This window comes from Emydura macquarii, unplaced genomic scaffold (genome assembly GCF_026122565.2).
Source record: "Emydura macquarii macquarii isolate MOO-44397 ecotype Brisbane River unplaced genomic scaffold, CSIRO-AGI_Emac_v2 contig_1451, whole genome shotgun sequence".
NCBI classification, from domain to species: domain Eukaryota; kingdom Metazoa; phylum Chordata; order Testudines; family Chelidae; genus Emydura; species Emydura macquarii.
In genome coordinates, this window is record NW_027131588.1 from 6,893,972 (window position 1) to 8,047,404 (window position 1,153,433).

The 1,153,433-nt window shown below is 40.7% G+C and overlaps 8 protein-coding genes, 2 long non-coding RNA genes, 1 other non-coding gene and 1 pseudogene across 18 annotated transcripts; 4 read left to right on the plus strand and 8 right to left on the minus strand.

Moving 5' to 3' along the window:
- The first annotated feature begins 24,211 nt into the window (after positions 1-24,211).
- ADAMTSL1 (ADAMTS like 1) lies at positions 24,212-635,630 on the plus strand. The gene is made up of 31 exons (XM_067553131.1): positions 24,212-24,697; positions 192,660-192,779; positions 378,685-378,741; positions 422,641-422,768; positions 441,194-441,239; positions 456,077-456,313; positions 477,071-477,197; positions 483,774-483,848; positions 485,784-485,941; positions 494,505-494,616; positions 499,651-499,789; positions 513,477-513,527; positions 518,144-518,348; positions 519,717-519,864; positions 524,392-524,476; positions 534,084-534,385; positions 541,108-541,237; positions 563,411-563,621; positions 568,868-569,047; positions 572,376-572,529; positions 573,945-575,085; positions 582,785-582,912; positions 587,679-587,807; positions 596,247-596,426; positions 598,852-598,986; positions 620,403-620,603; positions 622,503-622,683; positions 625,862-626,069; positions 629,868-629,977; positions 631,151-631,371; positions 633,133-635,630. The coding sequence occupies exons 1-31, from the start codon at positions 24,614-24,616 to the stop codon at positions 633,237-633,239; spliced, it is 5,490 nt and encodes a 1,829-aa protein (XP_067409232.1). The 5' UTR covers positions 24,212-24,613; the 3' UTR covers positions 633,240-635,630.
- LOC137156521 (uncharacterized) lies at positions 101,763-103,100 on the plus strand (annotated as a pseudogene).
- A 7,831-nt stretch (positions 635,631-643,461) lies between the features above and the next one.
- SAXO1 (stabilizer of axonemal microtubules 1) lies at positions 643,462-664,805 on the minus strand. The gene is made up of 4 exons (XM_067553481.1): positions 664,696-664,805; positions 653,287-653,466; positions 650,758-650,960; positions 643,462-644,489 (listed from the first exon to the last, which is right to left on the minus strand). The coding sequence occupies exons 1-4, from the start codon at positions 664,803-664,805 to the stop codon at positions 643,462-643,464; spliced, it is 1,521 nt and encodes a 506-aa protein (XP_067409582.1).
- A 47,016-nt stretch (positions 664,806-711,821) lies between these two features.
- HAUS6 (HAUS augmin like complex subunit 6) lies at positions 711,822-735,477 on the minus strand. The gene is made up of 17 exons (XM_067553132.1): positions 735,155-735,477; positions 732,223-732,318; positions 731,689-731,767; positions 730,162-730,294; positions 728,761-728,908; positions 727,488-727,553; positions 727,322-727,373; positions 726,938-727,111; positions 725,171-725,364; positions 723,160-723,289; positions 722,487-722,589; positions 721,484-721,571; positions 720,243-720,315; positions 719,412-719,597; positions 717,742-717,874; positions 716,293-717,342; positions 711,822-714,820 (listed from the first exon to the last, which is right to left on the minus strand). Exons 1-17 carry the CDS (start codon positions 735,286-735,288, stop codon positions 714,723-714,725), a joined length of 2,937 nt encoding a protein of 978 aa, XP_067409233.1. The 5' UTR covers positions 735,289-735,477; the 3' UTR covers positions 711,822-714,722.
- On the minus strand, positions 720,382-720,514 carry LOC137156616 (small Cajal body-specific RNA 8). Its single transcript, XR_010920842.1, has one exon. It is a non-coding gene; the product is annotated as a small Cajal body-specific RNA 8 (non-coding RNA).
- A 1,454-nt stretch (positions 735,478-736,931) lies between the features above and the next one.
- Positions 736,932-754,796, minus strand: PLIN2 (perilipin 2). Of its 2 annotated transcripts, XM_067553133.1 has the most exons (9): positions 754,652-754,796; positions 751,254-751,315; positions 750,978-751,173; positions 750,144-750,226; positions 748,215-748,500; positions 747,705-747,889; positions 746,825-746,959; positions 745,150-745,440; positions 736,932-738,328 (listed from the first exon to the last, which is right to left on the minus strand). In XM_067553133.1, exons 2-9 carry the CDS (start codon positions 751,281-751,283, stop codon positions 738,194-738,196), a joined length of 1,341 nt encoding a protein of 446 aa, XP_067409234.1. In that variant the 5' UTR covers positions 751,284-751,315; positions 754,652-754,796; the 3' UTR covers positions 736,932-738,193. The 2 variants fall into 2 exon arrangements, with proteins under 2 accessions (XP_067409234.1, XP_067409235.1); XM_067553134.1 differs by lacking the exon at positions 736,932-738,328 and having other exon boundaries at positions 744,177-745,440.
- A 17,862-nt stretch (positions 754,797-772,658) lies between these two features.
- On the minus strand, positions 772,659-799,391 carry LOC137156533 (uncharacterized). The gene is made up of 3 exons (XR_010920787.1): positions 799,113-799,391; positions 776,604-776,651; positions 772,659-772,735 (listed from the first exon to the last, which is right to left on the minus strand). It is a non-coding gene; the product is annotated as an uncharacterized lncRNA (long non-coding RNA).
- An 848-nt stretch (positions 799,392-800,239) lies between these two features.
- DENND4C (DENN domain containing 4C) lies at positions 800,240-913,671 on the plus strand. 5 transcript variants are annotated; one of them, XM_067553136.1, is made up of 34 exons: positions 800,240-800,312; positions 839,903-840,224; positions 848,957-849,209; positions 850,453-850,522; positions 856,583-856,752; positions 858,204-858,445; positions 861,335-861,401; positions 862,018-862,076; positions 863,431-863,575; positions 865,235-865,410; positions 871,032-871,132; positions 873,004-873,222; positions 874,359-874,504; positions 875,757-875,792; positions 875,938-876,068; positions 876,997-877,129; positions 877,643-877,849; positions 880,548-880,676; positions 882,231-882,375; positions 882,734-882,880; positions 886,005-886,130; positions 887,894-888,028; positions 888,929-890,080; positions 892,317-892,493; positions 894,209-894,318; positions 895,787-895,962; positions 898,243-898,425; positions 900,088-900,277; positions 901,112-901,357; positions 902,930-903,047; positions 905,534-905,687; positions 908,214-908,278; positions 908,633-908,811; positions 909,502-913,671. In XM_067553136.1, the coding sequence occupies exons 2-33, from the start codon at positions 839,920-839,922 to the stop codon at positions 908,767-908,769; spliced, it is 5,850 nt and encodes a 1,949-aa protein (XP_067409237.1). In that variant the 5' UTR covers positions 800,240-800,312; positions 839,903-839,919; the 3' UTR covers positions 908,770-908,811; positions 909,502-913,671. The 5 variants fall into 5 exon arrangements, with proteins under 5 accessions (XP_067409237.1, XP_067409236.1, XP_067409238.1 ...); XM_067553135.1 differs by having other exon boundaries at positions 908,633-913,671; XM_067553137.1 differs by having other exon boundaries at positions 898,261-898,425; positions 908,633-913,671.
- Positions 913,672-918,534: 4,863 nt separating this feature from the next.
- Positions 918,535-926,176, minus strand: RPS6 (ribosomal protein S6). Its single transcript, XM_067553141.1, has 6 exons — positions 926,029-926,176; positions 924,681-924,812; positions 922,332-922,542; positions 920,989-921,135; positions 919,558-919,715; positions 918,535-918,670 (listed from the first exon to the last, which is right to left on the minus strand). Exons 1-6 carry the CDS (start codon positions 926,032-926,034, stop codon positions 918,575-918,577), a joined length of 750 nt encoding a protein of 249 aa, XP_067409242.1. The 5' UTR covers positions 926,035-926,176; the 3' UTR covers positions 918,535-918,574.
- A 5,471-nt stretch (positions 926,177-931,647) lies between these two features.
- On the minus strand, positions 931,648-932,943 carry LOC137156534 (uncharacterized). The gene is made up of 3 exons (XR_010920788.1): positions 932,807-932,943; positions 932,370-932,511; positions 931,648-931,978 (listed from the first exon to the last, which is right to left on the minus strand). It is a non-coding gene; the product is annotated as an uncharacterized lncRNA (long non-coding RNA).
- A 178-nt stretch (positions 932,944-933,121) lies between these two features.
- On the plus strand, positions 933,122-962,674 carry ACER2 (alkaline ceramidase 2). Of its 3 annotated transcripts, none has more exons than XM_067553142.1 (6): positions 933,122-933,424; positions 939,534-939,648; positions 940,637-940,778; positions 947,420-947,557; positions 955,894-956,031; positions 956,754-962,674. In XM_067553142.1, exons 1-6 carry the CDS (start codon positions 933,317-933,319, stop codon positions 956,938-956,940), a joined length of 828 nt encoding a protein of 275 aa, XP_067409243.1. In that variant the 5' UTR covers positions 933,122-933,316; the 3' UTR covers positions 956,941-962,674. The 3 variants fall into 3 exon arrangements, with proteins under 3 accessions (XP_067409243.1, XP_067409245.1, XP_067409244.1); XM_067553144.1 differs by having other exon boundaries at positions 933,304-933,424; positions 939,334-939,648; XM_067553143.1 differs by lacking the exon at positions 933,122-933,424 and adding an exon at positions 937,837-939,399.
- A 26,032-nt stretch (positions 962,675-988,706) lies between these two features.
- Positions 988,707-1,145,546, minus strand: SLC24A2 (solute carrier family 24 member 2). Its single transcript, XM_067553145.1, has 10 exons — positions 1,145,425-1,145,546; positions 1,141,458-1,142,549; positions 1,064,098-1,064,136; positions 1,062,718-1,062,826; positions 1,027,826-1,027,924; positions 1,024,117-1,024,223; positions 1,008,460-1,008,594; positions 999,505-999,594; positions 997,594-997,760; positions 988,707-989,173 (listed from the first exon to the last, which is right to left on the minus strand). The coding sequence occupies exons 2-10, from the start codon at positions 1,142,391-1,142,393 to the stop codon at positions 988,924-988,926; spliced, it is 1,932 nt and encodes a 643-aa protein (XP_067409246.1). The 5' UTR covers positions 1,142,394-1,142,549; positions 1,145,425-1,145,546; the 3' UTR covers positions 988,707-988,923.
- Between the last annotated feature and the right edge of the window lie 7,887 nt (positions 1,145,547-1,153,433).

Here is a 1,153,433-nt window from a genome sequence, read left to right on the forward strand (position 1 = left end):
TTTTCTTTCCTCCCTCCCACAACAAGAAGCATAGTTATTGTGACTGCTGTGGTGGAGTGGATACTGTCCAATCAGAAACTGTGTTTGTGATAGCATGGTACTATTAAGAATAAGGAATTGAAAAGAAAAAGAGTCATTTGGACCTGACTGTGGCCAGCACAAGTATGCAAGAGAAAAAAATTACAAGGAAATTCCTCCTCCCTTTACACCCTGTATACAGGAGCCAGCCACAACTACAGTCCCTGAAGCAAGGACTCCTCCAGTATCAACTGTTAGAATCATACCCTTGTAGCATACATCATCCTGGACTAATCAGCAGAGTGCACATTGTATCCCTGTCGCTGTAGTAGTCCTGGGAGCACTCCTACTCTACACTCAGGAGCTCAGGAAGGTAAAATGCTGCCCTCAGTGCCGGCTGGTGCAGTGTGGCTCCAGATTGCTCCCAGTGCAGACCAGTGCCTTATGGGTTGCCATAAAGAGTGGGACTGAAAAGGGAAGAGCTGAATGCAGCAGATGTCGTAACTTAGGGAACCACCTTTCTATGAAGAGCATCTTGGAAATTCATAATGTTAATAACTTGTGTTCTTATAGAGTCTTTCATTTGAGAAGCTTGGTGTATTTACAAACATTGATTACTGAAGCCTCTCACCACCTCTCTGAGGTGATTTATAGTTCATCCTGGTAGATAGCTTGGTTCATACTGATAGACAGCCTTGGTTATTGGTACAGAGTGGTGTTTGTTTTCTATAGTGTTTGTATCTTGCAGTTATAGCACTAGATTAGTGTTACCCTATGCCCATGCCGGTAAAACTCCAGATACCTTTCTCTGATGAAACACTTCTGCCTATAACTATGTTAAACCTTGTAATTTTTATCAAACATCTGTCCATACGTGACATGGAGGTCCTTAATCCCTGCGCGTTCAACAAAATTTGCCCTTGAAGACGTATGGGTATGTTCCTGATCACATGGAGATAGAGCCCCCAAAACTACAAGTCTCCAGCCTGCTTTTTTGCCACTTGAAGAATATAGTTCATCTCTAGGAATATCAATACATTATTAGATAGGTATTAGTCAGGGCCCACACATGGGAGGGGGCGCGGGAGGAAGGGCACACTTTACCGGGGCCCGGAAGGCCAGGCTGCAACACCCATTACCATGAGGAAAATTTTTTTCATGGCTCATGAGGTTGTATGTGTGGGATGAGGGATTGTGGTATGTGTGTGGAAGGTGGCCCGTGCTACAAGTTTGTACTGGGCCTGAAAAAATTATGCTTGGGTCCTGGTAATAGTAATACCCCAGCAAGTCTGTGCCTGCAGAATGCAGCATGGGGCAGAATCCCTTTCCTAAGTGCTTCTCAGTAGGTCACCTTCTCTAGGATTAGCTGGCCTGGTGCACAGGCAATTTACATGCCCTCAGGCTTCCATGCATTACTGGTTATACTACAGTATATACTACTGTATAAACAGGGTCCAGGACTGAGTCCATTAACATTATTTATATTTAAATGACCAAAAAGGGAAAAAACCAAGTACTACAATGAACAAGATGCTATTCTACAGATCGATTCATGCCTTAATGCCCAGAGACTAATATGGATAATTCCATTAGTGTTATTGCAATTTACTCATGTAAACCTCACTGCATCTTATGGGAATGTGCTAGTTAATTACTTATGCCTATTATTGTCATTTTCATCAGTACCATGGCAGTATTGTTGTGTTTTATTAGTAAAAATAAGTATATAGGTTAAGCTGTGAAGTTTGGATCTGGATCTGAAGTTCAGAAGTTTTCTGAACTGGGGTTTTGGTTCATGCCATTTTAATTTACTAGACTAGCATGCATATGCATATATATAATATTGCTGAAGTAGATGTTACAGGCACTATCTTTGGGCTGCATTGTTGATCTTCAAGTGAAATTACATAAAACAGCTTGACAGTCCACTGTTCTTCACAAACAGTGTACTTTTACTCCAAGCAGGTTATACAATGGTATGGGCTGTAGAAGGCCTTTGGGAACCAAGTTAAAAAGGAGAAAGAATTAGACCTTTAGAACAATCTTTCTGGGAGCAGTGGCAATCTCTTCTGAGTTTATACCAGTGCTGGTAACAAATTTTATGTCTTAAGTATTTTTCAATGAAAAATTAGGTTTTTGACTAAAGGAAATTCTTTGCAAAAAGTGCTTTTTGAGATGATTCTCTGGTGAAAGGCTTTTGGGTGCAATTTTGTTAAACTCTAACTTTTCTGAGGAAAATTGAGTTTTGTCAAAAAATTGAATGCCCAAAAATGGGGGGAGGAGTTTTCAGCCAAAACCAGAAATATTTTGATTCTGGGAACCTCAGCCGGACTACCTCTACCATGAAATATTGCAGCCATGATGGTACTTGTCATGATTCATGGCCTGCCCTCACCAACAGGAGAAACTCTTGTGCACCATGGAAGATGTAGCCCAACAAGGGAACCCAGCCAATAGATGAGAATGGGAGTATGAAACACTTAAGCTGCAATTCCTGTGAAGCATTGCAGCAGCATTTCAGAATTGAAATATATCATTTTTGGCTCATTTTCCCACTAGGTCAACTTCATACAGCACCCAGCACAATGGGGCCCCAATCTTGATTTGAGGCCTTTGGATGCTGCCATACTATAAAATGAATTTACATAATTGTATATTACAAACAGCATACAGTACAATACTGCCTGAAAGTGTCCTTCATATCAAAGAATAGGTGGGTTATAACAAAATTACGGTAATAAAAAACATTAGTTAATGGCCTGATTTTTTCAGAGATTCTGGGCAACTCCAGCTCCCAATTGTAATTCATGATGGCACCAGATGCCCCTGCACCTTTGAAAATCAGGCCATAGATATCTGATCAAACTGCAGTACAGCAGTTTTAAGGTGTGTCTGAATGTTAAATGAATGTATGAAGAGGCTTCCCAAAAACCATGCAGTTGTGCTTAAATAAAACTGATCCTTGTTGAATAGTGAATATTCCCTGTAGTACATTCTAGCATGATGATGTAAAGTAGTTCGGGTGTGGGAGGCCATACCATGAAGCACAGGAAATAGTTTAAATCTTTTGAAATGTGTATAATGTTAAGTAAATGGGAAATGGCTACAGTTGAGGTTGCCAACCACTTTAGAGTCATTTTTACTGGCAGATGGTCATTTTTTACTGTCAGCATTTCTATGAAATCACATATGCAAGCAAGGTATGTGGGCACTCCTGTGCACTAATCACAGGATGTGTTTTTAAAGCCGTTGTTTTCAATTTAACAAGTTTCTCTCTTGATCACTCCTGTCCTATTCAGCAGGGCTCCTGGAAATTACTCTCCCTTAGGATGTGTAAATAGTTGGTTTTGCCCAAGGGACTTCAGATGCTCCTTACTACAGCATACATTATTTTAAAAGCCAACAGAGTCTTTTGGGACAGCTTTGCACCACCCTGCCAGTACCAAGCTGCTTACACTGTGACTGAAGGATTCCCCTGCACCCGGGACATCCGCTGTTGGAACTAGAACCAGTGTAGTGGTGCCAATGCAGCCTTCTCTGGGATGCCTCCATGGCTGGGGTAACATGAGTGTAGCCACAGCTCCTTTATGCCTGGCTGATCGCTTGCTTCTGCAATGGCTCTTTTAGGCCTTTGGCAGCCAGCACAACTTAGAAGGGCCTGGAGGCTGCTCTAGCTTACATCAGAAACCAGGATGGCCCAGGATCAGAGGAGAGCAAATGAGATTTTAAAAAAGCACTTTGAGCATTGCACTGAGGTCCTGATTCAGGAAAGTATCTCTGTTCGGTAAAGCACTTAAGCATATGGTTAAAGCAACGCATGTGCTTAAATCCTTTTGAAGTCGATGGGATTTAACTGTGCACTTAACATTAAAGATGAGAGTTGGTCAAAATTATCCAAATTTAAAGTTTTTGAGCAAGAAAAGAGATGACCTTTTTTGCAAACATTTTCACATGAAACCACCCCTTTTTTCAGCCAGGTGTATAGCTGATAAAAAATAAATCAAAATGTGAATTTCCGACAAAAACTGCTGAGTTAGAAATTATCTACAAACTTGACACATTCAAACTGGGTTTAAACCGGGATTTGGAATGGCTATCTCATTACAAGAAGTAATTTGCTCTGATGACCCATTCTCACTTCCTACTCAATGATTGTCATCAAGCCTCAAGTACCTGGCTTCCCCATTGTTATCTATGCCCTTGGAAATATAAATGTTGCCTTCTATGTATTTTTTGTTTCCTATTTTGCTGAATCATTTCTACCAACAGCATCTGAGGAAGTGAGCTGAGGCTCACGAAAGCTTATGCCTGCTGAAATTAAAATTGTTAGTCTTTGAAGTGCTACAGAACTGAAGTTGTTTTTGCTATATACAGACTAACATGGCTACCCCCCTGGAACTCTTCTATAAATTTTTTACACACCAAATTTTTCCTATTTTTAGCCAACTTTATTAAGCAAGTACTAACATGCTTTCTTGAAATGAGGCCTGACAGCACCAAGTGCTTCTTGACTATAGGCCAGGATCTGAACCTAAATCTCTCCTATTAGAACTTGCACATACTGTGTGTCAGGATGGCTGCTATTTTCTGACATTATGACAGTGCAAGCATCAGGAACGTATTTGATCTATATTAACTAGAGGAATTACTTTCCAGAGGAACTTTAGAGTAAACTTGGAGAGGAGGGAGAACATTTATGCAACGTGAAATATGGCCGGGTAGTATTTTTGGTGTTCCCTTGGCTATTGATGTCTGGTTAAGCAGTCTTTCTTTATATTTCATGTGCTGTAACTTGCAAGAAAACCAAAGCCTTGTGCTCATTATATCACAATCTTTTGTGATGGAAGTGACTATGATGTCCAAATGCAACAGCATGACTTTACTTCAGGAACAAGTAAAAGGAGATGTTGGTGATGTAAGGAACAAGTCCTGCTTCAAACACAGATATCACTGGGTGAGATTTTCTTATTTGGTGTGAATGGATTTAGTGCTAGGTTCTTGGTTTATCCACAGAGCAGGTACTGCAGAGACAGCAGTAATGCAAGTTTCCCTACCAGCATGCATCAACCCTGAACTGGATGGGCCACCATGACCATTAGTTTTCATGCCCATTCACTCCTTGTCCTCTCTGTTGTGACTCCCCACAAAAGGACTAGTTGCGATAGTGTGGTTTTTGTTTTTGGGGTGTGGACACTTGTCTGTTGAGAGTGAGACTGAGAGCAGCTATTCATTTCAGAAGCTGAACAACCATGCACTGGTAGTGACTGTTAGCCATTACTGATCTGAGCTGAACTGGAACTAGTGACCTAGGGTTAACAGGCTCTGTAGGCCCTTATCAATCTAGTAGTCCACAAATATCTCTGGAATAGGAGATGTATTTCCTCTGAAATTCTTATCCATATTACAATAATTTATTCAGAGCATCTTTTAAGTCGTTTGGGGGATTTTACTTTGAAACTTTGGTTAACTGGCAGTGGGTTTAAAATAAATCTTAAATTTAAACAAAGTTTCTCAGGAAAATCTGTGAGGGTCCACAGTGCATCTGTTACAAGGCATTGTTGAAAGCACCAATAGCAAACCAGGGAGTTAGAGTTCTTTCACACAAAAGCTAGACATGAAAATATTTACTGTTTACTGTCTTTCAGTCCACCCAAGTAACATAATATACTGTGAATTTACAATCCTATCTGATAAAATGCCACTTATAAATAGAATAACAGCAATTTTGTCATAATGCCCGTACAATGGCTATAAGTCTGCCCATATACACAGCACCTTCACTGTGACTGCTATAGTGACCCAACTGTTTTGGCACTAAACTGTGGCCCAGTTTACTCTTAACTATAATCCTCATGGATTACCTAATACCTCTGAATTTTATTCCTTTTATAATGTCATAGCTGTATGACCACTTTGTATCACATATTTCCATTATGACAAGGTTCTGGCTTCCTCCAATACATGCACATATTGAAATCCTAGGTCTGCTTCTGGTGAAGTTAGTTTTACGTCCAGTTGACTTCATATTATAAAAGAATTATTTCTCCAATCAACTGTACTCATGCTCTGGAAAAAGTGTATCAAATAAAGCATCCTAAATGTAATTCTGATGTGGATTAAAAGTGGGCATTGTTTGGAAAATATATAACATTAACTTTTTCTTGAGCAAAACCAGAATTCTAAAAAAGTGGTTTAACGCTGTAAAAGTATAGGGCCAGATCTTCAGCTGGTGTAAAATATGTGGCTCCACTGAAAACAATGACGCAACACTGATTTACACTAACTAGGATCTGGCCATGGCAATGCTACCATCTATAAACATTTAAACATTTGCCAGTGTATCCATTCTCACTCCGTATTTTCAGTGGCTTATAATGCCTTGGGCAAGTCACTTTACTGCTCAGTGCCTCAGTTTCCCCATCTGTAAAATGGGATAATGATACTTACCTCCTTTTTAATGTGCTTTAAGATCTACTGGTTAAAAAAGCTATATAAGAGCTAGGTTTCATAATTATTCTTTTTAAAACATGTATAAAAGATGCATAAATATAACACTTCAGGTTACTGCTGGATGCTGGCTCAGTCAGTTAATCAGTTTATCTCAATACATGTTCTCTCTAGTTATTTTAACTTTTAAATGGATATTTTAAATTAATGGCTCAAATTCTTTTCTTGGTTACACAAGTAACATCATTAGTCATAGGAATTATTTCAGGTTTACACCAGCATAATCAGAAGAAGAATTGCGGCCAATGTGCATGAAAGGTGCCTTTTCAATGGCATTGGAAAGTGCTGTCCATGGAAGAGGTATAGCACAGGCAGCAGCAGTACACACTTCCATACATTACTGTGTCATGTGCATCAACCCTGATCTTTATGGACCCATCAGCCTATTATAAGTACAGTACAGCCTCCATTCCATTCAGTCTCTCTGCTGTGCCCATCAATCAACGGCTGTCTATTATGGTGTTTTTTTATTTTTGATTTGTTTTTTATATTAGATACCTGCTCTCCAAAAACTGTCCTTCAGTATATTTCAAAACTTACTGAATAAGTGCAAGGGGGTAATAAATTTTTGTCTGGGACAGATTTAAAAATTCTCTTGTGGTGATTAGGAAGAGGTGGAGTCTGAGTAGTATAGTTTATCATGTAATTGTTTGGCAGAATATCAGTGCTAAAATATTTCTGTACTCTTCTGGATATAAAATCTTGAATGGTTAAACAAAAGATTAATTTATCCACATGTCCTTTGTCTTCTCTTTTTCTAAATAGTTGTTTTTCACTGTTGAAAAGATCTTATAGAAAATTATTTGGCAATACCCATTTTCTTTTGATTAAAAAATGGGTACAGATAAAACAAGGAGACATATCTATGGAAAATATGTGAACACTATCTGTGATACTCAATATATTCCTAAGCACTTAAGGTTCTTTACATTTTTAGATGTAATGGAACAAAAAATTAATCGCTTCTGGCAAGAAAGTTGCGCATAATTGGTTAAATCTAAAGAGAACAGGACAATTGAGTCTTTAAAATTGTCTTTTTGGATTGATGGGCTGTAGGCTTTTAATATATTTTGAAATTAATATTGCTTGGCAATATAATTAAACATGTCTTTTGTGATTCACTCAGTGTGAGTATTGATTTTGATTTAGCCCTGAAGGGCTCAGTTCATGAAGGAGTTATGCATCTTCCACAATAGGCTTTCTTAGGAAAGTGTGGAATGCTGTGCAAACAAGTAAATTCACAAAGACCCTCTAACTCTTAAAGTTAACACTCCAAGTGAACTCTGCACTTTCCCTCTCCTGCCACCCCCTCTAAAAATATAGAATTCATTTAAGTTGGATGGTCATCCCATTATAGTGAAGCCTCTGATAAGGGTATTTTAGCTTTGGAGAAATTTCAAAGTGTGATCTCACTCAGGAGCAAATTTTTCAAAAAGCATGTTTAGTTTGCAAGGCCAACATGGAATTTAGTCCATGTTACTGGGTGTGCCAGTTCATGTCAGTTGCAGTGCTTGCTTGCAGGATATTTTTTATTGATATGAATTTGAGTCAACTTTTCACAGAAAAGATGGGTGAGGAGTGGCATGGATGAATATCTGTATGTGAAATTGAAGCATTGCATGTTACGTATTTGTGAATAGAAAACTGCAAACATATAGCCACATCCCCAGAAGTACAAAGCACTTGCTTTTCACCTACAACTCCTACTGACCACTCCTCTCCCATGTGATTGTTACATGGTAGCAATCTGTTTGTTTATGCAGCAGCATGGAGGTGATGCAGCTAAGCAAAGGCTGGGAGAAAAGTAAGATGTGCCCAGAGGGTCCACAGCCATGTGGCTCCACTGATCAAAGGGCCTATGTATAGGTTGTGCAGCCCCTACCTACACTGGCACTCCATGGTGAAGTCTTTTCCTAGATTTAGAAACAATTGAAGCCTACAAAGATGCAGGACATTTTTGATGCAAGTTGTTTGTGTGTCTGATTGCTCTGGAAACTGATCCATATAACAAGTAAAGCATAGATAATGGGGGTGCCCCTTTCCCACCACAGTATGCCTGGAGAAACCTCTTCTGGAGTGAGAAGGTAGTTCGATCTCCAGAGCTCATTCAGTCTGTTGGTTGAGGCTGCCTACAAATAATGGCAATTTCTGTATTACAGACATTCACTTATTTGGAATGGAAATCCCAGAGTAGTACCACAAATTGATTGATTGCACACAGGTCAGTGAAAAGCCATCATATAGCAACAAGAATAATTCAGGCTGGGTAGGAAGCTTTGGAAAATTGAACCACATAAACAACATTCAGTCGAGAGTTCCGCACCAGGAATGAGGTAAGTGGCATTGACCTTAGATTCTGGGGGCCATTGATGTACTCACACCTGGAAAGAAACACAAAATATTGATCTCAAACATTTAGAAACAGTACTACCTTAAAGTGCACTAGGGAAGAGATTACTCATTACACTACATACCACTGTAAAGAGTAATGTCATACCATTCATTACAGATTGTACAAAAAGAGAGCTTTGAAAAACCCTGATTTTTGGACATATACATAAAACTGAAACATTCTTTAAAAATAACACCCTCCCCTGCAAATGAAATTAATAAACACTAAAAACAGAAGCCCTACTTATTTTATTGCAGCAGGCTAAATAGTTAGCATAAATCAAAACTGTGCTCTTATAAGGTGAAAGTGATTTTAAAACATTGTATTCAAATGTCCTGGTGAAAAGTGCCAGACTACAATTCCTAGAGACCTCTGTAGTCACTGGACAGACAGTAGCACAAGCTGCCACACAAAGCTCTGTTAATATATCTCTGCCTTGACATGGAGGGGTGAAAGAGTAGCTCAGTATCTATGAATGTTCCTTAGCCTCGCTTCTGAGGCTATCAAGAAGGGTGTTAATACCAATGATAGAGGTTGCATTTGCAGTGTGGATACCTTACCACTGGGAACTGAGACCATAAGACTGACTGACAGCAATGTTATTTAGTTAACAATGTGGGAAGACTGTTTTACAGTTTTGTGTTTCTTCCACTTATTCATTTTGAACTGAAAATGGGCCTGAGCCTGTAAAATCTGGACTCAAATCTGCAATTCCCCTAAATTGGGAGAGTTTGGATCTAAGTTTTGATAGAGATATAGTGGTGGCTAGCAACAAGGTTCAGAGAAAGTAAGTCTGGATCCAAACTGCTAAAGTCTGGGCGGTCTTGGAGCCATGATTCTGAGCTGAGTCCATCTCTGGTTTTCACTGAGGTAACCAGGATGCATTAATATAATAATCATTTAAAAACTGGACTTCTGAAATAATTGCTTAACTTGTGATTTGACTCTTTTAAAACAAATCAAGGACTTTCTCAAAAATTGAATGATTTTGGTAATAATACAAAGCAATTTAGTTAACCTTTAATTTAAGATATGAAATCCATGTCAACAATAACCTAACAACTAACTAAACTGAACTAACTAAAACTAACTACTTTATCGTCATGGTAAAATTAGTTTGAAAGCATGTAGGAACTACAATAGCAGCAATCAGGAGCCGTGTTAGACTATGGGTTCCTCATGCCCCACCTCTTCATTTTTCCTCTCTGCTTTGCTTACTTCCAGAATCATGAAGACTCATATCCCCTTATAATTTTTTGTAGCCTAGTCTTATAGAACGGTGAATATTCTCATTTTACATATCAAATGTCTAGTCCTCTTTTATTTCTAAGGGTATTTCTGTGTGGCGAGTTACTGCACAGCAAGCCAGGGTGTAAATGTACAGCACACCAGCTTGCCTTGCATAACTCATTGTGTTTGCACTGTTCCAGCACAGGGACAATCCCAGAATGTGGCAAATTACTGTGCAAACTGGTGCACTGAAGTTTCACACGTTGGCTACCCATGCATAGAATATTAGAGTTGGAAGGGATCTCAGGAGGTCATCTAGTCCAACCCCCTGCTCAAAGCAGGACTAACCTTAGCTAAATAATCCCAGCGAGGGTTTTGTCAAGCCGCAGCTTAAAAACCTCTAAAGATGGAGATTCCAGCACCTCTCTAGGTAACCCATTCCAGTGCTTCACCACCCTCCTAGTGAAAAACTTTTTCCTAATGTCCAACCTAGACCTCCCCCACTGCAATTTGAGACCACTGCTCCTTGTTCTGTCATCTGCCACCACTGAGTACAGCCTAGCTCCAGCCTCCCTGGAACCCCCTTTCAGGTAGTTAAAGGCTGCTATCAAATCCCCCCTCATTCTTCTCTTCTGCAGACTAAACAAGCCTAGTTCCCTCAGCCTCTCCTCATAAGTCTTGTGCTCCAGCTCCCTAATCATTTTGTTGCCCTCCGCTGGACTCTCTCCAACTTCTCCACATCCTTTTTGTAGTGGGGGGCCCAAAACTGGACACAATACTCCAAATGCGGCCTCACCAATGCCGAATAGAGGGGAATAATCACTTCCCGCGATCTGCTGGCAATGCTCCTACTAATGCAGCCCAATAGGCTATTAGCCTTCTGGCAACCAGGGCACACTACTGACTCATATCCAGCTTCTTATCCACAGTTACCCCCAGGTCCTTTTCTGCAGAACTGCTGCCTAGCTCATCGGTCCCCAGTCTGTAGCTGTGTATGGGATTCTTCCATCCAAAGTGGAGGACTCTGCACTTGTCCTTGTTGAACCTCATCAGATTTCTTTTGGCCCAATCCTCCAGTTTGTTTAGGTCCTTCTGTATCCTATCCCTACCTTCCAGGGTAGCTACCACTCCCCCTAGCTTAGTGTCATCTGCAAACTTGCTGAGGGTGCAATCTACTCCATCCTCTAGATCATTAATGAAGATGTTGAACAAAACCGGCCCCAGCACCGACCCCTGGGGCACTCTGCTTGTGACCGGCTGCCAGCTAGACATGGAGCCATTGATCACTACTCGTTGAGCCCTATGCTCTAGTCCATTCTCTATCCATTTTATAGTCCATTCATCCAACCCATACTTCTTTAACTTGCTGATAAGAATACTGTGAGAGACTGTATCAAAAGCTTTGCTAAAGTCAAGGTATATCACATCCACTGCTTTCCCCACATCCACAGAGCCCATCACCTCTTCATAGAAAGCAATCAGGTTGGTCAGGCATGACTTTCCCTTGGTGAATCCATGTTGACTGTTCATGCAGTAACTCCCCTTGGAGACAAGCCATTACTATGCTCTTGGCTTCATTAACATCTTGTGGAAAGGTGTTCCATGGGTTAAATATGTGTTTCCTTTTCTCGTTTTTAAATTTGTTGCATTTCAGTTTTTTGGGGGAATCTCCTTATGCTAGCTTTATAAGATAAGGTAAGAAGGAAGCCGTTAATTATTTAGAGCCGTACACTTGCTTCCTGCACAACAAGCAACTGGAATGAGAGCCCTGACATGTAAACATCTATGGAAGTAGGACTTGCTCGTATGGTCAGTGGAATGCATGAAGGCCAAGGATTTGCTGATGTGGTTTCACATGGCTCTCTTCTTCTGCTTAGCAATGCAACTTTGCTAGCTCCCTAGGCATGCGGCAACTTGCCTTGCTCAGCCCCTCTTTCTAATATATTAGAAGTTTGGTCCTGATCCAAAGCCCACTAAAGTCAATGGGCTTTGGATCAGACCATTAACGTTTGTATTATGTATAGTTTGAATAGGAATATGCTTCACATAGAGACCATTTGCTGAGTGCTTCTTTGTATGTAAGTGATGCAGGGTGGCTGCTGGGGCTGCAGAGTAATCCTGCTCAACCACCCTCCTCACTGAACCTGCCAATAACCCTTTTTCTGCATCACATGTCCTTCTGTTCCCTCTGTGCTGTGTAAAGGGAAGGGAGCCCATGGGCCAAAAAGGAAAGAATCCTCCCTAAAAGAAAGAAAATATTTAATTATTTGAATTATGTACTTTTAGAACCTCATGCAATTACTTTCTCTTTGAAATGTCTGTTTATTATGCAAATTAACAGAGGTATCTACAAGCGGTAAATCGATAAGAAAGGGAAATAGCTTTCTTGTTCACAGTGCTCTGTCACTAGTGGTATTAGCTGTATTTCCAATCTGCAGCTGGCTTCTCAGTGAATCACCTCATGATCACTAATGCAGAATTACTGCTGTTGATCTAATAGGGGAGAGAGCAAATTTTTCCAAGCACTGTTCCAAAAAGTTAAATGCACCTGTAGAATTTCATAATGTCCTGCTTCAACTATCAGGATATAATGCGCATTACTGTTGGCTACTGCTTCCGTTTTCACAAGAATTTGTACAGATAACAGGATTTCTGCTTTATTTTACATTTGTACTTTAACACAGAAATGTGAAGTGCTTCTCAGTTCCAAAGGAAGGTTACTTAAGATTGTCTAAACTGTTCAGGTTGCTTTGGTTTTCAGACTAAAATAGACCCCCTGTTCAATTATTGGAAAAAAGAGAAACATTTCAGTTATTTCTTCATGCCATTGATGAATGTAAACATTTTCACTATACATGTTAGGTTTAAAAAAAAAAAAAAAAAGACCCCTTAAAAGAGATTCTATGAAGGCAATTTTTCCATAGAAAAATGGAAAGGGGAAGGAGTACTAAAGGAAATACTAAAGGAGAAGAATGTCCAAGTGATCTTCTTGGAGATCCTTCATGTCCCATGGGCAAAAGAAGATAGAAGGCAAAAGATTCTCTAAATGAACTGCTGGTACTAAACTAAAAATAAGTGGTTTCTTAGGTGCAAATGATCCCCACTTGATAACATTTGTTATATGTCAACAGAATAAAGTCCAAATATAATATTTATGTATATTTGGTGCTTTAAAAGGGTCAACTTCACAAAGCTGAAGACAATGATAAACCAGATTAGATGCGAGAAGGAATTTAAACAGAAAAATATGAATGATTACTGAGAATTATTTAAGAACATTTTTACTAAAAGTCCAAAAGGCCTCAACACAAAAATCAAGAAAGAAGGATATTCTTGCTTAAAATCCCCCCATCACACTGTAGAAAATTGATAAGGGAAGCAAAGGGACACAAGGCGAAATCTATGTCCAGCAGTAATAAGGACAAAAAGAGAGGATTCTTTTTGTTCCTAATATACTTCAAAAATTCTAATGAGGGTATTGATCCATTGGGAGACTGTTAGAATTGTCCATAACACTGCAAAAAAAAAAAAAGTCAGAATTGTTTAATAAATATTTCTGTTCTGTATTTGGGAAAACTGCAAATGATGCAACATACGCACTTGAGTACAGCCAAACATAATCATACACCTAGGAACAAAGAATGCAGGTCATATCTACAGGGTGGACAACTCCAACCTGGGAAACTTTGGAAAAGATTTGGGGATCATGGTGGATAATCATGAGCTCCCCATCAAGACCATGGACAAAAGGGCTAATGCTAATGTATAAACAAGGGAATATCATGTAGGAGTTGAGGTTATTTTTCCTCTATTTGGCACTGGTTATACCATGTCTGGAATATTATGTCCAGTTCTGGTGTCCACAATTGAAGGAGGACGTTGAAAAACTGGAGAGGGTACAGAGAAGAGTCACTGGACTGATTAAAGGATTGGAGAACATGCCTTATAGACCACGAAAGACAAACTAAATATATTAAGCTCTTTATAAAAGGGAAGGTTAAGGGGTGACTTGACCGGTCTATAAGTACCTAGATGGGGAACAGAAATTTGATAAGAGCACTCCTCTGGCTGGAAGTTGAAACTAGACACATTTAGACTAGATATACGGTGTAAATTTTTAACAGTGAACTGTTAAAAATTACACCGTATATTTAGTCTAAATGTGTCTAGTTTCAACTTCAACTTTGCAACTGATATTAGATGCACAAACACTTTAATAACTGATTTAGGTATTGTAGTGATGTCATTTAGTGCCCACAATATGTCTGGTATTATACAAGACACAGGTATCCATGCAGTCTCTGGCCTGGAGAGATAGGCAGTGTTTTAGTAGAGGTAAAAAAGTAATTATTGAAGTAACACTTCCACAACATAGTCAGAAATTACTGGTCTGATCAGCAATTGGTAATGGCCAAAGTTTATGAATAAAACAATTTTATTCAATTGCTTATGGAAATACTCCCAAAATACATTTCATAGAATTCAATATGATTTATATATGCTTGATGTGTTTAGTTTGTAAATGTGTCCTCATTGTTTGCCTCCCTTTAAACAATATTATATGCAATGGGCTCTTGGATATTATTCTAAAGGAGCCAAAGCAGCAGGTTAATAGAAGTCATTGCCACCTTTTGGTGCTGCAAAAGGAAACTGCAGAAGATAAGTTACTTCAAAGTAAGGAAGCCTACTTTGCTTTTGACTGCAACCAGATAAAAAGTATGGGCAAAAATATAAGTAGAAGGTCATAATATTGAAAAGTTCTTTAGAAGGCAAATTGGACTGCCTGCTTCTATTGTGAGAGAGAAAATACTATTAAGAAACATTAAAAAACAACCCCCCAGAGGCATATTACAGATACCCTGCGACAGAGTGTAGGAGTTGCAGCTGTTTGTTTTGGTATAAGTACCTTAGTTAAACTATGAGTTTTCCAGGTATGCCTGTAAGCACAAAAAATGTACATTGCTCCTATGCCTGGATGATGTTGTAATGAAGGAAAACATACCAAATTATGCAAAAATATTTGGCTCATGTCAGAATGCCATTCTACTACAGTAGAAAACTGCCTTTTTTGCTGGAATGTACAGCTGTCTGAGAACTACTGTATCAATAGAATTTTTCCCATGCCTTTTAAACTTCCTGTATTGGATACATCATGCATTGTGTTAAAACACTTCGGGCTATATTGCAAATAGCCTTGTGCAAGCAAGCAGGAAGGAGGGGAGGCTATTCCCTGCTACCCCTTGTGTGGCTTGAACAAGAGCTGTTCACAATAAAAGTCCTTCTTGCTTCCTCCTTCCCAGGTGAGAAAATCACTTGAAAGGGCATGGGGAGGAGCTATAAGGCACCTGGGCTGAGAGTTTAATAAGAATCTAATGGAGTTAGGAGCCCACATCCCATTAATTTTAATGGAAGTTGGGCATCTAACACTCTTAGTCATCTTTGAAAATCCCACCCAATACTTAGGGAACTTGTTTTTACCATTGGCCAGCAACATACAGGGTTTCCACAGATATTTCTAAGTTGTCTCTTCCTGTGCACCTGCTTTGTAGTCAGCACTGCTTTGGATAACTTTTTGAGATACTTTAATAACTCTCTACTCCTGTGTTAAGTGTGCAGCTTTTGACACTTATCTCCTTTGCTGTCTGATTTCTGCAGCAGTCATGTGGTCCCTAGCAATAAGTGCAAGATTTGTGGTAGAGGTAGTCACACATTTTTTTATATTTCCCTTTCTGCCTCAGTTGCAGATCAGTATTGCAAGGTTTTCTTCTCAAAGATTGTGTATTTCTGGGCAAGTAGGATCCAGTTCTTAGAAAGCAGACATAGCATACTGGTTTTAAAATCATACAAGGTTTCCAAGATCTCTCCAAATCCTGCATAACTCCTGTACTTACCATCTTTTGCACCCCATGACTATGATTTGGAGAGATCTTTAAACACAGTCAGAGTGACAATTTCAACAACATTTTTATTGTTGTTAATCCTAGATTTTATGTGGCTGGTTAAGCCTCACCCCACAAACCTCACCCAGCACAGTTTATGTATATTATTATACTTTGGAATGTTAAGTGTTTTAGATGCAGTCCCTTTTGGGACCTTTTATATAAAGAACAGGTTTTCTTCTATGATGCAAGCAAGGATTTTTAAAAACAAAACAAAACCAAAAAACTGAAGCTGCTCTGTATTGTTTAACCTCTTAACAGTTTGTGATATCTTTTTTTTAATGCCTTAAGAAAAACAAATGTCACATTTTGAGTTTGAGATTTAGGGAAGCCAACTTTACGAGATTAAGTGTACATGTTCCAAACATACTAACATTTCATCCAATTAGTGAGTGCCAGTAATTCATTTTAGCTCCTCTCTTTCTTGCTCGCTCTCTAGACCTCTTCAAGTAAACTATAGGCTGCAAAATGAAAAGATAAGCCTATTGATAAGTTACAGCTAACACAGACTTTTTGCTCCACCCTTTCCTTGCCACTGAAAAAGAGAGTTTTAATGTTTAAGTTTGAATGTGAATTGCTAGCAGCTATTTTCTGCTGGGATTCCTATACCATTTTATCTAACAGAAATTTCCACATTCTGTTGCTGATATAGGGTGTGCTCCAAAATCGATTGAAATCAGTGGAAAGACTACAACTGAATTCAATAGGTGTTGGATCAGAGCTACAATGGACAACAGAAAAAAATACATAGTAGCTAAAATTAAAAGACAAGTGCTGATTCAAATATAGCCACATTAAATCCTGAAGATGTGTGTTTAGCCAATAAACTGCTTACTTTGTTTAAGTTAAAAAGTGGTTGGGTGAACATGTAAAAATTCTTATTTCTATTAGTACATAATTCTAAAGGTTGAAACTCCTATGGTTGTGGAATAATGTGGAAGGAAATAGACCATAGAGACAGCATGATCAGGAAAGATGACTTGGCAGAATGGAAAATGACATCCAATTTGTCAGGACTGAGATGTTTAACTCACTGAAAAATTTCATATTGCAAGTTATGGTTATTTACTGAAATGCCCTATCTGTTGCCGGCTCTGTTGGAATTTGCACTCTTTTGAGCAATTGAAAAATCTGATCTTGCAAACTGCTGAGAACCTTAGAAGTAGTGTTTAGGAACATCAACTCCCATTGGCGTTATGGTATGAAGGGGCACTTGGACAGTTGTGCCAAAGTGTTGTTGCAGCGTACACCACAAAGGGCTATATGTCCCAGAATGCAACTTAAAATCAATCTACCATTTTACAGACACCCTGCATTCTTTACAGAGGCTAACATAAGAGATTTACAGTTGCAAACCCATGAGGAAACATGCTGCAGCATTTTGCAGAAGCAACCAGCGATGGAAAAGACCTTCTTAGATCTTGGGACAGAGGGAATTATAGTAATCATGTTTTATGGTCATGAGCTTATCTTGTTTCATGGATTCCAAAGCCAGAAGAGACCATTGTGATCATCTAGTCTGACCACTGTACAACAGAGGACATAGAACTTCCTCAAAATAATTCCTAGAACATATCTTTTAGAAAAACATCCAGTCTTGCTTTTAAAATTGGCAGTGATGGAAAATTATCATGACCCTTGGTAAATTGTTCCAGTGGTTAATTATCCTCACAATTAAAAATGTACCCCTTATTTCCAATCTGGATTTGTCTAGCTTCAACTTCCAACCATTGGATAATGTTATACCTTTGTCTGCTAGACATTATCAAATATTTGTTCCCCATATAGGTACTTACAGACTGTAATCATGTCCAGTTTAACCTTCTTTTTGTTAAGCTAAATAGATTCCAGGAGCTCAGGCACTAGAAGGCAGGTTTTATAATCCTTTAGTCATTCTTTTGGCTCTTCTCTGAACCCTCTCCAATTTATCAACATCCTCCTTGAATAGTGGATACCAGAACTGGACACAGTATTCCAGAAGCAGTTGCACCAGTGCCTAATATAGAGGTAAAATAACTTCTCTACTTCCCCTGTGTATGCATCCAAGAATTGCATTAGCCCTTTGGCCACAGAATTGTACAGGGAGCTTATGTACAGCTGATTATCTTCTAGACCCCTAAATCTTTTTCAGAGTCACAACTTCCCAGGATAGAGTCCCTCATGCTGTAAGTATTGCCTACATTCTTTGTGCCTAGATGTATGCCTTTACCTTTATCCATATTAAAATATATATTGTTTGCTTGCACTCTGTTTAACAAGCCATCCAGGTCACTCTGTATCAATGACCTGTCTTCTTTATTATTTAGTATTCCCCCAATTTTTGTGACATCTGCAAACCTTCTCAGTCATTATATTTTTTCTTCCAGGTCATTGATAAAGATGTTAAATAGCATAGGAACAAGAACCAATCCCTGCAGGACCCCACTAGAAACACCACTGCTCGATGATGATTCCCTGTTCACAATTACATTTTGAAACCTATCAGTTAATAATTTTTAAATTTATTTAAAATGTGCCATGTTAATTTTATATCATTCCAGTTTTCTTTGACGTGGTACTTCATCACATTTTGATTAAACACCTCTAGAAGTCTAAATATATTTCAGGATGCAAATCCAGATCAGCGAGCGGTTATATCACTACCTGCCCTGTAAACTTGGGAGCTTCACAATGCTTTGCTGCTGTAGCTTCCACTTGGGCCACTCGAGCAGGGTGGAGGTCACACCCTGAGTGTCTGTGTGCTAGATTGCCCTGGTTCAGTAGCAATGACACCAGCAGCCTGGCTACAGCCCCACTCTGGCTTCCACCAGCTTTGGTTACTACTTGCAGGGTGACTCTAACACATTCCAAGTCCTGAATTTTCCCCAAACCTGTGCTCTGCGATGTCCATCCCTCTCCTGGACTGTTCAGAGAAATCATGAGGTTAATTGCTCCTCTAAAGAAACAAAACCACATCACAGCTTATTAATTTAGCTGGGATGAATACTCCCTTCCTTTTAAACACCATACTGAATTGGTTTCTAGTAAAATAAAAATGTATTAACAGGACATAGGTTAAGTGATGGCCAGTAAAAAGAATACAGTTGGAAAGGGTTTAAGCAAATAAAAGTGAAAACATGCCTCTAAAGGTTTACAACTTAATCTAGCAAGACACAGGCTTTGTTCAAGATGGTTTCTCTCACCAGTCATTCTTCTTCCCAGCCTCGGTTGACTTGCCCCTTAGTCAGGACTTCCACAAAAGTACAGAGTGCTGGCTTCCTTTGTCATCTTAAGGGAAAGATCTTTGCTTAAGCAAGTTTCTCACCTAGATTTAGTTTGACACTTCAGAGCTCCTCCCCTCCCCATTTGAAAGTACCATCTTTCTCAGCTTGCAAAGGCTCAGTTCTCTTGTCTGTCCAGTGATGGGCGCCAAAGATGACTTCTTTACTTGCTTATATCTTCCAACGTCCAAGGAACTTGTTTCAAGAGGCAGGATGACCTCATGGTGTTTTTCCCTTCCTGTGGGCTTCCCATCCCTCTCCATTTCTGTGTAAGTGGAGCTTCTGTTTCTTATGCTTAATTTATATAGGAAACAGGTAGATAGCTGTGACATTCCCTCCTGTCTGGGCAAACTGTACAACTTTATATCTATGATAATCTATGAGTATCCATAATTCTGTGCCATAACTTAACACTGTGCCATTAGCTTTCAGAAACAACATCACTCTACATGCTCTTATAATATAATATTGTATACAACCACTGTTTCAATTGCTTATGACGTGAAGTTCAGTCCCCTGTCTTTATAGACCAGTAAACCTTTTAAACGGATTCTTCTGAAAAGTAAAACCCAGATCAAGCTTCCCTCTGCTTCTGGATGTAGATGCCATGCTATCTTCTCTCTCAATTATTAGTGAGAGATTTTCCTTCACATCTTGTTAGCTTGATGGGTCTGTTTACTGCTTATATGTAAATTGAGGTAAACACACATTCCTTTGTTTAGGACAGACCTGTTTAACAACTCCCCCTGACATACTTGGTTCACACACACTTTAGTTCTAATTCCAGCATATGATCATAACCCATTGTGTACATACATCACAAAGGAATATTAACGATCAGTGAGTTATTAGTTTTCAAATGATACATCACAAGCCATATTTTATACAAAGATTACTACACTGGTATGTAAAGTGTGAATAAAGGGATGTTTATTTACATTACTTTTATATCGTTCTAGTTTTTTAATCAAAATATCATGCGGTACCAAGTCAAACACCTACAGAAGTGTATTACATCAACACTATTACCTTTATCACATTTGTAATCTGATCAAAAAAGGTATCAAATTAATCTGTCAGGATCTATTTTCCATAAACCCATGCTGATTGGCATTAATTATATTACCTTATTATTTGAGTCCTGAATGAGTTGTTCCATTATCTTACCCTGGATCAATAGTGGATTGACAGGTCTATAATTACCTGGGTCTTCATGAGGGTTCAAGGTCATTGTGTTATTAAAAAGAGTGTAACCTGCACAAATTGTGCACTTTGTGAAAAAATGCACTTTCATACCATGCCAAGGCACATGGCTTGTAGTGTTAAAGGTCTGGCTGAAACTGACACCAGTCAATTGAAATTGAAACAGACTTAGTACCCCTGAACAAGAGGAGTCACATAGGAATGAGTCTGTTTATCAGAGTTATCTCTCACCAAATCTTCTGTTTTCCAGATCCAAGGACTGCTGATGAAGTAGCTTTTGTACATTCAGTTAGCAATATTGTTCAAACATTCCCAGGCATCGGACTTCACAGAACAAGAATGATGGGCATCATACTACTCTACCTCATGGTTAGAAATCATCTTACCAAGTGGCCTCATGTGTGATCTACACAGAAGACCTTTTCTTCTTCTTTAACTGGAAAAAATGGAGGGCAATTCCAGGCACAGTAGCAATGTACCTTTGTCACCAGAGCAACAACCCATAGGCATTTGTATCAGAAGTTGCAGAGAGATCCATCTTGGCCAAAATAACCAGCAGACAAAGATCTACTATCCATAAGAAATTTACTCATAACCCTAGCCAGCATGGTTTCAGTTCCAGATGAAAGTTGGAACTTACCTAAGATGTCAAAATAATCTAAGTGCACCTGAACCTGAATAGCCACTGCACTCTCAATCACCTTCTCCAAAAGGTAACTTGTGAGAGTTGGCAATAGAACCCATTCCATGATATTATCACATTATTTATAACATCAGTAATTATCAACTAAGAAGGAGTTTCCTGGCAGTGACTGCAGAGCTTGGTTTTGCCTTGAACCCTCTGTCCCCTCCTTCATTTAAGTGCCAGGAAATGTTCTCTCTGTTGGTCATTATTTCTTTAAGTACATAAGAATATCTGGTATTATGAAATCTGCCAGTGGTTGATTCCTAACAAACTGGAAGTCCTATTATGTTCAGCCAAATCACTTTTCTTGGTCCATGCATTTTCTATGGTCTATTCCCATCCACATTATTCCAAAGTTGTCAAAGTTTCAGCCTAAAAAATTGTGTGAATAAAAATAAGAACTGCAAACAGAATGTTTACATATTCACCCAACGGTACTTTTTTAAGTACACAAAGGAAGCTAGCAGTTTATTCACTGTACACATACTTCATGGATTTTACGTGGGTGTATTTGAATATGCACTTTTTAATTTTAGCTACTGTATTTTTTTTGGGTGTGTGTGTGTGTGGGGATTTTCATCATATGAACAAGTCTGTAGAGAATTATTAGATGAAATATATGAATCCCAACAGAAAATAGTTGCTAGGAATTCACATTCAAATCTAAACATTAAAACTATCTCACTTTCTCTTAAGGGGGTAAAAAAAGGTCTCAACAATGGTTGACATAATATGTAAAAGATGAAGAAAGATGAGGCAGTCTGTAATCCACAGACACATGCTGCTTCATCAACATATAGTTTTATTTAGGATTCCCATATGATGTATTTGGCTCCTCAATGAGGTGTGCATTTTCCAGGGATAATCCAAGTATGTAAATACTATATGCCCAGATGCTATGGGAGCATTCAAATAAATTCATGGTGGGAACTTTAGAAATGTGCATAATAATAATACAGTTTCTTGTGGTTTTGGAAGAGACTTATGAGAGATACACTGAACCTTTCACAAGCTGCCAACACAAATTCATCCAGGTTGATATTCCTGTTTGATTGCTACAGTTTGTTTTGTGACTTCTCTGTTAGCAGATGTGTGGCTATACAGTCAAGCCAACATTTTCAAACCTGAGTGCCTAAAATTAGGCTAATAAATCCATAGGTAGGCACCTAGCTAGAAATGGCTTGACTTTCAGAGGTGCTGAACAACTGTTGCTCTGACTTCAGTGAGATTTGAGAGTAAATAGCACCTCTACAAATCAGATCATATCTAATTAAGTGCCTAAATATATATCTCTATAAGCACTTTGAAGACAAGTGCTGTTCACAAATTTGAAATCAGCATAAGTGGTTGCAGGCATGGGACTTTACATTGGCATCTGGGAATCTGATTCTCCCCTGTAGTTATTTGCACCAGTGTAAAGTGGGTATGCAACATTCTGATCTGGTAACATTTTGTACCCATGTTAAACAGTTGCAAAAGACTCCAAAAGGAGCAGGTGACCTGACTGCTTCTTATAAAAGTACTGTTAATAAGAATAGATAGGAGAGTCTTATTCCAAAGATCTATCCCAGCACTGTGATTATCTATCCCATATGAAGTCACCTGGACTATTCATATCATGCTTAAATCTAAGCACTTGTGTAAGAGTTTGCAAGATCATAACCCTCCTTAACTGACTGCTCCCCTTTTTTAATATTCGGTTGTTACTAAATTAGCTCAAGAACTCATTGCAATTAATGAGACTGTATACTAGATAGAGGAGAGAGTTTTTTTGAATAATAGGTTCCTATTATATCCATCCTGCCAAGGAATGGGAAGACAATGGCTATAATCCTTCAGAAAGCATTCAGGTAAAAATATACTCTGTGATAGAGAACTTCCAACAACACCACTGGAGGAAATATATCTGAAAAAATATCTACAAGAAGAGACATTGTAGAAGAAAAACAGGGATTCTCCTGGTTTGCTGTAATGAGGATGTGAATTTTGTGCGGCAGCAAGACAAAAAACTAATTTACTGTGGTTTAAAACAATAGGGTCTTTGCCTCCCTAAATAGGGACAACTCGCAGGTGTGTGTTATTAAGCTGTTCTGTTTGTTTCCATAACTTAATATGCATTCCCCTTGCTGATGGAAACAATACTACAGCGTTGGTGGATTTCCCAATTACAGTTTCTCAGTTGAAATTCTACAAGGTCGAGGCTCTCAGAGGCTCCTGCCAGACCCTTGTTAAAATTCCACTACCAGACTGCAAGCAGGGGAGCAAGGGGATTTCCTTGCCTCCCATGGGAATTCATCACCTCTCTCTGCAAACTGCTAAATGCTCCTTACAAGATGGTTCCCCCAGCACTCATAAAAATACTTCTTAAGAGGAAAGATTTGGCCTTTGCTTTTCACCAAGCATCAGCTAATTTAAAATAATTTCCTGGGCTATGATTCCCTAGGTGATTTTAAACTCCCTGCTTTTCCTCCCCAGTTGAACATAAATTAAGGATTGATCAGAAGCTAAGGATTTGTTTATTTTTTAATGGGAGCCCCTACTTAAAAAACTGATTTCTATATTCACCCGCTTTTTCTTGTGAAATCCAGTTGCAGTTTCTCATTTCAAATGCTACAGGCCTGGTGAATTTCCGCACTGGAATCCCATCCCTTCCCAACCGCAATCCTACCGGATCGGGGAGGGGGTTTAATCCGAATTACAGTTTCTGGCTAGGAATGCTGTGGGATCCAGTGGAGTTCAGTTGGAATCCCAGATTTGTTTCAGCTGAAAGGCAATAGGAGGGGGAGCTCAGCTGTCGGCGAGGGGGGGGGGGGGGGAAGAGGCTGCAGAGCTGAAGTAGCGGAGAGTGACGGGGGCTAGGAGGTGGGTGAGATGAAAACCTCAGACCTCCAGGGAAAGCAGCGGTGTCTCTTTAAGGAGCGCAAGGTGGGGCCAGTCCCTCCCCGGCCAGCCGCCCGCTCTCCCTGCAAACTTATAAATTTAGTAACAATGTGTTGTAGGCGCTCGGATCTTGACATTAACACCGCCGCAGCTCCGGGCGGCTCGGTGTCTGCTGCTCTCCGCCTGCGAGCAGCCCGGACAGCGAGGAGGGGAGAAGCAGGGGGAAGCGTTTCCACACCACTCTCCTGCCCTGCTGAGCCGGGCCGGGCCGGGCCGAGCAGCGCATCGCACGCGCCCGTGCCCCATGGACAGAGGCAGCGCTGCCACCCAGGGCGCGCCCCAGCCGCACTTGGAGCGCGAGCTGCGCCACCAGAAGCGGAGCGCGCCACGGAGCAGCCGCCGCCGCCTCGGGAGGGACTGAGGCAGGAGGTCCGAGGTGAGGGGGGCTGGCTGGCTGGCTGGCAGGCGGACGTCCCTCTTCTCTGCCCCCGGGCCGAGGATGGCAGCGCCAGGGGGGCAGCGCAGCTGGGCTCTGACCCCCATCCTCTCAGTCACCTTGTGGCTCCTGTGCTCCGCCACGCAGGTAAGGGAAGCCGCTCCCCATTTGCTGGGCTGGGCTGGGCTCTGCCGCCCCCGTGGGCACGGTTCATTCCAGCCCCCGAGCCGGGGGAGCGTGGCTGCAGCGCCGGGTTGTCCCGCACCTCTCCCCCGAGGGCTGCCTGCCGCCTCCCTCTGGCCCGAGACCCGCCGCAGGTTCCACGCGAGGGAGGGCGCGGGTGGCTCTGGCTGAGCAGAGCTGAGCAGCGGGGGTGGCGGGATCCGGGGCCGGCAGCTGGTGCCCTGTGCCCTGTGCGGGGCTCGCGCCGCCGCGTGGGACTAAGCGCGGAGCAGCTGCTGCTGCTTCTCCTGCCCACGCCGCTTCCCCACGCGCCGGGCAGCAGCGCTGGCACTTCGGCACCTCCTGACTGCTGCAGCAGGAGCGGCTGGGTTCCCCACTGTCCTCATCCATAGCTCCAGCGACTCGACTCCTTACCTCTGGTAGCACGCGCAGCCCATCTCCTGGGGACAGGTTTTGTTCCAACCCATGTTCACCTAGCCAGGGCGGGCAGAGAGAGTTGGCCCAGGTGCCTTCTCCCAACCCCTTTCACACCTTGCATCCAGCGACCCAGCCTCTTCAATTGTACCATGCCGGGCAGGAGCCCTTCCCTCACCTTTCCTGGGCTGGGAGGCAGAGACGCTTCCTGGCTGTTGCCACAGCACCTGTAGCAGCGGAGGTGTGGGGAGGGGGCATTTACAGAGACTTTGGACCTGGAAACTTGCACACCAGTGGGTGTGATGTTGTCAGGTCTCTGCTCATCCTATCCAAGAGCAGAGCTGCTGTTTTGGGGAGGCAGGCAGAAACGACTCTGGGTTAACCGCGACAGAGCAGGTCTCCCTGCTCAGGCAGGGAATGGATAGGTTTGGGGAAACTAATACCAGCAATAAAGGTGAACAAGCAGCCAACTAGTTTTGTATTTGTATATGTAACATTTTGCTAATAGGTTGTGTCTTGTCGAAGAAAACCCTACCAAAACAAACTGGAGACTGCAAACACAGTTCTCCCAATGGGGAGAGCAAATGAGCCACCTGTGGCCAATTGTAGTAGTCAGGTTGCTTAATGCACTACTAGAAAGTGATGGATACTAGTGGGTGCTTGGATGAAGATGATACCAGAACTGGTAGAAAACAGAACTTAGATAGACATGGTCCCTGTACCAAAGACCTTAAATTGTCTGTATGGTGCCACAATGGGTCCCAGTCCTCATAATGGACTCTATCAGAATACAGATAAGAAATTAATAGTCAGTTTTCACAAACTTCTGTGTCCAAAACAGACCACTACACTCTGCAGGCTTATCCCCTCCCTGCCTTACCTATAGCCAGATGTTCTAACACTTCCACCTTTAAGTGATGGCTGATTTTGTGCAATCCTTTTTTATAAATGGTGCTGTATTACAGTCATGCTTTCCTAGCAAAAGTCTTTGGAACTCAAAATGAAGTTAGTTTTACAACTCTCAGGAAGAGAGGATGGGAGGGTCTTTATAATAAAAGTTGCATACTACTAAGCTTTGCTTAATGTCAGGAGTGTAGGTTTATATTCTCTTGTGGGGAGGAAATGTTTCCAAGATATAGAATAACTGGTAGTATCCTGTCTGTGTTTTCAAATCAGTATTTCATTTTCTGAGAGCAATGTGCTGAATGTTTCTCATGAGTATAATTTACACCCACTAGCATGCTCTGCAAAGTAGTTTACTTTGCTTAGTCATGGATTCACTCTTGCCCAACCATTACTTCAGGGAGTGTAGTCGGGGAAAAAAGACAGGGGCTCCCCATTCAGTGCTTCTGGGACAAACAGTTAATGAATTCACTTTCAGATGTATGTGAATCTCTTATCATTGTGTTTTTAAGGTATAGGTTAATTTCCCAGACTTGGGAGATAGCACTGGGGGAGCCTGTGAAGAAGGTACAGTGTCAGACAGAATAAAGGAAGTGTAGATGTAGACACGTGATCCTCTCTGGATTGGCTTGTAAGTGCATCACCAAAGTACATTTGAGCAAAATATTACTATTATAGTATTGTACACTTACAGAGCTTACATATTGGCCTGCTGTGGTAAATGTCTTCAGATGGCACCACCATATGGAAACTGATACTGGAAGACACTTGTTTTGAGATGCAAAGTAAGCCCTGCACCTTATTATACATGTTGTTAAAGCCACATTAGCCTGGATTCCCACAGTGGAACTGGTGCCTATCCCTCCCTTATCCCACTTCTCAGCCCTGCCTCCAGACCAATCAGATCTGCCTCTTGGCACTCAGAGCTGTCCCTATTTATCCTGCCTCTGCACACCTGCTCTTGCTCTGTTGATTTGTCTCAGCTTTCCAAGCAACTTATCTTTGGGGGGGGGACAAATCAAAGTAACTCCTTGCTTTTTGCATAAGCAACTTTTTTCAAATTATTCCAATCATATCTCTGAAAGAGAGTGGAGTAGTTCTACAGGGCACAGAGGTTCTGGGTTAGAGCGGCAACAGAAATGCAGTGAAGTTTTCTTTGGCTTTTATGTTGAATACTTAACTCTAAATTGAAATTGATTTAGATACTCAATGTAACAACTGAAGTAGTGGAATTTGGCGTTGCCTCTTCACTGTATGGCTGCTTTGGATTTTACATTTAGAGATGGTTTGCATTGGTGGATAACTTTTCCTGGGGCCACCCCAACACACTGTTGCTGTTTCTTTGTAATGTGTTAGCAAGCGTCCCCAGTTCTTGTTTGGCACAGAACTCACATGCAATGAGAAGATGGTCCTGCCTCAAAGAACTTACAATTTCTCAGCGTTGCATAAATAATTCATATATTAATATTTGGATTTGTCTGCATTAAATGCTATCCTGACTGTTAACCAAGGGTTTGAATGGTATTAAAATACCATGTTTTGGTAAAAGGCAGCATGCAAAGTCCTCTCTCTCCTCACATCCTTCTGAAAATAAAACTGAACTGTTTATTGTGTTTAAAAAGAACCCTCCAGAAATTATGAAGGTTGGAAGTGGCAGGTAACACAAAAAAGCAGATTTCTGACTCCTGGATTTTTGGGAGCAAGTAGGTAGATGACTCTCTTTAACTTTGTCAAAGTATTATAGTTATGGTGCTGGACTCAAGAGATCTGGATTCAACTCCTGGCTCTGCTACAGACGTCCTATGTGACTTCAGGCAAGCCACTTAATCTCTGTGTGCCTTATTATACATCTTGTTTCCCATCCTCTCTCTCTGTTGTGTATTTAAACTGTAAGCTCTTTGCAAGGACTGCATCTCACTTTGTGCTAGGTGCTATATGTGAACTAGGTTGATCTTTATTGCGGCTTCTAGGCACTATTATAAAATATTAACAAGTGGCATAGGAAGTTGTTCTGGGGAGTGAAGGACATCTTTTTAGTATAGATGCTTGTAGAGTAACGTTACCCATTGTAACCTTTTGCCGCTTTCGTCTAACTTTGCCTTCTTTTCCATGCTATATTTACTTCATGCTAGTCTATTCCAAGGATGTATTGATTTGTATTTCACTACACAGAAGAATGACATAATTAAAAACTAGGTCCAATTTTAAGTAGGGTAATCTGCTGTCAATAGAGATGCTTTCTCAATCCATACATTTTGAAGACGTGGCTCATGTTACAATTAGGGAGTTAGTCGGTTTGAAAGACCAAATTACTTCAGCCTTAAAACATATTATAGGATGTTGTAAAGACAATGTTTCTCTCCTAAAATGACTTGGAGACAGAGTCCTATGAGGATAGCAAACTTAATTGTTTATCTAGTCAGCCAGCACTTTGACATCAAAACTTCCCTCTTGATTATTTTACCTTTATTACAAAGGAACATAGCTTCACAAATCATTAGTATCTGTCAGGATAATCTGATGTATGTGTATGGTGTGAATTATGATAGAATATTGGTTCTGAATCCTGGATCAAGATTTCATTGTGCAAGGTGCTGTACAAACACAAAAAATGCTCCCTGTTCTGAAAAGCTTACAATCTAATTAGACATTTGTCTCCTTTCATATGTGACCTTTCCTTTTGAGCTTTACTGTGTACGAGTTTGGGATCTTGTTATGCTGTGAGATGAAGGTGTGAGCCATGAGGGAGAACATTCTCTTTACAGCAACATCTGTTAATGTCGGCAATGCTAGTAGCACTATCTACTATTAAGGTTCCCTGACAGTTTCAACTATGAGACTCTGTTTTCAGTTGCTTATAATTTTGCTAAACTTAAACTGGACTCAAATTGTCTTGTCACTTAAAGTTCTGGTGACTCTTCTTTGAGAAGCTCTAATACTCCCATGCTTTGGAACAAGGACTTGATATTTGGCAACAGGATGATCTTTGTGTCAGGGCTGTATCTTTTGCCATTTCTGTGAAAATCCACCCGAATTTGGCCAAGTTATAAGATTTGGTCTACACTACAGAGTTAGTGAGAGCTGAGAGCCTGTGTCCGGCTGACAGCTCTGGCTGTCAGCACAGGGATGGCTGGTGGTGGTAGGGGGGGACAGCTGAGAGCCCCACATGGGGCTGTTGGGCTTCAGTTGTCAGTGTCCCACAATGCCCCACTTCAGTCAGTGGAAGCCCCCCTGGTGGGGGGACAAACCACAGACAGGTCAAACTTCTAGCTGTGGGCCCATGAGTCTGTTCCCAGGACTTGTGCTTCCCTGTATCTGTTGAGACATTCTACTTTATTCCTTTTGAGGGTAATAGGTACCACTTTCTGGGGGGGGGAGAAAATACTTTGCCTTGTTAGTCCAACTCCCATGGATTTGGTCTGTGCCAGTTAGCCAATCATCTTTGGTGTCCAGCTGTTTCACCAGATGAGCTAATGGTAATTTCAATAGTTTCATTCTTTATGCATGATAGGAGTTATAGCTGAGGGGAGGACTCAGTTTTTTTTTTCTAAGCCACTTATTAGCTCTTAGGGTTTCCTTGGTTCTGAATATGTGCTACTGTTTCTACACTCTGACATTTCATTCATATTGCCTTGTTCAATTTACTTATAGACTCAGGTTTGCCATATGTTAACAGTGGGTGAGGCTGCTCTCCTTGACTGTATCACTAACAGTGTTATCTTGTATATTTGTACCGCGCCTAACACAGTGAGGCCCCAGTTCTGATGAGGCTTTTAGACTCTAAACAGATGCTGTTGAGGTAATGTTGCTATGTTTAGATAAGCAGTCCCTTGCCAGACTACCCGTGGCATTGTTCTCAGTGTCTTGATGCTGTTTTTACTTCGTTTGGTTAAGTATTTGTGAATCCAATACTATCTTGCCACTCTTCTAATGCACCTCCCTGGTGTTTGCTACTTGCAGTGGTTTCTCCCCAGGTTGGATCCTGGGTTCTTTTTCTGGCACCTGATGCCTCTACCCAGGTGACTCCTCACTGTCCCCAAGACATAAGTGGTGCTGTCTCTTAGGAAAATGAATAATGCTACTACCAGACGAGGAGTAGAAACCCCAATACACAAGAAACAATAAAAGTACATCAGCACAAACCCCAGCAGAGGAATAGCACACCTAAAAACAACAGTATAATAAAGGGGGACTTTATTAGGACCAGGAAAATAGGAACTGGGGAAGGACAGGATTAGAGTTGGCTAACAAGTACTAAACACTACCCAATCAACCAATTCCCACTGCATTCAAACCTCCCCAACCCTCAGCTCCTTTCTTGGCACTTTCTCAGGCAGATGGCATGCAGAGGTTGGAGTCCTGAGATGAGTGCTGCAGAGCTGTGAACAATGGCTAACCTAAACAAAGAGGGTACCCTTACTTTGTCCCTGTCCCTGGGTGAGGTAGGGTCCTCTCCTGCCTCCTAGCAGGCTCCCTGGGTGGGAGTGCTATGGTGGCCATGACTGGCTTTTGCCAGTCAGTACCGAGTTGGATCTCTGCTGGTTTCTGCAGGGCTGTAACTGCCTGATCCAAGCACCAGATCCTGCAGCTGGTCAAGACTTCCTTTGTGGATAGAGAGAGTTAATCAGAGGCTCCCTGTGCTGTTCTGCTTCTCTGACAACTCCCACGCTCGAAGCTCAAAACTGAAATTAAACCAAGTCTCATTGGCAAGGTCTATGCTATAAAACCAGTGTTTCTCAACCTTTTAAGTAGCAAGTACCCCCTAACTTCTGAAAATTTTCAAAGTACCCCAGCACTCAATTTTCCACTCTGAGAAATACAATCTTTTCCCCCTTTACCGTTGGAGGACTGTATTTCTCGTAAAGCAGGAGAATTCTGAGTCTGCAGTGCTGTGTGTCTGTGACAGATCACAAAACCCCTTGATTTTTCTCCCCTCCTTCCTCCTCCCCTTCCTCCATGTAGAAGCAAAGGTCAATGCCAGCTAATCACTATGGCCTGATGGCGGGGTCATGTGGTGTTCTCCTTACACAGGCAGGAACTTGTGAAGTATGAGCAGGCACAAGTGGCCCACCAGAGTGGATAGCTGCACTCTCCATTGCTGTCCCTAGGGGGGTGCAGGCCTGGGGCAAATCACACTGTGTGGGTTGCCTGCCTCCTGCTGGGAGCTGGGACTGGGCAGGAAGCAGGCGGCGGCTGCTGCCCTTCACTCTGTTTTTACCTGTGTACCCCTGCCTATGTCTTGCGTATCCCCAGGTACACATACCACAGGTTGAGAAACTATGCTATAAACTTACATGGGAATAACTGTCATGTAGGGGTATGAAAACTCCATAGCCCTGAGCGATGCAGTTATACCTATGCAAGCCCTGGTGCAGACAGTGCTATGTCGATGAGAGGGCTTCTCCTGTCGCCATAGCTACTGCCTCTTGTGGAGTTGGATTAACTATGCCAAGGGGAGACTATCTCCCGTTGGCGTTGTAGCATCTTCACTGAAGTGCTACAGTGATGTTTTAAGTGCAGACGTGCCCCTTGTCTCTGAAGCCGAGTCTACGCTTACCTTAAAATTCGGCGGCAGTCAATGGGAGTTATGCAGGCTACGCAGAGTATCTTGCTTAACACCCGTTGACTTCTTAACTTCCGTTGTGCGTGGCGTCTTCACTGCGCTGCGCCACTTGAGGGGGTGGTTTTAACAAGTTGACTTCTGGATCGATTGAGCAGGTCTTCACTGACTGTTCAATCGATCCGGATAGATCAATCTGACGGTGGCGAATTTGCTGCCATCAATGAAGACGTACCCTGAGTCAAACTGTCCCCACTCACTGAAGGGGCTGAGCAGCCCTGGCTCATAAGTGGCCCAGCAAGCTGCTTGTCCAGATCACTCCATGCAGAAATATCCCTATTGGCCTTAGCAGGAGTTTTTACTCCATTCTGTTCCTGCCTCTGGCTCCAAGCATAATGGAAAATTGTGTCAAAGGGCTCTGGTAGCCATTGCAGTTGTAGTGCCTTGGGTAGGGATACTCCACCCAGTCTGGCATTCCAGGTGCTGGCAACTCCAAGTGAGCATGACATTAGGAAGTGCAAATAAAATTAAACAGAAACTAGTTCCTCCCACCACTCAAAGTACCAGTTGAATTATTTGTAAAATATGGCCTATAGCATGCCAAGCTTTCTCCTCTGCTGCCAGATTTCTTAGGACAGAAGGGATCTGTGGATGGGTGCTGTGAAATTCTATCCTATATCTTAGTTGTATAGGCTTCATCAACCTCTGACGATCTGTTTTACTTGCCTATTCCAGAACAAAACATTTCCATCTGCTTTCTGGGTTTAGGGATGGAGCACATCAAGGAGTTTGGGCAAGACTCTAAAAATCTTTATTTTGTAAAGTAATGTGCAGGCTCCCACCTGGGGTGTTAACCCCACATAAAAGATTAAAAAACTGTATCGAGGAAAGTGTTAGCCTTTTAATCTCTCAGCAGCTCCTAATCTTTTTGTCAAAGGGATGATTCTAACTCTCTTGGAGTGGGGAAGATGTTACTCAAAGGACACATTTTATTTTGCACCTCAAGAACATTACTATTTTTAATTAAGAGAAACAAACAATACTTCCCTGAACTAAGAAATAAATTATTTTAATTTAAATTGAAAGGAAGATTTAAGGGATTTGTCTGGTGCAAACTTGGTGCTCACACTTGAAAGCTGTATTTTACTTGTATCCTACCTGTAATAGATTTTGATGTAAGCTGAATAATAAAAATCCCTGCCTTTAAATGGATTACAGTCTCAAATTCCTCCATTGCTGCACGTGCTGAGGAAATTGGCCAAATCAACAACATTCAATAAGGGAATAAAGGCAGGGGAGATATTGGCCAATACTGAAAACTGCAGTATATGGATACTATTCTCCAAACCTGAGTGGGGGAAGTAGGTGTGTAAATTGAAGATTGAATGTGAATGGTCAATATGCATGTCTGATCGACAGACCGCGCATGATTTATGCAGAATTATAAGTGTCAAATTTTTGTACAGCAGAGAAAGTATGCAAGAACTAAATTCAAACACTTTTCATACATCATAACCTGGTCTTCAGTACAAGGCCCAAGCATAATTTTTTTCAGGCCCAGTACAAAATTGTAAGACTGGCCCCCTTCCACACACATACCGCAATCCTTCATCCCATACATCTAATCTCATGAGCCATGAAATTTTTTTTCCTCATGGTAATGGGGGTTGCAGCCTGATTTAGGCCCCAGGACCTCCGGGCTCCAGTAAAGTGTACTCTTCCCCCCCCTCCCTCATGTGGGAGCCCTGCTTCAGTCTCTAGTTTTTTCAGACAAATGAACTGTGGCCGTTGCAAGGATATTACTGCATCCTCTTTGTCTAATTTCTGAGTGCTCCTATTCCTTTGGCGTAGGAGTAGATTGCATGTGTATACAGGATTTGATTCAGCACTGGCATTTATAGGATTCCTACTTCAGGACTTGACTGCCAGAGAGCAAAACATATTGTTGCTCTTCTCTATTTCCAACAATAGCTGGGTTAGCAATATTGTCAGGCTAATATGTGCGAATTCAGAGTGCTATGTCTTATCTCCTTCAAAGTGTAAAGTGGAGCATTGATTGCAAAGGACACACTCTTAAGTCAAAAGTGATTACACCAATTTTGGTAACCTAGATTTGGTTAATCTTGTTATCCAGTGTAAACTTATGGCCTCTTTTCAGGCTCCCACTCATGGCAGCCCTGCAGGTGTCTTGTTGCCGCAGTTTCCTTTTTGGGTCCCCAGTAACTCCATTCAAGCTTGTCTTCTACTCCATCTACATAGCTTATTAACAAAACACAGTGCAAATAGTCCATAAGAAAAGTCCCAAAATATAGTCCATGTTAGCCTAGCGCATCTAATCCTCATGCTCACCATGTCTTCTGTCATAACTAGGTTCCTTATCCAGCTGCTTTTGTCACTCTGCCAGGAGAACCACTCCAGCCCTTCCTTCTGAGGTGCCACGCTGCTCTTCCCACTGGAAACTCCCATAGCCTCTCTGCTGGGAGCACCCTTGCCAGGGGAGCATCTCTCACTCCTCCTAGCCTGCTCAGTGTTCTTCACGGTCCGGCTCTCCAGCGAGGAACCATCAGTGGGGGAAGGCCATCCATTGCTCCCGCTTCCTTCTGTCCTCTCTGGCCTAGAGCCATCCAACAAACCTCTTTCTGCTGTCCTGCCTTCAACCTTCTCCCATGAATCACCTTCTGTTTGGGGCAGCTCTCTTCTCCTGCCTTTCTCCTAATTGACTCCATCTGCTGTGACTCCCGAGTAATCTTTTATAGCTCCCCATATGCTGCTCCACCACTGGGAGACCCTGGTCTGGAACAGGAGAGCTCATCCCAGTTTCTTTTAATGGTCAAGATACCCTGTTCCACCCAATTTCTTGTCCACCCAAATTCCTTCCCATGAATATAAACATTTTTTGTATTAAAATGTAGTTCTTCTCTGGAAAAATGTCTTTTTTTTTTTTTCTTTTTTTTTTTTAAATGGCCAACCTCTACATGCCCTGTGAAGTCTAGGGCAGCTACATAGGTATAACTGAAGACCTAGTTTGTTCTGAGTGACATTTATTACTATGCTTGAGGAAAACAAAATTCAGCTTGGTTGTCGGCTCAGACTGAGGTAGTGGCTATAGCTCTGGCAGGTGCTGAACCAACTTAATACGGAGACATCATAAATGTGGAGTCCTATAATGGCATATTTTAGTGACTTTCCATAGTAGACCATGCTTTAAGGCTGCGGCTCTTCAGCAAAATTGCATAAAATATACATTGTTCATGCAGCTTTGCTTTGTGATCAAAAAAGGAAATCAAACATGCTGGTATTTTAAGTATTCACTTACTGTTTTACACTTTTCATATAGCTCCTTGCATCGTGTTTCTTGAAGCACTTTGCACATCTGAAATGCAGCCACCTCTGGGGTGAAACATGACATGTCTTTAACAGCACGTACCCCTGGCGTTTATAAGAGCAGGTAAAGAATACCTTATCTAAGTGAAATCACTGACCCTATCAAATGAATCATTCTTTAAAGCCTGCCCAGACTTGTGTGTTTATATATTTTGCATGCCCTTTGGGAGGGTTATTGTACAGTCAATATAATTGTCCTACATATATACTCAGGGAGATGTTTTGAAAGGGACAAAGGTGGGGAAGAGACAGAATAGAATCTTCTGGAAATACACCGAGAAAGTCTGCTTTGGAGATCTTAAATTGCTTAGAAAAATAGCTTCATATTTGGATTTGACACAGTCACAGATCTGGTTGTGCTCCCCCTGCTGGTGGCTAATCAGACTGCTGAGGGAGCTCAACTGCTGGATCCCAGGTGTGTTAAACCTCTGGAGTCTTAACAGAACCCAGGTACTGTCCCTGTCTTGGGATCCCTAGGCATACTCTTGGGGTGCAGAGACCAGGTGGTTCCCTGCCCAGCCCCTGGAACCAGTGCTTGGCCCTCAGATTATAGCTTAAACCAGGGGCCGCTCTAGCTATAGGCAAACTAGGCAGGTGTCTAGGGTGGCAGTTTGCTGGAGGAAACAATTTAAAAAACTTATTTACTTACTTACTTTTTGAATGCTTATGGGCCGGCCTTCTCCTGCCACCACCAACACTGCCTTCCCAGAGCTGTCTCTGTCACCAGCACACACACACACTTCAACTGCCACAGCACCAGCGCCCTTCCCCTTGCACAGAGCTGTCTCCCCACACTGTATAGAGTTCTCCCCATTGTGCCTCACCACCTGCCCAGTGAACCATACAGCTCTGGTCTCTGTATACCGCCTAGCCCACTGCATGTGGGTTCAACATGGAGGTACCACACTGAAATTTGGCTTACGGCAGCAGATTGTCTTGAGTGGCCTCTGGCTGAAGCATACCTTCTCCCAGAACTCCACCCAAAGATGTGAGCCTTCTGGGTTACCTCTTCGAAAGACCACAGGATACAGGTAGTTTGCACAGAAGTCCAGCACTGTATTGTGCTTTACCTAATCACATGAGAAATACACAGGTCTATACAAAAATAATAAACCTTGCATGCATTTCCCTGTCTGTTTCCTCGCCATCCCAGAGCATTCTTTAGGCTGAGGATAAGGCCTTCTGTGGGATTCAGGATCCTTCCCCTGCAGCCATCTGACTTCTCTTCTGAAACATGGATCCACTCTCCTAGGTCACTTTGCTACCTCTAACCTTCGCCAGTCTGTCCTCTCCCCTTCTACTGCCCAAATTTCCTGTGGGTCATTTTATAACCTTTTGCTTTCGTCACCTGTCTTTGTTCTGTTTGGGAACTTTTCACTGCTTTTCCCTTCAGACAGGAGGAGGAAGTGTCTTTTCCCCTGCTCTGGCAAACCCATCCTCCCAAGGTCCCTTACCTTGAATAAATGGCTGCTGATGGCTAATGACCACTATTGTCTCTGATTTGGCAGAGAAGTGACACAGCCCTTCCCATTCAAGGTAGATACATGTACAGAGGTGCATATAGCAATTTTCATAGTAATAATTTCATAGTATCAGCCAGGATTCATAAATTGTATAGACTCATGATGAGATTCTCTGAAACTGGAAAAAAAATTTGTCATTTGGAATTCAGATAACAAAGATGTTGGCTTGGTTCAAACACTGAGCTCTATTACACAGTGGAATAGCCCTTCTAAGGGAAATAGTGGAAAACCAGTTGTTTTAATCCTATTAGAATATAGACTGGACAAAGTAGTAGCATCTATACATTGTACAGAAGAATTCTGAGCTGGCAAGAGGATGGACTGGATGTCTGACAGGCCTTTCCCATCTTTCTCTGATGGATATCATTGGAAACAAATCCCATTCAAGCTGAAGCATGGATGCAAGTTCAGTCTTATGAGGCCGCGTGCTATAAATAATGACCGCATTACATCAGTCTTAGATATGGGTCATGGAATCTAGCTTGATGCCATTGCTTTTGATTTGACAAAATGTTTCCAGAATTTCCATGCACAAACTTTTTTTTTAAATTAACCACATGAATGTGAGCTCTTTTAATGAGGCGTTTAATAATGGGAGAATGGCTTTATGCAAAATTGCCAATAATTATTTCACTTAGCTTAGCATATACTTTTATATGTATGATGTCCGTACCCTGTATTAGACTGAATTTCCTGTTCGTAGATTTTGATGTGATTATAATGTCTCCATTGTGTCTAATACACACGGCCTGCAGAATCCTTTCTTTAGATTGCACAGGTGTCTGCTTTCTGTGGAGAGCTGACATGGAAGACAGATTTCATTTAAATGAATTTCACTACCTTTGTGTAGCTCTCATAGCCAAAACTGGCCCTCCACGGCTGCACACGTTTTCTTTTTATTTCCATCGTTAATTTTTTTAGAGGAAGGTGGGGGAGCCAGTCTAGCTTTAAGCTGTATTAACTTCCAAAGAGATGCCTGGCCAACATCTGGGTCATGCTACATAACTGTGAAAAGTACCCCTCCCTTTTTTCCATATAAATATCTGGCCTTGTGTTCTGGGGTGGGGAGTTAGGCAGAGGAGAGTCTTTGGATGGATGGATGACATCATGCTTTTTTTAGATTTGTTAAAAATTGGTGTTTATAACTTTGCTGTTTTGTGATTGGTTGGTGAGTGGAACACAGAGCAGAAGACAGTCCTGCATGTGGAAATGAATACACATTCATTCTAGGGAATTACTGGTGGGAAAATGGAAAGCATGTTTGTAAAATGACTACGGTTTTCATGTTTCTTTTCAGTTTTGTGAAAGCTGGTCCAGTTTCATGATATATCTCACACTTCATGGCTTCTTGTTCAACTAGAAGGATGTGAGTGGCAAATATGACCACTGTTGAGTGAAACTGGGCCCAGGTTTGCCTCCATTTATGAAAGTATCATCATCTGAAACTTTTGTTTTGATAGGTTCTCTTTTTTTAAAATTAGAAGCACCTGATATTAGGAAAGATGTTTGGGGGGTGTGGTTTGGGTTTTTTTTGCTTGTTGTTTGTGTGTGTGCATGTTTCCATATATAAATCCACTTTTGCAAAATGTTACTGTCATGGGGTGGTGTAGAATCTTTACAGGGCTTAACTTCTCTCCATCTCTGATAGATGGAATAATCTTGGGACTGGGCTAATAAAAGATTAACAAATGGTAATTAAGACATGAGGATCATCTAAAAGGGTTAATGTAATTGGCCATCACCAAGGGTGGGTGTGGTTTAGGAGGAGAGAGCACTCAAGGAGAGGAAGTATTGGAATTAAAAGTAGGTGGTGGAAATGGTAGTGAGTCAGAAGAGGAGGCTTAGAAGAGAAAGATGGGGCATAAGGGAGAGTAACATCTCTGGGCAGTGAGCCCTGACAAAAGGCCAGAGCTAAAGTGAAATTAGGCCTTCGAAGAAGGTCTAGACTGAAGGAAGTTGGATCCTGAAAGAAGGGTCAGGACTAAGATAAAATTTATGGGGAGAGAAGATGACTTAGACTCCAGCCACCCAGTTACTAAAGGACTGGCCCCTGGGTTACTGTTGAGTTGGTGAGGTGAAAGACAGAGACATTGTAGCACCTACAGTGGGGGCCAGACATTAGAGAGACCCTGGCTGTAGGGCCATGGCCCTACTACATGCATTATATGTGGAGAACACGAAGGAGTGCTGTAGAGTGGGTGTGATCTACGACAATCACACAAAGCAAGAAGATGGGGTCACCAAAAAGCCTGGAATTAAATTCCAAATAACTTCTCCTAAACCTTCTCTTCTTCTCCCCGACTCCCGCCAAATCACTGTGGCCCTGATCTTGCAAGTGATTTAAGTGTTTGAGTTTAACGTTAGTTGTGGATGATCCCAGCAAAGTCTATGAAACCAATCATAGCAGTAAAGTTAAACACATGATTAAATGTTTGTAGCACTGGGCACTATGTCTGCACAGCCCTAAATTGGAACAAGAGCCCCATATTTGGCATGCTCCCTCTTATTCATCTTTACTTCTAAACTTTAGCTCTTCGGTAATGGCACTGGATAGTGCCTGGCTTCTTGTGAGGCACCTGATGGTTTGGACAGTGCTTCACCTGTGAACTGTACAGTGCATTTATAGATTTTGTTTGGTATCGGATGGCTGTCAAGAGGTAAACCCTTGGAATCCACTTAAAATAAATTAGTAAATTATCTACAGAATGTCTATACGATGCTGGAATGGTTAATTGAAGGCGGTGTTTGCTCTGAGGAAAAGTGCTTTCCAGACTTCATGATTTAAATCTTTCTCTGAGATTCTCCAAGTTCCAGGCAGCTTTATACTTTTCAACCCTTTTACTTAAATGGCTTACATCTGACCCCTATATGACCAAGTCCTGAGAGGTGCCAAGTGCCTACAATGAAGACGTTTGAGATGAATACTCAGGGTGCTGAAAACTGATGATCTTTCTTGGAGAATGCTGCCCTTTGTATAAAACTGGAAAACTTCTGTAGAGTCTGAGGTTGATAGTGTAATTGGGCTCAAATGATTAAACAGTGAAATGTTTGTTTTCACTTAATTTTACAATTTTTGTGTTGCATAGTTGTACATACTTTGTTTTTTTTTAAATTTGTAACCAAATTTTGTCTAACTAGATGGTCTCTTAAAACTTCTGTTAATAGTTGTCTCATTCCATCCTAAATGTGTATGGGATACACATTCAGAGCAGCAGCCAGAAAAAAGTACATGCACGCAGGAAGTGCAATAAGGTGGAATTTATCTTTCTGTTTTAGAACTTACATGGCCACCAATATCATGGTATCTGAGTGCCTCACAGTTATTAAAATATATATCCTTGCAACACTCCTGTGAAGCAGAGAAGTGCTATTACCCCATTTTATAGATGGAGAACTGAGGAGGTCGTGAGTACCTTACAATAGCAGGCTAGTGTGCTGGCATGAGCTATGTGGAAATAGAAATGACATAAAGTTAATCTGGCTTTTTTAAAAATATAATAGAAAATTTGAAAGTGTCACCTCACAGGTTTCATGCAGGCAGGAAAGCGCTTTGTTTTCTTTTTATCCAGTTGCTGATGCTGTATTTACATTTTAATTATGAGAATGTTCCTGCCCTTTCTCCATCCTGTGTTTGTTCTCGGGCACTCTTAGCATCAATGCCCACTCTCTCGCAGTGTGTGTGTGTGTGTGTGTGTGTGTGTGTGTGTGTGTGCTTGTTCAGTTTGTTTCAAGGTACAAAGGTTACAGTGTTCCCAGGGGAAACCTCCCTAGACAAGAACCACACCAATGCACATCCTTTTGACAGCAGTGTGCACTAGCACTATGGAAAAAGGTCACTATTATGTTATTTTGCTTTCTGAGACATAGGGCTTCTGCCTAGTTGAATCCCATATTAGAATGTCCTCTTGCTTTGGCTTCTAATTTGTGCTCCTTGTAAAATAGAACATGGCATTTTGAATGGAGAACATTTCATTATGTATCAAGGAACAGGAAAATGATAGCAATAGGGAAAAATCTTTTTCTTTTTAAAATGAAATCAGTATTTGTGGAAGGTACTGGATTGATACAACTGGGTTGAATCTCCACTGGCAAACTTAGAATCTATAGCTCCCCACTTTGCAACTCCATCAGTGCTAGCAATGGTAGAGGCTGTCACGTAAAAAGGGTTTAATCGGTAATTAGGTGGATTTTTAAAGGGGTCCGAGGGACTAGGTGCTCGATTTATGTTGAAAGTCAATGGGGTTTGGGACCCCAGCTCTCTTAGCCCTGGTCTACACTACAGAATTACACCTTTGAGCAACATAGTTATACTGAAGTGAATAATCCTCACCCCTGAGTGATGTAATCATACTGACCTAAGTGCTGTTGTAGACAGTGCTACCATCTCTGGCGGGGATAGATTAACTAAACCCCTGGAGAAACTTTTTCCTGTCGAATTAAAGTGTCTTCATTAAAGTGCTACAGCTGTGTGTGACAGTTGTGTAGCTGTACCAATGCAGCTGCGCCAATGCAGCATTTTAAGTGTAAACCTGTCTTTAGGCCCATTTGAAAATCTCAGCCTCTCTTTACTGCAGTAGTGCTTAGGGACCTCAGTCAAGGATGAGGGCCCCATTCTGGTAGGTATTGAATGGATAAGTAACAAAGACCATGTACATGTCAGATTGGAGATACAAAGCCGATGAAACAGAGAAATGTGTGAGGATGTTGGGAGGAAGAGGTGGTAATAAAATGAACAGTCGAGTAGAGAAGCAGAAATCTTAGCTTGGCGCTTACAGAACCAATGCCAGACATTAAATTGAGAGGGCATCAATTGTCAGCTCTGAAGTTAGACATCTATTCCATGTAGGTTTTTCTAATGTGCTCTTCACCGTAGCATCTGAGCAACTTTCAGTAGTGCACTGAGCAATCTGACTAAACACTGTCATACTTTCTGTTCTCTCATCCTCTCCCTAAAGGGAGAAGCATGTGCAATGGAGTGGTTTGTTTAAGAGCATGTGTTTGTTTTTGGTTTTTTTAAAATATAAATATATTTATTGCTTTGTGTTTGTATTAGAGAAGGCAACATCCAAGAGCTGTGCCTTGCATTTGATGTGGAAAGTAGTGAGGTTTGTTGTGGTCCTTTTGTTCTTGGACGAGTTCATTCCAAAGTCAGGGACCACACTTGGAGAAGGTTCTGTCTCCTGCACAGATGAGCTTTACTCTTATTATGGAGAGTTCCATTATGCCACAGAAGCACAGTTGTCAACCACGGTCTTCATCCTAAAATTTTAGACACCTTTTTTTCCAGATATTCTGGTTCCAGGCCATGGAGTGGTTTGAAGATAAGGACTGAGACCTTGAACTTGTTTTGAGTTTCTACAGGAAGTCGATATATAGAGTGAAGGACAGTTTTGATATGCTCACTGTAGCATGTATTGCCGAGAAGACACGCTGCAGCATTTATTTATTTATTTACTAGTTGGGAGTCTGAGATGCTAAAGGCTTCATGCCCAGGTTGGTTGCATTACTGTAATACAGCCAAGATGTGATGAAGGCATGAATAACTGGTGCCAGGTCTTCATTTGCTGGGTTGGGATGGTGTTTTCTAGTGAAGAAGAGATGGTGGAAAGCATTACTTGCTGATGCTGGTATGTTAGAACTCAGCATCAGCACTATCACCAAGGTGGCCCAGTGCTTGAATGAGATTAGCTCATGGATGAAGAATGACTGACGGAAGCTGAACCCAAGATGGAGGTAATACTGAAACAGAAAAGTTTTTCCAAGAGTTTGCGGCCACAGTGCAGTCTCTGTTGGTCAAACATACATACAATTGGCTAGATCAGTTCATGTTCTTGGAACACTCTTGGGTTCCTTGCTGTGATATTCCTTCCTATGTTATGTCATTGAAGCTGAGAATTTAGCAAGATTTAAAGAGGCATTCAGAATCTATATGGTTAGCAAAAATGTCCAGAGTTGTTGTTCTAGTTAATGCTAAAACAAAAGTTTTGGAAGGGCTATAAAACTTCATGCTTTAGGGTTTAAACTAATTTCAAACAGGGATTAGGTTGAGACTTTCATGGGGGGCAGATTATCCCACATGAGTTTACGGTGAGGTTTCTTGTTCCTTCTTCTACAGCATCTGGTGCTGGCCACTGGCAGAGATAGGATACTGGATTAGGTTGACCTCTAATCTAATCCAGTATGGTGATTCTTGTGTTTCTAATTAGTACAGCAGGGACCACAGCAGTGTAAGCTTCCCTACAATGACCTGCTAATGCAGCCTCAACCCTTACCTGGAGGCCATACCTCTAATGAAAAAGGATGCAGTAAATATTCATGTTCACTGCGTTCCAGCATACAGAAGTCTTTAGAAGTGATCAGTTTACACATGTTTGCTTACAGAACTTTTGTGGCCTTGTCTCACAAGTCTCTGTGTGGTGAAGTTTAGTGAGCCACTGACCATCTCTTTGATTCTAAAGGAAGAGATTTGGCAGTTGTTTTACTTTGCCTTTCCAGTGACTGTCTCTTCCCTCAAGAGGGTGTCCTCTCCCATGTTTCATGTTTAGGTTTCTCCAAGACTTCTGTGTAGAAGATTAGACTAAATGGCTTGTTCCCCACACTTTATCTTGGTTCCAATGAAGATGACTTTCTCTGGGATCCTGCTTGTGTGCTGCTTGAACATCTTAGTGCTCTGGAGCAGATGCACCATAGTGTTATAAAATCCTGGAGTATGTGAAATCCCTCCCTCCAGTACTGACTCTCTAAAGGGTAACTGTCCAGTGCACTTTGTGAAAGCACATAATTTCTCCATGAGATTGAATGGTCCTTGTAGAACTGGAGAAGAGGATCTAATAATACATGCCTACGTTATTATCTTGTATTATCTAATAAGAGATAATAGAGCTCTTATTATCTAATATGATTTATTGCATATCGTTGCATGCAAGATGTGAGAGAGACAGAGGTTAAGATGGGACCTCCCCCATGTCATGAGGAAGAGGTGATCTTTAAACAAAATTCATTTAAGGTTGTAATTTGGATTCAGTTTAAGATGTGTGTCAAAAAACTAAAAGGGAGAATTTAAAACACTATCACTTTCATATTTGTTTTCCTGAACTTCCCCCAAACTTTGATGAAAAATTCTATCTTAGCATAAGGTGGGGAGTGATATTCCAATGGGATTTCTATATCTTCTGGAGAAACTGGACTTCAGGCTAAGAGTGAGAAATCATTTTCAACCTTTACTGTGGAGCAGCTACTCCTGTTGTGTAATATTGTCACGGCTTTAACATTGGCACTTTTCCCCTGTGATATAGCTGATTGGACAGAATGAAACCTGATATTTTAATAAGATCCTTGAAATACCGGGGGGGGGCACAGCCTTTTTTCTGGATTTCCAGAATGTGGACTGACGTGTTTAGATCCCCTGAGTACCTTTCCTGGACCTGAAGAAGAGCTTTTGTGCAGCTTGAAAGCTTGTCTCTTTCACCAGTAGAAGTTGATCCAATAAAAGATACTACCTCACCCACTTTCTCACTAATATCCTTAGACCAACACAGCTACAATGACACTTCAAACATGTTTTCACTGATCACTTCTAAAGACTTCTGTATGCTGGAACGCAGTGAACATGAATATTTACTGCATCCTTTTTCAAGCAGTTTTACTACTGCAAAATATATTACACCTATAAACCATTCCATTTATGTGACTTCGGGCCTATATTTAGATGAAAACATAAAAAGGAAAACCTAAGAGTTCGTTTAAAATAACTTTGAAGGGTTTGAATTAGAGCCATAAAAGCAAGAAAATGTGAAGGTAAAGATGGGTAAGAAAGATTCCTGGAGAGTGAGAGGGGCTACAGATGGGCAAAGAGAGACAGAGTGATGGCATGCAATCGCCGGCAGAGGTGTTGACCTGGTGAGCTGTTCCCCAGAACAGCCATGAGGAGGTGCCATACCAGCGGTGAGAGGTGTGCTGTCACAAGGCAACACGCTAATTGTAACATGGGTTTGAAAGTGCTTTGAACAGTAGGCCTTATAGCAGGGGTAGTCGATTATCTTTTGTCAAGTCCAAATTTCTTGGTCAAGGTCCAGATTCCAGAGAAAATAAAAAATAAGTGAATAAAAAGATTTTTGGGGTCTGTTCAAAAGCATCTGGTGATCTAGATTCGGCCGGTGGTCTGCCTACTTACTACCCCTGCCCTGTAGGTTCCAGCAGCCGATGGATGCTCAGTAATACTTGCACACAATAAATTGCAAAAGGATTTTACTAGGGCCTGTAGCAGCGGTGATAGTACATCAGAATAGGATTTGGAACACCCCAGTTCTGGTAGCTGTCCTCAAAGGATACAGCATTCTCGGCTGCTGCATCATCTTGTGGTAGCAGAAGAAGAGAATAGAGACAATGGAAGAATGGTATCTAATAAAAGGGGTTTGTGTCCCCAAACAGGTCCCTTGTCAGGCAAGCGAAAAGAAAGTATTTGTGCATGTGGATGGAGCATGTAGAGCCAAGCAGGGGGACTCCCTGGTACTCCCTCCCCTCCCTCTGTAAACATCACTATTCAGCCTTGGCCCTGATGGAGGATGTGTACTGATATAAACCCCACTGCTTTAGAGGAGATGAATAGGGATCCGACTTATTCCCCCATCAGGTACTGTTGTGGCTCCATCTACTGGTGGGAAAGGTTGGGAGCCCCAGAAACTCTTCAGCCAGACACCAGCTGCTTCCATCTTATTTTCAAGTCCCTGGCAAGTCGTTACCAGAAAGCATAGAAAGTCCTGTTCCCTCAAGCTGGAGAAAGGAGTGGGGGCTCCCCCTCAATATTTAGCAGGGTAGGAGAACTGCAGTCCTCTTACTTACCCGTTGGTTAGTAGAAAGGAACAGGTACATCCACTCTGTAAATACAAAAATCTTACCCATATGGAAGAAATGTACTTTAAAAATTATACTTAAGATACCTTCAGTGTATAAATAATATTTTAAATATTATGTGGTTGCTCATTTCCGCTTTTGAAATAATATTTAAAATACATAGGGTATATGAAAAATCTGTTTTTTGATAAAATGCATACTAATATAAAACCTGACATAATAAATTTATATATGTGTATTATATACTTTTTCAAATGTCTATAAATTCTTGACTCAAATTTTACTCCCATATTTTAAATACTGGTAATACCTAAAATGTTTTCAAAAACAGCTGCAGAAGTGTTTCTTCCATTATAGTTGTAGAAAAGGCTAGTCACAGATTAAGTCCTAGCAGTCCAAAAGGGGCAGGTGAAAGCATAACTTTGCCCCACAAGTATCTTCAGGTCTAGTGCTTGAAATGCAGGACTGTGCACAAGGTGGGACAAGCAGGGGCACTGCCCCTCCAATAATCGTTGGAGGCACAGAACTTCTCTGGCCCGGGAGGAAAGAGTGAGCTCCTGCCAGTGACAGGTCAGGGTGGGGAGGGAAGTGCAAGGTCTGGCTGGGGGAGAAAAGTGAGCTCGTCCCTGAGGCTGTGGGGATGGGAGTGGGGGAGAAGGGGAGAGCAAACTCCTGTCACAGAATGTGCCCCTCCAAAAAGGATCAAATTTAAATTCCTGTGCACACCCCGGAGACCATCCCATTGGTAGACCTTGAGCCAGTGAAGCACTTAAGCATGTGCATAACTTTAAGGGGAGGTCTCTGGCACTAACAATATCCCTGGGTACTTTTCTGGATCATGGTCTAGAGAGCAATAAGGCTTTGGTCCTTAAGTTTTATGTGCCTGTAGCTAAACTTAAAGCTTGTCATCTGGGTATCCTCCACTTGTTTTCCTCAGCACCTCTTTGTTTTTCCATTATAATATAGCAGTTTTTCAACCTCTCTTTGAGATTATGCCCTATAGGGGGAGACACCTGGGTCTGGAGCATCTCCTAGCTTTCACCATGGAAATTCCACATCTGATATGGTACCATGTAGCTTTCTTTGGCCGGAATGCCAAGTGGCTCAATTCACAAGACTTTGGTGTACATTTTCTCTTCCCTTGTACTAGGGACTGCCCAAAACAGGAGTCTCCTAATCAGGAGTTAAATGTCTTTCTAAGGTCTGTGCGCTTACTATTCTCTTAAACACACAATCCCTTAAATCTTTCTCATATGGGCTTCCCATGAGGTTTACCCATGCCTGCTCTCCCCAAGGCTGACTTGCAATACCTTGTTTGCTTTTGCCGGGAATCAGTCTTTTGGGGGATTTTGCCCCTTTCAGATGGCAGTAGACGACTGTTTTTCTCTAGAGCCCTTGGGATGTGAGGCCATATACAGTCTAGCCAATCACTGCCATCTTACTACCCAGTTCACCAGTGCCTCCTGTCTTTGTTATCTGTGTTTAGTTTTTTCTGGGATCTCTGGCTGTGGCACTCTGCCCAGACTCCCAGTTCACTCTGCCACTCTGGTGTCCTTCCCAGCTGTTGATATTGCTACTTAGGTTTCCAGATCCTACTAAGTCTTGACAGTTCACCCATCTGTATCTATATGGCAATGAGCTGAATTTCTCACTCCACCTCCTCCCATCTTCTGAAACTTCCTGTCCCAATCACAAAAGATTTGAAACTTTGCAATCATGGGCAAATGGTCAATTCCCCCCTCCTCCCACTGCCTTATTGAAGTCATTTCTATTCAAAACTGCACTTAGCAATTAAAATATTTGGTTAAAGTGTAAAATCTTAGAAATTGAGGAGACAGTGGCCTAAAAAAAGGGATAGATCAGAACTTATATTAGCTTTTGATACTTGTTTCGTTTGCTTTCTGGGACATTTTATATTCTCTTATATTGCATCCTGTCAAATGTATCTTCATGCTTTATGCATATTTTATGGTGTAATAGAAGTGTTCTCAGCTGTACATTCTTCACACAGTACTTTTGACCAAATTCACAAGGGAAACCAAAGCTGCAGTTCAGAATAAAAAAGAAATTATGCCTTGAAATATATGTTCAGAGGAAATAGTTGTGTCTGTATGCATGAATGTGTGAAGAACAAATAAACCTAGGACCATGGTAAATTTGTGAAATATATGCAGGAATATGCTTAGACTAAGTGCATATAGGATATTGATTAAAGATAGTTGCTGAACTGTTACATATGGTGGCAACAGTATGCATTTCTTTAGGGCCCCTTATGTTAATCATTTTTACATAAAACTATGTGTGCATGGTGAATAAACTGCTGCAGCTTAATTACCATTAATTCCAGAAAGACTCAACTGTTGGACAATAAAAAGTAACTAAACAGACACCTTTGATAAAGTGTTTATGGACAAAAGCTAAATGAAGAAATGCCTGGTAAAAGTTGCTGTGACATCCTTAGCCCATGGAGGAGTATAGATGATATATAATGTTGGATAGTAGTCTGAGAGTATTTGACCTGCCAAGGGAATTGTGTTATGTTTAAAAGGGCTGAGTTAAAGTGGTGTCTTGATTTTTTAACTTAATTTCTATTGTTCTATATTTAGCGCTGATCCTTAGGATTGATTTGTTCTTAGTATTTCTTTTTAAAATGGTAGAATAAAGCAACGATTCTATAGTTAAAAGATAAGTAAAATCTTCCACAACCAACGACACCATTGGTCCAAATAATACTCAATCATTTTGGTGGGAATTCGCCATACTCTCTTACATTTAAAAAATAAGTTTTGTGGAAATATGATTTACTACTGAACAACTACTGTTGTTAATTATTAAGAATTGCTTGTATAGTGGTACTTTACAAACATAAAGTAAGACGTGTCTCCTGCCTTGAGAAAACTGAATAGTCCTGAATGACTTAAGAAAAATGTACACAAAAGTGTTCTGGAAAGGCAATCAGTCAGAAAACTTGAAGAAGAAGGTAGGATGGATAGCTAAAGAGTGAGATGAAGGAAGGAGGACTCGTGGCAGACAAGTATAGGGAAACTGTTCCAGGCAAAGGGATTGGCATGATGAAGGTGCAAAGCTGAAAATGGGAGAAAGAGAACTATGTTAAAAGGACTGGGAAGGATATGAGGGATATGAAAACAAAGATGTACATGAATGAAAGACTGTGAAAGAGGGGATAAGGAGCTCGCATTAATACTCTAAAGGTAAGGAGGGCAGTGAAAGAAATGGAAGGAAGAAAAGGTCTTCAAAAGCAATATTTTAGATAAACTGGTGGCAGCTCATGTAAGATTTAGGCAAAATCTGTGCAGTCAAGGCAAGTGTCACTATACGGGTACGGATATTAGTGGCAGAGATGACAGGAAAAGGCAGATTTTGGTGATATTAAAGAAGTGACACATGATGCTTTCATTCTGTTCATACTCGTGCACTTTTGTATTGCCATTAAAGAGTGTGAAAAATTAACTACTTATTAGCCAACTTAAACAGTGTCATTTTTAGTCCATTAGAATCTGCTAGCAGAGTTTCATTTTATTTTCTTAAGCAGTGACTCTTACACTGTGGTTAAGTTATCTAAGGTATCTCATCTTGGCCTCTAAAACTGTGCCTGCAATGTTTTATGTTTGTTTTTATGTTTATGTACAATTTTTACAGGGATAAAGCTTTTTGGCAAAGTGAGCTGTACATGCAAATTAACTTGCACACAAATCAAGCAGATGATTGGGGCATTCAAATACTAGTACAAAAGTCTGATGTGTAAAATCAAAGGTGCTGTTTTAGAGTCTGCTTTTGAAAATTTGACCGTGTATATTTAAAAAAAATTCTGTTTAAAAAATGTCAAGGTGTCTGAACACTGTTTTTAAAATGCTAAAATTTAGATGACCATAGACAACTTAAAACTTTAAAGGACTGACCTCACTCAAAACAAAAATGCTCCCACCTCAGGCAAAGACTTGTATAAAACACCTTTTAATAATTATCTTAATGGAGCAGTTTACTGGAGACAGAGAGTAATCCCTGCACCTGGAGGTTGGGCTGGGCCCAACTGAAGATAAAGTCCATCTTGTGGAGGAGGTTAGTGGTAAGCATAAAGAGAGGAAGCCCAGATGAGGAGCAGAGAGAGAGGAAACAACTCTGCAATCCCTCTCTTGGTTGCTGGAGTGGAAGAAAGGTCTAGAGAGAGGTAGGTATACAGTGAGATAAGGGAGGGGCTGTAGGAAAGGGCCTGAAGGAAATCTAAGGTTGGAAAAAGTCAGTGAGATAGCTGCTTGCCACACAGGTCCTGGACTGGAACTCAGAGGAAAGAGAGGGCCTGGGTTTCCCTATTGGTCCACTTGAAAAGATTGTGTGGGAACCCTCTGATACAAGGGGGAGAAGAATTACTGAGCTGTAACTAGGATTCCAGGAAGAAAGTCCTGGAAGGTGTGTGTGTGTCTGCCCAAGAGAGCGAGGATCACCATTTCCTTTACTCTGCAGGGTTGGTGGAGGACTGTGCCTGGGTAGGGGCAAAGAGTAGTTTATTTGAGTTTTGCTTATTGGACTCTTTGTTTACCCTCCGAAGCGGTGGGACTAAATGTTCCATGGCCTGAGGGCCAAATTACGAGAAGGGGCACCACAGGGCTGGAGTGGCTGTCAGCAGAGGGTGATAGATGAGGAGAGTTTGCTATACTATTCCCAGCCACGAAGAAGTGTGCCAACAGTAAGTCAGCTCTTCTGCATGGTATAAAAAGTGGGGATATTACTTCTGTACTAATTGCATGGGATGTTTGTTTACACAATATCTAGAAATATACTAGGCCCAACCTTGAGTCCAAATGAATATTGCTAAGCACTTGAAGCTCCTAAGACACTAGAGTAATGCAAAGTAAATTTGTTAGATATTGTCTCTGAGCAGCAGAGACTCCCCCTTAATGGGATGGAAATGATGACCTAAATATAGTTCAGTCATAGGCAGGAATTACAGGTATCAACAAATTTAGATGAGGATGTTTTTATTTAAGTCCCCTAAGAATTCCCAAAGATGTATTTATTTTGACTTATTGAGTCAGTTCTGGAGGCCTGATTTTGGATCCAAATACATATAATCATCTGTTGACCCCAAATATATATAATCATCTGTTGATCAAGACATCCTGTGAGATGAATTGGTATGCTGCTGGGGTGGAAAATTGCTGGGAAGGAAGCAATACATGTTGAGTCATGTAGAATCAGCAAGCTGCAACTCTGTATTAAGGATCTGCTCAAAATGAGGTGGATTGTGGGCTGAATTTTAGGATTCTTCAGGACACAGTTGGCACAAGCCACGTTTTGGGCAGTCGTGCTGTACAGGATTTTCCTTACTGTATTTGTAGCAAACATACCATTATAGGAGATTCAAACTGAAATGCCTCAAGTAGAATGGACAAAACTGAGTGTTATTTTGTAACTGAGTGTAACTAATAAATTCTATTCCTACAAATTACCAATACATGTTTCTTTAAATTGCATTTTAGAACAAGTCTAAATAGCTTTTATCCTTTTGCACATGTTAATCTCTCTGAAGTGGGTTATTTTTAAACCAGGCTAAAGTTAGCTCAAGTTAACATAAATTGGCATATACTAGCAGGATCATTGTGCAGCATCAGTACACTTGGGACTCAAGTGTGAGACTGCTATAAACAGCTTCTGCTGCTGCTGTCACATTTTGCTGCAACCAGATTATGCGCATCAGATTCGAAAACACATTTGTTTAGTTGTCAGAAGTGATATGTCTCCTGCAGTAAAACTACTGAGGAAACAGAGTTAATCTAACCAACCTCTAATTATTGTAATTCTTCCACAAGGAGGAATATGATGGTGCAATGTGAGGTTTTTTTTATGTTCGTTTGTTTTAAACAGGACTGATAAATAACTGAACAGATCTTTGAATTATTGGATCAAGTAATAATGATTTGACATGTGCCATTACATCTCTTACCCTTTATATTAAATCTGAAGAAGATCTTCCTCTCTTTATTAGGATGTTTGTTAAGGACGTGTAATGATAGTAAATGGCATCTTACAAAAACAGTTTCATGAGTAAGAGACAGGCTGTCCATAGGCATTGCCAAATCAGGTTTGATAGGTAAATCGAAACACAAGTGAGTGGCTAATATATTTGTAAATGTGTAAGCGGCATGTTATGTGATAATTGTACTAAATTGTATTGTCTAGATCAGTAAGGAAAGTAGTGATGTGTTTTAATCAGGAAGAGAGCTTGATGTATAGTACTGTCTTCCATGTAGTCTTTCCAAGGGATATTTGGGAATACATTTATAAAGGATTTTCATTCACTCACTGGAACCTCAGCATGCTATACCCAAGACATAATCTTAACTAGAGCATATACCTATTGATTATAACATCTATTGTTCACTGAAACTATGCTAAATACATATATTTATTGACTGGAAATGGATTTGTGGATTCCAATTTCACAACAATCGAGATGTCCATCTAAAGTACATTAAAAGGTGGTAGATCATGGCTCCATTTTAAAAGCTGTCCACCCTGTCTGTAAACATCTGTCTCATTGGGGCAGATCCTCAGCTGGTATTAATTTGCATGGATCAAATTTACATCAGCTGAGGATCTGTCCACTATAATAAATTAATAGGTACATCCAATAAAAGGGAATCTTTTTTCCAAAAAGAAAACAAAGTAATTACATTTATTTAATTTATTTATGTAATGCGTATTTTAAATGCAATCCAAGAATTGAAATAGAGAAATATATGGGACAATGGGCTAATTATAGACTCATAGACTCTAAGGTCAGAAGGGACCATTATGATCATCTAGTCTGACCTCCTGCACAATGCAGGACACAGAAATTCACCCACCCACTCCAGTAATAGACCCCCAACCTAAGGCTGAGTTACTGAAGTCCTCAAATAATGGTTTAAAGACTTCAATGTACAGAGAATCCACCAGCAAGTGATCCGGGCCCCATGCTACAGAGAGAGGCAAAAACCCTCCAGAGCCTATGCCAATCTGTCCTGGCAGAAAATTTCTTCCCAACCCCAATGTGGCGATCAGTTAAACTCTGAGCATGTGGGCAAGACACACCAGCCAGACACCCAGAAAGAATTCTCTGTAGTAACTCAGAACCCACTCCATATAACATCCCTTCACAGGCCATTGGGCTTATTTACCGCTAGTAATCTAAGATCAGTCAATTGTGAAATTAGGCTGTTCCATTGTACCATGCCTTCCATAAACTTATCAAACTCAGTCTTGAAGCTAGCTAGGTTTCTTGTCCCCATTGCTCCCGTTGGAAGGCTGTTCCAGAACTTCACTCCCCTGATGGTTAGAAACCTTCACCTAATTTCAAGTCTAAACCTCCTGATGACCAGTTGATATCCATTTGTTCTTGTGTCCACATTGGTGATGAACTTAAATAATTCCTCTCCCTCCCTGGTATTTATCCCTCTGATATATTTATAGAGAGCAATCATATCTCCCCTCAGCCTTCTTTTGATTAGGCTAAACAAGCCAAGCTCTTTGAGTCTCCTCTCATAAGGCAGGTTTTCCATTCCACCGATCATCCTAGTAGCCCTTCTCTGCACCTGATCCAGTTTGAGTTCATCTTTCTTAAACATGGAAGACCAGAACTGCACACGGTATTCCAGATGAGGTCTGATCAACGCTTTGTAGAATGGTACTAAAACCTCCCTATCTCTAGTGGAAGTACCTCATCTGATGCATCCTAGGACTGCATTACCTTATTTCATGGCCACACCACATTGGCGGCTCATAGTCATCCTTCTGTTTCTTTGTCACTTCCAACTGATGCATCCTCAGCTTATAGCAAAAAATCTTATTAGTCCCTAAGTGCATGCCCTCGCATTTTCCACTATTAAATTTCATCCTATTTCTATTACTCCAATTTACAAGGTCATCCGGATCATGTTTTATGATATCCCAGTCTTTCTCTGTGTTAGCAATACCTCCCAACTTCGTATAATCTGCAAACTTTATTAGCACACTCCCACTTTTTGTGCCAAGGTCAGTAATAAAAAGGTTAAATAAGATCAGTTCCAAGACCAATCCCTGAGGAACTCCACTAGTAACCTCCCTCCAGCCTGACAGTTCACCTTTCAGTATGACCCGTTGTAGTCTCCTCTTTAATCAGTTCCTTATCCACCTTTCAATTTTCATATTAATCCCCATCTTTTCCAATTTAACTAATAATTCCCCATGTGGAACAATATCACATGCCATACTGAAATCTAGATAGATTAGATCCACTGCATTCCTTTTGTCTAAAAAAACTGTTGTTTTCTCAAAAAAGGAGATCAGATTGGTCTGGCACAATCTTTTTAAAGCCATGTTGTATTTTGTCCCAATTACCATTAACTTCGATGTCCTTAACTATTTTCTCTTTTTAAATTTTTTTCCAAGACCTTGCATACTACTGAGGTCAAACTAACAGTCCTGTATTTACCTGGATCACTTTTTTTCCCTTTCTTAAAAGTAGGAACTATGTTATCAATTCTCCAGTCATACGGTACAATCCCTGAGTTTACAGATTCATTAAAATCCTTGCTAATGGGCTTGCAATTTCACATGCCAGTTCCTTTAATATCCTTGGTTGGAGATTATCTGCCACCCTCCCCCCCCCCAATTTAGTCCCATTAAGTAGTTTGAGTTTGGCTTCTACCTCAGATGTGGTAATTATTTGAATACAGAAATTGAATTCCGTGCCAGCTTTGTCATTGATCTCCCTTTGTGGCCTTCAGTAAATCATGTAAACTTCTTTGGATTGTCTGTATATAAAATGCTTGTATTGTGCCTATCTAAAGTAAAGTGGAATTGTGAGGAGGAATTGGTTAGAAAAGCACTTGGAAGATGTATTGCACTAAATATGTGTTAAGTAGTTTTTTATTAGAAGAAAAATTAGTTCAGCCATTTATTGAATTTACCCCCAATTTTGAGAGGATATCTCATCAAAAAGTTTCACTATTTGTTCAAGATCAGCCACTGATGGAGATATGATGGTTAAAAGAGAGTATTCTTAGGATGGGCTATTTGACTTATTGCCAGTGTTTTAAATAGAATTTTGTGTAGGTGTTTGTTTCTCAGATGTTGTATTGGTTCTTTAAACAAAAGAAATATTTTCTCTTTAATAAAAAAGAGGATGTAACAGATAAAAGCATCAACCAAACCTATGCAGGTGCTTACACTGGATGCTCAGTGTGCCAACAAAGAGAAAAAGACCTTTTAATGTAACCTAAACAATATAATAAACAGAAATGTTCATTGTGTTAAGTCTTCAGATGACTATATCTACTAATAAAGCTGCTAAACTAAATCTACAATATTTTGATTTCGTAATAGGTATGAATACACATTAGTGGCTGCCAGTAATAAAAATGGTCATGGATCAAATTTAGATAAGCCAGAGCTAAGGGATTGAAAATTCCCCCCAAGTTGTATTATCTAATATGCCAAATATAAATAAGTCCTTAGCTTTCCAACTAAAGGAAAGCTTTCCCCTTTATTGTAATAAGAAAGCAAGTAGTGTAGAAGACTGAGAGGATATCAAAGGTCCAAGTTTCAATAAGTAACGTGTATCTATATCTGATGTAGAGAGTGGAGATGGACATGAAATTATTTGTGGGCAAGGGGCAGAATTTTGAGGAAGGATCTCAGTTAGGAGGGATGTGTTCAAACAGATTATTTTATTTGTTTGTTTATTTAGGAACAGATAATTCTGTTGGAGAGAAATAGAAACTTAGTTGTAGAAAAATGTCATCACTGATGGGTTAGGAAAAAAAGTTCCCTTGAGATGTAAGTGCAAATTCTTCCCACCTATGGAAGAGGTTAATATGGACTGTTTCAAAACTGATCATAAAGATTAGGGTTGGAAGGGACCTCAGGAGATCATCTAGTCCAACCCCCTGATGCATGTACAAAAGCAAGTTTAAAGTTATGGAGGAAATGAGAGTTTTAGTCCCAATGCAGGAAAAAAGTGTCACTAATACGGTAGAAAAGGAATAAATAAAGCTTACAAAATTTAACCTATGTTAAGGAGTAGTAAGGAAAGATGCTTTGTTCCTCATGAACTGAAATGTGGATACAATGGCTGAGATTCTCACCCATTACACCAGGTAAAAAGACGAGAGCAGTGTAAAGGGAACTTAAAATCCTCACATCTGGTTGGAGGGAAATTCCCTCAGCACAAGACTGTTCTCGGAGGACCCCTCTGCAAGTCCTGGTATAGGGTGTGTGTCAAGAGTGGGGTGTGGCGTGGGAAGGGGTGTGTTGGATGTGGTTGTGCCTTAGTTCCCTGCCATTGGACTGCAAGCTCTGTGCTGTGTCTCTGAAAGTCCCAGGACTAGTGCAAAGGCCCTACAGAAGTAGGATGTATTCCTGCTTTAGACTTTGGACCCAGAAATCAAGTCATGGAGGCAGTTTTGATGCACATTCAGAACCTTCCTTCTCGTTAACCTCAGTAAAATGAGAAAAATAGTGCATCTTTTCTCATGTCCTTTATACTATTTGTGCAGTGCCCCGCCCAATTTAAACCTCAATCTGGGCTGCAAGCTCTAGATTACACTGTAATCAAAAAAAGCAAGTGGAAGCACAGGCATTAATGGCAGTATATTTGCAATTTGCCTCCTTGCTGGCCAAGCAGTCTAGGATGAGAGGTTTAACTATGAAGAATGATTTTAAAAAAATCTTTTGGAGTTAGAGTTTTTCCCATAAGACAATTCCAAAACTCACTGTTGTAGGATCTTTTGATTTGCATTCTTCCTACCCATAAGATGAAGATTTAATGTTTTCTCCTGAAATTCTGCATTTTACAAAGAATCCCTAACAATCATGTAACAGGCAGAAAATCCTTTGCTCCAGAGTTTTCCCTTTGCTGGTCCTACCTTGTCACTATACCCAGTTTCTCTAAGACTACAATTTCTGATGGTTTCCTTTGCAAGATCAAGTCAAACCATGATCTGGTAAAATGCCTCTGGTGTAGAATTAAGGGGCACTCTTTTTGCCAGTGCTTTATTACTTTTGCCAATACCTTCTGACATAGTTGGAATGAAGGAGACAGGAACAGAAACAAGGAATATGCCCAAAGGATTGAGAATGCATCCCTCCTGCTGCAGACTTAAACCTCATGAATAATTTCAGCATTGTGAGTCTGAAGGGTGGCAAGCATATCCAGCTCTGACTCAACTTTGAAGAATAATGAGGCTCTTCTCCACAAGCCATTGCCTCTGGACAAGACACTGACTTTTGCACACTGTGTCCCAAGAAGGTTTTGAGTTATTCAGACTATACTTCCTATTCTGGCATAACTTGAAGAGTTATATTGTCAGATTGGCTATTCACTCTCTGACCTGCTTCCCCCTGGCTTTGTAAGGTAAGATGTTACAGTGCTGTTGTCTGACATAGTAATGCCAGGAGGAATCCATAACCCGCTGACAGCTTTCGAAATTCAATGCACATCTAGCCTGTTTAATTGTAACAAATACCTTGAGTGGTCCCACAGTCTGTCTAATTTTTGGTAATCAAATAAGGCCTGGCCTGCCTTTCAGGCGTCTGGCTTGGGATTTTTATTGTGTGAAAATAAAAAAAGTGGGGCATAGTACCACTGAGGTTCTCCCTGCACCATATGAGGTTTGGCAATGCATACTGAAAAGATGTACATTGCTGCTGATTTATGCATATGAGTTTTTTTTTCCTGTATGGAATAGACACCTCTGTATATTCCTATAATACAAAGAGGATGAAGTAAGAAGTGGACAGTAAGGCTTATCAGACTGAAACAGCCTTGCTCAATTCCTCTAACATGAACTATTGGTTAGAGCGAGGCAGTAAATTGTTTTCCCGTCTCACGGAAATCAGATTGCAAAAATGTTTCCTGTTCTGCATCAAGACAAAATGGAGACCTTTGTTTTTTTCACAAAAAAAATTCAAGAGATATCCACCCACCTCAGAATAGCCTGTAACAGCCCAATGGATAAGGCACTTACCTGGGTTGTGGCAAACCCAGGTTCAAGTCCCTACTGTGGAGCAATGAAAGTGTCATCCAAGTGATTAGCATCTTTATTCTGAGAATCCTGGAAACAAACAATTGGTCTCATAATCCAGGTAAATATGCTGGGAACAGTGCACATACCAGCAGGCCTCCACTATTACAATACCCCTTTCCAGAAGAATATTAGGGTTTGTTTGTAGCTTGGCTATATAGGAATCATAGAAATATAGGCCTGGAAGGGACCTCAACAGGTCTTTGCACTGAGGCTGGACTAAATGTTATCTAGACCATCCCTGACAGGTGTTTGTCTAACCTGTTCTTGAGAACCGCTGATGATGGAGATTCCATAAATTCCCTGGGTGTAATTTGTTCCAGTGCTTAACTGCCATTAGAGTTAAGAAGTTTTTTTCCTAATGTCTAACCTAAATCATCTTTGCTGCAATGTAAGCCCATTACTTCTTGTCCTGTTCTCAGTGGATAAGGAGAACAATTTATCACCCTCCTCTTTATAACAACCTTTTACGTACTTTGAAGACTTATCATGTCCCCTCTGTCTTCTCTTCTTCAGACTAAACAGAGGTTTTTTTTTTCGATCTTTCCTCAGAAGTCATGTTTTCTTGACTTTTTAAATAATTTTTGTTGCTCTCCACTAGACTTTCTCCAATTTGTCCACATCATTCCAGAAGTGTGGTGCCCAGAACTGAACACAATAGTCCACTTGAAGCCTTATCAGTGCTGAATTGTATGGAAGAATTACTTCCTGTGTCTTGCTTACAAAACTCCTGCTAATATATCCCAGAATGATGGTTGCTACTTTTTCTTTTCTTTTTTGCACAACAATATTACATTGTTGACCCATATTTAGTCTGTGATTCACTAACTCTCAGATCCTTTTCTGCAGTACTTCTTACTAGGAAGTTATTTCTTATTTTGTATTTGTGCAATTGATTATTCCTTCCTAAGCATTTGTCCTTATTGAATTTCATTCTATTTATCTCAGACCATTTTTCCAGTTTGTCAAGATCGCTTTGAATTCTAATCCTGCCCTCCAAAGCACTTGCAAGCCCTCCCAGCTTGGTATCATCCGCAGACTTTATACATGTACTCTCTGACATTATCCAAATCAGTTTTGAAGATATTGAATAGAACTGGACCTAGGACAGCTCCCTATGGGATCCCACTAGATATGCCCTTCCAGCTTCATAGTGAACCATTGATAACTGAATATGGTTTTCCAACCAATTGTGCACCCACCTTATCTTAGGGACATCTCAGCTATATTTCCCTAGTTTGCTTATGAGAAACAGTGAGACGTGCTCATGTGAGACAGTATCACAAGTTGAGATATGTCAGGTCTTCTGCTTCCTTCCTCCCCATCCACAAAGCTTGTTACCCTGTCAATGAAGGATATTAGGTTGCTTTGATATGATTTGTTTTTGACAAAGCCATTTGACTGTTACTTATTGCCTTATTATCTTCTAGATGCTTACAAATTGATTATTTGCTCCATTGTCTTTCTCTTGTACTGCAGAAGCATTTAGTTGTTTTTTTATTGCAATATATCCCTTCTGTTCACAGGTATACAAAGTCTTTCAGACTGTCCTTGTGACAGGCTGAACTCATAAAAAGGCTTAAGGGATTGACATTGTAAAAACTCCAGTGGAGATGAAGACCATTTAACAAAGAATTTATTTGAACCTCTTAAAGTGTGTCCTATAGAACCTGAGATGTGCTTAATTTTGTGAAGGATGAACACCTCGTACTGGATTAAAAAGAAAAGTCATTTCTTAGCCCTCCTGAAACCCACTTTAGAATGGTGGGGGGATAAAACCATTCCCAGACTTGAATACAAACCTTCAGAATGCATGTCACTGATAAGGAAAGGTCCTATATCTCTGCCTTTAGAAGGGCTAATCCAAAGAATTATGATGTTTTAAATTGTTTAGCTTGTAAATCAGTAACCAAGATCTTCTTACCTCTGCCATTGTTCCATGGTGGTCAGTGCTATTTAGTTTCCTAAAGGTGCTAGAAAAGTAGAGGTGAAGGGCACCTCTAGAGCCAGGAACTGTAGCCTACTATTCCCCATGTTAGGGATGAAGGTGACTTTCCCTGCCGTTGACTTGGAGACCTCTCTTTTCCTTTATCATGGTGTAACTTGGTCCTCTAAAGTCAGAGGTAGCAAAGTTTGGGAAATCCATGGAGTGTGGGAATGGTTTGAAAGGGAAGAGCACCTGGGTTGTATGTGCAAGTCTGTTTCTGGGTTCATTGGCATTGGAAGGTGAACAGAAAGAATTACTCATGTTGTGGTCTGTCTTTGAAATTAAGCAAGACAATAAGGGAGGGAGCAGTCCATCGAACCTCTAGACAAATAGTATAGTTCTGCCTGTTTTTTTTTGCCAGTTGTTTCGGAGTGGGATCAGGCAGTCACAAATTTGACCTTGCTGAGGTTATCAATATCTAGAAAGCATCCTTGAATGATCGCATAAGTTAGATGTCTTCAAATCAATAATTGTCAGACTGAACATAAATTGTGTCCTAAAGTAGATGTCTTCCTCCTTTTCATAAAATCTGGAAGGTGGTAGGTCAGTATGGGGACAGAGCTAAAGAAGCCATGTGAAAGGGGAGGAAGAGCTCCAACAAGTGACTGTGCATTAACATACATTAAAGGGAAAAGTGCCTTTATACAGTGGAAGGGTAAATGAACTTTTGGAATGAAAGATCCTGTTTGACGTCAAGTTAATGAGAACATTGACAACCCGGTTTTAGAGAGAAGAAAATAACATCCCTTGATGTATACCTGAAGAAAATCAGTTGACTCCTTAATGAGTTTATGGATGTGCAGCTTTGAGAGTGATAAGCTGGCACACTAGTGAGGTAATTACAGCACATGTAGGTTAATTCTACATTGTTCTCCCCTCCTCCACCCTCCCATGACCACAGTACATAGAAAGTGTGTGCAAAAATGTAATGCATGCTTAACATTCTCCAGCCTCTGCTCGTGAGGATCAAAAGAAATATCTGAATGATTTACAGAATGAAGCAGAACAGTCATTGAAATTAAAAACACATGTCTCGACAGAGAAAGAGAACACAATTTTTGTGATTTGTTTTTTAAAAATATATTTAATAAAGTGTTTAATTGTGTACTGAATAATCACAGGCTCATTTTAGATACATTTAAATTAAATATCACAGCGATTTGAAATGATTTGACAATGATTGAATTAATTTCATATCTCAGCATGGTAGCAACATGTAGCCTGCAGTGGTAGATTATGAATATTTAAAAATATATTTATCCTTATGTAAAGGTAGCCAATATAAAGCTGTCAGGGTCATTGGGAAAGCATGTCAGTTAGTGTAAATAATTCATATTCATGACTATAACTAGTTTGTGTAATTTTTGAATAATCATAATCTAGTTGTGATTTTAGTTTAATAAACCAAATTTCACTAAAATGCGTATTTGAGCATTGAGAAAAGAAATGGCAAATAGTTTAGAACAGTGCTGTGTGTAACACAATGACTGAAGTGTATACATACTGTTTCAAAATAGAAACTCCCTAGATGTGGCATCCGGATATATATTTTATATATATATATATATATATATATATATATATATATAAAAATTATACATACATATATTCAAATATGTGTTATATACCCGCCACTTACAAATGTTTTATAAACCAAGGGATCTGCTGAGGTTATCTACAGATTAGTGGTATGTAACACCTTTTCTAGAAGGCCAAAAGATAAGTCTTAGAGGAAATTGTGAAATTGAAATAGACCATGATTTGTATTTTCAGTTAATCTAGCCCTAACCCTTTTGGAACATTAACAAACAGGCATAAGAATCTCTGATCTCATGGGATGCATTTTGAGTAATAATATGAAACAATATGCTGCAGTCTCTGAATGGAAGGCAGGCTTGGGAGGAATATATAGACCCAGAAATGCTTGCTTGAGAAGCTGAATAGAAATTTATAAGACTGAAACAGTCCCTTTCATTATTTCCTTCCGTTGCTCCTTAACTTTCCGGGGCAGAGTTGTCCTTTCTAAACAGAGCTCTGCCAAAATTTTGATTTGTCTCAAACTCTCCCTTTCACTTGGGCTGTCAGTTTACCCCCGAAAAGAGGAAAAGTTCTCAAGTCAAGTTGAAGGCCCTTAATTGTCTTCCCACAGCTTCTCTAGTCCCTAAACCTCGCTTCCCTGCCCTGCCACCCACCTTGAGTCAGTTTTTCAGCTCCACTCTCACTCCTGCTTCCCAGAATGACACTGCTAGTCTGCCAGATGAGAGCCAAAATGAATAGCTACCCCAACTTTGGACCTTCACCTCCCAATTAAACTTTTCCTTTGGAAAAAAAAAAACACTCAACTGAACATTGTTTTCAGCATGATTTAAATATATTAGTATCTCTATACTGTACAAAAATATGACCTCATTCTTCCATGGTCATACAAATATAAGAAATGCCCCATAGTACTAGGGCCCCTTCTATCACTCAGTTGCTTTTTGCGAATAATGAGTTGGACAGATTTCCACCTACACAATGTCTCTGGGCTCTCTGAAGTACGTACTAGTTAATATGGTAACAATGTTTGATTGACTGGGTTAATGGCTGTTCAGACCTGAGGTTCAGAGCACTGTCCATCTTTCCCTTTTATTTGGTTGTATAATCAGAACTCTGTTTCCAGTCACTGCATTTTGGCCAATAGAAAGCTTTTAGACACAATTTACTAAAAGTAGTTTGGGCTTCAAGACCGAATTTTTCTAGTCAGGTGGTCTTTCAGCTTGTAAAAGAGACATTTATCTACTCATCTGACAGGAACAAATTCTTTATTGTCCCCAATGTGTGGACTTGTGGTTTAAAACCATTTTTTTGCCCTATTAGTCAGGAACTACCAGACAACTATCTGAAGGCTTAGTTCTGTATTTAAACAGTCTCTTATTACGATAGAACCACCAGAAAATGCAACAAGTTGGGCCAAAGTCCATCCCTGGTGTAACTTGATTGGCTTTGAAGGAGTTAAATCATGGATGAATTTGGTCTCTTATGAGGGTAGGAGTTCTACAGGCATTTTTATAAAATTATTCAGAGGTTCTGTGAAATGAAAAACTGGATGTACAATAATCCCATTTTACCCTTCCCAACTCCCTCACCCCAATATATATAGATAATATAGATCAACGCTTCCCAAATTGTGGTCATTCTAGTGATCTTTAGAGAGCTTCCTGGCTTTATGGTGTCCTTGTTTCTAGCTGCTTCTTCAGGTGTCCAGGTTCTTCAGTGCAAATACCTGGAGGGTATTTATTATATTTAGAAAGCTTTTATTAATATCTAACCTAAATCTCCCTTGCTGCAGATTAAGCTGATTACTTCTTGTCCTACCTATAGTGAACATGAACAAATAATCACCATCCTTTTTATAACCTTTTATGTATTTGAAGACCCTTCCCCCCTCAGTTTTCTTTTCTCAAATCTAAACATGCCCAGTCTTTTTTTTTTTTTTTTCTTTAACCTTTTCTCAGAGGTCAGGTTTTCTAAACAGTTTATCATTTTTATTCCTCTCCTCTGGACTCTTTCCACTTTAATATATCTTTCTTAAATGTGTTGTTTAGAACTGCACCCCGTACTCCAGCTGAGGCCTCACTGGTGCCAAGCAGAGTGGGACAACTACCGCCTGCGTCTTACACATAACACCCCTGTTAATACACATTAGAATATTAGCCATTTTCACAACTGCATCACATTGTTGACTCATATTCAATTGGTGATCTTTTATAACCCCCAGATCTTTTTCCGCAGTACGACTGCCTAGCCAGTTCTCCCCTATTTTGTATTTGTGCATTTGATTTTTTTCTTAATAGGTATAGTACTTTGCACTTGTCTTCACTGAATTTAATCTTGTTGATTTCAGAGCCAGTTCTCCAATTTGTCAAGGTAGTTTTGAATTCTGATCCAGTCCTTGAAAGTGCTTGCAACACCTCCCAGGCACATGGTCTATTTGAGATGATGAACATGCTGATCAAAGCTAATCATATTTTACTTGCCTATTTAAAAGAAATCAAAACTAAAACAAATTCTCATTTCAGCTGAGTAGTCTATCCAGACTGCTGTAGCATAGGACTGATTTTTGCTATTAGTGTTTCAGTGACAAAGCATCAGTTTTAAGAGAGACTTACAACCTAAAGAAACACTGGTTTCTTTGAATGCTCTATCTGATTAACAGGGCTTTTATCTTTTTCAATTTAGTATTAACGACATGTGCCATCTTTTTTTTTTTCCTCCCTCTATAAGAGATTGATGAGTTCATACTTTTCAGGAGGACATTGAGGAGTTGTTAAAGTAGTAAAGGAGGAGCCTAGTAATGCTGGCTTTCTTTCTTGGCACACTGATTAGTGCTAGATTGGCCCTCTTGCAGTGCTTAAAGGGCTCTTACTGATCTTGATTTGTTGAACTGACTGCTCTTGAAGTAGTTTCTTGCTATGGTAGTCTGAGTCAACAGAGGAACCATTGGGCTAGTAGAAGTAGATGAAGGATTTGCAGTTGGAACTGCTGGAGTGGGGACATAGTGAGAGAAACTGTGGGAGAACAGCTAATAGATACCCATAGAAATGTATGTGACGAGGGGTGGGGCAGGTAGACCTGTAAGTAAATACTGATGTAAATTCCTTCCAAGTATTTGTTGAGGGTGGGCTGGAACTGAACTATGCCACAGCCTGGTGAGATGCTTTCAATTTAGGTAGGAATGGTGGGTAAGAGTTGGTTTCACATCTTAAACTCTTTGCAGAGGTCTGTCTTTTGACAAAGATGAATGTAGGACTTTTCAGTGAGATCTCTCCCATCATTGTTCCTATGCAAGCAAACAATAACTCTTACTCATGGTGTGGTATTGTAAAGGTACAGTACAATGAATTTGTTCAAGCACCAGGTGTGAAAGCAATACCAGTGTTTGACTTTTCCCTTGACAGATGACTAGACTTAGACTGTTATCTGGATGCAAACATTACTTAAGAATATATTTAACATCAGCACAGTTGGCAGAGATTATAAAAGTAAACAGTGTGCTAAAATATGAAAACATGGATGTGAAAAGCAATGGAATTGGTGGAGTACCCCAGAGAATGTTTTTTTCCTTCTCCTTGCAAAACTTGCTTCTTTTCCATTAGCAGATGTGGGTCTGGTGCACGAGTAGCTTATTTCACAGTAATGTAGGTGGATAAAGGGTGGTTAGCTGCATGCGTAACAGTGGGTCCCAAGGCAGGGTATGCATGGGGGATCTGATAGTCCAAAATGTAATGGTTCTGTGAAAGAGCAGGGGATACTATATCCCCAGGGTCAGAAGACTTCAGCTGGCCTATCTGTCTGCGTAGCCCTGGCTGCCCACTGCACCTGAAAAAAGAGGTGGAACTTTATTATCTGGTCTTTATAAAAAAAAAAAGAGGGCAGCAGGAAATGAGGAAGCAGGAAAAAAGGTTGCAACACCTTCCAAGAAGCTGAGGGACCTGCGGTGGTCTTCCTGATGGGCGATTACTGGAGTTACTGCTGGGAGGAACTGATCCAGAGAACCAAACAGATAAGAGGGGGAGACTATTTGGGAGCCCTTTGCTGAAGCTCTGAGGTAAGAGCCACAAAATCTTGATATTGAAGTTACTGGTGAAGAGAGAGCGATTTGGGTGAGGGTTTACTGTGCTTACACAGACTTTGATGTAAGAGTCTGTAGGGCTTTGATTATGTTAAGAAGGCTTAATTAAATGAAAATACCCCATCTAAAAGCGGCTTCTTGGATTCCTTGATATATCTTACGTGAATTAGCCGATGGAGTGAACTGAACCTGTCAGAACAGAACTTGGTCTGGGAGGAGAAAGGTGCTACAAAAAAGCCTAATCCTTTACAGATCCCTATTATAGGTGGTAATAACGACTGGAGGGGTGGGGTGCTGTGTCCATTTTTCACACCTGAGGAACATTAACAAATGAACATTTTGGTGGTTCTTGTAGTGGGCTACCAAGCCCTGCAGCTCTTTCCATTTTTCTGCTGGCCCAATTACCTAATGAACCACTTGTCACTAGAATTTATTTTCACCAGGTTAGGAGGGGGCTGATCAACTACAGAATTCCCTTTTGTGGAACTCACCCCAAAATCTGCTCTTAATTCCAGCAAGCATTTCTGGTTTTGCTTTTCAGCCACTGGGAATTTTATGGACCTGTTTTCCTTTTTCTCTCAGGAATGTGTCAGCAGAGTCAAGATCCCAAAACTTGCTATTGAAAAGTGAAAACAAAGTGCTGACTTAGCCACCGGGGGTTGGAACCAAGTTGCTTTTGAAATAGGTTCACCTGCAAATAGCCTCTGTTTTAACTGGGAAGGACTTGCAAACTCATCTTTATTGAGATTTCCATTAGGGACCTGGAGTTGTGTTTTTGCATCTGTACTTAAATACATGAGTTCTTTGGGGCCACTGAAATGGTAACTCCTGTAGTGCCTGTCAGTATAGTTCAGTGTCTCTGAATTTGCACTGTCTGGTGTTAATTATTAGGTCCCTTCATTCTGATGTTTGTCGATACTTCACATTGGAAGCCATGTGCTGTTATAACTGTGAAATGACAGGTGCAGGAAAGAATGAGAGTGACTTATGGGTACTATTTTATTTCTCCAGATTCCTTTCTGACTGAAATAAGAACTAATCTCTACATTTAGAGGACTGGAGCTTTCAAACTTGGTAGGGGTTTGCCCCATTGCAAGGCATACAATTTATTGCTGTACTTCTACATCATCTTTGCAGTGAGAAATAAATCTAACTTACATAACTGGTTTCATTAGTCTTTATAAACTTTCCCACAGTGGGCAGTGATCTAATTAACATGTGAGATAATACAAGAGATGGCTCCAGGTTGAATATGCTGTAAGCCACTCAAGGGACTCTGTTGATGTGATCAATCACAAGAGTATTCGCTCTAGGGCCATGTGTTTGTTATTTATAATATATAAAACTCCCTTATCAGTCCTTACATCATGAAATCAATTTATTGAAAGAAACAGCCAAAAGAATCATCATTTTAAAAATAAAAGATCTGACTTCACCTGTCAGAAGTAGCCAAATACATTTTTAAACGTCTGTTAATGATTTTACTTTGCCTTTTACTTACGTCAATAAAAGGGTGTGTTACCACTCCCAGAACACAGTGAAAGGGCATCGGCAGTTTACAGAGAAACAAATAGTGCATGTGTATGTATATGTGCATGCATGGGTGTATACATATCATGTTTTATTTGATCAGCTAGAAACTAGTGAAGAAATTATTTGGAGCCTTGTGACTATGGTGATGGAGGAACTAGAAAATTTTCAGAAAGAATGTTGTGTAGTATGTTGAGGTTTTTTTTGATAATTCAAACCCTGCTCAGAGGTGCCATAGCCTGGATTCACCTTTATTCAGTTAAGTTAACAATAAGTATTTAAAAATAATAAACTAGGCATCATTTTGGTTTCTTCGTATCTTAGATACTATGAGTACAGTTAAGAACTCTCCAAACTAAAAAGGGAAACATCAAACTTGGAGAAGGCCATCAAGCTGACACGTCATCATGTGCTTTCAAGAGTAAAGCCTGCTTAAAAGGAAAGCAATTAATGTAAGCAATACTTTCTTATGCAACAGGGTGTATAATGCACCAAGGGAGTTGTTCAGCTTCATTTTATTAATGAAACTAGTCGTCTTAAAAAAATCATTAGCATCATTCTCCATACTAAGACAACTTAAGTTTGCTGGAAGTTTCTACCCTAGTTATACGTGCACGTGCACTTTTTGTTTAGTTTAAATGGACTTGTCCCTCTTGATAGGATAGAGGAATTTGTATTTTAGGGCTAATGTGGATGCCCAACCTTTGTCTATAAAAGTTTATGATTAATGAATATTTCCTCTTATTAACTGATAAGATCGTGTGTGCGTGCGTGTGTGCGTGTAAATAATACATGGACTTCCTAAATAAACTTGACATAATTTTCATACCTAATGTCATTTGTCACACACTGAGAGGAGCTTACTTGTACTTGCATTCTAATATCATTTATTCCTTTATCAAAAATCAACTTAAAACTGGAATCTGAATCTTATTCAAAATGCCCAATCCCACAGTCATTACTTGTGAGACTGATTATTTCTATCCATTGGGGTTCAAGTTTTTATTTGATTATTTATCAGTGGTGCAAAATTATTAATTCTTTCCATGTCTGAATACACCACTTCTTCTGTTGCCGTTCTATTTAGTTCTGATGTTCCATTACTGTCAAGAAGCTCTGAACACCAAATTCGTTCTTATTGGTGAAAAATATTAAACACATTTTATATGCTGTATAACAAACTGCCATGTCAGCAAGAAATTATCTGTATTGTATTATATGTATAAGCTGTTAAAATATTTTCTGAATTATTCATTCTTAGATTTCTATCCATATAGTATAGTCACCTCAGACTTTTGCTTTGATATACAAATGTACTATTGCATATCTTTTGAAAACAACAGGCAGGGAACTTGAACTAATAGGAAGGCATAATTGCTACAAAAGGATATTGTGTTTGTGGAATGTAGTTTGAAATCCTGAAGAAAAACTCAGTGTTAATATGAAAGATTCAGAATAATTCTATTGCATCACAGTCACAGAGACACTATTCTGTCCATAGTGCTCATGCCCTCTCATGTGGGATCAGATGAACACATGAAGGTGCTCATTCCCATCAGACAGAATAAGATGCAGGTAGGTTGGGAAGGTCCCATTTAAATGATCAGACACATGAACAAGATAAATTGTCCTGGAGCTGTCCAACAAGAATCGTACACAATCAGCTATATTATACTGCTATATGGTGGAATTAGCTATGATGGAAGAGAAAGTGACTCTGCTTAGAAAGGATGGATGTAGTCTGTCAGTGTGCATCTGTCTCCAAGCACTTGAAACTTACATAAAGGGTTGATTTCATGAAAGTGTTATTGTCTGTTGCTGAGATCTTGGCTAAGCTAGAATGAATTTCTTTAGTTGTACAAGAAGAGGAGGAGTGTAGGCTGGTGGCACAGTCCAGCCAGGGCGTTGCGACTCTTCCTTGGGCCCAGGCTCCAAGGAAGGCCACAGCGCCTTAGTCTATGGGAATAAGCTCCTGGCTTATGAGTCTTTTAGACCCGGCCCCAAGTGGGGCAGGCTTTCCTTGCCATTGGTAGCCCCCTGGCCCTCATGTAGGGCAGGGCTGGTATGGTGCTCATGACCTACCGCCCCCTCCCCGGCCTTCCAGCAGGTGGGGTGGGCGAGCAGTCTATTGCCCCTGGCCCTCAGGCAGGGCGGGGCAGGCAAAGTAGTCTTTAGCCCCCTGCTCTTGAGCGGGGCTAGCAAGCACATGCAGTCTATAGCCCCTGGCCCTCAAACAGGGCGGGGCTGGAAAGCAGTGTGTTGCACTCGACCCTCAAGCGGGCAGGCAAGGTGCACAGTTTACAGACCCCAGCCCTCAAGCTGGGTGGGTCTGATACGCAGTCTGTTGCCCCCAGCCTTCGAGTGGGCGGGGCAGGCAAAGCAGGCTATAGCCCCTAACCTTCCCACAGACGGGGTAAGCAAAGTAGTAGGTAGCCCCGGCCTGCCAATAGGCGGGGCGAGCACAATACTCTAAAGCCCCGGCCCTTTAGCTGGGCAGGGCTGGTGAAGTAGTCAATAGCCCGTAGCCATCAAGCAGGCGGGGCAAGCAAAATAGTCTAAAGCCCCCGGCCTTACAGGCTGGTAAAGCTTGGGAACCTCTGGTGGTACTCAGAGGAAGCCAAGCACTCCCGGGGTGGTTAGGGAAGGGAGGAGGGGGACGCAGGTCCACCCGACTCCACTGTGTCCCAGCTCAGGGCCCTATCAGTGGCAAACTACTGTGTCAGTGGGGATCCAGCTGCAACACGCCGACTGGTTTGGCCACGGATTCGGCCACTCTCTAGTCAGGTGTCCTTGAGCTACTTCCTCCTACCTGCATCCAGTCATCTCTCTCCGGGTTGCTGGGGTAGACGGTGAGTGGAGTCCTACGAGTCCCTCACCGTCGACCGGCGGCAGGTCCAGAAACTCCTCAGGGTTGTCAGCAGAGGCTCGCTCCTCCAGGTCCCAGGGTCCTGGGGCATCCTCTAATATATCAGGCTCAGTCCCCTCTTGTGGGTTCCTGACATTGGGCAGCTCCTCCAGGTCAGGGTCGGCCTCAAGGGGTTTCTTCCACTCAGTGGTCTCAGGTAGCTGCTCCCAGCTACTAGGGCCCAGTGGTCCTATTCAGTCACTCGAGTCCAGTGGCCCTGTCCAGTCACTTGGGCCCGGCAATCCGGGCAGGCTTTGGAGGCTCTGGTCAACGGGGCGGTTGCTCCAAACAGTCACAGGGCCTGTGTCAGGCCTAGACTGCAGCCTCTGGGAAGACACATCTGCCTCTGGCAGCAGCTTCCCCCTGACAGCTGTTGGGCCTACCTTTTATAGTTTCCTCCCTGGTCATGGCTCTGCCCCTCTGCTTCTGGGTGGCTTGGCCTGCAGGGCCTGGTTCTGTCCAGTAGGGGTGTAGCGATCCTTCCTCGGCCCCAAGCTCCGAGGAAGGCCACAGCACCTTGTTACAAGGAGGTTGGGTCTAGAGCTCCCTGACCCAGCCTAACCCTGAAGTAATTGCATAAAGACTGTAAGGCTGTAAGATGTGTTGGAATTAAGAATCATCCAGAAATCCTGTAGGTTGTGGTGTGCGTGCGTGCCTTTTGGAGAGTTGGGGCATGGTGTTATACTATCTGGAGTGGCTTACGACTGTCAGAAAATAGGGCAGACACCCCATGCTGTTGGTGTGTTCTATAATTAGATTTCACCATCCAGTGACATATGTGAACTCCTGGATCACTATAAAAGTCTTACCATGAGGTCACAGACAATCCCCTTAGACTCTCCAGTCTATCTTGCCACCCAGACAAACTAGACTTTGTGATAAAATGGTTACTTACATCACAAATCACAGCATCTCAGGTTGCCCCCAGTCCCAAGAGGCCAGTCACTTACCCCAAATCAATTGGTACTCTAGATCTTACACCAAAGGCCACCCTGGTAATCAGTTCTATAGTAAACTAACTAAAGGCTTATTAAACTAACAAAAGGAGGTGAGAGTTATTTAGAGGTTAAAGCAGGTAAAATATATGACAGATTAATCAGAGTTTGAGCCAAATGATGGCTATGATATAATAAACTGCCAATTTCCCAGAAGTCTTTTTAGGATTCCTAGATAGTCTGAGGGGATTTCTACTTTGCATCTGGTACACTTCCCTGTAAGAGTCCAAACAGCCCAGAGATGCAGGATCCTTCCTTGAATCCATACTTGTAGCTGCTTCTCACAGAGAATAAATGTGGGCTTTTCCTTTTGATGACAAAGCGAAGAATGCATTTTGAGTCTTTGACCTCCAGTTATCACACACAATGGCCACTTGCTTTGAAATTAGCTCTTTTATATTAGTTCTTCATTTGCATTCCACAAGACTTCTTTCTCATTTGATGGGTATTTAGTTACAGGGTTATACACAATGGAAGTGTTTGCTGTATTACATTATAACAAAACAGATAAGTGAAGACGATGCAACTAACATCCCATTAGTTTTAATGATGCTTAAACACCAACTACACTTTTATACATTTAATAATCACTTTGATTTATACTAAGAGACAAGTGAATTGGCCTGGGACTTTGGCATGAGCTGGTACGTGGGCTACCAGAATCACACATGGATTACCATTGTGTCTGACACACATCCCATGTCTAGGATGGATATGGTTCTTGTCAGGTAGAGGTTGTTAGCCCCTTACCAATTGATCTTTTCAACAGGTTACTTGCAGGCACATCTAGGCCCCAGATAATTCTGCATTTGAGTTCTGTTGTGGCAGGCGACCTGCATTCCTATGTGTTCTTAAAGGACCCGGCACAATTAGAACAGTCCTGCCACATAAACAGAAATAAATTATAATACTGAATTCTCCATGACCGATGCCCCCAGCAGCTTTCAAAGGCTGGTGTCTGAGGTTGTGTTTAAGATGGATAACAGTTCATCGGTGGGAAGAATGCCTTGCTCATAAGGGAGAAGTGGCTTGAGGTTTGGAGGGTTGTGGGGGAGGGAGAAGACGACAGCTGAAAAACACTAAGTGTAATAGTGAAGTACTCTTTTGAGGTGCAAGGACGGAAATGATGGTCTCTGTCCAGAACCTGTGAAGGTTATATTAAAAACAAAACCACACCCCAACTGGGATCCTTTCCCCCAGAGTAGCTAATGTTGGTGGGGGGTAAGCAGGAAACTGATGTATGGGTTTGACCCGTGATCTTCATGTCTCAGTTATTGGGCAATCTTAATATATTCCTTCCTTAAATGGGCATCTCCACTAGTGCTTGTGGGCATGGGGACAAAGGATGTCAGCACTGGGCCACATCCCTGGGAGGCTGGGAATTGGGCCCAGGCTTTGGGCACGAATTGTCCTCCACGGGACCCCTGGCTTAGGCTAAAAGGGCCATGTACTACACACACAAGCAATACTCATGCGCTGATCACAGCAAATTCCTAACTTTGGAGTTGGGGGCTGGGAGGGGGATCAAACGCTGAAACAAGGGCAAAATGACCTGTCCTATAGGTACCATGGTAATGGAGTTATAATGTTTCCCCCCTCACCCTCTGGACAAAGAAGGTAATAAGAAATGTGTTAAAGAAAGCCCTTGTTCTTTCCTTGCAGTTGGTTCATTAAAGAGATTTATGGTCATTCCTGCTGTCAAGATAGCCAAATTCACAGTGAAAATGCATGTGCCACGCAGGTTAAGTGGTAAATAATAAACAGTGGCGGGTATAATTATATGCCTCCCCTAGCCATTAATATTCATTTTATAATCATTTGTATCACCAAATAGGGGTTTTATAGGGTGTTGAAATGTGTGTATTTACATATTATTTTACATAAAAGTTGTAAAATAGTTAATTTGGGACTCACTTCGTTGGTCACGAGGCGAAGGGAACGAGTGGACTGGAGGCTGTAACCGAATAAATGCTCCTTATCACTCCACCCGGCTCAATCTTTCTTCAGTCGACCCTGCAACAGTGCTTATTCATGTTACTTCCTCTTGGGAGAGGGGAAGATCTATGCTTTTTTTCCTGTGGACTTGTCTACACACAAGTGGTACCACTTTCACAAGGTCAGTGTAGTTAGTGTTACAACACCCATGCCCGCTATGCCCTGTAGTGGGGATAGTTATGTCTGTACAAATGTATTTTATCCCACTATGGCTATTCCTCTAGGGAAATAAACTATACTGTACTGGTATAACTGCATCCACACTAGGGAATGTACCAGCATAACTATTTTGGTAAATCATACCCCAAAATGAAATGGATATACTGGTTAAAAATTACTATGTGTAGTCCCGACCTGATATGTTTCAAAGCTGTAGGAGGCATTAACATATAATCCATTCTCATAATAGGGAGGCAGACTTGTCTGCTAGACATATGAAGAAGTTTTCACCTAATGAGAGAGAAGGATTAGCTGGTCAACTGACACTGATAAGAGTTAGATGCCAAGTCAAACTTTATAAAAATAGATATTGGCCTTTTCAAATAAGCATCATGTTTTCTTGGTGCTTTTTTAGGTCATACTAAAGTGCAAAAACTTTAGTTGCTTTTTTGACTTCGTTACTTCAACTAATCAGTTAACTCAAATGCCCACTGTTGAACGAGACACCAAGGGCGTACTACCAGCTGATGTAACCCACTTGTCAATATGTGTGGCAGGTCTTCTCTTTGCCTGATTATCAGAGGACGTGAGTCTGTTATAGCCAGTAGCACAAACTTTAGTAGTATATGCTTTCAACTCCGGTGGTCCCTGATTCATTCCCCAATGTGCTGGCTGAAATGGTGGCCGCTGCAGACACAGTTCCCTGGTTTCATTAATGGAGTTGCTCCTATTACTATATCGGGTGACGTCCTGATTCTAGCTTGAACAGGAATTAATCCAGGGAAGTTCTGTGGCCTGTATTATACAGGATGATCACACTGGGCCTGTCTAGCCTTGAAATCTGTGACTCCTGGAATGGTTCATGTATTCTTGTCTCTATGTCCTGTTTGTATTGGGATGCATTCCCAGAATCAGAAAACCAAAACGTGTAGTGTCCTATTCCCTCGTGCTGAAGCACCCAGAGGCCCCACCCATAATCAAGGCCCCATTATACTAGGCCTTGTACAAATGTAAAGATCTATTTCAAAGTCCTGATAGACTAGACAGCCAAATGGTGGGGGAAAAGAAAGTGTTATCCCAATCTTACAGATGAGAAACTGAGGCACAAAGGGGATGAAGTGACTTCCTCAAGCTCTCAGTGGAAGGAATTCAGTGGAAGAGCCAGAACTGAACCCAGATATTCCTAGGCCTAGTCCAATGCCTTAAATCAGTATTTCCTTTCAGTGACATTAATTACACTGTAGCAGGCTTTACATTAAAATAAGTCACAGAATGAAGAAGCAGCTTTAAATCTCAAAAATGACTGTCTTCATATAAATATGTACGTATGATTTATCTGACCAACCAAATGGAACAGCTTCCTGAATTCTTAGGATATCTTATGGCTACTTTTGGTTATGCAAATAATGGCATTGTTAATCAACAAATATGATTTCCCAGATGTCACAGGAATCCATGTAAAGTAATCATATTACTGGAGAAAATTAATTTCAAGACCATCTAAGGGTGGGAGAAATGCTTTAAATTTGTGCTTGGAGCCCATCAAAATACTGTTAACAGCCTGGTCTAGTAGTACAGCAAGCTTTCTGTTTGCCTAATGCCATAAATATTCTTTCAGGGAGGTAACACCATTGACATAAAGAAGCTAGTCATCATGGGGAAAAAAACCATTGAGAGAAAAGACTTGGTTTAATCATTGACCTAGGATTAAGAATGCACAGTTAGCATCATGTTTAAAACATGCAGTGGAACCTGCTTATAGCTAACTTTGAAGTAGTTGAATTACATTTAAAGAAAGTTCTGTAAATAAAATTACTTCAATATAAGACAACTCAACTGAAATAGCTATTGTGATAAATAAAGTGTAAATCCTCTGTTATAGTTTACTTTGACAGTAAAATAATAAGAGGCTGATATTAAAACTGCTCCTTTATTTTCAAAGATATTATTTGCACCCACCAGAAAACTGAACAATGAATTGCCAGGTGAAGGGATGAATGAAATGTGGGTGCAGTTCATTGCAAGTACAAAACTATGCTTGCAAAAATAGTGACCTAGTTGGAACATCAGGTTTACTGTTTCTAAATTTGTTACTCTTTGGAATGGAAACCCCATACCTTCTGTTGCAAAGACAGCAGATGGTGTTGAAATTGGAAAGACCATTCACAGAGTCTGGCCTTCTAGGGCCAGATATACTGTGTGTTGCACTCAAAAGAAAATACCATGTTATCTCTATTGGCAAAAGGGAAGCAAGTTAGTACAAGTGTGAGTCAGAAAGCTAAAAAGGCAGCCTTATCTCTTTCAAAGGGAGGAATAATTAATTAAATTTTCTGAAGAGGTAATTAGCCACTGATTGGCAGTATTTGAATAGAGCTGTGTGAATAAGTGATTCTGGGATGACTGTCTGTCTCTCCTATTTTAAGATGTTCCACTTCATGTAAGTAAATATTCATGGAAGCAGGGACTGGAACTGAGGTATCCTCCCTTGAGTGTTAGTGGACTAATCACTAGGCTATTGAGTCATTCTCATTCCCTCTGTCTGGCTAAGTAATAATCATACACAGTGGAGCAGTTTCAGTAGGGGAGATTGAGAGACACAACCAGAATAGCCAGTAGTCTGGTGGTTAGGGCACTCTCCTGGGATGGGAAGAGCTGGGTTCAATTCTCTGCTGTAGTGGCCTAACCAATGGGCTATTGGGTAGAAGATGCAGTGGCCATTGGCACCCCTTTGATTTTCTGAATACTACCTAAATCCCTGTGTGAATCTAGTCTGAAAAATGAAATGTTTTGTTTTGATAATGTTGAAACCAGTTTTTCTTTTCTTTTCATTTCAACTGAAACTTAGCCGAGGTGGACACAAATTCACAAAATATTTTTGCTGACTCAAATCTGACTTTCTGGAACAAAGACGAAAGGTTCAGCTGAAAAACTTCACCCAGCTCTAATATTTAGTTTCAGATTCATTGTTTAGCCTTTTTTTAGACTTAGCTTTTGTCTGTGTGCATGAATACTGCTGTAAAAGTTACAGAGCTTTGCCTTTTAGGGACAAGGTAGATGCATCACCCCCAACCCCTCACATTCAAAATTCCAGCTATACAGGAGTTTGCTCTCATTTAAGAGTCTGATCCAACGCTCACTGAAGTCCATTGAATCTTTCTATTGACTGCAGTCTACTTTGGATCAGGCCCAAGACACTGATTCTGCAACACGCTACCTTAGAAATAGTGACTGATGTCTTCGGTAATTTATCCAGAATAAGCAACAGCATCATTTACACCAGTTTTGGAGTCAGTGGACAAGACACATTTTGGAAAACTTAAAAATAGGTAAAATTTACAAAAGCGCCTAAGTCCCATTTTAAACAATGATTTTAGGAGTCTTTGTCCCACTGAAAAATCAATGAGACTTACGAGTCTAAGTCTCACTGTTTTTTTTCCAGTGGGACACAGGCTTCTAAGAGCTGAAATCCCATTTTCAAAAGTGACTTAGGCACTCAAGTCACTTTAACTGCTTTTGTAAATTTTACCCAATTTTATTATTGTTATTCTTTAGATTTTAAGGCCCACTGCAGTTTTATTTAGAATTCTTTGCATGTTATAAATATTTTCTTAAACTTTGTATTGGCTGTAAATGTCTAAATCTTGTGGGAGTTCTTTTTGTCCCACTGCAGTCTGCTTTATGCTCCTTCTTTTATACTATGCCTTCCATCTCCATTTTCTCCCATTCATTTTATTGTCCAATGCAAAAATTGTGCAGTATGACAACAGATTGGTAATGGAACATTTCTGCTGTCTTACTTTTTGTAACACAATCTACTGGGGTCATGAATGCTCCACTATTTACCATCAATATACACATATTTCCATTTAACTGGAGATAAGAGTGCTTAATTGAACTCCATTTCTTTTCAGAGGAGAAGAAAAGTACTGCCATTTACTCAGTCAGGTTGCCTAAAACTTGATCTTTTGATAATGAGATTCCCAATACACTACTTCATTGCACTAGTGCTATTAGCCTTCAGCAGGGTCCTTGTGTTAGAGGGTTAGTATATGAAACTGGACTTGTTCCAGTCAGTAAGAGTGTAGCTGAAATTCACACAGAACACAAAACAGGAATATTTTGTAAATAAACAAGCTAACCCGCCAAAAACAAGCTGCTAATTAATTTTAGTGAGCTATTAGTGCCGCACAAAGACTGACCACTGATACAAATAACCTGATTTGGGATGTTAAAGAACACCCATCACTGTGGCCTCCTTAGTTTCTAGTTTTGATGTCTCTTAACCAGACTTCTAGGCTATGTCTCTGAACTAAGATGGAAGATGTTTTTTGTTTCTTTTCAGACATTTTAACTAACATGTTAAAACCATAGTGTAGGTAGGACAAGTTGTATGTTGACATGTTAATCTAGGTTTCACTTTGACCAGCTTTTTTAAGCTTGGTCTAGACATATCTATAAACAGCTGTAGTCACTTCATCCAGCTGAGTAGAGAAAACACTGCTGAGGTTATGGCTTGGAAATCTTGTGGATTTTACAGGCTCTGACTTCAGTGGTTCTGATAAAGTAGCCATCCACTGTACTAAAAGAAAACTTTCAAATACTGCTTTTCTGTTCCAATGATGGTGCATGCTGCTTATGTAGAGTTAATTAGAAGAGTAGATTAAGCAACATGAAAAGGTCTTATTGTGACTTTTACAGAAGGAAAACGATAAGGGGAGAGCAAAATATTTAATAGTCAAAGAGGGAATGGATGGGGCTGAGAGATCTTTTTTTTTTTTTTCTCCCTCCTTCCCCGCCCATGCAAATCTCTGAAATCTGTAACCGGTCATATGATGAATTGTCTATAAAATACCTAACATGAATTTAACACCCATTCAGACCTTCATTTTGACGACTCATGCAGAAAATTCCCCAAAATGAGATAATTTTGAACAAGCTCAGATACACTGTGTAGATACATTACAAAACCTGTAAAACTTGCTGTTTGTTTTTTCAAAAGCACTGATAATGATAAATCCAATGGCCCAGTAAGGAATTCAGCTTCTTTTTGAGTCTTACTAAAACAAATTTAGCAATGCTTAATATAAAAGGAGTTTGTTGGCTGCGTCTGGATGGTAAGGACAGATTCAAAATGAGAAAATGCAGCATGGAACAAAGGAAGAAAAACAATCCACCAGAAGTTGTTGTTTGTTTTCTTTTAAGCTAAATAAATATAAGGACATAAGTCTGTGTCTGCTTTAAAAATAAATAAATAAAGCTAGTAAAAGATGGATTACTCATGTGAGTAAGTGCTATTTTTGAGAGTAAAGTTTTTCAGGATCAAGACCTAACTTTTCATACTCTAGTTATCGTTTGTTCTCTCTGAAAAGAAAACTGGGTGCTTTGAACTGACTGAAAAATTATCTTAATTTCACTAGCTTTGGATAGAATTCCTGTACCCCTGCCAGGACTTCAGTGCTGTAAATAGGGACATTTACGGTAATATTTAAATGCTTTTAGATAAGGGGGGAAATATGCATAGTTTTAAATACTACCACTGACATACAGTGAACTAGAAGAGCTTTTTAGAGGGGTAGCATGGAGGCAAAAGGAAGTAAATGTTTAGTTTAAAAAAACAAACAGGCAGTTGCTATTTGTGTATCTCTCTTATCTATTGTTGTTTTCTAACTTGTTAGAGCAGTTACCCCCTAAGTAAACTGCAACAGAGAATCCCTATGCTTCCTGTACTGACAGTTCATTAGAACATTAATTCTCTTGCCTCTTTTCCACCTGTTGGGAGAATGTCACTATCAAACACTCTGTACCAGTGGCTTTTAATCTGTGGTCTGTGGTGCCCTAGTCCACAGACTGGCTAAGATTTCCAAAGGGGATCTCACTTCCATTCTCAAATTTTTGGGTTCTGTAAATGAAAAAAGGTTGAAAACTACTGCTCTGTGCTCTTTAAAAGCATCTGTGTATCTTTGTCTAGTGGTTTGTACAACATATTGGGCCAGATCTTTGCTGATGGGCAAGGAGTTCCCAGTGCTGCTCAGGCAGAGGTTTGGATCAGAGTCTTGCCTCTCCTGATTTTGATAAGTCAAAGCAGTCTGCTCTAAGTTAGACTGGCTGCCATTGTCTCCCAGGAGACATATATAGCAAAATGGGGATGAGTGGACCATGGCAATGCCCCAGCCATGCTCCCTGTACCAGGAGATGGGGGTGAGGTGGGGTGGCATAGCGGACACAACCCTATCTTTATGCCACTGGAGAATCTCCCCAAGTACTCTCTATGTAATGGTTTAAGTGTATATTTAGGAATATATTGTTATATAATTATTTTAGAAGTGAACTCCTCCAGGGTGTACCAGAGTAATTAGACTGAAGTTATTTCTTTGTTTAAAAGATAAAAATGGTGAAGTTTGGATAACTTGTTAGCAAACATATCAGATTACACAGAACGTTAATAGCTTGATTTACTTTCACATTCCACATTGACTTCAGTGGGCCTATATGCAGGCATAGGGGTCCATCTGCATAGATCAGCTTGCAGGATCAGAACCTGTGTTCTGAAGGTGGTGAGATTCTTTAAAGAAGTGAGTCCCAATAGCCAGCTCCCATGAAGGTAGGTGGTCAAGAGTAACTCCTAAGTGTGAAACTGTCTAGATACTTATACAGCCCCTTTACCATAGTATCAAAATACCTGACAATCATTAATGTGTTTATCTTCACAACAGAATAGAATAGAAGCTCTATTACCTCCTTTTACAGATGAGGATTTGAGATAGAGATACTAAGTAACTTGCTCAAGGTCACACAGGAAGTCTGTAGCAGATTCAGTAATTGATCCTAGGTCTCTTAAGTGTTAGTCCAGTAACCTTAGCCACTAGACCGTCTTCTTTCTTTATGGAACCATCTTGGACACACATCCACTATCTTGGACATCTTTATGGAAAAATCTTGGACACACATCCACCATATATCTAAAAATGAACAAAGCTCGAATGTTTTTACCCTTTGCACTGACATACACTGCAGCAAATCTGTAAATTGTATTAAAAGGTGGAGAGCTTTCTGAAATGTACTTGGGAAGTACAGACAACTTGAGTACTAATTTTAGATAAATGCAGTAGTTTACTAAGGTGAGTGGTTTTTTTGGGGGGAGTAATCAAAAGTCTTATGCCAAAAGATACCATCTAATATTAAACTGGCTTTATTTGCATTGTATTATACCATTAATGCTACTTAAGAGTTGTGTAGTTGTTTCTCAACCTTTTAAGTAGCAAGTACCCCCTAACTAAGTACCCCAACACTCAATTTTGCAGTCTGCGAAATACAATTTTTCCCCCCTTTACCGCTGGACAACTGTATTTCTGTAAAGCAGGAGAGTTCTGAGTTCTGCAGTGCTGTGTGGCTGTGGCAGATCACAAACCCCCTGCTGTTTCTCCCCTCCTTCCTCCTCACCTTCCTCCATGTAGGAGCAAAGCTCAACACCAGCCAATCACTATGGCCTGATAGTAGGGTCATGTGGTGTTCTCCTCACACAGGCGGGAACTTGTGAGGTCTGAGCAGGCACTAGCGACCCACCAGAGTGGATAGCAGCGCTTCCCATGGCTGTCCCTAGGGGGTGCGGGCCTGGGGCAAATCACACTGTGTGAGTCCCTCTTAACATTTTTATACTGGTAAAATCTGGGGCTGTCAGTTGTCAATTTCACTGCACAACTAGAGCAGTGAAATTGACAAGTAAGTCTGCAGGTAGAGCCTGGCTCTAGAACTGGGCAAGCTGCTGGGCTCTCCCTCCACCTGGCTTTCTGGGCACCGGGCTTTGAGCCGGGGAGGGGAGCTGCCACCTGGGCAAGTTGCAGGCGGCTGCCACCTGGCTGCTAGCCTGGGAGGTGGGCGACTGCCACCTGCTCTGAGCTGGGGTGAAGGAGGCTTCCATGCAGGCTGGGACCCGGGGATGCAGGCAGGCGGCAGGCAGCTGCTGCCCATCTTCAAGCCAGGGCTCAGGAGGCTGTCACTCAGCTCAGAACTGGGACGCGGGTGGCAGCCACCCAGCTGCGAACCCAGCTCACAGGATGCAGGAAGCTGAGACCTGGGGACACGGGTGGCTGCTGCCTGGTGTTCCAAAAACCAGCAGCTGCCACCCAGCTTCCCAGGACTGGGGCGGCTGCCGTCTACCTCCCAGCTGGGAGCTGGGACCGGGCTGGAAGCAGGCGGCTGCCACCTGGCTTCCCCAGAAGTCGGCAGCTCGTGCTTGCCTCCCTTCACTGGCTTTTTCACTGCATACCCCTGCCTGTGTCTCACATACCCCCAGGGATACACGTACCACAGGTTGAGAAACTATGGTGTAGTTGATGTAAAGGATTAAATAATTATCCTTTGTAGGGATTAACTTTGCTATGTGTACCATAGCAAAGCAAATTCGTTTACTAACACTAGGATGGCTTAAAATAATAAGTAATTCTTTTATGCAACTGTCTTCTTTTGTTTTGAACTGGTGTATGTTTAAATCCAGCGTTATCCCTTACTCCTTTGGAAATAAGTTGGTCCTCTTAAAATGTATCTTGTGACCTGGGTACCATCATGGTAGGTGCTGTACAAACATAAAAATGACAGTCCCTGTCCCAAAGAGCTTATGGTATTAAAAGCAAGATACCACAAAATAAGATGCAATAAGATGGTTTGGGGCATGGGTTATAGGGCAGTGAAAACAATAGGATGTGTGTAATTCTTAGTCAGGAGCAGTAACCACTACTTGACACCTGTGTAGCTCTTATCAGGTACCAGTTTTCTATATGCATTGCAAAAGAGAAGTTTTGAGGAAGTATTCAAGGGAGGATCAGATGGTGGCTTTATAGATTGTATCAGGACTGGCTGGATCGTGAGCATTTCCTGGGTGGCACTGAGAGCATAAAAGTGATTGCTGGAGAAACAGGTGATCGTGGCTGGCATCTTTGGCAGCGTAAAAGTAGGATTTGTAAGGTGGGATAATTCTACATAACTGTCCAGCTGCACAGCATTACAAATACTATAACTGTGGTCATTCAAGTGGCCTGAGTCCATTTTATGCCAGTACATTTTTGTTACACTGCTCTGAATCAAGAGAAAGATAGGGCTGGTGACTTTTCTTCTTGCCACGTGTCACTCCGCTAGACATTCTGTCAAGTTTCAAACTTCAGTCCCCTCCCCAAGACGGGCACTGATTAGAATATTGGGCAACAGACCATGGTGATATTTTCTAAAACTGCAACATTGTGCCTAAGTCAACATTATCAGGTGACTTTGTTCTGTGGAATTCTATAAGACTTTCCCGTAAAAGGCTAGCAGCAGGTGAGCAGGACCAGGAATACAGCACCCCAGCAAGGCAATAAAAGGGGAAATATTAAGCCAGTGTACATTGCAATCAGGCAAATAAACCCGCATGAACTGAACATTGTTCCTCTGCAAAGGGAAATCTTCAGAGCCAATGCAGTGAGAGGCTGTCTAGCCAATTCTTTGCCCAGAGCTATTATCTTGGAATTCTAAAAATACAGCCATGGAAACCAGGATGGTGGTGCTGAAAACTGTAGTCCCTTTTTTAAACAAACAAAACAAAAACCAGTTATCTCCTCTACATGGTAGAACCCTTCATTTGTGGATCTCCAAGTACCAAGTAAACATTACATGGTGCCCATGTGAAGCAGTTAGGTAGCAATATATCCATTCTATTATGGCTGGGCCAGAACCAGAATCCTGTGTCTGAACACACCTCTGAAACTGGGGCAAATCTGGACCTCAAGCTGAACTCTGCAGCTTGCCCCTGTAATGCGCCAAACCAAAACCCCTGAAATGCCTTCAAACTTTGGATCTAAATCCGAACTTCAGTGCTGTGATCCAGCTTCGTGTTTTACAGATGGATGAACTAAGACACAGAAAGGTCTAGGTTAGAAATGTGTGAGAGGTTCTGGAATAGTCTTCCTGTAGGAGGAATGGGGTCAAACAGGGAAAAAGCCTAGGAGGACTAGGAAAGAATAATTCCCTGCACTGCAGGAATTACTGGATGAAATTCTATGGCCTGTGTTATTCTATGGCAGGAGGTTAGATTAGTTGATTGTTGAAATATGTGAACAGATGTAGGAGTCTCTACCTGTAACCACTGGCATATGGACTTTCCAAGTATAAAATGTCATCCCCAAAAATCACCAGATTGCAGGGCATAAATTTGATCACCAGGTGGACTGAATAAGAAATTTCTGTGTTAGAATTATACCATTAAGTGAGGTACATTATAGGTTGTTTTATCCTTGTCTCTGAATTGTGCGCCATTGGCCACTCTGACACCTTTTGAATCCTTGTTTTGTTTCAGTATATCAGTTTGTACTCCATGTACTTGCATTTAAAATGTTCAAACTACAGGGAAAAAAACATTTTTCAAGTAGACCTTTTCTCTTTAAGCAGCAAAATTTTCTGTTAGCTCTTTGCAAGTGTCTAGAATGTTAGCTCTCCAGCCCTTTCAAATTGTGATCTCTGGCTTCCTTTTATTTGGTAACTGGGAAAGGTGTAGTTTGTTTTCTCAGCACTGTTATTGGACAAACAAAATGAATTAAAGAGGAAGCTCAGACCAAAGTGTTATCCCATGGACATACAAATTTATCTTTAATTTGTCCCTGCTACCATTCCAGATTCTAGAGTGACTGAGACTGATATTGTTCAGGAGGTGTAGAATTCCATCTTGACAGCCCCCTGTAGCCAAATTGGGGTTCACTTATCTTTTTCACTTTTATTGTAAAGCTGGATCATATAGAAGGCCCTTTCTGCCTTGTAATCCTATCATGAAGAACAAGATTAGTTTGAAACATTCTGAATGTCAATGCTGAAGTACATCTGTCAGCCACACCAGGATACATCAAAGAAAGGTCACAATGTTATATAATATTTGAAACTGAGAGTCCCATCAGATCTGCTACCACAGCAGAGGCCCCATCAAAGTTTATTTTCAAGGAACTCCACAGGCATCCAAATTACATTCCCAGTGGTCAGCTCTTCTGTTTCCTCCCAATGTGCTGAATTATAATACAGCAGTAGTTGATACGTTGATGAAGGAGAATGAGGTGGTGAACAAATACAGCATGCACAGATGTGAAGCATCTTTCAAGTCTACTTATGCAGTTCGCCCCTGCAACACCCAGCACAACATACTTTGACACTTGATATTCTCTTTACATGTAATAATGACCCCGTTAAGAGATGGAAAACTTCTTGGTCTTTCATCATTCCAGTGCATTAATGTCAGATGGATGGGTAAATCTTTCTTCATGCCAAAATTTCCCCTATAAAACATCACAATAGCTTTAATGATCCTATGAAAAAAAATTGTGATTTCATATCAGTTCATATATAACTGTTCCTCAATTTTTCTTTTAGAGGGGACACTAGTGAGACTTGCCCATGCCAATACATTTCATGAAAGAATAGAGGTTGTACAGTAACTTTATAGAACTCTTCACTCTTAAGGGAAAAAACTTTAAAGGCTCAGTTTCACCAGTACCAACTTGCATCTAACTCTGAAAGATTCAGAGCACTGTTTTAATTTAGTTTTACTGTTCAAAAATAAGTTTTTTTTAAAACTGATTTTGGAGTGAACAATATGAGATTATAAGGAGTTATGTGATAATGAGTAGCACATGTGATAACTAAAACAGAGCCAGAAGCCTATATTTTTGAACATGCTTTATTATTAGCACTTCTGCAGTACTGCCCCTCAGAACTGGGGCTCCATTATACTCAACACATGGGAAGATCTGGTCTCTGCTGGCTATGGGCCTGTCTAGGGAAATGAACTCCTTTACAGATAAACTCCATTCTTTTCCCAGTGCCATGCCCTGTCACAGAAGGTGACACGGTATCCTCGCACTACATGATGTTAGCATCTATGATGTATGTCTGAGTTTCCCTTCTTTTTATGATGGAATTTAACCAACTGGATATGGGGTACATTTTCACTATCTTTTTTCACCAAGATTAGCTGTGATGCTGTTTATATAAAACTCTCCTTCAGGTTAGGAAGTTAAAAACAGAGAGTGAAATCCTGGCCCTATTGGACTTCCATTGACTTTAGTAGGACCAGGATTTCATTTAAGACTGTTAAAATGAATTAGAGGTATAGTGGTAGCAAGTTGCCCAACAGTTCCTGTTATAACTCCATTTGCAATTGCATATAAATAGGGCAGAATTTAATTATACGAACTGAAATTTTCCGTGCTTGGTCTCTGCCCGGTGTTAGAACTTTTTTTTTGAAAGCTTGACCAAAACTGATTAAACCATTTTTGAGAACAGGGCTATTGGCAAATTGGCAGTTTTTCCAATAGTAAAATTTTCTGACTCTTTGATAAATATTTTAGCAATTTAAATACAGTTGTTTTTTTCAAGCAGGAACATGAAATTTGGCAGAGATGTGCCTTTTCTTGTGTCCATGAAATTGCATTCAGACTTGGCTGAATTATAATCTTGTTTTTTAAAATTAAAATCTCCATTTGCACATTCACAGAAGAACTTTTTGGAGCTTTGTTGCTTAATTTTTCAGGCTCCTAACTGCACTGTTTATGCTCCCAACACTCTGCTGAGTCTCCTGTATAGTTCTGAAGCAGCCAGACAATCAAACATCCAGACACGATACAATCGAAATTGCTTCTGGGGCCATTAAATCCAGTGCACTCAAAGTGAAGTGCATTTGGGGGGGGGGAATTGCATATATTATATAATTAAATATCATATATTCTATCATTATATCAATTATATCATATAATTAAAGGCTGCCTCATAATGTAGTCACAGAAAAGGGCAGTCTTAAGGTTGGATCAACAGTCCCAATTGTGCCACTTCTGAATTTTGAAGTGTTTGACTTTACTGCCTACCTCACAAGACTATCGCCAGACTTGGTATCAAATCCTGCCTTGACTTACTCTTACTTCAAACTCATAGAAGCCACTGGATGCGAGGGCAGATCTCGGCCCGCTGATTTTTGAAGTTTTTTGGAGAACCTTAGCCCGTATGTGCTGTATTAATGCTGTTCTGAGATATTGTATCGCCACAAACAGGATAGTCAAAATGAATGTCAGTCATTTCCATCACAAGTTAAACATCTGATTTTTATTGTTGAATAATCACTTTTAAGGTAAGAGCTGGCCGTAAAAGCCCTCTGCAAAAACCCGTACCTCCTAAAAATAGCATTAGCAGAGAATACAGAACAGATGAAAAGAATTAAATTGTCATTGTGAAGTATTAGCACACTGTTGTTCTAAGCCTTTTATGTTATGATGATGCTACAGTAAATATCATGGGTGCTAGTATCACTGCCAATAAATTAGTAAGCTTTTTCAGTTAGCCCAACTGGAGTCATTTTTTCCTTCAAGTGGAATATTGTGGCATGGTTACGGTTACACTGCCGCAGCCTAATAAGTATGTACCTTCCTTATGTTTAATGTGTCTCACATGTAAAGTTTGCAATTAGAGAGCTTTGGCAGAGGATGGAAAAAATGTAGTTATTGACAGCTGTCACAGCGGTTTTATAGCTCACTAGATTAAGAACACCTGTCGGTTGGCAACTTGTTCAAGTGGCTATATTAGCAGCAGATGTTGATTGACAAAGTGGTTCTATTGACAGACACTGCTGGGACACTTGCTTGCTTGCTCCCTTATCAGCAGTGTGTGAAAACACAAAAAGGCATACAGGCATGTAGGTTATTAGAATTCAGAATGGCATCACTGACCAACATGTAAATACATATCTTGCAAGCTGAAGCGTCAATGTGCACTTCTCATTGAGGCAGATTTAGTGATCAGTGACAAATTAAGGAGCTCTGACTTCTGAGGCTGAAACTCAGGTGATTTTGCATGGCTTTCATTGTTACAGGATTCTGAGTCTGAAAAAGTGCTTGTCAAGAGTCACTTTTCACAATTTTTAAAATCTTATCACCTCATTCTTCACCATTTTGGTGAAATGTGAAATACGACTTCTAACAAATAATTTTAAATAGGAGAAAATATCCTAATGATTAGGTTTGTTCACGTATTTTTTTCCTAACTGATTGCATTAGTATGTGTTTTGGCTCTAAAAACGTTAGGGTTCATTGGGTAATGTTGGAGACTTTACTAATTGTAAGAATTTCAGGCCAAAAATTTCAAACCTGGGTGCCTAAAATTGGGCATCTAAATAGAAGTAGTCTGATAATTAGCAACGGTGCTGAGCACTGTCCGCTCCCATGGTGAAGACAGGGGAGTTGCATAGGTGTAACTCAGAACAGAATTTCGCCCACATACTGGTGAGGATGTCAGAGCTTGATTTTCAGAGCTAAAGATGAGATTTGTTAGATGAGTTTGATTATTCCAGTTGCCAGGTTTACAATCTCTTTAATTGAAAATGAAATCAATTTTGATGTTGAATCATTAAAACAACAAACTTATCCTATGATGCCATTTTTATAGTCACTTAAACAAAAACACTGTGTCACTGGGTTGCATTAAATAAAATAGAGCAGAGATAACATTTGAACCAAAATGACAGTTCTGTTTGAAGCCACTTAATGAGTCCACAGGAATGGTATAGATAGTAGGTCACCAGGTGTGCACTTTGAAAATTCATTAATTTCAATAAGAAAAGATCAATCTCCTGCTGGATTACAAGCAATTAGAATATGAGAAGAAAAAGCAATAACTTTATAAATTACAAAAGTTAATATAAAAATAAATATTAAGGGAACAAATATAGCGGTGAGGACTTTCTTGTGGTTTAGGCATTAGAATGAGACTCAGGAAATCTACCTTGTGATATTAATATTTAAGATAAAAGCACCTTTCATCCCAAGGACCCTGACTTGCAAAGACGCACATGCTTAACTTTGAACATGGGAGTACTCCTATTCAGTGAGGGATAGGAAAGGCTGAAATAGCTATAGTGAAGATTACATAATAGACTCCATTTCACTCCTTTGTTGGTCTCTCATAACTTTCCCAACCTTTATTGAGCTAAGATTTTCCAGGCTTGGGGTAATATATTCAAAAGTACCTAAGTCCATTTTCATAAGTGACTTAGGCTCCTAAGTGTCTAAGATGTTTTTGGAAATAAGTTAGGCACTTTTTGAAATGTTTCTTTACCAGGGGGCCTGCCGCTTTAAGGGCCAGGAGGCCTGGGGCTAGCCAGCCTTGTTCAAGCAGCCCCAAGTGTGCCATAATTATCTGCCTCCTGCATCAGGGAGCAGGACAAACTGGGGTCATTTGACAGCCTGATAAACACCTGGGCTTCATAAAAGGGCTCAGAAAATTCACTTTGCAAGAGGAACTGCAGGTGGCAAGTTAGGCTCCTGAGGGACGTTCCTGAAGTAGTGTCTGGAAAGACTCAAGGGAAGGAGCCAGGGAGACAGATCCCCTCTCCCAGAGAGGGGAAGGCAGAAAGGTAACCTAGAAGGGACTGGGAACTGAGCTTGGAGGCTGGGCTGAACAGCAGACCAAGTGGAGAGGAAGGATCTTTTGTTTGTTTGGACTTCTGTTACCCTAGAAAGGAATTAAATGCAGAGTGACCCAGCTGGAGGGCTGAGTCATATGACTCTCCCCTACAGACAGTAAACCATGAGGTGGGGGAAATAAAAGCAGGGAGTGCCTGTGTAACCGTGCCTGGCCAGCAAGGAGTGTAACAGGCCAGGTGTGCCCTAGGACAGCTATTTTTCTATGCAAAGATTGATTTTTATTCTTAATGTTTGACCAAAAACTGTTCTGCCATCTTTGAACAAAGAGCAGAGAGGAGGATTATTTCCCCATGTTAGAAAACAAAACAAAACCAAAGCGCTCTTTTTGGGGCTAAAGCCATGGGCCAAGTGCAATATATTTTACAAAAGGTGTGGACAAAACTGCAAAGCTTGTCAACTGTGGAACTAAGAAAGGCTCTGCAGCTAAATGAACCACACATGCATAGTGAAACGCATACCAAAGGTGCACCTGTGCTGAAACTAAGGCTCCTGCAGAATTTGTGGAGTGGATTTGCAAGGCATACACATGAGTGCCTTAGTTATGGAACTCCTACATGGCTCAACAGTAAGCCTAGCTATAACTCAGATGACTGACTCCAAGTTGCCAACTCTTGTGATTTTTATCATGTTTTGTGATATTAGGTGTTGGGCATTTTTTTTTTTTTTTTTTTTTAAGTTCCCTCTTCTGCAGTCTTGTGTATGTGAGGATGTCAGCCTTCCTGGTTTTTTTAAGTATATTAGCAACCTGCATAGTTGCAGAGAAGAACTTGTGACTTCAGTGTCAAAAACCAAAATATATATATTTTTGAGGCTCTTATCTCCCAATGTTTTTAGTTTCAGATTTATTTTTTTTTTAAGAGATCTGACTCATGATTTTTGAGCACTTGGGGGTTGGCAGTATTGCAGACAGTCTGAATGTAGTTGTCCCCACTAGAATTCAGATAGGACAGTGGGATCAGCTCCCTTATATCTGTGAGAAATGTAATAGAACCTAAGGCAGGATACATATGTGTACAGTGTGTGTGTGTGTGTGTGTGTGTGTGTGTGTGTTTTGAAGATATCAATTGCCTGAAGCCATTTTTTTTACTCTATAAGCAGTTTGTTTTGTTTTTCCAACAATTTCGTAGCAGTTGTAGGAGAGAGAGAAACAGATACAGATATGATATAATCAGTAGGATACGTTGATCCCTAGCACAGCAGGATAAAACGCAGCAAAATCTCAGTCCATCATTCACACTCTCTTTGACGGACAAAGCCTTTCTGCTCTGGAGTGTAGCCAGGTAGTATCTCTGGTAAAAAGCATCCTTGCGTACGCTCAGATGTTTCTGCCAACTGAAAAATGTTGTTCCTCATGTGAAGCACCTTGGAGTACATCAGGCCTGCTCTTAAATCAGCCAGAGATGTCATTGTGAAGTTGATGTCTTGGAGTGTTGAGACTGGCTAGGCTTTCGGGGAGGAAAAGAGAACCTGTCTTTCTGACTCTCTCTTACAGCTGCTTATCTTAATGCAATAATAACTTCAGTGCAGGGCAGTTGTGATCTAGGGATTAATGACGAGTTGGGGTCAACAGCTACAGGCACATCAGCTCTTCCCAGCTGTTTGTTGTTTGATAAAATAACCATCATTCTGATCAAAACCTGAAATGATTAGTGTGTTACAACTTGTGACATTTCAGTAAAAAGTTTGTTTATATTTTGGCAAAGCAGCTTGACTCTTTTAGGGGGAAAAAAAAAAAAGGGGGGGGGGGGCGCGGAAGGAATGGGGGACACCAAAATTTAAAGTAGTTCCTTCATTACAACAAATAGCTTCCTCCCACCCAAAATCAAAATGAACAAATTCGTGTGCTTTGGAAACAGGTTCCATTTCATATATCTTGATTTGTTCTTCAAACTAGTGGTTAAAATTTTCCAAGAATACCTTAGTCATATTGAATCCTAAGTAACTTACATGCGCTTGAAAGTTTTTCCTTAGGTCTTAAATTCCTTGCTGTGTAAAATTCAGTAATTAATAGTACTCCTTTGGCAAATAGGTTTAACAGATACCAAACATTCAAAGTGGAACAGTGTAATAAAGACAACAGAAATTCTCATTCTGCAGTTTCTTAGGCTGCACGACACTGTTATGTTTCTTACAGAATGAGAATAATTGTAGGTTTCATAGACCTTAATGCTACCATGCACTGAGTGGATCTGTGGAAAATGGCAAATAAGGAGGAATAAGTTGTGTATGCTGGGGGAGGGCGGGGAAGTATCTCATTGGGTAATGAGAGTTATGGGTGGCCATCACTTTTGAAAATAGGTCACTTAGATCCGCCATTTTTTAAAACCATGGACTATGTAATTAAAGTGAGTCTCCCCTGCATAGTAGTGCACTAGATATGAAACCTAGACATGTGACTGTTGCACACAGTAACCACATATTTTTGGAAATAGAAAACATCATTTATGGGAGTGAGAGAATGGAGCAGAGCCAGGAATTCCTTACTTTGACACTGACTAGTTATATGGCTTTTTAACTTCTTATTAACAAGCCAATTAACTTCAGTGTGCCTGTGTTACTGTCCTGGCTGAGTCCCCGCTTTGTGCATGGTCACCAGACTGTCATAAGTGGACCCAACCTTTGGTCCCAGCATGCTTCCAAGACCCTGGGTTTGAGTGGCACTCTCTCCCTTTCTGGCTTATTAGGTACACTTCTGGGTTGCAGACTCCCTGTTTGGCCCCCTCATTGGGATGTAGGACCCTGTGGGCCAGCTGCCATAACTCCAAGGTCAATGCTGAATCCTCGCTCCGTTTCCTGTTTCTCCAGTAGCTTATGCACACTCCTCATGAGCATTCCATTTTACAGTTTAACTCTCCAGGGATCATGTGACAGTGAAAGCAAGGAACACACAGGCTTTGCAAAGAAACTTCTAAAACATTCACTTTATTCATAGATAGCACAGAAGAGTTACAGATCCAGGCCAAGCAACAAACCTGAACACAACCCTTTTCTCCTGTCTCTTTCCCCCCCACCCCACAAGTACCATCTAGCTAAGGCTAGTCAATTATTGAGGACCCTTGTTATGACCCTGTTTCAGGTTCACAAACTTGGTCTGTATGCTATAAAATGGAAACTTGAATCCACACTGAAGGTTATAGTCATAAATAGAGTTAATAAAATCAAATGGAATCCATAAGTTTACAAAGATGGGTTACCAAAACTGTCACAGATATTACCTCATTTATAAAATACTTCACATTGATATGGCAGCATGAAGATGGTAATCTACAAAGGAAACCAAAATAGGGCTCATACCTCTCTCTGCTTCATGATTTATAAAGGGGTCCTGAAAATATGGGGGTTCTAAAGGTGTGTTTTCCTGCTTGTATTTCATATCAGAAATTCAGGTGCTGTGGACCCTGGAAGAGACTGTGGTGACTAAAAAACGAGTAAAACTGACATCCAAAGATAATGAAAACTAAGAGAGGAAGGGGATTTTTACTCGGTATTTAAAACTTTTTAATACCTGGTAGAAGGGCTGTCTTTGTTGAAAGGACTGTTGAATCTTTAGTTAAGATTCACAGATTCATAGTTCTTTAAGATGAAAAGGACAACTGTGATCCTCTAGTCCGGCTTGTGTTATAAGGAATCACAAAAGTTTAGCAAGTGATTCCCTTATAAAGTCCATAACTTGTGGTTGAACTAGACATCCAACCTTGATTTTGAAGACGTAAATGACAGAGAATCCACCACATACCTAGGTAAATGGTTAGTGGTTAATACTCTCAAGGTTAAAAACTCACATCTTATTTCCAATCTGAATTTGTCTAACTTCTGCTTCCAGCTATTTGATCATCTTATGCTTTAGTACAGTAGCTTCTCCCCATGCAAGTAGTTAAAGATCATGATCAAATCACCTTTTCCCCTTCTATTTGGCAAATTAAACGTATTGAGATTCTTAAGGCTCTCACTGAATGGCAGGTTTTCCCCCATACTTCACATTCTTGTATATTTTCTTTCCTTTTATGAAGCCTTTTCAGACTTTCATCTTCATTTAATTGTGGACATCAGACGTCAGACTGGACTATAATTCAATAATGTTCCCACCAGTGGTATAAACTGAGTTTACAACAAACCACCTAAAACTTCCAGGAAGTCCTCTAGCAAGGAGCAGTAGATTCAATATTCCTATTGTTTTCCACCTTGGGGTGGGGGTGGGAAGAGAGAGATAGAGGGAGGAAAAAATGTGCATCTCCCCTCCAGCCCTTTGTCAGCAGTTTACAAGTAGTAATAAGGGGGTGTGTGTGGGTGGGTGGGTGGGTGGATCTTAGTCTGAGTGTCTCTTCCTTGGACTAAAACTCATGGCATAATGTGTAAAACAGAACACACGAGGGAGGCAGCTCATCAACCCATAATCCTCACAATGGGAAAGTAACTCATTTAAAGGAAACAATGCCAAATCGCAGGACTTGCTGATGCAAACAAACCTTGTGGCAACAAAACCAAAAACACATTTTTAGATATGCCTTCTGAAGCTTTATAAAACCTCAAGGAATTATTTTATAGAGACATATAATCCACCACTGAAAATGAATACATTATTTGAATAAAGTATCTTAAATTAATTTAAGTTCTCCATATCTGACCATGTAATCGGGCTTGTCAGTCACTAGTTGGCGTGCACAGTTCTGAATGGCTCTAGTGGTGTGGTGCCTTTCTTGGCTTGAACGCTGTTGCTGCGTATAAATAAGATGGAAAATCTTCTGTTTTGCAGACAATGTACCCAAAAGGCTGCCTGAAGGGCTAATACAAAGTCCTTTATTCAGATTGATTTTATAGTTTAAATACTTAATTGCCAAATTCTGCCTTTCGACACCATGTGGAACTTCCATTAGAATCCAGGGGAGTTGAATGCACATAGTTGTGGGTGGATTTTGGCCTCAAACTCAGTTCAGTTTAGTTGTGTATGTATTTCATGTACACTGGGTACCATTTAAAAAGTATCTATTAATTGTGGTATTATATAAACTCCTCATTGTGGTTTGCATACTAAATATAGAAAATGGTTCAAGTCAATATTGTGGTCTGGTATTCATTGGTGCTCGCTGTCCACGGTCAATATTTTGATGGTTCCATGTAGCTAATGGTGAGCCATAATGTAAATCTATGCACACTATCCTTAGGTAATGAACACACGATGAGAACTCTGTCCAGCATTTGAGTCTCAATGGGCTGAGAATTATGGCTGTGTCCTGCTTAATGATCCCTGTTCATTCTCCATCAGAGCTCATGGCTCTTGGTGCCTTTGTTAGGACCTTTTTAGTTTATATATTCTAATTGCATTGTGTGATACAAATAACATGTGATGAAACATTTGATGATAGACTTTCCACTGTGTCTGAGCAGAATTTGGGTGCAGGGAAAGGGGGGCTGCAGTGAGTCTGTGATGGCTTCCCAGTTGGGCACCATCCCACCTGGTGTAAGTTAGCACAGCTGAGAAGACATCTGTGAGAGGCCACAAGGCCTCTCTACTCCATCTCTCCTCTTCTCTCTCCTGCACCAGAGTCTTTGGGGGCAGCTGGCTCAGAAGGTGGCTACACGATTTCCAGCTTTACACCAGCTGATAGTTCCCCTTATCTGAAGGGAATTCTGAGCTGGCAGCACAGAGTGAGTGGCTATAGTGGGTGGGAGAATCCAGCCTCAGAGATTGACCTTCCCAGCAGGTGCTATTGCGGGTCAGAACGTGTTCTGGATGCTGTTGTTACTAGAGGCCTTCTCGGTGCTGCTTTAGTTTCTAGTCTCCATGATGCCGTATAATGAACAAAATACGGGTGAGGAGTGCCACAGTCTGCCACAGCAATGATATTGAGGGGGAAGTCAGTGGTGCCTGCCTCTGTCCCTGTTTGGAAATGGTAGGGTACTTGTGAAGGGGGAGAGGCTGGAGTTCATGAATTCTTAACCCATTTTATTGAGGCTTTTAGGTACAGCATGGAGTGGAGGGCAGTGCGGCATCAGCCTGCCCACGGAAAGCATTCGCATTACATCTCAGGATTGTCTCGCTCTTATATAATGCTCTTGTGCATTATCCAGAGGGCCTGGTCACAATCTGGAACAAGGATTAAGCTAGGTATTTTGTATGGCCTTGATCACTGAAGTCTGAGTCCCTCACAAATACGTCTGTAAAGACATGGTCTCCTCATTTTAGTGACGGGGATTGGAAGCACAGGGGAAGCAAGTCAATTGCTCACAGTCAGACTGCAGCAGAGTCTGGTGTTAAATGTAGATCTGTTGAGTCCCGATCCAGTGGTTTAACTACACCATCCTTATTCTTTTTAGCAAAATCATGAGGATGTGCTGGCAACTCGCTTCGCCATTTGCTGCATATAGGATCATGGGGTTTAGGATGTTAGTGTCCTGCTCTAAATATAAGTAGATCTCTCCATCTGCTGAATTCTTCTATTCCCCTGACCCACCTTACTTATCGTCACTGCACAAGAGAGAGCTTTTGAATAACTGAAAGTATTTGGAGAAATTACAATTTTGGATCCACTTTCTGTTTAGTCAGTCAGACTCTAAATGATATTTAAAGGCGACTTTTTATTTTGTTTTAGCTATCTTGGAGGCTGAAAGTGGAAGAAAGCAACAGGAATCAGACCTCGCTCCCCATGAAGTCAATGGCAAAACTCTTGTTGACTTCGGAGAGCAAGATCATATCTTGACATGGAAACATTCACTAGGTCTGCCTTATAAACAGTTTTGCTACCACTCTAACAAAACACTTGTCTCCCCCCCACCCTGGTTCCCACATTGTCTCCTTCAACCACAGTCATTTGCACAATGGAAAACTATAGTTTTTTTTTTTTTTTTTTTTTAAAGCACTTCCATGTTTGGGAGGCAGCTTTAATCAGGTTATCATTCCACTTTGCAAAATCTTTCATTATTTAAAACATAGGTCCAAATTGTGCAACCCTTACTCAGATTAAGTAGTAACTAATTTATTTCATGAGGAGTCCCCTTGATTTTTTTTTTCAGCAGGACTGTCCTCGGTAAGGTACTACTTAGACTGCGTAAAGATATTAGAATCTGGTCCTATGTAAGGTTTCTGTTAAATTGAACAAAGAAATAATAATAATAATAATAAATAAAAAGCCCATACAATCAGCAGTGATAACCCACACAGTGAAATTTGCAAAAGTTACTTATTTTAACTCATTTAGCAGGTTTTGCAACATCTTCCAGTTTTTCCATGAATTGCTTGCAATTTTAAAAGGAGAAACTTTGCTCACCATTACGGGAACTCTCCTGCAGTCATGAATCTTCTATTACCTCAAACTGAGATTAAAACTTTTGTTTCCAGCCTCCAATTCCTGTCTAATCCTGGACGTATGGTGCCAAATTCAGCAAACAGAATGCTTCAAGTACCTCGAAAATTGAATTAGTCTCATCGTGATCACAGACTCCAAACTCCCCATATGAACGAATCATTTTGAAATGGAAATGTTTACAAAGACTGTATCTCTTTACTGCTGGATATTGTCCTTAGTCCTGCCCCATTTGGTTGGCTCATGAGTAAATAGAGCTTTGCCTGCCATCACTTGTTAATGTGTACTGAATAGTCCTTCCACAATACAGAGAACTTTTCTCCTAGAAAAGCATGATCCAAATTCTTAAGTGTTCATACAATGCCTAATGCTGCGTGAGTCTGGGATTTCTGTGCATGTAACCCAGACTGCCTTGTGCATGTGCATTTGACCATTTTGTATACGCAAAGATACATATAGACTGTTAAAAATTTGAGCCTCTCTGTATTTTAGTAATCATCACATCCCTTTATCTCCACTTCTCAAACTTCATTAGCCAGACACTAAAAATTGAATATGTACTTGGAAACTCTTTTGCATTTCTCTTTTGTTTAGTAAGGCGTCAGATTTATAGGGATGCTGTATGAAACAGCTTCGTGTGTCTGCACATTGAGACATTTCACAAGTAATGAGTCACATGACCATTGAAAATTATTAGTATTTGCTGCAAGTTTTAGTTGAAAATTTTCTGCAGCTTTTGTAATAGTGCAGCTAACTGGGCAATTTTCTCACCCATAAATATTTCATTGTTATATTCTGAATTTATGCAGATGAGAACCAATTGATTAATACATGAATTAATCAATAGTGGGGTCATGTCACCACTCATGATCAATGCATTCAGTCCATAGCCCATCTTCTGTTTGGATGCTACTGCTTTATATTAGCACAGCCATCACCTTGTTTTAATGTTTACCTTGACTTGGGTAACCTGTGAATCTTCAGTTCAGTTTAGGGGAGCTAACATTTACTTGGTGTTGCAATATACTGATATCACCATGCCTTAGTGCAATAGTTTTAAAACTGACTCACTCTAGAATGGAGAGCCCAGTTTAATTTTGCATTCTCTATTTGAATGTCAAATGGTTAAGGAAATAAAAAATACTTTCCCTATTCCTGTTAATTCATGCCTTGTATACCAAAAAACTGAATTTTATCACTTGAATACATGCTTTAATTGGTAGGGTTTCCCACCTTTATACATCTTAAAGTATTTCTCATTCCTTCTGCTTTACATGATCTTCCTCAGTGTTTCTCCACATTTGCAGTGTTGGAAAAATCCATAAATTGATTGTGCTTCTGTTCTTCTGTAATTTCAACTCTGACCAATATTTCTTCTTGTTTATATTTTTATACCTTTTAGCCTACAGTAAACAACTAAGCATGCTGGCCCAGATTTCATAATCCAACAATAGATGCACTGTCAGTGTGCAGTTAGTACAAGTAAGTGCCAAGTGAATAATACTATCGGAGCGATTACAGCTGTTAAACTTTACAATAACTTGGTCTTTGGATTTAACCCTCTCATTTTGCCTGGAGCCACAAATAAATTTGTGAGGACTTTCCAGGTCAGAAGAGAATGCAGACAAACTCCCTGCTGTGGAGATAACGTGTACAGTGTTTGTACTGCACGAAGATTGGTGGTGCTTATTTTCAACTATCTGGTTGCCACGATACTTGTAAAGTATTCCTTACATCAGCAGCTAGAGCTGGCACTGTTGTATGTGGCGTGAACTTATACAGCTTAGCTTGATAATGCTCCCATAGAACTCCCTGGCCAAACTCCCACATACTCAAGTGTGGGATTGGGCCCTGTGGGACTAGTAATTTGAGGGGGGGGGGGGAATTTTCCAATATTTGTGATAACTAGGTAAATCAGAGAAGAAATATCCACAGAGACTGATTTTTTTAAACATAGTATTTAATCCTCAAACCTTTGTACAAATACTTCTGTACATGGCTGACTAGCTGATTGATCAGATCTGGATAGATGTTTATGTTAAGTGAAGGAACTCTGGGCCAGATCGCAATTGGTGTAAACTGACATAACTCCACTGGTGTTGTGTATAATTTATAACAACTAGGGATCTGGCCCTCTGGCTCAGGAAGAAGGATCCACCATAAAGTCAACAATCGCCTTTACTCCTTCTCTGTCATCACACAGTCCTTGAGAATGTGCATGCTATGTGAATGCTTGCTTTTTATTTATTTTTTGGTGGAATAACTTTATTAGAGCTGGCTTTTGTGGGTGGGGGGAGAGAACCTGATAAAAATGAGGGGAAATTTTCCCCCAGAACTTCTGACTTTTGTCCCAAAAACAAACCCACACAAACCAAACCAACAACTGAAAAATTGTCAGCTGGCAACTGAAAGTTTTTGGCTTTGGGCCAAAAATTTTGTTGAAAACTAAAAATTTGCCCTGGAAAGCACTCTTCACAAAACTTATTTGGTTGGAAATCCAATTTTTCCTTCATAGTTTCAACGGAAAACTTTTGACCAGCCCTACTTTCCCTTACCTTGTGATGCATTTTGGCTTTGGGGGTGAATGTTTTTCTTCTCTGATCCAGTGTTACGTAGTAAAAAATGGCAGCTGTGTCAAAGCTGGATACTTTCTCTAATTTGAATATGGTGGAGTAGCTCTACCCCAAGTGACTCTTTTTATTATATCGTTTTGGGATAATAGGTTGATTTTTTGAGAGTGAACTCATTTGATTTGTGCTACTGTTCTTCATTGATATTACAACCAAAATAACTTCATTAAAAGAACATTAAGGTTTCCAACTTTATGTTGGAAGGTTTCTTGAAAGTTAGGAAATACAGAATTAAGGTTGTCTGTGCTATCTTAATTTGGTCCTTGTATATTTGTGCATTTATGTTAGTCTATAATTACATGATCGTATACTGCTTTTTCCATAAGATCCCTGCCTCATTCAGTACTCTTAATTCATGTGCCTGGTGCCACAGGAGTTCCTAGCTCCTTGGTGGAACAATTACCAGAGAAGTCTTGCTTATCCCCTACAGCCTCAGGATAGAGCATTCCAGTGCAAGTGGAATTTTCTGAGAATTTAACAGGTGCTACTGAGCATGTGCAAACTGTAATTTTGTCTCCAGAGGCTTATAACTTGTGCAAATTTGTGTGGATTTTCATAGGTGTGGCTAAAAAGCACATCTCTTCCCACTCCCCCCTCACACCTTCCTAATGCCACCTCCTGTTGTCCAAATTTCAAGTCCCTGCTCCAAAGCATGGAGGTACTAGAGTTTCTCAGTTGAATAGTTGCAAGAATTTTTTAACATGGGCAAAACAATGTATTTTTCCCCAATGTGTTTTCCCTAACCTTATTCTAAGAGAGAAAGCTCAACTGTTTTGTGTGAAACTTCCTGAAGAGACACTTGGCATGGACAATTTCAGCCTGAATGGTTGAATTTTGCCGAAGTTAGAAGCAATTGAAAACAGGATCTTATAAGGGAAAGTGTTCAGCGCTAATTATAGTTAAGGTTGCCATTTGTGCCACCTGTAGGGGCTAAAGTGAAGGCGTAATGTGCGGCATCCCTTTCTCTGCAAAAAGTAGAGGAAGGAGTCATTTGAGGTTGATCAGCTCCCCTTATATATTCCTATTCAACTGCCGGTGAAATGTGCTATCTGAAATGGGGAATGTAGGAGGAACTGGTGCCCGGTGGTAGAGTTCTTGGTCCTAAGCCTTCTCACCAATGGGTGAAGCAACACTAGCTCCTAATGGGGGCTACCTTCTTCGGCAATTCATTTTCTGTCTGCCTCCTTTCCATACAAGATGGCCTTCCAGGCAAAAGGGAGAAAGGAGGAGAGGGATCCTGCATTATCCAACATTCCTTCTGTTTCAGAGGAAAGACGAGCCCTTCCAGGGCTTCTCATATGCTACCCAAAAGTCCAGAGGAAACGGACTGACTTTCTGTTTCCTCTCTTCCAAACTCTCTTGAGTGGGAAGTATGACTGGGATAGAGTAGGGTGTGTGGTGGATGTCACGGGGGATGTTCCTCTGGACATTTCAAGACACTGCATAACAAGGGAATGGAGGGGGGAAACAGTTAAGTGCCTTGCCTTCGGAGCTCTGTGAACTGGATTGACCAGCCAAAAACCTGGGTTCTAATATTTGTCCTGACACTGGCTTGCTTTGTGAGCTTGGACAAAACAGCTTCTGTTTCACCAACTGGGAAATAGACCTAAAGGGACTTGATATAATAAACTATAGCTGTCGTTGTTGGTGGCCTCTACAAAAAATCTGTTGGACAAAATAAGTGCAAATTCAGGCTGGTGAAATTCAAAGAAGTAAAACAGGCAAAATGGAGAAATTGTAAAATTTCATTTGTTTCACACAAAACAAACAAACAAACCTGGTCTCTTGCTCTTCAGTGAGTCATCCTAACCTTATGCAGGAGTTCCAGTTGAGTATGTGTTAGCAGGATTGGACACTTAATTTACATTCCTTATGTGTGTATGTTGGTATGTTGACTTTTCTTCAAAAGCTATAGAGGGTTTTTTTCAAAGAAACAAAACTTTGAATTCAGAGTAAATCCAAATATAACCAACGCCAAGTGGACAGAGGAATATTTTTATTTTAATTTAGAATGGCATCAGGTTTGTTTCAACAAAAAGTACACAATGTAGCGAACTTGTAACCGTCTTGTTTTGGGAAATGCTGTATTTAGCTATCTCTAGTATAGAAAAATCACTGGAATTAGGGCTCAGGGGCCATGCATTTTCTAGTGAGCCTAGAGGAATATTTGTTGGCAAAGTAAAGTCTCACTGTTGAGATCTGTATTTGGTTGCTCTATGATGGTTTATTCCTCTCCAAAACAAATAAAAAGACAAGACTGCATGCTCGCTCAACAGCTTTAGTTCTTTTAAGATATATATTACATTGGTTCATTCCTTTGATTAAGGAACTTCCTTTACTATGTAATGCTAAAGTTCAAATCTGTATTCCATGAGAGGAGAGAAACTTCTGATTTCAAAAAGTTATTTTACATGTCATCTTGGGAGCAAAATGCATGAACTGATGTTTAAACTGCATATAAAATATAATACAGTTCTCTCAAAAGAGTCCCCATGCTGAATAAAAGTGAATTTTTTGTGGGCAGTCATCTATATCATGTACACAGGAGGAAAAAAATATGTGAAAGTGAGTGTTTAAGTGATCTGCATTTAATCTGTCTTTTCTCTACATATAGAGGCTAAATGCATATATAGTTCACAAATAAAGTTAAACAATGAAAGCTGTGAAATAGTGCATACAACCATACGTCATCTTAAATCCCTCATAAATTTTGATTTTTTTAGTCAGATTTCCTCTGATTTGTTAAAAGCACATGTCCTGGAGTGAAGGATAAATCCATGGCAAGTGTGGCATTTAAAATGTAGCTGTTCAAGTATTAAAAAAAACAAAAAAAAAACAGCCATTTTTTAAAAAAAAGGTGACTGCCTTCTATTGATGGGTCAAAACTCTGTTCAAACTGACTTAGTTCAAATGTTCAGAAAACAGCCACTTGTATCTCTTTGTGTAGGGAAATTTACAAATACTTGTAAAAAGCAAAAACCAAACTTTGCAGTTTAGTCTTAACAAAAGCAAGTTTGCTAAGATGTAAAAATATACAGTAAACACAATTTATGTACATTGCATCAGAATCTATCTATAATCTAACATTTTTCTACAAGAACGGTTCATGGTCATGTCTAACACTGCCAAAAGACCCTTGTTTTGTAGATTAATAGTAACTTTCTCCTATTTGTTCCTTGGGAAGGAGTGATCCAGATATATTGGAAGATGTTGATACAATATTATTGTAGATGCTATAGAATAGCAATCTCTCATTTATTACTACTTGTAGAATCAAAATGTCCAGTCTGAAATATTAATGTGAATTGGAATAAAATCAACAAACTCCTAATCCTAGATTAGTAGTAACACATCAGATTACCATAAATGCTTGTGTGTGTGGATATTGCTACTATTTTCCTGCCTGGATAATCCAACCTCATGTTTCTTAGGGTATGTCTACATTGCAGAGTGAAATCGATTTACTTCAAATCGACTTTCACCTGCCGATTTTTAGAAGTTGCAGGAGCGTGATCATACCATGCTCCTTGCGCGGGGCTCTTGCATCCCCACTCGCCGACCTTGGGTCGACATTCAAAGCAGTGCTGTAGCTATCCTACAGTGCAACTAGTGCTGGAGGCTGTTGGGAAGATTGTCGTCATCCCATTATGCAACACTCCTTCCAACTCCCTTCCTGCCCGAAACAAACAGGAAACGGGTTTTTGCATGCTGTGCGCTCGCCATTGCTGCAGAGACATGGAGCCCACTCAGCTCTGCACTATCATTGTGAGCATCACAAATACATCGCGGCTTATCCTGAAGTACTTTCAAAGGCGAGAGAAGAGCCGAAGCACAGAAAACAACGATGTCACCGAGGCTGCCCTGCTACAAGCCATAGAGCGGAACAATTCCAGATTGCTGCAGGCTGTCATGCATCATCTTCAGTTGGTGGAGCGCCGGTTCTGGTCCCAGGAAACAGCACAGACTGGTGGGGTCGAATTGTTATGAAGCTGTGGCATGTTGACCAGTGGCTGCCCAACTTTTGTATGTGAAAGACCACTTTCTTTGATCTTTGCGCGGAGTTGTCCCCAGCCCTCTAGCACATGAATACTTGCTTGAGACCAGCTCTGATGGTGGAGAAGCGAGTGGCCATCGCTCTGTGGAAGCTGGCAACCCCAGACTGCTACCGGTCAGTTGGGTATCGATTCGGAGTTGGTAAATCTACATTGAGAGCTGCTGTGATGCAAGTGTGCAGGGCCATCAATACCCTTCTTCTACGAAGGGTAGTGACTTTGGGAAACGTGCAGGACATACTGAACAGGTTTGCCGCGATGGGGTTCCCAAACTGGGGGGGAGCTATTGATGGCACACACATCCCTATCTTAGCACCTGACCACCTTGCAACAGAGTACATAAACCGCAAGGGGTACTTTTCAGTGGTGTTGCAGGCCCTTGTGGATCGCAGGGGTCGTTTCACCGACATCTATGTGGGGTTGTCTGGAAAGGTGCAGATGCGTGCATATTTAGGAGCTCGGTTCTGTTCAAGAAGATGCAGGCAGGAACTTTCTTCCTAGAATGAAAAATAAACACTGAGGATGTGGAAATGCCAATAGTGATCCTGGGGGATCCTGCCTACCCCTTGTTCCCTGGGCTAATGAAGCCCTACACCGGGCACCTCAACAGCGAGGAGTGTTTTAATAACAGGCTCAGCACTTGTAGCATGGTGGTGGAATGTGCATTTGGCCAGTTAAAGGCCAGATGGAGGTGTCTCCTTACTAGGCCAAACATCAGTGAAAAAAACATCCCATCAGTTATATCTGCGTGCTGTGTTCTTCATAATGTGTGTGAAGCACAAAGGGGGAAAAGTTACCCCAGAGTTGGGCTGTGGAGGCTGGAAGGCTGGCTGCAAATTTTGAGCAGCTAGATGCCAACTCTATGCTCAGAGCCAACCATGGAGTGCTTTGCCAAGCATTGAGAAACAGGTTCTGCAATGACCCGCAGTAATGTCTGTATGTTTTATGCCTTTCTTTCCCATCCCCCCCACCATCAATATCAGCACCCTCCACTTCTCTCCCGACCCAAGCTATGAACTAATAGAGACATGTTTTTTAACACTACAAAGTTTTATTAATGAACATTGCTGAGAGTGGGGGAGAACGAGGGTAAATTCACAGTGTAAAGTGACTCTGTAAGCAAGTGTTGTTCCTTGCAGTTCTTAACAGGGCCACCATGTCCTTCTGCTTGCCTCAACTGGGGTGGAGTGCACCACGTACTGCAGCCTGCCCAATTTCCTCCTAGACCACTTGGGGGTGGGGGTGGGCAAGAAAGCATTAAGCAGAGGAGCATTCTGGAGGGGCTTCAGAGGGATTCTGTCCTGCCGCCGGTCTTCCTGCAGCTCCACAAGACGCCTGAGCATGTCCGACTGATCCCCCATTATACGCAACATCTCCTGCTGTGTACTGCGCTCCTACTCCTGTGCAGATCTTCTGTGCTCCATGTCCAGTTTCTGGGACAAGGACATCCTTCATGCTCTGAGTTCTGTCTCAGCGGCCGTGGAGGTGTTCATAAGCTTGCTGAACATGTCGTCACGTGATTTCCCCCCCCCCCTTCTGATCTGGGAAAGTCTTTCTGCAGCAGTTCTGCTGGGGGTGGGGGGCCAAGGCCAAGGTGTCCACAGCAAGACAATAAAAGCACAACGTTGCCATTGTTATCAGACCCAAAGAACTGAAGCAACTGTTACAATGTAAAAAGTACTCTCCTTCATGTGCACAAGGCTAAACCAGACTCGCATTCCATTCTGTACATCTCAGAAGGGTCGGGTTGGACTGCCATTACAGAGATGGTAAGCCAGGGGCCCTTTCATCTGTTATATAGAGAGGCTTAATTAGCGGTGAAAACCACAGTCCAAAATTTATTTGAGAGGGGTCACTGGGCTCCCCAGTTACATGCAGAGAAACGTTTTGGGAGGAGGTGGGCAGAGCTGATCAGAGGACACCGCGGGTGAATTGTAGCATCAGAAACTAGAGGCCAACTATTGTAGTGACCCACTATGGCCATAGAAAGAGGACTAGCGGATTAAAGGGTATCAACTGGATAGCTTAGGTACTCTAAATGTGCACTGTCTTCTCTAGGTGACCATGAGTGATATCAGTCTCCTGAGGGTAATGCAGGAGGAAATGGAAGAGTTGCTGCAAGCATTGGGGTACAGGCCTGGCCCTTACGCTGCTATGCTGTGTTCCGCTGTGATTCTGGCTCATTTATTAGCAGCGTGGCATGGAAAGGTATCCTACTGTGGTTGAAGAAACAAGAATGCCCTCCTCAGAAATCTTGTGCAAAGGGTAACAGATTACCTGCATGAGAGTTTCCTGGAGATATCAATGGATGATTCTTGGAGCATACCTCTGCACATAAATAATTTGTTCTGGGGTAACCCTCCAGTGAAGTTTACTACCCAGAAATATTCTCCCCTCCAAATAAAAAGGCCATTTTAGAAGTTGGATCAGGGACATAACCGCTAAAAAGAAAAACACACACTCACCAGATGTGCCTTCCCCGGGATCACAGTCATTACTGCTGTCCTTTATGTTGCTGGACTGCTCTGGGATCAGAAAAACGTCCTGGGAGAATGGATACCCTGCTCTCGTGCATCCTGCTCTCCTCATCATCATCCTCCTCGTCCACAGAGTCCTTATCATTCTTCCTGGACTGGGATTCAGCAGAGGTATCGATGCTGCGTGGTGGCACAGTGGTGGGGTTGCTGCTGAGAATTGCATGCAAGCTCCTCGTAAAAGCGGCATGTTTTGGGTGAGGAGCCAGAATGGCTGTTAGCTTCCCTAGTTTTCTGATATACCTGACATAGCTCTTTGATCTTCACGTGGCACTGCTGCGCGTCCCTGTTGTACCCCTTCTCCAACATGCCCTAAGATCTTCCAGTATATGTCCAAATTTCTTTTGTTGGCTCTGAGCTGAGCCAGAACAGACTCTTCACCCCAAAGTCCGATGAGATCCAAGATCTCTGGTTGACTCCATGCTGGAGCATGTTTGGGCTGTGCAGTCTCCATGATGAGTTCAGCTACAAAGCTCTCTCCACGCTGGCTACACAGGAAATGAAAATGCTAAATTTTCTGGGCTCGAGGGGAGGAGCTATTTCCTGTTTGCGTGGCTACGTAACAGCAGAGTGCGAATGTCCGGAGTGATCACAACGAGGCATTATGGGATAGCTCCCAGAGGCCAGTAACGTCAACTTACATTATGCTCTGCCTACACTGATGCAAATTCAACCCATGAAATTCGAATAATGCACTACGCCACTTGCAGAGGTGGTTTTATTAGGTCGACGTTTACTGTGCTTTGAATCAACGGAACTAACGTACCAGTGTAGATGCATACTTTAGGCGTTCGATGTAAGCGATGTTACATTGATCTCTGTTGCCAGTGTAGACCAGGCTTAGAAGAACTGAAATCCCTTACCGCTATATTTACCTGAATTTGCCTCCAACCCAACTTGTACAAGGATTGCGTGAAATGTCTACAGTGAAGATAAATTGGTGATGGTAAATACATAAAGGAGAGACCTCATAGGGGAATCCACAGTTTTTCAGGAAGTGGTTTTGTGGCTTCAGTAGGTGACATTCTTATATCTGAATGTTTCCAGTTTTTAGTTTTGTTATTTTTAAGTGAACCTTAACTTTGAATTTCCTTCTTTATGAAATTTGGTTATTTTTCTATTAATGATGAGAGCTTGGAGCAACAGACTCTATTGTAAGATCTTCAGACCTTCTTTTCACTCTATTTGTACTATTCCTAATGCAATGGGGCTCTAGGGCCTCTAGATGCTATTGCAATATAGATAATGAATGATATTGTAGAATGAGAGGTGGCTTGTTCTGCTTACTTCCTGAGTTTGGTCTAATCATCAGTTCTGCATTTCAAGATGTATCTTGTAGAGTTCTCATTGAATTAAAGACCGATATGTTTTCCTGAGTGTTGTCTATTGCTCTTCACACAATAAAAGCAATATGAAGAAACACAACGGCATACTTGGGTCCCATATAAGTGTTTACTAAACATATGCAGCCATACAGGACCTAGTTACATATAAAAACTGATGCTCTGGTTGTTTTCTGGCAAGTTCTAAAACTTAGACCAGAGCGAGCTAGATGGCTCACAAACTATTTAATGAGATACTACCCAATTACTGTATGGTTATTTGCTGGATAAATCTGATTTTAGACCTTATGGTTTACTAAATTTAATGCTGGAAAAGGTTTCAGGAAAATTCTGTTTGTTGAGATGCTTCTTTTTCCAATGAAGTCATGTCCTCTTTATGACAGGACAGTACATTCTCCCTGCCTGACCAGGCAGCTCGCCCAACAGACTGTTTGTTGCTGGGAAATTTTACATGGGGAGATTTTAAATGTCTCATTTAAACAAACAACAGACTCCTCAATCTGGAAAAGAAGATAATAATGGGTGTAGGAAAAACTGTGGGACCCTTTGATATTAGTATCTCTTTCTGCAATATTCAGAACATTCTTAATTTTCATGAAAATAGCTTTGATCAGGTTATATTGCCATCTATAGTGGGATACGTTTTGTTTGTTTGTTTGTTTGTTTTTGAATGACTCCAAAACTTCTTTGGAGATGTGGAATTACTCCAGATGCATATCTGGATAGTGGAGAGAAGTCTTACTGTCTGTCATTAACTGTGACTTAGGGTGAAATCCTGGCCTCATTGAAGTGCTGCTCCCTTATTAACTCATCTTTTGTGAAATTAGTTTCCAAACCCCACCCAACGCCACTCAGAAGTAGTGGCAGCAAAGATGGGAATTTCATTCCCATCAGTGAGGTGTGAGCTTCAAAGTTTATTTTGGACCATGCAAGTGTGAATATTGTTAAGCATAAGCAATTTCTCCTTCCATTCTCTATTTTTTTATTTTTTTAAAAGGAAATTTCAGGCTAGAAGGTTTGAATCAACTCTAAAGTTGCAGCTAAAATTAGAAAATGCAGAAATGAAGGTTCTAACTCAGCCATATTGAAGTGTGTGTGTGTGTGTGTGTGTGTGTGTGTGTGTGTGTGTGTATTCTAGAGTGTATGTATTATGGCACAAACAGTACATAGTTTGAATAATTCCTTGGGGTCCTTCAGAAAGAGAACTATTAGCATAATCACCCCAAAGACTAAGTATTGTACCTTTTCACCCAGAAAATCTGTCTCATTGTCTAACTTTTGAAGAAAAAATTCCTATTTGTATACATCCGTGTGTAGACATATACAGAAAATCTGAGAAAAGTCTTGCCTACATATCTATTGTGTATATGGTGTTTTCTTTTAGGAATCAGCCAAAGAAGGGTTTGTATCCCATAAATCTTTTACATGAATAATTCCAGCAAAAGAAACTACAGATGTAACTGTCAGTCTTAAATTTCTAACAAATTAGTCTGCCAGTCCCATGTGAGCTTCCAAACTGAAAGTCTGTGTTGTTCTGAAATTCAATGGGGGTGCCTGCCTTTTAGCCTTCTGGATTGTTTGCCTGTCACAGAATCAAAACTTTATTGAAAGAATAATTGCAGCAGTGAATCTTTGTGTTTGCATCTCTTCATTTTATCTTTTACGCTGAGGATTATATTTCTAAGTATCTCCCTTCAATTTAATCCTAGCCTGTTACTGCTCATTGAAGGTATTACTGAAAACTTCAAACAAACTTTATTCCTGCATTTTTGTATCTGTCAAATATGATTAAATGCAGCATAAATCTACCTGAAAGGATTTGGTTTGCAGGCTGCATGCAACTTTCAACTGACCCATACAGTAGGTGTTCGGTGGATTGATCCTATTATATCAGTGTTTGCAAAGCTTGAAAATGTCTTGTGCATTTGTGACAAAACAAAATAATAGTAAAATTATACCGCTAGATAGAAAAATCTGTGGTCTCAGTCTCTTGATATGTTAAATCTCTGCCTATCCTTTATGTTCCTGTCCTGAATGCCACTATAGTATCTATTACACTCTGAACAGAAGCCTGTGCCATGTCGACTGAATCAAGACATGACAAATGAGCCTACTTACGTTGCTGTCTTGATGCTGACATCTTTATTCATTTGCATGCTTATTCACTGTAATTTAAAGAAGACCGTGTGTGTCTTCTACTGTTACAGGAAGAGATGGGATGACTCCTCAGAAATTCGTGGGCAGTTTGGACTGACCTGACACACTGGCATCCTAGAATCTACTAGGGTTACATAGGCTTCCAACCATTCACCCTATGTACATGGATGGGGCATGTGGGAGCTTCTCTCCTGACTCTGCATTATGTGATCCCCAGACGTGGTATTGAATATGATTGATGTTTTAACATAATCATGTTAAAATTGCTAACTGTGATGGATAGTTAAGCAATTGTCATTTAGGTGAACAGCAGAAACAAGTGCTCTAAACAAACATAACACAGTTGCAGGCCAGATCTTCAGCTGGTGTAAATCAGCATAGCTATATTGCTAGTTTAGTCTAGCCCAGGATCTGGCCCTGAGGCTGTCACCTTATCACATTTAAAAATGTAGACGGTCAAGGATGGCAGATGTCCTTATGATTTAGATATTATAAGTAACTTCAACTGTAAGTGCTGTCCTACTCTGAAAAATGGCATCACAAAATGCCTTGTTGGGAGTGTCTCCATAGCATCCACATGCAATGTAACCAATTTTACAAGTTGAAAAACTGGCATTTGTAATTGCCAGTCCTGCAAATTCAACCTAGTGTCCAACAATCAAGCTAGGGTTTTCATTTCCTGATCAGAGATAAGAGCTCTTATACCTGTGCAACCTTGTTGTTATGAGCAGGGATGCTTGGTCTTGGGATAGGAACTTTCTTAATGATGCACAAAAAGAAATAGAATGTATTCAGTCCTGCCTGTGCTGACTGTACATGGCTAAGGGGGAGAAGAAAGTAGTAGATGCTTACATTTGTCAGTTAAGTCAAAATATGCAACATTGAATAGAGAGGGAGCAGATCAGTTGAGTGTGAATACCACTTTTCCATAGTCTATTTTCAAAATTAAATAACACCCCTTCTCTTCTGTGTGACAGTTTTGTGTGTGAGAGTGAGAATGTGAGACTGTGTGTGTGTGTGTGTGTGTGTGTGTGTGTGTGATTACATTAGCAAATAATGGGCCAGATCCACAATGAAGAAATGATTCATACCACTGAGGACTTGGCTGCAAGTCTTTAGAGCATTAAACAGGTCTAAATACTACAGCCTTAAAAAGAGATGATCATTGCTGTGGATTCATTTTGGCTTTAGAAGGTGATTTTTTTCTCTTGGCGTATGTTGGCTGTCAGATGGTCAGCACACTTTTCGAGGAGCAGGGAAGAATGTTATTAACTGATTAATAGAGAGAAAATGACGTGTAGTCCATAATGTAATCTGATATCACCAAATAACCCAGGGCCTAATTTTTGCCAATACAAACAGGTTTTCATAGATTCCAAGGTCACATGAAACCCTAGTGATCATCTAGTCTGACCTCTTTTGTATAATACAGGACATAGAACTTCCCCAAAACAATTCTTAGAACATATCTTTTAGAAAAACATCCAGTATTGATTTAAAAATTGTCAATGATAGAGAATCAACCAGGACCCTTGGTAAATTGTTCCAGTGGTTAATTACTCTCACCGTTAAAAATTTACACCCTATTTCCAGTCTGAAATTGTCTAGCTTCCACTTCCACCCATTGGATTGTGTTAGCTCTTTGTCTGCTAGATCAAGAACCCATTATCAAATATTTGTTCCCCATGTAAGTACTTACAGACCATAATCAAGTCACCCCTTAGCCTTCTCATAGTTACGCTCAAGGAGCTCAGTCTATTTAGCTTATCACTGTAAAGCATGTTTTCTAATACTCTAGTCATTCCTGCGGCTCTTCCCTGAACTCTGTCCAATTTATCAACATCTGTCTTGAATTGTGGACACCAGAACTGGACATGCTATTCCAGCAGCAGCTGCACCAGTGCCAAATACAGGGCTAAAATAACCTCTCTACTCATATGCGAGATTCCCCTGTTTCTACATCCAAGTATTGCGTTAGCTCTTTTGGTCATAGCTGTACAGAGTTTTCATGTTCAGCTGATTATCCACCATGATCCCCAAATCTTTATCAGTCACTGCTTCCCAGGGTAGAGTCCCCCATCATGTAAGTGTATCCTACATTCTGTGTTCCTAGATGTATACATTTACATTTAGCCGTATTAAAATGCATATTGTTTGCTTGCGCCCAGTTTACCAACCGATCAAAATCACTCTGCGTCAGTGACCTGCCCTTTTTGTTATTTGCTACTCCCCCAATTTTTGTCATCTGCTAACTTTATTAATCATGATGTTATGTTTTTTTCTAGGTCATTGATTAAAAACGTAAAATAATGTAGGCCCCACTGCAAACACACTGCTCAGTGATGAGTCCCTGTTTACAATTGCATTTTGAGACCTATCAATTTGCCAGTTTTAGGTGTAGTGCTTATTGTCATGGTTATGGGTTAGCTGCACTTCTGACTCTTTGCAGCATCTTGCTCAGGAATAAGGCATTATGTTTTTACCTTTCTGGGATGAATCCTATGATTCTCCCACTCTTAGACCAGATACCAGGCTCCAGTACCCTGCAGGTCAACTGTGCTCACCCCAACAGTCCATTTGGGTTTGGGTATGTGTTTCTTTCCTTTTGGCAAGTACAGTGGCCACAAAGAGGCTTCTTAAACCAAAAGTATTGTTTAATCTTGCACTTTGTTCCTAATATTAAAGGAGAAAGGATTTTAAACACCCCAAAAGGACTACATGTCTGACTGCCTTACCTAAAGTCCTAGGCAGGTCTGTCTTATCCGAGACCCTAACTGCTGGGAGTCTGGGTGTCAGTCTGTTCCTCAGCAGTCTCTGCAACAAATTCCTCCACTCAGAAAAAGTGTGTCCTTTATAAATCTAGTCAAAGCTTTGCTCCTCCCTTGCCAGGTTTTTTAGCTCTGCTAGTCTTGGTGAGCTCCAAGTCAAAGTGACTGGCTCTTACAGTGTTTCAAATGTTTGGGGAGAAGAATCTGCCTTGTTCCACCACCCCCTTTCCCACTTTTTTCAGGGCATTTCCTGACTCTGTGCTGCTGTTTAAATTAACTCAGTTTAGGCGTACAGTAGACAGTCCAAGAATCAGGTCACATACAGTATGTAAAAATTATTACCATGCAGCTCCAAATCCTTCACAGTAACTATGATCATATTAGTGCTACAGTTTGCAGTAGTAAATACTATTCTTAGCCATAGCTGTTGCAGGATTGGGCCCTGCATGGGCCAAATGACCTGGTTACACTGTATAATATTGACACATTGAAATTGTTACAACAACAAAAGCCAAGGTTCATTATTGATAAGTCTAGTTACTTACTCTTTTCCAACAGGGTACTTTGGCTTATCCTTTGGGGGAAGCAGTGGGGTCCAGGAGCCTGTCCCTGGATTAGGAGGCTGGAGATCTGGGTTCTATTCCTGACTCTGTCACTGATCTGCTGTGTAACCTTGAGCAAGTCTCATTTTATCTCTTGTTGCTTCTGTTTCCTCTGACACTCCTTGTCTGTCACACTTAGTTCCTACTTGGTGTTTGAGGGTTCTGAGTGCTACTGCAACAAAATGATTATTTAATTTCATCTTCGTGCATCTCACTCTCACACTGTGTACTGTAATTGGCTAACTTTTGCCTTGGGAGCCATGTAATTTTCCATAAGCTCTTCCTTGGTCACTCCATCTGGAGGGCACTTCGTTTTGTATCCCATCCCATGTCAAGAATAGTGAATTGGTTCAGTACTGTGTACTCCATTACATTAGAGAGTCCTAGAAATGTAGGGCTGGAAGAGACCTCAAGAGGTCATTTAGTCCAGTACTTCCCCCTCTCCCCACCCCATGCTGAAGCAGGACCAAGTAAACCTAGACCATACCTGACCAGTATTTGACTAACCTGTTCTTAAAAAGCCGCAGAGACAGGGATTAATTTGTTTCCTCCTCCTTTTTATATATATGTACGAAATAAAATTTATCTTGGAAAATGCCCCTACTAGAGTATCTAAGAGTTTTGAAAAGTATATTGAGTTTAAACTGATAGGGGGAAAAGATACTTTGGGATCCTTTCCAGCATGTGCCCTTGTTTCAAAGCTATTCTGCTGAGTAGCTTGGCTGTCACATAACACAACCTCTTCTTTTACAACATGCCTTTCGCTGTTAGACAGATTGTTTGGCTGTTGTAAACCTCTCCTGTTAAGTGAGTGTTCTGTGTAAGAGCCAGGCTCCACTCTAATTTCTATCCAGGTTGTGAAAGGAGAACCAAGCTATTCCCATTTACCTCTCCTCTGTTACTGTATCTCTTGGGGTTTTTAAATGACTTTTTTAAAGGTAAAGGGAGATGGATACTACATACAAGCGCCGCTTTCTCTGACTCCATCTGGAAAATTACTCTGAAAATACCCAGCATACTTTGGTCAAGCAGTAAATTTGCCATATTGATCTTGTTGCTTTGGGGGATGTGTAGATGGACACTAAACATTTCTGGAAAGCAAAGAGGAATGGGGGGATAGTGAACGGATTGCCATGCTCTTATTATTCTGAGGGAGCTCTCTGGATTCTCATTTCATTGTAGATAACTCCTGCCCATCATATCCTAACTTAAACAGTGTCCACTGATTTTAGAGGGCCCTTGTGAATACAGGTGTTTTAATAAACCTCAGGTAAGGTTTTGGGCTGTGACCTAATCTGATTTGTTTCATGATACTGTTATGTTGCTACATGCATCTCATTTTATTGGAAAAATTCTTTCTTGGGGAATCATAACTTTACATGCATCATGCATTCTTAAAAATTACTGGAGTTGAAAGCTTTACAGTGTCATTCTTCATCTGTTCCTATTAGACTCTTGTCCTCAGGATATCTTTGATGCCTCCTTCTGCTCTTTTGTGTTAATGACTGGTCACATGGCTTTCTTTTGTTATTTCCTCCCCTTAACTGGATAGTGGAGTATGTTTGCTGTTGAGAGGCTAACGTGAAGGGGGTTTAGCCTCTGGCTGAAAAAAATTCTATATTTAAGGTCTACTAGTTGATGGCCACATTCTATGGCTTTGTCGATGAACTTCTGCACTTGGCTTTGTGAGTGAATTATAAATTGGTGTCAGATATTTAGAGTGGCTTGGTATCTTGAGGGGAAAATATCTTTTCAAAACTCCAAGTGCTTCTCAGCAACTAGGAAAGCAACTACATGCAAAAATGATTTACTGGAGTGGTTAACCTCCCAAAATATTAAAGCTGTTGTAATTTATCTATCTTCCCAATGGGGTACTATGACACTCCTCAGGGTATCCAGCATTGTGAGGCATCTCACCACAACTTGCCCTTAGTAGGAGGCAATCTGTCTGTGCCTGCTGTGGATCAGCTCCCTGAACTGATCAGCCTCTAGCATCACAAGCACTACTTTGCATGCCTTGCTCTCTCGGTACAGGTTAGTAAAAGATGCACAACACCCCCAAGTTCTTGGTGAAAACCTGTAATCTCCAGTCCCTTATCCACTAGACACACAGAGAATTACCGGGCCTGCTCTTCCCAACAGTACACACCAAATTGTAAGATTCAACTCACGATCACCCCAGCACTTAGATATTCTTGTTTTCACTATAAACATACGTTTATTCAGCGATTCAAGTGAGAGTAAGAATATGTAACCATTTGTTTCCAATATAAAACAAAATCATAACACCCTTTGTAGAAACTAAACTTAACTAACAATTATCCTTCTGCCTAAGAAACTTCTCATCCAAAGTTCTCGCCAGCATTTTCAGCTATGCTTGGTTGAAACTATTCTAAGAGGAATGCAAACTTCCTGGCCATTTCCTTCATAGGTGAAGGATGCGAGGATGTCTTTGTCCCCCAAGTATTACTAGAGCAAACCTTTGATGTTCACCTAAAGATTGGGGAGAGGGGATAAAAGACAACCCTCTTTATACTACTTCCTGTTACTTGTCTGTCTTTGAAGTTTCTTACAATCCTTCATTAGCATTTGGCTCAGACATGTAAACAGCCAACTAGATAAACATTTCTTGTCTGACAAAAAACCTGTTGTTCATCTTTCCTGATGACCGGTCCCTAAACAGACTTTAAGAACATAATATTCAATGTATACACCTAACTCCTTGCAGAATGTCCGTACGTGTGTTTTGCAATGCTATTGATGACCAGTGTGATACTGGCTTTTATGTGAGACCTCACATGACCATAGGAGGCGAGTTATATGGGCTCGCAATGCCCAGGCTCCACCAATATTGAGGATGGTGGGCCCAGCTCCACCAATATATCTGTGCTGGGGAGGCTGGCCGCGAAGCCTTCAGTGACATTCGGTCATGCAGGTGCATAGTGCAGTGGCCCCCAGGGCAGCCCGGCTGTTCTCCCTCCCCCAGACACACTCAGAGGCTGGCCAGGAGTTGCTCCAGCACCAGCCCCACCCCCAAGCAGTGCGGTAGAGTGGCGTCCTCTCCCCCCTCCCAGTCCCACCTCTTCCCCTACCCTTCTCGCATGTAGGCCCAGCACCCTGGCCAGGAGTTACTCCCAGCCCCAAGCAGCGCTGCACGGCGGCTGCTCCTCCCTCCTAGCCCTGCGCCTTTCCTACGTGATGTGAGCCCAGGGCCCTGGCCAGGAGCCGCTCCCAGTACCACCAAAAATTATATACCCCATGTACCCATGCGCATGACGTTCCTTGAACAGAATGTACCTGCCAGATTCGGGAGTTCCCTGTAACCCCTATGCACCCCTTTGCCAGTTGGGACTAAGAGGCTCTTGGGCCACAAGCACACTTTGCTCTTCATGTCGTGGTGGGGTACTCCCCTTGCTGGTAGTTGGTTCCGAACTACCACCCTGGCCTTGGGATGGGAAATTCTCCTACGGCCGTGAGGAAAGTAAGAATTCATCCAGAAATCACTCCAACCCCTTTATCAGTAACAGTCTGTCACTTTGAAACAAACACCTTGATCAGCAAGCCAACAGTCCCAGTGCTGCCCAGAATCAGTTCCTCAATTGCTGATAAGGACTCTCCTTCCGGCCTCTGGCTTGTTCTTGCATGTGATGCCAGATCACAGTGGCCACATGTTCAGGCTGCTCTGTGGGCATGTCCCTCCACCCAGAGCTTAGACCCTCAACTTGCTGTGTCCCAGCAGCAGCTCATGCTTTCTCCTGCAGCCCCTTTCTCCATTGGCAAGCCCATCCTCCAATCAGAGGAGAGCTGGCAGGAGGCGAATTCGTGTGGGATTTCTTACCAGTTCTTTACCAGGTTCTTTTGAAAGTGAAGAGGTCAGCTCTACCTCTCTGCCCATCCCCTAGCAGATCAGGGCTCCAGGGGAAGGACCAGCCTTCAGCTTTGCTACTGATTTGTGGAGTAGGGGCTCCACAAAGTACTGGGATTGATTGTATATGCGTAACTCTCCAGCACTGCAATAAGATTCTACAGCCTAACCAGTTAATGATTTCCTAATCTAAAATGTATAGGAATGGATCAATCCTTTGAACTGGAAAACCCTCTAACAAGAATGGGTTCATTTGTTATAATGCATTGAACGTGTTCTGGGTTCTATAATAATACAGAGAAGGGAGTCCAGTGCTGTAATCATAACATGTTTAAAAGACCTGGGTGGTACCACATTTTGTCTTCTGAACTTTGACTGTAAATTCATTCCAGTTAATTGAATCATCCCATTTTATCCTCTAGAGTCTGTGGTTTGCTATCCTATAGGAAGAGTAATCCGTTTTTAAATTTATATTTGTGTCCATAATCAAATTTATGAAGTATAGAAAAAATGCTGAACTCTATAAAGATGGCTGAAAAATTATCTTTGCTCAAAATGATAAACTGAAGTGATACTCCCCCCTCCCCCCCCCTTTTTAGAATATTTTTCATTCCTTGGCTGATAAATGCATATAAATTTTACATAGCAAAAAAAGTGTATGTTCAAGAGGTTAACAGTATGGGAACTCAACACTACAGTCTGGTTGTTGCTTACTGAATGTTCTCTGATTTTGCAGTTACCTCTACCATCTGCTTTGGAGGCTGAGAGGTCACTCCAACAAAGTGACAACTCTGTTGACATTAGAGATGTGCCAGTTCAAAGCCCCTTGACCTGAACATCTTGGGACTTCAGATCCATATCCAAATTTCTTTGTAATTCTGCAGCCTGCACCTGCCTCCAATTTGCCCAGGGGCTGCCTACTGCTCTCGAGCATGCAGGTTATTTTTCAAACTAGCAGTCGTTCATATCATTACAAAGGTTGCTACAAAAAAGTTGCCCTTTACCCACAGTTCACACACCACAGTATCTGAAAACATGTAGGATTACCCAGGACACAGAAGAGCAAATGACTTTGATACAGCATGTGAGTCAGATACTCTGATGTGGTAACTGTTGTTGAGCAATCGGATGTACAAGAGTGGGCCCCCAAATCTGGGTAGAGCCCTTATTGGTTGCTTCTGAAAATCTGGCTTATACAATAATGTTCTGTTTGTCAAATTGATACATTGCAAAACCAGTCCTCAGTCAAGCTTATTTCTGTTGACTCATTCCTGTGTCACGGTGTCTGGAGTGGCTCACGACCAAGAGTGCCAACCTCAGGGCAGACTGTCAGATGCAGGACAGACACCCCAAACTGATGGTGTGTTCTAGAATTAGATTTAACCAACCAGTAACAAATGTGAACTCCTACATAACAATAGCAGTCTTATCATGAAGTCACAGTCAGTCCCCTGGGATTCTCCAGCTTGTTTGGGTGGCAAGATAGATTGGACTTAGTGATGGTCATTTACACCAAAAATCACAAAACATTCATGTTGCTTCCAGTCCCAAGACACCAGTTGTTTACTCCAGATTGATTTGTACCTTTAGACCTCATACCAAAGACTTCACCCATCATCAATCCTGTAACAAACTAACTAAAGGTTTATTAACTAGGAAAAAGAAAAATTATTTACTGGCTCAAGCAAGCATATGTGCACAAATGAGTTTGTCTGTGGTTCAAGAGGTGACACAGATGTCGTAACCTGTCAGCACTGAATGTCTTTTTAGGGCTTCACCTAGGTCGATCCTGGGGCGCTCTGCTTTGTTTCTTAACTCCAGCCCTTGTAAGAGGCCAAACAGCAACAAGGTGAAAAATCTTCATATTCGTTATTTTTATTTCTCCCTTCCAGCAATCAAACTGATGGGATACAGCCTTCTGCACACATACTTCTCCATGGGTGGATGGGGCAATCAACAAAGCTTTTGTCCTAAAATGGCCAACTTAATTTTTGATAGTCCTCCTGGATCAGCGAGGGGAGCCACTCTTACCGTTTGAGTTCACTGATTCAGAACAGGCATTTTTACAAGTGTAAAACAAACTTACATTTTACCTTGTAGCATGGAATACAGACATTACAAGAGAAATTAATGCATGGAGCAACTTACAGGCATTTCGTACTTTAAACATTAAATACGTTTTTATAGGACTAATACCCGTTTTGCGAAAAACTAATATACAGGTGAGCTGGTTTGGTTTCTAGCTGAGTTCATCAGTTCTTAGCTAACACCTACGGCCTTGGCCAGAGCTGGCACCTAGTTTACACCATCACATTCTGCATCTAAATGTAGTTTCATATTGTATGCTATTTGGTTTGGAGTTTATACTTCTCGAAGGGGAATAATCTTTGTACCTTGTACTAGTAGTGTTAGATGTGTTAGCAAAGAGAAGGCCAAGAAAAAAAATTCAGAAGGATGGATTTCAAACTCTTGTTTAGAGCACTTTAGGTTGTTTGGGGGAATTCTATCCTCCCATTTGGAATCTTTGTACCTTCACTGTACACACAAAAGAAATCATGTATCCTAACCACAATGCAGTACAAGCTATTTAACATATTCTGATGGAATGTATAACTTATCAAATAGCAATAAATGGATTGTAGAAGGTGCACAGCCACTGACAGCACTGTCTAGTTGTCAGGTGGGGGTTGGCAGGCTGTCTCCCTGTTGAAACACAGTCCTATCCTTCAGCGCCCCACCCCAAGGGTTTCTGGCTCTCCCCTTTAGCACACAGATTTGGGCCCTCGAATGGTCGGTCTTTTCCTGATGGCATCTCACCTTCAGACTAGATGAAGGCTTTTGTAACATCCTCTTGGAGTGGGTGGGGAGCCCAGACCCATCCTCTTCACCGGGCCCTGGACTGGAGCCTAATGGTGGGCAGCTCCAATTGGCATCTTGGGTTTTAAGCAGCTGTGCCCAGCCTTTCTCCTCCCCACCCCCCAACCAGGTCCTACCCCAGCCTCCTTTAGTTACCTGGAGTAAATCACTTCAGCCTAGTCCCTGTCATCGGCCTCTCCTTTGTAGGTTTATACAGGTCTGTGGCGTCAAGTCTCAGGCAATGCTCCCTTCCTCTGAGTTGCTCTGCTCCCCTTTTTAAAGCCTGTCTCCAGCTTGTGCAGGCTCTGCAGTTGTGTCTGAGTGTGTCTGCTGCGCCCAGAGCTGCTGTTTAACCCAGGTTGTTCTCCAGTGTGAGGTTAGTATAGCCCATCACATGGAATAAAGTAATATATATGACATTCTGGGGTGCGATACAGACCAGTAAGGGGCCATCTCACCCTTGCCCTGCAACCTGGGATGCCTTACAATGCTTTGCTGCTGTAGCTCCCAGCCTAGGCTCCTCACAAACAGCAGGCAGGTCACACCTGGAGTGTCTGTGTGTTGCTCCAGCCTGCCACACTCCAGTGACACTCTAGTTTCCTCCAGCCTTGGTTACCACTTGCAGGGTGACTCCCAGTCCTGAATTTTCCCCCAAAATGTATCTTCTGCACTGTCCAGCCCTCTCCTGGACAGTTCAGATACTTTAGGTCCATTTAGTATGGGATCAAAATCCAGCAGTTTGGTACTTCAAATAGTTACCCACACAATTCAGTTTAAACACAACACTGGATTAGTATTGAGTAAAGAATAATTTTCACTATAAAGAGAGAGGTTTTAAGTGAATACAAGTATAAGTCATTAAAGTCAGAAATGGTTACAAGAAAAATTGCTAATACTAAAACTTAATCACTAGACTTGGTTCAAGGTGAAATTCTTTACCATGTATTTCCAGTAATATTGACCAAATTCTCAGGCCAGGATCTGCTCCCAAACTTTGTATCTTCTGTCATCTTCGGTGAATCAGAGAGATGGATAGGGAGAGGGAACTTGGGATGCTTTTGCCCCTCACGTTGATAGTTCTATCACCCTTTGAAATGCATTTTCCTGAGGGTTACCCATTGTGGGGATAGAAACTAAGAGTCTTGGGGTGAAAGAGGTTTAATGCTGTTTGCTAAATTGCAGTTCTGTTTGTTCCTACCCCATTTCCTTGTCAAATAGTGGTCACTTTATAGGTGAGGGCCCATCAACTTTGATGACACCTGGCTAGGGGTGTCAGTTTGTCATTTGTCTTTGAGAAACTGGTTTATCCAGACTTGTTTGGTAAACAGATCTCAAACCTAATTTCAGCTTCTGTTTATAACTTTACATATAATGTTACTATACATATTTCATCATGATGTATTGACCAGTGAGTTTAGTTTTCAAATGATCCCTTACAAGGCATATTTTGTACAAAGATTATTACAATGGTGTGTAAGGTGAGAACTCAGTCACAGTATAATGAAAAACTTCAATCTCCTTTAGTGTCACATTTGAGGGTGAAAATGTGATTACTAATGTGAATAATGCCTTTTATAGGACCCAGTCCCAGAGCAAACCTTACCTGTAGAGAAGTGAGTCACTGACCAGTGCCCCTTGTGACTGGGTGTGGAGTGGCTAGGTCTTTACCTTGGTTGCCTTAGTCTGGGCCTTCTGGGGCCTAGTCCTCCAGCCAGGTCACTTAAGAGTTCAGTCTCCTTCTAGGGTACTCAGTCCCCAAATAACCGCCTTTGACATTAATCCCAAATTAAGAGGAACAAAAGGTCCTTTGCCCCTCCTGGGTTCAGCTCACAATTCTTCTCTTATCAGAGCACTCACTGCCAGGTTTTTCCCCATTGGGAGTCCAAATAACACATAAGCCATAATAGTTTTGTGCTTCTTCAGTTCCCTGTTCCTCTTGTGGAACACCGGCCCCAGGACTGCCTCCTTGGAGCTGACCCTCTGTTCCAACAGGAATTAGCCCTCTCCAGCTGCAGCCCAGCTTGACTGCACTTCTTCATAGTCTGCCTGCAATTGCTGGACTGTCTTCCTTTTAAATCCCGCACCTAGCACAAGCGTGGCAGGGTGCAGCTAATTAAAGAAGTGGCCAGTCCCAAGTCTCTTTGCCCTTAAAAGGCAGACCACCTTGTTATAGTCTCATTAACATTAACAGAACTACTGAGGCAAGTAAGGCAATTGGAATTTGGCCCTTAAATATTTAGGATATATAAATAAAATAATATCCTAGGTTGTCACTGCCCAGGATTGGATATGCTAGATCTGCAAAGTGGTAAAAAGAGAAAATTGAAGGGAAGATGGGCTGTCTATCCCATGAACTGCAGATTTTTTTTTTCAGATTCCCCCTATTGTAGATAACTTGTTTGTCTCTGGAATAGATTGTCTAAATGGTATTTCAAGAAAAGCACATTGTAGTGAATGTCTGTTTACTATGTAGTGGATCTGCTTTGCCCTTTGTAGTAATTTATACCTGTGCACAAAGTAGTTGTAAATCAGTGTGGTAACATTTTACACCCACTTGCCACAAACATAAATGATCACACAAGGGGAAGACAGTAGAGATTCAGGCTCCATGTTTAATTTCTTGTACTCAGGTTTTTTCAGATAGAATCTTCCCACCTCCACCCCATAACAAAACTGTCACCAATTTGTGTAAAATCTATATTACTCATTTGAAGCACCTGAGTAGCCTGTTCCCTAGGATAAATACTGTAGATATTTAGAAAGGGTATGTTATGATGGCTAAAGCCAGAACAAATGTCATCAGAGCTGAGATGAAAGTTGCATATTCCTGCACTTCTTTTCTCTACTTTGATGGAAATTGCTGAATGTGCTTCAGCTCCATGGTGCTGATAGATCACAACATACACAGGCCCCATAGTTTGCTGGGAGAAGCACTGCTTAGGAAATAAACTGAGTGTTAATGGTGCAAGGAAGGAGCACTAGAGGTGAATGCCTTACGGTAGATCAGAGATGCAACTGTTAGCGAAGAACAAACATTGCAGTTTATGGCATGCCAAAAAGACATGATTAAGCCAAGTTTGAACAGGGAATTGCTGTATGAAGTACTGCACTGCAAGCTGCCTTGGCATAAACAACTTAATGAGTTATTAATGACTGTCATTCAACTGCTCCACCTCCTGGCTTGAAAACAAAGTAAATTACTATGGTTCATTTTACACTCAAAAATAAAAAGGGACACTTCAGTGAGAACCTTCCTGCAGTACAGTGCACATTAAAATAGAAATTGGAGGTGGGGGAAGGTAATATCTTATACTGTGGGTATCATTTAGGGCCATATTTTAGCACCCTTACTCGTGCTGAGTTGTATTTACCTCAATGAGTAGTCCCATGGATTTAACCAGAATAGGGTATTATTTAATCTGAAGAAGACTGGAAGAATCTGGCCTTCAGAAAGGTGGTTCATCAGCTGGTAGTAGCTAGCACAGTGCAGTAAAGATTTCTGCACAGTAATCTATTATTACTAGTTATCACTATTGCTCTATTATTGTAGAATTATGAAGAATCCAGTGAAGGAAGTTACTAAATACATATTGAAAGAAACAAAATATTTACTGAGCAAAAAGGGCACCTAACTATTTGCTCTGGGCTCCCTTGATATAACTGAAAATACAAATATCCAAAATTCCTTTTGTTGCAACGAAACTGGAGCCATTGCATCTCATGTAACCTCATTGTAGATGGATTTCTGGGGTTGGGGTGATTTTATGTATTAGTTCAGTACTTATTACATTGAGGTCCTGAACCCTGATAAATGCTTCTTGGTGTCCTAGATGCATAGATTCCAAGGCTAGATGGGACCACTCTGATATTCTAGTATGACTTCCTGTATAACACAAGCCATAGAATTTTCTGAGAATAGTTCTTGTTTGAACTAAAGTATAATTTGATTTTAAAATTGTTAGTTGTGAAGAATCCACCATGGTCCTTGGTAAATTATTCCAGCAGTTAATTACCCTCATTGTTAAAAAAGTGTGCCCTAGTTCCAGTCTAGATATGTCTAGCTTCAACTATCAGTCATTGGATCTTGTTATACTTCTGTCTGCTAGAACAAAAGAGTCCGTTATCAATTTTTTGTTCTCTGTGTAAATATTTATGCTGTGGTCTAGTCACACCTTATCCTTCTCTTTGTTAGACTCAAAGAGCACAATCTATTTAGCTTATCATTATAAAGCATGTTTTCCAATTCTTCAATCGTTCTCTTGGCTCTTCCCTGAACCCACTCCAATTTATCAACCTCACTCTTGAATTGTGGACAGCAGATCTGGACCCAGTATTCCAGCAACGGTCGCACCAGTGCCAAACATAAGGATGAAAAAACCTCTCTACTCCTCCTTGAGGTTCCCCTGTTTATGTATCCAAGGATCACATTAGCCATTTTGGCTAGAGTTGCTCTGGAAGCTCATGTTCAGCTGATTATATACCACAAACCCAAATATTTTTCAGAGCCTCTGCTTCCCAGGATAGAGTCCCCCTTCCTGTAAGTATGGCCTAAATTCTCTGTTCCTAGGTGTAAACATTTACATTTAACCATATTAAAAGATATATTGTTTTCTTATGCCCAGTTTACGAAGTGATCCAGATTGCTCTATCGGTGACTTGTCCTCTTCATTATTTACCACTACCCCAATTTTTATGTCACCTGCAAACTTTATCAATGATTTTAGGTTTTCTTCTCGGTCATTGATAAAAATGTTAATTAGCTTAGGGCCAAGAACCAATCCCTGTGGTACTCATCATCATGATAGAAGAACAGCCACCAGCAAAAATTTTGAGCCACTAAGCACCCTCAGAGGCATTTTCCTCTTTCAAATGCATGGGATTGGGGAGAGGAGGAAGATGAGCTTTGCAAGATAACTTTGAACATAATCTGTCGGCCTGCCAGGGAACTGATGCATTTTTAGAGTTGGAAGCATGGTCTGGTGGTTTGAGCCCTGGACTGAGAGGCTGGAGAGTGGGGTTCTACTTATTCTTTGCCCTGGACACTCCCTGTGTAACTTTGGGGGAACTGTATAACTTTGGGGGAAATCACTTAAACTTTGTATGACCCTTTTGTAGAATGGGGTTAATCCTACCTTGCAAGAGCGTTGTGAACTTTGATTAATTCATGTTGGTGAAGCCCATTAAGATTTTTGGATTAAGCTAAACTATTATTAATATTTTGTGACTTCAGACATCACCGTGCAATGGAAGCTTTGGAAAAATGCACTGGCAATTGCCTTGTGTGAAATTAATTTGGTTTGGTTTGCACAGGTTTTGTGAACCTGAACCAATGATCAAGTTCAACTTGTTCACTCCTCGGTTTGGCTTGTAATTTCAGGTTCACATGAAATCCAAACAGACTAGGTAAAAAGAACCTATTTTGATCATGGTGATTCTTTGTCTGTAAAGTGCATTCCAGGATCCATGAAGGAACCAGAACAAGCAGGCAGTAGCAGTATATTTATGGTCCTGCTGCTCCCAAGTGGTGAATCTGAGTGGCCTACCCACCCACTGAAGATGGCAGTAGCAGGGAAGCCTGCAACCTATTGAATATCTAGAAGAGCCCCAGCCAGCAGCTCATAGATACCGGGGCTTACAGGCCATCAGCCCCATCACCAGATAACAGCAGCCATTTGAGAGAGTGTTCTCAAGGGCTGTTGGAAAGGGCTAGGCTATGTAGTTCTCTTGCATAATGAAACCTGAATCCATGCAAGCTTCATATGATTTTTGTAACAAAAGTGTTTTTGCAAAGCTTTTCCTGGTATTGACTAGTTATGCAACAGTTTGCAGATGTTTTGGTTTGTGCTGCCCCTTGAGCATCATTTGCATAGTGCTCTGGAAGCAGTGCAAGGGAAATTTAGATTGTTTTTTAACTGCCCCAATTTCTTGTGTATGGCTTCACAAATGTATGTGTCTGCAATAATGAAAGGAAAAGGAGGAGGAGAGAGACGTGGTTATGAAATGGATTTGTTGTATACTTTGTTTAATTATCAAGTTGGATAGGACTTTGCTTATTTATTTTCCCTGTTAAGGATTTTTCCAGAAAGCAATATTTACCCTCAAGTTCATAGTGTACCTTTTTGGAGCCACTAAAATCTGTTGTGAAGCCAATTAACTTGGCCACACTATAAAACTCTTCATGACATTCCTTTGTGAAGGCATTATTACATATGTGAATTGTCTGCTTTTTTAAAATGTGCTTTTATAAAGATTATTCTCTGGATTTTAAGAGCGTGAGCCCTCAAATTAGTTAAAAAGAAAAATCCACGTGACTCAAACTGCAAGCAGATTTTACTCCCCTATTCTGTCAAGATCCATGTTTTCAGTCAAGCTCGTAGTTACGCTACAGCTTATATTGGCAAAAACATTTGGAGTGAAGTTAACACCTTCTCTGCTCTTGCCTTTTCCCTTCCAACTATCATGTAATTGAATTTTACGTGAAGATTTGTATGGAAGCTAGAATGCAAACTTCCAAATTACAAACAGGTCACAAAGATGTGCTGTACAGCTCCCTGGCTTCTGGAATAATAGTCATTTTTACTTCACCTCTCCAACACCATGATTCTAGGCTGCTGTAACTCTGTAATCATGGCTCTAGTAGCCCCTCCAACTTCTCGCTGGCTCATCTGGAGCTGGTAAGGGCAGGCACCCCATATGGGGATGCAGATACATGTACACCCATAAGGGATGCAGTAGTGCTGAATAAGTGATTCAGAGTCCAGGCACCAGCTTTCTGCAGGAGGAATGAATTTTCTCTGTGATTTTGTTTTAAATTAATCTATTTTAATCCTAAATATTAGGATTTGGGGAGCATCTGCACTGGTGCATGCACATAATTTTTAAAGTGCCCAAACTCTCTTCCTTCCATTTATTTAAAAACAAAAACAAACAAACAAACAAAAAAAAAAAATGGGGAAGGGGAGAGAGAGGCTTCATGTCTCAGCCTAGGAAGATAAGTTTCACAACAGGAAATGTTTCCCTCTGAGTAAACCAGGGGTTTATAATGGAAATACAGACATCACTAATTTTAACTGTGCACAGCTATTATCAAAATACTGTGCACGATACACAAGTGATATGATTGTAAATGCTCTGATTTTTAACCACCCACAAGCCCCACACATTTTAAAGGGACCCTGTCAAACTAAGTGGCCCAATACGTAAGATTTATAAAATATAAAGGCCCTGATCCTGCCAAAGGATCTATTTAACTGAGTGTACTGTGAGTAATCCTACTAACTGTAATTAACGAGTAGCTGACTCCAGTAGAACCTCAGAGTTAGGAACACCTGGGGAATGGAGGTTGTTCCTAACTCTGAAACATTTGTAACTTTGAACGAAAAATTTTGATTGTTCTTTCAAAAGTTTACAGCTGAACATTGACTTAATACAACTTTGAAACTTTGCTATGCAGAAGAAAATGTTGCATTTTAACCTTCTCAATTTAAATAAAGAAGCATGAAAACAATTGCCTTACTTTGTCAAATCTTTTTTTAAAAATTTCCATTATTTTTTAGTATATTACATTGAACACAGTACTGTACTGTATTTACTCTTTTGGTCTTTGCTGCTTCCTGACTGTATACTTCTGATTCCAAACGAGGTGTGTGATTGACCAGTCAGTTTGTAAACTCTGGTGTTCTGTGGCTCTACTGAATAAACAAAGAGGAATGAACTACTTTCAATGTCCACACTGATAAATGCATAAAGTAAACAGTTAAAAGTTACAAACTAGATTTTAAAATTGCTGTCCATATTCTAAGGTTTTAACCTTTAAGATGACGAAAATTAGCAATATTTTGAAAAAATATCCCTTAAAGTAGGGCTAAGATTGCAAATAGACCATTAATTGATAGCATTAGAACTGTGAAGTGTGATAATATGAAAAGGTTACAAGTTAAGACATTTCTAGGGTTTTTGTTATTGTTAGCAAAGAATTTAGAAGATTGTAGATCAAAGCCTAAATACCACAAATCTGGGGATATTCACTGAAGTTGCCATAACCAATTTTAATTCTACTCCTTGCCTTAGCTCCCTTGTTGGGGGAAGTACCTTTCTCGATGTTTCAGAAATTCTGCCAAAAAACTACGTTGTATAAGACTTAAGGGTTACTCAAATCCATCAGCTGCCATGTCAAACCCTAAAAATTTAGGAAATCTCCTACTTTGGTTCATCCTCCCAACTTGTGCAATATTCCCTCAATATCCCCTTCTCAAACATAACAATAATGATAATCAAGTGCCGGTAGTGCACATGCTCCAGCACACTTTCCAGCAAATACACAGCCAGTTACTGGGTGAAATGTATGTCTTGTCTGTTGCACACATGAATTAAAATGTACACAATTTTATGAGAATCTTTGCTTGTGTAACTTATGCCCATTTCGTGTGGCAGCTCTGCCCCCCTCTGGTGGTGGCTCGGCCACAGACAGAGTTTGATGAACCTACTGCATCCTACACTGAGTGGGAATGGATTACACATGCTCTCCTGGCCAACACTGGGTACACTCTGCCCCTGGAGCTCACCTTATAGCTGTCTGTATGTTATTGAGGATCAGTGGCCTGTACTCAGAATGGATGTGGAAAAATGGATACGTGGCCTGAAATAATATTGTGGTGTATCTGATCAATAGTGGGAAAGCGAATGGGGTAGGGTAGAGTATCCAGTTCAATGTGAAGTAATGGGCAATGGTAAATTCTAATGTTTTGTCCCACTAGTGCAGAATCCTGACACTTTTTTTTAATAGAGGAAAGTACAATTTCAAATAAGGTGTCTACATTTGTGGACTGACTTAGCATCTGTTGGACTGTAGTGAGCATGCCAGAAGAGACTGCTTGCTGAAGCCAACGGAAGAGAAAGCTAGGCCACTTGGTTAGTAAAGGGCTTGCCATCTGACCAAAATAACTTCAGTTCTGACTAGCAGCCAGTGAGGGTTATATTTGCTTACCAAACATATTTGGAATTCTCAAGGGTCACTTCCTTCAATAAAACTAAAGTAAAATGAAGCTCAATTCAGAATGTCTATGTGCTGCCAGAAAAAGATGATATATGTGGTTAGTGAAATAATAAAAATAAGATTATAAGAAATATGTACAAACCAAGAGTGGGGAAAACTGTCCTGACATCCAGTGAAAAGAGATGAGCTAACTCACTTAAGGGAAAGCAGTGTCAAATACTTGCTAAAATAATTTTAAATTATTTTTAGTTTTTCCATTGTGTGTAATAATCCTCCTGGAAACTTAGAAATAACATTTATTTCCTGCCTTGTCATCTTTTTTCCATTTGGCAATTAATTGTGTAGGGCCAGATCCAAAGCCCACTGATGTCTACAGAAAGACGCCCATTAACTTCAGTGGGTTTTTACTTTGCCTCTTATTTCTTCATTTTCATACAGTTCAACAGCCAATTTGGCTCTGCAGGCTGAATCAAATATGATTCTGATCCTATAATTAGATTTATGCCCAATCATAGTCCAGCTGATTTCAAGGGGGCTGCATGAAGCTTATTACAGGATAGGTTCTTTCACAGATTTTAGCAAATATCCCTTCCTGGCCATCAACTGGGATTGATGTGAGGGGAATCCAAGCATTTATTCTCTGAATTCCTAGGAATATTTTAAGATTCTGAATCAAGTCCAATCACTGCCCCAATCTCAGGTCCCTAGACACACTCTCAGGGCTCAGACCTTCTGCCTGGCTTCCCCCATTTCGGAGTGTTGGAACCCTTCAGACTCCCTAGTACTTGAATACACTCTTTTCCCAGAACTCCATCCCAAATGGGATGAAGCGTTTGGTTTACAGTTTAATTCACTCTCGGGGATGAAGTAGTTGTGAAGTAGCCCCTTCCCCCTGTGATGCTCTGTACCTCGAAGTAGCACCCTGGACCCCCATATTCACTACTATCATGATTATGATGTGTTTTGTACAAAGTATGCCTTGTGAGGTATCTTGATCTGTTGAACCTTAATATCCTGTTGAATTGTATGTAGCATTATTGTATGCCAAGTTATGAAATATTGCTATATGTGACCTATGTTGTGAGGTTGGGAGACACCCACAGCTAGCCTTTCACTAGGGACAAAGGAACCGCTATCGCTGGCCAGACAGGCGTGAATGGCCCATCACAAAGCATCTATTTTCCGAGAGGCTTCTTGGAGAGGGCACATGTGCAATGGACACTGCCTGACCCCCACGTCTTTCTAGCAGCTGGAAGAAAGTATAAAAGTGGGACAGTGAGATCATCACTTGGCCTCACTCCTCTCCCATCTCAATACCTGGGAGATGATCTGGAAGACAGACTTTGAACTGGGGAGATTAGTCCCAGGCTGGGAAGGAGATCCCGCCTGTGTAATAAAAATTGTAAACTGCCTGAAACACCCAGTGAGGTGAGACTGCAGCAGCCTCCCTAATCTTAATCTGGTGAAAAATGGCTCTTCCTGCCCTCCTCTTCCACTTCCCCTCCCAGTCCCCTTCCTCCATATGAGTTCCTTCATAGACTCCTGCTGGGGTCACCTGCTGCTTTTCTTCTGCCTGTTGGTAATTTTCCATTATTCTCGTACCCCACTCCCTTCAGACAAGAGGAGTAAGTATCTTTTCCTAGATAAAGCAAGCCAATCGTCCCAAGGTATGTTACTTTGAATAGACGATTGCTGATTGCTGGTCATTCACCATTCTCTGGCCTGACAGAGAAATGACACGGCCCTGCTAACTCCTGAAGGATCCGGGTAGGTTTTCCATGACTGTGTGACTTCATGATACAGGTTTCATAAAAGCATCCAAAATTCTGCAGTGGAACAAATAATCGAATATAGTTGATCACCTGGTGCTGACAACATCCCTCTAATATATTGTCAGTACCTGCTGATCCAGTGTATTAGAGGGACACTTAAAATTTTTTCAAAATTCTGAAGTGGCTTAGGACCCTACATGCTACTGAAAGTTTTAAGCTGTTAAATCACTAAGGCATTTCTGAACATTTCCTCTAAACAACTGACTAGATTTCAAGTTAAAATAGTGGGATAAAAATAGTGTCGGGTTCTCTGCCTGTTCTTGCATCTCCCTATCAATTTTTGTGGTTTTAAACTACATTTTTTTCTGTTGAAGACGTCCCTTTCATAATGGTTTTTAATGTTCTGGCAAGGCAGAGGTGAGTAAGAATATTTATAATTTAGAGGACTTTCCTCAGACAAGTGGTATTTGCTTCTTTATACTGAAATATCAATGTTAACAATCAGTTTTATGGAACAGATTACCAAGGGATGTGGCAAACTCTCCTGGTGTCTGGAGGCTTTAAATCAGGATTGGATGTCCTTCTAAATGGCATATTCCAGTTTAACAAGCAGTTAAGCTAGCTGTAGGAATTGCTGGATTGAATTCTATGGCCTGTTATGCAGGAGGTTGGACTGGATTATTGTAATAGACCCTTCTGGCCTTAAAATGGTATGAATCTTCCTGCTCTTCTACAGCCAAAGAGCTCAGTGTTTAATAAACAGATCCTTTCTTGAGCAAAGATTAATGTGCATGTGTGCAGATTTATCAGGCACAGTTAACGTGCAAATAGGATATAAATGTTGATTTACTGTCTGCCCATTAGGAGTCAGTTTAAAATAAATTTGGACAGAAAACTGTCGGCACCAAATTAAATTTTTATTTAGATATTCCTGGCCATCAGTAATTATACAGATGGCTCTTCAGCCCTCTTATCGAAGCTTTCTACTGTACATCTCTGAATCTGAAGTGAAGAGATTGAATTGAATTCAGCTCTGATATTATTCATTCCCTGATTTTCTTCAATTTGTGTAGTGATTGCTCGTCTTACTTTAGTTGAATTTCCCAAGTTAACTTGTCCTCTTTGATAATTTTAGTAAATATACAGAGTACATAGTATTAGGTGCTGATTATGCTTAATATAAAGATTATGATTAAATGTGTCTCTTTACATTTTATTTGAATGGTCAAATTCTGCTCTCGGTAATGTTGGTTTGAATCTGGAATAATTCCACTATCCTCGTGAGCTGCTCTGGATTTACACCATTGTAACTGAGAGTTGAATGCAATTAGTTGTGCAGTAGGATGAAAATTGGAATCGAATAGGGTTGCATATCCAAGTTGGATTCAGTCGATATACAACGCTACTGATAAGTAAGGTATTGAGAATCTCTGTGATATATAGGGTTCCCCCCCCCCCCCCTTAATATGGATATTGGGTAGTCTGGTGATGGTGTATGGTGCTCAGTTTGCCAACTCCCATTGTTGGGGTCTCATTATTCAAAATGGAGACAGGCTTGAGTGGCAAAGTTTGGACCTGGAGCTGAGCTTCACCAAAGCTTTAGGTACCTGGATCTACGTTGTTGTTTCTGGCCCATCTTCAATTTTAAAACAGACATCTAGCAGGTTTGTTGTTAGGACCCCCATTCTGACTTTAATTTGGTTCATTGTGCCTGAACAATTGTGGTTCTAACTGCATAGAAGCTAAAGGTGTTATTCCAGGGATTCATTTGGACCCTTGATAGAAAAGAATCATTGTATTGTCAGGGAGTGTTTCTCAGCTGGATTCTGATCCTGCAAAACCTGAGTGCAAAGTGTGCAAAGCCACAGTTTCTCAGGGCCACCACGTGTCATGGTATTTCCCCATCAGCTATGCATAAGCATGTAGAAATTGGGCACCCTCAGGTTTGGCAAGGTACTTTGTGGAAGGTTAGAGACCACTGTGACTTTAGAATCTCCAGGCAATCTCAGCCAAGTGCGTCTCAGAAAACTATGAAACCATGTGCTGCTCAGAGGTAGCCTTGGAAAATAGGTTCTTTCAGAGGCAAAGAGAACTTCATGCTGCCTAAGCTGAGCAGGTGGCTGCGAAACAGTCTTTTTAGCTGAGGAGAACTTGTGGTTGAGTTGGCTGGTAAAACTACCAGACCCTCATTACCAACTCCCTTCCTGAAACTTTTTTGCTAACAATGTTATTCCTGATGTCTACAAAAAGGGGATAATTCTGATAAAAGGCATCTTACAAGCAACATCCGTCTTTCCTGGGATGGTGTTAATGGTGCACTGGCGGCTAGAGAAAGCTTTCCCAAGGAAAAATGCTTAACTGTGCAACTTTTGACAGCCAAGACATGGGAACCTCCGGTTAGAAGCTTTCCTAAACATGCTTTGATGGAAAAAGAAATGTCTCCAAAGAGTCCATATGGAGCTCTGAGATAATGGAACTGACATGATGAAAGATTTTAAACCACAGTTTGGGATGCTTCATAGACACCCTGCTGCTCTGAATTGGGCTGTGTTAGGACAATCTTCCATAGAGGGCTTACACTTATTGAGCTGGGTACTCCCCTAGCCCCTTCAGCTGTCTTCAACCTATGTAGCATTCATTTCATTAGTCTGGACAGTTACACAGCTGATTCAAGATGTTATGACTTCAGCCTCCACTTTCAATGTGTGTTCACCAGCAGAGTTTAAACAGGCTCACGTTGTCCTTTTGTTCAGAAGATCTTAGGGGTAACCTGCTGACTCTACCCCAGTGGATTTTCATGGAGACAGATTCTAGTCTGGAGCTGTTCAAGGTGCTAACTCTCTAGATTAGCATTGGCGGAGTTGGCTTACCTATGGTGAGGCCCTCAATTTGATAGCTCCTATAAATAGTGATGTGCCACATGAGGTTGTCAGAACCATAAAAGCAAAGACTTTTTTTAAAAAAAATTCCTTTTGGTCTGCTTCAGCCATGTCTAGATAGTGATAAAAGGATTTAGCTGCCTTTTTGTTCGTGTTTTGATTTTAAGATATATCCATTTGGACCACATACAATCTATATCACTGCAAAAGCTCTGTCAGCAGAATAAAAATGAACTAGCAGAACCACGTGCTCTCCCCATTCTGTCTATCATCTATCATTTTCTCTCCTCTTATATATGCACTGGCAGCAACTTTGAGCCAGGACCATCTCTTCAATATGCTTTGTACAATGCCTAGCACAAGGGAGCCCTGATTCTTCACTGAAACTCAAGGTACTACCATGATACAAATAAATAGTAAGTCTTTAGAAACCTGAAAGCAAGGGATAGAATAATTAAAAAGGAGAACCAAGAAGAAGAATAACTATCAAACCAAAGTAGCTAGTTTAAATACACATCCTGGAGGGAGTTGTTAGGAAACCTATAGGAAATGGTTGCCAGATCACTGAGGTAAAGGTCTAGGAAGAGATGTTTTAATGAGGCTTGGGTACCCACAGAAATGTCAGAGGAAAGTCAGAGATGCATATGGAGTTCTTTATTACAACATGGAAAACATAGATCACACATTGTGTGCAATTTTGCATTGCTGTCAGGTGCCAGTGGGCGTGTGGAGGATGGAACACAAGCTTTTATTCATGGTATGCAAGTGCTACTAGAGATGTTGAATTCAGGGCTACATATGGGGAAATAACATTAGCATCCTCTAAGGAAGGAAAGGTGGATGATTAGGTATATTCAGCTTATTCCTTGGATTGTAATGTGCTTTCCCTTGGGACTCCACAGAAAGATGACTGTCAGGAAATGGGAGCGCTGCTTGTGAGAGGTTAAGCGAACAAGCGACTGCTGAGGACAATGAACTCGGGTGATCTCTTGAGACAGAATTGGAGGAGGACCAGGGAAAGGATGCTACATAATATAGCCAGATGCAGAACCACTGCACCTGCTGTGGGGAAACAGCACTCCATTCAACAATACACTGGAATGAGGGGAAATATGAGGATTACAAATACACTGGTAAAGCAGTCAGAACAATGGAGGGGAAAATGCATTCAGGTTGAGACTGACAGCGGTGTCTTTGAAATCCTATCTGACATGGAAAATATACTGGTGGCACCTGATAGCACGAGTGTCCATCTCCCTTTCGACATTACAGCTCCTCCACCTCAACCCCTACTGAACAGGTCCCTATTTTGATTTGTTAGTTTGATTATTTTTTTTCCCCCCTGATTGCAGAGAAGGGATTTCACAATAGGTCAAGACTGCTCTGCCAAAAACATAGCTGTAAATCCATGAATTCATTATCTAACTGGCTATTGAGCATGTTATTACACTATAAATATTTCACTCCACATAAAGATGTTCTGTACCATACAGCTTGCTTCTATATTCATCATTACTTCAAGTGCTATTCTTTTGCTCCCTTTCTTGCATTTCTTGCTTCCTCTCTGTTTCTTGTTTACTTAGCAATTCTATAGTTTGAATCTGACCCTTTATTTCTGTTTTTTGGCCCCAAGTAGACTTAGATTACATCTGATGGCAATATTAATATGTATAACACACCAGGAATATCTGGGGCAGATTCTCACCTGTGCCAAGACATCCATGGGGGTTATAGGCTGCTGGGAAGCTGGTCATGGCTCCTTCATTTTCAGGCTGCTCTGGCCTGGCCCTGATGTAAATTAGAGCAGTCTAGGATCTACTCTAATTTATGACAGCTGGCTATAGTCAGTGACCATTCACAAGCTGAGAATTACCATAGGGGAGTTCCACTCTACTTCCGCCTCACCTTGACAGATCCCTGTGCCATAGGTAGGTGGTGGTAAACATAGAAGCCTGTTCTGTTGGCTTTATGCCATTTGAGAATTTCATTTACTCGGGGAATGACTGCAGTCAGATTTTCCCTTTTTGTTACACAGATGATGCAAAGGGGACTGAGAATCTGGGGGAGGAGGGGGTGTATTTATTCTGACATCTGAGTTCACTTTTTAAGATGCCAAAGGCTAATCTTAGAACTTCATTGTATTATTTTTGGCAGAATTTTAGGACACGAAGAAGGGCATCATTTGTTGGCCAGTTCAAAGGGTAAAAACACTAATTGTATTGTATTTTTTTAAAAATATATTTAATGATCATTATGGGTAACAAATGTTTATATTCACTCCAATCTCTAATTTGTATGTGAGTTTGAAGTTGTGTAGAGAGTTATAAACAGGGGAAGGAGTATTAACTATATGTATTGGATTAATAAATGCTGAAATATAAATCTATCACGATTTGCTGATGGTGCTGTGTTGATCATGAAACTCGTATATCTCTTGACTGAGGGCAAAACTCCTACTGGAGACCTGGGAGTTACAGTTCCAGCATATGAAAAGCATCTGAGAAAGGAGTCCTATTTAAAATGTCTTCATTATGATGTTGGGCAAATTAGAGGGGAGAGAGAGCATGTTGTGGCCTGAAAAAACACAGGACCTAGTGGTAAAAGGTCAGCTTCCTCAACTATACAGTTGAACAAGTATTTAAAGGACATCAAGTGAAAAAGCAAACTGCTGAACTCCTGAGGAAGTTAAAGGGCACCTGAAGAGTCAGACGCATCAGCTAAGCACTAGTCATCAGGATAATAACCACCTTCGTAGTTCTGGCAACGGAATCCTTCCAAACCAGCACTGGAGACATAGACATAATAGGCATTGGGAAGCCACCTGAACTAGAAAGTCTCTGTAAATCAATTTCCTTGTTCTGTTGTGCGGCATTCTGATATTTCAGCAATGAGTGCACTATAAAAGTCTAGATCATTACTCCATGCCAGGTCCTGCAGACCAAAGGCCTAGTGATTTCATTTGTCTGCCTCTAACATTTATGGAGGTAACTCTATCTATAGCCCTTATGTCTCAAGTAAAATATTCCCTTCTCTCCTCTCATTTTAAGGTTGGTGATAGCATTTAAAATGTGACTTTCCAGTTCAGCATACATTTACTTAATCTGTCTGCCTCTGTCTCGTGTTTGGGGGAAAGTGATACACAAAGGGGGCATATGAAGCTGTCTTGGAGTAAACTTGACTTCCGATGTGAAAATTGTACAACCACCTTAAGATCCCTAATTGGAAAAGTCTTTCCAGCTGTGCTTGCTTAAGATTTCTACTGAAATGCCTAATTGGGCAACCACACCCCTGGAATGCCCACAGCACCATATGCATGTAATTAAATTCCCAGTACAGAGTCATCTTGTCCACACCTGCTGAAAATCATCTGTACATGCTGCTCGTGCTGTGTGAATCAGTTTGCCCTACGAGTGAATCTCTACAAGTAACATGTGCAGAGCTAGAACAATCTACCCTTGAATGCGTAGTACAATTTAAGAAGTCTGCTTTGCAAAGGCAAGCAGAACATCAAGGATATGAATATCATTTGAATAGTAGTCAGTGTCCCAATAAGATGTCAATGTTGTTGGATGACTTGTATTTCCAATCTTCAGCATTTTGATGTGTACACAGAGAAGAGGAGCTGTGCCCAAATATGTGATATTTAAGTAACTCCTCATTGTTTCCCCTGCCTTCTGTTAGTCTCACTTTATAAAACATTCTCAATCTTTAGGAACAGTTAACAAGCCTACATTTGACCTTGTATATCATAGTACTCTATAGTCCTATTAAACATTTAACAAGTCTTACAAAAATTGCATGCAGGTGGATCATGGTAAGAGTCCTTTAAAATTCAGTATGTTTTGCGTTGTAAAACATTGCGTGTTTGAATATTTGTCATTCACTCACTCTCCATTTGCTATATCCAGGATCAGTCAAGGATCTGTAACCTGTCCAACAGAGCAGTTTTTCTCACTGAGTGCTTACATTTTCAATAAAGAGGAAAGAAAACAGAATCCTCAAATCTAGGCTATAGGGTACCCCTTTTTTTGAGATGGCCTCCTTGCTTTTAAAGTGATTGGGGATGTCAGTTTCTTGTGGCTTATTTATTTGTATAGTACATTTGAAAGCTCTTTACAGAAGAACATATAACAATCCTTCATAAAATGGAGATTGCTAGGCTTCGATGGGGAATCACACATCCACTGAAACAAGCACATGTATTTTTGATATACGCAAACTCTGTATATTTGTAAATACTGCTTTGTAGAACAATTAGAGTTTAACAAGTTGCCTTCATTAACAGAGCGAAGTGCTACAAGAAGGTGCTAATCATAACTTACCTGATTAGTGTTGACACATCCTTCATTCCGTAGAGCTCTAATACACAGTTAGTGAGCATAGCTCTCCTTTTTGGTTTTCAGAAAATGCTAATTATCTGCAGCAGACTAACTGTACCATTACAGTGCTTTCCTAGGATTTATATTGGATCGCTCTTTGTTTACAGCAGCAACATAGCTATTCTGATGTGGGTGGAGAGGAGGGGGAGGGAATGCTCATGACCTGTAGCTGTGTAATGAATAATGGAAATCTACATTTGTATGCATTGGTAGGTATGTTTGACCTTTAAACATTCACATAATCATGACATTCTCTGGTAATTATAAATCTTTTCGGTTTTGGAGAGGCAGGCAGTATTGCATAGTAGATAGATCACTGGGCTAAGATTGGAAGACCTGTTCTATTGGAATAGATTGGAAGAAGTTCTATTTTTAGCATGTGCCACTGACCTGCTGGGTGACCTTGCGCAAGTCACTTAATTTCTCTGTGCCTTTGTTTACCTATCTGTAATATAGGGGGTAATGGTACTCCCCCCCTCTCTAAAGTATTTTGAGCTCTATTGATGAGCAGGGCTGTATAAGAGCCAGGTACAACATACAAAAGAGACTATTTTGTATGAAACAATTCATAATATCGTACCTCTTTAAGTACTTTGTTGATGGTCTTGTAGCTAAGAAACAGGATGTGGAGTCAGGAGACTTGGGTTCTGCTCCTGCTTCAGCCATAGACTGCGTGACTGTAGGTAAAATGTTTACAGCCCAAATTAGTTCAATTTTGGGGTACCTTTCTAGAGGCAACTTGAGATGGCTTTGAGGGGCCAACATTCACTGCTCCTTAGGACTTCGTATGAAGTGTAAATGCTCAGTACTTAAAATCAGCCCTGACGTGTGTCAGTCTGGCACTCAAAACCTGAAACACTCCTAATCAGTGGCCAGGTCTGAAAGTACTGGCCATTATCTACTCTATCTCTCATTTATTTTTTCTTCTGTAAAATGGAGGCACCAATATTTGCCAACCTGCTAGAGGTATTGAGGCTAAATTAATACATGTAAAGGCTTTGAGATCCTCTGATGGAAGGTACCATAGAGTCAAGTACTATTTACAAATTAGAATCAAAGGCACTATTTAAATATGAAGTATTTATTTTAATCACTGTAAACCTCTTCTGTATAATATGCAGATCTCTAGGACAGTTTTCTTGGCTGCCACAAATTGCTTGAGAGATGTAATTATCAAAGAGGTGAAATGAGATTTAGAATCATAACACCAAATTCTGCTCTCTGTTACCCTGCTGTTAATCTGAAATCAGTGAAACCCTTCCAGATTTATGCCAGTGTAACAGAGCACAGTTTAGCCAACAGTATTTAGAAATGGACTAAAAATTCTCTTCCATCCTCTCCAAGAGCAAGATGTAGTTCTTCAGGTAGCTTCATCCAATAACTTTACCTTGCTCTTGATTGAGAAATGATTTCTTACTTCCAAGGAAATAAGACAGTTACCTTTCTCCACCTGAATGTGTCAGTTAAAACCTCTGACCTCTTCTGTTGGTGGGGCGATTGTGTTCTGCCAGATTCCTTCATTTGGCTATGCATTTGCCATGCCTGACTGTTTTAAAAAAAAATCAGTGTTTTGGGGTTTTATTTTATGGGACATAGACACCTTTCAATAGGCAACCTAAATGGGGACTTAAATAACAAATAAAACCACAAATAAGTAAAGGACTGATAAGAATTCATGATCGGTAGTTTTATTGATATTTTTCATGCAACATTTTATATTTCATGAAGATTTGAAACATTTACAGATATTGAGTTAATGTTTTAACATACATGTGAGGTAGGTAAGTATTATCCCCATTTTTCAGGTGGAGCAGCTGAGATGTAAATGCCCAAGATCACACAGGAAGTCTATGGTAGAACCAGGAAACAAACTTAAAGGCTTGTCTACATGAATATTTTAGTTCATGGCAAGCAGGTGTGAATCTACCCTACACTAGCCTGCCATGCTCTAATTGTCCATGTAGATCCTGATGATGCCTGTGAACATTACTGCACTTTAATCTGCTCCTGTTTTCAAAGCAGCATAGATCAAAATGCATTAATGTGCTATTTACCCTTCTTTGACACAGAAGAGGATTTAAAGTGCACCAACGAATGGTTCTGTGCACGACCCTGTTGCTGCACACGAGTGTGCATGGCAAACTAGTGCAGGGTAGATTCACACCTGAGCTTGATGTAAACAAAACGTGAAGACAAGTTCTAAATCCTGATTTCCCAGTCATGTGCTTTCACCAGTGGATATTTTTTCTTTAGCTACTTAGCTATTTGTAGACTTACATTATCTGTCTAAAAATTACATCTGCTAAGCCCATAAGAAGTGGATTATTTAATACAGAGTGGAGTCAGGACTCGAGAACTCACAACTGCTCCTAAGTTTCATGGGCTCTGGTCCCCACAAGCCTCCAAAGGCTTTCCAAGGATGTCTGAGCTCTCCCCAGGCTCACTGGGGGCTTTCCCTCTTGCAGACACGAAGGTCCACAGGAACAGGAGAAATGATCCTTCGAACAACAAACGTATCACCCAGTCTGTGCTCTGTGCAGACCTCCTGTGGTCTGCAGCAGGTGGGTCCTGATCCTGCAGACCTTGAGATCTGCAATGGTGGGGTAAGGCTGGAGAGAATAAGGCTCTCGGAAGGTTGATAATGGAGGCGATCCTATTCCTTCCTGTGAATTTAGGGAAGGTGTTTGCTTCTGATGAGCCTCATAATGTTCAGAGGCTCTCTGGGGTTCACCACTCACCTCCTCACCCCCACCCAATTTAGATTCTTTGGGGGCCCACCCTGTGCCTTAGGCAGTTCATTAGGGACCACTCCTGACCCCTGGCCACCACAAGCCTGTAGGCTTTTTGTGGCCTAATGAGCATGTTTTGGCTTGTGGGAGGCTGTTGAGCCTTCCATGGCTGTGAGGAAACCCTGGGAAGCCAACTAAAGCCAGCAGGCAATTGAGGGGCCCCAGTGAACCTCCTGTGCATTACAGAGAGGACACACCTCTTGAAGTTCATGGTGGGTCTGAAGCCACTAAGCTGTGCCTGCAGCCTTAGCTTTGCTATGGACAGGGGTATAATACATACCACATAGTGGTGGTGTGAGTTCTTCTACTGGTCTTGATGATCCTCAAATGAAATATTCTAAATAAGTGCATATGTTTTTTTAGCAGTGTTAATAAATTACCTTAAAGTAGCATCTAAACGCCAAATACTGGCTTGCCTTGCTGGTGCTCATGCACTTGCACACTACTAATTTCTACACCAGAATGCTCCTTGTAATGACTTGTTCATGTACTACAGCTTCCTCATTGGAGCTAGTGAAGCCTCCCACCAGGATAGTCTAGTCAGGATACCTCTGGGCCACCAACAGAAAAGGGAGTTGCCAAAGTAAATGTTTTCCAGCAAGACTCATGCCTAATGAAATAGACATTTTTTTCAAACTGTTACTTCAGAGTTTAGTTTTTCTTCAAGGTTTGTAATGAAAATATTTCATGACCTGTTGACATATTCATATGGTGATTTTCAAAAGGGAGAGTTTGTTTACAAAATGGACTTGGCAACAAGCTGGAATATCTGGGAAGTAGAACAAGGCTGTTGACAGGCAAAATTAAGGATGAATCATAACTGACCCTAGCTTTGTAGCTGAGCCATTTTTAAAACTGACCAGTGGGCCTGGGCGTGGTGTTGACTAGAGTGGAAAAATGGGGCGATCGGCAAATGAGAGTTTACAGTGGTGATAGTGGCGATAGAGAGGGAATTGCATAGGTGGCAAATCTGGAAATACAGCCAATTGCAAACTAACCCTGTGACTGATCATGCTTAGCACAAATATGGCACAAAGAATGAGTGTCTTTTAAGAAATAACTTCTGGAGGAAAAATAATAAATCTTTTCAAATGGTAATTTAAAAAAAAACCAAAAAACTTCCTTCTTGTATAATTACTTTTCTTTACAGGTTCATTTTATGTTCTTTATCATGACATAGAATTCTTTAAAATGTTGCTAGTGCTACCAATCTCAGTTACATGGTAAATGAATTAATATTTTCTAATACATGCCAAAACTCCTGTGAATTTCTCTCACTTTTCTGAGAAATAAAATGACCTAGAATATAGCATTTGAGTTTGAGGGCATGATCTTGTGGGGTGCTGAATGCCCTCAGTTTGGTTGCAACCATCAGCACTTTCTGGGGAGTAGCCCTAATATTTTAAGTGAACACTGTGCATCTTAAGAAGGCGCTCTTTGTGATATTGGAATAATGGAGCTGCCTGTAAACAGTACTAATGCCAGCGCAAAAAGAAACATAACATACAAGCTGTGACATTTCTAGATTTCAACAAGGTATCCTGATACGTTTCTGCTAATCACTGCCTTGACTACACACTTGCACTACAGTATCACACTTTGTGTAATATCTTTAAATGTGCATTTAGGTGCAACATTTTTTAGAAGATGTTCTGAAACAAATCAAGCAGTATTGTGTATGATGTGGCAAAATTAGCACATGTTAAGATGCTAATTAATTATTCTAGTTTAAGTGGATTTCTGTTCATTCTAGTTATTATGCTCTGCAATCTAGGATGTAAGTTTTGGTTTTTTTTTCTGGTTTTCAAGGAGTCAGAGTAAAACAGTTTCTAGGACCTCTCCAAAGCTCCCCTGACTATTCAGGACACCTACCTAATGGTTGTCTGACACTTTCCTGGCTCTCTAGAAGCCTGTATGTCTCCTCTTGGCTCGACCAGTCCTTCCTGCTGCCCCACACTTATCTCATAACATTAGGAAACCACATTTTTTGTTTTGAACTTTTACTATATTTTTATGTCAGGAGACCAGCTTTGTGTCTGGGATGCTGGATTGTCTGGTGTGTGGTGTGGGGAGGGTGGGGGCAGTACAGTACTCCAAGGGTTTATACAGCATGTTGTAAAACTTTCAAAGCAACATGAAAGAAGAAATGGAGCAAACGTTTAGTGATCCCGAGAACCACAACTCAATAGGATTTAGTTTAATTATGCCAAATGTAACAAAAGGATCATGGACTTTTTCCACAGAAAAGGCACCTGAAATATTTACACAGTGTATATGGATATGAACATAATCCCATTTAGGTCAGTGGCAAGGAGAGAATAGTTCCCCTAAATGAGCTGACAGCTGAGACAGTAAATTTCTCTCTAGAGATTGGAAGCAAATCTATGAATTTGGGACTACTGTCTGCTTGTGCATTAGACAAGTCAGAGCACCACATTCCCCTTTCTCCTTAAAATACTCTTTGAGGTGGTGCTGATATCTCCACATTTGACTATCAACTTTCTAAATTATGTATTTGTATGCGTAGCTGGTCGGGGCACGGTCTCTGTCCCACAAACTACTCTCAGATCTCAGTTTCATGCTCCCACTAGTGCTTTTTATTCACAGGCTGTTGCCCACCACCATCTATTTATACACAAAGTCCGGGCTCAGGGGCCACCCAGTTCCAGCCATTAACATGGGGCAGCTCCCTTCCAACTGTGGCTTCTTCAGTGAGCCTTTATAGGAATTGTCTAATGAGCCTAGCAGCTGCTCCCTCTTGGCTGACTCCCTGCAGGCTCACTCAGCCGGTTCCAATCCCCTGTTAATTAGGGTTCCAGTGGCAGAGGGCTGGCTTAGCCTTAAGTTTTCTGCCAGCACCCTGTCACTGTATGTGCATCAGTGTTGGAATGTACCATCTTTCTTGTTCGTGTTGTAAGCACTTTGGGGCAGGGATCTTCTGTATCTTTAGATCTTCAGGTCTTCTGTGCTTTATACAGTCAGACACAATTTGGTCCCAATAAAGAAAAACATGAATTGGCTCACTTAAATTCAGAAGGCTTACAAATTAGTTTGCTAAGGCAACAGGTATTTGTATAGGTATGTATATACATAAAATTATTCCTTGGGTGAAATTCAACACCTTCTGTAGAAAGCTCCTTTGTTGTCGTTTAAAGCTATGCGACCTATCTTCATGGTCATCAGAGGAAAGCAGAATGTGGGAAATGTGGATGCCATGTAAGACCAGGGCTGGAATGTGTGCATGTGTATGTTGGCTGATAGAAATATAATAGATTAACTTGCTCTGTAGATACACATAATGGCTTTTCATTTCAGTCATCTCACACTAAGAAACGTTTCTTTGTAAGCCAACTGGAACTGATTTGACAGGATATAGGAGAAAAGCTAAAGAGGAGTAACCCGTCCTAAGCCATTTCGGGCTTTCATAAATAATAAACATCTTCAGTTGCGTCCAATAGCAAACTGGCAATCAGGGTGGAGTCTGGAGGACTGGTGTTGCATTGTCATTAACCTACCCTAAAAGCTAGGCAGTGACACTCTTCCTCTGCCAAAACTTCATTATGTTGTATAAACTAGGAACGAAGTTTGAGGCTTACTCTGAAGTAGTGTATTTAAATGAGTAAGCAACTTCAAACACTCCCCACTTTTAAATACATGTGTACACGCCATAGCCTGTATAGAACTCAAAGGAGAGCCCTCTCCCATCCCACCCCTACCCCCAATACAATGTTAAGGTTGCAAGATTTACTTTTTCACTTTACCAGAACAGCCTTAAGTCTTCAATGGGAGCTTTGTGCTGTTGTACAATTTTTGTTTTTATAATAACAAATCTATTAGGTTCATATTTAAAGAAGGAAAGAATAGAGAATACTTGGCACAGCATGTGTAAGATGCCTGTGTTTCAAATATGCAACTATTTTTGCAATATTTCTGTAAATAAATAAAAATAAAGCAGTAGTCTTAGGGATGAGAGGAGGTGGGAAGCTTTTTAAAACTTTGGCCTAGCTTGGGACTCCCCAACCTTCCAAAAAACGTTTGTAAATAATTCACCTATACATATAGGGGACAAAATCCTGGCCCCATTGAAGTTAATGGAAGTTTTGTCATGCTCTTAAAGGGAAGGGGTCAGGATTTTACCCATAACTTCTAGCCGAAAGGACAATGTACCTGCTAGTTAAGGCCTTGTGAAAACAATTATAATAGAAATATTTCACAATCTGTACAACAATTGACATTCTCTCCCTGAGATGTCTATTAGATTGTAGCAAGTCTCTCACTCTGACACACCTCATAGCCACATTTTGGCTTAGCTAGAATCTGAAATTCTGGTGCAGCCTTTCATTATAGGGGGATCTGCGCATGCAGGCGTGTGATTTGATTCAAAACTGATCTTACTGTCATACTTCCTGAGGTAACTGTACTACTCACTCCTTTCTGGCCTCCTTGAGGATACCCCACTTAGGTCTCAGGCCTCTGTCACCTTTCTCAGGGTGTATTCTTGTGATACTTTCTCCTGCTAGACTGGGGATTTAGGCTGCAATTCACTGTGATTAGCTTAGCAGGTCTGACTTTGGTTCAGCATCTACAGTCTTGTTTTCTCAGTGGCAGCGATGGGGTGTCCAGCCAGCCTTCATAAAGCAAAGCATTATTTATTCAGAATAAAAACATTACAGAGAAAATCTACCTTAAAAACCAAAAACAACTTCTAGACAAGTCTCAGTTTACCAACCAGTCTCTATCTTCTATGTGGAGAACCTGACAGGAACAAAGTACATCAGGCCCTTTCTATAGAGTCTGTCTCTTTTGGTTACAGTTCCATGTCAATTCTTGGACTGAGTGAATGACTTTTCCCCCTATGTTAGGGTGTTCACTTTATACCAGTGGTTCTTAACCTTTCCAAACTACTGTACCCCTGAAGCCTGAGTCCCACCCCCACGGGGCTGAGGCATGTAACTTAGTTTCATGGCGCCCCTGTGGCTCCAGGCAATTGCCTTTCTTGCCACCCCCAATACCAGCTCTGCACTTGCGACCCCTCTAAACCCCCAGGTTAAGAAACACTGCTTTATACAGTTCTCAGTTCTTTGTTTGCATATACCAGTTTGACCTGGTTGAAGAAGCCTGACAATTATCCCAGAGAGTGAGGCATCTCAGACCGCTTACTGGCCTACAGGTATGGATTAATTACATCTACCCTGACCCCATGATTTTAATTCCTGTAGGAAACTGCTGTAACTCCTCCATGGAGCTAGAATATAATCTGTAACCTGTACAGATACATATAACATTTATAAAGTTGATACAATAGTCTCAGATGTTCCATATGTCCATAATATCTGTCACACTTACCATTAGAGGTTACCCAAGTCATTAGTCATTTTTATTTGAGTTCAATCAGTGAAGTGTGCTTGTGTATAATAGGGAAACAATTTATCAAAAAAGATGGATTTCCCCCCTCCTTTCCTTCCTATAAACTAGTTATGTTTATAGCATTTGTATTTTATTGGAATAATTGGTACTGAGGGAAGCCACAACTTGTGGAGGGACGTGTGTTGTTCATAGACTTCTTCAAATAGAAACTGAAACAAGTGTGATGTAGAAGGGAGCATAGCATTTACCCAGTATATACCCAGTTCATTTATTTTCCATGATGCTGACTTTGAAAAGGCTGTTCCTATACCATCCTAGATATCACCTGTTGTAACTATCATGACAAACCCTTATGTCTGGTGATGAGGCATGTAACCCTAACATGACTCTTTAGTCCCACAAAAGTGAGGAAAGAAAGGTATGGCACCCAAAAATTTTGGAAATGAGGTGTGTAGAAACTGTTGCTCATTTGGATGCCATCACTACTTTTAGTACCGTCACAATTACCTCACTTCAGCCCCTGGGGGATTGTCCACACAAGAGTTTTTCACTTGATTGCCAATTAACTTGAGAGCTAATATTTTCGTAAAGGCTAGTTTGGACATTCCCATTCCAGGATACCAATAACTGCAATTACCCTCAGGCTTATGTCTTCTATAGACATGCCTGAGAGGGTTAAATCTGGCCCGGTTTATTGTGATTCCATCATTACCACATTATTAATGTTTGGTGATGAGCATACAGTGAACTGATTGCTTTCAATCCACTTTCTAGTTCACGTCACAAGTGGTACTAACTCGTAACCTTGTTGTAATGCTCAAGGATTTCATTTTCTATTATCAGTCTGACTTTTAGACATAAATGCATAGATTGGATGAACAAAAAAGCCACGAAGATTGGGAGAGGCCTAGGCCTTTTGATGCAACTCACAAATTCCTCAACATAGTGTGAGCCTAGTGATGATGATCAAGAGAAACCTGCTGCTGCTTCCACATTGTTTGCTTCAGATGATGCATCATACATTGAGAATGGTGAGATCGGATTTATTCTGGATCTTGCAATGCCAGGGAGAGAGATTGTCATTATACTTTTCTTCTGATGAAGCTGCTGGCAATCTGAAGAACACAACAGGGGAAACATCTCAAACCTAAACTATCAGTGGGATGGCTCTTGCATAAAAGTAAACATTTTGTCCAACAGAAGTAGATGAGATGGGAAGCAATGCCAGCCATATATATTGAGGATCAAAGAGTTTGAAAGAATGATAGTGTGCAAATAAAAGACCAATCTGATAAACTGATTTCCTCAGTTTAAACCACACTTGTAGTTCAGACTGTAATATCATAACTCACAAGATGAGCAGGGTTCGTGTACTAGAATGGTTTTCCTTAGAAGTTTCCCAATGTGTTCTATGAAATTGTATTGTTGATTCAGTAGTCTCCACTCTTCCGCCCGAGTCTCTAAATTAGACTAATACTCACACATGGTGTTAAGGGGCAGTGTATTGTTAGATCTACCATCTTATGTCTCATCTGAAAAATGGAGATCCTTCCTGTTGCTGATCATTCAAGATCACATGCCTCGGTACTTTTCACTGCAAGTTTAGAGATGCTATTCTGGTATCCCGGCCAAATGACAACTTGTTCAATTATTTATTTGGATAGCAGTAGTGCCTATAGACCCCTGCTCCATTATGCTAGATGCTATACAAACAAATACTAGAGATGGTCCCTGCCCTAAAGAGCTTGCAGTCTAAATACAGGGAGAGAGACAAGTGATTACAAAAACCAGATGGTGGAGCACAGGGTAGTAGTATAGTAGCATGTTAAGCAGGAATTGCAATACACCAGCTGCATCATGTATTAGAATTCTGCAGTTTCCATTGGACGTGGTTGTCACAGTTTCAGGGCAGCTGCACCTGTGTTTTCCCTCTGTTGACCCTTGATGGTGCACCACAGTGGCTTAGTTATAGGAGAGACTGTAGTGCATCATGTAGGACATGACCGTCATGTAGGTCTGACCAAGGCATCTATCCCACAGAGGAGAGCGGGGGCATTGAGGCCTCTACACGACAAGTCCCAGCAGTACCATGGCATAGTTGGCATATGCAGTTTCAAGCAGAACTGACTTAAAATAAAATATTTTGGTTTGGTTCAGCAAACCAAGATGTTTTGATTTAGGTTGAACTGATCTGAAACAAAACATTGTATTTCAATTTTCCGACAGAAACTGTTGATTTTTTTGCAGAAACTGCATTTTCTGTTTAAAAAGTAATTTTTGATGGAAAATTCTCAACTAGCTCTAACAGTTTTTACAGCACTTGGGGAAGAGTGGTGCTATATAAACATTCATTATTCTTCTTTGAGTAGTGTCCCTGTGGGTGCTTCACTTTAGGTGTTAGCCCATCCTCGTGTCATCGATCGGAGATTTTGGACAGCAGCGCTCCTCCAGGTCGTGCATGCACCATACTGGTCTCATGGTGCCATTGGTGCCCTTTTCAGTTTGCGTGACCTGGCCCCCCTCAGTTCCTTCTTAACCATCTGCGTTTGAACACGAAGCCTCCAGCAGTTCCTTACAGCTCATCGAAAGTGTCATTATAGTTAATTGTTTGTAGGCATTTAGTCAGTTTTCCCCCGTTTTAACTTTAGTTTTTTACCCTAGTTACATGTTAAAAAAACAACAAATAAACAAAAAAAAACCCCTTTATACTTACCCTTAGGCTAGTTTTCCCTTACCTATTCAGGTGCCATGCCGGGCTCACCTGGCTTCAAACAGTGTGCCTCCTGCAGGGATATAATGCCAGCATCTGACGAGCATGCTGAATGCATCAGATGCCTAGGAGAGGGACATATATCTCAGAAATGTCCCCACTGCAAAAACTTAGTCTAGAGTCAGGTGGGACAGAGACCTCCGATTGAAGCGAATACTAATGGAAAGATCTCTTAGACCTACCCCTGACCTTGGTCAGGAAAAAAATGGTCTCGCAGGATAAGATCAGCAGGAAAAGGCACTTAATCCTGCCTGGCACTGAGCACAAGAAACAAAAATCACCAATCCCAGCGACTAAACGACCGAGTACCAAAGAGGCTACAGGTGCTTTGGGTACATTATCTAGCACGGTGCCTAAACAGCCCCCTCACTCCGACATGGCACCGTCCCAGGTAACGGTCCACAAAATGACAAAAACCGTCCTGACATAAGCACCATCAGAAATCTTGGCACCAACCAGAGTCATGACACCGACAACTGCCAAATCTCATGTCCCGGCAGTGATGGCACTGGTGCCGCCACCGACCTCCTTTGCCTTGACCTTTGGCACCGAGATGATCTCGCTACCAGCCTGGGCACCAACAACATTGGCGCCAAGGAAACGCACATAAAAGTGCCGGCACTATGAACGTGAGGAGGAATTTCTAACATCCTCCCCCATGTTTCCACTGTATATGGCATGGATATTGCTCCTACACATTTTTCTCAGGACGAGTCCATTTCGCCCATTTCTTTCTCAAGCGATGAGGACTGTGACGGGGAAGAGGCGATATTCTCCCCTCAACAATCCTCTCCTAAAGGCAGGTTGTCAAATGACACTCTCCAAAATTCCACCATACCCATTGTTTGGGCTCCCATGGTTTGCTCCACCCACTTATTACCATATGCAGTGGCCGAGATGGGACACACTGAAGAAAACAGGGTTATAAATTAGCTTTCTTAAAGTATACCTAGCATCCTTTGCAACCTTCTACAATCACATTGATGATAAGTCTTCACATATCCAATCATGAAGCACTTCATGTCTAGCATTCAGAACTTATATCCAGACATTTGTCTCCTCACACCACTGTGGGATCTCAACCTAGTCCTAAAAAACATCACTAAACCACCATGTGAACCACCAGTCACCTGCTCTCTAATGCACTTTTTGAGGAAAGTATCGTTTTAGTGTCCAAACATTGGCAAGACATGTAGGGGAACTTGGAGCACTCGTGGGTCATCCACCATACACAATACTCCACATAGACCAAGTGACCCTTAGGCCTCAGCCAAAATTCATTGCCAAGGTCAAATTACCTTTCCACCTAAATCAACGTATCCATTTACTCATCTGTTACCTAAAACCGCATGCCAATTCATGGGAGGCACTTCTCCATACATTAGATGTGAGATGGGCTATAGCGTTCTACCTAGATAGAACAAAGCCTCTTAGAGCATCACCTAAACTGTTTGTATCAATTGTGGATTGTTGCAAAGGGAAAGCCATATCTACACAAAGGCTCTCAAAATGGATTTCAGGCTACAGCCATACATGCTACGAATAATCATGCATCCTACCACTTCAAACAATCAGAACACATTCCACAAGGGCTGTGTCTACATCCACAGCTTTCTAAGGAATGTACCAATTGTAGAAATCTGCAAGGCAGCCACCTGGACCTCAGCCCACACTTTAACTAAACATTATGCGACGACCAACCATCACAATCAGATGTGGTCGTGGTTCTTTCAGTACTCTTCACAACTTCTCAACTCCAAAGTCCCTCCAGCCATCTAAGGGTACTGTTTGAGAATCACCTAAAGTGGAGCACTCACAGGGCCACTACTCGAAGAAGAGATGGTTACTCACTTTGTGCAGTAACTGAGGTTCTTCAAGATGTGTCCCCCGGTGGGTGCTCCACTACCCACCCTCCTACCCTCTACTTCAGAGCCAAATATTACCACTCCACAGTAGAGAAGGAACTGAAGGGGGTCGGGTTGCGAGTGCCGAAAAGGGCACCAAAGCACCGCGAGACCGGTACGGCGGATGCGTGACCCAGATGAGTACTGCTGTCAAAAATCTCTGATCGACAATGCAAGGACGAGCTGACACCTAAAGTGGAGCACCCACAGGGACACACATCTCAAAGAACCTCAGTTGCTGCACAAGGTGAGTAACTCTCTCTTACTTTATTAAAGTAAGTGAACACATTGAGTATTGAATACAGTAGTCTGATCTAACAGATGCAGGTTTAACAATAATTAGAAGAGAGATGATCATTGCTAGCCTATGGAATGGATTCATAGATGTGGTGTAACAGTCAGTGTTGGGTTTTTGTTTTTAATTTTGACTAGTCCAATAAAAATGGGGGAAATTACATTAGGAGGCCAAAATTGGATTTTGAATTTCTGGAAATCGCTGAACAGATTTCTGTCCCTTCAAAACATAAGGCCAATTCCTTATTTTCACTCTCCTTGTAGTTATTAATGAATCTTTTTCGTATTAATTCAGTGGGTTTTTTTCATTAACATCAAGAGAATGAAATATACACTAAAACTCACTTAGTTAACTTTCAAGGTCTTGGAAACAATCCAAAGACTTTCCTGCAGGCAGTCTCTTGCAGGCAAAGCAGAAGGACACTGAACAGCTGTAATAACAACAGAACCCAAGGTAGTAATGAGCCCAGAACAAACTATTACTATTCCTTTTTATTGGTTCTGGAGTGTTTTGTGACAAATTGCTTTTTAGTTTTTAGAAACCTTATCAGTAAGTCTTGATGGAGTGGAAAACTATAGTGACTGAAACATATCATCTGATGGCTGTTCAGTGGCTAATGTAAAAGAAGTTGAGTTCACTCCATTTCCACAATCCGAAAACCACCAGAACTGCAGCTAGCACTGATTGCTAAGACGCTTAACATGGGTGGCAGAGAGGCCAAGTATTAAATGGCCATGGAGCCTAAACTAACCTCTCTCTGCACTAGGCACCTTGACATGGCGGTGCTGTACCTGTTTCATGAAAGAGTTGAAGACTTTACTCTCCGCAGCTGTCAAAATGGTAACTTTCGTAAGCATTAAAGTTATGCACAAGTATTTTGCAATAAAATCTGATTAGAATTAATACTTGTGGAGTCCCTTCAGTGAATCCAGAGCTATTATTATAATGCAATGCAAATTCACCCTGCCTTGCAATAGCCATTCTTAAATTTGAATGGTATTGTTGTCTAATTTAATAGACTGATTTTTTTGTAAACAAATTTTTGTTTTACTTAGGGAAAATGAGTTATTCTCTTTTAGTAAATTGTCCAACTTTGTTGGCCATTTCATATGTGCCAAAGGGCTTTTGAGCATCATGTTTAGAAGATGATAAACTGAAATAATCTCTACTGCATGAACTGTGGACTACAGAAAGTAGTTCAGGATGGTTCCAGCTGTCTCTTTCTTGACTTAAACATAAATAGGTATCTGTTTCTTCCATGTAAATGAGGGGAAAAGAGAAGGATAAGAAAGAAAAGATAAAATTAGGTGTCGCCTGTCTTCCTCACTTTTCATTGGACATGTTCTTTGCAATGTTCTTTTTAATGTGTTGGCATATGCATTTGTATGTGATGTATTATTGCTGAGAGTATATACTCCCGTGGCTAAGCACAGAGATATAAAAATACAGCAGAGGTGGGATGCTTAGCACATGGCTAGCTGTAGCATTTTAGTCTTGTTTTTTGAAGCCAGAATGCCTACTTCTTTGCTATATTTATTTTATTTATTTATATTTAAATAATAAAAAGGCATCCTAACAATTATTTAAAGTTAATCAAATGATCACAACCTAGTAACAAAAAATAATAGCAAACAAATAATTAACTTGCCCAGCCAATAAACCAAATGGCTAAATAGCCCCTTTAGCACCCCTTTCCAGGAATAGATACAGTCAGCCATCTCCAAAAACAGTGCCAAGTAAATGGTGTTTACATTATGCCCATAATATTATCAGACCATATCAGATCAGTTGTGGACTTCAGTTCAAATCATATTCCCCTACTGGCATTTTACAGTAAATTAGATTGTACTGTACTTACAACTGGCATGTTATGTCATAGGATCCTCACAGTTTTCAGATGATAAAAATAACACTCCCAAAATGTCTATTTGAAAAATTGAAGGTTTTTAAGATGAAAATGCTGCTGTTTTCAGGGCTAGCAACTTATAAGTGTGGCATTGAAGCGCAGTTGTGAAGCAATCACCTGCACGAACTACATGCTGGAGGGGGCCCAGTTTTATAAAATCCATGTGAAAATTTGTTGATGTTGGTGAAAGGTTAAATTTTCAGGTCCAGTTACATCAGAAAAGGAAGGTGTTTTTTTCTGGACTGGCAACTCTAATGAAGTCCCTCTGTCCTCCACCTTGAAGTGAAGCGGTACCTCTGCTGTTGGGTGTGCAGGGACCTGTTTCTGTCCTCCAAGGCTAGTGCAATTAAAGCATTTAAAGAGCAGAAAAACTTTTCCCCTTGGATCCGGTCCATTGATTGGCTCAGTGAAACGATAACAATCTTTTGCCCTTAGTGTCGATTAGGTGGCCCTTCATGGCTTTGTTCTCACAAGTCACCTTGATTTATAGATGACCTGTAAGAGGAGAGGTGACTACGGTGTTGGTAATCTGATCTAAGGCTCCTCAGTAAAAGTGTCCAGGACGGAGGAGAGGGTGTTTTTAAATGAAAACCCTAGAATTCTAGCCTCCAGCTAACAGGGCTACTATGAGGCTTCTCCCTCTCGGCAGCAGCAGCCCACAACTGCTGTTGGCTACTGCCTTCCCTCTCTGCTGTTCCTGAGCCCCTTCCTCTTTGTTTGAGAGAGAGGAAGTGGGAAGAAGAAAGCCAGAAGCCCTGAGTATGGAGGACTGTGATGGAGCAGAGTGGAGGAGCTGGGAGGAGAGGGTGCTCAGTAACTCGCGTGATCAGGACTTTTGAAAACTTTAAGAACAACTCATTAAAAGTAACAGTAGGTTTCATGCCTTCTACAATAAATGAATTCTACATCCCTCAATCTCTTCTCTGCTATAACTCCGACCACTGGTCCCCATCTTATGAGAGGGCAGCCCATCTCTTCTCCTTATTCCCCTCCTCACTGCAGGTCATAGCCTCTCCCCTTTCACCAGCTTCCCAGGCTCCCGAGCCCCTCTGTCTCTGCTGCCTCCTTAAAATGACAGGCTGGCCAGTGCCTCTCTTTCCCTAGTGCTGCCACTGAGATGGGGTGGAGCTCTGCACTGAGGCAATACCTGTGCTCATGCTTTTGAAGTAAATGTTGTTTGGCCCCAAAGAGGACTAAGACACAGAGCCCATGAGTATGCTCTGATCTCAGCTCAGCTCTGAATTTTCAGTGGTGAGAGGATCTCTCTTAGGGGTTAGAAGCTGGCCATTTCACATGCCTTTCCCACCCCTGACTTTCTGTGGCATTGCTATCCTGGAGGGGCTGAGCCTGAAGGCTGCCAGCTCCTTTCTCTCCAGATTGTACTCAACTGTGCTGTATTGAGAGGGCTAGACTCTGCGAGCCCCACCTCTTCCTTTCTCCATCCATCACTTCCTGCTCTCTCTATTGTACTGGTGGAAACACGGGGGTAAAGAAGGCATCTGCCACAATGGTTTGTTTAATGAAAGAAAGGAGAAGGGATTTAAAGGTGGGGTGGTAAGTTACCTATATATACATGTAGTACGGCTCCCTTTATGCATTAAGGGGGCAACTTTTGGCTACCATTAATTTCCTTTGCTGCAAGGCATGTGGAGCTCACTATGTTCATCTGGTGGCCTTTCCTAAGTGCAGCTATTTAAAAAAAAAAATCAAACATTTCAAAGAACTATTGTCTAAATAAAGCAGAATTCTGGATGCCACTAATCCTCCATCCGCAGGAGTATTGTGGGAGCATTTTTGTGAATTTCAGATCATTTTCTATCTTTTCTCCAAATATTTAAATAAAGAATCCAAAATACCCAGGAATTTTTATAGAACATACATACGAAATGCCCATCCTATTTATTCCTCTGTCCCTTCCCAATACAGATATATGAAAGAGTGTTAGACATGGAAATAAAATACTCAAGCATAAGTCAGAGACATAAAATGCACAACTTTCAGGTTGGTGTATCTTTCTTGGTTTGTTTCCCCAGTGTTTATTCGCTGCTTATTCTCTCCATTTGATTCCTTCGGCCTGATTTTCTTTTCCTTTAAGTCTATAGAAGTGCAATTTTGTAAATCCAATGTAGGAGGAGATTCAGGCCAATTGTTTCTATCTCCTATTTTATTTTTATTTTATTTTATTTTATTTTTAAATTTTCACTTTGCTCTACTGTTTTACTTCTCTCCTTGTGTCAGGTCTCCTGGATTCCTAACCTGATTTTTGCTAATGCCTTTCTCTGATCTCAATAAAGCTACTTTTCTGGACCTCCATTTCCCTTTTTGTACAATGGGGATAATAACTACCTTCCCACAGGGCTGTTAAGAAATTGAATTAAGATTTGACTGCCTGATACAGTAGTGCACAGTGTTATTTATTGTATCAATCTGCAAGATTTATTTTAATAGTCTAGAAATTGTTTTTGATACTTCAAACTATAAAAGAGCTGTTGGCTGTTCTTGTGAGGCATAGGGAAGGGGCAAATTAGGTTATCAGTGCAGTCAGTCATTAGTATTGAGAAGAGCAGAGACAGTGCAAAATAATTCAGACACTTTCTATGCTGGAATTCTAGGACACTATGCTAAATACATTTCTATTTTTGTTTAAGAATGTTTCAGCAATAAACAATCTCTTGTGCTAATAACTTTCCAAGGACACTTGTCTAATGTTAGCCTACCTTGTTTTAACATTCAGTTAAGGCAACACATAGCATTTGGATGAGGTTCCATCGTTAAGAACACCCCTTAAATGAAATGCCCCTCATTACTCAAGATCTGAGTGGTATGTATAAAGAGGCAGAGCAGCCAACTCTGTCTGGGATTGCCTTTAATGGGGGCAAAGGGGAAAACGATGGAGCCACGGAGAAGTTGAAAACAAAGACAAACATAGAAACAGCCTGGTCAAGAGCTGTTTTAATCACATAATGGAGACATAATGATTTTATCCAGTTACACCCAACACTTAAGAATAGATGGGGCTTCTGAAAACTGCAGTGTGGTCCAAAGTGTTATTTTTATTTATTTATTTTAACATTCAAGTGAGCTGGATTCAGCTATATTGAAAGATTAACTATTTTTCTTTCAACCCCCCCACTCACCCCTTTCTTTATTGTTGTTTAAATAAAAGGAGGAATTGCATGGCATTATCACAGGATGATACCTAACTTAATGCAAACCTCATGAGTAGGAAGAAGTGCAGGAGCTGGCATTACTGTATTTTTTTGTGTGCAAAAGGAGCTGTTTTCTTTTGCATGGTAGAGATGTCAGAAGGCATAGATTTAGTGCTACCCATTCCACTCATTTCCAAAGGGAGGAGAGGTTGGTGGCCTTGGCTTACTGCTTGGAAAACAGAAACAAAAGCTTTTTCCAAAACCTTGAATTCATTATGCTTTTTGATAGTAGCACTAGTGCTATCATTTCTCAGGGTGCCCTTTTTGGGATCGTGTTATTGACAGCATCCTTTCTGAATAATTCATAGCTCTAGAACAAGATAAGTACCAGTATAAATACTGTTTCTATTGAGTGCGACCTCTGATTGTACAAAGATAGTGACACATTCTTGAAAACTGCTTAGTAATTATTAAATATTTTGATGTTTATGGTAATTAGCAAAGTAAACTCACTGAGTACTAAATGAGTAACCCCAATAAGCACCTCATAGGATTTCTATCCTACTTTGTTAATTAGCTATGCCATTGCTTTAAACAGGTACCCCTTTAGAGAAGGAAATTCTTTCGATGCATGTATTCTGTTGCTTATAACTTGCATTGGTTGACTGTGATTCATATATGTGTATTAAATTGACGTTGAGTAAAAACAGAATTTGGATTGGGAAAGATAACACTGGATCAGCAACCCCATACTTTTTCCTCCTCCTTCAAGTGATGGTCCCTATTGTATTCTACTGAGGTTTATATATGCTCATCATGAGCCTGGAGTTGGAGAATTTTGTAAGTAGTGTCCATTGGTCCATGCTTGCACCCTAACTCACATCATGCTTTCATCCGAGGCGATAAAGGGCGGGGTGGACCGACCGCATCTCCAGTTCCTTCTTACCGCCTCATGGTCTGGATTGGAACTGTTAGTGTCCTTATCTCCGTGACACTTTGAAAAGATCATAGTTGTAGGTAGCTTACCATTTTATCTACAGTTTTACTAGTTTATCTCTCTTAGTTTAATAGTAGTTTTAATGTTAGTTTTAGCATTAGGGCTTTTCCTCCAATCACCCTCATCCTGGACTCCTGGGTGGGTGTGCTGGACTATGACCAGGATGCCGGGCTTCAAACTCTGCACCTCCTGCCCACAATCCTTCTTGGTCAGCAACGACCATCAATGCTGCCTCTATTGCCTGGGAGAAGCTCACATTGCGACTAGGTGAAGGATTTGCCAGTCCTTTCCCAGCCAAACCCACGAAGGCCAAGCTCTTCATTTCCGCAAGTAATTCATGGAGATGGCCGTGAGCCCACACTCGGACCCATGCTGGGGAATGCCTCCTGTACTTTTGGCCTGATTCAGTGAGGAATATGCCTCCCTCTGCTACATCTGACTTGCGTTGGTGGGACCACGGCCACTGACCCCATGATGGGGCCTAGTTGGGATGTTCGGAAGCACTCCCATAAGTGTTGGACTATGTCTTCCGCCAAGTCCAAGAAAATGGATGCTCCCTACACTTGCTCAGCACAAAGGCGGTGCACATTCCAAGTCCCACAGGCATGAGAAAAAGACACAGAAACTATGGTATCCAATAGTCCTGAGTGTTGAACCGCCGTTACTGCCATCACCAGCACTCCACAAGGCATGAGAACCGCCTGTACTGGGGAAGTCCTCAGTGCTGGTACTGATGACTGGGAAGGAAAGAGTAATCCTCACACCAGGAAGATCGAGATCCATGCCTGAACATCATGAGATCTTTGCTTTACTAGACCTAAAGTTTCCTCCTCAGTTGCCCCCCCCCTCCCCCCCCCCCCGTTTCCAGGTACATCATGTCCCCTTCACGAGATGTACTTAGAATACAGTGTCTCTTGCCTTCCTCCCAAGTACTATACTATGTTTCATTGGCTCTAGTGATACTGCAGCTAGAACTGGAGTCTGCCGTCTCTTCTTCTGATGAATTGGAGCCAGGCGAAGAGCCACCCCTTCCATACCACTCCTATGTGTGATCAGGCAGAATGCATGTCCTGTAAGATCAACTTCCCCCTACCCTCCTTGGAACTACTGGTATCAAATGGCAAGGTGACCTCCACAACCTCTGGTGTGTCCAGTTTACTGGTCATATTGGAGTCCCTGGATGCAGTATACTCCATCAAAACCTGCCTGATCCACAAGAAAATCACCTGTTTCTCCCCTCTGCAAGGGATCCATCAAGCAGGTTTGTGGATCCGATTGCAAAGGAAGACTTGAATACCCCCATTATATATTGTATATCTCCTATTGCTAAAAGGGAAAAGGGGTCATATGGAAAGGGAACCTGGGGGGTGGTCCCAGTATGGAAAAAATATGTAATGGTATAGAAAAGATTGGAAACCATGGTTGTATACAAACCAATAGAATCTAAGGATTTCATTCTGTCCTATTCATGCGCACTGGTGATGGGTTTTTAAGTAATGAGTTTTAAGTAATTTACTTAGCTAAATCTCCAACTTCATTGTAAAGAGAGAGAATAGATTGTCTAGCTTTTACTCAGCATGTGTGCTTTCACAGATTTAATGTTCTAACAACCATAAGCTAATGAAAGGAAGAGAGAAAGTATATGCCTTTGAACTGATTCTGAGTGCTTTATTAGCACTTTAAAATATCTCTTGTACTGTCCAACAATGAAACTAGCAAGTGCATTTGTAGGGGAAAAACTTGACAAAATGGAAAGAGGATAAATGCTTTAAAATTAACTGGTGACTGTCAGAATTAAATGTATTGAAACTTTGAGCCAGTAATTCAGGATTTAAATGTACAGCAGTGTGGTTCACAAGTTTTTCTAGTTGATACTTTAATCCAGACATTCAATCTATAAAATCCATTGGTATCATGATGATTTAAAATATTTTATATGTATGAGAGACTCCACTGCAAAAATCCAGGCATTCGTCTCCTCTCTGGGATAATTTGAAGATGCACTAGAGTATAAGCACATCCATGTAACCAGTGGCTGATATCCTGATTATACAGCTGTTAGCTGATGTTACTTGGACTCAGCTGAGGTTACTGTTAAGCACTTCTTTCAGTTGGTGTGCAATAAATATGGTATTTTAAGTAATCTGCAAAATGTGGTAGTTTGAGAGGACAGGAATAGGAAGTAAAAGGAGGGTAAGAACAGATTTAAAGTTTTAAAAATCCTGGTTTTGGCATATCCTTCGCAGAAGGGACCAAATTTTCAAACTAAGCCTCTGAAATACACATGCGAATGCTGTTTGTTCAAGCAGCTGTTTACATGTGCAAATTGAGTAACCGAGATCTAACTACACAAATGGGTGTTGTGCTCATAATTCCTAAGGCTGGTTTAAAAATCTGACCCTGTGAATCAAATGTTGCAACACTGGAAGTGTGTTGTAGCTGCATTTTGAGACGACGATGGGAGTTGCCAAATAGGAAGGTTGGCTTTAGTGTTTGCAAATATTGCCAGATGAGAAGGCAAGACAGACTTCTCAAATTGTCCGTCATCCTGGTAGAATGTGATGAGTGGAGACTTCTAAAAAGTGTAAAATGAAAATTTCATAATGTAACTGGGGATTCATTGATAACACTGTCAAACACATGGTACAGCTGTGAAACTCTTGTGCCAGGCTTGAAGAGCTAGTGGGAAAGCTTGCCAAGCCAAGCAGGCCATTTAGATCTATACTGTTGCTAGTTGGAAGAAGCAGAAGATAAAACACTTTTCTTTAAAAGTTTAGAAAAATAGCCTTGTGATTTATTACCTAAGCCACCAAATGTATTGTACTGTACCATGCTGCATCACTGATGCTGCATTATCTCATATAATAAGGATATAAAATGTGGGATTTTAGGGAGGAGGAAAGGGGAGTAGGAGAATTGAGGGCAAGTTGACCAAATAGTTGCATAGTTGCTGAATTTTTTTTTTTGTATGTGTATTTTCGGTTTTAATTGTAAAGTACAAAATCCTAATATGCTTTATAACCAAAGGGCTCTTAAAAATTATAGTAGGCTCAGAAGGGCTGAATTTTTTGTCATAGTTAAAGTCTCTGGCAAACTGTTCCCTATATATATAAAGTTGTTTTAGATTTTGTCATTCTTTTTCAGAGAGTCCTTGCTGTCAGTGCTGGGAAGGTTAGTGACCTAGGGATTGGGTGTGGAGAGGGGAGAGGTTCAAGTTACTCTGGCAACTTTCAGATTATTAGCAGGAAACAGCCATGAGGAAACTTGCAGTTTCTGGAGCCTGGTTCACTACTTTTACAGAAATGACACACATGTAGCATTTTTTGTAGCATATAGAACAAACTGGACACACACTGCACACAGTACCCTGGTGTTTCTGTAAGGATAGTTGTTTTGCTGATTAGCAGTGTTGGGTAAATAGAAGAGACCTTTAAAACTGTTTTTGTGAAAGGCGTTGGCAAAACAATTGGAGGCTGGGAAGAGAGATCATCTGTGGAGATTGCAGGAAGGGAGGAAGGAGGGTCAGGGTTGGCAGATGGCCGTTGTATTTTATATAAATTGAAAACCTGCCAACTATTAATTATTTATATAGAGTTGTCAAATGCTTTGCATTGTAAGTATAAAACTCCTATAGCAAATTGGACAAAAAGTGATTTAACTGATAAAACTTTAAAAGCATGTTAAATTCAGTACATTTTATGATAGGACTAGAACCATTTATAGCTTTTTTTTGTAGTAAGAGATTCAGGTAGTTCACATAATTGTGGAAAGAGGAAGATAAGGGAATAATCAACATTTGTACAAAGTCTGAACTTAGAAACATAATGGGGCTCAGTATTTGTAACTGCAACATGGATTTGAGTTTTTGGAGATTAGCTGCTTATCTTTGCCTTCTGGTATTAATATTGTGGGAGTGCACCACACTTCTCCCTTTGATTAAGATAAGTTTCACATGATGTTGATGTTTCTTAACACAAGAAAAGGATTCATCCCACCTGCCCACAGACTTTCCACGTGGGATTTGGTTTTGTAGAACCAAACTCATTTTCCTGGAATCTTTGTCTCCAGAACTATACAGTAGTATTTCACACATTTGGTATAGAACAGATACAGAAGGTAAAGTTGTCACCAAACTTTTCCAGACATGACAGCTATGGGTAGGTTCTGGTCCAATAGTATTAGTATATATTAATATCTATTTATTATTAGTATATAGTATGTATTGCTTGAGGCTAGCAACACATACTACATTTACCTTTAAGTCAGCTTGAGCTTCAATTGCATCTGCCTAGGGTGCCACAGTGCCTCGTGGAAGTTATCTGGATTATTCAGGTCACCATTTTCTCCTATGGGCTGGGTTCTTTTGCTGGACTACATCTCCCATAATGCACCATAGTCTCCTCGCTGACTGAGTAGGGCATTATGGGAGTCACAAAGGCCTATGGTGCAATATGGGAGATCTAGTGCAGTCAGGAAGCCTGCCCCTTATTGAAGAGTATGAAGGCATGAGACACTTTGAACTATGATCCACTGTGACATCTTAGAAAGATCAATTTAAGATTGAACTGACTTGAAATGAAGTGTTTTGTTTCAATATTACCAAATCAAAACATTTCAGAACTTATTCCACAGATATTGATATTTCAACTTTTTTTGTCCTAATTAAATGGGAAAAACAAATATTGATATTTCCTGCAGTACAGAAATTTCAATTTTTTTCTCAATTCAACACCTGCCAATAACCTCTGTATTGAAGGAAGTAGGAGTCCTGTGGAAATCATTATTTGATCATGTAATTGAGAACTGTACTGTAACATATGTCTAAGTGGTCAGAAAGAAGGTTCTGAGGGCAATCTAAATGTTTGTATTACTTGACTTTGCAACCTTACTATTCTTTTAATGGAGTTTTTTTTTTACTGAGTTAAGTATTCACCAACTATGTTATTGCATATAAAATACATTCAGTGGTCTTGCAGCAAAACAACATTTAGGATTAAACAGGTGGGTTTATATACAAATTAACAATCCCAGTCCTAAAAAACCACAGGAAAGCAATTCAAAATCAACAGCTGTTAACTTTATTTCATAGGTCAATAATAAAGATACTGTGAGAGAGAAGGGAAGAAGAGGAGTTATTGAAGTTATGGCATGTAAATAATAGTTCAGAAAACTTGTATAGAAAGAAATTCTCCTCGTATATTTAAGGAGTACTGTTCTACAGTCCAAGAATATTCTTTTGCCTCCTCAAAATTATGACTATCTTCATAAATCACTATTTGGCAGGGTTATTGCTTTAAACATTATTAATCTCTTGCTTCTTAGTTTGTCAATTTCATTCATGGGAAGAGTGGGTTCTCTTTTTTTAAATATGTGCTTTACAATAATACCATTTTTATAATAAATAAGATAAAAAGAAACAACATATGACGCTCCTCTAGTCTGCTCTTTGAGGTCAATTATTTGGAACCTGAGGTTTTCAGTCTGTATCAGGCAAATAAATGTTGATGTTGCTGACTCACAATTTTATTGTGAATCTCACAATATTTAATGGGTTTTTTTTTAAAGAGTTCTCAAGAATTTCTTATATTTCCTTCAATTGCATGAAATTTTGTCCTTACTCCAAATGGCCACAAGCTGCCATCAATGTCAATGGGACTGAAGCTACAGGCTATCCCCAGCAAAGAGGGATATCTTCTCCTATTTTTTTCCCAATGGGGCTGAAGCCAGGCTGCCTTTTGGGAAGATGGGTGGCAGTTTGGTTTCCAAGTGAGGGCCAGGCAGGAGACAGGAGAATGTGGAGTTTTATGTAAGGAGAGTATGAGGGCAGCAGACAAGGGAGGTGTTGGGAGACTGGATAGGAGATTGTGCAAAGTTAGTAGAAGGCTGACTGAGAGGGAGTGTAGGGGAATGTGGGGACAGGAGGCTGGCTGGGGGGAGTGGGCCATGTCAGAGAGACAATGTGATGGGCAGGGGACTGTGAGGAGAACGAGAAGGGAATATTGAGAACAAGTGAATGTAGGGGGCATGTGAGAGGCAAGAGTCTGTGAAGCAGCATGTAAGAAGCACATGACTGAGGCATGCCTTTCCTGTCTAGGTAGGGGGGAGAGAGAATGGCAGCTCCCCACACCCCACAGGATAGGAGAGGGTAAACAGAATGCCCTTTGAGCAGTGAACTGGGATTTGTGATGATTGTGTTTTGATCTGGAGATGGTCCACACAAGTTTAGAGAGGGCAGTTTCTCCCTACAATTGAAATCAATGAAAAGGCAAACTAAAGCCAGTCTTACTCTTTATTTGTATTATTATTTTTACAAGATTTTTAAACCAGGGTTTTTTGGGGATCTGATTTAAGATTTTTGAACACTTGGGGCTGGCAATTCTGAAATTCAAATTTTTTTTCAAGTAACAAGGTAATCGTTTTTTTGAGTCTGCAAATTCTAGGGTTCTGCCTGTACTATTCTCTTTGCAAGATCAGGTCTTAACAGAATTGATATTCTAGGAAATAATTCTGATTTTAAGGCTCTGATTCTGAGTCTTTTGGGAGGATCCCTTTTCATACATGGAGTTTTACTGACATCACCAGGGCTTTTTGCAGATGGGTCTGAAAATGGCTTCAATGTGGATCTGTGAGGGCACCAGGATTCACCTGCATGTTTCTGTTTACAGCATCAGGGCCTTATGTAGTACTGCACTTATAATGAACCAAAGAATGAGAATCTCTGCCTCAGATTTGTGTTCCCTGCTCTTTGCATGAAATAATACAATATTTCCCTGGAAAGGAACCCATGCATTCCTGGATTAAAATTATTCTAGGTGTGAAAGCATCCAGTTTACCTTTGCTAGATTTGATGACATCCTAAACATTGAATACTTCAGATTTTATTATTTTTATTATTTATTTTTATTCTAGAGTGGTAAAATAGAGCTGGAAAAATGGCACTGGATGAACCTACTGTTTTCTCATCTCCAGTGCCTACAAATGTCATCAGACATGTGTGACAGATATTGTAATCATATGCCGTATCCTTGGCAACCATCTTGTATTTAAATATTTAAATGATTTAGGTATGGTTGTATTCCACTCCGTGGGGGGAGCGTGACCATGGCTCCTACAGGAACTAAACAGTGGGAAAGAATTAATTTGAATCACTGAGATTAACCACCTCCAGAGAGATGTATAACCCCCTGGAGTGGTCTGCACATACAGGTTCAAAATGTTTTTTTCCAGAAATTGGAGATAAAGAAAGGGCTTTTGATATAAAAGGATGATCTTGAACTGATTTAGAGGCTTCTTTCTGATCCAGCAAACTGAAAGGACCTCTGTCCAAAGGGGGGCCCTGAATCTTTCTGTAAAGGTTGGAAGGACTTCTTCTGATGGTGCCCTGGTAGTTCGATGGGTGACTTCTGGTGAGCTTTTAGCAAGTGTATAGGAACTTTTATTGTTTTTATGTTTCTTCTGTAATGTTTTTACCTGAAGAAAAAAGGCTCAAAAAAAAGCTGCGTGATAACTTGTAACTGCTGGTAATACATTGTTCATAGCCCTCAGTAAGAAAGCAAAGCACAGGCGCTGACTATTAGCCCCAGCAAGCCACTCTGCCTGTCACAGTGTAAGGCAGGAAGCTGTGCAGCCTTCAAATCCTCAAGTCAGAAGAATCCCTGTCTAGAGACAGGTGATGGCAGGAGACCTAAGATGTGATGGGGAACTCCTGGAGTGGACCATGGGGAGGGAGAATACAGGTGCAGTTGCCCTGGAACTGAGGCAGCATGTATGGTGCTTCTAACTGCAATGGGACCACTCTCGCTATCAGGCATTGTGGTTATTACCAATGGTGTGTTGAAGGAACAGGCCATTAACCTGAGCTAGTTGGAATTTTTTTGGTAGACTCACTAGCGGAGTCTTGGAACTTATGATTATTAGGGATTTTTGCATCAGTATATTTATCCTAATGTAACTGCACCGCTGCAAGCTAACTCAGGTTGAAACTTCCGAATTTCCATGGGAAATTCCAACATCTTAAGGTTTCCTTTCATCCTGAATCAGAAAAACATTTTTTTTGGAAATTTCCTGTGAAACAAAATTTTAGAAAAACAAAGCACCTCATTTCAACTGTATCATTTCAGTTTTTATGTATCATATTAAGTTGAAACAAAATGCTTTCACCTCATTGAAATGAAATGCTTTGATTTTCATTAAAAATGTTGGTGAAGTCTATACGCTCCTGTGAAATGTTCAGAGTTTGTCAAATCAGTGTTTTCTGACTGAAAACAGTTCTGTTGGAAAACTTTCAACTAACTCCGCTACAAACCCCTCCTGTAGACGCACTGCAGTGTGCATAACGCATTTTACACCAGTGCTGCGTGTCTATGTTTTGGCTTCGCATGGGTGCAGCTACTTGGTTGTAGTTAAACCAGGGGGAAAATCCCTAATGTGGACCGGACTTCAGAAGGAGAGCGTAGGTTCCAAAAAGACTTGCCTTGGTGTAGAAACAGATTGAGACAGCAGGCGCCCAGGTCCTAGTGCTGCCATTAACAGCAATTGGTCAGGGAAGCCGCACAGCAGGTTGGATATGGGGAGCCACAGACAGCTACACATAGCAATGTCACAGTGTGAGCAATGTCATACTTCAGCTCTGGTGGAAGGGTCCAACACAAGCAGTTGCTTAAACTCAGCTGGGCACTCTGAAGGCCTCAAAGTGCCCAGCTGTTTCTGAAGTCCTGATGAAGGGCAAAGGGAAACAGAAGCAGCTTTAGTTTGTTTTTCAATTTAGCTGACTAAATTTTAAAAAACATTTTGTTTGATTTAGCACTTTTATTCCTCAGGTCTTCTTTCCTGCTTTTTAATACACCAGGGTTACTTTAATGGTCCTTGTTTCATTGATGCTGGATGTCAGCCATACTGTTGACCCATTATGGTTCCTTGTAATTTCCTCCTTTCCTATGTTACTTTGGGAAAGAGAGAAGCAACTGCTCCTCCGTGCATGTGGCAAGAAGCAAGACTCCTCCATGCATGTGGCCAAGTTACTCCCAAGTAAAAGCTGCAGATTCTACAGCTGCAATTCCTTAGTGGAAGTAGATGAACTGTGACCTCCTACAGACGGCCACTTTGGATTACATCATTCTATTAGTCACCACCCACCACTACAGACAGCCAGCTGGAGGGATAGAATGAACAATTGTCTTTTTTTTATTGACACTTCATGAATTAACAGCATAGGTCTGCTTTGAGAGGATCACAGTTGGCAGCTCTGCATCCTTGGAGACCCACTGTTTGAGATTTCCAAGGCAGAGGTTCAGGGAAGAAGGGAGGATAAAATATAGTAAGCGTCTCACTGTCGCTCTGAAACCTTATTGTCCTTTTGACAATAAGGGGTTTTATTTCTTCTGTGCTACTAAGCTAGTAAATCCAATAAAAAGATAACCCTTTTTATGCAGAACACTTAGGGGAAAGTGCTAAAGATGAGTTCCCATTCTTCTCCAGTGACATCTTTCTGGTTCTCATTAAGCGATGACCATATGGCTCTGCTTTTTATCATTCTTGTTTTATATTTCAGCTCTCAAAATGTGGTGAACAAATGCTTCCTCTCCCTATCTTTTCATTGATTTGGGATCTGACTTTATTATATGAACTGTCGAACTGCTCTCTTAGATGTGGTTTTATTTTCAGATTAGAAAATGAATGAAGGCTCCAGGAAAGTTTTCTGAGCAATGGCTCACTGTAGAGAATCAGGCCAGAAAAGTGACCTGTTAATTCTTTGCAAAAATAATACCGTTTCAACATTGCTAGACACATGTGGCTGGACTCTTTTCAACCACCATTGAATGGCTTTTCCCCAAAATGTTGTTGTGAGGCCAAATTATGATGAACTTTAATAATTATCTTCTATTCTTACTCATATTATTAATCATACATGGGGTGTCTTACAATTTTTAAGCATCAGTACACTAAGTGGATTTGAAGTAAATGCCACTAGACCAGTATATAATGATAGACTGGTGTTAATTACTGCCCGATACAGGTAAAATGAAATCTCTTTACTTGATTAAAACTGTATTTGATTTTTTTCCCCCATCTAGAAATGACAGACTGTCCTGATAATGTAGACCACAAAGAGGTATGATTAGCTTAATTTCCTACTCTGTGCCAGAAAAGCAGAGGTGGTAAGTAAAACAATAGTAAAATACAAATTATAGTAAGATTCCAAATTATAGACAGATCCATGATTGAAAGACCAATGGGTAAAATTTTGAAAAGAGCCTGAATGATTTAGGAGCTTAGATCCCATTTTCAAAAGTGACTTAGGTACTTAAACTAAAGGTATGTCTACACTGTGGAGTGAAGTTGATTTAAGCTGAATTTTAGAAGTCGGAGGAGCATGTTCACACCACGCTTATTGTGTCAGGGGATTAAATCCCCACTAGCTGTGCTTAGTTGACAAGCAAAGTAGTGCACTATGGGTAGCTATACCACAGTGCAACTAGCCACAGAGGCTTTTGGGAAGGTTGTCATCATCCCATGATGCAACATATTCCTCCCCCCTTCTTGTCCCAGTGCAAACAGATGATCTCCTTTTCGCGCCATTTTTTCAAACCCTTCACTCTCTGCCGCACACACACCATTGCCTGAGAGGAATGGATTCTGCTCAGCTCTGCACTATTATTGTGAGCATCACAAACACCTCATGACTTATTCTGCAGTATTTTTAGTTGCGATACAGGAGCCGCAGGGCTGAAAATTGTGATGTTACAGAGGCTGCCTTGCTATAAGCCATAGAATGAAAAAATTCCCGTTTGCTGCAGGCTGTCACACACGATCTGCAGTCAGTGAAGTGTCGCTTCTGGTCCTGGGAAACAAGTAGTGACTGGTGGGATTGCATCGTTATGAAGGTGTAGGATGAGGAGCAGTGGCTGCAGAACTTTCGAATGTGAAAGACCACTTTCTTTGAACTTTGCGGAGAACTCTCCTCAGCCCTCAAATGCATAAATATTCACTTGAGACCAGCTTTGATAGTGGAGAAGAGAGTGACCATCGCTTTGTAGAAGCTAGCAATGCCAGACTGCTACTGGTCAGTTGGGAATCAATTCAGAGTCAGTAAATCCACTGCGGGAGCAGTTGTGATTCAAGTGTGCCATGCCATTAATAGACTTCTACTAAAAAGGGTAGTGACTTTAGGAAACGTGGAGAACATAGTAGAAGGCTTTTCCACAATGGGGTTCCCATACTGTGGTGGGCATGCACATCCCTATCTTAGCCCAGGACCACCTTGTCACAGAGCACATAAATCGAAAGGGATGTTTCTCAATGGTGTTGCAGGCTCTTGTGGATCACAGGGGATGCTTCACCCACATTAGTGTGGGGTGGTCTGGAAAGGTGCATGACGCGCACATCATTAGGAACTCAGATCGTTTCAGAAAGATGCATTCGGCCACTTTCTTCCCTGACCAAAAATAAATATTGGTGATGTTGAAATGCCAATAGTGATCCTGAGGGATCCTGCCTAATTGCTCCCCTGGCTAATGAAACCTTACACTGGGCACCTGGACAGTGGGAAGGAGCATTTTAATAATAGGTTCAGCAAGTGTAGAATGATGGTGGAATGTGCATTTGGATATTTAAAGGTGTGCTGGTGAAGTCTGCTCACTAGGTTAGACATCAGTGTTTTTAAAAAAAAAAAACAAACAAACAAAAAAAAACCAACCCAATAGTTATCTCTGCCTGCCGTGTGCGCCATAATGTCTGAGAGACAAAGAGGGAGAAGTTCCTTGTGGGTTGGGTTGTGGAGGCAGATAGGCTGGCCGCAAATGTCAAGCAGCCAGATGCCACTGCAATTCTGAGAGCCAATTGCGGAGCATTGCTCCTCAGCAAAGCATTGAAAACCTGCTTTTGCAATGAGACACAACAGTAATGTGCATTGCTTATCTGTGCTGTGCTTTCACTTTGCATCCCCTTCCAATCTGTCATGGAGGGGGGAAATGGAAGAAAATGTAACGTTCCGCATGCCTTGTGTGGGGCCAGGGATGCAGAGCCCATTTTGGCTGTGCACACATGAAAGAATCACACATCCCCACTCCTTAAAGTGACGTTGCCTCTTTCTGCTCACCTCAACCAGCGAGGAGTGCAGCACATACTGCACCCTGCTCAACCTCCTCCTAGACCACTTTGGGGCGGGGGCTAGGAAAAGAATGCATTAGCTGTTTTGCCGCTGAGCTTCTTGAAGCTCAACCAGACGCCTCAACACGTCTGACTGATCGTGCATTATACTCAGCATCTCTTCTTGTGTTGAACGCTCATACTCCTGTGCTGCCTTCCTGTTGTCCATGTTCGGTTTGTCAGATAATGAAATCCGCCACGCTCTTAGTTCTGTGTCAGCAGCCACAGAGGCATTCATTAGCTCATTAAACATGTCATCCTGGGTTTTTTTTTCCTGCCTTCTTATCTGCGACAGGCGCTCTTGAGAAGTATGAGGCAGTGGTGTGTTGAAGGCCACGTTGCCCACTGTGAGGGAAGCAAAGCACAAGGTACCCATTGTTAACTCATCCCATGGATGAAAAGCAATGTTACAATGTAAAAATAAGTCCCCTGAACATTCCCAAGGGAAGGCTACAACTGCATGCCGTTGTCTGCTTATTGCAGGGGTTGGAGTTCCGTTCCAGCCATAGTAAGTAAGGGGCGAGTGCATCTATGTTAGGGAAATCCCTGGGGCCCATGCTGCACAAGTCCATGCTCCCTAGAGAAGCATGAATGTCGGGCTCCTAATTGATCAGGCTTTTAACAGGCGATAGAAAAGGTGAAGGATCGGTATGTGTCAACTGTCTCTGGAGGAAAAAATGGGAACCCGTTTGCAGATGTCCATGACCCATAGCAACAATGTCCTGCTTAAGGACTTGTGGTGTGCTGAACCAAGAAATCATCCCCGTCTGTGCAATAACACACACTTTTAAAAAACTTTCTTAGTTCGGTACTGTAAAAGTGTGCCATCTTCCCTAGGTAACCATGAGTGATATCAGCCTACTGAGGTCTCAGAGGCAGAAAGGGAGGATTTGCTGTAGTATCTGACTGCAGGCCTGGCCCTTATCCTGCTATTTTTGTGTTCCACAATGATGCCTGCACTAATAATAACAGAGTGGCGGGGAAAAGTGTCCTATTGCGGTGGAAGAAATAAGGCTGCCCTCCGAAGAAACCTTCTGCAAAGGATTGCAGAGTATCTGCATGAAATCTTCCTGGAGATATACATGGAGAATTCTCGGAACATCCCTGTGCATATAAATAATATTTTCCGGGGTGAGCCCAGTGCTTAAGCACACCAAGTACGAGGAAGCACAGACCCACTGCCCCACACACCATTTTTTCCTGCTGGTACAAGTTTCTGGACAGGGGATATAACCAAAGACATGCAATTTGCAGTACATACTCATTAAATGTGCCTTCCCCGGCATCCTGGTCAGTCACGGTTTCCTGTGTCTGGGTGGGCTGCTCCTGTGTTGCAAACAGCTCCTGGCTTTCATGGAGAACGGATACCACACTCACCTGCCCCCCTATTCTCCTCCTCCTCTTCCTCATCCATGGACTCGTCTTCATTCATCCTGGATGGGATTCCTCCAAGGTATCAACAATGTGTGGTGGCACAGTGGTGGGGTCTCCGCTGAGAATCACATGTAACTTCTCATAAAAGTGGCATGTTTTTGGTGAGGAGCCAGAACAGCTGTTAGCTTCCCTAGTTTTCTGATAAGCCTACCTCAGTTCTTTGATCTTCACGCGGCACTGCTGCGCGTCCCTGTTGTGCCCTTTCTCTAACATGCCGTGAGATATCTTCTTGTAGATATCCAAATTTCTTTTGCTTGCTTGGAGCTGAGCCAGAACAGACTCTTCACCCGACAGACGGATGAGATCCAAGACCTCAGGTTGACTCCAGGTTGGAGCATGTTTGGGGCATGCAGTCACCATGATCAGTTGTGCTGGCAAGCTCTCTCCATGCTGACCAAACAGGAAATGGGAATTCACACTTTCCTAGGGCTTGGGGGGAAGAGCTATTTCCTGTTTATGTGGCCACAGTGCAACAGACTGCGAATGTGCAGAGTGGTCACAACAGAGCATTTTGGGATATCTCCTGGAGGCCAATGACGTCAATTTACATTGCGCTCTGCCTACACTGACGCTCATTCAACCCACAGAATTCAACTTCAGCGCTATGCCACTTGTGGAGCTAGCTTTATTAAGTTGAATTTTATGCAATTTAGGTCGGCAGGAGTGACATGCCAATGGAGACACATACTTTATATGGTCGACGTAAGCCGAATTACGTTGACCTATGTTGTCAGTGTAGAGCAGGCCTAAGTGTCATTGATTTTCAATGAGACTGGCCTCCAAGCACTTAAGTCAGGCCTTGTCTATACTTAACGTTTAAGTTGATCTATCTGCATTGCTCTGTGTTATGAAAAATTTCACGTCCTGTGCAATGTAGCTTGGGTCAACCTAACCCAGAAGCAACTAGGTCGACAGAAGAATTATTCCAGTGACCAAACTACTGCCTCTCGAAGGGGTGGATGTATAGAGTGACAGGAGAAACCCCTTCTATCGCTGTAGCAAGTGTCTATGCTATGGTGGCAGAACTGCATTGCTGCAGCTTTGCTGCTGTAGAGCTTGTAATGTAGGTACACCCTCATCATAGAAAATGGGACTTAAACTCCTTAATATACTTGGGCATTTTTTTAAAAACTTTACTCAACAGGAATTTCTTTGCTGACTTTACATTTCTTTTTTAAGTGATATTTGCAAGTCAAGTAGGTAAAGGGGAAAGGAAATACTTGAGCTAATATTAGATTTTTTTTTATATAAAGAAATCCAAATAAGTCACCTTAAATACAGTTGGGAAAGTCATTATTTGAAATAAAATGATAAATGGATAAATGTTTGATGCTCAGCATTATTCAAAGATGGCTTGAGTGCATCATGTTTGACAGTGCATTCGGCTTAATCCAGTGAGGTTTTGGACAGTCCCTTTTCAATGGGTGCTGGAGATGCTCAGCATGTCGCAGGACTGAGTGATCAGTCTGTACTAGTGAGGGGGAAGGGGTCTTCAGAAGGTTTGGATGTCAGCTTGGATTGGATAAGCACCCAAAAGTTTTCATGATTATTCCACGTACTGTGCTGCCTGAATCTGCAAAATTTGACCAGAAATCCCATGAGAATTTCTTGTAAGTCTTCCAGTACTTTTTGCTTCTTGTTGATCTGGAAATACTGCAAGAACAGCCTGACTGTCTTAAGGTGTTGTAGCATTCCAGTCCCTGACAGAAATGACGACTAATGGGAAAAACATGAAATCGAACACTTAACCACAAATGAAACTTTTTGAGGTTTTTGGTTTTGGAAACGTGAATTATTTATTTATTTTGTGAGTAGAGGGAGTTATTTTATTTTAATTTTTTTTTCCAAATCAGTTCGTGGGTCTCTAGTTAGTTGTTCTGTCAGGAACTGTTACATCTGCTCTAATACCGCACCTAGCACAATAAAACCCCAATCCTATTTGGGGCATATGGGTGCTATGGTAATCCAAATAGTTTGCATCAAACTCAAATGGTCATTTGTCTTGAAAACAAAATGCTAAATAAACACTTACGTTACTTTCTGTTCTGCCTTAGAAATAAATATAGGAATAATTCTGGAATCAGGTCACTGTCAGACACGAGGAAAACAGTGAAATCTATTTAATAGAACAGAGCAACTAGGAACCAAGTTCTTATTAGAGCACACCTATTTCTTGCATTATTTGTATAATATGAATATACTATAGTGATCACATTTCCCATTTTGCAAGATTAAAATTATAGAAAGAGAGCCTCTGTATTTCTACTAAATACAGGAAGAGCTCTTGCAGATGGCTGAGAATGTGTAATAATTGAGAGTATATACTGTAGAGAGGGTTTATGATTATTTGAGATGGCTTAAGTGGTGATCTCTTTGGTTCATGATAGTCTGTAAATTCTTCCTACAGTTTACATAAAAACTTCAGAGGAACACATTTTTAGGCATTACAAGGAGGTACCATTAATTTTCATCTGCTATCTAATATGCCTGAAGCTTGCCAAGATTCTTTTTTAAACCATCCTTAAATAATCCGTTTCTAAAGTTTGCCAAAAGGTACTATGAGTTCATTTTTGTTCTTCATGTTGAATATTCAGAAGAAAGAGATTGTGGTAAAGCACATGCTAGAGTTGATTCATGTTATGCATCTGATAATAAAATCTAGCCCTTGAAATAAAATGTAGGACAATACAATAGCCATTATATAGCCTTGTGTAGATCGGAAAATTGACAGGCTCAGCTATTGTGGAATAAGATAATCTTGAATAGCTCCCTTTAGGAGCACTGTATTCCAGAATAAAAAAGTGACTTATTTCAGAATAATTACTCAGAGAAACCAGACAATTTCCCCATCTAGACAACACCTTATGTTCTGAGGAAGAGAATTTTTATACCTCCTCGCTTTTTATGTTAAAATAAAATTTGAGATGACTGTTAATGATAATAATAGTACCCCAAAACGGAACTGAAGCATGGTGGGAGAGACCACATAGTTTGTGGTGGGTACTATAGACAGCTTTGAAATGGAAGACAAATCCAAAGCAACCAGTCCAGCATATGGAATAAAGGAATGGGGGTATTAATAAATAAAAAGATAAAACTGATTGATTAAATTGTAATGAAAGATGAAAATAGGAATTAGGAAGAAATCTTGATTTATCAAACGGGGATTGGACTTCCTACTCAAACAGATATTTCCATGCATCAGATAGGAAGTTTTAATGAACTTGTGGCCATTCCTTTGTCTGAATAGCCTATGTTCATGGTCACTGTGGGGATGCCTACACAGAACTCAGTGGTTTGATTGCACCATGTGTAGATATGTGAGCTCATTTTCATTTATCTCATTTGGGTCCCAATAGCGAAGCCACAGCAGCACAGACTTCAGCCTGGGCTAGTCCCCAAGTAAGGAGCCCAGGGGTCCCAAGCGTGCTTGTACAGCCAGTGCTGCTGTGATGGCTTCACTGCTATCGATATCCCATGCTGACTAGATTAGAGCTAGCTCAGGTATCTCTACATGTGCTGCAATCGTCCCCGCCCTCCACCGATTGCTATATAGATATATCCTCTGTGTCGTCCTGGGGCCTGATTCTGTTTGCACTAGCATCAGTGGGAATTATGCCATTGACTTGAGAGCCAGGACAGGCCTCAGACCTGTCATTATTCTTTAAAATCTGTGTAACTCTCAACTGCTTTCTACTTATAATCATGAGGAATAAATCTCATCATTTTATAAGGTTTATGCGAGTAATCAAAACCATAACACCAGATTCTACCGTCCTTATTTATATCACCATGCCTGTTCTGGGTCACAGCTGAGAGGACCAGTCTTCGGTCAGATTGCCAAAACACTGGGCAGACACTCCCACATTGGTGGTATATTCTATAATTTGATTTCACCAAACCAGCAACAAATGTGTGCTCGTCGATCACTATACTAGCTTAACATGGAGTCACAGACAGTCCTCTGAGACACTCCAGTCTATATTACCACCCAGACAAACTGGACTTCTGTGATGAAACCAAAAATCACCACCCATTAGGTTCTTCCAGCCCCAGGGGGCCAGTCACTTACCCAGGCCAATAGATACTGAGAACCTTATACCAAAGACAATGCTGTAGCCAATCATTTAGTAAACTGACTCAAGATTTATTAACTAAGAAAAAGAAATGAGTTACTAAAAGGTCAAAGCAAATAATTACAGTTGGGTCAGAGTATGTAGTCCAAAACGGTAGTAGGAATGTTAAATATGCTAGTTTTCTATAAGTCTCTTTGGGTTGCCCAATAGTTTTGGTGGCCTCTGTCTTTTTTTGTTTGAAATTTCCCCAGTTAAAATTCTCTAGTCCAGAGATGGGGTAGCAAAGAAGAGGCCATGGGCCTTTTTTCTCCCCTTTTATATATTGACCAATTTTTGCTGGAGAAATCCTGACTATGTCATGGGTCAGGCAGTACCGTGGCTTTGCCATACAGGCTTTGCCATAAGTCCTTCTTATGAACTGCAAATTCTGCTGGCACCTCCTGCATAAGTGCCATTTGAGGTGTCTTTGGGAATTACAGGCATAGGCCCATGTTTATAGCTCTTTTGTTATCCCTGAAGTGCTAACCTGTGGGCATTTCTCAGGCTCACAACATGTGCAAACATATAGCAAAATTTCATAACAAACACAAACAATGTCGATATGCCCATTACAACAAAATAATAATGCTCAGCAGGTTAAATTTTTCCAATGATACCTCACAAGGCATACTTTTGTTAAAGATTTATAACAATTTTGTGACCACATTAGTGTAGCTGGTCACCTTCCCCTTTAGACAGCATCACACCTAACTCCATCCCTGATTCAGGAAAACACTTTCACATGTGCATAATGTAACCCCATTCTAACGCACTAGTTCAATCTCCATTCCCATGCCGCCCTTAGTCTCCGTGACAAGTGCACCAGTTATGGTGGTGGTTTTTGTGATCTGCATCACCCAACCTCTATGAACTGAACTGAAGCCACTAGGTCACTTCTCATTGGCCACTGAACATCCAACTTTCAGAAACCATTACAGCTGAACAAACAACGTGCAGTAAATAATGCAACAAATTAGCTCTTTCTGTTGCAAATTACACACAAGCAAATGTTTGTTATTTTGAACTGTGAAATATATATCCTATGTGAACCTATTCCAGCCTACGTGTTGCTCTCTATTTGCTTCAACAATATCCTCCACTGTATGTTGTTCCTGGTGTTTCTGCTTTTTGACTAGATTATTGGAATTGACTAAATGACAGCTTCTTAGCTGGATGAGGAAATAAGATTTCAAACTTCTGGCAGGAACCTTTATGCAAAAATGTTTGCATGAATGTTTGTGAGACTTCAGGCAAACATTCGGGGGAGGGGGGAGTCACTCAAACAAATGTTAGTGGAACTTATATTAGAAGACTTTGTGAATAACAACAAAGCAAACTGATGGATTTTACTCTAATTAATACTTGTGAATACATTTTTTTTTTGTATTTGCTCAGCTGATGTTACTACTGACAGTGCATTTGAACCAGTGATGTAGAGGTGAAAATTTTATCATTCCCTCTAGCCAGCTAGTGTCCTACATAAAGTGTGTGTGACAGGAACAGCTTAAACCCCTTGATAGAATAAGTAGACAGTCCTGTTTGAATCAAGACCATGTTAACATGAACTTGGTACATTTTAGTTCACTGTAGCAGTGTCTACACGGGGCAGTTACAGTGCAACACTTTCGTGCAGCTGCAACTCACACTCCCGTAGTCCACACTGCAGGATCATGTAGAGAAGCCCTTAATCTGCCTGCCATGTGTTTTATATGCAGCTTCTATAATTTTCATAAATGGGCATTTCTGCAGGTGCTAGTTAAAGATATTCCATAGCATGAACACTACACTTTAAGTAGACAAGTTCAAAGTTTGGGAGAAAGAGTTGTGTGTACTGAAAGGTTTTGTTACATTTTAAATGTGTTGAGAAAGAGAGAGCCATAAAATATACTGTGATTTAAGAGGTTTTTGAAGCTGGGGATCAGCGTTATGAGATAAAGGGATCCATTTTTAAGCAATGAAGTATTTAAGAAATTGTGTGTGTGTGTGTGTGTGTGTGTGTGTGTGTGAGAGAGAGAGAGAGAATGGGAAAAGCAGCAGGATGTTTCATAGCAAAAGTTTTCCCTTCTCAGGTTCAAGGAAGTGAATAATATTGTTTGACAGAATCCCTTGTGCCAAAGTCTGCTGTGTCATGTGATGTATTCAAACATCAATTTTTTATGGTTTATCTTTCTTGCTTCTTCTGTTTTAGGTCATTTGAGAACCACGGAGATTGGTGTGGGAGATGGGTGAGAGTTGTATTAGTAGCAGTAGTTAGGGAATGTTTGTGTGCTTTATCAATTCTGCTCCTCGGTCTTTTTGTTCACTATATAGTTTTCTTTAAGTAAAATTTGAAATATGGCTTTCCATGAACATTTGGAGGTGGGCCACAGTGGTAGTTGCCTTTTGTCTGGAGTTTGGATAGGCAGTTTTGTGCCACTGCGTTCAAGGCATTAGCTATGTGAATGATGAAGTCTCTTGCTATGATGAGCCGTGTGAACATCATTACCATAACAGACAGCATCTCTGTCACTTTCCGCAACCTTCAGTGTCATGAGGCTGTAGATTATCAGGATGCCCATGACAGTCTTGTCTCTAGATTTGCAGATTATGTGGAGCCACCCAAAGGACTTTGTTTCACATGAGGACTTTGTCTCTCTTGGTAGGTGGGCCAGAGGGGGGGTGTTCACATTCCATTTTTGAGATTTGAAAAGAGTCCTGGAGTCTGTAGGCAGGGTTGAGCACAGTTGAGAAGGTTTTCTATTTTACAAGCTATCCAGGTCAGGTTGTTGTCTGGTACCCTACCACATTGCTTATTGTCCAAAGAAAAGTAGTAAATTTTAGTACAAACATCTCAATCTCCTCCAGAAATTGACACATGAGATCTTCCTAGATGTTACAACCTGTTGCTCTCCTCTGTGGTCCCAATGTGACATTGGGATATGACCTAATGAGCCAACGTGTGTGTATCCTAGTGACATGTAGTGTCTGTCTTGTTCCTGTTATGTCTGCTTCTGCTGATTCCTCTGCTGAGAAGCATTCCACTTCCTGCTTTCCTTTTCAACCTTTCATTGGGACACACCTGACGTAATGGGTGAAGATGGGGGTTGGGCCAGTGTCGTCTTCTCCTTCTCCTAAAGTTCTAATTCTGGGCTTCTGGCTAGCAGCAATGAGATGTGAAGTGTAATACCATCTGCTGTATTCAGACTGCCTGTTGCCACTGGGCAATGAGTGGTGTTAGCAGGTGTCCATCTCACGAAATGACAATGATAGTTACCTTTGGTCTTAATAGATAGGCCAAGGGCTGACAAGGCATGGTGGAGAACGAGCGCCTCTCACTCCTTTAACAGGTTCTTCCAGATTATCTGAGGCACACTGATGAGCAGTGGAGGGGCTCCCATGTTGTAACTGTTCGATGAATGACTACTTCACTTGCCAGGGATATGGTCTGTTCATTACCACTAAATTCACTTTATAAAAGAAGGGATTGTAAATAATTGTGAATTGTTTTCCCTATTTCTACCTCCCTCATGTTTTATTTGGCTTAAATTGGGTGGTGATACAGAAGGATATTCTTTGGAAGTGTTAATGTCATACATATAAACGAGTGTAACTGTGAAGACTTCAGTTTGGGCCAAAGTCCCTATGGTTTAATTGTAAATCTCTTAGCATGGAGAGTAATCGTCAGAATGGCCTATGGTAATAAAACTGGTGGTAGAATTTTTAGTAAACATTTTACTACTCTGTAATAGTTGAATTTATCCCCTGAGGTTTGCACAGTTGCTTCAGGGAACTCAAAAGACAGTCTGAAAAAAAAAACAAAAACCAAACAATAAAAGAAAAACCTCTTATAAAGAATTCCCACTTAAAACCCTGGGGCTCTTAGGGTTTATAACTTCATGTTTTCGCAACTACTACTTAGTGATTGGTGACTTCAGACCTTCTCTGGGTTGGCTAATTTGTAGTGTGTTCAAGGTAACTTTTTTTTTCTTCAACAGAAATGAAAGAAAAACAGATCCACATAAAAAAGGTGTTTCTGAACAAATGAGTCTTCCTTGGTTCCATTTCTTTTCTTTTTTAATAGAACCAGAAGATTTGGAGATGTAAAAAATCAATTTGATCTGCTCCACATTGCGTGTGTATTTTCAGTACAAAATACTAGTCTGTGCAGCTCTGTTTTGTGCTCTTTCCTTTTAAAATATTCTAAAAACTCTAGCATTTCTCTCTTTTCTAGAAAACAATTATTTCATTTACCACCATTAATTTAATGTGAGATTTAGTTCCTGTTTAGAAGATTACGAAGTCAATGCTCTTTAATAGAAATTTCAGACCATTCCCACAGCTTCCTTTGTGGCAGACAGGAACTGCCAGACTGGATCAGACCATAGGGCCATCTAGTCCTGCATTCTGTCTCTAGCAGTGGCTAGTTCCAGATGTTCCACTGGAAGGTGTAAGATCCCTACAGAAGGCAGATGTGGGATAATTTGTGCGCCCTTTTCACTTTTCTGTTAGGTCTTTAGTAGATAATGACTGGCTAAATCATGATGTCTGTTATCTTTAACTATAAAAACTCCTGGATATTTTTTTAATCTGTGTAGGGGTGTGTGTACGCTGCAATAAGACACGCGTGTCTGGCCCATGTCAGCTGGCTTGGGCTGTGGGGCTATAAAAAATTGCAGTGTTGACATTCAGGCTCTGGGATGTGGGTCTGTGTGTGAAATTTGTAAAGCAGGGAAGCTCTAGGTGTCTCAAAGCTGTAGACCTAGGTAAAGAGCATGTGGTTACTGACATATACGTGTATGTACAGCTGCTTAGCTGAGTAAGTACAACATGGGACTCTTAATCCCAGGGTTATGAGTTCTAAACCTACATTGGGTGCCCCTTTCCTAACCAGTCATTCTTGAGTTAATAAAAAGGTTTGGGTTTCCAGTCCATTGGTGCTTAAAAGCATGAGCCTCTGCCTAATGAGTGAAACGACTAAGTAAATTAGGTAGAAACCCGTTCAGGCTCATAAACCTTTTATCTGGATCAGCCACTAGAGGGCACGGAGATGTGCACACATCCAAAGTATAAGTGTATGGTCTGATCAGAAGCCAGCTAAAGTCCATGGAAAGGCTTGGATCAGGAATGGAATTGGCTTCCCTGGCCTTTGGATCAGGTCCCTTAAAAGCATTTAGGTTAGGGGCATTTACCACTGGGCAGGGATGAGTGGAAGGGTTGTCACTTGCTCCTCCATGCATTCCAGAATCTGTCACCCAATGACTCGTCTCCTGATCCAGGCTCCTGCCTTCTTCTGTAGAGTCATCCTGGATTTCCCTGCATTAGTATCCCTGGTGCAGCTTCATATTCAGCAAGGTCAGCCCAAGGAGGGTATGGGCCTTCCAAATCTCTCTGTGCAGTAGGCAGCACATCTGTTTTTGGTTTGCAGGCAAAATCTGAATTTCAAAATCATTGGAAATGGATAGATGATACCATGTGGCACCCCAGGAAATTGGGACTTCCCTAGCTACCTAATAAGCTGATCACCCTGTTCTTTGGGAGAAGAAGTGGGAAGAGACCCGTCAGATAGTGCTGAGGAAAGAAGACATTTTAATATCTGTCAAAATGTTCAGCTCTTTGCATATTTAATTTGTACACTTGTTCCTATGGAATGTCCTGCCAAACTAATGAAATATGAAGCCATATAGGATGAGTATATTAGCTGTATATGTTGTCTTACACCATTCAAAAGAAATAGTTAAGAATCCTATTTAAACTGTCAAGAGATTTCAATCAAATGAGCAGTTTCTCTCCATACAGTTTTTCTGGTAACTCCCATGTATCCTTTGGGATTTTTTTAAAAATCAAATGCTAGTAAGGAATTCTGTACCCTGCTCTTGAATTGTAATACATGGAAAAGATCTGAAACTAAAAATTAGCTATTAGTATTCCAGATCAAGATATTTTACTTTGGAATATATGCCAAGCTTTGGACAACTTCAGTCTGAGTCTTAAGAAAGAATCAATTCATAATTCCCTTGAGCTAAATTGGGACACAATGCAGTGCAGGGGTACTCTCCTGGTGATCCTGACTGGCTGCTGGATGCTACTTTTTCTCAGTTTGTTGTTTTCCATTCTCAAATTTAGAGGGAAAATCGCTCTAATTCAGATAGGGTGAAGGGAAACCATTTCAGGAGCGAAGAACCATATAAAATGGTTGCATCTCCAAAACAATATTCTTAAATTTGTACAAAAGATTACATGCTTACTAAACTTTACAAGAGATGTGTCTTGAGAGCCCTAGCAGTCTTTCTTCTTCAACCACAACTTATTGATGAACAATGCAGAATGCATTGATGGCCTAATGCAGGAATTACTGGCTGAAATTCTCTAGTCTGTTTACTGCAGAAGCTCAAATTAGTTGATCATGATGGTGCTTTCTGGACTCAGAAATCTCTGAATCTCTGAAAATGCTCTTACGTGCCATCTGTTGAGATTGAGAGATGCATGTTGAAAACAAGCTTCCAGTAACTCTGTCACAGAAGCAATGTTATTGGCATTCCAAGAAATTGTTGTCCTGATACTACATGGATAGGTTATGGCTAATCCTTGCATGGGTACACAATAAGGAGAAGGGTGCAAGAAGTATTCTTTTTAAACATCCCTATAATGTAGCTGAGGAGCACAGACCAAGTTGGTAGCTGCTTGAAATTAGATGGGGAAGGGCATGCAGCACCACCCCTTAGGGCTGTGTCGGTCCGCTGTGTTGTACACCTGTCTGACAGAATTCCTCCTGGGGACACATGATCTCTGCAAAAGGAGGGATGTAGGCCATAGTGCCTTAGTAAATGACTGCCACCAATAAGAAACAAGGATGAAATTAAAAAAAATAATAATTTCAATAAGATCTTGTCATCTTTGTCTGCATTCTCAACAATGGTACTACTAATTTATTTTTTTTAAAAGGGAAGGAGGTAATATTTCAGTTGAAGTAGGTATTGATTTAGATCCTTGGTATAAATCACTGACTTAAATAAAGCTATACTGCTTTACACCAGCTGAAGGTCTGGCCCATAATTTGCTAATGCATGTCAAATATCCCAGCCTGACTTACATTAACTACAGAAACTGTTCAGTTCCATATTTAGCACATAAAGATCTGAGAGCAGTTTAAGATTCTGATTGCAAGAGTTTGACCCAACTCACTTCATTAATAACACATGTGACAGATTCTCAGCAAACCAAAAATGGAGAGATAAAAAGAGATATGTCCAACATCGTAAAAATACATAAAATAAAAAACTATATCCACATACTGTACAGAATAAAAAAAGACGACAACAGTTATTAAAACCAGTTTTACTGTTGGCAGGAAACATTAAAAATCCCATCAAATGCATCCTTGAAACAAAATATAAGACATTTAAAAAAAATCAAATGTGGGAAAAATAATCCCTTTAAAATATAGGTAATGGGTCTTGATTTAAATGAATCATATTTACCTCATGGTATGAAGTTAATTACCCTAGAATATTTCATGTTGGATCTTTTAAAGTTTCATTTCTTCAGAATGATGTAAAAATCCTGACTTTTGCTTTAGCCTTGTACAAGTTTGCATGAAAATTTACCAGTCTGGGCACAAAATACGACAACCCTTTACCATGATGATGGAAAATTAACAGTAGTTTACTTGCCTATCCAAAAAAACAATTATTTGCCTCGATTGAATAGAATTTTCAAAAACTGATCATAAATAAATGAGATAATCAGAGCATAACTGAGTTGCAGGTCATATGGGTAGGATTACTACTGTATTCTGACCTCCGTTATTGGCCATTTCAATTGTCTAAACTGTTGTAAATGCTATATAAGATTTGAGACAAGGTGAGTGAGATAATATTTTTTATTGGGCCAACTTCTGTTGGTGAGAGGGAGGAGCTTTCAAGCTATACAGAGTTCTTCCTCAGGTCTAGGAAAGATACTCAGAGTGTCACAGGTAAATACAAGGTCGAGCAAATAATTTAGCATAAGTAGTTAGCACATATTATAAGGGAGCATTCAAGTTGAAGTGGCCTGTTAACAACACTGTAGTCATAGTACGAAAAGGGGGGATTAGTGGGTTACAGATTGTTGTAATAGGCTATAAATCCAGTGCTTTTATTAAGACGATTTTTAGTGTTTAGCGAAGTTATGAATTTAAGGTCTCAGACTTCACTTTTGAAAGTGTCACGCAGGTTTCCTTTGAAGATGAGGACCAATAGGTCAGATATAGGGTGATCGCTTTGTGAAAAGTGTGCACCCACAAGTGATATGGTGTTTTTGTCTTTTATTAATTTCCTGTGTTAGTTCATTCGAGAGCATAGCAAATGTCTGGTTTTACCCACATAGTTGATATTGGGGCATTTAGTGCACTGGATGAAGTACAGCTCATATTGTGAAAGGCATATATAGGACCTATGGATCTTGAAAGATGTGTTGTGGGGAGTGTTGATAATTGTAGCAGTGGAGATATGTGCGCAGGTTTTGCATCAATTGTTCTGGCAGGGTCTGGTGCTGCTTTGAGTAGGTGTGTCCTGATCTATGGGGAGCTTGCATCTGATGAGCTGGGAGAGGCTGAGGTGTTGTTTGAAGGCCAGAAGACGGGGTTCAGGAAAGATTTCTTTCAGGAAGGGGAATCCATCAGGTTGGGATTTTAGCTGTTTGATGATATCTTGTATGTGTTCTATCAGGGGGTGATAGGTGACAATGAGGGGTGTGTAGTCAGAGTGGGTTTTATTTCTGTACTGAATCAAGTTCTCTTGGGATATTTGGGTGGCCTGTTCCATGATGCAATCTACTGCTCTGGAGTTGAGTGTCCTTGTTTGGTGAAGGCCATTTTGAGTATATTAAGGTGTATACCCTGAACTGTCTCCTCAAAGCATATTTTATGGTAGCTGAGTGCCTGGCTGTAGATAACAGATTACGTGGTATGTTTGGAGTGGTTACTGAATCTGAGAAAGAAGGTGTGACATCTGGGTTTCTTGTATATAGTTATCTGTAGAGTTCTACTATTGAAGCTGATCGTGGTGTCCAGGAAGTTGATGCTGGTGTGGGAGTTTCAGAGATAGTTTAATGGATGGATGGTGGAAATCTGAGGGAGTTGGTCATCTGTCCGGAGGATGAAAACATCCTGGGACTAACCTGGCTACGACACCACTACATATAAGATTTGTTCAGTAGAAACAATGAAAACAAAAGACATTTTCCCTTTGCAATAATTACACTGTTGTTGCAATTCGAATCCCTAATTAATCATAAGTGGTGTGATGACGAATACTATGAACAGGACTGCAAAGACAAGCTATAACTTGCCTAGGAATCACCAAAGTGAAGATGCCATTATTTTGCGTTCTCTCCTTTTATACTATCTAATGTGGTAGAAGCACAGTAAGATCATTTCCCGAAGTATTTTAATAGAAAGTAGACTTCATTCTCGATAAAGTGGGCAGCAAAGAGAACCTAATTGCAATTAACTAGATTAATGGTTATTGGTAATTGACTCTCTTAATTTCGTGTATCTTGTTTCTTGACTCCCTTGGCTAGGAGTTCCCTGGATTACTACTGTGTATCATAGGGATATGATGCTTGAGTACCAAAATAACAGCCCAAAGTAAAACTGTAAGACATCATTTTGAAGTTTTTATTTTTGAGAACAGAATGTAGTGGTATGAGTTTCCAGGAAGCCAGATCATATCTTCTGCAGAACAGACTATTTCATTTTCCAGGATCTCAACTAAGCTCAACAAGAAAGAAGCCTAAAGGATTTTATATCTCTGTTGAAATCAAAATGTGTGGTGGTCTCTGCTTTTTTCAGGCTGAGAAATGAAGCCATGAGAATAAAGCTCTGTAAGCCACTGGAGGAGGATCAAGCTTTCCATTTGTCACATGAAACTTGGGTGGTACAAGAAGACAGTAAAACAAAACCTTTAATAAATGTCTTCATTGCATCTAAATCAGGTTATTTATTTTTAATGATTCACGTGAGACTGGAGGTTCTACAATTTGTGTCAGTTGCTTAAAACAAGCCTTATATGCAAAGGCATTTCCTAGTACTCTCAAAAAAAAAAAAAAAAAAAAAAAAAAAAAAAAGGTGGAGCAAAATATATATTAACCCAAGTACACTCATTACAATATGTACTGCAATGTAATTGTACATTTTGCCTTCTAATTGACCTAATTTTAGTGCTGTCTGAAAATTAACTAATCCAGATTAGGTCACAATTGAAAATGACATGGGTCTCTCTAACCCCAAGTAAATATTTATCCACAATCCTAAACCACCATGCAATCTGCATCCTCTATGCAGGCAGGGCCTGTGTCCTGGAATAATTTTGAGATTGAGGTTTATTGCAGGTCAGGAACAAAAGACATTGGTAAAGCTGTGTTTGTTTGCACAGTGCTTTCCCAAACCATGCCTTGATCTAGTTCCTCATGTTACACATACCATTTTATACATACTTTATAATGTGCTTCTACTGTGAAAAAGTGAATAGCCTGATGAGGTTTTATACTTGTCTAAGAAAAGTTTAATAATGCACTGAATCAAGGGGTGGCAGGAATTCCCTAGGTTGTATGTTTTTGTGGTTTTTTACAGTGTGTCCCACAGCAATTCATATATCTCCCTCTCAAGTATTTTGAGCAACAATAACTGTTTGGCATGTTTTGCAAAGGAAACACATGGATGGAATCCCAGCCTTATATGGATCCCACTGTCAAAGCAGAGTAGATTATTTTTTTGTTTGGTTTTGTTTAGTTTTCATCCTGTTTTATTAAACTGGACCTTAAAAAAATCTAAATCTTGCCTACGGAGCACCTGTTAATTAAAAGGTAGGTGATACTTTCAAGCAGAATCTCAGTGGGCTAGTACAGGACCTTTTTGCACCTGCATGTTTTGTGGTGATTTGTTAACTGCTAGGAAGAAGGCTTTAATCAGCAGGATTTAAAAGGAGTTGTGTAGTTTTGATTTGTTTGCTTCTATGTGAGTTCATCTTTCTTTCCCACAGTCAGCTCCTCATATTTTTTTTCAGCCAAGGTTGCTTGGCAGCGGTAGGACTGATGTGTTTTGTACATTCTGCATTTTTGTCACTCCGTTTGATGGAGGCATATTGGCTTTCTCCCTTGTCAGAACGCTGCAGGTCAAGTGTAGGCGTGTGTGTGCTTTACAAATCTATCCCCATCATGGCTAATGTCTCTCTAAGATGTTAGTTGCTGGTGGTTTTGTTTGAGGGACACTTCATGCTGTAATTCTTGAGTGCAAATCACTTTTTGTTTCTTTTGTTCACTTATAATGAGAGATTGAAATGGAGCTTAAATAATTCCTCCAATGAATACATTAACCAGACTCTTCTATTGTGGCTGTTTAAGAACTGAAATAATTAGCACAAAGCCACTTTTTCTTCACAGAACTTTTAAAAGAAGTCAGGGCATTACCATTAAGTGAATCATTATTTCCACAGAGACTGAATTCAAGAGGAAGGGGAGGGGGGGAGCAGTTAAAGATTAAATATATTTCAAGCCCAGCTAAGATTTTCTGGTGGGAACACTTCCCAGCTGAATAAAACATTCCTTGGGGAAATATATCGCTATTTGTATTTGTATTTTGTGGCACTTTGTGAGTATCTTCAGAGAAGCCAAATAAGAGCGTCCTTTTCTTTCACAGAGCTAAACCTACAAAACAACTACACACAGTAGCTAGTTTCCAAAAAGACATGTTGCTGGTTCAGAAACATAATACAATCATAATATAATGGTTTGGAAAGGCCAGAGACAGAAAACCAAATTATTGATACACAGGCTCCCAAATGCTATTTTCCACGGGGCTAAAAATATTTTCTTTACTGCAACCTGGGGAGACGGTTAGGTAATGTTGGGCTTTTTGCTTTTTTATTTTTTTTCCTCCTCCTCTCTTCCCCCTCTTCAAGGTATGTACATTTATCTTCAGATCCCAGAAGAACATATTTCAGTATCTAGAAATGCTGTTTTAGGAATGATTTTAATGAAACAGCAATTTCTCCCATTTCTAAAACTAATTTATCAAACTGGGAAGCAACAGTATCAAAATTAAAGGGAGAGTTTCAAAGTCTGAAAGCCGTGAAACACCTTGTTACCACTGAAAATCAGTGAGAGATGAGCACGAAACTGCCATTTGTGCCTTTGAAAATCTCCCCCATAGTGATTCATATGAACAGAAATTTCCTTTCAAAACCAGTTTGGCGAAGTGAGTAGAGGGAAAGCAGCCAGTATTTAGACTAGAACAGAACACAATGGAAAATGGTAAATAACAGGGTCGCCTGAGGATCTCTACTGGGATCTGTGCTGATCAACATGTTCATAAATGATCTGGAAAAGGGGGTAAACCGGGAGGTGGCAAAATTTGCAGATGATATTGAAAACAATGAATGATACTCAAGAAAATGAAGTCTAAAGCGGACTGCGAAGAGTTACAAAGATCTCACAAAACTGGGTGACTGGGCAACAAAATGGCAGGTGAAATTCAATGTTAATAAATGCAAAGTAGTGCACACGGGAAAAACATAATCCCAACTATACATACAAAATGATGAGGTCTAAATTAGCAGTCACCACTCAAGAAAGATCTTGGAGTTATCATGGTTAGTTCTCTGAAAACATCCGCTCAATGTGCAGCAGTAGTGGGGAAAAAAAACAACTAATAATGTTAGGAGCCATTAGTTTCTATTTTATTATTCATCCCTTCTGTCATAATATCACTATATAAATCCATGGTACCAAGACTGTACAGTTCTGGTTGCCCCATCTAAAAAAAGATAGAATTGGAAAAACTACAGAGAAGGTCAACAAAAATAATTAGGGGTAAGGAGCAGCTTCCCTATGAGGAGAGATTAAGAAGACTGGGACTGTTCATCTTAGAACAGAGACAGTGGAGGGGGGATATGATAGATAGGTCTATAAAATCATAAATGGAGTGGAGAAAGTGAATAGGGAGTGTTGTTTACACCTTCACATAACACAAGGGTCACCCAATGAAATTAATAGCCAGCAAGTTTAAAGCAAACAAAGGTACTTCACATAACACACAGTCAACTTGTGCAACTCGTGGCCATTGTGAAGGCCAAAATTATAACTGGATTAAAAAAAGACATCCTTGAATTTAGGTAATTCTATCAATGGATATTAGCCAAGGTGGTCAGAAATTCAACCCCATGCTTTGGGTGCCCCTAAAGCTCTGACTGCTGGAAGCTGGGATGACAGGGAATGGATCACTCCAACAATTGCCTTGTTCTGTTAATTCCCTCTGAAGCATCTGGCACCAGCCACTGTGGGAAGACAGGCCACTGTGATGTCTGACCCAGTATGGCTGTTCTTACATTCTTAAGCATGTCCCAGTTTTAGTGGTGCCCGAGTAGTTCTGGGAGTGGGGGATTATGGGGATGATGAAGTGAACATTTGTAGATGAGGAAAGCAGTGACACCCCAGAGTTAGTGCTCTGCAAGAGCCATTTGGTAATCTATAGGTGCAGAGACAGGTGGCTCCTTAAAAGCTAGTCTGTTACCCTTTCTACTTCTATTGTAACTCCTAATTTTCCTGGCTACAAGGACAGCTTATGTGTACAGGCAGTAAGTCATCACCCCAAGTTTCTTCTGTCTACTCCCACGGCATTCAACTCCGGAGAGGTGGCATCAGCTTACACCAAGCAACATGAAGGCTGCTAAGTGATGGAATGGAGAGGGGGGGCGGGGTAAGTCAATGGAGTTACACCAGTGTTATCCCAGGTCAAAATGAGAGTTGAATCAGACCCACTAACATTTAGTGGTTTGTAGCTTGTGCTGCCTTTTTAAATGAAAAACTGGTGGCATGTAATTCTCCAAGTTTGTTTCTTATTTCTGGTCTTAAAGGGACACTGTCAGGATACTAACCCTAATGTGACCTTACCTAAGCCTTAGAGTTTGAAAATTGAAAGACTTTTGAAAACTGAATTTTTCTTTTCATTCTTCATATTGTTTCTCTGTCACATCCAGTCTTCTCGGTCTAAAAACAGATGATCAGAAAAGAATTGGTGAATTCTCTAGAGGATAAATTCATTTGTTTATGATGCCACCAAACCCCTGGTTTGTCTGTCCAGGAATAAAAGGGTTCTCTTGCTGATCCTTCCCTGTTTGTAATCGTAGTGCAGTTTTCAAGGTCCAATCCTGTCTCAGCTGGTGGGTGAGCCATGGGTCTTTGTTTTATAGTCATAGAGAATTGAAGTGGATCAGCCTGACATTTCAGTATCCCATTAAAGCTCACTGGTTTGTAACAGCAAGGCAAAGCTCATTGCCACCGCACAGCGGCTACTTTGCGGCTGCCACACCACAGGGCTGTGTGGGAGATCTTGATATTAAAGAAGCGGGAAGGGCGAGGTTGGTGGCATCCTGTACCTCAGAGCAGCAACTAGTGGCTGTGAGAGGCAGGACAGATTTAGGGTTCCCAGGGTGTTCATGCTACCTCTACACCACAGACAGACTTTGGACAAACTTGGGCTTTCAGTTTGCCATTGGGGGAAACATTTTCTCTGGTTTAATCTGAAAACATAGCAAAGTCTTCTCTAAAGGGACACTCTCACACAATCTCTCTGATTTCCCTTAGAGGTTTCCTCTGGGTATCTAGATAGTTGACCTTGAACACTCCTAGAATCTTCACTTTTGTATCCCTCAAGCAGCATCCAGGATGAGTTGTCCTGGATGCTTGATTCTGCCAACTTTAGTTGCACTGATAACAGTGGGTCTATACTAGTAAGGTACTTCCCAATAGGCAACATTCAAAATTGGGCTTAACAATGCATAGCCTACTGGTTATCTACCCAATGTGATTAAGGGCGGCAGAGGAGGCCCAAAAACTTCAGCTTCCATTCCCCATTTAAGATGTGTTTGGATTCAGTAATTTTGGTTTGGCCTATTAGAAAGATGAGGTCAACTTGCAAAATTCAGATCTGGATTTAGATTTTAAACACTCCCACCACTGATTCCAGGCATTGGATTTGTACCTGTGTCTAGTTATTCTTTGGAGAAGAAGAAAAAGAAGAGTTCAGATCAAAACCAGGGTACAAAATTGTTAGAGGTTAAATGCAGTAATAATAATTTCCATCTTATTTCAGAACACCCTTATGGAATTTTTGTTAACCTTCCCTTGAGGCAACACAGAAGTGCTCATCAACAAGTGCTTTTGGCAGCCAGCAGCTATGTGGACACACCTGTGACTGCTCCAGGGTGCCTTTCCCTATTTTAAGTAACGGCTGTGCAGAGTTGAGAGATGCAGTGGGACTTTCACTTAGCGCTCATATAAGAGGAAGTATATTGCACCCTTTCACGTAGTTAGGCTTTCATGGGAGTTTTTTATATTACAAGCATTGCATGCTTTGTACCCAAAATTCTGACACAGTAATGAGTTTCCTGTTTGATTTTTAAATAGACTTTAAATAGTTTGAGTCCTCTGGACTGAGCAGTTGTTATATTTAAACTCTTCTTGGCAGGCACAAAAAGGTGTTTGAAACATATATATGTTGAACCACATTCGGGTACTCGTACTTTGTGAGGAGCCCTGCTGGAGTCAATGGCGCTACATGCATGAATAAAAATAACAAAATCTAGCCCTATATTATTATACTTCTATTTAGCATGGGGTAGATTGTACCACCCTTATTCAGGGTGAGTAGTATCTTACTCCATGACTGGTCCCAGTGAAATCAGTCAGACTACTTGTAGAGGGAGGTACCACCCTGTGGAAGTAGAGATTGCATCTTTTTCCTCCTACTTTACTGTTCCCTCATTTATATTGCTGTTCTGTATTTGTTCTGTAGGCTCATGAGAGCTGTCATCTGCACTGAATTTACACCATTAGGTGTCATGGAGTTTCTCTGGGCTTACATTGGTCTGAAGGAGATGGGAATTGAGCCAAATAAGCCTTGCTTGGATTTTTACCCAATTAGCGTTACTTCCCTTCCCATCTAATAAAACAATAATTTTTTTTTTTAGTAGCACCCTAACATAATGTACTGCAAAACAGATTACAAAGGATATGTCTACACTAAAAACTTATGTCAGCCTCTATTAGGTCGACTTGTAGCCACCACAATAATTACTGTGGTGGCTGATGTCCACGCTACCCTCCCTGGGTCGGTGGTGTGTGTCCTCCCCAGAAGCGCTCACACAGACCCCACTGGGGCAGTGTGGGGAGCTGAGAGACTGAGCCTGCTCCGCTGGAGCTCCCTGCCAAGAGCCTGGCTGCCTCATAGGCTCCCAGTGGGCTGCCCTTCTCCCCCTCTTCCCCACTAACCCACTGGAAGCCGCCTGGGGTGTCTTGCCTCTCCCTTCCCTTCTGGGAGTGGGCAGCCTTGTCAATTTTATGGCGTCCAGCAGGTTGGGTGTCTCACCCCAGGCTCCCAGCCATGAGTGGGGTCCAGCTGTCCAGGGGAGTGGGGGGGGAGGGCAGCTGGGCTCTAGTTGATGGCTTTCTTATCAATTTCACGGCAAGAGAGCAAGTAATACAGTGTCTATACAAATACTGCATCGCTGTAGCTAGACTGACATAAGCCCTATGTCTCTTGTGGAGGTGGAGTTATGTCGGTGTAGTAGGGCACTTACATCGGCAGGACAAGGCTGTAGTGTAGACACTGACAAACTGTAGACTAAGCTGCCTTACTGTAGTGTTGAGCAGGCCAGAGTGTTGAGCAACTTTAAGGAATGGAAGACCACCTTCACCATTTAAAAGCATCAATGAAAGCCATAAAACAACCATGGAATGATGCCCTGATCTCCTTCCTTATAGTGAGCAACAGTTCTGCTGGATTTTTCCTTTCATTTTCACATTCGTCAAACTGTGCTTCCAAAATTGTTTGCAGAGCTGTGTTATTATCTTCTTTTTTCCTTCAGTGTCCCCCTCCCTTTAGCAGCTTCAGACTCCTACTCCCTTTTTCGTCCCATCTGCTAAAATGATTAGCAATGAAATGGTTAATGCTGGCATGTCAATTGTTATTGCTAGGCTTTAGTGTTAACATCACACTATTAATGAAGGCTGGAGTACTTGACGGCTTCCAGGGCCTTAATTTCAGGCTGTCTGCAGGCTCTGGAAGATGACCATGGGTTTGTTTATACTTGGTTCGTATTTGGAAGGTTTCCTTTGCAACTCACTGCTTTTAAAATAACTTAGTCTCTGTAGAATCTGAATAAGTCATGTGGGCCACATGTATACACACATTTGGCAAAGTGTGTTACCCCTGTGGTGGGCAAGGAACACTTATCAGATTCTGTACTGAGCTTCCCAAAACTGGATCTGAATCATTAATTGATTTTGGTTATATTCTTAACCTCACTTACCTTAGGTGATTAAATCACAGGTAGAGAAGGGCACTTGAAAAAACTCAAAAAACCCTGCAATTTCCATTGCTGAAGCCACTTACTTTTTATTGCTGAATTCCAGCTGCCACCCCTGGGGTGAACCAATCAGGATTAATGAGGAGCTACTTTGGGGACATTACGGATAATAGATTTTTATGATGACAGAATCCTTTGTTATGGAAAATGTATTTAAGTGGTAGTTTTGGTTGTGAAAACGTGTATATTTCATGGACCCATCATTGCTATGACGCAACAATACGTGAGTAATATAATGGGTGTGTCACTCAATGTTAACCATGGTGCTCCAGGTTGGGTATAAATTAAACCCCACACTCATAAAACCATATTCTTTTCATAGAAAGAATTTTTTTTTTTTACTTTACATTTCATAGCAGGGGAGCTCAAAGGAGTAAGGTGCCCCTTATTGACTGTGACTGAAGCTCAAGTGTATGCTGAAGGGAGTATCTGCTCTAATAAGCATTCAATTCAGGTGGTTCTGAGCAGACACACCAGGTTTTTCCATCCATCACCCTTTTTGTGTTGTTATTTCCCAGTTCCTCCCCTCTTTCTTTATTAGCTTGTCTCCTTCTATCCACCCCATTATAGTCATACTGACTGTGCAGCATTTCTGCTCTCACTTCCCAGATGGAAGGGAATATTTCCTCCTCCCAGATTGCAATACTAGCTAGCTGCTAAGGAGGGCTGAATACAATCTTCATCTTCCCATTAGACATACTGTCTGTCATATCCATGGTGTTCCCAGATGCTTCTCTCTCACCCAGTCTTTTAAAGCTTGAGGTAAATTCATGGTAATTATGGTATCTAGTTTTGCAGGTGGAGGGATACAAGGAATAGTACCAGTAGAAGTGGGGAAGAATCAAAATAGCTTTTCTGGTTTACAAAATAGCTGGTAGACAAGTGTAATAAAAAGGCACTTGTGAGTAATACTTCTCCATTTGTAAGTGTTGTGTTTTTCTCAAGCTCACAAGGAATTACCCTTGATATCATATATTACTACAGCACTTGGTATTCCATATATATCCAAAGTGGTTGCCATTCCACTGTTGATTTTTGCCAAAATCAACAGCTACCATGCTTTGGTGTCCGAACATAAATTTCGACCCTTGAATGTTGTATATTATATTAGATATATAGGCTGTAGTCCCAAATACTAAAATATAAAAACAAAACATGCATGTTTACATACCTTTGACTTGAACCTATTTAGTACAGTCTCACTAGATTTGTTTTAGCAAGTTGGGCCTTTTTCAAAACATGTTGAAAGAGAATTAAATTGAAAAAGTTACTAGAATTCCAATTGACAGTGAATACCCTATTTTCAGTTAATAACTATCTCAAACATTTCTCTTTGCTATGGGATTCCTTACTTTTTATGGTTTGTTTCAGCCCAAAGGCAGCTTTCTTTGTGTGGGAACTTTGAAGGAAAAAAACTATATGTACTACTGGTTTTGAGAACTTAAAATGTGTTCTAATTTTTAAAAATTTGTTTAGATTCTTTTGGGCTAGGATAACTACACAAAGGGTCACAATGAGAATTAATTATTGTTACGAGCATTACAGTAGCACATAAGTCACTGTTCCGACCCATAATGAAGAGAGAGTCTCTGCCCCCAAGAGCTTACAAGCTCTGCTAGGCTTGAAAATAACTAATTCAGCAATAGTTATAAATTAAATTAAAATGATTAACCATGCATGTGCAGTATTTTATTTTCCGTGCTCATTTAAGATGCATATGCACTTAGTTGTATACATACATGATTTCGACCTGAATCTCATCCATCATTAAACAGATCTAAACATTTCCCCTTCCTAGCCCTCAAATATCCAATCACACCCTTTAGAATGGACCCAGTGAATTAGGACGCCTGGGGGACTCTTGTCTGTATGGTTCAGAATGTGTTTTAAGAAGATATCACTTCGCCACAGAGGATTTTAACTGTGAACTACTGCTCTACAGGCCATACCTTTTGAGAAATAAAATTCCAGCTTGTATCATTGGACATCTGAGCAAACTATTAACTTTCTTTTAAATGCAGGTTTCCATTTTCATTAATGGCTATTCTGGTCAGAGATGGAATTAATTTAGTAATCTAAAAGACAAAGGGCCATTAAGAAATATGCTAATTCACCTCTTTTTCTTGGATGGCAATATTGGAGCATTGTTTTTCTTAATATCATATTATCTTTCCAGGTTTGTGGAGACTCAAACCAAGGAGCCGTTTTTCTGCGTGAATTTACATTGATTCGAAGAGAGAGTCTGCATGATGATTTCCTGTCTGACTTACTGAATAACCATAAAACTGAAGATCTGGTAGGACTCTCCTCTTCTTATATTTGTTTTATTAATACCTCATACTGAAATGAACGTTTGCTGGGTTGTGAAATTTTGCATCCGGTCCTTCGCTCAGTTTGGTCCCTTTATGGAAAGGTTCAGGCCTGAGATGTTATGAAGAAAACATCAAATATGACAAGAATAGAAATGCAATTAGAATAGTGACAGCCTGGTGTGGAAAATTTCTGGGGAATGATATATTTACTGTACATTTAGGGTCACAGTTTTCAAAGGAGCCATAATTTGGTCCCTAAAATTATGGTAGCAATAGTCTTGCTCTGAGATTTCGGGTGTCTTGGTTTCTGCCTTTTTCATAAAAATTTTGTGTTCCACAAAAAACTTAGATGTGGAAAACAACGCTTGCTGTTTCAGAGGCTGTATTTGAAAAATTCATCCTGAAAATTACTTAAATATTGAAGTTCATTCTGAAGGAACAATAGACAAAATAAATAATGCTTTGCAAAGAGTCAGTAGAAAGAATGCCAGTAACAAGAAGAGAGAAGAATGGATTTAGAATAGAAAGTTTTCTTGTTATCTAAAGTATGATGAAAAGCTCTGTTTCCACTACCTCTTGTCTGTGTAAGATTTCTGTTTTAAAAGTGTGAGGGATTTCAAACTGTGAATATTTAGCAGTTTGTTCTCTGATACTTTAATTTAAAGAACTTCCAAAGTAAAGCAGTTTTGAGTGATATGTTTAATTGTGCTTTAATTTGAAAAGAAACAAATCAGCTGATTTTATCATGACAGTAAATTTGCCGGCCTAATCCTTTGTTATGTTTACTAATACATTGTGGTTAAACTGGAATTGTGGCAAATCAGCAGCTGATATTTCCTGGATTGTTGATGCATCTTAGAGGTTATGGCCCACAATAATGATCCTGTGTGGGTGGGGAAAAAAACAAGAAACTTGAAAAGGAGATTCAGCAGTGTTAGACTGACGATGCTCACTGCATACTCTATCTACTTATCTAGTAGTCTAGGAAAGAAATGCCTGAAGTTATTTTTCTTTGGCCTGAAAGACTAGCCAATTACTATTTGTGAGAACATAGTTGCGCCGGGACATTGGAGGGATGACTTTTGATAAATCTTGTTGTTTGGGTCAAAGAAACCAGTTGACAAAGGGAATAAAAAACATTAATAAACAATCCACTGTGTTTGTGCTAATCCATCTGCTTTCAGACAAACTGTCCTTGGCGTTTTACAATTCCACTCAGAGTTCACAGATTGGGCAAAATCAACACTTTGTTTTATCAGTGTTTGTAATTTTATAGGGCGTTCAGAGCAGTATCAAGCAACTGCTTTACTGCCAGTGCAATAAAGATTCTTTGTAAAGATAGTATAATTTCCCCCCATGATTAATGATGTGGGGCCTGAGTCACTGTGTACTAGAACCATTGAGGCCATGTAGCCTAGACAAGCAAGCAGATTTTTTATTACAGTTTTGTCTGTATCACTGACTTGGCCTGTTTGTTGTCTTGGAATGTCTTGGTCTTGTGCCTGATTGCAAGTGCATTAGGATACTGTTGACAAGTGAAGGCACTGTGTAAATTACCCGAAGTTTTCCTCCAAGGTAGCATTTGCGTTATTCCTGTTCCACAATCATGCTTTTTTAAATATATATCCCACATAAAACAACATTAAAAGAACATTATTAAGTCAAGCACTCAAAAATTAGGAAATGCCAGATTTAAGTTTTCCTGTGCAACCTTTAATTCAGTCTCCTTGTGCATATGCATTATGACAGTCTTTTTAATGTCATGATCATATACTTTGTTCTCCCCACAGGACCCCTGCCTCGTTCAATATACACAATGGATGGTGCTTAACTAATAAGCAGCTATTCAATATTTTGTTTTCTCCTTGTTCAATATGTGACCCTAGGTCTTATTTACTGCACACAATTCAAATCCTGTTCTGAAAAGAAAATTGTTAATATCTTCCTGGTCTTTTGTAAAGTGCTCATTGCTACACCATCTGAGTGCTTCAGGCATTAATGAATTTATCTTCATTATACCCTTGTGAGTATTACAGATGGGGAGCTGAGGGACAGAGAGATTAAGAGCAAAAGTATCCATTCATTTTGAATGGATTTTTGAGGCACCTGTAATTTAGCATTAAATAGCATGTTAGATGTTTAACGTACAGCTCCAGTTTATTCCAGTTGCAGCTGTGAGCGCTCAGCATGTTGCAAATTTGATTAAGTGACTTGTTTAGCATCACATAAGAATTGTGTGGCAGAGGCAGGGATAGAATCCCGTTCTCCAGGGTAACATTCAAGTGCCTTAACCATGAGACCATCCTTTTTCTTTCTGTCATCTACTGCTTCATTCACTGCACCCTTCCAATTTCTGCAATAAATGAGGCAGAGGTCCTACAGACAAGAGCCTTCTTCACCGCACAACCCTTATTCATCCCTGTGCACTGAATGAGGCAGTCCTGTGGAAAAAATGATCGGTGATCGTGTAATTTAAGACTGTATCATAATGCATACACACAAATGGGGCTGAATTAAGGTTGTACGAGGAGCTTCTCAACAAAATGTTTGTAAGAATTTTTTTAAGATGGGCAAAACATTTTTCCCTCACCTCATTCTGGGAAAAAACCGTACTGTTTTTGCTGACATTTAAAAAATAAAAAGTGTCAGCCTGAGCCAAATACCCAGCATTGGAAATTTCAGAATGGATGGTTGAAGTTTGACAAAGTTATAAGCAGCTAGAAAACAAGGTCTTATAATGGAAAGCGTTGGGTTGATCTTAACTATAGGCAGCACTACCTGCGCCATGTATAATTAAATGAGACATAATTTCTGAAAGTGTCTATTGTCTCCTCTCTATACAATTTCTAATGCCATATCAGCAAAACACATAATGAATCCTGATGCATTTTTGGAATAAGAAATGCAAGCAGATAATGTTTCAAATAAAAACATTTCTAACAAATAATGAAATGACAGTTTAATATAAGGAAAGCTCATCTTCGGTATTTGGTAACATAGAATTTGCCATAGTGGATCAGAGCAATAATTTGTCTAGTCTAGTATCTTGCCTCCAACACAGGCCAATATCTCTGCTTCAGTGGGAAGTATGAAACTCTCCATATATTTATGAAATTCTGTATCAACGAGTGGGGAGAGGAGGGAGTTCGCCTCTGATTCCTGCAGAGAATTGGCTTCCTTGCTTTATACCTCAAAGATTTAGTTGTAATTATTCTTCAGTATTTCAGATTGCAAAGCCATGAATGTTGTTAGTGGTCACTTGAAATATCCAACCACTGTATTTCATCTCATGACCTTCTAAATGAATGAAATCAACAAGCTAACTACTAACTGAAAATGGCACTGAGACATGAAAATTACTGTGATTTAGTGTGATAATTTGTTCCTTGCTTTCATGTTCTGGGAAAGGAGGCAGTAATGCATCCGCTAGGAAACCTAAGGACTGTGTGCATGTTTCAAGCAGCCCAAGAAGTTACTCCAGTTCTGATAGCTGAAGGTAATATGCCATAAGGTCCCCACTGAAGAATATTTTTGGAAGAGGAATCAATAGAGATATGTTAATCAGCAGTTAATTATCTCTTTTACCTGGCACGGATGGGGTAATGACCGCAATGTGCTAGGAAAGGAGTGCTGCTCTCTGGGACAGACCTCTGGCCGTAGGCCTGGATATCATTAGACAGCCACAGTGTCTGATGCCAGTGACCCCAGTATGCTGTCATTCATAAGAGAACTGTGTGACTGTATGATGGGTAATCTGGTTTACTTAGCACTGGTATTGTAACTACCCTATGCAGCTTCTGCCTAAAGGGTGGTGGTCAAATGTATTTTGCTAGATGTAAGCAACTATTGCAGCAACTATGGTTGGCTGGTTGTTGCAATCATTGTCTATTTGATACCATGGGGAGACTCTTGAGTGAATTAGAATGTGGAGTTACCCAAATGTTTTTTACTTCACTGGTGTATGCTACAGTACAGCACAGTAATTCCTATCTTTCAACTACAGTATCACACAATCCCTAATTCCATGGGTTTGTGCACCACTAACTCAATGGCCTGAAACTATGAATGAATGCTTCTGTTTTCTTCCTTTTTTGCCTGTCCTGTGCAATAGATCTTAGGTTTTTTAGGTTGTGGCCTTTAGCTCCCATTTTGATGCTAGCACCAAGAAACAAGCCTGTTGACATAGCACTGCCAGCATTAATCTCAGAAATTTGAGATTTAAAAAAAGGCTTCCCTGTCTGAGGAAATATTTTATATTTTGAGTATTTTCTATCTTGTGCTAAAGCAATAATTGAAATTATAAAGGATGTAGCAGAGCAATGAATCACCTACACCCTGATTGTTGTTTTTTCTTGAAAAATGAGAAAACAACAATTAAAAAAGAGAGAGACAGAGAGAAGCTAGGACAGGATCTAAAATAATCGTGCACATGCATTTTGAGGCTTTAGTGGTAATCAAATACAGTTTACAGACTTCCTAGGTTTTTTGTTTTATTTTTCAGAAATACTGTCCTCTTATAATTTTTCCAAATGCTTTACTGTTTATATTGCGGCACATTGTTAAATGGCAGTAATAGTGTCTGAGACAGACACACATAGAGGACTTGCAGGCACTAGTACAAGAATTAATTGTTGTAGCAAGCAGTGATTTTAAAACTAAGACAATTAAAGTTTGCAGTATTCTATGGTTAAATCTGATTTCGACACAATGGAATTACTCCTGGCTTGCACCAGTTTTAAAATAGAGTGGAATTAAGTCCTCTGTCTTCAGTTACTGGATCTTAGCATAGATTTTACTCTGTTTTTTATGTATAGTGTTTAGTTTCATGTTATGCTTCCTATATATACAATATATTGCTTATACATTTCAGATGGAGGGGACAATATATATATAAACTTCCAATTGCATTAATTTTTTCTTGATACATTAGTTTCCAATTAAAAAAAAAATTTACTCTGATTTAAGTGATGGGGAAGGATTGAGAGAGCTTACCTGGCCCTCTAGTTAACCTTTTAGGCTGAGGTCCAAATGCATTGTTTCAAAAAGGTTAAGAGGTCACAATTGATACCCTGCATCAGATTCTCTGCCCTCAGTGGCACAGAGTGGAAACCACTTGTAAATCCTCTGCTAGTATTCCTGGTCATGGGGGAGTCCCCAGCAGGTGTAGAGACAGCATAAGTGGCTCCTATGCCTTCTTCCCCAGGGCCCTGGTATGGGAAGTGGAGTGTGTTGGGGGGGAGTGAAGGCATCAGTATAATTACCCCTGGTGATATATAGCATCGCTTGGATGCTAGTTAGAGCAGTCCCCAGGGTGCTAGAACCAGTACAGTGTTGCCAACCCTGTGTGACACCTTTTTGGGATCTCCCAGACCAGTCAGAGGTTTTGTCACTGCCTGCCCTGTGTGTGCCTTAATGCGTTAAACTTCATGAACACGAGTTGGACTAAAAGACTGAGTGTCCCTTTGTCCACACACTTCTTTGAATATAGACTGTGCTTCTTCGCGAACAGCCTGTTTAAAGAACCTTCCTTTATAAATGTCTCCAATAAATATTTCTAGGTCTATATTTACTTTATAAAAATGTTACTTTCTTGCTTCCTGCAGATTAAATTACTTTTAAATTGCTAAAACTTTGTGTTATCTTAATGGTTTATCTGGTAAAAAAGGCAAAGTTTTAAAAATGTTTAGAGATCTGTGAATCTTCAAAAAATTAGACAGAGAATTGGCATTTCCCAAGTGCCTCAATTCCAGCCCTTCTAGATGTATGCTGACTTTAAAGTGTTTTCTGATCTATTCGTGTTTTCTGATCCATTTTCTCTAATCTGCTCTTAACCATGACATTTTTTCTATGTCTCTTTAAAAATGGGGGCATGACCCTTTTAATGTTTGGGACCCATTACTGTGGCTATATTTTTTTCTTTGTTAGAAAGCCAATCAAGATACCACTGCTGAACGAAAATTACATTCCAAAGCTTGGACTACAAGGCCTGCAGCTGCTAAAACTGTCCCGTGACTGTATATAGTCCTGGAGTTGACACAGGAGAAGAGGGAGGATGTCTTTAGAAAGACAATGTCTTTGTCCATTGCCTTGTCCACATTAGGAAAACTAAGCATGATTTAACATGTGTGAAATGATCTAGAATTCCGTTTGTCCTGGTCTACACTTGTAGTTAATCTGTGCTCAAACTGGTTCATATGCACCTCTCACTGACACCTATGGGTAATTTCCTTAATGAAGCCACAGAAAGTGTGTGTATGTATGGGGTAGCTTTTTCTGTTTGCTGCAGGAAATTACTGTGGGCCTCTTTCCTTGACACAACTGCATTCACTCCGTACCCCTCTCTCTAAGCACTGCTGCCTTTTCTCCCATTGCCTTTTTATTAGTCTATCTTCTAGCATTTGCAACTCCTGTCAATTTGGTCTCCTCAGCAAATGTTAATTAATATGGTGTGTTTGAAAATTGCTGCTTAAGCTAAACTGGGAAGAGATTATAAGAAGTCCTCAGGACCAGATGGTATTCACCCAAGAGTTGTGAAGGAACTCAAATATGAAACTGCAGAACTACTAACTGTGGTATATAACCTATTGCTTAAATCAGTCTCTGTACCAGATGATTGGAGGATAGTTAATGTAATAACAACTTTTAAAAAGGCTCCAGAGATGATCCTGGTACTTACAAGTCAGTAAACCTAACTTCAGTACCAGGCAAATTGATTGCAACTATGTAAAGAACAGAATTATTGGACACATATTTGAACATGATTTGTTGGGGAAGAGTCAACAAGGCTTCTGTAAAGGGAAGTCATGCCTCACCAATCTATTTAAACTTCTTCGACGGTGTCAGCAAATCTGTGGACAAGGGCGATCTAGTTGATATAGAGCACTTGGCCTCTCAGAAGGCCTTTGACAAGCCTCACCAAAGGCTCTTAAGCAAAGTAGGCAGTCATCAGATAAGAGGAAAGATCATCTTATGGATCAGAAATTTGTTAAAAGGTAGTAAAGAAAGAGTAGGAATAAATGGTCACTTTTCACAGTGGAGAGAGGTATATAGTAGGATCCAGAGATCTGAACTGGGACCACTGTTGTTCAACATATTCATAAATGATCTGGAAAAAGGGGGTTAAACAGTGAGGTGGCAACATTTACAGATGACACAAAGTTGCTCAAGATAAGTAAGTCCAAAACTGCTTTTGAAAAGCTACAAAGCGATCTCACAAAACTGGGTGATTGGGCAGAAAAATGTCACATAAAATTCAATGTGGATAAATGCAAAGTAATGCATATTGAAAAACAAAATGATGGGGTCTAAATGACCCCTCAAAGAGATCTTGTAGTCACTGTGGATAGAGGAATCATTCACAATGCATGTGAGTGAAAACATCTGCTCAATGTGCAACGGCACTCAAAAAAACCAACCGTGTTAGGAACCATTAGGAAAGGGATAGCTAATAAGACAGAAAATATTGTAAATGCCACTATATAAATCCATGCTACACCCAAACCTTGAATAGTGCATGCAGTTCTGGTCACCAAACTTCAAAAAGGGTGCATTAACATTGGAAAAGGTACAGAGAAAGCAGTGACTAAGGGGGGTTATGATAAAGGTCTATAAAATCATGAATTGTGTGGAGAAAGTGAATAAGGAAGTGTTAATCACCCCTTCGTATAACGGAAGAACCAGGGGTCACCCAATGAAATTAAGAGGCAGTATATTTAAGACAAACGTAAGGAAGTACTTTACACAACACACAATCAATCTGTGGAACTCATTGCCAGGGGATGTTGTAAAGGCCACAAGTATAACTGGAATCAGAAAAGAATTCAATGAATTCATGAAAGGTAGGTCGATCAATGGCTATTAGCCAAGATGGTCAGGACTTTAGGGTCTCTAAACTTCTAACTGCCAGATGCTGGGACTGGGATGGATCTCTCAATAATTTCCCTGTTCTGTTCATTCCCTCTGAAGTATGATACCTGGCACTGTCGAAAGACAGGATACTGGTTTAGATGGACCTAGTATGACCATTCTTATGTCTGACCCCTAAAGCCATTCTTATACATAGATGCAAATACCAGTAAGGACGGACAAATAATACAAAAAGACTCTGAGTACGGTTGAATGATACCATGGTAAGAAAATTGAGCCATGGCTATATTATATCTACCATCGCTGCTACCATTACTGGAGCTGCACTGGTGGTGAATTACACAGACTTCTGTCTACTCCAGAAAAGACAAATGTGTATGTACAGCTAAAAGGCTGCAGCAGCTAGTATGGTATAACAAATTGCTAATTCAAAAGTTCTGACAATCAGTTTTCTCTTATGTGGGATTTAGTATTAATCCTAGGGTAACAGGAAAACTTTGTGTCTGATTGGTAGGAAAGTTGTTTGGGTTTTTTTTTTGTTTGTTTGTTTTTAAATTTTTCCTCCTCCTTTACAGGCATTAACAGATAAATCTGGTAATAACTGGTTGCATTACTTTCAGAGCCCACAAATTTGCATTTTTTTATGCCCTCTTGTTTCTGTGCTGTGGTCAGCATACAGCTTGGTTGCTTTTCTAAACAGGTTTGATAGTTTTTAAGACCGCAAATAGTTGGTATATGTCATGTCTATAATGTGAATGTCAAAATTCTGACGTTTCATAGGAACATAGTGAAATCTTCTTTAATCAAACTGACCACAGCTAAGCTGTCTAGAATTGAGTAGAGGAGCAGATCATAATTTCCTTCTGCAGTTCATCCATTATTCAAATTAACCCAGTGAATGTGTTTCCAGAATTTTTTACTCTGGATTTATTGTGAGCAGTATAATACTATGATATCTGAAATTTCATCTGTATTTAATTTTGATTGGTCATGTAAACCTGATAATGTTGTTCAGATGTGTAAGCCTAGAATCTCCTCTGCATTAGGACAGCTTTGTACCACTCTGCTTTGTACCACTTTGTACCACTCTGCTGGTACAAAGCTGACTTAATTGGTCCTCCCACATAGGGAGATCCACCACTGGCATAGCAGCCCCTATGCTGCCCTCCATCTTGTGGCTGGCATGGGATGTGACCAGCGGACTTTGTTCCTCAGTGATCATCAGCTGCTTTTGTAGCAACTTGGAGACATTGGCTCCAGTGCCAGTCAGAACAACCCTCAGGTTGCTATAACTTGTCTTGGGGGACGGAGAAGCCACAGAGGAGTTGAAAGGCACCTTTGCAAAATGCTTAGCTCCATCACCCCAGACGACACCAAATGCTCTTCTGTCTAAGTTCAATAGTGGGGCCAAAGACTGTAAGGACTTTGGGGCAGTGACTGTCTCTTGCTATTAGTAGATAAAGTGCTAAATGCAACCTTGATCCTCACGTGGGCCTCTGTGCTCTACTGTAAAGCAAATAAATATTTGTTCCTATTCCCTGTTTGCATGAGCATAACCCTTATAGCCAGGAAGCGGGCCTGAGAAGCCACTGGAACTTTTAGACTCTCAGGGAGAGGTAGCAGATGCAAAGGATTACAGAATATTAGAAATGTTTAAACCTCTTCCTTTGTGGGTCACACGGAGCCTTGCCAAGGCATCATTCCTAGAGAAAAATTTATAGTAGTGTAAGATTTATTGGCAAGGTTCAGAGTTTAAATTTAGTTTTCTCTTGTAACATTCACACAAAGTAATTGTGAATGCATGTGTACTTGCTAGCTGTCAACTGTGCGGTCCGTGGTCTGGGTCATTTAGTTGCCATTGAGCCAGGAAGCTAGTGAAGGGTGTTGGGAACCCTGCTTACCTGCTGTGTTAAGCAGGATATCATTATTTTCAGTGCTAGCAAATGCTCTATGAAAAGCAGGATGGTCTAGCAGAGACAGGGTGTTGCTCTGGGAGTCAGGAGACCGGAGTTCTGTTTCCAGTTCTGCCACTGACTCCAGTGTAACCTTAGTTCAATCATTTTGTCTCTGTGCGCCTCTTTTTCCTCCTACCCTTCGTTTTGTCTGTTTAGACTATAAACTCTGTAGGTCAAGCATTGACTCACGTTACTATGTGCGCAGGGCCTAGTAAAATGGGGTCCTAAACTCAGGGCTACCATGATTCAAATAGTTAATGAAACACTTCACTCAAACATTCATGTCAGCAAAACTCAGTCCTCTGAATGTTCCCATAAAGAAATGTAACAAGGGCTGCAAGCGTGGCCAAAGCAAATCCAAGATTAAAATCAAGTGGATGCTTGCAGAACATTGAGGTGGTGTTTGCCCAGCTTCTATTATGCATGTTTAAAAAGTAATTGTTTGAGAAAGCTATGCGTGAATGGAGTTGGAATAAAATGCTCATCTCCGTTTTAAATACAGTGTTGCTGTTGCAGTACAGTCAAATGTTAACAATGTGGCTTCAATAATCAGTTGCTACGTACTGTAATTATTAAATCATAATGAATGTATTGAATCAATTGGCATATAATTAACATTCCATAATTCTTATTAAATCCTTATCTGAGGATTACATTAATGTAAGCCTCAGCTTTTTAGTTTTAGAAGCTTTTCTGTGCGGGCCACTAGCAGTCTTTCTTGTAGCTTGCAGATCAATGAGACAGACCCATATCCAAATATCTTGGCTCTGCTCCATCAATTCTTATAGCAAGATGTTTGTAAGAGTCTGATTATACCAGATTCAGCTTTTCAGGAAAAGCAATCAGTAAGATCTTGATACAGTCTGAATGTGGGCTCTCAGAAGAATTTTGCTAAGAGATCTAGTACAAATAAACTTTCTGGTTAAGAAGTGCCAGTTCAATGTAGTTTTATTTCTATTGTATAGAGGCTATAGTTCAGTGAGGACTCGTGGAAATGAGAGCCATTTAGGTTTGTGTGTTTTCTTTCGTAGGCCAAGGCAATCCTTTGCATACCCCTCCTTCTATCTGAGGAATTCTTGTGATATTAATCCAAAATGATAGTAGTTGTTGCTTACCATGATCTAAAAGATTTGAATTTGAATAGAAAATCTTATTCTATTCTCTATAGGGTTTTCATATTGCACTTAGCACCGTAGTATTTGAATGCCTTCCAGTGTTGCGTTAAATTATACGACTAACAGCTGTCACCTGTTTTGTTCTTTCACTCTCTACCCGTGGGGAGAAGTGTGTGCAGTTGAGTGTGGTAGGGTTTTTTTGTTTTGTTTTGTTTTTAAATATACATGTTGCAATGCATTTGTTGGAGAATGCCAGGTCAAAGAAATGCACCTTAGACCGGAGTGGAAGGTGCTAAGATTTGTGAGGGAGTTTCTTGAGGGAGTTCATTGCACAGCTTTGGATTGGCCACAGAGAAAATTCCGTCTCCCACACAGATGAGTTTTACCTTTATTGTAGGGAGTTCAGTTGTGTCATAGACTAGTATAGCTATTTGCTACGGTCTTCATCCCAGAGCTTTAGATTGTCTTTTAGATATTCAGTGCCCAGGCCATGAAGTGTCTTGAAAATAAGGACCAGGACATTGAACTTCATGAGAAATTATATGGGAAGCCATTGTAGAAAGCAGAGGGCTGGTTTGATGTGTTCACAATAGCCTGTGTTGCTGACAAGTTGCAGTGTTCTGTCCTAGTTGGAGTTTCCTAAGTGTTGAAGTCTTTGTGCATGGGTATTTCCCAGTGCGGTAGTCCAGCCATCATTGTAAAGCATTAGTCTGGAATTTTCAAAGGGGATCAAAGGAGTTAGGTGTCCAACTCCTTTAACCACTGCTGGACGTTTTGGCCTTCCCTTTTTATCCTGAAGCATGTTTCCTTTTTTCCCCTGGGGAAAGGGAGCAATTTTCTATCACAGGCTCTAGGCTTGGCTTGACATGAGTAATTAGACAGGGTGAGGCTTCATTTCTTGGGAGACAGGATTAGGGAGGTAAATGGATCATCAGGCTGGAAACAGAATATCTGTACTAGTTAAAATAAGGGGGCAACACCCAGGGAACCATTTACAATGAACAAGAGGATGATGGATAAGATAAGCCTGGAACATAAGATGAGGTAAAGAGGAAGTCGTGCACAGACAGTGTGTGCTGTATTGGGATTGGTTCCTACAAAGTAACCAAGCAAATTCCAAAATGTGTGATGCAATGTATAGTAAATGCAATGAAATATGTAAATGTTTATAAAGGAAGAGGTTTGCTGTGTAATTTAGGTATGGTAAGCCCCATACCCCCCTCTCCTCCCCGGGCTTGAGTCTGATCACCTCAGTGGACCTTTGCAAATAAGGAACCTGAATGATGAGACTGGAGTCCAACAGAATTCTTGGGGAACCTAATGGCAGACATCTTGGGGAAATTCCAACACAGGATAGATAGTTAGGGATCACATTTCAGGGTCTGTTGCTGATTTGGTGTGTGCCCACAGGCAAATGACTTCTCTCTGCCTTTGGTTCCCCACTTCTAAAGTGGGAAGAGTAGTAAAATAGCCCATAGGGATTTTTCAAAGATTTATTAGTGTTTGTAAAGCATTTTGGGATCCTCAGATGGAAGACATTATAACAGTGCAAAGTATTAATATTTTAAATGTATTAAGAAAAGTGTGTGGGATTTCTTCAAAAATCTAAAGATTCAAGGCTGATTTAGTAATAAAGCTGGGTGGGGTATAGTAAAGTTATTCCCACTGTGTTTGGAAACATACACAAGTTTTTTTCAGCCTACAGAGAGGAGGAAATTATTAAAGGAGCACTGTATGAAACAGTTTCATTTTTGTTTTTTCCCCTTAGAAAATGCAGACCATGCTACCACCGTGTATGGATTTCTCAAAAGCAGGTTATTAATATGTAAAATATGGCTGACTGTGTATATTTTAAGGATGGGTGAACTTGTTTTGATTCATTTCAAAACCATTTGACTATCATGGGCTCAAAAGTCTTTCTCAAAATCAAACAGGCTTGCAGTCTGCTTAAGTGAGATTGTGTGTAAAGGGGAAGAGAAGTCCTGATGAAAAATAAACACTGCAAATAGGGCAGCTACTTGTCCCATACTTTTGAATGGGCTGGCTACTATACCTAATCCAAAGCACAGGCTTCCCTGGACCTACAAAAACAGGGTGAAATTTGTATTTTTTAAATTGGATCATCACTGAAAGGAGAAACATGGATTTAAATCACAGAAAACACTATGTGCTAGGTTATGCATGCATTTGTCTCTTTTGTATGTGCCAAATTTCAAAGCAGCCTCTGAAACTGTGTCTGTAAAATTTGTTTGATTACTCTTTTTGTGCATGTACAAATCCACATTTCAACACAACTGGAAATTTCCTGTATGCATACAATTATGGCATACAGACATATGGGCAAATTTTGAGAGTGCAATTTAGGAGAGTTTGCTAAAAATTTGTCCTCTCAGCTTGGTCACTTCATTTTTCAGTTCTCCAATATCTGTATGTGCATGTGAATTAAATGTCCATAGGAAACTGCAAAATAATGTTGACTGCATTATTTCATACTACATCTCTTGTATCAGCTTTGGCTAATATAGTGGAAAAAAATCAGCTTCTTAAGCTCTACTGCCTTTAGACAATTCATAGCAGAGGGCGAAATAACTGAAATAAGGTCTTGGCTAGTTATAGTGGTTTAAAAAAATTAGATTAGATTCTTATAGTCTGTTTTCTGAGCGTAAATTAACTTCCCAATGGTTCCTGGTGATCATAATTTCCATTTTAGATTGGAAACACACACAATGTAATAGCCATTAATGCTAATTTCAATGGGAAAAGGAATCTAGGACTGTTCGTGGAAGGAGATGTTGTTTCATCCTCAGCTCATCCTTATTTGAATTGTGCTACTGTTGCTTTGTTTCCTCATGAGAAGGTAGTCAAGACACATCCAGGGTCCCTTGTTGGAAGCATAATTAATATGCCTGAACATCAGAAGTGCACACAGGCAGTCTGTTCTTCAACCATACAGTTGATCTCTACAGTAATATGTAGGCATTAGGAGGATGAGAAAGAGGGAGATGTGACATTCCGCCTCCCCCACACCCCACTGCAATCTACACTGCTGTGTAGCTGTGTCACCCCAATTCCTCACTCTTGGGCCCTGACTTACTTGGCTTTGGTGTGTGAACCACCCACTCCTAGGTCAGCCCACACCCAGTCTCCTGCGAGTAATCAGTCCCTGATCCAGTGAAGGAGTGCTTCTGGCCAGCCACTTATGAGATAGACTCCCAGCAAACACCCCCAGTCCCAGATGCAACCCCGGGAACTGCCGTCTTACAGAGTTCAGTGCTGTACACTGCACCTTGCAAACTCATTTACATTTGTCCATCAGTTTATCAAAGAAATTGATATGCACCAGCTCTGTCACTCTAAATGAGGTCTCTTAATCCACATGCACTGTTTTAGATAAAACAAACAAATACATTTATTGACGACAGCAAGATTTAAAGTGGATGTAAATCAGATTAATATAAATCTAGAAATTAATAATGAGTTAAGGAGTTGGTCAAATCAACTAAAAGGTAACTCTCATCCTAAACTAAGACTAATATTTCAGTAGCTTATCAGTCTGTGATGTTAGCTTACCACACAGGCTGGCTGTGATGCCTCTAGAAATCAATTCCCCCCTCACCCCGGTGGGTAGTTGTCAGTCCTTGAAGTTGCTTAGAAGATGGATTCCAAGGGAGCCATGAGACAAAGATGCCTTCTTCTTTTAACAAGTTTCCTTGACCCCCCTGGAGTTAGGTGATCAGCCATGTCCAGCAATGGGCATGATTTCTTCCACTTAAGCCAAAGGGCTCACAGGTGCTTAGGCCAGTCCATTGTTTCTGTATGCATGCCTCTGCTGGGCGTGGAACCACAGCTTTGTGTTTGTCTGCATCTATTCAAGCCATGTGAGACACACATTTGGGGATATGACATAGCAGGTCATAACATAGTCATACATATCTGTACATATGTATGACACTGCATAACAATAATGTTCAGTATGTCATGAGCATTCCAGAAACACCTTACATGACATGTTTTGCATCAGACAATACACAGTTACACTGTAAGGGTGAACATGAATGATACAGAAATCACACTCTAAGGGTATACATGGGATACAGCGTATCACAGGGGAATTGGGTACAGGGGGAGCTAGCTTATAACAGGGAAGAAATAAGTGGAAATGATGGGGGATAATCGTGTAGAGAGGCACACAAGATTAGACTTTGTGGATAGAAACCGGCACTATTACAGGTGGTGCAAGCTAACATGAGGAGCTGGGGTGCATCACTTATGATAGCATCATTAGCATCAAGGTATTCCTGGCCCTCTGTGTGAACTCTGTTGGATGGGCAGAATGAATTAATGCTCCAGAGTTGGCAGGAACACTGTGGTGCTAGTTCTGAGATCACAAGTGGCACATGCCAGTTTCACACACCAACCTGAACTGCTTGCAGTAGCATATTTTCTATACACAGTTACAAAAAGACCACATCCCGTCCCACTGGATTCTTGTTTAGTAACTGTGATCCATGAATTTGGGGCCTCTGGATTTAGAATCATAGAAGTTTAGGGTTGGAAGGGAGCCCAGGAGGTCATCTAGTCCAACCCCCTGCTCAAAGCGGGATTTGATTATTGTAATTCTCCATACCTAGGAATGAACTCACTGACCTATTAAGACTAGGACCTGGTCTGTACTAGAGAGTTTGTCGACAGAAGGCTACTTTTGTCAACAAAACAATCCTGGCATGCATACTGCAACCACCCTTGACGAAACCATCTTGACAAAAGGCATAGGGCTTTTGTCAGCAGAGGTGGGGCAACACACTGCTGATGTAGACAATGTGTCCCCGTAGAGTGGTGGAGAGGCTGCCATGCTTGTCAATTTCACTGCTCTGCTACAGAGTAAGAGAGGGTGGGGGACTGGAGCCCGGCTTTGCAAGCTGCTGGGCTCTGGCTGTGTGGCTGCAGCCCTGCCGGTAGCTGGGGCTTGGGCTTGGGTGGCTGCCTCCCAGCTCCTGGCTGTGAGATGGGACTGGGCAAGCTGGGCAGGGGTGCAGCCGGCTGCCGCCTGGGAGCTAGGAAGTCCCTACACCCCGGCTGGGATCAGTAGTAGTGAGAGGGCAGCTGGGAGCCTGTGGGCTCACTGCAGGGAGCTGAGAAAGCCACTCTGCCCCTTAGGTTGATGGAAGTGCTCCTGGTGAGGACAAACTCCACTGACCCAAGAATAGCAGTGTGGACATCAGCCACCGCGGTGAGATGTCGACAAATTTCTGTAGTGTAGACATAGCCTCAGTTATTAGAATACGGCAGCCTGTCTGCGCAGTCATACTGACCACTAAAAATAAATTGCTCCTGTGCTCGCCTGTCTTCATGGTACACTGAGTCAAATTCAGTGTTTGTCTTCACTTTTAAAGGCCTGCTTTGGACTGGCCCAAGTTAAGTGGGGGATTGCCTCACTCTGTGAGGTCAGAATTTTCCACAACAGCTACCTACCACTGGAACTGTCAACAAGAAGAATTAAACTTGTGCTACATGCTACAAACGCATAATAGGGAGGGAAAGTTCCTACCTCAAGTAATTTGCAATAGAAGATAACAAGTGACCTATCAAAAGGTGTTGGCAAGAGGGAAACAATCAAATGTTCAGAGTAATGGAACCTAAATGGCAAAGGGAGGGGCTAAAAATCACAGCAGACTTCTCTAGCCACATAGGGAAGTTGTGATTCAGACCTTAGAGCTATTTTCATTAGGATTTCTATGAATGTAGACACACACACACATGCACACACAGAGATAATATATGAAAGATGGTCCTGAGCCATCTGGATCCATGTTTTCCTTGTTTGTGCCAACTCTGTGGTTCTGATGCATGCCTTTCTAATAGTTATATCTTAACGTTTTTTAGAATCATAAATTTGTGCCTGACTGTCAGATATACAGAAACTAGTTACACATTCTGAGGCTCTTTACTGGGTTCAGCTTGAATGGTAAGGGACATGGCTTCTCATTAGCAAGAAACACATAGCACTGAGGGAGATGTGCCATTGCTTTTAATTATAGGAGCTTGTGCGGATATCTAAAGCACATGTTGGCAGTGTCAAAGATAATGTGATGTTGAGACAAGTCTCTCTCTCCCAGATAATTCCCTATGGAACTGTGAGTTTATGGCTTGCTGTTGAAATGAATGGGACCATTAATTAAAAAAACAAACAAACCAAAAGTTTTAAAAAGATAAAAAGTTTGTTGTCCTTTGCCTAGCTGAGTTTCATGAGTGGTAGAACTATAAATAAATGGTTCACATGACTTTTACAGATTTTATATTGGTTTTCATGGCTTTGTACTGAGTGAAATTCTCGAGCAATGTTAATTGCTCTCCTGTGAGAATAATTATAGAAAACTAAATCATAATTTACTTGATCGGTGTTGGGACTGATTGCTCAGTTTGCTCTACTGAAATGATTTTTGGCTTATTTGCCTGTTAGTTGCAGTAGAGATGTTAATATACTGGTTAGAGGTTACAAATGCTTCAGTGGAACAAACTGAGACACAGAGATTTGTGGTTATCATATCAAGTAATGTATAGATAAACTTCATTTAGATAATATGAATCCATAGTATCCTGATTAAGTAACTTCTTACAGTAATATTGAAAACCGACCTTTATTTAAGAGACCAGTATTTGAGTATATACACCTCTTAAAAAGTGCCAGTGATTGCATTTTTTTGCCTTTTTTATTTTGGTGATCAGAAGATTCCTGTGAGTAACAGGATTTACAGTGTAAGGATGACTGCACTAAAGAAGTTTTGTTTTAAATCTAGTTAAGTATTGACATTATTCCAGCTAAAGTGTGCATGAGTCTCTTAGGGTATGTCTAGCTGCGCACTGAGCCTCGGCTCTGACTCAAGTTCAAGCCCAAGCCCCTCTTCTGTGCACACAGAAATTTAGTACAACTCGGGTCAGGAACCTGTCTTGACTTGGGCCCACAGACACTGCTCTAACTCTAGTCACAACGATGTCATCCAGTGGGAATAATGTCCCAGCTTCTCCATGAAAATGAAGTCTGGATGTCTGGAGCACCCTTGCATCATGCACCCTGCTAATGCAGCCCATGTTAGCGTTGACCAGAACCTACATAACAATGGATTAGAACCCTTTTGTGGTTTATGTACTCATGTGCTCCTTGTGGTGAGCAAACTATAGGCACATGAGTCCCACGAAGGGCCCTGGTGCCGTTTGGAAAGCCCATTCTCAGAAAACCAGCAATTATTTCAGGAACATTTCTTATGCCCATCACTGTTGGGTAAATTACTGTCCTGATCACCTCACAAAGTTCTGCCACAACAATTCCGACAGTTGATTTACCAACTCTAAACTGGCTAGCTATGGACCTGTAGCAGCCTCGGGTAGCAAGCTTTCAGATGGCTAAAGAAATCTGTTTCTGGACCAGCATGGCTTCCCACATGTGGGTATCTTGGATCTGGGGGGTAGGGATGAGCTGATCACAAACATCCAGGAATGTCTGCGTCTTCGTGAGAAAGCTCTGGACACTCTGCTGGTCATCCCAGGTCTGCATGACCATATGATCCCACCAGTCTCTGCTTGTGGCTCTGCTCCAGAAGCACCAGTCTACACAGAAGGAATTTATGGCTAAAACAATGACAGGCATGATCAGCATCAGCTCATTCATAGCTGGCATGTCAGGGGATCCTCTTACGAGAGATGCCTTTGGCCGTTTAAAAATCTTGCAGATGCTCCACCTGTATCCTGAACTAGGACTGACACCATGAAGTAGAGATCCATGTTTGCTCTGGCTGCAGAGTGTAGTTCAGTTGCATCTGTTCATGGGCTATAAAACCACAAAAACGCTTCTGGTCAACTCCTGCAGGAGAGACAGACAGACAAGTTCTTCCACAACCCATGATGGAAAAACCCCCCAGAGCAGCTTCTGCTGGCATAGGCACTTGGAACCCTGAGATAGCACACTCCCACGGGAGCTGAAGTTATGACTTGGGTCTGTGTACTGTAGTATGGATGTACCAGCACGGTTGTGAACCCTGGGTTTCCACTGCTGTGTAGAGGTTCATGTGTCGGCTTGGAAACGTGAGTCCACAAGCCCAGGTCTTGCAGACCTGGGGCTTAGTGTGCTGTGTAGACCTCTCCTTAGGGAAGGGGTTGTCTACTTTCCTGTGAAGAGGTGGGGTTAAACTTGGGGAAAGGAACAGTGGTGTTCTTTGACTTCCATCACTAAGATTCTTCAGGTCAAAGTGTGTCTGATTCTCTTGTGAAGCTCTGTGTAAATGTATGATACTACATATGTGTTTTTAATCATAAAGGATTAATTATATGAGATTGCCAGTGCTCTGATGTAAAATGTCTCTGATTCCAGGGTAACTTAGTGTATATTGGTTATCTTTTGATTAATTAAATGTACCTATCAATACCTTTAGGCACATGTGCCAAATGTAGAAGAACAGAACATGTTTTAAAAAATTGTTGACTACATATTTCATGCCCACATCCCATCCTAATTATCATCCCTCCATTTACTCCTTACCAGGCAAAAGCAGCATGCCTTGAAGGTGAACAGATTGATTCTGACCAACCCATGCGGGGGAAGCACATTCTAGAGTCAAGGGTTCTCTACTGACATTAGCCATTAAATGGAGCCTCCTAGATGATTTGAGCTGATGGGGTATGGTGCAAAGAGAGAGAGAGAGTCTGAGGCCTGGTCTACACTTACCTTCAAATTCGGCAGCAGTCAACGGGAGTTATGCAAGCTATGCAGAATACCTTGCGTAACTCCCGTCGACTTCGTAACTCCTCTTCTACGTGGTGTCTTCACTGTGCTGCACCACTTGAGGGGGTGGTTTTAACACGTCAACTTCTGGATCGATTGAGTGGATCTTCACTGACCGCTCAGTTGATCCGGATAGATTGATCTGATGGCAGCGAATTTTCTGCCGTCAATGAAGAAGTACCCTAAGGTAGCTAGAACCTAAGCCATATGGACTTTATAAGTTAAAACAACACACTGAACTACGAACGGAAAAGAACTGAAAGTCTGTGCAGCGAATAGAGCACTGTTGACTTGTAATAACTTTATTTTTTATGGATAGCGGATAAAGGCTGGAAAAGAGCACGTAGGTCAGGAAAAGTGTACTAATGTTACAAGTTTATTTGCATTAGAATGAGGAAAAAAATTCAAGAATAAATACTTCCGCAGAGAAATGAAGTGACTTGCTCAGAGTTGCACAGGAAGTCTGTGGTAGTGCAGGGAATTGAAAATCGAAAATCATATATTTTCTAGTTAAAAATTCTGTCATCTTTCAGGGCATGCTGTAGTTGGAGATAAAATTGCTGAATTGTGTGCAAAACACAGAACTGCAAAAGATTTCTTAAAATCTCCTCCTGAACCCTGGAGATATTGCTCATGAACTCATAAATGTGCTACTAACTGCTAGATGTCTGTTCGTTTTCTTTTTTAAGCAGGAGAAATGTTGCGCATTGTTGAATAGTTCATCTAAAAATGACAGGATCAGACACAGTTACGTTAGATTTAAAAAAAATCAAATTTAATGTCCAATGTTTGAAGAGAAAAGTCATTCTCTTGATGAAACGGTGATAAAATTCTGAAAATGAGCTGCTGAAAGAATTTGGTTTTATAATGAAATCTCCTGCTGCTTCATTTCCACTCTCTGCTTAAGAAAACGGCAGGATTTTTCATTATGTGAGAAAACACTGCTTAAGTAGAATGGACACTGAGAGGAGTAATAGACCCTAGAGTCTGAACATATGAATTATATCCAAAAAATTGTATTTCTATTTTCTGAGGCTGCTTAAGGCAGCCTATCAGCTAGAAAAGCTCTCCGAGTATAGATGAGAAAAATATGTGCATTATTAGTTTCTAATTGTTCATCAGTGAGATCCTTTCCCTGTTTTTCTCTATATTTTTTCTGAATTACATGTAACAATTTTTAAATTATTTTATCCCAGTTTTTCCCCTAACTGGTATTCTTTGCTATTTTTGTCTACTACCTCTTTACTTTCCTTTTCAAATGAAGAATGTCTTCTTCAAAGCATGGGTCTACTCTGCACTTTGTAATAACAGCATCTGAGGGTTCCATTTTTAATGGTTCAATAAGTGGTTTCCACATCAAATTTGATAATTTTACAAGTAAAATGTTTTTTTTTCTAACTACTAGTCTTAAAACTCAACCTCTAAAACTCCATCTGGGATCTGACAGTCAAATTTTTCTGTTTTGAGTATCACTACCAATAAGGGTTCCTCAGGCCAAAGGTTGCTCTCAAGTACGTTTGTGCAAACCTGTTCCTTAACCTACAGTATGAAGATATGAAATGGAAAAAAACAATGGGGATTAAAATAAATTCAGATAATGTGATGGATATTCTACTATATAGGAGTCCCTCTCAATGTTGAAAATGGTCAGATAATCAGAGGCAAAATTAAAAACAAAGGAAGAAATGAGACATTCACCATGGGAACATATTGTAACTCCCAGACAGATCCCATAGGAAACATAAGCATTTGCAGATCCAACTAGGATAATGGTTATTCTCCACATTTGCCACTTTCAATAACAAACAGCACTTGAATTATGCTATTGCAGGTTGTTTACCATATGTAATTGTGACAGAGATTTGCCAGGTGCCATTTTCAAAAAAGAAAGGGAACGAACAATACAGCGTCTTTTGATTGAAATAATTAAAATTCACCACTTCCTAGTAGTCCACTACTGATTGCCATTTAAGACATTCATTAGACTTTTCCTTGATGTCTAAAATACCAACCACGGACAAAAAATACATTTCTCTATCATCTCTAAGAACATTTGCACTTCACCTCTACATAACAATAGTGCTATGCACCAGTTTTCATTGAGGATTAGTGTACAAAACACAATGGAAACTTTTGTCAGGAAGAGTTTTTTGGATGGAAGGGTTGAGTTATGGGTGAGCAAAGGAACAGAATTTAACAAGTAGAAAACCTAGGACTTTTTCCAAAGTCTGATAATTCAAAAATGGCTTATCCAATTAACCTTCAAATTTAAAGAAAAATTCTCTTGGCACAGAATAGATCTGCAACCTGGTATTATGTACGGAAATGTTTTTTGAGGGAGAAGAAAGTTGGAAGGGGAGGAATAAATCCGACTTAAAATGAGAACCATGTCACAATCTTAACTCACTATATTGACTCCACAATACCTGGTTTATTAGAAAATGTCTACCTGTTTCAGCTGTATGTCAACCAAAGGGCTGTAAGATAAAGCTCATGGTAATCTTTTCCTTCTTTGATTTTCTCATGAGAAACTTAATGTCACAGCACAGTGTGTGAAATGATATATGGTGTGAACTGCAGCGGAGCAGAGTGCTTTAGAGACCTGTAACTAGATGATAATGGAGATTAATGATGATAGATGCTGTAAAAAGACTGCAGTTAGCAAAGGTATTTTAAAAATGTGCCATCAAACTGAGAAGTGAATAGCCTTAATATTTAATGGGAAAAAAAATCCAGGAATGCTGATGAGCAACTGCCACGAAAGGCTTTTTTCAGGCACTAGTGCAGGCCCACTGACAGCAATTCTGGGCCTCAGGGCAGAACAGTCAGTGGCCTTCCCTTAGAAAGGGATGGCTGAGGTCTGAGTGGGCTTCCACCAGAAGTTTTTACTTATTTATTATGTGCCATGCAAGTTCCTGGGTGTCTGAGGCGACGGCATCTGCTACTCAGCTTCCCAGGTCCCTTAGACTCCCCAGGGAGATTACTGATGAACCCGGGAAGCTGAGTAGAAGATAACAGCTCCTCAGACGCCCAGGAACCTGCATGGCACAACATAAATCAGCAAAACCTTCTAGCAGAAACCCATTCAGACCTCAGCCAACCCTTTCTAGGGGATGTGGGGTGGAGAGCACGAGCAGCAGGGGCCTTGAGGAAGGGGGGTGCGTGGAGGAGAGGTGCATATGTATATATCCACCTGGGCCCTTTTAAGTTGCTGGCCCCCCCCTTACATGCCCGCCATCAGTAGGCCTGCACTAGTGACTGGAATCATAGATACTAAATACAGACATGACCTGTTAAATCGTTTTACCCTTCCCACTTCCACAGCAGGAAATGGAATCGAGTGCTTTATCCAGCATATTCTCAAGTGTTTTGCCCAGTCGAGTTCTAAAGGATTTGAGCAATGGGTCCACTTTTTCCCTTGGGCATCCATTTCACAAACTGTAGCAGACCGATGGTAAGAAAGACCATTCTTCTTTTCCCTTTCTGTTAGAGGAAATTATTTGCTAATTCTTCCTTGCTGATTTGGAGTTTTTTAAATTCCTTAATTTTAGGTGACATCACATAGCATCAGTCACCAGACAAATTTTATATTTGTTTACCAGGATCTGGTGTTCTGGAGGAGAAATATATTAAATCGCTTACTTATTGTTTTGCAGTAGAGTCTAAAGAAAATACAATTGACCGTTAATATTTAACATGCTCAGAGAACTTCTTCACAATAGATCACATAAGAAGTGTTTTTGGAAGTTTTGTGGACAGATGGATAGATTGAGTGGGATAACCAAAAAGGAGGGGCCACTACATGAAAGGCTCAGTTACCTACTATAGTCTGTCTCAATGGTGGAATTCCAAAAGGTGGTGGTTTCCCTTAAAGTGCATCCTGGTATTACAGTGATAGACACTGTATAAATGTGTCTTATCATAAGGCCTGTGAGGCTAGAGTACTAGATATAACCACATGCCTTCCTGATAAGCGCTTAAAAAGCCAACAGAGTAAGCATAAAATCAAAGCACCATTTCATAAGATAGTCAGTGTAAAGAATCCAGGGCAGATACAGTATGATCATGACTGCTCAATCCTGTGAGTAGATATTCTGTGGTATTGTGCGCTACCTTCAAGCAATGAGGAAGCACCATTGAATGTTTTAGGGGGAGATTACAATAACAGATCCCTGTGGTGCATGAAAGCATGCATTGTGAGATAATCATAGAATACATACGGATACAACCTGTACACGTTTTGTATCATGTTCATTGTATGGAAAGAATGTATCTGAAAATGACAACAATGTTCTTGCTCTGTGCCCCCTTATGAACATTTGTCCCTTATAAATAAAAGGAAGAGCTTCCTCACTCACATTGATACCCCTATCCAGCAGTGAGACTCCTGTTTTCACAGGGTTGAGAATGAGATGTCTCCACTGCAGCCAACTGGCAAGATCATCCTAGCATCACTCCAATACAGAGACCCAGCTAGCCCAGACCCATGGACCTACAATTGTGTATTATCACTAATTGTCCTGTAGTCTGTGGTTTAAGAATGCCTTTGCCAAAGACTTGCCCTTGGAGAAGAACACCACTTTGTGGTTAACCGGACAGAAAAAGAAATTGTATGAATGCACAAATTTTGTAGATATGAATACTCCTTTCCTTCTGATAGCTTAGAATAGCTCTTGAATTAGAGTAATGGTAGCACTGGCGATACCTCCAAAAAAGAATGACACTGAGGCAGTTCTCTGTTACTTGGAAGGAATTTTTGGCTTAAATTTCATGCATGAATTTTTCTTAATTCTATGCTCAGGAATATACTCTGTATCTGATTATTAGTGTTAACTATGTTAATTTAATCCATGTGTGAAATGGATAAATTGAGAAGCACATGGGGCTGATTAGAAAATCAGTGTGCTAGCAGAGGACAAGTCAGAATGTCAAAAGTTTAGCTCAAGGTGTAGAGATTCATTTAATTCAGCAAAACCAAAACGAAACATACACAACCTCAGTATTTTCTGTTATTTATAGCTTTGAATATTTGGAAAAAACTCACTCCAGGCCACTTAGGTGTGCATAAAACTGGTCTGTACTTACTCATCATCTTGTTTTTGTTTCTGTTCATCTTTTCTCTCATCCCAATAATACCTATTGTTTGGTACATCCACAGGTGCACTTCATCTTAATTTAGTCCTGAATCCTACAAATACTTAACTGCATAACTACTTTGCTAGACTGGGCCCTTAGAGACAGGCAGGATGATTCACTGGTTCAGGTTCTAGCTGAAATATGGGAGATGTGGGTTCAATTCCCTGATGTACCACAGATTTCCTGTGAGACTTTGGGCAAGTCACTTAGTATCACTGTTCCCATCAGTAAAATGGGGTTAACACTTCACAGGAGTGTTGAGAGAATAAATACACTAAACACTGTGAGATGCCCCGGTAAAATGGGGCATTGGGGCTATAAACGGTAAGCTTTTTGGGGCTAAGGTTTTCTTGTCCTCTTTGTTTGTGCCTAACAGAATGGAACTCTGATTGGACCCCTGGGTTTTACCGTGAAACAAATAGTTTTATAACCCATTGGTTACCTAAATAGATGCTCATTAAACATTATCAACTACAGGACAAGTGGTGCCTTTAGACCCCTTTGTAATGCTTCCTGAATGCACCACTCAGGTGGCAGGTTTTGTTTCCTTCACCTCTCTCAAAGTTGGAACCTCATGGTCCAACCTCTCTTTGACTGGATTTCTGGGTTGCAGACCCCCCTGTTAACCATGTCAACACAACAGGCCCAACTGCATTTTGCACCTGCAAGAAACTTCCCTCCAAGAGCCTTTGACCAATGGCTGACTAAAGTGATTTTTAAAACAGCTTCTTCAGAACAAACACATTGTTTTTTCACCCAAAGGTACATAGCAATCAGAGAAAAGGGTTAAGAAGAGAAAAGTGTAGGTATGCCTGGTCTTACCTAAACATATCATGTCCCTCAAGGTTTGGGGAAGCCTTTCTGCCACAGATCCTTCCCTTAGGGCATCTGTTTGCTCTGCTTATGAATCCCCTTAAGCAGCTGCTGATGACTGAACCCCTCTCCCTCTCTGGACAGGGTTTTTAACTATTTCGTGTCCTTTTGATCTTAGGCCCTCAGCCTTGGCAAACCAGTTGTGTTACTTTTGGCTGGTGCCTGGAAATAGCCTCTTGCCAATTAATGGCTCAGCCAGCTTTCTCTTAAATTTCTTGAAGTTGTTTACTCAGAGGTGTCTTATATCTGGCTATTGTTTCATTTCCTGCCTGTTCTTTTGAGTTAACTTTTTGAGCCCCTTTTGAGTTAACTCCATGTAGTCAGATACAATAATATCTAGCAGGTAAATTGAAGTGCACAATATTCATTAAAAAATAAAAGATATCCATCTTGTTCTCCACAGACTTAATGCACCAAATAAGTCACAATTGTAACACTATTGGCTCTGTGATGTCCATTGGAACTCTGGAGTGGAGAAAAGGGATCTGACAATCTTCTTTGCCTGTGCATGGAAATATAAGCACATTGGGGAAAGATTAAATCCATGTTCGGTATCATATGAAATCATGATATTCTGAACGATCTGAGGACTTCTGTTTCATAAGACTTGGAAAATCTCCATATTTTAAATGAATGTCTGTCTTTAAATGAATTACATAAATAATTCTTGTTGAAAGTGCCCCCTACAGCACAATTTAATATACAACTGTGGGGAAAAAATGGAAGCCTGTGTCTGGATTAAATACAACTGCATTGCATAATGAAACAAAAGCTTTTGGGGTGAGTTTTAGAGAGGATTTCATATGGTTTGAAGGATAAGATGATGTTTCTTGAAGGGATGTGGTCCTTTGTTTCTGGGCTATGTGATTTGTATTATTGACATATTAAACATACTGGGCCAAATTCATTCCTGCTATAGCTTCACTGAAGTCAGGAGAAGTTTATTTTGTCTCTTCTTGTAACCTTACTTTACTGAATAAATGTCCAACTTTTATGCATGTGACTAGTTCTATGCACACCAGTACTTAGGCATCATGTATTTCCCTTCCTTTCCCTTTCCTTCCTCTCTCATAATAAAATAAAGGCATCTTAAAATAAAATAAGATTTTCTGAGATTCTTCCTAAATATGTCTTAGCTCAGCATTGCCCCATTCCTCCCATTTATACTTAGGATCATGGATAAGCTTTGTCTATGAAGCCCATTTGTTTTGGGGGGTAATTATCTTTTTTTCTGAAAGGGGTAAGATACAAGCTTTATCCTGGTATATGGCAGAAGGGAGTTCCATATCTAAGAGTCTTCCTTTGAGAACTCAGTGGGACGTGCCAGTGCTCAGCACTCCTCAGGATCAAGTCTTGTCTTTGTGCGATGGCAGCAAGGTCCCAGGTCACTGAAATCAACAGGAGTCCTGTTGCTGTCAGTGAGCATTGGATCAGACTTTTCAACTTGTTTTTTTGTTTTGTTTCTGGTCTTTACATGACAATCACCAGTGGAATCTCTAGAACTGGTCATTTGTTGATTTTGAAAGAATAAATAAGCCCACAACCACCACACACGCACTTAGGTTCCAGCTTTGCAGTTCTTTTTCAGACAAAACTCTGCCTGAAGGACTGCAGGATTGGGCTGTAATTTTTAAAAATTCACTATTTTCTCTCTTGATAGGTTTCCTTCCTGTTATATTGGACCATGTGACTTTTATAAACTCTGAGGAATAAAGTCAAATTTTTTTTCTTGTTTTGAAGAAGCCGTTTTAACTTAGAAGTTATCTTGTCATGTTGGCTGTGTTCCAGATTTAGAAGCCTGCTTTATGTTTCCTTTTTCTTCATCTGTACCACAGCGAATGACTTTCATAATGTTTTTTCAAGTTTTGTTCTGAACTCTAACTTTGGAACACATCTCTGGCTATGTTCATATGCTAATCTAGAATAATTGAATAGAGGGAAGTTTTTTAATGGAAAATGTTTATTTACAAATATGTAATTGGTAAACCACCAGCTAATCCATCCAATTTACTGGAATTGAGAGATGGCAGGAGATGCTGGTCGCATTCTTAAATTATACTGCCAACAAATAAAATAGCTTGCAAGCAATATTTTATTTAGGTGACTGAATATGGGCTTAGAATATGGGCTTAGAAGACTAACTTTGGGTAACCATTTCTTTAAAATGTTGGCTTTGGCTTTCAAATATAGTAAAATGAATGGCTGCTTCTGAGATTATGAATCTGTGTTTCCTAAAACATGTGTGCTCCCTCAGAGCTACACGGCAAGAGAGAACTTTCCTAAAACAGGCCGACGACTTGACAACATATTACTAAGTATTTAAAATGATTGCATGGATTTGAAGAGGTAGCTTTCAAACTTCTGAGTTTATCTAATTACAGGTCTACTGCTCTGACAAGACTGTACAATTTATAGTGGCTACTCCTTCCTAATTACCTCTTAGGCTATCTAATTCTCTAATTAGTTCTAATGTGTCATTCCCTTTTAGAATTCTGTGCTACTACCTTTGATGAGCATGCTTTAAATATCTCAGAAGATGTGTGTAGGCCTTGGGTGCAGGTGATATAATGTCTCCAGAGCCCTCCCAAGAGGTGAGAAAGCAACAAAATGAAGGGTCTGTGTGAGCAGACAGCTAGAACGTATTTGATTTGAACTTGTCTGTGGGGCATAAAAAATGCCGAGGCAGAGGCAAGAGAGTTCAGACTCAATTAAATTCTTTCAGAACGGAATTAAAAATGAAATGGACGTCCGTGAATGAGATGACCACAGGGGAAAAGACCATTTGAGGTTTCTGTGAAGTTATCAATTAGGAGATGATTACCAGGTTTTGCTTTCCTGACTGAGGCACCTACTTTATTACTCTGAGTCAGAAGCACCTTTTGAAAAATGCATGTTTGCCACTGTGCTTTCTATTTTAGGGACAGGCAAGTCTAACTGACATTTTAAAACTTGTGCTGGATTAAGGTATGTCTGCTAAACTTCGTGTTCCAGTGAATTTGCCTGATTGATGCTAGCAAATCTGTACGGAGTGGACATAAATGCAGCCAATTTGTTAAAACAGAATGTATGGGGTTAGCTACCTTATTGCTGGGGAAAAGCCACCACTGCAAATTGTATAGTGTGATGCAAAGTCGCAGGACCACACCTCTCAGCCTGCCAATTCCAAACATGGGATGCAATTTGTGACCGGTTTAAAAGGAGAGGCATAAAGAATTATTCATGTAGGAAACTTTAAAATGCTGTTTTGATTCATTCCTTTATTGTAAATAACTCTGTAATTTAAGTTTCATGATTCTTTATTTCTGATTTAAATAACTTTCAACAGTGAAACTGAGGGGGCACCAAATTAGTGTAGAACCTAAGTTATTTCAGAACTAAAATGAATGATGTACCTTGAAATTTCTTACCCTTCTGTACAGAGGCTAAGGAAGTTAAGGAAATTGGCCATACAACATACTTTAAATCTGTCATAAATTAATCTTTGCAGTTTAGTGTCAAGTTTTGCTTTCAGACCTCAGCACACAATAAGGCAGCTTACTTTTAGAGGGAGACAGATGGAAATCATGGCAAAAAGAGTAGAATGTTGTATGAATGAGATAAGCTTGCCCAGAAAACTCCCTTTAATCCATGCAAACTACATTTATTTTTCAAGCAAGTCAGCTATATTATGCTACAGATTATAGAATTTCATCCTGACCTCTGGTCCTCACTTTTTTCCCCCTAATATGAGAACTTGTCTGTTTAGTAAATGATCCTGCCTGAAATATCCTTTTCTGATTAACATCTAGCACAGTTGTTTCAACAACAAGGGACCAAATTACAGGCTGGATTTAGCTGGTGGATGTGCTCTCTGCTCAGAGAACAGTGTTCATTAAAAAATATTTGCTATTTTTAACAGTTTATAGAGATGTCAAATCTTTTTGAAAATGTGAAAGTCCTGCTAAAACAAAATTAGAGATGTTCAACTATTAATGAAAATACTTCTGCATTTTTCAGCCAATTCTGTTCTTTGGAATGCAAGTCAAACTTAGTCTTGTGACTTACAGAAAATGCTTCTTTGTAGAAGGAGGTTCTTCAGATCTGCCTCCCTCCTTAGTCTCGAGCTCCAGAAATGGTGCTCATTCCTTTTTAATTCTAGTGATCAGTTTATTCTAGTTTATAATGCTTTATGTTTTCCAGGTCGTCTTTGCAAGGAGAAGGGCTAGAAATGAGAGCCAGCCAAAACGTTTTTGAGAAACAATTAATGACTTTTTTAATGGAGTCGGTTGGCAGGTTTGGGAAAGCTGGGGGGTAACAGTGTATGTCTGGGACTTGGGAAGGAAAAAGGGGCCAAGATTAATCTAAACCTCAATATTGTCTTAAAAACATCCCTCATAACTCTCATTTTTAAGGTACAAGATGATGGGAGCAGAAAGTCCCAGATATTCAGATCACTTTATTCCCTTTTCTCCCTGAATTGTGCTTTTAAGCCATGCTAAACTCTGATCTGCACTGGGTCAGTGTAAGCTCACCAGTTCATTTACCCTTTCTTTTCCCCAGGGCAAGGAATCCATGACTGAGGCCTTAACTACATGGGGAAGTTTATAGCAGTTTTACACTTGTATAACTCTACTTGTAAAACAACCTATGTGGACACTTTTGTTATGGTAGAAGAATGACTCTTCAATTCATCTTAAACCATTACCCAGGTGACACATGCCAAACTGAAAGTCATGTTTATACCAGAATAAGTGTATAAATTTGGGGAGCGAAGGGCATTGTATTAGATTAAATTACATGGGGTTATACTGAAAAAAACTTTCCTGTGTAAAAAAGGCCTGAGATTTGGAAACTTAATACTACAAAATCCAGTGCTACAGATGGAGCAGTGTTAGTGACGTTCTTTGTTTATTTGTTTGGCCTAAAGATCACAAAGACCTAATGACTTTTGAAGCTTGGCTTTGTGGTTGAATTTATCACAATGGACGAAATCCTGTATAAGCAGATGTCATTCTCTATAAGTCTTATTTGTTACTAGCACAGAAACACTGGCTTTACAGATGACAATTTGTTTATCTTATTTCTTTCAAATTGTTTGTTTCCCGCAGATGAGAAATTCAAACCTTCAGTTTACCAGATTTCTAACAAAGATTTTAATTAGTTCCCTGAGAAGTGTGTGCCCCTGTGGTACAGCTCTTCATAAATTTACAGATTCATTGTGGACCTCTAGGGGCAGGGCCCCCACATGGGCGGGGGGGGAAGGGTACACTTTACCAGGGCCCAGAGGCTCTGAGGGGGCCGGCCCGGGCTGCAACTCCAATGGGTATGTGTGTGGGAGGGGGCCCATGTTACAAGTTTGTACTGGGCCAGAAAAAATTATGCTTGGGCCCTGTCTAGAGTTTGGGATGTGGGGGGGGGGGGGGAGGTTGCTTTAGCTCATTTGTGATGTCTCAGGATAGTAAACCCCCTTTTTTCATCCCCTTAAGCCAATCCCAGGTTATTGCTTTTACGTTTCTCAGCACCGCTCTGTCAAGTTTGGCTCCTTTTCAGCAGTGCCAGTAACAGTCCCCTTAGTCATGTGAGCAACAAGCCTGCAACCCAGGTCCCCCCTCTTGTGGATCCTGGTTGCAGTGGTTTATGCATGTTTAATAGTACATATAACTCCCCATTTGTTTCTGAGAGTCCAGCATTATGTCCTCCAGAAGTACTTAGCCTAGCAGCAGAGTACTGATTTTTAGATCAGGAATTGGGAATGCATTGGATTCTCAATGCCCACTGTCCACCTCTCTCGAAGTTCCTTTATATATCACCATCTCCTCCATTCTGCTTGTCAGCCCATCCTACTGCAAGACAGTATGGTATGCCCAAAAGCCCTGGGCTCATCATTTACATGAAGTCTTCCTGTATTTCTTTTGCCTCCCCCATTCCTTTGAGGGAGGGGCAGGAATGGAATTCAACTTGCTTTAACAGCAGATGAACAGCTAATTTAGTGAGTTTGTGAACTTCGGTTGTAAGATTTTCAGGGGCATGCATGGACCATATGATCTGTATCTGTCTGTACAGTGACCAGTGACAATGAGGTCCCAAATCTGACTGAAATCGCTGGGCGGTACTAATAACAACATGATGCATCTGTGTTGCCATCTCTTGTGGATTTTTTCATAAGTCTCAATATCTTCAGCTTTATTTTTTAAAGCCGCTTATCATGAGAGCAGCTGTCCCCAGTGCCGGATTTTCTGGTGTTTTGCAAGACTCTAAGGTGTGGGAATGTGGAATTATTGTGTAGCCATCTTCCCTTTCTGCATTAAAAGGTCACTGGGTGCAGCAGTTTCACTGGCAGATTGAATGATGTTCAAACTTTATCTTACACTGAAGATAGCAAAGAAATCCTTGACAACCTTGCCACTGTCATCCTTAGATCTCAGCATTATGTCTGGGTGGTTACAGCTTTTAGCTGTTACAGCTGTGTGTGATCACCAGATATTTTCCAGTGGTAGAGCTGACTTAAAATTTGAGGTCAGTTACAGCTTGAGTCAAGGATGGCTTGCACTCATACATACCCCTTCTGAAACAACTCTAGACTTCCCCACACACCTGATCCTACTCTGACCAGCAAGCCCCAGAGATTTGGTGCCACATTCCAGATTCAGATACACCTGTACACATCTAGAATAACTCCATTGACTTCCATGTAGTTGTACCATATTCACACCCATGTAAATTTTTGCCTTGGTCTTCAGGAGAGATGAAGGAATCCACAGGAGGTAAGCCGTGAACCTTTTTCATCCAGGTACTATGTCTATCCGGTCAGAAGAGAATGTTTTCAGTTTCTGGGGGAAAGAAGAGGACTCAGGTTGTTTTTAAGTGTGTTTCTTTGTTTGCAGAAAGGCAAGCCTAGACAGAAGCTCTGGGAAGGGAGCAGGCAGCTTGCTACTTTGAAATTGCTAACTAGGATTTGTGAGGCAGTAGATCTAATGGCCAGCTTTCAAAGCAGAAAAGATGCAACAGTTAAGCTAGATGGCTGACCCCTGAAGATGCAGGATGGGACAAGCCCATCTGGCTGCCGCTGAAGACTTAGGGACGGGAAGGTTGGCTGCCAGTCATTGCCCAACCCTGTAAAAGACAGAACCAGTTAACAGGGGAGAGGTTGTTAGACCTGTAGAAAGGATGAGGGATTTGTATGTTTACTGGGATTAGCAAAACATGCCTGTTTCATTACAAAACTGGCAAGTTCATTAAAGCATGCTTGAAGTTTTTGCTTTTCTGTTCTATTTATTAATTTGTATTACAGTAGGCCCTAGAGACTTCAGTTGAGACTGAAGCTCTATGTGTGCCGGGTACTGTGAAAATACATAGCAGCCAGAGACCGTCTCTGCCTCAAAGAGCTTACGCACTGAATAGACAACTCAGGCAAAAGAGAGGGGTGGGGAGGAACACAGAGGCACAGAGAGGTGAAATGACTTGCTCACGGATACCCAGAAGGCCACGGAATAGTGGAGGATAGGACCCATGTCTCCTGACTCCCAATCCAGTGACTATATTACCCTGAAACTCAAAGTTGAACTTGAGGGGATGTGAATTCAAATGAACCTGTCATTTTGGGTTCACTTAAATTACTTTGGACCTGTTGGGTTAGTTTTTGCACGACCCTGTTAATGTGTTAGCAGCACTGAAAATTATTATGAGCCTTTTGAGAGGCAAAAAACCATGCTGGGTTTCTGTGGACTACACATGTGTCTGAATGAGAGAGTCATTAAATCTTACAAATGCTTCCACTATTTTTCCAATGGTCAGCATTTATTTTGTGTTAATAGATTCTGCTGCTCTTGCCCTCAACTTCCTGATATGAGATGGTGAGCAGCAGTCAGCTAAGATTTTTCAGAGGTTTCTTTCCTTCTGAACTATGGTATTTCTCTTGTTGAGAACTTTACAGATGTCCAGTGTCCTCTCCAGAAGAAATCAAGGTCAGATAGCTAAAGGCTTGATCAAGATAATGGGAACTGAAGGTGTTCAGCAAGAATAGGACCTAATTTGGGACAAAGTAAAGCCATTAGGCTTCTAAGCAGTTTCTTAAATTAAGTTTCTTAAGTTTCTGCTTAAATTGCAGATGTAAATCAGGTTTCTACTTGTATGCAGTGTTGTTGTAGCCATGTTGGTCCTAGGATATTGGAGGAACAAGGTGGGTGAGATAATATCTTTTATTGGACCAACATCTGTTGGTGAGAGAGACAAGCTTTCGAACTACACACAGTTCTTCTTCAAGTTATGAGCTTTGTGTAAGCTCGAAAACTTCTCTCTCTCTCTCCAGCGGAACTTGGGCCAATAAAAGATATTACCTCACCCACCTTGTCTCTTTAAGATTGTAATTTTGCCTGTCTGACACTCAGTAGGTGCTCTCTCTCTCTTATTTATATATCCTTCATTGTGTTTGTAGGATTGTATGGAAAAAGGTTATGTCTGAGCTGGAATTAGAAGTTTCAATCTCTTATTTCTGATCATCAAAAAAAGGGCTGTGGCTTTTAATTTTTTTTTTTTTTTTTTTTACCTATTTGTCTCCATTTAATTTGACAGAAAACAGAACCCATTTGTGAATGTGCAGTATACTGGATTAGTTTGGTTCTAATCTGTAACTCATAGACCTTGTTTGCATAATTGAATAGTGGTTGTAATACCACAAAAACAAATCATGGCTGTAATTAGCCATTCTGCATATAATTCTCAGAATTATAGTTCACTTTCAAGGAAAAGCTTTAACTTAAGTTAGAGTTTAGTTTTTGACTGAAATATGGATGTGAATTTACGAGTAACCTGCAAAAAATAAAATAAAACCCCATGCACCTCTTCCCTGAAATTCATACATTTAAAAATTGTTTTTATGCTGTTTTACTGTGTCCTTGTTTTATTCTGTAATTCTATTCTCCCCTGGAATTTTGTTAACCAAATGCAGCTGAAACCTTATTGATAAGCAAGGGACATTTTATGTAAATGAGTAAGTATAAAAGGCTTCCACCAGAAAGGGAATTATTCAGGTAGTTAACCCAGGGTAACAAGATATAAATTACTTAAAAAACCCATATATTACCTTTCCCAACAGTCTCAGAGAAGAGCTCTTACCAGAATGAAGGGTTTGAAAATTCATCTGGTAAACCATACTGCACTCAGACATTTGGCTGTGGCCCATACTTAATCCCATCACTTGGGGAATACTGTATATTGTATTGTGAGTCATCCGAACTTCTTAATTAGGATGTATTTCAGCTTTTATTAACTGAAGGGCATTTGATAATTTACTTACTGTTTTTTATCGTTTACCTGCAGGGAAAAAATGTCAGCTTTTAAAAATCATACGATACACATTAACAATAAATAAAAATGCTTGGATTTTGCAGGATGTGGAACAATTTAATTGATCACTCAGCTATAATGACTTAATTATTCATGGCTGTCTTACAAAATATTGTACTTTGATTCAGAGCTTGGAAACAAGTAGAGACATAATTAAACAGACTCAGCTTCTGTACTTCTGTAAAAATATAAGTCTCCTTTTCTATTTTCTTTTTTACTCTGCTCTTTAAATCTTAGATAAGTGCTTTGCAATATACTGAAAAGGAGTGGGGCCAGGGTGCTGAGATTTTTTTACACTAGGGAATATGTTCATTTCCTTTCCCCCTTAGTTAGTTAAGGAGAGACTTGTGACTCCTTAAAATTCATTTGAAGTCTAGGAGGGGAGAGTGCCAGATCATTTTTACGTATTTCTGCACCTACTGCAAAGCCTTTCCTCCCCATAAGAGGGCCAGTGTGCAATCTGGAAATATTTTTGGTTTCATCCCCAGAAAATTTGCCTGCCCTGCCCGTTGGACTGATCTCAAAATGTTCTTTCTTGGAAAGTACAGTAAAGATAAATTATCTTTGGGATTTAGAGGAAAGCAAGGGATTTCCAGGGTAAGCGAGAACAGGTCCAGAAATGAAAACAGTACATCCACGTTGCAAAGAAAATGTCTGTATTGATGTGAGAAATTATCTGAAAAATAGTAGTTCTGGCCTAATGATTTATTTTACTGTTTGAGATAATGCTTTGTTACATTTCGTTAAAGAAAAGGAGAGTTTTTTTATGCATCCATATTTTTACAATTCTCCTTGCTCGTCTTTTATTTTGTGTGCCATCCTTCAATTGCTTCTCCCACGTGGTCCATAGCTAACAGATTCATCCTGGATTCTATAAACTAATATTTGAAGTAGGTCTGGCCCCTCAAAAATAACTTTCTTTTAGGATGAGTGGACCAATTCAGCTATAATATAACACCTGAGAACTGTGTCAAACTTTTTAAAACTTCCAACTTCCCGGAGTTACCTTTCTGAGCCCATTTCCTGTTTTTTGTATAGGCATACAAGGACTGAAATAGCAAGAGAGAATATTCCTGCACCATCCCTAGCCTTGCTGGTCTCTTACTACAAGATGGTATTTTGAGATTTTGTGTTCTCATGAGACTTCTAGACTGAAGAGGTTTCTGTACATTCAGATAGGTATCCAAAAGCTTGATTGGTTGTTGGATTTGAAATGAGCCTTCAAACCTTTCAACATTTGGCCGTTACTGATAAAAAGTGAAAATCGAAAGTTGTCTTTTTAGTAAAAGAAAACATTTAAAACTGTATGGGCATTATTACAATGCTAGAGGAGCTCCCCTTTGTGGATGCTCACCAGGCTGCTGTATGGGCCCCGAACCTTGGGTCCCATGTGCTCTTGGCTTGCTGGGGCTGTCTTGAGTGACTTCAAGTCCCTCATCTGGTGATCCATTGCTTGGTTACTAGGAAACTTTGTTGAACTGGTTGCTTTGTGACATTAGCTCTTTGTCGTAGGGCAGTGGCCCCCAAACTTTTTTGGTCGTCACCCCACCCTTATCCCATCCACGCCTCTGCGACTGAAGGTGGGGTTGGGTCCAGAATGGAGCTTGGGGCAGAGCGGTGCTGGGTGGCACTCCCTCCCCACCCACCATGAAGGCTGGCCTAGGCTCCCCCCACCCTCCAAAGGTTCCTCTGCACCCCTCCCTTCCCCAGTTTGGGGCCCACTGTCTTAGTGTGATTGCATTTGAATGGAGACCCTCCAGATTAATGACCTGTGATCATTCTGCATTTTTAGCCATCTAATAGATGTAAATATTTCTCCTGACACCTCTCTGGGGGTTTCCGCACAAGATGGAAGGTAAAAGGCCTAAGGCATAGTAGAATCAAATGGAGTTTGTAATTTTGCTATAGCTGCATGCAGACCTACACTGATCTATATATGTGTATCATATTTAAATGATAAAGCCACATTTGATGGCAGCTGGCAAATAAGTCTGGTTTCATCTCTGATGTCATTAGAAAGTTCTCGTTCATGCCTCTGAGCACCTTGCTATGAAATACAACATTTTAAGAAGCCAGGTATTGAACCCATCCCCCACAAACCACTTTTGACTAATAGGATGGTAATAAAATAATAAATGAACTGAAATCAGCAGTAGGCTGATTGGCTGAATCCCTTTATTACAGTCTCAAGAGACAACAATCAGCTTGGCACTTCTGTGGCTGCTTACAGCTGCTTGCCGCCTTCTCTCTAGGCACAAAGTGAAAGTCCAGGCAGCTACAATCGCTTTTCCCTCACAATCTCCTCCCCCAGCTCTGGGTCAACTGTTTCACTGAGAATCAGCCAGGTGATCTACAGCCAATCCCCTCTGTTTTTGGAGTGACATCTGGGCCAAAATCTGAGGCTGGCATTCTGTTCAACCTAGTGGTCGCTCTGCTATACACAGGATGCCAGTTAAAGGAAAATAGAATTTAAAGGGGAGATTAGTTTTGCATTTTTAGCTATAGTGGCAACCTGTTATGAGATCACAGTCAGTTGGAAGTGGAAGGATAGCTCTAGCCTTAATAAATGATTTATGGGAATTTGGGAAATGTTAATCATGGAAACACTGATGGATGCAAAGAATAATACACAGTTGTTTTCCACATACTGATGCTGCCATTTCACAAGTTTATAGTGGAAAACCAGACTACTTTATAGTTAAATTCCAGAAGACCCCAACCCTTTGAGATACTAACTGTACCAGGTAGCTTGCTGTAGTTTAGACATATCCAGCCAACGAGTAAAATAGTCTTGGAAAGCTTTGTATACAATGTATTCTCTAAATACTCTGACATTTTATGCACAGTGATTGTGACATATTCCATCTTCTGCTTCATTTGATTTATGGGACTCATGCTTTACTCCTAATTATGCAAAAATCTAGAAATAAATTTTTAACATCCCCCCCAGTCCTTCCCCAAATAAATAATTTTTTTTTTTTTAAAAAGGAAAGCCCTCCAAAAACTAAACAAACTTTAAACCTGGGAATACTTATTGGAAGATTTAATATCTTGTGTTTCTGTACATCCCAAGTGCCATTCCAGCTGTAGTTTGTCAATGAATGGAATCCAAACATTACATAATTGGTCTTACTTTGTACCTACACATTTAACTGACTGAGCTCTCGAGTCCTACAGTTCCTAGTGGTAACGTTAGCCTGTAAGCTCTTTGGGGCAGGGACCAGGTCTGCCTTTATTATGTTTGTACAGGGCCTCACACAGTGGTGCCCTGATCCTGTTGGGGGCCTCTTGGCACTACTATAATATAAATATTCAGGATTAGTTTCTTGGCTGTAAGAGAGAGAGTGTTAAATATCTCCAGCTCCATTTAGTGTTTCATGTAACTCACGCCTATAGCAGATAAAGCACGGGGTTTATTTTAGGGACTTCTTGTTTTAGCTCTCTAAAGTGTCTGAATTTGTGGCCAGAAATAATTTTAATGGGAAAACATTCCCATAAATGATGGAATAATGAGCAACATAGTATGTGGTACTTGGTAAGTGAGGCTGTTGTTGCAGGTCTTTCCAAAGACTGGGCCAAATTCTGGAAGGTACTGAGCATACCAGAAAAAACACAGCTTGCAGGTAAAGCATGAGGAAGAAATCAGCTCCATTATTCCCTCCCCCCACCAAAACCCCACAGAGAGACCATATCATGTCGTTTCCACAACAGTTAGGTACAGTGTTCTGCAGCATGCTCAAAGGAGGTGTGGGTGGTTGTGTTCCAGTGCCCTGACTCAGGATTGGACCCTACTTGCAGACCCTCATGTGCTTTTGCTCTCTCCAGAAGTATTCTGTTCCAAAGGGCCACAGATGAGGTTGCTGTTGGCAAAACCAATGGGAAACATTAACATTTTTCCAGCATATAGATGTGCCTGTGTGAGGGTGGACTAAGGTGTCATTTTTCCCTTCGTGGTCAGAATTTGGCCCTTTGTTTGCAGTTGATGGTAAATAAAAAGTTGTGAATGATTTTAAAATCTTGCATCTGAGCTAATTTACTCTAGATCAAAACTTGATGTATGTTAGCATCTGTTTGCCAGTCAGATCCATATTTATATCAATACCCAGGTGATTATTCCATATCTGGCTAGTTATTTGGCATTACATCTCTTGACAGTTACTAGAAATATAGTAAAATACCAAACTAAAGTATTTAGTGTTTAGCCTGTGGCTAGTTAAGTTCTTTCATCCACAGGTGTTTGACTTGAAAGAGTTGGGAACTGCTTTGGTTATGGAGGCTTTTGACTGCAGGAACAGTGTGATGCTTATTTTCATGAGTTATGGTGATTACATTAACAACAAGTGGCAGGATAGGTCATCCTGTTGTTGTTACTCTAATGGTTCATTTTTAGTTATGGCTCAGATAAACATCCAATAATAAAGATGCTTATTCAAGGCATACCAGAGCTGTCCAGCTCTCTTGAGTCTCAAAACTGGATTGGCAATAACTTGAGAATTGAATATCTGATGGGAAAGTCTAAACTTCCTCTTCAAGACAAAAATATGGTCTGTCTTTTCAAAACAGCAATGCAGCTCCCATTTGGACACCTTAATTAGTGGCCAACCTTTCAAAGTACTCAACACCCAGTATCTGAGCTGGTGTTTGAACAGAAAGCTAAGCACTTTTTTAAATCTGGCCACATGTTTGTATATTTAGGCAACTTTAAATGTAGCAGTGCTCTGAAAATGATATTATCAATAACTTCCAGATCAAAAGTACTGCTTTTATAAGTAAAAAGATGATTTTTCTAAATTGCATACCGTCAAACCAGTCCTGAGATTGGATCTGAGAGGCAAACTGTGTTCCTTCTGTCATCACTGGTAATAGATTATATAGGCCATATTTGCCCACAGCTACATATGTGCAGCTCCATTGTTGGCAAATTATTTGGTTTTCACTTACACTTTTATGCCACTATGTTGTGGTCCATTGGGGCTGCGTAAAGAAAATTGAGGGCATAATTTTGAAAGTCGTGTTTGAGGGTTGAAAAGGTCTAAGGGCAAAGTTTGCCCTTGGAATTTAAATTTAGCTAACAATTCTGTTGTTGTGGGGATAGAATCTCTTAGCGATGTTGAGGCTATGGGAAATAAAAAAGCAGTTTAACCTCCCCCCCCCTAAAGTTTGCAGACATGACTAAACACTCATGAGGGGCCAATCTGGGTCCTGATTTAATAAATTGCTTGAAACTGTACTGTCCCTAAAATGGACAGCTTTCTGAACTGGATTAATGATGAGCATGAATGTACCATTTCTCAACAGTCCTATTTCTGCGCTATACCGCACATGAAAGTCAGTTTGAGTTCAGTTTTAGAAACAGGTTCATATTATAGGAATGTCCTGTTTATTCTGTCTTAGCTCTTGCACATCCCTAAGCTGTGTGTGATGTGGTGTTTCAGGCATTTTTCTAAAGTGCGTTCACCTGATATCTCATGCTTAAGCTCGTATGTGTTTGTATAAGCACACGTGCTTGTATAACCCTGATTTATGTGTGCATGTAGGTGTGGGTGGTGGAAGATTACTTTTAAACTATCTGGCCATCAAAGTGTATTGAAATGAGGTTGACAATAACCGATACTCAGATCCTTAAAAGGAGGGAACTCTGCCAGTACATAGTGAAATTTCCCATATTATATGACATTTTCCCCTCTCATGCTTTATATAGAAATCTCTCTGTGTATTGACTATTTTATTAAAATTGTCTTAGTGAGGCTTTAGGTGCACCTGCAGTATGAGAAACATAAAGCTACAGGCCAGCACATTGTCGATAGAGGAATGGGGCATGTGTTCACAATTGGAATTTAAGTAAACCTGAATTGGTTTCATTCATTCAGTATGGGCGTTAACGCCCTGGACACATTCCAATCTGGATAACTACATTCTGCCTACCTACCTTTATTTTCAACCATGTATAGTGTTCCTCTTCATTTCCTGCTCTAAGAGCTTGCGTCATGCTGCTTTGTGGTTATTAATCAGCTTTCATGTTTCACTGCAAAGATGGCAGCATTTCAGTGGTGGGGGAAGCGACTCTGTGGGAAATTGGGATCATGATGAGTGAGATTACCAGCATCCTTTCTGAATAAGAATCTAATTGTTTGTTTGTTTGTATGAGAGGGAACTGGTGCCCTACCTGCCCATACAGCTGCATTAACCATCAATTTTGATGCTTTTACATTGATTACAGGCTGAAACTCTGGATTCCTAGCTTGAGATCTTGTTTAAAAAAGGTTTTATGAAGCTCTCCCATAGTGGTGTATTTTAGGATTAACTAACACACGTGTGCATGCATACTTTCTTATAATTATTTTGATACAACCTCATTATTGTGGGCTACCAAATCTGTCTAGATTGTATAAATTAAATCCATTGGAACACAGTGGAATTCTGTTGCATGGCAGTCCAACTCTTGTGTTAGGGAGCAACCCTGTGATGTGGAAGAAATGGATTTCTAAGGATGTGAGCCAAAGCCCATTGAATTCAATGGGAGTCTTTCCACTGATTTCAATAGATTTTAATTTTTATTTTTTTTAAATCAGGCCCTAGAGGTTTATATGCTATTTCCCATTTAACAGTTTGTTTATGCCCTTGGAGGAACTGAAGGGGCTTCCAGTGCAATTTTAAGAGTCCCCATTTAGTAACAGTTACCACACTGTGGAATCCAGGGCGTTGTCCTGATTCCCTATTACAGGCACTGCAACAAGACAGGTGTTACAAATGAGAATGTGGACTAATTCTGTCCGCTTTGTAGCTTGCTTATACTTGCCTCCTGCACTTAAGTACCTAAGTGTATGAAGAAAAGTCCACCCCACCCTTGAGATGTATAAGACTATATAGTAATCGGATCAGTGCTGAGTACTGAATTGTGTATGAAGGTGGCCCTTATGATTAGAAGTGACAGAATATCTTGATAATGGAGTTTCTGTCCATAAGGATCCTGGCTTTTCATCTTATGTAGTATTGCCTTTAAACTTAAATGTATGGATGTAGAGATGTAAGCTGAAATTATCCTAGTTTGATTTAAGCTATTAAAATGCAGTGCAATGGTGTGTTAATATTCTGAATAACAGGTAGGCACATGGGACCTGCAGTAAGCACTATGGGTATGTCTACACTGCAGTTAAACATCCGGGACTGGCCCATGTTGGCTGACTCGACGTTGTAAGACTCAGGCTGTGGGTCTATAAAATTGCAGTGTAGACATTTGGGCTCGGGTTGGAGTCTGGGCTCTGGGATCCTCTTCCCCATCTCCCAAACATCTACACCACAATTTTACCACCCTGGAGCCTAAGCCCCATAAACCCAAGTCAGCTGACATAGGCCAGCCACAGGTGTTTACTTGCAGTGTAGACATAAAATATGTAGGCAGAATCCTGCACTAGCCTGGAGCCTTGGAATGGGACGCAGCCTCTGCACACAGCACCATAACGTGACACTTCCTTGGCACAAGGGTCCACCTGCATTGAGCACATTACAGAGGATTGGAGCCACAGCAAAACAGTATTTTGGTCACCATTTTTGCCTGCGTTTCTATCTATTCCAAGTCCAATAGCTTGCACTTTAAAAAACAAAAAAAACAAACAAAAAAAAAACCATTCCACAGAACTAAATCTTCATTAGAATTCTAGCTAAAATAAAACCAATCCTGGCATAAATATAATAAAGGCCTATTATTTACCATTTTTATATTACACAGAAGTGGGCTATCACTTACGTACTAACGTGAGAGACATCACCGAAAACAATAAAACGGTACTTTACAGAAGAAAACAAAAACAAGGGACCTGATTCTGGTCTCATATCAGTTTTTCGTTAGTGTAAGTCTATTGACTTCAATAAAGTCTTCTGATCCACACTGGTCTGAGATCAAAATCAGGCTGTGTCCTTGCCTTACAGAGCTTACAATATAAAGCCTTAGACCCTGTCTACACTTACCTCCGGGATTCGGTGGCAGTCGACGGGAGTTATGCAAGCTACACAAAAAATGTGCGTAATTCCTGTCGACTTCTGGGCTCCTCTTCTGCGCACCATCTTCACGGCACTGCGCCGACGGGAACCGCATTCCTGTCAATGCAGTGCTATTCCACTTGCAAAGGTGGTCTTAGTACGTCGATTTCTGGATCGACTGAGTGGGTCTTTACTGACCGTTCAGTCGATCCAGAGCAATCGATCTGACGGTGGCGACTTTGCTGCAGTCAGTGTAGCCGTAGCCTTAGTCCTGCAAAAGGATCTGTACAAAGAAACACTTGTAGCCACAGTGACTCCTATTGATTTCAGAGGGACTTTTTGTAGGCGTCTCAGTGCACGTGTGGATCACAACCAAAAGTTAGATATGATGTGATAAATGAAGATAACAAGCCAAAGAGAGGGTGTAAGGCAAGGAGGACATATGTCTTTAGTAACGGCATGCTCTTACTTTTTGTAATTTTGTGCTCACCTTAGTATGATGAAATATAATTTTTAAAATTGTGTATATTCTTTCTTGTGTTGGTTACACCCTATAAATCTTAGCTGATGCATCACCCACAGGCATTCAGATAGCTGTAAACAGAAAGTGAACATGAATAATATATATATATAACAACCTGACAGGAAGTTTGTCTGAGTGGTCTGCTCACTTGTGTATAATTGTGAGACACAAGGCCGGGTTCTTTCAACACCTGAGGCAGGCTGTTATCTTGCAGTAACCATTCACCCCATTATGTTAATTCACACACAAAACAGACTATTAATTAAAATAAAAAACAATTAAATGGCTGTTTTATTCTAATAACATCTAGCTCTTATTTAGGGTTTTATCAGTAGATCTCAGAGAGAGGATTGGGTACTCTCTCTCTCTCTCTCTCTCTGTATGCTATAATTTAATTTTAAAAACCACCACTGAGTCTTGGATCCTAAAATGTCCAGCATCTAGTTTAACCCCAGCCACTGTGTCTGCACATTGAAACCCTTTGAAGTAGCAACGGATTGAGCCGAAGCTGATGAATAAGTTAAAATTTGGCTGTTAGCAGACTTCCTCCTCCCTTCCCCCCCCTCCACATCAAACCACTGGTTTCTCCCTTGAGTTGCTTAGGGCAGTGTCAGTCTGATCTGCAGATACTTCAAAGGCTTAAAAACATCAGGCATCACAACTCAGGCTGAAGCCAATACAGTCAGTTTGAGGGAACCTAAAGATCTTGGGGCCTCCAATGTTTATTTTAATGGATTTTGAAATGGATTAAAATTGATAGCAAAATAAATGAGACGAAAAACATTCTTTTCTCTTTGGGTATATGGATTGGAAGGGACTCTGGCTACTTTCAGATCCATGTGAGGATTGTCCCATAATGAGACAGGCTGGACCCTTCATTAGCCAATCAGATTTACGAGTCCAGTTATCCAATAAGATTGCTTGCCCAGTCTTGCCAATTTTTACTACTTTATAGCATCTAGATATGGTGGTCTCTTGCCAACGCAGGACATCTGTTTGAAAGTTGGGGGATGTGGATATAAGGATAGCTAAAAAAAAATGTGTTGCATTATATTGCTGCACATGACAGAATCTCAGAACTATACAACAAATTTCTTTACTTTTGGCAGTTTTGTATTTCCTATATTTAGTGAGTGCCCTTATTTATTCTGTTCGTGTTAATCACCATAGCTAGAATGAGGAATGATTGCATAAATTATAACTAATATTTAACAGCTGTGTCCATAAATTGCAAGCTTTTCAAGGGCATCAGCTCTACAGCAACACTAACATTTTTTTTAAATTAACATTAATGTATATTTTTTGCCATTTCCTACTCATACACTGGATAATGTTGGTGATAGCGCTGCAAATCAAACTGAACCGTGAAATGAAATGTTATTGTCCTGTCACAGATTGTCTTCTTACAGATCTAAAGATAAAAGATTCTTTGCTTACAATAAGTAGTGTATTTTTCTTTGTACTCAGAGGTGCCAAGATTTGTTCAGTGAGCTAACTTGCATATTAGCACAGAGTTTGCATGTAACCATGAACTGCTGCTGAAAAATAGTTGTGTGGATATAGTGCTGGGGAAAGACATCAGATAGACAGCTTTGGCAGAAGAAATCCTGTGTTTTGCTAGCTAGAAGCTGACCTGCCAGCATACCTCAGCCCTAATCGGGAAGGAAGTTTTGTCCCAGCATTTATCAGATGGGAACAATTTTTCATCTCTGTTTAGCTGGTCTGGATTAAAACTGCTGATGCACAGGTGAAAGGCTCTCTAGCTCATCAGCAACTCACTGAGTCAGCTAGTCCCAAAGAAGATTTGCTTCTGGAAAGACACATTTATTTAATATGGTTTTTATCCTTTTTGGAGTTTACATAGTCGGGCAGGGTCTTTCACAAACCACTCCCACTAAATTTCCCCCATCCCCACACTTTTCTCATTCTTCTGCAAACCATACTACAATCAGGTGCCCTTCCTAATCTTACAGGAAGAGCTGCCAATGTTCACTTTTTTTTTTAAACAATATTTTTTTTACAATATTAATGTTGCATAGACTGATAGACTTTAAGGCCAGAAGGGACCATCATGATCATCGTCTGATTTTTTGCACATTTTTCCTTCCAGGCCACAGAACCTCAGCCACCCACTCCTGCAATAATCTCCATTGAGTTACTGAAGTCCTCAAATTTTGATTTAAAGACTTCAAGTTAGAGAGAATCTACCATTTACTCTAGTTCAGATCAGCAAGTGACCTATGCCCCACTCTGCAGAGGAAAATAACAAGCCCCCAGAGTCTCTGCAAATCTGACCTGGGAGAAGATTCCTTCCTGACCCCAAATATGGTGATCATTGAGACCCTGAGCACAAATACATACAACCACCAATCAACCCACACATTAGAAGAATGTTAAGTTTGCAATGTCAAGCACTCAAATGTTAGGAAATGCTAGAACTAAGGTTGTCTGTGCAACCTGAATTCTGTCTTCTTGCACATAAGTCTTATGATGCACCTTTAATCACTTAATTGTATATTATTTTTCCCCCTCTGATGGCCAGCAGAGTTTGAACCTGAAACCTTCAGATCCACAATGCAGACTTCTTCCATTTGGCCTAATGGGTAACTGCCAACAAAAGTTAAGTTATCATCCTCTGAGGACTAGTCCCCATCAGATTATATAAAACACACTTTGCCACAATTATTTGTTAGGTAGTAATAGAATGTTGGATATCAGGATTCTTGGGTTCTAATCCTGGCTCTGGGAATAGTGTCTGGGGATTAGATCAGTGATTACAGTCAAGATAACCAAGCACACAGATTTGGCACATTATTTCTGAAAGGCCAACATAGTTCATGGACAAGACTGGGGCTCTGTTACCAGTTCTGTCTGAATTCATTCTCTGCAGACTCTCTTATCTGGTATATAAAATCGGGTGGATAATAGTTGCTGGCCTGTAGGGTTGGGATTAGTGTTGCTCAAAAAATTTTTAAAGAGGCAAAAAATTTTGAGGGAAGTCCTTTTCTCCCTCAAATTTTTTTCCCCTCAAAATTTCCCTCAAAATTTTGAGGGAAGTCCTTTTTTTCATCAAAATTAAAAAGGTTGATTAAATATTTTGTCAAAATTTGGAAAACTTCAACCACTTCTGTAACTGTTCAAAAGCCAGGGTGAATGTCTGTCAATTTTTATGAACAATTCATCCAGTTTTGTTGTTGATGAAAAAATTGAGCTAAATTGAAATTTGGAAAGTTTCCACCAGTACTAGGGAAGAGAGAGATCCTTGGTCAGCAATAAAGGTTTTAGATTGCACAGAGATATTAAGGGCACATAGCAGAAAGAGTAAGACCAGAACCCATGGTCCCTGGGTTCCTATCTCAGTGCATCTTCCAATGGGCTTCTCTATAGGGGAAGGATCTTGGTCTCTATCTCTCATATGCTGGAGATTTTACCTGATATATGGACAGATTTGATAGGATTGCCAAGTACATGAATGTCACAGGAGCTGCATTACAGGTTTGTCTACCTTTGCCTAATTGAAGCTGAGCATCCTGCCAACCTTCTCACTTGGCTATGTAGAATTATTTAATACAGTGGTATTATCAAAGGGAGAAGAGCTATTTTGTTTCAAGTATTTATGTTCTTGTGTTGAACTCATTTAAAACTTGTGTAAGGCTTTAAATCTGATATGCTACAAGAATTATCATTGCTTGAGTGTAACATTCAAATTAGCAGCTATCAGAATGTCTGTTTAAAAAATGTACTTTCTAATTAGGATGGTGTGCACAAATATAGAGGGGGCAGCTTCTCAAAAGAGGCCCTTAATGTTGGGCCCCTGAAATTGCATGTCCAGTTTGTGGGTGAAATGGCATGAGTGCCTGCACTTTGGGGGTATCAAAAAAAAAATGGGCAAAAGGGCACAACTTAATGTGTGTGTGACATTAGAGCCTGGGTTAAGGGCACTCTGAAAACTTGGTCTCTTGGGGCAATTGGGGCAAATCCTCTCTCCAAGGGTGTGCACTGTTTGATAGATAGCAGAAAGCAGATTGCTTCAAGAACAGCTGCATGCTGGGAGGTGAGCAGTGTTCTATGGGAGCCCCATCTGCATTGTCAAAGGAGGGGTTTAATGACAGAGGAGCAGAGCATGTGGGATAGAGATGGAGCTGGCAGATCCATAATTATCCAGCCAGCTTCCCCTTCTCCCCTACACAGGGACTGCAGCTGCCAGGTAAGGTGTGGAGCCACTATATTATTGCTTCATGCCTTTACGAGTAGAGATGGAGAAAAGATTCTGTTCCCATACAATTACCATTGAACCACACTTCAGCCCACTTAGTTTTAGTGCAGGGACCCACCCAACTTTGGGCAAGAGTATCTACAGATTATATAGCTCTATAGACCAAGACATTTTCCTGTTATGATGAACTGTAATCAGAGGGGCTGTGGAGGTTGTACTATTAAATATACTCTTTAATGTGTAAGAGAAACTCAGAGCAACTTTTATGGCATTTTCACCAATCACGTACTGTGCATAATGTGTGCAAGGATACTAAATTCTACTGTCTAATGAATTATTCATTTATTTCTGATGTCACAAATAACATTCTGACTATATAGCAATAAACATCTAGCAGTTTTCAGAGTCCACTGTGGCATTTTGACCACACACATTCTCTAATAGTCATCTTTATATAATCATTGCTATGGTTATAAGAATGTATATTGAAAAATATTTTACACTAATTAATACTTTTGTTCCCTCAGACAGCCTGATCCAGAATTCATTGACATTAGTCGGAGTCTTTTTGTTTACTTCAGTGTGCTCTGGATTAAATTCCCTTGTGAGTATTTGGAATATAGGTTTTTTCAAGATACTACATTGGCCCAACAGACATCATTTTATTTTTTTTTGCTTGCTAAATTTAACTCCTTGTGACATCATGCATGAATAAATTACATCAAGTAATAAAAATCTAATCACATGTATAAAATATTAAATTGGCTGAATGCCTATTCTATAAATGGCACATTCTCTGCCTTACATGCAGGCAAGTGGACAACTTCTGTTTTGAGGTACTGTACCTGAATCTATGCAGGATGTACTGTACTAGGCAAGACCTCAACTTATAGTTCCTCAGATATCCAGAACAAACAATGAAGGATATAGCCTTGTTTTGTAAAGAACTGGTAAAGCTAATAAGAGAGAGCACCTCATTAATTAAACATATAAATCTGAGGGATTACTAAGTAAAACCAACCAAATTCATTAATTTATTAGCTTTAGCGCTCATCTTTTATATTGTATGGGTTACGCAATTGATCCTGTCGCGGCCATTCCATTGTGAGTAGTCCTTACCGACACAAGTTGTCACATTAATTTCAGTGAGTCCGTTCACTGGTGCAAGGCTTTGCAGAGTCTATCCCTGGCTAATGATTTTGGCAGAAAGGTTTTAGTAAGAAATGGTTTTATGCATGTGTGCAAATTAAAAGGCTGTGTAGTTTTAATGCCGTTCTAAACTGAAAATTGTTTTATTAAACTAAAATGAAACAGCTAAAAATTAAACTAAAAATATCAATGTAAGGAATGTGGGTTTTTTTGTTTGTTTGTTTGTTTGTTTTGCTATTTCCAAACAAGTGGAAACTTGTGAAAGTTCATAAAAAACAAAAGGTGAAAATGACCAGATCAGTATTACTGTCCAAACCTCATTAATTGGGAGGATGGAGAGATGAAGAAAGGTAAAAAGTAGATCAGAATTATATGAATGTTTCTGTATCGGCAGTAAAAGGTGCTATTAATCTTTATTTTAATAGTGACACTTCTAAACTTTGGAGTTAGCTAAAGCTTCAGTGCATCTACTGAAAGTATTCCATTACTTTAGTGTTGGAAAAAGATGTATTGTTGCTTAACCACACGTTACTTTAGAGAAATGTGAGAGAAGGCCTAATTTGCTTGGGTGAATAAAAGAAAACCTATCTTAATTCAATGTTTAAGCTAAAGTAGAGGAAGGGGCAGATTCAGACATCTGCAAATGATCATTCAGTTCTTCTGATGTCAACTTTTTTACCACTTATAGCACGGGGCCCTTTCTACAGAACTAGCAGCCCTTTGAGATTTTGTTATAGTGAAATTTTTGTGATTCTGTCTCTTGAACAGTGTTTTGAAATATCAACTAAATGTGGCTTAGATGATAATATAAAACTTGACCACTGAAAAGGTGTCCAGATGTAACTGAATGTCAAATGTCCTAGCAAAAATAATTGCAATGAGGAAAATCCACTGAAATGTGTGATTGGAGGCAAAAAATTCCACACTAAAGCAGCTTCTATCTGCAAGCTATGTTCTTTCGCTTGTATTAGTTTCTGGGTTGGATCTATGTGCAAGTGAAGAGAAAGGACTCTGGTACTGGGAGAGTTCTTTTCCTTTTAATTTTAATGAAAATGGCAACAGGAAAATTTAATATTAAAACTAGATATGTATCACAGGATGGTTATGGGCTATATCTGATTGCATCTGTCTGTCAAAATGATGACAACTTTGGAATTGAACTGGAACTGGAATTCAGGAGAACTGGCTTCAATTCCTGGCTCTGCACAGACTACCTGTGTGACCTTGGGCATTATTGTAATTTTGCTGTTCCTCATTTTTCCACCTAAAATAGGGATACTGCTCCCTTTTCCCCATTCTGTCTTGTCTATGTAGAGTATAAACACTGTACAAAAACACAGTAGGAGACAGTCCTGGTCCCAAATTGCTTATAAGCTACATAGACAAGACAGAGTGGAGAAAAGGGAGCATTATCCTCATTTTAGATGGAAAAATGAGGAACAGTGAGATGAGGTGACTTGCCCAAGGTCACAGAGATAATCTGTGACAGAGCAGGAATTGAAGCCAGTTCTCCTGAGTTTCAGTTCAATACCTTAGCCATGAAGCCATGTTTCCTCTTATAGCTGATGCGTATGTGTGTATACCTTCACATGCGCACACGTCACGGAGTGATCTCTATGCCCAATTGATGCTGTGACTTTAAATCCCAATTGCGAATTCCTTCTAATGGTAAGTAATCTAGAAGAATGTCAGAAAGAAGCCAGTTGTTCTGGAAACTGGAGAAAAAGATATACAGTTGAGGAAGATTGTGATCTGAGACAGCTAACACAGAATGCTCAGTATTAGGGACTTCTTTTCAACTGTTCCATCCTCAGTGGGTGGGAGATTGGGAGGGCTCATTCCCACATCCCTTGGAGTTTAGTAAACACACAGACTTTCTTTTTCTCCTTTGTAAAACTCACCACAAAGGAACTGAATCGGAGGCCTACGGGGAAAGGGTGGTACCAGGACTCCAGGGTAAAAGGAAATCATTCTGAAGTTTGCCTACAGCAGTGGTTTTCAACCTGTGGTCTGCAGATCTCTGGGGGTCCACAGACTGTCTAAAGGTTCCATAAAAGGTTGTCATTACTATACAACAGTAGTTTTCAACCTGTGATCTGTGGACCCCTGGTGATCTGCAGACTAAGATTTTTAAATGGGTCCACACCTCCATTTGAAATTTTTTAGAGGTCTGTAAATGAAAAAATATTTGAAAACCACTGGCCTAAAGGTATAACCTGGACCCAGTGGAATTAAATTGTGGTTTCATTTACACTAACACTTGGGATGAGTTTTATTTGATTCATCATTTGTGGGGGATAGATAGTGATTGTCGTGCCTTCTAAACTAGGTCCCAAACAGAAGAAAGCATGACATCTGCAATTACGAATGCTGTTCTGTTGAAGAAATGCCAAGTTTGAGGTTACTAATCTAGTTTGAGGCACTAAACTAATATTTTTATGCTGGGTAAATACAGGAAATAATGGGCGGTTACAGTTGTGATGGTACTGACACTGTCAGCTTTATGCCTTCTGTCAATTCTTCCAGCATGGTTGGAATAGGGAACACGCTTCTTCCTTTTCCTTTTCCTGAATTAAGAAATGGCTGAATTAGCAGGGTGTGGCTCATGTGTCTGTTTCCTTTTTCTTGCCACTAGTCCCTACTGTGAATTTACACAGAAGAAGCTATCAAGGAAAAACCATGGCTGGGAGAAGAAGGAAGACTGCACTCAGTTGTGTGGCGAAAAGGTTTCCACCAGTAAAGAGAACAGCACAGAGTTGTGCCAGGACAGGCCACAAGATATCAGTGCATGCTTCTGACCAGAGCCGTCCCCTCCATAGAGGCATAGGTGATGTCTAAAGCAGCAAGGTGCTTACTGTTCGTGTGAGGGAATGTGAGCAATGTTTGCCTAGGGTAGCTAAAACTAGTGTGTGCCTTTTGGCTGACTCAAGGGTCCAGATGAGCAGCTGCTTGGTGTCTTGGACCCACCAACTGAACGTGTTCACAGTACAGTAGTCTTTCTGCAAAGCAATAACATGGCCATCATAGAATGGGATGCAGATAAAACAAGGAATAGTTGCACCAAAATGTGAGTTTTCCTCTTTAAAAAAAAAAGGGGGGGAGTATGTGCTCTCTGTTTGTTGTGATTAAATATATCTGAAGATTGGGGTGTCTTCAGAAAAAATAGCCTTCTTCCCTAGAAGTATCAAGTGGGAAGCCACAACTTTAGAGGATGCTAGCGTATGTGCAAGGAAAGTGTTGGTATATTTTCTGCATAGTACAAGACTTTCTCTCTACGGTGAGGTTGTCACAGGGGAGTGGGGTGGGATGAGGAACATTATAAAGGCACCTTCTATTCCAGCATTTATTGAGGTGGTTGTGACTTTAAGAATGAATTGATCAAATTAAGAAAGGGTTAGTGCTCGGTCTTATTGTTGTGTTGCTGATGATGTTGATGTGTGAAAGATGGAGGATCAACCTTCCTTCTAACAACCAACAGGCAGGTAGTGTAAAGGCAGTGCAGGACTTCCCCACTTGGCATTGTCCACGTGCTTCAGTCCTGACTTCAAGTATCAGCCCTTCACTGAAATGATATAGTTGTTTAGTCTTCCTACTCATTTAGCCCTTGAGCTTGTCTGGGCAAAAGGTAGAAAGTCAGCAAAACATAATGTGGGTTTTTATTAGGACTCTAGTTCTCAGAAGAATGAAGGTGAAAGTATAATTAAACTGTTCACTTAGGGACCACAGTATTTACAGTCAGCCGGCTAGAGGGATATTTGTGGTGTCTTAAAATTAAGTGTTAGCGGGGAGAATCCATCAATGATAGACAAATCCGAAGTTTAATAAACAATGACTTTATTTGAACACTGATGTTGAATAACAGCACTGTAATGTGCTTCTAGTCCATTTTACTTCCCTTGTTTCTTCCTGCAGTTCTCTAATTCCCTGACAGAGCTGTCTGCATGGCCTAATGGATTAGGCGTCTGGCTTCACATTAGAAGATTGATAGTATGAGTCCCTTTGTAGTTGAAGTTTCCTTTGGGGCCAGATACTATGGTGATTGGCACTCTCTAAGTACCTGAGAGAGAGTCCTCTATTTTTCCTACCCACCTCTTGTACCTTTGGTGGCCTATCATCTCTCCTGCTGACAATGATTACACAGGTATCTTTTTATAGAGCTCGCCCACATTACATCTGTCACTGGGATGGCTGTTGAATAGTGTAAGGATTCCTTTATCTGAGCTGGCTGGCTCTGAAGCACTCTCTGCTGGCCAAGAGCTGCAAGACAGGGACTAGAGATCAAATGCAATATTCTCAATTAGCATCAAATGTCTTGACTACTATTATGTCATCAGGTTATCTCCTAGAATTCCATAATGTCCACCATTTTACGGTATGGCACTGTGTATCTACAGCTCTTGTAAATGCACACACATGCTAACAGTTAAATAACACAAAGTGCCATATTATAGACTACAATACTGTGAAACAGCCATCTAGTGACAGTTTTAAGATATAGCTTTAAATAATTTACCAGGTATATATATTAAGAGTTTAACTGGCTATAGCTAGTGATGGATTGCTTTAGCCCAGTTTTATCTCATTAGTTCATTTTTGTCTGTCTGTCTGCCCTCTCTCTCGCTCTCTTTTTTCAGCTTTTTACAGTAGTGTCAGTTTTAGAAATTCATTTGAACTTCTGGAGCATTTAGCTACATCTTTTTGAGTAAAAAGTGCAGAAGGGAAAAAAAAAAAAATGTTCTAAAAACTGCTCCAAATCAGGAAAGCGTTAACTGCATTTTATTCAACCATCCGACTTACAGAAAATTTCAATAATTTGACAGACAGTTGACATGGTTTAAATAAGGAAGGATTTTCCATGTAAGGAAGAATGAAAAGATCACATGTACTTAAATGCTGCAAAAACACCCTTCTTTATGGATCTTTGAGCCCCCTTGCATAACCTAATGCCTGTACTACAGCAATCAGCCTGGATGTGAAAGCTCATTGTTACGCATAGAACAAAGATAGTTGAGGCTAATAGGAGCAGAACCAGACAGGAAAAGTGTGGAGGATGAGTGGAAAATGAGGTTTCTGTAACTAATCCCAGGAGAGAGAACCTATAAAAATGGAGGTAAATCAGAATTGTGCAAAGAGAAATGCTCCTTTGATTCAGGAATGAATGTGGACACATACTGGTGCTATGTACCATGTCTAATAATGCTGCATGTACAATATTTAAATTTGCTGTGCCGTATCTGACTGCCAACTCTGGCTTGATAATCTCAGTGATGCACGTTGTTGGGAAGGGAGTATATGGCATTCCACCAAAATATTCAGAAACACAGTAAATAGAGCAAGAATCATGTCCATTACAGGCATCTAACCTATTCAAAGACTAATAAAAATAAATCAAAGTTTAATGGTTATAGTGCATTATACACTACATTATTTACTCCCAAATACTAATTTATTTATTTAGGTACTTATATGGTCCTCATCACCCTAGTATTTGAGCACCTCACTATCATTAATGTATTTAAGGTTAGTGCTATTTATCCCCATTTTACAGACAGCAAACTGAGGCAGAAAGAGACTAAGTGACTTGCCCAAGGCTGCACAGGATGTTTGTGTTGGAGCGGGGAATTGAATGTGGGTTTCCTACTGGCCAAGTTAGCAATCTAACCACTGAATAATCCTTCATTTAAAGCTCCAAATGGACTGCACCCCAACACATAGAGGTTTCATTAACTGTGTGTTGTCACTATGAAATTGTTTGTGTTCTGGAATTCATATTAAACTTAGTTACAGTAGTCATCGGGTATCCACAGTTCTTCAGTCACATAGCCCTGCATTGGCACCAACGTTTGCTATGGTCTTGCACATGCAGACTATAAAATGTGGCATCTTTTATGTGTTCCTTTTCCTCGCATTATTTGGAGGGGAACATGCCAAGTAAGGGATTTCACTTTAGCCTCACCTATATTTTCTACTTGGTGCCAAAAATATGAGCAAGCCGTACCTTTGCATCATGGTCCACCTAGACCCCTTTGGGCATAAGAATACTTTTTTTCTGATCTAACTTATTTCCTAGGGTGAAATTCACTCTCTGAAGGGGGCCGCCCCAAGGTCTCTGTAGCATTTAGGTCCTATATAAGCTCTGTGGGAGACTTGAGTTTTGCACGGGCCGTGGGTTGGTATCCTGCTGTGATGCTAACAGCATTCCCCCCCTCATTCAAAAGGGCAAGGGGCTCACTGGTATCTGGTGGTGAGTTTCAGCTGACCTGACCAGTTCAGTGTACCCCAATTCATGAATGTCGCAAACTATATCTGATATATGCCCTGTAAGGTATCATAGGAAAACTAATACTACACTGATCATTAATATTCTTTCATGCTGTGTGTATGGTAAATGTCCAGGGGACCATACAAATATGAAGAAAATGTAGAACTGAAATGTGTTTATGAAACAAGTCTGGGAAGTGGGTAAGCAGATTTCTCCCAAGCAAAAGATGAGCAGATGCCTCCAGCCAGAAGTCATAGAATCATAGAGTTGGAAGGGACCTCAGGAGGTCATCTAGTCCAAACCCCGCTCAAAGCAGGACTAACCTCAGCTAAATAATCCCAGTGAGGGTTTTGTCAAGCTGCAGCTTAAAAACCTCTAAAGATGGAGATTCCACCACCTCCCTAGGTAACCCATTCCAGTGCTTCACCACCCTCCTAGTGAAAAACTTTTTCCTAATGTCCAACCTAGACCTCCCCCACTGCAACTTGAGACCATTGCTCCTTGTTCTGTCTTCTGCCACCACTGAGAACAGCCTAGCTCCATCCTCCCTGGAACCCCCTTTCAGGTAGTTAAAGGCTGCTATCAAATCCCCCCTCATCCTTCTCTTCTGCAGACTAAACAAGCCTAGTTCCCTCAGCCTCTCCTCATAAGTCTTGTGCTCCAGCCCCCTAATCATTTTTGTTGCCCTCCGCTGGACTCTCTCCAACTTCTCCAACTTTGTAGTGGGGGGCCCAAAACTGGACACAATACTCCAAATGTGGCCTCACCAATGCCGAATAGAGGAGAATAATCACTTCCCACGATCTGCTGGCAATGCTCCTACTAATGCAGCCCAATATGCCTTTAGCCTTCTTGGCAAAAAGTGCACATTTTTTACTCATATCCAGCTTTTTGTCCACTGTAACCCCCAGGTCTTTTTCTGCAGAACTGCTGCCTAGCCAGTCAGTCCCCAGTCTGTAGCTGTGCATGGGATTCTTCCATCCTAAGTGGAGGACTCTGCACTTGTCCTTGTTGAACCTCATCAGATTTCTTTTGGCCCAATCCTCCAGTTTGTTTAGGTCCTTCTGTATCCTATCCCTATCTTCCAGGGTATCTACCACTCCCCCTAGCTTAGTGTCATCTGCAAACTTGCTGAGGGTGCAATCTACCCCATCCTCTAGATCATTAATGAAGATGTTGAACAAAACCGGCCCCAGAACTGACCCCTGGGGCACTCCGCTTGTGACTGGCTGCCAGTTAGACATGGAGCCATTGATCACTACTCATTGAGCCCTATGCTCTAGTCAGTTCTCTATCCATTTTATAGTCCATTCATCCAACCCATACTTCTTTAACTTGCTGATAAGAATACTGAGAGAGACCATATCAAAAGCTTTGCTAAAGTCAAGATATATCACGTCCACCGCTTTCCCTACATCCACAGAGCCAGTCACCTCTTCATAGAAAGCAATCAGGTTTGTCAGACTCATCAGAGTCAATTGGCAATCACATGTCAGGTGGCCATTCATTTGCCTGGGGATAGGGTTGAAACTGTTCAATTTGCATTTTATCAGACTCCAGTGGGCGTAAGAAACCAGTATGGATCTTCCTTCACCACCAGATTCCGGGTCTCCTTCCTCACAGTTTGAATGAACTTCAAAGAGGGGCAAAGAACCCCAAGTTATCTTTTATCTAAGAAGACAAGGGAACTGAGCACATTAGACTTTGTGGGAGATTCTGACCAGAAGGGCTTGATCAGTCATCTTGCTGGAAAGAAGTATGATAAGAATCTTACCTTAAACCTAGACTGTTGTTTTGTTAAGTCTTAGTCTCTAGAAAGCATTTTTCACTTTTATTTTTATAACCATTTCTAACTGTCTTTTATACTTGAACTCACGTAAAGTGCTATCTCCTTTTGTTAATAATTTTTTTACTTTTAATCTAAACCCAGCCCAGTGTTGTTTGAATTGAAATTATTGTTAACTCCAGTTAAAATGATAAGCTGTGCATTTGTCTCATTAGAGAAGCAAATTAACCTTATTATTCCTCTGAATGGTCCAGGAAAGGGCTGGACATTGCACAGCACACGTTTTTGGAAAAAATTGGGACCGGAGGTTGTTGGGGTTATCTTACCAGGTGTAACCAAAAAGCTGGTGAATACCAGTGTGTGGCTGGTATCCAGAGTGTACTGGAGTCAGAGTTGCTGGTACAGGGCGGCTTTTCACACAGACACAGTATGTGCTTGTATGCTTCCTTGGAACATCCAGACAAGAGAACTAGAGCAGCAGAGCAATTTAAGGCACCCTGTTACAAGGCAAGCAATGACACAACGCCTGCGTGATCTGGATTGCTAGTGATAATTTAAGTGAATGTCACCCTATGAGAGGATTTAATGTCATTTACACCCTTTTTCACATGTGCAATCCATGTAGCAGACCCTCTAACTGATCTTGTAGTTTAAATCTGTTCTATCCCTAGCTGATACTTAAATGGTCTGCATAAGTCATGTTAGTCCAGATCCTTCACCAATCAAAGTCAATCAATTTGCCACTGACTTATGTAGACGGGAGGGGAAAAAATCAGGATTAAAAAAAAATTTTTTTTGTTGCAGTGTATGATAGTGAGAGTGGCTGTTTCATGCACTCATGTTCCTTTTGCAGCAACAACCTGCCTTTCATTAGAGAATATCCCAAGCTGAACTATTGGCAAAGATCAAATCCAGAAGTGTTCATTTTAAAAATATTTCTGGTGCTGAGTCTAGTTCATTTTAATTGCAGTTTGTTGTACTGAGTCACGTCCTAAGTCATGTAACATTAATTATAATAAATTGGTATCTACTGTAAGTCCCAAAAGGAATTTAATGTCTGCATGTTTTTAGTTTTAAACCTGGAAATATTGTTTGCCAATTACATTCTGTATCTTGACAAAACTGGCTTTTATGAACCTATTCAAATCTCAGGTCTTGGTTTTAGAATGACTGGCATACATCCATGGATAGATTAATTCTGTGGGTAATTAGAGTAGGAAACATTTTATTCTTGGTACTTTATGAAGATCAGCTTGGATATAAATAATTTGACATGACATTTGCAGTAAATGTGTCTCCTGTAAACCTCATTCTCCCCTCTGTCTGGTAGAGTAAACCTGGGAATAGGAAAACAGAGAGAGAGTTTACAAATGTAGTTTAGCTGATTGCTGGAGAACTGCAGTATTGCCAGCCCCAAGCATTTGAAAACTAAGAGTCAGATCCCCAAAATCATGAGTGACTGAGAAATTATGAGATTTTAAAATAATAATAATTAATAATGAAATAATAAATTGGGGGAAGTATTTGCCTTCTGGATTTTGAGCCTGTAGGATGCACTTTGGTTATATATTCAGGCTATTATCTGGAACCATGAGGACTAGAAACCTGCTTTTTTATTTTTTTTTAAATGGAAACAGGTTTTCACAATCACATGACTGCAGAAGCTGAGGCTTGAAATAAAACACAAAATTTCAAGACTCACACAATAAAATCACAAGCATTGGCAACAAATGTTATGTGTCTATGGTTGAGCTTTTCAGTACAAAACTGAGTGTCAGTTGACTGAAAATCCTTGGATTATATTTGCCTGCCTGGATTAGGGTGTTGAGTGGTATAATTGATTTTGCACATACCTTTTTGTTTTGAGTACTGTCTTCTCCCTATGTAGATTTTAAGGCCAGAAGGGACAATTCTAATCCTTTAGCCTGAGCTCTTGCATAATACAGGCTATAAATTTTCACCCCCTAATTCCTGAAATATAGGGAATTAATTGTGCTTTTTTAAAATGAATTATCAGAGCAGACTTCCACTCTAGGTACCCCACCCAACACTCTCTTTATTGGCTTCATTATACAAATGGAGAAAAAATTGGAGCACACATTTGCAATAGAGTGTACAAACGCATAATAAAACCCAAATGCCAAAGAAGTAATGATCAGAACAAATAGTATAGGCCTCTTTTTTCCCCTCCCAGTATTTGTGTTTGAATGGACATTTACAGCTACATACAGTGCACATTTATATAGAGTTATTTTTATATGTTAATGTATAGCATAGGTAGCCACACAGGTGAAGGTTTTCAAAAGGTGACTAGACAGATTCTTGGTACTCTGTAGCTGAACCTTGTGGCACCAGGTTGCTACTAATAATGCAGGCATTTGGCGCAGCATTGTTGTATATCCATATAAACACACATATTTGGTAATGCATTCTTTTACGTGGATATGTACGTAAGATGACTTTAGAATTGTAGAAGTCTGATGGGGCCTTGTGCATCAGTTAGAATGCTAATGGGTGGTGTGGTATTTTTTAAAAGCATTTTATTGTGAAGACTTCAAGCAGATTCCAGTCAGTGCGATACTCAGTACCAGAATATACAAATATTTGGTGTAGGATACCTGGGAGACACTGAAGTGTCTAGCGTGTAATATCTATATGCAAGTAAGATCCTGGTGGGTTCCTTCATTGTCTTTGTTCTCTCTGGTCCATTTGGGAGTAATCTTTATATACTTCAGGTTCTAGTTCTTTCCTTTTAATTCTCTTCTACATTAAAGGCTGGGAGTTTTAAGTTTCTTTCACTAGTGTATGTACCACATGGAGGCTTAGAGCTCCTATATAAATGTACTTCATTGCTAAAGGAGCAGAAATGTCGGGGATAAACCCTGATCACTGGATATGTTAAGTCTTGGTACTTAAGATACAGGTCTAGATTCAATGCAGCTGGGGCAGGGAGGAGTGATGTCTCCAGATGCCCTGCAGGACAACAGGTGATGCTACTGCCACTTGGCTTTCCTCATTGTTTCTGCTGTGTTAGGAAGTTTTCATTCTTGGCAGGGGCTCTGTAGGAGTCCTTCCAGATGTATCTGCTGAGCGGATGTAATGAAAAAGCTATATAAATGTTAAGTATTATTATTCATTTGTAGACTTATTTATTGTCACATATATTACAGATTCTAAGGTGAGAAGGGACCACTGTGATCATCTAGTCTGACCTCCAGTATAGCACAGGCCATAGAACTTTTCCCTAAATAATTCCTAGAGCAGATCTTTTAGAAAAACATCCGATCTTGATTTAAAAATTGTCTGTGATGGAAAATCCATCATGACCCTCAATAAATTCTTCCAATGGTTAACTAACTTCACTGTTAAAAATTTACACCTTATTTCCAGTCTGAATTTGTCTAGATTCAACTTCCTGCTATTGGATCATGTTATATCTTTTTCTGCTAGATAAAAGCCCTATTACCCTCCCTTAATTCTTTATTAATCAAGTCCCATTCCAACCACTCCATTTTCTTACCCATAATTAATGTCAGACTGACAGGCCTGTAATTATTCAGTCGTCCTGTTTAACCGTTTTTAAATATTGGCACATCACCTTTCTTCCAGTATTATGGAACTTCCCCAGTGTTCCCAGACTTGTTAAAATCAACATTATTGGTCCAGCAAGCTCTGCAGCCATCTCTTTTTAAACTGTTATCATATGATATGACTACCTCATCTGTTTTTTCCCAAATTCAGAACAGAAATATTTATTGTATACTTTTGCCTTTTCTACATTATTATTTGTAATTTTACCATTTCAATCAAGTAATGGATCAGTGTCATTGTTAGGATTCTTTTTGTTCCTAATATGCTTTTAAAAATGTCTTATTGTTCTTAACTCTGCTGGCCATAGATGTTTCCTGTGTCCCTTTGCTTCCCTTATCAATTTTCTACAATTCCTAGCTTCTGATTTATGTTCATTACTATCAACCTTCCCTTTCTTCCATTTGTGTGTGTTATATATATAAAATATAGCTGCCTTTACTTCCTCTCTAAACAAGACCATTTTTTAACCAACACAGCCTTCTTTCACAACTGTGGGATTGTGGTTTTTGTAGCATTTAGTAAAGTGTTCTTAAACAGTTCCCAATTATAATTTACATTTTCCTGATTAAATTCTCCCTGCTGATTTGGCTCATAATTGTTTTAGCTCTGTGAAATTGATCCTCTAAAGCACCAAGTATTACTGGTCTGGACTTTATTCTGTTTGCACATTATAAATGTGATCAAGTCATGATCACTTGTACCTAAGCTACCATTAATTTTTAGTTCCATGTTGAGTTCCTCTTTATCTGTCTAGATGAAGTCTAATATGGAATTTCCCCTTGTTGGATACAATACTTTTTGTGTTAGGAAATTGTCATCTATGATATTTACAAATTCCAAGGATGTTTTAATACTGGCAGCATGAGACCTCCAGCATCTGTCATTCAAATTGAAGTCCCTCTTGATCATACATCCTTTTTTCCTACATATTGTAAGTAAGTGCCTAAGGAGCTGGTCAGCCTATTCCCTAGTGTGATTTGGTGGTCTGTAGCAGGCACCATATGCATGATCTGTTCGGTCATCTGTCCATAAGTATTCAGTATCATGTTTCTTCCAAGTTATCAGTGATTTGAAAATACGTAATGTCATTTTTGACATCGAGTGCCTCTCCCCTTTTGCTCACTAGATGCTTTCTAAATATATTATAACCATTGGTTTTAACATTTCAATCATGCGACTCATCCCACCAGATTTCAATAATACTAGCTAGATTGAATTTATGCTCATAAGTGAGCCCTGTTGTTGTTGCCTGGGATCCTAGTACTGGTTATAGGCAACTAAAGAATTTCACTCTTCATATCCTTTAGTCCTTGATTAATTTTTTTTTCAACTTCCTGATTTTGTGCTACATGAGTGCTCATCTCATACTCTCTCCTTTTCTTATTAGTTCAACACTCTCCTGACAACTCTAGCCAGACTGTTCCTGAGGAGATTGGTTTCCCTTCTGCTGAGGGTGAGGCTATCTCAACTATACAGACTCCTCTCCAATGGCAGATTTGGGATCAGAACCCACACTGAGCTTATTAGTCCATATTGCTTTCAGTGTATTCTCTTCCAGACAATGCTGCATACTTTTTAGCCTGTACCACCATTTCTATCCTCTTCTGGTGAACTTTGCCGAAAGAAACTGGTGTAATCCCATTTCTGAGAATGTTTGTCTGATGAGCCTCGATTCCAAGGGACAGAAGCTGTACCCATTTAGTCATTTATCTACCATCTTTCACTGAGTCTATTTTTCTTACACTTGTATTTGATTTCTCTGAGGAAACCATATAAAAGTATTAAAGGTAAAAGAATTGGACACGAAATTGTCTGCAGCAATGTAAGTCAATTTTTGAGGGCTAGCAAGAGCAGCTGATGATGGACAGGAAAGCCCCTACAGCTACTGTACAGAAATCTATAATTCCTGGTAGTGACAGACCAGAAGTTGTATAATTAATCCAGGCATGCAGCAGCAGCAACATGCACGCTTCACCTTAATGTGATAATGTTGCGTGCCATTAGATATTTCTTTCCATAAAGGCAAGCATTTTTCCTTTTCTCCTCCTCCTCTGGCTTCCCTCCACTTCCTTTCTTTTTGCAGACACGAGGTAAGTGTTGAACAACTTCCAAGGTATTTTTCCCCTAATCAGATCTGTCCCCTGTCATAGCCAGGAATGAGATTCTGATTCTCTAACAACTAGCAGTTTTTTCTCATGACTCAAATTATGCATGTGTGCGTGAGAAAAGTCTCGATGGCATTCTCCATCTATCAACAGTTTCCTTGATTTGTGGCTGCTTCACTGTGTTTTAAGCAGAGCTGAAAGCACAGGAAGTTTAGACATTGGGGGTGTCACAATAATGATATGCTACAATGGGGAATAATTCATATGGTGTTGCATCCTGCTGTGTTGTTGGATTTTACCCCTCATTCTGTAGGCTTTCATCTGTATACTCCCTTGTTTTCTAAGCCAGAGTCTCAATTTAGTCTTTTGTCTTTAGTTTCTATATTTTGTTACTAGGTTTCATTTACCAGTGACAGAATCATAGATTACAGTTACCGCAAGAAGTAAGATTTGCAGAGAGCACAATGATTTTACTCTACCACTACAAGAAACAAGGTGATGATTTACTCTGAGTTACGTGATGATCCTGAGTTTCATTATCCTCTTCCACCCCTGCATGTTTCTTTTGCTTTTAAAATCAGTAGTAGGTCTTGTCATTGGTCTGGAGAACTTCAGATTCCCTAGGAAACTAACAAGACTTCACTAAATGCAGCCTGGACACCTGTGTAAGGCACTGAACAACTGCAGTGCTTCGGTGTCATCTTATAGGAGATTAGCATATTCAAGGGCCTGATCCTGCAAAGTGCTGCTGCGTGCCTCTTTTGGAATGCCGAGAATGCCCTAAAGTTCTCGTGAAAGCAATGGGAGGTGAGGGCACTTGCTACCTTGCAGGATTAGGCTCTCAGATCTAGATCCTTAGTGAGGGTAAGTCACCATAACTCCATTAACTTCAATGCAGTTTGTCAGATACACCCACTGAGGATCCAGTGTTGACTCTCTCCTGGCAGTCTTAAATACTGGCTTAGCTTTTTTAGCTTAGTATTTTCACACTGAGTTCATAATTACTTGGACCAGGCAGTACTTCACCTCTTGATTTAAAAAAAAGGCTGTTCTGAATGCTCACATTTATTTATCATCATTCCAAACAACATCTGAATGTGTTCTGGGCATTAGAAGTCTGATCGTCCTCCATTCAGGTCAATGGGACTTTGACCTCTCTGGGAAGAGGATTGAGCCCTTAATATAAAACATGTTGTGGAGCCTGTGTATGTTTTCATTAATCTCTTACAACTGTAGATTTAATTTAGATGGACGTGGATCAAAGCAGAATCCTGCTGCTGCTCGGTAATTGGCAGAAAACAGAGGTGACTCTCCTCTTGTCCCGGTACCTTTCCTACATGGTATTGCAGTACGTACATGTTCCGTTAGCTGTTTTCATTAAGTAGTTTCACAAGGTGACTGGATTACTATCCTGTCGCACTCCTTTTGGATCTGCACACACACACAGCTTTTATCATCATTCTCCTATTAAATAGTTTCGAGATTGTGTCTCAGACACATCCCAGAATGTGCTCATGTTTGGTTGGTTTGATTCCCCTCCATTTAGTTATTACCAATTATCCCAGGAACGGAAATGGTGGTTAGGGAAACACTACATGTTGTGGCATCAGAGCAGTAGCTAAGGGGAGCCATTGGTCTGCTTAGCTGCTGGCCATTGCGACCGAGTGGTCAGAACAGAATCAGAGGGCAGAGCCGGAGCAGTGGTCAGGAGTCAAGACAAGAATTGGAGTCAGCAGCCAAAACTGAGCCAAAGGGCAAAGCCAGAGTCATGGTCAGGAGACAAGCCAATGGTTGGAGCCACAAGTTGGGGCAGACCTAAAGGGCAGAGATGGAGTCATGCTCAGGAGGCAAGCCAGTGGTCAGAACAAGGAGTTAGGAATCAGGAATTCAGAGGCAGGCAGAGACGAGGGCTGGAGGGCTGCAGAAAGGGCTGAACCGGAAGCAGGTCTGATACAGCTGTGGGTTTGCAATGCATTGAGCAGCTGTTGTGCTGTTGTTGCTATGGGGCTTAAATGGTGATCTGTTGGCTCCTCTGACCAAGCAGGGAGTACAGTCACTTAGTACAGGTTTATTGAGCACAGCCAAGCTCACTGGGTTGCTTGATAGTCAAACCCAGAGGCAGCTGAGTTCCTGACAAAGGGCAGTTTATGCTCAAAATGGGATTCACAGAACAAAATGGAGTGTATAGTTTGTTATACAGACATACCCTAATCTATCCCAACATACCTCTAGGTACGTAAGTTTTTACTTGTTGGACTAAGCAAATAATAACTGAAAAGGTTCACAGAATATAATTAGGTGTGGAGGCAGATGTAGGGGTCCTGCTATTAGGGTACTGGTGCCAGAGGTTATAACTGATGCTCTGTAGGAATGTGAGAAGTTGGCTTAATGTGGCCAAATATATAGTTTTTCTTTTCAGAGCCTCTTGTGTGACACCGTTTCTTTTCACTAATACTGACATATTCAATATAATTATATCCATTTTCCTCCAAGAACATAGTGCTGGTGGAACAAATCTCAAATGGGACTCTGTACGTTGTGTTGCTATAGTATTACACAAAGTGATGCAATCATAAAGACCTGTTTCAGAAAACAAATGTACTTACTTAGAATAGCATTTAGAATAGCCAGGCTGACTTTGTTCCTATATTTAATTACAGTAGAAACCTTTACGTTTGGACAGCCCAATGGAAAGTCTCTCTTGTCCCAGTTAAGAAGCCTTTTAAGTCTTTTCAGAGATTCTTTGAAACTAAATAAAATAACGTAATGAAGAAAATACAATGCAGTGACTTTGTTTTGTTCTATCTTCCTTTCCTGTCTTAATCTTACTTTAGAACTGTGGCATTAAATAAAAACCAAACCTACAACTTAGAATTTTACACCTTTTAAACTTATTGTTAAACACCATTTAACCTTTTGGCCCTGGATGAATAAATCTGGGCCTGACACTGCAGTCCTTACTCCGGCAAATCTCCTACTTAGTTTAATGAGAGTCCTGTCTCAGGAAGTGTAAATGCTTTATACTGTAGCATTTTTTAAAAGGAGGGGGAGAGAGAGAGAGAAGAGCAGTGTTGAGGAGGCCTGGATTTGTTTGACTCATCTGTATCTTTGCACATGTACAGAGAACAGAGCAGGGCCCAGAGGTAACCAGAATGGTGTGGTAATTACTAAGCATGCTTACGTGGAAGGAAGAAATACTGGAAGATTTGCCACTTAATAACATTTAACTAAAGTTATTTTGGAAATATTCCAAATACTGTTTAAAATGAGGTAGTGTAAAGGAATTGGGTATAATATCCCTTTAAATGGGTTGGGAGCCCTCTAGTTTGCCTCCCTGTCTTCTGTCTGTTGTAGAAGCCTCAGAACACTGCCTGAGCGGCAATGTACAATAGAAGCTCAGAGTCACGAACACCTTGGGAATGGAGGTTGTTTCAAAAGTTTACAACTGAACATTAACTTAATACAGCTTAGAAACACTACTATGCAGAAGAAACATGCTGCTTTTCTTTCCTTTTTTTTAGTAGTTTACATTTAACACCATACTGTATTGTATTTGCTTTTTTCTTTTCTCTCTGCGGCTGCCTGATTGTATGCTTCTGGTTCCAAATGCAGTGTGTGGTTGATGGGTCAGTTCGTAACACTGATGTTCATAACTCTGAGGTTCTGCTGTACGTGTGTGGCTAGATCTTGTACATAGTTAATAAACAGGATTATTTGGAATCCATTTGTGCCCGTGTGGCTTCCCCATATACTTAATGCTGTGCAGAGAACAAGGATACAAAAGCATTTGTTGTATCTTAAATGGAAATATCTGTTTACTGAGCAGTTGTGTAGTACTCTTTTTGAAGTTGAGTTGTTACTAACATGGATATTGAGACTTTGCACTACAGTAGCCCCTGGGTTTGATTCTCTGGAAAAGCATTTACAGAAAATCCTGTAAAGAATGAACTTCTGGCCTATGCTTCAGGAAAGAGTTACGCTAGAGTGCAGAAAAGTGGAGTATAATAGTAGTTGTTCATAATTTACTCTCTCTGCCGATTACATAAGAACAGCATGTTCTGGTTGGTGGAATTTATGCTATTGTAATTCAGTGCTGATTAAGACCAGTCATTATAATTTCACTGTTAAACTAAATTGGAGGAATCCTGATTTATTGCCTCTTGATTAGTTGCATCCTGATGAAGTGGAGAAGACTGCATTTCATTATTTAGAGTTAATTTCATGACTAATATAAAAGAATATCCGTGCTCCTAAGTTTTGTCTGTTATAATAGAAAACTAGTTACAGAAAAATGTATTGCACCATTTCTATTTTTATTCACTCAAGAGGACTTGGCTGATTTACGAGATCTATCCTGGTTTTCTCCTTCGAAAATATCGGCGCTGCTGCCTTATCAAATTAATGTTTTGTTGCATTTGAATTGTTTGTCTCAATAGAAGATTATTATGATTGATCTTAAATTGCAAAAATGGAGGCCCCATTGTTCTAGGCCCTCTCCAAACATCGGGTGGGAGACCGTTCCTGATCCAAAGAGTTCTAATCTAAAAAGATAAGAGAACAAAGGGTAGGAGAGAAAACAGAGGCAGAGTGGTAAAGAGACTATCCCAGGTCACACAGCAGCTCTGTGGGAGAGCCAGCAGTAGATTCTTGTCACCGGACCAGTGCCCCATCCACTGACTAGACCCTTTAAAACATTTTTCTTTTTAAATTGCTGAGTGATTTAAGAGTTACTTCTCTGTCAAGTTTTCATCTTTTCTCATAATACAATGGAGGCTCTTTCTGTAGTTCTGATTGAACAGAATTGGAAAGCACCAAAAATATCTGGCAAAAATCTGTTTGTGCAAAATTTCTCAACCAAGTAGTATGGAAAAGTTTGGATGAATATCTTTTGGCTCTTGGACTCTCTCCCACAACCTAATCAGACCTTTGAGCCTGAGGTTTGCTCATGGTTATGACCCGGAAAAGGTCTATTGTAACCAGAGTTTCACTGTTACATATTATAACCAAATGTTCCTAAGTACTGTGGAGTTCTATAGCTATAGAATTTTCAACAAGACCTACATTTTATCATAGAATATTAGAATCATTTTCTTTATGATTTTATCTGGAAGAGTGTTGCTATTATTTGTATATTGCTTTACTCTATCCTATCACCAAGATACAAGGAGCTGGTTTGAAATAATGTGATAATTTTGCTGCTCCAATTGCTGTGGTGGAAATTTTTCCTCTGACTACTGTTTCCCATTGTCCATAGATGAGAATTCACTCTTCATTGTACTTATGTTAGATTGACATTCTCTTCTGGTTTGTATCCAACCTAGAACCAACAGCACAGAGATATATTAGGATCTGGAGATTTGAATGCAACTTGTCCCTCCTATCCCAAGCACCAATTCTGACTTGTTTGAGGTTTTTGTTTTTGTTTTCCCGTATTCCAGATTCTGGCAATTTATATTGACTATATTTTGTCTGCCTCTTTTTCTTCCTTTCTTCTGCCCTCCTCACTATGAGCCAGACCTTAGAACAACATACATTTAAAAGTTTTCATCCAGAGCTTCAAAATACGTATTCTAAGCATGTTTTCAATGCAGAGAGTATTAATTTTGGCACTATTCAATGGAAATGTCACCATGGAGCCACCTGGTGAATTTTTCTTGCAACACCACTTTAGAATATTTACGGATACTGTGTGAAATAGTGAATATCTACAGCATTCATTCATATAAAATTTTAGAGATGGATTAATTTTTTTTGAGCAACAAAGTGGACATTCTACATTGCAGCTTCTGGAAGCTAGTGTCAGTGTTAGCTATGGCTTGTTTTTAAAAGCAAAGAAAATTTGGGAAGAATGTGTGTCTATTGGCTTGTTTTAATTTCTAGGGTTTTTTAATGCAAACTGAATAGAGTTTCTTTACTATCCTTTATTTGAGGTTGAGTTTTGTTTGTTTTAATATTGTAATTGTGACCCCAGGCTCTGAGTTTAAACTCTGACCTTATGTGCTGACAAATGGACAGTAAGAAACTTTCTCCACCTTGAGGACCTTACAGTTGAAATGCAAAGCATCATCTATAATATATATTTTTTAAAAGTTGGTCCTCTTGTTGATGTAGCACAGAGATTTCTCAACTTCTTTTGTTGTTGATGTTATTCCTAGGGGATCAGGGCCTGATTGTACTAAGTGCTCTGCATACAGAGTAATAGACAGTCTCTGCCCCAAAGAGTTTATGATCTAAGACAAAATGTAACAGGGTATGTATTAAAAAACAAAACAAAATCAATCAAACAGAAAAACAGCAAAAGAGTAGGGGAAGGAAGAGTAGGGTGACAGTCACAGGAACAGCTGGCTAAACTGACTAGCACAATTTTCACGTTTGAGTCTTTCTAAAAAGATACAACGATATAGATGTCTGCACTGCCTGCTGTCCACTGGCCCATCGTTATCAGGGAGCAATTTACCATAGGCATCACAACAGGAGTTGGTCTGGAGGTGGAATTTGAAGGAGAGCTGGGTAGCATAGCCTCTAGAGGAGAGCAGAGAGCCACTACTCTGCTAGTGTGGGATACACAAGCCGCTTTGCAGCTCACTTGGACCACACTTTCACTGTACTACGAATATACGATTTCTCTAAATCTAGAGCAGGAAGCCAGGCTGAAGGGGAGTTGGGGAAGGTTCTACGCAGAAGCTCCACAATGAAGTAGAGAGAGACAAATAAATACCAAACAGTTTTTGTAAGGGTACTGTTGTATTCCTTATACGAGGAAAGCTCTGTATTCGGTGTTAGAGGAAAGTGACTCTTTCTGTGATTTCTTTACTATTGTCAAATGACACCACTAGTCTAATTTGTTACTAGGCAGAAAAAAGAGATGCTCCCAGGCTTTCAAAAGTGAGTTTCATGCTTTTGCACTTAATGGGAATGAGTTGCTCTGTTTCCTCGCCAACTTTCTTTTGTGCCTCTTAAAATTATTAGAGAAAATCAGTTAAAGGTGTTTTTTTTTTTTTTTGTATATACCCAGGTAGGAATGTAATGCAAAAGGGGGGAGGGGGGGAAAGAAAATACTAAAATTACCCAGCCTTCATTATTTGAACAATTTAACATTAACTAGAGTCATTTGGATGACTCCTTATGCTAACTTGTCCTCAGTAAGGCAGGATTGCAGCTGGAGTACACCTCAGGAATGTGCAGTATCTGGATTTCAGGTTTTTTTTGTACCCAATGTTCATGCTATTGTAGTCTGAAGTCAGAGAGTTGGCTTGATCATAACATCCATTGTGTTATCTCACTTTCTTGGACACAGGAATGTCATGGAAGGAAAGGGGCACGCTCTCTCCGTTTACACGTTCCCCTTCTCAGAGATTGCTTTTCATTTTATATTTTGACAAAAGTTGAAAGGCAAACACCATAGTGTCTTCTTCATTGTCACCTCTGCCTGGTTACGTTTTGAGCCTGCTGTTTGAAGATAGGCACATAATGGACTCAACTCAACGTTGTCCTTCAAACTTGACACAAGAATAGACGATAAATGAAAAATCTGCCTCTTCAAGCAGTGGTTGGCATACCTTCATCTCTAGGACTTCTTGACTTTCTTCCACTTGAGGAAGTTATTTCTCTGTCAATCCAGTCACTTCCAAATATCGTCAAAACTTTAGCGCTTTTTCACCGAGGCTAGACACCTTCTCCCATTCAGCAAGAGACACATGTGTCCCTGATGTGCTTTTGTTCAAGAATAAAGTCAAGATTTTTTAAACTGACGAGAAGTTTTGGGTACCTCAGTTTTTGTGTGCCCAATTTCAGACATTTTAAAGAGGCCTGAGAAAGGGTTCTCAGAAGCTTAGGAAGGTAAATAGCTGCCACTTCAGGCACTTAAATCCAAAATTTAGATCCTCAAAACCCCTGCTTACCTGCTACCAAACTTTGTAGGTGTCTGGGGTCCCTAGGTGCCTAAAATTCTTCCTGCAGGCATGTGCACAGCCACCTGAGTCTTGACACCACCAAGCAGCTGAGCATTTGACTCACTTCTAAGCCTCAGTGGGATTTGCTAATTAAGTTCTCACTATCAGCACCCAATCTGGTAGACATGTTGGTCAGAAGCACCATTAGAGCCTGTCTACTGGATTGGTCCCCACACAAAACCCTTGTGATGGCTACTCCTTATACGCAATAGCCAATAGAGCACTGAGTTGGGACATGGGAGACCTATGTTTAAATCCCTGCTCTGCCTGATGTGGAGTAGGGGTTTGAGCCCAAGGGTTTGTCTTCACTGACTGTGGCAAATTCGCCACCGTCAGATCGATTTTTTCAGGATCAATTGAGTGGAAGTGGAGACCTGCTCAATTGATCTGGAAATGTATTTAATAAATCCACCCCCGGAAAAAGAGTAACGCTGCATCAACGGGAGGGCATTTCCCATTGGCGCACTGTAGTGGGGATGCTGCACTCATTAGAATTTAGGGAGTCGACGGGAAATACGCAAGCTACTCTATGTAGCTTGTGTATCTCCTGTTGACTGCCGCCAAATTTCACGGTAAGTGTAGACCAAGTCTAAGTCTCCCATATCCCAGATGAGTGCTTTAACCACTGGATTATAGAGGCAATCTGTCTCTTGCCCAATGAATATTAAGTATTTTCTACAAAGTGGAACAGATTCAAGAGAAGAGATGGAGAAACCCACCTCAGAATCCCATATAAACCAGTAATTAGGGTACTCAATGGGAGGTGGGAGACATGAGACCAAATCCTTTCTCCACATCCGGCAGAGGAGAGATTTGAACTTGGGTCTCCCACATCCTGGCTGAGTGCTTTATCCACTGGGGAGGAGGGGGCAGCAGCACCTTCTTAGCCCTTTTTCAAAAGGGCAAACTGGTTTAGGTGCCTAATTCTAGGAGAGGGTTCACAGCTGTGAACCCCAGGTGAGATAGGCACCTCCCTCTGGGCCAGAGTAACTCCCTTTGAGGGGCAGGGCTTAGGATGTATCTCTCTCTGCTATTTCATGCTGGCTAGTTTAGGTGGCTCCACAGTCAGCACGCTGGCTTCTTTGAATCCTTCTAAGTGCCTAAATCTAATGTGGTGTTGTGAATGCCACGTGGCATCGGGGTTCCTAAAGTTAGAGGTGCTGCAACACTCAGCCTAACACTTTTCTGAATCTAGCCCTAAGTGCCTAAGTTACCTTTGAAAATGGGAGTTGGCCCCCTAAGTCACAAGCATTTCTGAAAACTTTACGCCATAGAAAAGTAACCTTCCTATTATTGCTTCCTTGACTTGGCTAGTAAATGTCAGAACCTGTTTTTTAAAGAGCCTGTTTGGGATTGTCCCTCCCTTTTAAATCTCCACATGGTTTAAAAGATAATGAATTAAAATAATGGAGAGCATTTCACAAGCCAGGGAGGTGATTATACCAATATATTAGTGAGGTCCAATATAATTTACCGCAGCAATATGCTTTTTGAAGTGAGTTTAGTGTTTTCGAAAGGTGCCAGATTAGCAGCACTGGAGGATGAAATATGGTATTTATCCATGAAACAGGTGCAACGTGAACAGCAGCTCTGCAAGCTTCCTTACCCCACTCTATCAATATACCTCAGTCCTGACCAGGCAGGACTACCTCTAGGAATGAATGGGTGGTTCAGTTTCCTTGACCCATTCAGGCCTTGGTGATGGTGCCACAAATGTGGGGTTTGTACCAGTTGTGTTAATGGTTTTTCTGATGATACAATAATATATGTTATACTTATATAGCATTTTTCATCTTTAGTTCTGGCTGCTTTACACAGGTGAACGAATATCATTATCCATATTTTACACGAAGGGAAGCAGGCACAAAGAGATGAAACAGCTTCCCCAAGCTCACCGAGAGAGCCAGTGGTAGAGCCAGTAATGGAAACCAAGTCTTCTGGTTCCTTATCTAGTGCCCAATGATGACAGAAATTTATCTCACGAAGCACAGGATTGAGACCATCAACTTGTTTGACGCAAGGCACTAGAAACTGCTTATAGATGGGGTAACAACTTTTGCTCACTGCCAGTCTGGGCCAGATTTGAGCTGGTGATCTGTAGGTTGCAAGGCTCAGTATCCCATTACAAATCTCCCAAGACATCCGCTGACATTAAAGAGTGGAGTGTTGATGCAAGATAGATCTTTTTTTTTCCTTTCCTTTTAAATAAACTACTTGAATGCTAACCTCGATCATTACATTTTTTGTTGATCTCTGTGCCAGCTCGACTGTAATCTAGAGCTGTGCCACAGCTTTCCTGTAAGATTGAATCCTTTTACAGCTGAGAGATGAAGTCATGGCATCAAAGAGGAGGCCATGTCCACACTAGAAGCGTTACAGCGGCAGAGCTATGGCACTGCAGCTATGCTACTGTAGCGACGTAGTATAGACGTTTCCCACAGTGACGGAAAGGCTTTTTTTCCAGCACTGTAGGTAATCCAGCTCTGAGTGCTGGCAGCAGGTGGCTCAATGGAAAAATTCTTCCACCAACATATCTGCATCTACACCAGAATTAGAGGCAGCATAGCTATGGCTCTCCATTTTTCACATCCCTGAGTGCTGCAGCTATGTCAACCTAACCCTTAAGTATAGATCAGACCAGAGGGAAAAGGGGGCAGGTTTTAAAAATAAGATATTGATGCCAAGACACTGAAACAAATACACACACTTTCGAAATTTATTTAAAGCGAAACCCAAAAACCTTACATTCTATGTTTGACTCTTTTTTGCCAGCCCCTTGTAAATTCTTACATTGGCTTATTTCAGCTTTGAACACTTGTATTTAACAAAGAAGGTGGTTCATTGTTGAGCAACATTAGAATGAGTTCCACTTGATTCCTGCTCACCCCCTTCCCCCACCCCTGGAGACTATTCCATGCTGACATTAGGCCTGTTTTACAAATTACTTGATAGTGTTGAAAGCAATGTACAAAAACATATGTCCAGATGGGAATTTGTAGCAGGTAGCAGTCCAGCACAAAACACACAACTCATGACCCAGCATCCTCTAGTGGGATTAGAGGTCGAAGTATCCCCTATCTGTCAAACTACAAAACAAATGCTATACTGAGGCAATGCTGATTGGGTTTGTAACAGAACATCGTAGGCCTGGAAATCCAATTACTATGTCACATCAGTGGCAGTCCTAGGGAAATGACAGCCATCCTTGTCTTATTTTATTCTTCCCTTCACCTTTCCTCACTGAAACCTTAGGTTGAAAAGAATCTCACTCAATTAATTAATGTCAGTGCTGTGTCTGACAAAATCTGGCTGTATCTCAAAGTGTCTGGAGAATGCAAAGCCTTGGCAGAAAAGGGAGGGGGGAGGACTGATACAAAGTTGGTGTAAATCCCTATTTTTACAATGTAGTGGTGTTACATTTTTGAGAGAGAGAGAGAGAACATGGGTCACAGTTCTGATGGAAAAAAACAAGTAAAATAAACTTCTTTTTGAACAAACTGGAATTGAAGAGTATTTTTTGTTGTTTTACACCTCAATCTTTGAGCATCTTGATGTGTACGTTATACATTCAGCAATAAGAAGGCCTGTATTGTCCTTTGACTGCCATAAGACAGAGCATGTAAGGTATATACTTCTAAAGGATGTGAGGCACCAAGGAGAACAGCAGACTGAATTTACCTTCCAACAATGGTATTTACATTGTATTTTAAAAATAATAATCAAATCACAAGAAGGCAAAAGTAAAAACAGCTTTTCCACAAAACTGTCTCTCATTCTTCCTTTCTTTCCCTCTCTTCTTGTTTTTGATGTCCTTAAGATGTCATAGGATAACTGGTCTCTGTGACAAGACCAGGCCCAGAGCCCCTGTGTCACAGCAGGTGGACCCAACTGAGCCAATTAAAGAGGAGCATTGCTACACCTGTGGCTATAAAGGCCTGAGAGAAGGCAGGAAGAGAAGTAGTGATGGAGACAGGATGCCCTGGGGAGAGGAGCTACAGAGGAGTGGAGCTAACTCTGGTGGTGGGTCCCTGGAAAAAGGGGCCAGGAGCTCAGTGAATGGAGTCCTGTGGCTGGAGTTCTAGAAGGGGAACAGAGCTGTCCAGTTGAGAACTGACTGGGAGAAGGGAGCTGGCAGGGACTAGGAAACTGGAAGAGCAGGATTATCAGTGATCCCTGGGAGAGGAGGCCATGAAACCCTAGGACAAAGGGTGAGCTGAGCAACAGTTTTTGTCTGTTATGTGCCTAAGTTTGGACAAATAAACCTACACAAAGGAAACTGGGCATTGCAGTGAGTCCTTTTTAAGCCGAGGAGAAGCCCTGCTTTGTCACATATGGTGGAGAATGCAGGCACCTCCATTGGGCCCTGATACCAAGACAGAGGGAGGTGGGTCTTTGGTGCCCATGGAAGGGGGAGGAGAAGAGAGACAAGGTACTGCAGAGCATCATTTGAGCATGAGGAGGTGGCCTGCTCTATTACAGTCACCGAAGCATTTCATGGAAACAAGTTTTGAGATGGTGTGAAGTTTGTTGTTGTTGTGTTTTAAAAGGAGAGTGATTGTGAGCCCACATTCAGTTGCAATAATTTTCTTTGTCACTTTCAAAAGGATTGAGGTAGATTTGCAGTAACTCTGAAAAGAACACGTCTGCCACTTCTTAAGCCACCGTGCCACTAGTCCTTTTAACCGATGCTCTTGATCGTTCCAATTTTGTGAGATGTCCAGTATACTGAGACACAATCAGATACATTTTGTAGATAGGAAAAGAGAGTACAGCAGAGATGGCCAAAGCAAAGGCTTTGATCCAAACACACCTAAGCTTTGAGGGAGGTCCCATCCAGATTCAAATTTGGCAGCCTGGCCCTTATCTCTAACCAGAAGCTATCTTGGTAAATGTCAAGAACTGCAAAATGAGTTGTGTGCCACCTCGCTCTTAGATGCTTGGCTACAAACGTCAAGGTGCTGTAGTGAGGAGAGTATGGGATAGTGCAGACATTTGCCAACGTGAGATGCTGGTGGTTCAATCTGCATCTTCAAGTATTTATTACAAATCTCAGCATCAGCATCGGTGCCGTCAAGTGCAAGTCCAATGAGGTGATGTTATGTGAAAAAGAAAACATTTAAGAATACATTTTATTTTCTTTGCTTCTTAAAAAGGAAAGAAATATAAAAATGCATTAACATATTGATTTTCTGTCCCCAAACTGCGTAAGTTAGGGAATTTTGACACAGTCCTCTTACCCCAGCATCTTCTTAGCTGTAGGCATACAATTCATATGGTCCTCCATTAGAGGATCCTATAACTCTAGTTTATGCTACATACAATACTAACAGTAAAATAGCAAAATGACCATTAAAATATATGTTGAATATCTGGGATGCTCATGGCTATTTTGGGTATAATATCCAACTGCAAATGTGAAGAGCCACAGAGGGCTTGAAAAACTGTTCAATGAGAGGAAGGACTGTGTGTTTCATGCAGTGGTCCCCAAACTTTTTACACTGAGCCCTCCTTTACCCCATCCACACCCCGGCTGGGGCTTAGAGTGTGGCTGTGGTCGGGGCCCGGGGCCAAGGTAGAGGGTGGGGTGGGGGCCGGGGGGCCCAAGAGGCAGGAGGCCTAGGATGGACACAGGCGTCGATGAGCGTCATGGCTGGGCCAGTGACCAAGGACAGACACTGTGGGCTGAGACCACAGCCAGAAGCCAGGGACACAACTGGGCCAGGGATTGTGGTAGGGTGACTGGGCTGGTAGCTATAGCTAGGGGATGGGGGCCAGGGCCAGAAGCCATGGCTGGGTGCTGGGACCAGGGACTGGGGCTGTGGCTGGGTGGGCGAGACAAGACCAGAACTCAGGGCAGAGCAGGAATGGGTGGTGCTTCCTTCCCGCCACATCCCATCTGGTTTAATGCCTAATTCAAAGCAGCCATGGTAACCATAGATGGAGAGCTTCTTCTCTTTGTTTGTTTAATGTAGATGTTTATCATTCTGAGATATTTGTAGCCACAGTTATCATTCAACATGTGATGCATTTTTGATACACATCTGCATAAAAATGTAGTTACTAGTGATAAATTTCTGATTTAAAAATCACAATAACCATGTATGCTACAGCTGTATTTTACGCTCCTTTCTTTGAGTTTTGTCATTGCAATTTCAGCATTTATTTCCATCTGGATAATACCTTTCAGCTCTTTCCTCATTATCTAATACAGCCTCAGATTTGGGGGTTTAAATGTTCCATGGAAATCTTCTGTTGTCTTCTTTTGTATTGTTATTATTTAATCCCTCTGGAAATGCTAAGATGGTGTTATAAAAATGTTATACAACCTGTACTCATTTGCTCAAGCAAATGTATTGAGTTCAGTGGGACTTTTGCCTATCTGAGGAGTACATACAGAATACACATGCACAGTATATATGCATTGTTTGAAGTTTTCTTTTCTTCTGATTTGGTCTTTTATGTTTATTGCTTCCATTTTTGTAGTAAGTGGGTGTCAAGCAATCAGTATTTGCTAGGTTCAGAGGTAGTGTTCTGTGTTTAGCTTTTTAGACAGCTCTAATCTTTGTGTATCAGGAGAATTATAGGCTGTCTGGGAGAGTTTCAGTAGAAAACAACTATTATTGTCGTATTTAAAATCAGGCTACAAGTCAGATAGTGATTCCACATGCCATAGATGTAACATTAGCTATTTAGTAATAGCAAAACCATTTCTGGGCTGTTTGAAACCTCCAAAACTATGGGATGAATTACTCCTCCATGAAAAAGATTTGTTTTGTTTTGTGTTGCTCTTTTTTACAACTTACAAATCTTTATAAGGGGCTAAGTAAATATCACTATGTTCCAATTATATGCAAAAGACTAATAGTAATTTCACATTGCTCTTAAAAATGTATTTTTTCCTTTTACCCTGGTGGTTTAGTGTGTGCATACACCATGGTATAAACGTCTCTCTAAATTACATGCTATGGGTAACATTTTTCAACACTTGGGCTTCTAGGACCACATTTCCAAAAATTCAGAAAGCTTTCTAGTGGAATTTTCAAAAGCTCCTAAGTAGGTTGTGTTGGTTAGAAATCAATGGGAATTAGGTGCTCAGGTACTTTAGGCACACCTGAGAATGCCACTATCTGTAGACGTCTAAATACCTTTAAAAATCTAGCCCGTAAGTACTTTTGAAAATGTTGTCCCATATGCATTTGCACATTGGAAAAACAAATGTCTATATTTCCAAGATGTTGACATACATACTCACATCACATGTTTTGCGTAACTTAAAACATCAGGTGCAAACATTATGCAGTGCTTTACTCAATGTTGTAGTGATTTAAGCAGCTGCAGAGGTCTGGGAGGATTGCCTTTATGCAGGGTTGAACTCCGAATTTTCTGCGGATCTAGGCTAATGGGTGTTGGCGGTGTTATGGAGCGCCATGGGTAAGAGAGACAATAGCCATCAAGCATAGCTTGCTTACACTCTTGGCTTCAGTGAAGCTTTCTATATTACTTCTCACATTCGCTGTATAGAAAAAGACAGGGAAGAAGGAATTTTTAAATAAAACACAAACCCTCTTAAGGCTGGAAGCAGACTGGCTTTGACCAGTTATGCATTTTCTGGTTGCCCTTATCACAGCAATAGCTTTAGGTGTGTATATAATATCAAACACCAGTAGGTTTGATCGGCTTTTATACAAGACCAGAACTGTGACACTCCAGTGGTAAAATGTACTAGATTTGTTATGGAATGCAAATGAGATTAATCAACGGAGCCCCACCCATGAATGGAGCCGCATCTCATTAAGTTGCAGATTCCCATTGCCTGGCACCATCTAATTTGGGATATTGCCAGCCTGTTTTCTTTTCTGTTTTCTGTGAGAAAACACCTAATTCCTTCCGGATGTGATACTCCCCTGAATGTACTTTGCTTATACACCTGCAGGCTGGGTGTATAAATAAGTTACATATTTTTATTAAATAGTTTAATTTCCTGAGTAATTTCATCACCTGGATCTCTAATATTGCTGTCATCGACAGTGCCTATAACTGCAGGGTAACCACCGGATAGCTATTTTCCTGTTATCCTCTCTGGTGAAGACTGATGCAAATAAATGAGTTCGTTTCTGTGAAATCTCTATATCCTCTTTACTCTTTGTACACCCTGATGGCCTGCAGACATTAAATCTCCCTTGGGTTTCCTGTTTCTGATATATTTAAAGAATGTATTTGTCTGTGTATTGTTCTGTTATTCAGTTTTATCCTTCTTCACTATTTTACATCTGACCTGCCAAAGCAAATGGCTGCCGTTTGCATGAGTTTTAAATTATTCTGTACTCTTATTGATCTCCCAGTTATAGAATTCTAAACCTCCACATAACCACTTCATTCCCAATTCATTTAATTGTCCCAGTTTCCATGGGTCATCTTCACAGCATCTATCAGTGGGTAGTATCAGTCTGATGTCTGCACCACAAAAGCGGCCATTGCAGTTGACTCTAACTGGCACCTTTGTTGATCAAAGGTACAATGGTCTGTGGTTATGGCACCGCCGAAGGTACAAGCAGTTCTGACCACTCTGGTCAAAAGTAATAGGTTAGCCACCTACAGCGTCTTTGTATTGCAGATAACGATGAGGGGAATGGCAGGGAGAGGAAATGAGAGGGGGGGACTACAATCTAATCTCTCCCAAGGTGACCTCTGCTTCTTCACCCCTTAATTTATTTTTGCAGAGAGAGGATGTCTGCAGTCTTTGCACCTGAATATCCCAGTTTAAGGGACCAAAGTGGGTCTGATGCAAGCCATGCACACCTGGGCCTTGTTTAACAGTGCTGGGTCTGGAAAAGAACTTGTTGCGGGTCTGGAAAAGAAGAGATATCACTTGAAGAGCCCCTTTTCCTCTTTAAGTCCACTTAAAAACTAATGAAGCACTCTGTACTCACCAAGAACTTGCTTAGGCTTTGCAAATCCACTATAATGGTTCTTCAGAACTAGCTGGCATTTTTACTAATGGAGAATGAGGCTATGAGAGCCATTTTTGCATGCCTGCACAGTAAATGATTTGTGGTTTCAGATGTGATTGAAATTACTGTTCCTAAATCCTGAGGAAAACAGAATTGTAGCAAGAAGTTAGAACTGCTTCCTAGGAACATTGCTTTGGGGCAAGAGCCTCAGTGATTTGTTAGGCCTGAAAAAATATTTGTTTCATTAGTCATTTCTCTATAGTATAGGTTTTTATTTAAGCCTCAATTCAGCAAGGTACTTAAGCCTGTGCCTGGGTACTCCCATTAAAAACCTTCCTGAATTAAGGCTTTAATAACTAGTTTTCAGTTCTTTTAAAAAAGTAAAAGTAAGATGATGATATCACAGTACTTAGTAATCTATAGATAACATAGGTAGGCAAGAAATAAAAATTGTTTTTGATCCTTTACTGTACATTATTGGGAGGCAACAAAATATTTCAATTTATTTTCTCTTATCATAGTAGCTGGGAGCCCTGGTCATGGACTGGACCCCATTGTGCTCTGTGCTGTACAAAAGCTAAACAAAAAGACACAATCTCTATTGTCTAAGATATGTTTGGTGAAATTCTGGCTCCACTGAAAACAATAGCAAAACCCCAATTGACTTCAGTGAGGCCGGCATTTCACTCACTATGTATTGTCTAGTGATTAGTATAAAGACTGGGGAGTCAGAACTGCTGGGAATTGAAACAAATTCTGATACAGAACTGCAGTGTGATGTTTGGAAAGTCATATCAGGCCTGATCTTGTTTTCATCAAGTCAATAATAAAGCACCTATTGACTTCAAAGGGAAGAGTAGCAGCTCTTTCACCTCTTTCTCAGTTTATCAATAATATTTAACTATATTGATCTATATGAAAGTCATCATTAGCAAACCATTTCTATTAAATGATACCTGAGATCTATGACAGATATTTGCAGTAAGGACAGGGAAAATGGTGGTATTTAGGATGTCAATATGTGGTAACCGTTGGCAAATGAGTTTTTAATGGTAGTCACTGTATTTAGCAGGTGTGCTGTAACGCTTAATTAATTAATGGTTGTAAAGTGCTCTTAAGACCTAATGACCAAATTTTCAGTCTGGCCTCTATCAGCCCTTTATATTTGCAGTCCCACAATAACTGGAGTAAACAATGAAATTCTTAAACTTTGCTCTTTTTTTTTTTTTTTTTTTTTTTTTTTTTTGTGCCTTCCATTTAGGTTAGTCGGATATCTAAGACCCACAAATCGTAGACTGGGTTGTCTCAATTTATCAATTATATCATGTAAATAATGCCCACAACGTCATATCCATAATTTACCTCCTGAAGCTTGCACCTGCAAAAATGGAGGGCAGTGTCTGAAAAATTTGCTGTAAAGGGAGAATAAACCAAGATTTTCAAATATGGTTGTCTGAAGTTAGTGGGAGATGTTGGGTGCTCAGCAATTTTGAAAATCAGGCCACTTGTTTAGGTGCCTGGTTTTTTAAAGAAACTTTTACCCCAGTAAATGTGATAGGAAGCAACCAAAGTTATACCCTTTATGGTTCCTCATCCCAGCGTGAATGTATGATCGCCTTATTTCATCACATCCTCTCTATCCTTTGGGTCAGAGAAGTGATTAAAATAAACCTTAAAGCCACAAACATATCACACTACATAAACAGGAGATAATTAAACCCTAAAAGTAAACATCTTTCCAAGGTTTTGAGATAAGATAGTTAGACATCATGACATGAAAATAAGGCTAGCAACATCTGTTATCAGTTATGTAATTGTGACTTTAAATGTCAAGAAATATACACTTCAGTTCTCATTAAATGAGACTATTAATCTTTGGAAAATGCACACATCAGTTTATCTTAATGAGGAAAATAATCTTATATAGTATCTTTTTTCATCTCTTCCTGCCCTAAGATCTATCGAAGAGAAGTGTAGTTTCATGCCAGCAACTCAAAAATGGAAAGGTTCACTGCATTATACTGTAATCACAGTGCAGGCTTCTTTTCCTTTTCCTGTGTTTGGAAAGCTGAGGGCACAATGCCAGCCTGCGCCTCTTGTTGATGTCTAGTTTACAGGTACTGTAGTCTGATTCTTAACCATCAACTTCCCTATGACAGAACACTTTCAAGTGTTTGATTACATTTTAATTGAAGGACTTTTCTAAACCTGTAGCTCAGAGCCCATATCACATGAAGTATGGCTATGGTTGATCATAGTGCATATTTCTTTTTGAGGTTAAATAATGGCTACCACAATATGATTTGGGTGGCAGATCTCTAATATGGCTAGAGACTAATTTTACGATCAGCACTTTTAAAAGATACTTGTGGTCAAGCCGGCTGAAGGAAATATAAATGCAATCATAATATGGTATATTTTTTTTAACAGAGATGCTATGGTTTTTTTGTTTTTCTTTTTGCAGTATTTTGTTTTAAGAGGAGGGGGGTTTGGATTGACAGTTAACCAGAAAAAAAAATCAAATCTGGTTCCTGGAACTAATTTCAAGAAGAAGAAAAAGTCCACAATACTGAATAGTCCCCCTTTAATTTTCCTTATTTTTCTACATTGTGGAAGACCTCCTCGGTTAATGTCAATTAAGTTATATATTCCATGGGACCCTTACTACCCTCAGGAGTTGATTTAGGAATTAGAAGCAGGTCACGTTTCACAAGACCTACACTTGACTTTTAATTATAGCATATTCTCTTTCTGACTGCAGTACCTTAAGCATTCTCCTGTGGGGCCATGGCCCCGGGGAAGCCATGGGTTGGAACATCTCAAGAACTATGTTGCTTAGAAACCTGGAGCAAGGGTGGGATTGGTGATGTGTGGGTCCTCCATGTTGAATGCTCCATAACACTGGCATATTCCCCTGAAATCCTTTCCCACATTCCCAATGGAAAGATCAGATCGATACCATGCATACAAACTCAATCTCCTCAGCCTTGTGTAGGTTACTCTTTCACAGAAGGGTTCATCAGGACCAGTATTATACCCTCAGTTACATAATTGTATTTGTTTTCCTGCTTAAAAGAAAGTATCTTCTGGGGGCATTATGTGTTATGCATGTGAATGGATTAATTGGAGAAAGTGAAACTGGTTAAGCCATATCCCACTGTGGAAGTAGCTGTTTTGAAGCTGATACATATCCTTTCATCTATTGTTTGTAACAAGGTGCTCCAAAAAAATGACTCTTGTGGTGTAATATCTCCCAGACAGTCGCATTCACCCCATAGGTACAGGTCTAGAAGGAGAGAGTTCTGATGTGGTCCTGAATCGTGTTCTCTTGTACAGAAATGTATTAACTCTGCATTGCCACGTTGGTTTTTTTAATTGAATATTTTCTTTTTTAAAATTATTTTGGTACCAAAGAAATTATTTAGAAAAGACCTAGAGTTTGACTTGCAGGAGTACTGAGTAGCCACAACTCCAGTTGAAGACAATGGGAGTTACAAGTGTGTGACACATTTGAAAATCAGGCTATCATAGACACTATTCACCAGTGAAAGAGTGTTCTACCATTTGTCAAGTTATACACTATGTAATTATTTTAGTCTTTTTTCATGAACCAACTAGACTTCTTTTGTAGTTGAAAAGTTTTAATTTCAGTGTCATTTTAACTTACTACAAATATTGATTTCAAAGGGCAGTCCTGTTTTTGGGAGGTTTTGATGATGATAAACAATGAAAGTTGTATTTGGTGTTGTAACTTGTGTAATAGAATCTGTCAGACACTAGGGAGTGCTGTTACATATTCTTACTGTAAAATATGCTAGCTGTAATGGGTGAATACAGCACAGTAATCATGATTTACATTTGATATATGTTTACTTTCAGACTTAAAAAGGTAGTAAAAACAGATGAAACTTTCAGTATGTCTAATTCTCAAAATACAATTGGTATAGAGTCAGAAAAATGCTGTTGCTTTTCAGTGAGCACTGCATAATGATTAAGATTGTGAAAAGCAAATATATTGTAGTTACAAAGTTACTTAGTGGCTTCATGGAAAAGTGAATGGATCACATTATAATTTCACACCTGCCTGCTCAAAGAGACAGAATGCACTGGGATGTAGGCAGCAAAGCTTTGATCAGCTGTAGGTAGAACTTGCACAGCACCAAAGATGTCAAAATGTGTGTCAAGTTGTGCTGAAAATCAAGAAGTAGGTTTAGGTCATTCAAATTCAGTAGTTTAACTTAACGAGCCTGAACTCCCCCCCCTCCCCATGTGTATATGTAAAATTAATTTACATATGGCAGAGTCTAAGACTGGCTTACTGGCAAAGTTAGAAGGGGCTACAGTAAGACAATATCCATTTTCCACACAAAAGAAGCTGGCCGTTTTGTTTTTGCATTTTGAACTGCTTCAATAGCAACTAAGGTGAGGGATTAAAAATGACCAATAGATATACTAATCAAAATAAGCTATTACAGAGTGTGCTATGAATAACTGAAGTACAGTTACTTGATTAACTTGGATGGGAGTTAAAGTGCATCTGAAGAAAAGCTGAATATTTGCACATGTTCACTATTTGTGCCATTACTTGAGAATGCCAAGGTTTCTCTAACTTTCACTTTCTTCAAAAAATCAGGGTGGTTTTGGTTTTACCAAAACACGTTGAGCTAGGTTTTGGTTTTGCAAAGTCATGGTTAGTTTTGGATTCATCACCTCTCTGAAAATGGAATACTATTTTACTTTTCTTTGCACACCTCTGATTTTCAAAGTGCAAAATTAATCGGGTACTGGAACTTAAAGTTCAAGCATTCTTATTACCATTTTTCGCCCTACCCCTTTAAAAAATCCTGGCTCTGATTCTACAACTGTCAGTGGAACACAAATTACATTTAGTTTCCCTGGCTCACTTTTGACTCTGAGTTCTCAAACTAAAATAAATGTCTTTCCACTCCTTTGTACTTAAATAACTATTCACGTGAGTAACTCAAGGTTTCAAAGTGACATCTCCTTTGCAGGCTAGTTTTTAAAAGAGAAAAAATTCTATGTATACCAAAAAACTACTTAGTAAGATATTGAAACCCAGTCTGCTGACCACAATGCTCCAGTGCTTTTCCCTTCTTTCCTGCCCCCCCTCTCTCCCTACTGGTCACCTTTCAAATGGTGGAAAGAGAGATTCAGAGGAAAGATAGATCCTTCTGGTATTTTACACTCGAGGCACACTCATCAAATTGCCAAATACTGCAAGCAGCACAGTGCAGTGCCTACTGGGTCCTGTCACTCAGCAACTTCTGCAAGGGGAAAGAAGGGGAGTCAATACTTTCAAAAGTGACTAGTGGAGAGCCTGTGTCACTGATTTTCTCTCAAGCAATTTCTAAGGCTAACCACGCACCCTTGAAAATCAATTCCCTTTAATGTGCCTCGAGTTGGGCACCCAAAATTTGGGGCTCCCAAAATCATTATACAGTTGTGTTCTTTTGTGTGGATATTATATATAAAGGGATGACACATCTCACACGGATACTGGGGCTGCCCACAAAGTTGTAATAAAACATGAAAGTTCTTGGTTCATCGCACCACTTTGTTCATCAGTCATGATAAAGTTCTTACAAATTCATGTCTGACATGGCAGAATGAAAGATAAGAGTATTTTTTTTTAAAGTGTAAGAAAATTTTAGTTTTCAATTAAAAAGGGAAAAACAATTTTTTATAGACGTTCATGGGAAACCATAGTGCCTGGTTTGTATGCTCAGAAAGTATCTGCAACAAAGGAATCTAATCAACACTGCAGTATATCCCATGGGATAAATAATTCAAATACAAATTGTCTGACAATCATCAGATGAAAAATACTGGGTTTTTTTTTTAAATTTTGACAAAATAGTGGTAAGTTTAAATATATGCATGACTTCTTTAATTTCTGCAATCTGAGCGTTAGGGTTCAGAGTTTTTCTCTGGGAGTGTACATGGATTTAACTATTTCATTTGCATTGTGGCCTTTGATGGTATTACTTGTTGGCCATGTGTCCCCTCTAGTGGTCATGGTTTGTCTATCCCTCTTATAGACAGATAAACCCATTTCCAATGCCTGGCTCCTCTCTGCCAAGACAGAACCTCTGGCATTGTTTATCTGCCAGTCTGGTTGCCGCCTTGTTGGCTTTGGAAGCCATTGCTCTCTGTGGCTTTTGAGGTTGTTTCCATCAGGCAGTGTGGTCCCTTTTAGAGGCAATAGCATGCCAGACCAGCCTACTTGAATTTGTGCCAGCCCACTTACTTGGGAGGTGAAGCCAAATACCATATATTTAAAACCCTAATGCTTTGCTTGTCCACCTAGCTCCTGTCTCCTGAAGTCATTAGTTGTGGTTTTACTTCACTGTTAAAACACTCTTCAGTTTTTTCTCACTCAGCTCTGGCTATTTTCAGCTCTGTGTGTTTAGCAAGTTGTACATAGGTAATAGTAAAGAGATCTGCTGTTCTACTTAAGAGCCTTTATTTTTTATTATTAAAGAAACAATATGTTTCTTATTAAATACAAAACACTACATTTAACATTTAGAATCTGACTTAACTTAGACTGTCCTGGGCTCTGGTTGATTTACCATTGAGATCCTGTTCCTAGTCTGTGAATACATGTAATGATGGGGCAGGAAAATCCAATGGTACACATTAAGAACAGAGCCACTATCCTTAGACTGTGATTTGTTGCCTTTTTCTCATGTAAAGCCTTGGTTTTTATATTGAAATGATATGGGGGTTTTGTATTTAATTTAAAAAAACAAAACCACCCTTCTTATTTCAAGGGTTTAATGATAATTGTGCTCTTAATGCCTCTCTTCCAATGTCATTGTAAACATTACACCTTGCAGCACCCCTGTGAGGTAAGTAGTACTGTACCCATTTTATGTATAGATGAACAGAGAAATTATATGATTTGCTCAAACTCAGAGCAAATATAAAAATCCTTTATAATCTAGGATTCCGGCTTTCTCAGTCCCCTGCTCTAAGAATTAAAAAATGCTGCCTTTATTTAACACCAACATGAGTTGCCTTAAGTCTAGACATTGGTCCCCCAGGTAAATAGCTAATTGTTGTTGTTCTTGTTCATTGAAGGTAGTAGACGTAGTCATGAAGTCATCTATTTAGTCACAAGAAAGGTATGGAACAGGCACAAGCAATGGGAGAGTAGTTCAGTTTCCATGTCCATTTACCCCTCAATCTCCCTGCTCAGCCTGCCAACAAGTTGTCAGTTAGAGCCAGTTGTGGTGTGGTTTTCTGTTCCTGGCAACTGTCCACAAGGGGATGAACTGAGACAAGTTTCATACAAGCTGCTAAACAACCATCATGTGTAAACTACTTTACATTATTACTGACCAGGACTAAGGTTGAACCTATGACTAAGGTTGATTTAGAAGAGCTTGATGTACTGAGGAAGTCACTCATGGCAAAGGCAACTGAAATCGCCATAGCAATGCATTGAACCTGCTGCAGGTACTGTGGCAGAAGCAACTTCATTTAAGCAGAGGTATGACCCAGAAGTAAACTCCTTTGTTGCCTGTTCCCTGACTCACCCAGTTACATTAATGAGGTAATTTGGAGGTGGGTGAGAGAAACCTCAACAATTCATATTTATGAAATAGATCCACCAGAATCTGTTCTTCCTAGTCCATGTTGGAATTTAAATATTTATTTTCTCTAAGGTGTATATACTGAATAAACTGCAGCAGTTCCGTCTTAGTCTATTGAGTAAATATGGTGTTTACCCATACTTTATTCATTACATAAGCAGACTTTTTTTAATGACCTACTGTATGTTGGCCACAGACGGTGTGTAAAAAATTCTGTGGAACATGTTTACTGTTTATTGGCACTAGCCAGTGTTTAGAACATATATGGACTATTTTTAATTTATGAACCCATTTGACTGCCAGGTGTTTTTCACATCCTTTAAAATGTGAAATTCTTGAATGCAGTCCACTTCCCAGTGGATAGATGTTCCCATTGGAATAACTTGCATCACAGATATCACCATTGTTGACAGTCTCAATAGACAGATGAGCACAGATCATCATAAAGGTCAGGTAGGAGGCATTTTGGTATGGAGTGTGGAAACTTGCACTTCTGCAGTTTATGCTGTACCTCTCTGGTGAATAAAGTGAGGGATGTGACTTTTTAAGGCTGTCAGTTAAAAAGTTTTTATAAACATTGAATTGCTTAACAAAAACAAACAAAAAATGGATAAAGATAAATCTTTGACTGAGGCCTTGTGTGCTGCTCTTGATTAAGGAATAAAATCAAACTCAAAGCTTTAATCCTCCCCTCACCCCGATAATTAACAATAATATAAATAATGATGGACACGCATCTGGCAACAGTACTTTTCATTCTGAAGAATTCACTCACAAACAGAGTTTATAAACTTACCTTTGTTTTTAATTTTGAGTATGCTCATGCCCAGGAAATTACACTGGTCCAGAGCCTGGGATTTGTTATGGCCAAACCTGGACCACTGTTTTAAAAAAAAAAAAAATATTGCCAGAGTAAGGGATCAGTGACAGTTTGAATGTCACCTGCTATCAAAGCAATGAATGAATGTTGTACAGCATTGAAAAATTTGGGACGTTCTCTGCTTTTTAGTGCTAACAATTTTCTTACCTTGACAGTTTGAGAGATGATGATACTACTAAGTATTTGTATGGTATTGACATTTTCAAACTGCTTACAAACATTAACCTATTTACTGGTACTGAACAATTTCATACTGGTCAGTAAAAATATTCCTAGCAAGTGAGACATCAAACCTTAAAAGTCATATAATATATTTTGATTCCTGTCTGACTTTCAAAATCCCATCTTAAAAACATTTTGGAAGTGGACAAAGTGTTCAGCCCTCATCTCTCTCTGCTCGCATTGAAGTTGATGGGAGCATAGTTAGGCCAATACAAACTATGTTCCCTCTTTCAAAATCTTGTTATAGCTATAGAAGTAGTTTCTAGTTCAATATGAAAGACTAAATCCAGTTTTCAGATGTCATGAAGCATTAAACTGTAATTCAAGCAGTTCATGAGAGATTGGTTCTTAAAAACATGTCAGAGTTGGAGTGGGCAGGAAGGAACAAAAAAGATGTGTTTTTTTTAATAGCTATGGTTTCATACCCTACTAGGATTTAGATTAGTGCTAAAACTTTTGGTACCGGTAAACTTTTCTATGGATGGTTTGCTAATACCCATAAAATATTGATTTGATTAATAATAATTAGACAGCTTTGTATATCAGTAACGATTTTGCGCTTGAGCCCCTGAACCAGCAAACAGAAACCATTTTCTGTGATTCATAGAAGGTGAGTTTTTAGACTGAGAAACAGCTTCCTTGCTAAATGCACACTCCTGTAACACTTATGCAAGAGGAACAGACTTTTCTTTTTGTGATCTGTTTTGCACTGAAATATGGAATGATGGTTTAAATTTGTCATATTTGATACTGTATTGAAGACTGAGGAAATTAAAATCTCCTTTCATAAGAAATCAGACATATTACAAAAAAGGATTGATTAAGTTTGAGGAACTAAAGATATTTAAAGTATTGTAGTTACAAACTCCATGAAATGACAAGGGCTATCTTAACAGGAAGATCTATTGCTGGGAGATGGTAACCACAACATATGCTGATCATGTACTTTAAGTAAGAATGGTAACTAATTAACATACTTAATGGACAATAAATTCAGTTATCAAAGGTAACCAGGCAAAATGTATAATTTACTCTATGTCAAAGTCAATGTGAAGTGAAATTTTTCCAGGTAAGTGCAACCAAAGTGAGTCATTATAAAGTCACATACTTAGAGCATTTAACCCCAAATCTTTCAAATAACACGTTTGTGATGTCATGCACAATAGATGTCTTCTCAGGCAACAGAGAAAAGCTTTAATTAAGAGTTATAAGATAGTTTGCCATTGCTTTAATGCTTGATTAGAAGAATATAAGAGTTTACAGTTAACCAAGCTGATAGAGTATCTGGTTGTAATTGCTGGGGAATTTCAAAGGACATTAGAAATAGTTTCTAATTTAGCTTTATGATGTCTTTTAGTTATGAAAACCTATAAGAATTCTTGAATTCATTCTTTAGCTAAACAATCCGAAATTAAACACTGTCATGAGAAGTATAGTATGGTTAATGGTAATGGTTTAATTAAAATTGTTTAACTTGTTGTCTGTATCTTCCCAATGTTCACACAGCTGATCCCAGGGATCAGGATCTGATCAGAGATAATTAAGAGGAAATTTCAATCCCTGTCATTTTCGTCTGTATAGACCCTCATTTTGTTCAGGACAATTGGTATCAGATACTTAGACGTGCAGTCCTGACCTCAGGTTGCCATTGAAAAGCCCATTGCATTTGTTGTCAGAGTGATATGGAATGTTAATCCAGTTGTCCTATCATAATTTTGGTCTAGGTATTTGCATTCTGCTGATTTACTTTCCATCTTCAATTCCACACAGATTGCTTGCTTCTTCTCTAAAAACATTGTATACTATTGCTTTAGCCAGTTACACTTCATTTTATTGGTAGGTAAATGATCTCCATGGGCCCAGTCCTACAACAATTTAAGTACTTGAGTATCATTTGAGTAGTTTCAACAAGACCATTAATGTGAGTAAGTTACTCGGGTGCTTAAGTCTTTGTAGGATCAGGCACTAAATATTTCATGTAATGCATCTCACAGGAGAACTGAAAGATTTAGTTTTGTTGTTGAATCATGGCTAATAAAGGGAACATCATGTAGCTTTATTTGCAGCACATCTTACATTCTGTCTTATTTGACTCACTGCGTGTTACTCCTGATTTGTATCTAGTTGTGTGAGGCAGAGATAGTGTTTTAAAAGAGAGTCAATCTTTTCCACTTAGCGTGGGATGAATGATGTGACTTGCAATGGAAAAGATGAAGGTTTTTTAATTTATTTTATTTCTGTTTTGCTCAGCATTGTTGCTGCTCATGTTTCTTACTTTACACTGACTCTTACTGCTTGTACTTTTAAGACCTTTCATCAAATTAATTTTGACAGATTTCTCCCACTCTCTCTCTTAAGGGTAAGTTTCCATTAATACTGTAAATGGCACTGAAAGAGTAGTGGATAGGGCCTGGGAAAAATGCATGTAATCAGGAGGAAAGGGAGAAAAACTGATAGTCCCAGTACTCTACTGTATGGCTTCAGAAGGCATTGGGGACATGAAATCTTACTGTTTCCATCATATTCTCTTAATGGGCTTTATTGGTTATCATTAATCACAGCCCATTTCATGGTAAGCTTTGTGCTGCTTTTCCATTCTGCAGAAATATCCAGTTTGTAAAACTTCTTTTTGGGGGAGAGGGGGAGAAAGGGGTGTTTGTGTAATATATGAAGGTGCAATGAAAATGTTTTGTTTTTTTTGTTTGTTTGTTTTTTGGCATGAGTTTGGGATGACCACAATGCACATGAGTGTTGATGTCATGTGTAGAATAACCCACCTAATTCACACTAGTGGTAGTAAATCCTGTGTAGTCCACCATGCTGTCATGTATTCTGTGTATGACATAACTAAACTATTTTACAAACATTTTCAAGAGTTATAAATATAAAGCCAGATCCTCCACTAGTGTGAATAGATATAACCCAGCTGAAGTTCAATGAAGCTACATCAGCTGGGACTATTTTTTTTCAATTCTCTGACTGTAAAGGTAGGTGCTGTAATCAGCACGAGTCCCACTGTAGGGCAGAAGGAGGCATTAAAACTAAAGTGATTGAAAATAGCTTTTACCAAAGTTAGAAGGCTATCCCATTGGGAAGCTGAGAATCTCTCATTTGTATTATTACTGCTTTGGCCCAAGTAGTTAGCCTATATTTGGAGCCTTGCACGTTTATTTCAGTTAGGAGAAGAGATGGATGAAATGAGTCAGGTATACTCCTTTGGTGGGATTCTGTGTATTTACAAAGAATGTTCACCGAATCCTGTTTCCCTGAATGTAGTAGAATCAAACAGCAGCAGGCCATTTCCTTGCTCCAATCTCCAAGCCTGTTAGTTCCATCCAGTTCTGTGCCCAAAGAGTTCTGTCTGTCTTCTCTTGCTATCTGCTGGCTTTCTCTCTGTCTTTCTCTGCCTCCACCACATGCAGAGCACTTGCCAAACAAGCCCCTGTGTCTGCAGTCAAGGAACCTCTCAGACCATACAACTGAGCTTCAGATTAGGTTTTGCCATGCTGCCCATGCCTGGGGTGGCGGCTTCTATTGTTTCCAACTATCTCATTCAATAAAAGGGCTTAATTGTTCCTTTATTTAACCTGAAAGAAATGGTTCCTTTATTAAACAGTTCTGTTTGATGGCACCATTACCTTTCCAGCATAATGGTATTTACTGTGCACGTCTGAGCATCTAACTTGCACTGTGTGCACTAATTCATTGTCCTGAGACTTATTTTAATGTTATTAGTTATATTGTGATAGCATTAAGAGGCCCTACTTGTGGATCAGGGTCCCATTGTGCTAGGCACTGTAACATTTCAGATCTCTGGGAAGCTTCAAACAGAAGCCACTTAAAAAAAACATCCTAACAAAGAAAACTGTTTTCTTCTTTTTACGTCAATGTGGGATTCCCCCATAAAATTACAGTGATCTTAGGTGCATGATGAGTAATATTGAGTCTTGCACTATTGACAGATTTAGAGTCTGATATCTTTGCACCCGCTCTGGACCAGAAATGGGAGTTTCTGTAATGTTGAAAAGAGAAAAGGTCACAAAGCCCTTAATTTATACCCGGTAAGAAGATACCAGCCCTTAAAATTGCAGCATTATTTCGCATATTTAAAAAGTCAGTAATTTTTAGGGGAATCAAAAAGTGTTAGTTACAATTTTTCTTCCTCTGAGTTTGGTACACTTGGGTTCATGGTGTTAAAGAAGTTGTTACCCAGGGTTCTGCCAACCCAAAGCTCTTGGTAACTTTACTTTATGCAAGGTGGTGTCAGGAAATAAGCCAAATGGGGAGACAGCCATCCAGCGGATAGATGGACTGGTAGAAACAGGATAACACAAGAATGTTCTTCCTTTAAAGCTATTATTTAGGCTCAAACATGTACACACATCCGGAACAAGTTAGTAAAACACCCCGATCCTCAACCCTCAATAATTACCAAAGTTTGGGCAGCTTTCAAGTGAAAAGAGTGATGGCTTTCGAGTGGAAAGAGTGACGGCTTTCCAACTGGCCTGATCTTCCAGCTGTCGTTGGAAGATCCCAAAGCTATGTCCAAGAAGAGATCCCAAAGAGCCCATGCCTCTCCCCCGCTATTTATCCTTGGTAGTAGACAATAACACGTCAAGAAAAAAACTTGTTGGGCCAACAGTTTTGAAAGGTAATCAAGAGGTTGCCTCAGAGTACAAATTAATTAGATGTATTCCTACAGAATCTGTATATCTTGAGGCCTGGATCTCTCAGAGGGCATGCATAAATAAGCGTATTGGTCTTTTTCTGAAACACAGATCCCAGCACATCCACCAGAGCATCGAAGAGGAGGGGGTGCAAGGTCGGGTAAAGGTTGAGCAAGAGGCTCCCCTCCCCTCCTTGCTTAGTCATGCCAAGGCTGCATAAGCCTGCAGAAAGGCCTACTGATTTTGGCTGCTGTTAGTAACAAATATGATAATCAATATTACACTATCAGGTGGTCCTTGGCCCTTTTACTGGTCTATCAAAATCTCCCCATACAAAGCCTTATTTTATAAGTGGAAGGATATGCAAGATAATCCTAACAAATCTTTTTTTGAAAGAGCTTATTTGTGTAACACGTGGTATGTAGTGCTATAGGTTCAATTTAATTCAATAACAATTTGTCAAATGCTAGGCTTAATCAACTTTTATTAATAAAGGTTATTAATTAAAATTAATGCAGAAAGTAAGGCCAGTACATTACCAACTGATCTGGGAGGCAGCAGTGCAGCTGGTCAACTGTCTCAAAATCTGAGCTTCACTTTACCTATTTATTAGGGTTGTTTACACCAGCTGAGGGTTTCACCATTTCTTTGCATTACTTTAAACCTAACATATCATTTTTCTCAATCTTGTTCTGACATGTCTTTGGAAACTTTTTGCTAGCTTCCATAAACTCTGCAGTAAACTGGGCAGAGATTATAACCAGTTGATCCTGTTTTAACCATAGCATTCCAAAAGTTAGCAAACCTTTAGAGACCACCAGCTATAGCTTGATATAGCGGGCACATTAGCTATATATTAATAGAATATTAATAGAATTAATAGAATATTAGCTTAATAGAATAGATTAATTAATTGATTAATAGAATTAATAGAATATTAATAGAATATATATCTTGTCCTGTCCCTCTATAATGTCTCATTACTCAGCACTAAAATTACAAAACTTTACAGCTCCCCATAGTTAGATAGCTTAACTTAAATAAAAAGCATTTTGGAGGAGATTAACATGAATAAAATACAAAGTTATACAAAACGTGGATATTGTATACGATATTGGCTAACACGATAAACATTACAGACTTTCTCTTACCTGTCTCCATACATATTTGCAAGATTGAAGATCTGTAGTAGCCAAGTATAGCAGAATACCTAAAGACAGTGGATTGAGTGTATTTCTCAAGCCTTGTTGTATTTTCCTGCAGTATGCACAATAGTCATGCAGAGTTTACAAGACTTAACTATAGTATGATTTTAGAGTAACACCATTTATCATGAATGTAAAGCATTCTAAATATACTATACTAATTTCTTATTAGCTATTTTCTTATTCTGGTTACATATCTCATTTTTAACAACATTTATAGCTGCTACAACAACAAATCCCATGTTTTGTTTCATAAAATTTTGCTTGTGAGCTGATGCAATCTATTGTGGTAGTTAGCAAGTAAGCAATTCTTGGTTGTTAATTCTGTTTGTGAGAACTGGTTTCCCAATATATTCTGTTTACAAGAGTCAACTTCACAAACCTCAATAAAATCCATTCCATATCTGAAAACTTCCCCTATAGCAGTTAGCAAGATCTGTAACTAAAACTTAGTGTTTTTCCATTTTGCCTTCGGCCTGCCTGCAAAGCACCATGTGACTTTGGCGTAGTTCGGTCAACGGTAGAGAACAGAAGGTGGTGTAGTGGGACATAAAGATTTTATTCTTGCTCATCTGGAAAGACTTACATAGCTCAATAGGTAGCTTTGGCATTCTTTAACTGATGCTGATAAAACGTTTACACTTTGCCATCATGAGTTCCCTGTCTATTATTTATTTTTGGTATTTCATACTGAAGAATAATGAGCTTGCAAAAGAAAGCCTGACCCACTGCTGTCCACAATTCAAGAATTCCAGTGAATTCATGTCAGTGACTTCTCCAACAAGAGCTGTGAAACCTTGATAAAGTTGAAACACTAGTGCAAAAATTCCTCTGATCTCATTCAGCGTGAAGTTTTTGTTAATCTCATGTCCTAGCTGCTTTTGAAGTTTCTTGCATGTCAACCTACAGTGAGCCAGAAGCAGTTCAAATGTAGTTCTAATATAAGCCTTCACTCAGGTTTGTGTTTATGATGTTTTGGGTAATTCTAGGTCTGAGGCAGTCTCACAGGATTTTTTCTCAATTTACGTTATATTGTATGTTTATAGAGCACTGAATACAATTGCAAGCAACACTTTAAAACGTGGTTCTTCAGGTATCATTTATCCTTAGAGGTAAAAATGTCTCGAATGCTCAAAAGATGTCACTAAAGTGATTAAATGAAATTCATGTTGGTTCACTGCCAAATGCTTATCAGAAATGTACATCAGTAAAAAAAGACAGAGAATTTTAAAAATTAGGCATCTCCATTCTTAAGTGCATGACTTGCAAAATCAGCTAGTCTGTTTTACACCCATAGAGGTTCCTTCTTAATTAACATCTGAATTTGCTCTCCAAACCCCAAGCAGAATGTTCAAGACTGAAAATATTTTTGTTGCAGCATTGGGAAGCATTAGCCCATCTGAATGAATGTCTTTCTTAATTAGAAAGCCAACAGTAACTCTAGAAGTGTGATGTGTAAGCTGTGTTGTTTTACTGTATATGCATCAATCTATCTTCCTCCTTTTCCAGAAGACACTAAGATATTTAATGTTTTGGTGAATATTTCAGTTCTTGTTTGATCTGAAAGCTTGAGGTGTGTATGTAGATTTTCCATGAATAATGACATCAAAACACATCCACTCACTGCCAGGTGACTTCACTTGCTGTGCTGATTCATCCATTTCTGAACCTTCATTCCTTACACCAGTAATGACTTTTTGCAAATTTAAGCTATGATCTTCTTGTATTTCTTCATAGCCCTTTTGCATGCCTGTTAAGTTATTTTTTAAGGATCCTGCAAAAGTATTAGTGTGATATTAGTGGTATAGTTCTCTACATCTATGCCCTGACAACATTTTACCTGGAACTCTGAGTTGTTAAATTTTAAGTCTAGGCAGGTTACACTCAACATCCTGAAGTGAAATCCCTCATCCCAATCAGATTTATCTCTAACCAGTAGGGCCAAAATTTAATCATACTCTTCTCCAGTGTAATGATTTTTTATCCTAGTCATCTATTTGCAAACTAGGAAGTGGGCGGGCGCCAGCCCACCCACTGGTAAAGGCCCCTCCCTCAGCCTAAGGGGAGGAGCCACTGAGCCTGGAACACAACTGATTACTTGGGACAACTAATGAAAAAACAGGAAGGGACGTGAGGGTCACAGGTTTAAACGAAGGGAGCCAGAAGGGGACACCGAGCAGAGAACCCCGGACAGCGCCCATTGCTCCCGGAAGGTGTCCAGGGAGCCAGCGGACGCCGCCCAGAGGAACTCTGCCCAGATGCGTGACTACACAGAGCACCCCCCCCCCCCGCCCAACCTCCTCTCCCTGGTCTTGTAGATGGCCAGTTTGGCCAGGGCTAGGAGGAGGTTGATGAGGAGGTCCCGTGATATCCTAGTCATTTGGGGCAGTCTTGTCATCCTAGGGATTTTGATACTTGCATCCGGGCAAGGGTCATGTTGTCTCTAGAGTCACACTGCCAGGAATAGTGTGTCAGGAGCCTGTCAACATCTACATGCTAGGCAAGATATCATGACTAAAAACTTGTCCTCTAGGTGCAGATGACAGAAGTATAATTATGCTTGACATGTTACTAAAAGGGGAAAAACAAAACCACACAAAAAACTCTTTTCCCCATGCACACATTATTTTACCCTCCCCTCACTGCCACTAACGCACTCTGTTAAATGATTATTTTGGTTGTCGACATAATGGAAGCCCTGGGGAATTAGACTGGATGAGATTTAAGAAGCTGGTTCTTGGTAATGTATTAGTCATTTCTAAACACTTAAAGGGAGAAGAAAGGGGGGAGGGAGGAGAATGACAAGCAAACTCTCTGATGTTCTTATGAAGCATTCAGGTCCTCTTTGGCCTAACAATACCTCTATTCATTTCCCTGTGCACTATTGGGAATTCTCTCTTGCTTCCTTCCAAGAGAGTGGCTTGACTGAAAATAAAAAGGAAAGAGAAAGAAAGAAAGGACAACATACACGTCCCTAAATCATGAAGTATTTCTGTAGCTAACTGATTGATTGGTGATGTTCACTGTATACAGTAAAGATAAGAAAGCATGAAGGTAGGTTACTGGTAAATAGTACAGTCTATAGCAGCTTTACATTGAGGATACTTTACTTTGCCTTGATGCAGAAAGATGAGACAACTGGGAAACCTGTAGGTCTGTCATTTTGTTTTTTTGATATCTAAACTTGAATATCAAGGGCCCCACTGTTAACTAAGCTTTCAAGGCCTGCTTTGTAGCTAAACAGAATCATCTGATCACAATATAGCGGTGGAGGAAATGACAGTCAGTTGAAAAGCATAAATTGTACCATTGTGTGAATATTAATATACGGTGGGAGGAATGACCCCATCCCTGGTGCTAGAAGTGTTGGGTCAGTTTGTTCAGATCCAGTATATAGAGGCAAAAAACCTGACCTCAGGTGATGGAATACGACACCATGAATATTCCTGACAATGGAATACTATTTATAAGTTAGAAGTTGCTAGTTTCAAAATATACAAATATGGCTTATGTATGAACATCTTGAATATTGTTCTCTTTTCGTGTGCACAGTTATTAAACAGCAGAACAGTGTTAGTCATTAATTGGTTGTACAAAAAGTCGAGTTTCAATTTACAACAAATCTGTTTCAAAGGATGGTGAGCCATAAAAATGCTATTTCCACAAGAAGGGGGATGGACAAACCTCTGAAGTTACATTTGGGCTACATTCAAACCCAAAACCTTCTAAATGTTTCCTAGAACTTGAAATAAACTGAATTGCTACCACAAACCAAAGTGGGAAACTCCGTTGAGAAATCATTTCCTCTTTTTCTTTGTCACTTATTATATGTTCCTACTATATATTTAGCTCTACCCTATTTTCACATGCATGAAACTGCGTACTCTCTATGCAGTGAACTTTCATTGGCATGACTTGGGACATTGCCTTGTGAATATGGCAGCAGTTGACTGGTATTTGAAGTGGGTTTTGGCTCTAATTAGTGCTGGATGACTGGAGTGCCACTTACAATATCCTATTTTCTGGCTGCCATTACCTCCAATCTTTTCAAACAAGATAAGGTGTTGTTTAAATGTTAGTTATATGTGCTCTAGAAGTGTGGAAAATATGCCCCAATTCAGCAAAGCTCTTAGGTACCTAATGAAGTGTAAGCATGTGTTTAAGTACCATTGAACTAAGTGCTGTTAAACATATACAAAGTGCTTTGCTGAATGGGAACCATAACACCATCTTTGAAGAGAACTCTTCACTCAGCCTAAAAGTCTTATGTGTCAGAGTAGAGTTTGAGGTGCTTACATGAGAGAGGTTGTCAAAAAAAAAAAAAAAAAAGAAAAACTTCTACAATTTTCAACACATTTTCGAAAAACTTTGACCACTATAACAGGTTGGAAAAAACAAACACAAAAAAGTCATTTATAGATCAATAATTCCAATTTTTTTACTAGCTCTATTTGCCACTAGTGAGGCCTCATTTAGAGTACTGTGTCCAGTTTTGGGGCCTCCACTGTAGAAAGGATGTGGATAAATTGGAGAGAGTCAACAAAAATTGTTAGGGGGCTGGACTTGTGAGGAGAGGCTGAGGTACCAAGGCTTGTTTAGCCTGCAGAAGTGAAGAATGAGGGCGGATTTGATAACAGCCTTTAACTACCTGAAAGGGGGTTCCAGGGAGGATGGAACTAGGCTGTTTTCAATGGTAGTAGATGGCAGAACTAGGAGCAATGGTCTCAAGTTGTAATGGGGGAGGTCTGGGTTGGATATTAGGAAAAACAAACTTTTTCACTAGGAGGGTGGTGAAGCACTGAAATAGGTTACCTAGGGAGGTGGTGGAATCTCCATCCTTAGAGGTTTTTAAGGTGCAACTTGACAAAGCCGTGGCTGGGATGATTTAATTGGGTTAGTCCTGCTTTGAGCAGGGGGTTGGACTAGATGACCTCCTGAGGTCCCTTCCACCCCTAATCTTCTATGATTCTATGTGTGATGGAGAACACCTGAAGTCCTCTGTTGATGCACAGAGAAAGCTTCCCCATGCTAAACTTGAGGACTACAATGTGCTTCTACCAAAGACTAAGCAATGAATGAGACTGTTGGCAACATACCACTTCTGGTGTGTGTTTTATAGCTACCTGTCCTCAATAGACTGGAGACAGACTAGAGATGTATTCCATTTTGGACATTGTTTCCATCTGATGGCTTTTCAATCCTGGGCACTACCTCCTTGAACTGGGCTGGTGTCTGCAGTCTAGAAATGACAGCTATTCAGTCCTTCACTAACGGATAGTAAGTTTCTGCATGTACACAACTAAATATTAATCACTGATGTGATTTTTGGGAAGCTCCTTAAAGATTTTAAATAAAGAACTTGATTTGCACAGCAATAATAAAAAGGAACACTAAAAATATACAAAATACAAACTTAAACGGGCATGATTCTGTGTACATTGTCTCCTTTGTACCACTCTGCCAGTGTATCCCATAGGGTCTGCATAGGAGCTCTACATGCACTCAGTTGTGGCCATAGTGTAAAGGGTAAGTGTTTGGAGTATGTCTTCATGCCTGGTTCCCAAGATGGTGCTATGGCGCCATTGACAGCGAAGGCCATGTGTGGACTAGGACTAGCTGCTATGCTCATACAAGAAATTATTAACAATAATAATAATAATAAACAGGCTGCTCTACCATAAACAAGGAGGACTGAACTGGGCCCCAGATGGTCCCGGAAGGCAGGAGCTTCAAAGGTAGCAAAGAACAATCTTTGCCACCACACGCACAACCCACAGAAACTTTCTCCTACTTCAAGTCGAGCTGAGAATCTGAGGATTTGGGCCCTCAATATAAGCGAGGGGGATAAAATTCTATTTGTTATGGTACTTTTTATGCTTTAATATATGCAATCCATGGGTATATGGAAGCAGTACTTATTATTTAAAAGTTCAACCATAAAATTTCCAGCATTTATCCGAGTTAAGTAGAATCATTCTTTGTAAAAGGAATGGTGCCACAAAATTTGAAGGATTAACTTGATAGCTTTGACATACAAATCTATTCCATTTGAATCATCATAAATGTCCCTAAGGCTGCAACTTCATCTTTTTGGATCTTATTTCACTGATGTTTGTAATCCATTATATTTTCTATGTTTATTTGGGATTCAAGGAGTTGTGTTTGCAATGGCAAAAAATGTTTTTTGTAAAATCCAGTTGGTAGGGTTTGTCCTCCTTTGGTGCACAAGCAATGCAAGTTTATTTATCTGGATATAGCCTTGCTTTCTTCCCATCCCACTGAAAAACCCTCAAGATGTTATTAATTTGCCTTAATGTGCTTTCAGAAATGTCAAGTGGGATCATTCAGCTCATTTAACTTATCTTGGGGTTTATGGCCATCTTCAGACTATTGATATCTGCTATAAGGAAGATTTTTTTTTTAAAAGTAAATTTCACAGTTGTTGGGTGTACACAGTAACTGTTCTTTTTTGGACCTGAGCTGAGAGAGGGTACACTTCTTACTCAAATCTAATTATATATCTTCTATATCTACAGGTACATTGGTCAGTACATTTTTCATGCTTTCCATTTCCTCCTGAAAGCACGTTATCTTTACAGCTACCAAAGCAGTGAAAAAGATCATTTGATTATCTTGAAAATCCAAGATGATGAATCCTTGCTTTAAGTATATCAACTCAGCCTTAAACACAGAGCCACAACCAGTTCGTCCATAAGATTGTTTTTTACAATATCCTTAAAATACATTTTCTACTACTCCACTATCCAAGAAATACTGCCATAACATCTTAACATAGCATTTGCATTGAACTGATATTGTCCCAATTTTTGGTGCCAAAAGTTAGGAAGCTACGCATGTGGTCTAATTTTTGACAAGCTGAGCGCTTAGAAGGAATTTTAAGTAAAAGACAACAGCAGGTGCTCAGTATCTGAACACCAGACCACTTATAATGGATTTTTTTTCAGCACTGAAGTTTGAAAATTTTGATCATTGTTCACATTATTAACAAATGAATAATGCTTTGTTCCCAGAAGAATTTTAACTGTAATGTTGCTTTAGGCAGTTTTAGCAAAAAATCTCTAATTTCTAAATGTAAAAGAACTTTGATCACAAAATCAAATAAATTTGAATGTGCAATGTCTAAGTGTGCAAATTTGCAATATGAAATCCAAGTAAAGGCATTGACTGTGTTTGAATGCTCTCACGGTGCAGCAGATCACACATTCAAACAAATGCATGATTGTATATATAGTGATACTTCAACAGGAGCATAGGGGGCTAGGTGGGAATGGGGACTCTTGTTCAGAAGGGAAAGAGGGCTTAGGGAAGAGCAAGGAGCAATGTAGAGCTGGGGGCAAGGAGCGGAGAGGAGAAAGAGGAAGAGAAATGGGAGCTAAATATACCAGGCATCCCTTTCTCACCTTTGGATGAGTATATTTGTCCTGAGGCACTCGGGGATTGCAATAGGGACATAGTATCATTTTTGATGCTGTTACAACAAAACCCTCGAATGAGGTAGATCATTGCAGTGAAAGGGGAATCCCATAAAAGACAGTAGCGTACCATTCACAAAGCTGTATTTGAGGTCGTGTCAGCACCTCCATTATAAACTGATATTTTCAGGGGGTTGTACCTTGGCCAAAAGTGAGCACTGTGAGCAGAAATTTAGCATGCCAACCTTTCCATCTCCCACAAGCAGAGCTTTTTGTTTTTGTAACACGATCAAAATTGGTAGCTTCTGAAGTGAACTAAAAAGTGAGATATAGGGGATTGGTCTGGTGGTAGTGTGTCACACTGCTGAGAGTGGTTCAGAGTTCAAATTGTACTCTCTGGTCTTTCAATATAGGACCTAGCTGGAACATTGTGGAGACAACTTTGTACAGTCTGCTCTAATGAGGGGGTGTAGGGTGTTAAATGCTTGTATCGTAACAGCCTCTACTGACTGAATTAGTTATGGAATAGTACATTGCAAGAGGCCTTTGCCGAAGGAGGAGGATGCTATGGCACAGATTTGATTCAAGCCAGGACATAGATGCTTCTGCTGATGGTTGTTGCTGTGCTCTCTGAGTTGAGTGATTTTCTGTTGGAAGGGTGCCTTGATGCTAATCTCCGAATTTACATTGCCTAATCTTTGCTTCCCTAGTTCCCAGAAGAGCTTCGTGTTGGGGAAGAATGGAGGGTTGGGATCAAGCCATGGAATGAGGCCAGAGGAAGCTGTGGTTGAGCTGGATGAAAGCTGGCCCAGAAAAAAACCAAATATCCTTATGGATCTTCATAAACTCGTATTATTTAAGGTTTTCTCTTTGATGCCAAAAGCCTTTCAGTAGGGCACAGTCTGAATAGCTGGGCTGTGCACTGGGGATCTGTGGAGTTCCAGGAAGGAAGGAAACCTCCCAGCCTAGATGAAGTGTCTTTTGACCTACACGCAGCTGCTGTTCCAGCCTCAGGCTTGGAGTAGACTCTGTTATGTCTGCACCGTCTCTACCCCGCAGAACCAGAACTAGAGAATCCAGATATTAGAAGAGCCTGTGACTCCACCTCATTCCCATCCCTAAATGCCTGTGGCACACACAGGACTGGACTGAAGCACAGGCACGACAGGGCTATAGTCATGGGTCTATCTCCTGGATTCCTGTCTTTACATCAGAATCTCAGCTTTCATTTTAGCGATTGTGGTTATGAAATGAAACTTGGAAAATGTTATGCTAGGTGTATCCAGTGCAGTGATATCTGCCTGAGCCTGTAGAAAGCCTGAAATTAGAGCTGTAGGAAGTGTGTGAACTGCCCTGTTCACCTCTGTGGGGTGTCAATACAGCTCCAGAAGAGGCTTCAGTGTTTGCCAGGAGGTGAGGAGTGCAGTGAGACCAGCCCAACCACCTATAAACTGTCCGTGCTCAGTACGGCACTCTGTCCCCCTCAAGTGGTGGCTAGGTCAACTAGCGATTGGTGAGGCTGCTACAGCCTTCGCTAAGAGAGCTGGTCGTTTAGCTCAGGCAGCAGAGGATCATGCATTAAGATCTTGAGGTCCCAAACTCAGTCCCCACTGCTGACAAATCCACCCAGGGGTGTCAGTGTTATACACCAAGTTGCTGGGGTCTCCTCTGCTGCCACTCCTGCTGCTTGAGAGGGAAGTGGAATGTCTCTGGCTTCTCCCAGAGAGAGGGGGAGAAGGGTTTTGATCTCTCTGAAAAAGGTGTCCTCTGCCGTTGCCATTCCAAGTGGGGGCAGGGCCGTTGTGTGTGGGTAGAGTCATAATGCGATGCTCTAGTGTGCGTAGAGCCCTACAAGGCTTTAATCCAGCCCTGATTGCTCAGGAGTACCCAGTAAGCCTCCGTGGAGCTGTATTTCTCCCCTCTATGTGCTGCTGATATCCTGCTTTGCTCCTCCCACCACCCTACACTTTATTCACACCACTTCCAATACCTCTGGGTGTCCCTTAGGCTGAGGTATTGTTACCATTGGAAAAAGGCTTAAGATTGATCATTGTAAAAAGGTGTAGCACAGCCTTTGGCAGTGCAGGTGATAGAAATGTGTAACAATACCTTTCAGCCTTTTGGAAAACACTGGCAGTCTTAATTTTGAGCCCGATGAAAATATGGAAAAATATAGATTGTATAATATTGTATGATCCCTAGGATTGCAGTAAATCTGAATACATGCATGCAGAGTCATTGGCCTTTTCCAGTATCTCTTAAATGCACATGCGGTGGGTCTCTACTTTAATATATTGTGCACTACTATTTTTTTGCTTGCTTTGTGTTACACATCATCACTAGTGATGCTGGCCTGCTGAGATGTAGGCTACACCAAGAAAAATAACAAAAACAAAGGAACTGCAGCGCAACTAGGCTCATGCTATAATTTTAATTCAAAGATGATAAGGAAACTGTGACATTGTTCCAGAAACCCTTTCTTTTTAAAAAGCAATGAAGGATTGTGCGTATATATTTAAGGAGATGAAATTCAGTTATGTTTGCTAGTTATCTGATCTGCCTGTCAGGATTTTGTTTTCAATTCTGTTTGATGAAATCAATTTCAATGCAGCTTAGAGAGAAGTACGTATAATAAAACCTGAGACATGTTTCAATTCCCTCCCTCTTCTCCCACTCCCTTTTTTGTCTTTTTCTACTGGATGACATCAAGGAATGTTTTAAACAATAAAGATCAATCCTTAAAGTGAATAAAAAGAATGTAGAGATGGACAAAGACATTTATTATTTTCATTTTTAAAATAATCATTCATATAAGTAGTGTCAATGCACTCATCATTGTACCGAACAAAGTGGAAGATAACATCCCTTCTGCAAGCAACTTACCTTCTAACAATTCGGTACAGACACATAACCTGAATGCGATCTTGCCCATACTGGTGTGATCTGGGAGTAAAATCTGCTGGAATTAATGGAGTTATACAGGTGTAAAACTGGTAAAAGGGAGATGAGAATCAGGGTCATATTGTGTCATGCACCTGATGACCTGAAGCGGTCCTCTCGTAGGTTTAGCAATGTGGTTAGTTTAATATATTACCATTATTTATTTCTATTGCTATTTCTTTAAATCTTAAACTCCAGAGAAGGAATATATTTTATTTTTGAATGAGAAAGAACGGTCACTTGAACAATGAAAGGAAGGAAATTCTGAGCATAACAGGCAGCATGGAAGAAGGCCTGAAGAGTAGAGAGAAATAAAGGAACAAAGGGAGTGGTTAGGATGGTGGCTTGACAGGAGTTGAGGAAACGGGAGTAGGAAGAAAATGAGAACAGAGTTAAGCAGTAGTGTGGGTTTGAAGAGGAAGGCGAGAAGTGTGACGTTGACAGAGAAGAAGAGGAAGCAGGTGTAGAGAGTTAGACAGGCTGGATGGAAAATGAGCAGTGGATCAGGACAATGATTTTAGCAGTGATTTTTTGTATAGATGGGAGGAGGCAAGGTTGGGAATGAGAGTCAGAGATGAAGAGCTGAGGTTGCAGTGGCTGAGGTGGAGATTACCAGGGAATAGTTGAGTATGGACAGCTATGGGGTGGGAAAGGAAGAAACTTAAATATTCTAAAAGAATCAACAAGATTTGGAGATATACTTTAAAAAATAGATTGTATAATATTGTGAGCAAAAATGATATAAATTGTGTGTGCAAAACAGGAAATCACAAACTAGGGTCTTTGAATTTCAGTCAGGTAGATAGCTTACTGAATTTGTGAGCATAGTTTATATTGCTGAGCTCCAAGTCATTGCATGTGTAAAACTGTGTATACCAATTTAGAGGGTGCTTTGAGAGGCCTCTTTGGCAGTTTGGACCATTGTCATTTTATCCGTCCCGAGAAATAATGGAGATGTGGGGGAATGTTTTTCCAGATCTGTTGTAAATCAATTCTGTGGATCTCACTACACATTACTATTTATATGAAACAAGAAAATCTGTTTGAGTGGTCAGCACAAAACTCAGAGGAAAACCTAGACAAGGTAGGACAACTTGTGACTTCATTTAGATCATTTTGTGAGCTGACATGTAGCCTTGTATACAGAGAGAGAGAGAGAGATAACATTGAGTCAGGAACTGATAGCCAACAATGGAGCCTGAAATTAGTAGCCTCCAGACTCTCACAATAACACCCACAATTTCCATGTCTTAGGGCTGGTCTATGCTGGTGGCAGCGGTTGGAGGTGGGGGAAGATCAACTGCATCTCCAGGTCCTTCTCACTGCTGCATGGTCCAAGTTGGAGCTACTTTTAGAGTCTTTTCATGTATAACTTACCTTAAAAAGTTTAGAATTGTTTAGAGTTGGTTTTTCTTGTAGTGTTTTTTATCTTTACTGTTTTAACATGGTTTTAGCTTTTAGTAGTAGTTTTAGTAGAACTGAGACTTTACGAGTATCTGTTTACTGGTTACCCCCTCCTCTATCCCAGTAACCACATGCGGGTACTGGACTATGCTGAAGATACCAGGGTTTAAAATCTGCACCTTCTGCCTGTGTCCTTCCTGATCAACAATGAACATCAATACTGCCTCTACTGCTTGGGAGAAGCCCACATTTCATCCAGGTGCAGAATCTGCTAGTCCTTCTCAAGCCATACTCAAGAAGGCCAGGCTTTCCACCTTAAGAAGTTTGAAGTTGGAAGTTGACATGAGGCCTCAGTTGGACGCAAGCCGGGGAACCCCCCATGTCCTCCGTCCATTGTCCTGAGATAGCCAGGAGAGCACCACTGGCTATGGAGATCAAGTCTAGCTCGAGTGGTACTGCTATGGACCCCATGCTGGGGCTAGTCGGAAGGTAAGGAAGCATGCATATAAGCATGGCAGTAAGTTTTCCTCCAAGCTAAACGATGATGCACCTTCCACGAATTCCAGCCATGGGGACTCTCAAACATGACCAAAAAAATGCACAGACCAGTGAACTGCTGGTACCGAGTACTGAGCCACACATACCATCAATGTCAGCCTCCCTTAAGACAAGGGATCTAGCGGTTCTGTGCTCTCGTGCCAGTTCTGGCTACAGAACAAGTAACATTAACACCGTGGAGATTGGAGAAAGCTCCTGAGCCACATGAGTTGTTTGCCCTAACCAAGATCTCCAGGCCTTACACTAACATCCACATCTACAGAGGCCAGATCTTGCATCCTGGACATGCCACTGCCAAGACACACTTCAACACATCTGCCTATGATTTATACACTTCCACCAGCTCAGTTTATATAGTTTCACCAGACAGTACCACAATCGAAACGGGATCCCAGTTTTCACCCTCAGAGTATTTGAATGGAGCACAAGGGCCACCCATTCTCTACCGCCCCTACGAGTACACAAAAGGACCACAGGCATCATGGCAGTGCCCTTGTCTCCAATAGCAGAGGAGTCATTGGATTCCCATATCATTGGGCCCTCCGCATCACCTGCTGGATCTATCCTGCTGGCCCTAATGTGGATTGTGGCTCCAGTACCCACCATTAGAACCCAGCCATTCAGTGTGGGAGGCTTCACCTTTATTCCTGCCTAGGGCACTCTTGAGCAGATGCTCTGAACCAGTTATGGAGGAAGAACTGCTCAATCCAGTTCCAATGGTACAGCCAGAGAAAGAGCGTTTTCCATCTTCCTCTCCAAATGCTGCAGTGATTTCGGCTTCCCCCTCATCTCCTGATGACTTTGGTAATTCCAAGATGTCCTGCGAAGAGTGGTGGATGACCTTCATATCCCTCTGGCGGAAGTACAAGACAAGCAATCTCAGCTTGTGAGTGTCCTTCATTCCTTCGTACCGATTGGGATTGCTTTGCTGATCACCGATGCCATTCTTCAGCCAGCTCAAACAGTTTGATATACCTCAGCCACGTGCATGCCTACCCCCAAAGGGGTAGAAAAGAGATACTACATATCAGCTAAAGGGTCTGAGTTTCTTTTCTCACTCCCCTACCCACCCAATTCCCTCATGGTGCAAGAGCAACTGAACGGTCCAGACAGCAACACCCATGATTCACCCCAGCTGATGAGGGCAAATGATTGGACCTTCTGGGTTGCCAGGTCTTCTTGTCAGGTAGCCTCTAGTTCCAAATTTCAAACTACCAAGCCTTGTTGGCCAAATATGACTTCCTCAACTATGGCAAACTGGAGGACTTCACTGAAAAGGTACCTCAGCAAGATTGAGTCCAGTTCCAGGCTATCTGGAGGAAACAAAACTGGTGGAGAGGACAGCACTTCAATCTACTGTAGATGCAGCAGATATCTCATTGTGCTCAGCAGCTGTGGGTATTGTCATGTGGAGGGAATCATGGCTTCGTTCACCTGATTTCCCCAAGGAGATGCAAAATACCATCAAGGACCTCCCTTTCAATGAATCACATTGTTTTAAACCAGAAAGCTGACAATTCTCTCCACTGTCTCAAGGATTCAAGAGCTACACTTCTATTGCTGGGTATCTATACACTTGCACCCAAGTGGAAATTCTACCACCTGCCACCTACACAACGGTTCAGGACTCCCCAGTTCTTCCACAAAAGACCATACAAACCACCGCACAAGCACCAGAAGAACTAATGATCCCACTCTCTGGACCCGCCTTCCCAGCCTTCATAATTGCACACGAAACCCTCTCAGAAAAGATGTTTCTGAGTACCACTAGAGAGTCATCAGCTACCATGCCTACTGACATACGACCTCTCCACCCCCTTCAGGTGTCATCTAGTATTCTTTCTACCATCTTGGAGTGAAATAACAATGGACAAGTGGGTGCTAAATGTCATCCGCTATGGCTATATGATCGAGTTCATCACGCTGCCTCATCCACAACTGCTGCCCTGATCCCTTTTCAGGGACCACTCTCATGACAGCATCTTCGTCCTAGCAGTAGACTCCTTACTACAAAGAGGAGCAATAGAATGGGTTCCTCCAAACTGTCAAGGACGGGATTCTATTCAACTTAATTCCTTATAGAGAATGGTGGGTGGAGACCAATCCTGGATCTCCATCACTTCAATCTCTTCATCCGCAAACCCAAGTTTCATATGATCATTTTACCAGCCATCATACTATTGGTAGAAAAAGACATATGGTTTATGGCTCTTGATATGCAGGACACCTATTTTCACGTAGACATCTACCAACCCACAGATGATTCCTAAGGTTCATGGTAGGCCCTCAGGACTTTCAATACAGGGTCCTACCATTTGGACTCACCACTGCTCCCAGGGTCTTCACCAAAGTTTTCTGTCATAGTGGCCCACCTCAGTGGCCCACCATTATGGGGTCCTTATTTTCCCCTATCTCAGTGACTGGCTACTAGCAGCACGATCCAGAGAGGAAGCTTGGATCTCAACCTCCTTTCCTCCTTAAGGGTCAGTATCAATGTCAAAAAATCAACTTTCGTTCCCACACAGTCCCTAGACTTCATAGGGGCCTCCATTAACTCAGTCACAGCACAAGTTTACCTACCACCAGACAGATTCCAGACTCTGCAAGAATTCATCACCTGAGTAGTCAACAATTAATCTGTCCCAAGGTGCTCTCTTCCCTTTGGTGGTGGACAGACCTGTGACAAGTGTATGTAGGGATCCCCTTCCTCCCATCCTCCCCAGATATGATGATCATCACAAATGCATCCCTCACAGGATGAGGAGTGCACATGGAAGACCACATGATGCCAGGGACATGGATCCCTTGGGAATCCAGGGTGCCCATCAACATTCTGGAACTCCGAGCGGTATGGAGAGCATGTCAAGCATTTCTCCCATTCATTCACCCCCATCGTGTTCTCATCATGTCGGCCAATACCACCACCATTTATTACATTAACAAATAAGGGGGCATGAGGTTGCTCTGTGTGCAAAGGCAGTGAATCTATGGGATTGATGCATTGCCCACAAGACCCTGTTGTGAGCAGCCTATCTTCTGGGGACTCAGAACATGACTGCAGACTCTCTCAGCAGAAGATTTGTGGGCGATTACAAGTGGGAACTCCACGACACCGTGGTAAGTGACATCTTCAATCAATGGGGGACTCTGACCAGAGACATCTTTGCCTCCCATGCCAACAACAAATGCAGCATATATTGCCCCGGGAGGAGGGGTATAGGTATCTACTCTCAAGATGATGTTCTCATATTCCACTGGTCAGACCACATGAACTAACCCCCTGCTCCACTCCTGCCACAAGTATTCCACAAGATCAGGTGGGAGAGAGCCATTGTCATTCTGATTGCTCCATTCTGATGACAATTCCGGTTTCCCAATCTTCTGCATGTTACCCCTTCGCCCACTTCCCACCCCCACTTTTCCCGAGTTGCTAATGCAACACAACAGCAGGATCAGACATTCCCGATCTGCAGATGCTTCACCTCAGAGTGTGTTATTTGGATGGGCATCTTCTCTAGAATGGGATTGTTCATAGGAAGTGCAAGACATCCCCTAGAGCAGCATGAAAGAGTCCACTAGCCGTTCCTAATGGGCCAAGTGGAAATGCTTTGCCTCCTTGGCCCAACATAAAGGGCTTTCACTAGAAGAAGTAGAGATTCCTCTTCTTTTGGATTATCTCCTGGCCTTGAAGATATCAGGGCATGCCCTCCACACTCTCTCAAGGTCCACAAAGCAGCAAGAAGCACCTTCCACCCCTACCCCATGGAAGGACACTCCATATTTGACCACTAGGTTTTGGAAAGGCCTCCTCAGAACTTTCCCACCCATACAACTATCACTTACCAGTGGGAACTAAACCTTGTTCTATCGGTACTAATGAAACAGCTTTTTAAACCGCTGGCTTCATGCTCTGTGTCCCTTCTTTCCATGAAAGGTGCCTTCCTTGTGACTATCACTTTGGTAAAAAGGGTAGGTGAACTTGCGGCCATGATGGCGGACCCTCCTTTTTCCACTTTCCATAAAGATGAAGTCTCCCTGCGCCTGCATCCCAAGTTTCATCTCAACCAACTCATTCACTTACCTGCTTTCTTTCCAAAGCCTCACACCTTGGTAGAGGAACAATGACTTCACTCTCTCTATGTCCACCAGGGCTTGGCCTTCTACCTGCAGAGGACAAGACTGATCAGGAAGTCTCCTAGATTGTTTATCACAATAGCTGAGAGAGTTAAGGGGCAATGTCCACACAGAGAATCTTCAAGTGGATTTCAGGGTGCATTACACTCTCTCAGTTGTCGGGACTGCCTCCACCCCTTGGGATGACAGCCCATTCCACAAAATCCCAGGCATCAACTATGGCCATCCTCTACGATGTACAGATTCGAGATGTGCAGGTCAGCCATGTAGAGTACATACCTTTGCTGCTCATTATGCGTTGGCGCAGAACTCTGTGACAGATGCTTCGTTCAGCTCAGCTATCCTCCACTCAACCGTTCCATTCTCATCCTCACATGCTCCTCCGATTTAGGTACTGCTTGTTAATCATGCTCAGTGGAATACAAGAGGGACCATCACTCAGAGAGGAGGAAGAGGGTACTTACCTATAACTGGAGGTTCTTTGAGATGTGTGCTCCCTTCTCCACTTCCCACCCTCCTTCCCCTCTGCTGTTGTGGATCTGTTTGATTTGTGGTGGAACTGAAGATGCAGTTGGTCTGCCCCACCCTTTATCATCTTAGATGAAGCCGTGCAAGGCAAGGGCATATACATGGACCAACAGACACTACTACTTTCAAATTCTCTGGCTCCAGATGCATGTATAAACCCCCCTCAGTGGAATACAGATAGGGACCACACATCTCAAAGAACCTCCAGTTACAGGTAAGTAATCTCCTTTGACTCAATATTCTTTATTTTACTCTTGACTTTCTATCTTTAAACACTAAGTCCTGATCCAAAGCCCAGTGAAGTTGATGGGGTGGTTTTTCATTGTTTTCAGTGAGCTGGCTCAGACTCCAGTTCCCATACGTAAAGAAATATTAAGTTTTGGGGGATTGCGTGTGTATGTTATGAAAAATTAAAACCAACTTGTTGAAGACTAAAGCAACAGAGATCAGTGAACGTTGTCAACCTGAGACCATATTCCACTTAGTATTACTTTGAAGAGAAAATGTGCTTCAGAATTAGATAAAAGAACTGTTTTAAAATAATAAAAAAAAATTGAAGTGCCTGAAGTGCTCTTCAAAATTGCAGGCAGACTTTGGAGTAATTTATTTTAAGTTACCAGGGAAATACATAATTGAATTCAATTTGCCATTTTCTCTTTCCTCATCATAAGAAGGAAGTATTCTCCAAGGCAATATCATTTTACTCTCACTGATTACCTTTTTCACCAGTTTGTTTTTAAAACGTGTGTCCTGGAAAGTAGCTTCTCAAAAATTTGGAATTTCCTGTATTACTGAAATCTATGGAGTATTTATATATCACATATTGATCATGTCAGAGTGATCTCACTGGGCCTGATGAAGTAACTTTTATAACATGAAAGAGAATCTGAAGTAAAATTCTTTGAGACCACCATGCTCTCAAAGTTATGGTGGACTGAAAAAATGTGTTAATTTGTTTTATTTGTGTGTGTGTGTGTGTATCTCATTAATAATAATTCTCTCAACTTGTTAAAATAACTAGATTTCAGTCATGTCCTGCTGCCATCTTCTAATGGGAAAATCAGTAGCTTTACTACATCCTGAATCCATTCATGATCTTCAGGGTTGTTAGCCACCAGAATCCCCATAGCTATGTAGTGATGCAGGGTTCCCTCCTGCATTTTATATTCAATAAATTGTGATGTAGGACAAGATTAGTTGCTAGGAGGAGTCATATTGAGTAAAATGTGGTACTTCAGTAATTAACTAGGAAACTTCAATAAGAAAGATGAGATATTTGGTTTTAATCTCATTTTCACACATCATAGTTTGCAAAATTGGAAGGCATTTGAAGATTTTATCTTTTAAATTTTTATATTGATTATTTTCATATAAAATATAAATGCATAGTGAAACAATATCTATATAAATATCTATACAAATCACATATAAATCACATAGCATATAAATCACACTGTTCATCATTCGTTATTTGTAAAACCTGGGAAAAAAAAAAAAAAAGAAAACCAAAAAACCCTGAATCTGTAGAGATCTTGCAGGACATCAATAGTTAAAATGACTAAATAGATAAATAAGTGAGAACATAACCTATGGGTATCAGGGACACACTCAACTGCAAAAGTATGCAATAGTTTCATGTGACCAGACATCCTCATTTTTTCCAAACATTTCTATTAGACAGTCATTTTTTCCATTAATGTAGAAATAGAAAAATCACTAAGTCAGTCTGTGTATGAGGGAGGAATTACAGATTTCCATTTTCTCAAAATAACTCTTTTGGCAACTAAAACAGTTACTGCAATCCATTTCTTAATGTTAACCATAACACCAGCTCATTCACCACTCCTAAAATACACAGGATCAAAGAAGGAAAGAGCAATACTTAAAATTTTTGAGAGAGTGCTGAATATGGCATTCCTGAACACATGCATTTTTGAGAGGTACAGAGGATATGTGAAAGGTTGGCATGTGGCTGTTTGCATCTCCAACATCTACTATGTGTTGCCAATCTAGTTTTAAACAAACATACTGGAGTCCAGTAGTACCTGTTTAATATTTTGTTCTGGAAGAATCACAGGGATAAAGAACTTGGAGTATTTTTCACATTAAAACAGATATCCTCTCAGATTTCTGTAGTGATAGTAAGCCTAAATTCTTTTTTCCATTTTTCTTTGAGACAAAGATTGAGAGAGTAATAATGCAAAGCATTAAGTCACCGATAAGTAATTTCTACAAAGTGACTTGTTTCCATATTTCTTAACATGTTCTTCTGGAGGTGAGGGAGTTGAAACAGACCAATTGTCCCCTATCCTTGCATGAATCCTTGAGCATAGCTGCTGAAAGAAGGACTTAGGAGACAGCAGTTAGCTGATATTTGTTACACATGGAACCGAAGGAGGCCAGTCTATCATCTTGTATTATATCTTTAATTTTTATTTATCCTTTTTCAATCCAAATTATCTTAAGTGTGGAGTTGGCCTTCATTCTGAGGTTCTGTGGTACAAGAAGAGAATTAGTAAGATCGGATGCTTTAATCATCTTAACACTTTGTAGTGTGTCCCATGTGGAGGCAAAAACTGGACTTTTCCTTATGGGTGCAGGTAGCCTCTTAAGGTATATGAAAGAAGAGAAAGGGAACAAAACGGAATGCTAAGCTTTTTTCTATCTCAAACCAGCCTGGTGTGTATACAGTTACTGGACAAGTTACTGAGATATTTGTTACTTAAGGCCTGATCTAGTATGGTGTTGAGCGCCTTGCTGAGTGCTCTTGATTCCATTGAAGTACTTAGAAAACGCAAAAACAGTCGTCAAAATTTTCTTTCGCAAATCACTTACTTACTCTATTTAGGAGTTTTGAAATTGATTAAGTGCGTAGCTGGCTGCTTTTAATATTTTACAATTTGTTTCAAACAGACGTGATTACTCTTTTGAAAAGTTGCACTTCGCTGGTTATGGTGATTATTTTGGAAGTGCTTATCTTTTATATTTATTTTTTAACTTTATCTGAGAAAGAAACCTTGGGAAATTAGGATAGCTTACTAATAATTAGGTTTATATCTAATAGGTTTATGGTTACTCAATAAATGGGAAAAATATCACTTTTCCCTCCATTTATTTTTCAAATTTCAACACTTCCTCAGAAATTTTAATAAATTCAACCAATTCTATTTATTTCTTTTCCACTTGTGAATAATGTAGCCATCACAAACTCCTGCCAATATACTTTTTATAAAACTCCAGACCATGTTTTGTCATATATGTACACAAATATACATAAACTTACAATGTGTGTATACATACATTAAATATTATTTGATACAACATGCATTTAACTGTTAAGTTAACTGTTTCGGCTGAAAATCTGGAGTAACCCAGAGACTGAGTCCTTAGCAGTAACATGAATCTAAGCAATGTTGCAAGGCTATTGAGATTAAAAAAACCAACAAACCCAAGCCTTCATTTTTTGTTTTGACTGTAGATTCCTTTTGTTTCGTATATGGTCATGTGATAAACCTCTGTCAGCCGCTATCCATCAGGCCTTCTTCTGTCAATAAGAACTGCATGCAGTAATAACTTGCATGTCTGCACTAAATCAGATTGTATATAGATACTAGTGTGTTTTCTCATTTTGAGTTCCTAAAAGTTGGCTCTAAATTCTTTTATACTCATTAGAGATGCCTTTGTTCAGTTTGGAAAAATGCAAACGGTAAGTGACACTAAACTGTATTTGGTCTTCTTTTATGCTATAGTTTCTCAGATATTAACTCTAATATGAAGTTAGAAATCCTGAAAGTGTGTTTGGTTCAATAATTATAGTGTCAGCTTTTATACACTGTCTTTTTTTGTTTTGTTTTTGTTTAACTGCATCAGTGATTTTTTTGCCACTGAAAATTTTACCTCATGTTCTAAGGTATTTATTGTTTGACTGGCATGTCTGTGGTGCTCATCAAGATAGTATTTGAGTTCCTCACAATAGCCTACTAGCAGTGGTGGAATATTTTGTAGACTGGGACATTGAAGCAAAATATGGTCATACAGCCTATATAAGAACAGGGAGTAGAACCCAGATCTGTCCCTTGCTTTAACCAGAAGACTATATTACTCCTATGTATAAGAGCAGTTGGCATTATGCTGACAGGGAATCTTCTGTGCTTCAATTTGGGTGTGGGAAGAGGGAAAATGAAAGGTAGTGTTGTCAGGAGTATGGGGGGAAAGATTCAAATTGATTAAGGTTATGAAAGTTCAAAGGGTGTCTAAAGACAACTATCCCTTTTTTGAGAAGGAACATTTCAAGCATGATAAGGATGCTGATGCTAGTACCATGTAATTCTCATGGTAGAGAAATCGATCTAGTGAGAAAAGGCTTAGTATGTTAATCAAACTTCTGATATGTTCACCTGCCAGTAGACTCCGCTACAGGCAATTCTAGATCTCTGATACAGAATCAACCACTATGCCAGCTGAGAAATCAGAATGTTCATGTGGACTTTCCCAGAAACCCAACACCTCCTGGATGATCTTGATTATGCACCATTAGCAACTAATAAATATGATCTTGTGGACTGGGGTGGAGAATAGTCAGTTATGGTATAACCAAGACCAGTTTAGTTTCAGGATAATCTAATGACCCTTTGCACTTCCAAGAGGAGAGGAAATGTTGTATTTCCTATGAGTAATTTTAAAGCAGTGTCTGCATGGCTTTAAATCTTGAGCAGGATAAGGATCACATGGGGTCTGGCAGTTTGTGAAGAACTCTGGACAATGATGTCCTGGCAGTTTGTGAATCCTTGTTACTTAAGAAATTGATTTTTGGAGTATGCTACTATAGACTCTTTTGGGCTGCAATTCATCACAAATTAGTATTTATCTGGATTAATATGCTAATTTGCTTAAGAGAGATAAAAGTTTAACTAAGGCCAAGTACTTAAAGCCTTCAGACTCAAAGCACTAGCATTATATCCAGCTATAGATGTCTTGCAAAATGGAATAGGAATCTGTATAAATTTAGCAATTGAGGGGTTGATCAAGCCAAGAGATCTGAAGAAGAGCCGTAACTAGAAGCTGTGGTGTTAATGATGAAAGGGGACAGCCACAAAGTAACATAATATATTTTACAGAATTTCTTTTCTTTGGTAGCTTGGTCCCTAAAGCAGTCATCTCTTGATAGAACTATTCTGTATTATAGTTGTAACTGGGGATATTTAGAATCATAGAAGATTAGGGTTGGAAAGGACCTCAGGAGGTTACCTAGTCCAACCCTCTGCTCAAAGCAGGACTCACCCCAGCCAGAGCTTTGTCATGCCGCACCTTAAAAACCTCTAGGGATGGAGATTCCACCACCCTCCTAGGTAACCTATTCCAGTGCTTCACCACCCTCCTAGTGAAAAACTTTTTCCTAATGTCCAACCTAGACCTCCCCCACTGCAACTTGAGACCATTGCTCCTTGTTCTGTCATCTACTACCACAGAGAACAGCCTAACTCCATCCTCCCTGGAACCCCCTTTCAGGTAGTTAAAGGCTGCTATCAAATCCCCTCCCTTCTCTTTTGCAGACTAAACAAGCCTAGTTCCCTCAGCCTCTCCCCATAAGTCTTGTGCTCCAGCCCCCTAACCATTTTTGTTGCCCTACGTGAAGTAACTGCTTGTTCATCCTGTGCAACATTTTTAGAAATGTACCATCTACTGTCACACACAAGATGAAATGATCAGGGAATGCATTTGGTTATGTGTTTATTCATTGTGCTTGAGACAGTACCTTTTATTCATAGAACACATTTCACCATTAAATTTCATGGCAACATTAAATTTCCTAAAGGAAATGTTTCAGCACATCCTTGCAGAGAGAAAGAAAAAGTATTTCTCCAACTCACTCTCTCTCTTGTTGGAACTTTCCTTTTGTGCATAGTTCTGGGTGCTCTAGGTAGCTGCAAGGTGAGAAGGCTTGGGTCTGGTTCTTTCTCTCCCCATACCCAGCCAAATGCCCCAATTTCTGAATGTTTTAGTCGAGTGCCCCTCAGGGAGCTGAAACAAGGAATGTGTGGATTAGATCATTTAGAGCAGTAGTATGGGGAGGAGAGAAAAGAAAATACTCAGATAATATGGATATAGGGCCTATAGGGAGATGGACAAATAAAACAATAACTTAGGGGAAAACACTGCTGTTTTCTCTGGGAAAGACAAAGGTCTCCTTTTTTCCTAAGCCTCTCCTGTGTTTTCTTTTCTCTTCTCTCCCATTGCTCTCAGTGGTCTGATCTGTGGGCTCTGCCTGGGAGAGCCTGTCTCTAGTCACCACCCATGCCTTTTCTCTTCTCTTTAGATTTTCTTTACCATGCCCCATCATAGTGTTATCTGAGCACCTTCCAGAATAGAAAGCCAAAACAACACTTGCATCATCAAAATAGCTTCCTTTCCCCACTCTGCTCCCCTAGGGAGTAAGTTCAGTGTTTCCCCCATCTTCTACTGTACACCACCCAAGTGAAACACTTGGTTGCCTCTTTAGGGCAGCTCTTTGGTTGTCTTAATCCACTGACTAGGGGCCGAGAATCTTCACTGCACCTTCAATAAAAAGCATTCAGATGGCATTTAACTTGCAGTAACTTTAATATAAAGAACTGCAAGGTGATTTATGGATTTTCCACATTTTGTTGATGCATTTCCATTTGTCTTTTCCATCTTTTTTCATGAATGTGTGGGTGATTGTGACTGTTTTCCTGATCAGAACACTACTTCCCACATTTATGCTGCATTTTCAGTGGGGTTTTTTTTCTCTTTACTGTGAAATTCTTATATAAAAATTTCTACAATAAAGTCTACCTGCCATTCCTCAGGTTAAATATGATCTGTATCTTTCAGTCCTGCTTAAAATAAAATGGGCATTCTTCTTTTTGCACCCCCAATCCTTTGCCTAACAAGTCCCAGTAAGAGAAAAATACTACATTTCCATGCATGGCCAAAAAAAAAAAAAAAAAAGCACTCTTTTAAAACCATATAAAAAGATTAATGTTAGATGTCCAAGTCTAGATTGGTGACACATTTGATTACTGCAGAGTGGATGGCATGGATACTACAATATAATCGTTTGGGATGTTGATGAGGTGTTCTATAGTTTGAAGTCTGTTTCCTCAGTCACAAACAGGATTGTGTCTGTCCCCATTTATGGAGAAGGTAGGCACGTCTGCCACGTGACATGCAGATAAGATTCCAAGTGGATCATATTTTCCAGGGGAGTGAAAAGTCACTGGGTTCTTCAGGTGAGTCCTTGAAATGGTTTTTATTCAGAACACTGGTATCCTTTCACCTTATTTGCCATTGATCTTCCAGGAAAACGCAACTCTTCAACGTCTTACACTGCAAGCCCATAGGGTTTTCTGGATCAGTGTTGTTATTTAAGTCTTCATGTAGTAGAAGTAGACAACAACCTTCTTGTGTTCTGCCCTGTTATGTGCTAACGCACAACAAGTGGCATCAAATAGGCATCTGAATATCACTCAGCAAAGTTGTATTGCATTCAAGGTCCGGTTCTTAGTGCTTCAATGTAGAAAGGATTTACTCAGATTTCGATGGTGAATTGAAGTAACAGAAACTGATATATTCAATGCTAGTATTTTTGTGGACAGCTAAGAAGTTCAAGTGCCCGTATCCATGTTTGTATGGAGTGTGTCATTCTGAATTACATGTTCACCCTCTCTACACAGCAGGACTTTCCTGGTTTATGCAAAAGCTGGCACTGCAAGAAAGCCTTGACGGCTCTTTCCCCCCTCCCCCAATGTACTAGAGAGTGTATGGAAGAAGACTGACAGTTTCCAGTAACATCAGATTTTCACATACTGCTCATACACAGAAGTGGCTCAAAAGACCTATTATAAAATGTGAGGCTTGCCCAATGGCCTAGAAAACATGTTCTATGCTGCCCTCTGAGGAACCCAGATTTCATATTTCTGCATGGTTTAACTAAGGCAGGGTGCAGGGAAGTCCATCTCCTTCTCCTTTCCCCCTCCATGACTCAGGGCAGCCTTCCTCCTCTAGATCTCATTTTTCCTTGTGACTGGTGATGCGAGGACTTGGCAGGTTGGGACATCTGAAATGGGAGTAGCAGAAGGAGTTGATGAGTAGCTGCATTTTCATGCTTCTCTTCATAACTATGAGGAGTTGAAAGCTGAGATTCTGATGTAATCACGTGACTCCAGAAGCGCAAGCCCCTAGCCATAGGCCTAACGTATCTATCCTTAATCCAACCCTGTTTAGTGAAACTATTGAATGTTAAATACACTTCATCTGATTATTTTTTAGAACACATCTTTCGGTTGACAGGAATAACATACCCATGAAATTAAACAAATCTTTGTCTTTGGTGGCACTGAATTGGGAAGTGTTGATGAAATATGGCTGAGTTCTTCTTGTGATGCAGGAAAGGACAATAATATCTACTCCAGTCATGAAGAGGAAGCCCGCAGAGGGCTTCTTGATGGGCAAAAAAAGGTGTCTCTTTCAATCCTGTAAGCTCAGTTGAATTAGTTTAAATGTAATTGAAAAGCCTTCTGAATGCTTGTGAAGATGCTGGCTAACACATCTGAAGCTGGGTTAACTGGCTGTGTTGTAGCCTGTGTTCCCCTAAATCCAGGGGTGTGCACAGGAATGTAAATTCCAGTGCTTTTGGAGGGCCCCCTACTGGGGCCTGCACCCCCTCCCTGCCAGGGCCCTGTAGGAGCTCTATGCCTCCCCGCTTGCCCCCTCCCTCCCTTGTGCCCACACCTGCCCAAGTCTATAACACAGTCAGTTAACAAGGCTTCAAGAGGCATTAAGAGGGCTTCACAATCATAAACTAACTCGACTGAGCTGACACAAGTGAAAAGTGCACCCATTCTGCCCATCAAAACCAGTTCTGTGTGGCAAGTGAGAGGGTATTTTTAGAGGAAGCTGCTAGAATAGGAGGTAGGAGCTTCTTTGGCAATCGTCACAGAGTGGATGTGGAGGAGGTAGAAGTTTGAACTGTTTGGAAAGATTAGAGTTGGGGTAAGGCCAACAGCAGGAGGATAGGAAGCAGTAGCTTAAGTTGAGCACAATGGAGTCTGGACTCTTGATCCATGCACTGAATAAAATAAACAGGTCATTGAAATGTGGGTCAGCAATTCCATCTTGAGGTTCTGGTGACAGTATAAACTACTGGAGCTTCATTCTTGTGAATTATGCAGTCACCCAAACCCCGAGATGGAATTATAGCTCCATAATTCATAGCTACCCATTGTTCATTCTGCATGTATACACGTTCACTTACTTAAACAATACTACAACTTTTAAAGCAAACATAGCAATCATCAGGCAGTATAATTACTTCCACCCTGTCAGGACATTGCACGCTTGAAAATAAAACATGGATGGAAACCAATTAGCATTCTTTTCAAGCAAGCATGCCTCAACCAGTGGCACATGGGAAGCAATAAGATACATTATCTATGGTTCATTCTAAAATGAAGTAAATCTGTATTATCCGTTAAAGCCATTTTAACTGCAGTTTAACTGCCAAACAATGTCAAATGTCCAGTTTTTGGACCTTGTGCAAGAAAGAAGTCAAAAGAGTTAACAGCAGAGCTAATACCACTGGGTTCTCTAGCCTTCATCATCCTCTGATTGATCCCCATGGCTCAGTCCCTTATGCCTTCACCACTGAACATGGATGTAAGGGAGGAGTTCTGAGTTAGGTGGCAGGAATGAAGGGGACAAGTAGAAAAGTTTAAGGAATGCCCTGACCTGTAAGGTGCATGGGGAGATGCATTGTGTGTGTGGGGGGGGGGGGGAGAAGAGTTAAACTGGCTAGCTTTCCCCCACCAATCAAGGATTGTAAAAATATAATAGCTCTTTAATACCCCCCACCCCCTTCATTGGCTTCCTTCATCCAGTGTCCTCAGGGATACGGAGAAGCTTTCCTCCTGTCTCCACACAGTTCTGATCCCTAGACAAATCCATCAGTCAACTCTGTAAAAAGGCATTCAATGCCTTGGTGAGCTACCAATTGCCAGTGATTACATATATAAATAATCTAGGAGTAGCTGTGGATGTGCAGTATTTGATAAACCAAATTGGTTTTCTGTATTCTGGGAGATAACTTCTCTGTCCTAGATAATACCCCATCTCCTCTCATTGAACAAACGTAAGTCTCCTAAATGGAGTTACATGCCATGCATTAAGGAGATCCAAGTGGTATTAGCCATGCTGTTAATTCTTTTTACTTCTCTCTTGTGCAAGGCACAAAACTGGGCATTTTGATATTGTTTGGCAGGTACACTTCAGTTGGCAGGCTGGACAATATCCTAACCCAGGAGGTTCATGAGGAGACAGGTAGTGGGGATGGGAGGGAATATGTTGGCCAGCTGTTTCCCACCCCTAGTGAAAGATTGTAGAAGTACTGTGGACCCTTATTGTCCTACCTTAATCACACCTGTGTGTAAGCCGTCGTGGCTGAAGGATAGTTGTTTCTCCTACCATCTAGAACAGGATCATTATAAAGGTTCCAAGTAGGCTCAGAATCGCAGCTCCAGGCCAGACCTGCTTGCAGTTGCAGCTCTTGCCCGAACACTGCATCTTCCCTACTACCTCAGCTGCCAAGGTGAATATATTTCCCCATAATATGATTGTCTATACATAGGTATTGCAAAAAGACTAAGGCACATATTGCTGCTAAAGAAGAGTACTGGAGTTTAAGACAGACATGGGGACATTCATGGGTGCTTGCACTTGAAATAATGATGCCAGTGCAGTATGTAAGAGGAAAGGCAATGCCAAAGTCATGCTATCCACTAGCTGTTTTTTTAAGTTGCAGTCACATATTACTGTGCTGCAAATTATGGCCTGCATCTAGGTACCCTGCAGTGTAGGATAATGCACTTTAAAATTGGAAGTGTAGCTCTCAAAACATGAAGGATGACAATGCTACATAATACAAGGAGTAAGAAAAAGAAATGGGTAAGTGCATTTACAAATGATGACAACTTTCCAGGAAAAAATGGATGTGTAGAGACCCAAATTCTGAGTCATGTACCACAGAGCCTTCTGACCTACAAACAACAGAGGAAGGAGAGAAATGTAGAATGCCAGGGACTGCAGCAAAGTTGTAAGTCTTTTAGATAACCAGGTTCACAGTTAAATATGTTTGTAAGTCTAATACAGGGAGCTTCCCCCACAAAATATTTTACTTCATCATTATCAGGTTAACTTTCATGATCCGATATTACTAAATCAGATGCCTCTGTATTAAAGCACGTGTGTGTCAGTAGCCCTGACATTACCCTGAGTCTTCACCCAATTCAGCAAGTGAACCAAATGAAAATAACATTAAAGAAAGAGCAGATCCCATATCTGAGCACACTTTTATTATATTAGTTGTGGAGACAGAAGGGGGGTGTATTGTAGAATCAACTTGCAACAGTCTCGCCTGTAATTATGTTTTTTCTTGATAAGGCTCTGGGCAAGCAGCCCACCAAAATATTGATGTGAAATCTGATCTGCCTGGGCTATGGAATTTCTTCAGCACTAGGATTGAGACTGAGAGGTTTGTAAGTGTTTGGCAGCTGTAGTAAATTCAGGAGCTGGAGGCAAGGAACAATTCTTGTAGAACAAACCCTAACATTATATTGCTTTACAAGCAGTTCTGTCTTCAGCATAAGCATGCACGTATGTACAATCTTCTCTCATTCATATACACTATTTACATAATATATTAACATAAAAATTCACCCGATGCTCCAGGTGCCTGCGCAAGCTTTGTAAGTAAAACTACATAAGAAATAGGATCAGCGTCCATGAGGCAAACTCCACCAAATCAAATCCAAAACCGTCCCACCACCAGCTCCCATCTACTCAGCACTTTCTCTTTCCCCTTCAAGCCAGCCCAGGAACACAGACAGGCTTGTGGCATGGCCTGATTGTTAAGAAATTTGAGCTCTGGAGAATCACTGGGGATAAGTGAATTTCAAAGGACAAGGTTCCTCATGGAAAATACTTTGCCACTAGCTTTCTTCATGACTAAAGGGACTGTTAGCTCTTCTGTGGTTGGAAAGTACCTACAACATTTTGGGCACTACCACAGTATAATTAATGAATAATAGTAATGTAATATAATCATAACTAGGATTACTGTGTCCCTAAATCATGGATTAAAGAATATCCTAGAGTTCTAATAGGACTTTGATAGACTAGTCTGTTGGCTACACAATATATATAAAAATTGTTTAGGACCATCTGAAACTGAACTGGCAATGAATGTTAGTCTGTAAAAATAGTGAGGAAGATGGACTATCCCTGAATGTTGCAAAATGAAATGCACATACATGGACATAATCAATAACTGGACTTCATCAATAAATGTCAAGTGTAGAGGCAGTAGATTAATTATTCAGGATCATACATATCCAACCAAGAAGGCTGCTCCAAAGAAACTGGAAGAAGACTAGGGATGGCTTACTCAGCCATGGCCTCCCTCACAAAAGCATGGAAAAATTGACATCTCAAAATGTACAAAGGTTCGACTGGTGAAAAGCTTAATTTTTTCCCATAACTTATGGATGTGAATCCTGGAAAACTAATGCTGCTGACAGGAGGAAAGTTGAAGCCTTTGAGATGTGGTGCTAGTGAAGACTCTTGCATCTTTTCCATCCAGGAGATACAATGAACGCTTACATTAGAAATTGGAGAGAAGGGACTCTGCTCTCAGAAATCAGTGCAATCTTAAGTACTTTGGTTGCATCATGCATAGAGATGGAAATAACCTTGAGAAAGTTAAGCATGGAGGGAGTGGTGGCAGGTCATTGTGGTAGAGGATAATCAGCATAAAGATGGCTTGACTGTGTAGCAGATCACTGGGAGGTCAGTTGCTGAGTGTATGAAATTAGCAATGGATCAAGGAGACTTCTGACAATTTTGCTATGTCACCAGTATTCAGATATGAATGGATTAGCTTTACTTACTTACTTACTTGTGATACAGCTAGAAATGAGGGACAGAATAAGTGATGTGGGATACTATAAATGTTTAATTGCCTTCTGTTTAGGATGATTGCTTACTTATAATTAATGAAGGCATCACTGAGTTAGGAAGGTCCTCGCAAACAAATGGCAATAAAAACTTTGCTTCATCATTTTCCCCTTTGAAGGAGTTTATCTGGAAGCAATGATGTCATTGATGTAGATGTTACTTAGTGATGTTCAGAAGTGCAATAAAGTAAGTTTATATGATATAGATTACAGGCATAGTCCACAACATTTGCTTATGGATCCTGAGTCCTCAGTGTTATGGAGTCTTACTGCCTAGGTTTTTGGTGCAGGGCCATTTCTAATGTAAAATATAATGGACCAGTAAAATTGCCATAGTTTGGGAAAGTAGGACTTGGAATTTATTATGACCTCTTATACTTCATAAATGGATATGCTTATTTATCTCATTTTACAGGTGGGCAAACTGAGGTTAAATGAGTTGCCAAAGATCACACTGACAAGTCAGTGTCAGAGCTTCAAATAGAACCAAGGTCTATTAACTGATGTCCAGCCCTGTGATCCAGAGTATGAAACTGATCACATAACTCTATCGCAGCGAACTGAACTGTCTTTAGTAAGACCTATCTTGCTTTCCAAGTGGCTCCCCCTCTGTTTTTCTTTAATTTTTGTTTTCTTATTCAGTCACAGCAGTCCCACCTCTGGGGCTCTTTTCCCCCCAAGATATTCTTTCCACCAGCTTCTGTGGCTTGGCCTTTAAAACTGGCAAGTGTGAAAGCTGGGGGGAGCCTCCAACACATTGACTACACAAGGCTGCTTCACAGGATGTAGGAGAGTCACAGACATGTAGGAAATTGTGTGGGAGCTTGGGGAGAAGAAGGAATTTAAAAACCCAGGAGGCAGAGGGGAAGGAGTTGCTCAGTGAGAGGTGGTCCATCCATGTCTCATCTTACGTGTTCAATGTAATAAAACGTATGTTTATGGGGACTTTTGGTTTATAGAGAACTGTTGTTCCTTATGTTGGTAAAATAACCCTCTAGTGGGAAATAATGTCTTCAGCCAGTTACTTTGCACTCTGACTCTGCCATTCCACATGTGCTGCTTTTATACTTAAACAGAGTAGAATGGACTAAAAATGGATTTTTAGACTTTTGCTTGAGAATTCAAATGTTAAATCAGATACATAGTGTTATCTAAACGTGTAACACTGGACTCCTTGGATGGTTGGTGGCTTTTTTTAAAAAACAGTAGCATTTACTTGAGTTAGTGCTAGTTATGTTTAATCAGATTGAATGAAAACATTTAGTGGGGTTTTATATATTATGCTGAGTATCTTGCTCTGTAATTTACCCCAATTCTGTTGGTGACCTGCAGGTGAATGGAAGGTTAGTCCAGCTTTTAAGTTGGCCAACTTCCTTTAAATGGAAAAAAAGCAAAATCATTTCACTTTGTTTGGAAGTGATGCTTTGTGGAAAGAGGGTGAGATTTTCTCTGCTGGTGGTGTAAATCTCAGGATGCCCAGGAACAGGGACTATTCATCTTCATAGAACCATAGACACTAAAGAGGCTCTTGGTTCATCTAGTCTATCTCCCCATTAGTACAGAGTTTAAAAAGACGAGTCTCCAGTGCAAAAATGTTAAGTTGAAAAATTTGGCAAGGTATAGCAGCTTTGCCATCTTTGGCCATTCACTGCTGTTATGGCATAAGAGGGTGCAGTGTGTGCTTCCCTCCATCCCATGACTGATTTAAAGTGAGTGCAAAGACCTCTGTATTCTACTAACTACTATCCCTGAAAACTCAACCTGGGATCTGACAGCCAAGCTGGGTTCCTTCTTTCTCATTCATCATCACCAGTAATAAAGACTGGAAAGTGAAAGCAGAGTTAGGTCAACACCAAGCACTCTTCAAAATCCCACCCCAAATTCATCTGTGTTGACAACTCCCTTGTCTTCAAACCCTCAGATATGTCTGTTCCCAATCTGTTTTCCAGATCTGTTCAACCTCATTGCCTGTATAGGTATAAACTTCGTGAAGAATTCTGCAGATGATGCAGAAAGATGAATAGAATCCACCTTACTCTCAGCTATGTTGGCCATGCAGTGCTACCTAGAATAATAAGTGTTAACCCTTCTGACTTTGACAAAAATATGATTTTGTTGTGCACACACAACAGACTGGTGAGTAAGATGTTGGTGTTTGTCTATAGTTATTTTTCAGAGTAAAATGGTACTTTAAACTTCTCTAAAGATTTGGTTCAGAAAAGCATCCTGAAGTTTGGAATTTTACCTAAAACTTATCTTAACCCTCTTTAATAAGGTTTTGAGATCAATTTGATTTCCAAAGGAGATCAGATTTTTTCTGCTTTTGACTGGTTCCAAAATATTGTGTGATAACAGCGCTTTTGTGTGTGTGTGTGTGTAATGGCGATTGTTCGTAACTCTGAAATGCTCGTAACTCTGAACAGAAGCATTATGGTTGTTCTTTCAAAAGTTTACAACTGACTATTGACTTAATACAGCTTTGAAACTTTCCTATGCAGAAGAAAAATGCTGCTTTTAACCTTATTTTAAATTAAACAAGCACAAAAACAGTTTCCTTACCTTGTCAAGTCCTTTTTTAAAAGCTTTCTCTTAATTTTTTTAGCAGTTTACGTTTAATACAGTACTGTACTGTATTTGCTTTTTCTTTTTTTGTCTCTGCTGCTTCTTGATTGCATACTTCACCACTTCCAAATGAGGTGTGTGGTTGATGGGTCAGTTAGTAACTCTGGTGCTCGTAACTCTGAGGTTCTGCTCTATTTCATTATTTATGCTGTCAGCTAAAACCAAGAAATATGCAGAGGTGCACAAAAAATAGTTTTTAAAAGTTATTTTTAAAAGGTTCATTTGTTTTTTGTTGGGGGGAAATTTTGGTTATTCTTTTTCCAGATTACTTAGTCTATCCTCGTCAATTACATTGACAAATGCATATAGGCCAGTATTTTCAAATGAGTGAAAAAATTAGGTGCCTAAATCCATATTTTGCCAGCTTAATAAGTGGAGTTTATGGAAGTTGCAGGAGCTCAGCACCTTTGACAATCAGGCTATCTACTTAAACCTCATCTACACTCACAGGTTATACCAAACAGTACAATCCCCCACACGTGTATATTAGTATAAAGATGCCTTATTCCTGTACAGAAAGGGGGAATAATCAGTATAAGACTCCTTTAAACCCATATAACTCCAGTAGTTACTGGTATAACTATTTTGATTTTAAAAAAAAATCATAACCCTAACTGAAAGTTATCATGGTCCAAAATCTGTTTTAGATCAGGCATTGGGTGTCTAAATATGGATTATGGTGCCTAAAATGAGGCACCTACATTTGACAATTTGGGCCGCAGAGTATTTTTAAATTGCGATATTTTTAAAGTCAGACAAACCACAAAAGCTTTGCAATTTGGATTGAGTTTGGAAAAGCATCCAAATGTTCAGATGCTTAACTCCAGCTATGATTCAAATCAAGAGAAAATCTTGATCAGCAAGTTTGGGATGGAAATTTCACAAGTTCAACACCAGACTCTTAATTGGTATGACAAGGAACACAAGTACAGTCTAGCCACAGGTTTATCAGTTTATAGATTACTTCAACTGTCTACCTAGGAAGAAGCTGTGTAGTAATGCGTTAGGTCTGTTTAGCATTTCTGATGTGGTAGTAGGTTGCCCTGTTGTTCTGAGGCAATTTCTCACAAGAACAGGATTTCTCTTGGTATTTTATCACTTTGCATTTCCTGGTTCTGGTTAAGACATGAAGCAAAGCTATGTAAAATTAACAATGTAAACAGAGATTTTTAGGATCTCAGAATAGGTTCATTTGGATTAGATTTAAGCTTCGAACAAAATTTCAGGCCTGCTCCTGTTTTTTTGGAAGTGCTAAATTAATCATTGATGCCTAATGATCCAGTAAAAGAAAAGGAGCGTTTACTTATTCAGGCAATAATGTCTTACATACAGTGAACATGAAACCAAAGCCTGAGAGAATATGAAAGTAAAAACACTCTTGTGGAAAATCACCATGTAGAATTATTGTGAAATAGATCCATTTTTGCATGCTGAAATGTATCCAAATACATATAATCATACAAGGCCTGATCCAGAGGCCATTGAAATGTATGGAATATTCCTATTGACTTTTTAGACTTCTAGAGTTTTAGACTTTTTAGAGTTTTGGATTGGGGCCATGATAAGATAAATTGCTATCTTCAAAACCTAGTGTATGATTCTACACTTGGAAAACAATGCAGCCTTTCCATGTGCTTACATTACACACATAATGCAAGCTTTTGCCGTTCATTCCTACAAACTGCACTGTGGCCCTGATCCAGCAAACCAGCCATGTGCAAAAATTCCATTGACTTAATCATAGGGAGGTGTGTGTGTGTGTGTGTGTGTGTGTATGTGTATGTGTGTGCGCACGCACAAGGAGAGAGAAATTTACAGGATTGGGTCTTCTATGTCTTGCCCCATCATGATATCCATTCCCTACATCCGTGACTATTTCATACAGTTTGAGTAAATCAGTATTTATTCCCAACTCCACTTAAACATTTGTCCTCACCACTACCATAATGCCCTGCTTTAAAATCCTTGAAAAGAAAGGGAAGAACTTCATTTTCTGCAGTTAATGAGTTGTTTGCACAGTGATCTGGAAATGTAACACTTTCTGTAAGTAATAAGAATTATTATTTATTTTCTTTTTCATATTTATTGTGGCTGGTTGTATATTAGCAACCATTTTCATTGACTTGTAGTGTATTGTAAGGTAATGCACTCATCACCAATAGCACCCCCTTGTGTCAGGGTGCGATCTTAAAGGGGTCCATCTCTGGTGCCTCCTGCCTCTCACCTGATCTTTCATGGCTCATCCCTCTGGCCCAGTTACAAAGATCCGTTCCCTTCTGTGGTAACAAGAAGGTCCAACTGAAAGTTCACAAAGCATCCCAATGCGAAAGAGACTTTGGCTCCCCACTTGGGAAATTCCTTGGCCCATCCTTTGGGATCTTCAGCCCAATGCGGCTCAATATTGCTTCTGTTGGGGTTGCATGCCCCTTTCTCAGGGGCTGGTAGGGGAACCCAGGCACACCATCCACTCTGAGGGATCCTGTAATTAAGCAGCTGCTTCTTCAGACATGGGCCGCTTCCTACTTATATGCCCCATAGGCTGTGGGGAAGCAGCATGTATTTAACAAAGCTTCCCTTTGGTTCTCAGGCCTCTGGCTTTTTCCTTTTCTGCTGAATAAGTCTTCCCCCTCTCTGACTCCATCGAAGGGCTTTTACACTGATGCTATCTCAGGGCTTCCTCCTCACCTTCCAGGAGCTTGATGTATTCCCTGTGAGTTTCTCTCATCAGCAGAATCCTATCTCCTCTGAAGTCTGTTCCATACTGAGTTTCTTATAAGGCCAAATGTGCCTATTGATCCTTATCTATCTCTGCCCCCTCTCGCCAGGAGGCAATCAATCAATCAATCAAAAGTGCACTGATTGGTTTGTAACCCCCTTGTCTAACAGGTGAGCACCATCACATGTACTCTAATTAAACAACTTGGAGCAGAAGTATAAGATGCTACAAAGAAATCAAGAGGCTTGTTTAAATATTATCTAACTGCTATCCTGAATTATATTGCAGCAGTGAGTTACCAGTTTTCAGGCTTCATTCTCAAATGCATCTTGTCTACACTGACAGCCTACAGCAGCATAGTTTGTGATTAGGAGCAAAGGTCTGGAGATCGGGAGAGGTGGAACGTATTCGCTGCTCTGCTACTGTTTCGCTATGTGCTCTGTCGCAAGTCAGTCTGGGTGAAATCCTGGCCCCATTGAACTCAATGACAGTTTTGTCTTCCACTTCAGTGAGGCCAGGATTTCACACACGCACACGCTCTCTGTAGCAATAATTCTTACCTACATTTGTGAAGATCCTTGGAGCAACTCTTAGTGAAGAGGATTACGTGCAAAGTACTATTATTAAATGATTCTGTACGTGATTGTTCAGCATGCACATCTACACCTAAATTTATGTTCAACTCATCTTGTTATTGCTCGTGTCAGCCTGATACGACATTCATTAATAGCTATATTGTTTGCATATGTGCATTCATTTGAGTTGCAATAACTAAAAATTGATAAGATAATACAGGTGGTTGCAAAGTTAATACATCAATTCTCTTTGTCTAGGACACATTTCACAAGAGTAATGGGATTTTATGCCATATTATATTATATTATTGTGAAGCTGTTTCTACAGTCTCTTTTCCCACAAAGTTATATTGAGAGAGGCATTTTCTTTGCATTTTAGCATGAAGTTTTTCACTATTTGTGATAGCTGGAGTAAAATACCAAGAAGTATGAAAGTGATACTTAAACAGTGAAGTAGAAAGTACCTCAGCTTCATTTTTAGCCCTCTCACAAATATTACAAAGTCAGTTCTCTTTAGGTTTCCAGTTTTTTATATCTTCCAGTTTCTGTTTCCATTGTTACCCATATTTCTGGTAGCACAAATATATCACTTATTAATTGAAAGCAAATGTTCAAATAAGAGAGTCACTTTTAATGGTTGTACAATTGTTGGAAATGTACTCAACTGCAGTTACACACCTAAATATTTGTAAATATTCTTTATCTTGAATACATCAGCTTTTGTTCAGATGTAATTGGCTCCACTCAGTAGAAGATAATGGTAGGCCTGATTCCTGACATATACAATGTATTGTTCTAACAGCTCTAGTCCTTAAATTTTAGGAAAGAATCAGCTTTTATGCTCTGATTCATCAAAGCAACTTTAATTATGTGTTTGTCCTATTGACATCAATGGAACTTAAATGTGTGCTTAAATACTTTGCTGAGTCAGGGTTTTAATACTTGAAGTGAAACACATAAAACTGGAACCTACTGTTCCATTTCCCACATTCTTGAGTTTCCTTACTTCCCATTAGAGCTCTGAGTCTCAATTTACCTGGGTCTAGAATCTCCAAATATCTTCCAGCCTGAGTCATGGATGCTTTATAACCTTGGAAGGCAAACTGAGAAATCTCAGCTGGTGATTCTCATTGCCCGCTAAACATTACCCTCGATGTTCTCTTTCTAGCCTTTTACTGAGTTCCTGCTGTGTTTCCCCATCCTTGTATTACATAGTAAATACTTGCTAATTCATTTATATTTGTTATGCAAACTTTTTTTTGGAGAGAACTCCGCCTCAAACTATTTTAGGTAAATATGACCACATAACTATAACTAACTATGGCCATAGAAAATCTTGACAGATGAAAGGAAACATGACAAAGTCAGTCAGTCAAAGATACTTGGCAGTAGTGTGAAGAAGGGCTGAATGCATGAGCGGCAGACCTTCCCACAGTGGCTACAGGTCCACTTGCCAGATGGAGGTTGAAACGCACTCTGGTTCCTGGCTTGACTACGGGCCTCAGCCTGGGCTTTCTGATGACTGTCCGTGATGACTGCACCAGCCTTGACCCGCTTCTACACATTGAGCGATTATGGGCAGGGCTCTCCCAGCTGTCAGGGGAATGCTGAATTTCCTGAGTGCCTGCTTGATCTTGTCACTATATCAGAGCTTTATCCTTCCTTTGTGTTGCAAATAGTTCTTGAGTTGGCCATAGAGCACCGCTTTCAGCAATCTTGAGGCATGCGCTTCATGTGTCCCAGCCAGCAAAGCCTGTGAGTATCCAGCATAGACTGTAGGCCAGTTCTCTTAAGGATCTCATTGTTAGTGATCCGTTGGTCCCAAGTGACTCCAAGAACTTTTCTGAGATGGCGAAGATGGAAGCTGTTCAATCTCTGCTCCTGCTGGGAGTATGTGACCCAGCTTTCACAGCTGTAAAAGAAAGTACTGAGGACACAAGCCTGATGAACGGACACCTTTGTATTCAGGGTTAGCAGCTTGTTGGTCCAGACGTGAGGTAAGTTTGCCAAAGGTGAAAGATGCTTTCCCGATTCTTGCATCAAGTTCTGTATCAAGGCTAAGTGAGCTGGTTAAAGTTGAACCAGGATAGCAGAAGTGATCCACATTGTCCAGAGCTTCATTGTTGATGTAGACTTTAGATAGATGCCCTGTGACATGACAATTGTTTTCTTAATACTGATTACCATGCCAAACTTGATACATGCGTCAGAGAACTTATTCATCATGATCTGCAATTCATCAGGTGAATTAGAAGTGAATGCAGCATCATCTGCAAAGAGCAGATCCCGAATAGTGAGCTGGGTGACATGCCTTTTTCTCTGAAATTGCCTGCCGTCCGTCCCCGATTCAATTAGTATGCCAGAATGATTGTTCCAAAAGTGTATTTAAGAAGACTAGAGCAGAAGATATCAAAGCCGGTAGGCGCTAAGATGCAGTCTTGCTTCATGCCAGTATCAATGCTAAACTCAAGCAATGTTTCATTTTCATACTGGATAGTTGCCTTCATTCCCTCATGGAACTCCACAAATAGGGAGAGCACTTTTTGTGGTCAGCCCATTTTCAACAGGATCTTGTATATGCCTTTACGCCTAACCATGTCAAAGACCTTTTGTAGGCCCACAAATGCTACATAGAGGAGGTGCCTATTGTTCATGGCTTTTTTTTCTTGCAACAAGCACATTGTGAAGGACGTGTCAGTTGTGGAGCGTCCAGCTCTGAACTTACACTGACTCTCAGGATAAACTCTCTCAGCAAGGACTTGGAGTCATTTCAGCAGGACCCTTGCAAGTGCTTTGTCAGCCACGCTGGGGTCCACATAAAGCTGCTATATAACAAACATGATAAATGTAAACTGTTGCCAAATGTTCCCATTTTCTTTAAACTGAAGTATAACTGCTAACTATCTTGCAGAGCCGCCACAGTACTAGTTTGTGATTGCTGGGTTTGGTGAAAGATTATTATGCTGCCGTCAAACTTGCAAAACTCAGGGACATACAGCAATCTGGTGTGTTGTGTTTATTTGTACTTTCCAGTAGGATTTATGCAATCTCTTAGGGTTTGGTGTGCTGCTTTGGTCATTTGTATCATGATCCTGGATGCCAATAATGGTGAGACTTAGATGTTGCCATATAAGACTGCCGTGTGTGTTTCTGGTCACTTAGGGTGGGATTTTCAAAAGTGCTCAATACTGGCCTAACTCTGCTCCATTTATGTCCATGGCAAAGCTCCCATTGACTTCAGTGTGATGTGCAGTATTACTTTGATTGAAATGGCATCAGAAACTGGCCATTCTTTTTGGAATCTGGATTAGCAGATGGAATAATCCTATTTTTGTATATCAGTATGGCAAGCGCAATTAGACTAATGGAGGTGACAGTTCTGCCTAATTTTTAAATCCTGATTTCTTTACTAACTTATTTTCTGACTTTTATTTCTTAGGAAGGCCAAGTTCAGTATGATTGTACAACCTCTTATGTGAAATTAACTCCAAATAAGGCCAAAGATATACAGATCATTGAAATCCACTTTTTTTTTTTTTTTAAACAACTTGAATGTATAAACATTGAATCTAGGGAAACATTGAATATAGGGAAAGGTAAGTATACATTAACTAATTCTCTATTTTGAATCACCATAACTAGAAACTATTCCAAGGGGTATCAGACATTCAGAAAAGGGGCAATGGTAGAATAAATACATTTGCATACTGAAACAAGAATACAGCTCCATCAGAGAGCCTGAGAAAGGACAGGGCTGGGCTGGCAATTAAATGATTCAGAACCTCTGCTTGACAAATTCCACCAGCCAGGCTTCTCTGGAGTCTTGGCTGTAAAATAAAGTTTTGCTACCTTGGAGGAGTGGTCACTATCCATCTATATTCTTACTTAGACCTCATTAGCATAGTGTCTGAGCACCTCACTGTCATCAGAGGGGTTTATCCTCGTAACACTCTTGTGGAGCAGGGACGTACAGATGGGGAAATTGAGGCACGTGTTGATTAAGTGATTTACCTGCTGTCAGACAGGAAGTCTCTGGCTCAGGCAGAAACTGAACGCAGCTCTGTCTAGTCTCATTAGATTAGAGCTGAAGAATGGTCCAGTGATTAGGGCACTAGCCTGGGGCTTGGGAGACCTGGTTTCAATTTCCTCCTCCACCACAGACTTCCCATATGGCCTTGGGCAAGTTACTTAGGTCCAGATTTACAAAGATATTCAGGCATCTAAAGATGCAGATAATAGGTAGCTAGTGGAATTTTCCCAAGTGCCTCCGCATCTAACCCATGTTGAAATGGATGCGTGTTCAGTGCCTAGGTGCTATTGAAAATCCTACTGAGCACCTATTTTCATCTTCAGGAGCTTACATACCTTTAAAAATCTGGCCCTCACCCTTTCTGTGTCTCAGTATCTGTAAAATACAGTTAATAGCACTTCCCTACCTTGCAAGGTGTTGTGATGACAAATACTTTAGCAATTGTAAATCACTCAGATACTGTGGTAGTGGAGGTCATGTAAGTACCTCACAATGATAAACCATACTTCTCACTGGTACCGTCATTTGCCTCCCCTGAGGGGGGGTGCTTCTGCCAGTACCTGTTGTAATAAAGATCTGCTAAGTCACAGGTGTGCCAGCAGGAAGTTGAATCTTTGTGTCATGGCCCCAGTCACATGGCAGGTGTCTGTGTCCACTGACTCCAGTGGCTACTGCTACAACCATGAGAGTTAATCTGGTCCTAGTGCTATTTTTATTGTATGCTAACTGAAAAGGAACGGCAAGACAAAATGAGCTATGGCTGTCTTATGTTTGCAGCATACAAAAAGAAGTTAGATAAAAACCTAAAATATCCTTCCTGAAAGGTTGCAACATAACATTACTTTATTTCTTCAAATCCAGAACCTTAACATGTGAGAATCAAGAGCGACAGAGAAAGCAGGCCGCTTATTAAGGCAGAGAATCGAGGCTTACCCCACCTTGCTCTAGGCTCTTTACAGACTGACTCTGAAGACCCAGTTGCACACTTCCTTACAGAGCCCGACCAGGAAAATCCTTGAGAATTTAAAGTGGATAGCTTATAATTTTAATACGGTTTTCAATACACCACAGGATTAGCTTCTGTCTCTCTGAAGTATTATTCACTTTCTCTGTCTTGCAGTTAACGACAGACTATGTTAAATTTGCATCAGCTTCAGAGCATAGCCATTGAAGAAAGAAGCATATTATCGTAAAGGAAATGGGGCTGGGCATGTTTTCATGGTCTCTCAAGTGCTCTTTCTTCTTTGATCAACGACCTGGCTTGTTTATTCAATCAAGAAGCAAACGATTATTGCTTTTGAAATTAGGGATGGGCTCAGACCCAAATCCTGGATGTAAATGTGAGGGTTTGGAACCTAGATACCAGTCTGAACGTTCTGAAATGCACAGTGTTTGAATTTAGCCCAGTATAGTAAAAAGGTCCAAGCTGCAAACTCTGATTCAGATTGGGTTGGGGGGAGGGAGTTTTGATTCAGACCCATGTCCAGCTGGAATATTCCTTTTGGAGTCGTCTCCTTCCCCCAGCCCCTGCAGGAATTTTGTTAGGTTTAAGAACCTCTCCTTCACTATACCTAATTCCTGCTTTTTTTTTTCTCTCTCTCTCTCCCCAATTTTAGTATTTGAAAATGAGGTTTCCTGTGCCTCGTTTTGTGCCTGAGCAGTGATAAATGAAGTGAGCATTAATCATAAACTGTAACCCAACAGGAGCCAGATTGGCTTCAAATCAACCTCCTCCTGGTAAAGGAGGAGAACATGTAATCCTCATGGATTACTCCCAAAGAATATTTGTGTCACTTGTGTTGCCTGCACTTGAACTTCAGCTGTTCCCTCTTCCCCCCAAACAACTATTTTTTTTAATAATTCCAGGAGGGAGGGACAGTGATGAAAGCTTGTGTCATAGACTTATGCGGTAGTGAGTAGTTTATGTGGCGTTTACTCTTCATTTTATAGGCGATAAACTGTGATAAATTTGATTTGGCACATTAGTTCAAAGCACTTATGCTGTTAATTTAAGAAGTGTAACCCTAAGAACCTTCAATGCTAACTGGCAAAAGGGTTCACTGATCTGTATCAGCAACTTCTAACACACTGCTTTCATAGTATTTACCCCCAAAAGGGTCCTGTGAGGTGTCTAGTGGAAGCTTATGTCACACTGATCTTCATAATTGTTTTGTGATGTATGTACCGGTGATATTTAAGAAGTTGTAGGTGTGTACTGAAAGTCTGGTTTCGAATCTGTGTCCCAGGCAGGATTCACAATCTGTTTTTGCCAGACAAAGGGGCATGAAATCACCTGCCTCAGTTAATATGTAAATTAAGAACTGTATGTAAAGCCAGCACAAAAGAAGCATCATTTACATGTGAAAGTCAACAGAAGAAACAGGTCAACAGAGAGAAGTGAAACAAGCAAGAGTATGGTGGAAGAGACCTTGGAGCCAGCACCTCGGTAAAGACACCACAAGGAGTCATGCACACTCTGGGGACAAAAACAATGCACTTTGGGATATAAGAGGAAAGCACTATGACCCCTCTTTTATCCTGCACTTGGGGGGTAACCGATCAGTTTGATTATACTCATGAAAACAGATCTCAACCATCTTCGATTGAAATGCTGCAAGAAAGGGCATAGGTGAGAAGTTGGCTTAGTCCAGTTTAAAGTTAAGTCTTAGTCTGGAAGAAGTATGTTCTACTTTTTGTTTTATCTGTAAACTGTTGTTCTTATTACCCTTGCTCACTGTCTATTAAATCTTTACCTTTGTTAACAAACATTTGTTTTTACTATAAATAGATTACAGTGCTGTGGTGTTATTGGAGGTGATACTGAGCTGAATCAAGCAAGTGTGCGTGCATGCGCTGTTCCCTTGGGAACCTGGTAATTATTATCAGTGTCCAGTTTGTTAAAAGTAGGAGTGGATATTGGTAAAACCCGGATTCATCAGGAACTCTTTTATCACAGCAAGAAGTGGCAATTTTTCATTCAAAATTTTATTTGACTTTTTATTCCCTATAAAAGTCCATTAATTTAGTCCTGGCGAAAGAGGCAGGATTTGAGAGCCCTAGAGACTGAAGACCTCCCCCATAGAATACATATAGCACAAACAGTAGCAGTGCAAGCCTCCTCTCCCTACTCCATTGAGGGCTTTGAAGATAAGGACTTGTGATCTTGAATTTGACTCACTCTTGCTGACATTTTGCACCTCACCAAAGCAATCCTTGCAGTATTTCAGCTAGAGACGGGACCAAGCCATGAGGTGGGATCTGGATCTGAACTTCCCCAAAGTGGGGGGATAGCATGATGCTAGCAGGCCAGATGCCAGCTTTTGCCTAGATTGCAGGCATTGATTAAGAACTGACTTCTGGGTTATTTTCAGTCTCTTAAAGAGCTAGAAACCAGCTGCAAAATTCAGAACAGGATCAGAACTCTTGCAATAATCAGAAGGGCTGAGAACTAGTTTGGGCTCATCTCTCAGTTCAATGTTGTCTTTATTTGTTTTTTTTTTTGTTTGTTTTTTTTTTTAAATCAGACCTGATATATATACTTACAAACATAAGGGATCAGATTCTGATCTCACTTACTCTGTTCAAAGTATAGAGTGATGTCAGTGAAGTTACTCATGATATGCCTTGCTTTGTAAGTGAGATGAGGATCTGGGTTTCTATGCCTCCATACATTCCTCCCCAAAATGAATGCTGTCTGTGTTCCCACCAGGGAATTTAAATATGCCACAACTTTCTTGGTATATTTCCAGCAAGCCAATGAGACTCCCTGAATCTGCATTCCTGCAGAGAGGCCAGCCACAGTCCCTTTGGGGAGCACATGTCCTACCCACTCTTGGCATTTTGACAGTGCTGGCTTCCTGAAAGTAAGTATGAGGGAGTAAGGTGAGAATGAGATCTTGGCTGTCCCTCGATAGGTGGGGCCAAAGGAGCTCAGCAGGCATAGAAGAGGAGTGAATTATGGCCTCTTCCAGGGTACACACTGGTGGGGATTTCCCAGAAGTCTTGAGTCAGCCAGGAGTCTTTCTTGGGGCTCTACTGCAGTGCAGCCTCTCTGCACTCTGTCTGAAAGAAGTCATCCAGCCTTTAAATAGATGTAAACCAATAAGCAAGGACAGGAAGGGCAATTGAAATATTGCCAACCGCAAGCAATGAAATATCATGTCAGACTTCCCAGATTTAGGAGATTGACTTTAAAATAATGATATTTTTAAAATGTTGGGTTCTTTTTATTTGCCTTCTGGGTTTTGGGCATTTAGGATTCATATTGTCAAGCTTTTCTCTTGAGCTGTAAGGACTAGAAATGAACTTTAGAGAAAGAAAGAAATGAAAAAAGAAAGAAAGAAAAAGCTGAGAGTCTCTCAAATTCAGTTGACTCCAGGAGCAGGAGCTTTAAGAAAACCCACAAATATCATGAGACTCACAATAAAAGCATGAGCAGTGGCAACCCTGCGAGTGAAGACTGGAAATGTTTTATAAATAAATACATTCTTCGTTTGAGGGAGGAGCGTCTACCAAAAGAATAGGAATTATGGAGTGGAAGTTCTGTAGATTACCTCTATTGTGGATGGAATTCATCCTTGTGTCAGCTCACTACTCTGTGGGGCATCAGCCTGGTGCTAGATTTCCATGCACCTGAATTCACCCTTCATGCACACACCATGCCTGACGATAGGTCTCTGTAAATCTTGATATTCCTCCTTGTCCATAAGTATTTTGGTCTTGTATAATAGCCATTTGGTTCTGTAGAACTAAGTGCGTTCGCTAATAAATGAGTCACCGTTTGCAAATCTCTTACTCTACTAGTTACATTAAACACAAAAAGACAATGTGTGCTCTGGACATCTTTGTTTTTACTTTCAACTGTATCTGTTCTTTGGCATTAGTGAGTTTTGACATCTGCAACTAAAACAGTTGAATTGGGAGTGTGATTTTTTTTTTAGTTACTAAATATTTTCTCTGGCAAAAAATATGATAAGCATTTTAGTTTCAGATACTGTACTTGTCACTGTATGGGAGGTGAAATTAAAATGTAAATAAACCAACTATTTCTGATCTTACCAAAGAAGTGTTTTAAATGGAAGGTTTGTGTTTGCCTGAAACAGTGCAGTACTATCCCATTGTCTTTGTGTGGCTTTTTAATAGCTTGCATTTACATTTCTTTTACGCTCCTGATGAGCCTTTAATATTTTCTCTCCTTTCTGGGTGGCCTCTTTGCCGTGAGCCACAGGGGAGAATCTACATTTGTTTTGCTTCCCGGAACTTCACTACAAAGCTTTATTCAGTAGTTGTGTAGATTGGGGGGTGTAATTGGACATATGCAAATTTAAACTACTCCATTTAGCTTGGCACTCACCCTACAGAGTGCAATGCCATACCAAGGTGACTTTGCTGTCCTCCTTACAGAAATTGTTATCTGTAATATCCCCCTGCGGTAGCTGAAATGAAACTATGTAATAGGTGTTCAAATATTTAGGGTGGGATTTTTAAAAGCTCCCAGCTTTGGCCTAATTTTACACCCTTTGAAGCCAATGGGAATAAAATTAGGCCAGTGCTTGAACACTTTTAAACAGCTCACCCTAAATATTTGCCTTTTTTTTTTTTTTTTTTTTTTTTTTTTTAAAGAAAACCTCTAACAGAAACTGCTCTCCTGGTTGAATGTAATGTACAGTCTGGCCTCTGTGTTTCCCAGTTCGTGTGGAGATGCTACACAAGTTCTAGGGTGAATTATATATTTCACTGGACAGGAGTCACTACATGAAATATCATTGTGGCATTAAGGTGCTAGCTGGGAGGGAGGGAGCCCCTGGGTCATAGAAGAGATGCTATACATTGTTGATTTCTGTTACAAATACTGTGTATTTGACCAAGAAAGAAACCTATAGCAGTCCTGGGGAATGACATCCCAATTTACTCTCCAAAATAAGGATGCTGCCTATTAGCAAAGCCATTGCTGTATTCACAAAAAGTCGCATCGATTTCAACCCCCGGATCAGTATTTCACCATGATGAAGTCCTTCAAGAGAAGGGTTGAGACTGCCTGTGAAAATCACTGTCATTAGAATAACCAATTTAACTTTCCCTATGCTTCACCATGCATTATGCTGTGCTGAGTGGGGTGTTAAAATCAGCTGATAAGGGCTGACACTGCTCAGTGCTAGAACTTGACCACTGATTCCTTGAGGTCAAAGATAAAGTGAAGTTGATCTGAAGTAGAATTTGGTATGTGCCACTAATTGAGCTGGTTGGGAAAGAAAACATTTGGGCCCATTAATTAAGCTGTTAAGACACATAAATGTTATCACATTCCGAATGCATTGCAGACATATATGCACTGACCTTCCGAGCGAAAAGCCACCATCCTGAGCATAATCTCTGCACTGAGTGACTGTTGCAGATAATGTAATACATTGGTGGTGTTGACTCTCTGTGGCTCTCGGCACTAAAGAGGTACTCTAAAAGGTTGATCTCCCCACTCCCAGTGCTCCCAAAGAAGTCAGTATTACATTTAAAATGCGTCCTTGTATAAAATAACTCTTTGATCTCTCAAAAGAGGGCTTTGGTTATCTCAAAATGTGTAGCTTAAAGTGGTCTATCAGAGAAGATGTCCAAATTTCAGTCCATTGAATTGGGTGCTGGGCAGTTAACACCCTTGATTTTTGAAAAATCCAGACATACATTTAAGAAGGCACAAACTAAAAGCCAGTCTTCCTACAAAGCTGACATTTTCTTTGGTGCATGTGATATTCTCCCCTCCATGGACCCCTACACCATTGCAGTCCATGACACTACACTGATTTACACCGGCTGAGCAGCTGGTTCATTATGTACTATGTAGATCAATTATTTTAAGAAACGCACACATTCTGTAACATGCCCAGGGTCGAGTACAATAAATATAAGGATTCATTTGTATTTAGAGAGCAAATTACTCATAGCAGCAGCAGTTTTCCCCCTCCTCTGCATTTGTATGACACTAGAAAATTGCTATATAATAAATTGGGGCAGGGGGTATCAGAAAGACAGAGTGGTGATAACCTCGTAAAGCAATGTGTTATTGTAGCTGCTTGATACAGTTCTTTGTCATATGACGTCCTGGCATACTTTAATAAGCATAGCCTATGTTTTTACTGTCATGTCAAAATAGTTCTTAAATGGAAAGCAGGTCTTTATAATTCAGATAAACTTTCCTTAATACGTTTAGTCAACTGGAGCCAGTGCTTACTTTTAGCTAATCTTTCTGGTCATTTTCATTAAGATGTCATGCACTGTAAAAGCAGGGAGGTGATCTGTCTTATTTTTCCTATTCCTTTCTCCCTTATGCTCTGTAACTTTTAAAACCACAAAGAAAGGATAGTTCAGGAAAAAGGAGCCATTTATCTTTTTTTAAGGAAGCCGCCATTCTCACATGAAAACTTTGGTGACTGCTTATATAAGGAGACTGTGGCTATGTCTACGCTGATGGCAGCAAAGTCGCTGCCGTCAGATCAACTTATCTGGATCGACTGAGCAGTCAGTGAAGACCTGCTCAGTCGATCCCGAAGTCGATGTTATTAATCCACCCCCGCAGGTGGTGTAAGGCTGTGTTGATGGGAATACAGTTCCCATCGGCGCAGTGCAATGAAGATGGCGCGCAGAAGAGAAGCACAGCAGTCGACGGGAGTTTTGCAAGTTCTTTGGGTACTTTGCTTAACTCCCATCAACTGCTGCCGAATCACAGAGGAAAGTGTAAACTAAGCCTGTGTGTGTTGGAGACACTAAAATGGTGATACTGCTGTAAAATCAGTGAATGGTGTTGTGGGAAGATGGACTTGATGGTGTAAGCCTCCTGTGTTCCTTATCGGACATTAAACTCTCATGGTGAAAACCTGCCCCTATTGAATTTCATGGGCAAACTCCCTTTGACTTCAGTAGGACCAAGATTTCACCCTTTGGGGCTGTTCCTTAGTCTATGCTCAAGTAAAACACCTGCTGAGTGCAACTGTAGCTCTGTCTGAGTAAGCTACTCAGTACCACCTCAATCTACCATTAAGCCAGGACAGTGTGTACATTAATACTTAACTCTGTCCAGTGTTTTCATCCATTGATCTCAAAGCACTATACAGAGGAGAGTAAGTATCGTTATCCCAATTTGTTAAACAGGGAAGCCAGGGCACAGAGCTGTTAAATAACTTGTCCAGGTTTACACAGCAGATCACTGGGACAACCAGGAATAGATTTCTGGTTATAATCATCTTTAAGGCGTAACCCTGGTTGGTTGTTTTGCTAGTATTTTGTTTCTGCGGAGTCATTCCACCAGTTCAGTCACTTTTCAGTTCATTCAGTTCGTTCCACCGGTTCAGTCTGTTCAGTTCAGTCCTCACCAAACTACTCTTCTAAACCGGGATCAGGTCTTGGAATGGGAATTCTCAGTTTATCACAATAAACAACTGACATTACTTCAGCTTCACATGGGAATCCATTGATCTTCCAAAAATTTTGTGACAGACAAAAGTAACATGCACCTGTTAGCACCCAGAGATCAACCATTAGAGGAGAACATGCTGCACCTTTTAAAAAGGTAAACTAAGTGCTGCTTCCGAGCTATTCTGTCCAGTACTGCCAGAGGCATTCTATCCCTCTGTGCTCTCCACAGGCACAAAATTTGACAATAGGTGTCTGGTTCTATGTGCTATAACACAACCCTTAGATTGAACACCCCTTGGGGCCGGGACTTTGTCTCCTCTGTTTTCTGCAGTACTGAGAATACAACTGGCACTAACTAAAAAATAATCATATTAAGCTGTCTCCTGATTAAACACTTCATCCCTCCGCACCCAACATTTTTAAAAACAAAAATCTGAAGCTCATAAACCTTGTTAATTACCACATACTAACTTTTTATTTTTTTTAAAAAATGTTGACACATTTTAGCACAAAATATTCAGTGTGATGGACCAAGTAAGCTTACTGAAAATAATGGGAGGGGAGGGAAGGGGAACAATGGGGTCATATATCCAGAACAATTGTGTGATTTTAGGACTGTAGGCAGACACTGGATTCATATACAAAATTTTCAATGTCAACCTTGAGCTGAACCACCAACAGCTGACAAAAAGAATAGATTTTTATGTTCTTTAAAAATACTGACCAATCCTGATTTTTCCTAACAAATTTATTGATTTATAAGATAAAAGGAAATATTAATTAGGACATTGCAAGACCTGATCTTGGTTTAGTTTGGTGAGGATGGTCTAACCTGGGATTTTGTGGCAAAACAATTAGCGTTTTAAATAGGCAAACCTCTAAATGTTCAGGAGATGCTCAACAAGATTGGGTGCCTTGGAAGTCTTCTCCCTATCTATGGATGTATGTATCGATCTAGGAATGTATGTGATGCTCATCACTGGTATTCCTCCCTCTGCCTGATCCTTCCCTAAACACCTCTTGGACAGTACTTATGAATACTGGAGGTCAATCCCAACTACTCTAGACTGAGTGTCCCCTGTTATCCCTACATAACACTAATACTTCTCATTGCCTTGGGCAGACTCCATACCTTTGATGATACTCAACCACATCTGTGGTAGGATCTTGTCAGGTCTAGCATTTTCTGATGCCTCCAAATCTTGCAGTGTCCTTGGGATTCCTAAGGCCATTGGTTCTGCAAAATGCATTTTGTGCCTGTAATACTAAAGAGATTCAGAGACAACATCTGACTCATCAGAATCTGCTTAGAACTGCTAAGACCCTGCAAAATATATGGCAGAATAGCACCAAAGGCAACTAAGCAGAAAGTAAATCTTCGCTCCAGGTGAAATGGGTATCTTACTTTTGTCCAAGCCTTCAAGAAAATTCAGTTCAGTGTTCCGGCTATTGCTTAGTTTTCTGTGGTCATTCTCTCTTCTCAAGTTCTAAACCCAGCAGCTTTATTTTCCATAATACAGTGTTCATACTGAACACTGCAAAAGCAAAGCTTGTAGTTAGAAACAAAAAGATCCTGAATTTTTTTGTTCAAGGATTCATTCTTAAGTGTTGCTTTTTTTAGTTGCTTCATAAATGCCACTGTGTTGTGCAGAGGTGGGGAGAAAATTCAGGTTTGTTAGTTGCTGTGGAATTCAGTTGTGTGCTGTCTTTTTTTTTTTTTTTTTTTTTTTTTTTTAAATCAATTGTATAGGCATGTAGCTCTGCATTTTAGAAAGTGGTTTCAGAGCACATTACAAACTGATTTTGTTTTCATATAGTGGAAGGCTCTGGTTTGGGATCCAGATACTTTTGTGAGCACAGAAAAATCCCCAGAGACTTTGTAGCTTAGCTGAATAAAGGATTGGCCTCGAACCAAACCAAACCAAGCTAAATGAGGATGGTGGTCTCTGAATTGCTAGCAAGCTTTAGCCTGCATTACAAATTCATCACACGCAATTATGTGCAATTTGGTACAATTGCCAGCCCCTGTTTAGGAGAGGCCCCCTGGACTGAGCTACAGAAGAGACTGAATTGCTTCCCAGGCCTAGAGGGAGCAGTACTCGTAGGTCAAGAGCATATCATGGACACAGAAGCAGTGTTGTCAAGCTCTCGTTGATTTACCAACTGTTGTGCTGTAACCAAACAACGGACAAATGCGAAGTCTCAGAGGGTTACCAGCAATCCCGGGACGGTGCCTCACAGCAGACTTTTCTCCCTCTTCTGTTTGTCAGGTTCACTATGCGCTTCGTTTGTTAATGTTAAATTAGCTCTGGATTCACCCCTATGTGGCAGGTTCATTAGCTCTTTTTCAGATGCCACCAATCTACATTAGATCTGATTCAGTATGGTCCAAATGTAGGTTAAGAAAATGAGTATCCCAACTAGAGCTGGGTGGGAAGTGGCTTTCCCATAAAACTTTACAAGATGTCAACATGCTTCCTGTGCCACATTCGAACAAAATTGAGCCTTTGGAGGTGGCGGGGGGAGTTAAAAAAAAATTAGGTGGACTTCCCAGAAATAACTTTCAACCTTAACTCTTTTTTAAAATTAAGTTCTTTGTTTGGGAATACATGATGTTCAATACATTGTAAAGCACACTGAAGTTCTTTAACACTATATAAATGTAAGACTTTTAAAGGATAAGACAAAGGGTCAAGTTAATCAGTGGAGTAACTCTGCTGATTTCACCCGTGTTACTCTAGGGAAGAACAGAGCCAACAATTTGTAGAGTTTTGTTTTTTGTAGCTTGTCTCTATCTTTGTCCTTGCTGAAACTGTTTTTAAACCTTTTGGACTGGATTACAGCAGTTAGCGGTTTCTTTCACTTTGTCCAATTTAAGCCCATTTTTTCTTTGCATTAGTGAGAGCAGCCCTCTTACACCTTGACTCCAGAATTAGATTTTGTGATAACCTTGGAATGCCAAATACTATTTCTACATTTATAGTGATATCCACAAAGGTAAAAGGGAAGAGGGTGAGAGGTGGTGTGAACTGCCACCAGATCCACAGATTGCCACCAGTCTGTTGGAGATATGCAAGTACATCAATATTGCAAATAGCCTTTTTGGAAAATATATTATTATAGTACATGTATATGAAAGAAAAAGGTCTTTTGAAATGTTATTAATTATTTATATTCCTCCTCAAAGGTTTTGCATTTTTTTGAGGAGGAGCTGCCTCATTCTTCAACCTTTCTTTTTGTTGTGATTGAACACTGTATTGAAAAAGCATAATTAAATTTGTATCCTGTGCATGTTGGGCTTAAATACTTTACAAACCCGGATCTATCACCACATGCATTGATAGTGTGCAGGATGATATGCTTGTGTAGGCTTACTTGGGAACCTTGACTGCTTCAGGGTATCTGAACAGCTTTTGTTGAAACACCAAACCAAATAAGGTTGTCAGAACTCTCTGTATGTTGCTGCTTAAAATTTTTGCCTGCTTCCCTGTTGTTTAAAGGAATGCACATTATAGTGGTATCCTGATAAATTAAAGCATGGACAGCAAAAGAAAAAAAAAAGGCAGGAATTCCCATGTCACAAAGCTCTAAGTGATCTTAGCAGTTTTCATTTTCCCTCCTGGGCAGAATAAAATAATTTTCATGTTACTGTATACTTGTGTAACTTTTTTGTTTTTCTTGTAATGTAGCTCACATGATCTAAAACACGGTGCATTTGGCTGGCTTTTGTGTATGTATACCAATACACTCTGCTCTAGTCAGTATGTTAGACCTTCTTAAGAACTTAGTGTTTCTAATTGCCTGCCCTTTTAGCATTCAGAGGCCTGAAAGGAATAGGTAAGTGCTATAGAAGTAGAAGGGCATGAGTAGTACAATGACAATGACTAGGAGCATGGAAGAAGCTATTCAGATTCTTTTGGAGACGAATAAGAGGGAATGTGAAAGATGGACATAAAATGACTGGTATAAAGAAAGTAAATCAGGTGCTCTCATTTACCCTTTCATGTGGAACAAGTGAGACATGCAAAGAAACTGAAAAACAATTCATTTAAAACTGATAGAAGGAAATATACTATTTTTACACAAAGCATAATTCACTATGGAAATTGCTGTGCTAAGGTATCATTGCAGTCAAGCAATCAATAGGATTCACAAAAGATCTAAACAATTATATGGATAATGAGAGTATCAATATTTCAGATAGGGGTATAACTCTCATAAGCTTACCGGTAACTGTCCATGGTTAGAAAAAAACTTACTCTAGGGGAGTGAAGGACAAAGACATGGAGGGGGCAGAGGAGAAAAAGCAACTCAACCAGAATCCCTCCTGGAGCTCTGGTCAGATGCATTGCAGTGACAGCTGTGCCATCCTCTGAACAGATGTAGTGAGCCCTCCCCTTTTGGGGAGGCTAATGTCTGCAATGTCATTCCCATGGTGCAGGGCACCATTTGCCAGCAGTAGCATGGCTGGCCCCTGCACAAGGAATGAAGGGTGGTGGTTTGCACCTTGTTCTCATGTATGTAGCTACTTTGTGTGCCTCCATCTTTGTTGACATAGACCCATGTCCTCTGCATATCAGCTACAGAAGAGAACACGTGAGACTCCTGCTGACCACTGGAATACATTACCCAAGATCTTGGCTATCTTAAGCATTTATAAGACACTAGATCTGACAACTCGTTTACATTTAAAAAATTGAACCCTTCAATTCAAATATGCATCTTCCACATGCCTCATGGGGAAGAAAAACTGGATGTTTTAACATCGATGACTTGGCAATATTAAGTATAGCAAAAATACTGAACCTCTTTCATTTTTCTCCATATAACTAATACGCGAGACCATTGCAAAGAGTGATCTCTTATTTTGTAGGTGCTGTTTTGGCTTTATTTCAAATCATAGAAGAAAGTATTAATAACAAAAGTGACGTAAGGCAGAAAGATGAAACACTATATGTGTCTTACCCTCTCAGGCAAAAGCTTTAAACCTGCCCCTTCAATCAGATCCATGCCTCCATTTAATATGAAGGTTTAACTTGCTTTATTAGATCCAGAGGAGGCATTTGTAATTCTACCCTCAACAATTGAACTTCATTAAAAATACACTGTCCATTAAATTATATCACTTAAGGGGGGAAACAATGTAACCTAGCACAAGCAATGCTCAGCCTCACAGGGCAGGTCTGCCAGATGGGGCTTCTGTTAATATCTCTGAGGAGTGCAGCTTGTAATGAGATGGAATATCTTTATTTAAATATGGGAAGAACATTAAAAGGTAGATGAGAGTTGACAGATTATGTATGAGCAGGAAACCTGACCTAACAGAAATAAATGGCTTTCCACAGCTAGAGAGACTCCAGAAGATGGGGTTGAAATGAACTGAAGCGCCCATGACTTCAGGTTTCTGGAAGCAAAGGAGAGCTAGACAGAGAACAGATTATCAAGTGGGCAGACGTGAGTAAATGATTGGCCTGATTGATGGTAGTTCTGAGTCTTGTAGAGCAATCTTTACAACTGCAGGGTTTGTCCATGTGCACGGTTTCCTGACAGAATTGCAGCATGCTAGAGCCTATTAAAAGCACTTCCTAATCACTCTTCGTAAGAAGGATACCGTCTATCATTTCTCCTCTTCATTGCCTCTTCCTCTTTTTTCACCATCAGACTTGGAGGTATTCACTATCTTCCCCCTCCCCGCCCCCTCAACCCCCACTTATCTTTTGTCTGTCTAATCTTGGATTTTAGTGATTTCATTGGGGCAGTGACCCTCAAACTCCACTTCAAACAGCTCAAAATGGCGCTACTGCTTCTAGGGGTAGTCGTCTTAGTGTATGCGCAACGTGCTTCAGGTGGCACATGGCCAGGATTCATCACTGAATTTAGTCCAATGGTTGGATCATTAACTTCCTCAGCTCAGGCTGGGTACTGATGGGGATTGTGATGTGAATGCTTATCCATCCCCACCCCCTCCCAGGGGTAGATACCATCTCTTATGAAAGCCTTAACTTTGAATATCTCAGCTTAAGGTCGGATCCTGCAAACCACAGTTCAGTCCTTCAGTAGCCACTGAGACTATTAAAACCTACTCAAGGGAGTGAGAGTTCAGAACTTGCTTTTGGGACATGGATGTTGTCTTGTATTCATTTGTATGGTTCATGTTTATGGTACTTTCTTAAGAATAAAAGGAGAAGTGTAGGAGCTGTTGTGTAGGCTCCATCATACCCAGAAAGGACACACAGCTACATGTAGTCAGCTTCCCAATGTAGTCTTGATACCAACTCATCCAAACACAACCACCACCATCTACGTAGGCAAGAGATCAATGTTCCTTTCTAAGAGGGATGAGATTCTCTGCTTTGCCTCTGAGGTGCACTACGGAATTCAGTCTAGGATAAGGGAAAATTAAGATGGCTTAAAGCCACCTTTGCCTCTTTCTGGTCCTGGACCCTGGGGCCTTGTCCAAGTTACAGCAGCCTCCAGGTGTGCCTGAAATCTCTGCAGTCCTGCATGCTGCAATCCAACCCCCAGCCCAGAACACTCCTTTCACCAACACCTATGAATGGTCCTTGGAAGGCACCTTTACTGCTGTCTCCTGCAGTGCCTGCCACAGGGGAATCCTCTCTCAGCTGAGGCTTTTAGAGTCCCTTTGTGCTGCTTTTACCTGGTGTAAAGCATCTGGAGTGGGGGGAAGGATGGTGAGGCTCTTGCCCCCATGTAGTGTATGTTATGTTTAACAAGTAATATTGTGGTCACCTGTCCTATATCTCACTAATTGTTGATTTTGGGGGGCTGTTTTAGAACACAGTTGTAGTGGTAACAGCTTACAACTTTGTTCTAAAAGCATGTCTTATTGCATCTTTCACAGCAACTATAATAAGACATCATCCGCCCCACTCTACTATTTTGTGGTATTTACATCAGAATTTAAAATTAGAGATTCTGAAGCCTTCAGTATATTGCTTGTGTACTTAAAAACAATCCCTTTTTTATCCAGTTAAGTTTTGATTTGATTGTTGAGTTTGGCTCTGAATTTAAACAAAACAAAACGAAAACTTAATATATAAAATGAACTCCTCATTTTGTGTAAGTCAGCGTGTTGTTGATTTAGGTGTCGTTTGAGAAGTGCTTGCATTTTGAAAGTAAGTAATGTTGCTTCTTTGATCCTTGGCCTGGCCAAACTCGAGTTATAGTTTTTTCCCATTAGCTTTGAAACTGATGCGTCTCAGGGTCGAAGAAAATAGTATTTTAATATTTTTTTCCTTCATATTTTGGAGCCAAGCTTAAATTTGGCTCCAGAATTTAAATCAAATGTGTGTCAACTGCTGTTTTCTAAAGCAGTCGCAGCTTCAATCCCGAGATGCTTCAGTTTCAAAGCGAGTGGGGAAACATCACAGCTGAAGTTGGGCCAGACGAGGGATCAAGAGAGTACATTTAGCTGCACTTCTTCACCGTGCAAGGTGTTCTTGAAAGCAGATTGAATATCTTCTGGGAACTGTCATTTGCTGTGGATTTGTTTTTATTTATTAATTATGATTTAAATATAAAACACCTATGCCAAGCTCCTTGCACTCTGCCATTAATTAAAAATATTAACAAATGATCAAATTAGAGCAAAACGGAACAGCAGCAAATCCCCATAACATTATAATAGACAATCAGCAACAAACTAGTCCAAAACAGAACTTCGCCATCCCTAAAGATCCCCTGCTGCACATATCTGTGACCCACTGGTCTTTGTGATGTATTGCCCTCTGTGCCCAATCCACAGAGGATGTTTGTCTGTAACAGGTCCCAGTTAGACTGCCTGGCATTTTGCTCAAGCTGTAGCAGCTCACGCTTTTAGCTCTGAATGCAGTCACATAAGTCGGGGCTCATCCAGGATTCTAACTGCTGTGGGCTTTAGATGTTCAGGATGTACTTCCTCTGATCAAAAAAAGCATGTAACCCACTGGTGAGTGTGTGTTGCAGTTCTGTACTAGATCTGCAGAGGAGATGGGTCTTTCAGTCCTAGATAGGATACCTGGCTCTTTAGCTCATGCTTTTAACTCTGGAGATCCCCAATTCAATTCCTGAGCTGTCAAAGATGGGGCACATCTTGCATCTGCACACACACATAGCCACCACAGTCCATAAGTAGTAATCAGAGAGCCCTGAGGAAGGGAAGGGAGAAGAGTTTCTCAGGCAGGCAGATCCCAGGACAATTAGGGATTTATATGTTTTAAAAAAAAAGGCAACACCAGAATTCATGGAATACTGGCACCATGTGCTCCTGAAAGAGTATTCAGCAAGTGATCTACTGCATTCTTCACCCTTCTCAGCTTCCAAATGGATGGTAACGTCTAGCCCCAGGTAGTTCATTGCAGGAGCCTACCCTAAAGGTGACAAAATAATGGATTTCAGTAGCAAGGTCTGTATCTTGAGAGACAAGGTTACATTGGTTGCTGATGTAAAAAAACAGTCCAGATTTCTAACTGCTTCTGATGATCAAATTGCAGCATTAATCAAGTCAGGTCTCCCTAGCTGCAAGCTTCGGTCACAAATGATGGGTGAGTTGGAGGGTCTAGTATAATCTCAGCCAAATTCTCCTGTTCTCTTCCAGCCACATCCCCACCCCACAACATACCATAATGACGTTAGTCTTATCTGGACTGAAATGTAGTCCATTTGCTCTTATCCACATCTCTATCTTGCCCAGTCCATGAGATAGAGACTCAAAAGCACTCTCTGTACTGTGCTAAGCTGGCTCTCATCAGCAAACTGTAGGCACTTCAGTCTGCATGACCTCGCATTTATATATCAAATAGAGGAAGTGAATAAAGGAGCTCTAGAAGCAAAGAGCAATTGTCCAAAACCAACCCTTGTGTTCTTCCCACGAAAAAGACATACTCACCTGAGAGCAATTCTGTCCACGCCCACCAAGCATCACAGGTGAGTCAATCACACCTCATGATTCACAACGTCAAGGGCAATTGATAGATCTAATCCTATGAGGATGGAGATTAGTGATCTTTAGCCATTGCCAAGAGAAGATCAGCCAGTGCTATAAATGCACTCTTTGTGCTGTCTGCTGGTTGGAACACGTGATAAGGATGAAGGGGATTGGAGGCATTTAAATTCTGCAAGAGTTGACTCACCATTACCCTGACAGAGAGAGCTACATTGAATGCTGGTCAGGAATTAAATAGACTAGCCTCATCAAGGGATGGCTTTTTGAGCAGAAGTCAAACCCATGCTTCCTTTAAAGCAATTGGCACCTTGCCCTCTTTCCATAAGAAGTGTTGATCATTTCCATGATCAAAGGAGAGCAAGGATCCAAAGCACAAGGTGTGGCACAAAGTTCTCTTAACACATCCACAATGTCTCCCCCTGAGACTCAAGCAGGGGGATTTAACATATGACTCCTCCAGATATTGCTGTACCTCCCAAACAGTCTGCTCTGAATCCAAATTTATCAATATGTAACTTGAAATTTCCACACAATGCATCAGCCAGCTGAAAAAAGTCAAATGAAACAGAGTCTGCCCACCGCTCTGAACCAATCCACTGATGGAGAATTTGCAGATACTACTGTGGAAGCAAGGAAACATTTATTTGCCTTTTCCATAGCCATGGTAAAAATTACTTTGCTGCAGCTGATCAGTTTCAATACAAGACTTCAGTCACTGGTGCACTGTCTTCTCTCTCTTTCATCTCTCACAGATCGTCCCACTCAGGACACAGGCCACATTACACATTACTACATTATACCCTAGGTGAAGCTTCTTTGTACACTTCTTATCCAGACCTCCACAGAGAGGGTTACAAAGTACACTTTGATGTTTCCTGTGTGCTCTGAGACAGCTGGGAGACCCTTATCTATAGTGGATGAATAGAATACACCGAAATGAGAGAGTAGTTAGTATTGGTGTCACTTTGCTCCATGTCATTTCATTATGTCTTTTAGCTGATGGTACATAGATGTTTAACAAGGGTGGCAACAGGAGCATTGTTGGGCCTTACCTGTCAGATCGCTATAGAATAGGAACAGCTGCCTACATTTCCTAAGAACTCTTGGAAAGAAATGAGCATAGCCACTTCATGCAATTCTGTCATCTTCCACCTGGCCAGGGAGATGGGTCAGCTGTATTTCGTGATCACCAGTGCCAAAGGCGCATGTGAAACAACCATTATCTCTCCAGTGCTATGAGGAGGTTGTCCACCAGTTTATGTGCTGATTGTGTGTCATACCCTGGCCTGAAGTCAGATGTGGGAGGGACTAGGACATAACTGATGGCCATGTGTTGTTGGAGTTCTTCACTATCTCATTAGCTATAATTTTGCTGAGGAATGAGTGGTTTGAGACTGCACAGTAACAAGTTAAGTCATGAGAGTTGAATGGTGTTTTGAGAACAAGCCGGTAATTCAGGGCAGTAAGCATGCCTTCCATGAAGGAGGTGGTGGTCTTTTTATCAACAGTAGACCAAGGCATTTCTCACTGTTTTTGATCAGCCAGAAGGAGCATGAAATTTGTTTGCATAATAGTAGCATCATAGACTTCTTTCAATATTTCTAATGCCTCATAATATGGTGGACTGGGCCAAAGTGTCAGAAGATGGGATGTATGTGTACTGCTTTCTCTTCCCATATGTTTATCTCCAAGCCGAAAAGACTCATAGATTTGCTCTCTTCCCCCCTCCCACCCGCAGTAATGGAGGACGTAAGTTCGCCACACTGCATGAAGTGGTTGAGCCTGTGCTTGAAGGAAGTCAGGGTTATTAGATGGCTTATGACTGAGGTGGAACAGTGCCTGTGTTCAGCATTTGGCTGACGGTGAAGAAGGACGTGTTGGGCTAAGTCACTGCTGTGACAGTTTCATTAGAATTCCTTAGACAGCAGTCAGTCTCCCTTCACCAGCTCTCTAACTTCCTGCCTTCACACGTTAGTGGTCTGAGTTAATCAAAGAACTAGTACCCTGTGAATAGGGTATGCTCATAGGAAGCTTTTTGGAGCCAGTGGGTCAGTTGTTGGGACATGTGGGGTCATTATGGTATTTTATCAGATCATCAGTGCCTTGCTTTTCGGGGATATAGTATTCCCTGCGCAGGAGTTTTGGAAGTTTCTTGTGTCTTTAAGCTTTTGGGACTGGGTCCATGTGGTTAATTTTGTATCTAAATGGGGGGAGGAGGAAGTTCTGACTTCACACATTCTTTGGTCAATCACCAATTTTGAATTTTTTTAAATATCAGATATGGGATCAGATACCCATTTGGAATAACATTGAGATTTTGATATTTGACGTTCAAAAAAATCAGGGTTTCCTTGCGAAGTATGTGTGTCTGTAGGTGTGTGTATATATTTATGTCAAATATGGAGAGGGTGCAGGGATGGGTGGGAGAGGGCAGGCTGCTGGAAAGCGAAGCATCAATAAGCCAGAAGGCCATTCCTGCATTTAGACTGCTCCATTTAAAAAAAACACACCGAGCCAGTTTGGTTCATATACTAGAATGCGTCCCAATTTACAAACAATAGCAGTAAGTCAGGGAAAATCTTTTCAGGTTGAAATACCATATTGAAAATAATACCCTATCTGTTGTAATATGCAATATATGTTTGTTTTTAAATTACAAAATACTACCTTAGCTAAGAAAGTAACAGAACTGACTGATTGATGTGGGTTAGCCTTATTCTAAGAATAAGATTTCTTTTTGTAGATTTGTAAATGAAAGGAAAAACTTTCCCCACAATCTGGAAATTATTTTGCATTTTTAAACTATACATTATCATCATACTCTGCCTGATTCTGTTAGATTTTCAAACAAATCGCATTGACAAGCTGATGGTTTTTGTAATGTATCAGACGCATACACTGTCCCCTCATTCTGAGGCTGTCTCTGTTTTAGCATGCTGTTTGATATATGGCTCCAGTACAGCTATCATACATACCATCATTAGAATAATACATTATGCTAACACGCAAAATGCCTGTCTCCTAAAGTTGGTATTTTAACAAGGGTGGAGTGCATCTGAAACTTATATCACATTGCAAATTGCTTATGTTGCCAAACCTTAAATACAAGCTATAGCCACTAGAGGATTTTCTGTAATGGAATCTGATATTATTTTAGTTGTTACTGTTAGGGTTGCTTGGAATTTTTATTTGCTTATAAATACATGTTTGTTAAAATGTAGTGCGTTTTTGATGTATGACTTTATACACTCCTTTGGAAATTAAAACTATTGTTGGATACAAAAAAATAAATAGCAATGTTAATAAACAGGCAAGTTTTTAAACCATAATAAGAGTGACATTCTGAAATCTGTTGTTCTTTACTATGTCACCCTGAATGTTTACAAAAATCTAGTATTCATTTATCTCAGATAAAAGTTTCCATTGCTTACCACAGATCTGGAGAGTAAGAGTGGGTGGAGTGACCATCTTTTGGTTTTTGAGAGAGATTTCTTGTGCCAGATTTGCTTTGTTTCAATAACAACTTTCTAATGATGACAAAAAAAATCAGTGATGAAGTCTGCTTGAATTTCATATAAATGTGTCTGGCTTGGTTCTGATTTGGACACATGAGTGCGAACTGGGACAAAGCCTGTAAAATCATCTACTTCACTTACATGTATTCATTGTTGCTGCTTTTTTGTTTGTTTGGTTGGTTGGTTAGTTTTATTTTTCGGGAAAGCTTGACATAACGCACCCCTACATCTAAAGCCGAATTTACTCCGTACCTGGCTAAAGGGAGTTCATTTTTTAGATGCAGTCTACCTGCTGTTTTGGAAAGCAGGTGGGAAGAACTCATTGCTGTCCACACTGGCCTGGGTATAATGGTCATTTGCAGGCTTTGGATGAGAACGTCTTAAACATAACAGGGAACTGAGGTGGAAGCACATTTTCTTGTTTTGGGGCTAGTTATACTGACTGTGTGCCCACATGCACACACTCTAATCAAGGTGCACAGGACCCATTAGATTTGTCTACGCCTTGAGGCATGTACCAGTCCTTTGCATAATGAGTTGTAAAATATGTAGGTCCATTTGAATTTCTCTAAGGTCTTGTCTACATTACACAATTAAGTCAACCTATGTTAGGTCGACTTTCAGCCACGCAGTAATTACTGTGGTTTTTCATGCCCACGCTATCCTCCTTCTGTCGGTGGTGCACATCCTCAGCAGGAGCACTTGCACTGAGTTAAGAGGGGCAGCCGGACACTGAGATCCCAGGCTCTAAGCCACTCCACAGAGTTCCCACTTGGGAACCTGGCTGCCAGGTGCTGAGAACTGGGGCGGCAGCTGGGCTCCCAACTGGGAGCTCCATGCTGAGAGGCGATGTAAGTAATGCAGTGTCTATGCAGACTCCGTGTTGCCCTACTTACAGTGCTCTAAGCGCTACGCCTCTTGTGGATGTGGAGTTATTAGGTCGGTGTAGTGGAGGGTTACATTGACCTAACTCTGTAGTGTAGACCTGGCCTTAAAATCTCACCGAGTTGTACAGTTAAAGGCCACATGGGACCACTACATTATCTATTCTGGCTTATATATCCCAGGCCATCAACCCAACCCAGCACTCTCTATGCCATTATCTAAATTATTGATGAAGATATTGATCAGAACCAGACACAGAACTGATCCCTTGGGACCCCACTCGAAATGTCCTTCCAGCTGGACTGTGGACTGCTGTTAACTATTCTCAGGGAATGGTTTTCCAATCAGTTATGTACCCACCTTATAGTAGCTCCATTTAGGTTGTATTTTCCTAGTTTGTTTATGAGAAGGTCATGCAGGACCGTATCAAAAGCTTACTAAAGTCAAGATCTACCACATCTACTGCTTCACCTCTGTCCATAGGCTTGTTACCCTGTCAAAGAAAAGCTATTAGGTTGATTTGGCATGATTTATTCTTGACAAATCCATGTTGACTGTTACTTATCACCTTATTATCTTCTAGGTGTTTGTAAATTGATTTCTTAATTATTTGCTCTATTCTCTTTCTGGGTATTGAAAGTAAGCTGACTGGTCTGTTATTCCCCAGGTTGTCCTTATTGCCCTTTTTACAGATTGGTACTATATTGCCCTTCTCCATTTCTCTGGAATCTCTCCCTTCTTCCATGACTTTTTGAAGATAATCACTAATGGCTCAGATATCACCTAAATCAGCTCCTTTAGTATTCTAGGATGCATTTCAGGCCCTGGTGACTTGAAGACATCTAACTTGTCTAAACAATGAGAGTCCTGTAGCACTTTAAAGACTAACAAATTTAATTTCTGCAGGCATAAGCTTTCATGGGCTGTAACCACTTTGTAAGATGTCTAAGTGAACTTGTCTAAGTGATTTTTAACTTGTTCTTTCCCTGTTTTAGCCTCTGATCCTACCTCATTTTCACTTGCATTCGCTATGTTAGATGTCCAATCGCTACTAACCTTTTGAAAATAGAAACAAAAAGGTCATTTAGCACTTCTACCATTTCCACATTTTCTGTTATTGTTTTTCCCCCCCTCACTGAGTAACAGGCCTACCTTGTCCTTGGTCTTGCTCTTGCTTCTAATGTATTTGTAGAATGTTTTCTTGTTACCCTTTATGTCTCTAGCTAATTTCCTCTTGTTGTGTGTCTTGGGTTTACTAATTTTGTCCCTACATACTTCTGTTATTTGTTTATGTTCATCCTATGTAATTTGATCTTGTTTCCACTTTTGTAGAACTCTTTTTTGAGTTTCAGATCATTGAAGATATCCTGGTTAAACTGGAGTGATTTCTTGCCCCACTTCCTGTCTTCCCTATGCAGTGGTATAGTTTGCTTTTGTGCCCTTAATAATATCTCTCTGAAAAACTGACAACTCTCTCTTTATTCTCTTAGACTTGTTTCTCATAGGATCTTACCAACCAACTCCCTGAGTTTGCTGAAGTCTCCCTTCTTGAAAGCCATTATCTTTATTGTTCTGTTTTCCCTCTTACCATACCTTAGAATCATGAACTCTACCATTTCATGGTCACTTTCATGTCTGTACATAATAATGTCTTATGAAAATCAGTGCATGAAGCTGGCTGTAGACAAGTAATGAACACAAGCCATAAGCAAGAGTAAGAAATTAAAAGCTCTTTTACGAACTAAGGGCCCTATGTGAGCTTCATACATGCAAATGGCTTCTGACACTGGCTCTGCAGCAAGTTGGTCCTACAGCATTCAGGAAGAGTAAATTCCTAATGGTAGGGACTATGTTGTCTTATGCATCTAGCTCAATGGGGATCTGACTTCAGGAAAAATCACCTTCTTGGAGCCACAAGTCTAGTGTGTACTGCCCAGTGTAGTGGCCAAGCCAGAAGTACAATGTGGGGTTATGCCAGTTAGAAGCATAAGCTATCTTCTGTGTGTAGAGTCACAGGGAACCCACTGATCATTGAGGCCTGGTCTACACTGGCGGCGGAGGTCGACGTAAAGTCACTTACATTGATCTCTGAACACTTGCATCTCCACTGGCACTACTGTTAAGTCGACTTAAGTCGCGGCAAAAGTCGACTTAATAAGACCACCTCTGGACACTTCACTTAAATCGACTTTATTGGCCTCCAGGAGGTATCCCACAATGCCCCGTTGTGACCTCTCTGGACATTCGCACTGTGCTGTACTGTGGTCACGCTACCAGGAAATGTCCGCTCCCCTCAAGCCCCGGGAAAATTTGAACTTTCATTTCCTGTGCTGCCAGCGTGGAGAGAGTGCTTCTCATGACTACTGCAAAGCCCAAATGTGCTCCAGTGTGGAGTCAACCAGAGGTCTTAGATCTCATCAGTCTGTGGGGTGAGGAGTCCGTTCTGGCTCAGCTCAGAGCTAGCAAAAGGAATCTGGACATTTATGGGAAGATATCCTAGGGCATGCTGGAGAAGGGACATGAGGGATGTGCAGCAGTGCCGCGTGAAGATCAAGGAGCCGCGGCAGTCATATCAGAAAGCCAGGGAAGCTAACAGCTGTTTTGGCTCCTCACCTGAAACATGCCGCTTATATGATGAGGTGCATGCAATTCTCGGTGGCAATTCCACCATGGTGCTGCCCCGCAGCATCGACACCTCTGCTAGGTCACAGTCCATGGACAATGATGAGGAATCCATAGACGAGGAGGAGGCTGTGGAGAGCAGGGTGCCTGAGAGCGGGGTGTCCGTTCTCCCTGAAAGTCAGGACATATTCCTGACCCCAGAGCAGTCCAGCAGCACACAGGACAGCAATAATGATCCCGGGGAAGACACATCTGATGAGTTTTTTTTTCTTTTTAGCAGTTTTGTCCTTTTACATTGGGGGGGAGGGGCAGGAAGGGGATTTCAGGCATTTCAGTGACTGAACTGAGGGATTACCCAGGGACAGTTTGTTTCTGTGATGACATAGAATCATAGAATTGGAAGGGACCTCAGGAGGTCATCTAGTCCAACCCCCTGCTCAAAGCAGGACTAATCTCAGCTAAATAATCCCAGCCAGGGTTTTGTCAAGCCACTGTTTAAAAACCTCTAAAGATGGAGATTCCACCACCTCTCTAGGTAACCCATTCCAGTGCTTCACCACCCTCCTAGTGAAAAATGTTTTCCTAATGTCCAACCTAGACCTCCCCCACTGCAATTTGAGACCATTGCTCCTTGTTCTGTCATCTCCAAACACTGAGAAGAGCCTAGCTCCATCCTCCCTGGAACTCCCTTTCAGGTAGTTAAAGGCTACTATCAAATCTCCCCTCATTCTTCTCTTCCGCAGACTAAACAAGCCTAGTTCCCTCAGCCTCTCCTCATAAGTCTTGTGCTCCAGCCCTCTAATCATTTTTGTTGCCCTCCGCTGGACTCTCTCCAACTTGTCCACATCCATTTTGTAGTGGGGGGCCCAAAACTGGACATAATACTCCAAATGCGGCCTCACTAATGCTGAATAGAGGGGAATAATCACTTCCTGTGATCTGCTGGCAATGCTCCTACTAATGCAGCCCAATATGCCATTAGCCTTCTTGACAACCAGGGCACACTACTGACTCATATCCAGCTTCTTATCCACTGTAACCCCCAGGTCCTTTTCTGCAGAACTGCTGCCTAGCCAGTCAGACCCCAGTCTGTAGCTGTGCATGGGATTATTCCGTCCTAGGTGCAGGACTCTGCATTTGTCTTTGTTGAACCTCATCAGATTTCTTTTGACCCAATCCTCCAGTTTGTTTAGGTCCTTCTGTATCCTATCCCTACCTTCCAGGGTATCTACCACTCCCCCTAGCTTAGTGTCATCTGCAAACTTGCTGAGGGTGCAATCTACCCCATCCACCAGGTCATTAATGAAGATGTTGAACAAAACCGGCCCCAGGACCGACCCCTGGGGCACTCCGCTTGTGACTGGCTGCCAGCTAGACATGGAGCCATTGATCACTACTCATTGAGCCCTATGCTCTAGTCAGTTCTCTATCCATTTTATAGTCCATTCATCCAACCCATACTACTTTAACTTGCTGATAAGAATACTGAGAGAGACCATATCAAAAGCTTTGCTAAAGTCAAGATATATCACGTCCACCACTTTCCCCACATCCACAGAGCTAGTCATTTCTTCATAGAAAGCAATCAGGTTGGTCAGGCATGACTTTCCCTTGGTGAATCCATGTTGACTGTTCCTGATCACCTTCCTCTCTTCCAAGTGCCTTAAAATGGATTCCTTGAGGACCTGCTCCATGATTTTTCCAGGGATTGAGGTGAGGCTGACCGGTTTGTAGTTCCCTGGATCCTCTTTCCTCCCTTTCTTAAAGATGGGCACTATATTTGCTTTTTTCCAGTCATCAGGGACCTCCTCCAATTGCCAAGTGCTTTCAAAGATAATAGCAAATGGCTCTGAAATCACATCAGCCAACTCCCTCAGCACCCTCGGGTGCATTGCGTCTGGCCCCATGGACTTGTGTAGGTCCAATCTTTCTAAATAGTCTTGGACCCTGTTCCTTCAGCACTGCGGGATGTTCACCTCCTTCCCATTCTGTGCCGCCCAGTGCAGTAGTCTGGGAGCTGACCTTGTCTCTGAAGACAGAGGCAAAAAAGGCATTGAGTTCCTCAGCTTTCTCCACATCCTCTGTCACTAGGTTGCCTCCCCCATTCTGTAAGGGGCCCACACTTTCCCTAATCTTCCTCTTGTTGGTAACATACCTGTAGAAACCCTTCTTGTTCACCTTCATGTCCCTTGCTAGGTGCAACTCCAGTTGTGCTTTGGCCTTCCTGATTTCATTCCTGCATGTTCGATCAGTATTTTTATACTCCTCCCTCCGATAATGCTCCGATAATCATCAGTTGATATCTCACGGAAACTTTCATGTAGGTAATCTGTTATCCTTTGCAAAAGTTTTCTGTGGAGGACTGCCTTGTTCCTCCCTCCACGGTAGGATACTTTGTCGTGCCACGCTGCAATCATGGCGGAACACACACTCCAGTGGAGGTGAGCAGAAAGCAGCGGTGGACGTGCTGACAGATGGCCAGCAAGCTACCACCCTACCCCTTGAGACAGTGAATGAACACTCCCCTTCTTCCCCCATGACTTGAATGTTCATAAATAAAGATAAGCATCATTTCAACATGTTTCTCTATTAAATCATATCTTGTTCTGGAGGGATTTGGAGGCTACAGATATTGACTGGGGAGGGGAGATGTTCACCAAAGGCAACCAACATACAGGAACAGAAATCACTCCTGCATCGCATTGCAGAACCTGGTTTTCAAAGCTTCCCTAATGCAAAGTGCTCTGCGGTTAGCTCTCAGCGTACTGCTGACATCTGGCTGCTCATAATTGGCAGCCAGTTTTTCTGCCTCCACAGCCCAACCCTGGGGGAACCTTTCACCCTTCGCTTCACACACATTATGAAGGACACAGCATGCAGATATCACAGAAGGGAGGTTCTTTTCACTCATGTCCAGTCTAGTGAGGAGACTCCTCCCTCTATCCTTTAAACGCCCAAAGGCACATTCTACAACCATTCTGCAACTGCTTAACCTGTTATTAAAACACTCCTTGTCGCTGTCAAGATGTCCAGTGTACAGCTTCATTAGCCAAAGGAGCAAGGGGTAAGCAGGATCCTTCAGGATCACTATTGGCATTTCCACACCCCCAATGTGAATTTTTGGTCAGGGAAGAAAGTGCCCACCTGCATATTAGAGAACAGCCCCAAATTACGAAATATGCGTGCGACATGCACCTTCCCAGACCACCCCACATAGATGTCGGTGAAATGACCCCTGTGATCTACAAGGCCCTGCAGGACCATGGAAAAGTACCCCTTGCGGTTTATGTACTCGGTTGCTAGGTGGGCAGGCACTAAGATAGGGATGTGCATCCCATCAGTTGCCCCCCCGCAGTTTGGGAAGCCCATTGTGGCAAACCCATCCCGCTATGTCCTGTACATTTCCCAAAGTCACTATCCTTCATAGCAGAAGTCTATTTATGGCACTGCACACTTGATTCATGGCTATGCCTACTGTAGATTTACCAATTCTGAATTGATTCCTAACCGAGCAGTAACAGTTGGGGGTTGCCAGCTTCCACAGAGCAATGGCGACTCTCTTCTCCACCATCACAACTTGTCTCAAGCGCGTATTCACACGCTTCAGGGACGAGGCCAGCTCCGAGCACAGTTCGAGGAAAGTTGCCTTTCACATACGAAAGTTTTGCAGCCACTGGTCATCATCCCATCATCCCACAGCTGCATAACAATGCGGTCCCACCAGTCTGTGCTTGTTTCACTGGACCAGAACCTGCACTCCACAGACTGCAGATGATGCGTTACAGCCTGCAGCAATCGGGAATTGTTCTGCTCGATGGCTTGTAGCAGTGCAGTCTCGATGGCATCAGTGTTGCTTGTGCTTCGGCTTCTTGCTCTACTTCAAAAATATTCAATAATAAGCCGAGATGTATTTATGACGCTCACAACAATAGTGCGGAGTTGAGCTGGCTCCATGTCTCCGCAGCAATGGCGAGTGCGCGGAGTAAAGAAAAAGCGCGAAAACAGTTTTCCTGTTTGTTTGGGGGAAGAAGCAACCCACAGTGCACTTTTTTGAAAGTCGAAATAAGCGTGGTGAGTGTGGACGCATGAGACCTGCACAAACAGCGTGCTGTGGACACAGTGCTGCGACTTCTGAAAATCAATGGGTGAAAGTCGACTTTAAGTAAGTCGACTTCACTCGGCAGAGTAGACATACCCTAATATATGGTATGGGAGATTGCAATGAATAGGTAAGGATCACAGCGCTGTGTGTGGGATTGTAGACCTATATTTAATTGGTCACTATGTTTAGAGATCACTTTCATGCTATTCGATTAAACATTCTCTTCCATTTATTAAATTCCCTCTTTCTCCCCCCTACCACCCAAAGCTCCATGTCTTTCTGCTATGAATCACATTCTACTGCTGCCTTTCAGGTTAGTTTAGCTCTTAGTGTTGAGAGACAAGTTTTTGTTCTGTAGCTATTCTGTTATTTGCTCCTGGGAGAAGAAGGAAAAATAAAACTGAGAATACAGAGTCAAATTGCTGATGAAGAAGGAAATTTCTGACTCTGACTTCCCCAAGCGATGCGGCCATGCAACCAATGAGAAATGCTGTAGGGTGCTGGAGGATGTGGGAACCTCCGAAGTTATTCATTTAACGTTAATTTAAAGGCCGATCTGACACATTCCATGGGGCCAGTTCTTCTATCCTTAGGAAAAACTGCCACTGACACTGATGGAAGACTTCCAGGAGTAAGGACTGACTGGTCCTCATGACTTTATAGCCAATGGGAATCAGCAGTAAAGTGAGAATTTTGACCCTTTGGTAATTTTTTACATCACTTTATTTTGCCCAGAAAATTTACTTTATATCTACAGTATTTTCAAATGCATCCTTTGCATTAGTTCCATGGGCTGTAAATAATTTCACAATGTCCCTGTTTTGGCAGATGGGATAGGCAGGGAGAAGAGAGTGGGCACAAGCTGTACGTGGAGAGTCCATGTTCTCAAGCAAAAGCAGAGACAGACAACTCTCATGCTTCTATTCTCTCTGCTCATACATCCCATCCATACACCCTACTAGAGTGCCAAGAGGACAGAAAACAGATAGGGCCACTCTTTCTTGGGTCTAGCTAAGGAATGGGAATTGGGTGGCAGGATCTCCCTTTTTTCCTTGCAAAGGAGGGGGAACTAGAAAGCAGAATTTCTGAGCTCACTGTTGCAACAGCTTACGCTTGCAGATGCCATGGTTCAGACCTTTGTGAGCTCACTGTCTGAGCAGCTTTATTTCTCTGGTTGACGTCAAGGCACAGGCCTTGGTGAGGATGCTGGCTAAAAACCTCTCCTTATGTTGCTGTTGTTCTGTCAAGGCACAGGTTTCTGATTCTACTGGCTCAGAACCTCTGCTTGCTGGTCTCATATGAAGGTACAAGCCTATCAGTAAAGTCAGTTTTATCATACTGAGCTAATGTCAAGACTCAGATATCTAGGGTTACTGGCCTGCTCAGTTGATATCCAGACAGAAGGCTGAGATGATGCATTAATAGATAGCTGAGGGCAGGGAGGAAGGCGTGAGGTTTCCTAAGAAGCTGTAGGGAAGAGTGAATTTTCACCACATACTCTGCCCAGTTACATAGGTTTAGAAGTAAATTATACAGATCCACAAAGTCTTCATTTCACTCTGATGAGTGGGGTGGGCAGATGCCTTCTATGCCAGTGGAGGGACAGCGTTTTTGATACATTCTTTGAAACCCCCTTTCCAACCAGTATCCCTCTGAAGTTGGCTGGGCTGTTTGACCCAGCTGTTCTTTCAGGTGCTGACCTTCTGTAAGCATTGTGACAGGCCTATGGTGACTTTATTCATATCCTTCTGATGGCTTTGCAGTTCTAGATTGCCTGCATTCAGGGATTAGTTGTATTTGTTAATAAAGGGGTGACTGAACTTATTCCTTTACCTTAAATGGTGTGTTTGGCTTTTTCCCTGTCTGTGGTAACTTTACTTTAAGTCCCAGGATAGTTGTCTATATGAGGAGCTGATACCCCACATTGTTAATACAGTGAGCTTCCAGTTCTCATTTCTGTTGGCAGGAGTTAGTAGGTGTCAATGAGCTTATTCTTCACTGCGGGGGCAGGCAGAGCAGTGGAGGAGCGTTGAAAAATTCCAGCATTCAGCAACCCAGTTTGCTGCCAAGTTTCAGGAGTTGAGCAGCAGGGTTTGCAGTGACTATGGGAATGTGTTCTGGGTTGTTGCAGACATAAAGAAGGGCTGGTGATTAAAGACATCTGAATGTTTTTAGAGTGAACGGAGAAAATAATTACCCTATATCTCAGTGATATTAATATTTCCACTTGTCAAATCCATTGTTATCCACTGCATTATACACATCCCCCCCTCCCCAGCCTTTCTTTTCCTTTCTTAGGGTTTGTTTTGTTTTGTTTTTTCACTGTGCATTCTTTTCAGGCTTATATCAATTTGGAATTTTAAATTCAGCCAATTGTTTTGGGGGGTCTGAGTCCAAAATCCAGACCAAATGTGAAGCTTATCCATTTCCCCCCTTTGGCTATAATGTAAAGGCTTCATTTTTCCTTTAACAAAACATAACCATTTAGCATCTTGCTGGCTGTGTGTACAGAATGTATGTTAGCTTGTGTTGCTTTGCTGGAGAAGACGTGCTTATATGTGTTGCAAATAATGTTTTACTGTCATATCAGAAATAATCTGAATCACCATGAAAATAAGGAGGGCATAACATTTAGAGTTTATCTAGGGCCTCTGCACTGCTGAATTCAGTGGAAGTTTTGCCATTTATTTCAATGGGAACAGGATCAGGTATCAGAGAATATGGATTTTCTTTAATGGTACAGGATCTGTAATTTTCTTTGGCCAATATATCCTGCTAAACAAATGAGTACTTTACAGCAGTTAGGAAGCAACAATTCAGTGAGAACCATTTTGCTTGATGATTTAGGAAAGTGTTTGCATTCAAAACACTCTATACTGTCATCTTGAACAGAATTAAGATCAGAATGAATAGAAGAAACTCAATTTAAATGGAAACAACAAATGATTGTCAGCATAAGAGGTTCAGGCCCATGCTATTTTGCACTGGGTGCATCACATAAATTATTTGAATTCAACAGAGAAGATTTAGTAAACATTAAATCTATTTTTTTTTTCTCCTCAAGAACTTCCATTTTTTTTCCTATTCCGTGTTTCTTTGGTTTATAAATAAAATTGCCTCTCATTTAGAAATCCGTGTGTTTAAGTCATCCTGGTAAAAGTGATCAATAACAGCAGAGAGTGAAAATCCCACTTTTTAACTTAGGCTGTAAAAGGAATATAAAGATTTTAAGTGATTTAGATGAGGGACCATGTCTTGTACAGGGATCATAATTTTGCAGAGTTTAAACTTGTGAATAACTTTCCACCTGGGAGTAGTTCCATTGAATTCAGTGGGTCTATATATGTGCTTAAAGTTAAGCACATGCTTAAGTGTTTTGCTGGATTGGGCCCCTGGTGCTTAATGTTACCCAGATGTGTAAGGATCAGTGCCTATGTTTGTAAAACACAGTTTATTTCTGGGTTTACTCTGTGTTGCTTTAATAATAATTAATCATTCTACCTCATGTTTATTAAGGCCAAGTTTCTTTCAAAAGTAGTCCAGAACTTTTCACTTTCCAAGTTTCTGGTTGTTTTTTCTATCTGTATGTTTTTGAACACACAAAAACATTACATGGAGAAACAGCAGACACACTTTTAGAGGCCGTTTAAACTCACTTTGGAAATGTGGCCCTTTATTCACTCAAAAGGTCTGATCCTTCTACCAAAGTCAATGGGGATTATTCCATTCATTTCTGTGGGATCAAGACCAGGCCTTTAGTTAGCTTCACAAAATTAACAGGTGACCTTTAAGCCTGATCCAACTGACATTAGTCCCTTGGTGGCTATGACAGTTATATCTGAGTAAGCGCTGTAAGAATAGCCACATTCTCTTTGCCCAACCTTATTGAGACAAAAGAAATACATACATAATATCTCTCTGCATATATAATAGCTTATTTTATTGAAAGATCTCAAGACACTTTGCCCAGAAAGATGAATTAATTAAAAAAACATTAAAATAGATGTAGGGATATCAGTCCTGCTTAATTTTTTTATCACAACCTTGTCGCAAGCAGCATTTTATTAATTACCTTAAAAAAGAAGTCCCTAATATCTCAGAATGTCATTTTGGCTCTTGTTTGTACTTCACCGCTAAGCAGAACTTGGCTGACATTTCACTTTCTCTGATGCTTGCCACATTTAGAGCTGCTAACCAGCAACACATGGCACAAGAAAACAGTTCTAAGAATACAGTGGCAGGATTTTGTCTTAGTGACATGGCAATGTCTGACACTTCAGTTACCTTTTGACCCTAATGTTTTAGTTGCCCCTCACCTCAACCCCTCCTGCCTTTCTCCTGTGGTCAAATAAAGAAATCCATATTTGCTGATGAGATTTAAATGCATTTATCCTCAGATACTACCAACCCGACAGTGTCCAAAGCAATGCTCTTGCATTCTGGTTCATATGACAGATCTTTATGCCAGTATGGAATCCCTTATTTCAGTACATCTGTGTCCACGTTACTAAAGTTCATTCCTCCTGTAAGTTTTGGCATGAGACTATGGAATTTATCAACCACACAGTAAGTGAATTGTATTGTTCTTAGGCATCATTTTTCTTTGCTGTGCTAGAAAGACTCACAAAGTTAGGGTGGGTTAAATGGTACACCGTGGGCTGGGGGCAACTGGCATTCCAAGTGCTACCGTCTTTTGGATCAATTTCTCAAGACATAACAGCAGATCACTTTCCAAGATGTTTGTGCCTTTCATAAACTACATGATCAGTGCTTTCTGCAATAATCCTTAGTTGAGTATTTCCAGCCAAACAGAGGAGGGAAGGGAGAGCTGGAGGAAAGTGAGAAATCTTCCTGTAAAAGAAAGGAGTTGGACTCCCACTTTGGACAATTCTTCTCCCATTGGGTGTTGCTCCTCCAGCTTCTGGAAAGCCATAAATTCCCCAGGCAGGCACTAGCTCCTCCTGTAGCTCCCACTTAAGATTCTTCAACTTAGTGATTCCTTGTTTCACCAGCCAGTGAAGAGGCAGGAGAATTCTGAGGGAGTTAAGCTGCCCCAAGTCTCAGAGAAGCTGTAGAGATGGAGCAATGCTCCCGCAGGCTCCTTCACAAGTTGCTCTTAGTATCTCTGAGCTCACTGGTTTAGGATTTCTGGCTTGCTCGGCTTATGCCAATGCACAGACCTTTGTGAGATTACTTGGTAAATACAACTACCTTGGTGTGATAATGTTAAGAATGAAGTTCCTGGCTCAGAATCTCTATCTTGTTTCTCTGAGGTCAATATACAAGCCTCAGTAATGTTTCTGGGTCAGTGCCTCTAACTTGCTGGTTTGATATCAAGGCAAAGGCTTTTCTTTGAGGTTTTGGCTAAACAATGCCCCCTTGTAGAATTTATGTCCATGCTTCTTTCACTCATGAGCTTACCAGCCCCACCTGCCTGCTAGTTTGATGTCAAGGGATGGGCCTCGGTGAGGGAACTACCTTTGCATTTCTTGAGATCTGGTCTGATCTCAGGCCTCCATCACGGTTACTGACCCAAGAGCTTTAGAGTGTGATGTCAAGGTGCCATCTGTCTGTGTGATTACTGCCTCATCAACTCTAGCTTGCTGCCTTTATGTGAAGAGTCAAACTATTGTGAGTTACTGGCTCAGAACCACTAAACGTGTTGTTCTGATTACAAGCAAGATTCAGGAGAATGGGAGATGTTGGGCAGGGAGGGAAGCAATCAAGGATCAGGTGATAACAAGAAATGGAGGCAATGATGGAAGAATGGGCAGGAAAACAAGATAAAGGACAGTAAAAGGAGGGGAAATTGAGCTATAAAGGAGAGAGAGAAGACTGAGGAAGTAGAGACACAAGCTGGGAGAAATGAAGGAAAGGGGGAGAGAAAAATAATAAATCAAAATGAATCACAATAGGATAGGTAGATTTGCAAAGGCAGCAGCACACTTAGGTCCTCTGTGTGTGTTGTGGGGCAAAAAGTGAAGGAGTGAATTGCATCACATTAGTCAAACTACCTACTCTAGCACTATTAAGCAGTGTCATTTATGAGTTCCAAAGAGAATCAGCTTTAAGGTGAACGTGGTAGCTGTGTCAGATGTGGCTGGAGAGGTGTGGTGGTGGTAAGGCTAGAAGAAGAAGGTTGGCCCAATCTATTTGACACTTAGTGTATTAGCAAAAACAACGAGAGTTCTGTAGCACTTTAAAGACTAACAAATTTAATTTCTGCAGGCATAGTCTATTAGCCACAGAAAGATTTACCTTGGTGTAAATATAATTGAATTATTCAATTTGATTCTTTTTTATACAAGTTGAACAAATACAAACAAAATAGTTGACAGCTCTCCATTTGGTCAGTAAAGGAACAGTGGGTTTGACAGAAGAAAGCATTCTTTGCATTACATTATTAAATGGAACACTTAATCAGCTTTTTTGCCAAAAGAAAGCTTCCCATTATATTCAAGTTATAAACACTGTGATGGGGGGAAACATACAGGCAAATTTTAGTGTTATAAAGTTGCAGGTACTTTTCCCCAGTTCTTCTGTATGCTAGTCTTAGGCAGGTACAAAGAGCTGACTGATGGTTAATATTGGAAAATATTAATGTCAGTGATGGGAGGTTTGACTTTCCGATTCTCTAAATAGCTCAAGCAATTCCCAAAACAGTTTTGTCAATCATTTCTCTCTGATTCTCATTTTCAGCCATTTCCATGTTCAGTATTATTTCATTCAAATACATTGTCATGGCAAATAAGAAACGGTGTCTATTTTCAAAAGAGAGCTCACATTAAATCTGAGTGAATCTGCAGAGGTTTGGTATACAAGTTCCACATCTTACCACACATGCCCCAATCTGCTTTGCTCCAGTGAAGGTGAATAACTAGAGAATTTATATTTTAGCTACTTCAGAGCCAGATTTTGCCTTCAGAGCACAGCATGGAGCACTCAGTCTCATCCTTTGTTTTATTCAAAAAAACAACCATTACAACATAATTTTGATATAGCTATGTTGTGCCAAAAGTATGGTTGGTACTTTCCAGACAGTAAGATGATATGAGGCCAAATCTAGCTGGCATAAACTGGTGTAGTTCTACTGAAGTCGGTGAAGCTGTGCTAATTTACATTAGATGAGGATATGGCCCAGCCCCTCTTCCAAAGAGCTTAAAATCAGCAAGTTAAAGTAATATGGGTTGGATCAATGGACCATAAAATGGATAGAAAGCTGGCTAGATCATCAGGCTCAACGGGTAGTGATCTGCGGCTCAATGTCTAGTTGGCAGCCGGTAATAAGCGGGGTGCCCCAGGAATCAGTGCTGGGGTTGGTTTTGTTCAACATTTTCATTAATGATCTGGAGGATGGGGTGGATTGCACCCTCAGCAAGTTTGCAGATGACACTAAGCTAGGGGGAGTGGTAGATACGCTGGAGGTCAGAGATAGGATACAGAGTGACCTAGAAAAATTAGAGGATTGGGCCAAAAGACATCTGATGAGGTTCAACAAAGACAAATGCAGAGTCTTGCACTTAGGATGGAAGAATCCTATGCACTGCTACAGACTGGGGACTGACTGGCTAGGCAGCAGTTCTGCAGAAAAAGACCTGGGGGTTACAGTGGACAAGAAGCTGGATATGAGTAAAAAATGTGCCCTTTTTGCCAAGAAGGCTAAAGGCATATTGGGCTGCATTAGTAGGAGCATTGTCAGCAGATTGAGAGAAGTGATTATTCCCCTCTATTTGGCATAGGTGAGGCCTCATTTAGAGTACTGTGTCCAGTTTTGGGCCCCCCACTACAGAAAGTATGTGGACAAATTGGAAAGAATCCAATGAAAATGATTAGAGGGCTGGAGCACATGACTTATGAGGAGAGGCTGAGGGAACTGGGCTTGTTTATTCTTCAGGAGAGACGAATGAGGGGGGATTTGATAGCAGCCTTTAAGTACCTGATAGGGGATTCCAGGGGGGATGGAACTAGGCTGTTCTCCATGTTAGCAGATGACAGAACTAGGAGCAATGGTCTTAAGTTGCAGTGGGGTAGGTCTAGGTTGGATATTAGGAAAAACAAACATTTTCACTAGGAGGGTGAAGCACTGGAATGGGTTACCTAGGGAGGTGGTGGAATCTCCCTCCTTAGAGGCTTTTAAAGTGCGGCTGGGCAAAGCCCTGGCTGGGATGATTTAGTTGGGGTTGGTCCTGCCTTGAGCAGGGGGTTGGACTAGATGAGCTCCTGAGGTCCCTCCCAACCCTAGTCTTCTATGATTCTAAAATCAAAGTAGAAAATGTACGGATGGGGGATGGGATACAACAAAAACAAAGTGCTGAAGTTACCAAGTGTATCATGTCTTGTTTCCATAAGTTCTGTTTTTTCTATAATATATTTTCTGTGTATTATGTAAATACTCTTTTGAGAGGTGGCATAGGGTTTATAAACCTCTAGAAAAGTGTGCTTAATGAAGGACACTTGAGATACAAATGCAAAATGATTTTGGAGTGATCCCTGAAAAAAAAAAGGTCAGTGATTCGTGGGTCTTTAAGGACAACTGTTCTACTGGCAACAGAAAACACACAAGGGTTCCTGGTTGACACGTTGCAATAAGGATGAGGTTTCCTCCTTTGTATATAGATTTAATTTGGGAAAATCAAAAGAACAAATTGATAAAGAATCTTTAGTGAAATAGTTAGGAGTAGAAATAAATGGTATAGAAATACATTTATTTTTTAATGAGTACTTAAGTCTAACTTTTTGAATAAATGTTTGTTGATGTTTATAAACTGTGCTATGTTACATTGCAGGTATTCCATAAGCACAATATACTAGTATGTGGCACTCAAGGAAAATTGTACAGCAATGGTCAACATATGTCAAGTACAGCCTCACCCATCCTTACCCCCAGGAATTAAAGAAACCAAGGTTACTTTATACATATGTGAGCTATTAGCAAATTTATGGGTATCCTATGGGCACACCTTCTCCAGGGTAAAATCAATCAGATTACACTCCCTTATAGGAGTTGGAGCTTTTCTGTCATTTCAGAGATGGTGTCAGAAACCAGTTAACTTGCATAAAGTCCAGTGCTGCAAGATGCTGAATGTCTTGGACTCATGGAAATCCATGAGATTGAGCACACTCAGCATCTTGCAGGGTTGGGTCTAAATTTTGAATCGTTAAACAGAAGAAATAAAGCAGGGACAGTAAAATGTGTTAAGGTTTGAAAAGAATATTTACAATATGTGGCTCTTAGGATAGGCATTTTTATGTGGAAAAGAGACATTTGCCAGATGCATGAAGCTGATCATCTTTAATATCAACTGACCAACAAAACTCACTATAAAGTACACAGGTTTGCAGAGTGGGCCGTATGAGTGTAGCTACTTACATACATACATAAAATACCATTTCAAACAACCTTTTCTTATACCTCGCACAGCTGCTAATGTATCCTAGGCAGAATGGGGCATTTTGTTTATGCATTTTATGTAAAAGCAATCACACTTACATAATTACTCATTGTCCTTTCCCTTCATACTAATAACTATAATACATACTTTTAAAACAAAAAAGCAGTGAAAAATGCCCAAACATGTTAGCAAAGGAGCTATTCATGTGCTGCCTATGTTAAACAGTGCCCAACTGAGCAAAAATAATCTATCCCGCTCCTGTGCCCCATGAGCTGTTTCAGGGTTTCTTTAAGGATGAGTAGCATGGACGCTAAATGGATTTTTTTTTCTGATCCTGGATATTTATAAAGCTACAATTAGCCATTATTCTTAATATATATGTACATATAATTTTAAAATCCATATACTTACTAAAAAGGCAGAAAACCACAATGTAACACTATTTTAAATCAGATACACACAGACATTTTTTTTTTTTAACACTTTGCTTTCAATTAATGATATTTAACTCTTGCATATACTATTTTTCATTCGTGAATCTCAAAAGGCTTTACAGAGGAGGAGGATAGGTACCATCACCCCATTTTACAGAGGAGGAAACTGAAGTACACTTAAAAAAAAATTACCAATGTCAGCTGCAGAGTCAGGAATACCTCTCGGGACTCCTGATTCCAAGCTAGTGCTCTCTCCATTGGGTCACGCTGCCTATATTCATATATAAATCTGCATTGGAAGTTACATAATATAATCCCTGATCAAGGTTTCTAATAACTTCTGCACACAGCACCTTAAAAAAAAAAGGTAAACATAATGCTTGGGAAAAGTCCAAGATGGACATTCCTGGGTTTTTACCTACAGAACTTGTACAAAGTGGGCAACAGCAGTGCAATGTTCCCCACCTGTGTCTCCCGCCTAAAGGATGAGAGGGTAATTCAGTTTCCAAGGTTGTTCACTCCTTAGTCTCTCAGAGACTCAGCTGAATGTTTGAGGCCGAGTTATAGATAGTGTCAAATTTCAGCCAACCTGGGATATCCCTTTGCCCTTTCAAAGGTGGCATTATTTATAACTTATTTCCCATGCTTTTCTATTAACTTCCATAAGCTTATATAAGCACAGACCCTGCATCTCTTATTATGCACATCTTGGCACATTCCTCTTTCTCCTAGGCCCCTCTGCATGTCGTAGAGGGAAATGGTATCACCCTCCTTGATAGCAGAGGGTGCTTTGTGCCCTCTCGGTCTGGTACTCCTTCTGTATTGGAAGAAAGCTATTTTCTAATTCAAATGAAGATGAACTTTTCTTCTTAGTCTTCCAATGGTGGGTTTACTTGAAGACTGTTTTAGGCATGTCACTATTTAGAAGCTCCAGGTGTTCTTGTTTTTATTTTTTCCTCCAAGCTTCCTTCATTTCCCAAAGATTCATATAAGTATCCCAATTTTTCAGGTCATATCCGAATCAAACCGTGGACCCTTTGAAGGTGGACAGCATACTACATAGGATTCCATTTGAATTCATTTCAAAGCTAGTACATTTTTTTTTTAAGAGTGAAGTATGAAGCAAAACCAAACCATTGTGCAGCCTGGAACTATACAAAACACCAGACCTCCAAAATTTAAACCTAATCTATACCGCAAATAACATTGGGAATTTTCACCAATGATAATACTACGTTTCAGACAGTGCAGCATGGATTGAGGAGTCGGGCTCCTTCTTTTTCACCTTCGGTTTAGGCTGTGCTCTCTTAAGTTCTCAGAATCTAAGCTGGAGCAGGCCTGGTTAGGCTTTAGATGGGAGACCTCCAGAAAAAGAAGCAAGTGTTTGTATGTAGTTCAGTGGGTGACCCTCTTACCTGAGTTGGTCCTGAACCAATGCCCCAGCTGGTAATAAACGTCACTCCACTGATAAAAGTTCTATCTTCTTTTGGCCAAGACACGTCAGAGGAGAAGCCAGATGGCTCATTCCCCTTTGTGGGGCTTGCGGGAGGTGACTGGCTGGCTTGTCCCACTGTTCTTCTTTCCTTTCCCTCCCCCCTTTTTTTTTAAGAAGGTTGGTAAAGAGAGGTCTGCTCCTCCCATCAGTAACTATATCTTCTGGGGAGTGGAGACTGGAAAGATGTCCAGTCACCCCCAGTTTTACAGCACTTTTGTTACTGTGCAGTACATTGTGGGGCACCTTGGAGACCAGAATGGAGTTAAGTTTTAAGTTTGCTGGCAGCAAAACCAAATGGAGACGTTTTGGATCCTCAGCTGATGAACTTGGAGTAGACATGGCAACCACCCTCTAGTAATCCTTCAGGATAAAAGATGTTTTAGCAATATACATTGTTACTATTGCTGAATGAGTATTTTATTAATTCTTTATTGTTGTAAGGCATGTGGCCATAAGAATTGCTTAAAAAAAAAACCCTCAATATCATATGCTGAGCAGGTATGCATCTATTGTGTTGCCTTCATTATGTATAGCAACAGTTGACTACTTCTACTGACACAACTTCATTTTTAAGCCTCTGATGGAATGAAGTCAAAACTCCAACTTAGTTTTAAAAAGTTCTTGCTAAATTTTAAAAGCCATATATCATTCCTTATTTAATAACACGAAACAGGCATCATTACTCCCAAGATACTTCAAAGACTACATACTCTTGCACAATCCGTTGTGAAATTATAGTAATTAACAGCCTTTAAGAATTTTATGATGATTCAATTCAGGAAAAACCTTACAGCCTTGAGAAAGGGAATGTTATCATTTATATATTTATGTAATTCCTTTGAATTTGTGCACTGCTTTGATAGTTCTTTCAGTCTCGTTCTTTAGTAGAGAGAAGAAATAGACTGCATAATAAATTATCCTACCTACTACATCTTTCCCCCTTTATCTCCTCATGGTGCCCTGTACAACTCACAAAGGATGGCTAAAGATTTATCCTGGGTTAAGATGCTCTTCACTGTTAGGTCATAGGTTCAAATCCAGCCTAGGAGTTTGAGCTCACAAACACTAAAGCACATGTATAAATGTATGTACACAGGTAGTCCTATTCACTTCAATAGGATGACTCCTCAAATCTGCAGAGATTATTCACGTGCAGGACTGGGACCCAAATTGGCAGTGTTGGAATGTGATTACCATTTTATGGTTGTTCATTGAGCTATGTGAATCAAATTGGTGGTCTCAATCCATCATTATGGGAACTTCCTATAGAATTTAACAGGGATTAAACCAGGCCGGTTCTATAGAAATTACTCTAAAGACTACAGGATTCAGTCGATAATGAAATCCATTCTGTAGGATTTTTGAACTTTCCTGTAGGATTCTTCAGTGGGGATAAAATCATAAGATCTTCCTACACAAAAAAAAAAAAAAAAACTATAGAAAATTTATCTTTTTTCTATTAAGTACCATAGACTTTTCTATATGGACAGGCAGTTCCTAATGAACAGATATTAAGATCAGATTTTATATCAGTGGACACTCTTGATGGGCATCTAAGCAAAGAGATCCAGGATTGACTGGACCTAGGGAGGAAAAGTACCCAGCCACCCCTAGTCTTGGGGGGATGTGGAGGATCCCGGCTCCATTCAAGTCCATAGGAGTTTTGCCATTGACTTCAATGGTGCCAGGATTTCCCCCATGGTATCTCCAGGGCAAAACTGATTCACATTAGGGCTATGTGGGAAACTTGTACAATCTGTGCTGCATCAGTTTTGTAAACAGTGAACTTTAGTCTCCTGAGTTGTGAATATGGCATATTCTATTTACTTCAATAAATGGGGACAAATACTCAGTGACATACAGGCTTTGAAGAACAAGATCAACCATACGCCAAGCCATGTCAAGTCCTCTGATTGTTGGTAAGCATATGTTAGTATATTAATAACAAGCTCTCATTTAATTGAAACCCTAATCAAATTCTGCCAACTGCAAATCTGGCTTTTGAAGTCAGCTGCCACTCATTTGATACCATACTTCATACTTGAAGTGTGCAGCTGGGATCTGGAAGTGCACAAGTCTCTGCAGCTGATCTTGCCACTGTGGACTTTGGAGGTCACTCTGTGTTAGCTCTTTGCATATTAGTTAACTTTGGCTGTGGCATCTCTGTATATGCTTGGAGATAAATGGTATTGATCTCCAGGATTTGTATTTCATTGTAAGATGCTAGACTGCAGATAGTATGTAACACAAGAACTGGAGAGGGAGCCCAGGCAGAAAAAGTTAAATGGCTTCAGACACAGATTGTTGGCATGAGAAATTAAGCAGTATTGATCAAAGACAAAGGGTGCCATTTTTAAAAAATGCCCTGGGTGCTTAGGATTCTGTTTCATTCAAAATTAATGGGAATTAGGCTTTTAAATTCTTAAATCACTTTTGAAAATAGGATTTGAGCTCCTAATTCACTTAGCCATTTTTGAAAATTTGACACAAACCTTTCAGTGATCCTAAAAGAGTCTCTCTTTGAACAGATGTCATTTACAAATGGAAAGAGACAAAAACTGCTTTAAGGTTTGAGGTTTTTTTGTAATAGAAAATAATGATAAATTAACTCCTCCAGTAACCAATGACTTGCTACAGCTGTAATGCATCCTGAAGGAAAAGTATCACAAATGGGGGGGGCGGCGGAGGTGTAGATACAGTTAGAAAAGTGGCAGTAAAATAGCACTTTCCTGATGCATATTTATTCTCCCTCATTGGGCTTTTCTCCCAAAAATGCTCAGCCTACAACTTAAAACATGTTTCTAAGTGTCAGCATAACAGACTCACCCTCAATCAGATATCAGTAAATGATATCTGAAAATGAAGCTGTTTTTTTCTTTAATGAAGCACAGTTGCGAAACAGGTATCAAATTACTCCTATCAGAGTGACTGAAAATGAGATGATGTAACGTTAAAATGTGTGTGACTGTACTAATATATCTGTTAAGCCTCTACCACATGCAGTGTGCTGATTTACACTGGCTGAGGATCTGGTCCTCAGAACCTTTTTGCTGTTGTTACCTGGGTGTGAGGCAAATTAAAATACGCTTTATTCATCTGTAGCTGCAGTCCTGTCACATAACAGCCTTTCAGCAACAAATTTGTACCTTTACAGGAGCAGTGAAATCCTGATCACTATCTTGATTTACTCCACTTAAAGAGGAAGACTTTGTTCCAGTTTGTAGAGGTTTTCACCTCTTCATTTTGTGTTGGGAAAGCAGATTTGAACATTCAAATGCATCATGCATTAAGGATGACATTAAAATGGGGGGCTCAGCCAAGCATCTAATGTAGAATGTACAAATTCTCTTTGCATGTGTATAGTCCAGCATTTGTATTGGCAAGTGAGTCTGTGCAAATGTGCAGGCCACGTTTTGAAAATGTGTCCAGTTAGGCCTTAAAAGCAGCTGCAGGGATTTCTTCCTCAGAAGGAACAAATCAAGCACAGAGATGGGTTGTGAGCAGAACAGCAAATACCAATCCATTCAGATTTTGAAGAAGTTTTGATACAGATCCAAATTTCACGAGTTGGATCCATCACTACTAGATGCATTTAATCAGGACTATTGGATCACAGCTGGAGCTGGGCAATAAATGGTTTAACTGAATGATTTTCTGATGAAAAATGCCCTTTTTGCAAAACCAAAAGTTTCTGAGAGAAAATTTCAGTTTTGTCAAAACACTTTGATTTTTCCATGGAAAAACCTGGGCCGCCCGCCTGGAAGGCTTCTAGCCAACTTCACTTTCTGCCCATGAAATTGACCAGCGCTTTCTGGGAAGGCTGCTGAAGCTGAGTGCCTGATTCTGTGCCTCTCTCCTCCAGTTCCAGGGCCTAGAAGCCTGGGCCCTCTGCCTCTGTCCCTCCCTCCCCAGCTGCAGGATCTATATAACCAGAAATGATTGGTAAATAAAGCAATTATGAGTAGGAAGAAATCTGAGGAGAAAATACTGGATCTGCAACAAGCCTTTTTTCGTAGCCACATTTCTGCACCTCGAGAGAGACATACATGCATTACTTGATTGTAAATGGGCAGGTGATTTTTTTTTTGTCTGATTAAACGTGTTTTAAAAAACTCCTCCCTAGAGCTCTGAACTGTGGTAGAAGATAAACAGTGAAGTACAATTTACAGTTTGTAACATGGCCAGGCTCATCTCCAACATACTAGTTGTAATGCTTCATTATTGTATGTTAACTTGGATGCAAACTTCTCAGGGCTCCTATAAGGTCACCCGCTTCTTTTATTTATTCAAGGTAAAAACCTATTAAAACTATTGAATTATATGCTGTATTAAATTGGTTGCCATTAAAAAAATTATTTACCTAGAGATATTTGGAATACCACAATAGTTTCTCAGCAGTTAAATAGGAAATTTGTATTATCCCAGGTACCAGTCTGTGGAGACTGAGGGTGAATGCTGACTCTGGTATATATTTCTTGTTTCTGTTATGATTTGTTTTCTGTGTACTGCATTTTAAGTGGTGAGATGTTCTATCAGCAGATACACCAGCAATTTGTATTTTGTGGCCCCCTTCTTCAGAAGTGACTCAAATCCTGTGTGCTGTCTCATGAAAAACTGTCTGTCTTTTTCTTGTTTGGTTGTTCTCTTTATTTTCTATTAAGGACATTCTGGATGTAAGTATATGGTTGCTCTTTATGTATGGAAAAACAAAACACTCTTTGCTTCAGTAGAGGATAAACTTAATATACCTCATAAATGTCTATGCTCTTGTTATCCAATTATTGTTTGGTCATTGACTCCTGAGACCTTATCAAGTCTCATTTCCAATACAATTGCATTCAAAATTATTCTAATATTATATTATTTATATAAAATACTTTGTTTGAATCAGATGCTCTCTGCATTGGGCAGATGTTCTGGTTCTCAAATCATTTGGGACCTGGTTTGTGTGTAAAGGTGTTAATTGATTCCACTGGTGCCGATTAGTTCCTAATGACAATTTCACTCGGAGAAAATATAGTCATTTTTAAAATGAGCAGCATCAGGTTTTTTTGTTTGTCCAATAATAATAATGTTTCCTCTGAGGAAAGGCAGGAAATATTTTACCCCCAAAATTGTATTTAAGAATAGTAGAAATGATGTTAGTTGTCATCTGGTTACCATATTTTTTATATTGTAGCAAGGGCATTGAAATATTTAGCTTTCATTCCAGACTTGGGTATGTCATGCTTATAAGACGCTTGTATATGAACACACACTCTTATTTTGTGGTAGCTAACTATATCAGCCCCGTAGTTCTTCCTGGAACCCACTTTAATTAAATTTTCCAGGGTGTTTCACTGGTGACCTAAAGGCCGATAGGGATTTCATGTTCAGGAGCAAATCTGGCCTCATGCCCAAATCCTCATGGTGGTTTATTGATTCATGGAGTGAAATTACTTTCTGCTCAATTTAAACAGGAATTCACTTTTTAAAAAGCTTTTGAATTGTTATACCACGTACCCAGTCACCCACTCCTTTCACTGGGTTCATTCTCCCCTGGGCACCCTGAAGCAACACTCATGCCTGAAGAGTTCTTCTGAACGTGGCAGACATCCTTTGTTTTGTGGAGAGAGGTCATGCTGACAATGTGAGATTTCTCTTCCATCAAGTAGGAGCAGAAAGGAAGGTTCTTCAGATGGACTTTCATTTCTAATTTGGTTTCAATTAAAAAAAAAAAAAATTGATACGCGTTATCTGCCATCCTGTACTTCACTCCACAGATGTCACTGTCACAGTTACTGAGCAAACTGCCCATTTGACCTCTCCTAGTCTAAGTGCACCCCCTACAAGTCTCTGGCTTCTGGCAATCACCTGTCTCTCAGGGTGGAATCATGTGATTCTCCCACTCTCAGCCCAGGTGCTGATTGCAGTCCCCGTGATTACTTCAGCAGGTCTGACTTAGGCTCAGACCCTTTGTTCCATTCCCTATGCAGCAATGACAGTTGCAATCACTGACCAAACAATCTTCTTAAAGCAAAGTGTTTTATTTAGAACAAAAACATATGAGGAAAAAACAGATCTTCAAAACAATAAAGCAGCCTATATGCATGCCTGCTTTCCAGATGTCCAGCCCTCTTCCACGGGGGACTTTGGAACGTCTAACTGCCCATAGGCTTTTCTGAGAGCTTCCCACTGTGTTACCTGGCCTACGCTGGCACTCCCTGTGAAGTTCTTGAAAAACAAGGCTTATAGCAGGTTGGTGACAGGACACAGCATCTTTGAAGCCAAAGTTTTCCCCCATTGTCTTTAAAATGTCGACCTAAATGTTCTTATCTGGGAAGTCGTTGTGTTGCTTCCCGGTTCTTCCTATCTTGATAGATCAGTGCATTTGAAGAGGAAAGATTTATCACCCTGGTTTACAACAACTTATCCTCACTATCCAGATCACAAAGAGGGTTCATAAAATTGTTACAGCTCAGTATTCCTAACATTATTACATAGCAGCTCCACTTGTGTCAGTCTTGGTTTGTAGCTCTTGGTATGCTAGTTAGTGTTGATAGAACTGTTGGATCCTACAAAGTGTCAAGGGCTAAGCCCTTGTTGCCCTGTTTCATTAAGTCCTCTGTCCTCCATATTCTGCTCACAGTAGTTGATGCTTATGTGAGTACAGCATTTTTTATGATCTTTTGTGTAAAGTAGATCAAGAAATCTGTCATCCAAGCCGTTTAAGAAATATGAGAGCGTAGCTAGAAGTTTTGGAGTGGACTTGGACTGGAATATCAATTTTTCTCAAGTACTGTTACAATCATCTGATGATTCATAGGCCCAGATGTGAACTTCAGAACTGCAAGGTGCTTCTTTGAAATTTGGCTTTCCCTAGTCACAATAGTCAGAAATGTGTTTCTAACCTGGGAGCAAAATCTAGTATTTAAACGTATGCTCAGTGTGCTCATTTGTACAAATATGACGTGTGTGTGAAGCTAGGGAATTTACAGATGAAATGACATGATATTATCTTTGGAAGCTTGGCCCTAAACATCTCTCACACATTTTGGAGAAAGGTGGTATAGTTTTGATGGGATCAGATGACCCTGCGTGACATTAGAAGAGCCACAGATAACATGAGTGTCACTGATCTTTGGAGTCAGAAAACTCAAATGCTGTGGATTTGAACTGTGACCTTGAAAAGGAGTGGTTAACTTAAATTTCTTTTTTCAACGATATCCTCTCTCATAACTATAGGGAGATGGCTAAGTACGAGCTCATGCATGAATGTGGTATCACAATGTTTTCTGCTTTCATATTAATTGAGCCCCAAAATGGAAGAAGGAAATGTTACCAAAATGTGCGGAACTGGTGTCAGAAAAAAGCCTATGAAGCTGAATGACATTATCTGGAGGAAAAAAAATGAAGCTTGGGTTGATGCCAGCTTTAGCAGAAATAAGCTGAGCTCATCAGCATATGCATACGTTTACTTTAGTGACCTTTATGTGCTTTTCCACAGCTGCCAGCTCAATCACAAAAGCAAACACAAAATACAGCATGCAGAAGCATTGACTGGATTTGTAACACTGCTTAGAAGACCATAGTTCCATAAAGCAATGCATGGATTACATGGAGACAGAAATACAGTATTTTCCTCCATGACAGTTGCATCTTGCTCCTGTTATGTCAAAGAAAACCTGACTCATTTTACTCAGAAAACCAGCACTCTGAAATTTCAAAAGACAAAAAGCTGTTCAAAGCAGACATAAACTATGATGTATTTATGAACTTAATTTGTCATCCTCTTTTACAGTTTCTAAGACGAGCATGAAGAGTGCCGTTTTCTTTTTTGAGATCCAAGCACCATGGGTAGGCAAACACACAGAGATGGATTTACTTATCTAAAATAGATTAAGCTGGAAAATGTGGCATGTGTCATGCATGTCATCTATGCATGTCAGGCGGGAGGAAATGACACCCACAAAAATGTTAATCAAGTGAGAATATCACCCTGAAATAGTTGGGCAATAGTTCTTTGCCCTCAGAATCAGTTATTTGGCAGTGAAGGTTTGTTCTGATAATGTAACGTTTCCATCTTACATTTCATTGATTTGAGTATGTTGTTACTCAATAACCTTTGGTGAGGGGAGCTGTCTGAACTGGTCCCTCCATCTTAAATATGTTTCAGCTCTCCAGACTTCTTGTCAAGGTTTGTGTGTCTGCAGGCTATCTCCATGCAACCACCAGACTGTTTTTTTAAAATGTGGAATGACACCTGCACCATGCCAATTCATAACTACAACCTAGGTGATTGGCCTGTAGTGTAATCATGCTATAGAGCCTTATATTGAGGTATTCAAAAAATCAAGCCAGTTCTTTTCACATTTTTATCAGTCTGTATTGTTGAAACGTGGTGTCTAATACATGAAAAGCTCACTGTGCCCATTATAAATCTTCCAAACATAGTTACAGTAGTTCAAAGACCACATAGTTCAGCTATCACTCTTCTCTGTTACCTATATAAAACATTTCTTTGGAAATGTATGTGTCGGGACTATGTAAAAATAAATCTAAAATAATCTACAGGTTGCAATGTCTTCCCAGTTTTTTTTAAAGTGGGATTTGTAATGTACATACTACACCAAATTCTGTTCCCATGAAAGGGAATAGTAGTTTTCCCAACGAGAATCTTTTATACATATGCATACAATAAATAAATTCTGTGTTCTCTCTCTTAGAATACCAGAACTATTTTGGGCAATATTACACAACTCTACTTGGAAATCACAAGCTTAGACTTTCTAAATTTGACTTAATAGCTTTTGCAGCTTCCATCACATATTGTATTACTTTTGCAAAAACTTTATTCTTATTGCATAATATATGACTGATTTTGTGGCATAATGGAAATCTATGCACACCTCCCTCTTCTACCCTCCCCCCGCCCCCCTCCAAAAAAAAAAAAAAAGAAGTAGTTTACATTTTTGCTTAGGAGGAATTTGTGTCTGACTGTATGTTGGGAAAGATTGAGGGTAGGAAGGGAACGTTGTGTTTTAAGTTAAAATGAAATTTCATCTTTCAGTTCTACAGCCACTGATTTGATTTAAGTTAAATCACACTTAGAATACCCTGAAGGCCTCTTTCTGTCCTGTGAAGCAAGTTAACTGCCTCAGATTTCATTTGCAAAAAAAGTCACCTACTGGTCCCACGTACACTTTGGGGGCTTGATTCTGCAAGCCAGCCACATGCTGAGCTCCAGCTGAAGCTGACAAAAGTTCCACGTGTGGAAGGTCTGCATGATCAGACCCTAATGCTTCACTTGTTTCTCTCTCTTTCAAACATGAATAAATGTACATATTGTATTGCTGCTTTTTCAGTTTTGTGACTGTTTTATTAGTGTATATGGCTCTATTGCTTTTCAAAACCAGTTTGAAATTATGAAAAATTTATACCAAAGCAAAAACAAACGTATTTAAAAAGGGGGAGGAGAGAGTAGTTGAGGTTAAAATTGTTCTTCTCAAATAGAATTCAGCTAATGATACCCATTTTCAGAAGACAAATCGCCATATTTGAGATCTATATGGAAGATAATAATTCTAAATCAGTAAGTGGCCATGTGATTATCCTCCTCAAAAAATGAGTTCAAGGAAAAGAGGCAGTGAAAAAATAATTAAGTACTCTAGGTAAGAAAAACAAGAGACAGAACAAGAGACAGTAGGTAAGTTCAGCTGGTTACGAGTAAATCTGTGAGTGTTGAGAAGAATAAAGAAAAACAAATAAATTTAAAAACTAACAAAATAATTCTAAAAATGTGAACATGTTTCCAGGAAAGTAAAATCATTTTACATTTTTTTTTTGTCTTTAGGTTTCTTGATGACATTGCCCATTAATGTATACAAAAAATAAACTCTATATTAACACTACCAATGATTATATAGAGGTAGTGAGTTATATGATGTGTATGTGCATTGTCATAGGGTGGGTGGCCCAGGTAAATAAAGTTGATCCAGTGCCCGTGCCAGACCAAGTGATCCCAATTGGGCAATTAGAGCAGCACTTGGGGGCTGTACAGGATCAAGGAGAGCTATGGTGGGAGTCAGAATAGGTCAGGAGACTGGAGGAGCTCTCTGGAGAAAGCTCTCTGCAGGCCCTCCTTGCGCAGACAGTGCAATTGGCTAGGAGACTGTATGTTTGGTTCCTGGAAGAGGGCTGAAAGCAAGACGTTAGCAAGAGGGATTTGCTGGCTGGCATCCTCAAGCCCAGGACCAGAGGTCTGGACAGGGCTAAAGGGAGGAGGAGCAGTGGAAAAAGAAGTTGCCTCCTGTTTCTAAGCTGAAGAGCTGGAGCCAAGGCCTGGAGAAGGCTGAAGGCAAAGGAGTAGTGGAGGAGCTTACCTACTGACACCTACATATCCAAAGAGCTGGATCCAGAAGAGCCATGAGAAGGCCAGAGTGAGGGATGCTCCCCTGGCACGGATGAGCTCCCAGCAGGGAGACTGAGGGGGTTCCTTTCAGGAAGAGCAGGTTTTCACTCTATTAAGAAGGGCTGAGGTAGCTGTCCTGGTATAAGGACAGAGGAGGATCAACAGAGTCCAGGCACAGTCGAAGGCACAGGTGTGTGATAAATCAGGCATTGAGGGATGAGACGTTGGGGATCTTAATGACCATTTGCACTGGAATGGGATATGAACTGTGTGTTTTGGACTCTTATTATGGACTGTTTTGAACTAAGTTCTGGTAATAACCATATTGCTGAATGAGAGGATAAACCTGCATGGAGTCACTGGTGGCTCTGAGAGGGGAAACTAGCAAGTATCCCTGTCATGCCATAGCCTGCGGCAGGGAAGCATTCCAAGAGAGATTGCCCTGTGACATGCATATAAATACATTCCCCTATTTGGTAGAGGGATGATGGCCTATTTTGGGTAAGGTTGCACAATAACTATCCTAAATTCTCTTACCTCCCAGCCTTTCTCAACGTAACAGATGATGGGAAATTTCAGAAATGGATTGTAGAGTATTTCCCTCCGATTTGCAAATAATTTCAGATTTGTTTTTGAAACCCTGTTCCCATATTTGTGAAAAGGGAGAAGGGACTAATCTGGTTTTAAGAATCTCTTTTGGATGGTGTCATAAAAGAAAGTCTCGTTGGAGATGTTCAAATGGCTGCTCACCAGAAGTCAGTATGCAGATCAGGAGTCTTGAGCCTGATGACTTTCAAGGTGCTTGTCTGCTAGCGAAAGAGGGGTTTCTATGGGCTTTATGCAAAGCCCACTGAAGTCAATAGACTCCCATTGACGTCACTGAACCTTTGTTCAAATCCTCTATCTACATCCTGGATGATGCCAAAAATTTGTTACATTGGTCATCAGAAATTTATTTTAAACTAGGCTTGTGCAAATGTATTTGGAGAGTCGTCCATATTCCCTTATATATTTATCTTTTAAGACCTGGATTTTCCGGTGCCACATTCACGTTCTTCTTTTTCTATTTTGTTCTTCAGTGTCCAAAATATTTGAACTTCTCATTCCCTCAGAATTTTCTTGCAGCTTTCCCGTCAGGTGGAATTTTCCCTTTAAAAATGGTAGGTTTCTAAACTGGGTAGGTTATATTATGAATATGCCTCAAGATCCAGACCATGCTGGCTTAGCCAGTGTTTTGTCAACTAAAATAAATGTTAAGATGCAAGATCTGAGCATTCATGGGATGGGAAGTTTATAATTTATTTAAAGGAAGCAGTGCCCTGCATAAACTAATTCCCATTGGGTTTTCAATAGAAGCACACTGGCTGGCTTCTAAGTGACATAGCTGACTTAGTTTAGCTGTGATAAAGGCTGCAATATATCACCAGCAGATGTCTTTGCAACAACCGGAAAGTACTAGGATTGCAAAGAATTATACTGATGATGAGGACTGATTGAAAAAAATCTGTCCCTCTGCTCCAAATGTTAATTTAATTCCTATTTTTAAAGCTTTTCCTCTTGTGGTTACTTTTCTCTTCTTTTTTCTTTAGGGCACTGGAGGAGGAGATAATGGTTTGGAGTTACTTGATGAACAGTTAACCAAAGCAGTAAGACTCTCCATAACATTTGTAATAATACCTTGTGAGGTGCTTTCAGTTAACTTGGTATTGATGAAAATGAAAATCATGCCTTCTAAAATATTGTATTCACATTAGTCTAATGAGGGCACAAGTGAATGGCATTGTCTCCGTAGTGCCAGACAATCCATCAAGTTAATGTACTAAAATTAGGAATCATCAGTTAAAATCTTGTACTTCCTGTGCAGTTGCACAAAGAGTGTAACACTCACACGTTATTTTATCTGGTGAGTGCAATTCAGAGCATCTGTACAATAAATATAATACATGCATCACTGTGGGTGCCATTGAAAATGGGCAATTGCCACGCCCTGGTATTTTGGTTTGCCACATGATGCTGTCTAATGTACACCTTAAAATGGGAAATATAGCCCACGCAGCAGTAAATGTATCTCCTCCGATTGGTAAATGTCTAGTTTTTAGTAGTACCCCCTACTGTAGGCTGTAAACAAGATTTTGTGTCCTAAATATACATTCTTGGAGCTTCATCCCACCCCCTGATAAACACAGGAATGAATTAAGCACGAATGTAGCCTGTATCCATCAAATTTCATAGGGCTTATTGAAGTCAGTGGATAAAAGCCAGAAGGAGAATGAGGTTCTTTCTCCTAGGATCTCATGAGCTCACTAAAATATGAAGAAAACCAGAACGTATTTGCAATCTATGCTTTGTGCTTCTTTTAAAAAATCAATAACTTTTTAGAAATCCCTTCTTTGATCTAAGCAGTAGCAGCAGAAGTCAAACCAGTTGTACCTGGCAGTCCAGTGTCTGCAAAAGGAGGGACCTTGTGTAAGATTCAGATATTTTTGTGGTACTTTTTTAGTGGTTAATGTATCATTGTCAAATGTCATTTTCTTCAGGACTACAACTAAATGTATCTACAACCTGTAAGAGCAGCTTGATCCTCACCAACATTAGAAACACTGACCAAATAAGAGACCCCCTTGACTCTGGTTGTTGCATGTGCCCAGTCTTTGGCATGAGGCTGGAGACTCAGGCCTTCTGCCCAGTTCTCTGATTTCCTTGTCTGCTGCTAACTTCTCTGGCTTTAGATGACTATAAACTGAATTTTCTTTAAAAAGAAAGGTTGGCCTTCCACCTCTCATTGCAAGCTGCTCTCTCCCCAGTTGAAAGGACTGTGGGCAAAACCCCTTCTGTCCTCATTTAGTCCAGCTGGCCATTTAGCACATTCCTCCTCCAAATCCTACTCTGAGTGCCTCACAGTAGTAGGGAAGCTATGGGAAATGAGTGTGCTGAAGGGCTTGCCAGGGAAGGGAGAACAGCTGGCCCAGGGCCACCAAGAAATGGTGGCCTCAGAAAGATCAGCCTCACATCCCCTTCCTTTCTGGAGATGAAATCTTCAGCAGGGGAGAAAGCAGAATGAGAAAAGAGAGACTAGGGAAACTGAGAGAATCTGGGGGAAGGGAGACAGCTGGTGGCAGAGCAAGGGGGAGTTGACTTCAGGGGTTGTTTGGAGGGGAAAGTATGCCCCTCTGCCTGCCAGGGGAACAGATGGCCCTGGAAGCCACTTCCTTAGGGTAATAGACGTGCCCCCTGAAGACGTAGGGATCCTAAAGTTTGCAATGTTCATGTCAGACTTTTCAATGTTGCAATGTACACAGGTCTGTGAGACCTACGTTTTATGACAGAAGCATTGGAACAGTGTTGCCCCGTTACCTGGATGAACAGGGAGATGCCCAGAGAGAGGAACAGACAAAGAAGCACCTCTCAAATGGCTTATAATGTATTCCATCCCAACGGGCCTCAGCTTTGTAGGTGCAGGGGTCAATTTGCCATCCTCTGTTGAAATGAACCCATCTCCGAGATGGAATGCAGCAGTTGTTCTCCAGCAGCAGCAAACAGCCACTACTGGCTTTAGAAGGGAAGATGAACAAGAACTTATTCAGTTGAAGCAAAGGGGAGACTGTAGTTTGGTACAACATAATTACAGGAGATAAGATTTGGGCCAAGACAATGAAGCCAAACTATGCTTATTAAAAGAGCCACAGCATCGCTAATGTTTAAAAAATATTCTCTGCCCAGGAGAAAATCCTGGAGTGTGTGTGATTGGAATATTGTGTAATGTATCTTTGGCTGCTAAAATCTCTGATGTCTGGAAGTCATTGTGCCCTCCGTATTGAATCGAAGATATCCAGCCGTAATGGGAGCATTTTTGGCCATTCAGAACTACTACCTAAAATAAGTCAAATTTTAAATTTACTTTTCTTTTCATGAGTTTCTGTTTTTCACCAGATATCTGCTTGTTAATTGACCACTGCTGTTCATGGTCTCCTGCTTACACTATAAAGGTTATACTTTGTGTCAATCACATTATCATTGTAATCTTTGGAAGGAAAGTCTTGAAATGCTGCAGGCTGATTTAGTGGGTAAAAAATAGTCTTTCCCCACTGGGCTCTTCGTTTGAGCCCAGATTATATTCTTAAGAAAAATAAGGTTAAAGGAAGGGATGTATTTCTTCTTTTAGGAGGGGGATATATAAACAGCACTATTTTTCTTACTTATTCTTGACATTTTGTCTATTATTCCTAACATCTCCTTACAGGATTAAAAAAGAGCAATTGCTGGTCAGTTTCATAAGAAAAATGATTAGCTTTTGGCACAATGCCAGGAATAATTAAGAAATGTGGGGTAAACGCTGACAGAAAAGCAACGGCATTGTCCTTCTTATAAATAAGACCAGCAGAAATATAGACATTTTCCTTATTTAAAAAAATTATTTAGTCAGTATTAACATATGTGAACTTTTTGTACATATATTATCAAACTAGTCCTGTATTTGTTACCTTTAAAACCCATTTGTGTTTGGTCATATTATCTGTGTATTTATTTTGTTCAAATTCCCAAAATAGTAAGCAAACATTATATAACTTATTTGATTGGGATAGGAGGATTCTCTCTGCTTGATAATACGCCGTATCATAAAACAAGTAATACATTATTCAACGTAGTCTTGGTGGGTTGGCGCTCTTGGATTGAAACAGGTTTAACTCTGAGGTGCTGTGGAGAATAATCACTTGATTATTTGTTAAAGAGCCAACAACTTGCTCAATGCTGAGCATGACACTGTCTTGAGCCTTGTCAGCCCTGGATATTTACAAATGAAAAGATAATCCTCTGCCAAGCAACCCATGTTGCTGGTTACCTGATCCCTGCTTCTATAAGTGGGGTGGGGAAGAGAGTGTCTACTGAGATGAATGATCATGTTCATTGAAGTATTACAGGGCAAGTTCTGCATTTAGAGCTACTCCCATAATCGATGGGAGCGGTTTGTGCATATCCAAAGGTGGAGCTTTGCCTTGTGTTTTGATAAGCTATTTTCTGACTGGCTAGTGCACGTGCACACATGCCAGTTAGAAGTCAATCACAGTAAAATGAGCCAACTCTAACTCTGTGCTATCAACATGAACAGTATGAGACAAAAATGTCTCTTTCTGCATTCATCATTTGGTACAAGAGGAGTAGTGTCATTTTAATTGAGCACAGTTGCAGGATTTCTGTTTTCTGCTGGGCAAACAAACATCTCTGCTTTACCATAGCATTAATCAAGCAGCAGGAAACCATTATCCTGTGGCAATGTTCTGATGCATCAACATTATCTCTTAATTACTTGGGAAGAAAGTTATCTCTTTGAGCTGACAGGATGCATTGATCTTGTTCTGTCAGTTCACAAAGTTCTTTTTAGTTTTTCCTCCCGAACAAGAGAGAAAAAATAACAGAAATTAAAGATGGAAAAGACCTATTTGATGCCATTGCCTGTCCTCCTGCTGCATATAGTAATTATTACTGTGTGGTACCACCTAGGAGCTTCAGTCATGAACTAGGACCCCGTTGTGCTAGGTGCTGTACAAACAGAACAAAAAGATGGTCCTGCCCCTAAGAGCTGCCTAAGTGCTTTGTCTCTTACCTCAAGTGAAATGTTTTTTTGCGTTTGCTAGGCTAGACTGTTGCACAGTCCAATAGATTTGTCTGTCAGGAAGTGTTTCCTGATATTCAGTCTGTATTTTCCTGCTCTTAATTTCTTTAGGAAGAAGGGGGACAGCAGGAAAAGTCTATTGTACAATGGGCCAAATTTTGCCTGTTGTATTCCCGTGCCCACCTCCTATTGATCTCATATGGAATTGTACATTCATGTGAGAAGAGAATTTGTCCAACTGCAAATAACAGTGTAATGTATTGTGGGATACTGAAGAATGAATGTGTCAGTTTACATATCCCTGCCATGCAACCTTTGCCAGATGCCCTCTGAATCAATTCAGTCTAAATAAGTTTTAATTTGATATAGTATCAGTATAACCTGATTGTGAATTCCCTATTCATCTGCTGTTGCAAACACCTGATATTCCTCTGGTTTAAATTGGTGCAACTCCATTGAAGTCAGTGAAGCTACCCTGCTTTACAGCTGTTGGCTCAGTGAATTTGTGTCCATGATGCTCATTTGCTTTCTGCTTATGGACAAGGGTGAATGGATAAGCTATGCTGAAAGGCCAGACAAGTAGCACGTGTCGCCATGTTTCATTGTTTATTTGTAGACGTGATCTTCTGATTAGAAACACCGCCACTGACCTAACAATGTGATGAGAGGTATTTTAATAAATACCAGTATTGATCCCAGGGAACCATGTGACATTTCTGCTGCTGCCCAGCGCTGCTTAGAAAGCAGCAGCTGGCTGAGATGCAGACTAATCTGAGCACGGAAGTTTACCACTAAGTCCTCTTTTGAAAATGGCTTATGTACCCTGCTGTTATCTTTGCTGCCTTCTCCGAGCCAGGACCGGGTGGCATTTCCAGGACACTTCACCATCTCCACTGGACTCCTAAGTCATTCTGGGGAGGAAGTGGAAGGAGATGAGGATAGCTCATTAGTGAGCCTGCTACATGAGTCATGACCACCCGCCTTTCCATTCCAGGCCAGATAAAGTAAACATGGCTGTGCTCATCAGAAGAGACCAGATGGGTTGTGCTGGAGCACCAACTTGCCCATTTCTCATTTTAACCGGACAAGCCAAGAATTACCTTAGGAGCTCTTCTAAGTAATGACATATTTAAAGGCCAAATTAAAAAAAAAAAAAAAAAAAAAAAAAAAAAGCCCCCTACAACACAATGGAGACAAAATAATTTAATGGAAATTCATATTAAAAATTATTACTGGATGGAACTACTTTTTAATACACGGTGGGTTTTTCCTCTAATCTGGAGAAGTCTTGCTTGATCTCTTTAACAGCCCCTGCTGTTATTCCCATTGATTCCAGTGGCACATACTGGGGAGTCCCAAACTCCCATTGTGCTGTTGACCTTTATCACTGAGATAGCTGTGTACTGTTATGGAGGATTATTCTTTCTATGTCCAGCAGAACTTTGCAGACTCCTTCTCTGGAAGTATTTTTATTCTCTTTCCTTGTCTTCTTTCACACCCTTTCCCTCTCCTTTTTCCCTTTCTAAGTCTCCCACCACCCCCACTTCCTCACATCCATCCTGCTGCTGCTTTCTTCTTAAGCTCCTCAGTGGTACCCTAGAGGGAGCTGTAGCACTGCTGGCTGCTTCTTGGCAGCTATCGCCAGCTGTTGTTGGGTGTTAGTGTGAGGTTCTGTGCTGGCTCGTCAGCACTCAGCACTGATGTTTGCTCTCCCCTTACTCATGCACTTACACATTTTCTGTGCCTGCACAAACACACAAGGCCATATTCACCCTGGTGTTCTTACCCTGAGTGGCTTCAGTGGAGTTACCCCAGTGATGAATTTAGCCCGCTCTGTCTACATTAATGGAACTTCCCTCTGGAAATCAAGCTCCTCCATGGCTTTCTCATTCTAGACACTTGTGATTTGTCTGTATCATGTATCATTCCCTTCCCTTATCTAGCTATGCTCTGCAGTCAGAGCACAGCTGGCTGGCCCTGCTGTTGAAAAGCATAGTGACCTTATCTTTTGAAATTTCCTCAAACATGTAGCAGTTTTTAAACGTATGTTTGAGTGTGTGCGGTCCACAGGAGAGAAAGTGTGTTAACTTTACATGATACTCCAGGGGTATTTCTTTGCTAACAAATAGAATAAGTATTGTAAAAAGTATAAAAGTAATCACCAAGATGACTCCTGGCCTGCTGCATCTCTCTGCACAGCACTGCAGAACCTTTATTGTAGCTCGGTCCATTATTTCTTACAGTGCCCGAACGTGTAAGGTGAATCCATGTGTCTATTTGGTGCCCCTTCAAAAGAATTGCTCTGTAGGTATTATGGCATCAGAAGGGGTTTGCTATTTCAATTTTCAAATCACGTCTTAATTCAAAACTTCTCGTGGGAGGTAGATCCATTGTTAAACAGTTATTTCATGTGCTTTATTTTAGAACTGATCTTCAGTGCTATATTTGGAAAAGGATGCAATTGTAGCCTTTATAATATTGGTATGTTTGGGTTGGTATTACTAATACCAATTATTGGTGACGGGTATCTTAAACCACAGTGACCTTTGTGAAGGGTTTGGTCTCCTGAATGAATATAATGTTGGAATTAGCAAGGCGAGACTCAGCCTTAGGAATATCATTTGATTTAGAGACACTAGGTGTGCACAAGGAACTGTGACCACACATCGTACCCTCACAAGTTATCAAAGGTCCTTTCAGTAACAATTTCATTAAGCAGATGAACAATGCCACAACTACTGAAACATACAGAGAGATGGAAATAAACCAAAGATGTCCAGCATCAATGCTTTTATACTCTCATCCCCTGGGAATCATCAGGATGAGTAAAATGATCATCAGGTGGTCATCCTGTTGAGTGTCTCTTGATATGCTTTCTCTCCCCCCTCCACACGCCAGGCTGGGCAGTACATTCTATCATGTGTTACCCTTACGCCCACTAAGCTTATGCATTTGCATAAGACTATCAACCCCTTTTCCTTATTTGTGCTTCTATGCCACACTACTTTAGGGGTACTCCATTTCTCATCGTTGATCCCCTTAGTTCCCCTTATTTTCATTAACATATACATCGAGGTTATTCCAGAATTCCCTGGAAAGTTATTACTAGCTATCTTGATATTAACAGATGCATTAAGGCATATTTTCCAGAACATGAACAATTAACACATTCCTTAACTTGCAGCTTAAACCTATTTCCTCACATTGATGTATATGTAAATTAACTGTAAGGATAGGTGAATATATGAATTCATAATACAATCAATCACAAAACTATATAATCACATCATCTGATTAATTACACACTCCTGCTGTGGAAACTCCTAGTTGGGAATACTCAAATGAGGGCATAATGAGAATGCAGGACTTGATCATGTTGTTCTGCAAGTTGAGGGCACTCAGCACATGGCAGGAAGTGCTCAGCGCTTCACAGCATTGGAACCATATACAGCAGTGGCATATCAGTACAGTATGTGGGCTTTGCAAAGTTAGGTTCATATTTTCAAAAATCTGTATGCATGTGAGAAGCACATACGTGCCTAGGCATATGCCTGGGCCAACCTCCCAAATCAGATGCACGCACCAGTCACAGGGTGTGCACAAAACTGCATGTCCACTCCTGCACAAGTATTTTTGAAAATTTGGCCCATTGTGTTCCATGCAATTCAACTGTGTTCAATTGTTCCATTTGAAGCCAAGACCTAGATGTGAAATGTGCAGGTAGGAAGCATAGAAAGTCACAGGAAAGGCTAGAGTACACAGTTAGGAAGCTAAAGCTGCATTAGTGTGTGTTCAGAAATGTGTGGACTATTTTCAGTCGCACAAGGCACTTCAGCTGTATGTGGGACAATAAATCTAAATTTTCCTTTGCTGAATTCAGTAGCTGTGTGTGTATTCTGTATACTCTGAAAATACATTACTATAGATTTCTAAGATAAATCATTTTGTTGTTGTCAAGTAAATTTATACAGGTCAAATTCTGCATCTTGTGTCATGTCTTTGAGACTAGTATGGTTGGAAGAGAGTGTCAGTTGGTTTAAATTTGGCCTTCCATTTTTACTCATTATTCTTGATAGGAATCTCATGCCTCATTTTTGAACCAAAGTGCTGGGAAGGCTGCCCTTGAATGCTGCTTAATATAATGCAGTCAACTGTACAGGTTTCTGAATTGCAAATTCAGTGAGCGTGAGCGTCAATTTTGAAATGTTGCATGCATAGAAAACAGAAGTGAAGGGCAAGGAATATCTGAGAGAGAAATTTTTCCCAAAGCAGGGAATTATTTGGGACTTCAGAAGTGTGTTTAATTAAACCCTTGCTAATTTGTTGCTAAACATACATAGCTTGAATTACTTTTCCTTTAGGCTACTATCATGAACAACATGCATAAGATTTCTTACATGCAGTGCACAATATGTGATGGAAAATTGGGGTGATGTCATGGTTCCTCACCACACAGGTCCAATGAACTTTTGAAGAACAGAGTCATTGAAAAGTCCATGTGTTGCATGGGGATATAGAGGTAAAAGCATGCAAATGCAATATTCCCCAAGACAATATGTGTGAACACAAACCCCGATTGAACAAAAATATAGGAGGAAAAGGATTTTTTTCCCCAAATTGGTGAATTTGAAATTGCACATTTAGACTCTGCCCTGACTGATACCCAATGCATCCCTGTTGGTGTCAGTGGGTGTACTGGGCCCACTAGCTTTTGCCACCCAATAAAATGCCTCCTTTTTTATTTTTAAAATGTACTGCTTAAACTACAGGAAAATTGGAGCAACAAAGGGTCTTGATTCACCTCCCTCCCACACAAGTTTCATGCCAGTGGAGCTGCTCCTAATATATTTACACACATGTAAGTGAGAGGAGAATCAAGCCAAGAATTGAGAAAGCTCTGGCCAACAAATTAACACTTTGACAATGGCCAAATTCTGCCCTCAGATATGCATGCTGGGCTTCCACTGATGACCGAGAGTCTCACAGGTACACATCTGAGGGCTAAATGTGGTGGTTTTTAATACTGTTTCATGTAAGATATTTACTCAAAATGAGTTATTTTTGTTGTTAAATCCCACCGCTGGTCAGTGTGGATCTGTGGGTTTGGATTTCCTGAGTATCTGGGATATACAACCAAGATACCTGCAGTTTAACTAAGGTAGCCTTGAGGAGCTTTACTTTTCCAGTGTTGTACACAAAATATGCTATGCTTAAAACAGTGATCGCTATCTACGTTCAGCCAAGGAGGAAGATACTACATTTTGACTGTGGTATGTTAATACAAATTATAATAAGGCACAGCATTGGGAGTCAGGAGGCCTGGATACTATTCAAAACTCTGCTAGATAATTCTTGTATGACCTTGGGGAAGTCAGTAACTTTACTTCTCTGTGCATCATTTTCTGCAGCTGTAAAATATAGATAATGCTTCCCTACCTCACAGCGGTAAATAAGGTAATATTTTATTATAGGTTACATTAATTAATGGCATCAAAGCCCATTTCAGTTCTTGCATAGAAGGCCTAGAAGTACAAAGTATTATTATTGGCATCCTAGAAGGCATTGTGATAGGTGCATTAAAAACTGGCAGATGTCCAGTGTTCTAGTCAGTGATACTATATAATCCAGTGATTTTACAATCATGTAGAGTCCAGCACTTCTTAAACGTCACCTGTTACATTGCACTACTGGCTGCTTTTTCAAACTAGGTCTTTTGTGCTGGATACATCTTTCCAAATGGCCAGTTATACTCGGGCCTTTGAAAGTCAAACCTTTGATGTATTTTATAGGGATAGGGAAGCATATTAAAGTGTACTTTGTTAGCCTTATGGAGCTCTATTGCTGGGTCAATACTAAAGCTGTAATTTTATCTTCAGCTTCTTATAACTTAACTGCTTTAGCATCACAGTTGATGATGACATCATAGAAAGCCACTGATGAGCTGACAGCCTTTTATGGCCCGGTGGCGTATAATTTACTCTGTGTCTCTCTTTTTTAATGTGTAGTGTAGGCCTGTGCTCATAAATGTTAAAGAATTACCAACAAAGGAAATCACAACCGTTTGGTTATCCACAGACCAATTACAATGCAGGCCAGCAGTACAAACATGCCTGCATTGCTATACCTTGTATTCTGAACTCTGACAGAGGCACAGACTATAGGTGGAATGGTCAAAGAGGGAAGAAAAAAGTGACAGATCTTGTAGTGCAGCAGTGTAAGTTCATGCACAGAATTTATATTGTAAAATACAGTGAAATACAGAAAAGTTCTGATCACCAGAGTAATAAATATAATTAAGATTTATCTAGAGCTCACTTTAGTAGACTCTGCTTCTGGCTTCTCCTTGGTTCAACAGCTTTTCTTTCTTTCTTTCTTTCTTTCTTTCTTTCTTTCTTTCGCAGCAAGACTTTTGCAGGAAAGTGGATACTGCCCCATGGTCTCATTGCACTCTTAGAATATAGACATATCCCAGCAGTAGAATAGGGCTTACCAGCTCAAATGTTGATCTGCAGGTGCATAAAATTACGAACTCAATGCTCCAAACAATTGTTAATGTCATAGATACATAAAAGACAATTATAAATCAGGACTCAAATAAAAGGAAGCAGGCAAAGCCAAAAACTTAATTAAGATGTCTCTGCAAAAATGCTTCCAAGCTAAATATATACAGCAGGCTATTCTGTGTTCTGGGCAGAGATAGCACCTGGAAACAAATACATACTGACACACAAAATATATGTGGATAAAATACCCCAATGCAGTAGATGTCATCAGATTCAAACAGCAAAAGGCATGGGGGCTTTAAAGAGATGGGGGATATATATATAATGGAGAACATAGAACACTGTAGGATGAAGACACTACAGTAACTATGACTGCGTCCAAGATGTTAGATAATGCAAAACTAAGGACAACTGAATGAAGTCAAATGTACTAGCAAAACAGGGATTATCTCATGACAGCAAAAGTTCTATAGCCAGATAAATAGGAAAAAAACAATGAAAGAAGTTGGACCTCTAAGCACCGAGGATGGAGGTTAAGGATAATCTAGGCATGACCGAATATCTAAACAAATACTTTGCCTCCGTTTTTAATGAGGCTAATCATGAGCTTGAGAATAGTGGTAGGATGGCTAACGGGAATGAGGATATGGAGGTAGAAATTACCATATCTGAGGTAAAAGCCAAATGCGAACAGTTTAAGGGACTAAATCAGGGGGGCGAATAATCCCCATCCAAGAATATTAAAAGAACTAGCCCATGAAATTGCAAGCCCATTAGCAAGGATTTTTAATGATGCTGTAAACTCAGGGGCTCTTCCGTATGACTGGAGAATTGCTAACATAGTTCCTATTTTTAAGAAAGGGAAAAAAGGTGATCCAGGTAACTACAGACTGCTAGTTTGACCTCAGTAACATACAAGGTCTTGGGAAAAAAATTGAAAGAGAAAGTAGTTAAGGACATTCAGTTTAACGGTAATTGGGATAAAATACAACATGGCTTACAAAAGGCAGATTGTGCCAGACCAACTTGATCTCCTTTTTTGAGAAGTTAAGATTTTTTAGACAAAGGGAATGCAGTGGATCTAATTTACCTAGATTTCAGTAAGGCATTTGATATGGTTCTACAGGGGGAATTATTAGTTAAATTGGAAAAGATGGGGATTAATATGAAAATGGAAAGGTGGATAAGAAACTGATTAAAAGGGAGACTACAACGGGTCATACTGAAAGATGAACTGTCAGGCTGGAGGGAGGTTACTAGTGGAGTTTCTCAGGGATTGGTCTTGGGACTGATCTTATTTAACCTTTTTATTACTGACCTTGGCATAAAAAGTAGGAATGTGTAATAAAGTTTGTGGATGACACAAAGTTGGGAGGTATTGCCAATACAGAGAAGGATTGGGATATCATACAGGAAGATCTGGATGACTTTGTAAACTGGAGTAATAGAAATAGGATGAAATTTAATAATGGAAAGTGCAAGGCCATGCATTTAGGAACTAATAACAAGAATTTCTGCTATAAGCTGGGGACGCATCAGTTGGAAGTGGCAGAGGAGGAGAAGGACCTGCGTGTATTGGTTGACCACAGGATGACTATGAGCCGCCAATGTGATGTGGCTGTGAAAAAAGCTAAGGTGGTCCTTGGATGCATCAGACGAGGTATTTCCTGTAGAGATAGGGAGGTGTTAATACTGATATACAAGGTGCTGGTGAGACCTCATCTGGAATACTGTGTGCAGTTCTGGTCTCCCATGTTTAAGAAAGATTAATTCAAACTGGAACAGGTGCAGAGAAGGGTTACTAGGATGATTCGTGGAATAGAAAACCTGCCTTAGGAGAGGTGACTCAAAGAGCTTGGCTTGTTTAGCCTAACCAAAAGAAGGTTGAGGGGAGATATGATTGCTCTCTATAAATACATCAGAGGGATAAAAACGAGGGAGGGAGAGAAATTATTTAAGTTCAGCGCCAGTGTGGATACAAGAACTAATGGATATAAACTGGGCATGAGGAAGCTGAGACTTGAAATTAGATGCAGGTTTCTAACCATCAGAGGAGTGAAGTTCTGGAATAGCCTTCCAAGGGAGCTGTAGGGACAAAAAACCTACATGGCTTCAAAACTGAGCTTGATAAATTTATGGAGGGGATGGTATGATGGGACAGCCTAGTTCGGCAATTGACTAATCTTTGACTACTGGTGGTAGATATGCCAATGGCCTGTGAAGGGAGGTTAGATGAGATGGGTTCAGAGTTATTGCAGAGATTTCTTTCTTGGATGTCTGGCTGGTGAGTCTTGCCCACGTGCTCAGGGTTTAAATGATCACCATATTAGAGGTTAGGAAGTAATTTTCTCTCAAGGCAGATTGGCAAAAGCTCTGGAGGTTTTTCACCTTCCTTTGTAGCATGGGGCCCGGCTCACTTGCTGGTGGATTCTCTGTATCTTAAAGTTTTTAAACCATGATTTGAGGACTTTAATAACTCAGTCATAGGTCAAGGGTCTATTACAGCAGTGGGTGGGAGAGGTTCTGTGGACTGCATTGTGTAAGAGGTTAGACTAGATGATCATATTGGTCCCTTCTGACCTTAGAGTCTATGAGTCTAAATCAGTGACAAACAGAAACTATGGGGAATGGGGCTATAGGTTTTTTTTGTGCGGAAAGGGAAAGGCACTGTAGCCTTTCCCTCCTTCTATCTCCACACTCCATGCAGGGGAAGTAGGATCTCACACCTTGTGCATTCTGTAGTGCAGGAGTCAATAGGTGATTGGCACAGCTCAGACTGTTATAAAGATTTATATGAAGGATGGGCTTGTGGTTAAAGACGTGCACTGGTCAAAGCACTGGAGTGGGACTAGTCTGAGGTCAACTCCTGGATATGCCACAGACTCTTGTGTATCATTTAATGTCTCTGTACCTCAGTTCCTCATCTGTAAAAATGGGGATAATATTTTCCTAGTTCACAGGCTTGTTGTGAGGCGAGATTAAATAATGGTTGTGAGGTGTTTTGTTTCTACACTGACGAGAGCAATATATGTACATAGATAGACCAAGCAAAAGCTGATCCTGACCTGGGCTGACCTAACAATTCCAGGCCACAGTGGGACCTGCAGAGCTCCCTGGCTCAGAGGAAACTGAATCGAGAGGAGAGTGGGAGGAGGGGAAGGGACATGAGACCTGAATCCCTGGAATAAAGGTGAATTGGAAGCCCTAAGAAGAAAGGCTGGGCCTGAGGAGCCAGAGAGAACTGTGTTCTGTAAGAACTTAATTAGATCCCAAGATGAGGCATGTTACTTCACATACTTTGAGCTGGTGAATGAGTTACTGGGAGAACCAAGAGGAGAACTGACGGCAAGGTGCCTGCCATGCTACCCTGCCACAGACTACTTCAAATGAAACTGTTTCAAAACGCGCTTGCATGAACCCTGAAAGCCCATACAGCACACTTTCACTCAACTTTAGGCCAAATTCTGTAACAGTGATGCTGTTGGTTTTAATGGAGTTACAGTATTATGGATTTACACCAATGTAAGTGAGAACACAACTTTCTTTCTCTTCCCAGAAATGGAATCATGGTAAGATACTGGATTCAATCCAAATGCTTTCCTGTTTCCACACAGTGAAAAGTGTTGGTAGGATTGGCTTCGTGCCTGTGATGCTCATTGACATAAGTGGGAGGAGAAATGAGTGCTAAGTCTTAGCTCTGCAAAGGTTTCAGTTCTTGAATTTGGGTTTAGGGATAATCTTGGCACTATTTGATCCTCAGGTTATTGGAAATCAGGAATGCCACAGAGGTGTAATGTTGGGCTTCTGTGGGCATTTACTACATAAGTACCTCCTTCTAGCTGAGTTATTTAATATAATGTAGACTTTTAGCTCATTAAATGTACTTACACATATTCAGTTGCATGATTGATTGATTCGTTTATGCCTATCATACAAAGTGAGGGCATAATTTCTCCTCCCACTTGCATCAGTTTTAGATTGTTGAAGCTCCATTGACTGCAGTGAATTCCCCTTTGGGAGTGAGAAGAATTGGATTCAGCAGGTTTAGAATGAGGATGACCAGCTTGCAAACTGCACAATTCCAAGATATGATACTTTTTCACAGGTGCACCAGCGCCAGTAGATCTTCACTAACTAGAAATGGGCCTGAGTAATCAAATTCTGATCCATGTTTGGGTTTGGATTTAGAGCCCTAAACTTGTGGGTTCAAATTGGTGTTCCAGTTATAGAGAGAAACTTGGAATACAGAAAAGATTTGCTTTTTCACCTGTTTAGCTGATGCTGAGAATTTTTTCGGCTCTGCTTAAGGGGAGAAAATTATCTGTTTTATTTAATCATTTCCTGTATTTTTACCATACTGAAACTGTTTAATCCATCAAGAAAAATTGCTGCTCTTTGCGTGGCAAGCTTTAGTGCTGAGAAATTCAATATGGAACTTGATAGCTTCTTAGTTATTAACATTATGGTTTCTTCCAGTATTTTACTGGTTGCTTATAAATACATTTTTGTTACAACATAATAGTGCATTCATGGTCACGATTGTATACAGGTAGGAGTTGTTCACTGTTTTCAAACATTTGCAAGAAACACAAACAAAACCATATGTTTCAAATATTTCACCAAATAGCTTTTCCATTTAAGTGCATGTGTTGCAGCAGTTTGAGCCTGGTGCTGCTCCAAAATCCTACCACTTATCTTTGTTTTATGACTGCTTTTTTTCTTTCTTTATATATTTCGAAATGTGCTCTGACTTGCATTTTGGGGGGCTTTTTTGTCAATTCTAAACCCTAATTGTTATCATCATCAAATCACAGGAGCCACATTTCCAGTGTTTAAGTGGACCATGCAGTAATCTATAGTGTAGTGCTATTTATTTCAAATGCTCATATGTACTAATTTTGCTTATTTGAAGTCCAATCCTACCAGTCTTCCACATGCAGAGCTCCCATTGGCTCTGGTAGGAGTTCCATTTGCAGAAGACCGTCACTGATATTGTGACATATGAAAACCATTAGATGGCAAAAGGAGTTCCTTTAGAATGTTCTCTATTCAAAAATCCTGCCTCCTCATTTCAAAGTCTGCTTCATGCTGTCCAGGCATTCTTCATAATTGTCAACACTACAGAGGGGCCCAAATCATAAACCTGAGTCCACGCCTCCCCTGGATTCTGGAAGCATTGGAAATCTGAATCTAGCTGCAGATCTGAATATTGCAAATGGCGCCCTTTGTAATGGGCCGAACACCAACCCTGCCTCCCCTAAGCTAAGGATTTTTCAAATCCAGATCCAAAATGCACAGCTTGAGACCTTCTCTAGTTTAAGCCCTCTTTTCTCTTTGTTTGTTACTAGTTTAAAATTGAAACCTCTTTTCTTGATGATATTTTTGGCAATTTCAGCTGATTTGAGTGGTGCTCATGAGTGTTTAGCTTTGTTTTTTTGTTTTTTGTTTTTTTTTTTTGGTTGTTTGTTTTTAAGGAGTTGACTTTTTGGAAAAGAAGACTATTGTTTTGGAAAGGCAAAAAACCCACACAAACATGTAGACTTTGCAAACTGCTACAAGGTGGGGGGCGGAAGCATAACCTTGCAGGTTAAAGGAGCTGAGGAGGCTCTAATTTATATTTTTTTAAATCAGGTCATGTATAACTTTCAAAGCTCAAACTGGGTCCAGATTCATTTGAAATTTTACCAAAGGGGTGTGGAGGGAAGTATGCCCTGTTCCTGCAATGAGCTCCACAGGGACACAAACAATAATGTAAAAATCACAAGGTTTGCAGCACTGCAGAGGGATCCGTGTGAACGGTGCTCACTGCAGGATTGGGGCCTTAAGTCCTTTAGGTATTATTATTTATATAATGCTGTAAGTATGCCTGGTGCTTTACAGAATAGAGAGAGAAATTCCGTGCCCTAAAGAGCTTACAGTAAAGGGTGAAACCTTACAAATACTTGTCTCCAGCCCAGAATCATGAGTAGTCATATTCACTTAAATGGGGCTACTCATGGAAGTAAGTACTATGTGGTTACGGTGCTTGGCAGACTTGGGAGGCCAGTGTTCAGTTCCACCATAGACACTTGTGTGTGCTTGGGCAAGTCAGTTATGGTATGTCTATACTAACGGCCGCAAAGTCGCTGCCGCAGATCGATCTTTCTGGATTGATTGAGCAGTCAGTGTAGACCCGCTCAATCGATCAGGAAGTCGATGCAGTAAATCCACCCCCTGAAGTGGTGTAGCAGTGCAGTGCAGTGAAGACGGCATGCAGAAGGGAAGCACAGCAGTCAACTGCCACCGAATCGCCAGGTAAGTGTAAACCAGGGCCTAGTCTCTCTATGCTTCAGTTCCTCATTTGTAAAATGGAGGAAATTAGTATTTCCCCACTTCACAGGGCTGTTCTGGGGATAAATACATTAAAAAGATGCTCAGACACTGTGGTATTGGGGAGGCGTATAGGTACCTAAGATAGGAAGCGAATGTTTCCAGAAAGTACAATGAATGGCAGGGAGAGGAGGCTGAAGACATTAAAATGATGTGATCACTTCAAAGACTAATGCACTTGTCTTTAGGGTTACAAAACTAATTCTTTTAGTAACTCCACATATTTCAGTTGTCTAGAATCAACACCACTAATGTGGGCAATACATAGTGTCTGACAAGCTGAGGGCTAGAATTTCCATAGTGCGATTAATTATGTATGGGAGGGAAGGGAGAGATTGGGGAAAAGCAGTCAGGTGATCTGGAGACAGAACATAAAGGTGGAGCATTAAAGAAGCATCATGATCACTCTTCAGGAGACCTTGACAGCTGTCTAATGTCATGGCATTACATTGTTTTAGCCAACTCACAGATTGGCACTAGACGCCTGTGCTCACCTTTTCAGTCTGATCAGTGGAAAGATGGGGAACTATCAACAAATGGGGAGAGGTGTTAAGGGTATGCAAGGGAGAATGGTGTCAGCACAGTAGAAAGTCAAGTAGGGATAAACCTGAGAAACTAGTCATGCCTAAATGTAGTGACGGAAATCTGCTTGTCTTTTTTACCTTGGATTTCCCTCCAAAATAGAATGGAAAAGCAGCTTTGTATTTTCTGTTGCAGAATTCCCCTGTTTTGATATTGTGACTCAGATCTGAAGCATGCTAGTTCAAGATGTTTGGCTGCACCACTAAACTACCACGCCCTACCAGTGGAAAACTATGAATATATATTACATTATTGTGAAGATCACAATGCAAGTTTTATGAACTATTTTAAAATGTATTTATCATTTTTTCTTTCTTTGCGTGTGTGTGTGAGAGAGAGAAAGAAAGCGAGTCTTTCTGCTACCAAAGATTCAAAGACTGCTGCTGCTCGACAAAGTTGTAGGATAGGCAGTGCAAACGGCCACTTCACACGAGCCACCTTCCTGATGTGCCACTAACTCCCTAAACTGTAATCCAGAAAGATCGCCCTTTTCTTAATAACAGGCTCATTGCTAGATATGCTCAGCACATTTCAAAATGGCAAAAGCCCGTTCTGGAGCATAATTTCTGGTGGCTTTATGATACATGCAAGGGATTGCTCCAACCTCACCATTCATTCAATCAATGCAGTAAAGTCTCAAGAAAGAAGAGGGACCATTCATTTTCTCAGATGTTCCCAAAGTTTGAGGGTGAAGCAGACTGTAGTTCTTCAAGGTTGGGGTACAAAGTGTGGTATGAGGAAATCTAGTCAGTTAAACAAAGTGAGTTAAACATATTGCATATATTGCTGTGCTCTTCAGACTGAACATCATGAGTGTGGGGAGGATAAATGTCTTAAAGATTGTAAGGTGCTCAGATGCTTCACTGATGGGAGTCATAAAAGTACCTATAATAGACTATCTCAATCCAATTCCCCGGCTTCCTCATTGCAGGTTACCGGTATTATTTGGCAGTCTTTTTGACAGTTATTCTCAGTGCAAAGGCCAAGGACTGAATGGGTCTGGGGAGTGAACTATCCTTTCATCCCTAGAGGTCATCCTTACAGGTAAGAGTAAGGAAACCTGCACAGTTCAGAGCAATGCTGGGCTCATTCTGTGGGGAGAAATTTCTTCCTTTATGGAGGGCTTGCACAAGGGCTATGCATCACTTAAGCCTCAAAAAAGGGTTTATGTAGGATTTAAGAGACGTATCAGCCTTGCACACCGGGGTGAACTTCACTTGGAGTGAACAGGAGATTGTGGTCCTCACAGCTGTCAATCTGGCATCTTTCACAGCCATTAAATACACTCTCTCACACTCGCACATGCAACCAAGCAAATCCTGTCGCAAGCTCGTTTATAACCATTGGCTCCCTCCCACTTTCCATGGTTATGTGAGGATCCAACATCCCAGAAACCAATCCAGACTAACAAGAGGTAATCTAAGAATAACTGCTAACTGAAAAATAAAATGAAATAAAAAATATAGGTTGCTGCAGACCTGATGGGGAAAAAAGGAGGTTCAGCCTTCAGGAAGAGACAGGTGGCTTCTGAGTGAAAACTGTAACATACTCTCCCTCGGGAGATCAGCTCCACTGTTTAGTTCACTCTTTCCGGCTATAAAGCATATTGATGTTACCAACTTTCTCCTTCCTGGGCTAGTGTTTTTTAAATTAAGCGTTGTTAGATCTGTACAGCTTGGAATGATGCTTCAGACAGTCCTGACTCCCTCATTCATTTCTGCTCTCATTTCACACAATGTCCCACTGGTGTGCAGTGCTGCTAACCTGCATTCCTGCTTACAAAGATATGCGGGCTGCTTTAATTTAAACACCTGAAAGGGGAAAAAAGGAGCGTAGCTAGTGGTCAGCACAGATACTGGAAGTGGTCATTCTCAGGGCTTGAGAGTGGATGCCTTACAGTTTGTGATTAGGAGCCTCGTCCTGCTCCCAATTTGTCTTTGAGTGGGATTCAGGATTGGGCTGAAATTTCTATGAAACTTAATGCTTTTGCAATGAAAGAGTTTGACTGGACCTTTTCTTTGGATTTGATTCATGTGAGTTTCCATTCCCTAAGGTTCACTTTGAGTTCTTGGTTCAAATGCATTCAGAAACTCAAAGCCAAACTCTCAGAACCGTGCAATTTCACCTGGCTTTATGTCAAAACTATGGGTTTTGCATGGATTTGTCTTGAAACCAAAAATGGACCCAAATTCCTAAACCTGGGCTGAATTTTAAATATGGAACAAAATCTGGAGTCAGGTGAGGTTTGAACCATTTTCTGTTTCATTGTGAAAGTCTTGCACAGCTCTGCTATTGATTAAATATTAATCTTGAACAAAAAAGAGTCTGCAGCCAAATCACATTTGTTAGACATCTGAGGATTGCAGGCTACGCCATTTGGTCGCTACTAATATATTTCTTCTGCCATGATTTGCAAAATTCCCATTGACTTCAGTGGGAGTTCCATGCACAGAGCGATGGTGGGACTGTAAATTGTGCATGTGTAGGCTCCAGTTATACTAGCTTTAGATGATGAGTTACTTGTCTTTTGAGAGTCTTGTTTGGAAATGGTAAATTATTGCATTGTTAATTGTTAAAATCAGCTTGTTAAAGCTGAACAAGGCATTTCAAAAGCCAATAAATCTGGGATGGGCATATGTAGCATCAGTATCTGCTTTTCCACTTTAACTGTTTGCTCTTGGAATATCATTGTGCTTTGGCTTCAGTCCAAAATAGGAACTGGAATTTTAAAGGGTGTGCCCATCTCTAATTGGTACATCCCTTAAAATGTAGGAGTTGAGCGGTTTGGTTTTGAAAAATAAAAAGCAGAGTTTTGTGCATGTCTGGATAAAGCATCTTACTGAGGTCACTTCATATACTATACTGCAAGCTAAGCCAACAGATTAATCATGACAGTGTTGCCTGGTAGTTAAAGCATGTCTCCCAGGACTCCTGGTTTTATTCCTAGCTCTGCCTTTGACTTGTTGTGTGAGCTTTGGCAAGTTACTTTAATAGGTCAGACTTTAATAAATCAAGTGACTTGCCCAAGATCATACAATTAGTCAGTGACAGAGTCAGGAGTAAAACCCATTAGACTCAGGAGTTTGTTAGGGCTAAATTTTCAAAAGTGTTTGCAAATGTTGAGTTGCTCTGTTTTTGGGTAGTCAACTCAAAAGTTTAATATCTAATTTTAAAGGGTGCTTAGCTCCCATTAACTCCAGCTGAAGTTCTGGATGATCCACACAGATTAAAATCTGGCCCCAAGTATCTAAATTTGTGTGCTCAAAAAATAACTCACTAAGAGGCCACTTTTGAAAAAACTATAGTTAATTATACGCACACAAAAAAATGTTAAAATAACATTATTAAGGTTGCAAAGTCAAGCACTCAAAAAATTAGGAAATTCCAGAATTGAGGTTGCACAAGCAACCTTAATTTGGTCCCCTTGTGTGTTTACATTGTGTTACTATCTTTAATTACATCACTACTATCAGAATGTAGTATAATGCATAGGCACATGATAGCCAAATTAAGGTTGTGCAAACCACCTGGATTCTGCCAGTTCCTTACTTTTCAGTGCTTGACTTTGCGACCTTAATGCTCTTTTGTCCTAGTGTTTTTAATCTTGTGTAATTTCTTAGGTTTTCTTAAAAAAGCAAACTGAAAACCTGCCTCACCTGAATTCAGGGAGGACAAGAGCTGGGCCAGCTGTGGTGAGGCTAGGAGCCAGTAGATATCTATTTGCAAACCAGGAAGTGGGCGGGCACCAGCCCGCCCACTGCTGAAGGTCCCTCCCCCAGCCTAAGGGGAGGAGCCACTGAGCCTGGAACGCAACTGATTACTTGGGACAACTAATGAAAAAACAGGAAGGGACGTGAGGGTCACAGGTTTAAATGAAGGGAGACAGAAGGGGACACCGAGCAGAGAACCCCGGACAGCGCCCACTGCTCCCGGAAGGTGTCCAGGGAGCCAGCGGATGCTGCCCAGAGGAACTCTGCCCGGATGCGTGAATACACAAGGGAACGGAAGAGGGAGGCATGTGTGACCTGTGATTTTTAAATGGCTTATCAGATGGCAGACTTTCACAAGGACAGCAAGAGGCCTATTTCAGACCCAAAGGCCAGCCCCAGCAAACTTCAGGCCCTCGCCCCAAAACATGAGGGTGCTAAAGCTACTGAAAGAAAAGGCTGCCAGAAGTTTTAATGGGCTAAACAATTTATTATCCCTTTAGTCTCATTCTGGGCAACGGTTGAACCATTCTGGCTGAAATTTTTGGGAAAGCTACAGCATGAGGCAGACACCCAGCAGGGAAAATTTCTGCTTAAACATTTAAAGTTTGTCAGAGATTTTTTTTAAAAAATAAGCCACTGAAAACAGGGTCTTAGGATGGAAAGGGGCATCCTTAGTAATAGATGGTGCTACTATGCTCCAACAGGCGCCTATAATAGATATCAGGGACTTCAGTGAGAAACTGATCAATATAGCTCTGGACTGGTCCTAACTCATTTATTGAAGGAGCTAAGCAAGCACATCCTTCAGTCAGTATCTCGGACCCTTTTTATGTGGATAATTGAAATTGCTTTTCTTCAGGTGATAAGGAAGAGAGAGTTTTTCTTCATTCTTTGTTTTACAGACCAGCGTCTTCCCCAGCTGACTTGGTTACCACAGCATTACAGTCATCACCCTTATAGAGCAGGAAATCTTGAAACCAGTTAGAAATATATATATAAATAAGAGGTGGGGGGGGGGGAAGGGGAGAGATGCTACTTTGTGGCCAAGTGACACAAAAAGATTTGCAAACTCCATGCTTGCTTACGAAATACAGGAGAGTCTTATTTAAATGGAATTTATTTTTCTCTCTAGCAAATTTCTGTCTTTTATGATTTGTGCCCTTTCTGGCATGTGTTATATATTGACACAGATTACGTTTCACTCCTGAATGGAACAATGCACAGTTAGAAAGAGCGCTACTGTACTAGCAACAACCACAAACAGCTCGTGGCAAGTAGAGGACTAAGTCTCTTGAGCAGGGTTAACTAAAGGCAGAGCACCTCCTTCAGCTTTGCCATTTTTTCTCTTTCTCTCTCTCTCTCTCTCTCATTCCTTCCTCTCTTTCTTTCCCTGTTATACTTTCCCTGGACCCCTTCGCTTTGTTATTCTGCATGTCTGATTAGCAAGAGCCTGATTGGCTGGCTGCCTGCTCAGAGAGAGATTCCATTCAGCTCACCCCCCACCCACCCACCCACCCCTTAGTCAGGAAATGTGAGCAGAGCTGATGGAAGCTGATAGGCAGGGCTGAAGTGTTAGCACCAGTACTGGATGTGACAGCAGGCAGAGGAGCACTTAGCAGCTTATTCAGTGTCCGATTGAGATTGCGGCAAGGATCCAGGCATGGAATGCTGCCGTTGGGCAACTGCTGGCACCCTGCTCCTAGCGTCTTTGCTCCTGGTAAATGTCATTTCTTTTATTTGAATACTTAACTGTTGCAGCTGAGAGATCCATTTTTCTAAGTCTTTACGATCCAGGTAGAAAAAAGATGATTCCACAGGTATCAACCCCTTTAACACAACACAGGTTCTAGGGGTATGTCTACACTGCAATTAAACACCCGGGGCTGGCCCATGTCAGCTGACTTGGGCTCGTATAAAACTGCAGTGTGGACGTCCAGACTCTGGAACACCACGAGGGGTCTTGTTAGTATAGGTTGCTCCAGGTAGAACCAAAAGGTTAATGTTGGCATAGATTATATAAACGTGGGGAGAGATGAACTGTGAATGGTTGTTTGAATGCTTGGAATTTGGATAACAGCCTTTTTTCTCTGTTGAAATCAAACTATAAAACATTGTGGTGTTCCTGGAATTTTATGTACTAGGGGGATGGGTTTTTCTTCCCTTTTTAAAAAGTAATTTTTTCCTCTGCAAATGCAGAGAAACCAGGTACAGCATGTACTGGGACCTCTGCAGCCAGCTCGGATTATCTCAGATAATTACTGTAAGTCATTAGAGAGACAAGTTAACAGTTTTGGAAGCAAAATATTGTTCTGCGATCTCAGGTGTACCTTAGAGATACAAAATTGGTGGTTGTTATTGTTTGGTGGATATTGTTGTTTATTTTATTGTAAGCTTCTCCCAGTGAAACTGATAAGATGCTCTACAGCTGAATGCTATTGCTGCAGTGTTTGATAGAAAGTAAATGTTCCATTGTGACTCATACTTAATTTTATGGGTATGATCTGCACATTTACTCTCCAAAAAGTCTTCAGTTAAAACATTAATAATAATGTACATGCTTTTAATGGGAGAGTGTCTTGGGCATGCACATTGGCTAAACCGCATCAGAAGATCTGATTAATTTGTAAATAGTGATTGAAAGCAAAAACTCTTGTTTTTTTAAAAAACATTAATTTACAAACTTTGACTGTAATGCAAAGTGCATATTTTATGTACTTAATAACTGAAGAATCATTATTTTATTCCAAAGTTAATTCTTTGTTTCCATTAAGTTTTTTCCATTAAGATCAAAATGAGCTTATGTCGTCATGTACATGTGAATGAAATAAAATGTGCTAATCTTTGTATGCTAATGTTAAGGAGTTATTTGATAGCCATGAGAGTATCAGAAACAATATAAACCTATTCAAAATGCATATTATGGATCTTTTTCAGGTCTCTATAATATCAATGCACAGATCATTAAATATGACTATCCAAAATAATTGTAAATATAAATATCTTCCACAAAAAATATTTTTAGTTAAAAAGGCTCTTTCAAATATATAATGAAATGTAAATCACACAAACTACTATTGAGAGGCACCAGGGGTTTGAACATGCTCTCCTTAATAAATGAAAAATGTATTAGCCTGTTAACGGTTGTGTATTATGAGCCGGATCCTTTAGTCCTAACTCAGGGAAAATCAGTAGTAGTTTTTCTTAAGTTAAGACTGAGTAAGGGCTGTAGGATTTGACTCCATGTTAATACCCTAACCTCACCACTTGTGCTTACTTCACTCCACCCTATGTGAATTGTGCACTCAGTCCCTAATTCAGGAAAATAAATAGTGCTTTCTGCTGCCAACCATTATGCATTATATTTAATACTATACCAGTTTGTGTTTGTGTGACTTTTTCTGGCCTCCCCCTCTTAGAGATGTTTAAAATAAAACTCTTTGTGCCTTAAGAAAAGTGACATGAAACAAGCAAAACTTTCTTTTTCAGAGTCAGGGCATTCTTTTCTCAGTCCTCACTCAGGCAAATCCCTCATTTGATTTCAGCGACAGCGACTGAGTAAAGATTACAGGGTTTTGACTTGGCTGTTAATGTGGAGAAGTGTTGGGGTATACTGATATGTGGCACTGCCAGAGTATATTACGTAGTAAATTCGTAAAGAGACCGATGAAAATCCCATTGCAATTAATGGAAAGACTCCCCTTGACTTCATCAGGCTTTGGCTCAGGCATGCTAACACTGGATTGAATATTGCCCTCATTTATAAACTCCCCAGCCTCATTGAATCAGTAGGGCTAGAGAGCTGCAAGTAAAGTCAGAGTTTGGACCTGTATTTACGAAGTTAACTTCTCAGTCTTGCAAAAAGTTAGCACCGTGAGAGGTCCTTATTAGAGCAAGTAGTGCCTTTGACTATAATGGGACTGCTCAGGGGAGTAAGCACTACACCCCATAGAAAGGGTCCACAGGATCTGTCTCTTAAGTCACTTATCACACGTGTTGCTTTGTGTGATGTGTGTATGCAGTAAACCCTCCTGAAAGAATAGCTTGCTTAAGGCTAGAGTGTGGCTTGCTCTGCGTGGGTTCACCAGCAGGGAAGGTTGGCAGGGTCCAGACACAATCCCAGCCCTTGCATTGCTGGTGCTAAAAGACTGGAGGAATCTAGAGCCAGCTGCAATGCTAGTTTCTCTGCCTCCTCACACCAACCAGCAGAGCAGAGACAGTGCAGGACAGACCATTAGACCAGTTGGCACCCTCTAAAAAGATGTAGCATTGAATGTTGACATGTGCAGTCTCCCAGAGCTCCATAGGATTAAATCAGGGCAAAAACCTTTTGACTTCAATGGGGTGTTTTCACTGAGGAAGGACCGCAGGGTCAGGTATTTAACTTGTTAATTACCATGGAACATAGTGTTCGGTGTTTGAGTCTGCAAGAGTTAAAACAGACTCTACACTTAAAATATATATTTCTCTCTCTCCAGACTAAGATGAGGTATTTGGGGAATTTTGCTCATTGTCCTTCAAAATTTTGCATGCTAAGGAAGTTGTAACACACCTCTTTAAAGGGAAACAAAAATGAGCAGGCATTCTGTTCCAATGATCTCCCTTTCTATTCATTTAAAAATAAAAACCCATCACAAGCAAACCACAGATGTCTAAGACCAGCCATTGACGTGTGTTCATCCAAACTTGAAGTCAAGCCACTTTTTGTCAGAAAGGCATTGAATCACATTTGCATTTGCTGTTTGCTTCTTTTTAGTGGTTTTTAGCTCTCTGGCCTGCTATTGTGGTAGTTGTGCAGGAATAACACTAGGAATGATAATAAAGTACATGTGTCTGTAGACTTTCTTTTTTTCTCTGCACTAATTTATACATGGAAACTAGTCAAGCACAATAGTCCATTCCTTTCAGGTTCTCTGGCACTCTACTCCTCCATTATCTAACTTGATCTGTCTTGGATGACCATAAGCACAACTAGTCTGTGGAATGAATGTTAAATTCCTTGTTTACAGCTGAATGTAGAAAGGTTGACTCTGTCATTTCCCCTCAGGTGCAGATATGTCCGTCACTTTTATGTCTGCCCATCTGTTTCTACATTTATAGCTCTATCGGGATGGATTTTCCAGTGTGGACTCCAAAACTGCACATGTACACTTTCTATGCACGATCATTTGTGTGTGCAAACTGGCATTTGAACATTCCAACGGGGTAGATGCACGCTGAACTACACAGTTCATACTTACAAATGCAGGCTTTATTCATGCAAATGGGGTTGTGCTCAAAACTTTGCACAGTTTTGACTTTTGAAAACCTGGCCAGTACACACTCTCTCTGAATGTTTCACATCTATACAACATACAATTTTCTTTATATGGATTGCCAAAACACTAGTAAGTGTGTGTAATATGTCAGTTTCTTGATATCTTGTTGTAGAGTTTCATGTCTAGACTTGCTTTGCTGAATTTTTCCAGATTGCTTTTCCAAGTGTATCATTTACTGTCCCTCCACTAACTGAGGGCAAGGGTTTATAGGAAATGCTATAATCAGATGAACTGAGCTAGAGGTGGGTTTTGTTCTTTGGGCCCAAATCCTTACTCAGGCAAAACTCCCATTAAAATTAATGGGATTTGGGTCTCAGTGAAGACTCTTAGGCTAGCTCAGTGGTATTGCTAGTCTCCTGAGTTTAGGGGTTGGGTTTTTAGGGTGATTTTATGTCTTTAGCATAATTCTTAGGCTTAGCAAAATAAAATAAAATGGTCATGCAATAAAACACCCTAGAGAAGCTGGAGCCTAGAGCATATTCAGCCATAATCACACTGCTCTGGATACTGTGTTAACTGAATGAACTAGTCAATCAATAATTAACCTAATGGACTAATCAATTAGTGTAATGCTTGAACAGTCCACTCACCAGGAGGAAACAAGAAGCTTTCCAAAGAGACTTCTGCATAATTTATGCTTTCATTTAAAAAAAAAAAAAAAAAAAAAAAAAAGTCTCTAACTCTTATGGTTGTGAAGATATCTTGGCTTACATTTGGCTGGTTATCTGGTGCAATGCTGTCTGCCTGAGACTGCAGACAGTTCCGTTGCCTCTGCTACTGCTCATATCTGCTTTCTCAAACTGCTATACAGCCTGTTGACTGCAGTGAAACTGATTTAAAAAAAAAAAGAAAAAGTAAATTTCACTTTGCTGTGGTACTGAGCATTAGCAGAGGCAGGCATTGATACTGCTCCCAAAAACAGAGCCTTGGAGCAGGATAGAATAGCAAGGTCTTCCTCATGGTAATAACTAGGAAGCTGTGCCAGGGGTAGAGTAGTAAAGAGGCTCTCCACCAATTGCTGCAACCAGGATGCTCTGGGGCCAGATGGGGAACGGAGAGAGAGAATGCTCCTTTCTTTCCGTAGCCACTGAGAGTTGTGGAGGAAGCCTTCGAATGTATCCAAAAGCAAGTAGACAAAGACTTATAGGAAAGTTGGAGTCTCCAAAACTGAGCTCAGGAACAGCACCTGGGTAGGAGTCACAACACCTTCCCTTTTCTAGCAGTTGTAGAGGGGAAGGGTTGGCTTCTCACATGGCCATTGCCTTGGTCAGTGGGGACCATCATTTTTCATATCAATTGCTGGCTACTAGGTTTAGTCCTTTAAGTCTTAGGTACTGGTAACTTTTTCAAACTGTGTGTGTGGGTGCAAGGATGAGTATGGGGGTGCTAGGAGGACAAAGTGATATGGGTTAAGCTAGAAAAGAGGAGTACAACATAGAGAGTTTGAAGGGAGTAAGAGGATACATAAAATATGAGGGAAGCAGTAGAAAACATAATTTAGAGAAAGTGAGTGAAAGAGAGAGAGAGAGAGAAGGAGAAGAAGAAACAGACAGAGAAGATAGATCATGAAAAGATACACTGATCTATTAAAGGTTCCAGCCCATCTCTGCTTAGTGGTGGGGAAAGTTTTGCAAGAGGTAGTTTAGTGATGGGAAGACTTTATTTGGGTGGTTGGTAATGGTCACTGCTTGTCACTACATGAATCTTTTGAGGTATCATCCCCTCTCGTGGTTTGCTCCCATATGACAGGAGTGCTGAGATTTCATTGCATATCAGAGCATATGAGATTTGCCATTGAGGTGCGGTGGGCCCAGCAGAGACGTTGCTGTCCCTGCTGAGACCTGTATCTTTATCAGTGAAGATAGCGATGTCTTGGGTGGACAGAAGAGAGAGAAGGGACTCTAAAACAAATCCAGATCTTAAAATAAAAGATTTGGTTTTAATCAGGGATTGGGCTAAAGTTTGGTTCATCCATCCATCCCTAAAACAGTGGTTCTCAACCAGGGGTACATGTACCCTTGGGAGTTCATAGAGGTCTTCTAGGGGGTACATCAACTCATCTAAATATTTGCCTAGTTTTATAACAGATAATATGAAAAGTACCAGCAAAGTCAGTACAAACTAAAATTTCATACAGTCAATTACTTGTTTATACTACTCTATATAGTAAATCAGTGTTTCTCAACCTGGGGGGTCACAATTTATTTTATAATTATATGGTAAAAATGAGAAAGTAAGCAATTTTTCAGTAATAGTGTGCTGTGACACTTTTGTATTTTTATGTCTGATTGTAAGCAAGTGGTTTTTAAGTGAGGTGAAACTCAGGGTACACAAGACAAATCAGCGTCCTGAATGGGGTACAGAGATCTGGAAAGGTTGAGAACCATTGCCCTAGGAGATGCTCACACATAGTACGGACTTGGGGGTGGAGGGTGGAAATCTCCTCGTGGAGCAGTATTAATCAGAGTGGAAGCTTATATTGTGCTGGCTCTCTGAATAGGGGGAAATTTCACCTTTATGATCAAGACACGATGTTGCAAATACATTTTGATATCTCTGAACATTAGTGGTGTTAGCTGTACAAACATGCATACCCCAGCATCCAGAAGGTTGGTTCTTTTGCAGAGCTATTCAGGAACTTGGCAGATGTAATGTGCGTGTGTTCTTACCCCTTGATTTTCACCTTGAGCATTTGGGTTTGGGTAATATCCAAAATTCAAACCAAAACTCAGCTAAAGCCACCTAGCATTGCCTAGTTTCTGCTGAAACCCATGAAAAATCCACTGAGTTTCACATAGTTTCCACCCAAACATGTAAACTGTTCTGGGTTTGCTCCAAACTTCCACAGCATGCCTGAAGTTTTTAGTTTGTAACAAACCCTGAGGCTACGTGTCGCTTTGAACTGCACTATGGAAATCTAACATGGATTCTGTATCTGGTTACCTGTGGAGAAGTATTTCCATATTCATTTCTGGAGTACCACATCCAGAAGAGGATTCCTGTGGGGATTGTGCTGTGCTGGAAAGGTTTATTGCCTGGAATGGTGCAGCAATGCCATTCTCAAGTGCTTCACCTTCCTTTCAAGAATGACAGAAAATTCTGCACGTATGTGTCATTGCAGTGTCTCCCATGACTAGACTTGGTTAGTTGGTGTTTAAACATCTGCCCATCTCTACACAAGATGCAAATATTATACTTAAAATAGTGATGCCAAAACTAAGTATAAATAGACCTTTGTAAATGTGGTGGTAGCTGAAAACTGATCCTTAGCAGGTCTAAATCAGTTTACCTCCATTCATTTCAAGGGAGCTATGCTGATTAGTAGCAATTTAGGATCTGGACCTAAGTACTTCTTAAAATTTCAAGTATGCATTTACGTGTCTAGTGCGTATGTGTAGTAAAGAGTATCCATTTTTAAAAAGTGATCACTCACAGTTACCATGATTTGTTTAATGCGTAGTAGTAGAAGATTGTGAATCATCTTATCATTTTTTTTACAGAACAACTTATATGTAAGTTGGGGGTTCATTATAATATGAACTTCAGTAAGCTTCCTGCAATCCATTGAAACAGTCTGGAACTTTCCTTCTACTTCACTATCCAATGGAGTTTCTCCATATCAGAGCTCACTGTACCCAGATTGTGCTGTATTTCTCAGAAATGAATAAACACTTTTATTTCCTTTTAAACACACTGGTTAGTATTTCCTTTTGCATAAGAGCAGCTTCTCTTGCCTGCCAGATATAGACTTTGTCCCAATTTCTTATAAAAATAACCAGAATAGTTGCGGTGAAATCGGAAGGCATTATGGACGGGTGACTGGGGAGAAAGGAGAGAAAGCCGTGTATGTAGCATGTGAGATTTATTCTGCTTATGAGGCAAGCATCTGCAGAACTCTCTAATTGTTTCACCACCTGTGAATTATTTGGATATATCTCATAACTGGGTTCCTTTTTCTATTTGTGTAGAGAAATAAGTGGTATATACACTGATTCTACTGTACATTAATTTTCAGTTTCTATTTTCATCTTCATTGGTCTTACAGAATTTCTTCTAAGGCATCAACCAATCCTTAGAGTGGTGCTCTGGGCTTTCTGCCTTTCTGGGATTTCCTTTACAGCAAGTTCAACAGAGGGTGTCAGGGCAAAGGGGTGAAGGTATGTGATAAAGTAAGACATCCTAGAATAAATTCCAAGAACACTAAAGAAATGAGACAGGAAATTATATGCAACATATAATAAATTTAAACTGTCCCATAAAATAAATATAAGTAGTTTTGCTTCCACATGAAGTCACTATAAGGGTGTCAGATTTCTCTTTCCTACTTACTTGGATATAATTTTCGTTCCCATCTGAAGTCTGTGAGAGTATTGTTCAAATTCTGTGCTGCATCAATAGAAACAGAAATGAAAAGGAATAAAGGAAGCAATAAGGACTCCTACTGTTCTGGTGTTGAAATGAGATGGGAGAATTTTATTTATTTATTTATTTAAATCTCTCTCTCTTTTTTTTTTTTTTTTTTTTCATCCAACCGTTAAATTCATCTGTCATTGCAGGCTAATATAACGGTCTGATATGCAAGCCCCGCCCTCCCTTTTTAATTTAGTATGTGGGTGAATTATGATTATAATGGTAGTTTGGATATGACATTTTCATAGTTACTGTAACTTTAAAAAAAAAAAAAGGAGAGAGAGAGAGGAAAAAGTTCAAGTCAGCATGATATCAACAATGTGTTCCTTAAAGATCTAGTCCAAGCAGCGATTTTCAAAAAATAAATAGCTGAGCTAGTGATTTAAAGGGGTGGGGGAGAGGGAGGACTTCTTACCAAAGATTTATATCAAAGTTAGTAGAACATATAGGAGAACAGTTTCTTATGAGAAATGTTTTGACTCAAATGTGTGGATGTCTTTTTTTTTTTTTTTGAGAGAGAGAGAGAGCGAAGCTCAAGCCATGAAAATATGTATTTTTCCACATGTGATATCAGAGGGAACTCATAAAGACAGGAATAATTTATATCCTAGTAATTTATGTGGGTTTTACATCTCTATATCTATGTTGTTCAATTAAAAAAACAAACAAACCTACTACTCATGACAAACCTTGCTTCGCTTGGAATATATAAACTAATGAGATAAGGTGTATTTTCCATCTTTAAAAAATGTACACCAATATGAGGTCATCATACCTATATTTTACAATGATTTAAGAGGGAAAAATATGGTAGACAAACTCCAAGATTTATAGTAGTTCCTTTATGTTCTGTGTGCATTCTCCCCTCCCCCCTTTTTAATTTTAATTATGATGCAAAAGCTTGAGCTTAGCTCATGCATTTTTTTTTCTCTTTATTTTTTACATAAACACATGCCTTTCCATTTTTTGGCTCTCCATGGGCTAAAGTTCTGAGCACTCTGAATGGCCCATCATTATTAAAACAAATACAAATATGAGTCCATGAGGTAACTGTAAGTGATGGGAGATGCTCGAAAGATTTGGTTTATTTTGGATAAGCCCCAAAATTGTGGATACTTATCTGAAATTATACTGATCTTTGAAGATCTCTCTTCCCCACTCCAAAACATTTTCCACCTACTATTCGGAGATTGTTTCCCTATTTCCCTTCCATCTTATTGTAACCCACACCTACTCGGTGTAGCACTCTGTCTCTCTCCAGTGGTGTCTGAGCCCAAAGGCTGATGAGCCTGCTGCAGCCTTGGCTAACTGAGCTGGGTCTTTTAGCTGAGCCAGTACAGACTCATGTTTTTAGATACCAAGATCTCAAGTTCTGCTGTTGATGACTCACCAGGGGTGGGAGGTGTTACAAATAGTAGCCCATAATTTGAGTTGGCTGAACCTCTGAAGCTCAGGATGAGTCTCCCCTGCCAAGTGGAAGTGTATAACCCACACCAACTCAGTGTGATACTTTCCCTCTAGGGATGGCTGAGCCACAAATAAAAGTGTGGATGAGTCTGCTACACTTTTGTTCCCTGATTTTCCACTCTTCCTGCCAGTCAGCAACCAACCTTCATGTGATCGTGATCATTCTTCTTTTACCTCCATATCTGTCACTCAGGCCTTGACTTCCACCCCATGGACTTGTGTCTCCATCTGCCTCCTCTTATGTTACCTGGAAAGCAGATTCTCCAGCCTTCACTCTCCCCTTTCAAATCTAATATCAAAACAGAGGCCATCCCAAGGTATACTGTGCACTTCTGTTCTGGAAGGCATAGATGTATGCAAGACTTAGCAAGAGAAAATGGCCTTTAAAAAAATTAGATTGGCTCACTCCATGAGGGCTGGGGATCATCAATGGCAGGAGTAGAAGAGTGTGTTGGCAGTCTGCAAATGGAGGGAGGGTGGCAAGGATGCTTAGCTTGAACTGAGGGGGGCCAGACCTGAAGGAGTTAACTGTTTTCTGCAATCTGAGCTATGGTTCTGAGTTTGCAAAACTAGTTCACATTTGCAAATCCTTCCCCATATCATGTTTACGTGTGGTTCAAATTTCTTTAAGGAAATATGTTCTTGTAGCTAAAGGGGAACCTGTGCAATGAATAGGGTGAGAAGATCACCACCTAGAATATGATACCCTGGCACTGGTGGACCCCCACACTTCATGTGATACATCTATTGTTGTAGCTATCATTCCTCATTTCAGTTTTCTTTGCATTTTTCTCTGTGCCTGCTCCCTACATTGTTTTCCACCCTGTTTCTACAATTACCTCAGTGCCTTCTTCCATTCAGCCTCCTATGCATTGTAACACTCCTTGAGCTCATCCACAAGGCCCCATCCCTGTCCATATTGAATGACAACCGTCCATCTTGAAAGATGAAGGCGTAAGCGCCAAAGCAGTTCAGTTATTATGTGTTATGCTGCAGTATCAGGAATGGCTAAAAAGACCAATTCTCGAGCGACAGTGCTTGATGCAGATTATGCAGGCCCTAAAGCACAGGGCATAAAAGGAAGTCAATGCACTACTAGCACTTGAATCCTATTATGCTTTCCTTTCTCTCAACTACCTCAATAGTGTGGAGCCTGGGGATCACATTTAGCTCTGCTTCAGAAACAGTGGCTTCACATGAATAGAGTTTGTGATAGCATTCCATCCAGCAGTGCATCTGATTGCTTCTGTCCGCATTCAGAGGATATGCAGTCAATAACATAGCTTCCCCGAGATTCATTGGGAATTGGGGATACCTTCCTTGGTCTTCTTTCCTGTTTATGTTAATGTGTGAACAACTGCTTTGCTTGGCATGATGAAAGTTCCATGGTGAAAGTCTTATTTTGCAGCATACAAGCATGTGGTCTGTGTAATAGTCAGCACTGTGAAAACAGTGAGTATGGGGAACATCCTGTATGTGTTTTCCATGGGTGACTATTAAATCCATTTGGTGCCATTGTCCAGACTCGGGGGTGTCTCCATGAGACCTTCCAGTCGTGACTCCCTTGGAATTAGGTTTTGGTAATGCATGGTCTTTGGTGGGTGCAGAGCTCCAGTAGTCTTTGCCCATTATCATCCATTTTTTCCACTCCATGGTGGCCTATGTATAGTGACAAGATCCTGTGATCTAAGCCAACTCTAGCATTGAAATCTTCCAGTAGGTAAAGCTGATCACCTGATAGTCGCTTATGGATGTTTCTGTAGAATTGTTGATAGAACAAGTCCGTCTCTTGAGCGATGGAGGAAAGTGTTGGTGACGTGTACTGATGATGATGGCAATGCCACCTGCTGTAGATATTCTTAGTGATATATGTTATGTTCTGTTGTTACAATGGGACATTTGACCATGGATGCTAATGAGTTTTTGACTGCAATACCCACCCTGTGTTCATGGCAGCCTTGATTGCTTTTTCCATGTCAGAAAAAGTTGTAATGCATCTTGCATCAAGAGCCTGTGTCAGCTAGTCTGGTTTCAGAGAGAGCAGCTACATTGATGTCAAGCTTCTCCAGCTGTGTCAGTGATGGCATCATTGACCTCCTCTAGAACATTTGGCATACCAACAAGCAACCTTTTGGCCTTTATGTTTAGGCAGGGGGGGAAAAAAGGAGGCAGAGGTTTGCCTTAGGACCAAATCCTTCCCCCAGCCCCTCAGCACTACTAATTGGGCCCAAAGGCTTGGAGACCACAGTGTTTGGAAGTCAGCACAGCAGCAGAAGATGTTGGAGGGCACAACTGAATTTCAGGGTTAGTGCAGGGTTTTTCTCACCTATCCTTTGTTCAACCAAGAACCAATTGTAAGTCAGCAGTGCCAGATGGAGTTACTCCTTTGTGGATGTTGTTTTTCACTCCAGTGGGTGCCTGGCACACTCCCTATCATTCAGTGAGTAATAGGGTTCCCAGTTGCTGAGCACCCAACCTGCGGCAGGTTATACAGGGTATTGTGGTATCACTAGCAGGCCTCACAAGCCTGGTCTGACCTGTGCAACTTTAAGTCCCTTGGAATTACCCATTTCTTCTATGCTACTTAGAGTGAATTGAGTTGCCCATTGTTGTTCCCCTTCCCCTAACCTCTGTCCACTTGTCTCTGTTCTTAGGTTGTGAGTTTCTTGGAGCATCTTCCCTTCTTGAGTGTTTGGAAAGCATCTAGCACATAAAAAGCACTATATAAATAATAATTTATTTATTTTTTCCCTGCCTCTCTAGGCTGCTTCTCTGCCTCTCCCTTTCTCCTAAATGGAATGTGAACCCAAAAGGCTGGAGTTTAAGCTGAACTTTTGAACTCAGCGATGTTTGGGTGGGTTCAGAATTCAGCAAAATGCTTAAACCCGTACCGAACCTGAACCAGTCCAAGTCTTAAAAATATTTCTGATTCAATTAGAAAACAAGGCAGAGGTTGATCCATCTTGTACTTTCTGTCTTTTGGATCACCCAGGTCTGGAGTTAACACTTGTGCAGGACGAGAAAAATACAGCAGGGTATTGTAACTCTGATCTGTGTGAGATCCCTCTCTCTTATCTCACTCGTGTTGCTCTCCTAGTGGCTATTTTTATGTGGGTAAGCAGAATGAGGGACTGGTTTTCTAAGGTATTGTTATAGCATATTACGGTGAGCACAGTGTGCCACGTATTGAAATAATACACTGTCAGCGCCATACTCTGCCAACACCTCCAACTTGGCTGCTGCCCTTTTAAGGGGAGCAAATGAGCTCACCTTTGGCACATTTCTCCTGAGATACGACCACCAGTCCAACGGTGAGAAATAGTTGTTTGCCTCTTAGAGAAATTTTTTTTTTACTTATATTATTGTGGACTAGAGGGTGCATTATAAACCAGGAAGGGATATATTTCTGAAGTGCTGTTTGGCAGTATAGCCATGGGACACATGTTCAGGCAATGGCATTCTCTAAATCAATGGGCATGACATGGATAATGTACTCCTTTCAGCCATCTTCCATTAGATATCGTTTTGCATATTGCGCTGCTGAATAAGTAGAGGAAGTAAATGTGTGTATGTCCAGCCATTCTTATGGTTAAAGTCATCCTGTGTTAAGGACATTGGTGCTCAGAGAGGGACTTCGGTCTTATTACTAATTGATAACAGTCTAGATCTTGTCCAAAGGATTCTGCCCTGGCATGTCTCCACTGATCTTCTGCTGCACCTTCCCGTTCCCCTTTTTTGTGGCCTGGCAGCTACAGGGGGACCAGAGACAGAGCAGGCTGAGGACAGGAGTTCAGGAGAGGGGACATTGTACCACACACAGCCCTCACAAAGATTCCTGAGAAAAGCGAGTATAACCTAATGCTGGAATATCTTTTCCATGGGTGCTCTTTCGCCCTCCTCCCGTCCCAAGGGGGTCCTGGAGTAGCTGCAGCAAGGGGGAGCTCCACTAGACCTGCACTGCTGGGAACCAGGGGCGGCTGGGGCTGGGGTTGGTGCAGGTCTGCCAAGTTTGTTCCACTGGGGAAAGGGAGAATCTCTGTTCCACATTAACACAAAGCAGAACAGTCAGGGAAGTCCTCTGTAAGGAGATTCTCACGGAGATTTCCTCCCCTGAGCTGCCTCTCCCTGCTGTTCTGCAGGAGGTCTGCTCCAAACCAATAATAATAAAGAATAAAATAAAAAGAATCTAGGAATGACCAGGCATTTTCTGTTTATAAATTTTTAACACATCCACACTAAAGAATAAACTCTGTCCTCTTAGAAAATGGGCCTATGCACCAGCACAAAATAGCCAGCTGTCCCTCACGCCCCCAACACATGCCTTCTGTGCCTCTGCACTGGAGCATCCCTTGTGGGTCAGAGAGAGTCCACTGGGGGATCCTGTGCCAGGATATTCCACAGGGGGAGGCCTGTGATCCCTTTGTCCTGGTTAGGCTGGTGCAAAAGGGGACACCGCTAAGAAGTGGATTTTCCAGACTGAGTGACCGTAATGGATTCTGAGAGTTGTAGTGCATTGTACGAGCACTGCATCAATGGGCGGAAACTGCAGCTCACCAGGAAGAGGAGAACCCCGAAGGCAAGCAGACTATGGTGACTTCTGTCTCTGAGAGCTGACACTCATCACTGTTACTGTCGACAGTAATCTTTTCCTTCCATGGTACTTGCCGGAAAACTAAGTGCTTTCAGTAGATTTCTAAGCAGCAACATCCTTTTGATTAGACAATATACAGTACATTTTACCTCCTCCAGCAGAGTGGTTGTCATGAAACAACCTCACCTGTGGGCTGCTAACCACAGCAGTGGGCAGTTGGTTGTTTACTTTTCAAAAACCCTTTTAATATAAAACTTGTGCGCAAGCAAAACTCCCTTTGAGTTCAGTAACTTTGTATGTGCACGGAGCCCAAGATCAAGCTCTTACAGTTTGTGCAGCTCTCTTGAAAGTTGGCAGGCTGGCAGCTCAGAAGACTGGAGTCTTCTATATAGCCTTAGAAGAGGAACAGGAAGGGGTAACGGCAATTCAAGCAACCCCTCAGTGCCTCCTCAATGTTTTTCCATCCTGACCTGAAAGAAGCACCTCTGGGATAAGAGGTTAGTTCAGTCTTCACACCCATTCAGTCTTTGCAACTCCACTGTGACTGCCATCAGAGGGTCACCTGTTGTGGTGGTGTGGGTTTCCAAGAAATGGGCATGTGTCCACTAGAAGCTGGATAGAGACCACTAATGCCTTTCACAGAAGATCCTGGTGTTCCTTGATAACCACCATGCTCCCTGCTATGATGAGATATGCAGAAGGGTAACACATTTTGGTACACCTGATGTATCTCAGTACTGTGGTACTGCATCAGACAGTATACAACTCTTTTTGTGTCCAAGTATATTAAACGTGTTCTGGTCACTGGAAACAGACTGTTTGAATATTTGATTCATGAGATTCTCAGAGATAGTAGCCTAGAAAGTTGCAACTGAGAGTCAGAAATGCTTTAGCAGCTAATTTTTTGTTTGACAGTAATTACCAATATTAATTCAACTGGCTGTGAAGTTTTCTAACTTTGCCTTCGTCAAAAAATGCATTTCCAAGCAATTTCCTAACTGACTTTTAAATCCAACAATTTAATCCAACTATTTTAATCCAACCTTGGATGGAATGCAAGAAAGATGCACAATATTTTGCAAGTGAAATTTTGTAAAGCATATATTTACTCTGGGAAAAATTTTGAATTTTTTATTCCTTAAAAAGGGATGAGGTCGCTAATACTGTCTCCAGACATTCTGCATCTAGAATAGCCGTGAGTACAGTTACTTCTTGTCACAGTAGAGACAGCATTGTTATACTGTAGCAAATTCCTGACCTATCAGACACATCTAAAGAAACACCAACAATTGCAAAAGAGAGAGTACATAGCCTGGCAGGAACCCATACAGGGGTATAATTGTGTGTATCTCGGGGCAGGGAGAGCAGGAGGACTTTATGTAGAAAAAATATTCTTTCTGTCACTACCTTCATTTCTGCAGTAGCAAAAGACAAGTTTAGGCAATGGCCTCAGAGGAGCCTTGCATACTGTCACTGACAGATCATCAGATCCCCAAACAGTGGGGTTGTGATACGAACCAGATGATCTGAATTTCCTAACCACAACCAGCAGCAAATGTCATCTGGGAAATAGCTGTGACTCAAACTCCGCATCAGCATCCTCATCCATCAAGGGGTTAATGGCATTGTCGACAGGCTGTGTTACTGGTTCATCTCTGGAACTCACTGGCTGCTTGGAGGATATGACTCCAGCTGCATTTTACAGGAGGAGGAGGAAAATCTGAACCCTTGGAACTGGTGGAGGAACTCAACTTATGTGAGCTACGTTTATATGTCGTGTTCTCTGTGTGACAAGGACAAGTGGTTGGATTCAATAGGGAGATTCCTATTCCAAACAGAATTTTAAATTGAATTTCGATATGTTTCATAGGGATGGACTCCTTTTATAGAGCTTAGAATATACATTGAGGTCTTGCTCACCATCCCATTCTCCCTTCACATATATGCTTGTGCACGCATGTACACACACACACACACACACACACACACACACACACACTGAAGAAACATGGTTCTTTCATCATGAATACAGCTCCTGTTTGGTCAGGGCAGCTGCTGTAATTCAAGAGGTGTGACATTTGTGTTGTATCACAAAATATTCCAAAAGGTTTAAGTGACTGCTGTGTGCTGTGTGTTAGGGGAGGGAAGATGTGTTGTTCTGCAAGTAACATGAAAACCTGAAGACTGCATAATACACAATCCTTCAAGGCTGTGTTAAGCACTGAAGATGGGGTTTTCTGAGGAGCCTAATGGAGACTGTTAGGCACCTCATGGCACCCAGCTCCCACTGAGTGTATTGTGATTTGGGTGCCTAATTCCCTTAGGCTCCTTTGAAAAACTCAGTCTATTTATTTATCTATTCTATGCAAAGGTTTTGTTCAGCTCTATGGTTTAAAACCTGATTTTCCTTTGTAAGGCTCTGGGACCATATGCCCTGTGCATTTACCACTCTGTATGTATGCACCTGATTCTTCCAGCTTTCATAATCAATAGTGATGGGGATTTCTCTGACTCCTTAAAGTATTTTTCATGTCTTTGCATTATTTTCTGCTGGTGGGGGGTCTGTAGATGTCACGTGGTAGTTACAGGATCAGTCCAAGGGTGCAGTGTGTGTTAAGGCAGTGAGGTATGAGGAAAAGATTGCTTTCAATTATTCCTGGCAGGTTTTTAATGCTTCTCATTTGTAATCAAATTGTTGGGAATTTCTTGCATGAGGTGATATTTCTACAATTAATATCTCAGATGTTGGGGCAAACACAGCAAATAACTGAAATGACTGTGGACAAATCAGTGGATGGCTAATAAGGAAATCAAACTGAGTCCTGCTTATGACTGCCAGAGTGAGGAAAACTCTTCTGATCTCAGTGGAAACATATAATGAGCCATGACCAGAGTCTGTATTCTGGGCAATTGGTATTTACTGCTGTTTAGAGAAACATCAGCCTGGAGGAAAGCAACTGGCAGGGTATAAAGGCTTTTCCATGTAGGAAATAAGTGTTAGTTGAAGGGAGCTTCAAATGGTAGCAGCATTTCTAAGCTGCTCTGGAATGGAATAGTCCTATTTCTTCTCATCTGCTAAAGAATTCTATGGTAATGGTTGAAATATTACAGAAGTGTAAAGTAGCATAACTAGAATGCTCTGGACTAACAATTTAATATGCCTTCTTCAGTTTAGTCCAATCTACTTTCCAGAGTCATTGGCTATGTGGGACTGAAATGATTTTCCATAGGGTATAAGTTTTTCTCTTAAATCTGTACTGTGGAGTAAATCCTGAGGTGTTAATGTCAGAAACTAAAAAAGAAAATAGATGAAACTGAATTAAGCATGATGTATGTTTATACTCCCGGCTCTTCAAATTTGCAATAAACAAATGCTTTTAGATTTGAAATGACCTTTAAGGCATTGCTAGGATTTCAGTCTCAAATGCGTAGTTCAGAGGGGGGAAATTCACTTTACTTTCTTTAACATGAAACATGGATTGAGTTGAAATGAACTGTTTATTCCACTTGTTAAAAGAAAACTTGGAGCTTGTTCCAGTTTGAGAGCACATGCTTTCTGGGAATATATAGGTTTTATAACAAATCTTGGAATGCAAATAAGAGGCACATGGCTCTCTTCTGGGTGGGTGTGCAATTTATTTCAGAGAAATTTGGATCCTTAGCATGTCTAGTTGGGCTGCTTGTAATCTGTGATGAGGTAAGAGTGCTCAGTTATGTGCCTTCACCTTGCAATCCTGTTTAGCGGCTCTTCAGATTGGACTCGTTACCAATGCTGAATAATTAGCACACGTGTCTGTATGCAATTTGAAGATATTTGTTTCTTTGAAAAGTAGAAACGAGCAGCACACATTTTTGTTTTATGAAGCTGGTAGCCAGAAAGCAGCCATCTGAAATAACCTCAGTAAATTGGCATCCAGCTATTTTTATCTCACATGTAAATGCTAATAAGATTGCATCGAGGGGATGGAATGCATCTGGGAATCTATTGCATGTGTGATCTTTTGCAGCTGGGGGGAATTGGCTGTAGTGGAGAGTTTAATAACTTATCATACTCATTTTAATTGCTGCATTTATCCTAGCAATTCAAAATTAAATTGAGCTGCATTTTCATAAAGATGAGAGAGAGAATAGAATTTAGTGTGACTAATCAGTGAAATACACACAATGATTGGATCCAGTGTTCTCTCTCTCTACATTAATTCAGTCTATTTTTTACTGCCAGTGGATCCAAAGCAAAACAACATAGTTCTGCATATCACAGTGGTTAAAACATGATTCAGTTACCCATCTAAACTAGAACCTGTTTTTAGGAGAGCTATGTCTAGGGAAGAAAGTGCTGCATCTGTTTAAGACACACTTGTAGTGCCCTTGCATGACAGACAACCTCAGCATGGGAGAGGTCCAAGAATGGAGTAGTAGGGTCAGAAATGAGGTGCTTTAGTAGAGCTGCATGAAAAAAGCTTCCCCACTGTATGCCGCTGGCTCAAGCCAATGCTCCCTCAGTCATCAGATTTACTTGCATATCTCTTTAAGAAGATCCAAACAAAGTCATTTACTAATCTCATCTGCTCTTTTGCTCTCCACCTCATTTTCCAAGACTGGGTTTGGACTGCGTGGTGATAAGACAATACAGAGACAAAGAAGAAAAATTGGCCTGATGTCTGTCCTGCAAATCTTAATTTTTCATTTAAAAGAATCATTAAGAGCTTGCCAATTTGTGGCATGGCTCTGATCTCACTTATACTGGTTTAATACCATTGACTTCCATGGGGTAACTGCTGAGTCGCTCCAAGTGTAAGTGAGAGTAGAATCAGGACTTTGGAGTGAATATAACAATAGGATTTAATTATCACTTCAACCAGCACCGTCTAAGTACTTTTACTTGAACTAAATTGTTAGTTAAGTTCAATTTCCATATATTTCACCCATGTAACTGAGGTCAAAATTAGCCCTTCAAAACTTAAATTGTTTTAAAAATTATAAATATTGACTTGTTACTTTTTTCAGACAGAGGCTCTCCAGAAGACATCAGACAGTTAGAAAACATCTATCCTTTAATAATTGTTTAAGCCTTTCAGTGTCTTTGGAGATTGCAGATTAACTGTGTTCCTAGAGAAGCACCACCTGAATTGCCATATGGATGTTTGTGGCAATAAAACTAAAGGGAATGCCTTTAAATAAGGTGTAATGCTTTCATATGTGCACTGCAGCACAGCATGCATAGGATTAATCAATTATTTCCCAAAGTGTAAGCTACCTATAACTTTCCTTAACACATGTCAAAGTAATAAGGGTTCTTATTGTAGGACTCTTGTAGCAATAACTTCTTAAAGGAACACAAATGCAGAAACCACTATATAATAAATAGAATAAAGTAGGAAGAAGAAAATAAATTCTGTAATAAACTGGGGAGTTTAACTGTGAAAATCAGATATTTCTGTAATGCTAATTCATTATATTAAATAGATTAACACAGACATGGGAACGCTTTCTCATCCACATGAACAGAGTATCAGATTCATCTCCATGTAAATGGGTGCAACTCCAGTGAAGACCATCTGCTTTGTCTGTTTTCTACGGTTTTCATTTTCCCCACATTTACTTGTTAAGTACATACAATGTACCATTAAATCATGGTACATTGTTTGTACTCAAGTAACTACTATGAGAGGGGCTACACTAATGCCAAAATTAAGTCTCTGAGCATGCCATGTGACTTAGATGTCTTCAGATGCTTGAGTAGAGCCAGCTCGGCTCAATGTTGGGGCAGTTAATAAAAGTATTGCCTTCTCTTCCAGCAGCCTTGTTGCTAGATGCTTCTCTTGCATGATAGGTGACTCTGTAAGAACATATGCTACAGCACACCCTATCATCTCTTATAGGATTAGAAAATTCCCATTTTAGAACATTCCCTCAGTATTAGCAGTGAGGATAAATAATATACTCTTTGTTCCTGCATCACTAATACAAACAGCTGTAACTTTACACTGAATAACACACGTCTCACACTGTCCATCCCAGTTTTAAAGACAGAAGGCACCAGACACAATGCTCATCTCTTTTTAGACTTTGAGGGTTTGGATTTGGATCTGTTCTGAACAGATATGTATGAAATTGTTCACTGCCCCAGATCAAAGTCAGTGCTTCCTCTTCTGCCTGTGAATAGTAAGATTCAACACTGGAGTCTTTGCCAGGTTTCAGATTTCATTACAGAAGTTGTACCTACCTCTGTTTATGATAACAGTGATTTCTGTGTTGATCTGTCTCTGCTTCCAAGTAGAATTCTTGCAAGTTTACAGCTAACACAGGCTCCTGTGACTACTATACCAATGGTTAGTTATGATAGTTAAGAGCGTCCTCCACAAAAGTTTCCCCCCTATTTTTGGTTCATTCTTCTAGTCTGTTCTAGATATAATAAAAAATGCAACATCCTTTTGGGGTGGCCCAAAGTACAATGAGCCAGATTTTCGATGAGGACTTTAATTGGCCTCCATTTGTACACATGCACTTTACAAGCCCCATCACCTGCTCCAGTTATGTAATTTCTCCTAGAAAAAACAATTATCCAAATGGGCTTTGTGTTTTCTTCCCTTCTAGTGCGGCAAAAATACTTATAAGGACAACCCTGTATTTTCTTTTGCCCCCCTACTGCCAGATCCCTTCCCCACAAGCACTAAAAATTCCCACTCTTACTGCTGTATGAAATGCTCTTTCACTTTAATCCTCCCTGTCTCAAGGCTGGGATGGAATGTGACACTAAAATGATGGAATTAGGTACCTTAAATACCATCTCCTGCAAGCACCATGTTAGTGCCCAACCTTTAGAAACTTCAGCAAAACCGCTTTCTGCGGGGTCTACTGAGACCTGCAGCATATCTGGTATGCAGGAAGACTAAATAAATTACAATAATCTTGACCTAAAACACTTTTTTTTCCTGCACTAATCTCCTGGATTATGTGTTTTCCCCCCCTCTCTCTTTCTTCCAGAGTTCCAGAACAGCACGTTCTGAGGAAGACCGAGACACACTGTGGGATGCCTGGGGTTCGTGGAGCGACTGTTCACGAACTTGTGGAGGAGGTGCTTCTTATTCACTCAGACGCTGCCTGAGCAGCAAGTAAGTTGATAAATACTTCTGTCTGAGTGGTGGGAGAATGCAACATGTTGGTATATACCACAGCATAAAGAACAACGGGTGTGTTGGATAGTGCTGTAATTTCAGCATCAGTGGTAGAAGGTTCTGTATGTTTTTTTTATTCAGGCAACCAGCCAGCAGATTTGATAGTCCATTATACCATTTAAAATATGAAACCCATAGAGGAAAAAAAGTTTTCTGCACCATTTTACCTAAGCATACTGTACACTGCCAGCTACTGAAAAGTGAGACTCCCATGCTCCGTCTGTGTTTCAGTGGTAATCCTTTTCACACCCACATACTGGACTGGAGCTAATTCTCCAGGTTTAGCACCTTGAAACCTTTAGCCACATAGAGATTGTAAAGGTATCACATAGACACAAAATAATATATTGGGCTGTAAAAGCGAGAATGATAACAGCTCTACAGAGGGTATTCTTCAAATTACAGAGCTCCCTAAAGATATTTCATTCAATAAGGTATCCTTCCATCACAGATATGATAAAATTATTGAATAGTTGTGAGAGGCAGCATACACCAGTAGACAGGACATCTGGCTGAGAGATGGAAGACCTGAGTTCTGTTCCTGTCCCTGCTATTGATATGCTGTGGGACCCTGGGGAAATCACTTAACCTATCTGTGCCTCAGTTTCCCCATCTGTAAAATGTAGATAAAAGCACTTTGTACTGTAGATAAGCATTATTTGTGAAATATTTCCAGTAAATATTATTTATATCTACTCAAGTAAATATAGCCCTCATAAGCCAAGTCTCTGTATTAAGTATAAATAGACATCTGGGAGAGAAAGGCATGAATAAAAACTTCAGATGTAAATTTTGTGGCTTAAAACCTAATTGATATCTTTTATATTGTAGCACAAGAACATAATATAATTTTCCATCCTGCATATATTTACTTTCATATATCAATTAAATTAAAACATGTAATAAAATAAATATGTAAAGCATTCTCTGAAAGTGTTCCATAGGTCTGATATTATAACACATACCACTGCTTAGCAAAGACATGAGATGGCATAAGACATTGCATCACAAGACAAAAATAGACGATTGTGTATTTTAGCATCAGATCCAGACAGCACAGAGACTAGAGTTGACTCTCTTGGTAGCTGTAATTGCTAGGTTGATGAGTAGAGTGTTCTGTCTGATAAGTGAGTGTCCGATGAAGTCAACTGTACATTTCCATTGCCTCCCTGGGTAAAAGTGCCAGTGGATTCTTCTGTTTCTAGACATGGTGCCAAATTCTTGTTCCTGTGCAGAGCCTGAGCAAACAGGTTTTCTTCAGGAGACCCACTCAAGAGATGTCTGGATGGGAACCTTCTCTCCTCAGCCGTGATATGGAGAAAAAGGGTGGAATGGCCACGTAGGCTGTCAAGCATGCTATTGTTTCCAGCTTAAAGTAGCATCTGTTACACACCACACGTCCCTCACGTGGGGATTGATGTCTGACAAGGGGATTTGTGTAATGTGTGGAGCTCCTGGCCACATCTGTGTCCCCCTCTCCATCCAATTACCTTCAGTGTTGTTAGAGGGAGGAGTAGTGGTCCATGTTCCACAGCGCACAAGGATATGTGGAATCCACTTATGTAGCCTCTTGTCCCTACATGCAATGGAATCACAGGGGGTCTGCTGCTGTTCAGGTCCTTGTATCTACATAAAGAGAAGAAGGAAGGCAAAGACAGAGTATCTAAAGACTAAACTCAAATCAGAGTGTGCCTAAGGAATAAACTCCTAAATCAGTTCCATTTGTCTGTAATACAATAGGTTTTCACTGCCCCATTCATATAGAATTAATTCTTCCTGCCTTATGAAACCAGATGAGAGCTTTTGCCCAATCACAGATTGAGATACATAGTTCTAATGTGGAATGCAGAGGAATATTTATGTGCACAATTTCTGCTAGCCTGCAACAATAAATTGTAAATAGTAAAATTTGACCCTGAACTAGCACTGTCATAAATGTGTAACTGTTTTTTCCCTTTTTCTGGTTTGCATGGAGTTCCAAATTTAAAAAGTGTTAAATGATTAATTTTTGTGCTGGGCAAGCGCTTTAAAACTTAAAAAGCCGAGGTGGGGGGGGAGGGGAAGGAGAGAGGAAAGAAACATGCCCAAACTTTGGGGGGTTTGAAATAAACCGAAATACATGACGGGTGCTAATCTTGCAAGACTATGAGGAAATACCTAAGTGTATATGTGTGGGACAGTTCATTGCTTGATATGTTTGATTACATTATAGAAATATCCATGCTATATAGAATAGTACAACAAATAACATTAAAAAGAGAGAGCTTGAAATATTTTGACAAATTAATAATTGGCAAGATAGCTAAATATGGTGGACCAAACCAACTCACAAAGTAAACCTTCTCCTGTGAGGAATGTTCCTGGTATGTGATGGCTCCCAGAACATTAAGGGAAAAGAGTTAGGGAGCCCATCTTGCCGGCTTTGAAGCTATGCAAAGAATATTTGCTCCATTTCTAACCGAAATGCAGCTGACTGACTGAAATCAATTTCTTTCCAACCTGCAGTTGCCATTGTTCTGATTAGTACAGTATCACAATGCTCCTGCTGTTTGTTAGGTCCAGTTCTATTTGCTGTTAGACCTTTGTGGCAGTTGTGCAAGAATGAAGCGTTAGCTTGAAGTTCTGTTTTCAGATCCCCATGGAAGAGCCCAGCTCTGGCATTCTGATGTCCTTACATTCACCAAACTTCAATTAATGTCAGTGTTTGTATAAGTCAATTAAATAACATAATGGATATGTAGGACAGAATTCTCTCTGATCTGCCTGGCTTATCTCCATACTAATAATCTGCATGTACAAAGCTCCTTTTGATACCAGTGGGAGAAACATACAGTTACTATAGGAGGAGCAGAATATTGGAGTTGAGTTCTGGTGTGAGGTTTTTGGTGGTTAAGTAAGAGATAATTCATTAGTAATGCAGTGGTTAAGTAAGAGATAATTTTGAAAATGTTGTTTTAAATATAATGGATAAATTCTGATCTCAGTTATATGGCTGCAACCCTAGTGAAGTCAGTGGGGCTTGCACATTATAAATGAGAGAAGAGTTTGGCCAAAACCCCCAAAGTCTGAGTATGTTATTACGTTACTGCATATTGCATGAGCGGAAAAGAGAGGGAAAATAATATGCACAAAAACAAAAAGGCTCTGCTGTACTGCTTCTAAAAGTTCTCTTCTCATCATTTCTCCTTTGCCTTGTGTAAGTTATGGATTTTGAGCTCGCTCTCACTCCCCCACGCACATATGCTTTGCATGTACAGTACATTTAAGTTGTGTAATCCTTACTTGTTTGTGGTCCAGCAGACAGCCCATTGCACTGGGAGTCAGGAGAGCTGGGTTCTATTCTTGGCTCTGCTGTATGGCTTCTGGGCAAGTCACTTTTTCTCTTTGTGCCTCTCCCACACGTTCAGGCTTGTCTTTTAAACTATAAATTCTTCAGTGCAAGGACTATCATACAGCGCATATAATACATGGACAGAGCCTAGCATAAGGATTCTTGATCTCAGCTGGGACTACAGGAACTACTGTAATACCAATAATAATAATAAAAACTGAATTAGGAACACAGGAATTGCCAAACTGATACAGATATGAGGTCCCTCCAGTCCAGTATTCTGTCTCTGATAGTTGCCAGCACCAGATGAAGATGTAGGAGCCTCCACATGTGGTTTAATCTGCTCCATGAAGACTTTATTCTAATCCCTAGTAGTTAGATGGATTTACATCCTGAAGCATGAGGCTTTTAATCCCTTCAGATTAAGGATGTAAGAAGTTAACCGTTTAAATGGGGGGGGGGGGACAGCGGCAGCTGGGCTGACTCCCCACCAGCGAGAGCAGCTGGGCAGCTCTTGCTGGCAGGGAAGTGTGGAGCCCAGCAGTGGGAGGGTGGGGGACAGTTGAGAGCTGCCCAGCTACCATGGTGGGGGGGAGCCACAGCTAGGCAACTCTCACTTGGCAGTGAGGAGCCAAACCCAGCACGGCTCCCCTCCCCCAGCCTTTAAACAGATTTTTAATTCAACTAATTTGTACATCCCTACTTCAAATACTCTTTGTTATCATTAACTTTTATCACTCTGGATATTCATGTTCTCCATCTGTCTGCTCCCTCTTTGAATCTTACTAAGTTCTTGGCCTCAACAATGCCCACTGGCGGTGAGATCCATGAAAAAATAGTTCCTTTTTATTTCATTTTTGAATTTGCTACCTTTTCAGTTTCATTGAACGTCCTTTTGTTCTTGCATTGGGAGACAGGGAGAACAGAAACTTCCAACCTTCCTTCTCTGTTCTGCTGTACTGTGACTTGTCATTTGATTAGTAGTTTTATCATTTAAAAAAAAAATCACAATATTAAAAACCATGAGATATGAAGAAGGAATGACACATTCTCTTGACCTTGTTCTTGAGCGGTAAGGTAAAGAGACTAGGTGAGGCACCCTATATGCCAGCAAAGGCCACCAAGTACTTAAATTGCAGGGTGATGGCACAAGGAAGTATCAGCAACGGAAATCTGACTCAGGAAGATTCCACACACTCTGGCACTGTGGGGATGATCCTCATGCAGTATGTCCACAGCTCTTCTTGAGGGGGGGTTAAGGATATACTGCAACATGACAGCCCTAGAAATGTCCAGTGGGTCCCTGCATTACATGGATCCACTGGTCCAAATTTCTCAGGCATGGAAGAGCAGCAGGTCCCATCTGCTACGCCTTCCTATGCCTTATAGTAGCAGCGACGGTGCTTTCACACAGACCAAATCTGTATTAGCTGCTAGATACTGTGCTGATGGGTGCCCTTATACATGGGTTTGGATCCATTCCCCAGAATCTAGTCCCTATTTATTGCCTTCAGTCTGTTATAGAGACTGACCCAACTGGAGCGAAAATGACATCATATCCTTCAGCTTTGTGACTTATAGAATAAGTGTGTGTTGTAATCAAGGTAAAGAATATTCCTAGAGAGTGTGTTGATGCAAGTGGATTTACACAGAAAAGTAAGTGGCTTAGAACACTTTATATATTTTAAATCCATTTTGAGTCCAACTTTCTCTTGTATTGGAAATATTTTACAATTGCAAAGAGCTATCATATCAATTTGGTTCACCTAAATTCAACCACACCCTAATCCTGTAAATACTCCGTGACTTTGGAATTGTATTTTGCATGTTAACAAGTATTGCCATAATATTAAAATTGTTTGGCTGTTTCTCGACTTAGCAGGAAGATAAATGTGATTTATAATCTTCAAGATTCTTCATTAATTTATAATAAGTAAGGAAGGTGGAGACAGCAGGAAAGCAGAAACTCACAGGGCTATGGGAATGGATTTAGGAGATAATAGGTTAATTGAAAATCCAGAGTATTTACTTAGAAATCTTAGCCATTATTGTTGCTGCTGTTTCCGGCAGAAGGATGGAACCTGGGATAGGCTGTGTATATGTAAAGCAAAATGCTCAGTTGAGAGTGAAATCCCATGGATACTGACCTGCATACAAGTTTAAGGGTCAAAATCCATTATCATCATTCTTTCCTCTAGGAAATCCTGTATAAACTGCTTAACAGGATGGAGGTTTTCTTGTCATTAGATGGGTGATATATGTGCAGTAGGGGAAGAAAGTAAACATTAGCATCTTGCTGTCAAGCTCTCCTCAGTAATAAAAGCAATGGGGGTAAAAATTGGAGGGAATCCACATGAGTGAGTCAAAATCCTAGCATTGTTTAGAGTCTTCATGCTGGTCAGGTGACTTGTTTGAATTCATTTTTTTTTCCTTATTTAAATCCCTCCCTTCTTTCCTGAGGGTGACTTCTCCTTGGTAATATGTCCAAAGCACAAATCCAGCTGCACCAGCCCCACTTGTTTTGCTAACTGAAATGGTCTCTTAATTTATCTGGTATTGGGAAGCAGTCCCACTCCTTTTTCACTAGCTGTTACAAGCAGCGCAATGTATCTATTGAGCCAGATTGGCATGTGCACATTGAAGCTAGCGATGTAATGGGTTGGATTTTTAGGGAAGTGCTCAACACTCCTGTTGTTACATATGGCAGAGTGGATCCAATGGCTCTGTGAAATTAAAATGATCCTTGGTTCTACTCTAGCTTGATTCAATAACTCAGTGTAGTAGCCGTTGATAGACACTTTTTCTTTGTGGAGTGTGAAGGGATAAATGGTGTACTTTTATACTGCCTGTATCCCATGTAACATTTTTCCAGGATACTGGCTAGCTGTAGATTTGTTCCATCAGAGACTAAATGCCTTCTCTTCTTGATGATGCATATTATCAGTTAAGGAATTTAAAATAATCAAATATCATCTATACCTCTGATTCTGGAATTGCTGTATGTATGGTGCACTCATGTGGTGCACAGGCTGCTTTCCAGTGCAATATCAGAACAAGAATCCATTGTAAGAACATTGATTAACATTATGAAGATGATACACAAAGTACTTTTGAGTTTGAGATATCTTATGCTACGTCTTGTTTAAGAACTGCTGCTATGTATCCTTGATTCTAAGGTCCGTAGCATAGTCTACCATCTCATTGCTACCTGGGTGCTCCAGCACATTTTCTGAGCCTCAGTTCTGAATTGACTGTTGAGATCTATGTCTCTGATTTGTGGATGCAGTCCTGGCTGTCTTCAGTTGCCAGAACACCTGCAAAAATCTAGGCCTAGCTAATACTGGGCTAGAAATGTAGCCACATAAAGGTGGATGTTATTGGTATAAAGAATAACAATCACATGGTGGGGGGAGTGATGATGACGATGCTGCTGATGATGATCATCTCTCAGGTTTCCCTGTATAGATTAATGATATGATGCTTTAAGTTGGATCATATACAATGGACGTATTTGCAACATGAAACAAAAAGAAAATGACATAAAAACCAAATGACACATTAAAGTACAGAAAACTGAAGATAGGGAAACTGATTTATCCTTAACATCTCAACACAGATCACTGCAAATTGTAAGAATTCTTTAATTATAGCATAAAGGAAGCCTTAGGGTTAAGAAGATATAATGCATGTTTCATTTCAGTACAATGGAGATTGGTAGGGTTTTTTCTCTATCCCAAAGCTCTAGCTACAGAATTTATTTAGCAAAGAATGAAAAATTTTCTTCAGAAACAAAACTTCTATAGATTTTGTTTTGGGGGGTGGGGGGTAAGGGGGTTTAAAAAAAAACCCCAAAACACCCACCTAAAGAATTCTAAGAATGTGAGAAGTGCCATATTAGATCAGAGCAGTGGCCAATGTGGTCCAGTAACCTATTGCTGACAATGGCTAGTAACATGCTTCAAAAGAGGGTGCACACTTACTGTACTGCCCCCAGGAAAGTTTCCTTTCCCCTCCCCCAACTAGTTAGAAGGTTGGTTTGTTCCCTGAAGCATGAGGATTTATAGCCCTTCCACAACTCTTTACGGTTTTAATATTTACCGTTATAACTCCGGATATTGTTGTTATTCATTAAAAATGTTTAATTTTGTTTTGACTTCTGGTAAGCCCTTAACCTAAATGATACCTTGTGACTGAATTCAATGGTCTGAATTATGCCTTGCATGGAAAACAGTTTCCTAGTCTCAGTTAGACACTTTCTTTTACACTCTGCTTTCTTCTTTTTTTGTAATTTCTAAAACCCCTAATGGAGTCATTCCTTGTAAATTGTATGGGACTTTTCCAAGAGGGTGGGCTGGATGCTAAGGCCTTCTTTGATCAGGGACCTTCTTAATGGAACAAATTCCCTGAGGATAGGACGACCAAATAGCAAGTGTGAAAAATTGGAACAGGGGTTTGGGGGGTAATAGGTGTCTATATAAGACAAAGCCCTGAATATCAGGACTGTCTCCATAAAATCAGAACATCTGGTCACCTTACCTGGAGTCCCTGAAGGTATGTCTACACTGCAGTTAAACACCTCTGGCTGGCTCACATCAGCTGACTTCAGCCTGCAGGGCTTGGGCTCCTTGCTATAAAATTGTGGTGTAAAGGTTTAGGCTGGAGCCTGAGCTCTGAGATCCCATGAGAGGGGAAGCCTGAGCCCAGACATCTACACCATAGTTTTACAACCTCACAGCCCGAGCCCTGAGTGCCCAAGACAGCTGACAAGGGCCTGCTGTGTGTGTTTAATTGCAGTGTAGACATTAGTGGCTGTCTCCAGGGCTTTGTGACTGGCTTTTCTGTGTCGGTTGGCACCCTCTGTGACTGGTTTTAATCACTTATGTCATCATCTCCTCCTTTAAATTTTATTTTCTTTCCTAAGTTTATGTTGGCTAGTTGCATTTGGACTGGTCCCAGTTTTGTTCTGAGTCATATTTCACAGCATCCCATTTACTGTATTTACAGATGGGTTACTTTTCAAAAGTAACAAGTGCAAACATTAATTAAAATAAAATAAGTATTCTAGATATTGTTCCTTCTGCTTCCTTTGTTAGCTATATAAAGTCACTTTTTACATGTTCTGAGCAGAGTAGGAATTTATATTTTTTTACAAAATTTGTTTGATTATTATTTAGAATGTTCTCTGTGCTATCGCTATTAGAAATTCCATACAGTACATAACAGAAATGTTTGAGGTAAAAGTGTCATTGTTAATAACATATGTATCCAAAAGTTTAGATACAGTGTTCTAATAAAACACATAATATCATTAAATAGGATCATTATAACACTTATGAAATCACTAAACAGCTTGTATAGGTGAAGTTAATTGATTTGGGAGAATGATTCCCACTGATACCATCATCCTAGAATAGAAACTGGGACTTGTGTGTGTGTATGTGTGTGTGCGTGCACGCATAATATTGTCCTGTGGTTACAGATTTAAAGTCTGAAGAAACTCTGAATATCATCGTTTAGTAGAATTCACTTGGCTAATTTGAGCACGCTAGTATCATTTTTGTTTGTTTTGTTTTAGTTGCTGTGGGGTACACAAGATTTTACAGTGATTGGGAGAACTTCCAATGTTTTGATTTGGTGGGGAAAAATCCCCATTTTTCAATACATGTTACAGGTTCTGACTAAGAGAGTGTCAAAAACCCCAAGTGTAAATCCTGGTTTTGAGTCAGAACTCTGCAAACCTCCGAATTTCACAATTTAAATAATCAGTTCCCAAATTGTCATCTGTGGAGCACTTGTTAGTGATCCTTGGAGAGCTGGCTGGTCACATGGTGTTGGCTTCCCTAATTTCCAGCTGATGCACCACATTAGAGACATGTAACAATACATGAAATACTTTCCTACTGTTGCTTTTCCATGCAAACAAATGTTGTAGTTGCCACAGAGATGTTACATGATCGTGAACGAGAAGAGAGGGAAGTGGTCCATGTGGTTGTGAATGGGAATAGAAGAGGCTGCTGCAACTGCAAATGACAGGAGTGGTGTCCATGCCTGGGAATTCTCATTTAGATGGTAAATAGACCCGGGTTCACCTGAAGAGTTTCTGCATATTCATGATCCTTTCAACAAACCTGTTCTGATTTTTGAACAAGAAAGTATGAAACCAGCCAAGTGTTTGCATAGTTTGGAGTGTTGTAAATATTTTGCACAGCTATATTTATCTACAGGCAAGAAGTTATACTGTGATTCTCTAAAGCTCTTACAGAGAGAAATAGATTAGACTTGTAAGAGAGTGAGCATTATAGTATAGTCCAGATCCAGATTCAAACTTCCTCAGAGTTTATTGTGTTTAAGAATCTAGGATTTAGTTGGCACATTATTATATAAGAGCTAGATCTGAGCTTTTAGTGAGGTCAGTTCTGGGGTTTTATTGTTTTTGACCCCAAAGATATTCTAGATGTTTTTGACTCAGATCCATCTGTGTGCTACAGTAGCCCAGGTTATATTCTATCAGGTTTCCAAGGGTAACCTCTAGTACTGTACTCACTTTCCATCGGAGTGAGGGAGGAAGCTGTGATTGTTTTTTGCTGAAAAACATTTATTTTAATTCCTTTGATTCTGCCTCTCTTGGCTAGTGAGCAACTGCAAAAATATTTGCAAATGTAATGGACTTTGTGTATATATACAGTATGCACTGTGTGTGTATTTTACTGATAAGTCTAAAACCAAAGGCATTTTTAAAAAATATTCTCAGGAAAAGCTAAGATACTATAGTGACAAACAAACCAAAGAGACTAAATATACGAAAATAAACAGAAGTCTAAAAGCAATCTAGCCAAGTGTGGGCTTTTTTTTTTTTTTTCTTTCTTTACCATCTTTATTAGTCTCTAACTTTCTCCCAAGTTTTATTGTTGCCATTTAGTTAGACACACTAGAGATTTCTTACTGAGGATTATTACTGTAGTTTAACATTCACTGCCCAGCTAGCTAGTAAAACAGCAAGGGAGTTGTTGAAAGCAGAAACTCAAACATATAGGGGAAAAAAGCAAAACATCATGGTCTACAGCATTATGGGACCAAACCCCACATTTGAACACCCCCAAACTTTGAGTGTGGTATGTGTATCAGAATTTGAACAGGATCCAAATTTTGCAACTAACCCTTATTTCTATAATGGGCCAAATGAAATTCTGGGATCTCAACCCTCTTTTCCCGCAAATATATGGGTGTTTGAAATATGAATCCAAATTGTGTCCCACACCCATGTCTAATTTTGACACTTTAAAGGGACAGCAACATTAACTGCACTGACTGCCATGTCATTCTTTGTCTCCAGTATGTTCTTCTGCAACTGTTGCTGAAATCAGTGGGTGTCATGGGTGCGAATCTTCTCATGATTAAATTTCTAGGGTGGGATATTCAAATGCACTGTGTTGGTCTAACTCTGCTCCTGCTGAAGTCAATGGTAAAACCTGCATTGACTTTGCTGGGAATGGAGTTAGACCTATGCTCTGTGCTTTTGAAAATCCCACCCTTAGTTAGAAAGCAGAGACAGGCAGGACTAGATATGGCTTTGGTTTTGTAAAGCCCTGTCACTCATGTTAAGGTTATGGAAAACCAAAACCAGTGTGATTAGGATCTAGGTCCCATTTTTCTCTATTGTCAATGCAAGCAAAAACAAGGGTGTATTTTGGGTTTTGCCAGCCCTAATTGGTCAAGGATTTGGTTTGCCAAATTGTGATTCTGGCATATATTGACCAGTGTGTGTGTCTATCTTAATCCTCAAAGTTCAAAGGGGGGTTAGATAAATGGTTCAGGTTTTAACACGTGTCTAGCATCTTCAGGTAATACAGTTCATTGAGCCATTATCTTTATCACGTTCTTTTTGTCGAATAAGGTAAAGTAATAGACAACAATTTTGGTTCCCTTTTCACTGCTCATTAGCATTCAGCATATGTTATTCCCCTGGTGACTAAAATGTGTCTGCTTTTTAAGGGAAGATGCAGTGGTGTGTAGGGTGATTCCTATAATAGGATATTAAATTAGTGAACTTGAATAGTTCTTGTACCTGACAGTTGATTAGGTTCTCTCTACTAGGAAGAGCTGTCCAAAAAGATCAGGTTCTGATAAATGTTGCCTTCAAAATTCAAAAGGTGAAAATTTTTGCAAAAAAATATTTTTATTTCTCAAGCAGTTCTTCTACTAGTTATATCCAAGTCAGTGGTTCTGTGACTGGTGGTTCTGTGGAGAGATGGTTGGCCAGCGTGGTGCCGGTTCTCCTCCATGGTGCCACTGAGAAGGATTGAAAAACAGCTAAAAATGAACTACTGGTATTTTTTCCATTGAAAAAACTGCTGTAGTTGCTGTAGAAATGCTATGTGTTCATGAATGATAGGGGACGGTATAAACCACAAGATAAGGTGTGGGCCACACTGAAAAAGTTTGAGAATTTCTGATCTAAATCAGTCAGCTCCTGACTATGAAAGGACATACATCAAAAAAGAAATATTTTCCTTGCACTAATGTCAAATTTTAAAAAGACCCTTAGTGGCTGAAAAGCAGATTGTTTACATGCGCCATTGAGATTTTGAAATATCCACAAGGTCGCAGGGTGTTTATTTGGTTCAGGCCTATATTTAGTTAAAGTAATTTCTTTCTTTTTATCCTGTATAACAATGTCTCCCTTGTTATAATACAGGGCTCTATTTTGCATTCAGTGATATTGGGGTCAATCCAGAGTAATTCTGTTAACTTCAGTAGATTTACATCAGTGTAACATGGAGCAGAATTTGGCGTGGAGTCTCTCTTTTAAATCGAAATTTACTGGCATCACACACAGGGTCAGTGTTTGTTTCATTTTAATTATGATAAATTATTTACACCAGAAATGCTGATTCCCTAAAATTGAGATTGCAGAAAATGTTATTTATGCTCAAGTATTAATCTCTAATTATTTCAAGTCTCCTGCATTACTACTTCTAGTCTTGCTCTTACTTTAGGTCATTATCCTACTCTGTATCCCACATGTGGACCTTTGGCAACCTGAGACGTATGATTTGTGTTTTGATATTCCTAGCCAGTTCGCTGACTGCAGTGACTGAAGTTGGCATTTTGCCTTCTGGTTGTTTATTTTGTTACTGCTACAGAAAGATATTCATAAGATGTATTTCTAAATTTGCCAGGGTATTTTGGCTTGTCTATCCCTGCCCACTTTTCTTGTCTTAACATTAACTATTCCCATTAACTTTTGATGTTTCATGGGATACGGTCATGGGAGTCTAGCAGAAGATGTTAGTCTTCTAAACTTAGAGTTACATTTTCTAAAAACTGCCAGGCTAAGTTGCATGTGCAAAACATATTGTGGCAGCTCAATGGCAACATAACAATGGGGAAATTGCAAATTCTTTGTGCACTTTCTCATTTTGAGCATGTCAACGGCATGTTTTGCACACACAATGTAAGCACACCCCACCAGGTTATAAAAAACCAACCTTTTTTTGCCTTGATTTTCAGTGCTTGGGCCTGCTGTCTAGCTAAGTTTCATGACTAGGAAAAGGGACGTGAGGAGAGAAAAGAGCCACCCATTTTGTTTCCTTACTCCTTGCTGAGGAGAAGTGGAACACAGCAAAGAAAATGAGCTTCTGCTGTGTTTCCACACCTCTTCCTAGGAGGAAATACATGGGTATGACTTGAGTTCCCTTCCCCAGGGGTGTAATTCTTGCCAATAGTCCTTTTTTTTGCTGGCACTATCTTGAGGTTTGGGGTCCTGCTTAGCTACCGCCTTGTTCTGAAGACTTGGAACTGGACCGAAGTTTCCGTTTAGTTCTGCCTCGCACCAGCGAGGGCCACTCTCAAGGCTGCAGAAGCTGCCTTTCTAGTCCTCGCTGACTTTGGCTGCCTCTCTTGCCATGTGCCTCACTGCTACAATCATGTTGGATCTATAGCAGGGAGAATGTCCATGGCCCACAGCAGCTGCTCTGGCAGCTGTCCTGTGGTGGCTTGACAAGTGAGGAAGGAGCAGAGACACAGGAAGCAGCAAAGCATAGGGGATGAACACAAAATGGAGAAAGAGAGGAAGTGCACATGGAAGAGGAGTGGGAAATTTCAGGAAGAAGGAGAAAAGAAGGAGAAGGTCTGAGAAGGGTGAGAGATGGGGGAACTTCAGGGAAGGAGAGAGGGCATGATATCAGGGGACAGTTTAAATAAGGGAAGTCAGGGTTTCATTGTGGGGAAGGAGAGGGCTGAAGTGTTGCCTGGGTATGTGGTGCAAGGGGCATGCCTAATATCTACCCCTCCAAAGATGCCAGAGGAAGTAGGTGGCCTGCCCAAACTTTCCTGAAATGCCAGAGGATGTAGAAGCTTGCCAGACATTCTCCCAAGGCAATGTGGGTGGGGGGAGGTGTGTGCCAATAACAGACAATTAAAACAATCTAAAAACTACATCAATTTTCAGGCCACAATGCTGGATAGTCATAGAAAAATAAAATTAGTATTCCTATAACTGACTGGAGCCTAATGGCCCAGACCCCCAGCATATGTGGCAATTTGTTTCTAGAAAAATATTTCAAATGTTGGCAACTCTGAAAGGATCACTTCCTTAGGCTCTGGTGCTTGTTGGAGTCATTCCCTGTCTGTGAATCTTAGCATTACCCTGGCTAGTTACAAGAGAAAGGGCAGCTGTGGCATTGGGAAAAGGGCTGTTTTACTGCACGAGCCATTGCAAGGTTTCTAAATTCAGCTGAGCACAAGGAGCTCCCTATGCACCTCCACTGTGAACCCGAGGGGACTTTGAAGCAATCCCCCATGCAGACAGGAACCGTAGAGATAAAAGAAAAAGTGAGGTTTCTTTTTTTTTTTTGTGGAAAAGTGTTCTAAGAAAATATGGTTAAAAAGCTTTGGAATTGCTTACTTTAAATGGGGTGTGTGAGAATATTTTAATAAATTTAAAGCTGCTTAATGTTCTTTTAAAAACCTTGTGGAAAAATTAGCTCATTGGGTTTAAAAAAAGGCTTATTTGAATCCAAGCGGCCTGGGTTTTTTCCTTCATATTTGCATATTAATACAACCTGCATGTTGATTTGCATATCAAGCCACACCCTCCACCATGCTCCTCCTATGTAAAATCCACTACGGTTTGTGCCTGTTAGCACCCAGGTTGTAGAGATGCACATTTTGTGGATCATCAATGCTCTCATACATCCCTTCAGAGAACAAAGGGTATCATAAGAAATACTGGAATGTTCATCGAGCTTCAGGCGATACATCTGTTGGGCTGCAGCTACACATAACAAATCCTGTTTTGATGAAAGCAAGGGCCTGATCCTGCACCACAGAGGTCTCAAAGGCTTCAGAGGAGTGCACCATCTCTTTCAACATCCATCAACAGAGGGTATCCTCTGCTGCACGTATTGGCCCAAATAATCAGATGTGGCCAAGGAAACGCACAGTGCAGCTCAAGAAGGGAGCTGTAAAGGTAGCCTTTGCACTTTCCTGAAATGGGGCTAGGCCAATATTTACACTGGTAGGCATTGGGGCATGAGGATTTCCCAGCCACACCCCTTTGTTAGCAGGGGATAGGGGAATGGCAGGAGAGTGGAGATGCATAGGTTCTGTGCCACCAGAGGTTTTTCCCTGTTCTAGGGTGATCCTCCAATTCAACCATTGCAGCTTTCAAGCTGTTTTGTGTTAGGGTGTACTGCAAAGCAGCCACGCTGCAGCACAGCATCTGTTTTTGACTCTGCCTAGATGAGGAAATGACACCAATATTAGTCTGTCAAACTAGATTAAATACCCAGGGTTCCCTTAAATCCCATATTTTAAATTCTGAGATATTCAGAGACGTAACATTGTGTTTAAAGTACAGAGATTACTAGCATTTTCTTCTTCAGTGTTGAAGTTACCAAAGTCCACGCCATTTTGAATAAAATTTGAATGATTACAGAGGTCTCGCTCATTTTTAAGATGATCTGGTGGTACCTTGTCCTGTACAGCTCAGTAATCTTAGCAGCCTTCACAAAGGTGTCATGAAAAAGCGTCAGCAGAGACAAAATCTACTTGCCTGCTCTTGATCATGATGATCGGTGATAATGAAGAAACTAATGATGCTGTAATCCCACATCAGAAAAATTACTCACCTCAGGCAAGTGTGTAAGTAGGATTTTGCAAGACCAACTCCTAGTTTTTATGAGTCTTAGGGGCTCAGGTTCCATGCAGAACTGCACACTTCTTCAGAACAAGCACAGCTGCCAGCCAACCGCATGAAAGTGGGAGGAAAACATGGCAGGGGGTGGGGCTGTTGGCTAATCAAAGTACTTTGTTTTTCCACCAATACAGGGAATGAATATGAATGATGTTCTTGGTTTTAGATGAGACAATATGAAGAAACAGAGATCCAGCCTGGGAAGGCTTCTGTCAAAGAAGTTTACATTTCCATGGCTGTTCATCAGTTGTGAGGATCATAAATTACAGTAATTGAAGCTGCAATAACAGCAGGTCTGTGTGAGGTAGAGATGTTTGATGGGTTGCATGGCATTAATGAATGAGGTATGTGTCAAGCCTGTCAAATGAGTTGCTCTGATGTGGTTGATGAAAGTTTACTGCAAGGCTTGCACTGAGTTTGCCTATATGGTGCCTTACATGCTCGTTCCTTATGCTTTGAGTACGGGGTGTGGTTGGAGTAGGAAAAAAAGTGACTTTGCAAGAAGCAAAAGCTCTGAACTCTGCCTTGTAAACCAAGTAAGGGAGTCTTCTGGCCTGATTCTGCCCTCACATTTTCTTGATGTAAATTGGGAATAATTTACTGAACTCGGTGCAGTTTAACTAGTATAACGCCTGGTCTACACTAGAAAAATTTTACCAGTACAACTATGTCAGTTAGATTTGTGTTTTTTACTGATATATCAGAATGAGCACTAGTCTGGATGCAGTTATACCAATAGAAAGCTATAACCATTTTTGCTTATTTTGCTTTGTGAACCACAATAAGCTATACCTGTATAAGTGTTTTTATACCTGTACAACATTGCTCAGACCTAGTGAGTTGTACTCACAGGACAGTTTTTTTATGTGTAAATAAACCCTAAAAGGAAAAGTAGGTCCTTAATTTTTATATCCAAATGTTCAAACTTTTCTCTGAATTAATTTTCTTGCACTGTGAAAGCACTATGAAAGATTGCACTAGCAGTGCTGTATTATGGTTCACATGGCATTTTCCTACATGTTAATTGCTTTAGAACTTATTATCTTTGGGTTGAAATTTCTCATGATCATCCTCATTCCATAAAATTGAATGGGTATTTTTGTCCTCCATTCCCTAGCACCTTGTGCAGTCATACAGTATACAAATAAAGTGGTGGCAAAGCTACTATTCTGATCTGGTAGCATTTTGCACTCACTTAGGTGTAAATGACTACATATTGTGCAAGGCATCAGAGAATTAAGTCTTGTGAGTTTTCTGATTTGTTTGAGTAGGTTGAAGAAAACCCAATTCATCTCACTTTAGAGTTAACTCAGAATGGAAAAAAAAATTAATCATTTAAAAAAAAAAAAAAACCCTCAAAATCCTGCAAATACTGTCCTTGCTCTTGGATAATTCAGAAATGGTTTGGATTTAAAACTTTTGACTTGGCAGGCATGTAGTCCTCAAGGAATGCATGCTTTGCTCAATCTGGAAAAAAAAAATGGCTGAGAAATTAAAAATGAAGGTAATTCTGTTCTGCTGTAATTGAAGAATAGTGTAAGGGCTGAGTTCTCCATTCTGTTTTTCACTGAGGGCCTCTTCTGAATATTCTGAATAGAGCTGAGTGAATTTTTTCATCATAAATCTTTTCTCGGCAAAAATGCACATTTGGCACCATTGAAACATTTTGCAAATTTGTGTCTGTTTCACTGAATTGTTTTGGTCAGGAAATACCTTTTAAAATTTCCAAAAAATCCAAATGCATTTTCTTAAACAAAACGTACCGCCTTTCTTGGTTTGAAATTATTTTTTGTTTCAAAATTTCCTGTAATTTTATTTTAAAAATTCTAAACATTTGAAAATGAGAGGGGAAAAAAGTGAAACATTTTAATTTTGTTGAAATGAAATGCTTTTATTTTTCTGGAACCAAAAAATCCATTATTTGCAGAGTTCTAATTCTGAACCCTTGCAGCACATGAAACTCCCATTGAGGTCAATGAGCTGGGATACGTGTTATGGATCCACACAGCTGAAAAGACATCTGGATCTGGAGATCTCTTCTGCATGCACAGAAGGCCCTGCTGTAGTTGTTCTGCTGGGTGGGAGAAAAAGAGATTAGAGGAGCCCACATAAACAGTGTGGAGTCCCTAAGCTCCATAGGCCCAGCTGCTCAGTGGTTCTGCAGCACAGATTTGGGAGTGGAATGGGGCTGAGGGATTTGTTCTTACATCATTATCCCCTTGCTTTCCCACATAAGACAGGAGCCAAGCGCTGAGGTGGTTGTACGGCTCCATTGCTGATCCATGGCTTAGTGAAAAGAGTTCTTTTCTCCTAGCCCATGAGGAATATTGCTCCTCATACAGTCTGCCTGCCAGGGCTATGTGTCAGAGTTAGGATTTGGGCCGAAGTGGATGCAAAGCATAGTTATGCAGTCAGACCACACAACTGCGAGGTCACTTATACATACAGGGGAGGTGTGAAAAATTACTGGTGAAATTCAGGTATGGGCTTCCAGCTCAGTTTCTGCTGCTGCATATTTTTAACTCTGTTTACATAGTTGATGCACTTCTTCAGGAAATCCACTTCACATCAGGAGATAGTTTTTTAGGCAAGGAATGGAGAAAATAAATGAACGCTAGGGAGTATCTATACAAACATGCAATTGCATTCAAGAATCAGAGGGTCTTACTTCGTTATGCCTCAGGGATTGGCATAAATAGGGAGAAAGATTCTTACTGTCTTTTGTAAAAAGTGCTTTGAGATCTGTAGATGAAAAGTTGCAATATACAGTAAACACTAAGTATTGTTGTGGTATTCAGTTATTAATATGGGGGGTATTTTTCTTTTTGGACACAGGAGCTGTGAAGGGCGAAACATTAGATACAGAACATGCAGCAATGTGGTAAGTGAACCTTAATTATGATTGTAATACTAATAACATATTTATTTATAATTAATATAGTGATGTAAAATTACGTAAATAATAAAAATTGGGTGGTAGTACTAATAATGTAAGTATTTAAATAATGTGGGTGGCACGGGGATACTGGTATGTACCTCTCCATCTCTGGAGCTAATCTGGAGGCTATGGAGCAGGTATGGTGAACAGGTGTGATATTAGCATTGATCCAGCCACGATTATTTACTTCCTTTGTAAAATGGACCGAGTCAGTGAAGCATGGAGAAGTGAATTCATTATTCTATATAGCTAGTTCGTGGCAGCAAGGGCCTGATCCTCTTCTAGTCTTTACTTTGGTAAAACTCGTACTAACATCAGTGGGAGATTGTCTGACTGCAGGATTGAGCCCTAAAGGACTGAATTCCACAGAGAAAAGGAGGAAGTTGGTAGCCAAGGGGAGAGAGAGAGAGCTCTCTCTCTCTCATTCCTCTGTTCCTCCCCAGGGTTGAAATCCCTTTGAACATTTTATTAGGATGTTTTGCGACAGTCCCATGCATTCAGCTATAATATTTTGCCATAGTCTGCCATTTTAAATGTTTTCAGTTGTATTTGGTGGTGAAATGCAGTTTTCAATACAATAAAATAAACATCTCCAACTTCTCCTTTCATCAGAATGAAGAGCTGTTTACATTAGGGAAAATGGAAGCGAGGACTACAATGTGGAAAGTCTTGTATTATGCTAAGAATTGTAAAAATTCCAAAATGACATGGGTCAGCATGAATTTCAGTGGTAAAAATGGAAATTAAAGCCAGTCATGCATTTGGTCAAATTTTCACACCTCACAGGGCCAGATGGAGAGGCCTCTCAATGGGAGCGATGTCTGAGGAACAACAGTAAAAAACTCAGTAAATTCCTCTGGGTTTGACTCATGTTTTTCCACAGAGCACAATTCACAAAGGATTGGTCATTTCTGCACAGCTCTAGCATCCCCATGCAGGGCAAATTATTGTCCTTTTCCCTTTCACTTCTGCTTCAGTCAAAAATCGTATGACTCTGAGGGTGTTTTTCAGGTCACTGAAATCTTCCTTCAGTCTAGACATGTTCTGCACTAACTGACAACAACTTGAGTAGTCCGTAAATAAGCCTGCCTGCTGCTTCATGGGCCGTTTTCCAACTGTGAGGCACTTACACTACACCAGGACTTTGAGGAGAGCAGGAAGGTTAATTTGCGTCAGTCAAGTCACATGCTGTAGCTCCATGGAGTAGGACATGGAACAAAGCAAAGAGGCACTGTCAAGGCTTATAGTCCTGAAATTAGACCCACCAGCTTTAGTTTGGTTTGCAAGTTCATGTACATCGTGTCAGCCCTCCTCCCTGCCTACTTGGCTCCTGTCAGCATTGAGGGAAGCAAAATGTACTAGGATCCTGCTCTGCATGGGTTTGCTGTTGCTGGATCACCCTTCTGAGAAAGCTGTGATTTCTCATAGGTTACAACCCTGGTTTTGGAGTTGCTGAGCTGATCTTTCCAAGACAGAGGATTTTTTTTTTAAATGTTATTTTTAGGTTAGGTTCAGTTTTGGGCCTGTGGATCTGGATGGTTTTTCTTCAGAATAAAAGCTCCTGTAGTTTTGCCTGGAAGAAGTATTTTAACTTACTTAATACTTAACAATATTGGCTCCAAATTTCTGAACACATCAGTAATATAAAATTCACTTGATTATCCAGCACCAGTTAACATAAACTTAAACTCCTGAGGTGAAATCCAGGCTCTACTGAAGTCAGTGAGAGTTTTGTTTTTCACTTAAGTGTGGCCGGGATTTCACCCCTAGTGTATAACTCCAACATGAATGTACTCTAAAGAGACTGCAGTGCTGAAATTTGCAACATTGTTCACTTATCCTCAGTGGCTTTTGCATTTGCATTTGCGCTACTAGACATAAACCTAATTAGACCTTCAAGATTCAGACCATAGTGTACTCAGATCTCCACCCGGCCTTTTTAGATGATTACTTTTGGCCACCTGGATAGTCCTAATATCTGAATGGAATGCTCAGTATACTTGATCAATAGGAAACAATCTGCAAATAGTCACGTATTTAAAGAAGAAGCCCAATTGCTTCATACAATTACATTTCTGCAGAATAGATACATTTAAATGTTTTCCATTTATCTTTTAACCATTCTGAATCATTTTAACAGGTTGAGATGTATTCCCTATGTAGCTATGGTAGCAGGATATCCCAAAAATCATATGTTTCTTTTGAACTATACTCTCTGTATTTGCGTGCACAATTATCATGATTATACATGCAAATCCAGTAGCTGGTCCTGCAAATGGCAAGTTACCCATATAACTTGCTTGTGTATCGAGGCCCAGGAATGTAGAGACACAGTTGCATGTTGCATTTTTGCTCCCAAATCTCAAGTATTCTGTTTTGAAACTTTGCTCCATAAAGACATGGAAAACAGAGAAGGCACCATCCTGAATGAGCCCTGAATTCTCCCTCTAGCAAGGGCTTTCAAAACCCATGATGAATCTAGCCACTTGTTCATTACTTTATATATGGAAAAATTCCTTTCTGATTCTTGCAGGGATTAATTTATGCATGAGCTTCGATTACCACTACATTAGCATAGATAACTTCTGCACTAGTGGTATCGGCCATAAAATTATCCAGTCTTTTTATTTGCTGCAGAGTGTAGCTATCTCTCAGAGCTCACGTGCCTTTGTTTATATGACTGTCCTCTCCCAGAGAAGAGCAATTATAAATGCTAAAAAGCAAGCTCTTTATTTGAGGGATGAAATTAGAGAACTGGAAATGTATTTCTTGGAGTTTGGCAGTGAACACGTTTTCGCAGACATTATCATTTGTGGGATTTTTGCCACAGCTGTTTTTAATTCATCCTGAAATTAGATTACTGGGGGGGAAAAATAGACTGGGAAAAGGGAGAGGACAGGAAAAAGAAGAGAGAGGTGCATCTGTTTCTTCAGTGACCTGTATTATTCTTCTGCGAGGCCCAGTCACAGCTGGGGGCTGTGAGAGAGGTTGACACTGTTGTCTAGAAAGCTTTTGAGCAGTCCTGTAAAGGAACACATCTGATTTGGCATGCTTACCAGTTACACTGCCTTGTGTCGATCAGAAACTGGAAATATTATGAATATGAAGCCACATGTGTAAATATTGAAAATAGGAATGAGAGATGCTGAAGATCATTTGGGTTCTGAATTACTTTAGAAACATTTTTATGTAAATACTAATACTGATTCCAAATTTGGTTTCAACCGTTGTATAATTTCTGGTGGGGGATGGAAACCCGGTTGGTTTTCTTTAGAAAATTATTCTGAATGCAGTAAAAACTTGTTTTGATAACTGTACATCTTATGGTATGAAAAATAAACAAACCTTTTAAAAAGTGACTCTCACTGTGGGTGGAATTTCTGGAGCTGTGCTGCATTGTAGGCAGCTTATAGATGGATTATTTTTTCTTTTGAGTTGGTGAGTTCTTTCCTTCAGACTGTTTCTGAACTACCAGATTCTCTCCTCTTTATCATGTTAAGGCCATCAAACCTCTTCTTCACCCTTTCTGTCTGCCTCTCTCTGAGCAACCTTTCCACCTCACTGTCCACTACTTTCTCTTTCTACCCAAACATCTGCTGTCCCCAGAATTCAAATGTTTTTGCACAGTTGAAAATTTTCAGATATGTTACTGATACTTTTCATTTTGATACACTGTTTCTTGGATCTAGACAGGCACAGCGATAAGCACTTGAGCAGATCTGACATTCCATCCTATCAGGTTGGTACTTCCTATACGAGCATTCCAGTATGTTACAACACACTGAAGAACCTTTCCCAGCCATTTGAACACCATAAATTAAGGCTCTTCTTTTGGTGTTTTCCTCAAATGAAAATAAGCTGTGCCAGAAATTTCACAAGAATGCCCATACTTGTAATACCTTTTAGATCAATTATACAGACCCAAGATTGAACCTATGGATGCTAGTCCAAACCAAACCTTATGAACATTGCCCATAACCACCTTTTCCTAAATCCTACTTTCTCTACTTGGCAACAACACTGCACATACATTTTTAATAGCGAGAGTAGTTAACCATTGGAAAAACTTATCAAGGGTAATGGTGGAGTCTTCATCACTGACCATTTTAAAATCAAGACTGGATTGTTTTTTAAAAGGAATTATTGTGGGGAGGTTCTGAGGCCTGTTTTGTACAGGAGATCAGACTAAATAATCACAATGGTCCCATCTGGCCTTGGAACATGAGTCTATTTATTTGACTACACCACCTTCTGACTCCCATTCCTGCCTCTTACCACCATGTGCTCCTTTTGCTTGAACAAGCTTTAACAGCACTGTCCATTTTTCAAAGGGGGCAATGTTGATAAGTAGTTACAGTTCAAAATATCAAACCTGTAATGGATATGAAATGTTCTCAGACAGGTTATGCTGGCTTAGACCTATGGCCAGTACCGTCCTACTGAAATGTCAGATCTGTTCGGTTGTTTAGTAGTGGTTAGTTTTTCCACTTTCCGGTGGCTGGAATATCAATGATATGTTTTGTAACAAAACCACTGAGGTTGGAGCTTTGTTACAAATGTAGGCATTTTCTTTCACTTTGATGATTCTATAAGCCACTAGAAAAAACAACGAGAGTCCTGTAGCACCTTAAAGACTCTCGTTGTTTTTGCTGCATACAGACGAACACGGCTACCCCTCTGGAACAATAAGCCACTAGGTTGCCAGCATGTGAAAACTTCTTCCATGGCCTTGCTCATGTAAAGAAGGCAACAATAAGCCGATTTGAATCGCCTTATTAACACCAAATTTACTTAAACTCGAAGAAAAGAAACAGAACTACGTTTTAAATGACAGTTCTCCAGAACTCAGACTATTTAATATGACTACACCCCTTATCGTTCAAGGTGTTCTGTTTGGTTTTGTTTTCTTCTGGACATGTACATTTTCAGAATTTATTTTCATAGTGACTGCCTAAGAATTATTTCTTTATATTAGTGAACAAATGCCATTAACTATGTTATTGTAATGATAGATACTTTAAGGTCTGGATTCGTGTCTCCCACTCACCTAGCAAAATAACTGAGAGCCTGCACGACCGTTGTTATTTAAGATAGGCTTCATCCTAAATAAATGTATCAAGAAGATTGGCAGGGCAGACTCGGGAGATCACTGTAGGTGTTCTTCTCTGCCCTCTCCTCATAAGTGGCATTTTAGGATTCTGATCAGACTAGAATTGAGTTGGATAATTTAATAGGATTCATTTTCGGTTTTTCTGTTGATAAATCTTTCATTTCAAGCCCTTGTATTTCCATTTTCTGTCTAAGTGCCTCTGTAGTATATTATTCCATCATACACCCTTCAGACCACCAAATGCCCAGAGTGACATATTGCAAATCTCTCTGCAGTTAGTGAGAATGTTTTTTCTCAGCATAGCTATGGGAATCACCAAAAGCCCAAAGCAAATGCAGATTGCAATTCACTGTCCTTCTTCACCTAACATGAAATAACAAATGAGAGAGTCTACTATAGGTGGCAGACATCTCCCTCTGTATCAAATCAGTGATTCTTTACTGCACATTTATTACTCTGTGAAGTATGAAAAATGTGTCACCAAATTCCCACCATCCCAATCTTTCTCTCTCTCTCTCACACCACCCTCAACCTGGCTCCTGAAGCAGTTTCATAGCATGCTATCTAAATTTATACCAGAACTTACAGTTGTGAGTGTTTTTGTAATAGGCAGAGACAAACACTTCTTAGAGGATTAGGAATTAAAGGTTGCCTCAGAGAATTGGGAAGGTAATTTTCTCTAGATCTTCATTAAATTTTTTAATTTTTATTTATGACTTTTCGGGTTTAACCTCAAATAGTCAGCCACAAGCTCCCCATTCAATATTAGAAGTTGGATGGTGTACTATACCGTGTATCTCTGGAAAGAAAACTCTCCTTAAACTTTGAAAAGCAGTTTTCATATATGGTTTCAATATCATGATAATTTGGGAATTCTTAATCAACTTGTTCCTCGGGTGCTTCTCCTAGTAGAAAGACAAAACCCACCAATGCATGTGCTGTTGAGTGTGTGGTGACTTTTGTGTGGTGTCTGTCATGTTGTTTACAAACAGAGTTACTGTAGAACTGGAAAGTACATACAAATGTCTTGATCTCCCTTGATAACAGAAGTGATTTATGTTTGTTTGGAAAGCTGTTGAATTACCACTGTGTACAAATAAGCAGCATTGGGAATGAAATAAATGGAAGTCTACAAGCAAAGTACCAACCCTCTGGAAAAACCACTTTACCCTTATTTAGAAACATTTTGATAACCTGCTCCTGGCTCTCTGAAACAGCAGTAGACCAAAGTGCACTATACGAGCTTGTCTATATTTACCTCAGAGATTCGGCGGCAGTCAACCGGAGTTACACAAACTACGCAAAAAAACTTGTATAACTCCTGTCGACTTCTGTGTTTCTGTTCTGCTCTCCGTCTTCAATGTACTGCACCGATGGGAACCGCGTTCCCATCGATGCAGAACTACACCACTTGAGGAGGTGGTCTTAATATGTCGATTTCTGGATCAACTGAGCGGGTCTTCACTGACCGCTCAGTCGATCCAGATAAGTTGATTTGACGGCGGCAAAGACATAGCCTAGAACTTTTAGTGCACAGTAGCATGGTCCACATGGATGCTTAGGGTATGTCTACACTGCATTTTTAAACCCACTGCAGTGAGTCTCAGAGCCTGGGTCTACAGACTTGGGCTTGTGTTACAATGCTAAAAGCAGCAATGTCATCGTTGCGACTCGGGCCAGAGCATGAGCTCTGAAGCTTCCCCCTGCTCCTTGGGCTGCACTGCCTCCCTGAGCCCAAATGTCTACACAGTTGATCTTAGTGCTGTAGTGCAAGCCTGAATCTGTAGACCCAGACTCTGAGACTCACTGCCATGGGTTTTTCAATGCAGTGTAGACATACCATAAGTGCATGGCAGGCTCTGTAGATTTACACCCCAGCTTGCCATACATGAAGTCTCTATATAGACAAACCCCAAATGCTTAGTGTACAATATTGTACTGTCCCAACGACATAATTAATATCACTAGTGAAAATGTTTCTATTGAAATTTTTTTTTAAAACTCTGTTTTATCCAATTCAAACTGTTGCATGGAACCTTTTCAGTTTCTATAATATTTTAAATTATTCAGCACACAAATTCTGAAACAAAACTTTTCATTTTGAACTGAACATTTTGTATTGGCTTGCATTTTGAAAACTGAAATGAAACAAAAATTTCAGTTAGAAAAGAAAAAAAGTGAAAACGTTCATTGCATTTTGGGTTTTGGAAAATGAAAATTACAATTAGAAACAAAACAAACTAGCTGTGATAACAAACCTCCTTAGAAATGGCTTTGATAGTGTCGGAGTCAGTGGACTTATTTAGGGATGTACCTGAGAAAGGCAGTGAAAATGTACTTCTTCTAAAGTTAACTAAAAATATGGGAGAGTAGTTTTGCCTTCTCAGCGCAAAATCCTACCCTGACATAAGACCCATGTAATCGTAGTGGGTCTATGCAATTACACAGAGGTAAGTAATGGCTGAATTTGGTCCTTATTATTTGGCTGGTTATCTTAGGCAAAGTCGCCGCTGTCAGATGGACCTATCTGGATCGATTGAGCGGTCAGTGAAGACCCGCTCAATCGATCCAGAAGTCGACACTGGTAAACCACCCCCTCACGTGGCGTAGGGCTGCATCGACGGGAACGCGGTTCCCGTCGGCGCAGTGCAATGAAGACACTGCACAGAAGGGAAGCACAGCAGTCAATGGGAGTTACGCAAGCTACTCTGCATAGCTTGCGTAACTCCTGTCGACTGCTGCTGAATCGCCAGGTCAGTGCAGACCAGGGCTCAGTTGTGCTGTCACTGTGTGGTGAAATAGAGCTTGGGGTTTGGTACAGAATAGAAGCATCTGTTGACAATACCTCATTTACTTGTAGGTATTTATTTATTCTATGTTGTTGTTTTCTTTAGGTGATGCAGTTCTGCTGGAGTTCTGAATGTTTGTTGTATAGGCTTCAATTCAGCAAAGCATTTGAACACGTGCATAAGTCCTGTGAAAATCAATGGAAAGGAGATTCAGGCCCTAGGAATGTGCACTTGAATCAGTGCAAAAAAAAAAATGTAACCCAGTATAGACAAGGCAGTAGAGCCCAGTGAAGCCTTCACTAAATCACAGAGAGTTTTACTGTTGATGTCAGTGGGAACAGAAACTGGGGCTAAAGCCTATAGATAGTTCGCTTTTAATCAACAAAAGAGAATCTGGGTGCGAACCTGATCTTATTTAAAAAAAAAAAAAATCCCCTTACTGTGGTGGTTCATTTTAACTTTATTTGCTTGGATTACATCAAGCAATGAATGTCTCTCTTTTTTTTAAAGGCTGTTTTATGAAAGGATCAAACAAACATAATGTAGAATCCCAAAGACACTATGCAAAATAATTTGGACAGTAAAAAGGGAAAAAAATTACTGAGCTAATCAGTAATGAAAGCTCTGTAATGTGAGTCCTACATTTATAGAAAATCTCCCCTATTGCTGCTGACTCATCTCCCATTGCTTGTATCTCAGGCTGTGTCTATATAACCTGCAGCAGTGAGGCACCCAGGCTGGGGTCGACTGGCTTGAGCTAGCAGGGCTCATGCTGGCACTCTAAAAATAGAGGTGTAGAAGCCCATGCTCCTTCCTAGGTTTCAGAGCCCATGCTCCAGCCCAGGCTGCAACTTGAAAGCGCTGTCTACATAGCTGTTTTTAGACTACTAGTTTGAGCCCTGCTAACTCAAGTCTGTCAGCCTGGTCTGGGAGACTCGCTGCTGCAGGCTGTGTAGACATACCCTCGGGTGCTTACTCAATCTTTTACTCAGGCTTGGGGTGAATCACAACCTCAGGGTTTGTCTCTTTATAAGTAAGCCTGTGGAGTCAAAATAGAGCACAAAGCCATGGAACTGATTCAATAAACTGTTATGTCAGATGCTACACAGAATAGTCCAGTTGTTAGCCATTTTTTGCACAAAGGAAAAGCTCAATCTACAGTAAATCTCTCTTGGCCTCTGAAAATATACAAGTATCTATACTGTAAACTGTTTTAAAGACTCCACAACTGCTTCCACCTTATAACAGCCTAGATATGATCTTTTACATTTCACCCACTAAGTAAACTTTAAAAAGCCTGACCCTCTTTTGTCCCATGTAATCTGATCTACCTATCACCATCAAGGGACATCTGGGATTCATCTTATCTTTTCCACTGGCTCGTTGATTAATAGAAAGTGTTTTGAATGGGATTCAAATATGGCAGAACTCCACGGACTTTATGAATTACAATAGGGGCAAATAAGAGGTCAGGTTAAAAAAAAGTTTTTTGCAGGGGAGGGAGTGAAAGAAACCTCAATAATGCAGTCGGGATTAGGTGCTTAAGTGATGAGGATGAAACCTCTGTGTTTATTTTAATACACCCAGGAGAATTTCTGACCATCTTTAAAGTGAAGTCTGTTTTCGCAGGGATGGAGACAATTTTGACCTGACAGGATGAATTGAGTTTATAGACATGCTGCACTGATTCCATTGATCAGAAATATTCCACAATCTTTTGCATGCTGAAGGTCATGAAACAGACTTCGAAACCTAGCTGAGGGATTCTAAGCAAAGTTAATTCAGGAACTGATGCCTTTTTTACCCACTAGAAGGTTGCCTGTCCTGAGAAGCCTTATTGAGGAGGTGGGGAGAACAACTGAAAAGAGACTTAATTTGAATGAATCTTTCCATCCTGTTCAGCGCTTTCTGATTCTCTAGGGAGAGGAAAGGCCTTTATGAACTATATCTACACAAGCCCACAGATATCTTTTCTAAAAACCAAAAATTAAAATTTGAATATAGTGCTAAGCGAGAGTAACTCCCATCTCAGGCACAGTCACCTTGGCAGGTTACTCTTCCAGGGATAGATCCTTAGCTGGTATAAAACAGTGTAATTCTGTAGGGTGCAATAGAGCTATGGCAGTTTATACTAGCGGAGGATCTGCCAACTCCTCCAACCCCAGCCATTCGCAACAGCGGACCTGCCTTTTTAAATAATGTTTAGAGCAAGGCATTTTTGGAAGTGGGAAAACATCATGAAATCAGACCCCGCGGTTTCTGCTGACTGAAAAACTGATGGTTGGACACTTAAATTTCAAAAGCGAGGTGCAGGGAGATTGTGACCAGAAAAGAGATGAAGGAATAAAAAAAAGGGAAAGAAAGCTCATTATCTTCTATGAAGGTGTAATAATTGTTTAGAAACAAATCACCTTTTACAGCTTGGAACAAATGTAGTAAAATCATGGTCTTTCCTACTCATTCAGCAGCTACGAGACCAAATTATAAACTGTAGCTCTTTGGGGCAGGGACTATATTCTGTCTTTAATTGTACGATTGCACAGTGCCCAGCACAATGAGGCTCTGGCCACTATTATAATACAAACAACCATAATAATAATTACAGGAAAAAAACACGGACATGAGGAAAAAAAGATAAGGAGCCTAATTCTATTCTGGGTCCTCATTATGCACAATATAACGGAAGATAGAATTTGGGCTGTTAATGAAAGTGTGTGTGTGTGTGTGTGTGTGTGTATACACATTCTTACTTGTGTGCATGCACTGCAAGCCTGATGCAGAGGCTCAAACAAGGCCTTCAAATATATTAAGCTCCAGGCTTAGAGCATTAGTGAGAAAGAAGTGGTGTATGTGCCTTATACTGGTCTTCTGCACAGCAGGGTCAAATTCTCACCCCCTTTGGCGTGTACGTGCCAGCATACGTATGCTTGTGTGGGTGCTTCCATTACGGCTTCAAGTTTCCCATGAAAACTTCTTTAAACATGAGCTCTGCTCTTTAAATCTATTGTTTTATTTTGATCAGGGAAATCAAAGACTGGAAGTCGCTAACATTTGGTCTTAGTCACCTGCAATGTCCTGAGAGCTTGTTATGTTGACTATATATTTTTATGATTTTGATTTAAAAATAAAACCCAAATAAACGAATGTAGTATTGAGACATGTGCAAAGCAGGATTATGAGCTCTCCGTGTTGTACACTTTATTGGGCCTTTTGTCTTCATAAAAATAAAGCTGTACAAGCCAGGCAGTTTGGAAAGCAGAGCCAAGCTCGAACCAAACAAGAGCTCTGGCTTGGCTCCCTGAGCTACGGCATAAGCCAAGCCATTAGACCTGACTCTATACACTTATGAACAGGAAAATTCAGAGAGGGATGTGCACGCTAAGGTTTTTGCGGCAGGAAGTGAGGCCACAGATTGCCCCTTTCTTAGTTCGGGAACACATAGTTAAACCAGATCTTGGGTCTAACTTTGATTGCCTTGTTCACCTTTGTTTAAAAGCAGAACGGGAGGCATAGTTCTGCCTGCAGATACACAGCTATGGAGGCAGAACCAGATCCAGAATATTCATTTACTCTGTTCGGTCTGTGTAAAGCAGTGGTTCTCCACCTTTTTAGCTTGAGGGCCACAAATATCATTTTTACAACCCTGAAGGGCCACCAGTCTATCAACTCATAAAAAATGTATTAACATATTCACCATTAAGGGCTACAGATGGCTACATATTGAAAGTAAATATTTTGATGCTATGGGTCTCATTTTTACGTTCACTATTTTACACCTACAAATTACTCACAAGTATGTCTCACACTCTCTGACAAAGCACTAGTGTAGATGAGTGACTGTCACTACACACTGAAGCTCATAGCCTGGCAGCTAAGTCATGGTAGGTGGCCTGTTAAGTGCAGGCCAAACCAGAAGGCACTGATTTTTAGAGTCCTGCCCCTCTCCTTCTGGCTGCTCTGCCAGCAGCTTCTCCCCCCCTGCAGCCAGACTGAAGGAGTTCAGCAAGGAGGCTGCCTCCTTGCTGATCTCCCGTCCCCCTGGCTGCAGCAGGGAAACTGCACGTGTCCTGTAGCCTGTGCACTCCACCTGGGTCCCTAGACAGTGGCTCCCTTCTGCAGCTCCCTTCCCTCTGGCTCCATCAGGGACCCCAGCACCTCTGGACACAGGAAGAGCACTTTGCTGTGCTCTCTGCTGGAGTCAGGGGGAGGGGAGCGCTTATCTGCCATCCCCTTGGCTGTAGCAAGAAGCCTGCACAGGGTCTTGTAGCCCCGCAGCAACATGCTTCACCTGGGTCCTTAGGCAGCGGCTCCCTTCTGCAGCCAGCAGGAGGGAAGCGGTGGGCTACTTTGAAAGACCCCATGGGCCAGGGGTTGGGAACCACTGGTGTAAACGGTGTCCAAACTTTGCCCCATGCCAGCCTCCATTGGCAGCATGCCAGGAGCAAGAGGAGGGGCACAATTACCTTACGTATATTTTTGCAGGGTTCTTTAGAATGAAAAATAAATACATCCAGACACAACATTTATGTTTTTGTATTCATCCGTTATGGAATAACAGAAGTTTTGTGTTGTCTGAGTTCTGCAGCAGTAAAATCCTGCAATTGACCAACCTTGTCCTCAGCACCTACACGTACAGGGAGAGAGTCACTGAGGCTCATTTTAGAACTTTGATGTATATTATTCTAGAGGTGGGGGTGGCCAAAGTCCTTTTTCCCAGCATTCCTCTGACAGTCATAAACGTGTGCTATTGTCTGTGTTATGCTGTGCGGACACCATTATTTCACACTCTGAGCATGGAAGACTTCCACCCTGTCCCAGTGTGGGCATGGTATATGGGAGATCCAGGCTCAAATCCCTGCTCTGCCTGATTCCTAGGCAAGTGTCCTAAACACCAGGTATTGAGTCAGTCTCTCTTTCTGGCCCAATGAACGTGGAAAGCTCCAACAGGAGAGACTGAACCTGGTCTGAATCAAGCAGAGCAGGCTCTTGAATCTGGGTCTCCCACATCCCAGATAAGTGCCATAACTGCGCAGCCATTGGCTGTTTTCACTTGTTTTTAACACATTTTTTAAAAGATCTAGTTTTAGTTCCAAAGTGGAACAAAAACAAATGTTGAAACATTGCATTTTTTCACAAAACAGAATATTTGTTTTCCCTACAGCCCACGTGCACTGATAGAGAGTGCCTGCCATTTTGCTCACAAGAGCAATCTGAAAGCTTGCCTCGTAAGAAATATTACTTGGAACCTGATCAATATAAGCCATAAGTTTTTAAGTTTTAAAAGTCACCTGCAGTACTCATAATGACAGTACCGTTCTTACCGAACAATGTAGCAATTGGAAGTGTTCGAAAATACTAGCCAGGAGTTAACAAATGGAAGTGCAAGGGAAGTATTGTAAATAGCCAGCACAACAGAAAACAGGAATGATGGCTTAAAACTGAGGGCACATTTTGGCTAACTAGTAGGAAAGCCTGTCTGTGGACAAAACAGTCAAGAAAGCTGTTGGAATCTCCATCACAGGAGAGGTTTACTTCAAGGCAAGACTAGATGTACAGAAAGTTAATAAGGATACTGTAGAATTTTGTGTATATTAGGATCATTGTAGATAGAGGCAGGAAAGATCTATTGAATCAAGTCCAGGATCCATCTTCATACTCCTCAGTAAATAAAAGATCTAGTCCCCAATTAAGGACACAACAGATATTACGCTGCACCAGCATCTAACCAAACACCAAGAAGAATAGCTTCACTGCAGAAACAGGATGAACCAGGGAGGACTCAAGAGCCACTGAAGTCCTAATGCACAGCATTGCAAACTCTTGCTACTTTATCACAGTTCTTATGGTATTTAGTGTTTCTTATAACCCCAGAGCCTGAAATCATGTGACTATGTGAGACTGTCCGTTTCCATTTAATAAAAAGCAGGAGTTTTTAGCCCCTGTGGTTGCAGAGAAAAGCTTAAAAATGAGAATCCTAAGGGATCAAAGGCCAGAAGGTAAATAGAAAGTACCTACATTTTATTATTTTTTGAAATCTCATGATTTTTAAGTCAATCTCATGATTTCTTGAGACTCAGCTCAATATTTTTGAATGCTAAGGGTTAGCGATACGGATAGAACATCCCTGTCTATGGAAACATTCAATTCTCATATCAGAGAGACCATTTTAAAAAAAAATCTGTATTACCAATAGGTGAAATCTGTACTGGCATGTCTGACTATTCAGCAGCTAGCAGTCCTTATCACATAATTTACTGCAAATTAGGGCATTTATGTCTGCACCCACGTTTCAGAAACCTTCCCAGAGAGCTTAACAAAGGATTTTGTTTTTAACATTTGCACAGCAAAACCTAAAAAGTTGCTGATTCTGTGAATTGTAAAATCTGTGCCTGTATTAGTCAGGTTGAAGTAATACAAATATACATAGCGTTTTTCTGGCTCTTGTTGCTTCTCTGACTGATTTAGGTCACTTTAGGGGAAAAAAAGCTGAAGAATGCTTAAACAAACAAACATTTGAATCAAGTAGTTTGTGGGGGGTTTTCAAAAGAAAAAGAGAAGTTAGCTAAAGGTTCGTGTGTGTGTGTAGTTTTAAAGTTAATAAGAATGTTTCATGAATGACAAGTTTTATGGGTAGGACAAGCGAATGTCTTTCTTATGATGAAACATATTTCCCAATGGCCTTGGTGTTTTTCAGTACTGCTACAGTAATCCCTGAATGCATAGTAGTCTGCAGATAAAATGGCATGACTAGTGTGTGTTCCTACATGAAAAACTCCTCCATCTAAATGTGTTACTCAGTGCTGCCAGCTGTGCAATCTTTGACAAGAATGTAATTAGCCCCCTTTGGGTTGACCTCTTTCTCTCCCTTTTCTCCTCTTCAGGACTGCCCTCCAGAAGCAGGTGATTTTCGGGCCCAGCAGTGTTCTGCTCATAACGATGTCAAGTACCAGGGACAGTTTTATGAATGGCTTCCTGTTTCTAATGACCCTGACAACCCGTGTTCGCTGAAGTGCCAAGCCAAAGGGACAACCCTTGTTGTGGAATTGGCGCCGAAGGTTCTCGACGGCACGCGATGCTACACTGAGTCATTGGATATGTGCATTAGCGGCTTGTGCCAAGTGAGCAGAAAGTTCTTATTCTAACATATATTGTTAAGATGATTCTTTTCCTGAATAACTGTCTGTCACTCACTCCTTCTTTCTCCTCCAGCCCCTCTTTATTTGCACAGCTGTAGGTTTTTCTTTTTATGTATTTCTATTTTCACAATCATTTTAATATGCTTTCTGTAAAATACTATAGGAAGAGCTGGGTAGATTCATGTAACAAAGGAGTTTTCCTCTCCTTTTGGGGGGCAGGGTGACTTTCCCTTCTTTTTAACCTGGTGAAAGAGTTGTTAATGGTTGCTGCATTTTATACATTTAGCTATAGTAGCTGATCCTATTGAAAAAATACCCTAAAAAGGAACCATTTAATATTTAATTCTGATATTTTAGAACTTCCCAAGATTTAGGAAATAACTCGGCCCTTGAATATTACTATTCAAATTATTCTGTCTACAAATCACAAACAATATAGTGATTCAGTAGATGGAGCGCTAAACTGGGAACTCAGCCACTGATTTCTTGAGTAACTCTAAGCAAGTCACTGAAGTCTCTGTAGGTTTCAGTTTCTCCATCTGTAAAATAGGGAAAATATTGTTAACCCTGCGCTGTAAAGTACTTTGAGATCTACAGGTGGAAGAGGCTGTCAAAATTCTATGTTTTAGCTTTGACTTTTCAGATGTCCTTATAGATTCTTTAATCAATTTTATTGACTTTCTAATTTATATCATTTCTTTCACTGCACTGGTTTAGTACTGCTATTTATTTTTGAGACTGTACTTAAATTGTCACACATGGGGCTATCTAGAGAATGGATGGAACTCAAACTCTAAACTTTGGAGAGGTTCAGACTGAGCTCTGAACTCAGTGGCTTGGGCCCTATCTCTATCATGTGACAAACTAGAACTTTGGATCCAAATATCCCTGAACTTTGGAAGACTCTAGATCCAGATCCAAACTTCCAGGCTCAGCCCCATCTGTAATCCTACATATTTTTGATATTTTGTTAGGTTTGTGAATGGATTTTCTGCTGTATTCTGAGTCTTGTTTTTTTCCCACACTTTCTCTTTGATTTTCTACTCTGACCCAGAAGTGGTCTTTATAGTTAGTGGGCAGCTGAAACTAAATGGCATAGGGTATATAGTGCAAACCTCACTTATTTGATTGACCTCATTTGTGATCTGAAATAGGGCTATGTCTCTTGGCTTCAGCTGAGGACATAAATGTTTCTGAAAAGTGAGGTTTGCATAATCAGGGAATCCCACTGCTGGTTGCTTTGCAGTTTATCCAAGACGGAGCCCCGGAGCCTGGGTAGGGGAATGATTTTGTTAAAAGTGCTTTAGCTAAAGCAATCTGGGAACTGAGAGCAGAATGTTCTTTGGGTCAGGACCCCAGTTAAATAACTCCTTGCCAGACATGATCAGTTTGGGCCCAAGCCTGAGTTGTGTTTAGGTCCAAATGTAAGATGCACTTTTCTGAGAAAGATTTCCCCCAGGAACAGCACTCATAACCAACACCCACCACTAAAACAAGCACATTTCCATTTGCACGTCTCTACTTATTGTTGGAGGAATTAAAAGTTACTGCACCATTTGTACTGTAACTCTGATACTACTTAACTTTCTATGCTGCTTAGACGCCAAGGTGGCAGGGGCAGTCAGTATTTCTAAGATAGATAGATGAGTTCTTTAACTGCTGTCCTAAAGCACTTTAGTACCAGCCTTAGCTGAGAAACTTTGAGTAGACTGATCTATTCCTTAGATGCATCAACCATGTGTATATGGAATAATTTTAAATTCATAAATAAAATGATCAACTCTTTTCCAGGATCTTGGGAATTATCTTAACCATAAGTATTACTACTACAAAGTTTTCCCCATGGTTTGTGATTTATATAAATACTGCATAATTTCCAACAAAAAAATTGCATGCCTAGTGATGAATTAATGTTGAGATTTCTGTATCTTTTATACTTAAGGCAACGTAGGAGTTTTGTCATTGCTCCACCTCTGAGCAACTGTATTTACCTTTTATTTCTGATGAAGAGTCACAATCTGAGTAGTTGTTTTTATGTATCTGCTATGCTGAAAAAGTTAAAGTGACTCCTGAGAGCATGGGACAGGGGTAGAGCGGTAGATGAACAAAGGGAAAAGGTTGTATTACCCGTGTTAAAATTAGTAATGGGGGAACCTTTTGGTTTGGAGGTTCTATTTGGATAAACTCTCAAATGCATACATTTTTGGGTGCATATAGATTTTAAGGGAGGAAAAATAATTCCTTCAAATTAATATTTTACATTAAGGCAGATCTAGCACTTGAGTTCCAGGAGTCTGAAGTATATTCAGGTTGGTAACCCATTGTTAAGGTTAAAGGTTAGGGACCTGATTAACACCTAAGAACGCAAAGTAACCCTCTATGTCTCTGTGATATCTTTACCTGAGATGTTGCCACAGTTGCACGATTGGAGGCACCATAGCAGACAGTTACAAGCCTGCAGAGGTGTAGGTTTGTCATAGCTACAGAAAAAGGCATCCTTCAAAGGTCACAGCTGAAAATTTACTGTGCGGTCCTTTATACGCCCGAGAGAGACAGCATGTTTGTGAACAGACTGGTTGCAAGCCCCAAGATTACTCTGTCACAGGGAGGTAGGGGTATCTTTTCTGGATTATTCATGCTGAAATTGTCACAAACCCCAAGAAAATCAAAAAGTTTCTTGCTGGCTTGCTTGTTGATTTCCACTGACCTGGGGCACCATTTGCCTGGCTGTGTAATAAAGGAAGCTCTATGGACTCTCGCAGTATATTCTTCTGATTACACCACCTTAGTTTTCTTATACTCTGTAGTTGGCAGTAGAGCAGGAAATTAATCTTGTAAAGCTAGAAAAAAATATGTGCGCTTTATAATGCATATAAACATTGCTACTAAGATTAATGAGTCTTAGGAACAATTCTGCATTGGTGTCCATGACATTAAGATAGGTATGGGCTTTGTAGAAATGGTACATTTTTTTCTAGTGGATCCAACAATAAGCCGTATGTGTTAGATTTCCAGCCTAACTAGGTGACTGTTTCTTCATGTATGTGACTGGGTCAGTCTGTGGCATATCGTGTGTCCACAAGCTGTTCCCAAAGGTGGTAATGTCAGGAATAAAGAGTTAGCTTTCTTTCTGTGTGATTCACTACCATTCCCTGAGTAGAAGGTGGTGTTCTCTGCTCCCTCTGGTGAGTATGCATTTGTTAATTCCCTTCTCAAGATGCTCCATACAGAATTTAAGATATATTTTCTGATTTTTATCCCTTATTTTTCATGTTGCTCAGAGGTTTAGAGATCCCAATAGCTGAGTGTCATATTTATGAGGATTTTTGTAATAAGTAGTCAAGCTGACGTCTTTGCTTCACGTATGACCACCCACCAGTTTAGCATAAAATCAACACAGACTGTATTCAGAATAAGCAAAACTAGCGTCATGTGTAGTGTTATGGAGTTAGAAGCAGCTGTATCAGGAATCCTTGACTCATTAGGAGAATGTTTAGATGATGTTGAAGAGATGCTTGAGTTATCTTTATTTACAAGGTGGCGGTGTGTGTGCAGAAAATGTAACATTTGTTTTGTTGTTGCTGATTCAGTATTGCACATGCTTCCTTTTCACTTTTTACTTTTCTTTCCTATGATAGCAAGCAGAGAGGATGGCCCTGCTGTTTAGGGGGTCCTACAAGATACACAGTATCCCATTTTTTTCAGATCCCTTTGATTACAATATGCAACAATTTGGTAACACAGAAGGGCCATATCCTGCCTTTGTTCTGGTATACAACATCCATTGAAGCCAAACAGAGTTTCACATAAACCTTGGTGACAGCATACATTCTCATAGGTAGTAGTAGTTTAAGAATCCTACATTGCCTATCCTCCATAACTCTGTTTATTAATTATGGCCGTAGTGCGCTTCATGTAGCATGTCCATTGATAGGAAAAGCAGATTCTAGTGGAAGGATAGAAATAGTGTGGATAATGTTGTAAACAGATTTTCCTTAATATTTAGAATACACTTAGGGTGGGTTTTCAAAAGCATTCAGCATTGGCCTAATGTTGCTGGGAGTTTTGCTATTGACCTTAATTGGAACAATGTTTGGCCAACACTGAGCACCTTTAAAAATCCCACCCTTCCTTTTTGTTGTTGTTTCTAACCATTTTAAATCTCCTTTTTTCTTTGGTTTCCTGGACTATTTGGACCCCTTCTCTCTCCTCCCATCTTCTAAAAGCCCAGCTTATCTTTTTGCAGCTGTTTCTGGTCCCTGTCTTCAACTCACTTTTCTGTCATAAAATCCAGATCTGAAATGCTGAACAGTTCTTAGCTTAGACCCCAATTTTGCAAATTGTATGTTGCATATGTGTACTTTAACCCACAGGAGTACTTGAACTGAAGTCAATGGAACTGTTTATGTGAAGTATGCGCATATGTGTTTTGTGTGTTTACAGGATCAGCATTGTCATTTTTATAATAGAAAGTATCTGGAGGGCTACAGACTTGTTGAAAGGGTAGCCTTGGCACTCTGAAGGGATGAGAGCAATTTAAAACTGTCCCTTTTCTTTTTTAACTTCAGCTCTTCCTATTTCAAGTCTATATATATATGTGTGTGTGTATATATATATATATATATATATATATATATATATATATGGGCTTTGTGAGGGTGAAGATGATTTCCCCCAAAAGGATGTTGGAAACCCTCCCATCAGGATCTTGAGTTATTAAAGGGTCCATCCTGATTTCCTGGTGGCACGGGCCACATTTTGATATCAGTTCCACCACTGATTCTTAATTACACCAGTGTAATGAACATCAGAAAACAATTTCACTGTGTGCAGGTATCATCATCTTCCCGTCTCTGATTCAGTAACCACCTGTAACACTTTGCTTGTGAGCTGATGGAGAAATGAAGTCACTAATTGCTTTCAGACACAGTAACTTTAGCTGGAGTCATGATACCTGGGTAGCTTTCAATTTTCAGTCTACGTCAAAGGATCAAGATCTGGCAATAGAAATGCATAAGCTATAACAAAGTAAACTGATATGAAAGCAGTTTAGCTATGGTTTTTTTTTTTAAATAAAAGAATATTCTGCATAACAAAATAAAAAAATAAATGGGAATTCGAATATAAGTGGAAAATTCTACTTTGGCTGCTGAATGGTTAAGTTATATAACAGGCCTCTTTGTTCTTTCATTCTGCTTTTCTTATAATATATCTTATTACACTTATTTGAAATCAAGGTTGTCGTTTTTCATCATACTTCAATCATCGTCATCACCAGCAGCAACAAAGAGAGGGAGTCAGCTACACTGAGCATTTGTTAAAGCACTTATATTGTCACTCTGGTTTATGCAGCTCACACCTCATGTGAAAGCAGACTTAAAGGGACATACCGTCAGCTCACAAGCAACTTGATTTTTTTTTTTTTTTAAGTGAGTTTAAATTAGTTTCAGGTCTTACACCTGCCCGTGAGTCCACCCTGCCCAATCTTTGTGGTTTTACAAACATATTTTCCTGTGTTTTAAGATGTTTTTCTCTCCCTTATTGCTGTGCGCAAGATCCACGTAAAGAGAGGGGATGTGCCTATCCATGTAGGCAGACAGCTCCCTGTTGGCTAAATATCTGAACAGGTGCAAGCATGTACGTTACTCTGTCAGAGGTCTGTTAGCTGTAAACTGATGCATCTGAAACAGAGTCTAAACTCACTTGCAAAAAATCAACCATATGAAAAATTGCAACATGTTAGTACCCTACCTCTTTTTGGAGCGTCACTAATATACGCACAGACATGCAGATCTGAAGAGATGCATGTTTTGGATATGGAAGAATGCAGGTAGATTGGTACATACACAAGCAGGCAGAAAACAGCTGCTTAACTTTATAAAATACCATAAGGAATCAAGATATATGAGGCCAAGTTCTGCCTTCACTGTTACACTGCTATGAATCTAGAGCAATTGCACCTTAATCTATGATTCTGGGGACATTGACAAACTCCTTCTTAATACAAGCAGTCTTGCCTGTTGTTCAAGTCGATGAAATTACTCCACATTTACCCAGATGTAATTGCCGGCAGCATTTGGTTCATATTGTAGACCTAAATGCAGAATTAGAACCAATGTTCAAAGAGCTGCCCGGTTCCAACCAGCAGCTGGAGGGATATGTGGATTTGTTTCTTTCCCTGTTAGTAACTACCTCCTTTTTTGATGTCAGGGTCAGAGTGCTACACTCCTGCAGACACTGATTCCTATCTGTGAATCCATCATCAGCATGTTGTTTTGCCTGAAACACAGGGTCAGGAGGGAACCTAGAGTCATTTGGGGAACACTGACCATGGAACACTCTTCTGACTGGCATTCAGCTTCACGCTATGGGCTGCCCACTGTGCAATTGAGGGAGAGGAAATGATTAGTGGAGCAGCACATAACCTCTGACGGTATGGCAGTTGGGGGGGGGGGGGGGGGGATGAAAAGGAGGTGTTGGGCCAGCAGGAGATCAGAACAGGCTAATGAGAAATTAGGCAGGGCTGGCATGTGAGGCATCAAGTTTCAAATGTAAGATGCTCTGGCTTCAGGCAAAAGTCTGGGCAGGTCTGAGTTTGTGAGCAGGGACGCTGCAAGATTCCCATCAAACTCTGCCAGTGTATCTCAATCCTGTTTTGCAACACCACTGATTGCTCCAGTCCTGTACCTCATAGCTGCTAATCTGTCATGCTGAATTGGGCTATGTTGTGTGGTATATTCTGTCATATGCACAAACCAGACTCAGCTTGTGTTCATAAAATTGTGACCTAAGCTAAGGTTGCTTTCAGTTCTGTCCAGTGTCCTTGTTGTCTGTTCCTACTGGCATTTGTTCTGTTTTTTTGTGGAGGGGGTTTAGAACATTAAAAAATAAACTATACAATACATGAAATTCTCAGAAATAGTTAATCCACTTTCAATGTAAAATATTCTTCAGTAGTATTAAACTGGTCTTAATAAAACAATTAATAAACATTAAAAATAAGGGAAGATTTAGTGCAGTTATCCTCTGAAGTGATTTTTCTGAAGCAAATAGAGGAATAGTATTTTACTAGCAGTGCTCAAAAGAGCACTCAGAATTCAGGTAGTCTGTAAAATGGGGTTACTCCAGTCCAAAATAGGGCATCAGGTGCATTGAACTCCAAATACATTGTTGGAGGTGTCAAGCGGGCCGTCCTTTCCTGTTGGTTTACTCAAAGAATATAGCTTATTTGACATCAAGTATTACAGTTTAATATTCTTGCATTTTTTCATTGCAATTGTGAACTTACCATAGTTGAAGACGCACATAACACTACCAGTATTATGTCTGGAAAAGTTATTATATTACTACATAGATAATGAAACCCAGATCCACCAATATTAAAAGATTAGTTTCAATGGATGGGAGAAATGGCTTCCCTTCAGATGATCTATTGATTGAATGATAATGTGATAAGTTTTGGGGCGATACACGAAGAATGTAAAAAAACCAGGAAAACACCAGAACACGTGAAGAATAAACACATTGCCTATAATTGAATAAGAGTACTGAAAGTTCCAGACTTCTCTTTCTTTTCTACTTCCTCCCTTCATTCTCTTTCTCATCTTCTGTGGTACCATTCATTTCAAGGGTTTCCTTTTGTATGTAAGTGTGTTTTTCACCAGTGTGTTTCTTCTCTTTGGTTGTTATAACCCTTGCAAAATCATGATTGTGATTGTAGCAAATATTCCTATATGCTATATGCTTCAGCAAAGTGCTGTTACACATTTATCACCATTACTTTCCGACCCGCTTTGGCAGGTGTCCATATACCTAATTATTAAATACAGCATATTGCCTATCCACTAAGTGAGACTGAAGTTTCAGTGTAACTGAGCCCTGAGATTGTCATACTTGGGTTGTGGCTTTGCACTTCCCATGGCATGAGAGGCCGGAGTGGAACAATCATCACAGGCCCTTTGATGGCAAACTGGAAATAAACACACACTGGTTAATTATCTACTAACGGGGAGCATTTCGCCTGCTGTCAATTTCTGTTCATTTCCCCATGCCAGCTGCTTCGGTTGATACTTTTTCTTTCTTTTCTCAAGGCAATGACAGAAGTAGTGCAGAAGCCAGACTAAAATGAAAGAAAGCATTGAAAACAAAGCATAGTTAGTTAAATGTTGCAGAGATTTCAGTCTCCTGTAATTCAGGTGCCTTGGCTCCTTTTTTGGTAATTTAATTTTTCCTCTTAAAAGGAAACTTTGACATTTGTAATGCACCCATTACTGTAGTTGCTAGGTACCAGGGTAGCTACCCATCCCAAAAATGTAGGAGGCATTATTGATGGGATCAGTCCTTAATCAGTTTTATCTTGGCATAACATCCGCCTGTGCTGATCAGGATAGCTTCATGATCCTTGAAATATGTGCTAGGCACCTGTACCTATATCTTCAAAAAGTTACAGGCGATTTTGAGTGCCTTGATTTTTAGTTGCCAACTTGAGACATCTGAACGGGGCCTCAGTTTTCAGAAAGTGCTGAGCCACCCGCCTTTGAAAATCAGGTGCTTTTATGGTGTCTCAATTCAGGCACCTGAAAATTGAGGCACCCAAAATCTCTAATGGCCTTTTGAATGTTTACGGTATGTCTGCAGTTCGAGCTGGGGGTGTGATTCCCAGTTTGAAGAGACGTACTCACGTTAGCGCTCATCAAACTAGTGTGCTAAAAACAGAGCGTAACTGCAGTGGCATGGGTAGTGGAAGGGACTAGCTGCCTCGAATACATACCTGGCATCTCTGAGTGGCATGCAGTCAGGGAGGCTGAATTGTCTCGCCCCTCACACTGCCACGGCTACGTTCTGTTTGTAGCGCACTAGCTCACTGAGCTACATCTCCTCAAGCTGGGAATCACACCTCCAGCTTGGAGTTCAGACATACCCTGAGACCAGTATTCTCCATGTTACATTCATCCACATCTACAGACCTTTTGTGTATATCGTTCTGTCATGGAGAAATAGCCTCTCGCAGTGCAGTGCAACTTCAGTGCAGTTCCTAAAGGAGTGAGGCTGAGATCCCCACAGGTGTTTTAGCGAGCCAGGGCCATGTGCATATATAGCCATCGTGGTGTCAGCTACCAACATACATGTGGCATGGCTTGGCAGGAGGATAGGAGCTTTAGAAAGTGGACCGATGTGCTGTCCCTTCCACGTTGAAGAATCTGAGTTTGAGTCATTAGCCTGGTCCTTTCTCTGCGGGCCCTGAGCTCAGATCTCCCCGTTCTGAGCCAGTAGAGACGGGCACCACTGCAGCGGCAATGTGTTCATGTGACTCAGTAGAATGAGTACTTTGTGTAGCTCAGAAGTGAGCGCTCTGTCTGCTGCAAGGTACAGCGCTGAAGAGCTCCAGAGAGAGATGTGTGTCAGCCCTTCCTTTGCTGGAGGGAAAGACATTGCCCTAATGGGTGTTGTGAGGATTCCTGGGGAACTTTCTCCTCAGAAAAAAGAATTGGGAGATGCTTAAAAAGTGTTTGCTCCAGGTGAGACCTATTCTCTCCAGTTAATGATATAGTCAGGAATGCTTCTATCATCCTCCGTTGAGCTGGAAGAAGGTGCTCTAATTATTTTCCTCAGACCGTATCTTTTCTTAATGAACTTAGTCTTTCACAGAATGTTGTCACGTTACGTGGTGACCTGCACTGAGATGTCTGTGATGAGCAGCAGTTTTAAGAATCTCCAGAGAAAGGGAAATAGGGTTGATTGTTCTCTCGTTGAAGTCAGTGGCACCAGAATCAGGCCATAGCCCTTTGAATAGTTATATATCTCATTTCTTTTTCACACACTTGCTCTGTTACAACATGGGGGTTACAGTCAGATACCGTATTTCTTAATGATACAGCACAGAGAGTTTTATTAATGGCTTAAAGAACAGGGATCTCTAAGTATGTGAACAGTTCCTCCAGAGTACAGATTGCTTGTCTGACTGCAGCATCAGAAAGGCCTGCATTGGCATTGTCTCTGTCAATAACGACGCACCCCAGAAGGATCCACATTTATCATCAGGACAGAAGACTGGCTCCTATCAACAAAAGAGCCCTGTGTTTGAACAGAAAGCATGTATGCCCAACAGAAGAGAGGGCTGACTGGTGATATCCAAGTATGGCATGAAGTCACCACAGCTGACAAAGAATCACATTCAATGTAATGTGAAGCAAGGGCAAATTAAATGCTCTCATTATTATAATACTTCACAGTCTGGGGGACCAGAGAGATACTGGAGGGCAGACTTTTTTATATAATTTATTTTCAACTTCTCAGGGCACATGGTTCTGAGGATGTTGGTGCGGAGTTGCCTGGACCAGCTTTTGACTTTGTGTTTTAACTTATGCTGGGCTGTGCTAGATAATTCTTGGATCTTCTACTGGAATATTTTCCTGTTCCTCTGGAAAACCTGGCAACTTTTGCCCTTGGAAAAGTTAAATGAGTTAAATATCCAGGGGAGGGGCCTGCAGGATTCCTGCACAGGAAATCAGTAAATATTTCAGTAAGACTCTACTACAGTAGAGTTGGGTTTTTTTTAAAGTCACTCATGTTGTTCTCACTTGTCAACACTAGCACTAACATGCAACCCACAGTCTTCACTGTGTGTCAGGGGAATAAGGCTAGAAACTTATTTTTGTTCTGGCAAAGTAGAGTCCACTGAACCAAACTGAAGCGAAACAAAGAAAGAAAACTGGGAACAAAGTGACTGAGTAAAATAAAGGAAAAGAGTTAATAAATATTACAGAAAGCCTTTTTCTTCCACAGCAGTTTTTTCTCTCATCCTCTGCTAATAAGCCATTGGGGACTGTTTCCTGTTTAAATGTTGGCTATTATAGAATGTGTCAGTTTATGGCTTTTTTTTTTTATCATCAGAGAGCTAACTAGCTATGTCTTTCTGTTCCCAGTAGGGTGACCAGATCGTAATAGTAAAATATGGGGACACATGGGGGCAAGGGTGGGTGTGGGTGGCAGGAGGGATCCCGAGCCCCCATCCGCCACGGGTTTGGAACTGCGGGGCCACCTGTAGCAGCTGGGAGCTCCGGGTCCCGCCACAGCGGCTAGGAACTGAATTTTTACCTGAATATCCTGAGTCCTGAATATTGGGACAAATGGTGTCCCTATTGTACATCAATCGGGACGCGGGACAAAGCATTAAATATCGGGACAGTGCCAATTTTATTGGGATGTCTGGTCACCCTAGTTCCCAGACTCTTGTGTCCTTGTCTGTGGACTAGCCCTAGTGGGTAGGTTGGCTGTGTTCTACTAGTAATGATTGAGCTTGAAAAGGCAACATTTTTCACGTAGGGAGGGTCACCTCTGAGGATTTTTGCTTCTGAGAAGGGGAGTTACCTGTTTCCCATATCCAAGGTTTAGACACAACAATAAATCTTCATTTAGAAGGTGCAGCTTCTAATGAATGTAATTACTTTCCTTGAAATCAAGGGTGGTTTCACAATGAGGCTACATCTTTTTAAACTAAATTTCTCTTTGCTGAGGATTACTTAATAATTGTGAAGCCTCTAAATCTGGGGTAACTTGTAACAGAAGATAGATGGTCGTGACTGTGCCTCCCTTCTCTGACCATCGGGAATTTCTACAGAGTTCTTCCTACCACTATAACAGCATTTGCTGTTTTGTCTCGGGGGTTTTGATTCTGCAGCACAGTCTGGGTAGGTGGATCCCTGCATCTGCATGGAGTCCCTATTGGTCATAGTCTGGGCTTACCAAAGGATTAATAAATAATAGATAGAAAAGCAGAGCAAACTTAGATTGTTTTGTTGTGTGTTTGTTCAGAGCCTACCACAATGGGACCCTAAGTCCATGACTGGGACTCGTAGGTGCCACCCTAATACAAATAATAAATAATAATAATGATGGTGGAAGATGGAAAGAAATACGGTAGAAATATTAAATTGCAATTCAGTTTTGAAAAGTAATCATAGAAATGACTTTTTCGGTTTCTGTGTTTGTTTTGCAACAAACTCTATAGAAAATTTACTCAATTTACAAAGCAAAAGTGTATTTTTCTTACTGCTAACTCTGCAAATTCACTCTGGAATCTGTATTGCAAACACGGTTCTTTCCTCCTCACACGTCATCACCAGTAATAAATCATCTGAGACAAAGGCTCTGCAGGCCAAATTCTGCTCTCATTCTCACTAAAACAACCCTGAGGGCCTTCAGTCAGAGCACAGGTCTGATTGGCTCTGGAACTGGAACTCAGTCAAAATTCTCATCTTGATGCACCATCAGGAACAGAATCACAGTTCCTCTCTCTTCACTGTCTTATGGGGAAATACTGCAAAAAGTACTTGCAAATGTTCCTTCAAATAGTAAAACCTGCAGATCTGCCTTGATAGTATTTGCAACCCCTTTTATTCACTTTGGGTGAACATTTGTATGAACAAAAGTTTCGTTGCAAGAATATTCATGAAGAAAGTGTTCTGAATACTTGTATGAATAGGTTTTCACACCTGGAAATGATAGTGTTGCATATCAGATGGAGATAGGATACTTACCACAGCAGTTTCCCAGCCTACCAGCAGCCTGGGGTTGGGATGACAAAGACAAAGCTATGGGACCATATCCCTTCATAAATGAAACTGTCACACTTTATTATTTTGTGCGATGATCCCTGGCAGTGAGTGATGAGAGGCAGATGACAGCAAATGTGAATTCAGTCCATGCATTTAGCAGATATATATAATATTGTTTATGGGATAGGCATGTGACACTTTTTAACAGAACACTTTCTCAAAAATACCTCTCTATAGTCCTGGTGTTCAGACCAAACAAGAGGGAGCCAAATATGTGAACTACTGGCAAATTAGCAGTGCTACATTAGCAAACAGGACTGTGAGAACAATGAAAATCTACTACTAGCCAATGAATCTTACTTCTTGGTGCATGTTTGTGTGTCATTCTTCCTTGGTCAGGAAGGAATCCAGGTACTTTAAAATACTTGGTCCACATATATATATACAAATCTAAACTCTTTCTTGTGGTAAAGAGAAAAGGAAAAGGCTGTTCATTTCCCAAAATTCCTGAGGCCCATTTATCTCCTGCTGTCTCTCCTCCTAAAGCCCTTCACCCTCTCCTTGACAGAATAATTGTCTCAATGACTTTTTAGGCCTTCACCCAATTAAATAATCAATCAGACAGGGGAATCAATAGTGTATGACTTCGATGGCTAATCACATAACTCCAGTATGGAATTGAGGATGTCAAATATTTGAATAAGTAATTAGAACAAACAAGTGGCAAGCATTCCATAAGCTGAAGTTTAATCACATTTACTGAACCATTACAAATAGTATCAAATCTGGTATCAAGTTTGCAAAGTTTGGGGCTCTTGTCCCAAAGCAGTGTGTAGATTGTGCATGCATCACTAGGCCTGCTGTTACCAGAGTGTCAGTGGTCATCATAGCCTTTAACGTTTGTCAATCAACCATCTTACAATATTTGTATTTATTTATTTATGCATTATTTACAGTGGCAGCATTGCCTAGGATCCCCAGTCAGGGAGTAGGATGTGGTAGGTGGTGCACACATAAGGGAAACAAAGCCCATCCCTTGCCCAAAGTGTGTACAATCAAAATTCTATAGCAAGGATGCATTTTTTAAAAATATGGAGTGCGTGCAAATGCAGAATGTAAGGGACTGCACAGCTGCACTGCAGATGCAACCATGACCAGGAATACAAGGGATGCAGCTCAGTGGTCCCATAACCCAGTTACAAACCTGGTTTGAGTTTGTACTTGAACTTGGAACTTAGTCCTATTCCATAACCAGGGTAAAGTTCAAGAGCACATAATGTGTCAGCCTGATTATAAAACATAGTTAAGGTCCACATTGAAACCATGGGCCAGATTCTCAGCTGTTGTAAATTGTCACAGCTCCACATTGACTTCAATTGAGTGAGCTATGACAATTTACACAAATCGAGGCTGTGGCCCCATATTTGTAACCAGCTTAGGGACAACGGTGTTGCTAACAGGGTCTGAGCTGGATGTATTTATAGCGTAGACAGGGTATTCAGAAAGCAGATTTATTTATAATTAGTTAGATTTGCAAGCTTGTTTTTATTATATTATTTTCCGCCCAGGATTTCTCAGAAATTTCTGAAAAGAAATTATTACGAAAACTTCTTACTCCAGGGCATTTTCGGGCTGGCAGGATTCAACCAGAACATGTCATTGCTGGTGCAGTTTTATTCCTGGAAAAGTCTGCTAAGCAGAGCCAGAGTTCATGTCCACTAGGGCATCTCACACAAACACACATTCAGCTCCACGTCATCTTGTCAGACCTTCAGTTTGGTATCTTTAAACTGCACATAAACAGCTTGTTCTGTTAGCTCAATAGCCTTCCTTTCTCATGTAGTGTCTTGTAAAAATATTTTTACGCATGTATCTAAATGTCAGGAGTATCCCAACTCTTCCAACTCACTTGCTGTCAGGTCAGTCAAGTGTGGTGGGAGGGAATCCAACGCAGCATGAAGTGTGGGACTTCAGCCTAAAATGCAATATGGAATCTTTACCTCTGAGCAGAGCCGTTGTGCTGCATCCAGAACACAATGCACTCTGAGCCAACTAAGGATTAACTGCTGTTGTTCTGGCTATTTGTCGTTGGGTTTTTTTCTTTATTAAACCCAGAAGGAGAGTTAAAAGTCAGCTCAGTTAAGGGTGTGCACTGTCAGATGATGACACACTGGTAACATCTACTAAGCAGAGAGCAAACACCATTGTTGATCTAACTGGTGATTTTCCTAACTGTATGGTGTGCGAAGTAGCTGACATCTTCCTTATGCTGTACAAAGTCTGGGGTGCCTTCAGGACTCGACATGGTGTATTCAGGTACCTCACACTATTAAAGGTACTACAGTGATAAGCACCATAGAAATGCCTTTTGAGAGAAACATAAGGATCTGATTCAAAATCCACTGAAGCAATAGCTTTTCCATTGATTTCACTGAGTTTAGGTTCAGGCCCAAAGTGAATGTCATGGATGCTACTTGTGACATTTTATGCTGTAGCATATCGTAGTGCACAGGTTGTCCCCAGCATTACTCTATCTAGGTGGGAGACGGTAGGTTTTCCTTACCCAACTCCTTGTGAAATGGGCAGGGATTTCATCTCCTTACATCCCCATATTCCCCTGAGATCCATGAAGGTCAGGATTAGAATTGATCAAAAACCAGAATTTCCATCCCATGGGAAATTCCGGTATTTCGACATTTGTTTTAGTCATGTATTAAAAGTTGAAATTTCAAAACTTTTTGTGGAATGAAAAGTTCCGAAATATTATCATGCAGAAATGTCAAAAAGTTTTGTTTCAAATCAAGGCAACATTAATCTCTATCCAACTGTGCAGCCACGGTGCCTCAGGGGAGTTGTAGTTCAAGTGCCCCGTTCTCTGTTATGGGCCAAACTCTTTGGCCGTACTGCATCTCCCATGGTGTGCTTTTCAGCAGTTAATTCCCAACCATCTGTAGTCGGGACTATCTGCTGTGCCTCAGCAATACTTCGTAGCCATTTCAACCCAACTGAACGTGGACCCAATGGCAGAAGGGTTTCAGAATTGTGCTCCTATGACTGCACTGATGTTCATTGCCCCAGAACCTCTTCTTTGGAATTGAGTCACATCACAGGGATGGACAAGGAAGAGAGAGAGTGCTGATTGAGTGAGCATTGCATTCCTCATTGATTCCATGCCGGGTTTTGGGGGTACAATGCCATAGATAGTGGCCATATCCACATCCCTGCTCCCACCCTCTTTCTGGTCTTGATCCTTGCAGAGCATTTACAAAGAGTTCTCTGTGAGGTTCTAGGGAGGTGAAAATAATGTTACAGAGGTGGCATATCCCTACCTCAGTTCCATCAGATCTAGGGCTTGTCTACACTTACCTTGGCGATTCGGTGGCTGTCGACTAGAGTTACGCAAGCTACGCAAAAAACTTGCATAACTCCCGTCAACTTCTCTGCTTCTGTTCTGTGCGCCATCTTCACTGCACTGCACCGATGGGAACCGCGTTCCCATCGACGCAGCGCTATGCCACTTGAGAAGGTGGTCTTAATATGTCGATTTCTGGATCAACTGAGCGGGTCTTCACTGGCCGCTCAGTTGATCCAGAGAAGTCGATCTGATGCTGTCAGTGCAGACATAGCCCTAGATTCCCTCTGTTAGTGGAGGGAAGGACTAATTGTACTCACTGATGAGTTGCTGCAGTCTCCTTGGTATTTCAGGAACTTAGTTGGATTTTTTTTAGGTTGACCAGCCATATTCAAGTACAGTCCCCACGTGTACAGTTTCTTTCCTGTAAACTACACAAAAGAATTTTATACATCCTTTTTCATTACAAACTCCACAGAAGTCATTTCTCCCATTCCTCCCAACCTACTTCACTTAAATACAGATACAGAACGGAACATGGCAGCCATTTAACAAATAACATCTGTTTTCTCAGGTTTTCCAGAGGGGAGGCAGGTGAAGGATGAGTTGGAGGGAAAGTTTTGAGGGGAGTTTGGGAAAGTTTTTAGTTATCGTCCAGTTGTTCTCTTATAAGGAACATTTGGTCCAGTTCATCTGTTGTAAGGATTTTTTATTATAATCTTGTACATGGGTCCAGAGTTTTGGATGGGCATATTTTAAATACATTGAGAAAGTAACTTGACAGAGTACAACAAAACTGGACAGCAATTTAGGAGAAGAACTGAAGAAAAATACTCCAGTTAAAAAAATCCAGTTAAAACTGCAGAGGAAACTACACAGGCAGAATATAATTATCTAAACTAGAATTGGGCCAGGACAGTGAGGTTAATACCTCTGATCTTCTATACAGTGCCATAGGATTTTTAGTGATCACAAGTGGTTAGAGACCTTCGTTTTGTCCCATTTAAAATACACCACTTCCAGTAGAACAGTGCCTTCTGATGCCATGCTGAGGAAATGATTCCATACTGTCTCAAAAGGACTAATGAATCTCAAACACAACTTCTTCCAGCACCTGAGGTTTTCCTTGGCGGTCTTCCATCCAAGTACTGACCTGGTCAAACGTTGCTCAATTTATAAATGAGATATAATAACATCATAGCCGGAGGTGATATGACTGCTGATGAGTCACATACAAAGTTGTGAAGGCTTAGGGGGATAAAAGTTGGTGTTGAAATTGGATGGATGGAACAGAATTTGTTTTTATATCCAGGCTCTTTCACACCCCAAGAATTCAGATGTGCTTTACAGTATGAGGTATGCGTGGGCACATTTAGATTTGCATTTCACTGTGGAGCATACCTTTAAATTACTGTATGGTGCAAGGATCTAGAAAAGGGAAATGCCTGCAGTTCCTCTGGCATCAGGATCCTCAACACAAGCTTTTTTGCCTAATATATAGGTGTGGGCTGTAATCCAGGTCCATGAAAAAGCATTTCAGTCATGAAGTTGTATCAATCTGGTTTCTTTTATGCAAGTGTTCCCATGGTCTTGTAATATGAGGACAAAAACCCCCATATATAGCCTGGCTGGTCAGTTGTAATTTACACTTTTTGTTGTTACAGTGCAAATCTGTATGTGGACACCTATTTCAGAACAAAAGTGTTCACGCACAGAACTTACACTGAAATAACAAGAGGTGCCAGTTAAAACCGGTTTAGTTATTTCTGTGCAAGTCTGTGTGCAGACAAGGCCTTCGATGTGGGCATGTCCATCTCCTCCAAGTAATTTAGAGGTCAGGGCTAGAGAAGATATGATACCTAGAAGAAGAACTATGTGAGAAAAAAGTCAGTCTTTTTAAATGGTCAAGGTTACAATGTAAAATTGGGTCTATTATGGATCCATGCACAGGATTCATAAACCTATATTCAGGGACTTCAAATGAAGTAAGTAGTTCGAGTCAGGTTAGAAGTAACTTTATAAAGGTGATTATTTAACCTTTATCTTACATTTGTATAAAGCGGAATAGTGTCTCTTTTTATCCTGGCAGTTTTTATACATGTTAAACATTTATCATCAGATATACATTTACCCCCTGGCCTTTGTTCGCTCCTATGGAGTCCTTATAGCATAACATGCAGGTGTAGTATGCCAGGTTGAGACTTGGGTGAAGAGGGTGAAGTCAGGGAATTGTGTCTGCTTCCGTCCAGTCGGAAATTGGCTCCATCATGTTTTAAAATGAGTCTACATCGTGTGTTGATGCGACTGGTGTTTACTGCCAGAGCTTTCACTGTACATTAAGTAATATCATTATTATCACTCTGATGCTTCGGGGGCGGTCTGTCACCACCTGCCCTGTAATCCTGGGTGCCTCAGTGCTGTCCAGCTTTATCTCAGAGTCCTGACACCAGCAGCCTGCTCATAGCACTGTAGCCTTATCCTGGCTTCCCTCCAGCCTGGTTACTCCAGGCAGGGTGACACCAACAGCCCTTTTGGTCCCAATTCCCCCCTGCAATGTCCAGTGCCTCTCACTGGATACTCACAGAAGTTAAGTTCACTGCCTCCAAAGAGGCAGAGCACACACCATCCTGTTTGTTTAGCTGAGGACTTCACCTCTCACTCACTGAGATGGTTTTGCAATAAAACAAGAATGTGTTTATTAACAAAGAACAGACATTTAAATTATAAGTAGAATAAAAGCCACTGGTATAATCACAAGTCAAACAAAACATGTTTTCTAGTGACTACATTTAATTTCAGCAAGTTCTAATCTTTTTCTAAGCAGGTTTCTCACCTATGGTCAGTTCCAGCTATTCTTGGTTGTTAGGCTAAGAGGACCCACTTTTCATGATCTCATAGGACTCTGCTCACCCTTTGTCCCTAGCTGTTGGATGCTTTTGCTTATGTTTCCCAAAGTCTGTCGTCTTTGTTTCAAGAGCCAGGAAGGCTTCCTGAGGCTGCAGGCTCCAATCCCCTGTGATCTTTCTCCCACCACACCCCCCGGCTTGTTTAGTTTCATGGCTTTGTTCACTTTCAATGTAGATATGCTTTTCATTGTCCTCTGAGGTGTTACTTGGCTCAATTTACAGTGGATACACAGGAAGACAGGCAAAACAACATTCCTTTGTCTAGGACAGACTATGCCTATGTCCTGCTTGCAAAACACCTTTTAAGGACATGTTTCCATCACATATCTCTCATTCTTTATACACCATCTGTACATACATCACACAATAATATTTATGACTGATGTGTTACCAGTTTGCATATGATACCTCACATGATGCCTTTTAGATACAGATTATGACAACAGTGTGTTGGGGCAATGAGTGTGTCAGGCCTGATGTGAGTTATGGTATGGCATGTGCCCTCTGCCACTTGGCAGGGAGGGACTCTGGATCACAATTATTAAACAGTTTTAAAGTTTAAAAAAGAGAAAGAAAGAAAGAAACTAAACCAATAAAATATGATATTAAGTCATAACATTAATCATGCTCCATATTTTTCTGAGGAGTGTATAAAGGGTGAGCTGACAAAAATAATGGTAACACCCCTTGTGTCAGCAAAACCCAGCAGTTGTGCATACAAACAAGCATATGCACTTGTGTAAGTTAGGCACTGGGGTATGAAAAGCCATTTCCATGCACCATTACTTACTGCGCAGTAACCCAATTTGCACATGTACATGTGGGTTTTTATGAGCCTAGCTGATGAGCATACATTTTTACAACTGCACCTGTTGTAATCACCTTCTAAAATTTGGCACTTTGAATTTAACTTAAGCCCACAGAAGCATGAAGATTCAGCGTTAAGGTTAACACTTTATTCATAACTCACTACTGTTTACGTCTACTCTAAATTTGACCTGAAGTCTTAACACAAACGCCGTAGAAAAGAATTTTATGCACAAGCCTTGTCCAGGCTTTGAAGCCAGAGTGCTAGGAGGCCTTTCATACTTTTTCAATATGTGTAATATGGACTTGCTTATTTTCTTGGCTTTAAAGCAATGTTGGGTGAAACTCCATAATTTCAGGTCCAGGATCAGTTCAGATAAAAAGCCAAATTCACCCAGTCTTGGCTTAAAGAAGTTTAAATCCCATTTAATTCAGTGGGCACTACACATTATTTAAGAGCCTACATCTGGATTTAGGAGCCCAGTTTATTCACCCAAGTTTAAAATATTTTACTAAAATGATTTGCTCAAAGGCACCCAGCCTATTGCAGAGTTGGGAATAGAATCCAGATCTCCTGGCTCTCAGTGCTTTATTTTAACCATTCTCCCCCTTCTTCATCAAATCCTTAACGTTATCCGAACACAAGCTTTGATTGTGTGGAATGGGATTATTGTCAAATGTAATTAAAACCACATGGCTTTTCCAACTGCATATCAGGTAAGACATTACTGGGATCACAGCAGAGTCTTTTAGTTATTTGTACTATATGTATCTATCAGTCTAACTGTAATCATTTATTTTTCTTTGCAAACCTTTTAAAAATGTGATCTCTGACAGGACAGTTTCCAAGAAGCATTCACGAGACCCTAAAAAAAAAAATCAATGTGCTTTTTCATTCTCTGAACTGCAAAAGCCATTTAGTGCAGACCTGCTGAGTATCTAGCTCCTGACTTCAGTTCAAGCTCTCGGCCAGATTCATTCAGATTCTTTCATTGCTAGTGCACTTTATGGCCCCCTGGAGATGATGTGAGGGAAATTTGGCAGTAATTAGTTGCAGAGATGGATCCAGCAGTCAGTAGGTGCTCAGTTTGAACTGCACATCTTTCTTTCTTGTCAGATCGTTGGCTGTGATCACCAGCTGGGAAGCACTGTCAAGGAAGATAACTGTGGGGTCTGCAATGGCGATGGGTCCACCTGCCGGCTGGTTCGAGGCCAGTATAAATCCCAGCTCTCGGCAAATAAACGTAAGCTGTTGACTTTAACCTCAAAGGGTAGAACAAGCACTCTGAACTGAAAGTGATGATGAGGTGTCAGAGGGACAGATAGGTGGGTAAGGTGCCATCCTTCTCTTCTTTGTGAACTACACAAGCTTCTTAAGGGCTAGATTGTCCACAGCCATTGTTAAGCCATTCAGGGGAATAAGGCCTAGTCAGGCTGTGTCTTCCCTATCCTTAATCCCCTGTTTGGCTAAGTAAGGACTGCTCGCATTGTGGTGCTGTTTGCAGAGGGAAGAAAGTGGGAAAGCAGGGACCTCTTGCCCATTACTCTGGGCTTGTCTTCACTACGTGCTCCATTGGCACTGCAGCCATCAACACAGCAGCAGTGATTGAGCGGATCTGGTGAAGACACGCTCAGTTGATTACCGAGCACTCTCCCATTGAGTCTGGTACTCCACCGAAACGAGACGTGTAAGCTATGTCAATGGAAGAGCGTCTCCCATCAACATAGCGTAGTGAAGACAGCACATCTACTCAATGCAAGGTACATCGACTTCAGTTGCATGACTTATGTAACGGAACTTGTGTACCTTGCATCAACGGAGACAAGCAGTGAAGACAAGCCTTCCATCTTTCAAACTAGTGGGCATGTGGGGGTAAGGAATGGGAAGAGACTTGGCTTCATCCATTCCACTTGCTAGTCAGGTTAGCTGGTTGGGCAAATAGCTTGAAAACGGGTGTAGTAACTTATGCCACTCCAATCCCAGTGTCAGAGGGAGTGGGGGAGGAATTGTTGTGTCTTTCTGGGGTACATTTCTACCCCAGGGCTCCTATACTGCCCTTTACACTATAATCTGAATCTAACCCTAAGGGAGCTCGTGCTTGGTCCTACAATACCTGCGCCTGCTTTACTCTTTCATTGAGTTCCATTGGAGTTTAATGAAACAGATCTATATTTTTAGAATTCTTTTTTTAATGCTGTATGGTACATGATCTAACAGTTTCAAATAACACTGTAATTTCCTGTGAGGGTGTGTATATACATTTGTGGATTCTTGTTAGATATCTTACTCTTTATATCTGCATTTGGTTTCTGTGGGGAACAATGAGAGGCGTTTGTTTACAGAATCATCTTTGCTCTGTCAGAGAATAACTTTGTTGAGAAGGGAGCACAACGCACACCACTAATTAGCACAGTGGCCTTCTGGATCTTAATGTGCTAGTTGAAGCGGGAGGGAGAGGGCTGAGACCTTCTGTTGTGTGGAGGAGGGAAAGGAATAATCTGTGGAAGGAGTTTGCATTGTTGAGATAGGACTGCATCTGGCAGAGCTGAGGGAATAATTTAACCCAAATTTGCAAATATGTTCAGTTGCCCTAAAACTGCGTTTTCAGCAAATTTACTATTTGACCAAAAATTTCACCCAGTGCAAGTCATGCATGCCTATCTGAAGGCAGAATTGGGCCCTAGATCCTGCAAGCACTTAAGCACATGCATAACGTTACTCATCTGAGTTAATTGAAGTTAGTAGGACTGCTTCCAAGAGTAAAATTGATGCATGTACTTAAATTTTCACAGGATAAGGGCCTACTCAGTTTTCTGGGATGGGTGGTGACTTTTGGGTAGCAGCCATTTTAATTTCAGGTCATCTCTTTTAAAAGAATTCCTTGACGTAGGAAGGACACATTTCTTTTTCTTATGCTTCTTTCCTGGGTCCCACAGGAAAAGCTCTGAGGGCAATAATAAGAGACTTTTGATCCATGTTGTCACGTGAGATAGGAAGAATCAGTAGGAACATATGTGAAGTCGGTGGCTAGAAGTTGTCATAGGTGTCCCATGGGCATGTATGTGATTTTATTTCCCTAATGTACACTAGAACATTTACAAACAAGCATTTCTCAGACTGTGCTTGAGGAATTGGGCAGTGGCTTTTTTCTAGTGTTGTGCCAACAGTTGCTGGAAATGGTTTATTTTCTCCAAACCATCTCAAACGTGCTGTCGTGTGCATCACACTGAATTCGTTTTCTCTTGGTGCTTGTATCCAACTCTGTTCTCCGCACTGTTTATACCATGCAGATGAGTGGGGAAAGGATAATGCCAGAAAGGGAAACAGTTCACAGAGCTTTAAAAGAGTTAGCACTTGCTACGGCAGTGACTTCCTCAGTATTTATTGGGACGGTATATCTGTGCCAAAGTCATCAGCAATAGAAATGCAGCAAGGGTAAGAAAAGATGTGTCCTTGATTTCTCTCCTGCATTTTTCTAAAGGAGAAACACATGTGCTGATGTGCTTTTTTTTCATATATTCAAATAATTAGAAGATTTTGGTACAAAAAAGCTCATTGGAGAAACACATGTGCTGATGTGCTTTTTTTTCATATATTCAAATAATTAGAAGATTTTGGTACAAAAAAGCTCATTCAGGTCCTGAAGAACAACTCTGTATAATTTGAAAGCTTGTACCTTCCACCAACAGAAGTCAGTCCAATAAAAGATATCACTTTACCTATCTTGTCTTTCTCATATGCTTCAAATATAGTTGTACCTCTCCTATGCCTATGCAATCCTACTAGACAATATGGGGGCGGGGATTATTTTTCTGACCCTGAAATTAAGCATGAGTGGTGTTGGTAGGACCATGCAGACTTTTTCAATCAAAACCCAAAGCCAGGAGAATTAATCAGACTTTGGATTTTGATGCATGTTCTTGAAACACCAAGTCTTGGGTGGATCATGGACCTCTGTATCCCCTCTGCAATCCCTCTGTCCATCTCCACCCAGCAGGCCAGGGCTCCCCTTTAACAATACTCCTTAACAATACATTTATGTATCATCTGAGCAAGGAGTCAGAGGCCTTTTACTCCTCGCCACCCTCTCTGCATCAGACAGCTTCATAGGGCAACCAGTTGGACCCACTTCTCTCCATATTGTTTGTCTGAGGGTGTAATCATTAGGTTTTCTCCCACTCCCACCATGTCTCTTACTGAGGATGAGGGAGGAATGTGTCCATTTCCCTTCTCCTCATCATGAACACCAGGAAATGGTCCTCCAGTCCTGTTGCTGCTTTACAAAAGCTGAGACTTTCCAGGATCTGCTGTGATAATAAGGAATCCCATGGAGAGATGCCATTTCACAAAGAGTGTGCTATGATTTCACATGGAAAATAAGCAACAAGAGCAGGTGAACGATATCCCTAGTAATAAAAAGGAAGGAGAGAATGCAAAGAAGTTATGCAACATAAGCTGAGTGGTCTTTAAACAATAAGATTTTCCAATTGTTCCATGGCACATTAATAGGTATTAATTCTTCAGCACAAAACTCATAACACAAATGGAATCCTATCAGTGTGAGCTACTCAAGATTCAGAATAATAATAAGGTTTCTAATAGAGATGGGGAGGTCTCGCGGTTCTTTTAAAATAAAAGCATTTTTAAAGGGAATAGTGGAAATGTGACATTATATTCTGTTTTCTGAAACACACTCAGGCAACTGGATAAGAAAGGAAACTATATGTCATAGTCATGAACCTCATCCCCCAAAAGATATTTATGCTACTGGGTTCCTTAAACATCAGTGCCACAAGAGTAACAGGGAAATCTGTTAATATACAGTGGAACAGGTGAGAATCTCTAACTGGTCAAATAATTGAACAAGAACTTATGTGTAGAAATGGAAGAAATTCATGTTTGTTATCCTGAATGATACCAGACAAAGAGATATGCAGGCTATATTACAGTACACAGTTGACTATTTAATCTCAATTTTCCAAAGGTCTCCTGAAACCTTTGGATAGTATTGGGTTAGGGTAATAGAGAAAATTGTCCCAGCAGGTTTTGAAAACTGTGATTAGTGTCAGGAGATCCTGAACACGATCTTCAAATCCTCTGGGCTGCTCTCCCGATTACAGAGACTAGCCAGCTTCTCCAAGTCACGCTGGCATTGCAGCTTCTCTTCTGCAAAGTGTAGGAGTGCCTCAAAACTGGATCTTAAGCCCTGCTGAGCTTATGAGTTTTGCACAACTGTGCTGCAGAATAGATCAGTCCAGTACTATTGGACCCCAGCTCAGACCTTTGCTGCTTCTAGGATCTGGTCCTAGAGTACTTGGGAGATCATCAGGATAACAGCTTCAGTAAACTCTTAAAAACATATCTGAACTTTGATAAGAAAATGTTCTAGTTAACCAGGGTTTGGATAAACAAATTTTGATTGAATAATCTTACTGTCATTTCTGTATAAAAGAAGTCCGTCATTGCCTCCTCTAGTTTTCCCACTCCTCCCACCCCACCTCTCCTCACCATTTATGTACACATACTGTCAGCTCTTATGGGGTCACTGTTCCACAAAAACAAACTGGCATCAGCTGATAAAAGATCCTTTACAACATCAGCAGGGAAGCTTGCTGAATTTTTTCCCAGCACTGCCTGTCCTAAATTGATTGACTTAATAGCTCCCAAATATTTTCCCTAGGAAGAAAGTTTTCTTTAGTGATATTCCAACCAATCATAAATGAAAGCTGTATCTTCTATTCAGGGTTTCACTCATGCTATGAAAGCTGCACAGGGCCAAAAAAGGGAACAGTTCTGTGGTGTCTGGACCAGATGAGATTTACAGCCTATTGATCGGGCAGCTAGATAGAGAGTATTGTAAATACTGAACTGGTCTTACACCTACAAGTCTAGACGGTGACATGATCAGTGAACTGAGTTACAAGACTTTAACTTGGCTTATAAACAGACTCCCTAACTATCACACTGAATTTGATAGAGGTGCTAATTTCTGGTCATCAGAGGGTCATACTCTAGTGTGGGCACAATCACTTTTCGCAAGAGCGTGGGCGACTGTGGGGAGGAGCCCTTTTAAGTCTGAGTTAAGCACACTGAGGGCTAAAATGGAGAGTTTGTCTTTGTCTCTGCTTGCACTTTTCATGACCTATGCGTAAACAGAGGCTTTCTATTTTCAGCACTCTCAGTCCATTAACTTTTATGAACTTAAATTTGTACTAAAAATGTTTCCATAGATGTAGTTATAAAGGCTCCATCAACTTTTTTTCCCAAGTGACTGCAACATTTTAAAGATATCCATGACGAACCCAAAATTTTCCTGTACGGAAAATCATTGTGAGGCCATGTCATACAGTGGATAACTTTTTGGCCGTTGTGACTGTGAATAAAATAGAAGAGAGGGCGGAGTGCATGTCATCTTCCTGAGCCTGCAGACAGACAGAAACAGTAGTCCTAAGAGTGGTTTGAACTGCCCCACTCATCACAACAGGGTGTTGACCCTGAGCCATAATAATGGCAATTAAAATGTCAAACTTGCTAACTATTTCACAGCTGGTTGTTTTCATAGAAATGTTCATCAATTGTAGGATTGGGCTAGTGTACAGTAAATCTTTTTTATTCTTCCAGCTGAAGTCTGAGTGCTGTTCAAAAAGTCCTGGCGATAGTGCAGATCTTCAGATGAAAGCTAGCATGTTACTGGCTGTGTTGTTTTCACATGCCAAAATCGCACCCTGTTGCTTTCAAAGCAGGGCCGCACAGCTCCTACTCCAATTCCCTTGCAAATTTCGGTTTTGAGGGGGGCAAAACTATTGTGGTTCCTGCCCCCGCTTGTCAGCATCCAGTTGGAGAGGAGGGAGGGAGTCAGGAAGCAGAGAGAGGAGGAGGGAGCAGCCTGATGCTGCTACTGAGTGTAGATGAGCACTCTCCCCACCTTCCCACTCATCAGCTGCTGAGCCTCAGCTGGGCAGTCAGGAGTCTGCACTCTGGAGTCACAGCACTGTCCCTTCCCTGGCCCCATGCAGAGCACTAAGATGTTACTGGGATAGTTAGATCTAACAGCAGCAGGTAAACTGCAGGAGAGAGCAGGTTGGTGGCTTAGTGCCTTGGACTCATTAGGGGCTCATTCTGGCGCCCATTGAGGTCTGTGGCAAAGCTCCCAATGACTTCAGTGGTGCAGGATCAGGCCCTAAGAGCCCGTCCACACTACAGGTCTAGTGGGCCTATGTACTGCCCTGGCTTTTTGTGAGTAGTATGGAAAGGACAACACAATTATAGCACCACGGTAGGGACGTGTCTCAGCGGGGTGTGCAGTGAGACAAGGAAGGCGTCGCAGAGTTTAGCTGGGGGATCACGTGGCATGCAAAGGAATGTGGAAGAGACAGGAGTTTTTGGGTTCTGCTGGGAAAGCATCATGTGGCATGCGAAGGAACAGGGAGTTCAGTGTTTTAGCTTTTCCCTTTGAACATTTGAATATTTTTTACTTCCCTAATTCAGCACAAATACATATATGCCAAAATAATTTGGAAGGGTAAGATATGCTTCGTTTTAATTGGAGGCTAGGTGACATAAAAAGCTGCCGGTCTCTCTCTAAACACTTGGATTAGAGTGGAGTATAAATAAAATCAGTAGCTCCGATGAGAGTCAGAACATCCCTTTAAGATGAATGCCAACCTTTATCTTTTGTCAGGACTTGAGGGGGAGGTGGGGTTATGGTACCAAAAGCTTTGCTTTTAATTTTCCCATGAGCAGCTCTTTCAATGATGTTTGGAGACCGACGGGGATTCCTTTGCTTACTGACTCCATGCATTTTTTAATTTCCCTGCAGCGGAAGATACTGTTGTTGCTGTGCCCTATGGAAGTAGGCACGTTCGTCTAGTGTTGAAAGGACCCGATCACTTATGTGAGTAGAAAAAGCCGGTGTGTTTTTGCTTTATAAGAACCTTGGTATCCTGTAGTGTTTTACTTACAGCAGGAAAGTCTGGTTTCTTTCTCTCAAATCACTGAGTTCAACACATGGGACAGAATCCTGCCTTCAGATGCTTTGGACAATCCCAGTGAAATAATAGATTTGTACATGCATAGAATTTGGCCAGAATCCTTCTGTCCCTCCACAGTTTTTCAACCATTTCTGTGTATTCATCTTTTGGCTGACTCGTTCAATGCCAAGCACGTCTTCTATGTTTAAAAAAATAAAAATCCCACTGACTTCAGAGATGCTGAGGGGGTTAGAGTATGGGTTTCCCTGCTCCTGGGCTCTGTCATCAATCTGCTCACGGGTTGAGCACATGCGTCTGTTCTTAAGGAAATCTCCCTCTCTCCCTCTCACAGGCGCCCCATTCACACTCAGTGAGAAGAACAGAGAGGATAGATGCATGTAGAGCCAGATTGTGCAATTAAGGAGTCACACTGCCCCAGGGGGAATGAGCCCACTGACTGGACCTTACATGGCTGCAGCATAGGCTGGCTGGTGTGGAAGCGGGGGAGGGGACGATGGCTCTGCTTCCTCCCTGCACCTTTTGGAGTGCCATGAACCCCAGAGTGTGCAAGCAGAGGATATTTTCTGCACTCAGGCGAGTGCTGAGGCTGCAGCTTTGACTGGCCTGTGGCAGGGACACAAGGCAAGGGCGTAAGGCTCTTTGCACTCTTCCCCTCCTCTTGCATGCCTATATAGTAGCCAGCCACTGTCTGCCCCATTTTCAGCAGAGGCACTGGAGAGGGATCAAAATGCCAGGGAGCCAAGTATGCTGTCCATGCTTTCATAGGAAAAAAAATACTGCAGAATTCTCTAACAATAGCCCCAAACGCTCATTGTGGGATAACTTGTAAGATGTAGCATTTTGGGCGATTACAAACTACTGTAGTCCTAAGGGTGGGTACAGCTTTCCAGCAGTGTAAACCCAGTAAGAGACAGTCACCGTTAACAGAGCATTAGTAATAGCACAGAGCTGAAAGGCAGAGGCAGTCACTCCAAAGTGCTTGCATCCTGGTACAATGGACTGGGCGTGTTTTGAAATTCCAGTGTGTGATCTGCTATTTACCTTGAGACAGCAGTAGGTACTTAATAATCTTTTTACTGCTGTTTAGATTTAGAGCTGTGAATAATGACCAGCAAATTACAGGTTATAAACTAGAACAAAAAATACATAACATTTTCTTAAAAGTCCAAATCCTCTGAAATACATACCTTTTAAGTGGACCTTTGGGTATTCCTGGCCTGCTCTACTGTAGTTGTTGTTCCTTTTCCTGTAAATGACTTTCCCCCTTCCCTTCATCCTGCCTTCTCTCCAAGCATACTTGCTCTTTCCCAAACTAGCAAATTTTTGCAATAGAATTAGACTTCATGGCAGCCAAAAGAGGAAATTTTTAGAGAACAGGGAGTCTGTAGAAGAAAGAGAGAAGAGGCCGATCCAGGTTCTTTTTTATTTTGGAATGTGACGTTGCCGGAGTGAAGATTTGGGACAGTGGGGCACGTGAGTCACTAGGTTGAGATTTGGATTTGAATCACTGAGCATAATGCCACTTACTCAAATTTGTCCTGGCCAACTGCTCTTTTCCCATCCTCCCTGCGCCTGTCGTGACAGAGGGGCATCCAGGCCAAACCTGAGTAGCTCTGCAATTCTGTGTGCAAAGTTGCAATCAGGTTTGGCCAGTCCCAATGCCAGACACGCAAATCTGGTGGGCAGGACCCCCCTCACCACCACCCCCTTGAGATGTACTGAGTGCGCATTGATTAACCTGGGCTTGACTATTTATTACACTCCATCCCCACGGTGGTATTATTTTGTAACTGTCATGTGCTCGCCTGCTCTGGGTCACCTCTGTTTGTGTTTGTCAGATTTGGAAACCAAGACTCTCCAAGGTGTGAAGGGCGAAAACAGCCTCAGCTCCACAGGCTCCTTCCTGGTGGACAATTCTAGTGTCGACTTCCAGAAGTTTCCGGACAAGGAGATACTGAGAATATCTGGGCCTCTCAGTGCAGATTTCACAGTCAAGGTGAGGTGGAGGCTCAAACATGGCTTTGTAAAAACAAAAACCCAAAGTGAAACCTGGTTGGTGCAGCAAAAAGACCAAGGGGGTTTTTCCTAGACAGCATCCTTTGCCAGAAAGTGTTTAAATCTAGGGCCTCAAGCAGGCTGTTTCCTGCATCATGTGTGAATTTCTTGATAGCCAGGATGATAAAAGTTTCATTGGAAGTTCTTTGGGAAGGAGAATGAGTTTATGGAAAGGAACACACATGCCATGTTTGTCTTAAACAGAAAAGATGGGCTAATGGCGAGATAAGGCAGATTACTCTCAATGGATGCTGTCTGGGGTAGGTATAAACTGAAAGCCAAGCATCTTACTTAGCTTGTGACATGAAAAAAGACTGAGGGGCCTGAGTTTTCACTCCATTGTGCTGTTTTTACACCCATGTAGCCCCACTGAAGTGTGAAATGGGTGTAATGGAGTAGAGAACTAGGCCCCAAGATAAGCAGGATGGCTTTGGTTGAGAAGCCATTGTATTGTTTGGAGGTTCTGTTTTGTGTTGCACTCGCAATAAGAATCAAGTTGTTTCCTCCCATTAGTGCTTTTCTGTTCTTCCAGGTAATAGAAAACACATTGCTGGAAGCAATGCACACATTCTGTAGGAAAAACGCACACACAAAACTGAACATTTGGGGATTAAAATAAAATAAAATAAAACAAAACCTTTTTTCGGTAGGTCAGAGGGACCTAAAATATTTCATCCATAAAACTGTAAAACTTGTACCTTGTCCAGGACTCCATAAATGTTTTCATCATGGGACATGAAGCCGGAGGACGTTTGATTGAAGCTAATGCTGATGACCTTGTGGCAGCTGGAAGTATGAATGGTGCATTGGGAAGTGTGATAGGTGATTGGACTGGATCGGAGCAGTGTACTGGAGCCCTGTCCTCAGTCTCTCTCTGCAGTGGCCTCTAATCCAGTCCAGATCCAGCAACCAAAAGTGTCTGGTGAACAAAGAGCCACAGGAAAACAAGCTGTAGTTATATCTTCCTCGTCAAAGGCAGGAATAGTTTAAAGAGCGCAGTTCAACCCCCAAAATGTCACCCCGTGGCACTGATTGAATACATCCAAACTAAAAAGACACTTCTCTATTCAAAATGTTTTTATATTTTTTAAAAAATCCTGTCCTGTTTTGCAAATTACACCCTCACTTATAAAAGCCAAAATAATGTTAGATCTGATTTATTTTTCATTATTTACCAGTGGTTGGGAATTTCATTCAGCGAGAACAATTGAAATATAATAGCTGGAAGCAGTGTGGTACAGAGCACTGAACTGAGCATCAGGAGAGCTGGATTCTGTTCCAGGCTCTGCCACTGTTTGGTTGTGTGATGCTGGACAAGTCCCTTCACCTCTCCGTGCCTCCATTTCCCCATCTGTAGAATGGAGATAATAAATCTTGCCTTCCTTTTATAAAGCACTTTGAGATCCATGGATGAAAAATGCCATACAAGAGCAAAGTGGCGTTATTATTTTGCAAATACTTCGCTTCTAAAATCTGCTTCGACTTGTCATTGACTGTAATAGAAATTTTGCCATTGATTTCAATGGAAGGTGTCCAGGGTCTCTAGTCCATATTGCTCTCAGGTGTTCCCTAGCACCGTGCTGCTATGTATGGAATCCAATTGTACCAGGGGAAAGTTTTGGATTTTTCTATTTACAACTTACTCATTTGGAATTAAAAACAAATTCAGGGAAATGTTTCTATTGGTCTGGGGTTATGTAAAGACTTACTTCACAAAGCCGGCAGGTACATTTTTGGCCAAATTTGACTCCTCAATGTCCTTGTGATACAGTATGTAAAAGGGAGTCATTCAATGCAGAATAAGAAGTGAACAACATAAGGAGATTTTTGTTAAATGCTGATAACGTACATGGTGCTGCACAATACCCCCCAAAAATAGACAGGCTCTGTCCTCTTGTTTCACACAAGAAAATTATAGAGGCACGTTAGCCTCTCTCTCATTAAGATTGCATAGAAATTTGCATATGGGACCTGAACCAAAGCCACATAGAAGTCAGTGGGAATCTTTCCAAGGATTTCAATGGGCTTTGGATCGGGCTCTTAAAGCCAGAGTAAAATCCTTCTCATGTTTCAGTATTTAAATATGTAGACAATTTCAGTTTTTACTCACAGTAAATGTAAGAGCGAACTAGATGAACCTGTATTTAGCCAACAGATATCCTCCACTACAACAAACCCTGCCTTATTATTCTTTGCTATTTAATTAGTCCCTTATTTTTTTAATCTTTAGTTTCTGGATTTTCCTTTTGTTAGGCTTACCCTGAGACCACCTCTCCAGAAGGCAGAATATGCAAATGCAGGCATCCCCACACCAAACCAGGCTTGTCCACATCCTTTCCATATATGTGGAGCTAATGTATCCCTGAAAAGCCAATTAAAGGCCCTGCAGTGGCGGCAGCTAGCTTTCCTTGCAAAGGGGTGTCTTCACTTAAGTGTCCTGATTTACTTTCTTGGAAAAGCAATTCTTGTGCAAACAGAGCTAAGCAAAAATGTAATAAAAAGAGCTCTAGATGAGGGGTTTGTGGTCTCTTGAAACACTCCTAAAATCTTATTAGATTGGCTGCAAATGTTTTCATTTAGAAGAGTCAAGTTAGCAAACTTGATATAATCCCAGTTATGCAAACATTACATTCCCACTGGCTGAAAAACTGCTCGGCAGAAGTGAGAAACCAAAGGAGGGCTGACATTTGGACTTATTTACTGTTAGGTACTGATCACTCTGAATTGCAGGAAGCAACTGCATGCAAATCCTACTGGAGTTGTACTGAAATAATTGTTTTGGTTTCATTTACTTTGTAATAGTGAGTGGTATATTTGATTCCATAGGCCGTTGAAAGAGATGTGTGTGCTGTCAGCCACCCATCATCTGCTTTTGCAATTTGGTCATAAAACATAGGAATGGTTGGGAGAATTCAATGCAAACTCCAACTGCGTTTTTAAAGAATCCTGGTCACTAGCACTGAAGGAGGGAAAGCTTGGAGTTGTCCTAGCCGTTCAATGTTTGGATTTTAGTATTCATAATGGGTGAAACTTCTCACCCCTCTTCAGTGGCAAGCATGGGGTCAACGCTCCACTTAATTTCCACTTCAGCTTTTTCACCCTCCATCAGAAGCAACTGGTGGTCATACAGTGTGGGGAGCCAGTGGTTGCCACAACTTTGGTTGTTGGGAGAAATAGGGCTCTTGGAGAGCAGGGAAGAGCTGAGCAGACCGGGGGTATGTCTACACTGAAATTAGACACCCATGGCTGGCCTGTGGCAGCTGACTCAGGCTCGCAGGGGTCAGGCTATGTGGCTGTCTAATTGCGGTGTAGATTTCCGAGCTAGGGCTTCAGCCTGAGCTCTGGGACCCTCTTTTCTCACAGGGTCCTAGAGCCTGGGCTCCAGCCCAATCCTATAAGTCTACACTGCAATTAAACAAACCCATAGCCCGAGCCCTGTGAGCCTGAGTCAGCTGGCACAAGCCAGCCACAGGTTTTTAATTGTAGTGTAGACCTACCCTGACGGTCCAAAGAGGGAGAGCGGCTGAATGATTGGGTGGCTCCAGTAATAGAGGAACAAAGCAGACCAGCCAGCTCCATCAGGTATGGAAATCTCTAGGGGTATGGCTACACTGCAGTGAAAGCCCAGAGTTTGAATTCAGGCTCCAGCCCAGCCCCTCTTCCATCTTCACACAATCACGCTAGCCCAGGCTCAGACACAGGGTCCCCACATTCATTTGCACATTGATTCTTAGCTTGGGGAAGTCAAACAGTCGTCTGAACCTGATAGCTTTTTATTTTAGATTTGTAGAAAGCTTGGGTTCAAAGACACTTTAATTAAATAATCACTTTTAATAGTCGCACTATTGATCTTGCTTCAACCAGATTTAATTCTCATGCTTGGTCCCTTGTTTCTAGTGAACAAAGGCTAACACCACTACGAAGATACTGTACTTGGTCCCTGGTCAGTAGTGGGTACCTACTATCATTTTATGGTGACTCCTGTGGCTCATTAAGAAGTGGCATTGACAGGCACCAGAGGGAGCTCTCCTCTGTCAGTTGGTCCAACTCAGGGGACCTTTAAAACTAAGGGAAGTTAAGGCCAAAAATAGGCTGGGAAAGTAATCCTTGGGGCTCAGAGGCCATGTGTTCCTTTTTCCAAGGAACGAAAAAGATGGGTTTAAAGGAATCTAGTTCTGTTATATACTATTCAGTTGAAAGCCTTCAGCATTTCTATTTATTTAGTCTGTTGTGTTTATTATTTTATTTTAAATGATCCTCTTAAATTGCTTCTCCTATCATATGTATACATATACAAATCCATATAGCATAACAGCAACTAATCTCTTACACACCCTAGCTCTCTTTAACTGTAAAGTATTATTAGATATAATTAGAAATATTAAAGCAATGTAACCATAGAAAGGAAAGTATTATACAACAGAGTCATGCCATTTTTGTTTTTATTAATATAAAAAAGTCAAAAACATATATGTCAGATGTGGCTTGTTTCTCCCCTCCCCCCTTATATATTATTTAATATAAGGCTTTGATGTTCAGTTAAGACATCAAACTTGATGGTTTGGAATTGGCACTTGCAGAAGATTCTGTGATTATGATGCAGAAAAATCCTTCAGGTCTTTTATGATAGGGAAGGTGGTGATTGAGTTAGATCATAATGTACCAGATCAAACTTCACAAGACAAAAGATAGTGCAGAATGATGCAGCTCTGGGTTGGATTATACATAAAAAGCGCACGCTCATACGCGTGTGCACACACAAATCCCATAAAGACTCTGGACATTTTATTAGAATGCAGCTATCATTACCTGATCATGCATCGTACACTGACAGCTACCTAATGGGCAGAAAAGGATGAATTAATAATGCCTGCTGATTAAACGGTACAACTGCTGATGTAAATTTAGTACAATCCTGGAGGTCAGATTACTGTGATCTATAACAGACAAAAATAGATTGCAGAGCCACACACTGCAAAAACCAAATAGTTTGGGGTGGAATGATGTAGACTAATTTTGTTCTGATGACTGAAAGGACAGCTCAGCACCATGTAAAGGAAAACCCAAATATTTCAGTCTGCTGATAGTCGCTACAGAAGAGTAATTTGAAAATGTAATTATTCCAGAACGCAGTTAATTTTGGGCTTTAAATGTTAGGGTATTTGTGGGTTTCCATTCAGGACCCTGCAGTTTTTCCCAAATCAATATTGTATTTTATCAAAGTCAAAATGCAGCTACTCCTCAGGGAATTGAACAGCCTGTGCCTCTGTGTACACACATGCTATAGCATGTGCACCACTTTGATAAATGATTTACAAAAACTCTTTTAAAAAACAAAGAAATGTGGGATAAGAATTAATTACTGGGGCCCTTCCTTCCTCTCTGCCTTGGAGGGAAAAAAATCAATCAGAAATGACTGTTTGCAAAAGAGGAAGTAAGTTGATTCCCCTTGGGCAGATGTGAGCACATGCATTCTACCAAATCTTTCCAAAACAAACTGGTAGTCTTCTGTTATGGCTTGGTTCTGAAAGGTGCTGAGCACTTATCTGCCATGCTGAGCTTCCCACCCCATTCCCACTGACTTCAATGGGAGTTGAGGGCACTCAGCAGCAGGCGTGGGGTGCTCAACCTACCTAAGCACAGAGCTAGCAGGATTAAGGACAGTGCTAGTAGTCCAGCAGGACCTAAGTTCTTTTACCATCTCAGCCACTGTCTGGTCTCGATAATGCTATTCACTTATTCAGCATTGTGTACCATTATGAAGTTGGGAAATACCGTTTTCTCCATTTTGAGACTCAATGATATCCCCAGGATCCCATCAAATCAGCATCAGTTCAAAAGTTTCTTCTTATTATTGTTTTAAAAGATACACAAGACTTTGCCTCCGCTTCTCAGGGTGGTGGCTGCTCCCATTGGCAAGGCAAAACCTAGGAGAAGGATGTGTGGGCTACTGGAGATGGGACAAGTTCACAAGTTTCCTAGTCTTCCAGTTTGGAGTGTGTGGGTTGGGATTGGCCCTGTGCAACAATCTGAATTGTCTCCTGAGCATTTGATGTGCTACAGAGCCAGCACATGTTATTTTCTAGGTCTTGCCTGGGTTAGACAACCACTGATATTTTCTGCTGGATCAAACCTTTAGCTTTAATAAATTGTCAAACAAAATTCAAAAAACGTTGTTGCATGGAATCAGTATACACTCTTCTTCCTATGCTTATAGTACTCAACAGAGAAAATAAACAGTGGCTTGTCTGATTCTTTCACCTGACTCATTTAGTATCATTCAGTTCGCATCTGTAGCTCATTGTAGTTCCTTTGTACCCATGTGGTTGTCATGGCTGTGTGGGTAATTTCCACCTAGCTCTGGAAAAGATCCGCATCTGCCTTTTCTCTGTGTCAGATCAGAGAGACAATCACAGACACACAGGAATAATCTTTGGGGAGATGGGTTACTATGTCTTTCTGATTTTTGATGTGAAACCCTTTTTTTTCCTCCCCTTTCACTAAGCCCAGTGCAATCTCTCTTCTCATTTATCACTTTCCACCTAAGACCGTACAGCTGAGCAGATCTTTTTGGTTTAAGCATTAATGCTGATCTTTAAAATAAAGAGGAAAAGTAAATTCTCCCCCAGTGAATTTTGTTTCTGTATGTTCAGATCAGAGACCATCTCTAATGGCTTCCAGTATGATACGGCACTTGTCCCAGGAGCATGCAAGGCTCTTGTGAACTAGAAAGGTCTTTCTGAGGATTGTGATTAATGGACCATCCCAGCACAAGGAATTAGATATCCTGTTTCTGACATACAGAACTAAATGATATGAATCCATACAAGAGGCCTCACATTTGCTGAGGAACCTGTATTGCTACAGCTGTATTTTTTCTGTTGGGAATTTGCATCGGTGTTTACTCTAATTAGAAGAGACCAGCATACTCTCAGTGGACCAGAACTCTTGTGGCCCCCAACATATCCTGCAGCATTTCCATTTTATTCCTTCTCCTTTCATGCAGTTCAAGATTTGCTGTGATTTGTTATCATGTTTCTGTCCATCTACAAGAGAGGGAGAAACCCACAATAGACTATGCTGTTTAACTTGATTTGTCAATTTTTTCATTCTCATTTTTCTGACTAGTCCCTTTCCCTTTGTTGGTGCTTCTCAATTTTTGGAGGGCAAAATAAAGACGGAGTTAAAAACAATTAGAGCCCAAAAGATTAAGATCAGGGCAACTGGTTGACTATATGGGGAGAGAGAGAAGGAGAGTAAAACATTTAAAACTAGTCTGGATAAAGCACTAGAAAACTCACTTCTTTAAAATATCTTGCACTGGTGAGGGGAAGGACTAAATGACCTAATCAGCCATCTCCATTTCTGACTTGTGGGTCAGATTCTCCCCTGTGCTGTATCCCCTTTGCACCACTGGTGCAGAGCAGTCCTAACAACACTGACATATCTGGTCCTGGCAAAAACACCCAGCCTAGGGGGATTCTTTAGCAGCTCCCATACTACCTCCCTTCCAGCTGCCAGGGTAAGCAGCATCACTGGAGGAAAGGAAGAGGGGCCAGGGCTTCCCTGTGCCCTACAGACCCAGTCACTCAGGCACTCTGCCTTATGCCAGGAGACCAGTCCTGCACATAGATCACCTAGGATGGGGGAAGAAGCACAAAGAATGACTTTAACACACGCACACCCCTCCTGAGTGTCAGTATATGCACCTTGGCCACAACCAAGAACCCAAACCTGTAATTAAAAATGCAATGAGATCCTAAGTAGGATTCTAAGCTGTATGTGGAAATTCAAAATTAAATTAAATAAAAGGACTAGTTTATAATAAATAACAGCACCACAGTAAAGAAAGAGAATATGAATGCATTACAGACAGAATAAGAGAGACTCCTGGCCCAGTGAAAAATTAGATCTGCCTGAAAGCTTTAGTTTAGTTGAAATATTTTGCTTCCTTCCAAATATTAAAGTAGCACTGATAGTTACATCTTTTCTCTTTATCTGCAGGGTTTCTCTCGGGTACAATCTACTATCTTTCTTTCTATGCTAGAGCAGTATTTGGCTTTTCATTGTCTTGAAGCCACTCCCCTTCTTAAGAATGTAACCCACATTGGAGAGAGGCAGGGGAAAGGTGTCTTGTTTTAAATCAATAAATTCCAGTGGATGATTTCCTGGTGGTGTAAAGTTCAGTCCATATCCTCTGTGTGTGATAGCACTCCATAAAGTTATCCAATAGCAATAACCCTTCTATTTCTTCAGCATTACAGCACACAGACTTTAAAACACCATGGACCCAGCTCGCTAACAGTTTATATGAGTGCAATTTCTGGCAATGATGCAGTCTGAATTCCAAGAGGCAACATTCTATTTGTGCCTCTTGGTTTTTAATTACAAAATGCCTCTGGTATTTGATGTAATGCATAGTATTTACAAGATCCTTACGGCAAAATGAGTGTTTGTGTCACAAACCCTGGCAGCTTTACCAATGGCTATGACATCTTTTTCAGGTCCGCTACGCTGGTGCCACTGACAGTGCAGTTCAGTTTATCTTCTATCAGCCCATCATTCACCGATGGAGGGAAACTGATTTCTTTCCTTGTTCAGCATCCTGTGGAGGAGGTACTATATCACCACTGCGTATTTTCCTGTCACTTCCGTGATAGTAGTCTGTGTTTTTTGAGCAAAAGGTCCTAAGTTCTGTTGTTGCTGAAACCTTGAAGTCCCTGTGGCTGGGGTGAATGATTCAGCGCCAGTGGTGTAAAGCTGATGTGCTGGTTACTGTTTATAAATTGTACAGTGAGTTGCTTGACCCTGCTTTCTATATAATACCAGTCTCCGGGAAGCCGTCTTGTGCTGCATTGTTACATTGCAGCGTTGTGTGCTCCCCAAGCTACACGTTTCAGCTGGTGTTATTTATATGATGATTTTACAAGTTACACATCTCTTTACACATCACTAACCATCCAAACCATCAGTTTGTCCCAGTTCCCTAACTTGTTGTTCTGTCACTTCCTCATATTTATTTTGGGTACCAGTGTCAGGGTGTCTGGAATGGCTCATGACTGTGAGTGCCTACCTCAGGGCAGACTGCTAAGAAACAGGACACAAACCCCAAAGTGGTTGTGTGATCTAAGCTTAGATTTCACCAACCAAGTATCTAGTGTGAACTCCTCAAGCACTGTAACAGCTGTAACATGGAGTCACAGACAGTCCCCGTAGGTATTCTGGTCTATCTTGCCACCCAGGCAAACTTGCCTTGTCCGATGTTCCCTTACACCAAAAATCACAATATTCAGGCTACTCTCAGTCCCAAAGGACCTTACCCCAGGTCAGTTGTACCCCAGATCTCACACCAAAGACAATGCTTGTAGCCAATCCTATAATAAACTATCTACAGATTTACTAACTAGGAAAAGAAATGAGTTCTTTACAAGGTTAAAGCAGGTAAACATACACACACAAATGAGTTAGTCATAAGTTCCAAAAAGTAATAGAAGCTGCTGTGATGTGCAAGCTCTATAAGTCCTTCAGGGCTAACCCAAGCAAAAGCAACTTGGGGATCCCTTGCTTATGTTTCCAGCTATGCATTTGTCATTTTTCAGTGAGGTCTGGGGCCTTGGCATGAGGTGGTATCTGGCCTGCCAGTGTCACAATTAGCATTCCAGGCACTGGTCTGTGAAGGTATTTCCCTAGTTTGTACTAAGACATAATGGTGTATCTGGATTTTGACAAGTTTCCTATCTGCTTATGCCAAATGCTCACTTCAGTAAATGCCAGAAGTTATGGGATATTTAGCATACGTGAACAGGATTATGGTATAGGCCAATTTAGGTTATATAACTGTTATAGTGTTTGTGCTTAATGTTATTGGTGCTTAATGCATACTTATATAAATATGTATGTATATATGATGTGTGTGTGTGTGTATATATATATATATATATAATATGTTGCGGATAATACATGTTGTATATTAGTCAACAGCTACTGCACCACTCTTCCCCTGCTGAGGGCCTACGGCTGTGACTGGAGAAAATGGAGCATAGCCAGGGACTTCCTTTGTCATGCTGAGCTCTGAGTGCTCTGTTGGGCTCCCTTAGAGCTGTTATTCCTGGGACCAGTGTGCCATTCAGCCGGCCCAGAATCTTGGGAGTGCAAAGGCTTTCTTTGCTGTCCCTTTCCAAAGCTGTACTACGCACGCCTCAGCCAGAGCTGAGGATATGAGCCTTTGTATGCAAGGAATCTTTACAATTGGTTTATCTTTCTTCTTTGGGGCTCTTTGAGTTTGTACTTGACAATATTTGGTAACTGACTTGCCTTTGCCTTTCAACCCTCCTGATGAAGGCAGAAAAATCCATGTTCCTGGCAAGATGCTCTCCAGATTCCTGACTCTGGAACAACTGAAGAAGAGTCTGGGAATGCACTCTGTTGGATGGCTTTTGCCCAGTGCATCCTGGGCCAGGGAGCTGGGGAAGTTAGACTGTTCTGTGTTGATTCTCTTAATCAGTGCACACGTGATCAGTTATGTACCTTGATATCAAGCCTCAGGGCTTTAATTCAAGGAATTCCCAGTAACCTGCTCGTGTCTGATTCAATCTTTTCCCAATCTGAAGACCAACAATGCAAAAAAAATGGAGGGGGGTCAAGACAAGCTGACTTCAGTACATGATATTATGTAGCAATGTCATCATGACCCATGTGGTGATATCAGAATGGAAATCTTGCAGTTTTACTACTTTTGTGTTCTTCTCATAGTTTTCTACACTGCATTCATGCAAAACTAATTTATAAAGTTGATTGTCACAACTGTTTATAATTAGGTACCAAAAGGTGTAAATCCTTGCTGGCCAATTTACTAAACAGTTTTGAGGGCAGCCTCTTCTCTACGGAGGACAAGAATTCCACAAAAGAGAGAGTCAGCACAGTTGCTGATGCTGCTATAAAAGAAATGAGGAGTATAAATGGTGGGGAAGGAGGACAGGATGAGAATCACCATGAGGAACATCATTAGCTTGGGGAACTCTAGGAGCACATGAGAAACAGTAGCAATGACCACATCAGTATTCACAAGTTATCAGTCGTCCCTTTATTGCAAATCTTATTATGCAGGTAATCAATGCCAATGCCAGTTATAGGTATGTAACTGAAGATGGAGAGGAACTATAACATGTCCATCATTAATGTTTACGTACTCACATCCCCAAGGGCACCATAGAAATGGGTGTATCTCTTAACAGATGGTCATCTGGGGACTGTCTCTTGATGAGTTCTCCCTCCCGTGTTATCCTGTGTTACATTCACACCTGTAACCCTTATGCATAAGTATTAGGGTGCCCCACTTTGCAGAGGCTATCCTCTTATTCCCCTTATCTTCATTAACATTTACATCAATAAGTTCCCATGGTAACTTTGTAATCAATACAGAATTTCCCATCATGTTACAATAAGGCGTCTTGCAATAATGACAGGCATATCTTTGTGGCTTATTTTCCCATCAGCTATTAACACATCTTTTACAATAATCATCTTTTACAAAACTTTACTGTTACAAGGTTACCCTGGGTCAACTAGTCATCTCAGCTTCTTTCAGACCTAAGGTCTGATATGGCTACGCTGAAATTTGGCAGGCCTCAGGCTTGTAGACCTTGCTTTACTGCCTTATCTTACTTATAGATCTAACATACTCATACCAATCGTGCAGGGGACTGGACTAGAAGACATCTCAAGGTCCCTTCCAGTCCTATACTTCTATGGTTCTACGATACTTATCAATCCTAGACCTCTATAATACTATCTTACATACTCCTATTCTCATACCTACAACTTAAATCTATTCATCACACATTGATTACATATGGGTTAATTACAGCAATAGATAATACAATTCAATGAATATCTAAGCTAATTAGATATGTAGTCAAATCAAAAGGAACTTGGTGAAAAGAAAATATGCAAATTCCCTGAAGTGCCAGTACAGTGTTGGCCACATACTGTGTTACTGAGTTGTTAAGAGTCTGAGGTAAACATTTCAAAAGCATCCAAGTACTTTAGGAGCCTAAGTCCTATTTTCAAAAGTGACTTAGGCACTTAAGCGTCCCATTTTCAAAGTACCTACATCACGTTTGTAAATGGGACTTAGGCTCCTAAATCCCATAGACATTTCTGAAAATTTTATCCCGATCCAAAGCCCACTGAAAGACTCACTTTGACGTCAGTGCATTTTGGATCTGGCTGTTACTGAAAAACACTTCTGCTGCAGTTTATTGAATACTGCATTGGTAAATCTTTAGCTAATGTAAAACTTCTTAAAATGAAACTAAAAATATGGTCTTGACTGCCTTCATATTTTAAATAATAGTTACAGATGTCAAGTACTGAGCTTTCAAAGTTCTGGCCTGCACATACATAGTAGCTTTAAGTAATGTCATAAAAATTGTTGTTTACAGTACATGTATTTAGGTGCTGCATGTGTTTCAGCACTTGCATGGGAGATTTCTTCTTCTTTCTTATTTTTGAACTATTTTTAAAAGAGTTGAAAATAAAACCACAATGTTATATGATCATAAGGTGAGTGTGGCAGCATTGCAGTTACAAACGAGAGGAAGGTTAGAGTGCAGACTGAAACCTTGGGAATGATACAGGATAGCGTACCAGCTAAAACTGTATAGCCTACTCTCCTTCATGTAAATGACCACTGAGGTGCACGGTTATCCTTTAAATGCGCCTAAATGCCCATTTGCACATGCAGTTTAGTCATAAGCTTTTGAAAACTGGGCTTTCTTGCCTTAATGAAGATTTCACTTACACTGTTTTTACACCAGCATAAATTAAATCAATTTTACACCTTAAAGGGAATATAGTCTTGTGACTAAGGTACTTGACTGCTACTCAAGGGATCTGGGTTCTGTTCCTACCTCTGCCATAAACTCACAGTGGTACCTTGGGCAAATTACTTAATTGCTCTGTGTTGGTTCCCTATCTATAAAAAAGATAAGTTTTTTGACTGTCTTACCTATTTAGTCTGCAGTTTCTTCAGGACAGGGACCGTCTGTTACTATCATTTATACATAGCTCATGGCGCTATGGAGTCCCCCAGTTTCAGTTAGGGTCTCTGGTTGCCACTGTAATACAAATAATAATTAGTAATAACAGTGCATGTCAGATCCAAATGAGACTTTTAGTCTTTAATTTATGTGCTTTTTAATATAATAATATGAATTAAGGAAAGCATAACTTACTTACCTTTGCATTGCTCATGAAATTATATTGCTCCTGTGGCTCTAAGTAAAATATATAAATACAATTTTAAAAGTGATATTTCATTAGTGTAGGCATTTGTGTGGGTTAAAGTGTTGTATGTGTTTATCTATAGATCTATTTATATGCATTGATCCCTATCTATCTCTAATAGATTTAATGGGTGATGTATGTGGGCAAATCTGTTTTATGAAGATTTTGGGAGACACCCAAACTTTTTATAAAATAAGTTTTTTAAATCTGGAGTAAAATTTAGTAGCCTGTTGTTACACTGGGGGGACACAAACATTTTGGATAATGTTTTACAAAACCCAGGTTTACTTGTATTTAATACATATATATAGAGAGAGAAACTCAGCTCAGATGCTCTGTCTTTTGATTCTTTGAATGTCACAGGTTACCAGCTGACATCTGCTGAGTGTTATGATCTGAGAAGCAACCGGGTGGTGACTGATCAATACTGTCACTACTACCCTGAAAATATCAAGCCAAAGCCAAAACTTCAGGAGTGCAACTTGGACCCTTGTCCTGCCAGGTCAGTCATCTCTTATCATTAGATGAGACCAGGCTTTACTTGAGCAAAATCAAAGATCCATTTGTTCCTCTTCCTGTTTGTTTATTGACCTGTGTAATATCTCTGCCTTTTTCTTGGGTAGTACACATTGGATAAAGTAAAATGGGTGCGTTTATCCCATGTACAGTGCAGAGAACAGTTTTAGAGATGGTTGTTTCTTCCCTCCAGATTACTTTCTGCCTCATTAGCTATTGTAAAGTGTGGGAAAACAAACTACCCATGATAATATCCTGTGATAACCACATGTCACTAAAAGCGTTGGTAAGATGATAACAAATCCTGAAAGGGAAAACATGCTGCTAGCAGTAGGTAGTCATCCATAGTGGATATTGGTTTGATGAGTATTACATTTTGCCTTTGCCCTACATTCAAAGCTGCCTGAACGGCTGGCAGTGGCTCTGCCGCATGTACACACTCTGGTATGCCAGGGTGTACAGAACACCCTAGCCCCTTTTCCTGCTCCAGCTGCAGAGAGGAGGAGGATGGTCTAGAGCCCTTATGGCTTCTTTGCACCACCTAATGATCCTTTGGTAGTGGGTAGTCCTCCCCATACCAGGTAAACTGGCTTTTGGCCTGGTTAGCGCCGACAGAGGAGCGCAAAATTGCTCTAACACCAGGTGACTCTGCCCCTTCTTGATCCCTTTAAAAAAAATGACATGAAGTCATTGGCATGGATCTTCACTACTGGGAAAACACTCAAGCTCCTACAGTCGTGGAGACATGTAGTGTTACACACTTGACAGAAAACCTGAAGTACCTTCTCTCTTATACCTTCTCTCTTACGTCTTGCAGAACCTTTGAAAAAGACTTAGGAGAACAAAACACTGATATTCTTAATGGTGTGACACATACTGGTATATAGCAGGAAATCCATAGTTAAAGTTGAAGTCTGTGGATTGCAGGTAATTTAAGTCAAGATAGAATTTGGTCTCCAACTTCCTTAAATTGTGCTGCCCTTTTGGTGAGAAGGCAGTGTGCAATGGTGTAGATGATGGACTTGATATTCTTGGCTTCTGTGCGTTTGTCACACCCATACACACAACCCCGGCTTTCAGTTGGTATTAATGTGAGCTCTGCGTGCATCTAATCTACAGGCAGAAGTTAGCTCATACTGTCTCAACCCTTATAACGGGTTATATTTAATTAGTAATGCATTAGTGGCAAAGGGAAATGAGCTGGGAAGCAGAAGGAAGTCATAGTACTGCAATCTCTCATTATTTCCTTGGTGATTCTTACAGATCCAGGAATAGACTACAGTGCCCAAAGCTTCAGTACAAGAAGCAGTATTATTTTGAAAAAAACCGGAAAGTTTAGAAATTAGCATAATATTGATGAATGCAGCCAAATTGAGAATAGATTATGGCACAAATTTCCAGAAAAGATTACGCTAATCCAAAGGCTGGCCATCTTTAGGAAACACTGCAAAACCTTCTTTGACAAAGTCTTTCCATCAGAACAAGAACGACACACAGTGTTAACACAATCTTTTGCCTGCCTTCTTCCCCCCCAATCAAAATAAACAAACAAACAAAAAAACCCTCACATTAACAAACAAATCTGAAAACCAAGCAAAAAAACATAACCATGCCCCAAGCAGAGGTTTTATACACCCCAAAGGGAGAAGAACCAGAGATTCCATGAAGTCCATTAGGGACTTTGCTATTGCTGTTGATTTTTACATAGAAGGTGCTCAGGTGAGCAGCAGTATAAAACCATCAATGGATTAGATAAAAGCAGACAGACTAAAATTGCCATATCTATCCCCCACCACCACCACCACACACACCCCGTGGATTTAATGTTCTCTTGTCTTTGGTTTTAAGGCAACATTCTTTGTGGGTTTTGTGGTCTGTGGTTTTTCACTGAGACAGTTACAATCTTCCTCATGTACGTTGTTGCAGAAGCAGAAGTTTGGGGGCATTCAGACTGTGGGAGAGGAGAGAATATGCACTATGCTATCACAAAGAAGGTGGGGCTTCATTAGGCGCTGTGAAAAAAAATCTTAGCAGATGCTGCTAATCATGCTCAGAAGTGAACTTTTCAGAGTTGAGGTTGCTTTCCTTAAGCCCAGCAAAGCTGGCATTCCTCAATGAGGACTGCATCCCTGCCAAGTTCTAAACATTGACTGCCTTCCAAAAATTTTTTTTGACTGAATTTATTTAAAATTGAGGTTAGAATGGTTGTCACAATAAGAAACCTGCAGCTTTTTTTTTCATTCTCCCAAAACACAAAAATAACTTAATCCGTGTTTTTTTTTTTTTTGGTGTGATTTTTTTTTTCCAAAACAGATTTTCCCAGGGAACACAGACCAACCATGGTCACATATTAGATCTAAAATATTTCAGAAATAGTGACCATGGAAAAACAGCAGGTTTTAATGGAAGTCCATTTTACAACCTCAAGTACTGTGAGTTAGGGGTGTGACTCCCAGCTCAAGGAAACACATTCAGGCTAGCTCTCACAGAGCTGGTGCACCAAAGAATGTATCCAAAGCTTCATGAGTGGCGGGGGTGGGGGAGGAGCGGAGCTCGCTGCCCTGAATCCATACCTAGTGTCTCTGATGGGCGTGTGCTCAGGTTGGCTAGCCCCTCTCGCCACCTTGCGCTGCTCTGGCTACTCTTTGTTCTTAGCATGTTAGTTTTATTTGAGCTAGTGTGGGTATGTCTGCTCGAGCTGGGAATCACACCACGGGCTCAAAGTACAGATATATCCTGGGAGGCGGAAGCAGCACTCACTATGAGATGATAATTTTACTTTGGCATTGATTTTAATAAACTTTTACCTGAGCTGTTCATTGTTTTTAAATTATTATTATTATTATTATTATTTTTAAATCCAGTTCTGGATTACAAATGTCTTTTCTCTGGCATTTACCCCATGGCTTTTTTTTTTTTTTTTTTTTTTTTTTATAAATAATCTGAAATCACACATGCACAAACAGATGGAGCAAAGAGAGGGGAAAAAACAACTTTTGGATTGATGTCAGGAAGAAATTTTTGTTTTGTCCTAGGCATATAACTAGGCAGAGCTGTTGACATAAAGACCCTGAGGGGGAGGAGAGTCATTCAGAAACAAAGCTATGCTGTCCTAGTGTACAGGGAGTACCAGAAATGACTCAATTTAGTGGAAGTGTCTTTACAGAATGCCAAGTTACTGACATTATTCTCAACCATGACTTTCTGGAGAACACAGAGACTCAGGAACCCTGACTCAAAATCAAGGACAGTCTCTGATAAGAGGATATTAAGATTCAAAAAGCTATAGCAAGAAAGGATGGTCTTGTAGTTAAATCATAGGAGAGGGAATCGGGATTTCTAGATTCTAATCTCTACCATGGATTCACTACACGAGTAGCTAAAACACAATCTCTATATGTTAATCTCTATATTCTAATCTCTACCCTGGATTCGCTATATGAGTAACTAAAACACCTAATATCTGTGCCTCAGTTTCCCAAGCTGTAAAAATGGGATAACAGGGAAGAATTCTCTCTCATGGCTGCTGTGAGGCTTAATTCATTAAGGTTTGCCAGGTGCTCATATGCTGTGGTGATGAGTGCCACAGAAAAGCTGATAAATGTAAGTGGTTTTGAAAAAAGAAATCAAGAGACTTTATTGTAGTGAAGTTTATGGCTGAATTCAGACTGAGAGGAAGGACAAGATTATTTTCTAATAATTGTGTTCCATCGTATTGGGGATTTACAGTGGATGTGGTTTGTTCCTCCGGCTCAGAGTTGAGGATCAGCGTGGAAAAGCTTATAGTGTCAAATCCTGTGCTGTACCTGCTCTGTGGCGAAATTCAGGACTCCAGTCTCTGAGGCTTTCATGAATGCTAAATTCATTGCAATCCTTTTTTAACTTTCCAAAACATTCACATGATGGAGAGCTTTTAGCTTAAAAAAAAAAACAAACAAAAAAACTTGATGGGAAGTTCAGGTGTCAACAATGGCCCTCCTGATGGCTGTACAAAATGACTCTCTTTTCTAATGACCGGAGAATGGAATTTTATTCCTGTTTGGAGAAAGAACGTCTGTTTGGACTTGACTTAACTGGGTGTGCTGTGGACTTGCTTATATCTTTGAGGTGCTGTAGGTAGAACAAACTATTCCTTTCATAATTCAAAGGCATTCTTCAAAACAGTGTTTATAACGGGAGTTGGAAAGGTTTTCATTTTACACACCATTCCAGGTCACTATTTAAAGCCCATGAATCCCCTACCATTTCCAGCACTGAAGTTGCATCTAGATTCCAACTTCCCAAGCTATCTCAGGTGAAATTCACTGCTGCACAAAACGTCTCTCTATCTACTCCATGATCTTATACCATTCCTGGTTCCTTTGTATCTGAACCTAGTCTCCTTTGAGTCATTTAAGCTCTACTTATGCCTTTATTGGGTGGTTAAAGTGATATGTACGGCTTTGTGCAGGTCCTCCACACCAAGATGAATTTCACTTATAAGCATTGTCTATATTCCCAGTGACAAGCCCCTGGCAGCTGGAGCACTTCATCAATTAAACCTGCTTAATTGACACTGGTAAAAATGCCAGAAGCCTGCTAGAGGCTTGTCTATATGGCTCTCACCAGAACTGGTGCTAACACCATTAGGAAATTTTGGAAGATTTACTGGTTCAGACATGGCCTTCAACACCTGGAGTCCTGAGGTCATTCCCAAACATGCCTTCTGTGTTTAGCATTCCCAGCAAAAATTGCAACAAACTATCTTCCTTTCGCATTCTGACTTATCATTTCTGTATGTGCATGTGCATGTATGTAGTATATGTAATATTAATTTGGCACACAGTCTATTAAGTGCCAAGCAGCAAAATGAACTTCAATGTTAAATAAGAATTTGTTGTCCCTATTTTTTTTAGTTGTAGCTGTTGTTAGCTTTTTAGTCATTACAAATCACAGCACATGAAAGCATTCCTAATATGTCATGACCATTCAGATCAAGCCAGAGTTCTTGGAAACCCATCAGAGCACAAGATCACATGGACTTTATAGTCCACTTCACTCTGTGATGATTTGATTGTCAAGGGCACTAGCATTTCTTCAGCAACAATAGAAGACATTTATGTGGTGACCCTTTGTGAATCTCATCAGAGAGGCAGCAGTGTTTCAGTATCATGAATGAACACATACATCCAATTAAAAAGCAGACTAGGATATTTTCTTAACTAATCATAAAGGTCTCTTTGGTTCATTACAAATTGGCAGCCAATACAGGAAATTGCCAATTGCCTTCCTTTTAGCTTGTCATCACCTCCTTTAAATGAATTTCATTTGATAGCAATTATGAGGCAACTACCAGAGTAAATCAGCATTCCTGTATTCACTGCAATCTGTCAGAAGATAAATGAAATGAAGAGTTCTGGCACGTTTCTGAAGAGAAGGGGCCCAGTCTCTCTGGTGCATGTAGTAGCAGCAGTAAGTCTGTGATGATGATGGTTCACTTATCCCTATTGCCCTCCACTGGGATGTACAATACACTTTATTTTGAGTTGTCATTCATACAGAATGGCTCCAAAATGCCTTATAGTTACTGAACACAATTTAATTGCAGACTTTAACCAGAGAGAGGCAAAAAGCTGATTTTGGATTAAATTTAGAAATAGATAAAGTCAATGATTTGTTGAGACAAAGGAAGTCTTTCCCAGATGGCAGGAGATGCAAAGAAGGCGGCTCTCGTATCAATGCAAATGAAATTGTGTGGACTAGAGAAATGAGGCTGGTACTAGTTAAACATAGGGAGTGGATAAATAACAGTGAGTGGGGAGACAAGCTCTGTCATACAAGGTAGTATGGAATTATAAAAGTAAGAAGGGTAATTTCTGATATGTTCCTAAATGAATGCAGAGCCAGTGGGGCTGTTAGCACTGAAATGGTTCATCCTTCTTTGTACTTGTGAGAAGATGGACAGTAGGGTGTTCTGCATATGCTTCAGCCTTCATAGGTAGGGTTTGGAGGCCAGAGAGAAGAGACTAGCTGCATAGTAAAGGGAACAGGAGATGAAAGTATGGCGGAATATTTTAGTAGAGGTGGAACTAGTAGAGGTGATATGCCAAGTATGAGCAATGCAGCTAGATGTGTCTGTAGGCAAAGGAAATATGGGAAGAGAATGAGGTTAGAGTCAAGGCTGATACTTGGGTAGTGGCAAGTGGGTCATTAGAATTGCACAGGAGGATGGATAAAATAGAATTATGCTTGTGAATGCTCTGCTTGCCTGAAGAAGCAGTTTTCTTTTGCAGACATGTAGGTAAAAACCAGAAACGCTGCATAGAACTGAAGGAATCTGAAATGAAGCCACAAGGTGAATTTGTTAGGACAGGTAGGCAGGGTGGGTTGGGAGGTGTTAATCAAGGTGTTAAAAGCTATGTGCAGTTGAGCAACATCGGTGTAAAAGTGGTAATTAATGTTAAAGGAAGAGATAAGATAGATAAAGGAAATAAGGAGGGTGCCGCCACCAGCAGCAGTTAATAGGCTACATGGCAGAGAATAGTTTCCAGGCTAGTTGTAGCACCAACTCAGATTTATCTGTCTGTCCAGAGGAAGTTGTGTGAAGGTTGATTGCAGGCTATTTTAATCCAGTGTTTGTTGAGAATGAAACTCCAGCAAATAGAGAAAGAAAACTGGCAATCTAGGTTTGCACTGGATATTCTGCTGTGGTTGTTTAGTGGAAGCAAATCTTAATCCCTGTGTTTGTCAGACATCATCTAAATCACTATGGAAAAATTAGACTGGATTAAAATGTTGTTAATTTTGACATCTTCTGTTTTAATTGGTGGCAAAGAATATTTTAAGGGGCTTTATTGTATGTGTCACTGAAAGAAAAGTAGCTTTTGTGCTTTTTCTGCTTTCCACTTTAAATTGACGATATCCATTCCAAGGCTTTTAAATAAACTGTCAGGCCTAATCAGATGCCCATAACCTAACTCAATTGTTAGCCACTTCTGGTTAACCTCAGTTACAAGGGCTATGAAAAGTCTGCTACTGACTCTGGAATTGGTCTTCAGAAGTCGGTAGTGATGGCATGTAAATGATAGCAATACATTTCTGCAAGGAAAAATGAAAGAAATGCACCCCAGGGAGGTCACTTTCATTTGTTATGCTGATGAGACATCATAGCTGTAGATAGATGAGATGAGAATCCACGAATATCTAAGTATGAAACACTCTAGAATGCTGAGCCAGAGATATGAAAAAATTGGATCAGTTTCATAAGCTCCTTGGAGATTGGACATTGGCTTTTACCTATCTTTAAAGTACCAGGCATACGTAAGGCACTGTAGACATAATAAATATAATATTATGCTTGTGTCTTCTTGACAGTGGTGAAGTGTAAATTATTCTTTTTTGATTATGTAGTTAAGGATTACGCATGATGATCCAGATTCCAGAAATGGGAGTGCTTCTACGTTAAGTGGCTTTGGTTACAAGTAGGTGGCTCACATACAGTAGTTTTAATTAAAAAGCCATTGCCAACTATTAACACAGATATCTCCTAAGACTGGGGAGAAACAGTGGTGATCTCAGATAGTAACAAATGTTGGCAAATGCTTCCTTTTTAAGGGTGATTACTGTATGTGTTCTGCAGGACAAAACAGTCACAGTGCAATTGTCTCTCATGGTCGTGGTGTCACATCCTCCTGATGAGAGGATGCAGCATCATCACGCTATGACTTAGTGTTAGAATGCCTAACCTTAAATATGAAACTTTCTAATGGTACATGGGACAGGGCAATGAAACTCATGACTCTCCTGTGAATATTGGTTCTATGGTAACCCTTATTTTATATGGCAGTGTTTTTATAGCCTTTTCAGGTGCAGACCGCTAGTGGAGGTGTGACATCCCTGTTCCCAGTTTAACTATCATTGGCTCTTTTTCTTAATTGCTCACAATATGCTTCATGACCTACAGAATGTCCTTTAAAAGACCACGTCCCTACCCTGAAGAGAGTTTATGGTGCAAACCTCTTCATTGCAGAACTCTGGGGCAGGAAACGTAGCAGTTCCAGCTGCATGAGACTGCGGGTAGTGTGTAACCTGCAGCACAGGGAGTAAAAGAAGATTGTGGTTTCTAAGGGGGCTGCTTCTGTCTCCAGTTAACCCTGTGTGATTTGAGGGTGGGAGTGGGGAGGTGATGTGGCAGCTGGAAACTGAGGCCTGCAGAGGCTGGGGGAGAGAAGAAGTGGGGATGAGGGATCTGCAGGATTCCTGTCCTCTGTGCAGAAGTGTCTTCCAATGCTCTCCAGCTGGAAGGCTGAAACCAGGGAGAGGAGAGTGGCCAGTGGTTCCTTTTATGCCACCAGCCTGAGTTCTCTGCAAGCAGCTGCTCGTGCCAGGTTTTTCTTCTCTGCTCCCATTGGAGCTCACACATAGTCCAGAGACCCCAAGAGATCCTGCCCTTGCCTCTGGCATGGATCCTTCTGGTAAGCAATGTTGGGGAAGCTACTAGCCTTCTTGCCAGTAGTCCTGGTTAAGTGAGAACAGACCCAGTTTGAGCCTATCACAGGGAACTGCTACACCAGATACGCACCACACTACCCTGAGATTGTGGGGAAGACAGCTGCTTTACAGTCCCTTTCCCTCTTTCCTGCTGGTTGCTGCTCCCAGCTCCAACCCTCTGCAGCTGCCTCTAGAACAGTGCTCAGCTCAACAGGTGCCAGATCTGGGAGCCAGCTGCATGCAGTGGAGTGGGGGAAGAAGCCACTAACAGCCAGGAGAGGAGCCTGCGCTCTCTGTATCTGAGAGTCACCGGGGGAGATGGGCTGAGCTATGGGAGAAAGCCATTTGAGGAGATGAGTTAAGCCATCTAGCAGTTCCCAGAGTTCCTGGTTATTAGGAGAATTGTCCCTGGCCACATTTTTCACAGTGGTGGGGGGGTCTCTGAGAGACAGTGAAGGGAAACTGGTGGAGAGAGCAATCTGGGGGAACACTTGGAGAGAAGTTAAGAGACGGTGGCTTCACAGAGACAAGGAAGGAGGATGAATACGAGTCACAAATGGACAGCAAACGCATTAAAAAGGAGAAAAGGAAAGGAACGGGGAAGAGGTGAGATACAGCAACTGCTCCAGGTACATGTGGGGCCCAGGTGCAGCTCCACCACAAACGGGGGCTCCAGCCCCTAAAAGATTGGGTATCTCTGATCTAAACTGATGATAAACGTCTGTTCAGACAGACAGAAAACCAGAGCCCTAGTCATGATTAGCATCAGGCCCTTAGCATCAGAACTGCTCGACCTTCTACATAGGTGTAAATTCCCCCCTGTGGACATACTCCAAGCCACTTCCAGAGAAGCCCTAAATGCGGGGGCAATGCAGGGCCAGTGATTGATCAGAGGCAAGAGAGGGTATGGCAGCAACAGGCTTGTGTATCAGATATTCTATGACCCGGAGGTCTGCCCTAACCAGCACCCAGTGGCTATTCAAGCCCCTGCACGCTGTGAACAGGGAGAGGCAACTGCCTGCCTCTATCCCTGTGTCGGCACTTGCACTGACGTAGGGGTGAATGTGGCCCCAGGTGGCTAGAAGGTAGATTCATCGCATGGAGGTGCAATGGCGCTTTTCCGTGCAATTGAGCAGCAGCAGCTTTTTAGGACCCACTCTGTGGGGTTAACAGTGAAAGGGAATGTTCTAGACAAATAGCCAGCCCGGGGGCAGTGCCCCCATCCGGGGCATGTTTCATGGATGGATGCATTCAAAGATCAACTCTACTGAAACTGAAACTAAGTTCCACGTAAAAAGGAAGCAAAGCTGCAGTGTGAGCGAAGCAACTTGTCAACTGGGAGAAAACATAATCCTAGATTTTAGAGAGAGGACAGCCCTTGAAAATCATCTAGTCCATGCCCGGTCTAGAGTAGGGTTGTGCCATCCGGCGCAAGAGAAGTCCCATTTGTTACTCCTACAGCAGCCTCATAAAACAAGCTTTCCCTCTCTCCCCCCATATATATTAAAAGGAACTAATATAATTGCTGTGATTTGAAAATAAGGACCCTCAGCAATTTAGTGTCTTTCCTACCTGTTACCTGAGTGCCTCTCTCCTTGTGCCATCAGTACTTGCCAGGAGACAAAGAGTGCATTTGCCCCTGGCTGTTACACAGACTCAAATGGACAAGTCACTTAGCCTTGTTGTTTGTCAGGTTCCCCTTTTTGTAAAATAGTGATAACACCACTTTCCTACCTCCCTTGTGAGGCATAATGTTGACAAAATTCCTTGGGCTGCTCAGATGGAAAATATTTCAGAAGTCCAAAGCAGCAATAGTATTAAACGTCACCTAAAAGTTTTGGGCCCAGCTCCCTGAGTCTAGTTAAGCTGTGCTTGGTGCAGGACCTGGAGGTGAGGAATGGAAGATCAAAATACTTTTCCTCTTGGAGAAAATGGATCCCAGTATATGTTAGAGCAATTTGGGGACTGCTATAAATTATACTGGCTGAAGAAATCCCCTGGAGACTTCTCCACCTCTGGCACATGTTGTACTCTGCCTCCACCCCCTCTTACTTGTTCGCTATGCCCAAAATTGGGAGCAGGTGGCACAGAGCTAGTTATGCCAGCTTTACACCACCTACGGATTCCATTACATCAGAGGAATATCCAACTGCCCTCCTAGAGCAGCGCTTGGCGTGGTCAGAGGAGCACAAAGTGAAGAGAGCCAGGGTCCACAATCTGGCTATCGTTCCCTTCCATCCTTAATTTCAACAATGCTACAATTGATTAATAAGAGTTTAAAAACCCAAAAAAACTTTTTGCTCAGTCAGAAATCAGACAAATCAGAAAAACAGAAAAGATCTTTAAGTAAATGGATTTTTTTATTAATCGCTTATGTTTGTTTTGATTGGTAGAAACAGAGGTGCGTTGCATAAACTGGCTGGCTAGGATGCAGTTTTGTTACCATAATCCTTGTTTTCTTGTGTGTCCATTAGGGTATGTCTGTACTGCATTCAGAGATGTGGCTGCAGCACATGTAGACATAGCTGAACTAGCTTTGATCATTAGCAGCGAATCGCAGTCCAGGCTAGCCACTCAAGAACAGATCCAGGCACTTGTGCTGCCTCAGCTTCACTGTTCTTGTATTCATGCTGGCTCAGTCAAAGCTAGCTAGGGTGTATCTATGCATTCTGCAGTCACACCACGGATTGCAGGGTAGACATACCTTAGGTAGTTTTTAAGGGGATGGGGATTTAATCAGCATATAGCAATGGAAAAACAAAGTCATTGTAGCAGAAAGTTGTCAAAGGAATAGGAGAAACACATTCTACTTTGAAAAATCACGTCTTGGGGTTTAGTTCAATAAATTTTTCGGCTTCTTTCTGGCAATTATGCTGCAGAACGCTATTATCTTATGATATAGTATTATTTCCCAAGTACACAGATTGAATAAACAATAGGATGCAACTATATGTGAATGAAAATACAACTGTAAATGCTCTATGATGTCTAATACTCTGTACATTACTAATAATAGTGTTGTTTGGTCATTCTATAGTGTTTTAATCCTCCCAACAGCCCTGGGAGGTTGGAGTTGTTATTCCCATTGGAAAGGCCTCGGTTGTTGCACAATTTAAGGCCTGTGGCAGTGCATAACGTCTAGACTCAGTCTCCTGTTTGGTCTTGGCACGACGGTTCAAATCGAGTTTTACTAGAAGAAAAACTTTTTTATACGTTTGAATTGTTTACCTCAAAATAGGATTTGAAATCCATTTGGCTCTCAAGCAATGTAGCCTCATTGGCAGTATAATTGTTTCAGTTCTGGATGTTGTGTATTAATCTTTTCCTGTGTATTTCTCTGAAAGCTGATGAGCTGGAGTGCGCTAACAACTTTTGATTGGAGCAGCAGTAGAAGAGGGGCTGGGAGAAGAGGGTGCATTTTGCAAGAACATGACAAAATGTCCACTGTATTTAAAATATTACCAAGCACTTCCCAAATCAGTACAACACTCTCTTGCAAGTGAAAACAAAACAGGAATGATTTGCTTACTGAACAAAGTAACTGATCTGTCCTTCTCATTTCCAAAGCCTTCCAAGTCTCAGAAGTCTCTTTCTTGGATTTTAAGTCGGTGGGGAGGCAGACTCCTCTCCGTGTACACACACGACGCCTATCATTTCAAGGATTGTTAACCTGACAAAGAACAGTCCCGTTCCAATCACACACACTCTGGTGGCTTCAGCTCCTTCTAATGAATTAGCTGGAAAATTCCATCCCGCTGACCCAGCTCTGACTCCTCACTGGAAATACAATGGGATCTATTCTCTCATTATGGAGGAATTCTGCACATAAATACTCTTCCCATCAAAAGGAGAACAGAACCCTTTGGCTGGAATGTGCCAAGACCCTTTTGAACTCATGGAGCATTTCTCTTTAGTATATTGCACTGAGGGTGAGGAATACTTGTTCTCCAATCTTCAATCTTACCTCTTCCCCTAACAGATGCCCTCATCCCCTCTCACCCAACCCCTCCCATTTATCTAAGCCTCTCTAAAACCATCCCAGTCTTGCCCTCCACATCCAGTTCCTTCATTCCAAGGTGATCTACTTCATCTGTATGCAAGTTCCCTCCACAAGCTCCTACTCCAAGCTGCTTGCAGGTTCCCAGCATGACAAAATGATAACAGATGGTATGTGGGGGACACTGAGAGCACCTACCAAGGATCAGTGACAGCTTCCAGTGGTAGGGAAGGAGTCACTCAAGGCAAGAAGCTCATCCAACCCCATCACCCTACCAAAACTTAATATCCTCGTCTAGCCCCCACAGTAAGACCCTCTACTTAGACCTGCCTGCTCCCCATCAAGAGACCATTTCCTAGGTGTTATCCACCTTTTAATGAACCAACTTCATACATATATTACATGGTATTCTCAGTTTTACATATTTTGATTTACATAAGTCCCTATCCACTGTCTTTAGATACACTAACAATAACATCGTATCAGACAAGAGCACCATAAACTCGCCCAATAACAGTCACTAAACAACAACAAAAACAGCTTAGTCTTCCTCACTCAACACATTTCCGAAAAGGTCCAAGGAAATAAATGAGCCCTAAAGAGGAATATAATTGAGCTTCTTTGGGTTGAAGAGATGTAAGTCCCAGAGTCGAGGTTCCTGTACTGGAAATGCCCTTAGTTACGTATCACAAGTTCCTGTAAATCCAGTGGACTGTTTCATCTGAAGGGCAGAAACAACCATGTAATTGTTGAGTAAGGGCCTGATCCAAAGCCCACTGTTCAATGGGAGTCTTCTCATTGGCTTCTTTGGATTTTGGATCAAGCTCTGAATGTATAAGTATTCAGAGCACTATAAAAATGATCTCTCATGGCATGTAATTTCTTTGTAAGTGAAGAGAACATTTATGTGTTGATTGTTGTCATTTGTAATAGTGGAACCAACTTTTTGGTCACATGGGTGGTGTCTTAATAAGAAGCAGAGGGTTAATTGGTAGCTATATGGTTATCTTATAGAACTACCTGCAAACTGTGAGGATGACTGTGGAAAGGTATCTTATGTTTTGTTTTCAAAATGTTAGCAATGTGGGTAGAATATTTTGACAGTTTTTTAATACTGTGTAAAAAACATTGTATAATGTAATCATTTAGTGTTTGTTTTATTGTGTGTACCTTCTACTCAGAGGGTTGGCATTATTGTTCCTAACAGTGATGGATACAAGCAGATCATGCCCTATGACCTCTACCATCCCCTTCCTCGGTACGTAAAACCATCAATCAGATGCTAGGATTAGCAAATAAGTTTACTGCTTTTGTTCCTGCATTGCTGCTTTTCTGTAGAACTAAGACACTAGATGCTGCCTGCCCCTTGTTCTGAATTCTCCTATGGAATAATCATGAGTTGCTCAAGCGCTAAACTTGTCGTTATAAAGCCTATTGAAGCAGAGCTAAAATTACATCAAAGTAAGTTGAAGCAGTAATTCAGTCTGATTAAATATACTGGATCTCTCTCCCCTCCCTATCCCCCCTCTCCCCCGCATCCCTCTTCCCTGAATGGGACCTAAACCACTGGCTTTGTGGCTAACGGTTCACCTTTTCCCCCTCAAAAGTATCTTGCATATGCCCTAGTGTATTATATTGCTATGAATGTAGAACTCCAGATGCTGTAGTTCCGCTTTATATATTAAATTCTCTTTTAAACAAGTCACAAGTTTAATAATTGCAAAGGGTTCTTTTTTTTTTTTTTTAAATGAATAGTGTTCAAAGGCTCAATCCTGCAAACACTTACACACACAAGTAACTTTTCTTTAGTTGGTACTTAGATAAAGGTACTCACATTTGCTTTTGGGATCAAGCTGGGATGTAAATCTATAGCATCATACCTTGCCACGTACTAACTGGCTGGATGGATCCTGCTGCCATGCCCTAAAAGTAAGTGCACTATGGAATTTTTACTGTGCCATAACACGTTCCACACAGCAGTTAGCACTCAGCAAGCTGGGGCGCTGTAAATTTACATCTCAGCTTGCCACAACCTAACTCTCCACAAAGACATGACCAATGCGAGTGAGTTCTGACATATCTTATTAATTACCTTATGGTAAGAATGTCTTTAAAGCATGAAGGGGTGCTTGAAAATCTCTTGTAATTAGCTATGTTTCTGTGTGTCATCAGAAGCCTTGAACATAGACTTAAATTTCCTGTTTGTTTATTATATTGGTGGTTGTATTAATTAAGTAAGAGAGGATCAGTGCTAATAAAGCTGGTCTCACAGTTGAAGCAAGCCCATCAATAACCAGAATCCGTGTCCTGAGGCAATAGCTTAAACAGTATTGCTTTTCTGCTTTGTTTCCTTCTCTGTTAGTTTATTTGGGCCTCCTATCACTAAAGGCGCCTACTAGACAATGTGTTCATCTCACCTTGCTGAGAAAGTGAGATCTCCCAAACCACAGAGAGTCCTAACACAGGCACCACAGAGCTCTGCTGTACGGTGTGAACAAAGGCAGTGCATTCCGATTTGAAATATGGTATAGGACCATACAACAGACCTCCCAGTTGAGAGTAGGAGGGCAGGGAAGGGAGCAGCTCTGCGTTACTTGCCTACAGTTGTGGCTGCCGCTCAGGTTGTCACCACTGACCTATGATTTGTATAGTTTATATTTATATGCCAAATGCCTGTCTTGCTCACCTTCTAGTAATGTTGGATACATATTTTGGGTGGGTTAGGGATTTTTTTCCCATGACTGCATGTTTATGTGTATGTACACAGAGTGAATAAATCACTCATTTATCTCCTTAGACATGCTTTCTTATTTATATATATATATATATATCCACTTCCTGTTCCTTATTTCTGGAAAACTCTTTCCTATTGAAACAAAAAACAAAAACCCACCACCCTCAGAAATTAACAAAAGATTTTTAAAAAAAAAAGGGGGGTGTAAAGGTCAGCCGTTAATAAGGTCTGAGTGTTGCGGTAAAAAGCATTTTTGTGAACAATATTCTTGAACACTGGCAGAAAGCGAGAGAAAGAGACAGAACGTATAGATCACAGGATGAACTGGCAACACTCAACAGTGGAAGGACTATATCTGAGCAAAAAGCATCCTGAGCCTGGCAGCTAGATAGACACTTTCTAACAGTTGAAGAAACTCCAGAATAAAGGGTCGACATGCCCTAAAATATTTGACTTTGAGCAACACAGAAAGAAAGAAAGTCCATGGGAAGTGATCAAAGGCCCGAGGCAGTGCGTCTCAGCTTTTCTGGGTTTTGGGTCCAACTTGTAACAATCCTTTTAGACCCACTACTCCAACCTCACCACCATTCTATAAATGCCATTATCAAGAGCCTATACTGCCCATTCCCCTCACCCCAAATCCATATATGGAGGGGACCCTCTCTGCATGGATCAGGGTCAGACATCTCCTTAGCATTACCACTTCCAGTCCACATCAGACGGGTCCAGACGCCACTTGGGGAAGGAATGGGCTGTGATTGAAGGGACCAGAGGGAGGATTGGAGGTGACTTGGGGCAGGACCAGGATCGGGGGGATGCAAATTGCCTTCCCTCTGGACCTTTAGAGCTTTACATCCCCAGGCCACAGTCTTTTCTGTGGAGCCCAGTCACTTCATGGCTGGTTAGCATCATATGGAGTAGGTGCTAGCAAGGCTCCAGTAATCTGCAAGGTTGGGAACAAGTTGGAAGTAGCTCTTCCTCCCCAGAGCCCTCTGCCATGCATTTTATCATGGAGAGAGGATGATATGGTCCATTGCACATAATACACCCTTGTGGTACCAGATACCTCATTGGACACCACTTTCTTCCCAAACTCCTGGTACATCCAATGTGAGTTGCAGGTGACTGCGACCTCTGCTTTGGCAGCCAGGATCCCAGAAACTCTTTCAAAGATTTTATATTGATATCGTGCCTGAGGGCTAAATTCTTGTTCCTCTGCTTCTACTGAGGCAGCACAAAATAGCTAGAAAGTTGTTGTAAAAGGGCAGACTTGGATTCCCATGGAAGATCCTGAGATATCAGACACCAATTATCACACTACAGGGCGAGCATAGTTGGAAAGAGCCCCCAGCACAATGCTTTAACACTAAGGCAATTCTAAAAATACCTTTTCTTTAACTTCTGAGGCAGTTGCAGGATACAAGGTGTGGTGGAAAAGTTTTATTGGCACTCCTTTGAGATGAACTACACATCACATCGGTGGCTTTGCCACTGGTAAACAATGTGGCCATCTCACACTGTGGTCAATAAAAACTATATACAATACAATCAGCCATTATCTCGTGTGTGTACAGATGTACATACATTAGAGCTGGTCAAAGAAAGGTAAAGGTAGTTGGTGAAACATTTGAGAAGAACTGAACATTTTTCACCCTGTCTGAATTTTTCTGTGACATTTTTTATTTGTTTTTAATTAAAATATTGATTTTGTTTTGATGGAGGGGCACCACCCTAATTTTATTTTTTATTTTTTTATCTCCTGGAAAAAAGACAGGAGAGGGGGGTGAGATTTTTGTTTCTCCTAAAATGAAATTTTTGGTTTTGTTTGTCAAAATATAGATTTTTGTTTTGTTTTTGCAAAAACTTTCATTTTCACTGAAAAGGCCTTTTTTCCAGGAAAAATGTTTCACTGAAAACTTTTGACTAGCTCAAACATATATTAACCATGTAGGCAGATACACAGGAATCACCAGTCTGGATCAAATCCAAAGCCCTTCTGGTCTTCGATCTTATGTGTGACAATGGCTAATACAGCTGCTTCAAGAAAAGCTGTGTGTGTGTGTGTGTGTGTGTGTGTTTCTCACACACATACACATTGTTTATGCATTATACAGTGTGTGTATATATATATTTCTGAAATGTATGTATAATTATATATATGCACATAGATAGTCTCATAAAGCTGCCAGTGCTATTCCAGAGCACACACATTTCACTGTTTTTTCTCAACAAAATGTCACTTGTTGTAAATCAGATTAAATTGTTCCTCTCGTTATCTCAATAGCAGTCAGACAAAGCCAACATTATTTTCCAAACTAACCTGTCTTTCTCTAATAGTCACTAACCAAATCGGTAGAACGCTAGCTGTAGTTCTATCCCTTGTTCTCACATATTCATGTTATTCTCCTGAGAAAATTCCTTTCATCTTTTGTTTTCCCCTAACCAACTCTGCATATGACGGCTGTAGCAGCTAAGGATGGCATTGCTCCTTCCTCTTGCAATGCAGAGAAGGATATCAACTTCAGAGCACACTGAGGCTTGGTCTACATTAGAAAATTAGGTTGGTTTAACGACATTGGTCAAGGATGTGAAAAAAATCCATGCCCCTGAGCAGAGGTGTTAAGCCAACCTAAGTCCCTGTTTAGACAGCGCTAGGTTGATGGAAAAATTCTTCTCTCACTCTAGCTACCACCTCTTGGGGAGGAGGATTATCTGCACCAACGGAGAATTCCTCCCATCAATATAGGCAGTGTCTACACTGAAATGCAACAGCAGTGCAGTTGTGCCACTGTAATGTTTGAAGTGTAGACAAGCCCTGAGTTTCCAGCAGTTGGAGCTTGGGTCTCCCAATATGTGGCACATACTGCCAAGATACAACAATCTCCCTAATTAAAATAAGTTACATTCTCTGTGGAAAAAACCTGGAATATAGGGTGGGAGGAGAAGGGGACTTCTTGCCATTAGTATTTCACTTACAAGATAACTTTTAAAGATGACAGATATGAGTGCTTGGTTGTTGGGGCCATACATATAAGTGAACAAGTCTTGCTAATAATAATAATCTTTTAAAGGGAGGGGGCTCAAGGAAAGTTCAAGTGTTCTGGGGGGTTTCACACCTTCATTGATGCCTTTTTTCGCAGATGGGAAAGCACTCCATGGACAGCCTGCTCCTCCTCATGTGGAGGGGGCATTCAGAGCCGCACGGTCTCTTGTGTGGAGGAGGACATTCAGGGGCACATCAGCTCTGTGGAAGAGTGGAAGTGCATGTACACTCCAAAGATGCCTATTGTCCAGCCCTGCAATGTATTTGACTGCCCAAAGTGGCTGGCCCAGGAGTGGTCTCCGGTAAGCAGTTCTTTGTGAAATGTTGTTGTTGTTGTTAATTGTATTTAAGTCGTGCATTGGGAACAAATCTTCTATTTTGTTAACGTGTGCGAATTCAGTAAAATAAGAATCTTCACTAAGCTTATTTACTTTGTGGGTTTTTCTGACTTTCCTGCATTAAGCAATGGCATTTGTACCACTACAGAGTGAATGCTCAGGACTTCTAACATTAGTTGAAGAGAATGATGTAAGAGCAAATCAGACTGGCTATGTTAAATAATGGTCAGATGTAAATGATGAACAGAAACATATATGCACATGCAGAGAGAGATGCAAGCTGTTCATGGACATGTTCTAATACACATTTATCTTATACCTTTTGTCCACAAGTCAAATATCCTGGATTGCTGCTCTGCAGTATGAAATTTAAGCAGCCATGCAAACATAGTTGTTAGAGTCTTTGCTCTATAATCACTGCTTAGTGCCCACAGTCCCCGCCTGCTTGTCTAGCCCTGACTCATCTCTTTTTCTTTAAGACTTGTGCTTAAGGCACAAGACTGGAAGCAAAAGAGGTCAGGGTCCTATTTCAACAGGCCTGACTTTGGTCAAGTCACTGATCCTCTCGATGCCTCAGTTTCCTCACCTGTAAAATTGACTTTAGAAACTTTCCTACCATACCAAAATGTGAGGCGTTGTAGATGACTATCTGCAAAGTGCTTGCTGATTTTCAGATTAAAGATGTTAGATATGTGTGAAGCATTATTATTACTCTCTGCTTCTTTCCTGCTTGGTTGGTGCTCGTAAGCCCCTCCAATCTAGCAGCTTCTGAAACCCACTATCCTGGGGAAAATGACATACCATATAAAAAAAAAAAATTCAGCTTGAGAAAATGCCTGAAGGAGTGTAAAGCCCAGATAGTTTCCCACTTTATACAGTGCCATGTTCCAAAATACCTTGTTGTTACACCCGTTAACCTATAAGCTCCAATGCCTTGTCTAAGCAGAGCAGAAGTGGCCACAGATGAAACTGACAAGGTGTTAGTGAGCACATCCAGTATGGGACTGATGGCCACAGGCCAAGTGGCCAATGCTGAGAGTTTGTGGAGTGACACTGATAGAGAAACCCAGCAGCCGAATCTCTAAACCAAACAACTGTGCAGAACAGAAAGGAAAAAAACACTGAATATTCGTCAACTTTATCCCCAACTAGTATCAACCAAATAGAATGACTAATCTGTGGGCCAATATGGCTGTTTCTGATCCAAGTTTTGCCCTCTAATGCTGTTACATTATTGCTGTGTGCTCCATTTTTCCCACAGGGTGGGTTGTTTTTTGTTTTGGTTTGGTTTTTTTAATTTGCTACTTTGTGCTTTTTCTTTTCTTCCTTCAGTGCACAGTGACGTGTGGCCAGGGGCTGAGGTACCGTGTGGTTCTCTGCATTGATCACAGAGGGATGCATACAGGAGGCTGCAGTCCTAAAACAAAGCCTCATATAAAGGAAGAATGCATTGTACCCAGTCCTTGCTACAAACCCAAAGGTAAAAAGACAGATGAATCTTTACAGCTCCACCACATTTAAGGAGTTGTTTTTGCTAGTTGGCTGTACGTTCCCAAGTCTATCTGAATGCAGTAATTCATAAATTTCTATCAACAGACTCTATCATTACTGTAGCAGTTTGGATGTAAATGTTGTTGTTGCTGGCAACCTGTAGATCTTTCAAAGCAAAACAGGATCTTATTACTGTGATCCACCAACCTTAAAAAAAAAATCCAAATTCAACCCTGGTGTAAGTGGATGCAATTTCACTGACTAATCAGGGCTAAGTTGGCCCATAGTGCTTTACTAAGAGAAAACAACAGTGTTTAAAGTGACTGGTTTAAACTTACCCATTACTTAAAACACCCATCAGGCAAATCAGCAGCTAGAAGCAAGCACTGTATGTCCCAAAGAGAAGCTCCTATTAGTAGCCAGGCTACAAGATTGTACAGACATTAAAATCACAACAGTTTTATGTGTAAAGAACCCGTCACTGCTGCAGAATTGAATAATCTCTGTCTTGAGCCTCAGACAATAAGTGGTATTGGGGAATTCCTCACGTTTGTTGAGAGGAGGAGGAAATGTAACTGAGGCATGTTGATTTCTAAAAGGCAGTTATTTGAAGCTGGTCATGGGGTTGGAATGTAAGAGTAAATCCTGGGGTAAATGGAGTAATGGGCAGAGTGCAGGTGCAGCAGTCAAAGATGTTTGATAAATTATCACATGGTTCTACAATTATATATATCCACGTGGACATAACCTTCTCGTGTGGTGAGAGTAAGTAGATTATTAATTTATTAATTATTAATTTTCTTGGCTAAAATACAATAAATAGGACTTTTATTTCTCTGAGTTGGAGGCTCCAGACCCAACATGACCCACTCATATATAAAATTAGCATAACTTTTGTAAATCGCTGCTGCTAATGTAAATTAAGGGCATGGGAATGGTTGAAATCCAATAAAAGCGGCCTATAAATTTTGGTGACCCCAAATGGAAAGGCGAAAGTTGGGATTTTTATTTTCATACTCAGGGGTGTGCACAAGGTGGGGCAAGGAGGGCCATGGGCCTTTCCCCAGATCTCCGTATGTCCTTGCAGTTCAGGGAGGGAGGAAGCAGCAGGGCGGCTGGCTGCCGGCTGAGCTCCTCCTCCCTCTATCCCTACAGCTGCAGCCTGCTGCTTCTCCCCTACTGATGGAGTCCCACATTGCCTCTGCTCCGACTCACCTCAGCGGGTGGTCTGCAAAGCAGGCAGCAACACTGGGACTCCAGCAGTAGAGAAGGAGAAGCAGCAGGCTACAGCTGTAGGGGTAAGGGGAGGAGGAGCTCAGATGGCAGCCAGCCTCTCTGCTGCTTCCTCCCTCCCCGGGCTGCAGGGACATGGAGAGTGCTGTTGAGGGGGAGCCACTGCCTCCTCACTGCTGGGTGCCAGATGCGTCCCGAGAAATCGGGGGTTGGAGGAGGGGCAGAGGGGGAATCACACGAACCTTTCATTTGCGTATATGTAACGTGCCCCTCCAAAAGAATTTACACTTAAATTCCTGCGCACGCCCCTATCCATACTCAATGGCCCACGATGAGTGAGAGCACCAAATGCCAAGATGCCAGCTCATGAAACCCCTGCCAGAGCGGCTCCTATGGAATTCTGCCCACATGGTAAATCTACTCTCCTGATCCAGTGTTCTATTCTGTCCAGTTCTATGTAGATCTGGGGAGAATTGTGCATGCAGTGTAGTATTTTGGTTTGGTAGGGTTTTGTTTTGGGATAGGGGAGAGGAGGGGTTGATTTGATTTTAAAATTCACTCTGCTGTCCTTCCCAGATCAAATGCCTCTTCCTTTCATTGTTGCTCTTTCAAGGGCCAGGTGGTACAGTTCCAACCTCGTGCACTTGCAGGGCTGAATCTTGCTAGAAATCTATCCAAAAGAGAGGATTTGCTTAATAAATTAGAGTTATAAATTACAGCTGAACCAGTCAATACCTGTGGCAAAGCATGCATCTGCTAACCAGTATTTCAACATAGCATGCCATTGCATTCTGAAGATGGATTACTACAGGGCAGAAAATCAGTGATTATAGCTGATGGAGATTATCAGAAAGAAAATACAGAGCGAGTCTTTATCTTAATACTAGTACTTAATACTTATCTTCTGCTAAATAAAAATGAAGGGTACGCAGCTGCTGTAATGTATCCCACTCTTAGCTCATTAAAACTCTGAGGTGTCTCATAATGTAATGGAGAATCCTAGGGAAAATTTAAGGTATCTCTAACTTAAGTGGTGATTTGTGGTTTTTAATGCTAGGAAGCAATACTGTGTTCATCTAGTTGCCCTCCTGTGTAACACAGGGCATAGGATTTAAAAGTTTGTACTAGGTTAAAAACATGAATCTATTGTAAAAGGGGGGGCTTTTCTTTTATCTCCAAAGTCTTGGTTTAGAAATTGGTTTTGTTTTATTATTTAATAAATGTCAACATCTCTAATCCAGAAGTATGTTCTTTCTACAGTTAGTTTATTGGAATTGATTTTACCTGCTTCTCCCCACCAACATACACACACTCCCCCACCAGCCCCAAAAGGAAAGGTTAAAATACGATGAAGTGGGTTTCTGCCCAAATAAAGCTTATGCCCAAATAAATTTATTAGTCTTTAAGGTGCCACAGGCCTCTCGCTGTTAAAATAAAAGTTGATTTGCAGTCAGCTATATAGGAGAGCATAAACTGCTTTTTATAAAACTTTGCAATCAAAAAAGAAAGCAAAAGAGTAAGATCGGGCTTTCCAAAGCTCATAAAAATAAGCTGTATGGTATATAAATAAAAATATCTCTTACATATTTTGGATAACGAATGCGGTAAAATACAGATTAAACTAAGAGCTGTGCTGGCACATATTCATCCTTAAATGGCACTAATAAATATATCAGCGTAGAAGCTTGCCTGCTATTTCTGGAAGTGAAGGCATAATAACTTTGTTACTGCACCCTTTTCTTCCAACCACTGATTTATTCCCAAAATTTTTTGTATTGCTCGGCTGAAGCTGCAGTAGCTGTGAAATCAAATTGCAAGTTACGATCTCTGTATACTGCAAATGTTGCTATTGACAGTTTAGGTAGTTTGCATGTTTATGTGAAATTTCCAATGTTGTATGCACCAAATTCCTGAAAATTCTCATGTATTTTGGGTGAAATTAATCCTCTGCAACAGATCAGCACAAAGTCTGTGCACCACTTAAACCCAAAAGGCTTAAATGGGACTTAGGTTGTACATAGATCCTGCACTGATTCTCTGTACAGTGCTGAATACCACTGTTCTTGTTTTTATCAGTTTTTTTCTAATCCTGACCCAAACTACTCAGAAGAAATGCAGAACTGATTTCAGAGAAATGGTGCCAAATTTGCTCTCCCTTTACATCATTGTAAAACCAGAACAGCTCCATTGACTTGAGCAGAGATACTTTGAATTCACCCTGCTGTTAAAGTAGAATTTGGCTCATAAAGTGGACTTTTTTCCCCAAAAGCCACTTATATTTTGTGCAGATCTTGGAGAATAAAAAGCATCTGTGCTGTTTTCCATCAAAAATGACAGAAAAAAATATACAACTCATTTATAAAATCACATAGCTGATGAACTGATAAGCTTAGAGTCAGAGAACATCACTGAACTATTTCACTCTGGTTTCTCTGTTTCTTGCAGTATCACTCATCAGATGTGGATTTTCTTCAATGTCATAATCTATCAAAAGTGAATGTAATGTACTTTATGAGGCTATAAAATTTAAGGATACACACAGGGCCAGTGCAGGATTAGTGAAGGTCTGTTGTAGAGTCAGCAACAATGTTAATATGAAGGTTGCTTTCCTCTCCTCCCCTTTGTTGAAAGTCTTTTGGGGTGCTGGTCTTCACACGGGCTTATGCATTATGCAGGCTCCAAGTAAGCCTTATATTGAGGGCTTCCATGAGGTTAATTCGTGCCAAAGCCTGGGCTGCCCTCCCCCCTACAAGAGTGAACTTCCTCCTTTAATACTTGAGCAGATGAATTTGATGCAATGCAATTTCTAATTATTTGTTTCTATGTTGTAGGCAGAATGATTGGCAATGCAGTGTATTGTGCAAATACAAAACCCAAAGCCAAAACAACTAGCATGAATATTCAAACTCTCCCGTTGGATGAAAATCTGATTCTCCCCTTGGATGTTAGAAAACTTTTTGAAAAATACTTTGCTAAAGTGCCCACCTGCGTAGATCATATGGCTCTTTCTTCTAAAATGGCATTTAATTTGCCATTCTAGCATTATAAAAACAAACTTTCTTTACAGAAACTACAATTTTTTTTATAGACTCTATATTCAGTGCCATAGTAAAATGTCTCTCTCTCCCCTGCCCTCTTCTGTGCTGCTCGGTCTGCATATGTATATCCATACACATAAGCACATTACAGAAATGTAGATACATTCACTTATAGAAACAAAGCCAGTGTGTATAGCACAGCTACTGCATGCTTTTTCTTTTCATTTGCTTGTTATATTCTCTAGAGAAACTCCCTGTGGAAGCTAAACTGCCATGGTACAAGCAGGCACAAGAGCTGGAAGAAGGAGCAGTGGTGTCTGAAGAACCATCGTAAGTCTTTAAATATAATTTGTTGAAAACATGTTATGGTAAGGTCAGGATTCAGGGCCTGCATTAAAATAACACTACCTTGAAATTGTATTTGGTTCTTTCATTAGGATATAAGAGCCTTATCCCACTCTCGATGAAGTTAATGGGCTTTAGTGAAAGTCGTATCAGCCCTAGATAAGAGATGGAGAAATTGAGTTCAGGAGTATGGTGTAACTTGGAGATTCAGACTGAATTCAAACAAACTCATAATCATAATGATATCTTTTTAGTTAAGGGCATTTAAAATAATACTGTGTTGAAAGTCTGTCTGTTAATGGTACATGTCTACAGGTTGGATCAATGACCAGCGTCACTTTCAAATAAATGATGTTCAGTCAAATGCTTTACAGATTCTACAGTCCTTTCACATGGAAACTTCCCCTTGATTAAGTGGGAGTTCTGCGTGTGGAAAGGCTGCAGGACTGGCCCAGTAAGCTAGTGAAATGACTCAACAGAGAAAAATACAGAGGCAGCAGCAAGGGCTTTTTTCTCAAGAACTAATGTGCTGGTAGCAAGTGAAATGAATTACCATAAACAGAAAATAAATCAGAAAACTCTCCAGCCTTAGGGTTTAACCCAATCCTGTCACCCCTACAAGGGTTCTTCCCTTCTGTCTTCCAAGCAGCTGGTTGATAGTTCTTCCATAGCACCTATGCAAAGTTGATCTTAACTTGAGTTAACACCTTATTCCCTAATAACCAGGTAGAATTCCTGCACCATGTGGCAGGCCCATTTGATAATAGATTGGGCTACATCCATAAATTAAAAGTCAGAACACAGGATTTCCTGAAGGAATGCCACCATGCCTTTTTTTCCCTAAATCTAGGCATTTATTACATAATACATAATAAAAATATTTTTCGTATTCATTCTTGTAGTGCTTTTGTGGAAAAATTAGCAGTGTAACTACAGGAAAAAATGCGGTTACAGACAGTACTGCAAAATCAAAACAAACCCCCAATGGCTGAACATTTCAATAAGAACCTAAAAAGGGAGATAAAAATGCTAAATACTTTGTCTTCAGTTTAGTTCCTGTCTCCCTAGTACAACCACTGGGAGTTTTGATTGCACCAGGATTGCAGCACCCTGAGCTTGATGCAGCAAGTTAGAGTGATACACATAAAGTTAGAGCTACAATCAGAAATATGCTTCAACCAGATTAAACTACTGCGTACTGTATGTGCGGGATTTATTTACTGTAGGGATGCGATAATAAATATGGGATTATGAGTGGCTTTAAAAACTATCAGAAACACACATTTACCACAGTTCCAATGTGGAGAGGGGGAAAAAAAATAAAAGGAAACATGCTCATTATGGTATTTGTAATTTCTCTAAGGAAGTTCTGTGACCTTGCTGAGAATGCCTGCACTTATCCCATCACTTCCACCTCAGCTTCCATTTCACAGCCATGTAATTGTGCTAAAGATGTTTAATTTTCAATAAATTACAATCTGTTAGGCAATCTGTTTATTGACAATTAAACAACTTTAGCACAATTACATGGCTATGAGAAGGAAGCTTCTTTAGAGAAATTACAATATCATAATGAACATGTTGCATTTTTATTTTATTTTACCTTGAAACTGTGATAAATGTGTGTTTATAATAATAATTTCTTTATAGTTTTAATCAGAATGGTGCAGTTAAACACATGGCTTCTTCCACTGTAAGTGCAGCCATCTTTTAGGCTAATAAATGTTTTCCTTCATGCTGTAGAATTGCAGTTCTGGAACAGTTAATCCAAACTGAAGTAGATTTATAGTTGGAGCACTGGTACAAAGCAAAGGAAATGTATAATATTGTGCTCAAGACAATAATTATTTTTACCCCATCTCCCCAATAAATAGATTAGTTGCAGCTGTAGCAGACAATATGCTGACGTGTATACTGCTTCCATAGTTTTCTGTACTTCTATGTTCAATTTGTTCATGTATAGAAAAGATCCAGAAAAACATGAATCTGTTTGAATTTATTTTTTACTTTTGGAACACAGTTGGTGTTTTTTTAGCTTTTTTTTTTTTCCCCCCTATCATATTCTACTGCTCCTCTAAATACGTATTTAACAAACTATAATTACCCCCATTAAAACATAATGAAAATGATGTATTGTCAGCAAATTTATAAAAAAGGAATCACATGGCTTACACTGAAATATGAGAGAATTTTGAAATGCAGCCCACATTTTTGCTGGAAAGTGATAAAGAAGAAAGCTGTGATTTTAGCCTATTGACAGAAGTTCTAAACTGAATTAGGAGAATTTAATTTTGACATTACTTTAGAGAAAATAATACGTTAATTTACTCTATATATTATTACATTCTGTTTTAAATATTAACACAAGGGATTTGTGAACTGCAGCATGGCTGGACCTTCGTAAAAGGTGGATGAATTGCACAGAAAATGCTAAAGAGGTTTTTTAACAAAATATATATTTTATTAAAATATTCTGGAAAAGAATTGAGAATATAATCCATGATATAAAAACAGGCCTTGAGTTACAAAAAGGAAAAGAATCTAAGAATTTTAAAATATTTAAAGTGTGGTTACAATACCTTCTTACACAACAGATCTGCTCTCTGTGTGTACGTAGAGTCATATTTGCTCTCTTTAGTAACCAAATTAAGGTCCCAGTCCTGCAAAGAGCTCTACATAGGCAGACCCTGTTCCATGTGGAACTCTGTTGACATCAGTGGGATCCCATTCTGAGCTTATGCTAGAAAACGGGGTGACATTTTCTACATTTTACTCCTATTAGCCCTGCAGAGCCAGTACAACTCTGAGAGATTGAGCAGGTTTCTTTTATGGCCCATGCATAATTAGCACAGTTTTGAAATAGGATACAACTACAAAGTTTTTATTAATGGTGATTAATAGATGTGGGACAGGGTTGCTGCAAAGGGTCCATACTCAATCTTCTCCAAAGAGGGGTCCCCAAACCTTGGGTTTTAGTTTGAGTCCCTTTCTGGTTGTGCATGAGGCAAAAGGAGCACATCTTAACTTTCAGATCCCAAGCTGGCTGGGCTGGGCTGGGAGTTAGGAAAACAATATTTTTTTACATGTAAACTCAGGAAAATTTACTCTGGACTCATCAAAATACTCTAAACTGCCAGTTTTATACAGTCACTTGTCAGAGTCTAACACATAGGAATTATATAAGAAATACCAACATAAAAGTTAGTTGATATGTACCTAATAATACATGACAGTGAATCTGATAGTCAATACACATACCTCATGAGTATACTGAGACACAAGGTATACCCATGTGCCTCAACATACCCACAGCATGCATATTCTACCCCTGGAGTATTGTTGTCCTTATTCTTGAATTTATTGAGTAAGGTGGGATAGGGAAAGATATATTTTTAGATATTGCGCCAAATACAACACTGGAATAAGAGGGTGAATGGAGTTCCAGCCTCTTACACCAGCTCTGAATTTGAACTACTGAAATATGATTGTATATCTATCAAAATTTATCCACCTAAGGGATACAGATCTGTTTTAGCATGTTAACTCATTGTAAATATTTTACAGAACAGCTCCAAAAATGCTGCAGTTTTGCAAATGTGATAGCTAATTTCTTACCTGATCATCTCATTCATATGGTGAGGTGAGGAAGAGGGCTTCCAAAGGGAAACCATCCGTATTATTCCCCTACATTCAGCCTGATGTCCGTCATCTGAGAAGGTTTTATGACTTCTCTTTTGAACTCCCCACCTCCCCACAGGAAATCTCTGTAGAGCAGGGCTCGTGGCTTCTCCTTTGGAGTCCCTTTCCCCTTGTCCTTAGAAAAGGAGGGGAGGAGAAGTGGAGAGAGGGGAAAATAGAAGGGGGGTGGATTTTAAAACAAGCCCCTGTTATTCAGTTGAATGGCAGACTTGGGGTAGTGTAGTGATCTAGTTGTTGAAGTTCATAGCTGCACAAAGTTATGAGTTTTAAACATTTATTTTTATTTTTATTTATTTAAATTTTCACAATTGCAGGAAATAATTGGAGGTGCAGGACAACAGGGTGGATCAGACAACCAGTTCTGGTGCCCCCAATTAAAAAATGATGTTTATAAATTGGAGAGGCTCAGAGAAGACCCATGAGAATGATTAAAGGATTATAAAACATACCTTATAATGATAGACTCAATCTGTTTAGTTTAACAAATTGAAGGTTAAGGGGTGACTTGATTACAATCTATAAGTATCTGCATGGGGAACAAATATTTTATAATGGGCTCTTCAATATAGCAGACAAAAGTAAAACACAATCCAATGGCTAGAAGTTGAAGCTAGACAAATTCAGACAGGAAATTAGACATAAATTTTTGACAGCGTGTGTAATTAACCATTGGAACAATTTGCCAAGGGTTGTGATGGATTCTCCATCACTGACAATTTTTAAATCAAGATTGGATGATATTCTAAAAGATCTGCTCAAGGAATTATTCTGGGGAAGTTCTGTGGCCTTTGTTATACAGGAGGTCAGACTAGGTGATCACAATCGTCCCTTTTTGACCTTTAAATCTATGAATAATTTTTTAGTGACAGTAGACGTTGAGATTCAAAAGTTTTATAACCATTAAAACACAAATTGTCAACATCACATGTTAAAATATACAAAGTATACTATCCTTAAATCAAGCTCTAAGTTCTCAAGTATCATATTTCGTACTCTGCCTACCGGTACATTTCTGTTATCATCAATGGAAATATTTTTGTTGGTTTGTGAGCGTATGGCGAAATTGATGTTTATCTATGTTTACCAATCCAAGCCTATGTATCCTTCCAAGCCTATGTATAACACGGGCCATAGGATTTCATCTTGACATGCTCTTGAAATATTAATATATAATAATAATAATTAACGATAAGAGTTAGACACTTTTTATATGAATGAACCTAGAAGGAAAAGAAAATCACATAGTTATTAAAACTATAGAAGGCAAGACTATAAGTTTTAGTGCTCCTTTGATACTACATGTGTAGTATATCCAATATTACCCATTTTGGGAATGATCATTCACCACTCTCCAGAAATTCTTACATGAAGAATGTGCCATAGTATGTCTCTGTGAGAACTTTTTCACTGGAGCTCAGTTTGACACCCAACACCCTACGAGGGCCAGAGTCAGAAAGAGCCACATCATGACTGCAAAGGTATGGGCTACTCTATTTTTAGTCTGATTGGTTTTGTTGGGTGGGGGGATTGTTTAAAAAGTTTCATTGTGTAACTCTTGAAAAACACTTTTGTACGTTAACACCATACCCAGTTTTTAACATGTTGCCATAAATAAGCCTCGTGTGAGCCATAAAAAACAGAGGGCAAACAATAATATCTGGATGCCAGATGGCACCAGCTTAGTGATGGGGCTGATTCAGTAAGAAACAAAAGGAAATTCCTGACATGCATCTGTGTGAACAGAACCCACAGGGAATAGTACACATACAGAAAGACCAGTGTGCCAGAATCACCTAAGAACTATTTCACATTTTTAAATACAATTTTTGTGTACACAAACATTCATATATAGTTTATTCTATTTTTCCTATTAAAATAGTGCATCTTTTGGATATTTGTACATAGAAAGTATTGACTAATTAGCAGGTTAAAAAGTGAACTGAAAGTTGTCCTGTTATAGACTAAAAATACTAAATATATGATTTTTTAAATTATTTTTTGCCCAATATATTGATTGAGCAAGAGGGCAGATAATACCAGTGGGGCCAGTCTGTCACGGATTCTCTCCATCAGCTTCAGGAAACAGAGATGAAGAAGCAAATTCAGGGAAAACTTCTTCCCTTATTAGGGTTTAATCATATCCAATTGGTTCATAAGTGCAGCTGCATAAAAGATCATAAATATGTTAAATTAACATTAGATAATGTTTGTATCTTTTCATGTGGAAGGATCCCACGGTGCTTTAGGGCATTGATGTGTATAGTATGTATATAGGTACTGTATATCAGAATCTCTTTATCCACTGCTGGGGAGAAAAACAGTAAAAGTTTAACACTAAACACCAACGCTACAAAATGGTTTGACGCAACGTGAAGAAAAATATTACATTCAATTGAAACTGCAAGGAACGTGGAGCGAACCAGAATGTAATTACCCAGATTGGAATTTGATCAGTGCATTTGGGCTACTCTTGCAAATGGAGTTTTGGGATCTTGAATGACAACAAGTGGTCCTGACCTTGTTTTATACCTCAGCTGAACAATGGCACCTCCAGGTGCACGGTGCTCGTTGTGATGATGCTGTGGCATTAGTTCAGTACTGACCTCAGGGAAGAGTGCCACCTATTGAGAAGGAAAGGGGGTCTTGTGGTTAAGTGCAGGACTGACAGTCAGGAGACTTGGCTCTGGCACAGACATCTTCTGGGACCTTGGGCAAGTCAATTAGCATTTTCTGAAGTAGCCACTGATTTGCAGTGTCTTGATTTTTGGGTGTCCAAATTGACACCTGTAATTTTTCAGAGGTTCTGAGCACCCAGAGCTTTAGCTGAACCTCAGAGTAACCTAAAGAGGATTTAAAAATGTAAATGGCATCTTAAGAAAGGAACAAAAGGAAGCATAAAGGAAGAGATGGAGGAGTGGCAGTGAGGAAAGGGAGAAGAGGTTTTCACCCTGCACCTTAGATCATTTATGTTCTGTCAGTTTATGTTCTGTCAATACTCAAATGTGCCTATGGATACATAGATTCTCAGGGAGCAGAGCCCCTGTATGTAAAGTCATATGAAATGTTCTGGATCTCTCCAGAAAGACAATAGGGCTGCCTGTGGATCCCATCCAATGTCCACTGAAGTCATGGATAGAGTGTGAATGTTGGATCAGGCTCTGTGTTTCAGCTTCCTGTTTTTCTCCAGTTTCCCTGCAGTTCCTTTCACAAAGCAAAGTATGCACTGCTGCTCACCTGCCATCAGGAGGGTTTTGAAGTTAAATTAACATGATCATTTCATGACAAAACAAAATATGGACATTGTTACCACCAATATATGTTTAAAATAGCGAAGTCCATTATTTTGTTTTTGTAAATGAGATGATCTTTAGCTGAAAAGCCACATTTAAAACTACAATCATGTTGAATTTTGAAATAAATTCCCATATATAATTTTAGAAGATCTTAGATCATGCTATCTAAACTAAGAGATGGATATAAAATACCACGCAGCATACCACATGAGAGAGCAAAAGAGCAGTCATCTTGCATTTTGAGTATGAGATTGGGAAAATTAAAATTGAATTTAATGAGGACCAGTTTTCAGAAGGATTCTTGTGTCCACAATTTGGCAGATGCAACTATTCCCGCATGCAAAAGCCTACATTTGCAAACAGAGCTTATATGCACAGAGTAGGTAAATGAATGTGTATCCAATTGACATGCACAGCTGGGTTTTCACATACAAGCACTATTCATTTGCACATGCAAATGGTTGTATGTGCAAACTGAAGGGTGGTGGGCCCTTTGAACATTTGGCCTACTTTTATTAATTGCCTTAGAAATTCATGCTCTATGTTGTTTTTGTTTTAGTTCCCATATTTCCTTAAGACATATTTTCATCGAGGTTGGTTAGCTGTGGTACAGAACCAACGAGCCAAAATGTCATCAACCCAGAGTAAACCCATTGAAATCAGTGGCACTACTCTGGGTTTATTCAGCATACTGGAGTGCACAATTTGGCCGACTGTATTTATTACAGTATTATGAGCCTTGTGTACATACTAAATGGTACAGCAAAAATCTTTTCAGCGAAAATGGGTCCTGTGCACTGTGCCCAACAGCAACAATTACGAAATCACATTGGAAAATACACGGTCTCTTTTAAACACAGGGTCAGTCATTTTGCCAGGGAACCTAGGGAACTCTTGTATAGGAAAAGGCTATGTGCCCCACCACATGACTGCCTGCAGCTAAAAGGAACAAGTACATCACTTTATTTACAAGAACCATTTATTTTTTAACTCATATTTTTCTTTATCACTTTTTATCCCAACCCCTCCCCTTTTCCTGGCTTGTCAGTGCCACTGTATACAGAGATGCTTGCTGGGGGGAGACAGTGGCATCCTTCAGACTTTCCCACAGCTGGACTCCATAATGTCAACTGAGTTCCAGCCATTCAGTAACAAGAGACCCTGTAAGGTCAGTCATAACAGAACAAGGTCACCAAGTGCCCTCCCTCCAGTTTTCGCTTCTCTTTTTAATAGTGAGACCCTTGAAATAGTGAGGGAGTTCTCTTAAAAACGGGGAGGGAGAGAGAAGAAGAAAGAACACCCTCTCCTCCAAATCCATTTGGGAGGGTTAGGCCAACTCTGTTGCTTTGGAGAAGAAGCAGTGTCACTTTTGCTGCACAGAGGAAGGGAGAAAATGACCTTAGATATGACAGAGAAATGCACCAGAGCCAGAGAAGTGTACTCTTTGTTTGTGTTACTTAAATAGCAAGTTTGGAAAGCACTTTGTATTAATTATTAAAATATTTAAAATTAAGCAGGGACCGTCTTTTTTTTTTTCTGTGTTTGTACAGAGCCTGGCACAGTGGAGTCCTGGTCCATGAATCAGGCCTCTAGGGAATTATTGATTATTATTGAGAAGGCAACATTTACCAGTAGTTACCACAGCATAATTTCTGAAACACCACAGTTCCGTCTTATTTCTTAGGGCAACTGCTTCTTGGTAAATCTGCTCCATTACCTGCAAGAAAGACTCTGTCACTCGGACACAGAAAAGCACATTGTGTCAGCGAAGATAGCTATGTTAGGTGTAGGCCAAACAAAAAAACCTTGCATTCCCATGCTCTTGATATTTTGCGTTAGTCAGTAAGTAACATTGACCAATGATGACTACACAATAGTATCTGAAACCCCATAATAATTTCCTGGTTTCAGTTAAGGGAAAAACTGCACTATCTTTGATACTATTTTGAGGCTGCTGTTAGTTACCGTTGAATTTCTAATGGCAACCTCTGTATGTTTTTTTGCTTTCAGCTCCACCAAATTCCTATGTGCTTTTGAGGCCAGTGATTGTATTAGAGGACATCTATCCTTCCAGACCTATAACTCAAAATGTAAAAGTTGGGTCTAGGAAGCTGAATAAAAAATATAAATTCCTGAAGTTATTTCCAGAATTTGCCTTATCAACTGCTGAGCATGGTGAAATTATATAATAGATGGTATTTTTATAGCAACTCCCATTTCCAAAGAGATCCAAGATGCTTTAATGTTACATTTCTTTTTTTGTCTGTTTGTGTGTTACATATACTTAGGTGTAAATGGACTAGATGATCTAATAGGTGCCTTCCGTTTCTCACATCTGTGATTCTGAATATTGTGTGTGTTGGTGGGGGAGAGAGGAACTGGGTGAGAGATTAGAATTATACTGATTTTTGCCCCAAGAACCTTTAAGGTGTCCAAGATGTATGGCGTTGATGAGCACTTTATAGAAGTACTTCTATGATGAAATGAGTCACTTGTTTCCAAGACAAAACGTGATGTTTTCTGCAACCATAGGACAAGGGATGTTGTCCAGTTATCTCAGACAGCGCTGCTTACTTTGCCCTCTCTCTTGCTTACCATAGGTTTATTCCCGAGGCCTGGTCTGCCTGTAGTGTCACGTGTGGGGTGGGCAGCCAGGTGCGGCTAGTGAAGTGTCAGGTGCTCCTGTCTTTCTCTCAGTCTGTGGCTGACCTGCCCATCGACGAGTGTGAAGGTCCCAAACCTGCATCACAACGATCCTGTTACAGCGGCCCCTGCAATGGGGAGGCTGCTGAATCTAACCCTGAGGAAACCGAACTGATCTATGGGGGCCTGCAGGATTTTGATGAACTCTATGACTGGGAATACGAGGGCTTTACGGAGTGCTCAGAATCCTGTGGAGGAGGTGAGGGCAATTTGCTTATGCTCTGGTTAATTTGCTTTCCCCTTTTCCAGCATACAGTCATGTGCTTTGCAATAGGCACGGTCTAAAAGGCAGCTTTGCTATATCTCTTTGAAGAATAAAAAAGGCTTCAGTGTGAAGCTATTAAGAATTTTAAAAAACTACATGTATTTCCCATTCGGGCACAGTGAGTATCAAATGCCATGCTAATGCTGCCAGCTGTGAATGATTAATGCAGCTAATACTGCTGTTTACATTTTTTATTTGATGACTCCCATTTTACATTCATGCAAGGAAGCATAGCATAAAGCAGCCTAATGAGATGAACTAGTGTCATTTTCTGTGCTTGTCTCTTGTCATGGTCATGTATGCACAGGTATTGAGAACCAAATCTTTTTGCCACTGCAGATGCATTTGCTTATTGAACTACTGGGGCCACAGCTGGTTTCTGTGCCTAGCTTGGATCCCAGTACAAAAGGAAAACATATGGCAAAAATAGCCAACCATTCGATTGCCTAAAGCTTAACAGACGTGGCACTTGGAGAGTCTAAAAGTTGATGAAGGTCACAGGTTATGCATATTATGATAATTATTTACACATCATATTGTATTCATTTGGGTTTATGCTGTCTTTTGTCCAATTGGTTCTGAAAAATGTTCCCATTGCAATTGTTTAAAACACGCTGTACCAGCTGCTGCCCTTTCAAATGGCAATTTTCAGGCTGTTTATGAAAGAATGCAGATAAATAATATGGCCGAAAGAATGAATTTCCTATATTAAATAGGAATGATATTGCAGAATTGGAAAGAGATCAGTAATGTGTTGACGTTTAATAGTTGGGTCAATATTGATCTTCCAGCAGTCAAATACAATAGGAAAAGGTTCCAGAAGATAGAAAAGGATGCAAAGTATCACAGAGTGCTTATATATTGTTATATTATATATATTATTATAGATATTATATATTGTTGGCTACAGTGATTGACATTTGATTGCAGTTTTAATAGCAACCACTGTATTTTGAATCTGTTTGGCCAAAATGATTTGTAATGCTTGTACTTTGAACCTGGAGGAATCTTGATTAGCTCATACAATATCCACTTGAACCAAAAAAAAAAAAATTTCAATACATACTCTGTGTGTATATGTATATATTTTCATAAATAACATACATAAATTATTAGAACAAAAAGCTTTTGCTTTACAAATTTAATATCTTTTGATTATCAACAAAAAAGGTTAGCAGGAAGATTTTTTTATTTATTTATTAATTTATTACTTTTTGCAGCCAGAGTTGCAAGACAGGTCAAGCTAATTTTATTGTTTTTGTGCTCTCACAAGATGAAATTGGATAGACGTAGCTGTAACCTTTCACCTTGGAGAGGTAGCAACCAGAAGGAACTAGTTAGTAATTTCGTCTGCAGTTGGTGGCTGCATTTCCCAGCGCTCTCATCAAATATCATGTAACAATTACACTATTCTGGTAGATATAAACATAGAAAATCCCATTTGATGGCATATTGAAAGTGAACTTGAACTGCTTAGATTCACGTCCCACCCCCACACCCTGTTACATTTTAATTTCTCATTCATGAAGTGATAGGTATTTTCAAGGAACAGTTTGAAGCAGGACAGATTTATTACAGTGAAATATTGTGCAATAAATAATGTTTAGAAGGTAGCTGATAGAGAAGTGAACCTCAACCCAGTCTTGGCTGGAAAGTGGAAGGAGTAGCCTTTTCTTACTTTTATGAGTACTTTCCTCCACAGTTTCTGACAGGTAATGAACTAAGAATATCAGAGAACATAAGCAGTGTTTCTTGTATTGATTCGTAACTTGTCTTCAGTTGCATGCATTGAACTATAAAAAATATAGGGACAGTTCATTTTAGCCTGATGAGACATGCTCAGTGCAGGCTCAGTGTGGGGAGGGGTGGGCAGGCAAAAGGTGTTTTGGGCCACCTTTATGTTCCCCTGATGCTGGGGCAAGCCAGAAGACTGTTTGGTCCCTGGCACAAGTTACTGCAGCCTGTACCCTGTGACTATAGCCCTCAGGAGCCAGTCTGGCAGCCAGGGACTAGATGGATTCAGTGGCTCCCTAGCCGCCACACCCATTTTCCACAACACCTGTCTTGACAGGCAGTGTTGGAGCCACTCTAGTGGTTCTGTACCACTGGAAGTCCCCTGTATTGGGAGAATCCCCCTAGTGACAGTTGAGCCAAGTTTCCAGCTCCTTTGGGCTATGGTGGTAACTCAAATCAGTGAATTGGACTTGTAACATTTGTATTGAGAAATCAGCTTTTCATGCATAGCGATAACGTTCTTTAAAAAAAATAAATTCCAGTTTGCAATGCATTCCTTTGGGAACTCTTCATTTTCACAAGAAAGATAAAGGAAAGAGAGAGATCTTTTTTGTTTCCCAAGGCCAAATCCTCCCTGTGGCAGCAAAATGCAGGTAGACCAGGAGCCAGACACGTACAGGCAGGCAGGAGATATCCCTGCAGTCATAGGGCAAGGTGCTAGCAATAGGGCCAGCACGCTGTGCTGTGACATGTATTTGCTTTCTGCACTTGCTTATGGTGGCAGAAAACATTTCTACTGGATTGTGTGCGCGCTAGCCACGCTCCCTTCTTGAATAATCAGGACCCCTTTGGTTATAGTTCATGTCTCATCATATTAGGAGAGGGGAAATGCAAGGTCAAGTTTGTGCACTATGACCTTTGTATTCATATTCCATATTGAATATTAAATATATTGTATCCAGTCCATATCATGAGCACCACTACTTCCACACTGTATTTTTACTTCTTATTCCCCATCTTCCACCATATATATCTGTATAAGAGGAGGGGAATTTAACCTTAGAATCTGTACGGTGCAATTACAAAGTCACCATAATGCTGTGGGCTTGTAGGCAGCTTAGGTGGCAAATACAAGTAATAAATAATACCCAAGTCTGTTCCTATCTTGGGTAATTGTGGGAAAGCTACCTGTTCTGAGACTGCATGCAACACATCTTGAATATTTGGGTATGATATCTGTTATGATAGTGCATAGGATGGAATATTAATTTAAATGTTCTGTTGTCATTGTCAGTCAACTGTAATTGAAAATGGCACTTAATATATCTGTAGTTCATACTAAATATTTTGATATTGACATGACTTTAGATTTGCAATGGCCTGTGTCAGCAAAATACATACGAACACCCTGCTGCCAGCATTACAGCATATGGGCAGGGGATTTTTAGTAGCACATTTCAAACACTTCACCCTTCATTGACCTAACTGTTTTGAAATACAATCTGGAATCTCTTAAAAAGTTAGCAAGCTTTCTAATGAGTGGGACTGTGTCCTGGCAGGATAGACAATAAGGCTACTGGACATACATTTAGAGACAATTTAGATGGACTGAATAAGCAAGGAGGAGAAACAAACAGTCTGGAAGGCTAAAAAAACACTGTAAGGTAAAGAGTAGCCCTAAGAGCTTGATCCTGAGAGATGCCAAGAATCCCCAGTTGCAGTGAGAGTTGGGGAAAAGGATTACACTCAGAATCTTCAAGATTAGACCACTTGTGGATAATAAATCCAAGGCAAACAAAGTGAAAGTGCTAAAGCTTTTGTGTTGCATATAACATTAGACTGCAGTTTATTTGTGAAACTCCTACACGGGGAAGCCACAAAGGTCCCAATGCGACAGATCAAAATAGATAGTATAGATGGACTTCAGCTGCAAAATCCACCTGTGAAAGTTTGAAGGTGTTTCCTACCACGGTTCTGGTCCAGGCCTATCACTGGTGAGCAGCATGCTGTCAGAGAGAGCTCTGTGAAACTCACTGGTTTCATTTCATAGGAGGTGGTACAAATTGTTTTCTTTGGGTTCTGTCCACATTAATTGGCAGCCCCTTCTCACCCTGATTGTTTCTTTCATATAAGATATTGCGTATGCTTAAGCCTGTACAAGAAACCTCCCCAAAGTACTGCCCAATGTTCTGAGCACAGTGCTGCTTTACTTCGATTATGAGACCATCTCTGCTATTCAGCCAGTATTTGTAAAACCTTTTGGGTGGTGAAAACAGCAGAAAAGTGACCTGGTTGGAAAGTTATTGAATATTTAGAGGTAGGGAACATATAGGGACTTTTTTTGGTTTCCCTTCATATGAATAAGTCACTGACATTTGTTTTAATCTCTCAATAAGCTATCATTTTATTTTTAAAAATCAGATAGGACTGTCTTTGTGGGCTATTCTAAGTGTCCCACTAACAATTTATTGTGTTTTAAAATACCATGCTCTGGGCCAACTGTTAAGGAAAACTCCCCCACAATGATATTGGCTGACTTTGGAGATTTCAGTAGTGTCCCACGTTATGTAACTATTCAGTAAGGCAGATTCCCATCCCTTTCCCCTTGCTCCAGCTCACTGTGGATGCAATCTGAACACATGGGAATGATGTAGCTCCTGGAGTGCTGAGCACACCTGGAAATGGGCATGTGCGGCACTCTAAGAGCCCACTCATATCTAAGTCCCCTGCATGCCACGGAGCTGTACTTTATGGGGCTATCATTGCCCTAACCTACAAAGTGTGTTGGCAGAGAACAGAGAAGCAGGGTCAATAGATCCAGGAATATGAATATCTGTGACTTTGAACAAACAACGCCAGTAGCACTATTGTAAGTTTTTGCATTTTGGTGAGTTACTGTAGAATAATATTGTACTGTTGTTTTCCTAATGGCATCAGTTTCAGCTTCAAAAATAACAACAGCATATTGCAGGTTCTATTATACAGATGGCAGTATTATTCTTGCCGCTTTCTCATAGTTACTCAAGCTTGTCCATCACTTTTGTAAACACTGTCAGCTTCAAAGGATTTGAGGTGTTTTGGGAAACAGATTACTATTGTGGACCAGTTGTTAAAGGACATGTCCAGCTGAACTTTTCCCAATTAAGTGAAGTCATGAATATGGAAAGCATGCTTAAATTTCCCTTGAGTTACTGAGGGTTGGGTTATACAGGTAGCATAGGCAGAACATTAACTTCCATGCACATTGTATTGGACCAGATAAAGGGGATAAAATATTGGTTTACATGGATTTTTTTCAAATGTCAGTATTTCTCTGATGCTTACCTCAGCAATATCTGAGCGCTTCACATACATTAATGAATTTATCCTCACTACATCCTTGTGAGATAGGGAAGTGCTAATATCTCCATTTCACACATGGGTAACAGGAGACAGAGGGAGAATAACTGTCATGCCTAAAAGCGCAGTTAGAATCTGGTAGAACTGGGAACAGAACTTGGATCGCCTGAGTAAACCTAGGCGAAATTTTTCATCCAGAAATGTGTTTAGGTGAAAAACGTAGATTTGGTGAGACCAAAACATTTTGTGAATTTAGGTAAATTTCACAGAATTGTTCATTTTGGGGGAAAACCCTCAACAAATAGAAATATTTTGATTTTTCAGTTTGAAACGACTTGTTTCAAAGTTTCCATTTTATTTTTAAAAGTTCTAAAAAGTTTTTAAATGGTAGGAAGCAAAACATAATATTTTGTTTGCCCCACAATTTTTTTTTTTTTTTTACCTTCTCAATTTGCCAAAAAAAAAAATGCATTTTCAATCTGATCCAAAACAAATCTCTTTCAATTGCCGGCAAAGTGAAAAAGGCGTTATTCACCAAGCTCTACTCCAGAGTCCCAGTCCATCACCTTAGTCACAAGACTATGCCTCCTCCTTTTTAGTCCCCACAGCTGCTCCAGCTCTGTTCCCTGCCTTCATTCCAACTCTCAAAAGTGCCCTGCTCCGCTGCATGACCAGTACACACATTAGATTTAGGTTAGAGTTCTAGACTCTTGATGCAGCAGTCTGACAGCAGCTACTGTTCATAAATGTTGAATATCATCACCTCACTTTTTTTCTGCACCTAGAACAATCCTGTTGCTGTTTAAAAGAGAGCATATAAATGGGCCATCTTTAGCATCATACTCCATCTGAACTGATTGATCGCATTGCCACTTTGGCAAGTATGCATTACTTGTTTCAGTGATAGGACATTTGTTTTGTGCGTCTGTTTCTGTCAGCTGTGTCACTTGGGGAAGGTGGGGGGCAAAGCAATTTATAATAAAGTTTTCTTATGAGATTGACAGTAGTCGCCGATTGAAGCAAAGCTTGGATCTCCTTTACAGTCATTTAATTGGACCTTCATGCCACCTAGCAGGGAAATAGGAGAAAAGAAGAGGCAGTGAGGAAGTTGGCCAGAGGTGTGTTTGTTTCTGGAGAGTTACAGGAATTGTAGGTGGAGATTTCATGTTAGAACAGAAGAGAATGGGGGCATATGATTCACCCCAGTCAGTCAGAGCCAACATGCCAGGAGAGACATTCCTAGTCTTCAGGGGCTCAAGTTAGCATCCTCATAGAGTTTTCATTCAGCATGTAACACTTCACACCACACACCACATGGCGGCAGAGCATGAGCAGCAAACGTCACATTAGCATTTCAGCCTGCTTATCGGGGGTGCGAGCCCCCCTCCCTCCCTTTGCCCCCAGCTGCAGATTTGGCAGCAATGTCTGAACTGGCTCCATTGTTCATCCTGAGTATCAAACTGTTTTTTCTGATGTGAAGAGGCCCTCACAGCAACTTAGCAGGACCCCTGCTGGTGCCATGTCTACACTTCATCATCCCTTGGGTTCTGTGCACTGAGTCCTGACTGGAATGTTGTATGCAGGTGTCCAGGAGGCTGTGGTGTCTTGCCTGAACAAACAGACGAGAGAGATTGCAGACGAAACTCTGTGTGTGACCAGCCGCCGTCCTCCACAGCTATTAAAAGCCTGTAACCTGGAGCCCTGCCCCCCGAGGTAGGCTGCTTACATCCTTACCTCCAGCAGTACATGCTTTCCTCTGCATGCGGGAGAGGAATAGTTGTTGTTGTTTGATGCTTGAAACTAATTTGCAATGTCCCAAACTCACAATTAAAACTGTTTTAAATGTCTGTGAAACTAGGATGTTTGGCACCAGATTTGCTGGTGTGAACCTTCTATAGAATTATGTGTGTATACGGGTAGAACTGAGACGGGTATCAGGGCCTGAATTAGCCCAATTGACCTCATAAGTTCAGTGAACTGGCCTAAACAAATGTTTTGTTTCAGTCCGACATGATTCTTTTTAATTGTTGTAAAGTGAAGAGAGAGAATTTAACTGGATGAAATTCTATGATCTTTTCTGTACAAGAGGTCAGACTCGATGACCTAATGGCCCCCGCTGGCTTTAAAAATGATTAGGTGTGTGATTGAAGGCTCAAGATCATGAGTTTCGCTTGAAGATTTTTCAATGGGATTTGAAGGTACCACAGCAGAAACAAATCAAATCCAATATACTAGCATGAGGTGATCCCAGTGTAAGTTGTTTAAACAATGTCAGCAATACGAGAAAAATAATTTTAAATAAACCAGAACATAAACTAAATGTTCCTTTCTCTCTCCCTCCCTTCCCTCCACCCCTTGTATTGTAATAGCCTCTTCAGGTTACAGTATTATTTTGCTTAGAGTCACAGAGCAGTGCTAAAATGGAGGGGCAAATCTCAGAAGGTTCAGACGTTCAAGTCAGATAAGCATCCAAATGTTTGGTTGTTCATCTGAACTTCATCCAAACTTACCTGAAGCTTTTGAAGTTGCCCACATTGGCCTCCCTCCTTCTTCACAATCCACCTTGCCCTCAAAAGTCCTCCAGAACCTATTCCTCCCAGTGCTTAGATACTGTGGTGGAGGATTCTGTGGAAAAACCCTAACCCTAAAGATAGCAGACTTCCCCATTTCCAGGAAAAAGGCAGGATGTCATATTTATGTCACTTGTGAAGCCAAATGGCCTTTAAAAGATTCTTAGGACTTTATTTAGAAGTGATTAGGCCTTTCCAGGTCTGTAGATAATTATACTGTATTATTTATGTGACTATACTGTATACGTTTGTAAATATTTAGGGCCTGATTCTCATTTACACTAAGGCCCCTTTACACTGCTCTGGCAGTGTAAAGGAGCCTTAAAGTGGGTTTAAAAATAACTTAAGCCACTTAAATGCCCCTTTGCATTGATAGAGTGGTAATAAAAGAGGCCCTGGTGCAAATGAGAATCTCTTAGTCTATATGTATGCAAGTGTATGGTACTATATGTGTGACTAGTATACTGAAGAGTTATGCTGTTATACCAATTGATTTAGAGGTTAAAGTTAGAAATCAGGTGTGTCCACTGTCCAAGAATAATAAAGATATTTGGAGAGAGGGGATAATGTGGTTAGATGATGAAGATTCTGAGTTGTGTAATAGAGAGAGCCAAATGGGGCTGAACTCCTTTGCCAAAACATTACAAGAACTATTTTATAAGCAGAATAATGCACTCTTGAGCAGTTATGTTCTATTATACAGCCTGCATGTCTTGCTGTATAAATAGTACACGCACATTTGTTAATGCCTGTTCAGCACTGTGACGATGGAAAGCATTATATAAATGCTAAGCAGTGGCAGTATATCTGTCTATAGGTATAGCCCATTTACCCATATCTTAATGGAGACAGAATTCACTGCTGGAGAATTCCTGTTATAAATAGCGAAAGAGAGAGAAAATAACTAAACCACCTATCAAGTTGAGCATAGAGAATAAACATACCTATTGATTGAGAGGCCTGAAGCATGCCGTAGGCCAGCAGGATCTGAGTTTGATTCTCCTCCCTTCTAGATGGTGATAGCCGGTTATGAAGGTGAACAGCACTACCCTTTTTGTAATATAGCTGGAAGTATGAAATAGACAAGTACAGTAGAACCTCAAAGATACGAACACCAGAGTTACGAACTGACCCGTCAACCGAACACGATGTGAAACCGGAAGTAAGCCATCAGGCAGCAGCCGGGGGCGGGGAAGGAGGGGAGCAAATACCTGTGCTATACTGTGCCTGTATTGCATCTTAAAGGTCAGCATGCAGAACAGAAGCAGCCTGAGGTCTGCGCTGTTTCCTGTAAGCCAAGGATGCTGTTTACCCCCCTGCCACCTAACCCCACTGGGAGGGGGAAACTGTTTTCACCACCACCACCCACTGTCAGGAGAGTCAGTCCAAAGCCTGAGAATGAAGCTGCCACAGAGAGCTACTGAGCTGCTGCTCTTTCAGCCAAAGCTGGAGTGGAGGAGCTGCGCTCTGGAGGAGTTTTAAAGGGCCACGGCCTGTGCACCAATGCGGCCCAAGCTTTGCCCGTGACGGCACTACTGGGTCCTGCAGGCACCTCTGAGAGTGCAAGGGGCAGGGAAGGAAGGGATGCTGGCAGCGGGCTGGCGCCAACCCCCTGCCACGTGCTGCCTTTGGAGCACAGCTTGCAGTGCACAGAGCAGGGCGAAACCTGGGGAGAGGCAAATGAGGGATGGGACTTTTAATGCCAAGGGTGCGGGGCAGGCCTCATCAGTTCAACCCAAAGACAAGAAAGAGGAATTGGGCAGGGAGCTGCTTGCAAACCAGACAGTGCTGCCAGGTGCTACCTTTGCAGAGATCTCTCCCAGCCTCAGCTGGAAGACACTGACTGCAGGTTACTGTACCAGAGTGTGTTGTTCAGCGTTACAAACATTAAGAGTTACAAACAACCTCCGTTCCCGAGGTGTCCGTATCTTTGAGGTTTTACTGTAAACGTAACGTGGAGGTGCTCATCTAGTGTTCTTCCCTTTGTGGTGTTCAGTGTTCCTTTTAGTGATATTATGATAGGCTGAGATACTGGACCAGATGTACTGAGGATCTGACCCACCAAATGGACATCCAGCTGGTGGATGTGGGCGGGTGGCTGTGTGTACATTGAAGAATTTGCCTATTATATCAAGATTGGGGTTTTTTTCCCAATATTATTTAAAAATCCAGACAAAACAAGAATATCTGTAAGTTCTTTGGGACCAGAGCTGTCTGTCTGTTTTGTGTTTTTAAATGCCTAGCACAATGTGGTCCTGGCCCGTGATGGGTTTCAAGATGCTACCATTATACAAATAATAATTAATAATCGTGGCCTCTGTTTGCATGGTCAGTTGTATGTAGGGGATTCAATCTCGGTCCTGCTTGCTTGTCAGCAGCAGCTGGAAGTACTGTGGAGGCAGCTGTCTCAGCTCCTCAGTGGGGAGAGCATGCCACTCAGTAGTGACACCTCTTGGTGGACACAAGGAAGAGATGTACAGGATTTCCAGAAATAACCATATCTAACTCTCCTTTGATGGAAGGTCAGGGTGGGGGTGGGTAAGAGGGAAGTAGTAGGTCCAGTCTGCCCACGCCTATATCTCTGCTCTCATTTCCTCCCAACTCTTACCAGATTTTCTCCCCACCCTCCCTCCCTGTGCATTTCTTCAACCTACCTCCCAACTTGTACTCTTGGCTTCATATCTTTTTCTACTACCCCCTGGGTTGGGGAAGTCTCCCACTCCCCACATACCAATCAACTTCTCTTTCTCCTTTGAAATCCCTCCTTAACAAATGCTTTCATGAAGGCTTCTGCCACTGGTCTCCTCTCTACTGCTGTCAGCCCTGTTTTGCATTTGAACTACCTGTTGTGGTATATGTAATAGGACAGATCCACAGTAGTTGTGATAGATGTAGTGGCATAGCTCCACTGGATAAATGTATCTAAGTTAGATTGTAAGGGATTGATTCTCTTTTGGGTTAAGACCTCTGGACACCACTCTGGCAATGTAAAGGGGCCTTAAGGTAGGCATAAATTACATTTACTGTGTAAATAAGAATCAGGCCTTAAGTTCCTTAGGACAGGAGCCTTGTTTCCTAGAAGCTTACAAAGTGCCATTACATTAATGGCATTATATAAATATAAATTACCAAGTAATATTAATAGCAACAGTCCCCAGTCTACAAAGTGGCACAGGTGACAAAATCAGAAAAGGTTTGGTTTTTTTAAAGATGCTTCAGAATCTTAATTCAAGAAATCTTGATCCAGGAGTCTGATGGAAATCTAGAGGAAATCCTAGCCCCTCTGAAGTCAATGGGAGCTTTCCTATAGACCTCACTGTGGCCCGGATTTCCCCTCTAGTACTTTGTAGCTATAAACTGAAACCTCTAGGACAGAGGTTGTCAAACTGAAGTCCATGATAATTCCTGCTGTTCTTGCTGATGAATTATAGACAGAGCCGGCTGGTCTCATGGTGCTGGCTCTTCCTCCTTGTTTCCAGTTGCTAAATTACATTAAAAAGGTAAAAATACATTAAATGCTTTCCAAATATTACTGCGCCATGTAAGTAACTGCTGTAGTTGTGTTACTGTGAATAGGAGAAAAGGGAGTCCACTGGGCATAGCAAATGGAGTGGTAGGTGGCTCATAAGATACTAGAATATAGTCCACATTGTGAAAAACTTTGAGAACCCCTGCCCTAGAGAATGATAATTCCCTCCCTTTTTATTTAGGCAGTGAGGAGAAACTGCGTCAGTGGAGATTCAGCCAGCAAAGGAGAAACTGTGTCAGTGGGGATTCAGCCAGCAAAGAGACAAAACATGGTTACATTTTGAGTCTAATCCACTCTAAGAACTTCCTGTTGGTTTAAGAGTGAGAACATTTGTAGGCTTAAGGGCTTTACCTCTGCTACAGATGCTCTCAGGTTACTGGTGGCAATCTCCATAGCTTCTCAAAGGGTTATCCCAGGCAGGCATAAGGCTTAAAGACAAGCTTTTCCTGGACAACAACCAGCTTTATTTGTTACATATGTGCAAGAGCAGTGGACAGTGGAATTCTAGAAGATTTATATGATTGGCTATTTCTTTAAGAAGACCCTTTGAGAACAGAAATTTACTTACCACAGGAGGAATTCAAAAGAAGGACTTTCACTCTATTTGTTATTCCTTCTTTTTTCTTGGGCATTTGAGATCGCCCAGGGAGAAGGGATCTTTATTGTGTGACAAGTCCTTCTCCCCCCCTGAGCCAGTCACTTCATAGTAAGGATAAGGGGAGTAGGCTGAAGGACTGCAGACTTATGGGATTTGCAAATGCACCTAAATGAATTAGACCCCTAACTCCCAATGAAATAAGGCATCGAACCTGCTGCTTAAGCACCTTTGTAAATATCGCTAGGCACCTACCTGCATTTTTAGGTGCCTAAAAACCTTTGTAAATCTGGCCTGCTGTCTTAGAACATTAGTACTGTGAACACATCTAGGTGAGAAGCCAAAACCAAACCAAAAAACTCAATTTTCGAAAATTCACAACTGCATGGAGTCAACAAAAAGTTATGCTTTGAGTTTAGACAGAAGATTTCCAGGGCCCAGAGAAGTTTCACACAAAACTTGTCTGGTTTTGTTTCCTTGTTCAAACCTCAAAGCAGCTGAGTGTCCCGTGGTTTTGGATTTTGTTGAGAGAAAGTTTTTCCTTCAAGAAAAATGGCAGAAGAAAAGCCGAATGACTTTTCTTTTGGTTACAGCTAAACAAAACCTTCCCATAAATAATAGCTGTTGAAACAAGGAATGGTGGAATGTAGAGGACACTGGCAGTTCTTAATTTTGAACTTGGTGCCTTCATACTGTGGTTTTCAGTGCATTAGAAATTAATAGAATAGAATGGTTTGTCTTTAGACTAAGGTATCTTTGTTATTTCTAAGTGCACAAAAGTGTGCTGTGTGCTTCACAGAAACAAAGGGATAACCAGGGACATGGTTCTGGTCTCACATCAGTGTAAATCAGGTGTAACAGGAGTGCAGAATTAAGCTGTAAACGATTGATTAGTGAAGACAGAGCAGATCTACACAGTAGCAGACTCAGAATAACTCATCAATTAAAAATAAACTTTTCCCTCAACTCTATTGGGAGAAAGATTCTGTGAGAGATTTTTCTCCTTGCTATGTTTGTATTTTAAATTGTTCTAAAAGTTAGTCTGAAAAATTAATTTCCAGTGATGCCTTCACTCTTTTTGACAGCAAAATTGACCCATGTCTAAAAATGTTTCCTTCCCCCACCCAGAATGCAGAGGCAATCATCATCTAATCAGATATAATCACCCTTGTTTACAATTGTAATGGCATGAACGGCTCATGGTAAGCCATTGAGCACTACCAAAAGGAAGAAAGAGTGCACCATGGCTGTGTTCTTAATTATAACTGCTCAATAGCTTGGTCAGTGTATGTTGAAAAGATTTGGTAAACGTGTGTGGAGGAGGGGAGAAAAGCAAAGAAATGAAAGCCAGATGGCTGAAAAAGAAGGAAATTCCAGGCAATTTCTGCAGCTTTGTTCTTACATATTTTCAAAACTAAACTTTTTTTTCCTGTGCAACAAAGAACAGCTGAATGGTACAGAACAGATAAACAGTGAAGAAAAAGCACCTAGTTCCAGGAATAACACAAGGTTTTCCTCCCCACCTTTCCCTACCTCCTCTTTCTCAAGCCTGTAGTTCTAATGAGAACAGACAAGGTACTGTAAGAGCAAATTGATGGTCCCAGTACATGGCTGAGGCGTCAAGGCACCATGAGCCAAGCTGGGCACCCACTCAATGCTTAGCCACCTCCTTTTCCCCCCTTTTCTCTCTTTTTTCCCTGATTCTGCCTGTTCTATTTTTGTATAACATAGGCCACATTTGAATTTATTATTTTCTCTGCTGGATGCTGTATTTTTCCCCCCCATTTTGTTCTGTCACATTTTCCAACTGAATTTAAACTGAACAGGAGGAAAAATAATTAACTTTTTTTTTTTTTTCTTGTTTGTGGACGGGGAGGTGTCAGCTTGTTTGTGGGTCAAACCTGCTATACGTGAATTCCACCCTGGACACTGAAATGAAGCACGCATGTACAAGGGTCAACCCGTGAGGTACTTCCTTTGACCTTTACGCAGCTGCTCCATGTGGGGGGGGGAGAGCATAAGAAGCTTCCCCATCCTACACGGCCAGGCTGAATTAAAGCCTCTTGGTCTGTTTCTTGAAAAACAATTGTGACTTTTGATTTCTGGTCGTGTTGACATTGAGACATGAATATTACAATACGGTGTCACGGGCAGGAAATGCCAGTTCTTCTTACCACAGCCATTTCCCAGAAAAAGCCGGAGTTATGTCATGCACTGCTTGCCACGTGTCTTCATTTTGTCTCTGTGCCACTGCCCAGTAGGGGGTTGGTAATTAACCATTGGAACAACATACCAAGGGATGTGAGGGACTCTCCCTCTCTCGAATTCTTTACGTCAAGCTTGGCTGTCTTCTAAAATATACGCTCTAGCTCAGTGGTTCCCAACCTTTTGGGCTCAAGGCTCACAGACATCATTTGTACAACCCTGGAGGGCCACCAGTCTCTGCCAACAGGCCCTCCCCTCCCCACCCCACCCTCCGACCCAGAGTCAGACGGAAGGAGTTCCCTGGCTGCAGCAGGAAAACCGCATGTGTCCTCTAGCCCCATGCACTCCACCTGGGTCCCTAAGCAGTGGCTTCCTTCTGCAGCCAGGCGGACAGGAGATCAGTGCTCCCCTCATTCTGGCTCCAGCAGGGACTCCAGCACCTATGGGCCTAGGCAAAGCACTTTCCCATGCTCCCTGCTACAGCCAGGGGGAGGGGACCGCTGATCTCCCATCCCCTTGGCTGCAGCAAGGAGCCTGCACCCATCTTTTAGCCCTGTGGAAACATGCTCCTCCTGGGTCCTTATTCAGTGGCTCCCTTCTGCAGCCAGCAGGAGGGGAGCCATAGGCCACTTTGAAAGCCACCGTGGGCCACTTTTGGCTCCCAGGCCACAGGTTGGGAACTACTGCTCTAGCTCAACCAGACATTCTGGGCTTGGTGCAGGAACCACTTGGTGAGGATCTATGGCCTTTACTATGCAGGAGATCAGACTAAATCATCCTAATGGTCCCTTTTGGCCTTAAAATCATAGAATCGTAGGACTGAAAGGGACCTCGAGAGGTCATCTAGTTCAGTCTCCTGCACATATGGCCAGACTAAGTATTATCTAGACCATCCCTGACAGGTGTTTGTCTAACCAGCTCTTAAAAATTTCCAATGATGAAGATTCCACAACCTGCCTATAATCTATGACCTGGAGAATCTCTTATCTTCTCTATAACCTCTGCAAGTATTGCTAGCCCTTCTGTTTTCAAGGGTTCCATCCTGTTTCCAAGAGGTACCTAGTGACTGTCATGCCCAAAGCTGCTCGTTTTTTTAGTTTTACTTTCCCAGCTTTCCTTTAATATGTTAGCTTCATAGTCACCAGTTCGGATTCAATATTAAATGAGTACTCCTATACATCTGATTCTGTAGCCATCCCTGTATGCGGATCCAATCATGCCCAGACAGAGATTTAATTTCCATCACTAAGATTCCTACCATGATTAAATATCAATAATACAACAACTTCCAAATTATCTGCTTGAATAAAACAGCTTTAGAAGATCTCTTTCAATTTTTTTCCTCAATCCAACTTCTCTAGATTAATATTAATCTTTTTCTCAGCCATTTTGGTTCTCTAATAATATTGGTTTTTATCCATGGATGTGCTTCATCATTTCAGATCATGTTCAGTTCATAGTCCAATATGTTTGTGAAATATTAGAGCACATCTATATTAGAGTGCATCTGTTAATAATCTTTGAAAATGACTTCTGGACATTCCATATTTTCATCTTTCTTCTAAGAACATCAGATCACCCTTCTCATTCAGAGAACCAGATAGTTAGATACCTTTCTCTGCACAGGTTTCATGGTCACAAATCTTGGCATTAACAGCCATGTAAGTACATCTCCAAACTAGAATATAATGTTATCATGGCCCACTATTTTTCCTCATAGAATTATTTGTGATGGACCTCTGCTTACACTGTGCTAGAGTCTGTGAACGATGTGAAGAAAATTTCCCCTTATTTGTCTTTTCCTGACACTGTTGATTTCCTGGTTGCAGCCACCTTGCTTGAGTGCATTTCCCTCCATCCCTCTTGTCTAGCACCTATTCTTTAATCAGAACCTAATATTTGCTGCCATATAATATTTGAAAGACATATGCTCTCCCTTTCCCATTTTCTATTTTAACTTCTGATTCTTGGTTTCCTTTTAACTGCCTCAGCAGAAGGAATTCATTTTTTTTTACTACAAAAGGAACGATTTCTTAACCATGGCTCTAAAGAGAGTCTCTGCATTCAAGCCAAAAATAAAATTGCTGAAGTCCAATACGTTGCACAACAATGGCCTTTGTTAATTTCACATTTATTGCGTTATCCTGGAAAATACCTTGCAAAAGCTCCCAGATGGCTTATCTTATTGTGAACCGTTATTTTCATAAAAAACAGCAATATGACACTGTAGGCTTAATATGAAGTAGGGTATAATGGCATCATGTTATCTTCCAATCACAACTCTGTTAAAGCATCGTGTTGCTGTAGTAAATTGAGGAGTGCCTGCTACTTGTGGAATCAATAAAGATTTACTAATGAAAATGGGGGAAGAACAGAAAAAAAGCAGCCCCGACATACTGTAAAGGAACTGTATAATTAATTCAGCCAGTCACATTTATTCATCAGATCAAAGGAAGAAACAGGTTGATTTTCATTTGTAATTGAATTTTGAGTGAAACATATTCCCACGAAAAGTGCCAGATTGATAAAACAAAGTGCTCTGTATCCACAAAGTAGGTACAACATGGGCAATAGCAGGATTAGTTTCCCCCACGTGTCCATCAAATTTCCTTCTCCACTAGGGATGAGGGTGCAGCTACTCAGGCTTCATTCCCATTAAGTCCTTGGCTTCTCTGCTGACCTAAAAGTCCAACTGTAGTGGTAGATTTTGTGCTGCCAATAGGAACGGGACTGAGACTAACTCATTTTGTATAAACCACTGAATAGCACCAGTACAACTTTTGGTTATTAACACCCTTGGAGGATATTTGAACCACCCATACAGAGGTGAAAGGCTTTATATTTCATTACAATCACTTGAACCATCTAATTCTCCAAAAGCCAGGTGTCATGGGGTGAGGGTACCCCCTCCTTCTTTTGGTGAGGGGGTGGGGCATGGTTGGCCTGCACTTAATTCTCCATGACAAGTCCCAACACCAGCATAGTGTGGCCTAGTGGCCAGAGTCAGTGGGTTCACCCTTAGCTGCCGGGCGGTAAGGCCTACTGGCCAGAGTCAGTATGGTGGCCTTGGTTCATAGGGATGTTTGGCCTAATAGCCAGGCGGGTTAGGGCATCACCTAAGGGTGGGTGGCAGCCAGGGTAGGGGAACCTGGCCCCTCCCTACTCTACTGGGTCCCAGCCCAGGGCCCTGACAGCAGCAGAGGGTTCCATCACTGAGCCAGTGGGGATCCAGTTGAAACATGTTGACAATTCATGGGGGAATGTCTACCATTCCCCACTTCCCCCCCCCCCCAACTCCTTCCTACCCTGACTTCTGAAACTGTGGCCTGGGCATCATCGGGGTCTCTGGATCCCTCTGCGAGTGTAGCAGCCTGCGACTCAGGGCTCCATTGGGTATCCACTGGCTCTGGGGCAGTAGACAAAGTCCCGGTGTCTCCAGCTCCCATGGCCTGGTGCTCCTGTGGTTCTGGGCTGGAGCCTCCATCTCAGGTCCTTCCTCCTTGGTGTCCAGCCACAACTGAACTGAGCTGCTCTCTTTTATACTAGAGCACTTGGAGCATGCCCAGTAGGGTTGAGGAGGCATGGCTTCCTAAGCCCACAATGTGGAGTTAATCCTTCCTTGTCCAGTGCGAGGTGAGTGTACCCCATCACACCAGATCTATGCTACAGAGTTTTGTTTGCAGAAGTTGACTTTTGTTGCCACAGGTTTGTATGAATCCACACCTAAATTTGTATCTCACCAACAGAAAAATACCCCCTCCCCATTCTGTTGACAAAATAACAATACCTCCCCTGGTCTTCACACAAATTTTGGACTGATATAACTATGTTGGATAGGAATATTATTTTTTTTACCAAAATAGTTACACTGGGACAACCTCTAGTGTGAACACAGTTATGCTGGTGTAAAGGTGCCTTACACCAGTATAGTTTGTTCCCTCTCCCACATGGGAATTATCTACATGGCTTATAAGCACTTCTATACAAGTGTAACTGCATCGGCACATTAGCTTGGTCGTACCACTTTAACTATGCTTATATCGTTAACGCACTACAACGTTTGTGTGTAGGCAAGGCCAAACGGGCTAATAATACTACTTCTGCTACCATCATCATGGATACTATTATAGATACTGCTTCCACACACTCTGGTCAGGATTCAGATCTTATTTACACTGCTACAGATCCATTGACTTCATCAACTCGTTTCAGATTTATAGCAGTGTAACTGAGACTGCAATCTGGCTCTCTGCATCCGGAGCAGCTGCACTCATGTGTTTGGATCTCTGCATGCCAGGATGAGGAAAATCAATTTCTATTCCAAAAGAGTGAACTGGTTACTAAACAGAGTACTAGTTGGGCTATGGCAGCATTATCTCAAAGAAGGAATTAAGAAGAATGCACTGGGTTTGGACATGGTTTTGAAGCAAGCCTCTGCACTGCATCACTACCAGGGTGTTGCAAAAGGGGCATCATGATGGGGAATTCAAATACAAGCAGAGGTTGGGATTTCCATATTGGCCACAATGCTGTAAATAGATTTTTTATGATAAAATAAAGTGCAAAAAGACCTACATGCCTGTTGCCTGTTGTTTGTGCTTGATACACTAGGGAAATAGTTCAAGAACAGTTCATCCTAGTGCAAATATTATCTCTGTAACGCTGCCAGCTAAGGTCACCGAGAGCTTTCGTTATCTGCCATTTAACTGGCAGCACTGGTTGCAGAAGTGAGAGTGGATGGGGAGTTACTTCAATCTGTAGACCACTTTTCCCAGTGTTGTTTCATTCATGGATCTACCCTCTATGTTCATTTGTTTCAGTAACACCTTCTCTCTTCCTTCTTTCTCTGACTCTATTTCAGCACAGGCAGCCTTTGACTCAATCAGTGCCCTGTTACACAGTGGAATAAAATCTCATGTTGATGAATATTGATCTTTCAGTTATGAAGTCAAAGCTCCGTGTGATTTTTTTTTTCCCATGGAACTCACAGACAATTCAAACTGACACATGGAGTACATTGTTCATTTTTAAAATTTCATTGCAGGCTCTAAAATGTGTTTTCCTCCATGACAAGGAAATCAGTTCCTTGCACTTCTCCACCACCGACTGATCACTTTCATACACATTCACTCTCTAGTATCTGCAGCCTTTTTGTCAATTCACTTTTTATTGACTGCCTTAATGATAACTAAAATTGGATCCTTTTGCAAATAGCCGTTTTAAAGTGATGGGGCAGGGTTGTGTTGTGCATTTTTTCCTTTTTCTGGATTACATTAACTTAGTGCAGGGGTAAAGTATTGGTTTATTTGACCACCATGGAAGGAAATGGAGCCCCTGAAAGACCTCCACCAGGGGGAATATCAATTGAATCGACAGCTTTGGCAGTTGAAATCCACATTCCATCCAAAAAGCAGATACAGCATGGGCAGCAGCAGTGCAAACTTCCTCATTCTGACTCCTGGAGGAACCACCTCTAGGACAGTATTGTGCTTTACAGTTCCTGTACTCATTCAATCTGTAACCTTTCTGTTGATGTTCTCAATCAAAATGCCATTAGGATGATAGGTTTTGTTTTGTGGACACTTTTCCACTAGGGAACTGGATTTAGACCATCACTTCACCTTAAAACCCTCTACTCTGTCTCACAGGTCTTGTGCCCTTCTCTGTCATCCCTGTTCCTTCCACTCATCCTATACTAGCTGCCTCTCAGCCCTTCACACTGATGGTGCAAGTGCCTTCTCCTGTGCCACTCTTGTCATCTGTAGCTGTAACTCTCCTCCAGTTTTCCATCTTTACTCCTGTTCTTCCTAATTTCTCTCCCCCTTTGCTATTATTTTGCATTTTAATTTGTAATTGCATTATTTAACTATGGAAAACCTTTTGGAACATGTTTTTATGAAAAATGTTAGGCAGGACAACGTTTTATTGTATTTCACATATAACACTGAACAGCCTGCTGATGGGAAAGACTTTCCATCACTGTTGTTTTAGATGAGAGCCTAGATTTGAATCAGCAAGTTGGGTATCTCTATCTAATTTAAAGTAATCTGTCTATCAGGCTTTTTCTACCATGCTTGTCACCATCATACCACAGTGCCTTAATTGTTATATAGTATCACATAAGTCTGCATGGTAACTGTGGTTGCCAGTTTATCTATTATTCTCCCACTGCTGTAATTCACTGAGTTTGTATTTTTCTGTTGCAAATTCCCTTGTGGTCTATGTGAATATTAGGCTCTTTTCTGTGTGCATTTCTGGTGTTGTCCACCAGGAAACTCACATTATGTGTTAGACTGCATCCATCTGTTTGGCTTCTTAAACTAGGTGGTTCCTGCTTCTCACTGGGAAAAGAGGTGTCTACTACGGCTGGTCAAAAATTTTCCATCAACACTGTTTTTAATGGAAAATTGTGTCTTCAATAAAATATTTTTTTTCCACAAAAAGTGTCTGCTTTCAGTGGGAAAAAAATATTTTATTTGGTCAAAAATGATCACCTTAACCCCATCTCCCCACCCCCCACAACCAAAAAAAAAGAGAACCAAAAAATTTTGGCCAAAAATTAAAAAATTTTGATTTAGAAATGCCACCACAGTGTCTCATGGGAATTGCAGTCCAAATTCACATTTTTAGTTTTCAACCCAAAATTTCTTTCTAAAAGTTTCATGTTTTCATTGAAAAGTCAAAACATCCCTGCATCGGCTAATCAGGATTGTCAATACTGGAGATGCTGCTTCCAGGAGGCACCAGTACCAGCGCTATTTTAGCTGCTTTCCCTCTTTGGCCTGTGAGTTCTTCCTCAATTTTTCTCTATTTTGCTTATAGAAATATTGTTCCCTTCCACAGTTATTCATAATGAGCTGCAGTGTTCATTGACACTGGTAAAACTGCAGAGTCAATGCTGCATGTACTGGCTTAATGAGGCAGAATTGCAGTACAATCATCACTTTTCATAGGTTCTCCTCAGTTGTGAGATGGATACTTTTTGAGAAAAAGCACATTTCTTTACCTTGCTCACAAAGAACTGTAGAACTCACTGGGTTGTATAGAGCAGTTCTGATTCACTGCCAAAACTGGTAATGTTGAAAAGCAAACCACTAGACCTTTAGTCCCCGGGCCTTAGTTTGTCAGATTAGCACTTAGGAACAAGGAAACATGAATGGTTATAATGTTGCTTATGGTTATTATTGCTAACAATAATAATAACTTTTTGCATGAATTACAGCCCTTTTTTATCCAAGATTCAAAGTGGTTTTTCAAACATTAGTGAAACCTCACAACATTCCTCTGAGGTATATGTGCATTTATTATTAGCCTCGTGTTACAGATGGAGAAACCGAGGCATGGAGATACTAAGATAAAAAAATTCAAAAATTTCAAACTTATGTGCTTGAAGTTTGACCCCCAAATCTATAGTTAGACACCTAAATATGTGGGTTGGCTCTCAGCGGTGCAGAGGATCCATAGCTTCGGAGTGAGAAATATGGGTGTTCAGCACCTGTGAAGACAGGCCACTTCTTTAGGTGTTCAGATATGGATTTAAGTTCTTAACTTTAAGCACCCTGGTTTGAAACAAGTAAGAGTAAACAGCCAGGAATAGAATTCAAGAGTGCTGTGTTCAGGCCCCTGATCGGATACCTTTAAAATTGTTCCTTTCTTATAACTAGATTATAAGAATATTTTAAAATCTACTTTGTTTTTCATCATTTCTGCTCTCCATTTATGGCCTGATCCAAAAGACTTCTTTCCATTGGCTTTAAACAGGCTTTGGAACAAGCACTTCACATTTTTGAACTTCTGCCTATCTAAACTATCTATACCATGCTTATCACCATGGTGTCTGAGCAGTCTAGAGTTTTTTGGCTCAATTTAGACAGTGAAATTAGATTTGTCAGTTTCACCTTCTATGCATAGTTAGTTAATAGCTATCATCACTTTCTAGTTCCATATTTTAAAACTGTGATCTGTGTCTCTGCTATGGCCTTATACTGCCACCAATAACTTAAGGTAAATAGAGGAATATTAAAAGTAAAATTAACTGTTTACTATTTTTTGTATTGTGGTAGTGCCTAGAGCCTCAAGGTCAGAGTCCCATTGTGCTAGGCACTGTACAAACAAGTAGTAAGAGACAGTCCCTGCCTCGAAGAGCATAGTCTAAGACATACAATGGATGAGAGAAAAAGTAGTATAATTATGCCCATTTTACAGATTCAGAACTGAGGCACAGAAAAATTGACCCTGATCCAGCACAGCACTAAAGCACTTGTATACTCCCCATGAAGTCAATAGGACTAGTCACATGCTTAAAGTTCAGTACATGCTTAAGTGTTTTGCTGAATCATGCCTTCAGTGATTCGTCCAAAGTCACAAAGGGAGTTTGTGGCAGAGCCAAGAATTGACCCCAGATGTCCTGAGCCTCAATCCAGTGGTCATCATTTCTCTGTTACTTTTCTTTCTATCTAAAAGTAAAAAACAACTTGTTTTTATTGAAATTATTTTAAAAGGCCATTTAAAACTTTCCATTTATATTAGATTCTGTAAAACTTAAAAACTTGGGCGTAAACCTTTGGTACCTCTCCCATTCCAAGCTATAGGCCCTGACACAACTAAAAATGCCTTGTCACGTGATGATAACATTTTATTTAGGGACTGCAGGCAAGATTTCCCATTGACTATGCTAAGAGCTTTTGCCAGTGTAGCAGCTACAGGGTCAGGCTGTTAATTTAGAGCAACTCTAAGTTTCTATCTACCTGTGCTTCTGCTTTAGAAACTACTTATCTTGTTTCACATAGAACAATATAGACTAATTTATGCCCAAATTATGATGGATGATTTGCAGAGTAAAGGCATTTTCTGGTACAACAGCTCTTTTACTTCATGATATAGCTGTGTTGTCTGTATCTCTATACTGTTCCCTCCGTTCTGCAAATCGCTGAGCGCTCTGGTCCTGATGCAGCAAAGTACTAAAGCACATGTTTAGCTTTATAGTTTAGTCAATGGGACCGTTCACATGCCTGAAGTTAAGCACGTTCTTAAGTACTTTGCTTGATTGCGCCTAAATCTGGACCACGGATACCTTCAGGAAAATCAGTCTGTTCATGGATAATTTAGAAAATAGAAAAAAGGTGGAATTAGTCAAATAAATTATTCATTACAGATTATTTGTCCAGCTTCTTGCAGGAGCCGATCTCTAGATTTCCTAAATGGATGGTTTTTCTGTGCATGTAATTTGTCTGGAAATTGTAACTATTCAGACCTTTTAACATCCATCATGCCATACATCACTACTCCCCTTTTATTCTTTAACAATTACAAGAGCTACATGACACTCAGTGCTTTCGATTTTCAGGGCTTTGCATGGACATTTTGTCCAGTTCCAGCCTACCTCTGAAAGCTGCATACATGTGAACTCATAACCTCAATACAAAATGTCTTGAAAGCTGCACCTTTTGACCATTTCATTGCAGGTTCAATACAAAGGGTGGTGCCGGTGGCTGTCTGTGTGTGTACCATACAGCGCCAAGTGCATTGTCAGGGCTGAGCAAGTACTAAATAATAATGAAGATCCACAGAAAACTGGACCTTGTTTCACTTGAAAGGATCATAAACTTTCAAGAAAATTGGGTCTGAGTTTTGAGTTTGTAATGACAGAAAATCAGGTGTTTCAGGTTTTGTCATAGACTTTTCACACAACTTAGCAACGACAATAATCAGGTTGTATTATTTTGATTGTCATCTGCATACTCTGCAGTTCTATAGAAACCTATTAAAATAAACCTCCTTTCATTTATGCTCATTTGCAGAGTGTAACTATAAAAAAAAATCCCAAACACGTCAAGCACTGTGAATAGAGTCTTACCCCCCTCTTCCCCCTCTGGCCCCATTTTCCTTCCCTCTTTTCAGCAATTTCTGAATGCCTTTATTTTTCTGTAAGAGTATTAACAGTTTTCCTTCAGCCAGTTCAAAAGCTCAGTGTGGCGTGTGTGTGTGCAAGTCTATGCAAAAGGTCAAAAGCTTTCTGCTCCTCGTCCTTGTGAGGTATAGTAGCTGAAATCTTTTTGGCGTCTCATTTGCTTTTAAAATACACAATTGCTTTTCGGGAGTTAAGTGGGCAGGAGGGGGGAGGTTTTGGGTGGTTGCTTCTTTCAGCCGTTGCCCTTACAGGTAAACTAATAGGCCTAGAGCCTGCACAGCCTAGTGGTTTGATGCACACACATGCCAAAGTTCTGCTGTGGGAAAAGCTGGAATGGCATTGCAGTTCTGCTTCTACTTATTGATATTGCTTTGGGCACCAGCAGATGGGTGGGGGGAGGGCAGAAGAGACAAAGAGTGTGTCTCAAACCAGGATCATGGAGTCTCTTTCTTTGACTTTCAGGAAACAATAGAGAAAGTACAAAGCCAAGAACGATCAGCTGGTCTGTCAACCAGCAAGAATAAATATTTCTTATAGCTTATTATATATTATTTTATCCTAACAACCGCCACAGTCAGTTCACTAAGACGCCAGTTCCAGTTAAACAAACCTCTCTCTGTTCAGTTCCTGAGTGATTCATGTGTACAAGTGATTGTAAGATCAGAGCCTAACTGATTATAATAATTCAGTACTGTTACTAGCACCCAGCAATGGGGTGAATGGATGCTACACTATCTAATCTACCCCTAAAACAGCAACTTTCACAGTGTCACTTCAGATGTGTCCCTAAATGAGGTGCCTATCACTGGGGTTTTCAAGTGGAAGTTAAGATCCTGTGGCATCCTGGAAAAAACAGGAGTTAATCCTCTGTCCTAACCAGTATTCTTTGTTTTGGTAAAATGTGTTTTAACACCCAAGGCTAGTTCAGGAAGTGTATAATCATTGCCTATGTATCCATTTTGCAGTACCAGTATTTAATTCATCCTTATAAAGGGCTTTGAAATATCTGCAGTATGACAGGCTCATATATAATTACACAGCAAATAACTAGACTAAAAGAACATTATTAAGATTGCAAAGTCAAGCATTCAAAAGTTAGGAAATGCCAGATTTAAGATTGCCTGTACAATCTTAATTCGGCCCCCTTGTGCACATGCATTATGATACAGTCTTTAATTACATGATCACATTATATTTTTTCCACAAGACCCTTGCCTCATTCAGTGCGCAGAATGGATGGTGCTATTGGATGTCATCTTTTCTCCTTATTGTTCAATGTGTGGTCCTAAGCCATATTTACTGCACCCTGTTCAAACCTTGTTCTGAAGACAGAACTATTAATTTCCTCGTGGCCTTCACTATGGTGTTCATCACTATAGTATCTGAATGTTTTACAAACATACATTTATTTTCATAACACCCCTCTGAGATGCAGGAGAGTTGTTCCCCTTTTATAGATGAGGAACTGAGACACACAGAGATTAAGGTCAAAAGTATCCCCTAATTGTGGGTGCCCAATTTGAGACACCTAGAACCTGGTTTCTCAGAGTATGTAGCATTATTTAGCATTTTATATGTTCAAAGCAGAACTCCCATTGAATTTATTTGCAGCCGTGAGTGCTCAGCACTTCAGCAAATCAGACCCCAGGGTCTGAAGCTAGGCTCAGAAAATGACCATTAGTGACCAGCTGGGAGAAGTTTGGTTTAAGTGAGTTGTTTAGTATCACACAAGAACTCTGGGACAGAGACAGGGATAGAATCCAATTCCGCAGGGCATCATTCAGCAGCCTTAACCACAAGTCCATCCTGGAAATCCCCTGCCTCCTTCACTACACACCTTCCAATTTCTGCAACAAATGAAGCAGGACTCCTACAAACAACAATCTTCTTCATCACACAAATCTGATTTGTCCCCAGAGCAGGTTCATCTTGTGCACTGAATGAGGCAGGGGTCCTGTGGAAAAAATAGTATTTTAAAAATCTAGAAAATTACACACACACCAATACATGAAAATAACATTATTAAAAATTTGGGAAAGTTTTATAAGCAACTGAAAAATAGGATCTTATTATCTTCTTATATTCTTATATAATATAAGTCTTATATTCTAATAAGGAAGTATTAGGCAGTTTTAGTAATAATAGTGGTGCTACCAACCCCATCTGTAACAAACATTCTATGATAATTTTCTATGATGTTATCATTGGTCTTTGTCCTTTTTTATTATTAGTTGTTAAATACTACTGATTTATCCACATAACTCCTTCTGCTTAAGGACTAAGTTCTGTTCTCACTTGTACCCATGAAACCCCATTAATGTCAGTGGGGTTGCACAAGTGTAAGTGAAGAAGAATTTGACCCCGTATTTCCTGAGCCCCTCCAACACTCTCCCGTTTGGAGCCGATGAAGAGAATTGTGAACAAGCCACTGTTATGGATAGGACAGTAGGTGAAACTTGCAACAAAGACAAATCTTTTCAATACTGCAAAGACAAATCTTTTCTTCCTATTGAAAAATGACATTATTCTTTGTATAAGGAAACAGACATCATTTTCTGCAGAAGCCAAGAGTTAGGAAGAGTTCCTCTGACATTCTAGCTACTGGATGTGAACTGCCAACATTTATACCAAAACAAACAAACAAGTTGCTGAATGCAACAGCTTCTGCCCTCTCTTGAAGACAAGAAATTTTGGCAACTAATATAATGAGCCCTGTATCAAAATAGATCCGGGAAGAGGAAAATGCCTTCCTTTTAGCACCCAATTCAAATATCTGAGTCTAAGATGTTCATACACAGAGGATTGCTGATATCCACATTCATTCTGAATGACAATTTTATAAGAAAATCTGATTTAAGACATCTCATTTGTAAGGAGAGCGCACTCTTGATTAGCCGAATTGGCTGCCAGATGTCACTGTTGTTCCATAGAAATATAGCTGCTGATGCATTGATCGGACCTTTAATGTGTTATGGTCGGGAAAGTGAACATGTAAAAATGACAATTTCTTACTCAGTATGTCATCCATGTGATATATATATATATTATATATAGGGTTATTTTATTTTATTGACAAAAACAAGCTTTTATTATTGTCACCAGCACTGCAGAGCCAAACCAGTTAGAGAAGAGTGAGCTGGATTTCACCAACTAAATGGGTATCTAAGTTCCAAGTACAGAATCTTTATTGTTGGTGCTGGTGGACAAAGCATATCCTCTGCTGGTGTCAAACAACATAGCTCTCTTGACAGATCTGACCGAGAAAGTGTACACTGTGGCTTTTGGATCTCAGTCTGAGTGGCTCAGCACTGTCATTTGGAGGAGGGAATCTTATTACTTGTAACCTGAACAATTTGAAAGGGACGTAATTGAGAGAGAAAAATATAGAACCTAATCTTGTCATAGAACCAGAGGAGTTGGAGATGGAATGTATCTGCTACTTTATCTAGTCCATCTCATTGCCAATGCAGGGTTGTTCTTTATAGTATATTTATTAGTACAGTGTTCTATCTAATTTTAATATGCTCAGCATTCGGACTCCCACATTTTCCATTTGGCTGCTGATCTCAGTTTGAACCAGCTCCACTTCACAGAATAACTATTGTAAGGTTAAATGGCTCTTTAAATGATTCTCTCCTGCTTTGAGTTAGTCTTCCTTCAGTTTCTACCTGTGTCCCATTCAGAGTCTCAAATTTCCATGTCTCTCTTGATGATCGTTTCCTTTGGTTTGTAACTTGTTTTGCTTCTTCTGAGACAGGTTATTCCACGCTTATTTGTGCTGAATAGTGCCTTACTCTCATGCAGCCTGATTTCAGTGGGACTATTCAGGGAGGAAGGCACTACTCAATATTTAGGAAAGGTGGCAGAATCCAGCCCTTATGTCTCCCATTCATAAATAGGAGCATTCCAAGCTAGCCCTAGTGTTTTGGGGAAGGTTGATGAGATGACGTTTTGGGCTCCCATCATGAACATAAGATTCATTTTTAATAACATGCGTGTAAGTCAGAGCAGCGTTTGTCTGAGTCAGAGTAAGTGGTGGTGGCAGAGGGAGTCCGGAGCACCAAGATGTGGTGGGGAGAGCATGGAGCTCCGAGTGGGACCCCACAGCTCTCAGCTGCCGCAGGCAGCAGGGAGTCCCCAGAGCTCTAAGCTGAGTTGCAGGTGGTAAAGGAAGCCTGGAAGTCCAAGCTGCCGCAGGCGGCAGAGGCTCCTCACCACTCTGAGCAGCCCCAGGCAGCAGGGGGGACACTGTGTAGCAGGTGGACCCCAGAGCTCTGAGCCGCCAGCCCCGGAGCTCTGATCTGCTGCAGCCCCCTGCCACCTTGGTCGACATGGGCTGCCTGGAGCTCCAAGCCAGTTCCTTGCAGATCCCAGGCAGTGGGACCCACGCAGCTTCGAGCCAGGTAGCAGGAGACCCAGAGCTCAAAGCCCCTACTGTGCGGGTGCCAGACCCCATTCCCCTCTACTCCTCTCCTGCAGCAGGGGGCTCCAGTCAGGGCCCAAGCATAATTTTTTCAGGCCCAGTACAAAGTTGTAACATGGGCCCTCTCCCACACACATACCACAATCCCTCATGCCATACATACAATCTCATGAGCCATGACAAATATTTTCCTCATGGTAATGGGGGTTGCAGCCTGGGCCGGGCCCCCCAGGGCCTCCGGGCCCCAGTAAAATGTACACTTTTTCCCCCCCCATGTGTGGGTCCTGGCTCCGGTTCTCATCTCCTCAAACCCATTTTGTCAAGGTTATTTTTAGTAAAAGTAAGGGACAGCTCACGAGCTTCCGTGAATTTTTGTTTATTGCCCTTGATCTGTCCATGACTTCTACTAAAAATACCCATGGCTAAATCTTAGCCTGACCAATAACTAATCAGTGGTTCTGTTTAGCTTCTTAATTCAGACATCAGGATGCTGGGGGAGAGGAAGGGTAAAACAACCCAAACTAATCTGAAAATGAAGCTTCAGTGTTCTCCATTCAGTCACAGCTTCTCCGGTCCAGCTATCATTGGGATAAGAAGTGGGTGACGTTGTTTTCATTGTACACTCAAGGCTGCCTCTTTCTGACCCTTCCTCAGGTGGGAGATTGGGAAATGGAGCTCCTGCAGTCTCACCTGTGGAGTTGGACTGCAGACTCGAGATGTCTTCTGCTCTCACCTCCTCTCAAGAGAAATGAATGAGACTGTGATTTTGGCCGATGAGCTGTGTCATAAACCCAAGCCCACCCTAGTGCAAGCCTGTAATCGTTTTGACTGCCCACCCTCCTGGTACCCTAAAGAATGGCAACAGGTAAGAGTGGGCACCTAATCCATTTTATCCCATTTGATGCTCATGGAACAGACTGATCTAGTTTGGTCAGTGATACATAGTAGTTCAGTGCAGGCAAGAAGATTCATTTATCACACAGGACAGGCTGGTAAATTCATTTTAAAAAAATGAAAAATAGACGTCAGTCCTGAAGATCCCAGAACAGTGGTGTCTTATCTCATTTTAAATAAGGTCAATATAAAAACAGAGAGAAAATTTTTTTTTAACAAAAGTGATTTTTATTAATCATTTAATTAAGGTTTTCCATAAATAAATGTGGACTATTACTACATGCCTGCATCAGCTTCAAATCCAAAAGGATCATAAGTCAAAGTCATAAGTAATGACTAAAAGGTGCAACCACGAATTGTCATCATATGGCTTGTGGGGTAGCCATACACAGGTCCGCAGAAGTCTGGAGCTATACTGAGATAGTATTGATACCAGTTGGGGGAGAGGAGAAAATGACTAGAAAAAGTTTGTGGACACTCCTTGAAAATTAAAATAATATTTTAGTTGTGGAGAGATTTCCCCCCTAATTATTAAGGGAGAAATTTTCAAAGGCACAAATGGCAGTTAGACACGTCAGTCTTATGGACTTTCAGTGGACATCGGGTGCCTAGTTGCCTTCTATATAAATATCTCCTTCTAAATGGTGTGATACTTTGGGTCAGTGCAGTAGCTCTGTGTTTTTTGAAGGCAATTGAAAGGTCTGTTTTAGATCACAACTGAAATGAGTTTGTTGCCATCTAGTTGCAAAAGAAAACTCTGAGCTGTTTGACACAATTGAAAGTTCTTGAGTTAGATGTAATCCTGCACAGCAAGAGGTCTTGCTGGTCAGGACTGAAGTTGAAATTCACTCCCCAACAGAGGGGCCAGCAAAAAGGCCAATGCACCACTTACCTCTCATTTAAAATATGGTTTGAGTAGGTACATCAAATGATACATCAGCCTCTTGCTGGTCCTCTGTACGTCTCGCTCATTTCCTATTGTGTGAAATTTACAGAGATTTGCCCATTGCTTTCCCATGCTCTGCCTAGCTCCAGCTATAATGATGCCACTTATTTAAGAGCCAATGAGTTAGATGACATGTTAATATATTCACCTAGTGGTGCTATTAAACTTGTGCAGCAGCAATACATGAGGGAGCTCAGGGCTTATGCAGCCATCTTATGCAGCATACAACAAATCTCTGACTTCAGCGTGCTGTTTTGCAAAAACACCACAGCACTGCTCCTTCATTTCTCTTCAAAGAGAATCAACATTATCTGTACATTTTAAATATTATGGTATGTATGTACACTACACACATGCAGTTTTAAATGTGTCTATTCCACACCCTGTAACTATAAACTACATCCAAAAAACTACATTAAAAAACATTAAGGTGACAAAGTCAAGCACACAAAAAGTTAGGAAATGCCAGTATGAAAGTTGCCTGTGCCTACCCAAAAGCATACAACAAGCTCTTACAAAGTACAAACTGCTCTAAATGTAGTTAGGAACTGTCAGAATACCAGTACGCAGCAGTCCCATCTATGTTAGGAAACTGAACTTGGCAGGGAGGCTGGTTTTTGGAAGCAGGCTTTAAAGCTGAGGCCCTCTCTGCCCTCTAGGGCCTTTTTGTAAGAGTACGGGTTTCCTCTGGAGTCCCTAGATGTGAGTTCTCTTACTTTCTTACTGAGTGGAGTGTATACATTCTTGTGGAGTGTATAGTGCACTGGTTGGCTTCTGGCACAGGGCATACAGTGGTAGAAAGGCCAGAGTTGAATCCAGGTACCTGCAGCCACTTCTCCTCTGGGGAAGTCACAACTGGCCAGTGCGACCCTCAAGATACGGGGTTTGGGGTCTGGCCTGACAGACGGGGGATAGATATTGTTTTAACTTATCCCCCAGGGGGCCTCCACTGGCAGGACTCCCGTGAAGCTCTGGTCACAGTTTAAAGCTTTGCAGAACTTTCCATGAAGAGTTCAAATGCTGCCTACCCTGCCACAGAGTAAATCCCTCTCCCAGGGTGCAGGGAGGGACCATTTCCAGCAGAGGTGGCTCATGCCCCTATAGGAACACACACCTTCCCCACAACAAGGTATGCTGCAATTCCCCCTATAAGCATTTTATCTGAAGTAGAATTTACATAGAGTGAAATCCACTCCGATGCAGGGCCAAGCAAAACTGATGAACCACTTAGGGCTTGTCTACACTAATGTTGAGTTTGTGGCAAATTGGGCTGTGAATCTACCCTGCACTGGGCTGCCATGGTCTAGCTGTCCATTTGGACGCTGCTCATGCACATTAGCAGTTCGAAGTCCTCTTTGGAACAGGACTAGATCGAAGCCATTAACCAACTATTAACATGCGTCAGCAGGGTCCACCACACTTACAGCACCTCAGCATAGATTCACACCCCAGCTTGCCTCAAACTAAGAGTTCATTTAGACAAACCCTAAGGTCCCACTTCAGCCCTTAGGGTGCCACCCAGGCACTTATGCTGCCTCCTGACTCGTTGTGAATTTCGCCCATATAAGCTTGTCATAGCAGTCCCTCCTGGTAGTTTTTAAACAACACCAACAACAAAAGATTTAAACTACAAAGGTGCAGAAGGATATTTTCTTCTCTGAGGCTCCGTGTGTTCATTAAAGAAGGATGGTCTGAATTAGATGCATTTAAAAGCCCCATTGTTCTTGGCAAATAAACTCCCGATAATCATCAGAGCGTATAACATTCTGAATGACTAAAAAAATGCATCCTTATAAATTCAAGACGATATTTATTTTAAAAATGCTGTGTCCCTAAGATGGACCATTAGGATGTTTATTTTCAATAGTGTGTTTCTGAAGGAAAGTAGACACCAGGATTCATTTTTTTACAAGCCCTAGTAAATATCTGCTGTGCAGTGATCAAATGGGAGATATCACATTCATAAATCTTCATCTCTCTTGGTTTTATTACTGAATAAAGGCCGAAGACTCCGGCCTGTCCCTCTCTGTGAGTGCTCAGTGCTGTCCTGTCACTAAAGGTACTCGGGAACAAAGGCCTGACATAGATCAGCACTGGAAAACCACTGCCCTCTGCAGACATTTCCAAGCTATTTGACATTTCCAAGCTATTTTTCTCCTTGTTTTAAAATGTCTTTTTAAATTTAAGAAGTGACAGGCCTTGGGAGCCAGCTGGATCCTGCAGAGCTGCTGGCAGGAAGATGCCTGCTCTAAGCTCCCATTATAGCTGCTCTGCCTTGCTACAGAACCATAGAAACAAGTCGTTTTCGACAGTAAAAACTGTGCTTTAAGGCTAGGTTGCAGCACAGGGCCCTGAGGAAGCCTTCCCGAACGCCCCAGTGAGCAGGGAGGACTGCATATGCTGCACCATCCCTCAGATCTTTCAGCCAGCTGGTAGAGATGGGACACCGAGCCATTGCCCCACTTTCTCCACACCTCTCCCTTCACAGTTTGGGCCCGCTCCCCACCCCCATCCCCTAGGGAAGCAGGAATTAGCAGCAGGAGGGCCCCGCCCCAGTATTGCCCACTGCGCCTGCTTAAGTGAATGGGCCTAGCCCACTACACTTTTCTCCTCTTGCCACACATGCAAAGTCCTCTGCTGGAATGGTGCTGATGGAGGGCTCCCAGAGCAGTAGAAAGAGTTAACACACCATGCAGATGCAAGGGGCAAACTAACGAGAGCTAGAGTTTTCCATTTAAAAAAACAAAGTCAGGTGAGATTCTGAAGTAATAGCATGATTCTGGGAGCTAATAGTGCCCGTGCTTTTGTCCAGCCCTGCACTAGATAGAGTCATCAGGACAGAGAGGGAATCTGTTGCAGTCTCTGCATTCTATCCAGTGTTTTTGAAATACGGAGGCTGATTTAGAGTAGCTGATTAACTTTCACAAAACAAGATTACCTGACTGGGTGGAGAAAAAGAACTGGTAGAAAAATTCGGTTTTCTCCCTCTACTCTCAATAAATTCATGGGGTGTGGAAGGAGAAGAGTTACGTTAGAGTCAATCCTGTGGAGCAAAGAGCATCTTGTTGTCAGGTATTTTGTACAGCACATAGCATAATGAGGCTCTTATCTGTGATTGGAGCACCTAGGTGCTCCTGCAATACTACGTCTAATAATAATAATAGTAATAAACTTTACTTAGTCTCTAGTCTTGAATATGAGGCTTCTCAACCTTTTCATCTGCTGAGAACTCTAGTAGTAGTTGATTTGGTTTATCTTTTCGTGCAGCTTCTGTGCTTTCTAACAGTTTGTTGTGGCGCAAAAACTGTTTTCAGTCCTCGGAGAGCAAAACAAAATTAAACGCAAATCTTTTTACACAATTCTGTCGGCATTTCCCACTTTGTCTTTCAAGACGAATTACATTCGAGTAACATGAGGCCTGAACTTAAGCATGTGTGTGTGAGAAAAAGAGAGGGAGATGTCTACAATGTTTTATAGAGCATTCATTTTTTAACTACTTGAATATTTAACATTTTTCCACTTCATGCTCTGCTTCTCAGACCTGATTCCCCAGCTGCAGATTATAAACAACTCCCATTGATTTCAGAAGATTAGTTCAGATTTCCTCTTCTCCTCTGATAGGATGAGACAGACCTGGAATTGTTGGATTGTACAGGAGAAAAGGAGCTTATTATTAGCCAAATGACAAGTGCATCAGGAAGTAGGGCTGAGCTGCCATGTTTATAGAAGAGAGTCAAGGAAAGCTCTTAAATATGTTTCTTCTAAAGTTCCTGCCCTGGTTGGGTGGAAATGGATATGGAGGGGTTATTTATATTAAAGAGAGAGGGTAGCTGGAGTCCCTAGAAATTAATCTCCCAGATTTACATTGACTCAAATAAACCTTCCTCCTTCCCTTTTGGAAAGAGCACACACTGCTGTCACTGACAGTCATAAATATAAAGAGCTATGTGGTTGCTTAATGGTTTATTATACTAACCTTATAAACCAATTGTTTAGTGTAGCTGCAGATCACAGACTGCATGCAGCTTTCCCATGAATTAAAAATCCCAGAAATCCCACAATGCAATCCTTTTTGAAATTCAGAACTTTGGCAGCTGTGGGGGTAAGTTTGGGCTTGTTTAATGAATGGTTTCAGAGTGGGCTGAAAGACCAATGGGCAGTTTCCATTATGCTTTTTGTTTCTTTGCTCTTTACTTGGAAATGGCACAAGTCAGAGTGTATGGTCAGCATGGATGACTCCCCCTCCCTCAGCCTCTCTTGATCTCCCCTAGTGTTCACAGACCTGTGGAGGAGGCACTCAGAAGCGAGATGTGTTCTGTAAGCAGCGCATGGCAGATGGAAGTGTTTTGGAGCTTCCAGAAACCTTCTGCTCTACTCTGAGGCCAGTTGCCCAGCAAGCCTGCAAAAATGAGGATTGTCCCAGTGAATGGCTTCTTTCTGACTGGACACAGGTATGTTGTATCCATATGAATTAGGTGTCCAATACTGGAAATAGACCTCATTGTCCAAAGGGACCATCTCCTAGTATCTTCTCTTTGAGTTATCAAAATCAGGTAAAAGTTCTTTAGACTCTTGAGACGAGAAACTTAAAAGGCAAATCATTAGAGGGTCTGATGAAGTGGAAACCATTTAGAACAATGGAAATTATATGTTCAGACTGCAAAAAGAGGAGTCAGTGTTACCCAGCTATATCCCCGTGGTAGGTTCTTTTCTCACTGGAATCCAGTATGACCACTTGCTCCTTGGCTTCTCTCTGGAGACTTCCATGGATGTGGTATAGTCCTGCAGCCAAACCATAAAGACGTCCCCTTCTGGGGTAAGCAAGAATCCAAGCACAAAATAATAAGTCCCAGGCCTTTCCCAGGCCACCGTCTTCACTTCTGTTGATGGTTGCACAAAGTGCAAGTGTGAAGAGGAGTTTACCCTCCCCCAGGCTTCCTCCCTGCGTCCGGGTTCCCTCTGTGGATGCAGGCTGATGCCAATAGCCATTCCCAACAGAGCCCACCCTGGCATTTACTTTTGATGCAGGGAAGTCAATGGAACTTCTTCCAATTCTCTGTAGAAGCACCAACCTGGGCCTTTAACTGAGAATAGGTTCACATACCAGACCTCAATCCAATACCTCTTTTGTCATCCCAGGCTAATACTTTCCCTGCTTTCCGCACACATCTGAACCTTCACCCCCTCAGTGTCACAAGCAGACTTTTACTCCACTGAACACACTTGTGCCTCCCCAGCATTCCCTCCTTGCCTGCCTCTTCCTAGACCCTTTTCTCAAGCTCCTCCCTCGGCTGTTTCTCCTGCTTCCTTAGAGCAGAGAACCTCCTCCCAGATCCTGACAAATCCCTAGTCTCTCCTCTTACTGAGAAACAGCCACCTGCCTCTTATCCTGCTTTGCTTCTGCCCAGCAAGCCTTGCTCTCAGTCACATGCTCCCTAATGAGTCCACAACCCCCACAATACCTAGCTTCAAAGAGGCCAGGTTCGAGTGAGAGGAGTGAGGGGTTGTTCCTGCCCTTAAAGGGATAGGACACCCTGATACATTGCTCCTGGTCTCCTTGTCCCAAATTCTGCTCTCACTTGCACTCATGCAACCACACTGAAGTCAAGGGGTTGCTTGATTTGCAAGTGAGAGCAGAACTTGGCCCTTTGACTTCAGAAGAGTTGTTCTCCATTTATATCAGCATAATTGAGAACAGATTTTAGTCCATTAATGATAGGATATGTGTAAACTCTTCCCCCCTTTTAATTCCCCCTTTCTCCTTCACAAGGAGATGGTTAATACATTCCTCATGAAGGGAGGCACCAGTCGTGCTGGGGAAGTGAGCTGTTCCACTTCGACCCCATATGTGGTGATCTGTCTTGACATTCCAGTCAAATAAATGGATGTTCTAATGAAATCTGCTCCCAGGACACACACCCGTTCTGGCAGCAAAAAGGGTAATTCTATTCCCACCCCTCAACCTGTCCTCCATCACAAGGAGTGCAGCTTTAACATCTTTACTGTACATTATTTACATTAAAATTCATACAACTCATGTTTCTGCATGCTGGCACTTTTTAAAATTGAATTCTTCTGCTCTAAGTAGTCTTTTGTTTGGTTCTTTCTTTTTCTTTGATCACTCTCAACTCTTTCCCTTCCTCTCATTCGGTCTCCCATTCCCACTCCTATAACACAGACTGACAGATGCACGCTCACATGCATGTGCACACACCCAGGAAAAATATTAGGTATGGTGTCTCCCAAAAAACCGTGTGCCTCAAATAACCGGCTCCAGGATTGGGTCAAGCCTCGTGAGGTGGGGCTCTCAAACTTTTTCATAGCATGGTCACCATCTCAGTGGACCACTAGCGACTGCTTTGCAGACCACTCATGATCCACAGACCATAGTCTGAGTACTAATGCACTGGGGCATCTCTTTTACATCTGATCATTGGATCATTAATCTCGCAGGTTAATTTTTAACAGTTCTACAACAGTCAAACAGAAAGCAAAAGTTTAACCCAATCTGAAGAATTTTTGCAGGACAATTTGCATCACATTGACAATTGAGGGCGAGATTGTGTGCCACCCTTGCGTGGCTGTGAGCAAGAACCTTTTCCCCCACTTTGTGTGACTGCAAAAGAGCCGTACACAATAGCAATCACTGTGCTGCCTGCACTTTAAGGAGCACAGTGACCGCTTGCTCCTGCTCCCCTTTTCAGAGAGCAGTGCACTGAAGAGAAAGCAGGAAAAAAGAGGGGTTATGGCCCTGCCCTCCTTTGCACTCAGAACTGAGCTAATGCCCCATGGGGAACAATCTGCTCTGTGCCAATGGATGCGTCAAACCCCCAGGCACAAGGAGCAGCGCTGGGAGAGGTTGTGCCTTTATAACGATCAGTCTAGCTGATGTTCCCCCTTGGGGGGGCGTGGCGCCACACTTCCCCCACCCCTCCTCCAGGGATGTGGCTTAAAAGCTTGATCCGAAGGTATGTGTAGTACCAAAGTTGAGCTTATTTGAAGAGGACAAAAAGAGAAACATAGACTGGAAGTTTTTATCTCATGGAAACAGCCTCTCAGTCTTAACAAGAGCAGCTCACTCACATCATTTTAATTATAGGCAGAGCTGGCAGTGCCACTATAGTTAAGGTTGCCTGACAGTTCCCAGTATAAGACCCAGTTTTCAATTGCTTGTATAACCAATAGAGCACACTCCCCTCCAGAACCTGGAGTTGATCTCAAGAGGGCTGAGTCACCACATTCCTCTGTGTCAGCAAATAGCTATGAAACCCACTGGCAAAGTGTGTGTCTCAGCCCCCTGTTAGTGCAGCTTTACATGGAAGATGACAGCCTACTACTGCTATCAATTACTCCATTGTCTCAAGTGACAGAAGTCTGTGCCATGGAGCCAGCCCTTCTGAAGACCCAACTTGGTAGCACCGATGATATGCAAATGATAGCATTTTTTGTTTTTTCAGTTTATTTTTTTTAAGTAGGAAATTACATCCAAAAATCGACATTAAAAGAATGTTAATGTTGTAAAGTCAAGCACTCAAAAGTTAGGAAATGCCAGAATTATGGTTGCCCATGCTACCTTAATTCATCCTGCTTGTGCATGTCTATTAGGATACAGTCTGTAATTACATTATCTTATACTGTTTTTTCCACAGGACCCCATATGTAGGTTTTTTGGTTGTAACATATATGTACAGTGTGTGTGACTACATAGTGTATCTGGCTGGGGCAGGGGAATATATGTCAAACCTAACACTTCACACACTATTCCTCATTTGTTTCCAGTGTTCGGTGAGCTGTGGAGAGGGCACCCAGACGCGAAATGCCATTTGCAGGAAGATGCTGAAAACTGGTGGTTCTGTCATCATCAATTCCTCCATGTGCCCACCTTTGCCTCTCTCCTCTTTAGTCAGATCCTGCGCACTAGCTGCTTGCGCACGTGAGTACTCAAGAAGCTTGGGTGTGTTAATGGGGAGAGGGCAGGATCTCCACCACTAAGGATCTGGTACAGCAGATTGCTAAGTGCGCTGCGAGGTGCTGAGTCCTCCATTCCCAATGATATCAGTGGGAGTCAAAGGTGCTCAGCACTATGAATGACGGGGTCCTGTATTTCCTTATTTGGGGCTTTCTTCCAGGGTTTATGAGGAGAGCTGAGTGCTTTGCCTGTGTTGGCCTTGAACCTAGCAACAAGACAACGTGGGGAATGGGGGCTCTAAGGGTAATTATTCGAGACGGGTCTGAAATAAATCCCTGAATGGGAACCGGTAGGGGTGAGGAGTAACTCAAAATCCAGACCCAATCCCAGATCTAACTTTCACAGTTAGGGTGTAGAGGCACAATGCCTCTTGGCAGCTACAGTGTCCTCTCTGCCAGGGGCCCATAGGGAGTAAGGGCCTCCAATGAAGTGGCCATTACTGGCTGGGGAGAGTGTGTCTTCAGGGTGGTTTGAGGACATGTTCATTTAGCACATCCTCTCAGCAGCCGGTGCCAACTGGGCTCCTGTGGAACCTTACAGCGGAAATTAAAGATGCTTCCCATTGGTGGAGACGGAGACAGTTTGGGAGGACAGTAAGCAGCACTCCTGCGTGCCCTGCCCTGGGGTGCAGCAGGATAGACTGGTGCAGAGAGATTTAAAAGCAAATCTGGCCCTGTCTCTACAATGGGCTGAACCAGAACCTCCTAAATTTTGGGTGGAGAGAGGGAAGAGAAGCTTTGAAAATCCAGAGCCAAATGTCCAGATTCAAGATGTCTCTTCTAACACCACACCTGTGCTGCTTTATACTGCATTTCCCATGGAGGAATGCTTTTCCTTTGTTTAGCAGAGAGACCTGGAAGCTGGAGGGACTCACATAAGTAATTAAATCTAATATTATGCAGCCTGGGGTTTTAAACCTGCTCTAAACAAATTTGTTCCATTTAATATGAATCCCTAAAGTCGTGACACTTTCACTCCCTCTCAGTGCAGTGATCTATAGGGCTGTGGTGCCTTGCAGGGCCTGAACGGTAAACATTTAATGAGAGAAAATCTCCTTCCCTTTTGTCCTCTCTGTCTGTTTATTAACCTACATTCTTCATTTAAATACTCTCACCACAGGAGTTATGTTTCCCCATCCAATTCCTCCCTCAGACCAATCCCTGGCCCTTTGGCTTCTACATCTAACCTCAGCAGGATGACATTTGTGTTGCTAAATTGCACCTTGTCTTTCTTGCATTTTGCTGGTGGTCGCTTGCTGTTTAGCAGCTGGTAACCAGTTACTCCCATAAAACGTAATAGGTGGCATTACTGCCAGGGCCAAAGTCGGCTGCTAGTTTCATTTAACAGTACTACATACTAATATGATTATTATATTTTAGGGCACAGTAGGCCGGCTCAGAAGCAAAGCCCCCATATTATGGCCCTGAAGAATGTTTACATCCAGACAAAGAAGCAGAAGAAGCTACACTTTATTGTGGGTGGCTATGCCTATCTGCTGCCCAAAACGTCTGTTGTCCTCCGATGCCCAGTGAGAAGGTTCCGTAAATCAATGATCACCTGGGAGAAGGACAACGAGCGACTCATCAGCTCAGTTCATATGACCATTGCACCGTACGGGTACATGAAGATCCACCGTTTAAAGCCTTCAGATGCTGGGACATACACCTGCATGGCAGGACCAGCCCGGGAACATTTCATGATTAAACTAATTGGAAGCAACAACAAGCTTATCATCAACCAACCCGCTGGGATTAGGGAGGAAGAGAGCGCAAGGAAATCCAGTTTGAATGAAGCCTTGCACGCTCAGGAGAAGCATCAGAATGGGATTCTCTTCAACAGGAGCAAGGCCGAGAAACGAGGGCATCTGGCTGATCCTAGCAGTCAGTACGATGACCTTGTCTCAAGACTTCTGGAGCAGAAAGGCTGGCCTGGGGGAAATCTGGAATCCTGGGAAGCTCAGGAGTCGACAGAGAGAAATGCCTCTTCAGAGGAGGACCAGAGTCAGGAATACAGCCTTCCGTTTATCATGGTCACTGAGCAGAAACGCTTGGACGATATCATAAGGAATTTGTCTCGGCAGCCTGATGAACTTAAGGACATCTACAGCAAGCAGCTTGTTGCGCAGCTGGCTCATGACATCTTCAAGAGCCATTTGGAAAATCAAGAATCTGTTTTCAAAGCCCAGAGGAGAAGAATTGGCTCAGCTTCAGTGGAGTTCCCTTTCCACAAACATGTTTCTGGATTCACCAGTTCCTTGAGAACATCGTCAGCCGAAGCACACCTGCCTACTTCAGTGGAGCTGGGGAATGGCTCACGCAGGCCCCATCGAAAGCCTGCAATCCTCAGGAAGATTTCTGCAGCCCAGCAGCTCTCAGCCTCTGAAGTTGTCACCCATTTGGGACAGACAGTCACCTTAGCCAGCGGGACCCTGAGTGTGCTGCTTCACTGTGAGGCAGTTGGAAATCCAAAGCCCACCATTAGCTGGGCTAAGAATGGAGCGGAGCTGCAATACAATGACAGGTAAGACAAGCTATCGGAACTAACACCAAGTACTTTCAGTGCCCTCTCATTTAGGGCCTGTCTGCATTACTGAGGGAACCATATTTAGCTATAGTCTGGTTACATAACACAGATAAGGTCACGACCACACTTACTCTGTGGCAAGCTGGGCTTTAATGCTGTAGCTTGATGCCTGGATTCTGGGGCAATCTGGTGTTACAGACAGGAGATTCTGGGGCAGCTTCGTTTAAATTAAAAAAGGAATTTTTCAGTTAATTAATTATGAAAATGACACAATCTGTGTTGTTTAGTTTGATATTAAATTCCCCACATGGGGAGGTGCAGGAAACAATTTTGAGTTGTGGGATGAACACATTTGTTGGAGGTTTCTGCTAAAATGATCAGCCATGAAATAGTAAAAATGAGATTCTGGAGTACAGTTCTCTGGCAAGGAGTGAACTGGTGGGAGTCCAGTCTCCACTATGAATTGGAACTTTAACCAGGCTCTCTGATGTGGCTATATTTGTAGAGATTAGAAAACCTTAAGCCCTGTCCATTCCTAGAGTTTGTAACCATATTTAATAACTGTTTTAGAAGATGGTTGCAGCATAGTTTATGTCCACGATCTCCAGTTGCCCAGCTGTGTTATAACAGTGACAGGAAACAATGCTCAGCCGTTGGTAGGGAGATTATCTTGATCTTGAAGATGGTTTCAGTTAACCCAGTTGTTTGCAACAAAGCATGGTCCATACTGGAGAATCATGCTTAATAGCTATTCTCAAACATCATTGCTACAAGTACAATATGATGCTCCATTGTGTCCCAGGCATTAATCGTCTGCTTTGACTAGGTGCATCATGATCTGTATAGTAACTGCCAGCATGCAGAGTTCTGCCCTTGAGTATGGTCTGAGAACAACTGCAGGAAAAATACTGTCCAAGTTAATTTCAAGTTAATTTGCTAATGGATGAAATGCTGCCATGTCTGCTGAGTGCAAGCTTTATCCTTGATTGCTCCAGACACCTTCATACCACATATTTCTCTGATATATTTGCCATACACAGAACATAAACAATTGTTGTTAGTGCTGCTTTGTGACAGACTGGTAGCCACAGATTGGGTTGAACTGCATTTCTAGCCATCATTAGCCCCTCTAGAATTGATATGAGGTAAGTCATTTATTTTTCAGGGTGTTTTCACTAGACAGGAGTTCAAGTGAAGAGGCAGGTGAGGGAAATAGGATTTGAAAAAGCCACATTTTTTGTTTAACCCTTAGACATTTGGAAGTTTTGTTAAAAGAATTTTGCAGGATGAAAATGTCACACACATTTCATTGCGTGAAGAATGATTCATCCCATCTTATGTTAGTTGCTAACTGGGAAGAAATCTGCACACTCCTATAAACCTTCAGACTGACCCCTCAAGTACCCATTTGCAACAAATCGTTGGGAGTCCTATGAAAGACTAATCCAAACTAACCATTATTTACACACACACAAACACACGACCGTTTTATATTCTAGTTAAGTACTCAGCTATGTGTTGGTAACATGCTTTTATCCTGTATATACTCAGGATTTTATGGTTTTCTCCAAGTAGTATACGAGGGTAGGTGATGATGTGCTTGGAGGCAGCTACATTAGCTGATGTAGTACAAGCCAGCTGTCCAAGAATCCGCTGCCAGTTCCCTCTGCATAAGTTATAGTACTGAGGTTAAACATCTAAGTCTGGTCACCAGGGTCAGCCTGGGAAATGAGAAGAAAAGCAGAATCTAGTCTCAAGGCTAAAATTAATTTCATGCACTGTTGCTGTGGAACATCTAGTAAATTCTTGATTTATCAAAGGTGCAGTTTGTCCCTCTGTTTTAGATATACAGTTAGTTTGCTTGATCCTTTCTCACTTTCATGGTTGAATCACTTCCAGACTCAATGGTTTCTGTAATTTACTGGCACTTGCAGTGTCATTGTCCTTTCAACTCTGCTTTTTTTTTTTCTTTCTTTCTGGCAGATAGAGTGCTAAGTTTGACAAAAAATGAGAACTATTTTTTTGGTTATGAGAACAAGAATGTATCTCTTGTGGCAACCACATGCAGTCTTAATCAAGACTTGGGCCTACAGTATACACTTGGTTGGACATAGTCCTGTGAAAATATCTTTTTGGCCTCCGGAAAGTTGCATGCACAGATTTCCATTGCCGGTGGTTACATCCTGTTGGAAATCTGCCATCAAGTGATTTCTTCTGTTTGAAACTACTGTGATTTTTGTGGCAAGCTTTAAAGGGAATATAGGTTACATAAAGTCCACCTGTGGTTTACGCTGAATATTAGACTCATGAGAAAATTATATATTTAACCCACACCATATAAGCAACCATGATTTAGCAACAGATCGTTTACTCTTTTGTTGGTAAATAACAAATAGCCTTTGATTTCTATAATTTAATTTAAATAATATATATTAGTAAATTATGCTTTTTTCAATTTGTTTTCTGTTTTCCTTGGCTGAAATAGCATCAGATGGTATGCTATCATTCTGCTATCGTAGACTGGCAACAGACTACTTACTACGCACTCTCCAACGTATTATCAGAACTGCTCCTAGGGGCATGCAGTTCTTTGGCGGCCCGCACTACCATTCATCAGCACTTCTACTTCAGAGAGCCAGGCAGTGCTCATTTATCATTTTGCTCCCTTTTGATCGTCCATGTTCCCTCCGGATTGGAGGGGGGGGGGGGGGATTTCCAAATGCCAGTGCCCTGATTTTCTGATGTTCTGAGAACCAGTCACTTTGACGTTAATGATAGCTGAGCGATCACAGCACATTTGATATTCACACCACAGATGGGTGGTGGGATGCTTCTCAGCAGCCTTCCTTTCTCAGCTGAAGAGCCACTTCCTGTGTACTGTGTAAATGAGAGCAGAAGTGATGTTTTCCACTAGGAGTGACAAGGCAGCCTGCATGTAACCAGTGGGTATGCCTGAGTTTCTACTGTCTGTCCTCTTCATGCTCTGCTGACTACACAAGGGAGAGGAAGTTAATTTGCCAGCCTATCTCCCAGGGGGGAAGGGAAGGAGAAAAAGAATGTGGATACTGCTTCCTGCATCTGCAGGAGCATTGAGGAGAGAGGCTGTCAGCCATGGTGGCCCTAGCCATCTGCTGATGTCTGACTTGTGTTGTCTATGTGTTTAGATTGTATGTTCCTGTGACAGGCTTAGTCTTCTCCTGGGTCTTACACAGCACCAAGCACACTGTTGACACCTAACAAACATGAATAATAGTTTTCAGACACTATGGTATGGGCTCAATTTGAGCCAACGACCTACCAATGAAAGACTTTATAACCCATTATCTCACCCCATGAGCTACCAAATCAACCTGAAAGCCTCTGTAGTTAGTAGTACATAGTTCTACTTCAGTCTGTGTATTGTCACATTTGAGATACAGCACAGGCCAAAAAACATAAGAGCAGCGTTTTTTATTTACTTAAGCAAACTAATCATACCTCATAAAAAGTTACAATGGTTGGACAAATATAGTTGATGGCACTTGCAAGAATTCTGATCCTTGACTTTACATTGTCACTTTTTACACTATAGTTTTAAAAGAAGGATTATCCAAGCTGACACCATCACACGTTCTGTCTTGACTCAGTTTCAGAGGAGGATAGTGCAGATCCCAGCATTTGGGGCTTCCATAAATGATGAAAAGTTAAACATGAGTAAAGAAGACATTCAGATTAGCTGCCTTAGAAATCACGTCTGAGGAAGAGGTTCTTTGTAAGAGGTTATGAATTACTCAATTGCTCCAGCATCAATAACTTTTTATAAAGTGTCTTGCGTTCCAAATATTCTGTAATTTCCAATAGCGGGAACCCTTTGAATTATGGGAACCTGATAATGAGAAGTTGTTGAGAAGATCCTATGTTTTATCATCAGAAACAGAATATAAAATAATAGTACAGTTTCTATATTAGGTATTTGTTAGATGCCATGTTGACTACAGAATTAGTCAGTGTCACTCAAAATATATTTTCTTGGAGATGATACAGTATAGGGCAACCAAAATTGGACAGATTAAAATGTGGAAGGAGGTGAGGTATTTTTATTGCCAAAATAGGAATTTTTGAAATGACATAGGTTATAAAAAGGATTGTTACATCTGGTAAGTATTTTTTCATCACAGATAAGAGATTCAAAACCAAACAATAAAAACAGGAGAGTAGGAGTAAATAGGAATCTCAGGGCGAAATGATTTCATGCAAAAGGTAAAAATATGACGAGTTTTCAAGGAAAATAATTAAAGCAAAAAGTGTTAATGAATTCAAGAGAAACGTAGATTTGTTTGTGAAGGAGGAGGGGATTGAGATACATGGTGAAAAAATCAGAAGGACAAATGAGACTGATATTTTTATTTTTATTTTTTAAAAGACGGGTGCGTTGAACTCAGTTGGTCTTTTCCTGTTTCTAAAAGGACATGAGCTGGATCATCAGCTGATGTAAATCAGCATAGCTACATCAATGTCAGTGGAGGCAATTAACAATAGCTGATGCTCTAGCTCCTTATGCTTTTGCCTTCATCCCAAAACAGAACAAAAACATCCAGAGTTAAGCAATTGTTGTACCAGCACTATGGTAGCACTAAAAACAGAACCAGCTAAATATGAAAAATGTATTCCTTGCCTGATGGTGATAGAAACCTTTTCTAAAAAGTCCACGTTTGTTTTTTAAAATGTGTGTGTGTGTGTGTATTACTATAGGGATCAATCTGTCTATCTACGTACAGCCTTCAGTCTAAATTTGTGGAGGGGGAGGGTGGGTATAAACACACAAAATATTTAGCCCTAGGACCCTAATGTGTTTTGAGAAAAAATTGCAAAGTCTTGTGGCTTTAACGTCATTTTCATGTACAGTTTGAACCAATAGACAATTAGCTACCAAATTTGCATGCAAGGATGCGGATTTCTGCATGCATGTATCAATTTTGCATGCTCAGTCATTTGCATATGGAAAAGTTGCTGGCACAGTCTCAGTGGCTTACTGAAAATTTGCCCCTTTAGTTCACAGGTTTTTAAGAAATAAAACAATCCTTACAACCAGAGAAGGGGTTTCTATCAACCATTGTTTTCTTTGCTACACAAGCATGTCAGCAATTTTTAAATTATTAACATTTTGGTTTGTAAATGACTGTGCATTTCACTAAGCAATTGCAAGAGTTGCTTGGCACGAGCTGAATATTATTGTGATTATTATTATTTTAAAAATGGGTTTTAAAGGAAATTAGACCTTCTCTGATCCTAATAGAATTCAATGGGTGGCCTGAATCTGGTTTGTTTTAGAGAGCTACCACCCATGGTGCTGAGCAGGATCAAATATCTCTAGCCTTGTGGTCCATGAGACAGCAATTTTCATTCAAGAAAAAAACCCTCATCAGCTCAGGGTTAGTGATCAGACTTTGATTGGAAGACTTGGATGGGCTTTTTCCTTCCATCTCTCTTCCCTTTCCCACTCCCACCCTTGTCTGTGTCAATCACCATCCTGGCTAAGGTTTTTATGTAGAACAGCTGCTGAAAGTTTCTGGTGAGTAAAGCAAATTTGTCATTAGGTTTTGTCTTTAGATTAATCTGCAAATGAATGGAGACAGGTTCTATATTCCTACTTTAAGAGGAAATGCATAGTGGTGCAGTTGAGGACATTTGATACGAACAAGTTTGGACTCCGAGGGCCACATTTTGATCTCATTTACACAGCATAAATCAGGAGTGAGTGCAGTTACACTGATGTAAAACTAGTTTGAGAGGGTGTAGAACCAGGCCTTAATGCTCTCCGTTTGTACAAAGTTCACAGTGTGGGTCAGGGGATTGGAAGTCGGGTGACCTGGGGTCTGTTCCCAGCACTGCCATTGCCTTGCTATGTGGCCTTGGTCAACTCACTTCACCTCTCTGTGCCAAGTGTTGTCAACTCTCACAATTTAATCACAAGTTTCTCAATGTTCAGTATTTTCTTAAAGCCCCAATGTTGAGGGCCCTTTGATTATGCGGGAATCTGTTTTCTTTTTTGTTTTCTCTTTTTTTATAAAGCAGATCTGTCCCCCACTATTTCAGAGAAAAGCTTGAAAATGTGACCTCAAAAAAGACAGAGAAAATAAAAAGAACCCGAAATGTATTATTTTTAAAACCTCATGATTTGCAACCTAATCTTATGAGTTAGGAAGCCCAAAATCATGACTTCTGAAGATGTGGCATTGGCAATAGTGCTGCCTCCATTTCCACTCTTACCCTTTGTTTGTCTTGTCTGTTTAGATTGTAAGCGCTATGAGACGGGGACTGTCTCTGGCTATGATTTTGTACAGTGGCTAGCACAAGAGGGCTTCAGTTTCACTTGAGGCTTCCAGACCACCCTATACAAACAAGAAATAATTATAGAGGTTCATTCCATTGGAAAGACATTACCTATTTTGAGAGAGAGTCCCCAAACTTAAAGAGGGGAAATATCGCTGTAACCTCTCTAAACACTAAATGAATTTTTTAAAGTGCAATTACTGTAACAGTTTAGCAGTGCCTCTAGCCTATCAGTTGTCCCCCATTTAAATCATTTTTGTGAGATGGGTTGCAAGAAGTAAAATTTGATGTTGTTAAAATTTGAAAGAATAAAAATTTACCATCTTATTGTGCAGTATTGTTAAAAGATAGGGTAAATCATTTGTAGAAAATCTGGCAATTATTTTAAAATGTGTCCTGTAAAGAAAGACTGGAAAATATGAAATATGAAACCATAAACCTTTGTGGCTATTACCAGTGTAGGTCATAAACTGGAGTCCTGCTTTTTCTGTGAATTGATTTACTTAAGTATTCGTAGTGTTAGAGATTACCAGTGCAAGCGAATTTAAACAAATTGTATTTTACAATCCAGTTGTGAAAGGTATGTTTTTTGTTTAAAATCAGAGGTATCACTGAATCATTCTCAATGTTTCAGTTATTTATGGTATAGAGCCTGATCCTGATCCCTCTTAAATCAGTGGAGCAGGATCAGACCAATCATCTGCTGCTGATTGGTCTTTAGGATTCACCAGATTCGATGCCCAATACAGACAAATTAAAGAGAGCTTTACTCTTTACTCAAACCAATCGAAACAGTGCAGCTAGCTGTTCCTACATGCTACGCGTGCCCCACACGCCAAGGCATGTCTAGCTAATCTAGCTAACTATCTCCTGTTTAGCTAAGGCACATACATGGCCTCCAATATCATAGTATCTGAGCATCAAACAACCTTTAATGTATTTATCCTCACAATGCCCCAGGGAGTAAAGCAGTGCTATTATCCCCATAGTACAGATGGGTAACTAAGGCATAGAGAGGATAAGTGACTTGCCCAAGATCACACAGGAAGTCTGTGACAGAGCAGAGTCCCAGCTCTCCCAAGTCCTATGCTAGTGCCCTAGACCTTGGACCATCCTCCCTCTTCCATCAGCAACCTGTTGTAGCAAGTTTGAGAATGAAATTAACCTGCATATAATCACAATTGCCACATAAGGTGTTTAACTCCTGATTTTTATAACTTTCTTTTTTTTATTTAACCAAAATCTGCAGGCCCAAAATGTGAGAAACTGTGTTACTTACCTGTCATTCTGTGTCTCTTTAGAAATAACTCTTAAATCCTTGCAAAAGTGTTTGCACACAGACTTGCTAAGGGACCTTTCCTTCTGTATTTCTCTGTTGTTCCAGGATACTCCTTCACCCAGATGACTCTTTGCAGATTCTAGCACCAGTGGAAGCTGATGTGGGTTTCTACACCTGCAATGCAACTAATGCCTTGGGATCTGACTCTGTTTCCATCGCCGTCACTTTAGCAGGTAACAGAAAGGTGCCATCAATTATACAGAACTCTTTCTGCTGCTGGTATCTTACTGTCAAATACAGATGGGCGCACACATTCAGATATTATGTAACTAAAACACAAATCACAAAATGCTAAAAACAGTAATAAAATTCCCCAGAGCACACCAAAATAATCCCCAAACTCTCCCTCGACCTCATCTAACAATTTATTCCAGAAGAACCCTGGAAGGACAAATAGGCCTTCAGCATGGTCTGAAGATCAACAGGTTCGGGACGTAGCAAACAGAGACTGGAAATGCATTCCACAGTTCTACAATTTCTCTGACCCAGAGCACCCTTCCTATAGCGCCTCCTCCCCTTGCGCATAATTAAACTTGGGGGTGGCGCCTTGGACGATCTCAACTGGCCTGGTAACACCAGAGGAGCAAGGCATCCTCTGTGGTACCTAGGACCCAAAATATTTCCTCCTTCTAAATCTTTGTGGACAAAAACATTGGATCTCTTAAGCCGAATGTCAAAATGGAAAAGGTGTTATTCCCTCTCATGTCTGTGTGGAAATAGCATCAATCCACTTCGTTTCATTGGAAACTTCTCATTTACCTGGGGGTGCCCCAGCGAATGAGCTTGATTTGAGGGAAGAAATATATTGAGGCAGGACAGATAATAGCCATGATTTTGGACAGCCCCAGGCCATGTCCCAGGCGTCAAATTAGGCAGAGATCTTTCATTTAGAAAACATTTGCATTTTCAATGACTATTTCGAATCATCCATGGTTTTCTCACAACCCTTGCCCAGCATGCATCCCATGGGGATCTATTTACAATCGGCTCCATCCTCTAGTTGCTGGGCACTCTAGTCCCAATCCAGCAAAGCACATAAACACGTGCTTGACTTTGAACCTGGGAGTGGTCTTCCAGAAGCCGATGGGAATGTTCATGTAGATAAAGTTAAGCAAGTGCTTAAGTTCTGTCAAGTTCAGAATTAAGTTAAATTCAGAGCACTATGTATTTTTCAGAATCAAGCCTCATGTCCTTTCTAATCTGTTATCACCAAAGCATGACTGACATTCTTCCACTCAGTGGCCAGTAAAGATTCATAAAGGATTAACTTTCATGTTTGTACATATCCAGTAATGGTTCAGTTCCACACCAGATTAAATATTCTTTGTTCATTTAGGCATCTCCCAGGGAAAAACAAGGGAATTGTAAGATTGTGTTTGTCTTCAGCTTTTTGGAAACAAATCCTCAGAGGGTTCCAGCAGGTTCAGAGCTGCAGCAGGGATTGGAGGAGAAGGGCAAAGAGAGGATGAATGGGGAATGGATTCAAAGGATGGGGAGTAGGAAGGAGGGACAGTCAAAGCTGAGGGTTTATAACAAGACCAAGGTTGAGGGGTAACACAATGTGTTTATTAAGGGGGGAGAGAGGGTCAAAAAAAATCATATTAGGAAAACTACCAATAAGTAGTTTGAAATTTCATATCTGACATTATAGCCCACTCATGTTTCACTGCCGCAGCTCCCCAGTGTTAGTCTATGTAAGCAATAACGTTCAGCAGCCAGCATATGGGTGTGCTGACCAGAGAGGCATAGATGCATCCTGGGACTTGTGAGTAGGTGTTTCAACACAGAACAGAGGGTAATTCTAGACTAAGGGAGCACTAGGAGAGACATGGCCTGGGCTGAAAGCAGCTCTCACGTGTAATTAATAAGATTGATTAGCAAGACTCCTCACCTACCTCATGGAGCAGAACTCGCTGCAGCCCCTGGGGGTGGGAGCGGGAGGGAAGAGCTAAATCAGAACTTAAATTAATATTTTAATTAAATATTGAAAGTTAGCAAAAACAAAGGGCCTGATTCGACTCTCACCTACATCAGTGTAAATCTGGAGTAGCTCTGTTGAATTCAATGGTTACGCCACTGTAAAACTGGTGTAAGGCCCTACATTTTGTATTTATACTATATTATACAAATATTGGGCAAAGTTCATTCGTAGTATAACTATGGAGTTACATCAGAGATGAATTTAACATGCAGTTTTAACTGCATCTTTGGGGAGGGTCATAATGGTGAAGAGGCTTTTATAGACCTTATTGTCCTGATGGGTGAATTCCTTGGGGAATAATTACTGTATGTGGATTTGGAAGCCTCTTCAGCCAAATCAGTTTTCATCCCAGGTAATTTATGGAGACAATTGGATCTCAGGCTATAGAAGTGTCCACCAGACTCAGATATGCTTGTGGGATCTTACAGACCAGCAGCCCTTTTCTGGTAATGAATTATCCAAGTCTTGGATCAACTTTTTGAGATGAATTAACAAGTGCAAACTTCCTGGGCACAATCTTGGTGGGCGCGGAGTTCCTCCTGTAAAGTGGTATGCATCTTTATCTTCCATCAGCATCTTGCAAGATAATCCCCAGTTGTCTGGATGAGAGAATGGGCAATTTTTGAAAGAATGCAACAAAACTTTTTGGCACAAGAAGTATTTTCCTAAATGCATTGGAGGCCAAAGAGCTTCTTCAGAGGAACTGGGAAATGTGAGGAAACCTTATCTCATTAAAAATGAAAGTTGTGGCCTCTATGATGAATTTAGCATATGCAGAGAGACAGAGAAAATGTGCTTCCATTTTTAGAGTGATTTTCTACTTTTTATTGGTTGAACAATTGACAGATTTTTAATCTAATGAAGAGATCATGAAACCCCCAGTGGGAAAATTAAAGTCCAGTTGCTATTTGAGGTCTCTTTCCTTCTTTTATAATTTAGAAGTTACATTAAAACATCAGAACTTTGTGAGCATTTCATCAGTGAAATGAAATATTTGTTGCTGGATATTCCTTTCACATGATAGACACTGCAGGTTGATGGATAGATAGATTTGACTCCATAGTAACTCCATATAAAAAGTGCTTTTTGACAGTCCTGGAAATACTCTAAATCCACATGCTAGTTTCTGTATTTTAATTAGGGGCGATAGAAACAGTTTGGGCAAAATCATCCATCCAACCAAAACAAACTTAACTCTTTTTTTCTCTTTCTTACCTTCACTAGGCTTTCTAGGCCAGTTTCCTCTTCTGCTGCCATTGCAGATTTACACCCAGATTAAGTCATAAATAATATAGGGACTAGCCTAGGGCCCTGGCTCCTGAAGTTGCATGATGGTTCAGAATTTAAGCTTTCATTTAAAAAAAAAAAAAAAAAAAGTTTCTAGCCCTTAGAATGGTGAAGATGAATTGGAAAATGTAAGTCAAGTGTAACAAAGGCAGTGATGGCTGCCTGAGCCTGCAGACAGCCTAAAATAATAACTCTGAGAGGTCTGAACTTTCCATTTAATAGATGATTAACTCTGAAGCCCACAGCTCGGGCCCCTACAAGCATCACCTGAGAGGAGTGGATTTTGCTGTTACGATTCTGTTATGGCTCTACAGAAGTGGGATCAACAAGGACCTCTTCCCCTCTCTCCCCCTCTTCCCTCCCTGCGCCTGCACGCGGGCTTACACACACACAAAGAGAGTCCTCCTTCCACTGAGATGGACCCAACCTTCCTGAAAACAGGGAGAGGGGAGACCCAGCATGTGTAACGTATAGCAGTGGTGGGCCCACACCAGATGGCTGTCAAATGGCTGGCCCCCGCCACTGCAATCCCCAAGAGGAGTGGGCCAAAATACAGGGCCAGGGCCCCACAGGCAGCTGTGTCTTGAGCTCCTGATTGCCTAAACCTGGCAATGACCCAGACACCACACCAGCCCCAACTCCCATTTAATGCAGATACACGTGCTGCTGCTTCTCCGCACTCACGTCCCTGCCATACTACTCTCATGCCCCTACCCTCAAACACACCATGCACACATCAGTACACGCTACCACCTTCACGCTCACTGCCCCTGCTGCCTCCCACCTTCACAGTCCTGCAGCTGTACCAGCCCTCACAACATCTCACACACAGGGCTATCCCACCCCCACACTCTCCTCCACCACTGGCTGTTCCAATGCCACTCCGACAGTCCCACTGCTAGCTGCCAGGAGGACCGCTGCATCTTAGTCCCAGCTGGGTCCTGCTATCAAAGGCCTGGGCTTGCTGCCGTCTGCCCTTTGTTTGCATTTAGGGTGCCACCATGCCCTACATTATGAGGACATCCCAGAGTGAGCTGCATGGTGCACAACCCCATAGTTAAACAGAAGGGCAGCAGGCAAGGGCTAGATCTCTTGGCTGTCAGTTTTTGGTGCTTTTAGCTCTCTCCCGTGCAGAACTGATGATGTCTCACTTCTATTATTGTCAATTAGTTAGTGCACCTGAAACAGAATTTATAGAAAGCAAGACTGATGTTAAAGGAATGGATGGCATGTTGTTTTAAGCCTCCGGCACTGTAAAGAGCCTCTGTCCAACATTTGAGGGGGTTTGTCCTATGTTTGGTGCTTGGCAAGTGGTACTGTCTGCCTTGCAATATCAGGTGAACAACTTGTTGCAGCTCCAGTTGCATTGCTGTTTATTGATTCAGCTGGTTCTCAGATGTGCTGGCAGGACTTTAATACAATTCATTCTCTGCTTTAAGTGATTTTTTTTTTTTCAAAGCAACCTCAGCTATGAAATTGAGCAACTCCTCCATAATATAGTGAAGGCCAAGAGCAGGTGGTCTACATCACTCATACACCAGCACCACGTACTGGCAGGCAGCTGTCCTGCATCAGCCATTTGTATTTCTGTAAGGAGCATCTTGTTCACAGTCTGCCCTTTGTGACTACTGTGTGCTTTGCTTTGTGAACTGTGGTGTCTCTTCTGTACAGGAAAACCACTGATCAAGGCATCAAGAGCTACGCTGGTCAACACAGACTCCTCCGCTGTCACTGTTGACATTGGAAGCACGGTGAAAACAATCCAGGGTGCAAATGTTACCATTAGCTGCCAAGTTGCAGGTGAGAGATGGCTCAGCCCTTATAGCTAGCAGGTACAAAGTGTGTTTTTAGCTATGGATTTCCTCTGAAGTTCCTTGACATGCCAGTGTCTGTGCAGAGGTGCCGTGGATTCAGATTTTTGGGGCTCATGCAAAACTTTTCTTTTGAAAGTGTCGTACAGGTTTCCTTTGAGGATGAGGACTGACAGGTCATGTGTAGAGTGATCACTAAATTATGCTGACAGTAACAGCCCCCTATGAAATATTCTGTCATCCAGCCATCACTGGAGTGCAAGGTGCTCCAGATGACAATATGTTCCCTACACCAGGGATATCAAAAGTGGGTGGTGCAGAGGTAGATAGCCATGCTGGGACTTCTCTGTGTAAGGGATACTGGAAAAATTATTCACAATGCAGAGCAGCTGAAATGGAGGTTAAGGATCTGGTCCATTAATGCAAAATCCAGTTGCCTGACATACACCAAAGTTGGTAGGAATGTTTATGTTGTGACCGTAGGACACAAGTACCAAGTTTGATTGTTTCCTTCCTTTATGACTAATTTAGAGCAGGAGGAGGAGGGAAATCTGCCTTCTAACAGGAGATTTGTTTCAGTCTTAACTATGGATAAATGGCATGTCTCTCCACAATATAGTCTGTTGGAATTTTCCTTCTTCCACCCCACCTTCCATTTCCCCCCCCAAAATGCCTGAGTGTAATGACACATCTTTGCACTGCATTGTCACCTCTTTAAATTAAGAGGGCACATGTGGTACTGGTCAGTGGGGATAAAGACAGTCCAAATGGCATGTGGAGTACAACAGAGGTGTGGGATCCGAGATAATTAATTACCGTCTCTGGGATTAACGAAAGAAAATTACAGTATTTCTCTTCCTGGCAGCTCAAGGAGGATTAAACTCAGTAATTCTGCAGCCTTCTCATGCCCCAGTCCCTTGCAATCAGATTCATTTCCGATGCCTTTTGAGGAAGGGTAGGAGGAAAGCTCTGTTAACTTTCCCAAAGCACCTGCATGGCCACCAGCATGGATGGAAATTAAAAGAGAGCAAATTAAATAAACAATTTATTTTAGATTTCCCTGTTTTGGACGCTGGGCTCTTTGCAGGAACATCTGGGGAATGCTGTTGATTCAGATGTGAATGCTGTTAAGGATCTGTGGCCAGATTCACCCTTAGTTAACGTTGGATGCCACCAGCATAAACCATGGGACAAGTCGCCAGTGAGAGAAATGCTGCCAAGGAAGGAGGATGTGGTCTTGCAAAGTTGCCACAGTATCTTTTACTTCTAAGAACACAGGGGCCAGCACAGCCCCAAAAGCAGGAAGTGCTGGCCAAGGAGGGGTACCCAGTGAGGGCAGATGAGGTATACATTGGTTCAGCACCTCCCCTGAGCAGCTGCTACCAATAGTGCCCCTGGCAGAATGTAAAGCTTACCTGTTATCAGAATGTAAACCCACAGTGCTCACCTTGTGGGGTGAGCCATCAGAGTGATCTAACTATAGTATTTCTAGGGCATCACTTTAGTATTACAGTCCTTGGGACACAAGGGCCTCAGCTGTGCAGGGAGCTGTATATATACCACACTATGCCAACATCAGTAAATTTTGCCCTGATGTTAACAATTTCTGGAAAACTTTTCAGACTACTCCATTTAGAAACTCTTCCAATTGTACAGTCTGTATGCTAATTCCTTTTTCCTCCATGATATGAAGATTTGCTTAAAACAGGATTGATTATTTATTTACTTACTTACTTGCTGTGAGCATCAATCTCCTCCTACTCCTTATGTCTCACCAGAAGTTGCCATTCTTTCAATGACATCTGAGATTATTACTATGGAAATGATGATGACATCACAAGCCAAGAATTATGACATCACTTAGGGAGTCGGGACACGAGCAGCAGCCTTGTAGGCACAACAATCCTGTTTTCATGAAAATGGTGCTTCAAAAAACAATAGAAAGAGAGATGCAAAGAATGTGAGATATAGAAACAACGTGATTTCTGTCTGCTGTCTTGTGTATAGTGGGAAAAGGAACCATCTTAGAAAGAATATCAACAAACATGGTTTAACTAGCATGACATGAAATACAGTTTTGTGTTTAGTATGGCCAAGTATCATATTAGCTGGCTGTGGTTAAACACAACTTTTCTTGTCCACTGTAAGAAGAAAATTTTGTGTGACGTTGTGACACAATGAATTTTCCCAGTGTAGACAAACTGGATGGCACAGTTTCACAGGTGTCATGAGCAGCTCTTCAGAACATCTCGTTCAACATGCTGGAGGCAAAGGAATGGCTGGAAAGTGCTACTAAATTCATATAGAGTACTTGATCCAACAGCCTATTATGGACGTTGAGGAAAATGAAGCAGAATATTGGAGCTAAGAGGAAGGAATTAGAGGTCAAAGTGATAATTACAGAGCCAATGTTAGGAATCTCTAGAGGCAGAAACTCCCAGAGCTTTGTAAAATTTTCTCTTTTCCCTAAGGTACTTCCCTAGGAATCTCAGGGTTGTACCACAGCCAGTAGCACAACAATTGGAGAATTGCTCCTAAAAGCATCCTTGGAACCATTCTCTCTTTTGAACTGAAAAGCCCACTTCACCTCATCCTTAGAAGCTTTGTGCAGATGGGCCTGCTCTGAATTGTCCGTGTCAGAAGGCTGGCCTAGGGTTGCCACTTGCCTCTCTGGCTCACGTAGGGAAATGCTTTTAATGAAAGTCTGCAGGGCAGCAGAATGAATATATATAGAAAAGAAATATTAGCTGCGAGGCTTAATTATGACATTTGCTATAGTTGCTGCAGCCAGGAGACAGGAATATGGGCTGGTTGCTGACAGGTGCTGATAAGCCTGGTTTCTTAGAAAACAAGAGATCATGAAAGGGACCATTACTAGAGCCCGGGGAACTGTTTTATATAGCTCTTTAATTTCTTTTAGGAGGCATAAATGCTGACAAATTCTGTGGTCTGAAATAAATTATAGATGCTTTTAAAAGTAGTTAAAAAGTACAGTAGTTTTAAAAAGAGGCTAACTTCCTGCTTGATATACCTTGGCTAAGTTACCCCAAGGATGAATGGGGCCCAAGGTATGTGCAGCTGTGGGACCCAATTCTGCTCTGGTTTCACCGGGAGGACTCTGCAGTGGGTTTGTCCCAGCTGGACTATAGGTTATATACTGGAAAAACATATTTTAACTAACGTGACTTTGCACCTAGTCTAGAGAGGCCAAGGCATGTTTAAAAACTTGCTAGTTGATTGTGGCCAACCCCAGGATCCCCCTGGTACTGAACCTAAGAGCTTGTCTACACTTGAAGCACTACCTACACCAACGAGAGAACCTGTCCCATTGGTGTAGGTAATCTATCTCCCTGACGGGGTAGCTGGGTTGACAAGGAATTCTTCTGTCGACCTAGTGTTGTCTACAAGGGAACTTAGGTCAGCTTAACTACACCACTCGAAGGTGTGGATTTTCACACTCCTGAGTGACATAGTTATACCGACCTAATTTTCTCATGTAGACCAGGCCAAAGAGAAAAAATTCCCACCCAGTAACCTGCTAGACAGCCTACATTTTACAGAGTGATCTGCAGCCCACCCATAACTCGAGCACCCTTTTTGTGTCTGAAGAGTCATTATTTGAGTAATAGACAGATAGACTTTAAGGTCAAAAGGGACCATTATGATCATCTAGTCTGATCTCCTGCACAATGCAGGCCACAGAACTTCACCAACCCACTTCTGTAATAGACCCCTAACCTATGACTGAGCTACTGAAGTCCTCAAATAAAGGTTCAAAGACAGCAAGGTACAGAGAGTCCACCAGCAAGTGACCAGTGCCCCATGCTTCAGAGGAAGATGAAAAACCCCCAGGGTCTCTGCCAGTCTGCCCTGGGGGAAAATTCCTTCCTGACCCCAAATATGGCAATTAGCTAAACCCTGAGCACGTGGGCAAGACTCACCAGCCAGACACTGGGAAAGAATTCTCTGTACTAACTCAGAACACACCCCATCTAACATCCCATCACAGGCCATTGGGCATATTTATCTCTAGTAGTCAAAGATCAGTTAATTGCCAAATTAGGCTGTCCCATCATACCATACCCTCCATAAACTTACCAAGTTCAGTCTTGAAGCCAGCTAGGTTTTTTGCCCTCACTGCTCCCCTTGGAAGGCAGTTCCAGAACTTCACTCCTCAGATGGTTAGAAACCTTCGTCTAATTTCAAGTTTCAACTTCCTGGTGGCCAGTTTATATCCATTTGTTCTTGTGTCCACATTGGTGCTGAACTTAAATAATTCCTCTCCCTCCCTGGTATTTATCCCTCTGATGTATTTATAGAGAGCAATCATATCTCCCCTCAGCCTTCTTTTGGTTAGGCTAAACAAGCCAAGCTCTTTGAGTCTCCTCTCATAAGGCAGGTTTGCCATTCCTCCGATCATCCTAGTAGCCTTTCTCTGCATCTGTTCCAGTTTGAGTTCATCTTTCTTAAACATGGAAGACCAGAACTGCACACAATATTCCAGATGAGATCTCACCAGCGCCATAGGACCACATTACTTTTTTTCACAGCCATATCACACTGGCCGCTCATAGTCATCCTGTGCTAATGATTACTGGGTGTGATTTAGGTCATATAGATGTCAATGGAGTCTTTCCATTACAATTGGCATCGGATCAGATGCTAAATTCAAGTGCCCTGACAGTATCTGCGTCTGAGGCCCTTAGATATCTAAACAGTCAAAGTTACAATTGGAAATAATGTTGGGTGCTAAACGTGAGGTCAGTTTTACAAATCTGGTGTTAGTCACTACTGACTCAGGCCAAATTAGAAGGGGCAACTTAAAATATATCTATTTTTTGCAAACTCTCTCTGTTCCTTGTATTTTAAGTTTTTCAGTCCTCCAACTTTTTCCTAAGTTTCTTCCCTCTGTGTTTCATTCAAATATAGAGAGTTAGGGTTTTCTTATTGGCTCCCGGCTTTCTCTTTAAGCGTTGATTGTTCATTATCACCAGTATCAGATAGCAACACAATCATCATATAGCTAAAGGACCAGCAAAATTAGCACATTGCTTGTCACTTCTGCCAGTCAGCCTTTTGCGTGAGGGATAAACTAACTCCAGTGAAAGGTAGAGGAATAAAGTCGGCTATTGAAGAAGAATGGAGAGAAGGGAAAGTCCTCTGGGGCATAAATACTATTAGTAAGTATTAGTAATTAGCTTGCTAGGGTAAACACCCTCATTCAATGCCCAATAGGCTCAACAAAAGAGAAGTTCACAAAGATAAAAGAATCTTACTTCCAAAGGATAATTTAAAAGGCTTAGGGCCAGATCCTCAAATGGTGTAAAGTGATGTAGTTCCATTGAAACGAAATTACTGATGCCAATTTTCACCAGCTGAGTATCTGGCCCTGAAACTTTATTTTTAAGCTGCTCTTTCCTTCACATTTATGAAAAATATTGCACTGTGACTTAACACTAGAGAACTGGTTTCAGTTCCCTTCTCTCAGCCATTCATTTTCTATTATTATTTTCTTTAAACTGAATTCTCCCTTATATTGGACATTATTATTTCAGCTACTTTTCCTCTGGACAACTGCATGACAAAACATAAAGCTGGGATTGATTGAAATGCTCTTGCTCCCCCTTGCGGTGAGGCTTTGGAAGAGTGGATTTGCTCATGTTTGCACCTGCATCTTTGTATTGCAGTTTTTGAAGTGCTTGCCAGGTTGCTGTGACCTTGGTTTCATTACCTGTTGCATTAGTGTAAACCTGTGTAAGCCACTCATGTAAGACGGATACAGAAAAACGAAGCTGCTGCTCACTGAGATGTACATTTCTTCTCATCTTCCCACATCCAATTTGTTTGGCACAGCTATAACATTTGTTTGCAATTCATTTATGGTTAGATTAAAGAAGAATGACCCTTCTGATCAGAGAAGAGCATTTATAGATGTGCTGGACTCTTTGAATATACAAAGTTATCTGTTCTGTAGCAAAGGCAGCTGCAGATTGAACAGCAGTATTATGGACCAGATCCTGAAATCCTTGGTTGTACTTACTGAAGCAGAACTCCCTTTGACGTGAATGAGAGTTTTACTAGAGTAAGAGCTGGGTAAGTCTTTCAGGATTTGGCCGGATTGGAACAGATATGCAGCCGCCTGCAAAGAAGTGAATGAATGTAACACAGTGTTGGCAGCTGTTGTGATCATAAGTATTGCCATATCTGGTGTTTTTCTCAAAGTTCCGGCTCCTGGAGTCATGTGATTAGGGGAGATCTCAGCTTTTATTAACCAAAAAGAAGGAAAATTTCTAGCCATCACAGTTGCAGATAAAGTTTAAAAATGTGGCCACGTGCACCCAAAAGGCTCAGAAACCAGAAAGCAAAGAAAAAGAGCCCCAACATTGTTGTCTTTACAAATCTCATGATTTTTAAGCCAATCTCCTTTTTTTTTTTTTTTGAGGCCTGGCTCATGATTTTTTTTGAATGCTTGGGGTTGGGAATGCTGGTAACATGACAATGTGATTCATTGTAAGCAGCCTGAAATAGTGCCGCTGTTAGGCTTGAAAGCAGAAATACCTATTATAGAATGGGGTCTGCCTAAATTGGGGTGGCACTGAAGGCAAGTCTGGCAAAGTCACCAGATGGTGCAGGGGAATGGAAAACAGCCAGATCACTCTGAGGCTGCAGGAGCGGGTGAGCTGTTCTCTTTCAAGCTCTGGCAGCTTAGCACTGTATGGTGCTTATTGGCCTAGTGAAACACTTAGAATCGGTTAGCCATTGAGACTTCAGGCCGTGCCTGTCTAGTAGCTAGAGGTGAGTTCATTCTCTGTGCCACTAGGTCCTTGATATTTCTGCTGTGACTGATCACAAAATTACCAGTTGTCATGATGGTCATAATGTGTCGCATTATCACCAGGACTGTATCGAGACCACCAATTCCTTCCGCATAAGCTATTGAACAGCTGTCAGATGGCAAGGAATGACCTGAGCTGGGATGGCTTTAAACCAGTGATTTAGAGGCAAAAGTCTCTATCCTCTGAGCCACTCACTGAAGACAGAAGTATACGGGTTATGTGAAAGACTACAGCGATCAGACATGGAGACTATCTGAACTTCTGTTGTACAAACTGGGATCTGAGAGGCAGACTTCAAACCTTGTTTAAATTCTTCTACACTGTCCTTGCCAGTTTAATTGGAATGAAGTGGAAGGTAGGATCACACTTTAATAGTCAATTGCAGCAGTCTGAAGGATTTTAAAACACCTCTTTGTATCGTAACACTCTCCAGAAATAACTGACCTCTTCTAGTCTAATAGACTTCTTACCATAGAATTTACATCACCCTCTCAAGTGCATCAAACCATTAGTTTGTTGGGAAGATCTACCTTTCTGAACAGATAGTCACAGATAAACATACACTTATTCAAATTCCTGTTGGGGTGATAGCCCCAAGGAAGAGTCTCCTCAGCCTACATCAAAGTATTAGACCTGGTGTTCACAAAATGTCATCCATGGACCACCACTTGCTGGTGGCCCACTGACAGCTGGCTCATCACATGGTGCTGGCTTCTACTCCTTGTTCTCAGCATCTAAATCATCTTAAAAGACAGTTAAAATACATTCAGTGCATTTCGAAATATTACTTTGCTCTGTAAGCGACTGCCACAAAAATGTTACAAGACCGTGATTGGGAGTGTGGCCCTCAAGACAGTTGCCATTTTCATGTGCGCTTCATACCATGGAAAAATGGTTAAGAACCTCTGGATTAGAGAACAAATAGGCCGTTGAAGAAGTTATTGAAATGTATTGTTGAAGTTATTCAAATTTGAACCATAGGTATGGAAATCTGAAAAGTTCTCTAGCAAGGAGTAGCTCCACTAGTTCAACTGCTTATCTTGATGTATCTCTGCCCTGCTTATCTGCACATTATTGTAAAATGCAGACCATTCTATAGTTGTGTAACATAGAGACCTGTCAATGAAAATGAAACCATCCTATGCAGGCAGTGGTACCTCCATCCTGGAGCTGCCCCTATGTTGATCGTGACATGAGAAGAAGCTATAGAAAAAGGTGTCCCTTCCCTCTGCTAAATTGGATTGAAAAGTCTAATAAGAACAAGGCTTTCTCTCTAAGGATTTCCAGTGGTGCTGTGGCTGCTTATTTTCAGAACAGAAATCCTGCTAGAAGAACCTCCTTCAGAAAAGTGTGGACCTTCTGTTTCCAGGCCCCAATGAATCCAGGAAATCCAGAGGCATTTATTTTATCTCTATCTTAATATATATTTTAATGTATTGAAAGAGTTGACCAAACTCTTTTGAATCTTAAAAAAGCTTGGGCTGGAAGTTTGGTTAAAGGTTTGTTTTGATTATTATTTTATCCAAACTGTTTTGTCTGTCCCTAGTAGTAATACCTTCATCCAGTTCCCATTCTTTTTAATACCTTTCCAGGTGTACCTGAAGCTGAAGTTACTTGGTTTAGGAATAAGATCAAGCTGGCCCCTGCCTATCATCTGCCTGATGGCTCATTGCTGATTGCAAACGTAACTCTGTCTGATCAGGGGTTATACTCCTGCAGGGCAGCCAATCTTCGTGGGGAAGTGACTGAAAGCACACAGCTGCTGATTCTTGGTAAGCCACAGATATGCACGTTGCCTTTGGAAGAGCTATTTGTTCATGACATTTCCCACATGTCACCGTAGTAATGAAACGTAAGCACCAAACAGACCTCTCTCTTTGGAGCTAGTCAGAGGACATAACAGAGGAGAGAGTGATTTAAACAGCCTTTTACTGCAGTGAAAGAAAGAACTCTTAACCGTGTTAGCAAGCTATATAACCAGGAACAAGGCTGTCTTCGTTTGTGGAGAAGGCGAAGATATTGGAACGGGGAGGGGGAAGGGTGCATGGATTAGAAGAAAAAAAGTTTAAGCTAAAAAAAGATTTTTAATATGTCATTTTCACACATTCAGATTTTATGGCTAAGAAACAAACCAGCCCCCTCCCTTCACCATTCCCTAAAATGAAGGCAATCCTGTGTAATGCTCCATCTCCGAGAAGCAGACCCTCTGGTAAAGCACTGAGTGACACTGACCAATTTCACACCTCACTAACAGATGCATAAACCCCGTGCACTTTTACAAAACAGTAACTCAGTTCAGTGAAGGGTGAAGTTTACTTTGTCTTGGGTTTCATGGTAGCAGGCTGAAAGTCTAGCTGGGTGATTTAGAAAGATATTGTCAGGCCCAAAGCATGGATGGAAGTGTTACCCACAACTGATTTATTGTGCTTGCTGATGGATTTTCCTCCCTAATAACACATCTGTGTCATTTCCCGCTGTCTGAGAGATGAAAGATCCGGCAGGACTATGTAAATGCTACTGTACGTTGGGTAATGAAGTGTGCATGTTTTATAACCCTGTACGTATAATTGCAGCAACACCATTAAAAAGCCTCCATTACAGAACTCTCTTTTCAGGGCTTAGTATATTGCCTGTTTTAAATCACAACCACTCAAGCTTCCAGGGTGAACCTTAGCCCTGCAGAACCTGCTGCCTCAGGGACTCCAGTTCTGAAGGGCAGATTTGAAAGTGAAAGTTCTCGCAGTCTTATAGGCAGCGCAAAAGCCTCTGTTTGATGTTCACATGGTTCCCTTGTCAGATCAGCCCTCGAAACTGGATCTAAAAATTATCTGCCTAGATAAAAAAACCAACCCGAGTTTCATCTTATAGATCATAATGGTTTCAGACCCTTTTCCTGTTCTTAAAAATGACTTCTGTTTTAAAGATACTGTTGTTTCTCAGGCAGTTTATACCCATTTATAGGCAAATCACATTCACAATCATTTTAACAAAAAGAAATAGTCTGAGACGCCCGAGCCACGTATATTTGATAATGAGCACCCGTGGCAGTAACAATTCCTGGTCGATGTGCAGCCACATTTATCTGAATGGGAAGATGCCACCGTTCGCTTACATCAAGTTTACTGTTGCAGTGTTGTAGCTGTGTTGGTCCCAGGATATTAGAGAGAGAAGGTGAGCAAGATCAGATCTTTCACTGGACCAGGTCTTGACCTACAGAAGAGCTCCGTGTACCTCAAAAACTTGGCTCTTTCACCCACAGAAGTTGGCCCAGTAAAAGATATTACATTGCCCACCTTGACTCTCCTCTATCAAATGTATTGTCATTTAAATGACAGTGGGGAAAAAACAGGAAACAGAATACAAAAATGGATCATCATCATCATCATTAATAATGGGCCAAATGCTACAGCCCCCCTTAGGGACTGATCCTGTGAAAAGTGACCCTCATACAGACAGTTATTCCTCCACAAAGCCCCAATGATTTCAGAAGGACTCTACACCAGAGTAGCTATGCTCAGTAACAACTCTACGGCTTTGGCCTCTCAAGTTTTGCCTGACTAAACTTCAGGATTTGGCTCAGTGCTAAAACCATCTTGAATTATGACATGATCCAAAGTCCTTTGAAGTCACTGAAGAGGTTCCCATTGCCTTCAGTGGGCATTGGATCAGGCCGTTAATATCGTCACTGTGGTTTTGGGCTTGTCTACACGACAAGTTTCTACATGGCAAGCCGGATTGTGAATCTACAGTGCAGAGCTTGCCACATGAAACATCCCATGTGGACACAGCTACAGAGCACTGAAAATCCCGGCATGTGGCTTGGCATACTTCAGGTAGTAGTATGTCACCATGTTATGACTAGATACTGGATTAGCTGTGCTGTGTGAATTTACCATCTGTTCTGAGCTACTGTATCTGTTAGTGAACTACTAATGCTGTCGTGCCTAGCTAGTCTCAGAAAGGATGTTGTGATAGCCTTACCTTCTGCGGGCTTGTGCCTGACCCTAAATATTATTTTAACCTCTTCTCTGCCTCCTCACATACTTGATACATCAGGCAAAGCACACCTCTCATGCTCTCCAATGTCCCCTTTGAAATGCTGCTGTATCACCACAGCATATCATGTGACAGCTGGTTTTAAACTTCCTCAAGATCTTTTCTGCTATGGTCTTCTTCATCATCTCAATCTGTTTCCAGACCCCCCACGAACACTCCTTCAGCTAGAAGACTTGACAACAATGCTTTTAATCACGGGGCCGGATACGCCCTCAGTACTGACTTCTCCTTCAGGAACAAGGATAGCGCTAAATCCTGGAAGTTCTGTCCTCATAGGTAAGTTGATCTTTAAAGTTTGTTGGATAAAAGTATTAGAAATGGGCTGCATATACAAAATTCAGATCCAGATGTTCATCCAGGTCAGAGGGATTGGGGTGTTGCATCAGCCCATTATAAACTGGGGCCATTTGCAAATTCCTGTTTTGAACTCAGGGACTTAAAATCAAATTTTAAATACCACCAAAGTACAGGATTTATTATTACTGTTATGCCCAAGATTCTCAGATAGGATCAGGGCTCCTTTGTGCTGGATGCTGTACAAACACAAAGTAAGAGACACGGCAGATGGATGTAACAAACAGAGGGATGGGGAAGTCAGGATGAGATTGAATATCAGATCTGAGGTTTTGGTGTTGGCATTATAATAAAGTGTACCCTAGATTGTGCTTCTGTCTCTTTTCCTCTCCACCCAATTACTGGTCTCTACTTTTCAAAATCATCCTTCCATTCCTGTTCTTTTTGTATGTCATTATCCGGGGTTTCTCTGAGAGCTTTATCCAACACTCTAGATTTACTTTACTCTTGCAAGCTGTTTGTTTCATTGTGTTTGTTTGTTTTAATTATCTTTGTACAATATATACAGCACCCAAAGTGTGCTCAGATCTTTACAAACAAAGAGTTCTGAATGAAATGATGTTCTTTTTCTATTATTTCTTTCTTCTCCACCTTCTATTTAGTTTTTTTTCTTTCTTTCTTTTCTCTGCACTCTAGCCCCCACTGTATACTGTAGAGTGTTTTCAAGCCTATGGACACGGTCTTTTTACAAAAAGATTCTCATTCTTTTGTTGAATGTCAGGGTCTGTTTATTTCTAAGTTCCCTTTCTTCCAATATCCTGAGGTCATATCTAACATGAGGCTCAGTTAAACAACCAGCTTCTCAGGCAGCCTTATCATCATGCATATGACTCTTGCTAGGAAATCATGAAGTATTTCAGTACTGATTTTTAGCCTTGCAGAAGCAGGACTGTAAATCTTTAGCAGAGAAATCTGTACCTTGTCTCAGTGCTGCTCAGAATTATTGTATTCCCTTCCACGGATCTCCTAATAGTTCTTTGCTTGCACTCAATAGCAAACATTTGTATAGGGGGAGTTTATATTTACATTTGTATTTGTTTGGGGTTTATTTTTTCCCCAATGCTGACAGCTGTGTCCATCTGTAATGGTTTCTTAGCAAGCAGCTCTGGATTGCATTTCTGATTGAACCAAACCTGCAGTTAAGGAGCTCTTTTGGGGGGAAAAAATGTCTGGCGGTATTTGATAGCATTGAGTAAATCATTTCAGGTGTGGTTTTACTGCACTTGCAATCCTAGGACTTGGTCACACTTCTATTTCATCCGTTTCTTCTTAGGTTTTCAAAGCAAAATCTTTAGTAGTTTTTTGTTGAGATTTGAAAGAAGTAATGCACCAGCCATAAAATGTGTTTTGCATCTGTTTGTATGTAATAACCTCTACTTTAATCTCATGGGACTATGTTATCCCCTATCCCACTGCTCCAGTTTAGGGGACAGGAAAATCCATGAGTTCCCAATATCAAAATATCAGGCCAAATTTTCTTGATGCACGTCTATGTATTCAGTGGAGTTACACATTGCTCAATTTGACCTGATATTATGAAAACCTAAAGAAACTTCTTGATAGATATTTTAATTGGAGATGCACTGGCACTGAACTATCCAGTCTGCTAGAATTCATACATATACAACCAAAATGCCCAAAGGTAAGTGAGTGATGCAACATGGCATAGCCAAAACTTGTACACAAAGCATTTGGTACACACACAAATTATCCAAACAATTATTGTCTGCAGTTGCACGAAGTATTGTCCTACCTGCAATCAGCTACAGTTAGACCAGTCACTTCTGCAAAAACAATTGGCCCTCTCCTCAGCCATTCTTTTAACTAAAACCAGATTACCTTTTAGGATTTTATCAGTATGGACTAGGATAAAAGACCCACCTTTTGCTCCCAAATTGTCTCTCTGCAACTGTCTAATAGACCACCTGTTTCCATAACCCTTCTCCAAAGTTCCCCCATCCAGTAATCCAATAATCCTTCCTATTCTGTAATCCAGCAGGTCCATTTTAATGCCTCCTAAACATTGGACCAGCTCTTGCCCAGAGATCTCATATGCTCTGGATGCTGTATAGGAGAACTCTAAACTGATGCTCATATGCTCTACTGTGTTGTGTGGACCCCTTTTGACAGATCCTGACATAGGCATTGACCTGGGGCCCAGCAGGCCTCACCAACAAATCTGAAAGACCTGATGGCAAGAGGATATGGTGAGTGAAGAGGATGCTGTTGGTAATTGCAAAGAAACAGGAAGGTGGGAGCCAAGTGATTGGGAGACAGAGTGTAAGGGGAGAATTGTGTTGAGGAAAAATTGGTGCAGAAGGATTCAGTGAAGAGAGGGAGTTAGAAGAGAATGAAAAGAAGGGAACTTTGAAACTCTTGGATAAATTCTGATAAGAATCTGGAGTTTTCAGGATTTAAGTGAAATGAGAATCTGAATTTGTGAGGTTTGCCTGCTACTTCATTAAACACAACTTCCTTAATAGGAAGGAGGAAAAAATGCACGCCATGAGAGGATGAGGGGATTAAATTTGCACATTGAGAAGAAGAATGTACAACTTAACTGAGTGAAAACTGAAAACAGATTGACATGGCTTGAAGTCTGTCATTTATGCCTCATATGTTCTTCTAGTGCGCCTGCTCCAATATATTTTCAATGACTACGTGGCTCCATTTGTCATCCCATCATAACTTTTGTGGACCTCCCTTATGGGAAAGCTCTGAGATTTGGGAACACAACATGGGTGTCAAGTTTGGGGACTGCTTTTCATCAGGTGAATGGGGTCCTTCAGCAGCATGCTTCCCATCTGTGTCATTTTGACTGGATAGTCAGAGAGGGAATTCTTTTAGGGTTTCTGCTTTCATCCTTCATCCCATTGACTTCAAAAGTGGTGAAACAATGTCCTTTTTAGAGGTCACAGAAGCAAACCACCTTTAGGGGTGAAGGGACAGTTGTCTCCGTAGCCATGCCCACCAGCTTTCTAGTTAGCATACTGTGGTTATCTTTCTCAGGTAGTGACCTGAGGGTACATGTTGCTCCATATCAAACCATCCTTAAGATGCATCCAGCTATTCATCTGTTCTCCCCACTACCTGCACTTTTATGATGACCCTATAGCAGGCACTGCTCGGCTATCTACCAAACACATTTCCTCCTATTAAGGACAAGATTTTCCCAAGCAGAACCTAGAACATTTCTCAGTTTGGTAACTTAGCCTATTTATATATTAGCTGAAATTGGCAATGAGTGATGAGCCATATATTATGTTTGCCCATAATTTCTGATTTACGTAACTTGTGGCATGTGCAAAATAAGATTTCATGTCACAGGTCCAGTTCTTTGCTTTATTTTTCCAGAAGTGTTTTAAAGTGATGCACACTTAGCATTTAGCCATATTTTGATCATGGAAAACTAATAGAAAGTTTAATGTATTTTTTATATCTGGGAAACAGTAGTAAATTCCTGTAGTTATACTAGGGTTTATTTCTTTTGAAAGCTTTCAGATTAGTTCTTATTCTTACAAGATTTTCTGTCATGAGTACACAGATATTTTTATTTTGGATGCAGTTCTTCAAAAGTTGACCACAAGAATACGACGTGCAAAGAGAAGCTGTTACTGTTAATTCTCACTTTCTATGATTTTATAACTATATTTATCGCCATGTGGCACTTTCCTAAGCCATTATCAAAATGCAGAATAATTTTGCTGGATTAAAAGGGCACTTTAAATAGAATTTATTTACCTACACTCCCAACAAAAGCTTCAAGCAAGTTAAAATAATTTTAATAAGGGTCTCATGCCAGATACTTTTGCTACCAAGCACAGTGCTACTTCAATGAGTAGTCACTTTTATTTCGCTGGGACCTATTAATGGTAGTAAGCACTATAAATGGAGTTTTCAAATGTGCCTAAGTGTTGTTGCCGTATTAATCCACGCCCCGAAGAGGTGGTATCTAGGTCTGCAGAAGAATTCTTCATCAAACTATGCTGTCTACACCAGAGGTTAGGTTGGCTTACCTACATCACTTAGGGGTGTGGATTTTTCACTGCCCTGAGCAACATAGCTGGGTTGACTTTACTTTTTAGTGTAGACCTGGCCTTATTACAGCAACAGGAAAGGCTCTCCAGTCTCTGTGGTTAATCCATCTCCCCGAGTGGCAGTATCTATGCTGACAGAAAAATTCTTCCGTTGACCTAGCACTATCTATGCCAAGGGTTGGTCGTCTTAACTGTGCTGCTCAGGGATGTGAATATTTTACACCCCTGAGTGACAGTTATACTGATGTTACTTCTTAGGCTCCCAAGGGCTGGTCTATACTAAGTCTTACTGAGAATCACTGAACTGTAAGCTCCTAAGGGCTGGTCTACACTGGGAACTAGCAGTGGCATAGCTCTCTCTCAAAGGTGTGAAAAATTCACACCCCCTGAGAAATGTAGCTATGCCAGCCTAACCTCTGGTGCGGACAGTGCTAGATTGATGGAAGGATTCTTCCAACAACCTAACCTCTCGGGAAGGTGGATTACCTACACCGAGAGGAAAACCCCTCCTCTCGACATAGGTAGTATCTATACTGAAGTGCTACAGTTGCAGCATTGCAGCTGTGCTGCTCTAGCAGTTTATGTGTACTTAGAGTATGCCTACGCGACAATAAAAAAACTGCAGCGTGCAACTTGGGCCAAGCTGTGCGGAGAGGGCTTAAAGTGCATCTTTGCACCCAAGCTGCTGCTGTTGTATGCCTGGCTGTTCCTCCTGCATGTTTTTTTAAAGCCTATTTTCCCACAGGTTTTAATGATCAGGGCTGTTGTAGTTTTGGTGTGAAATGCCCTCTTACTTGCCCATATATGAGAAAGCATGCTGAAGAATGGCACCATCTTGCTATGGTGCCTGTTTTTGACTCTGGGGCAGACTGTTTCTGCACTGTTTCTTGCAGAGGTTCCGCCAGCTAGAAAGGACATAAATCACTTCTATTCTTCAGAAATGAGTTGTGTTCTTCTCTGGCCGTGCTTTCTGGGCCAATACAGAGAGACCCATTTTCTATTATGTTCCCTCCAGGGGAGCATCAGAAACTTCAGTCCATATTTCTAGAAGTGGGGGATTTCTTTAAGAGCTGTACTTTAGATCAAAGTCTTTGCCTGCCCACATGAGATCACTGGCAAGCAGTCTCACTGTATCATTCAGTGACATATCCAAGTTTGCAGTTCAAAAAGTCAGCAAGCAGTTTTGCTTGCAGTGCCGTACTGTATTTTGACTTCCATAGGGCTACTTGTGTGAGTAACTGTTCTCCCCAGGAGAAGTGTAGGAGTCACAGCCTGGCCCAGCATAAGCCACAACTATTGCTGCTAACACTTAATGCCGAAGAGATGTCCCAGAGAAGTACGGCAGGAAGGAATGCTGGAGAGCTATTTGCCATGTGGTAGCTGCTGCTGAAATGAAATTGCACAGTAATAAGGGAAAAGAAGACTGGGGTTTTATCCATGAGCAACATCCTAGCCACAAATGTTAGAAGTGAGCAAAACCCTTTTACAGAAATTGAGCAATGGACTCTCATCTCAAACTGTACCAGTGATGGCATGTTCTAACAAGTTTACTGGGTTATGGGTATATGGGGACAGGAACGACACAAACTCATTCAGACATGTTTGTATTCCATGTGCGAGTAAGGGGGGCTGGTCTGGTAAAATACTGGGCATCTCCTCAGGGGGGCTGAACACGTCTGTTCTCATTGACTGAGGTGCCTGATGGTCCCCGTGAATTCATGGTGCTTTGCTGTGTCTGAGAAGGCACCTTGCAGAATGGGTCTCAGGTCAGCAGAGTTCATGCCTTTCTTTATGAAGGGGCAGACATGGTAAAAGTTAAAAGATTTAGAACAGAGATACCGTTGCTCGTTTCAGACCCAAGATCATCATTTTCTTACATTAGACAAGATGTCAGCTTGACACTAAGGGTTTCTCCTGAAATCCTTATTCTGGGCAAGCTGAGTTTTGAATGAGTAGGACTTTGCTTGGGCCCTAAGTGAAGTTTGTCGAAGTAGAGAGGTTGCTATTAAAAATATAATATTTGTAATTCCCTAATGATCATGGTTTAACGATACCTCCTCATCTAAGTATAGTAAAATACCATGGTTACTGTAGCTACTTGGCATGGTGAGTGCAGGCTCTGTAATGGCTCCTTTCTGTAACTAAGAGAATGTTGGGGATCATGAGGAAAGGATAGATAATAAGACGGAAAATGTCATATTGCCTCTTTATTAATCCAGGGTACGCCCGCATCTTGAATACCGCTGGCAGATCTGGTTGACCAATCTCAAAAAAGTGATATTGGAATTGGAAAAGGTACAACAAAGGGCAACAAAAATTATTAGGGATATGGAACAGCTTCCATATGAGGAGAGACTAATAAGACTGGGAGTTCTCAGCCTGGAAAAGAGAGGATTAAGGGGGGATATGATAAAGGTCTATAAAATTATGACTGATGTGGAGAAACTAAATAAGGAAGTGTTGTTTACTCCTTCTGATAACACTGGGAGTCACCAAATGAAACTAATAGGCAGAAGGTTTAAAATGAACAAAAGGAAGTATTTCCTCACACAACACACAGTCAAGCTGTGGAACTCTTTGCCAGAGGATGTTGTGAAGGCCAAGACTATAACGGGGTTCAAAAAAGAACCAGATAAGTTCATGGAGGATAGTTCCATCAATGGCTATTAGCCAGGATGGGCAGGAATGAAGTGTCCCTAGCTTCTGTTTTTCCAGAAGCTGGAAATGGGCAATATGGTATGGATCACTTGATGATTAACTGTTCTGTTCATTCCCTCTGAAGTACCTGGCATTGGCCACTGTTAGAACACGGGATACTGGGCTGGATGGACCATTGGTCTGACCCCGTGCGGCTGTTATGTTCTTGTGTACATGAGACATAACCTTTGAGTGAGGGCTTTTCCTTTAAGGCACATTCGAGTCTGAAGATAAATTGCAGATGAAAACAGTGATTAAGTATCAGATGCAGAGATGAGGGACAGTAGAAGGAGGAAGAATATATTTTGACCACTTTTTAAAAATAGCATGAAGTTACTTGGCATCTGTTTCTTCATTTAAATATTTCCTTGTAGATTAGCAGCTTGTTGTTGCATGGAAAATGGATATGAAAACATTTGATAAATCATTTCCCAAAGCATCAGTCCACAAGTTCCACGTGTTTTTTTCCAGATCAGCAGAAATACAATCTTCCTGATGTGTGGTGATTTTTTAAAATATAATGCACACCAGAGGATATGTATATAGAAAGAGGGAGAAGCAGAGCAGCATGCACTATATATAATCAAATAAATGTTTTGTATGGCATTTACAAGGCAGCCATAGGAAGAGATGCTGCAGTTTTTTGGAATGAAGCTCAAGCTCATGAATTCAGAGACTGGAATATAGATAACATTTAAAATAGCTGGGAACTGAAACAAAGACAGTAAATCCATCCGCTCCATGCACTACTTAGAGCTGTGAGATGAATTTAAGCATCATCCTCAAAGAGAGAGAAAGACACAAGCAAATGTTGGATATTTTAATACTGCTAATGATACCTACCATATACCCTGACAATAATGTCTGCTGTGTCCATCTGTCTGTATACATTTTTAAAGCACATATCTCCATGCAAAATCTACATGCAGGTAGAGCTGGTCAAAAAACATGGCGGAATTTTCCATGGAAAAAAATTTCAGAATTATTTGGACAAAAAAATAGAGGTGAAATTCTGAATTTTAAACATTCTAGCTCAAAAGCTGGCCAAAATACAGGATGCACATTTTGGTGAAAATCCTAGGTCTTTGTTTTGTTATTGATATTTCAACCAAAAATCTCATTGTGATATTTTATTTCAAAATGTTTTGATCAGCTGTACTTGCTGGTTCTCTAGCTAGCATTTTTTATGCTTTCACTTTGTTCCTGGACTCAGCTGCCCTCAGATGTGCCTGTGCCATTCATAATGAAGTCTTTGGGAGCCCCTAGGATGCAGTATGTTTAGCAATCACATTGTAAATTATGTCCTTGGAACTAGTGGAGACTCGTGCTGAGTGGCTCTAATGTGATGTGACACATCATTAAAGATCTACAACCTATCCTAGCAGATGATCCATCTCTCGCTCAGGCAGAGGGCGGCAGACCCATCCTGGCTTACAAACAGCCCCCCAATCTGAAGCAAATACTCACCAGCAACCATACACCCTACAAAAAATCCTACCCAGGAACCTATCCCTGCAACAAACCCAGTTGTCAGCTCTGCCTACACATCGTCTCTAATGACATCATCCCTGGTCCTAACCACATCAATCACACCATAAGGGGCTCATTCACCTGCATATCCACTAATGTTATATATGCCATCATGTGCCAGCAATGCCCCTCTGCCATGTACATTGGCCAAACTGGACTATCACTACGCAAAAGGATAAATGGACACAAATCAGACATAAAAAATAATAACATCCATAAACCAGTGGGAGAACACTTTAATTCCCCAGGGCATTCTGTCTCTGACCTGAAAGTTGCTGTACTTCTCAAAAAAAACTCCAAAAACAGACTTCAAAGAGAAAATGCTGAGTTAGAAATGATCTGCAAACTTGACACATTCAAACTGGGTTTAAACAGAGACTTGGAGTGGCTATCTCACTACTGAAGATAAATTACTTTACTCACCCATTCTCACCTCCTACTCAATGGTCGTCATTAGGTCTTAAGTACTGGACTCCACCTCCCCCATTGTTCTCAATGCACCTGGATATCTATAAGATGCCTCTGTGTTACCTATTTTCTGTATTACTGCATCTGAAGAAGAGAGCTGAAGTCTCTCGAAAGCTTATGCTTGCAAATATTAAATTTGTTAGTCTTTAAAGTGCCACAGAACTCTCGTTGTTTTTACTGTATACAGACTAACACGGCTACCCCTCTGGAACTATTCTAATGTGACTGGTTTTCTCAAAGCCATTCTGGAGCATATGGGTAAAGATCATAATGTATTGGATTCAAATCTAGGAGAGCAATGCATACCCTGAGGAGCTTTCACAGATCATCAGTCAAAGTGTGTATCTGAGTGCGTGAGGAGAGGATGGACCAGGGAATTGAATTAGGATCTTCCGACTCCAAGGCTAGTGTCCCAGTCACTGGTCCATGACTTGTCCAAGGTTACAAGGGCAGAATCTCTCTGTGCTTCCATTTCCCCTCTGTAATATGGGAGTGATAGTACTTCCCTGCGGTTACCCTAGAACTCTGGGACCCACAAGGCCCCTATACTGACTTGGATATACTAATGAACCAATCCCAAGCCCTGATTCTATAAGTGGGTAATTGCAAGTGGTCTGCCGTAGGGGATTTACAAGGGTTTCCCGGGGTTTCCCATTTAAATCATTGAAAAAAACCCTCCCTAGACGTGCCTGCCTTAGTTTACCCTTGAGAGGACATGGATACAGCCCTCCGCTGAAAGGATTGATATTTAGACAGTAAATTCTTTGAAAATAAATGTCTCTTTATTAACTACTAATTTTAATACATTTGGATTTTAAATTTAAAATCAATACAATAAAATATATGAAATAAGCCACTTAAAAACACTACAAAATACTATAAACTATATATGGTATCCTTACATATAACAGAAGTCTAAATGCAGTATTCACAACACGATACAGTAATTCCTAAGCACATACTACAATGTTATGAACACTTAATGGTAAAACAAACATACAATGTAGCAGCATGTAACATAAAAAAACCCTGCATCCATATGTATAAAACCCTAATACAATTTAATACCAAACTTATTACAATGTAATACACAGTTCCTTTATGCATATGTATACAATAACATTATATTACAATAATAAACTTAATGATACTATTAATACTATTATAAACTAACTAACATTCCATGATTGTTGGCCAAGCAGTCGTAGAATGGTGGGGTTAGAGATCATTCTGCGCAGGCATCCAGCTTTATTTACATTCATACTCATACATTCCTTATTATTAAGGAAAAATCATACTTACTTCCCCTTGATTTAATCCATCTGTATCGTCTTTCTGGTCCTTCTGATCTGTCCCCCCCCCAAAAAAAAGGCTGCTCCTGCTGCTGCTGCTGCTGCTAGTAAGGTTATTCTGTGTCTCGAGGTCTTCTCCAGCAGTCACAGTCATCCACACCCAAGCCTATCAGCTCTCTGACTTACATAGGATTTTTCTGACCTTTTCGAACCCTTTCTGATTGGTTGCTTTCTTAATGTCAATCATGGGTGAGATCATTTTTGACCAATCAACTACCCAATATGCTTATTAGCTTCACCTTGTTTACCTCAAACTCGGACCTTCTCCTGATCCTCCTCCAAGATAATATCATTGTCAACCAATCAGCTATCTAATATGCTAATTAACTTTGCTTGTTTACTTCAAACTTGGACCTCCTCCGGATCCTCCTCCTAACCCCTCCCTTCAGGTATCAGGAGTGATCTTTATCTCACCCCAATCTACCTTTCTGCTATAGGTCAGTTTCTTAATACCTCCATTTTGTGTCTTTTCCCTCTCTGGCGGATGATATCGTCTGCCACCATTTTGGATTTGTAACTAAAATTTACTCTAAACTATCACTGATTACTACTTATCAGAATTCTTAAATTTAAAACTAACTATATTGCTATTCATGCCTAAACATTATGATACTGTCACCACTTTTGTTTTTTTGATCAAAGCAGCTAAAATCTTTGCTGTTGTTTTTTTTTTTTTTACCCCCCTCTGCCTGTTTTTCAGCTGTGTGGCTAAAGGCTATCTTTGGTGCTGGTCTCCTTATGTGAGATAGAGGAGCTTTAAAAATTTCTTGTATCACTACCTCACAAGGGTGCTGTAAGGATAAATACGTCAAAAGATTGTGAGGTACCCAGCTACTCTGGGGTCATATAAGTATATCTAGAACATATGGATATCATAATACACCAGCTCTTTCAATGGAAACCTGACCATCAGGGAGGCACTATGATTCAATATGGCATGTTTAAAAATAATAAAGTTCCTATATGTAGCGGATACTGAACAATAACAGTAAAGTTAGATTGTGAAGTATGCTTTTTATGACCAGAAAAGTACAGTCAACTGTAAAAAGGAAATCCTGCTGTTCCATATTTATCATGCACTCCCTTGGTGACTTCCATATCAAATTTGCTCAGTTCATTTGCAGAACAAGATTTTCCTAACTGCCAACACTGAGTGAAGTCTTGGAAAGCAATCTCCTTTCAGCTTTTATACTTTATTCCCAATGACTGGAGAGTCAAAATTTAGCTGCCAATTTCAGTCTCAATTCAGAAGACGGAAGAGTTAGACTACAATTTCCTATTCTGCAAATAAGCAAGCTCTTTGATGATGATGCTAGCTTAAAAAAAAAAACCCCAACAACCTGTTTCCATCAGTAGAGAAAGTGGAGTTCACTTGAAAGATACAAAGGGCTCCATTCTGCCCCCAAAAGTATCTCACATGGATTTCCTATGGGAGTGATAATATGGCAGGAGAATAGGGCCCATAGAGTGCAGATACTACAGGTTCAATAGCAAGGTGTCATTTTGTTAACAGTTTTTCTGGGTCTAGCTATTGTTTATAGGCACATTCTCTTTACATAGCATGATTAAACAACTAATTATAAATGGGACCAATCTGCAAAAATTGAAATCTGGATTTTGCAGAACTCAAAGTTCATTGGTGTTCAAATCTAGAGGCTTGGCTCAGGCCTATTGCTAGTATTTTCATCTGTGGAGACTTGGGAGTATAGCTGAATTTGGTGATGAATAGGAGTTTGTTCAACTCATTTGGATGTTGTGGGTTGTTTTGTGGTGAGTACAGTCCAATGTGATTAGGCTGTCTGACCAGGAGAGGCCAAAATTGACGTTTCAGCATTTTCTTGCCCAGTGCTTGCACTAAGGTCATTACAGGCTCACAGAATTCACCTTATTAACATGAAGTATCAATATTTGTTAAAAATCAGTTTGAAATGAACCAAAATAGTGTATTCTTAAATACAATCAGAGTTGTAGATACGAGTCCAATGTGAAGCTCTGTGATATATACAGAAGCGATAATTTATCTGCTTGAAGCATCAGAATTTGTCCTTAATTCCTTCCTGTCTGTTTCCTCCCCATCCCTCCCTAGTTCTCTCATTTAAATCTTCTTACTCTTGGGAATTACTGATATGATTAAAAAATTATAGCTAGAAATACAGAATAATGTACAGTGTACACAAGGAAACAGAATAGGGAAAAACTCAAGTAATTATGACAAATCCATTGTCTGAGGCCCCTTGTGGAAGGAGGAACAGTTAGAAATTGCATATTAGGGGTCAGATAAACTCAGGAATATCCAAGAGGCTGTTTTACAGGATGTTGTTGGGGGTTTCATTATTATAATATGCTGGTCTTCAGGGTTTTGAAAGCATAAATTCATTTAAAATAATGTTACTTGAGCAACTGCAGATTGCATAATGATAACATTGCCATTCATATAGATTTTTAGATATAAATCATAAGTCAAATCACTGTAAGTTGTATGTGTTTGAAGAGCAAAGTTAAATATAAATAGAAGTACTCTTGATATATATTACTTCATAGGAACCATATCATTCATTCACCAGTATGCTGCTGTCACTCTAATTTCATAGTAAGCATTGGTGTAAAGTAACGCAGTGTCTTCCTCTTTTGTCAAGCAATTCTGTTTGTAGCACTTTGATTGAGTGGTTGCTCTTCTTATCCATGCAATACCTGTGAGCATTTTATAGGCTACATAGCATGTGGCAGTGCTTTAATCGGCCAAAAATTAGGTCCTATAAAATTCCTTTCACTACAGTCCATGGGCGTTTTGCTCAAAGAAGGACCTCAGAGCTTAGCACAGTGCCAATGACAGTGTCTGAATAATACACTTTCAGGTGTAGTCATCTCTTATTATGAGATGTGTCTTTTCTGGCTTATTTCTTCTTTGGTCTCATACAAAATTGTGTTAGTTAAAGGTCGGATTTTCAGCCATGCTTCCTTTTTTGCAGGCACAATTTTGCAGGCACAATTTAGATCATGTAGATGGATATGTCCTTGATTTGTGAGACAATGACAGTCTGAATTCTCAAAAATGGAGGCCCAATTAAAGGTGGGGTCGAACATTTAGTTCTAAATGGCAACTCCCTATGGCTAGAGATTGGATTTTCCAATAATGTCTGTCTAACCTGGTCAAAATAAATGGCGGTGGTTCTATTCTTTTGTGATACATCTGACTTAGTTCCTGCAGATTTGACCAAATTAAACCAGGGATGGAATTAGGTGCAAGACACATTCATATACTGAGGGTTGGACAGATTCCAATAAAATAAGACCTGAATGGATTGTATGTATCTACAACTTAAAATTAACCTTTTCAAAGATTCAAAGAGAAAAGAAAGTTCAATTACCCTTTTTTATGTTGTTTTTTTATTTTCATTCATCTCTTCAGTTCTTGGTTCTTGCTGGACCCAAAAGTGGAAGAGACAAAATGCCCTAAAAAAGACTGTTGTCTCAGTGTGTCCAGCTTCACGGGAAGCAGGAAACACCAGTCATGTCTCATAAATTCTTGCTCCTGTGAGATTTCCAGCACAGTTTTGCAGATTGAAGAGATTCAGGTAAACATTCAAACTTTTTAAGCTAAGCCCCTTAAAAGTCCTTTTCTTCCCTGCAAGACTTCATTCATTGTCTGATGTTTCTTTGGTCTGAATTCACTCATGATCAAATTAGCAGACAACACCAAAACTGAAGAATGTTGCAAAGTGTAGTCAATGTTGGTGGACAGAACCAAAGCCCTGGTCTATACTACAGAGTTAGATTGAAACAAAGCAGCTTACATTGCCCTCACTATGTAAGTGTCTACACTAAAGTTTCACTTCTGCCTACGTAACTTGCCCACTACACCGGCTTAATGATTCCACCTCCACCAGAGGCATAGAGTCAATGTCGATGTAGTTAGGTCTATGCAGTGTTAGTGTAGACTCTGCATTGCTTACATCAATTGTTGCTGGCTTTTAGAAGCTGTCCCACGATGCCCCACACTGACCATTTAATCAGTGTAAGCGTTCTTGGTGAAGACATGAACCGCAGACACAAGGAGCAAAGTGCAGACCTGCACAAGCGATGTAATTACTGCAGTGGCTGTATGCTGATGTAAGTTAGATCCGTTTTAATTTTAGAGTGTAGACGTACCCAAAGTAGCCTAGAGCAGTGTTTCCCAAAGGCTGGGTCTCTACCCGCCATGAGCTATGGGAAGATTCTAGATAGGTTGTTGCATTCAGGGCCAGATTACGCTATCATTGGGCCTCTCCCAGTCCAGTGCAGAGAGAGAGGCCGGGGATGGCGGGGCAGGGGTTGTAGAGCAAGCCTACCTCTCCCTCAACCCACAACAGCTCTCCATCAGGGCATCCAGGGTTGCACAGGGTTGCAGTGCCACTCAGATTTGGCCAGCCACCCCTCTGTCTAGACAGAGGGGCAGCAAGCCCAGACCTGATTAGAGCTGTGACCCTGTGTGCCAGGTTGCAATGCTCAAAACAGGAAGTCAGCCCACCCATATGGGACAGGAGTCGCCCTGTGGGGTGGGCACCCTCTCCAACACCCGCAGTCCCAAGTCTCCCTTCCGCACTAGGCTCGGATTAGTCCTGGGATGGAGGATGGAGGATGTGGTCCTGGGATGGAGGATGCATATGTGTAATGGTGAGTCACAAAAAAAGACCCAATGCAGTTGGTTGCGTTAGTAAAAAGTGGGAACCACTGACCTAGCAAGAGAAAAGCAGTGCGGGCAACAGGCAATAAGGGTACATGTATTACTAATAAATATTAAATCCTATACCCCAGAAGAGGAAATGAACAGCACCAGGTGCAAAATGTGTAGAACCTAACCCAGTAATTGTACCCATCACATACAAGTGGGTTTATTTTCATCTTGGCTCTATCTATCCAATCAGCCAGCTATATATTCTACTGCTTTTAACTGTAGTATCTGATTCTTATGGAGTTTCCTTTATACTCTTCTAATACTAGAGATAATCAGAAAATGGGTGAAAGGGGTTATGCTGAAATTTTTTACTTTTCTTCAAAATGGAAACCCAAACTCTCCAACATTTTGCCAGTTTTTGACAGCCAAAACTCAAGAATATTTGCCCAAAAACTGCCCCGCATCCCAAAATTTGGCCAAAAACCAAAACAATTCTCTTTTCTGATGAAATTTCAGGTTTTTGGTTTCCTGACCAAAATATTGGAAATTCTCCAGGAAAGCTGACTTTTTCCACTCAAAAATCCATTCAGCTGAATACCCAGTTTTCCATTTAGAAGAAGGTTCAATGGAAAATTTTTATCAAACTTACCTAAACAGCACTTTGTCTTCATGTAATGAGCATTGCTGTTGCTATAGTCAGGGATTAGATCCGGGAGAGGCAGGGAAACAGTCTAGAAGCAGATGGAAAGCCATCTTTCTACACTAATGGTTCAACATGCTGCCATATTAAATAATGTTACTAATGTCTGGGGCCATTTCTGATTAATACCGTTTTTAGTAAGGGTTGCAACCCATGAGCTCCTGGCTTTAAGCCTGTCCAGACTAGTTGGGCCAGATTCTGCTTTCACTTGAACTGATGTAAATCAGATGTCGCTCCACTGAAGTTAGTGAAATTATTCTGGTGTAAAACTGGTGGGAGATCACAGTGTGAGCCTGTGTATCACAATCTGGGAGTCTGTCATTCTTTTGGCTCGTATTACAACAGCCAAAAGATCTTCCAGCCTTGTTGAGGTTCTTGAGCACGCCCTAAGCATTGCTGTAGGATAAGCAGAAGAGAACTTCCAGATGGCCATTCCGATACTGGGGGATTTCTGAGCTGCGGTCTCTAGGACTTCTCTGCTACAGTCTTTGAAAAGCCATACGTTATCCTCTGTTGGTTGCCAAAGCCTGCCAATCACTGCCAAAACACCTCATTAGCCAGACAGAAGTTACACTGCAGCTTCTTTAGAAACACGCAGCACTGGCTTTCCTGTTCTCTCCCCCACCATCTCCTCTCTTCCTTCTTTGCTTGTGAATTTTCTTGCTTCATTGGGAAGTTTCTTGACTGCCAAAATCTCAGGACTCAGTAGGCTTATATCAGCTTAATAAATACAGAAAGGTCTTCATGCTTCCATAGCAGGCCTGACCTTGGTAATGCACTCTGATATTCATATTGCGCAATCATTCCTTCCTGTGACTTACTGTTGAACTCCACACGGTGCAGTGGCGCCTCTCAGGATACCTGCTGTGAATATCAGCCATCCTTGATCCCATGTATAAATATATGGCTATACTGTGGCTGCTTTGGTGGTGGAGCAGAGATGAACTAAAGAATATTCTTTTTCAATCTGTGTCACTCAATGAATGGACACATCAGAGTTAAGGATGGAGTTTCAGCCTTCAGTTTCTATCCTCTCAGACTTCAGTTTCCATTTTTCATTATTGTTAGTTGGTTTCAGCCTGACTCTTAATGACACTGTAAAGCTGTGTCTTGGTGTATAAGATTCTCCTCTTCAGAATTATTTAACAAAACACCTTATTTCCCCTAAGAGTTTGAAACCCCTTTGATCTCTTAAAGGGTCCACCTTGTATTTGGGAACATTTTTAACAAGCTCTCTGGAACAAGGAACCTGTCTAAATCTATGTTTGTGAAATAGTGTATAAATTTACAGCACTACGTACGTGAAAAACAACGTGTGGTATTACATAACAAGGAGAGGTGTTTGAGGACTGTTTAAAAGCCATGTCATTTACTTAATACCGTAGATTTTAACTGCTCCTTTGGAGCCATAAAGGCTTTATTTAAAATACCTGGGTTTTTTACTATTGTCATCAGCTGCACTGGCATAAATTAAGAAATGCTAAATACACAGCTTTGCTCTGCTAAGGCGAGTGCATGCTAATGCTGCCTGCTTTAATTTGTCATACAGTTCGGGAAAAATAAGGATACTTGCACTTACACAGCTCCTGTCTTTTGAGGAGCTCAGTGTGTATTATAAATATTAATTGATAAAGCCTCACAATATTCCTTTGGAAGTTTTATTTTATCTAAGTTATGGAGACAGAGAGAGGAGTAGGCTAGGTCTGCACTTTAAACGTTACAGCAGCATAGCTGCAGCTGTGCCACTGTAGCGTTTCAGTGTAGACACTATAGTGATGGGAGGGGTTCTGTAGCAATCCCAAGAATACTTCCATCGACCTAGCGCTGTCTACATGGGGACTTAGGTCGGCTTACTTATGTTGCCGCGGGGTGTGGATTTTTCACACCCCTGAGCAAAGTAGTTGGGTCAGTCTGATTTTCTAGTGGAGATCTGCCCTAAGTCACGCGCCCAAGGTCACACAACAATGACATCGATTTACATTCACACTTTAGATCATACTGAAAAATCTTTCCCATGTAAATTAGGCCTAAGGTCTTGAATATACATGACATTCTACCAGTTTAGCTAACTAGGCTTCTTTGTTGATTTAAACCCCTTATGTGAATAGTCTTAAATCAGTTTATCTTAACAGGGTATTTAAAAGTTGATTTAGTTAAATCAGTGCAACTTTTGTCTATAGATAAGGGCTTAGGTTATGTCCACACCACAGAGCCTGTGTCAGCACAGCTATGTCAGCATAGCCCTTGGGGTAGATGCAGCATACACCAACAGGTTTTCTGTTGGTGTAGGAACAACAGCTCCCTGAACGAACATTAGCTTTGTCAAGAGAAGCACTCCTCCATTGACAATGGGTTTTTTTGGCAGCATAGCTGTCGATCAGGGGGTGTGTTTTTTCACACCCCTGACTGATACAGCTATGCCAGCATAAGTTTCATGTGTAGATCAGTATCTGGAAGGTGCAGGGGTAGGGAGTCATGCATTCTGACCAGCAAGGATGACTAACGTTAACTGTGAACAAGCTGCATTAAAATGCTTTCAGGTGCTCTTCAACATTCAAATCAACTGGAATACTTCCTGCTTTCAGCTTTCCATTACCTTGGCTGATTAAAACAGCTCTAATGGAACATAATGCACACGCTTCCCTTTGTTGGCTACATTGCTCTATGATGCGTAAGAGCTGGTCTGAGGCTATGCATTTACCCATCAGTATTCAGGAAAATGCTAGAGACAGGCCTGAAGTCCCACCCTGAACTTTGGGAATGCTTGGATCTAGATGTAAATTTAGCCCCTTTGGCCTGTCTCTGTAATAGGAAGGAGTAATCCAGTTATTAGAGCATTGGCCTGGGATTCAGAAGGCCTGGGTTTGATTCACACTGACCTGCTGTATGACCTTGGCAAGTCATTTCACCTCCCTATGCCTCAGTTTATTCATTGCTAAAATGAAGATTGATACTTAGCTTTCTTTGTAAAACCTTTTAAGATCTGTGGATGAAAACCACTAAATAAAGGCAAACTATCATTATTAGATGCAAACTGGGACACAAAATACAGAGAGACCCTTTCTCCCACATCCGGTCCATATCTGAACTTGTACTTTGGGTCAGTCTCTAATAAACATTAGAAGGATCTGCTGCGGACTAGCGTTAGATTGAGAAGAATCCCAAATAACGTTTTGTTAGTCAGATGCAGACGCTTAAGAAAAATTTGTAACTGTTTTTGTTGGAGGAGTTTTTGTTTGTTTGTTAAAGAAAATTCCATTCATTTTTCTAAATGCTGTTTGACACTATCAGGCTTACGTATGCAATGGCATTCTCACCACTGTTTTCTGCTGTCTTATTGTAGCAAGCTTCTAAAAGGAGCTCTGTATTCAGATGCATTAATGCACCCAACAATGCACATTGCTGCACCAATGGACAACTGCAGTGTGGCTGCATTTTTTTGTTTCTGTCCTTCAGGTGTACAAGTGACAAAGAGGAGTTATGTCTGTTCTATGATTTGTTCCCTTAGCTTTAGCACTGCTGGCCCAGATTTGTTCTTCAGTTACAGCCATGCAGTGAGGTTGCACTAGTGTAACTGAAAGCAGGATTTGGCCTGCAGTGTTAATTTATTCTTTCCTCTCATGCATTCATTAGCATTATTGTAGAACCTTGGTCTCCCGCCAGCCAAGCCCTTCTTGCTAACTTTGAAACACGAACTTTCCCTTTCTCCCCTGTGCCCTGCCGCCCACAAAAATGTATAATTTATATTACATTTTTGTTTGCAACTTCAAAAAAAAAAAGAGAGAAAAATCTCGCACATCTGTGAATCATACCCTGGCTTTAGATCAATTTAGAGTCACAGTGGACTTGGAAGAGGAGGCCTAAAAGCAATATTTTCTTTCACTGGTTAAGAAGGGCTGATAGAGAAGGGCCTTCTACTGCCAGAGAGCTCTCTTTAGTCAGGAAACATCGCCAAACACTGCTCCCCTCACCCCATAAGAGGCCTGCTGTCCTAACACCCCTTAGTAACTGCACTGGCTAAAGATTAAAACATTTTTTCACTCCCATACTATTTATCCCAGAATTGGGACAGGTGTTGGACATTGGAAGAATAAAACAGTCGACAATCACATGTTGGGAGGAAATGGAAAATAGGTGTTGGTAATCTACATTAAATGGTATTAATATTATTGCTGGGAGGAGAGGGGTAAAGGGATGTTATAGGAGCATATTTTTCATTACTGTCTGATTCTCACTAAATATGCGTAACATATTATCCCACAGTTTATGCATCTGTCCAAGTGGATACCTATAGGATATATCGTCTGTGAAGGGTGATTGATGCTCATTCTGCATACACAAATGGGAAATAGCCATTACATATGAGCCTCATAGGTACAGGCAGGTTTTTTCATTAGAAGTGGAAAAAATTACTAATTATTCATTGGTAACACATATGGAAAGAATGGGATTTTGATTTCCCTCTGCCTCCCCACCATTATTCGCCACTGGCTATTCCCTTAGCCTATTATTTTATATATGTAGATTCTGGAAAAAGAAATGTAGATGAAGCAAATGAAATATGCAGTGTTGGGAAGAGCAGTAATTAATTTCTTTGGCATAAAAATCTTCAAAAGAAACAAAAGAGCTTAGCTGGGGATTGTAGTTAATTTCAGTTCCCTTTGTATTTCCTTGTTATTGGGTTGATCTTTCTACTCTCTCAGTTTAAACTATGGTGAGTGATTTTGCAGATGCACACAACAAAACTGAATTAATTGCATGTTTGTATGTTAACATTTGACATTGTAATTGTAATCACCTGAAATAAACCCTTATATATAAGTTAAAGTGTTATATGTGGGACTGGCTGGTGGCCCCACCTTATTTATAAGATTGCCCAACACTTCCCATTATAAGACTCTGTTTTCAGTTTCTTATAACTTTGGTAAACTTTAAACAATTAGGCTAAAATTTCCCATGCTGGGCAGCTGCCTCAGGCTGAATTTTTTATTTTTTATTTTTTTGGAAGGGGTTTGAATGGTGAATGTCAGCCAGAATGGCTCAGCCATTTACAAGAACGAAGTTAGGGAAAAAAATCATTTTTTTTCCAGCGTTTAAAAAAATTCTGGTGACCTTTGCTTCCAGATGCTCTGATTCTCCCGTGTGGAGCAAGGACTTGAAATTTGGCAAGGACATGGCCCTTGTGTCAGGGACAAACCATGTGGGTGTCAATATGATGCCACTGTGTTAAAGAACATAAACACTGAGAAGTCAAGCACTCAAAAGTTAGGAAATGTATTGACAACCTTGTTTCTGGTATTTCCTAATTTTTGAGTGCTTCATTTTGCAATCGTAATGTTCTTCTAACACTGTGTGTGTGTGTGTGTGTGTTTCATCCCCACACACTCACACATACCTGCACTTGTTATGGATGCTAATTTTTCCCACTAAATCAGAAATGGGGAGATGATTTTGGGGTTTAAAGCACAGAACTAGGCATCAAAAGATGTGGGTTCTGTTTCTGCCTCTGCCAAAGATGTTACTTAGCTTCTCTGTGCCTCAGTTTCCTGATCACTAAAATGGGAATAATATTGCCCTATTTCACAGGAGGGTTGTAAGGCTTAAAATGAATTATTCATTGAGGTTTGTATGGTGATTTAAGAACTTCATATGAAAGACGCTATGGAAATGTAAAGTATTATTCACCATTTTAAAACTATTTTTCTGTTGATAAGAAAGCACCCATTACAAATGTCACTTAGATCTTTAGTGATTGAGAGAAAGAGGGAAAATCAGAAGCAGCAACTTTTTTTTTCATGTATTGATTTCAAAACATCAAGTTCTGCTGTAGGTGACTCATGAATGATTTTACTCTCATTTTGCTGGCAGAAGGCTTATTATTTCTCTTCCCTGTTTTCTAGGGTGCCCAGTGGACGGTCATCCAACGCCAAACATCACTTGGTTTTATGCTGGTCAACCCATCAGCATGAGACATCACATCTTGGCAGCTGGTCAGATTCTTCAGATACTAAACATCACTGATGGTTATCAGGGTGAATTCAGCTGCCTGGCTCAGAATGAAGCTGGTTCACTTATGCAAAAAACATCTCTGACAATCCGAGGTAAAATAATTCTGTCCTGCTGCCTTCATAAGATCTTAGCATGGCCAGGATGTTGCTTTTAACCTGACTCATCATCATTCTGGATTCCTTCACTGTGAGGCTATGAGAAACAGCATCCAAGATATGTTTTGATGTCTGAGCCACTAAGGGTGAATTTGCAGATATGTCCAATAATTCTAAGTATCTTGGTTTTTAGAGGCCCAAGTTGAGACAATTGGACCTGATTTTCCAGGTTGTTGAGCAAGAATGTAGATTTCTTTTCTATATTTAGATATGTTTTCCTAGAATAATAGTATTTAGCACATTATATATGTAGTAAGTGAAGCTTCATCTTCAAAGTTTACAAACAACCTCTAATTAATCTTTGTGGGTGACCTGTCTTGTACAGAAATTAGAAATGGGACCAAACCTAAATATCAAATTTAAATACCATACTTTGCTGATGTATGAAACCTGGGTTCAAACTTTCTGGTTTCTCTAACTGACACTGGATCAGATCATCAACTGGTCTAAATCAGCATAACTCCACTGCCTTCAATGCCTCTATGATGATTTACACCAGCTAAGGATATGGCCCATTAAGCATTCTTTTTCCAATTTTAAGCTGTGTGTAGCATGTGGACTGCTGCTTTTCTGCAAAGGAATGGAAGGATCGATGTACAAGGTGGATTAATAATATTTCCTATCGCATATGGAAAAGTCTTATTGAATTTAACAGGATTAAATTACAGAGCGTCTATAGAAATTGTATAGAGTTCTATAGAAATTATTCTAAAATATTGTACAATGCTTTCTATAGGATTTTTTAACTATCCTATACACATCTGTATCTGAGATGTTCTTTCCCAGGTATTTGGCTGGTGGGTCTTGCCCACATGCTCAGGGGCTAACTGATTGCCATGTTTGGGGTCGGAAAGGAATTTTCCCCCAGGTCAGATTGGCAGAGACCGTGGAGGGGGGGGCATGGGTCACTTGCAGGTTTAAACTAGTGTAAATGGTGGATTCTCTGTAACTTGAAGTCTTTAAATCATGTTTTGAGGATTCCAGGAACTCAGCCAGAGGTTAGAGGTCTATTACAGGAGAGGGTGGATGTGGTTCTGTGGCCTGCAATGTGCAGGAGGTCAGATTAAATGAACATGATGTTACCTTCTGACCTTAAAGTCTATGAGTCTATGTTTGCCTTTAAATTCCTCAGGATGGTTTAAAAAAAATCTGTAGAAAGATTGTCATTTTTTGTTAAATTCTACAGGACTTTTTTGTAAGGGATATGTATCATGTGAGACTGATACAATAGTTCCCAGGCCCTGTTTCCGTGGTGTGTATGTATCTTGCATACTTATACGGCCCCCTTATATGCTCTCTGTATCTGAGCACTTAACAAACTGTAATGTGTTCATCCTCATGCCACCCCATTATGGCAGGGAAGGGCTATTATTCCCATTTTAAAGACTGGGAACTGAGATACAGAGAGACTCAGTGACTTGTCCAAAGTCACAAAGGAAGTCTGTGACAGAGCAGAAAATTGAATTAGTCTCCTGTGTTGCTGGCTTCCACCTTAACTACTGGACCATCCCCTGGCCAGTGCTGAAATTGCATATCACTTACTCGCCATGCCTTATGGGGATGAGTCCCAAAACACAGGATTTTCCTCATCAGAGAAGATTGACGATCTGGCATCCCACCTCCATTTGTGCTCCATGCCTGATGCTTCATAGGGTGACATACCTTTCCGCTACATTATTCACCTCTTCTGAACATTTCAGTAGGAGTCACTTTTATCTTCCAAAACCTCTCCAAAACAGTACGAGCCCATTGGCATCAATCACTGATATTTGACCACTAATAGGCTTTTCTGATTGATTTTTAAATGTTAATTTGGGTGTCTTGTGCTTGTGGCAGAATATTGGTGGTCGGCGGACAGGCTGATGACATGTTCGGCCTCCTGTGGTAACAAGGGAGTGCAGCAACTCCAACTGAGGTGCTTACTGGATGGGATTGAGGTTGACACATCCCACTGCACAAAGAAGCCCAAACCAGTGCTACAACCCATTGCATGTAACAGAAGAGACTGCCCGTCAAGGTTGGTCCTTGCTCTGTAGTATACTGTGTGTGCTTTTTAAAAGGCATTTAATAATATTCTATCCTGGACAACGTGTTATCTTTGCTTTTCTAGTGTCTGTCCAGGAAACCATTTTATCTGAGAGTGAGTTTACTAAAGCTTAATCTGGATAAATTAGAGGTAGTGCTGGTGGATTGGGGAAAACATTCCCAGTACATGGCAAAGATTATGTCTACTCCCTCTGTTAAAGGGGATTATCGTCTTTTTTTATTAGCAAAGTTCACAACCTTATGGTCCTTTTGGGTCCTTCCCAGTAAGAATCAGTAGCCAAGAATGCTTTTCTTTATATGTGGCTGGCTGGGGACTGAATTTTCTTCTTTGACTCCAGAGTTACCCACAACTCCAGACTAAATATATGCTGTTTGGGGGTCTGACTATGCCCTTCTATTTGTTTGTACAGCACCCAGGAAAGAGAGTCTTGATCCTGATTGGAGCCTTTGGGTGCTAGTGTAATGTATATGTATTTTCGTCCCTCTGCCCATCAGTAGCAGATTTCAGGGCCCTGCCAGTCAGTTTCCCATTGTAGGGGAAATCAGTGCTGTGGAGTCTGTATATTTTCTTAAGTTTGGTATACAATGCAAAGTTATATTGGCATACCTATGTCAGATAGGGGTGTGAAAAATCACACCCCCAACTGACATAATTATGCTGACAAAACCCCCAGAGTAGATGCATCTTTGTCAACAGACAAGTGCTTCTGCCAAGGTAGCTCATGTCATTCAGGGAGGTCGTGTTCCTGCATTGACAGAAAAACTCCTCTTGTCAAGTTGGCTATGCCAGCCTAGCTGTGCCGGGATAGTCCCCGTAGTGTACACATAGCCTTAGCGTGACTAGTTTTGTATACTGTGTATACACCAGCCCTTTAACAGGGGTGGTCACAAACAACATGGAAGCCAATGCATGGTTCAGAAATTCGGCCCCAGCACTAATGCCCAGTTCCTAAGAAGCCACGCTGCCCCATGAATTGACTTGAGATAAAGTGAGAGAGCAAATTCTCCTGCTGCCTGCAACAGCTACTCCAAACGAAATTGCACCCAAAAACTAACCATACACCATTTTTTCAACGACTGTACGTCGCTTGCAAAACTTTGTGTAACCGCACCACCTAGTTACTCCGGTATCGGTATTAGAATTACGTTATGTGATGGGGCATTTGTAACAAAGCCAAAATAAACAAATCAAAATTAGCGAGAGGCCCAAGCTGCAAAGTTCAGGTGAAAATCCAGAGTGACTTCAGTAGCTTCACCAGAGTGACTCTGGTTTTGTACTCATATTTGAGATCAGAATCTGGCCACAGTTTCTGACACCAGCAGAGGAGCTGAGACTCAGAAAGTATCCTGATGATCAGAGAGGAGCCAGCTTTTCAGCCATTTGCTTTGGCTGTGGGTTGGGGAAATGGCTACGCTTCCATTTCATTACCTTTCTGCAATGTGTTCCTGCCCCTCTCTTTAGGCAAATGTTTTCTGGCTTGCCAGCTGAGTCATAAGGAGCAGCTGAAATCAGGAGAGACTTGATGAAATATGAAACGCGCTCATTAATATCAGCAGTTTGACTTGCTGATGGGAATATTTCCACAGGAATGATTTATGTCCTTTTATCCCCTTCCTGAGCTATAATGCAGCCCACGCTTCTCTTCCCGGCTCCTGAGAAAACTGCTGAAGTGTATGTTTGGAAATAAAAGTTGATTGAAATGCAGAGCTCAGCTTTACAAAGGGCAGAGAAGCTGCAGAAGCAACCTTGCCAAAGTCTGATACGCAGAGGAGACGTATTCTTTGTCCTTGCCAAGAACTCTCTTTATTTTATTGTTTCTGTGACGGTGGGAGTCAGTCAGCAGAGCGTTAATGAAAATATAATGGATGCCTTTACTTGAGTATCAGAGCTCCCAGGGACTGGAAAGCACCTTCTGCCTGTTTTGTAAAGTAATCATGAATATGGTGCTGCTGGTTGGGGAGATGCTGGGCTTTTCCCCCGCCACTCAGAACACATAAATCCTGCAAAGTAGCCTGAAGCCTAGCTTAGCAGAGCTCCTGACTTGACCAGAAACCTCCCCATGGAACTAATAATCACTTCCCTCCCTCCTTTCCCCCCAACCTCTCTTCAAAAACCATCTGGGTAAACGATGCACCACTGCAGCGGGAAGCAACTCTCTTTGTCTCCTTGTGCCAACAGCATGTATCACCATTACCCACTCCTAGTATCACCATTACCCACAATGTGCAGGCCTGAACGTGGCCCACAATTCATGATTATCACGGGACTTGCCGCTTTCACACATTCCACAGAGCAGTTTCAACAGCCAGTAATAAGCTGCAGACTACCTGAGCTATTTCACGTTATCCAGGGATTGGAGGAAGGCTGCTGATCTCTGACCAGCCAGCTGAATCTGTTAGCCTGTTAGTAGTAGGTGGTAGGCCAGTACATTATTTTTTATTATTAAATATTATTAATTTGTTGTTTTGTTTTAAAAAAATCAGTACCTCTAGGGCTAGCTCCTCTACGTCAGCCATGCAGCTCAAGCAGAAAGGTACGATGCCCTCTCTGCTTCCACCAGCCCAGTCCCTTGGAGTAAGACCAGCTCTAATTTATCCTGGCCGCCAGCGGCCCCATATAGCGACCATGGGTCAGCAGGGGGCTGGAGATGTACCAGTCATGCACCTAGGTCAGCGACAAGTTGGGAGGTGGCTGAGGAGCTATTGTGTGCTCTGCACATAATCAAAAAATCCCCTCATTGGGCTGATCCTCCCATGACTTGTAATACTGGCCTTAGATCCAGAATCTGCCAACTTGGTGCTGCAAAGTGACCGCACCACACCCCAGGGTTAGAAGTATTTACATGGGCTTCGCAAACAGAGTCAAGAAAAAATAAGAGTTAGTTGATATTCAGGGCCCAACAGCCTAGACAGGGGCTCTTAAATGTAACATACGTTAGTTCCTAGCACACAATTCTGTGAGGTGCTGAATTTCCTCAGCTCGCATTGAGGATGCTCAGCATTCCCAGGATCAAGCCCAAAGGGATCAAATGGCTGCAAGTGAAGGAGTGATTTCAGAGAAGCTGTGTTATGAGATCCCCGTGACACTGTCATTTCTGCCCCTGACCATTCTGCACTGCTTCCTGACCCCTTTGAATTTCTCTCATCAGGTGGATGGTGACATCATGGTCCCCTTGTACACAGAGCTGTGGTGGAGGGGTCCAGACCCGGCGCGTGACATGTCAGAGATTGACCGCTACGGGCAACTCCCTCCCCATGTCGAATGAGGCATGTGCCCAGGCTGCCAAACGCCCAGTGGACACCCAGATCTGTAACAGGCAGCTGTGCGTGGAGTGGGTGGCCTCCTCCTGGGGTCAGGTAAGGGCCACGCAGAAAACACAGACACACAAAACTTCTTGTACGGTTGGGTGGGAAAAGGTGCCTGAAAATGAAAGCGATGATTTTGCATCTGTGATTAATGCATCATGTGAGGCAACTGGTGTCATAACTGCACGCAACCTATTGTCTTACACATTGGATGATTGGTATAACCAAACTTCGCTCATTTCATGAAGGAGACACCAGCCTAAAAGACAGTTAGGGCTAGATGAGGGGTGGCCAAACTAGGGCCTGCAGACCACATACGGCCCATCTGAGCATTTCATCAGGCCCGCTCCTCCCTCCCGGTCACGCCCCTTCCCCTCCCACCCTTCTCCCACCATGTGGGCCCAGCGGTGCCCTGGCTGGAGCCACTCCTGGCCCCAAGCAGCTCCGCATGGGGGCCGCTCCCCCTGCCCAACCCCACACAACCCTGCCCCTCTCCACCCCCGGAGAGCAAAGTCCTCCCTCTTCTCCCAGAACAGCATGGACATTGGCAGCTCAAGCGTCTCCATCGTGTTCTCTCGATGTGCCTGAGTAATGACCTGGATAAATTGATCGGTTTCCATGGCCTGTTCTATCCTTGCTGTCTCTGTTGACATTTCTCTTTGCATCTGGATATAGTGAAACACACATATTTCCAGACCCTGAATATCTGTGTTGTGCAACATTTATATCTGCTCCTGTTCTGGGCTGTCATTTGTTTTTTAACAAATCCCCAATTTTACAGAAGTTTCAGATGTCTCCTAAGACCTCATAAAATCAGGATTTACTTGAACCACTATGTAAGGAAATGTGAAATGATGATACAAGACAGTGGGTTCAAAGCATTTTAAAAATCCCACATACTCATGAGTCAATCTGAAACTCCATCCTGACTGCTTCATGTTGTGCTCAAGGATTAAAAAGATGTTCTGTAAATAGTGAATGATCCTTAATAGTATGAGTAAAATCCTCCTCTTTGGGAGGTGCCATCATTGTCTGTGGATGTCTGTGGACAAGCAGATCTCTAGAAAGGATTGTTGCATATATGTGCTGCAATTGTAACCCACATCCTGTCAGTGTGGTACTCTGTCTCCCTCCCTCCTGCTGTAGATGGACTGATGAGCTTGCTAGGCAAGCACAGATGGGAGCTTTAGCTTAGGTAGAAGAGGATCGTATATTTAGATCCAAGTGTCAGTCCCTGCTGATGATGACTCATCCAGGGGCCCAGAGTTACAGTGGGCTAAGCAAAGGGCAGAGTTCAGTCCACGGGCTAATTTTACTTGATTTAACGAGGTAAAGTCAGATATTAATATTATTTTAACCTCACTTTTGGGCTAATAAACATTTTCAGGGGAAGAACAGTTCATCTGTAACAACTGTTAAGCGGTCATACGTTTAAATCAATATCATTAAAAAGTACTAGTCAGGCAACAATAAAGAAATTAAGTTTAGGGGAACACAACAAGAGCCTAATAAAATCATGATGCAGAGTCAGCTTTGTGCGTACGGGGATTGGCATCATCCTCAAGTTACCGTGAAATATCTGGCAGCTTTTCATGATCACTGCATGGTAAGTCAATGTGGAAACAATGGTAAATAAATCACGTTATCTGATTTTGTTAGATTTCATGGTGAGATGATCATATGTCTCAATTAGTCACATCAATTCTGTAATTTCTGAGATGACCATATATAGTATAGATTAAATACAGCCTAAATACAGTGGACAAAATACAAAAGCTACCCATTACACAGCATACCACATTGACTGTTTTGCTTCATCAAGGTCAGTAACTCATTTTATGAAATGTTCATTGAACAAAGGTTATTACAGAGCAGCTAGTGCCTTCATCAAAATGAGATGCGTTACTGCTAGTTAGCTGAAAATAATTTTGTTAAATCCCATGTCTGTGTATTTTGGAGAAAGTTCACTCAGAAGATAGATTGAGTTATTAAATTGCTGGACATTGTTTCAAAACAGAGAAGCAAATTGCTCAATTTGTACTTCCTTTGGAATTTCAGGTACGGGTTGTGTAATGCTAGCAGTTGGCTAGTTAACTTGCATGGGTGGTTTATATCATTCCCCATAATATTACCTAGTCTTGATAATCAAAGGCACATGAATTCATCTGTTTCACCTGATCTTTGTGCTTTATAATATAATATTTCGCCTACCTGAAAAAAATATTTCTCAAGCTCCATGTAAACCTATACGGCTCATTCCAAGCCATGTCTACAAGACAATTATATTAATTACAATTAGGAACAGATCACTGGCTGTGGATCAGTGACATTTCTCCATTGTATCATAGGGTTTACCCTGGGGGACATCAGGTTCATATTGGCCGGGTTAAGTGATTAGCTTTCCCAGACTAAAGTGAAAATAAATAGATGACCTAGCCCTTTCCCAAGTCAGTTACTTTCTTGTACCTCCCATCTTCTTTCATTTAGTTTTAAGTGGATTACTGTGGGCTATTTAACCTCCACATCCTTGGTTTTCTTGGAGGCAAACAATGGTTCAAGACGTATCCCCTAAAACTCTCATTCACTCAGGCTTGTTTACTATGAAGATTGCCAACATGTACAGCTATTGCAGTCCTTCCCCAAGCATCCAAATTAATGACACCTGCATGCACCTGCTCCAGTGCCCACTGTGGAACGTCTTGCATTGACTTGCTTCTCTCTCTTGCTGCCTGCAGGGCAGTTCTATCCTTATTGTGACTGCACCATATCTGTAGACCACTTAAGTCTTTGGTGGACATCCAAGAAGAATTTGAGCATATCCATCCCCCTCTCTCCTCCTAGTCAATTCTCTGACCCCAGCCCGACTGGTGATCATTCCCTCGCCTCTTTCTAAGAGACCCCGCCCACTTATCTTTTCATAAAACACCCTTCCTTGCAATCAGTTAATCTGTCTCCCCAATCCAGCCCAATCCAAGTTGATATTGTGATATCAACCAAACTTCTTTTTTGCTGGATCCTGGACCAGGTGTTGGTTGAGAACCAGCAGCAGATGTGAGGAGGGCATGCTGGAGTGGAAGACAGTTTCTGGCATTAGGGAGGTGGCACAAGTCAGAGCTAGTGTCAGGCAGGAATCCCAATTTTCTCTGCCTTCGCACTGATGGAAACGCTTTGATCCCCACATTCATGCTCTTTCTTGTCCATCTCCAAACCAGCAGTCCCCTGCCAGAAACAGTTTTTCAGACATTGGCTGCCTGGAAACCAAGCAGTTTCATAACAGTTGATGAAAGATGGTACCACAGACATGTGCTACGTACCTTTAGCTGTCTGTGATTTAAAATGGGAAAAGGGGAAAGTGAATTAAACCACAAGAGGCTGACTGATAGGTTTGAATAAATTAGGATGTCTTTGTGTTAAAGAAAAAACATTCCTGGCCTGATTCCGTCTTGCTGTGAACCACTTGGCTATAAATTGTCATAGTACAAGCTGTAAAATGCACAGTAAAGGCGCTGTAGCAAGATTTCCTGTATGCATCACAAGCGCCAGGCTAATAACATGAGAGCGCTTTTTATTTGTCCAAACAGATGGATTTAAGATTGAAACAGGCAAAGGGGGAGGGGAATTAATCTAGAGAGCAGATACAGCAATGAGTTTTAATGCTGCGTTGGGGAGGCTGCATGGCATACGAGACTGTGCACTCAGACTCGAAAGCCTACTTATCTCTATGAAGTGATTGAGAGCATCTGCATCCAGCAACTTGCATCTCTATTTAATAGCTCCCAAGAAGGGCTTCATAAAAGCAGGCCATGTTCTCTCTTTGTGCCACTGAGTGTCCTTTTTCTGCTTTCACAGTGTAACGGGCCATGCATCGGACCACGACTGGCTGTACAGCACAGACAGATCTTCTGCCAGACCAGGGATGGGAATTCTGTGTCTTCTGACCAGTGCAGTGCTTTGCCAAGGTATTAGAGAATCCCTCCTCCTCATAACCACTCTTCTGTACACAGGCTTCTGGATTGCACCAGAGATTTTTCTATGTTTGGTTTTGCTTTTTTTTTTTTTTAATTTGAGTGCCTGATTCTCCTGTCACTTCTCAGGAATAACTCCGTTGCCATCAATGGAGTTATGCTGGTGCAAGTTACAGGAGAACTGGGCCCCGTGTTTTTTTGAGACCAACTCTACAGAGAAGCCCCTAATTCTCCCTTCAGTTTTTTCTAGTGGACGAGCATCCACATTGTCAAAGCCATCCCAACTAGAACTAATTGGCCGGCATCTTGGTAGAGATGGCAAGGACTGAATGGGAGACAGAGCTGCCATCTTATCGTTATCCTTCCAGAACGGGGTTGAGGTGCATTGGTGGGGAAGCTTTCCTTGAACAGTCTGTGAGGGATTTCAGGTTCCAGAAGGGGCAGTCTAGTGACCCTAATAAGCTCTAACTTTAAAACAAAGAAGTGAGCAGTTTTCACTTTCCTGCAGTAATTGTTTATTACATTAATAGAGTTATAAAGCTGTGAGTGTATGTGTGCATGTATGCGTATATACGTGTGTATGCACACACCCCTAAATGTGGTAACAATAATCTAATAGGCTTTTTGGCTCATAATCTCAATATTTCCCCTGGGCAATAACTAAATGAGCGCCAAGCGCTCTTGAATATTAGCTGGTAGCATGTACAGAAGGAAAAGGTTGGCTTCTGAACACCGGGTTTTCTTTGCGCCATTTGTAAAACCGTAGCAAAGAAATCGGAAACCCGAGTTTGTTGCACTTGTAGTACCAAAGCTCTAGTGGCTCGTATCAGCCGTTTCTTGGTTCATTACAACTCTTCAGTAGATCTGCTGCATGGGCTTAATTGGAACTATGCCAGTTGACACCAGCTGAGGATCTGGCCCTGTGAGTCCAGTTCTGTAACTGCCAGTTAAAGTCAATGGGCCAGAACCTCAACACAGTCCATTAAGGCAATGGAGCTCCACTGATTTACAACCACTGTAGATCAGGCCCAGTAAGTGTTTAGAGGGGTTCAAGGTCAGAGCTATAGGGCCTGTAGAGTCCCCAGTGTTTGAGGAATATCAAGTGTGACTAAGCCTCTTATTTCCTGCTTTGCATTATAACAACACCTCTTTCCTTTTTACCAACAGGCCTTTGAGCACACAGAACTGCTGGACAGACATCTGTGGTGTGCACTGGAGGGTCAGTCTGTGGACTCTGTGTACAGCTACGTGTGGAAACTACGGCTTCCAGTCCAGGCGAGTGGAGTGCGTCCACGTCCGCACCAACAAACCTGTGCAGGAGCACTACTGTTCCTGGAGGCCAAGACCGGCCAACTGGCAACGCTGCAACATCACCCCCTGCGAAAATAGTACGTTCCCATGGGTGGAAGGAGCCATCTGTGACTCTTCACCACAGAGTTGGGTCCCCAGAGCACGGTGCTGGGCCCCACTGCTGGGGAAAACATTTGTCAGAAAAATTGCAGCCTGCAAAATCAAGTGTTCCTATTGGAACGGCTCCTCTGTGTGTGTGTGTGTGTGTGTGTGTGTGTGTGTGTGTGTGTGTGTGTGTGTGTGTGTGTGTGTGTGTGTGTGTGTGTGTGTGTGTGTGTGTGTGTGTGTGTGTGTGTGTGTGTGTGTGTGTGTGTGTGAGTTAAGAGTTGGGATCTCATCTCCCTGATACAGCTAAAAGCGATAGGTGCGGTCCTTATCTTCCATTATTGGCATGGAGAGAAAAAATAAGTCATAAACAGATCGTTGGCTGATGTTAACATCAAGCTGATGAGTTGGTTAGTGCTTTGAATTCCTGGAGTGGACGTGGCTTTCAGGTGACTACCAGTTAATTGGGCCTGCCAAAAAAACCAAACAAATACATTCTCAATATTGCAGTATTGCAAAAGGAATAAATGATGTGGAACAGATGTGCCTCTTTGGAAACCAAGCCCTGTTGTGTCCGTGTCCACCTGGAAACAGCAAACAGCGTGCGTGTAAATCACTAGCTGTCTGCCAGCCGCAGCTCCCAAGCACTCCAAAGTATTGCGTTTAAGGGCCAGAACCTGGACTCTGGTGTGCAGCCAGCAATGCTGAGGCTGAGCACTGAGGGATCTCCACAGAGGCTGGGCGCTGTGGAGCAGCAGCAGAGCCACGCCGCAGCCACTAGACTACAGAAGGGCTGGCTCTTCCCCTCTAGAGGCAAATCCAGATGCTTGGGAAAGCCGGCCCAAACACAGTGAGCATGCCTTGACTTGCTGAGAGAGGCCAGGGCCGTCACAGGTGGAGTTTAAAGGGGGTGAGTGAGACCCACACCCCTTTCTGCCAGATAAAAAGGCTGGAGCAGCATAAAGAGACCCTAAAAGCCACAGTTCCAGCCAGGGGACAATTCCTTTGGCACCAGCGCTGCAGCAGACAGCCATAAAGCTGCCCTTTGAGGATCCCTTCACAAGCTGGCATGGGGGAGGGTGTGCTGGGGCCACACCACACAGCCTTGAGGAGATTCCAGGCAGAGCTGCAGCCCATAGGGTAATAATCAGACAGGTCCCTAGGGCGGTCTAAGTTTAGTAGGAGGGTCCCTGGGCTTTGAAACAGCCCAGGATTAGGAGAGCCCAAAGGTTGCTTAACCCCCTCCCTGGACTGCATGTTCAGTGCTTCGCCTATAGAAGCACAGCACAGAATCTGACCCAGTAACTTCAGAATTAGTCAGTATGGAGCTTCCAAGCTCCAGACTAACCAGTGCAAACCACCCACACCAATAAGGTACATAAAGGTGCCATTGAGCTACTCTCTTAAAAAAAGCAGCTCCTTGTTTTATTGCCATCTTTAACTCCAACCTGACAATGGAGGTACCTCCCGTGGCGACAGGAGAGCAGAACCCCCACGAGTGCAATGCCAACACTAAGATGCAGGTATCCCACTAAGAGTACCACCACTAACCCAGGATCCCCCACTCTAATGATACGGTCTAAAAGCAACAGCTAGATGTTAAATTCTTCTTCACGCCCATGTCTGTGTAGATCCTTGAGGCACATGTGACCTTGAGGGAGGTCCACAGGGACAAGGCATCTTGAAGAACCACAGTTACTGGGAGATAAGTAACCATTCTTTCATTGCATCTCCTTTTTGTTCCCCTTTGCTAGTGGAGTGCAGAGACACCACCAGGTACTGTGAGAAGGTGAAGCAGCTCAAACTCTGCCAGCTCACCCAGTTCAAATCTCGCTGCTGTGGGACTTGTGGAAAAGCATGAAGATGAGAGCAATTGAGAGAGAGGATCAGGGGCATCAGCCTTTGCTTCATTACAGGAAGGACCGTTACAAAATAAATGGGATAGAATTCCGATTTCTTCCTTTTATTTATTTATTTTTATTTTTTTTAACTTTACTGAATCATTGTTGTAAAGGAATTGACAAGTTTTCCCTTCAGCGAGGCTTGGGTGATGGAATGCAGCAAAGCACAGTTGTGGTGGGAGACCGAAAAGAAAGAGAAGACAAGCAACATGTCAGGCCCGAGTGGAACAGAGCTGCCTAGGAATCCTCATAGAGGCCCTTGAGATACACATCAACCTGCAGATGGGAAAAAAAACCAAAGCAAAAAGTCCCATTAGCAGGAGATCAAACCACGAGGGCATGGATCAAACAGCTTGACAGATCATGGGCTACTGAAAAAAAGGGATTGAATTAAACGTTCAGCCAAGCATGGGCAGAGACACCATTTGCCATAGAAGGGTTTGTTACCATAAGCGTATGGTTTTGTTTTTTTTAAAACTGTCTGCTGTCTCTAAAGCTGTGTTCCTGTTCTCTCTCTCTGTCTCTCTCTCATGCAAAGGACTTAGTATCTGAAAAGGAGGTTGAACTTTGTTCTAGAGCGTGAATGCATTTAAAATGCATCTGAATAAGTGCACCAAGGTTTTTTCCCCTCAACATGAAAATATTAAGTACAGTATTACGCAGAAAAGGAAAGGGAGTGACAGAATGATCTGCCATTGACAGACGACAGTGCATACCTGCCATCACTGTTCTGTGCAGAGCACTTGCAGGAGGGGTTGTATATATTTGTGGCAACAAGAACTACTTACCGTGCTGCATCTTACTATGCTTAAAATGTATCTGGGGACAAGAGGAGCTTGAGATCCCAGAGTTATGGGGCTTTCAGATCTGGGGTTTTGTTCTGTTTCTAACTTGGAATTTATAGAAATGGTTTCTGTCTTGTCAGTGAGGAATTTCTCTCTCATTACAGCCGAGTCCTCCAGTGATGATGATAAACTGATCAAGAATGAGAACAGAGCTGCTCTGATTTGTTATAGTTATTTCTGTTACGTAGACATGCAGAATGCACTGCGTCATCAGCTTTGGCCCCAAAGTGGTAGCACAGATTCCTAAAAAACACAAAAAAAGATGGATGCTAGAAAGTGAAGCAGCTGCAGTCCATGAATAGAACTCTGCAGCGGTGATCTAAGAAGTGAGACTCAAATTCCACATTTGTAACGTGATCGTGTGAGCTCATTGTGATTCTCTCTCCTAATTGCATCAATACTCAAAAGTTATTAAGTGTATCCTCACGTCAGTGGAAGTTCAGGTTGCTCAGCACCTTTCAGGATAAGGCCCTAAATTAGAAATCAGCCTGAACTACAAAGTTTGGATCCAAACTTCCCCAAAGATCGAGGGAGTGGTGTCCAGATCCAGCGTTTTGGTTTAGGACTATCTCTAAATTTAAGGTTTGGCTGGTCCTCTTGTGTCACCCCCAGTGGGACTCTCGTCCTGTGATGCAGTAATAAAACATTGTTCAAGTATTGATATGTTGCAGCTTACCTTACTTGTGGATTTTTCAACAAGCCTGGAAGTTCTCTTGTGAGGTCGACACCAGGTCCATTGCATTAAATTGCCTCCAGTTTGGTCATTCCAAAGTGTGTCTGGCAGTGAACTCTCTCTCTCTCTGCGAATGGGTCTCTGAGAAATCATGTTGCTAAAAATCAGTGCAACTTTTATTTAAAAACAAAGAAGTCTTTTTATGTATGTAAATGTATATCTTTTGTGTATATTTATTAGGATTCCTTGTATAAAAAGTGCAATATTAATAATTGTACATTATGTTGTCCAGATAAAACTATTTTGGGGACTTTTTTTATGATCTCCCTGCAGTTTTGTTCCGGTAAAATCAGTGGTAATGTAATTTTCCTATTTTTAATAGCACTTGCATTTAACTTTGGATATATTTCACTGGGTACAGCTTGCTTCATAAACTATGACATTTGGTGGGAGGGACTTTTCTACTTGTGAAATGATAGTTATGCGTGGAACGAAGGACAAATTCCTTACTATAATTTCGTGGTTGTTTCTAGTTCAATAGCTAATGAAAAGCAGTGTGGAGAAATATTTACATTTCTTTAATAGCAAAACATCTTCAGAAAGATCCCATGTTTGATATTAGCCATGTAACTGTGCTTAGGATAAACACTTGGAGCCGAGGTCTGGCATGCCCACAGTGTCCCCTTCACATGGTATGAATGTAATTTCAGATGTTTGTCCTATGGATTATGACTTGGCAGCATCCCAATAAGATGATGATGGTTGCTCAGTGTTCTAGAAGGAGACTTTCCTCCCCTAGAAAACTGGTATTTATATACATTTTGTACAGATAATGCAGCTTATTTATTTAACTACTTTTGTCTGACTTGTTCTTTATTAACCCTAAAACAGGAGCTACGTGGGTAGCAGAGCTTACAAGGGTCTCTGGCCTCCTTCTCTATTTCCACAGTTACTCAGTTTGCAAATCTAATCATCTCCACTGCTGTCACCAATGGATCTTGTAAGTTTCTTGAACAATTAAATGTGCACTTGGGGGAAATCCTGCCTCTGTTTGCACTGACACACCGAAACTGAAAAGCAGTGTGCCTCACGGTCCCCAGAAGAGCGCAGGGAGAGTGGGCTGGGAGTCAGGAACTACACAGATTTACTCTCAACACCACCTGTGTAAGCAGAGCGTAGCATGCTGCGGTCACTCAAATAACTTCAAACAGCAGTGTTTGTACAGTGGTTCCCATATCCCGGGTCCAGGTAGGAAGGAGGATTGTCATCCTCCTTCAGTCCTCCCCAGCCTGACAAATCCTGAATAAACAATGGATCCGAATTCAGCACACACATGCATGGTGCATCTCTGTTTGTGCGCAACTGTTGATTTCCACTGGGGATACTCAGGTTGATAAGTGATATATTAGTTAAATCAAAAGATGTTTTTAAAAACTAGCAAAGGTGTTAATCCTCAATTAGGACTATGTCCGTGCCATAAGTTTCTGCTGTGGCCCTTTTCAAACAAATGAAGTTGCAACTCTTTTACAAAGGGAATAGTGATTTTGTTCACTCTCCCATAGTGCAAAACCTGATCTAGTTTTTCCAATAGGTTGCTTTTAATTGTAAGTTTCACAGGAAGTTCCACATGGAAAAGTTTTTGGTTTAAAAAAGAAAAAAAACCTCAGGACTGGAAGGGAATGTCATCTGAAATCAGAATCTAACAGAGATGAAGTTAAAAACCTCACCCCTAACAGTCACTTCTGAGTTTATTGGCAGCTGAACACTGCTCAACAGTGACAAAAGGATTCCACACCAGCCCTTTTAAGCAAAGACTGATGTTACCTTGCACTGAGGACTCTGATTACAAAGTAGCACACACAGCCCTATTTAAAACAGGGTTGTCAACAGCAGCTTCCCAAAGTCCAGCCTTTGTATAATATTTCATCCACCTGGAAGGAGTGATTTTATGAGGGCAGGGACAGGGTTAGCACTATGTAAAATGACTTCACGCTATTTTATGGCTAAGTTTGAGAATAAGAGACCCCCCCTTAAGCATGGTTGCTACGGAGATTGAGGTAAAGACCATATCCTGTGACCTGAACTTGGTTGTAGCTGGACACTTTCTAGATGTGAAAAGCACTGTCTTAAACGCTGGAACATTTAATGAATATAATAATCAAGTTGCTGTAAAAAGGGACCCTTTATTCCCATGTAAATTATGCTTCTTTCTTCATGCAGCAGGCGTACACAGCCTGGTTTTCCCCTCACTTATACCGCTCTGATACTGGTGTAACCTTGTTTGCCCTGATCCTGTGGGGTGGTTGAAGAGTGCATGGCACACTTCCATAGAAGGGTTGGTGCAAGGATGACTGTAAGTCTCTCTTGTGCTCCCCTGATTCTGGGCTGATCTACACCAGGTGAATCCCCCGGTACAACGTAGAACAGCCTGAAGGCTGCTCTAAATTGTACCAATTGCCAATGGCCCCAGTGAACGATTATGGCAGGCAGGGATCATAGTGTTGCTCCGGGGATCCCTATTTACCCCTACCCATGCTCTCTCTCCCAGTTCCGGGGAGGTGGGATGATGTTAAAGTGGCTGCTACTTCAGTTCTCTGGCTGCTGAGGCGATTCCTCTGCAGAGCTGATCAGCTGAGGGCCAGTTATGCTGACTTTGAAACATCTTAGGAGTTGGCCCATTACTTTTTTTTTTTTGGCAGCTTTGTTGACAATGAGAACTTTTTCATGATCTTCAAGACCCAGCCCTTTAAAGAGAAGCACAAATAAATGTTTTCAAGAGGAGGTACCATTCCACCACATGCCCTCCAAGTCTCCTTCAAAGCTACCTTCTCCATCATCAAGTGGGCTCAAGACGATGATCACAACATTGCTCTTCCTGTGCTGGGTCCACTTGAGCTTTTTGACAGGCAAGATGGTTTTGTTCTCGGTTTTGTTTTGTTTTTTGGCTTCAGCGGAGTTAGTCCACGTTTACGCTGGTGTGACTAAGAGCAGGATCTGTCCTGATATCACTAAGGGTTTGCTCCTCAGTAGAGACAAAATTCTCCTATGGTAGCTGCACTGTGGATCATTATGGGGCAGTCCACATTTGTTCTGTATGCAGAATTTCCAGTGATGCCAATGGGAGGTCCATGCACTCAGCTAAATCCTTCCGCTTATAGAGGGCCGCTGCAGAACTGCCGTGGTTCTATTGTGTGGGAAGTCCCCACTGCAAAGAGCCCAGGCAGAGTCCACTCCCTCTGAACAGTGCAGAGCACTTGCTTTTCAACCATACAGGGTGATTTGGCTGGGCTGGGGCAGGGGGAGCATGGCTCATGTATGCTATTAGCTAAAAGCCCCTGCAGGAAGGGACTGCGGGGATGGGGAGCAAGCTGAATGCCACTTGTTTTGGATGTGGTCCCTCCAGCCTTTCTGCTAAGGCTGTACATATAAATGTGTTCTATAAATGGTGCATTGAAGCCTATACCAATGAAATGTTTTACTTGTGTGCCGACATAAATAAAACAGGGCAGTTTTATGTGGCTGAGGAGGAAGTGGGCGCTGGCAGCCTGTACTCCGGGTGTACATAAATAGGGTTTGTTTAGGCAGAATATTTAGCAGACCGTAACTGAGTGCATGGTCAGCATTTAGATACACATACGTGGTTAAGATCACACTAGCATGGGAAACCATTTCCCCTAGCACCCTCCTCAGTACTGTAAAACCATCTGCTGCCTCTAGATCTCACACGGGGTTTGGGCTGACCTCATTTACAAATCCCCAGGGCCACTGGTGAATCACGAAAATAAAACTTGAACCAGAAAGATCAGACCAGACAAGCCACAAACAGCTTAATCACCAAGCAAGGAGCCAGGCCATTTTCCTTCCCTTCTTTAAGGAAACGTTTAATGGTTGGGCTGAGGGATCATTTTGGTTTGGGCTGTGCAAAAGGTTTGTTTTTTCCTTTTGCATGCACTGTTTTTTAAGCATACGTTATTGGTTTAAGGAAATAGTTTATGTGGTTGGTGGATGCTTGTTAAAACACTTCACTTACTGAAACGTTTATGGAGTCAGTTTTCAACTAACAACATGCAACCTCGTGGTTTCGAAACCAGAAAAAGAAAATCTCACTGTCAACCCATTCTATACAAATCACAGCAAATTACATACAGCTGTGCTCAAGAGGGATATTTTATTCACTTCTTTTAATGGGGCAGCAGGAGATGGTCCCTGGACCAGGCGAAACGAGGCCAGGAGAGGCTCCACATTCAACTAAATGGTATTTCTCTGTTTGTCTGCTTGTCTCAATGTAACACAATCACTTTTGAATGCCACATCTGATCAATTCCGAATTTTCAGGCAAAGTTCTAGGCATCAATAGGCAGCCCTCTATTGCCTTCAGTGAAAATTGGAAGAGTTATTAGCATTTAAAAAGTTTCTTTTAACTCTCCCTACTGAAAGTCCCTGACAACTGATGTTCAATCAGTAGGAGGAGCCAGAGGGACAGGAGCATGAAGAAGGCTTCATTCCTTTCTCCTAGCTCTCAACCTTTCCAATGCCTGCTTCATGCAGTGCAAGAGTTGGGAGGAGGCCAGCCGCCTGCCCGTCCCTTGCAATCCAGGGGAAGAAAGTTATTCTGGGGGTGGGGGAGAGATACGCAGAGCCCCTGGCAGGGTGACGCCCCCACACAGAGCCCTTGGCAGGGGGAGAATACAAAAAACCCTGGGAATAGGGGAACACGGAGAATGGGTGACCATGTCATGCAAGGGGCAGGGAAGGGAAGGGACACAGCACCCCAGTTATAGGAAAGAAGCTGAGTTTCTGTAGAATTTGAGGTCAACTTCAAAAGAAAAAGAACCAGATTGCTGTTCAGTGTCACCAGGCCTAACTGGTTCCCTAGTTCTAGTTATGTTCATGTTATGCACATGACAAACCTAGACACATCACTAAAGCTCATTTTAAAAGTCAGCAGACACTTGCAGGTTAGAAGTTATCCATGAAATTCCTTGTGCTCTAAGCAGAAGCCGCTGTTGAGAAGGAGTAGCAGTGCTGTAGTTTTGGGGGCTTTTGTGTGTTTAGTTTCGTTTGTAGACCTTCAGGGCAAGAATCCTGGTTTGTTTCTTTTTTGTCAGTTTACCACTTACACTGCACCTTGTACACTTGTAAAAAAAACCAATCACACCACCACCAACCAAAGGAAATCCTATTGGCATTTTGCAAATTATTTATTCATGTGAATAAATGAGGCTGCTTGGTATCATTTTGGTTTAGTTTTAAAACGTTTAAAAAAATGCTTTAGGGTACATGTCAGCAGAAATACATGCCTAGCCCCCGTGCTGTGAAAGCCTTGGAAAAAAATCAATGCCATTGACTTGTCACATGGAGTGGAAGCTAGTGTAGTGTAGTGTAGAGAATCTGGACTTTTGTTATTGATGTTTGAAAACCAGCAGTTACTCACGCTCTATAACATTTATAGTTATATCTATATTGATACTGATAAATTCCACGTGGCAAAATACAGTACGAAAAGGTAGGTGCACATCCTAGACACGCTCAGCTCTATTTTCATGGTCAGGTTAAAGTGAGAGTGGTAATTTAAGAGGTGGGGAGCCTTCCTGTATAAAAAGACAAATCCTTTTCCCAGCACCTACCCTGTGCTCCACAGAGTTTCCAGGATTACTTTGTAATAAATAACAGCAAAGGGTGAGAGAGATTAGCAAGTAAAAAGACAAGGAAGCAAAAATATATTTTCAGTTGAGATTTGACCTTAGATGGACTGTTGATACACCATAAGGATACAGGAAGTCTGTTACAGATGGCGGGAGCTGTGAAAGGAGAGGGGTTCTTGCACTGCCGGACGTGAGAGAATATTTACTAGATTCCTAGATTTTAAGGCCATTAGAGCCCATTTGGATCCTCCAGTCTGATCTCCCTGTGCAATACGGCCATGGAACCGCATGCAGTATTTCCTGTGTCAAGCCCAGAACTTCCGGTTTAGAAGGCATCCACTCTTAATTTAAGTACTTCAAGTGACAGAGAATCCACCACAGCCCAAGGGAAGTTGTGCCTTGGTTAATTACCCTCAATGTTAAAAAAAAAAAAAAAAAAAAAAAAAGATTGCACTTTATTTCTAGGCTGAAATTGTCTAGCTTCAGTTTCCAACCATTCATATAGAACCTCCATCCCCAAATGTTTCAGAGAACTTCACACATATAACTGAAATGCCTATTATAAATAGGGATTACTTCACTCTCTCTAAATGGAGCCACCTTTAGTGTTGAGACACAGCTTCTCTGCAACACTCCACAGCAACAACGTTTACCACTTGAGATTGGAAATTAAGAATACTTTAGATCAGGATTTCTCGGCCTGTGGGTAGCGATCCAAAATTGAATCACCAGAATGTGTCAAAGGCCCAGGGTGAGAAGGGGGTGTTGCAACCTGGTGCATGGGTCACAGAGCTGCTTGGATTTCGCCGTCACCCCTCTTTCATGATGATGGCGGGGGGGTCCTGTCCAGGCCAAATTTGAGTGAGTGGTGCTTTGACCCCACTCCAGGTTGCAACACCATGCTCTCAAATTTGGTCCGACCAGCCCTGCATCAAGGGGCTTGGCCAAACCTGAAGGGCACTCCGATTCCAAAGATCATAACACCTGGAGCGGGGAGCCAAGCCCAGCCAAACACATTGGTACACACTGAACTTCTTTAGTACGTACTAAATATTATGTTAATGTGTACATTATATAGCGTGAGTAAGAAATATTTAATAAGCCAAATTTTTTTGCACTAAAGCTATGTACTGGGTCATGACAGGCCATCAAGGTTTACAAATGGGTCCAGAGCATGAAAAGATTGAGAACCACTGCTTCTTACAGCTAATTTCAGGGGGCAGTTTAGGAAATTGGCCTGGATGACAGAACTAATGTGACAATGTATCTACCTTGCAGACAAGCACCCTGGGAATTTAAATAGCGCTAGTGGTCAGGATCTTGGTTTTGCATCTCAGTCACAAGACGCCAACTCCAGTTGCAGCCATGACCCACCTAGCAACATGCCGGGGTAATGACTCAGAGGGAAGTGTACTACCTTACAATATTGACCTTCTGTTACCAGTACAACTTCCTGCAGCAAGAGACCTGCAAGGTAAACCTATCCAAGTACTGACCCTGTGTAGCTTGTGAGATTTGAAGATTTCCCATTTAATGATCTAGTTCTGGGGAGTAATGTAACCTGATATCTTGATTTTACTAATGCTTTTGACATAGTTCCACATGACATTCTCCTAAGTAAACTAGGGAAATGTGGTCTAAATGAAATGACTATAAATTGGGTGCACAAGTAGTTGAAGACTGTACTCACAGATTAATCATCAATGGCTCGCTATCAAACTGGAAGGGCATATTTAGTGAGGTCCTGCCAGAGTCAGTCCTGCATCTGGTACTATTCAATATTTTCATTAATGACTTGGATAATGGAGTGGAGAGTATGATTATAAAATCTGCAGATGACACCAGGCTGGATGGAGTTGCAAGCACTTTGGAAGACAAAATTAGAATTCTACACAACCGCAACAAATTAGAGAATTGGTCTGAAATCAACAAAATGAAAATTCAATAAAAATAAGTGCTAAGTACTTCACTTAGGAAGGAAAAATCAAATAATGGGGGAGACTGTAGTACTGCTAGCATGGGGTTATAGGGGATCACAAATTGAATGAGTCAACAATGTAATGCAGTTGCAAAAAAGGCTAATATCCAATACTGGGCCCCACACTTTGAGAGATGTGGATTAATTGGAGAGAGTCCGGAGAAGAGCAACAAAAACTATAAAAAGGTTTAGAAAGCTGACCAATGAGGAAAGGTTTAAAAAAAACTGGGCATGTTCGATCTTGAGAAAAGACGACTGAGTAGGAACCTATTAAGTTTTCAAATGTGTTAAGGACGGTTCTAGATAAAGAGGATGGTGATCATTTGTTCTCCATGTCCATCGAAGGTAGGACAAGAAGTAGTGGGCTTAATCTGCAGGAAGGGAGATTTATGTTAGATATTAGGAAAAACTTTCTAACAACAAGCGTAGTTAGGTTCTGGAATAGACTCCCTTCCAAGGGAGGCTGTATTTGCTTGGTCCTGCCTCAGCACAGGGGGTTGGACCTTGCATGGTCCCTTCCAGCCCTACAAGTCAGTGATTTATGATTATTAATAAGAAATTATTATTCATCATTATTAATTATTCAATCCTGGAAAAAAAATCTAACTTTAAACAACGTTTTTTTCTTGTCTGTCATGGACTCAATAAATAAGGCTGGACCTTGGACTTGTACTATTTGCCTGAATACAAATCTAACCTCTGTTTTTGTTTCTGTTTTTATTGTAACTTAAGGGATCTGTCTACCTGTCCATCTATCTAGGCTGCTGTACCACACTCATCATGGAGGAAACTTAGATGTTCGCAAACATATCAGGCACTTGCACTGTGACATATACGTTGCTTACCTAAAGATAAAAAACTTGGGAAATAGAAAAGAAACAGACAACTAGGTGATTAAAATGTTCTTTCCCTGGGCATTAGGCTTCTTATTATTCAGATGTTCCACCAGGAGCTAGCCCCTGGGACTGAAAGCAATTTTTAAGCTCTTTAAAGGAATAAAATCAATGATCAGTTTAAAAGACTGTTACAAAAAAAAACCCATCAGGCTGTCATTGGTAGTTCCTTTGGGCCTGGCAGATTTAGTCCATTGCCGGAAAAGCTGCTTCTTCGCTCTTTACTCTTTGAGCTCAATGGACGGTCAGCCTCCGAAACAGGGCAGTAGAACTTGTGGCCAGCAGCATCGATTTCTTGAAACATGTAGCCTGGTGGTTCTTTGTAGGAAGCAAGGCACTTGGCAATTTCCTTTGGTGTGTAGCTGGTGGCATAGATGGTTTCTGCATCCAGTGGTATGTTAGGCCGAGCAGCTGACCAACCTGGTTTAAAGCTCTTCGTGAAAGTGGGGGGATGAGGCACGTAGTGGGCCCGAAAGGTGGTCAGGTTTTCCATTGGTTCTGCTGGTAAAGTAATTTCTGGTGCATGGATGATGGGCTTTGCTTTCTTACCATGCCACGGCTTGTAATCGTCCTTCATGGTGGAGCAGCTGTCAAAGGGTGCAGTGGTTTTCTGAACATGGCCCAAGGGCCGACATGACTTGGCTGGCTGGCCCTTGGGATACGTGTAATGAGTCTGAGTAGTTGTCTGAAGGTCCATTTTCTCTGCAGGGGGCACGTACACATCAGGTTTTCTGGTGAATGTGGGGTGCTGTGGCCACGCTTGGTATTTTTCTCGAAACTCGGTGGAAGAGGAAAACGGGAGATCGTGGGTTGGCATTGCCTGGTATGGTTTCACTATCTTGGCAGGCGGGCCAGCCAGACCCTTATATGATTGTTTGTGGGTGGTGAGGCCATCAAATGGGACATCACTGGGCTTGTACTTCTCATGCTCATGGACAAAGCGTTTCTCCAGGAGATGTGGCACATAATTCAACTTATAATTTGTCAGGTCCTCCAAGGGCGCCTTGGTCATGTGGGCTGGATTCAGAGGTTTGCAGCTGTGAGTGGCAACCGGTCCCTTATATATATAATCATCCTGCACAGTGGTTCTGTAGTCAAACTTTGCTTCTGATGGATGGAATTTATTGTCTGGTTTAATCATCTCTCGTTTTGCTTCATTCCATGGTACATAGTCACCTGAAATGTATGAATAGTCCGATTTAAGTGTCCATCAATGCACAAGTTCTGTATTTAGTTTAAAAAATGACATCTTATGCTTTGGTTATTAATTTTAATTACACTTAGTATTTGTCGTTTGTGTTACAATGGTGTCAATCAGTCCCCTTTGTGCTAGGTAGGCACCCTACAAACACACAGTGAGAGACCATCCCTGTCCCTGAGGAGTTGATAATCCGAACAGACAACACAGAGCATGATGGGACGAAGGGAATATTATTATCATCATCCCCATCTTACTGAGATGAGGAACTAAAACACTGGGAGATTAAGTGATTTGCCCAATGTATCGCACACAGTCTAGGAGAGAGCTGGGAATTGAACCCAGATCTCCTAAATCCCAATCTAGAGCCTCAGCTACAAGCCTGTCCTTTCTTGCTGTGTCTTCCTCTTTGATGATGACTGATTTTTTTTTCAATTGGCTAGACAGTTTTTACCTGCCCATAACTGAGTTCTTGGGTTCTTCTTGACTACATCTAGAGCAGTGCAGAGAGAGGCATTTCCTGCATTCTGTTCTATATGTTTGCAGTGCTATCAATATGTGCTGAGACCTGAACTCCATTATTATTTAGTAACATTGTGCTGGCACTTACAGCTCAAACCCACATTGTGCTAGGCACTGTGCAAACATATAAGAGTTGGTCCCTGCCCCAAAGAGCTTACAATCTAAGCATAATCTACCATTTTACAGACATTAGTGCACTCTCTGTACACCCCTGGGTGATTGGTGCATATTATATCCTCTTTTATAGATGGGGAAACCAAGGCACAGAGAGTTAAAGTGACTTGTGCAAGATAACACTGGAAATCTGTGGCAAAAACTCCTGGCTCTCAGACCAGTGTTGTAGCCACAAACCCATCTTTCCTCCCTTTTACTAATCTTGTGCAATTTCCCCTAGAGACCAATATGGTTACTGGTAGGAAGTTGAAATGAAATAGCCTTGGCACTAACTCAAGTCTTTTTTTTTTTTTTTTTTTGCTTTCAAACCACATTGAGAGGCATGAGGCAAATAACATTCCAGCTGATCCTTTATAGGAAGGAAGTCTGGATTTCAAAGTACCAGAAAGTAAATGATGCAGTTAGACATCGGGATATTTGAACTCTCCATTCCAAACAGTATTATTCCCGCTGAATGACTGTACTATAATACCGTACAACTACAATTATACTAGAGCTGTGTTCATTACAATGCAAAGTTGAAAAATTAAAGCTTATTTTTAAATTAATCATTTGTTCTCAAGTCCCTCTGCCCTGGCACCCAGCGTGAAGGGGCAGCAGTACTGCCCCTGCTACTGCAAATACTCTGACCTCAGCCCAGCGTCCCCAGTGCATCAGGTTTAAATGGATTGTCTGCAAGACTCTGAGGATGGAGGAGGGGCCTGCTAGCATGGGGACCTTCCAAGTGCCATGTCTGATGTTTGAAAATTCAGCTTGGATGCAATCCTGGCCCCATTGAAGTTAATGGCAAAATTCCCAGTGACTGCAGTGGGGCCTGGATTTTACCCCTTGAGTTTATTTTCTTCCTCAGATTGACTATCTGTTCTGTCTAATCTAATCTGGCCTAATTTATTTTAGGTGTTTACATTGCATCAGTCTTCATAGTATTTAGGTAGTAAGGCTAGATTTATAGAGGTATGGAGACAGATGTAGCTAGGTGCCTATGGGATTTTCAGGTGTGCCTAGGAGGCTAACTACTATTGATGGGATTCAGCTAGCTTGGGAACTTTTGAAATCCCACTCAGCATTTATCTTCATCTTAGGTGCCCAAATACCTTTACAATTCTGGCCCTAGGATCCTGGCCTAATGCTGCTCAAGACAATGGAAACCAGTGAAGTATATAAAGCTCTGTGGAATCCATCTGGATGAGAGTCTTGAGCTAAAAATAAAAGTGTGACTAGTGGTGATCAAGGCTGGGTGGACTGGTCCTGGAAACTATAAGGACTGATGCAAATAGGCTGATGTTAATCGTGATAAATTCCCTTTGCTATCGCCCCACCTGCCCTTTCTAAGCTAGTTCATCCTCCCTCCTCACCTGCTGGGCCCAGACCATGCCTCCCACTGCTGATCCCTCTCCTCCTACCTTTAAAGTCTAGTAACTCAGGGGTGGCGGAAGGGGAGAATGCTCTGGTGGGCCTTCAGTGCCCAGGGGAAAAGCATATTGGAGTCATTTACCCTTCCCCAAAGGGCTGCCAGCCTGTCAGCCTACACAAAGGAAAGGCAGATCTGGGCCCAAGTCCCTAGTAGAGTTGGTGTTCCTGAACTGGCAAACACCTCTGGTGGCTCTGATGAAACTGAATTACATAAGGGACCAGCTGCACCTACCAACACCAGCACCACTGCTGGCTGGCTGGCTGACTGACTGACTGACTGACTCAGCAGTCCCAGTACTAACTGGTTCGAGCCAATGCAGATACTTGACCATATCACTCCTTTGGGCTCCTCTGACTATCCCCCTAACCGGCCTCACTTGGTTCTCGGAGAAGAATTTAGGGCGTAAAATAAAATCTTATCATTGTCCCCTCCATCCTCCCGACATATGGCAGTCTGTCCTGCCTAGAGCGAGAGCTGCCCTTGTGCTCACCTCACACTTCCCAGCACAGTGCGGCTGGCCCTCTGATTAACTCCAGCCTCCAGGGCTCCAAGTGTGCACGAGCTCAGACCTTGAACAGTTCGTAATGCTCCTGCCACCAAAAGAGCCCAAAGCACTTCACAACCAGTAAGGCTGGGATAGTCGAAAGCACCTAAGGGAGTTAGGCACCTAGCTCCCACTGAAATTCGACTGCCTTTGGCACCTCTGAAAATCCCAGCCTAACTGGCGAAGCCTCGCAGTGCCCCTGTGAGGCAGGTTCGGCAAGTCTCATCTCCTCTCCAGTGTGCTGACAGAAACGGAAACAAGGAGAGGTGGAGGAGCATATTGCAGTTCTTCAGTCACTGGCACCATCAGGTACTAGTGGAAGAATGGGGCAGAGTAGCCCCTGACGGTGCAATCACGCCCTATGGAGCCAGCTCTGTCGGCTGTTTGAGGTCAGGGTCTTGATCTCCATGCTCTCTGTACCAGCTAACAGCTCCTGCGGTCCCCTTTGAGGAGTCTCGTGCCAGAGTTAGACTTCAGTGAGTCTTTTGCACTGCTAAGTGTCCTCAGCTCCTTATAGGGGTAGGAAGGATGGAAGGCTCTTTGCACCCTTATTGCTCCCATGTAAACGTAGGCAGCACTGGACATAATCTGGCCTTCTGTGTTCTGTCACACAGGGAGTTATAGTCAGCACTGGGACTAGAATCCAAGCCTCCTAGACATGCACCATGAGCTCTGAGGCATGTGCTGAGAAATTTGAAGTGAGCATCCTCCCAGACCCAACTGAAAGGTGGATGGGCCACATCACTTTTCCAAGGTAGGGTCTAGAACGGGAAATGGGGGGCATGTGGTGAGATGAATTATGGAAAGAGAGGCTAGGGTCTTATTAAAAAGTGGGTGAGTCTCCACGCGCGTGTAGATCCAGTTCGAAAGGTCTGACATTTCAGATGAGCATTAGAAGCTAATCAAAACCAAACTGAACCCCTTTCAGGGCTTCCCATTGTCTGTTGTAATAATTTAGTCCAGGCAGGTCACCGAGACTAGAGGTTTGCAAAATGTTCGAAATATGACAACAGTTTCCATGTGTTTTCTATTTTAAACGTATTTATAAGTGCCACACATTTGGAGACCTGCTAGGCATTATGCATTTACTTTAGTTTGCGCCAACAATGCTACTAGCCCTTCAAAATAGGTTACCATTGTATTGAAACACTCGCTCTTTTCCACTAGATATTAATGGTTTCCCATGTATCACCATCCTGAAAACTTTAGGGGGTATGGGAGGGAACCTAGGATACAAACCACATGTTCCTAGGCTCAGGCAGCTCTCAGTGTAACCAAGGTAGACAACACTTTAATTGGATTATCAGCCTGTAGATCAATACACGCGACTACGTGCAGCTAAGAGAAGATGAGAACTTTGAAACCATGCTCCATGCAGCGTTAAGAAATCAAGCTGCAAAGCTGCCAGGCATTCATTGTGATATCTGAGAGCATCATTTAAAACCACACTATACCACGGGGTTGCGTGGACTCAACTTCAGATGAAAGGGATTTATCGCCAAAGCAGCATTATTTGAAACCCCATAGAGCGGCACATTACAAATAAATTGCACCTTGAAAGGTGATTAATGAAGCCTTTTTATGCCACAAGGTTGACTAGGTAAGAGCACAGTGCAAACCTTCACAGTTGTGAACTATTGCCTTTAAAAATGAATTAATTCAATATGAACCAAATCTTTGCGGGGTTGTTAGCTGGAGATTTCCATTTGCACAGTGTTTTGAAAAATACTGCAGATTACAACCAAATGTGACTGTGCTGCATTGTATTAGAGTTCTTGAGGACTAGTAAAAGGTCCTGACCTAAACACTGATAAAAGAAAAAGATTTACAGCTGGTTCTTATGTAGAGAATTTAAGCATACCTGAACACACAGGGACCAATTCTCAGCTGGCATAAAGCACGGTAACTCTGCTGACTTCACTGAAGCTATACCAACGTACCACGCCAGGAGCTGGCCAATACAGGGTGCATTTTCTAAAGTTGCCTTTTGTGGCTTTGTGTTAACAAATCAGGTCATTCTCAATATACACGTAGGTGAATATTGTCTGATTTTGCATGTAGCAATTCCAATTTTTGCATTTACACTGAGTGCTTTGACTACTGTTACATGCACACTGATGTTTTGTCATTTTAATTGTGTACCCTTAACACTGCATTCTCAGAGGGGTTTTTGCATTTTATTTTCTTGCTTGATTTTTATTTTAAATAGAAATTACTTATGCTTAATAGGGCCAAATGTTAGCAGTCCTCATGTTAGCAGTCCACCTGAGTACGTAGGCTACTTGGTTTACAGCAGAACAATAAAATAGTCCAAAATTATTTAAAGTACTACACAAAGTGCTAGTCTAGCCACCGAGTGGTAGCACAAACAGGCCCTCAGGAACAGATCACTGTTTAAGACCATGTTTCTGAGGTTAGTGAGAAGCAATGTAGAAGCAGAGGCAAAATGCCCTAACATACATCCTGACACACAACACTGAGTTGCTGTTGATTCATGCTGGTATAGCTGAGTACAGTATTCGGCCCAGTGTGCTCAGACCCTACAGCGAGGGAAGCAGTGCAGGTGGCTTTGTAGCCATTCTATGGCTGTTTCACGAGTAGCATTTACAGGCTGTGGAGGGAGTAGCATTTAGCAGTCATTGAACCAAGAAAGATGATCGTGGCAGTGAGACACCTTATGGTAATGGGTGGAACGGTCCAGTCAGTAGGGCATAATACTGGGAGACCAGGCTCCACCACTGACCTGCTGTGAGGCCTTAGATGAGTTGCTTAATCTCTCCTTCTATGCCTTAGTTCCCCATCCATTAAATGGAGGTAGTAATACTCGCATACCTACATGAAGTGTTTTGTGGTCTCTGACTGTAAAGTGCTAGAGCAGTTCTAAGCATTATTTGCTGGAGCAATTATCAGGATTTCCCCTTGGAGGGAAAAGGGAAATATAAAGGTCAAAACCTTAACCTGTGCCACTTCCATTCCGACCCCGAGAGGAGTCCCATGCCTCATAATGTGAAATGGCAGCACTTATTCATTCTTTAAAATATATATAATTAACTCACAAACACGGGAGTGGCTCCAGATTTACACCAGCATAAGTGGGAGCCAAATCTGGCCATTCTGAATTGGACTGGGGCCCACTGGCTGAGTTGCTCAGCTAATCAGGAATCACTTAGGATCCCAGGTTACCCTGGCCTATAAAGGTAGAGCATTGCTTTTCAGCACTCCCCACCCCCTTGGTGACTGATGTTAGGGCAATGCTGAAATTCTCAGTGATACTCTAGGCAAGGGGCAAGGAGGAGGAGAAGGGGAAAGCTCCACAAAGACCCAACAGCCAACCTACCCCACCTTAAAATAAGGACCTAACAAACCTGACACCAAGAAAGAGTTAAATTAGATTAAAATTCTGTCCTTAGCCTCAGTCCAGCCCAGAGTGCCCAGGTTAGTTGACTTTCCCGCAGTTCTTTTAAGGCTCCTACAGAACCAACCTATATATAAGAAATAAGAAATGCAGAAAGCTGTGTATCCTCATTCTGTTCTCTTGACGCAAGATGGTACAAGTGAAACCCTCTTACAAAACAGCTGTGGGGGTACATACTTTTGTACGTAGGTATTGTGTCCATCTTGACATTGGAGATGTAGTTAGTCTCGCGGGGCAAGCATGGAGGAACTCGACAGATAGAATAGGGGTTGTAGTCTTGTTTATATGTTGAGATCAAATCCATGTTCTCATCACTCTTGACATACTTTTCAGGTGGTTTGAATTTCACTGGCAACACTTCATGAGGTATGTAATCTCTCCTGTGAACAATAATGACAATACATCTTACTTCTCTCTTTGTCTTGAGGACAAAGTATATGTTCCTTTTGCTGGACACACAAGGAAAGTTTGGATAATGGGATACATAAGCCTTTCACTTGTAGAAAGCTGGGTTCCAAGACTCCTGAAATTATGTCTGAAACAGGGGCATGAACTTTTTCAAGTGGGCCAAATTCCTCCTTATCTGAACCCAGGCGTTTACACAGAGTTAATTACGGACTTCAATGGAGTTACACTGGGGAAAAATCTAGCCAATGAGTTTTATGGTCTCATTCTAATCTGTGCACATCACAAAGCCCCTGTTATAGGCAAGGGCCGTGATAGTGGAGCAAGTGGGTATGTTTCTCTTAATGACTGAGCTGGGCCAGCGCTTGCCATAGACATGGCCTGAGAAAACACCATCACTCCATAACATTCATGATCATTCATTGCTTTAAGGCTGGAATTTTTCAAAAATGCCTATAGGAATTAGGCACCCAGCTCGCTTAGGCTCCTTGTAAAAGCTCAGTCAAAGTGTTTCAGCCCAGTTTCTATTTTAGAACATGTGCAAAACCCCTCCGTGCAGGCGGACGGGCAGGCATCTTCTGACTGTGCACTCCACAGCAGTTGAGCCAAGGAAGGGGCTGCTGCATTTCTGGCTGGGGCTCTATTAAGAAAAAGAGGTTAATCATTTCCTCAGCTGGGGTTTCTCTGGTCTCAGTATGGTTGTGTGGGTCAGCTTCTACTGGGTGCATCATTCTAAAAGGAAACTATTTTAAGATATTGCATCCCTGGTTCCTTACTCCAGCCAAACTTTAGATAGGGACAGCCAGAGGCTAATGCTATACTTTTGTTAACACGGCTTAGCTCCAGCAGGGTACTGCAGCCACTTTGCACCGAGCCACGAGCCAATTCTAACCCAAAAGCCATTGGAGGATCTTCCCAACATCAGACAACAACTGTGCCACTACATCTTGTTGCTGGTGGAGGGAGTACAGCTGGGGCTTCTCTATACTCTGATGTATTGGCCCCTGGGGTCACTGGCAGCTGGACCAAACCAGCACCACAGCTGGCCCAGTATTGAGACAGCACATCCCACCCTGACCAGTGCTGTGTGTAGCAAGGATCTGAGCCTTTGGCTTTTGTGGATTATACAAAAGTCACCAAATCCAACTAGAGGAATGAGAATTTGGGATGGAAATTTACATTTCTACTAGCCTGGCAAAGAGATACCATGATTGAAAGCTTTGAGTGGCTCCTGCACGTGGAATTCAAGTCCAGCATTTGTATGAGCTCAAGACACGTGTTCCACGTACAGCTGCTCTGCTTCAGCAATGAGTAACCACGGCTGTACAGACTGCTTTGGGGAGCTACTGAAAGAGCAGAGCCATTAAAAAAGAGAGAGAGGGAGACTGATCTATCACACAACACCAGATCCCCCTGAAAGAGAGAAGCTGGGATTGAAAATTACCCTCCACTGGCAGCTATTTGGGTCATTAGATGCAGCACAGCTGAGGAATGGATTATTGATGATGGATCCTGAGGCACAAAGTAAGTAAACAGCAATATATTAAAACATCAGCCAGTGGCCTTCATCTGAGGAAAGAGAAATCAAATCACCTGCTGTGTAGTGAAAGCTCAGAGTCTTGCATTTCAGAAGCATAACACACAGCATGGTACCACCACAAGCAGGGAGCAGATTTGCTGATTAATTTGGGGGCAAGTGGGGCAGAGGCACAGTTAATCCAAGGTTGTGTGTGTAAATTTCACAACCTAAGCAGCAGCACAGCTGGGATTAAAGAATGGTTCAGCACTGCACTGCTTGGTACTCTGTGTGTCTCTCATTTTCCCCCAGCATCACTAAAAACACATGGCCACTTATTATTATTTACTGTTTCTACAGCATAGCACCTAGAAGCCCCCCTCTTGGAGCAGGCCTCCGTTGTGCTAGGTGCTGTATAAAAAAAAGACAGTACCTGATCCAATGAGCTTACTCGGTTCTTTTTCATGCAGAATACCTGTTGACTCCCCAGGGAGACTGCCCAATGCTGGGAGCGAGTAAAAGCTGGGGTGAAAGCCAAGAGCCCAGTCATGGCACTGTGTCCACACGTGCTCTAATCAGCAGATCACATCTCCCCAGCAGCAGCTCACCCCAAACTCTGGCTCTCTCCGTTATTCCCCAGCACCCCCCCTCCCCCAGCAAAGTTATCACAGCCGCACGACTGAGCACATAACTGTTCTCCTCAGGCTCCCCCTTGAGGGAAGCAATGATGATTCCCTGCCCCCACATTCATTCTCTAGCGCTCCCTCCCTTTCACTGTTTCTTACTTGAAAGTTGTGATTCCTTCCACGGCCACTGGCGGCTTCTGGTATTTTGCCTTGGGCTTGAACGAATCTCGAGGATGGGCATAGGGGTAAAGGGGGTATTGCTCCACATACTCTGACAGGAAGCATGGCTTCTCGCTCTTCTCATAGATCCTGGTGGGGAGATGTGGGCAGTGGTGGCGCCTGTGCAAGAGAGAGTAGCATGGAGGTGATTGACTGAGACCCACAGAGGAGCAGAGATGCTGGTGTAGGGCTTCAGCATAACTCGTTACAAATCGCCCACCATGAGAAATAATGAACTAACTACAACTAACTCTAGGGCATTAAGAATCATCAAGCGAAGTCCTGGCCTATGAAAATAGTAACACGCCTTCCTTGGTTACAACGTCCTGTATTAATGACTACCTATTTTTAAAAAACCGCGAGTGTAGCTAACTCATAAAATGTTAAGTGATCCTAGATTTAGCCAAATGCCCCGTTTGCCAGATTAGCAGCTACATTTATCACCCTCTTGCTCAGTTTTGCTGATTTAGGATTGGATTCTCCACTGCCTGCATCTTGTGCAGTTGACTGTAGCTATGCAAAATGTGCGTGAAGCGCTACCAGGCCATCCCTCTCCGTGGTGTGGCATTTCACAGTCACTTTACATAGCGCTGAAGGGCTGTGGAAATGCAAGACAGCAGAGATTCAAGCCCTGACAGCATAATCCCGCTCCCATTAACACAGTGACAAAACTTCCATTGACGTCAATCGGAGCAGGCCCAAAGGGACTCGATCCTGCAAGGCACTGAGCACTCTCAGTTCCCATTGAGATTGGGTGGCGTTTATCATCTTCGAAGCACCTTTTAAGGCTGAACTCTAAAGGTCATAGAGGCTCCCCCCCTTCCATAGTGTGAGGCTAATAGCATGATTTTCCACTTGCTAATTTTGTTAACTATGTGGTACTTTTGAAGAAGAAACAGCTGTTGGGCAGGCCAGAGCCTCATGGGTGTAAACTGACATCACTCCATTGATGGCAATAGAGCTGCACTGTTACGCTAGGGCAGTGTTTCTCAACGTTTTAGGAAGTAAGTACCCCCTAACTTCTGAAAATGTTAATAAGTACCCCAACACTCAATTTTCCACAGGATTTTATATTTACAGACTAATGTGAGCCACATGTTAGAAGAAGGGCTGAGTATATAAGGCTGTGATATGACAGATGTCAGATCTAGTGTGGGTACGGTTACCACCTTTACACCAGAGGTGCACAATTCAAGTATGTACCTGGGCTAGAGGTGATGTTGGCCAAAGCTAGCAGGCTTTGAGCGGCATGCCAATGCTGGGGAATATAAAGCGCCGTACCAAATTTTTTGTCATAGATTTGAGAGGAGGAAGGGGTGAGAGAGAGACAGGGAAGGAGGGCGAGAGAGAGAGACAGGAAAAGAGGGTAACTGGTGAAATCTGGGGCTGTCATAGAGCAGTGAAATTGACAAGTTTTCTGGGCACTGGACTTTGAGCCGGGGGTGGGGGGCTGCCACCTGGGCAAGTTGCAAGTAGCTGCCAGCCTGGGAGGTGGGCGACGGCCACCCAATCCGAGCTGGGGCAGAGGAGGCTTCCGCGCTGGCTGGGACCCAGGAATGTGGGCAGCATCTGCTGCTCATCTTCAAGCTGGGGCGCGGGAGGCGGTCCCTTGGCTCAGAGCTGGGGTGCGGGTGGCTGCCACCCAGCTGCCAGCCCAGCTCACAAGACACGGGAGGTTGCCACCAGGCTCCCACCTGGGAGCTGGAACCCAGAGGGAAACGGGGGGCTGCTGCTCACCTCCCCACTAGCTGGGAGCTGGAATCAGGCAGGAAGCGGGGGAGTGCTGCACACCTTCCCCAAAAGCCGGCAGCTGCCGCCTGCCTCCCAGCTGGGACCAGGCGGGAAGCGAGAAGCTGCAACCCGGCTTCCCGGGACTGTGGCAGCTGCCGCCCGCCTCCCAACTGGGATCTGGGAAGCAGGGGGCTGCTGCCCGGCTTCCCCAGAAGCTGGTGGCTACCGCCTGCCTCCCAGCTGGGAGCCGTGACAAGACGGGAAGCGGGTAGCTGCCGCCCGGCTTCCCCAAAAGTCGGCAGCTGCCACCTGCCTCCCCTTCACTCTGTTTTTCCCCAGATACCCCCTGCCTGTGTCTCACGTACCCCCAGGGGTACGCGTACCACGGGTTGAGAAACTGTGTGCTAGAGGATCTGGGCTGCCGTGATATTAGTGTATCTGCAAGTGAAAGCTATAAGAACAATGCATTCTGTAGGGTCAAGGACTGGGGAAGTATTAACACTGCCAGAGGAGTGAGACAATCCAAAGGAGGTAAAACTGGGGTGTGTGAAGCCATGAACTTGATCCCATGCACATTTTCTGGAGGACTGTAGCCAGCATGGTGGGGAATATAACGTTATACCTCCAAAAAGAGGTGTGTGAGACAGCTTTGAAAATGTGCTCCTACCTATACATCTGAATGCATTCTGGGTACCTGGGAGGTTGAGAGGTGGAGGGCCAACTTCTGCTTTCAGTTGTACTGGAATAACTCCAAGGCAGTCAATGGAGTTGCTCTATTACCAGTATAAGAGAGTAGCATTAGGACCAGAGTGCTTCTAGGGAGTGGAAGTGGTGTTGTTCTATGCATGAGGGTGCACGCACACACAGAGTGCTCTCTAGCTATATAGATGTAAATAGTTACTAGATAAATTGCCAGCAGATGGTGTGCGAGAATATGATGCATCCTTCCTTGCCTAAGACCAATAAAACTTCTTCCTCATGTGCACTGCAAATGACTTCCTCTGTGCAGCAATTTATATTAGCTTTTTACACACACTGTCACTGTGGCTGTGTCTTCTGAAACCCTGCTAAAGCCCTTCAAGTTATGAAACACTTTAGTACAATCTACTGCCAAATGGCATATTTACAGCCTTACTTCCTTTTAAACAGAGAGCCTTTATGTACAAATCATTCTCATATCCAGCACATTCAAAACCATCTCTTTGGCTCTTGCCACATCTTGCATTGTCAAAGCAGCATAGTGCACGGCAACATCTGCATACATATGGATTTTCAAGTTGATGCAGGTCATAAGCCAGCGCTGTAAACAATAAACCTTTCAGTATGGATCCCCGAGGAACGCTACGCACAAGCTTAAAAAAAATCTTAACTCTAGTTCTGTAGACAAACATCCTCCTTCAGATTAAGCAAAACAAAACCAGAGTCAAGGTCACGCCATTTTTCATGATAGTAAATCATGGGCTTTATGGAAATCATCAGATAATATACTCATTTCAGAACCATTAGCCAAAATTCAATTGGTGCGAGCTGTAATTTTAAAGAGGCTCCCTCTACTTAAAAACTATTCTGTCTGAAAAGTTTTTACATACTATCGTTAAAAATAACCCCGAAACTCATTTTAAAAGCAATTGGGGGGGAGTGAGGAAGGAGTGTTTGCTTTGTGCATTTGACAGCACTTGGTCTATAAGCAGTTTCACTGTATGGTTAGTTGGTTATTCAGTTTTACCTTGTTTATGTGGAACTTTCACATACCAGCAGAGAAGAGAATATCCCTTAGAAACATGGGGAAATGTGACTGTAAAACCCCCACAGCTCTCAAGGGACTTGGGAGCAGGTATGGAAAGGAGCTACTTTTAACTCGTCTTTTGACATTGACAAGATTTCATGTTGTTTTTTGCAATTATCATTGATGTTACAGGAGCATCCAGGAATCCCAGGCAAGGGTTCCCTTTGTACTAGGGGTGGCACAAAGAAGACAGTAGTCCCCACCCCAAAGAGAGAGTTACGATCTAAGTGGCATCTGAATTCATCCAAACCATTGGATTTAAAACCAGATTCAGAATAGTTACAGAAGACCTAACTGATTAATAATATTTCTCTAGACAACACTAGAAGTAATGAAATAATGTTGATTTAAAACAAATTAAATTGAACAGCTCATCTTTAAAGCCAGGGCTTGAGGCAGACACTTTGTCCCTGGAAAGTGAACGAGGGAATAGCTGTTGCAACTCCTTGTTCCAGTGTTCACGGGCCAGCGTGGGAAAGACTCATGTCTCACCTAGGCTCTTTATTAGGTCCTTAGTGAGGAGTTCATGCCCTGCAACATGGGGGGAGGAGGTTGTCCTTTTATTTTTTCCTTTTATTTTTTTTAATTCAACCTCCTGTTGAAGTCAATCTGAGTTTTGCTGAGTAAGGACTTCAGGAATGGGCCCACAGGAGTTAGATAGAAATGACTTATGGTTGTATAGCTAGTGCATCATTCCTGCCAGTGTGTGATTATTCCTTTTTCTACGTTCTCCAGTGCTCTGTCCAGTGTTCTTTCAAGTTATTCAATGATGGGGCTGCTATACTTAATAAAGTAGTTGTTAAATCAAATCTTTCTCCAGCTAGCATCAGTAAATGTCTGATTACCCAAATTTACAGAGGTAGCCGCTGATCTATGTACAGGGTCACATACTTAGAGTCTGAATTGTTTTCCAAACTGCAGCTCACAAGGGAAGGACAGACTCTACACTCTGATCAAATTCAGTCTTTGCTTGACAAGCCAATTTTCTACTCGGGCGATGACTCTTTCCATGAAATAGTAAATCAGAAAGAGCTGCCGTAGATTCATCTCTGCCTGGGAGAGACTTTAGGGCTTGGATGGATAGTGGAATGCGGGCGATCATCCCAGTTTGTTACCATGTTTGAAGAATTGAGTTTAAGGTGGGAATTTCAAAAGAGTCTAAGCGCATTGGGCACCCATCTCCTAATGAAAGCGACCTTAAGAGAGTTGGGCACCAGCCTCCATTCAGGTGCCTTTGAAAATCCCAAATTCTATCTATATGGAGAGAGGACAAAAAGGAAAAGTGAATAAGGAGCAAATCTTCCCCCCCCCCTGCTCCTAACCCAACTTAGCCTTGGTGCAGAGGGTTGCGAGGGGGTGGAGAGGACACTCACTCTTCCCAAACACAGGCCCCTCAGAAGCAGCAGAGAAACACTGTGATCACTAATGCAGTCTCGCGCATCCCCAGTATTTCCTCCCTAGCCCATCTGCTGGCCTCCAGCCTGACTCTAAGCTCCTTTCCTTCCTCTGTGCACTGGACACCCTGTGGTCCTGCTGAGTTCAGCTTTGCAGTGAGCAGAGAGTGCATGAAGCTCTGATATCCAGCCAGTTACAACGGAACCACACTGAATCCACTGCGGCCAGGGCCTGCTGCAACTTTTACTATTCAGGCCATGGAGAAAACATCTACTCTGAATGCCTCTGGATTTTTGCAGCATAGGATGGACATCTCGTGCCCAGCGTGAACACCTAGTGCAGTCAGTTACACCAGAACAAAGAGAGTGCACTTTACGCTGATGTAAATTGTTGCCCTGCATTGTGTGCAGCCACGAACTGGGTCCTCACGTTATAGACAGTGTGGGATATGTCATGCTTTAAGTAGGAGGCGTGCCAAGCAAATAGGTGCTTTACAAGTAGCATCGGTCCTTATCACCGAACTTTACTAACACTAGCTGAAAATCCATTTGCCCTGCCCTGTGTATACTGTTGATAGAATGACTCCCCTCTGTTTTTCTATATAACAATCTAAATCCAATGTCCTAAAAAGCTGAAGACATTAATTCAAGGAGTGATTTCATTCATTTGCTTACTTGGCTTTGTAAAAACACTAGAGAGACCCTTCTGAACAGTCTCAGCTCCTCTGATACTTATAAATCCAAGGAAAAACAGAGACCCATATTATTGTATGTAAGTAACCAAGCAGAAGTAAGCCGCAGTCCCCACTTTCCCTAATCACCACCCCAACAATCTTACCTCTCTAGCTGCCCTCCTATGAAACCGTGCTCTGTCTTTTTAGTTTCACCGAACAGATGCTAGATACACCTTTCTGCCGCATAGCATGGACGGGGCAGCAATTATGTTTGCAAGGCCCTCACTCTGCCTGGAAGCAGCCCCTCCATGTGAATGTCAGCCATTTGAGGGCTCTGCTACAGATTGCATATAGCTGAGTTTGCCATTCCAAAGGAGTGCAAGATTCCCGGGCAAGATTAAGGAGACCTACAGTTCACAGCAAAATGCCACAATGGTTAATGCTGCTCAGAGCTCCAGCCCCACAAATCCCTGACCAGATAGACCTGAAATTGTTCCATATGACTTCTAGGTGCCTTCCTCTACCATGACCTCACACCTTGCTCCCAAACTACCATTGGTTCCCTCATTCTTTGCAGAGCAAAGGAGTCGCAGGAATCAGATCCACTGAAGACAGTGTTAAGGTGGTGCTTGATGGATGGGGGACCTCAGGAGGGAGATGTTCCTTGTAATGGGAGAGGGCCTGAAAATATCCTCGGTTTCCTGCAAACAGCCTTATCCCAGGCCCATGGAACCGTGGCAGACCAGGGCTGATGCTCACTGTATTGAGCAGAGCCCATCTTGGTCTGGAGATAGGCCTGGGTTTAAACCCAATCTCTTTGCCTGCCTCAGTGTATATATTCAGCCTCTTTCAATTATTTTTTCCATTTGCAAAGCCATACAAGTGTATGTTTTATATTTCATATCAGATTATGAAAATAACACTTCAAGGTGTCTGAAAGTTATCTGTGGAGGCAAGTGCTTACCCATAATGAATAATAAATCATCCATGGCAGGATAGAAAAGCAAATCTGAGTGTTTTGCCTTCTACATCTTTGTCTGAAATTGAGATGCATGCACACAGATGTTACGCTAACACTTACAGTATCACATGCACACGATGAGCAGGGAAAAGGATAACTGGTGTTAATTCATTGCTGACATCTGATAAAATAGACACTTTTGCATTCAAAGGCATTTCTTTAAAAATGTTTTTAAATGGATAGTAATGTAAATCACAGAGCAAGATACTTAAATACAAGTAGTGGAAGAATACTAGAGTTCAAGGCTTGCTTTACTTTACTTTTCCTTCTGGCCCTATAAATATATAAAACAATTACATGATTCTTAGGCAGTGAAGTCACTGTTATCGGAACATGGTAAGTTGACATGTCAGTCAGAGTTTAATAGTTAATACATCTGAGCAGATGGTAGGAGATTACCTCATGGATTCTGTTGTTTTGGTATGACATTTGTCCACTGGCACCCTAATTTCTAATCCCTAATTATCCCTAAATTCTGACATTTGTTATGCTCCCATGGATGCTTTATAGTTTTGATTCTCCTCTGACATACACCGGTGCAAATTATACATTACTCCAGTGGAGTCAATGGGGTTACACTGCTGTAAGTAACAGGAGAATCAGTCCCTATGTTTTTAATTTCTGTTAATAATTAGAGAGTAATGGTAGTATCGTCAGAGTAATTCCATTGTAAACCTGACTGCTGCCCAGAATCCTTCAAGTAATAGTGGCTTCAAATTTAGTAGGTTAGGTCTGGGCTCAGAAGTAGAGTTGTTCTACAAAATGTGAAGTGGCTTCGACGTTGGGCCTATATTCTTGTTTTCCTTGCAGAGGTGGACCTCAAAGTACTTCCCAATTTCTGAGGAGATTTGTCATATGGGAAAAAAATACAATTTTTTCCATAGACAGTATCATGAGGCTAGGGAACAAACTAGGGAGGAAAAAAAAATTCCACACAAAACTTTGGTGAAATTAAGGTTACTGGCACATATCAGCAATTTGAGCACATCATCTTTCAAGAATTTTAGAACTGAAAATGAAGAAGCAGCATCAGAAACCCAAGTCTCAGACAATGCACAGAGATTCCTTAATTGCCTCCATGGCAATGCCCTGAGAAAACAAGAAGTACACACTGCCCTTTACATCCCTAGCTAACAATTTCATCAGTGACCTCAAAGGACTAAAATGCCGTAATCTTAATTATATAGTAGAGGTACCACTTCATGGCCATCTTTACATTAATGCACATAACACATACAATAGCTTTGCAAATTCGACATTAGTATAGTAAAGGCAATCACTACTCATTCTTAAAAGGGCCCAATCTGGTTTCTGAGGGCACTCAGCTCCTTTTACGAAATGCTTGGCATGTTGCAGGATTGAGTCCTACAAATCCCATAAAGCAGTCAACTCTCCAAGTGTTATTAGACAGAAAGCAAGCAAATTGTGTATCCTTTGATGATGAAATTAGGACACTTATATGAACAACTAAATGTAAACCCAAAGAGAGTCTTCATTACTACAGGTACATGTATAGTACTGGTTTGTAATCATAAATCAAAGCTAAACCACATTGAAGAAGAGGAGAAGATATAAACTAGTCACAAGAATATTGTCTCACATCTGCTTAGCTCTGAGCCAAATACAGGATTTCTGTAATTTTTAGAAGGAAGAAAACAAAACACAGGTCCCAAATCAACATTGTATTGATACTATTAGAAGAACAGGGAAATGTGTTGCCTGCATGAACGTGGTTAGTACATATCAGCACTTTCTTGGTGGGGAAACAAGATACAGAATACAAGTTATGTGTTAATGAACTACTAAGCCATCTTAAAATACTATGGGTGAGCGTCCTCTTTCATAGACTTCAATGGAGCACTAAGGCGCCGCCCCACAGTTTGCCTGAGACCCAGTTAAGACACACTAGTGTGCTGCCCCTAAACACATGGGCTGCTTTTTTTCATCCTCTTAGAAAGGGCTGGTAAATAATGCTTATTCTGAAGTTGCTCTGAAACGAGGTTAGAACAACAGTGGCTGATCAATTAATGTTTTGTAGCTTGCCCACTGCTGTCCATATCTTCCAATAGCTGGGATTATCATTCAAATCACTTCTGAGTTCAGCAGCTTTCCCAGGACTCTACTTTCCTGCCAATTCCAATGGATTTCAGGATCTTAGGCCTGGTCTACACTGCCTGAGAAATTCGGCGGCAGTTGTTGAGAGATACACAAGCTACGTAGAGTAGCTTGTACATCTCCCATCAACTTCCTAACTTCTACCTACCACAACATCTCCACTACACTGCGCCGATGGGAAATGCCTTCCTGTCGACGCAGTGTTACTCTTTTTGCAAGGGGGGGGCGGGGGGATTAACAGCATTGACTTCGGGATCAATTGAACAGGTCTCCATTGCCGCTCAATCGATCCCGCAGAATTGATCTGGCGGCACCAACAGTGCCGCCGTCAATATAGACATATCCTTAGTCTCTGACTGTAGGGTGCAACTCAGGCCCATTAATTTCAGGGGCCTCATAAAGGAGGACAGAATTTTGAATTCTTCTCTCCCAGCACTGGTCTTGAGTCTAGGGTTGATGAGTTAAGGGTGGTTTTTCTTACAGCTCTTCGAAGACATAGGGTAAGATTCAGTCCTAGTGTAAGTTTCAGTCCTAATGTAAGTGGATGCTACTGTAAAATTCCACCCACTTATATCATGGCCGAATTTGGCCTGTGATACATGATATAAGTGGTTAGTGAGAGTACTATGATAGTTTCTTCAAGATACTTACCTTGCTAAGCAGAATATGCCCCAGTAAAAATACTGTTTCCCCTTATTCTGAAGTCCTGTTCTGACACCTGTGTTGCCCTTCTGCTGAATGGGTAGCAAGCCTTGCAGGTCAGTTTACCGGTGGAGGAGAAATCAGTGACCTAGGGTTTGGATAGACTCTAAGTGTAACTTGCTTTATTTACACATACAAGCCAGTCCTGAAACAGAGGTGGTCAAACAACATGCAGGGCAATCCCTTCTTCCAGAAATCTCAACCCAACACTCAGTGCTTCAAGAATTAATACTAATTAGAGGCTCAAACAGAGAGCAACCTCTCCTGCTCACACAGCTCCCTCTCTCCTGAAGCCACCGCTACACAAAACTTTGTATAACCAAAACTTAAACCAACATAGCATGTCTTTGCAAGAGTCAAAGCTTGGTCACCCCGTGTGAAGAACTTGAAAGGATGTGTGCAACAATGCCACTTGCTGTAACAATACTGTCTTGTGTTTCTATCGCACCTTTCATCCAAAGGATCCCAAAGCAGTGCACAAGGGGAAGGACCTCTGCTCATTGTGCAACATTAGACAAAAAAAAGCAAACACAATATTAAGGTGCATAAGAAATAAAATAGAAAATGACCTCACGTGGAATGCCGTGGACAGTTCTTGCCACCCCATCTCAAAAAGGATTTATCAGAACTACAGGGGGGGTTCAGAGATGGACAATGAAATATCTAGAGAGCTGGAGCCACTTGCAGGCAAAGAGAAATTGAAAAAAATCAGAACTGTTTAGTTTAGAGAATAGACAAAAAAGAGGGGACATTATAGAGGCATTCAAAACTATGGTTAGTATATAGGACGGAAAGTAAATAGGAGTATTCTGTTTACACTTTCTCAGGATACAAGAACAAGGAGATGTTCAAAGAACTTGAATGGTGACAAATTTAAAAATGAAATCAGAGAAATATCTTTTCATACATGTAATTAGCTCATGAAACTCATTGCTACTAGGCCAGAAGCATTTCTGGATTCCAAAAAGGATTGGACATTTGCATGGATAATGAGAGAAATCATCAACTATTTGACAAAGGACACTATATATAATGGTGATATACTCTTATGCTTTGTGGCAGAAGCCAACTTCTAACTGATGGGAATAGGAAAATTCTTTCCCCTTTGGCTGGTTATTCCCAATTGTCCATTGATGCATCTGGTGCTGGATGCTGTCAGAGGCAGGATACTAGACTAGATGAACTACTGATATGCTCTTGAATGCAATTCCTACCTTCCTACAAACTCTCTAAGCACATGGGGTAGCACCTACCACTGTCAGCTCACACAGTGCAGAATCTTCAATCCATACCTTTCTCTCTGCAACTTAAAGTGCCTTCTGTCGTGCAAGGTGTTACAGAAAAGCTTATTTAGACATGGAACAGCCCCTGTTTAAGCTGCTAAGTCATCACCTGGGTCTTGGGCCAGGCTGATTTGTCAGCTAAAACATATGTCATTTGATGGTTAAATAAGCTTCTCTGTAACACCTTGCACTATAGAAGGCACTTCATGGTGTAGGAATAACGATATGAATTAAAAATCCTTCACTTTGTGAGCTGATAGTAGTGAGTGCTTTGCTTTACGAAGCTTTCCTTATCTTGCACAGAGCGCTTCTGGTAATTAAAAGTAAATTACGAGATGATTACAAGTATTATGTCCTTACAAACTCTGGGCCAAATTCTCTGCTGGTATAAATGGACACTGCTCCACTGACTTCAGGGGAGATGCACCCATTTACAGTAGTAAAGAATCTGACCACGAGAATGCGGAATGAAACAATTCTGGAGTGAAACAATTCTGAGCAATTCAACAGCTCACACCACACAATTGTTTAGGGCAGGAAGAATGGTCTTGTGGCCATAGCACTGGACTGGGAGTCAACACATCTGGGTTCATTTCTAATGAACACGGTCCAGAGCTGGCTCATGAAAGTCATCCCACCTCACTTGGGAAAGGTCACCGTGAACTCCACCGTCCCCGGATCCAACAGCCCTCCGAGACCAGACATCATCATCACCAACAAGGACCAGAAGAAGATGGCTATGGTGGACGTCATGGTCCCATTTGAAAACAGGACCTCAGCCTTTCTCACAGCCCGAGCTCGTGAGGAGGAGAAGTACGCACCCCCTGGACGACATCCTGAGAGCAAAGGGCTACGAGGGTCAGATCCATGCCTTGATCGTTGGATCCCTGGGTGCTTGGGATCCCTGCAACAAGTGTGCTGTGGGCCTGCGGTGTTGGTCGGCGCTACACCCGGCTGATGCGGCGCCTCGTGGTGTCCGACACCATCAGGTGGTCAAGGATATTTACATCAAACACATCACCAGGCACAGACAGTACTGGGGTGAATAAGCCGGAGCGCCACTGTGAATCGGTGTCAGGAAAACTGAAAGATCTTCCTCTCCACCGACAGGAATTTATAGATTAAAGGACTATCTACACCACATCACTGACTCAATGGGGACAATCCACTACTATGGACATACCTACTGCCCATTAACCACATCCTATGTAACCCCTGCAATAAGTGATGTTCCCGAATTACTGGTCGCTTTTCTTTTTCAAATCAAACCCTCGACCCCTGTATCTGGGTTACTGCAGATTATGTATTCCTTGCACTTGTTAAAACTTCTAACCAAACCCTGCTCTTGTCAATAATCTGTACACTGTACCTGGATGTTCAGCAACTCTTTGTGTAAACTCTGTGAATTGTTTGTACTTTTAAACATTACCTTTAATAAAATGTATTCTATTTGACCTGGGTCAAATCACTCAGTCTTGCTGAACCCCAGTTCCCCACTCATACAACATGGCTAATAACATTTCTCAGGTTACAGACAGTTGAGAATAACTTGTGAACTTCTCATACTAGAGCAATGAGACCATTGAAAAATCTACTAATAATAAAAAAGTGAAGAAGAATATTGTATCCAGCTGAAACTGCAGGAAGATTGTAAGGTAAGCAAAATGTAAGTTTCCAAATTAGAATTTGACCAGGATAACTGGGTTATTATTAATTAAAGCATTTCTGTATCATTGTCTATAGATAGACACATAGCTGAGGATACCTTATCAATGAGTGCTATGACTCATTCCTAATGATTCATTACTAAAGAGAAAAGTGTCATGAGTTAACTGGAAATGATTCTCACAGCACTCCAAAGGCATTGGTTTTATATTGCATCCAACAGCACAATCTCCCATAGTGCCCGTAGTGAGTTGGTGTGGCCTCCCTCTGAAACTGACAGGGAGAAACAGGCTGGGCCTGTGAGGGCAGAGCCAGAGACTGCCTGTCCACCTGCCCGGAAGTGAGGGGGCGGGACAGGAAGTATAAAAGAGAGGCCCAGGAGCTCAGTTGGTGGCCAGCTCCTGGAGGAGAAGGATGTCCCTCCCTGCACTCCAGAACTGCTTGAGGCCTGGTACCAGGGCAAGTAGACCGGGACCTGGTACCCAGGTAAGCGGACCGGGCCTGCGTTCGGGTGCCGGCGAATGAGCAGTGTGCGGCCTAGGGCCCAGAGGTACCCCTGGATCCGACCACCCTGCTGGACGTGGTGATTCAGAGGGGCCAAGACCTGGAGGAGCTGTCCTTGAAGTTGCCAGAGGATGATGACGAGGCGTGGGCCCTGACAGGGCTGGACCTGGAGGAACTGCCCCCCGACAAGCTGCTCAACCTACCGCCCCCCAATGATATCGAGGGGTTCTGCAACTTGCCCCTGGGCGCCTACCCCAATGAGGTCGACTGGACGGTGGCACACCAGGTACCCAAGGGAAAGGGGGCAGGAAGTAGCCCAGGGGAGAGGCCACTCAGTCTGGGGACTGGGGAACCGGGCAGTGAGTCAGTGTGTTGCGGTTGGAACCCTGCTGACTCCGTGGCATACCCCTCTGCCACAGCTGGGGACCTGGGCTGGGATGCAGTGGTGTCGGGTGGGCTTGTGTCCCCCTTCCCTGGCTGCCCTGGCAGTCTCTGAAAGGTGTGCTGCCCCGTCTGGGGTGCTAGCTTGTTTGCTGCCCTGCCTGGGGCCTCTGAACTGTTTGCTGCCCGTTGGGGTGCTGGACTATTTGCTGCCCATTGGGACTTGGGCTAGCGCCTTTGGGCTGCCCGGCCCGAGCCCAGAGACTGTTTCCCTGCCCCAGACTGGGCCAGAGCAGGGTAGGGAGTGGGTGTGGCCTCCCTCCGAAACTGACAGGGAGGGACGGCCATCCATCCTACAGTGCCACATTGGTCCAGTAACGACTCAGATGAAAGAGGTCCACTACTGGGTCACCAGCACTGCTTCCTGCAGCATCTGGGTTTGCTTTGGAGGTTTCTCGTCCAAGTGCTGGTTATACAAATCTCGGCTTCAGACCGAGACCATATGATACGTCCTATGGTGGTGTCCCAGGGATGGTGTGTAAGAAGATGTAACAAAGGACAGGGGAGCACATTCTAGCTCAACAACAGGAATCAAGTGTCCGTGGGCACCCTGCAAAGCAATTCGCTGAAGTTCAGTCTATATTTATACAAATCTCCTGTCTCCCAAGCAATGGAGAAACAATCACAGGTTCAGTTATATGATTAGATTAGAGAGAGCTATTTAGGGAGGAAAACACACTTGTGTAATGTGTCAAAAGGTCTCACATATGACCAGTGGGCGTGGTAACGACACCAGGAAAATGGAAACACGTAGGTAAAGGCATATGGAAAGTAGGATATTTTGCTTTTAGATGGTGCCTGGTTTTGAAATGAGACTTAAACGCACAATAAAAGGCAACTGTTCCCTCAGGAAAACAGAAGTTTGAAGTTTCTGTGATTATAACTGTACAAAAGACTTTAATCTGAAATCTTTTCTAATTGTAATTGTAATTCCCAGAATGCTCAGAAACCATTTTCTATACTACACTTTGGATGATAAACCTCACTTTCTCACCTCTCCAAAATGTACATTCCTTCAATATTAAAACACATGGGTCAACAATCACACACAAATGAATAAAAGTTAAAGTGAGCTATTTCACATGTAGCAGGCATGTGCATGCACACCCCAACGCATACACAGAGCTTGCACTGTGTGGGCAAAATAGAGCTGGTTTTAATTGTGAAGGATACAAAAGCTTGGGCCTCTGTCCTTGACCAACTCTGAATGCCACAACAGAATCTGCCACCATTGATCAACAATTTGGAACACTTTATTCATGTGGAATGAGGTCAACATCCTAAAAGAGGACAGCAGTTTGGAGCACGCTGTTAACCATCATTGTGAATTTTACTCTTTTAAAAGCTGTGGTAATGCCAAGGTCGTAGTCTTTGCTGAACGTTCACAGGGTCAGCAAAGGGTCCACAGTGAGGTCACTATGTTTCACAAGGCAGCTCCAATGCCTAGCAGCCATTTTCTTACTGCCCTCTTTTTCCTCTCTCTCTCTCTCTCTCTCTCTCTAAGTGCACTAGCAGTCCAAAAAAAAAATACCCTCACCTTCCAACTCAATAGATTTGCTCCCAAAGATGCCAAATGTCCCTTTTTGGGACAGACAGACAGTCTCTACTGTGAGCAAATGTTTTCCCATTTCTTTTCATGCTGTCTCACACTAAAATAATCCATCTGTTCTAATGCATCTCAAGGGGTGTTATATCTGTCTCCATTCTGCTGTCCAAATGTCCCCATTAATAGTCTTCAAACGTACATAAAAGGTTCATTATTATTATGACAGCTATGTCCTCTCCCTTTGGAGCGATGATAAAATAATAATATAAGCAGAGTAACTACATATACCATTTAAAAATAGAAAGCCCTGTAGGCATAGGAAGGATGGTTAAAATTAATGGCTTCTCAGAAAGCAACAGACCTTACAGGTGATTTCAGACTACCTAAATGAGATTGAGCAGACCTTTGCAATCATCTTGTCCATATACCAGATCCTGAGCCTACTCTTTGAAGTCAAGGCAAAATGCCCATTCCCCCCCGTGGTGTAGGATCAATCCCCAATCCAGAAATGCCACCTTGTAATAATGAACAACCATCTTTAAAGGGGAGGGCTAATGAGTGAATTTTTTTCTGAGATGGTACGTATTCCACGCAATTGAATATGGGGGTTCAGTTTTGCTTGAGTGATTTTTGCCTCCTCTGGCACAGGATGTTCTAAGATATATCAGCAGGTTTGCCATCAAAGCATTCCAGACATGAAGGGAAGTTTTAAATGTCTGAAGAGATGGGGGTTCCACCAATTCCCTTTGGATACTGTTCCACAATCTAACATCCCAATGTGAGGAAATCTTCCTGATATTCTTCCTGAAATATTTTTTTTTTATTTCATCCCATTACTCCTAGCTACACCCTCTTGGACCATCCCAAATAATTCCTCTCTCTCCTTGATGTTTACATCTTTTAAAGAGTGACAGAGTGTGCGCGTGCACGCACACGCCTGCCGATTGCCCAAAGACGTCTAGACCTCGGGTTCTAGTTCAGCCTCTCATGAAGAGCTGGGCTGCTTTCACAAGTCACAACTGGGCTCCGTTTTTGAACACTCCCAAAGTTCAGATGTGTTGAGCTCTGAGTTTGGGGGCAAACCAAGTGCTGATGTATAAGGCTTGATCCTGCACCATTGAAACCAATGGAAATGATCACGTTTGCTTTTAGCTGTCATTTATCCATTGTGCCGGGGTGGAGAAGTTGTCACACTACAAAGTATAGATTTAAGAGTGACTGATTTGGATGTTCAGAGTTGACTAAACTTATCTGAATGTAGCAAACAGTGATGAAATTATGCGAGCGCAGAGCTTCAATCGTTCAAGGAGAGAGTTCAGAATAAATGTATAAAGCTGCCTTAGCTGCCAAAGCTAGGCTCATAACATTAGCAAGAGTGAGACGAAATATGTTCTAATCATCTAAGTAAATTACTTACAAGAACACTATCTTTTAAAATACGTATAAGATATTATCTTGACGGCACATAGCTAGACATCCGTAACCGAAGTATGCTAAAACTAACTAACTAAAAATACTGATTTACTCATTTACTCATTATTTCCTACTGAGGACTAAGATTTTATCCTCCCAGAGCGAGCAATCAAAGGATAATTAGATCTGTCATGAAATGTTATAATGCCACGCTTATGTTACACTGGAATAGCTTCTAGATTTTAAACACATTAATACATGCATGGCATATCACATTTTACACAAACTCACAACGATGGATTTTGCAGATTACCATTGTGAAAACTGGTGAGGTTCTACTCTGTGCATATGTATACACACAGCCCTCAGAACCAGGAAAATATACATCCAATTTCTCTCTCTCTCTCAGCCCTGGTCTACACAAAACTGTTTTGTCGACCAAAGTCAGCTTTTTTCGACAAAACAGTGCAGTTGTACACACTGCCATCACTCCCCCGCTGACAAACCTGCTGGGTTTTTTGACTGACTAAATAAAGCCACCTCGATGGGAGGTGTAGGGCTCATGTCAGCTTAGTTAGGGTCTTGCAGTGTCAATGTAGACGCTGCGTCCCCCTTACATCGGCTGTGGGGCTGTCATTTTCATCAATTTCAGAGAGTTGCAAATGGGGCTTCGATTAATGTTTTCCTGTATGCACTTGTAAGAATAAAAGCAAAATCCTGCTTAATGATAAGCAAATGGAAGATGAGGTGGAGGGGGAGAAGTACTGGCTTGGCTGAGATAACTGAAACATCTGTGAAAATTGAAGGAAGCTCAATGGAATAAATGAGTGCACCAGTTTCAGAATAATGGGGCCTGATTCTGCTCTCACCCCAGTGTAAATTGAGAGCACCTCTATTGAAGCAAATGTAGTGACATGGATGTAAAAGCATGGTGAGAGAAGAATCAGGCCCTTTGTTTTCACAATACACTCATGCATGCACAGATATACATGGCGTGAGTTCCCCATACAAACCCCATATGCACACTTAAAACATCCTGGATTACTGGATGATCCTCCTTCCAGATGGTTTCATTTGGCATGCTACAGGCAGCAGAAAATACTGGCAAGTCCAAGCTTACACAAGTACCCCAGTGAGCCAAGTGATAATTTTAAAAGTGCTGTTGCAGTTTCCACATATCTACCGAGTATCTCATTGGCATATGTAGTAACTCCTTTCCACTTTAGTAATTTAGCATCCACAGTAACAATAAGTCACGACTTCCGTGAAAACAAACATGGTATAGCACATACCAAATGATGCTGTGCAGACATAAGAGGAAAGGTGAGGAAAGACGATATTGAAAATCTGAATGTACTATATGAACTAATGAGACTAGGATATCATTAGGAGGGCATTATTTCAACTGAATCAAAAATAATAAGTTTTATTATATAAAATACAGGATATTTTTTAATCAAATATCACCCAGGGGTGAGCTAAGTCTCACAGCACTATAAAGTAGATTGTATTATACCCATCTTACAGATGGGAAAACTGAGGCATAGAATGGCTAAATGACATGCCCACGGTCAGACAGAATGTTAGTAGAAACGAACTCAGAAAAACAGGTTACATAAATTATACGAGGAAATGTTTACTAGCATTCAGTCATATATATGCGTCTCTGCTAACGTATCTTCTTTGTGTTACCCCAGCATCTCTGCCCCCCAGCCTATTGTTTGTTTCATCCACCTATTATGTCTCGTGTTTTAGACTAAGCTCTTTGGGGCAATGACTATCATTTATGATATAGGCCTGATACAAAGCACATTGAGGTTAATACGAGTCTTTCCATTGACCTCAGAGGCCTTTGATCAAGCCTTTCGACAATACCAAGCACAGTGGGGCCCACACCTTTTTGAGAGTTCTAGGCCCTACCATAAGACATTAATAAAATAGAACACTTTTATCCTAATTCCAGTTCATGTAAAAGATATAAGAGTTACCGTGGATACAGAGGAAATTATGGAGCAGTGTTTTGACGATGTATATTTGTATATGAACCAAAGAATGACCAGCATTCTTCAGCCTCATTTAATGTGTGGTGGTAAGACTGAGTAAGGTATGTCATCACTTTGCTCTGGGAGCCAGCCTGGCCTAGGAAAGCTTGACTGGAGGTTAAAAAGCTACGGGCCAATTTCTGGCCCACAATGGGGACAGGGTGTAGCTCCATAAACAATGATGGAAATGTACACTGCTAAAGCAGTGTTAATGTAGATGCAAAGTCTGGCTTCTAGCAGCACAGATCTCCCTAAGGGCATAAGAAGATGGGGTTTGGTTTTGAAGACCTGCGCCGTATGCAGCCTAAGGAGCAGGCCTGTCCCTTCTGTGCAAAACACAACAGAGTCCAACTGAAATAAAAGCAGGCATTTTTATTCAAACCTGTCTCTCTGCGGTGGCTATTGCCCTCGCTGCCTGTTGCCCAGGGCCCAACTAATCCAAAGACGTAAGGAATGATTTGAGGTGCCTCACTTGAGACGCCTTAAAGGGCCCTGATTATCTGAGGGCAGGTGTCACCCAGCCCCTACCAAAATCAGTTCTTTTGGGGAATCTGAATCTGGAAGCGTTGTGGTATAATAGTGCAAATAGTCACATGCTTGTGTCCGATGTTAAGGGCACAAGGACAATTCAGTGACTGCACTGGAAGCCTAAAATCAAGATAGCAAGTGGACAAAATCTGACAGAAAACCTAAATTCTTCAAAAAGCACGGATGATGTGACAAGATGGGCACTTGTCCCAGGAGCCAGGCTTTCCGTGGAGAGTAGGACTATGTCTACACTTACATACGCCGCACACCCAGCAAGCACAGAAACAGATAGCAGTGCAAATGGCAAGGCACTGGTGAGGCAGGTAGAGTACAGATACACCAGAACCTCAGGCCATGTACCTACAGGGCGCTACATGCCCAAGCAGTTCCTCCCCCATCTACACTGCTATTTTAGCAAAGTAGTGCCTCGCTGCTGGAGCCTTTCCCCACTGCCCCCCCCCCCCCCCCCCCCCCCAAAAGAGCCTTTCCCAGCCCACACCACAGTGTGGACACAGTCTGCTTTTCACTGCAGGGTATATCTGAACATACTCTGCATGCCACGGCCAGTATAGACAAGGCCTAAAAACGGTACAGCTTTCCAGCAGGTGCAGCGATTCGGACTCCAAATACCAGTCAAATGGGAGGAATATAATATTTCCTCTTTTGATTAAACTAAATCTAACAAAGAGGCTTCCCTGAGGAAGGATGTGGGAGATCACAGAGAGACAAGAGGGCAGCTTTCCTGGCAACCAGAAGGGCTCAGCTAGTAGAAGGCGTTACTTCTGGAATGAGCAGACTTGACTTGTCCTTTCATTGAATCGATGGAGAAATTGATATACAGGTGCTTAGCAGGATTAGATGTGGAAAATGGACCTTGTTCAGATAATCAGCTAAATATTGCCTTCTGGGTCTGAGATGTCAATTTAAAAAATTCATCAGTTTTAAAAGACAAAAATCTTACTTGGGAATTTCCTACCTCTTCTTGCTGTAAACTGTTAATTAATCTTAATTAAATTTAGATAACTATTTAATCTCAGTTGTAATGTCAGCTAGACTCAGATAAGAGAGAATGAGATGTCACAGCAGTAAAACAAGAAAAGGGTTTTAATATCAGTTGTCATTCATTTAGAGCTAAACTGATCAGACCGGAGTCTGGATGAAGACTTATGAAAAATGTGAGGGTGTTCAGATTTAGGATTTTGGGTCAGGACCATTCCTTAATTTCCATGGCCTGATTCTCCTTTTATACTAAGGCCCCTTCACACTGCTGTGGCAGTATAAAGGGGCTTTAAAATCAGTATAATTTACGTTTATTTAAGGCCTATTTACGGTGACGGAATGGTATAAAGTTATCTCAATGTAAATGAGAACCAGGCCCTATGTTCATACAGTAGAAAACAACTGCTTGTACATCAGATCCCACTGAAACTGACTTTAAAATGCCATGGGCTTGATGAACTTTTGACGAAACACTGGGGATGTAAATCAGATGGTGACGAGCTGTTAGCTAAACAATGAAAACCACACTGTTTGGTAAATCCTTGTGTGAAGATTATCTTGGACAAAATTCACCTCTCAGTTACTTCAGAGTAAAACTGAAAGGATTGAGTGCAGAATATGGCCCCTTAACCTCATTTTCTGGAGCCTCTTTTAACCTGACATTGATATTGTGTTCATTATTGCTACTTCTAGGGCACTCTTGGTTGGAGTCCCCTCTTTACCTAAGAAAGGGGGCATCGTGACCTTGTAAGTTATTGTGTAAAGCTCAAAACACTTTGATTGTAAGTTTCTGGGGACACAGAACATCCATTTCCTGTGTTTGCACAGTGCCCAGCGCAATGGTCCATGACTGGGGCTCCTAGCTGCTAGCACGGTGCAAATAAGAAGAAATAAATAAGAAATCATCTACAACCAGGATCAGAAAGCAAGCTTTTCTGGGCAGGGACTGTGTTTGTCTGTATGCCTAGCACAACAGGGCCCCTATAATGATTAGGGCCTCTCGCTGCTATTTTATTGTGAGTATTAAAGAGGAAGATGAATATGATTTGACATAAGTGGATTTTATTTTGATGTTCTTTGGTTGGCATCATGTTTTAGGGCAATAAGTTAGTGTGGAAAAAATCCATACTGCATTTTATTAAGGACTCTGAGCCTGTCACTCTAACACACAAATATGGGATCTGAAAACATGCATCGTTACAAGGCTTTCATCACAACAGCTTTGTTATGTAAAGCTGTATATGAATTTGGGTATTCTGCATGGTGCTTGACTAGACTTGGCAGAACTGTCTTTGGAATTCTTCTACACTTAGGCCTTGTCTACAATACAGCGTTTTGTCGACACAAGTTATGCCGGTGTACAGCCACTGCTGTAATTAAACTGCTGTTGCATGTCCTCTCTATGCTCCTTGTGTCAGTGGAGTGCATTCACACTACCAACTCTTGCATCAACACAGGGAGCAGTGCACTGTGGGTAGCTAGGTCGAAGGACGAATTCTTCCATCCTCCTAGCATTATCTACACCAGGGGTTAGGTTGACATAGTTACGTCTCTCAAGGGTGTGGATTGTTCACACCCTCAAGAGACATAGTTATGCCAATGTAAGTTCTCAATGCATACCAGCCCTTAGAAATACAAATATTCCTGAGGAACACACAGCAATTTGCCTACCAGTATAAATGTCAGACACAATGATTTGATTCCTGGATATCATAGAAAAGCAACAACCAACATGACAAAGGAAAACATTCATGATCTTCCTCTGCACCACAGAAGAAAACAAGTTAGGCCTTGTCTACTCTAGCACTTATGCCAGCAAAACTTTTGTCTCTCAGGGGAGTGAAAAAAACCACCCGAGCAACAAAAGTTTTGTCGGCGTAAGTTCTAATGTAGACAAGGCCTTAGCAGCATGATGGATGCTCATGCAGCACTATACTCCTTTATGTCTTCTCACAGCCTCACTCCTACTGTTAGGAGAGCTTCTCTGTAACTGTTAACAACCTTCCTGAATCCCTCCAGCTCAATGAATCTCCATATCCTTTCTAACCTCACGTGAAATCATGCAGGCCATAGCCTCAGCTTTTGAAGCTCAACTGAAGACAACGGAGCTACTCCAATTTACACCAATTGATCACCTAGCCCCATAGCTTGCTTTCTATGCTGACACCTTCTATTTTTCTCTCCCTTTGTTATTGTTCTTATGACCAAGCAGATGCTTTAACTTTTGGCTGCATACATCTGATACCCCTGGCTTTTGTAATTTATACATATAAATATCACAGTCTAGTCATTTTTAGTTCTCTAAAGGGTTTGGGGGATATTGTTTCTATAAAAGATGCCCCATAAAATAAAGTTGTTAGTAAAAAGGAGGCTGGGGCCCAATGGTTTTAGGAAAAAACAGCGAGTTTGCTAAATGGTCTTCAAAAATTGCTATGGATGATCTGATAATGGAGCTACACTTTCTGTGAGTCTGATTCTCTTCTTACACTCAGAAATAACTCAACTGAAGGTAATCAAGTGACCCTGGTGTAAAATGAGTGAGTGACAAGGGACTTGGACCCCCTTTATTAGAACTGAGCTGTTTGATGCAACATGAAACTGAAAGCCATCAAAAAAAATTTTCCCAAGCTGTTTTAATGCTGCTTCCCAATGCTGTTCCAGCATTCCAGAAGCACAAGGTTTGCGTTGATAAAGCTGGTCCAGACAGTCTCCCACTTCTATTTGCTGTGAACTGAGCTCTTTCTAATATATTCTGCAGTATGTGCATAAGAATAAGAAGTGGAGAGAAGGATGTACAAATGACTCATCACTACACCAATACTGCACCTTTCAGCAGAAAAGAAAAGTTCCTTTTCTGCTACCTCCCACTTCATCAGTTGCAACCTGACTCAATATGGGAAAACCTGGCGAGCAGCAAGGAGCTATACTACTGATTATATAAACAGCATGGGAAGAAAACCCCAGTGGTGAGCTGCTTTAGGACTTTTTCTAGGTTAGAGCGCTACAGGCACTTTTTTGGCTAACAATTAAAGATCCAATCACACACACCCCCAGGATAGAAGTTTTGCAGTCATAAAAAGGAGTTTGAGTTTAAAATCATTTGAGGAAAAAATATAAACAAATGAAGAAAAAATAACATTTCTGGTTGAACTATTCCCTGACCAGAAGAAACTCAACCACGGGAAATCAGTCAGAAATCTTGAAATTCTTTAGAGCTCTTCCTCGCTGAAACAATCGCGCCTTTTTCTTTGCTGCTGGGTTTCAACATTTCCATGTGTCTAAAAGAAAAGAATATTCGGTTCTCCTAGTGGGAGATTTATTTTCTAGCTCTGCAGCACCTTGTGGGAAAATGGCCTTTAGATTTTTCATCTCCGGTTTATTATACGGGCCAACTTTCACCAGTCATAAATTAAAGCTGGGTTCTGAATCACCATGGCCAACATTTTCACAGCCTACTAAATGGGGAAACAACAACAAGCCCAGATGAACGCCTCACTACAAGTTACCTAGAAGAAGTTATCAAAAAGTGCTATGTTTCTGATAAGGGCATTATATAAAATCTTACACGCAGGCAGAGAGGCACACTTGATATCCAATTTAATTTATTTAGAAGGTGCCCAACACTCTGCCATTTAAGCAACATGGCTAACCGAACGGTCCGGCAACCAGGCCATTTTACTTCCTAACAGTGGCTTACAAATCTTGTCCAAAATTCAAGAAATAGGGGAAAAAAAGAAGAAAAGCTCTAGAAACCAATCATTTGCTCTGTAGAGTTTACAGTGGAGATTTACATTATACAGACCTTACAGGTACAAACCAAGATTGAGGCCCCCCGTTGTGCTAGATGCTGTACATGAGTTACCCACGGTCACACAGGAGCCTATGACAAAACCAGGAATTGAACCCAGAGTCCCACTCCAATGACTTTGTCATGCTGGCTGGCTGGCTGGATGGAGGGGAAGGGGGTGTTTAACATAGTATTTGACATCAGTATGTCAAAATAATAATAATTCACATGCAATATGCCATGTCAGGTACTATTAGAAAGGCTATAATGTGCTAAGACGATGCTGTTTATGTTCATGTGTAATGGAAGTTATGGATATGGCTAATATCTCTGTATTTCAAATTGTGCTGTGTCTGGGTGACATCCCAGACAGGATGGCTACAGCAATAGCCTGCTTAATGGCCCATTAAGAAATTCACAGGTACAATGGGCCAGTGGGAGAAGCCAGGGATGTACCTGATGAGTCACCAGGACTTACTCATGTGACTCTGGACTCCATTTTATTCCTGTAAATTTCCACAAGCAGCATGGCAAAGGACATAAAAAAGCAGCTGTACCACATCCATTTTGTCTTCCATCTTCAGCCTACCTCTGGATCAACTCTTCTACAACTGAACTTAAGCTGTGAAACAAAGGACTGAGACTCATCCACATACTGGATGTACACCAGAGGGACTATCCAAGCCTGCAAACTCCAAATCAATTGTATGTGTCTGATTGCTTTAATTATTTAACACTTCTCTTACAATTTGTTTCTTTCTTTTTTATAATAAACCTTTAGTTTTAGTTACTAAAGGATTGGCTGGCAGTGTGGTATTTTGAGTAAGAGCAAACTTATATTGATCTGGTACTGTGGTTGAGCCTTTGGGCTCAGGAGAAACCTTTTTGGTAAAGAGCATAAAGTTATAAATAACTGATCTCTTTACTGGACCTAGTGTCTGATTGGGAGCCGGAGACTGAAATGCAGTAAAGGGGGCTGTGTGTATTTTTATTGTTGGCTTCTTGATAACCAGTGTGCGGAGTCAGAAGCACCGTTTGTGGCTGGTTGGGAAGTCTGACTTCAGTGTCACCCACCATTGCTGAGAGAATCTGCTCTCCTTTTACAGCCTGCCCTGACCTTGGCATTTTCAGGTGGCTCCCCTAGCACGGACGGGTCACAGCCTTAACCAAAGGCCACCCTATTCTATCAATATGAGGATAGCTGCAGATAAACATATCAAGAGGGCACAAGGATATTCTGCTTAAGAAGATTGAAAAAAGTCACAATGTGCTATCCACACTAGCTGCCAGCAGGCCTTGGATGATACTGAATGGTGCTACTGCTGGTGAAGGTCCTGGGACATATGAGATTTGGGACCACATACTGTGTGCCACCCCTCTGAGTTGCTGTTCCAATAAATGGAAGCCAAACCGAAAGCTAAATTGCCAGCTGGTAAGAGGCTGCCTCCTTGTTCTCCTCTGTTACGTAGCTTTCCTGCCAGAGCCTTAGCTCGAATGACCTGCATTAACTCAAATGTGTACAATGGTCCAGGTGAGGAACAAACACGATCATACATGGATGACACAACAGGGTCTGTCCAAAGTAGCTAAAGCTACTGCATATACTGTGTACAAAGACAGATTGGCGTGCATAGTACATGTCTCTAAATGTTATGCTATGGGATTTGCCCCAGATCACACAATCAAGCAGAAGATATATGGATCCTGCCTCACCTACCATTCCCCACAAAAGGCTTAATTTTGGTATACATTTAAGGCGAGATTTCAAAGGCAGAAAATTGTCAGGCTCCTATTGAAAGTCAACAGGCATTGGGTGCCCAGACTCCATTTGTGCCTTCACCCTGAACTCCTCGTCCAACAGATTTTACACATTTAATTGCAGCCCATTGCCAAAGCGAGCCATAAAAGAAGATCTCCTCAGAGAAGAGATCTGAGCTTGTGGGCCTCCAACCTGCAAGCTGCTGAGCACCCTCCACTCCAGCTGTAGTCAGCAAGAGTTGCCCATGGCAGCACTGCACGGGAACACAGCTTGCAGGATCAAGCCCCATGGAGTTAGAAGTGGAGCGGGGGCTACCTATGTCGCCTTTCTACTTGAACAGCCCTGAGGCATTGGGGAAGCACCTTCCTACTCCTAAATCAGTTCCTACTCCTCCCCCGACACCTCTCCTGTAAAGAGACACCCATGCACGTGTATGAGGGGAAGCAACTGACAAAACAGATCCAACTCTGCCAGAAACCTGCATTAGCTGCTGGGGGTGGGTGGGGAGCCCCATGTATAAAAGAATCACATTAACTTAATTTTGCCAAAATGTCAACGCCTATGGGGAACATATAACAAAGAGCACTCAGTTCTTCTACATGGATCTTGTTCTAATCCGCTTCATCAGCATCGGTAGGGAGGCAGGAGTGAGGGAATCACAGACTCTCAAACACTTGCATTACCAGCACACAAGCGGGGGGGGGAGGGGGTGTGTGTGTGCGCGCGCGCTAAGCATCTAAGAAGCATGCACACTAAGACTGTGCTTCTCACACAGAGACTTGGTGTGTCAGGCCTCTTGATAGTTATTTATTCCTTTACAGACAATCTCCACTAAAACGTGCCTGAGAGCACGGGCCTGGGATTCAGGAAACCTGGGTTCTAGTCCTGGCTCTAACACAGGCCTGCTGGGTGCCTTTGGGCAAGTCTGTTCTGTGCCTCAGTTTCTCCAGCTATAAAAGGAAGTTAAGGAGACTGACTTCCTTTGTAAAGTGCTTTGAGGTCTACTGATGAAAAGTGCCACATAAGAGCTAGATATTGTTATTTTAAGTGTGTTTAGCCATTGTTAATGCAGTTTCCATTGTTAGACAGTAGCTGTGGGATTATAAAAAAAAAACCATTGATATGCAAAGGTGTCCCTTGAGAATGTCTGAAAATGGTGGGAGAGGAAGTTGTGATGCAAGTTTTTTGGCCACTTTTATTTTTAAAAAAATTCTAGGGAAAAGTGTTGTTTAAATCTATCCCTGCAGGATGGACTGATGTCATTTCATGCAGGAACTCCATGTGAAAATTCCATTTACACTTCCCATGGGATCTGAAAGTGCTCCATACCTTTGAAAAGCAGACTACTTATTTAAGTGGCTATCTTTTGGCATGCACATTTACAAAGTTTGGCCTTCATAATTTGCCCTCAGAGGTCACAAAGTTGGTCAGTGGCAAAGCCAGGAAAAGGATTTATTAAAATCTCTTGCTCACTCAGCTTATTTGATTTCAAAACAAAACAAAAACCCGCAAGAACTCTATGCTACCTCCATTTTATACACTTGCTTTTATATTATATATAAAAATCTTGCACTGGGGCTTTTCACATGGATGAACTTCACCAATTAATGAACACCTCACAATACTCCCCTATGATTAAGTACTGCAGATTGAGGCACCTAGGGGGGTCAGAAATTGTTAGTGGCTGAGCCAGCAAGAGTACCCACATCTCCTCGAGTCCTAGGTCTGTGCTTTAATCACTAGATTATACTACCTCCCCTCATTAAGAGCTGCAGTGAACTTGTTTAGAGTAAAAACAAGTTATCCTTAGGGAAAAAATTAGTTTATTTTAATCACTTTTTTTTCCAGTTTCTCCAACAGGAATGAAATCTACATTTATATATCACATTAAAAGTATTAGTCTGTGCTACTTAAAAAAATAAAATAGTATTTACTATTTGTGTGTAATAAACTATCAGTAGCACAAATTGATATAAACTGAGGCCAAAATGTTCAAGGATGTCTCTCTAAAGTTAGGCACTAAATCCATATTGAACTGCCTAAATTAAAGCAGCCTGACAGAGGCAAGGAGCACGCAGAACTCCTAAATTTTGGCTTTGGTTTAGACAATGTCCTAAGAGAAAGAAAAAAAGTTTAAAATACATGCACCAAGCTGTATAGGTGAAGTGAAAGTAGGCAAGTGCAATTTCACTGACTTTTTAAAGTGTATATTGCCACCCTGTGGAAACCAGCTGCAAAGTCAAATTGATGAGAAACAGGAAAAACTGCTCTAGAAAAAGGTGCTGTTGTTCCATTAATCTCTATTCCAATTAATTAGACCCACACTACTCACTGCTGATAAAACACGGTGATACTAAAGAGTAGTGGAATCCTGGATCTATCGGTGACCTGTTGTGAGACGTAAGCAAGTCGCTTCAGCTCTATGTGTCTTGCTATCCCCCCTGGACTATCTAGATTGTAAGCTGTCCAGGGTAGGGACTGTCCTGCACTCTGTTTGTGACTCCATTGCACTAGGCACTGTACGAAAACAAAGACCACAATGCAATTTTATCATGGTTTTTCATGTTTAAAAATAATACAAAAAGAACCATGAAAGGAAACATTGCCACAGCACACAACAGCAGGCGACAAACAGAAATCAGCAAGACCTACAGACGTATATGTAAATGGTGAGAATTAATCAGCTCACAGAAAACTAGCTATTAATGCTTTGTGTTTGTCTGCAGGAAAATAATTAAGGTAATGATCCAACGATGTGGCTTTAAGATCCAAGTGCAGCGGGGACATTCCCTACACAATTCTCCCTGTCTTGGCGGAAAGAAGAGTCAGCTACCCCCAAATGGAAAAGCGAAGGTGGGCAGTGTAGAAAGGATGGGTAGCGGAGGAGTGGGCAGGCCAAGGGTAGGACTAGGTTGTCCCCCTATCAGCCCAGAGCACCTACCATGCATAGGATTGAGGCCAGTCTTTGCTTGTTCATCCAGATTAATTATGGGGAACCCCCACAGGTGGCAAATGACTTCTTTAAATGTAAACAAAGTCATATTAATCTGTCCTACTGGATATTTGTATGCATTTGGCCAACTTTCCAAATTACTTGCCCACTGTACAGGGGTGGAATTTTAATTGCTCTTTTTCTTTTATTCTAATCTGGATAATAGCGTCTCATATGATTAAATCTCTCCAGCAAAGTGCAGATCAGGCTGGAAATTTAAACACAGCCATGCAGCAGAGTGTATATAACCACGGATGTATTGATGTTCTTGACACTCACATTCCTAAATCACTTCCCAGCACTGCGCACAGCTATGATAGAGATCCCAAAACTGGCTCCACAGCATAGACTAAATACCTTTTTGTTGATATAGACTTATGTACATGTAACACAGACCAACATGGTAATGGACAAGGCCACAAATAATTACGCAGCGCATATGGATTCTGGAATGTGCTGGGAAACAGTAACAAGCTTTTCTGGGAGGTTTTTTTTAGCAATCAGTTATTGTACTATATAGGAATTGGGTGGTAGCACTTTAAATAGTCTGTGAGCCTCTAGGGCCTTCCTTGTCTCCTGTGTTGCAGAAGCCACCAGAGGACCCTGCCAGAGCCAGCAGCGTACATAGGTAGCCAGGCCTTGTACGTTGTCCATTGTTAGTAGATACGGTTATTAGGCCCTCATTGCACCCAGGTAGTTCCTTCCATTAAGTTCGTTGTGTATCCCTTTAAATAGTTTGTGAGCCCTCTAATGGTACCTGCTGTGTTGTAGAAACAAGCCAGAATTGCAGTGAATGTCTGCATTAATATATGCCTTGCATGTTATTGAGAAAAGTTTCTTAGCCCTACCATGCCCATGTGGTTTCTTCATGCTAGTATTGTGTAAAAAACAAAAGCCAACAGTTATCCAAAGAGATAAGAGGAGAGAAAAAATAAATCAGAGTTGCTACAACTAGAGGTCATCTAGCTGAAATAAGAGAATTAGGGCAGGTCTGAACTTAATTTCATCCAGAAACAAGACACAAAAGGACCTTTATGAGCACAGCGGTAAAGTGATGTCCATGCTTATACGGCTAACAAAAAGAGAAAAATTCAGAGATAAAGGACAAACACGCATCTGTGCATGAATATATTATAATGAGGTGCACCAATACTGCAATTACAGGGTTTGAGTGTGCAAACAGGTGACTTAGGTAAGTACATTTTTTTAAGGCCTTTTAAAAATGTGGCTATTTATTACACACACACACACGGACACACATCGTGCCGTGAGGTGATTCATGCACTAGCCTGTCTCCTCAGGAGTGAAGGTGCAAATCCTAAATTAATTACAAATCATGAATTAATTAAGCCTCTTCCTTCATAGTTGTCGGAAGCTGTAATCATCATTGCAAATTATGTTCACTTTATGGATCTGAAAGTTCGCTTAGATAATACTTCGCGAGGACTTCACCCAGGATTATACATATTGTATTTTTTAAAACTACTTTAAGAACAAAGTTACTAAGTCAAGCAGTCAAAAGTTAGGACATTCCAGTGTTAAGGTTGCCTGTGGCACCTTAATTCAACCCCCTTGGGTACATGCATTATGAGGCAGTCTTTAAATTAGATAATCATATACCACATTTTCCATAGGAAATACACAGAAATCATTGGATTTAGGACTTGATTTCCAAAGGACTTAGATCAGGCCCAATTTGGGGGGGGGAGGGACTTAATTTTTTAGGTGAAATAGCTTAGTAAAAATGGCTAATGGTGTGTCACCACTGTTGATGTTGAATAGATATCAACTTGTGGGAAGGAAAAACAACAGCCACGAACAGTGTTTATACTATTTCCTGGGTGCAGTTATGCAAGGTATCTAAAGCAACTGACTCAGTCAGTGAGTTGAAGCCCAATCCCAGAAACTGATCTGGACTCCTTTTGCCCATATACCGCCACAATGAGCTCAGTGGAAACCATGAGCGTCTGCCCACATGGATCATCTTGCAGGATTAGAACCTTTGAATGGCACGTTGCAATCCAAGGGCTTGCTATAAGGTTCGCTAAAACCAAAGTCTGAAGGATCATGATAGTTACATTTTTGGATTCTCTTAGATGAGAAGCAAAACAAAATGCAGATGGTTACATTCTTCAGAGGAGATATTGCCAATAACAAAATTATCTGTAATTATTTTGAGCCTACAGAAAGTAGACAGCCCATAATGTATCTAGACACTGCCATACCGGGTTGATTAACATGGAAAACAGCTAGTACAATAAAGGTTACCTCAAGGCTGCAGGGGAAAAAACAACTTTTGCTTTTTGGCTCACAGAGATGATTTTTCCACCGAAGATACTGCACAGTATCTGCAAAAGCTGTTCAATGTCACCTTTTATTTAATCAATATTTAGACAGGCTTTTCATTAAGAACAAAAATTCTTCCTGTAATATGTAATATCAACTCATCTTCATTTTCTTTCTTTGTTTCAGAAAGAACACATAGTGGATTTAACTAAATGTTTATTGCCAGGGAAATTAATTCCAAGCATGGAAGCAAACATTTTCCAGAATTAAAAGGCAATATGTAACCAATGCAATACGATTTAAGCAGCTCTGTTAGCGCTCTGTCTGTCATAGCATTCTGCAGGGATCAGGGACTCCCCAGTTTCAGTGAAATGCTTTTATAGAACAACAAAGCCAGGATTTTCAAGAGAGTCGTGTCCAGAATAGGCAGGACATTTGTACGGCTTTAAGACAGACAGTCCTGTTTTAACTGTGGTTTGTCCCCTGTCTGACATTGCTATAAAACCAGACATGGTTTTGTCCAGTATCATGCACGAAGAACGCCATTTTGAAGAGTGCGCGGCTCCTCCCCACACCAGCAAGACTTTGCACGCAGTCATGCTGGCAGGCGCAGGGCAATGTGCTATTCAAAATGGCAGCCTTCATGCGCATGAGGTCATGCTGGCAGAGGCATGCCCACGCTATTCCCTGTGGTTCTGGTATAGTAGTACCGGAATGTCAGTAGTGGAAGCACTGGCCACCCTAGCCCAGATCCCATCAAAATTCATTTAGAGTTGGGTGCTTGATCCCTTCAGCCCTTTGAAAATCCCAGCATAAATCAGCAACATGCTGGCTGAAGCTGGATTCAGGATTTTATTCAGAAGAACTTCCTAAATGCCATTTGTATCCATGTTTCTCTCTCTAGCCAACTATCTAGCTTGTTAGATACCTATTAGAACCCCTCTCTCTTTTATGAGGACCTGCAACCTCTCTTGATCCTATTATATGCATCAGGAGCCAACATGGGGAAGCTTTCTATACAGTGAGCTTGTATATGGGGCCTCATCCAGAGCCTACTGAAATCAAAGGGACTCTTTCCATTACTGCAAAGGTCTTTGGAGAAGGCCTTTGGAGAATTTAGGCCCACTGGCACAAATCAGATTGCAGACAGCAGACTGAATTGTGCTCTGGCTGGCACATCCTGTGGGCTCACATAACAACATGAAAAGGCTGACCTGTGGGCTCATATGTGGCTGAATAGGCCTGTGCCTGGCTTTGATGTCTATAAATATACAGGCTAAAAGAGAGATTTTCAAAAGCAACTAAATGTTCTATGAACACATCCAACTGAAAATCCATTGGGCTTATGCTCCTAAATCCCTTGGTGCTTTAGAAAAATCTCCCCCCAACGGTAATTTGAAAAGTTACTAAGGTTCCAAAATCACCAACAGTTAAGTGAAGGTTAGGGAGGGGACTTGATCACAGTCTACGAGTACCTACCCAGAGAGATTTCTGAAAGCAAAGGGCTCTTTGATATAGCTGACATAGGCATGAGATCCAGTGGCTGGAAATTGAAGCTAGTCAAAAATCAGACTGGAAATTGGCACACATTTTTAACAGCAAGGGTAACTAACCATTGGAACAACATATCAAGGGCTGTGATGGATTCCCCACATTTGCAGTCATTAAATCAAGAGTGGATATCTTTCTAAAAGACATCTAGCACAACCAAAAGTTCTAGGCTTGATACAGAAATTACGGGGTGAAATTCTACAGTTGGTGTTATTCAGGAGGCCAGCCTAGATGATCATAATGGTCCCTTCTGGACTTTAAAAAAAAATCTATTTTATCTCTTTTCCCCCTCCTTTAATACCAATCACTCTAAGGCTTGGCTACAGGGAGCCAAATAAACCACTTGAATCTGTTTATATTATTTCTTTATTGTACTGTGAAGTTCCTAGGGACTATGTCACTGCACCTATATATAGTAAATGGCAGTTCCTCTATCAGTTTGCACCATGCACATTTTTGTGTCTGAATTGAGTAAGTCCACATTTAAACATCTGTGCCATTTAAAGCTATGTGATGCAGAGAGATTTATAAATCTGAACTCTTTGAAACAGGATTCTTTGCAATTTCCTCTTTCTTGCTGTGAGCTGTGACAAGCTATTCAGCTCAATGTATTTAACACAGTATCCATCCATCACACCACACTATGTGACAAATATTCCTGATTAGAATTATTTTTTCCCTCTCGTTTGCCAAAGGATAACACAGACATGACTCAAAGTCACTGGCTGGAGTTACTGAACATAGTTGGTTAGTAGAATACTGCCATCTTTTGGTTAGAAGAAGTCAGGATGCTAAAGAATGCACAAAACTTTGAGAGAGAGACAAGGCAGGTGAGGTAATGTCATTTATTGGACCAGCTTCAGTTGGTGGAACACAAGTTGGTCCCATAAATGATATTACCTCACCTACCTTGTCTCTCTCATATCCTGGGACCAACACAGCTACAACACCAAAAACAACTGAGACTTTATGGTGACTGAACCATAGTCTAACCAAGACTAGATCTAGACAGTCCTCCTCTCTGTTCATTATGTCACGCTTTACAGCACCCAAGCAGTTTATGAGGTGCTGTAGCAGAGACCTCATGAGAGACAAACCTGTCATGATTTTCTCTCTCTCATATCCAGTAGTGATCTTGCAGGGAAGTGGCCACTCCTTTTCATGGCTCTCATTTTCTCAATGGATACTTAGTTGTGTTCTCATTAGGGGCATTGTAACCTGGTGGAAATGCTCAGCGTTACAAACCTCATTCGGTATAAAAGGCACCATTTACTGTACTCAATTAGCAAAATAAATCAGTCACCCCAGCTACTTTTCAAAAGTATATTTGCCATTCTCTGTGGATATATATTAATTATGAGTCAAATTCTTTATTTCTAACTTTACACAAAGCTAAGCAAATTAAAGAATAAATTAATTAGACCAGCCCTTCATCTGGTAAAAACTGGTGTTCCAATGACTTCAGTAGAGCTTCTGCTGATTTACAACAGCTGAGGATCTGGTCCATTATTTTATTTTCTCAACTAGGTAATCTTGTTTCTTTTACATTCTTTGTACTACTCTGGACAGTTGGGCATAGTTTCTCCTTGCTAGGCAATGACATCAGGGATGCTAGAATTCTGTGTGAGATTATTCCCTTCTACAAGGGGAGACAGATTTCACATCCCCAAGTCAAATCTTAACTCCAACAAACAACTACTCATCTGCAGAGCCAACCAAAAGAGTGCTCTCTGTCTCAATAGAAATGGGAGAGGAGACAGGAAATGGAAATGACAAATTTGCTCTCCTACACCAGTTTACAAAAGGAACACCAATTAAATAATAATTTAAAATCATTTAGGATCTTTCATCTAAGGATTTCAAGGCATTTTACAAATATTAACTAATTAGAACTTAATTAATTTTGATCAAAAAGTAAGTTCTGTGAAGGCCACTATCTATGAGACACACAGGCTAAAATATATGTCATGTCACAGATCACAGTGAAGATATTACTGATTAATGTCAATTAAATCTCAAACAGTACCAAAGGTACAAAATGCAGAACTGTCTGTCAAACGCTTTTGCGGGTCATCTGGTGAAGGGGTAATGTGTGACCTGCTCTATCATGGGCATTGTAGCTGAGGCTCTCATAAGTGAGAGCACACGGCTGTCAAGAATATTATGATACTTCAAGGGACAGGAAAGACAATATTTTGATATCTCATGAAAAAATTCAAAGATAGGCTTTATCATAGAACAAAGATAAAATCCAAGGAAAGAACTGGACAGTGAGTTGAGAGCAATAAACTCCTAGCTGACTTAAGCAGTCTTAGAACATCTGTACCAATACCTACAGCTCCTGATCAAAACTGCCTCTAAAAGCACCCCAGAGCAGTTATCTGAGCTCTCAGACAGCTGATTCTCAAGACCTATTACACTAAAGCTGTTAAAAAAATTTAACAAATCAATTTTCTGTAAGAAAATTCTGTTGAAATTGAAATGTTTTGTGGAATGGGTCTATTTCAGCAAAATATTTGATGGTTCAGAATAATTTGAATCAAAATGCAGTATTTTGTTTCAACTTTGTTTTATTTCAACTTGCTCCTTTCATTTTGTTCTAAGTTTAGAAACTGAAACAAAATGATAATCTTTAAAAATTAATTTTGAAAGTAAAGTTAATGTTTTATTATATTACACACACAATTACAATGTTTTGACATTATCAAAACGTTTGTAAAGGATTGTTTCAATGTTTCAGAAAAAAATATTTCATAATTTCTCTTCCTCAATAAATTGAAATTTCAACATATCCCAATTCAGAACAAAAAGAAATTTTGAAATGTTAGACTTTCCCATAGAATGGAAATTCCATTTTCAGATCAGCTGTAATTACCCAGCTTGCAAAAAAACAAGTACAACTGTAACAAAAAAAACCAACAGGATTAACTTCTTGCTCCTGCCCTGCAGAAAAAAATATAGAAAAAAAATTACCCACATGCTAACATACAGTAGTCTCCATTAAAAAGAAAACTAAAAACTCCACCAATATTTGCCAGTAGTTGCCACCAAGTACTATCTGAAATGACATGGTTAGAGTAAAGAATTACCAAAGTACCATGATGCCTCCTGGCAAACCCTAACTTTTTAATCACAACCATTGAATGGCAGAAAGATAAAAATCTTGTAGAACGAATGCTGAATATGTTACTCTTCCCCCCCCCCCCTCCCAAAAAACCCACATTCCTTATGAACTTATCCCTTTTAGTCGTCAGTCTCAAAGAGACAGTTATTCAGGGCCACCACAGAGAAAGTTGTTCCTGCTGCAGAACACCTATCCTGAGACTAATCTCAACAGCTGATCAAATGGCTCAGCTTGAGATTCATTCTGAATCAAGAGTTCACTTTTCCATTTTGAAGAACAGCACCTTGAGCCACAAGGTGAAGCAAATGGTCTTTCATGAACCCTAAGCACCTAACTGTGCTTAGAACTAAGCACTTAGGTTTGATCTTCAAGCCATTCACTTACTGATATTCAACCCAAATCAAAAGTCTGGATCACATCTCTTTTACAGACTAAATGGACTACGTTCTGGCACTAATTTCTTGCTTCTTTAAGCAAGGGAGGTGGGATGTGTGGGGGCAGAAGGGGGAGAGAGAGAAACAGTGAATCAGCAAACAGTGAATAAGCAGTGCTTGTAAACATGGCAGTTGTAGCTACATTCCCGTGTCTTTCCTGGTATAATGCTACCAAAGAACGTTTGTGCGTAGAGCTGCTGACATGGGGACTCAAAAGACATCAGTGGCCTGATTTTCAAAATTGCTAAGCGCTTGCAGCTCCTATTACTTCAACTGGATTTGTGGGTGCTAAGCACTAGACCTGGGTGAACTTTTTTGGCCAAAATGTTTTTTCTGTGCAAGGTGCAGATTCAGCAACAGTGAAATGGTTCCTGAATTCATGTGATTCTGACACTGATTTTTTTAAAAGATGCAAAATTGTAAAAATAAAATACTGATCAAAATGAAATTTCATTTCAGGTAGAATGAAACATTTCCTCCAACCTGAAATGATTTTTTTTTTTTTTAAACTTTTCAATTTGCCAAAAATTGTGAAAAATTTTATTTTCAGGTCAACCCCAAAACTAAGTTTTTTCAATTTTTCAGAACAGCCAGCAAACCAAAAATAAGTGTATTCAGCTCTACTTAGCACTTCTGAAAAATCTGGCCATTTAAGCAAAATAACTCAGTGGTGTCTTTGGATCAAATATTAAGGAGGAGAGAGACGAACTAGGAGCAACTACTTGCAATTTAATACGTTGAAAGGCTACATGATATTCCGAGAAGGACGTCCTACAGCTGTGGTAACTTGACGGGACTGTGTTGGAAGTGATGCTCAGGACAGCAACAGATTTTGATGCAATAGAAGATGGAAATAGGTGAAGAACATGCTTGAGTTTTAGTGAGCATGAGAATGAATCCAGGCAAGTTCTTTAGAACGCTTCTGTAGCCTGCACAGAACAAACCTAGGGAGATGTTCACATTCCTCAGGTCCAGGACCAAGCAAGAATCCCATTTTCCCAGACACCATTAAGAAGAATGGTGCAATTCACCCCCTATTCTATGAGATGCTGGAGACTTTCAGAGTTACAGAGAGGAGTTGGACACCCAACTTCCACTGAAAGTCAAGGGGAGTTAGCTGCATAAACTGCCCTCTTGCCTTTTGAACTCTCCCCCAGGATGTAAAGCAGGGGTGGGCAAACTACGGCCTGTGGGCCACACAAGGCCCATCTGAGCTTTTCATCAGGCCCTCCAGCTCTACCAGTGGTCCGCGAGATCCATTCAGATGGTCGGCAGAAAGGTTGCGGAACAAGCTGTGCGGCTCTGCGGCAGCTGCTCCTCCTCCCAGCCCAACACCTTCCCCCGCCCCCACCCACCATGTGGGCCCAGCAGTGCCCTAGCCGGAGCACGGCAGCCGCTCCCCCGTCCCAGCCCCACCCCTTCACCCCCATCCGTCTCCCACCACGTGGGCCCAGCGGCGCCCTGACTGGAGCTGCTCCTAGAGCATTAATTGCCCACCATACAATTTCTATACCCAGATGTGGCCCTCAGGCCAAAATGTTTGCACACCTCTGATGGGTGATTAGTCACTCCTGTGCTAGGCTCCAGCCCATCAACAAGCCAGGAACAGATATGGTGACTCTTAGGGCCGGTATATAAGCCCCACTGGAGGAACAGCAACTCTCTGCTCAACCTCACTCCAGGGCTTGGAACTCTCTCCTGCCTGACAGTGGCAACAGACTTCCCAGGCCTTAGCCTGCTCCAGCCTTGATCTTGCTGCTGCCCCAGTTCCTAGTCCTGAGCCAGCCTTCTCTCACTCTGGCCCCCTGATTCCAGCTCCTACCGCTAGGCCTGACTGCCACCGACCACTAGGCCAGACCATCCCATCACGGGTTTTGACATCAGACTTTTCCAAAATAAACTTGGAAACTCTCCCATTTTTGTAACACTGTGGGAACAATAAAAACTAGAACTTAATTCTTTAAACCTTTTGGAAAAAAACCTATATGATAAGCCTTGGTCATTTGAGGCCATTTCCAGGGGAAGTATTGGAGCCAATGGGCCTGAAGTCAATGAAGCTACACTAATTAACACCAGCTAAGGATCTGACCCAATAATGCTACGTAATGACCAGATCCCATAGTCTTTCCCTGCTGTTGACAGCAGAGTTCAGGGCCTGGGCTCCTGCTACATCACAGAATGCTTTTTCTTTTGTGAGTTGAAAGGAAGCATCTTACATAAAGGGAAGAGAAATTGAACTGATTGAAGCTGGTCATTCTTTTCTGTACTTTCCCTGAATAGCAAGTGTGATGAGAGCAGAATAAATAGGGGCCGTTAAAACTGTCTTGGGGTAACTTGGGTCTTACATTCCAGACAGCCAATATACTGTGTCTTCCATAATATGGGCCTCATTCAGCTGCACACTTACTCTTGCTGAATAGCATCTTACTCAATAAGGCTACTTGAGTAGGAAAGCACTACTGAATGGTAGTAAAAGTGAGAGAATTGGACCCAAAACATTTAGGCTTTTTTGATATCATTAGATCAACTTTGGCTTTTTCTTAGAAATAAAAATAATTTTATATCTGGGTTTGAAGTTGTTTTACTCGAATTTAAATCAAACCTTTCCCTTCGTTGAAGTCCCAGCATTTTAGGGATAAAAGTTTCCTGTTTGCCTACTCCAGCAAACTATTTCCAACAAGGCAAAAATGGTAAAGCCAGGAATATTTTCAATGGACACTTTATAAAATCCAATTCTCACATTTTTGCTTTTGGATTTTTATCGGTTTAAACTTAAATCCAAAAAGGCTTTATATCGGCTGCATCACTACACTACTGAAAGAAAGAGATCCAGGGGAAGAATTTGGCTTAGTCCTGAGAGTTTCTCCTGGGATTTGGCAATTCTCAGTCTTCTGTAGCCACGTGAGCACACACAAAAAAAATTCATCTGCATTCTGAAATTGACATGAACAATTTGAATTGAAAAAGAGCTCAAGCGCTGTCTCTGGCTTCCTATCCAAGGAGGCTTTGATGGATCACTCCTAATGACTATCTAATCCATGCATTCTCAGGTAGTTTCCAAGTGCCCATTACCAGAGTACCAAAGCACTAACTTCAGTTACAGTAGTTTTCCTGATCAATGTTGGCCATGCTGATGACCACTCTCAAAACATCTTTATCTGATTTTCAGAGCTGCTGAGCGCTGGCAGCTCTCACTCTCATGGATGATCAGCACTTCTTAAAAAAATCAGGCCCATCATTTCACTTTAGCCCAGACAAGCAATCCTAATTAACCTCCTCAGATAAACTTTTAATGGAGCAGTGATGAAGACCTAGGCCTGATCTACACTGCCGGCGAAATTCGGCAGCAGTCAATGGGAGAGCTGTGTAGAGTAGCTTGTGTATCTCCCGTCAACTTCCTAACTTCTACCTACTGCGGTGTCCCCACTACACTGTGCCAACAGGAAATGCCTTCCCGTCAATGCAGCATTGCTCTTTTTGCAGGGGTGGATTAACGCCGTTGACTTCCAGATCAATTGAGTGGATTCTCCACTGCCGCTTAATTGATCCTGCAGAATTGATCCGGCAGCACCGACAGTGCCCCGCCGTCAATACAGCCATACCCCCAGTAGAATATCTTGAGAGGTGAGCCTCTTGGGATTGCGGGATGAGTCATGCTGGAGGTCTGTTGGACGTTTGTAGATAGGAAAGGAGTGTTGAAAAGGTTTGGTGAAGGGTCTGAACACTGAGATGCTTATCTAAACTTTAAGCAGGTTTCTCAGCCTCCTGGTTCCCATACCAAACCCCCCCAGCAGAAAGAGCGTAAATGCTCTACAACCCATACAAGGCTCAAAAACATCTAAAAATAAATATTAAAACTGCACACTCCAGCTGGCAAGGTCTGCCTGAGGAGAGAGAGAACTGGCAGGAGTAATCTGGAACGCTCCCCTTTCACAGGGGAATGAAATCACTCAGCATCCTAGCGTTACTGTCTCCAGCTTCTGGCAACGTATCACTGCACCGAATGTCTGGAACTGGTATAAGAGAATGTCAGGAGAAGAATTATTAGCAATATTTTTGGACTTGGTATTCGGGATTGGAAGCAGAATGCTCTTGCAAATGACAGAGTGCTGACAGGCAGCTTGTTAAAAAGTAAGTATTTTTTTATTATAGATGCCTATATGTGCCGAGCTCGGCTGATCAAAATATACAGTGTCATCTGGCTGGCTTTGATTTTTCATCTCTCACTGTCTGCTACAAATGAATCAAGTACCAAAATGCCCTCATAGCATTATAGGCCAAGATTTTCCAAAAGGAAGAGGAAGTCTAAATTTAGATTCTTAAATTCTTACTAGAGACCTAAATAAATGGCCTGATACCCAAAGGGGCAGAGCACCCACTGACAAAAATCTTAGCCACAATATCATTTGAAAAACAAAACAACAGCCAGTGCATGCCAATGTACCTTGCTAGGGCCTCTCTGAAACGACTGTCTTGTTCTTCCGAGTCTCAACTTTTTTTAAAAAAAATTTAAATAAATAAAAGGAAGTAAATCTGTAGCTGTTTGTGAAGAAAATCTCAAAACTGTGGAGGAAGTGTAACCAATGCAGAGAGGTCTATATGAATCTGCAGAGGGCATGGAACAATAACTCTCAGAGATTTGAACTGCCTCCGTCCCCCTCAATTCAGATGCTAGGGAGGACCATTTTAAAATGTTAGCATTGTTTTTATTTCATTCCTCATATAAGAAAGGATAGGGAGGATCTGCACAATTTATTGAGTAACATCTTATTTTGTTGATCAAGCAGGTGGAGTTTGGGAGACACCACCATTAATTTCCCCCCACCCTCATCAAGAAAGAGCCATGCTCCAGGAGCCCACCAATGCCCCTGGGCATACACAAGCCCCACCAAGAGGGGACAAAGGAGCCAAGATGAGCTTAGAGAGCCACACAATCATGTTTTGAATATCCGCATGATCTACTAGGAGTCTTGTTTTGACAACTTAAATGGGGTGGGGGCTTATTTTGCAGACAGAGTTTAGAAACGTACCATTGTCTTTTTCCCTGCAGTCCAGCCTCTGAAAAGAATGAATTACATATCTGAACTGCAGGCAATGCATGCTCTGTGTAAAGCTATGCACATTGGTATTGGGATCTGATTTGGTTTTCCTTCATTAGAAATGCAGCTAACTGCACAGATGACCTACAAATGGAGCATGCCCTCACTTGAATTCGACAGCACCCAATCCTGGAAATCAGAGCAAGACCATTTAACATATTACTGTCAAGAGTTCTTAGTATTCCTTCCCTTAGCACAAAAGCTGACCTAGATCCTAAACATGGCTGTGCATCACATAAGACAGACAGACCGTAGGGGGAACTGAACACCATGTGAAATGTGGAAAGGGAGGTGCAAGTGCTACAGCACATTTCGCACTAGGCCATGGGAGACAAAGCACCCGGTAAGTTGTCCCTTATGTGCCGTGTCACATTAAAGGCTATGTTCTGCACAGCACTGATCCTGCACACGTCTATGCGCGTCTCTTATGTCCTACTTCACCCACTTCACTCCATCAGTGATGCTAATCCCTCCTCTTCTTTTGTTTCCTTCTCCCACTCACCTTCGTGCCATCCCTTAAGCCTGAAACAACCTCCCTAGCCAGGGTGTCAGGTTCCCTCCTTTTCTTTATTCAAGCCCTTTTCATGAGATCCACAAAACACTGTACCATCTACATTTCACATTTTAAAAAAATACATCCATCTTCTAGGTCTCCCAGTGGGGTTTCTTTTGGTGTGTAGGTGTGTTTGTTTTGTTTCTGTTTGCATTGGGTTTGGGGGTTTTTTTGTTTTGTTATTTTTGGTGCATTTTTTATTTGTTTGTTAGCTCTTTGTCTGTGTTTTAGTCTGTAAGATGCTTGGTACAAGAGCTGTGTCTATTTGCAGCTTGTACACTTTGTCAGTGCTTAATTATAAATAAATAAATAAATAAATAAATAATTGCCTATTGGCTAGGCAATGTTGTGTTGCATACAGTAAGCAAGGAAAGTGTCTTGCCACAAATGCAAATCATTTGCATAATAATGTTACTGTGCTGCTGGCTGTGTGCAAAGTTGTACATGCAACCCAAGCTCAGCTTCTTGCAGATATCACTGTATGACATCCATACCCTTAACTGCTGAAATGCATACAGCTGGAAGGGATGATTGAACAGCCACAGAGTATGTAAATCAGTGATTAAGGCGATTATGGACCAAATTGACTGCTGGTGTGACTGTGTAAAGGATCAGAAACCACTGTCAATACCATGGAAAAGCACCAACAGATGTGAAATGCTATGCAGAAGTGTTAATACACCCCAAATAAAAAGACACAGATGTACTAACTGTGGGAGATGTATGTGTGCGTGTGTGCATTTCTGTTCTGTGCCAATTACATTGAGTTCCCCAGCTGTGTGAGCCCACACACACTGCTCCAGATGCAAGCAGCTAAACAGCTTCCTACAGACTGGGGTGTCAAGGTAATGAACCCTAGCTCAAGGCAGCCAGATCACTCCTGAATGCTGTCAGCCATTGACATTTGAGGCTACTTGGATTGTAGAGCAGTTTACCCATGACTGAGGGAAGAGCATAGGGATAAGGACAGTGTCTGGGTGATCACGAAAGCACATGAGGGGCTTTCAGATCATATGGCAGCAGTGCAGGCAGCAGCACTCATAAAACCAGATGTCAAGCCAGTGCCAGGCATAGTCCCCGGTTATCCCAGCTGCAGTTACACAAACACTGCAGCGGGGTAGGCAGAACTCACAATGGGTACAGCCAAGCCCTGGCACAGTTGTAACCCATGGCAAACTCCCGCCAAGTGCTACACGACACTCAGATGACATCACCTACTTTTTTCCCCGAGCCTTTGCTCCTAGGCTTTTCATGCTGACCCAGCCTCTGATTACACCTTCTCCTCATCCTGTATGGCTTCAGCACAAATATAAACTGCATATGTTCATCTTCCTTGATGTGAAGTCTGTGCTGGTGAGCACCTTACATTGTCCTAAGTCAAATGGGGGAGGCACCCGAGGCAAATTACTCATTGTAAATCCCACAACTTCCATCTTTATGCAGGACTGTTAGGAGCAGTCTGACCTCCATGGACAACATCATCTGCCCGTGTAACATCCTTCTGATCCACAAAATGCTAAACTTACTGACCATTTTTCATATCCACCCTATGTGTGCAAGCGTTAATCATTCAGTGTTGTACCCTAGTTTGAAAATATGCACTCCACTCCCTTGCTTTTGTACCAAATACAAGAGTAATTCTTCAGAGATAGTAGGTTTCACTTTTTCCCCTTCTCAGCAATGTGTAATGGCTCAGTAGAATCCTGTCCCTACCACCACCATACTGAAGTTGCTCAATTCTCTCTATAATGAATAGCCGTCTCCTCCTTTGGCAGGCTTCCTCGTGACGAGTATTTTCTCCAGCTTTATTGACACTGGTTATCTCATTAGTTACCTATCAAGCCAAAAATGCACTCAAGCTTGCAGCAAGAATCCCATTGGACCCCTAACTGGAGCACGCGCGCACACACACGCACACACACACACCCTCTAATTCCTCACCCCGCTCTAGGAGGGAAGGATTTTTTTTACTAACAAAAAAAACAAAACAAACCGAGAGCATTTTCCTAAGGGACGAGGCACACACGGTCTCAAGAGCAAACAATTAACATGAAGACAACACTGACACAGCCATCCAACTGCTCTGGATTCCTTCCCAGCTGAGAAAACAAAAGAAACAAAGAATGGAAAGCTCTGCATTGGTGGTTTAGTGGCAGGGAACATCAGACCTTTTGCATGACTGCAGCTCAGATCCTTTCAGATCCATCATTCACTTCCTGCACCAGCAGCAATGAGGAGCCAGAACATTCAGTCACTCTAGGGATGTGTATGTGCAGGGGCTTAAAAGAAGCATCTCAGTTCATTCTCGAGTGGTAAGAGGAGTGGAGTTAACAAGTTGCAAGAGAATGACCATCCAGCCCTGCTTGCAGGGGTGGGGAGAAGAGAAAGAGTTTGTCCAATTCCAGGCTCACAGGATAGGAAGTAATATGGGAAGATCTCAGAGAGGACATGTCTACACTGCAATTAAAATCCCACAGCTGGCCCATGCCAGCTGACTTAGGCTCGGGCTAAGGGGCTGTTTCATTGTGGTGTAGACGTTCGGGCTCGGGCTGGAGCCTGGGCTCTAGGAACCTGGGGGCGGGGGAAGAAAAGAATCTCAGAGCTCAGACTGATGTGGTGTAGATGTTTGGGTTGCAGTCTGAGCTCTGAGATTCTTCTCTTCCCCCTCCCCTAAGTTCCTAGAGCCCAGGCTCCAGCCCGAGCCTGAACGTCTACACCACAATGAAACAGCCCCTTAGCCTGAGTCCAAGTCAGCTGGCATGGGCCAGCTGTGGGTTTTTAATTACAGTGTAGACATATCCAGAGGGACCAGCATCCTACTCCCCAAAATGCAAAGAGAAGTCCCACAAAACAATACTTTGTAGACACTTAAAATATTGTTTGAAATAAATTTCTGATTATCCATTCCACTGAAGGCGTCCTAATGCTCATGGGTGCTCCTGTGGGAGACTGAAATGAAGACATGAGGGTTTGCTAGTTTTTAATCAGAAGTATCATCATGGCAGTTGGAGGCAGAATACATCCAACCGGGCCACTGAGCCCATCCCACCCCAAGGGCAAGGAAGAGATGCCCGAGGGAGGCTACCTCAGACACTATCATGCTGCACTTGATTTAAGCCAACAGGTCAAGACTTCCCACTTACTGCCATGTGTAGTTAAGCAGTGTTAGTTATGTTGGCCCAATTCCACCCTGTGAAACCTCACGAGGGTTACACCAGAGATGTATTTGGTCCATTCTCCCTGTAAAGCATACGGTGAAAGCAGAGGGTCGTTGTTAAGATTCTGTCATAGGTATTTTTAGTAAAAGTCAGGGGAAGGCGAATGGGATCAACATCACAGCAGTTCACTCATTATAGTATTACATTGACTAGAACTAGATCAAATGAGATTCCTTTCCTACCCTCTGAAAGTGCTAACACCTCTGAACGTAGGGTCTTAGAGCTTCAGAAATATCCTTCTGACTCCCCCTGGTGGTTAAAGAAAAATAATATCCTCCCTATGTCCAGATGAGTACAAGACAGTGCAGAAGAATGTATAGCAGTTGTCCCCAAACTATTTACCCTGTGCCTTGCCTTACCCCTGTCCTCACCCTCCCAATCCCCCATCTGGGGCAGGGAGCAAGGCCACAATCAGGGCCAGAGGCTGTGTCTGGGAGCGGGGCCATGGTCAGAGAGCTGCAGTCAGGCCAGAGGCCGAGGCCGGGTTGTGGGCCAAGACCAGAGGCTGAGCCCAAGCCTGGAGAACTCAGGGTACAGTGGGAAATGGGTGGTGCTCCCTCCCTGCCCCCTCCCAAATGTTCCTCCGTGCTATCTTGCCCCACAGTTGGGGGACCTCTGATGGATAGCATGTTTCCCTTAAGGGCCGTACACTTTCCTCCTTGGCATCCATGGAAGTTCTGGATGAGGAATGAAGACAGAACAAAACTACATTTGTGTTCTCCTTATAATCATTCCTAAGTACACAGTAGCCATCTTTTCTGCTTTGAACGCTTGCTTACATGTGTTCCACTTCCTGTGTGCATGCAGCCCATACACTGGAGACCAGGATGCTCTAGCCAGCAGTGAACATTGGTCACACCTGTGCCCCAGATAACCTAGAGCCCCTCGCCCTTTGAGGGTAGAAAGGGGGCAGAGCAACCAACTGACCCTCAGTTCCTTTCAACCACTCCTGGCTGTAAGATGGATCCAGCTGGCAGTGTCCGCTCCATTTGCATATTTTATTATAATTTTGTAAATAGTTAATTAGTGGTTGAGACTAGGGTGTTAGCATAGTGAGTAGTAAGAGTGCTTTTAGGAGGTTTTAGCTTTGTCTCGGTGTAGTTCTTGCTCTGTACAAGGGGTTCAGACGTGATGTTACCCTCCCAAAAAAAAGCTTTACGTTTTGAGAGCCCTGTGGAGCTGTTATGCCCATTAGCGACACACATTTAAGTGGGGTTTACTGTTGAGCTGAGGGACGTGTAAAAGAAAAATATAAGGATGGTAAAAGCTTTACTAAGAGGGCAGCTAAATCTAGGGACAACCAGGTGAATTTGTTCCTTTTAGAGAAAACTATGACGCCAGTTTCTCAACCAGGTGAAAGACAAGATCCCCCATGTCTGGGACAGTCCTTGATGAAAGGCATCCCAACAATGGCTTTAATCTACAGGGTGCTGCCTGCTTCTGCCTCTGTGGCTGCTCCCTCTAAGGAGCCCAGAGGGAGATCACCTCACAAGACTGCCTCAGAAAGAAAGAAAGAAGAAGGGAAGCAGCCCCTCGCTCCTCCTGTCAGTGGGAGGCAGCCCAGAGGATCTCACTGATGTCCACATCTGCTGCTGCTGTCAGTCTCCGGCCAACACCTCTGCTCCCTGAGTCAGCTCTCGGCTGCCTGCCTGAAGCACCAGCCAGCTCATTCTGAGCATGCTCCTCCAATTCCCTGTTCAGTTACAGCCCACTGCAGTGCTGACTTGCTCCCTGCCAGCACGCTCAGAGCAGCAACTGTCTGTGCCTTTGCAGTTGGAGCCTGCCCCTGCTGTGTGGCTGCTTTTAATGTAACAGATCTGACTCCTCCAGCAGCAGAGCTACCAATGTCAGTATTAGTAGCTCCAGCATGGGCTTTCTTATTACCAGGTCAGCCTATGGTACAGCCCCAGTTGGTGCCAAAAGGAAATGGCCAAATCACTGTGTGCCATGTGCATGCAGTCAGTCTGATTCCCCCTTATTAGATGTTCCTGTCAATCAAGGGATGCTTTGCAAGTCACCGGTGGGGTTATTGTGGTACACCCTCATCTACTGTGTAATTCTCAAATACGTGCCACCCCCTCCCCACCATGAGCAGTCCAGTCTCTCCCCTCCCTTAGAAGAGGGGGATGGATATTCCTATTCTGATGGTGGGGATGTTTCACCTTCTTACTTTTTGGGGGTACCTTTTTATGACCCATGTATGTTTGAGAGTCAGGTCAGATGGGATAGATATAAGCATGTTCAAAAGCCCCTAACTGGTACCCTCGCTCCACTCATGTTATCCATACGGACAAACTGCTTGAGTCCCTGTGGCCATATCCTAAAAATTAAAACATTCCTCAGCTTCAGTTTCCAGGGTTAGATCTCCTTCACCCCCGCATACACTTATGCAAAAGCCTTCACAGCAATTTATCATATTGTTGAACTGGACTCTTCTCCATGTCACTCTCTCTATGAACATGTACTTCAGCCAGTGTTTGAAACGCCACCAAAACACATTCCATTCTCACCTTCACAGCACAAAGTATGGCTCCTCCTCAGGCATCTTCATTAGATGATTACAAGTCATTTCAAAAATTGGTCCACAGAGTGGTGGAAGCTTTAGATATCCCAGTTCAGGCATAAATTGGATATTTGCATGCCTCTCTGGTAGAGATGTATGAGGCCTGGTTAGAATCAGCCCAGCTATCCTGGCAGATTCCATTGTCTATACCACATATCTCTTAAGAAAGTTGAAAAAAAGATATCCAGTTCACTTCAACAGGTTTCAGATATTTCTATATGTATCCTGTTCCAGGGACTTGAGTTGTGATGGCAGCACAAAAGAAGTCAAAACATCACTTCTTTAGAATATTTAGGAAAGAAGTAGTTGTCGGCTAGCCTTCAACTTTACATAGCAAATTATCAGACCCTTCTATCATTATCTAATGAGGAGTGATATTACTGGGTATCTTGATGAATTTCTGTCAGACCTCAAAGAGGAATTTAAATCTTTGTCTATGGAGGATGAGTTAACAGCTCACACCCCCTGGTCTCCATTGATGCTGCTGATATGCCATTAAGATGGATATGCAGTGTGCATCATGGCTCCAGTCTTCTGGGTTGCCAAAAGAGATTTAACCTAGACTGGAAGACCTCTCCGTTGAAGGGAATCATCTCTTTCATCCTAAAACGGAGGAGTCATTACATGCATTCAGAGACTCTACAGTCATTAGCATCTTCACTTTCCAATACGAAGAGAAGCATCTTGATATTATAACTCAACTGAAACACTCCATCACTACTGCTTTTTGTCATCCTTATCAGAGAACATCAGATTTCTCCAAGACAAAAATAACATACATGGAAGGAGACCTTCATGGACATTGATTTTGAATGCTGTTAAAGCTGGCTCTAAGAAGTCATTTTGATGTACATATTGAGAGCCAACAGCCATTCTCGGAGGATCTTTATCCCTTCCTTATCCATTCTGGGGACCAAGTGCATTATTTCCCAGAAGCATCAAGCAATATCGCAGAAAGGTTACTCTATTCAATTCTAAGACATTCCCACACCCTACCCACCTTTCCCATCCCTTTTCAGGGAGCCTTCTCATGAGAATCTCCTTCAAGAGGTTGTCTGTTGGGTCTTGATGTTACAGAGGCGACTCCCCTTCTCCCTCCCACCCCTCCACCTCACCCAATATCAAGGAAGAGGTTCTATTCCCAATATTTTCTAGGCCTCAAAAAAGTCAGGAGGCTGGTGTCCAATGCTGGATCTGAGAGATCTGAATTTCTTTGTTCAAATTGCAAATGGTAACCCTGTCCTACATAATTCCTTCCTTAGATCTTCTAGATTGGTTTGCAGCTCTTGATCTAAAAGATGCATATTTCCATCCAGCACACAGGAAATATTTGCAGTGGGCAACACACATTACCAGTACAAAGTGTTGCCTTTCAGGATCTTGATAGCCCCAAGAACTTTCACTAAATGTCTGACTGCGGTAGTGACACGTCTCAGGATAAATGTGTTGGTTTACACGTATTTTGACGATTGGTTGGTGGGAGGATCATCTCCAAAGCAGGTTATGGCTGTGTTCAGTACAGCATCCATCCTGTCTCCAGATTGGGACTTAGAGTGAATATGAAAAAGTCTCATTTCAACCCAATACAAGAGATAGAATTTATTGGGATGCTAATCAATACCATGATGGCTCAAGCATACCTACCGCAGACAAGATGTGACAATATATTAGAGTTGATAAATCAACTGCAAAAAAAAAAATTAATTTTTTAAATCCATGTACTTCAGCAAGACAGCTCCACTTTTTAGGTCACATAGCTGCATGTACTCTGGTGACTCCATTCATCAGATTGCATCTTCATGGTCTGCAAGGGTGGTTACGGATGGCTGTAGTTCACAAGATAGATAGGGGGGTACACACATCTCAAGAAGTTTTGAACCCCCTCAACTGGTGGAAAGATCCACATCAGGTCTGCAAGGGAGTTCCATTCTCCCTAGCACTTCCCACAAAGTCAATAATGACCAAAACTTCATAGCTGAGTTGTCGAGAACTTTACAGCATAGGGTCAGTAGTCTCAAATTGACGCTCGGCTGCATATCAACATCCTGGGTCTGAGCATTATACAGCTGAATGACCTTTCTACCTCATATCAAAGCTCAGAGTGTACAGTATAATACTACCACAACATTTTATGTAAACAGGGAAGAACTAGTTCAATGATCTTGAGCAGGGAAGCAATCCTTTTATAGAGTTGGTGTATCTTGCACAATATAACATTAACTGCAGTTCACCTTCCAGACCTACACAACACACTGGCAGACCATCTAAGCAGGTATTTCTTGCAGACTCGCAACTGGTCCATAAAGGATTTGGTCATCAAGACCATTTTCATGAAGTGAGGTGATCCCTGCATAGATCTGTTTGCAACCAAACAGAAAAAGAAATGCAAAGTATTTTGTTCCAAATATAGACTCCAAGTTCAAGGAGATACCTTCTTAATCCCCTGGACTCAGTGCCCGCTTAACACTTGTTCCTCAGTTCCTCTGATCCCACAGATGTTAAGGAAGGTCAAACAGGACAAGACCACAATCATCCTAATAACAGATTGACCCAGGCAATACTGATTCACAGACATCTCTTGGCGACACCTTCAATAAATACCGTTCCTACCAAACTTAATTATTCAGAATAACATTTCATTCATATTGGTTGTCACTACACATCATCACATGGAAAAAGTCTGGCTAACAGACGTGGAGAATAATTGTTCTGTTGATATACAGACCATGCTGGTTCAGAGCAAAAAGCAGTCTATGAGGACAACTTATAATGCAAAAATGAAGCATTTTTCATCCTGGGTTTACCAACATAATCTTACCCCAGGAGAGATGTCAATCCCTCTTAGCCCTGAGTATCTATTATCCTTAAAAACCTCTGGTTTGTAGCAAAGCTCAATGTGTTCATTCGGCTGCTATCTCTGCACATTATCCATTAATTCAAGATCATACTTTTTTCCTCATATTTCAGGTAGAGTTTGTGAATGGTCTTCTGAGGACCTTTCTTCCCATAAGATAACCCCTTCTATCTTGGAATCTTAATGTGGTACTTACCAGTCTGAAGGGACCTCCATTTGAACCATCAGTCTCATGAAGACAGTATTCCTCATTGCAGTTACATTGATATGCAGGATCTGTGAATTGCAAGCTTTCATGGCAGAATCCCAGCGTACAATTTTTCACAGAGAAACTCTGGCCACACCCTAAATTTCTTCCCAAAGTAATCTCTTTTTTTCTTCAATTAAAATCAGTCCATTTAGTTACCTACTTCTTTTTCTTCCCCAAGCCTCATTCAACCATTGGTGAGATTACATTACCTATTCTCTGAGCTGTCATTTTGTCTAGAACAAAATCACTTTGTTAGCCTCCTAGGCTATTTATTTTTATTTCACAGAAATCCAAGGGTCAGGCAATCTCAACTCAGAGAATCTCTAATTGGGTGGCACATTGCATAAAGTTATGTTATGAGGTGGCCAATTTAGAACTCACAGGTCACATTCTAACAGAGCACAGGTCCATCACTGATATATGCAGGGCTGCTACTTGGAATAGTATACATATTTTCACAAGCCATTATTCTTTAATTTAGACCAATTTGGGAGGACTGTGTTGCAGTCTTTGTTTAACTAGACTTGCCCTGTTGTATCCATTACATACTGCTTGGGAGTCACCAGAAATGGGGCACATGTAAACAAGCACTCCAAGGAGAAAGGAATGTTATTTACCTTTAAGTAACTGGAGTTCTTTGAGATGTGCTGTTTACATATGTTTCACAATATAGCATCCTTCCCCACTACTGCTGAGTCTATAGTCCAGATTTGATAGTGATGTGGGAACTGAGGTCATTAGAGGATCACATGCAACCAGCGGATACTGCTACCTAAAGCAATCCAATCTATGGTGCATGTGTTAAAAGATGTAAACAGATCTCAAAGAATCTAGTTACTAAAGATAAGTAAAACAAGGTTACTTACCAGTAACTGATGTTCTTCGAGATGTGTTGCTCATGTCCATTCCACTATAGGTGTGTGCACGCCACGGTGCATGGTTCCCGGAACTTTTTTCCCCTTAGCAGACCTCGTAGGACTGGCTCTGGTGCCCCATGGAGTCCTGCACACATGCCACGGTATATGAGGCACTGCCGGCCCTATGGCCCCTCAGTCCCTTCTTTCTGCCAACTCCAGCAGCAGGGACGGGGGGGGGGGTTGTGGAATGGACATGAGCAACACATCTCGAAGAACATCAGTTACTGGTAAGTAACCTTGTTTTACTTATCTTTAAGTAACTAGATTCTTTGAGATCTGTTTACATCTTTTAACACATGCACCATAGATTGGATTGCTTTAGGTAGCAGTATCTGCTGGTCAGTAACCTTGTTTTCTTCTCTGAGTGATTGCTTATGTCCATTCCACTACAGGTGACTAACAAGCAATACCTTGGAGGTGGGTAGGAGTTACCAGTGAGCTGCCCTCAGCACGGCTCTGCCGAATCCTGCATCCTCTCTTGCCTGCTGAATGATGGCGTAGTGGGATGTGAAAGTGTGCACCGACGACGAGGTGGCGGCTTTGCAGACGTCCTGCAGGGACACTCTCTCCAGGAAGGCCGTAGACGAGGCTTGAGCTCTGGTTGAGTGTGCTGTGATGGTTCCTCGAAGCAGCACCCTCACCTCTCATAGCAGAACTTGATGCACAATGTAATCCACGAGGAGATGAGCTGGGTGGAGACAGGTGAGCCTTTCATCCGGTCCGCCACTGCGACAAAGAGCTGTGTCAATTTCGGAACGGCTTTGTATGCTCGATGTAGAAGGCCAGGGTTCGTCTCACATCCAGCGAATGCCGTCTCCTCTCCTCCTCCAAACCGTGCACTTTGGGGAAAAACTCGGGGAGAAAAATATCTTGGTTACAATGAAATTGGGAAACCACCTTGGGCAGGAAGGCTGGGTGCGGCCTTAACTGCACCTTATCCTTATAAAATATTGTATAAGGGGGCTCTGAGGTCAAGGTCCTAATTTTGGAGACCCTCCTAGCTGAAGTAATGGCCACCAGGAAGGCTACCTTCCATGAAAACATGAGCAGAGGGCATGAAGCCATGGGTCCAAAGGGGGACCCTGTGAGTCTCGAGAGAACCAGGTTGAGATCCCAGGGAGGCACCGGGTCGCAGACCTGCGGATAGAGCCTCTCCACCCCCTTGAGGAACCTGACCGACATGGGATGGGAGAACAGAGATCTCCCCTCTAGCAGCTGAGGGAAGGCCGAAATGGCCACCAAGTGAACCTTCAATGAGGCCAGCGCCAGACCTTGGAGCTTTAGCTGGAGCAGGTACTCCAGGATTGCCTGCACAGGCGAGAGGCTAGGTGGAATGTTCTGGGACTCCGCCCAAGAGGTAAACCGTTTCCACTTAGCCCGATAAACGACTTGTGTAGAAGGTTTCCTGCTCCCCAGCAGGACTTGTTGGACCTGCACTGAGCAGGCTTTCTCTCCCTCCATCAGCCACAGAGCCTCCAGGACATGAAGTGCAGGGAGTCCAGGTCCGGGTGCAACAGGCGACCATGGTCTTGGGAGAGAAGGTCGTGCCGCCGCAGGAGCTCCATGGGTGGGGCGATCGAAAGTCCAGCAGCATGCTGAACCAGTGCTGTCTTGGCCAGGCTGGAGCAATGAGTATGACATCTGCCCTGCCCCTCTTTATTTTCAGCAGGACCTTGGGCAGGAGTGGAATGGGCGGGAACGCGTACATGAGGGTCCCCATCCAGTCAACGAGGAACGCATCAGAAATCAACCTAGTCTTGTGACCCTGGAGTGAGCAGAACCTCGGGCACTTTGCGTTCCAGGCCGACATGAATAGGTCCAGTTGGGGAACACCCCACTTCTGGGAGATCGTAGTCACTACCTCCGGGTGCAGCGACCAGTCGTGGTGCAGTAGAAACGACCTGCTGAGGCGATCCGCCTCGTCGTTCCTCACTTTCTGGAGGTGAAAGGAAGTCAAGTGGAAGTTGTGCCTCACTGCCAAGTCCCACAGACGGGTAGCTTCCTCGCAGAGAGCCAAGGAGCGCACCCCTCCCTGCCTGTTTATATAAGCTGCAATATTGTCCGTCAGTACCTGCACCACTCTGCCTGTCAGGAATCGGAGGAACACCCTGCACGCTACGCGAATAGCCCTCAGCTCCTTCACGTTGATGTGCAGGTGCCTCTCCTCCCCCGACCAGATTCCCTGAGTGCTCAGGTTGGCGCTGATGTCACCAGGGATGTTGCTCGGTGCCAAGCCAAGGTCGGTGCCGGCGGTGCACTCTGCATCGAGGTTTCGCTTGGTGCTGAGATGAAGCGGGATGGCTCAGACGCCGGGTTGAGCGCTGTCTCCATGAGTAGGGCTTTTAACTGGATCTCTCGGTCCTTTCGAGTCCACAGTTTAAAAGCCCTGCAGATCTTGCATTTATCTTTCCCGTGCTCTTCCCCCAAGCACTTAAGGCACCGATCATGGGGGTCACTGAGCAGGAAAGCCTTCCCGCAGGAGGCACACGGCTTAAATCCAGGCAACCGGGCCCGGACACTCTAAGTCCCTCAGGGACTTCTTATCTAACTACACTTAACACTACTTAAAACTAACTAAAGTACTTCAAATAACAAAGAGTTCAAAGAAGGGGAATAGTACGTGCAGAGAGCAAGGCTAGATCCAGCAACCATCACGGGCGGAAAGAAGGAACTGAGGGGGGTGAAGGGCCAACAGTGCCTCATATACCATGGCATGTGCGCGGGACTCCAGGGGGCACCAGAGCCAACCCTAGGAGGTCTGCTAAGGGGAAAGTTCCGGATATCCATGCACGGTGGCATGCACATACCTATAGTGGAATGGACATGAGCAAATCACTCAAAGAACTTTCCTTTACTACTAGGCAGCCACAATGTGGAAACCTGGTACATTTGAAGATTTACAATGTTGAATTGCTTCTGTTCAGTCCCATAATTAAGACTGGAGTCTCTCTCTCTCACACACACACACACACACACACACACACACACACACACACACACACACACACACACACACACACACACACTTTAGAACAAGCATTCTCACACACTATATTTTGGACTTAGTGAGAACTCTGTCACCCATTTATTTAGCAGTAAATGCACATAGATCTTCTGTTAACTTTAACTCCAATTTTAAACACAAAATAAAGCAGGGAAAAATGTGCTGACACTGGAACTGCAGCATTTTTATAGAACATCCTACAGAAACATTGCATTTTGATCTCCGCTGTCCTACTTAAAATTCTGTTATAGCTACACACATTTGATGTACTAATACCGTATGTCATATTACAAAAAGTGAACGCTTGGTAACGTTAGTTGCAACCAGTGTATACTCTGCACGTTAGAACATACTCTGGTGACAGTACTCCCTTACCCCCTTTAGTGAGGAGGGGCGCAAGAACAGCTTTCTGATGTTTTGGGAAAACTATGAGAGGTGAGTAAAATTGTTCTTTTTACACCAGCCTGGGAAAGGTGGGCAAACCTGGGCTGTGAAATATTCATGACAGTTCTTCAAGGCTGCAGCTGAATACAGCTTTGGACATGAAAGGCCTGATTTTCAAAAAAGTATAAGATGTACAAAACTGTATCTATAACCACCAGCCAACATCTTGGCAAGAAACTTTTGGGGGCTTTATCAGTTCTACCTCTTTAATTCAGCTAAGCAACATGAGGCAGCCTCTGCCCAAGAGGAGCAGAGTGCATTGTTGCAGGTTCAATTTTAATTCCGAAAAAGAGACAGCAAGGCTGACTTTTAAACTCATTAGCCATTAGGGGCAAGGTGCACTGCAATCCTCATAAGTGAGAACATTGCTTATTACTGGGTAAATGTTAATAGCTAATTTGCATAATTATTAAAAATACATTATATTAGCTAAGCTAAAACAAGATTGCCCTTTAGTTTAATGAGGTGTGCAGCAGACAAGTAGCTACTTTCAGCACGGACAACTCCACAACTCAGCAAGCAGTAAACAGGTTCTGGAAGTGCACAGCCCTTTCCTCCTCCGAGTCAAACATACAGCATTAATCACATACCTGATCTTCACACCCCAGGTGAGAACATTTCTGGATGCTCAACACTCTTAATTCCTGCATGTTAGCTAAGTGCCATCAAAAGATAAATGTACCAGAGACCAGAACCTGGTGCAGATTTTGCCAAAATATGCCCAAATCCAGGAAAACACCCCACGTACTTAACTTTAAGCATGTGAGAAGATCCATTGACTTGAATGAGATTACGCTCATGCTTGAAGACAAATATGTGCTTAAGTACGTTGCTCTGTTGGGGCCAAAGTGCTCAACATCTTGCTGGATCCAGCCCATAAAGCTGGAAGCTTAGCTCCATCACCAGACCCCAAGTACAATGTCAGTCTGAGAGCCACACCACTGCTTCAAGTCACCGTTATATTTCCCAGACAGAGCCAAATGTAGAGTTATCAACACAGATTAAAAAAGTAGAGATAGAAAGATAAAAGGAATGAATACAGGTGACAGAGATGCTCATATATTACAAAGAGCTTGCTACAAGGAGCTTGCACAAGTAGAGCTGATTAATACAAATTATATTAGATTTTAAATTCTTAGGAGCAGAGATCGTCAGTTATGATGGTTGAATAGCACTTAGCACAATGGTGCCCAACCTCATTGTGGCCTTTAGTTTCTACCACAATATTAATGTTAAATAAGACAGTGATGTTAATTATTTTTTAATTGATAGACTCTAGACAAACAAACAATATAGAAGGAAATTTTGCAAAAATGCATCTAGTATCATAGCTGAAATACAAAAGTGTGTTAGTATAATTCTTTTAACTAGCAAGCCCAAACAAGTTAGAACATAAAATAATCTGAGGAAAACGTTCACATGAATTTATAAACTTTGGTATTTCTATTTCCCTGCATTTATTATTCACAGATTTCCTTCACCATAAGGGAAAGTTAGATCTGTTTTATAGTCTTAAATCTATGGCACATATAGGAACTGAGTTACAGTCATAAAGATTGGTTGTTTTGATATATAATCCTATTCTTTTTGTCTGCAGATTTGGGAGGATGGATGGTATGGAAAAGGAGATATGGTTATTTCTGGACCACTGCTTTAAACAAGCTACTGGAGGACTGAAATTTAGAAAGTCACTAATGAACAGTGTTATTTTCAGATGTCTGCTCCATTTGAACAGCTCTCACCCTGCATATCCTATGGAACATACACATTTTAAGAAGCACTATCATTTTTCACTATACAAAAGCAAAGATTTACACTAATAATATCAGTTCATCAGACTAGTTCTAGCCAAGAAGTTTAAAGCTATCATATTGGTGGAGCATTTCAATTACATACATGAAAGTTTAGGAATAAGTAATGAAAAATAAGAATAAAGATTTTGGAATAAATATAAAAACAAGTTAGAAGTAACAGAATGGTACAGTTACAGATGGATACAACACAGAAAAGTTACATTCTCTGTATTTTAATACGATGATTTTAGAAAAGATTTAAATCCACTCTTAAAGCCCTCTGTCTCTTTTTTCCCTTTGCTCATTCCCCCCAGCTGAAGTCTTAGCAACTAGGGCAGAGCCTACAAGTTACAAATCACATGTGCCCCAGGGAAATTTAACATCAAACCAAAATCCAGCCTGGAAACCGCTGATCTGGGGGCGATGCTGCTCCTAGATAAAACAGCGGCTAAAATCCCATTGGCAGCAGCAACAGGATCATGCCCTGAAGCTCTCGCCACCCAGCCAGGCAGCTACTGGGTTGCCTTTACATACCCGCAGGAGCACAGCTGGCAAATGCACTTCTTGGACAGGACCTTGGGTGGAGTCACGGGAGGAGACATCTTTGGCTGGGAGGGACGGCGCTAGAGCCTCTGTCTCCCCTCCAGCGGAAGCTCTGGGCCCGACAGCCGCTTTGGTAGCAGCCCCTCTCCAAGGGTTTGTTTCGGAGAAAGTGCCTGGAAGTGCCAAAGCCAGGGCTAGCCCGCCGGAAGCTGGATTCACTGCAGCAGGTGACAATGCTACTAAGTGAACCACATAGCCCAGCTGCTCAGTTTTTCCCAGCTGCCTCCTGCCGCTTGTGCTCTCCAGCCTCTCCTCAAGCTTTTGCTGCTTTAGCCCCAAGCAACATGGCAGGGTCCCAGGGTTTACCGCCTCCCAAGGCAGTCACCCGGGGAGCCTTTGTGAGGTCACCAGGGCAAGTCAGAGCAGCTGGAGTACCTATGCTGTAGGCAATTAATGACTCCCCTACACCAGACTTAGGCAGAATGGGGCTGGATTGGCACTTGGAGAGAACACTTAGGCCTTGTCTACACTAATTAGAAATGTTCCTGGGGGCGGAGGGGCCACCTAATTGCACAGACTAGCCACCAGTGTTTTAAGCACCAGTTCTTCTAGATTGCGTTAAAATGCTGGCATCTAGTACTAGCACTCCCATGCTTGCCACCCACTGGCCACCAGTGTTTTAAGCACCAGTTCTAGATCACGTTAAAATGCTGGCATCTAGTACTAACACTGCCACGCCTGCCACCCCTGGTGGAGCAGTCCTGCTGGATCAGAATGGAATTTCCTTGTCCAGAGTGGGGAATTTGAAATGAAAAGTGTAGGCTAAGGCCCAGCCTCTAGCATTAGCTGTCTAACTAGTTGAAAGGAAAGAAGTTATCCAGGGGCTGGCAAAACTGCATTACCCCCAAACTGCTTGAACAATCTGTTTTGAACACAGCCCATCCTGTAGAATAGAGGGGCTCTAGATGCTACAGAAAATGGTGTAAATGGTTTAGTCCCTGTTGCTCTTCTCTATGTCATTCTTGGATGGCTAACTCAATTCTGTATTAGGAAGCTTTGTGATACTGGAAGTGCTGTCGTTTGGATAAGATGAACTCAAGGCTTAAGCAGCTGTGCTTTCAAATGTCACGGCATTTTGCATAGGACCTGGCTCAACTGCAACTGGTACATTCTACCTGATCTCTCTCTGGAATTTCACCAGGCTAGAGTAGTGATTCTTAAATTATAGCCACCTTCACTCATCCCTCAGCAGGAGGCAGTGGGACGAGGAGACAGGAAAGTGGGAAATCAGAAAGGGCCTATTTCTTGTTTGAAAAAGTGGTCACTGCAGAAGAGTTATTCTGATACGCAATATTCGATTTTATGAAAAGTGGTTAAAATAGTTATGCATTTACAACCTAAAGCATAGGATTAAATAAAAATGCACCAATAAAATATGAACTGACATCTACGGCTAATCATTTCATTGTGGTGGGAGTGGAAAGGTTTCCCCCAAGAGCAAGAAGTTCCTTAGCTTTACCTTACTAATATTACTGCCATACGGTGACTATGGCAATAGCCTGCAGTACATATACACTACAGTAAACACAGCAAAATGCATTTTCACATAATGTAGTTTAATAAGCCTTTACTATAATTAAGCGTATTAAACATGTAACAAACAGGCAATGCACTGGCTCAATTATCAACATAGTACTAGTGCTGGTAATGGGAAATTTGTGTGTGTCAATAAGTTAAGCAGATGTTTGAATTTTCCCTGCTCTGCTCCACTTCTTATCCTGCAACCCAGGGCATTCTGAGTAGCCCTGAGTGCAGCACCTGCTGCTCAACTATTGCAGGGCCCAGATTCTGGCCTCCACGTAAGCTATGTTCTTTTTTACCTTGATTTGTCACACTCATTTAAAGGCAACATAGCTTCACATCGTATTTCAGATTGTTCTTAGATTAGGTGAAAGCAACTTTGGTGTGGCACTGTTCACATTTTTTTCCTATCCTCACTTTGTGCTCTCTCAGCATGATGTCACAAAGCACCAGTACATTGAATGTTACAGTTACATGTTTAATACTGAAGAGTGAACTACACTCATGGATCAACAGTGGCAGCTAAATGTGGATTACAGAATGAGTGATTGAGAGTTAAATTATTACATAGTTTGGATAAATGCATTTAGAATAGCCTTTGATTACTGATATTGAAATCAGTGAGGATAAACAGAAGCCCACAATGTAAATTATTTTCAGAGTAACTACTTTCACTACCTGAAGTTATCTTGCTCTGCCTTCTAAACTCAGACTTAGCTGTCATCACAATTTATTGTGAATGGTGGGACTAGTGAATTAATCTGTTAGCAGAAAGTTGATAGTAAAAAGATGGAGATTTACTTTTCTAAGAACATTTTACCTAAACGACCACCACTTACTGAACTGTTGATTCAGCAGCCATAACAAAGGCATAACGCAAAATTCACATGGAGGGCCCAAGAGGTCAATGACTTCTAGAAAGGGCTTAATTTTTTCCACTCATGCATGTTTGCTGAAGAGAAACTCCATCATCTTTCCTAGCCCATGAATGCAGATTTTGAAAAAATACACAAGTATTTCTTCATACTTGTTTAAGCATTTTTAAAGTAATGGAGAATATATGAAGGGAGGCAGCCACAGTGTCTGTTCACAGGCAAGCTAATGGATGACTTATCCCTCTCACTAATGAAACAATCCAACCCTTCTGGTTTAAATTACTTGTTTCATAATTAAAACCTTATATACAATTGTTTATCTTGGAATTAAAAAGATAATCTAGTTCTCACTGCACTTGCTCCAACACCTGCTTGTCTTCTAGAAGAATACTCTATCCAGCTAATTCTAGTCATTTGGGGTCAAACTGTTTTGACCCTTTAAAATGGAAATTAATTGAAGCCTATGTACTCTGAGCACAATTGCTGATGTTTAACAATGATAAAGAGTACTCAAGATACAAAGCCTTCAGCCCAGTGCTGGACTGGAGCTCAGTTTATGATTTCCAGAGTAAGTATGCTGATAATTCTCTTTATTTCATAGTAACGCAAAGTCACTTTAGATATCAACTCCTATTTCGCTGCCTAGAACACAAGTAGACAAATCTTACACTGGGTTTGCAGGATGACATTTATAAACTTAAATATTTCTGTAACAAGACTGAAAACTATTTTTCATTTTAATAAACTATTTATTAAACAAAATTTAAATAAACATAGGACAAAGTCAAAATTAGACAAAGACAAAGAACATCCTAAATAACTTGAACGCACAAGGAGATTTGTAATCAGTTTTGTTAGTGGGCTTAGTTACAGTGTTTGTGAGCAGTCGTTTGTCCTACTTTTCGCATGCCTTTCTTCCACTTGACTCCATTCTCCCTAAATCTTTCTTCACTTTGCCTTTAGATCTACTTGAACAGCCATTGCCCCCAGTTTTATGTCAAGGGGTTTGTTTGTAGCCTCAGTACTCCACCCATAGACATCAGTGCTCCATCATACCAAATTCATCCTATTCCTTTGCAAGTCAGGAAATTAGGCCAAAGCATACCCACCTTAATCTGAACATGCAGGGGTTTTCAATTAATCACTTACAATGGGCATGGAAAGGTCTCTAGGCCTTTTCTAAGTAGCCTCTCCATTTCTCCTGATGAATGTGTGCTGTAACCAAGGTGACTACCAGTGGAAACACACTGCCATGAAATTGGGGCACCAGAGCTAGTGGCAGAAAAAGGGCCTCCACATAAATAAACCTGACAAGTCAGACTGGGAGGCAAACTTCATTCCCCAAACAGGTGATTAGGGAGAGGAGGCCTTTAAAGGAATCCTTCCTCTTTCTCCTACAAAGTCCCCTCAAAATTTGGGTGGTAAATCAAGTTCCAACTTTGCTGGACTTCAAAAATTAAAGGATGATATCCTGGGATATTTTATAATGAACATGGTTAAAGGTCATTTTTCAACAGGATCTTTTACTAGCTTTTTTGAATACTTCAGATTAAAATGTGAATGACTGTTTAAGGAAGTCACTTCAACCTCAGGAGTTTGTGTGCATGACTCAAACACATAATCTACGAAAATGTTTGCTTCCACACAAATGACTACTAGTCTTCTCATATAAAATGGTAAAAAAATCTCAATCTCTCTGATCAATGACCAAAGAAAGAATTCAGTCTTAATGGACACTGTACACTAATTAAATTTCTTCCCAAATTAATTGAGATTAGCATTTAAATATATGTATTAGCAGAATTTCAGACTGAAATGGAAGAATAAGTTTGAAAAATGTAAATTACAAAAAAGCATTAATTATAAGTAATTGTTTAGTATACAAGCATTACACATCCAAGGGCATCATAATGCTATTAATTGTGAAACTGCTTCATCTTTACATGTCTTTATATCAGATGATGATTCTTTTGCATCCAGCTTCTCCTTCAAATTTTCTTCTTCTAGAAAAAGAAGGTATTCATTATATAAATGTATAGTATTCAAAAAAATCTGACATACCAAATACCTGTAGAAAAAACAGACTCTAGTGTTTCAGGATATTTCCTACAGATGCAACTGTTCCATATAAGGGAAAAGAAAAATTCCCATATCTGCTCAACTAAAGAAGCTGCAGCCAATAACTAGAGAGGATTCTAGTGCACATCAACACTAGAAATAGACACACTGAGCAACCAGTTAAAAATTGTTATTGCTACTTAGCATATATAAAAGCATCAGTTATGTAGCAATATATATTAACTAACCACTGCCACAGAGGGAGAAAAGGCTTATCTAATGAGGACAAGAGGAGTGATGGTCTTTAAGTCACTGCCAATAAATGAGTGTTACTGAATGTGGATTCTTCAGAACGCCAGCAAGCAGACCCAAGGGAGAACTAGTTTAAGCATCTGCTTGGTTTCCTTCCAGGGTACTGCATGTATTTGCAATAAGCAATCTGGTCTCAAACCATTTAGGACTTCTAGTTTTCAGATGGCATCTAAGTGTTTATAAGCTAACAGACAGGAAGTACAGTTTATGGAGGACCAGTTAACCAAGCAGCTACATTCATTAGTACCTTCAGTTTATGGATAGTTTCAGGATGCAGCCCCATGGACTAGACAACTGAAAAGCAATCTATCACTGGCCTTTTAAGACCGGCCTGTTAAATTGAACTTACCAACTTTTCCATTTGACATTTAAGTGAAAGTGTCCTGGATACTTACTATGAACTGACAGTTGAATAGGGTCCACATTAAATGCAAGTGCACTTACAAGGCTAATTTCTGGTGTATTAAATTATCCAAGTATATTGACTAACACTTACAGGTGCGCCAGTAAGTGCCTAGCGCCTAGGTTTTTCTGTTTCTGGTGTGGGAAGCCATACTGTGTTTCATTAGCATAAGTATTACCTAGGTGTCTCTCCCATTTTGGTGTCTATAGTCTGGCAAAGACTCCCATAGTTCCATATGTGGAAAATGTAATTTGCAAGACACAGACTTTCATCAATTTAAACACCCACCTCCGGGGAAATGTATCATTTTTCAAGAAAGGAAAACAATGCATACATGAATCTTTAGAAACTAGCACATTATTGGGAGGATGATTTTCCTGAATATACCTAAAAGTGTAAAAGGCTCCCTCTGTTCCACTGCTGAAAAGATTAAGACATCAGAGAGTGCACACAACCAAGAGATCAGATGTGCATCTTTTCCCCTTCTCACAGAATCATATACGCCTACATCTTCCATTCCAAGAAGAATGACAGTAGCTGCAACTGTGGCAACAATCCACTACCTTGCTGATTTCCTTTTTCCCCCTAGTCCCCCAAAGCAAGATCCAGGTGCACAGACTCTGTCCAGGAAACTCATTAGTGAAGAGTTCCACATATAGGGATAAAGGCACAGTCCTGTCAAAAACACAAACACAAGCTTACCCTTCAAGTTCTGCAGGAAGTCTCCAGGTTTTTTTTGTGTCATTGACCTTAGTCTCTCTTGAACTGGAGAAAATGCAATCAGTGGTGAAAGAGTGTGCTTTCTTTCAAATAGAGTCATGCGTGAAGGTGTCTTGATATACTCTGCATCCAAAGCATAGCGTTTTCCTAGAGGACTAAATACTTCATTTGTTTCTGTGCATTCTGGAGTAAGATTAATCTCTGATCTATGTCTCACAAATTGTTTTCCGGTAGATGGCTGAAATGAATCTGCCTCATTTCCAAAAACTGTCTTTTTCAGAGCTTCATATCTGTTGCGAATAGACTGTAAATCCAGTTTATATTCTTGAGCAGTCCATTTATTTTTCACTGTATTTTCTAAAGACTTGCTGTCCCTTGAGTTACTTTCAACTTCATCATTGGTGTCTGAACTTTTAGAGCTATTAAGACTTAGGTTGCCAAGTTCCTCTGGAAGAGTCTCATGTAGTATTCCAAACTGGATAATTTCATGACTGTCAGTACTAGTACTACTTACCATTTGAGAAGCATCCCACGACAAAGTTGAATGCATTGAAGAATTTTGATAAAGATAAGGTGATAAAACATCTGTTTTAATATATCCCTCTGGACTATTATCCCGTAGATTCATGCTTTTATCTACAGATGGAAAGACAGATTCTTCTGGATTTTCTGAGAGACTTTTGCTAGAAATAGTAGGTTTTAATCCGTGCTCCCAAGATCTTTCGTTATCTGGCATTCTTGTAGCTGGTTTCTGTGTGGGCGACTCATTGACGTGACTAACCACCACCTGCTTTTGAGGTGCAGGTGTCAGCCAACTTAATGAAGATTTCCCTTCTAGTAAGTTAGAGACATTAATATCAGACGTGTGAGATGAAGACATAAAGCAGCCCATAGTAGAATCTATTCTGCTACAAACTGTAGACTCTAGATCCAATGGAGCTTCTTTTGTCACCATTTCAGTCTGAGCCAACTCTACATCTGAAGAGTCTTCAGCTTGAATAGCTTTTCTCCATGAGCTTCTAATTTCAGTAACTAAGATTGAAACAAATTAAGGACATATTTAAATACAATTCCATATTGTTTAGCCACCCATTTTTCCACTGTTATAAAAGTGTAAACGTTACCTTTGAAACTATTGAGATTAACTACTCTGTATTGGTCACGCAATTTCCCCAACCATGCTCCAATGCCAATAGCATGGAGGTGCTGGCATATGAGCTCTATACCACCGTAGTCATATTATGTTCATTTTGTTACAGGTACTATGTTGTGTTACAAATGACAGGTGAGTCATTCTGATGACTACTGTTTAGAATTAAGGTCATTCTGATTAAGCAGTGTTTTGGGGGCTTTCCTTTAGCATGACAGCATCTCTATTCAACAGAAATTCACAGAAGTTCAAACTACTCTACATTATGAAACAGAACTTACTCAGATTTTCTGGAGTTCGTGGGATCTGTTTCCTTGTTAAGAAAGGGTTAGAAGCCAATGAGCCAATTAGTTCATCTAAATCCATTCCTTTTCCACCTTCACTCTGAGGCGATTCTGATACCACATTTGCAATCTATAGGAGAAAGTTTAGAGAATGGCAAATCTTGAGGAAGATTATAACTTTTGTGCCTGCCACAACTTTTGTGCCAATAGCAGCACTGAATGAATCCCATTTTCTCCTCCCACTCTAGATCTTTAGGAGTTCTGCAGCCTTTGCTTAAAATTTGTTTGCACAATTATGGAAAATGCTCCTTTTAAAATTAGGACGTGTGGAAAAGAACAGAAAGCCTTATGGTTAGAGTATGAGATTAGAAGTCAAATTCTTCATTCTATTCTCTAATTTACCACTGACTTGCTTCAGCCCATGCCTCAGTTCACCCATCTTTCTTTAAAATGGAGACAAGATTCCCTGAGAGGCTAGAAAGTAAGATTAATTATTAACTAGGAATTGAAATTCCTGGATGAAAAGTATTTGAGAAGTATTAAACTTTAATTACTCAAGGGTTCCAATCTGAACAATGATAGGAAAAAAAATTAGTGGAGATGTCAATATTCTATAAATGAACAAATAGTCTCAAGTGCAGTTGACAATTAACTGCACCATTTTAATGATTAAGACACTTAGTCTTCTATCTCACTATATAACAATTTTGAGGTTCCTGAAACAAAAATTCCCTTCCAAGGACATAAATAAGTGCCTGCATGCACCCACCATGTCCAAATGTTTGTCTACCAATGTTCAGATGCTAGATAGTAACTAATACATATTTTGCCATTTAACTAACTAGACCTAAGAATTACTGGGGTTGGTAAAATCAGTTTTGTAAGTTACAGAAAGACTTCAGTAAATGAAACAAAGGAAGCATCAACTCAGTCAAGCATATAAAAAAAATACATGAATGGTACAATAAGCTGTGTCACCATGGTATGCTTAATTATGTAGTCTTCCAGGGAAGACCAATGACTGCTGCTTAATTAGAACAAGTAATCTTTGATTAATAACGCAGTTTAATTGATACACTTTCATGAGTGGCTGGCTCTGATAGTTTGTGTCCTTAACAGCTTTGAGTCCCTTCTATACTTACACAAAAGGAATTCATATGCTCTCTCTTCCGGGCTACTAGTTTGTTCCATCAACACCAGCTATATATACTTGACTACTACGCTATTTGCTGCCCAGGGTCAGCAGTAGATGCAACAGAGGGATAGGCTTGGGCCCCTCCCAGCGGAGGTAAGCCTATTTAGAGAAATCTAACAAATACAGAAATGAGGTGCCTTAGAAATATCCAAGCACTGTAAATGATCTCCAATAATATTATGGACTTTACAAATTCCTGCACAGCAGCATTACTTTTCTTCTAGTAATCAGAAAGGAATCACTAGGATATTCTAATTAAGAGTATTCCATTACACAGTATTTGAGCAATGTGTACTTTTAAATTATAAAATTATACCCTTCACTCTTCTCCTCTTAAATGATTGAAAATTAAGATTAGAAAGCAACAATGAAATCAGAACAGTTATAAACAAATGAGTATCAAGATCAGGTAATCTTTAGAAGATCAGGATTAGAGACTGAAGTATAATTAAGAAGCGAAGCCCTTCCTAACCTCCTCTGCCAGTTGCTCTTGTGCTTTCTTAACAGGATCTTCTCTTTTAATTGCAGTTGGTGATTGGAGTACATGAGTGTCTCTATTCTTCCAAACTTCGAGTGGTCTAGGTTTGTGCACTCCATATTTTAAGATTTTTTGAGAAACAGACCGTTCTTTCCTTATGGGACTTGTAGTATATTCACTCTGAAGGAAGAGAGAGAAGTTTTTAAGGCTTATATTGTGAAAATGTGCAACTTGAAGGAACTATACTAACCATACTAAACTGCACAGCACCTGTAATGTCAGTGTTGATTTAATCAAATAGTAAAATCAAACACCGACAGACGTTCGTTTTAGTCAGATTTTAAGGTGATACAAAAGCATGCCTACGTAGGTAAAATGTTTCATATAGATAACAGCAAATCCTTGAGTTCACCCTTTCTGTGCTTTTAGACCATACTTACATTCCTCAATCTGGGGCTACCATGCAAACCCCAAAGCATAATTTGGAATTGGCCTGGAGGATGCCCAAATTGTGCTGCCAATTCACAGACCCCATAAGATGCTGCTGCAACAACCAGATATTCCTGGTGTACTATGGACACATTTCCTATGCATGGGGCCAGGAGTGGAAACTTATCACAGGTGCTATGCAGCCTGGCAATTTCCTCAATGCAGGGGGAATCCTCTGGCAGGTAGCTCTGCTAGCGTCATAACCATTTTCAATCACCAAGGAAAGACCTAGGAAAGTATGCCAACTGTACCTTGCATTCTGTTAATGCAGACAGAATACAAGCTTCTCAAGTGTATAATTCTTTTCCAAAGACAATTTAAGTATTTAAAACTAACCTTTTCAAGTACCACACTGCTGGGTTCAGCTGTGAGAAAGCTGTGTGGAGGTGACTGCAAGTGTGAGAGCATCCTAGAAACAGATAAGATTCCAGTTATTGATATTAAACCAAATATACTTCATATAAGTCTCATGAAAGGTTGTCTGCCCCGTATCTGTCCGTTACAATTTCCCTCAATTCGTCCCGGTCATCAGAAGGCAGTTTTACTATAGGGAGCAACTTGTGACAATTAGAGCAGATTTTTAGCTCTATTTGTGTATCAGTCTCCCAAGCTGCAATAAACATGAAACCCCCATACACACGTCAGGAGTGGAACTTTATATACAGATATCATTTGTATTGAGAATCTAAGATCAACTACAGGAAGTAAGTTCTAAAGCAAACTGTAGAAGGATAAGGGCATCATTTTAAGTGTCAATGTATTTCAGTTCACTGGTCACACCACATGAAAGTGTACTTGTATTCTTGAAATGTTAAGTAATCAGTCTACGAAAGTCTAAGAAATCTATCCGTAGCCTTTTGGTGATTGTGGATTTGAATTGTGTTTTATGACGTCAGATAGTTGGCTCTTAATACAAATTTAAATCAGTTCTGATGGGCAAAGCAAAAGAAAGCTACACTAAACTACCATCACTGCTTCTAAGTAATTTTACCTATTTCTCTTTTAAACTGTCATTAAAATTCAGTTCAATCACTAGGAAGCAAGCAATCTAATTATGTTTAGTATTATTCCTACCTGTTTTACTACCCTTTATAACAAAGATGTTTGTCCATGTTACACTTTTAGTTTTTTGGCATATTCAGAAAATTACATAAAGTCGTTCAGTATAACACAAGTCTAGCTTAAACTGATTTGATAGTCTCTGAAGAGAACTCAGATGCAGATATGAACAGATTTCTAAGAATGAGATAACTAGTCAAAGTCTGTTGAAATGTTTAACTCCCTTTACTTTTTCAAACACAACAGCTTTCAGATGTTTAGTCCTTATGTGGATCCATGAAAAATACAACCTTCTAAAATGCCATAAGAGAACCTCCTATGATAAACAGCTGCCATAAAACTCAGGAACCTCAAAATAGTGATAGTTATATAGTTTCATCCTTTGTATGGATTGTGGAAAGGCTTCATGGAAGAAAGTGTTTAGAGGAAAAATCTTAATGAGGAAAGTAACCATCTGCACTGGTTGACCTCTTTTACCTATGTACTAAATGGTCCAAGGTAGTTTATTAAAATCATACCTCCCTGTAGATGTCATGTCCATTATACTTTCCAATGTTCCATTCTCCCTCTTATCATCATTTGCTTGACAATCCTTTTTTGGTGTATCTGGAATAGGGAATGAAAGAGATTTGTTACTGATTTTTGTCTGCTCAGTTTTCTTTGATTATAAAAGACCAGAAGTAACAAAACAATTTTAGATCCAGGAGTGCTGTAAGTAGACTAGCTCAAAAGGCTATTCAAAATACCAATACCAAAATAATAAATACCAATAAAGCTCTGGTTAATATGCAGGCAGCTCTTTGTAGATATATGACACGTATTAGTGAGCACAATTTTAACCAACTTAAAACACATTGTCCTAACACAACAGACAAATCACAAAGGCAGAGTAATAGCCAGGATGTTTCTCTAGAATTTTTTAAAACTGCAAACTCCCGCCAGGAATTTACATGCAAGAAAAAGCAAGGCAAACCCACATGCTATGGAAGTGTTACCAGAATTCTAAGACTTCCTTGGGTTTTTGTGATATGTTACCTGTCCAGACTAAAAACACATGTTTCTATTAGAAACAAATTTCTAACTGCAATAATTTAAACCTAACAGCTGAACCTGTAATGGTTTTACTTCCTCCCCCCATGAATGCTGACTAAGTGGGGGAGAAACAAGGCTCATGACAATTGCAAGAGACAATATAATTTAAATGCTCACCATACATTAGTGAGATGAAAGTGGCACTGAAATCCATGTTTTAAACACAATAGCAGTTTTCCTGATAAAAGCTGGGTTCTCAGCCCAAGTTTCCTTATTCCTCCAAGAACAAGAAAGCCTTTTTTTTTTTCTTTAAAGTAGATACAAGAAGCAGTACTGAAAGACTCCAAACAGTGCTCAGCATTTATCTGTCAGAAAGACGACTGCCATGACACAGAACTATTGAGAACTGAAGTATCAAGGCAAGCAGAGAATCCTTTGAGGTCATGGAACACCACGGGGATGACCAAAAACCTTATCCGATTCACCCACCTGGAATTGATGCTGGATATTGACAGAAGACACTGCTTTTATAAGCCTCTTCTGTTGAAGGATCAAAAGAAAGAGGAGACATAGCTGGTAACAAATTAAGTACCTTTTCAAAATAAGAAGAAATTATTAAACAGTTATTTTTGTGAAAGACTCCAGCTCAGTAGTATTTGACATTACTGAAATGATTATTTTTATTTATTTATTTTTAAACTAACGGCCAGACTCAGCCAGATTACACATAAATGTTTACAAGATGCTATGAAACTAACATTCATTCATTGACCAGGTCATTTTTTTGTTTATTTTCAATTTTAGAAAATAGATTTTATGCTCAAAGACAGATAGCACTTACAAATTAAGTGCTCTTTTAACTAGAGAGAGTTACATGAGGTAATTGCTACGCAAGTTTCCCCCCAACTAGCTACTATGGCTCACTGAAGAGTACCAACTTTGATTGGTTACCATAAATGACTTTGAACTAAACTTACAACAGCTCATTTTAAACAGGCCAAAGAGACTAGAACATTTTTAATATCTGGTGCAATGGAAGCATTAAGAGGATTCTACCGTAGTTATATATTTGATAGAAAGTCTGCTTCATCTCTCCCAACCCCAGAAACCAGAGCCAGACTACTTCCACAAAAACCTTACACTATTAATGAACACTACTTACTGGATTCTGATCTTTAATTAAACTAAAGGGAGACTGGCCAAGAAAGTTTTCCCACTTCATATCCCAGTCTCTCTGTTTTTCAGCAATTGATTCCATTATGGACACGTGATCCTCTCGCTTCAGTTTGTGCCTGCAACATTTAAAAAAATAAAAATAAAAAGGACCTTAAGTGTCTCTACAGGAAGTAAAATCATGTTACATAGAAAGCTGACAAACAGAGATCAGATGTTTTCCCTGAATATGTAGCAACTTTATGCTATCAAAGTATATTTGGGTATTGTTTTTCTTTACCTGCTAACATTTGTCAGATAATATTTTAAGTTACTGAAATTTAACATGACACAGTGTTCTAGAATACACACACTTAAGTGTCCTGTTGTTTCCTTTTTCGTATAAGCTAGTTTTCCATGCCAAATATAAGCTTTGCAAAGAAGTCATAGATAACTAACCAAAAATACACGCACTGACAAAAACCTGTCATTAGAGTCTTTAAAGAACACAGTACCTAAAATAGTGAAAGGGTGAAAACAAGAGAGTTTTCAATTCTTAATTTTTGTTTACTATGCTAAAATTAGCCAGTACAATAGGCGAGAAATCTATCACTTAAGATGAAATGAGGAAGAATCCTTCACTACCATCACTGAACTAAGGTGGGAAGCCTCAGTTTTCACATAGCCAGGAGCAAAGCTGGCTTCCTCATAAAGAGAGCAGAGAGCAAATGACAAGGTTTGCAAATGCCTCTGTAGATGTTGTGATGCTGGCTGGATTGAGGGGTGGGGGCATTTATTATATTTAACATCAGTATGTCAAAATCATAATTCATATGAGATATGCAGTGTCAGGTTCCGATAGAAAGGCTGTAATGTGCTAAGTAAGATGATGATGTTTATGTTCATGTGTTATGTGCGTAATGAAAGTAATGGGTATATTTGTATCTATATTTCAATTTGTACTGTGTTTCTGGGCAACACCCCAGACAGGATGGCTGCAGCACTAGCCTGCTTAATGGCCCATTAAGAAATTCATAGGTACAATGGGCCCAAGGGGAGAAGCCAGGGATATATCTGATGAGTCACCAGTCACTCATGTGACCCTGGACTCCATCTTATTCCTGTAAATTTCCACAAGCAGCATGGCAAAGGATATAAAAAGCAGTTGCACCGCATCAATATCATCTTCAGTCTTCAGCCTACCTCTGGATCAACTCATCTACAACTGAACTGAAGCTGTGAAACAAAGGACTGAGACTCATCCAGGTATTGGATGTACACCAGAGGGATTATACAAGCCTGCAAACTCCCCCATATATCAGGTTTCTAATAGAATTGTGACTTTCAAATCAATTGTATGTGTCTGATTGCTTTAATTATTTAACACTTTTATAGTTTGTTCCTTTCTTTTTATAAGGAATCTTTAGTTTTAGTTACTAAAGGATTGGCTGGCAGCATGGTATTTTGGGTAAGATCGAAACTTATATTGATCTGGTAATACGGCTGACCCCTTGGGGTCAGGAGAAACCTTTTTGGTAAAGAGCAGAGAATTTTAAATAACTGGTCTCTTTACTGGACCTAGTAGCTGATTGGGAGCCAGAGCCTGAAATGCAGTAAAGGAGGCTATGTATATTTTTATTTTGGTTTCTTGATAACCAGTGTGGGGAATCAGAAGCACTCCTCGTGGCTGGTTCGGAAGTCTGACTTCAGTGTCACCCACCAGTGTTGGGAGAATCTGCTCTCTTTTTACGGCCTGCCCTGAACATGGCATTTTCAAGTGGCTACCCTAGGCACGGACGGGTCACAGACATAAAACCACAAAATAACACCAATGCATTTGTCAGCAAAAATATCTATGAAGAGTAGAGTTGGTGAAATCTGCAGGTTCTCTCAGTAAAGCAAATAAGGTCAACAGATGCAGTGTTGGGTTATTTTGGAAAAGGGATGCAGGAGACTATAGTATCCATCACACAAAAAAGAATAAGCATAAAGAGCCTCAGAAAAAAATTCTAAGAGCTTACCTCATGGACTTCAGACCCTGTAAAATTTTATTCTGGAATTTTGTCTTCCCTTCAATGTACTGAAGATCTAATTTTAGTGCCTCATGGTCAACTTGTTGACGTTCACATTTTAAAATCTTCAGTGCTTCATTTAATAACTGAATAACTGTTACCAGATTTAGTTTTCCAGCTTCATATACATTTCCTATATGCAACTTCAAATATTGAAAACAAGGGAAAACTGATTAATAACTGATGCATCAATCTAACTGTTTATCCACTATCTTGTCTATGACTAAGTATAGTGTAGGAATACATAAGTCTTATGAATCTCTACTTTTTTTTCTGTTGAGACACTCACCTGGATTTAGGTCTAGGAAATAAAGGCTGCGTTGAAGGGAATTACATATTAACCTAGAACTAATATGAAATGAAAACAATTTAACTAGCACCGTTTGTAAACACTACAGAGCAATTCTATGCACCTGAACAGCACCTGTGAGAGGGCCAGCCCTGACGGCTATAGGAGGGTGCTGGAAGGCATATATATCAGCCCCAGGCTTAGCAAATCTTTGTTCCCTGGGTGATCCAGCTGCGGCCACTCCAGGACAATTAAGCCAATCAGGCCAGCTGGGGCCAATCAAGGAACTTGCCCCAGCAGTTAAAAGCCTCCCAGTCAGGCAGATGGGGGCAGCTGAGAGGGAGTTGAGTAGAGCTGCTACAGGGTGTGGCGTCAGTAGAGGAGCGGAGCTGCTGCAAGGTGTGGAACCGGTGGAGGAGCTAGTGTGGGTGTGGCAAGAGCACCCAGCCACAGGAGGTAAGAAGGAGCCTGTGCAACAAAGACCAGAGGACGCCGGCCCCAAAGAGCCTGAAGGAGAGCCACAAGCCGGGGGGGCTACAGAAGAGTGACCCAGGGAAGGTAGTAGCCCCTTGGACTAAGCTCTTTGAGGCTACTCCTCGCAGGGTCCCTGGGTCGGGGCCCGGGGCCCCTCCCCCCCCCCCCCCGGCTCCCACCCAACCACACCAGCGGCATAGCCGTAAGGAGCGCAGACCCACAGGACAAAACAGGCCCACCTTGCCACACACCATACACAATGAATGAGTCTGACCAGTCTAGTTTTTGTGTCCAAGCAGAGAAAAATGCAAAAGGTAATCAGAAAAAATGAAGTTAGTTTTAAGTGTTCATTTTAATATGGGATTAGCAATGAAGTTATTGATTTACTGTCTTTAGTGAAGACACTTGAAATAGGACTTCAAATAAAGAATATCTAGCTGTAATACCATACTGTAAGGTATTTTCTTTCTTAATATCTACAAGCACATTTAAATGTAGAAGCAGCCCCCAACCAATAGTCTCATTACTTTCTTTATTCTTCAATTTTGACAATGACCAACATCTCCCTCTAAACATTTTTTTAAAATTGAGAAAAGATTATATTTTCCCTATAAATCTTAGAAATTCCCCCTATGTGTTTTTCCAAAAGTAATCTAGGCCTTTCCTTCACCCAAACATATTACTACTGTAATTTAGACATTTTTAAGTGTGATAATTTAAGAGCAGAATAGCTTGTGCATGTTTGTAGGGCAGGTTACAGTAAGAACATTAAATACGATCAGATCCCAAACATTTATTCGGTCTTTCCAGCTACACAAGAATACTTGTCATCTGATGCAACACTAATCAAGGCATAGTCTCTTGTCTTTTTTTGTAAGGCAACAGGAGTTCTATGAATAAAAAGCACAAACACGAAAAGACAAATATTAGATACTTTAAAGACAACCACTTACTTTGTACATCTCATTTTCAATTTTGTCAAGCAACAGCCTTGGAACGTTGATAGTGACATTACTTCCATCTAAAGTATACTGGTCCACATGACCATTAACAACAGAATCTACAACTTCTTTCTCCTTTTCCAGGAATGTCAGGGTTTCCATTACAGATGCCCACATGCAGCGTACCTTAATGGGTGAGGAAAAAAAACATGTTATGGCTCAAATGTTTGCCATACTACCTATGTTGGTCCGAAAATCAGAAATGCATAATGTTAAATGAGGAATGCTAGCATGCCTGGAGTAGAGAGCAGCATCTGGGATGGAGTAATTGGTAGGGGGTATTAATTTAAAAAAAAAATAAAGGCAGCCATCTGCTATCAAAAAGAAAATCCTCACCTTTTGAATTCTCTCTGCTTTGTTACTTTGCTTTTGGTTATTTTGCTCCATTCTAGTTTAAAAAAAATAGATAATCAAGTTAGTTATGATGAAACTATAGTTAAAGTTTACAACAGTCTGCCTCTAGTTTCATTAACCTGAAGAACCATTAGGAAGGAATACCTACTTTTGAAGCAGTTTGTGCAGCTCTGCACATTCAGATCTTGGGTCTCTTATTTGTTTAGTCAATAATCTGCAAAAAACAAATGAGCAAAACAGAGCTGCTATATGAAGTTGAAGACTTGCATCTGTGTTCTAATATCCTGATTCTAATGGTCATTGACATTGGAAGACACAAGGGGAAAAAAAGATAGTTTAACTTTTCAGGCTGCTTCAGCCCCAACCTGAATATCCAGATGGTGAACTGTGAAAGGCTCCAGAGCTATGTATAGGCTCACACAAAAAAATCTTACAAAAGACTTGAAAGTTTGACTGTCTTCCATTGAATTATACTGAAATACAATTTTCAGTAGCTACAGGAATGCTATAGTTACCAGAAATGTTATTTCTCTATTATCTAAGTACTTAAATTATGGCAGCAGGCCAATTTATGTTAATATACAATCTCTCAACTGTATGGCATACAAATCACTCTGTTCTAATTGACTAGTACTCACTAAGAGCCAGAGCATTGTGATTTATATAACTTCTGTGGCTAAACTTTTCAAGGCCCAAGTGCCTGGGAATCTCACTTTGTTTTGTGTGTGTGTGATATATATAATATATATAAAGTGGCCTGATTTTCAGAAGTACAATAGGATTATCAAATATTCTGAAGTTTTTTGATGTAAGGGGAAAAATAAAGGAGTGGAAGTTTTGGAAAGATTTCACACATTGGAAGTAGGGATGTTAATCATTCCCCAGCGGGAAAAGACTGGGCGTGCACAGGGTGAAGACAAGAGGATAATTTTAGTAAGACAACTAAAGGATGATCCTGTTAACCTGAAAAAAGCATATCCCAAACTGATGAACTCAAAGGTCAAACACCTGTCTTTACTACACCATAATTACTACTTGTTTTAAATAGCTTTGGCTTTAAATACATTATTTACTTAAAGTCTACTCTATATCCACCCCAGAGTGCTCCAACAATTTTGGTTGATGAATTTTGTTTTATTTAATTTATTTATTTTTATGTTTAAAATTTCTCTGCTTTTTACGTGTAAAGGCCCGCAAAAATTGCAAGACTATACAACAAAACAAGTGAAATTAATATGCACAAAGTGCTATCACTTGCAAAAAGATGGAAGTTCTTAATACTAGTAGGCAAGACATTTACAAATGTTTTCAAATATTTATTTTAACCCGGAAATGTCTTTACTTATTGCCATGCATGTAAATAAAATAGTTTTCGTAAAAACATTCAATTAGAAATATCAACTCTAACAAGAGTTACTTACTGTGCTTTTCTCTGGTACTCTCGAATGACAAAATCTTCCTTTTGTATAGTCTGTAAAAACCTAATACATGCCACCCTGTATCTTGCTGCTGCCATACATACGTCACGAGGCCTTGAATTCACAGCTTCCGGAAAAAGTATGTTCGCATCTATATAAATCAGTTAAACAAAAAGTTTAAAATGTGCCATCAAAATTGTAGGAAATCAGATGGTTTCTAATTTAGGTGATTTAATTTAAATGCCAAATATAAAACAGATGTTCCTATATTTTTAGTTGGAATGGATCAATATACATGGCCCCTATTCACTTTGTCTTTTTATCCATTTTTCTTCTCCTTTTTCCCCTTCAGGGTACATTTGTTCTTTCCGCACTTTCCCTCACCATCTCACCAGAAGACTATATGCTCCTTGGAAAGGAGGAACTTTGTTTCTTGGGGACTCCACATAACTGAGCAATATGTGCTGTGAAGAGTGCCATCAGAATAGAGAAAATAAACTTGGACAGGAAAGCTACTGTTGGAGCTGAGTAGAGGAAAACTGCTCCTGCAGCAAGAACCGCTGTAGGAGCTGGGAGGGAAAGCAGAGATTTTAAGACCCTGCCTGCTAAACTTACTTGCAGCTGAATGAGCACTTTTGCAATGGGGTGGGGAAGACTAGTTTGTCATGCACCTTTCCCTTCCAGCACTACCATACAAGAGGGTATGTTTACATGGTAAGCAGAAAGCCACAGCAGCAAATCTCAGAACCTGGGTCTACAGACCATGCTGCAGCACTAAAAATAGCCATGTAGATGTTTGGGATTGGGCTCAATCCCAACCCCTTTCAGGCCAGAGCCTGAACATCTATGCAGCTATTTTTTGTTGCTATAGTGCAAGCCTGAGTCTGTCGATACAGGCTTTGAGACTCACTGCTACGGGTTTCTGCTTGCTCTTTAGACATACCCTTTCAGGCCACTAATTGGACTAATATGGTGTCTATTCACCCACAGGTTAGGAAATACATCTATCACTTAAGGAGATATGTACTGCCTGGTTACCAGTTTTCCATTTAGAAAAAAACTGGAAGCTCTAAATAGCTGTCATTTCTGTGAGGATGAGTACTCACATGGAGCAAGAACATGCATATAAATTTTAGCACCAAGATACAGGCAAGTGTTTGTTAGGAACTATAAAAAATAGTATCAGATAAGTCAATCTCCAAACAGACCTGTTATACTATGGGGCAGCAATACTAATTGAAAATGGGTTTAAAATGAGACCATTCCCTCCAATGAAGATCTGGATTAACAGCTCAGGCCCTTTTAAGACTTTTATAACAGATTAAGCCTTAAGCAGTTTCACACTGTCTCAAATACTATAAATGAAGCAATTTTTTTTTTTAAATACATACAACTACAACTTACCTTCTGAATCTGTTTTCATATGTTGTACTATTACATATCTTGCAAAATGGTACATTAGATGAATAAATTTAGGACCACCAGGAGCAAGAAATAGTGAGGCTACAACAGGGGGAAAGCTGTTTCCACATTCATCCTAAGGAAAGGAAATTGGTTACTATTAATAAATTCTCTCAAGATGTGATTTGTTTATGCAAAAACTACCACACATCTAATTAAATATAAGAACACTGTATTGTGATAAAGATCTTTAGTTGCTAAATAACTTTGAAGCAAACTCAGACTACGTGTTGTCAAAAGAATAGACAGTTGTGATATGTTAATTTAAAAGTTTAGATCCGCTCCTCCCTATTTCCAGGATGGGAACAAATTGTTTCACGACTATGGTTGGGAATAGTTTTGGATACCTGTTAGACTTTCGCTGCCGTCCAAACCCACAAAAAGGTAACTGCTCTATTCCAATTATACTGTGTCCTGGAAAATACCTTAGGCACGGTTTCTTTTCCATTTCCCATGCCAAAGATACCCACTGTACTTTTCCCTATTCTTCAGTGGTTTTGCATGATGGAATTCACCCAACTTGCCATTAAGGAAAGGAGTTAGGATCTTGTGAAAAAACAGAAACCCTTTAAGCATGAAGGTCATGCTTAGCAGAAGCTCATTTAGACAGAAGCTATGGTAGAGGAATGACCCAGGATACAGTTCGGTAACCAATTTCACTTTGGGACAGTTTCTGTCCAAGAAGTTTGTTTAAACTTTAGCAGCTTTGCCTCACGCAGGGCACAATAATGTTCTACACCTGTGAAGTTTCTCATAGCAGTCAAATTACATTCTCAATGTCAATGTTTTCTACAATGGCTGTAATTAATTGAAACAACCTTAAACATAAGTATTGCATAAAATGTTTATGGGTATTTTTAGTAAAGAGTCAGGGACAGGTCACAGGCAATAAAAAATTCATTGAAGCCCACAACCCGTCCCTGACTTATTAAAAATATCTGGGGGAGGAGGAACAAACAGAGTCCTGCCACTGCTCCTGCGGCAGGGGCTGACCGAACCCCGGCCGCTGCTCTGGCAACCCCGAGGCTGACAGTTGCTCCAGTCCTGCCCAAGAAGAAGTCACAAAACTCCCAGAAAGCAGAATCTGTGACCTCTGACACAGAATCATATCCTTTCTTATGTTGAAATAAACTTTTCCCACCTTACCTTTTAAGAAAGCCTGTTCAATATACAGGTTTGTCTCATGCATGAAATACACAGAAAACTAAATGTGTGGCTACAGCTTTCGGCATGCTTGAAGTCCAAATGCATGTTTTTGCGATCTAAACTTTACTACACCATGTTGTAACTTTTAATTCAAATAAGTAAAAAAAAATTGACTTAAGTCGTATATCGTACTTGGGAAAATTAGAGTCATTCTTTGGTGGCAAGTACTTTGTTGAACAACCTAAAGCACTACTTACATGTGGTACTCTGAACAGATAGACCAGAATTCATTGCAGTGATCATTTCATTCTTACCAATACTCACTGAAATTTTTTTTAGCCATTCGCAGCATTGCTTCCTGAATTCAGCATCTCCCTTTTTATCCGCTGGAGGGCAACAAAACCTTTCCATTCCAAAAGAAGAAAAGTCAGTTTCAGTATATATTTGTAAATAATCCAGTTTACCTATTAGGTTAAGTATGCAGTTGAAAAAATGCAAAGGTCTGTAGTCATTCCTTCTAAGAGGAAGATAAGGGAAGGGAGAAGTAATGGTACTCAAACTATGATCACAGGGTACCTGAAAGTTTGCTAAAATGACTAGCAGTTATAAGGCCCTGTTTCCAATTGCTTACATTATAACTACTGCCAAAAAAAAATTTGAGCTAGGTAAATTGTCTGTCATGCATTAAGAAGCTGTGACTCAAGGACTCAAGTGTAAGAAACCTACACAGATGGTAGTTTTGTAAGTGATTTTTGTAACGCATTCTCCAAACAGGTTACCTCTACCCCAGAGATTACATCAGTTATATTGAGAGTGTATACAGAATACTGTTACTAATTACACAAAAACCATGCGTACCGGAAGACCTCTATTGAGCGTGAATGATCCAGTTTAGTAAACAAGAAGCGTGCAACCACATGAAAAGCATCCTTGTTCGGCTTGTCAAACATGTTCCTAATAAATATAAAGTAGTTAGTGACAACAATCAAAACAATTGAATCTGAAGCAAACAAATTCACATACAAACCATAAATTAGTTTAAGACTACAAAAACTTTCAAATTCTTTGGTCTGCAAATTTGATAGAACCCTTCCAGAGTATTTTATCAATTTGTAATCCAGTGAAGGACTCAGCAGCATTCTGGTCTTCCTAATAACATTTAAACAATCCCATTGAGTGTTTATTCTGTATTGGAAGCAGAGTTATGGCAGTTCAGTTCCAATGTACTACTATCAAGTGATTGTTTCCATATAAACTGCATCCAATTGTGTCGAATCCACACAGCAAGCTCTTGCTATTTCCAGACCTCATTTCTTCTGACAAAGACCATCTATCTACACTATTATTCATAGTGAGACATGACCTAGTGAAAAGCCCATTCTGTTTATCAGGAAACCAGTACAGGGCATTGTAAAGTCTGACTGCTTCATGTGAAAGGCCTTTCTACAAATCAGTGAACACTAATGTGTTCATTGGTTGATATCCACAACAGAAGGACTCACAGGGACAGTTAGCACTGTGTTGGCAGATATAGGGTCGGAAGAAGAGCTGCACTATCACAGCAAGTCAGGAATGGGTTTCTCTGAGCCATCGTGTTAGAGCAGACACCCTCCATCCAGCCTTCAAGGCAGAAGCCCTAGCCTTTGGCCGTGTGTCAGAGGCAGGGCTCAATGGGGAACAGCCAGGCCCTGTGCATGATTGTGATAAGTGTTATCATACACATTGGGTTTTCCCAAACATTGCCTCCTTTTTGAGGCTCCATCCTCTGTCTCAGAGGATTTTTCAAACAGGAAATGTCTGAATTTTTCAGAGCAGATGCTGCAGCTCAGAAATAGCTCCCATTGGTCCACTTTCCGATTGATCCATTCTCCTACTTTTGATTGGTCCATTCCACTGCACCCACAGCTGCCAGATCCCACCCACCCAGAACCTAGCTCCCAGCCCTGGGGAAGGGGTCCTGCAGGATGGCACTGACTGACACGTCCTGGGCTTGCGCCAGCTGCCCTGCCACCATAACAAGAAGCGACACTGCCCCCCACCTCCAGTGAGTACCCCCACCAGCTTCCCCAACTGTACTCCCGCTAGGGTTGCCAGGTGTCCAGTTTTTTTACCAGAAATCTGGTTCAAAGGGGGGGACCTGGCAGCATCCTGTCAGAAGTACTAACCAGACACCAAAAGTCCGGTTACTGCAATCAGCCTCCACCATGGATGGAGCTGGGGCGGGAAGAGCAGCTGCTACTGGAGGAGCTGTTGGAGAGACGCTTCTGTGAAGAGGAACTGGCTGGCTCCAGGGAAGAGCTACTGTCCAGGGGAGGGATCCATGTTTGAAATAGGTGCAGGGCTAGCTGGGCTTGTCATCCGTGATGGCCCATCCTCTCTCTCAGCCTCCCAGGGCCCCGTTTCTCTCCAAACTCTCACACTGGGGACCGCCCCACTGTGCCCCAATTGCCACAGGCCCCTCATTAGGCCTGGGTAGGTGAAAACAATACAGTATATCGTGTGTTGTCAATGACTCCTGAACTGGTTGGTGCTAGATCTAATTGCTGCCCCTAGTCTCTTTTTTCGATTGTCAGTTATATGACAAATAACTTGGAAAGCACCAGAGGACTCGGAGAAGAGAAGGGGGAGGAGAGACCTTCAGGTTGCAATATATGTTCTGTGCAAAGCTGTTAACTTTTCTTTTCAACTGTCTATAAACAAACCAAGTGGAGAAAAAGGTTGCTTCCCACCCTCCCCTCGCAAAAAATGTGTGTTTTGATTTTAATGGACCCAAAAACAAAATAATTCTGTAATCAAAAAGACAAGTTTTCTCATTTCCCTTCCACAAAGATCTATTTCTAACCCATGTAACTTATTTATCATCTGTAGTAACTATGTTTTCACAAATGGACATCCCTCAGTTATTTTTGGGTGTTGGGAGTGAACGACTAACCCTAAGTAATTACATTTACTTTATTTTGTGTGTTCATCTTTGGTCATTAATTTGTGAAGAGCTAAATGAGATTTTTCAAAACCCAGCTTTAAAATGATGTTCACTCCTACAATTGTGATTTAATTGTCCAAATAGGGAAACTGACATCTTGAAACATGCAATCTAATTTTAAAATTGTATAAAAAGGATGGCATTATAAAGGGGCAATATTTTAAAAGGATTCAGCAGCATCCCAATTATTGTTACCCAGAATTCTGCCTCAAGCTGTAACCAAGGGAGGGCGGCGGCAATGGACAAGTTAGTGTTCATGGGCACTTCAAATAAAAAGGCATTTACTCTTAAACAAGTAATCTCACTGATGCCCAATAGCATGTATCAGTCAGTACACCAAAGCCTCACTGAATAAACCTGTTAGCATTTCTCAGCAGTCACAGTGATCAATTTTCTTATCAGCCATACTTAAACCCTCTTTGCCCTGAGTCAGCTCCCAGCCTGGCTCCTCAGGCGGCAAGTGAGTCCCAGGGGACAGTGTCCGGTTTAGAAACATTGGAAAGTTGGCCACCCTGGCTGTGGGAACCTGAAATCCTACTGTGCAGCGCCTGCGCCCTGCCGCCACGGGACCGCGCACGGTGCTCCCGGAGCACTAGCCCGGGCTAGGAGACAGCTGAGCAGGGCATCACTTACTCAGTGGACCCCCTCCCGCCTGCCACATCTGTCAGCAGGAGGCTCGGAAACCCCCCGGCCCGCAGTAGCCTGGGCACCCGGCTTGAAGACGGGGGGGGGAGGGGGAGAAGGAAGGAGGCTGACTCCCTCGCTCGCTCGCACGCGCGCGCGGTCTGGGGACCCCCCCGCACTCACACTCCCAGGCTGAGGTGGGTGCTCAGCTTCCCGGCGGCGGCGGCTCCCGCTCCCGGCTGGAAGCCCAGCGCCAGCAGGTAGAGCCAGAGATGCTCCTTCTCCCAGGAGGGCGACGCGGCCCGCGGGACGCTCATACTGAAGGCCGGGAGCGCTACCGGCCTCGGGGCAGAACCGCGGGCCGAGTCGGGCGTCTCTACTTCGCTCTCCGGCGGGCCCTTCTCCCGCCGCCGTTCCCGCTTCCTAACGCGGCCGCCATTTCGTTTAACCCGCCAAAGAAAAAACACAGCGCGCAGAGCGTCCTTCGCAGCGGAAGTGATGTCACGAGAGCGCGCCCGCCGCCGACCAATCAGAGCCCGAGCGAAAACCCTCTCGCGCAGCTGTAAGTAAAAGCGTTTCAATGGGAGACGGAGTCGTAGATGCGGAAATGTAGAATAGATCCCAACGGGCAACGCGGCACCCTCCCTAACGCCTGGGTAGAGCATGGCCTGCTGGGAGTTGTAGTCTCTACCAGCCGCGTTGCCTGCTGGGAGCTATCGTCTCTCTACTACGCCCATGAGCTACTATTGAATTGACTGAAGGGACGCTATTGCCCTGGTGGGTGGATGGCACAGGCCGGGCATGAGTCATTCCCCACTGCAGCATGGGGAGCCCCTGGCTTTGCTGGGGTGCAGCAGGAGCTCTGAGAGAGACTTGCAGGGAAAAACGTGACTCTGGATTTCTAATGTAAAACGCACGCTTGGGGGATAAAGGGTTTACTACCGAGATAACCAACCAACCAGAAAGGCCTCTCCCTACATCATAAACAGACAATCCCTTCTCCCCCTGCCACCAACTTCCACCTTTAATCTAGAGAAGAAGGTGGCTGCAATTTGTGACACTTAATGCATATTAAAGGCAGCTCCCTTAACCAGGCAGATTTTGGACAACTCCAAGAAGCCGGGACTGATTGCCATCAGTCATATGGAATCTTTTGCCCGTCTACACAGAAAACGTACATTGGCATAGCTACATCTCTGAGGGGTGTGAAAAATCCACACCCGAGTGACACACATAGCTATGCCAGCCTAACCTGTAGTATAGGCAGCACTCTATGGCTACACTACTGACCTTGAGCCTATAGCGCTGCTAGTGCAGACGCTAATCTAAGTCAGCAGGAGAGAGCTCTCCCATCGAGCAGTGGTACCTATACCCTCCTGCTGACAGTGTTATCCACACTGGCACTTATGTTGATGTAATTTACATTGCTCAAGAGATGGCTTATTCACATCCCTGAACACTATAACTTACACCAACATAAGCTGTAGTGTGTACATAGCCTCAGAGAGGTGGAAGAACTAACAGTGATAGGAGAACCTTTCATGTCACCATAGTGAGTGTCTATACTGAAGAGCTACAAGAGCAGCGCTGCCATTTTAAGCGTAGACATGCCCTGCTTATCAAAGTCACTCTTGCAATATTGTTGTAATACATTATCTATCAATCGCACTGTAGCACCTGTTACGTAATCAGTCCGTATCCGGCTCTGTGAAGCTGCATTTGGAATAAAGCAGTCAGTTTTTTTTCTACCCCAAATGGGTATGTGTGAGCCCCCAAGTGAGTCTGTCCCTTGCCCACATAAGGTTAAGGTGCAGCTCAGTGTCTGTCGGATTATATTTGAATCAGATGCCCATCTGGTCTTTTTAAATGCATTCTCTCCCCTGCTTTAAATAATTAAAATGAGAGCTCTTTAGACAGAAACTGAAGTACAAGAGACAACAAAGAAGTCACACCACACAAATTCTAAGATTTATAACTTAAACTTTATTTCAAGGCATTTCAGTGACTAGACTTCAAAGCGTTCACAAAAATCAAATAGTACATTGCAATAGAGTAGGGGTGTCAACCTCATTCTCATTTGAACACCAAATTACATTCGTAATCAGTGTCTGTGGGCCTGGTCTACAAAATTAGCACCATATAAAACCCACAAAATCTACAATGGCTTCCCAGTGATAACAATGGGATTTTTGCACATAGAACAAGGGTAGTATATGACCCACAGAGAGTAACATAACATTGAATGGGTCTGATCCTGCTGCATTCCTCGTATACCAAAAACTCCCACTGAAGTCAATGGTGTGTGCAAAAAGTGTAATATTGATTAAAGTTATTAAAGTTAATTGCTCTGTTTGGTTACTGAGCAAAAACGATGGTGTGTGTCTCTAAGTTACTATCACCAGTTTCTCCCTTTGTCAGTTTCTCCTTTCTGTTTGTATTTGCCCATGATTATTTGTATCGCTCCTCTATACTCTGTTTTTTCCTTTTCTCTTTCCTTTTTTATGTATTTTTTATTCCTATTTCTCCTTTCTCCCTTTGTGTTTTTTGCATTTTCTCTGCCCTTAGCCCCATATTGTATATTTCAGTCTTCTAATCCCAACTCCCATTCTTAGTCTCCCCCGGGCAGCAGAAGTACTTACTTACACATGGAAGGGATGCAGAGGGAAATGGAGCTCTTTCATGATAAAACACTTCCTAAAAAGGGACACTGTTTCAAACTCTTTAGACACAGAGTCTCACCAAAACTGACTAGAATCCCAAGGTCAAGCCTAGACTGTAGACCTTTCCAGCAGCAAAGAGGTAGATGCAGAAGTGCTTCACTCACATAGATTAAAAAGGGAAACTTTTATCAGCAAATTCTAGTCAGTTTCTTTTTGCTGACAGCCCTTTGTGCAAAGTATTGGAGTGCTGTTTTGGCTGTTGCTGACAGCAAACCAAATAGCAGTGCAGTTTTAAATGGATGTGTATACCAGTCGGCTACATCGATTGGGCCATACCAGACCTGGAGGATGGAAGTTTGACACCCATGCTACACTAAAATGCAGTCCTTAAAAAAAGAGATGCAAATCAGAATGTCGATGCAGCTAAGTGAAACAAAATTGATCCAAAAACTGTACACTCCAAGAGCTAGATAGATTTCTTTTTAAAAAGCAGAAATATAAGTTAGCATGGCAAAAAAAAAAAAACCATATCAAATCAAGAGAACAGTTTTGTGCCTGATATTTATTCAGCTCTTTGTCCTGTGATGATAGGACCATTTGTGCGTGAAAAATCTTGCTGGTCATCCTCATCCAAACCCAAAATGTCTGGAATATCATCAGATTCTGAAGACAAGTCTGTGATAGTGAAATCTGGCACCTGCAGAGGAAGAAACCCAAATAAATGTGAAGGTAAAAACTGAAGGACCTGATTTACAGAAGAGCTGAACACTAAGGACTCCAACTGATGTCAACCAGAGCTAAACATGTTCAGTACCTCTGAAAATCATTTCCAAAGTATTAAACAAATCAAACATTCTCAGTTTTATTTTAAATAGATAGTGTAGAGTGACAGAAACATCTTAAGCAAAACAAACTAGTTGATTAACAGATACATTCTTATAATAAAAGTGGAACAGAATTCACTCAATACAGAACATTTCATAATACTTCAGGGTGGTATGTTAAGAAAAAGGTTGTCTGATAAGATTGGTCTCTTGCAAAGATTTTAGTGTATATTATATCTCACATCCATTTAGAATTGTTATGTATGTTTGCTATATCATCTTTATCTTCAGTCCACTTCAAAATTCAGAAGGGAATGAGGCTTTGAGAAAAAATTAATGGTTTTGTAAGCTGCTAGTAGGTGAGCCTGCTTATTCACAGAACACATACAGCATAGGTGATATCAATACAAGCTCCTCTACACTGCACTGCTAATATGCCTCAGTCTTTTTCTGAAGAAATCACATGGGGAAGTAATTGCCTGTAATTGTGAGAAATTAACATTTCACAGCAGTTTGCCAATGGAAGTCTATATCTGTAATTGACTCACACTGATCAACATTTTAAGACCCAGACTACATGGCAAAACTTTCATTTGTATAAGCTCAAATCTGCCACCAAGTAACTTCATAATAGTTACCAACCTTACAGCTGCTAGTAGTATATTATTTAAACCAACAACCATCACCCCAACAGAATTGACACCACTCTATTCCAAGTGGAGAATACCCATTGCCTCACTCATGCACTCATCAGTTTCAATACAGCACATTATTCAATTCCTACCCTAATGGGGTATGTAGAATTAGTATGGACTGTTTGCTATTGGGTGAGCAGTCATGACCAAAGTGATTTTTATATATGGTCTGTTTGTACATACAATTGGTTAGTAAAGCACTTAGCACAGGTAGATGTTGGGCAAAATTTTCAGAAGCCAGTTAGGAGCCTACTTTCCATTCCTTTCAGTGAACTGTATGTGATTTAGGATCCTGGAAGCACTTGAAAATGGGAATCAGCTAACTGATTCAGGCATTTTTGAAAATTTTACCCAGTCTGAGCAAAGTAAATATATTTTTCAGTTTGATGCAGAGTTGGCTTAAATGTAGGCAAGGTGAGAAAACACAAACTCAGCTACAGCATTTGTGCAGCAACTGTAGTTTGGGTTTACAGTTAGGGTAAAATAATAAGCAAATACAATGAATCTCCTACTCTGCTTTAACTATCTTAAACATGATGCTACACTGAGAAGCAACCCAGTTATTTCATCCTCTAACTGCAAAATATTTCTCTCTGTTAAGATTATTCTTTAAACAATAATATTGACGGCATTGTCTTGCGCTGCTGTGCAGCAGACTATGCTCAGTCCTTGTTATCAGGGGATGACATGTTTGGAAGAGTGAGGCACAGGCCAAAGAAGGAAATGGCTCCTCAGATTACTCAGCAACCTTTCTAGTAGAATGTGGAGATCTGGCGCTGAAGTTGGTTTACAGGGCTGGGAAGTTAGAGCAGGGCTCCAGAGATATGAGAGGCCCCCAGTAAAATAAAACTGGGCTTCAAAAGACCTTGTCATCATCCTGGGCCTCAGACACAGCATGAGGATTGCAGCATACAGGCCTATAGCAACTGACTAGTTTTAGATAGAGCTTGATCTTGCTCCTAATGTGATCAATAGAATTAATCCTATTGACTCCAAACGGCAACAAGAACGAGGCTCCATTCCTCTATTGGCAGAAATTATCATACATAGCATTCCTTACCACACTAGTAAGGTGACTAGGAAGTCTAATACAATGTAACCAAAACATTAGGGGCCAAATTTGGAGGTAATATGTAAGTTAGACATGATAAACTTCTGCAGTACCATTTATACCCACTCTACTCATATTTAAGGGAGTCTACTTTGGAGTTTCAGTAATTTACACCTTCTCCATCCATCTTAGCAAGTTACATGCACTTAAACTCCTTTATATGTTGGAAGAATGGATGTAAGTGGCTCTAAGGGCCTGTTAACATTAGTGATTGCTACACCAGCTGCAAACCCTCTGTAGATGCACTCTGCCAGTGTACAACACAGTTTGCATCAGTGTGATTTATCTTTATTCTGAATCAGATAAGTTGTACCAGTGTAGCACATATGCATTATATTTATGCCAATGCCAGGGTAGATCAATGCAAAAAGCCCTATCACAGACAAGCCTTTAATGTGAGTCTAACTTCCACATTGCCTCTGTATTTGCCCTTATAGTTTGTTTCATATTTGATGGGGAATGGGAGAACATGTAACCCACATTTTTCTTGAGATTGTGACCAGAAAAGACAGGTCAAACTTCTCTTGCACCCACTCCCCTCCATAAATACTGGTTACGTTCTCTATTAAGTTACTTTTTACCAGAAAAAGTTAAACTATATTCCAGTGATTTTTGTGCATTTAGCCACTATTTATCAGAATTTAATTTGTATTTTGATACTAACTTTAATGAGAAAGATGTGGCAAGATATTAAGAGACTTTTGAAAAAGAGAACTACATACAAGCAGCATAGGAAAGCAATTGCTTACTTTACAGTTTTAGCACATGGATACAGCCTTTATTTGCATGCATCTAAGTGACTGAAAATTTCAAAAACTCCAAGTTTCAGTATTAGTGTACAAAACTAATAAATTCAGAACAAATAAGTATTCACAATATTACTGACCATATGTTAAACTCAGGCAGTGCAGTGCTTATTTTAATACCACATTGAGAAAGCAATATGCAGAATTCACTGAGAATTGCAGGTTAGAATATTTTTGTGGAGGAGACATTTTTGGCAATTTTTTCCAGCTGGTATAGAAAAAGCAGATTTGTAAGCAGCATTCAGACAACCCATTAGGAAGCCTGAGAGTCCCCATGTAGTCAGTCAGAATATTACAAAGAGCACCAAATGTCTGTTTTATTAAGATGGTAACAGCTTCACCTTTCCTAGGAAGCAGGATGGCTTGGAACACATTCTACTCCCAGCTAGTCCTGTGCAACTCCAGTGAAGCAGATGTTACTTATGGAAACTGAAAGATCTTTGAGGAGAGAAAGCTCCTTTTTCTGTCACTAACTTTGGGAAATTAAGCACTCACTTCTGGTGTGGAAAAGCATTGCAGGATACATATGTTTTCTGGAACCTTAAATGGTTACTACTTCAGTCTTTGTCTAGGATAATAGAAGTAACCAGTATCAAACTGGATGAGGAGTGTGAGGCTTGTATTTATTTCAGAGATCTTATATTGCACTTAAATCAAGCTTAACTTTACAGATTGTTTCTGTAATAATCCTTTGTTCTAGATGTCAGTGCAATTGTTTATAAGTCAGCATATTTAAGACTTCCATAGCTTACAAATGATTATAACAGTGTAGGAAAGGATGCTAGGAGGTAAAGCTGATAGCTATTGATTTATGCTAAGAGGTGTAGTGGGGTTTTATTGCCCCTCACCCAAAATCTAGAGCAGGTGTTTAAGATATGGAGCTAAAACAATGTTTAGTGTGAGAAAAATCACTAGAGTCATGAGCTACACCTTTCCATAGCTCAAGTCATTTCTCAATGTATCAAACCCATGGCCTTACAAAGGCTCTTTGTTTAAGGTGAAATGTCTCTTTATTCTCAGGCTGATGGTAGAGTGGAGCATTTCTATAAAGTGTCATTGAGTTGATCATTAGGCAAGTGCGGTGAGGAAGGTAAAAGTCAGACATTTGTAGGAACAGCTTCTACCCCACCCAGGGCTTTAAGTGATCATTTGAACAACTTTTATCTTATGACTTCAAAAGGGACCCCTAGCAGTGCTACTACAACATAAACCCTTTTGAATTGGCAAGCAACTGTGGATGAAGTAAAAAGCATAAGCCAGCCTACAGAGTCTTGTCTGCAGTAGGAGACTGAGGAGCTGTAATTTAGCACAAGTGCTAACTAACTGGAGTATAGGCACAGTTGATATTTTAGAACCATTTTGTTTGAAGACACATGGCAGGAGGGGGGTCTGCTCCAGCAACATTCCTATACACCCATGCTATTGTATCCTAAGGAAAGAGCTGAAGTTACAGTTGTGATTCAGTTTAAAGGGCTCTCTTGCACCACCCTGCTCACCTTTAGTTTTTAAAACCATGGGGGCACAAAAGTTCAGAACCCAAAATATCCACCTATTTGACCTCAGCTCCCTATTAATCTGAGGAAGCATTCCTAGTATTGCAGCAGCAAGTTTCTCTTCATGGAGACCCTTATGAGCTTAGATGCCAAAAGGCCCAACAGGAAGTGCTGATTCCTACTTTAACTTACACACGCCTCTTAGTGGCATTGCCTGCTGGACCCTTTTGGTCCCTCAACTGTAAGTTAGAGCAGCTTGGGAGTCTTAGTTAGAATTAGGACTTTGTCCTTCAATGATAACTACAGGCCAACAATTAGGGAGAATGCATGATGTTGCCTCTCTGAGCTGCCAACAATTGCCCCAGTATGTAAGAGTGCTACTTTACAAAAAAAAAAAAAAAACCGACAATGTTGGAGATGTTACAAAGTCAAATATAGGTTGTAGGACATAGGAGTCAGTCCCTATTTTATGATACATTTCAAATAAAAACAAATCCACTAGAATACTGAGTCCATTGTTAACCCAGAAGCTTAAAACTCTTAACATGCCCATTCATTAAGCAGGAAGGTCTCTTCCAACAGCCTCAACCCCCTATTTAGTTTGAGTTAGCTAGCCATTTTGATTCTCATGTTTAAATGTTTCCATTGTTTCCAATATTGCATAAGCAGTGGGTTTGAGATTTTGGTTTTGCAGATAGTTTATGCTGTTCATCATGTGGACTCTCCCTAAGTTTGATTTAGGGTAGAAGAGTTAACAAGTGTCCAGTAGTACTTGGCAGAAGTTTCGTATTACATTACACCTACTCATGCAATATAATACATGTACTAAGCCAGTTAAGTAAAGTACTGTGCCAGTTATCTTTGGAGTTTCACATGCATGCGTGTGTTTAGATTAGAGATCGCTATTTTTATCCAGACATTTGGAAATTGAAGCCAGCAATGCAGTCTACAGTGCCTGCCAGGAAAACAAAATGGTAAAACACAAACATCAGTTATCTTGGACAGCCCTCGAGAGGAGCAGGGGAAGTAGTTTTGAGGTAGGGCAATGCTCTTCCCACTGTAGAGCTTCATACTACCCCTCAGATGGGCAGGTCAGCCCATCTGGCAAAGAAATACATGTATTTGGCTTTATTAATGCAACTGCCAGACAACAGAACATGTCTGCTATTCTCTAATGAAGAGTATATTGGCTGCAGGGGGAGGACAGCCAGTTCGGTAGGTGTGAGAAGTCACATGCAAGAAGAATGCCCACACTGCAAGCAGCTGTCCAACCCATCCTGCACCAACCTCCTCCTTTACATTACAGCGCAGTCATTTCTACAGTCTATGTTCTCACTAAGGCAGACAATAAGCACAGACAAGCTGAAGTAAAGCTAAGAGGGAGTGGAAGTGCAGGTGGGGACTGAGGGCAGGAAACAAATGCAGCAGCAACATCTGACCCATCTCTATATGTGTAATGCATCTCATGCTGGTTACTAACTAACCAGTAGTTTGTTTCTACTTTGTTTGCATTTCAAGTCTGCCTTCTCCTGGAGCCAGTTCAACAAGACTGAGTCACAGTGCTTAATAAGGAAGTGCTAAAATGCTTGTTTTTACACCATTCAAATGAGACAGACTTTGGCTGCTGAAGCATTTATTACTGAACAGATACACAAGTACAAAAAGGTGAAAAAGCACTATAAAAAGACATTAGACTAGGCACACTGGTACAAACAGCATGACTCATGCATTCATATTCCATACTGCAGATTTAATTCTCAATACTAGTTTTAAGTTGAGTTATTGTGTAGTTAAAGAACATTGGGGTTGTTTTTTGTTTTTTTAAACAAACAGATCTGAAAAGAAGAATTAGGGCAATGAAAACTCACAGCATTTAAATAACTGGCTGAACAAGTTAGAAACCTTACTTGAAGGCAAAGCAAGTGGCAGATTCACATTAAGGCATTATGCTTTTGTAACCTGTCCAATAAAGTGATTTTTAAGACAATTGTACAGTCAGAGCCATAATATTTGAGTGCACAATTTGTGATACTGAAACATCAATGGAAGTTTGACAAAATTGTCCAGTTGAACTGCAGGACTTGAGTGCCAAATCAAATCCTAATACTTCTATATTTTTCCTGCACAAGTCACTGACTAGTCAAATTTTTTGGTTGCACTGAATTTCGTTTAAGGTCATGGTTTAAGGTCATTGACACTTTGGCTGTCAAACAAGATGAGGCTGCTTAACCAGGTAACTAAACAAGGTGAACCCGTACTATAAGCTGCTGAAGTTTGAAGCCTCAAGGCACTTCGTGCTGTTCATTATTTCCAGAAGCACTCAGATAGGCAAAGTTCCTGTCTTGGGTTAAGAACATGTTTAGATCATAATCTCTCCCTCCCCACTTTGTTGAGTTTATTCCCATAGGTCACCTGACAGGTACAATAGTTAAGTCACCTTGTTAGGTCAGATTGCAGCATATACATGGGCTATGCAATTTAATCTGTGCTGTGTTCAGGCCGTTTGTCTTCCTGACTGGCATTTTTCTCCCCTTCACCCTTGCGCTCAGCATGCTGAGACCCAGCCAGTTGGGGGTAAAAGGGACCTACCAGCCAGTTGAGTGGTGTGTTGTTAACAAGATAATCCATCACATCATCCAGAGACTCCTTCATTTTCTTCAGCTGTCCTTTGCTACTGGTGAGAATATTATCTGATACTTCACGGAACGAGGAAGCAGAATGGAAGCTCCTGTAGACGTCTCCTGCCATTGCCCCAACATGATGAACTCGATCCTGAATGTTCTGCGGCAACCCCTGTATGCTGGACATCAGGGTGAGGCAGGTGGTCTGAAGCTGTTGAGTCAGGCTACGTGCCATAGCTAGTGTGCGTGACTCAATGTGCTGGAAACAAAGCGCAACAGCATCTCTTAGAAGCATGCTCATTAAATGCTGCTGTGGTTCTTAACCTATTTACCACTGTGGGCTGTACATGCAGCCCACATAATGCAAAACGTCACATGGGCAGCAACTATGTGCTGATTGGGCCACTAGCAGCCCACAGGCCGAGAACCATTAGTCTAGAGAGCTGGTCACTGCAACAATTCTACTCTGTTGCCGAAAGCTCAGCTCATGGAATGAAGCGAAGGGGAGACAGAGTTAACGTTGTGGCAGATGAAAGCGCAGGGTCTTCATTTCAGAGACAGGAAACTATTATGCTATTGGCTTGACTGAGTTTACTGGGTCAAGATCTTGCTTTTGAAAACAGGCCCGACAGACCTAGGATATGAACTCTAGATGGCTATAAATCTCTGAAGTGCACTACATTTATGGAAAATGTGGCACTCTATTTCTAGTCTCAACTGTACTGTAGTACAAGCCCAGTAACTCACTGTTTAAGCTGGAAGCATTACCTGTGTTTCACTAACAGTTTCAAATACTTATGAGATGGCATTTTAAATTCAGCTAATCAGTTACTGCATTTGTGCTGTTATCAGAACACCAGGTTGATTAAGACACCTGCAAGGAGAGGAAGTAGTCCAGGAGGGTGGGGTGAGGAAGGAAGGTAGAGGATTGGAAAATTGCCTTGTCAGTCCCACTAAGGTTGTTCTGATCTTCTGAAGAGCTACATGAGAAGATGTCCAGGACAGATCTGAGTACCTGGGAGAGCATATTATCAGTAGCTTGGCCCCCAGCAGTAATTTATTGAGCCTGCGATTCAACCGTGGAGAGCAGGTCGCAGCAGCTGAGTATAGAGAGCTTGAGGCCAACATTAACTCTCCCCTCATTACCACCACCCCCCTTTTTATTTTTTTTAAACCAAAAAAATTGGAGGTGAGAATGTAGTAGGTAAGCTGAAGCTTGACTTCTAACATTATAGAAGCAGCTGGAGGACGCAGAAGATAGAAGGTGGCACCCAGATTACCACCTTAGGCCATTATTGCACTGTTTAGGGTTCTCCTAAGAGACATCTGCATTCAGATAAATAATTTTTTGTTGAAATGAATACAAGTAGTCTAGTCAATTAGCTTGCATCACTAATTATGGCTGGTGCCAATCACCAGGCCAGTTTAAGTAATGACCAGCATAGAATCAAATTCAATTCATTTTGCAGATCAATCCACATGGTGGGTGTAAGTCACCACTACTCAGGTTCTCCATACTTAAAGTGCATCTTGGTAGCATAGGATGTTTCAAAAACGATTAATACACAAGGACCAAAAATTACTTGTATGTTTACAGTATGTACTTCGCAACATGTAATTAAATTCTTGGTGCATTTATTTACCTCAGCATTGCGTGATTCATCACCGTCATTTTGGCCTGTGTTTTTCTTCCATTCTACCCAGGACTGATATAGCATTTCCTGGGCATCATGAAGTTTCTGGTTGGCACTATTCATGTTCTTTCTGGCATATTCAATCTAGAAAACAACAAATGAGGTAGTGAAGCAAGGATCCCAAACGCAGTTTAGGGTGCTTATGATCAGTGTTCTCCAGACCTCCCACTCTTATTTGCGAAACTCATTAAGAGAAACAGTTTTGTTGGGTAAACAGCCATTTTTAGAGCTATAGAGGAAAAAAAATCTGCCTTGTGTTTTCTAGTAGTATCATGTGTAAGTGTTGGAAATAGTGTACAGGTCAGAGTCCAGATGCAGTTTCCAATTTCTACTTTCTATAAAGACAACTGTTCTGCATCACAATTCTAACAATACAAGAGCACTCAAGAATAAGTAGTTTCAACAGCAAAGTTAGTCATAACAAGATTTAAAGAATCTTCTTGTACTAATGGAATTGGGTAGGATTCTTGAATAGAATAGCAAGTCATTCTTCACTGGATGAAGTCCATTTGGTGTAGACCCAGTGCAGGGTCTAAGCTGGGTCCTTTAAACAGGAACTGGTATTGAACAAGTCAATTTTCTATTAGTCTTGAAAAACAGATGCAATCTCATTTTACAGTTAAACTAAAACAGGTTCAGTCTCAAGAGATGAGGATTTGAAAAATAATGGATGTGTTTTATACCTTTAAGAACCTTGGATTTAATTGGTGAAACAATTTTGGTTAGAAGTTTTCCATATTTCTTTGTCAAAGAGTTCTAAGATAGACTACCAAGAGATTTTGCATTTACACCTCATACCCACCCCAAATCAGAATTTTTGTTAACTTACCAGATTAACAGTGTAATTGAGCTGTGAAATAGTCTCTTGGCTTCTGTGCTTAGCATCTCTAACCCTGATTAAGGCCTGTTGGTAGGCACGGGTGCGGACCTTTGAAGACAAGGATCCTAGTCTAATGTAGTAGCTTGGCTTTTGAACTCCAACTTCAAATCCTTCAACCTTTGTAGCTTCTTTTGCTAGAGAGAAATGCAAGTTTAGACCAGACTTCCAAAAAAAAGAATTAGGTTAGCAGTCCAGCCTCTGAAGGACTACAAAGCAGGTTCAAAACACATCTGGATGGGGCAAAACCCACCTCTTCATTCTGAACATGCCACTCATCCATATGCCTTCCCTGCCGACAAAAGTCCATCACAGTTGGCATAGGTGAAGGGCTATGTCTGAGACTAGCATCAATGCCTGACCACCCTACGAGCAGTGGCACAAGTGACGTGGATTGTCTCTCCCCACTCACAATCCCCCTCCCCTGTTGCTATCTCATCACAAGTACTGAATTAGTCTTACCTAGCTCCTCTTCAGTAAGTGGGAGATACTGGTCTACAAGAGTCTCCGACCTGCTGAGTGCACTATCCACCCCGCTGCTCACCATCTGCACCACACGACTGCCTAGTACAGTGTTAATGCTGCCATTGACAACAGACTTTGTCATTTCCACACTGTCATGCACAGCTTCTTTAGTCTTGTCCATGACTCCAGTAATTGTGTGGGAAACCGTATCCTTGGCACCAGTCACAGTGATTGTTACAGCATCTCTTGCACCAACAACTACATCCTTGGCATTTGCGACAACCTGCAAGGAAAAGAGGAAGATTCCTCCTTTAATAATGGTGTGTTTAAGTTCTGGATTACAGATCTTTCCAGAAGTGCAGACAACTAAAAGTTTCAGTATAACTGATTTCAGGATTCTTTAAGAGGCATCCACTACAGAATCAATGACAAATCTGGCTTTCATATAGCAAGTAGAAACCTAAAGCTACTCAGTGTTAGAGGAGGAGGCACTCTCATCACAAAATGAATTAGCATTAGTAGTTTACAGAGTAGCTGGACGATGCAAGCCTAGAATTATGTTTCTTTCTACCCGGTTTATCATAAAAATTTTTCTTTAAGGAAAAAATTCTCAGAAGTTTTGGGTGCCTAACTTGTGACTGTTTAAAGACACCAGGTATTAATGCCATGTTCTGATCAAGAGTCTTTTGGGCTAGGAAGATTTATTCTTCATACAGCAACATTTATACCACCAGGTCATTAAGCTATTTACATTAAATGGTCATAAATGAATGTTTGTCTCCCTCCATATCCAGCCAGCCTTCCAAGTATTACTGAGGCATCACTACTGAAAGGAACCCAAGTAACACAATAGTCAAGAACCCAGCTATGTGGCCCATTTGGTAGCATCATGCAGGACACTATTTGATTACAGGTCAGCCTAGTCCCCCAAACCAACATATGTAACCCCTGTAAAGACACCTAGCCCTAAGGAAGGATACTAACTCAATACAAAGGAAGGGCAAGGAGATAAACTTTAGTTAGGCGGGAGAAGACCTTGAAAGAATTCAGGCAAGACAGCAGGGATCTTAGTCTAAAAATTTCTCTTCTAAGAAAGATTGTGCAATGCAACTTTGAAAAAAACAGCAAGCTCTCAGACACCAGAGGTATTCTTCCATTGTAGTCGCATGGTAGCAACGAATGAAAGCAGATATTCCCAGTGGCTCAGCATATTGCAAAGTAGGAAGTAGGTTAGATTAAGCTCTTTAAGCAGGGACTGTCTTCCAAGGTGTGTATTGGACAGCATCTAGCACAATAGGTCCCTCATCCTAAACGTGACCTTTGGCACAACAGCAATATAGACACAAGTTATAAATTCAGTATTTACTTTTCCACCCAAATGGATAGTGCATGTTACACACCTGTTTCACTTTCATAGGTTGTTCTCCAGTTAGAGCTCATTTTAAATTACAGAAAATGTTTTTATATGAAGTGATTAAGTGTGTGCAAGTCATTTTAACAGTTTCCATATTCCATTTCTTTAGAAATGGCTATTGTTTGAAGTAGAGTGTTTAGATATCTGAACCAATGCAAAAACGTTACCTGGTTTACAGGTGCAATATAAGGATTAATGGTAAGTATTATCTTCATTTAAAATGGGAAGGAAAACAAATTAAAGGACAATTACTATGGTGCCATACAGCCACTGACTTCAGCTAGAATTATGGATCCTCACACGTGGGGGATGGGAGAGAAGAAAAAGGCGTTTGGAGGGGGTGGGGGAAGGCTTAAGTGACTCCAAAGGCTACAGGGTGTCCAGGACAAACCCAGGGTTAGAACATAAAGTTCCAAAATGTTCAGCATTGTGCTCTGCTCCTAGCTATGCTACCTCAGTAATTACTGACTCTCTGGTTGTCCCAAGGATTTAAATGCAGTAATTGAATCTACCTTGTCAGTTGGTTGATATAGTATAGGCAGTCTCTCTTCAATTTTGTCCAGTCCTATGCATGCATAGCTGTTGGCAACTGCAACTAGAGAAGTTTCAAGAATGATTAAGTTGCCCTTGCGCTGTTTTTAAAAAAAACCCATACCCCGCCACCCACTCCAACACCCCCAAAGCTAAAGGTTAATTACTTTTTTTGAAATAAGAAGCCCAGTCTCAGTTTGTATGAAAACTCCTTTTCAAAAAGGAAACAAAAACCAACCAGCTTAATTCTACAAACAGCCCAGGTTTCAAGCACTCAGCAAGAGCAACGAACAATTGACATCAAATATCTTTCAAGGGAGTGACCTAGAGAGGAGACTGATGAAAGGTCTCCTGGCCATTTGCCAATTCATAAGACTAGACATGGAGCTAAAACCAGAGCAAGAAGCTATGAAACAGTTGCCAAATTTGTAACTGCAAGTTGTACTCAGAAGTAGGTAAAAGGGGAAGCATGATGCAGAGCTCAAAACTGGGTGAAAGGTTAGAACAGAAATTGAGCAAGAGGCTTCTTAATCTTAGAAATCAAAGCTCATTAGGAACGAGCCAGAAGTTTAATGTTAGGAGATCCAGAACTCACTTGATTTCGGACTATTTATAAAAGCTCAAATTTAATTACAGTTGCTCAAACTAAGGTAACAACTCTCCTGTGGAGACTTACTTGTTACAAGTAACTAACTCACACAGGGTGCCCCTAGATACTTCTAAACACTACCACAAATCCACAAAGCCTATATATTTTTATCTAAACAACTCAACTAAGTACATCAATGCACAAAAAAAGTAGAGCTGCGCCTTACTTTGTGGCTCCAGCTTCTGGAGGATAGGCATAGCACTTGTCATGGCCACTGCAGTGATGGTCTTCACTCCTTTTTCTGCTATCTCACATACTGATTTCAGGTAGGGATGATTATCTTTTGTGTTGACATAAGCGGTGGACACCATATCATAGGTGGAACTCACCAAGGGAAGGCTGACAACCCTGGCTACCACATTCTGTGTAAACAGAGAGAAGGTTAAACTCACATCCTTCTTGGCTACATGACAAAGTGACTGATCTGTTAACTCATACATACCTGTTGTGGGTCAGTTACTACCAATGCCATTTTGTTTTTGTAGGTCTTGACTCTGGTTGAGCCTACCGAAACAAGATAAAGCCAAATTAAAAATGTATTAAGTCTTGAATAGTCACGCCCTAATATTCCACTTTAATAGTCTAGGCTGTAGTTCTTCCCTTTCTGGAGAAGCAAGCAGTTATTCCTAAGAAAGCAAGAGGCTTTTAAACACTTGTCTGGATCCTTCTCATGAAGAGGATTGACACACTCATATGCAGGCTGTAAGGAATTAGGTTATACTGTAATAATTTAGACCATTTAAGCTTAGTTTCTCTACTACATTCACCAGTTGAGATCATAGCAATTCAGGTATTAGATGCAAAATGAAATGGATTGGCAACTAAAAATAGTTGAGAGGTTTGTAATACAAAAGTTTTCCATTGATTACTTCATTGATTTGACAGCACTCTTGGTCTAAGCTAAGTTACCCCTGTTTGGATGCATCTTCCATATAGTAATAGAAAAATATTTGAAGAATTAAAAAAATTGTGATTGTAGACATGGGGACTCCGGGTAAGATGAAGTATCCGCAGCTATTTTTAACTAATATTTCAAAATGGGCTAGATTTTAAGTGGGTCAACTCAACAGAAGAGAAGTTAAGAATTTATGTATCATTAAGGCCCCAAATCTTGCTCTTACACACATTCTTCACTTTAAGCACACACGTGATCCCATTGACCACAATACACAAGTTAAACGTGTGTTTCTGCAGGATCACTTTCTAGTGCATCTATTGCTATACAACAAGTACTGTGTATCTCATCCTCTCCAGAGGATTTAAAATGTAGAGGCATAAGCAAGTTTGCAGAGTAGCGTTGTTTTATAGCTGGCACCTGTACTGTTTCCTTCCCCACCTCCACACAAATGGCAGAGTTTCAGCCTGAGGCACTTAACACATACAGATTGCAGATGACCATTAAGACTGGGCTATTTGTGCCAAGGTCATGCACCACCACATTGGATGGGCTCCTGCTACCCTATTAGATGCTTGCCCTAAAATTCCCCTACCCCCATACAGAGCAGGGTTTCCCTACTGCAGAGAACTCTGAATTAGTGTTGGCAGGTTAAACATTTATTGCCAAATCACATGGGGTTGGAAGACGCCCCAGAAAACAGCTGTCACACCAGGACCCACCCATCCTGCTTCTTCACAGAGGGACTTCTGTAGGGCTAAGGAGAAAGTACTGGCAGTCTTCCCATACACCCCACCTAAATCTGCTAGGCTTTCATCCCTATCTGTGGAGGAAAGAGGAGTAGATAATACAGTCCTAATTGAACAAATATATTAATGCTATTCCTGAACAATGGATGGTGTCTTTCCATGGTGTGTCTCTATACTAACATGATAGAAGAGGCTGAAGCTAAGCCTCAAGAACAAGCGTTCTTTATTTGTAAGATTCATACATGACAGTGCCCTTTTAATTAAGGGTCTGTTTAGTTTTCAAAAGACCCTATATATGTCTCAGAGCATTAAAACTCAACCGTAAAGTTTAGTCCATGAAAGCCCTAAACAAGGAATTCCATAGTGTGGGGTTTTGTTTGTCAGAGCTCCTGACAAACAAAACAATTCCACATTTAATATGCACTGCAGTGTTCACACACTAGGAAAATGCCAGTGTTCCCATTTCAATTCTTGATTGTTATGCTTATAGGTTCAAGCACAGCTTTTATCCTGTAGTGCCCAATAAACAAGGACAAAAGTAGGCAAAATATTGATTGTGTTAGTTTCTCTACAGCATATGTACAGGCACAGAGATGCCTTTTGTAACTTCCCCCCATCCCCTTCCCTGATGTAGTAATAAGATGAGCCACCATTTTTATGGTGGAACAAATTTGGCATGGAGCAGATTACTAAGGAACACAAATAGATAGGTGCAAAGAGTTAGTATAAAATGTTAAGGCTTACTGAATAGATTCCACATCAGCAGACAGGACAAAGTACAGTAGTCATAAAATGTTAAATTCCTTTCCATACTAGATACATAGAACAACTGAAATACAACTACCTTTGGACTGCAAGGCACCACAACACTGGGATGGGATAGCAGCACCTAGCTAAAAGCAAGGACATTGAGGCAAACCTACTCTTCTATAAAAAGCTATGCAACTTTTAAGATCTATACAGACCAAGTATGAGCTTAGTTTCCAAAGGTCTCAGAGAGAGAGAGAGAGAGAGAGAGAGAGAGAGAGAGAGAGAGAGAGAGAGAGAGAGAGACACACACACACAAAGAGAGAGAGAGAATTGCTCTCTGCTGGAAAAATGAAGAGGTAATGACCAGTCCTGGCATGATTTATAACCTCTTATTCCAGGAGCTAACCCACTGCTTAAACCATCCCCTGACCATAACTATTACAGATCCTAAAAGCTGTAGCATTCACTACAAGAATATAACCCCACACGAACTCTAGTGCATATTCTCAGCCACTTTGACAGTTCCCTCTAGTTAAAGGCCAATGTGGATCTTAACAAAAGAAGTGCATTTGAGAGATGTGGTTGAGTTAGACCCACATGTGTAAGCCATATTTTAGAGAGAGCAGAGACCAGTAGACAGGAAAAATGAATAAGCTAACTGAGTCAGAAGTTTTGTTCCTACTTCCATAAAGAGGAACAGAAGCGAGTGGCTTTCAATCTTCAAGCAAGGGGACTAGAAAGCCCCTTTCCACTCACTACACTAAGCAGACATCAGGATTTGCATTCCCATCTGATCCAGCTGTCTAAATTGCAGACAGAAGCACCTGTCTACGGATTTCATCACTTCAGCTTTTTGGTGACCCACTGGGCAGAAACTGGACCAGCAGCATCACATGTGTTAAGGGCAGCGAGGCCTCCCCAGGCTACTCCAGCTGCAAGGACCACGGCTAACAGAGCTCTCCCAGGGACTGGCTGAACGAAGGTGGCTTCAGACGTTAGGCGTGAAATCGTAAACGCATCAGTGAAGCGACAAAACCCCTCTCCTCCCAGAGAGACGGGCTTGAACAGCCCCTAGGGCGCGACGCCCCATTAGCGCAGGACGCGCGGGGCTGAAAGGGGAACACTGCAGATTAAGAAGGATGGACGGCCAAGAAACACAGCCTCGCCCCTTCTCCCGCCACAGCCGTGTGCCAGCCCCCCGCAACCCCAGCCCCCAAGGGCGTCAACAGCCGGGGCTGGCTCCGGCTGCGGCAACCCCAGCGCCGAACAAAGTGGGGCTAGCTCCGTGCAGGAAGGGGCCAGCAGGGCAGGACGGGGGCTAGCCCCGTTACCGTGGAGCCGGCTCCGCAGCGAGCCCGGGGGTTTAAACGGCTCCGGCGCTGCTGAACATGCGCCAGCACGGCAGATTACCAGCGCTCCGCCGCTCCCAAGGGCAGCTTCACTCACCCGAGAGAGCCGCTGATCCGCCGCCGGGCTGCCTGCGCCTAGAGACAGAGACCGACACCCCCCGCGCTCGCGCTAAACCACGGTAGGAGGCGGGGCTGCGGCTCGCGCGTCTCACCCGTTCCCGACCCGGACGCGGCAGGGCAGGGCCAAGCCGCCCCCGGCGCAGCCTCGGCTATTTATGCAGAACGGCTGCTGCCTCCGCCCCGCCTTCTCTCGCGAGATCGCTGAGTGTCACGGGCCCGGAGGCTGCTGCTTCGGTCTCCTCCTCCCACGTGATTAGCAACCGCTTGGAGGGGAGGGGGGAGGTGTGTCCGCTGGTTTGATTGGCAGGCACAGAGAGCGCAGCGCCCTATAGGAGCGGCTGCAATGAGTCCCGGCTCTAGTCGCTCCTCCCCTTAGGCTGCGGGCGGGGCCATAACCCCGCCCCCACAGCCCGGGAAGGGCGGGGCTAGGCACCAGGCAGGCAGGAAATGGAGGGGGTCGCTCACTCGGTGCGGGGAGACAGAGGGGCGTGGGTTTGGGGTGGTCGCTGCTGCGGGGATCCATTGGGGGTGGGGAGAGAGAAGCCTGTGGCCCTTGCCTTGTCAGCGGTCATGCCTTTATTTGCTCTGTGGTTAGGCATCAGGGGTATAAAATACATCCTGCCCGAGAGACCCTCTTTTGAAGTGACCCGATTTTAGGCGCTACCTTTAAGTGCTCCCCACCCAGCACCCACTGAAATTTCGTACTTTGTTTCTTAGGCGCCTGTGCCACCTACCTCTCACTCCCAGTTCCTGTCCCCACGGGGCACTGGGGTGAGCTCCTGGGCAGTGGTTAGAGTGGATAGTCATCTTCCCTTCCCAAAGGAATCTAAGCCAAGTGCAGGGGTCTTTTTAAGTCCTTCCACACAGTGCTGATTGTTGGAGTTATTTCCAGGGTGATCCTACTTACAGATCCCCCAGCTATAATCAGAGCCTCACTGGGCTAGGACTGTACACGTACATTGATTCCCTGGTAACAGGAACTCACACACTGAAGCCCCAACACAAGACAGCACTGGGGGAGAAGGAAATATGCCTCATCAGCAGTTGGGAACTAGGGTATCAGAGACATTATGTTACTCAGGCAAGGTAGTTAGAGTCCGTTGCAGAGCTGGGAAATGAAATCAGCTCTCCCAAGCCTCAATCCATCATTTTAACTACAAGGCCATCCTTTTGTTTAGAAAGACTCTTAAGTCCCAGTTAAATAAAAGGTGTATGCAACTGCCTTTAGGTAGACATTGTGAAGTAACAATTCAGGATAGTGTTTTTTAGAAACATACTTAATAAGAATCACGTGGATGCTTGAACAGTTTTAGCAGGAGTAACTTCACATTATAAAAAAAAATCCCATCTGTTCCACTTAAGTACCTCAAAACAACAACTTGCAAGAATAAGGAGAGTAGATTTTGGCTCAGTACCTAGTATAGTGATTGCCTATTGCAATAGGGTTATTTTCCTCCCTCCAGTACTCAACATTCTCTCTAAAGTAAACCATAGATCACTATAACCTGAATTGCGATTGACAGTACACTGAAGTACTCCAAGGCTTTCATCTACTTCACAAAAACATAGTTTTCTATATTAGACATGGTTCATGTCCCCAAGAGCTTATTTACTGATAAATACAGGATGCAATTTTTGGGCCGGGGGAGGGGAAGAGTGTCAGGGGGAGAAAGAGGAAATTAATGAGCAGTTATGTTGGCTAATTTTCTTTGTATGTATGCTACATGCAACCTTTAGGACCCAGTTATGTCATCTCACTACAGTCCTGATGCAGCAAAGCATTTAGTCATGCAACTTTTATATGCTCTTTGAGCTAAGGTCAAAGTATTGTGTGTATGCAGTGACTATCCAAAAGAGGGCCCAAAGAAAGTTTGGGGACCCCTCCCACTACTGTAATATAGAGCATACAATAAATGGTTAAAGCATGGATGCAAGTTAGTGTTTTCCTGAGTAAGATCCAAGATCTATATTTTCATGTTTAGAGAGTGAGGTGGTTCCTGGTGCATCTTCTGTCATAAATTGAACAATCACATTTACAAGTATCAGTTAAGTTCCAGAGGGGTAGCTGTGTTAGTCTGTATACAGCAAAAACAAGAGTTCTGTAGCACTTTAAAGACTAACAAATTTAATTTCAGTAGGCATAAGCTTTCGTGGGCTTCAGCCCACTTCCTCAGATGCAGGTGGTAGAAATAATACAGCAAATAGTAGCAACATATATAGGAGGCAACATATACATATCCAAAGGCATAGACAACAATGGGGTAGGTGGATGAAAGCCGGGTACTTTAGTTTGGTTGCCTCCTATATATATTGCCCCTATTTGCTGTATTATTTCTACCACCTGCATCTGAGGAAGTGGGCTGAAGCCCACGAAAGCTTATGCCTACTGAAATTAAATTTGTTAGTCTTTAAAGTGCTAGAAGTATCAGTTAAGTTTTCCTCAGTGTGGGACCCAACAGTTAGACTCTCACCAAGTCATCTGGAGAGCCTATAAATGCTGCCAGTAATTAGGTGTGTCAAACACTCCTCCAGGAGCCTCTGGCTGTCTTTTTTAATGCTAATTAACACCAAGATTATTTAGAAGATGAGAGGACATAATTCCAGCAGGAAGAGATGATGACAGACAGCTGTTGGCACCACTGCCAAGATGAATCTGCTTCCTCTCTATCCCAAATTGATTCAGAATTATAGGAATATTGACTTCTTTGTTGATTTGAATTTGTCACAGGGACTTATCAAGCAGTGAGTCTAGTTTTAACAAAATAAAATTCAGATGCTTTATTTCTTAGGTTTAAATAGAAATTTTATTTATCCTTCCCTGAACTGGGAGGGGATATTCACAAAAGCTTTAATAAAACTTAAGAAATTCATGTTTCACAGGCAGGGATGGCAGTACACCATCCACCACCTTCAATCTCAGCTCATCTTTAACCATCCCAGCATCAGGATTCAGCATACCTGTAGCCTTGCAGCATTTAAAATTGACTGGGTAGCAGTTTCAGTATACCACCAACTTCCTGAGTAACTTGGTTTTAATTCATTAGTTCCAGTTTATAAGCTTCACCCTTAGCACCACATACAGGACTCATACTCTTCTATAACCATCCACTTTCTACAAACCTGTTTTTATTTGGTCCTTCCCCTGCCCTGATTGGATCCTCATTAGGCTTTTCAGGATCAAATCAGAGTAACTAGTTCCTGCTTTTCCTGGAAAATTATTGTCATGGCAACCACAACTAATTTTCAGGTCTCAGTATTCAGACTCTGGAACTCATTTAATTCCCAGAGAAAGTGAAAAAAGAAATAGAACAGGAAAATAAGGCAGCATAGACAGAGGGAAGGGCAAAACAATCTCTCATACTCCATTTGTATCACATTCACTCACAACATATGCAAACAGAGTTTTATAAACTATAGCAACTTTTTAAGTGTTAGGAGTTAATCTCCTCTAATTTATACAATCCCACGTGCTACCCCTAACAGCACAAAATGTACATATTTTAACTGGCTGGTAGAGAAGCTTCTCATCTGAACTGAACCCAAGTACAGATTATTTCACTGGGGCAACCAGACACCACTCTAATTGGCACATTATAGTTAAATTTCATTGAAGTTTTTAAACTAGTTTCCAGGACTACTTTACATAGCAAGATTAATTAGCAGTGATAGTTAAACGTGATCCATAATATAAATCCAGGGTGAGCTGCTAAATAGTCTTCTTCCTTAAAGGTGCTTTTTATATTGGTAGTAAAATGTCATATTTATAGCATCAAAGTGAACATATCTATAAGCCACAGAATACTTATAGAGGCAGCAAGAGCCTACACTTCCTAGCAACATACCCATGAACAAGTTACACCAGACAGCATCCATCTTGGCCACCTACAGTTGTAAACAGGTAAACCCATCACACTAGTGAACAATAAGACTGGTCTTTACTTGTACAAGTTTCCTTAACAAAGGCTGATAGCCAACAGTATCATTATCATCAGACACTATCTCAGTGCAAAGGTTCTACTACCTAGGAAGAGTTCTTGCTCTACAGCCATGGAAAAATAAAGCACCTTTTGTAAAAGAAAACCACATTTTATTCAAAGAATTAATCAGTCTCATTACCTCTTTTTTTACTGCCTATCTAGACCCAAATAGCCTCCCTAGCAGAGCACTTATTCTAAAGTAATACAGATCTCTTCCTCCCAGAAGACACTTCATGCTCAGAGTTTTTCCCTTTTATCCCTGTTCCCTAATGTACTGCAGCTGGAAAGTCTTCCTTCTGGGACTGTAATTTAAGCTGTTTCTGTAGAGGAGCTGGTTCTCTTCTCTTCTCGTCTCTTCTCCCAAGGCTTCTTTTAATACTTTCCTGGCCCACTAGAGTGGGGTGCATTCATCTCAGAATAGTGCCTCTATTCTGCATCTTCACTGTAACCTACACCAAGCTCTTTTGCTGCATGCTAAATCTCATCTTGCATTACAGTTCTTAAGCTCCTGTAACTTACTTGATTCTCATCCACAGTGATGAGGCATTTCCTGTATAACAGAGATTACATCCCTGGCACCAAACACACCTTATAGGACAGATGCCTTTTGTCAGTACAGTATGACATTTCTGAGCAGGGTGAGCTTCCAGGTACCATTATTATTAATTGTAGTACAATAGCACCTTGATACCCCAACTGAAATCAGAGACCCATTGTGCTAGGATAGATGAACATACAGTAAAACATAGTTCTGCACCTCCTAGAGCAGTGGTTCTCAGTCTATTTACCATGGTGGACTACATATGCAACTCTCTATGGGTTATGTGGATCACATCCATACAATATGTATAATACCTGTATGGCTCTGAGGATGGGGCCACAGCTGTGTGCTGATTAGGCTGTGGGTTGAGAACCACTGTTGTAGAGCTTACGATGTAGTAAGGCTTTGATCCTGTGACTTGTGTCTGCATACTTAACTCAATGTGGTTCTGTTGGAGAGCACGGCTCCACCCTCATGCAACAAATTGCAGGGTTGGGGGCCTGCACCTTTGTTACTTCAGTGTCATTGAGTGAATGAAGAGTTATCACTTGTGCGACAGGCTGTGTGAATTTCTCAAACAAGATAGTCTAAGAACATGTACATCTTATTAAAACAAGATTGATTAGGAAATATTAAAACAACTTCCAAGTTCTTATATTGCACCCATCACTATATCTGAGCTTGGCTGAACATACCTAGCATATAAACATACCCTGCACTAACTCAGTAAGAGTCTAAAGAGGTACCAACCTATAGATAAGGAAAAGGACAATAACCAACATGTATCTTTAGCTTGATGATTGTTTCTTATAATCTCACTGTAACTCCCTGCTTTCTAAACACTGACTCAGGTTTCAGTCTCTTGGGCCTTTTAATACACCGCCTCCGATGGTAGTAAGGGAAGAAGCTGATGTGTAGACAATACTCAGATGAACTCAGGCATTTCTACCAACATGTTTTGTAACCCTGCTCTGAGGGAATGTGAGGAGCACAGTCCCAGCTGGTTGTTGCTGTTTTCACTGGGACTAACCTCTTGTTCCTCAGAGCTAAAAACTTAACCAATCACTAGCTGAGTAGGAGAGAGGGGGATATCACTGTAGGTGAGGGGGAATGGCTCTGGTGGGTAGCATATGTAGCAGGGAGCATGCTGTGAGCATGGGTAATGCTGTGTGGGGAGCATGGTGAGGGAGCAGAGATTACACTTCCATTCACCCAAAGACTGCCAGCCCAGGAGCTGCAGAGTTGGCGTATGTGAGGAGGCATGGTGAGGGGATCTTTGGGGTACTGAAGAGTACACATGGGGTGTGAGAGAGGATTCTAAGCAAGCACACAAAGACTCTGTCTTCACTGCAAAAATTGGTGCATCTTTATATCAAGAGAACTATCTCAATGTAAAATCCTAGTGGAGACAAAGCATTATAGTTTTTACCCTGATGTAGCTAATGAAGGTTAGCCTATACCCTGCACCTGGGGTTCACCTCCACTAGCTGCATTGAGGCAAACACTATAGTTTTGCAATTTAGCCTTTGTATTTTCTCTGAATGGGTTTATCTTCTGTACTTTTTAAAAGTAATAACACAATATTATTGCAGTAATAACACAATGCTGTTTGGTGTAAATGACAGCATTTCAAAATAGAGGTTACAAAGTACTACAACTAATTATCTCAGATCAAAGTTGACATCACATCATCAAAATTAGCTTCAGAAGACTCCATAAGTTCATATTACTTTATATTATTCATACCATTCATGCAGTTCATATTACTTAAATTTATCTGAGTAGTCAGGGCATATGCTTAAGTATTTTGCTGAATCAAGGTAGAAATATTTAGTTAGTTAGTTAGCTTAGTCCAAATATTTAGTTAGTTATAAAAGTTTTGACCTGTCTCAACCAAGTTCCACAGCATCTGAGTATCAAATGGGAAAGAGGTCACAGAGAGGAAGAATTACCTAGTGGTTAGGGTGCTAGTCTGGAACTTTACACACATAACAAATGTTTTAGGTGCCTAACTCCCACTGTTTTCAAAATCAATTGATTTCATTGAAATCAGTAGAGGTTAGACATGTAAAAACTTTGAGGATCTTGGCTCTAGCTCTTTATGCCTCATTTCTTCATCTGTAAAATAGGACTCATAGCCCTTCTCTACCCAACAGGGGTGTTGTGAGGATATTAAAGATTGTAAGGTGCTTAGATAGGGCCTTATAAATGCATAAGAAGGAAGACAGATAGCTTCATTATAATGGTCCCTTCTATGATCTTCAAAGCATAATTTTCTTTTCAAACAAAATGTCTGTAAATATCTGCTTATCATCAGAGATGCAACAAATGGTCCTTCTGAGTGGGTAATTAACATATCCTTGTTTGGGGTATGTTATCCATCAACGAATTTAACTCAAGATTGTCGCCACTGGCCCTCCCACATTTCCCCATCCTTTCCAAACTTCCATAATCCTTTTCTAGGTTTTGCAATCCTGCACTACATCCTTTTGTCTTTGGACTCCACACTAAATTCTTTATGCACTTAAATAGTCTGTCCTCTTTACTGTACTTGTTGGGTTTGTGGCTAAGCCTTTGTGTGTTCCTTTATCAAAAGCTTTCTACTGGTCTAGGTAAATCATATCCATAGCTTCCCTGCTATGACTCATTTTGTTTTTCTTCACAAAATTATATCATATTTGCAAGGCATGATCTTTTTGTGAATCCATGGTGGCTGTCTTTACAAACAACAGCTTCTCTCCTATAAAGTCCTCCTCTCTTCTGTTTCTGATCACAGTTTCCTGCATATGTCCTCTAGCAGATGTTCCCTCTACTTTCTCTGGGAAGGTGTCTCATCAATTGTTAGTAGGGTGACCAAATAGAAAGTGTGAAAAATTGGGATAGGATGGGGAGGGGAGTATAATAGGCACCTATATAAAATGAAGCCTGGAATATTGGGACTGTCCCTATAAAATCAGGACAGCTGGTCAGCCTAATTGTTAGCCACTCTAATTTTTCTTTGTCACCTGTTCTGCTGTGGTTCTGTGCTACTGAGTTCCTGTGGTAATTGAGAATGGCCTCTTTCCTATTTCCTTTCTTTAGACACTAAAGGAACTCTATGAGGTGAACCTCAGAGTTTTCCTGACTGTCTGGTTGTCTCCTGTGTGTTTCTGTTTGAAAGGTGTCAGTCTGGCCCTGTGCAAGAAAGTAACCCTGTAATTGTGTCCTCAGAACTGCTGTGTTATTTCTATAGTGAAACCTCTGTTGGCTTCACTGCAGTTATAGCAGGATTGAATTTGATTCTAATTTATTACTTGGTTGTTAAGATCATCCATTACCTTAGTATGTCCTGTTCATAAGTTATCTTAGTTTTAGATATTGTTTCATTCTGCTGTTCCTTCGGCTGTGGTTGTCAATGCGAATTTTTTCCACCAACTTGCTCTTTGTGGGCTAAATTTTCAAAAGTACCAGGTTTCAGATACAGTAATTTATGCGGAAGCCATGATCTATAGCTACACTGATGTCCTATCAATTAAAGAAGCAAAAAGGTACAAAAGTTTGGAAGTCAACAGTTGCGGACATAGTGGGTGGGAGCAAAAGCAAATGGGGTGAGAATTGCACAATTGTCTGTATCTAGCATGAATCCATCAGTCAACAGGTTTCTGGAAAACATAGCACATAAAGGGAAAGGAACAGACCAGAAGACAATGAGGAACCCAGTCCATAAGCTGCAAAAACAGTTTGCAGAAAACCAATCTACTGGCTGCAAATGAATTAAAGACACATGGATGCATGTAGTAATTCAATAATTTATTTTCCTGTGCATGGCAAGAAGAGGGGAAATGACCCATTCCCCCAAGACAGATGCAGAAGGAAGACTAAGGCCCTGTCTACACTTACCTGTGAGATTCGGCGGCAGTCAACGGGAGTTACGCAAAGTACGCAAAAAACTTGCATAACTCCCATCGACTGCTGAGCTTCTCTTCTGCGCTCCATCTTCACTGCGCTGCGCTACTTGTGTAGCTGGTCTTAGTACGTTGATTTCTGGATCGACTGAGTAGATCTGCACTGACCACTCAGTCGATCCAGAGAAATCGATATTTGCCGCCGTCAGTGTAGCGGTAGCCTAAAGAAAACACAAAAGGGACTACAGAGGGTGGAGGTGATCACATAAGGAAATATTATCTGGAGATTGATATAATGTTGAAGAGTCCAACTTGTGGTCACTGTGATCATGCACCCATCTCCAATGTGGTTACTTTCTAGGATTCAGAGGATAGCATCTAGACAAACAAAATAGCAATGGAGGAACAAAGGTATCACTAGCTACAGATAAATACTATTGTCCATGCAAGGGACAGCACAGTGCTCCAAGTCATAGGTGGGAGAAGCACGGTGAAGTAAGACACACAGGAGGAGAAGTGAAGGGTGGCTCATTCATGTTGGAGGAGGAGGAGGCACAATATCAATTGCATGTACCTGCATATTGTTCAGGAGGTCACCATTCCTTCAGTCACTGTTGTCCATCCATGCGAGATATCACAGGAATGCTGGGCAGGCAGCAAGCATGTTGCTATGGTGACAATGTACCCCCTCCCCCCGCCCTCCGGAAGGTCACTGCAGGCTTCCATGTCACACTGCAGCATGTCACAATAATTCCACCCCAGCACACATCCTGACACTGCAGCAATGTGACTCTCCTGTTTCTATTCACAGGGACAAACACACCAGAGCAGATATAAAAAAGCGACAATCTACAAGGAATGTGTGACCCTAAGAGCACTCCACTGCCAGAGGGCTCCCTGGTGTGCAGCAGTGAGTTTCAACTGGGGTCTGACCAGCTCAGTGCTCCTCGCACACTGTTGTTATGATATTAATTTAAAAGGTGTCTTGTAATACATCACTGGAAAACTAGTATCTCACTGCTTATTAATATCCTTGTGTGAGGTATGTATGGTTAACATATAAAGAATTATAAGTGTGAACTGGAAATATGTTCTTAAAATGTGTTTGGCCCAGGACAAAGAACTGTGGTTCCGTCTGCTTGAATGTGTTTACCATGTGAATTGAGCAAGGAGAGATCATGGAAGTATATTTACATAAAAGGTAAACAAAGCCATAAAACTAGCAAGGGGGAGATAGCCCCTTAACTATCACAACAGAGGAAAGAGACTGCAAAAATTAACATGGCATTAGCTCCCTAGGGGACACAGCAAGCTGAGACCCCAGGAGGGCTTCTTGACTTTGAAAACAAAGATAAACTTTGAGAATATAAACAGAGAAAAAAAAAACCAATTTGGCATCCTTCACCTAAAAGAGACAAAGAAAAGAAGTGCTTTGAGCTCTGTATTGGCTCCTGGGTAAAATCTTGCCAGCCATGCTGGAAGAATGGGTGTAAGAAAACTACTTTGAACAAAAGACTCTAGTTTGTTAAATTAGTTTTAGTTCTTAGAAGTGTATTTGTTTGTTTGTTTGCAACCAATTCATTGTACTGATATCATTTAAAAAGATGTACTTTGTTAATAAACTTAATTTTATTTTATTACTCAACCATCTTAGTGCAGTGTTTCAAACTGAGGAGTAAATCCTCAGCCAAACTAATAAGGTGGTGCTATATACTGTCTCTTTAAAGGAGCAACAAACTTGGTAAGGTTTTGTGAGTGCAACAGTGAGAGGGGCTGAGCACTGCAGAGGAGGTGGTTTTGGGGAGACTCGCGACTGGAAAGACTGTTAGTGTCACCGTGCAAGGAGTAACCAGGCTGATGAAAGCTATGGTGAAGTTGTAAGCAGGATGCTGGAGTCAGGGCTCTGAGCCAATGCTGCACAGCACAGAAACACTCAGGGTTACACGGTAGGTGGTGACAGAAACCCTTACCAGTCTGGATAAAACCCCAGAGCATCACAGACTGATGTCAGGAAGAGCTGCATTATAGTTATCCGGGGGGAATTGCAGTCTGAGTTATGATCCATATTTTCAAGGGGTAGGACCCTGTCAGAGGGAAATGTGCATATCAACCAGTCTTCCACATGGTAAAAACATTACCAAGACTCCTAATGCTGCTATAACTAAATTCTCTGTATTTACCCTAGCTCTAGCAATCCATAAAACATGGTGGTGTTAATAAGGCAAGTGTGGGCCTCTCACTCTCTCCAGATTAGTAAAAATTCTGCTTCTCCCAGTGTGGTTGGTTTAAAATTCCATGGTGTTGACATTTTTCCTAGCCACTCCCCCATCTCACTTTTGGCACGTACAAGTTGCCATGGCAGGTGCAATTCACTTGTGCTTCCATTGCATTCATCTCTGAAAATACTCAAAACCCAAATTCTACTTGCACCTATAAATGTAAATGCAAGACCCCACTTTAAATGGTGCAAAATGTTTGAAAATTTAACCCTACTGTGTTACAAGTTCATAACATACTTCTCTTTACTTGTAGATGCCCTTGCTAAATTCTAATAGAATTAGTACTCTGTGGTGAATTGGTTCATTCTGGTGTTGCTGTTACCTTTTGTCTGTAGTGTTTTCTTGTTTCAGCATTGCTTTTGAAGAGCATTATAATAACTGAAATACAACACTGCATCCAGGGTGATGATCCTTGTTGGCAGTTGGAAATCCTTCAAAAATACTTGGTGGATGACTGGAGATTTCCGCTGAAGCTGTTACCATGAGTCACTTAGCTCCTGACATTTGCAATGAGAGAAAGTAGAGATAAAAATGACTTTTTATGTTGTCTAGTCTAGTCTGTCCCTCTAGCAATGTAGGTTTGTTCCTTACAGCACCTTTTCCAGTGCTTTGTTCAATACAGTTTTTAAATTATTTAAACTAGTGTTTCCCAAATGTTTGAAAGCTGAGCCCACCTTCACGAAAATTAAACCAATCGCAAACTCCCTGCAGTTCTGCCAAAAGTTCTTAACGGCCTATACATTTTAGTGTATACATCTTCTGCACCCCCATGCTTTTGCAAACACTGGTAAAGATCTTGATAATATAGCACTTCGTTATCACAATTGCACCAACAGGCCCTAACTAAGCTCAAGGCTACATTGTGCAAACACATAGTAAGAGAGAGTCCTTGCCCAGAAGACTTTACTATCTAAACAGACAAGACAGACAAAGAGATGCTAGAGATACAGAGAATGGAAATAACTCACATACATGTGCACAAAAGATCAGTGGCAGTATTGGGAACAGCACCCAAGTTTCCTGACTTCTAAGCCAGTGTTTTAGCCACTAAACCATATTTTTTACATGCTTTAATTAGCAGTGAAATAGTTAGCAATGCTGACATTTAAAGTATCAGCATCAGCATCTGAGTTAACATGCTTTGAAATGAATGAGGCAGTTCATTCCTCAGAGCAATGGTTTTAGGCTCTCTGCAAGCTTAGGCAGATTGCTACATTGATTATATTTGCATCACAATTTGAATATTTTCTTCACAACCATAAAAACTAGAGACTGACTATTTATAAAATGAAAGCTGAGATTTTGGGGAGCAATCAAACTTTCTATGGGAGTTTGTGGCACAGCCGATGGGTTTGTCTACACAGAAAAACAGCCTGAAATAACTATTCCGTACTAGCTACCTATATAGACACTCTCCTTTTCCACTAAGAGTGCCTTTGTGGAGGTTGCATAATCCACTTTGGAAGTGGATTTTGCATTTGCCATTGATGGCTCAGCAAACAGTGCAATGACATGCCATATGGAGGATCAATTAGGACAGAGTAACCTCAGTGTTTTCTCTCTATATACTTCATGGGAATGGGACTCTGTAACAAGATGTGCTGAATCAGGAGTTGACCCAGCACCCTATCACTCAAATCCCCCGACACACATTAGTTGGGAGCTGATTGAGAGATGAGAAGTTGGCAGAGGGTGCCTATTAACTGAGTAGAGATACAGCTGAGGGGCCAATGGAATGAAAGTAAAGCCCCCCACTCCACCTAAAGCAGCTGGGATTATATAAGCAGACAGAAAGGCTATGCTAGAAAAGAGAGTATGATGAGGCTAGAAGCAAGGGGGGAAAGCTGGCTACTGATTGTAAATAACACTTTAGGCTATGGCCTGCTGAAGAGCAATAATAAAGCATGGTAATCAGTTATTGAAGCTGGAAAAGACTCTCAAGGACCACCCTGTGATAGCTTCTTATGGCGGTTTCACTGGGCCATAGCTTGCTTAGGACGGTCTCCCATGACAAGTCAATGGGACTACTTGCTTGAGTAAGATGAGCAGAATTCCACTCATGCCAGCCTTGGAGGGTGAGGAGGATATTCTCTCTTCCTTCTTTATTTGCTCTGGCACCCTGTTGATTAATCCAGGGAGCAGCACTGAGGCTTGCGTCAGGACTGTCTGGTTCTGGAATCCCCCCAAAGCACTTTGTACTCTTATTTTTAGAGCAGTGTGTGTATTACAGCAGACAAATGGGAATGTATGATGGGAGGCTGATGATGAAAATCAAATCACAAGGATTGGAATCTTCTCTTCCACAAACAAAAGCAGAAGCATTGATTAGATTATTTCTTTAGGACTGCCTCTGAATAATTTTTATTTTTGTAATGTTTCTACATGCACCTGGGGTATGGGATGGTGTTTTAGAAGTCTATAGCATATATTAGTTAAATATACTGTGTGCTTGTTATCAGGGTAAAGAATTAATTATTAAAGATCCAAGTAATCACAAATGTTTCCCTAGGGCTTGCTATACAGGGAAGCTATTGTGAAATAAACTATGTGTGGGTCTACTTTAGAAGAGGATTAAGCTAAACTTCACAAAGGCACTCTTTGTAGGGAGCTTGGGTGTCCACGGGGGGAGTCAGTGTGGATCTTTCATTACTTGGATTTTTATTAATGACTATTTACCCTGACAACAATTATTTAGTAAAGTCAGCTATTGTATATTTACTTAGATTTCTAAAATGTATCCATCCCACACGCTGCGTGCATGTAGAAATCAATGGAAAATCATGCTCCTTTGGTTTGGATTTCTAAAAAAAAATTCAAGTTGCTTAACCAGTCAATTTCCACCCCCACTCCACATTTGCCAAGTTAAATGCATGGAAATTGATAGTAATGATCAAATTAAGTTGGCACCAGCAAGGTTGAAATTTGATATTTTTTTAAATATAAGAATATGTCAATTAAAATCTACCAGCCCTTAGGCAGTCTTGAAATCCCAGGTTTTGGGCTGTGAGCAAAAGAACAACCAATCCAGGATTTGTTGGTGTTGTGGGATCCAGGATCTGAGATTACAGACACAAGCATTTATGTAACTCAAACGTATGCCATGCTGTCATTTGGCTTTTCCATCTGCTTCTGCTTCACAAGAATGGAATCATCAAAGGAGGAAAAAGAGCTCTATATACATCACTCACAATACACATATACATTAATTTCCAGTGATGCAGATTTTTTAGTGCTTGTGTCTCCCAGGTCATAAACTACAATTATAAGCCTGTTGCAGCCCCCATATTGGAGGGTGGAAAACAATTTTTCTAAGGGTTTGGAGGGGTGTTTCTAAGGGAATGTAGTGACACGCACATCTGCCTCTCCATATTATCCCTGCCTTTATATACAAAAGTACTGTCCCATCATCTGTGGCCTAAGATATAGGAGGAAAGCTCTCAGTGACAGAAGAAGGCTATCAAAGGGACTATGGAAAAAGCATATTTAAAGAAAATTTGTGACAAAAAAAGTTAAAGGGCAGTGGGGATTGAGTGACGTGAATCATTCAAACTCTCTCTATTTATACCTTATTTTCCCTGGTATAGAAAAAGAAAACTGGGACAGATTTTCACTGGTGTAAATCAGTGTAACTCCATCGACTTCTTTGGAATTATGCTGATTTACAACAGATGAGTATCTACCATTAAAAGTTTTGGAAAGGAAATCAAATTTTAGGGGTAACAGCATTGCAAGTGTCCCTTTGTTGCATCAGAAGTGGGCTCTGCTGGGATCTCTTCCCCAATCTCCTCCACTTACTCTTTTCACCATCCTCTGAGGGCTCCACATTTTAGCGAGCCTCTCTCCAGGGCTGGATGTGATTCTCTCAGAAGCATATCAGAGTCAGAGCAGACATTGGACAGTGTCCCTTTGAGAAGAAATCAGCTTAGAACATAAGGTACTGTTGTGCAACTAAGTAATGTGTCAAAATGTTAATGAACCTTGTTAAACTCCATTTGGCCTTAGCTCCAATGATATGATTTATAAGAAATGACTCCTCTGTTGCTGTAATACAAAGTTGACTAGCCTGCTAAATCAAACAATGTTGTTTGAACAGATTTTTAACTGGCGAAAATGTTCTGCATATGGTTGGCATGGTCCACCAGAGTTATACCCCATGTATCTGAGATGGCATGGACTGGTCCTGCCAGTGGAGCACAGAATTGGGAATCAGGGGAGCAAGTGTCTAAACCCAGCTGTAACACTAATTTAGTGTAACTGTGGACAAGTCACTTGATTTCTCAGTGTCATCAGTAAAAAGTTTCACAGGGATGTTGTGAGATTTAATCAGTTTGCTTAATTAATCAGAGGCTTAATTAGTGTTTATAATGTTCTTAGAGATCCTGTGATGGAAGGGTCCTCTATAAACAACGCATTCGTAGTGAGAAGGTATTGCTATTCATCCATAGATCTTAAAGTGCTTTACAAAAGAGAGTATAATTATCCTAGTGTCACAGATGGGAAAACTGAGGTAGAGATAATAAGTATTTTTATTAATCATTGTTATTGATAAGAATAAACTGTTTATTTTTAGTTTTAGGCTACTTGTTCATACAGGTTTAGCTAGGACAATTAAAGCACACACTAAGAGTGGGTTTTCATGGATATTGTAGATAGAGATGGATCAGAACACAATACTGAGATCTAACTAAGCCTTATCAGATTTGGGGGAAGATTTGATTCTGACCCAAAGTTTGTGTCCAGACCTATCCATAATTGTAGATAGACGGATTTGTGCAACACAAATACAAGGGAGCCTGACCCAAGGTGAAACTTGCCCTGGTCATCAGGAAGGTGAACAAAGGAGGAAAGCATATAAGCAATCCCTGGCCTGGTGCTGCACTTTCACGGCATTCCAGTTGGGACAGAAGTGACTGCAAAGACTGCAGGGTAGAGAGAGGACAATTGCATTCAAAACAAAGCTTCAGAGCAAACTACTACTGGGGGGCTACTGGCAAAGAGGTCTACTGATTGAAGGCTCCCAGAATGGCCCAAGTCCACTCTACAATGAGCTTGAGTAAGCATTTATGTTGCTTGTGGTCCTCTGAATGGCAGAATGGTCTGCAGTTTGTTGTAGAGGTGGCTTAGCTTGCTCCAGATACCCAAATCTTTCATGTACAATAACTTGTAGAGACCACCCTGATGCAGGGATTTCGTGGCACCCAGGGAGTGCACACAGATCTGCTCCACAGTGGCACTACTCTAGTGCCACTGCTAGAGGGCCCTCGGCAGTGGTGGGAAAGGCAAGTTTTGGCCTTTTGTGCATACAACTAGTTTTGATCTGTTGGTTGCTCCTCCCATTGCTATTGTCACTAGATTTTGGTTAAAGGGGGCCCTATCTCATTGCCAGCAAACGGGAATAATTCCCTGCTCAGGGCTTGAGCCAGTGCTCACTGAAGTCAATGGAAAGGTTCCTAATTTCCTATTAACTTTAATGGATGTTGGATCAAATCTTCAGATCCTGAGACCTTGTCTTTATTCAGAAAAAGAAGGTATGTTCTTAACTGAGTTAACTAACTCAAGATAAATCCTAGTGCAGCTGCAGACAAGGCAGTTCATAGGTTTCACGTGAATTAGCAGATTGAGTTAAAGACTATGGGAGAGTGTGACAGGCTGGTTGGCCCTTTATGACAAGCTGGGCTCAATGTTGCCTGTGATCTTGATAAGTGTGATGGAGATTTAACTATAATGACTGACACCAACTGTGGGTTTTCAGGCAGATGACTATTTAAACAGAGTTGTGAATATGCTTGGGGGAGGGGAGCTATGTCTCCGGAAAGGATCTGGTAAAGAATTGCAGGGAGTAGGTCAGGCCTGAGAACTTGCTGAGAATTATACATCTGATTTCCAGCATCCTTTAGTCCTCAGAACATACATGCTCCTAAATATAAGATGATTCAGAGCTCTTTCAGGGCTTAAATTGGGTTGGGTAGACAACCTGGTACTTATTAGGCTGCCATTTTGGGAATGCCATTTTGTAGTTTTCACATATTAGCAGGTTCAGGTAAAGACTTGAAGCTGAAGTTTATCTTGATGTGTTAATTTGTGTTGGCAGTGCCTTATCTTCACTAGGATTTTACCTCATGTTAGTTCCCCAGTGTTAGCTAATATGAGGTAAGAACACACCTGAAAACAAGGCTAGGACTTCATCCTACACTTCTCTATGCTAGGAAGACCTAGACTTAGAGGTGTGACCTGTCCCCTTCACCTCAATGAGGTTTTAAGTCAGATGTCCAATAATTATCATTTACCTCTGAATATTGTTAACTGCTTCATTGCTGACCAAAGCAAGGAGGGGTCGGCATAATCTACACCAGTGACCTTCCAATTTGGTGCCCGGGGGATCGGAGTTCCATCAAGGGGGTGCTGAGCGCAGCAGAACCTATTCCACCACAGAAGAGCCAGCAGAGCATGAGCAATCACATTCTGAACAGCTATGAAATCCACTGTGAGGGGCAACTCACTTGAGTAGCTCCGGCAGGTGAAACTTGGCTTGTGGGCAGAGTCTGGGAAAGTATGACTCCGATTCCTCCCTCCCTCCCATAATTTCAGCTGTTGCTCTTTATTCCCCTTGTCTAAATCCCTGCTCTATCTACACAATCTTGGTAGCACTGCCATGCAGGGTTTTTTTTGTTTTGCTAATCTACTCTTCAAAAAAAATCTGCCCCCTGTGTAGAGTCAGAATTCAACCTCTTCCTGGGGCTTGGCTTTATTTAGAAATAAATCAATGAGGTAACAAAGCACCCTTCCAACCTTCTCCCCACACTTGGTGGCTCCTAGGGTTCTTTCCTTAGAACTGCTCAAGTTAAATCCTAGATCCTTCCTTTCTCAAGAACTACTGCATGTGGAAGGTAACAAACCATGTGCTTCAGTGGGTCAGCAGAACCTACTCACCCTTTTCCTGCAGCATCAACACCTGCTAACATAGTGGGGTATGTCAAGCTTGTTGCACAGCCTTACCATGACTGCGTCATATTTATTCACTGCACCTTTTGCTGACTTCTGTGTACCTGTCTCCTTGCCATTCGCAAAAATCCTAAGGCTTCCTGTATCAGAAGCAATGTCCATTTGATCATTGAAGATGACAGGAAAGGGAACAATTTGAGTAACTAATTACAGCAATCCTCTGCCTCACCCCCTTTCTTTATCAGTTGCTTGCGAGATAACCACATTTATACAAATATCGGGGACATAAATGTTCAGGTAACAAATGTAATCCTTGACCTCTCTAGCCTTTTACAAGTAACAGATATCCAATGTCAATGGCCTAACCCTTGTTATTGTCCTCCAGTAGGCCTTCACTGACAATGCCATCTTTCTTATTAAGTTAAAGGATCATGGAGCCTGCAACAGAAACAAACATTACAGATCATTACAGATACCTTCACAAACATATCTGCAAACCCTTCCCTCAGACATGGCTAGGTATTTGCTGGCATGAGGGTTCCATTTTACAATTAAAAAAAACCTTTGGTCATTACAACAGCCTCCAAAATATGACCATCCTTTCAGAGTTGCCCTGGTCCTTCTCAACCACCACCGCTTACCATCTTGCATCCCCTAGAAGATTTTATAAGTATCAACTTTTAATTTCTTGTTCCCCAACTCTCATCTCCTACAGTGATGTCTTTACATCCTCCTATTTGTAATGAAGATTTAGGCAAAAATCTTGGGTCCTTCAGCCAAAACTTATTTCTAAAGGAGTCATACATACCTTTCTTTGTAAACTTATCTTTCCCAGAAGGAACTCAGTTATATCAACAGTTATAACCTCAGACCTAAAATCTGTCATTTTAATTATACCTTAAGAACCATTAAATCTAAGAACCATTAACTAATGGGAGTTACAGTTGTAAATTCCTTACACAGTGGAAGAAAATATGCCTAATTTATCTCACTCGTTCTCTACTATTAACTCTACTGTTACTCATTCTCTGTTATTAAGTCTGTGTCACTACATACTTCTAAATTCATTCTGCTTTCTTCAGATATGTTGATGGGACTTTCTATGAGGAACTGGAACAGCATCATCCTCTACAATAAAAATACTTTGCACTTACAATAGATGGGCTTAGGTGCACCTGGAGCAACTGAGGAAGGAGGTTGCAATGCTGGCTCTAATCCTTTTTTACAAGTTCATGTTTCTGAGTAAGTCAGGCACTGGTCTGCTCAACAGTGTACATTAGTGTAGCTGAGGACCATAACAATTATCTATAGTAGCACTGAGAGACCCTAACTCAGAACAGGGCCCCACTGTGCTAGGTGCTGTACTAGCATATAGTGAGAAACAATCCCTGCTCTGAAGATTTACAGTCTAAAGAGATTAGGCAGACAAAGGGTGGGTGAAGGGAAGTATTATACCAATTTTTTACAGATAGGGAAGGGAACTGAAGCACAAAGAGATTAAATGCTGATCCAAAGCTGTTTGAAGTCAATGAAAAGACCCTTTGACTTCAAAGGACTTTCGATCACCCCCTAATAACTACACTCCATTGTAAACCCGGGTCTGTGGGATCCAGGTTTGTGGACTCGGTGTTTAGAAGCCCCTGCTTCAGCAGCCACACTGCCTTATCGATCTGGATTTACAGTTGCTGGACCTGGTCTCACAGCTGTCCTAACATGTCCATATTGCACTACATAGACATTCTGACTCAGATCTGCAGCTTGAGCTGCATCCCCTCTGCAAAATGACAGGGCTTGGACTGGGACTCGGCCTCTGACCCACCCCTATAGCAGGTCCTGAGTGCTTGCTGACCCTAGTCAGATGGTTTCTGGGTGGGTGGAAGGGGACTTGGCCTCAAACCTGAGCCAGAGCCCAGGCTTAATGCACAGTGTAGATATTCCTTAAAGTGACATGCCAAAGGTCAGACACAGAGTCTGTGGAAGAGTTGGGAACTGAACCTAACCACTGGGCTATTGAATATAAGGAGGACACCACTACCTCCTTGTTTTTGGGGGGTCAAGGGATGATGTTATTTGTGAATCTGGACCTTAATTTCCTTTGTTTTTATTAAAAATAACCCACATGCAATGTTTTGTTTAACTCAAAATGCAATTGTTTATGACTTTTTCAATTTGCCAAAAATATTGAAAAAATCCAGTTTTGGTATTAGTTGATTGAACTGCCAGTGTTGAACGGCCAGTGAACTGAAAAATCAGTTATTCACACAGCTTTCTACTCCTGGTTTCCCACACAACATACCAACTTTTTATGTGACTAGGCCTCTGATATTATCCAAATTACATGCAGCTTTTGGACTCCTGGCAAATTTCCAACACAGCCTATATTTAGGCTAAAAACCGAGTCCCTGAGCTAAAGGCTCAAGTAATAGCTAGGTATGTAAATGTATAAGTATTATTCCTGTTGATTTTCTTGACTTAACTTGACTGCATTTTGATACCTCCTTTGATTCTCTTCATCCCTAGTGTTCTGATCTGTCTTTTCTATGAAGCCTTTTTAAAAGTATAAAAATAAAGTTGAACCATTTAAAGTTGTTCTCTAGCTTATTGACACAGATTATTCTACTCCTTTTTTCACCATCCTAACTTTAACTCCACCCCTGGAGGTGGTGTCCAGATTCTTGCATTTTTCCCGAGACATATCAGTGGTATGCCTTTTTGTAATAGTCAAATATGACTATTCTCTGGAGAACTCTGCATTAGTGTACACATGGCTGAACTAAAAAAATGGATTAAAAGAACATTCCAAAATGCTTCACAATTACTGCAAAACTATTGTTTGTTTTTATGAAAAAGGAAAGATTCAGTATTTTGAATGGTAGGCTATTTTCAAAGCATTTCAGTTTCTGCTTAACATGATGTTTCATGTATGCTATATAAGTGTTAAGTATTTGCTACATTTTTTGTATGGTTTGAAAAGTGATTTTTATACAACTGTCTATGGCTTTATGATAGATTTGTAATTGTTATAATGTATACAGAATTCACTATAGACATGAACGTTTTTCTTACAAAGTTAAAATGTTATTTCAGAAAAATAATTCTTATTTCTTATTAATGACTTCTAAAACATTATTATTATCTGAATAATCTATGGGTATTATTTAAATATATTGAATATCTTTAATTCAGTGTTAAAATGATGTGTTTAGGTCATTTGGATTTACAGTGTTTATAAGAAAATATGATTGATTTTTAGACCCACTACTGCTTCCATTGATTTAAATGAAATTTGTACCATTGACATTTGAGAAGAACAGGAACAGACCTTTTAAGGGAAAAAAGAAATCAGACAGAACAATGGCATGAAAAGATGTCTGACTTTTTTCTAACATTTGTATGTTGATGCCTATATTAAAGTTGATGCTGAATATCTAGTAGCTGGTGCAAATTTGTTTTCCCTACACCATTCAGTTATACAGCACTGTTTCTTACTCTGTGTTTGGAAAGTGCAAGGTACATTCTGGGCACTTCTACCATATATATACATAATAAAAACAGATTTTGTGATGGTGCTAATTATTGTACACCTTGGGTGCCTCATGACATGCTTCCAGTACATCCAAGGAGTGCATTAAACAGCACTTTGTGTTTGCATCTAAACATTCAAAGGAGCTAATGAAACAAACTAACAATGTGAACAAGGTGTAAACAGACATTGTGGCCCCAGTGCACCAAAGCATTTGAGTAGCCACTGTAGCCACTCACATAGTTAAAGTGAGTGGATACGTAAGTGGTTTGCTCTGAATTGAGGCCTATATACCAAAGACATATTATGCACCTGCTACAAGGAAGCTCCAAGTGTTAGGCAGAAAGTAATAGTTTTAATTATGTACAGACCCTTCCTCGTATGTTAACAGGTTATGTAAATAGGATGAGAACTCCATTTTGGATTTGGAATCCATACTGTTTTGGAGTCTCAGATGAACAATGTGCAGATACTTGGCAGATTGCCAGCCAGTGAAGTCTGTCCAGTAATTAGGAAAGGCGAAGGCCTAAGTTAGTGCCGTGTGCAAAAAGCAGAGCAAGGTGGGAAATCCCAACCTTCAGATTAGGTGGGATCAGCCCCTGAAAATTATATAAGGCAGAGAGGCCCATGGCTAAGGATTGCCCATTCCAGCGGTAGTGTGGCTTGGTACTGTCTATTTGCACAGCAGCAGATTGAGGACGAGAAGCAGGCGAGTTCAAGGATGAGAAGTAGATGAGTATACCCTTACCATCGTGAAAACAGAGGAGGATCCAGGAGACTTACCTGTTGGACTCCGGTTCCAGTATACAGGAGGATCATGATCAGTACTCCCTGGAAGGGAGAGAAGAGAAACTGTAAATAATATCACAGACTGAGGGAACCAAAGGGGTTGTGTTTGGAGGCAGTGGGCCTGGGGTTCACTCCCTCACCCGATTTCGACACCAGTGTTTATACCAGTGTTCCCTCTGTTCATTAGGGGTAGTGTTACTGGGAGTTGTGGGATCCTATTGTTTCCTATCCCCTCCCATCTGTTGTAACCATCCCTAAATAAACTCTGTTCCTTGTTTGCACCTCATCAGTTGTCAGTCTTCAGTCAAACCACCCAGTGATAGATCCGGTAATCAGGGCGGACTAATTGTGCACAGAATTAATTGTTTGGGAAATGAGGTTGATGGCACCCCTCTTCTAATTATCCTAGTAATTAGAGTCCCTTTTTTGGAACACAAGGATGTGTGTATGGCTTTATGGGAGAGATGCAACAATCCTGATCTGCTTTTCTGATCACAGGGAGTGCTAAAAGCACTGTGCTGTGTGTGGCTGTGATGCAGTATAAGCAACCAAAACAGGATGGATAGTGTGGCTGTACTATAGTGTTGCAACCTGCAACAACACAGTTTGGGTGGGTCTACAACAGCAAACACTGGACTTGTAATTCCCCACCTGTGCAGCTCCACTGCTGGTAGCAATGTTGAGAACCTAGAGATGAGTCCTCAGATGCTGTCAGTGTTTTTACCCCCAAGTCATGTAACCCTGCTCAGAGCATGTCAAACCAGCCAATAATATCATCTTCATGATAGTGCTCCCAGTGTTGCTAACACCGGGGAGATGAAACAGTGTGGGCAATGACAGGAAATTTTTAGAATGTTTCCCTAGTGTAGATGGGGCCTTAGGGATAGACAATACAGTAGAAAAATACCTGTAGTCTGCTTACACTACCCCTTCTACTCTTGCTACCACTGATGGAACTACACAAGAGGTGAACTATGGGTCCAAATTTTGCTAAGACCTTAGAAATTACTCTGTTGCTGGAAGTGTTTTTTGACAACAGTCTCCCTGAACCGATATTGAAAACAGTGTTAATGCTAGTGTAGATGAGAGAGTATTGAAAACAGTTTTGTCCAGTCTATACTAACACTTATGTGCAATTCTGTTTTCAATAGTGACTTTGTATAAATACCATTGTGAGGTTAATTTTTACCATGGCTTTGATTTCTGTATCAAATTTACTGATTAAAAATAGTTTTTTTTCTAACTGCCAGTCCCACACACTCAAACTAGACTCTGTTCATCTCAGGCATTATTGCCTGTAATAGCAGTTACCCAGGCAAATGAGACCCTGAGCTACACTTGTGCAACCCCATTGTTTTCAGGTTATATTCTCAATGACCCCTGGTTACACCTATTCAAGGTTAATGGGGTAAACTGTAGCCAAAGGAATAGTTTTGCCTGAAGAATCTCTATTGCTAGTGTTCTCTGAGTTGTAAAGAACCCAAGCTTGAAAGTTAGAGTCCAGGGGGACTTTGCAGGTACAAATATATATATTTACTTGCAAACAGCTAATTCAATATGGAACTCAGTAGGCTGCAATGACATTTTTACAAAGTCACTTTTGATGATAGAAACACATTTTAAACTGTTTTCAATTGTGGTTCAGAAGGAATTCTTGCTGAAAACCCTTTTGAGCAACTGTTTCATTTTTTAGGTTTTGTCTATACAGGGAAGCAGTGTGGAGTGAGCTAAGGTGTGAATGTAAAGTGCATTAGCTACTCTGCACTAGATACTCCAGGCTTGTTCTCTATGTAGACAAGCCCTTCGTGCAGACACAGCACATATGGCAACGTCACTGAAATCTGGGACCTTTACCCTAGATGAAAGTCTACAGTAGATATGCAGTGTGAATGTGTAATTGCCACGAGTCTGACCAAAGTTTAACTCTGATGTAATAGTTAAATTATATAGTTAAACGTATCATCATAAAAGTATGCAGCCCAAGAAAAGCAGAAATAATAGTTTAAGAGGAAACTATTCAACAGCAACCATTCAACATTGCATAAAATGTAGCTTGTGTTCTGCATTTTGTCTACTTTTGTTTCGCTTTTCACTACTCATGGGTGACACCACAAGAAGGTGGTAGATATGTCCCCCAATCATCTCCCACACTGCCTTGATCCAGAAGCTAACAGGAATATCCTGGGGAGCAGAGGCAAATGTTCTACAAACTTCAGTCCTGACACTGGTATTTCTTCCACTGGAATGTTGTGCAGCACTTTGGGGCAGAAGTTGGCATATGATCTCGTTAATTCAGAGATGAATACAGCCACACATTAACATCTAATTTCTATGTGTTGGCTCATATAGCTCCCACAAAACTTCGATGAGAAGCCATCACTCTTAAAACTGCATAGAGGGCTATAATGAATGAAAATAATCTGCTGCACAGAAGCCTGACAATGGTTCCAATAGGTGCAAATAAGCACATTTCCCACAAGAAGATTTGCCCAACTCCAGAAGAAAACACCTTCACCTGCAGTTCCTGCTGACTTGCCATGACTGACTTTGCAACATGCTTTCGCCACAGCCTTTTGTGTGTTCATGATCAGTGCAGCTGGTCCAGTGCCAGTCATGGATGAACAGTGGGTATGTCAGGACCAACAGCTATGTCCTCAGAGTGGCAGCAGCTCTGGGATAGCAAGACAGGCATACTGATGAATTTGAAGCTCTAATTTACATGCACCTGTTCACAGCCTGGTAGGCAGATCCTGGACTAGGCAGTGGTTGCCACAATGCAGAAATTTGGTTTAGTCCAGTCTTCACGGTATGACTGCAGAGCAGCAATGCATCTGATCAAATGTGGTGGGGGAGGCTGCACCGTTAGAAGATTGGAGGGTGGACCACAACACCTTGTGACCCTCGATGTTCAGCCATCTAACTGTTGCATCAATCTAGATATCGACTTGTGATGCATACAAAGAAGATTCTGTATAACACATATGAAAACTCTAACCACATTATCAGGACAAAGGTATTGCCCGTTTCAATATATATTCAGTTGAAAGTGATTCCTTTTACATCAGTGTTTATGCATAAGGTATTGTGAACTAGCTTCATTAGTAGCATTTGTAATATCAGTTTTTTTCTTTGTAGGCTGCCTATTTATTTGTCTCTCTTCTCATTAGCTTTGCTATTTTCATGTCTATTACACAGCACTAAGGGGATGACCAACCAGCCATCAAATCACTCTAGTGGCTGAATATTCTTAGAGGAACAAATGATATAGTCCTAACACAGACAGAATGCCCACTGATTTCAGTGGGACTTTTAGGGGGGAAATTTGACCCTGTGTAGAGGGCCAGGAAAATGCCTATGCAACTCTTCAGTCCCACTTAAGCCCTCAGGGATGTAAGTGATGTCTAGGCTTTATGCAGGCTTTCTGTGCAGAGATGAGTTACATTCCAAGAGAGTAAAGACTATGGACCAAATCCTACAGTGCTGTAAAACAATGCCAGTGTTACCTTTACTGGGTGCAGTTCCAAGCCCTTTCTGTACGAATGATGGTTTGTAAGGTCAGTCCCTAAAATAGCACAGAATTAGTTATGTGGACAGAAATCTAGTTATGCTAAAACTTAACCTCCCCCTCCACCCCCAATAAAACTGTCACCAAACCCATCTGGAAGATTCATCTCTGACTGCCAATTGTCACCCTGACAATACATCACTATTGTATTGATTTTATATAAATCAGCAGCAGCAGTGCAAATTGATTTTTTCCATATAAAACACATGAATTAAACTTTTTAATTAAAAAGAGAATTAACTTTTACACCTGTATGCTATAAATATAAAGAAGTTTGTCTCTCTGGAGACAGACAAGAAATCTTTGCCTGAGATGTTGTGTAGCAGAATAAAATAAATTTGAATTACTTCCACGTGAATGTCCTGTGTATTACAAATAACACTATTACACAGAGCCATGAAGGGCTACCATACAAGGATGGAGAAAAACTGCCAAAAACTCTCCCAAAGAAAAGAATCTTTTATACTGTCTCCATGGAACATTAGCAAAATATATACTTAGCTTGTGGTTTTGTCCATGGATAATTTGTCATCTAAAGCATACAAACAAGGCATTCGGGGAAATAACTATGAATTTGAAATATTTTCCCTTATTCTACAAAAATAATGCTAATGTTGACTTCTCTGCAATGATCTCGATTTTTTTCCTCAGCAGAATAACTAAATCTGTAAATGACAAGACTATTATTATTTTCATGGGGCAGTTGTATCTTTTCCGAGACACAAAGAAAGCTGGACTACACATTTGCCAAATTCTGGCCCATTCCTGTTCTTGGATCTGTATGGGTAGACCCCTATGCCTAGGTGGAGCCCAATTAACTTCAATAGGACATTTACAGTGAATCCATTTGTAGGATTATGGCCTTGCACAAGACAAATATTATAGCTCATGGTACTTAATAATAAAGTCTGCATTATAAGGATATCTAGAACCCACTTACACTAAAAAGCATGGTGCATGTGAATTCAGCTCCATTGACTTCATTCTCAATGTAGAGGAAATTTATATGCATCAAGCCCAAGCCATTGAGACAGACATTTAAACCTCAATCCAGCAAATCACTTAAACATGCATGTAACTTTAAGCATGTGAATTAATCCATTGATTTCAATTACTCTGCCCACATGCTTAAATTTACACGTGCTTAAGTGTTTTGTTGAATCTGGGCCATCCTCCATTTTAAAGATCACAGAATCATAGAAATGTAAGGCTAGACGGGACACCAAGAAGTCATCAAGTCCAGCCCCCTGTTCTGAGGCAGGACTAAGTAAATCTAGACCGTCCTTCACAGGTGTTTGTCCAATCTGTTCTTAAAAACCTCCAATGATGAGGATTCCTCAACCTCTCTTGGAAGCCTATTCCAGAGCTTTACTACCCTCATAGTTAGAAAGTTTTCCCAATATCTAACCTAAATCTCCCTTGGTGCAGATTAAGGCCATTATTTCTTGTCCTACCTTCAGTGGACATGGAGAAAATTGATCACCATCCTCTTTGGAACAGCCCTTAACAAATCTGAAGACTTATCAGGTCCCCCCTCAGTCTTCTTTTCTCAAGACTAAATGTACCCAGTTTTTTTTAAACCTTTCCTCATAAGTCAGGTTTTTAAACCTTTTATCATTTTTGCTGCTCTTCTCTGGACTCACTCCACTTTGTCTGCATGTAATGGGATAGACTAGGCCCTGAGGCCCCCGGCTGGAGGTTTCATGGCCCTGCCATACCCCGACCCAGAAAAAAGCATTAGAGAAGTCTTCCAAGGGGCCTAGAACAACTATGTGGGACACAGCCAATCAGGAAAGAGGCTGCAGGAAGCAGCCAGTGAGGGCCTAGCAGGCTCATATAAAAGGAGCTGGGCCAAAGTGAATTCAATCTGCTGGTGGTGAGAGAGTAGGAGATGCTCTTGGCTGGCTGCAGGAGTTGAAAGGGTAAACAGAATAAGTATCAAGATGGACTGAGAGCACAAAGAACGGGCTCCTGGTTGACTGCAGGAGCTACAACAGCCAAGGATGTAGTTGTTAGCAAGGACTGAGGGAGTAAGGAGGTGCTTCTGACTCAGCTGCTGGGACTCAATGAAAGATGAGGGCTGGGGGGAAGTGGCCCAGGGAAATGCAGTTAGTTAGAAGGTCGTGGTACATGGCTGCTACTTAGAGGATCCCTGGATTGGGACTTGGAGTAGTAGGCAAGCCTGTGTCCCTTTCCTCCCTTCCCCCCCAGCAGCCACTGGGGAAATGGCTACACCCTGAGAAAGGGAATTTAAACAGGCCTAGGGGAAGGGCTACATCCAAAACTGTTACCAGCCTGGAAGGGGGCTGAACTGAGACTTCCCCAGCTGGGGACAGAGGACTAAAGGACAGGTGAAGAGACTCCAGGGAGGAAGCCCTGGGGGTGCTGTTCCACCCCAGAGCAGGAACCTTTACAAGGCAGCCAGACACCAATTGAGGGTACTGTGATGGGGCCCTATTGGAGGGACTGACTAAGCACTGTGCCCAGGGAGGGCTACGCAGAAGGATATGCCCCAGTGAGGGGTACCGTGGTGGGCCCATTTGTACTGTTAAAGGACTGAGCCCGGAGAGGGCTGCAGGACAATACCGAGGGCTTTGAGAGAGGCCTGATTTGACCGTATACCCTGGAAGGGTTTGTCTTTGCACCCGGACTATGGGTGAGCTGGCCGGAGGGCTGAGTCACCAAAGACCACCTGACAAGTGCAGCGGCTGACAGAGGGCACTGTGAGTGGAGGAAACGAGAGTGCAGACACACAGACTTGACCAGCGAGTGCTCACGAGAGGTGGGTGCCAGCCTGTTACACTGCACCTTGCCAAAAGTGTGGCATCCAGAACTGAACACAGTACTCCAGCTGAGGCCTCACCATTGCTGAGAAAAGCGGGATCATTTCCTCCTGTGTCTTCCATTCCACACTACTGTTATTAAATCCCAGAATCGTAATAGCTTTTTTGCAACTGCATCACATTGTTGACCCATATTCATTTTGTGATCCACTATAGCCCCCAGATCCTTTTCGGCAGTACTACTGCCTAGCTAGTTATCCCCCATGTTGTAGTTGTGTATTTGATTTTTCCTTCCTAAGTGAAGTACTTTGCGCTTATCTTTATTGAATTTCATCTTGTTGAATTCAGACCAATTCTCTAATTTGTCGAGGTAATTTTGAATTCTAATCCTTTCTTCCAAAGTGCTTGCAACCCCTCCCAGCATGGTGTTATCTGCAAATTTTGTAAGCATACTCTCCATTCCATTATCCAAGTCACTAATAAAAATATTGAATAGAACCGGACCCAAGAATGATCCCTGGGGAACCCACTAGTTATTGCCCTCCCAGTTTGACAGAGAACCATTGATAACTACTCTTTGAGCACGGTCTTTCAAACAATTGTGTATCCACCTTCTAGCAGATGCATCTAGACCACATTTCCTCATTTTGCTTATGAGAATATCTTGTGGGTCTGTGTGAAAAGCCTTACTAAAATCAAGATATATCCCTACTGCTTCTCCCCTCCCCACCCCTGCATCCATTAGATCTTTAATCCTGTCATAGAAGGTAACTATAGAATCGTAGGACTGGATGGGACTTTGAGAGGTCATCTAGTCCAGTCCTCTCCACTCACAGCAGGACTAAATATTATTTAGTCATTGGGTTGGTTTGACATTATTTAGTCTTGACAAATCAATGCTGACTATTCCTCTTGGTATGTCTTTTATTAATTCACTCTGACTTACCTTTAAAGCAACAAAACAACGAACTACACTTCTCATTCTGTGGAAAAATATAGGTAGACAAAAACACAGTATAATTAAAGAAGGTTTCAGTCTCAAGAAGACTTTATTAAAGAATTAAATTTATTAAAGAATTTTTCAGGTAATATTGAAATAAGGGATGGGATGTTTTGAAAGCAACTTACTGAAAGCACAATGCCACATTTGGGGGGAGGGATGAAATTTAGGTCAAGCCCCATTAGTATTGTGAGGGGATCTTTCAAAAATCATCTTTTCCATTTACAGGCTACTTAGCCCCACCTACTGGTTAGAAAGAAAATCATTTTACTGTCTGGTTCATATTTTCCATATTAAATCAATGTTCCAAGTTACAACTTTGTAGCATGCATTAAATCAACAGACATAATTATATTAATATACTATTAAGAATAGGACTTAAACTAACAAAAGCTAGGAAGTGCCTAAATCATTCCATCTGTAACTCACTTCATTGTGCGGTCACAGACGGAACACTTAATGGATCTTCCATTATTTTTGGAACTATGTCATTTAGCTGTGATCTTTCCATGGGAAGAATACTATATTTTGAATATTATTCCATCTGTGGAGGATTAAGATAATGGGCCAGATCATCAGCTGGTGTAACTTAGCATAGCTCCGTTGCAGTTAATTTATACCTGCTGAAGTTCTGGCCCAGTATGTACTATTTTATTTGCTGATGTTTTTGCATATTAATAATAGATATCGGTGCACAATATTCTTAGTGGAAGACATTCACCCCATTAAGAAATACAGCATAAAATTTATGCACTGCTTAATTGGGAATTAATAACTTACGTTCACCAGGCACAAATTTAGTGCAATGATTTTTAATCATTTGGTGCAATGATTTTTAATGCATCAACCCTTTTTCAATTGACATGTGCATAATCTGGATTTGTTAACAACAGCATCTGGTAGTGTGCTTCCCGGCACAAGTAAAAGACATGCACTAACTCTGTTCGTACTAGCAAACTGAAAACAGCAGTGGGGCTGTGGTGGCATGGGCAATAGCTCAGCTGGCTTGCCTGAGCTGTGAGCTTGTGCTGCTAGTAAGGTGACCAGACAGCAAGTGTGAAAAATCGGGATGGGGTAGGAGGCAACAGGTGCCTATATAAGACAAAGCCCCAAATATCGGGACTGCTGCTATAAAATCAGGACATCTGGTCACCCAAGCTGCTAAAGCCACAGTTATTTTTAGTGTGCCAGCTCAAGTGAAGCGAGCGCATGTCTGTCTTCCTGCACTGGGAAGTGGGGCCCAGCTGCTGTGTAAACACACCCCTAGGTGTATTGCAAAGTCCATCTTTTTCAGAACCTTGTTCAGCATTACAGTGACTGTTATGTGTTTTAGATGATGTGAGATGCCTGGAGCCTGGGATAGGTGCCGGATGAGTCAAAATAAAGGCTAGATTCTGGCTTTGTCACAAGCTGTGAGCATGGGGCAATGCATAGGTACCTTAAACCTGGTACAGATTACTTCCTCTGGTGCTAGGGTGATCAGATGTCTCAATTCTAGTCCCGATATTCAAATCTTTGTCTTATACAGGCACCTATTATCCCCTACCCACCCTGATGTTTCACTCTTGCTATCTGGTCACCCTATTTGGTGCCCAGTTTTGCTGTGCTGGCTGGCCATTGAGGGGGTGGAGCCCAGCTGTATTCACTGCCTGCCCACCTGCAGGGGAGGAGGAGTAGCTACCCAGCAGAAGCTGCTCTTGCACTTCTACCCATGAAGAGGGTATTGAGAGCACCTTATGAGTCTTACACCCCATTACAGCTAAAGGGGGCACTTTATACCCCACTACACCTTTACATGGACACAAGGGACAGGCCATGTTCTGGCTCTAAATAAATATTCTTGAGCCACTTTTCGGTGCATTTCTGAACAAAAACACTGCTAGATCTATAAGGAGGACTAGGAGGAGGAAGAAAAAAAGATGTTAGGGTTTAATATATGATTATAAAATTGTTTTTGTTAAATTGGCAAAATAAAAAACACCTACATTTGAGATTACTGGTTTATTTTAAGTTTGAAAAAAATGGCTGTAAACACCCTAGCTAGCACTCATAACTTATTTTCACTAGCGATTGTATTTAAGATTGCATAAGAGATGCAGTGCTGGGCAAATTCACATTATTTCAAGCTGAATTTAACAGATAAATAAATCAGAAAATTTATAATGAAAGTGCTTGAAAGCTGAGATTATAAACTGCAGTGCCTTTCATCTTTACACACAGTATTTCCTGTTCATTTACAAATATTAGGCCAGAGATTTATTACACCAAGGCCTATTTATACCCCTCTGGAAGTGTAAAGGAGCATTAAATAAGAAATCTTTATACTTCCAGAGTAGTGTAAAGCGGTCTTAGTGTAAATAAGAATAAGGCCTATCATTCTGAAAATGTGAGTAGTTTAGAATAGAGCTAAGTATCATATGAATCTATACCAAAGTACAGAGCTATTCAGAGATTAATATGGATATGGGTGATTTAAAACATAATGGGGAGATATAAAGAGAAAAGCTTTTAGAATCTGTAAAAGCTGATTTCCAAATGTTAATCATTCAACCATTTTAAAAAGACCCAAAAATAACAAAAGTGGGCCTATGCCACCTTATGAATTGATGGTTTGTATGTTTTGAGTTCTGAAAGTGCAAAAAGTTATCCAAAATTTGTATATGATTTGCACTTTCATCAGATGTATGTTAAAAAAAGGAAATGTGAACATTTAGAATTGTAACTGACAGTTTCAAAATGATACTTTGCCGTGAGTTCTAGAGTGTGTAGCATCAGTCAACATTTTCAATTAAATCTAGTTACTTTAAGCACATTGTGGTCCTTTAGACTAATGAACCAGGAACCTGGTTGTGTCATATGATAGCAGCCACATATTAAACAATGGTATACTGTTTTAAAGTGATCCCCATTTCTTATCTGACTGAAGTCTCTGTCATATCAGTTGCTGTGTGTGAAACAAAGCAAAATAAGTGCTTAATAAGTGCATACAAATAATGAAGAAAACCTAGAAATCACATATGTTGGTAACTGGAACTTGTTTATTATGACTGCTGCTTGTTCCAGAGTACAACTGGCAGGAAATATACCAAAGTTTGATGTAGGTATTGAGTTTTATGCACTGGGGACACCAACAAATTCAGTGTGGGCAGATCTGATGGTGAGATTGAACTCTGGGGGCCTTTTAGTGATTAATGATCCACACAAACTTCAATTTTAATTGATATGTGCTTTCCTTATGCAACTGCATCGTTTTGGGAGGTTTTTTTCTTCTCTCCTATGGAATGCTAAGACACACACCTCCAGTATACAGTCAGGAACAGTACAAGCTAAGTGTTCATGTTCAGATATCAAATAGATGACCCCAGTATATCTCTAATTATAGCTAAGTGCTAAAAAGAAATGGGGAATGAGAGGAAGAATGGGTTAATCCAGCACAAAGGAGCAAAGAACACGAATTCACAAATGAAAACCAAGGAAAATGTTTGGAAAAGTTGGATATGCATATTTATTTAGTTCCAGAGATGGTCTAATTTGTAGGAATAGAATCTGAATAGCAGATATGGCAGGCTGATGGCTCTGGGAAGCATTGCAAGAGCAATATTTTTGTAAAGTTATACTATTCATGAACTACTTCCCCCCAATGTATTTCATTCAGTGCCAAGAAAACATGCCTCTTTGCTCTTCCTCTTTTTATTTGTAAAACAACATTTGTTTTTGGACAATTCAAGGAAAATCCACTCTCCATGTGTGTTTGGGTTACCCCATGCAGGGACAGAGTCCAAGCAAGGCATGAGGGAGGGGCGAATCTTTCACATATAAACATGCACAAAAGTTAAAGCCAAGTATGAATTATCATTTTAGTGAAGTCTCTTTATTTCTATTTGAAAGTTCCAAGTAATTAATTAATAATCTATAATATCATGCACTTATACAGTGTTTTTCATACAAAGATCTCAAAACACTTTACAAGACGTATGTATGTACTATTTATCTGGAGCACAGAGTGATTAAGTAATATATCCAAGGCAGCGTTAAGAACCAGTGGCAGAGTTGGGAACAGAATGGCTGTGCATATATGCTGATTCTTGATGCCCAGTACCATGCTCTAACCGTGAGACCATCTTTTTTCCAAAAAGCATTTATATAGCACCTTTCACTTTGAAGGATCTCAACGCATTTCACAAGCAAGCACTACTGAAATGCAAGCACATCTGGGGGGGAGGGTACCAGTCACTCAGCACACCACATAGCCGTGGAAGGAGAGAAAATGTAGTCCAAGAAACTGAGGCAAATACCTACTCCTATGAAAAGAGCAATAGTACTATGGGGGACCCTGGAATAGGAGAGGAGGTGCAGACAGAACTCCTGTCAGGGAGAAAACTGGGGGAGTCTAATCTAGAGATGGAGGGAAGACTGGGGAGTCCCTGGCTTGGGGGAAAGGCGGGAGAGTGGATGCACATGGAGCACATGACGGGGGAGAATGGGAAACCCTGATATGTGGGAAGGGAGAAGTGGGGGACACGAAAGGAAAAGGCAGAATGAGGGTAGAAACAGAGCCCATACCATAGGGAGGAGAATGAGGGTCGGGGGATAAAAGGGTACACAGAACTCCTAGTGGGAGGGACTTTGGGGGATCCTGGTACAGAGGAAGGAGGAAGCGGAGCACATAGAGCCTCTGTCATGGAGAAAATGGGGGAATGGAGGGGCTGGGAAGAAGGAGGCGTACACAGAGTCCATGTTATGGAGCGGAATATGGGACCCTGGCATGTGATGGAGGGAGGAGTTGGGGGCACAGCCCCTGGAATGGGTGGAGAACAAAGGGTCCTGGAATGGGGGGAAGGGGATCAAACAGAGTCCCTAGCATGGGGGGAGGTTGAGAAGATAGAGCTCCTGGAATGGGGGAAGTGGGTGACAATGGCATGTGGGGGAGAGGCAAACACAGAGCCCCTGCTGCAAGGGGGGGGGCAGGGGTGTGGAATGGTGGATACACAAAGCCCCAGGCATGAGGGAGGAGTGGAGGGAGTTTCAGGAAGTCCCTGAAATAGAGGGGGATGGGATAGTGACACAGAGAGCTTGTTGAGGGAAGGGAGGGATGCAAGGAGACCCTAGTGTGTACAATGAGTGCAGCCTGTAGAACTAAAGTATTGTGCAACAACCCCTTAGTTAAGGTCACCCCTGAAAACACGACACATGGCAAACTGCATAGAACTCCATTTATTTACCACAGAAGGATGAAAGACTGAGTCACTCCTGATAGGATCTAAATCTGTGATAAGAACATAGAGTAGGTAGATAGCCTCTCATATTCCTCACTCATCTGATGCCAGCAGCATGCTGCAAGGTCATTCCCCTCAGATTTGTTCATGCAGGACAGATGCCGGGCTTGAACTGAGGGGGAGCTGTGGAGATTGCAATCTCTTTTATTCAATGAAAACATCATTAACTGAATAAATACAGGGAGAAAAACAAAAGGGATGGGAGGCATTTCTCTAGTTAAATGTTTATTTCTCAAGCCCAAAGAGAGCAATCACTGCTGGGCTCTATGGCTCTCTAACAGGATCAAAAGAAATGAAACCTAAAATTTTACTTGCAGTCTAACTCCAGCTGCTGTGACTAAGCCTGTTCCCCACCCAGTCCCATCCTACACCTTTTCCCTGTGGGCACAATTAAAGAAACAGACAGGTATTCCATCTGACGTAATTAAATACCTACTGAAACGCTGGGACCTGAGTTCCATTGTTCTCAGTGACTGATTATCTTTATCTCAGAGATAAGGACCCTTGTTATAAACTTCTGGAAGCACATAAGGTGGTAGTTTTTCTACAAGTCATTCACCCAGAGCAAAGGTTTTTCTAAAAGCCTGTGCTGTTTGAATCTAGCAGCTCCTTCTAACGACCCCCACCAGCATCTTTCTGCTCCCATGGCAATCAGATGTGTGAGTGCAAATAAAGCATTTTCTAATCATGGAGGCAGCTCTTCAGAGATCACCAGCTTGAACTTTTCTCCTCCATCGCAACAGACTGAGCACAAAACATGTGAACCCCCCTTAAGTCGCACCTGACCCCTATCTCCTATTCTTTTCTATTCACCCTCTAATAGTGCATCCATTGCTATAAGAGCCTTGATACGGGAAAAAACTATTAATACCTAAATGGTCCTCTCCACCTGCCTGTTATCTGCCTACTGAGAACAGGCAACATATTAAGTGACTTTTGCTTCATCTCACGCACTCCCAATCAGTTCTTACTGAACCAACAGAGGGTTGCTCAGGGTGGGCTTTATCTCTTAATAAATTGAATGGAATGTTGAGATTATTCAGAGATTCATAGATTTTTTTTTAAGGCCAGAAGGGACCATTAGATCATCTAATCTGACCTTCTGTATGACAAAGGCATAGAATTCCACTGTTCCCCTGTACTGAGCCCAATAACTTGTGTTTGACAAAAGCATATTTTCCAGAAAGGCATCCAGTCTTGATCTGAAGATATCAGTAAATAAGACCCTACCACTTCTCTAGAAAGTTTCACTGGAAAAAATATGAATTTCACTTCTAACCATTGTTTTTTCTTACACCTTTCTCTGCTAGACTGAAGATCCTTTTAGTACTTGGTATTTTCTCCCCATGAGGATAGTTAGACACCACAATAAAATAATCTCTTGATCTTTTTGATAAACGAAAGAGATTGAGCTCTCTATAAGTCTCTGATTGTAAGGCATTTTCTCCAACCCTCAAATCATTTTTGTGGCTTTTCTCTGCATCCTCTCCAATTTTTCAACATCCTTTTAAAAAAGAGGATGCTGGAACTAGACTCAGTATTCCAGTTAGTATCATTAATGCCATATACAGAGGTAAAATCACCTCCTACTTTTACTCACTCTTTCCCTCTGTATACATCCAAGGATTGTATTAGCTTTTTTTGCCACAGCATCATACTGAGAGCTCATGTTGAGTTGTTTCTCCATTATTACCCCTGAAGCTTTTTTTCAGAGTCACTGCTTTCCAGGATACAATCCCCCCACTCTGAAGGTCTGGCCTCTGCATTCTTTGTTCCTGGATCATGACCTTGTATTTGGTTGAATTAAAACACTTTGTTTATCTAGTTTAACAGGTGGTCCAGATTGTTTTATATGACTGACCTGTCCTAATCATTATTTACCACTTCACCAATCTTTGTGTCATCTGCAAATTTCAGCAGCAGTGATTTTATATTTGCTTTTAGATCATGGATGAAAATATTGAATAGCTTCACTCCTTCAGGAACTCCACTAGAAATGCTCCTATTTGATGATGATCGCCCTTTGACATCTACTCAAGAAATCTGGCAACTGTGCAAGGCTCTGTGGGACAGAGTTGCAGAAATAAAATTTCTCTTTACATGCAAAAATTAGTTTGCCATTGTGTATCTAATTTGTCTGTGCAATGAATGCAATTGTGCATGCAAATTGTTCAGCCAGTTATGTGTTTTGCTGCCATTTGTGTACAAAAGTACCCAATTTTCAACACAATTGCAGTAGCTGCATATGCAAATTAGGCACACAATTGCACTCTTATTTTTGCACATGGGATTCCTACAATAACCCTAATTCTCTAGAAATGCTCTAGACATGCAATTGAAACTGTATCACCCATAAAAACAATCTATCTAGTTGCCTCCCCATCACTGCCTTTTTCAGTATAAAAGATCAATAGTTATCTTTGCAAAAGAGCATTTTCTGAAGTTTAATGACTGTCTTTGTCCCAGGTCTTCAACTCTTCCTGGTTAGCAGTCATCCCGAGGATACATCCTGCACCTTGATTATTATTAAAGTTAAGCTTCTGTCATGGTTATTTTTAGTAAAAGTCAGGAACAGGTCAGGGCAATAAACAAAAATTCCCGGAAGCCTGTGACCTTTCTCTGATTTTTGTTAAAAATACTCTAGGGGAGAGGGGACAAACAGAGTGCTGTCGGGGCTTGTAGCTGCTCCAGACTTGCTGATGCTCCTATGGTAGGGACTGACTGCTACTGCTGCAGCCCCAGGGGGGCTGAAGCAACTCTGATGCTGCTCTGTACTGCTCTAGCAGGCCTGGGGCTGGCCTCTGGTCAGCTGTTCCATGGCCACAGGGCTGGGCTGGGCTGTTGGTCAGCTGTTCTAGAAGTGGCTTCTCAGGCAGCCCCAGGGCTGGCAGCTGCTCCAGCCCTGCCCCAAAAGAAGTCATGGAGGTCCTGGAAAGTCACAGAATCCATGACCTTCATGACAGAATCATATCCTTAATCATTATTTCTTACATAACAGTGTTATGAGCATGAGAGAAATGCAACCAAGTTCATTAACCTCTAGTTTCTTTTTCTTTATAGTCCTAATTCTGCTACAACAATCCAAGAAGCTGGTTATATGCTTCAGGAAAGGGACCAATCTATCAAAACTAGGGAAAACTTAATGCCACCAGAACTCTGTCCCCCCTACCATACACACATCTCTTCATTCCACTAAGTATATTTCCAAAATAAATTCCTTTATTAGGTGTCATTAAGTGAATCAGTGATAAACCAAGGACCTTGTACAACCTGCAAAAATAAAGAGATCTCCTTGACTCTATCTTACCACAGGCTAAATCCTGACATCCCTATATGGGACAATCCCTATATGGATTGTGTTAGCTCTTTGCTCTTAAATTACCTAGCAGCACAGCATGATGACTGATCTTCTGGATCGTTGGGTTAGTGCAGAATGAAGTCCAGAGGTGCTCCTCAGCTTGGAGGCAAGGATCATCATAGAAGGTTATGTGAAAACTACCAAGGTGAGGCTGTTCTGAACTACAGAAGGAACCAGGCTGATGCAGAATCAGCCCTAGGGTTAAGAAATGGTAAATTATTCCTTTGCACCCTCTGGATAAATACAGAAGAACTGGGTGGGCTGGGAACAGGCTCAGCAGCTGCTGTCGAGGTGGGACAGAAGGGGGACTAGCAGAGCTGAAGGAAAGGTGAACTTTGTGAGGCAACATCAGCCCTTTCAACAACACTAATTACAATGTTCATAAAACCTATAAAATTCTGCCCTGAGCCTGCAAAATCAGTCCCTTTTTGTATATACTACAACAAATACCTTGTGTAAAGGGCCCTTCCTCTCTGATTCCTTCTTCTCCTGAACTGGCTCATCTGCCATCTTTGCTGTGTTGTATGGATTCCCAGACTCCCAGAACAGTATGAGATCCTGGGAAGGTCTTTGGCATTTCCTGGCCCAGCTTCTCATTTCTGTGGATTGCCTAATTGATGGAACTGGTGTTCTTTTGCTGTTCCTCATCCATCACCACAACACTGAGCCTCTGTGCTGTCCAATAGAGCAAATATTGAGGAGTCAATCCAGCTCTTCAAGGAAAGGACAGGTTTTCCTCTTTGCACCAGGCACACTATTGTCATCCCTGGGCTTACTACATTGGATTTTAAGGTAAGATTTGCCATAGACCAAAGTGTTCAAAATGACTGAGATAAATTAGCACTGAATGTCTTCTTCATATCGGGTAGTGCCACACATGTGCATCTTGCCAACTAGCAACCTATCTGTAGGAAGGTTTTATCTCAGGCATGCTTGCTACAGGTGGAGGAGATTGCTAGAGGAGACACTGATGCTAGCCAGATAAGAGTGCAAATGAGTTCTACTGTATTTGCGGTGTACAGGAAAGTAATTTTTGGCAAACTTGATTCTTGTGCTGAAGAGTTCAAAAGTAGAGCAGACAGGTCAAATAGTGACTGGAGTATTGTGGAATGGTGGAAGGAGAATTATTTGTACTCTGAGAGCTATAATGCCAGCTATTCCTGTTCATACTGGCAGTACAATGGAAAAGCCTAGCATTGTGGAAGACCACACAGTAGTTAGTCTAGATCAAAGCAAATCTAATCAGAGTGGTGGTGTGATTGCCCGTGCACTATATGCAGTATTTTTGTGCATGAACAATTTTTGTGCATCTCAGTTGTGTTAAGGGGATCAAATGATGGTGAACAGACTGGTTTTCTCTCTTGTAGACAGGGCCTATGGCGTTGTTGGAGAAAATGAATGGGATTCTATGGGAGACACCTAATCGTCCTGCCAACAATTAAAAAAATAAGTGTCTAGGTCCCTCTTCCACATCTATCGTCGGAGTAGTCAGCCAAAACTCAGAATAAAGCAAAACAAGGAACAATTTATTCAGGGGGCAAATAACAAATGAGGGGTCACTCGGGGATTTAACAAGGTGAAACTTAACTCCAGATTCTTTCCCAACTTAAACCTAAACTACCCAGGCCCAAAGTTAATAAGAACTACCCAAGGTCTTTCTTCATCCTCCTGGGGTGTTGTTCACGACTCCCAGGATGATGAGCCAGGAACTCAGGATCTGACGATGGACTCAGGAACTACTGCAGGTAGGTATGCTGATCTTCTTGTGTGGGGGCTATCCGTGATGTTCTTCCTAGAGGCTTCTCTTCTTCTCTCAGCGACTCCTGCGCATGACGACACCTTGCTGCCTCTAGGGCAGACAGACCCGAGCTGACTGGCTCACTACAATTTATAAAGTCCTGTGGCCAGGCAGATCACACTCCTTTCCACCTTACCTTTCCCGCCTTTTTCCCAGAAAGGGCAGGAAACACTGGGGAAGAAGACCTCCAAGATGGAGTCCTAGTTGTTCTTTTATCAGCTTAAACAGTTCATTTAATTAACATAATAATTCCCACACTGAGGATTTTACCCATAAGGAATAGGGAACATAACACGAGGGTATTCTCAACCCAAAAGCGTCAACAATTTCTCTGGTACAGCTAAACTCAAGAGCCAGTAAATCAGCAAAATGAAAAGAAAATCTGCCTGAAATTTCATTGGAAGCCAGGGTGGAAATATCATTCATCTCCATCCTGATGGGTTGGCTGGGTATTAAAAAGTTAGTGCTCCAAATGCAGAGTCTTGAATAAGTTGTAACTTACAATGTAAACAGTCAAGGAGGCCTATGAACAATGAATGGCAAAAATCCAGTTAGGGAGACCAGATGTCCCGATTTTATAGGGACAGTCCCAAAATTCAGGGCTTTTTCTTATATAAGCGCCTATTACCCACCACCCGCATCTCAATTTTTCACACTTGCTATCTGGTCACTCTAATTCCAGCTGACATGAAGGAAAGGCTTGAATGAATGACTCAAAGTCCTCTGGAGACAGTATGGGCCACAGATTTGCTCATTTTCCAGATGACAGTCACAGCATGAAGTTTTTGTAAAGCAATTAAAATAGTTATTTAAAAGACTGGGATCAAAACCAGCCTCAAAATGGTTAACTTTAGCAATAGAGTATGCTCCACTTCAATGAAAAAGGACTGCCTCAGAAGCCTGCTTAACAGAATACCAGTAAAGTCCTCAAGAATGGAGACTGGTACTTGACTTTATACAGGTGGCATTTCAGACTATCTGGTATTTCGTACAAACTTGTGTGTGTGTGTATAAACTCCAGTGATGTCAGATTTTTTGCTGTCATTTGCCACAGATAAAATGGCAGGAGATATTGACGAAAATCTCTGGCTTTTCAGTCTGCAAATGCAGGCAGGTCAGTCCTAGTATAGACAGGCCACCAGCTTCTGCCAGCATATTAACCAGCATGTCACTGAGAATAGCTCTGAATGGAGCAAACAACACAGTGGTTATAAAGCCTGCATCCTGTTTACACCACAGCTCTCAATGTTGCTACCACTGGTGAAGCTGTCACCCTGATAGCAATGGTGGGAGACTCTAAGAAAAAAGAGTAGCATAAACACAGTCAATGAGATCTACGTAAGTCTCTAGGGGACACAAGCCAGTTCAATGAGCCAGCAGCCAGCTGCAGAGTGAGTAAGAAGCAAATTGATCCAAACTTGAAAAGGAAGTTGAAGTTCAGGGACCTTCCTAATGTATATTGTAATTATCTAACCATCTACTGCAGGTGCAGGTAATAGAACTTGCGAACTATGGTTGCAAAAGCACAATCCTTTATGTGCTCAATGGACGGGATGAGTCAATAGGAAGAGCCTATAAACATTGAGCAGGTCTAGCATTCTGTTCAATGGAGGACAGTGCTACATCCATACAGCAGCTAGTTCATTACATAATACATGAGACAAACAAAGAAACAAACCAAAGACGATAACGAGGATAGGACAATAGAGACCTGCAGCTAAAAGGGGGTACAAAAAAGGTCTAGTGTGTGTTTCACGGCCACGTTTTCTTCAGGCTGTTGTGAGCAGAGCAGTTTTAGCATGGGTTCATGGGTTCCCCTGCATCCAAAGAAACCATAAAAACAAGGGTGCCAGACCTGAGCAGTGCTTTGACTTTGTGTGCCAAATTGCAACAGTACTCACTCAAATTTGGCCCAGCCACACCTCTGTCATGAAGAAGGAGCAGCCACACCAAACCAGAATGGTGCCAGACAGGAGCCACAGCTGCAGGGTGTGTGGGATGGGCTCGTTCTCCAGCACTGCCCCCAACCCCCGGCTTCCCTACTGAACTGGGTCAGCATTAGCGCTGTGATGCCTGGGTGGAGGGTGCTGCTATGGCTGGTCAGTGCCCTCCGTGACTACAACCCAAAATCATGTCCAAGGAGAGTCTAATACAGTGCACCCATTTAACTGAAGGCTACATCCTCTCCTGGCTGCGAGGCAGCATACTCAGCCCCCAGGTGAATGTGGTGGAGGGAAGGTGTGCCATTTCTCTCACTTTCAACTACCAAGAGTTGATATGAGAAGTAGCACTGATGCGAATCATATCCAACCCTTCTAGGCTGAAGAGAGAATGGCTGTGATGTGAGGCTTTTGAGGGGAAAGTGTGTCTGGAGAACAGAACAGAAGGATCCTAGAAACTCTGAGGAAATCTTTGGAGGCATCTTGGCAAAAATAAAATCTAAAATAAGCTGACATAAATCTACCCTCTCTATTATATAAACTCTTCCAAAGAATTACATCATTTTATTTTCACTTAAAGGGATTTAAGGGTCAACTTGAATTTTTTTAAAATGACTAGTTTAAAAATATTCCAAGGTCTGATAAAGCATCCCTTAAACTGTATAGCCTTAATTTTTAAATAAATTCCTAATAACAATGAAAAGAAGATAGAGATTTTTCAGTTTCCTTGGTCGTGTTTATGAAGATCTTTCCAACAAGAGAGAAATTGACTTACCAAGGTTCTGATCCTGCAAACACTGACTTTACACACCTGGGGTGAAATTCTGGCCCCACTGAAGTCAATGGAAAAAACTCCCACTAACTTCAATGGGGCTAAGATTTCACCCCTGAGATACAATTTGCTCATGTACAACAGGCTGCTTAGGGCTTCAGTGGAACTTGAGTGGTGAACAAGCCGTGTGTTGGCTCTCTACATGGGGTGAATTTAAACCATGGGCAATCCCAAAAGTAACTCTTGTGCATAATTTATGGAGGGATCAGGGTCCAATTGAAAATACAGAGGAAAAATGAAAACTTTATTACAATATGCTGTCATGTACATAATAAGCAAACTGAAAAAAGAGAAAAATATATTCCCCCACTAACTTCTTTTAGTTATAGTTATCTTAAATGTTACTTGTAAGAATTGTTGGCCAAAATGTTTCAGACAGAAATTAGATTTTCAAGTTGATGGTTTCCCCTTTAAATGTATTTGTACAAATTGTTCTTTTCACATTCCAAATATAAGTCCTATATATTGTACTTTATTTGAAACTAAAGCAAAGAGTGACACTGACCTAACTTTCAGCACTATATAATCATTGATTAGACCCGTGAGGAGCATGTAAACCTTTAATTTCCATCCTCTATCGCAAAATCTAAAGTTAAGTTTTGCAAAATTATGACCAGCTGTACAATAAAATGAAACACTCAGGCTCAGTTCTTTCCCACTCACACAACTGTCTGAAAGTAAACATTGGGTTCTACCAAAAGAAATGATGGCAGGGCTACTTCAAGCAAATTTGGAGCCTAGTGAGAAGCACACAGAATAGGACTATCCACCTGCAGTGTGTGATCTTCTCTTAAATTATCTTCACCATCCCCCCTCTGCTCTAAACTCCTATGCCAAATGCCAGCTTTGGGAAATCAGCAAGTCTCAGGTGGAGTGCGTTAGCCCATCGGGTGAAGACGTTCTCTCCTATTGGCATAATAAAACCACCTCCTTGAGAGAAAATCGTCCACCGACATAGCATCGTCCACATCAGTGCTTAGGTCAGTGTAACTTATGTCGCTCAGAAGATGGCTTATTCAGATCCTTGAGTGACATAAGTTATACGGACATACCCTGTCGTGTAGACAAGCCCTTAGTAACATGAATAGTGTGTGGATGAGTGAAGGAATGAATGAAGGCTTCCTGTAAATAGCCAGGGAAGTGGTAAAAGTAAAGCATCTTGATTCCCCAAGAAACTCAAACTATTTTCATCACAGAGCTCAATCAGCACAAATCATCTCATGCTCCACCCATGTACTACTGAAACATGAGTAGTAAAAATCTCACTTGTAGTGGTGGGCTCATGCCCTGGGGGCCTATTGCAGTTGCAGGTTTGGCAGCATTATGTGGTAAATTAATGCCATGGATTCTTGACAATTGGCCGAACCCCGCCCTGAATAGAGATCTCAGTGCGCTACTGTGCAGAAAGTGAACGGATGGTTATAATGTAAGATTTTTAAATTATAAGCTCTCAGCAAAACTCAAATGTTGATTGGAAGGTGCAAGTAATTTAGGTATTATTTTTCGAGCAGCCTTTAAAATAACTATTCCCACTTAGGAATCATGGGGAAGGGGATTGCTAAGAAGTACAGATCCATCTCCTCTGTTTTGCTGGGTTGGCTCCACTTTCTCCCTGACTGTCTTCCAAGGATGAACAGGGGCAGCTGTGGAAGGGGCTTTGCAGGAGTCTTTCTGGCACATTTTGTGCCATTTAATGCAATGAGCCTGATTTCCTCTCGTTTTCAGTAGCTTTACACTGGGGTAACACTACTAACTTCAGAAGAATTACTCCTGATTTACACTGGTGTGATAGAATCAGGTCTAAAAACTACTTAGGTCAATAAGGCATACAGGACCAGGCCCTCAATCCTTAATCTTTAACTTCAGTAGCTTTGCCAGACATTTGGCCTGAAATGGACCTTCTGTAATGTAGTATTACAAATAAGTGACAAAAACGAAGTTTAGCACTTACCTCAAAAGACACAATGGCTGCTTTAACGTTAAAATAAATTGGTGCTTTTGGCTTCTGTTTAATATCTTCCCTTTTCCTGTCCGAAAGATTAGTGCAAAGTGTTGCATTTATAGAGGGGAGAAACGCATGAGCTCTGTTGTAATTGTTTACGAAGGTTTTTTCCCCACTGCAGAAAATGCAGCCTGCTTTTGAAGACACAGCTCTTTAGGATATCGAGGTCGAGTGGAATGTCAGCACGAACAACAGCATAGATATAAAGCTTTAGTACATGTCTTAATGGACGAGTGCAGCGTGTCTGATTATATTGGTGTATAAAATACTTGTAGGCTTGTAAAAGTTCTGAGCCCGGAAAGCTCAGACATGTATTGCTGCTGTACGTGAAGACTCACCAGTGCTTTCTGACACACTCAGGGTTTGATTGCCTTACGTGGTCATTGTCATTTGTCCCGGTGCAAAGGGAGTGTCAGTAAGCCAGCACCGGATCCGCGGGTGCTCACCGCCGTCTCTTTCCCTCGGCACTGCCACATTTATTTAGGTGCCTAACTTTAAGCACGAAAGTTAGAAATGTTAGCCCGAGGCCGTGTTGTCTACACACAGAAGGTGTCACGCTGGCAGGACAGGAGGGCAGCCCGACGCCAGTATAAAGGTGTAGACATGAATACAGCTTAGTCCTGGAGGGGAGCGGGGAATAAGCTCCACCTCTGTAACAAGAACAACTCGGGGCTGGGGTAGCGCCGGGGCTCCCGCCCGCCCTAGTTTACGAATAGGAGCTGTAGCCCAGTATGATACTGGTACAATCTGTAACTGCACCAGGCCCAGCGTCTCGTCCCCCCCCGCCAGCCGCACGTGGATGGGGACAGGCGGCCCCCGCAGTGTGGGGACCTGCTGCGCTGCACCCCGCAGCTGGGCTGGAGAGAGAGAGAGAGAGAGAGAGAGAGAGAGGGCGGCGCTGTGCGCGCGCCGGGGACCGGGCTGCGCAGCCGTTGCGCTCTGGCGCTCCCTGGCGGCGCAGCCCGTGCTGTGCTCGCTCCGCCCCCGTCTGCTGGGCGGGTCCGGGATCCGCCCGCCTCCAGGCGCTTGCGGGGGAGAAAGTAACATGGTGGCCGCTTCCTCCCCGAGCAGCGACGGCGGGTCCGGCTGCTCCTGAGGCTGCGGCAGGCGGAGCGGAGGGGGGCCCGGCCGGGCGCGCCGCGGCGGCAGGTGAGTGAGCGGGGCCCTGACAGGCGGGGGAAGAGGGAGGAGCGGCGGGGCGCCCGAGCCGCGGGGCAGGGTCCGCAGCTGACACCCGCCGGGAGAGGGGAAGGAGGGGCCCGGGCTCCTGCCCCGCCACGCCCCGACTGGGGTCGGCCCGGCCGCCGCCGCTGTTTCTGCCGAGCGAGCGCCGCCGCCAGGCCCCCTGCGGGGTGTGTGTGTGTGTGTGTGTGGCCGCTTGGCTCCCGCGGGCCTGGCGGCGGCGGCTCGCTGCGCTGCTGACCGGAGGCGCCCCCGGGGATGCCGGCGGGAGGGAGGGACGGGGAAGGTTCAGGGCAGCTCCCTCCTCCTCCTCCTCCTCCGTGTGTCGCTCGCTCCCCTGCGCCCAGCTGTGCAAGGCAGCCCCGGAGGGATCCCGCCGCAGGGACCCGCCCCCATCAGCCCCGGGCAGCGCACCCTCTTGGCAAAGGGCCCCCTGCCCCAGGAGACGCGCGGCCCTGCCTGCAGTGGAAGCGGAGTTAGCCAGGAGGGCATTCATGGGACTCTTTTTTTTTTTTTTTTTAACAGCAGGTTGAAACAGGTGTTTTTGGTTGGGTTTTGTTTTTGTTTTTTTGTAAGCAGGGTCCCCATCGGGCTGTGCCTACCTACCGTGTTCAGTGGCTGGGTGGCATCAGTCGCACCGGACCCAACTAGCAGTTCGGCACTGTAATGTGGCTATTGCCATATAACGTTCCCAAATACTGCCTTGGCCTGTGAGGTGTAGCGTCACGTGCAAGTGCTTCCTCCTGTGTTTGCTGTGAGAGTGAAGTGTGTGAAATGCTGTGAGTGCTGCCCTGGAGTGACTGGGTCCTGTGATGTGGTAGCTCCTGACTGCACAGACCGGACCAGTGTTCTAAACAGGGTATTAGATGCCTACCTTGTGCTTTGGACTGTCTGCCCGCATTGGTTAACACATTGCTTGTGGGAACAGGGCCACTACTGTAAGTCCACACAGCACAGATCACGTCTGGTGCTACTGTCTTATAAAAAGCAAGTGTTTGAAACAGGGTCCAAAGGTTGAACATTGTACTGAAAATCTAGATGGTGCCTGTTAATAGTGGTTCTTCTTGCTTACAAGTTTTAGCTTGTAAATTGTGTGTCTGATCTTTTAACCCTTAATTCCATCCAGTGTGACTTCTGGGAGTAAGCTTTCATTGTTTACTTAAATATTGTGGCTTACTATGACAATCTTACAAAGCTAAATGGAAGGCTGTATTTGTATATATTAGTGGGAGAAGTATCAGCTTTAATAATGAGTTGTCATTGGAGGTCTGACTTTTTTTTTAATACCTTTCTCTTTAGTTTTGAAGTAATAAATGTTCTCTAAAGAACATGCTGATGGGATGAAAATTGTTTACTGCTTCCTCCTTCATATTCTATCTAGAATCCTCACTTCCCCCGCCCTTCTTTTTTTCTGCAGTTTTTTAAGACCAGCATGGTGTCAGCTGCCCAGCACACTCATGAGCAGTCTCAAAATAACAAACGGGTGTGAGCACATGATGCAAGAAAAAACATGTTGGCTAGGAAGCTGAAATCAATTTCAAGGGACTATTACAAACAGCTGAGGGTTGTGTTTTTAAAAATTCATATCTGTTAAATATCTTGATGACAATATCCTCACAAACATGACTGTTGCATATGCTTTCTTTAAGAATTTGCTGACTGCTTTTTACCATGCTGGTGAATATGAAAAATGTAAACGTATGTTGTACCTTTCAACTGTGCACAGGCTGACACAGCACAAAACTCCAGCGGGAATTATTTAAGTTTTGTTTGTAAAACATGTAATTTTGCCTAGTAAAATCTGAAAGATGAAATGTGAACAACTTCTGTTAGAGCAGGCATATCTTGTATACTAGGCTGGGAACTTCATTGTCCACAGACAGCAAAGACTTTAGCGTTCCCAGTTTTCAGGCTGAGAGATCTTAGTCCGTTAATAGAATATTATTGCAACTGTGACTGTGTAAAGTCATTTGTATTCTGCTTGTTTGTTTTGGACCACTGTGTCAGGGTTTTTCCATGTTTATTTTCTTGGTTTTTAGTGTGTTTGACTTTTGGGTTTTTTATCTTTGCTTTATTATAAATTAAAAATGCCTCTATTAATGCTCATTTAAGAGTGACAATTAAGAGACTATAAAAGCTCAAGTAAAAAATTCTAATACCTAAATGGTATTATAGATAATGTCCCTCTAGTTTGAAATCTAGAATTGATCATTTAGAACAACACTGCACTTAAAGTTGAGTGCTTATTCTGATTGTGCCCACAAATTTGGTTTTTTTCCCCCTGACTTCCTTAGTCCATTAGAGAATAATGTCTGGCATTTCAAAGTATCTTCTGCTGGGCTACTCAGTTGTACCTGTGTTAAGTCCTGGTGTGCTTTGCTCCATCCATATGTGTGTTCATGTGAAAATATACATATATTCTCCTTATATAGTGTGTGTGTGTGTGTGTGTGTGTGTGTGTGGATTGGCTTAAGTTTATTGTGAAAACCCCACATTCCTCCAATGCAGAGCTAGAGGACAGTAAGAATGGTATTGGTAATAGCACTATAACCAGAAAGGCAGATGGCCTGACCTGGCAGATAAACAATCTGTTAAACTTGCATGTGCATTGTCACTTGTAGATCTGTTGTGTAATTTGCGTATAATTTCAGTGCTACCTGTGGACACAGAGCACTCTTCCTCCCCATTCAGTACATGTGTAAAATTGCTTAGTTGAATGTGCACTGCCACAATGTACCAAGTCTCTTTTTTGATCAGATCACTATGTGGAGTCAAAGCATTGAAATCATGTAAATGGTGGTTGTTGTAGCCTGTTGAATCTGGCACCTGTATTCAATGGCAGCTCTGTTAGATCAGATTGATTGATTTACTCATTGCCCCCCAGTAAGCTTTGTTGCCAAAGATGCAGAAAAGTTAGTCCTTCAGATTTGCCATGCCTAAAGATGGCAAATCTTTCATTGCTGGGAACTTCAACCTAGCACCTTCTAGTTCTTGCAAAACCTTCAAAGAAAATTGTCTCCTGGAACTGTAAGAGCCTTTAATCCATGGAAGGATATGGGAAGATGTATTTTGGAGGATTAAGCGGGTTAGGTGATGGTATTTTTCCAAGCTCCACCCATATGAGTTGCCAAAATGCAATGTTGCTTATCAATTGTCGATTTGAACAGCTGTTCAGAATATGTGTGCGCTCACTGGACTCCTTGACATCTGCTACCCCTCTGTAGTGTTTCAGTATGCCCATGTGATCTGCTAGGCTCATTGGGCTTATCTCCTTCTTTATTTGTGGGGTGTGGGAAATGCAATCAACTTCTGCCGCCCAAACTGTGCAGATCTGTAACTCTCTCTCTCTCATTTCTTACATGACTAATGAAATGGTCAACAATGTAATTTAAATTATCACTATGTTATTGGATTTAACACCTTAATGAAATGAACAGGCAGTACACACTCCTCAGAACTGTTGTTCCAATCCAGGCCCTCTGCAGATTCTCATGAAGGCATCACTCCATCAAAGTGTTGACACTTTCTTTGCGGCTATAACAGCTAGAGACTTTGTACTCTTAAAAATGAAAGCTGATGTTCTGGAGAACAAAACAGAATCTCCTTTGATCTCCTTAAGAATGCCCCTAACTTGAGCTATGTCAACCTCTGACAGAGTTTCTGCTGTATATTCCAAATGAGATACAGGGTAGTGAACAAAATCTATAATGTGGCTAAGTGCTGTGTTTTGAGTAGCAATCTGGCATACCGGAGCAAGATTTTGATGTTTTTTTTTTTTTTTTTTTTTTTTTTTTTTTTTTTTTTGGGGGGAGGCACTAAATAGTGAAATTTGAAAAGGATTTTCAAAATTTCAGACTGGTATAACCTTGATTTAGAATAGCAAGCTCAATGCAGTGGCTAATATGGTGTGCAATACTAGCAACATGAGTTACAATATATTTTCTAAACCTGGCCTGAACATTATTTAAACAACCCACATTCACTGCTGTATCTAAAAATCAAGTCTGCCAGTTTTGATTTGAGCTGTTCTTTTTAAATCTCCATACTTTTAAAATTGTGTTTATTCCTTTTTATCCCCAAAAGTGTAATAAACTGGTTTGATATGTTTCACACATTAACCAAATAAACAAAACTTCTGGATAGAAGTCTCTAAAAATAGTGTAAATCAGGGATTGACTTGCAAATTAAGCTGTTTGGCCTTAACTTCTAGCACTCTGTTACAGCCCTCAGCTGCTATCTCCCTCCTAAAATCAAACTGTATGTTGCAGCAGTGAATAATTTCAGTTTTGTAACAAACTTAGGTTGCTAGAGTTTCTGGCCAAACAAACAACTATTTGGCTGTATGACAGCTACATTGCCATAGCTACACCAGCATAACTGTATAGCATAGCTGTAGCCTACAGTGACAGAAAGGGTCTTCCTTCAATGTAGGAACATTACGTCCTTGAACAACAGTGGGTACATTGGCAGAAACATTCTTCCATTGACATAGCTGTGTCTGCACTGGAGGTTAACTATGTCAGTCAGTGGTGTGGTTTTTTCACACTTCTGTCAACCTATTCTGTTTGACATTATTTGCGTGGCTAACATTTATAAAGCACATCTCCCTAGTAGCAGTCCTTTTCATTAGTATCCTGTTTCTTTGCTTAGTTTCTTTCTCACCCTTTTTTGACCACCCATCCCTCTGACTGGCAACTCGCAGCTGCAGTGCCTGATGTCATGCTGGGTGGCTCCAGCCTCCCTTATTATTCATTGGCAGGAAATTAGATACTTGTACCTGTGCCAGGTTTCTGGCCAATAAGATTTTTTCCCCTAGCTTGTTGTATAATGTGTAAACCAGTTCTTTCTGCTGTTGGAATAAGTAGTTGTAACTTGTAAATGAACAGGTTTTGTATCTTGCGGATGGAAGGGTTGCTTGCACGTATCTTCTTGGATCAGCAAATTTGTGGGATTGAATTTATAAAATGTTCAATTATTTAAATTGCAGGAGGAAGGAGAGGAGAGAACTGCAATAATTTGTAAGCAGCTATGAAGCTAACTAAGATTAACATTTAAAGAGTGATGTGTTCACTCTTTCCTGAAATGTTAAATGCTTAAAAGCAAAGGTAACTTGTGGCTACATCTAAGAGAATAGACTAGTTAGTGTCTGTCTCTGTTCATCAGGCAGGACTACTGCAGAAGCTGGAAACAGGACTGACCGAAAGCTGAATAAAAACTTCTGCTGGGAGTGGGTTGAATAGGGTGGGGAGCATATCTTTTGGAGGCCTTCTGATCCTATATGGGATCTGCAAATTGCAGATCAAGCAACCCTCAGTGGGAATGACAGCAGCTTGACCATACTGGGAAGTAAGTCATGCCTGTACCTTTTCCAGCCTTTTGGTTACTTGAGCTGCCCTTTTCCTAATGAATTATAGGGGATGACCTGGTGGAAAATGTGAATTTTTTTTGTGTTCAGATGAATTTCAGATGGCTGTTGTGTTGTCCCTGTTATAGATAATGTGGAAACATGGATGTACTTGACTACACCTCGTGTACTGGATTTATGAAGGCACAGACTGTCTCTTGAGTACTCTTCCTGAATGTTGTAGAGAAATACTGTGTTCTGCCAATAGAAAGCCTTTCAAGGATGCTGATAGCCAGAGAAAAAGGATAAGCATGGAATGCACAGTGGCATTTCTTGTGTATCTTAATCCATACGGAGTTTGAAAACTTCAGTGAATGCTTACTAATAAAATGTGGATCTTAAAATTCAGAAGAGGGGGTAATGGAGACTACCAGCAGAGAAGATGTTGCCCTCAGGAAAAGAATTTAAAAAACTCAACACTTTGTCTTTAACTATAGCGAGCCACATCTGTAATGTAATGATAGTTTTGTAGTTTAAAAAGCATAATAAAAGGATTGAAAATTTGAAGAGCAATAATGAATTTGGACATTACCAAAGACCTCGCTTATGAGTAGCAGATGTGATGAGGCCAAAAAGGCGAGCTACTTAACTTTTTAATATGTTCATTTACCTTGTTTTCTGTATGAGGAGGAACTGGGTATCCATTTCAGTTGTACAGTATCTGGCTGAGATTTTTTTTTTACAAGTGGATGCCTAAAATTAGGCTCTTCAATAAGTGGCCAGATTTTTAGAAGTGCTGAATGTGCAGAAGCTCCCCATTGACCTCAGTGGGAGCTGTTTTTCAGCTCTTCAGAAAATTTTAGGCATCCACCTTTGAAAATTTTTGTCTGCATTTAAATATGGTACACTGCTGTAGGCTTTGCCAGTTTAGCTATACAAGCAAACTCTACAGTGTAGGTGCATGTTTGTTGGTATAGTTTGTACCAGTTCCCTGAACAAAATAAACTATCCCAGCAAAAGGGCTTCTAAGTGTATCTAAGTTGGGGCTTTTGCCTGCATTGGCATATGTCAGTTGGGGTTGGATGGAGAAAAGTTACCTCTCATTTATGCCAGCAAAACTTAAGTGTAGACCAGGCCTTAAAAACAGTATGTTTGGTTGCTGAAGTAATCAGAGTGTAGTACACAGTGAAATCCAAAAATTACTAGATTTATCACACATCTTAATTGTAAGAAATGTGATTGCTTTAATATTTTTGAGGAAATGCAAGTCCTGTACTGTACTGTCATTTCAAACTCTCATTGTTTTTCCCATCCTTTAACTTTAGACCATATTTTTGTAAGACAACTTAAGACTTTTACAGGACATGTTTTGGGGTTATGGTGAGTCACTGGCTTGTCACTACATTCCTTCCAATTTTCATTTAAAAAAAACAGAAACCCTTCCACGTAAGACTACTTTGAGTCACATGTAATCTCAGGCAGAGCTGAGATTGTCTTCCTCTACCATTCCATGAGATGTGTGATATTGTCACAATTTTTGGTGGCCTCAAGCAAAGATGTTGTCTGTAGCACCGCGCCCCCTCCCCCCAATTGCCTACCAAAATTGATCAGAAACATTGTGAAGTCTACTTGCAAGTCACTTATGCACTTCAAGTCATGTTTTCTGCTAGCTAAATAAATTGGTGATGTGCACATCTCCGGGGAGGGACTTTTCTGAAAATTAGATGCCTATTTATGCCTTTAAAAATCTCTTCCTTTCCCTCCCTCCCCCATCAAAAAAGCTATAAAATTTCTCTTTATTCTACATAAACTTGACAATAGCTAAATCAGAATGCTAACAATATCAGAAGGGCTGTATTTGAACTTCTTATGCTGTCTGCTTGTAAAACATTTCTTTCTTGGCAACCAAAATGCACATAAGCGCATGTATTTAAATGGGGAGTGGCTTTGGTCTTGGATCAGCCATATTCAGAACTCTCAAAACATGCCTACCGTTTAAGTCTAGGAATGGTGGCCTAACACACGGACTTCAGGTTTTATTGTATGGATTTTTTCATATAGCAGGATGGCTCTTTCGAGTGGGGTTGAATATTTTCAGTCTGCTAGTGTATTTGTTTGAATTGTATTAGCTAATATTTCATAGTCAGGTGTATGCTACAGACTTCTGCCAGCGTAGCTATGTCAGTCAGGGCTGTGATGAGGTATGAATTGTGACTGACATAGGTGTGCTCGTAAAAGCACCTAGTGTAGATGCAGTTACACCAGCAAAACTGCACTTTTGCTTGTATAGCTTGTTTTGCTTGGAGGTGGGGATGTCTTGCAATAAGCTGCATCGTCAAAAACATAGCTTTGCCACTAAAAGGTGCATCCATGCTAGGAGTGCTTTGCTGGTATAATATACCACCAAAGTGCTCCTAGTGTAGACCGGGTCTTAGTGTTTGTTCTAGATTATTTAAAAAAAAAAAAAAAAAAAAAAAAGGCTATAAAAACAAAGCATTTTCCACTTGGTGTACTCATTGTATTTTATCAGATGGGAACTAGCAATATCGGTCAGGCAATGTAGCCTGCTCATGGGAAAACATTAACTTCAGCAGTATGCTTTGAGTGTTTAGATGGCTGTAGCTATTTAATTAGTTCATCCATTGTACTACAATATTAGTCATAAAATACAGCAAAGTCTGTAATAGGTGAGTCTTGACTTTCTGGGCATATTGCTGACTCTCTAGTTCTGTTGGATTACAGGGGGAAACAAATTCCAGATTTGAGGTCCTCCATTAGGAATGCCCTATTCCTATCTTTATGGTCACATTTGGCAACTATTTGCTTGAATGCTCTAGCCCCCTTCTGCTGCTGGGATAAGATATAAAGAGAAAGGAGGCTTCTAGATTGTCCAAGACCTAAGCCATGTGATAAAACCCCAAGACCTTCTTTCCAGGTATGAAAGGACTGACTTTATGTATCATGGAGGCATCACTTGTGAATCCATAGTTAATCTGGGGTTGAACTTCTTGTGCTCAAAATGAAAACAGATGTTGTGGGTCTTTTGTTTTGTTTTTGGCCTTTGTTTCTCTTCACCAGTGCTTCCATAGGTGCATTTCCATTAATGTTAGAAATGATGGGACCCTCTAGGTTGGGCAAAGTGCCAGCAGTTGCTCATGTTGTGAGCACCACATCGTGTAGACCCCTTTTGAGGAAGGAAATAAAATGTGTGGGCATTTCCTTTAATTTACAATGAAGGTTTGTACAGTAAATACTACTTGTATACAAAATGCATGGTAAGAATAATAAAGAAAAAACCACACCTATTCATTTAAAAATGCTTTCAATAAGAAAGGAAACTATTGCCCTTAATTATTTTGATTAGCAATGATGTATGACAATGCACAGCAGAGTACTAAAAATGGAAACTTAAAACCCAGTTCACTCTTTGTATTGCTGTTGTCTTGGACAATAAAAGTTAAATTGACTTCATAGTCAATTTCACTTTCAGGTCCAGTCATAGGATATTTAAGTTTCAAATACTCCAGAAAGGGGTATGTATGGAATAAAAACATGCTTTCCGGGCTTTATGTAATGGTGCTATTGGTCTAAAGTTTCTAAAAAGTATTGTTTTGTCTTTTTTTTTTTTTTTTAACACAGCGTAAATTTTGAGTCAGATTAAGTTGACTGATTCATAGAAAACTTGCTATTGGAGACCTGCTTTTTTTTTTTGTTAAAAGTCATGGGGTGTACACCTTGTGGGGTGGCTGCTTTATGTATAGGAGAATGTGTAGTTAAAGTAACCTTTCAGTGTCTGATGTTTTTTTTTCATCAAGACAAGAAGTCCTGTTTAAACACTTGCTTTCGACTTTGAAAAAAGCATGGGAAGGATGGGAGTGAATTGATCTTAGTTTATGTATCTTGTGCTGTTTTAAGTCCTCTGTACTTTTGAACCCGGAAAGTCAAGTTCTAATCAAGCTTCCTGTTAAATGATGCTTATTTCACTTTTAAGATTCCAACATGTAGCTAATTTATATGCTGTGGATATTTTATGTTTTAAGTAACCTTATTGTGGAAACAAAGTATGTGCCCCATAACTTTATTTACTTGCCATCTGGTGCCTGATAGACCTTTGACGTAAACAGTAATAGCGTCTCTTAAGTGGCTTTTATCACTTATGAACTGTTTTTAGAGAAAAATAAGTTACTGAAGCATTTGATTCTTGCATACAGTAATGAATAGCACTTACATGAAACTATTATATATATTTTTAAATATATTACACACACGTGTCCATGCCAAGTGGCTGGAAGCTAGTGCATCATGAATTCTAGTATTGCTTTCTACTGAACTCATCGGACTCTAGACTTCTTTTCTTCCCTGCTTTATTTTCACTTAAAAACTTTCATCCAATAGAGATTCTAGTAACAGCAAGGGATCTTCATCTTTAAAGAATGTAGATGTTTGACTCATTACATAATAATATAATGAGCAGGGCATCTGCTGACCTTTCAAAGATCACCACTAGAGCAGAAATGCTTCTCATTAAACAGTGGTTCTTAAACTTTTTGTGTTTTGTGGATTATTTTTATAAAGATCTTCTCTTGTGGACTACTTTCTTCCCAATCCTTGCAGTATCCATAATGTTTGGTTGTATGAAAAAGTAATCTTTGGATGGCATTAATGAGACAAGATGAAACTCCGTGTTTATTTAAATAAATTGGTACACCTGCTTGGCCATAGTCTCCCTCCTTCCCTCCTCACCTCCTGCTTCCTTTTTTCTCTCCTTGGCTATGAGACTTCGCATTTACTGGTACTAAATCTCCCCTTACTGTTTCCAGCTGCTGCTGCTGTTGGAATCTGTGCAAGTCCCTTTACAATTGGGTTTTGTCATCTTGCAGCTGCTACCTCTCCAGTTTTTATATGATTTATACAACTTGTCTGAATTTACCTGATGCTAAAACAGAGACAAAAGCAGCTGTATAAGGTGCTGAGGGTAGGTGTTCGGAATAGCTTTGTGCGTTTCCCTGCTTTTTTGTTTGGGTGGTATGGAGGTTCAATAAAGCCTCTAAAACAGTAAGCCTCCTGGACCTGGCTACAAGTATCAGCATGTGTTGCTTGTTGAAGGCTGACAGATGTTTTGTTACTCTGATGGAAGATACAGTTTTCTCACAGGACAGCACCCTAATTTAATTCAGAACTTTCTTGTTTTCCTATCTTTTATGACTAACCGTTCCTATTTACAAGAAGTAAGGCCCATATCTCCTGGACCATCTTCTCCCCCACAGTTGACAATTATTCCTTTTGTTAAAGTAATCAACATTATGGAAGTTTGAGAACTCCTGGAGTGTGGTTGAAAGCTTAACTTAAAATGTTCAAGCTAATGTTAATGTAATAACATTATATTCTCTAGTAACACCTCTCCCTTTGCATATTCAAGGCCTGATTTCTCCCCTCCCTACCCCCAAACACTTTGGGGTAGGGAATGCATCTAAGAGCAGAACTGGAGTCAGTGGATATTAAAATCTATTCATAGCACAGTTGATTATCAAAAGTCATTCACTAACTCGTATTGCAAGTTTAAAGTGCTCATAAAGTAATCACTTGAACAGTTTTAAACACTCAGTGCAGAAAGTGCAAAACTTGTTGACTTGTTCTAAGCATTTGTTCCCTAGTTTCTTAAATAAAAGTTAGTATTCAGATCTCTGCTGACCTTACTGCATGAATGGTGAAATAGCACAAAACCATGTCATGGATACTAATACTATTGCATTGCCACTGTTTCAAAGTCCTATAAATAGTATTATAATACAACACTGAGTATAAAGTTTGTCCTGTGCATATGTAAAATAAATGTTTCAACTTCCCAATTCTATTTTGTAATGTAATATTTTTTGTAACCTGGTCCAGAGGCTAGAACTCAGTGAGGATTTGGATACCTGGAATATTTCAACTTGTAAAGTTGAGCCTCTTTATGCACATAAAAAAAAAAAAAAAAAAAGTCAGTTTCACTGATTTTTTTCTCTCTCAAATGATTGAAAAGCCCTTAATCACTTTTTTTGGATCAACTTTGTATTGAGTGTGTGAACTACTTGCTGGGGAGGGAAAACGTTTTTGGGTTTTGGGCATTTGGAATCTGAGAGAAGTAGAGAGATGGGAAGTTTTGGGACTAGAGCTGAAGGCATAATACTCTTTACAGTAGAGTTTACTATCATGCACCAGAATGAATAACTTGTTCTGCATTATTTCAGGCTAAGTTTCAAATCCCTTTGAACTAGTTTTTTCCATTTTCCAGCCATATAAAATGACTTACACCAATCTGTCTCAAAGGATGCTCTGACTTCGAGATATGTATCAACTTTCTAGAAGATGTATCAAGAAATGCTTTTAATGTGAATCTGAGAGGTTTCCAAAGTGACTCCCTACAAAAATCTCTGCTCTGGTTGCCTTTGTACGATTAAGATTTTTTTTTTTAAATGCTACTTCATGAGTCTGTATTTTTTAAAGGTAAAAATCATTGTAATGGCTTTGGATGCACAGATATAAAAATACAGCTATACTTGTCTAAAGAACAAGAACCTGAATTTTCACCGTTTCAACATAACAAGATAAACATTTCTCCCTGAATCTACAGGAAGAGGAACACAAGTGTTGATTTTCTAAGCAGTGCAATACAAATGTTAGAAAGTGCACACCAAGCTGCACATCGTGTAACCTCTCTATCACGTCGCTTATTGTAGTCTCTCCTTCTTTGGGTTTTGTTTTGGGTAGCTGCTTGCCTTTGGTACAGGTGCCTAATTCAATAGTCAGATTGGAAGCACACAAGATTCTGTCTCTGCCCTCTTGTTAAATTGTGGATTGGTGATATTTTAAAAGCTATGCTCCAAGTATGCATTTAAAGCATGGTTGTAATTAGGAATTTCTATCTAGACTATAGCTGGGGAGTTCCACCAAGCAAGTAAAATAATGATGGTTTAAAAAAAACATAAACCTCTTATCCTCCATCCTGTGGTGTATTTGACTTTGTAGTTAAACTTTTTTTAATTAGATCAGATGTTTTCTGAAGATGCATAGCATCCCAGCAATGTCAGAGTTCTGTTAAACAAGCACAAACAAAAAAGTAAAGAAGCATACGTGTTAAAATTCTTTGGCTTTTCTTTCTTTCTCTGAATTCTCACCCCACCAATACTTAAATATACATTTGTGTCCTAAAGATGGAGATTACTTGGGATTACTAATGCAGTGAATTCTGGGATAGCAAATATTACCCTTTATGTGCAGCCTAGTTACAAAGAAAGCTTAATGAGGAGACACAGAGCTTATTCTCACTCTGCCAGAATGGTGACATCTGCAACTGTCCATACTCTGGCAGCATAGGCCATTTTCATGGAAAACTAGCCTTGTAGTGTGATGAAAATTATATACTTATGTATTATAAATCTTGTGTTTTTTGGGGAGGATATCCCATCTCTCTGCATGATCATTGGATTGTATGCTCCTTGGGGCAGGAACCGTGCTGTCTGTCTTTGTATAGCAACTACTGTCCTACATTGTGAGCACTGCCAGAAGTAAAGGGAAACACTCCAAATTACAAAATTATTTCTTATAGCACTCAAAAGTGCACTACTCACTTATCTTTCTTTAGGGCATTAACGATATCTTATAGAATAAAGAACTTACCATCAATCTTGTGAAGCTGGAATTTTTCTTTTATTAAAACATCTTAACTTGAGGGGAGGAGTTTTTAATTAAAGACTTTATCTTTAAATCAAACAAGGAACTGGTTCCCAATGGGGTGTAATTACCTCTAGGACCCTGGCAGACTAGCTGTTTTGGCAAACACATGAGAAGTGCAATATACTATATATGGGTGTGCATTCTCTCTTGCTTGCCTTTTCCTTGACTTTGAGGCAAGTGGCGCAGATGTCATAGCAAACCCTTGAGTGTTGGGTTATGAATGAAGCTTCTCTATGAACAAATGTACTAATGGAAAAATGTACTGGTCTGAGCACTGTTGCCAGAGAAGTAGCTTATTGAGTCTCTCTCCTAAATTTGGAAGAGAAACAGCAGTACACATCGTTTTTTGTGGTACAGAGGACGTTGTTACTTAAGGTAACAAACTATCAGCTGACCTCACAGTTAGCAAATAAAAATTATCTTTATTTTTACAGTAACTTAGTAAAAACTGTCGGAATGTTACTTTAGTTTCATAACTACACAAAGTATAGCAATCAAACTTCTAGAACTAGCCTGCATAAATTCTTTTAAGGTCAAAAAAGTTCTGTAATGCTGCTGAGCTGGTGGGGAACACTTTTAAGATTCCAGTTCTGTGCCTTTCAGTTAGGCAGGGGAGTAGCTCCAGTGAAGTAGGTTTCTGGACATCATGAAAATGAGCTTAAAAATACATTTTTGGTGGTTTTTAGAAAACTCTCATTTGTGGTTGAAGGGAGTAGTTATATTCTAATTCTATCACTTTAGATGGGTAGTTGAGGTGAAGGAAAATGTAAACACCTAGTGTAAATTCTTTTATTTTTTAAATATAAAAGCCTTTACACACTTTCTCAAGAGTGTTCTACATATGAGGAAACATATCTAGAACACAGATGTGGCTCAAAAAGACATTTATTTTAATTTGGGTGGGGAGGGGTGGCTTTGAACCTGGTAAATAGCGATGAAGTTGCTACAAATCCCTCAACCTATACTCTCCCCAGACTGCGATGTCCTTAAGGCTGATTTGCTTCTGATCTGGTATGGTTTGTTTCTGCAGAGAACTGGTTTATACTGAATGCGATTTAAGTTTACATAGTATGCCCCACTTTGGAGACTCTTTACCTACAATTTAAAAATAACAAATTTAGAGGAAAAGTATCTTTCAACTTCATTCAATTTATGTATGGTAAGTTTCCCTATTTTCCTCTGTATAGTTAGTTTCCTCTTTCCTGTGTGTGTGTGTGGGGGGGTGGAGGAGTTTCACACAGTAGCAGTGGTTTAAAGGAAGAAAAACCAAACCATCTAAACAAAATCACAAACTTGATGCTGCAGGTAAATCTTTGCTCAAGAGGCTAAATAGTAGAATAGTGGGGTGTTTTGCAAACCAAGATTGGATGCATTGAATGGTGCTGTCCAAATTTCCTTAGACAACTGGGCTGTCTTGTTTAATCCAGTATTAATCCTTTACCTTTATAAGCACCAAACTTGCTCCTAGTTTAAAATAAAATTTTTCTGCAGTTATATAGCTTTTGACAAATTGTGCAAGCTCTTAGAACTTGGATGTAGGCTTTCCCACCTCTGATCCGCCATTGCTGTCCTTGGAAACCTCTGAAATATTGACCAACTCCTGAAATTCTTCTGATAAGACACGCTGGCTTGTAGTCTAAACAGTCACAGATCGCATTAAGTGGTATGTTAGACTGTCTTTGCCAGTTTGATTAATCTGGGCTATTTTTGCCTTATAAGGTAGAAGTTTGTGCCATTTTGAGATAGTAACCCTCACTGCTGTAACCAGCTGCCTCGCCTCTGACCTATGCAGAAACTGCAAGAGAGATTTGGTCTTTAATTTTGTCACCTACAGCTGAATCCAGCATCTAAACATACATCACCCTGGTACAGTCTTGAGGTACAAGAATTGTCACTGGTATTAGTCAAGATGACTAAGAAGAGGTAGTGTAAATACAAGCGTAGAGTAAAATTTTGAAAAGCTCTCAAATCAAGTTTAAGAGTTGGTTTGATATAAAGGTCATTTTCTAGTTTCAGAAGATGACTGCCATATTCTTCCCTCCCCCCCCCCTCCCCTTCTCTCACAGCTCCATATACAATTTTTTTCTATAGCATTTCTACTTGGGTGTGGTCTGCACTAGAAACTTCTGCTAGATTAGCAATATGGAGCGTAGGTTTTAGAGGTGTATGTGTGTGTGTTTTTTTAACACTTCTATATCTACAAAAGCCCTAGTGTAGATGCAGTTATACCAACATGAAATTCTTTTGCTGGAAGTTTTAGTTTATACCAGTTTGGTGAGTGAAATAGCAACTTTTTGCGGGTATAATTTGCTTTACACTAGGAGTGTTTACCAGTATAGCTAAGCTGGCAAACTGTGGAGTTGGCTTAAGGCCCTGTCTTGACAAATAGAAAGGGTGTGTTAGCTCAATGAAGTTATCTTAACGTGACTGAAAATTTCTATTGATACACAAGATAACATGTTTGAAGCTATGCCATATGCTATAGCCTCTGTACTGCCAACCCAAATGTTCAAAAATCATGAATCAGGCCCACCAAAATAATGAGATTTTGCTTAAATCATGAGATCATGTAAAAATAGTAGATGTGGTGTTTTTATTTGCCTTCTGCTTTTTGAGATGTTAGAATGCACTGGAGTCACGTTTTGAATCTTTCTCCACAGCCATGAGAACTAGAAACCTTTTCTTTAAGAATGAAGGCTGAAATCATCACACATCCACTTGACTCCAGGAGCTGGGGCTTTAAGGAAAACAATAATTATCCTGAGACTCCTGACAAAAATCACGAGAGATGGCAGCACTGTAATCTGGTGGAGAGCCTAGTCTGAAACATGCCCAGTTAACATTGCTTCAAACATATCAACCTGTAATTTGATGGGTTTTTCAGTCTTGTTAAGCCAATTCAGTTGACACACACCCTCTTTCATGTCAATATAGGGTCCATACTGGTAGATTTTGTCCGTTTCCTTACTCTCAAAATCTGTGGTATACAGTATGAGGTTTAGGGTCATGTTTTGGATACTGAGCACTTTTGAAAACCAGTTTAACTGATTTTTGAAAAAGAGCTGGCTAGTGTTTAGCTCAGGACTGGCTGATCATGTGGGAGGTACCGATAAAGGGCAGTGTTAATCCTGTCTGCAAATTGTTTATCTTGAAATTCTTCCACAGACTGAGCATTGCAAGTTTTGCTTGAATTGTTATAAAAACAAAAGTTATCACTTTATCTGATACATTGTGAATAACTCAGTAGAGAAGCACATGTGGAATGGAAATTTTTATTTTGCAGTCTTTTTTTTTTGTTTTGTAATACTGACTTCTACAGCATGATTGTCGGAGATACAACACTTAAGGAATACTGTTGTTTTGGGGGTTGGGTAAAACCTTGTTGAAGCTGGTGGATATAATGGTCACCCTTCATTTGGAATAAATGTGAAAAACAGTTAAGCCCCTCTATGGAATAGATAGCTGAAACAATAGGAGTCATCACCCAAGACACAGACCACATGGAAGGCCGGTCAGGAATCTGAACTGTGTGAGAATCTCTGTGGGGCTTGGATGCAGACGTGATTCTGGGTATTGTTTGATGGACTGGGGTGTGAATGAAAGAGAGAAGCAACAGAAATGCCACGTAGGCAGTCAGAAGGCAGCAGGGAAGTCCTAGAGAAAAAGCTTGTAGCTTGATCCTGAGAAAAAGCTAAGAGATTTTTGGGTAGAGTGCTAGCAGGAAAGAGGCTTGGAGCAGTGAGCAAAGAAACTATCTGCTGCTGTTTTGATTCTTACTGTGTTTGGGGAAATGAAATACTGTGGAGGTACTTTGTAAATAAAGTAGGGATATAAAATGTAAAACGGTTAACCATTTATTAAAGGCTAATTGTTTAGTATTAGTCTTACCATTAACAAATCCCTAGCCTTTTGTTCAAATCCCATGGCGAATGGCTGCTGGGCCGGGGGAGCAGAAGTGCAAGGGGCTGCTGGACAGCCAATCAGAGAGCAGTGTTCGGCGGCCGGCCCCAGCTGCAGAAACTCTCACACTGAGTCTGAAGGAGCCACGGCCCCTCCTGTGGAGAGAGGTGAAGGTGGAATGATGTCAGACAGGGAGTCCAGCCCTGAGGGATGGCATAGCTGTCCCGCTGCTATGTGGGCTTATGGACCCTCCCGCACCATCAGGGTAGCACTGCTTGGGACCCTGCCCTTCCCCCAATCTGGCAGCCACTTGGCGGTCGTGGGCAGGGAATGTGGGGTGTAGGGACCTCTCTCCGGATTCCAGGAGCCGCTGCTGCCACTCAAGCCAGCCCAACTGTTAACCATTTAACCAATATAATTTTAATAATTAACTGATGTAATTTTAATAGTTTAAACAGATACTTTTAAAAACATTATTTACCTCCTTAAAATAAACAAGATTGCATCAAAGAAATGACCATTTCTTCTCCAAATGGAAACGGTCAATATTTGGGTCTTGCTGGTTAACAGGTCAAAAGGTGTACAGTATTGGACTAGCACTGTGCAGGCTGACACAAGCGTTTCACACTGTGAACAAACAAATGCAGTTACAACTTACAGTTCCATATCATTAGTGGTGACATGAATAGTAATTATTTTGATTGGAGGTAGTGCTCCAAATGTGCTAGGTATTTTCCAAATATAAGATATTAGTCTCTGTCCTGAAGAGTACAGTGTGATGCTAAATAAAGCAGTGTTGGTAGGACAGGACAAGAGTTCTAATCCTATGGGGTACTTCTATGGCATTTATCACTGTTGTATCAAAGGGATGCTATCTGGTGGCTTCACCTCAGCATTCAATTTTAAAAATAAAAAGAGAGGCAAAGTGTAAACTATTGAACAGCAAATTAAATGCCTAAAATTTTTCAGCATAAATATTGGATATCTAGTACTCTGACAATATCACCTGAGGCACTTCAATCTGAGTGTCACATGTGATGACTCATGCAGTGTTGCTACCACTTTAGAGTGAGGGATGTTCTTGACATGGACTGGTTTGGTTGCTATTGGCCACTCAACCAAATTTTTAAATGCTTTCAACTTAGGTTTCCTAAAATTTACTACAACACTTGGAAGTCTTTTTTTCTTCCCTTCCTTCCTACCAATATTGGTGAAATAAGAAGAAAAAATATTGACTAGATAAGATTGAGGTCTCACAGAAGAGATCAGTTGTAAATTTGGTAATCTTTAAATGGGAAATTCTTTCTGTAAGTGTAAGCTTGGTCAGATGACTATGGAGGATTATAAAAAATACTGCCCGAACATGCAGGAATGAAATCAAGAAGGCCAAAGCGCAGTTGGAGTTGCAGCTAGCAAGGGATGTGAAAGGGAACAAGAAGGGTTTCTACAGGTATGTTACCAACAAGAAGAAAATCAGGGAAAGTGTGGGCCCCTTACAGAATGGGGGAGGCAACCTAGTGACAGAGGATGTGGAGAAAGCTGAGGTACTCAATGCCTTTTTTGCCTCTGTCTTCACAGACAAGGTCAGCTCCCAGACTACTGCACTGGGCAGCACAGAATGGGGAGGACGTGAACATCCCTCAGTGCTGAAGGAACAGGTCCAGGACTTTTTAGAAAGATTGGACGTACACAAGTCTGTGGGGCCAGATGCAATGCATCCTAGGGTGCTGAGGGAGTTAGCTGATGTGATTTCAGAGCCATTGTCTATTATCTTTGAAAGCTTGTGTCAATTGGGGGAGGTCCCTGATGATTGGAATAAGGCAAATATAGTGCTGATCTTCAAGAAAGGGAAGAACGAGGATCCAGGGAACTACAGACCGGTCAGCCTCACCTCAATCCCTGGAAAAATCATGGAGCAGGTCCTCAAGGAATCCATTTTAAGGCACTTGGAAGAGAGGAAAGTGATCAGGAACAGTCAGCATGGATTCACCAAGGGCAAGTCATGTCTGACCAACCTGATTGCCCTCTGTGATGAGGTGACTGGCTCTGTGGATGTGAGGAAAGCCATGGATGTGATATACCTTGATTTTAGCAAAGCTTTTGATAGTCTCCCACAGTGTTCTTATCAGCAAGTTAAAGTATGGGTTGGATGAATGAGCTATAAAATGGATAGAGAACTGGCTAGATCATCTGCCTCAATGGGTAGTGATCAATGGCTCCATGTCTAGCTGGCAGCTGGTCACAAGCGGAGTGCCCCAGAGGTCAGTCCTGGGGTCGGTTTTGTTCAACATCTTCATTACTGATCTGGAGGCTGGGGTAGATTGCACTCTCAGCAAGTTTGCAGATGACACTAAGCTAGGGGGAGTGGTAGATACCCTGGAAGGCAGGGATAGGATACAGAGTGACCTAGACAAATTGGAGGATTGGGCCCAAAGAAATCTGATGAGATTCAACAAGGTGCAGAGTCCTCCACTTAGGATGGAAGAATCCCATGCACAGCTTCAGACTGGGGACCGATGAGCTAGGCAGCAGTTCTTCAGAAAAGGACCTGCGGGTTACAGTGGATAAGAAGCTGGATATGAGTCAACAGTGTGCCCTGGTTGCCAAGAAGACTAATAGTGTATTGGGCTGTATTCATAGAAGCATTGCCAGAGATTGAGGGAAGTGATTATTCCCCTCTATTTGGCATTGGTGAGGCCGCATTTGGAGTATTGTGTCCAGTTTTGGGCTCCCCACTACAAAAAGGATGTGGAGAAGTTGGAGAGAGTCCAGCAGAGGGCAACAAAAATGATTAGGGGGCTGGAGCACAAGACTTATGAGGAGAGGCTGAGGGAACTAGGCTTGTTTAGTCTGCAAAAGAGAAGAATGAGCGGGGATTTGATAGCAGCCTTAAACTACCTCAAATAGGGTTCCAGGGAGGATGGAGCTCAACTGTTCTCAATGGTAGTAGATGACAGAACAAGGAGCAATGGTCTGAAGTTGCAGTGGGGGAGGTCTAGGTTGGACATTAGGAAAAAGTTTTTCACTAGGAGGGTGGTGAAGCACTGGAATGGGTTGCCTAGGGAGGCGGTGGAATTTCCATCTTTAGAGGTTTTTAAGCTGCGGCTTGACAAAGCCCTGCTGGGATGATTTAGCTGAGGTTAGTCCTGCTTTGAATAGGGGGTTGGACTAGATGACCTCCTGAGGTCCCTTCCAACTCTAATATTCTATGATTCTATGATCTACACTGCATCTGGTAACATACCTCCCAATAAACGTGTAGATGTTTCTTTAACATTTTGGCTCAGGTGCTTAAGTCCCTCTCTCCCCACACCACCCCTGGCTTGAGCTGCAGCATCTACACAGCTATTTTTTTTAGCATACTAGCAGGATCTGTGGACTCAGGCTGGGAGGCTTGTTCCCAGATGCTGTGTAGACATACACTAAGAGACCAATGTAGTCACTTGCAACTGGAAGTGATTCTGTAGGAGCACATAGGAGGCAACTTGGTTGTTGTAGGCTGATTCTATATCAGTAATCTTGTGTGTTGATACTGCACCTAAGTATCTGGGGGGTGGAACATTCTGACTAGGGTGAGGTCATACTGTTTTGCTTTAGATTGTATACACAAGTTCCTCTGTAGTTTCCTGGAGTAAAATTCCAAAGCACATCATAAGTTGCACCTCTGTTGGTAGTGCCATTTGTCACTGATTGGGAGGGTAAAATAAGTAACTTGAGCTTCAGCAGCGCTGGGGATCTCTGGTTGGCTTGAAAACACTTCTTATTGTGTAGTAGGTATTGTTACCTATAATTAATAGACTGAGAACAGCTAAATGCATTATGGCAGAAGCACAGTGAAGTGGGCAAGCCTTAAACAGAATTTACTTATTTCTGATCTTCATAAAAATAGTGAAGCGTCTGAATAGTAAAAGCACTTGTTTAGGTTCTCACACACCATGCTGTACTCAGATAAAAATACATTTTAAGGAAACATTATGTAAGATTTTATTCCAGATATGGAACTTGCAGTCAAACTCTTGTACTCAAATGTAGCTTTGTGTTGCACAAAGTACAAACTAGTAATTGATGCAGGGAGGCATTTAAATCATAGTTACAGTTCCAAGGGCAGATTGGGTATTTCATCAACAGATTGACTTGAAGACTGTTGGCAATTTCTTTGGGAAAGTGAACATTCACACACACTTACTAACTGCTAATTGGTCATTCATGAAAATGAAACTTGTGCCTCTTTTACTAATTTAAACGGTTTTGAAATTTTACTCTTTTATTTCCTGTAAGTTAGTGTATTTGGATTTGTAAGATAGTGATTTTCCAGCATCTGACACGTATATTTTTAACCTCATTTCTCAGATCCATTCAACTTTGTTCAGGAATTCTGTATTTTATTAAAATACAGGTACTACATTTTTTTCTAAACAAGTGCACTTGACTCATTTATTTTAACTACCTAATATGAATAGATATTGACGTTTTTCATACCTCTGAGCGATGTGGCTAGGTCAACCTAAGGTGTGGACCAAGCCTAAGTGTTTAAGGCCAAGTCTGTACAAGGAGCATTTTGCTCACATAGTGTACCAGTATATTCTAATATGAATATATCTTCTACTGGGAAAGCTATGCTTTTACTGGAATAGCTTTTTACCTAAAGAGAAAAAGCTATAATAGCAAAATTGCAGTTTTGCCAATATAATATCTGCACTGGGGCTTCTGCTGTCATATCTGTGTTGATTGGTTGATCATGCCTCTTCACACCCGATTGACATAGCTATGCTGGCAGAAGTTTGTAGTGTAGACATACCTGAATTAACACTGACAGCATTGAGTTCTAATAAGTGCTCAAAATAGGGAGCTATTACATTTCTTCAAACTTACAGAGATCTAGTACAACTAGTAGGGGGAAACTGAAGAGTCTGAATACAGCTGACTAATCTAAAAATGTTGTCTTTTCTCTTTTTAATTCTTAAGTCATCTTTTCTTGACTTAGTAATGCTTCCTAATTTTTTTGTCTGATTTTAATTTTTTAGTATTTTTTAGAGACATCTTCTCTATACACCCCATCTTCAGTTACTCTCTCCTGTTGTTCCATCTGCATTTCTTTATATCTGTGTGGTTCATTTTCTAACATCTGGTCTCTCTTCATGGGAGTATGTATGTTCTGTTAATGTAACTTACACTTGAGAGACTAGGCTATTGTAAAATTAAGGGATCACACAAATATCTTAATAAAAAAATTGTCAGTTAATGCTCAGCTAGGACAGAAATGTATAATGGATAGCGATCCTCGTAAAGGCATAGTCCCTGGTAGTTATGAAGATGGGTTATGATGAAAACCTTCCTTTTCTCTTCCTACTCTAAACAGCAATTCCTTTTAGAACACTTCTGCAGGTTTTACACCTTACTTCAAAGCATCTGGTACTGGTCAGTGCTGGTGACAGGATATTGGTCTTGGTGGACCACAGGTTTGATCCAGTATGGCAATTCATAACTTTTCATTGTGTGTGAATGCTTGTGACTTTTTTGTTGTCTAAAACTAAGAAATTGGTTTCAAAGTGGATGTACACTACAACATCAGGGTCAAATTATTCTGGTTCCCCTTCTTGTGTCTGAATAAATAGGCTATTGTGTAGATTTTTAGAAGATCTAAGAAATGTGTGTGTAACAATAAACTTGTTGCCAAATCTGGCCGTATATGTAATAACTGCTCTCTTTGATCAGATTGATTCTTCCCCCCTCCCCTTTTAATGGGGAATTTTATAAATAATGCCTATTTTCCCAATATTAGTGAAAACTGTCTATGTAGCCTGACTATTTTCAAAATGTGAGAATAAAACCTATACTAGGGTGGGGCTATTTGCTGAGGTTCCTATGATGTAGCTGGTCTTGTCCGAATTATTTGAAACTGAACTATAACATTTTAATTTTAGAGAGACTTAGGCCTTGCAATTTGTTCCATGTGGGCAGAACCTCAGTAACTTTGGACAGGTTACTGGATTAGGGCTTTCAACAAGAATGAATTGAGCAAAACTGTATTTTTGACACATACAGTGATATAATCTAACTCTATTGCTTTCCTGTATGGAGATTGCAACAGGTGAATAAACACTGCTTATTAAGGGTTGAAATGAGCAAATCTTACACTAAGGGCCTGTCTACGTGTGGAGTTACTCAAGAATAGTCGTTCCTGAATAACTCCATGTGTAGACCAGGCTTTATACACTCAGATTATCACTTTATTGCTTTAAAAATATAAAATCTTTGTTGCCTGGGTAATGCTGTTTTGTTTACCATAAGCTTTCCTTCTCTTTTCCTCTTCCTTTAACAGTCTTTGGCAAGTTTACTTTAATATGTCATCTATTAACGTATTCCACCTGTTGCTGGTTTTATCCTATATGATTGGAGAAGCTGTTATAGAAAACTTTTTGGTGTATTAGACCTATAATCCTAATTATAGGTCTTCATCACTCACTGCTATCCCACTGATTAGAAATAAAATGAGATGTGGGGAAAAATAACAAGTGACCTCTTTACAAGAATGACTCCTTACTTTTAATAATAAAAGAGGGCGGGAGAGAAAAAAAGCTCCTGATAAGGGGAAAAATGTTTTTTTAATTTTCTTAGTTTTTTTTCCCTAAAAATGTATCTATCCAGAATATACTTTTATATGCTACCTTTTTGAAATAGTTCTATACCCTTTGAGGTGATTGCTCTTTGGAAGGTGAGAGTGTGTGATCTTCCACTAATAAAGAAAATCATCAAAATTAGGTCAGAGGGCCAAAACCAGTTTGACATAGATTGACAGATAGAGCCCTTAGTCTATATTTCATTGTTCAGCCAATTGACACAACAGCAAAATGAGTGATTTAGAAGAACTAGAGTGCAATGCCTTATATTAGGTGCTTTAAATAGAAATATATGCCACATCTCTATTGTATCAGTATGTATACAGGTTTCTCTAGGAATATCATGCATTATCCCCCTTCATTACCACATTAGAAAATAAAAACAGATAGGTTAAAACCCTGAATATCCTTCCTAAAGTTTTCTATTATCCTTTACCAAGTCCCTTTTTAAATATGAAGTTTTTCATGTACTTCAGCTCTTGATAGGCATATTTAAATTTTAGATATAATATACCTTGATTGAAAAATTAAAAGTTCAACTTGCCTTCTCTTTATAATGTACTGTAAAGTAAATGTTCCCTTGAACTCAGAGTTCAGTTAAACAGGGCTAGAGAGAGTTTTTGTAGTACACATGCATACAAATGGAAATGTTGGTCTTGGAATCTAGTTAGGTGTTTGCACCTGTCCAGAGTGCTATAGATACTAGTATATTAGCTCTGCATTGTGGAAATTGCAGTTTAACTTCTCCAAGAAGTCTTCCTTTTCCATGTGTTGCAGATAGTACAGTGAAAACTTCTGCTTAAGAAAACCTGCCACAGAATGATGATTTCTTTAAGTGAAGGATGAGGAAACTAGAGACATTAGTTTACTCAAATTTGGAACTGAAATGCTTGTAACTATATTTGGATTAGGCAACATAGCTGCAAAACAAATATTACATGAACAGTTCTGCTGAGTTTAATGGAACTAATGAATATTGTGAGAACTTTGTAGAATCAAGCCTTCTGTGGTAGTTCTGATTAGTAATTGTTTGCATAGGCAAATACAATTCAGTTGGCTAGACTTTCTTTCAACACAATGCTATAAAATAAACTTTAAAGCTAACTGGTCCCTACCAATAACTGAGCATACCATTTGTATCTCTTTTTAAATTCAGATCTTACTTACAATGGGTATCTTCCCTCCAAAGGCAACTCTTTAACACTGGGTAAACCGATTTGTGCTAAACTTCGTAAATGGTACAGTAACGCTATGTAAAATTAGTTGTAAGTCACATCACAGTTCTGAGTGGGCTGGTGAATGTGTCACAAAATACTAGCCAGTTAGGAATTGGCACCCTGTTGACAGTCTTAGAGGCCAATGCCTAAAGTTGACATGGAAGCTGAAAGTTCATTGAGAGGGAAAGCTTGCAGTCTCCACCATACGTTTTTAACTTACTGGTTGAACAGAAGCTTGACTGAACTTATTCAATATTAAAGTGCTTTCAGTAAGTATGTATACACTTGATTTTCCTTTTATCTGTTATCAAACTGAAGTTTGGAAGTGTAACAGGTTCTTTTCAGTGGTAGATGGTAATTGAGATCTGCATGGGATTTTAACAAGTGACAGTGAGGTCACACCATTAACACTGATCTACTACTTCAAAAAGCAAAACAAAATATGGAGAAGATAAACCTTACTCGTACAGCAAGCATTTTTAGTAACCCTTTTAGTGTCTAGGAATGAATTGCAGTTAACTAATTTATAAGGCTATTATGTATTGCATATCATATAGTCTTTAAAAAATATAAGTGCCCAAGAAAGCTATGGAACATGGCAACCATTGCCAGTGATGCATCTACCCATTAAAAACTAAGTTATCTATCTGAAAAAAGACCTCAAATTAAAATTGCTAAATTTCCACTATGGAGGCATTGAGCTGAATGAGACTTTATTCAGTGGCGCTAGAACAGCTTTTATAGTTGGGGTGTTGGAAGCCCTTGAACAAAACAGTAAACCCTCTATACGATGGAAACCACTTTAAGCCAGGGGGTGCTGCCACACCACCAATAAATACCCTTAGTTCTAGCACCTATGACCTTATTGTAAGTCTAGAGAAAACTACTTTTCCAATTACTTGTATGTTGGAATGGGTTCTACCACATTTACATTTGTCAACTAAAATTCAGACTTTTGCAGTTGTATCACTTTTAATAAATTTTAGGCATAATTAGTAACATTGGTTCATTTTTGGTATTTCACCAGGCTTGGACAATGAAAATCCAGTAAAGTTAGTTTCACTATTAGTCTTATTTCTGTAGCATTTGGGTGTAAAACATTGCAGGGAAATTAGTTTGTTTTAAAATTGATAGAATTTTTTAAATTGAGACTTTCCTGTTTGGGCTTACGTTTTATAAAAGTCTGCTTTTACATAAATCAAATTTTGGTTCAGACTTATAAAGCTGACAGTATCCCTTTAAGTTACAAAAGGAGGTTCACATTTCTTGACAAGGTTTGCCTGTTGATAGTAACATACTATATTATTCAAGACCATCCGTTTTCAGTTTTTACTGTTTTTCAATTAAAAAAATATTCCGGGTTTTACAAAAGTGGTGGTTGTTTTTTACTGAATTTTGGGCCATTCAAATACATGAAAATATTGATTATGTTAAGAAAATCCAATACACTACCTTAGGTAGATGTATTTGTTAATAAGCTAGTTTAAGTAGAAAAGCAAGGCTGCCTGTTAAAGTATGGCAGTGTAGTGGAAAATAAACACACGCCCATACACATCCCCACATACGTGTGTGTGTGTGTGTGTGTGTGTGTGTGTGTGTGTGTGTGTACTGTTAATGTCCAGGTAATGAAAAAAACCACAGCATTTTGAATGGCTTTCGCTTTCATTACTCTTACTTTCTGTCCTACAGACTACCAATATTAACCCAGAAAGCCGTGAAGTTAATGTTTTGCACTGGTTTTTCACATTTTTAAATTTCAGTAATAAACACTGAATTCACAGGAAATTTTAAATAAAATGAACACTGAAATGAAGGGACTTGCATGCTGACCACTTTAAGCCATAATGAATAATAGATTATAAGGCCACAAGCGACCTCTGTGATCTAGTTTGACCTCCTGCATAACAAGGCCATAGAACTTCCCTGAATTCATTTTAGTTTGAACTAGAGCATATCCTTTTAGGAAAAACATCCAATGTGATTTACTCGGATAAGTTGTTGTAATAGTTAATTACCCTTACAGTTAAAAATTTACACTTTATTTCCAGTTTGAATTTGTCTACCTCCATCTTCCCACGATTGGATGTGCTAAATTGAAGAACCAGTTATCAAATTTTTTATCAGTATTTAGACTGATCAACTCACCCCTTAAACTTTTTTGTTAAGCTAAATAGACTCAAGGAGCTCTGTCACAATATGCCTTATTTTCCAATCCTTGAATCATTCTTGGGGCTTTTCTCTGAATCTTCTCAAAATTTTCAACATCCATCTTGAACTGTGGACACCAAAACTAGACACCGTATTCCAGTAGTGGTCACTCCAGTTCCATATAGAGGTAATATATAATCTCCATACTCCTACTTCTATTTATACATAATGGAGCCTCAAACTATCCCATAGAATCTTTATAGATAGAAATTCCATGCTTGAATAATGAGAGTATAGCAGTATAAATATATTACCATTTACCTGGTAGGGATGGGTGATGGTGATTGTGAATTGCTCAGGGAGATTACAGAGGCTACAAAAACAGAAAATCCAGTAATAGGGGGATTTCAACTGATGGGTACATGTCACCTCAGGATGGGATGCAGAGATAAAATTTCTAGACACTTTTAATGATTGCTTCTTGGAACAGCTAGTCCTGAAACCCACAAGGAGAGAGTCAATTGTTGATTTAGTCCTAAGTGGAGTACTGGATCTGGTCCAAGAGGTGAATATAGCTGAAAGAGCTTGATAATAGTAGCTATACTGTAATTAAATTTAAGATCCTTGTAGGAGGGAAATAGCAAAAAACCACCTCAGTAGCATTTAACCTCAAAAAGGGTAGCTGTACAAAAATGAGAAAGATAGTTACATTGAAATTAAAAGGAATAGTCATGAGTGAAATGTCTGCAAGCTGCATGGAAACTATTTAAAAGCATAACTTATTCTCTCCCCCTACCCCCCAAGCCACTGTGGCTAAACAGTGCAAAAAAAGGCAATTGGAGGCAAAATGGCATCCTTTAAAAATTGGAAGTCAAATCGCACTGAAGAAAATAGAAAGGAGCATAAACTCTGGCAAGTCCAGTATAAAAGTGTAATTGGGGAGGCCAAAAGAGAATTTGAAGAGCAACTAGGAAAAATGGATGGCAGAAAATATTTTAAGAGCATCAGAAGCATGAAGCTTGCAAAACCACCAGTGGGGCCATTGGATGATCAAGATGGTAAAAGAGCACTCAAGGAACACAAGGCTGTTGTGGAGAAGCTAAATGAACTGTTTTTTCCCCCATCAATCTTCACTGTAGAGGATATGAAGATGGATTCCCAAACTTGTGCTATTCTTCTTTAGGTTACAAATTGGAGGAACTGTTCCATATTGAGGTGTCAGCAGAGGAGGTTTTTAGAACAAATTGATAAATTAAATAGTAATAAGTCACCAGGATCTGATGGTATTCACCAAGAGTTCTGATGGAACTGAATATGAAATTGCAGAACTACTAACTGTGGTATGTAACCTATTGCTTAAATCCGCCTCTGTACAGATGACTGAAGGATAGGTAATGTAGCACCAACTTTTAAAAAGGACTCCAGGGCAAACCTGGCAATTACTGGAGCGTAAGCCTCAGTTTGAGAAAAATTGGTTAAAACTATAGCAAAGAACAGAATTATCAGACACACAGATGAATACTATATATTGAGGAAACGTCAACACAACTTTTGTAAAGGGAAATCAGGCTTCACCAATATGTTAGAATTCCTTGAGGCATGTGGACAAATGTGATTTAGGGGATATTGTATACTTGGACTTTCAGAAAGCCTTTGACAATGTCCCTCACCGCAGGTGCTTAAGCAAAGTAAGCAGTCATGCGATAAGAGGGATGGTCCTCTCCTGGATCAGTAACTGTTAAAAGATAGGTAACAAAGGATAGCAATAAATGCTCAGTTTTCACAATGGAAAATGGTAAATAGTGAGGTGCCCTAAAGATCTGTACTAGGACCAGTGCTTTTCAGTATATTCATAGATGATCTGGAAAAGGAGGTAAACCAGGGAGGTGGTGAAGTTTGCAGACAATACAAAGTTACTCGATAGTTAAGTCCAAACCTGGCTCTGAAGAATTACAGAGGAATCTCACAAAACTGGATGTCTGGGCAGCAAAATGGTAGATGAAATTCAATGTTAATAAATGCAAAGTAATGCACATTGCAATACATAATCCCAATTACACCTGCAAAGTGATGGGGTCTAAATGATCTCTTACCACTCAAGAAATAAATCTTGGGAGTGATTGTGGATAGTCCTCTGAAAACATCTGCTCAACGTGGAGTGGCAGTCAAAAAAGCTAATAGAATGTTAGAAACTATTAGGAAAGGGATAGATAGAAAATATCATAATGCCACTATATAATCCACAGTATGCTCACATCTTGAACACCACATGCAGTTCTGGCAGCCCCACCTCAAAAAAATATTAGAATTGGAAAAGGTACAGAAAAGTGCAACAAAAATTATTAAAGTATGTAACAGATTTCATACGAGGAGAGAGTATAAAGACTGGGACTGTTCAGGTTAGAAAAGAGATGACTAAGGCGGTATATGATAGAGGTCTATAAAGCATGAGTGGTTCGAGAAAATGAATAAGGAAGTGTCATTTACCCTTTCACAAAGACAAGGGGTCACCCAATTAGTTTTATATCTGCTATCTATTAATTTGACATAAGGAAGCACTTCATATAATGCAGTAAACTTGTGGAACTCATTGCCAGGGGATGCTGTGAAGCCCAAAAGTGTAATTGGAATCAAAAAAGAATTTGATACGTTTCTGGAGAATAGGTCCATCAATGGCTATTAGCTCAGATGGTCAGGGAAATATGCTTTGGATTCTGTAACCCTCTGACTGCCAGAAGCTAGGAGTGGACAATGGGGGGATGGATCACTCCAATAGTTGCCCTGTTCTGTTTGTTCCCTCTGAAGCATCTGGCACTGGCTAAATGGACCATTGGTCTAACCCAATATGGCCTTTCTTATGTGCACTAATACTTACTGATTTTTTGCTTTTGCTCTGTTTTTGCTGTGCCCCCGGCAAGCCTGCTATTTTTCCCCAGTGGTTCAGAAGGGTTAAGTTGTTTGAACTAATGTTCCAAAGGCGCTTTGTTTTTGAAGGAGAGAAAAAGAGAGGGAAAATGGACTTATGATTAGGCAGACTCACTCCAACATAGAAGTTTATCGCTCAAGACAGGTATAATTGTGCTGCAATTATTTGAAACTGTAGCATTGGTGACACATCAGATGTCTTAGTATGTGTGTTTACAAAGCTTTTTGTATCTTAAAAGTGGTGATTTCATTGGGTCATTACCTTCTTCTCTTTAGAGAAGTTCTGTCGCTTTAAGTATTTGCTGGAATAGAGGATTTTTATTAGGTAGATAAATCCTTCAAGAGCTGCTACTTAATGCTCACTGTTCCTCGACCCTCAGTCTTGGTGTTCAGCCTTCTGGAAACTGAAAAGAACTGTATTGAGATAGCTTTGGTCAGAACTCAGGGAACATTTTTAAGACCTCTTCGATGTTGTGCTGAAGACACATGAGGCCCATATACCAAGTTTTTAAGCTGAATCCTATCCTGTGACTGAATTTTGCCTGCAGCATGTTACATTGAGAATTGTTTCTGTAAAATAGAATATGACCTTGGCTGGGATGAAAATAACTAATCTTAACCATAGAAATGTATTCCTCATTTGTTAACCAGTTGATACATGATTGCTAACCCTAAATGTTAGAAATCATGAGACCTTTTAAAAAAAAAAATGGTGGTTCTTCAAGTAGTGTCCCTGTGGGTGCTCCACTTTAAGTGCGCACAAGTCCCTGAGCTTTTGATCAGAAATTTCTACACCTCCTCATGCCCCATACTGAGGTACCATAAGGTTGTGTGGGTGAACCACCCTCAGTTCCTTCTCAGCGGCCTTTGGCCAGAGATCAAGTCTAATGTTTGCTTGTTTGCGGTGTTCCTGTTTCCCCCTTTTATTAGTGTGTTAACTTTATAGTTGGTTCTTAGTAATGGTAGATCTAGTACCTTATAGTTGGAACGTTTGTTTCCCCTTTCTATTCTTAAAAATATACACATAAGCACACATTTTTGTTTTCTTTTCCCCTTGTTGAGGGGCTTGAACAACTTGCTTCTGTCAATGGTGTTGGGCTCCCCGGGATTTAAAAGATGCCTCATTTGTTGAGAAGTAATGCCTGTTAGTGATGGGCACTTTCACTGCACTTATTGCTTGGGAAACTCTTACATTCCCATCAAGTGTAAAATCTGCTCTTCTTTTAAGGGAAGATCACATAAAAACAGAGAAATTAGGTATAGACTATTAATGATGGAGCAAGCCTTAAAACAAACGTTGGACCTGGAGACAGAGAACTCCCTGTACATGGACTTTCCACGTTTGTCAGTGCCCCCTTATGAAGACCATGGTCACTGAGAATTTACAAGGGGAAGACGGCACCAAAACTCTGGTCTCAAACACTCTCCTTGACTGAAGTACCAATAACTTCCCACGCCAAGTATAAGGAAGGAAATAAGAGGAACAAAACAGAGCTCCTCATCAAAGGAGATCTGGTCACCAGAGACTTCAGCCCCTTGAGGAGTGCTAGTGAGACTCCAAGTACTTCAAGTATCATGAAGCATGCTAAGACTTCAGTTAAGTCCCATACCTCAGTGGTAAAGAGCTTGGAACTGAAGACTGCTGCTACCAAAAGACAGGGTTCAGTGGAGTCCTCGAGCGCATCAGTGCCTTCTCCTAATAGCCTCTGCACACCATTGGTGCTGGTACAGAGTCCTGCAGGAATACTAGTATTTGAAAGCCCTTATGGTACTGAATAAGCCTGAATGTCTGCGCCTTGCAGTCTCTAGATGCTTCTTGGAGTCTAGGTTGGCTGTCATGATGCTTATGTACCTGGGAGATCTTCTACTTCTCCATCTTCAGCTATCCATGTAGAGGGGTTGTCTCCTCCAATACAATATGTGGAGGAGCATTCTAACTCTGAATTTTCTGTTCATGTATCTCTAATTTATTCCAGGAGATGTTATTCCCTGTTGCAGATGCAATGAAGGCAGGATGGTAGACCCCTGCCTTCCAGCACTTGGGTTGGACAGCTTTGGATTCCTCCCCTCAAGCCTTATGGTCTCCCTCCATGGCTTTACTAGGAGCCAAGGGCGATGTACCACCTGCAATTTTGAGAGACCGCAACTCGATCTCACAGAGCACAGAAAACCTCATTGTCTGGTACCATTTGTCCATCCTCCCCATCCTGACCCACAGGAGACCTTTGAGGAGCAACAGGCAAGGTTTACCCCCCTTCACCAATACCTCATCACCCTCACTGGATGATGCAGTCATGCAACTACTGCTATCATTAGCTGATAACTTTACACAGTTCCAGAACCTGATAAAGTGCGTCACTGATATCCTGCAGATTCCCCTGGAAAAAGTTCAGGATTCTCATCTCAAGCATATTACATGTCTCTTCCACAGTGCAACGTAATTAATGAAGCCCTTCTGGAGCCAGCCAAGTCCATTTGGCAAATTTCCAGCTGCCTACCTCTGTCCTCTAGGAATAACCTGTCTTTGACTGGTCCCTCAAGGGTTGGTCATGTCAGGAGATACGGTCAGGTGTTCATACAACAACTTCACTAGTCCGATGTATAGGCCTGTAGATACATCTCAAGGAATTGATCTTGACCCCTACACAATGAATTATTTATAAAAGCACTTCTGGATTCAATAATGGGCAGAACTTACCTTCCTCTTGACAGGTTCCTTGCTCTAAAGAACCTTATACAAAGAGTGCAGTTCAGCCCTCAAGTTCCAGCAAGGACATGCCTGCAATCGCTTGGACACAAGGCGGCTTGTGTTTTTGTGACCCTGGTCTGCCTAATAGCTGATTAGCTGTTGAGCCCTGCTGGCTACTTAACAGCTGATCAGCCCTGCCCTCCCGCCTTACAGCTGATGAGCTGTTGAGGCCTGCCAGCAGCCTAACAATTGATCAGCTGTTCGCTGCACTGCTGGCTGGCAGCTGCTTCAGCCCTGCCCGAGAAGTCAGAGGTCCCAACCTCTGTGACCATCCGACCGCAATCCTCAAGAAATGGTCCGTGGATCTGTGGATTTGCAGGGCTCTACTTATTGAGATCAGACAGGACCAAACCAAAGTCAGTTTGATTGCACTGATTTGGCCAAGAGAAGTGTGATTTCCTTACCTCATCACACTCACCTCTCATCTTCCATGGTGGCTCCTGATCAAACCTTAACTGTTATCTCAGGATGTGGATCAGATGCTTCACCCCAATTTGAACATCTTGTAACTACTTGCTTGGTTCCTTAGTGATTCTCAGGACTAAAGACCACACGTTCATCAGAAGTACAAAAGGTATTGCTAACTAGCAGAAAGGAATCTACTAGATATACTTGCCTTCAGAAATGGAGATGATGTAACCTTTGTTGTAACCGGTGCCATCTTTCTCCTATCCAGTCATCTCTTTCCTCAATCTTGAATTACCTATTGAAATTGAAAAATTCAGGCCTTTCTGAGAGTTCTCTTAAGGTTCATTTAGTGGCAATAACAGCTTTTCATGTACCAGCAGAAGGTTACTTGGTATTTGCTCATCCTGAGCACTGCAAGATTCCTAAAAGGACTTATCAGTCTTTTTCTGCAGATTAGAGCCCCTACACTGCTTTGGGATCTCTTTGTGGTTCTTAAGTCTGATAAAACAACCCTTTGAGCCATTAGCTACATGCTCACTGGTACATCTATAGACTGTCTTCTTGGTGGCCATCACTTCTGCTCAAAGAGTTGGGGAGATGGGGTCCTCTAATGGCAGACCCATTCTTACATCTTTACAACCTCATCCAAAGTTCTTACTAATGTAGGCTTTCAATTTCAGATCTACCAAGCTATTCATATTCCTTTTTTTCCCCCTAAGCCTCATCAGCTTAAACGAGTTTGCTTTTCATATACTAGATGTTAAGAGGATGTTAGTCTTTTACTTGGACAGGACAAGACTCTGTTTCTATTGCAGATAGGTCTAACGGAGAATCTATTTCCACTCAGACTTGCTAAATAGATCTCTGGATGAATTATTGCCTGCTATGGTTTTGCTGGGGTTACCTCCCCTAAGGGTAACTGCACAGTTTATTATATCACTGTCTGTCTACACCTGTAGCTCTACTCAAAGACGTTCTGGCTGCTGAAATCTGCAGGTCTGCAACATGGTCCTCAGGGCACACGTTTTCTGATTGCTGTTTCCTAATTCACGTTGCACGATCAGATGCTGCCATAGGCCAAGTAGTTCTTTCTTCAGTGAGTATTGTTCCAAAACTCTTACTTCCTAAAAAGGTAGATGCTAGGGAATCACCTAAATTGGAACACCTACAGGGGCACTACTCGAAGTAGTAGTTACTCACCTTGTGCAGTAACTGGAGTTCTTTGAGATGAATGTCCCTGTGAGTGCTCCATTTTAGGTGCACATGCACCCCTGCACCTTTTAAACAGAGATTTTTAGTAGCAATGCCCATTCTGCCCAGACGTGCCCTACACATCCTGTACTGAGGCTATGTAGGGCTGTGCAGGCGAACCGCCCTCACTTCCTTCTCTACCACACAGCCTGCAGAGGCAGATCCAAAGCAGAGGGGAGGAGGCTGCGTTATGGAGCACCCACAGGGGAATACATCTCAAACTCCTTTTTTTTTATTTGCCTTCAGGTTTCTAGCCTTTACAATTCATATTTGTAAGGTTTTTTTTCTCTACTGCCATGAGGGCTAAACAATTGAGGTTTTGGAATTTAGATGCATTTTGCATTGCAACAAAACTGATTTTTCCAACATTTCTCAGCAAATCAAAATTTTGCTTTTGGAAATGTTGAGGCATGGTATTTCTAAAACTAAATACAGAAAACTGACATTCATTTCACTGAGCTGCTGACAGGGCTCCAGGGGCCTGAGAACTCAACCCTGGAAGCCAGCTGGCCCGGAGAGTGGAAGTTTGCAGCCCTGGGACAGTCTGCCTGGCAGGGCTCCTGAAATGGGTTCAGTGAAACACTTTGTACCCTAAAATTTCTGACTCGCTATGGGGATCACATGAGGAATTACAGCTTTTAGAACACCAAATATTTTGAGATTTGCTGTAAAATTGTTAGCGTTGGGAACACTGTTGCTATGTAGCAAGCTTTTTCTCACTTTTTCTCACATTGTCCTCTGAAAGGAGAATTAAATTACAGATTTTAAAATGTTGCTTGCATTGAGAGAATGTGAGATTTAATTGTCTGAACATGTAGCATATAGCAGAAGGTTTGGTACCATGTACCTGTTTTTTATCAAAAAAGATAAATGTATAAAGTAAAGCCTGAAGCCATTACATGCAAGCAGTGCTGCTCCATATATTGTTTTCTCTTGTATTAGTTTGTTGGATATGTAAGGATACTCTGCTTGGCGATGTCCATTTTGTGTGTATGTGGTGTGTGTTTTTTGTTTTGATCCAAAGAGGCTGAGTTCAAACTTGTTTGCCTGTCATAGTTGTTCGCAGACTTAGTTGTGCTGGCAGAAGCCTAAGGTGTATTGTTTCATTGTTATGAGCCAGTTGTTGCTCTACAAGCTCATGCTGCCTGTTTTCTCTATTGCCATATATTATAAAAACTGTTCAACTCAAAGTAAAATTATAAAATTTACTACTCAGTTTATCATAATGTGTCTCGCTTAGCAGGCTTTGCTCTTAAGAGGTGCAGGATAAGGATAACAAGGTTTTTGACTGAGACTAAAGTACGTTGGTAAAACTGTGGTGTATCTTGTAAATGGATTGTCTGGCCAAGCCAGTACTACTAGCTTCTCAAAGCACTAAAAATAAAAGAACTAGCAGTCACTTAAAATGTGGTCTTCTTTGTAAAATGCTAAACAAACTGTGACGATAAATATATATTAGATTTTATATCTATCCCAACATCCTGTCTGCTGTCTCCCTAATGTACATACATCAGGTGAATTAGGTGTGTCCTATTCTGTTTGATGTTGGTGATTATTCTTTTCTACTGGCATGGTATCATAGCAGAATAATATCTTGTTTTATGTTGAAGGCCTAGAAATGATTCTAGCCATGTTGGGGAGGGGATGCAGAGTGGGAGAAGAGCATTCGCTTTTCCAGCTTCTTGTATGTTGTATAAACTACTGCCATAATACATTTTATTGTCTCTGTACTGACTTACATGTGGGAGCCTGTTTTTAAAAAAAAAAATAAAATAAAAAAATTGCTGTGTTATGGAGAAACTTACACAGCAAACGTAGAGAGGATCTTTTTTTTTTTTTGGAAGCGTTTGTATGTATAAATTACACATTTTTATTTAAAGTACAAAAACTCTACATTTATCGAATGCTTGGCTAGAAGGCTCCACCTTAACCAACCTTCTCCCTGTTCAGTGGAGCCTCTCTGTGATCATAGAATGCTTTTTATATAAAATACATTGATTAACAAAGTTAATTGAGTATTTCACGATAAAATGGAGTCCCTCTAACTATTTTGACAACTGAAAAATCATGAGATTCTTCTATTTAAAGAAATACCATATGGGATGGCCAAACATGCTGACCTCCCCCACCTTCCCTACTGAGACCTGTCCCTCCCCAATGGACAGAATCTTCTAGCCCCACCATCCTACCAAAGGGCAGAAGCTCCGAACTTCCCACCCCAGTCTGGTAGGTGGAGAATGGCAGTGGGGGACATTTTAACTGTAAAAGAGCCATATGTGATTGATGAGCCGTGGTTTGGCCACCCCTGCAAGTATGTAACTCACGTGGGTGCAAATCCTGTTTTTGAGCTACATCCTTGTTGCAATTTCCATACTTTCCTATCTCAGTCCAGAGAATGTGTCTAACTCTACGTTTGTGCAGTGCAGAGTATATTTATGGCAGGATATAAATTACTATTAACTTTCTATTTCTGCCGAATTTTCTCATGAGTCTAGGCATTTCCACACGGTAATATTGCCAGAAACTCTCAGTAGCTGTAACTAGCAAGCAAGCCTCAGAGTTGTCTAGTTCTGGCCTCTTTTCTTCTGAGTGTACATTGTGTGGACAGACAGGCAGACTGACCAGGCTTGCACCACGCAATGACTGGCCACTGCACTTCATTACCCATGTACAATACCACCTGGTTGCTCTGAGCCTGCTACCATTTCATACTCCCCACCATTTCTGATCTCTTTTTGAGACATGCTCTTACGATGTAAACAGATGTACTCTCAATTAGATTAAGATCACCAAATTCATTTCACTTGTGACCTTGCTCAAATTGAGCCCGTATCTTGAGGAACAAACTACTATTATAGGTTTTCCATAGATTTGCAGCCAAGAGTCTTCCAGCACTCTAGTAGGGAAAAGTGACTTGACTCTTAGGTCTTGTCTACGCGGTGGATGTCAGCCAGTGGTGTAGCAGCACCAAAGCAAAATCCTAACACAAACAAGCAAAACTATTATGAGGAAATTTGCACTATAGTGCAACTACATCCTAGTATCCTGAACTAAGAATTTCAGCATAAACTTTCTCTCAGCATGTTTTCATTTAATCGGGGAAACAAAGATAGGAATGTCTTTCTCCAGGATCTCTTGACTATGAGCTCTGTCAGAGTGTGTCTTGTGTAGGGAGGTTTGAGAACATTTAAGGGATAACTTACAAGTTTGGGAGAGACTTTGTGGGACTGTCTCACAGTCCAAGGCTTCTGGGGGACTAAGGCTCTTTTATTTCAGCATTTAAAGACATTAAGCAATTGGCCATTTTACATGATGGAAGTCCTGGATAGTAACAATTACAAAAAAATTGCGCAGTCTCAGCCATTAAAAGTACAGGGCTGCTACAGATACAAAAGCATCACCATTATGCTTTTTTCACACTTGTTTAATTCCCTGCACTGGTTGTGGGTGTATGACAATCATTGTCAGACTTGGGGAGGATAAATGTGAGAATTTGTGTTTAGCTTCTATTGTCTGCCTGACATTCATGTTAACTGTACTTTTAGTTGGAATGTTTTTGTGAGCTGGGCAGTGTTGAGATGTTTTACCTGTTCTTGCTTAATTATTGCACTTTTATTTTGTCATGCAGTGTGACGAAGCCTAAAATGCAGATGTGCAAACCAGTGTGCCTCATCCATGTCATAACAGATACTGTGAAGCTGGTGTAAATGTCTTTGGCTTTGCATTGTGCTGCAACATCAGACATATCCTATGTGAATGACTGATTGTGTTTTCAAGGGGTGGTTATACCATCTCCTTTGCCCCACCTCTCCTTCCTCGCCTGCCTGCCTACATTCCTTGTATCTGTGTATGAGGTAGTGGATGGGTGGATGTCTGGGGGGATCTTTAAACCTTGTGGTGCCATCAACAGAAAGAACAGCGTCTGCTTCCCCAGCTCAGTTACCTTTGTGTTGTGGTTGTGAAGAGGAGGACTTGGATGGCCCTAGAGCTGGAAGGATAACCGAAATTGCAAACAGACTTGCATGAGAACTTTATAAAGCCTGAGAATGAAGAGGTTTCTTTGCTATGTAAACTGTTTCAATTTCAGTGGCTCTCCCTGTATTTATCCAATACACCTGTATCCTCCAACCTCTCATGAGTAGCTAAGAATCTCCATAATGATGGACCTGCTAAAGTGTCCAGGCAGAAGTTCAGCTTTTGCACTCTTTTAGGGCTGTAACTTGGGTATAGCTGACTTTTCTGTGGGGCCTAGAAGTTCTGCAGGAGCAATGGTACTGCTTTGGTAGGCTTATGGGGCTCCCATAAAAACATGTTATGGTGTTGGTTAGCGAATTACTTCCAAAAAGTTTTCTTGTTTCTGAGCAAAACTAGGAATTCTTGAAGTTCTGACAAGCTAATAATTCAGCGTACCCAGGATTTTTAAGTGCAGGCCAGCAGCTAATTTTTTCACCATTATGAAATTGCACTTCATTACTCCAGAAGAGATTTTTGATCATCTTGTGCTGCAGGACAATAGCTTATTCCAGGTCTGGTATGTGCTGCTGAGTGGTGACATGCTGGTGGAATATGACGACGGAGACACAGTTGTGTAAAATCACTTCCAGATGTTCAGATTGCTAGGCAAATGCGTGAAGGTTGTAGTGTTTTTTCTCAGCTCTGAAATAAAATGAAGTGTACAAAATATACTGTAATGGGCACATAACTTGTATTGCTTTCTTTGTTGTGCATAGCAGTGTGACACTGAAGCCAAATGTGTAAAAGGGAACAATACAGCTTTTTAATGTATTGCCATGGATTAGCCTTAAGGACAATAATTAGTAATGAAGCTTTAACTGAAGGAGGTGCATTATAGGTACCTGGATGAATTGATGGCTAGGAGAGGATTTTAAGGGCGGGCAAAGTTGTCAAAAGCCAACTGAGCCTTCTTTGTTTGTGTCCTTCCAGCTCCTAACCAGAGGAATTCTTAAAGTTCCTACCATCAAGTTTCTTGGTTCATTTGCCCAGTGAATCTTTATACCCAAACTCATATTTAGATGACATAACTAGAAACTCCAATATGTACAGTATTATATTTCATTGAGCAGTATGAACCTTTGGGAGGTTTGATCCTTGGGATTGCCCTACTTCTTACATGTAATTTGTGGGATTATATACTAAAATGCTTGATTTACTAAAATTGTAAAACACTTCTGTTTCTATAATCTTAGCTCTTGTGAAGAAGATGATATAGAAACTTCACCGGAAAGTTGTCATACTGATCGCTTTTTTTCCTCTTTCAGGGAGTACAGACACAACCATGATAGAAGATAAAGGTCCAAGAGTGGCCGACTACTTTGTAGTGGCAGGACTCACTGATACTTTGACCCCACTGGACCAAGAAGTAAACCGCTTTGAAACAAAGTCAGCTGGTCCAAAGGCTCCAATTACAGACCTAGCTGTCATCATCAAGTCAGCTGGTGAAACTGTGCCTGAGGGTTACACCTGTGTTGAAGCCACCCCTTCGGCCCTTCAAGCAAACTTGAACTATGGGAGTCTTAAAAGTCCAGAGCTTTTTCTTTGCTACAAGAGGGGCTGGGACAAACCACCACTTACTGACATTGGGTGAGATTCCTTTGTTTGTTGTCTGTTGATTATGCGTGATATTTTCATGTAGAAAGAGAATAAGAATTTGATTGTTACTGAAGCAAGGATTTGTGAAAATAAGCTCCTTAGGCTTAAAATGAGAACCAATATATTGCTGAGGTAACTTGAAAATATTCATTATGGAAAAGATTATGGGTACTACACAAGGTGTCCACAAACATAAGAGGTCAAATCCTGAACCATGGCACACTTGGTACAAGTCAGAGGTGGGGGTGTGTATAGGGCACAAAAGGCAACCTAATGCTACCTTCGAGAGTCCACTGTCCTGGTCTTCATTGGTGCCAGTGGGGACCCCAGTTCAATTTAGAACAGGCTGCACCCTCTCAGTTCCTTCTTCCTGCCTGTGACGGTTACTGGAACTCCTCTCTTGTTGTTGTTGCAAGTAATTCATAGTTGCTATTACAATAGTTGTAAATAACTATATACAAGAAGAAAACTATTAGTTAGGAACTAGGTATTAGTAGTCCCATTAGGGACGTTTGCCTTCGAACAGGGTATGCCCCGTTCTCCAGGCTTCAAGCTGTGTCCTACCTGCCATAAGCCCTTCCCGCTCAATGATCCCTGTGATAGTTGTTTAAAGTGCTTAGGGGGAGACACACAGAAGGGATAAGTGCAAAATCTGTAGGGGCTTCAGGACACGAACCAAGGATGGGACATTCGTCTGAAAGCCCTGCTGATGAAGTCGATGCTGAGACTGGCCTCAGAACCCTAAATCTTTAGTATAGCAACAGATACAGCTACCACTTGAATATTATGACTAACTATGTTAGCTGCTAGCAGGAGAAAACTACTATCCCAGAGAGGAGCATTGGGTGCTAACTCCATGTGCTGGGTCAGGTGGACTTATGGAGGGAGCCCTGCTCTCTCTCCTATCCCACATATTACCCCTGAGGAGTGTCTGGGGCTGTGCACCAAATCTGGCAGCAACAGGGCTAGTGCTCTTGCCTTCCCTAAACTGCTGCAGTTGCTCTTGCAGCTTCCAGGCATGCCCAGAATAGTGTGTGTGTTCCTATGGTAGCAGCAGCATGAGTTGGATCTTTGAATTTTCAATTATAATTTTGTCATGCATTCAATTTTCGTGAGGGACACAAGCAAGAGAAGGGAAATGGTAGTCTTCAAAAGTTTACCTCAGTGAAACTGGAACAGAATTTCAAAGGACAAAGAAAAGGCCTTTAGCCTGAGGGCGTTCTGCCTGCTGAAATATCAGACTAGCTGCAAGCCATGGAGGTGAGAGAATTGCTTAAAGAAAAGGTAATGAGTCCTTTATAACAGAAGGTATTAGGTCACTTAAACACAGTAGTCACCACCAACTCCCCATATAATGATGACTGGTATACAGAAGGCAGATTGGAAACTTCTGTTCTCCCTGTCTCACAACACAAGAACAAAGCAACATTCAATTAAACTGAAATATGGAAAATTCAGATTAATAAAAGGAAATATTTTTTCCCACAATGTAATTATACTGCAGAACTCCTTATCACTGGATGTTGAGAACAATAATTTAGCAAGGTTTAAAAAGAGATTGGCCATTTATTTGAGTTTAAAAATACCTAGCTTATTTGTACCTAACGTTAATATGTTCTGGAAGGGATATAAAGCCTTAGGCTTCAGGACTTAAACCAATTTCTACTAGGAATTGGAATGGTTTATTCTAAAATTTTACTTATTGGTGTCTAAAAACACTTTGATATCAGTCACTTAATTTTTTCTACATTCTTCATTGGAAACTTATATCATACTATCGTAGCCAAACAATACAGTACAAAAGTAACCTTTATTCATTTCTTCTTCGAGTGGTGTCCCTGTGGGCACTCCACTTTAGGTGTTGGGCACATCCTTGCGTCCTGGATTACGGATTTCTGTCAGCAGTACCTGTCCGAATTGTGCATGTGCAGCACCTGTCTTGCGGTGCCATTGGTGCCTCGAGCCGCATGCACAGCCCAACCCCCTCAGTTCCTTCTCAACCATCCGTGGTCTGAAACCGAGCCCTCAGCAGTTATCTCATTAGCTTGTCTTAGTGAATAGAAAGCATTAGTTTTAGTCAGTAATTAGTTGCTTTTCCTTTGCCCGTCACAAAAGAGGCGCTCACTGGCCAGATCAATGGTGACTAGACTCAGCACCTTCGAGGCACCAGGCTCTTCAGGTACCGTTAGATCAACAGCACCAAAGGACACCCAACAATCCAGTGTGGAATCACGGTCCTTGACAAAAACCACCTCCTCCACTATGGCACTGACAAGACAAGCCGTGGCACTGACCTTGAAGGCGGCACCAACTATCACACAAGCACAGATGTAACAAGATACTTGTGACGCCCAACAAAGTCAAAACCTCTCTACTATGGTGGACGCAACCCACCAACATGACTGGTATCCTTTTTTCACAGGAACCACCGTCACTTATGATCACTACAGATGCATCCCTAATAGGATGGGGAGCACATCTACTGAGCCGTGCCATACAGGGCAGATGGTCAATGACTGAAACACACCTAAATCTAAATTTGCTAGATCACCATGCGGTACGCAACGCATGTTCCCACTTCCTTTTGCTCATAAAGAACAAAACAATAAAAATCATGACCAACAATATCGCATGCATGTTCTTACCCACTCCCTGTGCACTGAGGTGACGAGACACAGTGATGTTGTGAAGGATGCACCAACTCCAGAATCAGCCATATGCTTTACCAGGATGCCAGAACACAACTGCAGATACTGTCAGCAGACAAAAGCATGAGTGGGAACTGAACGATGCGGTTCTGCAAAACATTTTTTGACAATAGGGTCACCCAACCATCGGTCATTTTGCGACACCACAGAATTGCAAATGTTCCCACTTCTGCTCCAGAGCAGGTCTGGGATCCCAATCAATGGGAGACGCGTTCCTCCTCAACTGGAACACATCTCTCCTGTACATGTTTCCCCTCATACCGATGATACTCAGTCATCCACATGATACGCACAGACAAGGCGAGAGTAATAATGATATCGTCCACATGGTCGAGATAAGTTTTGTACTCTTACCTGTTCCAGATGTCAATATGTGCACTGATCACTTTCCCATTGTGCAAAGATCTCCTATACCAGGATAATGGGCTGACTCTACACCCACATCTACAAAAGCTTCACCTGACAGTGTGGCTCCTGCATGGTTTCAAAAAGAACTAGATGGCTCTGAACAAGTAGACACGTTACTGAATAGTAGAAAACCAAACAACTTGAAAAACTTATCTTCAGAAATGGTGTAGATTCGCTGCATGGTGTAAAGAAAAACACATCTCTGCCACATCCACACTGATCCCAACTATCCTGGAATACATCCTCGAACTCAAAAAATTTGGCCTGTCACTGAGCTCCATCAAGGTCCACCTGGCGGCCATCACTGGTTTCCACAAAAAAATCGATAACAGGACATTGTTTGCACACCCAGAAGTCAAGTGCTTCACCACCAGTATTGAAAATGTGTACCTGGACATACGCACACTCACATACCATGGGACTTAAACCTAGTCTTGCGCACTATTACTGAACCTTCATTCGAGCCACTGGCAATGTGTTTTCTTATACACATGTCATGAAGGTGTCATTTTTAGTGGCCATTACAGCTGCCTGATGCGTGGGGGAGATTGGGGCACTCGTGGCCTACCCACCCACAGTTTTCCCACAAAGACAGTCACTCTAAGACCCCCATCTGAAATGTCTACCAAAAGTTAATTTGACTTTTCACATAAAATAACTGATCCACATTCTGCCCAAAACCACGCAGTCATGCACAAACTGCACTATTGCACACGTTAGAGGTCAGACGTGCAATAGCATTTTACCTGGACAGGACAAAACATTTCAGAAAGACTTCGAAACTTTCTGTCCGAAGCAGAAGGATCTAAAGGGGTAGCCATCTCTACTCAGACACTAACTGGATAGCGGGTTGCATTCATTCATGCTACAATTTAAAAAATGTGTAAGCTCCTCAAGGGGTCAGAACACACTCCGCCAGAGCAATGTCCACATCCACTGCATTCCTTAATGTTCCTAGAGCAGCTACCTGGGCTGTCGACCAGGCTTCCAGATCAGATGCTTCCATAGGTCTGACAGTACTGTCATCCATTAATCATAACCCCGAAGTCTCTTCTGTCCAGTGAGGGATACTGCTCAAGAGTCACCTACAGTGGAGCACCCACAGGGAAACCACTCGAAAAAGAAGAGAAAGTTGCTCACCGTATGCAGTAACTGAGGTTCTTCGGGATGTGTCCCCCTCTGGGTGCTCCACTACCTGCCCACTTCCCCTCTGCTTCAGAGTTTAATACCACCACTCTATGGTAGAGAAGGAACAGAGGGGGGGTCAGACCCAGACAGGCACCGCTGACGGAAATCTCCGATCCAGGATGCATCAAACACCTAGAGTGGAGCACCCACAAGGGGACATATCTCGAAGAACCTCAGCTTCTGCACAAGGTGAGTAATCTTCTCTTTTAATGTCTCCATTTACTGTAGAGTGTCAAAAACTGCAAGAAATAACATGTGACATGCATGCTACTTGGAATATTTACAGCAAAAGTAAACATTCTACAATGTGGACAAAAAGTGTCGTCTTGGCAAAGTAGCATTGATTTCTCATGGTTTTAAATTAAAAAATCTATTTGATGCCACATTAGCAAACCAGGACAAGCTTTTCCCTGTGGTCATTGGTGCATATGCACATTTTTTTCTTGCTGTGCCTGCTATTTTGTAACACAAAATTTGTGCACAGTGTCTGAAATGTGAAGCCCCCTTCACCTTGTAGGAAGTGAGGGCTGTGTGTGTGTGTGTTCTTTCTTCCCCTACAGCCACCTGGTTGCTATCAGGGTAAGTGGCGAGGGTGTCTGCTACTCCACTTCTCCTTTGACTTTCTGAGCTGTGAACCCCCATGAAAACTCCACTGCCTGCTGATGCTGCTCAGAACCTTCCTAAATTGAAACAGAATGAAACTGACCCATTTATTTTCACTTTCACTATTGTCTACAGTATTCTGAGTGGCAGCAGTGAAATCTGACAAGATTGCTGTGCTGCAGTTTAGGAAAGCTCTGATCAGCTCTGCAAGCTTCAGAAGATGGCACTAGTCGCACTGGGTTCATGTGTGGAACATTTACATTTTCTGTTCAAGTAAGGGGTAGAAACTTTTTTAATGGAATCTTAGACTCTGTAGAACAGAGGTTCTCAACCGGGGTACTATCACTCACTGATAGTGAAGAGTTGAAAACAATACTGAATCGACAAATAAGGAAAGGTAAACTGTTCTGTGTACTCTGATGCAGTAGCCCAGAAAACATGTACTCGAGTGCTTTTTTTCACAAATAATCAGATAATCCTCCAGAAGTATTGTTGACTTTCATCTGCTCATAATTTTGGAGCCCTTGTGACCTGTGTCTTGGACCCATCTCATACTGTCTACCTTTTTCACCGAGTGGCTGCAGAAATATTGACTGACTAAAAATCTGTCTTCACCAAATTTTATTTCAAAGCAGATGAGAGTTAAACCAACTCTCAATGAAGGGAATACAACCTGCCCTTCTAAAAAGAAAAACTGTTCAGTTGGGAGCTATTCTTAATGCTTGTAGTATGTAATGCCTTACAGTCCACTTCACAAAATCCTATTTTTCACTTTTATGAGGAAAAATGAATAATTACATGAGGCAACTAATGACTTTTGATATCTAATAATGCTAGTATAAGTAGAAACATAATGGCATTCTGAAATTTTCTGACCCCACCATGTTTTTGCACTAGCTTTGGTTTCTTCTGCTATTTAATATTTGTAAACTCTCTTTTTAATAGAGATAGGAAGGGTTGCTGTGCTGCAGAGATTTGCTTAATAGAAAGGCCATTAGTGTGAGAGGTCCAGCTTGAAGCAGGAGGAGGAATCAAATTAGAGTAAGCCCTGGGTCTACTGTACTAGAATACAGTAGAACACAATGCAGTCGTCCATGTATTTGAAATGGTTGGTAGTATTTTTAAATCAATTATTTTTACAGATTTCCTTGGTTTGTGGGAAAGCAGCACTTTTTCCTCTTAAGGGCTGTTGACTGCATTGTGACATATGTCTTACATCAATTTGATTTAAATTTGATGATGACAGAACAAATGTCAGTGACATGAACTGAATCCGGCAAACAGAGATATTTTAAGTAATTTGAGAAGGAGACACCTGTCCTGAAGATATGATGGCTACATTCCAAGTAACAGTCCTGCTCTAAACCCTATTGAAGTCAGTGGAAAGCCTCCCATTGATTTAGGTGGTGGATTAGGTCCAAAGTGTAAGAAATACTTCACTGAAATAGGGAACAGTTCCTGTCCTTCAAAAGGTTTATCTTCTAAATGTTGTACAAGAGTAAATGATATGCTCGGATTAAGACCACACCTCTGCTGATAAATCTGAAAAGGGTTGTTGGGTAGAAGCTGAGCTCAATAGGAACAAACTTATCTCTCACTGGTGAGAGAGGGCTTTGCTCATGTACATAGGATTACCTCAACCTGGAATACTTTGGTTATGTTAAAACAACGAGAGTTCTGTGGCACTTTAAAGACTAACAAATTTAATTTTTGTAATTTTTGAATGTGTTAAGTTTGCAGATCATTTCTAACTCAGCAGTCCAACCCAGGAACCTATCCCTGCAACAAACCCCGTTGTCAGGTCTGCTCACACATCAACTCTAGTGACAACATCACTGGTCCTAACCACATCAATCACACCATAAGGGGCTCATTCACCTGTACATCCACTAATGTTATATATGCCATCATGTGCCAGCAATGCCCCTCTGCAATGTACATTGGCCAAACTGGACTATCACTACGCAAAAGGATAAATGGACACAAATCAGACATAAAAAATAACAACATCCATAAACCAGTCGGAGAACACTTCAATCTCCTGGGGCACACTGTCACTGAACTGAAAGTCTCCATACTTCTCCAAAAAAACTCCAAAAACAGACTTCAAAGAGAAACTGCTGATTTAGAAATGATCTGCAAACTTGACACATTCAAACTGGGTTTAAACAGAGATTTGGAATGGCTCTCTCATTACAAGAGGTAATTGCTTTGCTCACCCATTCTCACCTCCTACTCAATGACTGTCATTAGCCCTCAAGTACCCGGCTTTCATCCACCTCCCCCATTGTTCTCTATGCACTTATATATCTCTTTCCTATTTACTGTATCATTCTATCTCTGCAACTGATGAAGTGAGCTGAGTCCCACGAAAGCTTATGCCTACAAAAATTAAATTTGTTAGTCTTTAAAGAACTCTCGTTGTTTTTGCTGTATACAGACTCACATGGCTACCCCTCTGGAACTGTGGTTATGTTGTGTGTCCCAAAGATCAAATTTTGATTCTATGGTCTGAAATGTTAAATACCTTTCTCCAAATACTCTGCTTCTGGAGATCATTACTGTGCATGAAACCAGGAACTGGTTTTGTTTTGTCCCATTGCTAGTCTAGTGTCAGTTTACTTGATCTTTTTGCTTTAATGTAAAACTTTCTGTACTACATTTTTTTTAGTATGCAGGCAGAAGTGCATGGAATGCTCATAAGACCTATTAGTGCTTTGTCACAGAAGTGATTGGCACAAGACATTTGTGGACAGTTATAAATGCATGTACTCTACCCACTTATCAAAAAAAGAACACACATGAATAGAAGCTAGCTTCTAGTGTTCTTGGAAATAAGAAAAAAAGAATCCTTCGCATAACTAAGTGTGTTTAATCCAGAGATACAAGAGACATGTTAAGATGTTAGAATATTGTTGAAAATTGTGTGAAAATGGTAAGTATTATATGAATGGTGTGGAGGTCTGATTGGATAGAACAATTGGCTTCTTTTAGGTGGGGGAAGATAAAGCTTTGTTGCATGTTATATTATTATTTTAGAAATATGTTTTGGTAGAGTTTGAATTCTGCCTTTCTTGCCACTGTTCATATCCAAGCAATTTTTTCTCCATACTGAGTATACTTAACTGCTAACTTCCAGGAGTAGAATATGTTATCACAGCATACTAACCAGAAAATGTAATAATTTTAATTGATTTAGTGTGTGAGATTAAGAACCCCTACAAAAAATCCCAGACAAATCATGAATCCAAACTTCGACTGGTCCACTTTTCTAAAAGCTGAGCAAGCTAGCAAATTTCTGTTTTTCCTAATATTCCCTTAAAAATACTTGAAATGAGTTTGGAATGAATTTGGTGATATTTTAGTGCTTCTGAAAAGGAATAATTTGTAGCACAAGACATGTCTAGGTATAGTGTGAGGAACCATGTGGAAAGTTTTCCTTTGACAGCTGATGTTGTAATGCTTCCACTTTTCCTTTAGTTAATTACTTAGGACCAAACTTTTAGACTTGGTGTCTGAAAGCTAGACATCTCCATCCATAATTAGGCACCTCACAGAAATGCTGAAGGCTTCCAAGTCCCCTTTTTAAACATTTCTTTGCATAGGCCAATTGCCTGGTGTGTGTTTTCACATCCCTTATGGTTCTTGCTCTTGTGACTATGGTTAAGATCACTGTGAAATGTATGCTTCTCACTAGTATGCTTTGGTGTGCAAAGCTAATTGCAGTGCTAGGACAGCATGCAAGTGTCTGCACAAATAACATGATATATCTGTGTGTAATGTTTGTATCTTTCTATTTGTTTCCCTGATCTGCAGAGTTCTGTATGAAGGGAAGGAACGTGTAATTTTAGGCTGTGAGGTGATCCAAGCTACTCCCTACGGTCGCTGTGCCAATGTTAACAACAGTTCAGCTACTTCCCAACGAATCTTTATTACCTATCGAAGGGCTTCTCCAGTACGGCCTCAGAATTCCTTGGCTGTAACAGATATCTGTGTTATTGTTACCAGCAAAGGAGAAACGCCTCCCCATACATTCTGCAAAGTTGATAAGAACTTAAATTGTGGCATGGTGAGAATAAATGTCATTATTTAAAACCTTAGGCCTTTCTAAAACAAAAAGGGACAAAACAGGAAGAGGCGTTTGGATTCTTGTTAATGGTGTTGTTAATGTGTATATTCCAATGTTAATATATTTTCATTCTCAGTATGACTTATGACATGTTAGTTTTTTAGTTCCTGTTGTTTCAGCTTTTCCTTGGGAGCTTCTCCCAGGTTTATTTCCATGAACTAACCAATCACTTTCTCTCTATGTATGTTGACACACCATTCCCCTTTAAAAGGAAAGGGTTTAAAAAAAAAAACAAACCAAAAAAACCAAACCTCTTCAGTGGAACTTTTAAGGGCCAATACAAAAACCATTGTATATACATTTCTTTACCTTTGTTACTGATAGCACTTTTTTAAATTTAAAAGTGAGAGAATCGAATTCACTGCTTATATTCTTTGCTTGGACTTTCCGTTTCTTTCAACTTGGGCAATACATCAATGAAGTCAGTTTTATTTTTATTTCTAATCTGCTTTGCCTTCAGTTTCTGAGCTGTGGTCTACACTTAAAAAGTTAGATCGACCTAGCTACATTGCTCTTAACTACAATTCTCAGAGGTTTTTCACATTAAGCTGCCCAAACCCTGGGTATAGACCTGGCTAAATTGACACACGAATTCTTCCGTTGACCTAGCTACTGCCACTCAGGGAGGTAAATTACCTACATTGATAGAGAAAGGTAGATGTAGGAAGTGTCTCTGCTAAAGCAGCATGCTGCTGCTGTAGTGCCTATTGTTTAGACGTGCCCTTAGTGCAGCACTGTTTTGGTTTTCAAACACTGCAGGGAAATGTGTTTTAAAAATGCTTGTGTTCATTGTCAGACCACAAGCCCCCAAAAAACAAAACAAAAGCACTGTGGAAACATTTCCATTGTTCTCAAATTCTGCAAAAGCTTGCGATGTCCCTCTAAGGGCCTGACTTGAATGACAAAAGGAAGGAAAAGCAGAAATGAAAGTTTTAATTCACCTGTACTTGTTCCGTTGTTTTTTGGCCACAGAACTGTCTCTCATCTTTGACCTCTAATAATGGGTACAATATTAACTCTGAATTTCCTGATGTGGTGTTACATGTTGGGCTGATGAACACCAACAATGTTTCCTCTGATATAAATGTTTCTGCTTTGTAAATAGGTTCAAACACTTAACCTGTTCTGCTCTATTCAGATGCTGTGTCTGTGGGTTTTGATGAGATTTATTTGTGTCTTACAGTGGGGGTCCAGTGTGTACCTTTGTTATAAGAAGTCTATGCCAGCTTCGAACTCAATAGCATATAAAGCTGGTAAGTTTTGCAAAGAAGAACATCTAAATATATTAGCAGAAGTACATAAATGTCCTACCTAACTTTGTTTTAAATTATTCTTTTAACTTATTAACTTTGCTCTCTGCACAGAGATCCAGTACATGACAACCATTGACAAATGTCAACCAAAATGAACCTCTATAATCCTATCCTGAGCTTATCCCAACTTCCCCAGACAAAAGCTTTGCACCTTGCTCTAAAGGTAGATCAACTTGGCCTTTGTTGAAAAAGCTAAGATTAGAGTTCAGGGGCCACCACTGAGAATGCTCTCATTTTAGTTCCCTAAAGGTCAAATCTAGTGACTGCTATCAGGAGCATCTGAGATGTAATGTGTAGACAGAGGAGAATTAAATGATGGACTGCCGTAAACAGCAAACACAACCTTCATAACTGCTGAGACTTATGCAACTCCATGTGGGATGTTTCTCACCATTGAGAACAAATCTTTCACGTCCTGCCCCCACACACAGACCTGCATGCTGAGAGCAGATGGGAGTGAGGGAGGAGCCTAGCCCTGTGTACTCTTCAGTAGCAGGTGTGGGGCTTGTGGGAGCCAGGATGATGGAGATTGAGAATGTCAGGGAGAGGTAGTGTTTTGGGAAGCTGAAGGGGGGGTGGGGTCCTAGGGTAGTTGGAGTGGAGTGTAGCTTGGAGGTTGATTATTGAGGAGGGGTTAAAAATCATGGTAAAAGCCTAAAGTAGTCACCTCCCAGCTTGCTTGGATCCATCAGGAGGAGCAGTGAGAGCAGAAGGAAAACTAGGCTGGCTGCTTGTTGATCATCCTTCACTGTAGTCAGGTGAAGAAACTGCAAGGGAGTCCCAGCAGAACTTCTGGATAAATGATATTTTAGCAGGGCTGTGGAGAGGCATTGAAACGCTGCCATGTGCCTGGATGCTTTGTGAGATGCGTGATACTTACTGGTCCTTAATTTTTTTTTGCATTTGGAAGGAAATTGGAAGCCAGCTTAGTCTGAGGAGACCAGGTATAATACACCACCAAATGACTACCACTATTACAAACAATTGGCTGTGTTCTGTATTGACTTCATGCTTGTTTCCTTTTATCTATATGGCTTGCCTTGGCAGATGCTGCAGCCTAGTATCCTTAAGTCAGTTTAGCAAGCATTTGTGGGTATATCAAAAAGCTTCTCTTTATTTTGTCGTGTGTGTTTTGGGGATGGTGGAGAGTGAGAAGTAGCTGGAGGCTCTAGACAACCTTTTACCTTTTGTTTTCATTTGTGTCTTCCTCATAACCATCAGAGCATTTTGCATATACCATGGAAGTTAGGTGCATTTCTTCTGTCCTCTCCTGCAACCTGTTCACCTGTTTTAAGTGAAGGAGAGGGACTAAGGCCATGTCTACACTGCAGTGCTAATTCGAATTAGCTTAATTTGACTTTCAGCAGCCGATTTATATAAATCGCAGCAGACTGTACACACTACGCTGTTTGCGCTCGTCTCTTGCGTTCACTGGCCAGCCTTAATTTGAATTAGAAAGCAGTGCAATGTGGGTAGCTATCCCACAGTGCAATTAGCCACGGTGGCTGTTGGGACGAGTGTCATCGTCCCAGGATGCAGCGCTGCTTCCCCCCATTTCCCCCCCTCCTCCCCCCCCAAACCAAACAGGAAAAGGATTTTCGCACTGGTTTTTTACTCCCTGTGGTCGCCGTTGGTGCAGAGACATGGAGCCAGCTCAGCTCTGCACTCTAATTGTGAGCGTGACAAATACATCACGACTTATCATGGAGTACTTTAGAAATAGAGCAAGAAGGCGAAGCAGATACTACACCTAATGCCACTGAAGCTGCCCTGGTACAAGACATCCAGCAGAACAATTCTCGATTGCTGCAGGCTGTAACATGTCACCTGTATTCCGTGGAACACAAGTTCTAGTGCAGGGAAACAAGCACAGACTGGTGGGAGCGCATCGTTATGCAGCTGTGGGATGATGATCAGTGGCTGCAAAACTTTCGGATGCGAAAGGCAACTTTCCTTGAACTGTGCTCAGAGCTGGCCCCGTCCCTGAAGTGCGTGAACACTCACTTGAGACAAGCTAGGACGGTGGAGAAGAGAGTGGCCATAGTTCTGTGGAAGCTGGCAACCCCTGACTGCTACCACTCGGTTGGGAACCAGTTTGGAGTCGGTAAATCCACAGTGGGCATAGCTGTGCACCAAGCGTGCAGTGCCATGAATAGACTTCTGCTACGAAGGCTAGTGACTTTAGGAAATGTGCAGGACATAGTGGAGGGTTTTGCCGCAATGGGCTTCCGAAACTGCGGGGGGACCATTGATGGGATGCACATCCCCATCTTAGCGCCTGCACACCTGGCGACCGAGTACATAAACCGCAAGGGGTACTTTTCAGTGGTCCTGCAGGGGCTAGTGGATCACAGGAGTCGTTTCACAGACATCAGTGTGGGGTGGTCTGGGAAGGTGCATGAAGCTCGTGTATTTCGTAACTCGGGGCTGTTCAGGCGGGCACTTTCTTCCCTGACCAAAATTTCAGATCAGGGGTGTGGAAATGCCCTATTAGTGATCTTGGGGGATCCTGCATACCACTTGCTCCCTTGGCTAATGAAGCCATACAATGGTCACCTTGACAGTGACAAGGAGTGTTTTAATAACAGGTTAAGCAGTTGCAGAATGGTTGTAGAATGTGCCTTTGGGCAATTAAAGGGTAGATGGAGGAGTCTCCTCACTAGGCTGGACATGAGTGAGAAGTTCCTCCCTCCTGTGATATCTGCTTGCTGTGTTCTTCATAATGTGTGTGAAGCGAAGGGGGAAAGGTTCCCCCAGGGTTGGGCTGTGGAGGCAGAAAGACTGGCCACCAATTATGAGCAGCCAGGTGCCAGCACTATGGTGAGAGCATATCGCGGAGCGCTTTGCATTAGGGAAGCTTTGAAAACCAGGTTCTGCAATGAGATGCAGGACTGATTTCTGTTCCTGTATGTTGTTTGCCTTTGATACCCACACCCCCCACCGCCCTTCGATATCTGTGCCTGAAAAATCTCTCATGAACAAGATATGACTTAATAAAGAAACGTTTTAGAAATATGCAAAAATTTATTTTTTAACATTCAAGTCTTGGATGGGGGGCGGGGGAGGAGGGTTCATTCACTGTCTCCAGGTGTAGGGTGGTAGCGTGGTGGCCAGCAGTCAGCGTGGCCGCCGCAGCTTTCTGCTCCCCTCCAGGGGGGTGGAGGAGAGCAAGTACTGCATCTTGGCCGATCTCCTCCAAGACCTGTTTGGGCAGGGGAAGGGGAGAGCGGCATAGCACTCCGTCAAGGAGCATTATGGAGGGCCTGCAGCAGGACTCTGTCCACAATAAGCCAGAGCAAGTCTGCCTGGTCCCGCAGTAGTCGCAGCATCTCCTGTGTGGTGCTGCGATCATGTTCCTGCATGTTCCGGGACAAGGTCAGCCTCCACGCTCTTTGCTCTGTCTCTGCGGCTGCCAAGGCGTTGATGAGCTCCGAAAAGATGTCATCTCTGGTTTTTTTTTCTTCCTTTTTCTAATCTGAGACAGTCTGTCTACAGCACTGCTTAATGGTCGGCCCACTGCATAGGTGTCTATAGAATGAAAGAAAAAACAAGATAGCTATAGTTAGCATAGTGAAGAACAAGATACATGTGTCAATTTCAATAATGATGCCTGTATGCAAACTGTGGCTACATTTTATGGTTAGGAACAGGATACATATGTATCAATATCAATAATGATGCCTTGATACAATGTAGGTAATGATTTTCTCTCTGGGCTTGTATTTAAAACCCTTACAGAGAGAAACTGCGGATCACGTGGTGATGGTGGGGTTTCTGTTTGTATTCCAAACCCTTACAGAGAGGAATTGCAGATGGCTTGTTGGGGGGGGTGTGTGAGGGGAAATCTGCTTGTACTCCAAACCCTTACAGAGAGAAATGGCGGACGGGGGGAGGATATCTTAAAACACCTGAAGCATGATGCTGGCTACCGAGTGTGCAGAGAAGAATCCTACTGTGGAGGGAAGAACAAGGCAGCCGTCCCTTGAAAAATTATTCAAGGGAAAACAGATTACATACATTAACTTTTTCATGTGATATCGACTGATGATAAAAGTAGCGTTTCGCATCACATAAAAAACAGGATCCCTGGTTAACCACCCAGTACAGTTAACGAAATGCCTGAGATCCCCTTCGTTCACCCCACACCCAATGTTCAAGGACAGAAATGCTAAAAAGAAAGAGAACTCACCAGATGTGCCTTCCCCATGATCATTTGTGCTGTCCTGTGTGCTGATGACTGCTTGGGGGTCAGGAATAAGTCCTGACTTTGTGGGAGAATGGACGCCCCGCTGTTCTGCACCCTGCTCTCCACAGCTTCCTCCTCATCCATGGAGTCCTCCACATTGTTCATGGACTGAACTAGCAGAGGTATCGATGCTGCAGGGAGGCATCGTGGTGGGATTGCCCTCCAGAATAGCATGCACCTCATCATAGAACCTGCATGTTTTGGGAGAGGAGCCCAAGCAGCTCTTAGATTCCCTGGCTTTCTGATACGACTGGCACAGCTCCTTGATCTTCACTGTGCACTGCTGAGCGTCCCTCTGTGTCCCTTCTCCAGCATGCCCTGTGATATCTTTCCATATATGTCCCGATTCCTTTTGCTGGCTCAGAACTGAGCCAGAACCGACTCCTCTCCCCACAGTCTGATGAGGTCTAAGACCTCTGGTCGACTCCATGCTGGAGCACATTTGGGCTTTGCAGTAGACATGCTGAGAACAGTGGCAAAGCTCTCTCCATGCTGGCAGCAAGCACAGGATATGGAAATTCAAATTTTCCCGGGGCTTGAAGGGAGGGGACTTTTCCTGCTTCTGAACAAAGAGCAGCACAGCGTGACTGTGCAGAGGGGTCAAAATGGGACATTTTGGGATACAGCCTGGAGGTTAATTAATTTGATTTAAAACCATTTACGTCTACACTGACGCTAATTTGATTTAGCAAATTCGATTTAGGCACTACACCACTTGCAGAGGTGGTCTTATTAGGTCGATTTTACAGGCACCTTAATTCGAATTAACAGTGGTGTCAGTGTAGATGCAGGTGTAATTAATTCAAATTAAGGGATCTTAAGTCGACCTAAGTCGCCAGTGTAGACCAGGCCTGAGGAACATCCCAACCAAGAACTGGCTGGGAAATCTCTTTACATAAATCTATCTGCAACGTGCCACTCAATTAGTGGCAGTAGCATTAGGCTTCTAAGAAAGAGACCTTCCTGATTTTCAATTGGACTTATGAAGCATAAGACATCAGAAATCTATAGATGAGCCTCCTCATTTGTCCCTTGAATGGAATAAATTACCAAAATTTATTTCCTGGGTGGAGCTGGAAACCACAGATACCAGGGTGGATGGGGCTATATAATAACTTAGATAAGTGATGTTGGTATGCTGATGCTTCTGTGCAGATTTTCTAGGAATTCAGAAGTATCTCTGCCAGCCAGAAACACTGCCCAAAAGGTGTTTAATGGTCACATGTTTGTCATAGCAATTAAATTACTAAATGATTAATATAAATTAATTGACGTTTAAAATAAACAGCCAGTAAGTGAGTTCATTTTTCTATTCAATAGAACATTAATTCTGCTAAGCCAAGGCATTGTTAGTGAAGCTAGAATGCTGGCTTCCTCTCTGGGAATTCCTTTGTATTGTAATCTCTTTAAATGGCACATCTAATTATTAGAAAAAATTTTAAGCAGCTCCTATCTAGTTTAAAGCCAAATCATTCAGTTATCAAAGTTTACAATTTGGAATTGTTTGAACGGTTACAAAAAGTAAGTTTTAAACATTAACATGAATATTTGAAATCCACATGAGATTGTTTGGTCTCTCAGTGTAATGGGAATTCCTTTCTTCTCTCCCCGCCCTCCAAAGGTTATATATACAGGAATTATGTCTAGTTAGCAATAGATTATAATGTATAGTTGTAGAAAACATAGTGGTGTTACATTGTTCAGAGTTGCAGAACACTGAAAATGCACTTGTCAATCTTTCCTTCTCCCAAAAGGCTTAATTTTCAGATATCCAGAGGATGATTATGAGTCATTCCCATTGTCAGAATCTGTACCTCTTTTCTGCCTTCCTATGGGTGCCACTATTGAATGCTGGGATTCTCAAACCAAATACCCATTACCTGTGTTTTCAACATTTGTCCTGACTGGTTCTTCTGCAGAAAAGGTATGATTGAGTAATGTGTTGGTTTATTTGTTTTTTTTAATGGTTGATATCTGGACCTATCCAAAGCTAGAATTCAATTGATACTTAGAGGGAAATATATATTGTTCCTTCAGGATAAATTTCATTTATCCTGCTGAATGTCTGTCACCTACGCACTTTGGATTTATTGTGTACAGGAATATGATGGAAAGCAGAAATACAAATCCTCCTGGTCACTTGTGACTGACGGATGCTAAATAATCTCCTTTTCCCTTTAAGTGTAATGAGTCTTGCTTCTAGAATTTTGAGAGGAATTCTGAAATATAAAGTCCAAAATACACACACAAGCATGCAGAAAACTGGCCCTCAAAATGAACCAGGGATGGTGATAGGTATGAAGAGCTTGAAGAGGCTGAGCCTATAGGAAAGCAAGGGACAGACAGACAAACAGGAAGGAAATAATATGAAGAGTTTTTGGTGGCGTTTAATCCCATGGGAGCCAAGCATACAGTTCTGGTTCCATAGAAGAACTAAAATTGTAGGACCTGGTGGATCAGGAAATTCAAACTCACTCCATGTGGGCAAGAGAAGTTTAGCCCATCTCTACAAAAGATGTTCAACTGGAAAAGGGCTCTTTAGTTACCTCGTTTATAATAATATTTAGGTTTAGTTTCTATTGGTCTCATCCCACAGCACCTGATTCTAATATTGTTCCATGGTTTGGGATTTCTTGGATGACAGTTTCTCCACCTTAGTAATCCTTATTGACCAAAGGACAACTGAAACCTGTTATCAACTTTTTTCCTTTATAAGGAATGTATTTTAGGGTATCAGTTATTGATCTTGCATTGTCAGTTTGCCAATGTATTGCAATTGATATGAAACTTTGACAGGCACGATTGGGAGTGTTAGGTAAACGCACTCTTCTGTCAAAAGTCTATGTAAAATGGGTTCTGAACTCCAAGCTCAGGTGCCTTTTTATGTTTAGTGTGACCACCACATGGAAATGTTCATAAACATAACGGTTTCCGAAACTGATATGGGTTGTGTAACTGCTAGCATGGTAGAAAGTGCCCCCTCGTAGCATAGAAGCTCTGGGATCCTTGAAGTTGTTAGTTTACTATACGTAAACTTTTGGAGGGGGGGAGGAGGGAAGGACGCAGAGTAAGACACAAGAAATAATGAAAAACTTAAAAGTTCATATTTCTCTATTCATAAGGATGCTTTAATATACAAAACATGAAATTTGATTGTTTGTATGTTTAATGTAGTTGTGCCTAGGAATCCCAGCCATGGACTAGGGCCCCATTGTGGTACTCCTGGTTTACAGCCCCATTGTACAAACACAGAACAAAAAGACTGAAAAGAAAAATCTGAAAATTAAAGAAATCAAACCCAACCTTCTATTTAATGTTGGGCATAACCATTTGCTTGTTTAGGTTTTGTTTTTGTTGTTTTTGTTCATCCTTCAGGTCTATGGTGCTGCTATTCAATTTTATGAACCTTATTCCCGGGAGCTGCTAACAGAAAAGCAGTGTATGCAGCTGGGCCTCCTGACAGCAGTGGAGAGAAAAGTGATTACTTCCAAATCCATCAATTCCAACAAGTGCATCTGCCTTCTCTCTCACTGGCCTTTCTTTGAAGCCTTTCGAAAATTTCTTATGTTCATCTACAAGCTCTCTGTCTCTGGGCCTCATCCTCTTCCTATTGAAAAGTATGTTTAGAATTTTCCAAATAAATTAATGTTTCAAGGCACTTAAATGTAGCTGTTGCTCAAAAAATGAGGTGACCATATATAAATGGCATCTTCTTATTGGTGTATTTGTTCTGTACTTTTGACTTGATTGGCGTATACTGAATGGACAAAAACTACTTGTTGTATTGGCTCTGCAGTGCAGTACTATGAGGAGCAAACTGGATTCTTTCCTGCCTCATTTGTTAATGTCCTGTCTTCGTATTCTCTTACTGGTGACAAGATTAAAAAAACAGCTAGATTTTTAGATCCTGATTTAAACTGCAGTGCTGCAATTTAGAAAAATAAATGTTCTTTTAAAATGAATTGATTTGGTATGAAATCACTGGGGGTATAAACAGAGAACCCTAAGGATTATTTAAAGAAAATGCATATGTAGGCTATTTTTAAAATTAGCAGTTAATGTAGGGTGGCCACGATCATCTTTCTAAGAAACAGGATTTCGTGGCTCTTGTCAGATGGAATCCTGCAAGACAAACTAATTCACACACAGGAAAAAAGTGGCATATGTATGCTAGTAATATTGATTCACTTACAGAAATGGCACACTTCTAGAAATGACACTTTTAATTAATTAATGTCATTAGTTTTATTTGTTACGTTTCATCAGCTGCTCGGGTGGAAACTTTGGCTACTCCTCTCCCTTCCCCCTTTTTAAGGATGCCCCTCTGAGCCCTTGAGGTGTCCGAGCTACTAATATTTAGCTTCTTTATACACTAAATGTGTGAAAGGAGGTATTTTTGAATCAATTTATGTATGGATAAGGAGGTCTTTTTAGCATTTTTAGTTTAGATTCATAAATAATCTCTGTACAACCCATTGCAAGAAGTGAAGACCATGTTAGACAACAGTGTATGTTAACAGAGGATACTGTAATCCTATGAATATGGAGATACATTTGGATGACTCTGACCTGTTGATCAGCACTGATATTTGATTCCTGTCCGTCAGTGAAACTCTCCGCAATGCCTCCTAATCAAAACTTTATCAGACTGAGATTGGAGATTTACTGGTTCATGGTTGTTCAGATTAGTGATTGTGGAATAATATGCTATTATGTTTGAGGATGAGCTATTGTATTTTTTAAGGATGGGATAATAACTAATGCATCTCTCCTTTTAAGACAGATGTTAGAGGAACTTTGCTGTATAGTTACAGCCTAAAAATGCTTGAAACTTAAAAACTTTAAGCTACAGTTTATCTATTAAGGTGTTGTGTATACTCCTAAAATGGTAATTGATTTAGTAATGTAGCTAGATTCAAATAGCACATACAACATTAAAAGTGGCTATTTAAGAATTTGATCTTTGAAAGCTGCAAGCTATTTGAACTTTTAGTTCTGTGTTTGTGTAATCATGTCGCAGAAAATATAACTAAAAATAAATGCAGATGACCTTTAAGTTGGTAGTTCCCTGGGGATTTTTCCAAAGATGGGTTTTTACAGTGGCTAGAGATCAAAGGAAATCACACTGTACCAATCTGCTCAGTAATCTCCTGACATAACCAAAATCAATAAAAAGATCTCAAATTACTTAATTGTAATTGAAAATGGAGTGTTACTGACTGCTAGTCAAGAAATTAGTTTGTATGAACTGTATGATCAACATCCATTGAGTTCAGTTAAAGACACTGACAACCCCTGCCCACTCCATACCCCAAATTTCACCTCAAGCTATGCTATGAGGGAGGTGAGAATAAGTTTATCAGTCTCCCACTTTTTCAAATAAAATATTGGGGAAGCTGCATTAATCCGTTAAATATGTAGTATTTGACTTCTAGACTGCCAGTTCAAATCCAGCCCGAGGTCTGTAATGATCAAGTCTTACCACTGTTTTGCAGCTATTAACTATACTATGATGTATAATAAGAATGGGATGGTCTCTGTCGGGTTCCTAATAGATAAATGTCAAAATGATTAAACTGCCACAGTTAGGGCTAACTGACCCCCCTGTATGATTCCATAGGAATGAGAAATGTTAAAAACTTTGATAAGGGAGAAGCCAAGGATTTGTTCAGGCATGAAAACTCTCCCTCTTGGAAGTCACTGCTATGAAAGGTTGAGGTACATAGGTGTGAAGCTTGACAAAACTCTCACTGTTCTACTGAGTGAGCTAGCAGACAGTGAGAAGCCCTGCTGTCATTAGAGTATGGATAGAATAAACAGTGATGGAAATGGTTCATTTTTCATAATTTTTGGGGGGCGGGTTGGGGGGCGTGAGAGGTTGTATTCAGAGGGAAAATGCCATGTCACTTAATCCCCAAATTAAATGTATCTGTTTGCAGTATGCAGTGCACTCTTTTTACTTCCCCTAAATGATGTATTTTTGGAAAAATATTCACTGCAATTACAAAACAACAATAAAAAATCTATGGCAAATTTAGGTTTTAACATACACAACCTGAGCATGTGGTATTAATAATCAGAATGCATTTTGTAGGATATACATGAAACCTGGTAAGTGGGTTCTTTTAATAAGATGCTGTTTTAAAAATAAATTTAACTTTGAATTTTAAAGTGAATGTACCTTTTAATTGTTGTCTTGTACATTGAAAATGTGGTGGTTGACACAACATTATAGGACGTTTAAATGCAGTTTCCTCCTTCTGAAGGACACTTGATATTTTTAGTATCTGGTCCATAAAACAAAGCTATAAAAATCTCTTCCTTGTTGTACTACAGCAGGTAAGTGTGTAAGTAACTTTGCAAACCTTCCCCTAGACTGTTTTAAATGGGGTTTAAAAAAAAAAAATCTGTGAAAGCAAAGCAGGTGAAAAGCTGTCTGCTATACTTAAAACTGAATTTCCTGAATCAAAAACTGTTTTTTGGGTTTTTTTTTAATTTCTTTTCAGGCACATATCCCATTTCATGCACAACATACCTTTCCCTTCACCTCAAAGACCAAGAATACTTGTACAGGTAACAAAAACATTTATTTCTGTTTCTGGTTATAAAGGTGGGGTGGCCCTTTTTCCTAAAAGCACTGAAAGTGTGGGTTCTTCCTTTGAGCTTCTGTCCTCAGCCTTAGAGCTGCTCTCTACACAAGGGGCCAAATACTCCTCTCTTACAGCTCTGTAAATTTGGAGTAGTTCAGTTGAAATTCCAGGAGAGCTATTCCAGATTTATAATCGTGTAACTGGCAATCATGTTCTTCAGGGTCTTCAAATTTCCATTGCTTACCTTTGTTTTATAGGCACCATTTACTGTACCCACCCTGCCGCTGCAGATTAGATGTGAACCCCTCTGGAACTGTCTGTAATGCCACTCTGTTCATTACCAGGCAGTAGTTGCATGTTCAGTGCTATCACAGACTGCTTCTTGTAACTTCTCTGAATTGTCTTGGTGATTACTCTGTGTCTTCTTGACCAGTGAACAGAAGTCTCAAGGGTTCTTGCTGATACCTCCCCGCATAGCTTTGTAATGTACTGTTTTAGTGTGCCTGCTGTGCCAGAAGAATATTCTGATGTAAGCTTTGATTGGAATATTGTCTCTTGAGTTGACCGTATAATCCATTTAATGTTTTCACCTTTCTCAGCTTTCTGCCCATGATGCGTTAATATTGTCTCAACCAGTTTCTACACCCTTGCCACTCAGGTAACATTAACAATGTTTAAATTCTATACTGTTTATTGATGAGAGGTTGGTTTTTGTGGGTTTTTTTTTTTTTTTTGAGGATGAAGCATGAAAAAATAAACCTTTACCATAATATAATTCAATCTCAGGTCATTGGAAAAAAGTCAAACATATGTACAATCATATATTTATAATGCAGTTTGTATGGAAAAGTAGTGTACAAGCCCCATCATGTATGAGAGTAGTAAGGCTTGAATAATTACTGTATCTGAACAGCAGATGATTACTTGCTGGCTCAGTGTAGGATCTCTTATGAGTAGAGAGTGCTAGCTGAGAGTGATTATTTTTTTAAAATAGTGGATATTTTGGGAAATGAATTGTACGTTGTGATCCCCATATTTTTCTTTGCAACAGAGACTTGTTCTTCTTCCTCTTTTTCTCTTCTAATCTGCGGGAGTGTGGGCACTAGCTTTGTACAGTCAGCTAGTGTGCATACATGTGCAAGCACAGTAGAAGACAAAAATGAGTCTAAAGATGTATTTGTATAGTCATAGGGGTTTGCACATTCTCTGCAAAAGCAGTCTGAAGCTTCTCCATTCTGTAGCCCACTATGCACAATTTACATTTGTAGTATACGTTTTTATATTTACAAATTTGCTTTTTAGTTTTAACACTTCAGTCAACCTGTGTTCAGACTGGAGAACAAAAAATACTTTCCCTGGAAAATATTTATATATTTACATGTTTTTAAATTGGGATCTTTGAGCATAGGAGGTACAAAGAGTTTTACAAATGATAGGTATCCAGCACCTTTAGAATGTATTCACCTTAGGGTAGTGAATAGCAGCCAGCCAGGAAACTACACAGTGACGTGGGTCATAGAGAGACTCTTGCTCCAAGACAGGAGGGGAAACCCCATCTCTTTTGTATGAAGTGTCATAGAATCTTTAATATCCACAAATTGTTTACCAAAAAAAAGCACACAAATTGAAGTGCATGGAATTAGTTCACTAGTCAAACAGGCCATCCTTTCATAATGCCTATTTTATTTCATAGTAAGTAAGGCTGCTGGATGCTCATGCACGTAACAGGAAACTCATAAACATAACAAAGAACTACTGAAGCTTCTTTAAAGGGGTTTCCTTGGATTTAATTTCTATTTGCAATAGTGAAAACACTGTAGTGAGGTGCTGGTTATTGACTGGCTATTCATAATGACATGAGTTGAAGCCAACAGCTTCTCTTAGCCAGACATAGTCCCCAGTAAATGCTCAGCACTTTAATAATTGCTACAGCAACAGCAATTATATCTTTAGCTGTCTGTTGAACACTGCTATTTAGATCCCAGTAATCTTCTCTTCTCTTCTCTTCTTAGTGGAGCAAACTTCAGTACTTTGCTGATGAATCTTGGACCAGAAAACTGTGCTACCTTGTTACTCTTTGTATTGCTAGAGGGCAAAATCCTCCTGCACTCTCTGAGACCAGCTGTACTGACTGGAGTAGCTGAAGCTGTAGTAGCTGTAAGTACAGGATGTGGTGTACAGTAGTGAATGAAGTCATTGCTGACTCCACAGTGTAATTTTTCATTACGACTTCCACTCTTTATCACCTTCTCAATTTGACTAAAAAAAACCCCTCCTTTTGGCCTGAAATGCTCATGCCTAGTCTCAGCCGAACTGTGACAGAAAGAGCTTACAATCTTTTTATGTTACTGTTATATTAAATGCCACTGTTCTTTAAGTTGCTGACTCTTTGTAGTCTTTGACAATTGCTTCTGTGTTATTTAATGCCTGATGCTTTAAAAGATAATGGAATGCTGATCTCTTGGGAAGTCAGAAACCACAAATAACAGATCAAAGGTCCTAGAGAAGGATTGGTCTCTCCCTCAGGAGCAGTACCACAGGAAAACTCTTGTGGGCACGAGGAAGGTAGCTAAAAGTTAGGCCCTAACTCTTACAGACTCTCTCTCAAGCAGGAATGGCCAAACTTACTGACCCCAGAGATCACCCTCCCCTCTGGGCAGAATCCTCTAGCTCCATCACTCTGCCACACGGCAGAAATTCCAAGCTCCCCACCCAAGCCTGGTAGGCGGAGAATGGAGGGGATATAGGGGACTGCAAGCTGCACTTCAACTGTAACAAGCCACGATTTGGCCACCTTTGTTCTACAGAGACCTGTACGACCGAAATTCAAATGCCTCAGGAGACACTGGAGATGTACTTTTGAACCAGATGTCTTCGGATATGCCAATAATACTGGTTTCCTTGTGGGTTAAATCAATGGCAAGTGTGTAAAAAAAAAAAAAAAAAAGCCACTTTTGAGTTTAGAATGACACAGAAAAACATTGCATAACTCACATGGCTCAATTAACTCTTCTTGAAATAAACAGTCCCTTTTTTGAGCCAAAATTAAATGCAAGAAACTTCAGCCTAAAACTTCAGAAGAAATATTCTATTCTAAACCTCTGTTTTTGGCATTACAGGTCTCTTGAGTCCTATGATTATGATGATAGTGATTTAACTCACTTGGTAGGGGAATAACAAAGTTTGAAGCTCAGATCTTCTAAGGTTTCTGAAATCTTTTGTTAATGCAATATTGTTCACACTTCCCATGCAGCTATATTTTTCCTCTTGGAGGTCTTAAAAAAAAGTTGATAACTTTTAGCAAAATATCTGCAGACCAGGTTAAATCAGTGAAAAACATACTTTTCAAGTGCATTTTCATTTCTAGTGCAAAGCAAATGAAATGTGGATGTGTCAGTGAAGATATTGCAAGCACAGTTGAAGGAACCACAGCAGAAATCCATGAAATTCCTGCTTCCTCAGTGAATTTTTCTGATACCTTCAAAAGTGGCTAATATATTTAATATTTGACTGTAAATTAATGTGTGATTAAGCACCCTAAATAGCCATTTTATAGCAGTAGCATTTTGTGATTGTCCATTATGATGAGGTCTCAGTTTTAATTGTTATAACTATTAGAATTACTACAGTTTGTTATGCAGCCCTCTAAAAAGTGCACTGAAGAACCTGTGAGACAACTTGAAGGTGGCTTGCATTGTTGACTGTGTAACAAAGCTCTTGGTATTTTAGTTTCCTGTATTCATCAACGTCACTTGTTTTTATTGCATAGTATCTGTTGTCCTGTTTAATACATGTTTCATTTCATTTTTCCTTCAGATGATCTTTCCATTTCAATGGCAGTGTCCATACATCCCCCTGTGTCCCTTGTCTCTGGCAGCGGTGCTCAGTGCTCCTGTTCCATTTATAGTTGGAGTTGATTCAAGATACTTTGATCTGTATGATCCACCACAGGATGTTGCTTGCATTGACTTAGACACAAACATGGTATACCTGTAAGTTTGGGTTTTTTAAAAACTTTACTGATTTTTACATAAGGATCCAGAAATCCCCAAAGTAACCAATAAGCAGATATGTACAGTGTAGGAGAATTTTTCATCAGATTTTTTTTCAGTCCTTCCCTTTCTGCTGCTACTAATGCTTCATAGCAAACCAAAATGTACCAAATCAGTCTCTTGGGCAAAATTCAGAGGTGTGATGCAAATGGTGGTGTAAGTCTGTGTGTGTGTAAGGGTTGCTGTAACATAATGTGAAAAGGGTGGAAATGTAGGACAGAAAAAGCAACCAATCAGAGGGTGTAAGCTAGACTATGGGAGGGGCCTGCATCTTGTACCATCCTGTTTGCTTTTCCTGCTGCGATCCCACCCTTGCACCACCATTTACACCATCTCTGAATTTGATCTGTATGACTGAAATACAATTTCAGATGTGTCCCACAAACATATGGATGTTCAGTTCAATGTAAAACTATGAGCTGAAATAGAAATGCATGTAAAATGCTCATGTCCACTTTTCAGGTCCTTTGTCAACATGAAGTATTTTAAGTCATTAGGGAAGCATTAGTTCTTTTGGTTGGATGAGCGTTATACTGACATGAGGCATATATTGTATGGAGGGTGTGGAGAAAAAAAAATCTTCATTAAAACTCAGACCCTTAGGCTGAATTTCTAACCCTGTTGTGTTTAGTATATGATAAGATGACAAAAGAGCCTGTGAAAAACAGCAGATGTGAGGCTAGACACGCTCTTGAAGAATTTTTCTGGTACTACAGGATTCAAATTCTTGTTCTCACTAGTCAAACCACAGTTCTTTTCAAAACTACATTTCACGTACCAAGAATGACATTCAAACCATAATTCTGAAGTGGGAGAAAAATTGATGCTGCTGCTCTGAATGTGCCCATGGCAATATTAGTAATGTAAATATTTCAATAGAAACTGTTGCTTTCCATTGCTTCTGCATGCAACGCAGTAAAAACTTAACATAATGGAAGTTAAGCAGAAATTATTTCAAATACTGTACTGTATAGACAATTAGAGAAGGAGTGATTGAAATGGCAGAACTTTAATAAAGATGTACATGTTGAAACTAGCTGAATGACTGTATAAACCTTTTTCTTGCTGTAATAAAGGACTCCCATTAATCTAATAATCACACGCTCTTCTGCAAATGCTAACCTATTAGTGTTAAGTGACCCCTGTCAGTATTGCAACTGAATGAGTAGAGTTTTTCTGTCTTCAGTTTGTTTTGTGCATCTCAACATTTTGCAGATAGTCAGTTTTATTGTTTCCACAATAAATTTAAGTTAAATTTCCTTCTTTGTCTGTCACACAGCAACAATAGAAAGAATATTCTCAGAGGAATTCTGGCAGCTATGGTTCTCGAAACTACTTTAAGTTTTTTTTTTTTTTTTTTTTTTTTTTTTTTTAAACGGATAGATTTCATGTTGACTGTGTCCCTTTAATTTTATAAACCACATATAAGGGATACTATGCAACATAACTGTTACTGTTTTTGTGTTTTTCCTTATTATGAATGAATTAACCAAAATTGGTTGCCTTCTTTACACAGCTGTTTGTGCAGTTCCCTCTCCAAAAGGAAAGCTGACCTGTTCTCTCCTCAACTTGTTTATTAAAATGATTTAAACTTAATCATTAATGTAAAACTAAGATGTTGATTAATTTAGACTTAATCATTTAGTGAATTGTTTCTTGCCTTTTAGAGATTATTCCAGGCTAGTGGAAACCACAATCTTAAATAATGATGTTGGCTGTAATTGCACACAATATGTGTTTTCTTTTCCTCTGCAGAAATACATTTTGTGTTGTTCCATGTCAAATTTTTAACTTTAATCTGATTTTCATGATTAAACATTGGAGTTACAATTAGTCATTGGGTCTCTGACTCAGTTTGAACTGTCTTTTTCTTCATGTCAAGGGGACAGTTCCTGTGATGTTTATTGAAAAAATGTTTCCTTTAAACTATGGAAAGACTCACTGTCCCTGGAGTAGCATCAAAAGAAATACTGCAGAACAATGCTGCTTGTGTATTTTTAATAGAAATATTGTACAATTTGTTCTCAGCAGTCCATTTAGAGGACTGTACTACAGAAGGAATAGTCATGGTGCTGGGGAAAGGAAAAGAATAGAATTGAAAGCTTTTTGTCTTCAGTGTAAAAATACCTTGGTGGTTTTTTTGTTTTTTTTTTTAAATAAAAGCCATTGCAAGTGGAGATTTCAGTATTTGGTCATGGAGATGTGATTCTCCAATGTATAGTGGTGGGGTATTAAGTAGAGCAGTGTTTCTTAACCTTTTAAGTAGCAAGTACCCCCTAACTTCTGAAAATTTTAATAAGTACCCGAACACTCAAATTTTCCACAGGATTTTATATTTACAGACTGTGAGCCATATGTTGGAAGAAGGGCTGAGTGTATAGGGCCATGATATGGCAGATGTCAGATCTAGTGTGGGTACGGTTACCACCTTTACACCAGGGGTGCACAACTCAAGTATGTACTTGGGCTAGAGGTGATGTTGGCGAAAGCTAGGAGGCTTTGAGTGGCATGCCAATGCTGTGGAACATAAAGCGCCACGCCAAATTTTTTGGCATAGATTTGAGAGGAGGAAGGGGTGAGAGAGAGAGACTGGAAAAGGGTAACTGGTGAAATCTGGGGCTGTCAGCAGTGAAAATTGACAGCAGTGAAATTGACAAGTTTTCTGGGCACCTGGCTTTGAGCCCATGAGGTGGGCGACTGCCACCCAATCCGAGCTGCGGCAGAGGAGGCTTCTGCGCCGGCTGGGAACCCAGGGATGTGGGCAGGCGGCTGCTGCCCGTCTTCAAGCCAGGGCACTGGAGACTGTCCCTTGACTCGGAGCTGTGGCGTGGGTGGCTGCCACCCAGCTGTGAGCCCAGTTTGTGAGATACAGGAGGCTGTCACCGGGCTCCCACCTGGGAGCTGGGACTCAGCGGAAAGTGGAGGGCTGCTGCCTGCCTCTCCCAGAAGCTAGTGGCAACTGCCTGCCTCCCAGCTGGGACCATGTGGGAAGTGGTCTGGGGAAGCCGGGAGGCAGCAGCCATTGGCAGCTGCTGCCCGCCTCCCCTTCACTCTGTTTTTCCCCGGGTACTCCCTGCCTGTGTTTCATGTATCCTCAGGGGTACGTGTACGACAGGTTGAGAAACTATGCTCTAAGTAACCATAAGTAGAGAATCACCAAAGGTTCAGTTCAAATAAGCAACTGAAAGTTCAAATAACATAAAACTTATTTGGGCTAGTTACTGGGTTTGGAATCTTCGAGGAGTTAGAGTTTTTGTGAGACTTCCAGTACTTTGTGGCACTAACTTGGTCAAAACCTGGTGGTGAAGAACAGTGGCAAAAAGTAATGTTTAAAAACCCCCTCAAACTTAAAACAAACCAACAACAAATAAATCTTTGTGGTTAAAGCAGGTGATTGGGAATCAGGAGACCTGGTTTCTCTTTCCTGCAATGTCACATAGGCCCATGTTTTCAAGACTATCACCAAAAATTGGTTGCCTATTTTGGCTAGCTTATTGATAGTAGCTATAGCCTGATTTTCAGAGGTGCTGAATACCTGCAACTCCCACTGAAGTAGACTGGCGCTGTTGGTGACTTCACCTCTGGAAATATGTGCCCCCCTTGTCTCTAGTTAGTTCTTTCCTCACCTGCATAACGGGGGTGTTTCTCTATCTCAGCAACATGTTCATGCCAAATCAGTGTCTGTGAAATACTGCATGAAAGACTGTGTATAGAAGAGTACAGTGTTAAGAACGAAGGTTAATGCTGGCTTTTATTTTATTCAAGACTCATTCCTTTTTCTTGTATAAAAATAAAATGTAACAGTGCTGCTATAGTGAAGCTGATTTTGAAAGACCTTTATAGCTTAATAGAAAGGATAATATTTTTCAGAAAGGCAGTGTTTTCTAGTACAACAGTCTGTCTCAACTAGTCGTTGACAAGTGTCTTTTGAAAGCAGTTAGTGCTAGTTGCTCCATTATCATAAACTGATGAAGCATTATTTACTGCCAACAAATGTTGAATGGCTTTCATTCATCCAATGTTCTTTTTAGTGCCTGTCCTTCCTTGCTTTCAGACTATATCTGCAAAAGTAACAACAACAACAATCTTTTTGAGAGAGGGAGGATTTTAGGACAAGAAGAGTTTGGGTTTTTGTTTTGTTTTTTTTAAAAAAGTCCTCCTTTTTGTTTTACATGTTGAATTGGAAAAACAGTATAGCCAATGTTGCTATAGAGCCATCAGGGAAAGAAAGTGGGAGGAGAGTTCCCTGAGCACACAACTGCAAGCCAGGAACCACAGAGTTCTAATCCTGGCTCTGACTTGCTGTGTGGTCTTTTGACAGTTCCTACTTAGATCCTCTGCCTCAGTTTCCTCGTGAGTAAAATGGGAGTGATTGTTTTTGCAAAGACCCCTGTGAGCTGAAGTCCTTATTTGTAAAGCACTTTGAGAATGAAGAACCCTGTATGGTTGCTAAGTGTTTCTTTTGTTTATAGTTTCTGCAGGCAATGTTGTCTGAAGTAAAATGTCTACAAATATTTTTCAAAAATAAGAATGTAATTGACTATACTAACACTGATCCAACAATAGGTGAGCAATTGTATTACTGATGCAAAGCAACAAAGGAGTAATGCACGCCTCAGCCAAACTAGTACTGTGGTACTAGGTACTGTGCCAGCAATATCTGCTACATTTCTTGCTATAGTAATTTCCTTTTCCCCTTGCATTCCAGAAGGGAGGCACATACATGCCTAGAGTTCTCAGCATTCACCCCTCACCCTCTCAATTTATTTCTTCTCTGCTAAACAAGGCCTTGCATTGTAACCACTGTCTTTCTAACCAAGGAAGAGCCTCCCTTTAGACCAGTTAACTCCATTGCTTAATCAACCACATGGGTCTCAAAGTGTGTGCTGAATCCCCAGCCCTCCCAGTGCTGCTGGCCTAGTTTTGAGACTGGAAATAGCAATTGAATGAATGTATGGTACATGTAGCAGTGGAGGATAGGACCATAAAGAGAGGCTGGACTTTGATACTCTTACAATTTTTATATGCCTTTTTAATACTACTCTTCTCCTAATTGCTGTGCTTACCACTTTCTGCCATACATCAAGCCTATATTTGTACTACTGCTATTGCATACAAAATGGAAGCTCAATAAGTGAGACGAATTGTATGTTTCCATGCTAGTCAAGTGCAGTTGAGCCTGATTAAATTTCTTCAATAAGATAAATAATTAAGACTCAATGAGATAAAAGAAGTCACTTTCAGATTTATTAAAGCACGGATCTAAAAGTCTAAACCAAATCTTAACAAAAGTTCTGTTTTCAGGTTAGCCTGGGATCAAATCCAGATTTGGTTTAGACTGCTATATTGTTTTCAGGAAACAAAATAGTTTTCAGTTCAGTTCTTGGTACTGTGTATTTTATTTCCATACAGAAATAAACCTGGTGAAAAGGCTTTTTTCCAGTGCCATATCTTTGTTTTGGTATCAAGCCATCCTGACAGTGAAGTAACAAAAAGCATTAAGTATTCATACACTTACCATTCTTTTTAATTTTGCATACATTGTTTATTTCACTGTGTAGATCAGATGATAAGAAGAGCATAAACTGGAAACAGCTTCCTAAGAAACCATGCAAAAGTCTACTCAGCACCTTAAAGAAATTGCATCCACAACTGGCATCAGGTAAAGCTTGGGGGTGAGAAGGGAAGCTGCCCTAAGCAAGGGAATAAAATATTCTATGGAAATTACTGTATTGTGCTGGTATAAACAAACAACTCTTAACAAATAAGAACCAGGGATATAAATGTAAGGCCATCCCTTTAAAGTACATGGCATGACATTTTTCACTTTTACTTTGCTGTCATTTTGAACTTTAAACCATACTGAGATTCTTTCCAGTTATAAACATAAACGAGCCATCAAAAGGGAGATGTTTTAAAATACAATTCAAACAAAGCTCCCACTGAACCACATTTTGGAACTGAGTCTGTTGTGTTCGTGTTAAACCATTACTCTAAACAGTTGCCAAGATAACAAAAAATGCTAAGGTCATTAAGTTTTCAGTGGTATTTACATAGCCTGCTGAAAATCTGAGTGTAAAAGTCAGTAAGTATCTTAAATTCGGACTGAATAGTTGTAGAGATACTATGCATTTTGTTCAGTGAATAATTTCTCATGACTTGACACTGTCCAAACCAACTGTTTGGCAGGAGCCACATTCGAACTACGTTTAACACTTTTTTCAGACATTGTTGTCTTTGGAGCATAGATAAGGTCTTTCAATGTGAGATTTTGGGTTGGTTTAATTATATACATCTTACACTGACCTGAGGAGGTGGTGTTGACTCCGTGTCACAAATATACAAACACTGTAAAATGAAAGAAACATTCAAACAGAAATAATATGCAGTGATTTAAGGAATTAAATGACTTTCTGCCTTTCCCTCTATTTTCAATAAGCTGTCAGTGAAAGCCTTGAGCACAACCTGCCTTTGCTTTGAGTTCTCTTAGAACATCTGACTCTTCACACAAAACTGCTATAGGCTCAGTTCCAAATTTAACTGGAGCGGAGGCAAAGATGTACATCAAATTGGGTTAATACTTTTATTCTTGTGCAGTACACATATTAAGTTAACATAGTTAAGGAAAAATGTCATCAAGATAGCATAGAAATGGATTTTTCTTGTGAGCGTAGGAAAAAAGTCTGCAACACTCAGTTGTAGAAGACTCTAGTCCCTTCGTAACACAGTAAACTACAATTACAGTATTAAAACAAAATTAATGCAAAAATATCTTGATATCCTAATTTTTTCTCTTAAATTTCACAGAAATCTGAGAATGAATTGAGATGGATATATTGATATTTCAGTGTTAGAAGCCAGAGGATCCTCTTGCTTCATGCATCTTAGGCCACCTGCAGAGTGATTAAATAAAAAAATGTAGAAATATAGCATGCTGGGGGTGAATTTTCAGCACCTAGCATCTGCTTGTGCTTTCACAAAACTGAGAACACATCCATGTGCCCACTCATTACAAGTTCAAACCCTGCATGACACTTGGCTGTTTCTAACACTTCACTGCACAGAGATGTTAGAATTTTTAATGTGTGCAGGCACTTCTAAGTGCATATGCAATTTTACAGTAGAGAATAGGGAGGTCAGGTGATGAGTCAGATGAAAATTTGACTCTTAATGTTGATTGTGTAGAGATCTATTCAGTGTAGTAGATGACAGGTATTGTAATGGATCATATTTTAATTATCTAATATCCAAGCGAGACTGGCTCTCTTATGGAAAAGAGTGTGCATGTAGCCTTTTAATCTGGCCCAGATAATAAGGAAGTGAAATACATGCTATTTAATAGTTCTTCAGTGGCCTGTGTGAAATAAGTTACTAGTCTCAGGATTAGCAGAGAATCTTAATTTTCTGTATTGTCATTCTGAAAATTTTCAGGAATGCTAAATATAAAAGAAAAATCTGTGTTAGGTGTTCCTAGGATAGTCTGTTTTAAAGTCATCTGTAATAAAGCTCACTTTCCTTTCCTCCTGTTCCTAGTTCATAGAAAGACCCAAGAAGGCTCTGCGGTGGAGATGACGCCTATAGAGGCAGATTTCTCCTGGCAGAAGAAGATGACAGAACTTGAGATGGAGATCCAAGAGGCTTTTCTGCGCTTCATGGCATCTATTTTAAAGGGGTACAGAACATTCCTCAAGCCAATTACCCAGGCACCTTCAAATAAAACTACTGCTGCTGATTCCTTGTTTGATCTTCAAGGTGAGGTTGTCTTGGATCACATTCAGGCAGGGTTGGTGGTGTGGTGATTATTATATTAGTTCCCAAAGGTCCAGCAAGGGTCAGGGTGTCGTCATAGTGGGTGCTGTCCAAATGCATAGGTGGACTTGGCCTGAGCTCTGAAAAGCTTAATTGCACTTTAATTGCCTGTCTCACATTAACATCACATCTGAGAGCAGAATCTTGCCCTTTGAAGTTACTTTGAACCTTTTAAATATTGTAATTTGATAAAATATAAGTAAAGCTGGTCAATATTACATAGCATCTAGGGGTCATAATGTGACCATTCTGCTAATGTAACTGCAGGTCTGGCAGTTGTTGAAGGTATGAAAAATCATCTCTCAATAATGTGACAGTATCTCTGGTGTGCACATTTCTTTAAGGCAGCCCTGGGGGTTATAGAAACTTTGCAACTTGTATTGAGAATAAATGCCCTTAGAAGCCAAGCTGTAGTGGCCTGATAACAAAGAGAAAAAAGTAAAGTGTTCTTAATTCTACACAGAGTAAGAATAGAAAACTTTGAGGGGGAAAAAGGGTAAGAATACAAGAAATCCACAGAGAACAAAGATCATTGGACTCCCTTCAATTTATTCTAGTTGTGCAGACTTTTCAGATAGGCTGCTGTTTTGATAGAGATGAGAAAAGTTCTTAATGGAGATAGACACTGTACTCTTGGAAAAAGGTTTAAAAATACTTTTGGCTCCTATACCTGCTCCTGAGAACCCATACTTTTTTGTGACTTTATAATTACTTTTTCTTATGGTTTGTTTGTGTGTGGGGGTGAGGGATAGGAGGAGGTTTCTATCACTTTCTTGCTCTGTGAAAGAATCACACGATCTCAGGAAACTGATTACACTTGGGGAATGGTTAAAGTGACTATCCACTAGATACTATCAAATGCAAACTAAGCATACTTTTAAAAAAAAAAAAAAAAAAAAAAAGGCAAAGCAACTCTTTTTTGAAATTTAAGTAATGCTAGGTGTTAGTATAACAGTTGACAGGTGAAGCACTTGCAGACAAATGTGACTTTTTTTGTTGACATTTTAACTATTTATTTGTTTCTTATGAGGCTTCATCATAAAACTAGTATTTAGTTTTCTGAATTTTTTTTTAACCAGGATTTTTAAAAAGTAGAGACCGGGCCTACACAAAGTTCTACACGCTTCTAACCAAAACACAGATATTCAGCCGCTTCATAGAAGAGTGCAGTTTTGTGAGTGACAAGGATACCAGCTTGGCATTTTTTGATGACTGCATAGAAAAGGTGAAAAATTGTATTTAATTGTTTTTTAAAATATTCATGTCCTGCTGTTAATTGTGCCTTCATGTCTGTCGCTTTTAGTCCTAAAAGTGGAGCAGCAGCAGCTGCTGTTGTGAGATAATGGAGTTCGCCCTGGTTATCATTCAAAGTCATTTTTCACTTCATCTTGCTACATTTTAATTTTATTTTTGGTTAGTGCAGGAAACTTGCAGTCGGCTTCCATAGCTTCTCCAGTTAAATTACTCAGTGTGAAGTTTCAGTGACTCATGAAAAGAAAAACTGAGACTTTGAGATTGCTCTGAGTTATGTGGCATGCCATTTCCACCCTACTCTTCATACCTCTATCAAGTGCCTTCTAAATATTCACCTGTCTTAGCTGATCCCTAACTGACCACTCCACTTGTCATGCCTCATCCCCCCTCAATTTTCATTTAGCTTTCATTAGAATATAAACATATTTACCTCTTTATAAAGTAGCAAGATATTTGCCAAACACAACTAAAACTTTTTTCATTTTTGCATCCCTTCCTCCCAGCACTTGCTTTTTTATGCATATTATCTGTGTAGATGATAATCTTGATGGTGTAGGGAGGGACCTTTCCTTCTTGTCTATAAATGCAACTGGATGCTATATGGATGGTTTTAGAATAGTTCCCAATTCCCACCCATTTTCAAAATGTAATCAATCTATTCCCAGGTTGCAATTCCAGTCCAGATGGAGAGTGATTTGGTATATCTTAATCTGTAAAAGGCCCAAGTGCATAATTTACAAATAAATTAGATGAACAATAATTAAGGCATTTATTTACCTGGGGGATGCTATTTTTAAATAGTATCTTGTTTTTTGGTAGTTTCTTGGTTTCTGGCTCTCTTTTTAGGATCCTGGAACGAATCTTTGGCGTCTAACTATTGAATCAATGTGTTTTATGGTAGGAAGATACTGCTTTCTTGTAGATAACATAACTAAAATAAATGAAAGGAAGATAAGTTTCTGTTTCTAGAATTAGGATGCCTTATTTAGTCTGCTGACATGACAGGCCTGAAGCTTGTTGAGAGAGCCTCCTTCTTTAGCTTTCAGTAAAAGGAAGGAGTATTTGTAATGGAGATAACTTGTATTCAAAGTAACCTGACAGTGTAATATGATCATCTTGGTGGCACAGTAGATGTAACAACTTTAATAAAAATGTTTACATGTAAAAATACTTAGTTTTTCATTTTATAAGAAGCTCTAACTAACTTTCCCTCTTCTTTTTAGGTTTTTCCTGATAAAGGAACAGAAAAGGGAGAGAAGGTACCTGTCTCTTTATTTTGTTTTCAGGGGTGTCTGATTGCAAAGTAGAAGTGAAAATACATTGTGGATGGGAGTGGTGTTTGAATATGTAGAACAACTATTACTAATGGTGAAACTGGTGTTTTGTCCTGATACTAATTTGCAGGTTGATGTAGATTCTGCAGAAGATACACGGTTAATTGAGCTTGATGAGTCACAGAAGAGTGAACACACAGTGTTTATAATGCCACCAGAACATCCCCCTGATGATGGACAGGACCGAGCACCTAAATACAGGTATATTGCAAACTATCAAAGGTTCTGAGGCTTTAGAAAACTGAGTCAAGAGAAATGGGGAATTGTCCCTTTAAATGTGAATGCACATAGCTAAAGCATCTTGCTTTAAGTCCCTACCAACACTTAGTGCTTTAGGTATAAAAGGACACTGACAACTTAAATTCTAGTTAGTTTCTGGAATCTGAGTAGTGTTTCTTTTTTAAAAAATACCAGCTACTGATCACTACCAGACAATCCTTATTTCTAATTACATTTCCCTGTATATGCTCCATGGTTTTCCTTCTCCTGCTTGTGCTGTGTGCGTATCACACCAACTGCAGTGGGGTGTGCCAATTTTGGTCAGGGTAGCTAGGGAAACTGAACAGGAGCACTGAGCCCCTGCTGTAAATATAGACCACAGACTGCAGGCAAAGGGTCTGTCCCTGCGGATGCCCTGTGCTCTTTAACTGGATCCCATGAGTCCAAAGGGTGGTAGAACCTGCCTCTCTCCTCCCCTTGTGGCTATTCTGCCACCTCCAGCCCTGTGGAGGGCTCTGTGGTAGGAGGTTCCTAAAGCCTCACACTAATTCTTCTGTCTTTCCTGCCCTGTGAATTGTTTGGAGGTTTCAGGGCTGCACCTGCCTCGGGCTGCTCTCCTGATTCTGTCAGCCACTGAGGTATGGAGACCTTGCTGACTCACTGATCTCCTGTCTCTGCTGGGCTCATGAATCAAGGGGGAATAGGCTCTTCCCATGGAGAGGAAGTTTTCTGTCCTTCCACTAAGTCCCTCCTCCCATTTTGTGGGATTCTTTACAAATACATTCTTTTATCATAATGTGCTGAAGCCGTCAGCTGCAGATAGGAGGCCCTTGCACCAAGTATATAAAGTTGGAATAGAACAACTAAGTAAGATTTGGAAATTTAAATGACACTTCATTTCTTTTTATAGCTATAAAAACTTCCCAACACTAGATTTTGAGCTCTTCGACAGGCCACAGGAGCTCAAGCTTTCGTTCAACAGGCATCCAGCTGGAGGTAACATTTCAAATAGTCCAGCACTCATGGCAAAGAGGACAAAACAGGTTAGATTTTCAACTAGTGTTGCCTTTATATAATAGCATCAGAAATGCCATAGGTGTTGGGTAGAATTGTTACCACCTATTTATGCTACAAGTTAGTTTGGTGTTAAAGAACAGATGTTTGTAACTTTGAAAACAGATGTATGTGTAAAGAAAAATTAAAATAAATATGAATTTACACAGGCAGTGTTTCCTGTATCTCAGGCTATACTTGAGAGCCAAATGTGTTGGTGTTTATGGTATAACACATACTTTATTAAAGGAGATTGGAACAAATTTGAAGTGGGGAAAAGAATGCATGCTAATATCATGAATACTTTATGAAGAGCTTTACAGAGGGGAGACTGATGAGAACTACAGCTTAACATTCATGTTTGCATGGTTTCCTCCAGGATGATGAGTTGCAGCATCCCATTTTAAGAAAGCTAGCATCTGATTTAAATAAATGTTCCCTCAAATTCAAGATGTTCTGTATTCTGTGTGTGTTTATATCCTTTTTGTTTCTGCTTTTTACAGGAGATAAAAACAGCCCATAAATTAGCCAAGAAGTATTACACAAACCCACCACAGTGGGCTAAGTGCCTCTTTAGTCACTGTTATAGCCTATGGTTCATTTGTCTGCCAGCCTACATCAGAGTTTCCCATCCCAAAGTCAGAGCACTGCAACAAGCATATGACATTCTTATTAAAATGAGGAAAACTAATGTAGAGCCACTAGATGAGGTAAGTACCAAAAAAAAAAATCTATACAATGGGGATTAAGGTACAAGAGCATATTAATCAACTTAACATTTCACTTCTAAGAGCAAATAAAGTCCAAGCTTGCTCTACCTAGTTAAAACTTTAGTTTTTAAACCTGTTTTAAAAGCTTAATGAAATAATTTGCTCAAAGCTGTGCAGTTAGTTAGAGAAGCTGGAAATTAAAATCAATTTTCAGCGCTCCCGTGCTAGCAGAGACAGCTGTGCCATAAATTGGGGAGTGTGGGTTATCACCCCTGCTGAGATTAGTGGTGCAGAAAGCATCAACCTTCCACCTAGGATTCTGTGAAAGAGGCAGCATTAATTTATAGCTGGGGCTCCAGAGGTTTCCCAGGGGACATGCTGCATTGGCACACCTCCCATAGGCCCTAGTCACATCCAATGTCCACTTCTGGAGCAGTGTCGGCCACTCCAGGCCATTTTACCCCATAGCAGAGCACTGTTTCTTGGTGCCTGCAAGGAGGGCTTCCCATCACCAGGGCCTGGATCCTGGCTTCTGCCAGGAGTGAAATAAAGCTCAATTATTCCAGTTGCTTTCTTAAACCACCATTCTGTACATCTTGAATTTTAAATTAACATTTTAAAACAAGTCGATTAATTAAAATTGCATTAGCAGACAGACCAAAGGGAAATAACTTCAAACAGTACAACAAACTCTCACTGTTTGCTGTGGATTTGAGAACTTCTGCTGAAATGGTTTGTTCTCTCTTCCATTTGGAGTGTAACAGGAAATATAATCATCTCAACTCCAATCCAACACCTGCAGCAAGTCAGTTTTTCTTTTCCTACCCAGAGATGTTTTTCCATTAAACCCTTCCAGTCAAAAAACAGAAGTGCTTTCTGTTGAGATGTTCTTATTAAAATCTGGGCGTATGTTGGGTGTGGCTGTTAGCATAGATCAGGTTGGGTTAACTAGTTGGTTATTGATATAGTGGCAGTAACAGTGCTAACACTTCTACCAAACTGACATGCTAAAACATGAAAATAAGCTGGGCAAATCCTGTTAGGAAGATAGTATTTTCAAACCAGTGCATGGTCCGTTTTTATAAAACTCTGTTCAATTGGAATTTGATGCAAATTTCTTATTCCTACACCTTGAAAATAGCATCATATAGCTCTTGTAAATATGACTATTTCCAGGTGTTAAGTATATTGTCACCATCTGTCGTTGTCCAATGTAGAATTTATTCTACAGGGCAGTACTGCTTACAGTTCAGTGTTTGTTCATTTTGTCCTCAAATATCTGTTTGAAGTAGCTTAAAACCAGGCTATTTCAAATAACACTGGGCTGTTCTCACTAAATGTACGTTTTGAGTGTTTTTAATTTGCTGTTTGAAATAAACTTTATAGAATGTGTGACCAACATGTCAGACATGGCTGTAAAATAGGCAAGTACTACTCTGGGAAAGTTGGATGGCTCAGATGTGAATATGTTGAAAATGTTCCTTTTATCTCCAGGCATATGGGAACTACTGACCTTAGCTGAATTTGAACTAGAAATTATCCTGTGACTGTTACTTGGCCTGTCTGAAATGAGAATGGTCCCAGTACAGTCGCAGTGGACGAGGTCCGTATCACAAAAACCACTTCAACGGTTGCATTAACTAGTAACTGCATACTGTATCTCATTAGAGAAACCCAGAGATTAATGGGCATGGGGACTTGAGGTTCTCCCTGTCCTGATCCAGGATTGAGGCACCTTGGTAGGACAGTGTGGGGAAGCTAGCATTGAAGTTGCCTGTGCTCTACGTATTCTTCGGGTAGAGAGCTTCACTGCTATTGTACTACCTTACATGAGTGCTTAAATTCACATACTATTTTGCTCTTACTCTAACTCTTGCATCACATTTGACATAAATGTGGATTGCTTTCACTGTTCAGAAAGGTTTTTGCACAAAAACAGTCATTCCTTTTTTGCTATTTTTCTTGCTTTGTGTTGCAGTGTGAAATGAGTTGGTTTGCTTCCCCCCAGGTTATAACTTACCATAAAATAACTGTTTTAAAGTTATTCTCACTAATTTCTCTAAAACCACTCAATATGTTTTAGAATTCAGTCGATTTTTTTTGTAGCCCTGGCTAGTATTCTGTAGCTTTGCACAGAAACAAGCTGTCTACAAAGATAATTTTACTATCTCATTTTAATTAAGAGATCCTTCAAGGCATGGGTTGAATTTAATGGACGTAGATATTGCTGTGACTTTGGGAATACAGATGCTCAAACACCAAATTTTAAAAGGCACAAAAACATTTATTTATTCAAGTTGGAAGCCATACTAAATTTAAAGGATGACACTGATACATATTATTTTTAAATGTTTTACATGTTTGTGTGTTACTCACTCTGAAGCTGGATAATCTTTAAAATCAGCTATTCCCTATAACTTGTCCTTTTCCAGCCGGCAAACAAATATGAATAGTGGAATAAATGTGAATATCCTCGGCAGTGTGAATCCCTGATGACAGCATGACTTTAAGGGTCATCACCGATTAACTCGTGCTCCCTCTCTTGGCCGTTGTGAATTATACATTGAATAGTTGCTTTTGTGTGCCTTTTCTCTCTCGCAGACTTCAGCAGTTGTAAACTAGGTCACATTTTGGGGCCTAATCCATTTCAGAATGTTCCTTGAAATTGATCATGTTACGCTTTTCTCAATCTTGACAGGTGTGTTATAGAGTTGTAATGCAGCTCTGCGGACTTTGCGGTCATCCTGTTCAGGCAGTGAGAGTCCTGTTTGAAATGAAAAATGCGGGAGTACAACCGAATGCAATCACCTATGGTTATTACAACAAGGTAAGAAAGCGCTTGATGAAGCTGGGGCAGGTAAGCAGTTTCTTACTTGTCATTGCTTCGGTCATCTCTTCCTGAGCTGTGTTGTGGAGGTTGATAACTTTGACATCCCTGATGTAGATTATCTGGTCACAAGGGCCATTTAAGACAAAATTGTTCACTTGGCGGGCCGCACGGTTTAAAAATAAATAAATAAATAAATAAAGGGGCAGCACAATGGTGCAGCTTTCACTTACTCACTTTCCATACCTGCTTAATACTGTTTTTTATTATTGATAATAAAATGGAAAACATTAAGTATTTTACTTTCAATTGAAATATCTACTATAAAACAGATGTCAGAGTACATAACGAATTAACCACATTTTCAACTAAAATTAAATTATATTGGGTGAGAATGCAAATTAAATTTACCTTTTATGATGTCTACCTGAAAATCTGACACTTTTCTCTTGTGCCGGGGCGGGCGGAGATTTCTGCCTGGAAACCTGACGCTTCTACTCTTGTGCCAGGATGGGCCGGTGGCACTCTGGGGGCTGGGGTGGACTGGCCAGACTGGGGAAGGGCGGACTGGGGTGCCACGCGGGCTGGCAGCGCTTGGGCTGGCAGTGCTCTGGGACTGGGATGGACCGGCCTGCCTCGGAGTGGGGTGAACCAGCGCTCAGCACTGGGATGGGCCAGCGGCACTCGGGGGCTGAAAACGCTTGGGCCAGTGGCGCTCCGGGGGCTCAGGGCACTCAGGCCGGTGGTGCTTAGGGTGCATGGTGTGGCCCATGGGCCGCATATTTGACACCACTGATCTACATGAAAGGCATTCAAGGTCGTCTTGTTTTGTTTGTTGCCTAGCTACCTGATTGGGCTTGCTGGACACACAGACTTTTAATTTACTTATTTTCATCACTCTGTGCATCTTTCACTTTTTACATATTTATGTATGTATATATGTCTGAGAGTTCTTTGTCCAAGCTATGTGGTTAACCAAATATGCTGTCATGATTTAACTGTGGTCTCTTCCAATTTTGTTCATGCCTAAGTCTTAGAACAGGCCTATAATTAGGGTGTATGGCTGAGGATGGGGGAACAAAGAGGTGGGAGTAGGTGCCTGAGAGTAACCCCCCCTTCCAAAAATCAAGTCAAAATATATGTTGTAATTCTTTAGACACCCATCTACTGTCTCCTGATTCTGTGACACAGCAGATAGAATTGCCAACCTTCCTTATGGTGAAGGATGCAGTTCTGCTTCTGCTATTTTGAGAGTTATACAAGCTGAGGGAGAATGTCACAGTGTAAGTAAACCACTAGGAGCAGAGGGTTTACTGGGGCTTTTGTTGGTAGTGCATTGTAAATAACAAATGAGCATACCACAGTCTCAGACTTTTCACAATCTGATGTTAATTTTTCAGGACTGGTGAAGGGGAGAGGAGGGAAGGGCTCTTAAAACACCAGTTTTGAAATGTTTGCATTTCCCACTTTAAAAGAGAGCAGTTTTACTGTAGAGGGTAAGAAGGGAAGCTTACTTCCTAAGCAGTTTCTACCATAATGTCTTTGATTCTGCAGGCAGTTTTGGAGAGTCCTTGGCCCAGCAGTAACCGCAGTGGTATCTTTCTGTGGACAAAAGTACAGAATGTGGTCCGTGGCGTAGCACAATTTAGGCAATGCCTAAAAAAAGCAGCAAGGAGCTCACAGGTGCCTGTGATATCAGGTAATGGATAAATAATGATTGAAATGAGCTCACTTCTGCTGAATTAGAATAGAATGTGCATTCTAATGATTGCAGCTAGCATGATGATGTACGTATGTCTTCTAAATACTTCCAAGTAAGAAATGTTTGTCTAAAATGCATAAAAATAGGCTGCTGCCAAGTCTATGCTCAGTGGTATGAGGGTATCTCACATAGAAAACTAAATTGTTTGGTCCGTTACTTCATATCCTAATAACATTTATGTAACGATAAGTATCTGCTGTGAGCTGAAAAGGTTTGACTGACTGACTGACTGACTTAAAGTTTCTCAAGTTTTCTAATCTTCTCTTTACTGACCAACTCTCGTTCATATCTCTAGCTCCTCGGAATGCCACGGGTGGAAGTGATGGGGACACGGTGAGCCATGGTAGCGTGGATAGTTCTAATGATGCTAACGGTGGGGAGCACACACTCTTCGTCAGAGACTTAGTCAGGCTTGATTCCATTGATAATCACTCTAGCACAGGTACTAGAGTCTGCTGTGTTTCGCTACTAACAGTTCCACCAACAGCAAACCTCCTCTCTCATCTCTTGCTGATTTTTTTTTTCTCCCTCTTTCTGAGGTGGTGTGATATAAATGGCTGAATGAATATACTTGTAGAAAAAGAAGTATACAATAGTTGCAGGATAATCATTGTTGCACATTGGTACTCCATGCCTAATGTAGAGCAAACCATGTCAGAATGACTAACTTTTTTAATTTATTTTTTGTAATTGTATTGTTGATGAAGCAGTCACATTGTCCATATTTTATTTTTTGCCAGTTTTTCAGAGAAGTTTCCAAGCCTCTAATCATGAGCATTAGCAATTCTTGCTGGCAATTATTCATGCACAGTAATGATAAAATCTACCAGACTAAAACAAACTGTGCATGTAAACTCTCATTTGTATTTACAAGTGAGGGTGCAAAAGTTGCTCAAACATAATTGGAGACCATTGTTTTCAGATCTTGGTCTTTAATATTAATTGAGAGTAATTAAAATTCCAGAATCTGGTATGTACATTTGATCACTGTAACACTTACTTTTCAAATTCTGGTTTTCAAACTGCTACCATGGTTTGCAGAACTTGAAAATTAAAAATGTAGATTATATGTCTGATAAGGTTCAGATAATCTTTGGGAGAGTGCCTGGGAATGGAAAGACTGTTGAAAAGCTGGAGAGAAGCTCTGCTCTGAAAATGGGGTGTACTATAACAGACAAATTAGAATAAAATAAGAGTTCATCTGCTTTTCTTACCTACTGTAAATCTGATTATACCCTATACGTTCATCTAAACCTCTTATATGTTCATGCATCACAGGACCTGTTGTGCATATGGTTGTTGCACACCCTTTCATTTTTTTAATCTTCCTTATAAAGAGCATTAGAAACTGATTCCTGAGTTGCACCTGATGTACTTGTCTAGATGACTGAACTTTCCTTCTCTCTGCTCTTTGTTGCTCTGCTTCTTACTCTGCGCTGTCTCTTGGTGCTGCATTTGTCCTTGGCTGTCATGGTGTGGGGTGCAGACTTGTATGATGTGAAGCCTTGGATGCACGTGTGCATTAATTCTGCCTTTTGAGTGTTACTGCTGCAGGTAAATTTCCTATTTATTGATAGGATGTTTCCACTGATGTGCAAGGAAGGAGGGTGTGGGGGAACTTTCTACATGGCTAAAATGATAGAAGAAAATAAGGATCAAAGGATGTGAAAACTTTCTTTCTTATCAATCTGTTTGTAGATTAGATCCAGAACATGAATTAACTGTTCTTTACTTAGGCTTTTTAAACTCTTACTTATGCTATTCTCCATGTATGCTCTATGAAGATGAAATGATAGCTATAGTCTTATCTCAGACATTCAAAGCAAGTTTGTTGTTCAGCTTTGTAACAACAAAGGAGCCATGTGAAATTTCTTTCTTTGGTACTTGAAGATAGTTTACACTGCACTTCAGTGTTTTTGAAACAAGCTCTTGTACCCAAAGAGGTGCTAATAGGAAAGCTTAGAAAATAGGTCTCAACATGCTGTATTGTTACGCCATGGAGTGAGTCCCATCTGTTGTCTGTTAACACTATTTCCATCATAAAAGTTCCTGTTTGGTTGCAAAAAGAGTAGACATTATGGTAGCTGAGTTTTGTGTTACTATAATGTTGATGAGCTGTCTAGGCTGACCAGCTTATTGTAACAAGGTGGGTGAGGTAATATCTTTTTTTATTGGACCAACTTCTATTGGTGAGAGAGAAACTTTCGAGCTACAGAGAGCTGCTCTTCAGGTCCAGGAAAGGTGCTAAGAGTCTCACAGCTAAATACAAGATCAAACAGATAGTTTAGCATAAGTAATTAGGACATACACCTTGAATGGTCCTTTAGAATGAAGTGTCCCCTTAAAACCCCTGTAATCATAGGACAAAAAGGGGGTTAGTGGGTTACAGATTGTTGTAATAAGCCAAACTCCAGTGTCTTTATTAAGACCATGAATTTTAGGCCTGGTCTACACATGACAGAGTTTTGTCAACAAAAATCAGCATTTGCTGACAAAACAGTGGAGATGTACACACTTAGTTACATCCATGGGATGAGCATTTACCTTGCTATGCCAACATAATAAAACCACCTCAATGTGAGGTGTAGACCTTGTGTTGTGAAGTGTAGACCTTGAGATGCAATGTCAGTGCAGACACTGCGTTCCTTGCATCGGCTGTTGGCTGTCATTCCCCTGGAGAGCTGGCCGGCTAGACCACGCTCCCAGCTGCAAGGCGAGGGGGAAGGGAGGCAGCCCACTAGGAGTCTGTGGGGCAGCCGGGCTCCCAACAGGGAGCTGCCAGCGGAGCTGAGAGATCAGACTCTCAGCTCCCCACACTGTCCCTCTTAGGTCAGTGGAAGCCTTTTGAGGACGTGCACCACTGACCCAAGGAGGGTAGTATGGACATCAGCCGCCACAGTAATTAATGCGGTGGCTGTAAGTTGACTCAACATAAGTCGACTTATATTTGTAGTGTAGACATAGCCATAGTGTCTAGCAAAGTTATGAATCGAAGCTCCCAGGCTTGTCTTTTGAAAGATTTCTTTGAGGATGAGGACTGATAGGACTGATATAGAGTGATTGATTTGTGTAAAGTGAGCACTCACAAGTGGTATGGTGTGTTTTTGTTTATCATTTTTCTATGAGTTCATTCGAGAGTGTAGTGATTGGTTTCTGTGGTGTTTGGTTCTGGTTTATGCAGTGTACAAAATTTGTTAGTCATCTCTAGAGAACCTGCTTTTGATGTGAGCTACCACAGTGTACCGGTGGGGATGCACTTAGCAATTCTGTAGTGTACAAATCATCAAGAATGTACTGTACTGTAGTATATCATGGCAAATAAACTGTTAAATCTAAAATGGGGTTTTTCATTCCTGTCTTTGCTATTGTTTTCTGCTTTTACCATCACCGACTAAAGTGTGTGCGTGTGTGTGCGCGCACGCTAGGCACTGGTAATCTCCTGACTCTCAATATTCTTAGCAAAAACTCTGTGTAGCACAAATAAGTTGCACTTTGATATCTTTCAAAATAACATGCAACACAATGTCTTGGTTTAAAACAGAAAACTGTTGGATTCTTTTCAACAGGGGGACAGTCAGACCAAGGCTATGGATCCAAGGATGAACTCATAAGGGATGATGGAGATAGTCTTCTTGCAGCTGAGACACTAGCAGAAAAAGATTCTTCTTGTAAAATCAAAGACATAACAGGAGGTCAAGTATTTAGATTTACATTGATAGGGGGTTTCTTTTATAAATGTATCCAATCCATTTAAAATAGTCAGAAGGCTTTTAGTAGATGTAATTCACAAAACTACAGTCACCACATGATTGCCTTTCATTGCTCTTTCTTGCTCAGTTGATCCCTTGGTCAGGAAATATAGTACCGCTATATCATATCTGAGTTGCTGGCTTGAGTCAACTCCATGTCAGTAATGACCACATATGACCATAAGGCCAGAAGGGATCCCCAGGTCATCTAGTTTGACCTCTTGTATATCCCAGCCCACTAACACCACTCAGTACCTCCACACTAAGATATTACAACCTTCCGGAGACGTGACTATTATTTGAGGTGTATCAGTGGGTAAACTTGTACTGCCATTGCCATGTCACTCTGTTTTGTGAGCAGTCTGGCAGCTCAAAGAAATATATTTAAAGCTGCCATACTTGATAAAATGGAGGTGCCATGGCAGAATGTGTGTGACTTGACCAAGGCTTCATTGCTTTTCATGAAGATTCTTGACTATTCAAATATGTAAATGCTTATTAATGTTACTTAATAATTAACATGATAGCCTTCTAAATTATGCTGTGTAAAACTAGAGTCAATAGACTACTTAGCACTAACATTGCCTTTCAACTTCAAAGTGCTTTATAAACATTAATCTCAACACCCCTGAAATAGGCAAGTAGTAGTTCCCTTAACACAGAAGTTAAATTATATGGTCTGCCTGGACTGATCAGTGGAATAAGATTTAAGAGACCTGGGTTCTAGTCCCAGTTCTGCCACTGATCTGTTTTGTGACCTTGTAGAACTCAGTTATCTGTCTTGTCTACTTAGATTGTAAGCTGTTCAGTACAGAGTCTGCTTCCTCCTAGGTGTTTGTACAGGCTTAGCACAATGGGGCCCTAATTTCATTAGGGATCTATGGTGCTACCATAATATAAGTTATTATTAGTAATACTACACAGAGGAAGTCTGAGTTAGTATAATGATTCTAGAGCTCACTAGCTCCCTCTCCTGTGCTTAACCATGCTTCTGAAGGAAGCCTACCCTTATAGGTCCTAGGTGACTTGATGTCACACTTAAGTATTGCAGTTGCCTGTCCGTGTCAGTGTGTCTCAGAACAATGGGTGATGCAGGAGTGCTGGAACAATTTTTATAGTGGGGGTGCTGAGAGCCATTGAGCCAAACTGTGTACCCTATATATAATGGAAACTACTTCAAGCCAGGGAGTGTGGCAGCACCTATGGGCTGATGTTCCCTATGCTATGAGCGATACCAAGGCACAATATATGTGAAGAACCTTATTATCTCATGTTTTTATGGGTCCTTTTCTTAGTTTGAAGAAACGTCTATTTTTTTTTCTTTTTGAACAAATTAAGCTATGTTTATAGGCATAAATTATATGTGTGCTTTTGGGTTGTGAAGCAACTAATTCTGTCCACATAATATAAACATTTAAACAAAACCCATATGTGAAGGTCTGAGAAGGTTTGTTCTCACTTTCACCCTATGCTTCCTGTAATACTTCATTGAGCTGGTGAGAGAAAAGCTATTCTTATAGAGGCAAATCCTGCAGACTGGAATGTATTGAATTAATTGCAAGAGAAGCTCAGCACCTAGAAGGATTGGCACCTACGGGCACTGTACTAAGAAGGGAACAGCTTATCTAAAACGTATCTTTCAAAACAATGCAGATAAAGTTATTTGTTTAGACAGCATAATTAAAGATGTGTTTTTCTTACTCTAGAGGTTTGTGGTTTTGGTGAAAAACATCAGCAGAGTGCAGAACCTCACAGTCCAAAAGAACCACCTACTTGGGGAAGCAGTATTGTGAAAGTTCCATCTGGCATTTTTGATAGCACAGGCAGGAAAAACAGCAGTGGTGAGTCACTGAATATATTGTTTAACACAACTGTTACCAACAAAATTTGCAACTGCCTCTGGCTTCTTGTAGTTTATTTAACTTGGATGTTCAATAAATGGAGTTCCATACTGACAATATGGTCCCAGGGACAGGACAATGCACTGGGGAATCAGGAGATTTGGGTTCTGTTCCTGGCTCTGCCACTGACCTGCTGTTGTGTCCTTGGGTAAGTCACTTGACCCTTCCGTGCCTCTGTTTTGTTTCTGTAAAATGGGAATATTTTCCTTCTGGTGAAAAGCCCTTTGAGATCTATGGATGGGAAATAGTTATGTAAGAGGCAAGTACTGTTATTACTACTGCTAATCAGGATAGTTGGTGGATGGTCTTTGTCCTGACAAGTGGAATTACCGATTACTAGGAAACACCGTTTTAGCATTAACATTATTGTCTGGAATTTGCAGAGCAGGAGCATGTTAGTCACCTTACTGTGAAGACCCATAGAGTTGGCATTATCTACCCTGTGATAGGAGTGCAGATTACTACCTGCTGCCTGGCCTTGATGGCAGGACAGCTGCAAGACTCTGAGTGTTAGGTCAGCATGTAACTGGTGTGGAAAGGCTGAGTTTGAATCTGGTGGTGGTGAAGCACTTCATCGCCTTACTGCACGTGACAACTAAGGGAACGGACAGCTGTTAAAGGAACAGACAAAATCAGCGTGAGATTGAGACACAAACAGACCCAAGTACCTTTAAATCACCTAATGGGACTCCAGTGAAGTAGAATCACTATACCCACTTTCTCATTAGGAAACTTGTAAAGTTTTTAAATAACACAGACCAGATGATCTGTTTCCTTAGCAGTATGTGTTGGGAGAGATGTTACATTAATATGCTTTCTTTTAATGTGCTTTCTTTTTAGGAACTGCATCTAGCCCACTCTTTATAGATCAGGATCCGGTTGAAGATTCAGTCTTTGATGACGCTTCTCCCAAGAAAAAAAATGAAAAAGGGCAAATGAGACAAAAGCTCTTTTCAGAGAGGAGCTGCAGTTTTAGCACTGAAAGCAGAGCAGGTATGCTGCTGAAGAAAGGCAGCTTGGACTTGAGCTCTAGCGAAATAGCAATAATGATGGGAGCAGATGCCAAGATCCTTACAGCGGCTTTATCTGGGGCCAAAATGTCACCCCCCCACACTAGTAAATCCAGTAGCTTTGACAGTATGGGTGATCAGCAGGTCTCTGGGCTGAGTGACACCAGGACTCATGTGAGCGAAGGTGCTTGGGAACCAGAGCACAAGTCTTCACTGGTGCTGGAGGAACCTGAGGAAGGACAAGAGCACCTTGAGAATGGAGGTGAGGAGAGTGCAGCCAAAGCAGAGAACATTCACACCAACCTTCTGGATGGAAATCAGCCCAAGAAGCAGAAAACAGAATCCAGAGATGCAGTGAATAAAAGGAATAGTTTCTATGGTGTGGTGAAGCCTGTTGAAAGGGAAGATGTTCAAGTGGGCTTAGATCCTTTATCTTTGCTTGCTACTGAGAGCATAGAACCAAACCCATCAGAGCCTGGAGAAAAGATGGTATCACCAGTTGTAGCACGTAATCTGGCAGATGAAATAAAAAGCTATATGAATCTGAAAAGTCCTCTGGGTAGCAGGTCTTCCAGCATGGAGCTCCACAAGCAAGAGAGTAGAGAGGCAGCAGCCTCTTGTACACTTGGTCACCCCCAAGAGAGGAGATCAAGCCTGTCTTCAGAGTCTGTTCCACCAGCCCCAGAGAAGAGTGAAAATCGGAAGAGTCCTTCAGTTTCCAGGTCTAAAACCTTTACTGGGCGACCAAAGCAACAAACCCATTCACGAGTCCAAAAGGAACGGCCTTCATCATTAACAGGACTGGGTCGTTCTTCACAGCATGGCTCATTGGTAACAACTTTATCCATTCTGAAGCTAGATAGCATATGGTCGGGACCGAAAATAGATGTTCTGAAGTCTGGAGTGAAACAAGCAGTCACTGCAGCCAGTAAGGCGTGGGGTGCTGTAACCTCACAATATAACTACTCGGATGATGAGGCAAGTAGATTTTGGTTTGATATCTCTTGTGGGGAAGGAGGCATTGCTAGTTAAGATGTCTTATTTTTATAATCTATTTATTCAGTTTTCATACTTTTTGTCAAGCATACATTTTTGGGTTTTTAAGTGTTCTTATAGCACTAGAGATAAAACTATGGCCTGTCATTCTCAGCAATTGTTTTATTTAAAAAACTGAGCTAAAATAACTTTGAAGTGGCCATCATTTATCAAAATACTTCATGAAACCAGACCTAGATTATTATATGACACTATATGTGATTTTTTTTTCCTAAGTGCTTTGTAGTGAAGATAAATTGAATTCTACAGTTTAAAGGAGGCAGGTTGGTGTCAGATTGGGGATTTAAAAACAGAATGCTTGTAGAGGACATCCAAGTAGTATGAGTAAACACCATCCTCCAGGAATTTGGAGACAAAAATTAGGAGAATGAGAGAGGTGGAAGAATAAACTGAGTCAAGGAGGAAGGCCTTTTCAGGAGGGAAGAACAAATATTTGAAGGCATTAGGACTCCATTCAAAGGGGAGGTGTGAAATTTTAATCTCTTCTCTCCTGTCCTTCACTACCTCCCAATGCATATCATGTCCTCATGCCTGTAAATATTTTTCCCCCTCTTGAAAAGACTTCTCTTTGTCCAGTTTGCCTCGCTTGCTGCTGTCACTCCCTTTCTCCTAAGTTCTCTCCAAATTCCTGGAGTGTTATTTACTCATACTGCCTGGACTCAGTCCCTTCCAGTTTTCTGTTTTTAATCCCCACCAATTTGGGACTCTATTCTTTCCACTCCACTTGAAACTGCCCTAATCAAGGTCACTAATAATTAGAACCCTGCAAATGTCTCCTTTATATCTGCAGATACCTGCATCCGTGGACCAGGTTTGCATATTACGGATTGGATGCGGTTACAAATTTTGTATCCATGCAGGGCTCTGCTAATAATGTCCTTTTATGTAATCTAAAATATGGCTTTTTCCTTATTCTTCTTGATCTGTTTGCTGCCTGTGACACTTATCGCTTACTACTTTCCTTTCCTTCCCTTCCTCACTTGTCTTCCACAACTGAATTTTCCTGGCAGTCTTTTTACCTTGTTGACTTTCCTTCAGTGTTTCCTTTAATGATACTTCATAATCTCACCTTCCCTCATATTTTAGTATCCCTGAGGCATTCTGTTCTGAGTCTCCTTCTTTCTTTGAATCTCAGCAACCTCCAGTGCTGAGAATTCTATTTCTTTCTCCACTATCAAGTCTTGAATCTTAATTAGTTGCCTCTTTGTCCTGTCCTCCTCCTCTGGGATGTCACATACAAACTCTGGCAGTTCAGAACTGAGCTTCTCATCCCTGTCATTTGCCACCCTTCTTTGCTGTTTAACAACTCCACTGTCCTCCTTTTTCTTCCAAGATTACATCATCTGTCTCATCTTTCTGACTCTCGCCTATATCCAATATCCAGCTAGGGCCTGTCACTTATTCCTTGGAAGTGTCATCAAATTCTGTCCTTTTCTCAAGCTTAAACTTTGTCAGCCTGTTGATTGTTCCTGAGTTGGCTATTGTAACTTTCGCTTTTCTGGTCTTTCTGCCTTTCTCCTCTGTCCCCCTTCAGTCTATCCAAAATGCAATTGCTAAAGTAATCTTTTTCTGCCACTCTAACTATTGTCCCGCCACTCTTTAAGATCTCTCTCTCTCTTTTTGCCAGAAACTGTTTTTGTCCCCACTTCCAAGGGCCTACAGACTCTTGCCTTCACCTATGTCTGGGCTCTTTTATTTCAACTACTATTTTTCTTTTTGTTCTGCTTTTGCCCTTAGTACTCTCCATTTATTGTCTCTCCCTCTTCCCCCTTCTCCCTATCTTCCCCCCAGATTTTGCACCTGTTTTTCTCACTGGTCCCTATACTTAGGAATAATCTTAATGTTCTGTTTTGCCAAGAATATTCTCCTCCTTTGAATCCTTTCTCAAAACTCTCTTCTGTCACCTATCCTTACCATCAGTAGCCCTGCAGTGTCCTTCCTTACGCGAACTCTTAGTCAATGTCTTTTCTTGCCTGTATGGCTTGCCTCCCTGGGAGTGTAAACTCTTATGATGAGGGGATAAGACCTAATATGTTTATAAAGAATGTAAACATATAGCACTGCATAAATTACTTTTAATAATGATTAAATGGCAAAGAAATACATGTAGTTCTTAAAATACTGAAAAAATGTTAAGTTCCTTCTTCTTGAATTAAAGGAAGAAACTCATCGGCCAGACTTCACCTTTCCTGCTGGTTTTGAAGACCATATTTTAGAAGGCAGTCTGTCACCAAAATTAGGAATCCCTGGGTTGGTAACAAGTGAACTCACACAAAGCACTACCAGCCTTGGCAGCAGCAACAGCAGTGGAGATGTAGGGAAACAGCACTACCCAACAGGTTTGGATTTTTCTTCCTAATTTACTATTTTTGGAATATAATGAAAAGGGGAAACTGCTGTCCATCAGTACAAGAGTGAAATGGCTCACTGCAATGGGATCAGTAGGACTATCAAGTAAAAGAACTTATCTGCAAATGTGAGTTGATACACTTTTGAAAGATAAATAGCCTTCTCTTGTAAAGTTCCAGAGGGGAGCTGTGTTAGTCTGTATACAGTAAAAACAATGAGAGTCCTGTAGCACCTTAAAGACTAACAAATTTCTGCAGGCATAAGACATAGTGAATGCATCTCTTTATGTAGAACAAAATATGTTAATGATCCGTTGTACAAGATGGTCAGCTATAAAAGGATTTTCTCAGTCTTGAGTGCCAGGAAGATGTTACATTTTTTCTTTTTTGTCTAATTCTTATAGCTACATTAAACCTGCTTATTCATATAAAATGAGTAGCTCCAGAATATTATTAAAATGAGCAGCCAGATTTTCCATAGAGCTCTCATTTAGCCATCTAAATGAGCCATCTCATTAATCTAATAAATGAAATTAAGCCATCTAAATGTGGCCAGATCTTCAAAAGTGCTCAGCACCCATTTTGAGTAATAGGGGCTGCTGGATGCTGAGTTGTTCTGAAGATCTGGCCATAAGTAGTTAGTGGGTATATGTAAGTATGTACGTTGTTGGTGTTGTGTTCTCAGTTCTAAAACTCAATGAACTTTAGTGATAGAGATTACAAACCACTCTGATCCAGGACAAGAAGGGGTTAACGGTCTGTCCTGGCGATTAGGATTTAAATTAGCCCCATTCTGGAACATCTGCTAAAAATGTTAAATCTGGAGGGAAGGCTTTCCACATGCTGTTCATCAGAAGGGAATATTATATGAGGGAGAGGAGTCAGATTTGGAGAGTGGCTACTCTAACCAGGATAATGCACATCCCTAGAGGGAGATGGGTTACAGACCCAAGGATTGCAGCCTGCTGATGAGGGGCTTCTCTTGGGAAAGAAAGGCTCAGTCAAGACTGTCCACTGTGAGTGGCAGAAGTTGACCAGGACTCTGAACAAATGGGATTAACAGGGTTTTCCTCTCTGGAACTGACCCCAGCCTGTACTCTGCTTGGGCAGCAGGACTTCAATGGTTTTGCTAGGTTTTTTTTTATTTTTTTTTAATAAAGAAGTTGACACCCCGTCCCCCCAGCTCCCAGCATCATCCACAGTCTTATCCTTGTTTTTGGCTCAGCCATGGCCAGTGGGTGTTTGATGTGACACTTGCACCCCTAGCTTGATGCTTCTTCTCATTGGTTTTTTATCTTGTTCTTTGTGTGGCTATATATATATCGCTAGTCGAGATGTGTACATTGTACAATAAATACATGGGCAATTCTTTTTGCTCTTCAACTTCCTCCTTTTTTCTTGGTGTAATTTGTTGGACATATGATTCCTATCACTTTTCCTTTCCCCGACTTTTGTTGTGCCAGTATATCATATATTTATTAATGATTCACAAAAACTACTTGGACATACTGATTGCAAATAAAGGACTCTATTGTAATGTTTACATAGTATAATATTATTGCTATAAATTTACTCATACAAAACCTTGGAATTAATTGTTCTGTAGTCTTGGCAATGTCTCTCTTTTCTGTGTTAGTGAAACTATCCATATGAAGAAAAATAAACTACATTTACTTTGGATAAAGAGTCTTATTACTCCTATGCAGGTGAGGTTTCATTCCCAAGAAGTATGAAAGGTCTGGACTCCGAGAAGTCAGAACATGGATCCTCCCACAATACCAGTTTGTCCAGCATCTTCCAGAATTGTGCAATGGAGGTAACATGTCTATAAGTTTATTCAAAAAATATTTTTGGTATGAACAAAGGCATTCAATATATGGGCTGCTTGTATTCCCATGGTGCAAAATGCCCTTTCATTTTATTAATTTCATAAGGAGTTGTTCAGCACTCTTCAGGATCAAATCCTACAATAACTTAAAAAATAAAATTGAACTTCAAGGGGGGGGAACAACCAGAATACCCTCAGAATCATTCTTCTTTGATGATTACTCTTCACTAAAGGGTAATTGAATTAGTGTGCTGCCTTTCATGTCTCCCGTAGTGGCCTATTGGTGCATTTTAACCTTTTATTTGATGTTTACATGACTAACACAAACAGCTCTGCCTCATTATAGCAGTTCTTGCAGCTCTTTAAATTCAGGTATCTAGGACCAAAACAGTCTCTCTTTTAAACAGTTGTTTGATCTTCTGGAGGATTCGGGAGCCTACCTTACTTTTCATCGCACTACATAGTGGAGCAGTTAAGGATAGTAAAAGAAAATCCTTACTACAGACTTTGGAGTGTAACATGTTGTGTTCTATATTTCTATAAGAATGAAACACCAAGAAAAAAGGAGTCACAGAAAATAGACATAAAGAGATTTGAGGTCATATAGTCCATCCCCTGACAGTGCAGAATTATTTCCCTACAGTGTGTTTTGCTCCAATACTTGTCTGGTCCATTGTTTAAAAGAATATAGTCCTGGGACTTCCACCAGTGAAAACTTGCTTAAATCAACCAAGGAAAGAATAGTAAAAACACATCTCCGTCATCTTTTACTATCTGAATATAACCCATATAATCCCTGATCGCAGCTAGAAATACAAAATTTAGCTTTATAGGCATCAAGCTACATTTCAACATTATTTACCAACTCCATGTGTAGAGTTTGTTTTACATATAATTCTGCAGCATTGTGTCTCGTGGTAGAACAGGTAAAATGAGTAAGTATATGCACTTGAACTCCTTCCTGTCTTGTGATGGAGTTTGAGAAAAGCTTTAGATTTCTTCAGTGATCCTCCCGACATCCACGTTTTCAATGTGTGAACCTTTTGCAAGGTGTCCTTACCTGTAAAGACCCAGTAAAACCAGAAATGTATAGATTTATAATAAACATTTTAGAGGCATTTTGTTAGTGTTAATGTTTGAATACTTCATGCCACTTTAAGCATTCAACATACATGTAAATTGCTAAATAAGAGTTGTTCTTTATTTGGCAATTACATAGTGCTCATCATAGATCTCAAAGCACTTGACAAAATGGATGAATGTTGTTCCCATTTTATAGGTAGAAAGTGATGCACCCACAGGCTGAAAAGTGGCCTTTAGCGTAGCAAGTAAATGGCAGAGCTGAGAATGGAACCCAAATCTCCAGTCTGTCATTCTGATGCCATATCTGCTGGGCCACTGTGTGTACTAACCTATAAAACTGTGTAAAAAGGCTAATATTTATTCTCTATTGTAGGTCTTGATGTCAAGTTGTTCTCAGTGCAGAGTTTGTGGAGCATTGGTTTATGATGAAGAAATTATGGCTGGATGGGCTGCAGATGACTCTAACTTGAACACCACATGTCCATTTTGTAAAAACACCTTCTTACCTCTTCTTAACGTGGAGTTTAAAGATTTGCGTGGTTCTGCAAGGTTAGTGAGGTTGCCAAGAGCTTTACCTTTTCCACTTAACTTCAAAATTTGTGTACTGTTTTCTTATAAAATTATGCATATTCAGAGGTTGACTCTTTAGGGGAGGGAACAAAACAAAGACACTTATTACCGCATACAGCTGATGCGCATCACTAGCAGTTTCCATGTTTGTACATGATTGAGATAGTGTACTAAAAATATTGTAAACTATTAAAGATTATAGTAACAGCAGCTAGAGAGCATTGAACTCTCAGGTTGGTCATTTACACTTGCCAAAGGTCTCATTTTCTTGAGCATTCTCCATAGATGTTGCCAGTTGGATGGCAGAATATCTGTTTGTTTGTTTTGTTTTTTTTTAAATCAAGGCTAATGTATGTACAGCTTTTTTTAAATTAAACTTTTCAAAAAAGTTTTATATATGTAAAACTTTGAAAATTTCAACAAGCAATGTTTTTCCCTCCAAGACTGGTTTAGTAAGGGTCATGTTATTGCAAGATATCAGTTGTAAGTTGGTACAGAACTTGGCCAACTAATAGGACCATGATATATAACCCAGAGAGCTTTTTTATTTACAGTCTTTCCAACAACTTTGTATTCTGACACATTAAGCTGCTTGGTGAAGACAGATGACAAAAATCTCAGTCTGAACATAATTTTAAAATGATCTCTCACAGCATGTCGTTAGTGCTATGAAAAGACGGTTACTAACCTTTCCGTAACTGTTGTTCTTTGAGATGTGTTGTTCATGTCCGTTCCAACAGACAGGTGTATATGTGTCGTTTGCACTGCTGCCGGAAGCTTTTTCCCCAGTGGTATCATTGGGGTCAGCTCTCGTGCCCCTTCATGGCACAGTATATAGGGAACTGCCAACCCTCAGTTCCTTCTTACCGGCAACTTTATATAGGAGGACATGTATTTGGAATGGTCATGAGGAACACATCTCGAAAAACAACAGTTACGGAAAGGTTAGTAACCGTCTTTTCTTCTTCGAGTGCTTGCTCATGTCCACTCCAATGTAGGTGAGTCCCAAGCCATAAGTTAGAAGGTGGGGTCGGAGTTTCGCTGTAAACCTGACTGGAGGACCACTTGACCAAAGGCTGCATCGTTTCTTGCTTGTTGTTTGAGTGCATAATGGGAGGGGAACGTATGCATGGAAGACCATGTCGCAGCTTTACAGATGTCCAAGATTGGGACTTGTGCAACAAAGGCAGCCAACGAGGCTTGTGCCCTTATACAGAGTGCTGTTAACTGGGGCAGGTTGTACCATAGACAGGTTGTAGCACATTCGAATGCAAGATGTAATCCAAAAGGAGATCCTCTGAGTGGAGACAGATTCACCTTTCATTCTATCTGCAATGGCCATGAAGAGCTGGGTGGTCTTCCTGAAGGGTCTGGTCCTTTTTATATAGAGCAAGTGCTTGTCTGACATCGAAAGAGTGGAGCCTCTGGTCTTCCCTGGAAGCATGGGGCTTTGGATGGAATACCGGAGGAATATGTCCTATGAATTATGAAAATGTGACACCACCTTCGAAAGGAAGGATGGGTGCGGTCGCAGTCATACTTTATCTTTAAAAAAGACAGTGTTCCAGCAGCTGCCATGGAGGGAAAGAAGGAATTGAGGGAGCAGCAGGGCGGCAATTCCCTATATACGGCGCCATGAAGGCACCACTCCAGTGGGCACCAGAGCTGACCCGGACGATACCACTGGGGAAAGCAGTGCACACGACATCTATACACCTACGTTGGAATGATATGAGCAAGCATGTGAAGAACTAGCTATAAGCTACCCATTCCTTCTGGTTATTATTTACCTCTTACGTAAGATAAAGTAACGAGAGCCAAAGTATCTATAAAGCTTATGCATAAAAGATCCCTGGGAAAACAAGATAATGTTTGTTATATCCCTAATTATACGTGGTCTTGATGTAGCAAATCTTTTTATTGTGAAATAACAAATTTTGTTTAAAGTGGTTACTTAAAAGAGTCCATTTTGGTTTGGCTCTCTCTGCAAATGGCAGAGTAGGGTGGTACATGGACTAACTTTAGATGTTTGGTGTTTTTCTCTATATATTTGTAGTAATGTGAGAGGGATGTCAGTTGCATTTTGGAGCTCAGTGCAAGTCTTCCTGTTGTGGTTTTGGAGGGGTTTATGTGAAGTGCTTCTTTTCTCTTGTACTTTATAATTTTGACTCTAAATATTTGGAAAATTTAACTTTTTAAACATACATTAAATGCATAAGTTTGTCTTTTTTCTTTCTCTTGGTCATGTCATTAATTTAGCTTTTTTCTGAAACAAAGTACCTCTGGAGATAGTTTACATAGTGGAAACATTCCATTAACGACTGATCCTCTGGAGCAGAAACTGATGTCCGGTCCTGATGTTGCTGATTTGATCAGTTTTTCAGATCACCCAAAGCACAACCAGACAATAGCTGAAGAAACCAGCTCTGCAACTGAGCAAAGGTAGAGGGGAAAAGGGGACAAAGGGTTCTTAGTTGCTAAAAAATATATTTCATGATGGTACCGCTAGAAATTACTAGCATTTTCAATATCGTGTCCCTTGTTGCAAAGTGAAAATTTAGCATGCTATTGTCCCACTGTACACTAAATGCCAGTGTGCCAAATATGATATAGAAAAGTCATTGGTTTGTGTTCCCTCACATTTTGCACCTTGTAAGTATAGTTGTGAGCAAATTGCTCTAAGTTCTTCTCTATAAAGTAGTGCCTTAGGAGTAGTCTGCCCATAGAACTGCAGATGGATCTGATAATTCAATTATAGGTGAACTGGAACAATTTCCAATGACCTTTAACATGTATTTTTAAAGTTATTTTAATCATGCACTTTTCCTGTATGTGGAATTAATAGTTTATTATATTATGGAAATAATCCGTTTGTTCGGAATCATCTCTTTAAGGTACAAGGTTTTGGAATATTTAACATAAGGAGTTCTGTAATATGCAGTATTAGCACAACTGTAGAAAAGCTACTGCTCTTGAGGCAGTTTATGAAGAAGCATGTGGGGCAGTAGCCCTGTGTTGTGTAGAATGTGTGTAGATTTAAAAAAAAACAAAAAAACAGCAATTTTTTGCATTTTTGGGGGGACTTTTGCTAAAAATTGAATTTTCAACAATTTTTATCAAACTCAAATTTAATGAAAACTTAAAATTTTCCATTTGGAAAATTGAGTAGTTCTAATTATGCCCTTGTTGGTGAGAGTCTTAATGTGTGAACTTGACATGTTTTATTGTGTAATATTAGTTGATCTTGTGCTCAGATTTTAACTGTCTTACTATCTTACATTACTGTCTCCTAACTCTATTGCAAATGTCTTAGTGGAGCCAAACAAATAATTTGCAACTAAAATCTTATCCCATGAATTTAGCTCCTCTCCTGCTGCAAAATAATATCTCGAAGCAGACTGAAATTTTTTTAAATTATTTATTCTAAAGTAACTGAATTTTTAAAATTATTTCAGCTGTGTGCAGTGCATTGATTGCAAAGAGTTCTGAGAGTATTCATTGTGTGCTGTTGGCTGTATGAGCTGCACTGCTTAGTTATGACTGTCATATGAGTCACATAGTATTGCTTCAGTTCCCTGACAGTAGGAGTGTGGGAGCACTTCTGGCATGAAATTTAAATTAAGATTTTTTGCAAACATTTATGCATGCCATTTATAAACTTGCTTTCTGTGGTTGCTTTTATGCCAGTAAAACTCAATTGCATAACAGTTCTGAGAAAGCATACGCAAGAGAAGGTGGGGTAAAAGTGAGTGTGACCAAAATAAATTAATCTTAAATAGTGAGTATGTATTGATAGAAAATACCTTGCCATTCTTGTCCAGCTCTGTTTCTAAGCAAAGTAGCTGCACCAGAGTGGTGGGATCCATAATGGCAGGTTTTAGTTAAAAGCTTTCAAGCGCATTTCACAGTTTATATGGAGATGTTCTTTTTATATTGTGCTGAGTTTTTCTGTGGAATAGTGTTGTACCAACCCCATGATTGAGGCTTTCCTTTCAGTAGAAAACTAGCTGGGTTACCTGTGAGAATCTTCCTCGGGTTACTGTCTGTCAATAGGCATTAGTGAGTAGTAATGTGTTAACATGTTCTCTTCTGAAACCCAAATAGTGATATGCCAGAAGAACAGAGAGAGGGCCCCAGTGCCATGAAGACGTCTGTCATCAATTCATCAAAACGAGGAGCATCTTTGACTCGAAGCCATAGTGTCGGAGGCCCTCTGCAAAATATTGATCTCTCATACAGACCATCTCATGGAATTTCAACAGTTAGTCTTCCAAATAGCTTGCAAGAAGTTGTGGTAGGTTACAGATAAGAGCTTTGATATTAAATGAATCTAACGCAATGCTAATGAATTGCTGCCTAAACAACCTTCTGCGAGATCTGCTGCTGCTTGCCATTCTTGTATATCGACATTTTCCCCTTTCCATAAGAGTAAAGTATTCTACATATGTCTAGAAATCTTGGCTTTCCCTGGTTCAGTTGCTCTGACATGGTTGAAGGATTGCCCGTCCTGTATATATTTTAAGCAGTGCTTCTTGATTTGAAATGCTTCCTCTGGAAGTACAGAATTGTCCATAACATTTCTAAATTTATAAACAAGTGACCAACATTCTGGAGTGGACCATCTAAAAATAAAAAGAGCATACTATTCCAAGAGATATACGCAAGCTGTTTTATCTCCTGACCTCCCCGCCAAAAAGTGGTTCAGTTGGTTTCTCTTGTGGGGAGAGGAAAGGGGGGAAAATGGAGTTCATTACAGTAGGTACTTCCATGTTAAACAAGGATGTCTTTCCTTCTTAGAGTGGCTGCTGTTCAGCAGTGAAGTTTGTTTTCCACTTGAGCTGCTTCCTAATGGACTTGTATTATAATGTATTGCAACGTTGTTTCTTAATCTTCTGCAGAGTAATTACTTTAACAAGTTTTGTTTTGTGTGGAAAGAGAAGGAAAAGTTCAGAAATCAAAACTGACAACTCAGTTAAAGCTGTTGTATGTTCATTAGTTCCAAAGACTTAGAAATGTTCATGCTGCAGCAGTGCAATATAAGATTGTTATGGGAAATGATCCCCAGGAGTATTTCTAGGAGCCAAAAGTCTTTGACTTTGTAAAGTAATAATTGCTGCTGTTCTTTCAGGATCCTTTAGGGAAAAGGCCTAATCCTCTCCCTCTGTCTGTACCTTACTTGAGCCCTCTGGTACTGCGTAAGGAGCTGGAATCCTTGTTAGAGAATGAGGGAGAACAAGTGATTCACACATCCACATTTATCAACCAACATCCCATCATTTTCTGGAACCTGGTTTGGTATTTCCGGCGCTTGGATCTACCTAGCAACTTGCCAGGACTCATTCTGACATCTGAACACTGTAATGGCGGGGTGCAGGTAGGTGTTTTAAGAGTAACTGATCATGCACAAATATTGCAACATATTGTTTATAGAAAATGTCAGGAAAACCTTGCTTGACAATAGTTTAAAAAAATCTAGACTTTAAAACTAAATTGTACGTTCCTACTTTTAATATTGGTAATAGATTTCTTTGACACTAACTATCTTCAATGATGGTACTGAGTGAAAACGACACTTGGCTGCTGGTCAAACTGTTCTCTGGTCATGGAAAGTCCTTTTTATAAATTTTCAAAAGCTACTAAATATTCTTCTCAATGGCTGCTGATAAGTAGGGAGTAGAAAGAAGCTATGGAGAAAACAACTCATAAACATCTGATTTAATGTATAGCATATCACAGCAAGGCAGATTCCCTGCCACACTGAAATCCCTTTAAGATATTGGGCTGGATTCCATGCTTCGTTCCACCAGTTTTTTGTTAGCGTAACTTCATTAAGTCACATCAGTATAAAAATGGAATAGAAGATTAGAGAATCAGGTATATTATTTTCTGGCATTTTATGCTTTCTTTTAAGGGCCGGATTTTTTTCAAAGATAGGTACACCTCTGACTTCTGCACGTGTGCCAACTGTGAATATTAGTGTTCAGCGGGTATTGGTGCATGCCACATATGACCAGTCGCTCATTCTGCATCTGGTTATTTTGTTAAATTTGAAGTTCTTTCCCTAGCTCTTTAAAAGCTTGAAACATGTAATGGAATAGTCTGTCAGATGTGGCTGAAGCCCCATCACTTGGGAAACTTTACAAGTTAAATTGGAAAATAGCCTGTATTATCAGGGAAAAGCCTACACTGACTGGGAATGAACTAAACAGCTTTCTCCACCATCTCTCACTTCCGATTCATGGAGCAAGTGCATACTCATTCAGAAAGCATTTCTAATTTACAAAAGTTATGAAAAACTGAGCTGTAATTATGAATTTCATGTGTTTATGATAACCAAGCCACTAGGTGTGTGTTACTAGGGATTATTTGTGTTCTTAGTAAATATCTGTGAACAGCTCCCTTTTCCAGCGTGCTCTACAAACAGAACACCTGTTACATAGAGTCCAAATGCTCTCCTTTCTTGGAGCTTGGAAACCAGGTAATGTAAAGCCTTTCCATCAGGATCACCATCTGTTCATAGTGCTTTAGGCACATACCAGCAGGGCAGGGACCATCTTTTTATTTGTGTTTGTACAGTGCATAGTACACTAGGGCTCTGGTCTATGACTCTGGCTCCTAAGTGTTCATGCAATGCAAATAATATATTTATACCAATACAGCCTGTGTAGATTCTCTTCTTACAATACGAATGGCCTTTTTATGGTTCAGCTTCTATCACTCAGGAAGGGGTTTAAGTTAAATCAGAAAAGCCACTCAGTACTGCAGTGCGAATATTCAACTCCTATGAAATCTGCAGTTTAGTCTCTCCATTTTTATGTCTCAAAATGAATAGCGCAAATCTTTTCAGCAACGGAGATGAGAAATAACATTTGTTGGGCCTGTTACCAAGTTTTTAATCGCATGATCCTATGCTGACCTCTTTAAACTTGCCTTTCTCTCATTCTAGCTTCCTTTGTCATCTCTGTCTCAAGACAGTAAGTTAGTATACATCCAGCTCCTGTGGGACAACATCAACCTTCACCAAGAGCCTGGAGAACCTCTATATATATCTTGGAGGAATCTCAGTAAGTGAAACAAGTGTAAAAGATAGTGTGTGGGATAGGGGGTGGGAGGTGATGCTAAACATTTCTTCTTAGCTTGTGGCTCCTTTATAGCTTGTATGCTCTTTATGGCAAGAACTGTCTTCCCCTGTGTTCGCAAAGCACCCACCACATTTGGATGATAACAGTCTAAAGAATGTGAAACTGATATGAAATCATTTGTTGTCTTCCTCCTTTTCATACAAATTGCAGTATTCTGTTCTTTGCATGTTTGTATATTGTAGGAGAGTAAAGAGTTAAAAGCTGGACAAGTAGTCAGGCCTAAATTACAGGGTCAGGGAAAGGGCAAACTTTGTTTCTGTTAACAGACTAACTAAAATTTATACCAATTATCTTTTTTCTTCTCCCTTTCTGGCCATCTGTGTAGGGGATGAGCCTATTGCTATTTCTGTGCAAGGTTTTATGGAGGGAAGAAAGCGTTATCTTCCTTCTCCCCCTGGCATGCCTTTACCTTAAAGAATGTCAGTGTAAAATTTGTAGGTTTTATGGTGATGTGCCTGACCTCTGTATGGTAATCCTGTAAACAACAAACGGGGGCGGGTATAATTACATTTATTATGAGGTTGTTAATATTCATTTCATAGGTGTCACTGTAACCAAATAAGGGTCTATGGGGAGTTGCTGGAAATGTATACGTTTACAATTCTTTTATCCATAACAGTATGTAAAGTAACCCCCTCGTTGCTCACTCCCGGCATGGAGGTGGAATGAGCAGGCAATAAAGGGTTCCGTCTCCCCAATCCGCCCCCGGGACAACCTGTTTGATTATTTCTAACATATATAAGGAATAAAATAGGGGAATATTGGTCAGATGGCAGCCTGTACGTAAACATCAATAAGGGCATGGGTCTGAACTTCCTTGCTGTGTTACTGACCTGCCATATCTGTATACCATGAAAGGGAAAAACTGCTACAAAGGAAAATCTTTCTAAAATAAAATCTTTGCTTTTGTTTAAAAAAAAGTAGTTGCCACCTTTCTCTATCCAATTTACTGTGTGTAGCTGTAGTGTTTATACTAAATGCTTAAATTCATGTGGTTTTCACTACAGCAGGAGAGTTTTGATACATGCATGATGTACTATGTACGCTTGTATTACATCTGTGTCAAACACTATCTTGTTGCACTGAGCTGTTCTACTTGTGTTAACTTTAAGAAATGAGGTCAGAGCTGTAAAACATCAATGGAAAAGAGTACCCATCACACAGGAGCTTTAAATCTAAGCAGACTGATTGAACCAAAAATGTACTGGGAGAACCAGTGAATTGTGTTAGTGTCATTTGCTTTTTGTTTTCTTTTTGTTTTGTTTTATTTAATAAGGGTTGGTGACATTCACATGAAAACATAAATGACAAGTTGAATCTATAACTGTAATTAGCACATCCCAACACACACACTCATATGATGTAAATAAAGGTACAAAAGGTTTGTTTTAAATGTTTTTGTGCTGGAAAACTGGCCAAGTAGTACTGTTGAGAGAACTTGCTGTAAATTCAGAAAATATCTGGAAAATATGTTCACCAAATACAGTGAATCCTGCTTTTATATCCATGTTATCCCAAACTTATTGGAGTGATCTCTGTACCTAATGTGACTTTCATCAACAAATTCCCTTTGCTTGCTGCATACTATGCAGTTTTGCTATGCAGTGTCTGCCTCTAATCTAACTTCCTTTCCCCCTTGATGCACTGTTTTTATTAAGTCAGTTCGTTATCATTTTGGAACCACCAGTTCATGCACCAAAACATTGTGGTTAATGTGTAAATTATGCCTGGCTAGATCAGCTTCTGCTTGTCACTGTTGCAACATTTGTTTCAGTTTCACCATCACTCCTCACACTAATGGTAGCATATGGCCCAAATTTATCAACGCAATTCACTTTTCTTCCTTTACAGATTGTTCTTAAAGGCAGCCTGAGGGCATAAATATTACTATTTTCTTTAGAATGAACTTAACTTTTTGTTCAGTTTGCAGCCAACAAACTAATGCAGCATGTCTGAAATATGGTAGCCTTCAGCAACATGCATCAAATAATCTGATTGTGTGTCTGTCTTCAGGTATGACACAGTTGATGTATTTCAACTAAATATAAATTAACAAGATATTGTAGCATGAAAAAGAACCACTTTTATATCCATGTCAATATACAAAGATTTTGTTACAAAAATATACACCTCAAGCACTGGAGGCAATTTGGTCTTTTGTCTTTGTGCTCTCTTGTCAGGATGTACTCTAGGGGTGTGTATACTTTACACAGACTCTGCCACAGGGTGACAGAATGTGTAAATAGGTAAAGCCATTCCATTGTAGAGGAAACTTCTGCAGGATGGACAAAACTCTACACGCAAAGGCCACCTATATCTTGTCCTTACTGCATGTTTCATAGGAGTGAGACTATTTAAGAATTACATTTATTTTTGTAATGGTGTGAAATGCTGCATTCTTTTACCAGATTCAGCAGAGAAGAAACCATCCGTAGCTTCAGAAGACCAGCAGGCAACAAGCACTTTAGTAGAGAACATCAAACTGAGTATTCAAAACAATAATGTTGTTAAACCTATCAACCTTCTCCTGCAGAAAGTTAAACCAGACATCAAACGACAAAGGTAAAGGGACAGTGTTTTTTCTGTTCTCCACCCCCACCATACCCAAACCTACATCAGGATCACATACCACTTAAGTGTTAAGGCCTCCTGTAGATGGTAATAGAACATTCAACCCCCTATGAGACTCCCAGTCAATACATACACTACATCCAGATGTTTACGATCAGATTTTCATAAGGGATTCTTGAAATCTATACAGATTCTGGCATGTGTGGATCTACTGTGCATTCAGTGGCTGCAGTTATGTGCAAATCAGGTAGCTAAACCCCCAGTTGTGTACACACAAACTGATTTTTACATATAAGAGAAATAAATACACATGCAAAAGCAGGTACAATATATCTGGAGACCTTGGGCCTCGCTGCATGAATCTAGGAAATTTACGTTAGTCATTGAAACCTTTGCATCCCAAAGCACCCTATGAACTAGCTTTACAACCACTGAAGTTCAGCTGCCTGTGAGTTGCTGGCTAGGAGGAATCAGCAGAGCATTTTGCACAATGGTTTTGATTAAAGAAAAAAACTGGCATCTGGAGGATGAGGAATAAGGGTGATAAGAAATATTCCTAAGTTTACCATCTTTCAGGTTTCCAAAAAGAGGACACTGCTGGAGAGTGAGGAGAGGGAGCTGACGGGGGGTACAGTTGGAGGGTGCTGAAGGGGTGTGTGGACTAGGAGAGGTATTTGGGGGATTGTACTGGGATGGGTACCTATGGGTTCTGCAAGGGGGAACCTGCAGCCTCACTCTCAAGGTATGGGGCAGTGTCGCTCCCTGTCACGGTGGCAGGGCAGCTGGCACAGACCTGGGACGCCACACCAGCCATCCATCAGCACCATCCCTGGGGCTAGGAGTCAAGACCTGGGTGGGCAGGATCCTGCAGCTTCAGTGGAGGGACCAATCGGGACACAGAGCCAGCTCTTTCTGAGCTGCAGCGTCTGCTCTGTTAAAAATCTGTACATTTCCTCTTATTTGAAAAATCTGCCCAGACAGAGGGCAGAGGATCAAAAAAGAGGAAATGTCTGGGAAAACCCAGACATATGGTAACCCTCCTTATTCCACACGAGAGTGGTATTATGAGCACTGTATATACCATGCTGCAGTCATATGATGTGATCCTAGTGTATGAACTGTAACAGATATGGCACTTACACTACCATTACAGGTAACTACCATTTTTGATTGGCGTTGCAAGCACACTCCATTGGAAGCACCAACACCCACAAATAGCTGTCTAAAGATAAATCTTGATCAAATCTACAGAGAATGATGCTTCGGGGCACAGACAACATTTTTTGTTTTGGGAGAAGGGAGTGGTGCTAGAGTTTAAAATAAAAAAAAGTTGTTGGATACAGTTTTTATTGGATATAGCTGTTATACTATCTAATTATTATAGAAGGGACAATCCCCTGATAACTCAGTTTGTTCATGTCTGCCCAGGAGGGGTGTGGTGGTCTGATGGTTTCTGTCGCTTGAAGTGCCTCTTTCCCCTGGGGTGTTAGCTGGCTCTTGGTAGCTGGGGCAAGGTTGACAGTCCCTCCTGCAGTAGGCTCTGGCTCCTTTTTTCTCTGGCTGGGAAATGGCTCAGAAAGCAGGGTTTCCCCTTCTTGTAAAGGGGAATTTTGTGTGCCTGGGTGTGGCTTGAATATATCATTTTGATATTGTTGCATGTGTCTTTTATTCTGCAAGCCTATGCCATTCTTAAGTGAGTAGTGACTGAGTGAACTACAGAAACTGTATTTTCAAGGTCTTAAAACAAAATCACGTCATTCGTTAATGCAATACCTAATTTTTTTTTGCTCCTAGTTCCATACACCTATGTGTTTCATAGATGGATAATTTATTATTTTGGGGTGTGTGTGTGTGTGTGTGTGTGTGTGTGTGTGTATGGATAATTCATTAATTATCATTGCCAATCCTAAATGTCAAATCATGAGAAGTTTAAAAATGAGATTTCAAATATACATTTTGGGTTTTTTGTTTGCCTTGTAGTTTGTGAACCTTTAGAGGTCACCTTTTCAACCTATTCTCCACAGGGATGATGGCTAAGACATAATTTTTTAATGAAAGCTGAGATTCTCATATAACGGGTGGCCAAATTGTGACTCATGAGTCGCATGAGGCTCTTTCACAGTTAAATTGTGGCTCATGGAGTCGCCTATATCCCCTCTCCCCCTCATTCTCCACCTATCATACTGGGGTGGGGCACTCAGAGCTTCTGCCCTGCAACAGGGTGGTTGGGCTAGAGGATCCTGCACAGCAGGAAGGGGAGGGTTTTGGGGTGGGGTCAGTAAGTTTGGCCTCCCCTGTCATATAAACTCTTGACTCCAGGAGCTGGGCTCAAAAAAATGCACCAAAAACTGCAGGACTCATATAAAATCATGAGTTGCTAACAGACATTTACAGTACAAATAAGATTGGAAACATAGTTAAAAAAGCTGTGTTTATAGGAGGTAAACATGCCTTCAGCATTGACTTCTTGTGGGTAGTTTGTGCTTGCATTGACTCACATTTTAAAATATTTTACAGGAGTTTTTATAGAGAAATCCTTTTCCTGTCTTTGGTGTCTCTTGGGAGAGAGAACATTGACATTGGTAAGTTGAAAATATTGTGAAATGTGCATAATGTTTGTTTGAACAAATAAATTCAAGAGAAGGCTCAGTGTGTTTGGCCTGATAGGATAGCTAACTTTAAAAAATTGGCATTTGATTCAAGGATTTCTAACCAGCTGTTCGGTTTGCAGCCTTCCTTACTTCAAGAGTAACTGATGAATACTATTATAAGTGTTGCTTTTGTAATTCTCAATCACCATTCATTTAAAACAGCTAGATCTTGCAGAGTGATACATTTAAAAAAAAAAAAATAAACTTCATTTTTGTGGAAAATGTTTACGGTGTGCACTTGAAGTAATTTAAGCAGCACTTTCAACTATGCTCCGTTTATTCCAGAGGCCTTTGACAGTGAGTACAGACTTGCATATAAAAGTCTAACAACGGAGGTGCTTGAGAAGATGCAGAAAATTGATGTACCACCAAGCAGAAGTGTGGAGTGGTGCAGGAAATGCTTTGGAGCACCTGTCATATAAAAATAAGGGAAGAGGTGATAGAACTTCACAAGACAAACACAGGTGGGACAAAAACTCAGAATGTGTAGATTTGGATTCAAGCTCCTAAAAGAAGACTAAATCCAGCAAGTTGTATACAAATCAAATCTCTATTTGGGACAAGTTCTGATTTTTCTTTTTTCATCTCTTGAAATAGTGAAAAGTGCTATAAAATACCTTAAAATTTCTTAATACCAAGAATATTCGGTTCTTGAATGGCTTATCTGCCTTAACTTTATTTTTCTGTATATATTTTTTTTCTTCTTGCTTGTCCTCCACCTTTAGCATCAAGTGGTTGAGAAGGGAGATGATGGTTGAATAAGAGCATTTAGTTGATGGCTTTCTTAAGGACCATCAATATTGGGATATTTTATAAGTGTATGTTTTGAATTGCCTTTCTAGCCGAGTAGCATGTTAAGTGGGATCAGTAAAGAGGGATCTGTTTGTTGCATATGTGTGCAGCATGTATGTATATATTTATGGATTGCGACTTGCAGTGTGGCTATTTTAGACAGGCCACAATACCAAACAATAGCTTTAGTTATAGCTTTCTTCTTGACAATAGTTCCTGTTCCAGTCAATAATCTAAACATCTATTGATTGACAATAACCCTTCCATTTTGGCTATATTATAAAACATTAGTTTTTCTCTATTCAGTGTCCTGTTCCATGAAATTAGCTATATTGTGACTATATATTGCTTTGTTCTTCCAGACAATGATGGGTTTCTGCCCTGAGCAGCTTGGAGATGTGTGTCTTCCTGCAAGCTAAGGAGATAGTTTAATGAAATGGGGGTGCAAAAAGTTTTTGACATAAACCGATACTGACCAGAAATTAAGATTATTTTTCCAATTAAAAATTGGATGAACTTGCAGCTTCAGGCACTACTGCCCCTCACCTGGTATCTTTCTAACTTGTGGGATAATTATTTTGCACTGTAAGTCCAGATTCAATATATTTTACTATACATTTCCATCCCTTACTGAGGAAGTAACTCCTGGAAGAAACAACTAAGGGAGAAGGGATTAATGAATTATTAAAACAATGTGATTTAGGCATGGTTCCACTTTCATCTTGAATGTATTCTGTTCATACAACTCCCATGCCAGCATATTTACTCATTTTTCACGTTTCAGTCATTTAAACTCTTTACAAAGATCAGGGGCACTAGGATCTCATTGAAAGTGCTAGTAACTGAACCCCTCCTCGGAAACATCAAAATATTTTTAACATCTTGCTAACAAAACATTTTTATAAGGTATGTGTGTTCCTCAAAGCAATGGATTTTGCACTATTGGTATCAGAAAATATTTTTGGCATTGTAGGTGGGATGTTCACATTAAAAAAACCCCAAACAATTGGAGATCCTAGGCCATGCTAATAAATAAAGTTCATTTGGAATCCCCTCAGAATGAAAATATTGAGCATTTTCAGTTCTCAAAAGCAAAGAAGCTCAAGTGCAGTATGAAAACGTTACCTGTTTTTTTCTGTCATTTTAGCTTTTTGACTTCATTTGTTGTTTTGCAGATTTCAAACCAGTTCAGCAATGAGTATAGAGTAGTCTGATACTCACCTGTGGAATCGGTGCTTTTTCTTCTCCCTGCTCCCCTCCCCACCAATATAATGAATTGTTCATATTTTAAATTTAAAAATCCCTGTGAAGCATGAACACTTACACTTGTATTATAGTAGTTGCTAATCTAAATAAGTTTTATACAAATAGCAAAGATTGTGCTTAATACTTCACTACTAGCTAACTACAGCAGCACAAAGATTAAATTATCACCTCTCTGATCATCCTAAATAATAAGCAACTAAGTTTTATGGTTCCTTGGAGTAATTTAAATGGCAGTACACTTTGAGCATACTAAAGATTTAGCTATCTTATTTCCCCTGGCTGCAGAAAATCTTTACAATATGTTGTTTTGCTTACTGGGTAATAAAATAACTGGATTCCTTTTTCACCCTCTGATGGACATACTTGTAAATGATGTTTTTTCATCAATTTTTTTAAAAGCCCTCTCCTATACATTGTTGCAAATCTTCAGCAATCTGACACCCAGCTTCTGTAAACATCGAGTGGCTTGTGTGTCATAGTATCTAGTACTAAGTGTTTGTTTCCTAAACTTAGTTTCCCTTTACACACTATAAAAACAGATATCCTAAGACTAATGAGGTAAAAAGGATACTCTTTATGCTCCTGGATCATTCCTGTAGAGGATTTCACGTCCCTAGATTTACTCTATTATATTGATTTCCTTGCATGTTAAACATAGCTTCTATTCTGTTGTACATACATGATTCATAGCTAGCTGAAAGCACTGTGTGAAACTAAATGAAGTCAGTCATAAAGAACGTGTTGAGGACTATTGTTTCTGTTGGATTTGGGTTTTTTTTAATACAGCTTGGTTTTTAATTCTAGTTTTTAATAGCTGGTTACCTGGCTAACTCTAGAATAGATTCCATTATGCAGGAGAAAAGTGAAGGTCCGAAAGGTGACTATGTAGCAATTTTTCATCTGGCATGCTAGATTTACTCACAAGAACTTGGAGCAAAGCAAATCCTGAGGGCTCCTTCTAAGTTGCTGCCGCCTTCTTATCACATACCACTTCCTGTTCCTCCGTTTGATTTCTTTATATGAAATGTTTAGCTGCAGATGTTAGAGACTGAGGCAAGTAGTCTTACAGCTGGATTTTCAGAGGTGAGTCCTTATCTTATCTGAACATGCAAACCACTATGACTGTACTTGGAAAACAGCTATGGCACCTGACTAGACTTGAATGCACGTTAATACCCACATGATCAAAATGCATGAGGACAATTCCTTGAAGCTTTTCCATTTGCATTTTAACTGGATTTTCCCTCCAGAAATTATAAACTATGGGGGAGCAGAGGTGGGAGAATGAGTAAAATGAAAGCTTCTTGACTAAGAATGAACATTTATAACTATTCCCCAGTGATCCAAATGACCTTAAATCCATCGTGCATGAATGAGCTTTCCCCAGATGTCATTTAAAAAGGAATATGAATGAGTTGAGCTCCAGTTCTTTCCTTCTGAATAAGCAGAAAAGAAATGCCTTGTTCACTTGGGAACTCCTGGCTTCCAGAGGCAGAGCCGTTCTAATCAGGCATGTAACCAGCAGCCAAGGGTGGGATGGAGGTGTTTTCATTGTATGCCTTTTAGAAACCTAATTTATAATCAGAAAGATAATGGTTGCTGGTTACTATTGCCTGAAGAGCTTGCTATTGGGCTGCACAAAGTCAGGGTCCAAACCAAAATGATCACATAAGTGGAGCTGGGAGCAACTTGATTTCAAGCAAGCTGAAGTGTATGAGAGTGCTTGAGTGAACCTGAGAGATGTTAAAAGGAGCGTTAGGATAAAACAGATAACAAACACAAGGTAATCTCTTTGAATTTACATGGTCTTCAAAATTTAGGACTACTGGTTAACTGTGTGAAGAGAGCAATGTATTTTGCAATGTACATCTAACTCTAAATGCACCAAATCTGCCTTTTTGCCCTTTTACTAAACAAAATAGCTATATTTTCTGTAAAGTTAAATGGGTCTTTAACAGTTTGAAATCAAGATTCTTAATGTAGATCTTTTTTTAAATCTTGGATGTGCATAGTGAATAAATTCCAGAACATTACAAAGATGAATTGTAATTATTGTAAATGAAAATGCAATAGATTCCAAAAAGTTTGTGTGTATAGAACAAATAGAAAACTGAATTAAAAGGCTGTGCGGATGTACCATGAAAGTAGAACATTTGTGTACAATGCTGATAGCCATATTCTGTCTTCATTATTTTATATAATACAAGTTAAGACAATAACTTCTTAATGGAAAAACTATTTTATTTAGTAAATGTATCTTAAACTAAATTATATTCCACTTTCTCAAAAAACTACCAAGTTAGTCTTACTTATATCTGAATTTCATATGTTGGCTAAATGCTTAATTCACATTGCACTTGTGAATTACTAGGCTTTTTCCACCCTAACTGTGAATGATGATTTTTTTCTGTACTGCCCCAATTTTAGGATATACATGTACCTTAGCTTGAGTTTACTATTTTCATATAAATAACTACAGCATGGGATATGTTTGCAAAGTGTGTATTAGACCATAGAAATTTATTTTTTATAACAACTTTGTTTAAAAAACTTTTTTTTAAAAGTAACTGAATCCAGCCTAAAGCAGAAACTTGTTTTTAAATATTAATCAATTTCTTCAATGCAAATAATTGTATTTCATTAACGGTTGAATCTTTTTAGTCAATTGATAGCTTTTACAAATAAAAATTCTTTCATTTAACCAGTTGAAACCTTCAGGTGCCTTCTATATATCAGCTTTTCCTTTTGGACCTTTTCAGAAACACCACCTCTCCACTCCCTTGTAAACTGTAAATGCTGAAACTGAACAGTTGAGTTGGGTGCAGTTCTGTTTTTACTGTGCTGTATTTTGTGATACATATTAGGAAAGAAACAATAGTTTTTTGTCTTTTCTTCTGCATCGATCAGTGGTGCAAATAAAAGGGATTATGTTTCCTGTTTTTTACAAGCACACTGAACTCCTTTTAGGAGCTTAAAAATAAACTATGTTAATGAGGATAAACGGAAGTAGTGTGAATAAATTATCAATTTATTAAGTGAGTTGGTAAGTTTTCTATTAAAATAATGCAATAAAATTTGCACTGGTTTAGAGTCTGTTGGTTTGTGAGCTGGTCAAAAATGACATCCATTTACTGTGCTTTGGTCTTACAATTATTTCTCTGTAATGTTTTGTACATTTGACAAATGTTTCTTGGCACTTTGTTTATTCTGAATTTTGTATAGCTAAGAAACATCTGTATTTCTCAAAATAAAATATGTACAACTGCTGTCTAGAACTACCATTTTTTAATTTTTGTCATCGAAGCTCTTTAACACAGAGGTAAACTTAGAATGGTGGGTTCAGGTTGTGCAAGAGTACAACATACTGTCAGTTAAAGAAAAAGCCAGCATCCTCCTCAGTTAATCCATGCTTCTAGCTGAAAATTTCACACACACAGTTGGGTAATTCAAAGTTATCATTCCCACAGTTGCTGTGACTCCACAACTTTGTTGTATTACTATATAGGTCTATATATAATGCCTCCATAGATCTTCAGTTTAGCAGAGATGTTTGCTGTGTGAGCCTGAATTCAGTGTGTGAAATCTCAACCATATAATTATAAAGTAACCTTAATGCAAATTATTATGGAAAAATTGTCAGCCCAAGCACAGATTAAGGCTGTTGCTTTTTTGGCAGTCATGGCTTTGAAGTCTTGCTTGAGAACTGGAAAGTCAAGTACTTTTTTTATGTAATAAAAATGTAAATTATTTTAATGGATTAAGCCTCTACTCCTCTATATTGGACATAACAGGATCGAATATTGAAAATTTAGTATTGTTTACGATCAGATTGCCTGGGGTGACAGCATGATTCTTTCTGGGGAGTGGGAGGAGGTGGCTAAAAGTCAAGGTTCTTGCCATAAAATTATAGCCATGAAGCTCCTGCAGCTTTTAACTATAACCCTATTCTGTAACCTGTCAGGAAAGAAAATGACTTGGCCCAGGAAAGAGGGCAAATAGAATTCTACAACACTGAATAAAATGTACTCCTTTTTTGGAATTTCAGCATTGGTGGATTTGACCGTGTGAACATTCAGATAAACTTGTGTGAAAATGTGAACCGGTCAATATGGAGGGCTGTATACCAGCTGTCCCTCTCCCTTTAAGATGATTAAGGCTTTATCCATACATTTAGAGGAGGGAGATGAAATGTAACTGGTGGAAACCCCATTATGTTCATGCTCTGACTTCAGAATCAAATGAAACTTTCACCAGGGCTTAAAAATATTGTGTGGAATGAGAAATGGCATGAGGAATTTCAGCACTGTTGTTAATTTTGTGAAAGTTATAAATGCTTTTTGTTGAGGAAGTGCATTCAACTCAAACTGGTAATTTAATACCTAACTTTTGTACAGTACTTTTAATCTTGAGACCTCAGAGCACTTTACAAAGGACATCAGTATAATTATTTGCATTTTACAGATGGGAAAACGGAGGCACACAGAGATGTAGTGACTTGTGTTGGGTCACCAGCAGGTCAGTGGCAGAGTTGTGAATTAAACTCTTACATCGTCAGTCCTGCTCCAGTGCCCTATCCACTAGGCTATACTGCTTGCTGTAAATGTTAGTTATATTAGGACCTGCTTTTCAATGTATTCGTATTAGAAGGTACTTGTTTTACCTCCGCCTAGCATAAATCAGTGTTCTTACCCTTGAGTCCTATATTTCACTGTCTTCATCTTGGGGTGTCCCCCCCACTTTTCATATTGGAAAAGATTTTTGGAAAGGACCAACTCAACTAACCAAAAACCCCACACACAATTTATAGAAGTAGAATTTTGAAAAGGGATAACTTCAGTGCACAATGCATTGTCAGGGGGATGAACAATATAGGGTTTGATTTCTATATGAGGCAAAAAGTTGAGGCACCTCCTGTGAAAGCACACAATTCTGTGTGCACTTTGGTGTATTCAACATTTCTGCCTGCAGGTGATGAAACTTTCAGGCCCACCATTTGAGCACAGGTTTTTGGGATAGCAGAGGAAGGAGGCAGAGGTGTGCACACAATTGGGCTCAAGAAGATGGAGACTTCATCCTGAACTCTATTGTGCATTCAATATTACAGCAGGTAGGTAAAATTGCCTGTTACTAAATCTGTTTGGGTGTTTGAGTGAAAACCAAACTTCAAACAACAAATTACATATGCAAAAAGAACACATTGGAATATAGCTAATTTTACAAAGCTTTTGGTTTTCTAATCTGTAGGGGCGCTTAACTAATACAGGGAACTAGTCCCTCCTTCCATGTAAAAATGTCAGAAGGGACAGAAGCCCAGGAAACTTTTGTGCTTCATACAGTTACCTTCACTTCCTTCCTTCCCACAAGGATGAAAAGGACCCCAAGGGCAGGAAAAGGCACAGCGCAAAGAATCAGAGAAAAGGGGATAGGGCAATGTAAAAGAAACTCCTTTAGCACAATACCCTTGCATATACTGCATGTGCAGCAAGGAGTTTGAACTAAAAGGAAACTAACTTTATTGCAACGATATCTAGCCACCATGAGGATATACACTAGAGAACTATTTTTCTTATGAGTTACTTGGCTTGTGCAGTAACTGTGTGGTTCTAGAGATTGTCCCCTTATGGGTGCTCCACTAGTACTCACCCTCCTTCCACTCTGCTTTGGACTGTTCTTTGTTGAACATTTGGATAAAGATAGAACTGAGGGGTTGTTAATCCACACAGCCCTGTATAACCTTGCTGTGTAGCATGAGGTGGTAGAGTGCCTGTGTAGGCCGAATGGATGCTAACAGAAAATCTCCACTCAAGAGCTCAAAAGATGCATGCTCACCTTAAGTGGAGCACCACTAGGGGGACACATCTTGAAGAACTGGTTACTGCATAAGGTAAGTAATCTCTTGTTTTGTTTTTTGTCTTTCTGGATTTTGACAGTGTTTATGGTTTGGGCTTGATTCTTATAGTACCACAAAGTGCAAGTAATTGCTGCACTGTCATAAAAACCGGGGGGGCACCTTTGCTTCCCTGTATAAGGTAACACATTCTACCATTGTTTGGGTTTTTCTGTGTATTTTGCAATAGCTTTTCTATTCCAGAGTTGTTTTCACTATCTTTTACAGAATTGGCATTGTATAGTACTGATGGACTCCCTCCTTTTAGTAACAGTCTTATAGTAATACTTTTCATATCAGTAGCAGTGCTTATTGTGTGCTCTGCCTCAGATACTTCAGGCAATCCATGGTAACATCAAGGTTCATAGCCATTTTGATTCTTTATAGTTAAATGTATTCACAGAAGTGCTTTCGTTTAGTATCATTTAGTAAGGCCTCTATATGCCCTATGTTTTTCTCCATTAAAATGTTGAGATCCCAAGCTACTCGGTAACTGCATAGAAAACACTGTCTACCTTTAATAGTGGTCTTGAGCAAATCCTGTATGTGAATCAGATTGACAGATGAAAATAAGTGCTCTGCTTATAAGATCTATTTGTCCATTAGAAACACTTCCTCCTTCAGACAATAGCAGGGACTAATGCTGTGACTCAATGAAGGCTTGCAGCTTTAGTGTCTTTACATGGAATACCTAAAATATTTTAAGTTCACTATTTGAAAAAAGCAAAGTAATTTAATGTTCATTTGTTATCCAGTGTTCATTTGGGCCTGTAGAAGCTTGAATTTTCCCCCTTGTAACTCTATCATTTCTAACACAGCTGGACCCCCACTCAATCAGTAGGTTGTGATCTAAACACAAATCTGGCTTCCTCCTCTAAGCAAGAATGACTATTTTGCATGAGGCTAGTTGTGGCACATCCCATAAAATGTAGTTGACTATACAGCAGCATCTTTACAATCAGAGCTTTGAAGTCTGAACTGGCAAAACCAGTATGGGGCTGGAATCAACTTTTAATGGGTGTTCAGGGGTAATAGGAACTGGATCTCAGGTTATAAAGTCTAGTTTTCTTCACCTAAGTCAATTAGACTCAACTCTTGGAATACAATGGCAATTGAACACTAGCTCCTAAAGCAAAAGGCTAATGTGGTTTTTACCATAAAGTTACTGAGAAGATTAATTCTACTTTGAGTGGTGGTCCTATGCACTAGATTGATCAAATTAATTCTGAATGTTCTGGAATGATTTTGAAAGGCAAGTTTACTCACTTGGTCTCTGTTCTTGACTCATTTTGAGTTAAATTGCTGTAAATGTTAGTCTTGGAATGGTCACACTTAACATTTACAAGTCTGACATTGGGTCAAGAATTGATAAAACAATTTTGAATTTCTGTAACTGCCTTCTATCAAGTCTACCTCATTAAAAAAGCTCAAGCTGGCATTCAGTTCAAATCACTTTCCTGCTTAACTTTCTCAGAGGCTCTTTGCATAGGATGTGCTTATCCCTTTTTTTTTTTTTTAAAAGTTGGATGAGATTTTTAGAAGCCATCTAATTTTAGTGGATGTCAATCTCCTGGATGGCTTTTTTAAAATCAATCTAGTCTAATTTTGGTTTATTTTGCAAAAAAAAAACTTAAGGGTGAAGGTTGTAAATATTTGAATTACACTGTAAAAATGTGGTGAAAATACTGTCAGTGACTACACAATGAAAGTACTGAGCCAAAGGTAGGTTACAGTATAAATGAATGTGACCTGACAGAATCCAACAGGCAGTTACAGCTGCCTATGATGAATCTAAAATAAAGACATGGTCCAGCTCAACCAGACATTGAATTTGATACAGGAATTACTAGGAAAAGCTCTTATCACCTAGGTAAAACAAGTCAAACCATCTGGCTTAAATCTGTCCTCTAAAATGATGCCTGTGTGCATGTGTGTACAGGGGATAGAGAAACAAAAGGGAAGTAGTGGAACTTGGTTTAGAAAGCTTCTGCATCAAATATTTTGGAAAAATTAGTAAACTGATTCAAGGTAAAGAGGAAACCCTGCTAGTAGTATTGACTAGAAAGTGAGTTTATTCAACTTAATACTTAAATTAGCAATACCCAATCTTCATAATACTCTAGGTGTGGCTGCATTAAGAATCTTCTCTGGAAGAACTACCTCTTTGATGGGAGTTGTTTCTTCCTAAATTTAACAGTGCTAATAGCATCCATACAAGAATCTTCACTAGTACACTGAAAAGTTCAATTTCACCATAAATTTATTTTAATCATTTACATCTTTTACTTTTGGCTTGACTCAGATTTAGATGTAGAGGCTCTCAATGAGGACAGTCGACGTCTCTTGGCTATCTGCTCCTGGCGTTTTTCCTTAGCCTCCTTTAAAAAGAAGAGGCACCCAGTAAATAATGCACAGTACTTTAACTGAATAAAATGTACTTCTGTAAAGGTTGAGTAACATACACTCTCGCTTATGATCTCTTAAGCATAATCTGATCTGCCCAGCTGGAAAGCAAGAACCCCTGTAAAACATTTAAGCTGCTATTCTCAGTATTAACTTCCCACATCCCAATTCCACAGAAGTCCCTATCTTGGCAGCTATATGGAAACAGTTCCTTTACTTCTGCTCTACAGCACAGCAATCTACACTACCAAGTGATTACCTTGAAGGGTATTTTTTCCAAGACCTGTACATTCATTATCCCCATTAGTCAGCTTTGGAGCTAGGGAATTCAAGCAATAATCCTTACCCATCACAGTAAGGATTTCACTCTCCAACCACCTGCACTGGACCTTAAGAGTTAGGGAAGTGAGTTTAAACACTGTTCCAGTTAAGTGACTTTAACGTAGCTGGCTAGGATAGAATTATGGTCAAAAGCCAGTATTTTACATACGGCCTATAGGCTACAATGTGATTACTAAAAATCTGTTGTAACAGACTGTCCATTCCAGACTGTCAAACTATAAGAAAATGGTTCAACCGGAACAGTATTTACATTCCATTTAAGCATGTAGTGTGGACAAGAAGACTAACTCCTAAACTGGTTAGAAGAAAGCATGAGTGGTAACAAGTTGTGCTGTATAGCCACAGTCTAGCATTCAAGCCAGCTAGGTAGTTATCTGCTTGCAAACTGCTGTAAAGCGTTAGAAGTCCTAAATAGTTATTGCAGGAGTCAAATTTTGTCCTGCCATAGACTTAAACTCTAGTGGTGCTAGAGCTATCTCCATCTTGAAACACCCACTGTCTTCAAAAGGAGTAAACATACCTTCATTCTCTTGGCCAAAAGTTTAGCATATTCTGCTGCTTCCTCCTTGTTCTTTTGAGTGCGTTGCTTCTTTAGAGCAATACGTCTGCGCTTATGTTGCAGCACACGTGGAGTCACCAATCGTTGGATCTTAGGAGCCTTGGTCCTGGGTTTCTTGCCTAGGAAAAAAAAAGAATTTACTAATAAAGCTCGTGTTTAGAGAAATCAAAACTGTGCAGTACTACAAAGAACCAAGTTCCTCCAATTTTTTCGCAAATTAAATTAAATCAGACTTGATAATTAGTAGCTTTGATGCTTTCAATACTCGTTGCATTAATTTTCAGCAGATATTTTAGAACACAAAGCATCTGAACAATAAAACTATTCTTCCCTCCCTTTTAGAGATTTTCAAAATCATTTAAATGACTGAGGAGCACAAGTCTCCTGAAAGTCCATTAGGATGGTGTTCAAAATCCCTTGTTGCTTTTGAAAGTGTTCTCCCTAACTAGCCAGCCTGTTTCTGAAACCTTGTATGTACATCTTAATCAAGCTACTATCTTTTAGCATAACAATATGATCTACTGTACTTACATCTTCTAATGAGGCCTAAAGCTTAGTCACCATAGCCTAAACACCACAAAAAATGAAGCCATTTTAAGTATATAAAACTCTTGAGACCTGCCTATTTGTTTACAACCAGGTCTTCCGTTTAAGAAGTCCAGGGAGACTGAAATACATGGATTACAAAGTGCTGTCAAATACAAAAACCAACAATTCTGATTAGTTATTATAGGTGTTCTATGAATAATTTCAGACAAGTGATATTTGAGGTTGACTGTCTCTGCTGACTTCAATGAAATTACTATTTTCTTGGGTTACCAACATGGTGGGAAGGGAGCAGGATGTAAAAGACAAGAGGCGGGGAGAAGTAAGTACTCAAGGTGACAAATACATTCTCATTACAAAAAGCATGCCACTTAAGAAGCACTGCTTGTAAGCAAAGCTGGTTTTGAGGTCCAAGAGGCTATTGAAGCAACTGGAAAAGTCTGAATTTGACAGGGGCTGACTTTGTAGCAAACGAATACCAAAGTTATCTGAGTTTCAAAAATATTCTGAGAGAGGACTTCCAACCACAGTAATATTCAAATCTCAGATTCAACCTCCTTTCAATCAACGTAATTTTCAGTCAGTCACTGGTACCAATAGTTGTACCTAGAGAATCCACCAAGACTAACACTGACATCCTTAGTGACTTTTTGGGAAGTAAGAGGGTGCTTAGGTAAAACTTATCAATCCTGATTAACTGTGTGCTTTACTGGACAGTCAGTTCAAGAGATAGCTGGTAGAAAGTTTTCAAGTAGTGTGATTTTTTTTTAAAATAGGGTTTCTAATCACTGCAGAAACTTGGCTGCCAGTTAGAGTAAAAACCCACAACATTGCAGAATGTCTCACCTTCCTTGTTCAGGGGTTTCCTCACTACATACTGACGTACGTCGTCTTCTTTGGAGAGGTTAAACAGCTTGCGGATTCTGCTAGCCCTCTTGGGACCAAGTCGACGAGGCACAGTGGTATCTGTCAGTCCAGGAATATCCTTCTCACCTTTGGGAAAGTTCAGATTTTAATGCTGGAGCTGCTTGAAACCAAGAATGTTTACCAGCCAAAATTCCATCACACATTTGTTTGAGACTGACGGTATTAAGTTACACATTTTAAAAAATGGGCCTAAATGTTGCACTACTAACATACATTCTTAGAGCAACCGCCAAGTTTTGCTATCAATCATCGTGGTAAAGTGTCATGTAAATTTTGCAAGACTACTTAATCTTATCCTTAATGACAGGATAATCACAGAATTGGTGACTTCTTGTGACTGCCATGACATTTTCTGCTTCAGTGGGGGCAGGAGGGGATGATTATGATGCAGGAGCTGTAGTGGACAGCCAATGTCCCCTGGGAGCTCCCTGTCCCCATGGGCAGGGAGAAAAGGGGACCCAGAGCGCCAAGCTGCAGCAAGTGACCTCTGCAGGTACCATGAGTGGCCAGGGGGCCCTCTGAGCGCTGAGCTGTGGGCCTCACATGGTGGGGGTGCCTACCTGGGCAGGCACGAGGAAGAGGAGAGGGGAGATCATGCCTGGCTGCTCTCATCCAACCTGCACCCTATCCCAACCCCATTTTGTCAGTTATTTTTAGTAAAAGTCACGGACAGGTCACGGCTTCAGAGAATTTTTGTTTGTCAATAACCTCCCTGACTTTTACTAAAAATAACCGTAACAATCTTAACCTTGTCATTATTGGTAGCAATAAAAAGAGTTCAGTTTACACACACCCCAACATTTTTAAATGTAGATGTCTAACAAAGCCATTTCTCCAACTCTTGTTTATCCCTTCACCAGTAGAGTTATGGATGCTTTTTATGCCAGTTTATTGGACAAGTTTGCTTTTAAAACAGCCTGTTAATCACCAAAAGCATAACACCCCCCTCCATGTATTTCGAGTCACATACAGCTGTGACAACTGAACTTCTCTCTAATTCACATAAATGTAAAAGTCTAATTTGCTGTGTGATCTTAACTATGAAAATCATTAGTTCAAATCTGATGATTAGTCTGTCCAAAGGGGAGGCCACTAGTGGACCAGGCTGTTTCAAGTCAGGTTTTAGTTAGGTTAGCAAGCCTCCACAGAACACTTCCACCATTAATCAGTGATGTTAATGCTGCTCAATAGTCTTAAGTCATGTGTTTAAGGCTGCTGAACCTATATACCAGGGCCTTTCGTGACCTTAGACAGATTCTCACCTTTCTTTACGATGACCAAATTCAGGACACTTAAGTTAGCATCAACAATGCAACCCCGGACAGATTTGCGTTTTCGTTCTCCGGTTCTCCTGGGGCGATAGCAGGAGTGGCCCTTACTGAGCAGCAGGCGGACACGTCCATGTGTCAAGACACCTTGTTTCATGGGGAATCCTTGTTTATCATTACCACCACTGATGCGGACAACATATCCCTGTTAAGAAGACGACATCTGAGCTTCTCATTACTTTAACTGTCCTTAAACATTTGTTTCCACTAAAAAGAGTCAGCACAGCCATGTCTTCTATAAATTCTGTAGTTGTAATGTTTGTACCTAATGCCCCACTTGTAAAACATCCATCCACAAGTGCTCCAGACAGTTTACATGCATGCCAAATACCCTTAGACTTGCTTTAAGCAAACCTAATTCAAAGTCCTGTTTGCCTTCAGTTTCAGTGTTCGACATCAGCGTAATAGCAGAAACTGTTCAATGGGGAGAGCACCAAGACTCTTTGAATTAGTGACTTTTCAAAATTTCTCCCCATCCATTGCCTCTAGGAGCTATGGGAACAGGTATCATGAGTACACTGCAGTTAAGACTTGAACAATAGTAACACTTGCAAAACAGCAACGGGTTAGCTGTGCTAGTGTGGACTTAGCACAAATGGCTCTCCCCCACCAACTGAATTCTCTAGGACATGGAAAGGGCTTCGAAAATACCTCAGCATCTTTTTAGCTTCATGTCAAAGGTGAGTACAAGTTAGGCCAAAGTTTGCATATAAATTAAATTGAATTTTGTTTACGGCAGGTTGAAAGTACATTTAGTTTGACACTTGTTAATCAGAGCTCTAGCTAGCATCATCTGAACGTCCCAAAACTTTTGTTCAAACTTCATAGTACGGTTTAATTTAACGTGATGCTGGTTACAGAATGCCACTTCAGTGTGTCTGTGCCAGGAAAACAGACTTGTGACAGCTGGCTCAAATAAAAGCAGTCAAGTCAGTACCATCTGAAACTTTTTTACGCCCCTTAGGAGTGCTATAACCTAAAGCAATGGTTTTCAACTTTATTTTCAGACCTACAAAATTTCAGTGGAGGTGCAGACCCCAGCAGTCAGTGGACCACAGGTTGAAAACCACTCTTCTATGGTAAAAACAACCTTTCACAGACCCCTTTTAGCATGCAGACCTCAGGTTGAAAACCTTTACTTAAAGCAACTACAGAATGTAGCTTTTTTTTAGTTACTTTATGGATTTGGTAACACACTGTCCATAGTTTTCCTTGTTTGTTAGCTATTAGTGTTAAAGCAGCACCTTGGAGGCGAACAGTTATTTGTGCCTCATTGTGCTAGGCTTCATATACACAGTGGGAGATTCCCTGCCCCAGAGGGCTTATGCTCTTTAAAGTTTTACAGATTGGGAACTGAGGCAAAGAGATGAAGTGACTTGCCCAAGGTTGGTCAGCCTGTGTCAGAGCTACGCATAGAGCCTTCACATCTGTCCTCCTAGTGTCTTTCACATAATAGCACCACTTTTAAACCAGGAAAAATTATTCTATAAACCCTCTATACCAAGTGGATGAAAACTTTCAAATATTACACCTAAAGCCTTAGTTTCTGAAATCTGTCTCTTAAGTTGAGTACTCTATACTCTTAATAGTGAACTGCTGCTGGGGGGGTATGTGCACTCAAATCAATGTTCATATTCTTAAATTAGAGTTGCTTTTTCTCCATAGCACAACTTATATTCTCTCCCCCCAAAGAATGATTTAGTGGTTTATTTTTATGGGAAAGCATTTTTCTTAATGTTTTCCTGCACACAGAGACACTCAGGTATACAAAGAGCGCAAGTTCTGTTCCTTAGTATAATGCCTATTTCCTCCATTCTAATTGGCAAGCACAGGAGAGCAAGACTAAGAACACAGTCTGCTGAAGAGAACAGTGAAACAGATACTATAGTCCAGGGGTCAGCAACCTGTGGTTTTGACATACAGGCTGGCCGACTGAGCAGCACACTGTGCCCTGGCTGGAGCTGCTCCAGGCACACTGACACCAGCACTGGGAGAGTGGGTTTGGGGAGGGGGTGGGGGGATGGGACACAGCCTTTCACTAAGGTTGCTGACCCCTGCTCCAGTCTAAACATTAATTTGACTTAATGACAGCTCAGCACTCAAACTAAATATATGTTGAAGCAGTTGTTTTCAAGGCATCATTACATCAGGCACTACCTACCATATGCATTCTCTATGCAAGTAGCGTAAGAGACTGAGTATTTACTCCAAATTGTTTCTTGTGCCTCATTTTGCCTCTGTTGTGCCAAAACTAAGTTTACAATACATTAGCCCACTTCTTACCTTCCACTCTTCACCAAGAGAATCAGCAGCAACTTCAGTGGCCATTCGCTTCTCATAGAAGGTACGCAGTTTGCGCTCATCATCCACCTCAATGAGCTTCTGGCAGCCAGTGGCTGGGAAAGAAATGTTGAGCTAAAAAACAAAACCAAGTAAACCCAAGGCTATTCTATAACTAAATCATCATCCAATGAAGCCTATATACTCTAACTGAAGCCAGCTTAGTATTTCAAGTGATACTGCACCATTCCTTGGGCCTTGTTTAAATGTTCTTAGTTTAAACACCTACTGACTTCTGCTCCTCAGTCAGGCAGCACCTTTAAGTGGTAGCAGATTCAGTTAAATATGAATGCCCTGAAGTTAAGTGCTCACACAGCCTATGGTCAGAAGTGCTCTAACAATGGTTCTCAACCTTTCCAGACTTCTGTACCCCTTTCAAGACACTGGTTTGTCTTGTGTACCCTGAATTTCACCTCACTTAAAAACCACTTGCTTACACTCAGACATAAAAATACAAAAGTGTCTCAGCGCACCATTACAGAAAAATTGGTAACTCATTTTTACCGTATAATTATAAAATAATTAGGTTGAGAAACACAGATACACGTTATAGAGTAATATAAACAAGTCATTGAATGTATGAAATTTGAGTTTGTGCTGACTTTGCTAGTACTTTTCATGTTGCCTGTTGTAAAACTAGACAAATATCTAGATGAGTTGATGTACCCCCCCCCCCCCGGGTACACACACCCTTGGTTGAGAGCCACTGCACTGCTTTAACACACCAGCGAGACGCTGCACTATAGGAAGCATCGGGCACAAAGCAGAGCGCTCCCCGTGTGTGCTGCAAGCGGCACAGCCCACGCTCTGCTCCCCCACTAAGCACTCGGCGCGCGCGCGCGCTACTGTGTCGTCTCGTGCTGCTGCATAACCCACAGCCTGACAAGAGCTGAGCCCACCGCGGCCCCGCAGCGATTCCCCTCCTCACCCTCCCCTAGCGCGGGAGGCCGCTGAGGCACAGGAAGGACGGGACCAGCCCGAGGACCCGCAGCCAGCCTGCCCGCCGCCGCCGCAAGGTCCGGCCCTCGGCCGCAGCACGGGCCCAGTCAGCGCACTTCAACCGGCCCCCCGCGGGATGCGCTGCGCCCCGCCCCGAGAGAGCTCGGCACCCATGGGACAGCCAGCGGGCGCCGCCATGTTGCCTGTCCCCCCCCGCGGGGAATCCGTCCCCATCCGCCTCGCGGCCGCGCTCCCCGGCCCAGCCCCGGCGGCATCGCCTCCCGCAGGCGGCCCAACGCCGAGCGCCGGGGCCATGGCGAGCCGGCAGCGCGAGCCCGGCTGCTCTCCTCACCTTCATCGTCACCGAGCCGCTCCCTCCGGCTCCGCCACGGCAAAAGAGGCCCTACTTCCGCTCGCCCCCCCACACATAGGCGCGCAGGGATCTCGCGAGAGCAGGACCGGCGAGAAACACCGCGCAAGATCTCGCGAGAAAGGACGCAAGGTCCTGGGCGGGCGACGAACAGGAGTGCCACGTGACTAAGGTTAGCCAATGGCAAAAGTCATTTCCGTGGCGGCTGGTGTCTTGGTTTTCGCTCTCTCTTTCTCCCTCCGCAACCGGAAGGGAAGGGAAAGGGAAGTGCGCTGGTGGCCGCTCTTTCTCTCTGTGGCGGTGTACGCTGCGTGCTCTATGGTTAGCAGGCCCCTCCATCGCTTCCCGGAGGGAGCCGGTTGTTGCCATGGCAACAGCTAAATGGCGTCGTTTTTTCCAGCGGCAGCGCTAACTGGGAGTGGGCGCAGGGCCTGGCCGGGGGCTTTGCTGATGAGAAGCTGCTGCCGCCTCGCCAGCGCCCCGCTGCAGGCAGGCCTGGCTTCAGCCGGGCGAGCCCACCGGTGCCCTGGTGAGCTGGGAACCTCAGCCCAGGGGTGTGTTTCACGGGTGCCCGCTGCGGTGGGTCTGGCTGCCCGTGCGCCCGCTGCTCGGAAACGTGCCAGGCGGGCACGTGTGCAAACCCCGCCCCCCGCCTGCTGCGGTCAGAGCCCGCCGTGTGCACGCGCGGCTGCGTTCAGAGCGGTGCGCTGCGGTGCGCGGTGCGGTGCGGAGGGAGTGACTGACTGGTGGCCCGAAGTGCTGTGCTTGTGAGGAGCTGCGCTCAGGCACCACTTGCCGGTGTCTCATCAGCCCCAGGTGGCAAGCCCAGCACTGCTCCTGTTACAAGACGGTTGGAGCACGGGATGAACATCTCCACTGACACCGGCATTTCTTTAAGTGCTCAGCCAGTATCTGCAGCGTCAGAGCGGTCACCCTTTTCCTCTGTGCCAGGTTCTCCAGCCTAGGGGACAGGAAACTCCCTGAGATGCTGTTCGTGGAGTTTCCTGCTTATTGTTCCATTGGGGAATTTCCTGCTCATTGTGCCCCTCTCTGTACAGCAAGTAACCCGGATAGCCTCGTTATACAGTGGCTCTCCCAAGAGCCGTAGAGCCTCTGGGCCATAGGTTCCTGCTGGTCCTGTAATTAAAGCTGGGCAGATTAGAGTGCTGATGAGAGGACTGGTCCTTATTTCCTAGCCCCCATCACCAGGCATGGATCAGAGCTACAAAAGGTACACAAAGGGGTCAGGGCTCTTCCCCTAGCACTATTAGTTACTGAAGGAGTTATGCTGCCAGTGACCAGTGCACCTCATAACCACGCAGAAGGGAGTCCATGCCTGTTAATGCTCAGATATCCACCAGGTCTGAAGAGGATGTGTTGTAGAGAACAGATTATTTCTTACTCCACCTCCTTCTGATTTGCCCTCAATAATCTGCAGGCAGTGGAGGAACTTCCTCACTGTGCCAGGGAAATGTGCTGGGGAGCCATTGTTCAACTTTACAACACAGGCTTGTTTCCAACAGTTTGGATGTCTTCCTCTTGTGCAGGCAGAGGGGAGAGTATTACCCATTATTAGGTATAAATGAAAACAGGTAAGAGGAAAAATATTCCCCTAATTTAAAAGTGAAAGATTATCATATTGTTGGCTTGAACGAGTGGATATTCCTGTTGAATTTTCTGTGTGTTAACTTCATGAACTGTCACATCTGGATGCTAGGGAACATGGTTCTGTTGGGGTCTAAGAGACCAGATGTAGGAGTCCAAGAGGTCAGCTGTAACGGGGCTAGGAGAGGCACTCTGTTGCAGCTGCCAAAAACCAGTTTGTGGATCCAGAAATAGCAGAGCAGCAGCCTGTGAGTCTGGAATGGGTGGAGAGGTTGCCTGACAGCTGGGACTAGAGAGCTGTGTGGTGCCCTCTGATGAGTGGGAGTTTCAGAAAGATTTAAGAAAAACAGGGGATGGCCAAGTGTTGGTGTCAGCAGAGAAACAGATCCAAATGAAGGTAAAAACAGGATTATGTTGATTTAAGACCAGTATATGACGTATCTACAGTGGACACTTAGCTTATGGTACACTACTCATAACAAAATGTACTGTGACCATTTGTATTGCTCTCATTTGTTTGTTTACACACTGACGTTTCCTCTGTCCTGGATGATTTCTCCTACTCATACTTCCTATGAGTTACTTTCAGTGCTAAAGGAATACTAGGAAGACAGCAATTCAATGTATAAGGAAAATGTCCTAGTACTAGACATCCAACAATCACAGTGATCTAAAAGCACACAACTACACCTATTCAGGAGGAATAGTTCCAATTATTTAGCAAAATAGCTATATATTTTTTCATTCTCTACCGTCAAAAAATCTGAGTCCCTTACATTTTAATATAGTCAAAAGGTGTACCCCAATTGATTTTTCCTACAGTATTCATATTTATAGCTTTCAAATGTTAGCAGATATGCAAAAGATGGGTTTTCTTCTCTTAGATCACTCAAAATATTGAAAAAGATTGAAAGTAATGATCTGGTTATTTTCCTCCTATGTGTTTGTGAACAAATATTTTGAATAGAAAATGAGCCGAATGAAGGAAGGAAGGGAGGTGTATGTATTCTGAGAAATTGTCTCCTTTTATGGAATCAGCCATGGAAACAGGAAAAGAAATGTTTCAAGTTTCCATTGCCCTCTTTGCCTCTTCATCCTCCAGTCTTGCAACAACATGGCTCAACCATAGCAAAGAACGTGGCTCCTACTGTAGAACACTGCTAATTCACACTAATGATGGAGACAATCATGATAAATTCATGAATTTTGCAAATTATCAAGTAAATACAGTAAAAAAGCATCCAAAGTGCTGCATGACAATGTGTTTTGTTCATTTATTTTGACAAGTGGTCTAATTTATAATATTTCATAATGTGCTAGCAAATGTATTGTAGAATATTTTGTAAAAATAATGGGACATGGAGTCTTTCACGCTAGATCATTGATTTGCATCCATCCCAAGATACTAGTAACCAAAACTTGTGAGCATATGATGAATGTTCTGTGGTTCCTGGGGAAAGATTTTATGGACTTTGTTCAGCTGCTAGCATACAAGTGTCTACATCACAAAACTACCATAATCAGCACTAATTGCTTGCACACTCAGCAAAGACACCAAAGACTGAATGAGTCATGAAGCATGAGGTACCCCCTGGCTTTAAGGTATGTCTGCACTGCAGTGTAAGCCCAGGGTCTGTGGGACATGAGCCTGCAGACTCAGTGTTTGTAAATTCAGGCTTGAGCATCCATGCTGAATATTGACCCTAGATTTAGAATGTATAGACATAAGTCTCACACCCGTCCTCATGCATCTATACTACAGTATGCAGACCCAAGTCAAACAAGCCTATCCCAGGTTTCCTAGCAACCTACCAACACATCCTGCCAAATCATCTTTTGGGTCTACACACTCCTAGCAACTGCCACATACATTGGCCAAACCAGACTGTCACTACGCAAAAGAATAAATGGACACAAATCAGACATAAAAATGGTAACATCCATAAACCAGTAGGAGAACACTTCAATTTCCCAGGACACTCTAGCTGACTTGAAAGTTGCCATACTTCTACCAAAAAAACTTGAAAAACAGACTTCAGTGAGAAACGGCAGAGCTGGAACTCATATGCAAACTTGATACAATCAAACTGGGTCTGAATAGGGCCTTGGAATGGTTATCTCATTACAAGAAGGAATTGTCACTGTTCACACATTCTCACCTTCTAATCAATGGTTGTGAATATGCCTCATCTACTCTAACTGAATGGACTTTGTTTACACCTACCCTCCCCATTGTTTCTTACCCTTGGATGTATATATATATACCTCCTATCTGATTTCTATTTTATGCATCTGACGAAGTTGGTTGCAGCCCACGAAAGCTTATGCCTACAGAAATTTGTTAGTATTTCAAGTGCTATAGGACTCTCGTTGTTTTTGCTGTATACAGACTAACATGGCTACCCTTCTGGAACTAGTAACATGAAGGAGTTATATATGAAGAACTTGTCTTGCTTGGACTTACACTCCTATTTCAGAAAACAGGCAGCGCATTCATGAGATGCTGGTGGACATTTCAGTGGTATTTTCTGACCTACCTTCGGCACCTGTTGGAGGAGAAGGATGATACAGACATGGAAGACTTGAACTGGCTGATGCTGTTCATAACTCTCAGTATAGCCACTGATACCCCCTACATTGACCAGCACTTCTGGAGCAGGACCACAAGCACAGACTGGTGATGATGATCAACAGTGGCTCCAGAATTTTTGCTACATTTTTGGAGCTTTGTGAGCAGCTTGTCCCAACCCTGCAGCATTACATCACAACACAGACAGGGGGGCAGCCATGCCAGTCCCTAAGTAGGATGCCATAACCATCTGGAAGCTAGCTACTCCAGACCGCTACATATCTGTTACTAATCAGTTTGGTGTTGAAAAGTCAACTGTGGGTAAAGTGGTGGCAGAAGTTTCTGAGGCAGTGAGGCATGTGATGTACCCCAAGTTGGTGGACATAAACAATATTCTGAAGTAAATGCTGGTTTTGAGAGAATGAGGTTTCCATACTGTGCCAAGGCCATCAATAGGACTCAGTGCCCATAGTTTGCCCTCCTAAAGGAGCACATAAACTGCAGAGGGTACTACTCTATCACTATGCAGGCCCTGGTGGCTCACAGACGCTGATATATGGATGCCAGTATGACCTGCAATGGAAAAGTTCATGATGCCAGGGTTTTCGCTGATTAGGAGTTTAACTTCATGGACAGGCTGAGACACTATTCCAACCAAATAACATTGTGAAATGGAGTAAGTGTCCCTACTCTTTTCTAGGGGAAACCACCTTGCTTTGGCTTATGAAACTTTCTTCCTTTGAGAGGTCCTGGCAAAAGAAGGTTTAATTACACTCTAAGTAGGTGTCGAATGAATGAGCGTTTGGTGAATTGAAATCCCACTGGCGTTGTTTACAGAACTGTTTGTACTCTAGTGTAATCAATGCAGTCTGCATTATTGTGGCTTGCTGTGCTCTTCACAATCTTTGTGAATCCAAAGGGTGAGCCATTTGCCCCTGGATGGATGTATGACAGTAATGGATTGCTGAACTGGTACACTCAACTAAAAGATGCACTTCTCACAGCTGGACTGCAGACGGGCAATAGAAATCACAGATGCCCTGTATGCACACATTATGGACTTGCATGGACCAGTAGAAGAGGGAGAATAGTACGTTTGAGTGTATTTGTACAATAATTTTTACAGTAAATGAAGTACTGTTGCTGTATGCTACAAATGGAGTGTGTGTGATTGTCATGAATTGTTAATTGTGGATGAGATAACTGCTTATACAGTGAGATGGGAACAGTGGTTTGACACTGGTGTGTCACATGGTGTGACGAACTGTGGATTTTCATTATGAATTGATCGGAATAGCTGGATTAAGAACTTGTGTTTTGGATATAACTTCCTAGTTGTGCCTTATGTTTTTATTCTTTGAAGTACATGTTATATAATGTGAGAGAATGATGGTAATAAACTTTTTAAATAAAATAAAAGCCTTTATTTGTGAACATATCTATTACAAAAAATCAAATAATATTAAAACATTGTCAGGCAGGCCACCTGCCATTAGAACACCAAAACACCGGTAATATACCAACACCAAAATCCATAATAAAATAAAGTGCATAACACAGACATTGAACAATGAAAAAGAGTGAAGCCAGTGCAAACAAATAAATTCCCTATTTTTGCATGTCCCCTGGCCTCCCAGGCCACCACAAATTTACCAGAATCTGACTGTAGTCATGTGACCAGGTAGCAGTGCACTTGGAAACAGACTTCTTGTCAGTGGCCATAGCTAATGAAGGAGACAATTCAGTCTGTGTGCAGCTCTGCAGTCAGAATAAAATAGAAAGTTTAAATGCCAAACACCTATACTTGAACCAGGGGGTTGCTTCTGTTTCCTGGGAGTGGACTGGCTTGTTTTGGGATTGAAAGGATAGGAACACTGGCCCATGGCATTGTGGGATAGTGTTTGCAGACTCTCAGGACATGAGACTGGGAGATTGAGGCCCAAGCTCTGTCCACAATGCAAAATGATGCATGTGGACCCAAGTCCCAGTGGGACTCAGGCTCGTACCCACACCCCTTGCAGGGTCCTAGGGTCTGTGTTGAGAGGGCTTACTGGCCTGAGCCAGATAGATTTGTGTGTAAACTGAAGGGGAGTTTGGGCTTGCACCTAAATCTGAGCCTGGGTTGGTTTACATCGGAGTGTAGACATACCCTGAGAGGTAATCCTTCCAAGACAGGCTGAGGCACATTGGTGGGGCAGTGTAGGGAAGCTGTCTCTGCTCTTGGCCCTTTTTCTGTGCGTAAACAGCCAGCTTCAGCCTGCAAATTGCCAGACTATGGATTTTCACCAGAACTTAAAAAAAAAAAAAAAAGTGCTGAATCCAGAAAATATTCTAGGAAAGATTACTGCAGTTATTAATGTCAATGTTTCTAATACATTCTGTTTCAGTTGTGCTGGTGCCCAGATGCAGTGCCAGTGGATGTTACATTGAGCAGTTTTCTGTGTTATCCTTTATTTTCCTGTTTCTTCACTTTGGGTCTTAAATAGGCCCCATGTCTTTGCCCACAATTGTGTGGGTTTTGGGAGTGAGGATTGGCAGTAAACTGATCTATTACAGCGATTGAAATGAAGATTTATTAAATCCCACCTGGTGCATGCTCTGGGGACTAGTGCAGGATTGTTCCATACAGCCGTGTCTCCCCGGTGCTCCTGCGGCCCGATCCTGCACTATAGAAGCCAATCAACAGGCGCTTGCACCGACTTCAATTGGAGCAGGAGCCGGTTCTCTGCGATGTGGCAGGTACAGGGCAGCCGCAGTCGTTCTTTTGTAGAGAGAGCCTCAGGCAGCTGGGGGAGGCATAAGGCGCAGGCGCTCTGGCTTGAGGGGGCGGGAGAGGACAGGCAGGCTGATCAGCTGGGAGGCGTGCATTAAACTAAAAACAACCCACAGAGAGGATGAGACCAACAGGCTGAGAGCTGTAAAGCTGCCGCTTCTCGGGTCCACATCCGGCAGAAGCAAAGGAAAACAGGATAAAGCTGCTGGGGGGTCAGTGTTGCCTGCGCCTTGCTGATTAGTCCAGGGGAACAACAGCACAGAGAGAAGCCACAGCGGCAGCAGAAAAAGCAGAAGCTGCCACAAGGCAGCTCCATCCCAGCTATGAGCACCCTCTATTTGTGGGATCAGCTACGAGCCGGCAGCTCCGAGGTGGATTGGTGCGAAGATAACTACACTATTGTGCCCACGATAGCTGAGTTCTACAACACGGTGTGTATCCAGCACACAGCTCTGTGTGTGTGTGTTTGTACATCTGTATGCATGTCTGTCTTTACAGTACATTCACTATTTACTTTTGTATTTTGTTTTTAATACATACATATCTGTAAAGTGTGGCTAAGGAAATATTTAAATATTGTTAGTACATCTTGTCATTTTCAGTGGTTTTTAAATAAAAAATAAGATGCAAGTAACATTTACATTTGTTACTTTTTGTTTGGTAACTTTAATAGAAAGTATCCAAATATAGCAAAAATACTATCACCTTCTTTTGTATATCCTAGATTTTAGCTTTGTTTTCAAAGTATTTCCATGGGGAGTTCAAAGGAACTGAGCTCTCTTATTATTCTAGCTTGGGAAAAGAGCAGAAGTCTCTCCGCTTTTCTTTGCCTTTTTGCACACATGGTTAGAATAAGGTTCTTGCATATGATAGTAACTATCCAATTGCATGACAAGTTATCAGTTTTTCTGTTGCTTTATTTGGGAGAGTATGAGGGAAAGCTTCTTTTGTGATCTGATTTCACCTGCCTGTTTATTGTTGACTTTGTTTCACCATCGTATTAGATTAACACTTTTATTTTAATGGAACTTTACAACACTTTCATTTTAAAATGAAATGGAAAATGTTAAGAAGGCCGATCAGAAAAATGTCAAAGTCAGTAGAGTAGATGCTATTTTGTGAACCCTAATCCTGTGTATGTATCTATCTTAAATCAACAATAAATAGAAAGGGCCAGTTATCAGTCTCATTTATTCTGTATTTACCAGTGTAACTTTCACTTCATTGGTGCTACTCCAGATTTCTATCAGCATGATTGAGATCAGAATTGGGCCCCAAAACTAATCAAAATACAAAACAGATTTTTGTCTCCACCCACTCCTAATGAACAGCCTTCAGTTGTTATGGGTGGAATGCTGCTGTCCTCATCCTCCCACATTCTCATTCTTGGGACCATCTAACTTGTTTGATGCTCTTTTCTTTTGTGAGCATAGGTTAGTAGTCTTTGCAGTTAGAGGAGAACACAAACAACTGAAGTTATATAAAATGATGACTCCTTATAACATTATGAAAGTTCCTATTTCATTTTTCCCCACAATCACTCAGTGTTTTTGTTTGTGTCTGTATTTCCTCCCCCCATCCCAGTGCAAGTCTGTATCATGGGCACAAAACCAAGATGGTCATATAGACACCATTAATGCCAGTCTGTATAACTGGCATACAGTGGGTCTGATTCTCCATTGCCTCACACGATGTATTGTCATTTACATGCTTAGATCAGAATAGCTGCATTTTGCATCCACTTTGCACAAGTATAAATTTCTCCACAAAGTGCAAAGCAGGTGAATAAGGCCTAGAATACATGCTGTGACTAGACCAAGGTGGAGTATGCCCAGATAATTTAACAACCTTAGCCCCTTATTACGTTGCAGTTCTTTTCAGAATAGAATACCATGTGTTTAGAGGATGAATTTACTAATGTAACTAAGGTGGATTGATTTAAATCAAAGTGCTTTATTTCACTGACTATTTAATCGTGACTTAAATCAGCAAGCAGGAAATCTTGATTGAAATAATCACTTTTAATCTTGTTTTGCATTTGCACTTTTTAGTTATTTTCCTAAAGACAGGCTGATTCTTACTTGTTGTAATTTGATATTTTGGTATATCTCTGTATTAACCAGGAGGATACACTATATCTATTCACATCTATTAAAGTAAGTGGTATAGCTTAACATACATTTATTCAGTTTTTTTGTTTTATTGTGTTTGAAGATGTTGAATGACACATTTCATATTTAATAGGTGATTAATTTTTATACTTGTGTAGAGTTACATTTGGATGGAAATTAGAATCCAATTTTAAAAAAGCACAAAAACATTTTAAAATTGTTTTTCATTAGTTAAATAAAATACCTTAAATGTGCTGAATGCATAAAGAGGGAAAAAAGTAAGATCATCAAACTATGTTTGCATTTAAAATTAACTGATTTATTAAATAAAGGAAGAATCTATAATTAGTGATTTGAACAGATTCTTTCTGGTCACCATGTGTCTTCAAAGTTTTAGAACTAGTAGATCTCATTCTCTCACACCTTGTTTTTATTAATAGATTGGAAGAGGGTAAAAAGCTTTCTTGCTTTTTTTAAAACTCCCAGTCTGTTTTCTTAACTTTGAAAGAACTAAATTGAACTGAACTACTTGAATAAATTGAAACAAAGAAAATACTCCCTCTGCACCAGCAAAAGAGGCTACTGCTGTCTAAAACTGGTTTAGCACTTCAACAAACTCTGGTTCCAGGTGCTTAGCCAGTGACTTCAAAGTTCAGTGGATGGGCTGTCTTTAAAACTTTGGCAGCAAACATGTACTGCTTGGATATTATTTTTTATTTAATTTAAATTATTTTATTATACTAACTTTAGGCCTTAACATAGGCTGTCATAAATTCAAATAGCTTATTTTTTTTAAATAAACTAATTTAAATTTTTAAAAACTAATGCATTTATTTATTTTAATCATCAGTTTTTGTATCCATCCTGTAAGTAACTGTTGGATCTCTCCAGATATACAAAACTGGAGAGAATCCATTCATTGGAAAGAAATCATAATATCATGGTCCATACTCCTTCTCTCAATAAGCCACATCCCACTATCCAAATGAGCTACTAAGTACTTCCAGGTGCTTGAGAGGATGTGTGTATATGTTACTTGGAAACCAAGGTATGAGGAAATATCTAATAACCTGAGCCAGTAAGGTCTTTAAAATGTTTCTCTTTTCCCTATATCCCATGTATGTTAAGAAGTAGTAGGGATAAAAAAGTAAAATAATTGAATAGTGAGATAATAAATTGGACTGTCTGTTAGTTCGCCTCTTCATAGATTTGTATGGAAAGTGTGGCATACACTGGGATCCTGCCAACTCTGTGCAGGGCTTCCTTCAATTCTGATTCTTTATCGTCCTAAAAACTTGTCTAGCTCCTTCCTCTTTGTCTCCTGTTCTTTCTGGCTTTTTTTCTTTCCAGGCTAGCAATGAATTATAGCACTGCACTCAGCTACAGAAGTACATTTACACACTGAACCCTCTGCTGAGCCAACCAGTGAGGACTAGGTGACTTTAGTGTCCTTTTTCTTGTTAGCTCTGCACATTTAAATAAAAACAAACCCCACATTTGAGCTCAGCATTTCTGGGGCCATGATTACCCCAGTACCACCATCAAGGGCAATTGGGTAGGTCTGGTGTATGGCTGCCCTGTAATGTCTGAGCACTTTGTGGGAAACAGTCTGCTGTATTTGCCTGTGTTGACACTGCACAAGAACCTAAAACAAAGGGAGCAAAAGTTTTTAGGATAAACCTAAGAGAACACTTCTTAAAGCAACTGTGCCTTGGAGCAGGCTGGAAATGGGGTGGGGGAGGATGAACATCCTCTATGGAGCTAAAACACAGAATGTAATTCTGCAAAGTGCAGGAGATGGATGTAGGTGTATCAGGATGAATGACCAGAGTAGGTCAAGAAAAGACAGCTGTTTACAGATTTATGGTGGAAATCCTGGTCCAACTCAAGTCAATGGGAGTTTTGCCATTGACCTTCTTGGAGCCAGGATTTCACTCTGTAGCTCTAAAATGACTTGGGATAACATGGCTACTGGCCTGAAAGACTCCCCTTGTCTTGAATAGGCTCTGGATCAGGCCCCTAAAGTATTATAGCGGAAGCTTGGTAATCCACATCTTAAAAGGCCAGAACCTATTCACTTCTCAGCAAAGATTTAACAGCACAGTCCTGTAATCTCAGGACAAAGGCCTTGTCTAAGCACAAATTTGCACTAATTACCTAAAGATATTTAAAAAAATGTATTTAGTTAGACTGTTGCAAACCATGTGGACACTCCTAAATTAATTTTAAATCTGGTATGTATAAATGTAGTGGGTTGGGTTTTTTTGTTTTTGTTTTTAATTTGGCTTTTGTAAATCTATACTCTGTCTGCGACATTGCAGACCTATGTGGAAATCCTAGGTAACAAGAACTGGACAGTCTTTCTTCTGCCATTCTCAGGTTTTTTGTTGACCAAAATTGGGGAACCAGATGTTTGCAGTGATGGAATTTGTTCCAGTTTGCGATGCAGCTCAAATCAAAGAACTATTACATTAGGCCTTTAAATACAGTATGTCAGGATCCCCTCTTTTCTATATAGTTTATTTTGATAAAACCAGAAGTACGATACAGTGGCTTCTAATGATGTATTTCAAACCTCTTCCTGCCAACCAGATATTGTTCTGTAACAGTCCTGGAAGCCAGTCCTAAAAAAGCCAGGAAATCCTTCCTTCATCTTCTCAATAGCCTGCCTGTAGAAGTTGAGATCGCTTTTTTTCTTTTTTTTAAATTTTTTTAATTTTTGGAAGATCGGGAGGTGGGTTGCTCAATTTTTTAATGTAGGCTTTTGTTGAATTTCAGCCTTTTCAACATTCCAATTTTAATCTTTTCGTACTTTTAAAATCAATTTTTTATTTATCAATGAGCTCATCTGTATCACACTATCTTCTGAGTCTCCGGCTGAATGCCATTTCCAAGGGTTTTGCTGGCACAGATTCACAGTCTCTAGTAAAGAGTGTGCTACTGTAAACTGAGCAGGAGATGGCTTTTTCTAAATATTTTATTTTAATCAAACCCAAAGGTCAAGGCTTCTGAAGAAAATGTGACCCTCAGAGGGAGCATCTTCAGTTTGAAGGAATGCTTCTCGCATATAGTACTAGCAAATGAATATGCTTAGGAGCCCCTCTTTTAGTTTCTGACATTTTGAATGCTGGTTTTAGAATTGATCCAGTTTGATCCTTACTGGGAATTAAAGTGAGGTGATTTTAATCTCCCTGAATTCTGTTTTTGTGTAGGGTGAAGACTGTATTTGAGGACTTGAGTAGGGAAAAATATAGTTGAAGAAGCAAACACATCCATTAAGGGTCCAGTCCTGCACTCCTTGTCCACCCCAAACTCTCATTAACTTCAAATTGAGGGGCACTGGGAATATAGGATCAGGCCCTAAAAGGCCATACCAGCTAGTATAAGTTATAAATTCCAAAGCAGCTGTAATTCCCCTTTTATTCAGGGGGACTCTCTTAGGCCAGGCTCTCTCTCCTGCCTGAGTAACTGAGCTAGGCACTGAGAAGGTAATAGAATTCCTCATCATTGCCTCTATCTTATTGCCCTGCCTCTTATCCCACCATGAAGCTGTAGGGTAGATGCTCCACAGCTGCCTATTACAGCCTAAGTCAGAGGTCCACAAATTTTTCCTCTCATGCCTTCTGTTGCCAGGAATAGAATGTGTCCGTGCACTCCCAGGCCAGGAGCAGAGTTGCGGCCGTGGTCAGTAGTGGGGGCCGGGAGCAGAGGCTGGAGGCCAAGAGTGGGGTCCAATAGTAGGAGCCGGGGGCTGGCAGCTGGCAGAGCTGTGGCTGCAGATGGGGCTGGAGCAGAGTTGGGAGAAGAGCAGGGATGGCTGGCATTAGCGCTCCCTCCCCACCCCTTGGACACTTCTCTGCACCCTCTAGGGGGTGTGCCCCACAGTTTGAGAACCAGTGGCCTAAAAGCTGCAGCAGAGTTCCCCCGACCTAGTGCCCCTTTCTTTAAGAGAGGACCACATGATCTGTATCTAGGCAGTTCCACAAGCTTTCATGGAAGGCTTCCTCAGTCATTAAGAAGAGGGTGCCACTAGCTAAGATCCTTGTTATTAACCTCTTGTTGTCATTATGTATACTTCTTGAATTGCAATGACAATGAATATTTGATAATGTATTTATATAATCACAAAAATGTTGCTCATGGGATAGATTTACAAGCTATTTTAAGAGAATGATCATCTACATTATGCAGTCCTGATGGGTTTATACTTAACATTTCTCAAAATAAAGACCTCCACTGCAGAATCTGGGTCAGCTTTTGGGAGAAAAAATAAAGACACGGACATGCAAGTTTTGGTGAGTTGGGGTTGTCATGAGATCAAGCAACAAATGGGCTTTTCTAGCTGGTTTTAGGCAGCCTACAAACTTTAAAGGTTTGTTTCATTTTCTCCCTTTATTTGATACATTTTATTTTATATTTTCTTTTCTAGATAAGCAACATCTTGTTTTTTGTTTTACCACCCATATGTATGTGCTTATTTCGTCAATATGCCACCTGCTTCAACAATGGAATCTACTTAATATGGACTCTGCTAGTTGTTGTTGGTAAGTTGAATGGTCTCCGTGTGTGTCTGGTCATGCATGAACTGTAAGAGAGGAAATTAGGTTCTCTTCCTGCCAGCACATCACGTTATTGAAAAATAAAGCAACCCTGACGTCTAGTGAGCAGTTTGCTTGAACGTACTTGATACTGCAGCACATTCACTTTCACAAAGGAAAATGTTCTGTGACGATAGAGGTTGGCTGGGACTCTGGTCTGCTTAGCTCAGCTCTGTTCTGCCTTTCCTTTGTGTAATTGCTTTTGCCACGTTTGGGCTTGATCCTGAGCCCTGCTGAGCACCCTCATCCCGTTACTTTAATCGAAGTTGAGGATGTTTAGCACCATTCGGGAGGAGTTCAGGAGCCTTTTGTTTATAACATGCTGATAATTTAGTGACATAGAAATGACATGTTTACCCATTTTGTGTACAGAGGATCATTAATATTTCCATTGTCAGCAACAATGGAAGATTTTGAAATCCTATATAGATGGGACACTGAATTGTTGTGCGGATTACATGGCTCTGTAAAACAGGATTTTCCATCTGTAAACTCATGCTAAGGTGTAGCCACCATCTGCTGCTTCCCTTGTTTGACTTTCTTATTGGCTGAGGGGGGGTGTTTCTATTTTTAGAGCAAACATTGGAGGGTTTTTTTGTTTGTTTTTGAATAATACTTTTCCCATTTCAACTTAGTGATATCCTGATGCTCTGTTCCCTTTACATATGTTTCATTTTGCTATTTAGAGATGACACTTGCCCCTTTCATAAATGGGTTGTTTTGCAATAAGTCGTGGCTACCACAGATTTATATCACCCTTTTAGGTATTTCACTAATTGCAAGGTATTGTGGTGGTGGTTAAATCTTTCTACCATTTCCAGACAAACTGAGCTCCATGTCAAAGTATGTACTATACGGTCCATTGTTAAGCTGTACATTTTAATCCCAGAAACTACTGTAACTATTCATATTGACTTTTAATTGATTCATCCAGGAATTGGATCTGTCTATTTCCATGCTACACTCAGTTTCCTGGGTCAGATGCTAGATGAGCTGGCTATTCTTTGGGTCCTGATGTGTGCTCTGGCCATGTGGTTCCCCAGAAGATATCTACCAAAAGTTTTTCGAAATGACAGGTAATATATATGTATGCAGTGTTGTTGTAGCTATGTTGGTCACAGGATATTAGAGACGAAGTGGGTGAGGAAATAACTTTTATAGGACCAACTTCTGTTGATGAGAGAGACAAGCTTTCCATCTTACAGAGTTCTTCTTCAGGTCTGGGAAATGCACTCCGAGTACCATAGCTAAATACAAGGTGGAACAGATTGTTTAGCATAAGTATTTAACACATATTTCAAGGGATTATTCAAGGTGAAATGGCCCACTAATACCTCTCCAGTCATGGGGGGAGGAAAAAGCATTGAGTAGGGGGTTTAAGTGGGCTATAGATTGTTGTAATAGGCCACAAATCCAGTGTCTATTCAGTCCATGATTTTCAGTATTTAATAAAGTTATGAATTTATGCTCTCATGCTCATCTTTTGAAGGTGTCATGCAGGCTTCCTTTGAGGATCCGATATAGAAAGTTCGCTCTGTGAAAAGTGTTCACCGACAGGTGATAGGCTGTTTTTGTCTTTTATAATTTTTCTGTCTGAGCTCATTTGAGAGTATAATGGTTATCTTTTTTCACCCACATAGTTGTTATTGGGGCATTTAGTGTACTGGATGAGGTGCACCACATGTGATAGGTATGTGTAGGACCCATAGATCTTGAAAGGTGTCTTGTGGGTTGATAGCAGTAGAGATACGGACTGACTAGAGACACTGGATTTATGACTTATTACAACAGTCTATAATCACTTAATGTCCTCACTCCACCCTGTGACAGAATGTACCCCTGTATTCACACCCTACACTCTATTATAATAATCTTTGTACAAAGTATATCTTCAGAGGTATCATTTAAAAACTTTTAATTTGCTTTTTATTGTTCTGGTATAATGTATGGCAACATTTTATGTGAAGCTATAAGAGTCCACTGTATGGTGTTATTAACTCATGTTGGCAGACAAGTCTGTCCTAAATAAAGGAATGTGTGCTCTGCTTAATTTACATTTAAGTAGTAAACAGAGTCCTCGGGCAGGAAGGGAAATGGAAAGCTCAGACAGGTGAGAAAAAAACAGCAGTGAACATCCTGCCACACAAACTCCCTATTGTCTTACTCCACCTGGAAATGCTTCTCAAAGGGGGAACAGGATTGAGAAAGAAGGGGCAGACACTCTAAGGGACCGCCCCATGCCCATCAATTCACTGTACCTGATGGGACAAAGGCAGCAGCTGTTGGACTTGGGGGGAGGGATTCCTGACCTAAGAAGCTTGGTCAGTAAGACTGCTGAAAGCATATGGTGAGAAAATTTTGCTTTGAATTTAAAATAGTTTTGTTAAATTAGGCACCAGTAGCGTTTTATTTTTCTTGTACCATTTCTGACTTTTATGCCTCATTACTTGTACTCACTTAATCTTTCTTTTTTTGTAGTTAATAAACTTGTTTTATTGTTTTATCCAATCCAGTGTGTTTAAATTGAAGTGTCTGGAAAACTCTATTTACGGATGGCAAGTTGTGTGTGAGCATTTTATTCCTTTTAAAGAAATAACAGAACTAATATAACTTGTATTATCCAGGAGAGGGTTGGGCAGTACAAGACATACATTTCTGGGGGAAAATCTAAGACTGGGAGTGTATTGGGGTCACCCTGCCGTATAACCAAGGCTGGTGAGACCTAGAGTGTGGCCAGCAGGCTGCAGTTATACATAAACAATCTGGGTGTGGTCTGCATGCTGGAAGGCTGTTTGTGAGCAACCCAGGTGGGAGCTACTTCAGCAAGGTATTGTAAGGCACCCAAGGTTGCAGGGCAGAGGTGATATAGCTGTTTGTTAGTCTGGACTGTATCCTGGTATTTCTTATCCTCAGGTTTTTTTTCCTTTTCCCCCTGCAACTGGAGAGGTGCTAATGGACTGCTTCATCATACATTAAACAATCTGTTCCACTTTGGATTTCACTGTGACTTTGAGTACCTTTTTTCAGCCCTCAAAAAGAGCTCTGTGTAAGCAGGAAAGTTTGTCTCTCTCATCAACAGAAGTTGGTTCAATAAAGTATTTTACGTGAATCAATATCTATCTTAGAGCTTTGGGTGGTTCCTTGATTGTGTCTTGAAGTTCATTGCACTAGCATCTAGTCCTGCACTTAACTATGTTGAATAACCACATAATCTTACCACTGTCACTTCTGACCTTCCTCATCCAATTCTCTTCCTGCTGTTTATTACCTCCAGGCCCACTTGTTGCATTCTGTCTAAAATTCGGCTCTGATCCTTCAAACACTTACATCCCTGATTAACTCTAAGCATTTGAGTAGTCCCACTGAGGTCAGTTGAGTTCAGTGGGACTGTTATGGTTTAAGGTTCAGCACATACTTAAATGTTTGCAAGATTGGGGCTATGGTCACTTAGAGCATAGTTTCTCAACCTGTGGTACACGTACCCCTGAGGGTACATGAGACACAGGCACGGAGTACCCGGGGAAAAACAGAGTGAAGGGGAGGCGGGCAGCAGTTGCTGACTTCTGGGGAAGCCAGGCGGCAGCAGCCCACTTCCCATGCAGTCTCAGCTCCCAGCTGGGAGGGAGGCGGTAGCCGCTAGCTTCTGGGGGAGGCAGGCAGCAGCCCTCCACTTCCCACCAGGTCCCAGCTCCCAGGTTTATTCCCGGTGGCAGCCTCCTGCATCTTGTGAACTGGGCTGGGTGGCAGCCACTCACGCCACAGCTCCGAGTCAAGGGACCGTCTCCAGTGCCCTGGCTTGAAGATGGGCAGCAGCCGCCTGCCCGCATCCCTGGGTCCCAGCCAGCGTGGAAGCCTCCTCTGCCGCAGCTCAGATTGGGTGGCAGTCGCCCACCTCATGGGCTGGCAGCCAGGCAGCAGCCTCCTGCAACTTGCCCAGGTGGCAGCCCCCCTCCCTGGCTCAAAGCCCAGTGCCCAGAAAACTTGTCAATTTCACTGCTCTAGTTGAGCAGTGAAATTGGCAGCTATGACAGCCCCAGATTTCACCAGTTACCCTCTTTTCCTGTCTCTCTCTCTCTCTCTCTCCCCCCCTCTCCCTCCTTCCTTGTCTCTCTCTCACCTCTTCCTCCTCTCAAATCACTGCCAAAAAATTTTGCGCAGTGCTTTATTTTCCCTCGCATTGGCATACCGCTCAAAGCCACCTAGCTTTGGCCAGCATCACCTCTAGCCCAGGTACATACTTGAGTTGTGCACCCCTGGTGTAAAGGTGGTAACCCTACCCACACTAGATCTGCCATATCATGGCCTTATACACTCAGCCCTTCTTCCAACATATGGCTCACAGTCTGTAAATATAAAATCCTGTGGAAAATTGAGAGTTGGGGTACTTATTAAAATTTTAATAAGTTAGAGGGTACTTGCTATTTAAAAGGTTGAGAAAACTGACTTAGAGGGTGAATTGTCTTGTCACTGGGTCTGCTCCCCCTCCCCTTCCCTACATGGTGAGAAAGAAGGTGATTTATAAATAACCATATGGTAGAAACAGGGCCTGAGTCCAAGAAAACCCATGCTATAACATGTTGCTACAACCACATTAAGACACTGTTACATTGTTTTTATAATAGAGCCTGGACCTGAGATAATGAAGTGATTAATGAAGAGTGTTTGAGCAGTAGCATTGATGTCCACAATAGCTTTTCTTTTAAAATTGCTAATACTAGCGTGTTCCATTGCTTCCTGCCTTCCTAAGATCAGCAGTTTTGTTTTTCCCACAAATCTTATTGGAGGATCATCTTATTTTTAAAAACATCTAGATTTGACCTTTCCACCAGAGCATTCCTCAAATTGCTTTCATTATGGAAAGTGCATCTTAAATGACTGTGTGCTATCATTCCAGTCTCATGACTTTGTCCCAGTTGTGTGAATCTTGTTTACTTCTGCATATTGCAACACAGTGCTTTTACAGGACACACTGCCTGCTCTTTCACTCCCAAAATAAAAACTGAAGCGGAGGTTTTGTGGCAGCGTTTCATTATGTGACAGTACTTGGCAGCATTTTGACAGTTAATGCAACTATAGGACATTTCATGATGTCCAAAAACATATTGTTACATAAGAATTAGCCAAAAAAATCCTTTAATCATTACTTTACATAGTTTAATATTAGATCCAGCAGCTGTTCTGTGCATAGATTTACAGTATTGCTAACAGGGTTAAACAGCTTCCTTGTTAAACTAGGTTTTCCAGTGTTCTTTTTATTTAAATAAAAAAAGGAAGAATAGAGTATTGGGATGAAATCATGGATCTGTTGAAGTCAGTGGCAAATCTCCCCATAGTCAGACTGATCTACAGTGAGTACAAGAATCAGGTCCTGTCACTTTAAAACTCCTATTATGATTGTCTTCTAAACTTGTGAGAACACTTCTAATCTGGGATGTGAAATTTCAGGGGGATTAATTTTCTTTTTACAGGAGGCAAGGGGCAGTTACCTTCAACTGGAGTTGTTTTGCCTAATTCTGTGCTATAATCTTATCGATCTATCCCATGCTCTTCACTGTCATCTGTTCAGTCCCCTTTCTGCTTACCCCGCCTCTCCCCATTAATAATAATACTGAATTTGATATCCAGCATAATCTAATTGCATTAAGGACTTTTAGACACTAACACTGGAGGCTGGCAGGCTGGACTCTGTTTATTTTGAGTATTCCTAAGGTGCTTACTGTGTAAATGTAATCAGTTTATTCACCTCAGTTTCAGAGCTTCCTTCCAAAATCCCCCAACAACTGTTGCCATTAGAGATCTGTCTTCTAAAGCAAAAAGCTTTTTATACCGAGCAGCTCTAGCGATCGTGGGTTGAGATCAATGAAAACTACTATGATACTTATCTGAGCTGGAGAAAGGTGCTACCCTACTGTACCTTGGCTGTGTTTCAGATGTAGAATTAAAAGAAAAAAGTGCTGCCTGTGGATAATAACTATCTTATACAGATATGGGCTAACAGAATATAGGGCAGATCCTGTCTTCCTGGTTGTTTCCTTTACTGACCCCAGTAGCATTATGGTGCATAATGAACTTCTAAGAAATGTTTTGAATACAGAGGTGACATAGGCCAATGCAGGGACCCCTACACTGCCCTCATACACACTTCATAAGCACATGTCAGTGTGACTGGGGTGGAGATGGATCAGTGTCAGGAGTGGTGTGACTAGGGCACTTTACACTCTACTTTGTCTGGGATGGGAGCAGCTCTTAGGCAGCCAGGCAAGCTTGTGTAAGTTAGAGTAGTTCCTGGTCTTGCCCTAATTTGTACCCAGGCCTTGCTGGTCTCATAATGCCCAGAACTAGGGAGACCCAAAGATGGATTAAAAGCTTCTTTGCACCCCTTCTGCCTGGGCTTCAGCTCGTGCAGCTACAGCAGGGGTTCTCAAACTTTTTTTTTTTTTGCTGGGACCCCCTTTTGAAAATATTTCAGGCCGTGACAACCCCCTCCCCTGGGCCATGCCACCCTCCCTCATATCATGCCACCCTTACTTCTGCACTGCTGTGGGGGTGGCACTGCTTTCAGAGCACCTGGAGAGCAGTGCTGTTCTCTGGCCACCCAGCTCTGAAGGGCTCTGGCTGTCAGCCATGCACAGGGCTGAAAGCCGCAGCCCTGGCATGTGAGCAGGCTGACAGCTTGTGGCCTCTCCATAATAACCTCATGACCTCTTGAGGGGTCCAGACCCCCCAGTTTGAGAACCCCTGTGCTACAGAACTTAGCTCCTGTGTGTGTTGCCCTCCTAGCAAACCTTCATTTGGACTTCTTTAAAAATGTATGAGAAATGCAGTCTGACTGTGACTTCTAAGAGAACTCCAGCTTGGAGGACATATGTATATTCCCCTACCTGCCCCCCCATAGATTAGACCCCAGAAACATGATGTTTAAAGTATGTAGCCTGTCAAGCCCAAAATTTAAATAGTTTGTAAATGAAATTTTGAATTTATCAGACTATATACTAGAAACATTGAGGGCTTGATTTCTGCCTTTAATTATACTGGGAGTATTGCCAAACCTAAACCTTCAAAAAAACACGTCAGGCCTTCCACAATCATTGGCTTAAGAATCATGACATTATATAATATTATAATGCAAAACTAAAAAATCTCTGTATTTGCCTTGTGAGGTTTTGAACCTTTAGACTTCATGTTTGCAAGCTTTTCTCTGCAACCCAGAAAGTTTGAAATTTACTTTATTAAAAAGAAAAGCTGAGATTCTCACATAACATGATTCCAGGAGATAGGGCTTTAAGGAAAATAACAAATGTCATGATACTCGTGGTAAAATAATGAGAATTGGCAACACTGCTTTTTAGACCAGTGTAACTTCATTGAATACCATGTAATAGCTCATGATTTATAATGGAATAAGAGAGAGCAGAATAGGGCCTCAATTTCAAATATTTATGATCAGTGTGCATGTAAAATATTAAACTCTCAAGGCTGCAGTCTTGCGAAGATTTATGCAAGTATCACACATATATGCAAAGTTAAAGTCTTTGCCAGAGATATTCTGTACACATCACGTTATTGTTATCGTAGTGTGTCATTTCTTACACCCATTCAAATAAATAAAACTTTTTATTTACAACAATGTTAAACAGTTTTAGGATTTTATTGGTTTTTATCTCTAATTTAAGGCTTTAATTAAAACAAAATGTACACTTTTTCTTTAATTACTCAGGGCAAGGTTTAAAGCTGCAGTCGGTATCCTTTCTGGAGTTACTACATGCCTTGCATTCATTAAACCTGCTATCAACAACATCTCATTAATGACACTAGGTATCCCCTGCACAGCTCTGCTTATTGCCGAGTTGAAGAGGTAAGTGTCTTTCTTCTGTATGTGAAGCAGCCTTTCTTGACACTTGTTTTCTGAGGGTTTCATTCTGGATACAAATACACTTTTGGGTAGATCACCTTCTAAATGCATGATCCACATAAGGAATAGGCAGAATCTCAGTCTGTGTACACACAGACCACTCCCTAACTGCTTCTCTGAGAGTTCATTGCTCCCCAAGGGGGACTGGGGTGGGTGGAGAATAGACAGAGCTGTGGCTTACACACTGGCTAGCAGAGTAATGGGAAGCACCAGCCACGCTGTTATCAGATTTTGCAATTTCATAGCAAGTTTCACAACATTTAATGTGTTTAGTTAAGCCCTAGTTTCCGGAGATGCTTGATTGTGGGAATCTAGCTTTTTTTTTTTTTTTTTTTTTTTTAAAGGAAATGTTTAATGGGTTTCTAGCCTTTGTGGATGCAGAGAAAAGCTTAAAAACCTGAACCCTGAAAGCTCCACAACCAGAAGGCAAATAAAAAGACCAGATATTTATTATTTGTTTTAAAATCTCATGATTTTTGGGCTCATGACTTATGATTTTTGAATCTTTGGGGTTGGCATCTCTGATTTTGCTTCTCTGGTCTGGTCTACACCATGAAACTTTGTCATGTTTGTTCAAGGTTAACAGTAATTGCTCTAACTGACATGACTAACACATTCAGCGTCTCGTATCATAACACTGTATTTGACAGTGGTGAGGAGATCTGGTAACATTGCATAGCACAGACCAGGCCTCCGAGGTAGGGTGCTGCTCCTACAGCCATGCAGCTCCACAGTACCCCCAGCGCAGTGCTGAGCCTATGAGGCACAATCTAGCAATTGGTCTTTCTGTTATTGCTGTCCTGCTATACTGGCTGTGGTGTGAACTCACTCTGTTCCACCCCATTCATCTCAACGAGAGAGGAATTTTCACAGCCTATGGTAGCTGTTTGGACTCTTTCACACTGCTTGTATTTCCAGTAATTCGTTAAGTTATTACATGTATACTTAAATACGTAGGGCTGGATCCTAAGCTGGTGTAAACTGAATCACCTGCATTGAAGTCAATGGAGTTACACTGATTTACACCAAATGAGGATTTGGCCCAGTATATGCAATAAGGGCAAGTTAATGTTACAAAGCAATTCTTGGGTCTAATTCTCCTCTCCTACCCTTATCAGTCAGGAGTAACTCCACTGAAATCTGTGTAAAAGAAAGAAGAATCAGGCTTAACTTCAATATTTCTTGACTCTTTTGTATTTAAATATGCAATATTCATTGTTCATGAATTGGGTGGATTTTTTCCATTCAATTTATCAGAATACATAAAAGCCTCTCTTAAAAATAATATTTTGGAAAGGTATAATTAAATCCTTCCTGTTGAAAAGCACTGAAACGCAGCCATCTCTGTGATAGGAGGAATATGGGAACCGAATAGTGCACTACACAACAGAGGAAGAGATGGGGAAATTGACCAAGGAGGCTGGTGGAGTTGGCTAGAACCCTATTTTGATGAAAGTGCCCAGGAATCTTTAATGTTCAGAGAGACCCATTTGGAGAGACATTCTGTGTGACTTTGGGCAAATCACTTAAATTTTCTGTGCCTCAGTTTTCCATTTGGAAACTGCATCTAGTAATGTGCCTTTACCTCCCGGGGGAGGTACAAGGAGAAATCATGAACTTGTTAGGAGCTCAGACACTTTAGTGTCAAGTGCCATAGATATGCCTATAAGTAAATTAATACCTTTGTTTTAAGAGTTTGATATGGCAGATCTTCCATTAAATTGTATGGAACTCTGTTATTTACCTTTAGAAGAATGAATGGCTTGGACATTCCTGATTTTGAGTTGTTTATAATAAGGGATCCAAGTGAGCTGTCAGTTTAATTGCACAATGTAGGATATAACACCTGCAACATTTTTTGATAAATTCCTAAATGTAAAAGCAAAGAATTAAAGGCATTATTTTAAGCCATGCTGATCCCTGGGAGATTTAAATACAGATGCATTCTCCTAAACCCAGAAGAGGACATCTAATCCCTTTTTACAATATACAAAATCTGAACATTATTGAAAATCACTGGAATTTTATCTGTGCAAGTGCAGTCAGTAATCCAGCAGTATGTTGAAATCTGGTGTGTAACCTTCACTATGAAACTATTTTGGGCAGGGAGGGGAAAAAGCTTACAAGGCCAGTAGATTCCTCTGTTTCATGTAGAAGAAGGTATTTTGGCCTAATTTATCACTGCATTACTCCAATTTTATGATGATGTAAATCTCAAACTGGATAGTGATGAATCAGGCCTTTTGTGTTTCCTAATTAAAATTTTTCTCACTCAAATTTTTCCTTGGAAACAAATTGTTGCCATAAAAGAGCAGTTTGATCTCAAACGGGAAAAGAGATGACCGGTAAGATAGGGCATGCTAAAATGGGAGATTTTCAAAGGCACAAAGGGCAGGAGGAAAAAGAAGAGGATGATAAATTCCATGTGTGATCTGGTCCAGCCCTGTGGTGTTAGCATGATGGTGCTGTGTGCTGGCCCTGTAAGAATAACGACTGTGGAGGGCTATTATCAGAGGAGACTCATTTTGGCAATTTTTACTAACAGACATTTAAATGAGTGTTTTCTATTATTATATACAAGCACTGCATGCCTGCAAATGTACTGCATAGTCAGGAGAAGCAAATGGTAAGATTTCAACAGAAAAATTAACTTGGCCAGATTTACACTAGAATATATTCATTTATCAGGAAAAAAGAAAGACAAAAATATTATAGATCTGCAACATGGCAAAAAGGAATATTGCTCCTGGAACCTTAGCATGTGCAAGTCCTGTTCAATTTTGATGTTGCTTTAACAGGTTTTTAAAACTTAATTTCCATATTTGTTTTAAAATGAAAAGGCTGGACAGCTTCCTAGAATTTACCTGGCTCCTGTTCGTGTTTGAAGGTCACACCATATCGCTGGTGAACGCAAGGGAGGACAGGTGTCTAGCTTTGCTGCTCCCCATCAGTATTTCTAAAGCACCCATCACTGTGCAGTGCCTACATATGGGGAATTACAGAAAATCCATGAGCGTTGCCCAGAAAAGACCATCCTACCTCTACCATCCTACTTTTTTGGGGTTTGTCTTTGCTTACCTTTGAGCATACTCTTGCAATGTCTGCTGACACACTTACTTACTTTTATAGATTTATAAAAACAATTTTAAAATGACCCCAAGACCAGTGTGTCATCCTGTAACTATGGTCTCCACCACTCCCCTTAGGAATACCTTAGATCTCACTGTCAGCAATTTTTTCTGATATTCAGCATAAATTTTTAGTCTCATTCCACCACTTAAAGCTCTTTTGAAACATGCATGATTATTCTCCTTCCTTGCTGTTCACACTCTTCAAATATTTGTAGGCATGGCCATTGCTTAAGGCAGCTACATGTTAAGACCAGGTTTTCTGTGTTAAATGTGCACAGTTAATGCATATGCATTTGCTTGCCTCATTTATGACCACAAACACCTGATTTTGCACCTATATGCATGCGTGTGCATCATTTAGATAACGGAATGTCAAAGGTTGGCATTCATTTGCATGTGTCCATTTTTGTGTGTTCAATCAGCAAATCCACACACATCCATCAGTGCCTTGGTATTTGGGCATGAATAGTGACAATAGTTTTTGGTCTTCTATGACCTGATCCATCTCCCATTGGAGTGAGTAGGAATCTTTCCATTGACATTGAGTAGTGAATTGGGCTTCTCATGTGTACTAATAAAGCAATCTCTTTACACCCTTAGGCATTTTACACCTTTTTGGTAATGTGGTGCCCGGCACTAAATATAGCATTCTAAGTGTGGTCTCACTAGAGAAGTATAAAGAAAAACCATTCTGTCCCTGCTCTTTGATTGAATGCCTCTGCATATGCAGATGAAAAAATCTCATTGCTCTTTTCTGATGCCTTATTACAACTATTTAATCTTGAAGTGGGAAAAAATCACTGCAAGCACTACAGAAGAAATCTATTGTTATTTCATATTGTGGCTAGCATACAAAATGCTAAAAGCTACCTTTCTGTCCTGCCCACTCTCCTCTGGATTTGTTTTGATTGTTTGTCAGCCAGATCAGAGAATTGGGTCTTTTTATTTTTTTAATCTATCCTGGTTTGCATTCTACATGCAATAATAATTTCAGTGGCAGCCATATAGATGTCTTTATGTTGGGAAAATCACTTTATAGTGATATACTTCTTGTGAAACAAACAGAACATAACAGCAACCCAGAAAGCTGGCAGTGGAAGTATGAAGTCCTTTGTGTACAAAAGAGAAGTTTATAGGTGATTTTAAAAAGGAAATGTCAGACCCTAACACTAATGTGCAAAAGAATACAAGAAGAAATCCTTATTCATAAGATTATGCAGCATGGTAGCTTTTCTGTTGCTAATCCATTGGCCATAAAGGAGTCCACTGCCAAACCTTATGCCTGATAAAAAGGGAGTCCACTACTTAATCCCAAATGGATGTTAAAACTTCAACTGAAGTAGAATAATTTTAACAGTAAAAAATCTTTTGCTATGTTTTTATGGAAAAAAAATCTTAATAAATCTTGAATTTGCAAACTCAGATGTATCACTGCAACTACAACATCTTTAGAAAACTGTCACCTACCTAGTGAAGTGTTTTTATATGTTTTTGTTTTTAATTTTTGCTGATGGAAATATAAGATTGAGAATTTATACATGAAAAAAGTCAGAAAATTCTCCTCTTTTTTTAAGGTTCCAGTGCCAGTCACATCTCTGCCCAAACTCCACATGTGGGCTAGAGACCTGTCCTCCTGCCACTTAAACCTTGTAGTCCCCCTCTCAATACAGAGTGAGCTGAGATTATATTATGTAAGAAAAAGTGTTGCAATGAACTTGTGCCAAGGTCCAGAGTGAAGGTTGTTATGGCAGCAAGAGAAGGAGAGGGCCTCTGGCCTATATGTGATGTGTGGATGTGAATGCAGAAGAGAGGTAATGACTGATCTTTGGAAACCACTCAGAATTCCCTGAATTTGTCATGTTGGAATTTCAAAATTAAGGGTGACAAATCTGTTGTGTGAGAGACCAGGAGTCTTTCTTGTATATGCTACAATCAGTCCTAAAATTATAGGGTTACTTAGACTGTGAGCTGCTTGGGGAAGGGGCTGTCTTGTTTTGTGTTTGTAGGATCATGGTCCCTAGGTGTTTCCTTATTACAACAATAATAATAGCGTTCATTGCAACACAAGCAGTATATTTCTTTTTTGTTGCTTAAAAATAAGTGTCTGAGATTTATTGTGAGATCTGTGTCCTTGGTCCTGAAATACCACAAATTTTATTGAGTCTGAACAGTGAGACTTGCAAGGAATAGGCAAACTTCTGCAGGCATCTCCAGGTCAGGGGCAAGCAACCAGGTTTATGTGGGGAATTTTTGCTGAACTGCTTTCTTGCTATCAAATAAAATGCAACCTTGAGGAAAAGGGGCTGAAATCCTGCTGAGCATGTTTTTTGACCAGTGGCCCTTCTCACAATAGTAAGAACTGTGCTTGGCAATGTTTACAGGACTGGGTCCCAGGAAAATTCACTCAATTTAAAAACAAAAACCAGAAGCATAATTTTCTTTTTGTAGAAAGACCTCATAGTGTATAACTCCTGTACTGAACTCTCTCATTGGCTAAGTAACATTTAATGCCACAAAGAATCTAGGCTCCTAAACAAAGCTGTAGAGACCACAGACTTTAGTAGCGCCCCCATCCTGCCCTCCAAATTGAGATGAACAAATTTCATTATATAGAATCATAGAATATTAGAGTTGGAAGGGACCTCAGGAGGTCGTCTAGTCCAACCCCCAGGATAATGTTTTACAGGCCATGCAGCTCAAACTAATTCCCTACACATACATTGACACCTGCTTTTGAAGGCAGAGCTGTTCAATCAGAGGCCAAGCTGCTTATGGCCACAACAGATGTCTCTTTTCCCTCCCCAGAAGGAACTACTGTATGTGAACAGGTTTGTTTCCTCCATCCATGGTCAAACTCCAGTTTAACCTAGATTAGGAATTTTGTGTCTGAGGTTCCGAAGCATGCAACACCAGCTATGCTGTCTTTGTCAGCTTTGAAGGACAGGGTGTTAAAACTTTTGGATTAGTATCATTTGGAACTGTAGATTACTTAATAATTTGTAGAAAAAAATAGCTAACATCCTCCTTAGAAAACACAAAAATTAAGGATTAAATATTAAAAAAAAACATTTTAAATGTTTGCTGCAGCAAAGAGGTGAGTGGAAAATTTGGCCCAAAATTTAGGCTTTTTTGTCTAAACAAACGTTCACACAAATTCTAAACACAAAGATATGTTTTGATGGAGACAATTTTAAAAATCCAAGTAGCTTTTGCCTTGTGTTCTAACCGTGTGGCTGGGACCAACTTGTGTTTAACCAGTTCTTGAAAACCATACTCCAGTCTGGGTATTTGTGGCAAGCCTAGCATTGGACCCCAGTGCCAAAGACCTGTAACCAATTTCCATCCAGGTTTACCACTGTGTCTAACAATCAGAAAAACTCCTCTGTGTTGAAATGGTAAAAGTTTTGCTTAAATATTTGTTCTTCTCTTAAGACAGAATGTGTTTACTATATTTCATGTTCTGACACCAAATGTTTCACTTATAAGGATGCCAATCAATTAAAATCTTGGTCTTAAAAAAGAAACCTAACAACAACAAAAAACCCCGCACCAAAATCCCCAAAGAATTCAAGTGTAGTTCTTGTCCAGAAGGGACTCTTGCTAATAATGACAGAGGTGCGTTCCAGGTTTATTGTCTTTCAGTGACCAAATCAATTTTGTTCAGTTTACAAGTAAAAAAAATAGTAGTAGTTGTTTTTTCTTCTAGCTGCTTACTATGCAAACTCCCCCTGAAAACTGAAAGTCAAGCGGGGCATTTTTCATGCATCACCAGCTAAAGAAAAGATGCTGCAATTGACAGTTAGGTCCCTATCTTGCAAAGAGAACTGGGCAGGCAGATTCCTGCATCCTCAGAGTTCTCTTTGGAGAATTGGGGCTGTTGCAGATGTACGGAGGGCAATGGATTCCAGCTCAGGCTTCCAGAGCTTCACTGGGGCTGTAAAAATTAATTTTCATCTAAAAGCTGCACATCAGGAATTAAGAGTATCCCAGAGCAGAGCTTCTGAGTAAAGGTGCCATTTTGTTTGCATAGTCTCTTTTCTGGCTGTGACAGCACCTTAAATTGATACTGTAGATGGCAAGCACAGTTACTCAACATATGATCTTTTCAGAATGTTGCACTAAGAACATAAGAACGGCCATATGGGGTCAGACCAATGATCCATCTAGCCCAGTATCCTGTCTTCTGACAGTGGCCAATGCTAGGTGCTTCAGAGGAAATTAACAGAACAGGTAATCATCAAGTGATCCATATCGTCAGCCATTCCCAGACATTGGCAAACAGCAATCCCTGCCTATCCTGGCTAATAGTCATTGATGGACCTATCCTCCATGAACTTACTAGTTCTTTTTTCAACCACGTTATAGTCTTGGCCTTCACAACATCCTCTGGCAAGGAGTTCCACAGGTTGACTGTGCATTGTGTGAAGAAATACTTCCTTTTGTTTGTTTTAAACCTGCTGCCTATTAATTTCATTTGGTAACTCTTTGATTTTGTGTTATGAGAAGGAGTAAATAACACTTCTTTATTTACTTTCTCCACACCAGTATGATTTTATAGACCCCTATCATATCTCCCCTTAGTCATTTCTTTTCCAAGCTGAAAAGTCCCAGTCTTATTAATCTCTCTTCATATGGAAGCTTTTCCATACCCCTAATCATTTTAGTTGCCCTTTTCTGTACCTTTTCCAATTCTAATATATCTCTTTTGAGATGTGGTGGCCAGATCTGCACACAGAATTCAAGATGTGGGCATAGCATGGATTTAATAAGAGGCAATATATTTTCTGTCTTACTATCTATTCCTTTCTTAATGATTCCCAACATTGTTAGCTTTTTTGACTGCCACTGCAGATTGAGTGGATGTTTTCAGAGAACTATTCACAATGATGCCAAGATTTCTTTCTTGAGTGGTAACAGATAACTTAGACCCCATCATTTTATATGTATAGTAGGAATTATGTTTTCCAATGAGTATTACTTTGCATTTATCAACATTGAATTTCATCTGCACTGTGTGTGTGTAAAGCAGCTTCTGGCTTTTTAAACGTGTGCAGCCTGACGTTCTGGATTCTATCCCAAAGCTCCATATAGCCAAACCACATAGTGACTGATAATGGCTTTTCTTTCCTTTCTTATGTCATTTTTAAGGTGTGAAAACTTGCGTGTGTACAAGCTGGGCCTCTTTTCAGGTCTTTGGTGGATGTTAGCACTTTTCTGCTGGATCAGTGACAAAGCATTTTGTGAGATCTGGTCTTCATTTAACTTTCCATATTTGCACTGTGTATGGTAAGTACTGTGTGTAAACTCTGTTGTTTGAGTTAAAGAAGAGAAACCCTTAATACAGAGATATGCACATAGGCCTTCTGCACTGAATTTTGTTCCTTTCACCATGCTGAACAGTTTTACTAGTAAAAAGATTCCAAACCACACATCCCATCCACTTAATAGATTTATCTATCCCCTGACCTATCCAGTTTCTGCAGACTCTAACTTCACTTTTAATGACAGCTAAGTTTCTAGCCCTCCTGGATGCTGAAATAACCTTCCAAGTGTAAACCAATGCAGTGTTATGTGTCTGAAACAATGGATCTGAGAAGTGAGAACTCTCTCCATCCTTAAAAAAAGCCATGAGAGCAGACAGGTGGATAAGAAAAGCCAGAGGTCAGTGCCACTCCTTTACAGCTATCCGTGTGTGAGTAAAAGTCCCTTTTATTCAAGACCATACTCTCAACGTTCTGCCCCAAACTTGGCAAAAATAGCTTTTGCAGCATATTCAAAGGTCATCAAGTTTGGACCAAGAATGTTGTTAGTGTAGTGTAGTTATCTACATGCTACCTCTTTTTAGTCCAAAGAGTACAGGATTGATGCCAGCCATGCTCAGGAGGGACAAGAGAAAGGGGTAGGGGCAGATGGGTCTGAAAATTTGGTAATATATTTGACATCTTTACTGGAGCCATATGACTGTATTTCCCCCCCCCCCCCTCCTCTTTGTTTTCTGTTCTCTTTAGGCACATCCTCATTTGCCTTGCTGCTTACCTGGGCTGTGTCTGTTTTGCCTACTTTGATGCTGCCTCCGAGATCCCTGAACAGGGCCCTGTCATAAAGTTCTGGCCCAGTGAAAAATGGGCTTTCATTGGTGTGCCCTATGTCACCCTCCTCTGCGCACACAAGAAATCACCTGTGAAGATTACATGAAATCAAGCACATAGTGGAGGGGATGATCTATTTATTTTTCATCACAGACTGTACTTATTTAACGGTAGTACTAGGGTAGTTTTTTTCTGATTAATATGCATATGGGATTCACAAGTGTTTTGTTGGCAGATGGTAAAAGATGACCTTTCTTCTCTTTTCTGGAGAGGAGGCCAGAAGGTTTATTGTGGTGGCTCTAGAGGAGAGGTTCTCAACCTATTTGCATTATGGGCCGCATATGCTGCTCTCCATGTGTTATGTGGGCCCCATCCACACAATATATACTACCTGTATGGCCCTTGAGGATGTTAAGTGGGCTGCAGCTGAGTGCTGATTGAGCCACAAATGGCCCATGGACAGCAAGTTGAGAACCACTACTACTGAGCGGGCTTATTTTGCACTCTGCTTTTGATGTAGCATCCACCAGGAGATAATTCTTTCTAAATATCTAAGTAAGGATATTTGCCAAGTGAAACCCAAACAGCTGATTGATTCTCTTTTCACATTGGTTCTGCCAGAGCTCTACTTAGTGAAGGAACAGTGAGGAGGGGAAAAAGGTGCTTTTAAGCCATCTTTGTGCTTCCCCTATTCTGAGCCCAGTTCCCAGTATAAGTTAGAGCCATAAGTGGCCACTGTGGTACTCCAGCAACAAGTTTTTCTCCACAGTCATGTCTCCACATGTGGGCTGCAGAGGGAGTAGTGTAGAGCCACTGTGGCAACACTGCACTAATTGGGGACTCCTCCCGCACCAGGGACATTTCCCAGTAGCTAAATACACTAACAGAGCTGCGTAAGAGGATGATAACGAAGGAAAATTGGACCCAGAGTTGTTACACTGGTGTAAAACAAGGGTAAGTGAGAAGAGGATCAGGCCTTAAATCTAAATAAGAAAATCAGGAACCCTAAATTCCTAATGTTTTCCTCAAATAGTTCAGATTGGAATGACGGTGTCTTCTGACTAAATCATCTACAGGATACTAATGATTATCAGCTTATGTGGGGCATAGGGGAACCTGCTAGCCATTAAAAATATATATATTCCCAATAAGCATAAGGAGATGGTTATAAAAATCCCCTTTGAGCTCTGCTGAGCTATTGGGCTTTAATCTTTTTGTGTAGATGTGGTAAAGAGGTGAGACTTGCAAAAGCATTTGACACTGGTCTAACTGCGCCCGCAAAATTATATGGGAGTTGTAGCCATAACTTCAATGGGAGCAGACATTCAGCCAACACTGAGCAATTTTGAAAATCCTAGCCTAAACTATTAACACTGAAGTTTGGGTTAAACTATTAATAAGTAAAACAAAACCCTAAACCCAAGTCCAGTTGGTGAGAGTTAGTTTCTACCTAACGCCTTTCAAACAGAAAGGAATTCAGTTGCATCCTAACGCCCTGGTGGTTGTATTTAGTAAAGGTAAATGACCCACTTAAAATCATATTTAGGGCCTGGATGTCCTTCCAATAAACAATGAAGTTTAAAACTTCAATGATTACATCCTTTGAAGGAATGTGTGGTATAATTTTTGCCATTTGTATCAACCTATCTTGTAAAATATTAGAGACGGCCCAAAGGGTTAGCATCTGAATCCAGTTTAGTTTTAAGGCTGCTGTTTGGGTTTAACTCCTAGTTAGGGCTATGGTTGAAAGTCACTTGCACTGAAATCTTGCAAGCTGTTTTCACAAGCTTTTAGGACAAAATGATGCAAGTTTAAGGAGTCACTGATCTTCTGAGACTTCTACCATCTTTAACTGTTGTGATCAGCTCTTCTGGCTGCAGCTGAACCAGGAGATAGGCTCCTTATAGTTTGAGATCCAAACCAACACCCTGCGTCAGGGTTTGTGAGTGGATCCTCACAGGGCAGCCTTACAGCTGTCTTGTGCACTGCCGCAATAGGGGAAACCTTAGTCAGCTTGAACCAGGGCTTTCAAGCTTCTTTATGCCTCTTCAGTCCACTTTACTCAGTGTAAAGGAGTCAGAGTGTGAGTGAGGAAGTCATCCTAGGTGTGTCAATATGGGCAACCCATTTTGCCATCAATATGTAATAAATTGGCATTTTGCCAGTAATATGTAATAAATACAAATCTGCCGTGGAACAAGAAGAGGTAGTGGTTCAGCAATATAAAGTGAAGACGCTGTATCACACCAACAGTCTTCACTCCATCCTTTAGTCAACAACAACAATCCACATTTGTTAACATTGATTGGCATCAAGATACAGAATATTTGTGAGTACTCAGAATAACCATGAAAATGCAGATCATTGTAAACATGACTGTAAACTTGAAAAATGGGTGTTAAACATTTGGCTTTTCTGAAATGCATAAAAGCCTGAATAGATAGAAATGAGCATAGAGACCACCCGCAGTCCTTAAAATTAAATTCTGAAATTCAGAATCTGAATTCAGTGATTAGTGTTTTTTACTGTTATGATTTTTTTTCTCCTCAGTATTCTAGGCCAGATTCTCAGTATTTCTTTGAGTAGCTCCAGCATCTAAAAAAAGGGCTGTGGAGCCAACTTAACTAGCTGCTTGGGGAATTCCTGGGTGATACAGAGCCAGTGACAGCTGCATGCTACTTATCTTTGTACCCTATCCCTGGGGAACAGAATGTGGGGCAAGCCAATCACTGCACTCTGACTCTACCCAGCTGCTAGAATGGCCCCTGGAGGCTGTGAATAGCTGGGTACAACTTAGAGCAGCACTGAACATCTGAGCTGTTCTACGTTGTGCTGTGGGTAGGTTTCTGAATAGCACCAAGGAAGCACTAGGATCAGGAAGACACACAAAAGAGTTGCAGAATAACCTTTGCCCTCTCACATCTCTCCAGTCCTACACTAATGCTAGCTCTGCCAGACTGGAGGATCAAACCCTCTGTGTTAAAGTAGCTGGTAGCACATTTTTGCAACTGTGACCAAACAAAGGCACCGGGCCTAGTCTTTAGTTTGTAAGCAAATACTGTAGTTTAATTAGAGGCTTGGCTCTCCTGTTAACTAGGGACTCGTTCCTCTTCAGATTATGTGCAATAACTCTTTTTGTAATGACAAGTTATATTTCCTAGGCTATTCGTGTGCTAGAATAAGGTTCCCTCCACTTTGCTAATAAGTCTTACTGCTGGACAGAATTTGCACAGGGACAAAAACAGGTGCACCAGCAGGTACTGGCTTTAGGAAATAATGTTTTTAATATTACAGCTATTGGGTGGATTAGCAGATTTCAAGTATTTTGACTGCATTCATGCTCAGAGATAACAAGGGGCCAAATTCTGCATCCGTTAATCAAGTCAGACTCCCACGGAAGTTAATTGGGAGTACTGTCCAAATAAGGATCACAGGATTTAGCTCTAATTATTTAGACTGTGACATCTAGGTGGATATTTCTGTACCCACACTTAAATTAAACCTGTGATTTACAGGCATATGCTGTCTTTCTAGGGAGTTTAAAGCAAGTAAGCAACTTGCTAATTTTCTGAAGATTTTTGCATCTTCTAGAATCTAAGAGTCAGATCCTTCCTGCAATCAGCTCCATTTTCTTCAGTAGAGATGTGTTGATTTACACTGGCCGAGGATCTGGCCCTCCTCTCTTTTGGTGTCTGTGAAAAACACACATTTTTTAAATGAAAATCTTTTGTATACAACCGGTTTGTTAGAGTTATATAAGAATGATTTGTTATTCTCTGCTATACAATCCCTGTATCCCTTCCCTTCCTCAATAGAGTTAGTGAATACTCAGTTTGTAATACTTCTCAGGTATTAAAATAGTTTTACTACCAGCTCATCATCAGAATTGTGTTCACTTGCTGGAACCTAAATCATTTTCCTTTTGCCTGATAAATCCCCAGTTCAGATAAGGTCTTTTTAATACTGTGTACTAAACTGTTTTGTATATTGTAAGTAAGTTATTTTGAGTATTGCTTGTGAGACTCAGGATTGCTGAGGTTCACACTACTAGAAATGACCAGAAAAAGTTCTATGCACACTTTTATTAAAAAACAAACAAACAAAAACCCAACCAAAACCGCCAACCCCATCCCCCTACAAACCCAAAACTTTCAACACTTTAAGGGGCAGGCTGTCAAATCCTGTCTACTACTGTGCAGAAGCTGACTATTCACTGGGAAGTGGTTTATGTAAATGAGTGGCAATTGAACATTATTATCTCAGAAGTGAATGAATGCACGTATACGTACTCTGTATGTTTTGTCAAACTAACGTCTGGCCTCTGTACTTGGAATATATGTTTCTGCAAACAAAAAACATTCCACTGATGTAGAGAACTCTATCGTAGAACTTTCTGCATAAAGATGTATTCCACTATAATAAGTGCTCTCAGTCCACCTTGTTTGAATACAGACTTTTCAAAATGTAACTGTTGCACTTTAAACTCCTTATTAAATTAATTTAATATTTTATCTCTTCTATCAAGGCCACATGGTTCTTTGCTTTGTTTTAACTGTGGCCTTATGAGCAGTAATGAAAACAGAGCTCTGTGAACTTCATAGTAAAAGTTATCTATTTTTCTGAGGTAAGGCCCTGATTCAGGAAAGCATCCCTCTCCAGGAAAGCACTAAAGCTTTAAACATGTGCTTAGGTGCTTTCTTGAATTGTGGCCTAAGGTCCTGATCCTGCAGACACTTATGCACATGCTTGACTAATCTTATTTGTTGTGTAAAGTGACTTGTGTGTGTGGGATTGGGGCCAAAGGGCCCCATCTGATTCCCGTGGGAGACGACCTGGGCCCTGTGCTTTTAGATTGTTAGTTTATTGTAAGACTATTATAGTTGACTATTGTTTTTAAGATTGTTGTTCAGCACCCTGATCACTTTTGTAGGGGTGTGTTCTATGTAACAAAAGTATTATTTTAGGGTATAACTATTTTAATATAAAAACTGTGTGTAAGTAAATACAGCTTCCTTGTTTAAGCTTTATGGACTTCAAAGGGTCTAATTTTCAACCCCATGCTAGCGCAATTAACCACTGGAACAGTTTCCTAAACGTTGTGGTGGCTTCTCCATCACTGACAATTTTAAAATCAAGATTGAATGTTTTTCTAAAAGATCTGCTCTAGGGATTATTTTTTGAAAGTTCTATGGCCTGTGCTAGGTCAGACTAGAACAGGGTGGGCAAAATACGGCCTGTCTAACATTTCTGTCCGGCCCGCCATGCAGGGGTGAAAGCAGACCCACCCAATCTGTTGTTTCTGCTGCCAACGCTCTGCTTAAGCTACCCTGGAGCGTCAGGCAGCTTTTGACTGATTGCTACCCAAACATCCAGCTTTTGGTCACGTGACCGGAATCAGGCAGTTCGGGAAGCGACTGGCCGAGAAACTAAGCTGCCCGACGCTCCAGTTGCCTTCCAGGCCCGCGACAACTTGCCAAAATTCGTGGAGTGGCCTCTCTGCAAAAGTTATTGCCCACCCCTGGACTAGATGGTCCATCTGGCCTTGAAATCTCTGTGCATTTACACAGTGGTAAATTTGTGTCTACTTTTCACAGGCACATCCTGGAGGTAAACACCTACAGCCTTTATGCATACATGTTGTTTTAAATGCATATTTAACTTGGCATGGATTTACATGCACATATCTGAACATATGCACAAAGTTGGGAACTGAAAATCAGATTTAATGTCTCTATAAAGGAACAGTAAACATAATATCTGTATCTTCTGTTTTACTTGAAGATTATATTGAAAGTTTACAGAAAGTGTGTAATTATTTTACAATATTAAATTACCTTTTGAACAAATACTGTTTGTATCTTTAAATTTCCAATGATTGTAATAATTATGTCAAGTATAGCATACTACAGTCAGCTATATCAATACAGGATGGTACAAGCTGTACTATAGGCATAAGTTAATGCTGGATAAAGGGCATTCAAGAAGATTTTTACAAGTATTTAAGGGGAGAGAGAAACACTAGATTGGAAGTAGGACCATTAATAAATGAGGCTGGAGATTCCATCACTGATTGATTAGCCTATTGGATTGATTTTTATGATCCTTCTTTAAGAAAGGAAGGAAACATTATGGATAATTAGTGCTTTTGATTTTTTAAAAAAGTAGATGAATAAATACTTAGAAAAATGAGTAGCGCACACATCAGCAGGTTCAAATGCCTTGCCTCCAGGGATCAAAAGGCAAGCTATTGAGGAGGGGCTTGAGCAGAACCAACAGGAACATTTTGTCATAAGTGTGGGCAAGGCAAAAAAATCTCAAGAGTCTCTTAAATAGATCTGACCACTTCTTCTTCATGGTTTTCTTGTTTTTAAACACACCTCTGATGCTGAATGCTATGAACATGGGGAAGTCCCTCTTCCCTTCCCTACAGCCTGTAGCATTCCACCCCAACTAGTTTCACCCACATTACAGATGTCTTGCTGCCTATTGAGCCTACCTGCTTCACTACTTTCTCTTCGATCTAGATTCCACATCCCACTTTTGACAGGAGTTGGTTAAATAATTCAAGAAGTGACTTGCAGATAAAAGCAGGGGACCCCATAGAATTCGCTCTTTCTTATAATGTGTGCACATACTTGCTGACTATTTGCAAAAATGTGAGACACTCAAAGAGCTTTATGAATTTTTGCATGAAAGGTTATTCCTCCAAGAATTTGTAAGATTTACACTATTATTTTAAGAGCTTCAAACATCCAATCAGGATACAAACATCCGAGTATAGATGAACAATTGCATGCTATGGACAAAAAAGTCAGTCTTTTTCTGTGAATAGGTAGGAATAAATCTGTCAAGAAATGGGATTCATTCACAAACAGGAAAAAAGGAATCTTTGTTGGAGAACTTGTTCACACTGAATAAGTTCTATATTTCTGTGTAGATTTATGTATTTCCTTCTGTCTTGAAAAAATATACAAAGCTCTAGTGCCATAAGAATTTGTAGAGTATCCTCCTCATAATAACTTGAGGTCCCTTCAAGCAAACATAATCCACGTGTGAAAACCACAGGCCTAGATGTTCCTATGTATGTGGATCACGCAGAGGCAATTGCTGCAGTTGCGATTAGCAAGGTGTCACAGGCCGAGCTGCTGGGTGGGTTATAAAAGACTCTGTCATACAGGGTTTCTATCATATCTACAGATCTTTTCCCCCACAGCCCTTTGGTCAGGCAGCAGAATCTTCATCCACCATTACAGGAGCACCTCAGAAGTAAACAATGGGCGAGCATGAGCTTCAGGTAATAAAAGGTGTTACCTCTAATAAGAGACAAATAGTAAGACTTTATTCCCCTGATCATAAAACCAAAGGTAAAATGTGTTTATGAATATGTAACTAGTCTGAGGGAAATCATGATGTTGAATTGTCCCTCCCATTTTGAGACTCAGACACATAGTTCATGTATGCCACATTGTACAGGTGTATACAACAGTGCACCGCTGTCTCATTGTTTATATTTTATATTTCCCTGTTTGGCCAAACAGCATCCATGTGGACCAGGTCTCTGGTCTGAGAAATTGTTTAAGTAATCAAAGGTGTTTAACTTATTTACTAATTTTACAATAGCAGCTAGAATCCTAGTCATGGACCAGGACCCCCTTGCGCAAGGTGCAGCACAAACGTAGACCAAAAATACCATCCCTGGGCTTATAATCTCAGTAAACCTAGAGAAGGGAATTTGTTTAAAATGTGATTTTAAATTTGATAGTTCGTCTCGCTCAAAAAATGCAATCAAATGTTTGCACCACAAGATGGCAATGTTGCATTAAATGCAAGCTATGCATGAATACTGTTACTCACAACCCATAAGGGATTTCAAGCTGATGTTGAAACCTGTAGGGGAGAGCTAAGAAATTTAACAGCTTTAGTGAAATTAGCTATGGAACCTCTCTACCTATGCAGGGTCATTTTCTACTTCAGTACTGGCTATACATGTACAGTATGTATTAGACTAACTTATTTCAAATGGTTGAATGCATGTAGTATTGCCCATAATGTTCTAGGTACTGTCCACACTCAAGAAAAGCCACAATCCCCATCACTAATAGCTCACAATTTAAGAAGATGAGCAAACAACAAAGGCTGGAGGAAAGGGACAAAGTCATCAGATGTGCAAGTAATTATTTGTATACACATTATAGAAAGCTGAATGGAAAAACTTGTGATTGAAAAAAAGACCAAACACCCCCATAAATCTCCTTACAGGCTAAAGCTTTTTGTTTATAATTAGTCAATTTTTCTGAAAAAAATCCTAATATTTTAGTGACTTGTTTTACAAACGGCATTTCTGATGGTTTTATGGTTTTTGTTCAGGAAGTTCTCAATTGAGTTCTGGCTCAATTGTCTGCATTTATTACTACATGTATTGTTGAATATACATGACCGCCTCTCATCCTCTCCATTAATAGCTAATCAGTGTCTTGTAGGCATTATGAAAAAGTGGGTCTTGAGGAAGGATGTGAAGGAGAAGATCAGCTCTTGGAAGGTGTGCCATCCATAGGAGGTATCCTGGAATAAACTGAAAGACAACTGTGGGAGAAATGGACAATGAAAGGTAGCAAAACAGGGTCAGAGTCAAGAATGGGTAAAGAGGGGCAGTGGTATGAGGGTTCTTGAAGGTGATGGCCAAAAGCTTGAAGTTGATTCAATAAAAAAGTGGGACACACAGAAGGCCTCACAGCAGGGGCTGACATGGTGTACAGAAGCTATCCAGCATTGGAGCATAGTGCTAAAGGGGAAAATGGTGGATTGATGTATTTGGTCTTTTGCCCTATGCTTCACTGTGGGAATATTACCTATTTAACTAGAGCCAGCAGATGGTGCTCAAGAGTAACAAAGCATCATTCTTGGCTAAATCTATATCCCACAGACTTAAAAAGCAAACGCATAACCCCACTTTCCACAGTCCTCCCATACTACATCATCTTGACTTCCTTCTACCAGGGCCTATAATTCAGTGAGGCACATAAAATTTCCTCCTAGGACTGTTGTATTTTGCCCACTACAATACGACGCTGGTTTAATAAAATATATCTATTTTTACATCTATTTTAACAGCCCCTCCATCCATTCCTGTTTTCTTGCCTTTTACTGGTAGGGGATGGCTTACTCTAAATATCAGGTTTGGAACATCTAAACATTCAAAACTACAGGAAGATATCCTGCCACGGTCAAGTCAGACTTTTACGCACAGATTCTCTGCAGACAGACATCTACAAAGCTCCATTGACTTCAATGGAACTATGGCAATTTATATCAGCTAAGGATTTGGCCTTTATCCTTGGGAAACAATACATTCAGTACCCCGTGTTTTCAGACATTACCTTACAGCATTTCTGTGATTTTTATTGTGATCCTTCTGTTGCTAAAGAATGGCAAAATACGATGCATGTGCACAGCCCTGACCCTTCACAAAAATGCATCCTAGTTTTTCTACTTTTGAAACTTTTGTCCCCATTAACACAACAGCTCAGGCATGTCTGTGCTGTACCTGTGACTCCAAGGTCTTGTTTCAAATGCTGTCTGTAACAGCCTGGCCTGCTCTTTTAAGGGCCAGTCAGCCCTGCCTTGCCACACCTGTGCTGTGTGTTGGATTTAGGAGGAGGAAAATGCAGCAATGGAGGGCTGACTGAGGAGACAGACTGTTGCTGGGGGCTAGAAGCCTGACTGAAGTCCAAGAGCTGACTTTGACCAGCCTGAGGCCTTTGAAAGAGCATGAGCCTAGACTGGATGGATTGTTGAGTGAATTAGCGCTCAGGTGAGAGTGAGATGGGCTGTTGCAGTAGGGAGCTCTATGTTGAGCCTTGTTGGGCTGAAGATTCCCCTGGGCCTTGCTTTTGTTGGGGTCTATTAAAAGGACTCCATTACTCTGGAAGGGGTGGAACTCTCTGAGGTGGTGTGGCTGGAGGGCCAAGTCACTCCTACCACTGGAGTAGGCCAACAACTGCTGTGGGGGGAACTAAGGCAGAGCACTGCAGTGCTGGGGCTTGCTGTGAGGGGTGCTCTGAGGCTGTGAGTCTCATAGCACCTCCACTCATGGTTTTTGGTGAAATGGTTTCAGTCTCCATTTTAAAAGAAGTTACGCCCCAACTGTGCAGGTCAGCCTGGCAAAGTGATGCTAGAAGTGGCTTTTAAGGTTGGTTCCTGAGGAGCATTTCAGTAGACTGGCTGTTCTGTAGCATAGGCAAGATGTTAGACGGGTGTGGACGTGGATTTCAGGCCCCAGATTTAGAACTTTGTTAACACAGGTTTACAAAACCTAACTTAGAAAAAGTCCTGTTTTTAAAAAATAGTCAGCCTGTTTTCATGAAACTAGCCCCTGCCACCTATACAGCCCAAACACAACAGCATTGTGCCATTGCGTCAATGCTCCAGACAGTGAAAGTGACTCTGCTTTCATGTCCCAGCTGTGTGTAACACAGAGAGGGGACATTAATAGCTGAGGCCCACGCATGCATAACTTTACTCACCTGAGTACTCCCATTGACTTCCCTGGGAATTACTCACATGAGTAATGGTACTTCCAGGCTTGATGGGATCCTTAATGGGTTATTAGTAAGGCCCCGATTCTGCCAAGGTTTATGCATATGCATCAATGGGATTACATGCAGTGAGTAAACCTCCGCATGGGTGAAAGTTCTTGCAGGATTGGAGCCTTAAGTAAAAACTAGGCCTAAATTTCAATCTTGGCAACCTAAATCCATATTTAGACAGTTGAAGTGGCCTGATTTTTCAAAAGTACAATGTACCTGCCAGCCGCCTTGAAGTCTAAGGGAGCTGAGGATCTTCTGCAGCTACCCCTGTTCTGTCTAAACATGTAAAATATTTAGAAGCCACGATATCTTTTTTCCCTTTACAAAGAAAAATGTCTGATCTAATTGTGACTAGCACTAATGCAACTGTGCAGGTAGTCAGCTGGGGGTAAGGATCCCTATTTTACTTACAGGGCCACATGATAGCTACGGAGAAGGGCATGGATCCACCAGATATAATCCTCACCTCCAGTAGCAATTGGGCAGGGAAGGGGTTCAGTTTCCCTGACATGCCAGCCAACAGAGCTGTGGGGAAACACTGTAAAGCCACCAGTGTGGAACACCCAGTCCTGATGTGACCCACCATTTCATCCATTCTGCCTTACTCCTTTCCTCAGACTTCAGTGGGCTGGCGTGGTGAGGCCTTGACCCTCCAGTCAGGCCATGCTGTCTTTCCAACCCTTCTGGGATGTTGACATTCTAAACAAGTCCTGTCCAATGAACTAATGGTAATGAACATCTCCCACCCCACCTGGGCTCCTCTTCCAGAAAAGCCACCCCAGGGCTGCTTCTCTACAGTCCTTGCTTCTTTTTCAAGGCCCAGCACATGAGTTAACACCACTCTTGTAGCTTTCCCACAGTTTTCCCTCTGCCTGACCAGCCCTTCCCACAAAGAAGGAACCTCCAACCCACCTCTCTCCTGGGTCTCCTTCCTTTTAACTCCTCCCTGCCAAGGGAAAGCTAGGAGAGCTCTCAGACTCCAGTTAATCTCATCGCGGTCTGTGAGTGGAAGCACGCTACCCCCTGAAAACTGTAACGGAAGCACAATGCCTCCTGGCATTCCCTCTGGGGTGGCACAGCATAGTAAGGGCCTGCTTCACTGCACGTGGACACAGTAGTGCCCCCAAACAATGCCCCGCTGAATTCAGTCAGGCTCTATGTAGGCATATAACGTTGCAGGATTGGGCCCTAAATGCCTCAGCATGAGTAAGGATGGCAGAATCAGGCCCAAGTGATTGTGAGTCTCTATTTATATCAGTTCCTGTAAGACTTTTTTTTAAAAAATATTTTGAAAGTGTCACAAATACATAGTTTGAAATGTAACTGTGTAGAAAAAGTGAAATTCCTTCCAGAGTGAGTCATTTCATGTCCCATGTTTCCAATCCTTTTTTTTTTTTTTTTTTTAAATGACATTCCCTATTTGACCCAGAGTCCAACAGTCCATGTTGCCTGAGACTGTAATTGATATACAAAACTAAACCAGCTCATCAGAGTTTGAACAACCTACTTGATCTGTGTGGGAGTCTGAGCTGGTTGATGTCACTAAGTTTCTTTCTGGTTTTTGTCTCCCTATTCCTAAATTACAGCATGGCATTAATTCCCAGAGAGCGCACGCTTCTTTTTGCACTGTGTGAAGATGCCCTTGCCCAAATAAGGTGCACTTATAAGAAGTTTAAGGATAAATAAAGAAGCTTCCACCAGGTTTCTGCCACAGGGAGTCTTTATTCATTTCAGTTCAAAAGCAGTAGACTGAGGAAGGGGCACATGTGTGTGCATGTGAGTGACAGACATCCCTAGTCATTTAATGAAACAGAGCAATGCCTCAAAGTATAATCTGATTCACCCAGGGAAGAGACATCTGCAATCTGTCTAACAAGTGCTCGCTCAGTACACTACACTCTCTGTTCATTTTGTGTCATTTCCCAAATTGTGATGGACAAGGGTGCATATTTCCTCTGAGGGAAAGGAATAAATCAGCTTGCAGGCATTTAGTGTAAAGCACTCCAGAAACCAGAATAAAACAGCTGTATGTTCTACCTGTATCAATTTTATTTACACACACACAAATGGAGGGGGGCAGTACAGAGTAAAACGTATAGAAAAGAGAAGTGCCATAACCAAATACAATGCCGGAGAGCTACATGCAAGGCTGCAGGTGCTTTAGAGCAGGGATGCAGCAAGCGTGTTTGTAAGGGTTGGGCTGAGTGATAGTTTTAGTTGGCTCTGGTTACAGACAGCCTTGCTCTCTAGCCTTCCTTCTTTGCCCCTTCCTTCAAATCTGTCCAAAATACAGAGTCAAATACCTTGTCTGCCACTGATAATGTCCGCTCTCTCTTTGAATCTGTCCACTAGTTTTCTTCTGCCTTCTGCATCCAATTAAAGCTCCTTCCAGTTTTCAAGGCTGTACCTATTCTAGCCATTTTTCAATCTGTAATTTGCTACTGTGCAGCTCCGCTGGTATTAGCAACAGTGGACACTGAATATAGACAGAACGGTAGAAACTGTAGTATAGACTAGATGGAAGAGTGGTAAAAGCAAACAAGCGAGTCCTGTCCACGCTACACCTCTCTCCTTGTTGAAGTTCCTTGCTATTTTAATGCTGTATGTTGTCGTCTATATAAATGCCCAGTTCTTTTTTGAATTCTACTAAGCTCTTGGCCTCAAAGATATTTTGTTCAATAGGCTAATTGTGTGATGTGTGGAAAAATATTTATTTTGTCAGTTTTATATTTGTTGCTTTTCAGTTTCATTATTCTTGTATCATGAGGAAGGCGACTAGACATGCCCGAGTCTACGCTGTATCCTGACTGCAAAATGGCATTTCCTAGCTCATTGTTAATTATGCTTTTTTATTATATTTAAGACACTTAAATAGTTTGCTTTGCTCTATAATTAGATGCAGAGATTAGACAATCTTTCATGTTGCACCATGGTTTTCTTTTAATAATGTTAAGCCTCTGCATTTAAATAAGGAAATAATTCTCATGACTTTAACCACTTTTTTCTTTCTATGTTTCTTCTTATTTAGTGCTAGAATTATTTATTATTTTCCTTTTGGAAGTGTGTACATTGTGAGAAGAATCGTTGTATCTCGTATATGTGAGTGATTCTAGAAACAATGGATCTAGAAACAATGGATATTACTATGATGTAGTTAGCTGCAAGGTTATGCAATGGAACACAAAACCAAGAGTTGCATCAGAGATCAGATCTGGCTCCGGTGGGTAGGTCTGTCTTCTTGTCCTGTGTTTGTACAGCATCTAGCACAGAGAGGTCCTGGCTTGTGATTAGGGTCCCGCAGCACTACCACAATAATTTGATTGACAACCCATATTGGCCTTGTACTTGTCCCATAAAAGAGCGGCTCGTGACATCCACCCTAACTACAGGGTTGTCAAGCTCACTAGACTCCCAACAGTGACCTGAGCTCAATATCCCTCATTAAATGTGGCCATGTGACTTTCACCCTCCTTACAGGGTAGTCATGCTCACTAGCCAGTCATCAGACCATAATAGCCAAAGGGGCTGACTGGAATGCTCATTACAGGGCAGTCACACAGCTCAAGGTACCAAAGAGCTCAATTTCCCTCAGAAGTGAGGTGGAGGCAACATGCACCATCATTATAAGGTAGTTACTCTCGCCAGCCAGCTACAAGTGCGTAATAAAAAGAAGCCAAAGAGGCTGACCTGAACCTGTATGACCTTCCTGCGCCAGTATGAGTCCCATTCCCCACAACCTAAATTTGAGCCCTATACATCCCCTGCCTCAGTGCTTCCCACCTCAACCCAAGTCCATTCCTCCTGCCCCGTCCTCACCACCTGAGCGCTTCCTGCCTCAGCCTGAGCCCCCATTCCCTGACACCTCAGCAATTTCCACTTCAGCCAGCACCTCCCTTTCTCACTCCTTGCCTCAGCCAGGGCACTGTCTCTCACCCCCTACCTTAGCACTTCCCTTCAGCCTGCGCTCCCATCTCTTACCCTGCCTCAGCCTGAGCCCTCTTGCCCCAACCTCCATGATTCCCACCTCAGCCAGGGCCCCCATGTGCTTCTGGCCTCAGCAAGTGCCCCTGTCTCTCATCCCTCACCTCAGCACTTTCTGCCTCAACCTTGTCCCATCTCTCATCTCCCACTGCAGCCTGAGCCCCCCTAATCCTGCCTCAACCCATGCCTCATTTTTCACCTCACTTCAGCATTTCCTATCTCAGTCTTGACTCCATCTCCTTCCTCAGCCCCCTGCCATTCACCCCCTTGCCTCAGCCTGAGCCCCCCCTGCTGCTTACCCCCTCACCTCAGTGCTTCCTGCCTCAGCCTTGTTCCCATCTCTCATCTCCTGTCTCAGCCTGAAACCCCTCCACTCAGCCTCCCACCTCCGCACTTCTGGCCTCAACCTGTGCCTCATTTTTCCTAAGCCTCCTGCCTGGGAAAACCTTGCCAGGTGGCAACTCTTACTCTATCGTCCTCCCCTAATTGTTATTCTTCTGAAAGGGAGAAGGGTGGGAGCTTGTGGCACATGAGCAGTCAGGAGAAAATACATATTGCTTTGCAAAACTGTATCACATGAACTAGTAACATCTGCCCATTACATCCTAGGGGTAATAAGCACAAATTGAACACACACGGGAGGATTTTCATGTACACATCTCCATTTACACACATGCCACAGTGCCTACTTTAAAATAAATAATGGTTCAAATGTTAGAGACGTCCTTATCTGTTACTGTGATGATAAGTTGACACAAATGTTAATGAGTAAAAGGAAAGTAACAAGTTAGCCTATGAAAAATGGGGCACCCCAAAAGTAGTGAGGGGTGGCTGTTCAAATAAGGAAAAGGAGTTAAAACTTCATAAAAACATACGAACCCCAGTGGGTGTCAGCATAACGTATTATAAAAGCTGCATCCTGGCTTGCATGCATTGCTGGCGGAGACACCGTGGTGACAACCACTGGTGGTACTGATGATGGTTAGGATGATGACAAACACTTCAGGTTTTCCACAAGGCATACTGTGAATAATGCAACTATTGTGTGTACTGCATTGGTCTTGCTTTCTCTCTCCTTTACTAGATTGCAGTGTGTGCATCATTGTTTGGTTGGCTAATAGACGTAATTATAGTAGAAACAGCACTATATCTGTTGTGCACCATGGGGTTCTTCCTTCTATTGATATCCTCTCAATCTAGTCAATTCTGGGGCTGAACTCTCACAGATTAAAGTAGGTTTGAACATTCATTGTGGGGTGGGTAATTAGTTAAAGTAACCCTTAACTATCGGTAAGGCTACAGGGTCTTGCGTAAAATGAGTTAGCAGTTCCAAGCTGGGAGTTGCGCCACCTGGTTTCTATTTCTGGCTCTGTCACTGCCTCACTTTGTGACCTTGGACACATCTATTGGCTCCTCTGTGCCTCAATTTACATGTTCGTAAGTCTGTTTTACTACTGCTTCCCTGCCTAACAGGATATTATGAGGCTTAGTTGATTAATTGGTTGTGCCACGGAACCGCAAAGCATTATTATATATTATTTGATATTTTGTTGACGTTAATGGCTAGTTTAGAATTATTGCCCTCAACTTCTGAACACATACATTTATTTTAAGTTAAATTACCTTTTTATTTGATATGTGTGTATGTATTATAGCAATTAACTTTCAGCCTTATGGGCAACCAGTTATTGGAACATAAGAATCTCACACTCAATATTTTTTAAGCTTCATTTTGTTTGAAACTTTATAAATATAAATAAGTTCTTATGAAGTATTAATACATCCTCTCCAAGCTCAGGAAAAACTGGAGCAATGAGTAAATTATGAGGAACGAGGCAGCATTTGTGCGCCTACAATCTGAAAAATGGGAGAATACATTAAAAAGAAAAACAACTGTCAAGATGTTTTTTAAATTGGAGAAACAATTACCTTAAAGAAAAAGATACGCTCAGTCCTCACATAAAAAACAAGATTTATTCACTACGGTTGGGATTTTCCACTTATGTCATTTTTACACTGATGTACCATCATTTATTTTAGCAGATGCATGCAACAGCTCCAATGCCATTTTAAAAAATAACTGTCTAAAGCTTTTTAAAAATAGATTATAAGTAACATACTTGCATTTACACAATATATGATGGCATGATGTGGGGTAAAAATTGTACTGGTGCTCATTTGAAATCATCTGCATCCGCTTCACTATTGCAATGGCATCATTAATCATAATCAATGCAAGTATCTCAAACTCATAAATCTTTTACATCAAACTTGATAATCGGCTATTCTCTTTCTCTATCCAGCAAAGTGCTGAGCACCTCCACCTTCAACAGATTGTAAAATAATGCCCAAAATAATGATTCCTCAGTCATTACATTACATTTGATTTACATTCCCCAGTTACAGCTGTATGTTAATTCTCCATATCTCTTGTTACAGTTCCATTTCTGCTTTGGAAATCATATAGATCATATTATGCAACATCCAATGTTACCATATACTATTTTTCATAGAATATTTACTTCTCATTAGATTTATATTTTCCCAACTTCTACAAACACATGAAATGGTGTGTACCTAGAGTGATTCTGTTGAACTCAGTGGAGCTGCTCTACATTTACACCTGGTAACTTAAAGCAGGATTTGGCCTATCATCCTTAAACATTGCAGAAATATATAGGTAACAAAAATAGTGTGTCCCCATTTGTCATTTTGGATATCAAACCAATGTTTCTGGTGAAAAGCACTGAGACCTATTCATTTTTTGGTCAATACTGTTAACTAATAAATGAGTTACAGGATGTTGTTTTGTCTTGACACTCTGGAGACATGTACTACCTTCCACGGTAGCAACTCATTCAGGAGGAACTGTTGGATTAATATATGAAAATCATGGGCTAGATCCTCCACTGGTATAAATCATTGTAAATCCATTTAAATCTCTCTGCTTTCAACCCTCACTGGCATTATTTTTTGCCTTCTAATGATGGCAAATGCGATTTATACAGCGAATGGAGGGAGTATGGTAATATGGGTTCTTTACATACAAATACTCAGACAAGATCCTTGGCCCTGTTGAGAAAGCCAATGTAGGGTCTATGCCATTTTAGCTGTACAAGTGGAATTTAGGTGCAGCATAGGCCTTATGCTGGCCCTCTGCAGGGGAGCGAATGTCACCTATGATGTCCAACATAATTGTTCTCTATCCAGTTTTTTCAGAGGTCCTCCAAAGCCTGAGAGCACATGCAGCTCACAACATGAAACCGTAGAAGATTTAGTTGTTGTTGTAGCATGTTTCACTTATTTAACGAGAACATCCTAAAGGCCCACCAATTATGTTAGTAAGAAATGTCTACTGATTAATCATGTTTCTGTGTCTGTAGGAAAGTGGGAGCAGTAGTTTCTTATGTAGGGTCTCACATCTTTCTCTTCCATGCAGTAGAATGCTGTTCCAGGAAAAGAAATCAAAATGTACCTGCTGCAGGCAGCTTTGTACAGAAGTAGGTTTAATTTTTTCTTGAAAAACTTGCTGTGGGCTATTTTAAAAAGTCGAATACTACTGAGGTTTCAGAGTGACGCATTTGTTTCACATGAATGCTGACAAAGATCTAAGCCCAGCTGACCCCCTCTCTGCAATTGCTACACTGGATTTCAGAGAAGGCCGGACACACTTAAATGTATGTCAAGACGACACCCTGACGCCACCTATGAAAGGTTCATGTGGCCTGAGAACATGTTTGTGTTTTGCATATGATTACAAATGGCAAGGAGGCTGCGTGCTTGCATAAAAGATGGAGTGTGCACTTGATGAGCTGCCGGATAGGCAGGACAAAATGAAAGCAATCCAGATTTCCACTCACGTTTTATCGCATGTATTTAGAGCAGCTAACACGTGACGCAAGACAAACCAAACTGCCTTGCACTGGAATACTTAACAACTGCTTTACTGTGACCCTAACAGCATCCCTGTGCCAGAAGGCAAGGGGTTCCCGGGTATTTAGCGGTGAGTTTTAGCTGGCTTGATCAGCTCAGTGTACTCCAACTCACTGTTGTTATAACCTGTAACTAAAAGGTGTCATGGCACATGCCATTGGAAAAACAATCATTCACTGATCATTAATATTCTTACGTAATGTATGTATGGTCAACCTGTGCTGTAATTACAACTAGAATGTGTTTAAACCAGGCATATCGGGGGGAGTTGATAAACAGGTTTTTTCCCAGAAAAAGGAACATGGTTCCATCTGCTCAAATGTGTCTCCCGTGTAAATTGAGCAAAGTGCGACCAAAGACAAAGAAACACACGTTTGCATGCCAGGCAAACAAAGACATCAGCAGAGCAAGTAGGGAAAAAGTGATCACTTCATCTCAACAGGGGATAGAGACTGCATCCCCAGGAAGTCTTCCTGCCACTTGAAGTAGGGCCAATGAACTTTGAGAGTATACATTTCAAAGGTGGACTAGACTATAAAGAGAGGGGCAGAGAACCCCTGAATCATCCTTTACCTGAGGAGACAAAGAAAACCAGGGCCTTGGAGGACTTTGTGGGGATCCTGACTCAGAGCTACTCAGCCATTGGTGGAAAAGGAAGATGATGAGGAAACTGCCTTGAACAAGAACAGTAGCTTGTTAAGTTAGGTCTTAGCCATTAGAAAGCATAGTTTTACTTTTGCAATTCTTTCTATCTTTAGCCCTTTTACTTGAACTCACTTAAAACCCATCTCTCTTTGATTAAATACATTTGTATTACTAGTTAGCTAACCCAACCCAGTGCTTTGATTGAACTGAAGTGATTATTAACTGCTGTCAAGATAACAAGCTGTCTGTTGAAAGAAGCACCAAACTTAGTATCTTCTCTGAATGCTGGCCGTGCATTGCAGAGAGACGTCCTTGAGGAACTCAGGAGCTGGAGTTCATTGATTGTTACCTGCTAGGTAAGGTTTGGGCTGGGAGAGCCCTGAAGCGTTTCCTGGCAAGGCACCATGTCAAGGAGTTGTCACACAGCTTAGCTGCAGCAAAACTTCTGCTTGCTAAGGCTGAGAGGGAGAGCACTGTTTCACAACTCTGGGTATCCCCAGCAGCTTGCCACACAGAGGACTCAGTGTGAACCCATCTTCTTCTGAAACAAAGGATAACCGGAAGCCTGTCAGATCCCATTAATAATCTGGTTATCAATTTAAATCATTAGCGGTGTCACTCAATTCTCAGTATACAGGAGCTCCTGAACCAATTCAAACAAACCAATCCAGCAGAACTTTTGCATTTCATTTAACTTAATCAAGAGTTTATAGACCAAATGACTTTCATGCTTGTTTCATGTACCTTATGCTGGGTCATAACTTGGGAGGATGCTACATTTCTAAAACTAAAGTGGTTCTTATTCCTACACCCGTTGCAGCATTGTCTATTGGCTGGGCTTTTTTCTTTCTGCCTTTCATGTTGCTTTCCACAGTATATATACTGCATTATATGATGCCTGCATTCTTGGTCAGTCTGTCTGTGTCCTGCTGCCTGGGTTCCTTTAGCTTGAACATTTGTAATTGTGCTGCACTCATGACAGTCATTGTTTAGACCTTTTCCCTGGATGGTTCGGCTGCCCTTCTCTTTGGAAGCATTGCTCTAGGGTCAGATCTTTTTCTCTCACTCTCCTGTAAGTCAGAATCACATGTCCCACAAGTGATCCTGTCTCTAATTAGAGAATATGTTGCCAAAGTGATATGTGGATGCTAGAGTTCTCAGCTCTGTAATGCAAGTATCTATTCCTTCTTCTGCTTCTTGGTTTCAGGTAAAAAAAAACCAACAACCCTGTATCTCTCTACAGTCTCATTCTGTCTGACATCACTACTCAAACACTTTTATCAGCTGTTCCAGTATTTCAGTCATTATTTCTGGCAAGAGGCCTCATTCATTTCTTGTCATTTACCTCCTCCCCACAATTAAATAGTAAAAAAAGCTTTACCTTCCTTCCCCCCACCCCTCCTTTTTATTCCCCATGGCCAGCTTTTTATACAGACTCAGTTCATGCTTCAATGCAAGATTTATTTATCTGGAAATCCAGCTTTCCCAGTGGTCTGAGTCCTCCATGCTGCCCCTCTGCTCTGTTTCTAGGTGCTGTTTTGTTTTCCTGTTAATCACTTTCTTCCCTGCTGTGGTTCTCACTAGCTTTACTGCTGCCCCACCATGTTTCAAATGCTACATTATTACCCAGCACACGAGAGGGCTTGATGTTTCTAAAAATTAAATCAGCTCTTTATTATGAGAACTATTTAGAGATCTTGCAACAACAGCGGGCATTCCTTTCAAACAGATTGACTTCCTGGTGCCTTCTCTCAACTTTTCCCTCCTGCAACCTGTGCTTCTCCCTCCAAGTTCCAAACAGGTTGCTGCAATGCTGAAGGTTGAAGACATTTTTCAGCCATTAGGTAAAGCAAGACGTTGGGGGTTAGGACACCATTTCCAGTCCTAAGAGAGAGTGTTTAGGATTAGGAATGAAAAACTCCAGGCCATTATGGATTAAATTCATCCTTGTGCAGAGAGCTATTAGTAGCTTTATGCACCACTTAAACGCTCAAAACATGGCATATGTGGTGTTAATGTCTTGGGGGGGCAAGAGTATAGTGGTGCTGAAATCCACTCCACCAGATCCTCTGCTAGTGTGTACTCCTTATGTAACTTATGCTACTGGCAGAAATTAGAGTAGGCCACCTGCAACTCTTAACTTCTGCCAGGGCTTGGCATCCAAGGTTCAGGGCGTCTTAAGCAGTTTTCTGCATCTGCCATGGTCCTCAACTTCTGCTCATACATGGTGGAGAACTAGGGACTCCATCTTTGTTAGGAAGATATGCCTTGATAATGAACAAACATTTTACGTTCTTCTGGTGCAGTGATGGTTGTAGTCTGGCAAGTAATTATTTAGTCAATGTATTATAGCAAGGTATTAGTCTTCTTAACTCATTTTGCATATTAAGAATGAGTAAAAACCTTATCAAGGCCCAGCCTCCTGTGAGTAATTGGTCCCTGACCTAGAGAAGCAGCGCTTCTAGCCAGCCGCTCCTGGGATAGACATCCCCATTCCAGGTGCACACCTGGGAACACCCATCTTGCAGGGTTCAGTGCTATACAATTTATCAAAGCTCTGTCACTATATGTGAGGTCTCTGCACACACTCAATCCATATGCACTGTTTTAGATAAAACAAACTAAGAAGTTTATTGACTACAGCAAGATTTTAAGTGAATACATCAGATTAATATAAATCAAGCGATTAATAATGAGTCAAGGAGTAGGTCACAATTAACTAAAAGGTAACTCACATCTTAAACTAAGGTTAATATTTCAGTAACGTTCAGTCTGGGACGTCAGCTTACCACACCGGCTGCCTGCAGTGCCCCTAGCAACCAGGCTCCCGCCCCCAATGGGCAGCTTCTCACTCTTTGGTGTTGCTTAAAAGTTGGATTCCAAGGGAGCCGAGAGACACAGACGCCTCAACTTTTAACAAGTTTTCTCAATACCCCCTGGGGTCAGGTGATCGGCCCTGTCTGGCAATGGGCATGATTTCTTCCAAAGTGCTCAAGCCAGTCCGTTGTTCCAGTATGCATGCCTCTGCGGGGGATGGGGGTGGAAGCTCAGCTTTGTGTTTGTCTGCAGCTATTCAAGCCACGTGAGACACACATTTGGGGACATGACCTAGCAGAGTTTCATATTTGTACACATGCATGACGTTGTAGGAAACATGCTACCACCACAGTATTATGATTAACCCAGCCTCTCCACCCAAGTGCAGCTGTTCACAATAGCAGCCCCCAAGATCTGGGGACAGCAGAGGTGGCTCGTTCCTGCTGCCCCTCTCCCCACGCAGGGACGAAGCTGGTGAAAAGGGGAGTGAGAGTGAGGGTGTGGTTTCAGGGAGCACATTCTAGGCCAACCTAATGGCTAATATGAGCTGTGCATCCACTGTGTGCAAGGAGCGGTCCCAGCAGGGATTGAGGCCCTTAGAAGCACAGTTTTTCTGGTACTCATTTTGGGCTCTCCATCTCTCCCTACTCAAGTTGTGGGGCTAAAGCCACAGTCTGACCCGTCATAGGTTACTCTGAATTTTAGGCCCAGGTGAAAAGAAGGCCCAAACCCGTTAAGTGACATCAGCCTGGACACCCTCACCTGCCCCCAATACTAATGCAACTTTCTAGGATTGCCCAAAAACTCCAGGGAGTTCACCAAGAGGCCAATGGTCTACTTTTATCCAGTGAATTACCCAGGAGCCTGTTGCATTATAGCTCCCAGTAGGTACGTTATACTTTATGTATATTGGTTCTCAGTATGGACTGTGCTAGATATCTAAAGGGCTGGCATCTGCCCAGGATTCCTGTGACACTCTCTCTCCCAGAGAAAATCTGCCAGATGTCATCCTGCAAATAACAGCACTGTGAATTGCATAAGGTACAATGTTCAAAGTTGCTGTGAGCTGCTAGCTGGGTGTGGACGTTTAATAAATAGTCACACAAAGAATTAGAATTTTGAAGGCTGTCGAATTCGCAAGTGCATGCAACTTGGAAAAAGTAATTGCTCTCTGTGTGCCTCAATTCCTTATATGTAAAATGGGGATAATGATATCTTCTTACTATGACCCTTTGTCTGTATTGTCTACTTAGATTTTAAGCCCTTTGGGGCATGGCCTTTTGTTTACCCTGTGTATGGCCTGAATATATCACAATGGAGCTTCAGTTTCTGTTGAGGCACTGAGGTGCTATTGTAGTGCAAATAATTAATAACCTGTATTTAGATTAGAAATCATAGACATGTAGGCCTTGAGGAGACCAGGAGAGGTCATCTAATCTCCCCTGCTCCCCATTCTGATATCATTATAAAGCAACAATAAAATAGTGAAAAATGTGTATTTTTCAGAGCTGTAACAAGAGAATCAAGACAAAAAGAACACTAAACAAAATGACATCTGTTTGTCTTTTTTTATTCTTCACACTTAGAGACTTAGTTACATAAAGTGACATATGAGGAATTGATTATCAGTAGTACAAGGATGATACATTAGTGTGAAAGAGAGTACACATGCACAGTGAAATATTCTGTAGTTATAGTGAAGAAGTATAGTTGACAGAAAAGGATTATTTCCAAGAGCCTATGTGCAAATAAATATAGCTTTCATACTATGTACAAATTTGTATTCAAAGAATATACCGATGCAGGTTTATGGTACAATTTTATTAAGTGAATAATGATCAATACACACACACAAACGCTTGTAATTATCTTGAGGCTACATGAATTGGTTTTTCCATGACAAAAATGATTTTATTTAAATAAATAAGGCTAGGGTCTCCAGATTTCTTTTCCTCTAAGTTAAAAGTAAAGGAAGGAAGAGTTTGACAACTACTGCATTTAAAAAAAATACTTTCTTACATCTGGTTGTCATTTATAACATACTACTAAAATTTTCAGGTGACAACATATGGACCTGATCTTGCAACGCCTTTACTTTTTACTTTTTAGTCTTGTGAGTAGCTTCATTGGAGTCAGGATTAGGCCCATTATGAGGAACTGAGACCAGTTAACAGAAACAAAAAAGTAACAGCTGCAATGCTTATTTTTGAAAATAATTTCAAAGTTGTTGCTTTTTATCAGGTAGGCTGACTCTGAAGAATTTAAGCTATTGTAAGAATTATGTGATAGAAGTAGCTTTGTACCTGTAAACTTGTAACACAAGGTGCTTATTTTACTGAGGTTTCATTTGGGGAATATATTAGAGTAGTGATGTGAATTAATTGCTAAATTAGGCCTGAAACTTCATGCTTTGCAAACTCAAAACATGCAATTTTGGGTGCACAAAGACTGCAGGATTGCTGCAGGATTTACTGTCGTGCTACAAAATAATGCACATCATTTTGTGGAATATTAAGAATAAGGGCAATTTTCCCCCTCTCCTACCTTATTGTCTTTAGTAAAGTTGAGCATGTGTAATTTAGGGTGGAATATGTCCCAGTGTATCTATGTGTTATTCTACCTATCTGAGGTCATTTTGTTAATTACCACACTAACATTTGATTCCTCTTTTGTCCTTTCATCAGAAGATAGGATTGTCTCGTATTTGTAAGAAAGTGTCAGCATTTTGACAACATATGATGACTGATTTAATGGTATTTTATATTAAACATTATATAACAGACATGCATAATAGATTATTTATTTAAAAATTAACACCTATATTCAGAAACCCAAAAATGGTCTGGTTTTTTTAATGACTTTACATTAAGAAAATTATGCAACATAAAATATTATAAAGTGCAATATCTTTAAACATATATACAGATTTCATTTGGGCTACTCTGGTTTAATAATAGGGAGAATTTGCAGTAAATCTATACTCATGTAAAGTAGGTTTACCAACTCCTAACTCTCTCTCTCTCTCTCTCTCACACACACACACACACTCACAAAATATATAACTACTTATTCTGTAGGACATCTTGTTTTGGGCTGTTTAGTCTTCATGCAGTCATGAATACAAACACACAATAGGCCCAATTTGAGCTTTGTCTCCATAAGGAGTATGGGACTGTGTCTTATATATGACATTTATGTCTTATGGGCACAATGATTTGTATAACTTTATTCCGGAAGGTTTTGGTAAACTGCTTCTTGCTTTCATTCAGACCGGAAATGATTGCGATCTATACACTAACATTTCTGTACTTATTATAACAGATCCAAGAAGGATCATTTTGATAAGTGAAATTAACTCCTGTGCAAAAGGCCAGGGCAAAACCTAAGCACAATTTGAGTCAACCTGAAGCGTTCAAATTAGGATAAAAAACATCGAGGCCGAAGTTATACATATTATTTTTACACATTTGTGATTCCTCAAGCCACGCATCTCACTCATATTAAGCTTCCCAGGAAACAGAGGAAAACATGAAACAGAATCAGTTGGTCAAAGCAAAGCACAGACATTATCCATTTTATTATCTGCTTCACTCTTATGTACAAGGGAAGGAAAATAACTTCTCAAGTGGATAAACTATTACATCCATCTGTAATTAGTGTTGACTGTATGCTCTAAACTGTTTCTGAAGGATTTCCAATGTACATATCTCCCTTCAATAGATGCACACAACTTCCATTAAACCTCCTTTGCCTGTGTGTCGAAAACACAGATTCCAGGGTTAAAATCCTGACCTCATTGACGTCAATAGCAAAATTTCTGTTGACTCCAGTGGGGCCAGGATTTCACCCCTGGTCATGGTGTCTACTGATTCATACCCTCATGCAAATCCATTAGCGTCAATGAACTGACTAGTTTGACAGTGTAAGAGCAAGATAAGAGTAGGCCAAAAACAAATAATACTGAACTGGTCAACATAGTAAGATTCAATACTTAAAATCACTTGGGTCTAATTCTTCTTTTAGTGCATATGCATAATTTGTTTACTCAGCAAGGTGATCTCAGTCTTTCCCAATTCCCTGTCACTATTTTTCTGAATATTTATGTGAATAAACAACATTTCATAAAACAAATGTCACCCAAAATACTGATAGTCAAATCAATATTTTATCTTTTTTGCTACATCGATCGGGTTCAATTCTGTTCTCATTTACACCTTTGCAACCCCAATATGGGTATAATGGAACAAAATTTGTGCCACCCTGTTTATTTCTAATATCAAACAGCATCATAATGGAACTCCAGGAAGTCCGAGCTTCAAGGTACTTAAAGATTTTTTTTTCCTACTCCCATTAGCCTTACACAGCCAATACAGGTATTAATGAGTGAGTTGGATTCTATTCCTCTTTCTGCATCAACAAGTGTTTGCTACATTCCAGTCAGTTTACACCTGTGTAATGTAACATTACTGAAGGCAATGAGGTTGCATAAATGTCACTGAAAGCCTCTTTGGCCTGCAGAAACTTTATTACAGGTGATGATGCGAGAGAAAAAAGATCTAAGCTTGAATCTCGGATCCCAGGCGGAGTTTCAGGGCTGGCAGTTAGAAAATAAAAGTATTTTATTTTGTAAAACTGACCGTGATATAGAATCAATGAGCCACAATAAATATGGAAACGCATGATGCCATTTTGCAGAATCACTGTTCAGCAGCCATAGTTCCCATATTTCTTGAAATATACAGTGGAATAAAGATAGCTGCATAAAAATATTCCATTTTAAAAGATTTCTAGGTACTGCAGATCTTCATAGAATTCAGGATAATCATATATATATAAAACCTATTTCCTAGTAGATCTTCACATACAGTGATATAAGTATAGTGACCACAAAATACTTCAGAGTATGTTATGGAAACTAAATGGTAGGTGCATTACCATAACAAATATTATATGATCTCTTGATAAGCATCTGAATAACTTGTGTATTTTAATTCTATGCGTCCCAAGGAATATGTCGACAGTGAGATCAATTGAAGAAACAAGCAGAATACAGACAAGCACACAGCCACAGAAGGATTATTTGCATTTGGCTTATAGTAAAATTCTACAGTTAATGTTGCCTGAACTATTTGTTCCTGAAAAAATTTTGCATGTCTGTACAGCAGTACCTCCTCCAACCGCCACAGTACCATGCACCCAAACTACCCACCCCATAGTTCCCAGGACAGTTGTCTCCATGACAGTTTTTTTTCCTGTAACTAGCAATTATTGTAGGACCTGGATAGAATTTGGCAAATATGGAGCCAGATCCTCAAATGGTATAAACTCGTGTAGTTCCACTGAAGTTAGAGGACTATGCAGCGGGGATAAGCTGGCCCATGAGACCATTCAAATTATATGGGAACTCAGAGGGTCTCTTCCAAGAATTGTGTTCATGCATCGTAATATCAAATGGAGTTGTGCCAAAGTAATGAATTTGGGTTATTCAATTTTATGTTTTAGGATCAGATTCTAATCTCATTTATACTAATGTCAATCTGGAGTTATTCTGGATGACACTGCTAGAAATGAGAACAAAATTTGGGTCATAGCACCAAAGTATATGTTAATTTATACCCAGCCAGTGGCATGAGGTAGCCAGTGGGCTGTAACTCAGTGCAGAATTTTGGCTGTTTGGGCTTGATCCCGCAATTCCTATGCAGGTCCAAGTTCCCAGTGAAGTCATTTAGAGTTTTACCTACATGAGGACTGCAGGAAAATACCTTTCCTGTACAGAGGTTAAAAAAAAAATCAAATATATATGGGGGGGATTAATAACCTTATTCATGGTACGTATGATGGACAATCATAATAAATTACAGTCTGAAGCACTTATGCACAAGTAACACCTTACACATTGAACAGAGTCATTGGTTTCAATGGGACTGATCACAGAATAATGTGCTGGTTAATGTAAAGGTATCAGAATTTGGCCCCTAGTAAATCTCCTACAATTGTAAAACAGAGATTTCCTCTCAGTTGTCATACGTTTTCCACAGAAATGAATCTGCAGCCTGGATTTACTATGGATTTCCAATAAATTGGGTTACAGCAGATTTATGATGTTCTGTCAGCTCTCCAGTTGGACTTTCAAACTTCTCTGTGTGATGAAGGGACATGTTTTCATTCCAATGCCAATACTTTTCTTCCTTTATCAATAAAGCTATTCCAGCTAGTAATGGAAGAACACATCAAGAAGAGAGTCTCCTGAAATAGTTTACTCAGCCAGTTATGTAAAAGGCTGTTTTGTTAAGAATTATAATCAGATTTCATAAAACATTAGCTTACTTCACAGAAGACACCCAGGGAGCAGAGTTCTCTCCTATTACCACTGGAGCAGAGCTGCCACCCACGGCACTATTATTCCATCGTTTGAATAATGATTTGCCTGGTAGACACAAGGCAGCAGAAGCTGCAAGGTTTCTTATTCTTGGGGGGGCGGGAATGACTTTTAATGCCTTCCAAGATAAATGTGTTGGCAGAGGCAATCTAATTCCCAACTTCCTTGAAAGGCAAAGAATGACTGATATTTTAACATGTACATTTAACACATTTAGCATAGAAATGCAATTACAGTACACCAGTCACTAGGCCTACAGAAAAACTTTCTTTATGTGACCATTGAACGGAAACATTTGCACTAAATACCATCTTGAAAAAATTGTTTATTTCCTGCAATGTTGTATGATCAGCTATTAATGGCTTTACTCTCCAGCGCACCGCCCAGCTCTCCTACTGCTATCTCTGTTATACATGTAAAGAGGAATGGTGGCTTTTCCCCTCCTGAGTTTGGAATAGATTCTGATGATACTTGCACTGGTGTAAATGTGGAGTAACTGCATTGACAGCTTTAGTGTCCTGAACTGAGATCAAAATCAGGTGCTGTGTGTTTTATTGTTTTAAATGTCAAACCGGTGAGTTTGAACTCCTTTTTTTTTTTTCTTTTTTTTTTAAACAGACATCAAATGCCTTTGTAAGCCTGCTTTTTTGGTCACTTGATAAAGAACTACATGAACATTAAACATTTCCTGTCTTTATAAGATGATTTCTGTGCCATGACTTAAAGATAATCTCCTATTAAATAGAAATCCACCGTTACAATAGAATACATTTGCCTCTGTAGCCTCTGCTTGCTTGCTAGGTTTTTCTCCTATTTTGACTGCATGATCCAATTTATGTTTCATGTGGCTGTGCAAACATTTAACATAGCCACTAATCTGAGTACATGTGAAATAAGCCATGCTTGGAAGCTCAGCCTGAATAAGTAAGTTTGACTTGTTTGTTTAATTATAATGATTAATTCTAACTTCCTTTTAAATTCAAAATGTATTAATTTCTCAGATTTCTCTTCTCCTTCCTACCTCCCTGAATTGCTCCTTTCAGTGTTGTGCCTGCACCAAGGCCTCCTGCGTAAAGGGGAGAAACACTGCAGGAAACCACTACAATTTTCAGGAAATGTTAGACATTGAACCTGGGGCAGGTCCACCTGGACCAGCAATTCAAGGTCAATATCATTTTCTAATGGGGAAAGAATATCACTTGAAGGAGTGACTCACCTATTCCAGTGTAAGAAGCATGATGTGTCTGCTTTAAAGTACAGTCTTGTGAGTTGTTTCATAGCATTGCAGAAGAGACTTTTCATCACAATGCACCTTGCTATCTGTTTCTGGTACTGTTTACATATTTACTGTAACTTCAGCAAAACGTGTCCTCTTGTGAGTCTGTACATCTCAGTATATTGTGTATGATTACACAAGCCCACAAAGGATTTGGTGGTTCCATCAGGAGTTGGGGCCCATACAAGAGTTGGGGCCAATTCTACCCTCACTTACAGCTGTGCAACCCCTCTGAGATTAGTAGGATTTTACCAGTGTAACTGAGTTCAGAACTTGGGCCCTGAATTTTTTCATCACAGGACTTCCACTTTTTTCAGCTGAGGTCACTGTAGGTGTGTATACCTGCTTTTACACATATAAACAAATAGTGAGTGGTGCGAGTGGCACCGCTGTAGTTAAGATTGCAGTACAGATAAGGGGATTTCAGAGCAATAGGTGATTTGAAATACACAGGGCAAAGTTTTGCTCACAGTTACACAGGCACAAGTCCCACTAAAAATGCAAAGGGCACTGCAGGCGTGTAATTAAGAGCAGAATTTGGCTCTTTATGCAATTCTGTACCTAGGTATTAAATCCTTGGGACAGGAAGTGGGTAGCAGACTCTGTAGCAACTGTAACACCTAATTTCCTTTTGTTCATTAGTATCTTAACTTTAATAATATAAACTTTTTTCTTTTGTTTTAAATATATATTTCTTACTGTTTGATCTACTGTTGTTTTCTTAGTTTTAATGCTCTATGCAGATATAGTTATGTAGAGATATAAACATACATACAAGGAACACAATGAAGAGCAAAAGCTCTGAAAGCATGGGATACAGAAAGAAAAGCATGGCCCTAAGATCAGAACAATCCACAAGCCAAAATATGCTGAACCTCCATTCCACAAGTCTAGGCATAGTATTTCCACTGCAGGAGGGATTTAAACCAGAAACAACTCTGAAATGGGTCACTTTTGGAAAACAGATACACAATGAAATTGCATGAACTCTAACCAAACACAGACCTTGAAAAAACAAACAGGCATTACCTAAAATAATTTTTACTCAGGTTTCAAATGTCCCATTTTATATCCAACTATTTGGAAATGTAAAATCTTTCTCTGTAAGAACACTGATTTCTCCCTCTCTTTTTCCCTGTGCCTTTTTTGTTCTAATTTTGGACCCATGTCTCCCCTCATGACTTCAATATGAGCAGGAATGGGCTCTCTTCTTTCATGGGCCCCCTTAGACTTCCATAATTAAAACATGCTAACACTTCAGCAACTCTAGAAGATTCCTGCCTGGGTTTCAACCTGCAATCCCACCATATTACAATTGTTAGATTCCCCTTGCTAAATTCTCAAACATATAGGGGCAGGGCCTCAGCTGGAATAAATTATCACAGCTACAATTTACATCAGCTGAGGATCTGCCCCAAAGCTGATAAGAAAGTATGCAACAGTGAAGGACTTACTCACGGCAAATAAATAGTCTGCAAAAGGATATTCACTTCAGCAATTGGGCAGCTTCCCATCATGCAGCTGCATCTAAATTTTATATGAAATACTACATATAAGCAAATCCAGCCTTCTTTCTTATAAGAAAAGGCAAACCTATAGTCGTAATAGCATCAGAAAGACATTGGTACTGTTTATAGTATTGCTGCACTATAGAAAAGTAGTGAATTCACTCAGTAGTCATATTTTCTACTTGCATGCTGGGATGATGCTAGAAGAGGCCACAGATCCCCAGTTTGGGTTTCACCTTTGATTATCATAAGTGTCTGTACCAAGTAAAAACCATCAGCCTACAGTGCACCATTAGTGCGAGAGCCAGAGTTTCGGGACACTGCAGGGTTCAGCGGGATGCTATTGCAACATCATCTGCACTTTGCCAAGGGCTTCTAAAGGTCTGCAGTGTGGATGTCCAAAATGTGTGCAAGCTCACCAACTCTGTTTAGCTGATAGCACATGAGATCTCTTCATTCAGATGAAGTCTGAGTCCTTTTCTGTCTGTTACTCATGCGGATGCTATTGGCTAACATCTTCCACTGAGGACAATCAACAGGTAACTAGATCAATCCCAAACCAGAGGTTTGTGCTTCCCCAAAATAGATACTAGTGTTCTTCTTGCAAAGTTATACCTCTATGTATATATTACTCTTTGTGTCCGTGTATAGGCATATATTAATATAGAGAAGGAGATACAAGGAAACATAGCATATATGTAGCATATATAATAGCTTATAGGACCTCTTCCAGTGAGCAGTGACATGCAGAAAAGCCTTAAGGTAGCTGATCTCACCTCTTACATGTAACTGTTTTGTTCAGCAGCAAATGAATCAGCTGAATAATTTTTCCACTTCAAATCCAGTCCTTTTTATCCTCTTTATTTATTTATTGTCATAAAAAGGGTTGTGGCTCCACTGTTCTTTCTCAGGGGACACTGTCCATTGCAGATATTTGTTTTCGTTCAAGAAACAGCACTTCCTACTAAATGGAAATGGGACACAAGATCACTTTGTCCTCCAGAAGGACACTGATGACCAGGAACATGAAATAGAGCCCAAACATGGTGAAGCCCAAGAATTTATTCATCCTCCACTTGCAAAGAGCAATGGAGAGGATGACAAAGAGTAGCATGATGAAGAGGAGGACGATAGCACAGAACAATCCATTGCTGCTGACGGTCACCGGGGAGAAGTTGTTAATTGTAGCAAACAGGAGCCATGGAAGGGGAAGACTGAAAAACACAAAGAGAAATAGGAAATGACATAGAGAAACAGGAAGTGGTATGAAGAGTTCTCTGGAGGCACGTCTACATATAGCTGTTGATTTAAACCTAATGAAGCCCATCTAAGAGGCTAGTGCAGGGACACAATAAGAGCGGCATTAGGTAACATACTAAAAAGAACAATTCTGTACTGGGCCCTGGGGGATGGACTAGATGGGGCTGAGCAGCAAGTGTGGTTAGGCTGACCCATATCCTGTTTTTCAGCAGCAGCTTCCAAAAGAGGCCAAGGCACAAATTGACAGGTTGAAGAAGACAGACCGAGTGTATAAGGTGGTGAGGAGAATGGGACTGCTAATTTTTTGTGCCTGTACAGCACCTAGCACAATGCAGCCCTTTGTGCACTTCCAAAACATATTTATTACTATTTTTCTGCTGCCCTCTCCTCTGTTGGAAGGTGTAGAGTTGATAAGTGGGCAGGAAATTAATGTAAGTGAGCTCTGCATGTGCCCAAGCACCCCATACTTCCTTGACCCTCTTTTCACACTTTCCCATCTTCTCTCTGATCCCTGCTCAGTCTATTCCAACCACAAGAATCCTGCAAAGGGTGAAAGACCAGGCTGTCAGAACTTGGAAGTAAGCATCTAGGTTATTTTGTGAAGGAGACAGGAGGGGAGGTATCTAGGGGGCTCCCTTTTCTTCCTCCACCAATTGCCATGAAGAGCTGTTTGTCATGATGGAGTGTCTCCTGTCTGCCTGACAGTTTGCAGCTATCAGCTAGGAGGCTGTCTATAAGCTGTGTGGCCCATTCCATTTGTTCCTGGACTTTCAAGGAGAGGAACCTAACCCCTGACATCATACCAAACAGCCTGACTGCCAAGTGGGCAGCGGATCTGTGCTGTGTCACAGACCTGCACCTGGAAGAGAGGAGAACACAGAATACAGAAGAAAGGGTTATTCACCTTATGCAGTAACTGACGTTCTTCGAGCTGTGCGTCCCTATGAGTGCTCCATTCCAGGTGTTGGCATGTTCTCGCGCCCTTGATCAGAGATTTTGTCAGCAGTGTCCGTCCGGGTCGCGCATGCACTGTTCCTGTCTTGTGGCGCCATTGGCACCCTTTTCAGTTTGTACAACCCGACTCCCTCTGTTCTTTCTCTTCCGAAGAGCCGTAACACTGGACTCCGAAGTAGAGGGGAGGAGGGTGGGTAGTGGAGCACCCACAAGGGCACATATCTCGAAGAACGTCAGTTACTGAACAAAGAGAGTAACCTTCTCTTCTTCTTCAAGTAGTGTCCCTGTGGGTGCTTCACTCCAGGTGACTCTCGAGCAGTGCCCTCAACTGGTGGAGGGTACTTCAGAGTGTTTGGTTGAATGGAGGAGAATACTAAAGTCCGATTACTGCACCATGTCTTGATGTCTGATCGATTGCGTAATGCTTTATGAAAGTGTGGGTCAAAGCCCAGGTAGCTGCTTTGCATATTTCAGTGATTGGCATGTTATGCAAGAAGGCTGTGGATGTAGAAATTGATCTAGTTGACTGTGTCGTTACCGTTTTGGGTGGTGTTACCCTTGACTGTGTGTAGTATGTGCGGATGCAGCTGGAAATCCACTTTGATAGCCTTTGGGTGGATATGGCGTTGCCTTCAGAATGTTCTGTAATTGACATGAAAAGTTTGGGAGATTTCCTAAAGGGTTTTGTTCTTTCTAGGTAAAATGCAATGGCTCATCTGACATCCAACGTATGGAGGGCCAAATCCCATGTAGTACTATGGGGTTTCGGGTAAAACGTAGGTAAATGAATTTTTGGTTAAGATGGAATGCTGATGTCACTTTGGGGAGGAATTTCAGATGAGGTCATAGCATTACCTTATCTTTATGAAATATTGTGTACGGTGGGTGGGCCATAAGTGCTCCAAGCTCACTTATGTGTCGTGCTGATGTAATTGCTACTAGAAATGATACCTTCATCAACATGTGTAGTAACGAACAAGTTGCTAAGGGCTCAAATTGTGGATTGATGGTGGTCCTTAGTACTAGATTGAGGTCCCAAGGAATTGTGGGTGGACGTATGTCTGGGTACATGTTTTGTCTCCCATCGATCCTCTGCCCAGACCTGCTGTTGACTAGAAGTAACAGCACTTGCGGTTCATTGTTGTCGATTGTAGGGTAAGCCCATCATTGGAATACATTTTCCAGGACTTCATTGTGCAATTCCCTCTCGTGATTGTTGCCGAACTGTCTGCTCAGATTGTCTGCGGTGGTGTTCTGAATACCAGGCAGGTATGCCTCTGATACGTGGATATTGTGGCATATGTACCAATTTTATAGCCTTATCGCTTCTGAACATAGGGAGTTAGATCTTGCCCCTTCTTGCTGACTGATGTAAAACATACACACAATGTTGTCCGTCATTATTTTTACAGTTTTCCCTGCTATGAGAAGTAGGAAATGTAGACAGGTATTGCGGATGGCACATAAATCCAGCAGATTTATATGCAATTTCCTTTCCTGTGTTGACCATTTTCCTTGAATGGTGTGTTCTTGCAGGTGTGCTCCCCATCCAATTAGTGATGCGTCCATAGTGATCATGATGGAGGGTGTTTCCCTCATGATCAGAATCCCTGTTAGAAGGTTATTGGGCTGTGTCCACCATTTTAATGATTGCTTGATCTTTTTTGGCATAATCACAGTTTTGTATAATGATGTCTGTGTGGTTTGTAAACTGTCACGAGCCACATTAGGAGGGCTCACATGTGCAATGATGCATGTTGTACAACAAATGTGGTGGCTGCCATGTGACTCAGCATTTGGAGGCATGTGCATACGTTCAAGGTCAGACTGTTTTCTATTATAGATTCCAGGTTCACAATGGTGTTGAATCTGGTTCTTAGTAGGAACGCCCTGGCAGTGAGAGAATCGAGGTGCGCGCCTATAAACTCTAGTTGTTGCACAGGCTGTAAGGTGGATTTTTTGTCATTGATCATCAGTCCTAGTGTATGAAATAATGTCCTTGTTGTATGAACTGCTTGAACCACCCCCGTGTACGTGTGTGTTCTTATCAGGCAATCGTCCAGATAGGGGAATATGGTAATCCCTAGTCTGCGAAGGTAGGCGGCTATGATAGCAAGTATCTTGGAGAGAGCCCTTGGAGCAGTACAAAGGCTGAAGGGTAACACCATGTACTGATAGTGGTTGTTGCACAGTGTGGGTCTAAGGAACCTCCTGTGAACTGGGTGAATAGCAATGTGGAAATATGCATCCTGAAGGTCAAGGGCTGCAAACCAGTCCCCCTGTTCCAGCGCTGGTAATATGGTAGCCAGAGTGACCATCCTGAATATCTGTACCCTTATAAACTTATTCAGTTTTCTTAAGTCCAAAATGGGTCTCCAACCTCTGGTCTTCTTTTGGGTGAGGGAGTAATGGGAATAGAAGCCTCTGCCTCTGTGTTGGTAGGGGACATGCTCTATGGCACCTATCTGAAATAAATATACTACCTCCTATTGCAAAAGGTGCTCGTTAGAACGGTTCCTGAAGAGGAACGGGGAAGGGGTTTGGATTGTAGGTATGGAGGTAAAAGGGATAGTATACTCGGAACGGATAATTTCTAGTACCCATTTGTCTGTTGTTATGCTTGACCAGTGTTGGTAAAAGCTGTTTGAACCAGATGGTGGATGGTATGGGCTCTGGCTGTGGTGGTAGATGTTATGGGGGTGGTCGTACAGACCTTCAACCAAATCCTCAAAATTGTTGTTTAGAAGGGACAGTCTGAGATGTTGATGGCTGTTGGTTTGTCTGCCAGCGGCGCTGTGGCCTTTGTCAGGAGTGTGGTTGCTCATACCGTCTGTTTTGTGGGTAGTGTTGATACCTAGAGTTATACGATTGGTACCTAAAGGATCTCCTTGTTGTGGGTGTGTAGATTCCAAGTGTGCAGAGCATAGCCCTAGAGTCCTTCATGGTATGCATGACTTCATTGGTCTTCTCTGCAAAGAGCTTCACTTTATCAAAAGAAAGATCCTCAATCATTGCCTGCAGTTGTTTAGGAAGGGTCATGGAGTGAAGCCATGATACCCTACACACGATGACAGCAGTTGCAACTGTTCTAGCTGTGGTGTCCACAACATCGAGGGAAGTCTGCAACACAGTTCTTGCAACCAATTGTTCTTCTTTTATGAGAGACTGAAACTGTTGTTTTCAGATACACTCAGATATCTTTGCGTAATTGTCGTGGTCATAATTTGCTACCCTCAATTGTAGGGTAGCTGACATGTAGACTTTCCTGCCAAGTAAATCTAGTCTTTTGTCCTCTTTGTCATATGGTATTGATCTGTGACGTTGTTGTTTGTTCCTCTGGTTAGCAGCTTCTGTGACCAGTGAGTTAGGAGCTGGGTGGGTGAAGAGGAACTCGGTATCTTTAGCAGGAACATAATACTTTTTATCAGCCCTTTTTCAAGTAGGAGGAATGGTGGCGGGTGTTTGCCAGATATTATTGGCTGGCTCCCTCAGGGCATCATCCATGGGAAGGGCAATTTTAGAAGAAGCTGAGGTCTGCAGTATTCTCAGTAGTTTATGTTGTGAAGCTGCCACCTCCTGGAGTGGAATTTCCAAGCTGTCAGCAACACTCTTTTTTTGCTTAAAATCATCTGCAGTCGTAGGAGGTGGGGGAACTATGGCCTCATCTGGTGAAGAAGATGAGTTGTGTGCAGATGGAGTTATCTCTTGCTCTGCAATCTCCTCCTGTTCTTCTGTAGGACCGGTTGTTTCAGGTCCTGTTGGAGGAGGATCTATAGGGTGACCTTTCCCTGTATCTCGGGGAAGTTGATGGTCTACTATGCGATGTCGAATAAGTAGACCAGGTGTCCCATCCAGGCCAGTGCATGTGATATGGGACTGGTGGAACGAACCATGGAGGACCAAGCTATGGGTATGATGGACGCCTAGAATGTGGACAGTGTTTGGTTGGGTGCCCCCTAGATGATGGTTGTTGGGGGGAAAAGGTAGCCTGTTCACCTTCATACTCCTCATCACTGGAGAAATAGATGGGAGAAATGAGCTGCTCCTGACTGAACTGCACTGGAGAGGTGTCAGTCCTGTATAGTGGTGATAGTGGGGAGGATGCTAAGAATTGTTCCTCCTTGTCATGGTGCCTGCGCTTTTCAATATGCTTTTGTGGGGCTGGTGTCGTCGGCTTCGTCATTAATGTTGGTGCCGCAGTCTGCTCCGTGACATTTCTTGCTGCAGACATATCTGTCGACACCATTGATACTCTTGGCGCCGTTGGTGTTTCAGACGCTATTGGTGCTGTAGGCGCCGCAGGTATAATCGATGCTGATGTCGTGGACACAGTATGTGCCGGTGCTGTGCTGCTTGTCGGCGCCACGGTCTGTGTCGGTGCCGATGTTGGGACGTTATCGGTGTTTTGCAGACCATTATTTTCAACAGTGCTGTATCAGATCAGGGTTGTTTTGTTTTATCTCTCAGCTCTTTAGTGGAGCAGTGAGAGTCCTTCCTTGTCATGGAGGTCTGTGTACTGAAGGAACCTAGAGCCTCTTCGGTACTGACTCTTTTGTCCACTCCCGGTGACCTCCATCTCTTGCTCTGCTCCATTACAGGTGGAGTGGAGTGCCTTTTTCTAGTCTTGTCCTGTGAACAGCTGTTACCCTGTCCAAGGTCTGAGGCAGGTCTCAGAGACCTCTCCATAAGTATTAGCTGCAGGCGGAGGTCCCTGTCACGACTAGCTCTAGATTTTAAGTTCTTGCAGGGGACGCATTTCTGGTCGATATGCCCTTTGCCTAGGCATCTGATGCATTCTGAGTGCCCGTCCGAAGCTGGCATAGCAGCCCTGCATGAGGCACACTGTTTGAAGCCAGGAGAGCCCGGCATGATATTTCTATTAACTACAGGGTAAGTCTGAGGGATTTTATTTTTTTTAAAGAGGGAAGGATTGAGGTAAACTACTCTAAACTACAGGTAAACTGACTAACTTTAAGGGGAAAAATAGACTATTAACAATTTCTGAAGTGGGTTGCGAAGAGCTGCTGAGGGTTCCATCTAGGACTGCGGACGGTTGAGAAGGAACTGAAGGGGTCGGGTTGCATGTGCTGGAAAGGGCGCCAATGGTGCCATGAGATAGGGACGGTGCATGAGCAATCTTGACTGGCACTGCTGACAAAATCTCCAATCAAGGACGCAAGGACATGCCAACACCTGGAGCAGAGCACCCACAGGGACACTACTCGAAGAAGAATCTCTGATAGCTTCTGAGGCAGTGGAACCTGAACAAACAACTCAAGAAGTTGGCCCTCAAAAGCTTCTTAATCCACACCTAGAATATAACCGTGTGCAAAAGTGTTTGTACTTAAGATTAATTTCTATTTCTATGCTTGATGTTACTGCATTTTACCTTCTGTTGCTACAATGTGAGGCAACATTACTCTGGAATATGTCAATTAGAAATAAATATTTAAGCCATTGATTGGAGTTTAGCAGAGCTTTGAACAGGTTAAAAAATGTCTGAAACTCACATAATTCAAACTGAATTCATATAATTCACACAATTCATCTCTGAATACCTGATCAAATGGGAATACTTTTTTACAGCCTTAGTAGTAACTAAACTGGAAACAAAGCTGAATTTTGCCATTTTTAATCATAAATATAGCAGGGCTTTTGAGATGTACAAGGCACCTTACATTTCCACAGATAAAAGCTAAAAAAATTAAGGAGGAAAATAAAAGACCACATCTGAGGACTGCAAAAAGAAGCTTCTTGCAAGATGTCCACTGCCTATGCTACAGCATATGTTCTAAGTTAATGCACTGGGGATGCCTAGTGGTTTAATGTGTTTTTTAGGTATCATATTTATGAGTTGATTATTTAAAAACGAAACATGACACTGGGTTTGCCTCACTAGTGAAGAGAGAGGTCCAGATTCTCAGCTGTGCCCAAAGTGTTGGGAGTAGCTAACAGGTGGTGGTATAAAGAAAACATTTTTAACCCTTCCCCAATTTCTGGGTACTGTTCTGTACCAGCTGAACCACTGGTGTAGTTTAGAGCATCCTCAGGGCTGCACTACGTTGCTCCACCGGCTGATGGCCTGCAAGAGTTGTTCTGGTAGCTGTGGATTACTGACTGATTACTTACACTGAGTGTTGGGGTGTGGTGCTGTCCCTTCACCAGTCAGGGATGCTCCTGTGACAGAGTAATATCCTCTCGGTTTTGTTTTCACACAAAGCACATTTAAGAGGACAAGGATCTGCCTAAAGAATTCCCAGAATTTTTTAGCAAAACACTTCACATGCCAGAAAGTGAGTGTGCAGCAACATAGGAATGCCCCACTGAACTGTATAAAGCAGAATTTGACCTTAGACATGCACTCATCGGGGTGTGTGGGGATGGGGATTGTGCCTCTTGCCCTGCATTAACAGTAACTTTACTCCAAAGACTTAGTGGAGAATGGTGGTATATGTTTGTTCCTATGACTAAGTGCAGAAATGGAAATTCTCGTATGGAGATGATTCAATCACAGTTTATTCTCTGTTCAAATACTATTTTAAGTTTCTCCCATGACAGCACTTTATCTTGTTAAAAGAAACTATATTTTATTCTTTCCTCAGTGATGCTGGTGCAACTCGGCTGATATCAGTGGTGTTGAACTAGATGATGTCAATGAGAGGAGAATTTGGCTCAATAACCTGCTATATTAGAATCAATCAGATTATCAAAAATATAATGTGAGATCTCCTCCTGCTGACATCTGATAGCAAACAAATAATTTTGGGGTTAGTGATAGAGAGACTGTGGACCAGATTCTCAGTTCCTATTGGGGCAGAGATGGGGATGGGGGCAAAGGTGACTTTAACTCCCCCTTTGCACATGCTGTATTCTGAGGCAGCTAGGAGACTGAGTGGCCCTGATGTAAGTTAAAACAGCCTCAATGAGCCTCTAACTTGTGCTCAGCTTCCCATGGCCTCTATGGGGCAAACAATGCATCGTACCTGGCCATACCTCTGATCACCATTATATCAAGGGCTGGAAGCAGGGCTGGTGTAGAACCCCTTTGTCTACAGTGGCCAGAGAGACCCGCAGAATACAGTGTATTCTCAGGGTGCCATTTCCACTCACTTTCACTGTCAGAACTATGTGAAAGGGCCTTAGTATAAGTGAGAATTGGTGCCTGTATGTCTGGATTTATCTGGAGTGTGGAACACTCACTGGTATAGACGAGAGCTGGTCAGGTACTGCAAGAACAAAAAAGCATACAGTAACCTTGATACAGATAAAGAAAAACAGTAAAATATCTTGCATGTGTAAACTACTTTATTCTGAAATCTTTTGTTTCTGTTATATGCAAAAGAGCAGAAAGTAATGATAGCCAAACAAAACACTATAGGTTGTTATAACTTAGCCATAACTCTCTTTCTGCAATACTTACCCCACTGTGATGTCAAAGATGTTGCTTCCAACAGAGCTAGATACAGCCATATCCCCTAGACCTTTTCGTGCCACAATAACACTGGTAATTAGGTCAGGAATAGAGGTGCCCGCAGCTAACATAGTCAATCCCATGATTTCTTCACTAATGCCAATGGTCTCACCAACCTAAAAAGTATTGGGAAAAGTACAAAAGAATGCATAGAGGTCAGGGGAGGAATAGGAATTCTTTGCTGTAAATTTAGTTAAAATGGAAAATCACTTAGGGGCATATTATAGCCTCAATCTTTGGTAGAACGCCAGTGGAAAGAGAGTAGAATATGCTCCCAAGTTTTTGAAACATGACATTTTTTAGTCTGGAATTAAATCATCAATATGGCCCTATTGACTGAGTGAATTTTCTAATACTTGCTGCTAGTAAGGAGAAAAAAGAATATGTTTATATTATTAATGAAGCAGCCAGTAGGGACAGAAGTTGCTTCTTTAGGGTGAAATACTGCGCTGTGTTGCATAAGTATGCTCTGGGGAGGTAAGAGTAGAGGGCTCTGTAGGTAGCAGGGCATGAGACCTATGTGCTAATGACAGTACATTGCTATTGTGCCTGCTGGTGCTTCGCAGCCCCACGTGAGCATTTTCTGCCAGTATGGGGATGTGGTTAGACCTCACAGCTGGCTAATGTGTTTTGCAGTATGCTGGATGTGCTAGCAGGATGTGCACACTGTTATTTTTAAGGGAAAAACAATGTGCATATCCTACTGCTTATTCTACCCTAAGCCATCCTACCTTGTGCTGATAAGATGGCTCTAGGATCCACCACACAACTAATAAAACTTTGCTCTTCCTCCTCAACAACCATGGCTTCAGCAACTAAGGGCAGTCCTTGTACGAGCAAGGACTTTGCTTTCAGTTGCGTGTAGCTTTACCAAAGTACAGTGGCATGTAAACTTACTGCATGTGATAAATAATAAGAAATCACTAGTGTGACCAATTCTTTTTACGTCTCATAAGGCAAAAAACATCATTTAACTGCAACATCAGGGTTTACAATAGAAATTTCAACTGGAGCTTGCAGGGTTGAATCCTTCTGAACCTCTGTGAATCAAGCTAGGTGGCTGAGCTGGTGAACCCTTCATAAACTGAACTCCAGATGATTTGCAAAGTTGTAGTTTTCAAACAAGAACAAACACTTAAGAAAAATATCAGGTCAAGGAAAACAATGCTAAAAATTAGACAAACATGCGGAAACAGGAAAAAGACAGGAAAATATTAATAAAAATCATCACTGTGGAAAATATATTTCCTTTTGTAGGTCTCTTTTACAAGGATTCAATGCACTCAAATGTGTTTCCATTAGGGTTGAATTCTGCAAAACGACAAAAATCTCCATTGAGTTCAATTGGAGTTTTGCCTGAGGAAGGACAGCAAGAACAGCTCTATTGTTAAGAGTGAAATTCGCCCCAGAAAGCATACAGAGTCCTTGCAAGACTCTTTGCTCCCCTTAAGACAAATGGTGTTACTGTCAGATGAGTGGGGTCATGGGCAGAGTGACTGAGGAGGGAGTCTACATGCTAAACCCACATAGGCCTTTGCCTCCTAGTTCCATGCTGAAGAGGAACAACCCATCTAAGATTTTAAGAGACATTATTTACCATAGCTATCAGTGAATGGTGGTTGCTGGTTCTAATGCTAGCAGAATGATCACACATTTGTCAGCAAAATGTAAACAACCCAACTCCTTAAGGGCCAGCTTCTGACACCTTTCCACACCCTGAGCCATATCTCACTCTGAGTGAGAATCAGTCCAGCACGCAGAATCAGGGGCTACTCTGCATGTGGTAGGGTTGCAGAATCTAGCCCTAAATGACTAGACACATAGGAAAGCTTACATTTCACACCCTTATCAGTCTCTTACCTGATGTGCCCACCAGACCATTAAATAAGAAAAAACTGCTATCCAAGTGATCGCTCCAAAGAATGTGACAGGAAAATATTTCCTGGAAGCCTGAAAGAGAAATACACCAGAAGTAGTATGCATTTATGTTAAGTATTGACCAATGCATATAAAATCCCTAAACAAAATCAAAATTACAACTGTATAGTGATCTAAGAAAGCTAGAAGAGGGTTAAGTAGTTGAACGTCTGCATGCCCTGATCCTGCAGTTCTTACATAGGCAAACCTCCCACAGACTTCGGTATAAAAACAGCCTATGTCAGGATTGTAGTATCAGACCCATAGTCGTGATCCTGGTCATACTGAATAGTAAAGACTGGTTTGCCATTCATTCTCTTAGGTCCAAGTTTGCTTCAGTGCTTTACTGAATCAGGGCCTTGGCTTTGAATTTACTAAATAACTTTTATTCATAAGGAATCAGTTTGAAAATGGCTGTAACAGGCCATGATATTCTTTAGAGCCATTTTCCACTTTTGAACTGATTCATTGTGAATGAAAGTTATTCACATATATAATAATTAGTCCTTCTCTTTAGCTCTCAAAGCACAAGAATTGTTATCCCCCCTCTACAGATAGGGAAACTGAGGCACAGGAAAGTGAAATGAATTGCTAAAAGTAATCTAACAGGTCAGGTCAGGTCAGCAGTAGAGCTGGGAATTGAACCTAGGTCTCCTGAATACCAGTCTCAGACATGAGCCACTAGGCCACACTACCATTTGTGTATAGTCAGCACCACAAAGGTTGCTGCAGAGTCTAGAATTATAAAGCAATATTTTGAAAATTTTAGCTCATCATATTTTGCTTGGAAAAATAATCCTTTTTATTTTCAATTAACATGTAGGATGCAGTAAGGGTGTGTGCACTGGTTACTGTGAAACCTCTTTACTTTGTTCTGTAGAGTGGTTTGTTATAAAAGAAAGGTAAACTTGTACACACAGTAATCTCTTTGAAATCTATTAATGAGTTCCAAAATCTAAAACACACCAAAGCAGACATTTTTAATTAGGATTTCTCCTTTACTAATGTCAAGCTTTGAATGTCCAGTATTTTCATAACAAATTAATGGGTTATATTAAAATTCATGACTTATTTTGGTCTCTGTTCCTTTCAGTCTCATTCATCATCTACACTGTCTTTTTTAGCCAGTCATACCTGTTCAAAAGGGATAGTTCAGATTAACTAATTTGGCAGGGGAATCTTGATTGTAATTCTGTATGGGATAATCACACTGTAAATCAAATTATTGCTTGAAACTAAATTTGTATTGTGAATGAATGCTTCAAATTTTAAAGAACAAACATTACTTAAAGTCATTCATTGTTTAGGCTAATGCTCACATCAGATCATTTTTAATGAGCCAGTGGTAATGTTTTTCAAGGTTATGTAAATGATCAATAGGACTGCTTGTATGAGTAAGCACTCATCAGTATGAATACTGGTCTGTAATTGTTGCTTGACTTTACAGCATTTCTGTCTGTTGAACTCCTATTAACTTCACCTTTAATTTTTGGGCACAGGACTACAGGATCAGGCCGTTCTCCTGCTTAGCAAAACTATTCAAACTGTAACTTCCTCAGGTAGTGTATTCAGATCAAACCATGAAATCCCAGCTGATTCTGCAGCTTCCATTTGAACTATTTCAGAATGTAAAACATTTGATATATGCAGCCTCTGTCTGTTCCTCCATTCTCTGAAACACAGCTCTCCCTACATTAATATATGAGTAATTTCCAACTGCAGGGAGAGAATTAGGCTCAGAAATGTACTGCAAGCTTCCATTACTTTCCCTGAACTTGACTGCAGTTAGAGTCGGAGAGCACTATTTGAATATTGTCAATTCAACATGTTTACATCAGTCTAAAGCCTTCTTTTTCAGGGAGCTCACAGAAATGCAGAGCCAGATCTACTATATATTAGTTCCATACAGACCAGAACCCACCCACCCGCCCACATTAGGCAGAACAGGCATTCTCCTGGGCCAGCAAAATGTTCAGGGACTGTTTTGTGTGGGTTAATGCAAGCTAAACTGAGTGCCTAAAACACTACTTATGCCAATGGGAGGGCTTCTCCCGTTGGTGTAGGTCAGTGGTTTTCTTTTCAAACTTCTTCCATATACAGACCCCTAAAAAATTTTGAACGGAGGTCCGGGCCCCTTAGGAAATCTTAGCCATAGTCTGCGAAACCCCAGGGGTCCACAGGTTGGTAATCCACTTCCCTGGAGGCGGTAGCTAATTTGACAGAAGAATTTTTCCATCAACCTAGCACAGGTATACACCAGGGTTTAGTTCAGTATAGCTGCATCTCTCTGATGTGTGGATTTTTCACACTCCTGAGAAACACAGCTGTACCAAAGTAAATGCCCAGTGCAGGCCAGGCCTGAGTATCTTTCCCAGACCTGAAGAAGAGCTCTGCATAGCTTGAAAGCTTGTTTCTTTCATCAACAGAAGTTGGTCTAATCAAATATATTACCTCACCTACCTTGTCTTTCTAATATCCTGGGACCAACACAGTCAAAACAACACTTCCCCAATAAAGCAAATTTAAGATGGCTCCTGCAAGTAGTGTAAGTGTATGTAATTTCACTGGGAGTAAGATTGAGCCTGAATGGGGCAAATGAGTCAAAAGGGTGTTCTTTTTTAAACACATCCATTTCTTTTTCAGTATTATTTTCAGTCCTTTTTCAACTTTTTGGATTATTTTCTGATTTTGTGTAAATTTGGGGTTTGAGAAGATGAGGTGATATGTGCGTTTTTGGCAATCAGCTTTAAAATTCTAAATAGGAGAGCCACTCACAGCAGAGGGATTTGTATGTTCTTGTTGTCAAGAAATGACATGGATTATTCAAATTCTAGCTATTGGCCAACAATGGCTGTCAGTCAACCACAGTACAGGGTTATCCTTAACATATGGTTATTGTAAAATACTGATATAGTATTTATGGAAATCAGACACCCACAATCAACCATAATGCAAGAAACTGCATAGCTGAGAATTATGAGTCAGTAACTTTACAGCATACATGTTCCCTGACTGGCTGAGCCAATTCTGTTCCAGTATAATTAGCTGATAAACAGTAGTTCAAGGTTATGTGTACTTTAACAGACTTTAAAGTTTAATTATCTGTTTTTAAAAGAGAAAACATTATAACTGAAAAAGTGCAAAATGTAAAGCCTGTGCCAATTATAAAAGCTGAAATAATGCACAAATCTAATAAATGTAGTAATAATTTGCATACAGATTAATTTGAAAAAATAGTGGGACTACTACGAGAGTCCTGTGGCACCTTAAAGACTAACAAATGTATCTGGGCATAAGCTTTCACGGGCAGAAACCCACTTCATCAGATGCAAGTGGGAATACTGGTTTTTTCTGAGGCTGGTTCTTAAAAAAAATTTAGATTGCAATTATTGTCAAAGTTTTGGATATTCATCCCTGAGAGTAATTCACAAGCTCCTGGGAACAAGCAGAGCTGTCAGTTCTAAAAATTTTCCTGGAAGAATTAGTCAGAGCTGTCATACAGCATTTTTTTCCCTCAATATTTCTTTCCAGTAGACTATGCAGTTGTAATGGTTGCTTTATATACAGCCTAGCACCCAGTTTTAACCAGTTGACTCTGCTGTGGTAACAGGACAAATAAAAAAGCATGGTTCATACAGTAAATACGTCACTTCCACTTAGAGATGTAAACTGAATTTAGTAGCTTGAAGCTAGATTTGTTGGAATGCTGCTGCTAAATAGTGTCTTTTTTGCTCACAGATGTTTTTCCTGGGGCACATCTGTATTGAATTCCTAATGGTATTTGAAAAATATCAGAGTTTAAAACCAATAAGATTATGCTCAAAGAATGTTTTCAGCAAATGTGTTGTTTCTTAGAGCCTGATCCTGCAAGATATTGAGTTTGCAATGGTTTGGCAAAAAATAAAAAAAGAAGTCACTTCATCTCTCTGTCCCTCAATTTCCCGATCTGTGAAATGGGGATAATGATATTCACATTCTTTGTAAAGCTCTTTTGAGATCTAGTGATGAAAAGCACTATACATATACTTGGTTATTATTATGACAACATCTAGCTATTATTATTAATTATTACTAATATTATTAATAATAAAGGGATTTGAAGAAAAAGCCAACCACTAAATCTCCATGGACTAAATCCATCCCTAGTGTACTGCCAGTTACTTCAACAGCATTACAATAAGGCTGGGTCTAACTCCATAAGCAGTTGTATTAAGTAAATAGTTTATTTAGCTAGTGAATGCTTATTAAAATGTGTCACCTATTGATTTAATTATGGAGCTGCTTTGACTTAATTATCGAGCTGCTTTTCAACTAGTGTGCAGCCCACTGTGGTTACATTTAAAAAAACTAATTATCTGTACATTGGATAAAATTCAGGAAAAACAAAAACAAAGGCAGCAGGGATCCTATTGATTTTAAAATTGTACGTTTTATTTTACAGAGTTTTGCTATATTTGGCATTCATTAAATCATAAGGATTTATAGAACCAACTGGCTGTAGTTTGCTCTAGGGCTGGTAAAAACTATACCCCTTCAGCTCAGCTAAAATATACTTCAGAAAGGAAAGGAAAGGAAAAGGAACGGAGAAAAGGAAAAAGAAAGTTAGGGGGAGGACAATTTTCAAAAGTGGGCTCCAGCAGAGGACATACAAAGCTCCATATGGACTCTCAAATCTGCACTTAGCACACAAATGCTCATTTTCTGTGTCTAAATGCCAATAGGAGCCTCCAAATACAGAATTTGCATTTCCTATTACAATTATCACATTTGCAAATTCGGTCCAAAGTGTTTAGTTTGCCTTTAAAAATCTATTTGAATATTGCTTTAGGTTTGCTTAAACCTTTGGCTCACACTGTATGTGTAAATCTGAATTCTGAAGCACACTTTTGAACCATCCTAATCAACCCCTATTTTGGGTGGAAAGTGCAGGGAGTGGGAGGCAGGAGTTAACCAGAGCGTTTTAGACACAAACAAGCTAATGAAGCATCCTTGACAAGTTAGACAACTGGGCACAGAGAGTTTCTGCTACCATCTGGTTAATTCTTTCACAGTAACGTTCAAAGTGAACAGCTTGTCACATTGATACATCCTGTTACCTCTCCTGTTATTATTACATGTAATTACAAACTGCATGCAATATGGGGCTCTGTTTCCTGATATTCCCATGTGATAAACCATTCCTTTCTGTGAATCTAATTCTTCTTCAGTCTCTGCCACCCATTGACTATGAACATTTATACTTCATCCTCTGTGTCATGATATTATAATATGTCATGTAATATTGGACATCCTGGGATAAATTCTTTTATGTCAATGGGCCAGATCTGGCATGAGCACTTCTGATGCAAATCTTTGCATTACTTTTGCGGTTGCTTGGATATTAATGTGATCTTTTATTTTCAAAAAAATGTTTAACAGCTGTTCTCACTTATACAATATGAATGGCTGAGGAGAATGAATAAAAATGATTACAAGTAGTGTGGCAGTTAGTTTGAGATTTTTGTTCAAAATAACGCACACCACTTTTTGCAGTATTTACCCATATCTAGGTGTAATTGAGAACAGAATTTGACACCCTTTGCGTATAACTTTATACATCCTGATTCATATTAAGGGTCAATGAGATTGCAAAATAAAGACCCAATGCAAAACTGAAAACTATCTCATACTGTATGCTGCTATATGTTACAAAACAAAACGTTTTAAAATAGTTGAAAACTAAAAGAAAAACCCATGAAAGTACAAACTTTAGAAGGGAAAACTGAAAACGTATGCCTTTTGAGAAATCTTTATCTAAAAACAAATTGACAGTCTTATTTTAGCTTGTGTTCTTTGTGCTGAACTGAAGCTTTTCAATGTGTGGGAGGGGAAATATGATTGGGAGGAGGAACTCAGAACATTGATTTAGATCCTTATAAATGTGTGCATCCTCTCTCTTTGCAGTTTTAAATCTATTTTTGAACTGAAAAGAAGAGATTAAAACACTTACTGAGGCATTAATCCAGCTATTGACTTTTTAGCTTTCATGAGTCTATCAGCTATTACTGTTTGGATATATGAATATGAGAAAGCTAGGACATGACAAACTATTACAGTCATTTTCATTAATATCCAGTGACTGTAAACACAAAGCTCAGGATAAAATTAATGGAAGGTCTGCATGTGGAAAGATGGCTGGAACTCATCCTAAAGTGATAATCAAGGGATTGTAAATAATATAAATACGGGGACAACTTCTAAATCCACCTTATTCAGTTTTTACTTAGTTCTTATTCAAACTAAACTCCTTTTTAATGAAAGCTTGCCTGAGTCAGATCGACTATAACTGCATTCAAGAGACAGTGTTTATTTAGGAATCAAACCTGTCTCTGAAAATGTTTAACAAGCAACAACTGAGATTACTGTTCCTGAAAAAGACTAGAGAAAACAATATACTTTTTCATATTTTTTACTTTTTTTTATTTCATTGGGATGACTCGTGCTTAACATAGGACGTATTCTTAATTCTCTCTCTTAATCAGGGCCATAACTGCCAAATGATGATGAAATTTATGCCTTATGAGTAATTAATCTTTTGATATTGTGTTTTTTCTGGTTATTTTTCTTCTTACCTTAATAAAACATTTGAAACAAATCAACCAAAATAAAATAAAAGGCAAATGTGGGTTGTAAATTGTTGGGGGGTGGGGAGGACGGGACAGGACACACACTCAGGGGCAGATGTAATAACAAACTACTTTTAAATCATTTTTTGAAACTGTCTAGATTTCACACTGATGATATTAATGACCATTTTAAATTCATCTTTACTGGTGTTAAAACATCTTAAAAATTAGAAATGTTTTTAAAAAATTGATTTGTATGGGCCTAATCCTTCCAGTTAGATCTGTACAACTTGCTGGCACTGAATTTGGCTTTAAGTGTTTAATCTTCTGCTGTACTGTGTAGTGCGGTGAGCCCATTCTGTGCAGAGACCCTGTCAGATGTCACAAGCTAAGTAGGGTCAGATAAATTAAGCAGAGTCAGGCCAGGTCAGTACTTGTGTGGGAGACTCCTATTAGTAATACCTAGGTGCTGCAGGCAGTGATGTTAGGGATCCAATAGAGGGCAATCTTCCCTTTGAATCCATACTGAACCAATATCTTAACATGGTGTTCAGGGTGAGGAGCTACCATTCGGAAATGGGATGTAAATCCAAGGTTCTGATCAACTGCGGTCAGGAAACATCCCATGGCATTTTTAATAAAAGTAGGCATGCTAACGCCTGTGTATTGGCTCTGATAATTATATTCTGTCTTCCTAAAGCCTTTGAAGTGTCAATTAACTCAGGAAGAGATCTGTGTAGAGATCTCTCTCACCAATAAAAGTAGGTCCAGTAGAATATATTACCTCATCCACCATGGCTCTTTATGGTACTTTTCTTCATTTTGCCATAAACTGCTAACACCTGTTAGACAGCTGTTACATTTCATCCAGGAGGTGGCTTCATTTTAATGGTGGGTGAAGTAATTCCTTTACATCCGTTACATACCGTTCCTCAGTGGTGTGTTGTGGGACTTAATTAACTACGCTCTGGTCTACACTTAAAATTTAGATCAATGTAGATACATTTCTCAGGTGGGTGAAAAATTCATACCCCTAAGCACTGTAGTTTGTCAACCTAATCACTGCTAAGTTGAGGCAACAATTCTTCCATTGACTTAGCTGCCACCACTAGGTAAGGTAGAAGGGGTTTTAAGGTCAATGTAGGTAATCGGTTGATATAAGACTTTTCTACACTACGGCGCTACAGCAGCATAGATGTGGTGTTGCAGCTATGCCACTGTAGCACCTACAGTGCAGACATGGTCCGATTGTCCCCCTGACATTCATGGGCAAGCAATACCATTTTAACATTAAAATCCTCTTTTCTGGTAGAGAAAGTCAGCCATTTCCCTGGCAATGTGCCCCACATTCCTCTCTCCTGTGCATGTTTCTCGCCAGGGTCCAAGACCTGGGGTTGAGAAGTGGCTGGGCTGGGAGGGAAGAAGGGGAAGACTCAGAGACTGAGCCAAGAGGACATGCATCATCATTCTTTTAACATAGATGGAATCAGCTCAGATAGTAAGACTGGCTGAGGCTGCGTTAACTTCTGAGCAAAACCACTCTGAAGACTGAAGCGCCCCTTGGCTACCCTCGGTTTGAGGCATGTGGGTCCTAGGACTGTTTGCTCTCAAGAAGCCGTTAGCACTTTAACCATGCTGATGAGTTGCCAGAGGAAGCTGTGATGCAACCAGGACCTTTGTTTGCAAAGCATTTTGAACCTAAGTTGAAAGGTGCCTTAAAATTGCAAGGTGATTTTATTATATATAATCATAATATTTTATTTTACTAAATCTGAATGTTTAATTCTTAAAGTGAGTATTTATAGAAAGCAGACACTTTTGTTTTGGAGACACTAGGATACAGGAACTGTTAGCTGTCTGCGCATTCCTGAAAAGTAGACTTCCTGTGTGGTTAAGTAATGCATACTGAAATCAAGAAATGCAATCTTCAAGGTCCACAAGAAAGAGTTTCTCTCTTTGTGCCATAAAATATTGATGCACATAATGGCAATACATTCACAACTATACTTTTCAGATAATCATTAATACTCGGTTTAAGGTTGATCTTTGCTTCAGAATTCTGGAGCTCATGAAAAATCACCAACTTTACATTTACATTAATCTACTAGGCTTTGTAAACGCCACAAAGTTATTTATCACATCTTCACCTTAAAATAGAGTGATTCTAAACTATATTAAAACTGTGCCAAAAGGGGGTAAAAATGTTCAAGAAGACAGAGAAGTTTAACTTTTTTCAATGAAACCATCCCATTGTGGAAAACACCTCAACTTATAATAACAGTGCGTTACTCACAGGCTTTCTGACATCTGGCAGAGTAATCCACAATGGAAAAACAATGGGGAAAACAGCAAGGTATGTTAGCCGTTTGCGTAGGGTGTCAGGCCAGGCCAGGCTGAGAGGTTGCTCTTCATCATCATCTTCTGAATTCTGTTATAAAAATGGAAATAAATAGAATGGTAAATTGGGTGAATAAAGTCAGCGATCTCTTAGGAGAAAGTCATGCAAACTTCATGTTTTGGACTCTTTGGATGCAGTTATATTACAACTAATGGGTTTGAATCGCCACTGTTGGTACAGGGAGGTACAAGCTGCACCCACCTGTGCCCCAAAGAGTTCTATCCCTAAAGAAGAGGAGGTTATATTTACTCTGCCACTCCCTAAGTGATCTCAGCCAAGGTGATGGAGCACTAAACTGCAGCTGAAGCTGTGAATGAATCGTGCTGGCAAAGTGTGCCTAGGGATGCAATGAATGGGTGGCTCCTCCATTGCTAATGCTAGCCATTCTTTGGGATTGCACTCATCAGCTTCAGGTGTCCTGGCAAAGTGGGGGTTGTATTCACCTTGTGACTCTGATACACATCCAAACAGAGTTCCACCACAGTTTCCTGCAACCTGGGTTATATTGTCCAAAGCCAGAGTAACTCAGGCCTGATTCAAGACCATCCATAATGTTTTGCCTTCTCACCTTCTAGTAGCACATCCATTTTTTAACTATTAAACAGCAAAACTTTAGGAAAAAACTTTCTCATGATGGATCTTCCCTCCAGTATTTTAGTCTCTCTACACGTAAGTGGTTTTTGTTTGTTTTTACATCCTACTGTCAATTGCTTTTCAGGGACTTCTCCTGTGACATGGGATCTTCATGGCTGGCCACATCAGGTTTCCTATTTCTGTGCCCTCCTTCCATTCCTCAGCATGCAGGTGACACCAGACCCTCTTGGACTACCATAGAATGCCCCTAATGGGCATGATTTAGATTACTTTGACACTTGCATCTTTTTTCTTGCCTATTTGTCCAGTGGCCATATTCATCCTTGGTGTAACTCAAAGAAGTGATGTCAGTGGGGTTACACCAGTTTCAATTTACATCACTGTGTAAGCCAACACAAAATTCAGCCTGAATAGTTCTGACCCACAAAACCAACCCAACTCTGATCCAACCCCCCTCCCCCCCCTTCCCGAATTCACTGGAAAGTCTCCCATTGAGTTCAGTAAGACAAGGCCCAAAAACCAATATATGGTGTAAGTTGGCTTTTTCCTCCGAGCATACAGAGATGTGTCTACTTTTTAAAGTTATTTCCTTATTTTAAAAAGAGATTAGAATTGAGATCTCAGACCTTTCTGAAAATTACATACTATTCTTCCAATAAGTTTATCCAGTTCTGTGGAACATTATCCCCAAGTTTCTATGAGTAAAGATCCTGCATTAACAGTGCTTAGTTAATATCTTTAACGGTGTTGTAAGATTTGGTTAGTTTATTGCACAGCTATGTAATTTTTTGGATTTATTAATAGTTTTGTTTCAAAATCCATTCATAATTATCCAAATGTTTGGAAAGACCAAAAAATCACCCATTTGCTTACTCTACAAGTAGCTAAAGATTGTTGTCTCTATAAAGTGATAATTTAAAATGTTCCAGTCAATACTTAGGGACACAAAGCCTGATTCTGATCTCATTTTCCCCAGTTTTATATCTGTATGACTCTATTGACTTCAATAGAGTTTTGCCAGATTTACATAGGTAGATACAAGTGAATCAAGCCCATATCATAGAAGATAAGGGTTAGAAGGGCCATCAGCAGGTCATCTAGTCCAACCTCCTGCTCAAAGCAGGACCATCCTCAACTAAATCATCCCAGCCAGGGCTTTGTCAAGCTGGGCCTTAAAAACCTCTAAGGATATAGACTCCACCCCCTCCCTAGGTAACCCATTCCAATGCTTCACCATGGTCCTCGTGAAAAAGTTTTTCCTAATATCCAAAGTCCCCTCTTGATGTGTTCATAGATGCAGCTGCCTTACCAATTATATGCACATGTTAAGAGAAGACCATATTTTGTTAGTCCCTATACTTCTAGAAATTTCCGACTAATCTGAGTGATTATAAAATGACAGTGAACTAAAGAGTCACAGGTATTTAACATGACAAGGTTTTACAAACACAGATATGGGCACAATGTGTCACACTCTCTCTGCAGAATTTTAAGCATCTGAACAGTTTAAGAGATTGGCGTGTCTCTTTATCTGTCAGCACACTGCCAAAGCAGGCAGATGCTCAGCACTTCATTACCATAATCTACAGCAATTTGACCTCTTTAGCAAACCTGTGCAGGTGCAAGGGTTTCTAAGACTACTTCCTTCAAACCAAACCTATTCGCTCTGTCTCCAGATTCTGGCAGAAGCTATTAGAGGTGGGGGAATCAGATAAGTCTAGATACCTAGCTTTGAAATGACGATTATTGAGGTAAAATATGAGCACAAAATAAGCAATTGAAAGGTTGCCTAGGTAACTCTTTCTGAGTGGCCTGGGTATATTTCAAGCAGCAGACACAGCAGGAATAAACCTCCATAAAGACTAGTTTCAAAAACAGCAATGAATGACTAAGTAAGTGTTTCCTGAATTATCATATTTAGAGATTTAGCTGTGATTAACAATCCTCTTTAATTATGGTAACGCTGTACTTCTATTTACCTGGGGACACATATTTGTAGAACATGCAGATGTTAAATGCACAATTCACGCATGCAGTACTGTGCATTCTGATCATATGCCTGATTCTGATCTTTCTTCTATGTAAACCAGGACCAACTCCACTGGCTTTCGTGGAATTATCTCTATGTACCCAAGAATCAATGAGCTCAGAATCAGGCCCACTGTTTTCTTGCAGGGGCAGAAAAAAAATTGTACACTATGAAACTTCAAAAGCTCACTACATAATTTTACAGATAGATGGAAAAGAGGCTAATTATAGTGACAAATTTGGAGCTGGTGACACAAAGTGCAAATTATCTGAGCTAAATCAAAGTCTCTTCAATTCAAAACAGAAATTTTCACAGTTTGCGCATGCTGGGAAACTAGTATAATTTTATTCTCCAGTTTCTCTTCACCAGGTTCTAGACCCAAGTCTGCAAAATTATGTGGCAAACAATTTAAAGCTCACATCAATTAAAAAAAGGACAAAGAGCCACAAGGCAACCACATGACTGTGTGAATGGCTATGGAAGTATGAACAGGTGGTAGCTTCTGTAATTCTGCATGTGCTTCTGGGATCTAAGCAGAGATTTTGGAGATAGTGCAGGAAATAAAAAGTGAAGAATTCACTATAATTGGTTGCAGGTCTCTTATTCTGGTGAAAATATTTAGCAGAAGGAAGTTGTACACAACACAGGTAATTATTACTGTAATAGGGCTGAATTCTGCCCTTAGTCATATACACATCCAGTGGCAACAATGGAAGCTGTGCATATATTATGGTGGGCACAATTTGTTCTTTAGAGCCCAGTCCTCCATTTCTAACTTACATGAATAAAGGATGCAGAATCAGGGCTTGATTTTCAGAGCTAATTAGCTCCAACACCTCACAGTGAAATCAACAGAGGCTGAAGACATTCAACATCTTTGAAAATCTGACTAATGGGGATTTCAAAGCAATACTGAGCTACCCACAAGAGGTTGGAGTGGAGAAAGGGAAAAAAATCACCACAACTCTGAGACAGCATAAGTATTACACTCAGTGTCAACTCATCCATGACATGAAATAACTCAAGCTAGACCAGTTAGAGATACTTGAAATATTTATGAATTAAACTCATCTGCAGGATACATTTTTGTGGGAGTATTTTCACTGTAAATGGATGTCAGCATCCTTACTAAAATACCTGGTTTTTAATAATTAATGATGAAACTTTATTTTTATTATCCATGGCTGCCTGTATGATCAGAAGTCAATGTACCAGTCTAAACAATGCTAGGTATGTTTCCCTCATGAAATGACAACAAAAATCCCAATGCAAGTAGGACATAAAGATTCAGTCTCCAATGAGATTCGGTTGAGAAAAATGTAAGCAGATATCAATCTAGCATTAAGGGCACTGCCAAGAATGAATGCCAAAAAATACATTTGTGGGTGCTGTAAGGTACTTAGATAGCTATGTTATCTTGATTCCTAAACTAAGCCTAATAACCACAGTCACAAAGAGGTCAGGTTAAGGTTAGGTTGAAAATCAGACTATATGTTTGTAAATGTCCATCTGTCCATACACATATACATTTGTGTAAGCAGATCAATGTGCCCACAGATTTTGCAAGTGCATTTTAGAGGCCTCATTTAAAAATGTGGATCAGAATATGCCAAGGAAAATATAACTATACTAGAACTAATTCTTTAGTGTTCTAGTTCCAGAGGGGTAGCCATGTTAGTCTGTATACAGCAAAAACAGTGAGAGTCTTGTAGCACCTTAAAGACTAACAAATTTCTGTGGGCGTAAGCTTTCGTGGGCTGCAACCCACTTTGTCAGATGCATGGAGTGGAAACCACAGATAGGGGATATATATATACATGCAAGGGTAAGAAACATAACAATGGGGAGGGCAAATGCTAACAAAGTCAATTCAGTTAGGGTAGATGAGGCCTATTCACAACCTTTGATTAGAAAGTGAGAATGTGTGAACAGTGACAATTACTTCTTGTAATGAGATAACCATTCCAAATCCTTATTCAGACCCAGTCTGATTGTGTCAAATTTGCATATGAGTTCCAGCTCTGCAGTTCCTCACTGAAGTCTGTTTTTGAAGTTTTTTTTGTTGAAGTATGGCAACTTTGGCATTGTATGATGTATGGCATTGCTGATCACAGGTCCTAACTACATCAGCCACACCATCAGGAGCTCAGTCACCTGTACACCTACTAATGTAATATATGCCACCATGTGCCAGCAATGCCCCTCTGCCATGTACATTGGCCAAACCAGACTGTCACTACGCAAAAGAATAAATGGACACAAATCAGACATAAAAAATGGTAACATCCATAAACCAGTAGGAGAGCACTTCAATCTCCCAGGACACTCCGTAGCTGACTTGAAAGTTGCCATACTTCTACAAAAAAACTAGTCCTTTCAAAACTAGTCCTTTCAAACTGACTGCCTCTGTAAACTGTCAGTGAAGAGAATAAGTTTTCTTATATTCTTTATAATCTTCCCCATTAAACTGGTTATACTGTGACAGGTATTACATTTTTTTGTTATTAAGAAATGTGTTGTTCATAATACGGTAAACTGTACCAAAGCTATTGAACAAAAAGGTAATTTGTGTGATTTACTTGCTATACTAATCTTAATCATCTCACTATTCCCTTTTGCTATGCCCCAGCCCCCTCTGCCTGGCTGTTGTGTTCATCTGTTTTCTCTCATCTTATACTTAGACTGTAAGCTTTTTGGAGCAGGGACCGTCTTTTTTTTGTGCGTGCACGAACAATGCCTAATATGATGAGGCCCAGATCCCTGATTGAGCCTCTAGGCGCAATACATACAAGTAAATAAATAATAGCTTACTAAGAACTTCTCTAGAAAGATATCCCCTTTACATGTTACATTGTGAGTCAGTAGGGTATTTTTGCAACTGAAAAAAAATTCAAATGTCTATTTTACAGAAATGAAGGTTGAGGAAATAGTTTTGGAATGTGTCTCATATTTTAATATCCATAACAAATTTACTGTCAACACTCTCTTTTGAGATAATCTCTCCCTATGAAGCCACAGTCTAATTTTTCTACACGTCAGCTCTTGCATGTATCACATTACAATGAATGAAAATGACACTCTCTTCCTACTTCAATAACTTCTTCACCTGAGAGGGTCCATTAGACACTTCTCTGTAACGCTTTAAAAGGCATCTCTCTTTAGTTTTCTCATAATCAGACCACTTCTCTTTAAACCGAGAAAATTTACAGAGAAAGGTAGCGACTGTATGACTCACATCGTTTCAACAATGCCGACAGATGGTGACATTTCATCAGTAACTCTTTTGTTTATAACCAACAGATTATACTGATTCCCATCTGCCAAAATCATAGTGTATTCACTGCTTTTAGCAAACAGCAGAAAATAATCGTCTGTTTAGATGCTTATGCTCAAAATATATTACTGAGTAAAAACTGTTGTTCATCCAGGACAGCATCTGAAAACTGCATTTTGTTCTGGATGTAAATAAATTTTAAAAAGAAATACAATAACTCACCCCAAAATCTATCAGTGTTTCCAAGTGGGTAAATACTTATTAACTGCGTACAATAAAGTGATTACATCATATAACAGATATCTCAAATGAGTTAAAATATTAAGTTTTGAGGCTCATTACATTGCCCCAAATTAGACACGAACGATATATTCTTCTATTTGTGCTTATCTCCTGTATACTGACTCCTGATACAGATAATCAGCACAGACTTAGCATTCGGTTTCAAGTGAAAATGGTAAACAGGCAGACAGGGACCATTTATGATTCAGTTTGATCACGCTGAAGGATAGATATTGCATGATGTGTAAGAGTGTTACTATCCATTTTCTGCTTTTAGTGTTGCAAAAGACTCTTGCAGTATTTGTTTCTGAACAGTGGATGCCACCGATCAACATGACCTTTCTTAATGAGGGAAATAAGATAAAAATAGGATGACATCTCAATGTTGCCTGCCTCAAATTTATATCAGAGTGTTCAATGGTAAGATCTATTTTTGTTCTTCAACAAAGCAAATCTCAGACTATTTTATGACCTCGCCAAGACAGAGAGGCGGGATAGTTAGGGTGCTAGCCTGGGTCTCAAGTCTGCTTCACCAGAGACTTTCTGGATGACCTTGGGCAAGTTACTTAACCTTTCTCTCCCAATTCCCCATCTGTAAAATGGGAAGGGCCATCTGAGAGAGACAGAAGAGCAGCCTTTCCTACTGGAATTGTGTGGCAAAAATTCAAGTTATGCTGCCCTGCACCTATTTCTTCTATGCTCTTAGTATACATTCCATTTACATAGGTAACTCACATTAATGAGAAGGGTGTATGTAAATCCTCCATGTACTGTGAAACCACCAATAGGAGGCTAGATTACTTTGGCTGGATTTTATGTTGATAAGGAGTAAGTATGTAGATGATATTTAACCCAGATGCCATTATTGCAATCTGTATACCTTCTGAGACTACTGCTGGAGTCCTGGGAAATTAGTAAATCCTGAATTTGTACCCATTTATTTCCCTCAAAGTTACAACAGCAGCATTGAATGGTGGGTATGGAAAGAGACACGTACATAGTGCAGTATTACAAACTATGCTCAGCAGGCCTGCAAATGGAAATAACAGTCATAGTGATCTGGCAATGCAGCTGATGAGTAGCCTCTTTTCCACTGTCCTATTTCCAAACAAGTGAAAAAGGTTACACACAAGAAAAAACGTAGAACAGATAAATAACTTTGGGAATACAATGATCCATCTCTTTTTTATGGCATTGCAGCTATCTCTAAATCAAACAAAAGTTAAGTTGACAAGAGAGATTTGTGCAATTATTTCAGGCTCAATGAAATACCAAAAGAGAAGATTTTTAGGGAGTCGAAAATGTATTCTTACTAATCAAAAGAATATCAGGCACTTTGGGATGTATTATTACCTTTCAACAAAGGTTTTGTCATCTCTTCCCCTTTCTTTCCCAAACTGAAGCATTTAAAATATTTCAAGGAAACACATCCAGTGATTGAGAACATGCCTATACTTAGATTCAAATCACACTAATTTGATGAAAAGGGTCATACATGCCTGGGAAGGGAATAAATGCCTCAGACTTTGCCTTGAAATGCACTAACCATGTTCTGCTCTTTGGTGAAGAAAGCTAAAGCCACATTTGTCGGGTTCCACTGCTGATGGCAGAGGATGAGGGAGAGCTCCACTGCTGATGACAGAGGATTGCTCAAGTATTGCAAGCAGAATCGTTTATTCCATCTTGCTTATATAATTTTTTATCATCTTTTCAATGGTCCATTGCTTATATACCTTTTTATCATCTTTGATCACACAATACTGCTATCGTTTATTCCATCTTGTTTAGTAATCACACTGAAAACAGTGAAGGCTTAGTGGTATGTTCTCATTGCATTCAAGGTGCCTTTTCCTTTCATGAAAAGTTATCATTGAGATGGTTGGCATATATGTTTTCCAATTAGGTTTCCATGGAAACTGGTGCAAGGGTGTGTGTGTGTGTGTGTGTGTGTGTGGGCGAGGCGGGAGGAGAAGGTGTTAACTTGAAATTGGATGTTATTTTTAGGAAAGCCACAGGTTAGAATGATTACAGCTGAAGCAGCTTAATCAAGTACTTGTTAAAGGAGGCGGGGAGGGAGAACTTTCAGAAGGATCATTTCTGTGTATGGCAACCTATAAACTATTTAATGATTTTGTCAGAGATGCTCAGTACTAAGATATAAATATATCATATTCTATTATAGAACTTTCTCCTTCATGGAAACCCGTAAAGGTTAAAAGGAAAAATACAATAAGGAGGAGAAAATCCAAAGTAAAATGGAATACACTGCAAGGGGGAAGAAAGCATAGATTGGCCAGGACAAAAAAAAAAGAACGTTTTACAGATTAGACTGGAAAAAAATTATCCCAGAGTATCCAAAGAGTTCTGAACCAACACTCACTAAAGTCAATAGGAGTCATTCCTTTGACTTTGTGGGACTTGGATCGGCTTCCAGATTAATATAACTGGCTTGGATTGGTGGAATGGGCTACACGGATGGCCTCTCAAGACTTGTGCAAGCAGCAGCAGAGCAGAGATCTGAGCTTATTCCAGGGATTGGAGCGGTGGGCTGGCAAGAGGCCCAGCAAAATTTAGATCCTCTGCTGGAGAAAACTGGGGTCAGGAGGTTGGGGTTCAAAGATGGGCCTGGGAAGAAAGGAAGGGGCAAGACACTGAGGAAGGGGAAGAAGGAAAGATTAATGAGGACGATGAGAGAGAAAGAAGGAATGAGGTAGGGTGAAATTCATCCAGGTGCACAGGGCCTGCACAAAGCCTTCTACAAGTGTTCATAAGCCTTGTGCTTGCATTCTGCATAGGACTGAATTTCAGCCAGCCATTACAACACAAAGAAACAAGAGGGAAGGGAGAAGAAATTAGACTTAGGAAAAAAACGTACCCAGACAAAAGAAAAAAAAAGAAAGACAAACTAGAGAGAAGGAAAGGGAAAGAAGGAAGAACAAACTGAGGGGGGTCAGACTTAGTTTCATTTTTAAAATAAAGTATAATTTCAAAATGTTATAAAATAAAAACAATATAAAAATATTTTCCTGCTCTTCCAGCTTTAAACCCAGACCACCCTAAGAAGTCCCTCTTCTCTTCTTTCCTGAGAGGCCTTTGCTCACTGTTTTAATTAATATATATAAAAAAAAAGACAGCCTTTGTAAATACGAAGAAAGAGTTTATCTATACACACGTCTGGGGCCGGAAAACTATAATTCCAGTATTTAGACTGTGGATGCATTTCACTTCAGACAAATGTGCATCAAATACAGAACTTCATAATATTATGATGTTTCTGATCTACGTTTAGATTGAGCTACCACAATTTGGACCAATGAAGGCAAAAATTGCCGGAAATATAACCCTCTGTGTTCTTGACATGGGAACTGAATAACAGACATATGATATGGTAGGCATAAGACGGAAGATAATTAAGTTCCCTTACACATTTTGCTAGTTCAGAATGCAAACATGTTATGATGTTTCATGATCCAGCTTCCAGCTGTAAAATTACATCTGGAGCACACTTGTCCCCCAGCCATTAGTCTTCCAGACAGCTGCTTTCCCCTGAAGGCAAATGTGGGGCTTAACCCTTGAAGCTGGAGAGTGCCTCTGACACCCTCAGTTTCTTTGCCAGGTGACAGGCAAATAGCTAATGTATCACTGATTTTTTAAAATGGCTTCAGTGACAATCCTGGTTATTAAAGGCCGGTAAACATAACGTCAGTACCAGGCAAATTGGTTGAAACTTTAGTAAAGAACAGACTTAGACACATAGATGAACACGATTTGTTGGGGAAGAGTAAACATGGCTTTTGTAAAGGGAAATCATGCCTGACCAATCTATTAGAATTCTTTGAGGAGGGTCAAAAAACATGTGGCCAAGGGTGATGCAGTGGATATAGTGTACTTGGACTTTCAGATAGCCTTTGACAAGGTCTCTCACCAACGGCTCTTAAGCAAACTAAGCCATCATGGGCTAAGAGGGACGAGGCCTCTCCTGGATCAGTAACTGGTTAAATGACAGGAAACAAAGGGCAGGAATAAATGGTCAGTTTTCAGAAAGGAGAGGGGTAAAATAGCGGTGTCTATCAGTGATCTGAATTGGGACCAGTGCTGTTCAACATATTCATAAATGATCTAGAAAAAGGGGTAAACAGTGAAGTGTCAAAGTTTGCAGAAGATACAAAATTGCCCAAGATAGTTAATTCCATATCAGACTGCAAAGGATTATGAAGGGATCTCTCAAAACTGGATGTCTGTGCAACGAAATGGCAGATGAAATTCATTATTGCTAAATGCAAAGTCATGCACATTGGAAAACATAATCCCAACTACGCATACAAACTGATGGGGTCTCAATGAGCTGTTACCACTCTAAAAAGAGATCTTGGAATTATTGTGGATAGTTCTCCGAAAGTATCTCTGTTCATTGTGCAGCAGCAGTAAAAAAAATGTTAGGAACCATTAGGAAAGGGATAGATAAGACAGAAAATATCATAAAGCCGCCGCATAAATCCATGGTTTGCCTACACCTTGAATACTACGTGCAGTTCTGGTCACTCCAGCTAAGATATATTAGCATTGTAAAAGGGACAGAGAAGAACAACAAAAATGATTGGGGTATGGAACAGCTTCCATATGAAGAGAGATTAAAAAGACTGGGATTGTTCATATTAAAAAAGAAACAAGTAAAGGGAGATATGATGAAGATCTAGAAAACCACAAATGCCGTGGAGGAAGTGAATAAGTGTTATTTACCCTTTCACATAGATAAGAACCAGGAGTCACCCAATGAAATTAACAGGCAGCGGGTTTAAAACAAACATAAAGACGTACTTCGCACAATGCACAATCAACCCGTGGAACTCCTTGCCATGGGATGTTTTGAAGGCCAGAATTATAAATGGATTTTAAAAAAAATAATTTGATAAATTTCTGGAAGCAAGGTCCATCAATGGTTATTAGCCATTGTGGTCAGAGACACACCTGCATGCTCTGGGTGTCCTTAAACTCTGACTGCCAGATGCTGGGACTGGATGACATGGGACGGATCATTCGATAGTTGCTCTGTTCTGTTCATTCCCTCTGAAGCATCCAGCACTGGCCGCTGTCAGAAGACAGAATACTGGGCTAGATGGACCATTGGTCTGACCCAGTTCGGCCATGTTCTTATCAAGGGGAATAGTATCAGGTCCTTTCTGAGGGGTAATTGCACCTTTTACCTAAAATTGCACCTTAACTTTCTCCCTGCCCTTCGCTCTGCCTTTTTTTTTTTTTTTTAATTTTCATATCTTTTTTTCTGCATTGCCTCTTCATCATCGCCTCCTCTTCACTGAGTTTTCCTTCCATTCTACTCACTGCTTCTCTCTCTCTTTTCTGTCTGGTCTACTCTACTTTTCCAGCATTAACTGGGCACTTCAGGAAGACTTCTTCTTTCTTCCTACCCTTTAGCTTTAGGGTACTGCCACAGTCAGGCCCAGCTAGGACAAATATTCCAACAGGGTTGGCGCCAAAGACAAGAAGGGGTAGCTTTAACAAGGGCCAATGGCCAAAAAAGGGGAATTGGTGTTTGTCTGGACCTTAGAGAAGTATTTTAATGTTATGATTAAAATAGAACAATTTTTTAAAATTCCAGCTGACATGGAATTTATACATATATATATATCTGGATAGTTAAGCAGTGACCGTTTCAGGTGGAAGCAGCTACAGTATAAGCAATCATGGGGCAATCACAGGAAAAGAAGAAAATAGAGAGACAGTGGAATTGGTGCCAGGAAAGACTGCCTCAAAGCGTAACTGTTAGTATTTATAGATTCATAAATTCCACGGCAAGAAGGGACCATTGTAATCATCTAGTCTGACCTTCTATTAAGCACATATCTTCTAGAAAAACATCCAGTCTTGAGATAAAATTGTCAGTGATGGAGAATCCATCACAACTCTTGCTAAATTGTTCCAATGGTTAATGACTTTTACTATTAAAATTTTACACCTTATTTTCAGTCTTAATTTATCTATCTTCAATTTCCAGCTGTAGTCCAGCTGAGTGGTGACAAAGGTGGAAATAACTGAGGTTGGTCATTGTCTAGTTGCTCTCTGCCAGTGCACCCTTAAAACGTTTCTTCCAGACTGATGGAGCAAAAGCTGCAGAATTACTCATGCATTCTTTAGGTTGTAAGCTTCTCTACTCTTGTCTGGGATAAATAATGCATCCAACCTCTACTGCAATATAGAACACTTTGAGTATATAGTAATGCCTGCTGAATCTGACATGAAAACTCCAAACATTGTGGCACTGAAAGTTTTAAGTGTATTGTAAAACAAAACAAAAATAAAACAAATCAAAAACAAACCAAGCTTTGCTCAGTCTTGTAACCTTGCAATAATTTTATCTGCTTATCCTGCAGTTATTTGAAATGAAACCATCAAAATGTTCTTTCTTGGATGATAAGGCTGCTTGAACCATTTTTGAACAGGCTTAGAAATCCACTTCATTACAATGCAAAATGACAACATGTGAACATTTCTATGAGCTACAATTGCTCTTCCGTCATGTTTTTCCTGAATAATGTCTCAGGAGTTAGCTATAGGCAGGATCAATTTCCTTACTAAGAGGATCCTTTAGAACATTCATGTGCTTCACAAAATTATTATTCATGAATACCACAATAGGCTATTCAGTGCCAAAGTTATTGTAAGATAATAAAACTAACGCAGCGCCAATGATTATATCAGCCTACAGGAATGGAATTATTCATATCACTGGCTGGATTTTTTTTTCTTTTGTTATACACATTTTTTGCTTAACGTTAAAACCAGACAACATTTATTTTGGTTCAACGATGAACTCAGACTCTCAGAACATGTCCCAAATGTATCCTGAATAGTGCTGATCTACACTAGGAACTTATATTGCCATAGTCATGTAGCTCAGGAGTGTGAAAAATTCACACACCTGAATGACATAGCTAAGCTAACCTAACCCCCATGTAGACAGTGCTAGGTCCGTGGAAGCATTCTGTATGCTGTAGCATTTCAAGTTAAGACAATAGTGATCTTAGTTACCTTATGCAAGCTGAATGTTCTCCATGAATTAATGTGTAATTTGTTGAGAATCCTTATAAAACGAGCATTACTTTACCAACTATTTTGCTTAAGGGGAATGTGTTCTTTGGCTGATGATTTTGTAGAGGGACCATCAATCTGGGTGGCACAGTTTACAGACATTGTAATTTACCATGAAAATTGCCAGCATTCTCTTCTTTTGATACAACATTCAACTTCCACAATTCAGAGCCTAATGAACCAAGGATAATAAGACAACACATTTTTCATTGTCTCTTTAGGTGGTCGTGTGATCCCATTATTTCATTCCTATCTCCAGAGGTCAGATAACTCCATTAACAGAGAGGATTAAAGATGTTTGGCCATGTCTCGTGTCCTATAAAACACCTATGGGGTACAGCTGTCTTGTGATCTCTTCACCACTTGCTGTGCAAAATAAACAGAAACCTCTCCGGTTAGCAGAAATCACCTCCAGTAACTTACTGTGCATTTTATGTTATTTTCAGGCTTGTAGACAAATATATGACAAATTTACTTCCCTCTTGTAAATGCACTTTGACTATATTTTCTGTTCCTGGTAAGAAAAAACTATGTAGAGTATTGCACACAATAATATAATTTTGCTTTTCAAAAACTTGCTTTTTGAGAGGGAGGGCATTTCTTTCTTTCTTTCTTTTTTAAGTGTCTCACCTCGGGCCTATTCTAGCTCCCACTGAAAAAATTGCATTTGACTTCAATGATAGCTGGATCAAGTCCCCAATGGACAACAACAACAAACAAATATACCTTTGTTTTTGGTCTATAAATATTAACCAGAGATCAGAGTGGAAATAAAAGATAGTGGTATTGTTCTAAGAGGCACCCACATAATAAACTCCACCCATTTGAGCTGTCAAAATGAGATGCCACTCACAATAGACTGCACAGGTGTTTAAAATATGACTGTGCAGCTCTTTGAGCTTCGTTCCCACTCAGTGGCAGAGCTTGTATATGCCAATAGACTCTCTGAGGTGCCACGATTGGGGAAAAAACAATTGTCTTTATATCCATCAAACATCACCCATTTGTGGCATCAAATTGAGACATCACTCACATTAAAATGCCTAGGTCTGTGATTCCGCCTCTCCTTTTTTACATGAGGGATAAAATAGTTAACAATGGTGACATTTGAATTGTCCTCAGTGGGCATCTGAGTTCACGCCTCCCCAAGATTAATAAGGCAGTTCACACCTCTCACAGCTAGTGTTCCACTCTCTCTGCTCATCTCTGCAACTCAATTCACATTTTTCCGGTTTTCTTCACTACCACAACTAGAGACTGTTTTATTTTTAAAGTAAAAGCTGAGATTCTGGGGAATACAATAATATCTTCAGAGAGGTGCTGGAATGGTGGATAGGCACATATCAGTTGTTTCCAAGCCCTGAAATAAACTTTCGAGAAGAATGTCATTCTTCACCTTAAGAGGCCTAACTATGGCCCCAGTTCTGTAAACTTTTATCCACATGCTGAATTTTCACTGACTTTAATGGGACTACAAAATGCATGAAGTTAAGCATGTATGTATGTACATTTCTCTAAAATAAACTCTTGCGCTGTGCTAAAGTGGTTAAAACATTTTTTGTCAAATTGTTCATAAAAATGTTTGGCATTTATTAAGGATATTTTGTATCCCTGATATTTTGCTATTCCTCAGAAATCACGACTTTCATACTGGAATTGAGAACTGTGGCGTGTTAGCACCACAGAGATAATTTTTGCTTGAAAATGGGCCACTATCACTCAAAATGGTCCCATGTTCAAAATTTCATTAATATTGTTGTAAAAATAAGACTTTTCATATTTGTAAGAGAATGGAAAACACTTTCATATTTAAGGAATTTAAGTTTCAGTGTGACTACTTTATAGAAATGTGCAAAATAATGGCTAGAATGAGGCTGAACTGGTTAGGGTGGGAACCAGTAGCAGAGTAATGCTGAAGAGTAGAGATCTAATGGATAATTTATAACAAAAAACATAACAAGGTAACAACAACCAGGGATAGCATTTTCCTGCAGTCTGTCAATGTGGAGCAACTGTTGCTAGAACTTGTCTAAGGAAAATGCTAAGGATTTGGCTGTATAGTTTAAACTTAAAGTGAACCAATGAATTTCAGTGCCAAGAATTGCTTTTTACAAGGTTTTCTCTCCTCATAGTGCTTTGAGCTATAGATTCAGGTATAAGAATACGTAAGAGCAAGATTCTATGTGGTTAAAAGCCAACTCACTAGCTTTCCAGAATAGTAAAACCAGACAGGAATATGTTTATCACAAGAAAGAAAGAAAGTAACCTCTTCAATTCCATGGGCAATGTTTCCATTTTGCACTGGTCCTGAACCATCATTTGGTGGCGTTACTTCAACTTCCACTTTTGCAGCATTTGGGAGTTCAATTTTTTCTGTAATATCATTCATAAATGGAAAAAAAAAACAGAACAAAGAAACAGATAACAAATCTGTTAGTGGCACTGCTCTCATATTTCAGTCTATTTGAATTATCAAATGCTAACAGTGAACCATTACTTCTCTCTCTCTCTCTCTCTCTCTTTATATATGTATATATATATATATTTATGTATATATATATAAAGAGAGAAATTCTGGCCTCAGTTACTACTTGTGCAAACCCATGGAAGCAATGAACTTGCATAGATGTAATTTAGAGCCAAATTTTGACCATTGAGAGCTTTGCCTGAATAAGGATTGCAAATAATAGTTGAGTTTTAGAAAAGTTATTTTTAATATTTACTTTCTTAACTGCAACTTCAGGGCTCTTTACTCATGCAAAACTCTTACTAAGCCTGTGGGAAATCTAACACTACTGAGTTAAAACTGACTCTAAACCATTCTATCAGGAAGTAATAATATAGGATACTGCACTGGCAAATAGAGTGACAGATAAACTTTTTCCATCTATAGTTAAGAAAGCTGGAGTTCTGTCATAGCTGTCATGGAAGTCTCAGATTTTATGACCGTCACATGGTTTTTGAACTATATTTGTCTATGTGAATGATAGCTAATGATGGATGATAAAATTTGATTAGACCACCAATAGCTTCAAAGTTAAACCTTGGGATGGTCAGCAACTGTGATGACATGAGGGCTAAATCAGTGGGCTTTTGGAGTTTTGCTCAAAGGTTAAAAAAAGAAGTAACTTTTAAAAATATGGAGAGCAGGGTTCAATTTCTAAAGATTGTTTCTGGAGTGGCAATTCCTATCTGAATTGTTCACTTTTATCTTCTGATAGTCATATACTTTTTATTTGCACTAAAAATGGAAAAAATAAAGATACAAAACAATTCCCAGGACATTCAATACATTTACAAAATAAAGGTCTGATCTTGCAGTCCTTCATGCTAAAATCTTGGTGAGGTAAATGGGAGAGAGTAGGGACTACAGGATCTGACCTTATATTTATGTAATGCAATTCCTTTCCTCGTGACCATCCTGGGAGTCTTCTAAACAGTTGGCATGTCAAAATTTCAGCTGTTATTATTAGATAAAGATAGTAATGGCCAGAAACTTCAAACAATCAGAAGTCACGAGGAAGAGCATCAAATAACAGCTGACACAATGAGACATATTTTATCTGATGTCGCTGTACAAAGAAGTAAATACAGCTGTGTGGCTGCATTACTGCTACACTCAGATTCTTCCTGAATTAAAGTCTGAGATCCCAGCTGCAATGCAGAGTGCAGTACATCTATGATTATTTAACTGCCTGTGAGTTTTTTTCTTCAGCATTATGCTATATTAACAGAGTATTCCATCCAATTGCTCAACTCTGTGGGCAAAGTGCATCTAGATACAGGGCAAGGTCATGGCAAGTTCATACTGATAAATCTGATTCAGTTTTTACCAGACACATTTGATAGTTTTTTCTTTTTTCCATTGCAGTGAACATTCAGTGGTAAAGCACTGGCTAAAAGAAATGAGAAGGTACCTTAAGTTGTTGTTGTTTTAACAATGTGTAAGTTTTGAGCTGAACATTCCTTGTGAAAAAAAACAGAGTAAATGGGGTTTGCGTAGGGGGCACATATGGGGCTGGGAAAGATGGATTCTTTCCAATTCATAGTCAGTATATGGAGCAGCTGTGCAGCAAATCGGCAGCTGCTATTGCAGACTCCAGGTAACAGTAGTCCACTATAAAACTGGTCCACAAACATTTTGGCCAGTGGATCAGCAGAATGTGCAAAGCTACTGATCACAAACCTGCTCCTCCATGGCCCAGTCCCAATCTATTCCCAATAAGAGAGTTGCCTTGGAGCAGTGGTCTGCAGCAGGCTACAGTCTATGAACCCCTCATTGCACAACAGCCTATCAAAGCCTTCCATGTAGAAGAGTTCCAGAGGGGTGGCCGTGTTAGTCCGTATACAGCAAAAACAACGAGAGTTCTGTAGCACTTTAAAGACTAACACATTTAATTTCATCAGGCATAAGCTTTCGTGAGCTTCAGCTCACTTCCTCAGGTGCAGTTGGTAGAAATGATACAGCAAATAGGAAACATCTATAGAGGGCAACATATGCACATCCAAGGGCATAGATAACAATGGGGTAGGTGGATAAAAGCCAGGTACTTGAGGCATAATGACAACCATTGAGTAGGAGGTGAGAATGGGTGATCAGAGCAAATTAGCCCGTTTGAATGTGTCAAATTTGCAGATCATTTCTAACTCAGCAGTTTCTCTTTCAAGTCTGTTTCTGAAGTTTTTTTGGAGAAGTACAGCAACTTTCAGGTCAGCAACAGAGTGCCCTGGGAGATTGAAGTGTTCTCCGACTGGTTTATGGATGTTATTATTTTTTATGTCTGATTTGTGTCCATTTATCCTTTTGCATAGTGATAGTCTAGTCTGGTCAATGTATATGGCAGAGGGGCATTGCTGGCACATGATGGCATATATAACATTAGTGGATGTGCAGGTGAATGAGCCCCTTATGGTGTGATTGATGTGGTTAGCACCAGTGATGTTAGTCTTTAAAGTGCTACAGAACTCTCGTTGTTTTTGCTATCAAAGTTTGTGTGCCAATGCAAGATAGGCAGGATTTGTTTCTGACAGACCAAATTGCTCACAGCAACAGTCATAATACCTCATAAGAGCAACATTTTTGCTCTTAGATCCACATGGTAGATCTCAAATTCAATATTCTCTTCTCATCTCCTGGCAAGTATTGAGATACATGACCTACATAAAATGCACATTTATTTCAGGTATATGAAAAATGTATGTAAGTGTCCAAATTGCACATCTGGCAGATCTCAACAATTATTCTCCATTTGCAGAGAGATCTCAATACCAGAGTCAAATTGCCCTGGTAATGCTATAAAGAAATACAGCATCGTGGTCAAAATTTGGCCCTCACTTACACCTGTCAAATCTCAGTGAAGTCAATGGGGTTCCACGGATATAACAGAGGATAGAATTTGTCTCCATATTTCTATCAATCTTACTTCAGTGCATTTCCAAAATTAGTGCTACATTCTTTTCTCCAACCTTACACAATGACTCTTGGTTGTCTTAGTCTGCTTTCACTTCATTCACAGAACTCCCATTCAAGTTGATGGGGGTTTCCTGCACAATTCTTTAGGAAGTCAGACTAGAATACATGGACCAGAGGAAAATTAAGCCCTAAGTATTATATGCAGTTTGGCTCAAATGACTGACTCTAATGGCCTATCAGAAATGACCAAAAAATCCAGAGTAAATCTTGTAATGTCACAGGAGTTATTCTGCATTTACACTTGTGTAGCCTGGATCAGAATTGGCAAACTATGAGCCAATTTTTTAGTTCAGTTTTATCAGTCCAACCCGTTTGGAATTGCAGGTGCTAAGCGTCTCTTACAGATTCCTATTTGGGAATCCAGATATGGATTGAGAGATATCCAACTTCAGGTACACAAATCTGAAAAAATGTAGGTTTATTTATTTTCTTGGGTAAGTAAAATAAAACATAGCATATATACCCCAACCAATAAGAAATAATTCTGTACTCCTATACTTACCAGCATGATTAATAGCCCCATTCCTTCTTTCACTGTCTTCTACCTGGCACTTCTTTTTGGCAATCTTATGAAGAATTGAAGCCTTCTCTTTGAACTTTCCTAAAAGAAAACATTGTCATTGTTCAAGTGCAGCCAGTCTGAGATGCTACATTCCAGCTTTTGCTCTATAAATCAAAACCAAGAATTAATTTCCATCCATCTCAAATAGATAGTTAGCGCATTATTAAACATTGTTTGACATTCATGCATATGCATATTTTTGTTTCTTACAGAGTTAAGAATTTAAAAGAAGTTTGTTTGTGCCTTAAAACTCATAGAGAACGAAACAAAATCCCATTATTTTTCTGGTGACGCAATCAGTCAAGTTTGAATAACATAAGTGCTAGCATATAAGATGAATAGCAAAAAAATAGAAATGCTGTAAATAAAAAAGATAAGTTCTGGTCTGATACAGGAGCATAGGAATTGTCATACTAGACCAGAACTTATCTTTTTTATTTACAGAATTTTTGTGGTCCATCTAGTCCAGTACTTTGTCCCTAATAGTGGCCAGTACCAGATACTTCTGAAAAACGTGTAAGAATCCCCATAATGAACAATTGCTAAATAAGCTTCCCATGGGCTAATTTTATTCCCAACTCCTGCCACTTAGTGCTACATTCTTCTCTCAAAACTTGCATAGTAGCTTTCTAGATGTCTTGTTATGGTTGGGTTTTGCCCTGTGGTATAATAGTTTATGTTTCTTGTACGTTTTTATCCTAATATATGTGTTCATGATTTCTCTCATCTGTCCTCTTTCTCCTTCATTGTAAATATTACTGATTAGGTAGAATGCAGGTCTAATTCAAAACAGCCATATAACACGAAGATCCTAACCTACATTTCTTGCTCACCCCAAACTCCTACTGAAATCTGGTGCAAAGATTGCATACTTTAGGATAAAAATGTATTTTATTATAATCACCCAATACCAGCCAAAGGATACATTCTGGCAATTAACTACAGAAAGTAAGGACAATCCGTGCATAAACAAACTTTGATTTAGATAACAATGTCACTGTTTCCAAATGTAAGTCATAATTATAATAAAGTCAGACTGTGGTGTTTTAATGCAATGGAAAAATGAATCATAGGTCCAAAATAAAATAAAATAAAATAAAATACCGCCTCTGCTTTTCCCCTAAAAAAATTGGGAATGTTTAGAAAGCTGGAGATCATAATGGAATAAACTACATACTAATGCACCAAGAGCCCAGCAACTAACATTTAGGGGGAGTGGAATGAAATGGTCAACTTCAATCCACCTGGAGTGCTAAAATAATAATAATAATAAAAAAACCCTTTTGAAAAGCCATGAGCTCTGCCCTTTCAGCTGCATGTGTTATCCCAGAAACATCACACTGTAAAATAACATGTGCTCAGCAAGAAGAACAGTAGGGAACATCATAGGCAGTTTCTTCTTCAGTTGCTAAAAAAAGGATGTGGGGATTTTGAAATTCTTTGCTGTATAGTGCACAAGATGAAACAGAAAGAGGCTGCAGAACAGAGCAGCAGTGAAAAGTAAGAGGGCAGCTCACCTTTTCATTGTGTAGGGTCAATGCCAGAGAACATATTTCAAAGACATAGGGGAAAAAGAAAAATAAATTTGAATAAAGAAAAAGGAGAGAGAAAGGGAAGAGCCTGGGGTGTGAGATGAACTGAAGGAGGAAAGGAAAAGAAAAAAAGGAGAGAACAGTCTCACCAATTATTTTATATGTAATGCTGAAAAAGTTGGGTATTTCCATTTACAACACTGGAGACATCTTAAGTGGGTACACAATTTTGTGTGTGACTGACAAGCAAAAAACATGGTGTGTACACAAGTTGTGGAGGAGTACATGCTTGCACTCACACATACATGGTAGTTCGCACACAGGAATTAGGGGTCGTAGTGTTCAAGATGGGTGCATAAGCATTTTTCAAGATCTGGCCCACAATATCCCAAGTGTATTACTACATTCTTGGGAGCATGGGGAAATGAAAAGAAACAGATGTTTTTAAAAGCCTCAGCTTGTATTTTGTGTGGAACATTTGTTCTTCGCTGGGATTCCTACTTGTGTTCTAAGATCCAGCATCCCTTCTGATGTTCATGACATTTTATGATAGCTCCTTCTGCAAGAATCATAAACATTGGTGTTGGAAAAAATTTTGGTCATCTAGTCCATGAGCTTATCTACATGAGAAGGCTGAAATGGCTTAATTTAAAGTGTGATTTTAAACCAATGTAGTTAAACCAGTGCAAACACCTGTGTAGAGGTTCTTATTTCAGTGTAAGAATGGCTTTGTGTGGTTTCGTTTCAATCAATTAGGAATGGGTTTAAGCCAAACCAAATGAAGCCTCTCAAACTGAAATAAAAATGCCCACTCTTTTGCACTAGTTTGACTATATCACAGTTTAAAAACTGATTTAAATTAAAACAAGGCAACTTTCTCCTGTAGACCAGGCCTATCTTTCTCCCAGGGCTGGGTTTTTCTCTACAATACATTTTCTAGCCTACTTTTAAACGTCCAAAGAGATGAAGAGCCCATTACTTCCTTTGCGAGATTATTCTACAGCCAGAGGTCACTGTCAAGGAAGTGATTCTTAACATTAAAAGCAAATGTTATCTTTCTTACTTTTATCCGAGTAATGACCCTTATATTACTCTGCCTCTTTCTCTCCCAGCCTTGGGCCACAATGTGACTGGCCCTGCATTGGTGCACAAGGGTGGCAAGACTGAGCAAGGAAACTTCTGCTCCCTTTGTGGAGTGGCCAGCCACCAAATACACAGCAGAGACACTACCCAGTGAGCACCTGTGCGCCGAGGAGGCGTAGGAGGAAGATCGGGGCAATGCTCCCCCAAACACCAGTCTGGGGAGTTTGCTTGGCACAGGAGGAGTGCATGATGCACCTTTGCACCTTTGAGATAGAGCCCCAAAAGGAATCCTGACTGAGTGTTTCTAACCATTTGCACTTGGCAAAACGCTTACTACTTTTCATTTCAGACCCGGATTTTGTCAGTTAACTCATGCCTTTGTCGCCCCACGTCTGGATTAGTGCAGTGCACTCTAAATGGGGCTTGTATTACACCTATGCTCCATGATTTGCACCGGCCACCAAATGATTTCTGGGGGAAGTTTAAGGCGTGGGTTTTGCCCTACAAAAAAGTGGGTGTTGCGGGTCTAACTATCAGAGACATTGCCTCTTCCCTCATGAAATATTCTGACAGCTGAGATTAGCCAGAATACTTGAGTTCACAGACCCCTGGGAGGAACAGGTACCCTAGAAATCGCTTCCCACCCTTTGGTTTGATATAGTCCAGATCTGATGACCTACAAGAAAAGCAGCAGGGCTCGTCTGCTTTCTTAGACTTTTTTCCATGGGGTGTTGAATAGGACGGGAAGAGAGAGAAAAGAAAGGAGGAAGGAGGGAGATAATTATCCAGTGCTCTAAATTGAACTTGTTTTTTTATAAATATGAATAAATACAAATAAATATGTAATAAATATGTAATATACACAAGCCTGAATCTACACAAATAACTGCAGATGACATCATTCAGAGTTCTACCCTTGACCAAGGACAGTAGATCATAAACTTTTTGAGGTAGGGATGGTCTTGTAGTTTGCACAGCACCTGCAATGGGCCTGGAGTCTCTGGGTGCTATACCAGTACAAATAAATAATACCTAGCCACTGAGGGGTACCTCATGATTTATATCACTTTGGGTACTAAACAATCCTATTCAGTTCCAATCTTAGGGGGACACAAACAGTGGTTTTCCCATGGTACCTCCCTGCCAGACGTAGTTCTGTGTAGTGTTGATGATGTACACTTTTCTTCTTTAAATAGAAAATGTATGAAGGGCTGAAATGTGTAGGAGAGAGAGAGAGAGAGAGAGAGAGAGAGAGAGAGTGTGTGTGTGAGAGAGAGAGAGAATGTAAGAGTGACTGAAAAAATACAATTCCCCTACTAGGGGTCCCTGCATTCTTTCTAAAAATATGTACAACTGGCAGTGAATGCTTGGTGCCTTACTACCGTAATTAGAATTCACTCTGAAGAACAAAAAGGGACAGAATAAATATTTTCCCCCATTCCTTTTTAGTGTAGACCAATAACAACTCTTAAGAGGTGAAGAGTCACTAGCTCATCAAACGAAGGGCCCAACTCTTCATTCCTTATGAGTGAAAAGCTCCCAGTGATTTCAGAAAGTCAGCAAGATAATGACACATTATACACAGCCCAGTCCTCCACGGAGTCAATGGAGAGTGTGCATACCCCACATCTCTCAGGGGCTGACAGCTGAAGCCGCCCCAGCCTTGGGGCTTACAGCCAGATCTGGAGCCAAATTGTGAAATGAGAGCAGCCGTGAAACTGACAAGAATGTCAATTTCACCGCTGGTAGGCTCCCTGCTGTGAAACTGAGCCCTGTGCAGCTCACAACACAAGCTGTCAGACCCAGGGTGGGGGGGGAGTCTCCAGCTGTGAGCCCCTACGGGCTGTCAGTGCCCTACACTCCAGCTGTCAGTGCCCCACAATGCCCCACTTCAGTCTGTGCAAGCGCTGCTGGTGAGGGGGGCATTTTGAGTAAACTTGTTGTTGGAGGGCAAGTGAACTGACTCAGTGAGGTGCTGGGGTCAATCAAAAGGATGGCCGGCCTAGCGAAACATGTGAAGCAATTCGTTTTGATCAAAGGTCCATACAGAACTGCAGATCCAGTCAAGACTTACTAGATAAAATTATTGTAAAAAGAGAAAAAACAAAACAGGCATACTGATGCTAATTTCTGTCTGTGAACAGGACAAGCCTAGGACTGAGTACAGAGTAACTGGGTTTAGAGAACCATTAGTGAGACAGGCCATACTGAGTTTGCATTAAGATGCTATAAAATTAATATATTGGCTTTAGAATGACTGTTTTGATGAATTCTAAATCTTTTAAGGAAATATTAATACATGTACCATTTATTTACCTTTCAACTTCCATGTTCTCCATTAACTGCTGATAAAATGCAAAAAGCTGCATATATGCAGTGCTAAAGCTGCAGATAAAGACTCAGAAATAAGGAAATGACAATGTTCAAGTTGCCTATGCAATCTTAACTCAGTCCATTTGTGCTTATGCCTTATGCCAGAATGTAATTATTGACAAAAGTCTCCGAGCTCCGCTTTGATCTCTTTCTTTTACTCCTGTGCTTCTCTTGAACCTTTGATCTTCTTACTCCTCAGGCAAAGAGGATGAAATCCTTTCCACATTAAAATCAATGGTAAAGTTCCCACTGACTTTAATAGAGCCGAGGTTTCACTCAGAACGTTCAGACTTACAGCAAATGTTTGTATTGGAGATTGCTAATCACAAACCTCCATGTCTGAAAACTTATGGTACCTCTTCTCTTCAAGATATGCACAAGTTTTGAGGTGATTGTCACTGCACAAAGATTTGTTCGGTCATGTAGTGCAGCATTCTCCACAGAGACAAACAGTCCTACAAACTTTACTGTTCTTTCATGGTAGTGGGTCACAATCATCCTGGAATCATAAAAAGCTTGGAATACACTTCAGACACCTGCTACTGGACAATTAGAGGGAAAATATATTGCTCAGTTTTGTACTCAGTACGCTATTTGCCAATCTAGCCTCTGAACCTTGGTTCAAAGAACTTATAAAACATGTCTTCTACAACACCCTTCAAAAGGTTCACTGCAGATATCACTAAACTTCCATTGACTCTCAAAGGTAACAAGTGTAGTGTTTGCTACTGAGGATTGTTTTCACTAATTTGTTAATTTATATCCTATGTCTTATTAGAAAGCCTCCACCGTCACTAAATATTTTTGAGTATTATAATCATGATCAAGGGATGCTGGAATCTTTACATTAATTGAATCCAATCCAATAGTTTCAATTACAATTGAGTTTTTTTTGTAAACCCAATTGTAGCACACCTCTAAAGTTTATCAAAAAGTCATACTGGCCTCAAAATTGGTAGCCTAAATCTGGGACAGTGTTTGAATTGTTCTACAAAATCTGAAATGGATACTTATTGTATATAGTGAAAAAATGTTTCTGCAAGGAGCTAAAAGTGAGCTGGGGAAGTGAACACAAAAGACCAAAAGTGGGAAACCAGAAATCATATTTTGTAATTCCAAAGAAAAAAAAGAGTTAATGCCTAGAAAAAAGAGTCTTATGCACAAAAAGCTACTTACAAAGTGAGGACCATGTACCTTTCTGACAGCTTTGGAATTTAAAATGAATGGATTTGGCCTCTCTCTGTTGCTAATCCTTTGAGGTGCTAATCTCTCTCACCCTCCCCTGACTTCAGCAAGAGCAGAAAGTGCACAGCCTCTATCAGGGTTTGGGTGCCAATAGAATACTCCCAAGAAATCTCCCAGGATCCCAACTTTACTGCTAAAGCTGTAAAAGGGAGTGTGTTACAACACGAACCTTGCAATGTGATAATCCACATGCTGCTGTGATTTATTTAATGCACTAACAGATATATAAAGCTCAGCCAAAAGAAAAGGAAAGGATGACAAAAGGAAATTTGATGTAAAATACAGCGGATTATATTTTTTGAAAAATCCAAATGGAAAGCTCTAACACAGCATACTTTGATCTCAACTCAGTTTCTAGAACATTGTCTCCTGCTTTTTTTTTTTTTTTTGAGGTGGGTAAGTTATGCAGAAATGATGATGTCAGATCTCTTTGGGAAGCTAAAGAGTATCAGAGTCTCATCAGTATGAATGTAACTACAAAGAAAACAAACAAACAAAAAGAACTTATTTCCTCCTTACTTTTTTTATTGGAAGAAAATATATAGTATGGTCTCAGGTGATCTATCCGTATTACCTTTAGCTTTGGAATGGAAACTGCATTATGCCACTGCATAAATGATGCTTTCTAAGGTGACCTTTTTTCTAGATTCTTTTAATAACAATAGCACTACATGCAGCATACATATGGTAATATGTAGCAGTTACCTTCTTTATTCACAGCATATTATTTACTTCACTGTAGCATTTTTAAATGGTATATTTAATAAATATTTTAGGATAATCTCCACCCCCACCACCAACCTCTTCAACCCTCAGGCCATAACAAGAAATGAAGTAAATAACTTTATTGAAACAAAATATCTGAGATGAGATTTTCTGCAAAAGGCTTAAATGTAAAGGCCATAGCTCAGTGGGCTGAGTTAATGACCCACTGAAGAAAACTGGGTGGTGTATTTTAACAAATAAGCCACCAATTTATATGAAGAAAAAGCTCCTTTCAAGCAAAATAGGTTATAATGTAAATCGTTGTTAGCAAGACAATCCCATTCAAGGTAACTGCATCTGCATGTTCACTTTAACTGGACATCTGCATGAGCTGGCATCTCTAGGACTAAGGAGTTTACTGTGTTTGGGATTGTCTAGGCCGAGAAAATAAATCAGCGTTGACTAAAACACACACTAATCAACACATTCTAACTAAGAGACATTTGAACATGACTTTGCACCTAGCATAGACAGGGTGAGCCATGTTGAAAAATGTATTAGCTGGTAATTGTATCTAGGCCTGGGCTGACCATGAGCAGCAAACATGTTTCAGACAAACCCCAACGTGGACAAACCCTTTGAGATGTTCATTAAAACACATTGAGACACGTCCCACGAGGCACAGTGTCTATTCTTCTTCATCTTTATTCAAGGAGACCAGAATTATATACATAATGTGAATAAAAAGTATTGGAATATGCTAGTTCTTTGTCCACTCATTTCTCTTCCAGCAAAGAAATAACTTTTTCCAGAAACCCATATCCTTAACTAACTGTCCAGAAGTTATGACAACCTATTAATAATTTGTTAGGCTCCACTCAAGATGGATTACTAACTACAACCAAACTTGTCTACATGAATGCAACAAAAAGCCTTTGAAAAGCTTTCACAACATTTACAAATGCAAATATTACACAAATCTTAAAGTTCCAAAGTAGGCAAACTGCACACGTATTTCCAAAAACCATCAGTTCCTCCTCAGATCCTTCACTTATCCTGACATGGCTACATAAATATTCCTTCCTACATAAGTGTATCAATTCTCCCCTTTCCCTCATTAATTTTCCCGCTTCCCAATGCATTAGTTTTCTTTCCTCTCCTGTCCTTAACCATCAATTCTATTTCTCCCTGTAGTCAATTAGTGCACACACCTCCTGGCTCCGCCTTCCAGTCCCTCCTCCCTTCAGTGGACCTCACTGAACAGCATTGTCTAGGCGAGGCTCTTGACTTAGCAATTGCAGAAGCTATTCCTGCAGCTCCCTCCCTCTCCCTTCCCCTGTTGGCTACTCTGCCAGGATTGGTCAAAAGTTTGCCATCCAAACATTTGGTCAATGGAAAAATGGGGCTTCCAACTAAATGAAAGTTTTTGCAGAAAGTATCTATTTCCTCCAAAAATTTCAGGTTTTGGTTGAAAATTGCAGTTTTCAGCAGGTTTTTCAGTGAAAAGATGACATTTTCATTGACAATTGCAATCCAAACCAAACATTTTCCATTTTCATCTACATCTGGCACAGAAAAAAAGTCCCACTTTTTCTGATCAGCTCTTCTCAGCACCGCCTATTCTGGGCTCCTCCTCAGTAGCCTCTGGGAGTCTCATGGAGGAGAGGGGAAAAGCCAGTAAGCAACCTGATCACAGCAATCATCCTCGTGCTATCCAAAGCTGGAGATGAAGCAGGTCAGGCCGAGGAGCCAGAAAATAGACCGTAAAGCTGAGATCTTATGGTGGTTTGACATTTTGAGCCCTGAAAATACCAAAGTAATTGTGGTATCTATTTGATGTAAAAGGGAGGCAGCCCAAAGTAGAGAACCAGCTACTCTGCTGCAATGCTGGGACCATTCCAGCAACAATTTAATTAATTCACTCACCTAAGAACAGTACATAGCAATCGTCTACTTACTGTGAGCAACAGCAGAAAGGGACAGTCTGAATTTGTGAGACCACTACAACCATAACCTCTGCTTGTTACCATGCAGAATCCACTCCCATTAAGACAAAGTGGCCCCTCTGGCTATTTTTTTCTACATATTCTGCTGCTAATTGCTTGTATCATTTCTAAATGATTATGATGAAATGGAATATGAAAAGCCTAGAATTGTACTTTCAATTATGCTGTTCCTATCTATCTTAGCGAAGAGACCAGTTCTAAACTGAATTTCCATCGGGGTACAAGCCACTATGAAGAAGTGAAATTATAAATGAATTAAATACAGTAAAGTTCAATTCTAATCAAAGGGATTGGGCACTTCAGTATTTCTTTTCGGGCATTGGATGTAGATTTGAAAATGAATTTAAGACCAGGCTCTGGATTGTGTGAGATTATGAAGAATACTGGTAATATCTCAGGTTATGTCTACACTAGAAGTGCTTTACTGGTATAAGAATACTGGTTTACGATACTGGTAAATCACTCATAGTATGAATCCAGCAATCCCAGCAAAGCTGCACTTTGAACTGGTATAGTAAACCACCCCCACAAACAAAATAATGCAGTTTTTGCCAGTATGACCACGTCTACACTAAGGGCTTCTGCTGGCACAGCTACGTCAGTCAAGGATTACACCTATTCACCTTCCTGACCAACACAACTATGCTGGCAGAAGTCTGTAGTATAGACATGACCTTAGACGGAGAAGGCAGAAGAGAAGGGAATCAAATATTCTGGGCAAGACTCCCTCTTGCATCCTGTTACCTAGTTAGGAAAAAGAATCACTATCATGTGTAGATATGCTCTCTGGAGCTGGAAATGGGATCATGAGCAAGAGACAGGTGGGGATATGCTCTTCCAGATGTCATGAAAATTACTAACGGCTAGTAGAGTTTAAATGTTAAAATAATCTTTACAAAATTATTTTAAAAGGGTCAACCAGGCATAGCAGTGAGACAGTCGGGCATTGAGCAGCCTTGCAGAAGTTGCAGGTTCAGATATAATATTGGATTTGGGCTCTTGCCTGCTGATCTTTACTGGCCCCAAAATTTCTGCCTCATAGAAATCAGTAACTGAGGGCACAGTTTATCTGAACTGGTAATTGAGAAGAGTGTTTAAGCTGTCCTGCTCCTCTAATATCAGATACAGGATGTATAGAACAGTTTAGATAATGGCCAGGGTGCATCCATATAATTTCTCCTTCCAGCTGGAAGAAAAAACACTAAAAAAGATGGCTAGGAAGTGAAATAATAGTTTCACTGCTGCCTCACGTAGTTGATGCATGATGGTCCATGTCACTTGTACAACACCTTTGAAATGCATATATTCCGATATAACATTACAAAGGAAGTTCAGTGCATTCCTGTGCAGCATAGAAGCAACACTGAGGATCAGTTGCCGAGGCATTAAAATGGGAAAGGTCTTTCAGAAAAAGAGATAACAGAACTCTCTTTTATACAAAAGCAAAAGATTAATTTTAAAACAGTCAGATCATTTAATCAACTATGTATGAATGTGTGTGAGTGGCGGTGGGGGAGATAGGGAGGAGGGAAGGAATGTGTATCCATTTGTGTTATTGTAATAATGATTTATACTCATTTGGTGCTAGATTCTGCTTTCAATTACGATAGTGGACAATTGAAATAACTCCACTAATCACAGAGCTGTTGTAAACAATGTCATTGTTGTAAAGGGAGGAAATTTGAAAAGCGCAGTAAATAATATTTTCAATTCATACAATTCAGTTTTATCCAGTGAGAGTCAGTATTTAACAAATATAGAAGCCATATGGTCCAACATTGAAAAGAAGACATCAGAAAGAACTTCAGTTCAACGAAAAAAATATAAATAGACAGGCATTTTGAAATTCACAATTGTGATTTCAAGACAGCTATGTTATGAGAAGTAAAGTTGTAACATTAAATACCTTTCAGTCAATGATCATATAGTTAGCTTAAGCTAACTTGCAAATACTACAATGCTGTACATATTGACGTGGATTTTTCTAAAAATTAAGACAAGTGATATTCCATGGCTATGACATAACATCACTCTGACAACATGCCGCTATACAATTGACATTTTTTTCTCAAGTTGGCAGTGGAATATTTATTTTCTTTATCTGTTAGAGCATTGAATAATACGGATGGTGCAGTTTGATCTAAATGGAACAAATATTACCTTCCAGTCTATCTAGAATACAAGTTTGGTAATTTCTGTTACGGTATCTAACTTCATGAATGAGGAGAGGAGACTTATGAATGGTTTAGTCACATTATCCTGCTTCTTCTACAAATGAAGTTAAATGTCAGAAAAGAATCAGGTATCATTAAGCTTGGAAGAACTGTTTAATATTCTTCTGCTTCTTTGAGGCATGGTATAATGAAGAAGTAGGTTTTACTGTGTGACCTGGAGATATAGAGGGAAGGATTTTTCTCAGTATCATTTGGGAGCATACGCCAGAACCTTTTGCATCTGCTGTTGAGACCTTCAGCTCCATTGAATCTATATCCAGGCTCTCCTAAGTGAAGTACAGATGACTGCAATAGCATTAGTAAGTCTCTGAAGGAGAGGCAGTCTCTGAGATAATGGGCAGATTCCATTAAGGGCTTTGTAAATCAGAATCTTGGATGGGGCGCCACTGCAAATTGTGAAGCACCAACATAATATGTTGTCTTTGACTTGTCCTTCATAGGAGCTTAACTACCGTATTTAGTAATATCTGTAGTTTCTTCTTGAACTTCTTACCTAGGCCCAGCTACACGGCATTACATTAGTCTGAAGGAGATGAATTCATGAAGCACTGTAGCTATGTCATTGTCTGAGAGAAATATGTACAGCATGTCTACTAGCCTGAGGTGGAGAATTATACTTTCAGCAACAGATGCTCTTTGATTGTTCTAGGTCAATAATGAGACCAGGGCTCCATGATTTTAACTGCTAGAGGGCAGATGCCAGCTGTTGAGGGTGAAATGTTAATATACAGTACTGCTCCACACTTTCTTCTTTTCCAATTGTCATCATTAGGGTTGGTTGAAAATTTTCTGTCTAAACTGTTTTTCAGAGGAAAATTGGGTTCTCAATTTTTTGTCGAAAAAGCAAACACCTGAAAATCAAAAAGTCCGAAAAAAAAATTAAACCTCAAAATATTTTATTCTGGAAATGCCATTATGACCCCTCATGGGAGTCATTTTTCAGTTTCTGAATGTCCTCATTCTTCTCTATGGGCCAGGCTTCCCAGCTAGACTTTATCTCCCATGATGCACTGTAGCCATGAGACTCCCATGATGCACTGCATCTACTCACCAAGAGGGGGACCATTGTGCATCATGGGAGAAGTAGTCTGATTAGAGAGTTAGCCTCTAGAGGAGAGTGGGAATATGAGGCACCACAGTGGCATTTCTGAATCAAAATATTGTCATTTGCAGTCAAAATATTGTGGTTTTGATTTTTTTTTGTTAAAAAGTTTAAATTTTCTGCAGGAAATCCCCTCCCCACCACCATTTTCTGACTATGTCTAATCACCTCACTGTTGCTTGGGATTAATATAAACAGATGCTGCTTTATTCTCTGGTATATCTGGTAGACAGCAAGTGTCTGTGCTGAATGCAAAGGTTATATAGAGCTGTGTGACAGATTTTCATCAGTATATTTCCACAGGACAATTATATTTGCAATCAGCAATTTTTAAAAGCATTTTATTCACTGGTGGAGGTGGAGGGTCAGGGTCAGAGAGTCAAATATCATTGCTGGATTTTACAAAGAGCTGAATAATGTATGGATCATTAATAAGCTAACATTTATAGTCAAGCAAGGATAAGATTATGTCACGGAGATCACGGGTACCGTGACGTCCAGAAACCTCCATGACATTTTCTGCTTCAGCCCTGGGGCGGTGGGGCTGGAGTGGGTAGCCAGCATGGGCCCCTGCAGCTCTCAGCCGGCGTGGGTGGCAGGGGGACCCAGAGCTCCCAGCTGCCATGGGTGGCCCCGCAGCTCCGAGCTACCATGGACAGTGGAAAGCCCTGGAGCTGTCAGCCGCAGTGGGTGGTGGAATACCCTCCCCACTCCCAGTGGTGCATGGGCTCTCATCCCCCAGTCAGCCCCCATTTTGTCACATTGATTTTTAGTAAAAGTCAGGGACAGGACAAGGGCTTCTGTGAATTTTTGTTTGTTGCCTATGACCTGTCCCTGACTTTCACTAAAAATCACTGTGATAAAATCTTAACCTTAAAGATATGGATAGTCAAATCTTATGCTCCAGGCCAAAAACTTCACTGCCACAAGGTTGGAAAGGAAATTCATCTCTCCTCATTTCACATTCAGGTACATCTCAGATGCATGTGCTAACATAGGCAGGATATCAGACTTGATGGCACAACGTTTTGATCCTGTCGAGCAAATATGCATGTTCTAATGGCAGTTTGTTACATGGTTAACACAGCAGATATGGGAATGTTTACACCCCATGAGAGACACGGCTATGCCAGCGTAACTTCAGTGTAGACAAACCCCAAGTGTAGCAGCGAGATGACCATACAAAATGCTGCAAAGCTTCAAGTCTCATAGGTTTCTAGGCAAGTTGGCAGCCAGTCCCTCTAAGGAAGAGGCCAGAATCCTGTAGCATGGGAGGGGAAGCTAATGAGAGCTGAGAGTACTCACTGACCTGCAGGAGCAGGCCTTTGGCTATGGAATGCGACTTGTTTTATTTCTCTGCGGAATAAACGCACATAGAAGAAACAAAAATAAAATCATAATAAAACAAATAGTTCTGAAGGCTTCTCTTCAAAAATCCCAAAATCCAGGTTTATTTTAGATACTGAAAATGTCTCATGTTAACAGAAAATTTGAGCTGTCACATATATGCAGCATTAGAAATGAATATGTAGGGATGGCCAATTTTTTTTACAGCAGCCTCAAGCTGGTCTTCAACTTTGAATGTGCAGTTAATTACAAGACAAAATGCTCCTGCTACCACCCATTTGGCAGATTCAATCAGGTAGTTAGACAATGGGCCCTGATTCTGCAAACATTTAGCCCCCAATTGAGAGAAACATCCCAATTAAGGAAACATTGACTGCAGTAGGACTTAAACACGTGATTAAAGTTAAGCATATGCCTCAATGCTTTCATGAATCAGGGCTATAAGCATCTGACCTTTGAAGTCAATCAAAAGACTCCCACTGATTTTATTGGGCATTGGATAGACCCTAAGTACTTCCTTCTGATGAGCTTTTGCAAGATGGGATCTTAACACTAACATCTGAGTTGGAGTTAACTATGCCCTCAAAATGATGTCAGAGAAACTGTAGGGTATTTTAAAAAATAGGGCTAACTCATAGCTTTTGAATAATTCAGGAGACTGAAATCACTAAATAATTCTCAGACTTTGTGGTAGGTCATCCACAAATGAGCATATCTTATTGAATGTGTTATGTCAAAGCCACAGTAAAAAATATAGATATAATATACATTATATACTAGTACATACTTACTAGTATATATGTCTATTTTATTTTAGCAAAAACATTATCTGTTGTATGTCTTTATCAGAAAGAAACAATACTGCAAATGCAAATGACAAAAATATGAAAAAAAATGACGGATCGCACTATGTCAGTGAATCATGCAAAGAGGAAATACATAATCCACAAAAAAAAAAAAAAAAAGGGAAAGGAAAAAAATAAAGAACACACACAAAAGTCACTAAAAAAATACTTTAAAAATGTTAATACAAACAATTCTAAAATATTTCTTACCTTCTTCAGTCATTGTGTCATAATATTTTAGTTTTCCATATGATCCAAGCTCTACAACATCACAGTAAAAGACACAAAGATAAGGAACCAGCAGACAATCAAGAAATCGACACGTTTGCACATGTGCTTAATAAAGTTCAGAATGATTATGTAAAATTTCTGCAGAATTATAGGCATACATGGATTGTTGAAATGGTGAACAGAAATTTTTTTCACTGTAAATTCAGAAGTCACTTTCTACAGTTAAGTGACTTGACTGGGTGGGGTTTGGGGACAAGCACTGTGGTTAAGGACTAACTTTCAGAGAGACTAGTGATTTGTGGAACCTTAATTTATGGGGGACCAATAGATACCTTAAAGAAGCCTGATTTGCAAAAGTGCTGACAATCAAATTCTTTTAACGTGTTTCAAGTTGGAGACCTAAAAATTGAGGCACCCCAAATGACCAGTCACTTTTCGAAAATGTATGTCCTTATGCAGTGGTTTTCAAACTTTTTGGTTGAATACCCTTTTCCAAATAAAGTAGTCTACCACGTATCCCCCACCGGAGTTAGGGTCATAATATACCTATGATTAGATTGCCAAGTCTTACTACATAAAGTGTGTTGTCCACCATTTCAGGATTTTTCTTGCATACCTCTGATGAGACCTTGTGTACCCCTAGGGGTATGCGTACCCCAGTTTGAAAACCACTGCCCTAATGAATGGTACTGGGTCTCTAAGTTTGGAATCTAAAAACAAATGTTCTAATGGTGGTTCTGATGCTGACTTGCTATCTGACCATGGATACATAACTTAGCCTCAGTTTTATCATTTGTAAAACTATAGAATTTATATTTACCTACTCCACAGGATTCTGTGACACCTACTTAAATAATGTTTGTAAAGTGCTATATGCATACATAGTATTTATTAAGGCAAGTCAGTGGCAGAATAAGGAATAAAACTTAGGAAGACCCTCCTAGCACTCAACCCTGTGATTATTCCTCTAGATAATATGGATTTTGTGAGGCATCATCTCTGCTTCCTGCAGAAGTTTATTCAAGCTCATTTTTTTCTGTGAAGCTGTTTCTTTCCAGTTTTGCATGATTCACTATGAATAACTTCCAGTCTTCCAATATTGTATTTAAAAATGGTATTTGAGGGATTCAAAATCAGACAAAATGTACTTGAGAAAAATTTTGCATAATGTGACATTTCACTTAATTCTAGCTTTAAATGTAAAAGTTTAATAATTGTACTTCTGAGTATCCAACACTAAGCAGCACAGCAGTCCTCAGATTTATAGATATTTAACAAGCTGATAATGGGATTTTAGATAAATTATTCTTTCCTCACATTCATGAAAGTACTTAAGAAATTAATTATAAAAATACTAGCCCATTATTTTGTTCTTCACCCATTGTTTGGAGCTGATGTACTGCCTGTTCTGTTCAAAAAGTTGTTTTCACTTGGGTAAATTTCAATAGAGATCTTGATCTTAGTTTTCATTCTAAGGTGTTGTGATGATATGCAAATCTCGTACTTAAAAAGATCCTTTGTTTCTACTTAAAAAGTGCAAACACCTGATTCTGTCAGATGAGGCCACTTGTGTGATATAGGAAAAGCTTTATGGCATAAAAACAAAGTCTACAGCCTTTCCTTTATTACTATGATTTTTAAAGTGTTGTACATTTATTCACTGTAAAAGATTGTATTACACAAATAATCTACATATTAACAAGAAGTGATAATATGTAATATGTATTCATATTTATACAGTCTTCTTTTCTCCATGAGTACGTAAATGTACACCTAGGTACACAAATATGCATACATGCATATAAATGTTATCCTTAATCTCATTTAGAGCAAAGACAGCAGTCTACTAAAGAAAGGATTTTATACAGGTTTGTAAAAATCTTCCTATAGCAATATATTTTTAGTTGTTGGATTATGCCAAAGCAAGCTCTAATCTGTACCTGCTGGTTTTAATCCTAAAAAAATACAGGTGATGATTTAGCACTTGAATTCCTTACCCAAGCAAAACTCCCACTGACTTGAGTGTGGATTTTCCCTGAGTAAGGAGTTCAGGACATTATTTAGTTAGAATTCTGGTTATCTTAACTATATGGTCCAAATTAACTTTTAACAGCTCTTCCTCTTTTAAACTTACTCTCCCTGATCTCTGTCTTAATTCCCCTGGGATCAGATGCACTGGAGACTTGGGAGAGAAGCCAGTGGAGGGTCAAGACAGAGGGAAGAGTGAAAAGAGGCCCTAAGGGAAAGACGAGCAGTGAAATGGGAGCAAGAAGTAGATGCATGGGAACAAGACAGCTAATAAGGGGATGGATATAGTAATCAGGAAAAAAGGGGCTTGAAGGAGGGGACAAATGGAGCAGGGGATAGGAAGGGAATACAGCAGTACGGGAAAGAAGGCATCTACCCAAGAGATGTTAAGGAACTGATGGAACAATAGTGTGGAAAGGCTATAGTGTAAGAGAGGGGACCTATGGGAATGAGATGAGACACAAAGGAGATTTCAAAGGGAACCAAGAATGGAAGGGTGAAGAACAGAGCCAAATACCCAGGGAGCAGAAAGCAAAATCACAATAGAAGGGCATGACAGCAGATACACTGGGATCAGGTTTAGATCTGCGTTTGCTCCTGTCCTCACTGAAAGGAGAGAGACAGGAAGCAAAAAAGAGACTCAAACAAAGAAACAAGAGAGATGAAAGAAGACATACGAACAATAAGAATGTACGTTGCTGGCATTGGTAGTGTTCCTGGAGTTTAGCTACATCAGGTGTGCAGTCAAGACCAGTAATATAAGACTAAAAGGATTTGAAATAGTTTAATTCCCACATTGTTAGAAACACTATTGCCTGTGAAACTCTGATCCTGCAGATGAGAATACATTCCCCAAATTTTTTATAGTTCTGCTCATACTTCACACAACCAACAGTGTAGTGAACTGTTGGTGCACACTGCAGTCTGACCGCCCTATTTTACTACGTGACTGAGTATGTGCTACTCAACATACGGAAGGTAAAAGAACGGGGTTCTAAATGGATACAACAAAAATGACAATTAAAATGTTAGCAACTTCCATTCGGTTACACGTTGCCATCTTTGGCCTTCCATGGATGCAGTTATTTCCAAGAATATAGCTCTTGCACAGGAATCGCAGCAGTGATGGTCACAGTGAATAGCACATGTCACAGACGCACTGAAATATCTGAGAATTAAAATCCAGTACATAGACAAAGTAGGATGCAATACGATATAACTAACTTTAAGATTCCCTCTTCAGACTGAGCCTTCTTCTTGAAGATTTACGTTAAAATTTTCAGACTTGGGTGCCAAAAATTAGGCACCAAAATCTATATATACAAATTTGTTGTTAAAATATTATTACACATTAATATTAACTTGACATAAACTTTCCAAAAGATAGGTTTTACTTGGTACATATTTTACACCTATTGTGCAAAAACTAGGCAGTCTTATTACCACCAATGTCCCAAAATTACTAAGCCACCTACCTGAGCGACGAAAGTTACACTGACAACCTGCCGACATAGCTACCACCTTTTGTGGAAGTGATTTTATTATGCCAACAGGAGAGCTCTCTCCCATCAGCATAGAACATCTTCACCAGATGCGCTACAGCTGCGCGGTTGCTTTTAGTGCTTCTAATGTAGATTAGACCTTAGTCTTTTTGATTTTCTCCCTACATGCTTGTACTCTTCTTTTGTATTCCTCCTTAGAAATTTGTCCACATTTCCATTCTTTGTAGGATTCCTTTTTGATTTTCAGGTCATTAAAGAACTCCTGATGCAGCGACATTGACTTCTTACTATTCTTCTCATCTTTCCTTTGCATCAGGAAAGTTTGCTCTTGTGCCTTAAATACTGTTTCTTTGAGAAAGAGCCAGCTCTCCTAATCTCCTTTTTCCCTCATATTTTCTTCCATAGGACCTTATCTACCAGTTTTCTGAATTTGTTAAAGTCTGCTTTTTTTTTAAAAGTACATTGTCTTTATTCTGCTGCTCTCACTCCTCCCTTTCTTTAAAATCACCATGTCTAACATTTTATGACCACTTTCACCCAAGCAGCCTTCCTCCTTCAGATTTGCAACTAACTCCTCCCTGTTAGTCAGAATCAAGTCTAAAATGGTTGACCTTGATTACTTTTTCCACACTTTGAAACAAGAAGTTGTCCCCAACACATTCCAAGAACTTCTTGGACAATTTGTGTTTTGCCATATTACTTTTTCCAACAGATATCTGGGTAGTTAAAGTTCCCCCTTACTTATCAGGTCTTGTGTTTTGGATATTTCTGTTATTTGTTCTAGAAATACTTCATCCACCTCATCCTCCTGATTTGGTGGTCTATAGTAAACCCCTATCATCATTTTGCCCATTTTTTTCTCCTTTTATCTTCACCTAGAGACTTTGAACTGGTTTGTCTCTCACCTCCTTTTAGACCTCAGAAAAAGTGTATACATTCTTGATGTACAAAGCAAGACATTCTTCCTGAAAAAGCTATACCTCTCTATACCCATATTCCAGTCATGAGACGTAGCCCACCAGGTCTCTGTGATGCCCATTAAGTCATAATTTTTGTTGTGTACTAAGACTTCCAGTTCTTCCTGTTTATTCCCCATTTATGTATTGACATCCCACATAACCCTATTGTAATTTTATACTGCCACCAAAATTTCCAGCCCTCTGTTAAAGTCACCATTTTTTATACTTACCTGTGGTCTTTTTGTTACCTCCCCCCTTTGAATCTAGTTTAAAGCCCTCCTCACTAGGTTGGTGAGTTGGTGTCCGAAGGTGCTTTTCCCCTACTTCATCAGATGGACCTCTATCACTTTCCAGAAGTCTTCCTTCACAGAGTGGTATCCCAGGCTCAAAGAAGCCAAAGTCCTCCTGTCAACACCATCTAGGCAGCCATGCATTCATCTCTATGTTGCATCTGTCTCTGACTAGTTCCCTACCCTCAACTGGCAGAAAGGACAAGACCTCTACTTGCACTCCTGACTGCTTCACCCACATTCCCAGAGCCCTGTAGTTACTACTGATCTGCTCAGGATCACACTTGGCAGTATCATTAACATAAATCTGTCCTTAATTTTCCTTCTAGCTGAATCAATCTTTGAACCAAAATATTGAGCCATTTGCATTACAACATTTTGAAAGAGGGGAGAAGAAAGGTGGTGGTGAAAGAAGACTGTAGAAAAAATTGCTAGATGATGGGAAAATGGTACCTGACTCAGCTAGTGAAGTTGAAAATAAGCATGCAGCTATGGACTTCTATCCCTTAAAAACATTTTGTGCCTCTACTTGGAATACTGGAGAACAAATGCATTTCTGAAAAATGTTTGTCTCCAGATTCTGAGCCTCCCTGCTGATATTGAGAATTATGGTCCAAAGGCAAACATTTCACAAATAATTAATACATACCTGTTAGAAAATGAAACCCAATCTTATATTGGAGACCAAAGAGATTTTTCATACAACAGGTTATACCCACAACTCTACTATGTAAGAATCAGCAAGTAGCTGACTGCCCTTCACAATAAGCAGCAAGTAGCTGCCATTTGGTAACATATGTGTATTTTCCTGGCCCTCTTGATTGTTCATAGCTTAAAGCTAGCCATGGAAAAAGAGAAGACCTAATATATCTAAATACAAGAATGGTTATTTATTATCTTATCATTCTGGGCCACTCAAAATCAAAGACATACATCTTTGGTGTTGTTCACCTGTGCAAAAGGGATGCCATAAAGAACAAACATAGGAGGTTGAGCATCACCTGTATCCTGCTGAGCTGTGCACACAGCTCTAACAGCTAAACTACTTCATGTCTATGGAGAGAGGTCTGAGAGACAGAAATTGAAGGCACAGCCATGGACTATGATAGTATCTATAGAGCTCTGCTGATGCGTCCTGACCTGTGGAGGGGAATTCCATTCTTCTGACTCTACAGATAAGAGAGGTCTACTCTATGTTCATTTACAGCTCTCAGGTCTTGCCTACACACAGAAGTTGTACCACTTCAACTATCCTGGAGAAGATAAAACTATACCAGTGGAAGGCACTTTTATAGTGGTGTAATTGCATCCATACTAGGGATTGTACCAGTATAATTATATTTTTGAGGGAAGGACAGGGATGGGGGTGGGGAGAGTAATCACACTTCTAACTGAAATAGTTATATTGGTGTCAATTCTGTGTGTATACGAGGCCTTAGGCTCTGCGCTCTGAGGTGCTGATTCAGCAAGTAACTTTAAGCACCTAAGTAGTCCCACTGACTGGGGCCTTGCCTAGGTTATAACGACCTGCTAAAAATCAAGCTAAAGCTGTTAAACTGTGTCTACATTAGTGTTAACAGGGATTTTCAAATGTTCTTATCTGAGCTAACTTGACTGGAAAAAGCACCTTTTCTTCTAGTTTAGACAAAGCTCAATGGAGTGGATAATCAGATTTATGTCAGCATAATTAAGATGAATATGGCCCTATGACTGAGAATAATACTGGAATAGAGGGTAAGATCTATTGAAAAAGCTGGAAAAAGCCTGGAATGTATTTTGTGAATAACTTTAAACAATTTAGTTTGATAATTTTGTTTTGATTACATTGGCCTGTACTGAGAAGGTGGTGAATTTGGCACATGAATTTTAAAGAGTTTTGCAAAAAGTCAGGATCCTGAATGGGAATGTGTTTTGTGTGTCAATATCCTATAGTTTTTTTAAAAAAGAAGTGTGTAACTGCATTTTGGTTTACTGTATATTTGGAGGTGATTTTAAGGAAGTGGAGAACTATTTTTTCCCTTTGTCTCTGTTAGCCACATTGTTTATGGATTGTAAATCAAGATTTGCACATTCATAACAGTTAACTTGAGGTGGATTTCCCAGCACAGCCCCTCCCCCCAATAAAGTTTTCTTATTTGCGGGATTTTTTTTCTCCTTTAAATCCTCAGCATTATAACATCTTGTTTGTTTTTTTAATGTTTTATGGAGTCTTCTTTGCTTTTCATGTATGTCTCCTATAACAAGAGAGAAGGCTAGAGAGGGAGAAATGATAGAAAAATTCATATCATGACAACAAAGGGGAGGATTAGGTTCTCTCTCTCTCTTCCTAGTCCGCTTTGCAGTCTCTCGTTGCCATCATTGCTTTTGAGGCAATTCAAGTAGCTGATCAGGGATCTACCCCTAAACAAATGGTAATAGAGGCCACTTCAAAAGTTTTACTAGACACAATTCTAGCAGCTATTTAATCTAAATTTGAATCAAAGTTGGATTTGGTCTCATCAAAGACGTTAGATTTAGAACAAAGAACCCCCACTCTTGAAAAGACCTAGAAGAGAATATTAACAGAGCACAGGTGCAAAATAAGAGTTCTAAACCTCTGGAAGGGATTTAGTTAGATTTAGATAATAGTTTTGAACATTGAAAAATTGAGGTAATGAGAAAGTCCATAAAACATTCTGAAATTTAAAGGGGAAAGAGTTATTTTGAAAGAATTTCTTGTTCATTGAACCTCTCACCAAATTTGATCCCACTCCCCATCTTTTACATATTCCATAAACCTCTTAACTCTTTCATAGTTTATTCATTGTCTGTTTCATCTCTCTCAGATGGAATCACAGTGGCTCTGATATTGCTGTATGACTGTGAATGTATTATGACCACAGCATGCAGAAGAAAAGAAAACAATTTTTTAAAACAAGAATACTTTAATTTTTTTCTGATATTTGCTGAACTACTCAAAATAAGAGACAAAATGTATTGGCATAGCAGCCTGAATTTTTGTTAGACTTTCAAGCTTCCATTATGTTTCTTGCAAAACTTAGACTTTGTATTGTGTTCGTACAGCACCTAGCACACTGTGAGGCACTGCTGCATGACCGAGGCTCAAAATTACTATTGCAATACAAATAAATAAAATAATAATAATAATAATTGTAAAAATACAGGTTTTTTTGCACTGATAATGCCACTGTCATCTTATTAACACATTTAAGCAAAATGGAAGCTCAGTTAAATGAAGATTATGACACAGGCCCTGATAAGGATGTTTTTGATCACTTTTAGTTATCTGACTATAAATAGTCAACATATTTGGTGGTAAACAGATTACCTGTGATTCTGTTACTTTATGTGCCAAAACCAAATGTGAATGCCTTTTGAACTTGACTCTGAATTGCTAATTTCTCTCTCTCTGTTTTCCCCCCTTTTCATCCTTATGATATTCTTTTTTCTTTTGAGTTTTTCAAATGCTGAGAAACTTATTATAATTGTCTGTTTCCTTTATCACAATTAAATTTTAGCAATTATATTTATAAGATGAATAGAAATATATTTGAAAAAAGGCTATATATATGTAACTGTGTGTTCTGTATGTATATAGATAACAAGAATATCAGAATCAAGACCTGCATACAATTTTGCCCTAAATGCACATTAAAGATGATGGACTAAATCCTGCAACTTTTACTCCAGCAAAACTCCCTTTTGCCAAAGTGAGAGCTGAATGAGGTCTATGGGATGTCTCTCAATATTGTTTAACAAAGGTTTCATGAAGAGGAATTTGTGGGTCAGGAGGGTCTGGGGTTTTGGTTTTTGTTTTTTTTAAAAAAGAAAAAAAGAAAATTATGGAGTAGACCAGAAATGTGCCTTATGTTACCTTGATAATTGTATGGATTTTTCTCCCTTCCACCATCCCTTGTCTGCATGTTGTCTATAGAGTTACAAACATTCTGGGGGAGATGTCTTTCATTCTCTGTGTTCTGGGAGGCCTCTTGCCTACTTTTTTTTTTGATACTATATAAATAAATAAATAACCAATAATTTTTCCATAAGAAAAGCATGGGCCTTCTTATTCAAACTGTGTTCAAGGGATTGAGGAGTTATTACAGAGGAAGGTCTTCAGGATCTGCACTTGAGTAATAATGTCAGGACTGGGTGTGAAATCCTGGCCCTCCTGAAGACAATGGGAGTTTTGCCATTTACTTCAATAATGTCAGGATTTTACCTGGATCTCTGAGGTCAGATCCTGAGAGATAGTGAGCACAGGCAACTTCCACTGCAGTCACGGGGAGTTTTGTGCACTCAGCACCTTTCACGCCAATAGTTCAAGGGTACTCTATGTTCTTTTCATGATGCAAGCATAATATCCACTGAAGCTATAGAGAATTATGCATCCATCAGGCAGAATTGTCAATGGGATTTTAGCAGTCCCTCTGGAGGGGCCATTTGAAAAGAAGGCTGAGGAATTGCAGTTAATTTTAATATTTTGCCATCAAAACTATTTGGAACTTTCATGACGCTATTTTAAACAAGTATTTAAGGGCACTGAGGACAATATGCTCATTCTTTTTTCTTCTAGGTATATATTTTATCATCTTTTACTTCTTTTGTCATGTCAAGAAGTACAGATCCATTATTCCTGGATTCAGAGCTAGCAGATGTGATCCTGCTCACATTGAAGTTAAAGGCAATATCATCGTCTTCAACGGAAGCAGTATCAGACCCCAACACTCTGAAGAGACATCATCCATGGGCTCCTGCTTTTAGGCTAAATAAACCAAGGAATCAATGAGACTTTTTGACATTCTATTGACTTCCAGATAAATACTCTTAAAAAACAAAACTAAAAACAGAACAAAACAAAAGCCCTCAAATGCAAATTTTTGATAAATCAACTCAGAATATTACTTCAAAACAAAAATCTCTGCAGTATTCTAAAGTATCATTTGCCTTACACAAAATGCACATATCCATTGCAGAAAGCTCAAACTCTCCAACTGTCAAAATGAGATTTATTTCTGAAGTATACCACGTGGAAAGCTGGAAATTCAATTTTCTATTATCTTTGGCATTGAAATCCAAAGTAATGCTTTGTGATTCCCTGAGGAGAAGAGCTATTTAGCTTAATTCTTCCTCTGCTTTATGAAAGGTATTAACAGGGCTATCTAAAATAACATCTCTAGCTATCCAAACACATTTACATTTAGTTGCACACAATCCAAGATTTCTGTTTTTCTATGTTGGTGTTGATGCTCACATTTTGGGTAAGCTAACCACAAACATTTTCCACATAGTCTTAGATTTTCTTTTAAGTTTAAAATGAACTGAAAAGTTAAAACAAAACAAAACAAAAAAAAACAACAAGAAGTGGCTAAGATCCTAAACCAATAACATATTATGTCTAGAGCCAAAAAATTTACAAGTAATTCCCCATTAAAGTAAAATGTCTAGAATCTCATTCTCCTTTGCTTTCCTGAAAAGTCATGCGGTTTCTGTGTTCTCTACAAGAGTTGATGACATTACAAACACTGAAAATAGGACATTTTCCTGCATTGGCGTCTTTTAGATGGTAGGGATATCGTCAGTGTTTTGACAAATGAATGACAGAATCCTCAACTCAGTTTTATATATGTGTAGCCATTACGTCTCTCACCAATAAAATGCAGCCACCTTTATGGTGAAAAAGCAGCAAATAAAATAAATTGCAACCTTTCAGCACTAGTACATTATATAACAGGATATTTTGGAGGTGGACTATAGAAGGAAAAAATAGCATATCCAACTGAAAAGTTCCAAGATATACATCTCTGACTGGGAATTTGGGCAAGACAGTGGGTGCAATTGTGCCCCACAATTTTTATGGAGAGGTTCCCCTTTGTGTATGGGTTCCTTTCTCACATGGAAACAGGGGAATCAGCCATCTCCGTAGCAGAGATCTTCCCCTTGTCCAGATTTCAAGAGCTTGTAGAACGCTTTGTTAATTTGGGGATCTGTGATTGTCAGCGAACTTGAAATGGGGGAGCTGGAGAGGATGGAATTTGTCCTTTCATCTGCCCTGCAAAAGTTTTGCAGAAAAATTAATATAGCCTCAAGCTGTATTAACTTTTTGAAGCCACCAGGCCATGATAGAAATGCCTCTTCCAGTGAAGCACCGAGGGTTGCCACCAATGCAAGAAACTGCAGCTGCATAGTTGCAATAGAGCTATATTGTCAGGGAGTAAGAGGCAGGGCTATCTGGACACAGGGCCCATGTCGGACAGGGCCTTTGCACAGATGGCCTTGCCTCTCACTGTATCTGTAAGATGGTGGGCAGCTCTACAGCCTGTTCCATGTAGGGGTTGGGAGGGTAGACCTGGCATCTCAACAGAACAATTGGGGAGAAATATTCGCAGGGTGAACCTTGCAGGTATTTCCTTCCTCTGATCCCATTGAGACAAACATCCCTATACTTCAAGGTGCCATGGGATCTTTATTGACAAAGGAGAGATGTCATAAAAAAGATGGTACCCTCAGTAACACAATGCCCATTAGTGGCATGCTATGGCTTTGCTTCTATACTTATTTAGAACCACTTTTTGCATCACCAACACTGCTTTAGACATCTTCCCGGGTTTTCCTAACCCAGAAAAGTATTATTCTAGATAAGACTATAACCTTGTAGGTTTGACATCCATAAGAGAAAATTTCAGTAAAGGGCATTGGTTCTCACGTTGTTTGCTTGAGACCAACTGGTGCACATTTTACTGAGGTTTCCTTTTTTCATGTGGAGCTGATCAGAAATAAATCATTTATATCCTTTACAACACGTCTGTGAGTAACAGCCCTCTCCCTGGATTTAAGTTGCATTTGATGATGAACAATTCTGTATCATTTGCAGTTGACCTGCCACCAAAATTACACTAAGTGCGTCTTTGTTTTTGTTCTAAGAATTCTTGACAGGGCAGCAGTTTAAAAAGGTAGCCTTTTTCTATAAGGAAATAAAGCTGATGGGTAGGGATATATATTCCTCATTAGCCTGACAAAGAGGGCTGAATCCTGATGGGCACTCAGGCCCTTACTCCCTCAGAATAACTATGAGCCGTTCTAAATGATCCTGAGGATGATCACGCGGACACAGTATGGGTCAGCTTCTCAGCCATGGAGCAGCCACTCATTCATTCAATGGGTGGGTCCCGCTAAAGCAGAGATGAGCTTCCCACCACCCAGACAAGACTTCCACAGGTTTCAGCCTCCCCAGGCTCTCCTGCTGATGTCCCATAGAAGCTACTGAAGCCTTGGAGTTGCAATAAACAGATCAGCTTATAAGGGGAGAGGAGAGGCTCAAGGAACGTGTGGTCCCCAAAATGGTATCTGGTGGAAGTGGTGGGGATGGTATTGGAGGAGACTGTGGCCCTGGTTATCCTCTGAACCCAGTTGCTAGTGGGTTGATGGGCTGTTTCCTGCCATTCAGAACTACCAGCTGGTCTTCAGGGAGAGGGCACCACTTGGGCCCTTCATTGTCTGTCCAGTTTGTACCCCCTGCTGTCACTTAGCTGGAGCTCAGCGATGCAGGGGGAGGCATTTCCTCACCGCAGTGTCACTCCCTGGCAAACCCCTTGCAATATATAGCATGGGGAGGACAGTCTTTGATTCCACCACCAGGGACGGAGAGAAGCAGCTGCTGCCAGCATGCTGGCTGTTGGCGAGGAGGGTCTCCCAGCTCCCACCGCATGCAATAGTGCTCTGTGAGCACGAAGCCTGGGCAGGCTGCAGAGTTTTGGTAGGTCTCTGCAAATGCAGAATGTGGGTCAGTCAGGATTTGCCCAGCAGATTTGTAGATGATTAAAAAAACTGACAATGTGTCTGATCCTGAGAGATGCTGGATACCTCGCAGGATCTATCTCAAAAGGTAGATATAGTAGCATCAATTCAGAAAGGAGAGGTAAAAAGGGCAAAGATCAGGAACACAGAATAAATTATTCCGAATGATCTTTCCTTTTGCTTGTGGAGGCAATTTTCAAAGAATCAGTTTTAATGGCAGAGGTTATACTCCTGGGTGTTACTAACTGTAACGCCTACACAGAGTTTCTGATGTTACAATAAATAAGGTAGGCAGGCTAGCTCTTGCTGAAAGATCTAAAGGCTTCACATGTATAGAAATATCTTATAGAATTTAGTAGGGATGAAACTAATAAGGTTTATTGAAACCATACTAAGTATGCTACGGGATTTAACAGGGGATGATGTCCCTTCCACAGAATTTTAAAACCAGTGTATAGAATTTAATAGAGAATTAGATCCCTTTTATAGAATTCTACAGGTTGGTTTTAAAATTCTGTAGAGACAACATTCTCTATTAAATCCTATTGGATCTTTTTCATAGAACTTAGTGCTTTTACGTCTTTCCTGGAGGAAAGATCAACCTTCCAATTTTTTTTTAATAGGATATTCAAAGAAGACCCCTGCTTCCCTGCGTTAAACTGGTGAAGGGTCAGAATTTAACATGCATAAGGTTACCTTAGCATGAAACCTGTATTTCTAAATGCAAAGTGTGAAAGGTATTATAGAGGCACAATGAAATGCCCTTTTGTGTATTAAAAATTATAAAACGTCTTTGCAGACAGATCCTGACAAGAGATTTGGCAGGTTTTTATTTCCAAACATAAAACCCCCCAAATAAACAAAACTAAGTTCCTTAGAATAATAATTAAGCCATAGTAGTATGGTGCCCAGAAGATCAAGGCAGCCCACCTGTGAATCACTTAGAATCAACAATGATGTGTGCAACAGAAAACCCTAAAATAGGTATGGTAGATGGCTTGACTTGTTTAATCACTGTGATTATTTAACATCAGTATTTGAACAAGAAAGAAACCATAGAGACTGGTGAGAGGCTAACACACAGGTGAAGAAGAAGAGGGGTTGGACATTCACAGACCTAAAAGTTGCTCCTAATAAAAATAAATTGAGGGATCATATGCAGCTTCCCCGCAGTAAGGCCCTGATCGAAAGCCCCTTAATGTCAATAGGAATCTTTCCATTGACTTCAATGGCCTTTGGATCAGGACCTAATTATACCTGAGTCAGTACATCGAGTTTGATCCTGCAGCCCTTGCTCTCACAAATAATACTGATACAAGTAGTCCATCTGACTTCAGCATGACTATTATGTGAGGAAGGGTTGCAAGATCAGCACTTAAGCAGTAACAAATTTGGCACAGGACATTTCCTGGAGATTAATGACTGGCTGGGAGTAGTTGATGGCCTGAAACACTGCCAATCATTAATCTTAATCCCCAGAAAATGTCCTGCTGCAAGGTCATTATTGCTATAATAAGATAAAAACAAAAAAAAAGCAATGGCACATGGATTTTGTTTTAGTGATGCAGTTTCCATTGCTATGCGGAGATCATTTCTAGCTAATGAAAGTCCTGTACACTTGCCAGTCAGAGTGCTTAAATTGACAGTAGGGAACATATACACTATGGCCAAGATTTTCAAAAGCAGAAGCCTAAATTAGACTTTTAAATCAATATGGAAACCTGCCAAATTTTCAAAAGTGCAGAGCAGTCAACAGCTCCCACAGACTTCAATAGCTGTTATTATTATTATTTGTATTATTATTATTATTTGTACCAAACCCACAAGTGTGTTAAGCAGTTCGCAAAACAGTTTGACAAAACTTCTGCCCCCAAAGACCTTACAATCTAGAATCCAGACATGAAACAATGAGCAAAGGTGAGAACAAACAGAAGGGTTATGGGGAGAGGAAGGATAGGTTCACATCAATAGCATCATGTGGTAGTGACTAATAGTTCATTATATTTTGTCGTTAGTAAAAAATCCTTTTATTTTTTTTAACATAATTATATATATAAATATATATTTTGATTCCCTCACAAAAGAAATAAGTTTTAGGAGGTGCTTGAATAGGTAATGGTGGTGGCTTGACAAGGAAATTATTCAAGAGTGAATACTATTAACTATTTTCATTTAAGTACAGTAGGTGCCATGGCAAATATTAGGTCACACGGGTCAGACTAACTTGTTTACTTAACAGATCATCTCTGTTTGTGCATTCAGACCCATATCTGCTGACTTCAGTTTCAAAAATAAGATTTGACTTCTTTTCACTCTCGATAGCCTTACAAAGCCATCACAGGTCTGGGAGAGTGAGCTAGATTCTTTTCTGGCACATCCACTTTCTACATATTGTTTACTGAATTACAAGTGCAGAATTTGTATTATTGATGTTGATATTGAGATAGAAAAACAAAAATGTATCTTGATTTTCCAATCCCAGAGTGTCAGTTAGAAATTTCTTTTATTTGAAAGGAAAAATTTGACTTTGAAGCCATTAAGAGACAAACATGCAACACCAAGGTATTATTAAAGAATCACTTTTCAGAATATAACCTTACACTTATTTTGGCTTCACCAAATGCAGAAATATTTGTGTCAGACACTGTTGGAAAGTGCTTTAGAAGAACTGATCCAGCAAGGTAGGAAGAGTAACAGGTTTGAAAGGAAACTGCAGTAAGGGAAGTAAGTGAGTGAAACAGAAACCAAGTGGAGATGAATCAAGACAGGGAGTATGGAAATCAAAAATGAAAGGGAAGGGCTAGGCAACAGATGATGACAGAAATGTAGGCATGCAGGAGGGTGTACAGAAGAGAGTGAGGCGGAAAAGGAATGGTAGCGAAGACAAGGACTGAAGAGATATGAGCATGAAACCAGCCTGGTCTATTGCATGGAATGACATGGCACTCAAGTGTGTGTAATGTAAGGCTTCTTTTACACTTTCACATTTTTTTCCTTTGAAAACATTCATTTGGGGTAAATTCATCTTTCAGTTAGAGTGATGCAACTCCACTAAAGACAAAGGAAATGCACCTGCATAATTGGCCTGATTTTCATTATCCTTAGAACATCAAACGCAAGAATATTAAAACTGTATGGTACGTCATGTGTAATGTAAAGACCAAGTACATAATCTGTATTGTACAAAGCATTCATCTATAGCAATCCTTACTATATTTATGGACCAAATAGGATGCATATTTGGATATTTTTGTACTATACAGTATGTATATTAACATGCCATAAATCTGTGTTGTGTTATTGTATTCTCAAAATCAGCAACAGCTATTCACAGCAAAACCCCAAATAAAGTGTGCATCAACCTCCCCCGCCTTTATTGAGGTGTGCAAAATTCACCATTTTTTGCTCATTTTACAGGAAAGCACTGATTTTGCAAAAGCAAAAATGACAATGATTTTTTGCTATGATGACTCCTTCCCTTATAGAAATGACTGAGACGCCCCCAAAGTCTCCCTTTTAAATACCTTTCTCAGGAGAGTTCTAGCACAACTTGTTGGTCCTATCATGCCTGCTTTGTAAGCCCCTGAATTCCTGATGAGCTAGTGGGGTAGGTTTCCTGCAGGTTACTTAGTGCAGGTGAAGTGCTTGGGTCACAACTGCATTTATTGTCTGAGGAATACAACCAGAGACACCCTAAATATAGCATAAAGAATTGGAGAGCTAAGTCATTCAATCCTAAAATCTTGATCAATGGTGTAGAAGGTTTAGTAAAGATCTGTAAAACTCTTCATGCTTTACAAGTCTCTTGGAATGCAGAAGATCTGAAGGCTTGAGACAGAAGTGTCTGAAGAAGTTTTAACATAAATTTGGTAAGCCATAGCAGTGGGATATGGAATCAGACAGTTATTTTCACAGGCTTCTCCTAGACACAGGCTAACAGTCATTAATCTATTTATGGGCAAATCAGAATTAAAATCCTTGTCCTGTTGAAGTCAACGGGAGTTTGATATTTGCACATGTAGGGAGCCATTATGGTCCCTAATTAGTGATCTGTACATTAAATTAGTGTGGCCTATCACAGTAATTACACATGCAAATGTAGGCATGCAGTTCATAGACATTTTTGCTTGTGCAATTAAGTTTCTATTTTTTAAAAAATAAATCAATGTGTGTCTGTTAAATGAAACGAAAAAAGGGGTTAGACTTTCTAAGAGATCCAGTTAGAAATCAAGAGACTGTTACAATTCCAATTTGTAAAGAAAAATCATGGCAGGATGGACATGAAGGCATGGAGGAAAACACAGGAAAGGTGATAGAGATGGTGGAACACTGAAGGAAACTTCCTTGGATATAATTTAAGATTAATGCAATAATCAATAATAAGTACTGTATTAAATAGTATTGGATAGATGTTTATTTACTAACAAGGGTTAGCTACCATATACGGCCGAACATTATTGAGTTATTTGCTACAGTAATTATATGATCTGATTTTTCTTAAAAAGCCCAGCACCTACAGCTCTCAAATCAGAACACAGATTTAGAAAGCTCTGCTTCTGAGACTATTCTAATGAGGGGATCCTCATTCTTCTTTGGTACATGTTATATAGAGCAAGCCTTGCACTGGGGAAGAATCGAGGGCAATGATATACAATGGAATCAGCTAGGCCTGGGAAACAAATGAAGTAGGGTTAGGCAAATAGATTCTAGATAAATAAAACCCAGCTGATCATCAATCTTACTTCTGACTCTTTGCTGAGGACAGTATTGGGATTCAGTTAAGAAGTCCATCTGTCTCCTTCTCCCAACAGCATCTTCCAATTTTCCCTCAGTCTTCAATCTCTCACTAAGGCCCCTCCCCTGTTGACTGGCTCTCCCTAACCCACTTCTCTGCAGCAATTCTCTATGTAGTCTCCAGTAACTCCTGCCTTTAAAAACGAGTTGAGGAATCTCATTTGTATCTAGGTCCAAGTGCCTCCACTTTGAATTTCTGTATGCTCTAGTACGCAATGTGACCTGAATAGTTAAACCACAGTGTGCATTAGCACGGAAGCAGCTAGGACCCTGCAAACTTACCTTTAGGGATGGGAGAGGAAAGCAGAGGGGTTGTGGGGAAAAAAGAGTTTACAAACTGAAGTAGGAGATATATCAAGCTTCTGGAGGGTGGAAGGCCTGCCTTGCAGGTGGGTGGAGATGGGACCTGAGCTGGGAAAGGGGTTGCAACATTGAGAGGCTGCTTGTTTTGGTATTTCTTAATTCATATCTATCCTCTTGGATGCTTATTCAGATGAAGGATGCCAAGTGGGTTGCCTCACTGTGTTTCCAATATGAACCAGTTTACTAGGTCTGATAATAGGACTGGGCACAGTCTGTTACTGACTCTATCCTACTTAAACAGCGAGAGTCCTGTGGCACCTTAAAGACTAACAAATTTATTTGGGCAGAAGCTTTCATGGGCAGAAACCCACTTCATCGGATGCATGAAGCTGATACTTCATGTATCCGATGAAGTGGGTTTCTGCCCACAAAAGCTTCTGCCCAAATAAATTTGTTAGTCTTTAAGGTGTCGCAGAACTCTCGCTGTTTCGCTAAAAACAGACTAACACTGCCACCCCTCTGGAACTATCCTACTTAAGGGGGCAGACTTGGCAGTTACATAATGCAGCATCTATTAAATGGAGAAGTGCAATTGCATCAATGAGAAGCACAAGGCTTCGGTAGACCAAAAGCTGTGGAGGCTGCTTGCAGGTGGATTGGGCCATATGATTTGTGTTCCCAGTGTCCCTGTGGTAATGGTATAATTCTAACACAAATGAAAACCATATATTATTTTTGGCAGTTTAAAGCAACAAAGGGTTTGGATTTGTACTATAAACCTTTCTGAGTGCAGAATTAATGGTGTTGATAACACAGGAGCTAAAAATATGACACTTTCATTTTGCATAACGAGTGTTAACCTGAGTGTCTGGTAGGGTGACCAGATAGTAAAAATCAGGACAGGGATGGGGGAGAAGTAGATGCTTATATAAGATAAAGCTCCAAATGTCAGGACTATCCCTATACAATCGGGACATCTAGTCACCCTACTGTTTGGAGAGCAAAATGAAAAGGGAGATTTACTGTTTCAGAGACAAGCAGAGCAGGTTTATTATTTTTTTTTTTTAATTTTTATTGTGTGAAAAATGTTGCAATTTAAAGACATACCTAATGAAATCTGATTTCTTTGGCTCGTACTATGAAGAGCAATTTAAATGTATTAGAGTGCTTCATACAATTTATAATCACTCAAGTTTGGAAGTGATCAGGGCTTTCAGGATTCTTAGAGATTTAGGACTATTTGAGCCCTTCACATCTTTTAGGAGGAATTGTAACTTTGAAAATACATGATTGCAGAAGACATACCTTATTGCAGCAAGTATAAGCCATGTAATCAGAACACATTACATACCTGGGTTTGGAATTTTGGAAATCCACCTGAAGGTAGTAGTGGACAAGGTGAAACTCAGATTCAGACCAAACTAATATATAGTAATATTTTCCATCTAGAGGATCACAGAGTGAACAGATTACTCAGCACTTTGATAATACAGTAGAACCTCAGAGTTACGAACATCAGAGTTACGAACTGACCAGTCAACCACACACCTCTTTTGGAACCAGAAGTATGCAATCTGGTAGCAGCAGAGACAAAAACAAAAACAAACTAAAAAAAAGCAAACACAGCACAGTACTGTGTTAAACGTAAACTACTAAAAAAATAAAAGGAAAGCAGCATTTTTTCTTCTGCATAGTAAAATTTCAAAGCTGTATTAAGTCACAGTTCAGTTGTAAACTTCTGATAGAACAACCATAACATTTTGTTCAGATTTATGAACGTTTCAGAGTTACAAACAACCTCCATTCCCAAAGTGTTTGTAACTCTGAGGTTCTACTGTACCAGCAAAATTGTGTGTATGTTTGTGTGAGAGAGAGATAGGGGGTATGTGTGTGGGTGAGGAGGATTGCAGATCAATAATGGCTCTGAGCTGATTATGGATAACTGTATTCTATCTGGGCTCGGTGAATATCCATGCAAAGCCAAGATTGCAAGGTCTCAACATTGTCTACGTTCCATATTACAAGTTAATTTCATGTTTAGCTTCCCTATGATATACTGACATCAAAGCTAGGAAGAGAAAATTGATATCCCATGCAAGTAGCAGTAAAAAAAACTCTTGTTTTTACATCCCAGCCCAATATGAACTCTGTTCAAGCCAGAACTAGAGAGAGACAGAGTTAGCACTTACAGTGCATCCAGCAGAGAGTCATGATTATTATTGGTACTGCAGTGAATGCAAACCCTAAAAACCACAAACCTTAGTAGGACTGTATATACCGTGACATTAAGAGTGCAAACACTCCCTCAGGGATTGCAAAAAACCCAAACAAACCAAAAACAAAGAGAACTTGACTGGTGAAAGTAGTTCAGGTACAAACAACATTTTTGTGAGTAAAGGGAAAAAATTTGTTTGTTTATTTTACACAGCAGAGAAAGAAAAAAAATGATTGGATACCTTCGGCAAGTGGGTCAAGTGTGTGAATCATAAGCTGAAAGATGCTGTTCCTCATTAGACTGTTGTGGAGAGATGCAGAGCTCCCACCTCGCTGGAGACGTGGCTTGGTCTGAATGAAAAAAGCAGAGAAAGTTAGCTTTTTTCTTGAGAATGGAACCAGTTACGCTCTGATCTATATTCAACTCACAAGGAAAACGTTTCGGATTTCCATCCATCACATTTTATACTAAGCAATATCACATATACAGCCTCTTTCATCCCAAAGGATTCACCAGTCATTCATCAGAAGACTGGGACTCAAAAGATGTGGCTTCAATTCCTGGCTCTGCCACTGACTCCCCTGACTTGTTGGGCAAATCAGCTGATCCCTCTGACTTTGTCTAGCCTAGGATTTAAGGGTGTGTTGTTAGAATGTGAAACTAATATGTTCTAAAAGTCTAGAGTATACAAGGCAGTGAAGATGTTGTGTGCTAAATTTGTCGAGTTAAAACCTCGGGGGCGAGGGGAGTCTTTTAGGGAAGAGAACGAGAGAGGCATAGCAGCAGACAGTCATGGCACTCTTTAGTTTCGTTGCAGAACCATCTATCCCTGAAGTACACCAGCTTCTAATTTCAAATGTCTCCGTCCAGTACAGATCTTTAGAGATCATCAAAATGATGGAGAAAAGGGTAAGAAAATTCCCCATTTATATGATAGCATCGTAGACAGGCCTGAGGTCAGTTATAGTAACAAAGCAGGTCTCTGCCTTTGGTTTTCCATCAGATACTGTTGGCAAGGTTGAAGAAAAAAAAAAAAAAAAAAAAGACTTACAGAGTGATGATAAAAAATGTGCACGCACACACAAACTAATGGAGCTAAAATAAAAGATCTTTATATTTTAACATGCTTATAAACACCTAGAAGAGACTCTACTTCCAGTGCCAATTATTATATAGTATAACAGCAGCTGCAGTTGTAGAGCCATAAGGTTCTTAGAGAATACAGCCATTTTGTGGATGGCAATGTTCACAAAACACTCAGCTTACTTGGATAAAAAATAATAATCAAGGCCAACAATTTGTAAAACTAACAAGCCCCTGCCAACCCAATTAAAAAAAAAAACAGCTGAAGGAAATATTCTGTTTTCAATAAAAACATCCACAGGGCACATACATTAATCCTTGCTGCCAAATTAATAATGACAGAAACTGAATACCCGAATTAGTTTGTCACTTGAACACTGGAACTCAATTATTTTTGATTGGATAGCAGCACTGGGGCAAGGGAAGGGAAAGGGTGATAGCTTATTAAAACGCTGAAGTGTGTCAAAGCAAAGTAAGATTTGTCCCACTCACACCTTCCAGAACAAATGTCCAGACAAATATACAAACTGCTGCCTACCGTCAGTGTTTGATCATCCTTGTCCGCAGCGTTAGGTGACTGCATGCAAAGAAAAACAAAACAAAGAAATGTCACATGGAGCATGCCATACATTTTCAGAGATGAACAACAACAACAATGGAAAAGACAGTTAAACAGCATGTACTTCCACCTCTGTACTGAAAGACAGATAGATTCTATAGGCTAGAATGCTCTGGAACTAAGTGATGTTAAGGACCTGAGAAATTACGTAGGTAATAGTGGATTCTTTTGAAAGGTTCATGCTGAAATGCTCCTAAACCCTTTTCTTGTTGGCAACACAATTTGGTCCCGAAGTGTCACTGAATGTCAGGGTCTCCATTATAGCCAGTGGGCTAAATCTTGGGGTCCTCATTTTTTATAGTCTTTAGTGAGGCAAATTCCCCTTGGATTTGATGGGAATTTGCCTGAACATTGAGCATCGCAAACTCAGTAAGCACCTCAAGGGTGGACTGTTATTGATGGAATGATTCCAAATGATGATCCTGATATCTTAAAAAAAAATGTTGTGAGTCATTATATAAACCTTATTTTTTAAACACCATCTTAATGGCAAATCAGCAAAATACCATGTTGCCTTAATTGACAGAATTAAACAGTTAAGAGCAGACAGCATGGCGGCAATGTATTCCATATACAAGAATCAGACTCTGCAGTGGATTTTGAAGAAATTGCGAACCACAAAACATATGACTTGAGTCCCACAGATATTCATTCACTCTTCTGAGCACAATAATGGCAAGACGATGACATTTATAGGATGAAAAACTGGGGATGACTTTGGGGTTCTCTGCAAACAAGTCGGTGCAGAAATCCCTAACCAGTGTTGTATGCCTGAGTTGTTATGAGGAAAAAAGATGTAATAGTGATGGTAGCCTGGATGTTTTGTCACACCACAGACCTATGTCTCTATAATATTTTTGGGATAATTATGATAACGAACAATAAACAGAGTCATATTGTTTTCTTAAATCTCTTGAAGCCCACAATACAGTGTTAACTCACCAGAAAACACATACAAAAGCACCAGTGAACTATGACGCATAAAATAGTTTACACTGCACACTCTACTTTTGTTACAGTCAACCTCATGTGATTATGGCCCTTCTCTCAAAAGCCAGTGTTGTAAACCATTTCCTCCATACCAAGCTTTCTGTCTATCGAACAGCTCAACAAATGGTGCTGTGTTCTAAAGAACAATCCCCAGGGGGAATTATCCAGCACAATGACTCAGCTTTTTGACACACATCGAGATTAACTGTCAACATGCCTTTTCAGTTAGTGAATTTAACCTTGGGGGTTAAGTAGAAGACAAATAATTATGAGCAAATACTGATGCTGAAGCAGTCCATTTTTGTTCCACAGTAAACAGAGGAAGAACAGGACTTAATTCTTTATGTCCAATATGTCCCCAGCTGAGAACATCAATTTGAAGAAAAGATTATTTAAGAAATGACTACCTTTTGGTCTATAATGGAACCCCTCCCCCACGTCTCAAGCCAGGCTGACAGTGCAAACAACAACTGGGAAAGAGCACAAGGGAAGGGAGCTTTTATTAGAACTTTAAAAAAGAAAAGAACATTTCTGCAGTAAAAGGTTGACAAAATGTGCTCATTTATCTTTAGACTGTATTTTGATGAGTATTGTTAATAATGATATGTATGTATATATAGAAACAAATAAACGAATAAATAAATAAGTACATACATACACACACAAATATCATTCACATATACTTTCAGGGTTGTTTTTGTATTATTTCTTCCACACAAAACTGATTTTTGTTCATACTGGGGGAAATTCACACAGAAGTGAAATTCACATCTTAACAGGGACCAGCCCCAGACCACTTTAGTGACTCTTAACCTTCAAAATAGTCCCATTAAGTTCAATGGGCTTAGTCATGTGTGTCAAGTTGCTTTTAGGTGTAAGTGCAAGTGAAAGACTGGATCCTTAATATGAATGATAAAAATGATCAACCAAAGCATTTGTATTTGAGGAGCTGTGTGGTCCAGTCCATATCTTGAATTTTGTAAAAAGATCCAACCAAGGATGAGAAAATAGTACTAAGTTTTAGCTGCTTGCAAGGCGCAGAGCACTCAACTCTCATTAAAGTCAATAAGGGCTGAGGATGATCAGTACTTCTTAAAAGCGCCTACCACTCTGTAGGATCAATACTTCGTCCCATCCAACACCCATTCAAGTCAATGGAAAGACTGCCAATGACTTTAATGGAAGCTGGATCAGGCCAAGTAGGTATATCAACATAAACAACTACCTTGCTTAAATGAAAATTTATAACCTATACATTATAACTGGTACAAGATAATCTCTGAAATAAACAGAAATACTGGATTTTGGCAATACAAATTCCACTTACATTTAAAAAAAAAGATTTCAATAGGATGGAAAAACACCGCTGAAATGACAAAGGTATTCTCTCTTACTAGGACTGCAGTATGACGTATAAAACTGTTAAATGGATATTTTTTCAAATCTGGTAAATGGATTTGTTCCTGAGCTGAAACCTTGTGTTTCAAGTTGCACTGCAGAAGTGCACATGACAAAAGTATAGAGGTTTGGGATGAAGATGCTCACACAAACTTTAACAGCAGCAATGCAAACATCTGAGTTACAGAGCACCCTCAATTTCAATGGACTTCAGTTGGACATTTTATATCTTGCAGGGCTGGATCCAGTGTCTCTAGGTCTTGTATAACTGAACATACTTTTGCGGCCGGATCCTGCAAACACTTACACACACAACAAACGTCATTCATGTCAGTGCTCTCACTGAGCTCAAAAGTTTTGATCAATTATTTTAAAACCTTTTAATCTATTTTATATTAATTGTAAACTCTAATACTGCTGACCAAGCACAATTAGTGCTGGGGATGGGATGGGATGGGATGGGATGACTGACATGAACAAAGCTTTTTATAAACTCCAAATATATTTGTGTTGTACTGTGTCTGAGATAAATAAAATTAATGGAAAAAGACTACACCAATATATTTCTGTTTCAAAAAATACTTTTGAATGGACTACTAGTGTTAATGTTAAAGAAACACTGTCAACTAAAAACATATTTTTCATACAAGCAAATTTTATTATTTGCTATAATAATGTCTTAAAATCCAATATAGTTTTCACTATTTATGCCCTATTTTTATCTTTTTGTATTTTTTTCCGTTTGGACGATGAGAAATCAGCTATGCCCATTTTTCTTTTGTTTCCAGTCAGTTCCAGACAATTGTGCAGTCCCTCTCTTCATCCCCAACACAAAATAATTACAAATCAGATTAGGCATTCAACTCAGTTCGTTCAGCACAAGATTATGGAGTCAAACAGTGACAAATAAAAGTGTAATTGGTTTTCCACATCATTTTCAAAGTTTGGACACCAAAACCAGAAATAGCTTTTCATTAGTGGTCTCACCAATTAAAAGGTAATGATCACATCCCTATTCCTACTTGATATCCCAGGATAAAGCTAGTTCTTGTGAGCTGTCAGGCTGTGATGCATACAAGTTTGACATGTCTTTTCTATTGTCTTAAGTATTTTTCTAAACATTATAATAAACTAAAAGATTAATGATTTACTGGATGAGCCATCACCGGAAGTAAAGAAAGTACATTATGTGCATTGACTGGTACAGTGCATTGCAAATTATATTTAAACTCTAATCTAGTTTCTTTGATTATTTTTCTGATACAGAATGTGGGGCCAAGGCTAGGGACTTTGCAAATAAGTTGTCCCCGGTATATTTTGTAGGTATGTATATTTTTATGGATGTCTTCTTGCATTGCTTTTCATAAGTAGCCTATGGGTCATTGCAATTATACAGGTATCAGTAGGTCACTGTCTGTCAGCTCTGAAGAAAATTATACAAGGTAGTTATTTTAGGACAGAAGGTACCCAAGCCTTTTAAAGAGACTGGGGTTTGATTTGAAAAGGGGTGAAATGCAAAACAACTGCTTTTCAAAGGCACCCACTTTGAACAGGTGAGCATAATAGCCATTGAAATCAATGTAGAAAGTCCTACTGATTTCAATAGGAGATGGAATGTCCTCTTAAAATGTAGGTTCCAAGGAATGACAGTAATGTGCTACATATTCATGGTGTACTTGGCATAAAAACATCATGCAAGTTATCCTTAAATTATATGCCACAATGGGCTAATACATAGCTAAAATTCAGTATGGGGAGGAAAAACACCACAAATACAGCTGACTAAATTCAGAAGCAATTCTAGAGTCTGTCTAGAGACAATCTAAATTGAAGTAAATTACTAGTCCCCTCAATGTGTATGTTTGCATGTTACACCAACTTAGAAGTCCTTTAGGCTCCCTTAGACATGCTCACTTATTTAGACTCCCTCAGACTCACAGACCATATTCAGGGCTGTTATGTAAATTAGACTCCTTAATTGTGGGTGTGTATCTCCACAATGTGCCTCACATCCTCACTCTTCCAATGCCAGAGGGAGTCTGAGCATAGCTTACATGCCAAGAAACTGGAAAGTGTAAATTATAATGGTCCTAACACACTTTAATGTAAACCTTTTCCTGAATGCTCAGGGTGAAATCTTTGCCCCACTGAAGTCAATGGAAGTTTTGCCACCCTCAGTACGTAAATTACAGAGATTTCACTCTCAGTATGTAAATTACACCTCCTTAGACTGCTCCCTAACTTTAGGCAAAGCGCTTGAGAGTAACTGAGAGGGAGTCTGAGGTGTTCTAATTTACACATCACCCTAAGTTAAGCATCACCTGAACATGGTTTCTTCGAATCCAGAGCAAAATGCTTTGTAGATCTTATTAAGAAAAGAGCTGGAGAAGCTAAAACTCCCTTTTTTACAGAAGGTCTTCCCAATGGAGAAAAACGTTTTTATTATCCGAACTGGTACATTACGTTTCACAGGGGCTGTTTCCTGAATTTAGCTGAGCTTGCAAGCCTGATTTACTCACCCACATCAAGACATTTTTTAAGTGAATCCTGACCCTGAACAAATATTGAGACAAATTTTCAAATGTGGGTGCTTAATTGCACCTGCAATATGTGTTTACACATAATCTGTTTTGTCTGGAAGTCTCAGCCCTATGAATATCTAAAGGGTTTTGTGCTTTTAATCAGGTATTTCCTAAAAGCCAGTTTGTTAATGGCAATTACCCAATTTGCATGCACAAATTGAATATTATCATAGATATATTAAGGAATTGCATCTTTGTTAATCTGAGAATGACAAATTGATGTCTTGGAGAGAAATCAGCTGTTAAATCACAGTCTAGTGTGAGACCAGTTGCTTTATATCCAAATTCTGATACACTTAATCATGTGGAAATGTTTAAGCAAAAAACAAAAAAGCAACGGTCAGAGTTTACAAGGCACAGTAATACAATATCCAGGGATGGTATGCAGAGGGAGGGTTGGGGGGTGATCGGAGATCGGGGGTGGCAGCAGCATGATGAGCTGTGGTCCCCTAGGAGGGGCTGGAAGTGTGGGTCTTGAGGGTTGCAGGGAGGTATGGGGGGAGAGGGGGACGCCATCCAGCGTGGGGGAAGGGTCCCTGGGAGGCCTTTGCCAAGGAAGGCAAGTGAGTCCATGTGTGGGAGTGGAGGTCTGGGGAGTACAATGGCGTGCAGGGAGATGTATGGGGAGGGGGGCACGCTATCCATTGTGTGGGGAGGATCCCTGGGAGGTATTTGGCAGGGGAGCAAGCAAGTCCATGCATGGGGGTGGGAGTGTGGGTCTGGGGAGGGTAATGGTGGGGTGGGCTGCAGTATCCTGGATGGAGGGTGGTGGTGTTAGGTTTAAGGTTTACAAGGAGATACATGGGCATGAGGGAGCATTTCAAAGTATAGGAGAACCATTGGGGGCATGTTTTAATAGAAAGAGTACATAGGTCCATACGGGGTACCTTCCTCCTCAGTCTGGCCCACTGGTCTTAGCTGCTCTGAACTTACTAAAAATCAGGTATCCTTGATATTTGGCTTAGGAGAGCAATGTAATAGCACAATATTAAAGTCCCTATTTAATTATTTAATTACCATAATGCCAATCCTAATCATGCAGTTTTAAGACGTCATTTTTATCTTAATTTCAAGACTTGTCATTGGAAGGTTTGTCTCTTTTTTACTTTTAATTGAAATCTAATATTTTTAAAGACATTGTTACAATTGTTATTTAAAAGTCAACATCATTTTTGGCAGTTTAAAATAAGGGAATAAGGCAGTAAATTTTCAAAAATGGGCAACTAAATTTAAGCTCTTATACTGGCAGTTAAATATATACTTACCCAAATTAGCTGCCTACGAGTGTTGGATTAAGTGCATAAATATAAATCTGTGAGGCCAGCTTCAAGTACCCAGATTTGAAAACTAGGCTCATTATTTTTAAAGCATGTTTATTTAATATGTTGCTATTGTATTCATAATATGACAGGTTAAAATACATTGGAAGAATGTCATTTAGGTGGACAAGTCAAGCACACAAAAGTTAAGAAATGCCAGAAATAAGTATCCTCATGTAACCTTAATTTGGTTCCCTTGTGCTTTAATTACATGATCACATACTGTTTTTTCCATAGGACCTCTGTCTTATTCAATGCACAGGATGGATGGTGCTCCGGGTGTAAAGCAGCTGCTGAATATTTCTGTTTTTCCCCCATAATTCAACGTGTGGCCCTTGGCTTTACTTATTCACGATCCAAAGCTTGCAATTAATACAGAATTATTAATCTCCAAGCACTCTTTTCTATGGCGCTCATCCCCGTAATAACCAAGTGCTTCATAAACATTCATGAATTTATCTTCCAGCTCCCCTGCAAAATGAGAGAGTACTATCCCCATTTTACAGGCGGAGACACTGAGGCAAGAGGACAAAGCAACTTCCCTAATCCTATATACAGCATTAGTAGCAGAGCCAGCATTACAACTCAGAACTCCTGATTTCCAATCTTGTGTTGATGCTGCCTAACTGCCAGAGATGCTGAACATCCACAGCTCCCAGCTGACTTCAGCTGCAGTTGTTGACACCCAGCACTTCCGAAAAATCAGACCTCAGGTGTCTCAGGTTGGGTGCTCAGAAAGTGAGAAACATTCATTTAGTGAAAAGTTACAGAGGCCGGGTTAGAATCTAATTCTGAATGGCATTCACCTGCCTTAAGCAAAAAAAGCATGCTCTCTCTTCCCCGTCTCATTTCATGCAGAAGTTGGAAGATGTGTAGTGAATGCCATAGGGGTCCTATAGTTAGCCTCTGACACTACACAACCTTCATTCATTCACTGAGCACCATTCATCCTGTGCACTAAATGAAACGGGTCCTGTGAATAAAAATAGTATGTGATCATGTCATTAAAGACTGTATCATAATGCATATACACAAGGGAGCTAAATTCAGGTTTCTTGGGCAATCTTAATTCCAGCATTTTCTGAATTTTGAGCGCTTGACTTTGCCGCCTGAGGACCTTTACTTTATTATAGGTTTTCCCCCTTTTTAATTTCCAGGGTTTTTTTTAAAGGCAGAACCAAACTCTATTATGAGAAACTCTAACAACATTGCCACCATGTACCAGCAGCCAGGCTTGAACTCTGAACATTCTGCACAGGTTTTACATGGTCAGCGACAAGACTAACTACATTAGCTGGAGAAGACGGTTATTCTGTGTGAACCAGGCCACTGAAAGGCAACACAATCTCTGAAAGAGAGTTTCATGCATGAGTTCATCTGTTTTTTCAGACCGCATATAGAAGGACCAGGATATGACCTGCTCTTTCTGAGAGGCAGTGTGGCTACCAGGATTTAGATTCTAGTCTCCAGTTGTACAGCCTCTCAGTGGAGTGTAAGTCTTTGCTTAATAAGGCTTGGTCTACGCTACCAATTTGTGTCTGTATAACTACTAATCCATACCTCTGAGTGACACAGTTATACCAACCTAACCCCCAGTGTAGACAGTGCTATGTTGATGGAAGAGCTTCTGCTGTCAACATAGTTACAGCCTCTCGGGAAGGTACAGTACATATGCCAACAGGAGCTCTCCCATCAGCATAGGTCGTGTCTTCAATAAGCCCTGTAAGTGGAGACAAACCCTAAGATTAAGGGGTTAGAGTTACTAGTGCAAGACAAAATTTTTAAATCTGGAACTCCTGGTCTCTTGGTTCCCAGAACATGGCAACTTCCCCTAGACTAAAAGATATTTTAATAGAGGGTAGTGGCAGCTGCAGGAGGAGGAGGATGTAGATGATCCATTTTGTCTGTGCCCCATCAGGAGGTTGACCACTGCTTAACATGCTGAAGTGAGACCCTCCCCACCGCAGGTTGGTGCACACAAAGTGCTGTAGAATGTGGATGGGTTTTGGCATGTTTCTGAGCATGAGGGGTACTGTGCAAACCGCGGACAGGCGATGGTGATTTTTGAATTCTTGTAATCCAACCAAATCTGAATGGATTACCATAAATCCAGCAAAAGGCACCTCGCAGGACTATTGCCCTGCCAAATTTCAAAGTCCTGTTGCAAACCATGGAGGCATTGGAACTCTTCATAAAAACAGTCACATGAATTGTTATAGTGGAAAGTATTACTCAACCTTAGTACAGGTTGATATTATAATGATTCATATTGATCTACTGATGTTATCTCTGCACCAGGAGAGACATTGCACTCTAAAGGTGATTCACCCCAGGGGAGGCCAGGCAGCGGTATCACTGCCTTTCTTCCTTCAGGATTTCTGATGTGGGAGACCAGCTGAGGATTCTATAGGACCCCTACCAGCATTACTGAGGGCATATGCTGAATCAGTGCACGCTCAGCAGCCTTGAAATTCCCCTTTTCTGGGTGGAACTGTTCACTGCACCTTCTTTCCACTGCTGCATCCTTTCTACCTCACTAGACTTTTTGCCACTGGGGCCCTACACTTGGATTTCTGCCAGCTTCAACTGGCAGAAACCTAAACTTGACCCATCTGAGTCTGAAAGGAGAAAAATAAAATAGGACAGAAGCATATAAAATGAATGAAAGAGAAAGCCAGCTGAGCACTGCTAACAATTACTGTTTCCCGTAATATCAGAACAAAAGGCATTCAAATGAAATTGAAAAGGCAACAACACTTAAAATGGATAAAAGGGAAAACTTTAATCACACAATATATAATCCATGGGACTAACTGCCACAGGATATTGGCAAATAGTTTAGTAAGTTAAAAGAAAGATTTATCACTTTTCTATTTGAAAAAGAAAAGTAGCATCTGCCATTACATGATGTCGGATGAAACTTCAAGGGCTACCAATAATCATACTTCGAGGAGTACAGTGATCACTCACTGGGATCAGAAGGAAATTTCCTTCCATTTGCATCACATTACACATTTAGTTGCATGATGGGGTTTTAAGCCTTTCCCTGAAACTTCTAACATTGGCTACTGATAGTGACAGGATACTGGACAAGACAGCTCTTTGATCTCCTCAGCTATAAAAACTTCTACACTCTTATTCTTCCTGTTTTTGGGTTGTACCTACAATTGTCTGGTCATTCTGGTTAAAAAAAACAAAAACAAACAAACAAAAAAAACCCCTCTAGTTAGCTAATAGAAATCTTTTGCCCCTGTTGAATTATTCATGCAAAGAAAATGATAAAATAAGCAATCTGAAATTATGCTTTATGCAACTTTAATCTGCCCGGAACTATCCCATGAAAAAGTCTTTGGTTTTATACCAAAACAGTACTCCCATTGCTATTAATCATACATCCATCTCTAAAATCTCCTAGTAAGCATGTAAAAGCAATCATTATAAATAGATACAGCATAGACTATTCTCTTCACAATCTTCACTTACACTTTGGGAAAATGCAATCTCTAACCAGCTAAATCATCATGAAAAGTGCTACTCTCATGTAAGAGTTTCTGGGGCTCCAATCAAGTTTTATGAGCATAAGACACTATCTATTACATAGTGTTTCTAGACACAGGGTTTTATCTTAACCAGAGTCTGTGCTAAGCATGCTGAGTGTTCAAGTGTTTGCATGAAACAAGGGTATTTGATTTTTGGAACAGCACAGTCTATCCAGGTATAAAATAATCTGTAGCTAGTGTGAAGAATAAACAGATTAAACTCCTCTTGTCTCCATCCGTCTGCCTCATAAATTTGTTTTATTGATAATTTTATTGGAAATATCTTAGTTTATATATGTTATACAAACACTGCAAAAATTATACTTGTGGTGTCTCTCTTTGGACTTCTCAAAAGATTAGGCAACATCTAAAAAGTGCTTTATTGTGGTTATTATTTTTCTTTTAATCAGAGACTGAGCTTATTAAATGGGAAAGAATCACCATGACTACTAGTGACTAATTCCTGTTCATAGTGTCTCCTTTGATATTTGAACTCTTTAATAGCTAGTTGTAGTCTCCTCTTCATATCACATACATTCAGAATTTCAATTCTTTTTCAACATTCTGTTTAATGGGAATTATTTATCAAAAGCTATTCTCTGGATCACAGAGGCTTAGCAATTACATGACAAAGGTTAGGACGTCAGGTAAATCTGGATCGGAACAGGGAAGAAGAAATGAATGAAGAACTGGTTCTTGTTTTGGTAAAGACAAAGCTTAGCTCTGATTCTAACCTCACACCCATGTAGCCCCCACTGAAGTCCAAAGGGCTACACTGGTGCAAAACTAGTATGAGAACATTGTGGGCCTGATTCTGATAAGTGCCATCGGAACTTGTTTTTAACCATGTGAAATACAGTTAAATAAAAGATAATTATTATTTGTAGTACGTGTTTTCCTACAAATGTGATTTTTGCATCTTCAACATACTACATACACTGAAAGAGCAGCTAACATGTTGGCAATTCATGGGTCTCAAGCTTTCTCTGGATGTTATTAGGCCCCTGGTTACAGTACAGTTTTCCTAGTTTCCTGCCTAGAGGAATCCCCAGGCTGAGTAGAACGGCTATAGCAGCTCCTGCACCACCTCCCTTCTATCCCTTGGTACAAAGGCCATCCCCAGAGGAAAAGGGTCATGGTCAAGACATATAAATGTCCCTCTCTGTCCTTGTCCCTAGGCAGCTTTGGGACCCAGAGACCTTAAAGTGTCTTAAAGCCACATTACCCCACCTCCATGGTCTTCTAGCAAATGCAGTTCAGCAAGGCTGGAGAATCTAGGTCCAAGTCACTTACTCCAACAAAATCAAACTATGCTCAGGATCAGAATAGGTCAGTTGCTCTAACAGGATCAAACTCCAGAACATTTTTAGAAAAACAGTTAACATTATATCCCATCCATACCAGCCAACTGCATTAGCCATAGCGGCTAAAACAAAACAAAATAAAAACCAAACCACCCAAAACACATGCTTAAGATGGTTTCCTGAAAGAAACTATTGTAGATTAGGCCTTAGTTTCTTCCCCCCCCCCCCACCCAAGCTTTCACAGCATTCAGAGTCACAAAAAAGAAATTAAGGAAAACACAAAAACCCAAAACTTAAAACTAAAACCATTAATAGGCCCATTTAAAAAGAACTGATAATAGGCGACAAAGCCTTTCATCTCTAATTTCCAGTCTGATCTCTGGATAGTTCCCTAGTGGACGTATCTCTTCATAACAAAGGACACAACAGCTGGCACTATTTGGCATCCTTTTTGGCATAGCAGCAAAAAAGTGAAAGATTAAACAGACATGGAGACTGAAGGGGTCTCTCACTAACACGGCAGAGACATATTGTCTAGCAGCGCTCCAAGCAAGCTGCTGACCATGCTGTACCTTTTTTGTGGAAGAACAGAGGATTTCAGTCTCCTGGGCCATCAGTTTCATCAGCAATTCCTCTGTACACAAATATTTTAAAATAACAAAGACACAACAGTATAAGAGGCTCCTACTGCAGGAACTCATTACTATAAAGCATTTGGATACAGACCAAAACCAAGTAGTGTGCAATGACGCAAACATTTAAAAGTAAAAATTACTTTCTTCACTCTCAAAGCCATTATTCTAGACTGAGGGGATATGATTAGAGTTTTATTTAAAAAAAAGTAGGGAGGAGTAAGGAAACAAAACACAACGCACCAATCTTTCTGACCATGGAGAAACTGAACCTTGTATCCATAGAAGCAAAGCAAAAGGCAGCTATCCTGGAATACATCCTTTTATCAAGTAAGAACAGGCACTGAGAGATTGCAAATTTCATCTGTCAAAACTTCTCCTTTCTGTCCAAGAAAATGCCAGAGCTATGGACAGAATTCTAACTTTCAGTAATTAGAATTTGTGAAATGCACCACAAGTTACTCCATATAAATCTCAGAAACAAGAAGTGGAATTCTGTCATCAAAGGTAGACTTGGCAGGAGCCTTAGCTAACTTCTTGCAACAATCTGAAGCATTCAGGGAAATACTTTCTAGGGAAAACTTTGAGCTCATGAAACATTAATGGAGTCACTCAGCCATGTTATTGTGAACCATGAAAGGAACCCACAGAAACAGTGTCACACAGAATGAAAACAGGGGAAGAGTCAGTAAATGGAATCATTAGATCAGACAAGCCAACTGAAGATACAGGAAACCAGCCGAACAAAAAACAAAGTTTCATGTATCCAAAAAACCCAGTATTGAAAGCAAAACAAAAACATGTATCTCACATACACACACACACGAAAACAAAGAGAAAGATTCTGCTGAACGAATCCTAGTTATACACAAACGTTGTGAAACACAATTTAGCAAACAGTTGGATATAGTAATACTTCAGATTTTGCTTATATAACATTTATTTAGAGAAAACAAACTTCTCTGGTGGTATCGCCAGGGGAATTTCCTACAATGATAGCATATTTACTATTAAATTGAAATGAAACAATTCAAAGCCTTTACAGGAAGTTCTTTGTTATAAAATGTATTGCTTCTATGGGGGACTACAATACTATTTCATTTAATTATTTCTGGCATTTTATCTATCATACCGTGAGCTTCTGAAAAGAACAGAGAATTAGTGTTGTCTCTACTTTGTTCTCTTTCATCAAGGACCTCACAGTTTATTTTCACATTTGTGTTGGCTGGCTTCTTGATGGGAATATATACATTTTTCTTTTTCATTAGTAAAACAAATCTAGTCTCTCCATGGTTTAAAGTTTACTAGGTGATCTGACAAAGGATCATTTTACCTGCCTGATCATCTCTTTGCTCTGAAATACAAGGCCAGTTGAGCACTCATGTAAATTAATGCAACCAAGAGCCTGCTTCTTGAGCTCATCACACCTGTGGCTATGCAATGTTCTGATTTGGCGGGTGGGGGGAACTAGAAATATAAAAGGAATGTCTCAGCTTTCATTTATTTAGAAAAGTTTTGAGCCCTTTTCCTTGTGAGGATAGCCTTGAAAACAAACTTATAAATTGATGTAAACCAGTAACTAGGGTTAGAAAGAACAAGCAGCTGGACTGCACTTCTGCACCTATAGGAGAGGAGTAGAGCACCTAAAGATCTTCTCTGTCCCTGCCATCTGGGTTAAGTTGAGTTGGTTAAGTTTAGGGTATATCCCAAAGAATCATCTTACTGTCCTTTGTTCAAAAACCCTTAGGCATATTATTTGTATTGCGATAGTACCTAGGAGCCTTAGACATAGATTAGGACTACATTGTGCTAGGTACTGCACAGACACAGAACAAAAAGACAGTTGATGCCCCAGCCTAGTGGTGCGACCATGATGGAAAGTAATCAGCTATGGTTGGAGTACAATAGAACATCAGTGTTATGAACATCAGAGTTTTGAACTGACTGGTAAACCACACACCTCATTTGGAACTGGAAGTATGCAATCAGACAGCAGCAGAGAGAGACCAAAAAAATCAAATACAGCACAGTACTTAAACTAAAAAAGTAAAGGGAAAGCAGCATTTTCTGTTCTGCATAGTAAAGTTTCAAAGCTGTATTAAGTCAATGTTCAGTTAAAAACTTTTGAAAGAACAACCACAACATTTTGTTCAGATTTACAAACATTTCAGAGTTACAACAACGTCCATTCCCAAGGTGTTTGTAACTCTGTGGTTCTACTGTATATGTGTGGTGGAATGGCAAAAAAAAAAAAAAAAAAATCATGTTCAAGTGCAGTTGTGATATTCACATAATAGGTGTACATTCAAATTTTTCAGGTATAATTCTGTCTATTTCTCTTGTAATGTGTCCCATGATATCAGATTAAGGTTCCAGATTAGATAATCATATGGAGCCTTCATCAGGTTTATTGCTTTTAAAACTATCACTCGCTGAGAGTGAAAGATGACAGACATTCAGATTTTTATAGTTATATCACACTCAACAGCCACCAACTCTTGTTGGTCTAACAAAAAATATCCCTGAAGGCATTTTAGAACTTCCAATATTTTACTTCTTCTAGGCTTGATTCACGTCTTTAGATAGAATTGTTTTAAATCTGAGCATAGCTTGATTTAGATTTAGCTAGTCTGTCCTGATTAACAGAAATACAAGTAATCTTTCTTTCTCACAAATTGTCTCTGCATAAAGACTTACCAATGTTGGCTTACAGGAGTACTTTCTACTGGAGCAAACATGAAAATTGAGAACACCAATACAATAATCAGCAATCTTTACTCCTTTACTATTATATTGGTTTGAACAAGTACTTCCATGCAGTAAAAATTCATTACTGTTATGAATGGTATAGCACCAACAATATTGTAGGTCTTGCTGGAGCCCTACTCATGGCTAGAAGTAAACCAAAGTAGGCCTTGTTAGAATAATAACATTAGATGTTACCTAACCAACAAGCACATTCCTTATCTAAGAGGATGGTACAGGAACACATAGTGTTCTCAAGTAACTATGTAAACAAATTCCTAAAATATGGTAGAGGGACAGACCTCTCATAAAATAAGGATGGAATGAGCGGATAATGGATGAGGATGTTTGTTCAAACTAGCAGGTACAAGATGTAAAGGTGGTAACGAACAATATCGGGAATGCAATACGTAACTTGTTTGTATCAACGTATAAAAGGTGAAGTCATAGGAGGGGCAACTTTGTTATCAGTGTAGGGGATAGAATCCTGTTATGCTGATTGAGTCTTTACTTTGTCACAAGCATACATGTGCTTGTGCCTCTGTGACCAGTTGGATGGGGAGCTAGTACTGTGCTTTGCTGACAATAAACCTGGCAGAGTGCCATCACCACCAAACCGAGCCTGTGGTCTTTATGAGTAATATAAAAGATCTGCTGAATCTGCAAGCTGCAATCTCTGCTGGTGCAGATAACACTGGAGTTCCAAGAACAGCATCATTAACAACACTGCAGCATCAGCAGTCTGGCCCTTTGAATGTCTGGCCCTTTGAAAATAGGTAAAAAGGCAAGGTCCCTTCCTGGAAAAGTTTACAATCTACATATATGTAAAAAGAAAGGAATGAGAAATAGCAGGCAACTGAAGTAATGTGAAGCACTGCTGAAATTAAGCAAGTCTTAGATCCATATTTTTTTTATTTCAGTTTGTTAAGTTTAATGGTCATGATTTTCAATCATTTATTAATTATTGCTTCTGCCTGAACATGCAGCAAAGTCATAATACCATGTGTTTGACATGACAATCTGGTGTCGTAAGTGGCTATAATATTATACATTCTACTTTATGGCTTCATTACAGGATCAAATAAGGAGTCATTGCAGACCAATGGTGTCCAATTGTTTCAGCCTCAGGGCCAGACATATAACTTCAAAAAATCAACTGGTCACAATCAATTCTTTGGTGCAGATTCTCTGTGCTGAAGCTGCCCACAATTCCTCTTTTAAGGATTATCTTGGAATGGAGATGGTCCTCAACAAGCACAGAGCTGGCATCTGCTGGTTCTGTGCATCTCCCTTCTCTCCAGCCTGTGGTGCTGAGATAGAGTTGTGGGAAGGGTGGACCGTAGTTGAAGTGAACTGTGCTCTGGCTATCCCGAGCTCATGTGTAGTTCCTTGGGAACCATAGCCAGTTGGTGCAAATTAGAGCAGCCCTATGCTGCTTTAATGGCACCAGGGGAAGCAGAGAATCAGGGAGCTGTAACTGGCTTTGGATTCTCAGCTTCTCATTTTTTCCCCTCTCTCCTGGGCTGCCGAGTCATGGAGAGAAGCCATTCTTTGAAAGGTGCTTCCCTTGGAGCCGGATGAGCTAGTCGAGCTCCTATCCTGCTTTTCCCTGCGGCTCCCACAGCCCAACAAGGAAAGAGACAATGGAGCAGCCAGAGATTTTCAATATTCTCTCCCCTGCCATGAAAGAGCCAGCCAGCAATGGAGCTGTTGACAGCGCTCCCAGGACATGTCCTAGCTGCTCAAGGGGCTGCAGGGAGGCAGATGTAGGCAACAGCTCTTACCTCCTCCATGCAGCAAGGGTACTGATTCAAAAGACTTCAGTTGAAAAATTGCAGACGTGGCAGAAGGAGCATGTATTCAATTCATAATTAAACACATTTCTTCTTAAGAGTCACCTTCAAGGGCCACAATTTAGTGCCTCGAGAGCCTCAAGTTGAACACCGCTTTAGCAGAGGATGAGGGGGGTAAATCATTTTATGTTCCTGTCAGATTTATTTCATAGTTTTCTCCAGGAAGAGGGTCACTCTTCAAAGTTCAAATGCTCTTGAAAAAACAGGTGGAAGATACTGTTGTCTGCATAGCTGCTGCTTCATGATTTCTTCTTAACGATACCTCTATTTTTAGTAATAGGTGACTCATTCTTGCATGTAGGTTCTGAAAGAAAACTTTCTCTGTGGAAAAGTTTTTAAACTCTTCCTAAACTGATTGTAATTCCAGGGTCTGAACCACTCATTTCATGATTGTAGTTTCAAAATATCCTATCCAGAAAAGTAGAATAGTCACTGACGCATTCCCAGAATACCAGATATTCCCGTACTTCTCTCCTGCATGACCCCGCCCCCACTGGCATCACCTCATCCCGACAGTGCACGGGAGTTAATGCAACACAGAAGATACTATTTTGAAGAGCATTCCATACCCACCAGCATGACCTTGCACGCACGTCAGGGTGGTGGGGGAGGAGTAGTGTGCTCTTCAAAATGGCATTCTCCACGCATGATACCAGACAAAACCATGTCCGGTTTTATATCAGTACCAGACAGAGGACCAGTCACACAAAACCAGGACTGACTGGTTTACAACTAGATGAATGGCCTGCCTACAGAAATGCATGATTCAGGTTTTGGGGTCAGATTTCTGAGACCCTGATTTTCAAGTTGCTACCCTCGGATAAAATGCCCCCAGGAAGAGGACTGCTGTTTTATTAGTTTGTTTGGGATTATTTTTTTTAATACTTTTTGAATTAGACTTTGTTTTTATTAGGCTCTGGAGAACCAGAAGATGAGCCGTCTTTTCTTGAAGCATGCTTTCAATTTGAGCTTTTCTTTAGAGCTCTTTATTTCCCAACAAGGATCAAGCTCTGTCATAAATGACCTTTGCTGTAGTCATAGAGATTTTACAGGACACAGCTCCCTTATTATACAAATATGAATAACTGTCCTTTGCAAATTTTACTTCCTTAAAATAGGCATAGAGGGTTATCTCAAAAACTTTGATAGGAACATCTGCAGCAAACAACAGATTCGGTTATGGATAAATCATATATACACACAGGGAGATGTAACTAGATTCCTTGCCTCTTTCCTTTAAATGCATAAGACTTTTAGCACTTGAGCTAAAGAAGAACCCTTTTAAGCTGATAGCTACAGCAAGCCACTTTAGCCTCTCCCTGGTCAACATCACTGATGATGGGAAATTTTAGGGGAAAAAGGCTACTCTAGAGTAGTCTGAGAGTATGAAAATGGCAAATACCCTATGGTTTCATACATCAAACATAATGTTCTCATACACCAGCAAAACTGCACAAAAGGCCAGTACTGGCTCCCTTCTCTGGCCTTTTTGTCTCTCTTTAGCACCACAAAGGGAGCTAAAAGCTTCAAATCCTCAGGAGGTATAGATTTGGCATAACCAGCTCTAAATCAACTCTTCCCAGCTATTCCAGTGAGGGTTGGAAGGGGCATGGCCATAGGACTTTATGGTGCAGCCATTTCTGGCTGTATAGCAGCCCCTGAGGGGCCAGTGCAACTTGGAACAGCAGGGCATAAAGGCAGACCCAAAAGTCTAAAAATAAATAAATGATCTAAATAAAGGATGGGCAAAAAAAGTGATTAAAAACATTGTGATGCTGTAGGACAAGAAACTTCTTTTTTCCCAATTTCCATCTGTTCACAATAAACATGTTTTTAAAGAAATAAAAATATTCAACAAAATATTGAACAGATACAGCCTATTTGATCTTTGTTCGGCTGCAATTTCACTATGAAAAAGACATTTAAATATTTTGGATATGTGCCAAGTGAAATTGCAAATGACAGTTTTTCAATTCAATTCTGAAGGCTAACAATTAGGATTCCCTGCACTTTAATTTTCTCTGCAACATGTTTATAAATGTAGAGTGCAATCCTGCAAACCTTAAAATTCCACTGGGACTTCTTGTTCAAAGATTACTCAGATGAGTAAGAATTTCTGGGATTGGGCCTGTAGTTTCTAAGAGCATATACATTAGGATTTGATAAGCTCAAAAGGGCTTGTGAGAGTAACAATCCCTAAAACCTCTTAAGCTATTAAGGTAACCAAATAAAGCATCTGCATTTTGGCCTGACTCCAAACTAACTGTCCAGCATGACACTTTCTTACTGATGTAAAGAAGATTGGAGAAATAAAACTCTTCTCTGAAGGATAACATTTTTTATTTTAGCTTCACTTATAAGAGAACATATATCACAAAATCTCAGCCATTTTACAACATGTTATGCTTTCCATACATAAAGATTAACCATATTCTTTCAGTCTGAATAACTTATTTTAAAGGGAAAAAATAAAACAAGAGAACAAGGTCAAGTCAAGTGAAGAGATTTGGGGGCAACTTTCTAAACTTCTTTGGGCTGAGGCAATAAATGGAAAATTTCAGTCCCACAGGAGTTTCTCATATAGTTATGAATATAATTCAAAAATTAACTACTGAAGAAGGCTCTATTTCCTCAGTGGACTTTCAACTAAATTTTCTCTCATGGCCCAATTTCCAAAACTGGAGGCCTGAATTCTACAAGCAAACAACAGGCTCCCAATACTTGATGTGCAATTACCACAATGGCGCGTGCACACTTTATAACTGCACACATATCAGAGTTTTAGATTTGCTAGACTTAGGAACTGATCATGCAAATTCTAACTCATGTGAATAGTGCCACTAAGTTATTATTATTAAATAGGGCTAACAAAAAGTAGCTTATTGTTTCAAATATTGTTATATGTGCTGTGGCTCTTTTTGATTATGTAGGTAATAAACAATGTTATTGATCAGCAAAGTGTAGAAGTGTCTTCATTCACATTTGATATATCCCAAGTCAACATAAGGTGATGCATAAGATACTCTTACACATCATCTCCTTTAAATTCAATCCAATTTACACCCATTTGTGCTGGTGGTGTAATTAGCATAATTTACTTAAGGAGGAGTTGGAAGATGAGTTTAGCAAACTACAACTTTCCTGCTATGCTGTAAATTACACAAAACTTCCATTCCCTTAGACTTTATGCTCAACTAGACTCTGCAGGTCAAATGTAGGGATGACATATACACTGACATATTAGCAAGTGATTTACTGAGTCCAACTCTAAGAGACTTTAGAGGTAATTTCAGTGTGTTGGGAAGATGAAGGTGTATTTTACACACAGTTTAAGACTTGCTCTAGACCCCTTTACACTCAACTCTGAATTTGCCCCCTTTTATATAAACAAATTAATTTTTCTATTACATCATGGATTCAATCCAACCCCCATTAAAGTCAATGGAAAGCCTCCTCTTGATATAATGATAATTGAATAAGAAACAATGGTTTGCAAAAAACAAACAAACAAAACAAACAAAAAGTCATGGAATTAATCAAATAAGAGATGAAAGAGACCTGTCATATCATCCAGTCCATATCTCTGCCAATGAAAGATTGTCCCGTTCAGTGTATTTGTTCTATTGTTTTGTCTAGAATATTTTAAAAGTCTCAGTGGAAGTTTCCAGTGGAAGAGAAAGTTTCCACAGTTTCCCTTGGACTATTCCACAGGCTAATGTCAGGAAGTTTCTTCTGATACTTGGACTAAATTTTCCCTTTCTTAATTTCATCACACTACCTCTCACTGTCTCTCTATTTATCACACTAAATAATTCCTTTTGCATCCAGGAGTTTACACCCTTTAAACATTAGTAGACTGTGATCACACCTTTACAACCCTTAGTTATCACTTAGCAGAAACATACATATCTTTTCATATCAGAGTCTTAATCTTCCATCATAACTCGGTTACTGCAGCCTATTTTTGTAGCTGTTCTTTGAGTTGAATTCTTTTCAATTTGTCAGTAAATGAAAGCACGTCCTGTCAAACCAGTCCCTCATCCCTTCAAGTGACATCTGCATCTGATCTAAGTTCATTGGTTTCTTTTATGTACATACCTTTTGCCCAGTTTTACCTGTCACAAAGTAGTTGAACTTTATCCACAGCCTACGCTTTAGACCTCGTTTCTCAGAATATCACAGCTCCTCCACATGTGCTCCACCAATGGAGGAGTCTTGATGTTCTGTTCATCTACTTCTTCCATAATCGTCTCTGTGCCTTTTTCCATGTGTCCTGCTAATTATGGAATGTCTTGCCACTTCTTGTCCATCAAGCCAGGACCCTCCCTTCATTCAAGATCAATTTAGGGACTCCTGCATTGCCCACAAGAGGTGAGTTGATAATATGACAATCAACTAACAATAAAACCCTTGTTAGTATCTCCTCTAGGCTTCAAATTTGCTTCCTGTCTATTCTGTCTGTCTCGACTGGACTGTAAACACTTCAGAGCAGGAGTTTTCTGTCTTTTATATCTTGAACTGCACAAAGCACATTGTTGGTGCTGACCAATAATAGCTGATCAAAACTTTGATGAGACTCATTTGATTACATTATAATGCATAAGGGTTGGCTCTAGGGGTTCAGTTGCTCTACACAAAACAGCAAATGTTCATATCTGTTAGCCACTAATCACTGATACATTTGCTGCTTTTGTAGCCACCTCTTCAGCTTGTTTGGTAGAAGCAGCCTTCATGCTGCAACATGGAAATGCTTTACAGTAATATTGATATGGGGCAGTACTATAATCTTAGATGTGAAAACTCACAAATGTATCTTGAAAAATCCATTACTATACACTCGTGAGCAAAAGCAGTAGTGGATTTACCACACAAGGCAGCAACATATACTATGCGCCCAAGATTACACTCAGAAAATATTTATTCCTCTAAGTAACTTTGCACAAATTTGTTTAACTTTAAAAAGGAATAAAATTAGAACCAGATGTAAATTGCAGTTAAATATAAGATCATTAAACTGCCCAAATCCTCTTGCCAAAGATGCTTTATAGTCAGCTTAAACCAGCTGTGCTGTCCCTATGCAAATGAAAAAGATAAGCAGGATCTGGCATGCAATCAGACTAATCTCACATCTCCATCTTCCTCATGATCTGCTGCACAGCTGGGACACAACTTTCCCTGACCGTACAACACAGTGAGATCAGAGACCACTCCTTACCAGCTTTCTTTTACAGATCATTGCTCCTCTCTGAACACCCCCCACTTACATAGCAGTATCTTACTGAGTTCCCCATGCGTTATTTCCTATATAGCCTCAGAACTAGCTCAGAGTATTTTTCCTGTAGAATAGAGATTACAGACAGCATGGGAATATCTGTACATAAAGCCTTGCTGATTTAGAGCTCTGTTATGATTATTAATAAAATACCATCACATATTACTCAAGGGAAAACATTTTGTTTTCATCTTAAACTAAGGCTTTGTGTATTGTTAAATAATTTACAGCTTGCAATACAATGGGAGAGATCTTAATATCTAAGCCAATTGATTAAAAAGTGACCTTCACAGTAAGATATTTGGGGTTCTTTTTAATTGTACAGTTTAATAAATGGATGTCGCATGCCACAAATAAGCAATGTCAGAGGGGTATTCAGCAGATCTTGAGAGAAGGTTCCCTGATGTCCAGTCTTGCAACAGCTAACTGGAGCCACCAGGGGTGATACTGAACCTACCACAGAATCCTATTGGAGAAGGGAGCCTAATCACAGCAATACAAGTAAGGGAATTCCCTTCCCCTCAAACACACACAATTTTATTTAAACTATATTCATTCGCAGACAAAGTTTATGGGCCTGTAACCATGCCAGCTGCCTCCTATGCACCCACTGTTTGCTTTAGATCACACTGTAGGCAGCCTGCCTTAGTTTCCCCTTCTTAGACTGTCCAAATAAACTTCATGTCAGGACTTCTCTTGGCGAAAAAAAATGAGTCTCCTTGGGGACTGGGTTCATGAATATAAAATAAACTGTAAATAAAATTCAACACCCAAAACAAAGTCCATTCATAACTCCACACCCAAAGTTTCTCTTCCTTTTCCCAGGCCCCCCTGACTTGAGAACTCTACAGTCCCTCCCTTGCTTGGAAAGGTTTCTCTCAGACGTCCCTGCCTACCTAGAGAGATCTCTACCATAGCTTCCTGAACTTCCACTCTTTCATTGCATCCTTCTGCTCCCTATAGGGCAATCAGCCTGATGTCTCCCAGCTGTGGCTCATTCTGTAATCAGGGTTAGCTAGCCCCAGTCTTCCAGTCCTTACGGGGTGAGCCACCATTTTACAGGGCCACATTCAGAGCTCAGATTCCTATGTGAATATGCAGAGTAACTCCATTCACATCAACAGAGCTACTCTGCTGCGATAACCAAGAACAGAATTTGACCCAATACACCAGACCTTATTATGTTATTATGAAGAAAATTCTTTAAGAGAGTCTACTCATTTGTAGTGGAGCTCTATTTACTACAGTGAGAATTTTCCCTGACTAAAGGCTGATTAAGGATTTCAGGATTTGACTCACATATTGCACCCAAATGAAATAAATAAAAACCAACTAAAGGTTCAACCCTGCTACCCTTATCCCCATGAGAAATCTTTCTCCGACACATAGTCTCAACAAATAGGAATATTTGTGGGACTAAGGATTACTCATAATGGTAAGAGTTGCAGGCTTGGGGCCTAACAAATCAGAAGGAATAGAAGTAGTGTTATGTGCTGAATAAGATATAAATAAATAACTCTAGGGTAGGACTCAATCCTTAAAACTCAGGCATCTCTTTCATTTTACGCATATGAGTAGTCCCAACCATGCACATGCGCGTTATGCATATATTTAAATGAAGCCTAAGTTTTCAGCCTGCCTAAGGCCCACCTCCCTGTTTACAGATATAATTTGCATCTAAATTCTTTACACCTGCCAGTGTATTCTGGATTTAAATAGCGGGAAAGGATGATGCTTCAAGGCTTCTGCTGACAGTTTGCTCTAGTGCTCAGAGTTATTGCGGGAAAGGACTGTAGTCTTTCAGCACAGATTTCTTCTACTTGTAGGTAACTCCTTCATTTGGTGGATGGTAATAATGCCATCTAAGAAGACAAGGGCTCATGAGAAGCTCCACTGGCAGAAACCTCTTGACTGGTACACAAAGTCAAGATTGAGCAGGATGAGGTTGAAGATATACAGATCAAGTGCCACACTGCCATTTGTCCTTTTCTCTGCATGCTGGTTAAGTTCAGTAAGGGAGCTGGTGAATTTGCAGAGATTTCCCCAGAGACACTGCTGTTATTTATTTGTGGAGCCTTAAGTAATGCAGATTCCCTTGGCATCAGCTTTGTTAAAATAAGGTGTGAATTTAACTTTTTCCAAACAAGCTATAAACTGTTAATAAAGTCCAACTAATAGTCCAAACCAGGACAAGCAGTCTTAAGGAACTGTTTCAGGAAATTTAGTTAAAGAAGACATGTAGGACCAGATCCAGCTGTGCACAAATACATAGGAAGGGCATGAGTAGTGACCCCTGCAAAAAAGAGGCAGATGCTTACAATTTTTATGATTTCTTGAGCACAGGGACTGCATGTTGCTAGCACCCCAAGTAGCACTGAGTACCTCAAACCAGTGTTTCTCAACCTTTTAAGTAGAAAGTACCCCCTAACTTCTGAAAATTTGAATAAGTACCCTAACATTCAATTTTCCACTCTGAGAAATACAATCTTTTCCCCCTTTACCACTGGAGGACTGTATTTCTCGTAAAGCAGGAGAGTTCTGAGTTCTGCAGTGCTGTGTGGCTGTGGCAGATCACAAAACCCCCGGCTGTTTCTCCCCTCCTTCCTCCTCACCTTCCTCCATGTAGGAGCAAAGGTCAACGCCAGCCAATCATTATGGCCTGATGGCGGGGTCACGTGGTGTTCTCCTCACACAGGCAGGAACTTGTGAAGCATGAGCAGGCGCAAGCGGCCCACCAGAGTGGATAGCAGTGCTCCCCATTGCCGTCCCTAGGGGGTGCGGGTCTGGGGCAGATCACACTGTGTGGGTTGCCTGTCTCTCGCTGGGAGCTGGGACTGGATGGGAAGCAGGCGGTTGCTACCTGGCTTCCCCAGAAGTCGGTGGCTGCTGCTCGCCTCCCTTCACTGGGTTTTTCACCACGTACCCCCTGCCTATGTCTGAAATACCTGAGAATAATTCCAGGATCAGAAATTTTTGGTTACTGGGTGAATAAAGGCTGGTGCCCCAGTTAACGGTGTCGTTGTGCATTTAGGAAGATTCCGGATGTGAAATTCAATCCACCTACTATTTGAAGAAAACATTTTGAATCAGATGCTTCTCCAGTTAAGAGAGCCTTCTGATGCCCTGCAGTCATGTGTTCTTTCCCTTTGAATAACAAAAACAACCCCTCCCCCCCCAAAACCACCCCGAGCCCCCAAACCCTATTACTATTTAAGAAAAAAATCTTAAAAGCAAATTTAGGAAAGCCTGTTCATGGCCCCTGATATATTGTGGGTCTCTACCCTCAGGAGATTCACATTTGATGTATTCAAATTCAAATATTCAAGTACTGGAATGTAAAAGTTGTCAAATACTAAGACCCTGTATAGAAAAATGCAGAGCTTTTTTGCGAGTCATCACATAGCAAGAGCTAAAACCCCACATTAAGAGTCTGAGATAATACTGCTGAGTCATACCAGCAAGTGGGTCTAATTAGCTTCAACAAGCCTATGAAGCAGATGGTGGGGGTAACATTTTGAGCCAGAGGTGACTAGGACAGAGGAGCTTTTCTGGGGAAACTGCAAGAACAACCAAGCTGTGGAGGGATGAAGCTTAGGCTAAAATTTATGTAGAAAGGGAGTGAATTTCAGCAACTCAGAATCTGTACACACTGAGAATGGACAGTGTTGCTGTGTGTTGTTAAACAGTTCCCAGGTTTCAGTTCAAAAGGGTCAGCTTCTCAGTTATGGCTGAACTGGCACGTATATATAATTTGTATATGAGTTTGTTTAGTTATGTTCTTTACAGTAAGATGTGGGACATGTTATCATTATGATGAATGCTACTATTAATACTATCATTATTAAACATCTAGAAAGACAGCGTGGGATCAACACTTTGTTATTTGTAATAAGCCTCTAAATTGCATGTTTATCAACTTTTTCAAGCTGCTTGGTCCAGCCTTTGCAAGGATAATGGTGTCCTAAATTATCAGGATCTTAGCTTCATTGAAGGTTTAGTTTCATTAAGTCTGATAAGACTCTGATCACCTTAGCAGTTCTAGAGGAGGTGAAGCAGGAGGGATCTCAAAGAAGCTTACAAGTACTTTTGATATAACATACCTGTGTCTATAATAGGAGGTCTGAAGAAATATAGAAAGCTTCAAAATTTAGATGAAGAGAAAACATATTTCTGTGACAGGGATATTCCTTTAGGGCTAAATTCTGTCTGTGCAAGTTCTCTGCATGTCAATGGGGATTTGGGAGGGGGTATCCCAGGACAGTAATAAGTATGTGCTAAACTTGAACAATGTGTTGAAGTCCCACGGTCTTCACTGGTGCTGAAGAATGTGCTTAAGTGCTTTCCTAACTCAGGGCCTTACTGAGTAGCTAAGCAAAATATAAAGGGGACAGGCTCAGACTTTCTAATGTGTCCACGAAGTGTGGATGCCTGCAGTCTTGGTGACCAGCTTGCAACTACTGGGACTCAATTTTCAAAAGTGATCACAATTTTGCCTCATTTGTAGAAGGCTCAACTTTGGACACCTAGGGCCTGACTCTGTGAGGCACTGAGCAGCCACAACTCTAGCTGTATTCAATAGGCCCTGAGAGTGGTTACTTACCTTTTCCTTGTTTTTTTCCTTCCACAGGAACCGCCCTGCAGCTGTACATTCACTGCCATTTCTGGACTTCTGGGCAGTATTTCTGAGCCCTGTTTGGAGCCTCAGACTTAACTGCTTGAAGCTCTTTTCTGAGGTTATATGTTTAAAACAATTTAAACAACACTGCTGTTATGCCTACTACATGGAAGCATAATGTTCTAAGTATGCAGGAAAGATGCAGCCCTTAAGAGGGCGGTCTATACAGGAGTTTCAACTGCCTTCATACAAAACCATGAAGAATTCACAAAGAGGATGACAACTTAGATTTTTATTTTTTTTAACTATAGTCCCTGTTCAGGAAAACTTTCCCCATCCACAGGCCGTATTCTCACTGCAAACATTGTACAGCATCCATGGTTAAACTGGACATTCAGTGAATCCTTAGGTATAGAATAAAAGTTGTGAAATGATTCATGGGTTGCAAGGCCTGTACTTAGATGCTTCCTAAAACCTAAATGAACAAAGCCCATAAACATTAATTACTTCAGCCAACCATTTTGGGGGGCATCATGATGTAGCTGAAAGAGCACTGGACTGAAAATCAGGAGGACTAAGACGTATTCCTGGCTCCACCACTAACCTACAGGAGCAAAAAGACTTCAGCTTTCTCTGCCTCTGCTTCCCCATCTACAAAATGAGAATAATGATACTTGCCCTTCTTTGTAAAATGCTTTCATATTTACAGTTGGAAAGTGCAATAAAGGTTCTAAATATTATTTAGCTCAATCACACAGTACCTGAAACTACACTCATCAGTAAGTCTTGTTTGATTCTATTTCCATCCACTTTTAGTGACAGTACATCCATTTGGGGGGTTCTTTTAGATATGGCAGACATGCACATTTGAAGAGCCACCTTTTTTGGTACCTGCTTTTACAGATGCTCAAGGCCACTGTTTGTCACAAATTCATAAATACATCCAAATGCCAAAGATCTGTGGCACAGATCTAAATTTTATATGCTGAAATTATTTTCGGTTGATTCTATTATCTTCACAAAATTAAACTGTTCCTTTTTCAATAACTTATTGAAAGTCTTCTGGAATAAACACCATGAACAAACAGATTGAGCTGTGAGGACACTATCTATAGGGACCTAATCAGTGTAAGTAGAACTGTCAGTAGAAAGTAAAATTTATAGCTTGAGAATTTTCCATTAGTGTGAAATAAACGTGTAAAACCTTCCATTTATATTCTCAGGAGTTCTACTGCTATATTAGATAAACTTTCCATTAAATGCTCTAGCAAGCTGGAGTTTTTTGAACAAAGCATATGGGAAAAGTATGTTATCTAATGAACTGCATCACTTTCACTTGGAAATTGTTTTCTGATGTACTTGGTTCCACCAATCCAAGATATTTCAGCAAGACGCTTGATCAGGCAGATCAGTCACTTTGCTGTGTCTGAAACATATGCTCTCAGATTTTCTGATTTAACCCCCTGCCCTCCAACTGCAGTTGAAATTTTATTAATTACATAAGGAGAATATCTAGGAAGGAAATAGCCATGTCCATTGTTATGGTTGCTTTTCTATATTATTCACTTAATATAGTGTATTCCACTCTGTACATGGAGGGTAAGATTGGTGTGGACTTTGTATTACAGAGCAATAATTAGTATCACCAGTCTTCTCTGTTCCTTTGTGTTAATGATCATTGAGGCATGGTTGTGCTAGTCTTGCTGCAATAACAAACATATGATGAAGGAATTTATCCTTCTACATTTCTTCGTTAATTTCTTCTCTAGGTAGTGTGTATGCTACAGCATTTTGACTGTTCTAAACATTCTGAAATTCTGTAACTATCATCAATCACTGATATTCACAACTGAATGTGACAGAATAAAACACTTTCAGATAATATTTAGTGGCTGACTAAATTGCCTTATTCTTTTCAAATACACAATTTTCTTGATATTGTTATAAAGCCTGTCTGTTCAATGTTCCCCTCTCATTTTAGTCCTTCTCACTGTGATTTTGAATGACTCAGTAGCACCCATATTTAAATGTGAGATTAATGAGATTTTTCTGAAGTTCACACATTCTGCTCTCTTATTTAAGTACCATAGGGCAGGTTGCTTTGCAAGTTTCTCACTATTCTCCCTGTACTTCATAGGCTTTACTGGCTTCATGAACAGTGAGGCTAAATTCTACCAGTGACAATATTGGTGAACTGATTGTCTGAGGATCTCTGTGTATGAACGGGGCATTGGAAATCAATCTGAATACCTGCCTGCATGAGCCATAGTATGGCTCTGGCTGTGTGGATAAGGCAACCAGTCCAACATTCATTGCAGTCTGTTCTTCCCTAATGATTGTTCCACCACAATCTCCACTGCCAAGGTAACAGCCATGCAATCCCTGAAATCCAGCCACCAGATAGTGAACAAACCAGCAGACAAAGGGAGCATCACTGTAGTCCTCAACCATAGTGAATATGCCATTAAGACCAACCAACAACTCCTTGATACCACCTACTCCGAAGAACTGAAAGCAGATCCCAGACCACAGTTTACCCAGGAATTGAACGATATCAAACTCTTCCCCAAACAACTCCAAGACAAAATCTTCAATCTCACACCCCTCTCACCCGCCCACCCCAACAACCCATCCCAGGGACTTTCCACATGCTTTGCAAGACATACAACAAGGGAACCCAGGCAGACCCATTATATCTGGCCACCACAGCACTTTTACTGAAGGTCCTACACACACGTATCAAAAAATGTGGTGTCTCTCATGTAGTGCACTAAATCCCCAATAACAACTCTGTGGGTGAAACCAGACGTTCATTACACTCTTGAAAGCACTCACCCAGAAAAATGATAAAAGCCAAAAACATTCCATCACCTGTAGGTGAACACTTTTCACAAAGTGGTCACTCCATGGCTGACCTGCCAGTCCGTGTCCTCAAAGGAAACCTGCACAACACCTTCAGAAGATGAGCCTGGGAGCGTACATTCATAACTCTAATAGACACTGAAAAGCATGGTCTCAGTAGAGATATTGGTTTTATGATTCATTATCAATTTTTTTAACCTAATAGTCCTTTGTACTATGACTGCAAAGGTGTTAATCCACTTGATTTAAGTGGTTTTTCACAACACTGGTTAACTATTTATGCTTAAGAATCTGTCCAAACTTGTACTTAGCAATGACATTCTGAGTACCATTCCCAGATCTGAAGAAAAGCTCTGTGAAGCTCAAAAAGCTTGTCTCTTCCACCAACAGAAGTTGGCCCAATAAAAGATATTACCTCAGCCACCTTGTCTCTTCTCTAGTGATAGCAATGTATGTAGGCTCCCTCTCCCTGTCACATAAAAGCAGGAACACTAAATAAAGACTGAGGGACAGTTTAGAGGATTCAAGGTTCTGGATGCAGATACTATGGTGATTAGTACTGTATGAATATGAAAGACAGAAGGAGGTAACTGGCTAGCTAATGAAGTGAAAAAACAAAGCATCAGATCAGAAGTTATGGTTTTAATTTTAAGGGCCCAAGTAACAGCTCAGATGGTGACAGTGCAAAAGTACATATAGTTAAGAAATACGCTTCAGAAAACACAGTCTCTGCTTTAGCCAGCATGCTCTGGGCCTTTGAAAATGATGTTGCTGTACTAGACAAGCTGTCTGCTTCTAGATATGTACAGCAACAGAAGGCATCGTATCTCTGAATTGTATCTACCACTCTTTCTAGCCATGTATACAGCTCTCATTATTGTGGTATCCAGGAGTGATATCTGTTAACATCTGTTAACTCAATATTCATGCTATATTAAAATAAAGATGGTTCACATGATATTTTTTAAAATGCTAAATGGAATTAATGTAGTCTCCACACTATGTTACTTGATTTCAGCTAAGTATTTTAACTCCTTGTTAAAATAATAAGAAAAAAAAAAGATATCTGTGTGGTGTGTGTGTATTACTTCAGTTAATCATTATCTTTCAGAGGTCATCTACTCTAACAGAAAAGCACCAACCTGTGGTATTGCACTGCTGACCAAAGAGTAATAACATGTATTCGGAAATATATTTTATATACACGCATGCGCACACACACTGTAAGAAACTAGTATATAGCATATACTATAAAACTATAGCTAGTTTTGGATACATTTAAAAATTATTTAAGTAGGGTCATTTCCAAAGTAACCAGCCACAGATAAACCAAGGCTTATTTTCTACTAAATCAGTTTTTAAAAATACTTCTTTCTTCTTACTAATTCCTAGAATCCTATATCTGGAGCTTAAGCCCAGGGAGCTAGCAAGCACCTTCAAGAAAGAGCCAGTGGGGACTGTTTTTAAACCACAGCCCTCTGAACCCTCCTATCCTAGTAATTGCAGAGGCTCATCCATACTGTCATGCAAGCATTTTAATCAAAATAAGTCAAATACAAGACCAAGTTCCACAGCTCTTATAACATTCAGTTCCTTGAAAATCCTAGTATTAATTTATAACCCATACCTGCTAATGTCTCTGGGTGAATTAAATATCTACCTCTATTAAAAAAAAAATCACAGGGAAAAGTACAAGAGAATTCTATTTGACTTAAAGAAATAGATTCAAAATTTACTATGAAATTTTTCATTGTTGGCACAGTAAAATCCATTTAATGAGCTTAGTGAACAGATTCCATATACCTGAACTAAAACTAGTAATGACATCAGTAAGGATATACAGAAAGTTTAAATATTTGTTATTTTATTATTCCAACAAAGGCCAACAAATGGATACTATGTCAAAACTGGATTTCACAGAAGTCCATAAATATAGCTCTCATTTTAATAAAGTGTATTTTTCTTGCAAGAATAAGAGAAATTTACCATGTAACTATAGCTAACTTGCATATATGCATTTACAGCATCTCCTTGTGCAAACCAGGCGATGATGTACACAAATGGGAAATTATGGTAATGTGTGAGCACAAGCACCTGGTTTATGCATGCAAGCTCAGTAACAGCAACTGAAAATTGTATACAAATGGAAATTACATTGCTTAAAAAGAATGGACACTATACAGCATAGGTGAGATTCTGTGATTGCCTTTTAGAGATGCAGCACAGAACTTGAAGTCCAAGAAGAGGGCTTATGGCTGACTTCCACAGTTCCTGGTGCGGGGGAAATCTTCCCTGGCTGATATGGGGCTTTTAGGGCTCCTTTATGTTACCTTGGCCCTTGTATGTGATTTACTTGTATGAAGGGCTGGAGACGAGGTGAGGATCTCACCCTATGTTTAATTACCACATGTCATTTGTTTTCTTCCCCAAAACCATGTCAATTACAAATGCGCAGAATGCAAATCAAGCTAGTTAAAAACAGAATATCTAATCTGGATTCAGCAAAAGGATGTAATTCCCATTATATTTTATGATGGAGTACAAGCATTCAAATTTTATACAGTTGGACACTTCAGAAATGATTGTACTGACCTGAAATAATAGTCTTCAAATCAGCATAAAGTAAAACCACAGAGAAGGAATTCTACTTTGAATATCTGTATCATACACATGAGAGAATTCAAGTAACCTTTCTTAGGGCTGGTAAAGCTGTCATACAGGAGCACACTGCTGTCCATGGTGTTGAAAGGAGCTGTTATCAACTGAACTAAAAGCGTTACTCCCAGAAAAGAAACTCAGTTCAAATGAAGTTTAGCTGTAAGTATGTATCAATAATTTAAGGGAGAAATCCTTAGAACATGGTAGATTTAAAGTCTGCTAGGGTCTTGCTAAGACAATATAATTAAATGAGAGGTGTTCAGATACTGCAATGATGGGCACCAAAACAAAATCTCATAAAGATACAAAAATACAATTGTCTTAAATCTGCCACTTCCCCCTTTAAAAAAACAAACAAACAAGTAATGCAGTTACAAAATGTCCCAAACATTGGGAAGTATTTAAATACAGCATTCAGTTTCATGCCTCAATCTGACAAGTACTGTGCTAATGAAGGCAATTGACACGTTAAACTTTGTATATCATGCCGGTTCAGCAAAGAATATGGACGGCTGAGGGCACCTTAAACCTCACCCACTTTTGCATCTGCAGTGATCTTAAACTACTTCCACAGCAATTTATATAGCCTGATTACAAGGTTTAAGATGTCTGCAAGCCAAGAAGCTCCATTACTATTCATGAAGTCTGAAAATCTAGAGATTTTATGCAAAAGAATAAATGGACACAAATCACACATCAGGTATGGTAACATTCAAAAATCAGTATGAGAGCACTTCAATCTCCCTGGACACTCAGTATCAGACTTGAAAGTTGCCATACTTCAACAAAAAACTTCAAAAATAAACTCCAGCGCAAAACTGCAGAGCTGGAACTCATATGCAAACATGACACTATCAGACTAGGTCTGAATAGAGACTGGGAATGACTAGTCCATTACAAAAAATAATGTTCCCTCTTTTGACATTCACACCTCATCAACTGTTGTGAACGGCCTCATCCACCCTGATTGTATTAACCTTGTTAACACTCACCCTCCTCACTGTGATGTAACTCACACATCCTTGCACATGTATATATATACCTACCAAACTGAAGTTTCCACTTCATGCATCTGATGAAGTGGGTTTCTGCCCACAAAAGCTTATGCCCAAATAAATGTGTTAGTCTTTAAGGTTCCACAGAACTCTCGCTGTTTTGCTAAAAACAGATTAACACTGCTACCCCTCTGGAACTCATCAACATGTATAGCTGAACTGTTTGATAATAGTGACCATAATGTGATTAAATTTAGCATTCTTGCAGGGGCGGGGGGGAGAATACAAAAACAAAACATTAGAAACAAAAACCCACTACAATAACATTTAACTTTTAAAAGGGGAACTACAGAGGAATGAGGGAACTACTTAGACAGAAATTAAGAAGAGCAGTCACAAGGGTAAAATGCCTGCAAACAGCATGGAGACTACTTAAAAAACCACCTTAATAGAGGTTTAGACTAAATGTAGAACCTGAATCAAAATAAGACAGTGAGAAGACCAAAAGAATGCCACTATGGCTAAACATAGAGTAATGGAGGCCATTAGAGGCAAAAAGGCATCCTTTAAAATTTAAAATTAAATCCTAATGAGGAAAATAGGAAGGATCACAAACTCTGGCAAGTAAAGCAGGTGAAGAAAGACTTTGAGAGACAATTTGTTAAAGATGCAAAAACTAACAATATATTATATTTTTATATATAAGTACTTCAGAAGCAGGAAGTCTGCCCAAACAGGCAGTGGAGCCACACGATGACAAAAGATATTAAAGTAGCACTCAAGGAAGACAAAGGCCATTGCAGAGAAGCTAAATGAATCTTTGCATTGGTCTTCATTGCAGAGCAGGTGGGGGAGAGACCCACAACAGAGCTATTCTTTTGGAATGACAAATCTGAAGTATTGTCCTAAACTGATGTGGTTTTTTAAAAAAATGATAAACTAAATAGTAATAAGTCTCTGGGACACAGTGGAATTCACCCAAGATTACCTGTTCTATTCATCCCTCTGAAGCACCTGGCATTGTCCACTGTTGGAAGACAGGATACTGGGCTAGAGGAACATTGCTCTGGCCCAGTATGGCCATTCTTATGTTCTTAAGAGTTCTGAAGAAACTCAAATATGAAATTGCAGAACTACTATCTATGGTATGTAACCTACCATTGAAATCAGTCTCTGTACCAGATGAATGAATGGCATTTACCTAACTTCAGTATTATGCAAATTGGTAGAAACTATAGAAAAGAAGAGAATTATCAGACATAGATAAACATGATTTGTTGGAAAAGGTACAGAAAAGGACAACAAAAATTAGGGATATGGAAAAGCTCCCATATGAGGATAGATTAATAAGACTGGACTTTTCAACTTGGAAAAGAGACGACTAAGAGGGGATATGATAGAGGTCTATAAAATCATGACTGAGGTGGAGAAAGTAAATAAGGAAATGTTATTTACTCCTTATCACACAAGAACTAGGGATCATCAAATGAAATTTATAGGCAGCAGGTTTAAAATAAACTAAAGGAATTATTTCTTCACACAATGCACAGTCAGCCAGTGGAACTCCTTGCCAGTGGATGTCGTGAAGGCCAAGATTATAATGTGTTTCAAAAAGAAATAGATAAGTTTATGGAGGATAGGTCCATCAATGGCTATTTGCCAGAAGCTGGGAATGGGCAACAGGATGGATCATTTGATGGTTACTTGTTCTGTTCATTCCCTCTGAAGCACCTGGCATCAGCCACTGTTGGAAGATAGAATACTGGTCTAGATTCACCATTTGTCTGACCCTGTATGACCAATCTTATGTTCTTATGTCATCATGGCTTTTGAAAAGGGAAGTCACATCTCACCAATCTATTAGAATTCTCTGAGGGAGTCAACAAACATGTGGATAAGATGTTCCAGTTGATATAGTGTACTTGGATTTTCAAATATTTTTTGACAAGTTCCTTCATCAAAGGTTCTTAAGGAAACTAAATAGACATGAGGTAAGAAGAAAAGTCCTCATGGATCAGTAACTAGTTGAAAGAGGAAACAAAGGGTAGGAATAAATTATCAGTTTTTACAATGGAGAGAGGTGAAAAACAGCATCCTCCAGGGATCTGGAAAAGTGGGTGAATGGTGAATTGGCAAAGTTTGCTGACTATACAAAATTACTCAAGATAGTTAAGTCCAAAACAGACTGCGATGAATTACAGGGGAATCTCACAAAACTGGGTGGGTAACCGGGCAACAAAATGGCAGATGATATTTAATATTGATAAATGCAAAGTAATGCACATAGGAAAAAAGAATCCCAACTATACATACACGATGGGTTCTAATTAAGCTATTATCACTAAAGATAGAGATCTTGGATTCATTGTGGATAATTCTCTAAAAATTTCCATTCAATGCGTAGCAATGGTTAGGATGTCAGGAATAATTAGGAAAGGGATTAAAAATAATATCATAAAATCACTATATAAATACATGGTGCACCCACACCTAGAATACTTTGTCAAGTTCTGGTTGTCCCATCTCATCTAGAACTGGAAAAGATGCAAAGAAGGGCAACAAAGATGATCAACGGTATGAATGGCTTCCATATGAGGCAAGACAAAAAAGATAAGGGTGTTCCGCTTAGAAAAGAGCAGACTAAGGGAGGAGTATGATAGACATCTAAAAGATCATGAATGCTGTGAAAAAAGTGACTAGAGAAGTGTTGTTATTGTTATTTACCCTTTCATACAAAACAAAAGCCAGAAGTTAGCCAATGAAATTAATAGGCAGCAGATTTAAAACAAAAAAGAGAAGTACTGTTTACCACAACACCCAACTTACCTGTGGAACTCATTGCCATGGGATGTCATGACAGCCTAACGTATAACTTATTTCAAAAAAGAACTGGATAAGTTTGTGAAGGATAGGCCTATCAATGGATATTAGCCAAGATGGTCAGGGATGAAACCCCATGCTTGGGGCAGCCCTAAACCTCTGACTGCCAGTAGCAAAAGACAAGGGTGGATCATTCCATAATTGTCCTGTTCTGTACACTTCCCCTGAAGCTCTGGTATGGGCCACTGACAGAGACAGGATGTTGGGCAAGAGGGACCATGGTCTGGCCCAATGTGGCAACTCTTGTGTTCTTATAACTATTTACACAAGTGCTGCAACTGCAGCTACCATTCTAGCTCTGTGTACACAGACTGGCTTCCTGGTGCCGCCTCCAAACTCTTCCCTACTTCAATCTGGGCTCCTCCCTCCAAGTTCCATGAGACTTGCTACAGTCCTCATGCAAGGAGACTCCACTCTATGCAATGAGTATATATCCCTGCCCACAGGGAGGGCACTAGTTCCTTTGCCAGGGGAACCTTCTCAGCTATGGAGAAAAGGCAAGATTTGCCTCTGTGAAAGTTAAAGAATGCAATGAAAAGAATAAAGCATTTAAAAGTGTACTTTACTTATCTCACAACTGTAGTTTAACACTAATTATTTATGATAATATTTCACAATGTACTAACTAAACTACAGATATAGTAGAATAATGGCTGACTATAGTCCTGACTATAGCAATCTGCTGTTAAATCTTTCCTGAGAAGTAGGGAGACAGCCAATTTTTGGATTAGTGATATGGTTCAGTAGTGTTCTACTGTGTTCTCACTTTAAATCGGATTGTCAATTTTTAATTCTCTCCAAGATAATCCTCATGGTAAATAACACCCAAAGGACATTTAATTAAAAAAATAATTTTAGCTGTCTTCAAAAATTATATAGTCTACTGAAGGTAGGCAATTGACTCATTTCACTAAGATCAGTTTTTAAAAATAGTTTGGACAAACATCGGTCAGGTATGGTCTAGGTTTCCTCGGTCCTGCCTCTGCACAGCAAGCTGGATTTGATGATTTCTCAGTGTCCCATGCAGCCCTACATTTCTGTGATTCTATGATTAAATGGTACATGTCTTGAATAAGTAGGCCAAATTCTCCTATTAATTACACTATTGCAACCGTACTGAAGTCGTTGTTATTATACCAGTGTTAATTAAAGGAAAATTTTATCTGTAATCTCTTCAATCTGTTATATTGAGGGACTTGTGTATTCCATAATTTAGCAGCTGTACAATTTACAAAGAAATCACCCTTGCCAGAAAACTGTTCTCCAGAATCTAGGTATTCATTTACCCAAACAAACAAATTAAATAAATAAATACAAATAAAAATTCCAGCCTTTAGGGTTGTGAATATAATATTTCAAACAAACTTTCAAATATTGTCTGAGTCTGTAGACAACCTAAAACTATACCTGAAAATATTGTGATCTGTCCTCATTCTGGGGTATCAATTTTGTAACATAAGGTTTACAAATTAAATATCAAATTGTTGATTCCATGAGAGCTTTGTATGCCAACAGTATGCAGGATCAGTCCATTGCCTGAAGATGATATTCCTTCTTTGAATATCATGAATTGGCACTAAATTAGGTATTTCTTTTCTCCTTGTCCTCATTGCCTTCCTGCAGTAATGAAAAGAAATGGTACTTTTATTGAAAAACATGGGCATGTCAGTTAAGAGAAGGTTTTGATTTGAATCAGCAGGATCTTACTGACCTTTTCAGAATTCAACGCAGTGTGAAAAGTGATTTCTCTCCCTTTACACTGATAATTGAGTACCTGCTGGCTAATAAAACAGTTTGGCTCTACATATTCTCTAGTTCTCATGCTGATTACTCACTTCACGTAATTACTGATTTCTAAGCTTTAAAGAGAACACAGAAAACATTATCACAGGTGCCTATATTACTTAAAAATTATTCACTGTTCATTGTTTTATTGAACATCTTTGCATAGTTCCACTTAGATGAATATTCTTGAATTGGTAAAATCATTTGGGGCTAGATTGCAACTTTAGTCTGTGCAACTAAAATTATTGCCTTTGTATTTTTCTTCTTGCAGTGCATAAGATGTCTGCACACAGTTCTTAATAACTTATAGTACTATAGGAACCTAGGAAGATTAAAGTCTGGAAGGGACTGATGGATTCACTGACACATGCTATTATGCTCTTGCTTTGAATTTCTCTGTTTTATCATCATCTTCCTGCATACAAGATTGAAGATGATAGTGCACTGCATATGAGAAGGAAAAGAATTAGGACTTCTCTATGACTATCAAATATTCAGTTGATCTTATAACAACCTCCTTCAAAGATGTTTTGAAAAGTTTCCCCAGAAGGAAAGATAAGAAAAACAATCCCTGCAAAATTTAGGTCTTTTTCAAGAATGCTAATCATTTCCCTCAAATGTATTCAATCTTTTAGAACTTGGTCACAAATCTTCATCTTCCTTTTCATTGGGCTTAGTTCAATAATGAGACACACAGACAAAATACCAGTGCATCCTCAGAAGCATTTTGAAAGCATACTGCTTCTAGGCAGGTTTCCCTAAAAGGAGTGATTTGAATTTTACTGTGCAACTTCACATTCACCAAAAGGGTGGAAAAACACCTCTGCATCCCATTTACTGAGGAAATTGCTCTTGGCTTCATGGGCTAGAGAATATAGGGCTGGTCCTGGTCAGAGTGCAGGTATGTAGGTACCCTGCATTCCATATGATGATAGAACTACGCCCACCAGCAGAAAATGTACTCCAGGCATTGACTCACTGTCAAAGAAAATTGTTGTGTCCTCACCATCCTCTGTTAGAATTTGAGTTCCACTTCGGAGGAAAATCCATCAATCCTGTTTGACAGATGGATGCAAAACAATTCCCACCACAATAAACATCAGAAAGGCAATTATATCAGTGGTACCCAGCATTATGAAAACTGTGTTTGGTCCCCATCTCCTACTTTCAGGATTGCCTGTTGCTTGTAGCTCCTGTACATCCCAAGCAATGTGGGAGCAACATACTTGATACTACCCAGGGGCAGAGATCTGGCAAAACACCAGTGAATATCAATCAGTGCATATGCACATTGCCCATACATGAACAGATGCACTTCAGCTGCCATCACAGAGTAATTATCACTAACCACTTCCACTAAGCCCTACAATAATTTGTGCAGAAGGTGATTGGTTAGCTGCCATCTTGGCTGATTGGCTACCTCTGCCTTTTACACTCACATGGAGAAGGGCTCTTCCCAAAACAATTCAAATCCCACCGTCTCTGAATTACACAACTGTTTAAGAAATTATTCCTTGGGTACTGGATGCACAGTAGTGTGCAAATGCACATCATAGCTGAGTTCCTGCAAAATATTAAACCGAACCATTGTTGTTAAACTTTAACTGGTGCCACAGATGTAGCAAACCAGAGCATGCATTAACTTCTTATACTGCATACTAAAGGATAGATACTATGCTGTACCTCCTCATAAAATTTTAGCTTTGGGATATTCCTTGGGGGTTGCACCTTGACATGGTGGAAAGGCTTATGACTTTCAGTGACTGAGAGTTACGTTTAACTCCTGGTAGGGCCACCTCAGTTGGACAGGGTCAAAGAGTAGGGATCAGACAAAAAGTAGTCCACTGTTGGGGGTAGACCAGACTACTTAGCCTGGGAGGTAGATGGTCTAGGAGAAGATCTGTATTCAAATGAGGCTATCTGGCTTGCTAGCCAGTCATAGCCCATGGACTTTTGTGGAGCAGCCACTTTCTGACATCAGTCTTCAGAGGCATTAGCAAACAAGCTTTGGCACTGCTGTACTTGGTCCCTTTGGCCTTCAATTGGTTCTGCATGCCATTGTCTCCATTGTTTCATCTGCCCCTAGAAAAGAGCTGCACCTTTGTTTAGCAGCCAATTCATTACAGCCTTCTGCATCAATACACAATATGGCCAAAGACAAGACAAGACTAGGTGCACAACCTAGTACCACTCTAAAACAAGTCTTTATGCAGGTCTTCAGTCTTTATTTCTTGCTACCTCTTCACTCATTCTGTTCTTTGAAAGGAAATGGACAAGTGGTGACAGGGACAGGCAGAGGATGCTGCTGATGGTCCCTAGTCACAAATTTGCATGCAGGTGGTGCAAGAATGATGGTCTTCTGTTGTTGACTTAGAGTGACATCAACATCCATATCCTTCCCATGCATCAGAGCAACCCTCTTTAGGGATAGTGCTGCTTTCCCCAACATTGCTCACTCCAACTGTGTGGCAAAAAGCAACATCGTACACAAAGAACAATGAACTTTGCATCTTGGAATGTCCATGCTGTTTCTGATGATGCTGGTGGGCTGGAAAGGCGCACAGAACTCAGCAGAAGAGAACTTGCCAAATACATCAATATAGCAGCACTAAGTGAAAAGTCTCCTAGGCGAATTCCAGCTTGAAGAGGTGGGTGCTGGATACACAGTATTAAGATAAATTATATGGACCTTTTGCCCTTTGTGATTTGTAAATGTGCACAAAGCATTGGGTAAGAACATTTTAAAAATAACTAACTACATCAGTGAAAATGTGTAGTTCACTAAAGCTCTTATGAACGATTGCCTGTTTCTGCCTCCTCCTTTTGAATGCACTAAACCAATGTTTCTCAACCTTTTAAGTAGCAAATACCCCCTAACTTCTGAAAATTTGAATAAGTATCTCAACACTCAATTTTCCACTCTGAGAAATACAGTCTTTCCCCTTTACCGCTGGAAGACTGTATTTCTTGTAAAGCAGGAGAGTTCTGCAGTGCTGTGTGGCTGTGGCAGATCACAAAACCCCTTGCTGTTTCTCCCCTCCTTCCTCCATATAGGAGCAAAGCTCAACACCAGCCCATCACTATTGCCTGATAGTGGGGTCAGGTGGTGTTCTCCTCACACAGATGGGAACTTGTGAGGTTTGAGTAGGCACTAGTGACCCACCAGAGTGGATAGCAGCACTCCCCATGGCCTTCCCTAGGGGATTGCGGGCCTGGGGCAAATCACACTGTGTGGACCCCTCAACATTTTTATACTGGTAAAATCTGGGGCTGCCATAGTTGTCAATTTCATTGCTCAACTAGAGTAGTGAAACTGACAAGGAAGCCTGTGGGTAGAGCCTGGCTCCAGAACTGGGCAAGCCGCTGGGCTCTCCCCCTGGCTTTCTGGACACTGGGCTTTGAGCCGGGGAGGGGAGCTGCCACCTGGGCAAGTTGCAGGCGGCTGCCACCTGGCTGCCAGCCCGGGAGGTGGGTGACTGCCACCTGCTCCGAACTGGGGCAGAGGAGGCTTCCATGCAGGCTGGGACCCGGGGATGTGGGCAGGTGGCAGGCAGCTGCTGCCCGTCTTCAAGCCAGGGCACGGGAGGATGTCTCAGCTCAGAGCTGGGGTGTGGGTGGCAGCCACACAGCTGCAAACCCAGCTCGCAGGGCACAGGAAACTGCTGTTGGGCTCCCACCTGGAAGCTGGGACCAGGCGGGACGCAGGTGGCTGCCGCCCAGCGTGCCAAGAAGCCGGCAGCTGCCACCCAGCTTCCCAGGACTGTGGCAGCTGCTGTCTACCTCCCAGCTAGGAGGTAGGACTGGGCAGGAAAATGGCGGCTGCTGCCTGCTTCCCAGCTGGGAGCTGGGACCAGCCAGGAAGCAGGAGGCTTCTGCCTGGCTTCCCCAGAAGTTGGTGGCTGCTGCCCGCCTCCCTTCACTGGGTTTTTCGCCATGTACCCCCTGCCTGTGTCTTGCGTCTCCCAGGTTTACACGTACCACCAATTGAGAAACTATGCACTAAACCAATAATTAATCACTCTTGATCTTCCAAATGAACTCTTCAGGAAGCTTTTCTAGCAAGATTTATTAGGGAAGATGTGTTTCTATCACTAATGCATGGCTGGCATTAAAAGTGCATTGCTATACTGTCTCCCAGTTGATTTTTTCTTTACAATTTACAATGCATTTGGCAGTCACTCTTCCACAGTTTGGTTGTTTTGTGATTTTCTGCTGCTGCTACTATAGTGATGTGTTTACAATTGGTGTGGGGGATGAGGAAATACATTTCTTTAAAATGGATTTGGCTTTGTAGGCTGGACTACAGAAGAAACCAGTGGTTCCTTTAAATAACCAAAAGGAAATTTGTTGTGAGGCTACATAGCTTTGCTCTTTTAATACCTTGCATTAGGGAAAAAAGCTTGTCCTACCTAGCCACTGTTGCTAGCTATAGCAGGATTTAAGGCTCCAAGTCAGGGAGGTCAATCCTGTATTAGTAACATTAGTCATTTCCATGAGAACCATTTGTGATGCCACAAGTAAAGAATTATGATGGTCTTATTGCTCAGATAAGAACAAAAAGAAGAGGTTGTTAAAAAAAAGACAACTTTTATATCTATCCTCACTAGATGCTCTAAATATTTGTTTCCCATTAAGAGCTTTGGATGATTAGTGACTGATTAAGGACTTCAGGAGTGGGCTCAATAACCCCCAAAATTAATTGATACTACATGTTACAGGATGGCAAGTTCTAGATGCCTATTAGAAATACAGGGTTGGTTGGCTAAGTCACCTTAATGCCAGGTGATTGAAACCTACATAAATATGAGGCATTATTTCTGCTGCCAGTGGTTCATGTTAGCTACAAAACAGACTATAAGAAGGGTTGGAACTTCTCTCTTTCTCTGCGGCAGAGTGAGCTACTGCAAGGAAAAATCCTAGAAATGGTTAGGCTCAAGAGAAAGATCAGGCTGAAGTTTGCTTCCCCCCCCCCCCTTTTTTTTTTTTTTTTTTTCCAAATAGAAGTTAATGAAGACCAAGCCCAGGAAAGGATCATATATATGGATGCTGTGTTTGGAGCAGATTGGAAATGGAACCTACTGGTACTATATTAGCTTGCATCAAAGAAATATTTTCAGTGGACAAATTGTTGATATATTCTTCAGGATTTTTTTAGCAGCCTATACATTCTCAATGAAAATTTCTGTGTGTAAGTTTACCCCAGTTTCTAAACAATTATATGTTGAAAGGATACCTGCTAATTTAAAATTATTTCCCACAATTGGTTAAAGTAGTAATCCCATTTATATATAACCTTAAAATAATGCTCTTACTTAATTTCAGGAATTCTAGATTACAACAGGGGGCCAGGCATGGTATATTTCTTCTTGAAACAAAACAACCAACGTGATTGGTATGGTATGATAGTTTGATGTACTTGTTCACTAGTTTGTAGACTTCTCTACACTAAAGAAGGAGCATCTGATTCTTTACACATGATTGGAATATAGACAGAACAGCAGCAATAGCCTGAAGGAAGATCCCAGATTCATTCAACAGGTTTGACAGTTACTAAATAAGGGCTTGTTTACAGGAGGAAATAGACCAAAATAGCTATTGCAGAATAGCTCTTCTGCACTAGCTCCCCTCCAGGTGGACATTCTTATTCCCCACTAAATTGCCTTTCTGTGGTTCAACATAGTCCACTTTTAGGGTAGAATAAGAGTGTTCACACAGGGATTCAGTGCTGAATAGCTATTGCTCTTTAAATTCACATCCTAGCTTATTTCACAGTAGCTTTGCCATGTAGACAAGCTTTCACTGTAAATGAACGTTGGCAGACGTGACATTTAACATACTCTTCAATGTCCTATACCATTAAAAATACTACTATAGGCTGCAGAAAAACTTGAGTTTCAGTATTTTGTCACCATTGGGGAAAATTGACAAAAGATACATGGGATAGAGGGGAGAGGTGAGTTGAGGATGCAACACAACTTGAATTATCATTCTTGTTTTACCAGTTAAGTCTCCATCTCACAACCAAAAGAAACAAACTGATGAACTGGAGAGTTTGTATATTGCGTATTTGTGTATTTGTGTGTTTGTGTATTGTTTGTTTATTGTGACTATGAATTTTAGCATACCTGAATGAAAGTAAACTTCGAGTTTAGTTAGCATTATGAAAATAAGAGGCCTAGAAATTAATTAAAAGTCATCTAGCACTAAATAAAGCTTATAATGATTAGGCTGGAGAAAACTAAGCCTCACGAAAATGAAGGATCAGGTCAGGAACTGCAATTATAATTAGCTATAATTATATAACTATAATTAGTTTGGAAGTTCTTCCTCTCAATGCAATGTCATTCCCACAGGAAAAGATTCATTCAAATATTTTGAGCAATCTTTCTTCAACAAGTATTATCTTATGGAATGTTTTAATTTGGTTTCCATTGTTAAAAGTTAATGTTGCCAGCTCGTTATTGTTACTGAAAATAATCAGATTATTTCAGTTTGCTTTACATTGCATATGTTCAAAAACTCAGCAGACATTAATTTGCCTCTGCGTGTTTACAGAAACAAGGTAGCTTGAAATAAACCATGACATAAAAATAATTAATGCTGTAATCAAATATTTTTTCCATCCTTTTCTTCTCTTGTCTAGTTGTTCTGTGTATTAAGGTGTGATTCTACAAGAAAAGTGTCAATTGTCAGTGCCTGCCTATATCATTTGCACTTGGGTATAAAGCCTTTTCCAGAAGGTATTTAGTTATTGTAGTTAGAATGCCATTTTATTCTATTTTGTTAGAATTTATGGTATTTAGTTTACAAAGTTGTTTGTATGAGAAAATCCTGTGAAATATCGTGATTTCTTTGCGCCTTTCTCCTACCCAAGGGGTTTAGATTCAAGCAACAACAACCAGTATGTCAGATCCACATGTTGCTATTATACAAAGAGATGTCCACTGGAGACCAGGGAACTGATTAACTTAGTCCACTTTAAGTTCAATGTTTCTGCTAGGTAATTACGAAGTTCTTATAAAGTGGTGGAATATGTGAAACCACCACCCAAAATGATCACATGCTATTAGATACTCACATCTATCAAAAACAACTTCCCATACACACCAACAATATTTTTTTAACTATGCTAACTGAATGCTAGACTTACTAGTAAGAATGGAAAAGTCAGGAAATACTGAAGTTAAAGCTGCCTGCATACACTTAAATCTGCCTTCTTGCATGTATGTGCATTATGCAACAGTAATATAATAATGTGCTATTTCTTAAAAATAGCAAAGAGTATAAAGTCTTTTTCTATTTACTTTGTAGCCTCCTTATCCTGCTACTAGCCTTGTGCCCCACCACAAATTAGAATGATCTGAGAGCTTCTTTAATATATCCTAGCAGCATGAAGGACCATTCCAACAGCTTGGAATTGCTAGGTGTAAGGGGGTGGCACCCACCTCCCATGAGTGTTCCCTTGTTCAGGAGTGTGTCTGCACCTCTTTCAGTCTGTTGTGACCCCATCTGGCAGTTTCTAGTGATGATTCTGGTGGTTTCTAGTGACTCAGCCCTCCAGCCAAGTCACCTACAGTCTGCATGTGAAACAACAAATAGAAAAATCCCTTCCAGGGTACAAGTGAAACAAGGGGCCTGTCCCTAAGCTCAGTCTTTAAATGGCCCCCCAACCCCTTCTGGACTAGCCTTTAAATAATCCTTCAATCTTCAAACAGTATTGACCATTCCGGTGTGGGGCCATGTCCCAGGGCTCCCTCCCCAGAGACTCTTTGCCCCTCTGGGCCTTTTTGGCCCCATTTCTCCAGCTAGGCCTCAACAGTTCAGATCCCGTTCCGGGGGTTTATCGTTGTCCAATTGTAGGCCACTTCTCCAATATGCCTACAATTGTTGCTGGTGGGGGAGTGAAGGGGGGGGGGAAGAGGAGGACTCAGGCCTGCCCACTCTTCTGGGTCCCAGCCCAGGGACGCTAAGAATACATCACAATATCCCTTTAAATAAACTGCTTTTGGTTCCCTGGACCATTTCCCTGCAGCCCCAGACTTCACCAATGCTTCACCCTTACCTCAGACCCAGCAGCCAGCCAAGACCTCTTGTTCACTCCTCCCTACCCCAACCTGCCAGCACTGAGCTGTCCATGGTGCTGCAGTCCTTGAGCCCACTAAGAGCACCGCCTTCATTCCACAGGCTCCAAGCAGCAACTGAGTCCGGGCTACACTGCAGTTCCTTTTACACTATCCTGCAACCCTCTCATTGGCTAGCGCAGCATCCCTCTGATTGGCCACATCCCGCACAGCCTCTCTATGCAACTTGGAGGACTCCTCTACTATTCTTTTCCTGGAATGGTTGTGGCAGGACCCTGAGCCCTCCAGCAGTGGGCTTCTGGGCTTAGTCTACCCCATCACACTGGGACACATGGACTCTGACATACTCTCAGACATACTTTGTCTAGAAGCCTCTATGGCCTGTCTACACCTCCTGAAGATCTGCCAATGCAAGTGGAATAATTAAATGGTCACTAATTTGATTGTAGCATTGCTCTGTGCAAAGCACCCAGAGCAGGACCAAGGTATTAAAAAAAGTGACAAATATCTCAAGCATTTTCAACAAATACCTCACGTTTTGCATCAATAACAAAAATAATTTAACATTTTTTTCTTTTCAGCTTAAAATTTTCTTTTTGATTTTTTGCCCTTTCACTGGAATTTCTTACATAGGAGACTTTGAGTTCAGGCAGATTAATGGTTGCAGAGCCACTAAAGTAATTTCACATTTAGTTACCTCACACCTAGTGAAAAATTCACATCATAGGCTTGATTTAGTAACACTGCATCGAGTGTTTCTAAGCGGTTACTTAAGATTATAATACATACGAGTCAACTTCATCTGCAGTATCTAAAATATTTATTGAGAGGCATGTAATTTAAAATACATAGCAAAGTGTGATCAACTGCCAATGAATATGTTTTGTATTATTTTCTCTCTTTCTCTTTCTTTCTCTCTCTCTCTTTTTGACAACTTTTTTAACAAACCTAGATGAAAAGGCAGTGAAAACTAGAATTTTGTATTATGTTTAAGTTACACACATGGGGCTGGATGGACACTTTGCTCTCCTGATGAAGGGGAAATACATACTCTCAGTGCCCCAGAAGCAGAGCAGAGACTGAATTGTGACTCAGTCATAATTCAGTTCCTGATTCCCCCTTGTGCTCAATCGGTGAAGAAAGCTGTGCCATCTCTTTTTCTTCCCTTTTCATTCCAATTCAGCTACACTAGCTGGCACATTTTGAGGTGAGGGCAGGGCAGAGCGAAGGCTCCACCTATTCCCAACTCATTTCCTGCCTACCTAAATAGTAGGAGTGGTTAATCTCCCTGCTCTGTCCTTTCAACAAGTGACATATTGTATAACAAAGCAAACCTCTGTGAATAATGAAAATGGGGCCTGCAGGTCACTGGAGACACTATCCCATTTACCACATGAAGAGTATTTCTGATAAACCAGTGGAATCCAACACAACAAATAAAACAATTCACTGAAGTTTTCATTTTTTTCCCATGAGGTCTTACAATTCTATCAGTGTATGCAACAGATATTTTAAAATAGAGATTGGTGAAAGTCAAAACCACCATGGATCCAAACATCTCAACACAGGGGGAAGTTTCAGATTTGGATCAGAATTTCACAACTGACTCTCAATTATAAGGAGACCAAACCAAAACCCTAGATCCAAATATCCCTAAATCTTGGGGAAGGGTGGATCCAAGAACTTAGATGTAAGACTAACGCTGCTTTAAAGGCTTTTGATTTTTTAAAAATCATCGTGCAATGTATATAGTAAATAATTTACATATATACACTACATGTAATGTTAGAGATTGCCAGATGGCACCGGTAAATGTAGTCTTTTAAGTTCTTTTTCTTATCGTTCTATGTACATATGGAGACTGTCTATACCATCAAGTTGCCTCAATAAAAAAGCTGAAAAATGAAATTAAAAGAAGTCTTGTCTTTCAAGATGCCTAAATATACTTAATGAGCTTGAGTTTCAAAATGTTCAGTATGCCACAGCCAGTGCAAAATGTTCATGCTATTTTATAGCTCTTTAGTACACACAATTACTCTACCTATACATAGAAATAATGGAATTTGTGAATGTAACCCAATGTGTATGCACACTCACGATAACCTGTGTGTTCACATTAGTTATTGCACTACACCCTCATATTTGTATAACTTATTGAAAACCAAGCCATATATATTTGAATAAACTCAACAGGAGTGTACATGATGACTGATTTCTGTCCTGACATTTATCTTCAGGAATGAAAAAAGAATGGATAACTAATTAGCTGCATAGTCAGTAACATATTAGCTCTTCTCCTTACAAGTGAAGATACATGTTAGATTGGAAATAACATATAGTCTTTTAGCATGTGTGCACTGTATATGTTTTAGTTCTCTATCATTCAGGTCTCAACTGCTTCAGATGGTGGGTAAAAGAATGCTCAAGACCCCGATTTTAGAAGATATTTAGGCATTGCTCTACTAAACATTGCAATGCCTAAGTTACTTAGAAGCAGAAGTCTCATTTTCAAAAGTGACTTTGGGTATGCTGCACTACGCTGCAATAAAACACTTGTCAGCTAATGTAGGCTCGCAGGGCTCAGGCTGCGGAGCTATACAATTGCAGCATAGACATTCTGCACTGGGCTGGAGTACAGGCTCTGGGACCCTGCTACAGTGCAATTTTATAGCCCCACAGCCCAAGCCCCATGAGTCCTGGCCAGCTTAAATGGGCCAGTTGCAGGTGTTTTATTGCAGTGTAAACATACCCCTAGGCACTTAGGAGCCTAAGGGCTGGTTCACACTGACCGTGTGATTTGGCAGCAGTTGACGGGTGTTACGCAAACTACGCAGAGTCGACTGCTCAGCTTCCCTTCTGCGCGCTGTTCACACTGCGCTGTGCCAACGGGAACAGCGTTCCCATCGACTCAGCACTACGCTACTTGAGGGGTTGGACTTATTCAGTCGACTTCCTGATCGATTGAGCGGGGCTCACTGACTGCTCAATCGATCCTGAAAGATCGATCGTCTGTGTAAACGTAGCCTAAGTCACATTTACTTTCAATGGGACTTAGGCTACTAGGACACTTGGACACTTTTAAAAATGTTACCCGTTAGATATGGAAAATTATAATGCATGAAATATATTACAATAGATACCAACCATTCTAAAATATTTATTTGTAAATTGATATTATCTAGGTAACACCACACTTATGTGTGGAAATAGCAAAAAGCACAAGCCGGCAGTGTATGGATACATTCAATATATGTACTGTGCACATATACTTGGAGAATGTAAACATTGCATATAAGTAATTTTTCTCACCATATGCGTAAAGCCAGTAAAGCTTAGAATGTTTGGACATTATGGTTCCTCTCTCTGTCAAATATTTTATTCCTTGCATTCCATTGATGTGCATTGTGCATCTGAGGTAAGACAATATAAAAACTTCAGCTAAATCTTAAGTCTCAGTATGTTAAGGTGTGAAGCTGCCTCATATTCACCCTTTTGAGGACTAATTAATGTTTCCTTCTCCCATGCAGTCAATATGATTTAGCAGAAGTTTATTTTATACTTTATATTTTTAATTCAATTACTCCTAAAATCTGAAATGGTTCAACTTCGGGTATAAATACCTCTTCCGACTCTAACCTTGTTTTAGCATCTTTAATTAATCTGTATTATATATTACACTGTTCCTTTTAACTATACATTTTGTTAGTAATTAGCAGCTCAGAATCTTTCAGCGTGGAAGGTATTTTTCCTGTATGCCAAAGCACAATTTAACTACCTACTGCAACTGAAACAATTGCTGCAAGCCAAAATAAAATGGTATAAATTAAATTTGATTCTGGAATCTCTAAAAGGCAGTTTTGATGTCAGAAGGATGAAAAGGTCAAAAGTAGACAACTAAACTGGATCCAACACAGCACAAATGAATGCTTCCAATACAAAAACAAACAAACAAACAAAAAAGTCACAAGACAAGATGGATAAAGACAGTGGGAGTTTTGCCATTTACTTGAATGGGATCAGAAACTGTCCATAAAACCAAACTTTTCATACTCAGCTACCTAAAGCTAGGCACCTATAGCCATATTTAGACACTTTTATCTAATTAGGAGAGCATTTGCTCATATGCTTAAATCCCACTGGCTATGTCTACACTTGTGATTCCCAGCTTGTGATTCCCAGCTTCATTAGACATACTCATGCCAGCTCTCATCAAGCTAGCATGCTAAAAATGGTAGTGTTGCTGTGGTAGCCTGAGAGTGGTGAGTGGCAACATGGACTAGCCACCCCAAATATGTACCCATGGAATCCAGGTGGGTTTCTATTCGGGGCAGCTGGCCTGTGCCACCACTTCCCACTGACAGTGTGCAATACTATTTTTAGCACAGCAGCTTAATGAGAGCTAGCGTGCATATATATATGTAAGCTGGGGATCACATCCCTAGCTCCAAATGTAGATGTTGCCTGAGAATCAAGCATGTGCTTCAGTGCTATCATGAATCAAGGCCTTACTGTGATCTGATTTTCACTGGTGCAGAATAGCTGCAGCATCTCAAATCCTGTCAACAGGTGACATATTGTATAACAAAGCAAGCCTCTGTGAATAATGAAAATGGGGCCTGCAGGTCACTGGAGACACTATCCCATTTACCACATGAAGAGTATTTCTGATAAACCAGTGGAATCCAACACAACAAATAAAACAATTCACTGAAGTTTTCATTTTTTTCCCATGAGGTCTTACAATTCTATCAGTGTGTGAAACAGATATTTTAAAGTAGAGATGGGTGAAAGTCAAAACCACCATGGATCCAAACATCCTCAACAGTGGGGGAAGTTTCAGATTTGGATCAGAATTTCACAACTGACTCTCAATTATAAAGAGTCAAACCAAAACCCTAGATCCAAATATCCCTTAATCTTGGGGAAGGGTGGATCCAAGAATTTAGATGTAAGACTAACGCTGCTTTAAAGGCTTTTGATTTTTTTAAAATCATCGTGCAATGTATATAGTGAATAATTTACATATATACACTACATGTAATGTTAGGGGTTGCCAGATGGCACCGGTAAATGTAGTCTTACAAGTTCTTTTTCTTATCATTCAAGCATAATCTTAGTTCTGGAAGAAAAGACTGTGGTGTTCGTTTTGTGATGGTTTTAGTGGGAGCTGAGGCAAGCCACAAGGGAGGTTTTTCTCTGCTTTCCTAAGAACTGGCCTCTGGTCTTTGGGCTGAGACTCTTAAAAGAGGAGATTGCCTGTGTGCTGTTGTCGCCACCTTTGTTCAAGAACTGGTGCATCTGTGTAATTAAAACAAGTTGCACTAAGAATACAACCAGATTCCCAACACTGATTTCTCCTCCAGTGGGAAGATGACCTGTAAGGTTCCGTCTCCTACCACTCAGCAGAAGGGGCAACACTCCACACATGCAGCAAACATACAGATTTCTAAGACCCTTTCCTCAATTTTGCTGATGTACATACAGAATACTTGAGCTGAAACTTGAACAAGAATTTAAAAAGCATCTAAATATTGGTCAGCAAATCATTGCATAATATGAATTAACTTGATAGTTAATCTCTACAGTTCTCTTGACAATACAAATGATAACATAAACGTCAACTCTCTTGCTGACGCTTGAGAAACAAAAATCAAAATTTGTTCCACTATTAACATTAGCACAAGTTTTCTGATTAATGCAACAGCTACCAGTGAACTGGATAATAGCTGATGTGTCCATTTTATAGAGTCAATCAGTTTCTCACTTCTACCAAAGATAACTTCAGATCCCCTAATTTGTAATTCCTCCCATACTAGAACTAACACCAACATATTAGAATAATAACTTAGGCCTGGTCTACACTGGTGGCTTATGTCGAATTAAAGCCCCTTAATTCGAACTAATTACTCCTGCATCTACACTTGTACGTTGTTAATTCGAATTAAGGAGCCTTTAAATTCAAATTAATAAAACCACCTCTGCAAGTGGCATAGCGCCTAATTCAAATTTGTTAATTCGAATTAGTGTAAGCGTGGACGCAATGGGACTTAATTCGAATTACTTGGCCTCCGAAATGTATCCCATGATGCCCCATTTCAGAGTACCCTCCCCCAAAGCAGCCCCAGGAAGATTTGAATCTTCATTTCCTGTGCTTGCTGCCAGCATGGAGAGAGCTTTCCCATTGTTCTCATCATGGCTACTGCAAAGCCCAAATGTGCTCCAGCACGGAGCAGACCAGAAGTCTTAGACCTTATCAGGCTGTGGGGCGAGGAGTCTGTTCTGTCAGCTACGAGCCAGCAAAAGGAATCTGGACATTTATTCTTGGGGGCGATCCCACCACCATGCCTCCACGCAGCATCGATACCTCCGCTGCTTCTCAGTCCATGAACAATGAGGATGAATCCCTGGAAGAGGAGGAGGAAAGTTTGGAAAGCAGGGAGCATGAGAACGGAGTGTCAGTTCTTCCAGAAACACAGGAGTTATTCCTGACCCCCAAGCAGTCCACCAGCACACAGGACAGCATAAATGATTCCGGGGAAGGCACATCTGGTGAGTTTTCTTTCTTATTAGCATTTCTGTCCTTGTACATTAGGTGTGGGGGGCACGAGGGGGATCTCAGGCATTGCTTGTACTGGGTGGTAACCCAGGGCTCAGTTATTTTGTGTGTTGAGAAATGCTACGTGTAACATCACTTGTTATAACATGGAAAATGTAATGTATGTAATCTGTTATCCCTCCCTTGTTTTTCTCTGCTTTTCATGGCTTCCTGCGTTCTAAGCATTGTTCCCCCACACAGGGTTTGAAATCCAAGACCCCCCCTCTCCCCCCCCCCCCCCCCAGCAAACAGGAGTGCTTGCTCAAAAGGTTTGAAATCCAAGTCTTGCTTTCCCAAAAAGCCCACAGCAACCAATGATCTCTGTAGGGGCTTGTAATACAAGTTGAGAGAGGACATTGTCTCCTAGATACATTGTTTCATGGACCACTTTGTTTCATTTGCTACATAGATAAATTGTATCTGGAAAATGATTTAATGTAACATTTGGAGCACTTTATTCAGTCAGTATGCTACCTGTTGCAGCATTGTTTCATTGAGTCCTTTTTCAAATATTTACATTTCTATCACTGTATTCATTATGCTAACTATGTGTCCCCTGTTATTTTTCTTTCATTCTGTAGACACCTCTGCACTGGACTGACCCTTAAGAAATGCAGCGGACAGACTGTCCCAGATTAGAAAAAGAAAAAACAAAACAAAACCCAGAGATATGTTTTCTGAGCTCATGACCACCTCAACATCAGCAGAGACAGAGCAAAGAGCGTGGAGACAGACCTTGACCCAGAGCATGGACAGGGTCATGGAGACTCAGACAAATGCAGGAGAGTGATCGCAGCACCACAGCGGAGGTGCTGAAAGTCCTGTGGTACCAGTCAGACATGCTCAGGCATCTTGTGGCTCTTCATGAGCGGAGGCAGGGTACAGTCCCGCTGCAGCCCCCCCACAATGCTCCTGAACCAAGGGCTATGCCGCCCTCCACCTCCTCCGCCACCACGAGGTCTTGTGAGAGATTGTCCAGGATGCAGCCCCTGCTCTCCTCCACCCCAGCAAGCTGCCACCCTACCCCTGGAGAGAGTGAATGAACCCTCCCTCTCCCCCGCCCCCATTCCCCCATGACTTGAATGTAAAGAAATAAAGTTTTTCAGTATTCAAAAACGTTTTTTAATTAAAAATTCACATATTCAGGAGGTATTTGTCGGGCACAGCTATCAAAGGGGGGAACATCAAAGCCAAACAACTTACATGAACAGAAATCACTCCTGCATCTCATTGCAGAACCTGGTTTTCAAAGCTTCCCTAATGCAAAGTGCTCTGCGGTTTGCTCTACGCGTAGTGCTGGCATCTGGCTGCTCATAATTGGCAGCCTGTCTTTCTGCCTCCACAGCCCAACTCTAGGGGAATGTTTCCCCCTTCGCTTCACACACATTATGAAGGACACAGCACGCAGATATCACAGAAGGGAGGTATTTCTCACTCATGTCCAGCCTAGTGAGGAGACTCCTCCCTCTACCCTTTAAACGTCCAAAGGCACATTCTACAACCATTCTGCAACTGCTTAACCTCTTATTAAAACACTCCTTGTCACTGTCAAGGTGACCGGTGTACGGCTTCATTAGCTAAGGGAGCAAGGGGTACGCAGGATCCCCCAGGATCACTATGGACATTTCCACACTCCCGATGTCAATTTTTTGGTCAGGGAAGAAAGTGCCCACCTGCATCTTAGAGAACAGCCCTGAGTTTCGAAATACACAAGCATCATGCACCTTCCCAGACCACCCCACATTGATGTCTGTGAAACGACCCCTGTGATCCACAAGCCCCTGCAGGACCATGGAAAAGTACCCCTTGCAGTTTATGTACTCAGTCGCCAGGTGTGCAGGCACCAAGATGGGGATGTGAGTCCCATCAATGACCCCTCCCCCAACAGTTTGGGAACCCCATCGCGGCAAACCCCTCCACTATGTCCTGAACATTTCCCAAAGTCACTATCCTTCTTAGCAGAAGTCTATTGATGGCACTGCACACTTGGTGCACGGCAGCTCCCACTGTGGATTTACCGACTCCAAATTGATTCCCAACTGAGGGGTAACAGTCGGGGTTGCCAGCTTCCAGAGAGCGATGGCGACTCTCTTCTCCACCATCATAGCTTGTCTCAAGCGAGTATTCATGCGCTTCAGGGATGGTGACAGCTCCGAACACAGTCCAAGGAAAGTTGTCTTTCACAAACAAAAGTTTTGCAGCCACTGATCATCATCCCACAGCTGCATAATGATGCACTCCCACCAATCTGTGCTTGTTTCCCTGCACCAGAACCTGTGGTCCACGGACTGCAGATGAAACGTTACAGCCTGCAGCAACCGGGAATTGTTCTGATCTATTGCCTGTAGCAGGGCAGCGATGGTGGCAGAGGTGTAATACCTGCTTCGCCTTCTTCCTCCATTTCTAAAGTAATCCAGGATAAACTGCGTTGTATTTGTCATGATCAGAATCACAGTGCAGAGTTCAGCTGTCTCCATGTCTCTGCAGCAATGGCGATTGTGGGGGAGTGAAAAAACAGTGAGAAAATCCTTTTCCTGTTTCTTTGGGGGGAGGGAGGGGAGAGAGGGTAGGGGAAGCAGTGTTGCATCCTGGGACCAAGACAGTATTCCAAACAGCCACCATGGCTAGTTGCACTGTGGGATAGCTACCCAGACTGCACTGCTTTTTAATTCGAATTAAGGCTGGCCAGTGTGGACGCAAGAAACCAGCACAAACACTGTAGTGTGGACTGTCTGCTGCGATTTCTATACATCAGTTTCTGAAAGTCGAATTAAGCTAATTCGAATTAGCGCTGCAGTGTAGACATAGCCTTAGACTTGCTAATAGTGTTGGGTTGTGTATTCTTTATTTTAACTGAATAGTGGCTTACTGAAACCTTATATACATTACAATTCAGTTTTGATTTTAAGTACGTGGAAGTAGACTCAGTGAATTATTCTTTTGAATTCCATGAACCCCTTTTATAGGGCTTCTTCTGTGACTATATTTGCAAAAATATAGTTGCTGTTGAGCATTCAAAAATGAGAGCACAAAAAGAAAAACAGCTGGAGAGACTTGAGAAAATACAGTATCCTCTGGTATGAGTACTACAGTATGAGAGTCTGATCCCCTGCTCTCTTACACCCGTTTATATTGGTGCAGCTTCAATGAAATTACCTGCCAGCATATACAGCAAGTTAGAACTGCCTAGGGCAACTCTAATTTGAACGACTGATATCTGGGATGTGATTTATGTAACAACAGCATTCAATAAAATTTCACTTCTGATGACAAGCATATCATCTGCATGTCTGACATTTAGAAAACCTTAGTTGAGATATTTATTGGAAAGGACATCTAAAAATATGTCTTCACTATTTTAGTTGCACATCTAATCTTATTTCTTGAGCCAATCAATTTATCTTGTTTCTCCACATACCTCTCTTGATTTACACACACAGCTGCCACTGATGCCAACAGGAACTCTGTCACAGATCAGGGGAACCATATTTCTATTAGTTTTAAATGATGCCTATTACCACCATACACACTCTTAACATGCCATATTTTCTCAAATATTTAGTTCTCTGATGTAGCCTGTGTATTTTGCAGGATGTAAATTTACATGTTGGATGTGTAACTTTGCCCACAATACTAATATATCTGGAAAGCACAGTGAATAAGACAATTTCTCCTCACAGAAAACAGTGCCATATTTTATGAAGCAAATTTCACAAGGCAACATATAAACATAAACACATATATAACAGCCAGTTGAACTAAACAATGCTTGTAAGGTGCTAGACATATTTCAGTACATACTTGAAGAAACTATTTCTGCTCACTTTTCAGCTGTATAGAGCCTTTGGATGAAGCAAATAGGGTTCTATAGAAATCAGTCTAAATGCCTTTAGAATCTGATGGAGAATTATATTTATTCTAAAGAATTTTCAAATCTATTTTCCATAGCGGAAAGAATAACTTGTGTATAAGTTGTTCAATGCCACAACAATTTCAATGACATCAGTTTAAATGTTCTGGAAATTTTACTGTAATGAAGTAAGTTTTTAGGATGGGAGAATTATCCTGAGCACTGCATGGCTGGCACACTAGCACACATGCATGCTTTCATCCAATTAGAGCGCCCTGCTTTTCTTGTCACATTGTTTTTGTGCCAAACAACTCTTTCATGATCATCTCTTTTTTCACAGAGTATGTTGCAGTACAATCATATTTTCTCTTTTCCTACTGGCCTGATCCAAAACCCACTATAATCAATGGAAAGATTACCATTGGTATTGGATGAAGCCCTATGCTATGGGGCTTTTGCATGGAAGCTTGTAATTTTCTTTTATGATCAAACAGGATAGTGCACAAGGTGCAAGACATCTTACCTTACCCATGAGCAATGCTACCTTAATACGACAGATACCATAATCACCAACTTTTCCTTGCGGCAGGAAGGTCTCCTGCCCCAAACAGTTAATTTATGTTTCCTGCTCTCTGACTTTTGAATAGTTAAATCCCACTCAGGCAGCTGAAACAAGAAACATGCCCTGCAGAACAGACCAGTAGTCACAAACATTTGATTAGTGTGGATTTCATCTTAAACTGTTTCATGTGCCACCTTCCCTCCCATTCACAATCCTATAACATCTGTAGCAACTAAGCAATTGCCTACATGAGCAAGTAATATTAGAAAAGTGTTTCTGTGCTTCTAGCTTTCCTTACGATCATGGAGCAGCTAAAAACAGGGAGACCCAGCACCATGACACCAGGCAGTTCTCTGCAGTGCAATAGCCAGCTTATATGTGGAATGAATGGAATGCTCCAATCCCTTTTTCCTTGTTCCAAAAAATACATTTAATATATAGTCCTCTGCAGATTACCAGGAAGCATTTCATGATCTACAGTTTGAAAAACCAGTGAAGTAGACCTCTGACAGCAGCAAAGGAAAACAAAAAACAAAAACCACAAAAGCTTAGGAAAATAGGGAAAGTCCGTTCTCCTTTGCTCATAAAATCATCTGTTTTCTCTTCTCTTCTCTCCCACTGCTTTCAGTGAAGTTGTGTACAAATTAAAATCAAAGGAAGCCCAAGAACAGGTCAGCTTGCTCCAGCCAAGACTTAACTCCTGTCTCTCCCCAGGCACTTTTACCCCTTCCTCAATGAAAATGATTGGTTGCTCACACCCATCTCTCTCAGGACTGGCAACTGAAAAATGGGCAGCATTTGAATTTCAGGTTTTTGGGTCAACTTCATATATTCTGCAAAATCCATGATGGCCATGAAATAACACATGATTAAGAATGAGGCATCAGACCAAATTCAGCCCTGGTGCAGGCAAATGGAGTTCGTTTTTGATACCCTCTTTCTGTCTCCAAAGAATTTTAAAATAAAATTAGTAGCTGAAAACCCGTGCTATTGCATGGGTATAATTCACAAAGTCATGAGTGTAAAAAAAGCCCAAAATGTCTCAGAACTTAAAAACTGGATGGTAAAAACCAGCGATATTCTAATAAAAAAGAGCTCTGAAGCTTACTTGTAGCTCTTTCCATTGCTCCACACGGACTCAAACATTTTAGGCTTCAGAGTGATATTTGGGGTTATGTGTATGCTGGTTGTGGTGGGAGATTTGTGTTGATTTGTGCAGATGGGAAATGAGGGATATGAGTTGTGATGAGGGTCTATTTGGGGTTATTCTATATGCGAGTTGTGTTGATTTGCGTGGGGGTTGTGTTGTGCTGGAAGATTTGTGTTATTGTACAGGTGGCAAATGAGGGATGTATGCTGCAATGAGGGGCTGTATGTGTTTGAGGTTATTGTGTCCACTAGTTGTGTTGTTGTGGGGGGTGGTGGTTGTGTTGATTTGTGTTTCCGGTGATGTGCTGGGAGATTTGTGTTGATTTGCGTGTCTGGCAGTTAGGCCAAGTAATCCACCATCTGTGCAGTCTCCCTCATACAACCAGTTAAACTGTTGCATGCAAATTAGCTGTAGAGTAAGGATAGCAGTTGGTTGAGTTACCCCAGAAAACACAATGATTTAGCACTCTTGGAACGCTATAGATACATACTTTATTGCAGCTGTCCACTGAACGAGTGTAATTCATAACATCAAAATGGCTGAGAACTTTAAAATGGTTTGGTTACAGACCAAGAATCTCAGGGATGATTCAATCTGGTGATATTCTGAACAAAAAGAGCTCTCAGACATGCTTGTGACTGTTTTATTCTGCTGCATCACACTGACTCAACAGACATTTTCAGTTCAGAGTCACACAGAGAGTGACATTCCTGTATTATATAGATAACAATAATGATTATTTTGCACTTTCATTGGGCCATCCGTCTAAGGATGTCAAAGTGTCTTACAAACATCGAGTTGGCATTATCACCATTTCACAGACGGGGAATCTGAGGCACCTAGAAGTGAAATGATTCGCCCAAGCCTGGCTTAAAGCTATTGCATGGGTGTAATTCACAAAGTCATGAGTGTAAAAAAAGCCCAAAACGGCAGCAAGTCTGAATGAGCCCTGAATAGACCCCTGATTTTCTTATTCCCCAGTTTTGGGATTTAAGCACAACACATGCTTTCTCACTGCAGACCATGCTTACTCTATATACTATGAATTTTTTTGAAATTATTTGGTTGTTTATTTAAAACAATCATCATCAGTTAGTTGTGGAGCCAGACTTGCCAGTGCCAAGGAGTCTGCATAACGGTATGCTAGTTTTTCCTTTGGGTTTAGAATTGTGGAATACTCCTAATAAGTGCTTCCCATTGTTATTTTAGGAACTGTATACAAATTAAATTAGCCATTATAAGTCCTCAATCTTTTGCATTAAAATCTAATAAAAGCACTGAACAGAGGATCCAGTCAATAACATAATTCTCTGAAAGTAACAGAGAAATTATCTAAGTTTAGCAGACATGAATTCTTATTGAAGTTGCCTAATGTATTTACAATTAATACTCTCCATGTGTGCACTGAACTTAACTTTTATATATACCAATGGTACTTCACCAGTACCGTATTAATCGTATGCAGCTCTTTGTGGAGTTACATGCAGCACTCATGACTTAGTCAGAATATTTGTGGAGCAGTCTTTCCATCTAAAAATATATTTTAATTTACTTAATGGCAACATGATGCAATGAGTTTACATCATCCTATCATGTTACACCAATACAAAATGTTGCCATATAGCTAACAAAGAATTGATGCAATCTTGGGAACCATATGTCTGGGGATAGGTATGTTCATGAGAGGAAGTACCTGGAGATGTGAATTCCCACTCCATCAAAACTGGCTGTGTCTCTGAAGCCCTGATTGGCTTCAGAGCAAACAGGAACTGGACAAAGAAATGGAAGGAAATTCCACCTCAATTTCCTATGGCAAAGTCTCCTTGAAAGGGGAAGAGGAAGAATGTGGCAGCATGAGCAGTGGGTGGCTATGCCTACTGCTGCAGGAACACAGCAACACAAGAATCAGCTCTGGGCTGGGGAACTGATCCAGAGAGCAGCCTGAGTACATGGTCCCAGTTAGCCTAAACTGCACTGCACCCGAGAATCCCCTGGAGCCCCAAAAGGAAGGACATTTCTAATTAGTGACTGAATAGGGTTGTGCAGTATGACTGTGCAATGCCTGTTGTGTCCTTGGGACTGTACATTGCTGCAGCTGCTAGATAGATAGCAGGGAGAAAACTGCCAGAACCCACAGGTGAGGGATTGACTCAAGGGACAGCCTGAGAAATCTGGGCCAACACTAGGACCATGATAGCAGATGCCAAATGCAGCGGAGAGCCAGATTTGGCACACCGCATTCGCACAGTACAGAGACTAGAGCAGTTTGGATTTGGACTAATCAAGGTGACTGTTATTGATAAAAGGAGTGTTTGTACTGAGAATCGCATTGACATGACTCCTGGGTGAATTCTTGTTTCCTCAGAGGCAGTAGGTGGGATCTCCACCCCAATGCAAGGGGAGAGGTCTGGAACCCACTATTAGCCAGGGGAATCTCCACCTGGAATATTGCTAACATGCAATATTCCAGGTGGAATATTGCTGCAACCTCAGAAGATGATGAGGCAAATGTCATAAAGTACATAAAAGGTTGTTACAAGGAGGAGGGTGAAAAATTGTTCTTGTTAACCTTTGAGGATAGGACAAGAAGCAATGGGCTTACATTGTAGCAAGGGAGGTCTAGGTTGAACATTAGGAAAAATTTCATATCAGGGTAGATAAGCACTGAAACAAATTGCCTAGGGAGGCTGTGGACTCTATGTCATTTGAGGTTAGAACAGGTTAGACAATACCTCTCACAAATGGTCTAGTTATTACTTAGTCCTGTCTTGATTGCAGGAGACTGGACTAGATGACCTACTGAGGCCACTAACCGTCCTACATTTCTGTGATGCCAAGTCAGAACATTACAACAACAAGATTAGTTATTGGTACTCCAGCCTTTAAATGTTGGGTCTTATTGATTTATTGCTATACACCAAGTGCAGAATCCTGCAATTGTTTGGTGCATGGAACTTCCCTTTGATAATTTTGAATGTGGAACAACTACAGAAGCAGGCTAAACCAAAAGACTAAGTATCTTTTCTTCTTTTATTTTTCTCATGTACCACATCTCCATAAATACATCAGACATATGCACATGTGGAGGAGAGAATAGATTTCTCTCTCTCTGTGTATAATACACAAAAAATGTGCTTGTTGTAGACAGTCTGTCAATTAAAAATACGGTCTCATAAAAAAAGAAAAGAAAAGAATGAGCCAGTAGCAACTCCTGAGTCGCAAACCAGAAAATAATTAGCAAAACATTAGATTAACCTAACCAGTACCCGCTTTACCACAAACACTTCCTCTTGGTAAAGAGTGGGCCTTGCAGTGGCCTAAAGCTCGACACACTCAGACTATTTCAAACCAAGGGAGGAAGGTAGTTTCCAAAGTTGAGGGTCCCCAGTGGAGAACATCTGCCAATAGGTCCCTCTCTTGTATACAAAGGGGGCTCCTGCTCAAGTGCTTTTACTGATTACAGCTGTGGCAGTATCACACAGCAGTATTTATATATGTTTTCCTGTTCTAATAGCTACTAATAAAAAGTCCTAATTATCATCTGCCTAAATATTAATGTGAAGAAAAAGTTCATCAGCTCTCTCCAACATTCTGCATATAAAAGCTGATTTTTAAAAAACCTACATTATCTGTGGTGTCCATTTATATATCTGTCAGAATATATGACAAATTTCATTAAAATAGTGGATTTTTCAAGCCACTTTGTTACAGATACAGATTTACAAATGAGTTACCAGAAACACTGTAATGACACCATAACAGCACATCTTATCATTCTAAAATATTTTGTCTACAATGAATCCTGAGCATATATGATAGCAACATTTAGAAATGATTTTTCACTAGCAACTGATGCCTATTACATAATGTCATTTTCCTTGCTATTATTTCAATAAACAATTTAACTGCATCTTTTACAACAGTAGGAAACACTGAAAATTGTTTTGAGTATTTAGTATCTAATTTAACAAAAAAGTTTTCCCATTCACTTTGCCAAGTAGTAGTCATCTTTTTAAAAGGCAAAATAGGACATGTTATGTTACTGTCCTACTCATTAATGTCCTAACTCTGTCCCCTTAGTAATACTTTATTTCTGAAAACATTTCCTCCAACGAAAATATCATTTACTGGTCTGCCCCAATTCTGTGTTTTCAAATAACACCATCCATTCTGTCAAAATAGGCACAGGAAAGTAAAATAAAAGATAAGAGTACTGTGTCTTGATATTCTGTCACTCAGAGACTAGATTAATATAGTACCCCACTAGCAATACAGTAGTTGCTCTGTGAGAGTCATAACTTTTCTCCAAAAATTACATTTTGGATAGAAATGATTGGGCCTGATCCTGTGTGGGTGCTGAGGGTTTTCTTTCCAACTTATGTCAATGGGAACAGAAAGCGCTCAGTACCTTAGGATGAAGACCTTTGTTCTTGCTCTCAGCCCAGAGTGGTACCTTGATGCATGTGTGTTTTTGTTGGTTTGTTTGTTTAAGTCTGAAGAAAATCAGTCCAGCCATTTGGGAATTATGAGATAATGGCGGTGGGGGGAAACATAAGATCATAACTCTGAATGTCCTGACTTTGGGCCCAATTCTGCTTCCACAGAAATCAGTGACAAAAGTCTGACTTGCTTCAACAAGTGCAGGATGAAGCCTATTTTGCAGTTAACAATAATTTAAACATTTTTCTTTAGCAGAGAAGAATTATGGTCTCTGTTGTATTTGGATATCATGCATTACCCTGAATGACATAATTTGCAGAAAACAAATACTGTTAATGATAAAAAAAATATTCTTGCACAGGACAATTTTGGAGATTTATTAAATGTTTCCAGGTCCTTCCCCTATATACTGGTGTCTTGGGCAAAAACTGAGCACTCTGTATAAGCTCGAAAGCTTGTCTCTCTGACCAACAAAAGTTGGTCCAATAAAAGACATTACCTCACCCACCTTGTCTATCTAGATTAGTAGCACTTGAAAAACAGCCTCTCCCTCAAATGAGAGTCTTCTATTCTTGTTGGCATTTCTTTGCTAGTCCCCACCATGCCGCACCATTGCCATGTCTCTCACCTTCTTCGAAATGCCATGTCTGGTAGCTTGTGTCAAGATTATTTTGCAGTCAATATGCTGCCCATTGATTTACTTTCAGACATTAATCCAATCAGGCAAGCAGAAATAAAGCTTCCTACAGCTCATTGTAAATTTTTCTATCAGGCTTGAAAGCCACTGGTTTCTAAGAAGATTAAATGAAAGAGATAACCACATCTAGACTCTTAAATCCTAAACTAAAGCATGAGTTTGCAATTTGGTTCTTGCTTGCTACTCTGCATACGTGTCTAACTGCTGTCATATATTATTTTAAGACTAGAAACTCTACCTTGTTTTTATGCATCAACATTTTTTAATTGTGGTGTTCTGTTTAGGAGAAAAGGTTGCATAGTTTTTGCCAAACAAAACCCACCCCTAAAGAATGTGCAACTGCAGACTGGCATAACCATAAGATTTAATTAAACGAAATGGATTTCTTCTGTCTGAGGTAATCTATCTGGGGCTTGCTGTACTAGGCAATGGGAGCCCTAACCTAGCTTCTCAAGCTTCTTCAGGGGATGCCTTTCCCTAAATCCAGGTCCAGTTCTGGTTTGTCAGGGAACTTGACCCTTATGGAACAAGTACCTGCACTGACACATGCCACCTGGTAAACTGCAACAACTTGAACAGTACCTGCTCACCTACCCCACTGGGTCCCCAAGCTGCTCTGGGAAAGGTGAAAAAACCCATCTCTCCTGGCCAATATGGTAGTGAGGGAAAAATTTCTTCCCTGTCCCAAAAAAAGTTGTGTGTGTGTGTGTAGGGGAGCAATCGGGTTGGAGAACAGGGTTTATGTAGCCTCCTACAGATGCATAGGGGCCATTGACTTACATAAGCTCCACCATCATGCCAACCAGCTCAGGTGATGCCTCTCTTCCCAGCCACCGCCTGGAATTCTTAAAGGAGCAACTATCCTTTCATCCTGCCAGTCCAGACAAAGCCATTCTGGTAGTTAACAAACTAACCTGGGCAAATACTGCAAAAAATGTTTCAAATATCTACCTTCAACATTTTTATTGAATTAATTTTAGCTGTGTTTGCACCCCTTTTTGTTCACTGTCCAGGAATTTTCTGGCAGAAGAGTATATTGGCAGACATATTGCCAAATCAACACATTTTACACAATTTTTGGAGAATACTTGCAGAAAATGAATTTTGAATTGGTAATCATATTTGTGAGAACCTGATTCTAAGAATTATGCTCTTCCAGGCAATGACTAGAAATAAATGTATGTTGTGACTGATGTGTCTAATCAAAACTCCTCAAAATTAATATTTCATTTACTGAATATTCTCAATGAATTGCTTGCAAACAAACTACAGACAAAGAATTTGTCACACAAATAGTCACTAAATAATTTCAAACAACAAAAAAAAATCTAAATTACATTGTTATATTTATGGAACAGAAAAAGGTGAAATTCAAAAATGAAGAAATTTAGCATCCTGCAATTTCAAAAAAGTCAATTTTACATAAAAAATTTCATTTTAGAAAAAAAGGAGCTTTTCACCAAAAAATGCTTTTTATCTGAAAAATTCTAATCAGCACTAATAAGTATATAATAAAGATAAACAGATACAATCAACTGCCGCAGCAGATTTATCTTCAGCTCAAATGGTAGGAACCAGTGCTTTTAGAACTGGAGGATTTGAGTTCTCTCCTCACTATGAAGTTCATGGTGGCCAAAATGTACAGGGTAGTAACAATCATGGAGTTCTAAATGGTCACTGATTAGCTGCACTGGTTTCAGCAGTGGGATTTCAATTCATGTGAAACATTCAAGGCATTGTTGTAACTAGGGAGTTCATGTAAGTGTCAGGTGTGTATATGTATTGCTGCATACTATTGGATGTAATCAGAACACGCAGCTATGTGTCACAGACCCAGTGGCCCAATAAGGGGGGTTGAGTGGACAAGGGGTCCAGCCCCTTATCCATAGCATTGCATATCTTGGGACTCGGAGATGTTTATTTGTAGGTTGGATGGATTCCAAATTTGGGGAGAAAAGGAGGAAATATTTCACATTGTATTGCCAGAAGCTGGGACTCGATGACAGAGGATGGATCACTTGGAATTGCCCTGTTCTGTTCATTCCCTCTGAAGCATCTGGTACAGGCCACTGTCAAAGACAGTATACTGGGCTAGATGGACCACTGATCTGATCCAGTGTGGCTGTTCTTATGTTCACTGGAAGGCTGATTTTAAAAACAGAGTTTGAGATGTTCTGGAATTTGAAATATTAGAATAATTCCCAGGAACTTGGATTAGTGTGCACAGTGCAGGTGAGGTGGTGAAAGGTGAATGATAAATACAATTCTCACATGGTTCTCAATTTATCACGTGGACACATATATGCACACATGCCCCTCACATATCCCCCATATTAGGCACACATACACACCAGATAAGCAGGTGATATTTATGTGATAAATTATGGAATCATGTGACAAAAGTCATTAGAATCATGTTTTTTTAAGTCCCATGGGATACAAATTAATAAGCAGAGTGAAGATGATGTGAAAGTTGTATGATAAATATAATTTATCATATGGCATTGGGCCTGATCCTAAGGCGTACTGGGCATTATTTTTATCTTTGAAAATTGATTTTGCATTGTGCTAAGTGCCCTCATTCCCACCATGTGTCTGATCACGCTCCCATTATTTTGCCACAGGAATTTTGCCATTGACTTCAGTGAGAGTAGGCACAGGCAGTGTATCACTAAATTCCAGTCAGGCTGGCTTCATTATACTTCATTCCCCAAACGAACTTGCTTTGGATTTACATCTTGAGTTGGAGGATTTAATTCCCACAGAGACCATTTCTTTCTGGTATCCAACATATGGGGAAGAAAATCATTTGTTTAATTAATCCATACTTTTCAGATTATTATTTTCATGATTAATTACTATTTGTATTGCTGTGGTATCCAACACCCCAACTAAGATCAAGGTCTCAATTTGCCAGGCACTGTACAAACATATATGAACATATGCCCCCTACCTCAAAGAGTATACACTCTAAATTGAAACAATACAAAACACGTGGGATAATAAACATTAAGGGGGATAGGGAGACCAGGGTAACAGTCATATCATCATGCAGATATATCAGTTAGCTACTGCATACACAACATGATGCTTTCAAACTATTCGAGAGGTTTATCTTGTAATGTATACCTGGATAATGTGAATTGTTTCTGACTATCCCACACCCTACTTTTGCAATACTATTGCAATTCCAGAGTTCCAAGATAACAAAAAACAACTTTTTTTAACCTAAAAATGTAAATTTGTCATAAGTGTTAACTAACTGATAACTGTGGCAGAACTGAATCTGACAGGAAATCAAAAGGATTTTGATTTATTTGATCTTTAAGCACCTACACAGCAAATTAATTAAACAACAAAGTTATCATTTGACTGAACCCCAAACAAAGTTCAGAATCACAACCCCAATCTCTGCCAACAGAGGGAAACTCAGATTCCTCCCAGACATTTCTTGAAGCAAATGCATGTGTAAGTAGATATACCTTGAAGCCCAAATACAGGGTCTGTCAGCAAACCCTCCACTTCCTTAAAGAGTGTTCTACATTACATTGGCTAGAGCTGTTCTACAGCAACATAAAAGGGTGAAATGTTGACACTAAATGGTTATGCAATAAATGTCACTGGTAATACCATTTACTTTAGGCTCGTCTCACAGTAGTAAGCAGTTAAGAGGTGATAAAGCAGGATTAATTCCTTAGCATAATTTATTATTAAATTGCCAGTGAAGCTTGCAGTAATATTTCCTGATGTAGTTATTTCTCCTACAACATAAAACAATTTTACACTGTTCTATTTTTTCTTTAATGTTGGCGCCTTTTAGAGCTGTTAATACCATCGAGCATATGTCTTTTAATCCTGTTCCCACACCTCACCTTAAAAAAGGTCATTCAAGGTGATAAATATTTATGGCTATCCACTTAAATTAATATATTTGTGACTAAGTGGAGAAGAGTAGATTCGTAATAGATCAATGCAAAATATCTTCACTGAAGAAATAATTCTCTGAATTGCATTGATAAAACTGGCTCTCTTTGCATACAGTGGGACTGTAAAATTGCCAAAGTAAACTTTCAATTACAGCTGATTCAAGAACAGTAGTGGATTTTTTTCTAAGCTGCTTTGGAAGCAATGTGAGCTCTGAACTTTGCACCTGCTGTAGTACCAAACACAATCAAAAAGAATAACTCCTTGACCTTTGAAGACATAGGACCAGCTCCTGTTCCAGTTTAAATCAATAGGTGTTTTGCCAGTGATTTCAAATGGTGCAGGGCTGGCCCAACATAGAACTTCACTCATGCTCAAACAGGGACAGTTTTACATTGGCTATAGAGCTGGCTGGAAAATTCAGACGAAACATTGCTTCCTTGGAATTCTATGATTTGGCACAATCAAAATGTTTCACACTTTCCTGCCAGTTTGCCTGCCTGGCTCTTCAGCAACCCGCCTGGTGTGCTGCAGGTGACTCCAGGCTTCCAGGGTCTGTGGTTCTGGGGCAGCCAGACATGTGAACTGTCCAGGTCCCACAGTTCCAGGACAGCCTCGCTGTGTGGACTGCCTGGGGATGGAGACCATTCCCTTTCGTAGAGAATTTTGAAATTTTTTAGTTCTGTTCCTAATTGAAACGAAACCAAATTTTGAAATATCAAAATCCATCCACAAAACAGAATTACGTTTCTCTGCCCAGTTCTAATTGGCAGCAAAAGAATTGGTCATTTCCCCATAGTAATAGATATTATAGAGTCTGGACTCATAGACTTTCAGGTCATAAGGGACCATCATGATCATCTAGTCAGACCTCCTGCACACGGCAGGCCACAGAATCTCACACACCCACTCCTGTAATAAACCCCTAACCTCTGGCTGAGTTACTCAAGTCCTCAAATCATGATTTAAAGTCTTCAAGTTACAGATAATCCACCATTTACACTAATTTAAACCTTCAAGTGACTCATGCCCCATGCTGCAGGGGAAAGCAAAAAACCTCCAGGGCCTCTGCCAGTCTGGCCCAGGGGAAAATTCCTTCCTGACCTCAAATATGACAATGAGATAAACCATGAACATGTGGGTAAGACCCACCAGCCAGACACCTGGGAAAGAATTCTCTGTAGTAACTCAGTGCCCTCCTCATCTAGTGTCTCATCAGATCCTATGTCTTCAGAGGTCAATGAGGAGTTATTCTGTTTGATTGTGTTTGGTTCTACATCAGGTGCATGTAAAATTCATTCACAGTGTCATACAATATTTTTCCTATCAAATGGAGCTACTTTTCTAGCAACACCAATTAGTGCTGCTGTAATTAAGGGTATTTCAGTCTGACTGTGATTGACTGACACTGACCTATGCATAATAAATTACTCTTCGATAAAATTTAGCACAAAGGATTAAAGTCTAGGAGCATTTTCAAAAAACATCTGTTGAGTTATTTCCAGGCACAGCTATGCAAATTAAAATAGAGCGCCAGTTCCACTTGCTAGTTTTAGTTCCTGTTGTAGAAGAGAAGATTACCTTTTATTAAATTAAGTATTGGATGACATCAGCCTACTTCTGTATAACAAATAAATTCATAACAATTCCTTCAAATCTCTCCTGAAGATCTACCTCTGCCACAAGAAAAAAAATCAGCAACACAATAAATGCTAGGTTGTGGGGCAGTTGAAAACTGTTGGCAATTGATCTATTTATAATAAGAAAAATAAATAAGTATATTAAAATTGTACATATTGGATCACATCTCACTCCCTAAACCCTTCATATGCCATTTGTCTTCTTCTGTTGTAAGCTCTTTAGGGCAGGGACTGTGATTTCACATGTGTTTGTACAGAACCTGAAGAAAGCTCTGTGTAAGTTTCTCTCTCTCACCAACAGAAGATGGACCAAAAAAAGATATTAGTGCTCCCACTTTGTACAGAGCCTGGTATAACGGGCCAGACTATGGCTTCTGGATGCTATAGTACCATAACTGACAATAACTATAATAAGCTATTTGCGAATGCACAAAAATGATATAATACAGGGGCAAAATTAAGCATTTTGTAATATGGAGCCACAAAGGAATGTGTGCTGTTTTCAATTGTCCAAATATCAACTCTTAACAACACACTGTGTACACTTTAAGTTATATTGCCATTACTATATAGACATTAAGAAATATTATCTGACTTGTTTTTAATTGTTTTAATAAGATGATGGATTTATTGTGATCAAAGCTGTTAAATCTTCTGTCTTTCATTCCCCTTTGTAATTAACGCTAGTTATATGATCAAACTTGGTAGGTGGCCCTGATGTAAGAGCATTTAATTTGTCTCATATTTTCATGATGCCACATTTTCTTGCTAACTCAGGGGAATACATGCAAAAACAAGATAATCTGAAGGTGAAAATCACTATAATCATTGTTTCTTTGAGGATCGATTAATGGTAGATGCTAAGAAAAACTGAGAATAATATCTATATGACGGTTCCAACAGCTGCCTAGAAACAGCTAGCAAGAATCCTGTACATCAGTGAGAATTTTAAGGTATAGCACCACTTCAAAGTCTGCAGTGCAACTTTAGTAGCACCATATATTGCTCTCTCAGTTATTGCAGTGATTTACATAAAAGTTTCTCCAATTTTTTTTATGACAAATAAAAACAAATAATGTGTAAACACAATGACTTAATCAAGCCAGAATTTTGCCCACTAATTTTAATGATTTGCAAACTATGAGGAAAATCCAGTCTCCTCATTCTGTAGGAATGCAAGGTCCCAAACGCAGCGGAAATTGTGAGTGTATGTGTGTGAGGGAAGAGAGGCGAGCTGGCCAGTTGTGGAAAGGCTGAGGAGGGAGATTCCAAACTCCCTATGAACCACAAAATAGTGTTTCACAAACTCTCTCTCCATTGCCACACGAGAGGGGGGATGGGAGCAAGCTAGGGCTGGATAGGTTCATGGCTAGAAAGTCTGCAAACTATGTGGATTCATCGGTGAAAATTCCTGAGCAAAGTGAGCTTAGCAGGCCACAACAGCTACTGCAAATGCAAGGCTTCAGTAGATGCCACAATTACTCTGTCTGTGCATGGTGAGTAAAATTTTACCTTAAGCTATTACATATTGGATCCAACCTGGTAATATTGAATAGGGTAAAAAAAAAATTATTATAATTACCTGAAAATAAGGAATTGCCTAAAGGTATCTGAAAGTTTCACTTGTTAATTGCATGCCATTTACAGTGCAATGTACTGTAATGTGCCACGTCTTCTAAATCTGTACAGAATACTGCACCTCTTAAAGTAGCAAATGTGACACTGAATATAACCTATTGAGACTTTTCAAAACAACAAGTCAGCAAGAAGATCATTTCAAACCATGTCCCACTGGTCAAAATAATTTATTTCTTCAAGATAATTTCTCTTAATTTGCAGAAGCTTATTTAAAACTAGTTAGTACATAACTTTAAGCCTATTTGTCAAGAATGTTATTCTCGCTGAAGCAGATGTCATTTCACAACATTCCTGTGCCACCCACATACTGTTTTTAGTTGCCAAAGGGAGCTGTTTTTGGATATTTACCAGGTGATGAGATTTGAGTCTTTCAGCACGAATGAATGTGCTTGTCACAAAAATCTTGTACAGAAAACCTGAAACATAGCCTTCTGCAGAATGGTCCATTACCTAAAATGATGTGCTTTATTTATGGTGTTTTAACTGGACTTAAAACTGAAAACAAAGGAGCACTGCAAGAAATTCCATTTGAACTAAAGAAAACAGATTTGAGGCACTGCCAGAGGCAGAAGAAGGTGAGATGCAAAGTGTATCTGAAGAAAAATGGGCCGTGCTCAGAGACAACATGATTCAAGCTGCAAGTTGGATATCACAGCATGGATATCACAGTTGCACACTTGCAACTGAGATAGAAGAGATGGGCAGAGCATTTCAAAGAAGTCCTCAACAGACCCAGGTCCACTCCAAGCACCAGATTTCGATGAAATGTGTGAACCTGATCAACTTGACATTAACAATGGTCCAATATAGATTTCACAAGTACAGGCTGCAGGCAAGAAGCTGATAAATAACAAAACAGCAGGAGATGATCAAATCACAACAGAAATGCTAAAAGCACCAGATATCATCACCCAAATGAAACTGACATAGCTGTTCAATTAAGTTTGGGGAAAAGAGACCCCTCTGGATCAGTGGAAACACCGAATCATTGCCAGAATACCAAAAAAGTGGTGATTGTACTGACTGAAACAACTGGAAAGGAGTTACACTACTCTCTGTTATAGAGAGAAAGCATTATATAGTGTAATACTACACAGGATGAAAGTGGCAGTGGATGTGAAGCTTAGAGAAGAACAGGCTGGATTCAGGCCAAAGAGATCCTCTGCAGATCAGATATTCACATTAAGAACGATCATAAAACAACATATAGAATGGCAAGTTCCCCTCATCATCAATTTAATTGATTTTCAAAAGGCATTTGATAGCCTGCATAGACGAACATTGTGGAATATTCTTCAGTCCTACAGAATCCCAGTAATGTCACCAGCATTATCAAGGCAAAGTACAGAAAGGCAACGGGCTCTGTAAGGGTGAATAACCAGTCAACAAATTGGTTCAACATGGACACTGGTGTGAAACTGGGCTGCATTTTGTTGCCACTTTTGTTTGGCATCTCCACTGACTGGATAATGAAGAAGTGCAATAGTAACAGAGACACTGGTATAGTATGGGGAGATGACAAATGTCCATAAGACCTAGACTTTGCTGATAATATTGTGTTATTGAGCGACAATTCAAAAAAGTTACAAACAAAGACAGATAACCTGACAAAAACTGTGGGCCAAGCAGAGCTCAAAATTAGTTATGCAAAACCAAAACATCCTTGAAACCCAGACATCAACCACTAACACTGCATTAGAAGGCAAAAATATCAAGAAAGTAGAACCATTCACCTACTTGGACAGCACCATATTGGCCAATAAAAACCTCAAGATGGAAGTAAGATAGGAAAGGAATCCATCCACCGCATTTACTAAACCCAGCAACACATGGAAATGAAAGATATACCACACCAGAACAAAACTGAGAATTTTCAATTCAAATATAAGCTCAGTGCTAACATACAACTGCAAGAGCTGGAGATCTACTAAAACTAGAAAACTAGACACCTTGAAAAGCAAGTGCCCATGAAAGATTTGAGCATTTGTTGGAAAGATTTCATCACCAATGAAGAAATCTGAGAGATCACCAACAAGCAACTAATTTCCAGTAGAATCAGATGGAAAGGCTGGACATATTTGAAGCGTCTACTCCAGATGCCAACACACAGACTCCCACATGAAGCTGTCAAGTGGAAGCTAACTTGTGTGATGAAACAAGGGTGCCCATAAGAAACCTTAAGAAGAACCTTTAGCAGAGAGAGCAGAACAGTGATTTCAACAACGTAGAGCAGATAGAAGCAGCAGCAAATGAGATAGAAGAATGGAAGAGACTACTTTTTGCCCTATGCACCAACATTGGTGCGGGAAGGCTGTAATGTAATAATGTAATTGTACTTAGCTAGGTGGAAGCTGCCAACTCAAGAACAGATTGAAGCCTTCTATCTACAGAAAAGTTTCAGCATTTTCAGTGGCAGGGCAGACTACCCAGCTATTGCACATCAGCTAAAGCAGGATCCACTTATAGGAACAGGATGGTAAATTCAGTTTTCATTCCCTTGCATTAGCATCCCAATCCTTTGCTTTTATGCTGAGACAATCAATAAATGCTATATGCTAAATCCCCTGCTATAATCCTTGTTCCCACTACCCTCAAACTTATGCCTTTCTCTCATTTTCTTTTTCCTCCCTTTTTATCCTTTTTCTGTCTACTTCTCTCTCTCCTTAGATTTTGTACCATTGTATGTTTATCTGTACCTCTTCATTTTTACCCCCATGCTGGTTTTTGTTTCACTCTCCCCATCCCTTATTTCAATCCTTACCTCTTTCCTTTTATTCCCTCCATCCAACCAGTGATGGCATGGGCTACTAAATGTGGTTCTTTCTAAAAGCTCTTCCATGCTACTCCTGTATAGGTCACTAATAAAAAACTTAAGGCTTCCATACCAGGCTGAGTGTCATTCATTCACAGCACTCCCAGTCCCTTGTTGGCCTGGAAATCAAAGACCAAGTCTGGTTCTGAACTGTGATGTGCTGCTACTACCCTACCAGGTTTGTCCCTTATGTTCATATTGTAATCATCCCCCTGCACCTCCCCATCTGTCTGTCCACTTTTGTTCTGTGTCTTCTCTGACCTCCCCCTTTTATCTGTCCTCCTTCCTTCCCCCTCCTGTTTGTACACCGCTGCAGAGCTCACCAGCAGACGATGACCACCATGCTGATCTGCATGTTGTGTTTCCCTAAAGGCAGAACGGAACTGAGGAGGAGGATTATCACAGTTTTTCACTAAGCACTGTTGGTATGGTTGGTGCTGCAGAAAACATTAAGGACCACATAGGCTCCATCTCCAAGGAGCCTGCAATCTGTACCATTCTCATCCGTTTGCTAGCATGCCTCTCTGTCCATATCAACTTCTGCCAGATTTTCTTAATTTGTAATTTTAAGTGGATCAAGGATATTTAAATTTAAAGAAGACTAGCAGGAAAACATAGGATTACAGTGGACCCACATTCAGTTTAAACTCCTTAATATTCAGATGTTCCTTTCTAGATACACAGGCATTTACACAGATAATTCACACAACAAGAGAAGACCACACCACACAAAATGGTTCTCTGTTTGCCCTTCAGTGCTCACAATCTACTGGTACCAACTATACTTCTCAGATCTATGTGAAACTCAAGAGGCACCTAATCAGAACATGGTGAACAAGCATTAGAAATATCCTTGAGAAAGACTGAAGGCAGGGAGACAGACAGTATCATACGTAAATAAGACCTATTTTTAATTTGATAGGAGATATTATTGATTTATATTTAAACACAGAGAGTGTTTTACAGCATCCCTATGCAAGTAGCTAAATGGAAAAACAAAATGATTTAAGACTAAAAATACACCAGAAGCCTCAGAAGATAGTTCTTTTATAAGATGTAATTCACCCTGTGCTGTATACACTACTTCAGCCCTGCTTTAGTCTTAATTATGAGGGCTTCCATAATTGGCTGAATTTCCCTCTTAAAGCATAGCAAGTTCCTTGCAGACTTTAACTGAAGGGGACTGATAATCAAAGTATTGCCATCTACTTCAACAGGACTTTTAACCTTTTCAAATGCTTTTCATCTATCACCATGACCATCTAGATTTTTCACTCTTTGAGGTTGAGATTTGTTGCTAAGCCATTTAACCCTTCAGCTCTCCAGCTTTCTGATTCTTTATTTAGACCTCTCAGAACTCAGTTGACCTGCTGTCAGATTACAACACAAAGTCTTAAAGATAAATACCATAGATAACAGTTATCTTGGCTGACCACCTTTCAGCTTACCCATGGTAAAACTGGTACTGCACATTTAGAAGAAGCAACAAAGAGGAACAGGAAAATTATCTATTGAGTCTTGCAAAATCCAAAAGGATGAAACAACCTTTGCAGCAAGAGTCCCTGAAAACACCCTCACTCACTATCTAATGATCCCAAACAGCTGTCTCACTATTCCATGCCCCATAGAAAAAAATCAAACAAAAGCCAATTTTGCATTAGGAAAAATTTCATTTGTTGCTTTTCAATATAAATCTGCTAATTTTATAACATACAGTATTATTTTGCCTTAGATACCATGGCACTTTTCCTAAGGGTGGAAGGGATCTATGGCCAACAACAGGTAATATGGAAGTAAGGCAGTTCTGCCTTCAGAGATAAAGAATATCACCTCTGCAGCTCTTCTAATCTCCACTGGTTGGGGAGTAAGCGTCCATGTGCCACTGAGATTAGTCACTGAATACTGGATACAGATTACAAAAATATTTTTATTCTCTTCTTTGATATAGGAAATGACTGTACAAAGTGAATCCCCTTAAAATTTCTGTAGGAGAGACTGCTGCATTTTCCAGCTTTGTTATTTAAAAGGCAATATAAAGTAATTATCTAACACTTTAGATTAATGGGAAATAAATGAACGCAAAATTACAACAGGAGTTTTACTGAAGCTCTTACTATATGACATCCCTGTTATTACCAAATGAGTTAATCCTGATAATTTTTTCATATGAATACTAAAGATAGATTATTATTATTTCAAAGTCTTAACCAAAATTTCCAAAATCCTATCTTTTACAGCCTTACTCATACAAAAATTTCTACATAACTATTCTCTCAGAGTCCATTTTCCTAATCTTTTCACAAATACGGTTCAAAGCTAATTTCTCTAGAAAAAAGTTGACAATTTTATGATTCTTTAATCTCCATTTTACTTCAGCTCTACATGCACATGAGTGAATCACTGGAGGAATGCACAAACTGAAATAGGTATGGAGTCAGCTCTTCAAAAATGAATTAATTATTCAAATAATGAACTTTGCAAAATGGTTGTTGTCTAATTAGTCAAGTCTATTCACTGTTCTTTAATATACATTCAGAACATTTCATTTGGTCTTCAAATATTTTATTCTTCTGTTCAGTAAGGAATAAATAAAATGCTTATCACGATGAGCGTACAGCACACTATGTTAATTTACAGTCTGAAATAGACAGACCTGGATAATCCAAATTGACAGATTCCATTTTTATGTGGATGAGAGAAAAACTTCAAATAGTATATTCATGTTGTATGATGGGCTATACCTTCCTATGTCTTGCATAAGAAGATTAATAGATAACCTAATCATGAACTGATGAATTATAAGTACTCCATATACTGCAGCTGCTTCCTATAGAAACATGTTTAGTAGAAAATGTTTTTACAATTCATTATCAGAGAATACTTTCTTAAGAAGCAGACACATTTATACAACTTTTGAAAGACCCTTTATTTGTTAAGGTAAATAGCTGTTTGCTATTTTCCTTCCTTTTTCATTTTCAAACAGATGTTGAGAGAGAAAAAATTGACAGTTTTGTTTGGGGAAAATGGATGGAAAAAAAGACCAACAGGAGTCTCTCTCTATATATATAAACAGTATGCATATATATGCTAAAGCTGGTCAGAAAAGGATCATATTTCACTTTTTTTCCTATTTTCATTTAAATGTTGTTTTGATGGAAATTTTTCTATCATTTTCTATGTCTCCAGTCCCACAACTAATAGCACCTGGTTGGTCTGCAGTATAATGTGCAGCCTCATTGACTTAGTTGAGGTTCTGCACAGGTGTACCAGTCTGACTGTATGTTATCAGCAGCAGCTTTGGAGCCTACATGTATATCTATCGTGTGTATATAACACACACACACACACACACACACATATATAAAAAGACACAGAGAGATTGAGAGAGAGATAATCATTTCTCTACTGTACCACCATTTTGTGGCTGCTGCAGAAATACACAAGATGGTGGCTAATTCTATCATTCTTTACTGAACAACATAATTTTAACTAATGAAAAATCTGATTGTATCATCTATATAGAAATAATACCCTCATGCCAACCTCTCATATTCATATACAACTAGGCACTCAACTAAACCCCACCTAGATGCCAACATGCAAAGTTTGCACAAGTATTCTAAAGTCCTCAGACAAAACTCCATATTGCTCACATGCTGTATGTATTTATGAATTCAGCTTTGTAATTATTTTAAATACCTCCTGTTTTAAGAAACTCTCTCTTTATAGTTATCTTCACCAAGTTGATGATAACTAGATCCATTGAATACCATTTCAAAACATTCCCATCTTTCATCACAAGGCCAAAGTATGAGGCTTATATAGCTGTAATATGTTCAGTTGACAGATACTGGGTAATAAAGATATATTTTGTTTAAATTAAGGGCCCAGTGCTATACCATTATAATCACTGAGATGTTGCAAAGATAACTTTTATGTGTTTTAACTTTTCATTTATTAAAAGTGATGAAATAGTGTAAATCCAAATCACTGGAAAAATAACATGATCCTCTCTGTTGCTTCTACAGATAAATTTACAGAAGATATATTTTGTATATTATTCCAAATTGCTTACTTGTTCCTGGTGAAGAAAATGCTGTGGTAGACATTAAAAAGGCAGCATTTGCCAAGAGATATCAAAGTTATGGTCTAATTTAAGAGTATAGGGGAAAAGCTCTATTATCTCAAACACCATAATACGGTAAATGCTGGCAAATGCTGACTTTTTAATGGCTACCCCTGTGGCTTAGAGTACTATGAAGTAAAAAGCTACTGGGAGTGAATAAGCTCCAAAAAGCTATTTTATGCCTTTTTTCCAGTTGATTGGTATATTGGACTATACTGGTAATCACAAAAATGTTTGGTAAACCCAGAAACCTCCATGTCACATATATTTAACACATCAAGGGCCCTAAAGACAGCAGCATTACAGATTTATATACGTATTTAAAAATAACCAACCTTTTGTTCAGAATCTGCCGTTGTTACCTTCTCAACTTTGTTCCTGTTAAAAAGTTTTTTCACGCATTCTTCTACTTGAACATTGAATTTCATGAAAGTCACATAACAAAAATAAGCTGTCAGTAGTGTTAAGCTCTCCCACCACATAATTAAATTATCCAAAAAAAAGATTATTAGCAAGATCAAGTCCATGATATAAAAGGACACATCCCTAAAGAGCGGCCACCAGGTAAGGTTCAAGATCTCTCTAGAAAACAAAGCACACATTCCAATAACAAACAGGATATTGAATACCGCAGATCCTACTATTGTTCCAATGCCAACATTACTGTGAGATATAAAGACTCCTATTAAAGATGTGAAGAGTTCTGGAGCTGAACCACCAGCAGCCATGAATGTTGCCCCAGCCACATCATCTGATATGGCTAGCTTTTCAGTGATAACAGTCAATGAAGGAACAAAGAATTCATCACAGACTATGGCTAAGGCTATGAACATGTAAATCATTCCTAAAATATGAAGGATTACTGCCCCCCTTCTTCTTTCTGCAAGAGAAAAAAGGTCTTCTGGGTACTCTCCCTTGGCGTGTTCTTCTGTTGCATTATTGTGTTCAGTTTCGTATTTCATAGAAATAGGTGAATCTGGAGTGCCATTTTGATTCTGTTCCTTGAAATCCAACAAAGTTCGTTGATGCCCATGCATTGACTTTTGACTACCCAGACTGCTGGTCATCTCTATGCTATGTGGTTCCATCTTGAAAAAGGCACTAATTGAAAGAGAGAAAGTGCTAATGGCCATTATACTCATGAAAAGCCCTATTATTCGTATCAGTCTCAGTTTTTTCCTGACATTCTGATGCCTCCTACCCCCAAACAGTGGTTCCTCCAAACACCATTCTTCAAGAATACTTGCAGCAATGTTTTTAGAAAGAGTCATTTTGTGTTCTCTGTGAGATGTTGTGGCCCAAAAATTCAGAATCAGACAGACTGTTCTTTCATACTTCTTCCTGATTTTAATGCTAAAGGTGCTTTCACGTGCTTTTCCAGAATCAGGTCCTTTTATGCTTCAGATGGAGTATGTTCATCATTCATGCTTAAAAAGAAAAACAATTTTTATTAATATTTTTATAACAAATGATTAGAAACATAACTGTTTAAAAGATGTTTTACTGTAAATGATTAAACAAAGTTTAATACAGAATATTACACATTTTTCCTATAATTATAGAAGTTTTAATTACCCACTTCCTTTTAAGTGGTCTCCTGCAACATGTGTTAACACCTTAAGCTTATCAATCTGTCCCACCTTTTATTTAGCTGTGGCACTCAGGGTACCTTTTCCAGACCTGAAGAAGAGCTGTGTGAAGCTCAAAAGCTTATACTTTCCGCCCACAGAAGTTGGTCCAGTATAAGATATTACCTTATCCACTTTGTCTCTCTCTTAGCCTGGGACCAACATAGCTACAACACTGCAAGCAAAAAGTGTAATGTAGTGTCATGTTGCATCCAATCAAAACTAAGCTTTCTAGCAGACACAGCAACAAAATGTTTGTTTTGATATAAAAATAAATTCTGCACAGGAGGAAAATCCAGTAGATAAAAATCCATCAGTAATCAGACCGTTTCATGCCATTCAGAACTAAGTCACTTCTCAGCAGATGACAAATAATCCAGCAGAGGCTAAAAATTGTCCCCAAAGTGTGCATAAAAATGAATGTTAATGGATACTACTAAAAGTATTCCTTTTCTTCATTCCTTCCCAAATGTTGTGGGAGTATTTATATATTAAAAGTATGGTCCTATTCAGACCTGTCTGCAGCTCAAGCAGTTTTAATTTAAACATTGTGTATACAAACAGCATCAATCATTTAATTTTAGTAGGAATAACATTGGTGACAACAGGATCAAAATGAAGATCAAACACATCTATGTCTTCTTTATGTCCGATTAAGAAATGGATTTAAAGTCCCCTGATTCAAGGCAAAGACTCCCATTGACTTCAGTTTGCTTTGGATTGGGCCCTAAGACACGATAAAGTGTTTGGACCATCTACAACAAAAATATCATTTATCATTATTTTTTCTTTATTTTTTGAAAAGTATAAGCACATGTGACATATATCTTCTAAAAACTTAAGGGCCCAATCCTGCAAACCCTAAGCAAATAGCCTTGACTACCATAAGTATTGCCATTGAAGTGTGTGGGACTATGTGCGTGAGTAAGAACTACTCACATAAGAAAGAATTTGCGTATTGCTCCATTATTGTGCTTTGTATAACACAGAACTGCTGCTATAAATAATGGCTGTTTAAATTAATGCATTTAAACTTTTTGCAAATGTATATTTTAAAATAGACAATGATGTATACAATCATTAGAGCTTTTAGGCTGCAAGCAATAAAATAATTACTACCGCTACTACGAATAATAATGCATACAGAACATGCATGCAGAAAGACTTTATACCATGCCACTTATTCAGGACATTAAGGTATTAACATGTCTGATTATTGCAGATTATATGAAATGTTAAAAATAAATTAAAAAATACTTTTTAAAACCAGTGATTACAGTCTTGTTAAATACAGAATTTCAAATAGTATTCATGTTTGTGCACACAGCAGTTGCACAGTGTGATCCATTTTTTTCCTGACTTTATTAAATAAATAGTTCCCATTTCCAGATGATGCCAGGGATATAAATTTTTGTCTACAGCACATAGGGGAGATATTTTATTTTCCATCATAGATTACCTCCCCAGTTTGCCATAAATAACATTAAACAGTTAAGATAAAGAAACATATTATTAGTGGTTGTGCTTGCAATTTACACGACCCATGATCAAAATATCCTTCTCTTGCGATGTTTATGAAGGGCTGGACGGGGAAATCAGAAATATAATTCTAGATGTGTGGATTGAGTGACAAAATATGCCCTGTATCTCTCTAATGTTGCTAATTCTATGAAATACTGATTATTAGATAGATGGATGGACAGACAGACAGACTCAAGAGATTTGAGTCCATAGGATAACACACGTTTACACATAACACATATCTACAAATATGGACTTTCTTTTTTAATATATGCTCTTTTTTTTAATATATGCTCTTTCCCCGGCTCATATCTGCAAAGATGTCTCAGACACACAAATAGGTGCCTCTAACTCAGCTCCAACTTTGCAAAACTTTTCCTTTCTCCAAAACCAAACCAGCTCCCCGCCCCCCCCCCCATCTCAAAACAATACCCCTCCATATAAAGGGCGAGGTATTTTGGGGATGGGGATGTGTGTGTGCACTGTTTCCTGATTTCTCCCCCTGCTCGAGCTGCAGCTTCAGGGCTGTGCACCACCGCTCTCCTATGGCATGGCATGCAGAGAGCCCCAGGGCGGGGGCTGCGTTGGGAAATACCTTGTCCCATGGGGGGGGGGGGCAAAGCGGGTAGCCCCTCTTCGGGTAGGCCAACATCCGGCTGTGGAGGGGAGATGCTCCCCCCATTGGGGTGGGTTTGCTTCATTCAGAAGGGTAACCAAATTGGGGGGGGGGGTTAAATAGGGAGGGGGGCCGCCCCATTTCTGGGCATGGCACATTAGGAAAGCGTGTGTCTCCCACACAGAAAAACATTTCAAAGAAATGGGGGGGGGTTAGATACAAAACTATTTATCTTACACCCCCACAACCCCCCGTCTGCCCCCCCCCTCCCGGGACCAACGGGAGGGGATCGCCCCGCAGCCCTCCCCGCACCCCAGCTGCCGCCGCAGCCCCGCTCCGGGGCCCGGCACCTACCGGGCGGCAGCGCTCTCCCTCGCCGGGCTGGGGCAGAAGGTGGTTCGCAGGAGTGAAGCCCGCGCCGCTGCCGTTCCCAAGCCGGGACCGGTCCCTTACCCTCCTCCCGCCCGCCTGGAAGTGACGGGCAAACACGGGACTAGCTGGGGTTGGATGCTGCAGTCAGCCCGAGCCGCCTCTTACCCGGCCATGTGAGAGGCTGAGCGCCGGGGGAGCCTGACCTGTGCCAGCTGCACAGCATCCACTGCCGGGCCGCTTCTCCACCCCGCTCTGCTCTGCTCTGCCTCTGCCACTCCCTCCCTTCCTCCCCTCTGCCTATCCGCTCCGCGCCAGCAGCTCAGCCTCCCGCACTCTCACCCAGAGGACGCAGTAAGTCAAGGCGCGCGGGAGGCTCCCCCTCCCCACATTGGTCTTTATCTGCAAGCAGGTGAACACGTGCCGGGCGGGATGCACCAGCTGAAGGTTGTGACACAAAGTCACAGGAACGAACCCACCGAAGCTGAGTGTGTCATGCACATCTCTGCAGTACAGAAGCCGATTTTCCTTCCTAGCAGCCCGTCCTATTTTTTCTCCTTCTCTTACCCTCTCCCTTCACAGCATGAAGTTAGGGCTGGGGAAAGACTGACGGCCATGGAGACTTTCCCAGACCTGAAGAAGAGCCCCCTGTGGCTCAAAAGCTTGTCTCTCACAAGGGAAACTTGGTCCAATACAAAATATCACCTCACCTACCTTGACTTTCTAGTATCCTTGGGCAGACAGGGTTGCAACTACACTGCATAAGGCGATAGACACTGACATTTTCCTCCAGCCTGTGAAAATGTTCAAGACATTTTCCCTTCCCATCCTGAATTGGGAGGAAAAGTCACACTCACAACAATTTTCATGACCCAAAAATTCCAAGAAAATTTCAGTTTGGGTCAATCGAAAGATTTTGTTTTTGTAATTTTGAAAGGTTTCATTTTGATTTTGACCTTTCCCACTTTAACCATTTTTTTAGTCTAAATTTACTAAAATTTCAAAATGAAAAGTCAATTTGACTCAAAAACCAGAAACTTTCCAATTTGCAAATGTCAAAATAGGACATTTTAACAATTAAAAAAATTCCAATTTTTTTTTGGGGGGGGAAGGGGGGGTGTCTGGAAATTTCTTTAAACCTGTCCTGTTTCATAAATAATTTCTGTTTTGACAAATCGGCATTTTTTGGCAAAAAAACAGCCTGTCAAAAAATTCCCAGTCAGCTTGACTGAAGATCTCTACCCACAGAATAAAACCAGCAGAAACAGTGAACATGAGCCATCTGACCCCATCAATATTCCTCAGCGCTACTGAGGAACAAGGTGAAAGGAAAGTTTGTCTGCAGTCCATTAATCCTTGGCTTCTCTGTTGAGACTGCCTGTTCAATGTAAATTGCAATGGTGTTTGGAGTTGGGGACACTGGATAAAGACTGGGATGGTTCCTTATTTCATATAGGCCACTAGATAGCTACTGGTAACTAATTTTGTTTGTTTGATACTAAACTAGGCTGAATTTGATGTGCTGATTTGATTAAGAGGTATTTAAATGTCTAGTTCCTATTTAATTAATGGGAGTGAGGCATGTGTAAATACTTTTAAAGAGCTGTCCCTTAGGTCATTCTAGGTCAGTTGTTATTTTTTAGAAATAGGAGATCTCTCATAATGGTACTTAGCTGTCTTTTTCTGTTTCTCACAGGGGTGCCCCAGTCCGGTGGTCTGTGCTATCTCAATTCAGTCTCATGGAAGCCATTATGTTCACAGATGTTCACAGATATAGAATTGTGTGGTGTTACTAAATGAGTCAGATGAAGTGGGAAAGCCTGATCACAAGGGAGACTTCACTGACACAAATCTCTTGGCAATTATCCATGCTATGATGAAAAATATAGAAAAATTGTATGATAGGATTATCAAATTGGGATCAACTAAAACTTTTTTGAAGCTTGTAAAGTGACTGGATTTCCCCTACAACATTTGAATATTTAGACGAAATTGTGATTAGTTACATTTGATAAGTGATTTTCATTTGAATCAGGCCCTTAGTTTACAAACACTTTGGGGAGAGACCTTTTCAAAGTGCCTACCACATTTTGTGTACTATATCAATAATTAACAACAAAAATAATAATCAGGGAGAGAAAACAAACAGCACAGATGCAAAATGGAGAGTGTACAGAGAGGTGGGAAGACCACAACCAAGCAGCTATCCTCATTTCAATAAAGCATGTCTATTTTCTTCAGCCCAAGTGTTTAAATCCATATTTAGGCATCTAATGTGCTGAGCACCCAACAACTCCCATCAAAGATAGTGGGAGCTGTGAGGTGGCTCAGCACTTTTGAAAATTATTTAGGTGCCTAAATGAAGGCTTAGGGATCTAACTTTGGGCAACCATTTCTTAAAATCTTGGCAGTCTTATCTCCTTAACAACTTTTTTCATGCATACAAGGACTGCAATAGTCTACACAGTCTGAAAAAGTTGGAGAACTCCTGCATTTGACATGAAATCAGCCATTTTTTTAAAGTTAGAAAATTGATCCTTCAGAAAATGTAAGAAGCACTTAATTCTTGCAACATTGGGAAGGTAATTTAAACATATTTTATCCCATTTATTTTCTTGATGGGAAGGTTTGGGGTTGGGGTGTTAGAAAGAAAAAATAGTTGTGAAAAGTTATCAAATGTTAACCATTTATCTAAGAACAGAAAGGGCTCTAATACACATTTTCAAAATTAGCTCAGACACTACTTAGAGATGGGTGTAGCACCAAAATATCAGATCCCTCAAAAATAGGGCAAACTTCACAGTCTTCACAGAAATTGTAATATCTTATTATACTATACTAACTAACTACTGCGTGTTTTCAAAACTAAAATATAAATTACTTTTAAATGAAACCTTAACAGCACGTTGAGTCTATGTTATAAATAATTCCTATTACAAATTAAAATAATAATAAATACAGAGGGTCATCTATACACACACACACACTCTTCCTAGATAGTGCTTGTACTGTTATGAAGGGAAAAGTAAAGACTAAATGTCACCTGAACTAAGCAAAATGTTAAAAAAAACTCTGACCTAATTATTTCAAGAGCCCCCTGCCCACTCCGATTATTCTGGAGTGATTTTAGAAGAGTCGCAGAATGTAGGCGGGGGGTCATTTGGAAATGCCAGGATGCAGTCTGCTCATATTTTCTGATCTATTAAATCTTCCAATCTGTGTGAGACTCCTTGGCCCCTTGAGCAGTAGCTTCATTCTCCTGAATCAGAACACTACACAGCCAAACAGAGAAGAGAAACTCAAAGAGCAGGATATTGGGATTCAGAGATAGTGGGAGACAGTGGGAGAGTTGGACGAAGGGAGGGGAGGAATTTGAGTAAGGAAGCTGGAGGGAGGGAGTTGAGACAGGGAGGGAATTTGAATGGAGGAATGTCGGGGAGAGTCAAAGGGGGTATTGGGGATGGAGGAGCAACTCGAATGAGGAAATTATGGGTTTGATGGGGAGAATTTATTGATTTGACAAGGAGGAGGAGTAAGGAATTGAGATGGTGGAAGGTAATTATGCAAATGAAGTAATGCATAGTCTCCCAACATATACATCAGGGCATTACATTATTTGCATGACATCTTCAGAATTCCAGACTGATAGCATTAGCAGATATGTATTTTCTGGGTGGGGAGTTTGGAACGGAATCTATGAAAGGGAAGAGAAACACAGAGATCCTTTATGTTCTGCATTTGGGATCTTATCCCCTACCCACTAAAATCAATGGAAAGACCTCCACTGACTTGAGTAGAGCTGGACCAGGTCCTTGTGCAGCAGAGAGAGCAGAATGTTAGTGATGAGATCCATGTTGGGGGAGCAAAATAATCGATTTAAGATCTGCACTGTGTGCATTGGAGGGTTTGTCCACATGAATGCTTAGTTCACACCAAGGTGGGAAGTAAACCTACCCTGCACTAGCCTGCATCAGACTAACTGTCCATGTAGACCGCACTGCCAGACATTTACAGTTTGTTAGGTTGCTTTGATCTAGTCTCATTTCAAATGTGTGTTAGCAGCATCAACATGGACAATTAGTTTATGACAGGCTAGTGCAGGCTAGATTCACACTTTAGCTTGTCGTGAACTAATTGTTCATGTAGACAAGCCCTGAGAAATATCTGGGAATGGCTTTAGGTTTCAATAGCTCACTAAAGTAGCTCTATTTTGAATGATCTGGCCATTTGTGTTCTGATTAAATTTACCATGAAACACAAGTTAATAAATATCATTAGCATTCACTTTGAGCTAAAGAAGAGCTCTGCAAGTATGTATGCTTGATCTGCTTTCCTTTCATTCTGCTGTCCATCACACTGAATATTCATTCCACTGGACTGTTAGTTCCTGAGAAACAGAGAGCAAATTCTACTCAGTATAGTAATACATCTTGAACATAAAAAATACAAATATTTTGATTGATTTAGTGAAAAGCCAGGACATTTCAGGCATCCCAAATGAAGTTATTGGGACACTGGGACATCAGATGAAAAAATAGGACTGTCTCAGTAGAAGTGGGACATAACATCACTTTACATACCTCGTACTGGCATTTTGTAATGTTTCCAAGTCTACTGACATTTCAGCAGAAGGCCGCAGCTATGGTCTCAGTAGGGTGCTATGGAAATGACTGGAAGACCATAGACTATTTTTCTAGATGGCTATCAGAAGCCAAGACAAGGTACACCAACTAGGGTAGGACTGTTTGACAAGCCTATGAGCATGCAAGAGATTTGTAACGTATTTATAGGGTCTTAATAATTTCAAGTTAGTGTTGGGGCTTGAACTACTCATACTGTTAATAAACAGTGAAGACATAGAGAAGACGCCACTTAGATGTTAGAGTTTTCCCATCTATTTGATTAGATTTACATCTATAGCAGACTATACACCAGGGAAATCCCCATTGATGGCAGACATATTATTGATGATCCCTGTTGATCACCCGAATTCTCCAAAGACTCAGAATGATACAAAGGCACATGTGTGTGCCCTTTTGACTGGCTGTCCAGTATCACCTCAGAAATAAAAACTAATTAAAATCAATGCTAATACACAATTGGATCTGGTTTGTAACTGTGTAAGACATGGTTGGATCAAATGCTTATCAGGGGTCCTACATCCAAAGTGTGACTTGTTTCCAGTGAATGGAGGATTCTCTGAAGCTGATATGCAAGTACCTATGCCATTTGTATGGTAGACCCACAGTTTGTATAAGCTGACATAGTGAAAAGGAGGCATAATGGACCCTAGGACTTCACAAATTATTGGAAGCAAGCCTTAATACTCCTGTAGTGGCCCAACATAGGTGGGTCCTGAAACACAAGGTGGAATCATGCAAGTCTTGCGCACTGACCAGAAAGACACACCTCAAAAAATCTCTCATACCTATAACATTACCCAATAGGCTATGGAAAAGTGTTTGTGAACAAAAGCAGCCTATCTGCATAGAAGCCATAAACTATTTTTCTACATTTGTAGAAATTCTGCTTCTCACTACCCCACAAATTACAGGCCAGAAAAAATAAAATCCCGGAAACTCATGAGAGAAATCTCACCCAACAGCCTGAATACACTGAATCACATAATCACATTTGGACACACCTACAACATAGTAGTAATGACAGGAACATCATTAGGTAAGATAATTAGAATAATATTCTCAAGAAAAATATCATTAAATTAAATTCTATATTTTTCTAGTCCCTGTATAAAATGTCAGAACACATGTTCAGAAAATATAAAAAAATTAGATACAGCAAATTAAATACACTCTGATTTGAGTCTGATAGAATATTTTTGTTCTTAAGTGAGAAGACAAGAAATAACTCACAAGTAGTCTGACCATCAGCTTGCTAAATCATAACAAAAATATTATATCACATATCTACACCATCAGTATGTGTAAATATAGATGAGAAAAGAAGAGAAATAATTTTTTATATTTAATTTATTGTACCACGTGTAGACACCAGCTGAAGTCATCTAAGAGATAAATCATCCTTCTTAATCAGTTTCTATCTCCAGACAGATTCATGCAGTAGTGCTTATTAGTATTCTTTTTTACATTTTTACTTTACCTCCTCTCTTGTTGTTACACAGCTTAGACTTTGCAAAGGCAGGTGTATGTCTTTTATACATGAGGGAAAGGGAGGAGGGAGCCTAGTGAAAAAACCTGAATGGCAGCATCTAGAAGTATTGTGGCAGCAAATTCTAAAGCTGAAAGATGCTGATGAGGGAGGTTACCATGACTACAAAGGCGGCATATTTGAATAAAAATTGATGTTCAGTCTTTTAAATGCTAATTGTAACTAGGGAATGGGTGACATCTAAAATTGCAAACACTTTTTCAATGCTTTACAACTTATGACTAGTGTAAGAAGAGGACAAAAAAGATGACAAATGTAAACACTGTGAAGTTAAACAGAAAAAAATGACATAGTTTACATTCTAAAAGTATGTTATATTATTTACTTGTTCAAAATAGTAAATTAGATAGGTACCTGTTAAATGTAAGCCAAAAAGTATACAAAACAGAAAGACCATATACATTAACTGGTAATTATATTCTAGGATGATATGCAAAGTAAAATTTAAAAAGCTTTTATAATCTAAAATCATTGTTAATTATTACAGCAGTTTTCAATCGACTGCATGCTAGAGACTGTTCAAATTTGAATTTTAGACTTCTAGCAATGGAATGAAACTCTTCCATCCAGAGATCCCAAGGTATTTGCCAAACACTTAGTAAATCTCATCACCCACTCCAAATTAGGAGGGTAAATATTATTTCCATTTTGTACATGGGGAAACCAAGATATGAAGTGACAAAGAGAGTCACTATCACTCAGTGTCAAGATTAGAACCCAGATTTCCTTACACCCAGGCCAGTGCTCTATCCACGAGACCAACTTTGCCTTAAAGGCAGTAGCAGCAGGATGAAACCAAAAGTATTTAACTACAAGTTGCATTCCATTGTGGGTTCTAAGCACTTAAGAAAAATATTGTTTTTAACATTACACACAATTCTCATATTAACATTTTAGGCTTAAACGATAATGAGCTAATTTCTATTTACAATTATACTGTCTGTGCACCCCCAACTGATGAAAATTATTATAATAATTTACTACCGGGTGTAATGCTAGCAGTAATGTTTTGGTATACTTTAGTAATCAGTGTGTCAAACTATTTAAGGATTCCAAGAGGGGATCCTCATATAAGAATCAGCAGTGATTTAGTATTGACACCTTTGTCCCTGTTATTCTCTGTGGATTATATCGAGCCCTTCCTGCACAATGTCAGAATAATCAGGTTTGGTGAAGGGGATTAAAAGTAGGGAATTGTCTGAGGGAATTGGTATTATATAGTGCTGTTGGTGCACACATTGGATTTTATGTGAATAGACACAAGATTCACTTTTTCCTTTCAGACTGAACTCAGAATAGTAAGGGAACACTCTCTCTCCTCTCCTTTTTACATCTACATGAGACTGGCCAGAGAGACTGAGAAATGACACAGACTCAGGTGCTGACAATATGCAGATGATACTCAACTCAATTTTATATCTCCTTCTCCATTGATGTAGCCTCCATCATCACTAAGATGTCTCAATACCTAAAAGAAATCACAAGAAAAATTAAGATGAGACAGACCTCAACCGAGGGAAGCCAGACGGGATATAGCTAGGAAGGAAAACACTTTGAGGAACTTATCAATATGCTAACATCACCCCTGAGATTGAGCATCAGATCACAGATCATCAAGGTTGTGTGAAGATTTGGAGGTGCTGCTATACATTTCAGTGTTCTGATCACACATTGCAAGTGGTGAAAAACTCCTTCTACCATCTTTGCCTTGTGTAGGCTTCAAACATTCCTCTCAGAGGAGGCCCTAGCAACTGTGATCCATGTTATCAATGCTTTCAAGTTAGACTGTTTTAACTCACTCTCAATTCTTCAATCAAAGGCCATTAAGGGTCTGTCTAGACTGTAACTAAAAACCAGTGGCTGGCCTGTGACAGCTGACTCAGGCTAAGAGGGGAGGATCTGTGAACCCAGGCTCTAGCCCGAGCTCAAACGTCTACACCGCAATTAAACAGCTCCTTAGCCCAGGCCCGAATCAGCTGGCACAGGCC

Bases quoted from the DNA above. Each gene is read 5' to 3' on its own strand.
- ADAMTSL1 (XM_067553131.1), top strand. From the start codon at position 24,614: ATGGCAGCGCCAGGGGGGCAGCGCAGCTGGGCTCTGACCCCCATCCTC. The intron at 596,427-598,851 runs GTAAGCCACAGA...ATCTGTTTCCAG, and splicing joins CACACAGCTGCTGATTCTTG to ACCCCCCACGAACACTCCTT. The intron at 622,684-625,861 runs GTTGGTCCTTGC...TTCTCTCATCAG, and splicing joins AGAAGAGACTGCCCGTCAAG to GTGGATGGTGACATCATGGT.
- SAXO1 (XM_067553481.1), bottom strand. From the start codon at position 664,805: ATGACGTCCACCATAGCCATCTTCTTCTGGTCCTTGTTGGTGATGATG. The intron at 650,961-653,286 runs GTAAGAAACAGT...TATTGTTCACAG, and splicing joins GAAGGAATCACAACTTTCAA to GAGAGATTACATACCTCATG. The intron at 644,490-650,757 runs GTATGTACCCCC...CATACATTTCAG, and splicing joins CACAATACCTACGTACAAAA to GTGACTATGTACCATGGAAT.
- HAUS6 (XM_067553132.1), bottom strand. From the start codon at position 735,288: ATGAGCGTCCCGCGGGCCGCGTCGCCCTCCTGGGAGAAGGAGCATCTC. The intron at 727,112-727,321 runs GTGAGGATTTTC...TCACCCATTAAG, and splicing joins AAGCAGAGAGAATTCAAAAG to GTACGCTGCATGTGGGCATC. The intron at 720,316-721,483 runs GTATGATTTTAA...ATCTGTTTCTAG, and splicing joins GACATGACATCTACAGGGAG to GATGCTCTCACACTTGCAGT.
- PLIN2 (XM_067553133.1), bottom strand. From the start codon at position 751,283: ATGGCATTGGTAGTAACTGACCCACAACAG. The intron at 747,890-748,214 runs GTAAGACTAATT...ATTTCTCTCTAG, and splicing joins ACTTACTGAAGAGGAGCTAG to CAAAAGAAGCTACAAAGGTT. The intron at 738,329-745,149 runs GTAGGTCCCTTT...CTTCCTCTGCAG, and splicing joins ACACACCACTCAACTGGCTG to GTGCCAGATTTCACTATCAC.
- DENND4C (XM_067553135.1), top strand. From the start codon at position 839,920: ATGATAGAAGATAAAGGTCCAAGAGTGGCCGACTACTTTGTAGTGGCA. The intron at 873,223-874,358 runs GTGAGGTTGTCT...TTTTTTAACCAG, and splicing joins TTCCTTGTTTGATCTTCAAG to GATTTTTAAAAAGTAGAGAC. The intron at 875,793-875,937 runs GTACCTGTCTCT...ACTAATTTGCAG, and splicing joins GAACAGAAAAGGGAGAGAAG to GTTGATGTAGATTCTGCAGA.
- RPS6 (XM_067553141.1), bottom strand. The intron at 921,136-922,331 runs GTGAGAATCTGT...ACTTTCCCAAAG, and splicing joins TTTGGTCATCGTAAAGAAAG to GTGAGAAGGATATTCCTGGA. The intron at 919,716-920,988 runs GTGAGACATTCT...TTTTTTTCCTAG, and splicing joins GAAACCCCTGAACAAGGAAG to GCAAGAAACCCAGGACCAAG.
- ACER2 (XM_067553142.1), top strand. From the start codon at position 933,317: ATGAGCACCCTCTATTTGTGGGATCAGCTACGAGCCGGCAGCTCCGAG. The intron at 933,425-939,533 runs GTGTGTATCCAG...TTTCTTTTCTAG, and splicing joins TAGCTGAGTTCTACAACACG to ATAAGCAACATCTTGTTTTT. The intron at 956,032-956,753 runs GTAAGTACTGTG...TGTTCTCTTTAG, and splicing joins CCATATTTGCACTGTGTATG to GCACATCCTCATTTGCCTTG.
- SLC24A2 (XM_067553145.1), bottom strand. From the start codon at position 1,142,393: ATGACTCTTTCTAAAAACATTGCTGCAAGTATTCTTGAAGAATGGTGT. The intron at 1,027,925-1,062,717 runs GTATCCAATCAT...GTTTTCTTTTAG, and splicing joins ACTTGACCCACTTGCCGAAG to GAAAGTTCAAAGAGAAGGCT. The intron at 999,595-1,008,459 runs GTGAGTAACGCA...TTTCTCTTTCAG, and splicing joins TGCCAGATGTCAGAAAGCCT to GCTTCCAGGAAATATTTTCC.